We start from the raw sequence: 1,153,433 nt of genomic DNA on the forward strand, positions 1-1,153,433 counted from the left end.
AATTTTTATCAAAATTCTGCTGCCAAAACTCTAAAAAATCGAAGCTTCACGCATAGGGTCAACTGTGGTAATTACCTTCATAGTCGCTAAAACTCCACTCTTTCTGACGATTACCTCTTTTGCAACAACCTTGGGGTAGAAATCTTAAAAGAAGATTTAGACGAGCTTTCTTGTCTAATTCTGTACATTTTTCAGAAATTTAACTGTGTAAAAAGCTTGCCCGCCGCCACCAGGTGCGCTAGTGTTTGCGTTTATTTTGGCAGCTGTTTTTGTTGTCATCTTTCCCATCTGTTCTTTGATAGTATCATATAAGAGTACTTGCAGCGACACAACGGCAGAATTGAGGCGATTTTTCGTCGCTGTCGCTGAAAAAAATCGCGTTGATTTGGCGGAGCCTAAATGCGTCCGACAAAACGTTTCGCAAACGGACATTTGGCATAATGGACATTTGGCATAAATCAGTTTCTACAACAACAGGTAGTATTTTAAAAGAAGGCATAAAATTCTCATTATGCCAAACGTACATCATGCCAACGTTCGAATACGGAACGTCTTTATGCGAAATTTCATACCCCAATAGATATTTCTCCTTGTCCATACCAATCATTCCAAGTTTAACCTGAAATCTTTGAAGAAAATGAAAAGAAACTGCCAAACAACTATAATTCCAAAAAACCGTTATTCCTAAAGTCCATTATACTTGTTTATGCCAAACGGCCTTTTGTCAAGCAACTCTATATCAAATGACCTACAACTGCTGGCAATAAACATTTTGCTAGCAACCTCATGGTTAATATTTATTATTATTTAGGTAAACAAATTTTGTTTTTAAAAAAGAAAGAGATGGTTCATATTATTTTCCCTTTTGATACACCTCGGCCTATTTATCTAATAAGCTCATATTTGTATTTGTATAAGTTCAATTGTAATGCTTCTTGTTTCAAAATTTGTGACAATAAAGCCGTAAAAAAAACTTCTCACGCTAAAGTGAGTCATGGACGTACCAAAGTATGTTTTACCCTTTTCGAATACAAAGAAATTAATCTGGGAATGTTGTATACACTTCAGACAATCATACATGAATCGAATCAAGTAGAGCGACTTGTCCCTTTTCCGGTACTTTAATCTAGCCCTATTTTCTCATTCCCTTTCATAGTCCTGTCAATAGAATCCTACTTGTTGCATGTAGCTGTAGGAATATACCATATTAATAGTTTTTACCTACCATTCTACATCTACCACTCAACTTAAACATTTAAACAGGCACTATGGCAGTCATGGCAACAACTTGGACCACAACAAAACACCTCAAATCCTTGCACGCGAAAGACGACGAGAACATAGGTATTACGCAAAGAAAATCGCAACCACTGACCAAACGGGAGTGAGAAAAGGGTGACAAACCATAAATTTGCCAACCGAATGTCCGACTTGTACGTGTACTGCAATGGACGAACGGGTGGCAGTGGATCAGCCACCTCAAAACACCCCCAGTCAGGTGAGTCAACGAGAGAGGGTTAGTTTGACCAGTTGAAAATGTGACGCTGATTGTAACGCACATGGCGCTGCTGGATTGCTAATTGCGTTTGATCGTCTCGTCAAAATCGCCCTAATTGCGCGCTCTGATTGGCCTTTTCTTGTTTACTCCAAACTCCTATCTATTACGCCAACAGCGATGGCACCCAAGGTGACGACAAATCGAAACATGAACTGGCTCATCCACGAGTTGTACACCAGAAAGGATTTTGCTCTATGCAAGAAGCTTATCGACAGGCAGCTGACGATAAATTATGACAAAGAGTTCTTATATTACACGAAGGTAAGGTCAAAGAGTGAAGAATGGGTATGGAAGATACAGCTGCTGCCGAAATAAAGTGCCTACTTGCTTGGTATCACGGAAATTGGCGAGAATCGTATGCCGAAATAAGAAATTATTTAGTTAAATTTGTTTACGTCATTGTCAACTTATAATCTTTGTAATGCACAGTAACAGGTTCGAAAACTTAGTTTCAAATGTTGATAAAAGTTGATGTTTTGTATGCCTATGAATAATAATTGCAACTTTACCGCATGGGCCATCCAGTCGATTATTACGATAAACAAAACAGTTTGGATCTGTTTTGGATTTGGATCATTGTTTCAAATAAGTTTCAGTATTGACTGCTATATGTAAATTATTAGCTGTTAGAAAATTGAACTGCTCCTCCTCTTTACCAATCGGAAAACGAGTATTCCAATTAAAAATATTAAAAAAATATCCATTTGAAAAACGTAATCTAAAACCAAATATTATTTGTAAATTTTATACCAACTGTTTCAGCCATAGTGGTATGGTGATTTTGAACATTTCCTAAATTGATTTTTGCCAACTTGCGTGATAATAATCAAATGCGCACTTTATTATGACGGTGACTGTAAAAGCGTATCTTTGTGCTGATGGGAAGAAGGATTTGATGATGGTTTTCTCTACGCACGCCACTTCCACTGGATAGGGGCGGATTCTGCGAGACGAGGATAAATCGACGGATGCTATCAACTGCTTCCAGCAAGCAATACTGGCGAACAAAAAGAACTCGCAAAACTACAAAGAGCTGGCCAAGACACTGTAAGTGAGTTGGGTAGGCGGGGAAAGCCGGGGGATAGTGTTACGGTGCCAGCGGCGTGTGGAACAGGTGAACCAGGGTCGTGTTATGTCTGAAGCAACCTACATTTTTAAAGATGCAATCACAAGGGTTACGACGTGGTTGTGGACAATCCTGAGTTACTTGATTTTTAACTGTACTAGTGAGCCCTACATTAACATGGTGTGTGGTACCGAACCGCATAGCAAGTTTTTGAGCCTTTTCGCTACTAGGGTCAATGTTCCCTTAGTAGACAGTCCCCTATAGTCACACTAGTGGCTTTTTACGGCCGTTTCGCTATAAATCGTTTCAAAATATTTTTTGACATAAAGGTCAGGAGCTATTTGTCTACCATTAATACACAGCTTGATTTTGTTCGAATGACCGAAATAATTAGTTTTGCTTGAAATTTGAGCTCTCTTGCGCCTATAATAAACCTATTGTTCCTATAGTAGCACTACTGAGTGAAACTATTTTTTATTATATGAAATTATTGATGAAATAAGAACTATCAAACGAAAGCTTTAGATCCACACGTTAAAAGAAAAATATAAAAGTTTTGTAAAAATACGGTTTTGATTTGTATTTTGCCAACGCCGTGATGCTAGTGCTTCTATAGGAACAGAAATTAGAAATAGTGCTACTATAGGCACATGTGTTCCTTTAGTGGCACAAGCTATGATAAATACAAACATATGAGTTTTCGTAGTTTTCATATTTTTCCTACAAAACTAAGATAAAAAGCTTTCACATGATGTAAAAATAATGACGCTAGCGTTATTTTTCGATTTTTTACGAATATTTGTTCTTAGCTATGCGGCTATTGTTACATCGACCCTACTTAATAATATTTTGTTTCCCCTTTCAATGCCGGAATTTTCTTTTGAGAATTTTTCAAAAATTTTGATAATTTACAAAAAGGTTTAATGGATTATTGCTTGAAAGATTTTTCAAAGTATTTATTTCTCAATTCATGAAAATGTTTATTTTCTGTCGAGTCACAGTCAGTACAGCTAAATGGCTGGAGATGTGTTTTGATTGCTTTTTGCAGATTCTGCCATGTAATTTTCATGACAGAATCGTCTGTACGTTGAAATTGCTTTCTTGTGTTTTTAGGACAGATCAAGAGTTAAAGATCGTTGTCTATAATAACAGATTCGAATTTAACTTAACATTTTGGTATTGCAATGGAATTCGTTCATGTTTCGAGAGTGTTGTTGATATCAAATTTTTTTTGCAAAGCAAAATTATCGTCAAATATGTGGTGTACATGTATTCTAGTCAGCTATTAAATAATTGAAATCAGAGCTGATAGGATTGAGAATCAATCAAATCAAATTTGAAATGTAACAGGGGCAATTCTGTTCAATATACATGTTCGCCAATGACGTACTAATTAATTTTTGGGCTGATTCTAGAACAAGTAGGTACCATGGAAATGTCTAGGTAAATCAACTACGATCTACAACAGATTCTTCAAGAAAATTAACTGCCTATTAACACAACCAAAACTAAAGCAGTATTTATTAATCGGCAACGTCGATCCCACTTCTCCATGTATGAACGAATTGTGAATAATGAGCAAATTCAATTCACTGACCAATAAACCAATTTAGGAGAAATTTTTCAATTCTAAATTAGATTGGGAATTTCATATAAATACACAAATTGATAAAATAAACAGTATTTTGAAATAGCTTTTACTTACTGCTAAGCATCCCAGATATCAAATGAAGATCAAATTGTGCAAGTCGCTTATTTACCCACATTTACACTACACACAATTTGAAAGTGTCATCCATCTTCAGTGCCGTAGCGTGCTAGGCAGGTTTTCCCCCGCCAGTCTTCAGATCTAGAGGAATTCGCGATTAGGGCCTATCTGACAAATCAATAACAATGAGAAAATAATCAATGAAATTTTCATGTGCAATTTTAAATTCCAATTGGAGAAAATATACTCAAACTTTAACTTTTTCACATTAAAACATATTTCATAAACCTAGTTTTAAAATCCTCATCAATACCACACACATCTCCTACAATTCCCCTAGCTATTTCGTACTCAAAAAATCTTTAAAGGTTTCGCCTAAAACGTACTCGAGAATGCCAGTATCGCCCAATGTTATGAGCCTATAATCGATATTATTTTCAGTGTCGCCTGTCACTTTGCGCCGTGTTTACATTCTGGTTTCAATTAAGCCCGCCATGTACGCCTTGTTTATTTTTTGTTTGCAGTGTCGCCGCTTTCTCTCGCCGTGTTTTGATTTCGATTTCAGATGCGCCCATCACTTTGATAAACAAAAACACAGGCGTAATCAATAAAGTGTGTGGTTTTGCATGACGTGAAGTTTCGTCTTCTACAAACTTGCGTTTTTTGAATAGTTAAATTATCGATAGGGGAAAAGTTCAAGTGCAGTGAATAGACAATCGAGCTACAATTTCAACGCTTTATTTTCCTAAATTGTGTACATTTTGTCAGTTTCGCCTGATTCGCGAATCTTTCTAGAGATACTTATTTTGTATAAGCGTCTCTTAAGCCACAGTTTTGACATTATAAATTGAATCAATTTCTGAATCGATTTTGATTAAATGTGTTGGAAGCTAAAATTGTTAAATGATTTGTTTATAGATATTTTGAGTTCTTAGGCTTTTTTATAAAATTCATTGGAGATTTGTTTGGCAAAAGTTCTTTACAGCGATAATTTGCAAATCAGTTTGTGCATGGTGATAAAAACATAAAACATAAATCAGTTCCTAGAAAATGCCTATAAGAGCAGGGTGTTCCATAATTATTAGCTAGATTCACACACAACCCGTTATATAAATATCACAGAAAATCTTAGACAGATTTAAACATCCAGAATCAAAAAAATACTAGGCAAAGGTGGATTTTGAACAGAGCATTTAAGCAAGATTCTTATGTATTACTGGACAGTTTATTCACTGAATCTTGGCCTGAGTTTTCATAAAATCTTAACCAAAATTCCGATAAAATCCTGAACGCAGTTTTCCCGAATAAGGTTCTTATAGCATTTTACTACCTAGAAATAAAAGCATTAGTGTGATACAATGAAATTAGATATAATGTATAACAATAAAAAAATACTTTTTTTATTGTCTAAATGAATGCTCCAGACTAACTGATAACCACTCAAAATATCGAAAATGTTATATTTTTCCTAACTATGTAACGTAAGGAACTTTTCTCTATCTCTAATTCCTTTTTTAGCTGCCAAACTGTGGTTGATTTGAGATTTACAACAATTGGGTCCTAAAATTTTGAATGAATTCTTGTTTTTATTTAATAAAACGAAAGAGCATATTCTTGCAAGTACTTTAGCAATTTTTCCAGCTCAAATAACGGCTGTAACACATTAAAACATTGATTTCAAAAATGGTTCCAAATATGAACCTAGACACATTTGATCCTGTTTGACGTTCACTTTGTCAACAAAAATACCACAGGGGTTTTAGATTTAACACTGGGATTGTTCCTGTTTGACATCTTAGAAGGCACACGTTAAACAAAACATACCCAATATTTGATTTTAAACCAAGGGATGTGACAAAATCTAAAAAACCGTAATTTTTTTTTTTTGAGAATCATTTAAACAACATGTTTACTGAATGTTTTTCGGCCTAAACTAAATGGTTTGGTACTAAAATTGGGACAGGACTTTAGGACCCTATTAACATACTTTAATCCAAAGCTTCAAAATTTCTTCTATTACATTATTTAATCATTTATTGCATGCCGAGATGAACCAGTCTCAGGCTGAACGTCTCGTTAATAAAGATACTAATAGTTATAATTCATTGCAATCATTTGAGTTCTTTACATCAGACCATCTTATTAAAGCTTTTGGATAATTGAGAAAAAATGGTTTAAAAGTGAGAATCAGATTTGAATTACCGTAGTATATTATTAAATTGGAAGGAAGGATTGTTCCTTCGTCCTTAAAAATCCATGCAGATCTCTCGGTAACATTCCAGAAAGATTTAATTGATTAGTATATATAATATTAAATGCCATGCTTTTATTTTCAATGGAGCTTCAAGCGGATATCTTAGCTAAATTTCATTAGAAATTCACTCTCAATATTGTTTGGTATATTCCGGAAAATTATTACAATTATTTTGTGTACATACATTCTTAAGGCTACAAACATTTTTGAAAATCTTGAATTAAAGGTAAAAATGTACCAAAAACTCTAGATCGTAAAAGGAATTGATCTGTGTAGCAAATTTCTTTATTATGGTTTAAAGAATGAGTTTTTACTATGGGATAATAAGTTTGTACTTACATCACAGTAGTAGCGCGTTATCAAAATAAATGGCTTCTTTCAAAATCATTAACATAATGTTACGATAGTATTGATATTTGCAGCATCGATGAAAAATAACTGCTCATCTTCTGGTTTTATGGATATTTTATTGGAAGAAAAATGCTTCAGATGGTATTCCAATATTTATTCAACACTTTCGGATACAGAATTTTCAATTTGGTGACAATCCTACATGAGATTTATATTCCCAAAAAAATATATCGCATTTCTCTGCCTCTCACAACTACACTTGTAAATAGGGAGTACACCGTTTCTACAGAAAACATTTGTGTTTTGTATTTCATAATGCGTTCAGAACACTTCCACTAAACAAAACTTAAAATTACTTTACTTAAATGAGAACGTTTCTAACAGGAATCTAATATTTGGAATAGTTTTACTAGCCGCAACACTCAAATGTTATATTTTCGTTTTTTTGTTTTGTTTTGAAATTATACATGCAAAGACGACACTACTACTATAACATTAAGGTGAAACATCTTGGAATACAAAGATGGCCGTCACAATGGCCAACTTGGGCTCCTACTCACGATTTCTAAGGCACTAAACTGGAGAAATAGTTGCCAAACATATCTGATCTTCTTATTTTAAGCTTTCTGCTAGTGCACAACGCCAAAATAAAAAGTTCACTGTTGTTGGATGCTTTCTTCGCGAGATTAGTGTCTTTGAAGTTTCAGTGCAATCTTATAAATTGATTCGGAACTGTTTCACCTTAATGATTATTCTAATGATTCTTTGAGTTATACTTCGTTTCACCTTAATGGATTTATACCTGCCTCCGTATGGTTTATGATAAAATGGATTAAAACTAAATGGCGGCCAAAAAATGAATATAGGAAGTTGAGGTTCTCCAATGAACATCGAAATAACTCCAAAACCAAATGACCAACGATAAAATTTAAAACAGATTATTAAAATAAAAGATTTTTTGAGAATTTGTGAAAAAAATGGTGCAAAAATATATATAAAATAAATCTACCTAATAACACGTTGAGCACCTTAAAGTATTTTAATGTTTTGTTATACATTCAGTATTAAAATACTTCAGTTTGTTATTATGTATGCGTTATTTAAATAAAAATACGATATGTATTTGTTTGTATTATTTTGCCTTTTACTATATCCTCATGAAGCGTATACTATGATAGACTGGTATTCTTATGGGTGTTCTAAATTTATATCAGGTTCGTTCGCCACGTTTTCAGTTTTTTTTTTTTTCATGTAAAAACAAGCAGGTTAGCAGGCTTCCTTACAATCATAAAATGAATTATCATTTCCTTCCAAGGACACCATGTGATACATATCAGATGTTTGATTTTGCTAAATGATGCATTATGGTTGCTGGACCTTATAATCAATTATCAAATTCATTAGTTAGCATGAGTTAAGACAGCATGAGTTAAGACTTATAATCCAATTTAGTTGACGCCCGTCACCCTGGTTGCCCAACCCTGGTTCCACTCTTGTCCTGGTCCACCTCAGTATGTGCGAGCAAAGCAGCATATTCAAATTTCTCCCCTTTTGCAGCTTCGCCATGGGTCGCTTCAAGCAAGCACTGGAAGTTTTCCTCAAAGCGGAAACTTTATTGGAGCGTCCGGATCATGAAGTGTATCATCACATAGGAGAACTTTTCTACCGCAGCTTTGGACAACCGAAGGCGGGGCTGGCCGAAGCCAAGGAGTATCTGAAGCAATCTATCATGTGCGGTAAACATGTAGATAGCTACAAAATTTTGGCCGAAATTTATATCGAGGAGGGAGATAATCTGAAGGCAATCGAGATGATTGAAAGTTGTCTGCAGTAAGTTGAGCATGGACAGAGGAGGGATTTGTGGTCTATAATATAACCAACATGTTACAGAATTTCCCAGGACGATGTGGCTCTGATGACTCAAATTGGTATCCTGTACTTGAAAATAAACGAGTACCAACGGGCATTCGAGAAACTTTTGGATGCAATCGCCATAGATGATAAATGTACAACTGCGCTGCTGGCCTTGGGATCGATTCTTCAGGTAAATCGAAGAAAAATATGCAGTGATAATTTAATCAGACACATTCCTATACATCTCTTCTTGAAAACCCCAGTCAAAGAACGATATCGACGGGGCGCTGAACAAGTACAAAAGAATTTCAAACCTACCGGATGAGGGATCGGAAGTTTGGAGTAACATTGGGCTGTGTTTTTTCAAGAAACAAAAATACATAGCGGTAAGGCGCTTTTCTTTACTTAGTATTGTAAACGAACCACGCTCGTCGGCGAAGGTTGCATTTCCCGCGAATCTCATGTAGCAAACGTTTGCCAGTGGAACGTCAGGAAAATATAACGAAGGCAAAGAAATGTTTCATTTAAAGTTGCCGACGGTGATTTTTTTTTCCTAATTAAAACATTTTTTCTTTGAAGAAGACAATAGCCCTGGCAAAAGTTAGATGATAAGCATTTACTTTTTTGATTTTAAGACTCACTGGCCTGACGTTTGCTTTATGAAGGTACATACACTGAAACTTCGTTTCACGTAATGGGTGGGGTACGTAAATAGGATTACAGAATGAAAGAAACTTTGTATATTGATATCGAATATAAATAAGACTTGTGTGACAAAGCTTGTGAGGAACTATCTCAACAATGTGCTAATTCACTTTGGTGTTCTAGGTGAGCTGAACTGACACTGAAAAAGGCTACAAGTGGTAGTCGAAATACGCGTATCTCTCAAAGATAATCAATAAGGGCAGAATTAAAAGGTACAAGGTACTCTAATTTACTTTTTTGTTCCTCTATTGAGATTCTGCTCAGAGGATTCGAATACATTAAAAAAAAGGCAATGTTGGCCGACAATGCTCGCCGTTGATGATTTCATCAATTTGTTCCGTTTTTATTGAAGTAAATTATAAAATACCTGCTTGAAAGTACGAAGTAGTTAATGTTCTATAAATCTTAAGTTTAAGTTGAAGATTTCTTACTTTAGTAATCACGAGCAAACTCAAGTTGATTACAACTTTTCATAGATAGGAATGTTGATGAACCTGTTGATTACATTCATCTAAATAACATATATCGAATAAGTGTGACTCATTATTTTACCTAACCACATAGTTTCCCAAATTTATAGTGCAGTGATTTTTACGCTCTTCTTAGAAATCTGTAAAGCAAGACACGTAGCCTAAAGGTCATAGTAAATTAGTGCACTAAGGGCTGATTCCTTCACCACCGCTTAGCTCTTGAACCTAGTTTAACATATGGGTAAGCGTGAATTACGGCCTAAGCCATGGTAAAGAAATCGGCCCTAAATCGCATAATTCTTTTGTTGGACTCTCACCGTATCAAATGAAGATTCAACTTTTAATTAATTCTATCTAAATAAATTTCGTGGCATAAACTCTAATTCAATTCACGTGATACGTTTCAACAATATCTCTCATATAGTGTTTTTGAGGTGACTTGGTTGACTTATGACTGGTCGACGAGGCGCAACAAAAGCGTGTGAACCAGTGATCTCTTGGAGGTTTGTGAACAAAATTTACATCCTTTTGGCTTATAAAGCAATATTCCGTAGCGTTTTGAGTTCAACAACTTTTCGAGGTTATACAAGAACTCCTTTGAATATAGGCCCTTAGATCTAAAAGCGTAAGCAGGGATCTCTTGAAGGTTCATAGACAGCGATTTTTCGTAGGATTATGAGCATGGTCGATAACCCTGCGTACTAAGATAATTATAATAAACCAACATTTGAGTACAACGATTATTCAAGGTTATCCAAGAGCTACTCGGAATGCAGGTCATTTAACCTACAAGTGACCTCTCTGAATATTGCGAACAATACCCATACGGGCTCATGTATTTAAGATTTATGAAGTTTTATGATCAACAGCAAGGTCATCCAATAATTCTGCAAAGTCTTCAAACCGGCAAGCGAAAACACTGCTCTTGAAGTTTAAGCATTAACTCTTAAAAGGCGTAATAGACTTTGTTGCACTATTTCGCTTAAATCTATGGAAAAGATTTTTCAAAATTTTAACACTTTTGTGTAGGGGACCTCCAAATGCATCACAAAGATTTGAATACCGGCGGCCAATCCGAATACACAGCCGGAAATTTAGTACACACCTCCTATTCCACCAGTGGTTCTTGGTAAAATTTCAATATCTTTCGAATAAACTTATGTGTAAGTATATGCATTTAGTATGTATGAAGTCTTGCGAGCTCACGTACGACATTTTTGAACCATAATAATCACTTGGCAATTTAATATGTTCAAATACGGGAGTCTTAGTATGCAATCTCGGTGAATCAACCCAAATCAAATGTTGATTTCCATACTCATATTTTTTTTCATAATTTCACCAATAATGGATCCATCTTTACCACGCGTAATGAGTTAAATTATTTACAAACCATGCGGATTGGATTACCGAACAGCTCAATATAAGCTTCAATTTATAAAATACATTTTTTTGTAAAAGTGAATCTGATGGAAGTTAAGTAAAAATATACGGGATACGGTTGAACATTATGCCGGAACTCAGGTTTAGTAACCTAGTTATACTTTTTGAATTCGGAATACCAATTATTTATTTTTGGAATTTCTGTTATACTGGGAGGGGTCTTTTTGGAATCTTAGATGATATCAATAAGGGTCCTGATAGTATTGTAATGAGAATCCTGAAGAAAGCTAATAAGAATCCTGAATGGATTCTGATAAGAATCCTAGAATTTTAATTAAATCGTTGGTTTCTAATGAAATCCCTTTAAGGCTTCTGATAAGAAACGCGATGAAATCGCTCCTAGAAAATCCTAAACAGTTTCTGGTGACAATAATGGAAGGTTTTTGATGGAAATTCTGGTAGATTTGGATGAGAGTTCTGGAAATGTTCTAATTAAAATTCTGGAAAAAATCTTTTTAATAATCCTGGAATAATTTGAACGAAAATCCTGATTTCAGATGAGATCACTGGAATGTTTCTCATGAGAACTCTACAAAGTTTGGAAAAAGAAATCGTGAATAAATTTATTGTGAATCATGAAAGGATAATGATAACAATCCAGGAAGCAATCTGTTGAAAATTCAGGAAAAGCTCTGATGAAAAATCAATAAGAATTCTGATGAGAATCCAGAAAATATTAGAATCAGAATACTGGAAGGATTTCAGAAAGAATTTTCACCGACTGGTGACGAAATAAAATTAAAAACATCGTCATCCAGTATAATTACTGTGGCAGGTCGTCTTCTCGTCATCGACGAAAGTATGCACGACTAACTTCAATCCAAAATCGCCAATAAGCAAATTTTTCTTCATTCCGCTTGCTACTCTTACTCACAAGAAGAAGGCGTTTACTGTATATTCGCTTGCTACGCACCAAACAACGAATGCCATCATATAGGGTAAAAGCACCGGTTTTGGCCAGCCTAAGAGAAAATGTCAATAAAAATATATGGGGAGCAGGATTTATACTACAAATATGTCAAATAGAAGCTTTCAATCCATATTATGTATGTAAAATATGGAAACTGAGCTAAAACCGTTTTTTGCCTTAAAAATCTCGTTGGTCAATATAGGCTACCAGAACCAGTTTCGGCCAGAGATTTAACTTCAGTTCCTTAAGGCGGCATCCACAAATTACGTAACGCTCGAAGGGGGGTGGGAGGGGGTAGGCTCAAGCGTTACGACTCATACAAAATTTTAAAAATTTCCATACAAAAAGCGTTACGGAGGGGGGGGGAGGGGGTCAAAAATTTCCAATTTTAGCGTTACGTAATAAATGGATGCCGCCTAATTGGCCAATCACATTGGTAACAGCACATCATCTCCTGTTTGGGTCAGCAAAATTGTTGATCGCGTTCAATTGAACCCAGAATGTCAAAAACACTACTTGATACCATAGCGAACAATATTGTAGAAGGTTAAATGATGATTAAAATAGAGAAAGTTGGTGATTTAACTATCTGAAGTAGATTTGCAATATTGCTTAGTATTTCTTCAACTTAGCTGGGTGGTAGCCACTAAGCGCATCATAGCCACCTATGACGCTGGGCGAGCTGCGGTGCAAGGTACATGCATATATGTGATTGTACGGGAGTGCTGATCTAAGCCTAACTTTCAACAACTAAAAGGTTTATGAAAATTAGCTTAAATCCAGATACAACCTTCTGCATTTATGTTCATTAGGGTATCAACTAGTGAATTTGTCATTCTGGGCTCAATTGAACGCGATTAACTAGTATACGGAACGAAACAGTGACATAGGGTCAATTTTCAATATAATTGAAACGAATATTCCATACAAACTTTGAATGGAATGCGCCAGCTGGGGGAGCAACTAAATGAGTTGAAATTTTGAGAGGGCTTTTTTCTTACCCTAAGGCACATATCCCGTTGAGTTTTACAACTTTTTTGTTTAAGGGCCAGTCTAATGTAGCTCTGTCTTGTGAACGTGATCTATCGAATACGAAAGGTTTCATGCTGATTGGCTATGTAAAACGGTGCATAATAACTATATCTGGCGTATGGCCAAAACCGGTGCTTCTACTCTTATTGCTTGTATTAGCAAGTGAACTCGCCCTCATTACACTGCGGAATACGATTTTGTCTCAAGCACTAAAATACCGCTATTTACTTAATTAAGGATTGCTGAATTCATTGTCATTTACAGAAATATCATAGCAAGTCTAGTTTTTGAGATATTGTCTGTTGAAAATGCTAAATTTGACTGTTTCATCCAACTTGCATGCAAGTTTTCCAGCTTTTATTTATTTGCTTAATTTGCCTCAGAAGTCGAACTTCATGTGTATAACAATACTTATCAACAAAATTCATAATACTTCCGATGCTCAAAAGTTATTATTTGTTGGTTTAGAAAAGTATTGTATTTTGCCATATAAGAGATGCGAAGAATTTCGTATGGAGACTGCAAGGATGTTGAAAAAATCGATTTAACCTCAATTTGATTATGTAATTTCAATCAGAGGCGCGTCCACGCTCAGAACCATGGGTGGGACAAACGTTGGCAAATATTTTGTGTACAGTGAATCTAAAAAATATGTTGACTCTATGGAATCATAAGCTGGAAATTGTAAATTACTATTTTTAAGGGGCTCAAACTCAGAGAGTGTCAGTCATTACTAGTAGACTTGGAATGTTTTCCGTCTTTACATGACTGGTAACGACTGAGTACCTTAACAATAGGAAAGAAGACTCTATTGCCTGAAAAAAGAGACTAAAAAGAAACACAAAAGAAACAGAAACGAGGCCGAAAAGATACCAAACAAGAATAAAGAAAACAATACGAAACCCAATAGAAGCCTGTAGATAAGATTTTGATTCTTCATACCATCAGAGCAGATATATTTCTTAGAGCTAACACATTTTTCGAGAATTCTTCATGACAATACAACAAGTATTACTGTGCGTTTTCTCATGACCTTCTTTAGAAATTTTATCAGAAACGATTTTAGGTGTGTTTAGATAATACTCTGGAAATTTCTAAAATAGCATATATAGTGATATTTTCCAAGGAATTTCTTCACAAAATATATTTATGATACCTCAAGAATTTAACCTGGATTTTTCAAGGATAACCACAGAAATGGAACTCCTCGAATGATTTTTTTCAGAAATCATCGGAATTCTTCCAAAAAATCTTGGAAAGGTCCTAATCCAAGATTTTATCCAGTGATTCATCCATCGATTTCTCTGAGAAATTGTGCAAGATTCTTGGTTAAAATATCTCCTAAAATTCAATCCATAACTTCTCCAAAAATGCCTCCAGTAGTTTCTAGGGATTTCACATGAAACTGTTTTTCAGGATTTATATAAGATTTCTAACAAGAGATTTCTCTGAAGCAATTACGTTGAGCAATTGTTCCAGATATTCTTTTTAATATTTCTACAGAATTTTCTCCACTAATTCTGAGATTTTCTCAAGTAAATCTTTTTTCTTGATTTTTTTAGAATTTCTTCTTGTTTCAGAGAAATGTAAAGATTATTTTTTCTGAAAAATAGATCCATGAAGTATTTTTAGAAGAAAATCTTAATGTGGCCTCTGATAAATACTATGTAAACTTTGAAGTCATCCTTAATAAACATGGATCTCTGAAAGAACTCCTGGACTTCGGGTAAGTTTTAGAAGATTTCATAGATACTAGAAAAAAAATCGAACCTCGGTACTAATTCCGCAGGATTTTCTAAAGGAATTTCTCGAAAAAAAAAATGGAAAGAACCTCTGATGAAATTTGTGCAGGAATGATCAGAGGAATTATTGGAGAAATTGCTGTAGTATTAACTGGACTAAAAACATAAATAGACCGTTGATTTGAGAATTATTTGAGAAACGTTTTAGGAAATGCTAGAATTTTGTATATCTAGGAGGAAACGTGAATGATGTACTGCCGGAGGAATTCTTGAAAAAAAAACCCCTAAGCTGTTTAAAAAAAAACCTGGGAAAAGCCTTTACGGATTTTCTCGAGGGAAAATCTTCTAAGCATTCTATTCTATTCTGGCGCTTGCACAGCCAATAATGAAAAGCATCCTGGAAATATCAACGTTTCTTCTGCTATTTTCTTGTCAGTATCAATATTTGCAACGTATCATCGGTAATATGACACAAATATTAAAACGGCCAGGTCAACTGTGCAGACTAATGAAGTTGAAGATAATTCTAAAATTAATGGCAATCAGATTATTCACTCGTAAATAACATGATTGGCGAGATTTTTGAATTTGTTGGGAGAAGAAACGGGGACAACCATACTAACCGTTTAATTTTTGGGAAATGGGAATTTGCGTAGGGAGAGGTTGGCAGTGGTGAAGATAAGAAGGTTAAAGCACACTTCAATGGGTCCAAATGTTTATTCTCTTAGATTGGGATGCAGGTATTCCTTCCTTGTATCTGGACTCTAAAGTCTAGGTTTAAGCGCCTTTACTTGTTCTCTGCTTGTTGGTAAAGAGATTCTTCTAAGCATTCTTTGAAAACTGGAAGAAATTCTAAGTCAATCAGTAGAGAAATCTCTATAAGAAATTTTGGAGCGATCCTTTTAGGAGACTCTGAAAATATTTTGAATAAAATCATTCTGATAATTCATGAAAATAGAGACCAAGTGTCTAAAAAGACACTTGTAATTACTTTAGTAACACTTCAAAAAAATCCTTCAGATCGTACAGGATTGATCGTAAATATATTTTAGAAACCGTCCATTTATTCATTCAGAAATGCCATAAAGGATTATTGCTCCATTTATTTTCTAACGGTTGAAGAAATTTCCTATAACAATTCTTACAGTAAGCTTTTTAAGATTTTCACTATAAATATCCTCAATCATTCTTCACACAAGTCAGAACTTGTTGGGGGTCATGCACAAACCATGCCACGCTTCACTTGGCATAAGAAAACCATGAAAACCGTTATCGTGTCTTCCATTCACCATAAGAATAAGTGCGATGTTGATCGAGTTTTATATGTATATTGAGCATCTCTCTAAATCTGAATACCTATACTCCGAAGAGTTCTAGAGTTCAAGAAGACGTGTCATAGATCATCACGAAGTTTTAATAACCTTTAAGATGTTCTTTTGGTTTAGCTTATGCTTTAATATTCAAAATCAATGGAAGGTTCATAAGTATGTGATGAACAAATGCCGCGTAGCCTGCACACAAATTCCATTTAGGGGAAGTGGTGGTAAAATGAACAGGGGTAGTAAAATGAACACCGTGCCTTTTACCGAGAAAAAACTAATTTCGATGATTTCTATCACGCACGGACGATTTAGAGCATAAATCTGAGTGTTCGAGTTGATACGTAGGTCAATTGAAGTGAAACTATCAACGAAAACTTAGATTTTAGAAAACCATGTTTGAAAATTAGAAATGACGTAACTTTTAGCTCGGAAGGCTTGAGGTTTTTCAGTGAGGTGAATATCGTTATGATATGAAGTCATATCTTATACCTTTAGAATTATTTTTGAATGGGTTGCAATCATTAATGGATGTTTTTTTTCGGTGGGGCAATGGAAATTTTCAGAAATATTTGTTTTGCTCGCGTTTTTTGCATGGTGTTCGTTTTACCACCAACCGCTGTTCATTTTACCCACATAGTGCAGGTAAAATGAACATTTGCATCGCTTTTTGATAGCGATGAAAACATGTGAAAATTTAGCTAATTTAGTCTGAATCCATGTCGCTGCTATAGATAACATCCCTATTTTTGATGTTGTACGATAGAACTATACAAATTTCTCGTTTTTCTATCAGAAACAAGATGATTTCCTTAAGGTGTTCATTTTACTACCCCTTCCCCTACGTAATATTACGCAAAGGGAATAAGCATACTACCAGTATTGCCCAAATAATATACCATTTTACAATCCAAACAGGCATGAATGGTATAGTATTAATTAAATCACTTCAAAATTGTGTGACCATATACGCATAAACCTTGTTTTCGTTTAGTGTAATGCATAACGATACACCTAACAGGATTTTCGCAAATAAAGGTTTCAGTGTAATACATTCATGTTAACTATAGCAACGGGCTACTGTACATACTGAAATTTGTAATTTATGTCTCATTGTTAATATATTTTCCATGTACCAATTCCAATTCCAAATCCAACATGGCACCAAATGGTAGGCAATATCGTGTTTGAAGAAAGCAATATGGGTTGCCCCATTGAATTTCAACGCACTCTACAATTTGGGCCTGATCCTTGTCACAGGTAAGTCATTCGCAACAAATGCTCGACCCTCCCTTCCCGGTATTCTTCGCCACATTGAGTCAATCTTTTCAAGTCCATTGTATATGGAACAACTCACTTCGCCGAAGGATAATCGTCTGGAATAATACGTGCTTTTTTGCTTCTTTTTCTTCTTCTTCTGTTTTCCATTGCAGCCCAACAATATGTCAGCGCGTTTCAAACGTTGGCGGCAGCTATTAGCCTTAGACCGGATAATGCAGAATGCTACATGCTTCTTGGGAGTGAGTATAAACAAGACAATATTGTATAGCTTTAAGGGTTTAGGACACAATCGTGGAAAAATCGACTCAGCTCTTTTCAATGCGTCATGAGTTGTTTTACTATCATGCAACTGCGTGGCCAAAATTTTAATCATGTCAAAACCCTCTCGCACGCAATGATGCGCACAAGAACGATGGAAAACTTTGTATACCTTCTCAATTATATACGGTCGTTGATGGAATTTTTCAAAATTTCGTGAATTATAGAAGTTTTACGGCGTGTTGTTGGAATGATATCCTCCAATGAAGATGCACGAAGGTTTTTCATAATGTAAATAAGTGCCCGGTGGAGGAAGTCACACAGAAGGAAGAAATACGAATCGTAATATGGCGTAGTTCAGTCGATCGCTAATCAGTTTTCGCTCGGTGCCTCTTCGTCCATGCGATTTTGGCGAAAAAATGCAAAGTGGATAATTGAACTAAAGTGTTTTATCGAAATGCAGCAGTTTTGTTGCATTTTCGGTGTACAAGAAGACGAACCATATCAGCTTTCACGAAAATACACTTGGCAAATGAATATATATTGTAGATAAGTTAGAATATTTGTCGTAGAGAAACAATTTAAGGTGAAACAGTTTGGAATCAACTTCTAAGATTGCACTAAAACTTCAAAGGTACAAATCTCGCGAAGAAAGCATCCCATAACAGTGCACTTTTTATTTTGGCTTTGTGCACTAGCAGAAAGCTTAAAATAAGAAGCTCAGGAACATTTGTCAACTATTCCTCCAGTTTTGTGCCTTTGAAAACGTGAGTAGGTGGAGAAGTCGGCCATTGTGCCGGCCATCTTTGCATTCCGAGATGTTTCACCTTAAGTTTAGTTCGTTGAATACTTGCGCTTGCGACGAGATAGATTGACACCATATATAAAATGCTTATGCTTTGCATTGCTCTCTACGGACAAAAAGCATAATTGTTGTTCTACTCCAGATTTTGCTTGAAAAGCGTGAATTTTGATTTATCGCAAGTCATGTTTGCAACTCTGTATTAATGAATCTCCTATAACTCCTACCATTACCGGTCTTCTACTGAAAATCTTAATTATAAAATAGGAAATTGTGAACAAAATTAACTTCTGCCACGTAGATGTTATCCTTCCAACCGTAGCACGTTTTTTCTCTAAATATAATTTCACCCGTCAAATGTGGCACAGACAGATACCAAACCTGCTTCGCATGCGAATAGTTTCTGCACTTTGCTTCCACTTATTGTGCACCTACATGTTCAGAAACATTCCGTTTCCAACCGAAAAGAAACATTTTCTCTGGAGTGAAACCCGAGAGTTGAATGCAGGCAGGATGACAACAGAACAGCCGAATAGTTTAGTCAGTTTGTTGTTTCCCTTCGGCGTGTAGTTTGGAGCTGAATATTCAAAACTTGACATCAAACTGCATCAGTAGCGCAACAAGGATTTGGTTCCAGGGGAGGTTTTGCAAATTCTAAAATACTTTTTGAGAAGATATTTTTGATATAAAAAATCGAGTTGAAGCATTTAAGTAAGTTTTATGTTTTTGCATAGTAAAATGATTTAAGAATTATTCTAGTAAATTATCGTGATGCTATTCATCCGCTCTTTTTCTGTGCTGTTCCTTATATGTCTCTCCTGTGTTGTTTTTTATAAGTTTTCGAGTTTTGCAACAATGAGAATGACTTCGAGAACAATATTTAAGCGCAGTAATTTGCAATAGGAATCATTCACATTATTGTTGCAGTAGGTCGAAAGTAGATCAACATTGCAAAACTAAAACTGCGGTGGAAAACTAATTGTCACATCTTACAAACTTTGTTTTGGATGATTTTGTAATCCGATTGATTTGATATTGAGTAGGACGCTAATGCATCCATATTTCTTATGGACAAATCCGAGTCACATTGTTCCAAAAGTTTTTAACACCCTATTTTCACGATTTATTAAATAAATAAACAAAAATATTCATTATCCACACTAACAAAATCTAATAATTGTCGAAATTTTCAAAGGTGCCATATACTTCCACTGCCAGCTAAATACAGATGTTTCTTCAAATCAAAGAATTCGTATGCTCTGAAGGTCGCCAAATTTGGCAAAATGCTGAGGTAATGGTGGGGAACGTGCCTTTGAAACCGACCTTCTGATCAGTTTGTTTTCAAAACAAGCTAGAGAATTTTGTTATTTATCAGCTTATTGTAGTAATAATTCACAGATGATTTTGTTATTAACAAATTTCCTGAAGAGTTCAATAATTCAAATAAACACAACATAGAATAATATAACTGTGAAAACCACTAACATTCCCAGTGTTAATACGAATCAAACTAAGTTACTGCTCTGTAGTTGTATGATGTGTAGTGTTGCATTTAAAAATGTACTTGGCAAGCCATATAATTTTTCGGTTCTGGGGGGGGGGGGGGGGGGGGGGGGGTTTGACCCCCAAAACCCCCCCTTGGTTGCGCCACTGAACTGCATTATTGCGAGTTTTTTTTGTTCCTTTTCATCGTTGTGTACGGAAAAAATTTAGGCAGGATAGTTTTGGCAGCAAAAGTCACGATAAAATGTAAATATCATCGTTACAAATTTCGTTCTGTTGAATGATACAAAGTACCGGTATGTTCCGTTTTTATCACGTTCCGATTTCATCAACAAATTATTCCGTTTTTATCAACACGAAAAAAAAGTTTATATTTTTATTTTTAAAAATGTTTGTAATGTAAACTTTAACTTTATTTTGAATCTATTTAAATGTTTTTCAAGAGCCTAGAGGTTGCATTTTCGACTTTATATTAGTGTTGATCACCTGCGATACATGGTATATACGATCTAATAAGGTTTGACTCGTTCTTATCCGCTAATCCATTTGAGTTTTTAAATGTAGCATGGGCTGTTGGACAAGATTGACGCATCCGTCAACACTCGAGAGTTGCTCTGGCCACGTCCTAGCAACCTAGCTTGACAGAACTTCTCTGCGATGCAAAAATGAGGCGATTTTGATGTTTTACTGAGAAGTAAAAATTGCACTCAAAATTTTCAACACAGATCCTCAAACGATTCGAATGAGAGTGCAAAAAAATAGATTTTTTTTTCTGCTATTCTTTCTTTCTTGTTGCTAAGCTCACCTTTACTCACGTTTTAAAAGAGCTCTAGAGTATCCCGCCCGAACAAAACAGCCCTCGCGGATTTGTTATGGTACTCTATCAAATGAACTTTTGTGCTGTTCTGCATCTTACTCGCTCATTTTTCGTTGCCTCTCTGCTTAGTATTTTTTCACTCCCTCGCAAAAAGGCAAAGGCAGCACGCTGCTCTAGAGTATGTCACCGAACTCTGATGATGTTGAACAGTATTATCAAGCCTGCTAGCAACAATAGGAAGTGTTTATAAGAACAATAAGCTGAGAAAAAGGCTCATCTTCAGTTAGGATGTAATGCCATTAAGAAGAAGAAGCAGAAAAATGAGGATGAAGATAAGAAAAAGAAGTTGTTTCTTCAAACCTTTCTTTAAAAAAATACCATGATCAGCTTGACCCACTTCCTATTTTGACAAATATGACCCATCTCATGATGCAACGCACATTTATGTGATTGTCGTATTATTACATACATTACATACATTGAATTTCTAGCTAAGGAAACTTAAATTATTAATGGGTTATTGCATTAATTATTCACATTGATTGATTGGAGTCTGAAATCGACTGTATTTACGAACTTATACGAATAAACCATCTTTATGCTAATCACAGCTCCTAAACATCAATTCTGTGGAAATTGTGTATTATCATGGCATAACTGCAATATTATTTAATAATTTGTAAAATATTTTGTCTTCAAAAATTCCACATGAAATGTTTCAATGTATGCCGGCAAAAAGTTCCCAATTTGGTGACCCATTTAAATGAATATTTTCCATAGGTATAAAAATTTAGAATGCCCACCTTCATTGTTTCGCTAATAGCTTGGTCAGTTAAAATAATAATTTGATTCTTCTACTTATGATTTTCATGAGCAGTCCATAATTCAAATCTGAGTGTCCGGAATATGTGACCAAACTGGCCAGAAACTTCACTGTGACCTAAAAATGGGGTTTTTCTGAGGAGTAAAAATTTAACGTTGCCACCATTGTCTTCGGAAAGTTAAAAAAAATTTCCCTGACGTATTCATTGAGTGTGTGAAAAATTTGTACAGAAGAACGTCTTCTAGGGTTCAATTCAATGTTTTTTTTTGTCAAATGACATAAAAATAAATTCCTCTGTCAGGCAAGGATGCCCACTAGTGTGGGACAAAATTTAGATTCTTGTTCTTGTCCACTTTTTGGATTGCATTCGAGTCCCATAACAACTGTGCAAAATTTCAGCTCAATCAGCGAAACTATATTTTAGCGCCAGCCATTCAAAGTTTGTATGAGCATTGTTGTTCATAAATATACCTAACGAGATCTGTGTTCAGAATTTTTATAAAGTACACTGCCGTTATACGCATAATATTCCCATGTTACTTATATGCATTTTAACTTTTTACCACAGACAAACAGACGTCACACTCTCATCATTGTCCATCGACCACCTTTTTAACGGTCGATTCAAAAACATGGTAGGTGGCCAATCCGCCACCCGCAGCGCTCGCATCGTTTTTGTTCGCGTTTGACGTTTGCACACTACCGCCATCTGTTGGCCCATCGGCCAAATACAATCATTTTAGCATTGGGCGCACATGTCCTCGTGACTATGATTTTGATCGAGATTTGTTCTAAGTGTTACGTCTGTTTGTCTGTGTTTTTACCATCAAACAGTTTATTTTTACGTAAAGTTTTAGAAAACACTTACCAAAAATTAACTTTGATCGGAAACTCAATGGAAAGCAAGCCAAGTCAGTTTGTCCCATTGTTGAATTTCCACACATAACTGTTCCACTACTGCATTTCTACGCATAACTGTTCCACTATACAATTCGCTGCGCTGATCTCGAACAAACTATTCAGTAGGCAGTTTTTAATTAGCTGGTGTTTGAGAAAATCGCTTTGAACATCTTCTTACGTTGGCTTTACATCCCATGTGGAACACAATCTGTTTTATGTGTTTGTATTATCGGGATGCATTCATCATTCATGCGAGCCTGGCGTCAAATTTGATTAAAATTTTTAATATCAAAATATTATTTCCCATCCGTTATTCAATGAATTTCAAATGAGTTTTCATGGTCGATCACACAATTCTTCTAGTTTTTGGAACCGCGGTCATCGATTAGAAATGTATCGAATTTTGGATTCATTCACCTAACCACTTTAATTTCGAGTCCATGGCTTGCGATAAATCAACTTCATGATTTAGCAAACCAAGTCTCAATAAAAATATTTCGACCGTTTTTGGATGACTTGGCCACATGCTGGGTTGTTCCAAATACCGGTTCACTGGTGGAAGTGGCCATTATATTAGCGAATCTAAAACCTGGCTTGCGATATTTCATTTTTCATGAATTTGCAAATCACGACCAAACGTGATTCAAATGTATTTTAATGACTTGACCACATGTTGGATTGTTCCGAATTCTCGGTTCCCTGGGGGAAATGGCCACAAAACTGTCAGTTCTGAAACCAAGCTGGCAACATCAAACTACATAAATTCCCAAATCAAGGCTAAAGAAGGGTAATTCAAACGTTATTGGATGACTTGATAACATGCCAGGTTGTTTTGGATACCCTGTTCCCCAGAGGAAGTGGCCATTATATTGGCCATTCTGAGTCCTATCTTGCGACATATCAAACTTCAGCAATTTGGAAATTACGTCAAAAGAAGAATAGTTCAAGAGGTTTTGGATGACCTGGCCACATACTGGGTTATTCCGGATAACTGGTTCTTCGATGCAAGTGGCAAATGTATTGGCGGTTCTGAAACCTTATTTGCGGTGTAACAAATATCATGATTTTGCAAACCATGCCCAAAGAAATATCAAATCGTGTGAAGATTTGTAAGGTGAATTTTGAGTTAAATATATAGGGGGAGATCCCCCAGTGCCGGACAGCACCCAATACCGGACAAGGTCCAAACATTGAGAAATCATGGTCCAATCAAGATGGTGTATTAGTAGAAAAGAAAGCTATTATGTAGACTAATGTTTGCGTAGAATAACACATCCTTGAAATATGCATGCCTTTTTAAAAAAGTAGAAAAGTTTGAAAATCTTAAAAAAAAATGGCGTATCCTCTTAATTTTGAGCCTACTTAGTAATTATTTTGAATATGAAAAAAAAATTGGATCCCGCAAGCATGATCGAAAATTATCCTAATTTGATATTGTGAATGTATTTTGTACCATAATTGAACTAAATATGGACAAATTACAATTTTGGTTAAGCACCTCTTGTCCCTCAGTTTCGGACAGCTTGATTTGTTATATGATATCTTTGCAATTATTGCATCAGTGTCTCAAAATACTTTCATTTTTCATGGGTTCCGTCGATCATGGTATCTTACTTACTTACTTATTTGGCTTTACATCAATTATCTTGATAAAGCCTCGCCAACAATATTTCGCCAATTCCCTCGGATCATGGCCGCTTCTCTCCATCCTCGACTGTGACCCACGCTCTCCAGGTCCTGGTGTACCTGGTCAATCCACCTAGCTCGCTGCGCCCCACGCCTTCTTGTTCCGACCGGATTCGTGGCGTACACCATCTTTACAGGGTTGTTGTCCGGCATTCTTGCAACATGCCCTGCCCAGCGTATCCTTCCAGCTTTAGCTACCTTCACGATACTGGGTTCGCCGTAGAGTTGAGCGAGCTCGTGGTTCATCCTTCGCCGCCACACGCCGTTCTCCTGCACGCCGCCGAAGATCGTCCTTAGCACTCGGCGTTCGAAAACCCCAAGAGCTTGCAAGTCCTCCTCGAGCATAGTCCACGCCTCATGCCCATAGAGGACTACCGGTCTTATGAGCGTTTTGTACATCGTGCATTTGGTGCGGGGGTGAATCTTTCTTGACCGTAGTTTCTTCTGGAGCCCATAGTAGGCACGACTTCCGCTGATGATGCGCCTTCGTATTTCCCGACTAACATTGTTGTCAGCCGTCAACAAGGATCCAAGGTAGACGAACTCGTCCACCACCTCGAAGGTATCCCCGTCTATCGTAACACTGCTTCCTAGGCGGGCCCTGTCGCGCTCAGTTCCGCCAACCAGCATGTACTTTGTTTTCGACGCATTCACCATTAGCCCGACTCTTGTTGTTTCGCGTTTCAGGCGGGTGAACAAATCTGCCACCGTTTCAAATTTTCTCCCAATAATATCCATGTCGTCCGCGAAGCAAACAAATTGTCCGGATCTCATGAAAATCGTGCCTCGACTGTTAAGTCCGGCTCTCCGCATGACACCTTCAAGCGCAATATTGAACAACAGGCACGAAAGTCCGTCGCCCTGTCGTAGTCCCCGCCGAGACTCGAACGAACTGGAGTGTTCGCCCGAGATCTTCACGCAGTTTTGCACACCGTCCATCGTTGCTCTGATCAATCTTGCGAGCTTCCCGGGAAAGATCATGGTATCAAACATGCAATAAAATTAAGAAGAATGAACATTCAGAACAACATCGTAAAATGTGTTTCTTTTCATCATATATGAAAGAGGTTTTTGATAGGCATCTTGCAAACTAAGAAAAACTCAAATTATTCTTGTAAATGTTGCAAATGCATTGAATTGGTAATTATAAACTATTCATATAGTGTACACATTCAATGATGTTCAAATTCAAAGAATTCAAGGCATTTCCAGATCGTGTCCGGTATTGGGTGCCACCTTTCAAGATCGATCAATTTGGTACTAAAATACATCATCAACATGCAATGTCCAAATTCATATTTATATTTTGAAATTTGTTTTTGTACACTATAAAAATGATAATATTTATCATAAATGGGTAACACGAGCTCATAAAATCAATATTTTTCGAATTATGAATTTAGTGGATTAAGTGTCCGGTACTGGGGGATTTCCCCATACTCCGCAGAATACCCAGGTAATCAATAAGCATTAAAGTAAGCCGCGCAGTAGACTGCTTTTTGCATTTTTACTGCTCCTTGCCCTAATAAAGAAGTAGGATTGCTTAGCTGCCTTTAATGGACAGAAGCAGTGCTTTTTAAAACCTCTCGGCTATTAATAAGCACTCAAAATGCACGGGATGTTTTCGAAACAGAGCAATCGAAATGCTTCTCTACTGCTGTGTTAATGTCATGAAAGAGGAGTACAGATGAATGTTATTGAAAACTGGACAAACATTTGAAAAGGGCCCAAGAGGTCTTGAGCCTTTTTTCAGAAACGTTGCTGTTGAGCCCTTCTTAGCCCGCCCACACAAACTAACACCACTATCTGATAGATTGATGTTAGCTCTTCCTGATAGTGGTATTGGTGAGCACGATCGAGTTGAATTGGGCTCAACAGCGGCTTGCAAAGCCTATGTTTACCAATGTCGATGTGCCCTTTTGAAATGTTTGTCCAGAAAAGACAACTGACAACATCCTTTGTCTCTCCCCCTCTCTTCGTTTGTGTGGGCTGCTTTGACAATTTATTGAACCGATGCTATCGAGTGAAGGAGAAAGATGATCTTCATGACGAAATACACGAACACGTGCGCAAATTTGCTGGTTGAAAATACTGCCGTTTGATTTTGCTGGGAACAGCTGATCTTTGTTTATATTTTCAACCAGCACTCTTTAAGTAGTGTTGGTGACATGTAACGTGTATGTACACGAGCGCAGAAACCACTATTAACCATTCTTTAATTGCGGGTCATGGTTTCGAATCGCAATTAAAGACAGAGTAGCCAAAAAAATACAGCTCAGAAGTATCGGCGTCAGCAACGGTAAGAAGTGTGAGGAGATGAAAAATATTTTTGTTTTGGCTCTTCCTTCTCGGAGGCGTTACACTTTTTTGACAATCGTGTGCAACGTTCCTGAAGGTGTAGCATTAAAACAGCACGTTATTTCGTCAAAACCTGCATTGACAAAGCACTAATGGCAGCTATATGTTTAATAAGCATTTGAATTCACCTACAGGTGTCCTAATTTACTATAAGTCCACCAAAACGATTGCTAATGCTGACGACATTAATATTTTCATAAGAAACGACGAAGAGTTTGATTTGCTTGTTCAAATTTTGCACTCTTTTGAATCGTTTGGGAAGATTGAAATGAATACTAGTAAATCTGTTTATATGAGAATCAATAAATGCATTTTAGGCCCACAACAGATTCCAGAAGTAAATCATCTAAAAATGTTGGGAATAGAGTTTTCATCTAAGATTAGTTCAATTATAAATTCTAACTATGACAGAATAATACAAAGCGTAGAGTGAATGTTACAGGTACACAGTGTTAGGAACTTAAATTTATGAGAAAAAAGCTGGTTGATTACTTTCTTCGTACTTTTGAATTTTTGGTATTTGGTCCAGGTTTTTCCCACTGCGGAGTTCTGTTTGATCTTTCGACCTTGACGCTTGCTTTTGCCGGAGCGAGCGACGAGGGCAGGATCAAACATGTCGCGCGTCGATCTCGTAAGTGAAAAAGTGGCGTGATCGGGGAGTTCGGTTGGAGTAAGTTAAAAAGTGCCGCGATCGGTTCGTTCTTTTTGATCTTTCGACGACCTTGACGCTTGCTCCTGGGCAGTGCGTCAAGAAAGCCCGAGCTGTCGTCCGTGTTTTTTTTTCGGGTCGCGCGCCTATTTTTTTTTTTCTGAGTGCTAGCCGAGCAAACGAGTGAAGCTGAAAGTGGATTGTGGCTGCTCAGTCAAGGATAACGGATCAATTGGTGAGCTCGTTTCATGCTACTATTTCTAATCTATAAAATATGTATGACTGCACATTTAATCGTTACAATTGTGGGATGTAAATATGATGTTTCAACAAAATATGGATGGTTCGTCACTGTGAGTGTCGACACAAACTCTGATTCATGATTTATTTATGTTTAACATTTTTTTTTCAGAACACCCCTTATATACCTTTATTTTTGTAATTAAAAAAACTTTGAATGGTTCGACACTACAAGTGTAGACTTGCGAAAGGTTCACTTTATTCAACAAACTTTGGATGGTTCGCCACTGTAAGTGTCGGCATAAGAATAAGAGTGTTCTATGATGTCCCAACCAATTAAAAGACTCAATGACTTTTCAAATGAGTAAAATATAATAACACATGCTTTCGTACTGACAGCTGTAGTAATGTTACATTTAGGTATTTGTTCAACAAACTTTGAATGGTTCGTCACCTCAAGTGTTGGCATAATTTTCCTCTACATAGAAATTATATGAACAATTATATTTACGTATAAGCATGTATATATCTCACAAATCATTGTTTATTATGGTCTAATCGCTTATCAAAGTGAATCCTGTGACCCAACGATCCTCCCCATTAACAAACATCCCTCCCAGTAACCTTTGTGGAGATGCAGAGGCAAACACGGTCTCCAAATAGCAAAGGTTACACACTAACATTCCTTCCCTCAATCCCACCTGACTGCAAGGACGTGGCCGGCGCCGTTATTGACCTTGTATAAATAGAGGCACTGAATTATGCACACTGAAGAAGATTATGGCCAATCCCAGCTGAACTTCTAGTTGATTCTTTGTGCATTTTCACTGACTTCGGTCAATCAAGGAATAGCAACCATTGATATGTGTAGTCAGTCTAAGCTAAGCTAAGCTTTGGTCCAGGTTTTTCCCACTGCGAAAAAGCACATAGCTGAAATCAAATGCTGTGTGGGTCAATTTTTATGGAAAGGATTCATATTTGAATTCAATAGAGAACAGCTTTATTTGGATTATGATCAGGGTGGGCTGCGGTTAGTAGATCCAGAATCGAAAACAAAGTCTCTTTTTATTAAAAATGCAATAGACTGGGAAAATAACGCTACATCAGAAGAATACATAATACATACGGTAGCGAAAAAACTCAAAATTTACAATACGAATCCTTAAACGATTCGAGTAAGAGTGCATCGAAATGCGAGAATTTTTTTTTCTAGTACTCTTTCTCTCTTGCTTCTATGCTCACCCTCACACTTCAATTCAAAAGAGCTCTTGAGTGACCCGTTCGAACGAAACAGTTCTCGCGGCATTGTTAAAGAACTCTTTTTTGATGGAATTTTCGTTCGTTGTGTTTTGTGTAGGCTTACCAGATGGTATCTCTTGGGAGGACATGTCCTCCTTTTTGATCATATGTCCTCCCGTCCTCCCTTGGGCTGAAAATGTCCTCCTTTTTCATAGTGGGCAAATAAAATATTTGGAATCCGTCTATACGTGTTCAATTATTTCAACATTTTTTTGTAACAACAAAGTTTTTTGTAACAACGAGGACCAGCAACTGACATAATCGGATAGTTCGTAAGTCATCCGCATAGCTGGCGCCACAATCTAACTTTTTATCGTGACATCCTAGAGACTTGTCATGTTCGGCAAAGTTGTTCATTTTGATAAAATAAACAACTCTCTCGTAGACGCAAAATTTCACAGCCTACTGTTCTCGAGTTATTGGCAAAATAAGACCAAATTTATGAAAAAAACGATTATTTTTACCGAGTTTGACATTTTCTTAAGAACAATGTCAAATAATATTTTTTGCTGATAAAATATGACAAACACAAACTCTGGTGGAAAATTTTCAACAAGACGACACCTAAAAAATTAAAAAAACTTAAAAATAAAGCAATTTTTGAATTTTAATATTTCCAAAAGCGCAAAAAGTCGCTAACTCAAATTTTCAGGAAACATAGAACAATACTTGATGAAACGGATGTCAAAATTTCAGAGAGATAGAGTTCGGTGTTTTTGAGATTTTTAAATTTTTCTACGTTTTTTTTTCATTACCGGATTATCATCGTGGCAAATACTAGTGTAATTTCAAATAAGTGGAAACAATATATATTATTATTTCATGAAAATATCATATCTAGAATACAAGTTGGCTTTGGTTTTCATCTGGAATTCGTCTGTTACAGTTTTTGGAAGCTCTGCATTTAAGCAATTCACCGAAATTCAAACGCATATTTAGGCTTAAACAACCTTATAGTCCTCATAGTCGAAGAAGTCTCCAAATTGCTACTTTTGATCTGCATCCTCTGTTTCAAAACATCCAAAGATCGATCAACGCTTTTCTGCTCTTCCTCAAAAAACAAATTCACAAGCTGATGACAAGAGATCTTGAGATCGTGAGATATCGACATGTTTTATAATACGATATTTACAAAAAAAATTGTGAATAGCTCACCTTGAGTCATGATGGCAACAATTAACTGACACATGATCAAATTTTTCATGGCATACTATATCATTTGAATGAATGAAGAAAAACATACATGTACCAAGTTCTAATCTGCGCTTTCATCTATATTACTCAATATTAACTCAAGGAACTGCTCTAAAACTGAATGTCATGGCTACTATGATGGCTTATTCAAACAGTTTTCTAAGTTTATATCTCAAAAACACCAAAACATACCTCTCTGAAATTTTGACATCCGTTTCATCTATGTTTTTTGTTGCCTGGAAATTTGGGATTGCGATTTTTTGCGCTTTTAGAGATATTAAGGTTCAAAAATGTCTCTATTTTTCAAGTATTTTCATTATTTTATTTTATTCATAAGCATGGTCCCAGACAACTAGAAATCGCATGAAAGTTCACGTTACAACTCGTTTATTCATACTAATTACATCAAACTCGCAAAGCACTGTGGATAAACTCGTCAGATTGATAAGTTTCCTCGCACAAAACACTTATTTTCTGAGTTCATTTGTACGTTTTGTTTCGTCTCGTACACTCGTGCAAAGTAAGTCGAATCAATCCGTAGCAGCTGTCAAATCAACATTTGTTATCATAAGTTAAGTCGCATACGATCACAGGTTTCTTCGGTACTATATTTATACACTCGCATTGTATGTTATTATTCATCACATAATATATGCACGCATATCGCCTCCACTTTTGTACGTAGAAGGCCATTTCGCTACATCTTGTAAGTGAAATTTTGCACATACAAAGCCTCCAGGTGATTTCGTTATACGTACATTTTGGTTGCCTGGGGTATTATTAAAATTTTTCCACCAGACTTTGAGAAAAAATTTAAACTCGGTGACACAATCGTTTTTTCACTAATTTGGTCTGATTTCGCCAATAACTAGAAAACAGTAGGCTATGGAATTTCAATGTCTTTGATAGAGTTGTTTATTTTATTGAAATGAACAACGTTGTCGAACATGCCAAGTCTCTAGAACGTCACAGTAACAAGTTGTATTGTGCCACCACCTATATGGACGGGTAACGAACTATACGTTTATGCCAGTAAATGGGCCTTGTTGTTACAAAAAACTTTGCAGAAGACACCAAATGCGGGAAACGCTTCGTTACCGAGCTATTAATTTTGTCCCGCCAGATTGTGTCCCTGGTCCAATGGTGGGCCAACCTTTTTGGTCACTTTAATACATGCTTTCTTCAATTCCAGCTCGATTTTAAACACTTTGGACAATTTTCGAACTTTGGCCTTCGTTATAGCAATAGAAATATTAGTAGTAGAACGCTAGTGGCGCTGTTGTCACAAAACTGATTTTAATTATTATTACCTTAAATTATGGTTTTTCAGTGTTTGTTCAATACCATGCCGTTGTTTTGATTTTTATAATTAATTTGACACTTTGATGCCCGGTACTCACGCTGTCAGTTTGTGGCAAGCTAGATGTTGGTAACACAAACAGCAGCGACATTAGCATTCTTAGGTTACTGCTTATACTGTTATAGGCCAAAATCTTTCCACCGGACGAATTTCTGGTAAATTTGGCTGGTTGGTGTTAACGTTATTGTATCTGTAACAATCCAACGTCGATCGCGCGTAATGGTACGATGCCAGATCCGGCCAAAATAATGTCTCGCCTCCGTGAGACCGCAAAAAATGCAACAAACGCTTCTAGAGTAAGGTGACCAGACGTCCCGCGTTTCGCGGGACAACGCAATTTGCAACATGATATTACTGCGTCAAAACTAATTGTTTGACTAAACTAAGAAATTAGATCATGATTTGAACCTAAAATGTTTGTAGAATATACATCCAATACGAATAATGTTTAATTGGGAACGAGATCTGACAGGGTGTCCCGCGTTTCGCGGGACATATATGGTCGCTTTATTCTAGAGGCACTCGGTGCGGTTAATTTCGTTGTTCGTTGTAATGTACGGTTTATTCAGTTTACCGCATTGGCATATGGCCTGCCATTGCAAGTATTTCTTGTCGAATTTGTCCATTTTTTCTTCCTTATATCTTTCGACACATCAAACCGTGATTTGGCAACGTAGAACTCCAGCCCCGGTAGGTTTCGACATCCATAACCACACATTTCGGTTTCGTTAACCACTCCCGATACTGCTTCCTTGCGCGGGATTTGGCCGCCGTGTTTTGTTGATCACGCCGGTTCGGTGCCTTCCGGACCTTAAATACATGAATCCCAGCTCGTTTCATGGTTTGCTGAACGAACCAGGCGGAACACTTGGCCTTCAGAGCCGCGTCGCAAATCGAAAGGTTCGGATTACGCTTGAAATAGGGTCGGTTTTCTCTTAGTGGACAGTTTCCTATAGTCGCTACGGCCGTTCTGCTATAAATCTTTTCAAAACATTTTATGGAGCTATTTATGTAAGTACCATTGATACACAGCTTGATTTTGTTCAAAAAAATGATCGAAATAATTAGTTTTGCTTAAAATTTGAGCTCCTTTGCGCCTATAGTAAACCTATTGTTCCTATAGTAGCACTACTGAGAAAAACTTTTTCTTATTTTACAAAATAATTGATGAATTAAGAACTTTTTTTTACATCAAACGAAAGCTTTTGATGTACACTTTGTAGGAAAAATATAAAAGTTTTGTAAAAATGCGGTTTTGATAAGTATTTTGCTAACGCCGTGAGCTAGTGCTACTATAGGAACAGAAATTAAAAATAGTGCTACTATAGGCATATGTATTCCTATAGTGGCACATGCGATATTAAATACAAACATTTGAGTTTTCGTAGTTTTCATATTTTTCCCACAAAACCAAGATAAAAAGCTTTCAGATGATGCTAAAATAATATCGTTATTTTTTGATTTTATACGAATATTTGTTCTTAGCTATGCGGCTTTTGGTACATCGACCCTAATCCAACACCTTCCGGGCCTTCACAGGGTCAGCTGTTTTCAATTTTCTTCCACTTCCAGCCCACCTCTCGGTCGTCTGGGACCACCCGAGAGACAGTTGTATGGGTGATTCCCAGTTGATTTCCGATCCATCTCATGCTGGCAGTCAGATTTTCCATGACGGCGCGTTCTCCGGCGAGTTTCTTCTTGTTTCGATGCCATCTTAATAATCACTGAACAGATTGTTATGAAATTTTGCATATGTAAACATAGTTATACCCAGATGTTCATCAATTTTTACCCACGGACAAAAAAGTTACACACGGAAAACAATGGTGCATTTTTTTAGAGTACAGGCCTTATTCGGTCTTCAGTACCAGTGGTTGTCTTACTATCATTCCATCCCTTCCCCTATGTCCGTGTGGATGTGACCTGCGCCGTTATTGACATAAAATATGAACACACTTAGATACAATTACTGGGGTCGGTAAAACTTTACTGGGTTTTGGAACTACCGAAAAAGTCAGTAAAATGAAAACTGTCGCCACGCGTAATTGAAAAGCAAATTCCACCATGTTTTATTTTTTATCGATATGCGATATAAAAAGAAAGCTCTCTGCAAAATTTCAATAAAAAATCTCTGTTTTTCGATTTTTGACATTTTATTTTAGTTTACTGACTTTTTCGGTAGTTCCAAAACCCAGTTATTTTTACCGAACAGATTGAGTGTGAACATTCGATTCGTGCACATCTAGAATGGTTAGCTAATATCAAGCCCCATTCATTGAACAACTACGAAGTGCTCATTTTTGCTCATGATCATGCTCATACTAATGCTAACATTGATGGTATTTCTATTGAAATAACTGCTAACTACAAAAAAATAGAAACATTTAATGAAAAATCTAATGAACTGGTTACGCTGTTGGCATTTTGATTGCCGAACGCTTTGGATTCAAAAACCTATTTCGGGGGGGCTCATAAAACCTCTGGGAATGGAAGAATTTAGGCAGTAAAATGTGCTATTTGCTTCAAAAGATTCAAATATGTTTAAAAAAGTAAGCAAAATTATGGGGTTTTGTCATATTTTTAATCACGGAGAGTGATCCTTTGGGCCGAGATTAGGCCCGATCTAGGTTTATAAATTGGACTTTGTTCATGTTTCGAATCAATGTTGAATCAATTTGAAAAATGACCCTGCTGCTACGTGAATTTCCTTTTTCTACAGTCTGGTCTCCAATTGAACGCTACCACCATTTTACGCCCATTGGAATTCCTCGGCTACCGTTCAATCAATTCAGGTGAAATTTGGCATGTAAAAAGTTCATAGTACGTGTCAGCCACAAATAAAATCAGCCTAACCCTATTAAAACCTGTTGAGAAATTGCCGTTGGAGGAAAGTGGGTGGCAGCGTCTCATAGGAGACCTAACTGTACCTTACAATTGTAGATTTTCTTTAGAAAGCCTCTATCACTGAAAACCTTAATTTCTATTCTCAGCTTGCCTCAGGCACCTCAACGACGCGGGAAACGCGTACCTATCCCTGGAAAAGTCCACCATGCTGCCGGACGCCATCAAAAATCCATTGATCTATCTCAATTTTGCTCTGTACTGCTACGAAATCGGGAAACCAGATCAATCCGTATCCTACTTGGCCAACTTTCTGGAAATGACTCAACACATCAGCGTCCACAGGGAGGTGAGTAAGAACCGTAACTTTTTCATGCGTGGAAAGTGTCGCCCGGAACGATTTCGAGTGATGCGAATATAAAAGAATAAACAGCACACGGTGGCCCGCTAGACCGTTATTGTGAGGAAAAATGTCCAACAAATCTCAGTACAGGGCTCGATTTTTGAAATCATTTTTCACATCTGATTCAATTTAAAAATATCCTTATGAAGAATCACCAGAAATTTTGACTGAACTTCAAAATTCGCTAAGAAATTTTAAATTAAATATAAGAAATATTCAGTTATACCGTCAAACGGGGTAACTTGCAACAGGGGTGAAACTTGCAACACTTCGACATGTAACCGAATTGACGTTTCGTTTAGCATTTAGTCAAATTATTGTTATTCATTTCACCGTTTATTGACTTTAGGCTTAAAACAGTAGATTTTGTAGAGGGTTTGAGTATTGTTTCTTTTTTATTTGGTTTGCTGGAGGTAAAAATCGTATTACACGTTGTATTGTATGAAATTAATGCTGAAAATCGTTCCTCGTACAACACAAACGGTAAAAATGAGCCATTCAGGGCATTTGCTATCAGTTACAGTTCATAATAGTGTACTAATTGACAGTAAAAAAGTTTTGATAATTTGATGCTTGAACACTATAAAAATTCAAAAACGTTTTTGACTGCCCTTGTGGGGTAACTTGCAACAGCAATTTTAATCTCAATTGTTCGATATTTCTTGCCGGTTGCCATTAAAAACACATGAAAAAGCGAAATTGAACATATATTTGTTCAGTAACATTAAAATTGTTGTACATCAATTAGTTCTATAAGCATTTGGTACTGAATATTAGAAAATTTATATAAATCGCAATACAATTAGAATTAGGTTTATTTCCTTCATGAAAATAGTAAAAACTTTCTGCATTGGAAACTTTATGCATATAATATGATGATAGTTATGTCAAAACACTAAGAAAGGCTGTTTAAAGACATAAATATCAATATAAGATACGTTGCTTCGGTTGAAATATATATAAATAAAAGTTATGTGAAGTATAACCTACAATACTATAACATTTGTTGATAAATTGTATTGAAACATTTTAATGGCTTTTTAAGAATGGTCAAGACTTATGATATGCTAGAATTTCCCCGTGTGGACATCCTATGCAATACCAATGTAGTTTTCAATCGAATTGGTTTAATGCTCATAATTCAATCAAAAATAATTAGTTTTCTAAGAGTAAAGTATCCTGTTTCTGATTATTGTTATGCTTTTACTGCAGAAGTTTAGTAAATGATCATAATAAAACGATATAGGTTAAGTTTTTAATGATGAAATTTAGGTTGCACTATGTGTTGCATGTTACCCCACATCAGGGGTAGCATGAAAAATGTATACTTTTCGTCTCTCCTGAGCCTAGAAAACCAAATACTGTTAAAATTATTATCGCGTGGTATTATTTACGTGGCGATTAGGCTACCAGATGGTTTTTATCTCATCTGAATCCTTAAATTTTTCATCCATATAGCTTTGAAGTTGAATTGTGTTGCAAGTTACCCCGCCAAACGCCAAAAATAATGTTCATTTTTTTAACTTTTTCAGGATTTTTTGTGTTATTGGTTAATTCTAATATGAATTATTTTAAAATTTCAAAGCTTAAATTTAATATCAATTTTTCGATAATTTTCCTTGGATTTTTTTTAATCGGACCTGATGTGTCTCCAAGAATCGAGCCCTATTCATCGTTTCGATGGACTATTTTTTCGTAAATAACAGTCTAGCAGTGCACCGTGAGCGAGCACTTTCCTCGTAAAGTTTATGCAATATAAATCGTGCTTTCTCTGATTCTGTTTTTCCATGTTTCGCATTTGCACATGAACGCCGGTCGGAGACAGTACTTGAAGATGGCAGATCGGTTGAATGCAGCGTTGTCATCGTCGGTCACCACTGGGCAAGGGCTTCTTCTGCCATCGGTGGCGGTTGAAGCTCAGCATCGTGCGGCAACTGCTACTGTTGATATGACCGCGTCCACTTCAAACAACGAGGACGAAACCACCCCAGAGGACACCGCTACCAGCAGTGGCATACGTAATGAAGGCACCGACGTCGCCAGTACTGCGAGCATTGATGATGGCCAACAAGGCAACGAATAGTGATTTATCTTCGTGCAAAATATGGGAAAAAATAAAATAAATTTTGCGTGTTTCAATGTAACTTTGTTACTCTAATTGACTACATTTGAGTTTTAAATCACCTATACAGATTTTTTGTCAACCTATTTAGATAACATCTTAAAATATTTAATTATCGTACAAAAATAGAAAAATATGTATGGAATTAACATGAGTAATTCGACTACTTTCCAACTTGACATCACTGTGCAACGGCAGGGAGAAGACATTAGATGATGAATCGGTGCATAACAAAGACGGTTGAAGATGGAAAAGCGGTCACTCGGGTTGTTGATGCATCCAGCGATGATTGCCAAGCCAGTGAGTGACTGACAATTGCAACTCTGCTTTGAATTCTGTTTGCGTATCCATCCACAAAAGAGCACAAGGTTGCAGGCAGAAGGATGGATTGGATTATTATCGTTATCAAGTCACAATTTATGATGATTATATCCTGAAATAGTAGAGTTAAGCTTTCTTTGTCAATAGTTTTACAGATAGAGATGGACATTGCCATATAATTTTCTAGAATAGTTCTGAGTTCTAAAAAAAATAATAAAAAATGAATGATAAATGTTTAAACTTTCACTGATTACTGTACATCAAACCTTCTTCTTCTGCATTCACAACTTCCTTCCAAAATACTGGGTTTTAAACTACAACTAAACGTGGCAAAAATGAAAGAAAGGACATTTCTCCGTTTCAAACCCCACTTCAATTTTCAAACCCCACTCAGAGCCGAAAAGTGGGGTCATGGTACCAAACAATTCCGCATCCCAAGTAACCACGAAGCTATATATGCATACTTTATGTTTGCTCTATAGTGTGCTATCAGATTTTGTTTTAAAGTGACATAACCTTTAAGGGCTTTATAAAGCATAATTAAAGTGGGAAATGGCCCCACAACAACCAAATTAATGCAATACTTGGTAAAGCAGTTTTAATGCACAAGCCCTACTAAAGCATTTATGTTTGTATATTTAGGGTTCATGATGTATATTAGCTTAAAATAATGTATGTTTAGGGCTTGCGTTAAAAATAAACAAAACAATGAATCCATTGACTAACTATCGATGGTTTTCTTTACCAGCTCAATGATTGTTTTTGTTGGAATCAGGATTCGAACCCACAACTAGGATGATGGTGTGCTGGATGCCTGGCGCGTTGGTGTCCTGTGCTAAAGCTGCTGATGTAATAAGGTAGGATAACAGTTCCTTATAAACGAAGCCACTGTGTGTGTTAACATTACTATTCGCCCAGTTATTGCGAATAAAAGAATTCTCTTCGGCGATTGATTTCCTTTCCTCACCAAATGAAACATCAATAGACATAATTTGATCATCATTCTTTCTCGTAGAGGACAGAACTTAACCCACAAAACAAAGCCCTATCGCATTAAAATGATTTCAGGGGAGAGAAATTGATCGACATTTCTTCTCGCTCCTTATGAGTAAAAGAGTCTCATAGATAAAATACAACAATTCTGATTGAATAGATATATCCTTAGATCATGAAATGAGGGTTCGAGATGAAAGAAAGTCATTTCATTATTCCTCCATATCCCACAAAACGTAATGAGCGAGTGCGAACGTGATCGATCGTCTTACTTATTTATTACAGATTCAAGTGCGTTCAATGAGGTTATGCAATCTTGTATGACAGCATAACTGTATATTCACTCTAAACGCTTAGCATAATGCTATATTAAAATAATGCTACAAAGCATTTACAATGTTAATCAAATGCATCATTGCTTGACAGTTATTGAATAAATGCATGATAACATTATTAATGCAAAAAATGTTGACTTTCGACCAAATTAATGCAATATTATAATGCTTGTGGTTACTTGGGATGGATGCTTAATGTATGATTTGCGGGAATCTATGACAAAAGGTCGAAAGACAAAAGGTCGAAAGGACAGAAGGTCGAAAGACAAAAGGTCGAAAGGACAAAAGGTCGAAGAACAAAAAAGAAGGGACAAAAGGTCGAAAATATTTTTTTAAAGAAGGAAAAATTTCCCACCAAGCAAATCACTTTCGACCTTTTGTCCTTTCGACCTTTTGTCTTTCGACCTTTTGTCCTTTCGACCTTTTGTCCTTCGACCTTTTGTCCATAAACCGATTTGCGGAGGTTCTTCTCATGATAAGGGCATCTGACCTGTGAAGGAAGAAACCAAAAAGTTTGTATGCGCAAATTGCGTTGGAAGTTATTAGTCTAACTATTGGGATTGCCCTTAACGCAGACGACTCGGTGAGACTCACTCACGATTCTCATGTTTTTAGTAGACGATCGCTTACTTAAGAATCATATCCATCAAGTAAATTATAAACATGCTCATTTACCAACTATTATTGTCTTTATTTAAGAGATTTTCAGCCCTAGGCTGGTTCATCTCGAATATTCACCAACTAATTCTCTTCTGTCTGGTTCGAATCTTTTCAATTTGAAAAGAAATACCCTAGATAACTCCTATGCGAATGTTGTATCAGGTAACTGCAGTTCCTCCACTCTTCTTCCAACAATTAATCGTTCGAATTGTTTAAAAACAAACGGGAACATCCCTGCTTATGCCGCCGCAGGTAACTTTTATGCCGACCATGAGCGTAGCCAGAGGGGGCAGGGAGCGGCCGTTGCCCTCCCCAGTCAGACGGGAAGAAAAATCAAAATCACCTTTTATGCAACTAAGATTAATATATTGTATATCGATAGGGTCTCCACATGGGATTCTTCTAGATGTTTTTCTTTCGATTTATCAAATTTAATATTCCTCCAACAAGTCGCCAGCAATACCTCGAGGTTTTTCTATTTTTTCTATTTTTTTAATGTATCTCTGCCAGAAATTTCTCCAAAACACAAGGATACTTCATGAATCGTTTAAAAATTTCTACCAAATAACATCGGAAAGATCAAAAAGATTTCTTTTAGTTTAGTCTTGGTACCGTTTTGATTCATATTACGGACACTTAAGGACTTAGTGAAGTATAACCCAGCATAGAGTATACAAAATAAATCATTCTGTATGATTCCTTAGCGCTATCGAGCGTAGGAAGCCCTTATCTTTCGAATGGTGGGTGAAGAATACGTTTCCACAACTTGAATAATTTTAAATAAATCAAAATGTGTGGCCTTTTCATGATTCTTATTCCGGACGCTTACTCACTTTTGTCTCATATTCCGGACACTCAGAATCGAATTCCGGACAGCTCATGATAGTCATTAATGGAACAGTCAAATCATGAATTGAAATCGTCAAACCACTAAAGAGACATCTAAGGTAGTTGGGCATTATAAATTTTCGAAGATATTTTTGGAAAAAGCTTACTAAAACGAGCTTCGAAATTGAGAACTTTTCAACGGCAAAAACTGAAACATTTCGTGTGAAATGTTTCCCATACAAAGTAGAGTGTCCGGAATTTGAAGCTGTCAGTAATATGAATCAAAACGGTACCTTCTGGAATTCTTCTACATGTTTTCAGGCTTTCGAAACAATAATTTTTTGTAATCACAAGATTTTTTTTCCTTCTATTTCTAGTAAAATTCTCAAAACATTCCTTTAAAAATTGCTCCAGAAAATTCACTTGAGATTCATAAACTTCTTCAAGGATGTATCCAAAAATCCCTTTCAATGGCATTTCCTCTGGAAATCCTAAATAAAACCAACTTCAGACTTATCAAAAATTTGTTTATGGTACCGCTTAGAGCTTTTTTTTTTTTTTTTTTTTTTTTTAAATCTTTATTTGAGTGTATTTTAACGCACGAGGGCTAGTTCTACACTTACCGCTTAGAGCTCCTTGGGGATTTCCCTGTATATTTTTCAGCATAATCCTAGGAATTACTCCAGGTATTAAACGAAAGGATATTTTGACAAGTCATGCAAAACTGTTTCCAGGCAATTCTGAAGGATTTCATTAGATAATTTTTCCGAATTCAGAATTTTTGTGATTTCCAAAAGTAAAAGTTCAATAATATTTCTCAGGAATCGTGCACATTTTCAAACAGGAATTCTTGAAAAAATCTCTGAGATTATTCCTAAAGGACACTTAGAAGTAATTTCAGAAATTTTTTTCTGGACTTGCTCTAAAGTTTATTTCGGGTTTTATTACCATTCCTCTAAAAAAAAACAACACATCATCTGCATTATTAAAAAAAATCGTTCAACATATTGATGTTGCAAGGGGCTGTCCATTAACCACGCGGTCATTTTTTTTAATTTTCAGACTCTCCTCCCCCCTCGTGATCATTTTTACATTAAAAAAATAAAATTTGTATGGACCGTGGTCATTGGCCAAACCCCCCCTCCCTCATAAATGTCCACGTGGTTTATGGACGACCCCCAAGATATATTAGAAAAAATCCGTTGGACTTCCTAATAGAATCCCAGTTGGATATCATTTCCTGAAGGAAATTTCCTAAAATAAATACAGAAGGAATTCTTCAAGAAACAACTAGATGAATATTCGGAGCATTCTTGGTAAAATTTATCTAGGTATATCTGGATGAAATTCTGGAGGATTTTTTTTCAGATAGTACCTAGGAACACAATTTTGTCTCATGCACCAAAATACCGTTCTTTCTGGCGTTACGTCCCAACTGGGACAAAGCCTGCTTCTCAGATTAGTATTCTTATGAGCACTTCCACAGTTATTAACTGAGAGCTTTCTTTGCCGATTGACCATTCTTGCATGTGTATCGAGAAAATTTCCTTCACGAAAAGATCCTCGACCAGCGAGATTTGAACCCACAACCCTCAGCATGGTCATGCTGAATAGCTGCGCGTTTACCGCTACGGCTATCTGGGCCCCAAAATACCGTTATTTACTAATTTAATGGTTGCCGAATTAAAACGGTAACATTTTCAAACATATCATATCACGTATAGTTTTTGAGATATTTGCTGTTGAAAATACAAAATTTGATTATTTTGGACAACTTGCATGCAAGTTTACCAGCTTGTATGGCAGTTTATTCGCTTAATTTTCCACAGAATTCAATTATAATCATCAAAGTTCATAATACTTTCGCTGCTCCCGACGTTTTTGTCGATGCTTTCGAAAAATATTGTAATTTGTTATATAAAAAAACGAAGAATTTTTAATGGGAACTGCAAGCAAATCCTACAAAAATCTCCACAAGAATCCCTAAACGTTTTCCAGGGCGATTTTCTATCGTATTCATTAGAGGAATACTTGTGAGATGACTTGAGAAATTCGTATTCTAACGTTTCATGCAAAAATGAAGCGAGGATGAATTAAATAATCATTTTGCTTGAAAATCGCGAATGAACTCATGAGGTCGCTTACCTCCCTCTGATGGGAATCCTGGCTACGCCCATGATTTCGACTCTTCATCAACTGAAAATCACAAAGAAAAATCAACAAAAAATGTACCTTATTCTGGTTATATGTGTCTCTCTGATTTTTATTTTCCAACTGAACAATTGAATCAAATGATTGGTGCGATGTTTAAAACCACCACAAATTTACTAATAAAAATGTTATTGGATTACTTTGCTCTAATAGATTCAAACATTTTTAAATATTTTGATTTGGGATTCTGGTTCTTTGAATGGAAAAAAGGACGAGCTATTTACATTTCTAACAGCTAATAACATACATAGGGGGAGATCCCCCAGTGCCGGACAGCACCCAATACCGGGCAAAGTCGAAAAATTGAAAAATCAAGGTCAAATCAAGATGGTGTATTAGAAGAAAAGAAAGCTTTTATGGAGAGTAATGCCCAATCAGTTGTTGTGTCCCTTTCCCTTCCAAACTTTTCGCATCTAGCTAGTCCGTTCAAATCATTTATCAATTATGTAATTTCTTATTCTTACAACGACAAGTTCTCCAGTTGGGAGATAAATCTCAAACCAACGGATCCGAACGCATGTTTCGTGAGATGAGTAAACCGACCTTAAAATGAGTAAACTTTTATGCAGGATTTACTTACAAGCTATATGGATTCATTTTTGTATGCAAGATTATCAACTTATTGAATTGTTCTTTTTCAACAGTGACTGAATCATATTACTATTCGTTATTCTATTCTATATATTCTATTCTGCAATAATGCTAAATAATTTCATTAGTTTCGGAATACCGCTACTATTTATTGAGGTATTTCTTGAGAAATTTCTGAAGGAATGCTTGTTAAGATTTCTGAATCAATTACTCAAGTAATCCCTGAAAAATAAGGATTTTCTGAACGGGAACTGGAATTTTCTGAATGAACTCTCGGAGAAATTAATAAAAAAAAATCTCAGGAGGAAACTTCCCAAGTAACCACTAGCCCGCTAATTCGCCTTTTTGGGCTTATAGGGCTGTTATACAGCTAATATAGGGCATATCAGCTCTGCAATAGCCCTATACTAGCACGGAGGGCGAATTAAAGTGCTATTTTGTTACTTGGGTTACCTGGCGTAATTCCTACAGAAAATTCTAGATGAATTACTGAAGAAATTTCTGGAGGAATTCATGAAATTTTTCCTGAAAACCCCCTGGAAGTTTATATGTAAGTGGAACTTCTGAAGTTATTGCTAAGAAAGTTCTGGTAAACCCCTTGAAACAATTAACGAAGGAATCCCTGGAAGATTTGCTGGAGGAATCCCTGGAGAATTTTCAAGAAGAATTCCTGATGTAATCATTGGTAGAATTCCTGAAGAAAAAATACCTTGAGGAATTTATTGGGGATTTTTTGTCGGATTTGTTGTAGAAGTTTCTGGAGAATTTCCTTAGAAAATCATTGAAAAATTTGCTGAAGGAACGTCTAAGGGATTTTCTTGACGAATTTCTTAAGGAATCACTGATAGAAATGCTAGATAATCGTTCTGAGGATATCCTGGTAGAATTTGTGGATGAATTCCTAGAGTAATGACTGGGAGAAATCCTAAAGGAATCTCTGATAGTCTTTTTCGGTGGAACTTTTTAAGGAATTCCCAGCGTAATTTTTGCAAAAAAAAAAATTGGAAGAATCAAAAAGAAATTTCTAGTGTAAATCTGAAGAAGTACCTGAAGTAATTTTCGTAAGAATGTGTGGAAGAATTCCTGACTGATTTTTTTTTTGATAAATTTCTAAATCAGGATAACTTTTAGGAAATTGTTTGGAAATTCTTGAAAAAACATGTCGGGGAACCTCCTATGATTCTTTCTGGTGAATTATTTTAAGGAATTCCTAGAAAATTTTGCGCGATCCCTGAAGAAATTTCAGCTGGAGGAATCTCCGGGAGATTTCTAAAAAAAGTTTCTGGAATTGTTCCTGATGAAATACCTTGTGGATTTTCTGGAATAATGTTATGCCCCATTAGTAATCCGTGGTGGAATTTCTGGACGAATTGCTGAGGAAATTCTTGCATAAATTCCTAGTAGAATTTTAGGAAGATTTTCTAAAGGAGAAATACCTTGAGTAAATTTTTGGGAATTTTTGATGTAACTATCTGAATCTGGAGAAATTTCTGCAGAAACTCTTGTAGGAAGTTCAGGGAGAACCTCTGGAGGGTTTCTTTGAAGGAACTTTGGTAGAATTAGGAGAATTCCTAGCGGAATTCTTCGTGGAATAGCTATAAAAATATCCGATGTTCGCTTCTGGAGAAATAAGTGTAGGATTTTCTGGAGTAATCCCAGGTGAAATTATTCGAAGAATTCTTGAAAGAATCTCTGGAGAAATTCCTGGATGAGAGCCTGTATAGCGATTCGTAGAGGATTCCATTTAGGAATATCTGCATAAATCCCTAGAGGAATTACTGAGGAAATTCATAAAGGATGTTGTGGAGTAATTTCTTTGGACATCGATACAGCATCACAAAATTTTATAATGAAGTCTACTTTTCAGCACGGAAAAGAATGCTGAAAAGTAGCACTTTTGAGCATTGTTTTTGTTTGTAGAAAAAACAAGTTGTTATGTTGGGCATAAAAAATTGATTACTTTGCAACGGATTTGCAAAAAAAAAATGTTTCTGCTCAAACTTATTCACTGCAATTCTACAATCAAACCTGTGTCGAAATAGCCAAAATTGTCTCATTGAACAATATTGCAGAAGGATTTTTTCAAGAAAGACGTTTTTTCGAGGAATAAAACTGGTCTAGATCAGTTATAACTAATCTAGATCAAATTCAAAGGGCTCAAAATGTTATGCAACTTATTTCCAAATACTTTGTCGAAGATTTGAAACCTCTAGCATGCATCCTAGAGGTTTTGGCTATCAAAATTCATGATCTACAAAAATCTGCCTCGTTAGGGATGCTCGCAATATTTTTTTTTGCTTTTCATGCATTTATTTGTCTAGTTATCTAGGATCATTCTGGTTTGAAAATTCTTAAATTATAACGTTTGCGGTGAAATCTGACACTATTCTCATGCCGCTTTATTGTACGAAAAAAAAAATTCTCCCATACTATACCATGAAATACGTGAAAGAATTTCGAAAACCGGTTGATCCGTTGCTCAGATGAGTCTGATTGCAATTCAAGGTACAAGTGATATTTGATCTTAAGAGCCCGGATTGTTGATAATCATCTTAATCTCTGTCTGTTTCTATTAGATATTTATTTATAATAGAATTTTCAAACCTCTCGCACGGAGTGACTCAAAAATACCAAGCAAAGTGATTTAACTAAATGGTTTCTGTTAATATCACTAGAGTAAATTTATGTAAGAAGTGTTGGTCAACGTATCATTTCACGAATTGATGAAATGCAAAATCAAGCTATGATGATAAGCACTTTTCAATCTCACTTTACTCTGATCGTTCCATTCAGTCTAGAAGTAATCACTGATAGGGGCGTCTTGGATTCGCCGCGTTGGTGACAAAAATCTTCATCCGGACATTTCTGGTTCAATATCATAACACTAACCATATATGGAACACAACAAACACCTGTCTATTCTATGCAAAGTATGGGTATGCCTTGTTTTTAAACGATAAGAATTCGATGACAATTGCTTGTTAAGCTAACTTATCAGCCAAAGAACATATCTTTTGCGGGAGCTTCAAAATTTCAAAACTACAATCAGTTGTAGCCTTACCGGCTTGCCGTAGACTTCGCTCCTGCCATCCGAAAAAAAAATAGCGGCGGCATGTCGCGTTGTGTGTTTTTATTGCTCACAGTGATTTGCAGCTTCACACATGCTGCGAATATTTTGTACATAGACGGAGTGGCATCGCCAAGTCACTTTATTTGGTGGGTTATTGGAAGGTTAATTCAATTTACACAACTCTTAATTGATGTTGAATTTTCAGGCATAAAGCGTTAATAAACGGACTTGCTGCTAAAGGCCATAATGTAACTGCACTGAGTGTCGATGTTGAAGAAAATGCACCAATGAATGTATCATACATTAAAATGGAAGGAGTCTATGAAAGTTTATTTGAGGAAGATGGCATGGAAAGCGATTTCTTCGAAATTGGGCAAATGAATCCATTTTCTGTGTTGGCAATGTTCAATGAATACGCAACTATTGGTTGTAAGCTAACTCTGAAAACAGCAGGTCTACGGCAACTGCTGGAATATCCGAGAGAGTTCAAATTCGATTTGATTATAAGTGACTATCTCAATGGACCGTGTATATCTGCTGTTGCGCAACATAAGTTTGGAAGACCTCCGTACATTGCAGCTACTGCTTTCCATGGGCTGACAACGACGAACATGATGTCCGGCGCCTTTTCATATTCAGCATCGGTTCCAAACCATGAGTTCAATACCCCTCAGAGCATGGGCTACTGCCAACGTTTCATGAACTTTTTGTATAATCATTGGGAAGAACTGCTGAAAATTTATAACATGTACCCAAAAGTGGATAAAATAGTGCGCAAAGAATTTCCGGACATTCCATACGTTGGAGACCTTGATAGAGATACTCGAATCATACTGTTGAACTCCAACCCTGTCATCCAGTATTCAGAAGCATCAATGCCTAACGTAATCTCTGTAGGTGGAATGCAAATCGTCAAACCTAAAGAACTCCCCGAAGATCTGAAGAAACTGGTAGATAACGCCAAAAACGGTGCGATTCTGTTTTCGCTCGGTACCAATGTCCGAAGTGATATGCTTGGAGATAAGAGAATTATCGAGATCCTTAATGCTATGAGTCAGTTTCCGGAGTACCAATTTCTTTGGAAGTTTGAGTCGGATGCCATGCCAATCGAGGTGCCAAAGAACGTTTACATAAGAAAGTGGATGCCGCAAAACGATTTGCTGGCTCATCCTAATCTCAAACTTTTCATCACTCACAGTGGTCTTCTGAGTACCCAGGAAGCGATTTATAACGGCGTGCCTATCATTGGATTCCCAGTTTTCGCCGATCAACACCAAAATATCAATTACTGTATGGAACAAGGTGTAGGAAAACGGCTTTCCATAAAGAACGTGAAGAGCAGCGAGCTAGTCAACGCCATTAGGGAACTGATGACAGACGACAGGTCAGTGGCTTGGTATCATTAAATAATAGTCTATCTCAATATATTTTACATCTTACCATTCACAGTTACCGCGAGAACATGTCCCGCTTGTCGAAGATCTTCCGTGATCAGAAGGAACCACCATTGGAGCGCGCCATCTGGTGGGTGGAGTGGGTTCTTCGGCATCCAACGTCGAAAATTTTACAGTCCAACGCCGTCCGGTTAGACTGGTTTGTGAAATATTCATTCGATGTCATCGTGCCACTAGTGTTGGCAGGTCTGATAGTGTTATCGATCCCGATCAAGATAATGCGATACGTAATGTGTCGGAAGCAAGGACAAGTGAAAACGAAGCGTGAATAAAATTCATCGGGTGGTCTAGTTATCAGATCCAGAATTATTTTGTTTATTATCAAAATTGAAAGATAAATGTCCTAAATTATTCTTCTTTCTGGTATTACATACAAAGTAAAGACTTCTTCACAGCTTGCTGTTCTCATGAGAATTTAGATGCTATTGACAGAGAGGTGTTTTTGCCAGATGACCATATTTTGCCTTCGTATATCGTGTGGCAAGCACGAAGATAGTCAATGCTCTGGGAAGTTGAACAAAATTACAAACAAAATAGATGCTCGATCCTTGGATTCAACTTATGTATGGGACCTCTGTGTAACCGGCCCCAGATAGGCCAATTTCATTTTACTCCTAAACTGGCAAATTTTAATATTAAGCGTTATCATTTTGCAAAAACAGCTCAGACCTTTTTCGAACAGATCATTTTAGGAATATTGGCCATCTAGAAATAAAAGAATACTTGATATTATACCTTAAGCTCGAAATTTACATTTTGTAAAAAAAAAAACTGGTCCACAATCAGTGCTGTAAACATTCGACACTTTGCGCAGCAGTCACAGCACAAGCTTTAGAATGAACGTCGACAAACACAAACAAGTATCAATTGAATGTCGCCTGACACGTTGACATTTACATAAATAACAAGTTTTACATAGAATTCAGACATCGGATCATAAATGAAATGAATAGTTTGATCAGTAGCATTCAATTGACATTTTTTTCTTTTCGACATTCGTTCGATCGCTCGTGTTGTGAATGTTTAAGGGAAGCGCTGCCGAGTATCAGCGAAACCGTGTCAACTACCGTGATTGCTTACAACACTGTCCACAATTAAGTCACTGGATCTGAAATCTAGGTGGCGAATATTCTTCAAATGATTCTCCACGACCATGTTTGAGTTAGCTTTTGAAAATTATGATGTTTAACACTGAAATATCGACAATTTAGAAGAAAAATAAAATTGACCACTATTCGGCCGATTCTAAGGAGCACCCGAAATAATACCCAAGCTGAAAAACACGTGTTATAAAGAATTACAATTTTGTAGAAAATTTTAAAAATGTTCAAAATCTCATAAAAGAGTTATTTAACATTTTTCATATCTTGTACAACGTTGTTTGATATCTTAAAACACGTGTTTCTGTTGAACATCGCAATTTCTATCTCTTTAAGTAGAAAGTAAACTGTAGCTAAAACGCTTGATAAAGCTTCCCGGATAACCAAAAGTTGCATAAGAACTCACGAGAAAAGTCAGTTAAACAAATTGCATGACGCACTGCATGGTGAGTGAAATCGTTTGATTGACGAGTTTTCTCGCATAAAACGCTAAGTTTATTCGTATTTTCGGTTTCATCCCGTACACACTTACAAATGGTTTATCGACAAAAGGTCGAAAACGATTTGCTTGGTGGGAAATTTTTCCTTCTTTGAAAATAGATTTTCGACCTTTTGTCCCTCCTTTTTTATTCTTCGACCTCTTGTCCTTTCGACCTTTTGTCTTTCGACCTTCTGTCCTTTCGACCTTTTGTCTTTCGACCTTTTGTCATAGATTCTATAATACTTTCATGATATGTAAGAGTTGTCTGCGCCAGTTTGCAACGGAAGCAATGCGAAATTATCATGACGCAACATTGCAACCTTTTCAACTCGCGATTAATCAGTTATTTTAAACACAAAACCAAATTTGTTTCATGAATGTTGATCAATAATGCGGCAGTGTTTACCAACACGGAGAAAGTTCTCGAAAATTGCAATGCCCAGAAAATCGCTGCGCACGTGGTGAGCGATCATTGTCATATTCTGTTTAAGTTATGACAAACTGATGTTGCGCAGGGATTGAATCCTGAGAAAATTGAGAGAATCTCTCATGTATCGCTCTCTGTAACTATCATAACATGCAGTATTTTTCGAGATACTGTTTATCGTGTACTGCTACAACTTTGATCAGATCGGGGGGATAGCAGTGCATGGTAAAATCCCTCTAAACAAGCTCCAAACCTTGGGAGCACTATTGCTATCGGGACTTCGGGGATTGTTTATCGTTCCAGTAAAGTAAAACACCTACCCCCAACGGAAAACTAGCGGGCTCTTGTTCGCTGCTCCTATTTATCAGACTTGTTGCAACTTGCGATACATTGTCGAACATAGACCGCAACAGATGGGATGTTTTTCTTCGTTTGCTTTGATCGTGCTTCAAAATCAAAAAAGGGCGAATTCCGCAATGCCTGATGTTGCGGAATAAATTTGTTGCAACAAAAAGAGGAGATAACAATGTCTTTGTTACTGCATGTTGGGTGACAATTGATTCACTGCTTTGGTGAGCACTCGACAAGCGACAAGCGACTCTCCGAACTCCGACATTCACTTCTGGGAGCTCACTACTTCAACTCTCACTCTCGAGTGAGCTCTATGCAAAAATCGTCGAACATGTGCTATGACGGACTAGAAAAATGGACGGCACTAACAAACATGCATGCAAAAGGATACTCACTCTTTTCCTAGGGTTTTGATATGGGTGGGGAGACACTTATGATGACTGCGGCACACATTGGTCCAGATTTTCAAATTACTGGCAAAAACCCCATTTCTAAATTTAGTTTTTAGTTGAAAAACAAAGTCAAACATTCATCTACTATATCAGACAGTTTAGAATATGTACGAGAAGTTAAAAATAAACATGTTTGTCTGCATGTTCAGACCTTAAATAGCTGCACATGTCCAAAAACCTAAATTTTTGCTTTAAAACTCAACTAATCAATTTTTTTTTCACCCAAACCCGTGCAAATTTTGGTTTCAGCATATTTGTTTCTGGACGATAACTCATTCTCATATAGATTCAACATCTTCAGTTGCAAATTTATATTCAAGTGTCGTTAACCTTATTAATTTAATACTTATTGTTGTAGGTACTTCAAAAGTTTAAAGAAGAGCTTCTTTATCCTGTACAAATCGCTCCCCGCCACTCCACCACATATGAGAAACAGCATTTTTGTTAGAATTTCGCCCTATGACAACCAACAAATTGCGACTATGCCCAAAATAGAGTACTCAACCCTACAGTATGGCCCATAAAAAATGCAAAAAATGTTTGAATGTGGATCTAGCATCCACAAGCGTTATTTTCATTGTTTTTGCTAGTGAATGTATTTTCTGATTATTGTAGTATATTCTGACACAACTTCGCTGTATAGGACAATTTTTGTCATATTTTTCTTACTGTCCTAAATAATGTAATAAAGCAAAGAAGTTCAAAGGTTTTGTCCGCACAAAGCTAAAAACAGCGTCTGATTGTCGTATACTCTGGTGATAAACTTTCCACCCTCAAAAATCACACTTTATTGTTGTAAATTTTAGTTTTTTTGGTATCAGAGGATGGAGGAGTTCTTAGAGAACGTGTTTTTCATGGTTACAATAAAATATTTTGCCAGGGTCATTGTTTTGAGGACATTTGCGTCTTATATATTTGATATGCCTATATTTTTTGTTAAACTTGAATAAAAAATTAATACGGAGGCCTATAACAGATTTTTGAGGATGAAATTTGTTTCTTCGGTTAGAGACTACTTATATCAATACTATACTAGCTCATAGGTTTTAAGCAAAACGGAGCCGCTTATCACACTTATATGAAGGTTCAATGAAAGCTCTCCAAAATGAGCCGTTTTTTCGAAAATATGTTTAAGTCTTCAATTACCCAGGTATGAACCAATTCTATCATTTGATATGAGCATATGCTGGAGACAAGGCCTGTGAAGAATCTCACGCCATCGTTGATGTTTAAGAAATTTTCATCACACAGATATTGAACTCGATGTCCGCATGATAAAATTTGAAGGTATGCTTCCAATTCCTCTCTGGTAAGATGAAAGTAACAGATAAAAATCATGTTCAAAGCAAAAAACTGAGTCTAAATAGATTAAACAATATAAGTAATGAATAATATTTATGTTTCATCCACATTTTCTATGTAAAAACTACAATTAAACATGATATGACGATATGATATGATATGGGCCATACTGTAAATCATGTTCCAAAATACTTGTAATGGCTAAAAATAGTGAAACATCGAGAATGCACAATTTCTGCCATGATTTTTCAAAACTAGACCAATGTGACAGATTAGCGCACTACCTTCAGCCTGGAACTCTTACCGGGAAGGCAATCGAACGGGCGATGCTGTTGGTGGGGTCTCCACCAATGCACGAGCTTACGCGTGAGTGCGGTACATACACTCGATCCTGCAGAAGCGCGCAAAATGAGTTGAGGCGCTCCAGCATCGTGCTGCACAGAAAAAAAATTTGGTTTTTTTTTCGAAGCGCAATTTACACTCCAAAAATTGCAATAATTTTCTTCATGTGTATCGACACATCAATATTACCCGAATAGCACGCGAATCACCTTCCAAAGAGATGCTTTTCAAAAAATTTCAATCACGTATTAAAAACAACATCTGTAACTTACCTGGTTCTAGTTCGGTAGCATATCAATATCAAGCCTCATAAAGTTTCATTGCCGTTCCAATGAACATACATTTCACTCCTTGTTTGACGTTCAACATTTTTGAAACGACAAGATTTACTGCAAATGTCCTTTACAAATAGCAATGAAGTCAAGTTTATCAAGATGTGTTCAGTAACTTTTTAAACAAACTCTTGCAACTTCTCCCAAAATGCCGATTTTAATGTTATGTTTCAAATTATTTTCATTTAAAGCATCCGCAACTTGCATTCAATTTTCGTTTTCATACTCACAACTCAAGAAGATTCATCCCAGTTGCGAGAAAGTTGCACTAAACTACATGTATGACAGCTAGAAGTTTGTTTCTTTCCATCTAATTACAATATGGTTGAGTTGCACCTTACGTATCATCTATCTACCAACGAAAACTTGGTATAGCAACAGTTTGTTTGCTTAAATAGTGTGTCTCATGTGTTGCGTGAAAGTTTTTGCGAAAAGTTCAGATTATTTTAAACGAGGCCTAATTTCGCCAGTTATGAACTTGTTTTCCAAAGCCTGCGGTAAAGTTATAAGCAACAAACTTTGATCCATATAGTCGTTTTTATAGTGCATTGGCGAAGCAATTGTTCGAAGAGCTGGTAGAGTGGTGAGTAGAAGAGAAGAAGGGTGATTTTGAGGTCGGAAGTACGATTCTCGTTCATATTGTATCTTTATTTTTTTTTCTGTTAAGTATACAAATAAGCAATTTCGATATAATCTAAACATGTTGCAAACAGACGCCACCTCTCGCGCTCCTATTCAGTGCAATTGTAAGTCATATTTTCAACAATTCACAACTCTGATTAATTTCAAGAGATAATTTTATTCTTGAGTTGAAACAAACTGTGCTGCTTGGGTAGAACCTATCTAACACATTGAATTCATTTAAATGAGATTGAATGAAACTTGACATTGTGAATCAAAAATATGTGTGAGTCCACATAGCAAAAATCTAAATAGGGGAACTTTAGGATGGCAATTACCCAAGAAACATTTGCCTATTTCATAATCATTTATTAAGCAATTTTTCACAACTACATACTGAATAGTTGCTTTATTATATTACTTTGCAGCTGCTACGCACACATTGTTCAAGCAAATGTGGCGAAATTATTAGGCTACCTATCATTTAGTGACTGTAATAATATATTGAAATGATGTTTATTCAGGTTTCACTTAGCCTAATAAGGATTGATGATTTAACAACGCTAATTTAACAAACAACATTATTGCAGTTTAATTCAGCCATCATATGTTTAACAACATTTTAATTATTTCCACGTGAAGCCTTTGTTCAGGCGTTGTTCATACAAATTTGGAGAAGTTATAAAGCGTATCGTTGTATATTGACTTTATCCTACAACTTCAAAATCGCTTTATAAGCATTTATCTCAGCTTTTATACAACTGCCACAAAATTGATTGAAAACAAATAAATGACTAAACATTGCTAACACCGTATAAACATCAAATGCAGTGTACTCTTTTACCATGAATTAATAACCACTTTCAATAATTACCTGGATACTGGATTCAAACTCGAGACCTTCCCATCGTCAGTGGTATACCTTGCCATCTGCGCCATCCTTGAATTCATATACCAGCCTTCCAGTGCCCAATATAAACCTCTTGTAGCTGAACATTGATCATGCTTGAGCTTCTGTTCAACAATGTCTAATCAACACGTGATATGCTGATCAACAACTGAACCAGCGCATTACTTCTGCTGCTGTTCAGTACTGATGCGAGCGGAATTCAGTCGGCTATTTATAGCGCACAGTGAGAAAATTTATGTCAATGCTGATCAAAAATAAAGTTTATTCACAAAGTAAAAACAGTCTGAAATGATTAATCGAATTTCATAATAAGTTTAAACTTGTTAAAACTTTAATTAAATTGTTCATCTAACTATACCAAAATTCATTTATTTCATATATAATATATTTATTAGATTAATATTTTAAGTGTTTGTCGTACTTTCCCATATATTAAGCATTATAGAAATATAAAGTATATTTCAACCATGTGTATGTTAAATGAGCTCTTTTTGTTTTTCAAAATAATCCTTTATCAGAAGACTGATTCAAAATATTTTCTAAACATAATTTGTAAACATTGTATCCAATATGTTTTTATATATTAGTAAGTTAGTGACGAATTCATCAAGGGCGAAAAGCCACTCAAATAGAGATAAATATAATAATAATATTAATAAGTTAAACATTCTAATACATTAGGAATGCAACGCAATTTTTATATATGTTGTCCATTTTTCGAAAATTTGGCTATGGTGTGACCTTTTTTGTAAGGCTTATTTGTTGCTGAACAATGTGCTTATTAATCGTTATTTTGGCCTTCTTTGGATTAACTATGTGGTGATATATCTATGTTGTATTAAGATTTTATAAAATACCTATTCAGCTTTAAATCATGTTCATGTTGGTTTTTGAGCATTTGATGAATCCAATTGGTAATCATTGTAGGTAGCCCATGGTTTCGTGCTGCTTGCAATATGGCATCGAAAGACACGTTATCAAAGGCACCCTCAATATCCAAGAAAACACCCAAGCAGGATTGCTTCTGAGTGAATGCTTTCTCGATATCGTATACAACTTTGTGTAAAAGAGCACAGTGGACTTTCCAGATTGGTAAGCATGTTGATTCACATGAAGAGGCATGTTTACCAAATAAACATCACGGATGTGATGATCGATAATGCGTTCCAAACATTTCAAAAGAAAAGAGGTCAGACTGATTGGGCTAAAACTCTTCGCTTCTTCATACGACGCACGTCCTCCTTTCGGGATAAACTTTACAGTAATATCACGCCAGGATTTGGGAATATACCCGGTAGCAAAACTGCTTACAAGTAGCTTTTTCAAAACATGTTTGTCAAACTCAAATCCCTTTTGGAGCAGAACAGGATAAATCCCATCCGCTCCTGGAGATTTGAAAGGAGCAAAACTATTAAGTGCCCATTGTATCGATTCAGTAGCTACGATACTGCGAGCCGAGGCCAGAGACTCGTAACTACATGAAAAGACATTTGGTTCATCCGTACTTAGTCCTTTGTCCACACATCCGGGGAAGTGTGTATTAAATAAACATTCTAAAACTTCTTCATCGGAAGAAGTAAAGTCACCATTCGGTAAGCGAATTTCGTTCACTTGGAAATCCTTAGATTTTGCAAGGATTTTGTTCAGCCGACTGACTTCACTCAAACTGGAAACATTTGTACAAAGGTTTTTCCAGCCGGATCGCTCAGCAGAACGAAGAGCCTTCTTGTAAGCCTTGCGAGCCGACTTGAACGACTCTGATCCAGCTGAACGGCGTCTGTTCCAAATCCTTCTACATTGTTAACTGTGGAGTATTAAGTATTCAAAAAGGGGAACAAACGTGAAGTCTGCAATTATCGTGGAATAGCTGCTCTTTGTGCCGTTTCGAAGTTGTTCGAAAAAGTTGTTTACAACTTTTTGTTCCATCACTGTCATCATTACATTTCGGAGTACCAACATTGTTTCATGCCGAATCGCTCAACTAATACAAATTTGGTGGTATATACAACTTTCATCGTCAAAGCTCTACAGAAAGGGCAGCAAGTAGATCCTATCTACACCGATTTCTCGGCCGCGTTTGATAAAATCAATCATCAGATAGCTATTGCAAAATTCGAACGTCTTGGTTTCTCCGGATATTTTCTTAGTTGGCTTCACTCCTACTTGAACGGCCGAGAAATGGCCATTAAATTAGGTGATGCTGTTTCATCCTACTTCCACGCTTCATCCGGGGTACCACAAGGAAGTCATCTAGGACCGTTGATATTTCTCGTGTATCTCAATGACATTAATCTTCTACTTAAATCTTTGAAACTTTCATTTGCCGACGACTTCAAACTGTATTGGATTGTAAATAATGTAGATGATGCATTATTTTTGCAATCTCAGCTCGGGATATTTACCGATTGGTGTGAAACTAATCGCATGCACCTAAACGCTTCGAAATGCTCTGTAATGTCGTTCTCTCGAAAACGCGTTTTGATAGATTACGACTATAAAATTCAATCCACATCTCTCAAAAGAGAGTCTGTCATTAAGGACCTTGGTGTGTTACTAGACCCAAAACTGACCTTTAAGGAGCATATCGACTTCATTGCCTCTAAGGCCTCTAAAACTCTTGGTTTTATTTTCCGCGTCGCTAAAAACTTCAGAAATATTCAATGCTTAAAATCATTGTACTGTTCTTTGGTAAGGTCTATTCTTGAATATTCGTCAGTTGTTTGGGCACCGTACTATCAAATTGACATATTTCGTATTGAGGCAATTCAACGGAAATTTCTGCGCTTTGCTCTGCGATATCTCCCATGGAACGATCCAATTAACTTGCCCAGATATGAAGATCGTTGCAAGTTAATCGGCTTAGAGTTGTTGAGTGTTCGCCGTGAAGTTTCAAAAAGTCTTTTTGTTTCCGACCTCCTCCAATCGAGAATAGATTGCGCTCAACTTTTATCTCTCCTCAATATAAATGTTCCATACCGTCAACTTCGATCGAACTCCTTCCTATTTTTGCACGGTGCTCGCACAAACTACGGGCATCACGAACCATTTAAAAGTATGTGCCGATCGTTCAACCGTTGTTTCAATGAATTTGATTTTCATCTTTCCCGTCCAACTCTTCGTAAAAAATTCTATCTGGTTCTGGCAAGCTAGGTTTATATTAGTCATAGTTATTAAGTAGATTTAAGTAATATTTGTATCAGTTGGAAAAATATGTAATAGTCTGTTGATACGAAAAGAAGAGGAGGTTTTGCGCCCATTTGAGAAAGAGCACAATATTGCTCAGCTCAAATGGGCTTTTCCCTGCTCCAAATAAACAAATAAACAAATAAACAAATAAACAAATTCAAACTGAGTCGAATCAGATCAGAATTCCACCATAAGGTCCCTCTTGTAGTCTTTACAGACCGCAGAGGGCATGCTCCTTCAAAAGCTTCCATAATGTATGCCCATAAAAAAATGCGAAAATTGTTTGAACGTGAATATAGCATACACAGGCGTTAGTTTCATTGTTTTTGATAGAAAATTTAATTTCTGATTATTGTAGTATATTCTGACACAACTTCGCTATCTAGGCCAATTTTTGTAATATTTTTCTTACTGTCCTAATTAATGCAATAAAGCAAATAAGTTCAAAGGTTTTATCCGCCCAACGCTAGAAACAGCGTCTGATGGTCGTATACTATGGTGAAAAACTTTGCACCTTCAAAAATTACTCTTTATTGTTGAAAATTTTAGTGTGTTTGGTATCAGAAGATGGAGGAGTTCTTAGTGAACGTGTTTTTTATGATCACAAAAAATATTTTGCCAGGGTCATTGTTTTGAGGACATTTGCGTCTTATAAGTTTGATATGCCTTTATTTTTTGTTAAACTTGAATAAAAAATAAACACGGAGGCGAATACCGTCAAACGGGGTAACTTGCAACACTTTTCAACTTCAAAGCTATGTAGAAAAAAAATTTAAGGATTCAGATGAAACAAAAACCATGTGGTATCCTAATCGCCACGTAAAGAATACCACGCGGTATTAAATTTATCAGCATTTGGTTTTCTGGGATAAGGAGAGACGAAAAATATACATTTTTCAAGCTCCCCCTATGTGGGGTAACATGCAACACATAGTGCTACCAAAAGTTCACTATTAAAAAGTTAACCTATATCGTGTTATTATGAATATATAATAATTTTATGCAGTAAAAGCATGACAATAATCAAAAACAGAGTAATCTACTCTTAGTAAACTAATTATTATTGTTTGAATTAGGAGTATTAAACCAATTCGATTGAAAACTCTATTGGATGTTTACACGGGGAAATTCTAGCACATCATAAGTCTCTAAAGTTGGAAAACCAACTTTTCTACAAATATAATGGAATTTTAAGTTATACTTCGCATAACTTATATTTTTATACATATTTCAATCAACGCAACATATCACATATTGATATGTATGCCTTGAAATAGTCTCTGTTGGTGTTTTGACATAATTATCACCATATTTCATGCAAAAAGTTCCTAATGGCAGATCCACTAATTAAAATTAACTTATAATACAGATTAATACAGATTTTCAAAATTATTCACAATTTTCATGAAGAGAATAAAAATAATTATAATTATAATGAACCGTATTGTAAACTTTGAAATATTTTGTACCAAACGTGTATTGAATTGATTGAGGTACACAAATTTTAATGTTATTGAACAAATATATGTTAAACTTTGCTATTTCATGTGTTTTCGATGACGTGCGGCAAGAAATATCGAACAATTGAGATTAAAATTGCTGTTGCAAGTTACCCCACAAGGGTAGTCAAACACGTTTTTGAATTTTTATAGTGTTTAAGCATCAAATTATCAAAACTTTTATATTGTCAATTTGTACACTACTAAGTACTGTAACTGATAGCAAATGCCTCGAATGACATATTTCTACCGTTTGTGTGGCACGAGGAACGATTTTCAGCATTATTTTCATACAATCCAACGTGAAATATGATTTTCACCTCCAGCAAACCAACCATAAAAGAAACAATACCCAAACACTCGCCAAAATCTTCTGTTTTATATCTTAGGTCAATAAACGGCGAAATAAATTACAATAATTTAACTTAATGCTAAACCAAACGTTAATTCGGTTACATGTCAAAGTGTTGCAAGTTTCACCCCTGTTGCAAGTTACCCCGTTTGACGGTAACAAATTTTTGAGGATGAAATTTGTTCCTTCGGTTAGAGACAACATATATCAATACTAGCTCATAGGTTTTGAGCAAAACGGAGCCGCTTATCACACTTATATTCAATCAAAACTCTTCAAAATGAGCCGTTTTTTCGAAAATATGTTTAAGTCTCCAATTACCCAGGTATGAACCAATTCTATCATTTGATATGGGCGTATGCTGGAGACAAAGCCTGTGAAGAATCTCACACCATCGTTGATGTTTTAGAAGCTTTCATCACACAGATATTGATCTCGACGTCCGCATGATAAAATTTGAAGGTATGCTTCCAATTCCTCTCTGGTAAGGTGAAAGTAACAGATAAAAATCATGTCCAAAGCAAAAAAAACTGATTGAACAATACAGGTAATGAGTAATATTTATGTTTCATCCACATTTTCTATGTAAAAACTACCATAAAACATGATATCATGATTTTTGCATTTTTTTATGGGCCATATTGTAGTGTTAATTCTTAGCCAGTTGAAACAACCGCTACCAACACTACACAGAAAAAAATATTTAATTTTCAATGTGATGTAAATTGAAGTCTACTGTAAAAATAAATCAAATTCGTGTGTTGTTACAGCATCATGTAAATTTAAATGAATATACATTTAATTTTAAACTAAAACTAGTTGAATATTAAATGATCGTGTAAATTTAAAGTGAATTCGATTGAAAAATAATGGTTTGGTCGTTGAAATTTAGGTTTATTTTGATGCTCCAAATATGTGCATGAAAATAAACTTAAATTTACAACATATTTTTAGCTGTGTACGCGGCTATCTAGGCTGCTCGGGAAAAGGAGGTTTATATTGATGATTGACATTTGTTGAATATATATAATAGGAATGGTAAGCCACTTTCTGGAAGTTTCTTGATGAAGATGTAAAAATTGCATCATCGCTAGGGGTTTGCATAGTTTTGATTTTTTAAATAATGGTTCCTGACCTCTTCCAAATCAGTCTCCCAGGAATTTTCGAAAACGTTCTTTTGTTTGTGAATGTTTTCGAAATCCTGAGTAACATGGTTTTTTTTTGGACTAGTAAGTCCTCAATTGAAATTGTGCGCGCTTTCAAACTAGATAGCAAGTTTTTGAGCTTTTTTGCAATTAGTTAGTAATAATTTGTTTTCCTCTTTCGATGCCGAAATCGGCTTCTGAGGTTTTCAAAATTCTCCAAAAAGGCTCACAGCCAGGAACCAATTGAGCAATTCTATTTTCAAAATCTTTGCTTTCGCCAACAGGTCCAACGAAAAATCGATGGCACGGGTTCAAACAAGGATAGTACGAAAGGAAAAAATAGCACTGAAAAGTACTGTTTTAGTGGCTCTGAAAAGTCCCTTTTTTGTAGTACTGAGAAGAACAGTTTCATTGCTTTAAGTAGTTTTAAAACAACTTCCACGAGCAGAGAGAATTTGTGTACGCACAGCACGCAGGTGGAGCGTTTGTAACTCATTAATTAACCCGGGCAAACTCTCAGTAACAAGAGACCCCTCGAGCTGGGTCTCAGGGTCGGCTTGCTACTGGGTAAGCTGAGGGGCTACACGACCAAAATTGTGCAGCGTACCGTCACCTGACTAGGGCTATTGCAGTGTGTATTGAAAGAACTCTAACTTGGTGGGAATCTAGGGTTTTATTTCGGTAAAATTGTCTATTGCGGGTTTCTATGGTTATCTGAATTTATTGCAAGCTATTGTTCATGTGGGGGTGTGGGTGTTACCGGAATGACCGCGTTGAGAGGGGAAAGCTCCTTTACGGTTAGGGTGAATACCCAGAGCTGTGGACCTCCTTTATGGTTATAGCCGAAATGACCAGAGGTCAGCGATGATCCTTGACAGGTTAGGCTTAGCAGACTTCCGTCTACTAGGCCGAAACGTGTGCTGCTGGTAGGCCACACCACACCAGCCTAGATGGCGATATTTTAGCGGTAATGAAAAAGGTCCTGTGAGGGTAATGGGAGGAGTTAGCTAGCCGTACTAACTTTCTAGCATTAGATTGAAATAGATTTAAGGTTCAATCATACCTGACGAAATACACTTTCTCTCCCAATTTGTATGGCTACCACTCACTTTAATTATAGCTTTAAGTACACTTTCAAAAATGCACTTGAGCACTCGCACGCCTTTTTCAGAGTGAAGTGATGGCGATTCCTGGATTTGGCTTGACCCTCTTTTCTGATTTTCCTCCCCTCCCCAATTTCCACAATAGTTGGTTGGGGAGTTGTTACCACCTGTTGAGTGTAATACGCCTGCTGGCCCGCTTATCGTTTATGTTCTGTACTTGTACCCACAGCTTGCATGCAACTTTTTCATGTTTGTAATTCAAATTTAACAATTCTTCTAATTTACTAACAATCATATTTTATACATTTTGACAATCTACTAACATTAATAACATTTACTAACCCTTTATCTACTAACCCTATACTAATCCAACACCACTGAACACTAGAAACGTGACAGTATACAAATAAAAAATAGCACGAATTAAAAAAGGACTAACAATTTGTAACAATCGGTTACACGTTATAGACGGAAACGGCAACAGCAGACCCGCCTCTTTCTGGAGAAAAAACGCCGCCTGGAGGAGACGGATACGAGGAGATGGAACAGCTGTGCCGGTCTCAAGAAACACACAAGTTCTAACAGAAGCTCAAAGCATCCCGCAACGGCTTCATGCTGCGAACCGAGATTTGCAGGGATAAGGATAGGAGCATTTTGACGGAAGAGCGTGAGGTGATCGAAAGGGGGAAGCAGCACTTCGACGAACATCTAAATGACGCTGAGAGCACAGGCAATGAAGGTCTGGACAACGGAGGAAATACCTTCGTCGGTACTGCGGAGGATGGAAATCAACCAGTCCCCACTTTGAGGGAGGTTAAGGATGCCATTCACCAGCTCATGAACAATAAAGCTGCTGGTAATGATGGTATCGGAGCTGAACTCATAAATTTGTCTTCACCGGCTGATAGGCACAATCTGGGAAACAGAACAACTACCGGAGGAGTGGAAGGAAGGGGTAAATCATCTATAGTAAGCGAGTTCGTGGGAAGTTATCAAGCCAGCTTCGTTGACGGCCGATCGACAACGGACCAGTTTTTTACTGCACGGCAAATCATCCAAAAATGTCGTGAATATCAAGTCCCAACGCATCACCTATTCATCGATTTTAAGGCGGCATACGATAGTATCGACCGCGTAGAGCTATGGAAAATCATGGACGAGAACAGCTTTCCCGGGAAGCTCACGGGACTGATAAGAGCGACGATGGAAGGTGTGCAAAATTGTATGAAGGTTTCAGGCGAACATTCCAGTTCGTTTGGATCCCGCCGGGGACTACGACAAGGTGATGGACTTTTGTGCCTGTTGTTCAATATTGCGCTAGAAGGTGTTATGCGGAGAGCCGGGCTCAACAGCCGGGATACGATTTTTACGAGATCCAGTCAATTTGTTTGCTTCGTGGATGATATGGACATTATCGGCCGAACATTTGAAAAGGTTGCAGACCTGTACACCCGCCTGAAACACGAGGCAGTATCCAGAAGCGGGCTAGGTGGGCGGATCAAGTGCGTATCGATTTGGCGAGCGTGGGGCAGAACCGAGGATGGAGAGATGCGGCCACGATCCCATACTGGCGTGAAATATCTGTTTAGATGTTAACTAAATAAATGAATGAACAGCACAAAGGTACAATGTGCACTAGACTGATGCAAATTCTGTAGTTTTTGCTCCCCTATGCTTAAACGATGTCAATTATGATGAAAATGATCCTCCCAAAATTTAAAGTGATTCGGAAGAAATTTGGTTGTGCACACGCTATTTGAAGTTTATATGGAAATTACTATGGAAAAGGCAAATCTTTTGTGTTCAGTTTTTTAACTGCTCGTCAAAATAATATATGGAAAAGTAAACACACTCATCTTTTGTGAAAACTTCCCAGCTACAACTTTGCCCAAGACCATATTTCGATGGGACGTAAGGATAATTTGTTATTTTTGATAACAAAGTGTAAATCATGCTGAGATGATCATTCAATTACTTTCAGAGCAACACTGCTTTTTTGCTGTAGAACATAGTAGCCTGGATTACTTTGATCTATTCTTTCCGCCAGGAGCACCACTGTTGCCTGCCGAACAGTTGGTGAAGCATGCTACATGCAAACCAACTTTATGATGATGAATAACAATTTATCCTGAGGTCCAATCAAAAAGTGGTCTTCGGCAAAGTTGTAGCTGGGAGGATTCCACATTAAAAGAATTTGTTCACTTTTCCATAAAATATCATGACGAAGAGATAGAGGGCTGTACACAAAAGATTGGCATTTTCCATAGTAATCTCCATATAAACTTCAAATGGCGTGTGCACAACCAAATTTCTTCCGAATCACTTCAAACTTTGGGAAGATGCTATTTACTATAATTAAAATCGTTTAAGCATAGGGGAGTAAACATTTCAAAATTTGCATCACTCTAATGTGCACTGTCTTAGAAACATTAAATGTCACCTCTTACTATTATAGCATTAATGTAACTCCCATAAAACATTAAGGAATCCACACGAAAGTCAAATTGCTATTGAATTGTAACTTGGGCTCAGCATCTCCACAGTTGTCATGGAAAGGATATTGAGTTAGTGGAATAATGTAAGGATCTGAGAGTCACCTACGATTAATATATTAACGCCTAGCGGAATCCGCGATATTACTCGATAACCGGATTTTAATCCGAACAAGTGTTTATCGTTCACTCTTTCAAGAGCAAGCGACAAGATTTTTGAATGGTTTTGTCATGAATAAAAACTCAGTGCAGGAAAATTTTAGATTCAATCAAATTTGGTAATATTCCAGTTATGCGTACGATGTACAAGGTTTCTTTTGGACGACTTATCATTTGTCCACCTCCATCGAACCTCCACCTCCCACCCAAAAGTGTGACAGAGTTTATCAATGAACCCTGATAGTTATGAGCATCTTGTTGGATTTTGATTTTTTTTTTATTTCCCATTCGGCATTTCGGTGCAGATAAGAAGAATTAAGATTTACCGATACAGATGCATACAATCGGTCAACAAAAATCCGATTTGTTATCTCCAGCAAACCATATATGGAACACGGTAATCACTTATATATGCTGAACACTGTGCGCGTGGGATCTATTCATCAACGATAACATTTCAGTGACAGTCGCTTGATAAATATTCGCTAAAGTTCTAAATTTCAATCGGTCGCCGGTTCGCTGTAAACTTTGGGCCAATCATCAATTCGAGCGGCATCATGTCGCGTTGTGTGTTTTTACTGCTAACGGTGCTCTGCGGGTTAACACGTGCTGCGAACATTTTGTACATTGATGGAGTACCATCGCCAAGTCATTTCATCTGGTAAGAGAAATAATTTTTAACGAAAATGATAATAATGATAAATGACTATTTTATTTTCTTTAGGCATAGAGCTTTAATAAATGGACTTGCTGCCAAAGGCCACTCAGTGACTGCGTTGAGCGTCGATATTGAGGAAAATCCTCCACAGAATGTATCATACATTAAAATAGAAGGTGTCTATGAAAGTATAAATGAACTAATGGGTATGGAAAGTGATTTTTTTGAACTTGGAGATATGAACCCATTTACTTCAATAGCAATGTTCAATGATTATATTATGTTGAGTTGTGAAATGACGCTAAAATCGAAAGGACTACAGCAACTGATGGCATACCCGAGTGATTTTAAATTCGATTTGATTATAAGTGACTATTTGAACGGGCCATGTCTATCTGCCGTTACACAACACAGATTTGGAAGACCTCCGTATATTGCAGCGACTGCCTTCCATGTCCTGACAACGACGAACACATTGTCCGGTGCCTATTCCTATCCAGGATCGGTTCCAGATTATGCGCTAAATGCTCCTCAAAAAATGACTTACTGTCAACGATTCACAAACTTTTTGTACAATCATTGGGTAGAACTGCTGAAAATTTATGACATGTACCCAAAAGTGGACAAAGTAGTGCGCAAACTAGTTCCGGATATACCATACGTTGGAGATCTTGATAGAGATGCCCGAATAATTTTGTTGAACTCTGATCCAGTTATCCAGTACTCGGAAGCATCGATGCCAAACGTAATCTCTGTAGGTGGAATGCAAATCGTCAAACCTAAAGAACTCCCCGAAGATCTGAAGAAACTGGTAGATAACGCCAAAAACGGTGCGATTCTGTTTTCGCTCGGTACCAATGTCCGAAGTGATATGCTTGGAGATAAGAGAATTATCGAGATCCTAAGCGCCATGAGTCAGTTTCCAGAGTACCAATTTTTATGGAAGTTTGAATCGGATGCCATGCCAATCGAGGTGCCAAAGAACGTTTACATAAGAAAGTGGATGCCGCAAAACGATTTGCTGGCTCATCCTAATCTCAAGCTTTTCATCACTCATAGTGGTCTTCTGAGTACCCAGGAAGCGATATATAACGGCGTCCCAATCATTGGATTCCCAGTTTTCGCCGATCAACACCAAAATATCAATTACTGCATGGAGCAAGGTGTAGGAAAGAAGTTATTAATAAAAGATGTAAAGAGCAGTGATCTTGCCAACGCCATTAGGGAACTGATGACAGATGGAAGGTTAGTACAAAAGTTACTATTAAACTTGATGTCAACACTTCTAAATTTCGTTTTTTCATCAACAGCTATCGCGAGAACATGTCTCGCCTTTCGAAGATCTTCCGTGATCAGAAGGAGTCGCCATTGGAGCGTGCCATCTGGTGGGTGGAGTGGGTTCTTCGGCATCCTACATCGCAAATTTTACAGTCCAACGCCGTTCGGTTAGATTGGTTCGTGAAATATTCATTCGACGTCATTGTACCGCTGGTGGGATTATTATTAATAGTGTTAATAGTTCCAGTTAAAATTTTGTGCTGTGTTATGTTCCGAAAAAGAAGACAGCAATTGAAATCCAAACGTGAATAAAATCTAGAATGTAACCTTTTGTTGTTTTTTTAGTTAGTGTGAAATCAAAGATGGTTAAAAGGAAAAAGATGAACGACTCTTCATTTTTCCATATATTTTACCGGCGACACGCTATTCAAGCAACACTTTTGCCATATGTTGAGTGAAAAGTGCGTAAACATTATTTTCGGCTACATTTAAACCATCGTGCAATTAAAAAACGATGCTAAAAGAGGGAAAAATCAAAACAAACGCGCTGGAAAAAGTCACACACAATTGAGAACGACTTACACAAAATTAGGCTCTTATAAACCAACACAAATAAAAACACAGTGTTATTTTATACACATGCTATAAAAATGCTAACCGTAATTTCGGGTGAAATTGATTACTTTACACGGTTTTTCTGGTTTGATTTCTATAATGTTGACAATGCCAAAAAACTGAATGCAGGAAAACAAGTATGAAGGTGAGCCTCATTGACTCAAGTATCGAAATTTTCTAACAAATGTAATTTTAGTGCTAAAAAATATGTCAATCATTATTGTTAGTTTTCAAAATAACTTTACATAATAAATTTGGGCTCCCTGAATCCGAATATTCTCGCCAAATTCTTAACAATACAATATTTATGAAAATAATGAATGTTTAAATTTCAAGAATAACGCAGAAAACGCCTAAATGTATGTAATTTCCTTAGGAATTTCCTAATATATACCAGAAATTCAATTATTTCAACCAAATCAACGATTTGGTACGAGTTTTGGTTATGAAATCTAGTTTGGGGATATATCTTAAGTATCCTCACAAACTTTCAGGATTATAATGTGTCCAAATCCTTGTCTAGAACTAGAAGTTTATTGATGTTTGTCAACACTGCACCGTACAAGATTTTGAAATTTTACATTATTTTAATAGAAATGAACATTTTTGAACGCAAAAACTTCACATCACACAATTTGGACATACTTACGACAAACAATGTTCATTCACTGCAGGTTACATTGATATTTGTGCTCCATTAGGAATAAAATCGAGTGACACAGTGATCAATTTCACCCGAATTTCAAGACATGACCTGCACCACAATGTTACGCCAACTAAATCGGTCCATGGCTGCTATCCTCCAGTTTCTCGATCGCCCCACACTTCCAAGATCCTGCTCCACTTGGTCAAACCACCTAGCTCGTTGCGCTCCCCTTCGTCTTGTACCGGCCGGATTTGAGATGAACACCATTTTTGGGGGATTGTTGTCCGGCATTCTCACAACGTGTTCCACCCATCGTACCCTTCCAGCTTTGGCGACTTTCTGGATACTGGGTTCACCGTAGAGTTGCGCAAGCTCGTGATTCATTCTTCTCCTCCATACGCCGTTCTCACATACTCCGCCGAAGATCGTCCTAAGCACACGTCGTTTAAAATCTCCTAACGCTTGCAGGTCTTCTTCGAGCATTGTCCACGTCTCATGCCCGTAGAGGACTACCGGTCTTATCAGCGTCTTGTACATGATGCACTTAGTACGGAAGTGAAGTTTACCAGACCGCAAGCACGACTTCCGGCAATGATACGTCTTCAAATTTATCTGCTGCAGTTGTTATCCGACGTTATCAATGATCCGATGGTATCATAGGCCGCTTTGAAATCGATGAATGGGTGGTGCGTAGGGACTTGATATTCGCGACACTTTTGGGGGATCTACCACAACATAAAGATTTGGTCTGTCGTCGATCGCTCGTCCACAAAACCGTCTTGATAACTTCCCATAAATCTGCTTGCCAGTGGCGATAGACGGCGAAAGATAATCTGGGAAAGCACTTTATAGGCTGCGTTAAGAATGGTGATCCCTCGATAGTTCTCACATTCTAACTTGTCACCCTTTTTGTATATTGGGTATATTATTATGGTGGTAAAATTTACTGGTAAATGACTGCACAATGCCAGGTACTTCGCGTACCTGCAGGTATAAAATAGACCCAATTTGTGGTCCCTAGCCTCTTGTCCAGTAACTCCTATCCCTTTCTTTATTTATTTCTTTATTTATTTATTTATTATTATTTATTATTAATAATAACAATCTCCATCTGACTTATGTCTTAATGAAGTATATAAAAAAAATCTGCATTGGAGTAAACACGAATGAACTAAAACAATAAACAACTACAGTGTAAAACACAAAACTAACTTAGTACACATATAAAACAAATTACTGGTCAGCTTGATTAGTGCGGAAATGCGACGAAATTCGTTGCTGTACTGCAGAGACAGGCATGTTGAAGTCAAACAGGTGAGCAACGCTATTGAACGTGTTCGACATGAAGCGAATCGGATCGTGCTGTCCGTAACGGCTGTTGCGGCCTTCCAATCGAAGGAAACTGTGTCTTCGAAGGGATCTTTCAGGTGCATTGAAATTTATTCTGGCCAGGAGTGCTGAAGAATCTATGGTTCCATTTAGAAGCTTCACTACATACATGGCCTGAACAATTCGACGTCTATTCTCTAACGTGTCAATTCCCAGTAGCTGACAGCGATCGTGGTAAGAGGTAAGGTGTTGATCATTACGCCATGGAAGAGTCCTTAGTGCAAAGCGTACAAACTTTCGCTGTCCTGATTCAATGCGCGATATCCAGGTAGTCTGAAACGGACACCAGACGACGTCGACAAACTCAAGTATGGACCGCACAAGTGCGCAGTACAGCGCTTTCAAGCAAAGCGGATCTTGAAAATCAGTGGTAACTTTCATAATAAATCCGAGCTGTCGGTTTGCCCGTGATATGATATCATCATAATGAAAACGGAATGTGAGTTTTTCATCTAAAATGACGCCGAGATCTCGTACACGTTGTACCCGCTCCAGGAATTTGTCGGAGAGTGAGTATTGGAACGTTATTGGTTTGCGCTTCCTGCTAAACGTAATGACCTGGCATTTTTCGATGCTTAACGTGAGGCAGTTATGGACACACCACCGCTCAAACTTACATAAGAGTGTCTGCAATTGGATACAGTCTTCAATACAGTTGACAACAATGTATAGTTTGGCATCGTCCGCATAAAACAGCTTTACTCCAGGTGGTAGTATTAGCGACACATCGTTGACGAAGATTGAAAATAGAAGTGGACCGAGATTACTGCCTTGCGGTACTCCTGATACATTGCGAAAGTGTGTGGAGTGACAGGATCCTATTTTAACACACAGTGATCTGCCAGTAAGGTATGATCGGAACCATTCTATGCAATCTTGGGATATTCCAATCCTTTCCAATTTTTTTTGTAGTATTCGGTGATCAACCCGATCGAAAGCAGCCTTCAGATCAAGATACACAGCGTCTACCTGCTTTCCGTCGTCCATTGCTTGCAGACACGTTGAGACGAACTGAGCGAGATTAGATGTAACAGATCGTTTAGGAAAAAAACCATACTGATCAATTGAAATGTAATGACTGCAACAATTAAACAGCACGTCATTTCATTTACAATAATTTCAAAAACTTTCGAACAAGCAGAAAGTGAAGTTATCCCGCGGTAATTGCTCACATCTCGTTTATCCCCTTTTTTGTAAATTGGAAACAGGAATGAATGTTTCCAACGTGACGGAAACTGCTTACGTTGAAAGGACAGATTGTAAATTACTAGTAATAGTATACTAGTAATAGTATACTAGTAATAGTATACTAGTAATAGTATACTGCCAGCGGTTCATGTAAAGCAGGAAGACACCGCTTAAGCAACTCCGGGGGAATTCCATCTGGCCCAGCGGAGTACGAGGATTTCAGCTTTCTTATCGCCTTGGTTACATTTTCAGCACCGATCCGAAAGGTGGTGAAGTTCAGTACATCGATCGGAGTGTCATGTACAGCGTCCTCAACTTGAGAGGGTGTTGCTGCGGAGTCGTTGAAAGCCGCGCTGAATTGGGCAGCGAAAAGTTGGCACTTTTCTGCAGCTGAACTAGCAGTGTTAGACCCGTAGAACATCGATGTAGGTAGTGCATCTTCTTTCCTCTTTGATCTAACAAAAGCCCAAAACTTCTTCGGATTTGAGCGCAAATTTTGTTGAGTGCGTGTGGTGTAACGTAGGTACGAAAGCTTGTTATATTCCCTATATTCTCTACTAATAGTGTTGAACTGTTGCTTGAGATACGCAGAGCGGTGATTGCAGTACCTACGAAGCGCTGCAGAACGACGCCGCTTCAGTGAGCGCAATCTGTTGTTAGACCATATTGGTTTCGGAGCGGGTCTGATTACAGGGACATGCGATGCAACGATACGATTGACAGAGTTGGTGAAATATTCTACAGCATCGTCGACATTATCAGCTGAGTTGAGGAAACTCCAGTCAACAGAGAGCAACGCGGCGTTTAACACAGTATAGTCAGCCTTGCGGAAATCGAGGCAAGTAGCATCAAATTCAGGTTCGAAAGAGACTGGAGCCAAACAGCAAACATCAACTTCTATTGGCGGGTTGCTATCATCAATAGGTACAAGAGGTTCTAAAGCTCTTCTCACAGTACACGTGGGCAAAGCTGCGTCGTTTAAAAGTACAAAATCAAGCACCCGGCCTCGAGTATTCTTAATTCCGTTGAACTGTGTTAAACCATGGAGATTGAAACCATCAAACAGAGCACTACTGGCAACTGATAAGCACGACCGATCCAGATCTATCGATGGAGGCCCAGTTTCCGACGAAGTCCACGAGATCGTTGACTGATTGTAATCCCCGAACTGAAGGGCGAGATTGTTTGGACCAAGGCGAGAGATGACCGATCCGATGGAGTCAACATGATTGCGAATATCATTGAGATTGTTTTTGCGGTCAGGCGGCAGGTAAAGGACACCAATGCTCACTATAACTTGATGCATATCAACTCGCACCCATAATTGCTCAATGGAATCATGTACGCTGGCAGGTTCACGAAAACTGTTGAAGTTTGAAGAGATGGCAATAAGTACTCCTCCTCCTCTAGATTTGCAACTATTGACGGAGCTACGGTCGTTTCTATACACACGATAATGATCTCCGAACAGTTGTGCAGAGTATATTACATCGTTGAGCCAGGTTTCAGTCAAGATGATGATATCGTACTCGTTTTCGCTGACGGCCAAGAAGAAGTCGTCAATTTTTGTCCGGAGCTCACGAACATTTTGGTAATATATGCGCAGTGTGTTCGGAGTCGGATGCTTGCTAAAACACGAGCGTGCGTCAGTACTTGAAATGTTACCATCAGAAGGGGACTTGCCTGAAGTAAAAGGGCGGAAGCCCCCGTCACCACACTCGGCTGCAGGACCAGAACGACTGTGATGGCCGGAACCTGCGAGCGCGACTGATCCGAGGGGTTTGGGGACTTCCTTCGTGCTACAGGCAGTGCGTTCTGGTTGAAGGGATGCGTCAAACATTGGTCCCAAAAGAGGATGACTCGTACAGTTGATACGTTCTCGGATATTGTTGAGTGAATCGATTGATCCATGTGGCACGCTAAAACGTAATGGCATATCAGGCAACGAATTGTTCCATAGAGTTTGGTACTTGCCTGCTATAGGTGGGCGGAAGATCCCGTCACCATACTCAACAACAGGACCAGAACGACTGTGATGGCTGGATACAAAAGGCGCGACTGGGTCGAGAGGCTCAGGGACTTCCTCAATGCTGCAGGCAGTGCGTTCTGGTTGATGAGGATCTGACACGACGAGAAAACTTGCTAGAGATGATCCCTTGCTCCCCAACACAAGACCGGGACCTCTATTGAACGTTGGTAGGGAAGACTGGATTTTGATCGGCGGGTGAGAGGCTTCCATGGATCCGAGAATAGGCGTGAAACCTAGGCCAGATACACTCAGGCCACGAGTTCTGGAAGTTATAAACGTTTCAGAGCAGGTATTGTTCGTTGATGTGAAGTACTTGCCTGCCGATGTGTTTTGGAAGACCTCTCCCCCGATCCCAAACACAGGACCGGGACGGCTGTGGATCGCTGGCGGGAAGGGCTCGACTGTGTTGGGTGGGTTAGAGGCTTCCATAAAGCTAAGGTCAGGCGTGCGTCCCGGGATCCAAGCAAAGGAAGGTCGGAGTAAGACATTGGAAGGATATGGTCTAGAAGCTGATAACATTTCAGGGCATGGATGATTCGGTAAGACTGTAAACTTGCCTGCATTTGAGATTCGGAAGACCTCCTCTCCGACCCCATACACAGGACCGGGACGGCTGCAGGTCGCTGGCAGGAAAAACTCGACTGTGATGGGCGGATCAGAGGCTTCCAAAAGGCTGGAGGCAACTGTGCGTCCCGGTGGCTGATGAATTACTGGACATGGTGTGGACTTTTCCCTGATGTCACACTGATGACTCGACGTTGGTTTTTTGGATGACTTTCAAATTCCCAGGAAATAAACATTTTCGGGCCAGATTTCGCTGGAAAGCGCCAAGTCTTTGAGTGCTTTGTTAACCCCGACTTTGAATGTCACGAAACTCAAAGTTGTAGGGTCTTTATCTTTCGGAACAAGCCTTACAACTTATGGCTCCATGTCGGTGAGATCCATACAGTTCTTCACGAAGGTAACGATGTCCTTATCAGATGTACTCGATGTACAAATACAGCCAAAATAACTCCTCTGGCGGCGAGATTGTTTTGACCAGTTCGGACGCTGCTTTAGTGCCACGAATATTAGAAGGTTTTTCCTTTAGTTGGCTATTTTCGCGTTTTTTTTTATGTGTATTCGGAACAGGATTTAATCCGGACATTCGATTCGGAACCGGCCAGGATGTGGTCATCACAGGAGTAACCGGCTTCGAGTCTATTATGGACGACAGGTTCCTAACTATTTCTTTTAACCCTGCTATGTCTTCCTTAAGGGTTTTGAAGGAAACTTTCATCCGGAACGTGGCCATTAGTACAACGAGACGCAATGTTTCGAAAGTGGTCACTGGAGAACATCTCAGCACAACCATCGCACATCCAGAAAAGGTTTTTCTCATGGCCCTTCAGAATGTCACGGAGAGAATAATCCAGCATAACGCAAATCATATGATACGAATTTCCACAATATCCTCGGCAATTAACTCGATCCGCATCATCGATGACTTTCTGGCGCTTGTTGCATGACATGATCTCGGTTCGATGAAACCCGTACAACAGGAGAGAATACTGTACTGGCGACCAGAATCAAAGCGCCTTTGGGTATACTTCACAGCGTATGCGATAGAAAAGCTTTTACAGATCGCGTGTTGTATGCAACCCTAGGTTCAACTTTTTACCACAAGGAAAATGGACACAGTCACCACTTATCACCAAATATTTCCAGAGACAAAATAAACCACGAATCACTACTTCAATTCGATATTAGCACTGCACTTTACACGCAACGACAAAACGATCGGTTGTCCAACATATAAACGACAAATAACGATTTAAAATCACTATGTGCGTCCACAAAACGTAAATAAAATATTCACTCGGTACCGTACACGACTGTTGATAAACAAACGAGCCGTGGTGCCGCCTGGGGTACGAGTAACCGTAGGGAAGATCGGGTAACCAACCCTGGTGGGACCTTGGTCGTATGCTGACAGGGAAGGGGGGCTCCTCTCTTCTGAGGTTGTAGCTTATCAGAGCGTCTGTTCTCCATGTTAGAAGCGGCTCAAAGCAGCGTCTGTTCTCCATGTTAGGAGCGGCTGATCATCGTCTGGCACTAGGACGTGGGACTCTGAACAGTGCTGTGTGTTGAGAAGGATAGAGCTAGGAATAGCGTATCCAAATAATCCAGAAAATAAAGAACATAGGAGGCTTTGAGATAGAGAAATGTCACGACAATGAATAAAATTATTCAGTCTTTCAACGAACGTAATGAAGCAAAGACGTGAAAATTACTAGAAATATGAAGAACCATCCTCCGGTCACAACAATGGCGCAGACTAGTCTCCCCCCACAAGCGAATATCAATTGGTAGGAGATGTTTGAAGTTTGAGAAATGTATTCAAGTTATGAAGCAAGCAATTTTTGTGAGGTTTTTAATATTTTCAAGATGATGTTTGAACAATGTTACAGAAAATTGAATTAGGAAACTGAAATGAAACGAAATGAAATGGCAAGCAATTCAATTTCTCATGCTGTTCTGCAGTTATCCAAGGCTTTCTAACAAAGGTGGAGTATCTAATGTAAGGGAGAGAAGACGAAGTTTCAAAAATGTCATGTAAGGCTCTGATAGAGAAGGCAGAATTCCTTTTATATTGGACTTCGATAGAGAAGGCAATGTACCAAAATAATTATGTAAGGCTCTGATAGAGAAGGCAGAGTTTCTTATGAGTTGGACTTTGATAGAGAAGGCGAAGCTCCAAAAATAGATCATGTAAGGTCTCTGATAGAGAAGGCAGAGATCTTTATATAATGATTTGCTACTAGAAAGAGTATGAATGACCTCTAATAGTGAAGGCAGAGTAACCAACTCCTAATACACTCTTAATTTGTATAGACTCGAGTGACTATTATAGATACAAAAAGAAAGTTCTAATATTGGAAAAAAATCTATGTTATGGAGACATTTTGATGTCTGATGTTAGGTCATTGTGATATGATCTACAGAAATTTAGTCAAAAAGCCAACTATCTGATTGACAATGTGATTGGAATATGTTGGGAATATTTAATCAAGAAATCAAGTGAATACAAGAAATTCAAGTTTTTGTGAAATTTGACTACAAAGTGTGCATAAAACAAAGTAATGAATTATTTCAAGTTATTGAAATAAAATGTAATTATAATGCTTGTGGATTATTATGCAGATTGATGATACATGATAAATCAAGTTTTTAGCAGTGGATATTCAGTAATAGGTAACCAACATTCCATTTTTTGGGTGTGCTAACGTAAGAACTTCCACTACGATCACATAAAAACGCGACGCGAGACGGAACACAACACTTATTGTTCTTACAAATAAAAAGGATATTAAAAATTACGTTTTTATGTCGACCGGTTTCGGGCTCGATGTTGCCCATCTACGGGACGATGTCCGACTGATTATTCAGATTTACAAACACATATTCATACTGATTGCAGCATACGTCGAGTGGGGGGGAGGGGGAGTTTATTGCTAGGTCATCCATTTCGTCAAGTTGAAGAGGGGTGATGTTATTGAGGGGTCGTCCTCATTCATGAGAGGGCGATCAGCGGTAGCTATATACATAGACTCCCATGCGTTGAGGTGTGCTTTTCGGACATTTTTTAGCAACTTAGCCTGTTGCCAATCGATGCTATGGTTTTGAGCTATAGTGTGGGCTGCTACACTGGATTCGTTCGGTCGTTCATGGTCCACTGCATTTTTTATGTTCACGCAGGCGAACTTTGAACTTACGGCGTGTTTGGCCGATGTACACTGCAGGACAATTTTGACACGGGATTTCATATATTCCTGATTTTTCCTCAGCAGGAACCTTGTCCTTCAGATTACATAAATGATCCTTCAGTGTGTTGCCACTTTTATACAGCACATGAATACCATGGTGTTTCAAAGCCGCCTGAATAGGGTTTGTCATTTGGGGGTAAAACGGAAGACTTATCCTTTTTATTTCTTCTTTGTCAGGATGAAGAGTTGTGGCAGTCTGTCTGTGCTTTTTTCGTTCATGTTTACGGAGGATTTTGTCAACGAAGTCTTTACCGTATCCATTCATTTCGGCTGCAGAGTGAATTCTTTTTCGTTCTGCCACAAAATCCTCTTTTTCCATCGGTATATTGAATAGCCGATGGGCCATGGAATGGAATGCTGCTTGTTTTTGAGCCCCGTGATGTACCTATCCGTTGACGTGGGTTTTCGGTATATCGCAAACTTTAGTTGATTGTCTGTTGTTTTGGAGACTAACAAATCTAAAAACGGGAGCTGGCAATCGTTTTCTTTCTCTACCGTAAATTTTATTGTTCTATGTCGGGCATTGAGCATATCGAGTGTTTGCTGCAGGTAACGTTCTTTGACAACAGCAAAAATGTCATCCACGTAGCGCCACCAAACTCTGGGGAAAAGTTTATGCTTCGACAACTCTGCTTCCAGATCGCTCATGAAAGCTTCCGCTAATAATGGGGACAATTTGTTGCCCATGCTGAGGCCGAACGTTTCCTTGTAGAACTTACCCCTGAACGAGAAGAAATTCTGGTTCATACAAGCTCCAGCAACTAGAAGGTACGCATTAATTTGGTTGAGAGGTACGCGAATTCGTTCTAGATGATTTTGCAAGCTATTCAATGCATCTTTTACTGGTATACTTGTGAAAAGCGCAGTAACATCAAAGGATGCCAAAATTTCGCCTCGTCGTAGCTCAACGTGTTTCAGTTTTCCATCGATTTGCGCAATGAGTATGTTATGTTGAAATCGATGAGCTTTGCTATCGATTGCCATGTTCAAAACTTCTAAATTGTTTGTGATCAACCCATAGCGAACTATACTGCGCAGGGATTGAATCCTGAGAAAATTGAGAGAATATCTCACGTATCGCTCTCCGTAACTATCATAACATGCTGTACATTATGAGAGACTGTTTATCGTATATTGCTACAACTTTGATCAGATTGGGGAGATAGTAGTGCATGATAAAACCCCTCTAAACATGCTCCAAGCCTGGGGGACACTATTGCTATTGGAAGTTCGTGGATTTTTTATCGTGCAAGTGAAGAAAAACACCTATCCCCAACGGTAAACAAGCGAGAAAAATTAATTTTATCATCGCTCTCTCTTTGGGGCTCTCGCTCGCTGCTTTATCAGACTTGTTACACACCTTGCGATACAATGAAGATCGTGGACCGCAACAGATAGGATGTTTTTCTTTGCTTGCTTTGATCGTGCTTCATCGTGTTTTCATCATTTGATAGCGAATCCTGCAATGCCTGATACTGCGGTTGGACCTCGTGTCTAACAACAGTCATCATCATTCTTCCAAAGAGAAGAAGCAAATTTTAAAGCTGAATGTGTTATATGAAAATTTGTGAATCCGATTTTTCTTTTATTAGTAAAGTTGTCCGATGTTTTTATTTTTTAAAAATGTGAATATCTTTCACTTCTCCATGTGTCTGATAAAAGAGCCAATAGTTTAGGCTGGGAGTTGATCTAATAAAAACTTACGTGCAACAAAAGTGATCATAAAAATGACAAACAATTGGTATTGATATCAATCAGAAAAGATGCAAACCAGTTCTTTTCTTTTCCACTCGTTGCTCGTTCCACTCGAAGCGATACCCCGTTTTTATAGCGAAATTTGGAGAACCTATCAGGTGTAACTAAATAAATTGTTTACATTTTTTACATCTATTCTGTTTCTCTTTGTTCCTCACATATTTAGATTTTTTTATTTATCCAAAAAAAATTCAACATACTAATCTTTGAGGCCCTACAAAAAAAAACGTCCTTAATTTTAATAGCCATATAAGCAGGCATTACAATCTCATCTGAACTAAGAGATCATCTCTGGATTGTGTATAGATATTATCTTCAATCCAAGAGCTCATTGAAATGATTTTATCTTTTCATCTTGTGCATAATGAGATGATCTTAATAACCCTTGGGTAATATGATCAAATTTTTGTTACAAACGGAATTCTAAAGTTTGTTGAAGTAATATTAGATTAGAATCACTTCGAGATAGGGTAGGTGTACCAGTTATGGCCATAGTGGTTCCCTATTTCGCCATACCTGAAAACTTGAACTTATTCACATTTGGAAAAGTTTTGTGTGTTTTAGGAGTAAGATCGGTTGTCACAGGAGGACACATCGGTTGTATTTGTACAATGCAGGATCTTTTTCACACAGCAACAGCGCGATGGTTTGGGCAATCAAGGAAAATCAAACGAACAAGATTCAAATTACATAATTTTAATTTATTCCAATATATTTTAATGTTATGTTATAATACCTAATATTTAATAATGTTCCGTGTAAGGAGGTTCATATACACCTAACTTATTTAACTAAAATCTATTTCTAGCAAACCTATCAATCTATCATTACCCTTCAGAATCATTATGTCGTTTAAAATTTCTCTACCAATTCTTGTTCTCGAGTACGTTAAAATTAGTTTCAACGCACTGAACAATCTCTCGACACAAACTTGACAACATGGCAAAGCTAACACAGTGTGTGCAATTTCGTACAATAATGGGTCATCACACCTTTTCCTGTTCCAGTATTCCAGTGGAGTTGAAACATCTGGTAGAAATTGACAGTGATTTGGATTGCCATTAAACATTACTCGATCTTGGTATTGTATTAAGTTGATCCTTTTGGGAATATCGTTCAGCTCGGTGTTGGGAGGTGTTCAGTGAACAGCTGGTCCATTTTTGAAAGTTTTGGAATTGGTTTGGATTCTACTGACTGCGCAATATCCGAAGTGCTTAATTTTGAACGTTGCAACAGCAGGTGTACTTTCAGAATATGTTCCTATAAAAAAATCATTAAAATAAAATTTGGTAAAAAAAACTGAATGATATACCTGTGCCCTTTCCTTCTCTTCCTTGCTCAGATAAGAAGAACCATTGAAATTATATCTTGGGTCAAAGTGAATGGCGGCAACTATGGCATCATTTTCCTTGAGCTTCACCTCCCTTTTCTTTATGGCTGCGAGCAGATTGTTAGCCATTTCATTCTGGTTATGCTTTTCTTCCAATTCCAACTTGATTTCTGACCATGCCCAGAAAAAATCTCCAACGGTCAGCTGTTCACTTTGTATACGGTCTGTGCAAACACTCGCTGGCTCAAATGCTTCAACAAACTGCTCAATGAAGTACCAATCTTCTTCAATCAACTGGTATTTTCATTCCGTTGATGTCAGACTATCTGACAGCAAACTGTAAAATTCTTTATATTTCAAGAGCGGCTTCAACATTCTGTTCAGATTTTCGGAATAGGGTTTCATGGCATCCATGACACATAGATTTAGTGTATGTGCACCACAGGGCTGTACATCTAAAACATTCGACTCTATGATCTTGGTCACGATTTCTTCATTTGCATCTGAATCCAATTCAATATCTGATTCGTCGTCTGTTTCCTGCTCATTTCAGCGACTAATTTCATTTCTGTCAATAATAGAACTATTTAACCTTATCAACGAGTAGTTTGAATTTATTTCTATTTTTCAACTTACTTTAGAGGTTCCAGTAGTTGGTCGAGACCAAAATCGTCAAATTCAAGGGCTTGTTCATGACTTAAATTTTTGACCGTTCGCTTCATATTGGCCGCATTGTCAACGGTAATGGCATACGTGTTATCAACACTCTGTCCAAACTGCTCCATCAAAGACTTCGTTGCTTCCGCTAGCATGTCTGCTGTGTGGGATTCATTAGCTTCGATGCATCCTAGCACACGAATATGAATTTTACCGTTCTCTGCAAATTGTGCGGTCGTTCCTAAAATGCTGCGCCCTTGGCATGTTGCTGCATCGAACTGGTAGCAAACCAATCGTCCTTTTAGTTCTTTTGCAATCCTTTGGCGCATAGCAGCAGCTCCTAATGCAACCAATTTAGCGACATTCCGTGACGTCACATTGACGCCAAACATGCCGTTCGTCATGGCAAGGATGTCGGATAAGCCAGGGACATCGAGACTGCGGAATGATAGTTTCCCTACCGTAACCATCTTAATGATGTTTTTCAAATAAGCGTCCTTGCTCATTTTGCCTTGTATTTTACTAAAAAGCTCTGCTGGCTGCTTCGGGGGATTCAAACCACACTGGAGCGCTTCATCTGGGTGCTTGAGGAAGAGGTGCCGTTTCAAATTTCCGACATGTCCTGCGGCAAGGTTCACAGGAACGTTCTGCGCAGAACATAACACGCAGCGAACGAACCCTGCTTCCACTCCAGTAAAGTGCTGTAAAACCTATGAATTAACTGAAATTATAACTGATATTATTTTAAATATGTAGTTATTACTTACTTTTGATGATTGATCTCCGATTGGTTTTCTTTTCCGTTGGGAGTACGATTCTTCCACTGAAGCCATTTTGATCTTTTTCGACCAGTGTCACTGTACGATCTGTTTTTTTTCTTAACGAATGTCTACCGCGCAGATTGCTGAGTCGGAAAAGATTATATCTAGTATCAAATGAGCCAAAGATTGTTATTGAAAATCCATCAAAGAGCTCCAAGATCATATTAGATTATTCGATCCTTATCTTTCTCAGATGATCAATTGATGAGATAAAATGCAATGCCTGCATATAAGACTATAAGCCTGATAAATATTTTTTTTTTATAAGAATTTGTTTTTTTTTACAAAATCATGGAAATTCATTTGTATGTTCAAGTTCCTTTTCCACAAAAAAAATTCCGTAGTTTATGAACGGTCCCAAACCACTTTTATTGTCTCGTAACAAAATTTTACATTGAAAATTACTTGAAACTTAGAATCTTTTTTAAAAATACTAAGCACTAGTAGTTTGAACGCTGATTCATAAACTGTGACTGATGTGTATATTTCCCACAATTTATTGATCAAGTATTTTACTTAAAAATCTTAGCCAAATCCGTATAAAGACGCATTCATCTCTAATAGCTATGTTTATTGAATCTGTAAAAGTTGTCTGGGGCTTAATCTCTCAAAAAAAATCTTTGAAACAAACTGTAAAACGTCGTTTCTAGCTAAGCGTCAAACGCCACACGGCTTACAAAGTTGGCCAAAAATACAGCCGAAATAGCTACAAAAATAATTTAGTAATACTGTTGGTTCATACCGCGATCAAGAGCTTTTTTACTGAGATAAGAAGGCTTGAAATGGCTGAACACTATGTGTTGCTTATCAGTTAAAATGATTCTGTGATGTTTTGTGATAAGTTTGATAATAATTTTGTCTTCTTAAATCAGCTGATTCATAAATTGTGGGTGATTCAACTGCGTGGGGTTACTGTACCTTTTTTTTAGCCATTTCTTATAATAAGTTTTGAATAGAAAAATGCTGTAGTAGGCCTTGACAAGGCAAGAAGCTGTTTTTTCTGCGTCTTAGAGTAAAGTGGGGCAAAAGTTTGAGTGGGGCAAGAGTTTTTTTTTAAGATTTCTAGCTCAATTCAAAACAAAACTTATAAATGTCATGGTGGTTCGAATTCTATTCAAGTCAGAGACTTTCACTCCAAATATCATAACAATTTATTCATGTTTACAAAAGTTATGACTATTTGTTGTCTTTCGACGTGAATATTGTAATTTTTGGTCAAACTTTCGTTGCATAAAATCAAATGAAGATAAAATCTTTTTCAATATTTTATGCAAGGGCGTTTCTAGGCCTATCATAGGGATGCTTTGAGGTGTATTAGATTTTGCATAAATGCTTGGAAACAATTTTTGGCCCATAGTGGGGCAAAAGTTCGAATCAGCGGGGCAAAAGTTCGACCCATGCATAAACTCACGGAAAAATTTGCAAATTACCTTAAATCCACACATTATCTTCAAATTTAGCTTAATTTGCCTGATCGTACGAAAAATGTTCCTAAAATTTTACATTTCAGCTTTTTTTCAATTTTTTTAGTATATTACAATTAACCCTGTTTTGGGTAATTTTTGATGAAAATTTAGTGTGTATTTTTCGGCAAACTTAAGTTTACGGCTAGTATAAAGTATGCCTGTCATAAAAGTGTCGATATTGTGTGTTCTAGCCAGCGAACTTTTACCCCACACTAGATTCGAACTCTTGCCCCACCGGAAAAAGTTCGTTTAAGACAATCAATTTTGAAACTGTTATAACTGAAAATGGGTATATATTTTGACACAAGTTTGTTCAGCAAAATTATAGCCAATATGTTGAAGGTTCACTGTATGGTATTTATTTTGTTTCAGCTGCTATTCTTTTCCTGGAAACTTTGATTATACCACTACGGTCGAACTTTTGCCCCACCTTACTCTACAGTTTTTTCTCGTTTCAGAGAGAAAATTTTGGAGGATTTCAAGAATCAAGCAAATGCGCTAATAATAATTCAAGTTTCAAGATTCCTGATTTTTGCAAGTTGCTTAGATTTCACAAGATTCCTTGGTCATCGATTTTGTGTTTCCGTTCCCTGTTTTACGTGTTGATGCTGAATTTGTGACTTCCGTTGAGGTTGGATTACCAACTGGTGAGTTTGTTTCATGCTTGTGAAAACCCTAATTTGTATCGTGGCAATGTTTCATCTATTTGCTAAATGCAAATTATGGATGGTTCGTCACTGTAAGTGTCGGCATAAGCTTTCATTCCAGTTTCATAAAAAAAAAATTGAGTTACGCGTACATATTCTTTTATTTATTTATCGTAATTACTTAAAAATATCCTTTGAATAGTTCGACATTAAAATTGTCGACACACTGATAGATATTTTATTTTAATTTGAGGCTACATGAATCGCATCACTTACCAAGATGAATCCTAATCATGTAGCTTATGATCCCTCCTACTAACGAAACTCCTTCCTGTGAAAAAATGGGGATGCAGAGGAGAACTCGGTTTCTAGTAGCAATGGATGTCACACTAACATTCCTTTCCTTCTCCGATGAGCGTAAGGACGTGGCCGGAGCCGTTATTGACATTACAGAGTTTGGAGTCCTCGAAATTGTACATTGAAGATGGTATGCTACTCCCAAGCTACATCTGTTATTTCCCTGTACAATTTTGATTTTTCCGGTCAATCATGGAGTAACAACTACGAACTGTACGGAAGCAACATTGGCAGGAGATAAATATTAGAATCAATCTCAATGACTTCAACTTTAGGGTAACCCACTTTGGAGACAAGGGCAACTTTCTCTTAATTAAACATATGCCACAACGAATTTTCATCGATTGATCATTAAAATTACAATCTATTCATCCAACAGTTTATTAAACTCTTTCCTACGGGGGGCAATTATACACACTTATGTAGAAAAATATACATTTTCCTAATTTTAAAATCACGAGAATTGGATTCAATTTTCTAATCGTGCGGTTTCGTTAGGAAAGCCTACTCAAGAGCTTGCTACTATTTTTTTTCATTCATTCTTGTCATTCTCGCTGCAAAACCTTTTCCGATTGTTAGAGATATAGACTCACACTCAGTGTCGTTAGTAAAATAACATCTAAAAGACAATATACTTTTGCTACAGTTTCAATCAAAACACATGGTAGTCGTTCCAAGCGAAAATGGCGAATCAATTTTGGTCCATTGACATTTTGTTCTGTGCTTCCTAATCTATATACTCGTCCGTATGACGCCTGGGCTCTAACGCCTACGGTAATCGGCAAGGTGGGATTTTACTTCGCCAGTCTCTTGAAACGACCACCATTGTGCTACTAATAATTCCTTTACTATTCGTTTTCTTGTAATATATTAGACGAAAGTAGCTTCACAGACAAACGAGCGTACTTTTAAAGTGACAACTAAAATTTTTGAATAAAAATAAAACTTTTTGAAAAAATACAAAACATTGTGTCTTGTTCACCTTATCAAAACGCAGATAAAATTTCACATTTATGTAAAAATACACCTGTTTGTCTGCGGTCATTCTTTCACTTTCCAGAAGCTCAGTAGTGGTATTTACACAGTAAATTCTTTTTAATCACAACTCCAACCCAAGCGAAAATCTTGGGACGCTCGATTCTAGTCAAAATTTAGCTCTTGATATCCGTTGTCGATTTCCCGTGGTGCTACGAAATGATTCCTACTTCTGAGTCAGCCTAATGCCTATTTGCTATGTAACGCTGTGCTAAATTGAAAAGTGATACGATTCCAAGTAAATTGAAAAGGTGTCTAAATTCGTGCTAGAATCCCCCGGCCGAACGATCCGGCCCACCACCATCCCCAATCCGATTGCATCAGACACAGGTGGTGGTGAGTCCAGTCATTCTCGTCATCTCGACCCTATGGGTTGGAGTTTTGCAAAAAACCGACTTAAAGCTAGTGCGAAACTGTTTCGACATTAAGCCGTACAGTACGAAACCGATTGCGGCGTTGATTAAGGCAAGCAGGTCCATGGCTTCGCCGAATAGGGCGTAGCACCGTTTGAAGAAGCACTTCTCCAGGATTCCGCTGAGCAAACCGAGAATGCCCTGGGGAAACTCGGTGAGCAGAAACAGTAGCAGTACGGCCACTAGCAGGGTGGTGGTCCGGTCTGCTCGGCGATCCGTTTTGGGGTGCCTGTGGAGAAAAAAGATAAAAAAAAAGTGTGGTGAATTTAAGCATAGTACTACTTTGAATATGTACAGGTCATTCAATAATATTTCAAAATATAAATGTGAATCTCATGGGGTCGTAAAAGTTTCCATGAATGTCCAGGTGTTCTTCAGAGGTTTTTCGGAGGGTGTTTCTAAAATCATTCCCAAAGATTCCGATGGAAATTCCAAGAAGTTTTGAAGAATCCCTGAAGTTCTTAAGCAAAAAGTTACAAATTGTGACTTAGGGTCGATTTCGATCCGAAAATTCAAACAGCTCGCAAATATCAGTGTGTTGACCGAATTTAGTTCTGTTGGGTTTGAACGAAAGGCACACATGTCTAGTTCCAGAAACCCTCCCGTAGATCCGGATTTGGTCACTGTGGCCACCGGGAACCTGCGACATCTGAAAAAACTCCCTTTAGAGACCCTTACCTTGACAACTTGTAGTTTCATAACTTAACAAGTAATCTGAACCGTCCTGATATTCTTGAATGACTAACTAAGTGATTTGAGAATCTCTATTTACAGTCTACGAGAATACCTATTCTCGTGGACTGTAAATAGAGATTCTCAAATCACTTAGTTATTCATACCCGGTTCCGGAAACTCGGAACATCCGAAGAGTAAGTTTCCATCGCAGTTCTGTACACCCGATTCTGTTTTTGCACGGATTTTTTTTACACGGCCGTGTAGAAAAAGTTTCCATACATTTTTTTCCGCCCAAACCTTATTTTTTCATGAAACGTCGAGAAATGGTGTTACTCTTTTTGCACGGTTTTTGAAATTTTGAACTGAAAACTTTTTTTGCACGGTACGCATCCCCCGTGCAAAAACAGAATCGGGTGTATATGTAATTCACATCGGTACTATTCGGTTGATGGATATTTTGGCATAATTTTTTTCTGTAATAAGGAACCAATTACCGGCGCACATTCCCTCGAAAATTCGAGCATGGTCCATGCGGAACCGGTTCCTGGAGTCCCGGAAGGTGGCTAATCTGAACAATTCGATGAAATTACTCAGCTTTAGGCCCAAAAACCAAATGAATTGTGCCCAATTCTTTACGATTTTTTATATTTGGATGTATTTTGCCAAAAGAATGAATGAATGGCTATTCTGGTCCTTTTGGAGCACCGGAATGGCCACCGGAAAACCCGTAATATGGGACCACAAAGTTTTACCACCAAAAGTAGGCATGCGACGGCTCAATCTTCATGATTTTGAATCCCTGTGACTCTACTAGTTCAATTATTGATGAATGATCACTTTGGTTCTTCTGGCCTACCGAAATAACCCAGGAATGACCACAGAAGATACCTGTATTGTGCGTTATTTCAGTTTTGGTACCATAACTAGGCATGTGACGGCACATTCTTCATGATTTTGAATCCCTGTGACTCTGCTAGTTCAATTATTAATGAATGATCACTTTGGTTCTTCTAGCCCACCGAAATAACCCAGGAATGACCACCTGAGATGTCCGTATCGTGGGACATTTCAGTTCTTGTACCAAAACCAGGCATGCGACGGCTCATTCTTCATGATTTTGCAACAACTCAAAATTCCTGATTTTTCATCCAGATCTAAATAGACATGTCAAATACCATACATACATTTCTTCTTCTTGTTCCTGGCGTCACGTCTCAATCGGGACAGAGCCCGTTGCTCAGCTTAGTATTCTTATGGGAACTTTTAAAGTTCCTACTGAGAGCCATCTTTGCCGATCGAACATTTTTGCTTGTGTATATTGTGTGGCAGGTGCGAAGACACATTATGCTCAGGGAACTTGCTGGACTTGTTGAAAAACTGCGTGTTTACCGCTACGGTTATCTTGGTCGCAAAATATAACAACATAGCCATTTCCACTTGGGTCAAATTAGGAAAATTTGATAATATAGCTAATTGGCATCATTCGACCAGCCATTAATCATGTTTTGGACCTATAAGTAAAAAGAAGATTGAGGATCAAACATGTCGCGCGTCGGTAGCGAAGTGTGAAAAAGCGATCGGTTTGTTAGTAGTGTTTGATCCTTCGACCTTGACGCTTGCTCCTGCGGGGGCGAGTGATGAGGGCAGGATCAAACATGTCGCGCGTCGTTCGCTCAGAGAAATGTAAAAGCGCCGCGGATGGTTAACAGTGTTTGATCTTTTGATCGTGTCGCTTGCTTTTGCGTGGGCGAGTGACGAACACTTTTTCGGCGTACAATGCGATTATCGAATTATTTCGCGAATCCGGTTAGGCGTGATTATATCATGGATCGCATCACCAAACATTGGTGACTCCCAGATCTCACCTTATCCCACTAACCCAATGTCCTTTCCATGACAACCGTGGAGATGCAGAGGTGATCTCGGTCTCTAGTAACAACGGTAGTCACACTAACATTCCTTCCTTTCCCCGATGACCGTAAGGACGTGGCCGGCGCCGTTTTTGACTTTTAAATTTGAGCTCTCGATTTGTGCACATTGAAGAATGGTAAGCTAATCCCAAGCCCCATTCATTAATTCCCTGTGCAACTTCGATTGTTCTGGTCAATCACGGAGTAGCAACTACGAATTGTACGGTCATCTATGCTTATGCTTATGCTTATAAGTAAAAAGAAGATTTACCGCAGACGAATAAGAATTTTTGACCGCAAACGCAATTTTGGGACCAGTTAAAACATGGTCTCTGGAAATCCTCAGAAGTTTCTTCAGGAATATCTCCAATGATTACTTCAAATATGCCTCCCGTTATATCTTCAGATATTTCTCCAGAAACTTTTCCTGTGATTCCTTCAGGAATTATTTCGAAGATTTCTCAAGGGATATTACAAGAAATTCCTCCGAGATAATCTAAAGAAATCTCTATAGCGATTTCTCGAGGGGCTACACTAGATATATTACCATTGATTCCTCCAGGGATGCTTTTGATGAAGAACTTTTGATCACTATGATTTTTGAGACTAGCTCCAATAAGGCTCCAGAAATACTTCAACAATTCTGCCTGGAGTTCCTGCAGGGTATCCTCCAAGGATTATTGTAGGGATTTCTGCAAGAAAATCTCTACAGGGATATTTCTATAAAATTTGCAAGGAGTTTCCGCAGTTACAATATTGCAGCGTCCTCAAGTTTGCCGATGACGTTCAGATATATTTAAGTTCTGCAGAACTTTCTGTTGCCTCGATGTCTGAACTAATAAATTTGGATCTGAAACGTCTCATTACTTGGTCACAGGCAAATTTTCTTCCTATGAATACAGACAAAACCAAAATTATGCTTATTTCAAGATCTAGATCGGAGCATGTCTTACCTACACTGAGCCAGAAATTGCGTACGAATTTCATAAGCGAACGCTTGTGAATTGATTTCTTGACTGGTTTTCTCTCTTTCATAAGACTCTTATGAAACACAAAACGTCCGATATTCACAAGAAATTCTTGTCGTTATCATTAGAGATCTTATGAATATCTTTATTTTCCTAAATTCAAAGAGCGATTCTCTAAATACATAATGGTCCTAAAGAATTCCATAATTGATATCTATGATCCATCATAAGAGTATCTTATGATATTATACCTATTTGTATTATGAACGCAATTATCGATGGAAGTTCACAAGTTTTTCTTATGAGTCTCATTAGATGCTTCTTATGTCTTTATTCCAAAAGAATTTCGTATGAAATTCTTACGTGGTTTTTGATAGGAAGTCGACTGTTTTTCACAAGTGTTACTAATCATTGTCATACGCGCGCTTATGAATCTCAATCGTGAATATTTTGTTATTAGCATCTCTCCACGTAATTCATAAGATTTTCGTATGAAATTGTTAAGAAAATCGTACTCCATTAGATTGTCTTATGAATTCCAATGATCAATGCGTTTGATATCCAAAAAGAGTTTCTTATGGAATTACATCTGTCTATGTAATGAGTGTTATTTCATAAGTCTGTTGTGGAATGTTATAAGGTTCTCGAATGAAGAACAAAATACTTCTTATGTCGTTATTCCATAAGAAATTCTTTTGTACCTCATACGTTCCGTTTCCTCAGTGTAACATCTATTTGGGAGAAGATGTCATTGATTATGTGACGGAAGCTAATCTACTTGGTTTTGTCAATACTAAATCAAAGCAATGCAAGCGTTTACTATCACTGAATACAGCCATAAATTGATATCGAATGAGCTATAAGCTAATGTTAAAACCATCATTTTGTCATTGTTGTATATTTGTATACATCATTATTATTTATTTTTGTTGCTTCAGGAATTCTTACAGATATTCTTCAAATGGTTTCTCCAAGAATAATTTCTCCACAGATTTCAACAAGAATTATTCTGAGGATGCCTCCAGAGATTCCGTCAATAATTTCTACTTGGACTCATTTCAAGCTATCCTGGTATTCATGTATAAAACTAAAAACATAAAAAATTAAAAAATAAAATAATTCCGACAGGTATATTCCATAGATTCCACTAGTTAACCCTCCTGATATTCATGTTTAGAACTTCTAAGATTTTCTGCATAAATGATGTCAGGGATTCCATCAGATTTTTTAAGCGATTTTAGATATTCCTCTAAGAGTTTCTAGGAACATTTCATCAATATTGACTTAACGGATTCCCGTCTTAAGAATTCCTTAGGCAATTTCATCCGAAAGCTCGCATTAAATTCCACCAATCAATGATTCAAATATCCATTCAGAAATTTCTCCAGAATATGTCCAAGAACTGTTTCCAAGGAATTCCGGATTCTAGGAATTTTAAACTCAACTATTTTTCATTTCTCCAATGGTTTTTTTAACATTTTTATGAATTCTACTGTGCTGCCGTTATACGCGTAATTGTCCCATGCTTGACTTTTTGTCATCAAACAGTTTATTGTTGCATATAGTTTTAGAAAACACTTACCAAAAATTAACTTTGTTCGGAAACTCAAGGAAAGGAAACCCAATTCAATTTGTCCCATTGTTGAATTTCCACGCATAACTGTCCCACTACTGTGTTTCTACGCATAACTGTCACACTATACAATTTGATGCGCTAATCTTGAATAAAATATTCAATTGTCAGTTTTTGAATTAGCTGGTGTTTGGGAAAATCGTTTTTAACATCTTCTTACGTTGGTTTTACATTCCATGTGGAACACAACCTGTTTTATGTGTTTGTATTATCGGGATGCATTCGTCGTTCATGCGAGTCTGATGTCAAATTAGATTAAAAGTTTCAATAACAAAATACTATTTCCCATCCGTTTTTCAAAAAATTTAAGGTTAATTTTCAAATTCAATCACATTTTTTTACATTTTTTTATGAACCGGCGTCATTGATTAGAAATTTACCGTAATTTTGGATTCATCACGAGGAGTACTGAAATAATCCCACTTGAAAAATCAGTAACCACTTTAATTTCGAGTCCATGGCTTGCATGGGGCAGGACACTAGATCCAGTATTAAAATATTAATATTTATTAATGATATTGAGAAGATTATCAAGTATGCATGGAGTTTTGCTGTTTGCCTGTTGCCGGAGTTTCCAAGGCAAATTGATTATTTAAATGAAAAAACAAGTTGCGTTTATCGTCAGATCGTCTTAGCAAAATATATGATAAATACGTCCGATGCAACACAGACCACACTGTTTGATGCCAGCATCCATCTGGTAGTCTGGCTAGAAGGAGACTGGCACCTGTACGATGCATCACATTCAGTGAAGCTCAATTGCCATCAATGCCCCACATCTTTCTAGGATTTCCGGGCCATTCCGCAACTCGATTCCGATGTGATTTGTCTCCTATGGTATGTCAGATCGGCAAGACATACAATCCACAATCCCTAGCCTCTTGTTTATAAACCCCCACCATTGACTTAAATTCAAGATACTGCTGTCAGACGTCTTTAGGAAATTCGTAGGTAACTCGATTATATCATAAAAATAAAATATATTTATCCGTTTTAACGGATATTAATACCAATATTAATGAGTGTCTTACCCCATGATGGCTTGCGACAAATCAACTTCATGATTTAGCAAACCAAATCCAAATAAAAATAGTTCGATCGTTTATGGATGACTTGGCCATATGCTGGGTTGGTCCGAATACCGGTTCACTGATAGAAGTGGCCATTATATTGGAGAATCTGAAACCTGGCTTTCGACATATCAATTTTCATGAATTTGCAAATCAAGTCAAGGTTCAAATGTATTTGATTGACTTGACCACATGTCGGATTGTTCTGAATTCCCGGTTTCCTGGGGGGAAATGACCTCTAATTTGTCGGTTCTGAAACCTAGCTGGCAACATCAAACTTCTTAAATTCACAAATCAAGGCTAAAGAAGGATAATTCAAAGGTTTCTGGATAACTTGATAACATGCCAGGTTGTTTTGGATACCATGTTACCCAGAGGAAGTGGCCATTATATTGGCAGTCTTGAGCCTATCTTGCGACATATCAAACTTGATGAAGTCAAAGTCAAGTCAAAAGAAGAATAGGATGACCTGGCCACATACTGGGTTATTTGGCATAGTTGGCTCTTCGGTGCAAGTTGCAAATATGTTGGTGGTACTAAAACTTAATTTAAATATCATGATATGTATTGCAAACAAAGTCCAAAGCATAGCATAGCATAGCATAGACTGACTGTACATGTCAATGCACTATGGTCCAGGAATCAGTTTTACGCGGAAAGATGCATTTTGAGCTTTGGAATGAAACATTAGACAAAAACGGTCTTCTACAAAGTTGTTTGTATTAGTTAAGCCTTTTGTTTGATGTTATTGAAAATTAGGGTGGACCACATTTTCATAGAAATTGTGTAACTAACTTTCTTATTTGTAGAAATTATATTATACATGCTTCAGCAAAGTTGTAGACCATTCAATTTCAAGCAACTTTGCCAAAAAAAGTTTTTTTTGTATCTCTTAAATTGACCGATTTAGAGCTTTTTTCCTACGGTGACATAGGGTGGTCCGAACGAAACAGGTTTTCTGGCTCTAGAGTTTTCAATTCAAATTTCTCATCAAAGTAGTCCAAGAAACACTTTTAGAGCTTTAAAAAATGCGTAATTTGGTGAGTGAAGAAACTCGCTATCTCCTTCCGTTTAGGAGATATTGTTGTTTTTCTCTCAAAAACATGCCTACTTTGATTGTGAATATCTCTGATTGGGGCAAACATAAAAAATATCTTTTGACGGCATTCAAAAGACAAAATAAAATTGTATATTATATCAAAAAATTACAGATGTGTTATTTTTGTAACTCTAATAAAACGTCTTGAAAGTCAAATATTTTTTATCACAAAAACTTCAATAACTTTTGAACTAAAATAGATATAACCAATGTTTTTGCATGAAAATTTGCGTTTTGTTAAGTTCTAAAAGTCGTTCATAGACAACTTTGACGAGAAAATAATATTAAAAAAACTAGAGTTGAAAAACTTATTTTTGTTGGACCACCCTGCGATGATTAGGAAAAAATGCTCTAGATTGGTCAAATTTTGAGCTACAGAAAAACTTTTTTTGGCAAAGTTGATCAAAATTTCAAGTTCTACCGCTTTGTCAAAGAGCATATACCAGTATTTTTGCAAATAAAAAAGTTGAATATATGATATGTGTGATATTGTGGACCACCCTAGTTTCAAATGACACAGTATGTAAGCTTACATTTTTAGAAACAATTTTGTAGAAGATCATTTTTGTCTAAAATTTCATTTTCATGCCCAAAATGCAAAATAATAAAGAAATACATACTATGAAAATCTTCAAAATAGTTTTAGAGCCCTATCTTTCTTATTTCGGATTTCTCGTCAAAGCGGTCTATGAACGACTTTAAGAACTTAGCAAAACGCAAATTTTCATGCAAAAATATTGATGATATCTATTTTAGTTCAAAAGTTATTATAGTTTTTCTGCTTAAAATCCTTTGTTTTTCAAGACATTTTATTAGAGTTACAAAAATAACACATCTGTAATTTTTTGATATAATATACAATTTTATTTTGTCTTTTGAATGCCGTCAAAAGATATTTTTTATGTTTGCCCCAATCAGAGATATTCACAATCAAAGTAGGCATGTTTTTGAGAGAAAAACAACAATAACTCCTAAACGGAAGGAGATAGCGAGTTTCTTCACTCACCAAATTACGCATTTTTTAAAGCTCTAAAAGTGTTTCTTGGACTACTTTGATGAGAAATTTGAATTGAAAACTCTAGAGCCAAGAAACCAGTTTTGTTCGGACCACCCTATGTCACCGTAGGATAAAAGCTCTAAATCGGTCAATTTAAGAGATACAAAAAAACTTTTTTTGGCAAAGTTGCTTGAAATTGAATGGTCTACAACTTTGCTGAAGCATGTATAATATAATTTCTACAAATAAGAAAGTTAGTTACACAATTTCTATGAAAATGTGGTCCACCCTAATTTTCAATAACATCAAACAAAGGGCTTAACTAATACAAACAACTTTGTAGAAGACCGTTTTTGTCTAATGTTTCATTCCAAAGCTCAAAATGCATCTTTCCGCGTAAAACTGATTCCTGGACCACTGTGCAATGGTTGCTACTCCGTGATTGATCGGAACTGGTAAGAATTGCACTACGATCCAAATGAATAAGGAATGGGAGTTTCCGCTTACTCTCGAAGTGCAATTTTAGCAGATCTAATATTATTGATCAATAACGGCGCCGGCCAAGTCCTTACAGTCAGTTGGGATGGGGAAGGAATGTTAGGGTGTAATGATTGTTGCTTCTAGAGACCGAGAATACCTCTGCATCTCCACAATCACAAGGGGAAGGGTGTTTATTAGTGAGGGAGGAAAAGATCTGGGAGTCACCTCTGGTCGGTGATGCGATCCATGGACAAGGGGGAAATATACGACTTGTATTTAAAGCTAGTTTTGTATTTTTGTCTCGAGAAGTTTTTGGAAAAATACGTCAACATCTATAATGTCGAACAATTCAAAAGACGTTTTTATTAATGACGAAAACTGAAAATTACATGTATATATTTTAACTTATATGAAACAGGAATAATGCCGACACTTGTAGTGACGAACCATACATAGTTTGTTTGAAAATTACATATGAGTATTACTGTGCATTTTGTCTCGATATGGTAGAAGTTTTAGAAAATACGTCAACATTCACAATGTCGAACAATTCCAAAGATTTTTTTAATAAATAATTTTTAATAATGTCAAAAAGAGAAAAATATATGTATATTCAAATTGTATAAGAAAAAAGCATAATGCCGACACATATAGTGACGAACCATACAAAGTTTTTTTTATTTTACATAAAAGTTACGCTTTCAAGAAAATATGTGTTATCATAAGCATGAAACGAACTCACCAGTTGGTAATCCATTCTCGACTGAACACAAAACTGACACTGACAGCAAAACTTCTTGGCGTCCCGAAAATAAACCGTCTTGCTTGGGCCTTCCCAAATACGTACCCAGCAAGACGTTCCAAAACAGGTGAAAAAAAAAAAAAAAAAAAATCTCCGGCGACGAAAACACGCGCGAATCCGTCAGCAAAATCAATCGGACGACGCAAAACCGAACTGTCCTGCTTGGGCTACACGAAGCACTACCCAGCAAGACGCTCCAAAACAGAGGGAAAAAAATTCTCCGGCAACAAAAACGCGCGAATCCGTCACTAAAATCAATCGGACGACGCAAAACCGAACTGTCCTGCTTGGGCTTCACGAAGCACTACCCAGCAAGACGCTCCAAAACAGAGGGAAAAAAAATTCTCCAGCAACCAAATCGCGCGAATCCGTCACTAAAATCAATCGGACGACGCAAAACCGAACTGTCCTGCTTGGGCTTCACGAAGCACTGCAAACAAAGTCCAAAGAAATATAAAATCGTGTGATGATTTGTGTCGTGAATTTTGAGGTAAATATTTACTCCGCAGAATAACCTTGAATTCGCAGATGAGTTTCTGTCAAGCCTGTAGCTAGAAGAGTCGATTTAGGAATTTGTTACATCTTATAACTCTCTTACTTACTCATCCACTCTTTCTTTCACTAACTCATACATTTTCTCATTATCACACATACAGAAAACTTTGCTTTCCATCCCAAACTATAAAATCTTTTTTTTCTCACTTCCCCACACGTGGCTCCGTTTGGCACATGCCACTTGAGCCTTCATTAGGTGCCTTAACATAGTCTTGAGGATATACGTCCTCTACATTCGGTACAATCTATACTTAAGAACGATCATCTACAGCAGTATGTTTAGCACATAATTGGTCACTACTCTCAGTGGGACTGTTATGCGTAGAAATTCACCAAAAACCCCGTATTTCTAGGCACAACAGTCCCACTTTGAATTTCGTAGCTAAATTTACTTTATTCCCATAATACAAATTCTTGACTCTAATAAACACGCTATTCTTTATACTATTGTGAAGATTTGGATACGAGTCCTAAATGTGTTAAAATCTTTAAACGCGTTTTTCTCGATTGCATATTTTGGAACATGGGACAATTATGCGTATAACGGCAGTGTGCCTTTGTACAAAAAATTCACCAAGTAATTTCTCCAGGATATATTTTTATTTGTATGAGGTAGTTTATCCAAATATTTATTATTTTAAGGAAATTCTCAATGATTCTTTTTCATTGGTTTCTTCAAGTAATTCCTAAAGACGATAAGTCTAGATTTTTTTTATGTTTTTTCTATTGCAGAAATATATTCAGGGATTCGTCCAAAAACTGAGCAAGTTCTCCAGATACCCTAGAAAATTCTCCAAGAATACTGCCGATAATTCAACCACGTATTCGTTCAGAAATATTTACATGGATGAAAGTTCTTGTTTTTAATTGAGTTTTCTAGTAATTTCTTCATGAATTCTGAAAAAAAAATTCAAGTTCTTGGACAGTTATTTTACAATTCTGTCAATAAATTTTGCTTTAGGAGTTTAACCACGAGTTCCTTATATAAAAATGCTTGAAGTTCGATAATTCCTGCTAGGCATCTTCATGGACTGCCCAACATTAACTTTTTTTAAAGAATTTCTGAAAGATCTCATTTATGAATTTCTTTTTTTTTTTCCTCCAAAGATTTTTCCTGATTACATTTCTTTAAGGAATACTGCAATCGATAGGTAACAATAAAAAAAAATAAAATAAACATAAAAATACAAAAAATTAATACGACAAAAAAATCAAAGAAATATTTAGGATAAACTGAAAATACTTGCTAGTTCAAAAATATCAATGTGAGACCCATTTTCTCATCAAACAATACATTTTGAACGAAATTTAGAAGAAAAAATATTCTGCTTCGATATAACGTAACCTCGATATAACGTAATGAGAATAAAAATCGAGTTACGTTATATCGAGGTATTACTGTACGTGGTTTAATAGGAGGAATTAGAATTTTTGATAGTGTACTGTTTAAGTTATTTTTTCATAATTAAGTAGTTGATGAATTCTGATGGACTCAACTTATGTAGTAATTTAAAAGGGGCAGCCCTTACTCTACAGATTTATGAATCAATAATAAATAAATTAATAAATAAGGAAAATCTGTATCTAGATTCCTCTAGAAAAATACCTTCAAGGATTCCACCAGATACTTCTCCAGCGATTTCTCCATGGGTCCTTCCAAGGATTATCCAGGGATTTCTCCAGAAATATCTTTGCAGGGATTTCTTCAGGGATTCCTCGCTCATAATCTTCACGGGAATTACTACAGGAATTTCTCCAGGGATTCTTCCTGTGATACCCCCAGGGATTCCTTTAGCAATTTACCCATGTAATCTTTCAAAGATCCCTTCATCAAATCCAGGTAACCTTACATTGATTGATTCAGCAAATGCCTGAGTAAAGGCAACCTTTCAAATATTAATACAGGAATCTCTCCAGGGATTCCTCCAGAGGTTTGTCCATCAATTTCTTCAGGAATTCCTCCATAGATTTCTTCACGAATTCATCCAGAGATTCAAGATTTTTTTTCAAAGGATTTTCCAAGGAATCTTCTAGGGATTAGGCAACGATTTCTCTAGGGATTCTCCCTTCTATAGATTGATCTAAGGGTTCTTTCATGTAATACTACAGAGCTTAATCCATATTTTTTCTCTATAGGAGATCATCCAGGGATAACTCTGAAGATTTCTTCATAAATTGGTTTTTAATGGTTCCACCAAGGATGGCTCAAAGAATTTCTCCAGCGATTCCTCGAGGATTTTTTTAAGGGGATTTTGAAAAACTTCTTCAGTAAAGAAATTTCTGGAAAACATCTTGGAGGAATCCCTGGAGGCACCCTCGGAGTAATCTCTGATTTCATCGTTGGAGAAATTTATAAGGAAATCTCTAAAAGAATTTGTACACGAAGACCAAAAAACGAATCTCTGGAGAAAAATCTCGGGGAAAAAAGTTTTGACAATATTTGAATTCAGAAGGATAACATAACAAAAAGTTGTAAAATAGTGATCAATTTGCCCTCGGATTACGATACAGATTTTTGGAATATATTATTTTTTGTATCACTGTATCTTGTGAAGGCGTGAAATTTCGAACTTATTTTCACAAAACTATTATTGAAAGATATTTCGTCCAAACAATGTATGCTACCGAACCTAACGTTAGTTAAATTATTTCAATAAAACATATACAGGTGCAGAACAAAATTGCAACACTTACTAATACGACTATGGGGACTGTCTGCTAAGGGTGACTGACTAGAAATCACAATTTGCAAAGATGAAACATATTCCGAAAACCGTACTTCTGCACACATAATTTTTGGGTTTTTTCTTACGAGCGATGAAAATCTAATAAACTTTTCTACCTGGCGGTATTTTATTGTTTTACCGTACTTTTCATTTTTCATCACCCTCTTTGATTAAGAAGCCCGACTAGCCATTTCGACTTGGTACCCACGCTTTGCTATGCAAAAGCAAAACTTCTCTCTACGTTAACTGACATCGTAAACAAAGTGGATTTTTCTCTTTTGCTCCATCTTTCCAACTAATGTCGTTTTCGTTTTTAGGAACTGGGTCGGTGATCAACACATAAATAAACAAACGTCAAGCAAATTGTAGTCCGGTCGAACCTGAATCGAGTTGGGGTTGAAACTGTGATTCAGAACGGGTTGCGCCAGTTCCAACCCAGGTTCAAAAACGAATTCGACATAAGAAACGCGAATAGGAAAATGAAATTCAATAGCCACAAATTGTATTGATCTGCGCTTCCCAATCAATAAAACCCCATGAGAATATATAGTATCTATTCTCATTGAATAATATAATATAGTAGGGGAACTTACGTATTATCGGCCGATTTGTTCTCTTCGTCATGGGGGGTTCGATCGACCAAAACTTCTGAAATTCGGCTGTAAGATGCACTTATATGGTGAAAGTATTGGTGCATAATTTGAGCCCAATATGTTTTAGAAAACCACCCAAAACGAAGAGAACAAAGCTGCCGAAAATACAACAAGTCACCCTATCTATTCTCATTGAATAAAACCATAACCAGGAAGAGGATCCTCATCCTTTTCATTTTTTTGAATTAGCTGGATCTTCCAAGAACGAATCCTCGGAGACCCTTCACGATAAAATTTAAAGAGTTGCTAAGGAAAAAATATTCACTCAACGAATAACTGCACCCCTGACGGTTTTGTACTGTGGAAGACCAGAAATTCTATCGATGCACATCAACACCGACAAGCTGTAAGATACGTGTTCGCTTTGACGACGTTTGTAGACGAAGCAAACGCACACATATACATGTGAGAACGGAAGAATTTCGCGCCCATTTTTTGTCAATCTGCATACAAATTTTGAAACAAAATAACGAAAGATCTCCTTATCCAATATTGAGTACCCAAGTAGTGCGAAGTCTATGACAACATACAAGTAGATCTGAGTTGAAAACGTAGGCAAATCACATAAGTTATTGCTTTCAGCTTATTCCAATTGGAATGGCATTGCGGTGAGAAGCGACAAAACGAATATGACGATTACACCACACCAATGTGCAAGTCATCACTGTTCTCGTTCGAGCAACTATTCCAATGCGAAAAGCTCCATGGTTTTACTTTCGGTGTTCATTCAATGTGAACAAGCACACAGCCAGTGTTGCTACATTTATATCTGTACCGTAGGCTCAGAAATCTTTTTTATCTGTACCAAAGATTCTGAAAATCTGTACCCAAAATCTGTACCACACACACAATATTAATTGTTGAAAGTAACTTTAATTTTAAGGTGAAGGTAAATCGAAGCCAAAGTTCTAATTTTCAAGAGCACGGATCTGGAGAACCAAACATCTGTTTGAGCTGAAAACCTAATCGATTGATCACCACCAGCTAGTGACCAATCGATTAAGTTTTCAGCTCAAACGGATGTTTGGTTCTCCAGATCCGTGCTCTTGAAAATTTGAACATTGGCTTCGATTCATCTTCACCTTAATTTATTTGGAAATTTAACACAGTTTTATTGAAATAATTTCACTATTTATATATTAAATTCGATGGAAATAGTATATTTCAATAATAGATTCGTGGAAATTAGTTACTAATTTCAAGCATCTTTTAAATTTTGTGTTACAAAAATCGCCAATTCCAAAAATCTGTACCAATCTGTACTTTTCGGTGAAAATCTGTAATCTGTACCGTACAGAATCTGTACCAAAAACTATTCGAAAGTCTGTACCTTTCCAGATAAATCTGTACTTGTGGCAACACTGCACACAGCCGTTTTGTTAAAATATGTCGAATGAGCAAAACATAAATGGACTTCTCTATTTTGTATGGAATTTAGTTTGGCGTTTTCTTTGCTGATTGGTCTACCGCTCGCTGCAGCGCCAACAATTAAATATACGTTTAAATGATAGACGATTCACACGCAAGGAATGTGTAGCTATAGAGCAGTTTTCATGAACATAGTGCTGAATCAATGGCATGGCGCATTGTCTGAAACGGAATTACTCCAAAACATAAATAACGATTTAAATTTAACAAATAAATGTCTTCAATTTTAGCATAAATGATATTAATAGGGTAGATGCATTAATCTCCGTCCCTTCCTAGTTTTCGCCACTCCCTAATAGAACATTAGCTTGTTTTAGATTGTGATAAAATATTTTTTTTTTTAATATTTAACTAATAGGGTGGAAGCAACAATTTAGGCCTGGTATGCCTTATATGTATTGCAAATACGTGAAATGAAAGCTTTCAATCATTATTGAATACTTGATCTGTATGAAAAATATCAGAACTGAGCAGAAACCTATTTGGAAATTTGTATACCAATTTTTTGTGTGCGTTGAAATACCGTAAAACGGGGTAACATTGATCAGCAAGGTAACATTGATCGGAATGCCTTTCCTTGTAACAAGTTCGAATCAACATTCATCGGTGGAATATTTTCATTGCATGAATGGTGCTTCTCTTTCTGATATTAATGAGCTTTCGAAAACAAACGTTTTTGTCAAAATTCAGTTTTGTTAATATGTAATGTTTTCAACTTCACAAAAATGATTTCAAAGACCATGGACAACACCAGCAAACATTTATGTCGCACATGAGTTGTGCAAATGATAAAGGGCGAGGGAAATGCCGTGTTTACTGGCATCCTGTTTAATGCCATCCCAAAAATTTCGATTCCGTTGTCAAAATTGTCATAAGCATTTTGAATTCAGCATAATTGACGAATTACCATGAAGAATGCGGAATTTCTTAAGAATAGGGTCCTAAAGCCCTGTCCCAATTTTAGTGCCAAACGCTTAAGTTTAGGCCAATAACACATGTTTACTCAATTTTCTAATGTTTTCCGTTGGTTTGAGTCCAAAAACATATTTTTAGATTTTGTCACACTCCTTAGCTTAAACTCAAATTTTGGGTGTATTTTGTTTTCCGTGTCCCTTCCGAAATGTCAGATAGGAACAATCCCAGTGGTAAAACTAAAACCCATGTGGTGTTTTTGTCGACTAAGCGAACGTCAAACATGATCTTAAGTGTCAAGGTTCATTTATGGACCCAATTTTTAAATTAATATTTAAACATGATATAGCCGTTATTTGAGCGGGAAATATTGCTAAAGTAGTTACAGTAAGATGCTCTTTCGTGTAATTAAATAAAAACAAGATTTCATTAAAAATTTTAGGACCCTATTTGCCTACCTTTAGGAGTATTCCACGGTTGGAGGTGTTTTAATTTTAAAATGACTTGTAGGAGTTTGGCCTTCATATTCGACTTCAGGGGCAGTGAGTTAAGTAAGTAAGACATGTTCAGTATTACCGATAATTATTTACGTTGATGATCAATGTTACCCCATACCAGCTAAATAAAAAATCACATAAAACAGTTTTTAACGTGCACAAAATTTATTGAAAACAATACAAAGCATATATACACAAGCGGTGAGTGCCATTACTGGTTTTAAAAACATAAAATTTGCAGCGTTAAACGAAAATATCCATAAATTTCCAAAAAAATTTCAATGTTACCCGGATTACGGTAATCGAATATCTATGATATGAAAAAAACGAGACTGTGAAAAAAACTGTGAGATTAAAAATACTTGAGTTATCCAAATATTTGTGTCGTATTCAGAACCATTGTTAATTGAGTTCAAAAATAAGGTGAACCGTCCATATTTTACCGATTTTCAAACATCTCTACTTTTCTAAAATAGCTTGCATATTACAAGGACATGTTATTCTGCACTGCGCAAATATTGCAATTCAACAAATTCGAGGCAAATTGGTCGGTGTTCAGAGAGACTGGACAAGAGGATATTTTAGCGTTCCAAAGATATTCTTAAGACTCCCTGATTTGTCCGATGTTATTTTGATATAGCTGTTTCATCAAATAGATAAGTTCCTGTAATACAACAAAAAATGCAATTATTTTGACAATCCGAATGACTGGGATACGTTTTCCTAAAACAACTTAAAAAGACTTGGTCCAGTCTGTCTGAACATCGACCAATTAATCTTTACTGAATGTGAACGCAACTGCAAATATCAATGAAATGATTTGGTTTTCCAGGAATCTACATTTTCCATGTTACATGTAATGTCTATAAACTATAGTCTATCATTTCATTCCAAATAACAGTTTTACAACAATTTGGAAAATAGCGGAATAAAAATGTTGCCCTACTAGAAGCTGATAAGATGCTTTTTGGATTTTAATTAATGTCAATGATACTGAACTCATTAAGAGGCCAGGATCCGTCATCAGTGTGAGAATTTTCAAATGCAGTTTTTCGTTCAAAATCATGAAAATGTGTTCACGGTATTCTATTTTCCAATAGAAACACAGTAAACACATTTTCGTCGAATAAATTTCAGTTTTGAACAAAAAAAAAAACTGCTGTTGAAGTTTCTATGATAACGATGGTTACGATTTCGTTTTTTGAACGTTAATTGGAATGATTAACATTATTCGACTTGTCATAATGTTTTACTAAACAAGACATTATTCCTCTAATTAAAAAGCTAACATTCTATTCATCAAATGTATCTGTATAAATCAGTTTTCAGAAGCATAAGCAAATGTTATGCATGAGCATAATTAAGAGCTGAATAAGTGTTTTACACAATTCTTATTCAATAGCGGTTTATTACTTGGATAGTTGTTCAAAAAGAGACCTAAATTACAATTTAAGCCAAAGCTTCTATAAATAGTCTGAATATTTAAAAATGTGTTGAACTCAAAATGCACTTCAAATTTAAACTTACAAATATTCATGATCAGCTCTCCAAGTTAGGGAAATATCAAATTATAGAACATATAATCAGTGCATTTGCGATTCTAGGGACTATCGAGGTAGCCATGAAAATCAACACTGACTGTGGTTTCAGAATTTGACATCGAGATACGGAATACCGAGTTACGAAGAGTTTACTGTGAATGATTTAAATATGCTTGCCCTTTCATGGGTAAAATTTAGATACAAAAATATACAAATTTATTTATCTATATGTAAAACAAATTAGATATTTATAAAATTATATATTTATCTTTAAAATTATAAAGAATTCTAATTCAATTTAATAAAAAAAATCAAATAAAATGAGATAACAACCAAAATATAACATATATATGTTTGTAAGCCCATGAACAGAAGGAAGGGTATTACCATTCATGCATTAAAAATATTTCATCGATAAATGTTGAATTAAACATTTTACGTGGAGGGTAATGGCGATCAATGTTGCCCCGCTGATCAATGTTTCCCCGGATTACGATACTTTTTTGAACCCATCCAGCAATTTGTCGCGTTTACTCTGGTGGTCTTTCACTCAACTGGAGACTTTAAACTAAATCTTTAACTTTGAAAAATAATAATAAAAAAAACGAATCACATCCACAAGACTGAATAAGCCAATTTCAAGGAGTTAGGACCCAAAATTTATTCCAAAAGTTTCGGCTCTAGGGGGAGGTTCAACCCTAAAATCTATACAGCAACCCAGGGAACCCAGTCTTCCTTGACGATGAGCCCGATAGGCGTCATCCCGGATATGATGCTCATGGTCTCCTTAGAAACCGTTCGTTATGCGCATGCTATTCTTAACGTTCAACGTTCCGTCATCGTAATCATCGTCATCATCGAAACTTCAAAAGCAATTTTTCAGTTCAAAACTTAAAATTATTCGATGAAAATGTGTTCACTTTGTTTCATTTGGAGAATAGAATACAGTGAACATATTTTCCTGTAAATTTTCTTGATTTTGAACGAAAAAACTGCTTTTGAAAATTTAGAAATCAATGACGGATCCTGCCCCCTTAAGCATATGATCCTATAGTCTCCAATACGTGCTTACCAACCGCTTTAGGTTTCTGCTTGTCCGAAACGGTTTTGACCAGATTAGTCCTCCATACCTCAGTATGGATAGCGCTTGTCCTGTATCTTTTTTTTATCAATTTTAGTTCCACTCTTCAAATGTTTCACATGATTTTGTAGCTGATAAAATTCAATTTGAAACAACAATAACAGGAGATCTCCCAAACTATCATTAGCTTTACGATGATTTCTATTTCCGTTATCCTCGTCAATGTGCCATAAATTTGGAATAATAGTGAAATCCATGTTATGAGCACAAACTGTACTCATTTACATTGCAAAAATAAAAAAAATAAGTAGGCTGGCCATAAACTAACCGAATTAAAACGGGACAAATGAAGAACAAAACGGGACAATCTTAAAATACGTAGATTATGCAAATCCTATAATACCCTACATCTGTGTATGATTCAATAAACACTTAAGATGAAGATGAATCGAAGCCAAACCTAAAATTTTCAAGAGCACGAATCTGGAGAACCAGACACACGTTGGAGCTGAAAACTTAATCGGTTGGTCACTAGCTGGAGGTGACCAATCGATTAAGTTTAAGAACCTAGAATCTTATTTAGTGATTTTTGAGAAAGGGCATTTTTTAAAAATTTCTCTCTAAACATAATTCGTTACACATTTCAATGCAAGCAATTTAAAAGCTGGGTTAAAATGATTTAAATGAAAATGTTTACATGTTTACCAAATCATTACCGTGTTTTTTTTTGTAAAACTTCATGATTTTATTGAAAAATACACTTTTTAAAAAAACAATCCAATCGAATGCATATTAGAAGTAAAAACAGAATTGTTCTGCAATACCATGACCCCACAGTTATGGATCAAATAGTGAGGAGTCCAACCTATAAAATTCAGTAAAACGACATCGAAAACGTGAAATTGTAATTTAAAAGCACGAATTGAATCGTTTCAAATTGAAACGTTGATTAGTAGACTGTTTTGAGTGTAATATTTACATAGGATTGCATAAAAATTAAAAATTGTATCGGTTTCTGAAAACCATATTATGGATCAAATTTCATATTATGGATCAAATTGTGACATATTACGGATCAGTGCGCAAAATCAAGAGATTTTTAACTCAATGCATCTGTATTGCATGATTTGGCGAAAGTTAACAATGTGTCACATATTACTGCAAATAAATATCAGTATTAGAGCCGGAAACAAGGGTAAAATGCCCTTTTTTGTGATACTGCGTTGTAGTAACTGAGACATGAACTGTTTTCGCTCCACACCAAGTTTTCCACACATTTTTGTCTGCTAAAAACGAAATTTACAAACCTTGATGTTTTATTAGTTTTATCCTTATTGCTATTGTCTGAAAATGTCGAATCCAATGCTTAAAATGGCAGAAATCTACATTCTTTGGGAGTGATCCATAACCGTGGTAGATAATCATTTCCTGGTCCATATTATGGATCTCTAGTCAAAAGTGCTAATATTCGGTGTTTAGAATCAACAATCAAGAAAAATGTTTTTCAAAGATGAATTCATACTAAATCGAACGAGCATGTTTTATGCTATAACATTTGAATTTTACCACCAGTGGGAGGTTATGAATGCTGACGGCATTTCTTACAGAAAACGACCATATAATGATAGCTATGTGGTACCAAGTCAAAACACCGTTATTTAGCGGATGAATGTTGTGCCTAACATTACAAATGGTAGATGATAAATAGTATGACATGGGAAAAATATGTTTTACGTCAACGTTTATGTTTTGAGCGAGTTATCCGATGTTGAAAGCCAAAGTGATCCGTAACTGTGTGGGTATTAGAGTGATGCAAATTTTGAAATGTTTGCTCCCCTATGCTTAAACGATTTTAATTATGGTAAATAGCATCCTCCCAAAGTTTGAAGTGATTCGGAAGAAATTTGACTGTGCACACACCATTTGAAGTTTATATGGAGATTACTATGGAAAACGTCAATCTTGTGTGTTCAGCTCTCTATCTCTTCGTTATAATATTTCATGAAAAAGTGAACAAATTCTTCTAATGTGAAATCCTCCCAGCAACAACTTTGCCGAAGACCACTTTTTGATTGGACCTCAGGATAAATTGTTATTCAACATCATAAAGTTGGTTTGCATGTAGCATGCTTCATCAACTGTTCGGCAGGCAACAGTGGTGCTCCTGGCGGGAAGAATAGATCAAAGTAATCCAGGCTACTATGTTCTACAGCAAAAAAGCAGTGTTGCTCTGAAAGTAATTGAATGATCATCTCAGCATGATTTAGAATTTGTTACCAATAATAACAAATTATCCTCACGTCCCATCGAAATGTGGTCTTCGGCAAAGTTGTAGCTGGGAAATTTTCACATAAGATAAGTGTGTTCACTTTTTCATAGATTATTATGACGAGCAGCTAGAGGACTGAACACAAAAGGTTTGCCTTTCCCATAGTAATTTCCATATAAACTTCAAACAGCTTGTGCACAACCAAATTTCTTCTGAATCACTTCAAATTTTGGGAGGATCATTTTTATCATAATTGACATCGTTTAAGCATAGGGGAGCAAAAACATCAAAATTTGCATCAGTCTAGTGGGTATGGTACAATTTACAATGATGGATTTTGATTATAAGATTGATTCGATATATGTATTGAGACAAATTAAACAGCAAAAGTGATTTGTCATTGTTCCCTTTTTCTCAATATTAGTGCTTCTAGGTCTATTTGAAAGCTTAAAGTAAAACGTGATATCGATGATTGTGCTCAAATTTTATTATAATAGTCTCAATTTTAGGTTTTTGTTTGGAAAATATAGCCTCTTCATATAAAATTTTCATAACCAATTTTCTGAAAGTATTTAATTCCATCAGGAATATTTTAAGTCTAATAAAAAAATATCTTATGAAGATCCGTATTCTGTATTTTGATTAAAATTTGGCATACATATAAGCAAAAAAGCGCAAAAAGTTAATCAGAAGCATATGTTGTCAAAAGATAAAGTTGTCAAAAGATAAAGAAACTGATAACTACCATCAGTGAACAAGCTTTTCATTAAGGGAAGTTATGTGTTCAAATGTTTTTTTTTTATTATTAAATAACTGTTGTGTCAATCAATACCTTCCTACCTGCTTTTGAAAACTCCGAAATCAATGACGGATCCTGCCCCCTTGATAACTGTGAAAGTGCTCATAAGAACACTACGCTGAGTAGCTGGCTCTGTCCCAGTGGAGATGTTAATGCCAAGAAGAAGAACAAAAGAACTCTTTCCTTGCTGCAGTTTTTTTAGTGCAAAGATCTGTTTTCATGTTCAAAAATACCCCTTCACCTACCTGCTGCCATTGCTCTGCGATGGCATCGTGGTCGAAGATGGAACCGTTATGCTGGTTGCGACGTTATTGTGACTGGTGTCGCCACTCGGAGTCGACATCCCGGTCGGAGCAGTACCATTCTTGCCGCCATAATTCCCGCCCTGTTTCAGCTTCAGTCTCCGTTTGCTCGCTTTCCACAGGACACTGATCAGCACACAGCTTATTACCGTCAGAATCGTACAGGGCAGCAGTTTAATGATGACCGAGTGGATCCAAAAGTTGTACCTGTGGTGAGAAAAATGGCAACAGCAAGTTATTCACACGCAAACATTTTTGGTAAAGTGACCAGATGACCAGAGTGCCAACGCGGGACACTGATTTTAGTAGACTTCTTTTTTTTGTATTTTTTCAGAACCTATTTCTTGGCTTGGTGTTTTAGAAGCACGTCCACAATTATAAACTGCCAATATTTTTATCAATATATTGGGTATTTCTTACACCACTGCACTGCGAAGTGCGATCTCATAAGTGCGAAAGTGCGAATAAAATGCGGGATTGCATCGAATCATGTTGATGTCTTCAGAGCACTTATTCTTCGATTTGCGAAGAATAAGTCCAACGTAGACACCTACCCGATTTGATGCAAATGCGCACTTTTATTAGTGTTCCCGCACTTGTAAAACTTCTGCGATAGTCCAGTAGTGAAAGGAATGCGCAATATCAAAGATGGCTAATGCTATTTCAGTGATAATGTTACCTCATAAAGAAAGGGTCAATGATTGCATAAACTCGCACGAATATGTTCAACAATTTTATTCACTTTTATTCCATAAATAACAAATGTATTTCAATCACGGAGCATATATATTTTTAAATATATTTCTCAGCACCATGTACCTTGCGCAATAGGGAAACATTGTCAGAAACATTGTTGCTGAATTCTTCGCATGTATTGTTATAATTAAATCTAACCTGCAACATTGCCTTCAATGTATCCACACTAAGCTGTGACTTTTCGGTGGTCCAGAATTTGTTCACAACTGAAAAAACTCGTTCAGTAACTGCATTCGTTCCTGGCAAGCATAACGCGAATTCTACATTTTTTTTCATATTACGGAATGGAACGTTACAATCTTCGAAATGCTTGAAAAGTTCTACCCATCTTTCTTTTGTTTGTGTGTTATTTTCATTCCAGCTTACAATTTTATCTCCATTTGCATACTTTTTCGCATACGATACTTCATCGAACAGTTCGGTCTCTTTTTTATCGGTATCGACTAATTCATCAGGACTGCTAAATTTATGGACGCATTCGAAACATTTTTGAACTGCCTGCCAGTCAATGGGTGCTTTGAGATTCACCCATTTAAAACAATCAACATGGTCAAATTGGGTGACTCGAGCTTCAAGATAATCAATACATTTCTGATAAAAGCTCATCATACTGGTTTTTGAAGATTTTGTTTTGGACCAACCGTTTTCCTCAAGAGTTTTCAACTGATTGCGTACGTTAAGTGGAAGAAATTGATTATCTATCCTCTCAGGGAGCTTGAACTTCAGGTCATCAATTTCGTCTACTACTTCAGTGATTTTACTCCTGTCACATTCTATTTTCTTCACCGTGCCATGAAATACGGATGCCTGATTATGCATAAAATACAACCACATTTCTGAGCCTTCATCCTCAAAAAAATCTCGTAGGATTCTGGGACTGTTATCGATTGATAAAAAATATGACTTCAATGGAGAAAACATTTTTAGTACTCTTTCTATAGCAGCCATCAAAGCTAACCATCTAGTCTTACTGTAACCTAATATCTTCATGTATTCCGTTGCCGCTTCTTCGCAAAAATCTTTCAGTTTTTCAACTCTGACGGTAAAAATATGGAAATGTCCATAAATTTTAACGATAATGCCCTCAATGTCTACGGGAAGTTGATCAGCTGCCGCTTGTATGGTGTTGTGAACAATATGTGCAGCGCACCCTACACCGATAATTTCTGAAGTTGATCTTTAAGTTTCGCATAAACGTTGTTCGTACCTTTTCTATGGAGACCACCAAAATTTGTGTTGGCATTATCTGCACAAATTGCTGCTACTTTGCCCTGCATATTGTAGTTGCACAAAATTTCGTAGATTGACGTGGCAATGATATCAGAAGTCTCACCAGGAAGAGATACAAAATCGAGTAATTTGATTTGGATTCCAGATTTATAGTCGAAATATCTGATCACTGACGGAAAAAGCTTAGTTTCTTTATGATTTGATGCATCGGAAAAGATAGTGATGAAGTTTACGTGTTCCATTATTGTGAGGATCTGGTCAACAGAATACGGTGCGAGGACATTCTTTGCAATCGCTTCGGTTTTAGTGCGACCACAGGAAAATTTGGGTTCAAAGAGTGATCGAACAAGCTTAGATGTACAATCCATCCAACTGATTTTTGCGAAGAAGCGGCAACGGAATACATGAAGATATTAGGTTACAGTAAGACTAGATGGTTAGCTTTGATGCCTGCTATAGAAAGAGTACTAAAAATGTTTTCTCCATTGAAGTCATATTTTTTATCAATCGATAACAGTCCCAGAATCCTACGAGATTTTTTTGAGGATGAAGGCTCAGAAATGTGGTTGTATTTTATGCATAATCAGGCATCCGTATTTCATGGCACGGTGAAGAAAATAGAATGTGACAGGAGTACAATCACTGAAGTAGTAGACGAAATTGATGACCTGAAGTTCAAGCTCCCTGAGAGGATAGATAATCAATTTCTTCCACTTAACGTACGCAATCAGTTGAAAACTCTTGAGGAAAACGGTTGGTCCAAAACAAAATCTTCAAAAACCAGTATGATGAGCTTTTATCAGAAATGTATTGATTATCTTGAAGCTCGAGTCACCCAATTTGACCATGTTGATTGTTTTAAATGGGTGAATCTCAAAGCACCCATTGACTGGCAGGCAGTTCAAAAATGTTTCGAATGCGTCCATAAATTTAGCAGTCCTGATGAATTAGTCGATACCGATAAAAAAGAGACCGAACTGTTCGATGAAGTATCGTATGCGAAAAAGTATGCAAATGGAGATAAAATTGTAAGCTGGAATGAAAATAACACACAAACAAAAGAAAGATGGGTAGAACTTTTCAAGCATTTCGAAGATTGTAACGTTCCATTCCGTAATATGAAAAAAATTGTAGAATTCGCGTTATGCTTGCCAGGAACGAATGCAGTTACTGAACGAGTTTTTTCAGTTGTGAACAAATTCTGGACCACCGAAAAGTCACAGCTTAGTGTGGATACATTGAAGGCAATGTTGCAGGTTAGATTTAATTATAACAATACATGCGAAGAATTCAGCAACAATGTTTCTGACAATGTTTCCCTATTGCGCAAGGTACATGGTGCTGAGAAATATATTTAAAAATATATATGCTCCGTGATTGAAATACATTTGTTATTTATGGAATAAAAGTGAATAAAATTGTTGAACATATTCGTGCGAGTTTATGCAATCATTGACCCTTTCTTTATGAGGTAACATTATCACTGAAATAGCATTAGCCATCTTTGATATTGCGCATTCCTTTCACTACTGGACTATCGCAGAAGTTTTACAAGTGCGGGAACACTAATAAAAGTGCGCATTTGCATCAAATCGGGTAGGTGTCTACGGTGGACTTATTCTTCGCAAATCGAAGAATAAGTGCTCTGAAGACATCAACATGATTCGATGCAATCCCGCATTTTATTCGCACTTTCGCACTTATGAGATCGCACTTCGCAGTGCAGTGGTGTAAGAAATACCCAATATATTGATAAAAATATTGGCAGTTTATAATTGTGGACGTGCTTCTAAAACACCAAGCCAAGAAATAGGTTCTGAAAAAATACAAAAAAAAGAAGTCTACTAAAATCAGTGTCCCGCGTTGGCTCATCTGGTCATCTGGTCACTTTAGTTTAAACTCAAAATCACAGGCAATATTCTGATAGATGGATTTGCGAATGAATCAGGCGTTACTGTTTTGTTTATCCAAATACGACAAAGGTTGAAAAGAGATAGACTACCATAACACATCGAATGATTGATCAACACTGTAAGGTCAAAGTACCCTTTAAAGGGTAAAACAGTACCCTCTTTGAGAGAATCTAGTTTAACTCATAAAAAGAGTAAAGGGCCTTTACTCTTTAAAGAGTAAACGGCTTGTACGTCAGATCAACGAGTAAATTTTACCCATTATCCAAAACTTATTTTGTAAGAAACAGAGTAAAATTTACTCTTTTTTGAAGATGAACGTCTTATTTAATTTTTATATTCATTTTCATAGAATAATGAACAGTAAAATCTCATAAATATAAACAAATTTATTCAATGCATAATAAAATATACTATTCCAATCAATATCTCCATGCATCCTCTTTATCCATCAGGGATTGAGTTTGTTTTGGACCTCTAAAATGGCGCTGGAGATTCTTGTAGAGCAAAGAGCAGAACATTCACACGGGATGTACTCTGCAGCTGTAAAATCGGATTGTTTTATAGATAAAACGGCAATAAAAGCAATTCATGTACCTACCTTTTGGACGTTCCCGCATTTTTGCTAACTTATTGAGATATTACGGGAAAAAAACTTTGAAGCACATCCCAAACACTGCCGACCGATTCTTGTCAAGTAATTTTTCACCCATTAAAGAGTAAATGAACGGAATATGTAAAAGGGCACAAAATACCCATTATTGGAAATTTTGAAATACCCATTATTTTGACAGCTGCATATATCAGCAAAAAATGGGCATTTTTTATTCATTAAAGGGTAATGCCGAGTTTACAGTGAAAACCCGCACCTGCCAAAAATATACAAAGATGTGCACCGTCTTCGCTATATGTTTAACGAGATGTGAGTTGTGATTTGATTTGAAGAAATTTTAGGTGTTGCAGCCTTAAAATGACTTCATTTTAGAGAACTTTTTTCAATGCAATTTGAAATCGCAGTACATTTTTTCGATTTTAGACGAAAGCGGGACATTTCGCGGGACATAATTCTAGGCGGGACATTTTGCTGAAATGCGGGACTGTCCCGCGAAACGCGGGACGTCTGGTCACTTTAATTTTTGGCTTTATAGATCGATAGCTGTTAACTATTGATGTTACAATAATTGCCAATTATTCTTATACTCTAACTGCAACGTGTCATAAGGTATAATCTATCCAATCTACTGAGCGCCAAGTCAGCTTGAAGTGAGAGCCGCTACTTTTCCTCTTGCGCTCTATCAAAAACTTTAATCGAAAACGTCATTTCGATTGACTGCATCCATAATGAATAGCAGTCAGCAAGATTGACAAATTCGATTTATCACATCAAATGCAAAATTCCTTCAATATGTAGAAGGTAAACGAAGAAACAAAAATATGCACAGATTTAAATTTTACCTCAGAAACAGAACGTTGTTACTTCATCCCATCAATGATACAATTTAACTTTCGATACATATTTTCTCCATCTACCATCGTCCACAATCCAGTGATTCCCAACCTTTTCAGAGTCGCGCTCTCCTCTGAGGTTCTGAACTCACAACTTCCTTCCAAAAAAAGTGAGTTTTAAAACTGTCACTAAACGTAGCAAAAATAGAAGAAAGAAAGTTTCTCCAGAATGCGCGTTTTCTTCAAAGAGTGAAATAGCTAATCTTGATAATTGCATCGAAATGAGCAATCAGTTCGATGCTCTAGACAAATTTTCCGAACACCAGATCGAAGCAGTCTCTAGCCCAGGTTCTTTGATTCAAGTGAGGAAGCAAAGAGTGCCGCCTATCGTGGTTAGTTTTTTTAGAATTTGGGAAATTAAAGCAGTAGATCTTGAACTCCATTTGGGGAATCAAGGTTTCCTTCCAAATCGCAAAGAAAGGCGACTGTCGTGTTTTGTCGGAAACTCTTGAAGATCGCGAACTTCTTCTCAAACATCTTGAAGAGAAGAAGCACAATTTTTTTACCTATGACGACAAAACTGAACGTTTGTTCAAAGTCGTCTTGATACAGTATCGGACATATAAAATGCACCAAAGCCGTTTTCCCATACAAAATGGTCAACTTCAGAGAGCTATATCTCCACCGTTCCTCAACCGATTCTTTTCATTTTTTCTGTGACGAACTACAAATTTCTTCAATTTTCTAAAACTGTGGTGAAAGTTGTGTGAAAAACTATTAGTTTAAAAGTTACAGATATGTTGAATTTTGACATAAAAAATGCACCAAGACACAAAGTGATGTAGCAGAAAAACTACGCGCCGTAGCATTTTGGTGTCTTCAGCGAATTTGTCCATTGTGTGATAAGGATAAAATGTGCGGAAGTCACCGAAAGGATACAACGCATAGTTTGTTTGATACATTACTTTTCGTCTTGGTGCATTTTTTATGTCAAAATTCAACATATCTGTAACTTTTAAACCAATAGTTTTCACACAACTTTTTCCATAGTTATCAAAAATTGAGGTAATTTGTAGTTCGTCGCAGAAAAAAAATAGAAAAATCTGTTAATAAACAGCGGAGATATAGCTCTCTGAAGTTGACCATTTTGTATGGGAAAACGGCTTTGGTGCATTTTATATGTCCGATACTGTAGGTCTCTCAAGTGACTATAAGTCACCTGAAGAGATCAAAAATGGAATAAATGATTTATTTAGAATTTCCCCAGTCCAAGTAGTCATTATGAAAAAGAGAACCCAAACTGGCATTGTTCGGAAAAGGCTTTCTTAAGAATATTATTCAGTTCACTTTAACAAAAAAAAAAAGATCTAAATAATTTTAACGCTTTAGAGGTAGCAAGACTTATGTCCGTGTGACATGGGAAGATTTCCAGTAACCTGGAGGAAATATACCAGAACCCCACTCAGTGCCTTCGGTGCCAAAAGTGGGGTCATGGTACAAAAACTTGTCGCATGGATGGAATGGAAAAAAACCCTGCGGCCACAGGAAACTTCTACTCCGCCTCTTCGTCTACCGAAAATTCTAACGGAAAATTATCAAATGTATCCACTTCAAGTGATATGTCTGCCTCTGATTTGAATTTTCTAACTGAACAATTGAATCTAATGTTTGATGTGTCGGTGTAAAATTTACTAATCAAATTGTCATTGGATTACGTCTTTCTAATGGATCCAATAAATAATAATTTAAACATTTTAAATTGGAATGCTCGTGCCTTGAATGGTACAGAGGATTTTAATTTTCTTACAGCTAATAACGCGCATATAGCAGTTATTACTGAAACATATTTAAAACCTGGATCCAAACTTAAAAAAGATCCTAACTTTTTTATTAATTGTAATGATCGACTTGATGGGTCATGTGGGGGAGTTGCAATCATCATTCATAGGAGTATAAAACATCAACTGTTTTCGTAATTTGAAACTAAAGTCTTTGAAACTTTTGGTGTTTCTGTTGAAATACAGCTTGGTAAATATACTTTCATAGCTGCCAATTTACATTTTCAATGCACTGGGTAGCAAGTTAATTTGCTTTAAACAGACTTGCGGAAATTGACTCTCCAAAATGAGCCGTTTTTACGAAAATATGTTTAAGTCTCCATTTACCCAATTCAATCATTTGATATGGGTGTTTGTTGGAGACAAGGTCTGTGAAGAATCTCACGCCATCGTTGATGTTTTAGAAGCTTTCATCACACAGATAATGAACTCGATGACCACATGATAAAATTTGAAGGTATGCTTCCAATTCCTCTCTGGTAAGGTGAAAGTAACAGATAAAAATCATGTCCAAAGCGAAAAACTGAGTCTAAATAGATTAAACAATACAAGTAATGAATAATATTTATGTTTCATTCACATTTTCTATGTAAAAACTACCATAACACCTGGTATGACGATTTTCGCATTTTTTTAAGGGCCATACTGTATATGAAACGTATATTGACTCTAATCTTTACAAACAAAACTTGATATTGACAATGCTCTTGAAACTTTAACAAATTCAATTTTATAAACCAGTGTAGAACTAGCCCTCGTGTGTTAAAATACACTCAAATAAAGATTTAAAAAAAAAAAAAAAATTTATAAACCAGGGGCATTGGAAATCCTAAACGTGAAGTAAAATTTGAATCCGTGATTATAGACGATGATCTTAAACTCTCGATCCGTCTCAAGAACGTGAGGAGAAGGCAATTTCAACGCACTTACGATCCTGCTATGAAAATTATATGGCAGGATTTGCAGAAAGAAATCAAGAAACGTTTTTCTCAATTAGGAACAAAAATTTTGAAAATAAATTTTCTGAATTGGACTCTGGTTCTAAGCCCTTTTGGAAATTACCTAAAATTTTGAAAAAAAAAACCTCAAAAGCCAATACTTGCATTGAAAGAGGAAAACAAATTATTACTAACTAACTTTAAAAATGCTCAAAAACTTGCTATGCAGTTTGAAAGCGCACACTATTTTAATTCAGGACTTACTAGTCCAATAGATAATCAAGTTACTCAGGATTTTGAAAACATTCTCAAACAAGAGAAGGTTTTCGAAAATGCCTGGGAGACTGATTTGGAAGAAGGGAGAACTTATTAAAAAATTCACAAATATGAAAGCCCCAGGCGACGATGGAATTTTCTACATCCTTATCAAGAAACTTCCAGAAAGTAGCTTATCATTCTTAGTAAATATATTTAACAAATGTTTTCAGTTGGCATATTTTCCTGACAAATAAAAAATGCTAAGGTTGTACCAATGTTAAAACTAGACAAAAATCCTACAGAAGCTTCTAGCTATCGTCCAATCAGTTTGCTTTCTTCCACCAGTAAACTACATAAAAAGGTCATTTTGAACAGAATGATGGAATGACATTTTAAACAGAGTAATCAACGAAAATTCATTTTTTGCCAATGAACAGTTCGGATTCCACCTCTTACGTATAACAAATTTGATCCGTTCCAACAAATCTGAAGGCTATTCTACTGGTCTTGATCTTCTAGACATAGAAAAAGCATTCGTCAGTGTTTGGCATGAAGGCTTGATCGTAAAATTGAAAGAAAAACTTTAATTTTCCAACATACATTGTTAGAATAATTCAAAGTTATCTGTCAAATCGTACACTTCAAGTTAATAATAAGAACTCCATGTCCAACCAGTGCGCATCGTACCTTCGTGCTGTGCGTACACGAATTCTCTCTGCTCTTGGAAGTTTTCTTAAAAACTACCTAAAGCAATAAAACAGTACTTTTCAGTGCTACAAAAACAGTACTTTTCAGTGCTAAAATTAAAAACGGTACTTTTCAGTGCTACTAAAACAGTACTTTTCAGTACTATTTTTTCTACTATTGATCCCTTTACGATCCTTGTTTGGACCCGTGCCTTCGATTTTTCGTTGGACCCGTTGGCGAAAGCTAGCGGTGGTAATCCTACTTGGACACCGTCTTGGGAAAAAACCTTTCGAAGGTCACGTCTTCTTTCGTTTATTAATTAAACATGGTATCAACAACAAACAAAAGGAAGGGTGAATCTCTGAATTCACTACTTCCTTCCAAAAAAGTGGGTTTTAAAACTGTCACTACACGTGGCAAGAATGGAAGAAAGGACGCTTCCCCGGAATGCGAACTTTCTTCCAAGGGTGAAATGAATAATTGTATCGAAATGAGCAATCAGTTCGATGCTCTAGACAAATTTTCCGAACACCAAATCGAAGCAGCCTCTAGCCCAGGCTCTTTGATTCAAGTGAGGAAGCAAAGAGTGCCGCCTATCGTGGTCAGTTGTTCCGAATTTGGGGGATTTAGGCAGGAGATCTTGAACTCCATTAGGGGAATCAAGGTTTCCTTCCAAATCGCAAAGAAAGGAGACTGTCGCGTTTTGCCGGAAACTCTTAAAGATCGTGAGCTTCTTCTCAAACATCTTGAAGAGAAGAAGCACAAATTTTTTACTTATGACGACAAAACTGAACGTTTGTTCAAAGTTGTCTTGAAAGGTCTCTCAAGTGACTATAAATCACCTGAAGAGATCAAAAATGGAATAAATGATTTACTTGGATTTTCCCCAGTCCAAGTAATCATTACGAAAAAGAGAACCCAATCTGGCATTGTTCGGAAAGGGCTTTCTCAAGAATTTTATTTAGTTCACTTTAACAAAAAAGAACTAAATAATATTAAAGCTTTAGAAAAAGCAAAACTTTTGTTTGATGTCCGTGTGACATGGGAACATTTCCAGAAACCTGGAGGAAATTACCAGAACCCCACTCAGTGCCGTCGGTGCCAAAAGTGGGGTCATGGTACAAAAAATTGTCGCATGGATGCTAAATGCATGATTTGCGGAGGTTCTTCTCACGCCAAAGACGTCTGTCCAGTGAAGGAAGATACCATCAAATTCATATGCTGTAATTGCGGGGCTAACCATAAGTCAATTTTCGGAATTGTCCTTCACGCAAAAGGGTCATTGAGGCTCGAGCCAGGCTGATGAAAGATAATATCCGTTACGATAACGGTCGTTTCCGGAATTTGCCTGGTAGAGTATCGAACAATGCTCATTTTTCAGTAAACGATCGCTTGATCATGAATCATACCCATCAGGAACATCATAATCATGCTCATTCACAAACTAATTTTAATCCGTCGGGTAGCCGTTCGAATCTTTCAATTTCGAATGTATCTACCCACGGTAAATCTTTTGCCGATATCGTAGCAGGAAATTCGAACTCCTCCCCTGTTCGATCCATGGGTACACATTCTACTTGTTTCAAATCAAATGGAAAAAACCCTACCGCCACAGGTAACTCCGCTTCTTCGTCTACCGGAAATTCCAATGGGAAATCACATGACATGTCTGCCTCTGATTTTAATTTTCTAACTGAACAATTGAATCTAATGATTGATGCAATGTTCAAAGCCACCACTATGACTGAAGCAGTCCAAGTAGGTGTAAAATTTGCAAATCAAATTGTTATTGGATTACGTTTTTCTAATGGATCCAAATAATAATTTAAATATTTTAAATTGGAATGCTCGTTCTCTGAATGGTAAAGAGGACGAGCTGTTTAATTTTCTTACGGTTAATAACGTGCATATAGCAGTTATTACCGAAACGTATTTAAAACCTGGATCTAAACTCAAAAGAGATCCTAACTTTTTTGTTTATCGTAATGATCGACTTGATGGGGCATGTGGGGGAGTTGCAATCATCATTCATAGGCGTATAAAACATCAACTGTTTTCATCATTTGAAACTAAAGTTTTTGAAACTTTAGGTGTTTCTGTTGAAACACAGTTTGGTAAATATACTTTCATAGCTGCCTATTTGCCTTTTCAATGCTCTGGGCAGCAAGCATTGGCGTAGGAACAGGGGGGGCCAGGGGGGCCTAGCCCCCTCCAGAATCATCCAGGCCCCCCCAGAATTTTTGCTGATACTAAAAATAAAAATTAAAAAACATTTAATTTAACATGAAGCAACATCTTTCGAATCAATGTACATGACTCTTGTTATTGACAAAAATCTCTTCAGTAGTTACGTTATTTTATGTTGTTAAATTACAGTGAGAAAACCTCGCTTGTTTTACATAACATCAGCGTGACGGTTCTAACTTCGGTGAATTTCGAGACAACCAAAAGCTCAACCGTCCAGCTGTCCATCGATCGGTTACTGTTAGAACTAGCTACTGATTGTATACGATATGCACAATTTTCAACATCTCCGTTGCAAAAAACGCCATGGAATAAAAAAAAAGCGTCAATATCCTGGAAGTATAATTCCCAAAATTGTTTTTTTCTTTTCTAAAATTCAAATAGTCCTGCATAGAGCATAATGCGGCATATTCACTGCATTCTGATTCCTCATGTTTTTTGGAGGAATTAGAATCATCTAAAGAATTCCATATATCAACTTCAACTCGTATAATGTCAGAAAAAAATAATTGGAAAATTAGAATTTTGTCTAGAGAAATTTCTCAGAAAATATAAAGCGGGAATTTTTGTCCAAAAATAAGGCTAAACTTGCAAGCAATTTCGGATTTTTTTTTCAGATGAATGGCAGAAATTTAACCTGGAGTGAAAAAATGTAACAAAATCGATCTTAGTGTTTTATTCCAGTAATAAATTCTATCTTTGATTTTGATTCAATTTTTAAAGTATTTAATTTTGCATGACTCAATTTACTGCGTAAACTATATTTTTTCAAGAAAACCTATTATTTCGTAAATAATTTGATAAATTTCCAACAGATTTGGAGCAAATTTTTTCAAAAAACTTTTCGATATTCTTTAAAGAATTTTAATATGATGAAATTCGTCAAGGAATATTGAAAGGTGGTTTCAGAACATTTGCAAATCTCTTGGTCAAATAATATTGTGGAACTTGTTCATACTTTCGAAGCGAATTCCTCCTGGTGGACATCCATTCTTCTATGTTTACCATATGTTAGCAAATGGATTCCGGAAAATGGTCCAGGATCTACTTAAAAAAGTTACTTAGTTTTTCAAAGGTTCAGTTTTTCCGCAATTCCTCAAAGAAAAACATTGATTCTGTCATATCTAATGCTGTGATATTTCACTGAATTTCTTGTGTTATTTTTTTAAATAGTTTTCCCAATAGTTATATAACAAATTCTTCCGCTAAGTTCATCAAAAGTCGTAAACAATATTTCCAAAGCAATTCGCAAATTTCGTCAAGAAATCTTCTATATTTAGGATTATTCAACAATTGGAAAGAATATTGCCTTCGTAATTTCAGATGAAATTTGTCGAAAACACCAGGAAAATTTTTGCTTCAGCAAATCAGCATAGCGCTAAAGGAATCTGTAGAGAAACATACAGCAAATAAATGGGAAGGGGGGAAAATTTATTAAGCTATTCATAATGAAATTAGTATTGATCGTCCCTAAAACACTTTTTTTAGAAATGATTTTGCCAATCATTGGCAGAATTTTGAATATTTGTGCGATTAGAGGGCGAAATTTATAGAGGCTTCTGGCAGAATTCTAGGAAATCAGAAGTCAAAGAAGGGCAGATTTCAAGGATAACTTCTAAAGAAGATTCTGATGGACCTTTTTGAGAAATTTGTTTTATTTGTAAATTCATTAGATAGGTTTTAATTATCTTGTAATTACCTCTAGAGAAAAGATAATAAATTATCTTTTATTTTACCATTGCCCTACCTGCTTCAATATTTTATTATTTCTCCTACCTTCGCATGACGCTTTGAGGAACTTTGTTCAAAAATCTTTCAATGCTCCAAAAAGCATCTTTTTGAAGAATTTAAAAAAGGTAAATTATAGACATAGTAAAATAAATTGCAAAATTCTTATACGTATGGTTCCTGATTCCTGAAAGTCCATCAGGAATTCCTTAACAAACTTCAAATGCAATGCAAAAGTTTCCCCTAAGATTTAAATTCATCAAAATCTTACATTACGAATTTTTCCACAATACATCTTCGGCCATGTTCTTAAAAGATGCTGCCATATTTTTGCGTAAAACTTATACAGTACTACAAAGTAACCAACAGTATGTGTAGTTTATTTTCATAATTTGGAGTTATTTTCAGAACCTGAAAGAATAGTTGATGGAACTTCTGGAGAAATTTTTTGAGAAATTCAGGTATAATTTGCAAAATCTTTGTAAATACGGTGAAATTTTTTTTCAAAAGATTGCCAAATGATTTTCGCGGAAGAGTTTTTGAAAGAATGTATTCCGCTAGGAGCTTCATAGGAATGTTATTTTTTTTGGGTAAGCATTTTTGAAAATTTTTAAAAATATATATTTTTGAGAGAGTTTTGAGGGAAGGCGAAATGTTGCTCCTTGATTTATAAGGAATCTGAAAAATAATTATCACTAAAAAATACAGATAGATCTGCGAAGGACTTCTCTGAAAAATCATGAATAACATTTTTTCAATTGAGTTTTTTTTTAATTGCTCATGAACTTCTTGTTATTACGATCTTTACAGTAACACCTGGAAGAGTCAATCTTTTTTTTTCGGGAAGTCTGGATAATTTCTGCTGCGATTTTTTCAAACAATCATTTAGTAACTTCAGGAAGAACTTCAAAAGCAAAGTTGGTAAAACTGTTGGCGAACTCTCTGAAAAATTCGTGGAATGATTCCTTGCTTGGTGATCTTGAAGACATTTTTGATGAGACCCCTAGAATTTTTGTACTATTTTCTTGAAGAAATCCTCAGTAATTCCTGGAAATCCTAAATAAATTATCAATGAACACAGGAGGACACTTTGAACTTAACATTGGAATTTATATGTAAAAAATACATGTATGACTTATGATGCAAATTCAGAATTTCTAATGCATTCTCTGGCGGATTCCTTCATGATTTTTTTAAAGCAGTTCGATAGAGATTCTTCGAGAAATTGTCTGGTAAGATCAGAAAGTCTGAGAATGATTTTCCGTGGGAATCCCAGGACGAACTCAGTGATAATTGGTAAAGGAGTTATTGAAAAAAAAACACTGAAAATGGAGAAAAAATTCATGAGGAAATTCCTCAAGGAATCTATGTAAAGCACATTGTTGAATACCTGAAAAGTTCGTGGAAAAATCAAAATGGACATTCCTTGTGAGTTTTTGCTAGAATCCTTGTAGGATTTTGACTGGATTACAAAAAAAAAAATGAATGTTTTTCGTAGCGAAAATTGAAATTTACAAATATCCCTGATGTGCTGCGAAATGAGACAAAATAACAAATATATAACAAAATCAATAAAATCAATACAAGTCTGTTAAAACTGCGTTTTTTTTTTTTAAATCGTGAAATTTGGGATCGACATTACTTCTGTAAAGCAAGTATTTGCTAGGCCCCCCCTAGGCCCCCTCCAGAAAAAAATCCTAGCTACGCCAATGGCAGCAAGTTAATTTGCTCCAAACTGACTTGCGTAAATTGACTCGCAATAAGTCAAAATTTTTTGTCATTGGTGACTTTAATGCCAAACATCGGTCATGGAATAATTCTCAAAGTAATTCCAACGGCAGAATTTTATTTGATGAGTGCTCTTCAGGATATTTCTCAATTCAATACCCTGATAGCCCCACATGTTTTTCCTCTTCTAGAAATCCATCTACGATTGATTTGGTCTTAACCGACTCTAGTCATCTTTGTAGCCAACTGATTACTCATGCTGATTTTGATTCTGATCATGTCCCTGTTACATTTCAAATATCCCAAGAAGCGATTCTCAATCCTATCAGCTCCACTTTCAATTATTTACGAGCCGACTGGAATATATATAAAACGTATGTTGACTCCAATCTTGATGTTAACATTTCTTTAGAAACTAAACTTGATATTGACAATGCTCTTGAAACTTTAACAAATTCCATTGTTGAAGCCCGGAGCATAGCAATTCCAAAATGTGAAGTAAAATTTGAATCCGTGATTATAGACGATGATCTTAAACTCTTGATCCGTCTTAAAAACGTGAGGAGAAGGCAATTTCAACGCACTCGCGATCCTGCTATGAAAATTATATGGCAGGATTTGCAGAAAGAAATCAAGAAACGTTTTGCTCAATTAAGAAACAAAAATTTTGAAAATAAAATTTCTCAATTGAACCCTGGCTCTAAGCCCTTTTGGAAATTATCGAAAATCTTAAAAAAACCTCAGAAGCCAATACCGGCATTGAAAGAGGAAAACAAATTATTACTAACTAATTGCGAAAAAGCTCAAAAACTTGCTATGCAGTTTGAAAGTGCGCACAATTTTAATTTAGGACTTACTAGTCCAATTGAAAATGAAGTTACTCAGGAGTTCGAAAATATTCTCAATCAAGAGAACGTTTTCGAAAATGCCTGGGAGACTGATTTGGAAGAAGTGAGAACTATTATTAAAAAATTCAAAAACATGAAAGCTCCTGGCGATGATGGAATTTTCTATATCCTCATCAAGAAACTTCCAGAAAGTAGCTTATCATTTTTAGTTGATATATTTAACAAATGTTTTCAATTAGCATATTTTCCTGACAAATGGAAAAATGCTAAGGTTGTTCCAATTTTAAAACCAGACAAAAATCCTGCAGAAGCTTCTAGCTATCGTCCAATCAGTTTGCTTTCCTCCATCAGTAAACTTTTTGAAAAGGTTATTTTGAACAGAATGATGGCCCACATCAACGAAAATTCATTTTTTGCCAATGAACAGTTCGGATTCCGCCATGGACATTCGACCACTCATCAACTTTTACGTGTAACAAATTTGATCCGTTCCAACAAATCTGAAGGCTACTCTACTGGTCTTGCTCTTCTAGACATAGAAAAAGCATTCGACAGTGTTTGGCATGAAGGTTTGATTGTAAAATTGAAAAACTTTAATTTTCCAACATACATTGTTAGAATAATTCAAAGTTATCTGTCAAATCGTACACTTCAGGTTAATTATCAGAACTCCAGATCTGAAAGACTTCCTGTAAGAGCTGGTGTTCCTCAAGGCAGCATTTTGGGACCAATATTATACAATATTTTCACATCTGACTTACCTGAGTTACCTCAGGGATGTCAAAAATCTTTGTTTGCGGATGACACAGGCCTTTCCGCCAAAGGACGAAGCCTGCGTGTCATCTGTAGTCGATTGCAAAAAAGTTTGGATATTTTTTCTTCATACTTGCAAAAATGGAAGATTTCTCCTAATGCTTCCAAAACTCAACTAATAATATTCCCACATAAACCAAAAGCTCTTTATTTGAAACCTTCAAGTAGACATGTTGTCACGATGAGAGGGGTTCCAATAAATTGGTCAGATGAAGTTAAGTATCTAGGGCTCATGCTAGATAAGAATTTAACTTTCAAAAACCACATTGAGGGCATTCAAGCCAAATGTAATAAATATGTAAAATGTCTCTATCCCCTTATTAATAGAAAATCAAAACTTTGTCTTAAGAACAAGCTGTTGATATTCAAACAAATTTTCAGGCCAGCCATGTTGTATGCTGTACCAATATGGACTAGCTGTTGTAATACCAGGAAGAAAGCTCTGCAGAGAATTCAAAATAAAATTTTGAAAATGATTCTGAGGCTTCCTCCCTGGTATAGTACCAATGAGTTACATAGAATATCCAATGTTGAAACATTGGAACAAATGTCAAATAAAATAATTAATAATTTCAGGCAAAAATCGTTACAATCTTCTATTGCCACGATTAATGCGTTATATGTTTAGGTTAAGTTAGGTTAAGTATATTAAAAACATTTTTTTTTCTCTTATAAGCAGGTGAAATCAACTCACCTGTAAAAAAAAAACTGAACTGCTACGGCAAATGAAATGTAATATGTTGTTAACAAAATGTTAATTAAATCTTAAATTTGTTTTACCAAATTAGGATGATAGTGTTGTCAAATAACACAGAACACCTAGATATAAGAAATGAATGTAATGTTTAGAATGATACTAATAAAGAAATTAATAAAAAAAAATAATAAAAACTCCATGTCCAAAAGACTTCCTGTAAGAGCTGGTGTTCCTCAAGGCAGCATTTTGGGCCAATATTATATAATATATTCACATCTGACTTACCAGATTTACCTCAGGGATGTCAAAAATCTTTGTTTGCGGATGACAATGGCCTCTCCGCCGAAGGACGAAGCCTGCGTGCCTGCGTGTTCTCCTAATGCTTCCAAAACTCAACTAATAATATTCCCACATAAATCAAAAGCTCTTTATTTGAAACCTTCAAGTAGACATGTTATTACGATAAGAAGGGTTCCAATAAATTAGTCAGATGAAGTTAAGTATCTAGGGCTCAAGCTAGATGAAAATCAAACTCTCAAAAATCACATTGAAGGCATTCAAGCCAAATGTAACAAATATGTTTAATGTCTTTATCCCCTTAAAAAATCAAAACTTTGTCTTAAGAAAGTAGATGATTTTCAAACAAATTATCAGGCCGGCCATGTCTTATGCTGTGTGGACCAGCTTTTGTAATAGCAGGAAAAAGGCTATGCAGAGGATTAAAAATTTTTTTTTTTTAAAAAGATGCTGAAGTTTCCTCTCTGATATAGTACTAGTCAGTTACATAGAATAGCCAATGTTGAAATTTTGAAACAAATGTAAAATGAAATTATTAATAATTTTAGACAAAAATCGTTGTAATTTTCTATTGCCACGATTAATTTTATATATTTATGAAGGTTGAATTAGGTAAAGTAAATCGAAAACGCTATTTTACTCTTATACTCTAACGCTAAAATTGTAAGCTTTTGACCTCCTTCCTCTCCCTCGATAACACTTTTTGAACAAAAATAAATAATTTTTTTGTGAGCGTGTGTAAGGCTTAAGTGATTTTCATTTTGGAATGCACTATGGCCACAATTGACTAAATCCGGTGATCCACAGCTTCACGGCCTCTCTGAGAGTTTCCTTAGACCACCGGTTGGCAAACACTGCCCTATCCCAGCAACAGCAACGTTAAGGTATCAGATTTAACAAGTCAAGCATAGGTAGCTAGGTATGCGCCAGCTGTCAAGACACTCACCGATAGACCGAAGTGTTCTCGTCGGCGTCCAAGTGATACAGAAGCACGTGGGCATCGTGTTCGAAGACATGCGTCTGCCGTATCGTGAAGACGAAGTACGTTGGCATGCAAAGGATCGGCGCCAGGATGTAGCAGAACAGGATTGCATAGCTGTAATTAGATTGAGCGTAGACGGCCAATGAACCGTGCGGGTGTCTGTAACGAGAAGAAAAAAAAAAGAACGGAAATGCAGGAGTAATGGGGAAAATAGTTGAACACAATTAAGATGCGTTGAAGATGGACGATGTCCTGATAAGAAGAAAACACCCGCAGTCATCTAGCGAGGTGGATATCTTTTTATAGTATTTTATTCCGATGGAGGAGCACTCAGTTGGAAAGGGCGTTCTGGATTGATGTGGAATTAATTAAGCGAAATAAATAAGTTGATTTTTCTGAGAAAAAAAAAACTATGAAAAGTTGTATGGTCAATAAGGCTGATACAAATATTAAATTTCTTTTATGTCCGAGATCACTTGGAAGGTACGAGGGGGGGATAAAAATAAATAAGGAACAAAAAAATAAAAATGAAAAAAAAGTTATTTTTTCAAATTTTTATTTTTAACGATAGTTCTTAAACTTTTTTCAATCGTCTTCTGGATCATTATTTTACTTGTTTTTTACTTTAAAAAATGAAAAACTCTAACTGATGTCAAAAAATGATGAATCTGTTTTTTTTTCTCCCCTTCAAAATTTTCGGATTTTTGAAGGGGGGGGTGACATAAAAGAAAATTAATATTTGTATCAGCCTAATCTAATATGGTAAATAATATCTATTTTGTTAATATAATATCATATTATGTTTAATAAACAAAAAGGCTCAAATTCAAGTGGCGAAAACAGGATGACGAATTTGAACGAGCAACAATAACACCACGGTAGAAGCCTTTACTGTGTATTTCGCATGCTAATTAGTTTTCTTAGCCATGTCCCCCGGGAAGAGCCGCGTCCCGTGTGAACGAATTTGCGTTTCAAGTCATGGCAACTGTCAATTATCGTTGTGCCATAGGCGGATAATTAAACGCTGCTGGACTGGATTCGCCGTTATGGCCCATGTTTATGGTACGTTATTGTTCCGGGAAAGATATTTTGGATGATTATCCTGGTGGTGTTGTGACGCAGATGACACTTTCGGGGTATTATTTCGAGCAACGAATTAGGTGTAATGCATACAGTATTAGGATACATAGCACATCGGTACAAATGGAACCTGTTGCCTGAATATGGCTCAACAGTCATTTGAGATATGGGGCCGTCCATAAATGACGTAGCATTTTTTCACTGATTTTTTACACCCCCTCCCCCCTCGTAGCATTTCGTCACAAATGCTGATACTCCCCCTTGGAAAATACGTAGAATATCAAGCACCCCCCCCCCCTCCCCCTCTGTATTTTTTTTATTTGTTTTGCCTCAGCGATAGGTTTGAAACAAAATATTGGAATTCAGAAGTTCAATACAAAATTAAATATTAATTACTGACTAAAATGTACGGATAACCTAATCTAACAGTTTGATATACAGTAGCGCTCAAAAGTAATTTGGAAAACAGTTTCAAATAAACATATTTCCTGTTACATAATTGTACTGTCCAGTTTAATATAGGCTAAATTGTATTAAAGTTTATTATAGAAAATGTGAAAAAATATTGATTGGATTGATCAAGCTCGCTAAGGTACAATATATTTTTTAGTTTATTGAACAGACATTTCGTTATTAGAGGATTTTTTTAATTATTCTTGGTTAGGAAATAGATTTCAATGAAAATGAACAATAAAATATATTAATTCGAAATGAATGTTCGTCATTATTATCCAAATTCAAATCCATTTAGCAATTAGTGGCCAGATATAGAAAAGATTACACTTGAAATATTTGGAATGCTTAGAAAATTTTAGAGATTATTTTACAAATTATTTATCTCTATTAATATTTCAGCTGAACTTCATTATCGATCTTCATACTAAAAACCTACACAACCTATAATCAAACAGTTAAATAAAAAAAAATCAAATTACCGAGTTATCAATAAAATTGAATTATATAGCAATTTCGATAACACTCGAATCTGTTGTCCTTATTAATATTCAGGCTATTCCATCAAGAGCATTGATACATCAAAATAAATCGATAAGATGATTGAGTGAGATCTCCTGCTACATTTAATGCATAATACACGGTATAAATATCTTGTTTCATGTTCTATTTGCCAAAAAGAGCATATTATATTCTCTAATATTTACATAATTATTTAAGCCTTTGAAAAATATGTTTGATTGCATTTATCAAGAAAATCTAAAATTTCTTAGTTTTTTTTTTCAATCTTGTCATATGAATGTTTTAAAGCTGAATCATCATTTTATAACCCAAGTTTATAAGTCAAACAAAACTAAAGATTGATAAAAAAATAATTGTATGCCATTTTTTCTGCGCCTCTCTTTTTACCGACATGATTCAAAATGCTACGTCGACTAGCTAGGACCCCTCCCTCCCCCTCGTCACACATCGTCACAAATTCATGAAGACCCCCTCCCCCCTAAAAAGCTACGTCATTTATGGACGACCCCTTTCTGGATTTTTGTTTTAAACTTAACCCCTCAGCGTGACTTTTCGTGATCATTAGGCCAACCCTATGTCTGGCCAGACTGGCACAAGAGAAACGAACCACAGAACACTGAAACCGACGCAACCGATAGTCAAATCATTAAAATCATAAATATGATGAAATTAATCTCGTAACATACTTACTTGATAGCAATGTATCTCCACACGGCCAGCATCACAGTGAGCAGTATCGAAATGGTGTGCAGAATCTGGGTGAAGTGCATGTGAAACATAAGGTACACTGCCCATGAGTATGGATAGTCTTGTCGATCTGAAAAGGGGAGAGACAAAGCCTTGTTAAAATGTATACCACCGGTTGCTTCATTGTTCTACTAATTAGATTAAAACAACCCCGAGCCAGTCGTTCGACAAAATCTGATAGCCTGCTTAATTGACAGGACAATCCTATTGAACCGTTCCTAAATGCCATAATTGCTGTTGTCATTAGCAGCCTTTCTAAAACCTTCAACGAGCCAATCATTGTGACCCTAACCGATTTCGAAATTGAAAAACCGTTTTAGAATCCCATTGGCGATAAATTCTGCAACTGACAAAAAGAGCTTTTCGAATTTACCTATCGCAATCTGTTAGTGCGCGTACACCCTCTTAGTGATGGGAAATATCGACAAAAAGGTGGAACGGGAAAATTGGAATCTAATGCAAATCAGACTGGCGTCCGCCACCCCATCCACTTGTTGTTATGGCGGTTATTATGTTGGGCATTCCTATTCGGGAGCATTAGTTTCCTAGTAGAACTACCGACGGACATGATTCAATCAGTACATATATTGAAGAAATTTTCTGTCTGCAAAAGCATAATGTAGGGCGGGATGCATGCAAGAGTGAACTTTCTTCTTAAATGCTGCATTATGGATGAAATGCAATCTATTTTATAATTACGTCAATCGAGCGTCAATTGAATTATCAAATGCAAATTTATAGAAACAAACACTCAGGTTGTTGTTCATCTATTCTGCATTTGTCGACATAAAGAGAAGTAACAAATTGTTATACAGTAATCACCAATATAAGCTTTTATTTGGTTGTTACCACGCAATTTAGCAAAAACCATGTGTGAAAACACGAAGTCCTTTCTTAAAATATCTGTATTTCAAGGTTACACAATGTTTATTGAGATACATAAGATACATAGCATAAAAATTCTATTTTTGAATAAGTTTTGGTTTCAAATAAGAGGTAATGTATCCAAATAATGTTTTCTCCGAATGGCGGTTTTGAACCAGAAAACTGCTATTTCAGTTTTGACATTTGCTCCATTTTACTTGGCCATTAAGAAAAAAAAACAATAATGGATACCCGACCAGTTAATTACAACGACATTGTATCAAGAAGCTCTTTGAGTTGATGGATCAAATTATAACATAGTTAAAACAAAATCAGTCATAATAACATAGGCTGTTTCAAATTTGTTTCAATGGTTCAAACATAATTATAACCCAATATTTTATAAAAGATCTGAGATAAATTGCTCATACACTCCCATGTAAAAGTTTGGATTCACCCCCTTAAAAACATACAAAAGTGTTTTGTCCAAATCTCAGTGATTACACGTCCAATTGAAATATAGTGTTTCAATTGGACGTGTATTCTTAAGGTAATGAGTTATTCTTACGTAGGTAAGTACTTTTCACTGCTACAAAAACAGTATTTTTCAGTGTAAAAATTCAAATTGGTACTTATCAGTGCTACTAGAACAGTACTTTTCTGTTCTTTTTTTTTCTACTATTGATCCATTTACGATCCTTGTCACTTGAAACTAAAATTTTTGAAACTTTAGGTGTTTCTGTTGAAACACAGATTGGAAAATATACTCTCGTAGCTGCCTATTTGCCCTTTCAATGCTCTGGGCAGCAAGTTAATTTTCTTCAAACTAACTTGCGAAAATTGACTCGCAATAAGTCAATTTTTTTGTCATTGGTGACTTTAATGCCAAACATCGGTCATGGAATAATTCTCAAAGTAATTCCAACGGCAGAATTTTATTTGATTTGTGCTCTTCAGGATATTTCTCAATTAAATACCCTGATAGCCCTACATGTTTTTCCTCTTCTAGAAACCCATTTACGATTGATTTGGTCTTAACCGACTCTAGTCATCTTTATAGCCAACTGATTACTCATGCTGATTTTGATTCTGATCATGTCCCTGTTACATTTCAAATATCCCATGAAGCAATTCTCAATCCTATTAGCTCCTTTTTTAATCATTTTCGAGCCGACTGGAATATACATGAAACATATATTGACTCCAATCTTGATGTTAACAATTCTTTACAAACTAAACTTGATATTGACAATGCTCTTGAAACTTTAACAAATTCCATTGTTGAAGCCAGGAGCATTGATGATGGTCAAACTGCGCCCAAAACTCTCCGTCGTTAACAACGTACGGTTCCGACGACCGCCCCGGTATGACCTAGAGTGGCTTAAGCAACCGGATGTCGCAGCTACATACGCGCAGCAACTCGAGGCTGCATTACCGGAAGAGGGTGAGCTGGATGAAACCCCTCTTGAGGACTGCTGGAGAACAGTGAAAGCAGCCATCAACGATGCAGCTGAGAGCAACGCCGGGTACGTGGGACGGAGTCGACGGAACGATTGGTTCGACGAGGAATGTAGGCAGATTTTGGAGGAGAAGAACTCAGCGTGGGCGGTCATGCTGCAGCGTAGGACCCGGCAGAACATGGAGCGTTATAGACGGAAACGGCAACAGCAGACCCACCTCTTTCGGGAGAAAAAACGCCGCCTGGAGGAGACGGAGTGCGAGGAGATGGAACAGCTGTGCCGGTCTGAAGAAACACGCAAGTTCTATCAGAAGCTCAGCGGCTTCGTGCCGCGAGCCGAAATGTGCAGGGATAAGGATGGGAGCATTTTGACCGACGAGCGTGGGGTGATCGAAAGGTGGAAGCAGCACTTCGACGAACATCTGAATGGCGCTGAGAGCACAGGCAATGAAGGTCTGGACAACGGAGGAAATGCCTTCGTCGGTACTGCGGAGGATGGAAACCAACCAGCTCCCACTTTGAGTGAGGTTAAGGATGCCATTCACCAGCTCATGAACAAAAAAGCTGCTGGTAAGGATGGTATCGGAGCTGAACTCATCAAGATGGGCCCGGAGAGGCTGGCCACTTGTCTGCACCGGCTGATAGGCACAATCTGGGAAACAGAACAGCTACCGGAGGAGTGGAAAGAAGGGGTAATATGTCCCATCTACAAGAGAGGTGACAAGTTAGATTGTTAGAACTTTCGAGCGATCACCATTCTAAACGCGGCCTACAAAGTAATATCCCAGATCATCTTCCGTCGTCTATCACCTATCGTAAGCGAGTTCGTTGGAAGTTATCAAGCCGGCTTCGTTGACGGTCGATCGACAACGGACCAGATCTTTACTGTACGGCAAATCCTCCAAAAATGTCGTGAATACCAGGTTCCAACGCATCACCTTTTCATCAATTTCAAGGCGGCATACGACAGTATCGACCGCGTAGAGCTATAGAAAATCATGGAAGAGAACAGCTTTCCCGGGAAGCTCACGAGACCGATAAGAGCGACGATGGAAGGTGTGCAAAATTGTGTGAAGGTTTCAGGCGAACATTCCAGTTCGTTTGGATCACGCCGGGGACTACGACAAGGAGATGGACTTTCGTGCCTGTTGTTCAATATTGTGCTAGAAGGTGTTATGCGGAGAGCCGGGCTCAACAGCCGGGGTACGATTTTTACCAGATCCGGACAATTTGTTTGCTTCGCGGATGATATGGACATTGTCGGTCGAATATTTGAAAAGGTGGCAGACCTGTACACCCGCCAGAAACGCGAGGCAGCGAAAGTTGAACTGGTGGTGAATGCGTCCAAGACAAAGTACATGCTAGCTAGTGGGGTGAGCGCGACAGGGCTCGCATAGGTAGCAGTGTTACGATAGCCGGGGATACGTTCGAGGTTCGAGCTCGCCCAACTCTACGGCGAACCCAGAAGGTTGCCAAAGCTGGAAGGATACGATGGGCAGGGCATGTTGCAAGAATGCTGGACAGCAACCCTGCAAAGGTGGTGTTCGCTTCGGATCCGGTTGGTACAAGAAGGCGTGGAGCACAGCGAGCTAGTTGGGCGGATCAAGTGTGTATCGATTTGGCGAGCGTGGGGCATAGGGTTCCTAGAACCGAGCCCTATTGACGAGTACCGGTTCTACGGTACTGTCACTCATAGTACCGGTAGTACCGGTAAATGCCGGTATTGGGAGATTTTTTTGCAATAAATGTAAAGCATACAGCATGGACAAAAAAATTGCAACTTATTCAAATTCGTTAATAAACGCAAGTTTGCTGAAGGCTATTCTTCAATTTAATGAATTATCACACTAACCAAATATGGCCTTAAATTAGTAATTAGTAAACCGTTCTGACTTTAAAGCTAATGAAATACTTAAAATATGTGTAGAAATTCTAGTTTTGTCTGACGTGGTCCATTCATTCAAATCTGCCCTTTCACCATCCACAGTTGATCATTTCCTAGAAAAGTCGAAAAAGTTGCAGATGTATTGCGTAAATGTGGTGCAAAAAATCGTTCAAAATGAATAATTTATTGACCATTCCATTCATAAAGTAGGATTAAAAAATGCAAAGCGTGTTCAAGTTCAATGTTTTCGGTACCGTAAAACGGGGAAACTTTGATAGTTTTTTGGAAGAAAACTTCAATATATATGCATGCTGTTTCAAAGAATTACATTTTATATTTTTAAAACAAGTACTGACATTCTAGTTATCGATTGCACTTGATAGATTGCCAAAAGATTTATTCTGTATGGATATATTATTTTTCATATAATCGAAAGTCGGTTTTCTGTTTTGGGGTAACTTTGATAATCGAACAAAATTTATTGAATTACGGAACATTTATAGGGCGTTACATACCTCTAGGCGTTTAACGCTATATGGAAATTTCTGACTTAGATTACAAAAATGGTCCCAGTTTGAAAAAATGGATTTCGCTAAGAGATTTGAGACCGAATTTATGTTCTACTATAACAAGGCTGTTATGGATAAGTGACGAATTCATTATGACTTCATCAAATAGTGATCGTAGAACACATAGTTTGTAAACGGTGCAAAAACGCTGAAATCTTGTAAATTTTTAAAATTTGCATATAAATCCTCAAATGCACTTGATTCCAACGAAAATAGCTTTGATATGAAGTGTCATACTAATACTCTTTACTATTGCATTCGCTTTTCTTAACTGGTTGACAGAAATTTCGTTTTTTTTTCGTTTAATATGTTGTGGGTCTCGCACTATCAAAGTTACCCGCATTATCAAAGTTACCCCGTTTTACGGTACCAAAAAATGGTAGGTAGTACCGGTACTTTAGGTACCGGTACTCACGGTACCAAAACCCTAGTGGGGCAGAACCGAGGATGGAGAGATGCGGCCACGAATCGAGTATTGTGGCGTGAAATTGTTGATTCAGTGTTATCTGTTTAGATGATAACTAAATAAATGAAAGTGAAGCCAGGAGCATTGCAATTCCAAAATGTGAAGTAAAATTTGAATCCGTTATTATAGACGATGATCTTAAACTCTTGATCCGTCTTAAAAACGTGAGGAGAAGGCAATTTCAACGCACTCGCGATCCTGCTATGAAAATTATATGGCAGGATTTGCAGAAAGAAATCAAGAAACGTTTTGCACAATAAAGAAACAAAAATTTTGAAAATAAAATTTCTCAATTGGACCCTGGCTCTAAGCCCTTTTGGAAATAATTTAAAATTTTGAAAAAACCTCAGGAGCCTATACCGGCATTGAAAGAGGATAACAAATTATTACTAACTAATTGCGAAAAAGCTCAAAAACTTGCTATGCAGTTTGAAAGTGCACACAATTTTAATTTAGGACCTACTAGTCCAATTGAAAATCAAGTTACTCAGGACTTCGTAAATATTCTCAATCAAGAGAATGGTTTCGAAAATGCCTGTAAGACTGATTTGGAAGACGTGAGAACTATTATTAAAAAATTAAAAAATATGAAAGCTCCTGGCGATGATAGAATTTTCTACATCCTCATCAAGAAACTTTCAGAAAGTAGCTTATCATTTTTAGTTGATATATTGACCAATGTTTTCAATTAGCATATTTTCCTAACAAATGGAAAAATGCTAAGGTTGTACCAATTTTAAAACCAGACAAAAATCCTGCAGAAGCTTCTAGCTATCGTCCAATCAGTTTGCTTTGTTCCATCAGTAAACTTTTTGAAAAGGTTATTTTGAACAGAATGCTGGCCCACATCAACGAAAATTCATTTTTTTGCCAATGAACAGTTTGGATTCCGCCAGGACATTCGACACGCTCATCAACTTTTACGTGTAACAAATTTGATCCGTTCCAACAAATCTGAAGGCTATTCTACTGGTCTTGCTCTTCTAGACATAGAAAAGGCATTCGACATAAAAAAAGCATTCGAGCTGGTGTTTCTCAAGGCAGCATTTTGGGACCAATATTATACAATATTTTCACATCTGACTTACCTCAGGGATGTCAAAAATCCTTGTTTGCGGATGACACAGGCCCTTCTGCCAAAGGACGAAGTCTGCTTGTCATCTGTAGTCGATTGCAACAAAGTTTGGATATTTTTTCTTCATACTTGCAAAAATGGAAGATTTCTCCTAATGCTTCCAAAACTCAACTAATAATATTCCCACATAAACCAAAAGCTCTTTATTTGAAACCTTCAAGTAGACATGTTGTCACGATGAGAGAGGTTCCAATAAATTGGTCAGTTGAAGTTAAGTATCTAGGGCTCATGCTAGATAAGAATTTAACTTTCAGGGCATTCAAGTCAAAGGTAACAAATATGTATAATGTCTCTATCCCCTTATTAATAGAAAATCAAAACTTTGTCTTAAGAACAAGCTTTTGATATTCAAACAAATTTTCAGGCCAGTCAATAGCCTGTACCAATATGGACTAGCTGTTGTAATACCAGGAAGAAAGCTCTGCAGAGAATTCAAAAAAAAAAAATGAAAATTATTCTGATGCTTCCTCCCTGGTATCAATGAGTTACATAGAATATCCAATGTTGAAACATTGGAACAAATGTCAAATAAAATAATTAATAATTTCAGGCAAAAACCGTTACAATCTTCTATTGTCACGATTAATGCGTTATATGTTTAGGTTAAGTAAATTCAAAGCGTTTTTTTTTTCTTTATAAGCAGGTGAAATCAACTCACATGTAAAAAATCTGAACAGCTACGGCAAATGAAATGTAATATGTTGTTAACAAAATGTTAATAAAATATGAAATTTGTTTTACCAAATTAGGATGATAGTGTTGTCTAATAACATAGAACACCTAGATATAAGAAATGAATGTAATTTTTGGAATGATACTAATAAAGAAATTAAAAAAAAGAGTGGTTGTATAGACCATTTTAGTTAAAATAAAACTTCAGAGACTTGCATTAAAAATAGACCAATTTTCCAAAACGAGATCTGCTACCAGCGCACTGCTGTAAGTTCTGTTAAGATACCGTGGAAATATTTATTTCAAAATTCTGCGAAGAATCCATAAAAAAGAATAAAAATGGCCAGATTCATAGCATTTGTATGTTCTAATAAGGATAAAAGGAGCAAAATTACAAGACGCTGAGTTTTGCAGTTTGTTCTATTTTTTGTCAAATCTGTCTAAGTGAATTGGTTCGAGAAAAAAGATATAAATTTTGATTAAATAACAAATCACTAATAAAGTTGATCAAACCAATAATGTTGAACCTTTCTCAGTCTTATGCCAATGACCGATATGAAAACAGTCTATCTCATTTTGCTTTAAAGAATACGATTGAAAATTTTTCTGGACATCCTTGGACATGAAGATTTTGCCATCGATTCTCCCATGGTATTGAATGTGGACGCGCCTCTGTGTTGAATATCCTATACAGAACCAAAGTAAGTAGATCTGGAGAGGTACTGTTGACTGAGATTTTGCATGGACTGCAACTTCTAAAATTATCACGAACTAGGATACTCGACTGAAATGATTTTAACTGTGATTTTATGGCTTTCTCAGTCTAGATAATTTTTCAGCATAAATCATGTTATGCAAGGATTATACTATAATAAACACATTATACATTGCTATTCTTCATCCTATTGATACAGGTACATGTAGTAGAAAACATATAACTCATGAAACGAATGTACTTTTTATTTATTTATTGTCGTCAATCATGTTTGTAGACCGTTGCAGAGAATTTCTTATGCGCTAATTTCACTAATACATTCAATTACCTAAGTTTCCTTCTTAACATAATATCCCGAAGTATTGTTTTAACTTCGCTTTGGACTAAGTTTAGTCAATTAAATCGTTAGAAGGGGCAAAGCCTCTTGAACTGTAATTTTAGTATGCAGTCGGTCGTACTAGTGTATGTATCTTCGAGCTTTTGTTGCCTTTAAAGCAAAGAATAACCATTTTGAATATTTCAAGACGCAGCAATTATTATTATTATTTATTATAGAGGTTTTAACTGGTGTCATTCGCCTCTGGACGCAGCAATTGATTAAAAGCTTAAGTCATCGCTATGAGAAGAAGAAGGAAACGCTAAGGGGGAACTATATTTTGACACACATTGCATTGATATGTTTCGTCTTCGTGAAAATCAAATTTTTATTCAAAGATAAGAACTTTTAAGCTCTTCAATACAAAGGGTAAACTCGATATTCAACGACAAACACAAAATTTCGTAAAGTTGGCAGAAATATCCTTCAAGAATTCCTCATTTTAACATTCTGACTATCTGCATTTGATCTATTATTTTTATATTTTTTTTCTGACTAGTATACGATATGATAGTCAAATATTGAATCTTTCATAAAAAATAAAACCATAGCTTTGTTTCACATGTTTCTTTTGTCTAAACTAATATTATTCTCCGTTGGATCTCGAAAAATGAACTTGATAGCTAGATGGGTCGTGCAACCGGAAATTTAAGAAACCTATGACCTACAGACACATGTGCGACATTAACAACACTCTGCACATTTCAACTTCATTAACTCAATCGTGAAATGACCAAGGAGATTCGAATTTTGGTAGACACACGCGTTTTTTCCCCCTTTCGAGACCGGGATTAACGGTTTGGCGCTTAATCGGCCGGACAATACAGTTCAAGTGCAACAATTTGCTTCCAATCCACTTACCTGGCAGTATCGAGTACATGTAGAAGGCAAACGGGATGTACTCCATCATTACGAGCATATCGGTCACGGAGAGCCACTTCAGGATGCGGTTGATGGGGATTTTGCTCATCTCTTTGCGGGTCAGGACGATGACATTCAAAATGTTGGCTATTGTCCCGAAAACGCATATCTGAAACGGACGGAAGAGAAACGAAACTCGTGGTTGGTCGTGGGAAAAGCAATCAACCTGCAAAACCCTATCGATAGATAGGTCCGCGCGAATATGAGCATCGCGTTCTGTGGTGTGGGTAAGTAATTGGCGGGCAGATGGGAGTGAGTTTCACGAACGGGATTCGATACGTGCCTAGTGAGCATTTCCCGTAATCCACCACCGGTTTGTTTTCAAAAGGCAGATAGTTCAATGCATCTTTAAACACACGGTATGTAACATATTGTTATGCATCTAAAACGAACAAAGTAACTAAGTCCTGAAAAATCAGTGAGCCCTTTTCATGTTAGTTTTGCAATTTGTTGAATAGAATACGGTTTCCGGCTAAATTCCTTAAATTTTGATTGAGTTCACATGCAGGAATGGTAGCGACAAAGTGCCTTTCAAATAGTAACTTTAGAAAAGTCTTTTGCATATAATTTGGAATAACATAAAATGGAATCATTTGAAAACAGTTTTAGAAGGGAGGTTGGGATCATTCTTAATTAATTTCCTCAAAATCGGTACTTACGTCGATTTGGAAAAGTAATCGAGAGTTGGGATCAAATGATATAGTACTAACTTCTGTTTCCATATTCTGTGTTCAATTCAAAACAAAAGAATGCTTACATAAATAAAAATCACCTTTAATTTATTTTGCGTACATGCCAACAATATCCATAGTCACAAAAACCTTTTGCCATTTTTGAAAACTTGTGTATGACACATGGCGGATTTACCATTTGGCTAAATATTTATGCCATTGTGCCTCCAATTGCACCCGTCATATGCGGTATGGCAAATACTCGGGTAAATTGGTTCTGTGTGCTTTCGTGCATTGCCAATGATTAAGGTCATGTCACCGATGATTTGAGTTGTAGCTATTGGTTGCGTGCGCTGCGTTTTACTGATACTCATTTCGGCAAACACCAATTGATCAATGATTTGGTTATTTGTGATAAAAACACAATTTCTAATTATAGCAGAATTATTGCCACTCAGTGTTATATGATGCATGAATATTCGACGATATGGATACCTGGAAAGCTCCTTTTTCGAACTAATGCGGGAGTCATTAATTCAAACAGGTTGTGATACGAGGAATTTTATTTTGCAAAAAAGGTTTGCCTTTCATGTGAATTGAATTACATGAACAATCCTTTCCTATACTAAAAAACCTACGATATTCCGATGATTTTATGTGAGGTGACATACAGCTTGTTCCGGAAATTAGCATTCTTCTCTGGTTATCTAATGATACGCTAGGGCCAATTGACTGGAACATATAACTTGTTTTTTTTTATTTTTCATTGCACCTCGAATATGACCTGTACTAGTTTATCGTTCAAATCAAATCAAAATGAATTAGGGTAAGTGTACCAGTTATGGACATAGTGGTTCCCCATTTAGCCATACGTGATTACATCAATGTCTTCAAATTTTGAAAATTTGTGTGTGTTGTAGTTAGATTTAAGGTATAACTTGATGTTAAAGCATTCAAAAAGATTTAAAATGTGAAAATTATCAAAATTCCACATATGACCAAATAGGGAACCACTATGGCAATAACTGGTAGACTTTCCCTATTTATTTTATGTTTTTGGTAAGGTTTTTGATTCTACATTAATTAACTTTATAAAACCTCGACAATTTACTCGGTTCATGGCCGCTTCTCTCCATCCTCGACAGCGACCCATGCTCTCCAGGTCCTGGGGTACCTGGTCAATCCATCTAGCACACCATCTTTGCAGGGTTGTTGTTCGGCATTCTTGCAACATGCCCTGCCCATCGTATCTTCTCAGCTTTTTAGCCACCTTCTGGATACTGGGTTCGCCGTAAAGCTGAGCGAGCTTCATGCTTCGCCGCCACACACCGTTTTTCTGCACACCACCGAAGATCGTCCTAAGCACCCAACGTTCGAAAACTCCAAGTGCTTGCAGGTCCTTCTCGAGCATCGTACATGTTTCATGCCCGTACATGACTACTGGTCTTATGAGGGTTTTGCACATGGTGTGGGGTGAATCATTCTTAACCGCAGTTTCTTCTGGAGCCCATAGTAAGCACGACTTCCACAGATGATGCGCCTTCGTATTTCACGACTAAATGTACTTTCTTTTCAAACCGCATTCACCATCAGTCGGACTCTTGTTGCTTCGCGTTTCAGGCGGGTGAACAAATCTGCCGCCGTTTCAAAATTTCTTCCAATAATATCCATGTCGTCCGTGAAGCAAATAAATTGATCTCGTGAAAATCGTGCCTCGACCGTTAAGTCCGGCTCTCCGTATGACACCTTCAAGCGTAGCAGGCACGAAAGTCCATTACATTGTCGTAGTCCCCGACGGGACTCAAACTGGAGTCTTCACGCAGTTTTGCACACCCTTCAACGTTGCTTTAATGAATCCTGTGAGCTGGACAGCGGGAAAGCTGTTCTCGTCCATGATCTTCTATAGCTCTACAGGGTTAATACTATCGTATGAAATCGATGAACAGATGGTACTCACAACGGCATTTCTGGAAGATTTGCCCCACGTTGTCGAGCGACCGTCGATGAAACCTGCTTGATAACTTCCCATGAACTGATTGCACGATAGCTTTCACACTCCAGTTCGTCGTCCTTTTTGTAGATGGGACATATAACGCGTTGCTTCCGCTCCTCCGATAGCTGTTTCGTTTCCCACTTTCTGACTATCAGCCGATGCAAACAAACGGCTAACCTCTCCGAGCCATCTTGATGAGCTCGACTCCGATATCATCCTTGCCAGTGGCCTTGTTGTTTCTTGAGCTGTTAAATGGCATCCTTAACTTCCCTCATCGTGACAGCTGGTTGATTTCCACTATCCGATGTGCTGACGTAGCAATCACCTTCACTGACCTGACCTTATGTGGCTGTGTTCTCTGCGCCATTCAGGTGTTCGTCGTAGTGCTACTTTCTCCTTTCCATCACCTCACATCCGTCCATCAAGATGCTCTCATCCTTAATCCTGCACATTTCAGCTCGCGAAACGAAGCCTTTGCGGGATGCGTTGAGCTTCTTAAAGAACTTCCGCGTTTCTTGATAACGGCACCATTTCTTTGCACTCCACCTACTTGATTCTAAAATTTTGAAATTTTCTTCAGTAGAAACGTTTTTCTTAAATGGGAAAACCTCGCTTGTCGTCTGATGCTTTCTTCAAAGAAATGTGGGGAGTCGGATCCTCTCCTTGGCACTTTTGATTCACTTCGGCAAAAAGTATGTTGAAAGCCACTGAGTTTATATTTGACAAGAATGTGCGCGGTATTAAAGTATTTTTTATTACATAATTTATGAAAATTCGACTGACTCACATGGTTATAAAGTGAATCATGAGAATGTCCAAGTAATTTTGATTGAAATATAAGAAGCTTAGTGCTAATAACTACTTTAACAGCATAACTCAGAAGAACAGCCTATTGAGCCTATCATCTTTATGCTAAATGTCCATTCGGCCAAACATACCTACAATTTAGCCTTCTGATGGAAAATTTCAATTTCATTCAAGTCAACCATTTATTCTCCATTGGTCGACGTTCGACGGACGCGTTTTAGGCAGTATTTCAACCATATTCGATCTTCTTTTTTAATTTTCCATTTTAAATTTTGATTTATGACCAAATATTACATTTTCCGTCATTTTGATCTAGTTGCAAAAAATATTGACATTATTTGGTAGAAGCGTTAATCCTTATTTTCCCACAATTTTGTTCGAAAATTTAGCAGTCAAAATGTCATTTCGAAAAAAAAAACAACAACATAATCTGTTGCAAATAAGCCAAATTTTTCCAAATCACTATAATTTTTTTTGGATTGAAGATCAATAGCTAGTGAATTGGTTTTCAATAGTTGAATTTTACTAATTCGATTCAGCCAGGGTTCGTCAAAAATCGTTGGATCGCCTGAGCTATCATGGGCAAGAGAGAGTTAAAGTAGAATCTAATAAAGGTAAATAGAAAGTATTTTTCTGTAAATATTACATTTGACGAACTTCATCTATGCGCTTAATTTTTTTCTAGATTAAAACTTAAATTCCCATCGACTTGAAGCCATGCAAAAATTTTGGGACCTACACAAACTAAACAAAACAGTGTAATAAAACAAAAATAAAACTGATTACGTTTTAATTTTCAAGCCACTTTTGATCCTTTTTTTTCGAGAATCGGAAGTCACTGTTCAGTTACTTATTTCTCAAATCTGGTCAGTCTGTAACAAAACCGGCCATAGTTTTTTATTCCAGCACTTAATTCTTTTTTTATTTCGCTTATTTTTTAAAATAAATTCTTCTGTGGCCTAAACTGTAAATAACGTTTTTCTATATACAAAAGTTTTATGTTCACAAAAATTTAAGTAAGAATTATTGAAGAGTGGCTTCAAACCTTTTGCCAAAAAATTTCCTGGAAATTGGTCAAATAATATTACAAGATTTGTTCATAATTTTAACGTGGATTCCTTCTTAAGGACAACCTTTCGTCCCATATTTACTTTTATCCACAAATAGATTCCAATATATGTTCCCGAATTAAACTAAGAAAATTACTCAACCTTCAAACTATTCCTGCACAGTTCCTCCAAAAAATCATTCATTCTGCCAAATTCTTCCATATAGTTTCATAAAAAAAGAAAAACAAATTCTTTCTCGAAGTTGATCAAAAGATTTCAGAAATGTTTTGAAAACACAAAACTAATAGCATCACATATTACTCCATGCTTTTTTTCTGTAAATTCTATTGCAAGTCCCCGAATTAAATAGGAATTATTTATGATTTTTTCTTTGTGCTCTTGAACATTTGAGGTTTGGCTTGAATGCAGCTTCACCTTAATAAGAAATTCATAAAGAAATTTGTAACGATTTTCCTTAAAACATTACTTTGGAAATAGTTTTTATCAATTCTGCTAATAATCCAGTTCTTGTGCAATTCCAAGGCGTAACTCTTAGTGGATTTCTGGCAAAATTCTGGGGAATCCATAAGTACCCGAGCAGAAGAAAAGTGCTACTGAATACCAAACTGAGGTATTCCATACCAAATAATTTCCAATACCAACAACCTGAATGAGGTATGAACGAGCCCTGCATAAGAGATAAAACACCTCAAATAATATCACATGCATGTTCTACTAACACCAAACTGATAACTAGATCAGGTATTGTAATACCTAAATAATACGGGTTGTACCCCGTTGGGCTTAGCATGAATATCGGCATTTTCAAAGCTTTTACCGAGATCAACACCACTGAGCCCATAGCAAAAATTTTTCGTGGGTTCTCAATAAGCATGGTGCTTGTTCAGAGCATGACTAAATAAACTTCGTGACGGGTCTGGTGGAAGATCTTTTCGGAACAATAATTTTCTCCACAACCCAGAACATAGAGTATCTTTGAGCTTGTTGCGGTATACATATTTGAAAATTGTAAGTTGGCAAAGAAAAATCGCAGATAATAATATGATCTATCCCAGTTTGGACGTAACAAATTTACTTGGTAAAATAAGGGAGAATTTATTTGCAAAATATTAAAAGCTCTTATCCAAAGATCTATTTCTGCGTCATAATGCAAAAATAGCCTATATACGAGGGCAGATTATTTTTTGTTTCAAATGTTTAAGGCTCCGCAAAAAAAAACTTCTCACAGGATAACTCAAATGAACAACACATTATTTAAAGAAAATATTTGTGACAAAACTTTCGAAGGAATCAATATACATTTTAATTTTGGAAGTCTACATCGGAAACACCGTATTATCGAAAAAAGGGAAAATTTGTGATTGAAATAATATTTTTCCTGCATATCTCGAAAGGAGATTATGTTAACAGTTTATAAAGTAATTATCATTCTAACAGCACGTTTTGCAAGAATTGATAAAACAGCAAAATATAAAAATGGTTAAGATTTAGCTTTACTAAATAATAAAATTTAAAACAGTATAAATATAGAGCACAGCCTATTTTTAAAAGAAGGCAAAATTTATGATGCAACCAATAGAAGATTGGATGCCAAAAATTATTGCGGCAAAATAAAACGAAAAGACAACAAAACTTGCGTTCAGAATCATCGAAGTGATTGTGCTACTTTTCCCCGAATGTCATTTCTCCGAATGTCGGTCCTGATTGGATAAATTACAAAACTCTCTGAGCGGAAAGTGTGTGCGCTGAATCAGGTTTTCACGAAAGCATAAAAGTTTTCATGCAGTTCATCGTGCTGAAAAGATATGGCCAAAAAACTGTTGCTAGGTCCGAATTGGACCATGTTCCCCTAAACATTGTTTTTTTCTCTTTAATGAATGTTCGAATCCTCTGAGCAGAATCTCAAATAGAGAAACTTTAAAGTAGATGGAGTACCGTGTACCTTTTAATTCCGCTCCTAAATGCTTATCTTTGACAGATACGCGTATTTCGACTACCACTTGCAGTCTTCTTCAGTGTCAGTTTTTTTACTTCTATTTTCTATGTACCATAACCCAAGGTAACATTGATCAGTTTCTTGGATAATTATTCAAAATTTCAAAAATTCGGTCTTTAGATGATTGTATAGACGTGGCCAAGGTCATTATGGACTTTATGCACTCAATATTGCCAGTATGGAATTTTGTCAGCCTAAAATTTATATTTATTTTAATCAGAGTAAAGATTAAAATAAATATAAATTTTAGGCTGACAAAATTGTGCAAAAGAGTATGCTAAAATCGGGTCAAATAGGGTGCTAAAATTGGGGGTTGACAAAATCGGGTCATTACTGTATTATTCATAGAAGAATACTTGAAATATTATTCGGGAAAGATATGGAGTAAGTTTTAGAACCTGGAAGAATACTTGATGGAATTTCTGGAGAATCTCCAGAAAAATAACTAATTCTTTTTTAAGTAAAAATTCTCTGGAAAATACTTGAATGGATATTCACTGAAAACTTTCCACTAGAAATTTTATAGTAATGTTCCGCTAGAAACTTTATAGGGATGTTTGAATTTAAAAAATCTAAGGTAATTATTATTGAAAAAATTTTAAAACATTTTTTGTGAGAGAATTCTAAAGAAATATGAGAAGCAATATCAAATGATTTTTATATAAATCTAAAGAAACACTTGTAGTATACGCAACGCGGAAATACATTCGGCTGATTCCGCATTAGTCGAATTTGTCTTCCGCTGCTACACACAACCCATCCGATTTGTATAAATAGCATTATTTGAGCGTTAATATTTTATATAAAAACGTGTTTATATTACCCTTCTTAAAGCACGCTCAAATAAGGGGTCATGCACAAATTACGTCACGCTCCAAGGGGGGGGGGGAGGTGTCGAGCCAAGCGTGACAAGCCTTACAAAATTTTCGGAGAATTCATACAAAAAGTGTGACAAAGGGGGGGAGGGGGTCGAAAAAGTGGAAATTTTGCGTGACATAATTTGTGTACCATCCCTTAATGCAATTGATACAAATCGATTATATTTGTATGTGTTGTGTGTAGCAGCGGCATTTTTAATAAGTACCCAGGGGATCTTCATGGAGAAATATTGCAATTCGAAAAAATCATGTTGAAAAATAACTAATAACCCTGAAATGATTTTCCATGGAAATAGCAGGAAGAACTCAGTGAAAACTGGTAAAGGAGTTCTTCGGAAATGCACTGGAATAGAGCGGAATTAATACCTGAAAATTCGTGTAAGAATTACAAAGGGATATTCGTCTTGAGTTCTTCGGAAGAGTCAAGCCAAAAAATTTGTTTAGTAGCAGTACTTACAGTCCTTGTTGAGTTAATACTCATGATTGTTATCCTGGCTTCAAGTGTAGTCTAGGGACTGACCAACTCCGAGTCTTTAACCATCTGCTAGGTAAAATAGATTAGCTGTTGCCAGTAACAAGGACTTTGTACCGCGAATCCTTGAATTACCAGAACATATTACCCTAGCCTGACAAACAAGATGAATTACCAGAACATATTACCCTGACAAACTAGATGAGATGAGACAAATTGGTAGATCTTACCCCGTAACGCACCACGAAAAGGTGATCTACCCGCGTTACGGGTAAAAAATTTGGGGTAAAAAATTCCCAGAATTCCTTGGGGAACCCACTTTAATATCTTAAACTAAAAGTTTTTCTAGTGTTCGGTCATTCACGTTTCGAAGCAATAGCTTGATACGAGTCTGTTGTAAAAAAAAAAACAATGCGGTTCGATGCAACCCTTGTTGAGATATTAGCATTTATGTTCGTTGCAACACTTTGGCCGTAGGAAGATCTTGAAAGTTTCAAAAACATAATTTTGTCATTTTAAGATTTCTTAGAGACAACTCAACCATGATTGTATGATTTTTTTCAGAGAAGCTTCTTATAACCTAACATTGTTTAGTGCTTTTTAAAGAGTATGCATAAGATTCAAAAGATATCATTTTCATTTATGATAGGTATAAGCCTGTAGCTCAATTGTTACATTCTTTCAACTTACCACCAACGCGATGTACCCATGCAGGATTTTGTAATCCAGCAGCACATCCCGCATCGTCCCCCGACAGTAGAAGCTACAATTGTCCAGCTGTCCATCTTCAGTATTCCAGTTGATGTCGGTACTGGTGGTAGTTGTGCGGTTCACCCTGTTCAACGATTGGAACAGTTTTTCCAGGAAGTCGTTAACATACTCCTGGGTGATGTTATGCTCCGAGATGTTCTGGAACTCGAACGCCGTACGGTACAGTTTGCTGGAACCGTTCATGCTGTTGGTCATGTTGGAATCGAGGATCGAGAATAGGCGGCGGCGGAATTCGTCCGCGCTCAGGACTGGGGAGGTGGAGGAGTCGTTGTGGTAGATAAAGTGGAACCATTCCAGCACTCGCTCGTCTACGCTCAGCATTTTACGCCTGACGCCTACCCGATGCAACGACCATCATCAGCAACGATTTTGACGCCATCGTGGGTGGTTACGCCAGCCAAAAAGTGTGGACCTGAAACAAACAGAGAAATTAGGGTATCGTTAAATTGTGACTTTTCAATAATGTTATGGGGTTATGCAGAGCCGAATTTATAAATGTGGGTACCAGAGGCCAGTATCTAGAGAGGGCCTTTTTCAGGAGTCTTCTTGATGATGTCAATTGAGCTAACAGAATTTTCTAGAAACATTTCTAAAAAAGGTGTGAGATATTAGGGCTCTAGTTACTATGTTTCAAACTGCTTTGAAATTTGGAATCATATTTATACTGCAAACAAATCCAAAACGTGAGTGTCCAAAGTAGCCCCCAGAATAAAAATTGGTCTCGCCTGACGATATATTTCTTGGGGGTGATCCCAAACTTTTACACGGGAGCTACTATTATGAAGAAGATGCAACGAATCCACATCTCAAATATTCAAGAACACTAATCTAGATAACCAGGCAGCCGTTTACTCTGAAAATTTGATCGATTGATCAGCACCAGCTAGTGACCAACCAATCAAGTTTTCAGCTTGAATGGCTGTCTGGTTTTCTAGATTTGTGCTCTTGAAAATTTGAGATGTGGATTCGTTGCATCTTCTTCATAATAGTAGTTTACGCAACAAGTTGCAACGAGTGCTGTAAAAATCAAGTTCTGCAACGAGTTACGTACAACATTTTTTACAATTTCGTAGAATACTACTGGAGGGTATCAGAAATTATATCGGAATGCATTCACCATTATTTTACAACTTCTGAAAAATTGTTGTGTAATGATTCATTACGCAACTCAAAACAGTTCAGTGCAGCAAAGTAGTCCGTTTCATGACAAATTTCAATAAAAAAAAAAAACGTTTGCAGTTCGTTCAATAACGACCATGCAAATCCTAGAAAAGTAAACGATTCAATTTCATCCTACATTAACGTCGAACCAGATCTTTGGTATTTGAGGAAATATTTTTATTGCAAAATGCGTAAACGTATGAACGAAGCAGCTAGTTTTCCATCCGCTATCCAGGTAACGATGTTAAATATTACTACCTGGGATATTACGACCACGATAGCGTTCATAAATTACGAACCAGTATAATCTACTATTTGCTCATATTCTTCCTACGTAACGTTTGAACTCATGTATGCATGAACTCATTTATTTTATTAGGAGTCCAAGAAGCTGTTCCACATATTGCATTAAGTAATTTATGAATGCGTTCTGTTTATCCACGCACGATGCATTTTTATGCGCTCTTCGGTCCACAGGACTTTATGAGTTTCATCGCTATACTGCACTGTATCGAGCAATGGATCCGTGCCGGTAAATCAACACCATGACTATTTCCTCCATTTCTATTTCAAATAGCGATGGAAAGCAAACCCTGCCCTGGAATAGATATTGAAATTACAGTGCAACGAAGCAGAATGAAAAAAAAGATGATGTCTACTGGAAGCCGTGAATAAAATCGATACGCTCGTTTGGACGAAAGTCGGCTGAAAACGCGCCATACGCAAAAACTGCGCCAGCTGTAACAACCATGTAGATTTAGACAGGACAAGATGGCCACCCGGTTAACATGAGCAATGCTCATTGAGCATCCTTTGTTTGTGATATTCTTTTCTATTATGGTATCCACTAGTTTGATATTGAGAATCTGAAATTAGGAATTTACGTTAGGCACAATTAGAATCATATTTACGGGGGGCGAGAGGGGCATGACCCCCGGGCCCCCGCATTTTAGGGGCCCTACAAATCTCGATAAATGTATTTATAGATAAACTTTTACTAATACTTAGAAACAATGCCAAAATATTAGAACATTCAGATTGGGATTTTGTTGATTTCAAAGAAACAAGAACTTTAAGATAGAATCAAAATCGTTTTGGATAGACACGTAGAGAGTATCCGTTTGCTTAAATTTCTAACGATTTTCTAAAATGACTTTTCCAACTGTAACGAAACAACAAAGTTTAAGACTAGATTCGAATGCAATTTATGTAACTGCAGATCAAGTAATAGGACTTCATTACTCAAATATTTATTTTAAAAGTGACTCTATAGACCACATTTTTTTTACAAGGGGGAAATCTGCAAACAGATCTTCTGAGAAGGTAACTCAGGGAATGTGGGGATGACGCACCAACGACGTTTTACGGTATTTCTTCGGGGAGGGGCCTGTGCATAAAGCACAACACGTGTAGCAGAAGTAGCCTAGGCAAACTGCTTCTACTAGCCGACTTAAACAATGTTACAAGGGACCAGCCTCGGCAGGGCTAATCCTCTGCAGCCAACTCTTGGTCGGCGCGCCATAGGCGCTGCAATTCTAACGTAATGTGAGTGACAGCCGCAGTTACTGCCATTCCAGCACTCGGCATCCGCACACATTCTCTCCATTATATTCCCAGACAACCAGAATGTACATATAACGAAATCACCTTTTGCGTTATGCGATGCTTATGTGCGCAAAGTTTCACATATAAGATGTTGCGAAAAGGCCTTATGCGTACAAAAGTGGAGGCGATATACGTGTACATTTTATATGATGAAAACTAACATTAAATGCGAGTGTGTAAATTTTATTGCAAACTAGTCTGTACTCTTTTGCGACTTAATTTATGATAACAAAATTGATTTAACAGCTGCTACGGATTGATCCGATTTACTTTGTACGAGTATACGGGACGAAACGAAATGTACATATGAACTCATAAAATAGCGTTTTATGCGAGGAAACTCATCGATCAAACGATATCATCCACCATGTTGTGCGGGTGTGATGAAATTTGTGTAAATAAACGACTTTGTTCGTAAACTGTTATGCGACTTCTGGTTGTCTGGGTTGTCCGGGGACGTGTCCCATCCGCATGTAGTGAGCATGCGACCTCTCAAAACAATGAAACGGGGGCAATCGAACACGACATGCTCCGCTGTTTAGGGGCCCAGATAGCCGTAGCGGTAAACGCGCAGCTATTCAGCATGACCAAGCTGAGGGTCGTGGGTTCGAATCCCACCGGTCGAGGATCATTTCGGGTTGGAAATTTTCTCGACTTCCCAGGGCATAGAGTATCTTCGTACCTGCCACACGATATACACATGCAAAAATGGTCATTGGCATAGTAAGCTCTCAGTGAATAACTGTGGAAGTGCTCATAAGAACACTAAGCTGAGAAGCAGGCTCTGTCCCAGTGGGGACGTAACGCCAGCAAGAAGAAAAAGATGCTCCGCTGTTTCCTCCACACCAGCACAATTGGGACACGCAGGAGATTCTGAGTGCCCGAATCTATGCAGGTACTGTCTATAGCAACCATGTCCTGACAGAAACTGCGTCAGGTGGAAGTACACTTCTCCATGGTTTCTTCCATACCACACATACTGACACATTTGGTATTACCCAGTGCGTCCATCTACCCTTAGTGGAGTTATCCCATTCCAGCTGCCAGCTTCTGAGCGTTTCCTCTTTACACGTGTCGCGGACTCCTCTGGTACCCCTTTGGTTGAAGCATTGAACATCTTCCTTGATGATGAGCCCGATGGGCGTCATGCCGGCTATGATGCACACGGCCTCTTTAGATACCGTCCGGTATGCACTTGCTACTCTTAAGCACATTATCCTGTACGTGCTTTCCAACCACTTTAGGTTTCTGCTCGTTCTAAGCGCTTTTGACCAGATTGGTCCTCCATACCTTAGTATGGATAGCGCCATTATAGATCACACTGCAGGGCTGGTAGTTTAAGTGCCTTGACTATAGGAACTTTTGAGACATCTAGCTTGATAAAAAAGATCAAAAAAGAGACCAAACAGAAGTTTAAGAGACCAAAAATGGATCAAACAGGGGACATAAAAACAAAACGTAATCTAAAAAGGTATCAGAATATAATGTCGTTTTCGTTTTTGAACCTGGGTTAGTGCTGACCTGACTCCAGAATAAAAAAAAACGTTTTCAGGTTCATCTGTCAAACGGAATGTTGGTGTGCGTGCCATCACGCGGTGTTGTCTTGCGAGCAGTCAAACGTTGTTTCGTTCTACAGTTTTTGTTTTTCAACCTGTGTGTTTGCCACTTTTGCAGAATAATACTACGAATATTATATTTTTTCGCGTATGCTTGTCGAAAACAAATTGCAGATTGAGCAAATCTCCTAACAGCTGTTGGTTATTAAAGGCGGAAGTTTCGTCGAAACTAAATAGCAATGATTTTGTACTCAATTTATATAAATCAGGCTAACCCAACCCTTTTGAACCGCGGTCAAATCACAGAAACAGTTTTGTGCGGCGGTCCAAATTTTTTGATGCACAGATATTTGCGTAAAATCTAACCAAAGTCAGTAAATGGTGCATTTTTTCTAGACATCGCAAAAAAAGCTGATAAGCATCCTGCTGGATGTCGTAAGAATGCCTTCCAACATATTTTTTTTCTTTTTTTATTGAGAGATTTTCTACCGTAGGCAGGTTTATCCCCAAGTAACATTCCAACATAATTAAATAACCATAACATTTTTTGAAAATCCCTGCCTAATTCTTATGAAAAATATCTCCATAGTAAGTTCGTAAGGTAATAACATCGAACTTCCATGTATCTCATACATTGGATATGGATATGGAAAACGTTCAGCATCTAGTTAAAATTTCGTAATTATAATGCAAATATCATCAGAGTTCCATCACTAAAAAATGATTAGTATTTGCATTACGATAATGAAATGCTAGGTAGATGCTGAGCGTTTTCAAAAAAAATATATATGAGATACATGCAAGTGAATACTTGTTATAGAAAAGAATAATAATAGAAATTCTGAAGATATTCAAAATTCCGTGTATTCACCCTTATTCTTGTTTACGGCCAATCAAACTTTCGATCGAATCCTATTCGTTCGAATCTACGGCCCACTGGATTTTGCAGTTCACGGGAATGAAAAACGGTTTTCGATCGAAAGAACATTCGAATCGAACGCTTGTTAACGTTAGAGGTGATTATTCGAAAACCTTTCATAGGATACTGTGCGAATCATGTTATGGAATCCTGCTCAAAATTTTCCAAGAACTCCTGCAAATCCTATAAACAATGTTTCTAGAAATCCTTTAAACCTCTCCTACATAGTTTTGAAATCCTATCTTGAAATCTACGATTATGTTGTCCAGCATCATCAAAGAATTTTTCTCATAATTTTATTAGAGAGATTCCATCAGAATCTGTCTAAGTCTGCCTAAGATTATGTAAGAATCCTACCCAGGATTATATTTAAACTGTGCCCAGGAGGTTAGAAAATATCAAGGGACTGACAGCCCTATCCCAACCAATACAATTTGATCGTAGCCAACATAGCGAAGGCTCAAGCGAAAGGCTCAAGCTGACAATTGCTTCGAGCTGTCAGTTGTTTTGTTTGCTGCTTTATTTATCTCTACTTTGTTGACGACCGGGCACCAGATTTTCGTCGAGAATCATTAGAAACCTTTTAAATCTTTTGAAGATTTATAGTTTATTGAAGTAATCCTGAAGAATCAAGTGTAAAATAAGTGTACAATTAAGCAGATAGAGCTGAGGATGCTGCGTATGTTAAATAATGTACAGAGAAGAAACCGTTACGCCTATGAGGTAAGTTATGGTTTTCATCTCAAACATAGGACTAACATGAAAAAAGCGCGTAACTGATTAAAACACATTTTCGTATTTCTTCAAAAGTGATAAAAATCGAATGAAAATCAATTCATGCACATAACGCAAGTAATGTCACGTGAGTACCATTTAATCTGATTGAACATAAAGCATTGAAAAACGCATCGTTCTACTTTTTCTAATGAAAATGAATATTTTTATAGCATAGACAACTGTGGCCCTTTTTTCATGTTTGTCAGGAAAGATCGAAGGTGCACAACAAAAATAAACTACCGATTTTCTCGAAGCCTGCCTTGATTCTTTTTGGCAAGCTGGAGTTATCTTGCAGTTCAAAATAAAGTTGTCTTATATTTCGTGTTTTTATTTTTTTATTCGTGTGCAGTTGATATAGGGCATGTCCATTGCGTGGTAGTATCGGTGCCTCCCTCCCAGGTTTTCATTAATCACTCCAGTTTCTTAATGGGTGGCATATTTTGCAGGTTCAATTCCGATACTTTCGACTGTATACGCAAAAAAATTGTGCGGTAAAAACTACCATTTTAGGGGGTTAACTTAAGCGCTCGCACCGGCAATTTTCAGCAGACCAGAAATGCGCTTGATTTTACCATGTCTGTAGTTGGAATCAGATTGTTGTAAATTAGTTCTGTCAAATGTACCAGTAATGCGGTGGGGTGTACCGTAAACATACACTGAGCCAGAAACTGCGTACGAATTTCATAAGAGAACGCTTGTGCATTGATTTCTTGACTGGTTTTCTCTCTTTCATAAGATTCTTATGAAACACAAAACGTCCGATATTCATAAGAAATTCTTGTCGTTATCATTAGAGATCTTATGAGTATCTTTATTTTCCTAAATTCAAAGAGCGATTCTCTAAATACATAATGGTCCTAAAGAATTCCATAATTGATATCTATGATCCTTCATAAGAGTATCTTATGATATTATACCTATTTGTATTATGAACGCATTGATCGATGGAAGTTCACAAGTTTTTCTTATGAGTCTCATTAGATGCTTCTTATGTCTTTATTCCAAAAAAATTTCGTATGAAATTCTTACGTGGTTTTTGATAGGAAGTCGACTGTTTTTCACAAGTGTTACTAATCAATGTCATACACGCGCTTATGAATCTCAATCGTGAATATTTTGTTATTAGCATCTCTCCACGTAATCCATAAGATTTTCGTATGAAATTGTTAAGAAAATCGTACTCCATTAGATTGTCTTATGAATGTCAATGATCAATGCGTTTGATATCCAAAAAGAGTTTCTTATGGAATTATATCTGTCTATGTAATGAGTGTTATTTCATAAGTCTGTTGTGGAATGTTATAAGATTCTCGAATGAAGAACAAAATACTTCTTATGTCGTTATTCCATAAGAAATTCTTATGTACCTCATACGTTCCGTTTCCTCAGTGTAGTAATTTGGACTGAATTTCCATGGTAGTTTTAAGAATGGCCGTAGTCAGCTAAAATAGTTATTTTTACCACAGAATTTTTTCCCGTGTAGGTTCATCTCATTATGGGCCTTCTTCTGGAATCTCTGGAATACAACAAATAATATAACAAGAACAACTCGCACAACCGTTAAGTTGGCAGGAATTCTAATAGGAAAAGGAGCGCGCTACAGATTCCCGCAGCACACCGGTTTCGTTCGACTCGCAAACGACGGATGGCCAATATCGGGGTTCTTTACGAGAATTTTCCACGGCTTTTCTCTGAGGGAATAACGCGTCGCGCTTTGTGATCCCCGTTTGTTTTATTATTATGGGAGAATAACATTACGGTGTTTCTTGAAGTGCAATCGTCGTTCCCTCAGAGGAAGACCGCCGGATTTTTTTTCAAATGCCCTGTGAAGATCAAAGCAACCGCAACGTGGCGTTAGCTATCCGTAAAATCGATTAATACATTATCTGTTAGTGAAATGTATCAGCTTAAGATTTATAACAATGACATAAATGCCATTTGAAAGAAGCAGGTGCACCACTGGCAAATGGGGTATAGCAGGATTTCCCAACCGCGAGCCAAACCTGATCCTGCCGTGGGCTGTGAAAATTAATCCTGCGCAAGGTTCTGCGAGAATCCTGCCCGAGATTTTGCAAAATTACAAATGTTCCCAAACATTTGAGAATGTTACCCGAATTCAGTGGTAATCTCAGGAAGGATTTTATGTTAAACTGTTTCAGATTCTCTGAGAATCATGTACAATTTTTCGTAAACAATCATTGTAAGAAAAACAAACGTTCATGAGAATCCTTTTTGAGTAAAAGTATGTTGTTATAGGTATGAGAAAAAATAATTAGATATAATTAGATCGGGGCAATACACACCGTTTTTCAGCTAAAATCTTGGTGGCTCATTTTTCCCCGCCGCTAAGCTTTTTAAATAATTTTGTGTTTACGCACAAATTCAATTTCGAACAAAATTAGTTTCAGTGACTGGTAAAATATACCAGAATATTAAATATAATTGTCTTATAGTTTCAATTGAAAACCGTCAAAACTATAAGCTTTTCATGACATAGAACAAATTTGCACTTTTTTTGTGAATATTTCAAGTTAAGATGATTATAAAACGAAGCCAAACTTTGAATTTTCATGAGCACAAGACTGGAGAATCTGTCAACAGTTCGCGTTGAAAATCAATCAAATTGCTTGTATGCTGGTGGTGACCAATGGGATAGATCTTCAACGCGAAGCGCTGTTTGGTTCTCAAGTCTTGTGCTCTTAAAAATTTGAGGTGTGGCTTCGTATTATAATCACCTTAAGAAATGAATATTCGTACGATTTTTATTGAGGAGGCTATTTGAAGCATCCTCTAGCAGATCATGCTAACACTAGACATTAAACCATTGTTTTGGAGGGGTGGCGCTTGGGCCCCTCATTTATTTGCACAACAGAGTTAATTATGCATTTTTTGCGTGGTTGACCACTTCTAGAAGCATCGCGCGGTTTAATCACCAGTGTTGTACAAAATACAACAGCGCGACTACCTAAAGGTTAACGAGTATTGAGAAGAGTACTCTAACGTACTTGTAAAATATAAACTTAAATAATTCAAAATCATTCATGTTCCATAACTCGATCTTTCTTTGAGTCGATGGCCTCTGCAGTGTCCGTTAATGGAGGGTTTATTATCACATAGGAATATTTGAAAACATATTAAAAAAATAACAAACTGAAATATTGATTTAAGGTGAAGATGAAACGAAGCACATCTCAATCATCCTGGGAGGGAGGCACCGATACTACACACGAAATATAGAACAACGTTTGTTTGAACTGCAAGATAACTCCAGCTTGCCAACAACAATCAAGGCAGGCTTGGCTATGACGTACAGAAATTTTGTTTTGGTTTCTCCCTCCCAGGTATCATCCGTTACCAAAGAACTGATGCATTCTCTACATGATGTTTTGAAGAGCATCTTCTTTTGTACTTCGCTTGCATACCTTGCTTCCACAGCCATGGAGAAGTTGTCGTTCACATGCTGCTCCATCTGCTGCATGAGTGGTTCCGGTGTTAGCAAAGTCTTTGCAGAAGTCTTGTTCTTTGCAGAGGGCATCGAAACATAACATGCAAATAATGTCTTGGTTTCGGCAAATTGGCTGCAATTGGCTTTTGCTGAACACGTTATCTCGTTACTGTTTATAAGTCTCTTGTAGCTGGCTTTGAATTGAGTTGAGCTGGGGTTATTGTTACAACCCCCTTTTGCTCGAATCGACCCGAAAAAGGTTTCGATGTGGTCTTGACTCTGACGATACGTATGTAGCTCATTTATTATTTGGCTTTCATCAATGTAAAGCCTGTAGATTTCTTGGAAACTGTAAATGTTTACAAGAAATCCAAGAAATCCAGTTTTATTACGGGACTCGAGAATCGGTGTGCCATCTTGTAGCTTAATGTTTCGAGTATACTCTTCCAGATACTTGAATGCGTGGTGGTATAGATCGAAGTTTAATTTTGATAACGGTTGTTTAAAACCCTTTGCCTGCGAGTCCATATTGTTGAATATATCAAACATGTCGTTAAAAAGGCTCAAGAATTCTTCAGTAGGCTCGCTATCCGCAAAAGAGCTGTCTGATCCTCTCAAGACATTTAACGCAGACGCAACGCTTTGGCTAAGAACCTGTACAGCCAGTGAAAGCTTGGGAGCGAGGCGGTTTCCTGTACGATTTTGAAGATCGTTTAACTTTTCGATGTGGCTCCACTGTACCAGTCCATTCTGTGTAAGAAGGGTTCGCTGAGCATGTAAAGTATTGCGCACCAACTTTTGCATGTGTACCGGGTCTAGTATGACGAATACATCATAGTCGGCACATGGGTGCTTGAAGCTGGTTTTTAAGGGTTGCGATGAGTTTGGTTTAAGGTTGCACCCCAGAGCGTTGGCTGTTGATAGGTTTGTGATGGTTCCGTCAAAGGTAAGTGATATAATTGTTACACCCGCTTCGTGCAGACAAGAGAGAATAATTTCAACAGCATGTCTTTGTTCTTCTGCATTCATACCGGCAATCAAAAAATAGGCAACCGGTATTTTCCACGTTTCCTGAATTCCGTATACCATGAATACCATTGCTCCTTTTGCTGGAACTGAATTTTCAGGTGGCTCGTTTCCGTCTTGCTGGCTGTGTTGAACAACGCCTTCCAAGCGCTTCGCGTGGTGATTCCACTCCACCTGTTGTTGTATTGCCATCTCGTCCATCATCAAAGCTCCAAGGAGTGGCTCGCCTCTAGAAGCTTTCTCGTCGGCTTTCAGCTTCAAAGCTGCCAATGTCTCCTTGGTTATTCCTGGCTCACCCGCTACACTAACATACCACCGTATAATGGTACGTTCATGTGGTACCGTGAACGTACCATATTTGACGCGGGTCCAAACTTGACGCATTTTCTAATTAATGTTATAATAAATTAATTCAAAATCAGACTAGCACTCGAAAATGTATTGCTTAATCTTTATTTACATGTTATTGAAGGATTCCAATCGAAAAAAGTTTATATTTGATTGATAATAGTTAAAAAATAAAGTTTATTTGAAAATGCATCCGACAAGTGCGTAAATTTTTTCATTCCTTAGTGAATTTGCTAACTATTGTTGAAAAATTTTCGTGAAATTATTGTGCTGTAATACAGCAATATCATCAACAACAGACAGTAATATTCTTTTATTCATGAATTGACGTCGAAAGTTTTCTATTTTTAAGCTTTAAGACATATTTTTGTATGAAAATCTTGTGCGTCAAGTTAGGCACACAATGTTCCTAATTATTTGCTATTTTGTTCAGCATGTTTTGTTAAATCGAAAATAGAAAAATAAATATTTATGGGGCTTGCATTCAAAAAATCCGTCCGCAGAACAACCCAAGGCTTTTTGTACACTCAAAAAAATCCAAACGTCATTGCTACGTGAAAAATCACGTAGATCATTCCAAATTCATTTTGCCTCCACTTTACCTGACTAAGATAAAGATCACTAAGCCATTCATAACCATCAAATAGTGAATCGGTAATTGTTACTGAGGTTACCTATCGCACTTACGTGAAATTCACGTAGGTGCCTAAGTTCATTTTGACATCTGCATGTTGTACGTTCATTCGGTGTTGAGCGCAAATCCTAAGATGGCGCCCGCTTGATTTTTGAGGAACTTCAGAAGCTGCTGAACTTTAAACCACAGACAAACAGACGTAACACTTAGAGCAAATCTCGATCAAAATCATAGTCACGAAGACATATACGCCCAATGCTAAAATCGGTGTGTTTGGCAAACAGGCCAACAGATGGCGGTAGTGTGTAAACGTCAAACACGAACAAAAACGACGCAAGCGCTGCAGGTGGCGGATTAGCCACCTACAATATTTTTGAATCGACCGTTAAAAAGGTGGTCGATGGACAATGATGAGAGTGTGACGTCTGTTTGTCTGTGTTTAAACCCTGTGTTAGATTGATTTTAAGGTAAATATGCTTTGTATACCGAAGAATCCCTGCATTTTATACCTGATTTATAACCTCTATCAATTATAGCACGCGAAGGCGAAGACTACAACAAGACAGAACAAACTCACAACATTTGGGAAACAGGATTCACAATGCTCAGATTGAATATAAAAATATCACAATCTTGTAGGTCTGTTTACATTTTCCAATTGGGAATTAGTTTTCTTCCAAAGCCTATTAGAGATAAGGTTGGTCTTTATTCCAGTTAAATTTAATTCAAAACTATCTAGGTCCTATTGAAATGCTTCGTAAAGGCTACCGGAAAATCCACGTAGCTCTTACGCGTAGCGCCGGTGGAATGGACGAAGTTCAGAAGTTCATGCGTTCATTCTGGGCTACCTATGATTAACGTAAGAGCTACGTGGAAAGTGCGATGGAAAAAATCCACGTATGTTTTCACGTAACAATGACGTTTGGATTATTTTGAATGTAATCACATGTAAAGGGTCATCCATAGATTACGTTACGTTTTTAGGAAGAGGAGGAGGTTCAGGGAAACGAAAATTACATGACGTACTTAATGTATGACCCATCTCGATCTATTTCGAGGCCCATACTGCCGTTGGTTCTACGCATATTTGTCCCGCGGTCCATAAGGGTGACATAGAACATGGGACAAGTAGGCGTAGTTCACGTGTTAACGAAGATTATCAAACGGTAATTTTTGGAACCGGTTGTTTTCGTTCTAGTTTTTGACCAATTTGTCCTTGTTTTAGCAACTACCTTCCCCGTTACAGCGCAACGTAGTTTTCAAACCTTTCCCTTGTTTGATATCACGACGAAAATACATTAAACTAAACAATAATGCTTAACTATAGATTGAACTCAATCGCCGGTTTTATTTTCTACGCTAACTAAACGCATAGCAAAAGTGACTACCGGATGACGTCATTCAAAACTTTTTCCAAAGGTTCTAACTTTTATGTCCTCTCTAAAACGCTTTTTTCAATTAATTGAACTCTTGTATATTTTAAACTTTAGCAATTATTTGTAAGTGCGTCAAATAAGGAGTGCGTCAAATTAGGCACATTGAAGAATTGATGCGTCAATAAAGAAACCTAATGTGTTCCACAAAAAGTCAATCAAACATGAAGAAAAAATCGTTTAATATTTTTTTACTGATTTTTCCCTAATTCTATAATATTTGAGCTAGCATAGGTTCAAATTTCAACAAAATCGGATAGATTTAGACGATTTGACAAGAGTTTGAATTTAGAATTTTCTTAACCGCGTCAAATATGGTACGTCCACGGTAGGGTCTTTTTGAAAACTTCACGAACATACCTATAGGCTTTTGCTGAGTAGAAATGAAGCGTTGTGGCAAAGGACCGTAACACTTCGCTGCACGGCTCTCCTTTCTTACGAAGCATTAGTTCTCTGAACAAAATGTAATTCGATTGGAAACGCTAGAATAATTACCATATAGCTAGTAAAAATTACCTATGAAATTGATGTTTTTTTAAATTTACCTGCAAAAATAAATTTGCTGTATCTGAGAGTAACTTTTTTTTATTAAATTTCGCCAACAGATCTTCCATGCTTTGCAGCTTATCCTTCGGCCTTTTGACCTGGGACCTAAGTCGTTTTACATTTTTTTGGGAACGATTCAGTTGTGCCTGCACTTTGGGCAAAGCAATGGCCTTCTCTTCACTGGTTAAATCATGACCGGTGATATCTCCGGGATACCGGATTCGCCTATTTCATGAATATGTTTTAAAGTGATCTTTTTTCAAATATATTTGATGGGAGATTACCTGCTACAGTTTGAGAGATCTTGCTGACTGACATTTTGATTCACGATACTCTGTGAATTTGAAATGGTTGGAACGCCGGATGTTTGGAGGTTTAAACTTTCAGAAAGTAATCGGTATAATACCTTTCATTTCCCTCGGAATTATGAAAAATTGTTGGAACAGCTTCATCTGTGAGGAAAAGCTTACTTTTCCGATAGTAGAATGATTTGTTCGAAAAATGCTTGGAACAAACTCGCACAGCACTGAAATTGATTTTTTCCACATTTATATCGATTTGTTCTGCATTCGCAATAGCTTGCAGCCAACAATATCTTTGCGCGTTGTCTCTGGGAAAACGATGCTTGGATTTCCAGCCAGCATTGTTTCTTGGAATTTTGCAATTGAAATTACTGCTGCAAGATGGCACGAAACACTTCATTTTACTGATCTTACTTCTCAATTTTCAGTTTTAAGTTCAGACCGTTAAAATTCGTGGCAGCGTATCCTGCAGATCCTGATAACTTACAGGTGTTTGTAAACAGTGAGCAAACAAAACAATTTTGACATTCCATCATTTTCAATGAAGGCTACACAAAGATGGCGGCATGCCAGTCCCCTGGAAAATATCTTCTAGATTTCATTGTTAAATCTGACAAGGCCTCAAAAGGCATTTAGTTTTGTCTACCAAATAGAGAAGTAAAGAAAATAAATTGCTCTTATATTGTAAGATTAGTATTATTAAATAAAAACTTTTCACATCATGAACATGACGTTCTCACGTTAGACCTATGCGTAGTACAATTTTCGACATTATTCGCGATCTCAAAATAAGTGCTTAAAATTTAGCTGCAAAAAAAATCTTCAAATTTGATGTTGATTTGAGTAATTTACAAATGAAATGTTTAGCCTTCATATCTCGCGTTGAGTATCATACAGGCGTATCTGCAGTGATCGATTTCTCTTCGTCGATTTTCTCTTTGCATTATTGCATGAAATTCACTCGATTTTCGAAACATTTTACGATTCAGAACGATGAAGGATGTTGAATACTTTCTACTGAGTCTAAAATAGCAGTCGAAAACAGTCACTCGGCCCAGTAATTAGCTAAAGAGAAAATCGATGAAGAGAAATCGATCACTGCAGTTACGCTCCTATGATACTGAAAGCGAGATATGTGCTAACTCCAATTTGGTATAATTCACAACCCGCGGCCGTACGTTGGGCAGCCCTGATAAATGAAATGAATGCATATATTCTAGAAAGATTCGCGAATCAGGCGAAACTGACAAAATGTACACAATTTAAGAAAATATAGCGTTGAAATTGTAGCTCGATTGTCTATTCACTGCACTTGAACTTTTCCCCTATCGATAATTTAACTATTCATGTTATGATACTGAATTTTACCCAAATATTATTACTTTGAATTTGTATTGTATGACTGATTAAAAAATGAATAAAGCTGGCAGCATTGCCATTCGTTCGCGGTTCACCGACAATTGAAAACATGGTGTCAGAAGTGGTTAATCTTTTTTCGGTATTTTTGCGTGGAAAAGTCGGAATCTAATCGGAAAAAGTGGTTACCCGGAAGCGGAATTCGCGACGGAATCGGAAGATATCGGAAACTCGGAGGTGCGGCCTCTCGCTGGTTAGAAAGCACTGGGAGAAGGGATCGGCGTCGGCACGAGGTTTTCGGGAAGAAGCGCAGTGGTTCATGCATTAGTAGTGGTGTTGATTGATGGCTGAAAATCAAGTAGCGGCACTACCACAACTGCCAGCAGGACCCGTCCTACCAGCAGCACAAATACCAGCAGGAAACATGAGTGTATTGGGTGTGCGTCCACCAAATCCCTTGAATGTGGGTAGTGAGCATTTGGCGGAAGAGTTTCGTGATTTTCGACAGTCGTGGGACATTTTTGTGCTAGCTGCAGAAATCGAAACGAAACCTGATCAAGTGAAAGTGGCTTTGTTGAAAAACTTTTTGGGGTTAGATGCGGTGAAGGTGCTTAACACATTGCTACCCGAGGCGGACCAGGTGACGACGGCGGCAATACTCACGGCGCTGGAAGGTTATTGTTTACCGCAAACAAATGAAACATACGAGCGATTTGTTTTCAATTCGTCAAAACAAAGTGACAGTGAAGACATAAATCAATTTGTGAGCAGATTGCGAAAATTAGCCGATACGTGCAATTTTGGGAACTTGAAGGATTCGTTGATCAGGGATCGGATTGTGATTGGCATTCAATCCGATGAGGCGAGAAAAGTGCTACTGAAAACGCGGAATCTGACATTGGTTGATGCGATTGATGTGTGTCGCTCACAAAAGCTGGTGGAAAACCGTATGGCGGCTATTTGTGTGAAAGAGGAACCACTTGGGGCTGAAGCAAACTCCGAAATCATTGCGAAAGTACGAATGGAAAGTGCGCGTAGTGAAAAATGGTCTTGCAAATTTTGTGGACGAAAAGACCATAAGCTGGGTGATCGCGACAGCTGTCCGGCCAACAATGCAAAGTGTAGAATCTGCGGGAAGCTTAATCATTTCGCGAAAGTGTGCCGCTCCAAGAGGGATGAAGAACAGATTGAGCGGAAAGTGGTCTATGGGAAGCAAAAGCGTACGGCCAAAGTGAAGACAGTCGAAGAACAAAGTGACAGTAGTGATGAGTCAGAGTATATTTCTACGATTGAGACTGTGAATGTTGTTGAAAAGAAGATCGCTGTCGATGTGAAATTTTCGTACGGAAAAGCCGATCCGAAGGCAGTGCAGTGTCAAGTGGATACAGGTGCGTCCTGTAACGTAATTACTCGGTATCAGCTAGAGAAGCTAGTGGGTAAAGCGGTAAAGCTCGAGGCCAGTGTTACCAAACTGAAGGATTTCGGGGGTAATATGGTACCAGCGATTGGATTAGTTGTCCTCCGGCACCAGAGCAAAGATAAGCGGTTCAAAGTTGCGTTTCAAGTGGTGGATCTTCTACCGGAAGTGCTGCAAATGCCGCTCCTAGGCCTCAAAACGTGCAAGGCACTAGGAATAGTGAGCATACATGACATCAATACGTGCGAACGCGATGCTGAAGAAAGTAAGTGCGAGAAGAAAGAGGTGAAGAATAAGGAAGTGGAAGAAATCGTGAAGAGATATGCGAATTTGTTTAGCGGTGATGGAAAGCTGGAAGGAAAAGTGGACATAAAAATGAATGACGCTATGCCGAAACAACAAGAACCAAGAAGAGTGCCAGTGCTATTGAGAGAAAAACTTGAGTGTGAACTGAACGACCTTGAAAGAAGAGGAATCATAGCAAAAGTGGACCAACCTACCGAATGGACGAGTAACATTGTGGTTGTGGTGAGAAAAGAGAAAGTGAGAATTTGCCTTGATCCTGTGGAACTCAATCAAGTGATCAAACGTCCCAGATTTCAAATGACGACGTTGGAAGAAATTTTGCCAGATTTACACAATGCGAAGGTTTTCTCTACGTTCGACGTGCGCAACGGTTTCTGGCATGTCGAGCTGAATGAGAGGAGCAGCATGCTGACGGCGTTTTGGACACCGTTTGGCCGATATGTCTGGAAGCGGCTGCCCTTCGGACTATCGTGCTCGCCAGAAATCTTCCAACAGAAGCTGTTCCAAGCGCTGCAAGGACTAAAAGGAATCGAAGTACTTGCGGATGACATACTGTGTTTCGGTACAGGAGAGAACGAGCAACAGGCGATAGAGAACCACAACAACAATCTGGTTGCTCTATTGGAACGCTGCAGACAGACCGGAATCAAGCTGAATCGGACGAAGATGAGGTTGAACCAATCCGAAGTTCAGTTTTTCGGACATGTGCTCTCGAAGGATGGTTTGAAACCAGATCCAGGTAAGACAACTGCTATTAGTAAAATGCCCCAGCCTAGCAATGCGGCGGAATTGCAACGCTTTCTTGGTCTCGCGAACTACATGTCCAAATTCATTCCGAAGCTTTCGGAAATGAGTGTGGATCTCCGGGAGGCTCTAGCAGAAGATTCGTGGTCTTGGGGAAAGCGTCGTAGGGAAGCATTTGAGGTTTTGAAAAACCAGATTGCGCAGATTACGTCCCTCAAATTTTTCAACCCTGGTATCGAGACGACGATCCAATGTGATGCGAGTAGCTATGCTCTAGGAGCTGTCCTAATGCAAACCGGTCAGCCGATTTTGTTCGCTTCTCGTATGCTGACCAAAACCGAACAAAAATATGCCCAGATAGAGAAAGAAACTCTGGCAATTTTGTTCGCCTGCAAGAGGTTCGACCAGTATATTTTTGGAAGCCGACAAGTGATGGTAGAGACGGATCATCTACCGCTGCTCTCTATCTTCAAGAAGCCGATATCGTCAGCACCAAAACGTATCCAGAGGATGGTCCTAAGTCTCCAACGGTATAATCTGCAGGTAAATTACGTGAAAGGGAGCAAGCTGATACTGGCTGACACTCTCTCTCGGAACGTGAACGTTGATCAGACACCGGATGCAGAGGAAATGGACGCGTTGTGGAAGGCGATTGAGGAGGTCAGCACTCTGGAGCACATCGAGATACAGGACGAACTGTTGCAGCATATCAAGAAGGAAACGGAGCAGGACGAGGTTTGTGCACAGTTGAAGGACTACATAGTAAATGGATGGCCGAAAGAGAAAAATACGGTGCTGGATTGTGCGAAGCCTTACTTCCCGTTCCATAACGAACTAGTGATGCAGGATGGTGTGATTTTGCGAGGTGAAAGGTTGCTGGTTCCGGCCAAATGTCGAATGAAAGCGTTAAATCTACTGCACTACAGTCACCAAGGTGAGCAAGCTACACTACGGAAAGCGCGTTCGGTGGTGTACTGGCCGAACATGAATGATCACATCCGCAACTACGTCAAGAAGTGCGAGGCGTGCAACAAGTTCAAATCGAGTCAAGCCAGTGAACCAATCGCCAGGTGATCACAGATTCTGCGAAACAGTTCACAAGCGAAGAATGGAAGACACTGATGGCGGAGTACGGCATTCAACATTCGACTAGTGCTCCGTACCACCATGAAGCAAACGGCAAGGCAGAATCCGCGGTCAAAATCGGTAAAAATCTCATCAAGAAGGCGTTAGAGGAAGGAAAGGATGTATGGCTAGCTCTACTGGAATGGCGCAACACACCGCAGTCCGATGGTTACACTCCAACGCAGAAGCTGATGGGCAGGAAAACTCGAGGAATATTTCCAGTTCCGCAACACCAGCTACAAGTGAACCCTGTTGATGCTGATCGGATCAGAGACAACATAGAAGCAAGGAAGGTGAAGTCCAAATTCTACCATGATCGTGCAGCACAGGAGTTGCCAAAACTACAGCGTGGACAGGAAGTGTATGTACAGTTAAAGCCGGAAACTACTACGCAATGGACTCGTGGAAGAGTAGCGGAGGTTCTGAACGATCGAGATTATCAAATACAAGTAGGAGAGGCAGTCTATCGTCGAAATAGGAAGTATGTGCGGGATGCAAATACGTCGGCATTCTGTGGCTACCAGGATTCTCCAGAGTTAAGCAGCAACAACGACCGTCAGGATGAATCAACTGCTGACAGCTTCCTCAGTGCGGCCAGTCGACGAGATCAACAGGTTTCAAGCACACCAAACGCCAATAGGTTGCCTTCGATCAAGTTTGAGCCTGCTGAAGGGTGTCAAAGCACTCCGACAGTCCACCTCAGCCCCTCTCCAAGCCAGTCATCGTATGCTGAGCAACATCCTCCATCAACAGTGCGTGCAGAGCCAACCAACCGGCCGAAGCGGATGGTCAGACGACCATTGCGGCTGGATGACTACCAGTTGGACGATTGAGTTATGTGGTGAGAGCCATCTTAAAGCAGAGGAAGGTGTTATGATACTGAATTTTACCCAAATATTATTACTTTGAATTTGTATTGTATGACTGATTAAAAAATGAATAAAGCTGGCAGCATTGCCATTCGTTCGCGGTTCACCGACAATTGAAAACAATTCAAAAAACGCAAATTTGTAGAAGACGAAACTTCACCTCATGCCAAACCACACACTTTATTGGTCACGCCTGTGTTTTTGTTTATCAAAGTGATGGGCGCATCTGAAATCGAAATCAAAACACGGCGAGAGTAAAAGGCGACACTGCAAACAAAAAATAAACAAGGCGTACATGGCGGGCTTAATTGAAACCAGAATGTAAACACGGCGCAAAGTAATAGGCGACATTGAAAATAATATCGATTACAGGCTCATAACATTGGGCGATACTGGCATTCTCGAGTACGTTTTAGGCGAAACCTTTAAAGATTTTTTGAGTATGAAATAGCTAGGGGAATTGTAGGAGATGTGTGTGGTATTGATGAGGATTTTAAAACTTAGCTTATGAAATATGTTTTAATGTGAAAAGGTTAAAGTTTGAGTATATTTTCTCCAATTGGGATTTAAAATTGCACATGAAAATTTCATTGATTATTTTCTCATTGTTATTGATTTGTCAGATAGGCCCTAATCGCGAATTCCTCTAGATATGTACTACCTCTTCATCCGTGTAGTTCTCCCTCATGTCGATCAAAACTTTGCCCACAGGCTTTTGTTTTAATCTCGTTATTTTCGAAATAACTGATTGATACAAATCTTCGAAATCCGAGTCAGAATCTGTTTCAGATTTCTAATCGCAGAAGCAGCGAAACCTGTTTCGTAACGCAATCGAAAACTGTTTTGGTTGTTACAAATATGACGGTTCGATTGCAGTCATGAAACCGTGATTCATCACAGTGCGAACCTATCGGACTTGGGGTTGGAACTAGTGCGAAACTAGGTCCAACCTGTGCGAATAAAAAAACGTTTTGACAGCACTTAGGTTGCACGCAGCGAACTGGACTATCGAATTTCATACATTTTGCCTTATGAAAGGTGGAGCGATTATTGCAATACGAGCGCGTTATGTATCGTTTTAGCATCACTCCACATCAAGGCATCGATAGGCGCGTGGTGACCGCTCGGGCCAATCGATCGCAAGGTTCTTGGTTCGATTCCAGGTTGCTGCGTAAACGTTTTTTTGTTTTCAAATTCTGGTTTCATAAGGCAAATTTATGAATTTCAACCCGATTTCTTGTGGCGAATTTCCATAAGGGGTTCCTATGTTTATCGACAGTGCATTTGCCTGAGTGTATTAGGATTCGTTTTGTGTTCTTGGCAGAGCTGTTAAATGTCATGAAAATCACGTGACTTTGACATTTGAATATTGCTAATATCATCCTTCCCTGTGGAAAAAGTCATCGGAAAATGTTTTTCTTGGTGACATTTTCCGAATTACTATCGGTCGGCAATATTTATCGATGCTATATTTCACCTGGAAAGAAGCTATAAGCATTTTATTTTTTCCAAAATTTTGACATTTAACAGCACTGGTTCTTGGTTCCTGTTCGGTCTTTTTTCGGCCTCTCATTTAATCAATTTTAGGTCTCTTTTTTCGCTGGCAAGAGGCCTCTATCCAGCTTTTTACGAGCGCTAATGATGGTTTCTGCGCTCGTGTACATACACGTTACATGTCACCAACACTACTTAAAGATTGCTGGTTAAAAATATAAACAGAGATCAGCTGTTCCCAGCAAAATCAAATGGCAGTATTTTCAACCAGCAAATTTGCGCGAGTGTTCGTGACTCCGCTCGACGAGAGCTCAATGGCTGCCACAAATAGGCTCACTTTCTGGTAGGGATTTAATGATTTGACGTTTAGCTTGGGTCCGTTCAATAGAAAACGACCTTAGCCAAACGTCAAATCGACATGTCCCTACCAGGATGTGAGCCTGTTAGCGGCAGCCATTAGCGCTTTTAAAAACCTGGATAGAGGCAAATGTAAGCATTCTCTAAGTCATCTTTATACGGCTTGTTGCTGAGTAAAGGCGCTGTACATACGGACGAAAGCTTCTATGCGATCCTTTTATCAACAAATCTGGCGAATCTACTCAGCTATTTTAAGCTCCTGTAACAGAGTATTTCGTAGATTGCATACTGACAGCTGTCATGTTGGTTACTTTACCACTCTTAAGCTAAGTATACTTATATGCTGTTTCGCTCAAGAAAAGTAAAGAAATTCCTTGATTGAAAGGGTCAAGAAACTTCCTACAGAGAGCCCCCTTTGAAGTGACATTTCTTCTCAACTGCGTACTGCGATCAGAAAAATGTGATTTTCTTGACCATTTCTTGGGAGAAATTTTCCACGCATCGAGATAGGCGATTCCTTTTCTTGTCAGTAGCAAACCGGCCTTTATTCCAAATGCTTATGGAAAACTATTTCGGAAAGAATAGCAATCGAATCAGAAGTCAGAGATTAAAAGTCATGACAATTTTCATTGCCGGCCACGCCCATCTTCTCCGTTACGAGGAAAGGGAAGGATAATGATGGTATGACACCTACTTAAAGAGAGGCCAGCGACTCACCGACGCCCTCATAGATGTCAAGGAGTTGGATAATAGGGAAGAGAATGGTCTAGGATTCACTATAAGCGAGTGATGCGACCGGATTCAAATCAAGTGTATGTGTAGTTGAGTATATGTTTTGGTACAAGAGTAAATGAAATGTTTTTATCAACGTTGGGAGTGACGTAGCTAAGAAAGTTAATGTCACTCCATGCGCGTTTGTTTTGCAGGGATGGGGCTCAGGTATTTCCACCTTATGTCCTATCTAATGAGCTTTGGTTTGAGCGCCATTACTCGCGCTCTGAAACGAGAAGAATAATTAACCCAACCCTATGATACAGAAGCAGCCCATATTGCATTGAAAATAATCAGTTTAATCGGAACAAACTCACCAAAGCCATTCGTTTGTCCTAACGCCAAATAAAGTTGCAGTCTCTGCAAAAAGTCTCAGGCATTTTGTTGAAAAATGATCCGCTTCCTCTGAATGGTTCCGTATTAACGAAAATTGTGCGTCGTCGATAAAGCTCACACAATTAAAAAAGCAAAACTGGGCATTTTCTTTTGGTTTTCAATATTCTTTAACATTGCCTAGCACAATGATCGTAATCAAATGGGGTTTCGTCACTTTTTTCATTTTTTTTTAAGAAGGCACTGGCCGCCACCACCTGATTTCATAACCGTAGCTAATATGCTTGCTCATTACAATTTAGGGGTCATGCTCAAATTACGTCACGCTCCAAAGGGGGGCCAAAGCCAAGCGTGACAAGCCTTACAAAAATTTTGAAGGGCTCATACAAAAAGTGTGACAAAGGGGGGGGGGGGGGGGTGGTCGAAAAAGTTGAAATTTAGCGTGACATAATTTGTGTACCATCCCTTATCAGAATCACACTTTTCACTATCGGAAAATCTATCCGGGTGGCAGCCGAAGCACCAGCGGAACCACGTAAAATCTAACACATTGAGCGAATTCAATTTTCGCAAAAATGGAACACTTTTATCACTTTACGAAACTTTTACAAGAGCATTTGCAATTCGAATAACACCATCAGCCGATTATATTTGGCACCAGCCGAATCAAAAATTCGCGAAACCGAAATTAACGTGACAGAAAATTCAAAACGCAGCCGCCCACGCGCACGGCTTGCTGCGATCTTTACCCTATACAGTTTTCCTGTATTATGGATTAAATATTATTTTTGCAATTTCTCATCGTAATAGGCTGATTTTCATCACGCCAATCTGTCATGAAACGGCCTACTTTCCTGCACTGAAGTATGCAGTGCGGGAATAGTCATTACCGAACTGAAACCAGTGCTGTAATGATTCATTACGCAACGCTTTCTCATTACGCAACTGTTTTGAGTTGCGTAATGAATCATTACACAACCATTTTTCAGAAATTGTAAAATGATGGTGAATGCATTCCGATATAATTTCTGATACTCTCAAGTGGTCTTCTACGAAATTGCAAAAAATGTTGTACGTAACTCGTTGCAGAACTCGATTTTTACATCACTCGTCGTAATTATCCTACTCGGCAAGCCTCGTAGGATAAATTTACGACTCGTGCTGTAAAAATCATCATTCTGCAACTTGTTCCGTAAACTACTATTCCGGCAGCCTCCGGAATTCATATCATAATTATCTGAATTCAATGTTCCCAATGTTACTCAATTAGAGTACCTGCCACAGCTTGAGATCGAACTCATGATCTCTGCATCCACAAGTCTCGATGCTGTCCTTGCTGCCACCACAGTATATTTCGAAGGCAAATAAAACATACGTTTTGTTCTACATCGAAAACTGTTCATATAATATTGCATAATGATGTTATTAGATGTTATCGTCACGCTTAAACCACTTCATCAGGCTGAAAAAGTGCGCGAAACGTCAAACGCAATGTTTACATCCTACAAGCTGTGTAGATGCGCCACAATTTGTTGTTTTACAGCTTACTGCTGTATGGTCGCTGTATAATTGACGACAAATTGATTGATTTGATTTGACTTTATTAACGAGATTTTTAGCCCTGGGCTAGTTCATCTCGGGACCAACGGCTTTACTGCCCTTCCGAAGGAAGTCGTCACTATAACTTTTACGTCATAAGTGACTATGTCGGGGATGGGATTCGATCCCAGGTCCTCGGCGTGAGAGATTGACGACAAAGCGCTTCTTAATTGTATATTGAGCAGCATAACAAATCATATTGTATAGAAGCAGCCGGATTAATGATGGGGACTTTTATTCCACATCAATAGGTTGCTACCTTTTACGGTGTTGAATTACAGCTTAGTGAAAGCAGCAAAAGCTATAATTGACCAAATTTATTCAGCTACGATTTGTAGCTGCAAAATGTTTGTTTACAGCTGTATTAACGCTAATCGTACTATTTCTGACAGACTTCATTTTCTGCTGCATTCGCTGCTTCAATTCAACTGTTATACAGCACAAAGCAAACAATCTTGGCTTATAGCGCTAAAATTATTAGTTGGGTAATTTCCTATTTTTAAGGTCCTTAGTTGCTACCCGGTGAAGACTAAAAGCTTTCTTAGTCTTGTGGTAACTTTCGATTTTTAGCCTAGGACTCCATAGGGTTAAAAATATTCTTAGCTACACTGTGCACAAGATATTTATCAACGTTTGTCCTACACAGCAAAAAATCTTAAATTTACGTGACACGTAAACTTTTATGATAATCATGTGAAACGAGTTATAACTGAATATTCAACGATGAATTATGTAAACTGTCTCATTGCATTCGAAAATGCTTGCAATCTTGAATGAAACTGAAACATTTCATGATCTTTTATCCAACATTCGCCAATATTGCATGCTTTCTTGCATCTAGAAAGTGAAATTGCTCGGTTTACATGATTCTACGCTGAATATTTTATCATATATAATGCACATGGATGAATCGACGGCTTGTCATTTGATGTGCATTATTTATGATTGAATTTTCAGCGTTAAAATCATGTAAACCGAGCCGTTTTGCATGCAACATTCTTTAAGAGAAGACGTGTTGTGTTCAATATTAAGGATTTTGCTAGCAATATTGGATAAAATAGATGTGTTTATAGGTTTTATCATTGAATAATACATGAGAAATGGCTTTGCATGATTAAAGCTAAAATTACGTTACGTGTAAATCTAATATTTTTTTGGTGTGTACTAGGGTGCGGCTTATTTTTCAAAAGTTCTCAAAACCAAAAATTCGTGTGCTCTACTGAATCCAAATCACATTGAGAGAAACCTCAAAATCTGAGCCAAAAATATTAACATTTAGAGGTGGCGCAGGCGTCTTGAAGGTGAATTTTCAAGTTATAAAAATGACCTTCAGTGAAGTAAACGTAACTTTGTTATTTTCCAACCAATTTCAAAACTTTTAGCATCATTATTTATCTAACGTAACGAATGGAGTGAAATAAGAAAAAACATTGGTCTCGTATGTGGTGGATCCCTGTTTTATTTATACGGCAAGCCGTTTTATTTGAGTTTTATTTATTAAGAGTTTTTGCGTTTTGCGATTACTGGATGCACTTCGTCACATCCATGCCCTTGAATTTGAATTGAAGGACGCGAGGAAAAGAGCAATATGTCCATAGAAAAGAAGCAGCGATCAATACTCATTCTTAACAAAATACAGCCCTTACTTTAATCATTCGATTTGAACTCTTCAAAACAAATGGGCTTATTCTACGACTAGCGTGAGGTGAGAATTGTCGGTCTCATATACTGCCCATAACTGCATATTTGTAACATTCGACAAAAGTAGGCACTGAGTAAATGGAGTACCAAGTATGAATTTCTCGTCAGTATGGGAAGGCCCCAAAATTTCAAAAAATTACCAAGAATTCAACAATGCTTATGTGAAGCTAAAATTTTGTACAGCTCATCTCACATATTGGGTGAATAGCCAGAAAATAATTCTGATAGAAATTTCTTAGTCCCAACATTACGAGGCCCATGTATAATCTCAATGTGACTGTTCTGCGGTTATATCAAGCAATGTGACAAAACAACTTGGTATTTTTTCCGAATTTTCTAGAACAATCTCACAGATTTTATGAGGTTAGTCGAAAGTATTGATGATTTGATGATGTTCCACGATATTAACTCGAAATCGTCAAAAATGTCGAATGTGACTGTTTTGCAGTTATGGGCAGTATAGAGAGGTCACAATTCTCGACTCGAGTAAAGTGACACGCCGTGGAAACTGAATGGAGAGTCACGTCACTCGAGTCGAGTATTGTCACCTCGCTCTACGAGACCGAAAATTCTCACCTCACGCAAGTCGTAGAATAAACCGAAAAGTTACACAAAATCGAGCACTTCTGGACCAGCACATTGTGCGTGTATCTATAACATTATCTGAAAAATTGATTTTGCGCTGATTTCTGCTTAATTATCTGAAATATCACAACACACAGAGATACTTAGAACTACAGTCAACCTCATGGAGGTCGATATTGAAGGGACCATCGACTCATGGAAATATGGAGTCATGGAATGGCAATGCTATGAAAAGTCGTTTGAGGGGACCATCATAGTAACCATGAAATTCTCGCGTTGAGTATCATACAGGCGTATCTGCAGTGATCGATTACTCTTCGTCGATTTTCTCTTTCGATTAGTACAAGAAATTTCATAGATTTTCGAAATGTTTTACGACGCAGCACGATTAAGTACGATGAGTTCTTTCTACTTAATCGAAAATAGCAGCCGAAAACGGTCACCCGTCCAAGTAATTAGCTAAAGAGAAATCGATCATTGCAGTTACGCCCTTATGATACTGAACGCGAGAATTGGATTATCAATATTGTTCCATGAGTCGATATCGAACCTTCTCTGTGTGTCATATACTTTGCGAAAAAGAAGAAGAAATCAGCCTAGGAGTATTTTTTCAGAATGTGTCAAAATTACACACCAGTATCCAGAAGACTTGATTTTGTAACTTCGTAGTACGAAGAGACCTTTACACTTAATGATGGCAACACTGTTACAGTATGGATGGGGAATGTTCTCAACAAATTAATAAAATAATTAAAAAATGTATTTTTTTTTCTTTTTTTTTTTGTCATTTTATTTATTGTATTTGTTCTGAAGAGGAATCCAAATGCTTACCATTATTGCTCGAAAACCTATAATTTTTACTATACTCGTAAAACATGATGGTAATAGTCGATTCTGAATGTGTTCCATTTGTTCATCCAAATAAATGATTTTGTTTCTGCTCCTCTGGTGAACATTGCACTAAAATAACTAATCAGCTCTGATTTTGTTTTCTTTTACAGCTGTAGTACTTGCTGTATCGTAGATATAAATTTCGTAGCATGATGTGTTCGATAGATTTTTGATTGTTCTAAAGCGTGTGGGAAAATATGTCTGTGCAACCTGTTAACCTAACTAAAAATGTGACGACAGTTTTCTCTCAATATCAGTTATAGCAGCAAATAAATGATGACCTTACATTCAATCTACCTTATTCTAACTGTTTTGTAAGCTCAAAGTACCACTAACAGTACCTCTCGCTCTCGCTCTCTAAGACATATGTGTTTATTAGTAGTGTTTCTTTTTACTCTGGAGGTTTAAAATAATTCAGTATGATATTTACACACCATTAGAAGTGTCACGTTCAAAGCAGTTCACGCAAACGAATCGAAAGACGGTAGGTCTTTCCACACGCGAAATGTTTGCGTCGAACATGTATTCAAAAATAAATGGAACCGGAAATCGAAACTTTAATCACTCGCAGACGATCGCAATGGCACCGTGGTTCGAACTTTTTGATTCATTCTTCGGGATGTTCTGAGGATGGAAAGAAACAGAAAATAATTAGAAAATAAAGTACTATAGGTAATAATATAATGAATATACAAGAAACGCGATTCCTTCAGTGTATGTACTGTATACAACTTGAAATGGAGGAATAGACAGAACAAAATGGTCATCCGGGACAAGATAAGCAGCCTTTGTTTGCAAATTTTCGAAGGACTCATACAAAAAACGTGACAAAGGGGGGAGGGGGTCAAAAAAATCGAAATGTAGCGTGACATAATTTGTGTACCATCCCAAGTGGAAAACCTAAATAATTTTGCCTCAGTGTAAAGGATTACTTCCCTGAAGTAATTATTGGAGGAACTCCTGGAAAAACCCAAAATAATTGAAGGAATTTCTAGCAGAAATTCTGGAGAATATCTAGATGAATTCGAAGTAAGTTCTGAAGAAATTTCTGAGTACATACTTGGAATAACACCAGTAGGTTCGTCTTCTTCTTGGCATTTACGTCCTCACTGGGACAAAGCCTGCTTCTCTGCTTAGTGTTCTTATGAGCAATTCCACAGTTATTAACTGAGAGCTTTCTTTACCAACGTTGCCATTTCCAAGGAAATTTCCATTACGCAAAGATCCTGGATCGACCGGGAATCGAACCCAGACACCTTACGAATGGCTTTGCTTTGTAGCCGGGACTCTAACCACTCGGCTAAGGAAGGCCCCAACGCCAGTAGGTATCCTTGGATTAATTCGATGAGATATTCCTGTATGAATTACTAGCGAAATTGTTGAGAACTCCCAGAAGGAATTATTATAGCAATCCCTGAAGGAATTCCTGTAATAGTCTTCGGAAGTATTCCTGGAGAAATAGCTTTAGATATCCCTGGAGGAATTTCTCAATGATACTTCTAGGGATTCCTCCAGGCAGTGATGCATTTTGAACTGAACGCGAGCAAAAAGTAAACGCGTTCTTTTTTGAACGGGAACGCAGTAAACATTGAACTCTCATGCAAAATTTTGTCAATGCTCAAGAACGCCCCGTTCACTTATGAATGCACACTGCAGCTTGAAACACGAAAAAAATACATCAAACTATGTTGAATTCATATCATTCCAAATTGATGGTATCATCAAGGTTTCCTAGCATGTTTTGTATGACTTTCGCATGGAAATGTATTGTGTAAGAGCATTGGGAACAATTTTCCTTCCGCGTTCATTTTTCAGCTCCCATGGATTCAATTTTTTGGACTGATCAATGTTCAAGCCTACCGTGGTGAATCAAAATCTGGACGGTACCAATATCCGGACCCTCTGATAATTATCATTAATTAAATGTAGAATTTAAATAATTATTCGCATTATTTTATACATAACACCTTCCTTCAGCTTTATTGGTCAGCTGTCAGTAATCTAGTTAGCATTGAATAATAATTGATAAAAATAAAAACAAATATGTTGCTTCAGTTTGACGTGATTTCTTTGCAGTGGGGGTCAATACAGAAAGAGTTTCGACGAATGCCCACGACGTTTGATTAACAATTATACGATTAAATTTCACGATTCTAGAAGTGTTTTATATAAAACAGTGAATAAAACGTATGATTTGATGTTCTGAGGCACTATACTTGTAATACAACGTGAAAATGTACTATGAATGGTGAAAAAACGACACTGTCCGGGAGTGCAGACAAGTGACTTTATATCCGGACATTGCTCTAAAGCACTGTGTTTCACCCGTGTGAATTAAAACTTGGAAAGTAAATTAAATAGAAAAGCAGAAACTAATATCATTAAAGTGTTACGAGTTATTAAAAGTGCTAAAGAAACAGTGTGACATGTTTTATGATACTTTTTAAACACTAAGTACCCCATTAAAATGTGTCTGTGTGAGTCCTGAACCAGTAAAGGTAATTGAACCAGTAAAGGTAATCAGTGCACCAGTATCCGCTCATGTCCCTATTTCCGCTCATTAGTGTAAATATTGATTTTTCGTGTCAAAAACCAACCTTTTTCGTACGGAAATATTCAAGCAATAACAACAACTTTCAAATTAAGTCGTCTGACATTATTTTCATCTGATAAAATAATTATTTATATTGAAAACACAAGGCCTCGTGAGCGGTTATTGGATTACTAGGTATTTTTGTGTGTGCCAATAACCGCTCATGCACAAAATTGAACAAAATTTTAAAGAAATGCCGATTTTAGTATACAGCCTTCTTTATTGCAGTAGTAGCTATGGTTTGACCATAAAAAATATCAGGATAAACAACGAAATTCGAAAAATTGCATTTTTCAGTAAGTTCGTCACGAAATCTGTTTACAGTGAGCGGAAATAGGAACACTTAGCTGCAATAACAAATGCAATTAAATAATTTTCTATTAATGTTTTTCAAATTATTTGTATTTTGCTGCCGAATACCTATAGTTGGAGCTACATTGTGACACAAAAATAGTATTGATTGACACAATAGTTATTTTATAATAAGCATTTGAACCCATAACTTCCCTTAAATGAGCGGAATCTGATGCACTGATGGTACTTACTGAAATTTCATTTCGATTTGCATCATAAAACAAACGCCCGCATCATTTTTTTATTGAATGATCATTAATGTGGCATAAGAATTAATTGTTATACATTTTTTATGGATTTTATTAAGATAATTCAAGTTACGTTACAGGTGTCCGGATTTTGATGCATAAGTGTCCGGATTTAAAACCAACGCTCGTATAGCTGTCCGGATTTAAGGACAAGTCATGCTTGATTATTTCAATGTTTTTCGTGATGTTTTCATATTTTTTTTTTCAATTAAATTCGTAAAATACTTGTTAAAAATAGAGTTCGAGCATTCATTAACCTTAGGCGTCCGAGTATTGATTCACCACGGTACTTGATCCCTCGTTCAAATATTTGAACTGGAACGCAAACTGAACGCGTTCAAATACAACACTGCCTCCAGGGATTTCTAATTCAATTTCACAATCATGAAAAGGGTAAAAAAATACTCTTTTTTTAAACTTGCACACAGTGCAAAAACGGGTAAATTTTTACTAATTAATGGGTGAAAAAATAGTTAAAATCGAAAAATCAATGACCACTATCAGTTGGCGGAAGAGCCGCTTGTTGATCCGTTGAAATTATTATTAATATTATCATCTTCCAGGACGCCAGTAAGTACAATATTGTTGGAGAATACCATATTCATATAGAAACATTGAAATTGTATGTTATTTTTTTCAAATTTCTTTCATTTTTCCAGATCTACGACCGAAAATAAATGACGAACTTGAAAAAAAAGCAGGACGCAGCAATCACAATAATAAATGTGTACCAAAGGTAGATTATAAAAAAACGGAATATATTAATGTTTATTATTGATATTTTTAATTTACACGATGAAATTCCCTTGTTTGCATTATACTGAAACGCCCAACAAAATATTTTTGACAAAAAGGGTAAATTTTTACCCATTTTGTAAAACATTCGACATCTTTACAAGGGGTAAAAAAATACCCATCCATTGACAGAAACCGCTTTTACTCTTTAAAGAGTAAACCGTGTTTACTCATTAAATGTGGAGAGGCACTTCTAGCGGAAATGGGTGAATTTTACCCTTTAAAGGGTATTCGCAAACCACCGTGTAGAGAGTTCGAGTCTTCGACAATATTATTCAGAAAGTGAAGGAAATTCGAAAGGTAAACAGTTTAGTTCGTAGGTGATGGTAGTGAACATGTTAGGGTGCCGGTACCAATGGTTGTAATGTACCAGTAGATTGGACTATGGAAAAAACGTACATTTTCGATAAAAACAACATGAGCTATTTTTGGTGGATAGATCGCCTCTAGTTTAGTCGATTTGCCACCAAAAGTCGTGTGTGCCGTCGTGGTCTAGTAGTGGGTCAACGGATGGAAGCTGTTTTTAAAATGGATATATAAAAATGAAGAAAAGTGCTAGAGATGATCTGTATGCTTCATTCGAAAGATATTAGTTGCTGTTCCGAGGGAAAAATGTTAAACCTATGCAAAAATTCATCATTTTGTTCAAAATTCCTTATATCATTCCCGAACGTCTACTACTGGAGCACTAGCGCAACTACTGGAACACGTGTACTAATAGTGGCTCAAGCGATTTTATGTTAAAAACATAGTTTTATCACTGTTTTCATATTTTTCCCATATACGTAGTAGAGGATGAAATCTTTCTGTTGACGCCAAAAGATCTCTGTTAAGGCTTTTCGTTATTTTGTTATGATTTTGTATAGCTTAGGTAGTCCACTAATGGCACCGGCACCCTATATAGTGAATTTTCAGCTAGTTCTGTGTTAGCATGCTGATGGCAAATTCGAGAATTAAGCAGATTTATTCAGACAGTCAAAGAATTCCGGACGGCAAACAGTGTGATTCGTTATTCTCCCGCTGGGTGGCACTAGTGAACGTGAGAAAGTGTTCCATATCCTTTGATTCATATCCTAGTGATTCAGCTATGACTGACTTCATGTGCGGGTGATTCAGGCCTGAATAACATCATGTTCAAATTATTCAAAAGTCAGAACCTCTTCATATACAAGTGATTCAGGATTGGTTAACTTTATATCTACGTGATTTATGTTGATTCACTTCTTACCCTAGTGTATGATTCTCTTTATATTCATGTTTCAGGTTTGATTCACTTCATAGTCAAATAACTCAGATTTGATTCTCTCCAAATCCAAAAAAATCATGACAGATTCACTCCATGTTCAAATGACTCATGTCTGGTTCACTTCATTTTCAAATGATTCAGGATTGGTTACCTCCATAATTCAAGTAATTTAGGATTGATTCACATCATATTCCAGTGATTCATGTCGGATTCACTGGATATTCAAGTGATGCAGGTCTGAATTACTTTATATTCACCTGATTCGGTATAAATTACTTGCTATTCAAATGGTTCATGTTTGATTCAGGTCTGATTCACTTCATTATCAATTAATTAAGGGAAGGTGGGGCAAGATGAGCACTAGGGCGATTCAAATTTCAAAAATGTTTGAAAATCCAATCTCCCATATGCTTCTTACCATCCTTACCATAAAAATAGTGTTCTGAGAAATTTCCAGCTTTCTAAGTGGTGATTTAGAGGTGGCCCAAAGACAATGTAGGTTTATATGGAAATTACTATAGACAAATTTTGAGAAATGTTCCAAACACGCTAGTACAGTAATGTAAGTAGAAACTTATCATCTCATATTGAAAACTCATTCTTCTAACCATAATGAAGGATGTTGCCGAAGAAACAAATTCCCTTTGAGCTAATTTTGTTTGAGATTCTTGTACATGTTTGCAAGGAGTATAATCCCATATTGATCTAAATAATAATAAACAAACTCATGAATATCTCTTCTGCTATCCGTCGGATTGAATTTCTCAATTCAGCAAATTTCTTTTTTATGGTTTGAAGAATGAGTTTTTACTTTGGGATAATAAGTTTGTACTAATGTTACATTAGTAGCGTGTTTGGAACATATCTCAAAATTTGTCTATAGTAATTTCCATATAAACCTACATTGTCTTTGGGCCACCTCTAAATCACCACTTAGAAAGCTGGAAATTTCTCAGAACACTATTTTTATGGTAAGGATGGTAAGGAACATATGGGAGATTGGATTCTCAAACATTTTTGAATTTTGAATCGCCCTAATGAGCACCCCTTGTTTGTGTCGTTCTTACCGAAGTTATTCAATATTTTTTGGGGTTCTGATGAATATCATTAAATAGATATGACGGCCATAAATTCCATCTGAAACATGAACAACACAACGTGAATATTTTCAAAAATACATAGTAGTCCAAAAATTTACCCTTTCATATAAGATTTATGTTTTTGGCACTATACGGCCAAAACAACAATCTTCAGTAGATAATCTGGAGCGAAACTTTTATTAAATTTAAAAAAAAATATTTCATCTGTATTGATTGTATTAAAAAGTTTGCACCATTAGGGGAAGATGGCCACCATGTTCAAAATTAAATAAAAGTAGGATATTATAAAACCACATTTAGCTGTGAGCTTGACTTACGGTATTCGCTTTGTACAAAACTATTTTTCTAAAAAATATATTAACAAACAACGAATTTAACCGTTTTTTTTTTTAAATAAGCTCTTAGCAGTTTATTGAAAGTTATTTATTTTTAGATAAAAGCTTAAAAAATTAAGTTAGTTTGAGGTAAATAGGGGGACACGGGCAGTATGGACTGGACACCCTAAGGAATTTGTCAATTTTGACTGTAAAGACATAAATATTACACTGTTTTTATGTGCAGTATGCTTATAAGAGTTCTAAAGCATTTGTTGAACATTGTTGCATTATTTTGGAAAAAAATATTTTATTTCCAAAAAGAGGTTTAAAAAAAGCTTATATTTGGTAGTCACCATCAAGCTACCGGGGCAAAGTGGACACCCCCATGGGGCAGTATGGACACCTTGACGTTTATAGGATAATTGTCCAGCAATCATACCCAGAACCTCAAAAAATGAAGAACATATTTAGGAAACCATAGTGACAGGTCATTGTGACACTGAAAACATGATTAAAACCAGTTTACGACATTTTTCGTAGAGATGCTTCCAATATTGCCTCCAGGTTGGTTTTAATCCAAAAAAAAATTAAAATTGACGATTTTCAACCGATTTGTGGCTTCGCATCATAATCATTGCATTAAATGCTAAATATTTTTGGATAATTTTGTGTTTGAAGATATATTTCTTTATGTTTAAAAATGGCAGCTCTATTTTGTCACCCGGTGTCCATATTGCCCCAATAGTATAAGAAATTTTCATATAAGTTTTTCAATGTCTTAAAGTAGCAGAAAGATATCTACTATATTTTTTTTATAGCATAAATAATTGAAGATTCAATCAAGAGCTATATTCTCGGTCAACTTGCAGTCATTTGTCTCTGAAACCTTATTTGGTTAGGTGTGGATGTTATAATTTTCGAACCCAATAATATCTTGCTCAATTTTTCGGTTCAAAATCAATGTTTTAAACAATTTTTCTGCAATTTGAATGGATAATTTATTCTTTTGGCAGGCACCTGAAATATTCTTTGCCTCTAAAGTGTAAAATTATTCGCATATGCAAAGATACAGGGGATGTCCATTCTGCCCCGGGTGTTCATATTGCCCCCGGTACCCCTACCATAAGAAATTAAAGATAATATCTTTGGATATTACAAGCATTGGAAAATAATAGTTTTCTTTAGTAAATTTTGTCTTTTTATGGGCGTGCCCATCTTGCCCCGGAGTATTTTTGACAGATGATAAAAATAAAACTATTTTCCAACGTGTTAGGGAAACTTCACCGGTGGTCCATTTTTTGGTCCATATTTATGCCAAAAATGGACCTCTAAACTCTGGTGAAGGAGTTGAATGAACTGCAAAGGAATTCCCGGATGAACCTCGATAGAATTGCGGCAGAGCTTCGAAAGAATTACCGGCAGGGCTCCGGATGAACTTCGGAGGAATTGCTGAAGAGACTCCATAAAAAACTGTGGAGGATTTCCGGAGGAAGTCTGGGAGTATTTCCCGGAGGAAGTCTGAAGAAATATTCAGAGAAGCTCCAGATGAATTCCTGGAGAGACCCCGGAAGAATTTTCTGGAGAAACTACGAAGAAATTACTGGAGGAACTTCCGAGGGATTGCTGGAGGAACCATGAAGAAAATATGAGGGAATTACCGGTGGAGCTCCGAAGGATATCCCGGAGGAACTAAGAAGGAATTTCTGGAGGATATCTAAAAATAAGAGTAGCTTCATAAAGAAAATCCAAAATAACTTCGGAGGAAGTTATGGAAGAACTTTGCAGCAATTGCTGGATGAAATCCAGAGGAATTGCTGTAGGAACTCCGGAGGAATTTTTGGAAGCAAGGAATTTCTGGATTATTCCAGGGAATCCGTGAGAAATTCCCGGAGGAACTTTGGCGGATTTCTTGGAGAATATCTGGAGGATTTCCCGGAGGAAATCTAGGGGAATTATCCAAATAACTTCAGAAGGATTTCTAGTGGAACTCCGGAGGATTTCCGAGGAATTGCTTAAGGATTTCTGGAGAAACTTCGATTCAATTCTTAGAGGAACAATGACAAATTTCCGGAGGAACTTCCAGTGGAGCTGGAATGGAATTTCCGGTGGAGCCGTCCAGAAATTCCTCGGAGATTTTTTCCAAGAATTCCTCCGGAGATTCCCCCCAAGAACTCCGCTGGGATTTTTTCCAGGAATTTCTCATGGGATTTCCAACAGCAATTCTTCCGGGGAATTGGTCCAGGATTTTCTCTGGGGATTTTGTCCAGAAGTTCATTAAGAAATTCCTCTGAGGATTTTATCCAGAAATTCTTTCGGGGATTTTTCCATAGAATTTTTTCGGAGACATCTTCAGGAATTAATCTTGGGATTTAAACCAGGAACTTCTCCGGGATTTTTTTCAGCAATTTCTTCTAGACTTTATTCAGGGATTTCAAGGATTCCACCGGCGATATTCCCAAAAACTCCTCCGGAAATTTGTTCCAGAAATTTCTCAGGGGATTGTCAATAGCTATTACTCCGGACATTTCGTATAGAAATTCCTCAGTGAATTTGGTCCAGAAATTCTTCCGGGGATTTCCTTAAGAAGCACCTCCGAGAGTTTCTTCCAGAAAACTATTTATCACCTTTTAAAACTTTTAATGGTTGGAAGCCAAAGTAATGATGTAAAAGATAAGAATGGTTACTAATTTTACCAAAATAAAAATGTTTAAGGCCGTCATTGAAATTTGTACGCGTCGTTGATTATTGCTGCTAATTCATCTCACGATCAAATCAAATCAAAGAAAATCAGTTCGTTTTGCACTGACACAGCTGAAAAAGTATCAGCATACTTTATGCATATTGATGCGTACAGTGATACTTTTTCAAGCCAAAATAAACTATCAAGACTGAGTTTTATCACTTTGAAATTGCAAGCAGTAGAGTCATCATTGCTGCTAAAACGAATGACGGGCTATTAGCCTTAAGTAGGCTTAAATCACGCTTATCTTTAGGGTGCTCATCTTGCCTCGCCTGACGCTACTTCATATTTGAGGAAATCTTTACTAATTCACTTCATTTCATGTAATTAAGGCTAAGTAGCCTGTTTCGGTAGCCATGTTGATTTTGCAGTTTGTAATCTCAAAGTGATAAAACTCAGTCATCTTAAGTAATATTGAGTCAGAAAAGTATCACTACTTGCGCTTACATGCAGAACGTATGCCAGTGCAAAACCGAGTGATTTGCTTTAATTCGCAATTGTGAGACGAATTAGCCACAATCATCGATGCCCAGTACAAATTTTAATGACGGCCTACTTCGCCTAAACTTTACAGGGTCACTAGCGCTACTTAGCATCCAAATTGCGAACCAAACTGTCTGTCTACCGAATGTCCTTTGTTCCGCTGAACAACTTTGCTGAAGACCGCAACTTTGAATGATTGTTCTTCTTCGTCTTCGAAAAAGACGTCTATCTGTATTGCTGGTCTGCTCGATACACGGAGAAATCAGAATACCCAAAAATTAAGTTCTTTTTACTCAAATTTGGGTAAACTGCATTTAGTTTTTACCCACGGTTGGGTTGTTTTGCCTCTCTCGCAACAGCAATGTTGTCAAAAACAGAGAGAGACGCACCGACCCAGCGTCGAAGTTCAATGGAATAAGCCAAATTTGGGTTCTTTCGAGTTTACCTAACATTAAGTTGTTTTAACCCATCACGGAGACTTCGAAAGCTAACGCTAGTTAGATTTTTTTTGCACTGAGTTGTTTGTTTTGCCGCTGTCAAATGGAAACAACCTAATGATAGGTATATATCAGTTAACCCAAATTCCCACGGAAGAGCCGAATTGCGTCAAAAGAAGTCAAAGTTGGGTTGATTTGCGGCTCCGTGTAGGTAGACGGTTTGACAGTTCGATAGGTAGATTTGGTTTCACTATTCGCGCAACTCTTCGTGTATAGACTCTGATCATAAGGATCCCGAGATATAGGCTATATCATATAGCAATGTAAATTTACCTGTTTTGAGGGGGTGCTAAACTGTTTTGTGGGTGATTCAATATTCGACTGTGTATTGCAATACTTTTTGTAGTGAGTCCGTATTTATGACAGGTAGTGTATACCTGTTCCTGTATACGAAAAATTATGGGAGTTCATATCATTATGAAAAGCAGTCTAGAGTTTTTTATATGAGCTGTAACACCCACCCACTCCTCTAGTGTTATGAAATTTGTGAATGGGCCCTGAATAAATAAATCGAACCGTTTCAAAAAAATGTCCAGCACAATTGTACTTCTTCGTCCTGAAAGGGATCTGAAAAATATAACTCGAGAGTTTCACAATAGAATAGGACTTAAAAACATCAACATTTTACAAATTATCCAATCATCAAAAAACTAGAGCAGGAGTTTCCATGATTAAATATTCTGGTGGCAGTATAGGCCCAAACGCAATGATAGCGGAACGGCAACGGAAAGCGGAACCGGTTCGTTAGCATGAACTATAGCATGCTTGTCGACTAAGACTTGTTTCACTTTCGTTCGTTATCAGCTCAGCCAGGACGATGTGATTCATGCTGGCGAACCAGTTCCGCATCCCGTTGCCGTTCCGCTTGCATCGCGTTTGGGTCTTATTTTCTCAAACACAGACATCAATCCAAAATACCGAAATATGAAACATTTTATGATGTGACCAAATATACATTGACAGAAAAGGAATCCGTTTCTTGCTAATTGTATTAGGCAAAAGAAGTTGTGTACTTACCACACGCTTCCAATAGCCTAACGCTCACGATAGCCATACATCCGTAGTCCGACCATTGCCTTAATCCGAGAAGCTGTCGCTCCAGTAGGTGGATGTTAGTGGAGCCACGCACTTGAACAGATCCCTTCCGGTACCGACCGGTGATGCTTCGACCTTTTTTTTCTTCTCAGCACTGCCAGCCTGGGCCTTCTGTCGCTTCAGCCGCTCTTCGTGTTCCTTGCGCTTCTGGATCTCCTTGAGTCGTTGTTGTTGCTTTTTCATCTCCTTTGCCTTTAGCTTTTCTTCGCGCTTCTTCTCATCCTGTGTGTGCCGTTCCAGGTGGTTCGAGAGGTAGACCTTCGATTTAAATGTTTTTTCACACTTTGTGCAGGGGAACAGGTCACCCTTGTGTGTTTGAAGATGCTCTTTAAGCTCAACGCCGGTTTTGAAGGTTTCATCACATTTGTTGCAGTCATGCGTTTTTCGGGGCTTGATTGGTTTGTCATCCTCACTATCCGAGGAGCTAGGATCAGGTGCCTCAATGTAGACAACATTGGCCAGTCCAGGGGATCTGCTGTTCTTCGGTGGACGACCACGACGACGCGGGGTATCCTCAACGATAGAAACTTTGGATGCAGACTTTGCTGACGCTGCTTTTGCAGCTGCTGCAGCTTTAGGGCTAAATCCAGGTTGCCGTCCTCTTCGTCGTTTAACCGGTGGTTCGACGACAACAGGTTCGCTTCTCGGTCTGCGTCCTCGTCGCTTCGGGGTTCTTTTTTTCTTGGGCGAAGGCGCAAAGCTATCGTCCGATGTAACAGGTTCAGATTCAACTTCGGATTGGGAAACTTTATATTCATCATCGTCTTGCGGTTCTTCGTCATTATCTTCCTCATCCGACATGGGGCAGTTGACAATAACGAAATCAGTGGTCCTTCTGGACTTGTAGCTTCGCTTCAACGTTTGGCGTAATTCCTTGTCTGTTTTTTCACAGATTGTCTTGAAATCGTACGCTATTCTGACTTTTTCAACGCAGCTTTTACAGATCTTGTGCGGCAGATGATCACGTTCAGCTATACGAACGTTAGTGCATATTTTCATAATCAAATCACAAATTCTAACGGCGGATTCGAACTCGAATATATCACCCAGTTCCTCTTTTGACTGACAAACTCGGCATATATCCAAATCTGCTGGAGCGCCATCCTTACGACGAACAACTTTAGCTTTACCGGTTTCATCCTTCACTTCCTCAGTTGCCTCCTCTTTAGTCTCTTCTTTCGTACCTTCTTCGGAAGGTTTGTCCGTAGTATCATCTTCTTTAGTTTCTCCCTCTGCATTTTCAACCTCAGCTTTCACTGCTTCAGGTGCTTCCTTTTCTTCCTCTAAATGCTCTTCTTCTAGATGCTCTTCTTGTTGCCCGTTTGCTTCGGCTACTTGTTCCTGTTCAGCCGGTGCATCCGGTTGTTCAGGTTGATGGTTTTCTTCAAGTGTCTCCTCCACTTGACCACCATTATTTGCCACAGGTTCCGGTTGCTCCATTACAACAGGGTACCCTTGTTCTGGAGTTTGATAAGCAACTTCTGCCACGTTAAGACCAGGAGCTGGAGCCGTGATGTTATTGGCGATAATAGATTCCCGCCCCTGGTACTGATTTTCCTTTAATCCGTCGAAGTACTGATGCTGCTCTTGTTGCTGATATTGATACTGCACTGGTTGGTTTTGCAGTTGTGTAATTTCACTAATCTGACCACTGTACACAATGTTTCCGTACGAATTGTTCATTGTGCCATAATTGTCCATCACCTGAAAATATATTTGAGCACGAATTTACAAGCGAAAGCCACCAGAGACGCTCACAAATATGCGAACGATTGCAAAGAAAGTTGTACGCGAAGCTTCTTCTTTTTCAACAAAGCCAGAAAAAAGTGACGCCTATGCGGTGTACTGATTTTTCAACACTTTAATTGATATTTCATAGAAAACTAACAACTCTCCGTTGTAGCACACCACTTCACCTAACTTTTGATACCATTTATATGCACCGAGACACAGTTTTTCACCCCGAAAATAACTTTTATTCGGGACGGCGTGGAAACAAAACACAGAACATTCGGAAATTTTCGACCGCCATGTTGGAATCGGAGATGCGAAGCGGGCGACATAAAAGAAACTACGCAGCGCTGCCAGAAATAATGGAGGAAAAAATCATTGCCTGGAGGTAGGACGGCAGACATAAAAATAATTGATTTTTTTTCTACCCACAAATTAATAGATACAGTGGAAATTTGTTCATAAAGATGCGAAGTAAACTATCTGTAAATAGGAATGTGATAAATTCATGTGTCATTGCGGCCATTATTATCCTATTTGAATTCTAGATGGTGATCGGCCTTTTTGTTTCCCACTAGAGAGGGCCTACATTTGTGGTGGTGATACTGCTCATGCTCAGAGCAAACGATGACGTCACCTGCTTCGATACAAAAGTCAATGCCAGGAATGGACGGATGGAAATATTTCAAAATGAAACGTCTGAATCAAACGGTTACATACACATGTGCTTGGTTTTGCTCGTTGGTGCATCAGCGGGAAAGCAATTATTAAGTAGCTGCTGTAGAGTCTTAGGCTGAAGATATCAGTCTCGATTTGTTTCAAATTTAACGGAAATTTATGATTTAAATAGATAAAAGATAGTTTCTAATATGACCCATATAGGTGTCGCCAGGGAGCGACAAGATTATTATTATTATTAACTTTATTTACGAGACTTTCAGCCCGTGGCTGGTTCGTCTCAGATAGCGACAAGATTGAAATTAATTAGGTGATTCATTCATTCAAAGCTGTGGGCACAGAAAACAGACGTAACACTGAATAAATTTCATAGACCACTTATTTAATGATAATTTCAAATTCACTATATTTCAAACTGATAGAAATGAAACACGTCTGCTGCGTAACGATAGCTAATAATAACTGAACTTATATTCAAATTAAGAAACCGTGGCTTACTTATTCTAACATCCCCCATTAAACATTAATCTTTGCAACACCTTAGGCTTCAATGCAAATATCCTTCCGCTGATTGGTTTCGTCAGGACGTCTGCCTTCTATTGCTTCGATTCCACGTATTGTAGCGTAACTGTTTTAAGTTTGACCTGCTCTCTCACGAAATGATGACGCAAGTCGATGAGCTTACTGCGGGGTGAATATCCAGTTTCCTTTTTTGCATGCAAATAGCATTTCGATTGTCTCAACTTCAGTGCGCATCGTACCTTCGTGCTGTGCGTACACGAATTCTCTCTGCTCTTGGAAGTTTTCTTAAAAACTACCTAAAGCAATAAAACAGTACTTTTCAGTGCTACAAAAACAGTACTTTTCAGTGCTAAAATTAAAAACGGTACTTTTCAGTGCTACTAAAACAGTACTTTTCAGTACTATTTTTTCTACTATTGATCCCTTTACGATCCTTGTTTGGACCTAGAGTTTTCAATTTTCCCGGGAATTGACTTCCCGGGAAACGGGAAATAAAATTATCATTTCCCGGGAATTCCCGGGATCCCGGGAAATTCTAATAACGTAAAAGTTATGCTAATTTGATGAAGTTTTTTGAAATAATGTCATATTTTATGTTCCTCCAAAAATATTTGCTTCGTTTTTTGCTAGGCTTTTTAACAACAAAGTTTATAAAATTAAGCAAAATTATATGTGGAGGTATCGTATGAAGTTCAAATAATATTTACCAACATTTAATAAATCTTTACAAAACTAAAATAAAAAACAAACAAGTAAAAACCTTGAAAACTTTATAATTCTACTCAAATCATGAAATAGATTATTCGAAAATTTCTTTATATTGTATTGCCAACTAGTTGTCCCGGTAAACGTTATATTGCCAATCAGAAGGCAGTGGAGTAAGCCATGTAGAAATCACCTATAAAATGTCAGTGAAATACATCCCGTTTTCTTCCCTTTTTTCGGTTGGTTTTCACCAATGTTTTAACTCACAAACACATCGTATCTCTTCTAGTGGGGACATTGTTTGGTATGATATGAAAAGTAAATTGTGCGATAGTTTTTAACTGAATATACATGGTCCATTCTGTATTTAAATAGAGTTCCAGGGAACTACAGAAATCCCGGGAAATACGGGAATCCCGGGAAACAGAAAATCATTTCCCGGGAAACGGGAATCCCGGGAAATCTCAATTCCCGGGAAATATTCCCGGGATTGAAAACTCTATTTGGACCGGTGCCTTCGATTTTTCGTTGGGTCCGTTGGCGAAAGCTAGCGGTGGTAATCCTTCTTGGACACCGTCTAGGGAAAAAACCTCTCGAAGGTCACGTCTTTCTCGTTTATTAACTAAACATGGTATCAACAACTAACAAAAGGAAGGGTGAATCTCTGAATTCACTACTTCCTTTCAAAAAAGTGGGTTTTAAAACTGTCACTACACGTGGCAAGAATGGAAGAAAGGACGTTTCCCCGGAATGCGAAATTTCTTCCAAGGGTGAAATGAATAATTGTATCGAAATGAGCAATCAGTTCGATGCTCTAGACAAATTTTCCGAACACCAAATCGAAGCAGCTTCTAGCCCAGGCTCTTTGATTCAAGTGAGGAAACAAAGGGTGCCGCCTATCGTGGTCTGTTCTCCGAATTTGGGAGATTTAGGCAGGAGATCTTGAACTCCATCAGGGGAATCAAGGTTTCCTTCCAAATCGCAAAGAAAGGAGACTGTCGCGTTTTGCCGGAAACTCTTAAAGATCGTGAAATTCTTCTCAGACATCTTGAAGAGAAGAAGCACCAATTTTTTACTTATGACGACAAAACTGAACGTTTGTTCAAAGTTGTCTTGAAAGGTTTCTCAAGTGACTATAAGTCACCTGAAGAGATCAAAAATGGAATAAATGATATACTTGGATTTTCCCCAGTCCAAGTAATCATTATGAAAAAGAGAACCCAATCTGGCATTGTTCGGAAAGGGCTTTCTCAAGAATTTTATTTAGTTCACTTTAACAAAAAAGAACTAAATAATATTAAAGCTTTAGAAAAAGCTAAACTTTTGTTTGATGTCCGAGTGACATGGGAACATTTCCAGAAACCTGGAGGAAATTACCAGAACCCCACTCAGTGCCGTCGGTGCCAAAAGTGGTGTTATGGTACAAAAAATTGTCGCATGGATGCTAAATGCATGATTTGCGGAGGTTCTTCTCACGCTAAGGACGTCTGTCCTGTGAAAGAAGATACTAGAAAGTTTGAATGCGCCAATTGCAAGGGCCCTCATAAAGCTAACTTTTGGGAATGCCCTTCACGCAAAAGGGTCATTGAGGCTCGTGCCAGGCAGATGAAAGATAATATCCGTTACGATAACGGTCGTTTCCGGAATTTGCCTGGTAGAGTATCGAACAATGCTCATTTTTCAGTTAACGATCGCTTGATCATGAATCATACCCATCAGGAAGATCATAATCATGCTCATTCACAAACTAATTTTAATCCGTCGGGTAGCCGTTCGAATCTTTCAATTTCGAATGTATCTACCCACGGTAAATCCTTTGCCGATATCGTAGCAGGAAATTCGAACTCCTCCCCTGTTCGATCCATGGGTACCCATTCTACTTGTTTCAAATCAAATGGAAAAAACCCTACCGCCACAGGTAACTTCGCTTCTTCGTCTACCGGAAATCACATGACATGTCTGCCTCTGATTTTAATTTTCTAACTGAACAATTGAATCTAATGATTGATGCAATGTTCAAAGCCACCACTACGACTGAAGCAGTCCAAGTAGGTGTAAAATTTACAAATCAAATTGTTATTGGATTACGTTTTTCTAATGGATCCAAATAATAATTTAAATATTTTAAATTGGAATGCTCGTTCTCTGAATGGTAAAGAGGACGAGCTGTTTAATTTTCTTACGGTTAATAACGTGCATATAGCAGTTATTACCGAAATGTATTTAAAACCTGGATCTAAACTCAAAAGAGATCCTAACTTTTTTGTTTATCGTAATGATCGACTTGATGGGGCATGTGGGGGAGTTGCAATCATCATTCATAGGCGTATAAAACATCAACTGTTTTCATCATTTGAAACTAAAGTTTTTGAAACTTTAGGTGTTTCTGTTGAAACACAGTTTGGTAAATATACTTTCATAGCTGCCTATTTGCCTTTTCAATGCTCTGGGCAGCAAGTTAATTTGCTCCAAACTGACTTGCGTAATTCAAATTTTTTTGTCATTGGTGACTTTAATGCCAAACATCGGTCATGGAATAATTCTCAAAGTAATTCCAACGGCAAAATTTTATTTGATGAGTGCTCTTCAGGATATTTCTCAATTCAATACCCTGATAGCCCCACATGTTTTTCCTCTTCTAGAAATCCATCTACGATTGATTTGGTCTTAACCGACTCTAGTCATCTTTGTAGCCAACTGATTACTCATGCTGATTTTGATTCTGATCATGTCCCTGTTACATTTCAAATATCCCAAGAAGCGATTCTCAATCCTATCAGCTCCACTTTCAATTATTTACGAGCCGACTGGAATATATATAAAACGTATGTTGACTCTAATCTTGATGTTAACATTTCTTTAGAAACTAAACTTGATATTGACAATGCTCTTGAAACTTTAACAAATTCCATTGTTGAAGCCCGGAGCATTGCAATTCCAAAATGTGAAGTAAAATTTGAATCCGTGATTATAGACGATGATCTTAAACTCTTGATCCGTCTTAAAAACGTGAGGAGAAGGCAATTTCAACGCACTCGCGATCCTGCTATGAAAATTATATGGCAGGATTTGCAGAAAGAAATCAAGAAACGTTTTGCTCAATTAAGAAACAAAAATTTTGAAAATAAAATTTCTCAATTGGACCCTGGCTCTAAGCCCTTTTGGAAATTATCTAAAATCTTGAAAAAACCTCAGAAGCCAATACCGGCATTGAAAGAGGAAAACAAATTATTGCTAACTAATTGCGAAAAAGCTCAAAAACTTGCTATGCGGTTTGAAAGCGCGCACAATTTTAATTTAGGACTTACTAGTCCAATTGAAAATGAAGTTACTCAGGAGTTCGAAAATATTCTCAATCAAGAGAACGTTTTCGAAAATGCCTGTGAGACTGATTTGGAAGAAGTGAGAACTATTATTAAAAAAATCAAAAACATGAAAGCTCCTGGCGATGATGGAATTTTCTACATCCTCATCAAGAAACTTCCAGAAAGTAGCTTATCATTTTTAGTTGATATATTTAACAAATGTTTTCAATTAGCATATTTTCCTGACAAATGGAAAAATGCTAAGGTTGTTCCAATTTTAAAACCAGACAAAAATCCTACAGAAGCTTCTAGCTCTCGTCCAATCAGTTTGCTTTCCTCCATCAGTAAACTTTTTGAAAAGGTTATTTTGAACAGAATGATGGCCCACATCAACGAAAATTCAATTTTTGCCAATGAACAGTTCGGATTCCGCCATGGACATTCGACCACTCATCAACTTTTACGTGTAACAAATTTGATCCGTTCCAACAAATCTGAAGGCTATTCTACTGGTCTTGCTCTTCTAGACATAGAAAAAGCATTCGACAGTGTTTGGCATGAAGGTTTGATTGTAAAATTAAAAAACTTTAATTTTCCAACATACATTGTTAGAATAATTCAAAGTTATCTGTCAAATCGTACACTTCAAGTTAATAATCAGAACTCCATATCTAAAAGACTTCCTGTAAGAGCTGGTGTTCCTCAAGGCAGTATTTTGGGACCAATATTATACAATATTTTCACATCTGACTTACCTGAGCTACCTCAGGGATGTCAAAAATCTTTGTTTGCGGATGACACAGGCCTCTCCGCCAAAGGACGAAGCCTGCGTGTCATCTGTAGTCGATTGCAAAAAAGTTTGGATATTTTTTCTTCATACTTGCAAATATGGAAGATTTCTTCTAATGCTTCCAAAACTCAACTAATAATATTCCCACATAAACCAAAAGCTCTTTATTTGAAACCTTCAAGTAGACATGTTGTCACGATGAGAGGGGTTCCAATAAATTGGTCAGATGAAGTTAAGTATCTAGGGCTCATGCTAGATAAGAATTTAACTTTCAAAAATCACATTGAAGGCATTCAAGCCAAATGTAATCAATATGTAAAATGTCTTCATCCCCTTATTAATAGAAAATCAAAACTTTGTCTTAAGAACAAGCTTTTGATATTCAAACAAATTTTCAGGCCAGCCATGTTGTATGCTGTACCAATATGGACTAGCTGTTGTAATACCAGGAAGAAAGCTCTGCAGAGAATTCAAAATAAAATTTTGAAAATGATTCTGAGGCTTCCTCCCTGGTATAGTGCCAATGAGTTACATAGAATATCCAATGTTGAAACATTGGAACAAATATCAAATAAAATAATAAATAATTTCAGGCAAAAATCGTTACAATCTTCTATTGCCACGATTAATGCGTTATATGTTTAGTTTAAGTTAGGTTAAGTATATTAAAAACGTTTTTTTTCTCTTATAAGCAGGTGAAATCAACTCACCTGTAAAAAAACTGAACTGCTACGGCAAATGAAATGTAATATGTTGTTAACAAAATGTTAATGAAATCTTAAATTTGTTTTACCAAATTAGGATGATAGTGTTGTCTAATAACACAGAACACCTAGATATAAGAAATGAATGTAATGTTTGGAATGATACTAATACAGAAAAAAAAATGTCTCAACTTTTTCGAACTGGCATTTGAACTCCAAATAGTTTGCTTCGGAATCCTCGTCACCACAACGCTTCCTGTGTTGCGACAGATATTGCCATGTATTGTGCTTCGGTCGTAGAGAGTTCAACGGTTGGTTTCTTGCGACAACTCCATGACACTGATCCACCAGCGAATTGAAAAACGTATCCGGTGATTGATCGCCTTGATTCGGTGTCATTACCCCAATCCGCATCGTTGAACTTTTCAAACGCTCTGTCTTCTTGCTTCATGTAGACCAATTTCATCATCTTAGTTCCTTTCAGGTAACGCAAGATTCTTTTGGCCGCTATCCAGTGTGCCTCTCCAGGATTACTACTAAAGCTGCTGACAGAATTGACTGCGTACGCAATATCGGATCGCGTGCATTGAGCCAGAAATCGCAGACCGCCAACTAACTCACGGAATGGTATTGATGCCATACGCTGCTTTTCGTCGTCATCATTTGGGCTCATCTCCTCCAACAATCGTTGGTTCCCATCGAACGGCGTTGCAACTGGGTTGCACTCAGTCATTCTGAAGCGCTGAAGTAGCTCATCGATGTACCGCTGTTGGTCCAACATAACCGTATCTCCTGAACGGGTGATCCGCATTCCCAAAACATGTTCCGCTTCTCCGAGATCTTTCATGTGGAATTTTGACATCAACTGTTTCTTGACATATTCCATCCACCTCGACTGATTGGAAAACACCAGCATATCGTCGACATAAACGGCAATGAAGATGACGTCGTCAACGCTTGAATGGTAATACACACATTGATCAAAACTGGAACGCTTCAGGCCGATTCGCTTCAATTCCGCATCACGCTTAGTGTTTCATACCCGACTAGCCTGCTTCAGACCATACAAAGCTTTACGCAAACGATAAACCTTTTTCGGAGCTCTTGGGTCTGCAAATCCTTAGGGCTACTCCATGAAGATATCCTCCTCGAACATACTTTCTGCAAGAACGCTGCCACAACGTCTATTTGGTGCACACTGAGAGCCATTTGAGCAGCTGAAGCCAGCAAATAGCGAAGACTGGCATACCTGACTACCGGAGAGTACGTCTCGTTGTAGTCGACACCTCTCACCTGCGAACAGCCTTCGACGACAAGTCGAGCTTTGTAACGCTGTACTGATCTGTCGGAATTAGTCTTCAGCTTGTCGACCCACTTGCATTTCAACGCTCTGCGTCCTACCGGAAGATTGGTTAGCTCCCAGGTCCCGTTATTCATTTGAGACTCGAACTTTTCTTCCATCGCTTTTTGCTACGACGTCCGATCGGAGCATCCTATGGCCTTTGTGTACGATTGTGGCTCATCGTTAACCTGTGGGAATAGTTTCAGGAAGAATACTGCACGTCATATCGCAATCCAAATACTTGCCTGGGTGTACGCGCTCTCTCGCACTCCGCCTAACCACCGTTTGTGGATCCTGTTGTTGCGGAGGGAGCGCAGGAGAAGACACTGTAACAACAGTATCATTTGCGCTGTCGTAGTCCGTCTCACCGACGCTGCTGTCAAGGTCATCGTCGGTTTCGTTTTGGCTGTTGGTCGTAGCCTCTGGCGTAGCGAACGGAATGCCCATAACAACATCGCCATCACGACCGGAAACGACTGGATTACTGCATTCCAAATGCACCCATCTATTACCATCCGGATCGTTTGATTCGACTGGACTTGATGTATCTGGAACCTCGCTCGGGAAAACAACGTCTCGACTGATGATGACCTTCTTGGTTCGCGGAACGTAGACCCGGAAACCCTTCGAATGGACAGCATATCCAACAAAGATTCCTGGCTCAGATTTTGCATCCCACTTCTGCCTCTTGACCTTCGGAATATAACCCATCACCTTTGTGCCAAACACTCGTAGTCCTGAAAGGTCCGGTTTCTTGCCGCTGACAGCTTCTTCAGGAGTCACATCTAATCCTTTGGTCGGTGAACGGTTGACCAAATGAACTGCCGTCGCAACGGCTTCTACCCAGAAACGTGTTTCCAATTTAGCATCGAACAGCAAGCATCGCGCCTTTTCAACAACTGTTCGATTCATCCGCTCAGCAAATCCATTCTGCTACGGATTGTACGGAACCGTCATTTCGTGATGGATTCCCGCATCTCTTGATTTACGTACTCCAGACCGTTTTCGGTTCGGAGCCTCTTGATGCGATTACCGGTTTGATTATCAGCATACGCCTTGAAATTTTTGAAACAGTCCAGAACTTTTTTCTTCGATTTGATGAAGTAGACGAACACTCTCCTACTGGCGTCATCGATGAACGTCAGAAAATATCTGCTCTCGCCTATCGATGCATTCTCCATCGGCCCACATCTTAAAGAGTCTTGGCCTTGACTGCATCAGCTGTGATTAGAGTTCCGGGCGCCTCAAGGCCCATGATCATGGGCTCATACAATTCCGGCAAATCCATCTGAAGAAGACTTGCAAACCACGTGTCGTCGACATTGGAACCAACTTCGGACAGTTTGTGACTGGTCGACATCATTTGGCTTAGGGAAGATTCAAATATGTCGTCCATCGTTTCTCGGGATTTCTAGACCGCCCTCCCCCCTCTGCCACGCTTTTTCCAATACCTTATACATGCACTGTCACACTTTCATAGATCCCCCCTCCCCCAAATGATGGACGTCATTTTTGGATGACCCCTTACATAGTCTTCCACGGAACTACACTCCGACAGCTGGTCAGCTTCATTCAGCCCTATTCGCCGGGTCATTCCGTTGTCCTGGAAGGCGTTTTTCAAATCCGTCAACGCTGCCTTTGCCGTTTCTGTTGTACCAGACTGTATAGTTTACTGGCTCAATGCTCAAGCAGATAGTTGCGAGGGCTCGCAGGGAAATCGCATCTGCCGGATCCTCTGTTTGCCGTGTTACGACGTCCCAAGTTCCTTCACGAATCAAGAGCAATTTGATTGCAAACGCCCACGAGGTTCAATTTCCTCTCCCACGCAGCCGTTCCGTCGCAGGTAATTAAATTTCACTCACGGCAGGTACCCTCGGAATGGATTTACCACCGGTCCTTCCTAGATTGGCATTCCGTTCATCGCCAATAACTTTCAAAAAATCTTCAGAATTTTCAGCTCTTCTCAGCGCTTGAAAAAAAAAATCACTCAGTTGCGACGCGTTACTAAGGAATCAACGTGTCAGGCCCATAACCTGATAGAAATGAAACACGTCTGCTGCGTAGCGATAGCTAATAAGAACTGAACTTATATTCAAATTAAGAACTCGTGGCTTACTTATTCTAACATCAGAAATCATGGCAGCTTAGGTTTGTTTAGAATAACCTTACGCGCCATCATTGGTTAGTTTTCACATTTTTTGCACGAAAGATATGGAATTGTTATCGCTTTCAATAAATTGTCAAACAGCGCCATCTACGTCAGTGAATGTCAAAAATGCCTCAATGACCAATGAGCTACTTTGCAGAAGACGATCCCATCAAAAGAAAAAAGAATATCTACATTAGTTACAACTTATTCTTTTTTTCTCTTGAAATTACATCCCCATTGGGACAGAGCCTCCTTCTCAGCTTAATGCGGAAGTGCTTACCGCAGATATACACTGAGAGCTTTATTTTCCAAATTTATCGTTTTCGCATTCGTATATCGTGTTTTATTTTACAAGGGGGGAATGCAGATGCATTTTTATAATCCACTGAAATTTTCAACAATCCGCTACATATTGCAAGTCGAGCTCAGACAAATTCAAAACTCACTCGCTCTTTAGAACGGTAAGCGTCTGTTTTGTATGACCATTTCAACTGTTGCTTTGTCCATTTGGTGTTTAAAGACAATGACTCCATCCAAACCTCCAGCACCGCGGCCGCGTCTATCCACAAGAAAAGGCTCGTATGCCCGTGAAACAAGTTATATCCTGTTTCGTGGAATATTTTCTGCTTGGCCGGGTGCAATAATCACAAAACTTCTGCGAAAATTGGAATAAAACGCAGGCCATCCAGTATCTTTGAGCAATAAATTCCCGCCAGTTCCACAGCACCAGTTGCAGTGGTCTCGTCTTTTCAATCGCTCTGTCTGGCATGGTGGAAAGGCATGGGAGTGATTTCCCATCATCGTTTTCAACGCGGTTGCACGTTTACTGAATCAGCGAGTGCTAGAACGGTTTCTAAAGTGCAAATTCAAAGCAGTAGGGTAGAAGCATCGGTTTTGGCCAAGCCAATTGTAGCTATCGTAAACTGTACAACGTTTTACACAAAAAAACTTGAAACATTTAATTTTTATTAAAACACATTCACCTGATAGAGGTACATTCATTTATTCGTCTAACACTGATTCAAAAATAAAAGAGAACAAATATTTTTCTTATAGCATTAACTCTTTACACCTAATTTGGTCGCTCTCATAAGAAATCAATTAATATGATTGATTAATTCGGCTACCGAAATTAAGGTGAAACTGCTCGGAATCCAAATTAAATAATGTACCAAAACTTTGAAGAAACAAATCTCGAGAAAGAAGCATGAAATGATAATGCAATTTCTATTTTGGCTTTGTGCACTAGCAGAAAATTTGAAACACGAAGAACGATTTCATACGTTTGTTAATTCTGCAGATTCTTCTTCTTCTTCTTCTTCTTGGCATTAACGTCCCCACTGGGACAGAGCCTGCTTCTCAGCTTAGTGTTCAATAGTTATTAGCTGAGAACTTTAATTGCCAAAGTTGCCATTTTCGCATTCGTATATCGTGTGGCAGGTACGATGATCCTCTATGCCCAGGAAAATCAAGAAAAAATTCCAATACGAAAAGATCCTGCACCGACCGGGAATTGAACCCAGACACCTTCAGCATGTCTTTGCTTTGTAGCCGCGGACTCTAATCACTCAGCTAAGGAAGGCCCCAATTCAGCAGATTAGTGCCTCTGAATTCGTAACTAGGGGTACAAGCCGGCTATTGTAGCATCCATGTTTGAATTCCGACATGTTTCACCTTAAGGATGTGGCTGAAACTGGATCTGATGGCTTTTATTGACCAACTGATTTCGAATGTAAAAATAAGGTTTATGCTCAGTTCAGATATTGCTCGTGCATAATATGGATTGCAAGCCTTTATTTAGCGTACTTGCAGTACGACGTTTCATATATTTTTCAAACTTACTTTATCCAAGGGTGACCAAAACCGATGTTTTTACCCTGCCTGAATCCTGGGCACATCAGCTTTTCTTTATGCTAACTTTGTCAGTGTCACACATTCCAGCCAATGCATTTCCCGACATGTTATCTCACGCGTCAGCAAACGAGAGACGTTAATCTAAGAGATTTAGTATGGCTCTGAAACAGAGATATGCATTCCTTCTGAAAAGGTGCATCATTTCTGGCTTTAGGAAAAACAGTGTGTGTGTCAGAAAAATGCAGAAATTGAATATAAAGATGTGTATGTACAATAGGGTATCTCCAAAATATAAAAGTGTCAAAGCGTTGACTTGCTCACCCCTTAAATGAAAGATAAGGGCCCATTCACAATTTTCATAACGCTGAAGAGGGTGGGTGGGTGTCCTCGTGATGTTACGGCTCATACAAAATTTGTAAAATATTCATACAAAAAGCGTTACGAGGCACGCTATGTCTGAACCAGACGATTATAAAATCGGATTTTTTCTCGCTAGAGATCAGTATTTGGTCTATATTTTCATAATCGGAAGGTTTTAAAATATTTTATCGGTGAAAATTTTTCCATACATTTTGATTACATACGTGATTTTCATGGGATTTTGTATGAAAAATGGCTAAAATGTGAAAAAAAAAACAAAATTTCACCGATGGAATATTTTTAAACTTTCCGATTATGAAAATATAACCCAAATACTAAACTCTAGCGAGAAAAAATCCGATGTACATTCGATTTTTATAATCGTCTGGTTCAGACATCGCGTGCGAGGGGGTGGGTGGTTGTCGAAAAAGGCAATTTTTGGCGTTATGAAATTTGTGAATAAACCCTAAGGCCGGAACAAATTTGAAATTTTACTTTTGTCAACCCCCCCCCTTCAAATTTTTCAAAAAGTCAGAGGGGGAAAATAAATAAAATGTCTTATTTTCAGTAATGGTTTTCATTGTTTTTTTTTTTTTAGATTTCTCGCGTAACTTTTCAAAACGGCCTATCTAACAATTCACACATTTCGAGTAAATCGAGCTTGAAGGTTGTGAAAATATATTTTGAAACTGTATCAAAATGAAACAATTTTTCCCCACTGTGTTGCTTGTAGAGGGAAGCAGTGTAATAGAGTTCAACGTATGAAATGAAATTTTGTCAATTTATTTGGAAATTACACTGAAATCTATAAAAAACATCAGATAGGACGTTTTGACCAAAAATATGTACATAGGATAAATCACATAGGTCGTTCTGTTTCAACAATTGTTACATTGGACATTCATTTCTGTCATTTTGTTTCAGTTATAGTAACATCGGATATTTTGATTTGAGCACACAACAATCATGTTTTATTTCATTTTGTATCCACGTGCGTTGAACTGCTTCAACATTCAAGTTGAACTGCTCATTTTGTTGCGGTGTGATAATTGCAGCAGGGGGGGTATACGCAACGAGGTTCGCCTACCGTACATGTTTTGTGGGTGTATTCGTTTGGCTCACAACGCTGCTAGGCATCCCGCTGTTTGAGAGTTAAAATGCATCAGCATTTGCTGTCTGGCATGACCCGCGTTCGATCTGTGCTGTTTGGGTTGGCCCGTGTGAGAGATGATGCTGTTTGGGACGGCCCGCCCGAGAGATGATTGTTAGGCGAGCTTTGTTTGTAGTTGACAGCCGTACACCCACCCTGAATTGCAGGCACCAGCTGTGCTTTGTTTTTATTCATTTGAAAAAGAGACGAATGACCTTCGGGTTAAAGTCTCTCACGAACAACAACAATTTGATTCATTCAATGCCACGCCGTCACTTTTTCCCCCCACGTCTATGTGTCCTATGTAACAACAGAAGGAGGGGAAACGTTGAGCTGTATTTGGGACTTTTTGCTTCCTCACTGTTTCTCTCTCAATATTCCCCCCGTTTCAATGCTGGTTTCGCCCACACTTGTTCGTGTGTGAGTTACCCACTGCACGACGGGTGGTGACGACTGTGTTGCATTCGGCACCAGCCGTCGGCGCAAACAAGAAATAGCGGTGGGAAATGATGACGATGACGGCGCCGTCGATTGTGTTGTAGGAAACCAATGCCAAACAAATACATACAGCTTCTCCGCTCTTCGGTGAATGATTGCTCTGCAAATATATTTGCGCAAGTCGCGCATGCACGTTGCTCGTGTTGCTGCCGTAAAGCATATGTATATGCTTCATCGACCATGGATCTGAATCGGATTAACGATCAACGCTCCGTCATCGTAATCATTGTCATCATCGAAACTTAAAAAGCAGTTTTTCTGTTCAAAACAAAAAAATATTCGATGAAAATATGTTCTTTGTGTTTCTATGGAAGAACAGAATACAGTGAACACATTTTCCTGTAAATTTCCTTGATATTGAACGAAAAAACGGCTTTTGAAAATTCCGAAATCAATGACGGATCCTGCCCCCTTAATACAATAAGATCATGATGCTGAATATCATTTCCCTACATGCACTCAATACGCTGATAATCGACATTTTGTTGCGGTGTGCTAAACGGAGACACCAGCTGTGCTTTGTTTTGATTCATTCAATCCCACGACGTCACTTCTTCCCATCCGTCTATGTGTCCTATGTAACTATTATGGTTGGTTGTAGTACTGGCTTAATATTATGGGATGGTAATATCTCCCCCCTAAGAGAGAACGTAGTCTTGAAGATGCCGTGGAGGTTTGACGGTTCTTTTTGGTCTCGATGGTAGCGGCGTTGAACAACCGGATGGTCCTGGCTGATTGATTGGTTCAGGCTGATCTTGATCTTCAGGAATATCAGGTAGGTCTTGTGCTGACAAGAAGGACGAATCTTCAGCCGCAATCGGTACTGGTTGCTCTCTGGGTGCCTCTGCACTTGATGCCATTCCAAAATCGCCCAACAATACAGACAACGGTAATTCAATTTCCGCTCTTTCTTGTTTTGCAGAATCGTTCACTCGAAGTTGGTCGATGTGCGATCGTATTAATCGCTTTCGCCCAGATGCTGCATCCAGAAGTACATTGTAATGTACGTTCCCAATCGCCTCGATTACAACTCCGGACTGCCACCTCCAGCTCGAATTATTTTTATGAACCTTCGCAAAGACGGTTGCTCCTGCTGCGAATTTTCGTGATTGAGAAAGCTTGATTGGTGCTGGTGCTTGTGGAGGCGCTGATGAAGGCTTGAGCAGGTCCAGTGTTGTACGCATTCGTCTGCCATTCAGTACTTCGGAAGGGGATTTACCGTCGAGCAGATTGGATGGAGTTGATCGATAAACCTGCAGAAAAGTTTGAAGAGCTGCAGATGCTGGTAATCCTTCTCCCTCCTGGATTTTGCGAAGCGATCTCTTAAGCGTGTCGACGAACCTTTCCGCTTGTCCATTCGACTGGGGATGGAACGGTGCGGTGCGGAAATGTATGATGCCCAGATTCTCGCAGAATGTACGAAATTCGTATCCAGTGAACTGTGTTCCGTTATCGGACACAATCACCTTTGGTACGCCGAACCTGGCGAAGCTCTTTTGGAGGAAACCAATCGTAGTGGATGCTGTGGTCGATTTTGTCCGGAAAATTTCCGGCCACTTTGAGAACGAGTCGACAATTACCAGATAGCTGAATCCGTTGATCGGTCCGGCATAGTCGACATGGATGCGTTCCCATGGTCCTTCTGCGCTCTGCCACGGATGTGGCTCTGCTTGCGGTGGTGATTTTTGTGCATTTGCACAACTGGAGCAGCGTCGAACGTACTCACCGATGTCGTCGTCGATGTTTGGCCAATAGATAGTGCTCCGAGCGATGGCTTTTACTCGTTCGATACCAGGATGACCTTGATGTAGTTGCTTCAGAAGCTTTTTCCGGAAACACTCCGGTATCACCAGTCGTTCCATCATCATCACGCATCCTTGAAGTAGCGACAATGATTCGCGCCGGTGGAAGAATGATTGTAGCGCCGAATCTCGAATTGACTTGCCGTTGCTTGGCCAGCCATTTTTGATAAACCGGATGAGTTTCTGCATTATTGGGTCATCCGATGTAGCTTGCTTCACCATTTGGAACGTAACTGGTAATTGCTCGAAGGTATTATCCAAAACGTATTGCAGATCGGCGTCGACATTGACTTGTGCCACGACGAATTCTTCCTCTGGACGCTCGTGATTGCTGATGAGCCGCGATAGTACATCGGCGTAGCCGAAATTATTTGTGGACACGAACTCGATTTCGAAATCGTATCCGAGCAGAGTGAGTGCCCATCGCTTCAGCCGGTTGGCCGTGTGAATGGGAATTCCTTTCTTCGACCCGAAGACTTTCACGAGTGGCTGATGGTCAGTCTGCAACTTGAACCTTCGTCCCAACAGCATGCGGTGAAACTTGGTGACAGCAAAGACCAGAGCGAGCGCTTCTTTTTCGATTTGCCCGTAGTTTTGTTCGGCCGACGACAGTGTTTTGGAGGCATGCGCAATTGCCTTGATTCGACCGTCGGGAAAGCGATGCATGATGACCGCTCCTATGCCAGTTTTGGATGCATCACCAGCTACGATGATATCGAGCGAGGGGTCGTAGTGGGTGAGGAGTAGATCCGACTGAAGAACGTGCTTGATGTCGGTGAAAGCTTGTTGGCATTCGGCAGTCCAGACGAACTTTGCATCTTTCTTTAGCAATTGATCCAGCGGCCTTCGAAGCTGATGCATTTCACGGATGAATTTTCCGTAAAAATTTACTGCACCCAGGAATGACCGCAGTGTGGAGACATCAGTTGGACGTGGCATCGAAGAAATGGCAGCTGTTTTCTCCGGATCTGGACGCAGTCCATGTTCGTCTACTATGTGTCCCAGGTCCCAGGGGGAAGGTCTACAATGTGACCAGTTATTTGGACTTTCATCCTGGTGGTGTCGACGAATTGATGCGGGGAGCCGGCAAGGATGCCACCAAACTGTTCGACGAAGTGCACGCCTGGGTAAACTATGAATCCCTCCTAGCCAAATGCTACATCGGGCCACTTCGCAGCACCGGAGTGCTCAAACTAGTCCCGGAAGAACCAGAAGACACCTCTAAATCACCCAACAGTTCTATGCCTCCACCACCACCGCCATCACTTCTGAAGCCACCCACCTCGAGCAACCCTGCGGTAATTGTTACGCCCAGCACTCCCGCAGTTGAGCCGAAGGTCCTCTCAGCCATCTCGGTGGTGAGCACTTCCAGCGAAGATTCCACCACCAAATCGTCTCCCGTAGTGCCTCGCTTCGACTGGATCCAAAAGACGGCCGAAGTCACGTTCATCTTCTACACCAAAGCGCTCTGCAATCCGGCCGTCGTTGTAGAGTTCGTCAACAATCTCGAGTTTAACGTTCGGATCTTCCTCGAAGGAAACGTCCGCCATCGGTACCAGTTCCAAGTGGCAAACAACCTTCAGTGGCCTTGCACGGTTCGACAATCGCTGGAAGCCGGAAAGGTAGAACTCGTGTTCAACAAGCTCCTGCCGGGTCTCTGGACCAACTACGGTCAAATGGAGCACGAACAAACCGAAAACTACCCTATGGAGCTGCACGAGTACGACGTGGCAACACGAATCGAAATCACGCACGACTCCTGCGCTCTGCTCCTCCGACCAAAGAACAATCCCATCCTCGTCGCCAAAAATTTGTTACAATTGAAAGCGAACACGTTTTTACAAAAAGCGTCTAGTTTTATTTCGTGCTCATTACTAACTGTTCAAATGGAGTGAAAATTTTAGTTGCTATGGATACCGCAGCAAACCATGCTTACTGCGATCCAACTCATAATTTGAAAGTAACAACAGAAGGAGGGGAAACGTTGAGCTGTATGTAGGACATTTTGCTCTCTCACTGATTCTCCCTCAATTTTCCCCCCGTTTTTATGACGGTTTCGCCCACATGATCATGTGAGAGTTTCCCACTGCATGACGTGGTGGTGGTGACGGTTGTGTTGCAATCAGCACCAGTCGTCGGTTGAAACAAGAAATTGCGGTGGGGAATGATGACCATCTTGTTGTAGGAACTCGAGAAAGGAGCCCACGTCTAACAAATACATACAGCTTCTCCTCTCTTCGGTGATTGATCGCTCTACAAATATGTGTGAGCAAGTCGCGCATGTACGTTGCTCGTGTTGCTGCCGTGAAGCATATTTATATGCTTGATCGACCATGCATCTGAATCAGATTGATACAATGACATCATGATGCTCAATCTTGTGCTCCATATCATTCCCCTATATGCACGCAATGCGCTAATAATATGAAAAGAGATGTTGCAGCTGATCCAATCCAGCGAAACGGTAAAACATGGTTTGGCAAAAAGACCAAAATACAGTTTTGTGTAACTCATTCTCTTTTTGTCACTTGAGCGTTTTCAATTTTGCGAGGCAGTGCGACTCTGAATATATCGACTGAAATGATTGAGAAGCAGTTATTATGGTATTCTATGCATCTAAGTAGTGTCTCAGACACGCTTCTACAAATCATTCCACCTTTTAAACTCCATTCCAAAGCTTTATTCAGGAATGTCCAATGTAACATTAGAATCGTGTTTTTTCATAAATGTTACATAGGACATGTGGTTGGTTCTCTGATCAAAGGTCCAATGTAACAATTGATTAAAAGTGATGCAGTTTTGAACATTGGTCATTTTGTTAAGCTTTGAATAGATTAATTTGTTGTTAATATATCAGAACGAGTGTTCTAGTGTGCTGCTAAGTGGTGCAACGCAAATGATTTGCAATGATAATCTCGTTTTGTTTACATTTGTTACTTAGGACGTTTTGAAAAGTTACGCGAGATTTGTCCAAAATTACCAAAAGTAATCTAGTAAAATATTTTTAAAACAAAATGTTACATACCTATATGTTAAATCAAATTAAAATAATCTAAATTTATTTTAAAGTTGCATCCAAGTGCAACATTTATGCAGTGTTCCTAAAATTGTAAACAGCTAAAATACAATTTGAAAGTTTAATATTTTCTCTCATTAAAACTCAACAGAAAGTAAGGCAAAAATATGGAGATTGTTGTTACGAAAAATCGAATTATGAAAAATGTTTAATCTATAACATTTTTCATATTTCTATTTATGAAAAATAAAAAAAAAATGACATAGTTACCCAAGTAACCAACAAGCACTATAAACTGCAATTATTTAGCATTATATGCGCCTCTACGACATAATATTTAATGCTACCTAAACTTATAGCTGCTAGTAATGCTTTCCCAATGCAGGTTTTGGCGAAATAACGGGCTGCTTTAGTGCAACACCTTCAGGAACGTTGCACCCGGTTGGTGTGTTTCTGTCAAAAAGAATAACGCCTCTGCGAGCGGCAAATCAAAACAAAAATATTTTCTCAGTCTCCCGTGCCGTGCCTCCTCCGCCGACAATGCTGCTGCACTTATCAAGGCTATTTTCGTTGTTGGGATCTTTTTGTTACCCTTCCTATATTGTGGATTCGAACTGACGAGTTTGGTGATTAATAGGACCTTTGGATGTACTTCGCGCTGCAGGATAGGCTACAATTGGTTTAGTGCCGAGCGCTGGTTTTTTGTCCTTCATAAGGTACATTTTGTTCGCTGGTTCTTTTATTTACCTACGAGCAGATAACGAATACCCCCGGGAGGAATATAAAACGCAACGCAAATACGTACTGCAATTCATATTAGATACTCGGAGCAGGTATTTTAATTTTGTTTCCTAGCCGGTGAAATCAGCTTGTGACATTGTGGTATCCTAGCGCTCCTTGAAATAAAAAGAAAGGTAGGTTCACGCTGAATTTGAACCAATTCCTTAAGATGCAAAAACCGAGGTATGGGTATGACTGAGACCGCATAATTCGTAGTTGCTACTCCGTAGTGCAGGAGTATGAAAGAGATGTATATAAACTAAAATATGTAACATATAACCTGTCTTACTCTTTCGTTGCATTTGTATAGCAACAAAAAAGCACTTGAACTGCTCAGAATCGAAAAACGCATCTGCAGTGAAAATGCTAATAAACAACCAGTAGATTTTAAATAGCAGAGCATTTGCTACTTTATGTCAACTAAGCAAGCAAACTGCTTCAAATAGGCTGCAAGCAGTTCAAATGCTATTAGAAGTCTGCTGCACAGCTTATTGTAGTGCTTACTGGTTACCTGGGTATTGTTCAAAACATTTTGATTTGACGGTTTTATATGCCATAAACATGATTTTGCAGCATATGAGTATAAAAAAAACTATAAATTTAACTGAATTTTCATTTTATTATTTATTGTTCCCCCCCTCGACACATTTTGATAAAAAGTGACAAAGAAGATTTTAAGATTTGTTCTGGCCTAATAGTGTTAGAAGCAAAAACTGCTTTATGCATGAAAAATCATTCTAAACATGTCTAATAATAATAATACGTTTTAAAGACACCGACACAACAATGCTTCCAGTGGACGATTTGCCCTTTGGGGGACATGCACAAATTATGTCACGCTCTAAGGGGGGAGGGGGTAAACTACGCGTGACAAGCCTTACAAAATTTTCGAAGGACTCATACAAAAAACTGACAAAGGAGGGAAGGGGGTCAAAAAAGTTGAAATTTAGCGTGACATAAATTGTGTACCATCCCTTGAAGGAAGCACCACACTAGACAATGGACTAGCATGCAACCAGCGTTGCCAACCTTCCAGATTTGTCTGGAATATTCCAGATTTTTGACGCCCCATTTTACAAAAATCTGGAAGATCCAGATAAAATTTTAAATGAATTTGTAAGGTTTTGTAAATAATTTGTAAGGTTCTCCATGTACGACATAAACGATCCAGACTTTTCCAGACAAATTTCCAAAACCTTCCAGATTTTTGAAAAATTGACTTGGCATCCCTGCATGCAACACCCAGTAGCACATTCGAAATACGTTCCTGACGAAAAGGAATCGAACCTACACCCCTTGACTCGAAGCGGCTGAACGCTTGGTAACACTAACCCCATGGCCACGAAGCCCACCAATGATGTGCTCAGATGAGTGGAAAAATTACCGAAATAAAAGAAGCAAATATGTTATAATCATAGTTATCAATTCTACTAACAAAATTAGGTGTGAATTCATATAAAAAAATATATACTTGACACAATTTGTAAAACTGAAAAAATAGATTTTGTCAACTACACTTTACTTAGTTTATAATGGGGTGATGCCCAAATTACGTCACGCTCCAAGGGAGGAGAGGGGGTCGAACCAAGCGTGACAAGCCTTACCAAATTTTCGAAGGACTCATACAAAAAGTGTGACAAAGGGGAGGGATGGGTCGAAAAAGTTGAAATTTAATGTCCTATCTTGTAGCATATTTCATGCAGATTGTTTGTTCCTACATAGGTTTTCCGCTATCTACTCTCTGAGTCATGATATAACGTACCGTGGGGGAACTGTAGCAGTGGGGTAAGTGGATCATTTGTCCATAATAAGCATAAATTCTTGAATATTTCGAATGTTTTCACATATTTGCTTCTTTTTAGGTTATATTCTCACGCACACCCCTGTACTACTGCAAAACTGATACTACACGTGTACTAACACAAGCAAACTTGTTGACTGCAAAAATCAATTCATTTTAAAGTTGTTTTCTGTCGATAAAAAATCCATTGTATCTTTGCCTAAAATCGAATACTATTACTCAGTGGCGATTCCCTAACCTCAAATCTACCTGTTCCACGATTACTTTGTGTTTTATAAACTAAATTTGTCGAATTATCCGTTTTTAGATTCGTAGAACAGGTAAAAAGTGAGGTTACGAGTTGCCTCTGCTATTAGTTTGAACAACACAAGGTGAACATTTCACTTCAAATATTATGAATCACAATGAAAAAAATGTATTTTTTTGTAAATAAAGTGGATCAAGTATTGTTATCGAATATTGGCCAACTTCTTACGCGGACTTGAATAAGTTTTAAAGTCATCAAATATTTTTATGCTTTTACATTTTTCATTCCTAGCTTGAATTTGCCAAATTGACCTGAGAAAATTTTAATTAATTCACCTTAAAGTGTTGCACAGTGTAGTATAAAAAAATAAAATTGAAAAATTCAAACAATTTTTTTATCGGTTTGTCTAAGCTGAAATGCAAAAAAAAAAAAACAAAATATACATATTCTCCAACTTAAAGCACATTATCGTACGTTTTTTGACCATATTGATTGTTCTAGACTGATTATAAATATATTTCCATAAATAAAATAAAAAGATTTAAGAAAGTTAAACAAAAGTAAATGTAACTATTATTTTTAAATCCTCAATTATTCTGTATAACTCAGGTGTATAAAATGGATGAATTTTCTCCAAAATATTCTAGTACCGTCAAACGGGGCTTCTTTTGAGATTATTTCCACATTTTTTAACTTTGAGGATTTGTAACTCTTAGAATTATAGATAGATATTGATAATTCTTGCTTATATCTAAGTTGTATATGTACGTAACAAATGTGCAAAATATGAGGCAAATCCATCAAGAAATAACAAAAATGCTTGAATAGCTAAAAAAGTGTGTGTTTCAAGACAAAAAAGGGGCTACTTTGGAATTTTTACAATTTGACAATGAAATGATTTTTCCTTATAACTGTCAAACTGATTCTAAAGATTATCCTCCACTGTGATGTTATTGAACGTTTTTCATAAATAAACCTAATTTAGAAATCTGCAAAGCTAGAAACAGTTACACATATATAACAAATTTCAACGAAACAAGCTATTCACTATCTCAGTTTGCAGTATGAAACTTAAACTTTCAACTTCCTCTTAAATGGAACTATCAGTTACAAATGCTTGATTTTCAAGTTGACATAAACGAACGATGTAACTACTAGGTACTGCGACGATTAATGAGTTATGTAAAAAAAAACTGTTTTTTTTTTCTATTCTTACTGTTATATGAACGATATGTAGAAGGATGACATTAATACCAGTAAGTAATTTAATACCAGTAAGTAATTTTCATTAAAAACTCAATCTATGAAGTAAAGTTTTGCAAGACCGTAAAGAAGTAAGTTTGCTTTTGTAATATGCTTTTAGCTTATTAGCAATTTAGAGCTGGTTTGTAAAATATACAAACCAAAACATTATAATAAAATAAAAGTCGTAAAATTAAGACCTTGGATCAATTATTTTAATAAAACAACAATTTTAAGCAAAACAAAACACAAAATTTTCATGAAATATGACGATTTGATAGTTTTGTGATGCTCCCAATAAGTTTCCACAACACGGGTAAAATTCAAACAATGTTTGAATAGCCAATGTTTTATAAGTTGTGAATATTTATTCGGACTTTTTTGAAATGTTTTTTTATTTATCCTGTTATTGTTGATGTTGTTCAAAAAAAAAAAATCATGCCTAGTGGTAGAGCATACATTGATTGATAAAAGTGCTGAAAACACAAAATTGTTCAGATTAATATTTACGCTGCTAATTAGTACAAAAGGTGAGTGTCCAAAGTAGCCCCGTCCGACGGTAACAATACAAATATTTTTCACAATATTTTGATAATATAAAGATTTTTTTTTATTTTAAAGCTACCAAAATATATAACATAGCAGTTATAACAAGAATGACAGTAATATTATTCTTACTATACATGATTACATCACATTTGTTTTAAGAATAGAGTTTTTTTATAGGTGGATAAGTAAGTAAGTGGATCATTTGGCGCAAATTTTCAAGTCCCTCATACTCAATACAAAACTATCAGGAAAATCGAAACAATTAACGATTTGAAGTATATTACTTCCTCATTTGTTATCCACAGAAAAAAGGAAGAATAACACTTCTCACGTTAGCTGAAAATAACAACGAAGATGACTATTGATTTTTCTGTATCCACTTACCCCACGGTATAGGGATGGTACACAAATTATGTCACGCCTAATTTCAATTTTTAGACCCCCTCCCCCCCTCTGTCACGTTTTTTGTATGAGACCTCCAAAAAATTTGTAAGGGTTGTCACGCTTGGCTTGACCCCCTCCCCCCTCTTGGAGCGTGACGTTATTTGTGCATGACCCCTTATTGATAATATGTACTGAGTAAAAATTAAGCGAAAAAGTCAATTCATATTTCGAGTACAAAATAGCAAGGAAAATTGAAGGGGATGTGTATGGTATTCACGAGGGTTTTAAAACTAGAGGTTTAAGTTTGGTATATTTACTCCTCTCGCATAATTCTCGCATAATTTATGATCTCGCCCTAAAAGCCATTGGTAACCATGTGAGTAGCTCGTTGTTTCTGTGCATTTGAATGGATTTACACGTTATTTAACAACTCTATCGTTAAGAAAGGATCATTATCTACCTGCCAGTGATGTTGATTTGGGTGCTTATTCATTAATTTGCTCAGAAACAAGGAGCTACACACATGGTTACCAATGGCTTTTAGGGCGTTATCTCGAATTATGCGAGAATTGGGATTATTACACATAAGAAATTCATTGATTATTTTCTCATTGTTATTGATTTGTCAGATAGGACCTTATCGCGAATCCCTCTCAAAGTAATATTACATGCATTCTCTACCACGGTGTACTATAATAATTTTTATGCCGTGTTCTCTACCTAAATAATACGGCTAACCCTACCATAGATATTACTAAACGCTAACGGCACTTCCTTCGAACAAGGGAGAAATCCGTCGTAATGGAAAAAGGCTTACAGATTTTTAGCATCATTTAGTATTCCCCTTGCAATGAGTGATAGCATCTTCAAGTGAAAACGACGTGTAATTTTTCATGGCGGTTCCGATTCCAACAGGGCGAACAAAATATGGTGTGATACTCGCGTTACGAACTGTTTCAAATCAAGTTATACCTACGAGGAGTTTGAATAGACACAGCGACAAATCAAATAAACCACCACTTTTGGTTAGGTCTGCAAATTTTCAGCTTTTTGGCAAAACTTTTCACAGATTCACTCGACCGACAAGCACAACAAACACCACCGTGATGATAAAATTTAATTAGAATTTGACGTTTAGCTAGCGACGCGTGCGTCGCTGATTGGATTAGGGGTGTCAACAATATTTATGCGGTTTTGAAAAATCGATCATTTCAAGAGTAACAATTCAAAAAGGCCTAATCCGATCGACAAATCAGTGGTTCGATAGCGATTCCCGAATAAAAAATACAATACAAAAACTATATAACGTATTGTAACAGTACCATTCAATATATTGGAAATACAATACAGTATATGTTAAATGACAATACAATTACAGTATAATATATTGTTTTGAACAGTTCACTGTATGGTATATGAGATTTTTGCAATATAATGTATGGGTGGTTAAGTATCGTAACAATACAAATATAGATATTTTCTCATACAAACATTTTGAAAATACAATACGATATAATGTTCATGTATTGTCTTGATAAGCAATTCGTGTATTGTTGTACAATACAAAAACAATTCAACGAACTGTATCATGGTTGCATTCGTCGTTACAGCTAATGTCAAGTGACTTCTAAAAAACTACTTATTTTAACTTTTTGAATATTTTCCACCCACCATTTCTTGCTTTCTGAACTTGTTTTGTTTATTTCTTTCAGCAAAGCTACATAGAAAAAAGCAACAGTTGTTTTACGCGAAAATAGGAATTTGACCAAAATTGTAAGGTATAAAACCAATTAAAAACAATACAATGTTCTGTTACAATATATTATATTGTTTTTGAATTGTATATCCAAACAAGAATAATATTGCTTCGACATTCAATTACAATACGCTGTATTGTATCCAATACGTTATATTGTACATTAATGGTTTATTCCATTCACTGAATCATACGTTTTTATCCGGGTTGTCATCGTTGGTTGGGCAAAGATCTTTAATCGAAAGACTGGTTGATCGGAAAGTTCCGCTTGAGCATGACTTTCACGGAGCGAGTACATGGGCGGGTAAGGGATGGTACACAAATTATGTCACGCTAAATTTCAACTTTTTCGACCCCCTCCCCCCCTTTGTCATACTTTTTGCACAGACAAACAGACGTAACACTCTCATCATTGTCCATCGACCACCTTTTTAACGGTTGATTTGAAAATATGATAGGTGGCCAATCTGCCACTCGCAGCGCTCGCATCGTTTTTGTTCGTGTTTGACGTTTACACACTACCGCCATCTGTTGGCCCGTCGGCCAAACACACCGATTTCAGCATTGGGCGTACATGTCCTCGTGACTATGATTTTGATCGAGATTTGTTCTAAGTGTTACGTCTGTTTGTCTGTGCTTTTTGTATGAGTCCTATGAAAATTTTTGTAAGGCTTGTCACGCTAGGCTCGACCCCTCCCCCCTTGGAGCGTGACGTAATTTGTGCATGACCCCTAACATGATCGCTTACAAAGTGAATTCGATTCAGGCGAAGGATTCTGAGTGAAAATAGGATGCCCCTAGAACATAGTTTCCCAAACTGTGGGTCGCAACCCTCTGGATGGTCCTGAGCTGTTCTTCGGTGGGTCACGAAAAGAAAATCCAAATTTGAAATTATTTCTATGGTTTTTGAATGTCTGCTAAAATTAATTTAAAATTTATTTATTATATTTTGATTATTTATTACAACAATCTATCAGCGAACAGGTATTAGCTCAGTTTGCAGTAACAATCAATACTATCTCACTTATCAGGGTTAAGTTAAGTTTCAACATCTTAATAACAATTCTCAAACATATTTACCACAATGAATGATTCTCCTTTTCCCGAGCAGCCTAGATAGCCGCGTAGTGTCGGTAGCGGTTGTTTCAACTGGCTAAGAATTAACACTACGGACTGCCTGTTCCGGTGGTAAAAGTCCACCTAACAGGTGATCCCTAATTTATGGTGTGATGCGTACCGTGCCTAGGACTGAATGGTTAGGGGGGTCTAAATAAAACCTAACCGCTAACGGAGCCTGTGGGGTACCAGGGCGCCCTCCACAGTATTAAGCCCTTCCTGTGCTACCCGGAGCAATGGTGCAGGTGACCTTGTGTTTCTCCAAGATAATCGGCTGCCCTTCTTCAGTCTCTATCCTGAGGCTTAATAAGGGTGGGATTATGAATATGTTGACATTTAATTTAAATTATCACCTATATGGATTCACATTATGCGTTTTACACAGTGTATTCTGGGCTCTTTCGCCTTTGGCGACTTTTAATAGATACCGATCTGGTTTTTTCGTTGCTGGTCTTTTTCGTGCTGAGATTGCAAAAAGCTTAATTCTGCCTAGTTTGGGTAGTGGCTACGGTTAGGTTAGCTCAGATCAATCTTCAGCATAAAAGAACAGCAACGATCAATCTTTGCAGACTCATGCAAAATGGTGCAGCCCAAGTGGCGCTAGTTCAAGAACCCTACTTTCGTAGAGGGAATTTCTATCTAGGTAACCTTGTGGACCCAGTTTTTGCTACTTTCAGCAAACTTGAAATGGCAAACTCGCGCTCCATGCCCCGCGCATGCGTGCTCGTTAATAAGGCAACTGTTGCTACACTCATTTCTGAGTTAACTACCAGAGATGTATGTGCTGTCATAATCGATGTTTCTGTTGGTGACCTCAACAGGAAATACGTCTATTGTTCGGTATATTTACCACATGATGAACCATCCCCAACGGATGACTTCAAACGAGTTGTCGTACACTGCGTAACAAAAGGCCTTCCGCTGATTGTGGGCAGTGATGCCAATGCTCATCACATCATCTGGGGCAGCTCAGATATCAATTGGAGAGGCTCCAGTCTGATGGAATACTTAAGTCACAGACAAACAGACGTAATATTTAGAACAAATCTCGATCAAAATCATAGTCACAAGGACATATACGCCCAATGGTAAAAACGGTGTGTTTGGCCGACAGGCTAACAGATGGCGGTAGTGTGTAAACGTCAAACACGAACAAAAAAGACGCGAGCGCTGCAGGTGGCGGATTGGCCACCTACAATATTTTTGAATCGACCGTTAAAAATGAGAGTGTGACGTCTGTTTGTCTGTGCTTAAGTAGTACAGACCTTGGATTACTTAACATAGGAAATCGCCCAATCTTCATGGTTTTTAATAGAGAAGAAGTGCTAGACATAACGCTCTGCTCGAATAGAATCAGTCACGAGTTGACGAATTGGCATAAATCAGATGAGGAATCATCAATCATCGCTACATCTTCTTTGAACATTCAAATGTAGCTGCACAGACTTTGCGTTTTAGGAATTCCCGGTCAACAAACTGGGAACTCTATATTGAATTGGTTGCGACCAAATTTCATGGATATTCGGATATTCTCTGTCCATTGAAAATCCAAGTGATCTGGATGATGTCGTTGATATTACAACATCCTACATTATCAGGTATCAGAAGGCCGGCTCCAAAGGCACGTTGGAACAGACGCCGTTCAGCTGGATCAGAGTCGTTCAAGTCAGCTCGCAAGGCTTACAAGAAGGCTTTTCGTTCTGCTGAACGATCCGGCTGGAAAAACCTTTGTACAAATGTTTCCAGTTTGAGTGAAGTCAGTCGGCTGAACAAAATCCTTGCAAAATCTAAGGATTTCCAAGTGAACGAAATTCACTTTGCTAATGGTGACTTTACTTCTTCCGATGAAGAAGTTTTAGAATGTTTATTCAATACACACGGATGTGTGGACATAGCATCTACGGATGAACCAAATGTCTTCTCATGCCAGAGACTCGCCTCGGCTCGCAGTATCGTAACTACTGAATCGATTCAATGAGCACTTAATAGTTTTGCTCCTTTCAAATCTCCAGGAGCGGATGGGATTTATCCTGTTCTGCTCCAAAAGGGATTTGAGTTTATCAAACATGTTTTGAAAAAGCTACTTGTAAGCAGTTTTGCTACCGGGTACATTCCCAGATCCTGGCGTGATATTAGGGGTCGTCCATAAATGACGTAGCTTTTTAGGGGGGAGGGGGGTCTTCACGAATTTGTGACGATGTGTGACGAGGGGGAGGGAGGGGTCCTAGCTAGAAGACGTAGCAATTATACATACAATTATTTTTTATCAAACTTGTTTTTTTTTACCTTTTTTTATCATTTTATAACCAACTTTATGGGTTATAAAATGATGATTCAGCTTCATAAAATTCATATAACTAGATTGGAAAAAAATCTAAGAAATTTTATATTTTCTTGATAAATGCGATCAAACTGATTACCACAGACAAACAGACGTCACACTCTCATCACTGTCCATCAGTGAACCAAAATGTACCGTCAAAAACTGTAGTGAGCGTGACAATCACACATAGACTACCATGACTTTCATGCAACAAAAACTTTCATGTGATACTGAAAATAAAAGTCATGCGCGACTGTGACTATTTTTTGGTCAGCAATAAAGGTATCATGGTTGTAATGAATTACTGTAGTAGTCTTTAATCTGTATTATCATAATGTACCACTCACAATGTGCACCGATTGAAATATGTTTCTCTTTTCATTCTTGTATCAACCAGCCGCACCAGCTTGAGGGCTGTCCATAACTCACGGGTTATTTTTCTATTTTTAGACTCCTCTTCCTTCGTCGGTCGGTTTTTCGTCTATACAAAAAAAAAAGTGCCGATCGGGATCTTTGGTCAAACAAACTACCCCCGCCCTTCTCCCCCCATGGATGACCACGTTGTTTATGGACAGCACCTTGTGCGAGAACGGCTCGAAGCAGAAACCTACGAATAAAGAGGGTAGAAGCAAACCTAAAAAACCCTGGTGCTCCGTTTGTACCACTTTTTTGTTGCTTCCAATGAACGCCCTCTCCTCCAATGGACCAATGCACGAGTTCAGTCGTTGACGTTTGAGCGTTACCATGGTAGCTAGTGAATACGGCACCGCTCAAAAGTCAAATTAGTGAACTCGTGCAAAGGTCCATGGACCAATGCACGAGTTCACTAATTTGACGTTTGAGCGGTGCGAATTCACTCGTTGCCATGGTCACGTAAAAAACACGGGACCGCTCAAACGTCAAATAGTGTACTCGTGCATCGGTCCATTGTGCAGCAGTGAAAACGCAGCTGTGTTGAAGTGGCGATTTGGATCAGAAGCAAACGAATGAAGAGTTGTCGCTACGATCGCAGCTGCGTCGTGATTGTTTTTTACATTCATTTCGCATTCCCGTCATCCACAACAGCATAACGTTCATGGGAGGCTGAAAAGAATTGCACGCTACTCTTATCCATGTCAGGTAATACATTCATGGCTGCAGTAGGAATGTATCAGTAGCAACCTGAATGTCACAAATGAATGTTTTGAAACCTCTTGCATGTGAATGTAACAGCAATGCGACAATAGCATCAAAAATGTATTATACGCTTCACTGCTGTCCATCGACCACCTTTTAAACGGTCGATTCAAATATATTGTAGTTGGTCAATCCACCACCCGCAGCGCTCGCATAGTTTTTGTTCGCGTTTGACGTTTACACACTACCGCCATCTGTTGGTCCATCGGCCAAACACAACGATTTTAGCATTGGGCGTACATGTTTTCTCGACTATGATTTTGATCGAGATTTGTTCTAAGTGTTACGTCTGTTTCTCTGTGTGATTACTTTGAAGCTTTAAATAATCATGTTAAAATTTTATTGTATTTATGTCTTAATAAATTAATTTATGAATAAACAAATAAAAAGTAAATAAATTAAATAAAAATTAATGCTTAAACGACTTGGATAACTTTGTTATAGTTTTAGTCATATTTTCTGTTAAAGCTTTATTTCTTAAAAAAACATATGTTCGTTCTTGCTAATATAACATTAAAACAAGATATTTATTCCGTGATTTATGCTTCAAATGTTGCAGGAGATCTTCACCCTAGCAACTCATAAATTTGTTTTGATATATCAATGACCTTGATGGAATAGCCTGAATACAACTTAATAAAATAGCCTGGACAACAGATTCGAGTCTTATCGAAATTGTTCTATCATTCAGTTTTCTTAAAAACTCGGTAATTTAAAGAAAGATTAGTTTCATTATATTGTCGCACTGCCACCAAACCGGATCGTGCCAGTAAGACTCGCGACGCGCTCCAACTCGCCGCATTTTGAAAACAGTTTTTTAATGTGGCGCTGCATTCTTCCGATTTTTATGAACACAGCGCACTATTCACATATTAGCAGCGACGCACGGGGCCCAAGAAAACAATAATTATAAATAAATGTTAGTCTTGATTACTACCGGATACATAATATAATTGTTTCATATAGGTTGTGCAAGATTATTTCAGTAAGGGGAACGATAATGAAGTTTAGCTGACATATTAATAAAGATGAATAATTTGTATGATAATCGCTAAGATTTAGATTGCCAAATCGAATAGCATTTGGATAATAATGACGAATATCCATTTCAAATTAAGATGTTTCAATAATGTTGATCATTTTCATTGCAATCTATTTCCTAACAACGAAAAATTAAAAAAAAAAACAATCTATTGTATTGCTTCATCAATCCAATTGAAGATCTTTCCTTTTTTTTTTCTACATTTACAGTTGTAAACTAGTTTTTTGTGGTAGCAACAGCAAAAGTAGTACAATTTAGCCAACATCTTTAGTTTATTCAAAACTATTTTGCAAATTACTCTTGAGCGCTACTGTATATCAAACAATTATTCTTTAGATTATCCTTACGTTTTAGTCAGTAATTTATATCAAACTTTGTATTGAACTTCTGAATTCCAATTTTTTGTTCGGACCCAATTGCTAAGGAAAACAATTAAAAAATGATAGGGGGGAGGGTACATGATATGCTACGTATTTTCCAAGGGGGGTATCAGCATTTGTGACGAAAAGCTACGAGGGGGGAGGGGGTGTAAGAAATCAGTGAAAAAATGCTACGTCATTTATGAACGGCCCCTACTGTAAAGTTAATCCCGAAAGGAGGACGTGCGTCGTATGAAGAAGTGAAGAGTTTTAGACCAATCAGTCTGACCTATTTTCTTCTGAAATGTCTGGAACGCATTATCGATCATCACAGTAGAAGCATTAACCTAAGAATGCTAATGTCGCTGCTGTTCGTGTGACCAACATCTAGTTTGCTGCGATGTGACAGCGTGAGTACCGGGCCTCAAAGTGGATGATGAATCGCCCGGGACATCCTGGCTACGAAGAACACTGTGTATCGATATATGGTTGTCATGGGCCTGTAAATACTCGACAATCCCAAATTGGGAGACTGTCAGCCATCTTATAACACTGTGGAAGAATCACCCGGAATGCGACTTAGGGTTCATTCAAATATTACGTAACGCAAAATTTTCCAATTTTGCGTTACGTAATATTTGAACAATCCCTTACTTCACCGGAGATCTAACACTGAATGGGCTGAGGCGATTGGAAGACTGACGGTCACATCACGCACACACTAATATTACGATCATAGCTAGAGTTACTGTGCACGTGCTGTAGCCTTAGGTGCAGGAGCCTCATTGCTTGTAAGCGCACGGGAGCGCTGTACATCGTGAGACCTTGCTTGGTGCGCCTCATTTTTCTTGAGATGTGTCTCACTGCGGTCTCATGCGCTCCGTCACATGTGCTGTTTAAGGCTCAAGAATCCATCATTCAATCATCAGCAATCATCAAAAATTAAAAACCAGTTTTTTCGTTCAAATTTGAAGAAATCCTTACGAAAATCTATCATCGCTTTAAAGATAGCCAGTGCAATGCAATGATAGATTTTCTTAAACATTACTTAAACTTTGAGCGAAAAAACTGGTTTTGAAAATTTGAAGAACGATGATGGTTATTTTCCTCTTAAAATTCAGCGCAATAATTGAAGTGATTACAAAAGTTTTCAACGAGGATCAGAATTGTAACTTTTGAATTGCGAGTCTTCGATCATATCATGTAGGCCATCTAGACACCTGCATAATGAGCCGAAAATAGCTGTAGAGGCTCTTCGTTACTAAGCAGTTGTTTCACAACTTGGATACCGATGGCGAGCCATAGCGCCGAGCAGCGCATGTGACGAGTCTCCCCGAGAGCACATCACCTAGCGCGCGCTTTTAGAATTTTCGTGAGCCTCCATCTAGCGCAGCACACTAGGATTCCGATGTGCTGAGAGACGGTTTGGTTGGAGGCTCGTCAGTACATTTATGTGCTCCTGAGAAATATGTAACTCTAATCATAGCATACGCATGCATTACCGTCTCAGCGTCAGCCAGTAAGGGGAAAGGTATTAAACATACGGAAAGGGGAAAGGTATTAAACATACACACTCAAAATTCAATTTGATTATGAAACATGTTATATCTTTGTTAAAATATCTAGGTATGACATCAATCAAGCAGTTGTGAAATAAGGAACGAAAACTAATTACCGTCAAGCTACCATTCACTGTGCATTTAAAAAAAAATCTGCACTTCAAAATATTAACAATTCTCCCAAATAATTTAAAGCGAACAAGAATACTACTACGGAGCGTGCAATCATACCATAGTTCAGGTAAAAATCTAAAAATAGTGATGCATAACAAAAAAATATTCAAAAATTGTGTTTACAAATGTTATGTTAAGGTCGTCTCGTACCGTGCTATGGAACCATTTACCGTACACGCTAGTGCACCAATTACCGTGCGTCTAGTTTTCCTCATGATTTAATTTCGTATCTTGAAGAAACGTTGTTGGTGGAGAAACTATGTTGCTAGTAGTGTGCAAACCCATTTTGGGATCATACACAAATTACGTCACGCTCCAAGGGGGGGGAGGGGGTCAAGCCACGCGTGACAAGCCTTACAAAATTTTCGGAGGACTCATACAAAAAGTGTGACAAAGGGGGGGGGGGAGGGGGTCAAAAAAGTTGAGATTTAGCGTGACATAATTTGTGTACCATCCCTTTCAAGGATATTCGAACGCTAACTTACAATAAAAGCCATAAAAAGTTGATAAAATGGCTTAACCATTATTTCCATTAAAATCGTTATAGAAGGTTCAACTGTAATTTCCAAATCATTTCATATTCGTTCAAAAACTAAATATGAAGTAGTTAAATCATAATATAACAGAAAATCTAATATTACTCAATAATTTCATGCACTTTTAACTACTACACGGTAATAGGAACCACACCTATTAAGGAGGGTCCATTCATCGTGCATTTGTGTTTCGACAGCAAAACAATAAAAAATTCTAATTTGCATAAAATCTCAAGGCTCATACGATGAAATACATCCAAGAATACATCTTACTAGGGTAACGTGCTAGTATGGCTAGTATACATCGTATTAAGCATTGATCAGTGAGAACCTGCAATTTTCCCAGTATTGCAATGAATGATGCAGATCCAAACCGATGCCAAACAATTCTTTCTCAAAACGGCTTCAGCATTGTACAATAAGATTTTGATAAATCTTGATCATTTTTTGGAAATAATGCAAAGAAAATGCATTTTGCCGTATTCTCAATCCGTCGTTTTGTTTTCATTTCTGTCGCAATCAAAACACAACATATCAACGCTATAATAAAATGTTTTACTAGAATATATAAATATACGGGCATCTCCCTCCACTCCTTCAGCATGATGCTATATACTCACTTCCTTCAAAATTCATTGTTCGTCATCAAAATTCCGCCTAAACTTATTAACACAATTCCTTTTGACCGAACAATTATGGCATTTTCTCACAGTGAAGCGAAAATAACACAATCAAAGGAATCGTATTTTTACACATTGATGCGCACAAGCTTTTTTTTCTGAGTACGACGGATTGAACTTTGTTTACATACTCAATTTCATGCGGTCGTTGAGGACATTTCATATATACAATGTCGTGAACTTTTACGGCGTGTGATTGGAATGAAATCCTTCAGTGAAGAAGTACGAAGGTTTTCCATAGTGAAAATATGTGCCCAGCGAAGTAAGTCACATAGGGGGGCGGGAAGAAACTTGTATCACAAAGGGTTCATTCAAAAATTACGTAACGCAAAATTTGCCAATTTTAGACCCCTCCCTCCCCCACGTAACAGCTTTTGTATGGATAATTTTAAAATTTTGTATGGACCGTAAAACTATGCTAGACCGCTCCCCCCCATTGTTGCGTTACGTAATATTTGAACGATCCCAAAGTGGTGTGACCGGTGTCGATAGCTACACTGAAACAAGCGTTGCAGTAATGAGAACCATGAACGTGTTTTTAAATTTACTATTCCAACCACGATTGAGCTATCATGAACGCTTTTTATTTGCGTTTTGTTCCTTCTCAATCCAACCGCGTCGATAGCCGAGCGGCTAGCGTTCGCGCTTGGCAATCGCCAGATCCTCGGTTTGATTCTGGTCTGCTGCAAGTTTTTAACCATGATATAGTAATTTTTACTATACAAATGGTGCCATGGTAAAATTGAATGCACAAAATATTCTAAATAAATGCGAATTTAGTCTGCACAAATCAAGTGGCGTTGTGTATTTAATTTAACCCTCTGATATAGTATTTTCAACCGCAACGCTGTTCTCAGTGTAAGCATTTCTTTGAAATCGTGTTCGTCCATGCGATTTCGGTGAAAAAGTGCAAACTGGATAATTGAGCTGAAGCTATTTATTGAAATACAGTAGTTTTATTGCATTTTTGATGTACAAGTGTACGAATCATGACAGCTTTCACAAAATTACACTTGGAAAATGAATCTATGTTGTAGGTAAGTTGGAATATCCGCCGTAGTGGAACATTTTAAGTTTGATACGACGAATAATAGCGCTTACGACGAAGTAGAACGAAACCCTAGTAGTATCTACAGCGAAACCTTGTTGAAGTTTTGAAAAATTTGATACTCTAACGTTAAAATGGAAAATGTGAATTTTTGGCGTTTCTACTAAGAGTGTTACAAAATCTCATTATTGAACAAATTTCTCATGATTTTGATTACATAAATCAAGTTTTTCAAAATGCATTGTGACAAAAACTACTTCATTTCATCAGTTTTATCTTACTTTGGCATCAAAGCAATAATATGTGAAAATTGTATAAACATTCTGTAGAGATCTGTATACGTGCACGGTGAATGGAGGCCGCATGGTGACCGGTGACTTAACAGTACTAGAGATGGTCGAGTTACAGGTTTTCAAACTCGAAACCCGCACCGAACCCGAACCCGACGGGTTCGGGATCGAATATTTAAAATTTTTCGGGTTCGAGTCGTGTTTGAGGATTACAAAATTATCGAGTACGGGTCGGGTTCGGGTTTGGGTTCGGAAAAAGTCGGGCTTAGTCGGGTTTGGTCAGAATTGTGAACAAAGTGACAACATGAATGTTTCCTTATGCATCAGACACGATGAATAAATATATCATCTCTTTGAACTCGGGTTATATTCGGGGTTTTCTCACACAAAAAATCCGGGTTTACTTTTCAATTATTGTCTCGGGTACGGGTCGGTATGTGAAAAATGTGAAACCCAACCACAGATAACAGATGTTTATGCTAGAACAACATTTTTCTGAAAACCTGTGTAAATATTCAAACTGAAACTCCTTGCAGTCACTAGCGCCACCACACAGCGAATTGCGCCAAACAGTCGTGAATATCTGTATCTTGACATATTTCATATTCACGACTGACATCGTTATGGGAACTTAGCGATTACAGCGCCACCACGATGTTCCTACTTGTGTTGCTATTCAAAATGACCGTTAATTGTCTTATACAGTTTTACAATCGGACTTCAACGTCTGTTATCTGTGACCCGACCATCTCTACTAATTACTTCAATCTTTGTGATTTTGAACAGACCTGATACATGCCAATGTCGTCTTGTAAGCAAATATCGTTCCCAAAAGTGTAACGAGTGATCTCAAATGTTTTAGTATAAGACCTTTTTTCAATTTTTTTCGCTTATGGGACGCGAGAAATATTCCTGACTGCTAGATGGGTCGTACATCCGAAAAGTTTGGGAACCTATGTAATTAAGAACTTTAATGGGTTTATTCCAGGCTTTGAAAAATTTAACGATCATTGACACACGAGCAGTGTTGCCACATTTTTTCCGACATTCATCTGTGTTTTCGACTGAAAAAATCATTTTTTTCATCTTAAGTCACCCTCCAAAAATCTTGGTAAAAATCTGTGTCGCGCGAAATTAAAAAATGTTGTTTTTTAGATAAAACAAAACTTAGCAAACGTATTATGATTGTTCTTGACACGTTAAAATTTTTAAATTTGATTTGAGTTTTTTTTTTCTATAAAAAGGATATTCAAAATGCAAAATTGTTTCCATAAAATTAAAATACTTAAGTTTTGCGAAAAACTAAACAGAATAATGGTATTTCTGATTTATATCTTCAAACCCCGTGTCCTTAGCTCTTGATTTATTTTATCTTAAAAATCTTTTTCATTTCTAATCATATCTGTAGGCAAGAACAGAAAAAAAAATCTGTGCAATTACAGATAAATCTATGTATGTGACATTTATTCGTCTGCATTCACATAACACGCATGACATTTATCGTTCGTGGAAGGTTAACGAGCCACGAAAGGCAAAAAACAGACGCACACCACCCACTGCTTGGCGCCAATAACTGTGTGTCAAAACTTGCAACATTCTCATTCTGATCAAGAATCAGAGGCGAATATTTTCCATTTTCTGTGCTACACTTAGCTTAGCTTAGACTGACTCGATTGGCTGGAACATCATAGAACACTCTTATTGTTATGCCGACACTTACAGTGGCGAACCATCTAAAGTTTGTTGAATAAAGAGAACCTTTCGCAAGTCTACACTTGTAGTGTCGAACCATTCAAAGTTTTCTTAAATACAAAAATAAAGGTAAACATCAACGGGTGTTTTGAAAAAAAAAAATATATATGTGTAACATAAATAATTTATGAATCAGAGTTTATGTCGACACTCACAGTGACGAACCATTCATAGTTTGTTGAAAAATCATATTTACGTTCCACCGTTGTAACGATTAAATGAACAGTCATACATATTTTATAGACTAGAAATACTAGCATGAAACGAGCTCACCAATTGATCCGTCATCCTTGACTGAGCAGCAACAATCCACTTTCAGCTTCACTCGTTTGCTCGGCTATATAAAAGCACTCGGAGAAAATAGGTGTGCGACCCGAGAGGGAAAACAACTGACAACTGCTCGGGGTTTCTTGACGCACTGCCCAGGAGCAAGCGTCAAGGTCGAAGGATCAAAAAGAACTAATCGATCGCGGCACTTTTCAATTTACTCGTTCGACGCGCGACATGTTTGATTCTGCCCTCTTCGTTCGCCTCCGCAAGAGCAAGCGTCCAGGTCAAACGATCAAAAACTACACTATTTTCCATTTTCTGTGCTACACGGGAAAAAAGTCTGTGGTAAAAATTACTATTTTAGCTGACTACGCCCATTCTTAAAACTGTGTGTGGGTGTGGTGGATTGAGCACCTACTATATATTTAAATCCCCGAAAATTGTCTTACGTAATTAATGGACAGCTCCTTACAACGCTTTTAGAATTTTCTATGAGCTGGAACGTTTAATGCACACCGACCAGAGGACTGGCACGGCTATCATCCTGCATACATTTCGGCTCTTCCTCACACCGTTTTTGGTACTTCGCATTTTATAACCCACTTTCTGGTCGGTTTGCCCTAACTTGTTTCTGATTATTGAGTATACGGCTTATGTGCTGGTAGTGTTTGTTTCTGGTAATTAAATATATTGCGTTGAATCGTAGTATTTTCTTCATTTCGACGTTTTGTTGAATGTTTTACGCATCAGTGGGTATCATTGAAGTCTCATATCCAAAAAACCATACGTTTTGTCAGTCTCAAAAGAATCAAAACAAAGACATTGGACGCCATGTCGAATCAATGACCCCCTGACGCCCACCGATCCCCTTCTGCGTTATAAAATTTGTGGATGAGCCCTAAGCTGAGAAACAGATACGCAGCTTGTAGGTTGAGCGCCCATCTAGCGAAAAGAGAGTCGTGGATTCGACCCCCACCGGAGCACGTAGTTTCTTTTCGCAGTTTAAATTTCAATTTGTACATTTTGGTTGGTAAATGCTGGGCATGGCGTACCACAACTACTTCACGTACCTGAAGGAATGAAATAGACCCCTTTGTATGGGTTTAGCCTAGTACCGTAATCCGGGGGCAAATTGATCATTATTCCACAACTTTTTTTAATGTTATCCTTTGGAATTCAAATAATGTCAAATTTATATCGGTAAAATCAGTACTTCATTGATCTCTATCAGTTTATGTAATCCATTTTATATGAAATAAAATTTAACATATCATAAAATTAGTTGTAATATCAAAAATTGAATATGTCACATTGGGGCGAAATTGATCACTATATAATAAAGCATATTTTAGAATGTAAAATTTCCCTTTCTACTAAATTTGGGTCTTCTGAATCCAAAACTGATGTCAAAATTCTTACAACTTGTAAATATCATCATATTATTGCAAAATTAAACTTAGAAAATCTGCATAATACGCCTAAATGTATGCAATTTCCCTTGAAATAAGCACGTTACTCAACAATAAACGGGTTTATGAGCATAACACTATTCTTGCTATACTATATGATTTCAAAAATGAGTTCAGCAGTTTACACTGAAGCTTACCCTACATTTTTATATATCAAAGTTTTCATGCAGGCTTAGCACCAGCAGATTGTTTAGTATCAACATTTCCAATAGTATTGATTACACCTTCAAAAACCGTGAATATTTGTACGCAAAACTGATCATAATAAAAATAAAATAGTTTAAAATCATCATTAGACATCTATAAACTATAAAACATTGAATGTATGTGATGCCAACGAAGTATTAAGAATCCGTGAAAGGAAATGCTATTTGATACCGACTTGATCAAATTCACCCCAGTGATCAATTTGCCCCCGGTATCTGTGCCTCCCTCCCAGGTCCTACCCATAGTTTTGTATGTGGACGGGCCTCTGTTTCAGAGTAAGTTAGACCATTCAACTTTTCATATGAAAATGATAGCAAAATGTCTGTTCGTCTTAAACAGCTTTTAATAATACTTGGAACATTTGCTTTTGGTAGTTCTATTCACCCTCATTCTTGGTAAGGGATGATTCAAATATTACGTAACGCAAAATTTGCCAATTTTAGGCCTCCTCCCTCCCGCACGTAACAGCTTTTGTATGTAAAACATAAAATTTGTGTATGGACCGTAACACTACGGAAGACTCCTCTCTCCCCCTGTTGCGTTACGTAATAATGGCGTGAACGGGAATGCAAACCGGATTTCGATCGAAAGAGCATTCGAACGGGACGAGTAAAATGTCCATTTCCCGGCCATTTTACTCGTCCCGGGATTCGGGATGAAAATCCCGGAATTTATCAATAAAATTGGTATTTTGGTCGAAATGAAAGTAAAAGGTTAATGTTTTTTCAATGAAATATTAAGATAATGTAACTTTCCAAGATAATTTGGTAACAAATCACATTTCATATATGACTTTCTTATTCTGATGACTAATTACGGGTCATAATATGATGACCAATTATAATTCATAATATCAAAGCAGACACTTGAAAAGTCATCGATACTTTAAAACACAAGAAGCGATTAAAAATCGTTGAAGGTATTATAGAATATCATGCTGAGAGTTAATTATTGATAATTATTGACTGAAATTTAAATGCACTTTCAAATTTGCTTTCTCAACCTAGGCGGCTAATGTTAGAGTAAGGGGTCATGCACAAATTACGTCACGCTCCAAGGGGGGGAGGGGGTCGAGCCAAGCGTGACAAGCCTTACAAAATTTTCGGAGAATTCATACAAAAAGTGTGACAAAGGGGGGGGGGGAGTTGGTCGAAAAAGTGGAAATTTAGCGTGACATAATTTGTGTACCATCCCTAAAACGCATTAAATCGTAATAAAAACAACAATATTTTGTGTACTAAATCTATACCGTATCATTATAGATTCAATTTTCTAGAAGAATAGCTTCCTGAAAACTCAAAATGAAGTAAGACAGCAGGTGTGACTCACTCCGAGTTCTCACTTGCCCCTAGGTACATTAGATTTGGTTTGTTCTCGTAAGTGATTAGTATTTGAGCTTTGTTTTTATAATCGAAAGATTTTAAACTATCGTTAAACTATGGTTCGGATATAGCGTTTGTTTTGAACCAACACTTTCTGAACAACCCATAACACCACGTGGTCGACAATGCTAATTACCTACCTTTGGCATTTTCGTGGCAATTTGCTCTAACTCCTCCCCCCTTAAAATATTTCATTACCACGTGGTTTATGAAACGCCCCTATATGTGCCCCTAAGGCAAATATCGTTAATTTACTGTTTATATATCTATATCTCCTCAATTCCACCGAGAAAGTTTCGTTCAGCGGGTTTTTGGGAAGAGCATGTTTGCATGATACAGTTGAATACACACATACCAAATTTGTTTGCTTCTGCATGTCTGTTTTCAGAAAAAAAAAGTTTATGCTTCAGCTTTTCAGTATCTATTCTGCAGTTGGACTGATTGCACCTTTTTTGAACGATATATACATATCGTAGTTTACAGAAAAAATATGATACGAATCATCTATCTTATAACACCGTACTTATTCTACTGTGCCTCGGCGCAAAGTAATGTGATTTTGAATGATATTTACGTAGCTGGAAAGTGCAAATATTGAATATTCGAAAATGTCTCGTGTTAAATTCCAGACATTGTGTGCTATTATGATAGCCATGCTGCCAGCTATCCCACCCCACTTTCACCAGATGCACTGAGCCCAGCAAAGTGTACCCACTACACCTACATTGGAATCGGATTAACTACAAAAGGAGAAATTCGGCTTTTGAACGAAAACTTTGACACAGAGAGTATTATCCCATCTTCCATTCTGTGCTCTCAATTCCTAACGAAGCTCTAATATTTTCCATTTCAGCTGGTTTCTTGTTTTTCCAAAACCTTCGCACAGCCGACTCCAAATTGATGATTCTACTTGGGGGAATTTATGAAAGCAGTGCCACATTTTCGACGGTAAATATTTTTTTGTAATCCCCTCAACCTAGAAAAAAGACAAACAAAAAGATTCTACGCAACTCGTTTACCCTTGATTCGTTTTCCATAGGCTGTAGCCTCTTACCCAGATACCCTCATCAATAATATAGCGCTGTTTTTGACCCGCCACAACTTCGACGGTATCGACATAGACTGGCGCTACCCGGCCAATCGGGGTGGTCAATCATCCGACAAGGTAAGAATGTTGTTTTCCGACCCCACAGCACACAGTAGTTCAAAGGCGGCCAAAACCTCAAAAATCTAAAAACTCAAAGTTATTTTCTTGAAACATTTATCCTCAGAAAATCCATAGATTGTGCAGGCATACCTTAAATATATTTTCGAAGTATTTCTACGAACGGTTAACTTAACACCGTTGTACCGTTTTGATTCATATTACGGACACTTAAGCACTCAGTGAAGTTTAACTTATCAAAAAGCATATTGCGGCGCTTATATTAAATCCACATCCAGCGGCGGCGGTAACGCGCAGAAGATATGCGCGCAATTCAAACGCAACGTCAAAATTCAAGTAGGCTAGGATTTTTTCGTCCTTCAAGGACACAAATGTTTCAAATTAGCTAAATCTGAAACATTTGGTGATTTTCATTATCACTGCGACGGTATATCGACATTTTCAGATAATCGCATTACGTGGATTTATCTTGCAGAGCACAATATAAAATATATCATTCTGTATGATTCCTCAGCGTCACCGAACTCCTAAACCACTTAACTTTCGGATGGTGGGTGAAGATTTCGATTTCGCAACAAAAAAAATATTGAAATAAATGGAAATGTGCATACTTTTCATGATTCTTATTCCGGACGCTTCCTCACTTTTGCCTCATATTCCGGACACTTTGATTCGAATTCTGGACAGCTCATGAAAATCATAGTTGGAAATGCCAAATCATCAATTGAAATTACCCAACCACTAGAGAGACGTGTAAGGTAGTTGAGCATTTTAAATTTTAATAGATTTCCATGAAAAATGCTTATCAAAACGAGCCTCGAAAGTGGGAACTTTTGAACGACAAATATTGAAATATTTCGTGTGAAAAGTTTCCCATACAAAGTAGAGTGTCCGGAATTTGAAGCTGTCCGTAATATGAATCAAAACGGTAGTTGAAATTTAATGTTTCTAGCAGATTAATTGAATTTTGAATTTTATACAACTCTATTAGAGTTAACATCACGCATCGTACCCTCGTGCTGTGCGTACAACATTTTTTTTCTGCTCTCGAAAGCAATAAAATTGTACTTCTCAATGCTAAAAAAAAATACTTTTCAGTGCTTCAAACAGGCACTTTTCAGTACTATTTTCTCCTCTACTAATCCATTTTTGATCCTTGTTTGGACCCGTGCCTTCGATTTTTCGTTGGTAATCCTTCTTGGACAACGTCTTTGAAAAAAAAACTCTTATAAGATTACGTCTTCTTTCGTTTATTCACTAAACACGAGTACAACCACGAACGAAAGGAAGAGTAAATCTCTGAACTTACAACTGCCTTCCAAAAAAGGCAAACGAGATAAAAATAGAAGAAAAGACGTTTCGCGTGCGCTTTCTTCCGAGGTTGAAATGGTCAATGGTAATGAGCAATCAGCTCGATGCTTTAAACAAATTTTTCAAACATCAAATCGAAGCAGCCTCTAGGCCAAGATCTTTATTTCAAGTAAAGAATCCAATGCCAATCGCTGTCAGTTGTTCCGAATTTGGAGGATTTAAGCAGGAGATCTTGAACTCCATTAGGGGAATCAAGGTTTCCTTCCAAATCGCAAAGAAAGGAGAAAGTCGCGTTTTGCCGGAAATTCTTAAAGATCGCGAACTTCTTCTCAAACATCTCAAAGAGAAGAAGTACATTTTTTACTTATGACTACACAACTGAATGTTTTTTCAAGGTCGTCTTGAAAGGTTTTTCAAGGTTTTTCAAGTGACGTTACGTCATCTGAAGAAATCAAAAATGGAATATAGGGTAACGGTCGTATTTTGGACCCCCTAAGGAAGTGATTTTAGCTGTTTGCCCCAATCAATTAATTGCAAAGCGTAACCAAGTCAAAGAACATGCCAAAATGTAGAAAAAAAAACTTCATCTACTAGATAAAAATGCCCTTACGGTTATGTAGGATCCAAAAAACGTCGAAAATAATTAAATTGTGAAGCACGGTTTTTCATTATTTTGGACACACCTATACATTTTGGACCCTCAAAGTATATATTTTGGACCCTCGGCATTTTTTATCGTTTGGCGACAAAGTCCACAACACTTTTTGTATAATATGCTTGCCTATAGTCTAATCATTCGATTGACAATGGAAAACCGAAGAAATTCTACGCTTTTAGTTCAGAAATTTGAAAAAATTCTGACGGCTTCAATTTCTGTGTGTAACGTGTTGTAACGGTTGCATGAATGTACCAATTAAATTAAATTAATTTTAGATAAAATAAACACATTTTCTATGTACAAACGGTTGATGCAAGTGCGGAATAGTCCTATCTTTCCAAATGGCATGCAAATTGAGTTGGTCTCTCGATTTAAACTGGGAAATTTGCAGGAAAATGGTCCAGGGGGTCCAAAATATATTGGTTACCCTATGATTTACTTAGATTATTCCCAGTCCAAGTCATCATTATGAAAAAGAGAACCCAATCTGGCATTCGTCGGACAGAGTTTCTAAAGAATATTATTACGTTCACTTTAAATAATATTGAAGCTTTAGAAAAAGCAAAATTTATGTTATGTGTGAAATGGGAACATATCCAGAAACCTGGAGGAAACCCAGTGCCAACGGTGCCAAAAGTGGTACAAAACATCGTCGCATGGATGTTGATTTGCAGAGGTTTTTCTCATGCTAAGGACGTCTGTCATGTGAAGGAAGATACCAAAAAAATGTACACGGAGCCGCAAATCAACCCAACTTTGACTTCTTTTGACGCAATTCGGCTCTTCCGTGGGATAACCTAAATTTGGGTTAACTGAGATATACCTATCATTAGGTTGTTTCCCTTTGACAGCGGCAAAATAAACAACTCAGTGCAAAAAAATCTACCCAGCGTTAGCTTTCGAAGTCTCCGTGATGGGTTAAAACAACTTAACGTTAGGTAAACTCGAAAGAACCCAAATTTGGCTTATTCCATTGAACTTCGACGCTGTGTCGGTGCGTCTCTCTCTGTTTTTGACAACATTGCTGTCGCGAGAGAGGCAAAACAACCCAACCGTGGGTAAAAACTAAATGCAGTTTACCCAAATTTGAGTAAAAAGAACTTATTTTTAGGGTAGTCTGATTTCTCCTTGTATGCGTAAATTGCGGGGGAAACAAAATGTATAACTTTTGAGGCTCGTACCAGGCAGATGAACGGCAACGCTCTTCGTAGCAGGAATTCCCCTGGCAGGATCTCCAACAATTTTCATTTTTCAGTTAACGATCGCTTACTTAATCTTCCTCAGTCCCCTAACAAAAAGTTACAAATTGTGACTTAGGGTGAAATTTAAACAGCTCACAAGAATCAGTGTGTTGACCGATTTCAGTTGGATAAATGAAAGGCACACATGTCTAGTTTTAGAAACCCTCTTGCAGGTACAGATTGGGTTATTGTGGTCACCGGGAACCAGCTAGATCTGAACAAAGTCCCTTTAGAGACCCTTACTTTGACAACCTGTAGTTTTGTAACTAAACATGTAATCTGAACCATCCTCATATTGTTGAATAGGTACTTATTCATATACGGTACGGGAAACCTGGAACATCCGAAAAATATGTTTCCATCGCAGTTTTGAATATGTAATTCACATCGGATTTATACCCCAAAACCAAATGAATGGTGTCCAATTATTTACGATTTTTTATGTTTGGATGTATTTTACTAAGAGGATTAAAGGATGGTTATTCTGGTCCTTTTGGAGCACCGGAATGGCAACCGGTAAATCCGTAATATGCTACCACTAAATTTTAGCACCAATACTAGGCATGTGACAGCTCATTCACCTTACGGATTCCTGTGAAATCTCAACAGCTGAACGGTTCGGTGAAATAAATTAACGGAATACGGTAAATTTTCACAGTATTCGGTAAAAATTCACCGGAATCCGTAAAATTCCGACGAAATTACGTTTCACGACGAAATTTTATTTCACCGAACTGTTCAGCTGTTGAGATTACTGCTCCTCAAGGGATCAATATTATACAATATTTCTACATTCAACTTTCCAGAGTTATCGAATGTATGTCAAAAATCTTTGTTTGTTGATGACATAGGCCTCTCCGCCAAAGAACGAAGCCTCCGTATCATCTGGAGAAGATTGCAAAAACGTTTGGATATTTTTTCTTCATACTTGCAAAAATGGAAGCTTTCTCCTAATGTTTCCAAAACTCAACTTATATTAGCTACCTAAAAAGTTCATTCAAGATTTTTACACAAAAAAGATCATTTAATACAACTTCTACATATTTTTGTATGGAACTTTAAACTATAAAAGACATCCATACTCCTTTTTCATCCACGATGAGCATTCCAAAACGTCGGTAGGTCATTTGGCATAAAGTCGTTTGGCACAATGAGTCTAAAAACAAGTATTTCTTAAGATGACATTCATTTTTACGTTTCTTTTTAATCCCTCTGAGGACATCAGGCTTATTTTGGAGTTAATCGATACAAAATAGACACTTTATTCAACAATCATATGCTCTCAAATAAAGTAAAGCATATTAGGAAAGTTATTGTCAATAGTATTTTATAATTTATCCAGAAATTACCCTTATTTCTAATTTCAGTTTTTCTTTTGAGTTATGCTTTTGGAACAATTTTTTGCATTGAAGGGTTTGATATATTTACCACAAATTTACCCTTCTTTCAAACATTGGATGTTCTTTCTTTATATGAAGTAACCATAATTTTAGGTATAAAACTATTGTTTTGAAATTAAGAAAAACACCTTCTTTTATACATGGGCTATACTTTAAGGCTACATTTTAAGGGTGGTGACCCATTTCGCATAAAGACGATTCGTATAATGGACGTTTCGCATAAACCAGTTTCATAGAAGAAGAGGTAGTATTTTATAGAAGGCATAGAATTCTCATTCTGACAAATGTCCATTATGCCAAACGTCCGTATGCGAAACGTCCTTATGCGAAACGTCCTTATGCGAAGTGAATGAATGAATGAATTTTCTTTATTTGAGAGACTTTCAGCCCTTGGCTGGTTCGTCTCTTCTTTCAGGAATATGCGAAGTGTCCCACCTCCATTTTTAGTTATTTTTTGTTTCCAATGGATCTAAGGCCCGATTTCTTCACCACCGCTGAGGCCTTAAACCTAGTTTAACTATATGGGTAAGCGTGGTTAACGGCTTAAGCCATGGTGAAGAAATTGACCCTAAGTGCGATAATCCGATGATTGTGAACGCAATTTGTGATGCCCACAAAAAATAAAACAAAATGCCGCAATAATTTTTGGCGTCCAATCTTCTAATGTTTGAATCATAAACTTTGCATTCTTTTAAAAAATAGGCTGTAAATACTTCAGAAATTCTTACAGGATTTTTTCTGGAAATATCTCATGTAGGAAATTATCAATCCATTGTTGTTGTGAAGATTGTTTTAGTAGACACTTCCATTTGTTTCTCCAACTTATTTTTAAAAGATAAAAGCTTTGTATTGTTTTCGTTTCAATTTTGCGGATTGAGGTTCTATATTCCAGCTAACAAAATGTTATTGTGAAGAATTATTAACTGTATCCTAATCCTGCCGGTCGAGGATCTGTTCGGATTGGGAATTTTCTCGACTTCCCATGGCTCAGAGTATCTTCGTACCTGCCACACGATGTACACAGGCAAAAAAAACTCTCAGTTAATAACTGTGAAAGTGTTCATAAAACACTAAGCAGGCTCTGTCCTGTTTTGGACGTAACGCCAGAAAAAAAGAAGAAGAAGGCTTTAAATGCTTCAGGAAATATATGAAATATATAAGTTAAGCATAAATTTAATAATATTCATCATTTACAGGAGAGATTGAGGTTTTGGCCGACATTTTTTTCTAGATCGAACCACTGTACACTAGCCCGGGAGCCCATGTTCATTTAGTAGGATCATGGGTCGTTGAGCGCAAAATTCGTCTCCCTTCTCTTTGCAGGTCAATTTCCAGAAGTTCATCATCCGACTTCGTGCCAGGCTCAACATGATAAATAAGCTATTGGCGGTTTCCGTTTCGCCAAGCAAGGCCGTGTTTTCTAATGCTTACGATAGCACTACGCTGAGCTTGTAAGTAACTCCTGGTGTAGTACGGTAGAAGCTAGGTAAATGCAAATTTGATTGGAAGAGAGAAGATTAATCGTTTATGGGGTTTATTTTGTTTGCATTTTTCACGTAGATAACACAATGGTATTATTCATGTCATGATTATGGCTATCACACCTACTGAATATTTTTTCGATTAAAGTTTCCATTTTCTAGAAATTTGAAGTTAGATGCATTGCTTTATTCCGCACCGGTGCAGACAAATGACCAGATCCATCTTTATTAGTCCAGCATGGTTACCATCCTTGGTAAATGGCTGGGCATGGCGTACCATTGGTACCTCGCGTACCTGAAGGAATAAAATAGACCCCTTTGTGCGGTCCTTAGCCCTTGCCCAGCAACTCCTATCCCTACCTCCTCGCGGTACTGGCCGGGGTACGAGTAACCTTAGGGAAGATCGGGTAACCAACCCCCGGTGGGAACTTTGGTCGTATGCTGACAGGGAAGGGGGGGTTTGCTTTTGCTTTTGCTTCTGCAATCCTTGAGCGTCTGTACTCCATGTTAGGAGCGGCTCACAACAGCGTCTGTTCCCCATGTCAGGGGCGGCTGATCATCGTCCGAGTGCCAGAGAAGGACTCTAAGCTAAACTGCGCACTATGGTCCTCCGAACATTTAGGGGGAATGGTCCTCCGGAAATCTAGGGGGTTGGTGTCAGGCCCTGCAAGCCAGCCGTAAAAAAATCAAGCAACGAATAATCAACGAGCGAATACGAACCGGGACAATCGGCGAAGACCACAGCGACGTAAAGGGACTAGCGATTGGAAGCTCGGTACGTGGAACTGTAAATCTCTCAACTTCATCGGGAGCACACGCATACTCGCCGACGTGCTGAAGGACCGTGGATTCGGCATCGTAGCGTTGAAGGAAGTGTGTTGGAAGGGATCAATGGTGCGAACGTTTAGAGGTAACCATACCATCTACCAGAGCTGCGGCAATACACATGAGCTGGGAACAGCTTTTATAGTGATGGGTGATATGCAGAGGCGCGTGATCGGGTGGTGGCCGATCAATGAGAGAATGTGCAAGTTGAGGATCAAAGGCCGGTTCTTCAACTTCAGTATAATAAACGTGCACAGCCCTCACTCCGGAAGCACTGATAATGATAAAGACGCTTTTTACGCGCAGCTTGAACGCGAGTACGACAGTTGCCCAAGCCACGACGTCAAAATCATCATAGGAGATCTAAACGCTCAGGTTGGCCAGGAGGAGGAATTCAGACCGACGATTGGAAAGTTCAGCGCCCACCGGCTGACGAACGAAAACGGCCTACGACTAATTGATTTTGCCGCCTCCAAGAATATGGCCATTCGTAGCACCTACTTCCAGCACAGCCTTCCGTACCGATACACCTGGAGATCACCACAGCAGACAGAATCACAAATCGACCACGTTCTGATTGATGGTCGGCACTTCTCCGACATAATCGACGTCAGGACCTATCGTGGCGCTAACATCGACTCTGACCACTATCTGGTGATGGTCAAACTGCGCCCAAAACTCTCCGTCGTTAACAACGTACGGTACCGACGGCCGCCCCGGTATGACCTAGAGCGGCTCAAGCAACCGGATGTCGCAGCGGCATACGCGCAGCAACTCGAGGCTGCATTACCGGATGAGGGTGAGCTGGACGAAGCCCCTCTTGAGGACTGCTGGAGAACAGTAAAAGCAGCCATCAACGATGCAGCTGAGAGCAACGTCGGGTACGTGGGACGGAGTCGACGGAACGATTGGTTCGACGAGGAGTGCCAGGAGGTTTTGAAGGAGAAGAATGCAGCGCGGGCGGTCATGCTGCAGCAAGGGACCCGGCAGAACGTGGAACGCTATAAACAGAAACGGCAACAGCAGACCCGCCTCTTTCGGGAGAAAAAACGCCGCCTGGAGGAGACGGAGTGCGAGGAGATGGAACAGCTGTGCCGGTCTCAGGAAACGCGTAGGTTCTATCAGAAGCTCAACGCATCCCGCAACGGCTTCGTGCCGCGAGCCGAGATGTGCAGGGATAAGGATGGGAGCATTCTGATGGACGAGCGTGAGGTGATCGAAAGGTGGAAGCAACACTTCGACGAGCACCTGAATGGTGCTGAGAGCTCAGGCAATGAAGGACGGGACAACGGAGGAAATGCCTTCGTCAGTACTGCGGAAGATGGAAACCAACCAGCCCCTACTTTGAGGGAGGTTAAGGATGCCATTCACCAGCTCAAGAACAATAAAGCTGCTGGTAAGGATGGTATCGGAGCTGAACTCATAAAGATGGGTCCGGAAAGGCTGGCCATTTGTCTGCACCGGCTGATAGGCACAATCTGGGAAACAGAACAGCTACCGGAGGAGTGGAAGGAAGGGGTAATCTGCCCCATCTACAAGAAAGGCGACAAGTTAGACTGTGAGAACTTTCGAGCGATCACCATTCTAAATGCGGCCTACAAAGTATTATTCAAGATCATCTTCCGTCGTTTGTCACCCGTAGTAAACAAGTTCGTGGGAAGTTATCAAGCCGGCTTCGTTGACGGCCGATCGACAACGGACCAGATCTTTACTGTACGGCAAATCCTCCAAAAATGTCGTGAATACCAGGTCCCAACGCATCACCTTTTCATCGATTTCAAGGCGGCATACGACAGTATCGACCGCGTAGAGCTATGGAAAATCATGGACGAGAACAGCTTTCCCGGGAAGCTCACGAGACTGATAAGAGCGACGATGGAAGGTGTGCAAAATTGTGTGAAGGTTTCAGGCGAACACTCCAGTTCGTTTGGATCCCACCGGGGACTACGACAAGGTGATGGACTTTCGTGCCTGTTGTTCAATATTGCGCTAGAAGGTGTTATGCGGAGAGCCGGGCTTAACAGCCGGGGTACGATTTTTACGAAATCCAGTCAATTTGTTTGCTTCGCGGATGATATGGACATCGTCGGCCGAACATTTGAAAAGGTGGCAGACCTGTACACCCGCCTGAAACGCGAGGCAGCAAAAGTTGGACTGGTGGTGAATGCGGCCAAGACAAAGTACATGCTAGCTGGTGGGGCCGAGCGCGACAGGGCTCGCCTAGGTAGCAGTGTTACGATAGACGGGGATACGTTCGAGGTGGTCGACGAGTTCGTCTACCTTGGATCCTTGCTGACGGCTGACAATAACGTTAGCCGTGAAATACGGAGGCGCATCATCAGTGGAAGTCGGGCCTACTATGGCCTCCAGAAGAAGCTGCGGTCAAAAAAGATTCACGCCCGCACCAAATGTACCATGTACAAAACGCTCATAAGGCCGGTAGTCCTCTACGGGCATGAAACGTGGACGATGCTCGAGGAGGACCTGCAAGCACTTGGAGTCTTCGAACGTCGGGTGCCTAGGACGATCTTCGGCGGTGTGCAGGAGAACGGTGTGTGGCGGCGAAGGATGAACCACGAGCTCGCCCAACTCTACGGCGAACCCAGTATCCAGAAGGTGGCCAAAGCTGGAAGGATACGATGGGCAGGGCATGTTGCAAGAATGCCGGACAGCAACCCTGCAAAGATGGTGTTCGCTTCGGATCCGGTTGGTACAAGAAGGCGTGGAGCGCAGCGAGCTAGGTGGGCGGATCAAGTGCGTATCGATTTGGCGAGCGTGGGGCAGAACCGAGGATGGAGAGATGCGGCCACGAACCGAGTATTGTGGCGTGAAATTGTTGATTCAGTGTTATCTGTGTAGATGTTAACTAAATAAATGAAATGAAAATGGTTACCATCCTTAGCAGCAGCTTTATTGTTCTTGAGATGATGAATGGCATCCTTGATTCGGGTGTTCATCGAAGTGCTGCTTACACCTTTCGATCACAACACGTTGATTCGTCAAGATTCTCCCATCCTCATCCCTGCACATCCCAGATTGCGACTAGAGTTGTGAGATCGAATCTCACCAGAACGATTCCATTATTTTTCATAATTTTGCATCTAATTTTATCCAAATTTATACTTGCATTTATGAACTTCAGGTTTTCCAGCATTAACTTGTTCACCAAAAAACAAGTAAAATGTTATTTTAATGCAGCACCGTCATCTTATGCGATGCTACCGCCGACTTACTGAATATGTAGGTAATAATAACGACAAAACGATACACCGAGAGAGCTGAATTAAGTGTGACGTCTGTATGACTGTGACAGAAGCTATAAATAAGTGCATTCTATTTCATTTGATTTTCTGCTTCTGTGTCAGCACATAGATTATATTTTTGTACATTGTGTGGAATCTTCGGTTGAAATGCATCATTACAATATTTATTATTGTATTACCATTGATTGAACCTTAATCCTACATAGTCTATGAATCAGATAGAGCCATATAAATACCTATAAATACATTATTTTTTCTTCGTATCAGGTATGCTGACATGATCAACGTGTATGCATTCAATTTTACCGACGGGGTGGAAATATGGACCAACAATGTAGCTCCGATGTACTCCGATAACACCAGCCCAATAAGTGTGGTAAGTTTGACGTTGGCTGCATGCATTCACGATTCATTAGTTTTTTGTTCGCTTCTGAGTAGTCCCTATTTTCATTCGTATGCAGTATGAAGGCATTCAGCATTCCGACCCATGGCGCACAAATAGCACTTACCTATAGTCTATTGTTTAGTATTGTACCATAATTAGTTGTCAGTGCTTCAGTGTTGAAAATGTTTTGTGAAACAGTAAAAATAGTATTGAAAACTACTCCAGGCTAGTACTGCAATAGTAAAGGCACTCAATGATAGCGGAACGGCAGTGGAAAGCGATACCGGCTCGCCAGCGTGAACTATAACCAGTGCCGTAACGTATGGATGGCCATGATGACCAGTCTTCAAGATGCACCGAAATGCGTAAAGCACTTACAAAATTTTGTTTAAAGCACCAAAATTCCGCTATTTTCTTAATAAAGGGTTGCTGAATCCATTGCCGAATAGTTTTCGAAATAATTACTGTTGAAAATGAAAAAAATGAATATTTCATCAAACTTGCATGCAAGTTTCACAGCTTGTGTGGCAATTCATTCGCTTAATTTGCTGTAGAATTTAAACTTCATGTTTATAACAATACTTATTATAAAAGTTCATTAAACTACTGATGCTCAAAAGCTATTTTTTAATGGCCTAGAAAAGTACTGTAGATTTTCATAGAAGTTTTTCATTTTGTATGGAAACTGCAAGCATGATAAAAATATCGATTTAATTTAAATTTATTCGTTCAATTTCAACCAAATTATATCTAACATGAAAGTTGAAACCCTATTTTGCATGCTTGGTGGGTTAAATCACGACAAAGTTTGTTAAATTATGTTTTAAATTTTATGTAAACATGAATACAACAAGTGTTTTATGCAACTTTGGCGACCTATGGCTAAAAATTGTGACGTGCTGGAACATTTATGAGAACGGCACACACTGGGGCAGATCGCTGTTTTCGACGGCCAAAACCTCTAGTACTCTAGATATGCACCCTAGAGGTTTGGTGTCTTCGACAAAGCGTTTTTGGATAACTTGTACTATATTTAGACACATTCAGATTTGATCTAGATAAGTGAAAACTGATCTAGATCAGTTTTATCTTTTGATAGGAGCGTCCTAGCAAAAAACTTTTTTCTGCAAAGTTGTTCATTGAGGCATTTTTGATATTTCTTCGGAAGACATTTACACTCTATCACTGACGTGGATTACGATATATGACAATTTAGTAAAAACAGTCAAAAAATCGATTTTGACCATTTTTTCATAAAAAAATATTAAAACATTTTTTGTCATCAAGTATTAGAAGCTTAACTATAACCAAGTAAATTTACTTCATTCACTAGCAAAATTTTCAAATTTAATTATATTTTTGGTAAAAACATTCAAAAAATAGTGTTTTACAAAATCCAGGATAACTCATGAAGCGGCAGATGGCGGCAGCTAATTTTTTGTATACGACTAGCCAAGAACATAAGTTTCATTGTCACGAAGAAAGAAAAGTGGGGCCACGTGGGGCTTCACTTTTTCACTTCGTCAACATGAAATATGTTTTAGAAATACATTTGAAAAATATAAATTTATGAAAAGTTTCTCAAATATAAGCATTTTTTAACATATTTTTATCAAGTTTTCAAACCACCACAACAAAAAAGCCCCACGTGGCCCCACTTTTTTTTCTTCAGGACAATGAAACTTGTGTTCTTGACTAGTCGTATACAAAAATATAAGCTGCCGCCATCTGCCGCTTCATGAGTTATCCTGGATTTTATAAAACACTATTTTTAGACTGTTTTTATGTTAAGCTTCTGATACTTGATGACAGAAAATGTTTTAACATATTTTTGTATGAAAAAATGGTCAAAATCGATTTTTTGACTGTTTTTACTAAATTGTCATATATCGTAATCCACGTCAGTGATAGAGTGTAAGTGTCTTCCGAAGAAATGTCAAAAATGCCTCAATGAACAACTTTGCAGAAGAAAGTTTTTTGCTAGGACGCTCCTATCAAAAGATAAAACTGATCTAGATCAGTTTTCACTTATCTAGATCAAATCTGACTGTCAAAATATAGTACAAGTTATTCCAAAACACTTTGTCGAAGACACCAAACCTCTAGGGTGCATATCTAGAGTACTAGAGGTTTTGGCCGTCGAAAACAGCGATCTGTCCCATTGTGCGGCATCAGATTCAGCAACTCCAAATCTATTAGAGATACATAATTTTATTCTTGAGACACGCAAAAATGTCATTTTTGTTACGCTGTGTAATTTATAAGGACGCCAGTATCAAAATAAATTCTCAGACATAAAATTAACCCGTATTCGCCCAGCAAATGGAAAAAAGTTTAAATTGTCGCTATTTCGGCAATTCTTGACGGATTGACTTTATTTTAGTTCGAATGGAATCGTCTGGCTGTCTAGTAAGGTGGTTCAAAAAATCACTCCACACCGCTCATTCGATTCTAGAACAAGTTGTGAGTGTCCTCCCAAAATTTGAGCTCATTTGGATCTAGGACAGGACGTGACAGCTCAACTAAAACTGCCCCGTTGTTTTTCAGTGGATAACCTTGACGCCAGTGTTACTAGTATCCTTTTGAAGCAAATCTTATGAACAAATTCGAATCTCAAGTTTCACTATTTGTTCGTTTCTTGTACGCTTCATTAATTTAGTGCAATAGAGGATGCTATATTTTTAAAACATCATGTTGAAATTCAAAATCGGCGATATTTTTAGAGATAGTTGACACCATTTTTATATATTAGTCTCAATTAGGTATTATTCATCTATTTTAGCATTGTAGGATCACATGCTTTGAACATAACATCGAATATAAATAAACTTGCAACAAAAAGTTATCATGGAAAATTTCCAAACTTTTGATAAAACCTCTAATCTACGAACTAGCAACACGGCTGAGCTAGCAACAAAGTGCCCTGTTGTATTCCAACTCATCGATATGAAAGTAGACCTTTGCCAAAACGACCAATGAGAAGTGGTCTTTTTTGACAGGCAATTGGTTTCGTTTTTGTACCCTGACCTATCACGTCTTGTCTTAGATTTGGATGAAAACTGAGACTGCACAAGCTTCAAAGTTTGTATGGAAATTACCGTGATGAATCAAAATCCGGACGGTACCAATTTCCGGACACTCGAATATTATGCATTAATTAATGGTATAATCGAATATTAAACTGCTGGAATATATTCTTAATTTCAACTTATAATAATGCTGATCATTTTACTATCATTTATAATCTAGTTAACATTGAAAAATAAATAATAGAAAATAAATGCAGAAATGTTCCTCCAGTTGAACGTCATTCTTCAACAGTGCAAGTTTATGTGCTTATTAATCACACAAACGTATCATAACGTGTAATTGGTGATATGTTGTTAAAAGTGTATTTTTGGCAACTTTTCCATAGTAAACATGAACAAAGTGATAATTTAACAATCTGACAACACTAGTGTGAAATATTGTGTGAATATACATTAATTGGCGTTGAAAACTGCTGTCCGGAATTATGTGTAAGTGACTTCAAATCCGGATATCTTACTAAAACCCGGTGTTCTGCCAGCGTGTTTGAATATTTGTAACATATCTCTAAGTGGAAACTTGAAAAATAGTTATTCAAAGTGTCATGAATTATCAGAAATCTGTTTGATGCTAAAATAAACTATGTGAATGTAGTTTCGTGGTTGCAGCTTGAACAAGCTACCCTCAATCGGATACCGTCAGTTTCATGAGAGGTAATTACGACATAAATTCGTCTATATATAGCTCTAGAAAATATTCTAGAGGCCATGCATGGTTGAAATTCTTATAACTGTTATTATCAACTGAATTGAGACATGTTTTACGAATTAATTCACGAGTTTTAAGAGGTAAAATGTAGCTGTCCGGATTTCAAGCCGAAGCTTGCTTCAGGTGTCCGGATTTATGGACAAGACATACAACATTGTTTAAAAGAATGTTATTACATTATAGTAGTTTTCACCATGAAATTCATCATTACAGGGTGTCCGCAAATTATCCGAACAGCAAAATATTGGAAAGATGTTCTCGCATTGAAAACAATGAAAAATCAATGTCCATGTACCTTTTATAATATATCTATATGTTAACACAAAATACAACTTTAAAAAATTTCGAAATAATTACTTGTTACTGAGATAGGCAAATTTAATTTTTTCGGAGACATTTTTCCTGAGGGCCGCTAGTCATACTGGAGATGTGTTATCTCTAAAACCTAGAAGAGATGAATCCAAATGTCCTAATATTATTTGAAGTAATCTACAGAGTAGTGGCTTCAAGTAAGACTGGAAATAGAAAATTGTACGGTTTAAATCCAGTGAGTTGTATGGACATTTCTCTTACATCATAAAGCTCGGAAAACAGCTCCCTTTATGACACCTCAATACATTTGGGTTGGTTGTGCAATTATTTGAAAACGGAAATGTGTCAAACTTACTTCTTAAGAATATAATAAGCCAATGTTTAAAACTATGCAAGAATATTGGATTTATTATGCTTGATTGTATAGAGCCATGTCTTCAAAGTTTGTACGGATAATTTGCGGACACCCTGTACTCCCAAGATCTGATGTAAAACTGTGACTAGCATAATTAAACTTTTACTAAATCTGAAGAAAACCCAATGAAAATAGTGTTTGAACATTTGGTCTTGCTTAAGTATCCGGGTATTGATACATCACGGTACTATGGATTTTCCGATTGAATATAAATCAATAACTACTTACTGAGTCGTCCGTTTTGAAAACTGTCTTCGACGAAGTTGTAGCTGATAAATGTATCTAATAGTATCAGCATATCTCGAACCCTCGAGAGCACATGTGCAAACACCAACTGAACAAATTGCTTGCTTTTCCCACAGTAATTTCCATACAAACTTTGAAGGGCTTGTGCAGTCTCAGTTTTCATCCAAAATGAGCTCAAATTTTGGGAGGACACTCAAAACTTGGTCTGGAATCGAATGAGCGGAGTGGAGTTAACACTATTTTTTGAACCATTTAGACCTGTGCGCTGACATATTTTCAATCGGCGGCGGCGTCAGGGCATTTTTGCACCGGCGGCGGCGGCGTCATCGGCGTCACGCCGTTGACCATTTTCAAATTTTTGGACATTTTGCTAGAAATGAATCTTTGGTTTGGTATTCTATATTCAAATAAAAATTTATATAAAAAGATACATTACTGAACCTTAATACTCAATATTTTATAAGCAGAGCTGCTGAATGAATAATTTTATTTTGTGCAAATTATGTTATGGGTTTTGTAATAGAATGCGAATAATTGTTATATCAGTACAGGTTGGACTCGATTATCCGCGATTCGATTATCCGGAATTTTGGGCTCGATTATCCGGAGTTTGTTTTTTGACATTCTTGTTTTTCAGTTTTTATGCATACATTTGAGCATTCGATAATTTAATATACAATATGAATGGTTTTGCAGTTTTAGACGTAGGTAAGGGAAGCAAACCTCCTTTTTTGTATATGCCAGTCGAATTATTTTTTTCCATCTCAAGACCCCTAATATTCCTATAAATGATCTTTGGCTACGCCACTGTATCATATAAACAAAACAACAACAAAAAGATAATATTTATGTTCTTTTATCGCAAATTTTAGTGATTCGATTATTCGGAGGATTTAATTATCTGGAGTGAAAAAAAATGATACTCCGGATAATCGAGTCCACCTGTATAACTATAAAGAACTGCCGATGATTTAAAGGTAAAATTATTGTCAATAGTAATCAAACCAGTATAAGTTGAAAGAATAGCCTTTGTTTAAAAGAAGGAAAAATTTCTTATGAAATCATCAAAAACACAAACCCTAGCACACCGTTGGCAGTCCAGAGACGAACCAACCATGCATGTTTCATGCATTCTCTTGGAGCACCTATATAGCGAAAACCATGACGTCTCGCACATCATAAAGATCGACAAGTTAACTAGCAGATCAGTTATTGGGCCAACATTCATACACATCAGCGTTGAAAATTTTTGATTTTTTGTTCTTGATTCGGCCTAACGGAATTCGGCCAAATGATCCATTCGACCAAATAGCTGAACACCATGTCCTCCTACGTTGCATTGACTTTACTGGGCCGGTTAAGGGGAATGAGAAACGAATGTTTTTGGTTCAACTAGTAATTTATCACAAGTTAGGAACAGCGTGCTTACAGGTGGGGAACGAACTAGATGGTAAAAGCTTTACCTACATACAAAATTACAATTTCCAGATCTTATTTTCTTCGATGGAAAAAAATTATCAAAATCTATTATAACTGATAGCACAGCTGTATGGATTTCAGGCTAACATATGTTAAATGTTTTTAACGTTATTCAAGAAAAAAATATATAAGTAAGTATTTATGTATCTTGCCCAGTCTTCAAAATAAATGATGAATAATTATGCATTTCATCAAACATTGATCCATATTTGTGGGCTATTTATAACTGTAGGGCTCGTGTTTTTCAAATAATAGAGCAATTAAAATCGTTGTCCTGTAACAATCCCAAAATTCTTGTCAGATTTTTTTATTCTGGGAGGATGCCTGAAGATTAGCCTGGACAATTATCGGAGAAGGATTATTAGTAAGAGAAAATCTTGCATGAATCTTTGAAGAAAATCTGGGATAAAGTCTAGAAATATTTTCAGAAAAGATACATCGAAGAACCTGAAAAAAATAACGCTGGAATGTATGGAGGAATCTTCTAAGGAACCCATGAATTATTTACTAGATAGGATTCATAGGGAATAGTTGGTAACTTGTTTTTTTTTCAGGAATACTTAAAGGTACAAGAACACGAATGTTCAAAAATAAAATCCACTAAAATCCGAAAAACTCTAGCTGGTATATATAGAGAAATTACCCAAAGGCTTCCAAGAAAGAACTTGTGCAGGAGTCATCTGAAGAATCTCTGAAGAGATTTCTGAGAAATTAAAAAATGTGTTGAAATATCCTTAGAATACGGCATAGGGGAATTAAATGAGGAATGCCTGAAGTGACGCTTGAACTAATCTATTAAAATTCAGAAAGAATCTTTGGCAGGATTCCTCAAGAAATACCTTATAAACTATTTATAAATTATATCTAGAGGAAAATTTCCAGCATTTAAAAAAAATCAATAAGTAGGGGGAGACCTCTCAGTTCCGGACACCTAAGCCGCAAAATTCATAATTCGAAAACTATTTATTTTATGCGTTCTTGTTGCCTATTTATGATGAATATTGTCGTTTCTGTAGCGTACAGAAATAAATTTGAAAATATAAATATGAATTTTGACATTGCATTTTGATGATGTATTTTAGTACCAAATTGGCCAATATTAAAAGGCGGCACCTATACCGGAAACGATACTGGGGATCTCCTCCTAGTCATTTAGAAGTCATCCAGGTTCAATTCATCTTTGGGCAATTTTACAGGATCTTGTCACTTCGAATTACTTCGGCAAGGGGTATTTTCATATCTTCTATGTACACCTTTCGCTAAAACATGCGTTGCATTGAAGTTCTTATTATTGCACACATTGGATCTCTGGAGTAATTTCTGCAGGAATCTTAAATACAGTTCTTAAGGAATTCTAAAAAGAACTCTAACAATAACTTATAAAAATATTCTTTAAAAATTGAGTTAGTTTATTGAAAGAATCTCAAAAAAAAAATAGTAGCGGAATTCTTCGACTAGTTAGGGGAAGGGGTGGTAAAATGAACATCTTAAGAATATCATCCTGTTTTCGATAGAAAAACGAGGAAGTTGTATAGTTATTTCGCACAACATAAACAAATAGGGATGTTATCTACAGCAGTGATACTAATTCAAACTGAAATGGTTAAATTTTCACATATTTTTATCCCTAGAAAAAAACGATGCAAATGTTCATTTTACCTGCACTATGTGGGTAAAATGAACAGTTGTTGGTGGTAAAATGAACATCATGCAAAACAAATATTTTTGAAAATTTTTATTGCATTCCCGAAAATATATCCATTAATGATTTTAACCCATTCAAAAAGAAATCTAAAGGTAGCAGATTTGACATCATATCATAATGAAACTGTCCTCACTGAAAAACCTCAAGGCTTCCAAGCTACAAGTTACTTCAGTTCTAATTTTCATATGTGGTTTTCTAAAATCTTAGTTTTCGTTGAAATTTTCACTACAATTGACCTCCGTATCAACCCGAACACTCCGATTTATGCTCTAAAATGTCCGTGCATAATAAAAATTCAATTAAATTTGTTTCTTCTCTAGGCACGATGTCCATTTTACCACCCCTGTTCATTGTGCTACCACTTCCCTTACGAAGAAATCTGCAGAGCAATCAGATAATTCATTCTGGAAGAACCTTTAAATGGCTTAACAAAGACAAAGCTTAATACAAGGTGAGGGCCGAGAAGGAATCCTATATAGAATTTCAGGATATATCTTTAAACGAATGCTTGAACATTTTATTTGTAAAAATTGCTGAAAAATTATTTGCTAGAATCTTTGTGAAAACAAAATGAAGAAATCTTCATTTCTGAATTTCTTCAATATTCAGAAGATTCCAAGAGGTGTCTTATTTTTACATAAATTCTCTAAAGAAATTAAAAGCATCCTTTATTTAAGTCATACTTGGAAGAATCTCTTGAGAAAAAAAAAACAATGGAAAACTTTTGGCAGAATCACTGAAGAGATCTTTTTGAGTACCGTTTTGATTCGAATCCCGGACAGCTTCAAATTCCGGACATTCTACTTTGTATGGGAAAGATTTCACTCGAAATGTTTCAAAATGCGCCGTCAAAAAGTTCTCAATTTTAAAGACGATTTTTTTAAACATTTTACATAGCAACCCATGAAAATTTACAATGTTCAACAAGTTTTGACTTCTTTCTAACGGCTTAGTGCGTTTAATTAATGATTCGACTATTCTGATTATGTATTTCAAGAGCTGTCTGGAATTCGAATCAAAGTGTCCGGAATATGAAGCGAAAGTGTGGTTGTGTCCGGAATAAAAATCATGAAGAGGCCGAACATTTTTATTGATTTAAATGAATTAAAGATGTGGAATCAAAATCTTCTTCCACCATTCGAAAATCAAGTGTTTGCAAGGCCTGATTACGCTAAAGTTTTGAACAGAACGATTCAATTTATATGTGTAGTGATTAGTTGTACTTCACTGAAGCCTTAAGTGTCCGTAATATGAATCAAAACGGTATTCCTTTTACTGATTTCTAGATGTGTCACTAGAGACACATATGGAGTAATTGGTGGAAAAGACCTAGGAGTTAAATGCATGCATTTTTAATTAATTGCGTGCAGAAATTTATTAAGAAATTTCTAAACAAATCGTTGGAAAGTTTTTGGAAGAATTCTTAGATTTTTTTTGTGAAATGCAGGGACAAATTTTATGAATAGTTTTTGGTACGTTTTCAAAAGCATTTATGAAGAAATATAAAAAATAATCAAATGAAGAAGATCCGAATAAAAAATTCAAGTATTCCAGAAATATATGAAACAATTCTATAATGAGTTCCGTAAAGAATTCACAGTGGAATCCTTCAAAATTCACGAATTCCTGGTAGAACCTGGAAGACATACTTTTGAAGCATGTTATGAAGAGGTCACTGGAGGAATCAGTAAAAAACGTATCGGAAAAATCCTTGATGTGATTTCATGAAATAAGTTCCTGAATATAAATTCGGAGGTGTTCTTGGAGGAATTCCTAGTGTAACTTATACAGAAGTTTATGAACAAATACTTAAACTTTATACGGGGTAAAATCTGTAAAAAAAAAATCCCGGAAACAATTCTGAACACATTCACATTGATTGAGGAATTATCAGAAATATAAAATCGGCGGCGGGACGCTGAGCGGCGTATGGCGCCCCGCCAATACAACAATAGGCGTCGGCGTCTCGTAAAATGAATCGGCGGCAGCGGCGTGGCGCGGCAGTGCAAAGGTCTAGTTTGGAACATTTCTCAAAATTTCTCCATAATTTTCATATAAACCTACATTGTCTTTGGACCACCAAGAAAGCTGAAAATTTTACAGAACACTATTTTTATGGGAAGGATGGTAAGGAACATATGGAAGATTGGATTTCTAAACATTTTTAAATTTTGAACCGCCCTAGTGGTCATGGTACAAGGATAAAAACTTCGCTAGGAACTTGTGTCAAAATTCAGCTACAAGCATTCATTACCAAAGTTAGCTATCATACGCATGAATAATGATTTCTCTTAGCTCTTCTTTCCCAGATTCCTATCGACCATCATTCAAATCCAATTTTTCATCGTCCGTTTTACAGAACTCATCAATCGTTGATTGGATTGCGACCAAGGTGCGAAAAGACAAACTCAACATCGTAGTGGCCACTTACGCCCGCACATACACGCTGGCCAGGGCAACCCGCACAACCGTGGCATCGCCAATTAGTGGCCCTGGGCCTGCCGGATCAAACACCCAAAAAGCGGGCTATCTAGCGCAGTACGAGCTGTGTCCGCAGAAAACAAATTATGTAACCGTGGCCGACGACAGCACCAAAACCGTCTACTACACGAAGGACCTGAGCTGGATCAGTTCCGAGACTAGTGACACTCTGGCCGAGAAGTACTCCTACGCGGTGATAAACGGCCTCGGTGGAGTGGCCATTTATACGCTCGATTGGGATGATTGGAATAATGATTGCGGAATGGGAGAGTTCCCGTCCGTTGCTGTGGCCCAGGATTATTTGTACTCCGGAACAAACGACGCTTAAAATTATTAATTTTACATTCGGTGATGTTGATAAATTCGCTTATTTGCATCACGTTTGAAGTTCCCAATACAGTTTATATAAGAAACTCCATATGCATGGATGAAAGCATCTGCAAATTATGAGTCCTAATAAAAACCATTGAGACTGTTTGATTACAGCCGCCAACGTTCTTAGGAATTTGCTTAGATTACTGCTCTATTTGACGATTCGTAAGAAACTGAATAGGTAGTGACTTTAGGATAAAGACGTCTTAGGTTTTTTTTTTCCATTGTGGAAATTTGCAACCAGTCCCCGAGAAAATAATTCCAGGTTTTGGTAAGTTCCACAATTTACAAACGGAAATGAAATAATTCATGTTTCAAACATTTTTTCCAGTTGACAATTTTAGTTTAAAAAAAGTTCTATTCGAACATCCATAAAGATAATTTATTTTTTCGGTGGTCGTAATATAACTCAAACGGACCTAATAAAACGCACAAAAATAAAAAAAAAAAACGTAGGTACGAAAAAGGCAGCAAATTCAGCATAATTATTCTAGTCCATTCAGTATAATTATCCCAACATAAGGAATGTATATTTTCCATTTATCAGAACAAAATGCAACGACAACGAAAAGGATGCTCTTTTGCTATCATCGGTTGAAAAGGCATCCAGCAAAGAATTTAGGAAATAAGCCCTTACGGCCCTAGAGGCAGCAAACCGAAAAGGTTGAACACAGAGAAAGGTAAAAACCGCAATCCTCTGACTTTGGTATGCTGTGGTTCCACTCCGCAAACGTTTAGATAGGAACCCACATTCAACGAGAGCACTAATCGTTTCGAATGGTGTGTTTCGACCGTAGCAGCATGACCGTAGACGCGTAGACAAACGACTCCAGGATAATCGCTCGAGTGGCTTACTCAGTGCGGAATAATGTCCATAAGAGGGAGGGTTTAAAGAGATCAAGGACGCCCAACCACAGTCCCGTCATTCAGCCAGCATAGAAAGATTTTCACTCCATTTCATTTCCCGCTATGCAAAGCCTTATAGTTTTTTTTCTTTCTATTGAGGCTTCCCGTCATTCTGATTTTCTGATCCGACCACTGCTGATTGTTGGCATGTTTTTGTTTGTGAGAGTAGATGAAGTTATAAAAGTCTCCGGGCAAATAAACAGAGCATAATATTATAATTTACCTCGCAATCTAGTTACTGGACTGTTGAGTTTCCGCTTGTTGATACCTTTGGAGGAAACCACTGAAAAAAGAGAAAACAAGGAAAACTTTTAGCAATCATGGTTTTAGTGTGTTTTATTCATTTGGCTGCAATGAACGTTTTTTAGTCTCCTAGTTCTTTTGAAGAGTCTGAAGTGGATATGTTCGTTGCAATATGGTATGATGATAGTCTGATGTGTCGTTATAACAGCCAATCGTTGAATGATGTACTTATTAGAGAACAAGAAGCTACAATCATTTTTTAAAGCTATAAAGTATTTAATATTTGGGGAGACCATCTCAATGATTGTGCTACTCACAGTACTATCCACAGGGATGGGAAATGTACTGTAGCAAACATTTACCACCTCGACATTCACATTTTTCTACACGACAAAATCCAAAGCAAACCATGACCGTTCAAAACAAAAAAATGTCACGGCTCTTCAAAACTGTAATCTTCTTCTTCCTAACGTTTTTTTTTTCAATCCCGAATGCGAAATGACTCGAGCACAGTGGTGACACGATTTTTGCGGTTTTCGGGGTTTTGCATTTTTGCTCGATAAAGGCAGCATGAAATTGAACTTGTTTACATTTATCGCAACTTTTTGCTATTAGCGCTAATAGATTTCAATTAGTTGAAAACACAAGCGATATATTAGCGATGGAATTATTTAACATATTTTTCAATCATTCACCTCGAGATGGCTGCCCGAAAACGATCATAGTGGAGAAACAAAAACATTCAAGCAGTGTGTGAACCGTTGGCAGCGCAACGCCTGATGGTATTGATGCTGCTGCTGCTTTGTGTTTTGGTTGACTGGCAGAATCGATGAACTGTTGTAAATAGTGGTCAGAGTTCCCAAGCCTGACTTTCCAGTACTAAATAAACGGTACTTTTCAGCACTACTTGGACCCGTGCCTTCGATTCTCCGTTGGACCCCATTATTTATAATATGATTGCAACCGCGAACAAAAAGAATTTGAATTCACAACTTTATTGGGGGTTGCGACTGGAAGTTGAAAACGTAAATTCTTGGTTGTCGGCTATCTCAGTCTTAATCTGTGAACGTTTTAATTTATTTTGCCCGACGTTTCGGCCATTTGTTTTGGCCTTTTTCAAGGGCAAAACGGTCAATCGTTTTTGTCCTTATTGATTTAGCTGTTCTGCGTGTCGAGTACTTATGATTTTACTTATTTGTACTAATTTTGGAACAGTTAATATTGGTCACAACTTCTTTCCAGAAAAGTTGGATTAAAACTATATTTAAACGTGGCAAAAATAGAAAAAAAAATGTTTCTTCGGAATGCGCTCTTTTTCTAAAGGTGAAATGGTTAATGTTGATACCTAATGAGCGATCAGTTCGATGCTTTGTACATTTTTTGCGAACATCAAATCAAAGCAGCCTCTAGCCCAGGGATTCATGTGAGGAAACAAAGAGTGCTGGTAGTTGTTCCTAGTTTGGAGCATTTAGGCAGGAGATCTTGAATTACACTAGGGGGATCAAATCTTCCTTCTCATTTACTTATGACGACAAAACTGAACGTTTGTTCTAGATAGCCTTGAAAGGTCACTTAAGTGACTATAAGTCACCTGAAGAGATCAAATATGGAATGAATGATTTACTTGGATGTGCCCCGGTCCAAGTAATCATTATGAAAACGAGAACATAATCTGGCATTCGTCGGAAAGCGTTATCTCAAGAATGCTTTAGAGAAAGCAAGACTTATCTTCGACGTCTGTGTGAAATGGGAATATGTCCAGAAACCTGGAGAAAATTTTCAGAACTCCACTCAGTGCCGAAAGATACCAAAAAGATTACATGCGCGAATTGCGGGGGCAACACATTGTGCTACTCACAGTACTATCCACAGGGATGGGAAATGTACTGTAGCAAACATTTACCACCTCGACATTCACATTTTTCTACACGACAAAATCCAAAGCAAACCATGACCGTTCAAAACAAAAAAATGTCACGGCTCTTCAAAACTGTAATCTTCTTCTTCCTAACGTTTTTTTTTTCAATCCCGAATGCGAAATGACTCGAGCACAGTGGTGACACGATTTTTGCGGTTTTCGGGGTTTTGCATTTTTGCTCGATAAAGGCAGCATGAAATTGAACTTGTTTACATTTATCGCAACTTTTTGCTATTAGCGCTAATAGATTTCAATTAGTTGAAAACACAAGCGATATATTAGCGATGGAATTATTTAACATATTTTTCAATCATTCACCTCGAGATGGCTGCCCGAAAACGATCATAGTGGAGAAACAAAAACATTCAAGCAGTGTGTGAACCGTTGGCAGCGCAACGCCTGATGGTATTGATGCTGCTGCTGCTTTGTGTTTTGGTTGACTGGCAGAATCGATGAACTGTTGTAAATAGTGGTCAGAGTTCCCAAGCCTGACTTTCCAGTACTAAATAAACGGTACTTTTCAGCACTACTTGGACCCGTGCCTTCGATTCTCCGTTGGACCCCATTATTTATAATATGATTGCAACCGCGAACAAAAAGAATTTGAATTCACAACTTTATTGGGGGTTGCGACTGGAAGTTGAAAACGTAAATTCTTGGTTGTCGGCTATCTCAGTCTTAATCTGTGAACGTTTTAATTTATTTTGCCCGACGTTTCGGCCATTTGTTTTGGCCTTTTTCAAGGGCAAAACGGTCAATCGTTTTTGTCCTTATTGATTTAGCTGTTCTGCGTGTCGAGTACTTATGATTTTACTTATTTGTACTAATTTTGGAACAGTTAATATTGGTCACAACTTCTTTCCAGAAAAGTTGGATTAAAACTATATTTAAACGTGGCAAAAATAGAAAAAAAAATGTTTCTTCGGAATGCGCTCTTTTTCTAAAGGTGAAATGGTTAATGTTGATACCTAATGAGCGATCAGTTCGATGCTTTGTACATTTTTTGCGAACATCAAATCAAAGCAGCCTCTAGCCCAGGGATTCATGTGAGGAAACAAAGAGTGCTGGTAGTTGTTCCTAGTTTGGAGCATTTAGGCAGGAGATCTTGAATTACACTAGGGGGATCAAATCTTCCTTCTCATTTACTTATGACGACAAAACTGAACGTTTGTTCTAGATAGCCTTGAAAGGTCACTTAAGTGACTATAAGTCACCTGAAGAGATCAAATATGGAATGAATGATTTACTTGGATGTGCCCCGGTCCAAGTAATCATTATGAAAACGAGAACATAATCTGGCATTCGTCGGAAAGCGTTATCTCAAGAATGCTTTAGAGAAAGCAAGACTTATCTTCGACGTCTGTGTGAAATGGGAATATGTCCAGAAACCTGGAGAAAATTTTCAGAACTCCACTCAGTGCCGAAAGATACCAAAAAGATTACATGCGCGAATTGCGGGGGCAACCATAAGTCTAACTTTTGGAATTGCTATTCGCGTAAACGAATCGTCGAAGCTCATAGCAAGCAGATGAACGGCAACGTTTTACACTCCCGGAATTCCCCAGGAAAAATCTCCAACAATGCGCATTTTTCAGTTAACGATCGCTTGCTTAAGAGTTATACCCATCAGGTATATTATAATCATGCGCATTCGCAAGCTAAATTTCTTCGGTTGGGTAGCAGTTCGAATCTTTTAATTTCAAAGGCAGCATCCATTTAGTAACGCAAAATTTGGAAATTTTCGACCCCTTCCCCCCCGTCCGTAACGCTTTTTGTATGAAAAATTTCAATTTTTTGTATGAGACGTAACGCTTGAGCCTACTCCCCCTCCCCCTAGAGCGTTACGTAATTTGTGGACGCCCCCAAAAGGGTTTACTCAAGGAAACTTCTATGCCGATATTGTAGCAGACAGTTTCAGCTCAACCCCTTCAAATTGTCTACCCACGGATAATCGTTCAAATTGTTTAAAATTATATGGTAAACCCCAGCCGTTGCAGGCAACTCCTTTCCGTCTCTTCATTAATGAATAATCCCAACAAAAAATCATCAGAAAATCCACCAAATTCTATTAAATTTTTCACGTCCGGTTTTGATTTTTTAACAGAACAATTGAATCAAATGATGGGGCCCAAATAGCCGTAGCGGTAAACGCGCAGCTATTCACCGAGACCGAGCTGAGGGTCGTGGTCAGGGATGAGAAAAGTACTCTAGCAAACATTTACCGCCTCTACATTTACATCTTTCTACACGACCATCAAAATCCAAAGCAAACCATGACGGTTCAAAACAAAAAAATGTCACGGCTCTTCAAAACTGTAATCTTCTTCTTCCTAACGTTTTTCAACCACGAATGCGAAATGACTCGAGCACAGTGGTGACACGATTTTTGCGGTTTTCGGGGTTTTGCATTTTTGCTCGATAAAGGCAGTATGAAATTGAACTTGTTTATATGTATCGTAACGGAATGATTGTGGTCTTTCTGTTAGAGCTAATAGATTTCAATTAGTTGAAAACACAAGCAAAATATTAGCGATTGAATGATTTAACACTTTTTTCAATCATTCAGCTTGGAATGGCTGCCCGAAAATGGTCATAGTGGAGAGACAAAAACAGTCAAGCAGTGTGTGAACCGTTGGCAGCGCAACGCCTGATGGTATTGATGCTGCTGCTGCTTTGTGTTTTGGTGGAATGGCAGAATCGATGAACTGTGGTGAATTGTGGTCACAGTTCCCAAGACTGGTCGTGGTATCGAATCCCACCGGTCGAGGATCTTTTCGGATTGGAAATTTTCTCGACTTCGCAGGGCATAGAGTATCTTCGTACCTGCCACACGATATACACATGCAAAAATGGTCATTGGCGTAGAAAGCTCTCAGTTAATAACTGTGGAAGTGCTCATAAGAACACTAAGCTGAGAAGCAGGCTCTGTCCCAGTTGGGACGTAATGCCAGAAAGAAGAAGAAGATTGATGAAATGTTCAAAGCCACCACAATGACTGAAGCAGTCCAAGTTGGTGTGAAAAACAAAATTGTTTTTGGATTGCGTTTATCTAATGAATCCAAATATTTTTTTAAGTATTTTAAATTGGAATGCTCGTTCTTTGAATGGTAAAATAAACGACCAATTTTTTTTTCTAACAGCTTATAACATACATATAGCAGTTATTACTGTAACTTATTTGAATCGAATAAAACACCAACGATTGAAAACTTGTTTCTTTGTTGTATAAAAAGTAATGTTTGCATTGATTGCACTCGCCATATACGTCAAAATCGTAGAACATGATTTAGAAAATCGTTCATTTCATAAGGTAAATACCATTGCTCAACTAGTTTCTCTAGCATATCTTACGCAATTTTTCCTCAGCTTTCTGAAGGTAATCTCAGAATTCAAAACGAGCGGTGCGCTAATGGTGAAAAATCGATTTTTCTAACATAATTCAAGATGGCCGCCAACAATTTTTTTAACTTCAGATAGCTTTCATCTGAAGTTAAAAAAATTGTTTGCGGCCTTCTTGAATTATGTTAGAAAAATCGATTATTCACCATTAGCGCACCGCTCGTTTTGAATTCTGAGATTACCTTCAGAAAGCTGAGGAAAAATTGCGTAAGATATGCTAGAGAAACTAGTTGAGCAATGGTATTTACCTTATGAAATGAACGATTTTCTAAATCATGTTCTACGATTTTGACGTATATGGCGAGTGCAATCAATGCAAACATTACTTTTTATACAACAAAGCAACAAGTTTTCAATCGTTGGTGTTTTATCCTTTCTCTATACAATGCCACTAAGTTTGCTATGTGTTCCAAGGGAAAAATGAGACGTATCACGTGAAGAAATACCCAAGATTTATCGAAAAATGGGCTTTTTCGCAAACTGTATAGCTACCTGGCGTACGAGGGGTCCACCAATTTGAGAGAACCGAAAGGACCACTTTTAAATTTTATCGAAAACTAACGATCAGTGACATAAAATTGGAATTTTAACGATGGGTGCTGATGGCGGCCTGGTTTCAGCGAGAATTGCTCATTTTTAAACTTTTTGAATGTTTAAACATCAAGATATACCTTAAATCTTACTACTACAACACACAAAATCTTTCAAAATGTGAAAACATTCAAGTAATCCCGTATGGTGAAATAGGAAACCACTATGTCCATAGCTGGTACACCTACCCTATATATTTATTTCATATGGCCATATGGCGTAACGGAGCCGAACTCATTTGAAATTTTATTTCAATTTAGTCTAGTTACTTATCTCTAATGATGGTTCTATTCATATGCCGTTAGGCCGAAAGGGTCGTTAGGCAGAAAATGGCCGATAGCTCAAATGAATCGTGAGGTTGAATGAGTAACTAACAAGGATTGGTCAGGACAATTTCCATTACCTAACGTAAAGTACGTAAAGCTTAGATTGTAAATTTTTGATTCCAAACTCCCCTCCCCCTAAAACTATGTAATTTGTGGATGGCGCCTAGGATGTATTTTTTTCAATCGGGCTTCAAAATCAAATAAGAACGAATTCTACAATGTCTGGCTGTGATATATAACTATAGAAAGAACAGTCTTTGATTGTAAAAGAAAAAAAAACACCGATAAATATGTTAGCCATTTAAAAAAGTAGTACATGAAAAAATGTTAAATTTGACCCTTTCGGCCTTACGACCTGCACCCATGGTAGCTTAAAGAAACCGTAAAAATCGCTGTTTAACCCAAGTCAGATACCATAATATTCTGATGGATTTTTCACTGATGAACGTAGAGCGGATACATTGATGACATGTAACCACATAAATATAAGGGAAGAGCACCAATTTTCGACTCAGCACTGAAATTAGTTCTTTTCTCCTAATAGATTTCTTTGGAAAACGAAGAGACCGGCGAAACTACACGAAAGAGTGAATAAAACGGCGACTTCAATTTTCTTCAAGAACTAAAAAACGATTATCATGCAGTTCAGATCCAGCCTACCAACACATTTCTAATTCCTTTGTTTTCTGGTTTTTCTGGGACCCTGTGCGTTGCACTTATAACAGATTAGCCAATAGCGTGTTCGAGGTTCGATCACAACAGCGCAGCGTTGTGGCTTCGACACGCGACGACTAAAAGGTTTATATAGACCGAAATCCAAAGAATTAAACCACAATTTGGATAAAACCACTTTTCTAAGTTTTCATCATCCTACTTTTAGCAACATTTGGTCGAGGCATTTAAAGATAATTTGTTTGTCATTCATGAGGGGATAAAACGACTTTTTTTTGGGTTCCTATGATTATTTTCGAAAAATTGAGACAGTTTCCGTAGAATTATTCATGTCAAATCGTATATTGGGAATCCTTACTATCAGTCCCTGATGAATAATTGTTAATAAATCTTCGAGCTGTTTAATAAAATACCTATAAATAGACGAAAAAACCGAATTTAGTACTATACCATTTAATTCCACTAGAGTTTGTATCCTTTGACAGATACGCGTATTTCGACCTCAACTGTAAGACCGTCTTCAGTGTCGTGTACTAGACTCGTAATTGTTGATCTTCGTGGGTCGTTTTGCCTCAAGGGTACATATTACCCCAGATTCCCTTTCTGTCTTGCATAGCGTTCACCATGGCGAAAGAGTCCACTTCCTCATTACCCAGATTCGAGCAATGTGAAGGGACTCAAACCAACTCAGAGTAGATCGCATTTCGTGGCGGAATACGAGGAATGTTCGAATTGCCTCACTGAAAGAATCACCTCCTTCAAGACGAGATGTCACGTAATAAAGGGACGCTGCCTAAATGGCAACAAATAAGAAATTATCCTTCATTTATGTCACGGCACCTAAAATGGGTTTGCTAGTCGGGACAAACCCCAAATTAAAAGCCCGACCCCGAGAGATGCTCATGACGGCTTTGTACTAAACATAGTACACGTGTATACCATAAAAGATCGAAGAAAACTGGTAACAGTTGTACATCCCAAACAGAAAAAGTCCTCAAATCTTGCACGACCTTTGTTGTTTTTTTTTTAACATTTTTGCAACAAAACCGGATAAACAGATAAAAAAAAATGTAGTTTAAACTGAGGCATACTGTAAAAATAAACCAAATTCATCTATTTTTACCACATTTCGTTTAGTTTTCAACCAAAGATGCTTGAATGTTACATGATCGTGGAAAATTAAAGTGATTGAAAAATAAGCTACCCAAGTAACCACAAGCATTATATTATTGCATTAATTTGGTCGAAAGTCAACATTTTTTGCAATAATAATGTTATCATGCATTTATTCAACAACTGTCAAGCAATGATGCATTTGATTAACAATGTAAATGCTTTGTAGCATTATTTTAATATAGCATTATGCTAAGCGTTTAGAGTGAATATACAGTTATGCTGTCATGCAAGATTGCATAACCTCATTGAACGCACTTGAATCTGTAATAAATAAGTAAGATGATCGATCACGTTCGCACTCGCTCATTACGTTTTGTGGGATATGGAAGAATAATGAAATGACTTTCTTTCATCTCGAACCCCCATTTCATGATCTAAGGATATATGTATTCAATCAGAATTGTTGTATTTTATCTATGATACTCTTTTACTCATAAGGAGCGAGAAGAAATGTCGATCAATTTCTCTCCCCTGAAATCTTTTTGTTGGGCTTTGTTTTGTGGGTTATGTTCTGTTATTTCCTCTACGAAAAAGAATGGTGATCAAATTCTTTCTATTGATGTTTCATTTGGTGAGGAAAGGAAATCAATCGCCGAAGAGAATTCTTTCTATTCGCAATAACTGGGCCAATAGTAATGTTAACACACGCAGTGGCTTCGTTTATAAGGAACTTTTATCCTACCTTATTACACCAGCAGCTTTAGCACAGGACACCAACGCGCCAGGCATCCAGCACACCATCATCCTAGTTGTGGGTTCGAATCTTGATTCCAATAAAAAAAAATCATTAAGCTGGTAAAGAAAACCATTGAAAGGTAGTCAATGGATTCATTGTTTTGTTTATTTTTAACGCAAGCCCTAAACATACATTATTTTAAGCTAATACACATTATGAACCCTAAATATACAAACATAAATGCTTTAGTAGGGCTTGTGCATCAAAACTGCTTTACCAAGTATTGCATTAATTTGGTTGTTGTGGGGCCCTTTCCCACTTTAATTATACTTTATAAAGCTCTTAAAGGTTATGTCACTTTAAAACAAAATCTGATAGCGCACTATAGAGCAAACATAAAATATGCATTTATAGCTTCGTGGTTACATGGGTGTTTATAGTTGATATTTCAGTTTATTTTGATGTTCCAAATATGAGCATGAAAATAAACTTAAATTTACAACATATTTTTAGTTTTTAGCTCACACCACGGAAAACTTCTTATAAATATTTACTTTACATAAGGGACGATTCAAATATGACGTCCATCGTTTTTCGGGATTTATAGACCCCCCTCCCCCTCTGTCACGCTTTTTCCAATACATAATACATGCACTGTCACACTTTCGTAGACCCCCCCGCTCCACCAAATGATGGACGTCATATTTGAATGTCCATAAAATCAAGGTGGACATTAAGTACATAAAATCGAGGGTCCACTAAATCGAGGTATACCTGTATACTTTCATAGTGGTTTCTGCGCTCGTGTACACACACGGTACATGTCACCAACACTACTTAAAAATTGCTGGTGGAAAATATAAACAAAGGTCAGCTGTTCCCAGCAAAATCAAATGGCAGTATTTTCAACCAGCAAATTTGCGCATGTGTTCGTGACACCGCTCGGCGAGAGCTCAATAGCTGCCTTTCATTGCTTCAAAATGACTTGCGCAAATTGACACGCAATAAGTCAGCATTTTTTGTCTTTGGTGACTTTCACGCAAAACATCGCTCTGGAAATATTTCGCGAAGTAATTTCAACGGCAGAACTTTATTTGATGAGTGCTCTTCAGGATATTTCTCAATTCAATACCCTGATAGCCCTACATGTTTTTCCTCTTCTAGAAACCCATCTTCGATTGATTTGATCTTAACCGACTCTAGTCATCTTTGTAGCCAATTAGTTACTCATGCTGATTTTGATTCTGATCATGTCTCTGTTACATTTCAAATATCCCACGAAGCGATTCTCAATCCTATCAGCTCCACTTTCAAATATTTTCGAGCCGACTGAAATATATATGCATATATATACATATATCGATAGTAATCTTGATTATTATTATTATTATTATGTTTTATTTAAGACACTTTACCATTTGTCATGGCATTCGTGTCTGGTAATCTTGATGTTAACATTTATTTACAAACAGAACTCGATATTGACAATGCTCTTGAAACTCTAAGAAATTCCATTGTTGAAGTTAGGGGCATTGCAATACCAAAATTTGAATCCGTGATTATAGTCAACGATCTTAAACTCTTGATCCGTCTTAAAAACGTGAGGAAAAGGCAATTTCAACGCACTCGCGATTCTGCTATGAAAATTATATGGCAGGATCTGCAGAAAGAAATCAAGAAACGTTTTTCACAATTAAGAAACGAAAATTTTGAAAATAAAATTTCACAATTAGACCCTGGCTCTAAGCTTTTTTGGAAATTATCTAAAATCTTGAAAAACCCGCAGAACCCAATACCTGCATTGAAAAAGGAAAACAAATTATTAATGACTAATTGCGAAAAAGCCGAAAAATATGCTTTGCAGTTTGAAAGCGCGCACAATTTCAATTAAGTACTTACTAGTCCAATAGAAAATCAAGTTCTTCAGGATTTTGAAAACATTCTCAATCAAGAGAACGTTTTGGAAAATTCATGGCAGACTGATTGGGAAGAAGTGAGAACTATTAAAAAAAATCAATAATATGAAAGCTGGCGATGATGGAATTTTCCACATCCTCATAAAGAAACTTCCAGAAAGTAGCTTATCATTCTTAAATGATATATTCAACAAATGTTTTCAATTGGCATATTTTCCTGACAAATGGAAAAAATGCTAAAGTTGTACCAATTTTAAAACCAGACAAAACATACTGCAGAAGCTTCTAGCTATCGTCCAATCAGTTTGCTTTCCTCCATCAGTAAACTTTTTGAAAATGTCATTTTGAACAGAACGATGGTCCACATAATTGAAAATTCAATTTTTGCCAATGAACAGTTTGGATTCCGCCATGTACATTCGACTACTCACCAACTTTTACGTGCAACAATTTTGAAAAATGCTCCATAAAAGTTAGTACTGTAATGTCAGTGCAATCTTATCATCTCATATTGAAAACGCATTTTTTTTCAAACTGTGATAAAGAAAGTTGCTATAGACACCAATCGTATTTGAACGTATTTTGTTTGACATTTTTGCAAATGCTTTCCGGACTACAATCTCACATGTAGCCAAATAATTTCATACTCATATATGAATATCTCTTCTAACATCCGTCGGATTAAATTGTTCTCTTGAGTAAATACCATTATGGTCTGAAGAATAAGTTTTCAATATGGGATTTTGAATTTGAACTCACATTACAAAACGAACGTGTTTGGATCATTTTTCAAAATTTATCCGTAGTAATTTTCATACAAACCTACATCCCTTTGGGTCAACTTTAAATCACTACCGATAAATCTGAAAATTTCACAGAACGCTATTCTCATAGTAAGTATAGTATGAAAGATATGGGAGATTGGATTTGCAAAAGCGTTTGAATTTTCAACTACTCTTCTGTAATATACGTAGGCAAATGAACCAATGTGACAACCTTCAAAAAACTAACTTTTCTATCACTAAACAACAACTAGTATAAATGCATTCGTGCTCAAAAAAAAGTCATCATACAGAAAGCATCCTGCTAGCAATCCTCGTTGTGATTATTAAAGAGCCTTTTATGCTTTGCTTCCAAGCAGAATTTCTAGAAGCAATGGAGCCGCCATGGTAACAATTCATCCGTATGGGATTATATATCTTTTTGAGAACTGAATTCAATACTTTCAAGTTTGTAATGGGGATAAATTTTCTTTTTGTCAGCCAGTTATGTGATTCTTATCAGGCCAACGGAACATCGGGGCAAGGGGTAAATAAGGATAAGGCGATGTTTCCAGTTCTAACCTAAGAGCTATCATGATTTCTCAGAATCGAGTCGGGATCGATAAAGGCGAGTGATTCCGTCGACGAATGTCTTTGGCAGCTGTGGCCAATGCTCAACCTACTGTGAAGAAAGGCGATGCGAGTATCCAGTGGAACGGGATGGATGTAACGAGTTTCATTTTAGCAGCGAGTTGGTTAGAAACGGGTGTCAATCAATAACTTTAGCATGGATCCATTTTCTGATAATTTGGACGAGACTTTTACCGTTTTGTGTCACAGTTTGGAACGGTTTAGTTCCCTAAAAATATTGCTCATAGGTTACATAAAAAAAATTTGCACTTATTTTCACTCCTTCATACAGAAACGTTTAAATTGGGTAACTGGGGGTGAAATGGAAGCAAGGCGAAGACTACACCGATAAAGATATTTAAAACCCAATGTGGTGTAATCAGAGAATATAGTAAAAATAAACCAAATTTTTCTATTGTTACACTGCTTTTAACAAAAAAGAAACGAAATCTTGATATGATTGTGATACAATTTTGTAGTAATCCACTGCTCGAGTAACAGTTTCTGTTGACTCGATGGTTTTCTAGAATTATTGAAAATAATTGACCCCAGTTCGTTATTGTAAACGGATTTCGTTCCAACATAGCAAACTATAATGACTGCATACTGCGAATGAATTGTTCTCTTCAATATTCTGAAAGTTCCAATTTGTGCTGGCTGAGCTGCAGTTGCCACGAGCAGGGTCTAGTGTGTAATGATACGTACGAGCTATTAATTTCACTAATTAGTTATGCAATTATGTACATCTCGAGCCGATCGGTCTCCTGTCGAGAATGACGAGGATGCTGATGGATAACTCCAATAAATTGCAAACCACTCGGGGGCGAGATACGTAATTCCACTTCAGGTGGGACAATGAGAATCATTATGAAGAGATATACATTCTATTGTCTCGTTTGGAATAACATGTAGAGTACTGCATCTAGAAAGTAGGGGAGAACGTTCCAATATCCACTGGTTATTGCCGCAGATCATCCTTGTCCGAACCACAGATTATAAGAAAAGATTGTATATCGGATCTTTTTCACTATAAATCAGTATTTGGGTTATATTTTTGAATCAAATAATTTTAAAGTATTCTGTCAGTGATTTTTTTTCTATTGTCAAAACAAATGATATAAATGTCATGGTGGATTGAATGCTGATTAATTTCACTCCAAGTTTTATAAATATCAATTGAGATTTGGAAATGTTATGGCTATTTGTTGCTTTTAGACGAGAAATCGTAATTTTCGGTCAAGCTTTCGTTGCAAAGGGACAAAATAAAATAAAATATTATTAATTTTTTGTGCTAGAGCGTTTCTAGGCCTACCATAAAGATGCTTTGAAGAATATTAGTTTTGGCATAAGTGAATGGAAACCATAAAGTGGAAAAAGTTCGCTGAAAAATATTCCTATCGCCTAAAATCCATATATTTATTTTACATTTAATGAAATGTGTCTAATCGTGCAAAAACTGCTAATTTCTGTATTTCTCTAATATTTTTTTTTATTTCCGATCTAAATATAATTTTATGTTATCTAAAATTGTTCCAAACAAGTTTTGGGCAATGATTTATTTTTCTTCGCAAATCTATGAATTTTTGTTTTTTATATTCATATTTTTTATTTTTGAACATCCCCTTCCTTTTTTCATTTTTTCTTGGAGCCTCTTCTAATTACTGATTTTTGACATTATAAAAATTTAAGTTTTTTAAATATTATTCTTTTATTATAGGGGAACATGGCCCAATTCGGACCTAGAAACAGTTTTTTGGTCATATCTTTTCAGCATGATGTACGGCAGGAAAAGCCTGATTCAGCGCGCAGACTTTTCTCTTAGAGAGTTTTGTGATATCTCCCACCAGGACATGGCTAAACATGTTTGAACGAAGTTCTGCAAAAGGTCCCCATGTTGTAATTCGGACCACCCAATATTTTATCGTTTTTTTTTGTTATGGTAGTTATAAAATAAAACTCCGTTTTGTTTGGTATCAAAGCTTGAACTTCTTCTATAAGCGCAAGCATAAAAAATCACTTCAATGCGTGAAAACTTCCAACTTAGTTCGATTCAGAACCAACTCAAGTAAAATGTGAATTTCATTAAAAAAAAACATGGGTGAAATCTGAAACTAATTCAAAATTAAGTACAGTGAACTTTCCCTAACTCGATTTTAAACAGAACATTGTGTATTGGCCATATCGAGATAATGAAAATATATTTTTTTAATTAAGGAGCTTTTTGTTATTTTTACAAAAAACATTGTAAAAAGCCATTTTTGCTTCAAATATAGTAAAATTGGTTGATGTAGTGGTTAGAAAACACGCCTCTTACCCCATTCCCAAGGGTAGTCACGTATGATGTAAAAAGTTATTGTGACGACTTCCTTCGGAAGAGAAGTAGAGCCGTTGGTACAGAGATGAACTAGCTCAGGGCTTAAAATCTCGTTAATAAAGATAGAGAAAGAGTGAGAGCCATGGCATGAAAATATCGTATTGGATAGGTTAACTTGTTCGGGAAACTGAAGGAGACAGCATCGAATCTTGGGACATCGAGTCGGAGAAGTATCGACATACTTTCATTTTAGGGTCAATGTCATTTTTGTTACGCTGTGTAATAGTTCAATATGGCATGAAATGTGTCAAATATATGATTTCAGCTAAAGAAAGTTTGAGGTTTTGCCCAACATTTGGTCTAGATCGAACCACTGTGCCACCCTCCCATAAATGATGGACGTCATTTTTGGATGACCCCTAAACATACACAATTTCAACATTTTCAAGCCACAATATTCGTGGCCGCATCTCTCCATCCTCGGTTCTGCCCACGCTCGCCAAATCAATACGCACTTGATCCGCCCACCTAGCTCGCTGCGCTCCACGCCTTCTAGTACCAACCGGATGAAGCGAACACCATCTTTGCAGGGTTGCTGTTCTTGCATCATGCCATGCCCATCGTATCCTTCCAGCTTTGGCCACCTTCTGGATACTGGGTTCGCCGTAGAGTTGGGCGAGCTCGTGGTTCATTCTTCTTCGCCGCATACCGTTTTCCTGCGCGCCGCCAAAGATCGTCCTAAGCACTCGACGTTCGAAGACTCCAAGTGCTTGCAAGTCCACCTCGAGCAACGTTTACGTTTCATGCCCGTAGAGGACTACCGGCCTTATGAGCCTTTTGTAGTTGTTTCACGGCTAACGCCGTCAGCAAGGATCGACGAACTCGTCGACCACATCGAAAGTATCCCCATCTATCGTTACACTGCTACCTAGGCGAGCTATGTCGCGCTTGCCTCCACCTGCTAGCATGTACTTTGTCTTGGACGCATTCATCACCAGTCCAGCTTTTACTGTCTCTCGTTTCAGGCGGGTCTACCACCCTTAAAAAATGTTCGGCTGACGATGTCCATATTATCCGCGAAAAAAACAAATTGGCTAGATCTCGTGAAAAGCGTACCCAGGTTGTCAAACCCAGCTCTCCGCATAACACCTTCCAGCGCAACATTGAACAACAGGCACGAAAGTCCATCACCTTGTCATAGTCCCCGACGGGATCGAAACGCCTGCCCTGGTATTCACTACATTTTCGGAGGATTTGCCGTACAGTGAAGATCTGGTCCGTTGTCAATCGACCGTCAACAAAGCAGGCTTGATAACCTCCCACGAACTACCCATGAACTCGTTTACTACAGGTGACAGACGACGGAAGATAATCTGGGATAATACTTTGTAGGCCGCATAGAATGGTGATCGCTCGGAAGTTCTCAAAATTTAATTTGTAGATGGGGCATATCATCCTTTCGTTCCACTTTATTGTTCATGAGCTGGAAAATGGCATTCAAAACCTCCCTCAAAGTAGGGGTTGATTAGTTTTTACCTGGGAGGGAGAAACCAATACAAAATTTCTGTACGTCATAGTGAGCCGGGATTCCGCTGTCATGAATTGTCACTGTGAGCCCAGATCTCAAACATTGGACTAACATGGAAAAAGCGCGTAACTAATTAAAACACACTTTTTGCATTTCATCAAAAGTGACAAAAATCGAATGAAAATCAATTCATGCACATAATGCAAGTAATGTCACGTGAGCACCTTTCAACTGATTGAATATAAAGCATTGAAAAACGCATCGTTTTAATTTTTCCAATGAAAATTAATACACAGCGTAACAAAAATGACACTTTCGCGTGTCTCAAGGATTAAATTATGTGTTTCTAGTAGAATCTGATGCCGTTCTCAGTAATGTTCCAGCACGTCACAATTTTTAGCTACAGGTCGCCAAAGTTGTATAAAACACTGGTTTTATTGATGTTTACATGAAATTTAATGTATGATTTATCAAACTTTTTTGTGATATAATCTACCAAACATGCTAAATAGGACTTGAACTTTCAATTTAGATACAAATCAGTTGAAATTTTACGATAAAATTTAGGTTAAATCGATTTTTTTCAACATGTTTGCAGTCTTCATATAAAATTCTTCGTTTCTCTTATATGGCATAATACAATACTTTTCTGAACCACCAAAAAATAACATTTTACCATTGAAAATATTATGAACTTCGTTGATAATTATTGTTTTATACATAAAGTTTGAATTCTGTGATAAATTGAGCAAACAAATTGCCGTACAAGTTGGAAAACTTGCATGCAAGTTGGCTGAAACAGTCAAATTTAGCATTTTCAACAGTCAATATCTCAAAAACTAGACGTGATATTTCTGAAACCGGCAATGGACTCAGCAGCCCTTAATTTAGTAAATAGCGGTATTTTGGTTCTTGAGACAAAACCGTGTTCTGCAGTGATATTTGGTGCATAGAAAACTGTGGCCCTTTTTCCATGTTTGTCAGGAAAGATCGAAAGTACACAACAAAAGAAAACTAGCGGTTTTCCCCAAGCCTGCCTTGATTGTTGTTGGCAAGCTGGAGTTGTCTTGCAGTTCAAACAAACGTTGTTCTATATTTCGTGTGTAGTATCGGTGCCTCCCTCCCAGGTTTTCACCATTCGCAGTAGGGTAACCAATATAATTTGGACCCCTATATATTTTGGACCCCCTTGGCCATTTTCCTGCAAATTTCCCAGTTTAAATCGAAAGACTAACTCAATTTGCATGCTTTTTAGGAAGATAGGACTATTCCGCACTTGCACCAACCGTGTGTACATAGGAAATGTGTTTATTTTATCTGAAATTTAATTAATTTAATCGGTGCATCCATGCAACCGTTACACCACGTTACACACAAAAATTGAAGCCGTCAGAAATTTTTCAAATGTAAACAAAAACTTTTTTCATATGTCTGGACAAACAGCGTAGAATTTCTTCGGTTTTCCATTGTCGATCGATTGATTAGACTTTGGGCAAGCATATTATACATCCAGTGTCATGGACTTTGTCGCCAACCGATAAAAAAATGCCGGAGGTCCAAAATATATACTCTGAGGGTCCAAAATGTATCGGTGTGTCCAAAATAATGAAAAACAGTGCTTCACAATTCAATTATTTTCGACGGTTTTTGAATCCTATATGACCGTTTAGGCATTTTTATCTCGTAGAGGCAGTTTTTCTCTACATTTTGACATATTCTTTGACTTGGTTACGCTGTGCAATTAATTAATTGGGACACAAAACTAAAATCACTTTCTTAGGGGGTCCAAAATACGACCGTTACCCTACTGAAGGCAATTCGTTTGTTGTATTGACCTTCATTGCCTGTGTTCTCAGCATCACTCAGATGTTCGTCAAAGTGATGCTTCCACCTTTCGATTACTTCATGTTCGCCAACATACCAACTAGTGTCCATCCCGGGACATCCCGGGACATCCCGGGACAAAAAATCCCGGGATTTGACAAATTTCGGGATTTCCCTTTTCCCGGGATTTTAGTTCTGACATCCCGGGAATCCCGGGATTCCCGAAATGTATGTAGAATTAGATTAAAACCATCAAATTTCAATGGAAAACTGACATTTTTCCGTACTATCAAGCCTTATTTAATAAAATAGAAAAGCGTAATGAAAAAGAGAATGAAGCCGCGTTCCGAATTATTTTCACGAAAAGACCAATTTACCTAGTAAGAACCATATTTTTTTGTCTAGTTGCAAAGTTTCTCTTTTCTTCAACATTAGCCGGTTGTATAATCCTAGGCTAATAAAGCAAATTTGAAAGTACAGCTAATCGTCAGTCAATAATTTTGGGTAATTAATTTTTTGCGTGATCTTCCTGCAATGATATTCAACTGTTTCTTTAGAATAGTGTTGATGACTTTTCAAAAGTTTGAAGCAAATTGTTTCAATATTATGATTATTTTTTTACCATAATTCCATTAATAAGTGATATAGACAATTTGAAAATTCCTTAGCAGATCCGTAACTGGTCAGGATAAGTTTTGATTTTTGTTACGCTGCTTCAGCGGAATAAGAAAGTCATACATATAAAGTGATTTCTTATAATTAACATATTATCTTGGAAAGTTACATTATCTTTTTATTTCATTGAGAAAACATTGTATTGTTGATTTTTTACTTTTATGTCCACCAAAATACTAGTTTTATTGAAAATTTGAGAAATCCCGGGATCCCGGGATGAAATCTATAATCCAGGCGATAGAACCATGGAAGGCACCGTAAAATACTAACCCGTAAAATGTTGGTATTAAATGCATGTGCAAAAGTTTTACGAATATATTGTGTGAGATAATGCGTCCATGAATGCAGTGTTGAAATTCAATATGATTAGTAAAAGAAGTTAAATCCTTGTCTTTATTCCCAGGAAACATTATTCTCGCGATATACTTGAACGATTTTAATGTCTAGTTTGTTGCAATTTTTTTTTTGGTCTGATCTTGACCTTTTCCTCGCTATGGAGCATTGAAATGGTATGACGTCACCAATCTTCCCCTCAAAAGTTTATTTTGATTTTACGCTGTTCTAATACAAGCACACAGCGACTTTCTCCTCACCTCCTCTATCCACATTAACATACATACTCCATCGCACTCTAGCCATGAAACCATAGTACGGGGTTATTTATCAAAGTGAATAATATGCTAGAGGAAAAAACTTTGTCCACAAACTCTATATGGGTAAAAAAGTGCTGAACGAATGAGTTGGTTGGCTAGATTAATGATGTGCCGAAAGAGTGAGTAGGTGTGCCATAATTGGTAGTCTGTTTGGTTTTCTTGAACAGACAGAAATTTTACTGTATTATTTATCTCTTTTACGGAACTATCTTCATATTATATTCATCAGAAATACTGCCATGACGGCATTCCATTACTTCTAGCTGTTTTTCACATCTTTATGAATATGGCTTAAAAAATGTTGAACCAAATAAATTATTGCATTACCCTACCTTTTCTCTTGCAACCATTTGCTAACGTTTGTAAGTTAGGGTCCCACTTGACGTGGTTGGGCGCCAGACACACTTGGCAGCCCGTTTCCTGCTGGGCATATCGTAGAATAGTCTCTTTGTTAACGATGTCCCATGCAAAACACGCTGCAAGTGAGTTGTCTCCCAGAAAAACACAGAAGATGGCCTTTGGATGATGCCAGACAGCAATGTTTTATACATTAGGCACTCGGCAGAACCAGATACAAAATTATTAACTATTTTTATTTTGCAGTAGTCAAGTAGCGCACGCTAAAGCTAAGCAATGCTGACCTTCTTCTTCTTCTTTCTGGCGTTACGTCCCCACTGGGACAGAGCCTGCTTCTCAGCTTAGTGTTCTTATGAGCACTTCCACAGTTATTAACTGAGAGCTTACTATGCCAATGACCATTTTTGCATGCGTATATCGTGTGGCAGGTACGAAGATACTCTATGCCCTGGGAAGTCGAGAAAATTTCCAACCCGAAAAGATCCTCGACCGGTGGGATTCGAACCCACGACCCTCAGTTTGGTCTTGCTGAATAGCTGCGCGTTTACCACTACGGCTATCTGTGCCCCATAATGCTGACCTTAAGCTTCGCATAATTTACTCCGCTCGTTCAGACGTCATGATTCAATTATTCAATTATCATGTTCTTGCAAATTTTTACAGCAACAAATTAAATTATTTAATTTATTTTTCACTATACTATGAATGCACCACAGACAAACAAACAGATGTGCTGAATATTTTGAACGGGAATTTCCATTCCCATGATCGATCAATTTATTTATGGAAAATTTAAAGCATCAATGTACAATGTTGCTAAAGTTGAAATGAAAAAAGCACAGATCCATGCTGTAACGATGCTTGGGATTATGTAACAGTGCTGTAATTAAAATCAAGTACACATTTTGCCATATTTTAATATAATTTGTTGTCGTGGTCCCCACAAGAGTTGGCTGGGCTGATGGTTTTGTTTATGTTTCCGGCACGACGGAGCTAAAGCTCCACTAGGTTTGGATGTTCGTTCCTCTAAACGCATTCGTTGTGAATTTGAGTTGAGTTGCGCATTCATTATGGGAAAAGCCATGTAGCATCCTTTTGGGTGCAAATAACCGACCAGTCCCATCATTCCCGATCAGTGGTTTAAAACAAAATTGTATCACAATTACCACAAAATTTGTTTCAAATAACAAATTTGATTCTATCGTTGTTACAAGCACTCTTGGTTGGATGAGAGAAATATAACAATAGTTGAGTCAAAATTTGTTTTGACAATCAAGGTTGTTCCAAATTATGCCAAAATAAATTCAAATGAATCAAGAACTCGAAAAAGTATTCAAAAAGATTAATCTCTGAAAAGCAAACAAACTTAAATTACGATTCACCGTATTCGTAAATGTTCTCGAGATTTGATTATACATATGTAAAACGCGTACCGTAATCCGGGGGCAAATTGATCACTGGGGCGAATTTGATCAGGTCGTTACCATAAACATTTCCTCCCAAGGACGCTGAAGGTTTCATTGGCACCACAGACATTTCATGTTTTCTGGTTTATAGATGTCTAATGATGATTTTGAACCTTTTCATTTTATTAAGGTCAGTTTTGCATAGAAATATTCATAGTTTTTGTAGGTGTAAGCAATACAGTTGGAAATGTCGGTGCTAAACAATCCACTGGTGCTATGCCTACATGTCAACTTTGAGGTTTTAAAATGTTGTGTAAGCTTAAGTATGAGCTACTCAACTCATTTTTGATATAATACAGCATAGCAAGTATAGTTGTTTGCTTATAGAACCGTTTATTCTTAAATAATAAGCTTATTTCAAAGGAAATTGCCTACATTTAGGCGTATTAGGCTGATTTTCAAAGTTTAAATTGCGATAAAATCATCAAATGCTCGAGTTGTAAGAATTTTGACATCATTTTCATATTCAGGTTTATTATTATTTATTTTTTATTTATTTATCTATTTTAACATAAAATTTTGAAAGAGGGAAAAACCCCTTTGAGTGATTTCTTTTTTGAAATCTTTCTCAAAGAGGCACAAAACCTCTTTATCTTTTCAAGAAACGTTACAAATCAAACTTAAAACTAGAGGCTCACACGGCAACAGACCATAACAGAGCCATAATCGTGGAATATGAACATCAATCCGATATTAAGTGAAGAGTATCATCAAAAGTCGGCGAGGGAGAGGGTCCATCAGAATCGAATCATTCTTGACATCTGAAAATAAATGTATAAAAACAACAACAAGTATCAAACAAAATATGAGATCTCTTTTAGAAACTCAAATAAAATTTTCAATACGGGATAGCATTTAGTACCAAGTATGTCACGAACAGATATGGGAATAGGATGATTCAAATTTACTATGTTGTTGATTAATTTTTTCCTCGGTAAAATGAATTTGCGACATTGAAATACAATATGATCAATATCCTCATAAGATTCTCCACAATCGCATAGATTTGAATCTTTGATGTTGATTCGATACAAATGGCTGTTGCAAATATAATGATTTGATATCAACCTTGAAAAAGAGCAAATGAAATTTCTACTCTCTGATATATTTTTCAACCATGGATAATTACTAACTTTTGGGAAAATAGAATGACACCATCGCCCTTTATCGCTAGAGTTCCAACAAATTTGCCAATCCAAAAGAGATTTTACTTTCAGTTTTGGATAGTATTCAAATGGTAATATGTGACGATTGTAGGTTATTCCCCGATGAACGCCAAATTTAGCTAACGAATCTGCCTGTTCATTTCCATAAATCTTACAATGAGCAGGAACCCATACAAATTTAATAATAAATCCCTTAGAACTAAGATCAAATAATAATGTTTTCATCATAAATATAATGTTATGAGTTTTAAAATTGAAATTTATCGTATCCAATGCCTGTAGACAGCTTAAACTATCAGAACAAATGAAATAAATATTTGGTGTACAATCTTTGATCAAGTTGCACGCAAAATATAGAGCAACCAGTTCTGCCGAAAAAATGGAACAAGGAGATTGTAATTTAAAAAAATGACCCAACAATAAATTGTATACACCAAATCCCGCAACATCTTGAATCAAAAAACCATCCGTATAACAAATTTGCGCAGGTGTGACTCCAATAAATTTACGCCCAAATAAAAAATCGCAAAATGAGTATGTTGAATTTTAGGAACTTGTTTCAATTCATGAAACAAGGTGAAGTCAATGATAGGTTGGTATGAGTGAATTGTTATTTTTGAATTATAAAAAGCATTTAAAGGAATTGTTTCAATTTGTTCATTAGAGAAATGAATGAAGGAATCTTATATTCTGCTCGAAGGATTAATTTCAAATAACGATTTCAAAATATTGATAATAGGATGATTGTTTGAGAAACAATTCATCACAAATTTGCAATTTAATTCTTGAAAGCGAATCTTAAGTGGCACTACTCCTGCAAGAACTTCAATTGATTGAGTATGTGTTGTATTCATAAGCTTCAAACAAATTCTCAAGCAACGAAGTTGTATTTTTTCAAGTTTGACAAAATATGTTACCAAATGAAAAACAACCATATTCCATAACTGAACGAATAGTCGTTTTATAAAGTGTTATTAAATCAGAAGGAATTGCTCCCCACCAAGTACCTGTAATTGTACGAAAAAAAATAATTCTTTTGGCACAAACTTTTTGGACAAATCTAATGTGAGTGTTCCAATTTAATTTATAATCAAACCATATGCCAAGATATTTGTATATATCAACTTTTTCAATTTCAAGGCCATTAAGATATAAGTTTATAATTGTAGAAGAATGTTTTCTTGAAAAAACAATATATTTCGTTTTTTGAACTGAGAAAGAAAAACCATTTTCATGAGCCCACATATCAGTATTATCTAAAGCACATTGCATAAAATGTCTAATGATAACATCATCATCAGCAAATTGTAATAAATAACATCCATTAGGAATAATGGAAGCAATGCCACTTGTAAATAAATTGTACAAGAAAGGACTTAGACAAGATCCCTGTGGAAAAATTATTATTTATTAGATTGGGATTTTTTTTATTCTTTATCCTGCTCTGTTATATAAAGATCAATTTCGCCCCAGTGTGTCATTATAATTTTTTGATATTAAAACTATTTTATGATATGTTAAATATTATTTCGCGGAACGTCGATTACATAAACTGATAAAGATCAATGGAGTACTGATTCTGTCGAAAAATTTATGACAGTATTTGTATTCCGAAGGGTAACACAACAAAAAGTTGTAAAATTGTGATCATTTTGCCCCCGGATTACAGTACGTGACTTTAACCAATTTGTCAAAATGTAATAAAATTACACCTAAGTATATTTACTCAATTTTGCCCGAAATTATTGACCTGCATAATTTTGTCAACTCTTGAATAAGTATTTTTGAACTTTTTTTAATTTATTCTCAAAACACCATTAAATTTAGCTATAATTAAACTACAGGAAATCACAGAACCGGTTGTAATTTGGTAATACATCTTCCTATTTCTTGAAACATGACTTGGAGCTTTGTTCAAATTGTAATACATATTGGTACAGTATTGTTCACATAATGTGGAGGAAGTTTTGTTACTTTGTTATTCTGTCGTCGTTATTTTAACTCCTACCATACAAAATTATAAGACATTTTGTTAGGAACTAACTCAGTACCAATTTCTATTACAATGCTGTTGTTGTTCGCTGGTCGGGAACCGTTGTACGGTTTTCAACAGATCGCCTTACAACGGCAGCGAAGAACGACGCCAAATGGAGCGATAGAGTCCGTGGTTATGGCGACTCAGTAGATTTAACTAATGTAAATGAGGTTTACTCTGGCGGTTCCACAATGAGATTTAATTAAAACGATTCGAGCTAACCCTTTCGCGGTGCACGTTTTCCGATACGAGGATATTATGCGAGCAAGCGTAGGTGTAGAGACACAGTCGTACAACAGGAATTACACTTTGAGTGTTTCATATTGAAATATAGTATATGTCACTTTTGAGTGCATTGCATCGGAATTCTTTTGTTCTCGTCTGCAAGTAGGATGCTCCACTTTTATACTTATCTTTTATTTTATACTTTGCACGGTGTATATTTATGGAAAGAATAATTTGAAAAATACGTATCTCTAAACACCTACCATATAAGTACTTTGAACCTCTCCTTTCACAATCATTATAATGGGTTATTCTTTTTTCGATAAGTGAATAAGTAATTCTAATAGATTATAAGACAATTTTTATTAATTATTCTGCTGTTGTTCACTTTCCTTAGAATATGGGACAGTTATCGATATAACGGTATGAAAGTTCAACCTCAATAGAAAAATAAAGTTTTCCAGTAGAACATGGAAAGTTTCAAAGAAATAAATACCACAAGGGTGACCCTCAATCTATTGGTTACAATATTTCTGAATAAACTTATGTTGAAATGGTCGTGACTTCACGTCTATCCATTTTTAATTATAACACTTAGCAGTATAAAAGGATAACAATCTCCCAGATTTGGAGCTCGTTTACATCGGTTTTTATCTAGCACTGTTAAACTCTCGATTTAATCAGAGCTGTACTGCCGTGAATCGCAAGTCAGTCCCATCTGCATTTTTGTCAAAATTTAGTTGAGTACAGTTTTCAACATATCTTCCAATGCTCCTTCAGCTGCACTAATGAAATAATAAGATAAAATAGGAAAAAAACAGCAAGTTAAATTGTCCCATAACGAAAAGTAACCGCATATCAGTCCCACTATAGATTCCCGCACCGTATAACAGATAAATGAACCGTGTTTTGTTCACTTAAATATTTTTCTCAGAATGATATCGTAGCGAAAAGCAAATTGTGAAAGTTTCATTAAGATTTAAACCCCCCTCTGGAATTTTTTGAATATTCGTATGGAAAACGAGTTTGGAAACTTCACAGCCCATTTTCTCAATGCCTACTTTTTACAGATGGGTCTGACTTGCGATTCACGGCAGTGTAGCAGAAGATGATAAACCGACTCTCATGACATGCTGCGTTTTCTCAAAATTCAATCCCTGGTTTAAACTGACTGCGGCTAACTATTTTTATTTGTGTATAATCACCAGTAATGTAATTTAACTGGTGTAGAATGATCTGGTTTATATTATAGATCACACTTTATTTAAAGCCGAAGGATCGCAGCAAGCCGCGAGTGCAAACACATGTGTTTCAAATCAATTGTCACGATCAAGAACAAATTTTCAATGGATTTGACAAATATTTTTACAATTATTACTAACGTTGTGGTTGTTTTTTAACTAATCGATTATTGTTTCGTGAAAAAAATCTAACTGCATGTCAGAATATCGTTTGGGCTGTTGGAAGTGAAAATTCAAATTAGTACTTATATTCATGTGGAAAAACTGTGTAGTGCTGCCCGGAAAGAATTCAAATCATAATTGTGTTCAAAGTGAACATCAGTCAAACAATGATTCTAGAAGAAGTAATTCCTAATTGCTTTGTTTTTTATCGTTTTTTTTTTATCGAGAGCCCATTAGTTTTTCGTTGTTCATTTAAAACTATTGCGTTATGGGTGGGTCTTCATGTCTCTCCAGAGAGTGAGAAAAGGCGCTTAAGACTAGGTTTTTTAGCCAGGGCACAAGGAGAAATACCTGTGCCCCATCCCAAGGACAGGAGAACCAACACATGGCCTCGGTAATTGAAAGTGGTTATTTTGCCCTAAAAATGCTATATTTTTGGAATAAACAACAGTTGTCACAATTAGCGTTAAAACGGTGAACTAGGGGGGTCCAAGCCAACCCCCAGAAAATTATAACTCTTATGTTAAGCTTCCTGATCAGTGGATACAACAAAATTGTATCCCAATAATATCAAAATATGTTACAAATTTGTTAAACTAGACTAAGATATACATAAGTTATACATCATTAGTACCTGTTTTGTCTGTTGATGTCATCCAATAAATAAATAAATTTTGAGAGCAATATTTATTTATTTATTTATTTCGTCAAGCATAGGTAGACTACATACAATAATTAGAATAATTAAATAAATAAATAATACCCCCTTCTACAAGAAAACACTGAGAGTTTGGATGTGGGAAAGGATTCGTTTTGGTAAACGATAAATATATACCGTAAAACGGGGTAATTTTGATAATTTTTTTTTTGAAGAAAACTTGAATATTTATGCATGCTGTTTCAAAGAATTATAGTTTATATGTTTAAAACAAGTACTGGCATCCTAGCTATCGATTGCAATTGATAGATTTCCAAGAGTTTAATTTTGAATGGATTTATAATTTTTCATACAATCTAAATATTCGTACATAAAGCCTCAAATGTTGTCGATTCAAATGAAAACAGCTCTTACATAAAGTGTCACACTAATAGTCTTCAGTTTTGCATTCGTTCCGCTTGACCGATTAACAGAAATTATGATATTCGGTGTAGTATGTGATGGGTAACGCACTATCAAAGTTACCCGCATTATCAAAGATACCCCGTTTTACGGAAATTTGAAATGGATACGTGAGCATACACATGGACGAGCAATACCGATTATGCGGTTGCTGAGTGAACAAGACGCGATCCGGATTCCGTCGCTCGCTCACAAAGGAGCATGCAACAGATTCAACGGATCAAACACTGCTGTAGAATATTTCGTTTTCTTCACTCGCATGCTTTGTTTTTTTTTTGCAATTTCTCATCATAATAGGCTGTTTTTCATCACGCCAATCTGTCATGAAACGGCCTACTTTCCTGCACTGAAGAATGCAGTGCGGGAATAGTCATTACGCAACTGAAACCCGTGCTGTAATGATTCATTACGCAACGCTTTCTCATTACGCAACTGTTTTGAGTTCTGTAATGAATCATTACACAACAATTTTTAAGAAATTGTAAAATGAAGGTGAATGCATTCCGATACAATTTCTGATACCCTCAAGTTGTCTTCTACGAAATTGCAAAAAATGTTGTACGTAACTCGTTGCAGAACTCGATTTTTACAGCACTCGTCGTAATTATCCTACTCGGCAAGCCTCGTAGGATAAATTTACGACTCGTGCTGTAAAAATCATCATTCTGCAACTTGTTCCGTAAACTACTATTTTCGCACAACGCGAACCGAACACAATTCATCCGGATCCCGTCGCCCACAAAGGAGCTTGTATAAAACTCCTGTCCCGGAAGCTGCTTGAAATCCGCCGTCACATAAGTTTTGTGCGAGAGCGTTGGATTCTCTTACTGCGCGAGCAAAATTTTGACACGCTGTTCCTTTTACTTGGACTTCATTTTGGAAACTGGAGAGCAAAAGGTGAAAACTCGTCTTAGCAATCTTTCAAATGCAGCATTTCAGGTTTTTTTTTATGCATTTTCTGCATTCTGCATTTCATCAGCTTATCGAGAATCGCAGAATATGCTTGAACAAAAAACAGCATGAAACGTCAAAAACGCAAGAGATTAATAAATATGTTGGGAGAGTGTCCATCAAATTGAATCACAAAATTTTGCTAATCGCATATAGATTGTTGGTGTAATGGCTGATACTTTTTCAATTATTCAATCACTTTTGTATTAACGACAAAATGCTACTCTCGACGATAGTCAGACTAAACATAAAACGTTGTTTCTATACTATTTAGATTCGACTATCTTTTCCACGAAATGTCGGTTCGACCAAATGTCATATGTTTTCTGTTGCAACTTAACCTTTTCGACCAAAATGTCCATTCGACAAAATGTGAACACTAAGCTTATTTTACAGGAAATCGGTGAAATAAAACACCGTAATTTGACGGATTCCGGAAAATTTTTGTCGAATACTGTAAAAATTTTCCGTACTCCGTTAATTTATTTTACCGAACTGTTCTGCTGTTGGGATTTCACAGGAATCCGTAAAATAATTTAAGTGTGTCCGTTCAATCAAATGTTTTTTCGACTAAACGTCATTCGACCAAATGTCTTTCGACCAAATGTCATAGATTCGCACCCAAAATAGTGATTTTGCTGGAAAGGTTATTTAAAATACTGTTTTACAAAATTTAAATCGACTTTGAAATTCATGGACGTAAATTATATCTACTACTACTACTGCAGGGGCCCCTACAAATCGTCAATTTAAGCCTCTTCTAAATCGGATTTTGCATTCATGGTTTACATGATAGTTCGGTAGTAGCCGAATTTTTACTGGAATAACTTTAACCATGATTTTGGGCCCCCTGAAATCCGGGGCCCGGTGTGGACCGTACCCACAGCACACCTCTGGCTACGATACCGTTTGCCGCAATCTAAGACTTTAAAAAATAGAACAGGTTTTTTCAGTTACTGAAAGTGGCTATAATCAGAATTGGGAAAAGTTCTGAGAATCGCACTACAGTAGGCAAGCGTAACAAATCATAGTCAACGAAGTCAGTGAACTCCTATCGCTGCTGTAGGCAAAAGCATGATGAAAAATCGAAACGGATCGAATGAAAGAGAGACAGATAGAAAATAGTTATTAATGCATAAAGTTTATAAATTTGGGAATATTTTTATTTCTGGCTGTACACCAGGTCCGTCCCCTTCACGTGAACGTTGACCCCACTCTATTCTTTTTTATTCTCAAAACATTAATGAATGATTTAAAAATGTTTTATAAATTAATTTCAGAATTGAAATGAGAAATGCAATTACGAATATAGAAACTCTACTGTAGTGATATATTTAATACAGAAGTGGTGAGTCCTAACAAACCCTAACCTCACGGATGCACTTGTCCATCTGTCACGTGATCGTCAGCTTACTGCAGTCTGGTAGGCTGTTATTGTCCTTCTGACATGAACTAGAAAGAGAAGTTGCGGTTTGAGTATCTGCTCGGTATGATAAAGGGAAGTCCTAATCGAGGTCCATGCAATGCAATATGTCAAGCGGCAGAGCATCCCAACATGACCTCACGGCTGATAAATCGGTTACCATAATCGTTGATACCGTTGGTAAGGGTAATGCATATTGTAGATAATGAATCACTATGGAGAAGACATATTGGGAGGTTTCGAATTTAGAGACATTTTAGGGGGTGTAAGCAAACCTCGTTTCGAGAAAGCTGACTTTGAAATTTTGATTGCATTCCACAACAATTGTGTTAGAGTCAAGAAATCAAGCCAATCTTCTGTGTTTTTTTTCTGTTGGACGTTTTGTTGTGTTATTTTTTCTGTTCGACGGAAACATCACCTAAATTCAAAATTCTCCCAGAGCCGGGAAAAAATATAAGGTTTACCAAGCACTTATTTGAAATTCTTCACTACACATCCTACAACTACGGCGTAATACCAAAATTTGGCGCATATTAGCAGTTCTCTGAAGAATTTTAAAAAAACATACACGCTAAAATTCAATTTGGTAACTGGTAAAGCAATATTTAAAATTATTCGGACTACTGACTTTCCTCGGGTAACACGCTTTTCACAAGTTGACAGCATATCCCACTTTGAGCTTTTCAACCGAAACACAACATGCTCAATAAACATGCAGCAAAACGGTTCACACTTGCCTTCTTTGGTGGTGAACCACTTTGGGTATTGCCATAAACTTGGCAAATATTGGACTCGATTCAGACACGTTCACTCACCTCATCGCTTTCCTCGGTGAATTGACAACGAAACCTCCAGAGCGGAGAAATCGATTTTAATGCGCATCGACGACTTCTCAACAAGTAAGTATTGAAACTTGCTTTGGTTTTCAAAGTCAACGTTGCTCCATTGGCAGCAACTGCTGAAATTCGACCATCAGAGAGCGGCGGGTGAAAATGTATGTAGGTATGTTGTGTATCTGTATGTCCTCTTGGAATTATCAGGATTTGCTCATCTGTCGTCCATCCATAAACGACTGGCTGGGAAGCAGCAGTTTCAGACAGGATATTGCGATGCAATGCGATGAGAACAACACCGAAGTGAAGGCATTTCCAAGATGTTTGAGATGTTTGACTGCCTTGGGCTGAGAGTGCTTCAACTCGTTTGAATTGTAATATGATATTTCATGGACCAGCCAGAAGCTTACAAATCCATCATTACGAAGTTTTGGTATTATTATTTCATTGCTTTTAAGAACTGTGAAGTACTCAACTTTAGAAATTCAAAGTTTTGTTTCTCTTTCAATTGCATTATTCTCATCTTTCAAATTTCATTGTAGTTTGAGAATATTAATATGCGTCAGAGTTATTGAGGGGGTTAGAAGAAAAGGGATATAAATGACAAAAACGTAGTGTTAAGAAAATCGACTTGAAAGTTTTTTCAACAATTTTTCATTCCATTTAATAATAGTAGAATAGTGATTTAGAAGCATACCTAACTCAAAACTGATCAAAATTTAATTTACACCATTTTGCGCTTGGGCCCCTAAATTGTGATATAAAAAATTTATATTTGTACCAGTCTAAAATAATAGTCATCAAATTGACATCAAATAACAAAGCGAAACAAAAATTACATTTTTGCATGTTTCAAGGATCAAATTATGTGCCTCTAGTAAGTTTAGGGTTGCTGAATCTGATGCCGTTCTCTGAAATGTTCCAGCACGTCACAATTTTTAGCTACAGGTCGCCAAAGTTGTAAAAAACACTGGTTTCATTGATGTTTATATGAAACATAGAGTAAGATTTATCACACTTTTTGTTATCTAATCCTCCAAGCATGTAAAAAAGGACTTTCATTTTAGATATTCCAGATATAATTTGGAAAATTGCATGATTGAATTTAGAATCAATCGAATATTTCATCATGCTTGCAGTCGCCATTAAAAAAAAAATTGTTTCACTTATTTGGCAAAAAGCAATAGTTTCCTAAAACATTTAAAAATTATTTTTGAGAATCAAAAGTATTATAAACTTTGTTGATAAGTATTGTTATACAGATGAACTTTTAATTATGTAGAAAATTGAGCAAATAAATTGCCATATAAGCTGAAAAACGTACATACAAGTTGGCTGAAATAGTTAAAATTTGTATTTTCAGCAGCCAATATCTCAAAAACTAGACGTGCTATGACATTTCTTGCTATAAATAACTAGCAGTATTTTGGTGCTTGAGACAAGAACTTGTTCGGCAGTGTAATGTGAGTGATCCAATGAAATGAGTTTCAATGACTTCAGATTTTCACTCCAATTCTAGCCCAACAAAACGATTAAAAGTCGCGATTCTGAACGACCGTAATGATCATGTTTCATTGCACAAACTTTGAGTGAAGCACGTGTCGACCCGTGTTTCTAATAGCGATGAAATACAAATTTACCATTTGTTTAACCACCATTTCAAGCTACACCCGTTCGTGCCACACTGGGTTTGAATGTCACAGGTGGCGATGTATGATTTCATAAGTGCTGTTAAAATGAAAAACAACCCACGTTGGAAAACTCTACTTCCGCCACCGCTCGCCGTAAACAAACATTGGAACCCGTGCTGGCCGTTTCCTTTTAATCGAAAATTAATTCTAGCGATAGATCGAGCGCAGCTGTCACCTATGTAGCACTGAATTATGTAGAAACTGCCACAGACAAATAGAAATTAAAAACATGATTTAAAATACGAAAACCTCTTCGCATAATAGTATTCTGTAGAAAACATATAATCCCTTCCAAGTTTGACGTCTGTTTGTCTGTGCTTTAACCAATCCCAAATAGAGAAAACCGCTAGAGACACTTCTGCTGGTTGATTGCTATCTAGTGTTCCTTAATTAATGGGCTTGCTTTATCATCATAACGGATGCGAAATTTATGTTCCGCATGATGACTTTTATCACTCTCGCTCTTTTGAATGGGATACTAATTAGGCCTAATTCTGAGAAAATATTCATAGGTAGATTTGTTGACCGATCTCAGCTGTGCTGTTCTCGGTAGTGTTTATTGGTCGCTGAAATCTCGGCGAAAATGACGACCAAAGGCAGCGGTAGAGCAACAGATTTAATTCAGTCCATTGATTGTTTGATAATCAGTCACATAAAGCGCCCACATTTTTCATTCAGGAAAACGTGCATCAACTAGGTAATTCGTTGGTTTGACATCATGTGTGCTCACAACTGGCAAAACTATGAAAAACAAGAAGTGAACGAGTTTGTGGGAAGTTATCAAGCAGGTTTCATCGATGGCCGCTCGACAAAGGATCAGGCCTTTTCCGTGTGGCAAATCCTCCAGAAATGCCACGAGTTCCAGGTCCCTACGCACATGGATATTATAAGGAGAAAACTTGAAACGGTGGCAGATTTGTTCGCCCGCCTAAAACGTGATGCAACAAATGTCGGACTATTGGTGAATGCGTCAAAAACAAAGTACATTCGTTAGGCGTAACTGACGGGGATGCCTTGGAGGTGGTGGACGAGTCTACCTCGGATCATTACTGACGGCTGACAATAACGTTAGTCGAAAAATACGAAGCGCATCATCTTTGTCTACTATAAGCTCCAAAAGAAACTGCGGCAAAAAAACACCCCCGCACTTAATGCACGATGTACAAAACGCTCATAAGACCGGTAGTCCTCTACTGGCAGAAAACGTGGACGATGCTCTAGGAGGATTTACAAGCTCTTGGAGTTTTTGAATTGTTAACTACGGCTAACCCCGCGGCTACTCCCACTCAGGGTCGGCGTTCAGCTTGCTTCGGGTGAATCCACTTACCTTTCCAATTGCACCAAGGTAGACGAAACAAGATAGAGGCAAACCCACTGATAGGGAAACCAAGACTGTCTGCTATTCAATGAAGTGGCACAATACGCGGACAGAATAAGCTTAACATATTTATTTCATAAGGGTTTTACATTGAGAAAGAGGGGGGGGGGGGGGGGTTCGTTGCGGCCGATCCGGAACTAGAGGTACTTAGGGCCCAGTGGCCTTCATGCGAGAGACTAAGAGAGACTCATCCATCTTTTTACTTGCGACTCCTTTGGATGTCAGCTAAATCCGGTCCTTGGTGGCACCCGAGGTTGCTCCGTAATCCTGCATGCCTAGAGGTTCTCCTAGAGGCTTTCCAAGAGTGGTTGTGTTGTCCACGTGGTACCTTCGTTGGTAGATTCTTTCCGGTCGTACAGCGTTGAATTGGGTTCTTGGTGACTGGCTAGTAGATGGTGGGTTAATCGACGTCCTGAATGCTCGCTGACGGGTTCTGCAACACATCGGATATCGAGTGATAGCGAGCGGGGTAAACCAGCTGGACCTCACTACCACCCTCACCTCCAAAACTTTGGTTACCTCTTCCCGTGGCGTGTTGGTTACTAGGGCGGTTACAGGGATCCACGTGTCCTTGAGGTGTGCAAGGTTCCCACGGTCGCTTCGTGCTTTCCAGGCACCGAACTAGCTAATCCTCCACTACGTCCGACGACACTTCTCATTTAGAGTTCTTCTTGCCAATTCGACCGCGGGGATCCAGCTGGGAAACCCCAAAACGCTTTCCACAAGTGAGTTATCTTTTCTTTTCCAGTTCGATTTCGACGTCTATCTTTCTTGACATCTGGATACTCTCTGTCCTTCCTTCTATCACAGTCAATTTCTCTTCCCATCTCTCTTTTTCTCCTCTCTCTATTCTCTCTTTTACTCACATCTGGAACTATCAACTGGGCCTTCAGTGGTACCGTAAAACGGGGTAAGTTTGATAGTTTTTCCGAAGAAAACTTCAATACTTATGCATTATTTTTTCTAAGAATTACAATTTATATTTTAAAACAAGTACTGACATCCTAGCTATCGATTGCACTCAATAGATTGACAAAAGATTTATTCTGAATGGATTTATTATTTTTCACATAATCGAAAGTCGGTTTTCTGTTTTAGGGTAAACTTTGATAATGGAGTGTAAATCGAACAAAATTGAATGAACTGCGGAACATTTATATGGCGTTGCATACCTCTAGGCGTTTAACGCTGTATGGAAATTTCTGACTTAACTTGACTAACTCTTCGGCGAACCCAGTATTCCGAAAGGGGGGGGCGGTATTGTGCAAGAATGTCGGACAACAGCCCTGTAAAGATGGTGTACGCTTCGAATCCAGTCGGAACAAGAAGGCGTGGAGTGCAGTGAGCTATTGGATTGACCAGGTGCACCAGGACCTGGAGATATGGTCGCAGTCGAGGGTGGAGAGAAGCGGTCATAAACCGAGTCAATTGGCGAAAAATTGTTTGCAAGGTTTCATCATTGTTTATTTTATTATTATTGTACAATCAACTCTCCATTACTCGAAATTGAGGGGACTTTCGAGTTAGAAAGGCATCGAGTTACAAAACACAAACTTATTGCAACTGCGGTTCAAGAGACCATCGAGTTAGCCTTGAAAACCAACATTTGCTATGGTATCGAGATACGGAATATCGAGTTCTCTCTTACTCTGTAGAACCAAATAAATATTTGTGAAACAAAAACTGTATACTCACTGGCGAAGCCTGGTGGTTTAATTTAAAACATCATGTCAGTTTTTGGCCTACTGAAATACTTTGCCGAAAACGCCAACCTTTCAAACCATCAGCATCTAGATACATCTCAGTGGCGTAGCTAGAGTTTTCGGGGCCCGGTGCGGAGTCACCATACCCCTTTAAAAAAGGGATATGTGCCCTATAGTTGACTTGTGACTAGTCAAGTATTCGAAATCATAATTTCCTTTCAATCAATATTAAAATTTGCGATTGCAAATATTAGAACTTGTGCTCATCCAGTGGCGCGGGAAGTGGGTAGGACAGGTAGGACATGTACTACGCACAAAAAAAAAAAAATCAATCAACTATTTGATGGAGTTTTTGCGCGATGAAACAATTTTTAAGAATCTTCAGTTCTTCTGAAATCTTTTGCTATTAGATTCACTTCGACGCCAACAAACAAAAAAAATTAACGGAGGCGGGACGTGATTGAAATAGAATATAAATATAAAGGATATTCAAATATTTTAATATGAATGATAATACAAGTTGAACCAATGAATGATCCTTAAGACAAGGTTAGTAGGTTTATTATGAGAGCCTTGGTCCCTATTTTACTGCAAGTCTCTATTTGCATTGATTCTTGATGCAAAATTGCACAGAGAAACCTTCAGAGACTATAACGGGTGCCACGGGCTCTTCTAGAATTTCGTCTCGGAAGAGAAGCTTCAGGAATTATCATAGTGATTTTATTTTGATTTTTTCAGAGTCTCCTACAGGAATCTCTCCAGAAACTCTTCTAGACATTTCTCTACCAATTCTCTTTCAAATTCTACCAGAGATTTTTCAAAGGATGCTTGGAATTTCTTCATAATTTGCTCCAGGAAATCCTTGAAAACTTCAAAGCTGCTACCTTTACTTATATCCTCAGGAATCACCTTGATTTGTTTTTCCAAAACTATCCTAGAATTTCTCCAGAGGAAATCCTCGAAAATTTATTTCAGATTTTCGTTTTCATTCATTTTCAAGAAACCCTGCAAAAAATTCTCCACCTGTTCATGTGCATTTCCTGTTTACCTGTTCATAAGAATTCATCCACGATTTCCAAAATTTCTAAAGGAGTTCTTCGAAAAAAATCTATTTTTTTCTAGGAATTTCTCCAGTATTTCCAAACATTTTTCAAAAAGTTTCTCAAAACTTGCCATGCGATCTTCATAAGTTTATTTAACTTTTCAAACCAGCTAATACTACCACGATGTTTCCAATAATTCGTCCGATCAGTCCTACACAAACTTCTATAGAGTTTCTGTCCAATGTTTTTCAAAAAACTCCTTTCGAAAACCCTGGAAAATATAATCCCGAGATTCTATTGATGTTTTTTTTTAGATTATCTTAGGAAATTATCTAGGAAACACTAAAATTTTCTCAAGAGTCCAGGCGTTATTTTAGAGATCATTGTTCATTAACAGTGACTTTAAAACTTCTATTAGTATTATATAAGATTACTTCAGGAGACATTGCTAGAAAAAAAACATTGACTTACTTAAGAAAATCTTAAAGTATTACAGGAGGAATTTATGCAGAAACCTTAGAAGAAATCTCTGGAGCGGTTGCTGAAGATATTTTTGAGAAATCTCTAGTTGATTTCTTGTATAAATTCTCAAAGACAGTTTTATAGAGAATCTCTAGAAATTCTTGGCATTTCTGGAGAAGTCATGGATTGAAATTTAGAAAATATTTTGACCGGAAGCCTTGCAGGATGTTCCAGGGATATTGATGAATGAATAGGTGGATACATTCTTAGAGGAGTAAGGACTTTTTGGAGGAGTTCTGATGATTCTTGAAACAATCATTGCAGACATTCAATTTTTGTGGTTCTCTTTGGGTAAATCCAGATTGATTTTTTAAGGTATCCAAAACAAAATTTTTGTTGGAGAAATTCCCAAGGAAAATCCGTTAAACTCCTTGGGAAAATTTTTGAAGTAGTATCTGAATAAACTTCAGATGAAATTCGTAGAGAAAATCAAGATATTCTAAGTAGGTCTTAGATCTTAAAATGACTGCTCTGATGCTAAGAAGAATCAAACTCTTATCTTCTGGCTCCTCTTGGGTTTCATTTTGTTGTCTTGGTTTCTGTTTGGTCTCATTGCGGCCTTTTTCTGGCACTTTTTAGGTCTCTTTTTTATACAAGTTGTCTCTAACTTCCTATTTTCAAGGCACTCAGATACTACCAGCCCTGTAAAGATGGAACGTCTTAATCTTGTGGTAATGACTGGCATGATAATGAAGGGGTTAGAAGCAAAAAGGTAACAGTGAAATTAAGCTAGTTTCAAGAAAGTCAACTTCGAAGTTTTTCAGAAATTGTATGAGAGTCAAAAAACAAGCCAGTCTTTTGAGAATTATGTTATTTCTTCTGTTCAGTGGAAAAGTTACCTGGAAATATCATTAGAACGCTTGGAAACAGTTGAATTTATTCAACTAAAAACGGGCACATCCCTTTGCGTTTAAGCCCCTCAAATATACAAACTTTAAAATTCCAGTATAAAATTCAATAGGGGTAAAACTTTTTTAAGCTTCACTTTGCACAAAATATTTGTCAACGTTTGTCCTACCCATGGTTTTGAACGTGGACGCGCCTCTGTGCTCATCTAATTGATCATGTCAGAAAAACGTGACCAAAAAGTGTCTGAACACGGACCATTTTTAAATAAAGATTCCTCAGAGAATTCAACCAGACATCTTTCAAAGTAGCTCTATGAATATTTGTGTGGGAATTCATCGTGCCAAATTTAAGAAAATATTTTAAATGATTTTTTCAGAAATTTCATCAGAATGTAATTAAGGTATTTGCTTGAAGTTTCGTTCTAATAGATCGACGAAGCTTCAACCAAATACTTAAATTACATTACATACGAACATTTCTTCAGAAGAACATTGTGTGATTCCTTCATAAATTTCGAAAGGAATTCTTACCATATTTTGTTCGAAATACCTTTAGGAATTCTTCTAGAAATACTTACGAGGAAACCCTCAGAAATTAAACCAAGGATATCATCAACGATTCCTTCCTAAACTTCTCAACGAAATGATGTTTCACGGAACTCATCCAGCGATTCTTCCAAAGATTTCAGAAGTTACTCTAGAGTTTTTTTCTGGCAGTTTTGTTTTCTACTTTTTTGTTTATTCAGAACAACTAGGAATTTGTCTTAAACTACCTTGAGTGATAATTCTAAAGTTTCCTTTAGGAATTCTGCAACAGGTTCAAGAAATATCTCCAAGGAGATAAGGAAATTGTTTAGCAATAATTTGGAAAAATCTTGAAAAAAAATACTGGAGATATTTCTAAACTTAATTCTAAAGGTATCACTGATTATAGTGAAAAACGTTTTACATTCCTACAAGAGAGAAGTCTTTTGAAGATTTTCGGATTTCTTCTGGATTGTTGATAAAGTCTTGGATAAGTCAAATGAAAAATTGAAGAATCCATGGATAATTTGCTCAAAAAAATATTTAAGAAATCTTTGAGAAAACTTGAATCTTCTAGAAAAATTTATGAAAAATTCCCGTATGAATTTATTGTGAAAGTCGTGGAAGAATTCTTAATAGATATTTTGGATATTTTCCCCGAAAGAGCAATTCCTAGGATAATCTCTGGGTAATTGTTGGAAGAGTGGTTTTAAAAATAAATGACAGCATTACTGAAAAAACGACCTGAGTGCTTTTCAATGAATTCTTGTATGATTGGTTCGAAATGTTTCTACAAGAATTTCTTCAACCCTACGATAAATCTTTTTATATTTTCGGGAATATTTCTGCAGTTTTTGAAGGAATATTTCTCTAATTATTAAACTGAAAAAGGTAATAATGAAAAAAATCGACCGAAGAATGTTTAAAAAAAATCTTTCTAGAAAATCCTGTTAGAATTTTGAGAAAAATTTGCGAGGTAATCCCTGCTGAACGAATTTCTAGAGCATATTTTAAAGAAATTCTTCTTAGCATATCTTGAGAAATCATTTCAAAATTTTCAAAACGAATTTCAGTGAAAATCACCAGAGGAATCATCATAATAAATTCTGGAGAGATCTCTGAACGAGTCTTTGTGCGTATTCCTGATGGAAGCATATTGGTTCCAGTAGTAAATGATTCATTAGAAAAAATTCTGACGATTTTCCAAAAGCAAAAGATGAATCGAAGCCGAACGTCAGATTTTAAAAACACAAATCTGCAAAACCAGCAAAACGATCACGTTAAAATTTTGATAGATTTGTCACCATCAACGAGTGACCAATCAATCAAGTTTCCGTATTAAGCAAATATCTTCTTCTTCTTTCTGGCGTTACGTCCCTACTGGGACAGAGCCTGCTTCTCAGCTTAGTGTTCTTATGAGCACTTCCACAGTTATTAACTGAGAGCTTACTATGCCAATGACCATTTTTGCATGTGTATATCGTGTGGCAGGTACGAAGATACTCTATGCCCTGGGAAGTCGAGAAAATTTCCAACCCGAAAAGATCCTCGACCGGTGGGATTCGAACCCACGACCCTCAGCTTGGTCTTGCTGAATAGCTGCGCGTTTACCGCTACGGCTATCTGGGCCAAATATCTAGTTCTCCAAATTTGTGCTCTTGACAATTTGAGTTTTGGCTTCCATTCATGTTCACCTTAAACCTGTTGAATACTAGCAGCTCTTTTAATTTCAAAAATGCATTAGCATTCATCCCAATGCGAAAAATGAAAACAAGTGACTTTAGATTTTGTGCAGGACCTTCATATGTCTGTGAATTTCAATTCAATTGACATTAAATTTATGAATATCATTGTCCCCTTAAAGAAATATGATCGGTGAGCGTGACCATGTCATTATGATGTTCCATTACTGTAATTGATAATGCTTTCTAGAGCCATAAATCGTGTTAAAATCGTGATATAATTTTGTCATAATTCACTGGTCGGGGAGGCCTATTATTGCTTCATTATTCGATGATTAACAGATTATTTTGAATTTGAATTCGAAAACACTATGCTCTGTTAAAAAAAGGGGCCCCTACATATTATCAATCGAGGTCCCCTTTGAACCTGATCCTCCCTGCCTGTGTGCGGTTTTTTTGCTAAAACAGAATATGTACTGCTGAGAAAAAATTTCACCCTGATTTCGGGGCCCCTAAGAACCCGGGGCCCGGTGCGGGCCGCACCCACCGCACCCCCCTAGCTACGCTACTGATACATCTTATGTTATATTATGTAATTGAGGGGTATACCCATAGCGATCACCAGGGAATCAGCTATACCATTGACCGCTGGCAGCTCAAAGAAATACGACTATCGTGCAGCAGTGAAAGAAGAAGGCCTACGACAAGGACCTTTTCGTCAAAGCTCTTCGTGTAGACAGCGGTATCCCGGATCTCGATGCGATGGAGCTTACAAGGACTATGGTCAGGGCGAGTGGCATAATAATGCCGAGGAAACGGAAACCATCAAACAACCGGCGTCCTGTATACTGGTGGAACGAGATACTCTCCACTCTTTAGCTGCTTATATTGAAGCCTGAAGACGATATCAGAGAACGAGACAAGAGGAAGTCTGAGAATAGCGGAGACATGTATTCCAGCAAGACGGAACGGCTTTCAAACGAGAGTTTTAGCTGAGCATATATACGATATACGAAATACGACGGGGTTTTTTCGCTGGAGCTACCCAAGAGTCGTCGCTTTGCTGATGACGTTGTCCTAACGGTAATAGGTGGGACGCAGAAGGAAGTAAACATACTGGCAATGGAGGCAATTGGCCTGGTCGACGTTTGGATGGAGGGAGTCAAACTGAAGATAGCCCACCACAAAACGGAGGTGCTACTAGTTCTCAACAGCAAAGCAGTCATCACAGCGAGATCCCTATCGCCATAGCATCACAGCAAACGCTAAAACACCTGGGCGTAATGTTAGACGATCGGCTGAACTACAACAGTCACGTAGATTATGCATGCGAGATGGCGAGCTCACAAGAATTCTGCTTAACCTAGATGATCCTGGAAGCAGTGAGAGGCGTCTTTTGGCTGGCGTATCAATATCGCTACTACGGTGCACCAGCATGGGGCGTGGCGCTACAAATCAAGCGGAATCGGAAGAAGGTCAACAACGCGTTCCGACTCATTACCAAGCGAGTGGTGAGCGCGTACAGGACTGTATCGTCAGAGGCGGCATTCGTAATCGCTGGGATGGTCCAATCTGCATCATACTGTCCGAAGACATCGACTATCAGCGAAACCAGGCAGGCGAGAAAATTGGCAAGAATTTATACACTGGCTAAGTGGCAGCAAGAATGGGATGCCTTCGAAAAAGAAAGAGGGACCCACAGGTCCATCCCGAATCTATCGGCCTGGGTGAACAGAAAGCACGAAGAATTTACCTTCCGTCTGACACAGTTCCTGTCAGGTCACGGCTGCTACAAGCAGTATCTGCATCGATTCGGCCATACGTTTTGTCCTGAGTGTATGGAGATTGAAGAAAAATCAGAACGTGTGGTCTTCGACTGCCAGAGGTTCAACATAGTATAAGCTATCATGATATTTGGAATCTGATGACTAACATGGAGATGCAAATTATGTCTGGCTTACAGTGCAACTGGCGAGCAGAGCAGCGCTTGACGTCGGGTCGTCTGGTGCCAATGAACCAAAAGTCAATCGACGAACCGACCTCGGCACACGACAAATCAGTCTGTTGAAGAGAGAACACAAGGGAGACCATCAGGTGCGCTCGGAGTAGGCTAGATCCTCCGCCTGGGACTTGCTGAGTAGATCGCGAAACAGCACCGGCAAATTGTCGTCGGGGCTCCTGTGAACCGGAAATTTCCCACAACCGGAATCGCAGGACCGACCACGGCATCTGCCCAGGGAGCTGCGGAGTAGGCTAAGTCCACCGTCGCAAATAACCTGAGTATATCGCGTAGAATATCGCCTAGCTTCCTTCCACCGGAATCGCAGGAACGACCTCGGCCTGTACCCGGATAGCATCTGTTCGGGAGATCTTCGGCCGCCAGGGAAATCTCCATCGGAGTAGGATAGGTCTAACGTCGGGGCTATTCTGAAGAGTACGAGCGTATCACCGGCTTGAGTCGTCCGAGCGTCAGTGAACCGGAAGCCATCCTCCAACCGGAATCGCTGGGCTGACTTCGGCACTGTACCAGCCAACGCATAACTTCACTGGTTTCGGGAGATATTCCTCCCTGGGCCAACTTTCTATCGGAGAAGGCCAGCTTCACCATCGGGAACTACGCCGAAAAGTATCGATCGCGACGAACCGCCGGCTTTGGGTCGTCGGGACGCTTGCGAACCGGAAGTCACCCCTCATCCAGAATCGCAAGACCGACCTCGGCTTTCAACCGGTCCGCCCGAAGAGCATGACGAGCGGAGCAATGGAGTCAAGCGAATGACGAAAGTGTGTAGATGTATCAACAAGCAAACATCCCCATAAAGTAATATAAAGAGGTAGTTCCAGGTCATTGGACTTGTAGCCCAAGCCAAATAAATTTTATTTGCTCTAAAGCTTGTTTATTTAGGACATCCCATCCCCGAAACAGTCGTTAATAAAGATAAAAAAAAGTTTTTACTATCATCCAGGAAATCCCAGAGAGAAACAAAAAACTCCAAGCTAAGTGTTTATTGAATATAACTTTGTTTTGGGGGAAATTCTACGTGCTCAGGGGTCTAAGTAAAAATTTCTGTTTTTAAACATTTAAACAAATTTTTATTTAATCAAAGTTCCTACGTAATACAATGCCTTCCGGCAAACATATGAATATGTTATGCATTCTATTATTTTAAAGTTTTTGGGTTTGTAGAGCATCGACAAAACCAAACCATTCAATTTTTTTTCGTTTCGTTCAATTACATAAACATAAACATGACCCTAACTTAGCTTAAAGTGTGGCTCCTAAAGTGCTAAAAATGATTGTCTTTTAAAGTATCATGAAACATTTTTCGAGGCAATGCAATCAAGCAAGATTAAAGCAAACCTCCAATAATGCAGTAATTTGAACCTTTCGAAACGCCGTTGTTATGCGTCATGCCTCGATGACAATTTTCGCCGAACATTACTAAAAGACCTATGTACGAATGAGGGATTCTCTCCTCTCTCGCTCTCTTTCGATTATAACAATGTAATACTAAAGCTCTTGGGAAGTTTTTCACTATAGATAGAAAGGCAATTTCCTTGACTAGCGTTCCATACAAAATGGTAAAAGAAGAGGTTAATGTGACTCAGTTATTGATTAAAGAGAAACTAAACAAAGAGAGTCTCTCAATGTTTGATAGGTCTTTTTAAAACGTTGCGCGAGAATTGTTACTTAAGCGCTAATTGGTATTAGTAATGTCCATTCCCTATTGAATTAGTGTAATGATTTAATGCTTGTGGCAGAGTGGATTTAAATAAGAGTGGCATCAATGTCATATTTGGAACAGCGGCGGACTGTCATTGCCATACAAATCCGCGTTCCAATTGAGCAGGAGACCTGTCATAATTGGAACATGACGTCACTCTTGTTTACAGGCACTCTAGCTTGTGGTTACTTGAGTAGTACTTGCATCGCACATAGAAATATTCGCAAACACACCTGGCGACCCCCGAGTTTATGCTCTCAAACAGACCACGTACGACGTACGTGATGAGCTTCAAAAATAACAGAAAAATCCGCTTCAATATAAACGATTGTCAACGGATGGAGTAGCTGCACAACGTGCGTTAACCTAATTTTGAGTTGATGGGGTAGAAGTTGTTTTCATTTGCAGCCATGCAAAAAAAATCCCTACTAGCTGAGTTCTTTTCACTCAATCGGCAGATCAAATAACTCAACTTCCAGTACTGTGTCACTTACTCAAATTGGAGGTAACGCACTAAGGTTCAGATTTTTGGGTTGTCGCTCTCTGACAACAATAGAAAGAGCGAATGGAATAGGGAGAGAAAAATAACTCAAAAGTAAGTTAAAAAATACTCAAATATGGGTTTTTCGTTTTCTCCGTGCACAGTATTGCAAAAAGAATAAACGTTTCTGAAGATGTCATCAGCCCGTGGGACTCAATCCACGAGGCTGTAAGCATTACAACACGGAATATGATTGGCACTGGTCAGACGAAGACGATGCGGCTGGTATCGTTGAAAAGTGCCAGAGAGTGACATATTTGAAGAATGCCGTCATTAGCTGTATCTTAGTGTACCCGACTGTGCGAGGGCGGTCTGCGCAGAGAGAGGTAAAGAAAATTCAATGCACCGCAACACGAAGAAAATTGTATAGCTGAAGCATGATCCGAAAGAACCGAAAGGACCTACCAATCAAAGGAAATCTTCTCAAGCGCAAAAGTAAGCAGCTTTACCAATCGATCGACTTGTGAAGGTATAGGAGGAGAAGCAAAGCCTGCCGATTGGTTAGATGGCCGCATATGCACAATCTAAAAGACTGGAATGCGCTAATTACAGAAGAATTACTTGCTGAAGTTGTCGTAAAAAATATTGTCGCACATCCAGGCTGATGCCGCATGAGGAGTACTTCCATAATTTTTTATGCAATCAGCAATTCCCCTTCGTCTTGGGTTCTTCTCCGATTTCAAGTTTGATTTTCTTACGGCATAGAGTATCCTCGTTCTACCTAAACTAATAATGTGAAAATAATTTGTTCAAAAAAAGCTCTGCATTCAAAAATTGTATTAATGCTTCCAGCTTGTACTAGGAGTTAAAGTTGATGACCCAGTTGTGATGTTATTCTAGAAATACGATAGAAGCAGAAGATTAAGATAGGAAGAAATAGGAAATTAGTTTCCGTCTGTATTGCCAATACATATGGATCTCATGTGAATGACATTTTTCTTCTACGGAACAGCATGAGAAATTCAATCTTGATTATTTAATTGAATTTGAAGCACACATTGCGACGTACGCAACGCAACCCTTTCCACTCAACGAGATCTTCGAAGAGGAAAATAAGAAGCACCATCCGTTTTATGGACTCCGTTTCCGTTTCGGGACCAGGCTTCTTCCCGCGTTTGCTAAGGGAAAAGGTTTTGGGTTGCTGGAAAGATTCGCGAAGGAATTTTTCAATTTAAGTAGCTGCGTCGGGAGAAAAAGTTACTCCTGGAGGACGATGAAAAAGTTTTAATAATCCCATAAAATGTTAGACAGCGGCACGCTCAAAAGGCTTGACGCCCACGGGAATGGGAACGATGCGTGACATTGAGAGGCCTGGCCATTTACGATGTAAACGATGCCAATGGAGGAAGATGTCACCCTTGTGATAGATTGTATGTGGACTTTTTCTTTTGAATTGTTTTGAATCGGGGAGAAATAAAAAAACACTTGATGCGTGTACCGAATTCTCCGAAAAATGTTTGATTTATTTTAATCATACTGGAAAAGCGTAAAACAAAAATATTGTTGTGTGTTATGTTTTTAAGTCAAAACAAATTGCCATCATCATTAATTCAAGAAATGAACGGAAGAACCCAAAAAAAAAACGCATAATATAACACCCAAAAGCATATTCAGCTGATTATTCGTATGTAGAAGACGCAATGCACTCCGAAAATACTTTGAGTCATGTTATAAGGTAAAACATGCAGAGATGAAGTAAGCAAGGGATTCTTGATGTAGGACCAAATCTTAAGCAAAGCAAGACAGCTGCATTTTGACTTTTGGACGGTATGCAGAGAAGAAGACTATCCAAGCAACAGAAGTAATTGACTTAGTTAGGAAGTCGATGTGAACGAACCTGAAGCTGCTTTTAGGCGAAGACGCTGTTCTACGTCAGTGTTGATTCCAGCATTCTTGAAAATACGTTTACTTGAAATGCATCTCGATAGAGTTTATAATGCAAATAATGCTAGTGAGTATGCAGGGCTGGTCATAGGTTTTTTTGACGTTGGATAACGTCTTACGGCAACATACTGGGGTACAATTTCGAAAAACGAAAAATCGCTCGCGTCACGAAAAGTGGTTAGATTTTAACTGTTAATAACTTACTAACGCCCGGATAGATTTCCAAGATTCTTGCACCAATCGATTGGAAATGTTTCTACGAATCTACTCCAATATTGAAAACTATTGATTTTCATGACTAAACTATTGAAAAATTAAGAAATATCGAGGTATGTCTTATTTTGCATAGAAAAGCACAATTTTTCTTGCTGTTATAAGGTTTTGACGTTTTGAAGTTTACATGTACACGCCGACACACGTGTCAAATATGCAAATTGAAATTGAAACTACGAAAAGAAACCACGTGCTCCGATGGGGATCGAACATTTCTTCTTTTTCTTCTTCTTGGCATGACGTCCTCACTGGGACAGAGCCTGCTTTTTAGCTGAGATGGGCACAGATATCATTGAGCGATATTTTATACACTTTCGTCAGCCAGCCTAACTTCAATCAGCCACGTGCGCACCAGCAACCGGAGATGGACCCTATCGGAATAAATTTTACATGTTCGTCGCTGCTGCTGTTTATTCCCAAGCTAAAAGCTGCGGGTTCCGTGAAATCGCTCATCATGACCATGGGCATCCTGCTAGCCCATCGAATTCGTGAAGAACGCGTCCAGAAACCTTGATAATTGCCGTCGGAGTGAGCAAACTAACGAAAACAAGGATGGTCACGGAAACTAGGAAGCACAAAATTACCGATGGCATTTTAATTTAATCGTCTTCGGTAATCTTTTGGTGTGTTTCTGTCTAACAATGAAATGAAAACACAGTTCGATCGACGGTGACTACCCCCAACTGTCCTTTTCAGGACGATAATTTCATTTTGAAAGAGTTATGAGAATTATCCACTGCGAAGAGCGACACTACTGATGATTGGATGTGATTGATTCAAATTTTGGTCAGTCATTTGCATGCAATCACTAATCATGGCTAAATAATGCTTTTCGAGAATCACTGAGCCAAGAAATAAAATTTTCATTGTGCTTACCGCCGGCACCCGAGTGACAGGAACCTAGGTAGAATTTTGTTTGCAATTTCTCTCCGTTAGAAGACTAATTAACCGAAATAATGAAAGATAAGTAAATAAATTAATTAATCAATTAATAGTAATAGATTAAATGTCTCTAGTTGTAACACTTTTACGTCGAATGCATTGTTATGACCCTGAAAAGGGCCGTTTTATTTGAAATTGTGCTGCAATTCAATTTAAGCGCGTTCTCCACGGATACGACGAGCCAGCTGGATGCCCTTCGGTATGATGCTGACATATCCTCAAACAAACCGACCAGTTAGGCCTCTCGCTTCCTGCAGGACCATGACGTCGGAGCTCTGGAATCGCAGATTTGCCACGACGAAGCAGAAGAAGTTCTTCATGGTGCGAAACTTCTTCGAGTATCAAAAGGAGATCATGCCAATCATCGTGACTGGCAACTTTAACATCGATTGGAGCAAAGAGGAGAACATGGAGTTCGCGAACTTCATGGAGAAGTACCTCAACCTCAAACTGGCCTCGGAATCCACTAAAGCAACCAATCTTAGAAGATCATGCGTGGAGCAAGAGTTACCGCTCATGGTTCTTCTTCCATCGACCGATTCTATCGGTGTTGAAGTGTTAACCGAACCAACCAAATAACACACAATGTCCATAATAGGTCAGAATTGACATGCAACAAATAGTATGAAAATTGAGGTTTTTATCAGTAGAAATCTTTCATGAGTTCATGACTGTCTCAAGCCAGGAAATAGAAGAAGTTAACGTTATCCAACGTCAATTTGGCGGTTGTATCTGGGAAACAACCTCTTACTTTTTTAATGCAAATCTTCAAAAAGTCACAATTTTTAATGAAAAGTCTCTTAAGTCTGTATTGTAACAAAAATGATCCGAAAAGTCTGTTTTCCCTTATTCTGCCTGCAGTGAACTCTGATGCAATAGTCTACAGACTCCAGAGAAACTTCGAAAGGCTATAGCGTTATAACGTGAATATTTATTGTAGAATCTATCCTCAGATTCTTCGAGGAATAGGTTCAAGGATTATTCTAATAACTTATTAAGCAATTTCAGCTGCAATACTTTCAGGGACTCCAATAAGGATCGTTTTAAAAATTCTTCCAAAAAATCGATGATTCTATATTATTTTCTTCTAGATTTTTATCTGAGCAGCCAGCAGTTTATCCAAGTAATCTCCAGCAGTTCTTTCAAACATTTATCAATGATTTTTTGAAAAAAAAAAATCTAATGTTAATATCCAAAGTTTATTTAAGGTTTCACATCAGTAAACACTACAGAAATAGTTCCAGAAATTCCCTCGATCATTCCTACATATACTTTTAGCGATCCCGTTCAATGTTTTTTTTTTTTAAGAAATTCCTATGGAAAATCGGGCGGGATACTGGCTCGATAGATGTTTCTCCTATTATATCAGCAGTTTATCTAGGAAAACTTTTTAAACTTCTTCTAAAGGAAAGAATTATTACTCGAAGTTCTAAAGTAATCTTAGGAAGAATCACTGGAGTTTTCCAAGGTTATCCTTTGGAAAAATCCTTGTTGAAGTTTTAAAGAAATCCAGAGAAAAAAATGAAAAATTATAATGAAATTTTTTTTAACGAATTCCAGAGGTATCTCCGAAGAAATTTATGGTAGAATTAAAAAAATGTTTTGAAAAGGAGCCTTAAAAAAGAAATCGATGTAAAAATCACTGGATAAAATCGTGGAAAATTTAGGACTTGTTTGAAAAATACTGTCGTGCGGGATGTGATTGGGCCATAAGGGTAATATTGAGATATTTAGTCACAGCAAACTAATATTAAAATATTAATGAAAACAATGTGGTGAGCTTAAGAATACGTTATAAAAAGCCACTAAATGGCCATAGTTTAGTTTTATGTATCGAAAAAAAAAACGGTCAAAGGTACCTTTCAGGCCCAATCTCTGAGGTAATTTATGGGGGTTTCATTAAAAAACCATGCGACCATGATACCTCCATCTTAAACAAAATTCTTGTAGGAATTTCTTAGGAATATTCTTGAACGAATTCCTTTGAAATTAATCACTAAATGAACTCTTGAATACATTTTCGGAGTAATATTTGAATCTTCTTGTAAACTTTTAAACTAATTTCTGATGAAATTCCAACAATATTTGTCGTATTGTTACTAGGAATTCAAAAAAAATTGGAAATATTCTTAGAATCGGATTCTATGAGGAATGGAACTCTTTTGTCATAATTCCTGTTAGATCAAAGGATTGGCCTACCCAAGAAGTGACTCATTCCTACTGAATTCCTACAGTCAAATGCAGATGTCCTTGGATTAATTGTCATGAGCGTTCCTGTAAGCATTTGTTGACAAATAACTGGAATGTGTATGGAGAACTATCAAGAAATTACTAAAGAATCGTTTGAACAATTGAGGGGCCCAAACGCAAAGGGGTGTAAGTGACGTTTTTGAGTTAAGTATACAGTGGGGATTCGCTCGTTGGGGGTCCGCTACATGGAATGACTCGATGGTTGGATGTTCGCTGGTTGGAAAATATTCCAACTAAAAAGCACTCAAATGTCAACAGAAAATGTCAAACTGACTTTGACGTCTGAGTACCGTCGCATTGAAGTCTCCATATATAGAACAAATGCGTATGTATATGTGCGTTTCGTGACGATTTGCTCTCCAGATGCGTTAGTGTGGAGCATTTTCACCTGCTGTCAGTCGTTCCAACTAACGGATCGGATTCGCTAGATGGAAGGCAGTCGTGTTCCAACCAGCGAATCCCCGCTGTACTAAATAATCTATTTATTTCCAGCTTTTCAATTATATTTTTATGTGACAAGAAAAATAGTATATTTCATAGAATTTTGGCTTATTTTATTGTGGCTCCCATGCTATCTGTATGGAATGAAAAATAGTTGAAAAAAAAAAACTGCAAAGTCGATTTTCTCAAAACTATATTCTAATCACTCACACCTCCTTGCTTCCAACCCCCTCATACAGCACCGTATACAGAATATACGCATCTTTAACAAAACTCGTATGTTATATATAACACACACACATACACAGCTCGAGCGTAGTGCTGCTGGAGATGACCGATTATTTATCAAGGCATTCCTGGAAGAATCTGTTGAGCAATTCGTACCAGTGTCGTAAAAATTCAGCCGAATGATACCCGATCAGTGCGAAAACGAACAAAAACAAACTCCGCTACACGCTCGTTCAATTCTACTCAAAAGAGAGTAACTTTGACTCACTTTTGAACTTTCATAATAGCTGTCAAAAGTGAGTAGCTTTATTTTATCAAAGTGAGTAACTTGTTACTCACTCATGAAAGAAAACGACCTTACTCACTTTTGAGTAAACACTAAGATATTTGACTCACTTTGGAACTGTCAAATACTTGTGAAAATTTCGGCTTCCAAGTTTAGGAGTAAATATCGTTGTAAGAATATGTATTATACCAGTAAAACAGTGCTTAAAATCTGTAGAATTACCTATAACGAATCATGCAAGTTGTGCAATATATGATTAATAAATTGTTACTGTTATTATTAATCCCGATATCAAGTGAAGGGAGATCGGAGTTTTTGAAGGTAACCAAGTCCTGGTTTTGATCGAACAACCGCAAGAAAAAAGTTTATATACAGTAAGTTTTACCCTCATACTTTTTTATTTTATTAACTAATCCTCAGTTCTTTTCAGTCTTTCCGGAAAAGCTACTGGCTCGGGCAAACATCCGGATCAACATCCAGCGAATGAATATTCACCGGAAGAACATTGAGTGGTAAAATGCGCAGCAAAATCGTTAATTTTTGGTAAACACGGTCCGCAGTTTACTACGAACCTTTAGGTTTCTTCCCGCTGGAAGTTGCCGTGTGACGTCATCGTAAATTGATCCCCCTCCGGGGATCCATTCCAGAGAAGCGAGAAAAAAATGGACCCTAACATCACAATTGTATTACTTGTAATATAATGTACTATTCATATATTTATGTATGAGATAATAAAATATATGTTATGTCTTTCGAATTTATTTTTCTGATTCTATTTATAAATAAATATAACAAATTTATTTCTCAAAACATTATTTCTAAAGTGAGTGACCTCTACTCACTTTCGCAAATTGTAGATTATACGAAGTGAGTAAGTGTTACTCCAATTTTGACATTTGAAAGTGTTACTCTAAAGTGAGTAACCATGGCTTTACTCACTTTTGAGCAGTTCCACTTTGTTCCGAAGTGAGTCGAAATCTACTCACTTTTGAGTAGATCTGAACGAGCGTGTAGCAAGAAGCCAACCTGACTTCGAGTGCGAATGCGACGAGAAAGAGAGTGGGTGCAACACACGCACACATTCAGTTTCACCCACTGTTGGAGTCATTTCAAAATTCAATTTCACCTAGAGGCACTGAAATTGAAAATTGAATATTAAATACAAATGAATTTTATATTACTGGTTCAAGAAAACGGCAATGTGATGCCTCCAGTTGATGAATCATCATTGTGTTTTAATAAAAAATACAACTTTTGCAATTTGCGAATGTTTTTGTAGGGTATTCTGAAGGAAATAATTTTTTTCACTAGCGGAATTGAATTTGCTGTCAGTAGGTGGATGAGAATCAGTGGGGAAAAAGTAATTGAAAAACTGAATGCACGTTCTACCAGATTCGTGCATGTATTGTCAAAAAAACATTCACACAAAGAAGAATTCAACGATGACGGATCCTACTGAGGATCAGCGATGTTGACTGTATATTGAAATATGCAGACACTGGTTCTGTACGAAATTCGTACAGAACTCCAGAAACACACTCTCTAGAAGTTGTTGACTGAATTGTCGTAAATATTTGTTCATGATATTCCTTGATTAATGCCTAGAAAATGATTAAATTATATTTCCCATGATTCATTAAAATGATAAACTCCATTTTTTCCGAATTTCTATAAGAAACATGAAAAATGCTTGTTGTTCAATATTTAAAAGAGTTTTTGCACATTGGACCATTTCCAAAGGATCTGCAACTCCTTGAGTAATTCTACAATTACCATTAAGTTATTTCAAATAATAAATTTTAACCGGCACATTCAACACCTAACAGTTGGACTTTGTGCCCACCAGATACATTTGAAATCACTGTTGGCCTTATGTGTTCGGAATATGAGTGAAAACGGTACATAAATTTGTAATAAATTCTGGGCTTCCGTGGACATAATGATTTTCCCAACGTTTGTTCTACCCATGATTTTGAATGTGGACGCGCCTCTGGTAATAGTAGTTATATCTATTCATGTTGGAGTATAATCTGGAAGTTGCATGTCCAACGCGTCGAATTGAATTATGTTCTATGGCGACTTGGCGAGTATAGGAAGATTATAGTGGAAGTGATACAAATCAGCCCAGATAGCCGTAGCGGTATACGCAGAGCTATTAAGCAAGCATGAGCTGAGGATCGTGAGCTTGAATACCGCTAGTCCAGGATCTTTTTGGGTTTAACATTTTCTAGATTACTCATTGGGCATAGAGTAACTCTGTACTAGCCATACAATATACATTGGCCATAGGGCAACCGATTGTGCCTAATATGTGTCGATAGAGCAGACAACGGACACTTAACGGGTGAACCCAGATGTCAGGGTACAAGCGGAGTATCAAAGCAGCCAAAACGGAAGTAACACAGTTAATTTTAAACCACTGTGATACAGCCCAGCCGCTGCTTTGGCAGTCAGTCTAGGAAACGAAGACTGACGTTGTGTTTTTTTTTCAATTTCATTTATTTGGTAGGCCCAACCGCCCGAAGGCTGTACGGGGCCGACTGACGTGGTGTTACTATCAAACCAATACCGTATACCATCCAACAACGGGAACGGGGTGGCGAGGGTGACGAACGAAGAGCTGGCAGAAGTCGTGAAATCATTTGCGTCAAACAAGGCACCGGGTCCCGATGGTATCCCGAATGTTGCCTTAAAAGCAGCAGCGAATGTGGATCCGGACATGTTCAGAATCATGCATTGATCAAGGAATCTTCCTGGATGTATGGAAGCGACAGAAATTTGTGCTACTACCAAAGACGGGGAAACCACTAGGTGACCCGTCGACGTATAGACCTAGGGATCATTCAAATATTACGTAACGCAACAGGGGGAGGGAGGGGATCTTACATAATGTTACGGTTCATACAAAAATTTGAAATTGTTCATACAAAAGCTGTTACATGGGGGAGGGAGGGGGTACAAAATTGTCAAATTTTGCGTTACGTAATATTTGAATGAACCCCTATCTGTCTACTAGATACGACGGGCAAGTTATTGGAGAGGTTGATTCTCAACAGGCTAGTACCGTATACGTAGAGTGCAGGCCGTCCGCACTCTCTGTATACGGTCCATCAACCAGTTTGGACTCTATTTCCATAGGGTAAAAGCACCGGTTTTGGCCAGCCTAAGAGAAAATGTCAATAAAAAATAAATGGGAAGTCTATTTATACTACAGATATGTCAAATGCAAGCTTTCAATCCATATTATGTTTTTTTTTATCTGTATTAACGAGATTTTTAGCCCTGGGCTAGTTCATCTCGGGACCAACGACTTTACTTCCCTTCCGAAGGAAGTCGTCACTGAAATTTTTAGTGACTATCTCGGGGATGGGATTCGATCCCAGGTCCTCGGCGTGAGAGGCGTGTGTTCTAACCACTACACCAGGTCCGTCCCCTCCCATATTATGTGTATAAAATATCAAAACTGAGCTAAAACCATTTTTTCGCATTGAAAATCTCGTTGGTCAATATAGGCCAACGGAACCAGTTTCGGCCAGAGATTTAACTTCGGTTCCTAAATTAGCCAATTGCATTGATTTCTCATGAGAGTGGCCATATTAGGAGTGCCCTGGCTAAATTAGGTGTATGGAAGTTTAAATTATACGGAAAATAAATTATTTTTCTTATGTTTTGAATCAATTTGGACGAGTAAATAAATGTAGCTCTATCATGTGAATGTGATCTACTGAATACAAAAGGTTTCATGCTGATGGGCTGTGTAAAACGGTGGATAATCCACTATGGCTACAACTGGCGTATGGCCAAAACCGGTGATTCTACCCTAGTTGAGGAATGGATGAAGTCTTGCGATCCCTTAGGCATCTTGGGGTAATGATCGATGACAAGCTCAGCTTAGCTAGCCACGTTTAATATTCCTGTAAAAGGGCATCTACGGCTATAGCGGCGCTTTCGAGTATGATGTCTAACAGCTCTGCTGTAATTGCCAGCAAACGCAAGCTACTAGAAAGCGCTATCCATACTAAGGTATGGAGGACCAATCTGGTCAAAAGCGCTTAAAACGAGCAGAAACCTAAAGCGGTTGGAAAGCACGTACAGGATAATGTGCTTAAGAGTAGCAAGTGCATACCGGACGGTATCTAAAGAGGCCGTGTGCATCATAGCCGGGATGACGCCCATCATCAAGGAAGATGTTCAATGCTTCATCCAAAGGGGTACCAGAGGAGTCCGCAACACGTGTAAAGAGGAAACGCTTAGAAGCTGGCAGCAGGAATGGGATAACTCCACTAAGGGTAGATGGACCCATCGGCTAATTCCAAATGTGTCAGATTGGTATGGTAAAAACCATGGGGAAGTGAACTTCCACCTGACGCAGTTTCTGTCAGGACATGGTTGCTATAGACAGTACCTGCATAGGTTCGGGAACTCAGAATCACCTGCGTGCCCCAATTGTGCTGGTGTGGAGGGAACAGCGGAGCATGTCGTGTTCGATTGCCCCCGTTTCATTGTTGTGAGAGGTCGCATGCTCACTACATGCGGAGGGGACACGTCCCCCGACGATATTATAGAGAGAATGTGTGCGGATGCCGAGTGCTGGAATGCAGTAACTACGGCTGTCACTTACATTATGTTAGAATTGCAGTTCCTATGGCGCGCCGACCAAGAATTGGCTGAAGAGGATTAGCCCTGCCGAGGCTGGTCCCTTGTAACATTGTTTAAGTCGGCTAGGAGAAGCAGTTTGCCTAGGCTACTTCTGCTACACGTGTTGTGCTATATGCACAGGCCCCTCCCCGAAGAAATACCGTAAGGTGGTTCCGGGGAGATAAGGGTCTGAGGCCAAGGGTAATGTCGATGCACTGTTCACCACTTGAGCAATTCTAAAAGAATTTCTCAAGCACAGTGCATAGGCTGGTTTTAGCGGGTCGTCGTTGGTGCGTCATCCCCGCATTCCCTGAGTTACCTTCTCAGGGGATCTGTTTGCAGATTTCTCCCTTGTAAAAAAAGAGGTATCATGTAAAGGGTCATTTTTGCTGCTAACACTTTAATAAAGTTTATATAATTTCGATTAATAAATAAATAAATCGTTGGTATTACTCAGACTTGCTGCGTATGCAACTGAATTTAAATTATTATTATTATTATTATTATTATAGCTTTATTAAGGAGATTTTCAGCCCTAGGCTGGTTCATCTCCGTCGACGGAATTTAAAGATTTTAATATATTTATCATGGAGCCTGCCTTAGCCGAATGGTTAGAGTCCGCAGCTAAAAAGAAAAGCCATGCTGAAGGTGTCTGGGTTCGATTCCCGGTCGGTCCAGGATCTTTTCGTAATGGAAATCTCCTTGACTTCCCTGGGCATATGGTATCATCGTTCTTGCCACACGATATACGAATGCAAAAGAAAGCTCTCAGTTAATAATTGTGGAAATGCTCATCGAATAATAAGCTGAGAAGGCTTTGTCCAAGTTAGGACGAAATACCACGAAGAAGAAAAAGAAGAAGCAGAAGAAGAAGAAGAAATTTTTCATTTTGTATTGGATAATTTTCAAAATATGAGTTCTTTTAGTTACTGATACTTCATAATTATTTGTTTTTAGAAACAGACAAAAGCCGCAACTTTATTAGTGTAATATTTTTTTTTTAATTATGCTTCTTTTTAACTCGACTTATCCAGACTTTTTCGATTTTCCATACAAAATGGCCAACTATGGTAAGCTATATCTCAGCTATTTATGGACCGATTTGAATGAAATTTTGGCAGAACATCAGACAAAACTTGAATTTTAACATATACTTTTGAGTGATTTTTCCAATCAGAAGGTCAAAAGCAGTATCGGTTTGACTAAAGTGAATTTTTGTCGACTTTTTATAAATGACATAACTAAACATTTTGAAGGAATAGTTTCATGGTATCTTCTGCAAAGTTGTAGCTGTTAACGAGATGAACAAGTTTGCTGAAGACAATTTTTGTGTGAAGCTATCAGATTTTGAGATAAATTGTTTTGAATTTTTCGTCGAAAATTACAATTCAGTTAAACCGTTGTAACTTGTAAACTCATGGTTGGATAAATTATAAAAATATATGTTGAAATTCAAGTTATATCTGATGTTCTGTAGAAGTTTCATTCGAATCGGTCCATAAATAACTGAGATCTAGCTTACCAAAGTTGGTTATTTTGTATAGAAAATCGAAAAAGTTGCAAATGTTTTGTCCAATCATAATATATATTATGTATATATATTATATGTATATTGTTTGATTTCAAGTGCAAATATTTTGTTTGCGGTATTGGGACTTTTTAGGATTTTAAACTACTAAAATCGTTTATAACTAATAGACGACTAGCTTCAGAATCTCATGCGGTGAACATTGCTGCATGTACTGCGGTTGTTCCAATTCTTACTATAACACCTCGAAGCACAGTACTCCGCTTGAAGAGCACGTGACAGACACTAGACATTTTGGTTGCACCAGGCAACTTGGAGTAAACATTCACAAAGCTTAAACTTCCTAACCTACATCCTACATGCAGAATGTTCTCAAATATGGGACGACACCATTTGCAGCTGTGACTAACAAGCTGCACTGAAGTTTAGCCCTTGTAGCGTTCTGTATGACTGAAGTGTTGAGATTGAGACTGGGCCGGCAGCGGTGCGAGAAACCGCAACCATTTGCAGCTGAAATGTGGAATTTAAATTAAATTTTCACGTAACCAACGGCGAGAATGCGTCACTAAGTGGTTTTTATTGGCGGCGGGGGAGGAAAAGAAATTGTGGGGAAACATTTGGTTAGTCGGGAATTCATAGTTCAGAAGTTGTGGGTGCACAAAAAGCATGATGTTTCAACGGCACCAATTTGTGGTTTTCAACTCGAGCTATTTGCACTGATTCACAGCCACTGAATATATGTCTAACTTTGGAAATGAAGGAATTCTGATACTAATTTCAACTTTGGAAATTACGGAATCGGTTAGAAATATGTACTTTTTTGTGATGTCAACTTGTTGAGGGCATCATGCAAGGCAGAAAAAATAAATAATTAGTCCAATATATACGATAGTTGAACCACTTCCGATTAGAAACGAATATCCATATTATGATAACCAGATATAAGAATTTTTGGTTGGACCCATTAGCGAAAGCTAGCAGCGATAATTCTTCTTGGAACTTCTAACAAAAGGATGGGTGAATCTTTGAATTCACAACATCCTTCCAAAAAAGTGTGTTTAAAACTATCACTAAACGTGGCAAAAATGGAATAAAGGACATTTCCCTGGAATGGGCGCTTTCTTCCAAGGGCGAAATGGATAATGTTGATAATTACATCGAAATGAGCAATCAGTTCGATGCTTTAGACAAATTTTCCGAACACCAAATCGAAGCAGCCTCTAGCCCAGGCTCTTTGATTCAAGTGAGGAAGCAAAGAGTGCCGCCTATCGTGGTCAGTTGTTCCGAATTTGGGGGATTTAGGCAGGAGATCTTGAACTCCATTACGGGAATCAAGGTTTCCTTCCAAATAGCAAAGAAAGGAGACTGTCGCGTTTAACAGGAAACTCCTAAAGATCGCGAACTTCTTCTCAAACATTTTGAAGAGAAGAAGCACCATTTTTTTTACTTATGACGACAACACTGAACGTTTGTTCAAAGTCGTCTTGAAAGGTCTCTCAAGTGACTATAAGTCTACTGAAGAGATCAAAACAGGAATAAATGCACGCTCAAAAAAGAGTTCTGGAAAACGTGAACTGTCAAAAGTACACCATGAACTACCACCAAAGGTCACATAAACATGATTTAGTTCACGGTGTTTTTTTGCTTGTTGACGAGTTCACGTCTGCTGTTCACGGATACGAGAACGGATTTTTTTTGTGTGATTCACTTGAATTTTCCTTGAATAAAACTTTAAAAAGTGTAGTTGTTTTTATTTGCTCATCTATTTGTAGATTGCAAATATGTAAACAGCAAAAAAAAATGAATTTGTGAGTTATTTTCTTCGTTGCTCCAAAGTAACCCGGCTAATCTCTAAAGTTTTCACGAAGAACTGAAATGTTTCAACGCGCAGAAACGCCATCAAATGTTTCACTCGAATTTCTCCAACAATTCTCAAAAAAATCTGTTCTAACTATTTTTATGAAAACCTTATCGTATCGGCTATGTTCCATAAGAATAAGTACGACGTTGATCGAGTTTGTATGTATATTGAACAGATGATTTTTTTAAAATTTTGCTGGCTCTATGTCCTTCAAGACATGACCTGCGCCACAATGTTACGCCAACTAACTCGGTCCATAGCTGCTAACCTCCAATTTCTCGATCGCCCCACACTTCAAAGATCCTGCTCCACTTGGTCAAACCACCTAGCTCGTTGCGCTCCCATTCGTCTTGTACCGGCCGGAGTTGAGGTGAGTGTTCATTTTTGCGGGACTGTTGTACGGCATTATTACAACGTACAACGTGTACCGCCCATCGTACCCTTCCAGCTTTGGCGACTTTCTGGATACTGGGTTCACCGTAGAGTTGCGCAAGCTCGTGGTTCATTCTTCTCTTCCATACGCTGTTCTCACATACTCCGCCGAAGATCGTCCTAAGCATACGTCAAAAACTCCTAGCGCTTGCAGGTCCTCTTCGAGCATTGTGCACGTCTCATGCCCGTAGAGGACTAAGGGTCTTATCAGCGTCTTGTACATGGTACACTTAGTACGGCAGTGAAGTTTACCAGACCGCAAGGTCTTGTGGAGTCCGTAGTAAGCACGACTTCCGGCAATGATACGTCTTCGGATTTATCTGCTGCAGTTGTTATCCGACGTTAGCAATGATCCGACGTTGGCAAATTCGTCCACCACCTCGAACTCATCCCCGTCGATCATCACGCGTCTGCCAATGCGAGCTCTATCGCGCTCGGTTCCTCCAGCCAGCAGATATTTCGTCTTCGACGTATTTACCTTCAATCCAACCCGATCTGCTTCATGTTTCAGCCTGGTATACTGTTCAGAAACCACCTGGAACCTGGAGCAGATGAACTGGCTGGATTTATTGAAGATCGTGTCCGCATGTTGAAGCCCGCCCGTTTCATAATACCTTCTAGCGCAATATTGACTTGTCGAAGTCCTTTGAGTGTTTCAAACGGGTCCGATAATGCACCCGATATCTTCACACAGCACTGTACACTATCCATCGTTGCTTTGATCAGTCTAGTCAGTTTCCCGGGAAAACCATTCTCGTCCATAATCTTCCATAGCTCTTCGCGGTCGATGGTACACTCTTAAAAATAATGAGATTTACAGGTGACATAAAACATAATCTGACGTAATATTTCGTGACCTAATCACAAAAACGACTAAATTTTAAGTTTTTAGTGATGTACCAGAATATCTTAGTGTTTTGTTATCTATTTTTGCATCATCATTAATAATACACATCGATCTTTTAAATTCACATATATGAGGCTATTAAAGTTCATCATATCACTTAAATATGTGTTCATCAAAACGTGAATTTACATGGCTCCCAAATTGTTGGCGGCGTCATGCTAACCGTCAAGTTTGTTTTCAAGTATGGCCGCGGTAAGACGTTCTCGAGTGATTCATTTTCTAAATAGAACGCATTTTGTTAAAAATGCATCAGTTTTTGTGTGATTTTTAAATTTGAAGCATTTTAATTAATCTGTGATGATTGTTGAGTCGTTGTTTTGCTATCAGTGCGCGAATGGTCGAAGAAAACGGTGAAAATCTTGCTGATGAAGAAAAGCATTGGATTGAAAGTTGCATCTTTTCATCTGGATTACGTTTCCTGTGATATTGAAGGCCTCTCTCAAGGTGCCGTTGTGAAGCAGTTAAACTATTTGTGTGCAAGACCAAATCGAAAATGGCATTAGAATGAAAGTTCTGTTGGAATTATTGGAGCCAATTTGTGTAAACAAGGTAATGTGCAATGTGAAGTGCATAAACGGCCAGATATCGAAAAGATGTGATTCTGTATTATTAAAGCTACAAATAACAGTGGGTTTTAAAGTGTTTTTTGTGTTTATTGGCGTTGTTCTGCAAGTACAATTCGTAAATGTGTAGTGTATACATGCTGCATTTCCGCGAAGGATAAAATATCAGTACTTGAATGGTAAGTTATTTTGTTCTTACATTATACATACATGTGACATCAGCTCTAGAGAAATTACACGTCATGATGTAAAAGTAAGTCTTTATCTTACTTTTATGTCATGGCGTGTATTTTTTTTTTTTTGGTTTTTCTGTATCATGTAATTTTAAGAATAGACGTAAAATAACGTCAAAAATCTCGCTTCTTTTATGTGCATCTTGTTGAATTTAATTTTACATGTTATTTTCTAAGAGTGTATCATAGGCCGCTTTGAAATCGATGAATGGGTGGTGCGTAGGGACTTGATATTCGCCACACTTTTGGAGGATCTGCCGCATAATAAAGATTTGATCTGTTGTCGATCGCCTGTCCACAAAACCGGCTTGGTAACTTCCCACCAATCTGCTTGCCAGTGGCGATAGACGGCGGAAGATGATCTGGGAATGCACTTTATAGGCTGCGTTAAGAATGGTGATCGCTCGATAGTTCTCACATTATAACTTGTCACCCTTTTTGTATATTGGGTATATTATTCCCTCCTTCCACTCCTCCGGTAGCTGTTCTGTATCCCAGATCCTGGCTATCAATCGATGCAGACAAGTGGCCAACCTGTCCGGGCCCATTTTAATAAGTTCCGCTCCAATACCATCCTTTCCAGCTGCTTTGTTGTTCTTGAGCTGTTTGATAGCATCCTTAACTTCTTCTAATGTGGGAGTTGGCACGTCTCCCTCATCCGCCGTACTGATGAAGCCATTCCTCCTGCTGTCTTGATCTTCCTCCTCTGCGCCGTTTAGGTGTTCATCGTAGTGCTGCTTCAACCTTTAAATCACCTCACGTTCGTCCGTCAAGATACCGCCATCCTTATCCCGGCACATTTCGGCTCGCGGCACAAAGCCTTTGCGGGATGCATTGAGTTTCTTGTATAACTTAGGGGAACTGGGGGTTAAATGAACACCTTAAGCAATTTTAATGTTTTCTTGCTTATGAAGCTGTCGGATTCATTCTCAATTGCTCAAATTTGAAGAAGAATGTTTATGCAATGTAACAAGTTAAAATATTGTGATGGTATTAGAATTTTATCAACATTATTATAATTTTGAAAATTTCTTTCCATAGAGTCATTGTTTCAAACATGTGGGTAAAATGAACATGTAACGGGAGTAATATGGACATATACTTGGGGATAAAATGAAAATATAATGAGGGTAATATGAACATATACTGGGGGTTAAATGAACATGCAGTGGGGGTAAAATGAACACCATTCAAATTGAACGGGTTGCGGCATGTTTCTCAGCATCTGGTACATGTTCAATGCATATCTTACAAACATGCCGGAATCGATGGAACATTAAGCCGCTACCATTTGGATAGCTGTCCATGTCCGTCTATGTATTTTCTCCGGAAAACTCTCGGCATCTGGAATCAAATCCGGTAGTATTCTCCCTGCCATTGTGTTCATATTACCCCCATCTTGAGTGGTCCATTTTACCCCTAAAGAATCAATATCTTCAAATCATTTGTTCTAAGAATTTAGATAAAAGAAATACTTTCAATTTCCGTCTACTTACCATGAATACTTTAAAGATGTGATGTGCCTTGCAGTTCAATCGATTTTTGACGGTTTTAGGCGTAAAAACCTTAAATTCCAGGAGTGAGAATTTACATCATCTGAGAAAACGGAAAGGCGTACTTTGTTTTTGTTTACTTTTTCAGCTTTTGACAGTTCTAGATCGCGCTAGAGCTGTCGAAATAGTTCCTTAGTCTGAGGATTAATGATGGTGCAATGTTTTGCATAGATTTATAGCATAATCACCGTAAAACACAAACTTGTTCATTTTACGCCTCTCCCCCGTTCATTTAACCCACAGTTCCCCTACGTGTTTCTTGATAACGATACAGCTGCTCCATCTCTTCGCACTCCAACTCTTCCAGGCGGCGCTTTTTATCCCGGAATAAATGGGTTTGCTGTCTTCGCTTCTGTTTGTATCGTTCCACGTTTTGACGGGTGCCTTGCTGCAGCATCATCGCCCGCGCTGCATTCTTCTCATTCAAAACCGTCTGACACTCCTCGTCAAACCAACCGCTCCGTCGATATCCTTACACGAACCCATTGGCACCTTCCGCTGCGTTGTTAATGGCTGCTTTGAGTCTACTCCAGCAGTCCTCAAGAGGGGCTTCGGTGAGCTCTCCCTCTTCCGGCAACGCTGCTTCAAGGCTTTACACGTAATCAGTTGCGACTTCGGGTAGCTTGAGTTGTTCCAGATTGTACCGTGGTGGGCGTCGGTACCGAATGTTATTCACAACGGAAAGTCGTTGGCGCACTTTAACCGTCACTAGGTAGTGGTCCGAATCGATGTTTGCACCGCGATAGGTTCTGACGTCGATGATGTCCGAGAAGTATCTTCCATCAATCAAAACGTGGTCGATTTGCGATTCAGTCTGTTGGGGTGATCTCCAGGAGTACCGATAAGGGAGGCTGTGCTGGAAGTAGGTACTACGTATGGCCATGTTTTTAGAGGCGGCAAAATCAATCAGTCTAAGGCCGTTTTCGTTCGTAAGCTGGTGAGCGCTGATTTTCCCTATAATTTGTCTAAATTCCTCCTCCTGGCCAACCTGAGCGTTGAGATCCCCTATAACGATTTGACATCATGGTTTGGGCAGCCGTCGAATTCACGTGCCAGCTGCGCGTAGAAAGCGTCCTTATCGTCATCGTCACTTGCTAGGTGAGGGCTGCCCAGACAACCAAAATGTACGTATAACGAAATCACCTGGAGGCTTTGTATGTGCAAATTGCTCTTATAAGATATCGCGAAAAGGCCTTCTACGTACAAAAGTGGAGGCGATATATGTGCATATATTATGTGATGAATAATAGCATACAATGCGAGTGTGTAAATTTTCTACCGAACTAAACTGTGATCTTATGCGACGTAACGTATGATAACAAATGTTGATTTGACAGCTGCTACGGATTTTTTTTTTCTAAAAATTCTAAAAACTTGTTTTATTTCCGTTTAATATTGTAATACAATAAGTATGTTTGTTTTTTTTTGTGTTTTTTTTTTTTTATTTTGTTTGACATTGGTTGCTACTTGCTGTTAATTATGTGTTAGTTAGTTTATCCCTTCTCGTTTTATTTTTGTTAAAGTGCCAATTTCATGTCTTACAGTTCAAATTAAATACAAGTTCGGACAAATCCAGTTCTTCTCTGCTTCTGCTTTTTATGTAATTCAAATATTCAATAAATATTTTTGAAGCTTCCGTTCTTTCAAGCATATTAAGGCGACTCAATACAGGAAATTTAAAATCGCCGAAACTCAAATTTCGAGTTCGATTCCTATTTATCAATTTTATCTGGGTTAAGGAATACCACCAACATTTCCGCACTTTTTCGCAGTTTGCATATCTGTGCTTCCAGTCTTCAATCTCTTGAGGACAAAACAGGTTTTCCGAAATGATTTTTTTGTTGAAAACATTCTTCCATATCCGTTGCCACGTGCACTGTGGATATTTTTGTTCGATATGTGGTGTTGGTAGTCTAGCTATATAATGATTATACAAAGCGTTCGCTGTTGAGTTTTGTCTGATATTTTCAGGAATGTATGGAAGCTCCAGATATACAGTTTTGAGAAAAGGTGAATTTAGGGGAACATCTTTTATGTTCGGAGGATTATCTATTTGATTAGTTAAGTTGTGGAGAAATGGTGATTCAGACTCTAAGCGCAAAAATCTATTTAATAAAAGTGCATTGCTTTTGAGGTTGGGTGCTATCAAACCCAAACCTCCACGTTTTCTAGGCAAGCATAATTGATCAAAAGCGACTCTTAGTGTAGCACGGTACCAAAGAAAGTTACCATAAATGTTCCTGATCTTAGCATTCCGTTTTTTGTCCAACGGCACCACCGATGAAACATACCAAATACTTGATGAAGCAAATGTATTTAAAAAGATAACTTTCTGTATCAAATTTAAGTTCCGAAACTGGTTATTCCATGTTGAAAATTTTAACTTTTGTATTACGTTATCCCAATTCAAATTCATCATTGTTCTGCTGTTGTTGTGATAATAAATGCCTAAGATTTTAACACTCTCGGCACGCTGAATCCAATCCGGCACGTTTGACGTATTATTTGTTCCTATACACATAGCTTTAGTTTTCAAGAAGTTAATTTTTGCCCCCGAGACTTTTCCAAAATTTTCAAAAACACGTTTGACCTCCTCAAGTTTAGTGAAATCATTCAAAATCAAACTAATATCATCCGCATAACTATACAACATATCAAACTCAGCATTGCAACATCTCTGTAACTTTTGTATTAGAGGTTCCAGATATAAACAAAAAAGTAACATTGAAAGAGGGTCGCCCTGCCTGACTGATCTTCCAATTTTTATCTGGTTAGAAAAACGACCATTGACCATAATTCTGGAATATGAATTAGCATGAATCTGTTTTAAAAAATCGATGAATCTGTTATTAATTCCCATTCTGTCCAAAGTTTTTTTCTAAAAAGGTGTGACTGACCCTATCAAAAGCTTTCTCGAAATCAAATGATACGAGAATGCAAGTTCTTCTTCTGCAATTTACTTCGAGTATCTTATCCCTGATGCCACAAATTGTATCTAATATGGTGTTTGGCGCATTAGCACATTTTTGTGCTTTAGACAAGAGCAACGGACTAAATTTGCTTAGACGAGTTTTGAGAATTTTTGCAACAAGTTTGTAATCAAAATTTAACAATGTGATTGGTCGGTAATTTTCAATACTACTCCTGGATCCTTTTTTATGTATTAAGATTATGATACCTTCAACAAATTTTTTTGACATTTTCCCATTGAGTACATCATTAACAACTGCAACTAACTCTGTTTTAATAATATTCCAACATTTCAAGTAAAACTGCTTGGACAGACCATCAATTCCGGGGGATTTTCTGGATTGACTGGTTTTGATTGTCAACAACAACTCTTGTTCGGTCACGGGGCTCATCAAATCATTGTTGGCAGGTAGATTGACATCAACTGTTTTTTGAGGATTAAAACTATTATCAGATGTAACAGCTGACGCTGAGTAAAGTTTTTGAAAATAATTCACTACTTCTTCTTCTATTTTATCTGCATCTCTTTCCGTGTTCTCTGCAATATCCAGTGATTTGATAAACGCCTTCCCCCTGTTCTTGATTTGCTCACCGACATGGAATATTGAAGCATCTTCCCCCGCGATCATTGTTTTTGAGTGGGAGTAAAAATTGTTTGATATTTGCTTCTGAAGTGCTAGCATTTCACCTTTGACAAGATTTATCTCACTAATCAAAGCTGGTTTATCAACATATTCCCTGTGCAACAGGTTCAAAGCTGCATAATAAAATTCCATGGTGTCATGATTTCGTTTCCTAGCAATGCTATTTTTCCATTTGAAAAACGAAACAATTTTCTTTTTCGCTAACTCGTTCCACCATGAGAACCAAGAATCATAATATCTCCTCTGTCTAACCCACCACAACCATTTAGTTCTAAATTCTGACAGAACTTCCTCCGTTAAAATTGTGTCGTTGAAACGCCAGAATTGTTTTCTGTAAGGCTTTCCTAAATTTGGTAATTTCACCTTCAAAATCACTGATTTATGATCAGAGATGCAGCACACATTAGATTTAATGTCTACTACGTTCTGTTTAATTCCCTCTGTCACATAAAATCTGTCCAACCTTGCTCCGGATCCGTTTCTAACAAAAGTGTAATCTACTACCGTTTTATGTACGTGCTCCCATGCATCCGACAGTTTCAAAGATTCTACGAGAAATTTCAAAGAACTACTGTGATTAGAAGTGTGATTAGCATCTTTCTTGTTGATAACAGCATTAAAATCGCCCCCCAAAATCAGTTCGCCAGTACCATGATTGATATAGTGTGGAATCGTATCCGTGAAAAACTTCTCCCTCTCTGCCCTCAAAGCATACCCTGATGGTGCATATATGTTGCAAATGGTTACATGTTGATCTATCTGAAGACTGATGATACGAGAATCAATACTGCGTTGAATCCCTGATGTTTTTATGTGCGACTTAACCATTATCTCTGTACCCCGCTTCTTATGATCGATATTTGAAAAGGAATCAAAGCCATTAAAATCAATTTGCTCAGGAACCTCCTGAAGCATAACTATATCTAGTTCCATTAGGTGAACGAATGCTCTGAGAGCATCGATCTTGTTCTTGTTGGAGATCCCGTTCATGTTAATGGAACCAATGTTATACGAGAGAGCGTTCATTTTCGAAATTACTTCGAGGTTTTTCTGGGTCTACTACGTTTCTGAACTTTTTGGTGAGAGGGAGAGGTGCTTCTGCTCCGAGTACCGTCATTATGCAATGACTCGTCGTCTGAAATGAGTGCCATAAACGTGTTGTTGGTCGGAATTCCCAACTGAGAGCCTTCTGCTAAGAAAGATGGTGATTTGGTGGCTGAGCTAACGCTCTCCGTGTTCATCTCATTACTCACAGATGGATCCGTGATGCGATGAATAGTTACGGAATTGCATTTTTTCGTGTGAGGAATTTCTGAGTTTGGAGCGTGAATAACTGGATCAACCGACTTGCTCGTATTAGCATTCTGCTCTACAGTGGGAATTCGCTCGTTGGGGGTCCGCTACATGGAATGACTCGATGGTTGGATGTTCGCTGGTTGAAAAATATTCCAACTAAAAAGCACTCAAATGTCAACAGAAAATGTCAAACTAACTTTGACGTCTGAGTACCGTCGCATTGAAGTCTCCATATATAAAACAAATGCATATGTATATGTGCGTTTCGTGACGATTTGCTCTCCAGGTGCGTTAGTGTGGAGCATTTTCACCAGCTGTCAGTCGTTCCAACTAACGGGTCGGATTCGCTAGATGGAAGGCAGTAGTGTTCCAACCATCGAATCCCCGCTGTACTCGGAGCAGTTGATTGAGACTTGTGAAATTGGCACTTACCTGTTTGTTAGCGCTACCTGTTCCTACGCTTGTTACGGGTTCTTGAGCCACTTGCTTTAACGCCCCTGTGTAATCTACGTCAGAAGCTCTCAATCTATCGCTGATATTTCCAGTCAACCCGGTCTGCAGTTGTAACTCCATGTAGTTGGCCTCAATGCACTTTCGTCCCCAGTGCACCGGTTTGTTGCAATGCCTGCATGTCTGTTGTTGGTTCTTGTACGTGACTAACGTGACTTCACCCCGGATGTTGATATACGACGGTATGGCAGAATGCAACCGGATACGAACCGATCGGACTCCACTCTTGATTCCCTTCAAAATAGCTGGTTCAGTCCATGTTTCCTCCTTCAGCCAAATTACGTCTCCGTACTGCTCCAACGCTTGTTCAATAACCGAATTTTCCGATTGCGGTGCGATATCATGAATCCTTACGGTTGTTGCTCCATCCTCCATGTATACATTTACTGCATACTTGATGTTCTCGATCGTGATCTCGTGTTTTCCATCGTTTTTGTCCGCAACTGCCAACGCTTGCTCTTCAGATTGACATTCCAGAAATACCAAGGATTTCCCCGTATTGTATTGAAGTGATTGAACTGACGAAAATTGTATTTTCAAATTGTGATTGATGAAATGTACAATCAAGTCCATCGTGACCTTCCTCGTGGGCACTGTAGCCAAATCGATGACAATAGTATTGATTCGTGGTCCATTGGAGGTGAGGTGATATGGCGATACGGCCATTGTTCTCACGTGTTGTATTGTGTTGTGTTGATGAGCACAGTCTGTATTGACTGGCAAAATAATAGCTTCACTTTTAAACTCCGAACAATTGCAAAAGCGTGCGATCACGCCGGCTGCCATAGCGTAACTGAAACGGATTGATCCGAGTTACTTTGTACGAGTGTACGGGACAAAAACAAAATGTACAATTTAACTCAGAAAAAAAGCGTTTTATGCAAGGAAACTCATCAATCTGACGTTTTTATCTACCGTGTTTTGCCGTTTTGATGTAGTTTGCATGCATAAACGAGTTATTACGTAAACTTTCATGCGACTTCTGATTGTCTGGGTGTGCACGTTTATTATGCTGATATTGAAGAAACGACCTTTGATCCCCAACTTGCACATTCTGTTGTCGATCGGCCACCACCCAATCACGCTTTTCTGCATTTCGCCCATCACGATAAAAGCTGTGCCCAGCTCATGTCTGTTGCCGCAGCTCTGGTAGATGGTATAACCATCCCTATACGTATGTACCGTTGACCCTTTCCAGCAAACCTCCTGCAGCGCTACGATGTCGAACTTGCGGACCCTCAATAATTCGGAAAGACTGCGGGTACTTCTCGAGAAATTGAGAGACTTACAGTCCCATGATCCGAGTTTCCAATCGTTAGTCCGTTTTCGATGCCTGGGTCTATGCCGATTGTTCCGGTGCGAATTAACATCGTATGCATCCTGTACTGATGATTTTTAGTGCTGGCTTGTGCAGTGCGCATCGTACCTTCGTGCTGTGCGTACACGAATTCTCTCTGCTCTTGGAAGTTTGCTTAAAAACTACCTAAAGCTATAAAACAGTACTTTTCAGTGCTACGCAAACAGTACTTTTCAGTGCTAAAATTAAAAACGGTACTTTTCAGTGCTACTTAAACAGTACTTTTCAGTACTATTTTTTCTACTATTGATCCCTTTACGATCCTTGTTTGGACCCGTGCCTTCGATTTTTCGTTGGACCCGTTGGCGAAAGCTAGCGGTGGTAATCCTTCTTGGACACCGTCTAGGGAAAAAACCTCCCGAAGGTCACGTCTTTCTCGTTTATTAACTAAACATGGTATCAACAACTAACAAAAGGAAGGGTGAATCTCTGAATTCACTACTTCCTTCCAAAAAAGTGGGTTTTAAAACTGTCACTACACGTGGCAAGAATGGAAGAAAGGACGCTTCCCCGGAATGCGAAGTTTCTTCCAAGGGTGAGATGAATAATTGTATCGAGATGAGCAATCAGTTCGATGCTCTAGACACATTTTCCGAACACCAAATCGAAACAGCCTCTAGCCCAGGCTCTTTGATTCAAGTGAGGAAGCAAAGAGTGCCGCCTATCGTGGTCAGTTGTTCCGAATTTGGGGGATTTAGGCAGGAGATTTTGAACTCCATTAGGGGAATCAAGGTTTCCTTCCAAATCGCAAAGAAAGGAGACCGTCGCGTTTTGCCGGAAACTCTTAAAGATCGCGAACTTCTTCTCAGACATCTTGAAGAGAAGAAGCACATTTTTTTTACTTATGACGACAAAACTGAACGTTTGTTCAAAGTTGTATTGAAAGGTCTCTCAAGTGACTATAAGTCACCTGAAGAGATCAAAAATGGAATAAATGATTTACTTGGATTTCCCCCAGTCCAAGTAATCATTATGAAAAAGAGAACCCAATCTGGCATTGTTCGGAAAGGGCATTCTCAAGAATATTATTTAGTTCACTTCAACAAAAAAGAACTAAATAATATTAAAGCTTTAGAAAATGCTAAACTTATGTTCGATGTCCGTGTGACGTGGGAACATTTCCAGAAACCTGGAGGAAACTACCAGAACCGAACTCAGTGCCAAAAGTGGGGTCATGGTACAAAAAAATGTCGCATGGATGCTAAATGCATGATTTGCGGAGGTTCTTCTCACGCTAAGGACGACTGTCCTGTGAAAGAAGATACCAGAAAGTTTGAATGCGCCAATTGCAAGGGCCCTCATAAAGCTAACTTTTGGGAATGCATTTCACGCAAAAAAGTCGTTGAGGCTCGTGCCAGGCAGATGAAGGATAATATCCGTAACGATAACGGTCCTTTCCGGAATTTCCCTGTTAGAGTATCAAACAATACTCATTTTTCGATTAACGATCGCTTGATTAGGAATCATACCCATCAGGAAGATCATAATCATGCTCATTCACAAACTAATTTTAATCCGTCGGGTAGCCGTTCGAATCTTTTAATTTCGAATGTATCTACCCACGGTAAATCCTTTGCCGATATCAGGTAATTTGAACTCTTCCCCTATTCGTTCCATGAGTACCCATTCTACTTGTTTCAAATCAAATGGAAAAAACCCTACCGCCACAGGTAACTCCTACCCCGCTTCTTCGTCTACCGAAAATTCCAATGGGAAATCATCAGATGATATGTCTGCCTCTGATTTTAATTTTCTAACTGAACAATTGAATCTAATGATTGATGCAATGTTCAAAGCCACCACTATGACTGAAGCAGTCCAAGTAGGTGTAAAATTTACAAATCAAATTGTTATTGGATTACGTTTTTCTAATGGATCCAAATAATAATTTAAATATTTTAAATTGGAATGCTCGTTCTCTGAATGGTAAAGAGGACGAGCTGTTTAATTTTCTTATAGCTAATAATGTGCATATGGCAGTTATTACCGAAACTTATTTAAAACCTGGATCCAAACTTAAAAAAGATCCTAACTTTTTTGTTTATCGTAATGATCGAATTGATGGGGCATGTGGGGGAGTTGCAATCATCATTCATAGGCGTATAAAACATCAACTGTTTTCGTCATTTGAAACTAAAGTTTTTGAAACTTTAGGTGTTTCTGTTGAAACACAGTTTGGTAAATATACTTTTATAGCTGCCTATTTGCCTTTTCAATGCTCTGGACAGCAAGTTAATTTGCTCCAAACTGACTTGCGAAAATTGACTCGCAATAAGTCAAATTTTTTTGTCATTGGTGACTTTAATGCCAAACATCGATCATGGAATAATTCTCAAAGTAATTCCAACGGCAGAATTTTGTTTGATGAGTGCTCTTCAGGATATTTCTCAATTCAATACCCTGAAAGCCCTACATGTTTTTCCTCTTCTAGAAATCCATTTACGATTGACTTGGTCTTAACCGACTCTAGTCATCTTTGTAGCCAATTAATTACTCATGCTGATTTTGATTCTGATCATGTCCCTGTTACATTTCAAATATCGCATGAAGCGATTCTCAATCCTATCAGCTCTACTTTCAATTATTTTCGAGCCGACTAGAATATATATGAAACGTATGTTGACTCTAATCTTGATGTTCACATTTCTTTAGAAACTAAAATTGATATTGACCATGCTCTTGAAACTTTAACAAATTCCATTGTTGAAGCCAGGAACATTGCAATTCCAAAATGTGAAGTAAAATTTGAATCCGTGATTATAGACGATGATCTTAAACTCTTGATGCGTCTTAAAAACGTGAGGAGAAGGCAATTTCAACGCACTCGTGATCCTGCTATGAAAATTATATGGCAGGATTTGCAGAAAGAAATCAAGAAACGTTTTGCAGATTTATGAAACAAAAAAAATTTGAAAATAAAATTTCTCAATTGGACCCCGGCTCTAAGCCCTTTTCGAAATTATCTAAAATCTTGAAAAAACCTCAGAAGCCAATACCGGCATTGAAGGAGGAAAACAAATTATTACTAACTAATTGCGAAAAAGCTCAAAAACTTGCTATGCAGTTTGAAAGTGCGCACAATTTTAATTTAGGACTTACTAGTCTAATTGAAAATCAAGTTACTCAGGAGTTCGAAAATATTCTCAATCAAGAGAACGTTTTCGAAAATGCCTGGGAGACTGATTTGGAAGAAGTGAGAACTATTATTAAAAAATTCAAAAATATGAAAGCTCCTGGCGATGATGGAATTTTCTACATCCTCATCAAGAAACTTCCAGAAAGTAGCTTATCATTTTTAGTTGATATATTTAACAAATGTTTTCAATTAGCATATTTTCCTGACAAATGGAAAAATGCTAAGGTTGTTCCAATTTTAAAACCAGACAAAAATCCTACAGAAGCTTCTAGCTATCGTCCAATCAGTTTGCTTTCCTCCATCAGTAAACTTTTTGAAAAGGTTATTTTGAACAGAATGATGGCCCACATCAACGAAAATTCAATTTTTGCCAATGAACAGTTCGGATTCCGCCATGGACATTCGACCACTCATCAACTTTTACGTGTAACAAATTTGATCCGTTCCAACAAATCTGAAGGCTATTCTACTGGTCTTGCTCTTCTAGACATAGAAAAAGCATTCGACAGTGTTTGGCATAAAGGTTTGATTGTAAAATTGAAAAACTTTAATTTTCCAACATACATTGTTAGAATAATTCAAAGTTATCTGTCAAATCGTACACTTCAGGTTAATTATCAGAACTCCAGATCTGAAAGACTTCCTGTAAGAGCTGGTGTTCCCCAAGGCAGCATTTTGGGACCAATATTATACAATATTTTCACATCTGACTTACCTGAGTTACCTCAGGGATGTCAAAAATCTTTGTTTGCGGATGACACAGGCCTCTCCGCCAAAGGACGAAGCCTGCGTGTCATCTGTAGTCGATTGCAAAAAAGTTTGGATATTTTTTCTTCATACTTGCAAAAATGGAAGATTTCTCCTAATGCTTCCAAAACTCAACTAATAATATTCCCACATAAACCAAAAGCTCTTTATTTGAAACCTAACTGTTGTAATACCAGGAAGAAAGCTTTGCAGAGAATTCAAAATAAAATTTTGAAAATAATTCTGAGGCTTCCTCCCTGGTATAGTACCAATGAGTTACATAGAATATCCAATGTTGAAACATTGGAACAAATGTCAAATAAAATAATCAATAATTTCAGGCAAAAATCGTTACAATCTTCTATTGCCACGATAAATGCGTTATATGTTTAGGTTAAGTTAGGTTAAGTATATTCAAAGCATATTTTTTTTCTCTTATAAACAGGTGAAATCAACTCACCTGTAAAAAATCTGAACTGCTACGGCAAATGAAATGTAATATGTTGTTAACAAAATGTTAATAAAATCTTAGATTTGTTTTACCAAATTAGGATGATAGTGTTGTCTAATAACACAGAACACCTAGATATAAGAAATAATGAATGTAATGTTTGGAATGATACTAATAAAGAAATTAAAAAAAAAAAAGTGCTGGCTTGTAAGGCCTGCACCAACCCCCTGTCTCGCCGGAGGATCATCGTGCACAGCACTGTTTAGAGTCCCACGCTGGCACTAGGACAATGAACAGCCGCTTCTAACCTGGAGAACAGACGCTGTTTTGAGCCGCCCCTAACATGGAGAACAGACGCTCTGATAAGCTACACTCTCAGAAGAGATGAGCCCCCCTCCCCTATCAGCATACGACCAAGGTCCCACCAGAGTTGATTACCCGAGCTTCCCTTCGGGTTACTCGTACCCCAGGCGGCACCATGGGGAGGTAGGGATAGGAGTTACTGGACAAGAGGCTTAGGACCACAAATGGGGTCTATATATTACCTGCAGGTACGCGAAGTACCAATGGAACGCATTGTCCAGTCATTTACCTCCCTGAACAGATGATAAACAATTCAATTATTTTTTTAAGCTTTCTGCTGATCTCATTTTTTTTTGTTGGATCGTGGGTAGGACAATCCTTTGACTCTCCTATCTAGGTATATTTGTGCGTAGTACATGTCCTACTTGTCCTACCCACTTCCCGCGCCACTGCTTCCAAAACTCAACTAATAATATTCCCACATAAACCAAAGCACTTGTTTTGAAACCTTCAAGTAGACATCTTATCACGATGAGAGGTTTTCCAATAAATTAGTCGAATGAAGTTAAGTATCTAGGGCTAGACAACATTTTACAAAAGTCACATTGCCCTCATTCAAGCCAAATGTAACAAATATATAAGTCTGTATTCTCTTATTGACATAAAATAGAAATTTTGTCTTAAGAACAAGCTTTTGATCTTCAAACAAATTTTCAGGCCCGCTATATTGTGTGTTTTACCAATATGGACTAGCTGATGTAATACCAGGAAAAAACACAACTCTGCAGAACATTTATGAGTTACATAGAATATCCAATGTAGAAACATTGAAACAAATTTCGAATAAAATTATTATTAATTGTGGACAAAAATAGTTGCGATCTTCTATTGCCACGATTAAGTAAATTGAAAGCTTTTTTTTACTTATGAGCAGGTGAAATCAACTCATCTGTGAAAATTTTGGACTACTACGGCATATGCAATGTTTTGTTTATTGTTTTTTTTTGTTAACAAAATGTTTATATAACCTTAATTTAGTTTAACAAAATTACAGTGATAGTGTTCTCTAACACAGGACACCTAGATATAAGAAATGAATATAATGTGAGAAAGCTTTTAAGCTGCACATTAAAATTCCATAAGATAAAATTCCATTGAAGATAGAGCAAATTAGAGGCATCTCAATTTTAAATAATCAAGGTCGAAAGTCACGTGTACTGCCCAATCATCACTTACTTCCGTTCCGCGAATTTCAAGCAAATGAATAATTGATTTCAAATCAGCCTGCTTTCACCGGAGCAAATCTAATCCCTCCCCGTCACGTCCGTTTCCTTGAAAATAAACTTCGGTTGACAAACAGCTGTGAAAACTTTATCACCCGTCCGAAAGAAAGAAATAAGTCGATACAGCTCCCGTCGGTAAAAAATCAATTAATGATTTGAAACCAACTGTTACGGTTCTGCAAATTAACTTGCCGTCCTTCGCCATTCCTTCCGAGAACCACCCTATCTCCAACGAGAGTGGGTACCGAAATCCAACAATCCACCAAATGAATTCACCTTTAGGCTTTAGGGTCATTTAAGCTATTGAGGGCCACTTGAGGAATGAAATAAGCCTACGTATAGAATGCTGTTGGTGCTTGCGCCATATTTCACCTTTTCATGTCAGTTAATACTTTTATGAGCCGCACAGTGGTCCAGATTGAAAAAATCATGTCAAACATTCCATTTCTTAATATTTTATAAGTTTTGATCATGACAAGTGTTGTGAAATATGTTTTAGGATTGTAAACTCTATTTTGGGCATAGTTACCAATATTTGGAACAAACCTTCAACATAATTGCATTTTGAGGCTATCAGTTTTTTTTTTCAAAGGAATGTTCAAGCAAACTTAGACAAGAAAATTATTTTCTATTCGATTCCTAAGACTTGAAAAAATAATTGAGCAAGCTATCATCGCGTAGAGCGGTGGTGAACGATTTGTACGATATGAAGAACCTGGGTTTTATTGTATGACATACCTATAATAATAGCTGTTAATTTAATATAGTGTACCAGTTATGGCCATAGTGGTTCCCTATTTGGCCATATGTGAAATTTTGATGAGTTTCACATTTTAAATCTTTTTGAATGTTTTAACATCAATATATATCTTAAATCTAACTACTACAACACACAAAAATTTTCAAAATTGGAAGACATTAACGTATGGCAAAATAGGGAACCCTATGTCCATAACTGGTACACCTACCCTACTTAACGACAGATTCGCATTCGCAAATTCTGAATGAGTTACCGATCACGTTTAGCAATTAGGTTTTCGCCAGCTTTTTAGAAAACTGGACCTCTGTGATCCGGGACGATAAACGTGCTGTGCATTCAATGACGATAAACGTTCAACGCGATGTGAGTGCCCACCAGGGATAAGGATTAGAAAGGACCACGGGGATAACACGCAACGATAAAGGGAACAAGAAAAATGAAGTGAAACGTAATAAATGGCGTTGGGTAAGGCGATTCACGCAAAGATCCCATCATTTGGAAGAAGCTTTACGGATTTACACTTCATAAAAAACGATCTTGAAGAGAGGGGATGCAAGAAAACTTGAATAAAAAAATTGGCACCGTTGGTCTTCGAAGACGATCCAAATCCAGCTAGGACAAAAAAACTTTGGCACCCTTGATTCGTTCCGCTGACGAATAGTTAATCATATCACGTCTTGAAACTACCAAAATCAGAGTTGAACTGAAAAGCACATCTCTCATGAGGTTCATCATTCTTTCGATTCCAAATGGATCGGGTCATTAATCGATTACAATTAGTCATTTGATGTTTCTTTACTTGGTATGCTGTTGGAATGATACATCCTTTTCGTTCTCGGTATAATGGGAAAGAATTCAACCATTTGTTCCCTAGAATTCTCGGACCTTCGTTTGATGTCGAATCTATGTTGTTCGATGGAGTGAGTTTCTACTAATTGAAATTCTACCAAGATTTTACGATTTCGTGGAGAACACTTTATGAGTTCTTCTTCTTTCTGGCGTTACGTCCCCACTGGGACAAAGCCTGCTTCTCAGCTTAGAGTTCTTATGAACACTTCCACAGTTATTAACTGAGAGCTTACTATGCCAATGACCATATTTGCATGCGTATATCGTGTGGCAGGTACGAAGATACTCTATGCCCTGAGAAGTCGAGAAAATTTCCAACCCGAAAAGATCCTCGACCGGTGGGATTCGAACCCACGACCCTCAGCTTGGTCGTGCTGAATAGCTGCGCGTTTACCGCTACGGCTATCTGGGCCCCGATAACACTTTATGAGTGTTTCTCACATTTTGGGGCGAAGAACCTCATTTTGACGACATGGTTCATCGTATCGAAAAACCGGGGATAAATTGATTACTATTTTGTTACATTATCCTTAATAATTAATGTATTGTGGAACAAATTAAGACAAAATCAGTACTTCGTTTATCTTTATAAATCTGTGTTTCTGATTTTTCATTAAACAGCAGTTCACAACTCATAACATAAAATCAAGAATCAAAAATAGTAAATGTCGAACGAAAAGCTGCATTTTTCAACAAATTGGTTACCTTTCTTTCTGAAAAATTGTTTAACAAATTAAAAAAAACACTTCATAAACTGAAGGTAGGCAATTTCCTTTAGAATAAGGGGTCGTCCATAAACCATTTATGGGGAGGGGGTCTAGCCAATACCACGATCCAAACAAACTTTAAACATGTTTGTGTAGACAAATGATTACAAAGGGGAGTGAGTGTCTTAAATCTAAAAAAACATGACCACGTAGTTAATGGATAGCCTCGAGCACGTTTTTCGAGATTTAATGATTTTGTTATCTAAACACAATAGTTATTTAGGCAACAAGTTGCAAAATGATGATTTTTTCAGCACGAGTTGTACATTTGGTCGGGGTTCTGCCAAACCGCACCAAGAGCCATTTTTTCCAAAATGAGTTATTCACACAAGAGGATTCAGATTATCATAACCTTTCCACATTACAAATATCGTATAATTTAAATCGTCCCTCGTTGTGTAAATTCATAATTTTTCTCTTGCGGGATATGTAAAGCTGAAATTGTATCCAACCAGAGCGAACCATAAACCTTAGTATCTCATTGGAGGTAATTGAGTATTCCGAATCAAAGCGGCATTTTTTTCAGATTCTTTCTAAGACATTGCAAAGTGGTCATTCCGGACAACATACAGGATTAACACCAACGGATTTGAGCATGTAATGTAAGCGAACGGCCATGTAAAATAAATTATTGTTTTTGTGGTAATGATGTGTTTTCATTGAAATTTTGTTCAGCCATACCGCACCAAGTACCATTAATATAAAAATCGTGTTTTAGTATGAACAAAAGGTATCAACACGCGTTAAACGCTCGCCTTTGCTTTTTATATAATATGTTGATAGATCCATGCCGGAGCAGTAATGAAATAACAAGACATATAAATTTCATATCGTTCGAATAATTTAGTAGCACTTGGTGCGCTTTAGCTGTTCAGAAAATGACGTTTTCGCTATCAAACCTATTTGATCAGAGTGCGCATAACTTGTTTCGAGTTTTTCGCTCTCGATTCAACAGTTCGAAATGACCTAGAGGTAGCACGCCAAATCGCCAATCGAAGGACACGAGTTCGAATCCCGATCAATATTTTTTTACGTTGTCCCTAACAGGCAGTCATAAAAATTAATCAACTTTCAGCTTATGTGTCTATTTTTAAACAATAGAGCACAAGCAGTTACATGCACAGCGGGAATGATGAATTTCGTGTCATTCCTGTTATCCGCTTCACATAAAGAATCATGAACTTGTTTAGCCAAAGTGCTAAATGCGAATAACTTGGTGCGCTCTGGCAGAACAAATTCATGGTTTTCTTCAATTATTACATTTTTTAACTATATCATTATTGTCTTTTTCGAATCTTTAAGCGCGCGAGGACCTTAATTTAACATAATTTCTATTACAATAGATAATCCCCCTAGAGAAAGACAGATAGAATACGTTTTGGATGCCTTGTACCGATTTATTGTGCACATAGATTCCCCACATTATATTGTGAGCCAGTTCTATGGGAAATTACAAATTCTTCCCAATCATAGTAACATAAATATGTGTAACATGCATTTCAACATGCATGGCGATGATACGAACCATTCTTCTTCTTTTTTTTTTCTTGTATTGCTGGAAATCATGAAACACATTCAGCCAAACCGAACTGAAAACCATTTTCTTCAATTTTTGTTCAGCCAGAGTGAACTAAGTTCCTTTTAATATGAAATGAAATCTAATTACATAAAAAATATATGATGATTTTCTTGAATATTCTTCCTTGACTTATTTATTGTACCCTGGTAGTCATTCAGGAGCGATAAAATTTTGAAAAGAGTCATTCGCGATCTAATTGCATGTGAGTGGACTTTAATGTTAAATATCTCAAAATGATGGTTTTGGTACATGGTGCGGTTTAGCAGAACCCCGACCATTTATGCAACGAGGCTCGCCGAGTTGGATAAATACAACGAGTGTTGAAAAAATCGAGTTTTGCAACGAGTTGCTTACAACATTTTTTGCTATTTCGAAAAATGCCGTTTCAGCTGGATGTACTCTAAAAGCACAAACAAACATTTCAAGAGAACCCACATGGGTACACATCCATGCGTAGTATCAATTCAGTATTCTTCAATCACGTAGGCTGTGATACAGTAGTACCCATGAATGTCACAAGTTTTCACGCTCCCATCGGTATCAGGTAAGACAGCACAAACAGTAGCTGACTACAAATGTTGGACAATCCGATTCCAAATCAGAATCGCCAGCCTGTGTGGGGTCATCCATAAACCACGTGATCATTTATTGGGAGAGGGGGGGTCTGGCCAATGATTACGGTCCATACAAATTTTAATTTTTTTTTGTATGGACAAATCACCACGAGACGGGGGGGTGCCTTGGAATCCAAAAAAACTGATCACGTGGTTAATGGACAGCCCCTGACGGAATCAGATCACACTACGGAATCAGATGCAATTGTGCTTATTATGCACGGCATATGAGGCGAGAAGAGTCGAATGAGAGACAATTGTCGACTCGCTCCCATTGGATTAACATTAGTCGCCTCACATCACCCGAAGTGAGAACAATTCGCCTCGACTCACACGATGCGCAAATTAGCATAAATGGCATGAAGAGACTGGGTTGTTTGGCTGACGCCTACCAAAACAGTACTGAAAAGTAGCACTTTTCAGAACTGTTTCTTTCAGTAGGAAAAGTAGGCCGTTTAGCGTTGGGCAAATTTGGCCAGAACATCGATGTTACTGAATCGATTCAAATTCGATACGTCAAACGGATTCACCGATTTAATCGAATCATTTGAATCGATGTTTCTGAATCGATTCGATTTTCATATGAAAAATTTAAAAAATATGCTCTGCAAATAAGACTAAATGAATTTGCATACGATTTTTAATATTCCTTAAATGAATAACGTTTATAATTGAAAATTAAATATCAATCACTTCAAGGTTGATGCAAAGCTAGGCTTATGGCTCATCAACTCATTCAAAAATTTTATCAATTTAATCCTTTCGAATCGAAACAAAAAATCGAATGAAGAAAATCGATTCACTCGATTTTGAGGGCTCCTAACATCGATTCAAAAAATCGATTAATCGGAACGAGAAAATCGATTTTCAGAACATCGATTCAAAATCGCCCATTGCTAAGGCCGTTATGTTGATCAACTTCTCAATGAAAAGTTGATTGATTTGCAACGGAATCGCAAAAAAAAATAATGCTGTATGATTTTGAAAAGTAGTAGTTGACATCAGAGTTCGTATCGAAAGAGAATATCAAATGCGCCTTTATGTTTTTCTCTCTTATTTCACCGTTGTTCCGATGTTCACCGTTGTTTTTAAGGAACAGCTTGTATTATATGATTTTAATTTATCAAATAAACTGTTAGGTGAATAAAACTCAATTTGCTTACATTTGTCAGTTTGGTCGTAATTCTGGTACTGTATTGAATTACTGATCATTTTTTTTTGTATCCATACAATTTGGCAAAACTTTTAGAACAATGCAATTTCAGTGGTTTTTGCATGATTGTTTTTGATCGATGTTTGATGGTTTTTTTTCATTTTTCTTTCGTGAAATGAAGAGGAAAAATGATGGTTTTTAAACAACCCGATACACATTTGCTATGTTGAATGTTTTCAGCGTGCATTTTTAATGTGAAAATAAGAAGAAAATGAGAGGAGGCCAGAGTGAAAATAAATGATGAATAAACGATGAAGACTTTTGTTAGTTATTCGCATTAATTTATCGTTAATTCTGGATAAACATTTCAAAAGGGCACATTGGTAAATATTGGCTTTACAAGACGCTGTTGAGCCCAATTCTACTCGATCACGCTCGAGCGTGATCACCAATACCACTATCAGGAAGAGCTGCGTGGGCGGGCTGAAAAGGGCTCATTTCTGAAAAAAGGCTCAAGATGGATCCTTTTTAAATGTTTGTCCAGAATTATACTTGATTGCTGTCAAGGGTAGTACTGGCGCACGCTATGTCTAAACCAGCAGATTATGCAAATCGAATGTACATCGGATTTTTTTCCGCTAAAGTTCAGTAATTGGGTTATGTTTTCATAACCAGAAAGTTTTAAAATATTCCATCGAAGAAATTTTGATTTTTTCCATGTTTTAGCTATTTTTTCATATACAGCCTATGAAAATCAACGAAAATCACGTTTTCCTACACATTTCAGCCCATACAAAATGTATGGGAAAATTTCACCGATAGAATTTTTTGAAACCTTCCGATTATGAAAGTATAGCCCAAATACTGATATCTAGAGGGAAAAAATCTAAGGTACATTCGATCTTTATAATCTGCTGTTTTCGACATAGCGTGTGGCGGCTCTTTATTGCTACCCCAACGTGTAGCTGGTTCTAAAATGTAAACAACCATACAAAATTACGACCAAACAATGGTGAAGGCGTAATAAATTTTCGCAAAAAAGGTCTCTTATATGAAATGTGCACAATTTGCTGATCAAATCGCAGGTAGCGCACTGCAGTAACACGTCGTATATAACTGCTTGCAAACAATATCTTTCAAGCGCATTGATTAGCAGAAGTTTTGCGAAATATTTTTACTTTTCCCCGTTAAGCCTTATAACTGGTTCTGGACTTGGTGGTCGCCTTTCAATTTTACTCCCATTTGACAGCCGCCCTCCACCCTTGATTGCAGTGGCTGTTTTGCCAATTTTTGTTGCCCGTCATTGATCCAATAGTGTACAAATCTCCTCTTTAGGATCCGTTGGCAAGTGTATGTTTTTTCATTTATTTCCTGAATTTCCTTCTGTGAACTTATTAGTTTTCTCCCACATAACATGATTAGATAGAGCTTATGGAAAGTATACCACAGACAAGAACAACATCGGATTTGATGACTATTTGGAATGGCCATACTCATAACGGTAGGGTAAGTGTTCCCTTAGTTGTGGGTGTTCCTATAGTTGCGGTAGTGCCGGTTTCATTGATTTTATTACATTTTCCACAGAACCGTCACTACCAATCGACGTATTGGTTCGTTGACACACGGGATAGTTGAAAAAAAGCGTTCAAATTGCTTTAAGACTGATGAAATAGCACTAAAATTGCTAAAACTTTTCTTACTTGTACCAATAGTTGCGGTAAAGTGTTCCTATAGTGGAGGATCCCATAAGAAAACAACGGATACCACAACTATAGGAACACAAATTAAAAATATACCGCAACTAAAGGAACAGTGTACCAATAGTGGAGGTATTATTTTTCACTAACATGAAATCATTTTTCTCATTAAGTCAATGGTCGTTACTTCCCGTTAAAACATTAACATGTACATTAATTGCGCTTCTTGAATTTAGGCGGTTAAATGAAGTTCAATCGTGCTTAGTACCTCCACTATTCATACATCTACCCTAGATGTTTTACAGCATGAGGGTAACTACTACTGAATTAACTCCCAAATTCTTATAACACTGAATTTCATTTCTATTTCCTACAGTGCTGTGCGGGTTGCGATTTGAACACGACACCAACAGCGGTGCGGAAGCAGTGGAGCATTGTTCTTCCGGAGTTCTTCATCAGTGTATTTACTGACATGAGGTGCCATTGCCCTAGATCTAAGCCAAATCGAACAACTGCCCTGGAGAGGGGACATACTATCTTATGCCCGATCACAACACATCTTGTGGAACTTCGAGGTGCTAAGTGAGAAAATTTAAAAAATATAACAGCAATTCAAGCGTGTGCTAGAATAAGGGTGTAAATCGCATGATCGATTTCTCTTCATCGATCCTCTTTTCTGTGAAAAAAGCTGACAAGATGCTGGTTTGTTAGCATTGAAAACTCCAGGACGCTAAGCAGCGATGCAATCTTGCGCCCTGAGGTGAAAAAATGCTGATAAACTTTTGTTTTGTCGTCTTTATTCACAGAGGACAGGATCGATGAAGAGAAATCTACTATGCAACTTATGCCCTTATTCTAGCACACGTTTGAATTTTAAATATATTCTCATTTGAACATTCTAATTTGAAAAAAAAAAGATTAAAGTTTTATTTACATTTATTTACATTATTTACATTTATTACATATGCATTCATAATTTTTTTTTTTTCAGGCTGCTTGGGTACGTCAGGAGTTAATCATCAATATTAACCTCCTTTTCTCGAGCAGCCTAGATAGCCGAGTAGTGTCGGTAGCGGTTGTTTCAACTGGCTAAGAATCAACACTACGGTGGTAAAAGTCCACCTCACAGGTGACCCCTAATTTATGGGGTGATGCGTACCGTGCCCAGGAATGAATGGTTAGGGGGGTCTAAATAAAACCTCACCGCAAACGGAGCCTGTGGGGTACCAGGGCGCCCTCCACAGTATTGAGTCCTTCCTGTGCTACCCGGAGCAATGGTGCAAGTGACCTTGTGTTTCTCCGAGATAATCGGCTACCCTTCTTCAGTCTCTATCCTGAGGCTTAATAAGGGTGGGATTATGAATATGTTGACATTTAATTTAAATTATCACCTATATGGATTCGCATTCTGCGTTTTACACAGTGTATTCTGTGCTTTCTCGCCTTTGGCAACTTTGAATAGATACCGATCTGGTTTTTTCGTTGCTGGTCTTTTTCATGCTGAGATTTCAAAAAGCTTAATCCTGCCTAGTTTGGGTAGTGACTACGGTTAGGATAGCTCAGATCAATCTTCAGCATAAAAGAACAGCAACGATCAATCTTTGCAGACTCATGCAAAATGGTGCAGCCCAAGTGGCGCTAGTTCAAGAACCCTACTTTTGTAGAGGGAACTTCTATCTAGGTAACCTTGTGGACCCAGTTTTTGCTACTTTAAGCAAACTTGAAATGGCAAACTCGCGCGCCATGCCCCGCGCAAGCGTGCTCGTTAATAAAGCAATCGTTGCTACACTTATTTATGAGTTAACTACCAGAGATGTATGTGCTGTCACAATCGATGTTTCTGTTAGTGACCTCAACAGGAAATACGTCTATTGTTCGGTATATTTACCACATGAACCATCCCCAACGGATGACTTCAAACGAGTTGTCGTACACTGCGTAACAAAAGGCCTTCCGCTGATTGTGGGCAGTGATGCCAATGCTCATCACATCATCTGGGGCAGCTCAGATATCAATTTGAGAGGCTCCAGTCTGATGGAATACTTGAGTAGTACAGACCTTGGATTACTTAACATAGGCAATCGCCCAACCTTCATGGTTTCTAATATAGAAGAAGTGTTAGATATAACGCTCTGCTCGAATAGAATCAGTCACGAGTTGACGAACTGGCATGTATCAGATGAAGAATCATCATCTGATCATCGCTACATCTTCTTTGAACATTCAAATGTAACTGCGCAGACTTTGCGTTTTAGGAATCCCCGCTCAACAAACTGGGAACTCTATATTGAATTGGTTGCGACCAAATTTCATGGATATTCTCCGTCCATTGAAAATCCAAGTGATCTGGATGATGCCGTTAATACTACAACATCCTAAATTATGGAAGCTTTTGAAGAAGCATGTCCTCTGCGGTCTGTAAAGACTACAAGAGGGACCCCATGGTGGAATTCTGATCTGACTAGACTCAGGAAACAATGTAGAAGGAGTTGGAACAGACGCCGTTCAGCTGGATCAGAGTCGTTCAAGTTGGCTCGCAAGGCTTACAAGAAGGCTCTTCGTTCTGCTGAACGATCCGGCTGGAAAAAACCTTTGTAAAAATGTTTCCAGATTGAGTGAAGTCAGTCGGCTGAACAAAATCCTTGCAAAATCTAAGGATTTCCAAGTGAACGAAATTCGCTTACCTAATGGTGACTTTACTTCTTCCGATGAAGAAGTTTTAGAATGTTTATTCAATACACACTTCCCCGGATGTGTGGACATAGCATCTACGGATGAACCAAATGTCTTTTCATGTAGTTACGAGTCTCTGGCCTCGGCTCGCAGTATCGTAACTACTGAATCGATTCAATAGGCACTTAATAGTTTTGCTCCTTTCAAATCTCTAGGAGCGGATGGGATTTATCCTGTTCTGCTCCAAAAGGGATTTGCGTTTATCAAACATGTTTTGAAAAAGCTACTTGTAAGCAGTTTTGCTACCGGGTACATTCCCAGATCCTGGCGTGATATTACTGTAAAGTTTATCCCGAAAAGAGGACGTGCGTCGAATGAAGAAGCGAAGAGTTTTAGACCAATCAGTCTGACCTCTTTTCTTCTGAAATGTCTGGAACGCATTATCGATCATCACATCCGTGATGTTTATTTGGCAAACATGCCTCTTCATGTGAATCAACATGCTTACCAATCTGGAAAGTCCACTGTGACTCTTATACACAAAGTTGTATACGATATCGAGAAAGCATTCGCTCAGAAGCAATCGTGCTTGGGTGTTTTCTTGGATATTGAGGGTGCCTTCGATAATGTGTCTTTCGATGCCATATTGGAAGCCGCACGAAACCATGGGCTACCTACAATGATTACCAATTGGATTCATCAAATGCTCAAAAACCGACATCTCTTCTCGACATTGCGTCAAGCAGCGATTCGAAAATTGAGTGTTTGCGGATGCCCCCAAGGGGGAGTCTTGTCACCACTTTTATGGAATCTCGTAGCAGATACGCTATTGAGGCAACTCAATAATTGCGGTTTTCCAACTTATGGATTTGCCGACGACTATCTAGCTCTGATAGTTGGTATGTGCATAAGCACCCTATTCGACTTGATGCAAAGTGTTCTTCAGGTAGTCGAGAGTTGGTGTCGCCAATATGGCCTTTCGGTTAACCCGAAAAAAACATCTATTGTTCTTTTTACGGAAAGACGAAACCGCGATGGAATTCGACCTTTACGTCTTTTTGGCACTGAGATTAATGTGACTGATCAAGTAAAGTATGTCGGAGTCATTCTAGATTCCAAACTTTCATGGACACCTCATATTGATTTCAGAGTCAAAAAAGCTTGCATGGCCTTCGGTCAATGCCGGCGAACCTTTGGTAAAACTTGGGGCCTCAAACCCAAATATATCAAATGGATTTACACAACAGTTGTTCGACCAATATTGGCATATGGATGTCTTGTGTGGTGGCAAAAGGGCGAAGTGAGAACAATCCAATCAAAATTGGGCCATCTCCAAAGGATGTGCTTGATGGCGATGTCTGGTGCGTTCTCTACAACTCCCACTGCAGCGCTTGAGGCCATTTTCGACGTTGCGCCACTACACATATATCTTAAACAAGAAGCACTTTCTTGCTCTTACCGTTTATGGGTACTGGATCTACTGGAAAAAAATCCAGTGAATCGTAGATCTACACACACTTCGTTGTTTCCACTTTTGGTGAATTGGGACAAAATTGTCCTTGCTCAAAGTGATCTCACAATTGCTTGTCACTTTCCTTACAGGACATTTACCACACAATTCCCTTCACGGGAAGAGTGGACGTCTGGCTATTTGGAAAGAAGTATATCAACCAATATAGTATGTTACACTGATGGCTCCCTTCTTGAAGGTAGAGCTGGTGCAGGAGTATATTCTCGTGAGCTAAGCCTGAATCAGTTTTACTCACTTGGTAGAAACTGCACCGTTTTTCAGGCGGAAATATTTGCTCTAATGTGTGGAGTGCAATCAGCACTTCAACAGCGCGAAATGGGTAAAGTCATATACTTCTGTTCAGATAGTCAGGCTGCTATAAAAGCTCTCGATTCGGCCAACTCAAGGTCGAAGCTTGTTATCGCATGTCGAACTCAAATTGAGGAACTGAATTCAGTCAACTCTGTAAACCTTGTATGGGTACCTAGCCATTCTTCCATCGCTGGAAATGAATTGGCTGATGAGCTAGCTCGCGATGGAGCATCGCATGACTTCATTGGCCCTGAGCCGGCTATTCCAATTTCGAAGTGCTGGGTGAAGCTTCAGATAAACTCTTGGGCGGCAACTAAGCACAAGGGGATTTTTTTTTATTATCGTACAAATTGGGCCGAAGGGTCTCAGATTTTAATGAAACTTTTTCCACAGGCAGGGCTCATGGATATATGAATAAAAAAAAAAAATGAGAAAAAATCAGGGTCGCCTATTTTTCCGGAAAACTCAGGTGGAAATTTTTTGTTTTCCCTTGACACTACTTACTTTGAAAAATCATAACTCAAGAACGAAGCATCGTAGAAACAAAGTTTCTATATGAAAATTTAAGCAAATTTTCTCAAAAATCCAAAAAAATATGAACTGGAAAAAGTTTTCCACAAAATTTTCCACCGTTGGGAAAATTCGTAAAGAAAAGCCGGAAAATCTATGCCCGAACTCGTGGAAAATTCTCAAAAAAATATTTTCGAGAAGGTAATTTTATAAGCCTTAATCACTGAAATTTTTGGAATGCACTTTTTTTTCGTTTTTGAGTTATGGCCAATTTTGTGAAAAATGTCCAGATGTGCCATATAAGACTTTTCTTTGAAAAATCATAACTCAAGAACGAAACATTAAAAAATTTCCGCGAGTTCGGGCATAGATTTTCCAGCTTTTCTTTATGAATTTCCCTAACGGTGGAAAATTTTATGGAAAACTTTTTCCAGTTCATATTTTTTTTTGGATTTCTGAGAAAATTTGCTTAAATTTTCATATAAAAACTTTGTTTCTACAATGTTTCGTTCTTGAGTTATTATTTTTCAAAGAAAAGTCTTATATGACACATCTGGACATTTTTCACAAAATTGGCCATAACTCAAAAACGAAAAAAAAGTGCATTCCAAAAATTTCAGTGATTAAGGCTTATAAAATTATCTTCTCGAAAATATTTTTTTGAAAATTTTCCACGAGTTCGGGCATAGTTTTTCCGGCTTTTCTTTACGAATTTTCCCAACGGTGGAAAATTTTGTGGAAAACTTTTTCCAGTTCATATTTTTTTGGATTTTTGAGAAAATTTGCTTAAATTTTCATATAAAAACTTTGTTTCTACGATGCTTCGTTCTTGAGTTATGATTTTTTAAAGTAAGTAGTGTCAAGGGAAAACAAAAAATTTCCACCTGAGTTTTCCGGAAAATTAGGCGACCCTGAATTTTTCTCAATTTTTTTTTATTCATATATCCATGAGCCCTGCCTGTGGAAAAAGTTTCATGAAAATCTGAGACCCTTCGGCCCAAACCCGTACGGTAATAAAAAAAATCCCCACAAGCAACATTGGAATAGTTTGGAGTCATGTCGTCAAACAAAATTGTACATTACTGAGCCATCTCCAAGGGTGGCGAAGTATTTAACAAATCTGTTAAAGCAGAATTGCAGTCTCTTGGTCAGAGCGTTGACAGGCCACTGCCGACTCAACTATCTCATGGCAAATATTCAGCGTGCTGACTCATTTGTGTGTGAAAGTTGTAACTCCGATTATGGAACTTCGTATCACCTGATATGTAACTATCCAGTTTTTTCGCAAATGCGATTCCAATTACTTGGTAAACACTTATTAAGTGAAACTGAATACAGAAGCCTGAATCTTCAGGACATTCTGTTATTCTTAACCCGCTGTGGTAATGAGCTATAGGCTCTTTTTGCGCTCATGCGTTTTGCAGTGCCCTTTTTAGGGCGCTGTTCGAACCCATTGTGGTATGGAGCTACATGCTCTCATTTCGCTTATGCGATCTTCCTTCTTCAAGGGACCCCACTCCTATTTCCTCCCATCTTTCCCTTCCCCTTCCTCTCCCATCGGGTATATGATGAAATAGGCTCAAATATGGCGATGGCACAAATCTCCCAACTGGTGGGGAACGTGCCTTTGGAGCCGGCCTTCTGATACCTGATACCTGATACATTATTTACATTTATTACATATGCATTTATAAATTCTTTATTTACATATTTTATAAGAAGCAACAAAATAAATTACGCGAAGCTAAATCTTACTTCAATTGAAATATGTACAGTAAATTATCAGTTCAAAAATTTGGCATTAGTTTGTGATTTCTTGCATGAATAATAGCTGTGCATATTTCAGTTGAGATCGGATTTTTCAACACTTATTTATTTGTTACATTTTCTTCTGATTTTATCGAATTTTTACATATGATTCAAATATAACGGAACAGTACCACATATGGTTGAAGTACCATAACGCACCCTAATTGAGCCATTACACATACGTTATTCGTCTTTTTTTAAACTGTATTATTTAACTATATTGAAACTGTTTGCTGCACAGTAAATTGAACAAAAAATTGATAGTATATCAACCATTCGGCGAATTATGATCGAAAAAAATTGTTCGAGGAAATCGACGTTTTTAAATGGTTACATAACTTAACCGCCCATATTGTACTTTTGCCAATTACAATTTGCCAGATTGTCAATACCGTTTCTGGTACGGCAGACTTATTGTTATTTTGGGTGTTATACGAAGCTATCCAGATATTGTTGCAAATGGTTGAGGATAGTATCGGAAACAGTGAAGGAATGATTAATGTTTATGCAGGTACATACATCTTTAAGTTTCCATCTCACTATGGAAAAATTGGTGCGTGCATCCTAAGCCACCACTTAGAAACTGAATTTATTTAAAAATATTATTTGTTATGGCTATATCGGTCATGCGACTCAAAGGAAAAGGGAGTCTATAGAAGATTTTTTACAAATGATGAAATGCATAGGTGGATAGGCGTCGCAAGGGAGCGACAAGGTTGCACATATGTAAAATTTGGCTTATAAGAAAAAAAGCAGTTCTAACTGGATCATGTGGTGACTGGCGGGAAGAGCACACATGATAGAGACAAACAATCTCTGACTGCGATGCGATTTCCCAATATCAGTCATCGATCGATAGAACCGTTCGGTGATAGCCGACAGTATATGAGCACATTGAAGCCTCCTGTATTTTGCCTGTGTTGGTAGCAAAGCTCAAAGCTTTGAGCCAACCCTTTTCCAGTAGAGAAGCTAGGCAAAATACAGGACGCTTCGATGCTTTACTGGTTCCCCTATGGCTTGCTCAATTTTCACCACCTAATTAATTTCAATCTTGTCGCTCCCTTGCGACGCCTATCCACCTATGCATTTCATCATTTGTAAAAAATCTTCTATAGACTCCCTTTTCCTTTGAGTCGCATGACCGATATAGCCATAACAAATAATATTAAAAACAATCACGGTCGATACCTTCTCTACATTTATTTAAAAATATCATGTTTAATGTGAACATAAGCTCGAAATTCACCAAGAGCCCAAATTGAAATGAGATTTCAGATCAGCCCTTTTGTCATCGTTGTTTGGTGTGGGAGGAAATAGGCGAAATAGCACTCTAAGAAAAAAACTTTTCCAAACTCTTATTAATGTTCGAATCCTCTGAGCAGAATCTCAGCAGAGAAACTTAAAAGTAGATGGAGTACCGTGTGCCTTTTAATTCCGCTCCTAAATGCTCATCTTTGACGTCGAAATACGCGTATCTGTCAAAGGTAAACATTTAGGAGCGGAATTAAAAGGTACACGGTACTCCATCTACTCACTTTTCCAAAATTTATTTACGCCCATTTGCTTTTTGCGATTTATTTTATGTAAAATTGAACAATATTAGGGGTATTCACTTAAATTTGTGTAAAATAGCGTAAAACTGAAACCGCGTAATGACTACAATGACTTATTTCAAACGAAATATTCCCATTTTGACAATTGAGTACTAAGTCTAGCTGTCTATGAAATGAAAATTTATTATGTTTGCTGTTTAGTTTGGATCATATTGGATTAAATACGTTGGAATAAATGTGATTAGAGCCCCAACTGGTGGGGAACGTGCCTTTGGAGCCGGCCTTCTGATACCTGATCATCAATCAGCTGGTAATCTAATAATTCTAACTCGACCATTCGTTTATTCAGCCAAATGTACATATTTATGCGATTCTACACCATTACCCCGAATACCATCTCCCTGAATGCCACTTCCCCGAATGTATCATTATCCTGAATTCCATCACCCCGAATGTACAATTACCTTGAATGATATTGCCCCGTGATTTCGGAATTCGGGGTAATGTTATTCACTGTAATGGATATGGAATTCGGGGTTATGCGTCATTTGATAAAATTGGCTTTTTGCAAACTGTTTAGATAAAGAATTGCTCACATGGTAGTAGTACATAGTAGACCTGTTTGATTAAGTTTCCATTTTCATACCGTTCAATTCAATGAAAAATGTGTCAAATATAACGATTTAACTTAAAACCCAACAAACAGCCATAATTTATCGGAATTTTAATCATTTTTCATTGATTAAGGGGTGAATGTTAGCTCAGTTTTATCCTACTATGAAGATCCGAGAGATTTTTTTCGAATTGAGGTTGAAGTTTCAAAACAAATATCTATTATCCCTCCATATTGTTGGAATCTTTCAAGAGGTTGCCAAATAATATTAGAAACGATGTGTAAAATAACAGTGTTTAGCAAAGCTGACTCATAAAGGATTAGCTTTGTTCCCACATTGTACTCATTTGGTCGCTATCTACCATTCTACAGAATGTCTTAAATTAGCTTTTTCTACCATAAACCCGGATTGATTTCTGGTCTTTTTATTGTCTTCACTGTCCTGGCAGTAATTGAACGGCGATCCCATGGATACATTAATCTGGATGCCCACAAAAGATAAAAAAGGAGAAAACAGATAAGTCCTGATTGGAAATAAATTAGTTGCTTTACCTTCCAACCTAAGCTGATTCTGTTTCCGCTTTCCTATTAGGCGAACAATTGTAAAATGAAAAGCCGTGGGAGGATAGCACCATGCACCATTAGGGTTCTTCAAAAATTGGTTTTACAACCTGATACAACACTGAATGAACTGTGTATTCAATGTGGTATTAGATTCTAACTATCTTCAGGAAATTTTAAAGATCGTTTGAAAATTCTTAGTTTTTTACGACAAGCCTATGCTAAATTCGTTCATCTTAGTTGACAATTAAACTAAATTGTAAAATTTTGGCAAAGTAATTACTTCTTTGTGGATATCCTTACATTTCTACAAAGCAACCGTTTTGACTCATATTCTGAACACTTAAGGCCAACAGTGACTTCAAATGCATCTGATAGGCAGAAATTTGCTGATATTTGTAGTCTAACTGTTAGTTTTTGGGTGTGCCGATAAAATTGTTTGTTTCAGCTTATTTTTTGTTTTACGTAAAAATATAGAACAACATTTCGATTCATATTCCGAACACTGTGTTCATTCTGTCTCATATTCATAACACCTTGATTAAAATTCGGAACAGCACGAATTAAACGATGTCAAGTGAATAATTTTGCAAATAAATTTATCTGAGCCAGTTTTACTGGTCTCGAACAAGAGAATCATCGCTACTCTCAGTGCCGGATTTGGGCTTCAGGGGGCCCGGGTCAGATCTTATACAGGGAGCCCCTTTATACAAAATTCAGCACGTTTTAGGATTCCACAAACTAACATATTGAATTTGAGTTTTGAATCAAATTCAAAGCAGTTTACGTGACATTTTCGTTTGTGAGCTCGTTTGTGAAATACATTGAAAATTTTGACTGTTTTGAAGCTTTCCAATAATGTTTTGAGGTAATTTGTGCGTACAAAGGGATAGATATAATAATTCGTGAGAGCTTGGCTCGTTTTTTGGCTTATATATAATTTGTATGGAGTGAAAAATTGCTAAAAGTCTTCAAAGCCGTTTTCTCCAAAGCTCCTTTTGATTCTATTTAGTATAAGTTTCCAGTTTTTCTCTGGTTGCCTTACCCTCTGAAAATAAAATAAGAAAGTATTTACAGTACTAGCAAAAATAAAGTACACGACGCCAATTGACCTGAAATTTGAACTGCATGTTGGAAATAAATCATCAAATTCTAAGCAAAAGTGTCTAAGTTCTTAAACTCCGCCCATTTTGACAAAAATGTCAAAATTTTGATACTTAGATATTTTGAAAATAGAAAATATGCCTTATGATAAATGTTCACATTTCAAAAATATTCCAATTTGAAAATTTTGTCACTTTTCTCAAAATATTCAAATTTTACTTCAAGTATTTACTGATTTCAAAGAAAACTTCATCAACTACGGAATACAAAATAGAAAAGTATTTAAAAATAATGACTACCGCGTTACAAAAGTATTTTCCTTACGCTTCAAGTTTATGATAGAATGGCATATATGTTTAAATTCTAAAGTTCTGATAGGAGCCAGATTAACTCTATGGTTGAATATTCATGACTTTTTTTTGTAATATATTGAAGGATAATAATTGACCATTTTGCATTTGCCCCCTTGGCACCCCCCAAATCTGGGCCTGGCTACTCTAAAGGTATAAGATAGATAAGGCAGACATTAAAATTGAATTGCAATCAACTGGTATTTCCTTGTAATTTGATGACATATTTCAGCAACACATTTCAGCCAAATCGCCATGCAAAATCCGAGTGTTCGGAGTTTGAGACAAAACGGTACATCTAAGTACATAAATTGGTTAAGTCGTGATATCAAGACGACAAATCTAGCGTAACATTTGAAAAGGGCCTAACTGCAAAATGTAAACAAACTTGATTATTCATTATTCGTATAATTTTTTACGTGAATTACTCCTACATACTCTTACGGGCATGAAAAATGCATTATTAATGGTAATTTTATTCAAATTTAAAAGGGCCTATCTGAAAATGATAAAACTAAGAGGGCCTAACTGGTCATAAAAGGGCCTAACTGAAAATTTCCATCAAAATCAGATTGGCCCTTCCATGCGTTTTTAATTTTCCTCCATATTTTTCAATATTTAGCCATTGTATAGTGTTTCTCTCGAATAATGGAACCTAGTGAAATATTTGAAAAGGGTCTATCAGCATAACGTAAAAATTGAGAAATTCTCGATTGAAGATTCTGTAACATATTGATTGTTACTATTTTAAACTCATTGCTATCTAATAGTTTTAAACTTTTGTTCGACACTCATAGTCTATTACTGGGCCACGTAACGTTTTAAATCTAACATAACATAAAAACTAGTAAAAAATGTTGAATTCAAACATCATCGGCAGATAGGCCCTTTTACGAGTCTTCAAACCAGTTAGGCCCTTTCAGTTAGGCCCTTTGATTGAACATGGTTTCAGTTAGGCCCTTTTATAATTTGCTAATTTTATTGATTTTTGAATTGGTTTGCACAAATCTTGAAAAAAATTTAGCGATTATGTGAAAAAACACTATATAATAGCTAAATATTGGAAATTTTCGGTTGAAGATTCAGTACCATATTGATTATTCCTATTTCAAACCCATTCGCTTTTTACTAGTTTCATACTTGGGGAAGATCCAAAAATGACGTCCATCGTTTTTCGGGATTTCTAGAACCTTTCTACCCCCTCTGTCACGCTTTTTCCAATACCCAATCCATGCACTATCACATTTTCGTACATCCTCCCATTGGAGGAGGCCCCAATTGATGGACTTTTTTTTGGGATAATCCCTTGTGTTCGACACTTATAATGGTCTATTACGTGGCTCACAACGATTTGAATTTCAAATAGCACAACAACTTGTAAAAATAGTTCAATTCAAACATCATCCGCAGATAGGCCCTTTTACGAATTTTCAAACCAGTTAGGCCCTTTTTGAATTTGCTAATTTTATTGATTATTGAAGTGATTTGCATAATTCTTCAACAATATTTAATGATTATGTGAGAAAACAACACAATATCATACAAGCTAAATATTGGAAACTATTCTATACAAAATCAGCAACATATTGATTATTGATATTTCAAACCCATTCACTTTTTTTACTAGTTTTATACTTGTGTTAGACACTCATTATGGTTTATTACGTGGCCCAGAACGTTAGTAATCTCAAATAGCAAAACGACTCGTGAAAATGGTTGCATTCAAATATCATCAGCAGTTAGGCCCCTTAATGAATCTTCAAACCAGTTAGGCCCTTTCAGTTAGGCCCTTGGATTGGACATGGTTTCAGTTAGGCCCCTCTAGTTAGGCCCTTTTATTTAACATAGTTCCAGTTAGGCCCTCTTGGAATTTGTTAATGTTATTGAATATTGAATAGATTTTCAAAGTTTTAGAACAAAAACAATCGATTATGTGAGAAAATCAACATTGAATATTGAAAATTCTTTATTGAAGATTCAGTACTATATTGATTATTCATATTTCAAACCCTTTCTCCTATTTACTAGTTTTATACTTGTGTTCGACACCAATAATAGTCTACTAGGTGGCCCATAACGATTTAAATCTTAAATAACAAAACAACTCGTGAAAATGGTTGAATTCAAACATCATCGGCAGATAGGCCCTTTTACGAGACTGCAAACCAGTTAGGCCCTTTCAGTTAGGCCCTTTGCTTGAACATGGTTTCAGTTAGGCCCCTCCAGTTAGGCCATGATTTAATCATGGTTGCTGGAGTCATAGTCATGATTCTTCATAAGCGTAACATCCAGGGGGACAACACTAAGCGGTGCACATTGCTTTAATTCATTCCCATCGATCATCCACAACACAACACAACACGACAAATTGGTAGTGTGGTAAAGTAGGTGGCTCTCAATCAGAAGGTTCTTGGTTCGAGTCTCGCTCTGGCATATTTTGTTTTCATTTTATCGGGTTGACTAACAGAACTATCAATAGATCAGAAATGGATACGCGAGTCATTACTTTCGAGCATTCGATGTATGATTCCGAGTAATCAGCTACAAAAACATAAAACTTGTTTAACAACTACCGAAAAGCTAAACATTACATATAATTTGCAATTGGATTAGATGGACAAATTGATGTGAAGATTTGCGAAAAAGTTACACGTCTTCTCAGTGAGAATCGAACTCACGACTCCCCGATCTCTAGTTGGGGCGCGTTAACCACTACGCCATGAGAGGACTCATGAACGCAGAAGTTAACCTGAATTCGATTTCAGCTCAATAATCACGTGGTCCTCTTTCGCAAAGTGCACCTCTTTCGGAAGAATTAGATGCCCATCCAAACACAACGCTTTCTATATATATCCAATGCCTAGCCCGAGAGCGCATTGTTTTTTAGGTATAGGAATAGCACACTACACTAGCCAGCAACTGCGCTGGCTGAGGTTTCTATTGTGTGGGCTTCCAATGGGTCGCGACGTTCTCAAACGACCGGTTACGGAACATGAGTCCGTTGCTCGATAAATACTTGTTTTAATTATGAATCGTGGTTTACGGCCGAAAGAGGTGCACTTTGCGAAAGAGGACCACGTGATTATTGAGCTGAAATCGAATTCAGGTTAACTTCTGCGTTCATGAGTCCTCTCATGGCGTAGTGGTTAACGCGCCCCAACTAGAGATCGGGGAGTCGTGAGTTCGATTCTCACTGAGAAGACGTGTAACTTTTTCGCAAATCTTCACATCAATTTGTCCATCTAATCCAATTGCAAATTATATGTAATGTTTAGCTTTTCGGTAGTTGTTAAACTTCCACTCGGCTGGTTGGCCGTAAACCACGATTCATAATTAAAACAAGTATAAAACTTGTGTTGCTTTCCGACAATAGGCCTATTCACATGACGTCTCAAATCAGCTGATCGGGAAGCACTTTGACAGTTCTTCTATGAAAATGACAGGCCCATGTTAGCACCGGTCCTCCACCGATGTAAACAAATGCATAGACGGATCTGTCACATGAAAAGGCCTATTGGACTCATGATTAGAGTTACTGTGCACGTGCTGTAGCCTTAGGTGCAGGAGCCTCATTGCTTGTAAGCGCACGGGAGCGCTGTACATCGTGAGACCTTTTTTGGTGCGCCTCATTTTTCTTGCGATGTGTCTCACTGCGGTCTCATGCGCTCCGTCACATGTGCTGTTTAAAATTCAGCGCAATAATTGAAGTGATTACAAAAGTTTTCAACGAGGATCGAAATTGTAACTTTTGAATCGCGAGTCTTCGATCATATCATGTAGGCCATCTAGACACCTACATAATGAGGCGAACATAGCTGTAGAGCAGTGGTCCTCAGGCTAACTGATTATACGGGCCATAACTTCTCACTTAAAACACGTCGCGGGCCACAAGCACTAAACAAAAGTAAATCTGTTTTATAAGCCCAATCAAAACGACTTGGCTAGAGTTTCTGTTGACCAAACAATTCGCTCAGCACGACTCTGTCAGTCGACAGTAGTTATTTAACTTAACTGGATTACTATTGGAGTCGACAGGTTACTTCTGCAATGTACATGCCTATTGTGTTCGACAGTTACTGTTTTGATTTAAATTCCGGACACTCTACTTTGTATGGGAAACAATTAACCCGAAATGTTTCAAAATTTGCTACTCCAAGGGTCCCACATTGAGGTTCATTTCATTTTTCTATAGATATCTATGAAAATTTAGATTGCTCAACTGTATTAGACGTCTCTCTGAGATCTAGGTGAGTTCAATTAATGATTTCAATTTCTTTCTTCTCTTTATAATCAAAGAACTCGGAACAAGAGGCAAAAGTGTGGAATCGTTCGGAATAAGAATAATGAAAAAAAAAACACAAATTTTGAATTGATTCAAGTTAAGGAAGTGCCATCATTACCCACCATTCAAAAGTCAAGGGTTCCCGAAATATTATAACACTGACAGAATCCAACTTCTCAAGAGTTCGTCCTTTGTGCAAAAATAAATGTCAAGAATTAAGCTAAACATCAAAACAATCACAAACAACCTAGTACCGAGTCAGAAGATAAAGCGTGTGGATTATATTTTTCAAAGATTAAACAAGCATTGATAATCTTATAATATTTTCAAAAATTTTAATGGCATTATTGCAACAGTAGTACAATATTGAAATGACTTTCCATGTCATTAAAATCCTTAGCCACAGCTAAACTAAAACTTCAGCATAATTTTGGAATTTAAAGTGAAATACTAGGAAAAATTGCTACTGGAATGTTGAAAATTGCGATGTTTTTAGATAACGATGAGTTGAAGAAACTTTGGGTATCGGGTAAAATAAGAAATCGTTTAAACTTCCCTTAGTTTGTCGATATCCACATAGGAAAGAAAAAAATCTGAAGACTAATCAAATGGACCACTACAGAAAAACGTTTGCGATATTTTACAGAAGATAAATTTTTAACTTCTGAAATCACAACATGCGGGCCGCACTAATTCAATATTCAAAATCACACCGCGGGCCGCACAAAACCTTGGTGAGGGCCGCATGCGGCCCGCGGGCCGCAGTTTGGTGACCACTGCTGTAGAGGCTCTTCGTTACTTAGCAGTTGTTTCACAACTTGGATACCGACGGCGAGCCATAGCGCCGAGCAGCGCATGTGACGAGTCTCCCCGAGAGCACATCACCTAGCGCGCGCTTTTAGAATTTTCGTGAGCCTCCATCTAGCGCAGCACACTAGGATTCCGATTAGCTGAGAGACGGTTTGGTTGGAGGCTCGTCAGTACATTTATGTGCTCCTGAGAAATATGTAACTCTAATCGTGAGTCCTCCAAACCATGGTGTATTTTCGTAAGATGAAAACGGTTTGAAATCATGATATATCTGTGCGTATAATCATGTTTTTGGGATTATATTTATACCCTTGAATAAATCAACTTAAATTCTTTTGAAACCAAACTTATTGAAGAACAACCAATAAGTGGATTCTAATTACCCGTAACGCGGGTAGATCACCTGGATTTCGTGGTGCGTTACGGGGTAAGATCTACCAATTTGAACCCTCGTCTCATCTTGTTTGTCGGGCTAGGGCAATATGTTCTGCTAATTCAAATATTCGCGGTACAAAGTCCTTGTTACTGGGAACAGTTTCTGAAAATTTATCTATTTTACCTAGCAGATGGTTAAAGACTCGGAGTTGGTCAGTCCCGAGACTACACTTGAAGCCAGGATAACAATCATGAGTATTAACTCAACAGGAACTGTTAAGCTTTGGTAATTCAAGGACTCACGTGAATTCTGATTACTAAACAAATTTTCTAGCTTGATTTGGTTTTGCTGCTAGCATTAAGCCCATTTTTTCTAGTATTTTTCGAGTATTTAACGAAACAAGGATACGGGTAATGCCACAATAGATCTAAATACTGGTCGCAGTGGCGCATCTATTATATAAAAAAAAACCTGGGAAAACCTGGAAATATCAGGGAATTTCATTTCGGTAAACGAGTAGACACCCTGTTATAATATAACTATATAACTTATAACTCATATTATGAGTATGTTGCCTTTATGATGTTGTAAGGATCTAATCTTTAATTATTACAGCTTTAAATGCTGTTGTAGGGTTATTTTGCCAAAAACATTTCAAAAGTTCCAGAACATTCTACGAATTAGAGAAAAAATATATCGAAAATTTTCGAATATCCTGATGTAGTGCTCGTAGCGGTTCGGTGAGACTTTTCGGATCGTTACTAACAGACAGATACCGTTTTGATTCAAATTCCGGACAGCTTCTAATTCCGGACACTCTACTTTGTATGGGAAAGGTTTCAATTGAAATGTTTCAAAATTTCCTGTTTGAAAGCTCCCAACTTTCAGGCGCGTTTTAATATGAATTTCAAATAGCAATCCATGAAAATTTATAATGCGCAACTTGTTTTGACGTTGCTTTTACGAATGCGGGAGTTTATTTATAATTTAACTATTAAAGTTCTTCTTTTCGTGAGTTGTCCGGAATTTGAAACAAGGTGTCCGTAAAATGAAGCAAAAGTGAGGTTGCGTCCGGAATAAGAATCATGGAAAGATCATTAATTTCTATTTATTTTAGGTAATTCAAGCTTTGGAATCCGAATCTTCACCCACCATTCGGAAGTTGAATGTTTCAAAAGTCTGATAACGCACAGGTATCATACAATATCATTCAATTTATATGCTCTTCAATCGGTTATACTTCACAGGGGCCTTAAGTGTCCGTAATATGAATCAAAACGGTAACTGAGTTTCGCGCGTTTACGGGACGCCGGGAGTTTGTGTTTCGTTCTCGTGCGTTTTGCTGGGCAGGATAGTGCTTCGTAAAGCCCAAGCAGGACAGTTCGGTTTTGCGTCGTCCGATAGATTTAGCTCACGGTTTCGCGCGTGTTTTCGTCGCTGGAGATTTTTTTTGTTTTTTTTTCCCTGTTTTGGAGCGTCTTGCTGGGTAGTGCTTCGTAAAGCCCAAGCAGGACAGTTCGGTTTTGCGTCGTCCGATAGATTTAGCTCACGGTTTCGCGCGTGTTTTCGTCGCTGGAGATTTTTTTGTTTTTTTTTTCCCTGTTTTGGAGCGTCTTGCTGGGTAGCGCTTCGTGAAGCCCAAGCAAGACAGTTCGGTTTTGCGTCGTCAGATAGATTTTGCTCACGGCTTCGAGCGTGTTTTTGTCGCCGGAGATTTTTTTTTTACGCGTATCGTTATTTTATACAATCCGATGACCCTGGAGGGATCGGTTTTGCTTTTTACTGGTTATTGAGCAAAAATATTACTGCACAATCGACAAGCATTTCGCGAAATACTATTTATACTATAAATAAGCTATTGTTTTTTCTTTTGATTGCCGGCATTCAAAAGATTTATTAGAAAACGCTTAAACAACAAATATTTATGGTCTATCGCCAGCTTTCTAGGCGAATCCTGACAATATACCTTCCCCAACCTCCAACTCCGTAGCACTTATGAGGGTGTCGCTGAGTCGGTGGCCTCTCATTAAGTAAGTGCTACATCAACATTTCCTTCCCCTATCCCAAGTTACGGTAAAGATGGGCGTGGCCGGGAATAGCGATATTCATGCTTTTAGTTTTCTTGTTTATGATTTGAACAAGGTATACTCCCCTGCCTTGTTCTTGAAAGTAGTCAGGATGAGATTATTGAAAAGAAACATGAATGTTGCTAGTATCCAATCTACGAAGTATACCGTAACTACGCTAACGCTAACGCTAACAACCAATAAGTGGATTCTAATACTTTCCATACAAGGTCCTCTCTAACTTAACGCAAACCATTTGACCATTTTTGTGTATTTGACATTTGGTCGATAGACATGAAGAAAAAAAGGTCGAATGACGTTTAGTAGAAAATATATGTTTGGTCCAACGGTCATTTTCTCGAGTGAACATTTGATGGAATAGCTATCAATTTCAACAGAAATGATAGCATATTAGAGACTGACTTACATGCAAATGGTTGCTACTCCGTAATTGATCGTATCTGGTAAACATTGCACTTCGATCCAAATGAATAAGGGATGGGACTTTCCGCTTACTCTCGAAGTGCAAATTTTAGCAGCTCTCATACTACTGATCAACAACGGCACCAGCTAAGTTCTTACAGTCAGTTGGGACGGAAAAGCAATGTTATTGTGTAATGATTGTTGCTTCAAGAGACTTAGAATACCTCTGCATCTCCACAATCACCACGCAGGAAGGAGAATGATCTGGAAGTCAGCTTTGGTCAGTGATGTGATCCATGGATAAGGAGGAAATATACGACTCTTACTTAAGAACAGTTTTGCGTTTTTGTGAAAAGATATTAATAGAAAATAAAAAAATACCTCGATGTACGTTATGTCAAACTTATGGTTATTTTAGTGATGAAGAAAATAAAAAGGTAAATTAAAAAAATTAAAAAAATAGAAGGTAAATTTGTATACAAAAATTATATTAAACAGGAATAATAACAGGATAACAGGAATTTATACTTGAAGTCAGAGGCGCGTCCACGTTTGTAACCATGAGTAGGACAAACGTCGGCAAACATTTTGTACACAGTGAAGCTAAGAAAAATGTTAACCCTATGGAAGCCTAGACTGAAAATTTAAGGCTACCATATTTGATGGGCTCAAACGCAAAGGGGTGTAAGCGTCACTTTGATCGGTTTGGGTTGAAGACTTTCTACTGTCTACAAGCATTCTAACGAAATTTTTAGGTAACTTTTTCGCACAAGAGAAGAAATAACATAATTCGTAGAAGACTGGCTTGTTTTTTGACTATCATACTCTTTGGAAGAATTTCTGTGAGAATTAATACAGAAATCCCTAGAAAAAGTTTTGGAGAGATCTATGTAAGAGACCCTGAAAAAATCTAAATAAAATCGCTTTGATAATTCCTGAAGCTTTTCCTAGGGGTATCTTGAAGAGCCTGTTGGATCCGTTATATTTCTTAAGGTTTCTCTGGAGTCTATGGGATTTTGCATCAGAATTCATTGCAAGCAGAATTAGGAAAAAAAAAAAGAATTTAGAGATCATTTTGGGTAAAATAGAGACTTAGGAGACCTCCTATTAAAAATAGAGATTTTAGAGACTTGAATTAAAATAGGGACCAAGTCTCTAAAAGCCCTGTTATTATGATTCTTTATTAGATTAACTTGTGTAGTCATTCATTTTAAAATATATGAATATCCTTAATATTTTTATCCTTACTAAGTTTACTAAGCAAATTTGACAAAAATAGACCAAACTGCTTGTCTTCAAAGCAGTGAGATTGTTCTAATTTCCTAGATAACAAATTGATAATCAGCCAAAATTATGTTAATTTGTATTATTTTTTTCTTTGCACCGCAGTGACCCTAATAGCAAAAGTTTTCAACAGAAACTGAAGATTCTTGAAAAATGTTTTATCGCGCAGAAACTCTCTCAAATATTTCACTGGAATTCTTTCAACAATTCTTCAAGCGCGATTACTATGAAAGTTCCAAAAATTTTTCAAGAATTACTTTTAGGAACGCTCAGTGCAATTTGTCCATAGGCCATAGATATTTTTAAGAATCTTATTGATTCATTCATACAATAGAAGATTACTCCATTTGTTTTTGTTTTCGAATTATTACAGAGGTTTCTTGTACCAACTCTCACAGATAATCTCATTCGTTCTTCACACAAGCTTGAATGTATATTGAACAGATGATAAATAGTTTAATTTATTTTTCAAGCTTTCTGCTTATCTGTTTTGACGTTTACTACGTCTTACGGCAATATACTGGGTGTCAATTGAAAATCTAAAATGTCGACATTATGTAAGATTTTGGATGATATTAACTCAGCCATTTATCGGTAGATTTTTAATATTTTCCCACCAATCGGTTGGAAATTTATACAACATTTTACTTAAATGGAGAAAACTTTTAATTTTTGACAATAGACTGTCGAAAATTGGGAAAATGTCGACCCCTTTCTTACGCAACCAAACTCGTTCATATTGTCTTCCACGATTCCTTTGGGTTGGCTGGTGCACTATAAGAGCAGACCAATTTCTGATTCTTCGCGCATGTTTCTTTTGACGTTAACTACGTCTTACGGCAATATACTGGGTGTCAATTGAAAATCTAAAATGTTGGGACCGTCACGATATTATGTTAGAGTTTGAACTAAAAGAAGGCTGCAACTATGAAAATCGACTAAAATTCAAATGCAAAAAATCACTTGGCAAAATGCAAAAATCACTTGGCAGGCCTCTGATTTTTTTTTACGTGGGTAGGACAATCCTTTCACTGTCCTACCCATGTGTTTTTGTGCGTAGTACATGTCCTACTTGCCCTACCCACTTCCCGCGCCACTGCTTGAAGTGACGATCTATCAAAAGTTTGCTATAACATAACATAAACGTAACATATTTACGATAATAATGTGTTGTAATAAACATGAAACGAGCTCAATGTATTCATCCTCGACTGAAGAGGAATAACTTTTCGCATTCGTACTACGTGAACCAAACACGATTGATCTTGATACCGTCGCTCATCCCAATTGACCAAATGTAGTTAAATAAAATATCATTCGAGTAAACGATATTCGACCAAATGTCATGCGACAAACTGTCTCAAAGCCCTATAAAACGTCTGATTCAAATAAAGTTCACAACAAAGTTTTTTTTTTAAATTCTATATTAGTATCATTCCAAACATTACATTCATTCCTTATATCTAGGTGTTCTGTGTTAGACAACACTGTCATACTAATTTGGTTGCAAATCAAAAGCTTGTTCTTAAGACAAAGTTCCGATTTTCTGTTAATAAGTGAATACAGATATTTAATATATTGGTCACATTTGGCTTGAATGCCTTCAATATGATTTTTGAAAATTTAATTTTTATGTAGAATGTGCCCTAGATATTTAACTTAATCCAACCAATTTATAGGAATCCCTCTCATCGTAACAACATGTCTACTTGAAGGTTTCAAATAAAGAGCTTTTGGTTTATGTGGAAATATTATTAGTTGAGTTTTGGAAGCATTAAGAGAAATCTTCCATTTCTGCAAGTATGAAGAAAATATTCCCATACTTATTTTTTGCAATCAACTACAGATGACACGCAGGCTTCATCCTTAAGTGGAGAGGCTTGTGTCATTCGAAAACAAAGATTTTTGATATCCCTGAGATAACTCAGGTAAGTCAGATGTGAAAATATTGTATGATATTGGTCCCAAAATGCTACCTTGAGGAACACCAGCTCTTACAGGAAGTCTTTCAGACTTGGAGTTCTGTTAATTAACCTGAAGTGTACGATTTGACAGATAACTGTGGATTATTCTAACAATGTATGCTGGAAATTTAAAGTTTTTTGATTTTACGATCAAGCCTTCATGCCAACCACTGTTGAATACTTTTTATATGTCTAGAATAGCAAGACCAGTAGAATAGCCTTCAGTTTTGTTGGAACGTATCAAATTTGTTACACGTAAAAGTTGGTGAGTGGTCGAATGTCCATGTCGGAATCCGTTCATTAGTAAAAATTGAATTTCCATTGATGTGAACCATCATTCTGTTCAAGACGACCTTTTCAAAAAGTTCACTGATGTACGACAAAGATTAATTTTCAAAAAGTACGAAGCATCTGAACTGTTTTTAATCCAAATGAGCTCGAATAACTCATATTCTAATACATACTCATATGAGTGGTGTACAGAAAAAGCATTTTTGAACCGCCCTAATACACATACATAAATAAGAGAAGCTGAATTAAAAACCACCTGATGGACTCGACATTGATCTGTTCCTACTTTCATGATTTTTTAATTTGATTTATCCTATCCATCTCCCACTCCCGGTGTGGTGCATGCACCGAAAATACAGTCATTAGGGATTGGTTTGCTGGGGATGAAAAAGATTTGACTGATTGATTGGAAAATTGGATACGCGATGGAGGACATCCGAATAGGACAATACTGCCAAATGCAAATGTAGGTAAGTAACTAGAACATAGAGCAAATGTAGGTTGATAAAAAATCGATTTGCATGATTGGTTGGGTCCATTTCGGTTGAACTGTTCCATACATGTGGATTATATTTTCTGGGTGGCGTCATGAATAAAACATGTTTATCTTACATCGAGCACGGTAGGACACACAAAACAAATAAATCAAAATACATAGCATCAGAATACAGGGAGGAGAGCATTTTTACCAACTACCGTATGTCTTGATTATAATGTTCATACTAATAGATAAGTCCACTGAAGTATTTTGCATTGTGATTGTTAGCTATGCTTCATGAATCATATTCTGTACAAGCAGCAGATATCTGCTTATACAGAATATGATTCATGAATCAAGAAGCATACACTGATAGAAAAATAAAAGTATGTTTAAATATACAACCATTTTTATTTTCAACTACGAGCACCTTGATAAACATTATGTTTCAAATCATATCTATACCGTAAGGGAAGGGCGTCCTCCGAGGTAAGACGGGACCACCTCCAGTTTGGCATGAAAATGGTGGTTTTCTTGAAAGTTCACCAAGCACTTTACTTAAACATAAGATTTGTGTTATTCCTTGGCATTTCGGGTGATATTTACATCAAATTTTTTGAAACATAAATCAAAACCAATGTTTTTGCTCATCGATATAGAATTTGATATAAATTGAAAAGACGCTCAAATAAGGGTTTCGCAAAGAAAATTCATGTAGAAACGCAGCAAATGACAAAAATATGCTTTAGTGAAGTGAAATATTAATTGAAAATATTTTGCTTTGAAATAAGGCTACAATTGTGAAAATTAAGCAAGCGGGGTTAAATTCGAGCACTGTTGGTGAGGTAAGACTGCCACCCCTAACGTATTCCAGAAAAGATCTAAACATTTTTAAAAGTCAGATCTACGTTGTACATTCTTATTCAAGTGAAATGAAGCCAATGTTGTTGATAATACAAGCCAAATCCATATATTTTTCCAAAATATGGATGGCGCAAGGTGATAATAGGTATACATCTAAGATTTAGGAAAACAAAATGTTTCAACATCCAGGTGTCAATGTCGAATTCATAAATCATCATACTTCATAGAATCACAGTGAGTGTATGTATTTTTTCGCAAAATTATGCACAAAATTCATGGTGGTCGCTTTTTTCGTAGATAGGCGGTTTTACACCGTCAGCCTTAATTCCCTCAAAAATTATTATTTCGTCATCTTTTGTGAATGCAGTACGGAGAAGACGTTATAATTAAGGATCATAATCGGAATTTAGTTCAAAAATACCGTTATAAAGGTATCCGGCTTTCGAAACATCCGACAATTTAAAGTATCAATAATAAGAACGGGTTCCTTCATGTGATATCGCGAGCTAATTGCCTTGAGCGAATTTTATCACTTCTTCAACTAAGTCTACGAAAGCCCAGACCTCCGAATTTTTTTTTATCGCTTGTAACGCTTACCTCCACCATCCCTTGGAACGTGACATGATTTGCGCGTGACCCCTAAGAAGCATCTAGACTGAGTATAAAATGTCTACCCGATACCGAAATGAATGATTATTACAAGAGCAAAATACATTTTCATATGAGAGGGGACTTCTATATTGTGACCCTTCAACTCTTTTCGTACCCCTTTTTTCTAGCAACAATGCATATAATATCTCATGTTAAGGTAAAACAGTTTGGAATTAACTTCTAAGCATGCACTAAAACTTCAAACACACAAATCTCGCGAAGAAAGCATCCAACAACAGTGTACTTTTTATTTTGGCTTTGTGCATTAGCAAAAAGCTTAAAATAAGAAGATCAGAAACGTTTGCCCGCTAATTCTCCAGTTAAGTGCCTTTAAAAACGTGAGTAGAGACACAAATCGGCCATTTTGCCGACCATCTCTGGATTCCGAGATGTTTCACCTTAAGCATTATGGAGATAATTTTTCATATTTCAAATACATCACAGCAAGCGTAAATTGCTACCGCACCGTTATATGACCGCGAATCGCACCAGCGCGATAGAAAGTGTTTAAAGAAATTTCACATAACTTTTGATTCAAAAACAACATAGGGAAGGTGTACCGGTATTCGCCATGTACCAGTTATTCGCCACCCCAGATTTTATACCGTTTTACTATATATATGGTTGCCAATTGTTTAGTGTTCGTTAAATTGCTTTATGATGATACGGAAACATTCTTGGAAACCGCAAAATTTTCTCAGTAAATATAGAAAAAAAATCATTTTCCTTAAAAGTTTTGCTCCTTTGCACCTATTTTTCGCCACCTGTTCCTGATTCGCCACCCTCCATAAGAAATCAACGTAAGTGGCGAATTCAGGAACGGAAATTAAAATCGTGGCGAATACTGGTGCAAGTGGTCCAGTATTCGCCACCACCATTTGTAATACAAAAACAAAGTTTCTGATTAGTTTTCATATTTTCCCTGCATAGCATGGATTGAAAGCTTTCGTTTGATGTATTGACAGTAACCAAAGTTCTTTTGATTCATAAATAAACAATATTTTTCTTTAGGGTGGCCAAAACTGGTACACTTACCCTACTCCTCTGATTTGTTCGTACTTTGTGTACAACAAGCTCAGCTTTCCAATGATGCAAAACTTTTAAAATCGGCTGTTACAAACTTCACGTAAATTCAGATTTTCAGATAAAATCTGATATTACGGCCAAATTCAATATGGCCGCCAAATGTTTTTATTTTTGCAAACGAAACTCCTATGTTTTTATTTCCAAAATCATGCTATTTTGAGGGGGTCGTTTGAAGAAATGGGTTTTAAGGTTTAAGCGATTTTTTAAACAAAACGATGTTTTCAGTCTGATCTAGAATTCCTCTTTCTGTTCAAACATAGGCACTGTTCTATTTAAATAGCATTTATGTCGAAAAACTACATGTCGTCGCTTTGATACTTGTTTTAAAGGCACACAAATAAAACACATGAGATTTTTCTTAATTTTTAACAAAATAAATTTTGATTGTATCCAAAAATTACTATTTCTGCCCAAACATATGCACTAGAATTCATGCCACAAAAACTACATGTCATTGCTTTGAACATTGTTTTACAGGAAAACAAGATGAGTTCCACGTAGGTTTTTCAATAAAAGAAATTTTGAGTGACACGTACAATCCAGTTCATGCCGAAAGAACTACATGTTTTCACTTTGAAAATTGATTTATATGGAGATTGGTTAAAAACTAGGAATTATTTGAGTTTTTGAGTAAAATAAATTTTGAGTATAATTCCGAATAAAATAATAATAATGAAACATTTATAAAAAAAAAACAAAGTAATGAAACAAATATAGCTCTGCTCAAACATGTTCACTTTACTTATATGTCAAAAAAATGTTAAACATGTCTCAGTACAGAAGGAAGCTTTGAACTAGGGCGCTCCTAATAAAAGATAAAAATGATCTAGATTATTTACAAGTAATCTAAATAAAAAACAAAGGGATCAAAATGTAGTGCAACTTAAATTTTTTTTGTCGGGGATACCAAACCTATAGTATGCATATCCATAATAATTTTCCTCGTTTGGGATGCTCAAATATTTGATTTCATATACATTAGTTATCCTTCATATTATTCACGGTTTTCCGAATCTAATGAACTGTAAATGGTATTTTTTTCAGTAAGATTTGACACGATTCTCATGCAGCTTCAATTAACAAAATAAATTGTATTGGTTTAATTGCTCTAGGGGAAATTTGAACATCCCTAGGAATGGTTTCTACCTTCTTCTTCTTTCTGGCGTTACGTCCCCACTGGGACAGAGCCTGCTTCTCAGCTTAGTGTTCTTATGAGCACTTCCACAGTTATTAAACTGAGAGCTTACTATGCCAATGACCATTTTTGCATGTGTATATCGTGTGGCAGGTACGAAGATACTCTATGCCCTGGGAAGTCGAGAAAATTTCCAACCCGAAAAGAGCCTCGATTGGTGGGATTCGAACCCACGACCCTCAGTTTGGTCTTGCTGAATAGCTGCGCGTTTACCGCTACGGCTATCTGGGCCCCTGATTTCTTCCATTAGTACTAAATTTGAGAATATGGACAAGAGACACAAGTAAAAAAAATGAAAATTGGCTGTGCCATAGCTGAGATATACCCGATAATCCATATAGATGTTTTTGATCCGCGTTACATTTTTGATTGCGGGGCTCCTAGTGTTAATCACGAGTTGAAAAGCATTCAACAGTGTTGAGCATGAAGGCTTGATTGTAAAATTTAAAAAAAAAAAAATCAACATACATTGTTAGAATAAACTAACTAATCACACAAATTGATAGTGAAACTAAAGTTATCTATCAAATCGTACACTTCAGGTTAATTATCAGAACTTCAAGTCTGAAAACTTCCTGTAAGAGCTGGTGTATTTTGCAGTATTTTGAGGCCAGTATGTATTATACATTTTTTATTTTTATATCAAACTTTAAATGTTCCATTACGGTGGATGTTCCAACATACCTGCGACATAGATTCATTTTCCAAGTGTAATTTTGTGAAAACTGTTATGGTTCGTACACTTATACGGTTTTGCTTCGAATTGTCGGACGCTTCGAAAGCCGGACACTCTTGAGGAATTATTGGATTTTTATAGATTCAATGCGCGTTTTACTGAAACTCATTAATGTAGATCGATAGTTAGATTTGTAGGACTCATTTAGAAGTTAACTGCATCAAAGTAGCCTGGAAATTGATAAAACTAAAAAATTAAATAAAATTTCTTGTCAGTTGCAGTGCAAACTTCATTTGCAATAAGGGCCCATGCTAAGAACAACAGCTGAGGCAATATTTGTGTTTTTATTAAGTGAAGTGTGTCGGAGCTATTTTTGATGCTTTTAACATGTAGTTTTGTGTTGATTGGTGCTACCGAAGAGTTATAGTGGTGGAATTGTTTGTAGAAATCACTTTTTAATTTTATAAATCTCTGTGTCTGGATTTTGAGGCTGTATGCCTGTAATTGGTTGATTCAAAAGCCGGACACTTGCAAATGGTTAAGCTTAATTCGACGTAAACCTCTCCCGGTAGTTCCTCTATTTTATATTTTACGGTTTTATAGCATCCAGGCTGAACTGTTTCATCGTTTCCAGTGTTGCTAAGAACATTTCAAAGCAATATGATTTGGGAATTCAAAGCAATATGAATATGGGATTTGGTGAATTTCAGACACAAATTCAATACTTTTCCATTAATCCAAAGATGAATGTAAATGAAAACATTTTATGGCTGTCAAATAATAGATGACACCTATAGCCATCAATGTAGATAAAGCATTTCAAACTCAATATATCATTTCATAGTTTTTTACTCACTTGATGTGACGCCAGTGTCCCGTACGAATATGAAATTGGGCCACTGTAGGGGAAGGGGTGGTAAAATGAACACCTTAAGGAAATCATCTTGTTTCTGATAGCAAAAAGAGGAATTTGTAAAGTTCTTTCGCACAACATCAAAAATAGGGATATAATCTATAGCAGCGACATGGATTCAGACTAAAATAGCTAAATTTTCACATATTTTCATCGCTATCAAGAAGCGATGCAAATGTTCATTTTACCTGCACTATGTGGGTAAAATAAACAGCTGCAAAACAAATATTTCTGAAAATTTTCATTGCCCCACCGAAAATACATCTATTAATTATTGTAACCCATTCAAAAAGAATTCTAAAGGCTTCAGATTTGACATCATATCATAACGATATTCACCTCACTCAAAAACCTCAAGTCTTCCGAGCTTAAAGTTACGTCAGTTCTAATTTTCAAACGAGGTTTTCTAAAATCTTAATTTTCGTTGATATTTTCACTTCAATTGACCTCCGTATCAACTCGAACACTCAGATTTATGCTCTAAATCGTTCGTGCGTGATAAAAATTCATCGGAATTTGTTTTTTCTCGGTAAAAGGAACGGTGTTCATTTTACCACCACTTCCCCTATGTTTTAAGTTTAGTTAGTTCTGGACATTGTTACATAGAGAATAACGTAAAATTCAAGAATACTGAAGTGTCCGGAAATTCGAAGCAAGAGATATGTATAAATTTTACTTATTTTTCCAATTTTTATATTATAAATTCCTATTTCATGTGATAAATCATCAATTAGAAACGACAAACTTTAAGCCTCATTAAATTAGTTTACGTTCATCTATGAATGTGTAAGTGAAATCTTACTTTTATGTCACCTTTGTCCTTAGGTGTCCGGATTTCGAGTCAAAACGGTACACCAAAAATGTAATAAAACTACTGTATTTCGTTAAATAACTTCATTTAAAATATCCACTTTGCACTTTTTCATCGAAATCGCATGGACAAACACGATTTGAGGGAAACGCTTAGCGTTTGACTGAGCCACACCACTTTTCAACACAAATTTCTTCCCTCCCCCTGTGTGACTTGCTTCGCCGGGCATTTATTTTCACTATGAAAAACCTTCGTACTTCTTCACTGAAGGATTTCATTCCAATCACATGCCGTTAAAGTTCTATATTTCATGAAATTTCCTCAACGACCGCGTAAAATTGAGAATGTAAACATAGTTCAATCTGTCGTACTGAGAACATTCGATTGTGTTGTTTTCGCTGCACTGTGAGCCAAAGCCTTAATTGTTCGGTCAAAAGGAATTGTGTTCATACGTGTGAGCTGAACTTTGATGATGAACAATGAATTTTAATGGACATTAGTATATTCCTTCATGCTGAAGGAATGGAGGGAGATGCCCGTAGATCTATATATTCTAGTAAAACATTTTACTATAGCGTTGATATGTTGTGTTTTAACCACTCACTATATCACAGTGAGCCATAAGTAGTGAGACGAATCTGGAAACTGATTGAGACAGAAATGAAATCGATACGACGGTTTGAGAATACGGCAAGATGCATTTTCTTTGCATTATTTCCAAAATGAGATCGAGATTTATAAAAATCTAATTGTACAATGCTAAGGCCGTTTTGAGAAAGAATTGTTTGGCATCGGTTTGTATCAGCATCATTCACTGCAATACTGGGAAAATTACAGTTCTCACTGATCAATGCTTAATACGATGGATACTTGCACATCACCCTATATCACAAAACAACGATTCTACTGTCAGCAATGAAATGTCTGTATTCACTTATTAACAGAAAATCAAACTTTGTCTTAAGAATAAGCTTATGATCTCAAACAAATTATCAGGCCAGCAATGTTATATGCTGTACCAATATGGACTAGCTGTTGTAATACCAGGAAGAAAGCTCTGCAAAGAATTCAAGATAAAATGTTGAAGTGATTCTGAAGCTCTCTCTCTCTCTGACATAGTACTAATGAGTTACATAGAATGTATTGAAACATAAGAAAAAATTTCGAACACATTAACTTTAGACAAAAATCAAGGCAATCATATATTGCGAAAAATGCTTTGAAGGAATATATAGGCTATGTTAAGTACAGTTAATTAAACGATATTTTGTTTAGTCCTAGTGAATTCAATTCAAACTGTAAAAATTCTGAACTGCTACGACAAATGAAACGTAATATGTTGATAACAATAATGGCTAATATAGTTTTACCATATAAGGGTGATAGTGTTACCTAACATAGAACACCATTAGTAAATGAAATTGTGAAGGAAGATACCGATAAAATCACATGCGCGAATTGCAACGGCAAACATAAGTCAAATTTTTGGTCTTGCCCTTCGCAAAAGAGAGTCGTTGAGGCTCGTGCCAGGCAGATGAAAGATAATATCCGTTACGATAACGGTCGTCTCCGGAATTTGCCTGGTAGAGTATCGAACAATGCTCATTTTTCAGTTAACGATCGCTTGATCATGAATCATACCCATCAGGAAGATCATAATCATGCTCATTCACAAACTAATTTTAATCCGTCGGGTAGCCGTTCGAATCTTTCAATTTCGAATGTATTGATGTTTGCATTTGATGTGCAAATCTTGACTAAATGTCCTCCAAATGCGGTAACACAAACCAATCAAAGGACTCCTAGCAACGATTATCTAAATCACCGCTGACCAAAATAGAAAAACTTATCTTTGACATCGCATTTCTTGTGGAAAATCTTACCGCGTTTGGTGTTCCCGCATTTGATATTTGCGTTTCAAACGCACACAGCAATATCTACCCACGGAAAATCCTTTGCCGATATCGTAGCAAGTAATTAGAACTCCTCCCCTATTCGTACCATTCTACTTGTTTCAAATCAAATGGAAAAAACCCTACCGCCACGGGTAACTCCTACTCCGCTTCTTCGTCTACCGAAAATTCTAATGGAAAATCATCACATAATGTACCCACTTCAAGTGATATGTCTGCCTCTAATTTGAATTTTCTAACTGAGCAATCGAATCTACTGATTGATGCAATGTTCAAAGCCACCACTATGACTGAAGCAGTCCAAGTAGGTGTAAAATTTACAAATCAAATTGTTATTGGATTTCTAATGGATCCAAATAATAATTTAAATATTTTAAATTGGAATGCTCGTTCTTTGAACACTAAAGAGGACGAGCTGTTTAATTTTCTTACACGTGCATATAGCAGTTATTACCGAGACGTATTTAAAACCTGGATATAAACTGATAAGAGATCCTAACTTTTTTGATTATCGTAATGATCGATTTGATGGGGAATGTAAAGGTGTTGCAATCATCATTCATAGGCGTGTAAAACATCAACTGTTTTCGTCATTTGAAACTAAAGTTTTTGAAACTTTAGGTGTTTCAGTTGAAACACAGCTTGGTAAATATACTGTCATAGCTGCCTATTTGCCTTTTCAATGCTCTGGACAGCAAGTTAATTTGCTCCAAACTGACTTGCGAAAATGGACTCCCAATAAGTAATTTTTTTAGTCATTGGTGACTTTAATCCTCTAATACCCAAATTTTTATTTTCGATCTAAATACCATTTTTAGCTATCAAAAATTGTTCTAAACATTCGACATTTTGTCTTTCGACGTTTTGTCCCTTCGACGTTTTGTCCCTTCGACGTTTTGTCTTTTCGACGTTTTGTCCTAAAAGTCGTCCATACATTGCAAATTGGGCATATCTAAGGGAAAAAAGTTTTTCTAACAACGAATTTTTCAAGTCCAAAACTGATTTTTTTTCAAAGATTTTGTTCTAAACTGTCAAATATGATCGTGTTTTCAAGTGATAAATGAGTTTGAATCAGAAATAAATTGTATTTTTTATTGAGAATAGTTAAAAAACGGAATTATGCAGTGATTAAGTTTTTTAAATGAAGGCAATCTATGGATTTCGCCTCTGCCTATGAGCAAATCAACTCCGTCTAACAATCCGACATATTTTTATGGTTCGAAAGATTGCAAACATTGAAAAGGAACAACCTGATCCATACCCCATTAAATTTTCTTCTAGAAAATACTACTAAACGTACCTGCGTTACAAGCCAGATGAATAAGAAATAATGTTTGTATTGTTATCTACCTAAAATGTCCGTTAACGACCTGAGTTACTCAACAATCACCGCGTGAGTGTATAGAAAGATAGGTATTTAACTTATAATTGTCATATTGTCAAAAGTCGAGTCTAGTACACGACACTGAAGACGACCTTACAGTTGAGGTCGAAATACGCGTATCTGTCAAAGGATACAAACTCTAGTGGAATTAAATGGTATAGTTTTAAATTCGGTTTTTTCATCTACTTATAATTGTCGTTCTACCTATGCATATAACTATTTAAGCTTGATGTCAATAAAACTCTTTTCATTTTATCTAAGTCATTTGTGAAAAGAAGTTAAAGATGGATCAACAAGATTTATTATTCGAGATGTTGCGCCGGTATAAACAATCCTAAGTGCAGGCGTAGCCAGTTGCGAAACTTGTCACCAACAATGATCGAACACATACGTGCTATGGGATATAGTCATCAGCTTGATGAAACTATGTATATTTGTGAGTCATGTCACTTAGTGATCAGGCTCCACAGAAGTCCGCCTAAGAAAAAACGACGGCTAAGGCCCCTGTGACGCTATTGGTGGCACTCTCAAGCGAATGGCAAAAAAGCAAGTCTTGCAAAAACTAAAAAACTATGAAAACACAATCGCAACTCCGTGAGAACTATTCGACTGGGCAGTGAAACAAACTGATACATGTATCACCAAATTAAATTTCTGTTATATATCTAATGAACAGTATGTTAAAATGTCAGAGGAATTGATGGAATTGTTTGATAAGGTTAAAACTGTCCCTGGTACCCAAAAAATATAATTGTTTTATGCGTATTAGTGATACACAAATTGCAGCCAAACGGTATACCAATTCAGAGGATGAACCAAAAATATTCAATTTATTCAGTAAAGCCCAAAAATAATGTAAATATTCATGTGCAGATACTACGTTTTAGGATATATAGCAATAATAAAAATAATGATGCATGATAAAAAAACCACGACTTTTTTTATAAGCATAATATTGACCCTTTCCAGACACCTGTTAAGATTGGCTTTGACCAAATAAGAAATAAAATATTATTATGATATCTTTCCAACCATTAAAAACCCATCGGATTGTTAGACGGAGTTCATTTTCTCATAAGCGGTTTGGTGCGAGATCAATTGTATTTAATTAAAAAAAAAACTCTTTATAATTCCGTTTTATTTCTATTAACTACTCCCAATAAAACAAATATAATCTATTTTGTGATTAAAACTCATTTATCACTTCAAAATATGAGCATACTAGACTATTTGAAGCGAAATAAAAATTAATAAAAAAAAATTTTTTGGACTTAAAAAATTCGTTGTTCGAAAAACTTTTTTACCTAAAATATGCCCAATTTGCAATGTATGGACGACTTTTAGTAAATTTAATTACGAAACTTTTTGCTTAAGGATGATCAAAATCTGAAATGGCCGTTTTTTTAAATCGACTTTAAAGTTTTGAATCATTGTTTTTTCGGTGTAGAAAATGTTTTTTTTATTTTTTCAATATTTTTCTCTAAAACGTCAGGAAATTTCACGACAGTCCCCCATACAACACTTTTTTGTAGGTCTTACCGTTTTCAAGTTATACGGGTTTATAAAAAAAGTAAAAAAACTTTGACCCTTTCCAAATGTTAGTCTAGATCGATTTTGAAAAAACAAAGTATGTAAAGTATCTTAGTTTCACATAGTCTTCACACCCAGAAAGTTTCATTGAATTCTGAAGGGGTGCTGCCAATCGCGTGTCGAGTTGGCGTGAAATCCGTCATGGGGATCTCATTTTTCCGAAAGAGGTGCGATTTGCGAAAGAGGACTAGGTACGTGATTATTGAGCTGAAATCGAATTCAGGTTAACTTCTGCGTACATGAGTCCTCTCGTGGTGGTTCCACGCGCCCTACCCAGTGGAAACAGAGAGTCGTGAGTTCGATTCTCACCGAGAAGACGTGTAACTTTTTCGCAAACTTCACATCAATTTGTTTATTTAATCAAACTGAAAAGTATATGTTATGTTTAGTTTTTCGGTAGGTGTTAATAAAAAAAAAGATGCACCATGAGTTGTATATTGTATGGATAAGTTCAACTTTTGAATTGGTTGAAAATTTTTACTCGGGATTCCATGTAAAGTGTCAATTGAACTTATTTAGTGTTTAATAATATGTGTCCCTTCATCTAGGTAGAATTGGTTAAATTTAAAAAATGACTCTCATGATATTCGAGACCTAATTACAACTTATTCCAATATGCATGATTCCGATGATGGGAATTACCTTGGGCTAATAATCTCCGTTGGGATGCGATCAACTGTCGTATTTATCTGGCCATTAAAGAATAAATGTATGAATCATTAACGTTTTGCCACCATCAACATCATAATAAGCCAGCGAACGCGTGAAACACGTTGGATACCCCTCAGTCATTGATGCCCGATTAAAAATATATACACCAATCATACCAAGTTATGTCTTCGATTCATGAACTAGCGATAAAGGCATTCAAGACCCGTAACTATTTTCTATCATGGTATCTCATGTCATCTCAACATATGATGTACCTCTTAATTTTTCAAATCGTTAAACATATCGTATTGCATTCGATACCCAGTTACTTCTTTTTGATCGGGGCTGGTTGATGACATTAATTTTGCCACGCATTTCCCTTGTCATATGCAAACGAGCGTGCCCAAGAGCTTCATGATAAAATGGCACAGCATCCGAACTGGCAACGGCATGAACAGGATGCACAATCAATCTTATTCGAAGATAATTAAGCCGCTGGTGGTTTGATATCATGGATGCTCTTCACACTGGGAGTCACGAGTCACATTTATTGTGTCAATTACGTCAAAACCGGGTGAATTTCAGAATGTTTAACGTTCTTGACATACTCTTTTTTTCTTTTTCTGGCGTTACGTTCCCACTGGGAAGCCTGCTTATCAATTTAGTATTCGATTAGCACTTTCTACATTGATTAACTAGGTACTTCATTTGTCATACAATCATTCGTAAGCCAAAATAGAGAATGTGGCTTAAATCCGTGTGACAAAATGAGAAATATGAGAATGGGAACTTATGATATTCCATTTCAGAAGCAGACGTGGTAACAATCTTAGGAAACACACGATCGTAAATGATAGAGTACAAAAATGGAGGCAATAAATGTACGTTTTACTTGCAGCGTAATGGGTGCATGCATATACGTACAGTGTCCCTTAAAAATGCTAAAATCATCATACCGTGCACTGCCATTAATTTGAACGATACCTCATGCGAACCATCGCGGTTGATTTTTTGTTTGATCTTCTAGTCACCCTAAAATCGTGCTCTTTGGCTGTTTTGTCTTGATTCTGCGTTTCATTTCACGGCGATCGATTTGCTTTATTCCGCTTCATGAGCTAACTGTCGTTAGTCGATGTACAGATTAGTGAGGTATTAAGTAAAAAGTGCTTGGATTAACCCGTATAGGCCTGAGTGAAAGTAAAAATTCTAAAACCCTCACCGCTCAGCAAATTATTAATGGATTCAAATGATTTTTTGTCAGTATACTGGCACACATATCTAATCTCTGGAAGTGGACAGAGGAACGCGGAAATATTCCTGTGGTTGGAGTTATTCCGGCGGATCACTGGGTCAGGTCGGGTGAGAAGGGTACTGTGCGTTTGTGCCCCTGGAAATAGGCAAATTTCATGTCACAAATTATTTCCAGAATCGGTTATAATGTGGCCACTACATGACAGAATTTTAGGAAAATTGCATCAGTGTAAACCTTTTGTGAAACGATTGAATTGGATAACTATGAGTTTTGCATTTGATTAATCCTACAAATGTCCATGTTCAGGCCCCGGGACGACTTAAACTTACGATAAAGTGGCCAATTTGTATCTGAACATCTGTGCCAAGCTTATGGGAACGCATTTTTATGCACAATTACGTTTAATTTCTACTTTTCGAGAATTGAAACGGTTTAGTATCCAACAAATCTATAGCCGGTTCTTCCGAGCATTACGTCCGAATTGCCTCATCCGGTATATTTTAAACGGTGCAAAACTCATCATTTATAATGTTGAATATCAGATCTTTAATGATTTATGCAAATTAAAATGATTGTCATTGCAAATAAATAAAGGTAACTTGGCATGTCCCAAAAAATAGCCCTTTTTTACCCGACTTGACCCAGTGACCCACCGGAATAACTCCGGCCACAGGAATATTTCCGAGTTCCTCCGGCCACTTCTAGAAACTAGATATGTGGGCCAGTGAACTGACCAAAAATCATTTGAATCCGTTAAGAATTCTCTGAGCGGTGAGGGTTTCAATATTTTTGCTTTCACTCAGGCCTATACGGGTTAAAAGTGGATTCTCAGAGAACAGAACCTTCGAATATTTTTGCTTCAGGTCACTATGCAGGTTGATAAAAATTGTAACAAAAATTTTCCTAGATGTCGAAATGAAGTCAAAATGTTTGTACTACAGTGATCAGATTTTTTTAAACGTTCATGTACGATTCCTTTTAATTCATACGAAATTTCTCATAACTGTCAAAAGCTTCGGGGAAAACCTGCGTGAGTTCTCCGCTAGCAACTAACATGTTTCGGTCCACATTTCGAAGTAAGTCCCTTTTGGCGGAGCTTTTCCGTGCTATGCCGCATCACTATAGCTTCCGGTACCTATAGGTACGATTTTGTGTAGGCGAAACGAACAAAGAAAAAAAAAATAAACCACTAAAGGCTACTCTAGCAGGAAAAGCCAATTTTCTCACTATAACCGGCACCAGTTGGTAAGCAAAAAGCACAATGGAAATCTCATCACAGCAGCAGTGAGCCTCTGTAAAATGCACGCATGTGGCTGCTCGAAAATACATAAAATGCGAGCATGCACTCAATGCAGGGAGGATGGCGTGTAATGGTAACGATCCGAACGTTATGGGTTTTGGATTGGATTGAGAAAATCGTTTCATCAATTTTCCACAAATATTGTGATTGTTACAGTGGTTAGCGTGTGAAGTGTTCGAAAACGATTGGTGGAAGAGTTTAAAAATTACAACTTCGAGGGCAGGCACTGTTTCAATAGTGCGCAATATATAAGAAAAAGAAGAACGAATAACGTTAAAAAAATGAATACATATTACTATACCATACAGGCTATGACGTGATATGTTATGGTGTGAGAGTGCACGCACCATGAAAGACAAGTTGAGGTGCGATATCAAAAAGCTATAAGCTGCTTCAGCTTACGATCGAAAATAGTGTGCACAAACGGATAACAGAAAGCAGAAATAAGTTCTTGTGACATTTTACTATATTACTCAAGTAATAATTTCAATGCTTTCTGGTCTTATGTGTTTTTGTTCAATCATACAGATTAATTTAAGCATTGCATAGAGCCAAACAGTCCTTGCAGTAAAAACTACTGCCAAATGCTTTGTTGATACCTGCTTCTGTCAAAACTTCGGAAGGCCGGCTCCAAAGGCACGTTCTCCACCGTTTGGTAGATTTGTGCCATAAGATTTGAAACTTTCGAAACCTAACCACTCCGTCATATGGAGAAACCAAGTGAATCTAAACAAAACAGTACTTTCGTCAATCTTGCACTAGTACATAAACGGAGTAAGAAATTGAATAAAACGAAGTATCATGTTTTTTTTTGTGTAAGAATAATACAAAATCCCTAATGGTTAAACGTGAGCTGAAAATTTTAGGCGATGTACCTATATACCGAAATATTATCAAAAGGGGGAATTATTCTAAATCGGTTTCAGAAAAAAGTTTGATTCTTCTCAATAATTTTTCTCAAAACTGTGTGGAAGTTACATATGTGGATTCGAAAAAGTAATCGAGTAATAATCAGATTTAATGGTTAGATGGACAAATGATCGAAAGGACAAAAAAACGAATGGACAAAAGGATGAATGGTGAAATGGATAAAATATTACAATGTTTAAATCAATAGAAATATAAGTTGTAGAACGCTAGTGGCGCTGTAGTCGCTAAAATGAATTATGTTATTCGTACTTTCAATTGAAGTTTTTGATAATTATTCTTAGTGGTAGAGTCATGTGGTAGAGAATGTTTTATTTTGGTTAACAAATTAATTTGACACTTATAGACCCGGTACTCAAGCAGTCAGAGCGTGGCAAACTAGATGTTGGTCACATGAAAAGTCGCGACATCAGCATTCTAAGGTTAACGCTTCTACTTTTAAATTACATTGCAGAGGCGAATTAGCCAACGAAGAGTGCATGATCCAGAACTGCTGAAGAACAAGAACTTCATCATACGCATATCATAGACCAGTGTTGTGAAAAACTCAATTTCTCATAACTCATGCTTGAGATTTTTCATGCGTGAGTTGTCAATAACGCAACTCAGCAGTCAAAAAATCATGGATGAGTTGGCTCACCTTCTTGACGCATTGTCTCGTATTTCCACAGTTTACCCACACACGGCAATAATTTCCTGTTAGTCTGGTAATCCTTCCTAACGTAAATAACAACATTAGGGTTTCACGAGTTTTTTAAAGGTTTTGCGACTGATTTTTTGTTACGGTTTGAGTTGATTGAGTGATTTTGCATCAAAATCTCAAGCGTGAGATTTGCGAAGCAGACCTCTAATGAGTTTGCTCTTACGAGAGAGCGTATTGATTGGGATTTTAGTGTGAGTCTATCAACACTGTCATAGACTAAATAAAAATCGCACACAATGAAAATGCAAGAGAGCAGAAATATGATAACCATTGAACATGGGCTGTTTACTTATATTAAAAGTTTGAAAGAATTAGTGTTGTTTTACATCTTATCATCTCTAATTGTTTTTTCTTCTAATTTTAACTGAAAAAAAACAAAGTTTGCGGGTGAAAACTATTGAAGCGCGTCAATAGTGTTTGATCCGTTGAATCCAGCTCCTGTTGAGCGAGCAACGAAATCAGGATCGTGTCCGGTTCGCGTAGTGCGGGTAAGATATCGCACAATGGTCGAGATCTATATGAACAGCCAACCAAAACTACCAAAACTCTTCTTGAGATTTTTTTGTTTTTTTTCTATCATTTTAAGGTATACCCAATATATCATACATTATTATTGTTTTTTTTTATGATCCTAGATTACAATAGGTAGAACTGAAAGTTATTTTTTTATTTCTATGCCGTTATATTCGCTGAAGTCAAAAAATTGAAAATGTGATAATAATATAAAGTACAAAACTCATATTTTGTAATGCAATATTTCCCTATTGTACTATCGGATAGCTTATGGTTAAACACTTCTATTGAGCATGAGAAGAGGATGGAAAAATAATGTTGGAGTTTTAGTACTATTTTTAAGCTTAGCTTAGCTTAGACTGTGTAATCAACATATCAATGCACATTGGGGAATTCCGAACCCAAAGGTGGAAAAAATTGATAAATTCCACAATAGAGAGATAAAAAATAAGTTTTATAGCTCATTCGAAAGGAAATTTTCTCAGGAATCGATTGGTGATGGTTTCATGCATCTGGGGTCTCTCTGGGATAAACTATGGTGCCCGTTTTGCCCCAATTCCTTGAAAATTTTAGATTTTCATGTTGTTTTGAGTAAAACTGTTTTATTGTGGAGATTATTTCCCATGAAATCCATCATTTCTAGTCCATTCAACAATGTTTCACAGAGAACGTTATAAAAAAATGGAAATATAGGGGATTATGGGGCCAAATGTACAATGAAATATTTTTGAAGAGGAATTTTTGTTTTAAATTTTTTCAACGTGTTTTTTTATTGAAATAAATTCTAAAATAGTCTAATAATCATGAATATAGCTTGCAGAAATAAGTTGTAGTAAAATTTGTAGAATATGTATGATAATTATGTATGCTCTATGCAACATATTGTGAATAATTTACCTTCTTATATCACAAATTCCAAACATTTCCAAACGATGTGCGATAGTTTGGGTAAACGATATTGATCTAAATGATCGATTGCCGTTAGCCTCATTGATAGGAGATAGTGGGAGCATATAGTTTTTTGGCTATTTTTGCCCCAATTCCCCTAAAAACGATTTCTTTCGTAATTAATTCAACTTTATTTTCCCAAATCAAATTTATTGTGTACTGAATTGTTTATTCTGTATCTGATACAATATTTAAATCATAAAACATAGGAGATTTTGGGGATCTTTTACCTATAAACAAAAAAATAACCAAATAATAAAAATCAAAAATGAATCTATCAAGAAATCATCAGCCGTTTTTTTCTGATTGCAACAAATGACTCAGGATCAGGTTAGTTATTCAATCATCACTGTAGCAATTTCGTGAGAGACAAATTGCATTTTACAAGGATTTATTCGGGAAATAATTTTGTCTTTTTATGGATATTTGGTATTCAATATTCCAATTGCCATCATACACTACAGAAAAAGTTATCATAAAAGTGATAATGCAGTTGTTAACAATGCTCAATTCAAGATTTTTCCAAAATCGATCATTCATTTCATTAGTATAATTTATAGTTACTATGTTTGTTATGTTGTCTCTACAATTGCTGTTAACAGATTGCTTGTTGGTTGACATCAATGTTCCTCATGGTGAACCATACTTTGTTAATATTGTAAACAGTAATTATGGTTTCATCTGTTTGACTTAATTTCAAACATGTTCAAGAGCCTTCTAAAATGCATAACAAAATTATGGGTGAAAATATGAAAAAAAATCCACGAGCTCGGCTAGGATTTGAACCCAGGACTCTTGTATGCTAGACGAGCTCTTTACGGGCTCGGTAGCTTAGTTGGTGAAGCGCTCATCTAGCATACAAGAGTCCTGGGTTCAAATCCCAGCCAAGCACGTGGATTTTTTTCATAATTTCACCCATGGTTTGTCCATCTTTACCACGCGTAATGAGTTAATTAATTTAATAACCATGCGGATTGGATTACCGAACAGCTCAATATAAGCGTCAATTTATTTTGAATTAAGCATTATTAACTACAACATCTTCAATCAAAATGTGCCATATTGAAATATATGGAAGACTTTGTTTGTTTATGATCACTTTTTCAGTAGTAGGGTGCAGGCAGAGCTATTTGGGCACTTCCACGCAATTTTATTCTCATGAAATTTCTTCAAAATGCAATTTTATTCTCATGAAATTTCTTCAGGTATGATTGTGTAACTAATTTAATTCTGATTAATTTGTTTCAATCAGAAAAAAAACTGCAGATGGTTACTAAATGGATCCATTTTTGAGTGTTTTTATTTGTTTTTTTTTTTATTTATGTGTAAAAGATCCCCCTAATCTCCTATGTTTTAGGATTTAAATACTGTATCAACTACTGAATAAACAATTTAGTACATAATAAATTTAATTCGGAGATATCTGTTCAATTAATTATGAAATAAATCGTTTTTAGGGGAATTGGGGCAAAAATAGCCAAAAATCTATATGCTCCCACTATCTCCTATCAATGAGGCTAACGGCAATCGATCATTTAGATCAATATCGTTTACCCAAACTATCGCACATCGTTTGAAAATGTTTGGAATTTGTGATATAAGAAGGTAAATTATTCACAATATGTTGCATAGAGCATAAATAATGATCATACATATTCTAAAAATTTTACTACAACTTATTTCTGCAAGCTATATTCATGATTATTAGACTATTTTAAAATTTATTTCAATATAAAAACACGTTGAAAAAATTTAAAACAAAAATTCCTCTTCAAAAATATTTCATTGTACATTTGGCCCCATAATCCCCTAAATTTCCATTTTTTTATAACGTTATCTGTGAAACATTGTTGTATGGACTAGAAATGATGGATTTCATGGGAAATAATCTCCACAATAAAACAGTTTTACTCAAAACAACATGCAAATCTAAAATTTTCAAAGAATTGGGGCAAAACGGGCACCATAGCTTATCCCAGAGTGGCCCCACATGCATGAAACCATCACCAATCGATTCTTGAGAAAATTTCCTTTCGAATGAGCTATAAAACTTATTTTTTATCTCTCTATTGTGGAATTTATCAATTTTTTCCACCTTTGGGTTCGGAATTCCCCAATGTGCAATGGTTGCTACTCCGTGATTGACCGAAATCAGTGAATATGCACAAAGAATCAACTAGAAGTTCGGCTGGGATTGGCCATAATCTTCTTCAGTGTGCATAATTTATACATGGTCAAAAACGGTGCCGGTCACGTCCTTGCAGTCAGGTGCGATTGAGGGGAGAAATGTTAGTGTGTAACCTTTGCTATTTGGAGACCGTGTTTTCCTCTGCATCTTCACAAAGGTTACTGGGAGAGATGGTTGTTAATGGGGAGGATCGTTGGGTTCACTTTGATAAACGATTATTTGTGAAATATAAACATACTTAGGAATATAATATATTCAATTGACATGAAAAATTTTCAAATATGAGAAAACAATGTCGTTACTTGAAGTGACGAACCATTCAAAGTTTTTTGAACAAATATCTAAAAGCAACATTCCTACAGCTGTTAGTGATGATATTTTACTCAAATTGAAAAAAAAAAATCGATTGGCTGGACCACCCCATAATATTCTTATGCCGACATTTACAGTGGCGAACCATTCAAAGTCTTTTGAATAAAATGAACGTTTTGCAAGTCTACATTTACAGTGGCGAACCATTCAAAGTCTTTTGAATAAAATGAACGTTTTGCAACTCTACACTTCTAGCACAGACAAACATAGCTTTCTTATTTATAAAAATAAAGGTAAGGGATTTTATATAAAACAATTTAGAACAAAAAAGTTATGAATATGAGTTTATGCCGACACTTACAGTGACGAACCATTCATAATTTGTTGAAAAACCATATTTATGTAACGATTGAATGTGCGGTCATACATATTTTACAGATTTAAAATAAAAAAAAGCATGAAACGAGCTCACCAATTGATCATTCATCCTTGATTGAGCAGCCACAATCCATTTTCAGCTTCACTCGTGTGCTCGGCCATATAAAAGCACTCAGAAAAGAACGCATAACCCGAGAGGGAAAAATAATGACGATTTCTCGGGCTTTCTCAACGCACAGCCCGGCAGAAAAGAACGCGTCGCCCGAGAGGAAAAAAAAACTGACGATTTCTAGGGCGTCCTCAACGCACTGCCCGGCAGAAAAGAACGCGTCACCCGAGGAAAAAAAACTGACGACAAATTTTCTTATTTTCAACTTGAAGCTATTTATTTATTTATTTTATTATTTATTTTTTAATTCTTTGTTAGTATCATTCCAAACATTTCATTCATTTCTTATAATAGGTGTTCTGTGTTATTGTACAACACTATAATCTCAATTTGGTGAAACAAATTTAAGATTTCATTAACATTTTGTTAACAACATATTGCAATTCAATTGTCGTAGCATTTCAGATTTTTTACAGGTGAGTTGATTTCACCTGCTTATAATAGAAAAAAGAAACGCTTTCAATTTACTTAACCTAACATAACCTATATATAACGCATTTATCGTAGCAATAGAAGATTGTAACCGTTATTGCCTAAATTATTTATTATTTTATATGACATTTGTTCCAATGTTTCAACAATGGATGTTCTATGCAACTGATTGGTTCTATGGTACCAGGGAGGTAGCTTCAGAAGCATTTTCAAAATTTTATTTTGAATCCTTTGCAGAGCTTACTTCCTGGTTTTACAACAGCTAGTCCATATTGGTACAGTATAAAACATGGCTGGCCTGAAAATTTGTTTGAATATTAAAAGCTTGTTCTTAAGACAAAGTTTTGATTTGCTATTAATAAGGGGATAGAGACATTTTACATATTTATTACATTTGGCTTGAATGCCCTCAATGTGATTTTTGAAAGTTAAATTCTTATCTAGCATGAGCCCTAGATACTTAACTTCATCTGACCAATTTATTGGAACCCCTCTCATCGTGACAACATGTCTACTTGAAGGTTTCAAATAAAGAGCTTTTGGTTTATGTGGGAATATTATTAGTTGAGTTTTGGAAGCATTAGAAGAAATCTTCCATTTTTGCAAGTATGAAGAAAAAGGACCCAAAATTTTTTTCAATCGACTACAGATGACACGCAGGCTTCATACTTTGGCGGAGAGGCTTGTGTTATCTGCGAACAATGATTTTTGACATCCCTGAGGTAACTCAGGTAAGTCAGATGTGAAAATATTGTATAATATTGGTCCCAAAATGCTGCCTTGAGGAACACCAGCTCTTACAGGAAGTCTTTCAGACCTGGAGTTCTGATAATTATTCTGAAGTGTACGATTTGACAGATAACTTTGAATTATGGTAACAATGTATGTTGGAAAATTAAAGTTTTTTAATTTTACAATCAAGCCATCATTCCAAACACTGTCGAATGCTTTTTCTATGTCTAGAAGAGGAAGACCAGTAGAATAGCCTTCAGATTTGTTGGAACGGATCAAATTTGTTACACGTAAAAGTTGATGAGTGATCGAATATCCATGGTGGAATACGAACTTTTCATTGACAAAAATTTTCGTTTATGTGGTGCATTATTTTGTTCAAAATGACCTTTTCAAAAAGTTTACCGATGGAGGAAAGCAAACTGGTTGGACGATAGCTAGAAGCTTCTACAGGATTTTTGTCTGGTTTTAAAAATGGAACAACCTTAGCATTTTTCCATTTGTCAGGAAAATATGCTAATTGGAAACATTTGTTAAATATATCAACTAAGAATGATAAGCTACTTTCTGGAAGTATCTTGATGAGGATGTAGAAAATTCCTTCATCGCCAGGAGCTTTCATATTTTTGATTTTTTTAATAATAGTTCCCACTTCTTCCAAATCAATCTCCCAGGAATTTTCGAAAACGTTCTCTTGATTGAGAACATTTTTGAAGTCCTGAGTAACTTGATTTCCAATTGGACTAGTAAGTCCTAAATTGGAATGGTGCGCACTTTCAAATTGCATAGCAAGTTTTTGAGCTTTTTCGCAATTAATTAGTAATAATTTGTTTTCCTCTTTCAATGCCGGTATTGACTCCTGAGGTTTTTTCAAAATTTTAGATAATTTCCAAAAGGGCTTAGATCCAGGGTCCAATTGAGAAATCTTATTTTCAGAATTTTTGTTTCTTAATTGTGAAAAACGTTTCTTGATTTCTTTCTGCAAATCCTGCCATATAATTTTCATAGCAGGATCGCGAGTGCGTTGAAATTGCCTTCTCCTCACGTTTGGAAGACGGATCAAGAGTTTAAGATCATCGTCTTTAATCATACATTCAGATTTTACTTCACATTTTGGAATTGCGATGCTCTTGGCTTCAACAATGGAATTTGTTAATGTATCAAGAGCATTGTCAATATCAAGTTTAGTTTGTAAAGAAATGTTAACATCAAGATAAGAGTCAATATAAGTTTCATATATATTCCAGTCGGCTCGAAAATAATGTGGAGCTGATAGGATAGATAATCGCTTCATGGGATATTTGAATTGTAACAGGGACTTTATCAGAATCAAAATCAGCATGAGTAACTAATTGGCTTAAAAGATGACTAGAGTCGGTTAAGACCAAATCAATCGTAGATGGATTTCTAGAAGAGGAAAAACATGTAGGGCTATCAGGGTATTACCATCCTCAGCATTTTTGCCAACTTGTATATAGTCAAGAATGACAGAATACTCCCTTCTTTTAACTGTTTATCGTTCCTTTTCGTCGCAACTTTTCGGGGAAACCAGTCATTCGGGGAAATGGCATTCGGGGAAAAGTAGCACAATCAATTCGATGATTCTGAACGCACTTTTTTATGTCTTTTCGTTTTATTATGCCACAATATTTTTTGGCGTCCATTCTTCTATTGGTTTAATTATAAATTTTGCCTTCTTTTAAAAATAGGCTGTTCTTCATATTTATACTTTAAAGCTAAATGTTAACCATTTTTATATTTTGCTGTTCTACCAATTTTTACAAGATGTGTTGTTAGAATGATAATTACTTTTGAACCTGCCAATATTCAACATATACTTTTTTGGGGCAAACGCGTGATCTCCTTCCGAGATATGCTGTAAAAAATATTTTTTCAATCACAAATTTTCCCTTCTCTCGATAGTAGACGATGTTTTTGATGTACACTTTCAAAATTAGAATTAATATCGATCCGTTAGAAAGTTTTGCCAGAAATATTTTCTTTTAAAGATGTGTTGTTCATTTGAGCTATGCTGTGAAAAGATTTTTTTGTGTTAGAGCCTTAAACTTTTATCAAGTAATTTTCATCGAGTGTTACGCCCAAACTGAGACAGAGCTTGATCTGCAGCGAAATATTCTATGTGCGTACTGCGAACTTTATTTCCCAATTTACTGTTTTCAAATATGTATATCGCAACAAGCTCAAAGATATTCTATGTTCTGAGATGTAGAGACCCGTCACGAGTTTATTTAGTAATGCTCTCTAATGTCAAAGAATTTTTGAAATTCTTAGCTTGGAAAATCTCTGAACGAACACCACGCTTGTTTAGAACCTACCAAAACAGTTTGCTATGCACGGTGGTGTTGATCTCGGTAAAAACTTAAAAAATGCCGATATTTATTTTAAGTCAATCATTATGCCAAACGGCTATTATCCCAATTGACCATTATGCCAAACGGCCATTATGCCAAACGACCATTATGCCAAACGACCTTATGCCAAACGGGGTACAATCGGATAAGTCAACTATGTTGGGGCTTATTTACAAATTTCATAACGTTGAAGAGGCTGAATGGGGGTTTTTCGGATGTTACAACACATACAAAATTTGTAAAATCTTGATACAAAAAGTTTAACATGGAGTTGCGTGGTTTTCATTTTTTTCGCACAAAACAAAGACGAAAAGAGCTACTATCAAAGCATGCTGTCAAACTGTTGTGTGAGATGTGCAAATGTTCACTGTGCAAAAATTTTCTGCGCAGTAGTTTAATAAGGTGCAAAATGCTCAATATTATTTTCTTATGGTTCACGCTGAAAAAGGACATGAATAGTCAATAGCAGGTTGCCAGCATACACCTATAAATGTATTCAACTTTTTGGAATGTGAAACCATCGAAAAACACTTGACAATTTATTTTTCTCGAAGAAATTATTTCAAATTTATAGCGAAGATGCATGAATATCACATGTTTTGAATGTTTTAACTCATACTTATTTTGGAAAATTATCAACACATGATAATATGATTTAAATATAGCACTAGAAAAGAATATAGAACACTAGAAAATTTTGTTTTAGCCGGCAAGCTTTCCCTGACTGAAATGAATATTTGTCCCTTACTTTACCGTACAAAGTGTTTATACGCTTGACATTCAATACATGACCAAGAAACCCATGGTTTCACATCAAAACTTGCTTGTTTAATTTGTCCTCACATTCCTTCCATACAACTTTTTGTTCTTCAGGCCATCTGATGATGATGGTGATGATCTTTTTTTCCATTTACCATTGTAGTACCGTGAAAATTTGAATTTCGACTTTGAATTTTGTATTTAAGCACCAAATTGACAAATCGTAAAGGGTGGCCCCCAATACCGGAACATATCTAGAAACGTCTTGAGTTTTCTCAATATGTACACCATTGCATGTTTTCACTCCAGGAATAGTAATTCATTTCCAATGGAAATCAGTTCCAACATAGACATTGCATGTTTGATACCATGATCGATAAAATCCGTGAAAAATGAGCACATTGTGAATCATAAGTGTAAAAGTTACTACGATATCATGTTAAAAATTAAGTTGTCCTGAGGACAGTATATGCAAGACGAAAATTGTGATTTATTCATATTTCGTTCAATTAAGGTAAAACATACATTCTTGCTTTCAAATAACGATTGTATTTGATCATACTTGGGTGATTCAAATCTATATTCGTAGAAACATTACGAGAAATTCGAGAAGCCCGAGTAACAGACAATTATTCCCAATGAATCGGAAATCCTGGAAAATCCCATTTCCCTGGAAATTCTTCCAGACATTTTGAACTCTCTATTGGATTGAAGAACCTTGAAAATAAATACAAATATTCGAATGTATTTGATGTGATTTTTACGATAGTTTTTTTATGTTCAATTTCTGAACTAATCTTTTGTACTCATAAACGCTGAATCATGTTTTCAAATTTTGCACTTCTGTTGCTGTGCGATTCTATTATGCATTTATTAGCGTCTTTGCTTTCGCATTCATTTTTTACCACATTTAGCTGAATCCACGCAGACCCTGACCACGCAATATCCTACCTGGAAGCTCGTAGAAGCTCATTGCATTTATTAAAAAAAGGAAATGTCGCTCTAGATGTAATTTATAAGTGCCACCCTGAAAACCCTGTAGGTACCAGTCATACACACATTCATGCACCGATTTATTTTTCACGTGGAAAACTTGAATGGAAGACTTAATTAATGTAATTTGAGGTGTGTTTATTTTCAACTTTTTTTTCCCACTTGGCATGAAACTTGTCATGCCGTGGAATACGAGCAACTTTCTTACGTGTGTGGGTACTGCACCATTGAAGCTGAACTCGAGAGCAGAGTAATCGGTGGTAATTATGTTGACTGTTTGCTGACGGCTAATTAAGGATGAAATTAGTTTATGAGTAGAACAAATGGGATTGAGGTTCATTTGACTGAAAAACACCGAAATGTCAAGATGATGTTATATCGTGTTTGAAGAGTAATAATTCGTTAAAAAAATTTGGAGAACGTGACAAGTTGTGCTGATTTATACTTTTGCTGTAGCGACCAACATTGGCGAAGCTAGATTTTTTTGGTAACAGAAGCGGTTGATGTGACTCAGTTATTAATGAAAGAGAAAGTAAACAAAGATAGCCTCACAATGTTAGATAGGTCCTTTAGAAACGTTGCGCGAGACTTGTTCGGCGTACACTGCGATTACTGAATTATATTGCGAATCCGGTTAGGCGTAATTATATCATGGATCGCATCACCAAACATTGGTGACTCCCAGATCTTTACCTTATCCCACTAACCCAATATCCTTTCCATGACAACTGTGGAGATGCAGAGGTGATCTCGGTCTCTATTAACAATGGTTGTCGAACAAACATTCCTTCCCTTCCTCGATGACCGTAAGGCCGTTATTAACTTATAAAATTTGAGCTCTTGATTTGTGCACATTGAGAATGGTAAGCTAATCGGTAGGGGTTCTCTTTTTGATACAAACGTATGGGTTAGTAACGTATGGCCAATCCTCAGCCATATTAGCACACGCTGGTCGGCTGCGCTACCGCGATCAGCCCGTCGATGCGTGTCTTGGGGGCGGTCCATTGATTATGTAACGGTTTATGGGGGGAGGGGGGGTTTGAGATTTCTTACGCGCCATACAATTTATTTTTAATTTTCATACAAAAAATCTTACCATGGGGGGAGGGGGGGTCGAAAAACCTCGAAAATTGTCTTACGTAATTATTGGATCGCCCCTTGTTTAACTTCTCGCAGCTTGGATTCGCGAATATCGTACCATTGCACATTGGTCCACGGATCAAAATTAAGTGGAATAAATTAATAACTTGCAAAATATAAGAGATAGGGTTTTGATGTCCTCTAAACATTTGTTTGTCTGGTCAAGGCGCGTTGTACGCAAAAGTGTCCTAAGCGCCAAATTTCAAAGCTTTCGAAATTCGCTCTCAAACTTTTTTGTTTCAAAAGATAGCGCAACAAAATATTCTACAATATTGAAGATCATAGGAAATATGTAAACTTTGTAGAACATTATTTTTTTCTATATCTGATAGTTTTAGAGATATAGGTCACTTTAGAACATTATGGTGAAAAATCGGGTTTTCCTCAATACTTACGAAGATATAAAATTTCCAGGCCTACTATGTTCTAAAGAGTATTAGATATGAGCAAAATACACATTTTCTCTGAAGATGTCATACCTCTAAAATTTTCATATGAAAAGATATAAGCGTTTTTGTAGTTTTTTCATCCACTTTTCCAAGCGTAACATTTCAAAATGGCCCAAGGAAAATCAAAAACTTTTCCCACTACTTGAATAAGCATATCTTAAAGTATATTTTAAGAAACTTTGGTGACAGTGATTTTCGATTTTCTCAAATAAATGTGTTTTGAACTATACCTTAATTTTACTTAGAAAACAGATTTTTTCAACTTCTTGAGATACAGTCGAACATTTTATAATACATTCATAAATAATTAATCATTCTTAGCATGAACAAGAAGTTTGTAGATGTTTAGCATGCCTATTTTTTATTCATATCGGTAAGTAAGTGTGTAAGTGCAGCTGTTCTTGCAATAACGGAGTAGCATCTGCGGGCGGTCAATCATGTTCTAATCTGGATGGCCGTTCGCGCTGTGGGCTGTGCTAGTAGTGGTGGAAAGAATCATGCCGTTTACGCAAAATGAACCAATATTAAGCAGGATCCACGCTCACACGCTCACGAACCAACAGCTGAGGGATTCCACGGAGGCATGCAAGTCGATTCTGATCGACCATTTCAAAAATATCTGAAACTTTGCACAGTTTTTCAGTTCCATCTAAATCGTCATTTTCCGATATCAAATCTTCAAGTTGAGTCACGACTAACTTTTCAAAAGGGTGTATGTGAAAATGGTTCAAAAATATTCAAAAAGCTGCACAGCAAAAACGGTTCGTTCGATTGTTAGACAACTAAAGAAACAAAGTTAGACAACTAAATAAAGATTCCAAAAAAAATACACACAGTAAAAAAATTTTTTTTTGCATTAAAAAACATCATTTTTGTCACAAAAACTCAAATATCTCAAAACCCTATCGGAATACCAACGTAATTTTTTGAGGGAAAACGGTCCATTATATTAGCTATCTACCATAAAAATTGGTGATGGTAAGCCAATAAACAAAAAAGTTATGACATTTCAAATATTTCACAAATTTGACACTTAGTGATTTTTTTTTTTTTCATTGTTAATTTTTTTTTAGGACCGCAGTTTGTTGCTGAATTTTTTGTTAAGGGTACCACATGAGGTTAACAAGTTGTTTTCATGATATTTTATTTAATTATTTATAACTATTATAGCATCTATTAGAAAGTTAGACGCGATCCAGTGTTGTGATCTAAAGTCTTGATAGTGTCATATTTTTTATTGTACGTAACTGAAGAAAAATTCTCTCAATAGTGTCGAAACCTTTTGATAAAAGAAACCTATTAGAAATCTAATATTGAAGACAAAAGCTACAAAAAAAGTTTCTCGGCGCTGGTTTTCTCCACAAAGTTAAAATCTGATTACACCTGGGTATAGACCCGCCTTGGTAGAGAATAGACTTTGTTAATCATATTTGGGAGAAAGCGAGTAACTTCAACAACATCAAAAACATGATAGGTACATACCATGAACATACTCACGAAAAAGCTAAAAATATACTACCACTATGGTTATAAAAGATTTAATTGTAAAATTTTTCTTCAGTCAAGCAAACGACACCAAACTAGTCAGTAAAAACTTAAAAGTGATTTTGTTTATTAAAATCTAACGAGCAACATGAGTAGTCGCTTTCTCAACTGTTGCAGGCCGTTTGCAGAAAAAAAGTGTTCGAAAGAGCTACGAAATCTCACCGAAAGCACCATAGATAAACTGAAAGCGGCTGGTTATGCTCCAATGTCTACATTGAATACAAATTTACGCATTTGTACGTCCTGCCGTTTAAACGTTGACAAACGGGCAATCTGTACATCATCGGTGGATCAGGTTGCAGGAAGATCGAAAACAACAACAACTGAGGAATTACTAGATGCACCGACAACAACTGAGGAGTTACCAGAAGTACCAAGTGCAGATAGTCTTGCCACGGTACCATCAGCGACATCTGTTTCAACAAATCAATCAGAAGATGAGTGCATCCAGAAGGTCAACATCGAACGCTTCAACGAAGGGATAGCTGGAATAAAAGTGACTCCGATTAAATGGACGAAGATGGGTTACGTCAATTATCCCGAGAAAAAATACCGTGAAATCAACGAAGCTGTACGAAGAAACCTCTTCAAATTAGGACCTGAGGATGTGGAAAATACAGACTACGATGAGGTAATTATGAATATGAAGGAAAGGTTCTCGAATCTAGCCACGACAAGGAAAGAAAAATTATTGATTTTGTCGATGCTGCCAAGCTCGTGGTCTATTCAAGACGCCATTGATGAGTTCAAAACCAATAGAAATACAGCAAAAGAGGCAAAACAATTCAAAAATAACTGTCTTGCAACCAAAAATGCTAGGTCGAGTACTTCATTAACAGATGAGACAAAAGAAAAAATAATTCAATATTTTAAAGACGATGAAGTAAGTAGAGCTATGCCTGGCCAAAAAGATTATGTATCTGTAAAAAAAGATGGAAAGCGTCAAGCAATCCAAAAACGATTAATGATGACTACTTTGAAAGAAGCGTATACACGCTTCAAGGAAATTAACGAAAATATTAAGGTAGGTTTTTCCTCATTTGCAAGCCTTCGTCCAAGGCAATGCAAGCTTCTATCCAATTCAGGAACACATAATGTTTGTGTGTGCATGTGCACAACACACGAAAATATTAACCTAATCTTACATAGTTTGAAAAGAATCAATTTATCAAAGGATATTAAAATGTTAACTGGTAGTCTTTTGTGTGAAAATACAACATCAAATTGCAATCTACGATCTAGTTCGGATTGTCCAGATTCTTCATCATTGGAAAATACTTTATTCGCTGAGTTTGAAGAAAATTATATTGATCAGTTATCATTTGAGCAATGGGTGACCACGGATAGGTGTGACCTAGAAACTATTGTAAAACCTGTAGATGAGTTTGTGTCATTTTTTTGCTTGAAATTAGAAAGTTTAATTCCTCACGACTTTATTAAAACAGAGCAATCCCGCTTTTTAAAAAATACGAAAAATACATTACAAGATGGTGAATTTTTAGTCATTTGTTATTTTTCTGAAAACTATAGCTTTGTATTGCAAGATGAAGTGCAGTCCCATCACTGGAACGTACAACAAGCTACAATTCATCCATTCGTTATTTATTTCAATGGAAGTACGCAAATTGAACATTTTAGTTTTATTGTAATTTCCGAAGATTTAAGACACGACTCAGTATCTGTAAATTTGTTCATTGCCAAAATTATTAACTTTTTACGCGTTGATAAGGATAAAGAAATCAGAAAGATATATTTCATGTCTGATGGAGCAGCATCGCAGTACAAAAACCGTAAGAATTTTTCGAGCCTATGTCAATTTAAATCAAAGTACGGAATTGATGCAGAATGGCATTTCTTTGCTACGTCACATGGCAAAGGTCCTTGTGATGCTATTGGAGGAACCATAAAGCGCATGGCCACAAGAGCAAGTTTAGCCAAAGAACGTGAGCATCCAATTAAAACTGCAAAATAACTATTTGATTGGGCGAATCGCAGAAAAGAAGAAGATTTAACAAAATTATCATTTTGTTTTACTACTACTGAAGAGTACGAATTAACGGCATCAGAGCTCAGCGAGCAATATAATAACGCGAAAACGATCCAAGGAACCCAAAAATTTCACTGTTTCATTCCATTGTCAGAAAATAAAATTAAAGCAAAACTATACTCGAACTGTACTGATAATGATGCAAAAGTGTTCGATATTGTAAAAAAAAAATGAATTACAATAAATAAATAAATAAGTATTAATAAAATGTTTTCATGATCTCATAACGCATACCCAAATCCAAAACTTTTAAAGTTTATATATTACATTAAGAAACTCATCGATCATACTCTAAAAAATATATCCTGTTAAAAAAAAAAAATTTCGTGTAATCTGTTAATTCATTTTAATTTATACATATATACATATACATATAATACTTATACATATGCATAATATTTATACATATAATATACATAATACTAATGAATACATGAAAACGACTTGTTTAATTCATGCAAGGCCCTTAACAATAAAATCAGCAACAAACTGCGGTTCCCGTAATAATTTACACCGAAAAAAAAATTTTTTTTTCTACTAAATGTGAAAATTGTGACATGTTTGAAATGTCATAACTTTTTTGTTTATTGGTTTACCATCACCAAATTTTTATGGTAGATAGATAATATAATGGACCGATAATATAATGGACCGTTATCCCTCAAAAAATTACGTTGGTATTCCGATAGGGTTTTGAGATATTTGAGTTTTTGTGTCAAAAATTATGTTTTTTAATGCAAAAACAATTTTTTTTTACTGTGTGTTTTTTTTTTGGAATCTTTATTTAGTTGTCTAACAATCGAACGAACCGTTTTTGCTGTGCAGCTTTTTGAATATGTTTGAACCATTTTCACATACACCCTTTTGAAAAGTTAGTCGTGACTCAACTTGAAGATTTGATATCGTAAAATGACGATTTAGATGGAACTGGAAAACTGTGCAAAGTTTCAGCTCAATAGAAAAAAAATGAATTAAAAAATTTACCAAATTTTGGTGCTGTTGCTTGGAATCACTCAGCTACCGATTTGGTCACAGATTCTTGCATCGGAGAACCAGAACAAAACCAATGTAAAAAGAGCGTGATTGCTGGATGAGCAGAGTCTGCTCACAGCCGTTCTTTTTTCCGTTCATAACTATTTTTGTGAATAATTGGATGGATTATGATTATAATAGATACATTACAAACTAATGTACGACAGTATTGAGAAAATTGATCGATATGTGGTGTTATTGTAGAAATCTCACAGGGGATCGGATGCGTGATTGCATGTTAAAATAAAATGATGCAATGCCCTTTACAGTATATGTGTTCGGGCGATCGTGAACAAAGAAAGCAAGAACGCAATCGCACAGAATGAACCACCGCACTATGGTCCAGGAATCAGTTTTACGCGGAAAGATGCATTTTGAGCTTTAGAATGAAACATTAGACAAAAACGGTCTTCTACAAAGTTGTTTGTATTAGTAAGGTCCTTTGTTTGGTGTTATTGAAAATTAGGGTGGACCACATCTTCATAGAAATTGTGTAACTAACTTTCTTATTTGTAGAAATTATACTATACATGCTTCAGCAAAGTTGTAGACCATTCAATTTTAAGCAACTTTGCCAAAAAAAGTTTTTTTATATCTCTTAAATTGACCGATTTAGAGCTATTTTACTACGGTGACATAGGGTGGTCCGAACAAAATTGGTTTTCTGGCTCTAGAGTTTTCAATTTAAATTTCTCATCAAAGTAGTCTATGAAACACTTTTAGAGCTTTGAAAAATGCGTAGTTTGGTGAGTGAAGAAACTCGCTATCTCTTTCCGTTTGGGAGTTATTATTGTTTTTCTCTCAAAAACATGCCTACTTCGATTGTGAATATTTCTGATTGGGGCAACTATAAAAAATATCTATTGACGGCATTCAAAAGACAAAAAAAAATTGTAAATTATATCAAAAAATTACAGATGTGTTATTTTTGTAACTCTAATAAAACACCTTGAAAATCAAATATTTTTTATCACAAAAACTTTAATAACTTTTGAACTAAAATAGATATCAGCAATATTTTTGCATGAAAATTTGCGTTTTGTTAAGTTCTAAAAGTCGTTCATAGATGACTTTGACGAGAAACTAATATTAAAAACACTAAAATTGAAAAACTGATTTTTGTTGGACCACCCTTTGATGATTAGGAAAAAATGCTCTAGATTGGTCAAATTTTGAGCTACAGAAAAACTTTTTTTGGCAAAGTTGGTCAAAATTCCAAGTTCTACCGCTTTGCCTAAGAGTATATACCAGTATTTTTGCAAATAAAAAAGTTGATTATATGATTTGTGTGAAATTGTGGACCACCCTAGTTTTGAATGACTAAGTATGAAAGCCTAAATTTTTATAAACAATTTTGTAGAAGATCATTTTTGTCTAAAATTTTATTTTCATGCTCAAAATGCAAAATAATAAAGAAATACATACTATGAAAATCTTCAAAATAGTTTTAAAGCCCTATCATTCTTATTTCAAATTTCTCGTCAAAGCGGTCTATGAACGACTTTTAGAACTTAACAAAATGCAAATTTTCTTGCAAAAAGATTGATGATATCTTTTTTAGTTCAAAAGTTATTGAAGTTTTTCTGCTTAAAATCATTTGTTTTTAAGGGCATTTTATTAGAGTTACAAAAATAACACATTTGTAATTTTTTGATATAATTTACAATTTTATTTTGTCTTTTGAATGCCGTCAAAAGATATTTTTTATGTTTGCCCCAATCAAAAATATTCACAATCAAAATAGGCATGTTTTTGAGAGAAAAACAACAATAACTCCCATACGGAAAGAGATAACGAGTTTCTTCACTCACCAAACTACGCATTTTTCCAAGCTCTAAAAGTGTTTCATAGACTACTTTGATGAGAAATTTGAATTGAAAACTCTAGAGCCAGAAAACCAATTTTGTTCGGACCACCCTATGTCACCGTAGGAAAATAGCTCTAAATCGGTCAATTTAAGAGATATAAAAAAACTTTTTTTGGCAAAGTTGCTTAAAATTGAATGGTCTACAACTTTGCTGAAGCATGTATAGTATAATTTCTACAAATAAGAAAGTTAGTTACACAATTTCTATGAAAATGTGATCCACCCTAATTTTCAATAACACCAAACAAAGGACCTTACTAATACAAACAACTTTGTAGAAGACCGTTTTTGTCTAATGTTTCATTTTAAAGCTCAAAATTCATCTTTCCGCGTAAAACTGATTCCTGGACCACTGTGCACCGATGCGGTGGCATTTTTCTGGTGTGCATGAACAGACTCTGTTCACCGTTTTACAGCACTGGCCGCTAGGGGGTCAAATGGTAACGTGCCCGACTCAGCCATGACCGAGGTGATGACCTAAGTCATTTTTGTGTATTTTGTATGACAGGTAGGGTAATTCGCTAATTGTTGAACGCTACCCAAATGTTGAACGATCTGTACAAACCATGTTAAAACAGGAAATTGAACCATTTTCAAACAGTTTCAATAAATTATACAGATTATTTTGTAAGTTAGCTGTACTATTGGACACAATAAATTTAATTAGCGCATCAATTTCTGAAACGAAATATTTATTGAAAATTTTTATCGGTAGGTGGAACGAAAATTTCAATTCTCTTAAAAAATAACTTAAGCTGGGGCTGCTATGAAATAAGATGTGTGGTAAACCATACTACGTATATTGGGTTAAGCACCTATTCACGATATCAGTAAAAGTCTACTTTAGTTATTTTCTAAACATCCGTACAATTTACTCGTATCTATGAATTACATAAAATCATTTTCAATTGCACTTTCGTTTTACGTACATTTTCCATTTGTTGAACACTAGCATAACATGAAAGGCTTGGTTTCATCAACAGTATTGCCAGATTTTTAATTTTCATACCAAACACCTATATTGAAATGGAATATTGCATTACACAATATAGTATTGTATTTTGCTCTAAATATCTGTTGAATAATTATTATAAAAAATCCTATAATGGTGTATGTTGCAATGGTGAAAAACGCGATTCAGAAAAGTATAATTAATTACATCCCATTCCCATAGCCATTCTGATTATTATTTTTTCGAATTTCACTATCTTCACTATGGCATCAATGTCATCACCGTTTGTTTGTTTACACCATGATTAAAATTACACATCGGCAGCCAATTTATCCGGAGTATAACCTCAATCTCGCGATTGATGCTGTAATGTCGAAAATAATGTACATTCGGAGAAGCCGCTAAAGTCTATGGAGTGTCGTAGGGGACGATTCACTTCCGTTTCAGCCCAGAGTGGTCAGGGAAAGTGCTTCGCGGACCTAAACCTGGCCTCACAACCGACGAGGAGCGCGAACTTGCAAGTTATATGAATGCGGGAGCAAAACGGTCAACATTTAGCGACAATCGTTCAACATTAGGATAAGATGGGTTATGTATGTGTTCAACAATTGGGTATAGAACTATCTTTTAAAATATATGTTTTTACAATTAAAAATGGACATTACCGTGCTTAAAATGTTACAGAAATAATGTTAAACAATCGTCTACGGTGTTGAATGCTTTTTAGCAACCTTTCTATCAAAATTTCCATGAAAATCAAATAATAAAAACACGTCTATCTTAACCGTTCAACATTTGGCGATTTACCCTACGATGATAATCTATATCCAGGGAAGTCAAGGAAATTTGCATTAGGAAATAGAGTTTTTTTCCGTCAGGAATTCCTCCAGCTTCTTTTTAAGAACTACTCAAGAGGTTTGTTATAAACTTCTCATGGATTTCTTTATGAATCACTCCTTAAGTTTTTGTTGTAAGTATTTCCTAGCAATATTAAATATTGCGTTTAAGGTTTTATCAAGGGATTTTTAGGAAGTTCGTATATAAGTTTTATTGACAAGGATGGAAATCTAGTGATCATGACAAAATAAATGATGCATCGTAATTGTTCTTTATCCTGCGATCAAAGCAACAACGATTAACCTTTTGTCGTCAGGTGATCACAACAAACTAAGCTCCCCGATGTGTGCTAGCGATTAATTGTTAGTGAATCAAAGTTCTATTATTTTGAAGATTTTTCCACTTTTCCTTATTGATTTAACTCCGGACATGCTCTTTCGTTCGGTCATTGTTAAAGTGAAAAATAATAGCGCGAATGCGGCATAATAAAAGTTGATCGCGAGTTAAAACAACATCCGATAAACTCTTTGTCCCACGACAAACAGTGCATCGGATGCTTCATATATCCGTTCTACGCGCGCTTTGTGAGCTGTTGAAATCATGCTGCTGCAAGAACGACGGCCCTCTTAGACCGTTCAAATACTGTGTTTTTAGTCGCTAGAGACGATTTTTTTCCATCCTTGCTTATTGGGGCTAAGAACATAAATGACAGATTTCGCATATATGTACTTGTTTTTACTAATTCATTTATTAGAGGCTCAATCGTCAGCAAATATTATTTTAAGACCACCAAATGGCAATTTTTTCAGTTAGCCTCGATATGTTTTGATGTATGAAGCGCTAAATTGGTTCATGGGTATGAAATAGAAAATTGTGTCGAAAACAAGACTGATAAAAAGGTGCCGTGGTAAAATTATTACTTGGTGAAATTTAATGATAACAATATTATTAATGACTGTCAATCGTTCTGGTAAGCAAACGGGGTCTCCCTGAATCATAATAGTTAAAAAAAAACTTCTCTGTGTTCTTATATCCCGATTTCCCCGAAAGCCGTTTCTAGCTAATTTTAAAATAAAATTTGAATAGTTGAAAACAGTATGCAGGATTCAAAGGTTTGATCCAAAACTTTGAAGGTACATCATAACTTTGACTAAATATGAACTTCAAGAGAATATATGAATCGATTAATTTGTTTGGGACGCGTCTGAAATGTAAGCACATCGTATCAAAGATATTAGTCAATCATTACCTCCGGTTTATTGGTTTGTGTGTCATAAAATATAAGCAGATGATAATAAATCTTAGAGCTGTTTAGTGGAATTCCTATAAGTAGATGAAAAACCGAAATAATTACTATACCATTTAATACTCTAGTAAGTGTATCCTTTGACAGATGCGCGTATGATTCTTTGAATGTAAAACTCAACCAAAAGTCCAATCGATCAAATATCCATAAATCAAATATATACCTTCCAAACTTACCGTTTGAAACTGTCTATCATGTGCTCTCTTTTTCATGTCAAGCTATCACAAGAACGATTTTATATAAGTTTTGATTTTAATGCACGTGGAACATTCGAAAGTTTGGTTTCGAGTTAGTTTTTACCAGTAGAAACAACCAACTCCAAACTCTGCTAGGTTCAACAAAAGACCCAATTGACAGTTTATATAAATCAGGCGTTTACCAAATTACATGCGACCACTGCAATAAAATTTACATAGGACAAACAAAACGGACTCTCAATACACGTTTTAAAGAACACGTAGCAGAAGTTACTAAAGAACACAAAGACACAGCAAAAGGACATGTACACCATTTCAAATCAAAAGTTGCAGAACATATTTACAATGAACAACATTTCCTTAACACAAAAAATATCAAACTCTTACGATATATTTCAAATCCTTGGAAGCTTGACGTAGCGGAAAGCATAGAAATTTTCAAACTAAACCACAATAAATTACTAAACAAAGATCAAGGAAATGGGTACTCTTGGCTGTTTAGACTTATACCTAACCTTCACACACACAATACATAAACACATTGATTGACCACCTGCCAAACAAGCAGGAATTTGTAATTTTGACAATCCTTTCATTTGATTAGGTACACAATTAAAAAATGACCTCCTGTATACGGTTACAGGTAGAATCTAGTTCTAACATACCCACACACTTTTTCTAGTATAAATAATAGATCCATGCGATGTTCTCTTCAAGTCGAGCACTCGACACTGAAGAAGTCTGTAAGTCGCAGACGAAATAGGCCTATCTGTCAAGATAAGCAACACATATTAGAATTTAAAGGTATTTGCTCATCTTAGTGATTTTAGTATTTTATTTTTTTTTTTGCAAAAAGTGAAGTGTTAAAGTTCATTTGTAGTTTTTTTTATTTGTAGAATGTTTACCTTCCGTATGAGTGAAAATGGTACAAAATGCGCCAAACAAGACAAAAACTGCGCAAAGCTGCTATGTGAGACTGTGCATTGAAAGTCTTCGGTTTACTTATCAGTGGTTTAATCCGCGTTCGCAATGGCAAAACAAAGTACATGCTGGTAGGCAGACTGGACAGGGCCCGCCTATGAAGTAGTGTCACGATAGACGGGGATACCTTCGAGGTGATGGACGAGTTCGTCTACCTCGGATCCTTGTTGACGGCTGACAACAACAATAGTCGGGAAATACGAAGGCGCATTATCAGCGGAAGTCGTGTCTACTGTCGGCTTCAGAAGAAGCTGCAGTCAAGAAAGATTCACCCCCGCTTTAAATTCACGGTGTAAAAAACGCTCATAAGACCGGTAGTCCTCTATGGGCATGAGGCGTAGACTATGCTCGAGGAGGACTTGCAAGCTCTTGGGGTTTTCGAACGCCGAGTGCTAAGGACGATCTTCGGCGGTGTACAGGAGAACGGCGTGTGGCGGCGAAGGATGAACCACGAGCTCGCTCAACTCTACGGCGAACCCAGTATCGTGAAGGTAGCTAAAGCTGGAAGGATACGCTGGGCAGGGCATGTTGCAAGAATGCCGGACAACAACCCTGTAAAGATGGTGTTCGCTACGAAGCCGGTCGGAACAAGAAGGTGTGGGGCGCAGAGAGCTAGGTGGATTGACTAAGTGCACCAGGACCTGGAGAAATGTTGTTGGTGAGGTTTTATCAAGATAAATGGTGTAAAGCCAAATAAATAAATAAATAAATAAAAACATAATAGCATAATTTATATCCTTGGAAGCAGGACGTAGCTGAAGTTTATTTTGACAATCCTTTGATTTTATTTGGAACACAATTACTAATGACCACCTTAATAAATCTGCAAGTCGAAGACGAAATAAACCTGTCTGTCACAAGATAAGCAACATATTAGAGTTCAACGATACTTGTGATTTTAAGTATTTTTTCTTTATTTTGCGAAGTCAAGCGCCACAATACAATTAGTTTTTTTTTTTAATATTGCTGTTTGCGTTTGACGTGCAAATCCAGTCTAACTGAGCTTCAAATGCGGTAACACAAAGTAATCAAAGGATACTTAGCAACCTTGATGCATATCACCGCCAACCTAGCAAAGAAACTTAAATTTTGACTTCGCCTTCCTTGTTGAAAATCTTACCGCATTTGGTGTTCCCACATTTGATATTTGCATTTCAAATGCACACAGCAATAAATTCTTGTGGATTTTTAAGAAAGTTGCAAAAAAAAGTTATATAAAAAACGCAAATGTAAAAGTTTTGTTGTAACCTTTTAATGAAATATTTTGAAACAACTTCGGCAAAATTCTATGGTTTCTTGGAAAAATTGTGAATAGAGTTTGGGAACAAAATACGTTCGTGGAAATCAAATTTAAATTTAATTAAATTTGTGTTAAATAGAATACATTTGTGGAAAATTTAGGTAAAGAATGAATAGTTGACATTCTGAAAAAAAATCTGTTTCACAACATTTTTGGTGTTGGCATTTTTGAAGGGATATAGATATTATAAGATATTTTGGAGCAATACAGGTAAAAGTTAGGCGTGATTTGCTGTTAATTTTATGAAGAACTGTAGGTGAAGTTAGTGCAAAAACTATCTAGCAAAATTAATGAAATATGCTCTGCTTTTGCAGAACAAAATAGCGACTTCATGTAAAAGTCATACCATCTGGCGAATTATTCATCAAGTCAAGACTCTCTCGAATATTTGCAATTAATAAAACAATTAATGTCACGCTTTTTTCATTTTATACAACATATGTATTTATAAAATTTATAAAATCTCAACGTTGTGTATCTGGCGGCAATCAATAGTGCGGTAGTAAGAAAGTAAACAAATAAATTAAAGTTTAATTATATAGTTTAGATTCAATACATGACATTGTTTTGCATAAATAAGCTTGATAATAGTTTGCCAAACTGTAGGAAACTAAAAGGAAAAAAAATCTAAATTCAAACTTTTCAGTAAACTTTTGTACTATGCCGTTTAATTTTCAGTTAATGAAAACCAAATCTAGTACTACGCCATTTTATTCAAAATGGAATTTGTATCGTTTGACAGAAACTGTTTTGAAAAAAGTATATGTCAATAAATCATTGATTATCTGAGGAAGTACAACATATTGACAGAATTTTTCTCCTGGAAATACTTAATGAATACCGAGATTTTTAAAATAATGCTCGAAGTACTTCCAACAAGATTCTAATAACTAATGGAATTGGATTGGCAGAAATTTTCTCCACACACAGTTTTCGTAAATTAATCAGTTTTCTTCAAAGTACCATGCCCACACAGTTACGGATCACCCACAGTGATGGATCACTTAGGCGTTCAACATCGGATAACTCGCTTAAAACATAAACGTTGACGTAAAACGTATTTTTCCCATGTTCTACTATTTGCCTTCTACCATTTGTAATGTTAAGCACAACACTCAACCGCTAAATAACGGTGTTTTTGACAAATGTTTAGTTGGTACCACATAGCTATCACTATATGGTCGTTTTCTGTAAGAAGTGTCGTCAGCATTCATAAGCTCCTACAGGTGGTAAAATTCAAATAATATAGCATAAAACATGCTCGTTTGATTCAATTTAGTATGAATTCATCTTTGGAAAACATTTTTCTTGATTGTTGATTCTAAATACCGTATATTAGCACTTCTAACTAGTGATCCATAATATGGACCAGGAAATAATTGTTTACCACGGTTATGGATCACTTCCAAAGAATGCAGATTTCTGCCATTTTAAGCATTGGATTCGACATTTTCAGACAATAGCACTAAGGATAAAACTAATAAATCATCAAGGTCTGTCAATTAGCAGACAAAATGGGTGGAAAACTTGGTGTGGAGTGAAAACGGTTCATGTCTCAGTTACTACAATGCAGTATCAAAAAAAGGGCATTTTACCCTTGTTTCCAGCTCTAACACTGCTATTTTTTGCAGACATATTGTTAACTTTCTCCAAATCATGCAATACAGATGCATTGAGTTGAAAATCTCTTGATTTTGCGCACAGATCCGCAATATGTCACAATTTGATCCATAATATGAAAATTGATCCATAATATGGTTTTCAGAAACCGATACAATTTTAATTTTTATGGAATCCTATGTAAATATTACACTCGAAACAGTTTACTAACCGAAGTTCCAATTTGAAACGTTTTCCATGTCGTTATATTGAATTTTATAGGTTGGGATCCACACTATTTGATCCATGACTGTGGGGTCATGGTATTGAAAATGAGAATAATTTTCAGATCAACATTCTGTTCCATTTCCATTTGATTGATATTCATATATTGTTGGTTTTTTATTTATTCTGGGTTAGTCTTAGGTTATTGTGAAACATTGAAACTTATGAAAACCTGAGACCCAGTGTCTTTGTTACACAAAAAAACTTTTATCTTACAGTGAGAGGCAAAATAAAGTGCCCACCTTACCAGTTTTCGAATTTCTCTCATTAATTTGGTTCAAATTAAAGTTAACACACCTAAATCTTTTGTGATATTTTATTTTTGATGTTCTTTTAAAGTTGCACTTACGAAATTTTGATTAAAAAAAGAATTTTACTTAAAGAAAAAGAAAATCAATTTGTATTGAAAAAAAAAGTAGTGACAAAAATAAGTGCCCACTTCCTTCTTGGCCCCAGAAAAGATGATTTAAGAAAAATAAAAAGCAATTTAATAGTTAATGTGTCCTCCTTTGGCCTTAAGGACTTGCTGGAGGCTCTTCGGCATGCTTTTCACCAGGTTTTGTAGGTGTTGTGGATCTAGTTCTTCCCAGGCGCGCTCCAAGGCTTCAAAATAATTATTTTTGTTGGTAACACCAGTTTTTTCAACCCTAGCATCGAGAATCGCCCACAAATTCTCGATGGGGTTGAGGTCTGGGCTTTGTGGAGGCCATTCCAGCGGTTTAATCCGACAAGACCGGAAGAAAGACTTGGTCTTCTTTCCAGTATGCTTCGGGTCGTTGTTCTAGAGAAATATGAATTTCTCTTCAAGGCCCGTCTGGATCAGCGAAACCTCCAGATTTTCCAGCAAGATGTTAATGTAGGAATCTGCCGTCATTATTCCGTCGATTTTCACGACGCTTCCTACTCCACTCCATGAAAAACACCCCCAGACCATCACATTTCATCACATCACACTTCCATGCGTCACCGTTCCTTGGATGTGGCGCTCCTGAAGCTCGAGCTGTCTAACCGAGAGCGGCGGGCTCGTGTGTGATGCAGAGCACCACATCCAAGGAACGGTGAAGCATGGAGGAGGAAATGTGATGGTCTGGGGGTGTTTTTCATGGAGTGGAGTAGAAAACCTCGTGAAAATCGACGGAATAATGATGGCAGATTCCTACATTAACATCTTGCTGGAAAATCTGGAGGTTTCGCTGATCCAGACGGGCCTTGAAGAGAAATTCATATTTCTCTAGAACAACGACCCGAAGCATACTGGAAAGAAGACCAAGTCTTTTTTCCGGTCTTGTCGGATTAAACCGCTGGAATGGCCTCCACAAAGCCCAGACCTCAACCCCATCGAGAATTTGTGGGCGATTCTCGATGCCAGGGTTGAAAAAACTGGTGTTACCAACAAAAATAATTATTTTGAAGCCTTGGAGCGCACCTGGGAAGAACTAGATCCACAACACCTACAAAACCTGGTGAAAAGCATGCCGAAGAGCCTCCAGCAAGTCCTTAAGGCCAAAGGAGGACACATTAACTATTAAATTGCTTTTTATTTTTCTTAAATCATCTTTTCTGGGGCCAAGAAGGAAGTGGGCACTTATTTTTGTCACTACTTTTTTTTCAATACAAATTGATTTTCTTTTTCTTTAAGTAAAATTCTTTTTTTTATCAAAATTTCGTAAGTGCAACTTTAAAAGAACATCAAAAATAAAATATCACAAAAGATTTAGGTGTGTTAACTTTAATTTGAACCAAATCAATGAGAGAAATTCGAAAACTGGTAAGGTGGGCACTTTATTTTGCCTCTCACTGTATCTGGTGTTCGAAAAAATAGGTGCATCGCAAAAAGTTTAGGAATATATCAACTAGAGTATTGTAGATTGGAATTTTTGTTCTTCATTTTTATGTTTAAAATCATGAATAGTCCAAAGGGGGGGGGGAGGGTTTTGATCGCCCCTGTTTCTACGCCAATAACTACCAACGCAGAGAACTGCTGCGATGCACCGGTAGATTTCCCAAGTTAAATTGAATTGGCAATGTAAAGCTCTGCGACATTGCTTTCCTTTTCGATATTCGACTGCTTCAGCTCTGACAAGCTGTTAAAATCAGTCGGCTTTCCACTGCCTGTGTTCGAACGCTGCCATTGCGTAAGGCGAAATAACTGCCACAATATATGTGGAGAAAATTTGCATAAATAACGAAAATATAGGAAGTGGCAGCTGAAGCTTTGCACTTGTCACGAAATTAGATTTCTCTTGTAGTGCGGAAGCATTTGAACATTAAAAACATTGTGGTGGCATTCCTCAAGCGTTCGAGGACGGTCTTTCAAATAGCCGAAAATAGGAACCGTTTTCTTCATGTCTTTGTGTTTAATACTGAGTTTGCCAGTTTAAAATACTGTTCGAGAAAAAGCTGTTCTTTGTCGTTTTGTATGGAATAGCTCTGGACCAGTAGACATCACTATATTCTCAATTCCCAGAGTGGACAAAAGTCAGCTTTTGTGCCTGAAATGGAGCACATTCGAGCGTCTCAGAATCACAAAACGTTGAAAACTCCGCGTCGAGCTGGAGAAGCCAAAATGAGCGGATTCCGAATAATGAGATTTACTTTTTATTGAGTTTGATTTAAATGAGCATTTATGAATTCTGTGTACTTTTCTTCCGCCGGCAGTTTAAGCATTTTAAAAGAGAATTCGTTCTGTACTGAGAAAACTGTTTATTTGCGGTTTTAATTCGAATGCTGTCGTATGAAAAAAACGAGTCGATCCGGCAATGTCGCTATTAATATCAATCGTAGCAAATATTCCAATGGAAGTTAGAAAACCGTTAGGCGTAGTTATAGTTCAACATAACTAGGACAACGCGATAGCTTTTCACGTCATAAAATTTTGTTCCTGGAAAGAGTCAGCGTATTTATGCCTATTTATTTCCTTTTCCATTTAATTGATCATTTGAGTTACTAGCGTCAAATTATCGATTGGAGAATTAATTTAATTAGTGTGATGTTTTGCGTGGTTTGCAACATTTCCATCCATTTATGAAAAAGTGCTTGATGATTGGAAAGATCATATCAAAATGCGTATACAATTATTGTGTAATTTATGAAAATTGTTGTGTAAGGGTTTATACGCAACTCAAAACAGTTGTTTTGAGGCAAAGAGTTGCGTTATGAGTCATTACGCTATTTATATCAGTTAAAGGAAATAAAACAAAAAGTTCTACTTTATTCCCGTTCTTTCACATACAGAAAATCTGAGTAGTCATATCATCATAAAAAGCAACAGAGTGTCCTACAAAACTGCACACAGGAAATGTCTATCAAGAGCTAATGATAATACCCAACCCACGTAAGTACAAAGTGGACATGAATGAAGGAAGTGGAAGAAGAATGAATCTGTACTATTTATCTTCGCTTGGTGAAATCACCGAGCACTAATCAAGGTTCGCTAACATGTAATGGAGAAGCCGGAAATTAATCTAGCTCTAGCAGAAGCGTGGTAGAAAAAAAAATGTGCTCGGCTAGTGCCATTCGAAAGCAAAGCGTCCGAAAGAGGATCACAAATCGTAAGCTTTTGAGAGCACTTCATCAGCAGTGTTCCGAAATGAAGAGAGGCTATGAGCACGGAAAGTTACGGAACAGGGTAAAAGAAATGCAAAGAAGATTGAATTATATTGGGTCGCACTAGAGCCAGATTTTAATTGGGATTATCCCATCAACGGGTGAACTATTCACGATTTATACCTGGTTTGGTTATGCATCATGGGGGTTCATAGAATATTGAACTTAATTAAATAGAACTGATTATAATTTAACTTTTAATTTATCAGCTTTAGTGCACCATATGATTGATGATGTCGTCACTATAAGAAATTCAGTGTGTCGGCAAACTATGCGGAATGGAGAGTTTTAAATGCAGCACTTACCTTTGTTCTTCAATTTTATGGCTTTTCTTTTCAAACTAATAGTTCAGACATCCTTATTCATTTCCCAGAAGTAATTACCACAACTTTGAAATTTAGTTTCTTCCACTTCTTCGTAAGTGAAGCACCGCTCACTGCCCTAATAATTTTTCTTTTAATTAACACAGCGATGATTTCGTTGCAATTTCACTACGCGCACATTATAACGATAGAAGCACCTGCTGCACAAACCGTAAAACACTTAATTCTGCACAAGAGCTAGGCTTTTTTATGCCCATGTACTCGAAACCAGCTGTGAACACACATTCGTTGCACACGTAATGGCATATCCTGTGGAAAGAAAAAGAAATAGACAGCTTTTTCAATACGGTGAGTAGGACAATTTTCGCATTCTGCTATCGTTGTTGGATTTTCCCATGCAAAGAGTTGTAACTAACTTCTTTCGTAAAACATGTGATATGATTTAAATATTAGAGTGTCCCAAAAAACAGAAGTGTCAAAACGTTGACTTACTCACCCCTTAATGAAAACTTAATCAAAAAATATCTAGAGGTTGTACGTATCGATTTTATGAAAAATGGGCGAATTCTGTGTGCATTTATCAATGCTGTGCTCAAATGAAATAAAGTAAAAAAAAATCGTACAATCATAGTTCAAAATCCTATAAACGAACTTTAGTGCGAGTTTATGGAAATACAAATAATGCATGTGCTTGGTACCATTTTAACCCATCATCGCCCAAATTATTTCACATTCATAGTAATCAGCTGAGGGGCCCAGATAGCCGTAGCGGTAAACGCGCAGCTATTCAGCAAGACCAAGCTGAGGGTCGTGGGTTCGAATCCCACCGGTCGAGGATCTTTTCGGGTTCGACTTCCCAGGGCATAGAGTATCTTCGTACCTGCCACACGATATACGCATGCAAAAATGGTCATTGGCATAGTAAGCTCTCAGTTAATAACTGTGGAAGTGCTCATAAGAATACTAAGCTGAGAAGCAGGCTCTGTCCCAATGGGGACGTAACGCCAGAAAAGAAGAAGAAGTAATCAGCTGATTCTTTCTGGAGTATCACAATATGATAAAAGAATGCAAAAACCGTAATTTTAATTGACATCTACGGTCACATTTCTTTTACAGTACAGAATGGATCATATGCTCGCAAAATATTGAAAAATCAAAAGGATTTGATTATTTTCGCTAATTTTTGAATGTTGTATGACGCATTAAAAAGTGACAACATATTTTGAAAAATATAATTTAACGGTAATATCATGTTGTCACATAGTCGTAGTAGTCGCATTCTCCATTTTTTTACTCCAGGCTTATTAGTATCAAATTGTTCCGGGATACATACTTATAAAATTTTCACGAATATGGTAGTGTAATATTTTGCCATAGAAAATACACCTGTGGGTTCAGCAGGATCCCCATGGTATTTCCAAATGATTCCCACATATCTCTTTCCCACCTTACTCCATTAGAATACCAACAGGATTCCCACATTTTTTTTCATAAGGTTCTCAAAGAATAACCATCAGATTCCCATAGAAAGCCCAATGGCCTTTCCCCAGGATGCTCATAGAAACCACACGGAATTCTTATGGGCTTCTCAAAATTCCCGCAGTACTTCTACATAATTTCGAAAGGTTGCGCACAAAGTTTCCAGAGAATTCTCACATAATTCTTATGGGATTCTAAAATGATTCCCTTAGTAATTCCCCCGGATCCTCCTACGAATTCTAATTGTTTGTCACATAACTCTCACAGGATTCCCTCTAAACTCACACCGATGAAATCCTCTCTGAATTTTCAGCAGATGATTTCCAAAAGTTATTTACAAGAAATCCACTAAGATTTGCAATGTATTTTCGAAAAGGTTTGCTCACTATTTCCACAACATTTGCACAGTATTTCAACATAACTTTCAAAGGATTCCAACAGTATTGTCACTCAAATCTCAGAAATCTTACTTGAATCCTATGATTCCCATTTGACCATTCCCACTGGAATGCAAGAATCGTCACTGGAATACAAGCAGCTAGGTTGGAATCCCAAAATCCAAACTAGAAATCCAGCATCTGTACTGTAGTCCCAAGAATTACAGTAGATTCCGAGAATTCACACTGGAATCCCTGGATTCATCTTAGAAATCAAGGATGCATTTCCAATCCCTGGATCTACACTGAAATCGCAAGATCCACACTGTAGTCCCAAGATCCTCACTGGAATTCCAAGATACAAACTGACACATACCATCTACACTACAGTCCCAGGATCCACACTGCACTGATAAAAATCCACACGCTCGATCTGTGTGTTTAAAATTATGGATTGATTCATGAACGTCCATATCGATTTGTTATGATTTTCTTGCAAACTTCGTGTGTGTTACACATTAAATTCCTGTGTTTTGCTTCATGGATTGATTCATCAACCGACAACAGGGATTCCATGTTTTTTCCACATAAGTTCCCGAAGCTTTCTCTTCAGAGTCGTATGTGTCAACCTATGGACGCATAGATCATCACTCCAACACGGATTCAGTGTGTTTTGCTTATGGTTATCTTGTGTCATAATCATCATGTTCAAGTTGGTCAATTCATTGATATGCGCAATGAGATTGTTATGATGAAATCCATGAGCTATGCTATCGATTTCCATGTTCGAAGCTTCTAAATTGTTTGTGATCAACCCATGGGATGCATAGTGAACTGAATTGCGGTTGGACCTCGTGTCGAACGACAGTCATCATCATGCTTCCAAAGAGAAGAAGCAAATTTTGAAGCTGAAAGTGTTAGATGAAAATTTGTGAATTCGATTTTTCTTTTATTAGTGAAGTTGACCGATATACGAGAATTCTACCTTTCTATAAGAAAACATTGATTATAATGTATAGTTTAGTAGAAAAATCGGATTCCACTAACAGATTTTCCTGGCTTTCAGTTTCGAAAAAAAATGGAATATGCTTATCCCTGGCTTCCCAAATTATGGATTTGCGGCGCCCCGCTTGTTACTGGCTCACGGGTTTGAAAAAAAAAATCAAGAGAGCTTGCGACAAGCAGAGGAGCCTCGGATCCATATTTTGGGGAGCAAAAGTTTTTCTACCAAATTTCTTCTTTCAGTCCCATGACATTTATGTTCTATCACACATGACTATCTAAAGCTATTACATTCGAATTCAATAAGCAAATCAGTTGGTTTTCATGATTTAATATTTGGAAATTCATGTTTGTTTCACATGACAACCTAATGTTGATACACATGTTATTATACCGTGAAATCAATGATGAAATCCATATGGCTACCACACTCAAATCATGTGGTTTTCCTCATTGCGCAAATCTATAAGTAAAACACACGACCTTGACGTGTAGATTTTTCTCAGTGTGATATACAACACACCACACTGGAATCCCAATATCCACATTTAAAGTCAAGCATCCACAATGAAACCCTAGAATCAGTGTTGATAGACTCACACTCAAAATCTCAATCAATACGCTCTCCCGTGAGAGCAAACTCATTAGAGATCTGCTTCGCAAATCTCACGTTTGAGATTTTGATGCAAAATCAACTCAATCAACTCAAACCGTGAAAAATGATTCAGTCGCAAAACCTGGCAAAAACTCGTGGAACCCGAATGTTGTTGTTTACGTTAGAAAGGATTAACATAATTTTACCAGACTAACAAGAAATTATTGCCGTGTGTGAGTAAACTGTGGATATACGAGACAATGAGTTAAAACGGTGAGCCAACTCATCCATGATTTTTTGACTGCTGAGTTGCATGATTGACAACTCACGCATGAAAAATCTCAAACGTGAGTTGTGAGAAATTGAGTTTTTCACCACACTGCCTAGAATCCAGACTAAAAGAAACAGAAACACTTTGTAATCCCAGGATCTACAATGGATTCCCAGCATTCACACTGGAATCCCAGAATCCGCAATGGAATCCCTGGATCCACATTGGAATACCAATACCCACACGGGAAACCGAAAATCCTCAAGAAAATATCGAAAGCATTCACACTGGAGTTCCACGATCCACATTAGTGTAAGACAAAATTCAGTTTCTCGCTACAGTCCTTTTTTTGGATTGCATTTTTTCCCATAAACAGTGCAAAATTTCATCTCGATCGGTGAAACTATATATATAAAACTTACGTTTGGGAAGAAAACTCATCAGAAGTCACCCTTTGACCCTTATAAAATTATGAAAACGGTCTTCGACAGGTATTTTTGTGACAAAGAACATAGCGGAAAACGCGAAGCAATCCAACTCTTATAAAAAAAAGTAAATTAATGAAAACCGATTGGCACCTCTCCATTGATTAACAGTTGATGGAAGACAAATAATCTGAGAGAGACTCACGAAGAGGAAAAATATCAACGTCATATGCAGCCAAGATTCCGCTGTCACGAAACGTCAAATGCAGCCCGCCGTTTTTATGTCTGCAAAAGTGCAAAGTATTGTATTCACAATAAACTGTTATTAAAAACCTAAGTCGGGGGTGCAGTTTTTTTTTCGAAGTTGCTGGTAAATCTAAACACAAGATTAGTTATTTCTAATGTCTGCAACGTTTGCAGGCATGCAATTTCACTCAAAAGGCTATTTATGATTCAGTGTGATGCAAACGGAATATTTTTTTGCTGAGATGTTCATGTGAAAGCTTGGACGGCTTGCGCATAATTGGTATAAACACAAAGTGGAGTAAGAAAAATCTCAGCAATCACTGAAAAAGAAGACCGTCTTCGCGAGTCTCGTCACATCAAATATTAACAAAATTGGGTTTAAGTTCCGAATAATCAACGTTTAATAACTATTTTACAAGCATCGGATTGCTTTGCGGGCTTCTTCAATGTTCTTCATAGTAAAAATACCTATCGAGAACTGTGTTCAAAATTTTTATAGAGGTCAAAGGACAACATCTGGCGATTTTCTTTGCAAAGTTAGTTTTCCCATAGTAAATCCCATACAAAATTTGAATGGCTGGGCCTAAAATATAGTTTCACCAATCTAGCTGAAATTTTGCACAGTTGTTATGGGATTCAAATGCAATCCAAAAAGTGAACTGGAGCGAGAATTATTATTTTTCATATGACCGTGTCCCAGGCTAATCCGCTCTGGAGTCCCTAGATACACAATGGATTCCCACGATCCATATTGGAATCCAAGTATCTATACTGTAATCCAGGAATTACACAGGAAACTCAGGATATATACTGGAATGTAAGGATTTACACCGGAATCTTCGGATTTACACTGGAATCCCTGAATTCACCTTTGAAGCCAAGGATGATCCACTTTCAGGATTCATTTGCAAGATTCACACTGGAATTTCAAGAATCACACTGGTTTCCCATGGTCTGCACTGGAATCTCAAGATTGTCCTTGAAATATCAGGTTTTACACTGGAATCCAAAGATCCTCACCGAAATTCCAGGTTCCAAACTGGAATCCTAAGATCCATACTGACACACAACGATTCACACTACAGAATCCTCACTGAAATACAACAATCCACATTGCATTCCCAATATCTATATAAGAAGCCTAGGACCCACAATGAAGTAATACAATCCCCACTAGAATCCATGGACCCATACTGAATTCCCAGCATCAACACTGGGATTCCAGACTCCATAGTGGTCCATCCATACTGAAATCCCACTATCTACACTAGAATCCAGAAATCCACACTGGAATTCCACCATCCTGGAATACCAGGATCCATACAGGAATCTAAGGAACTACACTTGAAGCCTAGGATCTAGCCTAGGAAATTCTGCATTTCAAATTACAATCCTAGCATCCACAACGAAATCCTACGGTCCACGCTACAGTCCTTAGATCCACCCAGGAATCCCAGGATCTTCGCTGGAAATTACAGAGTCCTATACAGAGATCTCAGGATTCAAAATGGAGTCCCAGAATCCATAACGAAATCCCAAGATCCACACTTGAATCCCAAGATTAATACTTTAACCCTAATACTTAACTGTTATCAAAGGATTTACATTAGGGTGCGGCTTATTTTTCAAAAGTTTTCAATACCAAAAATTCGTATGCTCTACTGAATTCTAATCACATTAAAAGAGAAAAATACTGACATTTAGAGGTGGCGCAAGCGTCTTGAAGGTGAATTTTCAAGTTATGAAAAATGACCTTCAGTGAAATAAACATAACTTTGTAATTTTTCAACCGATTTCTAAACTTTTAGCATAAATACCTTCAAAATTGAATTTGTAAAAACTTTGTAAAACATCAAATTTGTCTAAAATCAAAACTAGTCTTAGTTAAAAATACTTTTATCCACATTTTTCCTCATTTTACTATAAAAATCATTTTTGTTTGACCATAACTTCATTATTACTCAATCGAATCCGAATCTTTTATCATTTTTTTGAAGCAAATTTATTTGTTTTTAAATTGCTCATACAACACATTTTTCTAAAAAATGGTTTTGACTTAGTTATTCAACATAAACTACTCAAAAACATGATTTTTCAATGGAAAAATCAAATTTTTATTTAAGTTTTTTTCGCCGGAAATTGCATTTTTTCTATTAAACTTAAATATATAAAGCATCTTGCCTTAATTACGAGTTGAAAAGTGCATATATATTTTACATACGCAAAAATATTTTTGTTGCAGAATTATTTGAAAATTGTTGCAAAGTCATTAACCAAGGTTAAACAAATGAGAAAAACCAGAAATTAAAAAAACTGGCATTTTTCGTTAAAAAATCATGTTTTTGTTCGGTTTTTGCTGAAAAACTTGGTCAAGACATTTTTTTAGTGAAATGTGATGTATGAAAGGTTTGAAACCAATTAAATAAGCTTCAAAATCATGTAAAAAGATTTGGAATCGGTTGAGTAATCATGAAGTTATGGTCAAACAAAGTTGATATTTTTAGAAAAATGAGGAAAAATTTTAAATAAATTACTTGTAATTAAAACTATTTTTGATTTTTGACAAATTTGATGTTCTATAAAGTTTTCATAAATTTAATTTTGAAGGTATTGATGCTAAAAGTTTCAAAATCGGTTGAAAAATAACAAAGTTATGTTTACTTCACTGAAGGTCATTTTTCATAACCTGAAAATTTACCTTCAAGACGCTTGCGCCACCTCTAAATTTTAATATTTTTGGCTCAGATTTTGAGGTTTCTCTTTTAATGTGATTAGAATTCAGTAGAGCATACGAATTTTTGGTTTTGAGAACTTTTGAAAAATAATCCGCAATGTAATCCCGAGATCCATACTGGAATTCCAGGATCTACATGGGGATCTCAATATTCACACTGAAAGCCTTTAATCCACACTGGACCACGATCCATACTGTCTCCCCTACGATCCACATCATTGTCCCATGAGCCACTTTTTGAAATCCTTCGATCTACACGACAGTCCCTAGATTCACACTGGAATAAATGGATCCACACTGAAATACCAGAACTACTGGAGCTCTGAGATCCACATTGAAAACCTTGAATCCACACTATCATCGCAGGATCCACACTGAAATGCCATGATACACACTGGAGGTTCAGCAACTACACTTGAATTCCATGATCCACACTACAATCCTAGAATCCACATTTAAATTTTAGGTTTCACACTTAAATTTTGTGCTCCACATTACAATCACAGAACCCAAACTGAAATCCTACGATTTACACTATAATCCCAAGATGGAATAAAAAGATACACACTGGAAAACCAAGATTCACACTAGAATCCTAGCATCCAGGATCCATTCTACAATCTTTGATGAATCTCTGATTTGGAAACCACGCTTATTGTAACATAAGAGGAGCGTAGTGATGCCGATATTGTATGCTTACAGCGCAACCTAGTGGAAGACATCTGAATTGCAAATCCTGTCATTAGACTACTCTTGGGCACTTTAGCAACTTTGTCGAAGATACCATCCATCCATTTTGTCTAGAGACTTAACTGTTATCATAGTAATTGATAAAAAAACAGATCACTGGGTGTTACTGGGTTAAAAACCGGAAAAATTTTGTTAGGATGCTCAGTTTACAGGGTTTTATTTTTTTTTCTGGTGAATGTGAACACCCCTAAGGGGCCATCCATTAATTTAGTAAGGGATTATGAGGGAAGTTGGGACTTCAGGGTTCTTACACGTCATAGAATTAATTTTTAAGTTTCATACAAAAAATCTTCCCACGGGGGGAGAAAGAGGGAGGAATGGAAAAAGGCTTAAAATTATCAAAATAACATTTTTGACATACCAGTGCATCAAAACAGACTTTCGAATTGTTTTCATCAAAATTGAGTTGATTCGATATATCGTGAATATCGGTACAAACCAGGAGGTATAAGCGATAAGTATCAAGGTAGGGATTTTCACATTTATCAGAAAAAAAATATACTATGAATATTTGCATTTGCACAAAATTTGCTACAAGTTTTTCAGGCTTTGAAAATGGCGCTAAGCATATGAGATTAATTTTATTGACATATACTTTGTTTATAGGATCTAGTCTAGAATTATGATGAAGTGTGAATAGTGGTTGATCCATTGAATCTGTTGCATGCTCTTTTGTAGGCGAGCGATGGAAGCAATATTTTCAATAGGGTAACGACCGTTTACATCGTTATTTACAGCACGCTAAGCCTGCTCAAAGCAGCGCATGTGTTAAAACTACACAGAATGAGGCAACCAATGCAGGACTCTCTGGCTGAGTGAAAATTCTGTGTAAGTCGCACTCATGCTATGTGTAACCGATGTGTTGGCCATTGGCTGTGCGCTGATCGATGGAAATGGAACTGTCAGTCATCTCCCGCGCGGCAGCAAACAGTTGGCCGTTGGTAAGATGGGGAGTTTTCTGGGATTTTTTCCAGCGAAAAGGCTGAAGATGGTCGCAAATGCGGAAGTGTTTTCCCCATTTGCTTCCGCTTCGGCTATTCGAATGAAAAAATCTCTGAAAACTTTAAAATTAGAATGTATTTTCAATGTTTTCAGAAGCAAAAACAAAAATGGAAGTGTATTCCGCATTCCAAGCGTTCCTCCTCTGTGCACATTTCACTCATTCGGTTTGTTTACCACCGTTTGCACAAAACTGTGTACAGCCCCCTTTGCACAGAATCTGTGCTGCATGAAGAGAGGCCGATTTTGTGTACTCGGCACTCATTTTTGAGCGGATGAAGTTTAGCGTGTGGAGAACTTTTCCTGTATCCATCGCCTCGAGCAGCAGTAGCTTTTATAAGGCAATCCATGAGACAGCTGCGATCAGCTGATTTTTTTTTGTTTACCATGTGTTTTTGACGTTTCACGATCGGAGTGACACTCGATTACAAAGGAAAATGTAAAGCTCCGATAACACTCGCATGATTTGTTTACTCTTTCATTTCGGTTGCATTCACACTTTTAGTTGTCAGTCCTATCACGAAAAGTCCTCATGGATAGCCTTATGCACCAAATTAACCACACCTTCCTTTAACACGCTAAACGTGCTCAACGCAGCCCATGTGTTAAAACTACACAGAATGAGGCAACCAATGCAGGACTCTCTGGCTGAGTGAAAATTCTGTGTAAGTGCTATGTGTAACCGATGTGTTGGCCATTGGCTGTGCGCGGATCGATGGAAATGGAACTGTCAGTCATCTCCCGCGCGGCAGCAAACAGTTGGCCGTTGGTAAGATGGGGAGTTTTCTGCAGAGTTGCTCGATGTCACTATCAATGCTTAAAATTTGCTGATTTGTACATGCCGACTGCGATACAAATCGGATCATTCCATATCACATCAACATCATGCTGTCTACTCCATCACCAGTGCATTGATGGCGATAGACAATGGATGTCACTGATGGGTTAAGTTTAGCTTTACGTTAAGCAGATAAAATGGCAATTTATCTGTACGATATTTTCGACAGTGTTGCAGATAGATTGAAACTATGTGTTGGTCACTGAAAAACATTAATTGCATGGATAATGACCACGTGATCACTCAATCTGCAGTGATTTTGATCTAGAGTGCGATGTCGCATCACTCCTGTTGGTTGTCAAATCAAAGTGATATTGATAGCTCGCAAGTGATATTGATAGTTTTAGACCATCAGCCATCAGTTGATATGATTGATATTGAGCAACTCTGGTTTTCTGGGATTTTTTTCCAGCGAAAAGCCTGAAGTTGGTCGCAAATGCGGAAGTTTTTTCCCCATTTGCTTCCGCTTCGGCTATTCGAACGAAAAATCTCTGAAAAACTTTAAAATCGGAATGTTTTTTTAATGTTTTCAGAAGCAAAACAAACATGGAAGCGAATTCCGCATTCCAAGCGTTCCTCCTCTGTGCGCATTTCACTCATTCGGTTTGTTTACCACCGTTTGCACAAAACTGTGTACAGCCCCCTTTGCACAGAATCTTTGGCATAAGGTCGTTTGACATAATGGTCGTTTGGCATAATGGCCGTTTGGCATAATGGTCATTTGACATAATGGCCGTTTGGCATAATGATTGACTTAAAATAAATATCGGCAATTTTTAAAGCTTTCACCAAGATCAACACCACCGTATGGGCAAAACATTTGGTAGGTTCTAAACAAGCGTGGTGTTCGTTCAGAGATTTTCCAAGCTAAGAATTCCAAAAATTGTTGTGAGATTAGAGAGCATTACTATATTAAATTCGTGACGGGTCTCTACATCTTACAACAAAGAGTATCTTTGAGCTTGTTGCGATATACATATTTGACAAATATACAAGTTCAGTTTTCACGTAACACTGGATGAAAATTACTTGATTAAAGAATGTTTTTTTTTTTGCAAAATATCTAAAGCTCTAATCCAAAGATCTATCAATGCAACTTAATGCAAAAATAGCCTATATTCAAGAGCAGATTATTTTTCGATTAAAATGTTTAAGGCTCTAACACAACAAAAAATTTTTCACAGCATAGCTCAAATGAACAACACATCTTTAAAAGAAAATATTTGTGGCAAAACTTTTCAACGGTTCAATATAAATTCTAATTTTGGAAGTGTACATCAAAAACATCGTCTACTATCGAGAGAAGGGAAAATTTGTGATTGAAATTATATTTTTTTCAGCATAACCTTTAGCTTTACTAAATAATAAAATTTCAAACAGTATATATGGAAAAAACACCCTATTTTTAAAAGAAGGCTAAATTAATAATTAAACCAATAGAAGAATGGATGCCAAAATTATTGCGACATAATAAAACGAAAAGACGTAAATAAGTGCGTTCAGAATCATCGAAGTGATTGTGCTACTTTTCCCCGAATGCCTTTTTCTCGAATGACTGGTTTCCCCGAAAAGTGGTGACGAGAAAAAACGATAAACAGTCAAAAGAAGGAAGTATTCTGTCATTCTCGGCTATACACAAGTTGGCAAAAATGCTGAGGACGGTAAAACTCAAAAGAAGCGCTAATTAAATAAAGAAGGGTGCATATTAGACGGTCAGTTCGTTCACCACCCTTAAATGTATAAAGTTACGACAATTATGAGTGCTAAAAACTTTTCGGGAAAGTGGGCTAGACGGGGAAACGAGATATTCGGGGAACTCGCATTCGGGGAACTGGCATTCGGGGAAATGGCATTCGGGGAAAAGTATCTCAACCCATCGAAGTAACTGCAGTAATCGATTTTTCTTTTCGCTGATAATTTGAGCAGATGTTAACGATTGCCGCCCCTTTGTCAGTTGGGAACAAAAAAATACTTTAAAAATATAGCTCCAAAGAACAGTCTATGCATGAAAGAAGGAGAAATTTAATGAAATTTTAAATCAACAGTTTTCATACCTATAATTATGGTTATATCATATTTGGAAAACAAAATATAACAATTAAAAGAAGGGTAAATTTGTGCTTAATATATAAAAATCTTCAGTGCAAAAAAATTTTCCAATAGCGAAACTGAAAAGAAAAAATAGTATTTGAAAGAAAGGTAATTTCTAAATAAATAATAAAATACTATTGTCAATACTTTCCTAGTATGCTTAAATTTATTCAAGAGCGAATGATTGTTGAATAAAGTGTCATTTTGTATCAATTGACTTCAAAACAAGCCTGATGTCATCAGAAAGATTCAATAGAAACGTAAAAACGAAAAATTGAGAAATTCTTGGTTTCAGACTCATTATGCCAAACGACTATTATGCCAAACGGCCATTATGCCAAACGACCATTATGCCAAACGACTTTATGTCAAATGATCATTATGCCAAACGACTTTATGTCAAACGTCTTTATGCCAAACGATGCCAAATGACCTACCACCGGTCCATTAGGGCTGTTCAAAATTTAAAAATGTTTGAGAATCCAATCTCCCATATGTTCCTTACCATCTTTACCATAAAAATAGTGTTATGTAAAATTTTCAGCTTTCTAGGTGGTGATTTAAAGGTGGCCCAAAGACAATATTGGTTTATATGGAGATTACTATGGCGAAATTTTGAGATACCTTCTAAATACGCTGGTACTGTAATGTAAGTACAAACTTATTATCCCATAGTGAAAACTCATTCTTCAAACCATAATAAATAAATTTGCTGAAGAGAGAAATTGATTGACTGATTGATTTGACTTTATTAACGAGATTTTTAGCCCTGGGCTAGTTCATCTCGGGACCAACGGCTTTACTTCCCTTCCGAAGGAAGTCGTCACTATAACTTTTTACGTCATAAGTGACTATGTCGGGGGATGGGATTCGATCCCAGGTCCTCGGCGTGAAAGGAAGAGAGAAATTCAATCCGACGGATATCAGAAGAGATATTCATTAGTTTGTTTGCTTTTATTTAGCTTAATATGGGATTATAGCCCTGCAAACATGTACAAAAACCCTGAACAAAATTAGATCAAAAATGATTTGTTTCTTCAGCAACATCCTTCACTAGGTTCTGAAGAATGAGTTTTCAATATGGCATGATCAATTTTCGCTTACACTACAGTACTAGCGTGTTTCTCCATAGTAATTTCCATACAAACCTACATTGTCTTTGGGCCACCTTTAAATCAGCACCTAGTAAGCTGAAAATTTCACATAACACTATTTTTATGGTAAAGATGGTAAGGGGCATATGGGAGATTGGATTTTCAAACATTTTTAAAAATTTGAATCGCCCTACCGGCCCATACAGGTACTGTCTATATATAGCAACCATGTCATGACAAAAACTGCGTCAGGTGGAAGTTCACTTCCCCATGTTTTCTTCCATACCAATCTGACACATTCGGTATTAGCCAGGCAATGGACATGCCCTATATCAACTGCAGCGATTTGTAGTAGACAGGATGTCCCGGGCCCGATCTATCTGGCTAGCCAATCGAGCCCTCTGTCACCATAGAAGATGGTGTCTCCATCATGTCGATAGCCTGGTATTAGCCGACGGGTCCATCTACCCGTAGTGGAGTAATCCCATTCCTGCTGTCAACTTCTGAGCGTTTCCTCTTTACATGTCGTGGACTCCTCTGGTACCTCTTTGGTTGAAGCATTGAACATCTTCCTTGATGATGAGCCCGATGGGCGTCATCCCAGCTATGATGCACACGGCCTCTTCAGATACCGTCCGGTCTGCACTTGCTACTCTTAAGCACATTATCCTGTACGTGCTTTCCAACCGTTTCTGCTCGTTCTAAACGCTTTCAACCAGATTGGTCCTCCATACCTTAGTATGGATAGTGCCACACATGCCAGGAGCTTGTGTTTGCTGGCAATTACTGCAGAGCTGTTAGACATCATTCTCGAAAGCGCCGCTATAGCCGTAGATGCCCTTTTACAGGCATATTCTCTTATAAGTAGGTGAAATCAACTCACCTGTACAAAATCTGAACTGCTACGGCAAATGAAATGTAATATGTTGATAATAATATCTTAAATTCATTTTACCAAATTAGGATGATAGTGTTGTCTAATAACACAGAACACCTATATAAAAAATGAATGTAATGTTTGGAATGATACTAATGTAGAAATAAAAAAAAACGTGGCTGGCGAAGTCGAGTCTAGTGCACGACACTGAAGACGGCCTTTCAGATGAGGTCGAAATACGCGAATCTGTCGAAGGATACAAACTCTAGTGCACACTTATATTTTTTACCGATTTTAACCGAGACTCAGCTAACAAATTGTCCGGTTGCTTAGCAACGAAGCACGATTTACTGATACTCTGCTTTTATTTGCTGAGATCCCAGGTAATTTGTTTGTCGACTACTCAGCTGTGCGGATCTCGGTTAAAATTAACCGAGATTCGGCATTCTGAAATAAGTGTGCGGTATTTAATGGTATAGGGTGATATGCTAGTATCCATCGTATTAAGCATTGATCAGTGAGAACTGCAATTTTCCCAGTATTGCAGTGAATGATGCTGATACAAACCAATGTCAAACAATTCTTTCTCAAAACGGCTTAAGCATTGTACAATAACATTTTGATAAATCTTGATCTCTTTTTGGAAATAATGCAAATAAAATGCATCTTACCGTATTCTTAATCCGTCGTATCGGTTTCAACTCCGTCGCAATCAGTTTCCAGATTCGTCTCACAACTTACGGTTCACTTTGATGTATTGAGTGGTTAAAACACAATACATCAACGCTATAATAAAATGTTTTACTAGAAAATATAGATCTACGGGCATCTCCCTCCATTCCTTCAGCATGATGGAATATACTAATTTCCTTTAAAATTAATTGTTCCTTATCAAAATTCAGCCCAAACATATAAACACAATTCCTTTTGACCATACAATTCTGGCATTTGCTCACAATACAGCGAAAACAACACAATCAAAGGAACCGTATTTTTACGTCGAGCGTCGCGCACACATTGATGCGCACAAACTTTTTTTCTCAGTACGACGGATTGAACTTTGTTTACATTCTCAATTATACGCGGCGATTGAGGAAATTTCGTAAAATTTGGGGATTTATTTAAGTTTTACGGCGTGTGATTGGAATGAAATCCTTCAGTGAAGAAGTACGAAGGTTTTCCATAGTGAAAATAAGTGCCCGGCGATGTAAGTCACACAGGGGGGCGCGAAGAAACTTGTGTTGGAAAGTGATGTGACTGATGTCGATCGCTAAGCATTTCTCTCAAATCGTGTTCGTCCATGCGATTTCGGTGAAAAAGTGTAAAGTGGATAATTGAACTGAAGTTATTTATCGAAATACAGTAGTTTCATTGCATTTTTGGTGTACAGGTGGACGAATCATAAAAGCTTTCACAAAATTACATTTGGAAAATGAATCTATGTTGCAGGTAAGTTGGAATATCCGCCGTAGTGGAACATTTTAAGTTTGATACGACGGATAGTAGCTCTTACGACGAAGTAGAACGAAGCCCTAGTACTAAATTCTTTTTTTTTTCGTCTACTTAGCGAAGCTGAGCTTGTCATCGATCATTACTCCAAGATGCTCAAGGGATCGTTTGGATTCTATAGTGCAATCACCTACAGAGATATGCGTCCGTCGCTCGAACTTGCGGTTGTTGACCACCACCACCTCAGTCTTGTGACGGGCCAGTCCTAGTTTTCTAGACTTCATCGATGGATATAGAGTCCAGTCTGATACGACTTCTGGTTGTCAGGGACTTTCTTGGCGAAAAGTGTCAATGGCTGAAGAGGAAATCGAGCCCACATCCCATGCTTCATTAGTCAAACGAGAAACAATATTATATAATGAAAACATCTTTATAATAAAGGCACGGTAAATGGCTGGGCATGGCGTACCATTGGTATCTCGCGTACTTGCAGGAATAAAATAGACCCATTTGTGCGGTCCTTGGCCACTTACCCAGCAACTCCTCTCCCTACCTCCTCGTGGTACTGGCCGGGGTACGAGTAACCTTGGGGAAGATCGGGTAACCAACCCCCGGTGGGAACTTTGATCGTTTGCTGACAGGGAAGGGGGGGTTTGCTTTTGCTTCTGCTTCTGCTAACCTTGAGCGTATGTATTCCATGTTAGGAGTGGCTCATAACAGCGTCTGTTCTCCATGTCAGGGGTAGCTGATCATCGTCCGAGTGCCAGAGAAGGACTCTAAGCTAAACTGCGCACTATGGTCCTCCGAACATTTAGGGGGAATGGCCTTCCGGAAATCAAGGGGGTTGGTGTCAGGCCCTGCAAGCCAACCGTAAAAACACATCAGCACAGGAACGTCAACGAGAGAAAACGGACCGGAACAATCGGCAAAGACCACAGCGACGGAAATGAACTAGCGATTGGAAATTTGGTACGTGGAACTGCAAATCTCTCAACTTCATCGGAAGCACACGCATACTCTCCGATGTACTGAAGATCAGCGGTTTCGACATCGTATCGCTGCATGAGGTGTGCTGGACTTAAGCAATGGTGCGAACGTTTAGTAATCATACCATCTACCAGAGCTGCAGCAACACACGCGAGTTGGGAACAGCTTTTATAGTGATGGGTGATATGCGAAGGCGCGTGCTCCGGTTGACCGGTTAACGAAAGAATGTGCAAGTTAAGAATCAAAGGCCGATTCTTTAACTTCAGCATAATCAACAGGCACAGGCACAGAAGATCAGGACAGCGAAGGCGATGGCTACGTCAGCACAGCGGACAGTGGAAACCAACCAGCTCCCACGATGGGGGAAGTTAAGGATGCCATTCAACAGCTCAAGAACAAAAAGGCCGCTGGCAAGGATGGTGTCGGAGGCGAACTCATCAAAATGGGCCCGGACAGGTTGGCCGCTTGTCTGCATCGAATGATAGTCAGAATCTGGGAAACGGAACAGCTACCTTTGGAGTGGGAGCAAGGCGTTATATGCCCTATTTACAAAAAGGGCGACTAACTGGAGTATGAAAATTATCGTACAATCACTATCCTGAACGCCGCCTACAAAGTGCTATCCCAGATTCTCTTCCGTCGTCTATCACCTATAGCAAACGAGTTCGTGGAAAGTTATCAAGCAGGTTTCATCGACGGCCGCTTGACAACGGACCAGATCTTTTCCGTGCGGCAAATCCTCCAGAAATGCCTTGAGGACCAGGTCCCTACGCAGCATCTGTTCATCGATTTCAAGGCGGCATACGACAGTATTGACCATGTAGAGCTATGGAAGATCATGGACGAGAACAGCTTTCCCAGGAAGCTCACAAGATTGATTAGAGCAACGATGGACGGTGTACAAAACTGCGTGAAGATCTCGGGTGAACACTCCAGTTCGTTCGTGTCTCGGCGGGGACTACGACAGGGCGATGGACTTTCGTGCCTGTTGTTCAATATTGCGCTTGAAGGTGTCATGCGGAGAGCCGGACTTAACAGTCGAGGCACGATTTTCACGAGATCCGGCCAATTTGTTTGCTTCGCGGACAACATGGATATTATTGGGAGAAAATTTGAAACGGTGGCAGATTTGTTCACCCGCCTTAAAGAGTCGGGCTAATGGTGAATGCGTCGAAAACAAAGTACATGCTGGTAGGCAGAACTGAGCGCGACAGGGCCCGCCTAGGAAGTAGTGTCACGATAGACGGGGATACCTTCGAGGTGGTGGACGAGTTCGTCTACCCCGGATCCTTGTTGACGGCTGACAATAACGTTAGTCGAGAAATACGAAGGCGCATCATCAGTGGAAGTCGTGCCTACTATGGGCTCCAGAAGAAACTGCGGTCAAGAAAGATTCACCTCCACACCAAACGCGCGATGTACAAAACGCTCATAAGACGGTAGTCCTCTACGGGCATGAAACGTGGACTATGCTCGAGGAGGACTTGCAAGCTCTTGGGGTTTTCGAACGCCGAGTGCTAAAGACGATCTTCGGCGGCGTGCAGGAGAACGGCGTGTGGCGGCGAAGGATGAACCACGAGCTCGCTCAACTCTACGGCGAACCCAGTATCGTGAAGGTAGCTAAAGCTGGAAGGATACGCTGGGCAGGGCATGTTGCAAGAATGCCGGACAACAACCCTGTAAAGATGGTGTTCGCTACGAATCCGGTCGGAACAATAAGGCGTGGAGCGTAGCGAGCTAGGTGGATTGACCAGGTGCACCAGGACCTGGAGAGCGTGGGTCGCAGTCGAGGATAGAGAGAAGCGGCCATGAACCGAGTGAATTGGCGAAATGTTGTTGGCGAGGTTTTATCAAGCTAATTGATGTAAAACCAAATAAATAACATAATCTTCATAATGAAACTTTATCCCAACTACTTTTTCTCTAAAATCAGTTTAGGAACTATACTTCCGTTCTACCCAAGTAACCAGTAAGCACGATAATGCGGCACGGTAACAGCATTATATGCGCATATAGGGTAACATTTGACGCATGTCAGTTTTATATACGCATATATTATAATGCCAGAAAAGGCTAAATAACGTGCCATTATAGTGCTAAGATATAACCGTGCTTCTCTGCACCACAAATGCTGATATAAGACCACGTGAGAAACGTCAGTTGTTTTCGCTAGGTTTTTAGGGCGAGTATTTTGTGCTTTCGCGTACGCAGCCAGAGAGCTTTCGCGTATGCGGCCAAGCAATTGGTACATGAGGTAAATAAATGAATGAATGAAAACGGAAACCTCTAATAGTATGCAAAAAAATGTAATAAAATGATACAGATAGTACTTCTCCGTATCAGACATATTCGTTTTGGTAGTTTTCACCCTTTTGAGGACTTGCAATTGCCACATTTTGATCTTCGTTTTATGATGATGAAATTCCTCATTTTGCGTCTCGAACCTGCGACACCCGTATTGTTGAGTTGTTGTCCTGCTCCTTTGCTCCTACAAGCAGACACGAATGCCACTCAGATATGTGGTAAAGTGTCTCTAATAAAGCATAATAATAATAATAATTTGCTCCTACGGCCACATAAGATGAATAGTATCGGAAAGAAAAGTGACCAATTTAAACCATCACTTTTCCACGTTATAAAACCTGCAATTGTAGTAGTGAGAAGATTTATGTTTGACTCCCTCTTACCACTATATGCAAACACAAAGCACGTGGTATATCTGTCAAAACACTGGGTGGCATTTAAACATGCCCTGTATTCGAATATAAAGCCAATATAGTGCTTATTTAATGCCAATATAGTGCTTATTTAATGGCCTGTGTGCTTATTTAATGCCTGTAGTGCTTATTTAATGTCAGGCTTAGAAGCATTAATGATGCTGTAATAGGGTTTCTATGCAGCGGAAGTGCTGTTATAAGGTCTGTAAGCATTTGTGGTGCTATTATAATGCATGTACGCATCTATGATGCTGATTAAGGGCTTATTATTAGTGCTTATGGTTACTTGGGTACGCAAGTATGTCCTGCGGTCAATAAGGTTTACATTGAACATGGGATAAGTAGGCGTAGAACGGCAACATTATTAAACACTTATTCCATCATACCAAAAACATGTGCAAAATTTACTGCAAACCGAAGATGGTCGATCTTTTTGATTGCCCTATGCTGTTCTTATTATTACAATAAACAATAACGGCGCCAGATGCGTCCGAATGCAGGTCAATTTAGGAATAAGAGGGAAATTTTGACGTGTTACTTGCTTTGTGGAAGCCGAGGAGTCCTCTTCCACAAGTGAACACTGGGAGTTTGGATATGGGGAAGGGTTGGGTTAATGATTCATTTTGGTCAGGCATTGCAGAATTCGCTCTCATTTGAGTATGAAGCACGATCAAAGCAAGCAAAGAAAAACATCCCATCTGTTGCGGTCCACGATCGTCGTTGTATCGCAAGGTGTAACAAGTCTGATAAATGGAAGCAGCGAGGGAGAGCCCCAAAGAGAGAGCGATGATAAAATCCATTTTTCTCGCTTGTTTACCGTTGGGATAGGTGTTTTTCTTTACTGGCACGATAAACAATCCACGAACTTCCAGTAGCAATAGTGTCCCCCAGGCTTGGAGCATGTTTAGAGGGGTTTTATCATACACTACTATCCCCCCAATCTGATCAAAGTTGTAGCAGTATAAGATAAACAGTCTCTCATAATGTGCAGCATGTTATGATAGTTACAGAGAGCGATACGTGAGAGATTCTCTTAATTTTCTCCGGATTCAATCCCTGATTTTGGTAAACGAACGCCTAATCGGATTCGCGATATCACTCGATAAACGCATTTAACGCCGAACAAGTGTTCGTCGCTCGGAGCAAGCGTCAAGATCGAAGGATCAAACACTACTCGGTTTCTTATATGAGCAGCAAGAGGTGAAAAAGCACAGAATACACTGTGTAAAATGCATAATGCGCAACCATATAGGTGATAATTGGATCCTAAAGCCTTGTCCCAATTTTAGTACCAAAGGTTTTAATTTATTCCAGCAAGACATGTATACTCAATTTTCAAATGTTTTTCGTTGGTTCAATTTAAAAAATCAAATTTTCCGGTTTTATAGATTTTGCCGCACTATTTGAATTAAACTCAAATTTTGAGTGAATTTTGTTTTCCAAGTCGCTTCTGAAATGTCAGAAAGGAACAACCTCAAACGGGAAAAATGGGGTTCGTGCGTTTACCTAATTTAAGTTAATGTGGTTGTTTCCATTTGAAGTCATGCAACAAGTACATACTGATTGAGTTCACTCAACTTTCAGTACTATGCCACTAAGTCTATTTTGAGCTAACGCACTAAAGTTCGGTTTTTGACTTCTTATGCCCTTCACTCTCTGACAACAGAAGATGCGAATGAAATAGGGAGAGAAAAATAACTCAAAAAATTGTTAAAAATACTCAAATATGGGTTTTGTGTTCTCTCCGTGCAGTGTTAAAACTCCTATGGCGTTTTTGTCGACTAAATAAACGTCAAACATGATCAAAATGCTCAAGATTCAAATTTAGACCCATTTTTTAAATTAAAGGTTAAATATGACATCGCCGTTATTTGAATGGGAAAATTTGTAAAAATAGGAGCAATAACACGCTCTACCATGTTATTCAACAAAAACAAGATTTTATCAAAAAAATAAGGACCCTATTGTATCTAATATTCTACCCAAATTTAGTTTCAGGCTTATGGCTATTATAAGGGTGACCCTCGTACCCCACAGGCTTCATTTACAGTTAGGTTCTATTTAAAGTCTCAATCTTAAATGAAAATCCTAATACAAAACAATTAGATTAGCACGACGCAAGCTTCAATCAATCAAAAAATTGATTATTTAACGATGCTTTATCAAAGCTGTTCTCTATGTTCTCTACTGCATTGAAAAAAACGTTGTCTCAATCCACATTGACTGTCCACAAATTGGAGTTTACTCATCCCGATACTGCAAAAATATTTGCAGAGAAGATATAATTTCCCCATGTCAAGTGGTTATGTATTCGCTTTGAGATCAAGCTACGAATGGATAACCTAGAAAACTACACAGCAAAAAATAAATTGTGATGTCACTTCCATATCAATACGTTATTTGAAAAGCAAAAAATTGTATCGATGAATGTGATAACTAGATTTTATAGGACAAGCATTCACGTCGTTACAACTAATACATTTAATCTGATTACTCATGAATTGTCGTGATATTATTGCCGTGTCTGTGCACAGTGATCGAACTTCTGATAAAAACTTGCATCGTCAGTGCTTTCAAGCAAAGCCATAAATCCAACAAAATTGAAAGAGTTCCACGCTGTCATATTTTCTGAGAGCAAAACAATGTCACAGCACCAAACTGGGCCAGCCAGTCAAACGTTGCATCGGGGGGATAAAGTTTTTAAAATAAACAGTGCAATATGTGCAACGCTTAATGGATATGGGTGGCAATGACATGGCAGGTCCGTAGCGTGGCGTGGGTGATTTTCTTTGCTCGTGCAGTTCTTTCTCGCCTGCAATCATTGGAAAATGTACGTCGGATTCAACATATGTAGCGGGACACCACCACTATCCGGAGAAGGCCGGAAGCAGGACATATGGAGCATCTTTCTGGTAGAAAAGGGGGAGAAATGGTACGGTGGTGGTCGGTTGGTTATTGAAGTGAGCATGTAAGTTTTGTCGTAACACTGCTTCTTCCGTAAACGAACAGGAATTGTACAATTTCAGAGGAAAGCAGATACATGCCCATTACATGATGGCTGTAATTTGATGATATTGTTGTCGTTTTGTTATTAGTTTGGCGAACTAATTGATGGAGTTGAGAAACGGATAAAAACAAATTTTAAAGTTTGTTGAACGAGAAAATGGTTCTCAACACAGTCCAAATTAAAGAATATGATTATATCAATCGATGTCATAAACTTGAAGTATGTTCAGGAAGGCTTGTGTGGCGTTCTAAACGAATAGATTGCGTTTTGATACCGTCGAATTTTTAAACTTTATTTGTAAATACCCTCGTTTATTGACCACCTTTACAGAAATTCCCAGAGATTCTCAGTAAGAATTGGAGTTCATAAGGGAATTTGGAAATTGAATAAAATAATAGAGGAGTATACTTCTCAGAAACTATTTTGTTTGGAAACTCTGAAAGCTAATTGGGTTCTTTAATAGCCCCTTAAAATTCTTTTGAGAATAATTGGGAACTTCTAATACGGTATTTGAGAAACACTGTACGCAGCAAAACGTTGAACAATACAGAATGAAGTGATAATAGCAAACTCACCGAAAAAGCGAGGCCTGGTAGAGATAAATAACCAGGAGATGGAGTTAGTATACGCTCTCAAGAAATACGGAAGTTCAAAAAAAGTTATAATCACGATTTCTATTACCTTTAACATTTGTTAAGGCGTCCCAATGAACAATAACATAAGTAACATGTAAACGAAGAAAATTTTATTCTTGTTACTGGAATTTTCTTTTGTTTAGTTATGTTTGTTGGACTGATTCGACAACATTGTAACTGCAACATTTCGCATGTTTGTTCTTAACGGATAAAAATCTGATTCCCACACCATGATTTACAAGTCATAAAATTCATAAATTGGTAAGGTCGTTAGCAGGACGACAAATCATGGTTTCAGGAGTCATAATCATGATTCTTCATAAACGTAACATCCCGAGCGACAACACAAAGCGGTGCACTTTGCTTCAAATCATTCGCGTCGATCACCTATCTTTCATCACGATAGATTGATACTGTGGTAAAGTACGTGGCTCTCGATCTGAAGGTTCCTGGTTAGAATCTTGCTCTAGCAAAATTTATAATTTTTTTGTTTTCATTTTATCTGGTTGACTGGCAGAATTATAAATAGATCCGAAACGGATGCGCAAATCATGATTTTCGAGCATACGATGCATGATTTGGAGCACTCAGCTGCAGCTTGTGTCGCGGTATATGGCAGCGTCCATTTATTACGTAACGCTAAAATTGAAAATTTTCGACCCCCTCCCCCCCGTCCGTAACGCTTCTTGTATGATTTTTTTTTAATTTTTGTATGAGCCGTAACGCTTGAGCCTACTCCCCCCTCCCCCTAGAGCTTTACGTAATTTGTGGATGCCGCCTATGGCATGCATAAGTTATTGCGAGTTATTCTTTCCTCCTTGGGTTAACATATACATTCCACGAGATTTCCGTGCGTTCTCTTATATTGGAACTTTTCAATCAACGTCTTCCTTTTAGTCGGCTGTCCGAAGTAAACATATTAATATCTTAATATTTGGCAACCTTTTTTTAGAGAAGTTCCATGATTTGGCCATGATAATAGCTTTTAACGCTTTGAGTATAGTGTTTCTTGAATTATCAGCACGTTCTGTTGTTCTATGATAATTGCGAACCTTGTATACTTATAGCTACTTAAAAAGAAAACACAATTTCAATCTGTAATGAGAAACTTTTCACTTGCCCCACGTGATTATAAAATTTACGGTGTTTCAATTTAGTTATTTTTAGGTCTATGTCGAATTAATTTTTAAACTTTTTTATTACAGCTTAAAACTGTCAGAGGGGAAGAAAGTTATTTTCCACAACTTTTTTCCGCTGAAAATATTAAAATGAGATTGCACGATGCCAACTTGTTACAGAGTGGAAGTTGACAGGTTAACAATCTTCCGCTCTATTATGTAATAATGCCTGAAAAATCTCAGAAATCTCTTACCTATCGTAAAACGTTAATTCACATATTCAGTTAAATATACCAATTATTTTCACTTACCCCATTTACCCACCTGCCCCGCGGTCCTTTATACAGTATTAGTACCCAGCTTTAAGGTGAAACATCTCGGAATCCAAAGATGGCCGGCACAATGGCCGACTTCTCCCCCTACTCACGTTTTCAAAGGCACAAAACTGGAGAAATAGTTGGCAAACGTTCCTGATCTTCTTATTTTAAGCTTTCTGCTAGTGCACAAAGCAAAAATAAAAAGTGCACTGTTGTGGGATGCTTTCTTCGCGAGATTTGTGCCTTTGAAGTTTTAGTGTAAACTTAGTAGTAAATTCCAAACTGTTTCACCTTAAAAAAGTGCTTCGTGAAAGCCCAAGAAAGCGATTAAGTTCTCTTTTGTCTCGGTGTGTGGGTGTGTTTCATTGAGAGATAAACGATGGATTGCAGAGGTGTTTTGAAGGAGAAATTCGATGAGTTTGTTTCGGTCTTCAGCTTATACTATAAGGGAATCTGGGGTAGTATGCACCCTTGAGGCAAAACGACCCACGGTGCTCATTTAGGCTATTTGCGGAGTTTTCTGGTACAATTTTTCATCAGGAACTGATAGTAAGGATTCCCAAAATACGATTTGACAAGAAAAATTCCACGGGAAAAGTCTTAGTTTTTCCAAAATGTTCATTGAAACCCCAAAAAGTCGTTTTGCCCCGGAGGTGCATATTACCCTAGTTTTCCTTACACATGCTTGCCAGAACGCCTACCAAACCTATCCTATGACCGTACCCTTCCATTTAACACTCTCCAAGTCCTTGTATATCCGTTAAAACATGTAAAAATCCAAAATTTTCGTTGCATATCCAAAAGCATAGATATTTAACATATGTAAATTGGAAATGAGTTATTATTATTTATATTGGAAATACCTGAATAACTAAGATTTCGTGAAATTATCTTATGTGGATTACTTGAATTACTATGGTACTACATGCATTCTAAAAGCAGGTTTTCCGAAAAAAAATCTTCAAGACTTCATCTAAGAAATTGTTAAAGTGATTCTCCCGGAACTATTAGCATCATTCAGGTGATCTCCGAAGTTCTGCTTCCACCTTTCGATCACCTCAAGTTCATTCGTCAAGTTGCTCTCATCCTTATCCCTGCACAACTCGACTAGCAGCACAAAGCCATTGCTGGATGCAAGCGAGAAGGTGGTCATGAATCGAGTGTATTGGCGAAATATTGTTGACGAGGTTTTATCGAGATAACTGACATAGAACCAAAATACGTTTTCAGAGCTTACTTCATTCAATGATTTCATTGTAAAACATCTACACCTACCTACCATAAACTCCTCCAGCATCAGTGGGTTGCTCCAGGGATTCTTCCAAAAATATCTCTAAGAATCCCATCCAGGATTTCTCCGGAAAGCCCACTAGTAAACTCTTCAACATTGTCTCTATGAATTAATATTCCCACAGAATTAACTGCAAGGATCATATTAGATTTTTTTGAATATAAGTACATAAATTTGAAAATTTCTTCAACGATTGCTCAAACAATTAAAAAAACTCGATAAAGGAGATTGGGCGAAGTTGTATGGAGTTTGGTCCCGGAATGTACACAAATGACTCAAACATCATTTAAAAGATCTTTTTTTTTTGTTTTTAAATTTCTTTATTAGTATCATTCCAAACATTACATTCATTTCTGTGTTATTAGACAACACTATCATCCTAATTTGGTAAAACAAATTAAAGATTTTATTAACATTTTGTTAACAACATATTACATTTCATTTGCCGTAGCAGTTCAGATTTTTTACAGGTGAGTTGATTTCACCTGCTTATAAGAGAAAAAAACGTTTTGAATACACTTAATCTAACTTAACCTAAACATATAACGCATTAATCGTGGCAATAGAAGATTGTAACGATTTTTGCCTGAAATTATTGGTTATTTTATTTGACATTTGTTCCAATGTTTCAACATTGGATATTCTATGTAACTCATTGGTACTATACCAGGGAGGAAATCTCAGAATCATTTTCAAAATTTTATTTTGAATTCTTTGCAGAGCTTTCTTCCTGGTATTACAACAGCTAGTCCATATTGGTACAGCATACAACATGGCTGGCCTGAAAATTTGTTTGAATATCAAAAGCTTGTTCTTAAGACAAAGTTTTGATTTTCTATTAATAAGGGGATAGAGACATTTTACATTTTTGTTACATTTGGCGTGAATGCCCTCAATGTGATTTTTGAAAGTTAAATTCTTATCTGGCATGAGCCGTAGATACTTAACTTCATCTGACCAATTTATTGGAACCCCTCTCAACGTGACAACATGTCTACTTGTAGGTTTCAAATAAAGAGCTTTTGGTTTATGTGGGACAATTATTAGTTGAGTTTTGGAAGCATTAGGAGAAATCTTCCATTTTTGCAAGTATGAAGAAAAAATATCCAAACTTTTTTGCAATCGACTACAGATGACACGCAGGCTTCGTCCTTTGGTGGAGAGGCCTGTGTCATCCGCAAACAAGGATTTTTGACATTCCTGAGGTAACTCAGGTAAGTCAGATGTGAAAATATTGTATAATATTGCTCCCAAAATGCTGCCTTGAGGAACACCAGCTCTTACAGGAAGTCTTTCAGACCTGGAGTTCTGATAATTAACCTGAAGTGTACGATTTGACAGATAACTTTGAATTATTCTAACAATGTATGTTGGAAAATTAAAGTTTTTTTAATTTTACAATCAAACCTTCATGCCAAACACTGTCGAATGCTTTTTCTATGTCTAGAAGAGCAAGACCAGTAGAATAGCCTTCAGATTTGTTGGAACGGATCAAATTTGTTACACGTAAAAGTTGATGAGTGGTCGAATGTCCATGGCGGAATTCAAACTGTTCATTGGCAAAAATTGAATGTTCTTTGATGTGGGCCATCATTCTGTTCAAAATAACCTTTTCAAAAAGTTTACTGATGGAGGAAAGTAAACTGATTGGACAATAGCTAGAAGCTTCTGCAGGATTTTTGTCCGGTTTTAAAATTGGAACAACCTTAGCATTTTTCCATTTGTCAGGAAAATATGCTAATTGAGAACATTTGTTAAATATATCAACTAAAATGATAACTTTCTACTTTCTGGAAGTTTCTTGATGAGGATGTAGAAAATTCCATCATCGCCAGGAGCTTTCATATTTTTGAATTTTTTAATAATAGTTCTCACTTCTTCCAAATCAGTCTCCCAGGCATTTTCGAAAACGTTCTCTTGATTGAGAATATTTTTGAACTCCTGAGTAACTTGGTTTTCAATTGGACTAGTAAGTCCTAAATTAAAACTGTGCGCACTTTCAAACTGCATAGCAAGCTTTTGAGCTTTTTCGCAATTAGTTAGTAATAATTTGTTTTCCTCTTTTAATGCCGGTATTGGCTTCTGAGGTTTTTTCAAGATTTTAGATAATTTCCAAAAGGGCTTAGAGCCAGGGTCCTATTGAGAAATTTTATTTGCAAAATTTTTGTTTCGTAATTGTGCAAAACGTTTCTTGATATCTTTCTGCAAATCCTGCCATATAATTTTCATAGCAGGATCGCGAGTGCGTTGAAATTGCCTACTCCTCACATTTCTAAGACGGATCAAGAGTTTAAGATCATCGTCTATAATCACGGATTCAAATTTTCATTTGGAATTGCAATGCTCCTGGCTTCAACAGTGGAATTTGTTAAAGTTTCAAGAGCATTGTCAATATCAAGTTTTGTTTGTAAGGGAATATTAATATCAAGATTAGAATCAATAAATGTTTCATATATATTCCAGTAGGCTCGAAAATAATTGAAAGTTGAGCTGATAGGATTGAGAATCGCTTCTTGGGATATTTGAAATATAACAGGGACATGATCAGAATCAAAATCAGCATGAGTAACTAATTGGCTACAAAGATGACTAGAGTCGATTAAGACCAAATCAATCGTAGATGGATTTCTAGAAGCATAGCATAGCATAGCATAGCATAGACTGATCAATCGTAGATGGATTTCTAGAAGAGGAAAAACATGTAGGGCTATCAGGGTATTGAATTGAGAAATATACTGAAGTGCACTCATCAAATAAACTTCTGCCGTTGGAATTACTTTGAAAATTATTCCATGACCGATATTTGGCATTAAAGTCACCAATGACAAAAAAAATTACTTATTGGGAGTCAATTTTCGCAAGTAAGTTTGGAGCAAATCAACTTGCTGTCCAGAGCATTGAAAAGGCAAATAGGCAGCTATGAAAGTATATTTACCAAACTGTGTTTCAACAGAAACACCTAAAGTTTCAAAAACTTTAGTTTCAAATGATGAAAACAGTTGATGTTTTATACGCCTATGAATGACGATTACAACTCCCCCACATGCCCCATCAAGTCGATCATTACGATAAACAAAAAAGTTAGGATCTCTTTAGAGTTTAGATCCAGGTTTAAAATACGTTTCGGTAATAACTGCTATATGCACGTTATTTACCGTAAGAAAATTAAACAGCTCGTCCTCTTTACCATTCAGAGAACAAGCATTCCAATTTAAAATATTTAAATTATTATTTGGATCCATTAGAAAAACGTAATCCAATAACAATTGTAAATTTTACACCTACTTGGACTGCTTCAGTCATAGTGGTGGCTTTGAACATTGCATCAATCATTAGATTCAATTGTTCAGTTAGAAAATTAAAATCAGAGGCAGATATGTCACTTGAAGTGGGTGCATTATCTGATGAATTCCCATTAGAATTTTCGGTAGACGAAGAAGCGGAGTTACCTGTGGCGGTCGGTCTTTTTACATTGTTTCATTTGATTTGAAACATTTAGAATGGGTAATCATAGTACGAACAGGGGAGGAGTTCAAATTTCCTGCTACGATATCGGCAAAGGATTTTCCGTGGGTAGATACATTAGAAATTGAAAGATTCGAACGGCTACCCGACGGATAAAAATTAGTTTGTGAATGAGCATGATAATGATCTTCCTGATTGGTATAATTCATGATCAAGCGATCGTTAACTGAAGAATGAGTATTGTTCGATACTCTACCAGGCAAATTCCGGAAACGACCGTTATCGTAACGGATATTATCTTTCATCTGCCTGGCACGAGCCTCAATGGCCCTTTTGCGTGAAGGGCAATTCCAAAAATTTGACTTATGATTAGCCCCGCAATTACAGCATATGAACTTGGTGGTATCATCTTTCACACGACAGTCGTGCTTAGCGTGAGAAGAACCTCCGCAAACCATGCATTTAGCATCCATGCGACAATTTTTTGTAACATGACTCCACTTTTGGCACCGACGGCACTGAGTGGGGTTCTGGTAATTTCCTCCAGGTTTCTGAAAATGTTCCCATGTCAAACGGATATCAAACAATAGTTTCACTTATTCTAAAGCTTTAATATTATTTAGTTCTTTTTTGTTAAAGTGAACTAAATAATATTCTTAAGAAAGCCCTTTCCGAACAATGCCAGATTGGGTTCTCTGTTTTCATAATGATTACTTGGACTGGGGAAAATCCAAGTAAATCATTTATTCCATTTTAGATCTCTTCAGGTGACTCATAATCCCTTGAGAGACCTTTCAAGACGACTATGCACAAACGTTCAGTTTTGTCGTCTTAAGTAAAAAAATTGTGCTTCTTCTCTTCAAGATGTTTGAGAAGAAGTTCGCGATCTTTAAGAGTTTCTGGCAAAACGCGACAGTCTCCTTTCTTTGCGATTTGGAAGGAAACCTGAATTCCCCTAATGGAGTTCAAGATCTCCTGCCTAAATCCCCCAAATTCGGAACAACTGACCACGATAAGCGGCACTCTTTGCTTCCTCACTTGAATCAAAGAGCCTGGGCTAGAGACTGCTTCGATTTGGTGTTCGGAAAATTTGTCTAGAGCATCGAACTGATTGCTCATTTCGATACAATTATTCATTTCACCCTTGGAAGAAACTTCGCATTCCGGGGAAACGTCCTTTCTTCCATTCTTGCCACGTGTAGTGACAGTTTTAAACCCCACTTTTTTGGAAGGAAGTAGTGAACTCAGAGATTCACCCTTCCTTTTGTTAGTTGTTGATACCATGTTTAATTAATAAACGAAGAAGACGTGACCTTCGAGAGGTTTTTTTCCCAAGACGGTGTCCAAGAAGGATTACCACCGCTAGCTTTCGCCAACGGGTCCAACGAAAAATCGAAGGCACGGGTCCAAACAAGGATCGTAAAGGGATCAATAGTAGAAAAATAGTACTGAAAAGTACTGTTTTAGTAGCACTAAAAAGTACCGTTTTAAATTTTAGCACTGAAAAGTACTGTTTTATTGCTTAAGGTAGTTTTTTAAGAAAACTTCCAAGAGCAGAGAGAATTCGTGTACGCACAGCACGAAGGTACGATGCGCACTGATTTGAAAGATCTAAATGACACCAAAATGGAGCCATCAACATTCGTCGTAGGAGAAAAAAGTTATGTGTGCTTGAACGATGTAAAAAGGGAGTGTTTTGTACAGATTTCTACTACATCCAGGACGTTTCGAGTTGCTGGTATGTATCTTAAGTATAAAGCATATGGAGGTAGAAATTGAAAGTATATCAATGTGGTTTGACAAATAACTTACTTTTAGTAAAATACCACTTGGACCCCAAGATCATATCGTATTTTCCTGTTCCTGCTCTTCTGCTAGAGTTCTGATTGTACAAACTTTCGGTTTACTCAGGAATACCCATATTGTAGTATTCTGCACAACGTGCTAGTTTTCACGGTGCAGGTTGATGTCAACAGTCGATCATGGGTTTTGATTCATGGGTTGCACTTCTCAGACATAAGGACTGTTCATTTTATAAAGTGGACACCTTGTGCATGCTGTATCTTTCTTATTAATCAATGAAATTTCAATCGGTTTTTTGCACATCGTTCGACTAGTATTGTACAATGTTGTGATAATAAAAATTCTCCAAAATAATTAAATTTCAGACGAATATGGAACAACGATTAAAACGGTCGATTTTTTGAGGTTATCAAAATCAATGATTGTAAGAAATTGGCTGGAAAATTCGATAATTTATATTTTCTATTTTCAAAAAAGGCTTGTTCTTCGAAAGCATCATCAATCAGAAGCCTGATGGAAAAAATCAAGTTATTTTTGGAGCAACAATTTTACAGATATAATAAAATCAATTTTCCCGTATATTTTTAAAGAAATTTTTTTAAATTTGATGTGAATTGATATGAGTAGAATTTTTTGTGTAAAAGTACGTCCTGACGGAAGTCCTAATATAGTATTAATATGAAAAATAACTTACGCCTTCATAGAGTTACTTAGTAAGTCCCCACGTCACATTCAAAGCACAACAGAAACACAATTGTTTTATTCTTAGAAGACCTATCAAAGTACATTGACAATCATCAAAATTGGCAACACTGCTGTAATAAAATCGATTTTATTTTCCACATATTATTTTCATAATATGTTATTCTGAGATTACCAATTGAAAAATTCGGAGAAAACTGTTTACAATTTGCTGTAGATCGATAACTATGCGTACATGATTTTAAAAGTATGAAACTTTTTAGTAAAACTACCATAAACAGTAGAATTTATACTTAAGACTATAGTTTAATCTCACGATTTAGCTTTCGTTTATACTAATATAGTTTCTTTAGTAATCCAAACTAGTTTTGAACACGCTTTTTACTTTTCTCTTTTGCTGGGAGTGAAAGGATGGTGTATCAGCAAATTTGGCCATAAATGGGTAAATCACTAAAGTTACCTAATGTCATAGAATGGTGGAATATAATTGATATTTTTAAAGCTTTACCTTTAGTAGAATAGTAAAGGATACAAACATACAATTTGTTCATAAAAATAAGGATTTTTGTTGAGGACAGTTCGGTTTTGCGTCGTCCGATAGATTTAGCTCACAGTTTCGCGCATGTTTTAGTCGCCGGAGATTTTGTTTTTTCCTGTTTTGGAGCGTCTTGCTGGGTAGTGCTTCGTGAAGCCCAAGCAGGACAGTTCGGTTTTGCGTCGTCCAATAGATTTAGCTCACAGTTTCGCGCATGTTTTCGTCGCCGGAGATTTTTTTTTTTCTTCTGTTTTGGAGCGTCTTGCTGGGTAGTGCTTCGTGAAGCCCAAGCAGGACCGTTTTTACATTCAGAAATGGAATAGTGAAAAGTGAAAAATGAAAAAGTGATTTGTTTGATTTGTGTCCTCAATACTGTTGGTTTTTGGCCGCCCGAAGTTCACCGAACCATCCGGAAGTGACATGCAGCACATAAATTTAGAGAATCAATCCGGTGAGTTTGTTCCAGTATGATACTTTTTCTTTTGTGAGCCTTCCGGATCGTTTTTGTTCGCGTCGTGGAACTTCTGATCGTTTCTTGAACGGAAAATGTTATTTTCGGAGTTTGATAATTATGTTCAGATTGCGCATTCTGTCCGGGCGGGTGTAACGCAACTAACAATCGGTTGTGGATGCTTTTTAACTGTTCGATGACCCTGGAGGGATCGATCCTGCTTTTCGTATAATTTTGAGCAGAAAAACCGACTGTGTCCTAGGGTGTTTAGTTCGAACGCGCTTCCTTTCGTTTTTCGATTATCTAAAAATACAGTACCACCCAGTACAGTTTTTCAATGAGCACAGTACAGTTTTTCAATAGGCGTGATTTTTTTTTTTTTTTTTTTTACGCGTATCGTTACACAATCCGATGACCCTGGAGGGATCGGTTTTGCTTTTTACTGGTTGTTGAGCAAAAATATTACTGCACAATCGACAAGCATTTCGCGAAATACTATTTATACTATAAATAAGCTATTGTTTTCTCTTTTGATTGCCGGCATTCAAAAGATTAATTTGAAAACGCTTAAACAACAAATATTTATGGTCTATCGCCAGCTTTCTAGGCGAATCCTGACAATATACCTTCCCCAACCTCCAACTCCGTAGCACTTATGAGGGTGTCGCTGAGTCGGTGGCCTCTCATTAAGTAAGTGCTACATCAACATTTCCTTCCCCTATCCCAAGTTACGGTAAAGATGGGCGTGGCCGGGAATAGCGATATTCATGCTTTTAGTATTCTTGTTTATGATTTGAACAAGGTATACTCCCCTGCCTTGTTCTTGAAAGTAGTCAGGATGAGATTATTAAAAAGAAACATGAATGTTGCTAGTATCCAATCTACGAAGTATACCGTAACTACGCTAACGCTAACGCTAACGCTAACGCTAACGCTAACGCTAACGAATATGTGATTTTGGATGCACATTCTTATACGATATGTGGTTCACTGGGTTGATTAATCGCTTTCGCGAAGGGAAATCCCAAAATTTAGACTTTTGGTTGCCCCCGCAATTTGCGCATATATACTTTTGGTAGCACACAACAGAACAGACATCCTTAACGTGAAAAGAACCTCCGCAAATCATGCATTTAGCATCCATGCAGTAATGTTTTGTACCATGACCACACGTTTGGCACACTCTGAGTGGGGTTCTGAATATTGAGTGGGGTTCTGAATATTTCCCCCAGGTTTCTGAAATTTTTCCCATATCACACGGACATCGAACATAAGTCTTGCTTTTTCTAAAGCTTTAATATTATTTAGATCACTTTTGTTAAAGTGGACTAAATAACATTCTTGAGAAAACCCTTTCCGAAGAATGCCAGATTGGGTTCTCTTGTTCATAATGATTACTTGGACAGAGGAAAATCCAAGTGAATCATTTATTCCATTTTTGGTCTCTTTGGGTTACTTATAGTCACTTGAGACGACTTTGAACAAACATTCAGTTATGTCGTCATAAGTAAAAAAATTGTGCATCTTCTCGTCAAGATGTTTGAGAATAAGTTCGTGATCTTCAAGAGTTTCCGGCAGTAAGCGACAGTCTTCTTTCTTTGCGATTTGGAAGGAACCCTTGATTCCCCTAATGGAGTTCGAGTCTGGCAGCATTATTTGTATCCTCCTTTGAATCAGAGCCTAAGCTAGAGACTGTCTCGATTTCGAAGTGCGGAAAATTTGTCTAAAGCATCGAACTAATTGCGCATTTTGATGCAATTATGGACATTAACCATTTCACCCTCGAAAGGAAGCACGTATTTTGGAGAACCGTCATTTCTTCCCTTTCTAAATCCCACTTTTTTGGAAGGAAGTTGTGAATTCAGAGATTCATTCTTCCTACGAAAAACTGAAACCACGGTCCAAACAAGGATCGAAAAGGGATCAATAGTAGAAAACTAGTACTGAAAAGTACTATTTTTGTAGCACTGAGACGTACTGTTTTATTGCTTCAGGTAGTTTTAAAAACTTCCGAGAGCAAAAGAAATTGTGTATGCACAGCACGAAGGTACGTTTTCCTTCTAATTTTGTGTTCTGGCCCAGTGTGCCCCTTTCGGTAGACACGCTTGAAGGATTTTGGTATTTTGTGCTGGTAGCGCCTGTCGGATGTCGGTTTGGATGGTAGCGGTACTTAAGCTTTTGGACTGGCTGAAGGCTCAAATTTCGTAAGGCAAAGGAGGTAAAAAGATGAACACGACGGCGAATGCAAAGCCCTCAGCCCCAGGCAGGCGTTAGTAAATGACGGGTGACGGCGTGGTACATAAAAATAGCACTCAACGATATGTACGGGTGGTGTAACCAACTGGAGAAATGTGATGTTAACACGTGAAATCTTGCGTGAAGGTGGCAATTGGGGAACGGCTAAAAGTACAAAAAATCTTTAACTTGGTGCGGGTCACATAAAATATTCAAAATGTGATTACACTGTGTGTCATTCATATGACAGGTCAAAGGATTGTTAACGACGTGTACTGACCCATGATTGGATTGGCAGAAAATTAAAGACTTGGCAGCTGCTCCGCGGAAGTTTTGAAAATTTGTAGCAATGTCTTGAAATATCTCATCCTTTTGCTTTAAAATATCTTAAAGAAATTTAAAGGACAAAACAACCGATCGCGCTGAAAATTTGAAAAATAAATAACTCATTGGTTGCGACTAATCAAACGAATTTTCATTAAGGACCACTGTTTTGTTCTCTAGTTTTATACGCATGATGAAAATCATTATAATTTCATGTACCTCGCATATTTTTACGAAGTCGTTCATAGCTAAGATTTTGTACAACATATTCTGTCGTCGAAAATTTTCCCATACATTTTATATGGGACAATTTCACCTGCAAAGTTTGGTTTTCTTGAATTTAATATCCATAATAAACTCCATGGAGAATAATCCTTCTAGTTGAAGAAAATCAAGTTTCTCGGATACAATATTTTTTAAACTTTCACAAGTTTCATCAAAATTATGAATAACTCCGTGCGATCTCAGCTTGTACGGCTACGGACCCCCTAACTCTGGTGGAATGAAATGGTGTAGTACCAAATTCGATTTTTCGAAGATTGATTGACATTATTAAAGGCATAAGAAAGAGGTATTCAACTACAAAAAAAAAATCATGAACAAATCAATTTTACGAATTTTGAAATATTTGGCGAAAAACCAAATATAGTTTTATTGAGATATTGTCAAAGGTTTATCCTTCAATTAAAAAAGCTTTTTATTGCAGGGCCAATTCAAGCATGTAAAAATTTAGAGTATCTCTCACTTACCGCTCTCCGACTACTGCTATAGCTGTATACAGATCTCAAAATTTTCAACACTGATCCTCAAGCGATTCGTTAAAAAAATGCGAGTACTTTTTATGGTACTCTCTATCTCTTGTTGCGATGCTTACTTTTACTCACGCTTCTAGAGAACTCTTGAGGGTCCCGCCCGAACAAGACAGTCCTCGGGGAGTTGTGATGGCACTCTGTTTTGATAAAATTTTACTCTGTTGTGTTTTGTGCTGCAACTTCCTCGCTCATTCTGCGTTGCCTCTCTGCTTAGCATTTTTTCGCTCCTTCGCAAAGATTCAAAGGCAACACGGTGCCACCAGTATGTCACCGAACTCTAATGATGTTGAGGAGTATTATCAAGCCTACTCCACACATTCTCCAAACCCGGGAAGCACTATAGCTATAGGTTGAACGGGGATTGTTTATCATGCCAGTAAAGTAAAACACAGACCTCAATGGTAAGTAAGCGAGAGAAATGGATTATATCCTCGCTCTCTCTTTTGGACTCTCCTTCGCTGCTGCTTTTCATAAAGCTTGTTACAACTTGCGAAATATTGCATGGACCGATACAGATACATGTTTTTCTTCGCTTGCTTTGATCCTGCTTCTCGAAATCAATTGATAACGAATTCTACAATGCCTGAGTAGGGTGTGATCCTTTGACCGTGCCGCTTGCTCCTGCGGGGGCGGGTGAAGCGGTCAAGCAGGATTAATCGTGTTTCGCGCGCAGTACAGTGGGGGGGAGAAAAGTGGCGTGATTCGCGGACTTATTTAGTAGTGTGTGATCCTTTGACCGTGACGCTCGCTCCTGCGGGGGCGGGTGAAGCGGTCAAGCAGGATTAATCGTGTTTTGCGCGCAGTGCAGTGGGGGGGGCGAAAGTGGCGTGATTCGCGGACTTATTTAGTAGTGTGTTATCCTTTGACCGTGCCGCTTGCTCCTGCGGGGGCGGGTGAAGCGGTCAAGCAGGATTAATCGTGTTTCGCGCGCAGTGCAGTGGGGGGGGGGTGAGTGGCGTGATTCGCGGACTTATTTAGTAGTGTGTGATCTTTTGACCGTGACGCTTGCTCCTGCGGGGGCGGGTGAAGCGGTCAAGCAGGATTAATCGTGTTTCGCGCGCAGTGCAGTGTAAAAGTGCGTTGTATTTTGCGGTAAGCACAGTGCTGCGACGGAAGAAACAGCATTACATCCTGGTAAAATCATTCTTTATTATTATTTACCTACCTATTTCCATATGAAACTAAATACGTGCCAGGGTCGAACATTTAATGTTCGATTCGGGAAGTGTAAAAATATTTCAGATATCCATTTGATATCTGGGTGTTTTTATGCGGGGCTTACTGTATATGAAAATGACCTCAGAATGTGTGTGTATTTACTGCCATTCTTGAAATGGGTCGTTGGAATTTCAGTAGAGCTATCACCTTTCATCTCCCGGGCTAAAATTGTCTGCATATATAAAGATATCGAAGGGTATCAACAAATACATGCATACAATTTTCTTCCATAAAAGCACTGCCGGTCAGTGGGAGGTGGATTGTACACACACACACACACACACACACACACAAAAATAAGGATTTTTGTTTTGCGAAAAATAATGTTAAACTTTGACGGACAGCTTTTTTTAAGAGTTTTTGGAAAAACTATTTAGCTCTTCAACCAAAAGCATTTTCAAAGATTTTATATTTTCATAGCATTTTAGAATAATAGGTCAACGATACACAGAAAACCGATTACGATTTTATCAATAAATAAAAAAGATATAGCATAAGCAAAGTGTCCACTTTATAAAATGAACAGTCCTTAATATACGTCAGTGCTATAGACGATTTTGACCAATACCTGATAATGATAACACTGCATTTAAAAATCCATGATGTTTAAAACGAACAGTACAGACGCCCGCCTCTATATGAACTTCAGCGATTGAAGCAGACGACTGTCGTAACACCCCGCATCTCGAGCAAACGTTGCCGGACGAGACTTTGCTTGCTGAAGCCCCACTTGTGAGCTGTGGAGTACAGTCATAGCTGTCATCAACTTCACAGTTGAGAACAATGTACGTTGGACGTAGACTACAGAATGATTGATTCGACGAAGGGTGTTGAATTATTCTGGAGGAGAACAACGAGCTTATACAGAAGTGGAAGCAGCAGATCCGTCTGTATGAAACCTTCAATACCGCTAGCAGAAATTTAAAAGTGTATGCTCCCATTGTTCGGACGGAGTAAAGGTGATTGAAATGTGGAAGCAGCATTACAACGAACATTTGAATGGCGCTGAGGGCACAGGTATGGAGTTTCGTGGCAGTGGAGGAAATGACTACGTCGGAATGGTGGACAATAGCAACCAACCAGCTACCACTTTGAGGGAAGGTTACGATGCCGTTCTAGAGTAACTACCCAAGAACCATTGGTAGCTGAATAACAGCTTATTCGGTTAAAATTCTGTTTATAAAGCCTCTTTTGAGCTGAATAAGCTAACGCTCATCTACCAATGTTACCTGGGTAGGTAGTTGTAAAGGATGTTAAATGAGTGGAACTTATCGAGATGGCAGCAAAGTGGTTACAAAAAGTTCGAGTGTCTATCTATCTATCTATCTATCTATTTCTCTATCTATAATTCTTGTATAAAGGATTCCAAGGGCTTGCGGATAAGCTACTGAAGTGTGATGAAAGGAAAAAAAAAAACAAAAAAAAAGATAATATAAGGTAGCACACACTTGGGCGCATACTAACTCGTAAAGCGAAAACGATTGACATTTTGCTTAACTTGAGACCGATTGGATAATGTTAGAGTACATTCGACACTACACAGACGTATACAACGCGTGCGGGATTATTTCTGCGAAATGGAGCTACATAAATTGTCTTTTTAGGTGAAGATGTATCGAAGCCATACCTCAACACACCAACAGCACAAATCTAGAGAACTTAAAAACGGTTCGTGCTGAAAACTTAATCGATTGGTCACTGGGTTTTCAACTTGAACCATTTATGCTTTGGAAGTTTTGAAGCGTGGCTTTGATACATCTTCACTTTGAACACATGAAATCTTCAAACTACGGATATGTTGCAGATAAGCTCAAATGACCATTTATATTCACATTTGTGCTGTTGAAGTTTTTTTTTATAGAGGTTGAGCTGATGGCTTAATTGAACTATTTGCAAAATCTCGTCTGAAGTAATATGTATTTTAGAAAAATCTCAGTTCTCTTATTAAACACAACTCACTTTTATCCCACCACTGTTTCTTAAGGTGATTATAGAACGAAGCCGCATCTTCAATTTTCAAGAGCACAAGATTTGAGAACCATTAATTTATCACATTGGTCACCACCATTAAGCAAGCAATTTGATTGATTTTCAACGCGAACTGTTGTCAGATTCTCCAGTCTTGTGCACTTGAAAATTCAAACTTTGGCTTCGTTTTATAATCATCTTAACTATTTTGCATCAAATGAAGCTGATTTTTCGTTAGAAGTTTAGTTATAATATAAGCTTATTGTCGACAAAAAGTATCATATAAAACTGCTACAAAAGAATTGAGCAATTGTGATTGGTCTAATGTGGGTGACAGGGTATGGTAGGAAACTTAACTGAATAACCATATGTATTTTTTAAGACTTTTAAATGTATTGCCGTCTAGCATCACCATTAAATGTTTTTGTTGGGGAGTGGTCCTTCGCAAGGAATCCTTCGATAGCCGAGCAGTGGGATTGGTTCCAGACCCCAACACGATTCCATCCAGAAGAGGAGGGGGGTGGGTACGTACACCATACAAGTTCCAATAAAGTCCATTTAAGCTTACATTTGTAACACTTTATACACTCGCAAAAACCGTACAAATACTACATTTATTTCACAAATAACTACACATAATTTACATTTATTTACAGGACAATGAATTATACAACTAACATGTTAAAACAGTGGTTTTTACTCCATCTAACCGTTCCCGACCGTTGGCTAGTGGGTACTGACCCGAATGCCTAATTATCTAAGCCTCGTACACTTCTTCGTGATTCTACATATAAATTAATAACTTGCTGAATATTTTCCCAGATATGTGTAAGTGTGTGGTAATTTGATTCCAGAGAATTATTAGGTCCAGGGTTGAAGCAATAGGGTGACGTTACACCAGAACAGTTTTCATCTCTGAATCAAAGTCTTAGTTAACTTCTATATAACAAAGAGCAAATTTGCCCAATCTCCTTTCATAAGTTATTCCTACTGGAGTTCTTCCATTGCAACCTTCACGGGATCCTTTGAGTACATGTTCAAGTAAATGTCTAGGTCTTACGCCAAGAATTATTTCTGAAGTTAACCCCTCTATCAAAGAACCATCAACCAAGTCAAGTCTAGTACACAACACTATGGACGGCCTAACAGTTGAGGTTGAAATACGCGTATCTGTCAAAGGATACAGACTCTAGTGGCATTAAATGGTGTAGTATTTACTAAATTCGGAATTTCATCTACTTATCATTTTTAAATTTTCAGATTTCTTGGAGACAACTCAACCGATTTGTATGATTTTTTCAGAGAAGCTTTTTATAGCCTGACATTGTATAGCCCAAATTTAAGTTTTCTGATAAATAAACATAAAACCAAATGGCGGTCTAAGAAGTTTGATATGGGGTATGTCGATATTGATACAGATTCTAAAAATATAAGAGTTTTTTAAGGGCTTGTAAAAAAAATGGTGGAAATGTATCGAGAAACAAAAAAGTTATCGCTGTTTGAATATTTTTTGTGGAAAGAAAATTAATTTTATGCTTCGTTGTTTTTGAAAAGATTTCACTAAAAGGTCTTTTACGAATTCTTCGTCAACTACATCAATAATTTTATCTGGAACTGCACGGAAATTTCTCAAAAACCCTACAATTTTCTTTTACAAAAACCTGATAAAAATCTTCTTAAGTTTTCCTACAAATATCCGTACAAATTTATCAAAACATTTAAACAAGAAACACTTCAATAATTCATTGAGTGTTACTCCAAAAGTTCTTCTCGAGTTTTATCCACAAATTTATTTAGTGAATAATTCTAGAAATACTTCAGGAATCTCTGTTTTGATGCTATTAAAAAAAAATATTTTAAAAATTTCAAAAAATTCCAATGTGTATTCTAACAGCAGTTCACCAAAAAAAATCTTCAAGAATTCTTCTAAGAAATTGTTAAAGTTTTTCTTCAGGCATTCTGCTAAAGATTCCTCTACGACCATCCCAAGCAGCACATATTGTTACAAGTAGCTTACAGCAACGGCTACTTAACATATTCAATAGTTACAACATGATACATTTGTAACATGGAAAAATACTGCTATGTAACCGAAAAAGCGCAAAAATTCGAGCCTTATGTAACTTGTTTGTTCGTTACATAAGAAGTTTACAAGCGACTGCTATGTAATTTGTTGATTACGCATGGGTTTTCCTGCGACAAAATAAATGAAACGGCGTTGAAGTTGTTGTTACTTTCTGACAGTTTTGGAACCGAACAACCATTTTAGAATTGAATGTCAATAAAAGTAATACGTATGATTTTCGAACGCGTAATTATTCACAAGTACATAATAGATTTAACATGCCGATTTGAATTTGTGGTGAAATCAATCATTTTACTTGCTCAAAATTAACGCGCTCATAAAATAGATAATAATTTTATATTGAATAACACATGATACCTGGATTGTTGAGATATTATTACACTAGAATTGACACAAAAAATGGAAATTGACACTGTTACTCAGATCAACAGTGTTTTTGATTTTAATTCAAATGTTTGTGAAGATTGTGATTCCAAAATCACGTTGTTTCGTGTCCCGCAGTTGGATTTTCTGGGTTGACTATCATAAATCGCCATTTAATTTCATCTTGCTGCAGAAACACTTCCCAATAACTGTTTGAGGACAGCCAATCTAAAATGATGGAAACTATTAAAAAGCTGTTAGAGAGGCTGCAAATTGTAATTTCAACAATTTTGATTAATCACTGGAAAAATATCTATGAAAACAATAACTAGTCATAAAATAGTAAAGTTCTTATATCAAAATTCATAAAACGTATGAAAATTTTTGACATGTAGTGTTGACCACTGTCAGCAAGTTACACGTTTGTTACACATTAGTTACCCAGAAATCTTATGTTATTTTGAAACTGATGTGTAACTATACTGAAACTACCTATAAATTACACTGCTGTCAATAGGGGAAGGGGTATTAAAATGAACACCTAAACGATATCGTCTTGCTTTTAATGGGAAAAACGATGAATTTGCGATAAATCATCAAATAATGTGCAAAAATCCCTTAAGCCAATTGACTGGAACCTTACAAAAGTATGAAAATAAAATGCTCCGTCCAAGAAAGCACATGGTTTGCGACGTGCTCAAATGGCTTAAATAGCTCGAAAGAAGGCAAATTCAAGCGTGTGCTATAATAAGGGCGCAAGTCGCATGATCGATTTCTCTTCATCGATCCTCTCATCTGTGAATAAAGGTGACAAGATGCCGGTTTGTTAACAATTGTACACTACAAGACGCTAGGAAGTAATGCAATCTTGCGTCCTGAGGTGAAACAACGAATTGATTTTAGAAATTGATCAATTCTCGCATAACTTCTGATCTCGCCCTAAAAGCCATTGGTAACCTTGTGTGTAGCTCGTTATTTCTGAGCATTTAAATTGAGTCACATGTTGTCTTACAACGGTATGGTGAAGAAAGGATCATTCTCTACACGCCAGTGATGTTGGTTTGGATGCTGATTCATTCATTTTCTCAGAAACAACGAGCTCCACACGTGGTTACCAATGGCTTTTAGGGCGTTATCTCAGATCATGCGAGAATTAATGCCAATATTAGGGACTGAGGGTAATATGCCCATGATAAGGAAAATAGCGATTTAGATGTGAAAAACATGCTTTTTTTATTGTAATCGGATATACAAATATGTTCTCTATCAAATAGTAGAAACAACTTCCATCCATTTGAGTATTTCCAGGGTTAATAAATCACTTAAAAAATGCGTGCTTATGGGTCATCCATAAATCACATAGTCATTTATTTGGGGAGGGGAGAGATTCTGTCCAATGACCACGGTCCATACAAATTGTAAATTTTGTGTATGGACAAATGACTACTAGGAGGAAGGTGGGTCTAAAATTGGAAAAAATAACCGCGTTGTTAATGGTAGCCCCTTGTGCATTTTTGTGCTGTCACTTCAATAGGGCCTAACTAACATGAGTGATTTCATTTTCATCGATTCTGCATATATAATGCATACCTACAGGCGTTTGTTCTGATGTTATTGTTCAATAATAGATACATGCTGATGCGAAAAATTTACATTTGTAAGGTTCTAATTTGCGCCTTATTTCAACGTGGCATTACGTTTGGTACATAGAATTTGAATTCAACAGCTGTTTTGGTGTTATGAAATAGGGGGGTGGGGGTTTTGCCCCCACGAGTTGATTGAAGTTTAGTTAAGTTTTTCAAGGACAAATTTAACATATTTATTGCACATAATACAAACTATGACAGTGCTTAAGCGGACCCTGTGGGAGTTGGAATCCCAGAACAAATTTCAACAAAGAAGAGAGCCACTGACTGCTGTCGTCTAAAAGTAATTAAGCTTAACAAAACACAATCACTTACGGGATTGACTGTTTAACGAGAAACTTGCGACGATCGACGCGCCACAATAATTCACAACATCAAAAATAGAGATGTTAATTAACTCAGCGACACGAATTAAGACTAAGACAGCTAAATTTTCACATACTTTCATCGTCATTAAAATATTATGGAAATGTTCATTTTATGTTGATGGTAAAACATACGAGCAAAACGAACTTTTTTGAATTTTTTTTTTATCTGAATCCTAAAAAGCATCTATGAATAATTATAATCCCTTCGAAAACAGTTCTAAAGGTTTCTGCTTCGACATCAAATCATTACGATATTCACCTCATTGAAAAACCTTAACATCCCCGTGCCTAAAATTACTTTAATTTCTGAACGTGGTTCTGACTTCAATTTATCTCCGTATTAACAAAAACACTCTTATTTATGCTCTAAATCATCCGTGCGTAATAAAAATTATTGAAATTTGTTGTTCATGCGTAACAAGTTTGGTGTTTATTTTACCATCCTGTTCATTTTTTCACCCCTTCCCCTATGAAAAATGGTAAACAAACCTCATGCTGTTACACACATGTGACTTAGCAATCTGTATGTTACCTAGCGTGTTATTTGTTTCTTTGCAACCACAGATTCAATTTCAATGTAACTTATTCATTTTAACAGCTCTAGGTTAAGTTACATGCAAGTAAAAATGCAACACCTATGTAATGTAAACAAAGCGTAAGTTACAATGTAATAGTTTAGTAACCAAAATTGAAAATCATCAATAAGATATGCTACAAATTATCTGAAATGCAACGGCAATGTGATTTGTTTTATATTTCTAAAATATTGCATTTGTTACCAGTGCTACTTGGGATGGATTCATACATAGTTGTTCCAAGCTTATAGGGTTTTTATTGGATTTTTCTAGTTATTTCTCCCTGTATTTCCTTACATATACCCATAAAAGTTTATCCGATATTTTTTCCGGAACTCTTTCAAGTAACTTCTTATGATTTTTTTTGTCAAGAATTTCCTCCAAAGATTTCTCTAGGATTCCTGATGCATTTTTTAATAATCCCGATAAGATTTTCAAATTTCGGGGAAAGATTATTGATAGATTAATATAAAGATTTTAATAGAAAAATATCGCCAATGATACTGCATGTGAATGTAATTTAAAATATTCACAATAAAATAGGTGGTTAAATGAGTTACTCACTCCACAATAACTGTTTTGAAGGTTACCGAAAGAAACCTCTTCAATTTTCCAAGTATTCAATTATGAGATTACTTAAAGAAACCAGCTAGCGATTTTTCTACAAAAATGTTTAAAATCACTACAAAAATTTCCGCAATACGTCATCTTATTTTTTTCAGGAGTAAGGAAAATATATTTCTTGAGGGATTACTTAATGAATTCTTCCAGAGATTGCTCTGTACGTTCCTCCATGAATTCTTCCAAAAAATATCCCAATGTTCCCGTCACGAATTCCTCTTATGAAAGTTGTTGAGGTTTATCCCAAAAATACCTCAGTAATATTTTAGATCATTACCACTACAGTTTTCCTTGGAATTTTCCCTGAATTTGTTCAAGGGAAGTGTTTAGGAGATTTCTCTATACAAACCAGCTAAAATTTTTCAAGTTCCTTCTTGAATTTTCTTCAGGGATTCTATCGAAAATTTACTTCAATGAGTTCTGCAAAAAATTCTCCAGATTGTACAGTAATTTAAATCTTCCACAGATTCTTGGGATTGTATGACACGTTATAAAAATATTATTCATTCAAATGCCCCTGCAAGGTTTTCCTCAGATTGGTTCAAGAATCCCAATTACCTTTTCAGGATATATTTTAAGAATTTATCCAGAGATTATTAAAGGATTTTTTCCAAGAATAGTTCCAAAAATATCCGACAGTATGACAAGAATTCCTGAAGAAAATTTGCAGATAGACAGAGAACACTTTAGAAATTTATAAAGATTTTCTAGTTTACTCTTAGATTTAAGAAAATTCCTCCAAGTGCTAATGAAATTCCTCCAGAGATTTTTCCAAATATTTCAGACACGTTGCTTCAAGGCCTTGAAAGAGGCCTTCCAAATGGTTCAGACACATTGCTACAAAGCTTGTTGTACAATTGTTTTTAGGGATTATTCAAGATAAGTAGATAGAGGACAACAAATTAAATCGAATTTTGTGATTGAACATAAACGGTTTCATGCTGATGTCTGCTACTGCAACCGGTGCAAAAATGCATTTGATATTACAGTCGAGACTCCACATCTCGATGTTCTACATCTCGATATCTCTCCCTATGTCGATGATTTCAGAAGTCCCTTCAGTCTGCATACATTTCCACTCTCCATATCTCGATATCCTCCTTATCTCGATATCTCCATATCTCGATGTGTTTCTGTTCTTTTTTCGTTCTCAATTTTCTCTCCGTATGTCAATATGACCAATATCGAAAGTTACTAGACCAAAGTTTTGGGATTCAAAACAAATTAGGGGCGCAAAATGACGTTTGTTTGTGTATTACTTTCTTGGCAACGGAGTGTTTTTCAATCTAGTATTCATCAAAAATTTGTTCTTTGTCTCGATCTCTCCCTATGTCGATGGTCCCTTCGATATCGAGATGTGAAGAGGCGACTGTATTCCCAATTTCACTTCAATGCTATTTCCGATTTTTTCCCATACACAGATGTCCTTTATATTGATAAAGTTATGCTCGCAATAATAACAACTTAGAAAGCACCATTGAGCATTATATTGGAAATGCGGTTGCACTAGCTTGATAGTAATTTTCGACTGCAATGGGTTTTTCTCAAGGACCCAAGCTAGCAGGGCTGGTTGCACTTTTGATATTGTAGAGATATCATATTTTCCTTTCGTTTTGCTATCTATGCTAACTTTACATTCATAATAATTTCATATCGTTATGAAGTGCTAAGTATATGGAAACCTTAATCAAAAGACGAAAATAAAACATATCAGGGAGATTTAAATTTCCCAATAAAAATAATTTACAATGGTTTCATGGAATTATTTTTCTGCTCTCAGTTCTTCTTCTTCTTGGCATTTCTTCCTAATCGTGACAGAGGCTGCTTTTCAGCTTCCTCAATAATTAACTGTAAGCTTTCTTTGCCAAAGTTGCCATTAACCCAGACACCTTCAGCATGGATATGCTTTGCAGTCGCGGACTCTAACCACTCGGCTAAGGAAGGTTCCGTTCCGTTCTTAATATTTTAACGGTAAAATGACAAAAAACGAAGTAATCAAAATCTGTTTCAATGTGATCTCAAAGTTTGCTAGAGTATTTTTTTTTCTGTGTCACTAGGCATTGCATGTTGATCCGTTTCTAGTAGTATGTCATTCATCCAAGGTATGTTTTTTTTCTTAAATTTTCTCTCCTACAAATAAAATTGTATAAAGACTTAACACCCCTGTACTTCGGCACACCAAGTGGAACGATAGAAAACAAAATCAGGAAAATAGAGCGGTAAACTATCGCCAGTGGTATCGTGAATGCGCACACCACACCGGTACCACCCCAGTCGCGTGTTGAAAGCCACGTTTTAGTGCCTCATTTTAAAATAGCCATGAATAAGAAAATTTATCGCAACGAGGAAAGATTTTCGTAAGCCTTCCTTTCTTGCAAACACGAAATCAACAATGCAATTTAGTAGCTCTTCACTTCCCTAGTCTGCCGAACGTAATGAAAGGGTTTAGGATCGCAACAAATAGTCACTTATTGACTTTCATCATTTTGAATAACGTTACCTAATGGTAATCTGTTTAGTTTATACTTTGAAATAAAAAATCAAATTGTTTGACTTGAAAATTGAGTTCTTTTAAAGTTACATTTAAAAAACTGATCTCATTTATCTTATGTGGGACAAAACTACTGAAAACGAATAACCATTTAGTGTCAAAATCGGTATGAGCCACTAATTTTTCAAACAAAACTGTATAATAGAAATTGTGGCTTTTCAGTCTCGACAAAAATTTAAATTTTGTATATAATCTTCTCCAATGACAGTTAGATGTTTCACAAGACCATTCAAAAAGGGGAATCTTTTAATTCGAATCCCTGAAGAATGTCTCAAACGGACCGAAACATTGGACAATATGAAATGGAAGTATTTCATTTTTTTCTCGAAACTGGAAAGCCAAAATTTCTATAATTGAATCAACAATCGACACAAATTAACACAACAGTATATTCAACAGTTAAAAATCTGATTCAACACAGGAAAAGGCAATTCCAGCACTAGGTGGATCCATAGTTTTTACAAGTCTGTAATGCTGCTGGCTGCGCACTAAGCATCGAGGGAAATGAAGTCTTCTTTTGAATATGTTTGCTCTAGTGTAGCAAACTGATATGGGCGGAATGCAGTAGCAACAATGAGAGCAAGCTCTTGGAGAAAATGCTCGACTCTATTATCCTGTTATGAAAGTATGATGTTCAGGGCCGGAGAAATTCAATGGTTTCCTCCCACTAGTATTGCTCGATGCACAAAAGAGCAACCGATTTTGTTATGCGAACTAAACCGCATACAAATTAGCCTTCACCAGTATTTTGAACGTTTTTATTACTGGAATTATCGGTAACGTAGTCTTTTCTAGCAGGAAACGAGTTTCATTATTCCGCCCATAGTCTCGATATAAGTATGGGGCGTCTAAATAATAAAATTCGTTTCATAATAATAAATCAGCTTTGAAGATAAATCCAATAACTAATTGAATACTGTCGAACTTAAAGTAAGCTACACAGGAATGTTTCTGTAGGTATTCATATGGTAATGCACAAATTATCTCCTTCTTCTTCTTCTTCTTCTTTTTCTTGACATTAACGTACCCACTGGGACAGAGCCTCAGCTTAGTGTTCTTATAAGCACTTCCACAGTTATTAACTGAGAGCTTTCTTTGCCAAAGTTGTCATTTTTGCATTCGTGTGGCAGGTACGATGATACTCTATGCCCAGGGAAGTCAAGGAAATTTCCATTACGAAAAGATCCTTGACCGATAGGGAATCGAACCCAGACTCCTTCAGCATAGCCTTGGTTTGTAGCCGCGTACGCTAACCACTCGGATAAGGAAGGTCCCTGTCCAAATTATTGTTCTTTTAATATTTCCATTTCTCCAAGTTGTTTCAATTTGCTCAATTATGCCTAAAAGAACACCGCTAGCGTATGACGGCTCAACATACTAGCATGTCCGCAAGAAATTGAAACTATTGAGAAGCGCTACAGGTCCAAAGCCCTGATGAAGGTGGATGGTTGTGATGGTTATCATGTAAAGAACAAACGGACAATGCTGTATCGTGACAGAAAGAGGCAACCCCTCTAGGACGATGTAGGTAGCCCAACCCTGGTTAGGTGGCTTATCGAAGACTCTTCACCAATCAAGAGAGGCAAAAGTACAGCAAAATAATTGTTTTGACGGCAACAGAACCAGAAACGTACAAAGGACAACGATTGTAAAATCGGATCTTGCAATGTGAGAACTTTGAATGAACACCCTCGTGTGGGGCTCATGACTCGTGAGCTGCGATATGTTCACAGTTCAAAATCCGGAGAACGTGAATTCCGAGCAGTAGATCCCATCGCCAACACTTCTTTCAAAAACCACATCTACTACATCGGCGGCGACAAAGCAGACCGTGGAGTTGGCTTCATAGTGATTGGGAAGCAGTTGAAGCTAGTTCTTCGGTGGAAATCAGTGTGTTGAGAATAGAGTGCTTTGTGAAGCCCAAGCAGGACAGTTCGGTTTTGCGTCGTCCGATTGATTTAGCTGACGGATTCGCGCGTTTTCGTTGCCGGAGAATTTTTTTCCCCCTGTTTTGGAGCGTCTTGCTGGGTAGTGCTTTGTGAAGCCCAAGCAGGACAGTTCGGTTTTGCGTCGTCCGATTGATTTAGCTGACGGATTCGCGCGTTTTCGTTGCCGGAGAATTTTTTCCCCCTGTTTTGGAGCGTCTTGCTGGGTAGTGCTTTGTGAAGCCCAAGCAGGACAGTTCGGTTTTGCGTCGTCCGATTGATTTAGCTGACGGATTCGCGCGTTTTCGTTGCCGGAGAATTTTTTCCCCCTGTTTTGGAGCGTCTTGCTGGGTAGTGCTTCGAGAAGCCCAAGCAGGACGGTTCGGTTTTGCGTCGTCCGATAGAGTTTGTTGACGGTTTCGCGCGTGTTTTCGTCGCCGGAGATTTTTTTTTTTTTTTCCCTTTGTTTTGGAGCGTCTTGCTGGGTACGTATTTGGGAAGGCCCAAGCAAGACGGTTTATTTTCGGGACGCCAAGAAGTTTTGCTGTCAGTGTCAGTTTTGTGTTCAGTCGAGAATGGATGGCCAACTGGTGAGTTCGTTTCATGCTTATGATAACACATATTTTCTTGAAAGCGTAACTTTTATGTAATATTAAAACAAACTTTGTATGGTTTGTCACTATAGGTGTCGGCATTATGCTTTTTTCTTATACAATTTGAATATACATATATTTTTCTCTTTTTGACATTATTAAAAATTATCCTTTGAATTGTTCGACATTGTGAATGTTGACGTATTTTCTAAAACTTCTACCATATCGAGACAAAATGCACAGTAATACTCATATGTAATTTTCAAACAAACTATGTATGGTTCGTCACTACAAGTGTCGGCATTATTCCTGTTTCATATAAGTTAAAATATATACATGTAATTTTCAGTTTTCGTCATTAATAAAAACGTCTTTTGAATTGTTCGACATTATAGATGTTGACGTAATTTTTCCAAAAACTTCTCGAGACAAAAATACAAAACTAGCTTTAAATACAAGTCGTATATTTCCCCCTTGTCCATGGATCGCATCACCGACCAGAGGTGACTCCCAGATCTTTTCCTTCCTCACTAATAAACACCCTTCCCGTGGTGATTGTGGAGATGCAGAGGTATTCTCGGTCTCTAGAAGCAACAATCATTACACCCTAACATTCCTTCCCCATCCCAACTGACTGTAAGGACTTGGCCGGCGCCGTTATTGATCAATAATATTAGATCTGCTAAAATTGCACTTCGAGAGTAAGCGGAAACTCCCATCCCTTATTCATTTGGATCGTAGTGCAATTCTTACCAGTTCCGATCAATCACGGAGTAGCAACCATTGACATGTACAGTCAGTTTATGCTATGCTATGCTATGCTATGCAAAACACCCCTTTCTTTTTACCTTTATTTTTGTAATAAAAAACTTTGAATGGTTGGACACTACAAGTGTAGACTTCCGAAAGGTTCACTTTATTCAACAAACTTTGGATGGTTCGTCACTGTAAGTGTCGGCATAAGAATAGGAGTGTTAGGAATGTTTCATTTAGGTATTTGTTCAACAAACTTTGAATGGTTCGTCACCCCAAGTGTCGGCATAATCATGTTTATATCTCACAAATAATTATTTATCATGGTCTAATTGCTTATCAAAGTGAATCCTGTGACCCAACGATCCTCCCCATTAACAAACATCCCTCCCAGTAACCTTTGTGGAGATGCAGAGGCAAACACGGTCTCCAAATAGCAAAGGTTACACACTAACATTCCTTCCCTCAATCCCACCTGACTGCAAGGACGTGGCCGGCGCCGTTATTGACCCTGTATAAATAGAGGCACTGAATTATGCACACTGAAGAAGATTATGGCCAATCCCAGTCAAACTTCTAGTTGATTCTTTGTGCATTTTCACTGACTTCGGTCAATCACGGAATAGCAACCATTGATATGTGTAGTCAGTCTAAGCTAAGCTAAGGAAATCAGTGTGTTGAGAATAAAGAGCAATTTCTTCAACTACAGCCTGATCGGCATACATGCGCCAACGAACGATAAGCCCGATGATATGAAGGATTAGTTCTATGAGAGCCTAGATAAGGTCTAAGGAGAGTGCCCAACACAAGATGTTAAGATAGCCATCGGCGAGGAAAATGCGCAGATCAGGAAAGAAGACGTCTTCCTACTCGTTATCGGAATAGAAAGCCTCCATTCTGTTACCAACGATATCGGTCTGAGGCTAGTAACCTTAGCTGCTGCTCGAGGGATGGCAATACGCAGTACCTACTTCGCACGAAAGAATATCTGCCAACATACCTTGTGACACCTGAGTGGTGATGCCTGCTCCCAAAGAGACCACATGCTGGTTGATATGCGACATGGATGTCAGGACCTTCCTAGGCCCTAATATCGACTCGGATCATCATCTCGTTGTAGTTAAAATTCGGGCGCGGTTTTCCACAACAAACAGAACTCTGCGCTTCACTATTCAATGCTTGTTGACTGATGAAGGTGCTGCACAGTACCTCCAGCAACTAAACGAGGACTTGTGTAGAATCAACGTCACTGAAGATGTCGACAATGCTGGGCATGGCGTACCATTGGTACCTCGCGTACCTGAAGGAATAAAACAGATCCCCCTTTGTGGTCCTCTTAGCCTCCTGCTCAGCAACTCCTAGGTAACTTTAGGGAAGATCGGATAACCAACCCCGGTGGAAATAGTGGTCGTATGCTGACAGGGAAGGGAGGGTTTGCTTCTGCAAACCTGGAGCGTCTGTATTCCATGTTAGGAGATGCTCACAACAGCGTCTGATCCCCATGTCAGGGGCAGCTGATCATCGTCCGAGTGCCATAGAAGGACCAAACTGCGCACTCTGGTTTTCGGAACATTTAAGAGGAATGGTCCTCCGGAAATCTAGGGAGTTGGTGTAAGGCCCTACAAACCAGCCGTAAAAAAATCAAGCAACGAATAATCAACAAGATAATACGAACCGTGACAATCGGCGAAGACCACAGCGACGTAAAGGGTCTAGCGATTGGAAGCTCGGTACGTGAAACTGTAAATCTCTTAATTTTATCGGGAGCACACGCATACTCGCCGACGTGCTGGAGGACCGCGGATTCGGCATCGTAGCGTTGCAGGAAGTGTGTTGGAACAATGGTGCGAACGTTTAGAGGAAACCATACCATCAAACAGAACTGCGGCAACACACACACGAGCTGGGAACAGCTCTTATAGTTATGGGTGACATGCAGTGGCGCGTGATCAGGTGGTGGCCGATCAACGAAAGAATGTGCAAGTTGAGGATCGAAGGCCGGTTCTGCAACTTCAACACAATAAACGTGCACAGCCCTAACTCCGGAAGTCCTGGGATGATAAAGACGGTTTTTACGCGCAGCTCGAACGCGAGTACGACAGTCACGACGTCAAAGTCAGCATAGGAGATCTAAACGCACAGATTGGCCAAGAGGAGTTCAGACCGACTATTGGAAAGTTCAGCGCTGACCAACTGACGAAAGAAAACGGCTTAGGGGCGATCCATTTATTACGTAAGACAATTTTTGGGATTTTTCAACACCCCCTCCCCCCATGGTAAGACTTTTTGTATGAAAAAAAAAATTGTATACTGTAAATTGTAAAAATTGTAAGAAATCTCAAACCCCCCTCCCCACATAAACCCTTACGTAATTAATGGACAGCCCCTTACGACTTATTGATTTCATCGCCTCCAAAAATATGACCATTTGTTGCACCTACTTCCAGCACATCCTTCCATACCGATACACCTGGAGATCACCACAGCAGACAGAATCACAAATCGATCACGTTCTGATTGATGGAAGGCACTTCTCCGGTATTATCGACGTCAGGATCTATCGTGGCGCTAACATCGACTCTGACCACTATCAGTGATGGTTAAACTGCGCTCAAAACTTTCCGTCGTTACCCAACTAGTGGATTACGTCTGAGCTGAGAGCAACGTCGGGTACGTGGGACGGAGTCGACGGAACGATTGTTTCCAAGAGGAATGTAGGAAGATTCTGAAAGAGAAGAATGCGGCGCGAGCGGTAATGCTGCAGCAAGGGACCCGGCAGAAAGTGGAACGTTATAGATGGAAACGGCAACAACAGACCCGCCTCTTTTGGGAGAAAAAACGCCGCCTGGAAGAGACCGAGTGCGAGGAAATGGAACAACTGTGCCGGTCTCAAGAAACACGAGCACACATCCCGCAACGGCTTCCACGAGCCGAGATGTTTAGGGATAAGGATGAAAGCATCTTGACGGACGAGCGTGAGGTGTTCAAAGGGTGGAAGCAGCACTTCAACGAGCACAGGCAATGAAGGTCAAGGCAACGGGGAAAGTACCATCGTCAATACTGCGAACGATGGAAACCAACCAGCCCCCATTTTGATGGATGTTAAAGATGCCATTTAACAGCAAGTTAGATTGTGAGGACTTCCAAACGATCGCCATCCTAAATGCGGCCTATAAAGTAATATCCCAAATCATATTTCGTCGTCCGTCTCCTGTAGTAAACTAGTTTGTGGGAAGTTATCAAGCCAGCTTCGTTGACGGCCGATCGACAACAGAGCAGACTATTACTGTACGGCAAATCTTCCAAAAATGTCGTCAATACCAGATCCCAACTTTCCCGGGAAGCTCACGAGACTGATAAAATCAGCGTTGTGCAAAATTGTGTGAAGATTTCAGGTGAACATTCCAGTTCGTTTAAATCCCGCCGGGGACAACGACGAAGTGATGGACCTTCGTGCCTGTTGTTCAAAATTGCGCTAGAAGTTGTTATGCGAAGATGCTTAATAGCCAGGGTACCGTCAAACGGGGCTTCTTTTGACATTATTTCCACATACTTTAACTTTCAGGTTTTGTAACTCTTAGAACTGTGGATAGATATTGATAATTCTTGCCTATATATAAGTTGTATATGTACGTAACAAATGTGCAAAATATGAGGCAAATCCATCAAGAAACAACAAAAATGCTTGAATAGCGAAAAAGTGTGTCCTTCAAGATGAAAAAGGGGCTACTTTGGACATTTTCACAATTTCATAATGAAATGATTTTTCCTTATAACTTTCAAACTGATTCTATAGATTATCGTCCGCTGTGATGTTACTGAACGTTTATCATTGATAAACATAATTAAGAAAATGACAAAGCTAGAAACAATATATAACTATATATACACATATATAACAAATTTAAACGAAACATGCCATACAGTATCCTCAGTTTACAGTATGAAACTTAAACTTTCAACTTTTTCTTAAATGGAACTATCAGTTACGAATGCTTCATTTTTTTATGTTGACATAAACGAACGATGTAGCTACTAGGTACTGCGATGATAAATGAGTTATGTACAAAAACGGTTTTTTATTTCTCTTCTGACTGTTTATGAATGATATGTCGAAGGATCACATTAATACCATTAACTAATTTAATACCAGTAAGTAATTTTCATTAAAAACGCTATCTATGAAGTAAAGCTTTGCCAGATCGTAAAGAAGTAAGTTTGTTTTTGCAATATGCTTTTAGCTTCTTAGCAGTATAGAGCTGGCTTAAAAGAAGTTTATTTTAAGCATTTGAAGGATGCAATTGTTTTGTACTGCAAATTCATGTAAAATATGAAGGAATTTATTTTTAGAGATTATGTTGTGAACTTGTCATTGTTACGTGTTTTATGTCTATCTATTTTTACAAACATTTATTTAATTTTTTTTATGTTGTAAAATATCCAAACCAAAACATCATAATAAAATGAAAGTCGTAAAAATAAGACCTTTGATCAATTATTTTATTAAACCACAAATTTAAGCAAAACAAGTCACAAGATTTTCATGAAACATGACGATTTGATAGTTTTGTGATACTCCCAATAAGTTTCCACGACATGGGTAAAATTCAAACAATGTTTGCATAGCCAATGTTTTATACCTTGTGAATATTTATTCAGACATTTTTGAAATGTTTTCTTGTTTATCCTGTTATTGTTGATGTTGTTCCAAAAAAAAAAAAATCATGCCAAGTGGTAGAGCATATATTGGTTAATAAAAGTGCTGAAGACACAAAATTGCTCAGATTAGTTTTTACGCTGCTAATAAATACAAAAGGTGAGTGTCCAAAGTAGCCCCTGGAATCAAAAGTAGCCCCGTCCGACGGTACTAGTTTCACGCGATCCAATCAATTTGTTTGCCTCGCAGATGGTATGGGCTTTGTCGGCCGAACATTCAAAAAGGTAGACCTGTACACCCGCTTGAAACGCGAGGCAGCAACAGTGACTGGTGATGATTGCATCCAAGACAAAGTACATGCTAGTGATGGAGCCGAGCGCAATGTTACGATAGACGGGGATACGTTCGAGGTGGCCGTCGAAAACGGTGTGTAGCGGTGAAGAATGAACCACGAACTCGCCCAACTCTACGGCGAACCCAGTATCCAGAAGGTGGCCAAAGCTGGAAGGATACGATGGACAGGGCATGTTGCAAGAATGCCGGACAGCAACCCTGCAAAGATGGTGTTCGCTTCGGATCCGGTTGGTACAAGAAGGCGTGGAGCACAGCGAGCTATGTGGGCGGATCAAGTGTGTATCGATTTGGCGAGTGTGGGGCAGAACCGAGGATGGAGAGATGCGGCCACGAACCGAGTATTGTGGCATGAAATTGTTGATTACGTGTTATCTGTTTAGATGTTAACTAAATAAATAAAATACATCATCAACATCATCGTCCGGAACTTTCATATTTTAGATTTTTTAATAATTGTTCTCTTCTCATTTCTTCCAAATCAGTCTCTTGATTGAGAATATTTTCGTTAGAGCCAAAGTCCAATTGAGAAATTTTATTTTCAAAATTTGGTTTCTTAATTTTGAAAATCGTTTCCTAATTTCTTTCTGCAAATCCTGCCATATAATTTCCATAGCAAGATCGCGAGTACATTGAAGTTGCCTTATTCTCACGTTTTTAAGACGGATCAAGAGTTTAAAATCATCGCCTATAATCATGGATTCAAATTTTACTCACATTTGGAATGCTCCTGGCTTCAACATTGGAATTTGTTAAAGTTTCAAGAGCATTGTCAATATCAAGTTTTGTTTGTAAAGAAATGTTGACATCAAGATTAGAGTCAATATATGTTTCATATGTGTTTGAGGTTATGGCTTTCAGTCTTAAATAAAACTCAAAAACGGATTTTTGCTTGGATTTTTTTGGATGTAAGCAAAAATCCGTTTTTGAGTTTTATTTAAGACTGAAAGCCATAACCTCAAACATCAACATAACAGTCGTAACTCCAAGTATGTTTCATATATATATTCCAGTCGGCTTCAAAATATTTGAAAGTGGAGCTGATAGGATTGAGAATCGCTTTATGGGATATTTGAAATGTAACAGGGACATGATCAGAATCGAAATCAGCATGAGTAACTAATTGGCTACAAAGATGACTAGAGTCAAATTTGGCAAGATCTCCGATTTGGCAACATAAAAATCACGCCTTGTTACGCCTGTCTTATAAACGAGATAAGTAGAAATCTGTGATACGATTATCCACATTTTTGTTACCCAAATATCATTGAAACGAATATTTATGATGGCACACTTTAGCGCTTGAATAAACCTGAATACGCTCGCATGGCTAGCATGCTTATTAATTTCAAATTGCATATAATAACGACACCGATGTTGTTTTCACCATTTTGAAAAATTAAACATATCATTCTGCTGTCTGTGCCAGCTGACATGTACAAAAGTTATCGTTCCATATCCATTAATCATTTGAAAACTAAACCAACTGTGAGCATACATCATCCAACTCCTCTTGGGCATTCTTCGAAAAGTTTGCCATTATTTCTATTTGGAAAACTCTCAGCGCAGTGGTGGTCTATTTCCGCATACAATGCCATACATTTCACCGTTACACGTCAAACGATTCATTGAACTGTCACGTTTGTTGCCTTCAACAGGTGGAAGCAATTAGATTCCGATTCAATTAGCACATGTCACACGAAACGGCACATGTGCACAGATCAGAGGGCCAATCAAAGAAAATCAATAAAACAGCCATTAGGTAAGTGATGCCGATGCAGGAGGAAAATAGGTGCAACAGATGGGCAATCCTAATGCGGCTACTTATCTAAAGCCCACCAATAACACTCAACTCAATATGTGGCAGCATCCATAACTTGCAGTCTCTGTGGGTTTTTTTCTGCTGCGCTGGTATAGTGCAGAAGAATGGAAAAAGCTTTTTGAAAGCTATCACATAAATCTACTTTTATCGAAAGCAAAAGATATATCCCTACGGCAGCAATGCATACGGCTTGTGCTACAAGATGGAAAGGTCCATGCCGAGCAAGATGTTCTCCGGTTGGTAACTTTTTGTACTACGTATCAGTTAGTTGCACAATGCACCCATAGATGATTTAGATGGTATGATAGCAATGATATATGTAAGCGTTTGGAATTTGTGAAACCTAGGCATAAACTTCATTCGTCGTTGTGGTTTTAATTCGATACAATCCTGTCAGAATACTTAACGTGCAGCAAAGGGTGGTACAAATAACAAGCAAGTTCAAGAATGTCTTATATTCAACTTACAATCGTTTTGAAACAATAAAGTCATGCCAAATTTTTAGTTTATTTGGTAATATTTAAAGGTATCCCAAAAGCGTTCAACTATCATACCTCTATTTCTGGCAAAATATATTACAAAAACTTTAATACCCCGTTTTTTTATAAACAAACGTTGTTAATTAAAAAAAACATAATAAAAATTGTTTAGATGCGAATTTTGTTTGAAAATTCACTCGACCATATGGAGCTAAAGAATATCACACAAATCTATAAATATCTCTTCTCCTAACGTAAGATCATTATACGCTCTTCAGCAACTTTCAACAAGTTTTTACTAAAAGATGAAACGGTTGTCCTAACATAAAAATAAAAGCGTGTTTATATATTAGTTTAAGGAACAAGATGCAGAATGATGATTTTTACAGCACGAGTCGTAAATTTATCCTACGAGGCTTGCCGAGTAGGATAATTACGATGACTGCTGTAAAAATCAAATTCTGTAACAAGCTACGTACAATATTTTTTGCAATTTCGTAGAAGACCACTTGAGAGTATCAGAAATTATGTCGAAATGCATTCATCATTATTTTAACATTTCTGAAAAATTGTTGTGTAATGGTTCATTACGCAACTCAAAACAGTTGCGTAATGAGAAACCGTTGCGTAAAGAATCATTACAGCACTGGTTTCAGTTGCGTAATGACTATTGCCGCACTGTATTTCTCAGTGCAGGAAAGTAGGCCGTTTCATGACAGATTGACCTGATGAAAAACAGCCTATTACGATGAGAAATTGCAAAAACATTTTTTCCTAATTCCTCCATACATTTCTCCATTTTTCCAAATTTCTCCTAGTAATTTCAATACAGCGGAATATAGTGCAAATGTGCCATAGAGGCAAGTAATGTGTGGCCCATTTAGAATTGAAACATACACAAATTGGAATAATTTGGATATACAGGTCGGACTCGATTATCCGGAGACTCGATTATCCGGGATTCGATAATCCGGAATTTCAGACTCGATTATCCGGAAAATGTTTTTTTAGTATTCTTGTTTTTTAGTATTTACGCATAAACTTGAGATAATTTATTATTGCAATATACAATATGGATGGTTTAGCAGTTTTGGACGTAGGTAGAATAGAAAGGGCTTGAAAAAGGTTTTTTTTGTGTACGCTGATCAAAAATGTGTTTTCTTCTCAAGACCCCTCATGCTCCTAGAAATAATTTCTGGGTACCCTACTGCATCATATAAATAAAACAATGGAAAAAGATAATATGTTAGTTCTTTTGTCGCAGATTTTAATTTTGCTTTTAGTGATTTGATTATCCGGAGGATTCGATAATCCGAAGTAAAAAAAAATCGATACTCCGGATAATCGAGTCCGACCTGTAATTCAACAAAAATGAATTTTGGTTTAACTCAAATGTTGCATTGCTTGTAAGCTTCATAGGAAAAATAAGAAAAAAAAATCATCAGCTTTTACAAAAAATGTAGGACTTTTCCTGGAATACGGTTAATTAATTTGCGCACATTATTCCATCCATATTTTTGACAAGTTCATCCCATATAGTTTACAGTTCGTCGATGTTTTGGCGATACCGTAATTTCGGGTGAAATTGATCATTTTTCACGGTTTTTCTTGTCCGATTTCTATAATGTTGACAATGCCAAACAACTGAATGCAGGAAAACAAGTATGAAGATGAGCCTCATTGCCTCAAGCACCGACATTTTCTAACAAATGTAATTTTAGTGCTAAAAAATATGTCTAAAATAAAAAATCGGGTGATCTCATTTCGGGATGAAATTGATCACTTATCAATGCCATTATTGTTAGTTTTCAAAACAACTTTACATAATATACTTGAGCTCACTGAATGCGAATATGCTTGCCAAATTCTTAACAATGCAATATTTTTAGAAATAATGAATGTTTAAACTTCAAGAATAACGCAGAAAACGCCTAAATGTATGCAATTTCCTAAGGAATTTCCTGATATATAACAGAAATTCAATTATTTCAACCAAATCAACGAATTGGTACGAGGTTTGGATATGAAATCTGGTTTGCGGACATGTCTTAAGTATCCTCACAAACTTTCAGGATTATACCATGTCCAAATCATTGTCTAGAACTAGAAGTTTATTGATGTTTGTCAACACTGCACCGTACAAGATTTTGAAATTTTTCATTATATTCATAGAAATGAACAACGAAATGAAATGAACGCAAAAAACTTCACAACACACAATTTGGACATACTTACGACAAACAACGTTCATTCACTGCAGGTTACATTGATGTTTGTGCTCTAATAGGAAGAAATAAAATCGAGTGACACAGTGATCAATTTTACCCTACTGATCAATTTCACCCGAATTTGCGGTACCTACTTTCATTCGCTGTTAACTCCGCTTCATAATAGACGGATTTCACGCCAACTCGACAAAGGGATTGGCAGCACCCCTTCAGAATTCAATGAAACTTTCTGGGTGTGAAAACTATGTGAAACTAATATACTTTACATACTTTGTTTTTTCAAAATCGATCTAGACTAACATTTGGAAATGGTCAAAGTTTTTTTTTTACTTTTTTTATAAACCCGTATAACTTGAAAACAGTAAGACCTACAAAAAAGTGTTGTATGGAGGACTGTCGTGAAATTTCCTGACGTTTTAGAAAAAAAATATTAAAAAAATAAAAACACATTTTCTACACTGAAAAAAAATATTCAAAACTTCAAAGTCGATTTAAAAAAAACGGCAATTTCAGATTTTGATCATCCTTAAGCAAAAAGTTTCGTAATTAAATTTACTAAAAGTCGTCCATACATTGTAAATTGGGCATATTTTATTTATTATTATTATTTATTTATTTATTTATTATTTCACAATTCTTGCGACGTAAGACCTAGTCTTTTTTGTTGCCACAAAATGATTTCAAAGAAGAAAATTTTCAATTCAGTAACCTAACTTAACATTACAATATCTAGTTCCTGATAATATAATATCTTATTCAAATTGGCGAATCTGGAAAGAAGTTCCCGCTTAAATCCAACTAATGATGTACACGATTTGAGACTAATTGGTAACTAATTCCAGTGTACAATGCTTCGCACAAAGAAAGATTGCCCATAATATATAGTAGTGTGTTGAGGTATATTGAAGTTCATGGTCCTTGGTAAGCGTGTACGAGTAATTTTAGAAAATTAATAGTTTGATGTTTCAGAATTAATTGTTTTGTAAAAAGTCAGACATATTCCAAAAATCGCCAGAAAGAACATCCGAGCAATATTTTGTGGAAGTGCGATCCTCTTGAAAATCGTGACAAACAATAAACGTAGCGAACACATGCATTAAGAGCCAAACGCAACTTGTTCATTGCAGCCATAGATGCATTACTGTAAACAAAGTCACAATAGATGAAATGTGGCAGTATAAGCGCTTTGAAGAGCTTAATCTTCGTTTGGATGTCCAGGTGCCTGGTTGTTAAGTTTAACTGTTTTAATGCGTAATATACTTTTCTACACTGCTGATTAACTTGAGCATCCCACGACAGGTTTGAAGTGAAAATCAATCCTAAATTTGAAGCTTGATCTACAAATGCAACCTTCTCACTGTTTAGAAATAAGTCTGGGGTTTTTATTGTAGAACGCGATCTATTAATTAGCAATGCTTTTGTTTTAGTTGGATTTATCATCAAGAGATTTCGTTTAGCCCATTCCAGTAGTTTTTGAAGGTCGGAATTAATTTTTCTTGACATATCATCAACATCAATGGTTTTATCACTGCAAAGATAAATTTGTACATCGTCTGCGAAAAGATGAACTGAACAATACTCTAAAACTGAAGGTAAATTATTAATAAATAGAGAAAATAGTAATGGCCCAAGAATCGAACCTTGAGGAACTCCAGATTTAATTTCAACATATGAAGAAAATTCCATATTGTGGAAGACAGTCTGCGTGCGTCCGGTAAGATAAGATTTGATCAGTGTGACAGCAGTATTGGAAAATATGAAGTTAGATGATAATTTGTTGAGCAGTTTTCGATGTGACACTCTGTCAAAGGCTTTCGCAAAATCAATTAATAATAATATTGCAACTCCTTTTTTGTCGACTGCTTGGGCAACATCGTCGTGCACTTTTAGTAAAGCTGTATTTGTGCTGTGCTTTTTCCGAAAACCCGATTGATTTTGATTGAGAAAATCCATCTTATTTATGAAATCACACATTTGATATTTTAACAGTTATTCGAAAACTTTGGAAAGGGAGCACAGTAAACTGATCGGTCTGAGATTAGAAACATCGGAGCAATTGCTTCTTTTCTTAATTGGTATAACCTTTATCTGTTTCCATTTGACAGGAAATATTGAAGTAGCAATAATTTTGTTAAAAAGATGTCTAAAAACTGAAACTGCTAGTGGTAAAATTATCTAAATAAATTTGATCGAAATATTGTCTAGCCCCACGGCATTCGATTTAATGTCAAATACTGCATTAACAATCTCGAAATCCTCTACTTCATGAAAAACGAAACCATGTGAATTTACTTGGAAGTTATGCATAGGTCGACTAGCTGAGGTGAAATTAGAAGAGAAATAACAATTAATCTCATTCGAAGATGCATCACAAAAACTTTCGTGTGCTCTGTCATTTGCCACTCCCAGTTTTCTTACGTTATTCCATAATTGTTTACTTGGTAGATTAGTGTTTATGACACGTTTATCGTTATCTTCTTTGGCGTTTCTGATCATCATAGTTACTCTATTTCGGATACGTTTATAAAGCGAACAGTTTACTGTAGTCTTGTCCCTTAACCAGTTATTATAGGCAATGTTTCTTGAAATAATAGCGCGTTCAATATCAGCTGTAAACCACGGGCTTTTCTTAACTTTGCATGTTTTCAATGGTATGTATGTATCGTGTAAATACAGTAATTTATCATTTAGAAACTCTAGAAGCATGTCAGGATCACTGTATGAGAAATATTCATTCCAGTTTATTCTATTAAAGGCATTTTGTAGAGCAGAAGCATCAAAATGAACATAGTCACGATAGTAAATTGGTGTACAGTCGAAGCTCGTTATAACGACAACTTTTATAACGACAAAAGCTCTCTATAACGACATTTTGCGGTCCCTTGAAAAATATTTCAATGTTATATCTATTCTCTATAACGACTTTTCTCTATTGTGACGGTCCCTTGCGATGTCGCTATAACGCGCTTCGACTGTACTTGAAATAGGAGACACTATTTTTACGGATAAGAATATCATATCGTGATGTGATACACCAGGCATTGATAATTGATCATGTTTGAGAACTTTATTCGGTGAATCCGTTAAACAAAGATCAAGCAAAGAGCATCCTGTTTGATGAAAGAATGTAGGTTCACTGTTTATACACACATAAGACATGCTGGATAAAATATCATTAAATTGTGTTTGTCTACTATTTCTCTTTAGCAAATCAACGTTGAAGTCACCAATGAAAAAAGTGGATTCATATTTAACAGTGAATTCATCAAAATGCTGTGATAATATGTTTGTGCAATCAACGCCAGGAGGATTGTAATACACTGCGAGCATAAAGCGTTCTTCGCCACATAATATTTCTAAACACATGAATTCAGTTGTTCTGACACTGCTATCAATGATCGATGATTGCCAAATCCGACATATTAAGTTCTTGCGAACATAAACGCAAATACCGCCACCATGTCTATTACGATCATTTCTGAATACATTATAATCATCAATGGCAATAATTCGATTATCAATAGAATCATCTAGCCATGTTTCTATCATACAGATTATGTCTAACTTACAGTCAGCAAATTTTAATTTAAGTTCATTAAACTTTGAAAGTTGTCGTGATAACAGACTCTGCACATTAATATGGCTGATATTCAAATACTTTGAATTTAAAGCAGACCTTAGAACAGCCCTAGGTATAAGAGCATTTGTGGAAGCATTGACACTACTTACGTCATTTAGCATTATCAACGGAAGAAAGCCGGATAAAGCGAAAAACATCTTCCAAACCCGCACAACATGAAAAAGTATGATATATCAGGAACCCTAACCTAACTATTACAAACAACATCAAAAGAAATTAAATAACTTTGATGCAGACAAATGGAAGAGATCAATTCCAACAACAATTGTGTAGCAGCAAACACCGAGCACCATCAGAACCAGCAGAAGACAGTCAACAGCAACAGCAGCAGTAATCAAACAGCAACAACAGCAGCCCCCTCCCCCCTTTGCTTTTAGGAAGGAGTGATGGGCGATGTAATGGGATAGGAATCAAAGGATAATAGTGTGAAAACTGGGAAAGGTACTTAAGATGTTCAAGACAAATAACTTCCAGGAACGGAAGGAGGCAGAGGACAATATGGGGAATAGAGTCAAGGATCAAAAATGAAGGAAAGAGAGAACTATTTGGAAAGGTTTGACTTATGCAGCAGCAATTGATCAATGCATTCCACTAGGACGGAGTTGTTTGACTTCCTGAAAATTACAAAAACCGACCCTTTCTTCGTAGAAACCTTATGTACGTGTCCTTCGTTCCTAAGCTTGATGGCAGCCTTCAATATTCGCCTAGTATGTGGGGACAGTCTTTCATTCACGAAGATTCGATCACTCGCTTGGAAGCCAATTTGATGTAGCACCAAAGATCTGCGATGTAAGTACTTATTGAAGAACTCGTCTCTCAACCCACGGAAGGCAAAATGGCAGAGAATTGGTGGCGAAGCACTATTGCGTACAGGATGTTTGGAGAGCCGCCGTAGTGTAACCATCGATTCTTTCGGTTTCGCGATACCAATGCTGCGAGCAATATTGCAATATATATGCTGAAGATCCTCATCTTGGTGGTATGGAATGCCTGTGATGACGAGATCTTGCTGCGTCTCCAACCGGTCAAGTCGATGCATTTCGGAAAAATGTGCAGCACGAACATCATTCACCGCCTCGATTAGTTTGTCCACACTAGCGTAATAATCAACCTTCAGAGCATCGATACGTTTTTGAATACCGTAAAACGGGGTAACTTTGATAGTGCGAGACCCACAATATATTAAACGAAATAACGAAGTTTCTGTAAATCAGTTAAGCAAAACGAATGCAGAAGTAAAGAGTATTAGTATGACACTTTATGTCAAAGATATTTTCGTTGGAATCAAGTGCATTTGAGGATTTTTATGCAAATATTAAAAATTTACCAGATTTTACCATTTTTGCAACGCTTACAAACAATCTGTTCTACGATCACTAATTGATGGAGTCATAATGAGTTCGTCGCTTATCCTTGACAGCCTAGTTATAGTGGAACATGAATACGGTCTCAAATCTCTTATCGAAAGCCATTTTTACAAACTAGGACCATTTTTGTAATCTAAGTCAGAAATTTCCATATAGCGTTAAACGCCTAGAGGTATGCAACGCCCTATAAATGTTCCGGAATCCATTCAATTTTGTTCGATTTATACTCCACTATCAAAGTTACCCCAAAACAGAAATCCGACTTTCGATTATATGAAAAATAATATATCTATTCAGAATTAATATTTTAGCAATCTATCAAGTGTAATCGATAGCTAGGAGCCAGTACTTGTTTTAAAAATATAAATTGTAATTCTTTGCATCAGCATGCATAAATATTGAAGTTTTCTTCGAAAAAACTATCAAAGTTACCCCGTTTTACGGTACATACAATACGGTTATCGAGATTTGTCACGTATGATTCAATCATTGCTTCCACACTCTCCGTTAAAGTGGACATCATAAGATGGATCACTTTCATCAAGGTATCCGGATTCGTTTCGTTGTATTCCTTGTTATTGTTTGGGTGAGCTTGAACCAATGGATGTTTGTCTGGGCCCATGGTGCAAACAAAAGATGACAGCATGGGTTTAGTGAGAAGAACAAATGGTTGAACACTTCTGAAGGGATGATTATTTGGATGTGCAAAGGGATAGAAAATCAATTTAAAACCATTCGACTAACTCGATATATAGCAGAGGGTTTCACTACACCACGAAGAAGGCGATCATCAGCAGCTTGAATCGCTATATTGTTGGAATTTTCAGGCACATAGTAATGAGTAGCCGCCACTTGAAACTGCACCAACAAAAACTATCACTCGATTGCACTCATCCCTTCAGGAACTTTAGAGAAAATAGTTTTTCTAACATCGAATTTTTTAAGTCCTCATTTAAGTTTCATTGAATTCTGAAGGGGTGCTGCCAATCGCGTGTCGAGTTGGCGTGAAATCCGTCAATAGCCCAAAATCTCTTAATTGGGCTAAGTTGCGGTCAATTAGGTGGGTATCACCTGTCATGAAAAAATCCCTAAATTTCGTCAACAATTGATCAAACAACTTCATGGTACGAAATTTAGCCACATTTCTCTAATTGTGTTTCCTATTTGGTTGTCTGCAGACATATGTCTGCATGTCTGACATATGGTGTGATCGGAGGCTTCAATATCCGAATTCGTATCCATTATTGCACGGTACTGCAAGGCATCACCAAACTTTTTGGCCAAATCCCGGTCTAAAATGTTTGGATTTGAATCAATGGTTCTGATTTTAGCTAACTGTGCACAGTAACTGCCCGACGCTTCCTTTGTAGCTTACGATCTGTCAAAATAGTTACTTCGTACTTATTCAGTACGAGCCACACAGTATATATTGAAAAACCTAACGCTTTTGCAATTCCTATTCCTGATCAAAACGTTTTTTTTTTGTGCGCGATTATTTTCCTTCTGTCCTCTTCCATGTTGAATTTCTCAGAAGTGCGTTCGAAAAAAAATCATATGATGTTATTATTGTTAATAGAGAACGGATGGTGGACGGTTCAGCTTCTAAATTGAACCACTAGGGTCGTTGTAAGAACCAAAGATGTTTGTTCCAATTCTAAGTGGGCCACGCCTTATGCCACCCATACCCATAGTAATTATGGACCGATGCACGAGTTAACTCTTTGACGTTTGAGCGGTGCCATGTTATTTACGTGACCATGGTAACGAGTGAATTCGGCACCGCTCAAACGTCAAATTAGTGAACTCGTGCATCGGTCCATGGATCAATGTACGAGTTCACCAATTTGACGTTTGAGCGGTGCCGAATTCACTCATTGCCATGGTCACGTAAATAACACAGCACCGCTAAAACGTCAGATAATGAACTCGTGCGTAGGTCCATAGTAAAACAGGATGAGGCATACCATGGTGATCGCTATGGTGATTGTGGTGATTAATGGTGATTGTGAAGATGATATGCTTCTCCCGAGCACCGGCTGTTGATTCCTTGGGCCATTTAGATTATTACAGTAAATCACGGAGTAGCAACTACGAATAGTACGGTCATCAATGATCATGCTGAAGTCTACTGCACCATGTCTCCATAGGGGTCGTCCATAAACACGCGGTCAAAAAAACAAAATCTTTCCTACTATATTCGACTGATGTTTTATGCTCTTCAGCAACTTTCTGTTTTAAAGTTGGAATAATTAGTTTTAATGTACAGATGATAAGTTTGTACTTGCATAACAATACTCTAGTGTTTAGAATATTTTCTTAATTTCTTCATACCTAGTAATTTCTATATAAATCTACATAATCTTAATTACATTTTAATCAGTAGCAAAATTGCTGAAAATTTTAAAGAACTCAATTTTTATGAAGATTGTTAAACCGATTTGGGAGATGAGATTTTTAAAGCTTTTTTTTGGAATGTGAACCGCTCTAGTATAACATATGCATACCTATTGAAGCTTTTGTTGTTTAAATGAACATTCAATTTAGACATTTCTTCGTTCATGAGAATTGGAATACTAATGCAAATGTAGTGTAAATGTAAGCCCACTGTTCAGTTTTACAACTTTTCTGGACGATGTATTGGAAAACGATCCCTCTGAAGGCGACCTAAACTATAAACTCACTTTCAAAAAACTCTCACGTACAGCACGTTTCATTAATAGATTTCCAACTAGATGCAAAACTTCTACGTGCAAATAAAAGTCGCATAAAGTTTATCCGATACCTGTCAGGATGCAGCGAGCTGGCACCCATGGCATAAACACGTCGATATATGTATGGTGGTGGAACAGTGAAACGGCAGTCCATTGCAAGCACATTCAACTGAGTTTGATTAACTTCTTTTTCGGACGTTCATATACAATCCCAATCAGCATTCACGGCAGATGGATGAAATGAAAGCTCCCTTTTTGGTCAATAAAAAAAGGCGAAAGTATGAATTCGTCGCACAATGACCACCGGAACACGTGACCATTTTCATCACCCGACAACTGTTGCAGAAAACCGTGTACCTACTATGCGAAGTGAAAAGCTGTGTGCTACGACACGTAAATTAAAAATAAACGGAATGCGCAAAAAATGAGGTCGCAATCTTGAATTGGGAAATCTAGCTTATGATTTTTAAGATTAAAGGAGGACAGCCATTGTTTGTCTTTAGTTAATGTGATGAAAAGTAGATATACTATTGGATTGTAGAATGTGCACTTCCCAAGTAACAACTCAACAGAATTTTGGGTTTTGATTTATTACGGTTAAGAGAATTCTATATAGTAAGAAAAGACCTTTTTGGCATTTTCGTTGCAAATCAATCAACTTTTCATTGAGAAGTTGATCAACATAACGGCCTACTTTTCCTACCGAAACAAACAATGCTGAAAAGTGCTACTGCTGAAAACACAGCACTTTTTAGTACTATTTTTGTATGCGTCAACAAGCGTCTTCATGTCATTTGTGCTTATTCTGCGCCATTTTATTGAACATATATATGGTATTAAGTCAATTTGTATAATTGTTTTGAATTCAATTTGTATTTTTATTCTTCTTATTGGATAGCCACTTCGAACTCTCAACTTGTCAACCTAGAAAAATAGGCAAATACAAATCTACAAATCTACAAAATCTACAACATTATTTTCTTCACCGTGGGACCACGGTGAGAACAAAGGAAGGCCAGCAAGCGCTTCTGCGAGCATTCCTCTCGATAAATCTGCTAGTTTATGGTGCCGGTTGTAATGAACGAGTATTTTTTTTGATGTTCACCTTGATGTATGCCTCGTCGTCCATGACGAGACAGCCTGGCTTGACCTGCCACTCACGGTTCAGCTTCCGCGCACCCAATTTGACCACCGTGTTTTGCTTGTCAGTCCGGTTTGGCGCCTTACTGACTTTAAAAACACGTATCTCAGCCCGCTTCATGGTCTGCTGGATGAACCACTTCGACGAATTGACCTTTTTGGCCACGTCTTGGGTGATTCGTATTATTCTTAAAGTACTACACATTTTAGAATTTTATGGATGGGATTATTAGAGTACTGCCCTATCTGCCGCGCCTTCTCTGGGTATTCCGTTTTCGGTTGTCGGTCGCTTCCAGCGCGCCGCTCGATGACCTTTATCTCCAGGCACATCTTCACAACACGGGACACGGTGGAATGGTAGATTCCAAGCCTTTTTCCGATCCATTTGTGCGACTGATGACTATCGATCACCGCGCCAAAGATTTGCTGGCGCAGCTCTTCTTGTTTCGAATGCATCTTGAAAACTACTTGACAGATCGCATTTTTCACACATAAACGATACAATCTAATCTAGTACAGTCGCCTCTCCACATCTCGATATCGAAGGGACCATCGAGATAGGGAGCGATCGAGACATAGAACACATTTTTAATGAATACTAGATTGAAACCCCCTCCGTTGTTAGAAAAATAGGAATAATAATAAACACATGAACTACGAACTGAATCTGCCAATGGGAAACGAAACTGATTCCTGGCACTCGGACGATTATCAGCTATCCCTGACATGGAGTACAGACGCTCAAGGTATACAGATGCAAACTCCCTCCCTCCCCTGTCAGCATTCCCCCAAAGTCCTCACTGGGATGGTAAGCCGATATTCCCTAAGGTTGCTCGTAACACCGGTCAGTACCGCGAGGAGGTATGGATAGAAGTTGATGCACAGGAGGCTAAGGACCACACAAAAGGTTCTAGTTTATTCCTGCAGGTACGCGAGGTAAAACATGCTCAGATCGAAAAATGTTGAAACATCATAACTTGTCAAAGCATACGCCTACTGGTATAGGTGAGTCTGTAAATTGTATCTGGCAAATGAACAATTGCATTAGAATCTAAAAATTCGTGCAATGGTCAATACATTTTCACTATCAAGGCTGAGTTTTATCACTTTGGAATGTAAGCTGGAAAGTCATCATTGTTGCCAAAACGAATGACGGGCTACTTAGCCTTAAAATCGTCAAACCACTAAAGATACGTCTAAAGCTATTTGGCATTATTTTTTTACAGATATCTATGAAATATTCTTATTTGACGAGCCTCGAAAGTGAGAACTTTTTAATGGCAAAAATTGAAACATTTCATTTTAATAATAAATCTTCGAGCTGTTTAGTAGAATACCTATAAGTAGATGAAAAAACCGAATTTAGTACTACCATTTAATTCCACTAGAGTTTGTATCTTTTGACAGATACGCGTATTTTGACCTCAACTATAAGGCCTCAATTGAAATCCGGTGAGATCGTTTTCAGTACTCAATATTATAATTTTGAATCTTAATTTATATACTTTTTTTAATCTTAAAGCGGGAGAGGGGTAAAATAAGATTTCATCTCGTTTCAGAGAGTGAGTAATGGCGCTTAAACCAAGGCTTTAGAGCCAGACATTGTGTTTATCAGTTTATTCATACGTGAATAACCTAATCGTCACGAATTCTTTAATTATCTTCAACCACAAAGTCTGCACAGTGGGCTTGGCCATTTTAAAATTTGTATCATATCACTGATATTCTGCAAGTATTAATGCTGACAAGAAAATATCTGGCTAAATTTAGGTACTTCCAGGATGCTTTTCAATATTGGCTGTGCAAGCGCTTAGATTAGATTAGATTACATAATATTATTTTGTCCAACCAGTTTTACAACTTTCTTCTAAGGTTTTAACAATTTCGAAATTATTTGATTAAATTCATGCACATATTAGCAAATTTGTTGCCAAAATGTAACACGGTCACATGGATTTCAAAAATAATGACATTTGAGAATTATGTTGAACAATTTATTCGAACTATCGTTTTTTAGGTCCAACTTGCTCCCGGGTACCTTATGGCTACATCTTCATTCACAACAATGGACCTTACTAATACAAACAACTTTGTTAATGGCAAATCTTTTGTTTAGAATAATTTTGAAGCTTCAAATGCATGACATCTGTATTCCGAACCATGGTACATTTTTCCGTTACCCAATGCAAGTGATCGTTTAGTTAATATAACTCGAAAAAGAACGAAGACGGATAGTGTAACCAACCATAACGTTGTGAACCAACAAGTGAATCTGGCCACATCCATAGATTTTACATCCGCTCACGACCGCGGCGAATCCATTTTTTATTTGATCTCATAACCATAATCAAGAGTCATTGATCTTTTTTTGTGCCACATCATCTCCACCATGGTTGGTACCATGGCACACATTACTTCTAGGGAATTCCACAATGTCATTCTCATGAGAGAAAAAAAAGTCTCATTGTAAGAACGGGAACTTTATTCATTTTTCATGTGCCACACAAACGTGGCATATTTCATTATAGCAAACATACACACGCAGCCGATCCTGCGTCAATTCAGTAGCAGGTTTACTAAACATTTATTTTGCCATACCAGAGATTCTTATTCAATTGGCCCTTCCTTCGAGTGTTCAGGGTTGTATGGAACAAAACGTTCCTTCCTAGCAAGTATCGTTATGAACTGAAATTCGTTAATCTCAGAAAACCACACAGCTTCAGTCAATCATTGATATTTGACAAGAAATTTTTAAACTTCCAATATTCTTCATTTAAGTTTTTATAGATGATGGTCTTATCTTGGCGTTCTTCTTATTTTTTCTAGCGTTACGTCTCAACTTAAATAGAGCCTCCTTTCCGCTTACTGTTCTTAACTGCGAACATTCATTGCCAATTGTCCATTTTTTAATTTGTATATCGTGTGACAGGTACGAAGGTCGAGAAAATTTACAACCTTAAAAGATTAATATTTGGATTCCCTTATCTTGACGTTATCCCATTTTAATATTACTGTTTGTATACTTTAAACGTGTTATTATGTGGATTGCAACAATCAAAAGATATCTGTGATTGCTTTTTCATTCAATCTGGTAGACGCGTAACATTTTTTATACCAGATAGCTTTTAACAATGCACTTATTCAAAAAAAAAAAAATATCAAAAATGCTGTTCTACATAAACACTTTTACCTTTGAAATTTAGTTTACAAATTGACAGGTTTACTGACCTATTTTCTAAAATCACATGAAATTTGAGTGCTAACTATTCAACAAAATGTGTATATAATAAATCTTCCAGCTGTATAGTAAAATACCTATAAGTAGATGAAAAAACCGAATTTAGTACTATACCATTTAATTCCACTGGAGTTTGTATCCTTTGACAGATACGCATATTTCGACCTCAACTGTAAGGCCGTCTTCAGTGTCGTGTAGGGTAAAGATCTAATTTTCGCCACCCAAGAAATTTGCACTAGTAGTCTAGTACACGACACTGAAGACGGCCTTAGTTGAGGTCGAAATACGCGTATCTGTCAAAGGATACAGACTCTAGTGGAAGTAAATGGTATAGTACTAAATTCGGTTTTTTCTTCTACTTAAAATGTGTGTATTGGTTTTTTTCCTTCTCATTTTCAACAGTTGCTACTATAAAAGTCAAGTCTCCTATAAAACTTTAGACAGCGTGCATGAAAATCATCTTCCTTTCACATAGAGGAGCATTTCCGATCATCTTCCCCTGATTCGTAAAACTGAAGCCGAGATTTACGCTTCTGTGAACCTCGAAATCCGTTTTGTGCTTTCCAGGAAAGAACGACAAAATTGTATGTGAAAATAAAAGTTACTCTTGCTTGCTTGCCACGATGACAATCAGTAGCTCTGGGGGATAAAGTTCATTTTCTAAGTGGTTATTTGTGGAGTGCATTGTGTCGTGCCCTGCCATATGGAAGTTTTTTTGTGTGCGTTTTGTATGAAGATTAAGAGGATATGATATTTTGTGGGATTATCGAAGTTCACACAGTTAGCCAATTATATTAAGTTCTATACGATGATAATTTATAAGGAATCGCATGCATTCAACTACATTTATGGACTACGGCTAACTAAACTTGGAAAATTGAAAAAAATGCAAAAGCTGAATATGATATGCTAATGATATTCCAGGAATAAATTAAAGATATCATTCTCAGATCCTTTATTTCTTACATCTTCTTCTTTCTAGCATTACGTCCCTACTGGGACAGAGCCTGCTTTTCAATCGTTTTCTTATGAGCACCTCCACAATTATCAACTGAGAGCTTCCTTTAACAATTGACCATTTTTGCGAAGATACTTTATACCCAGGGAAGTAGAGAAAATATCATTTACGGAAAGATCCTGACCGATAGGATTCGAACCCACGATCTTCAGCTTGGTCTTGCTGAACAACTGCACGTTTACCGTCACGGCTATCTTGGTGCTAAAATAAGATAAATTGAATTGTATACATTTCGTTGTGTAAGATTAACCGAGAGTTTGTTTTATTGAAAATTCCAGGTTTTCAAAAGACGCAGACATGTGTGTAAATTTTCACATTTCTTCAAACCAGACGAAAAAATAAACGATGTAAGATTCATTTCCCACACAGTATCAGTGTCATATTTCTCCCACATGTGCACTTCCTTTGTAAACAGTCGTCAGAATGAAATCTCAGCTCGCTCGAGGATACAGACACGTTATCTCTCCGTACTTCCAGGATGGAATCGATTGTAGTGTAGAGGTTCTCTTTGAAATGCTTCAACCCACAGCTGCCAGGGGTATACCTATTGGATCAGAATGAAGTCTAGTTTTTACTTTTTGCTTTGTGTTCGAATTCGTGACAGACAACTATTTTACAATGAAAGAGTATCGTCAGTTTACACATCAAAAGACTCCCGTTGTGAAATTTGCTGTCATTGAGAATCAGAGTAAAGCTTGCAGTCACGGCAACACCTGACATATATAAAACCCAAGGGCGTGCTTGTATTTCGGTGCTCAGATGAATGCCACAGCAGGATAACGATTTCCTCGAAAATGGAATATAACTCTGTCAAATGTTCCCGGGATTTCTCAAAGCTCCTACAGCTTACCCCATGCCGTCGACATATCAGATTGATTAATTCAGTTTTATTCGATTTGCAGTAACCAATTGAAAAAATGCCGATGAAATCCAGTTTGTTTACATAAATCATTTATGATATTTCCATAAAAAATCATAATATATCTTACATTATATGCTTTTGATGAATTTTCCTTATTAAGAGCAATGATTTTATACATGTGTAAGTCTAAATTCCAGAAATTCATATTTATTTTTGTATTTTTTTTAAAGCCGCAAATACTCATGAAGCAAACAAAAAACTGCAGCCGCAAGACGTAGATATATCATAACGTAGATAATATATCATAGATCATAACGTATCATATCATAACGTAGATATATCTATTGCAATATACCCCTCTTTGATTTGTCCAGGGTAACAAATTACCATTTGGACTAAATTCCGTTGACTGATTTTTAGAACGAAACCAACAACCAGATTGGGGTTTTGTAACCAAATTTCAAAAGAACTTAGAATTATTTTGAAACATTGTTTTCTACGTACATATAACGCTAGAGTCAAATCGACGTGGCGGAAAACGAGCCGCTTTTCAGCAAGACCAAGCTGACGGTCGTGGTTTCGAATGCCACCGGTCAAGGATCTTTTTTTCTGTTGGAAATTTCATCGACTTCTCAGAGCCTATAGTATCTTCGTGCTTGTCTCACGATAAACACATACATAAGTGGTCAATTGGTAAAGGAAATTCTCAGTTAATATTTGTGGAAATGCTTATATGATCACTAAGCTGAGAAGCAGGGTCTGTCACAGTTGGGACGTAACGCCAGAAAGAGGAAAAAGATAACGCTGGATAGTCACAGAGCAAATGTTGTGAGGTATCTATTCCATAGACGCAAAACCGACAGACATCAGCTTGACATCGACTGATCTTGTTCAAATGATATCCAGTAGTGGAAATGTTTGCATCAAAGCTTCGTGATCAGGAGTGTAAACCAACAAAAATTACAGACTAGCGAACAGGCTTGGTGTGAGAAAGTTCGCACTCGTCTGCTCGGGAGAACATACCAAAATAAATAGCAAACAGTTCGCGAACATTTACTCGCGAGTAATCGAACAAGGTGTGTTCATTATGGTTTTGACAGACAAATCAATTGTATATCCATCAAATCGACAGTAAACAACCAGTTTTATGTCAAAAGCCCTAGAAAACCAGAAATTTCGGAAATAGTTTTTATTTTCCAAAAATTAAATTGACTCCAAATTCCAACAACTCCGAACACGTTCACGAATCACTTTAGCTTCGTTACTCGCGAGCACGGTAGATACGAGTAAATCAGCACTATGATGCTCGCGAGCATTTTGTTTTTTTTTTTTTTTGTTTCGAATCAACAGACATTCTCGCCATTTTTCATTACTGATGACATCTTTTCGGGCAGTGTCCTGTAAGAATTCCAACAAGTATGTTCAACGATTCTTTATTTAAACTAGGATGTTTTTCAGTAACTCTTTATTTTAAATTATGAACAGTTTGGATTCTGATAAAGTTTCTGTTACAATGCAGTTTGAGTGTGTTATTTGATCCTCTCATTGTTTCAATTCCATTTATTTATAATACACATTGAGATACACCACAGAAGAGTTCTGGTCCTATGAACTGTACGCTTGACCTGTTCCTTGCAAGTAAATCAGCTTTTACATTACCGTAATCCGAGGTAACATTGATCAGTTTTTTTTATATTTCTTAAAAGTATCTGTTGTGGTGGCGATTCAATCGATGCACAGCTTTTTATAGCAGACCAAACGCAGTATTTTTGAAGATCAGCTTAAACTAAAGTTTTGTTTATTAGAAACCATTTCACAGTGCTTCCTTCCACTCACTACGCTTCATTAATTCTTCTAGATTTAAGATAACAGTCCTTCAATTTCTATCCGACAATTAAATTCTCGTAACTATATTTTTCTTCTTAGTCGTCTACTATTATCATTTAGGGTGACCATATATGGCTAGCGCGCCAGCATTCCCTCCCCTGTAATTCTTCATATTCTTTGAAGTTTTACTAAATTATAACGGCGTGCCTATTTACTGGTAACCCTATTGATCTCTGTTTTGGTGTAACAATGGATGGTGAAGCAGTTGACATCTATTTACTCCACACTCATATGCAGCTGGACAAACCCTAGTAGCATGACGATCTTGGCAGCACCTACACAACTTCAATTCGCCAACCAAATACCATCGACGACTTACACCATACGATTGGGATTCTGCACAATCTCTTACGTGATGGGTTTGTCTTTTGCAAACTAAACAACTTCTATTACGAATATCATCTCGTGAGTACATTCGCCCTTCATTATAATAATTTGAAACTTCGTTTTGAATGTGATTCGTTTTCGGATGTGATCCTACAGCTCACAAGCTGCCTCTACTCTTTCATTCATGAATTCATTCAGAATTTTGAGAGATGGTGGAGCATGATCCATTTTGTACCGCGCCCACTCCAGTTTCATCTGTCCGGGTATCTTTGCTTCTAACTCTTGTAGCAACGTGGGATTCCTAAGGTGCTCCTTTTGATTCATTGCTATCAAATGGTCAACTAAATTCCGTATCGCCATTCCATAATCGATCACCGTTTGTAATCGATCAATGTCCGGTGGCGTAATAGTACGAATCTTTTCTATTAGTGAGTTAATCAAAACTGTCGGCCGTCCATACAACATTTAAAACGTTTGAATTACTTTTGGAACTAATTCAGGTAACAACAGACTACTTCGCACGTATTCTAAGGCTTTCCCTTTTAAGCATCTTTGCAGCCTCATCAAATTTTCTGTATTGCTGTAGCCACAAGCAAGTGTGCTGTTGTTGTATTGGCTATAGAACACGGGCCAATCTTCTGGATCTCCTGTGAAATTAGGCAAGTCGTTCGACATTACTTGTCGGGCACATATTTGTTGTTGTGTTGGTACACTATTTGCATTTTGTGAACTGTTCACTGAAACAGAACTTTCAAAGGGATCTAATGATGGTACAATATCGTTTGCATCATTCGAAGCTTCAACCAAACCGATGGCGCTGTGGTCAAGATCATCAACCGAACCAAAGGCCAATTGGGATTTCATCAGATCAAACCGTTTTCTTGCATACAATAACTCCACCTTTTCTCGGTCTGTTATTGCTTTCAATTTGATTGAACGTTCGTTTTCCCAGAACTCTAACTGCAGCTTAATCCTTTTAGAAGATGACTCCGACTGTCTTGTATCCATTTTACAGCACTTATAAGCGGGAAAAAGTGTTGTAAATTTTTAAGTTTGTTGTGGTGGCGATTCAATCGATGCACAGCTTTTTATAGCAGACCAAACGCAGTATTTTTGAAGATCAGCTTAAACTAAAGTTTTGTTTATTAGAAACCATTTCACATTAAATGTATCATTATTACTCACAATTTACAGTACTTCCTTCCACTCACTACGCTTCATTAATTCTTCTAGATTTAAGATAACAGTCCTTCAATTAAATTCTCGTAACTATATTCTTCTTCTAAATCGTCTACTATTATCATTTAGGGTGACCATATATGGCTAGCGCGCCAACAGTATCATTCAAAAATACAAATGTTGCAAGTTTTATATTTTTTAAAACAAGTACTGGCACTCATCATTTGTGACTATATTTTGTTTTCTGATATATTTGAGCATGTTTAAATAAAATGTTTTAGGTGAGTTTTAATTTACATTTATAAGGTTTAATCACCGCATGACTTTATTATTATAAACAATTTTTTACCTATACTCAGAGTGAAAGGGAGTAACGAAAGTAATGAAATGACAAGATGGATAGAATCGCAAGCGAGCGACGAGAGAAATGAATAGAAGTTGAAAATTTGTTTTAACAGAGGGCCATATGTGTGAACAACACAATCGAAACAACGAATTGTAGCCTAACGTTCTGGTCTTGGACGGCTAGATGTTGTAGTGTTGTAGACAGGCAACAATTTGTCGCCTCGACCTGTTAACTATATTGTTCGGCGTACATATTTAACGTGACTAAACCTTATAAATGTAGAATTCAATTGGCAAAGAAATCTAACTTCAGTTCGAATAGGATCACTCAGGCAAATAGGTGACGTCGCTTTCGTATCAATCTCCGAAAATAAGCCAACGATCGATGGAACTGTTATATACGCCGAACAATATATTTAACAGGTCGAGCGACAATTTTTTTCCATGTCTAGTGTTAGTAGTGACCTAGGACAGGACGTGACAGGACGCGACAGCGTGACAGACTGCCCCGTTGTTTTTCAGTCGATAATCTTGACGATACAAAAGTCAGTGCTGCCAGTATTCTTTTTAAGCAAATCTTGTGAACATAATCAGATATCAAGACTCATAATTTGGTTGTTTTTTACACGCTTTATTCGTTTAGTGCAATTGAGGGTGTTATCCCTTTCAATATTCAAGATTATATTCAAAACAGGCTATATTAGAGAAAATTGACGAAATTTCCATTGGTTTGCTCTCAATTCAGTATTTTTTTAATTTATTTTTGTCTTGTCTTAGGTAGTGACCAACACTACAACATTTATCCATCATCCATAATCATGGAAATCATTGTGGCGAAAAGTTAATAAATTTGCGCATAAACTGAACTCAATTTTTGCAAAAACCTCAATTCTCGTAAGCTCATGAATATAAGAAAGAGAAGCACCATTCATATATTGAAAATAATTCATCGAATAATGTTGATTCCCACTATTTACGAGGAGGATCATTCCGATCAATGTTACCCCGTTTTACGGTACTTTCAATTACACAATCGCCTGGTACCCAGTACAAATTAACATGGTTCTAAGCGACCAATTGCTTAAGCAGCGATATGCATTGCCATATACAATCCCGTGCATAAGTTTGGGTTCACCCCCTCAAAAACATGCAAAAGTGTTCTGTCCATATCTCTGTGATAACACGTCCAATTGAAACTCTCTAAGTCGCATTCGAAAGGAAAAGAGTTATTCTTACTTCGTATGTACTTTTCCAAAAACATTCTTTGAACTTTGTATACTAAATTTTTACTTAAAGTTGTGACATTTTTCAAAAAAACACACTGAAAAATTATATCTAATTTCCTCAGCATTGGGTCAACCAAAATGTTAAATCAAAGTGTCATTAGAATCGTAATCTTATATTATTTGAAAAGACGCCACGAAATTTTGGTGGAAAAATCTGGAAAGTATTCAAAATCAATGAAACAGTCAGTCAAGTCATCGTGCAAAAGTTTGGGTTCACTCCTCAGTATGGTGTATCGTGCAAAAGTTTGGGTTCACCTGAACTTACTTAAATCTGTGAAATCTCAAACCAATCATGTACGCGCCATTATTTGCGCTCAAAAAAGCTTTAAACTATTAAAATCGGTTGAAAATTGGCAGAGATATTGACAAAAATGATGTGCGTGTGGCATTGGCATAGTAAGCTCTCAGCTAATAACTGTGGAAGTGCTCATAAGAACACTAAGCTGAGAAGCAGGCTTTGTCCCAGTGGGGACATAACGCCAGAAAGAAGAAGAAGAAAAAAAATATCCCAAGAACCACGCAGATTAAACAACGGTTTCAATTATTTCTGTATGCAAAATGAGATTAGATTTGGTTTCTTTGTTCTAAATCAATTAAGCAGTCCACAATCCCATTGTGAAACACAGGCTCTATGTTATTAAGAAAAAATTCAAAGGTAATTAATTGTTGGGGTAAATTAAATCTATTATCCACACCAGTATCAGTGCTGTCACAATGAGAACCAAAGCATCATCAGCAGCCAAACCGAATTTGCAGCATTATTAGAAATTGCCACTGTTCAAGCAGGCAGAATAACTAAAATTTAGACACCAATTATTCACCTACCAGCAATCACTCCCACGCGCTTCCAAATGTAGGCGTATTAAAATCAAATTATGCATAATCACGAACCCAATCCAGTGTAAATTCCAATTTATCAGAGATAAATTCTAGAGTCGTGATTTCGGTTTTGCATACCGGTTACCAAACAAATGAAATTCCGGAAAATGGTCACCCCTCAACGTATCGCCACACGGCTCGTAATTGACCAACACTCTGTAAATGTGATATATGATGTTAATTTAAATATTGTTCATATAGGATTGTTTGAACATTAGAACGATAATAAGGTGTGATCAAACCTTTCCATGCACCACTTGATTTCCATAGATGCACTGCACAGTCCATAAAAGCATAGCTGTCACGTATGGATTTTCGAACCAACACCCTTTTTTCACCGCAATACTCATTCTTCAATGCATACTTTACTACGCATGTAAATTGAACGAAAACGTTTAACCACTCAACCAGATAATTATTACACAAAAATGCTAATTTCCCCTTTTTTTATTTTATCATCATATTGAGATTCAGGCCAGTTATTCGCTAATTGAAATGAACACGAAAACTAGCAACGCAGTGAATATTTTTTAATGATTCACTGGAGATTAATATTTACAGTTCAGTGTTGAATGGATAAATAAGGTACCCATGGGGAGGATAGCCCGAGCAGAAGAAAATAACTATCAAATACCAAACTAAAGTATTCCATACCAAAAAATTTCCAATACTTACAACCTGAATGAGGTATGAATGAGCCTTGCATAAGATGTAAAATACCTCAAATAATACCTTCTGCCTTTTCCACAAATACCAAGCTGATAATTAGATCAGGTATTGTAATACCTAAATAATACATGCTGGATGTTCAAATAAAAGTGAAATTTTTCAATAGTAGTTCAAAACCTCAAGCAGTCCTCAATAGCTATCGAATACCAAAATGAAGTATTTTTAATTGTTTCGAACATTTTTTCCCAATACCATTATAATACCAAAATAAGGTATTGACAACTGAACAATACATAATTATGGTATGATACCAAAATATGGTATGCATATGTTATTGCGAGTTGTTTTTTCTTCCTCGGGAGGCTAATCATTTGGTTATGTATACAATGACCATTGTTTATGCATTTACGCTTGATTTTTGAGCTGTTTAGTGGAACACATATACAAAGTTTAATGAAAACCGAAATGAGTATCATACTACTAGCAAACCCGACGTGGCTAGCCACGTTCCAGCGAAATTTTAAAGCGAAAAGCTACATATAATCTTTCAAATCGCATGATACTGATGACATCAAAATCGCCTTAATTTAAGCTCAGGCAATACTCCATCGAGCACGTGGCAATCTGAAATTGACCGTTGTAGTGCTCTTAAATTGCTGTTGTAGTGTGCAACGAAACTTGATGAAACATTTCAAAGCGTTACTGACAGACAGACAACTCTGGGATTTTATGTATATGATTTAATACGCGTGTCTTTCAAAGGATCAAACTCTAATGGAATTAAATGGAATTTAATTACCTTAACTTTAATTATGTAAACCATTTTTAAAATGACAACTGTACTGATATTGGTGTTGGTTCCATACGTTCAGCTAATATTTCTACCTTTTTGGATTAAATTATCCATCAGATGTTCCGTAGGATGGCTTCCCGAAGTCTACTAACATTTTTTTATTTTGAGATGTAGTTGGAACTGTTGATGCTTTGAGGAAAATTTGATGCACTTGGACCATCAAATCGAAAACTCACGGAAACATTAGGTTTTCAGATAGCCTTCAGAACTGTGGGAGCTTGACGGTAGAGGCACTAACTAAACAACAAATTTTTAATAATTACAAGAAAAATCAAAAAGTTAATGGGTATTTTTTTTTTTTGCTTGGCAGTTTATTCGAGATTCACCGCAATATAGAACCTGGAAATGAAAGGTATGAGCTGGTACTGCAATTGAAATGTAATATGTTATAAACAAAACGTTAATAATAGCTTAATTTAGTTTGACCATATTAGGATGCTAGTGTTGGCTAACACAAAACATCTGTATTATTTTGGTAGAAGAGATTCCAATGGATCTTATTCTAAACACTCTAAATATCATAATCATGAAATGACTTTGATCAAAACCTACTGCACACTCAATTCCATAGAGTGCACGTCTTTTGCTATGCTAAAACTTATGTTTTATTAACACCTCAGTTGAAATTAAACGCACTAATCTGTAAACAACGGAACTGAAGTAAACAAAGCCACACTGCGTAGCTCAATGGCGATCATCTCAAGGTAGTGCATCAGTTGCACTTCACCTTCGGTTTATGGTATTCTGTAAACAACTCGAAACATCAACAAATGTAGGTATGTGCATTATTTGCGTTGAAAATATGAAGTCGCGTTTCCATTTACAGTATGGCCCATTAAAAAAAGCAAAAATGGTAGTTTTTATAAGGAAAATTTGAACGAAACATAAAAGTTATTCATTATTAGTATTGTTTAATGTTTTTAGACCAAATTTTGCGCTTTGGACATGATTTTTATTTGTTACTTTCACCTCACTAGAGAGGAACTTGAAGCATACCTTCAAATTTTATCATGCGGTCATCGAGTTCAATATCTTTGTGATGAAAGCTTCTAAGACATCAACGATGGGATGAGATTCATCATAGACCTTGTCTCCAGCATTCGCCCAATCAAATGATAGAATGGATGTATACTGGATCATTCGAGACTTAAACATATTTTCGAAAAAAAACGGCTCATTTTGGAGAGCCGTGGTTGAACCTTCATATAAGTGTGATAAGTGGCTCTGTTTTCCTCAAAACCTATGAGATAGTATTGATATAAGTTGTCTCTTACTGAAGTAACAAATTTCTTCCTCAAAAAGCTGTTATAGACTTCCGTATTTACTTTTTTATTGAGCTCAAACAAACAATAAAGGCATATAAAACCCACAAGACGTAAATGCTCTCAAAACTATGACCCTGGCGACATGTTTTATTGTAACCATGAACAACACGTTCTTTAAGAACTCCTCCATCCTCCGATACCAAATGAATTAATATTTTCAACAATAATGTGTGATTTATGAAGGTGGAAAGTTTATCACCACAGTATACGATAATCAGAAGCTGTTTCTAATTTTGATTGGACAAAACCTTTAAACTTTGTTGCTTTAAATAACTATTTAAGACTGTATTTTTTTTTTACAAAAATTGTCCTAGATAGCGAAGTTATGTTAGAATATACAGCAGTAATTAGAAATTACATTCACTCCCAAAAACAAAGAAATTAACGCTTGTGGATGCTAAATTCACATTCGAGCAATTTTTAAATTTTTTTGGGCCATACTGTAGTATACAAAGATGAGATTCAAATTATCTGGCAGTGTGATTTCTTCAATAAACAGGTGATATTGTTTACTGACCAATCAATTTTGGGTTAAGATGAGATGGCAAATAGTTTAAAAGCAGAGTGAAGTTATCGGTTCGGTTGCGTACCCAATTATAATATTTAAGGTGAAGATGAATCGAAGCCAAAGTTCAAATTTTCAAGAGCACGGATCTGGAGAACCAAACGTCCGTTTGAGCTGAAAACCTAATCGATTGGTCACCACCAGTTAGTGATCAATCGATCAAGTTTTCAGCTTGAACGGATGTTCGGTTCTACAGATCCGTGCTTTTGAAAATTTGAACTTTGGCTTCGATTCATCTTCATCTTAAATATTATAATTGGGTACGCAACCGATAACTTCACTCTGCTTTTAAACTATTTGCCATCTCATCTTAACCCAAAATTGATTGGTCGGTAAACAATATCACCTGTTTATTAAAGAAATCACACTGCCAGATAATTTGAATCTCATCTTTGTATACTACAGTATGGCCCATAAAAAATGTGAAAATTGCTCGAATGTGAATTTAGCATCCACAAGCGGTAATTTCTAATTTAACACAGGAGGAACAAGAATTTCCCAGTAATGATTTTTTCGGGATATGGTTTTCCGGTAAATGGTACAATCCGATAAATGATAAAATCCAATTAATTGCATTTCGGGTAATGGTTTTCCGAGTAATGATATAGAATCCATTAACATATCACAATGGCCTACTTAATTACATATACTATTCTCCACTACGCCAAAAAAATCAAACCAAAATAAAACGTTTGTTATAAATTATACACAAATGTTTACACCCATGAAACACGACAAAAAAATCAAACCAAAATAAAACGTTTGTTATAAATTATACACAAATGTTTACACCCATGAAACACGACAATGCAAACATCCTGTGTCTACATTTTCACTTGCCGACTATCATATCTCTCTCGCTGAAAGAACCTATTTGTGAGACCAAAACCAACAAAACTGGTTCAATGGTAAACAAACCACATTTCACTGCAATGGATTTCATGCAATCCGCCAATTTAAACGACCTCAGTACAATGGGGTGTTTTTATTTTGGCTTCTGATGGAACGGATCACATGTTTGTGACGCATTTGCTAGATGAAGCTTGAGGAGGGGGGTCAACCAAGGAATTTTTGCCACCCCAGCAGTCAACTTGGTTTAAAGACAAATGTATGGAATTCAAAACCTTTTAAGCGTCTATTTTTCTACAGTTCAATCTTATTGGATCTTGCTACAATTACCGTATTAACCCTATGGTATTTTATCGTAGCTCAGAAATCAAACAGCCAGCCCACCAGAACGATTCCATTATTTTTCACAATTATTACATCTTCATTTGTTCAAATTGACTCTTGTTCAGGGCTAACGAACGAAAACGGCTTACGACTAATTGATTTCGCCGCCTCCAAGAATATGGCCATTCATAGCACCTACTTCCAGCACAGCCTTCCATACCGATACACCTGGAGATCACCACAGCAGACAGAATCACAAATCGACCACGTTCTGTTTGATGGACGTCACTTCTCCAGGACCTATCGTGGCGCTAACATCGACTCTGACCACTAACTGGTGATGGTTAAACTGCGCTCAAAACTCTCCGTCGTTAACAACGTACGGTACCGACGGCCGCCCCGGTATGATCTACAGCAGCTTAGGCATCCGGATGTCGTCAATGCGGACGGATGCATTACCGAAAGAGGGTGAGCCCCTTTTGAGGACTGCTGGAGAATAGTGAAAGCAGCCATCAACAATGCAGCTGAGAGCAACGTCGGGTACGTGGGATGGAGGCAACGGAACGATTGGTTCGATGAGGAATGTAGGGAGATTATGGAGGAGAAGAATACAGCGTGGGCGGTCATGCGCAGCAAGGGATCCGACCGTGTGCAAAATTGTGTAAAGGTTTCAAGCGAACACTACAGCTTGTTGTTCAATATTGCGCTAAGGTGTTGTGCGGAGAGCCGAGGGATATGATTTTCACGAGATCCAGTCAATTTGTTTGCTTCGCGGATGATATGGACATTATCGGTCGAACATTTGAAAAGATGGCAGACCTGTACACCCGCCTGGCACGCGAGGCAGCGCAAGTTGGCCTAGTGGTGAAAGACAAAGTATATGCATGCGCGAGAAGGCTCGCCTAGGTAGCAGTGATACGATGGACGGGGATACGTTCAAAGTGGTCGAGGTTCGTTTACTTTGGATCCTTGCTGACGGCTGACAATAACGTTAGCCATGAAATATGGAGGCGCATCATGGCATCAAGCTGCGGTCAAAAAAGATTCACACCCGCACCAAATACACCATGTACGCTTATAAGGCCGGTAGTCCTCTACGGGCATGAAACGTGGACGATGCTCGAGAAGGACTTGCAAGCACTTGGAGTCTTCGAACGTCGGATGCATAGGACGATTTTTGGCGGTGAAAACGGGGAAAACGGTGTGTGGCGACGAAGGATGAACCGAAGATATTTCAAAATTCCTTGTAGCCATAACTCACGAAAATTTCTCAGGCTACAGAATTTTTATCGTATTCGGATATTAGCTCTTCGGAACACTAGGTACATTAATGAGAATGTGTTGTGAAAAAATGAAGCAATTTGGTGCAACCGTCTTTGAGTAATGACCATTTAGGTTTCTGGTACCACCCTGACCAAATAAAGATCTTAAAATCTTCAAAAATTATCAAACCATAATTTTGGAGAAATCTCCAAGAATACTGAACCGATTTGAACGATTTTTTCAGAGTAGCTCCTTATTATCTGGCATTGTATTGTCCACATTTTAGTTATTTTATGAATTAACGTAAAACTAAATGGCCGCCAAAGACATTTTATATGGAGAATGTCGGCCCCCAAGGAACATCGAAATGTCTTCAATACCAAATCACCAATAATTAATATCGACACGGATTCTCAAATTAGAACCAGACCTGACAAAAAAACTGTACTAAGATTTGTTATAACTCCTTGTAACGTGTTGTGTTATAAAATAATTGTAACACGTTCTGATATAATCTTAATATGAATAATTGAAAATATAGTACGTCATATCTAAATTTCATCAACGTGAGATAATTATATCTCAATATGATATAATTGTGATACAAGTTTGATATAATCTGCTAGTCGATAATCCATCAGTATTTTGCGAGCTTAGGGACGATCTGCGATAACATTTTGCTTACAAACCTAGACACCGGATTTTTGCGTTCCTGGTAGATATTTGGCACTAAGGTAAACAATTAAATTTTATATTTGTAAAATTAATCTTAATCCTTAAAGTATTTTTTTACGTAAATTCAATTTAAGTCACTTATTTTACAAAGTTTGTAAATTGAGTTTAGACAATAAAATGGGAAATTATGTGTTTGAAATTGTAAATTTGGTCCATGCTCAGAAATGTTTGAAGAATTTACCTACGATTCTTGGTGAACACAACAAAAGTATTTGAACATCCAAGAATTTCCGGACATACAGTCTACAAGATCCGCTGAAATATATCATGAGATCCACATCCATAAAAAGTGAAATATTGATAGATAGCCTACATTCCATGGAGTTCTTGTTGGATCAAGATTATTCACCTTCACCATTCAACTTCTATGAATAGTTGGTGGCACAGGTAAAATTCAAACTCAGTATACTTAAACGAAGAGTTAAGAGTTATATGCCAAAATTCAAAAAGGTCAATAAACAACTTCTGTTATACCTAGATTACAAGGCTGTACTCGATGGAGTTCTTGTCGGATCAAAGGGCTGTATCATAATAAAAATCTATCAATAGACTTCTGGATTCACTTATAAACTCCCGTGCAAAAGTTTGGGTTTACCCCCTTAAAAACATACAAAAGTATTATGTCCATATATCTGTGATTACACGAAAAATTGAAACTATCTATGGCGCATTGGAAAGGCAATCGCATTTTTTCGTAATGACAAGAAAAGAAAGTGTGTAATAAAATTATTCATCAAAAAAAGGGTTTATGTCGACACTTAAAAAAACGAACCATACAAAGTTTGTTTGAAAACTAAAAGACCGGTAATGATAGAAGTTTGAAAACAAAAAGTAGCACGCCGACATTCAAAATGTCGATCTATTCAAAGGATATTTTTAATAATGACAGAAAAAAGAAAGGTATATGTATATTAACATTATTTTAAACAAAATAAGGCTTTATGCCGACACTTGTAGTAACCATCCATAGTTTGTATGAAAAATACAAAAACGTAACATTGCCTCAAAATAAATGTGCATGAAACGAGCTCACCAGTTGGTAATCCATCCTCGACTAAACACAAACATCTTTTCACATTCGTACAACGTTAACCTGTCACGATTGACCTTGATTCCACATGAACATGGAACAGAATCAAGGACCACATACTACCCCACTGCCCAAAACGCACGCACACGAGGAACGAAAAACGAACTCGGGCTTCCTCGAAGCACTGCCCAGCAATTCGCGCGCAATCGGAGAGAGAGATTTGCACCAATGACATGAGGCAGAAAATAAAATAGGTTTGCTTGGTCTTCCCCGACGCACTCTTTAAAGCAGTGTTGCCAATTGAGATGATTTTCATAAAGCTTTGAGAAATCTTTTTAAAATAACGCATTTTTTATTCTTTGTGCCTTATATATGACGTGAGGACTAAAATAGCGAGTTAATAAAGGTGCAGATTAGTGTTCATATAGAAGCTCCATTTATGCTTCTGCCATGTCGTATTTTAAACCTGAAAATTCTATTCATTTCAATTTGCTTAAAACATTTCTCTCTGGAAAAATCGATGAAATTTTGTTTTAATAGGGCAACTTACGTATTGTCGGCAGCCTAAGCTGCTGAACTTTTAAGAGGGCAATTTTACGCAACAATAGAGCACAACAATTAGCAGCAGACACCTTAACTACACTTGAGCACTCTTCATTTGTTAATTATTATACACAAAACACTATTTTATTCTCTTAATCTTCTATTTTTCCTCACCAAAGTCACGAGGCACTTGTTCTTTTATCGGCAATGCAATTACTATTGTCGGCAACAAAAACGTTCACTTCGGCAATCCAAAACTGCGCAAAAACTAGTTTATGTATTGGTAACATTTCGTATTTGTTGACAAATCCTGAAATTTAACGTCTCTCATTATGTTCTACTTGTTGAAAGGGCCAATGCAGAAAAATACAGACTACACTGAGCACATAGTTGCAGTTATAAATAGAATATCAGAGAGTCAAATTGAATACACAACGCCACTAAATGTATGCAGACTAAGGCACCGTTTACAAATTACGTAACGCTTTAGCGGTAGGGGGAGTAGGCTCAAACAATTTTGTTATCATTTATTTAATCGAATATTTTTTGTATTCAATCTCACTATGGCAGCATTTCGGTTGTAAAAATTGTCATGTCATGGTCTTGCAGTAAGTGCGAATCCAGCCTAGAAGTTGCAGCGTGACGTCATGGTTAATTGAGTCATAATATCGTGCTCTGCAAGAAAAATCCACGGAACACGATTATCGGATTACTTGAATTTCAGAGTTGCGTTTGAATGGGTTACATACATGCCCCTATTCGCTACTCACACTACTGTTTATTAGGGTGCGGCTTATTTTTCAAAACCTCTCAAAACCAAAAATTCTTGTACTCTAATGAATTCGAATCATATTAGAAGAGAAACCTCAAAGTTTGAGCCAAAAATATTAAGATTTAGAGGGGGACAAGCGTCTTGAAGGTAAATTTTCAAATTATAAAAAATGGCTTTCAGTGAAGTCACCATTACTTCGATAATTTCTAACCAATTTTGAAACTATCAGCACCATTATCTTTAAAACTAAATTTATGAAAACTTTGTAGAATATCAAATTTGTGTAAAATCAAACTAGTTACAATAAAAAGTAGATTACTACAAATGTTTCCTCATTTCACTAAAATTATATCTTTGTTTGACCATAACTTCATGAATACTCAACCGATTCCAAATCTTTTTGCATGGTTCAGAAGCTCACTTAATTAATTTTATACTTTTCATTCGACACATTTCACTAAAAAAATGGTTTGACCAAGTTATTCAACAAAAACTACACAAGACCGGATTTCTTAACGATAAACGTCAGTTTTTTTAATTTATGTCAGTTAAACAATATTTTTAAAGCTGAAACTGGTGCTGAAAATTGGTGAGAAATAACCGATGTTATGGTGACTTCACTGAAGGCCATTTTTTATAACTTGAACATTCATCTTCAAGACGCATGCGCAACCCCTTAATTGTTAATAGGATAAGAGATAGAATTTAAGTAAAGTACATAATATTAAGTTTTCATTCTGAGTGACCTGTTGTCAAAGACGGTGAATAAATAAATATATAAATCTTAATATTTTAGGCTCAAACTTTGCGATTTTTCTTATAACATGATTTGAATTCATAAGAGCACACGAATTTTTGGTTTTGAGAACTTTTGGAAAATAAGCCGCACTCTAGTGTCTATGCGCAAAAAATCGATAGAAATGAACGCAAAATTGAAAATTCTACAGGCTATTTTAGCATTTTTTTTTAAATTCATATGACTTGACACAAAAACATCATCCTCTGATTGCCTGTAGAACAACAGGAGTGTTGCCAAAATAGTTTACCTTTTGAAAGACGTATATTTTATATGTTTCTCTGTACATTAAAGTTTATACGCTACAATCTTCAGATAAGGAAAGAATTGAAATGCTCAATTATTACCAATGCATGCTTTGTTGCCTAATTCCAATGCATTAATTAGTTGTGTTCGATTTTTGCAATGAATTTAAATTTTGAATAAAAAATACACCGCGATTGAATATGGTTTTCTGGCAACCTATTCCCGTAAAAAAAGTGATTGCCGAGGAGAGCAAAGAGCATTAATTTTAATTTGTGATTTAAAGCCTAAAAATTCAGTATTTTCGAGTGCTTTATAGACAAATCAAAAGTTTAATTGTGCATGAGTGATCGGTGCGTAGCTTTTGTGGCAAACTGGTATTGGAGCGGAGAATTGGACCTTTCAAAGTGGTGAGTTTTTCTTAAGCTGTTCTTGTGTTGTTTAATTCGGCAGCTCACGAATGACGATAATTTCGTAAGCATTTATTTAATTCAATGATAAAAACCATGTTATATCATATTTTTGTGAAAGATGAGGTTTACATGGAAGATTATAGTTCAAGGAATATATTGAGTACATTGAAGGTAACTCTTGTTCCGTAGATAAATTTTAACGAGGACGATAAGTTAGTGCTGCCGAAAATACCCTAAGGGTGCCGAAGCCATCATTTACCCTATCTGACAAATTGTTCCAAAACTAACTCGCTTTTTAAGGCGGCTTCTTATTCATGCTGTTTTGGAAGAATAAGCCCTTTTTGAAAACAAAAAATACAGACAGTTAATTTTTCAACGAATTTCTAATGATCATTGATAACCTTCAAAAATTGACCGTTCCAAATTTGTTTCTTATTCGTGGAAATTTAATTATTTTGGTTGCCTTTTTATCACATCAACATAAAATATAAGTCAAAAACAATATAAGTCGAAAGCACAGAAAACCGATTGCGATTTAATTGATAAATTAGAAACATATAACATGCACATGGTATCCACTTCATAAAATTAACTGTCCTCATTTTTCAGCTGGAAGCGTAATAAATGGACATCCCTTTATATGTGATGGTATTGACTGTTTACTGGTTTCTAAAACCATAAACTGAGCTAACTTTGTTGCATTGGTAACATTTCCGTGTTATAAACAAGTTTCCCGCTAACAACGGTACGGTATACAATTTAAACATAAAAGAACTTTTTCTTTTATAAAGGATCAAAATGCTTCTTAATTATCTGAATTACCCTCATCTTACGATCCGTTACATTTTTTTTTATTATCCTGTCCACCATTCGTGCCATCTGGCCTTTGCATTTTGCGCTTCTATTTCCCCATTAAAGTGCTTTTACAACACGAGATTAAAAGTTGGACCATATTCGAAGCAGAACCGGACGAGCAACTTTGTGTTCGCGGCATGTATCGCCTTTCCGTTTCCTTAGAACTTCCAATCTTGTTTTCTAGGGCAGGAGTCTATTTGCTCGACCCACTCTACACACAAATCACTTCCGGTCGGTCGCCAGGATTTCCGCTTGCCAATCGCGATAGATTGACTGCCATTTTACTTGTCAACACCTCACTCGACAGCTTGGGGGTAGAAAAGTTGTTTCTTTGCCATGCTGTTTTTCTACCGATGGAAGGAGTATTTGTTTTACTCGAATTCAATGAAATGATTAAGAACGGGGTTCACTTTACTAATGGATTGCTTGCTTCAATATTGTGTTGCAGCGCAAATATAAGATGCCACGTTCAAAATGGTTCCAATAAAACACCTTTAAGCTAATGCGAAAATTATTTTCATTTTCTCACTTGGGACAGACCTTCAATAAACTCTGACCAAATTCAAGTTTTTGAGAGAGTTAGAGTAAAGTGCAAAATTCTTCCTTAGTGGAAAATTTCATTAAAAAAAAAAAAAAAACAATTATTTTAGTTAATCTCCAAATTATGAACTGTCATGCTATTTTTTGTCGTTGTACCCAATTTATTTGATGTCCATGTTTTCATAAACAAACTAAGTGCCAGTGACGAAATAATTAAATTTAAATTTATCGTTGTCTACAGCTTCTTCATTTTCTTGCTTGCAAGTCGTATTTGATGTTGTGCCACCATTAACACCCCTGCTTGTATTATTTAGCAGCTTCCCATGCACCGGAAAAGGAAGGAGCGGCAACGCTTGAAGCGATCTAAAAGCACTCAAGATTCCATATTGTAATAAACACGGTTGGCCCTTAGCGTACACGCTTCTTCCAACGAAGCCGGAAATTCTCTGCTATCTCGAGATATAAAATCGTTTCCGTGTTCCCTTTCTTGTGCAATTGAAAGCAGGATAATATTTTTTGTGATTTACAAAGATCAAAAAACACCTGCGGCCCTTTAAGAAGTCATACATGCTTCCTGATAGAATTCATGAGACCTAGTGCTATTCTCGTATTGAGCGATATTTCCTTTTAACAGTACAAACATACAAACACGCAACTTATAAAAACTGATCATAACACAGCGTAACAAAAATGACATTTTTGCGTGTCTCAAGAACCAAATTATGTGTCTCGAGTATATTTGGGGTTGCTGAATCTGTTGCCATTTTCAGAAATGTTCCAGCACGTCACAATTTTTAGCAACAGGTCGCCAAAGTTGTGTAAAACATTGGTTTTATCGATGTTTACATAAAATTTAAAGTATAATTTATCAAACTTTATTGTGATTTAATCCAACAAGAATGCGATTTTGCCCTTAAACTTTCTTTTAAGGCACAATTTGGTAGAAATCGCACGACTAAATTTAGATTGAACCGATTTTTTCAACATGCTTGCTGCAATTTTGATTGTACATCCAAAGCTAGGCAAGATAGAATATGGATGTCTTCGACAAATTTCTTCAGTCCAATGGTACCAATTGGTCAGTGGACTGAGAACACTTTGCAAACATCCTCATCTTCCTGTGGCCATCGGATTATGCCCCGGGGGAACCGATGTAGTGGACATTTCGCAATGCAACATCTTGTACACAAATATCTCAGGATCTAGATTTTTTAGCAAAATGGTTTCTTCGGCAAGGTTGTTCAGTAGATCAAGGGCTAACATGTGATAGGCTGCTTGTTTCAAAATTCTGCCACCAGATGGTGCTAGTGAGCATTTAATTTTTCAAACACCGATATCTCAATATCCTGATTACATAGAAAGATGATGTCTTCGACAAAGTTGTTTAGTAGGTCAAGGACTAACATATGATAAGCTACCTAACAAGAAAAACTGCCACAAGATGGCGCTAGTGAGCATGCAATATTTTAATCACGGATATCTCAGGATCCCGATTTTTTAGAAAGATGGTGTTTTTAGCAAAGTTGTTCAGTAGTTCAAGGGCTACCATGTGATGATCTTCTTGATTTGGAATTCTTTCAATAGATGGCACTAGTGAGCATGGTATTTTGCGAACATAGATATCTCAGGATCCAGGTTACCTATAAAGTTGACGTCTTCGACAAAAGTGTTGAATAGGTCAAGGTCTAGTATGTAATATGCCACCCAACTTGAAATTCTACCACCATATGGCACTAGTGATCATGCTGTATTTTGATCGCCAACATTTTAAGATAATGATATTTTAGCAAGATGGTGTTTTTAGCAAAGATTTTTAGTAGATCAAGGACTAAACATGTGATATGCAGTTTGATTCGGAATTCTTCCACAAAACGAAATTTTCGAATTGAATTCTTTCAGGATCTTGGTTAGGAAAATAAAATAAGATTAGCGGGATTTGGGGCAAGTGTCCACCTTAAGCAAATTGTTCTCTAACTTTGTCTAAAGCTTAAAAAAACCCACCAATTTAGCCTCATGATGTTAGTTTCACATCTTTTCATAGGTACTGGGACATTTAAAAAGAAAATAATCTCAAAAAGTATTAGTTTTGGAGCTCCTCAAATATCATCCAAAATAACCTGATTTTCTACACTATGGGGCAAGTGTGCCACCCTTATGGGGCAAGACGGCCACCGAATGAACATTCATGTGATTCTACTTGTAATTAAATTTTCTCTATTTCCTGTTAACATTGTTAACAAAGCAGAGCCTTTTTGATAATTTTAAAAATATTTTTAAGTTTACCGTCAAGAGGGGATGCTTTATAACAAGGTTCATCACATGCGGAACTCTCTACTAGTCAGTACGAATAACTAAAATCGTTATTTTTGTCTTTATTCAATACGATATATGAATTAATATTTCATTACGGGGGATTTGTATAATATTACACTAGATCAGCACTAAATAATAGTAAAATATTGATGAAAATAAGTAAAAAATTCCTTAAAACGCCTAAAACCATGTTATTATCGAATATTTAGGGAAAAAATCACTGTGGGAGCAAAAATGTTCGCTATTCCCCTCCAACATTTAAAAAACCACTACTGGTGCCTCATTTTTTTCACTATTATGATTTTGTTGATGATGTTTATATTTTAATAAATTTCACTCCAACCATTTTTGTTTACCAAATAGGTGGCATACTTGTCCCAAAAAGTATAGATTTCAACCAAAATGAATTTCGTATGTAAAACTAAATATTTTTTCGTTCAAATGCCACAATAACTTACACATTTGTATAGCTTCACGATGTACAGTACGTTTGAAAAATTCGTTATTAATTCACCTCTCACCATGCTATTTAGAAACAACGAAATCTTATAAAAAATCACTGAAATTTTAAGTTTTTAACAAAATTTGATGTAAATACATGAAAAATACAGCAATTTTCGTCATATTTTGACCATTGTATTATGAACTATAAGGGAACATATTGTTAAGCTCAAATAAAAAAATATAGTTTGAAGTTTTTATAGAAATGAGGGGTGGCACACTTGCCCCTATGGCACACTTGCCCCAAATTCCGCTACAAAGATGGTGTCTTTGATGAAGTTGTTCTGTATGTCATGGTTGGTCCAAGTGTAAAATGTACCTACTCAAAATTCTTCCACATTCAATTCAAAATGCAATGTGCTGCTAGATTTCAAATACTTCCATCAGGGTAGAGAAAGAGCTACTGGTTTAATTTTTTTCAAATACCGAATCTCAAGTTCCCGATTATTTTAAAACTTGACGTCTTCATCAAATTTATTAGGTAAGGAAAGTGCTCACATGTTATTGGCAATTATATTTTGAATTATGTAGCCCTGCGCCAGTGAGCATTTGATTTTCTGAACATCTTATGATACTGACCATTTGGGCTCATCAATACACGTTTTGTCAAATGTTAAAACATTTCGCTACAAGTAAATTAATAGATAAGCACAAAATAAAATTAAACATATAGGGTTTATTCTACTTCAAACTCTAGATTCAAGTTGAACAATATTATTTTTATATTTAGTAGAAAAGTAGGACGCAAACTTTTCGTTGCTGGTGATAATCTAAATTCGATGCTGCACATCTCGTGAGAGCACACTCTCGCAGTACTGGTCGGGTTTGATATTATGGGACGTCTATTTCCTCCGGAAAATCAGCTTGAGAGATAGGCTTATGATTATCGCCGTGACCGATAATTTCACTTACTGGTTTTTTACAAATAAATTCAAAGTGCTCTTTGTGCTAGTATAATCATAATATGGTAATACTAGCACAAAGAGCACTTTGAATGGATTTGTAAACAACACAGGCAATGACTATCACATTCGAGGTGATTCGAACAATGTTGTACTGTGCGTGCCATCCCGTGAGTCGCCATGAGAAACCGAGTTTCTCATATCACTTTGCACTAACACACATCCATCTTTGTTTTTGTGTAACAGCTTTCTGCCACTCATGAGCCTCTGTACGTGCCATAAGTTCTTTTGTTCTTTTAACTTTTACTGTGCGCCGTATATTGGAGCTGTCTCGCTCTCTCTCTCACGGGCAACTCGAAAACAGCGCGCACAGAAAAAGTCAAACGTTTTATAGCATGCATAGGCTCATTAGATATTTGATAGGCCTTTTCATTTATTTTTTTTTTCAAATGGAAGTAGAAATGAAAAGCCACGTGCACTAAGTCTAGCACCAGTTTTATGGCTATTATTCGCATTATTTAAACCAAACAAACTGTTTGAAAGCAGAAAAATACTACGTTTACTGCAGTATGCTATTGACAATTTTATCAGAAAATTCAGTTGAATTCACAGAATAGATGTTTTCTAGAAAACCTATTACGCCTTTATAATATTTGATCATTATTTTGTATAATTGTCTACCTTTTAGAACCACCGACACGTTCGGCATTTGCATAGAAGAACTGTCACAGACCTTCCGAATCAGCTGATTTGAGACGTCTCGTGAAAAAGCCTTTTGCTCAATTGTAAACACCATTGACAGTTCTTTGATTTCAGCACAGACAAAAAAGCGTCACATTCTCATAGGTGTCAATCGATCATTTTTTTAACGACCGATTCGTATATATGCGACCAACTGCAGGCTGCAATGATTTTGATCGTCATATTTTTAAATATAGTCAAACCTGTATTAGTCGATGTTCCATAGTTCGATGTCGACTCATGAAAGCATACTTAAAACAAAAAAAATAATAATTACTATAATGCTCCCTTTTATCAGCTTTCCAAAGAATATCTGTTCCATGAGTCGATGATCTTTTGAGTATCGACTGGAAATTTGACTGTCCTTGGAATTCTGAAGTATATTCTGATGGGATTTTCATGCTGAAGAGCACCGTTTTCGAATCAAATGGTTTATTACATGCTAAACATGATTCAGTCTTGGACAGAATAAACAACTTAGTTGAAGACGTCATTTTCATGATTAAGCAATCACGATCCTAGATATTTGGGTTGAAAATTTAGCATACTCAGTGGCACCATCTAGTGGAAGAATTCCCAAACAGTGTGGCCGATCACAAGTTTGTACTTGACTTACTTGAGATATTCGCGATCAAAATACGCCATCTGTTGGTAGAATTTCAAGTTGGGTGGCTTATTACATACTAGACCTTGACCTATTCAACACTTTTGTCGAAGACGTCAACTTTATAGGTAACCTGGATCCTGAGATATCTATGTTCGCAAAATATCATGCTCACTAGCGCCATCTATTGAAAGAATTCCAAATCAAGAAGATCATCACATGGCAGCCCTTGAACTACTGAACAACTTTGCTAAAAACACCATCTTTCTAAAAAATCGGGATCCTGAGATATCCGTGATTAAAATATTGCATGCTCACTAGCGCCATCTTGTGGCAGTTTTTCTTGTTAGGTAACTTATCATATGTTAGTCCTTGACCTACTAAACAACTTTGTCGAAGACATCATCTTTCTATGTAATCAGGATATTGAGATATCGGTGTTTGAAAAATTAAATGCTCACTAGCACCATCTGGTGGCAGAATTTCGAAACAAGCAGCCTATCACATGTTAGCCCTTGATCTACTGAACAACCTTGCCGAAGACACCATCTTGCTAAAAAATCTAGATCCTGAGATATTTGTGTACGAGATGTTGCATTGCGAAATGTCCACTACATCGGTTCCCCCGGGGCACAATCCGATGGCCACAGGAAGATGAGGATGTTTCCAAAGTGTTCTCAGTCCACTGACCAATTGGTACCGTTGGACTGAAGAAATTTGTCGAAGACATCCATATTCTATCTTGCCTAGCTTTGGATGTACAATCAAAATTGCTTCGCGTGTACTCAGTACACGATGCGACCGCTCGTGTGACGGGCCCGGTAAAAAAAAGTTACACGAGCGGTCGCACTGGTGTACTGAGTACACGTCTAAAAACTTAGGTTAAAAACACGATGTTTACGAATACTTTTCGTTGATTTTTTCGAAAAATTTCTTCTCTACAAGCAAGAAGAAAAGTAGATCTTGGAATAGGACCAACACCCGGATCAATTTGAAGGGATTTTCAATGTGTTTTTCGACTTTTCGCAAAGTGCGTGTACTCAGTACACTAGGGCGACCGACGGTGGGTTAAGCAAATAAATTGCCTTACAAGCTGGCAAACTTGCATGCAAGTTGGCTAAAATAGTCATTTTTTTGCATTTTCAACAGCCAATATCTCAAAAACTAGACGTGCTATGATATTTTTGAAAACGGCAATGGATTCAGCAACCCTTAATTGAGTGAATAGAGGTATTTTGTTGCTTGAGACAAAAACGTGTTCCGCAGTGTAATGGAATGTTGTAGCTAGAATGAATTCTTGTTCAAATGCAAAAACCCATTTTCATCAATTTTGTATAACATTCTTGATTAAGCTTTTCAACAGATCATTTTGTTTAAAAATTAAGAAGGTTTCAAATATATTGAAAAAAAAAAAAAGCAAATACAGTTATCATTAACAACGAATATCTTTTGAAGAAAAATATAAAATAAAAATAACAAATCAGGTGCTGTTAGAATGGTCTGATTCTTATTCGAATCAATAAGAAGACAAAAAGACTCCATTATCAAATATGCTTCGCTCCGAATGCCTAATTTTGATCGCCATTATCTAGTTTATGACTCAATTGTGCAGAACGGGGCATTGAGTAAAAGGAATTCCATTGACACGTTTCCAGGACCTTTTACATGTTTCAAATAACACGGGATGGAAAAAGAACAATTTTTTTTCTATAAAACTATCTGCCTTCCATTTTCATCGTTTCTGACCGAAAACGAAAGGACACGGAAGGATGATTTCGAGGAATTTTAATTAACATCAACCGCGAGGAAAATTGATGGGTTGCCATCGTTAATTGCTCTTTCACCTCAAGGCTTTTTCCATGGCATTTAAATAAACATGTGCCGAAATTGGGTTTCCGAATGGACGTAGTTGACATCGGACTATCGATTTGTTAAATGACAGATTTGATTTCCATGGGTTTCAATCCAAATCTGCATAAAAACGGTGATATGGCAAGTATGCAGTCTAAGTAATGCGTGGATATCAGTTTTTCAGTTTTTGATATCTGTGAAAATTGAATTGGTAAATGTCTGGGCATGGCGTACGATTGGTACCTGAAGGAATAAAATAGTCCCCTCTGGGTGGCGATTCGTGGAGTAGTATATAAGAAAATGAGTTTGTTCGTAGTGCATCAGTTTTCATTAAGCCATCGAAGAATAATCATCGGTAAAAGTAAAAGTTGTCTTAAGTGCTTTTTTTGTCTTGGACAACCGAAAGAAAAACAGTGTTTTTCAAGGCTATTGAGTTGTGTAGAAAATTATTCACCGAGTCGAGCTATCGTCAGCTGCTGTTCCCGCTGGCACTCTCTTCAGAGAAAGCAGTTGCCCATCCGTCAAGTGTCCGTGATCGGACCCCTATATCCTCGCGGTAATTAACCGGGGTACGAGTAATCTTAGGGAAGATCGGGTAGCCAACCCCGGTGGAAACTATGATCGAATGCTGACTGGGAAGAGAAGGGGGGTTTGCTTTTGCTTCTGCAAACCTGGAGCGTCGGTACTCCATGTTAGGAGCGGCTCACAACAGCGTCTGCTCCCCATGTTAGGGGTGGCTGATCATCGTCCGAGAGCCAGAGTAGTACTCTAAGCTAAACTGCGCACTATGGCGCTCCGAACATTTAGGGGGAATGGTCCTCCAAAAATCAGGCCCTGTAAGTCAGCCGTTAAAAATTCAAGCAACGAATAATCAACGAGAGAATACGAAGTGGAACAATCGGCGAAGACTACAGCGACGCAAAGGGACTAGCGATAAGAACCTCGGTACGTGGAACTGTTATTCTCTTAACTTCATCGGGAGCACAAACATATTCGTTGATGTGCTGAAGGACCACGGATTCGGCATCGTAGCGTTGCAGGAAGTGTGTTAGAAGGGATCAATGGTGCGAACGTTTAGAGGTTACCATAACATCTACCAGAGCGGCGGCAACAAACACGAGCTAGGAATCTAAAGGTAGGTTGAGAAATGTACCTTTCAATTCAGTCCTAATTGCATTATCTTTTGACAAATAAGCGACTAAACCTTGTAGCCTATTACAGTGTCAGTTACTCGTATGCACTCCACTGAAGGAAGCTGCAAGTGGTTGGCGAAATACTCTTCTTCTTCTTCTTTCTAGCGCTACGTCCCAACTGGGACAAAGCCTGCTTCTCAGATGAGTGTTCTTATGAGCACTTCCACAGTTATTAACTGAGAGCTTTCTCTGCCGATTGACCATTTTTGCATGTGTATATCGTGTGGCAGGTACAAAGATACTCTTATGCCCTGGGACTCGAGAACCCTCAGCATGGTCATGCTGAATAGCTGCGCGTTTACCGCTACGGCTATCTGGGCGAAATACTCGTATTTGTCAAAATATAATGTTGGTGTTGCCTAAACTTCCTCATAATAAGCGTTCCTAAATGTTGCGTCATCTCGTTCCGTCGAAGCAAATCTCCAATTCTGTACGATTACAGTATAAATGGTCAGAAACTGGAACGCGTTGATAAAGTCAAGGGTCTTGGGGTGTTGTTAGACTGTCAATTGACGTTTAAATTGCATTATTGCGCCATCGTGGATAAAGCAAACCGACAGTTGGGTTTGTCTTCAAAATGGCCAAACATTTTGACGATCCGCTTTGCTTGCGCGCTTTATATTGCTCTCTTGTTAGATCTATCTTGGAATTTGCATCTACTGTGTGGTCGCCATATGAAGCCGTGTGGATTGCAAGAATAGAAGCTGGTCAAAGAAAATTCGTGAGGCGTGCTTTGTTAAATCTACCATGGCGACATCCTGAAATGCTACCACCTTATGAGGATCGTTATGCCTTGCTGGGAATTGAACCGTTACGTGTACGTCGCAGAATCGATAGAGCTGTATATAGTGGTTATCACGCCCAATGGTATGGGTGCCCTAGTGTAGATGTAGTTGTGAACCTTAGAGGAAAACAATATGCACTCAGTCTAGAAAAACACCCAGAAACCGGGTGTAAATTTTTCAAATTGGGTAATATTTCCATATGCATTTTGATGAGTCTGGAAAGCGTGTGCAAGTTTCTTTGAGGAAAACAAAAACAAACTGTGTATGACGAGCGTATGCTAGTCTACGTGTGTTCAAATGTCACTAAGCTCTATGGAGCGAAAATAATTCGTAGCGAAGTAGATTGTGCAGCTTTGTTGGAGCGTATTCGACTCTATGCCCCTGAGCGTGTTTTACGGTCCAGACAAGTTATTCAGGTTGAATCCAGGAATACTAATTACGGAGCAAATGATCCGGTGAATTCTATTAGTAGATGTTTTGTAGAAGGTTACGAGCTGTTCGATTTTAACTCTTCTGTAGAGTCATTCAGACAGCGATTGTACAGATCTCGTTGTCGGATTGTTCAACAATAGGTGAGGTTTTTAGTCGTTCAACATTAAGCGGAAAACAAAAAAAAACAATACTCAATCTACTTTTAGTATCTTTCTATTAAGATTCTGCTCAAAGGGTTTGAATAGGGGAAGTGGTGGTAAAATGAACAGGGGTGGTAAAATGAACACCGTACCTTTTACCGAGAAACAAATGAACAAATTTTACAAATCAAACAAAACAAATTTTAATCAATTTTTATCACGCACGGACGATTTAGAGCATAAATCAGAGTGTTCGGGTTGACACGGAGGTCAATTGAAGTGAAAATATCAACTAAAACTAAGATTTTAGAAAACCACGTTTAAAAAATTAGAACTGACGTATTTTTTAGCTCGGAGTTCTTGAGGTTTTTCAGTGATGTAAATATCGTTTGACATCATATTCAAATCTTAAACTTTTTTATTTCTTTTTGAATGGGTTACAAGCATTTATAGATATATTTTTAATAATGCAATGAAATTTTTTTTAAATATTAGTTTTGCTCCCGTTTTTTGCATGATGTTCATTTTACCGCTGTTCATTTTACCCACATAGTGCAGGTAAAATGAATATTTCCATCGTTTTTTGCTAGCGATAAAAATACGTGAAAATTTAGCTGTTTTAGTCGTGTTGCTGCTTTAGATAACATCCTTGTTTTCAATCTTGTGCGATAGAACTATACATATTCCTCGTTTTTCTATCAGAAACTAGATGATATCCTTAAGGTGTTCATTTTACCACCCCTTCCCATACGTAAAAGGAACAATTCCTTGTTAAATGTGAGGATTGCTGAGCTTAAGCCATTCATCTGAGCATACGATACTGAAGAAAAATTGAACAGATAGCTCAAAGATGACATCATACCAATGTCGTATATAACAGGTCCGGCTCTTAGTATGTATTTGCTAGTATTAATCACGAAAAAGATGTAAACATAACGATCAGCTGATGGTGACGACAAGACTGCGAAAAATTTTGTTCGCAGCTTCCCAAACGTGAAGTCATCTTCGGCTACTTCGTGAACTTTCGGCTCGCCGAAGTTGGCAATGCACATCTACCACATCAAAACTGAGGTTTGCACAAATACTAATTTGTTCGCCCGCACCTCTAAATACCCCACATCGATATCATACTATGGACCTATGCACGGGTTCACTATTTGACGTGTTAGCGGTGCCGTGTTATTTATGTGACCATGGAAACGAGCGAATTCGGCACCGCTCAAACGTCAAATAAGTGAACTCGTGCATCGATCCATGGGGCACTTCACTATTTTGATTTTGTTTGGAATTTTGACAAGGCCAGTTGGTGTTTACAAATTTCATGGTAGAGTGAATGAGAGAGATAGATTTTTGTGCCGAGACCTTATCGATCCATATCATGCTCAGAGGATCGAAAAATTGGATCACATGTAATGCCTGGTTATAGTATAACGACGATCAAAAACTTTTGCGGTAGAAGCATTTTGTTGGAATTTTCTGGCATATGTTAGAAAATTATTGGGGCTCAGCTGACCGAATGCCAATCTACCTAGGTAGGTACTATAATAAAATGTGTAGGCATCATATTTCTAGTCCATAATTTCGCGATTCTGATGTGATTAGAACCAGTAACTTTCCAACATTTATTGTAAGCACTAAAGTAAGACGGTTATCCTCAATAAACCTTGATAGGATCGGTCAGAAGTATACCTTTCGAACACAGCCTACAATGTGATAATAATTGGCGAATGACGTTAATGGCTTGTCCGGCTCCAGCGAAGGGGGAGTTTTTGCGGCTGACGCTAAAATTGAATTATCATCAGACAGCCTTGAGAACCGTTTGGTTTGATGCTAATTTTGGCTGCCATTGAATGACGTACACTTAGCAAGAAATGTCCGATTACCGAGCCGGACAAGAACGGTATGAAAAAGGTAAATCTAGAAATTGTACATCATTTGAGGGGGTTAGAAGCAAAAGGATAAAAATTACAAAAACATACTTTAACAAAAACGTTTCTGAAATTATTGAGCAATTACAAAATTCTTACAAATTGTATGAAAGCTAAAAATAAGCAAATCTTCAGCAAATTGTGTTATTTATTCCTGGAAATAAAAATCTACTATCTTTCTTTGCAAAAGATAACTCTCACAAAGATAAGTTTTTGATTAAATCGCCATAAGAAATTCTTCGGTTTTGAGATAATTTTGGTCAAACCGACACTGGCAGTTTTTAATAAATTGCAGGAAATACTTAAGTCATAGTGTTTCAGTTTTCTTCTGTATACACTAACTAGTATTGTGAAATGTCTATTCCTTAAAATGAGAATGCAAGCCACTTTCAAAACATTTTTTTTTGTAATTTAAATACAATAAATTAGAGATCATTTCATTAAAAGTTGAACACATAAACTGTATTATAAATACTAACCATTCAGTTACATTGGTGTTAATCTATACGTATATTTTAAAACACTTCAAAATTGAATATTGGACACTAAATGATAATAGTCGGAGCAGAATGAAAATATGAAAAAATCAGTTAAAAATCATGTTTCCATGGCATAACAAAAAAAATGATTCAGAATGATAGAACAATAACGTGTTCAAACAGTTGTTCATTTTCTTCATCTTTTATCAAGAGAACGAAATCAACATCAATATTGTCTTTAATCAAAAGATCCTTAATATTGCAAACTCCTTTCATCTCACTGTTGATTCATTGTGAAGTTTCGTTGCTTCAAGGCAAACACGAGATAGCCGCTCAGGAATGTTCAGTAAATCAGACCAGACTACGCTAAATCGAGATTCAAGGTAAACATTTGACAATTTGTTCGGAGCGCAAAATTAATTTGTTTGTTCGGTTTTAGATTTCATCCCGGCATTGATTATGCAGTCGACTTTATGTAAGCTAAAACTTTGCATACGTGTGTCTACGTCAGTAAGCTATTGTTGTACGCTTAGCCGTGGACCCGTTTGGTGTGCTTTCCAAACATTCCTAACATTGTCCTGATATATGGGTGTAGTCAGGGGGACAGACAGTATCTCTGAAAAAATCCCTAATGAAATTCTGTGTGTCTAATTCCTAAAGGAATTCAAGAGAAAATATTCGGTAGAAACAGTTAACTGAAACTCCAATAAAAATTATTTCTGAAATCTTTGGAATATATCACAGAGAAATCTTTGCATCATTAGTATCAAATTCATGAACTCATATGCCTAGTACTTTTGAAGTTTTACATTTGTAGTAAAACAAAACTTAAGTTAAAACCGAAAACAAATCCTGTGAAAACGTCTAATGGAATCAAAAGAAAACTTTTTTTAAAATGCTGCAGAAATTCGGGAGTCATTTTTGGAGGTGCTGGTGGAACTGTAAAGGTCGTTGCCGGAAATCCTGACTACGACCTTGCCCATGATATTCCTTCCCGGGCACATTTGTTCAGCTTCCCACAGTCGCAGTGTCAGACGCATTCACTGGTGAGACAGAAAATTGGATCGAATGAAATTTTATGGATTCCATTCCTCGATGCCGGCTTTCTGATTGCCAATGAGTTGATTGCGTTCAGACTGTGTATGCTTATTTACATCCTAGTGGTGGAATATCTTCGGTAGATTTCCATCTTTCGTAGACTTACGGAATGTACGGACACCACCTGAACCTAAATGAAGCGTAAGGGAATGTAAATTTTACGGTTGTGCAGTTATTAAACGTTTTCTCTTGAATATCATTTTGAAGAGACAAAATCTTATAGCGGACAAAATCATACGCTTTTTGGGTCCATTTTAGCCAACTGTAAAGAATGCAGGACATGCAGTGAGTCACTGCGCGTGACTTGTCTCAATTTTTGAAATGGTCATTAAAAAGTGACAGTTTGCTACATAATGTCACTAGTGAGAAGCAAAATGGAATGATTTGGCAACAAACCAGCAGTGCTGAGTGTGCTCGGCGTCAAGAATAATATTGTAACACGTTCATGACTTTCTCATTGCTAAAAAGTGTGTTTTGTTTCGTTATAGATCTTTGAGCTACATTTCCAAACAAATAAACAACAAAATATCAAATTAACTTCAAAAATGGGAAATATTTCATATTTTTGCTCTATGCAAAACAACTTTCACCGCATTGCAAAACTTTTTCAAACAATAATTACAAGCAGATAACATTACTCCTCAAGAAAAGTTCAAAACAAATATAACGCATGTTCGTTTGGCTCACGCTTTGACAGTTCTCGCTGTTCGGTTGGCTCCTGGGGACTGACACGACTGTCATCCTGCATACATTTCGGCTCTTCCTCACATCGTTTTGGTACTTCGCGTTTTGGTACCCACTTTCTGGTCGGTTTGCCCTAACCTTGCTCCTGATTTTCGAGTATACGGCTCATACGCTGCTAGTGCTAGATTCTGGCAATAAAACATATCGCATTAAATCGTCGTATATTAATGCGCTTTTCTTTTGTTCATAATTTTGTTTATTGCTTTACGCACCAGCGAAGTATCCTTGATGTCTCCTACCCATAAAAACTTTGTTTTGTCCATCCCAAAATAATCGAAACAAGAACACTGGATGCCATGTTGAATTGATGTTGGGTTGGTAATTATTGGCTCTTGCCACCCCCCTGGTTGGCTCACAATTTGACAAAAACAAGTCAGCTTGCGCGAATTTATCCTATAAAGGATTACTGAAAGTCACTGAAGACACTCAGTTTTTTTTTTTTTTCATTCTTATAACAAATACTATGCCTGTTATGGACATCAAAGTGTCAAATAAGGATTTTAAGATTATCTTGAGAATGATCACAGGACAATATATCGTACTTTTATAGTTTCTAATGGGGTTCAGGGAGATTTTGTTTTTACAAAAATTGATACAAACTTGTGAAAACCATTTAGGACTGAATATATTATATGAGATATTTAAACAATTTTTGACGAAAAACCGGACCAATATCTGAGAGACCTGCTGAATAAATTGGTTGTGCAACTTTTACATAAATCCTCGACTGTAAATCAGAATAAATTTCCAAACCACTTTCTGAATAAATCTCAATGAAAACCTTCTGGAAGAAGGCCACAGACTAAAGAATAAAATCACATTTATTTCGAAAAGTACATCAAAAGTTTTGATAAAAATAGCTTTAGGAATTTAAGTACCAATTTTAAAAATGATCCACAGATGTTGATAAAGATTGATTGTTATTAAAAATTTTATTATTTATTTTTCTTCTTCTTGGCATTAGCGTCCTCATTAGGACAGAGCCTCACGCTATGTCTGAACCAGACGATTATTAAAATTGAATGTACATCCGATTTTTTCTAGCTAGATTTTAGTATTTGGGTTATATTTTAATACTCGGGAAGTTTTAAAATATTCCATCTGTGAAATTTTTATTTTTTCCACTTTTTAGCCATTTTTCATACTAAATTCCATGAAAATCACGTTTTCGACGCATTTCAGCCATGCAAAAATGTACACTCCCGTGCATAAGTTTGGGTTCACCCCCTCAAAAACATACAAAAGTGTTTAGTCCATATCTCTGCGATTACACGTCCAATTGAAATTCTCTAAGCCGCATTCGAAATACAAAGAGTTATTCTTACTTCGTATGTATTTTTCCAAAAACATTTTTTGAATTTTTTATACTAAATTTTAACTAAAAGTTGTGATATTTTTCAAGAAACACACTGAAAAAATATTTGTAATTTCCTCAGCATTGGATCGGCCAAAATTTTAAAATAAGGTGTCATTAGAATCGTAATCTTATATTCCTTGACGAGCACTCACGAAATGTTTGTGGAAAAATCTGGCCACTATTCAAAATCATTGAAATAGTCATTCAAGTCATCGTGCAAAAGTTTGGGTTCACCCCTCAGTATGGTGTATCGTGCAAAAGTTTGGGTACACCTAAACTTACTTAAAACACGAAAAATCTGTGAAAACTCAAACCAATCATGTACGCGCCAATATTTGCGTTTTATAAAGCTATGAATTATTAAAATCGGCTGAAAAATGGCTGAGATATTGAAAAAATGATATTCGTGTCAACACTTTTGCACGATTTGCATCATAATGAGGAGTGAACCGAAACTTTTGCACGATGACTTGAATGACTATTTCAATGATTTTGAATAGTGTTCAGATTTTTCCGCAAAAATTTCGTGAGTGCTCTTCAAAGAATATAAGATTACGATTCTAATGACACCTTATTTTAAAATTTTGGTCCATTCAATGCTGAGGAAATTACAAATGTTTTTTCAGTGTGTTTTTTGAAAAATTTTAACTAAAAAAATTTAGTATACAAAATTCAAAAAAAAAACTCTTTGCCTTTCGAATGCGGCTTAGAAAGTTTCAATTAGATACGCAATCACATAGATATGGACAGAACACTTTTGTATGTTTTTGAGGGGGTGAACCCAAACTTTTGTACGGGAGTGTATGGAAAAAATATCACCGATAGAATATTTTAAAACCTTCCGATTATGAAAATATAGACCAAATACTCTAGCGCGAAAAAATCCGATGTACATTCGATTTTTATAATCGTCAGGTTCAGACATAGCGTTAGCCTGCTTCTCAGCTGAACACTAAGCTATTATGAGCACTTCCACAGTTATTAACTGAGAGCTTTATTTGCCAAAGTTGCCATTTTTGCATTCGTATATCGTGTGGCAGGTACGATGATACTTTATGCCCAGGGATGTTAAGGAAATTTCCATTACGGAAAGACAGTGGACCGACTGGGAATCGAACCCAGACACCTGCAGCATGGCTTTGCTTTGTAGACGCGAACTCTAACCGCTCGGCTAAGGAAGGCCCCTATCCCTATCGGCTAAGAAAGTTTCATGATCCTATGGTGAACATAACATTGCTTTGAAAATTTGTTGAGGAATACCTGATGAACTTTCATGAATCAGGAACCATTCGTATAAGCATCCTGCAATTTTTCAAAACTCCTTTAATTTACCTTTATTTTTAGATTCTTTAATATGTTGGTTTTTAGAGTATGGAAAGTTCCTCAAAGCGTCATGCGAAGGAAAAAGAAAAAAAAAAGAAAATGTTGAAGCAAGTAGAACAATAGATGGGCAATGGTACAATGAAAGATAATGTATAATATTTTCTCTAGAAGTAAATTACAGGATACAGTGAAACCTCCATGAGTCGTTGTTCCATGACTCGATATCGACTCATGGAACCATACTAAAAACACATTTTCGTGTTTACTATGATGGTCCCCTTGAACAGCTTTTCAAGGTATTTGTTTCCAAGTCTCGATATTTTCATGAGTCGATGGTCCCTTCAGATATCGACTCTTGGAGGTTTGACTGTAGTTAAATCCTCTCTAATGCTTTAACAAATAAAACAAATTTCTAACGGTCCATCAGAATCTTCCTTAGAAATTATTCTTGAAATCTATCCTTCCTTGACTTCTGGTTTTCTAGAATTCTGCAGAAAGCATCTAGAAATTCCGCCCTTGTATCGTACAAAAATTATAGATTCTTCGAACAAAAATTTTGGATTCTTACAATAATTGGTAAACTTCTTTCTGAACAAGTGTTTTAAGGAAGATTTGTACAAATTTCTTTATGAATATCTTAATAAAGCAAAATTTAAAAAAATTGTTGACGCCATTTGTGATGTATGATGTATGTAATATTTTCTAAGGACTTTTGATGAACCTCGCGGAAGAATTTGTAATACAGGTATGCTCCGTTTTTATCACGTTCCGATTTCGTCAACAAATTATTCCGTTTTTATCGACACATAAAAAATGTTTTTTTTTTAATTTTCAAGAAGATCGGTATATAAACTAAATACTTATTATGAAGCAATTGAAATGGTTTTTGATATCCTCAGAGATGAATTTTCATCATTATGTTAATATTGAGTATCTACGATACATGGTAGGTGTCAAGTCATATACGATTCAATAAGGTTTGACTCCTTCTTATGCACTAATCAATTGGAGTTTTCAAACTGAGCATGGTCTGTTGGACAAGATTGGCCCATCCTTCAACAAGCGAGAGTTGCTCTGGCCACGTCTTAGCAACAACTGGAATTTGTGATTAGTTGAATAGGTATTTAAGAGAATTGCAGAAACCTTTCCTTTTTCTTTTATAACATGACATTAACGAATTTTCTATGTAAATTTGATAGACATATATACCCCCTCCCTCTATGGTATGATTTTTCGTATGAAAATTAAAAATAATTTGTATGGCACTTAAGATATCTCAAATCCACATGCCTCCCCCCATAACCGCTTAAATGATTAATGGACGATCCCACATATGTTAATTTTGATATATGTTCTTCTTGATAAGGGATGCACTTGGGAATGAACTTTAGGCAACGGCAAGAGACATGATCAAGTTTATTTTATTTTTGATACGACTGTCGACCTCGTCATATTTTGGACATTATCTTCTATCTCTCAAGCTCGATAGCATTGCACAAATTATTCCAAGGGGTAGAAGAAGAGGTCTAGCAAAACTAAGAAATCTGTTGTTGCCATCCCAAATTTGCTGGACTGTTGATCTTTGAGCGGACATGAACCCCTTCCCCACATGGAGGCTTAAAGAGTAATTAGGAGTCTTATACCAACAGCCATACACTTATTCAGAAAACTTAACAAAAGAGTTTCTTACCAAATAGTTCTTATTTGGTGACGCTTGTTCTAGAGTGTGTACCCTTTTGTGTTTTTGATGAGCTTCTGTATAAATAAAAATGGAATTGTGTTTGTACGCCACGAAATGCCTTAAGAATGGCCTGATAGACTTACATGATTATTTCACTCTTGCATTGGTCAAGTGTTCCAACGTGTTTGAATGAAGGAAACGATTTGGGAAATTATCTTTCCAACTACACCTGGAAAGTAATATGTCGTTTTTTATAGAAGATTGCATGCCATTTGATGGCAAAACAAAGCTTGACGGGACCACTAATATTTAATATTTTTTTACCCAACAAAAAATAGAACTTAAGATTAGTTTACTGCCAATCTATTTGTGATCTAACGTAAAGCTAAAAGGCGATGGTGGTGCTATTATTGATTGGCGATTAGTGTATCCTTGTCGAAGTTGTTAGTAATAACTTTAGAAGAAGGATCACCACAACTATTTTACTGTTAAATTTGGCAATTCGAAGCATAGGAAACCGTAAGTACCCGAGGAGGAAAAAATACTTCCATTTACTTATGCATACCATATTTTGGTATCATACCAAAAATTAGGTATTGTTCAGTTGTCAATATCTCAATTTGGTATTATAATGGTATTGAAAAAAATATTACAAACAATTTGAAATACTTCATTTTGGTATTATACAGCTATTGAGGTCTGCTGGTGGTATTTATCTACTATTGAAACATTTCACTTTTATATGAAAATCCATCAAGTATTATTGAGGTATTACAATACCTGATCTAATCTAAGTTTGGTGTTCGTAGAATCTGGGTGAGATATTATTTGAGGTATTTTACCTCTTATGCAGGGCTAATTCATACCTCATTTAGGTTGTAAGTATTGGAAATTTTCTAGTATGGAATACCTTATTTTGGTATTCAGAAGTTATTTTCTTCTGTTCAAGTATTCATTTCAATTTGCGAAACTTTCGCAACATAACTCCACATTTATTATTCAGTCAAATGTGGCCAAAAATTTAAAAAAATACCTTGGCAAAAAAGCTCTCAGTTGATAACTGCGGAAGTGTTTATAAGAACACTAAGCTGAGAAGAAGGCTGTTTCTCATTTGGGATATAATGCCATAAAGAAGATGAAGAAGGATGAGGATGAACAGTAGAAAAATAAGTTGTTCCTGGTTTAATCTTTCCTAAAAAAAATATGATCAGCTTGCCCCACTTCCTTGGAGTTATTTTTACAAATATGACTTATTATATGATTATATTACAAGAAATTCTAATCATGATTTATAACAAGAAGTTCTTATCAAGAAAACTAAAGCTATTAATGATTTATTACAAAATCATATTGATTGATAGAACTCTGCAATAAACTTTCATAACGATCCTATAAGAATGAACAATCTAAATGCTCCTCATAGCTGAGCAATTCTCGCTGAAACCAGGCCGCCCATCGTTAGAACTCCAATTTTATGTCACTGATCGCTAGTTTTTGATACAACTTAAGGGTGGTCCTTTTTGTTTTCTCGAATTGGTGGACCCCTCGTACGCCAGCTAGCTAAATAATTTGCGAAAAAACCTATTTGTTGATAATTCTTGGCTATTTCTTGACGTGATATGTCTCATATTTCGCTTGGAACACATAGCAAACTTAGTGGCATCGTATAGAGAAAGGATATAGCTTTCATTTAAAATCAAAAAAAAATTGGCTGCCATTTTGAATTTTGTTAGAAAAATCGATTTTTCACCATTAGCGCACCGCTCGTTTTGAATTCTGAGATCACCTACAGAAAGCTGAGGAAAAATTGCGTAAGATAGGCTACAGAAACTAGGTTTGGGGATATATCTCATGCATCCTCACAAACTTTCAGGTTAACACCATGTTCAAATCCTTGCTTATAAATAGAAGTTCATAGGTGTTCGTCAATTTCGCTATTTTTCAAATGCATGTTCGGCGGTAGTAAAAACGATACTTTAAGGCTCAGATACTCAAGGATTTTTTTGCTTAAATATTTAAGATTTCTATTCTTAATTTATGCATTTCAGGCAATTGTTTTACATTAAAACTATAGATATTACCACAAGACTTACTAATGTCCCAACGCGCAACCTAAAAACTTCATTCAATGAACAACAATGCATATGGTAAAAAAATGTTTGTTTATTTCAATCAATGTTTTTGGATGGTTTTCATTTATTGAATTTATTTATTCATTATTACTAAATATGTCGAAGAATTATTCTGTTATCAAAAATTGCATTATAAAAGAAAATTCCTATTTAATAACCTATATTTATAAATAATAAAGCTGAGTATCAGGCCCGGTTCCGGTAGGGACGTAACGTCAGTAAAATGAAGAATAATAAGAAGAAGAGTATAAGTTACCTTGTTTTTATTGACAGCCTCTAAATTCGACAGGCTGAGTGCAATCAAGGTGAAAAATTCATTCTACCACTTAAAATCAAGATGGCATCAAAATCCAAGATGGCCGTCAGAGTTTATCACTCAAAATAAGACTCTTATTATTCACTCGACTCGAATAAAACACAAAGAATTGAAAACTTGTTTCTTTGTTTTACAAAAAATAATGTTTTCATTGATTGCACTCGCCATATACGTCAAAATCGTAGAACATGATTTAGAAAATCGTTCATTTCATACGGTAAATATCATTGCTCACCTAGTTTCTGTAGCCTATCTTACGCAATTTTTCCTCAGCTTTGTGTAGGTGATCTCAAAATTCAAAACGAGCGGTGCACTAATGGTGAAAAATCGATTTTTCTAACAAAATTCAAGATGGCGATCAAATTCAAAATGGCCGCCAAAATTTTTGTTGACTTTAAATGAAAGCTATATCCTTTCTGTATACGATGCCACTAAGTTTGCTATGTGTTCCAAGCGAAATATGAGACATATCACGTCAAGAAATAGCCAAGATTTAACAAAAAATGGGCTTTTTCGCAAACTATTTAGCTAGCTGGCGTACGAGGGGTCCACCAATTTGAGAAAACAAAAAGGGCCACCCTTAAGTTTTATCGAAAACTAGCGATCAGTTACATAAAATTGGAATTCTAACGATGGGTGCCGATGGCGGCCTGGTTTCAGCGAGAATTGCTCAGCTCTTAAACTCAATACTGTGCATTTATATGATGAAAATGTGTATTACCCTGACAAAACAGCAATTTTTATTTCAAATTTGTAAAAAAAATTGTCTAAGAAAATTATTCCGTTTTTGTCACGGTTCCGTTTTTGTTAACTGAAAATTGCCGATCTTGTTGATAAAAACGGAACATACCTGTATTTGTTTTCGGAAAACTATTCAAAAGAAGACAATTTACACCGTCTTCAACCCCCCTCCTGGGCTATGCCAATGTCTGTAATAAATAAAATCAAAAAAGTAGATTTGAGTATACAGTTGAAGCTCGTTATAACGACAATTTTTATAGCGACAAAATCTCTCTATAGCGACTTTTTTCAGTCCCTTGTAAATTATTTCAGAGTTATAACTATTCTCTATAACGACGGTCCCTTGCGATGTCGTTATAACAAGCGTCGACTTTATTTAACTTTTTGATTCCGCCCTAATTGCTTGCCTTTTTTTCTTCTTGGCATTACGTCCTCACTGGAACAAAGCCTGCTTCTCAGCTTAGTGTTCTTTTGAGTACTTCCACAGTTATTAACTGAGAGCTTCTTTTGCCAAAGTTGCCATTTACGCATTCGTATATCGTGTGACAGGAACTATGATACTTTATGCCCGGGGAAGTGAAGGAAATCCTGGACCGACCGGGAATCGAACCGACACCTTCAACATGGCTTTGCTTTGTAACCGCGGACTCTAACCACTCGGCTAAGGAAGGCTCAATTGCTTGTCTTAAGAAAAAAAAAACAAATGATCAAATAAAAAAACAGCTTATTCAAAAAAAGAGAGAAAATCTGGTTTTAATATGATTAGCTAAGTATTAATAATTATGTAAACAGTATAACTCTATTCTTTTGAGTATATGTTATTTTTCTTAGAGCTTATTATTTCAACAGTTTAAGTTACAATATATCGATTTGCTCTGTGCCTAATAAAATGGGTAGCCAAAAGTTGTTTTGTTAGAAAGATCTCATAATCCTTTTTCGCATTGTGAAAAATATTTAATTCGCATTAAGTATCACTGTCAGGCCTGAAAATGATTTTTCTTTAACTTTAAAAGGTGATGTGTGGAATTACTGTTCGTAGAATATTCAGCCAAATCAACAGGTGTCTAGAGGGTTTCGCTGCGAATCCTATGCGTTTTCATATTCTTTTTCTATAATAACTGCTTATACTTTATTATCAATCCTGTGAACCCGCAGGATAAAAAGTGGGATATGCTTCTCCCTTGGCAGTGCTTTTGATTCACCTACCCTACATTTACGCCCAGGTAAAAGTTCCATTTCGTTTGATTGACATGCCATGAAAAACATTATGTTAGAACCGCAAGGTAATCTAAGTTATACGAAACATTTGCATGTTCAACTGTTGCTATGGTTCTTCTTCCTCGTTCTTTTGGATGTCATAAACAGCATCACCCACCCCATGCAAAGTAGTATATACCTAATAGGCTTTGAATTCTCCCCCTCTACTGTTGTGGAAAACAACTTTTACTAAAAGGTAAGTAAATCCTTCTCGGAATTCTTCATGGCTATCATTCAAAAGATAAGGGTGTCGTTGTTTGGGTTTCAGAATGGGCATACGCTTTAAGTATGAAATCGCTTCACAGAATATTGCAACACCTGTTTTAAGTATTGCAACAGCCCCCAAAAAACTAACAACAATTTCATCGATTATTTATGATCCGAGTTTGCCGGAATAGCTAGTCTGAAATAAAAATCGACGAGTTTATATCGAGATAGAGATATCTTCTTCTTCTTTCTGAAACGCCTGACTGGGATAGAGCCTGCTTCTTAGATTGGTTTTCTTATAAGCACTTCCACAGTTACTAGCTATCGTCCAATTGATTTGCTTTCCTTCTTCAGTAAACTTTTTGAAAAGGTCATTTTGAACAGAATGATGGTCCACATCAAAGAAAATTCAATTTTTGACAATGAACAGTTGGATTCCGCCATGGAAATTCCTTCCAACAAATCGGAAGGCTATTCTACTGGTCTTGTTCTTCTAGACATAGAAAAGGCATTCGACAGTATTTTGCATGAAGGCTTGATTGTAAAATTAAAAAACTTTATTTTTTCGATATACTTTGTTAGAATAATTAAAAGTTATCTGTCAAATCGTACACTTCAGGTTAATTCTCAGAACTCTATGTCTGAAAGACTTCCTGTAAGAGTTGGTGTTCCTCAAAGCAGCATTCTGGGAACAATATTATACAATATTTCAACATCAGTGTAACCTCAGGGATGTCAAAAATCTTTGTTTTCGGATGACACAGGCCTCTCCGCCAAACGACGAAGTGTCATCTGTAGTAGATTGCAAAATAGTTTGGTTATTTTCTCTTCATACTTGCAAGAATGGAAGATTTCTCCGAATGCTTCCAAAACTCAACTAATAATATTCCCACATAAACCAAAAGTTTTTTATTTTAAACCTTTGAAACCACGTTGTTACGATGAGAGGGCTTCCAATAAATTGGTCAGATGAAGTCAAGTAACTAGGGCTTATGCTAGATACAAAATTAACTTTAAAAAATCACATTGAAAGCATTCCAGCCAAATGTAACAAATATGTAAAATGACTTTATCTTAAGAACAACCTTTTATCTTCAAACAAACTTTCAGGCCATAATACTTCTTTGGTTCAAAAACGATAGATTCAAGTATTCCCAAAACAAATCGATCATATTTCAAACTACCTTCCCAAACATGTTCGTCAGTGCACGAAATTTTCTTGATCCAAGTTATAACACCTGCAATACCCAAGAGAAATTCATAAAAATTCATTTATGCAAGGTCTTGATTAGTTATTCATTAAAATGGGAAACAAAATAATAATGCTTCAATGCAGAGGACTGAAGTGCAAACGAAAAAAAAAACACACATTTTCAAGTGACACACGAAGCTCTAGCATAGGATGCTATGGGAAGTATTCAACAAACGGTAGAAAGCAATTTACCCGTAAGCTCGTACACGGTAAAGATACCATGAGAGAAACCTAAATTGGAAGTCAATTTGAAGCAATAGAGCGCGAATTAACTGACGCTAGGATATATCCTTCCCGTGAAGTCTATTCAATTGAAAACGGAAATCTATTCAACGGGGGTTTATGATAATGAAACAACCTTACAAATCATTCAAATATGTGTTCTGTATTGGGTACAAATCAGCACTGGTTTACATAGAGAGTTGAACGGATTTAGCATTCGAATTACGTTTAAATATTAAAAGCACTTGTTTCGTATGGCTTCTGAAGCACTGTGGTCAATTTTATGCAGTTTACGACAACACCTTCAACTTCAAGTTTATCTTTCTTTGTTTGACACTTGAAATGAAAACTGAAGATGAAGCAGGCCACAGGTGTGCAAGAGCCCGAGCGAAGCTTGTGTTCACATCCACCATTTTAAACTCACATATTACGATGAAAACAATACAAAGAACAACTATCAAGATGATTACAATAATTGTGTTGAAATAAATTACTGCAACGAATAAAATGTTAATTTTAAACGCTAACGTCTTGTAATTGACAGTTTTGGCCAAAATGTGTAACAAAATAATATTAATAAGTTATTTGATAACCCTCGTGGATCAACAGAAACCATAAATCGTTATGTATGTTGAGCGCTATGAATTTTAATCATCAAAAAAAAAAAATATTGTGCAGAAGTCATCAATCAGATTTTAACCAACTGTGGACAATATTCACTGGACAATTGTTTTCAAGTAATCTTTCACTAGAATATAGTAAAATAAAAATTTTTGGGAGCCCAATAGAAAAACAATAAATTTTATTGTTCTGTTAAAAGAGCCATACAATAAAGCTAATGTTTTGATCTGGATGCAGTATAAAAAGATTTCTTATATTGTGTTGTAAAGATGTATTGCTAAAAATTGAATAATTACTGATAAAATACTGTTTTATAATGCAAGTAACAATTGTAATATCAGCACAGGGCTGGAAGCAAGTCACTTGTTAGTGACTTGGTCACTTTTTTCGACCTGGTCACTAAAAAGTCACTAAAGTCACTTTTTTCCGCAAATTGGTCACTAAAGTCACTATTTTCGTAATCGGTATTGAAATTTAAGGCTGGGTTATCTTTTCAAACACAAACAGCAAGAAATAGATATTTATTATTATAAAAACAAATAAGTGTGATTTTGAAATTTAAGAGTCAAAAGAGATATGGATTCCTGAACATTTCGTAGACATTTGCAACGGAAAATATAAAGAAAAATCTAGGAAAGGTTTTGGAGAATATGTTGGCAAAAAAATTGGGCTAAATTTTGTAGTCGTATTATTTTAATAAATATTGGCGAATACAAGGGCCAATATCTGACGGATCTGCTGAATAAATTACTAGTGTACTTTCTGCAGTAATATGTGAATATAGACGGAATCTTTAACCTATTTTTCGAAAGATCCTCATCAAAATTCCTCCCGGAGATAAGCCAGAGACGGGTTTTAATGACAAACAAAATATCAAAGAGTTTGTTTGAAACTCGTCCACGACTTCAAAATCGAGCACTTATATTGATAGAAATCATATGATCATAGGTCAACTATTTCTATACAAAACGGGTCGTAAAACAGATAAAACGTGAGATTACGAGTCGTCACTGAGTGATATAATTGTTTTCAATAATTCTAGGGTGGCCGCTGGACCGGGGAAAAAGACAGGAAAACCAGAAATTTGAGATGATCACCGAGAAAATAATTTTGACCGAACATCTCCAAGCACTAAACCTACAAACCACCAAAATAAGTTGTAGACAGTAGTTATGGTTGATGATATTGCCATTTACGAAAACCTGAGCCAAATGAATATTTGACAAATTTCTTGGGAGATCCACTGAAATCTTGGACAGATTAATTCAGAAGCACGATTGGCGGATTTCTGAGATGATACTGATTTTTGATAAAGCCTTGTCTGGATTACCTATTAGTTATTCATTGATCTATGAAAAAGTTCTTATGAGGCCCCTGACGAGATTTTGTATAGATTTCTGCAGATTTACAGTGTATTTTTCCAATCGTTCCCAACAAATTTCATGTAAAATTGTTCATGTATTCATGGAAAAACTTTTTAAGGTAAACAAGAAGCGAGGTCCTTTAGGTAATCTTAATCAGATTTTTGTTAAGTTTTTGACGCAATTCTTAGCCAAATTTATATAGATTGCTTGTAAGACGCAATTTTAGATTTATGTCAACAATTTAGTCAGCTTCAAAAGAGAAAATAAAATGTTTTCGAAGATACCGTTTCTGTTAAAAAGATCCAACATAAGAGTTTCACCAGATCAAGAATTTGTCCAGGAATCAGTCATGGTCTATGACTAACGCATAATTTCGAAGGCAGTCTTAGAAGGTTTGTTATTGAACTTTGTAGTTTTTGGGAAAATCAGTATAAATGACACAGAGCAAAAATTTGTTCATATAATTACAAAAGCTCTCTGAAATTCCAATGATTTCACCCCGTCTACCCTGGGCTTTTAGATATTTCAACAAATAAGATCATATAATTTTGTCCAAAACTCTTTTGAAATTCAAATCATATTCAGCTCACAGCATTAATCAAAAATAATTTAATCTCAAGTCTTCCGATTTTGACTTTTCTATATATATATATATATATTCTATATATATATATATATAGTGAAGAAGGGTGTCACCCAGACTAAGTTTTAAAAAAAGAACTTATTCGATCTACTGCCTAAAACGAACTGAACCTTTATTCAATTATTAATTACGATCAAACCTCACTACCTATTGCAATGCTTATGCTGTTGCTGTGGAAGAACTGCTGATGCCGCGGGTCCAAAGGGCTGTGGCTTCGTTTAGTGGTCTCGTTCGGTGGTTGTTCACGTAAATGCTACCTATGTTGTCGGGTGATGAAATGCTGATGCTAGACTACTGTTTCCGTTCTACTAGCTGGGCTATCGTCGTCGGTGTGGTGGACGTCGTCATTGTTGTTGTTGTTGCCGGGAATGATGAAAATGATGATACACCAATAAAGCGATTGGTGTATGGATGATTGTTGAGGATCGGTAAGGGTTCGATCTTAACTACTCCCCCTTTTGGAGACGATTCGTCCCGAATTGTACTGGTCTCAGGTTTAATTTCTGGTTTGCTTTTAGACTCCATGGATGCTCCAATATGAAGAGATATCTGTCTGCGTTTTCTCGAAATCCATGAAAGACCTGCAACGATACTTAGAAGAAAACATACGGTCGACATACTTAGAGATGTGTATGTCTGAATTTTGTGTTCCTTAGTTAATGCTTCAATCCGATGTCTATTATGGATGTGAATTTCTTCTATATTATTCTGGATTTCCAGGGTCTGTTCATTGATATGTAAACCATCTAATGGCATAACAAATGTCGGTTCTGATTTGTTTGCTTCGACATTTGAGAACTTGGTGCCATTTATTATGACAGAGCAATTGTGGAACTCTATCAAATACGTTCCAGATAAGTTTCGTTTTGAAAGACCACAATTCGATTCGATTTCTGTGTTATTGATGTTTTTAGCGACAAGGTAATTGTCCATGATCGCTTTGATCTCCGTTGATTGATAGCATTTTACGAAAGTACAGTTTCCTGATAGTCCTCTTAGTAGGTTTGAGTAGCATAGGTCGCCGGTTATGTCCTCTAGGCTGCTTAGATTGCACAGCCTTGTCCTTTCGATTCGCAGGCAATCCTTCTTGATGAAATATGTTCTGTTGTCGCTTTGCAAAGCAGCATTAGCAGGAAGTTTTAAAATTTTATCTACTACTGGAAGAGGTTCTAGGAAAAAATGTGTGTACATAGCTTTTTCTATTTTTGGAATTGACACAACAAATATTAGTTTTGAATGGTTATAAAATGCTGACAATTCTAAATATTCATAAATTTGATCTAAACTGTTCGTCCTAATGTTTTGTTCTTCTAATATATCTGAAACAAATCCTAACTCTTCAATTGAAAGTATTTGTTTGGGAATAATGTTAGTTCTTGCTAACTGAATTGATTCAAAAATGTCTTCTAAATGTGATTTAAGGTTGTCTAAGTTGTAATTGATTTTCAAAATTTCTCTAAATAATTTAAAGTTTTTGTTGGTTTCGTTTTCAAATCTAGCTGATATAATGTTTTTAGTTATTTCACTCTGTTGTTGATTTAAACGGTTGATAATGGAATTGATTCTATTTTGGAGTTGTAGATTAATTTTAAGCTGTTCGTTGTTTTCGTTAATAAGTCTTTTGTTCTTGATCTGCAGTTCAAAAATATTTTTCGAAATTTGTTCATAGTCGTTATGGTCCATATTTCCTGTAATTCTTTTTATTCCAGTTCCGAGAAAATTAAATAATCCTCTTTTATTTCTTTGCTTTGGCCGAAGATTATTGAATAAACTGTGAACGGTTCCATATTTCGATTCTAAGATTTCAAACATATCAGTAAAATTTGAGAATGTCCGTATTCCTTGGATATTAGCAAGCAATTTTCTAAAAATAGGTTCGTAATTATCCAGTTCTAGGATATGAAACAATCTGTGATTGCCTATTTTTATAAAACTGTTGCCAGTTTCCATGGTTAAAAGACCGGGGTTTTGTTTGAGATTAATGACGTGGATGGATTGTGGTTGGGATAGCTGAGTAAGGAATGTGGTTGTTATCAGGATATTCCAAATAAACGTCATCTAAAAAGAGAAAACAAATGAAAAAACACATTAGAGATTCTGTGGTGTTACTTTCGGATTCGTCGCAGTTTTTCTTTATGCAATTTTCGACTTAGGATATCTTTGTACGTGTGTTTCCGGTTAGATCGTACTCGCACTTGTTGGTAGCGGTCCTTAATTTTCGACTTCACTCCTTGGATGCGGTTGTATGCCAATTCGTTTTGTTTTAGTTTTGGCGGATCCTCTCGCTTCCTGTTGTGGTACAGATTCTGTGAGTTTTGTGTCTTGGTTAGTTGTACTTGAACTTCGTCGTACAACTTGTCACGAAGTTCAACAAGGCGTTCCATTTCTATCGGTCTCTCCTGTCCATTTTTGGCTGCATATAAAATTTCACGTGGTTTCATGTTGGTAGCTGTATGGATGCTGTTATTGTATAAAGAACATGCGATTAAAAATTTTTCTTTGTTTGACACTTCACCGTATTTGTGTTTATTAGCGTTAAAAATTTCGGTTATTGTCGAATGAAATCTTTCGACTATTCCGTTTGTTTGACTGTGGTTCGAAGGAGTAAAATATTGTTGTATATTGAGATCTGAGAGTAGTCCTCGAATTTCGATGGACTTAATTGCTGGTTCGTTATCCGAGACAATCAAGCTTGGAGTGCCGTACAGTGTTATGTATTTTATTATCGCCTTTCGTATATCCGCAATTGATCTTGATTTTATTGGGATTAATGTTCCATACCTTGTGAACTTGTCTACTACAGATAAAAACAAATTTGGTTGAGCGATGTAGATATCTATGTGAATAATTTCAATGGGTTGTTTCGGTATAGGGGTTTCACCAAATTTAATTTTGTAAGGTTTTCTCTCGTATTTTGCTTTATTACAAGTATCACATAGGATGATGTACTTCCTAACTTTCCTTTTCATATTAGGAAAAAAGAATCTCCTTTTTATCTCCTCCAGATTTTCACGAATACCTCTGTGAGCTGTTTCGTGGGTATCCTCGATAATTGAGTTTTGATCTTCTAAGTTTGGTAGATCAATGAGAATTTTTTGTGATATGCAGAGTTTGAAAGTTTTGCATCTACTAAAATAGTTTTGTATACAATTTGTAAGGATTGTATCACGTTTTCAGGACACATAATGCAGTTTGATCGTCTGGGATCCATGTATTCTTTCAAAATTCGAATTAAAAGTGGTACACCAAATGTTATTTTCGTAATAGTTCTTCGGTACACACGAGGGAAAATTTCTTCGTATGTCTCAGATTCGTTAGGGTCAATTTTTAAAATAATTTGGTTGTGAAAAAAATGTATTGGTTTTTCTGTACATTTGATGAATTCAGAGTCATCTGTATCAGCGGAATGCACTGAACAGTCGTCTGAGTCGGAATCATCTTCGTTCACGTTGATATCATATGTTATCCTCGATAGAGCATCAGCGACAACGTTTTGCTTACCGGGTCGGTGTTTTATTTCAAAATCATATTCTAATAACTGTAGACGCCATTTAACTAGTTTTGTATTGGGTGTTTTGAGGTTTAGTGCGTATGTTAAAGGTTGGTGATCCGTGTATAATGTAAATTTTCTACCAAAAAGGTAGGGTCTAAAATATTGAGTTGCCCATACGATCGCTAATAATTCTTTTTCTATTGCTGAATATCTTTCTTCAGTTTTCGTCAATGTTCTAGACGCATATGCTACGGGTCTGTCTTGTCCAATAGCACCTTGGGATAGAACGGCACCTAGAGCAAAATTACTAGCATCTGTGGTTAACACAAATGGTTTTTCGAAATCTGGATATTGAAGGATATCGCTTTGAGTTAAAAGTTTTTTGCATGCAACGAATGTTTTTAAAAAAATATCTGTGTGCTCTACGTGTTCGCCTTTCCTCAGTTGAGCAGTGAGAGGTTTTGTTATTCTGGCGAAATCGCGAACGAATCTACGATAATATCCTAAAATTCCTAGAAAGCCTCTTAGTTCTTTCTGGTTTTTGGGGATAGGCCAATTTTGAATTGCTTCGATTTTGCTTGGATTTGGTTTAACGCCATTATCTGTCACAATATGGCCTAGAAATGCCACTTCTTTCTTAAGGAATTCACTTTTATCTAGCTGTATTTTGAGGTTTACTTTTTCCAATGCCATAAATATTTTTGTCAAATTTTCAATATGTTCTTGAAGAGAAACAGAAAAAATAATAATGTCATCCATATAAACAAGACAACATTTTCCAATAAGGTCACGGAGTACGTGATCCATGACACGCTGAAAAGTTGCTGGAGCATTTTTCAGTCCAAATGGCATTCTTAAGTATTCGTATAATCCATGTTCTACGGAAAAGGCTGTTTTCTGGATATCATCTGGGTGAACTTCGATCTGGTGAAAGCCAGATGCTAGGTCCAATGTTGTGAAATATTGGCATTTTCCTAGTTTGTCTAATATTTCGGTTATGTTGGGTAGTGGGTATTTGTCATCTATAGTCTTTTCATTAAGTTTTCTATAGTCGACTACTAATCTCCACTTCTGTTGTCCAGATGCATCTAATTTCTTTGGTACGATCCAAATTGGAGAGCACCAAGGAGACGTGCTGGGACGTATGATGCCTTGAGACAGCATCTTAGAAACTTGTTTTTGTACCTCCTCTTTATGACAATAGGGGTACCTGTAGCTTTTTGCATGAACGGGTAGATCGTCTTTGGTTTCTATTCTATGTTTAATGACGTTCGTAAAGCTTAGATTGTCACCTTCCAAATAGAAAACACTTGGAAATTTCGAAATCAAATTGATCAATTTTCGCTTCTCTTCTATGTTTAAATGGTCGATTCGAAGCTGATTTTTCAATCTAGGATCTATTGATGTGTTATCAAATACGTATCCAGGTTCATAATTTTCAACTTTTTGCACTACTTCAAAATTATTCAATTCGGAGAAAATGAGTCGATTAGGGCTGATTTTCACTGGAACTTCACAGCAATTTTTCAAAAGAACTGTAGCTTTGTTGTCTTTTGCTGTGTAGAGTCCTGGTAGAATCATTACTTCGTCTGTTAGAGGAAGTGGATGTTCGACGAAAAAGTCGCCATTCGGTACATTCGTTTTTAGAGGTAATGGAATTTCTTCATATGCATTTAGATTGCAACTAAATGAATCGGGGTATTTTCGAAGCATGTTAACTGATGTAGTAGGGAGTTTGAGAGTATTAGATGAGGTTAAAATTTCTGCTTTTAGATTTCTGAGTGATTCGTATCCAATCAGTCCGTCGAAGTATGGATGGAATTTCAAAGCGTAAAAGGTTAGTGGTTGGTTAAACATTTCGATTTCAACACATTTGTTAATGTTGTGTTTCCCATTGATACTTTTGACTCCTGTAGGTGTACAGTTTTTCAGAAAACATGTGCTAATTTTGTCAGGATCCACGTAGTTCTTGTTGGCACCAGTGTCAACTAAAAACTTTAGTTCGCCAAATTTAGTTTTCATTTTTATATAGGGTAGAAAATTATTACTGTTCATGTTTCTGGTGTTTCGGGAAATTCCATCTGAAAATTTAAGGTATCATCCTCTGGTTCAGTAACGGGTTGTTCTTCGGAACTATAATTGATATTAACTTGCTCATAATTAGTTGCATCATATTGGTAACAGTTAGATGGCTCACTATATTGACCGTAGTAATCGATTGATTCTGTCCAATTTACTTCATGAAAATTTGGTCTATTCATATAATTTACTTTTAAACTTCTCAATGACTGGTCGATTTCCATTGGAGTGGGTTTTGGAGGACGATAGGTTCCGGAAGGAGGTTTACTAAATTGGTTAGGATTTCGGTTGAATGGATTGGATGGGCCAGGTTGTTGTGGTCTTTGAGAATGATTTGGTTGACTGGGAGAAAATGTACGTTGAAATGGTACTTGAGGTTGGAATGGAGAGAACTGTTGAGGGGTGTGCTGTAGTTGTTGTGGACGTTGGATTGGTGCAACGCGTTGGAATGGATTAGTTTGGATTGGGTAACTTGGAAACGAATTTTGTGTTACCGGAGTTTGCTGAAATCTTGAAAATGGGTTTGAAAATTTGTTTTGAAATTTGTTCCTAGTAGGGACAGGTGGGGTATAAGATTTTTGTTTGTGATAATAAAAGTTTCTTTCTTCAATACATCGTCTTAAAGCGTCTTTCAACGATGTGGGACATTGAGCACGGATGACAGTGCCTACCGGTTCATTGAGCCCTGCAAGAAACACTTTCAGGCCTATTTCCTGGTAAAATAGATTTTTCGCGGCTCTTACGTCACTGTTGTGTTCGTTTAAATTTAATTGATTTACCATAAGGGACAACATAAAAGTTATTTCCTTATAGAAATCTTCAATCTCCTTATCCGCTTGTGTAATTTTAAACAGGTCCTTTGTGAGAGATACTTCATCTCTTTTGTCGCTGTAGTGTGTAATCAGACTGTTTTTAATTTCGTCCCAGTCTGTGCTAGTGCCATAAAATTCTAGAACATTGTCAGCGTCTCCTATAATTTTGGATCTGATGGCAAGAAGCCATACAGTGTAAGCTGGAGTGTTCTTGACCTTTGAAATTTCAGGCATAAGATCATCAATAGATCTTATGAATGAGTGTAACTTAATGGGGTTACCATCAAATGGTGGCAACATCCTGATAATTTGGGGGGTCTGAAGGGCTCGCAAGGCGCCTTCAACCGAATTTTGTTGCTGAACAACAGCGGCTTCTTTTGCAATTGATTGTTGGTGCGTAGCGAACGCTTCCAACTCTGCTATTCTAGAGTCGCGTTGTTGCATTATGCCTATTAATTCTCTGATCTGGGTTTCTAACTCCCCGACTTGGATAGTGATCAAGTCGCGGTTCTCGTCAAACTTTGCCATTTTTCACACTTGAAGTTAAAATTGATTAAAAAAAAATCCTTTCAAAAAATGGTAAAAAAGAAAAAATACAGGTGAAGAGAATTTATGTTTTCTAGGATTTCAAAAAAAAAATCCTTTCAAAAAATGGTAAAAAAAAAAAATACAGGTGAAGAGAATTTATGTTTTCTAAGATTTTTGTTTTAAATAAAAAAAGCTAAATTAATTATTTTTCTATCACTGTAATAGATATTTTTTTCTTATATTTTGTTATTTTGATCATTCACTTAAATCACTCTGATAATCACTTATATAAAAAAGCTTAATTCTACTTACGGTTTTATCCGATGTTCCCTCGGATGGTTAAATTGTCCGATATTCCCTCGGATGATTCGATTGTCCGATATTCCCTCGGATGGTTCGATGTCCGATATTCCCTCGGATGGTTCGATGTCTTCTAGCAGGTGTGAAGCTTCGTTAAAGATGATTTTGGTGTCTCGGTAAACCGCCGGTGCACTAGAATCTGTAGTTTAGGTGTTTCCTCCTTTGCTCTTCGGTAAGCCGCCGATGATTTCGGATAAGAACACTTTTCACTACACTTTAACTACTCCACGCTAGAACTGCCGACTGCGCCAGTGAAGAAGGGTGTCACCCAGACTAAGTTTTAAAAAAAGAACTTATTCGATCTACTGCCTAAAACGAACTGAACCTTTATTCAATTATTAATTACGATCAAACCTCACTACCTATTGCAATGCTTATGCTGTTGCTGTGGAAGAACTGCTGATGCCGCGGGTCCAAAGGGCTGTGGCTTCGTTTAGTGGTCTCGTTCGGTGGTTGTTCACGTAAATGCTACCTATGTTGTCGGGTGATGAAATGCTGATGCTAGACTACTGTTTCCGTTCTACTAGCTGGGCTATCGTCGTCGGTGTGGTGGACGTCGTCATTGTTGTTGTTGTTGCCGGGAATGATGAAAATGATGATACACCAATAAAGCGATTGGTGTATGGATGATTGTTGAGGATCGGTAAGGGTTCGATCTTAACTTATATATATACTAGCTTACCCAGCGTGGCTAGCCACGCTTTAACAAAATTTTACTGCGGAAAGCTATGTATATAATCTTCCAAAGATTGAAAATGTTTAACTGCAAAATGACAACATGGATTAATAAATTTCTCTGTTGATAACTGTGAAAGTGCTCTATAAATAATAAGCTGAGAAACATACTTCGTCAAAGTGGAGTTCTAACGTGTAAAGGATAATGGTTATTATTTTCTTTAAGGCCCAAGTAAAAATGGTGCAAAAGTCAAAACTGAAAAAGCAGTTTTCTCATTCTAAATAGACAAATTGAAGAAAATAAAAACATACAGCTCTTTTACTTGCCAAATAAAAAGACTGTGTGTTTTTATTTTCATCAATTTGTTGTTTTCAAAGGAGAAAACTGCTTTTTCAGTTCTGACTTTTGTGCCATTTTTTCTTGCACCTTAACATGACCCGACTGTGCCACGCATGATAATAATGACTGCGAAATCGCCTAAATTTATGCTCTGACCTTACTCTATTATACACGTGGCCTTAATGCTGTTGTAATGTTCTAATCTAGAATAATTACATCTCTAATGCTGTTGTAGCGTTCCTTCAATTGTGAAACATTTCGAAAATTCCAGAACATTCTATGAATGAGAGAGAATAACATTCTCGAATATTCTACTGAATAGTTTTTGCAGTGTTCCATAATTTATTGTTTTCTTTCAAAATCATAGTTGTTATGACGCATGGAAATATCGACTCACAGAACAGGAATGCTTTGGAAAGCTGTTATGGGGGACCATCCTAGCAACTATGAAATTTTGTTTTTAGTATGTTTTTATTTGAACTGTAATTAAAATAAAAACTCGATTTGGCAAACAATAATCTGATTGATGTGTATATTGCTTTTCTACCTGTCACAACTCGTGTTTATAGGTTGGAACTGCTGAAATCCCTTCTGAATCACATATTTAATCCCAACCCAATCCAAGTCGACCGAACTACAATTTGCTTGAAGTTGGTTTATTTACGATTTGATCATCGAACAACACGTTTAATCGCAGTCACGCAAAATTGAGAACGATTCAAGCAAAATCGAGCGTTTCAACCAACACAGTATGTGTGTAATATCAATACATTCTGGAAAACTGCTCTTTTGTTGATTTCTTTCGCTTTACAATGTGTAGCTTTTCAGCGCAACATGAAATTTTTGAAATATATAAGCTTAAATCTGCACTTGAATTGTGCAACTTTTTTAACAGAAGTTCCCAAAAATAAAAACAACAATTATGAAAAATTCTAGAACAATCTACGAATAAGGAAGACATGTGTTCCATAAAATTCTAGAACATTCTGTCATATACATGTTGTAATGCTCTACAATTTGAAATTGTAATGTTCTAACAATCAAATTTACTGTTGTAATGCTCTAGAATTGCTGTTATAGTGCTCAATGAAACTTTTCGGCGAAACATTTCAAAGCGTTACTAACAGACAGACAACTCTGGGATTTTATATATATGATATATATATATATATATATATATATATATATATATATATATATATATAAACCCCGCGCGTAAGCGACATATGTCGTACGAGCAAAATATCATACGTAAAACTAACGCAAATTTTGTGCCAAAATAGTTGGGAGATTGTAGTAACTTATAATCTGAGACGAGACTCGCGAAGACGGTCTTCTTTTTCTGTGATTGCTGAGTTTTTTTCTTATTCCACTTTGTGCATACCAATTATGCGCATGCGCATACCAATTATGCGCATGCTGTTCAAATCCTCACATGAACCTCTCAGCAAAAAATGATTAAGTTTGCATCACATCGAATCATAAATAGCCATTTGAGTGAAATTTCATGCCAGCAAACGTAGCAGACATTAGAAATAATTAATCTTCTGCTTAGATTTATCAGCAACTTTGGAAAAAACTGCTCCGCTGACTGAGGTTTTTAATAACAGTTTACTTTGAACACAATACTTTTCACTTTTTCAGCCATAAAAACGGTTGGCTGCATTTGACGTTTCGTGAGAGGGGAATCTGGGCTGCATATGACGTTGATATTTTTCCTCTTCGCGAGTCTCTCTCAGCTTATAATCACGGCAAACTGAGCAGTCGAGTACGAATTAAACACCAGAAAAACAAGTGAAATGCAAATAATGCATTCACGCCGCTTACGAAACGCGTGTGTTTAGAGCTTAACGCATCGTTTTACGGCAAGCTGTTAAATCAGCACCATCTCCAGCACCAAATTTTTGGCTTCACTCAAGTTGTTCGTAGATGACAGCCGTTTCAGTCCTGTGGATCATAGCAGACTGGTTTATACGCTAAACCAGGGTTGGGAAAAAATCTGAAATTCACTCTACAGTAGCTAAACAAAGCCAATCACAGTCAGCGAAGCCAGTGAAACTCACGCCCATCGCTGCTGTAGGCAAAATGTCTTGAAAATAGCAAAACACCCGTTGCTAAGGGCAACCCAAATTACTGTAGAAAAATGTTCTATTTCCCGCTGCATTTCCCGCATTTAGAGACTTCAATGACACTAATGATTTAGAAAATTCGTGCACCCAACAGAGGTTACTTGATGAGATTCTCGTTTTTTAACTACTGTACTGGGAGGGCCACGTGATTTTCGCGAAAATTCAAGCCTACTACTATTATAATTCCCAGCACTGCGCTGAACTAGCCGAACAAACACAAGAAAAACCGTGTGAATGTTCGCATAAGGTGGTGTATGTGCTAACAAGCAAGTGCTGTTCGCATGTCCAACGAGTGTGTTATTAGGCAAAGAATGCATAGCAACGAAAATATGAATTTTGACAATATTGGCGCTTTCGTCGACTATGCGAACATGGACAGTGCAGTTCTCTACACTATAAATTCACCCAAAATGTAGATTGGTTAATATCCACATAGAACGTATTTTAATTTATAGTCATTTTCATGACTAATACATGTAGTTTTGAAGTCACTTTTAGGTCACTAGTTGGTCACTTTTTGGTCACTATTTTTATCATTTTGGTCACTAAAGTCACTATTATTTTACTGTCTGACTGCTACCAGCGCTGTCAGCAGAAGTTTCAATTCGCTTGTTATTGAATGTTGAACTCTACTCGGGATGCAAACCATGGCACAATGCAGTTAAAGTTTTCATTCCCTACATTCTTGTTTCTATCGCTTTTGTTGATCCTCGAGCAAAGCCGTCACCTAAGAAGGTAGCCATTAACTTTGTGCAATTGCACCTGTATGGCCGGGCTTGTCTTGTCTTTTGTTCGGCTTTGCTGAGACTGTAACAAATCCTTTCGGATGAAATGAAAATTTATACTTGAGTCATTCTTCCTCTTTTAATACGTCTACCTATGGCATTGTCTGTTGGATTAGATTATTCTTTGTTATAACGTGTTGGTAATCTTTGGGGTGCCCATTTGCTTCTTGTTTGTAACTATATGTTCTCATTGAAATTTGATCTGTCACTTAAAATTAAAACTCTTTTTAAGAAAATTGACAACAGCTACTGCGCATTTCATTTACCACTGTGGTCAGCAAATTACCTTAGTTATGAACCCTCTAATAAATAACAATAATTTACTACTGGGCTAAATATCACTAGAGAATCAAATTGTCATTGAAACAGACGCAAAACAAGCAGCATAGCAAGCGCGCTCCTACTCGTTCGTTCCAGCTTTTGCGGATTTAGATACAATCTCAAGAAAAAATGTCATGCCAAACATAGGAGGCAACATTTTTGCAACCTTTACAACTAGTGATAAATCAGTTATTTTGAACATAAAATCAAATTCATTTTATGGTTGCTATTTGATAATATGGCATTGTTTACCAACAACGAAAAAACTACCGAAAATTGCTATGCATAGCCTAAACAATCGCTGCACACAAGTTAAGCGATCATTGTCGTATTCTGTTCAAGTTGTGATAAACTGTTGTTACCGAATAAAATTGTTGCTACAAGAATAGGAGATGACAATGTCTTTGTTGCTGCGTGTTGGATAACAATTTATTCAATGGCTATCACAGTAATTTTTAATAGTGCGATATACTTATAAAAGGCCTTCCTTAGCCGAGTGGTTAGAGTCCGCGGCTACAAAGCAAAACCATGCTGAATTTGTCTGGGTTTGATTCCCCGTCGGCCCAGGATCTTTTCGTAATGGAAATTTCCTTGACTTCCCTGGGCATAGAGTATCATCGTACCTGCCACACGATATACAAATGCGAAAATGGCTACATTGGCAAAGAAAGCTCTCAGTTAATAACTGTGGAAGTGCTCATAAGAACACTAAGCTCGTCAGTGTTGTGATTTCATAAAGAGCACGCGTACATCTTTTGCTCCATAATGTTCTGTGGTTCAGTGTTTGAATGACATCTTATTATAGGAACGGATAGTGAGAACGGACGTACAAGGGATTGACGAATGAATTTCATAATATATTTAGCAGTTTCAAGTAAGAATGTGGAGGAAAATGTAAATTAAATTTATGTGAGAAGTGAAAGAAAAATGGAAGGCAGTGGAAGAAAAATGAAGTGACAATGGGCGGTAGCAGCATGCTATCTCCCTCTAGTGATTTAATGCTGTAGTGTGTGTGAAAAGCAAAAACAGAAAGAGCCGCGTATAGACCAATCCAGTTGCCTGCGTAGTAGTGCAATGTTGACAAAATTTTCTTTGTTTGCTGTGAGAACTGTCATAACATTGCTTTTGTTTGCTGTGAGAATCCAAATATAAACAGAATTGCTGCAAAACAACCACTTCCTTGTTGGCCTGCTGTTGACCGAAAGCTCAATAACGTCAAACAAACATCGATACGTTTTCATTCTGAGGAAATCGACTTGTGTAAGATTGATTGTGCGTTGGTGTTCGTGGCAGTTTGCTTGGGGACCTCTATAGCTGATGGAAAAACCAAGTTACTGATGGCTACTTATTGAGGAAATGCAGCTTCGAAACCGGTGAGATTGTTCCTAATGATCTGTTTTAAAGAATGCGTGGGTTGAAACTTAGATGTACGTATTCTGATTCAAACATAAATAGTTGAGAGTGATAACTTTTTCGGTAATTGAAGTGATGGAAGGGCACCGATGAAGTGATGACCGTTTCCATGTTGCGTGGCTGTATTCGTCAATGAAAGTCCATATGTGTGATCAACGTGCAAGCATTGAGCGATTCAAAAAAGGGATTCGATTTCCAATTAATTTAATCACGAAAGATTGCACGATGTTTGCTTTTATTATTATTTTTATAGTATATTAATCATATCCTTTATGTTTTCGGTGGGTTTTTTTTTTCTTTTCTAGCCATTGCAATTGCTGCGAAGAGTAAGCAGAGATAATTTCAAACTGTTTTTTTTTCTGTCGGTGAGTATTAACGGTTAGCGATAATTGCCTGATGTCGCCCAATGCTGGTGAAGTAAGATTGTGTGCGACATCGAATCTTGACGACTATGTATTATAGGCAATACACGAATACATGTATATATTTTTTCCATGTCGTTTTGTGTGTGTAGGTCTTTTTTCCTTGTAGTGTGCCTGTCGGGCGGCTAAACAGAGCGAGTATGACGTCACGATTCTAATCACGACAGTAACGCTCGAGGTCCTGTTAGGTCGGTACACTCTAGAATAAAATTATTAATGATAATATGCAGTGCAGCTGTACAGCGTTTCACATGCAATTAATTTGTTTGTATCGTAATGTTTTTTTTTTATATATTTTTTCTACATGACCAATAATTATTATCTAAGCATTCTGATACGCCGTTAACAACCAAATTTTTGTTCCTTCCATTTTGTATCTTGTAGCTTTGGTTGAGCTGAGTGACAGTCACATAGTGCAAATCGATACAACGTATAGGCGATTTTTCATGGCAGTCGCTTCTTTGTAGAGCAGAACTCGATATGTTCTCACTTTCTTCTATATAATAGGCACACATACTAGATATTCTTATGAGGTTTGCTGGGAAAAGCAGTATTATTATTTTTTTCTTTCGAACGGCCTTAGTTTTATATGTGAACGTTTGATTAATTTTTATTACAGAGCACGAGGTTTTATTTGGCTATGGTAAGGATGTAAGGATGCTGAACAAATGCTGATAGCAGATTAGCTAATACACGAGTAGTTTCGTTCTTTCAGCATTTTCAATAAAACTGAAATTATTAAATATTATATTACATCATATTATATTATATTATATTATATTATATTATATTATATTATATTATGTTACATTATATTATCATATTATATTACATTACATTATATTATATTATATTATATTATATTATATATTATATTACATTACAGATTTTCTGCACCATTTCCTATGATTATCGAAAAGGACCTGCAAACAATATTATTAATTCAAGTTTTTTTTTTCAGGATATATCAACAATATATAATTGCAGGAAGCCGTCGTAAACATTTAGTATTAACATTGTCATTGTATTTTTTTCAGGCTTGTTGGAACAGTATGTTATTATGTATTGAATATTAATCATCTTTTATTCAACGATTCTAGGACAAATCATCCCGTGGATAACTTGACAGGTTTGTAAATTTCATTATGCTATCCGTTGGATCATATTATTGGAAGGAGATTCTCTATTTCCCACGGGTTTCGCGTAAGTGTCTATGCTTACGGGTCCGCCACACCCCATTTTAGCCCTTCATACAATGGTATGTTGAATTCAGATTGATATTGAAAATTGACTGTACTGTTAAGAGGAACCGCATAACTTCCTACTACAGCTAATTCAAGGTTGTTCATCAAATCTTCATCGTAGGCGGATCAATGGGATTATATTGTATTATAGTTTTTATATTATATTACATCATATTATATTTTATAATAGTTTATTATGTTAAATTATATTAGGTGTTCTAGCTGACCTTATACTGCCTCCAAAGGAGATTGCAACGCATTTTTTATCACCATCACAAATTATCTAAAATGTTTCCTCGCAGGTACATGTAGGCATGCATCAGTGGAGAATAATATGTTGTTTTGGCTATCCATTTGGATGATGCATCTTTACAAACAAACTAATTACGTTTTTACTTTTACAGATTATATAATGTTTTATTGCGGTATTAAATTGTATTATATTATGTTATATTATATTATTGTTGTTTGCATTTGAGTTGCAAACCTTTGGAGGACATTTACCTCCAAAAGCGGTAACACAAAACAATCAAAAGACACATGGCAATTATTATAGAAATCACCGCCGCCCTACCATGAAGAATCTGTATTTGACACCGCATTTCTTGTGGAAAATCTTACCGCATTTGGTGTTCCCGCATTTGATATATGCATTTCAAACGCACACAGCAATATGTCAAATCATATTATATTATATTATATTATATTATATTATATTATATTATATTATATTATATTATATTATATTATATTATATTATATTATATTATATTATATTATATTATATTATATTATATTATATTATATTATATTGTATTATATTATATTGTATTATATTATATTGTATTATATTATATTATATTATATTATATTATGTTATATTATGTTATATTATATTATATTATATTATATTATTGTCGCACCGCCACCAAACCGGATCGCGCCAGTGAGACTCGCGACGCGCCTCAACATGCCGCATTTTGAAATCAGTTAGTGTGGCGCTGCATTCTTACGATTTTTGTAAACACAGCGCACTATTCACATATTAGCTATGACGCTCGCGGTCCGAGAAAACAATAATTTTAAACAAGTGTTGGTCTTTATTTCTAGCGGATGTATAATATGTAGTATTATAATATATTATATTATATTCTTTTATGTTGTATTACATCATGTTATATTATATAAAATTTATTATGCCTTATGACTTTTGTTAAGTTTACAAGCATCGTCTAGGGGATGTACAGAAAATGAAACAATTATAAAATACAAATATTTCTTCAAATTCATCATCAAACCTTTCAGGAAAATGAACAGCACATCAGGGACGACTCAATTCGAACAAAAAATGCGCGATTGCATGAACACCAGTCATTTTATATGCAGATATATATTTTTTTTGTATAATATTGCACTTTATATTATTTTGTTATGTTGATTTATGTTGTAGGTTCTCTGTGATTTTATTTTTAATTTTAGGCTGATACAAATTTGATTTTGACTCTTTGTCCTCCCTAAACATATGGAAGCTGGAGTTTTTATTTTTATTCAAATTATTTGTTTTACCATACCATACCATTACCATTTTCCATCCTTCCCTCGACCACTCTAATATCATCAGGAGGACAAATATTCATAAGAAAAATATGTGTTGGCCGATTCAATAATGCATGCATTCAAATTCTGTTTCACTGCGTCATATATTATTGTTACTACCATTTTATTTTCATATTTTATTACAATACTATTATTATATATATTATAATCTGTTCTAATATAACATTTCACTATAATTTACCATGTTTTGGGGAGGGAGGGAGCATCAGGGCATCATTGAATTTACAACTGAACAATGAAGTGGAGTGCCAATCGGAGTCAGGAGGAAAAGTGTTAGTCGTTCGCGTCTAGTACTTTTCTCTCCAACAGTTGTAAAAGATTTGACGCGCCCTTCTTCTAACAAACCATTCCGTGGAAAGCTCGACAAGTATTGCAAATTCTAATGCTCAATCTGTTGGATCATATGGCTGGAAGGAGATTCTTTATTTCCCGCGGGTTTCGCGTAAGTGTATCTGCTTACGGGTCCGCCACCCCCCTTTTGGCCCTTCATACAGCGGTATGTTGAATGCAGATTGGTAATAAAATTTTACCTTACTGTTGAGTGGAGCCGCATGCAGAGCAAGACTCAAGCAAGGATTGGTGGCTACCTACATACATACATACACACAAGTGCTCATAAGAACACTAAGCTGAGAAGCAGGCTCTGTCCCAGTGGGGACGTTAATGCCAAGAAGAAGAAGACTTATAAAAATGCGCTCATCCAACTAACCCAATATCCTTTCCATGACAACTGTGGAGATGCAGAGATATAATAGGTCTGTAGTAACAACGGTTGTCTAACTAATATTCCTTCCCGATGATCGTAAGGACGTGGCCGGCGCCGTTATTAACCTTTAATTTTTAAGCTCTCGAATTGTGCACATTGAGAATGGTAAGCTAGTCGCAAGCCCCATTCGCTATTTCTCTGTGCTATGCTCATGCTCATGCTCATGCAATCTAAGAGAAAATAACCTAAAAACATCCTGCACGATTCTATGGAAACCCATATTTTCATTCGTACTTATGATTTCATAGACCTCATTCCGTACTCCACTGGTAAACGAAAAACAACAGTAGCCCACTTGGTCGACAGCATTTTATCTCGCCATACCTATGATTTTCAGCGTGTTCTATGAGCACTTTCACAGTTATTAACTAAGAGCTTTGTTTGCCAAAATTGAAAAGAAAAGAAACTCTGACAGTGGAAGCCGAGTAGCAAGCTCTATTCCAGTAGGGGCGTAGTACCAATACATAAGATGAAAAGTGGTATGATTAGAAATATCAAGCGTGTGCTAGAATACGGTCGTAAGTCGCAAGATCGATTTCTCTTCATCGATCGTCTCTTCAGTGAATAAAGGTGACAATACCTTAGGACGCAATATTGCATCGCTGCCTTGACTCCTGATGTGAAAAAATGCTAAGAAACCCACATCTTGTCACCTTTATTAACCGAAGAGAGGATACTATTATAGTTTTTGACAGATAGCTTGTTTTGAAAAATAAAATTAGAATTTGATGTGGCACGGAGAATCGGCGATTTTTTTTTTTTTCAAAAAGTGAACAAGTCTTATGTAATTCTATCATTAAATCAAATCATGCTATGTGTTTTACGTCTATCAAACATTCTTACCATGTCACAGACCCTTAGAGTTTGAACTGTTAAATTGAAGGAACCTGAAGGGTACTTGATATTTTGTTACAAATATTTTATTCCAATGTAGGATTTCAATTCTTAGAAAATATCCACGTCACCCCTATTACTTAACACTACTTAATTGTATATTTAATTGGATGGAATCCCTTTATTTAAAGAAATTCTCTAAAATATGTCATGTTGGATCGTTCCAGGATTTCGTTCTGTAATCATCATCATCATGTATATAAAATCCCAGAGTTGTCTGTCTGCCAGTAACGCTTTGAAATGTTTCAAGAAGCACTACAACTGTCACTTTGAATACTAGAGCATTACAACTGCTTATTTAGAGCACTACAATAGCTATATGATAGAATATTCTCGACCTTTCATCATTGTCGTTTTCGTTTTAAGGAACTTGGAAGATGATCAAAACCTAAACAACCCAAATTCAAGTAAATTGTAGTTTGGTCGGATTTAATTCGGATTGTGGTTGAATATTTGATCCATAACGATGTTTGCCAATTCCAACCTAGGTTCAAAGACGAATTCGACATAAGCAAAGGCCAGATAATGAGATGAATGTGCAACAACTATTCGAGTTGTTTTATTTACAGTCAAACCTACACTGCCCATAACTGATTTTTTGTAACATTCTACAAAAGTAGGCATTGAGTAGACAGTATAGTGTGCTTTTTATAGCAGTATGCGAAAAAACTAAAATTTCTAAAAATTACCAAGAACTCAAAAGTTGGATTCCTTGTTGAGCTACGGTGCGAGACAGTCGATAGTTCTCGTTTGTCCGGGTTCACACCCGTCTTTCCCGAATATTTGGTTGTTCGAGGCTAAGTGCCAAGTGTGTGTATTGAAGTGAAGAGCCTTAGTTCGGCTTGGAAGCGGAACACTTTCGGCGAAGCCATTGTGTTGCCGTTAAATCGAGTTTTGCGCAAAACTGTTGAACGTTTTTCGCCGTGTGCTACCTGTGTGCAGTGCAGTGCGATCATCGGCTATAGTGTGTGTATAGCGTAAGAGCAGAGAGAGTGAGAGACCAACCACACATCCACAAGTACCAGCGAGCGGCCTGTTCTTTTCGGATCACGTGTACCGTCGATGACAGCCCGTACCTCGTCCCGTGTGTTACCTGAGTGCAACGCAGTGACCCTCCTCTGTAGTGTGCGACAGCGGAGACGCGCCAGCGAACGGTCGTCCGCCATTTGCTACCTCTCCCCAAGCGTAGACGCCCATCGGTTACAGCATCATCGACGTCGCCAGCGTGGATAGAGTAAAAGATAAGTACCTTTCGTTGTTCTTCTCCTCTTCACGTCTCTTTTGATTAGTTTTTACTGCGTGTGAAAGTTTTCCCTCTTCCATTTCCCCTTTGTATGTGTGTGTTTTTGACGTTGGATAACGTCTTACGGCAACATACTGCGGTACAGTCTCGAAAAACGAAAAATCGCTCGCGTCACGAAAAGTGGTTAGATTTTGACTGTTAATAACTTACTAACGCCCGGATAGATTTTCGAGATTCTTGCACCAATCGATTGGAAATCTTTCTACGAATCGACTCCAATAATTAAAACTATTGATTTTCATGACTAAACTATTGATAAATGGGTAAATATCGAGGCACGTCTTGTTTTCCATTGAAGAGCACATTTTTCTTGCTGTTATAAGGTTTTGGCGTTTTGGAATTTACATGAACCGTAATTTCGGGTGAAATTGATCATTTTTCACAGTTTTCCTTGTCTGTTTTCAATAATGTTGAAAATGCAGGATAACAAGTAAGACGGTCAGCCTCTTTGGCTCATGTGCCAAAATTTTCTAACATATGTGTTTTTAGTGCTAAAAATCATCCTTTAAATAAAAAATTGGGGAATCCCATTTCGGGGTGAAATTGATCACTTGTCAATGCGATTATTGTTATTTTTTGAAACGACTCTACATAATAAATCCGAATATGCTTGCTAAATTCTTAATAATGCAATATTTTAAGAAATAAAGAATAGTTAATTTCAAGAATTGCAATGAAAATGCCTAAATGCAGGCAATTTCCTAAGGAAATCCCTAATATCTAACAGAAATTTAATTATTTCAACCGTATGAGCTAATTAGTACGAGTTTATAAGATGAAATCAGGCTCGGGGATATCTTTTAAGCATCCTTACAAACTTTTCTTACTTTGAATAATGCCGTTGTGGTCGTCGTCAACTTGCCAAACAAAGAGCTAATCAGCAACAGCTTTGTTGATGTTTTAATTTGGTAAGAAATTGTCGATCGAATCGAAATACGCACACAGAGAAGACTGCAAAAATGCTACCGCTGCCAGATTCGACCGATGGGAAACTAAGTAAAGCTATGTTTGCCATTTATCTTCGTTGAAAACTAATCAACCAACATGATAATTGATAAAAAAAAATAAATTAATCAATTAATAGTAATAGATGAAATGTCTCTGGTTGTAACTCTTTTAAGTCGAATTCATTTCTGTGACCCTGAAAAGGGTAGTTTTGTTTGAAATTGTGCTGCAATTCAATTTAAGCGCGTTCTCCACGGATACGGCGATTCAGCTGGATGTCCTTCGGCATGATGCTGACACGCTTGGCGTGGATCGCGCACAGGTTGGTATCCTCAAACAAACCGATCAGTTAGGCCACTCGCTTCCTGCAGGACCATGATGGCCGAGCTCTGGAATCGCAGATTTACCTCTACTTTTCCCTGGATACCACGACGAAGCAGAAGAAGTTCTTCATGGTGCGGAACTTCTTCGAGTATCAAAAGGAGATCATGCCAATCATCGTGACTGGCAAAAAAAACTTGCTATGCAGTTTGAAAGTGCGCACAATTTTAATATAGGACTTACTAGTCCAATTGAAAATCAAGTTACTCAAGAGTTCGAAAATATTCTCAATCAAGAGAACGTTTTCGAAAATGCCTGGGAGACTGATTTGGAAGAAGTGAGAACTATTATTAAAAAATTCAAAAATATGAAAGCTCCTGGCGATGATGGAATTTTCTACATCCTCATCAAGAAACTTCCAGAAAGTAGCTTATCATTTTTAGTTGATATATTTAACAAATGTTTTCAATTAGCATATTTTCCTGACAAATGGAAAAATGCTAAGGTTGTTCCAATTTTAAAACCAGACAAAAATCCTGCAGAAGCTTCTAGCTATCGTCCAATCAGTTTGCTTTCCTCCATCAGTAAACTTTTTGAAAAGGTTATTTTGAACAGAATGATGGCCCACATCAACGAAAATTCATTTTTTGCCAATGAATAGTTCGGATTCCGCCATGGACATTCGACCACTCATCAACTTTTACGTGTAACAAATTTGATCCGTTCCAACAAATCTGAAGGCTATTCTACTGGTCTTGCTCTTCTAGACATAGAAAAAGCATTCGACAGTGTTTGGCATGAAGGTTTGATTGTAAAATTAAAAAACTTTAGTTTTCCAACATACATTGTTAAAATAATTCAAAGTTATCTGTCAAATCGTACACTTCAGGTTAATTATCAGAACTCCAGATCTGAAAGACTTCCTGTAAGAGCTGGTGTTCCTCAAGGCAGCATTTTGGGACCAATATTATACAATATTTTCACATCTGACTTACCTGAGTTACCTCAGGGATGTCAAAAATCTTTGTTTGCGGATGACACAGGCCTCTCCACCAAAGGACGAAGCTTGCGTGCCATCTGTAGTCGATTGCAAAAAAGTTTGGATATTTTTTCTTTATACTTGCAAAAATGGAAGATTTCTCCTAATGCTTCCAAAACTCAACTAATAATATTCCCACATAAACCAAAAGCTCTTTATTTGAAACCTTCAAGTAGACATGTTGTCACGCTGAGAGGGGTTCCAATAAATTGGTCAGATGAAGTTAAGTGTCCAGGGCTCATGCTAGATAAGAATTTAACTTCAAAAATCACATTGAGGGCATTCAAGCCAAATGTAATAAATATGTAAAATGTCTCTATCCCCTTATTAATGAAAAATCAAAGCTCTGTCTTAAGAACAAGCTTGTGATATTCAAACAAATTTTCAGGCCAGCCATGTTGTATGCTGTACCAATATGGAGTAGCTGTTGTAATACCAGGAAGAAAGCTCTGCAGAGAATTCAAAATAAAATTTTGAAAATGATTCTGAGACTTCCTCCCTGGTATAGTACCAATGAGTTACATAGAATATCCAATGTTGAAACATTGGAACAAATGTCAAAATAATTAATAATTTCAGGCAAAAATCGTTACAATCTTCTATTGCCATGATTAATGCGTTATATGTTTAGGTTAAGTTAGGTTAAGTATATTAAAAACTTTTTTTTTCTCTTATAAGCAGGTGAAATCAACTCACCTGTAAAAAATCTGAACTGCTACGGCGAATGAAATGTAATATGTTGTTAACCTTCCAGTCGTCGCGCGGTTTGCCACCGTCAAAACCAACACGCTGCTGTTGTGAACGAAAAGCGAGGTTTTTTCAGCGGTGTTGTACAAAATACAACAGCGCGACGACTGAAGTGTTAACAAAATGTTAATTAAATCTTAAATTTGTTTTACCAAATTAGGATGATAGTGTTGTCTAATAACACAGAACACCTAGATATAAGAAATGAATGTAATGTTTGGAATGATACTAATAAAAAATTAAAAAATAAAAAAATCGTGACTGGCAACTTTACAACAGAGGAGACCATGGAGTTACGGACTTCATGGACAAGTCCCGCAGCCTCAAACTGGCTTCGGTACCCACTAAAGCAACCAATCTTAGTGGATTATGCGTGGACCTAACGTTCAACCGGAATATTTGTTTGGGAAGCAAGAGTTACCGCTAATGCTTCTTCTTCCATCGACCGATTCTATCGGTGCTGACGTGTTAACCGAACCAACTAAATAATAACACACAATGTTCATAATAGGTTAGAATTGACATGCAACAAATAGTATGAAGATTGATTGGATTCTTATCAGTAGAAATCTTTCATAAGTTCGTGACGGTCTCAAGCCAGGAAATAGAAGCAGCTAACGTTATCCAACGTCAACTTGGCGGATGTATCTCGGAAACAACCTCTTACTTTTTTTTTCAATTTGATTCAATTTCCATTTCTGTGACTAGTGTTAGTTTAAGTTATTCGCGCGCCCTTTGCGGTGTTAAGCTACCGCAATGGGTGTAGATGATGATGGCGGGGGAACGTCGTATTCCCTCACTGAGTCTTCGTATGTGTTGAACCAACAAAACACAAACACCTCTATGCCCAATCCATGTGTGTCCCCTCAATCTGATGTGTCTCAAATAGACACCAATAATCTATCATCTCCGACGTCCCCCCGCCTCAAGGCCTACCCGCCCGACTCTGGTGGGCCTTTTGTTGTTTTCCTTCGATCCAAAGGCAAACGGTTGAACACTATTCAGATCAGTAAGGATTTGACTAAGCGATTTTCTTCCGTTGTCGCCATTGACACAGTGGGTTCTGAGTAAGCTGCGCGTCACCGTCAATGACCGTAAACATGCCAATGAGATTGTGGCCTGTGAGCTCTTTACTCGGGAGTATCAAACTTATCTGCCAAGCCATCGAGTTGAGATTGCGGGAGTGGTCACCGAAGGCAGTATGACCTGCGAAGAATTGATGCAGGGTTGTGGTCGCTTCAAAAACCCTTCTCTCCCATCTGTCCCCATACTGGAATGCAAGCAATTGCATTCCGTATCCCTGGTGGGAGGAAAGAAGATCTATTCACATTCAGACTCCTTCTGTGTGACCTTTTCCGGATCTGCTTTGCCGAATTTTCTTGTAATCGGCAAACTTCGTTTACAGGGTGTCGACTCAATTTTGAAAATAAAATTCCCTGACTTTCCTTGACCTTCCAGACGATTTCCAGAAAAATTCCAGGCCATTGAATTTGTTGCTAGCAACCGACACAAGTACGATTTTTCACATATTACTGCTTTGTTCAGACGTCACGTCCAAACTAAGACATGACGTGCTTCTCGGCTTAGTGTTCCTATGAGCATTTTGACAATTACCATCAGTGCACCAGTATCCGCTCATGCCCCTATTTCCGCTCACTAGTGTAAAAATTGATTTTTCGTGTCAAAAACCAACATTTTTCGCACGGATATATTCTAGCAATATTAACAACTTTCGAATGAAGTCGTCTGACATTATTTTCATTTGATAAAATAATTCTTTATATTGAAACCACAAGACCTCGTGAGCGGTTATTGGATCACTAGGTATTTTGGTGTGTTCCAATAACCACTCATGCAAAAAATTGAACAAGATTTTAAAGAAATGTCGATTTTAGTATACAGCCTTCATTATTGTAGTAGTAGCTATGGTTTGACCATAAAAAATATCAGGATAAAGAATGAAATTCGAAATAATGCATTTTGTAGTAAGTTCGTCACGAAATCTGTTTACCGTGAGCGGAAATAGGAACACTTAGATGCAGTAACAAATGCAATTAAATATTTTTTTGTGAAAGTTTTTCAAATTCTTTTCATTTTGATGCTGATGACCTATACTTGGAGCTACATTGTGGCATAAAAATAGTATTGATCGACACAATAGTTATTTTATAATAAACATTTGAGCACATAACTTCCCTTAAATGAGCGGAATCTGGTGCACTGATGGTACTAACTTTTTAAAGATACAATACTGACTATTTGCAATAGTTTGCAGTAGTTATCATTAGAAAACCAAACATCTATTTTTGAAATGACGTATCCTTATAAATAAATAGTTTTCAGTCAGAAAATCAAAAACTCTGATCTAAAATTATTAGAATCTCATTCATTTTGAACGATAGCACTTCTCTCAATTTTGTACCGTTTGAATTGTTTTCCAAATACTCATAAAACTAACACTTGTTTTTAATTATGTATTCAAAAATATTTCCGTAAAATTCAAAACATACTGTCGATTGTAATAAAATGTAAGTGCTTTAAGCCTTCTTGGATACTGGGAGTTGCATTTCAGGTACTAAAACAGAAAGCAACTGAAGGCAGTGATTAGGAGGCTGAGACAATAAATACTGTTGTTTTCAATTTATTTAAACGTTAAACGCCCCGTTGAGATTTTTGAAATATGTCCCGATTTTCGTGAGTTACGTCAAACAAATATTTTAGGTTGTTTTTTTTTTATTTTTATATTTTGTCTACAAAAGTGGCTATTAAGTGGGTATTACTTAACGCTAAAATTATTATTTACTTATTAAAATATGGGAAATTTTGTAAACAAATTTTGTTCCGAAGACATCATATCCCTAATTTAATGCGTTTTCGAGTTATTCAAGCTTTACTGTGGGCAGAAATGCGAAAATGTAATCCAATTTCCAACATATGTTCCCATAAACCAAAGGAAACCGAGTAGCGGTTTTCTAAAAAAATATTTTCAAAGTATTCGGAACAATTAAAACAGTGCGACGGTGACTCTTTTCGAATTAACATATTTACATGAGAACGGTTTGTACATATAATACATTCGACATGATGGACAACATGAAATGAAATACCTAGATGACTTATATCATTTTAACAGTCAGTTCTTGTACGAAATTAAACAGCTAAATCCTGCCCAACAAGTTTAAAACCCAACCCTACTTAACAACAGTTGTATGCAAAGTACGATGTGTCATTAGCTTTTTCCGGTTTATAAGGACATATATCGAAAACTTATTCAAACAGTCTCATGTCAGAAAAGTCAAAAAACTTACTTTATCGATCCTACGTGTTTCGCAGACGAAATTCTACACTTTTCGCTTTAAACCAACTCAATTTTTTAAACGTTTAATTTATCCGATTTGCAAAACGGCTTAAGTAAGATTTTCAACTTTCACAACCTACCCCGCTAGTTTCGCCGCTCCGTTGTATGGAGATACAAAGTGAGTTCACCACGAATCAAAACAAAACACTACTTGAGTTGATTTTACACTGGTACAAAAATGTCGAAAGTAACTGAATAAAACGGCCTATCATTTCGTCATATTTTTTTTGGGGGAAATAATACACACTAGGGTGCAGAGCTACTTGGGCACTTCTATGATTCACTTTGGCATGGGGGGTTTTTCTCGGTCGAATTGTATGAAACTTTGCAATAAAAAGCACTTCAAAACAACGCATAATTTGACCAAATATGAGCTCAGTGCTTTCAGAAAACCCCACTGCCGAAGTGAATCAAAAGTGTCAAGAATAGGATCCGTTTCCCTACCTAGTTTTTTAAAAGCGAGCTGGTTGTATTGCTGTTGCGTTCAAGGTGCATATTCAGCCCAATTGAGCATTAAACGTGGTAACACAAAGTAACCAAAGGATACTTAGCAGCCATTATTCATATCACTGCCAACCTAGTGTAACGTTGAACGTTACACTAGCATAGAAAACTAATTGTTAACTTCGCTTTCCTTGGTCAAGAAGTCTTACCGCGTTTGGTCTTCTTGCATTTGATATTTATATTTCAAATGCACACAGCAATATGTAAAATTTAAGCGATGTACACGGCGAAAAAATGTTATAGAGTTGATTCATTTTAATACAGTTTTAAAAGACAGGTTGTGATTCTTCCTTATTATTTTTTTCCAAATCGTATGAAAGTTACTTACGACGATTTGAAAAAGTAATCGAGATACAGTGGCGATTCCCTAACCTCAAATCTACCTGTTCCACGAATAGAAATTCTTGAATTTCAGCAACAAATTTGCATGTAATGAGTAGAGATTTTGCCGAAACATTCATTTTTCGAGTCGTAGAACAGGTAAAATGTGAGGTTACGAGTCGCCACTGTCGAGATATGTTGGAAATTGGATCACATTTGTATGATATTCTGCGAAAAACACCTAAAAAGTTACATTTATATCCTGAAAAAGTATAAAGTCTTTAGTAAAGTATTTCCTTACAAAGAATAGCGTTCAGCTTGATACCCACTTTTGATGATATAATATAAAAAAGTTCTGAAAAAATCAGATTTTTGAAATATCCAAAACAATCAATGTGCCAAATTTTCGGACATTACATAAAGTTCAATAATTTTTCTAAGACATCCCAATGGGAAAGAAACCCTAATGAATCTGCAAAAAATATAAAAACTATGGATCTTACGAAATTTTACTGAACTATAAATAGTTGTTTGACGTTACTCAGGACTTCGGACTTTTTTTCAGTAATCTCGACGGGGCATCCTCTCAACATCATTGTTCCTTTTTTGTTCCCCCATACAAAAGTTTAATAAGTTAAAGTTTGGAGGTTGCTCCCCTAAGTTTTGTAACAAAGTTAAATTTTTGGGCACCTAAGTAAATATGATGTTTATACTCCAATATCAGTTCTAAAAACATTCTCGTTGGAATTTCCAAATGTTCATTCATTTTTCTATGGTTTTTATGTTTACAAAAACAAATACATCACAACTCAAATTGTCCTAACATATGAAGTATTTGCTTATCTATATTCCTACAGATTTTCATGCACCATAATACAAGTATTTCCTACTGATCGTTTTAGCATATTTATTGAATATTTTAAGCAAAGTTGTCATAAATTAAATGCCATAATTTTGTCAAAGTAAATGTTTATATATTCTCCATTATAAAATAAGCATAAGCATAAGCATAAGCATAGATGACCGTACAATTCGTAGTTGCTACTCCGTGATTGACCAGAACAATCGAAGTTGCACAGGGAATTAATGAATGGGGCTTGGGATTAGCTTACCATTCTTCAATGTGCACAAATCGAGAGCTCAAATTTTAAAAGTCAATAACGGCGCCGGCCACGTCCTTACGGTCATCGGGGAAGGGAAGGAATGTTAGTGTGACTACCGTTGTTACTAGAGACCGAGATCACCTCTGCATCTCCACGGTTGTCATGGAAAGGATATTGGGTTAGTGGGTAAGGTATAGATCTGGGAGTCACCAATGGTAGGTGATGCGATCCATGATATAATTACGCCTAACCGAATTCACGAAATAATTCGATAATCGCATTGGACGCCGGACAAGTGTTCATCACTCGCCCTCGCAAGAGCAAGCGATGCGATCAATAGATCAAACACAACTAACGGATCACGCCACTTTTCACTTCACCCGACCGACGCGCGACATGTTTGATCCTGTCCTCATCGCCCGCCCCCGCAGGAGCAAGCGTCAAGGTCGAAGGATCAAACACAACTAACGGATCACGCCACTTTTCACTTCACCCGACCGACGCGTGACATGTTTGATCCTGCCCCCATCGCCCGCCCCCGCAGGAGCAAGCGTCAAGGTCGAAGGATCAAACACAACTAACGGATTACGCCACTTTTCACTTCACCCGACCGACGCGCGACATGTTTGATCCTGCCCTCATCGCCCGCCCCCGCAGGAGCAAGCGTCAAGGTCGAAGGATCAAACACAACTAACGGATCACGCCACTTTTCACTTCACCCGACCGACGCGCGACATGTTTGATCCTGTCCTCATCGCCCGCCCCCGCAGGAGCAAGCGTCAAGGTCGAAGGATCAAACACAACTAACGGATCACGCCACTTTTCACTTCACCCGACCGACGCGCGACATGTTTGATCCTGCCCTCATCGCCCGCCCCCGCAGGAGCAAGCGTCAAGGTCGAAGGATCAAACACAACTAACGGATCACGCCACTTTTCACTTCACCCGACCGACGCGCGACATGTTTGATCCTGTCCTCATCGCCCGCCCCCGCAGGAGCAAGCGTCAAGGTCGAAGGATCAAACACAACTAACGGATCACGCCACTTTTCACTTCACCCGACCGACGCGCGACATGTTTGATCCTGCCCTCATCGCCCGCCCCCGCAGGAGCAAGCGTCAAGGTCGAAGGATCAAACACAACTAACGGATCACGCCACTTTTCACTTCACCCGACCGACGCGCGACATGTTTGATCCTGTCCTCATCGCCCGCCCCCGCAGGAGCAAGCGTCAAGGTCGAAGGATCAAACACAACTAACGGATCACGCCACTTTTCACTTCACCCGACCGACGCGCGACATGTTTGATCCTGCCCTCATCGCCCGCCCCCGCAGGAGCAAGCGTCAAGGTCGAAGGATCAAACACAACTAACGGATCACGCCACTTTTCACTTCACCCGACCGACGCGTGACATGTTTGATCCTGTCCTCATCGCCCGCCCCCGCAGGAGTAAGCGTCAAGGTCGAAGGATCAAACACAACTAATGGATCACGCCACTTTTCACTTCACCCGACCGACGCGCGACATGTTTGATCCTGCCCTCATCGCCCGCCCCCGCAGGAGCAAGCGTCAAGGTCGAAGGATCAAACACAACTCTATATATTCTCCATTATAAAATGTTCATAAAATCGCAACATGTGCGGATTAGACAATGCGCAGATTTAGGACATTTAACTCACAAAAATTGTATTAAGAAAAAAAAGTAAGAGGTTGTTTCCGAGATACATCCGCCAAGTTGACGTTGGATAACGTTAGCTGCTTCTATTTCCTGGCTTGAGACCGTCACGAACTTATGAAAGATTTCTACTGATAAGAATCCAATCAATCTTCATACTATTTGTTGCATGTCAATTCTAACCTATTATGAACATTGTGTGTTATTATTTAGTTGGTTCGGTTAACACGTCAGCACCGATAGAATCGGTCGATGGAAGAAGAAGCATTAGCGGTAACTCTTGCTTCCCAAACAAATATTCCGGTTGAACGTTAGGTCCACGCATAATCCACTAAGATTGGTTGCTTTAGTGGGTACCGAAGCCAGTTTGAGGCTGCGGGACTTGTCCATGAAGTCCGTAACTCCATGGTCTCCTCTGTTGTAAAGTTGCCAGTCACGATTTTTTTATTTTTTAATTTTTTATTAGTATCATTCCAAACATTACATTCATTTCTTATATCTAGGTGTTCTGTGTTATTAGACAACACTATCATCCTAATTTGGTAAAACAAATTTAAGATTTAATTAACATTTTGTTAACACTTCAGTCGTCGCGCTGTTGTATTTTGTACAACACCGCTGAAAAAACCTCGCTTTTCGTTCACAACAGCAGCGTGTTGGTTTTGACGGTGGCAAACCGCGCGACGACTGGAAGGTTAACAACATATTACATTTCATTCGCCGTAGCAGTTCAGATTTTTTACAGGTGAGTTGATTTCACCTGCTTATAAGAGAAAAAAAAAGTTTTTAATATACTTAACCTAACTTAACCTAAACATATAACGCATTAATCATGGCAATAGAAGATTGTAACGATTTTTGCCTGAAATTATTAATTATTTTGACATTTGTTCCAATGTTTCAACATTGGATATTCTATGTAACTCATTGGTACTATACCAGGGAGGAAGTCTCAGAATCATTTTCAAAATTTTATTTTGAATTCTCTGCAGAGCTTTCTTCCTGGTATTACAACAGCTACTCCATATTGGTACAGCATACAACATGGCTGGCCTGAAAATTTGTTTGAATATCACAAGCTTGTTCTTAAGACAGAGCTTTGATTTTTCATTAATAAGGGGATAGAGACATTTTACATATTTATTACATTTGGCTTGAATGCCCTCAATGTGATTTTTGAAGTTAAATTCTTATCTAGCATGAGCCCTGGACACTTAACTTCATCTGACCAATTTATTGGAACCCCTCTCAGCGTGACAACATGTCTACTTGAAGGTTTCAAATAAAGAGCTTTTGGTTTATGTGGGAATATTATTAGTTGAGTTTTGGAAGCATTAGGAGAAATCTTCCATTTTTGCAAGTATAAAGAAAAAATATCCAAACTTTTTTGCAATCGACTACAGATGGCACGCAAGCTTCGTCCTTTGGTGGAGAGGCCTGTGTCATCCGCAAACAAAGATTTTTGACATCCCTGAGGTAACTCAGGTAAGTCAGATGTGAAAATATTGTATAATATTGGTCCCAAAATGCTGCCTTGAGGAACACCAGCTCTTACAGGAAGTCTTTCAGATCTGGAGTTCTGATAATTAACCTGAAGTGTACGATTTGACAGATAACTTTGAATTATTTTAACAATGTATGTTGGAAAACTAAAGTTTTTTTAATTTTACAATCAAACCTTCATGCCAAACACTGTCGAATGCTTTTTCTATGTCTAGAAGAGCAAGACCAGTAGAATAGCCTTCAGATTTGTTGGAACGGATCAAATTTGTTACACGTAAAAGTTGATGAGTGGTCGAATGTCCATGGCGGAATCCGAACTATTCATTGGCAAAAAATGAATTTTCGTTGATGTGGGCCATCATTCTGTTCAAAATAACCTTTTCAAAAAGTTTACTGATGGAGGAAAGCAAACTGATTGGACGATAGCTAGAAGCTTCTGCAGGATTTTTGTCTGGTTTTAAAATTGGAACAACCTTAGCATTTTTCCATTTGTCAGGAAAATATGCTAATTGAAAACATTTGTTAAATATATCAACTAAAAATGATAAGCTACTTTCTGGAAGTTTCTTGATGAGGATGTAGAAAATTCCATCATCGCCAGGAGCTTTCATATTTTTGAATTTTTTAATAATAGTTCTCACTTCTTCCAAATCAGTCTCCCAGGCATTTTCGAAAACGTTCTCTTGATTGAGAATATTTTCGAACTCTTGAGTAACTTGATTTTCAATTGGACTAGTAAGTCCTATATTAAAATTGTGCGCACTTTCAAACTGCATAGCAAGTTTTTTTTGCCAGTCACGATGATTGGCATGATCTCCTTTTGATACTCGAAGAAGTTCCGCACCATGAAGAACTTCTTCTGCTTCGTCGTGGTATCCAGGGAAAAGTAGAGGTAAATCTGCGATTCCAGAGCTCGGCCATCATGGTCCTGCAGGAAGCGAGTGGCCTAACTGATCGGTTTGTTTGAGGATACCAACCTGTGCGCGATCCACGCCAAGCGTGTCAGCATCATGCCGAAGGACATCCAGCTGAATCGCCGTATCCGTGGAGAACGCGCTTAAATTGAATTGCAGCACAATTTCAAACAAAACTACCCTTTTCAGGGTCACAGAAATGAATTCGACTTAAAAGAGTTACAACCAGAGACATTTCATCTATTACTATTAATTGATTAATTTATTTTTTTTTATCAATTATCATGTTGGTTGATTAGTTTTCAACGAAGATAAATGGCAAACATAGCTTTACTTAGTTTCCCATCGGTCGAATCTGGCAGCGGTAGCATTTTTGCAGTCTTCTCTGTGTGCGTATTTCGATTCGATCGACAATTTCTTACCAAATTAAAACATCAACAAAGCTGTTGCTGATTAGCTCTTTGTTTGGCAAGTTGACGACGACCACAACGGCATTATTCAAAGTAAGAAAAGTTTGTAAGGATGCTTAAAAGATATCCCCGAGCCTGATTTCATCTTATAAACTCGTACTAATTAGCTCATACGGTTGAAATAATTAAATTTCTGTTAGATATTAGGGATTTCCTTAGGAAATTGCCTGCATTTAGGCATTTTCATTGCAATTCTTGAAATTAACTATTCTTTATTTCTTAAAATATTGCATTATTAAGAATTTAGCAAGCATATTCGGATTTATTATGTAGAGTCGTTTCAAAAAATAACAATAATCGCATTGACAAGTGATCAATTTCACCCCGAAATGGGATTCCCCAATTTTTTATTTAAAGGATGATTGCTAAACTAAAAACACATATGTTAGAAAATTTTGGCACATGAGCCAAAGAGGCTGACCGTCTTACTTGTTATCCTGCATTTTCAACATTATTGAAAACAGACAAGGAAAACTGTGAAAAATGATCAATTTCACCCGAAATTACGGTTCATGTAAATTCCAAAACGCCAAAACCTTATAACAGCAAGAAAAATGTGCTCTTCAATGGAAAACAAGACGTGCCTCGATATTTACCCATTTATCAATAGTTTAGTCATGAAAATCAATAGTTTTAATTATTGGAGTCGATTCGTAGAAAGATTTCCAATCGATTGGTGCAAGAATCTCGAAAATCTATCCGGGCGTTAGTAAGTTATTAACAGTCAAAATCTAACCACTTTTCGTGACGCGAGCGATTTTTCGTTTTTCGAGATTGTACCCCAGTATGTTGCCGTAAGACGTTATCCAACGTCAAAAAGAATGCGTTGAAAAAATATACGTTTTTAATTCCTCAAATATTTGAATTCTGAAGGTAAGACAATTTCACGAAGATTCCATAAAAAAATTGCGAGAAAAATGAACGTTGTAAGTGAAAATAAGTTGAAAACATTTTCAAAATTTTCAAAAAAATTTCGAGATGGTAAGTTAGCTATTTCAAATCAATTTATTAAGATTGCAATCCATTGTTTTTGTAACTTTGCAGACAACCAAATAAGTAAGTGTTCAGTTAGAACAAATCAAACATTTTATCTGTTTTATATCAGAACATATAAATTTGGATATTGGAATATAGCATGGATATTTTTTCCCAGACTCCATATGAAATTCCCTGACTTTCCCTGACATTCCAGGTCTAAAATGAAATTCCCTGACATTCCCTGACTTTCCAGGTTTTTCCAGGTAGTCGACACCCTGGTTTACCTGTGCGGCTGTACGTACCGAAGGTAATGAATTGCACCAATTGCAAGCAGCTGGGCCATACTGCCCAGTATTGCTGCAATAAACCTCGCTGTGCTTCTTGCGGGGAGAGACATGTGGATGGTGCATGTAGTATACCGCCAAAATGCGTTTATTGCAACGAAAGTCCACCACATGCCCTCGAAAACTGCCCGTGGTACGTACGCCGGCAGCATCAGCGACGATCTTCAGAGATGTTGAAAAAGGTTGCTCCGTCTGCTGAATCACAAAATATCTACTCTTCTCTGTCTCTTGATGATCAGGGCTCCGACTCTGAGGTTGGTGAAGGAATTTCCTTCGTTTTCAAGGGTTCATCGAGGAAGCGTGTGAGACTCCAGAGGCCCACAAAAAAGCCTCGGAATCTGCCTAGCAGTGATGACCCAACAGCCATGAAAAATACTAAGCCTGTCGCGAAAGTCTCAAAGCTTTCACCTCCTGGATTCAAACTCCAAGAGGAAAGAGACTTTCCGCCGCTACCGGGAAAATCTAAAATCCCAAATATCCCAAAATTTCAGACATCTCAGCCAAAAGAAAGTTCGCATTCGGAGCCCCTAGGACAACCTCAGGGCGTTCCTATGTTTACGCTTTCTGGCATCGTGGATATCATCCTTAACTTCTTCAATGCTTCCGACCCAGTGAAGAACATTGTCAAAGGATTGCTTCCATGCGTGACTCCTCTTTTGAAGCAGCTGGCTTCTAGAATGCCCCTCCTTGCAACGATAAATTATCCACAGAGGTCGAAGATATGATTTCTGTTCTACAACTGTCGTAGTATTATGCCTAAATTAGATAGTTTTAATTTTTTAGTTAGTAATTTACAGTGTGATGTTTTTGCATTATCCGAAACATGGCTAACACCTGTTGTGACCCTTCCCTGGATCGATCCGACTCATATGGAGGAGTGCTTTTGGGGATCAAAAAGCATCACTCGTTCTACAGAGTCGATCTGCCGCCGATGTCAGGCATTGAAGTCGTTGCATGTCAGGTGACTATTAGCCAGGGACACGGTTATATGAAAAATTTAGATTCTCGCTCCAGTCCACTTTTTGGATTGCATTTAGGTCCCATAACAACTGTGCAAAATTTCAGCTCGATCGGAGAAACTATATTTTAGCGCCAGCCGTTCAAAGTTTGTATGAGATTTACTATGGGAAAACTTACTTTTGCAAAGAAAAATCGCCAGAGGTCGCCCATTGACCTCTATACAAATCTGAACACAGATCTCGATGGGTATTTCTACGATGAACAACATTGCTGAAGACCGCAAAGCAATCCGATGCTCATGAAAAAAGTTATTAAGCATTAACTATTCTGAAATTTTGCCCGATTTTGTTATTATTGTTATTCCTTTACATGTTAATCAACGTCGCCTTGCAAATAGGTTTTCATTGAATAACTTTTTTCACAAGTGTCAGATTGTTTCGCGGTCTTCATTTATTTATTCCACATCTTCAACTTATTAGTTGTACAGACTGTTAAAAGGGTCTTAATAATATTAAAATGAACTAACACATATCGAAAGAAAGAACTCACATACATCAAATTTACAACAGAAAACAAAAAATCGCGCAGTAGTAGCTCAACAACAATAATACCGCAAAAATATCACGAAGGTACATATTTAAGGTTTCCAAACTATTTTTCTACGGTGTTCGAATTCACGGAACTCAATTCCTTCAGGCCATGTTGAATTGCGCAAAGCCAAATCCTTCCACTTTTCCTTCAGTTTGACTTTGAATGAAATGTAATCCAGCAGGCGACAATCCGTTCGTTTCGAAACCAATTTCACCACATTCAGGCAGTCTTCCACCGGGGCACCTAGACATCGACAAACCATTGCCTTCGAGAACGTTATTGCTGATGTTAGTCAGCAGCAGCGAGAAGCAGGCGTCAATCACTTTTGTTTGTACGTCATCATTTGGTTGGGATCGTCGGGATTGATTATCGTTCTTCGTATCACACTCGTAGACATCATTTGAAACGCATATCTTAGCAGTTGTGATAGGAGTAGAATGGCGTAACTGTAGGCTCTCGACAGAAGTATCATTTGAAGTTCGTTGCAGTGTATCCACGATCAAAGATACTTGACTTTTTAATTCAGCAATTTCACAGTGTAGTTTGTCCAAGTCGGTAGGAGGTATCGTCTTCTGTTGGGAGTTTTTCCAGTTGTTGAAAGCTGGTAAACATTCATTGCACATCCACATTAGACCGTGCCTTAAAGCTCGCAGATGGTCTCTACTCATACCGGCGCACGCAATGTGGAAAGAATTTCCACACGTTCCGCTGCATACTACGTACAGAGCAAGCTCGGTGTATATAATAACCGCACACTTAGAGCATTTCACAAGATCGGCGTAAACTTTAGATTTGTTTTCGGTCATTTTATCGGCGTTATCTCGATATTTTCAATTTATCCACGATAATTTGAAAGAATATGCACAATGCCAGGAATATCACAGAGCCACAATATTAAATTCAACAGAAACAGGCTTAAAGGGCGTAAAAATACGGAGCGGCAAAAGTAACACAACGATACAACAACAACAACTACCCGTCGCACCCGTCTTGGGCAATATTCTCCATCGTAAAAATACCTATTGATTTCTGTGTTTAGAATTTTTATAGAGGTCAATGGGCGACCTCTGGCGATTTTTCTTTGCAAAAGTAAGTTTTCCCATAGTAAATCCCATACAAACTTTGAACGGCTGGCGCTAAAATATAGTTTCTCCGATCGAGCTGAAATTTTGCACTGTTGGTATGGGGCCTAAATGCAATCCAAAAAGTGGACTGGAGCGAGAATCTAAATTTTGTCCCACACTCTGACTATCCGAGGCAAAAGCCTCAGTGTCGCCTCCATATATCTTCCTCCGAGATCTGCGATATCTCGCAGAGATCTCTCTCATATCTGCTCAGTTATGCCTGAACCACGATTGTTCATTGGGGATTTCAACTCCCACGGAACAGGCTGGGGGGACTGTATGACGACCACAGATCAACGTTGATATATGACCTCTGCGACGACTTCAATATGACAATTCTCAGCACTGGGGAAGTTACACGAGTGGCACCTCCAGCTCAAGATGGAAGTCCTAGGGATAGCCGTTTAGACCTATCAATATGTTCAAGCTCGTTATCGCTGGATTGTTCATGGAGGGTAATCCAGGATCCCCATGGTAGCGATCACTTGCCGATCATAGTTACAATTTCCAATGGAACACAACAGTCTTCATCCATCGATCTCGCCTACGACCTCACGAAACACATTGACTGGGGAAAGTACGCGGAAACGATCATTGATGGAGAACAAGCGGTAGAAGTACTTCCTCCGTTGGAAGAGTATCGATTTTTATCCGAGTTGATTCTCAACTGCGCGCTTCAAGCAGAACGCCGTCCTGTGCCAGGTCCGTCGGTTCGTAAGAAGCCTCCCAATCCATGGTGGGATGACAAGTGTAAGGAACTCTATCGCGAGAAATCCGCCGCGTTTAAATACTTTCGGAAACATGGTTCAATTGACAACTATGAGCGCAATTCTTCATTTGAACGCAAGTTTAAAAGCTTGGTCAAAGCGAAGAAAAGCGGTTATTGGCGTCATTTTGTGGAAGGATTATCACGTGAGACCTCGTTGAGAACGCTTTGGACCGTCGGAAGAAGAATGCGTAATACATCGTCGGTTAATGAAGATCGAGAGAGCTCTCCTCGGTGAATTATCGATTTCGCTAAGAAAGTTTGCCCGGATTCCGTTCCTGTTGATCGCGTGCGACGAGATATTCCGGTGGATAGGGACGTCATGGATAGACCATTTTCGATGGTTGAATTCTCATTAGCTCTCCTTTCATGTAACAATTCCGCTCCAGGAATGGATCGAATCAAGTTCAATTTGCTTAAGGGTCTACCTGACGTCGCAAAGAGGCGCCTATTGAACTTGTTTAATCACTTTCTGGAGTGATTGTTCCGGATGACTGGAGGCAGGTGAGAGTAATAGCCATCCAAAAACCCGGGAAACCCGCGTCGAACTATGATTCGTACCGTCCAATTGCGATGTTGTCGTGTAATCGCAAGTTGTTAGAGAATATGATTCTCTTTCGACTGGATAAATGGGTTGAATCGAATGGCATGCTGTCAGATACGCAGTTTGGTTTTCGCAGAGCCAAAGGAACGAACGACTGTCTTGCGCTGCTTTCTTCAGAAATTCAACTTGCCTTTGCCCAAAAGGAACAGATGGGTTCAGTGTTTTTGGATGTTTGTGTTTGGGTGCTTTTGACTCAGTTTGTGTTGATGTTCTTTCAGACAAACTCCACGCAAGTGGCCTTTCATCAATTTTGAACAATTTTTTGTACAATTTGTTGTCCGAGAAGCATATGAGTTTTACTCATGGCAACTTGTCAGTTTCACGAATTAGCTACATGGGTCTACCACAGGGCTCATGTCTGAGTCCCCTTCTTTATAATTTTTATGTGAGAGACATTGATGACTGTCTCATGGAAAATTGCTCGTTGAGACAGCTTGCAGACGACTGTGTTGTTTCTATCACAGGACCAACAGCAGCCGAACTACAAGGACCCTTACAAGATACTCTGGACAATTTGTCTACTTGGGCCTTAAAGTTGGGTATCGAATTCTCTGCGGAGAAAACTGAGATGGTTGTCTTTTCGAAGAAACACAAACCTGCCAAGTTTCCGCTTACACTCATGGGTAAAACAATCACTCATAGCATGTCTTCTAAATATCTCGGGGTCTGGTTCGACGCCAAATGCACCTGGGGGAAACACATTGCGTATCTGACACAGAAATGCCGAAAACGAATCAACTTCATGCGAACTATAACCGGAACATGGTGGGGAGTCCATCCCGAAGATCTGATCAAGCTGTACCAAACGACCATCTTGTCGGTCTTGGAGTACGGAACCGTCGTTCTTCACTGATGGGTCAAAAATGGATGATATCACTGATTTCGGTATTTACAACGTTTTTCATAGCGCCTTCTTCATGCTTCAAAAGCCATGTTCTGTATATGTTGCTGAGCTAGCAGCTATACATTACGCCTTAGAGTACATCAGTTCTCTCCCACCCGAGCACTTCTTCATTTTTTTCGACAGTCTAAGTTCTCTGGAGGCTGTTCGGCCAATGAAGCCGGTGAAGCACTCAGCGTACTTTCTGAATAAAATACGCCAAGCATTGAGTGCTTTGTCAAATCGCTCTTACACTATTACCCTAGCTTGGGTCCCTTCCCATGGCTCCATTCCGGGCAATGAGAAAGCGGATTCTCTGGCTAAGGTAGGCGCTAAAGAAGGCGATGTTTACGAGCGTCAAATCGCCTTCGATGAATTTTTTGCATTGGCCCGTCGGGAGACCTTGATCAGCTGGCAACAGAAATGGAGAGACGGAGAAATGGGTAGATGGCTGCATTCCATATTTCCACAGGTGTCGAAAAAACCATGGTTTAAGGGGTTGGGCATGAGCCGTGATTTCATTCGTGTCATGTGTCGGCTTATGTCCAATCACTATTCGTTAAGCGCGCATACCCACCGTATTGGGCTCTCAGAAAGCAATCTCTGTGTTTGCGGCGTGGCTTACCAGGATATCGAACATGTTGTGTTGTGCAGTGAACATCGTGGCATCAGATCTGAACTGACTGAAACTCTCCGGATCCGAGGAAAACAGCAGAAACCTGTCAGGGAAGTGTTGGCGGGCCTTGATTTAGAATATATGAATTTTATCTAGGGTCAGTGTTCCCTTAGTGGACAGTCCCCTATAGTCACACCAGTGGCTTTTTACGGCCGTTTTGCTATGAATCTTTTCAAAATATTTTTTGACATGAAGGTCAGGAGCTATTTATCTAAGTACCATTGATACACAGCTTGATTTTGTTCAAAAATTGATCGAAATAATTAGTTTTGCTTAAAATTTGAGCTCCCTGGCGCCTATAGTTAACCTATTGTTCCTATAGTAGCACTACTGAGAGAAACTATTTTTTATTATACGAAATAATTAATGAATTAAGTACTTTTTTACATCAAACGAAAGCTTTTGATCCACACTTTGAAGGAAAAATATAAAAGCTTTGTAAAAATACGGTTTCGATTAGTATTTTGCCAATGCCGTGATGCTATTGCTACTATAGGAACAGAAATTAGAAATAGTGCTACCTGTATTCCTATAGTAGCACAAGCGATAATAAATGCAAACCTATGAATTTTCTTAGTTTTCATATTTTTCCCACAAAACCAAGATAAAAAGCTTTCAGATGATGTAAAAATAATGACGCTAGCGTTATTTTTCGATTTTATACGAATATTTGTTCTTAGCTATGCGGCTATTGGTACATCGACCCTATCTGTTTTTGAAGCGTATCAATGTCCGAGTTTGATTGTCGTTCGTTCCCTGTCTTTCTTTTTCCCCTTCAAATTGTCATCTTCTCGTCGTGTCTCCCATAAATCGTTTTTGTTTAGATTCGTTACAGATCTGGACATCCTGTCCCTTCAAGCTTCATCAGAAAAGTAGTCTAAGTAGCTTAAGATATCCCGAAAAATCCTTTCCTTTCCTGATGTACAAATGTATTACCTAACCTTAAAACTTCCCCAAACTAACATAGTTTTTAAAATAAATACAAATTTCAAAATGTATATAATGTAAACAAAAAGAAAAGATTTCGGCTCTGTTATGCCATACGGCGCCCAAGCCTACCAAATAAACGAGATAAGTAAAAAAAAAAGAACTCAAAAGTGCTTATCTTAAAGCTGAAGTTTTGTACAACTCTCATCACATACGTACTAGGTGAATGGTCAGAAAATAATACTGATACAAATTTCATTGCTACTTCATTACGAGGCTCATGTATAAGCTCAATGTGACTGATATGCGATTATAATTGCCAATGTGGCAAAACAACTTGGTATTTTCTTTCTAACTTTCTAGAGCAATCTCACAGATTTATCATTTGGTTGTCAAAAATGTCGAATGTGAAAAATATGCAGTTAAGGGCAGTATATGTGTCGATGTGCTATGGCTCTATATCGACTCATGGAAGCATACTAAAACCAAAATGTTATGGCTACAATGATGGTCCCTTAAAACAGATTTCCAAATTCCTGTACCAACTCTTGATATTTCCTCCCTAATGGTTTCCTCCCTTCTGTGATTTTGAACGATGACAATATATTACTGGCAATATTCGAGAATTTTCGATAAGAGTATTTTGTAATTCCTATAATTTTCTGGAACTTTTGAAATATTTCACAACAGAAGAAAAACTTCAACAACATTTAAAGCTATAATTATTTCAAATTCGAACATTACAACAGCATTAAGGCCACGTGGTCGATTGAGTATGGTCAGAGCATAAATTTAGGCGATTTTGCGGTCATTAGTATCATGCACTTTAAAAGATTATACATAGCTTTTCGCTATACAATTTCGTTGGAACGTGGCTAGCCACGTTAGGTAAGCTAGTCATATATATAAAATCCCAGAGTTGTCTGTCTGTCAGTCAACAACGCTTTGAAATGTTTCATCGAAAAGTTCCGTTGAGCACTACAACAGCAATTTAAGAGCACTACAACGGTACATTTGAGGATTAGAACATAACAATTGCAAATTGTGTAATAACTCAATAGCTCTTTGGCAGAATATTCTGGAGTTTTCTGGAACTTTGTTCATTCCAATTCGTAGAATATTCATAATTGTCGTCTGATTAGAAATTTGGTTGATGATCAAAACGCCAATAAATCAGCTTAAAGCAAATTGCAGTTCAGTCGAACTTGAATCGAGTGTGAGTTGAAAATGTCAAACGGTTTCTTCAGTTCCATCTCAGGTTCAAAAACGAGTTCGACATATGTAAAAGCAGGATAAACATAAATGAGATGAAAGTGCGCCAAATATTCGAGTTTTATTAATTTAAATTGAAACCTCAAGTGTCGATGCTCAATGACTCTTTATCGACAGTAGAAGCATTAGCCGTAGAAGGCCAATGTCGCGAATGTTCGTGTGACCAACATCTAGTTTGCCACGCTCTGACAGTCTGAGTACCGGGTCTATAAGTGTCAAATCATTTTTTTTTAACCACAATAAATTATTCTCTACAACATGGCACTAAACAAGCAATCAAAATTTTCAATAGTAAGTATTTATTAAATAATTCTATTTTGTGATAACAGCGCCACTAGCGTTCTACTACTTATATTTCTATTATATCGACTCATAGATGCAAACTTAATACAAAATTTTATGCTTACTATGCTGATTACTTAAAACATTCCTGTTTCATGACATGGCATTTCTCAGAGTCGGTGGTCTTTTCACAACTATAATTTTGAAAAATGACAACGAATCATTCTACACTACAGCAGCTGTTCGGGAGGATATGCCAAATTTTTTGGTACGATTCTACTCTTCAATTCATAGAATCTTCTGGAACTTGAAATATTTCACAACATAAGAAACGCTACTACAGCATATAAGGCTATAATTATTTCAGATTAGAACACTACAGCAAAGCGGTTCCACAGAAAATGACGACTTTTTTCCCAAATTTCATTTGTATATTTTTTGATTTGGATGAAATTTTGCACATGCTTTCTCTTTGCCCAAAAATGCCTTTTTCCATTATCGGTTCGCCATTTTGACTCTAGCCTTACTTTTAAGAAGGGCCTAAGAAAAAAAATCCTTAATAATTTTCAAAAAAGTATAACTTAGAAACGGTTTGTCCGATCAGTTTGGTGTCTTGCGCAAAGTTTTAGGTTATTGTTGGTACTATCTGGAAAAAAATATACACGGTAAAAAAAATGTTGTAATTTTTTATATTTCGAAAATAAAGCTTAAAAATTAATTTGCTCAAATATCTTACTTTTGATTTTTTTTATATGTTTTTATATAGATGGAGAAATCATGGACGAAAAGCTATGATATATTTAAAAAAAGGTGAATTTTTGAAAATGGTCATAATAAACTTTTTAAATGTTTTTCAACTTTTTACCTTTTTTGTTCTTAAAGTCCGCAAAATTTACAACAAAAAAGGTATACGGGAAAATCAGGCTAACTTTTACCGTTTTAAAGATACAGCGATTTTAATACAAAATCATCATCATGTATATCATCATGTATATAAGAGTTGTCTGTCAGTAACGCTTTGAAATGTTTCGTTGAGCACTACAATAGCAATTTGAGAGCACTACAACGGTCAATTATAGTACTAGAACATTACAATTGCTATGTAACATTGTTCATTCCAATTCGTAGAATATTCTGGAACCCTTCACCATTGTTGTCTGTTTAGGAATCAACTTCAAGCAAATTGTAATTCGGTCGAACTTGAATCGTATTGTGAAACGAGTTTGACATTTGTAAAAGCAAGATAAACATGAATGAGATGAATGTGCACCTATTATTTTAGATTTATTTATTTACAGTGAAATCTCCATGAGTCGATGATCAACGACTCAATATCGTCTCATGGATGCATACTATGCTTACTTATTGATCCCTAAAACAGCTTTCCAAAACATTCCTGTTCCGTGACTCGATATTTCCCTGAGTCGATGGTTTTTTCACCACACTGAGATTTCGGAAAATGACAATAACTTCAGCTATTCGGGAGAATATGCTAGAATTGTTGGTAAGATTCTACTATCTAATTCATAGAATCTTCTGGAACATTTTACAACAGAAGGAACATTACAGCAGCATATAATGCTATAATTATTTCAGATCAGAACACTACAACAGTATTGAGGCCATGTGCTCGATGAGGTATGGTCAGAGCATAAATTTAGGCGATTTTGCGGTCAGTACAAGCGATTTGAAAGATTATACGTAGTTTTTCGCTTTAAAATTTCGTTGGAACGTGGCTAGCCACGTCGGGTAAGCTAGTTATATATATATAAAATCCCAGAGTTGTCTGTCTGTCAGTAACGCTTTGAAATGTTTTATCGAAAAGTTTCTTTAAGCACTACAATAGCAGTTTAAGAGCACTACAACGGTCAATTTTAATATTAGAACATTACAATTGCAAATTGTGGAGCATACAATAGCTCTTTGATAGAATATTCTGATATTTTCTGGAACATGATCCATTCCAATTCGTAGAATATTCTCGAACCCTTCACCATTGTCGTCTGTTTAGGAATCAACTTCAAGCAAATTGTAATTCGGTCGAACTTGAATCGGTCAGGAGTTGAAAATGTGAAACGGGTTTCTCCAGTTCCAACTCAGGTTTAAAAACGAGTAAAAGCAAGATAAACATGAATGAGATAAATGTGCGCAAGATATTCCAGTTTTATTCAGAGTGCGTTTTCAGTTCAGTTGTGCGTGTGAACGGCAGGAAAAAAGTAAGAGGTTGTTTCCGAGATACAACCGCCAAGTTAACGTTGGATAACGTTAGATTCTTCTATTTCCTGGCTTGAGATCGTCACGAGCTTATGAAAGATTTCTATTGATAAAAATCAATTTTTGTTCTTTTTGTGGCATATCAATTCTGACCTATTATGGACATTGCGTGTTATTATTTGGTTGGTTTCGATAGACCGATAGAATCGGTCGATGGAAGAATAAGCATGAGCGGTAACCTTGCTCCCCAAACAAATATTCCGGCTGAACCTTAGCTCCACGCATGGTTTACTAAGATTGGTTGCTCTAGTGGTTTCCGAAGCCAGTTTGAGGTACTTCTCTATGAAGTCCGCGAACTCCATGTTCTCCTCTTTACTCAAATCGATGTTAAAGTTGCCAGTCACGATGATTGGCATGATCTCATTTTGATACTGGAAGCAGTTCCGCATCATGAAGAACTTCTTCTGCTTCGTCGTGGTATCCGGGGAAATGTAGAGGCAAATCTGCGATTCCTGAGCTCGGCTGTCATGGTCCTGCAGGAAGCGAGTGGCCTAACTGATCGGTTTGTTTGAGGATACCAACCTCTGCGCGATCCACGCCAAGCGTGCCAGCATCATGCCGAAGGACATCCAGCAGCCAAATCAAAACATCAACAAAGCTGTTGCTGATTAGTTTTAGCTCTTTGTTTGACAAGTTGATACTATGATCGCTCTAACATGCATTTACATGTAGGTAGCGACGACGACAACGGGATTATTCAAAGTAAGTTAAGTTTGAAAGGATGCTTAAAATATATCCCCGAGCCCGATTTTACCTTTGAAATTCTTACCAATTAGTATGAACTTTAAGGTTGAAATAATTAAATTTCTGTTAAATATCAGGGATTTTCTTAATAAATGATTATTTCTTTAAATATTGTACTATTAAGAATTTAGCAACCATATTCGGATGCGGGGAGCTCATATTCATTATGTAGAGTCGTTTCAAAATATAGCAATAATCGCATTGACAAGTGATCAATTTCACCCCGAAATGGGATTCCCCGATTTTTATGTAAGGGATGATTTCTAGCACTAAAAACATATTTGTTAGAAAATTTTGGCACATGAGCCAAAGAGGCGGACCGTCGTACTTGTTTTCCTGCATTCAGTTGTTTGGCATTTTAAATATTACTGAAAACAGACAATAAAAACCATGAAAAACGATCAATTTCACCCGATATTACGGTACATGTAAACTTTAAAACGTCAAAGCCTTATAACAGCAAGAAAAATTTGCTTTTCTATGAAAAATAAGACATGCCTCGATATTTACCAATTTTTTAATAGTTTACTCATGGAAATCAATAGTTTTCAGTATTGGAGTAGATTCGTAGAAAGATTTCCAATCCATTGGTGCAAGAATCTTGAAAATCTATGCGGGTGTTAGTATGTTATTAACAGTCAAAATCTAACCACTTTTCGTGACGCGAGCGATTTTTCGTTTTTCAAAATTGTACCCCAGTATGTTGCCGTAAGACGTTATCCAACGTCAAAACGGAGGCGGCTTTGAAATTAAATGGATGTCATGGTTAATGCAATCAAACAACAAATTGACAAAATGAGTTTGAACTATAACATTAACAATGGAACATCAACAACAGCAGGAGCAACAACAACCCCAAATCCAGCAACAACACCAACCTCGATGGCCACAGCACCCGCAGTGGCCACAGTACCAGCAGGTCCGTCACACTCGGGCTCAAATTGGGTACCACTTCTAGTACTGCATTTCGTCCCTCGGTAGTACAAAAGGTACCCAAGTTTGACAGATCGCAGTACACTTTTCACGGCATTCTAGATTACCTTATGAGCCATAAAATTTTGGGCAACTGCAAGGGACATGGAGGTCTTTAATTTGTCTTTGGTACCAGCCTTTATATCAGCAGCAGCTGTGGCCACCAGTTGGGGTGGTGCAGATGTGGCTGCCGCAACAGCTGTGGCCACAGCCCCAACGGCGGTACAAGGCTAATAAGCGGCAGCAGCAGCATCAAAAAGCGCCATATGCCAATAATATGGACATTGGCAAAAAGCTCCACAAATTGAAAATTCTAACGGACAGGACATCACAAATGGCGACGCAATTCCGTCGCATTATAGACAACACAAAGCTGACAGGGCGAAGTAAGTATAGGGCTCTGCACAAAAATCGTTCTATCTTTATCACTCCTGAGTGAAATTACTAAACAACAAGATCAGTAAACGTTCACCCCCTTAAGCATACATACAGCATTGGAAAAAAACATTTGCAACTTTTTCGGTTTTCCATACAAAATGGTTAACTTTAGAGGGTTAGATCTGAAGTACAGTGGTTACACATCTTTGGTCACCCACTAATATGAGTCATTCCCATTTGAATTGCATGTAGAATAGAGTGACTAATAATAGTGACAAGGTGATCTATAATAGTGTGGATCGATTTGAATGGAATTTTCACAGTTCTTCAGACATAACTTGAATTTCAACATACATTTTAAGCGATTTTTTCAATCGGGAGTTCAAAGCAATTTGACTAAATTGAATTTTTTTACGAATCTTTATAATTTACAATAGGTTACAAATTTAAGGAATAGCTTCATGGTATCTTCAGCAAAGTTGTAGATTTTGACGAGATGAACAAGTTTGATAAGGACAGTATCAGAAGAGGGTTATTAGATTTGCAGATAGTTTTGAATTTTTCATCAAAATTTTCAAGTTAGTAAAATGGTTATTAATTTTATTACTGTTATTACTCGTAATTGGAAAAATCACTCCCAAATATATTGTAAAATTCAAGTTATGTCTGATGTGCTGCGAAAGTTTTATTAAATTTGGTCCATGTTCTAGCTTACCAAAGTTGATCATTTTGTGTAGAAAGTCGAAGCTGTTTCTAATGTTTTGTCCAATACTGTAAGTGTTTTGTCCTTTTGAATACACATATAGTTGAAACTATGTATGGCGCATTTGATGGGGTCGTCCGTTAACCACGTGGTCATAATGATCACGTTGTTTAATGACGCCCCCCAAGTCGTTATTACTGCTTAAGTATTTTGACAAAATCATTGTTTGAGTTTTATGTACTAAATTGTTATAGAAGTTGTGACATTTTTCAAAACACTCGTTAAAATGCCTAATTTTCTCATAATTGGATTGACTTAAATTTCAAATTAATCTCACACGCATTGAAGAGCATTGCGAAATTATGGCGGGAAAAAAATATTAATAAAATAGTCTTTGAAGTCATCGCGCAAATTTTGGGTTCACCCTTTAGTATGATAATGCAAAATATTATACCAATCAAGGTAGTGCTTCGTGAAGCCCAAGCAGAACAGTTCGGTTTTGCATCGTCCGATAGATTTTGCTAATGGTTTCGCGCGTGTTTTCGTCGTTGGAGATTTTTGACGTTAACTACGTCTTACGGCAATATACTGGGTGTCAATTGAAAATCTAAAATGTTACGACCATCCCGAAATTACGAAAGATTTTGAATGGTAATAACTCAGTCATTTATCGGTAGATTTTCAATATTTTCCCACCAATCGGTCGGAAATTTATACATTTTACAAAAATGGAGAAAACTTTTGATTTTTGACGATAGACTGTCGAAAATTGGGAAAATGTCGACCCCTTTCTCACGCAACCAAACTCGTTCATATTGTCTTCCACGATTCCTTTGGGTTCAGCGGTGCCAACCTTCCAGATTTGTATGGAATATTCCAGATTTTTGAGGCCGTATTTTACAAAACTCTGGAAGATCCAGATAAAATTTCAAACGAATTTGTAAGGTTTTGTAAATAATTTGTAAGGTTTTCCATTAGCGACAAGCGGTCCAGACTTTTCCAGACAAATTTTCAAAATATTCCATATTTTTGAAAAATTGTCTAGGCATCCCTGTTTGGGTTGGCTAGTGCACTATAAAAGGAGACCATTTACTGCTTCTTCGCTCATTCTTCTTTTGATGTTAAGTACATCTTACGGCAATATACTGAGTGTCAATTAAAAAACTAAAATGTTGCGACCGTCACGATATTATGTTAGTTTGAACTAAAGGAAGGCTGCAACCATTGTTGCCAACCTTCCAGATTTGTCTGGAATATTCCAGATATTTGAGGCTCCATTTTTCAAAAATCTGGAAGATCCAGATAAAATGTTTTACGAATTTGTAGGGTTTTGTAAATAATTTGTAAGGTTCTCCATATACGACATAGTAAATCCAGACTTATCCAGACAAATTTTCAAAATCTTCCAGAATTTTGAGAAAATGACTTGGCATCCCTGGCTGCAACTTTGAAAATCGACTAAAATTCAGATGCAAAAAACCACTTGGCGTCGGCGTAGTTAACGTCATGCGGTCGTGTCTTGTACACAACCCCCTCTGATTTTGACGTTGGATAACGTCTTACGGCAACATACTGGGGTACAATTTCGAAAAACTAAAATCGCTCGCGTCACGAAAAGTGGTTAGATTTACACTGTTAATAACATACTAACGCCCGGATAGATTTTCGAGATTCTTGCACGAATAGACTCCAATAATGAAAACTATTGATTTTCATGACTAAACTATTGATAAATCGGTAAATATCGAGGCATGTCTTATTTTCCATAGAAAAGCACATTTTTCTTGCTTTTATAAGGTTTTGACGTTATGAAGTTTACATGTTCCGTAAAACGGGGTGACTTTGATAGTTTTTTCGATAAAAAAACTTGAATGTTTATGCACGTTGTTTCAAAGAATTATCATTTATATTTTTAAAACAAGTACTGGCATCCTAGCTATCGATTGCAGTCGATAGATTGCCAAAAGATTTATTCTGAATGAATATATAATTTTTTATATGATCGAAAGTAGGTTTTCTGTTCTGGGGTAACTTTGATAATGGAGTATGAATCGAACAAAATTGAATGAATAATGTTCACTTGTAGGGTATTGCATACCTCCTGGCGTTTAACGTTATATGGAAATTTCTGACTTAGATTACAAAAATGGTCCCAGTTTGTGAAAATGCTTTTCGCTAAAAGATTTGAGACCGTATTCAAGCTCTATGATTACTAGGCTATCAAAAATAAGTGGCCAACTATTCAAAACTACTTCAAATAGTGATCGTAGATTGTTTGTAAGCGTTTCGAAAATGCGAAAATTGCATCAATTTTTAATATTCGTATAAAAACCGCTCTTACATGAAGTGTCATACCAATATTCTTTCGTTTTCATTAACTGATTAACAGAAATTATGATATTTCGTTTAGTATGTGGTGGGTTACGCACTATCAAAGTTACCCGCATTATTAAAGATACCCCGTTTTACGGTACCGAAAAACGGGATAACTTTGATAGTTTTTTCGAAGAAAACTTGAATATTTATGCATGATGTTTCAATGAATTATAGTTTTTAATTTTAAAACAAGTACTGGCATTCTAGCTATCGATTGCAATTGATAAATTACCAAAAGATTTATTTTGAATGGATATATAATTTTTCATACAATCGAAAGTCGGGTTTCTGTTTTGGGGTAACTTTGATAGTGAATTACGTAACATTTGTAGGGCTTTGCATACCTCTATGTTAGGTTAGTTAGGTACAGTCACCCCACAGTTATGGATAGCACACAGATATGGATCAAAGTTGGCTTAAACGGAGAATATCTCATCCAATAGAGCTGCAATTACGCTGAACATATTTTATCTACGTGAACCATAAATCTGTACAGCATTGCAATCAATCATAACATCTTCTAGCATATTTTATTCGTTCGTATGAAATAAAATGTTAACCGTATTCATAGAATCGTTGATTGATAACTGTGGGGCATTGAAACCCGTACCACAGTTATGAATCAACAATAAGACGATTCCGAAAGAAACGCCGGAACGTATACTATCACTAACACACCATTCGTTTACTTCACAGATACATTGCTTTTATAGTGTTCTGATCCATAATATGAGTCGATTTGATCCATAATAAGGACCCTCCTGTTCCACTGATCCACATCTGTGGGATGGACAACGTTTGAAATTTCTATCGAAATCGACACTTTCTCGTACATAATCGATATTTTTTATGTGTTTTCTCGAAAACAACTATATTCGGCATAGCCAGGCGGGTAATTTTGTTTTGTACAAGGTCACCATGATTTGTAATCATATTTTATTCTAAAATATGATCCTTGGCTGATCCATAACTGTGGGGTGACTGTATTCCTTATAAAATTCTTGAATAAATTCAAACTGTGGTTCTGCGAGGAATATCTCCAGAGATTCAAATAACAAAACCTCCGGGCTTCTGCTTAACCACACCTAGCATAAAAAAAAATAATGTTGAGATGTTCAACTTTAAAACCTAGCCGTGTACTAGTTGTTCTCGATATACCCCTTTTGAAATTTTACCGTTCACAATTGATTGACGTTTCTGTAGTACCGTAATCCGAGGGCAAATTGATCACTATTTCACAACTTTTTGTCATATTTTTCTTTGGAATTCAAATATTGTCAAATTTATTTCGGTAAAACCAGTACTTAATTGATCTCTATCAGATTATGTAGTCGTTTTTTGATGAAATAAATTTTAACATTTCATAAAATTAGTTTTAATATCAATAATTGAAAATGACACATTGGGGCGAAATTGATCACTATATAATTAAGCATATTTTAGAAAGTAAAATTTCCCTTTCTAATAAATTTGAGTCTTCTGAATTTGAAAATGATGTCAAAATTCTTACAACTTGATACACACATTTTATTGCAAAATTAAACTTTGTAAATCTACTTAATACGCCTAAATATATGCAATTTCCCTTGAAATAAGCACGTCCTAGAACAATAAACGCTTTTATTAGCAAACAACTGTTCTTGTAATGTTGTACGATTTCAAAAATGAGTTCAGCAGTTCATACTGAAGCTCAAAGTTCGTATGCAGGCAATAGTACTAGCGGATTGTTTAGTAGGTACCGATATTTTCAACAGTATTGCTGACACCTTAAAAAAAAAAGTGAATATTTCAATGCCAAACTGACCTTAATAAAAATGAAATAGTTTAAAATTATCAATGGAGTCCTCTTTGAGTTAGAGATTTTCGATGAAGTAGAGCTAAACAGCTTGCTCGAACTAATCCACTAAGGATACCTGAGAGGAAATGATTTGGTAACAACTAATTGTGAAGCGTATAGGGAAACAATGTGTCCTTTTGCTTATCTGAATCATTCCTTGAGTAAAGCTCTCCAAACATAAATCCCTGAATGCTTACAATGTAAAACGATTGTCCTTCGGTTGACACTGTATCCCAGTGGCCTCTTTCAACTTGTAGAGTTGGTATGTTCCTTATCCATTCGGTTCCTGTTGGTTTCAGTTCACTTGAGACATCAACAAAGGTGAACACTACCACTATGAAGCGAGACATCTTCTGCTTCTTGGAGGCTGTCTAAGCACTTTATATGGCAATGAACGGTGTGGGGTTTCGGATCCACAGAATGCCGGGTTCCTGCGACTCCTTGCGCATATAGTAGACATGGCTGGAACATGAAGGTGTAATTCTTCTCCGGGTCAAGTGAATGATTGAGAGGATCAGTTGATATGGACATCCACGTTGCATAGATGGGGCTATGGGCTAAAAATCCACCACTAGAGACGCGAGAGCAAGAAAATCTGTGAACCGGACAGCCTGTTCGATAATAGTCAGATGTTTCTGGACCTGGATCTTGGTTGGTTGTTGCCCTTATATTCTCCAATAAAGTCTGGGCTAATGGATCATCCGGACTGACACACCATCCAATACTGTTTCTCATATCCATTGCTCTTTTTATGAATGGAACATTGCTAACCTTTTCCCATGGCTGAACTAGTCCAGTAGACTCCGATGTGTAAGATCCAAGATAGGGTTCATGATGTCCACGGTCGAATCCCTTGGGATCAAAATTCAACGGGATAATCGCAGCCACATATCCAAGATGCTCACCACCCTTACGACAGTAATCACAACTTAATGCTCCTGATCCATAGGCTCCAATCAACTCAATAGGGTGGGGAATTGTGGCACCGACAATCTTTCGTCTCCATGACATTTTCTTAAGTGGTCTGCATGTGTCGTTGAGCAGTTTCACATACTGGAGGTATATCTCTTTAGAATCTTTAGAAGGTTCACAGTAGAGCAGACCTCACTGATCTGGATCACCATATCTACCCGATCTCCCAACTTCTCCTGAAATACCTTTCTAATTGTTCGCGAGTTCTCAAACAATCCAATCACTTTAGCAGCGAGGTCGTCATAAGTGGCTTCTTTAAATTCACTTAAGCATCTCGGAAAACATGGAGTGATATCTCTAGGATATGTGATAAACTTCACTCCCTCAGCTACCTGATGACATATTGCATTTCGAACAATGTGGTTTTGGATCTTAGAGCCTACCTTTATGAGATTCTTTCTGATCTCTTCTTGGATCAAGGTTTTAGCACTAATACTGCTAGGAATATTGAGAGAGACAGGATCTTCAACTAATCTTTCGAAGTTTTTGAGGTTATCTCGACCTAATCTAGGATTACCAACGGACCGTGCAATTGATTTTAGTTCCAGATCGCCTGTATTGTCATGGACAACTTTCCAAAAACTCAATGATTCAGTTACGGGATCCGGAAACTGCCGAATTAAGAAACGAATCCGCCAAGAGATGGGTCTAAGTACATAATATAGATATGAAAAGCAGTTGAATCTAGATCAGGTTCATTCTCTACCGAATCTCTCAATGATTTTCTTAGTGCAGGGTTGTGAAGTTCCATCAATGCCCTGGAATCATTAGACATCTATAAACTAGAAAATATGGAATGTTTGTTATGCCAACGAAGTTTTAAGCATCCTTGAAAGGAAATGCTATTTGGTACCGTAATTTCGGGTGAAATTGATCATTTTTCACTGTTTTCTTGGTATTCTTTCTAAAATTTTATCAATACCATACAACTAAATGCAGGAAAACAAGTACGACGGTGAACCTCATTGGCTCATGCACCGAAATTTTCTAGCAAATGTGATATTAGTGCCAAAAATCAGCTCTAAAGCTAAAAATCGTGGAATCCCTTTTCGGGGTGAAATTGATCACTTGTCAATGTGATTATTGTTAGTTTTGAAATTAACAATACATACTTAATTCGGGCCACCTGAATTCAAATATGCTTGCCAAATTCTTAACCAGACAATATTTATGGAAATAATCAATAATTAACTTTCAAGAATACTGCAAAAAACGCCTAAATGTAGGCAATTTCCAAAGGATTTCTCTACTTAGTAGCATAAAATCAAATTTTTCAACAAAACGAGCAAGTTGGTAAGAGTTTTGATAGTAAAATCTGTTTTGGAGATATATTTTTAGCATCCTCACAAACTTTCAGGTTCACACCAAACTTGATTCTGGAATTTTACATTATTTTCATAAAAATGAACATTCTGTTGCACAAAAAACTTCACTAAACACAAATATACATAACTAGCTTACCCAACGTGGCTAGCCACGTTCCAACGAAATTCTATGGTGAAGAGCTATGTATAATCTTTTAAAGTGCATGACACTAATGATCGCAAAATCGCCTATACATATGCTCTGACCATACTCAATCGAACACGTGGCCTTAATGTAATGTTCTAATCATATATATAAAATCCCAGAGTTGTCTGTCTGTCAGTAACGCTTTGAAATGTTTCGCCGAAAAGTTTCGTTGAGCACTTCAACAGCAATTCTAGAGCATTACAACAGTAAATTTGATTGTTAGAACATTACAATTCAAATTGTGGAGCATACAATAGCTCTTTGACAGAATATTCTGGAGTTTTTGGAACATGGTCCATTCCAATTCGTTGAATATTCTCGAACCCTTCCCCATTGTCGTCTGTTTAGGAATCAACTTCAAGCAAATTTTAATTCGATCGAACTTGAATCGATTTGGAGTTTAAAATGTGAAACAGGTTTCTCCAGTTCCAACTAAGGTTCAAAAACGAGTTCGACATATATGTAAAAGCAAAAGAAACATGAATGATATAAATGTGCGCCAAACATTCCAGGTTTATTAATTTACAGTGAAATCTCCATGACTCGATGTTCAATGACCCGATATCGACTCATGGATGCATAATAAGAACAAAATTTTATGCTTACTATTATGATCCCTTAAAACAGCTTACCAAACATTCCTGTTCCATGACTCAGTATTTCCCTGAGTCGATGGTCTTTTCACCACAATTGGGATTTTGAAAAAAATAACAATGGCATCAGCTATTCGGGAGAATATGCTAGAATTTTTGGTAAGATTCTACTCTATTGTTCATAGAATCTTCTAGAACTTTTGAAATATTTCACACCAGCAAGAACACTACAACAGCATATAAGGATATAATTATTTCAGATCAGAACACTACAACAGCATTGAACCCATGTGTCCAATGGAGTATGGCCAGAGCATAAATTTAGACGATTTTGCGGTCATCAGACCAAGCGATTTGAAAGATTATAAGTAGCTTTTCGCTTTAAAATTTGGTTGGAACGTGGCTAGCCACGTCGGGTTAGCTAGTCATATATATAAAATCCCAGAGTTGTCTGTCTGTCAGTAACGCTTTGAAATATTTCATCGAAATGTTGCATTCAGCACTACAACAGTCAATTCCAATGTTAGAACATTACAATTGCAAATTGTAGAAAAATTGTTCTCCCCAATTCGTAGAATTTTCTCGAACTTTCCAACATTGTCGTTTTCGGTTTTACAAAAATGGTCGGTGAAACATAGAAAAGCAAATTGTAGTTTGATCGAACTTGAATCGATTCACGGAAGCATACTAAATTTTATAGTAATCTGGGGCAAATTGATCACTACTTTTTTTTGTAACGTTATCTTTTGGAATTGAAACCATCTTGAGTCTATGTTCCATACCTCGATATCGACTCAAGGATGCACACGAAAACTTAATGGTTACCATATTGGTCCCCTAAAACGACTTTCCAAAGCATTTCTGTTCGATGACTCGATATTTGCAGAATATTCGAAAGTTTTCGGTAAGATTATTCTCTCTAAATTCATAGAATCTTCTGGAACTTTAGAAATGATTCATAACAGGAGAAACACTACGACAGCATTTAAGGATGTTATTTCAGCTCAGAACACTACAACAGCATTAAGGCCACGTGCTCGATGGAGTACGGTCAGAGCATAAATTAAGGCGATTTTACGCTTATTAGTATTATGCGAGTCGATGTCGGGTCATGTTAACCTTCCAGTCGTCGCGCGGTTTGCCACCGTCAGAACCACCACGCTACTGTTGTGCACGAAGAGCGAGGTTTTTTCAACAGTGTTGTATAGACGCGGGACGACTTTAGGGTTAATACAATTGTAACTATTATTCTCCACATCTGACATTACATCTCCACTGGAACAGAGTCTGCTTCTCAGCTTATTATTCATATACCGTAATCCGGGGTAACATTGATCATTTTTTTGAGTTTTTCCTAAATTTGTCATTTTACAATATGAATGTTACTCATTCCTTGTTGAGCTACCGTGCGAGACAGTCGATAGTTCTCGTGTGTCCGGGTTCACACCCGTTTTTCCCGAATATTTGGTTGTTCGAGGCTTAGTGCCAAGTGTGTTTATTGGAGTGAAGAGCCTTAGTTCGGCTTGGAAGCGGAACACTTTCGGCGAAGCCATTGTGTTGCCGTTAAATTGAGTTTTGCGCAAAACTGTTGAACGTTTTCGCCAACGCGTGGATTTTTCCGATCACGTGCATCATCGAAAGCAGCCCGCACCCCGTCCCGTGTGCTACCTGTGTGCAGTGCAGTGTGATCATCGGCTATAGTGTGTGTATAGCGTAAGAGCAGAGAGAGCGAGAGACCACACATCCACAAGTACCAGCGAGCGGCCTGTTCTTTTCGGATCACGTGTACCGTCGATGGCAGCCCGTACCTCGTCCCGTGTGCTACCTGAGTGCAACGCAGTGATCATCCTCTGTAGTGTGCGACAGCGGAGACGCGCCAGCGAACGGTCGTCCGCCATTTGCTACCTCTCCCCAAGCGTAGACGCCCATCGGTTACAGCATCGACGACGCCAGCGTGGATAGAGTAAAAGATAAGTACCTCTCGTTGTTCTTCTCCTCTTCACGTCTTTTTTGATTAGTTTTTACTGCGTGTGAAAGTTTTCCCTCTTCCCTTTCCCCTTTGTATGTGTGTGTGTGTTTTTTTTCAGTTTGATTCAATTTCCATTTCTGTGAATAGTGTTAGTTTGAGTTATTCGTGCGCCCTTTGCGGTGTTAAGCTACCGCAATGGGTGTAGATGATGATGGCGGGGGAACGTCGTATCCCCTCACTGAGTCTTCGAATGTGTTGAACCAACAAAACACAAACACCTCTATGCCCAATCCATGTGTGTCCCCTCAATCTGATGTGTCTCAAATGGACACCAATATTCTATCATCTCCTACGTCCCCCCGCCTTAAGGCCTACCCGCCCGACTCTGGTGGGCCTTTTGTTGTTTTCTTTCGATCCAAAGGCAAACGGTTGAATACTATTCAGATCAGTAAGGATCTGACTAAGCGATTCTCTTCCGTTGTCGCAATTGACACAGTGGGTTCTGGTAAGCTGCGCGTCACCGTCAGTGACCGTAAACAGGCCAATGAGATTGTGGCCTGTGAGCTCTTTACTCGTGAGTACCAAACTTATCTACCAAGCCATCGGGTTGAGATTGCGGGAGTGGTCACCGAAGGCAGTATGACCTGCGAAGAATTGATGCAGGGTTGTGGTCGCTTCAAAAACCCTTCTCTCCCATCTGTCCCCATACTGGATTGCAAGCAATTGCATTCCGTATCCCTGGTGGGAGAAAAGAAGATCTATTCACATTCTGAATCCTTCTGTGTGACCTTTTCCGGATCTGCTTTGCCGAATTTTCTTGTAATCGGCAAACTTCGTTTACCTGTGCGGCTGTACGTACCGAAGGTAATGAATTGCACAAATTGCAAGCAGCTGGGCCATACTGCCCAGTATTGCTGCAATAAACCTCGCTGTGCTTCTTGCGGGGAGAGACATGTGGATGGTGCATGTAGTATACCGCCAAAATGCGTTTATTGCAACGAAAGTCCACCACATGCCCTCGAAAACTGCCCGACGTACGTACGCCGGCAGCAACATCAGCGACGATCATTAGAGCAGCGCTCTCGGCGTAGTTTTGCCGAGATGTTGAAAAAGGCTGCTCCGTCTGCTGAATCACAAAATATCTACTCTTCTCTGTCTCTTGATGATCAGGGCTCCGACTCTGAGGTTGGTGAAGGAATTTCCTTCGTTTTCAAGGGTTCATCGAGGAAGCGTGTGAGACTCCAGAGACCCACCAAAAAGCCTCGGAATCTGCCTAGCAGTGATGACCCACCAGCCATGAAAAATACTAAGCCTGTCGCGAAAGTCTCAAAGCTTTCACCTCCTGGATTCAAACTCCAAGAGGAAAGAGACTTTCCGCCACTACCGGGAAGATCTAAAATCCCAAATAACCCAAAATTTCAGACTGCTCAGCCAAAAGAAAGTTCGCATTCGGAGCCCCTAGGGCAACCTCAGGGCGTTCCAATGTTTACGCTTTCTGGCATTGTGGATATCATCCTTAATTTCTTCAATGCTTCTGACCCAGTGAAGAACATTGTCAAAGGATTGCTTCCATGTGTGACTCCTCTTTTGAAGCAACTGGCTTCTAGAATGCCCCTCCTTGCAACGATCATATCTTTTGATGGATAAATTATCCACAGAGGTCGAAGATATGATTTCTGTTCTGCACTGGAACTGTCGTAGTATTATGCCTAAATTAGATAGTTTTAAATTTTTAGTTAGTAATTTACAGTGCGATGTTTTTGCGTTATCAGAAACATGGCTAACACCTGATGTGACCCTTCCTTTCCATGATTTTAATATTATTCGCCTGGATCGATCCGACTCATATGGAGGAGTACTTTTGGGGATCAAAAAGCATCACTCGTTCTACAGAGTCGATCTGCCGCCGATGTCAGGCATTGAAGTCGTTGCATGTCAGGTGACTATCCGAGGCAAAAGCCTTAGTGTCGCCTCCATATATCTTCCTCCGAGATCGGCGATATCTCGCAGAGATCTCTCTCACATCTGCTCAGTTATGCCTGAACCACGGTTGTTCATTGGGGATTTCAACTCCCACGGAACAGGCTGGGGAGAACTGTATGACGACCACCGATCAACGTTGATTTATGACCTCTGCGACGACTTCAATATGACAATTCTCAACACTGGGGAAGTTACACGAGTGGCACCTCCAGCTCAAGATGGAAGTCCTAGGGATAGCCGTTTAGACCTCTCAATATGTTCAAGCTCGTTATCGCTGGATTGTTCATGGAGGGTAATCCAGGATCCCCATGGTAGCGATCACTTGCCGATCGTAGTTTCAATTTCCAATGGAACACAACAGTCTCCATCCATCGATCTCGCCTACGACCTCACGAAACACATTGACTGGGGAAAGTACGCGGAAACGATCATTGATGGAGAGCAAGCGGTAGAAGTACTTCCTCCGTTGGAAGAGTATCGCTTTTTATCCGAGTTGATTCTCAACAGCGCTCTTCAAGCCCAACGCCGTCCTGTGCCTGGTCCGTCGGTTCGCAAGAAGCCTCCCAATCCGTGGTGGGATGAAGAGTGTAAGGCACTCTATCGCGAGAAATCCGCCGCGTTTAAAGACTTTCGGAAACGTGGTTCAATTGACAACTATGAGCGCTATTCTTCCCTTGAACGCAAGTTTAAAAGCTTGGTTAAAGCGAAGAAAAGCGGTTATTGGCGTCATTTTGTGGAAGGATTATCGCGTGAGACCTCGTTAAGAACGCTTTGGACCGTCGGAAGAAGAATGCGTAATATATCGTCGGTTAATGAAGATCGAGAGAGCTCTCCTCGGTGGATTATCGATTTCGCTAAGAAAGTTTGTCCGGATTCCGTTCCTGTTGATCGCGTGCGACGAGATATTCCGGTGGATAGGGACGCCATGGATAGACCTTTTTCGATGGTTGAATTTTCACTTGCTCTCCTTTCATGTAACAATTCCGCTCCAGGAATGGATCGAATCAAGTTCAATTTGCTTAAGAGCCTACCTGACGTCGCAAAGAGGCGCCTATTGAACTTGTTTAATCACTTTCTGGAGTGTAACATTGTTCCGGATGACTGGAGGCAGGTGAGAGTAATAGCCATCCAAAAACCCGGGAAACCCGCGTCGAACTATAATTCGTACCGGCCAATTGCGATGTTGTCGTGTATTCGCAAGTTGTTAGAGAAGATGATTCTCTTTCGACTGGATCAATGGGTTGAATCGAATGGCATGCTGTCAGATACGCAGTTTGGTTTTCGCAGAGCCAAAGGAACGAACGACTGTCTTGCGCTGCTTTCTTCAGAAATTCAACTTGCCTTTGCCCAAAAGGAACAGATGGGTTCAGTGTTTTTGGATATTAAGGGTGCTTTTGACTCAGTTTGTGTTGATGTTCTTTCAGACAAACTCCACGCAAGTGGCCTTTCATCAATTTTGAACAATTTTTTGTACAATTTGTTGTCCGAGAAGCATATGAGTTTTACTCATGGCAACTTGTCAGTTTCACGAATTAGCTACATGGGTCTACCACAGGGCTCATGTCTGAGTCCCCTTCTTTATAATTTTTATGTGAGAGACATTGATGACTGTCTCATGGAAAATTGCTCGTTAAGACAGCTTGCAGACGACTGTGTTGTTTCTGTCACAGGACCAACAGCAGCCGAACTACAAGGACCCTTACAAGATACTCTGGACAATTTGTCTACTTGGGCCTTAAAGCTGGGTATCGAATTCTCTGCGGAGAAAACTGAGATGGTTGTCTTTTCAAAGAAACACAAACCTGCCAAGTTTCCGCTTACACTCATGGGTAAAACAATCACTCATAGCTTATCTTCTAAATATCTTGGGGTCTGGTTCGACGCCAAATGCACCTGGGGAAAACACATTGCGTATCTGACACAGAAATGCCAAAAACGAATCAACTTCATGCGAACTATAACCGGAACATGGTGGGGAGCCCATCCGGAAGATCTGATCAAGCTGTACCAAACAACCATCTTGTCGGTCTTGGAGTACGGTAGCTTTTGTTTTCAATCCGCGGCGAAAACACATATGCTGAAGATACAGCGGATTCAGTACCGTTGTCTTCGCATCGCGCTAGGTTGCATGAACTCGACTCACACAATGAGTTTAGAGGTACTTGCAGGAGTACAGCCTCTGACAGATCGTTTCGCGGAGTTAACACTCAGGTTCCTCATCCGTTGTGAGGTTCTCAATCCATTGGTTATTGACAACTACGAAAAGCTGCTTGAACATAACCCGCAAACTCGTTTCATGAGTGTGTACTACTGGTACATGACGCTGGAGGTTAGCCCATCTTCGGTTAACACCAATCGTGATAACTTCCTAGACTTCGACTGTTCCTCTGTAGTATTTGATTTGTCCATGAAGCAAGATATCCATGGTATACCAGATCACTTTCGTTCAAAGTTTATCCCTCCCATGTTTGCAAGTAAATTCGGGCATGTCAGCGAGAACCGGCAGTTCTTCACTGATGGGTCAAAAATGGATGATATCACTGGTTTCGGTGTTTACAACGTTTTTCATAGCGCCTCCTTCATGCTTCAAAAGCCATGTTCTGTATATGTTGCTGAGCTAGCAGCTATACATTACGCCTTAGAGTATATCAGTTCTCTCCCACCCGAGCACTTCTTCATTTTTTCCGACAGTCTAAGCTCTCTGGAGGCTCTGCGGTCAATGAAGCCGGTGAAGCACTCAGCGTACTTCCCGAATAAAATACGCCAAGCATTGAGTGCTTTGTCAAATCGCTCTTACACTATTACCCTAGCTTGGGTCCCTTCCCATTGCTCCATTCCGGGCAATGAGAAAGCGGACTCTCTGGCTAAGGTAGGCGCTAAAGAAGGCGATGTTTACGAGCGTCAAATCGCCTTCGATGAATTTTTTGCATTGGCCCGTCGGGAGACCTTGATCAGCTGGCAACAGAAATGGAGAGACGGAGAAATGGGTAGATGGCTGCATTCCATATTTCCACAGGTGTCGAAAAAACCATGGTTTAAGGGGTTGGGCATGAGCCGTGATTTCATTCGTGTCATGTGTCGGCTTATGTCCAATCACTATTCGTTAAGCGCGCATACCCACCGTATTGGGCTCTCAGAAAGCAATCTCTGTGTTTGCGGCGTGGCTTACCAGGATATCGAGCATGTTGTGTGGGGATGCAGTGAACATCGTGGCATCAGATCTGAACTGACTGAAACTCTCCGGATCCGAGGAAAACAGCAGAAGCCTGTCAGGGAAGTGTTGGCGGGCCTTGATTTAGAATATATGAATTTTATCTATCTGTTTTTGAAGCGTATCAATGTCCGAGTTTGATTGTCGTTCGTTCCCTGTCTTTCTTTTTCCCCTTCAAATTGTCCTCTTCTCGTCTTGTCTCCCATAATCCGTTTTTGTTTAGACTCGTTACAGATCTGGACATCCTGTCCCTTCAAGCTTCATCAGCATAGTAGTCTAAGTAGCTTAAGATATCCCGAAAAATCCTTTCCTTTCCTGATGTACAAATGTATTCCCTAACCTTAAAACTTTCCCAAACTAACATAGTTTTTAAAATAAATACAAATTTCAAAATGTATATAATGTAAACAAAAAGAAAAGATTTCGGCTCTGTTATGCCATACGGCGCCCGAGCCTGCCAAATAAACGAGATAAGTAAAAAAAAAAAAAATATGAATGTTACAAGTTTTATATTTTTAAAACAAGTACTGGCACCGACCGCTCCTGACTATATACTTCATTTTGTTTTTCGAAAGATTTAAGCATGTTTTAAGTGAAAATTGAACAAAATAAAATAAAACAATCACGGTCGATACCTTCTCCTATGTATGAAAAATTTGGCTAATAAGAAATGCAGTTCTAATAGGATCATGTGGTGACTGGCGGGAAGAGCACACATGATAAAGACAAACCATCTTTGACTGCGTGTTAATTCCCAATATCAGTCATCGATCGATAGAACCGTTCGGTTGATTGCCGTCAGTATAAGAGCACATTGAAGCCTCCTGTATTTTGCCTGTGTTGGTAGCAAAGCTCAAAGCTTTGAGCCAACCCTTTTCCAGTAGAGAAGCTAGGCAAAATACAGGACGCTTCGATGCTTACTGACTTTAAAATGGCTTGCTCAATTTTCACCACCTAATTAAAAATTTTCAATCTTGTCGCTCCCTTGCGACGCCTATGCACCTATTCGTTTCCATCATTTGCTTCTATAGACTCCCTTTAGCTTTGAGTCGCATGACCGCTATAGTGGTTATCACGCCCAATGGTATGGGTGCCCTAGTGTAGATGTAGTTGTGAACCTTAGAGTAAAACAATATGCACTCAGTCTCGAAAAACACCCAGAATCCGGGTGTAAATTTTTAAACTGGGTAATATTTCCATATGTTTTTTGATGAGTCTGGAAAGCGTGTGCAAGTTTCTTTGAGGAAAACAAAAACAAACTGTGTATGACGAGCGTATGCTAGTCTGAAATAATTATAGCTTTAAATGCTGTTGTAGTGTTTCTCCTGTTTTGAATTATTTCAAAACTTCCGGAAAATTCTATGAATTATAAAATATTCGTACCGAAAATTCTCAAATTGCAGAAATACATTGGCATCTTTCGAAATCAGTAGTGAGGGAAACATTAGGGGGTAGTTAACATTGCCACATGGAAATATCAAGTCATGGCACAAGAATGCTTTGGAAATCTGTTTTAAGGGACCATCATTGTAGCCATAACATTTTGGTTGCAGTATGCTTCCATGCAGGTCGTGCCAAGTCGATTTTTCAAAAATCAGGAAGATTTTGAAAATTTGTCTGGAAAAGTCTGGAAATCTTTCCTCATCCCAGGAAACCAAATTAGAATAGAAGGAATACCGCATTGTATTCCTTACGTGGCGATAAGGATACCAGATTGTGTTTGTTTCATCTGAGTTCTTCAATTTTTCATCCATATAACTTTGAAGTTGAAAAATGCTGCAAGTTACCCCGTTTGACGGTACCGTCGATAGGGGCGACAATGGGTCTAGGGGGTGATATTCGGTCAAAACGGAAAAATGTGATTTATGAAATATTTCAGCTAACTCTAATATTACTAAAATTAATAATTCATATGTAAGGGAACATATTATTACACATAATTAATCACAGTATACATTTTTTGTAATTGTAGGTTTTGTTCAATATATCAATAGACTTGCATGTTGAAACTAGAGAAAATTTACAACATTGAATTTCTTCTGTGCAAAGTATCACGCATGTACTTTAACCTCTATTGTTATATTACTAGAAGGTCCAAAGTCTTTTCAATACATTTCAATCGAAATTTTCGGAATCTGTTTCATTTTTCCACAAAAATTTAATATTTAACGGTACAGTGTCTAAAACATTAAAAATGGGGGTGAGATTGGGTCATACAAGAACGACCCAACTAACAATTCAGAGCCACAAATGGTCGGGGTTCTGCTAAACCGCACCAAGTGCCAAAATCTTTATTCCGAGATATTTTACTTTAAAGTCTTTTCCTGTACTAGTTTATCGCGGATGATAATTTTATTTTTTTTATCGAGTAGTGTTTGATCCTTCGACCTTGACACTTGCTCCTGCTGGGGCGGGTGATGAGGGCAGGATCAAACTTGTCGCGCGTCGTTCGCTCAGAGAAATGAAAAAGCGCCGCTGATCGCTAGTAGTGTTTGATCTATTGATCGCGTCGCTTGCTCTTGCGTGGGCGAGTGACGAACACTTGTTCGGCGTTTAATGCGATTATCGAATTATTTCGCGAATCCGGTTAGGCGTGATTATATCATGGATCACATCACCAAACATTGGTGACTCCCAGATCTTTACCTTATCCCACTAACCCAATATCCTCTCCATGACAACCGTGGAAATGCAGAGGTGATCTCGGTCTCTAGTAACAACGGTAGTCACACTAACATTCCTTCCCTTCCCCGATGACCGTAAGGACGTGGCCGGCGCCGTTATTGACTTTTAAATTTGAGCTCTCGATTTGTGCACATTGAAGAATGGTAAGCTAATCCCAAGCCCCATTCATTAATTCCCTGTGCAACTTCGATTGTTCTGGTCAATCACGGAGTAGCAACTACGAATTGTACGGTCATCTATGCTTATGCTTATGCTTATGCTTTATGATAATTTTATTTTTTTTATCGCTCACATGCGATTAACAGTGTTCAATAAGTACACCGAGGTTAAATATACTAGTAAATCTTAAAAAATTAACTATGTAATTGGATTTCATTAAACAATATGAAGCACTCAGTTCATTCTGGCTGAACAAAAATTGAAAAATATGGTTCTTTGTTCGGTATGGTTGGATGTGTTTCACAGTTTTCAACAACACAAATAAAATTGGAGACAAATGATGTTTATCATCACCGTGCATGTTGGAATCCATGTCACAAGTGTTTATGGGAAGGATTCGAATGTATTGAATCAAGGTTCTCACATGTTCATACATAGATCGAAGAAAACCATGAATTCGCTCTGCCAAAGCGCACCAAGTTGCTCCCATTTGGTGCTCCTTTGCTGATCAAGTTCACAGTTCAATTCGTGAAGTGTTCACCAGGAATCACCATCTTTTTAGATGTACATTGACCTGCTGATGTTTTTCTGCAATATAAAAATAAGCACAGAATCTAAAAGTTGTTTGATAGAACATCAGAAAAAAAAGTTTCAGCGTGATTCGAACTCTTGCCTTCTGAGTGATAATCTAGTGTGCTACCACTAGGTCATCTTCACTTCTTGAAGGAATGGTGATAAACTTGAATGAAGTAATGTGCAGTTTGTCTGACGGGGTTTGATGGCGATAATGCCATTTTCTGAACAACTAAAGCGCACCAAGTCCACCTGAGTTGTTCACACAGCATCAGATTAAATTTATTCGTTTTTTCATTACGGCTTCTGTGTGGTTTGATAAACACATTATATAACACGCTAGTGCAAGTGTGTATTGCATGTAAATGCCTTTACTCCATGTCTAAATGTGATTTTCAGATAAACAGTACTTAGTGCGGTGTGGCTGGATAAAATTAGAAAAAAAAAGGTCAACGCCACCGGAGCTATATTTTATTTTATTTAATCAATTGCTGCCCAATTTCACTGGCCTCTGTTTCTATGAGTTGCTTGGAATGGATAAATTGTAAGAATATAGAAGGAAGTTGAAAAAATATAGCTTCATATCTGAAAAATGAATTCCCTCTGATGACGTGCGTTGGTTTATGGTTCACTCTGGCTGAACAAAATTACAGTTTTACATGTCCATCTAAAGAAAATTTTTGATGTAAGATTACAAGGGACTGTGCAAATTACATGATATTTTTATGGTAGAAAGGTAATGATTATTTGAGTCCTCTGGTGTAAAAAAGTCGATTAGGGAAAAAATGGCACTTGGTGCGGTTTAGCAGAACCCCGACCAAATAAGCATGCATGTTTAATTATTGTTCAATAATGGTAATGACAGCTGAATAAAAATATTGCTCTATACAGAGCTGAGAAGGTGCTTTTTTAACACAAACTTTGGTCAATGTTCAACTTCATGCATAAGAATGAACAAAAGTTGAATCGCCACTTATTAAACGTTTCCAACGATTCTCATTCGACTAGTCAACATTGTTTTAATAATGAGCTGAATAAGGCATGTTTTCCCCAATTAAAAAACCAATATTCCACTAAACAAATGTATATGTATAAAAGGATATTCAGAAGACGAACTGACGTTTTACTTGCGTCGCAATTCAGCTATTTCCACATGTTTTACATAAGCATGAATAAGAGCTGAATAAGTATCTTATAAAATCCTAGTTCAGCTTCAGTATATTATAAGAACAGTTGATCCAATAGAGGCCAAAATGACGATTAACAAACACATTGTTCAGCAATAAATAAGCCTTGTAAAAGCGATCACATTATAACTAAATTTCATAAAATGGACAAAATATCCGAAATTCGTGTTGAGTTCAGAATGCATTTCAAAGCTTATAACTTATGCTTTCTCAAAACTTTTTAAATAGTCGTTCAGAAAATAAACATGGTCAGCCTCCAGAAATGTAGAATTATTTTGAAAAACAAAAACAAACATTTGAGCTAAGTATTCCTAGTAGGAGCGAAGTACTAACAAACAGAGCGTAATATTGACTTGATTGACATAAAGGATCTAAATACAACATCCAAATTTTGTTTGTTTTTTGTATGAAGTTAATTTCAGATGTCGTTTCCAGATCTTTTATATATTATATCTATCTGGTTAATATCACTTTTAGCTATCCATATTATAATTTGCAATTGCTTAGCTCTTTTCGCCTGCTCGGGATGTTGTTCCGTACAAGAAAAGTGGAAATTTGGTTGACAGAATTGATTAAATAAATTTCTATAGCGAGCTACATTTGAAATGACATTTCTTCACAACTGAATAGTGCAATCTAAGAAAAATGATTTACTTGGCCATTTCTGGAAAAAAAAAATCCCACGCGTCAAGATATTCGAACATATTTTTATTCAGGCGCATAGTCCTCAGAATACTTCAAATAATTTAAATATATTCATACAGAGGACTTTAATGCATAATAACACGTTCTAATCGACGGAAAAATACAAATCAATAATATAATAAATTAATACAAATATAATTTATAAAATAAATGAAATTAAATTTAAGTTAATGAATCCTTCAAATTGAAGTTTTGAACAAATTAAAACTTATTATGAAATTAGATTAATGGGCTCTTGAAAATTTGAGGTTTGGCTTCGATGCATATTCACCTTAATCATTTCAGACTGATTTCACTTTGTGTATTATTGATTATTTTTGACCATCATTGACATAAAATTTCTCACTGTGCGCTAAAAATAGCCGACTGAACTCAGCTTGGATCAGCACTAAACAGCAGCTGAATAATATGCTTGTTCAGTTGTTGATTAGCGTACCATGTGTTGATTAGACGATGTCGAATAGAAGCTCAAACATGATCAATATTCAGCTATGAGAGGTTTATATTTTGCGCTGGACAATTTATTCATCAGTTCTAGGACGGCGCAGATGGCAAGGCATACCGCTGACGATTGAAAGGTCTCGAGTTCGTATCCAGTATCCAGGCGATTTTTAAATATGGTTGTTATATCATGCTATTTGTGTACACTACATTTGAAGCGTCTAAAAAAATATGTTTTTGTTTTTTATTTGTTTTTAATTATTTTTGAACCAGTCGTATAAAAGCTGAACTAAATGCTTGTAAAACGTTTCAAAAGCTGAAAAATAAAGCTGGAATTCGACGACATGCTTTAAAGTTTCTCCAAATTGGTGTGAACAACGCCTGAACAAAGGTTGGCCATGAAAATAATTAAAATGTTATTAAACATGATGCTGAATAAAACTGCCATAATGGTATTTGATAAATGAGTGAATGTTAGTTGGGGATTGTGACTGAAATCACTAGTCTACATTTTTGTCGTTTTACGGTGCCTTATGTACTCTTTCATCATAAGAATGTGTTTATTCTTTCTAAACACAACATCCTGAAACACAGAACAAGTCTACTCGAGGATTCCGTGCATTAAATAACAATGCTACGCATTTTGACAACTTCTCAAACCAGCAACTGTGTTTCGTGCGCAGCAACAACGTAAAATTTAATCAAATGGATTTTTGTTTTCAAATTTAATTATTTATTAGTGTTTTCATATTGTAGAAGCATCTCACGAAAGTACAAATGAATCGCTGAAATACCAGGATTATGACGTCATCAACTGTATGAAATGCATTGATCGTGGAATGTCGCACCGATATTTAACTTTTTACGAAGGTTTAAAATATTAACTGTTTCGGTGCACCTTTGGGGAAACTGAATAGGCTTTATGGCAATAGGGATGAGAATTGAAGAGAAAAAACTAGAAAATTTATGTAAACTTGACGATAAACGCTGGGTTTACATATTTTTTCTCATAGCTCTTCAATTTTTCGGTAGACTTGTACTTTTAAGTAGGTTTATCATACTTGTGAAACATTTTAGTTGCCTTTTCGCCTTGTTTACATCGTATTTCATCAGATTGTACCCCGTTTGGCATAGTGGCCATTTGGCATAATGGTCATTTGGCATAATGTCCGTTTGACATAATGATTTACTTAGAATGAATATCGGCATTTTCGAATCTTTTACCAAGATCAACACCACCGAGCTCATAGCAAAAAATTTTGGTAGGTTCTCAACAAGCGTGGTGTTCGTTCAGAGATTTTCCAAGCAATGAATGTCAAAATTGTTGTGACATTAGAGAGCATAACTAAATAAAACTCGTGACACATCCCGGAACATAGAGTACTTTGAGCTTGTTTTGATATACATATTTGAAAATAGTAAATTGGCAAAGAAAGTTCGCAATTATTAATCAAGGGAACGCTCAAAAAATATATCGCCTGCAGATCAAGCTCTGTCCCAGTTTGGTCGTAACACTTATTCAAAATTACTTGGTAAAAGAAGTGAAAATATATTTGCAAAATATTTAAGGCTTTTATCCAAAGTTCTATTACTGCAGCAAAAATTGCCTACATACGAGAGTAGATTATTTTTCGTTCAAAATGTTTAAGGCTCTAACGCAAAAAAAAAAATCTTCTCACAGCGTAACTCAAAGGAACAACACATTTTTAAATGAAAATATTTGTGGCAAAAGTTTTGAACGGTTTAATATTAATTTTAATTTTGGAAGTAAACATCAAAACCACCGTCTTCTATCAAAAGAAGGGAAAATTTGTGATTGAAATATTTTTTTTCCAGCATATCTCGAAAGAAGATCATGTTGAAAGAAAAAGAAATAGTTGAATATTGGCAGGTTCTAAAGTAATTATCATTCTAATAGCACGTCTTCCAAAAATTGATAAAACAGCAAAATAGAGGAATGATTAACATTTAGCTTTACTAAATAATTAAATTTCAAACAGAATAAATATAAATAACAGCCTGTTTTTAAAAGAAGGCAAAATTTATGATTGAGTAATTAGAAGATTAGACGCCAAAAAATAGACATCAAAAATTGCGTTCAGAATCAAGGAAGTGATTGTGCTACTTTTCCCCAAATGTCCTTTCTTTGAATGTCGTTTCCCCGAATGATCCTTTTCCCTGAAAGCCATTTCCCCGAATGAACTGTTTCCCCGAAAAGTGGTGCAGTTTAAAAAGGTGCTATGGTTGGATGGTAAACAAGAAAGAATCACCAATTAAATAAAGAAGGGTGCATATTAGATGGCCAGTTCGTTCACCACCCTGAAATTTATAAAGTTACCGCAATTATGAGTGCCAAAAACTTTTCGGGGAAGTGGGCGATTCGGGGAAACGGGATATTCTGAGAACTTGCATTCGGTGGATTGGCGTTCGGTGAAACGACATTCGGGGAATATCACTGATATCTTGAGTAGATCAATGTTATCAATTGTCACCCTGTTGTCAGTTGGAAACAAAAAAAGTATCTCAAAAATATAGCTCCAAAGAACAGCCTTTGTATAAAAGAAGGTGGAATTTATTTAAATTTTGAATCAACTGTTTTATACCTATAATTACATCATATTTTGTTTTTATACCTTCAATTACATCATATTTAGAAAAAAAAATATAGAACGTTCAAAAGAAAGGAAAATTTGTGCTAAATATATCACCAATTTCAGTGCAAAAAAATATTCCATTAGCAAAGCTAAAGAGAAGAATTAATATATAGAAGAACGGTAATTTCGGGATAAATAATAAAATACCATTGACAATAACTATCCTTATATGCGTCAGTTTATCCAAGAATATATGATTGTTGAATATGGTGTCATTTTGTCTCAATTGACTCCAAAACAAGCCTGATGTCATCAGAAAGATTTAATAGAAACCTAAAGGCGAATGTCATCTTTAAAAATACTTCATTTCGGACTCATTATGCCAAACGACTATTATGCCAAACGACCATTATGCCAAACGACTTTATGCCAAATGACCTACCACCATTTCATCAATATTTTTCAGCTGTGAATGGTTTTGCAATCATATTCGCAAAAAAAAAACAAGTTATTTCAATTACAGTGACCTAATGTCACCCCCTTTATGGGGTGAGATTGGGTCATTTTTTATTCACTTGTAGTGCCGTAGTAAATAAACATTTTACTTTATTTTTTTGTACAGTTGTTAATATAACATCAAAGTACATACACACCAAATTTAAAGTTTATTGGGGTGATATTGCGATAGTTATTCAATAAATATTTCGTACCTACATATCCTTTTTTAACCCATTCTCACCCCCAACGACGGTAACCCAAGACAAAAAAAACAACATCATAAATCTTTGATGTAAGAAGATTTGATTTCATATAAAAAGGCACTCAGTTTACTCAGGCTGAACAAAAATTAAAGAAAATGGTTTTTGGTTCGGCATGGTTGGATGTTTTTTGCAATTTTCAACTTAAAAGTATTTCTACACTAGTGATCCCGGCAAACTTCGTCTTGCCATCAAGTAGGCTGTTGAAAAACGCTTTTGATCGTCCCATATAAAATGACAGTTTCGTTCGCGCTCGCCTTTTCAACTTTCCCGGTGAATAACCTGGGATTTCAATACACACAAACACGTCGGAACCCTTGACGAACAAAACTTAGAAAGAATCATTCAAATCCGTTGACCCGTTCGTAAGCCAATTCGTGACATACAAACACCATTCCATTTTTATTTATATAGAAGATAGAAGATAGATAGATACAGCCGCTTTATTAGGTCAACAATAGTCTCAGAAATAAAAATTTGATGAATTCTTATTATCTGTTGAAAAACAAATAAGTAGTAATTCAATTAGTTTCGAACTCAAGTCTATCAAGTGGTAATCGAGTGTGCTGAATCTGAATTCTTGATTCTTGAATCTTATATGCACTGTGTTCAAAGAGGATTGAAGTTGAAAACGTTATTTCCCAAACAACCAAAGCGCACCAAGCCTCGATAATTATTTACACACTATCATATCAAAATTTTTCGCTCCTGTATGAGTTCATCAATATATTAATTAACATGCAAATGTAATCGTTTAATGAATGCCAATATCTTTTCTGCATACAAACATATGCTTTTGCGGCGGGCCAAAATCAAATCAAATCTTTTTATGAGTGCTCCTCAGAATGTTTCTCAATTCAATACCTTGGGGCCTTCCTTGGCCGAGTGGTTAGAGTCCCCGACTACGATGCAAAGCCATGCTGAAGGTGTCTGGGTTCGATTCCCGGTCGGTCCAGGATCTTTTCGTAAAGGAAATTTCCTTGACTTCCCTGGGCATAGAGTATCATCGTGCCTGCCACACGATATACGAATGCGAAAATGGCAACATTGGCTAAGAAAGCTCTCACTTAATAACTGTGGAAGTGGTCATGAGAACACTAAGCTGAGAAGCAGGTTCTGTCCCAGTGAGGACGTAATGTCAAGAACAAGAGGATGGGACGCGTCAACTGAATATCTTCTACTATTCATACCGTTGCAACAGATGCAACATCCGTTTTGTGATCCGGATCTGACACAGACTTCCGATTCTGATTTGGTAACGGATCGTTAAGCGGTCGTAGAAAAGGCAGCAACATCTTACCTGTTCTGTCCATCAATATGGAACATCCATATGAGTCCAATGGGAGCGAGAAAATTTGTGACACTCATACTATACCAGTGTTTAAAAAATAAGTAGTATGTTTAAATACACAACCGTTTTTATTTTACTATGCCGAGAAATAGTTACCATAACCACGAAATCGTTTATCACATCTGATCGTATTGGATCAATTTCTAAAAGTTATTATTGACATGTTGCATAGATTTCTGCTATTCATATATTTTTTAAGTAGATGAAAAAACCGAATTTAGTACAATACCATTTAATTCCACTAGAGTTTGCATCCTTTGACAGATACGCGTATTTCGACCTCAACTATAAGGCCGTCTTCAGTGTCGTGTACTAAATACGCGTATCTGTCAAAGGATACAAACTCTAGTGGAATTAAATGGTATAGTACTAAATTCGGTTCTTCATCTACTTATAGGTATTCTACTAACAGCTCGAAGATTTTTTATCATATGTATTTTTTATTTTTTGATAAATTTTATTCATATTTTGCACATTTGTTATGTGAATATACAACATATATATACAACAATTATCGAAATCCACCCATAATAGTCAGAGTAACTAAACATCAAAGTTGAACAATGTTTAAATAATGTCAAAATAATGATGGTACCCAAAATATTTGATAACCCCTAGAGGAGGGGGGAGGGGGAAATAAAGTTTTTCATTGTTAAGTGCTAGTTTTCACTATTATTTGCGTTTTTACTAGTTTTGTAATTCGTTTCTCACGAAACGGTGACACCGAATTAAAAGAAATGGGCTGACTTGCCATCGACAAAACGAGAACGATAATTGTGGCTTCTTAATTTGTTTTCAATGCAGCAATGATTGTGGGGTTTTCTTGAAAGCTCTTTATATTCCCTTCAGGAAACGTTATAAATTGAAAAATAGAATTATACCTTAAAAATATATAATTCAAAATATCAACGTGCTACAACATACTATACACTTTCAGACTACCACCACCAATTCTACTACATTTCACAGTTACAATTATCTTTCCTCTAATTGAATGTTCTTGTCAAATATGTTCACTAATGAAACGCTGAAGTTTAACAACTTCAACTAAATGGAAACAATATTCATATAATTTCAAGTGATATGATAAAGTAACAATTTTTGACGTTAACTACGTCTTACTTAGACTTAGACAGAATGAATGAGTCACTAATGTCGTTTTCGTTTTTAGGAACTGGGTCAGTGATCAACACATAAACAAACCAACGTCAAGCAAAATTGTAGCTCGGTCGAACCTGATTCGGGTTGGAGTTGTAACTCTGAGTCAGAGCGACCAGTTCCAACCTAGGCTCAAAAACGAATTCGACATTAGTTGATTTGGAACGCATTTGGCAGTCCAGCGCACCGTGTCCAGGCTATCATTTGATCATTATTTCCGCGTTAGTAGATTGTGTTTTTTAAAACATTAGCAGACGTTTTTTTCAACAACAACTGAGAACGTAAAAGGCTTGTTTTCAATTTTATAAAAATCCCTTCTTTAAAACATAGGTTGTTCTTCTTTATATTACTGGTCTAATAATCATTGGCATCAAAATAGTTGATAATTTTAAAACTCTCACCTTCTTATCATCGTAGGCAGTTCTTTGAAGCTTTGCTGGTTTGATATTGTTATGCTTGCAGATGCTACTGATTTCATCATAAATTTGCCCTTCTTTTATTTGAAGGCTGTTTTTCATAGATAAATATTTCAATATAAATTAATAGAGCTACTGAAACTTTAATCAGATTTTTTCTGGTAATTACATGCTACTAGTTCAAATGTCATTATGAGAACGAATACTATAGATTCTAATATTATGATTAAACATTTCCAATGCTTTCGATCTACTTAATTAATTACTCTTAATTACTCTATCTAATTAGGAGTTTTTTTTTTCAAATAGGTGATTTTTTTCTTAACAAACATTAAAAAGAGTTCGAACATTAGTAAGGTTTTTTTTCTGTTTAATTAGTGATTATTAGCATTTTTAGTATTCAATACTAACATGTTCTATGTATTTGACGTTTTCGACTAGATGACCCATTTAGGAACGATTTGTAAAAATTGACGTTCGGGAAAATTGTTTCTATTCAAGACATAAAAAAGATTTTTATCTGGAAAACTAATATTGATTGTCAGGGGGAAAAGAAAGACTAGAAGAAAGACTCAAGGTTTCATTATGTAGTACAAGATATAATAGATTCTAAGGATCAATGGTTTCACTGTAGCCAGTCACTAAGTGTAATGAACTTACGTTTAACCTAGTGAACATATGGCACGAAGACGTTTGGTCAAATAAGGCATCTTTGTGTAATAATGCGAAACAATGTGAAAGAACAGCCTATTATTAAAAGAAGGGAAATTTAAGATTATCAGCTAAGTGTTACTGAATGTTGGAACAGTATAAATATAAAGAACAGCCTATTATTCCAAGAAGGCAAAACTAAGCCGAATGTTCATTCGTCCACATGTTCATAAGCCAAATATCTATACTCCAAAGATACCGCTTCAAATGAAACTGCCTATCATTGCTCGCTTTTTTCATCATGGTATCACAAAAATTGATCTAAGTTGTTTTGAGCCAAATGCTCGTGGCACATTATTTTGAACATCTGTAACTTTAAATACATGGATTTTTATAACACATCAATCAATTTTCGTCTAATCTTACATAAGCTAACACGTCAAATACTTTTTGGCAGCAGGAACATGGATAGCTTTCAGTATGTCATTTACATTACGATTTTTTCGGGGAAATGATACATTCGGGAAAATAATTTTCGGGGAAATAGTTCATTCGGGAAAACATCATTCGAGGAAATTGCATTCGGGGAAATGTCGGACAATCGTGTGAGTGACAATCTGGCCGGCTTCGAGTTAAGCATGCCAAAAATTTTTACAGTTTCTTGGCTCTCCAACATTATTTTTGGGTGATTTTTTCGTCCATCAGAAAAAAAACAACATAATTCGTAGAAGATTGGCTTGTTCTTTTAACTCTTATTCAATTTATATGGAATGAAAAATACTGAAAAACTTCAAATTCAATTTTCTCAAAAAGATAGTTTTGTCACTCACACCCTCTTGTTTCAAACCCTCTCATTTAGATACAGCATCAATCACATAAATTTATTTATACTCTATAAAAATAAATAAATCACTGTTAGGAAGATTATTAAAGGTTCTGCTTACTCGAACAACAGAACCGAGCTTATTCTGTGTAACCACTTGTAGCTCCTCAACATTTAATTTTCCACGGAATTAGTAAACTCCTGCCAGCATCAAAACTTTCTTCATTCTGTTTTGTTTGATGACTACTCCCCCGGTATGCGCGAAGGGTTTTACTTCAAAGCTTATTAAAGCGGGAAAACTAATGAAAAATACACAACATACAACAAAGATGGCTGAACCAATGGAAAACTTTTACTTCCAGAAGCGAATGACTGAAGCCTCTTTCAAGCGGTGCACCATAGCGTGACTAAACAATGGCATCCTGCCAACTCTTGTCTAGACGAAGAAGGAAACAGTCAATATCTGCTAATTAGCTCACTTACCGATTTTCACTCGGTCGGAAGAAAATCTGATGCTCTGCCTGAAAATGTTTCACGTATTTTCGCTAAAAAAAAGTCGCACTTTATCTATCTTGTGTCGAGTTTAAAAGTTAATTGAATCTCACTCCCGAGAACATTCATTAACACTGACTACAACGGGATGAATTATAACTTTTACCACGATGGCTTCATCAACCGCCAGGGTAGCGGTACAGCAGAGAAAAACTTGTATGCTTGGTTCACTTTTATTTACAACCGAGTAGAAGGGCACTAACATGGAACTCCCAAATTGAATATTGAAAAAATGAACGTTGTAATAGCACGGATTTCTTCTGGTTGTTGGCAAGCACTTAAAAAAAATCTTCCACGAATGGAAACGATATCCCAACCGTGATTTTTTTTTACTCCGGATATGAACTCATCCCCTAAGCCACACACTTTTATCTACACATCTTTTCATCCATAAAGGTGATCCGTTGATATCCAACACTTTAAATTTTCCTCGTCTCTCGTCGAAGAATTTTTTAAATCTTAAAGCCACCTTGAGCACTCACAAAACTCGAACGAAATCCGTCATCACCGTTTTTCCGATACTCTGAACTTCTATGCAACCGGTCTGCTCTCGACGGAGTCTGATCGAAAACTGAATGAAATTTCCAACCGTACCGTGTATTTTGATCAACAACGTTGTACGGGGAGGAAAACCAACGCCAACCAACACCCACCCGCTGGCTGCTGCTGAGACCGTATCCTGTTGGTGATCCGGCGCGACGGGCGGTGATGCAATCTAACGAGCGGAGATTTCACACGTTTCAACAGCTGAGAACGAGCGAGTAGCTATAGCTCTACATAGCATTTTCGATATGACAGAGAACGTTATGACAGGGACTAAGGAGACGGATGTCCTGCCACGACGGGATGTATACCGGTACTGACGACCGGCTACAGCACACTCCCCGAAGAAGATTATGCTTTCGTCAAGTTCTGCTTCGGAACACAATGTTGCCAGGATATAAGGGATATAAATTGTAAAGTTTGCAATCGTTAGTACATTGCGAAAATATTCCAAGATGCTGTCTTGGTCACTGGTTGAGACGAGAGTGTCCATCCCGGGACAAAAAATCCCAGGATTTGAAAAAAAATCGGGATTTCCCGTTTTCCGGGATTTTAATTCTGACATCCCGGGAACACTTACATTTTTCCGCACTATCAAGCCTAATTTGATAAAATAGAAAAGCATCATAAAAAAGAGAAGCTACCTAGTAAGAATCACATATTTTTATTTATCTAGTTGCAAAGTTCCAATGCTTTTCTCTCAACAGCTGGTTTGATAATCATAGGCAGAGAAAACAAATTTGAGAGTACACCTAAACTTCAGTCAATAATTTGATTAGTGTAAATCGAAGATGAAGTCTAACAATTTTCCATCTAAAATGACATTGGATGATAGAGCAGCAGATAATCCAGATGGCATGTGCAATCTTTTTGCTACTTTTTTCCAAGAGACTTTTACTAACTTTTCGGATAAAGATCGTGATTTTGAATATTTTTCTAGTTTTCCTGATTTTACAAACGATATCGGTGTTAGTCAAATACTGGTACATGACATTTTAACAGGACTGAAGAATTTAGATTCCACCAAAGGATCAGGGCCAGATGGAATCCCACCTATTTTACTGAAAAACTTAGCTAATGAATTTACAGCACCATTATTTTGGCTATTCAACAAGTCACTTGAAATGGGCGGATTTCCAAAAGAATGGAAAAGATCGCATCTCATACCCATTTACAAGTCTGGTAGAAAATCTGATGTTCGAAATTATCGTGGAATTGCTATTATTTCATCCATTCCAAAACTATTTGAATCAATTATAAATAAAAATGTGTTTAGCCAAATAAAACATAGAATAACGAATACACAACATGGTTTCTATAAAGGTCGTTCTACTACAACAAACCTTTTGGAATTTGTAAATTACACTTTGAATGCAATGGATAGAGGTAACCACGTCGAAGCACTTTACACCGATTTTAGTAAGGCATTTGACAGACTAGACATTCCTATGTTGATTTTCAAGCTCAATAAAATGAGAATTGCGATGAGACTCGTTAACTGGATTGAATCGTATTTAACAGATCGCCAACAAATAGTTAGATTTGAGGGAAAATTGTCTAAACCTGTTCACGTTACATCAGGAGTTCCCCAAGGTTCGCATTTAGGTCCATTGTTATTTATATTATTTGTTAACGATATTTCATATGTGTTTAAACATCTTAAAATTCTTATTTATGCCGACGATATGAAACTTTATATGGAAATCAATAGCAACAAAGACAGCGACATTTATCTGAATGAAATAAGTATATTTGATGAATGGTGTAGCAAAAGCTTACTTCAATTAAACGTCAAAAAATGTAATTTAATCACATATAGCAGAAAACGGAATACAGCACAGATTACTGTCTCTTTAGGAAATCAAGTTGTTCAAAAGTGCGATAAGATTAGAGATTTAGGTGTCATATTAGATTCAAAACTTACCTTTACTGATCATTATAATACGATTATCCATAAAGCTACCAATATGTTGAGCTTTATTAAGCGTTTTAGCTACACTTTTCGGGATCCATATACGATCAAAACTTTGTACATTGCTTATGTAAGATCAGTTCTAGAATATTGTAGTATTGTGTGGTCCCCACATATAAAAACACATAGAGTAAGGTGGGGCAAAAGTTCGACCTTAGTGGTATAATCAAAGTTTCCAGGAAAACAATAGCAGTGAAAACAAAACAAATACCATACAGTGAACCTTCAACATATTGGCTAAAATTTTGCTAAACAAACTTGTGTTAAAATATTTACCCATTTTTAGTTATAACAGTTTCAAAATTGATTGTCTTATTCGACCTTTTGCTCCACCGGTGGGGCAAGAGTTCGAATCTAGTGTGGGGCAAAAGTTCGCTGGCGAAAAAACAAAATATCGATTCTTTTATGACAGACATACTTTACACCAGCCGTAAACTTAAGTTTAACGAAAAATACACACTAAATTTTCATCAAAAAAATGCCCAAAACCGAGTTAATTGTAATATACTCAAAAATAGCAGTTTTTCGCAAAACTAAGTGAAAATGTTAAATTTTGGTAGCAGTTTTTACACGATCACACAAATTTAACTGAATTTGAAGATAATATGTGGTTTTTAGGCAATTTGCAAATTTTTCCGTGATTTTATACATGGGTCGAACTTTTGCCCCGCTGATTCGAACTTTTGCCCCACTATGGGCCAAAAATTGATATTTGGATTGAAAGTCTCTCACTTGAATAGTATTCGAACCACCATGACATTTATAAGATTTGTTTTGAATTGAACTAGAAATCTTAAAAAGAAACTCTTACCCCACTCGAACTTTTGCCCCACTTTACTCTAGTGATAGAATCGAGTCAGTACAGAAGCAATTTCTTTTATATGCCTTAAGCAAATTAGGCTGGATAACGTTTCCACTGCCATCATACGAGGCTCGATGCATGCTTATCGATATTCAAACCTTAAATGAGCGTCGCAAAATAGCCATGATTTCATTTTGTATTGTATCGCAGCGTATTGATTCCACCAATTTTTTATTTTGGGTATTTAACTTTTTGCATGATCTTCTACAAGGTATAATGATCTTTAATCATTTCTTTAGAACAGTTTCGATGTCTTTTCAAATGTTTGAAGCAAATTACTTTAAAATTATGACTTAATTTTTTACCATGCTTCCATTCATAAGTGATATAGAGAATTTTAAAAATACCTAGCAAACCTGTAATTAGTCAAGCTAAGTTTTGATTTTTATTAAGTAACTTCATCAGAATTAGAAAATCATACATGGAAGTTACGTACATACATGTTTCTTTCATTGAAAAAAATTGTATTATAGATTTTGTAATTTTATTTCAACCAAAATACTAGTTTAATTGCAAGTTTGAAAAATCCTGGGATCCCGGGATTTCTCGGGATAAGCTTAGATTTTTGTCCCGAATCCCGGGACGAGTAAAATGAGCGGGAAATGGACACTTTAGTTGAGACCATTCGATCATATTTTTAAATTGAATCGTTTTCTGGCACTACAGCTGCAATCGGTGTTTTAGCTCTGTTTGATACAATGTAAACGTTCAATGACAAAATTTCTAGATTTATTTCAATTTTGTGCATTTTTTAGGGTTAACTGTAGTGTTTTTTTATTTGTGTATGGTAAAATTCGTAATCGTTTGTGATAGGTATTAATTGTAATTTAAATGAACTGTGGATAAAATGGGCGTAGGGTAGAAATCAACTGTGACAGGGAATGTATGGATTAAATAATTGCTACCAAGTATGGAAAAATGAAACAATACGGGGTTAGTGGTCAAATGGCTACCACTTCTGCCTCACAAGCAAAAGGTCATGGGTTCAATCCCAGGCGCGTCAATTTCCTCGTACTTTGTAGTTGTGTATTTCATTTGCTTCTGTCTTACACTCTTAATATATCACAGTTGATCTGTCACAGTTCATAGCATTTGCTCGGGGCCTTCCTTAGCCGAGCGGTTAAAGTCCGCGGCTACGATGCAAAGCCATGCTGAAGGTGTCTGGGTTCGATTCTCCGTCGGTCCAGGATCTTTTCGTAATGGAAATTTCCTTGACTTCCCTGCGCATAGAGTATCATCGTACCTGCCACACGATATGCGAATGCGAAAATGGCAACTTTGGCAAAGGAAGCTCTCAGTTAATAACTGTGGAAGTGTCATGAGAACATTAAGCTGAGATGCAGGCTTTGTCCCAGTGCGGACGTAAATACCAAGAAGAAGAAGAAGAATAAGCATTTACTCGAACCAGAGACAGTAAAAAAAACCGTTTCCCTACGCTTCCATTCTTCCATCATTATAACACGCCTTTTCTTACGCCTGATACATAGGCAGTCTACTAACCAAACAACAAACCTGTCTGCCACAAATATTATACCAGCCCTACACCTTTCCTGGCATAGACGCAGTGGTCTACTGTGGAAGCCAGTTTAATGCATCATCAATTCCCTCCCCTTCCCCTCATTGGTCTGCATTCTGACGTCACGGTGCCCCTTCTTCTTTCTGGCATTACGTCCCCACTGGAACAGAGCCTGCTTCTCAGCTTAGTGTTCTTATGAGCACTTCCACAGTTATTAACTGAGAGCTTACTGTGCCAATAACCATTTTTGCATGCGTATATCGTGTGGCAGGTACGAAGATACTTTATGCCCAGGGAAGTCGAGAAAATTTCCAACCCGAAAAGATCCTCGACCGGTGGGATTCGAACCCACGACCCTCAGCTTGGTCTTGCTGATTAGCTGCGCGTTTACCGCTACGGCTAACTGGGCCCCTACAGACCGTTATTTCGAAAAAAAAGTCCATCACATCTGAGTACAAGGCTTGATAGCTGAGGTCATGCTGCACCTCCGGGCCAAATTTTGAAAAAAAAAACCTTAGGAAGAATCTCAAAAATTCTTGATTTGAGATTTTGACTAAAAAATTCAATACAATCCATATTAAAATTAAGCTGATAAATACAATCAAGTGTAAGAATTGTACACAACAAGCTTATTTTTTTTTTGTAAAATTATATGGAATGAAAGGAGATGAACTTCCGAATTTACTGTTCAATATTGCATTTTGAAATATAGTACTTGATTTTGCAGACGATGACTTTATTGGAATCGATCACAGTGCACTATTTTGAACGGGACAACTACGATATGGTTGTAGTGCAATTTACTCTACCCAAACGAATATGGCTGCATGTAGAGAAAGAGGCAGGTTCAGTTGTGTTGGTTTTGAGGCAGTGCTTGATGAGGATTTAGTTGAAGCTGTTGAAGAGCCATAGAACAATTTTGACGCATGATAATGATGTTCCCCGTGTAGTGAAAACACGTGTGCTGGCTGCGATGAAATCCTTTTACGGATTACGTAACCAGCTTAGAGACCGGCAGCTTGCAAAGGGAAACGATACTTCTATACTGTTGCTTTATAAAGGCTTATGCACCATTTGCACTATTTCGTTAACAACTTCGACGAAACTCTTCCGTAATTCTTCTATCTTATGAGGATGAGGATGAATGCAAGCATGCCCAAATGAAACATCATTGTTAATTTGCCCTGTATAAAAACGCTGATTGTTGGCTCTTTAGCCACATTTATTCAGAAACAGAAACGATGACTGTTGAACGAATAAAATACGGCAAACTTCAGTGAACTGGTCATTTAATGCGAATGCCGGAATAAAAAATTTTATCGATCTGCTAAAGGTCAGCGGCAGAATCGATAGATGTCAAAAAATAAAATTGATTTTCATATTTTCTATTGGAGATTTGACTTTGGAAAAGGATTCCCAACCAGTGCTGTTAAATGTCAAAATTTTGGAAAAATTCAAATGCTTATAGCACCCTCGCATGCGAAAATTTGCATTAGCAAGTATTGCCAACCGATAGTGATTCGGAAAAGGTCACCGGGAAAAAAACATTTTCCGATGACTTTTTCCACGGGGAACGATGATATTAGCAATATTCAATTGTCATATTCACGTGATATTCATGACATTTAACAGCCCTGTTCCCAACAGACATTTTTGCTGTTGAGCTGAACAAATCACTCTTAAGCTTATTTCAATACAATAAACTATTGATCAGCTAATTATGTTACTTGCAGTGTTGCAAATATCTCAATCTCTCATTTCTCATGCTTGAATTTTTTCACGCTTGAGTTGTGACTCACGCAACTCAACAAACAACAAATCATGCATGAGTTGGGTTTAACTCTTTGGCCTGTATTTCCTGTGTAAATCGTTTTTGACGCTGTGAGCGTGAGCAAATGATTTTGCATCAAAAAGTCATGCGTGAGTTTTACGAAACAGATCTCAAATGAGTTGACTCTCTCGGGAGAATTCAATGATTGATATTTGAAGGTGAGTATGCCAACACTGGTTACTTGGGTTGCCAACTACAGTAATTAAACATTAGAATGATAAAGTTAAGCTAACCATTTTTTTTTTTCAGGGGGCGATGGAATTTACATATTTGAAATGTAGGGAGTCGATGCCGGTTATGGTCCCTTTGCGTATTATGGACCCCCTACAGAAAAACATAAAATTAACATTCAAAGTAACTTTATTCCTATGAAAATTCACCGGGGGAACTTCGATTACATTGTTAGTCAGCAGTTTCAGGCAAAATAGTTGGTTTGAGACGCATAAATACAGATATTTGAACAGTTTTGTAAATGAAACCACGCAAGAGGGTCCATAATACGCATTTCCAGGTGGGTCCATAATAGGCTCGTCGGCAGCGAGCCGGATTACATGGGAATCAAATGGAGGGTCCATAATACGCAACGTCAAATTTGTAAACAATCCTATTATGGACCCCGGGAGGGTCCATAATAGGCATTCGCACAACAGTTTTTCAAATGCATATTTCGCTGGAAAAATCGAATGATTTTGTGTGTTTCATAGACGTACTATGAAGTAAAGATATTGAATTTGTTGTTAGACTCCACAAAACTTATATGCGTCTGAGATATCATTGCGGAAAAGCGTCTAGAATGAATTTCAGCTACTAAGGGGTCCATTACTAGCATTGAAACCCTAATTTGAATTGAAATTTACTGACATTTGAAGGCCCTGGCCAGCCACTCCGTGGAAGACCTCTGCGTATGTTCATACTGATATTGACGTGAGCGTACCAGTGAAACCGAATCATTCCAGATTTGAAACGAACTTTAGATACTTGCTCTAATCGATTATCTAAACTATTATCGTGCTACATTTATCCTAAGATCCTTTTTTTCGAAATGACAACAATATTAATTGTTATTTTTTTTGTTTTACCTTTCAATCGGTTCAACATAGAAAACAATAATAAATTATACCTAAACCAGTAAACTATGAAAAAACATACTTAAGCCACTCCGGTAAGTTGAGTCAGTTGTAAATATGTCTAATTATAACAACGGTAATAATTTTATACTAGCTAAGAACAGTTTGTACCTACTTTTTGATCATTTGTGTAGGTTTTCAGTGCATTAACGTAATTTGAACAATGGTACTTTAACCTAACGTATTCCATAGTTGATCCAAGGGGCATTGCAAATCCTAAATGTAAAGTAAAATTTGAATCCGTGATTATTGACAATGATTTTAAACTCTTGATCCGTCTTAAAGAAATTAGAACCGATTTTCACAATAAGACACAAAAATTTTGAAAATAGTATTTCTCAATTGGACCCAGCCCTTGAGCCCTTCTGGAAAATTTTGAAAAGAAAACCTCAGAAGCCGATTTCGGCATTGAAAGAGGAAAACAAATTATTACTAACTAATTGTGAAAATTGGGGCCCAGATAGCCGTAGCGGTAAACGCGCAGCTATTCAGCATGACCATGCTGAGGGTCGTGGGTTCGAATCCCGCTGGTCGAGGATCTTTTCGTTAAGGAAATTTTCTCGATTCCCAGGGCATAGAGTATCATCGTACCTGCCATACGATATACATATGCAAAAATGGTCAATCGGTAGAGAAAGCTCTCAGTTAATAACTGTGGAAGTGCTCATAAGAACACTAATCTGAGAAGCAGGCTTTGTCCCAGGGGGGACGTAACGCAAGAAAGAAGAAGAATTGTGAAAAAGCTCAAAAATTTGCTATCCAGTTTGAAAGCGCGCACAATTTTAATTAAGGACTTACTAGTCCAAATGAAAACCATGTTACTCGGGCACGGTGCCCCGATAGACCATTATTACGCAAAAAAATGTCCATCAAATCTGTGCACAGGGCTCGATTTCTGAGGTCATTCTGCACCTCTGAACCAATTAAAAAAAAAAATCCCTAGGAGGAATCTCGAGAAATCTTGATTTGAAGTTTTTTTTACTGAAAAATTCAATTAAGGATTATATCCTTATTAAAATTTTGCAATAGCACTGAAAAAAAAACTACAAAAACGCTCAAACAGTTGGCCAAACTGTTCTCAACTAGTATAAAATTGTTACCGTTGTTATAATAAGACATTACAACTGACTTAAAGACTTATTTAAAGCTTAGTTTTACGTCTTTGATATAACCTGCAACAGCTAGACTTTCGCTACTGAGTCGAATGTGATCTAGAAATCAATAAGGGGCTTGCTTGAGCTTGAGCTTGATTGGCCGCCCGTGGATGCACTCCAGTATCGCCAGATCAGCTGCACTTACACAAGGAACCAACCGAATGACTGCTTGGGACTAACAGGCATCCTCAGTGTATAAGTGCTGGTGATCTTCTATTTTTAGGCAACAATGGCACCTGCTACGTCAGAATGCAGACCAATGAGGGGAAGGGGGAGGAATTGATGATACATTGAACTGGCTCCCACGTAGACCGTATATTCCATTGCATCCACGCCAGTTCATGCGGGAGTGTATGGATGGGGGAAAGGCATGGCAGAGAGGTTTGCTTTTGTGGTTAGCAGACTCTGCCTATGTATCAGGCGTAAGAAAGGCGTGCGCGTGGAAGTAGGAAGCGTTAGGGAAACGGTTTCTTGTCCGTCTCTGGTTCTAGCGTTTGCTATGAACGAATAGTTTTTGAGTGTGATATATTTAGAATGGAAGATAGAAGCAAGTGAGAGATATACAACTACAAAGTACGAGGAAAGGGACGGGCCTGGGATTGAACCCATGACTTTCTGCATATGAAGCAGAAGCGGTAGCCATCAGACCACCAACCCCGTCTTCAGACCACCAACCCCGTCTAGTGATCTAGAAATCAATAAGGGGCTGTCCATTAATTACGTAAGGGGCTTTGCTTTTTTATTTTCATACAAAAAATCTTATCATGGGTGGAGAGGGAGTTGAAAAATCCCGAAAATTGCCTTACGTAATAATGGGCCGCCCCTAAACAGATTGACGGTGAATCCTGAAAAAAATAAAACGAAGATGGTTGCAGGTATGTAGGTTTGAATTCCTAGTGATGTTGATACTTAAGGGGCTGTCCATTAATTACGTAAGACAATTTTAGCAGTTTTTCAACCCCCCGTCCCCCCATGGTAAGATTTTTTGTATGAAAACCAAAAATAATTTGTTTGGCGCGTAAGAAATCTTCAACCCCCCCTCCCCCTATAAACCCTTACGTAATTAATGGACCACCCCTAAGTAGTACTTACTGGGGATTTGTTTGAAGTTGTTAAAAACTTTGGTAATCTTCAAACACTTGTGACATATGACAATCTTGTTTCCCTTGTTGTTGTTGTTGTTGTTAATCCTGTTGTGGCTGGAATGTTGAAAAGGATATATTTTACTCAAAATGCTGAGGGCAATACTCAGTGGAAAACTAGACGTATTTAAACATCAAGAGTAGTACCAGATGTACAAAGAAACAAATTTTATTAAGCAAAATACATACGGCAGAGTTTGGTGGGCTGGTCACTTAGTGTGAAAGTCGAAAAATAAGCTGAAAATTAATAATATTCTGTATTGAATGATTCACGTTTATTGAACGTAACATCAATTGTATATTAAAATTTATTTATTAGATTTCATTCTATTGAACTATACTTACTGGTTTAAACCATCTTAAAACATACTCAAGCCACTCTGGTGTGTCAAGGCAGTTGTAAATATTTCTAATTATTACAACGGTAACAGTTTTATACTAGTTGGGAACAGTTGGGCCAACTTTTGAGGGTGTTTGTTGTTTTTTCAGTGCTATTGCGAAATTTTAATGAGGATTATATTGATTTTTTAAGTCAAAACTTCAAATCAAGATTTCTCGAGATTCCTCCTAGGGATTTTTTTATTTTAAATTGGCCCAGAGGTGCAGAATAACCTCAGAAATCGAGCCCTGTGCTCAGATTTGATGGACAATTTTTTTGCATAATAACGGTCTGTCGGGGCACCGTGTCAGGATTTCGAAAACATTCACAAACAAAATAACGTTTTCGAAAATTCGTGGGGGACAAATTTGGAAGAGGTCAGAACCTAAAAAAAGTAAAATAAAAAAACTTTTCCAGCATACTTTGTTAGAATAATTCAAAGTTATCTGTCAAATCGTATACATTAGATTAATTATCAGAACTCCAGGTCTGAAAGACTTCCTGTTAGAGCTGGTGTTCCTTAAGGTAGCATTTTGGGACCGAAATTATACAATATTTTGACATCTGACTTACCTCAGTTACCTCAGGCATGTCAAAAATCCTTCTTTGGTGATGACACAGGCCTCTCCACCGAAGAGCGAAGTCTGCGTGTCATCAGTAGTAGATTGCAAAAAAGTTTGGATATTTTTTCTTCATACTTGCAAAAATGGAAAATTTCTCCTAATGCCTCCAACCTCTAATATTCCCACATACACCTAAAGATCTTTATTTGAAACCTTCAAGTAGACGATGAGAGGGGTTCCAATAAATTGGTCAGATGAAATTAAGTATCTAGGGCTCATGCTAGATGAAAATTTAACTTTCAAAAATCACATTGCGGGCATTCAAGCCAAATGCTGTATGCTGTACCAATATGGACTAGCTGTTGTAAAACTAGAAAGAAAGTTCTGCAGAGGATTAAAAATAAAACTTTGAAAATGAGTCTGAAGCTCTTTTTCTAATGAGTTATATTGAATATCACAAAATTGGAACAAAAGTCAAACAAAATAATTAATAATTTTAGACAAATATCGTTGCAATCTTCTATTGCCACGATAAATGCGTTATATATTTAGGTTAAGTTAGATTAAGTTGATTTAAAGAGTTTTTTTTTTCTCTTATAAACAGGTGAAATCAACTCACCTATAAAAATTCTGAACTGCTACGGCAAATGATATGTAATATGTTATTAATAAAATTTCAATAAATGCTTAATTCAGTTTAACCAAATTAGAATGATAGTGTTGCCTAGCACAGAACACTTAGATATAAGAAATTAATGTATTGTTTGGAATGATACAATTGTAATAAAAATGTGTTAGTATAAGTTAGTTAGTTGTATAAGTATTTTTCAGGTAGGGGAGGAAAGGGCATCAGCATATGACAAAATCAAGTATGAAGGGTATCAGGTATGACAAAATGCCACAAGTTAGAAGGGGGAAATCAGTGAAAAAACTAAAGGAATTTATAGGCAGACCCTAGAAAGTTTAAAGATATGAAAATATTAGTCAAATCTTTACAAATAAATAGAAAAATCCAATGTTTTGACAACATGTACTGTACGAGCACGAAAAACTTAACGAAACCTACTCTCGCGTGCTCCCGATTCTATTCTCGCTTTCCGAACAGCAGATTTTTGCGTCTGTGCAGAAACGATTCAACCATGTGCTCGCTCGTGTCGACTGGCTGCTTTCTTCCCCCACCTGCCAGGAGTCTCCAAAACAAAAGTTGCCATTGCCTTGCTATTTTCCAACCACTTGTATGCATTTCGGTATGACCTTTACGATCATCATCATCATCATCATCATCATCATCATCATCATTATCATTTTCCGAATCATTGACGTAAACATACCATGCAACAGTGAATACCTACTGGTCTACCTCAGTTACATGCCTCCCTCTGGTTCAGATGGGCAGAACAATGCTACGTGATGGACCAGTTGGGAGTTTATCTTGTCTTTATGAACATATTCACGCTGCTACGTTGAACACAATGGACAGAGAAAACATGCTGTGAGGTGAGTATACATACGAAATTTATAACATAATTTGGAACGACGGATATGTTTGTTCTGAAGCGAACTTTAAAACATTGCTGAAGAATTGAAATAAATCAGATAATTCTGAAACTAAATTCGCATCATCTTCAACATACGAATGAATTAACAAGATAGCAGAAAACATTACGTAGTATTTTTGAAACAATACTAAATTTGAGTTATGCTAAAAAATTTAATGTTTTTATTGTTGGAAACATTTGTCACATTCCTTAATTGCTTAATTGGTTAAGCTGCATTAAAACCTATAGAAAAAGAGATCTTTTGGTATATGACTTGAAAATAAAAATAACTTTGAAACTCACTCGAGGCAGAAAAAGTTGTCTCTGCCAGGAACAACATTTCTCGCTCATCCCAACTAGAACTGCTTGGAAAGTAGATTCAATCTCTCAGTTAGGATCACAAGGCAATCGGTTTCCAATCTGTGGAACATTTGTAAGGCCAAGCATGACCTGGCACGGATCAGGTTCAATTTTCTTTTTCTCATTTGTTTCAGCGAGCTCTGAGATATTACGTGTATCGATTTGTCTCCCACAATGTACAGTGGGAAAATTTTGATACATAATCGTACACAGCCCAGTCGAAACATTGTTTGGCGTTATTAATTTATGCTGTCTTTCTAATACTAGCATCTCTAGCCATTCGCTTAATGTTGCCACCGATACCATCACAAGAACCTTTTCCATGTGAGTTTGGGAAAACTGCCATTCTGCTTTAATTTTAAAATCATTTTCAAGGTTGCATACATTTTTGAAATTTGACATTAAGCGAATGGCTAGAGATGCTAGTATTAGAAAGTCAGCAGAAATTAATAACGCCAAACAATTTTTCGACTGGGCTGTGTCGCAAAAGGTGAAAGATCAATTTAAAAAAGATTGGGAATTTATCTATGCAACTGAAAATGACTATTCAGAGGCTGACAAATTTCTTCAATAAAGATTTTCTGACCTTGTTCCAATTCCTGGAACAAAAAAATATCATTCATTTATACCAAAAGACGAACGAAGCATTTTTGCTAATGAATTCTCATATGCACATGAAAACCAAGAAAATGCAGCATGCTTTGTTCTTAATAATACAAAGAAACGAAAGTCTTCTGGTGCTAGCAACCAAAGACAATCTTCCCGATTGAAAAAATAGATAGTATTAAAATGAAAATGTAAGTTATATACTGAATAATTGAATAAATAAAATTTAAAAAAAATAACAGTAATCTTATTTGTTCCATAGAAAAGAAAGATTCCCTTTTCAGTGTAATGAAAAATTGAGGCAGAAACAGTTTTTTTTCAGTTTTTCTTTGCGGTGTAATTTTTCATGAAAAATATCATCCATTCCGACTTATACTTCATTAAAACCAATCCCATATCTTTTTTTCAGATGTTTTAGAAAATTTGCAATTGCTTTGATAAAAAAAATCTTTGTTTTTCCGATGCTTCGATTGAAATATGGGTTTTCAAAAAAAAGGCTTATATGGTCATTTTCCAAAAAATTGGCCATAACTCAAAAACGAAAAAAAAGTACATTCCAAAAATTTCAGCGATTAAAGCTTATGAAATTACCTTCTCAAAAATATATTTTTGAAAGTTTTCCACTAATTGGAATACAGTTTTTTTCCGGCTTTTCCAGTTAATATTTTTTTTATTCCTGAGAAAATTTGCTTAAATTTTCATAAAAAAAAACCTTGTTTCTACGATGCTTCTTTCTTGAGTTATGATTTTTCAAAGAAAAGGCTGAAAATGGCACATTTGCACATTTTTTACAAAATTGGCCATAACTCAAAAACGAAAAAAAAAGTACGTATCAAAAATTTCAGCGATTAAAGCTTATGAAATTGTACGGAAATAAAAAAATCCCCTGTTGCAAAGTATGGGTCGAAAAAACCCGTTCTGCCAAAGTGAATCAAATTACCAAAATTAAAATCCGTTCCCCTATGAGTCATTTATTATCGCTACGTCGCGCATTATTGGTTCAATTTGATAAATGATAACCTGACTTTTTTAAATATGGCGCATTCACAGTAGGCCGTCCCTTATTTTTCGAAAATGCAATTTGTTACTGGGGCAGCGTCCATTAATTATGTAACGCTAAAATTGGAAATTATGCATATCATATATCATCACGGTGGTTTGTGAATACCCTTTAAAGGGTAAAAAGTACCCGTTTTAATAAAGCATGAAGCTCTGCAAAAAAACGGGTAAATTAAAAAATTTGAAATGGGTAAATAAATACCCATAAAGCAATTAAAGTTTAAAAATGGGTATTTCCAAACCAATTTATGGGTGAAAATATAGTTGGCAATTATTTCGTAATCATCCAGTGCGCAGTTTTCAAGTCTTAACATTAATTAAAAATATTTCTAAAGGTTTAACGCCTTTTTTGTTCAATTTGTAACCCGATGGAAAAGTACAAAGAAGCGGTAAGTTGGCAACTCCAATACCATCATTCACATGAACTGATAATAATCCCGAAATATTTGGAATTACCAGGTTGTCTTGTTCCTGCCACAGACATCTTTAGTGTCAACGACAGTCAAAATAGAGAAGCGATTTGTTGTAGGAAAAATATAAAAATGAATATCATGTATCTTTATAGTAAATATAAGTCAGTAAAAAAATGAATGCCTGTCTATAAACATTTTTTATTCGTAACTTTCGTTCCAAAGTTTTGATTTGTTTTGAGCTTATAATTATCGATAAAAACCATTCGAAAAATTGGTAATTTTTTACCCTTTTTTGCCGCGAACGAGATCTACAAAACGGGTAAAAAAATACCCATTCATTGTCAGAAACCGCTTTAACCCTTTAAGGAGTTAGCAGTGTTTACTCATTAAATGTAGACAGGCACTTCTAGCGGAAATGGGTGAATTTTTACCCATTAAAGGGTATTCGCAAACTACCGTGTTGGTTACTGTCAATACATTAAACGAAAGTTTTCAATCCATGCTCAGCATGGAAAATATAAAAACTAATCAGAAACTTTGTTTTTGTATTAAAAATGGAAGTGGCGAATACTGGACCACTTACACCAACCATATATTTCGTAAAACGGTAAATAATCCGGGGTGGCGAATAACAAGGCGAATACTGGTACACCTTCCCTAGATATCAACCATAAATGTGGAGGGTTCCTCATCATGTCTAATCAAGGTTGCTTCTTCAATTTCAAACAAATGATCACGGAACACCGGTACGGATCACGCAGGTTTTCTTTGATGGTGATGGGTCACTCATGTCATATTTGCATACTTCTTGTTCCTAAAAATCAGTTTATCCAACAGAAATAACAGCAACCACAAACTTGTAAAGCCGAAAAAAATATATTGTAAAGTGTAAACACAATATCTACAAAAGCATGTTGAAATAACTTTCCTGAGCCGTCAATTTTGTGAATTGGACCAGAAAAAAATAAATTTGACAGTTCAATGATCAATTGGTGGGGAAATAATTTTCGGACTGTCAAATTTAAGTTTGATTCAATTTTAATAGCCCAATTGAGACATACCCTAAGAAAACGAAACACGCATTGAACACGTCTAACACTATTCATTAGACCTGTTCATATTTAAAAGTCTGGTCAAATTTTCAGCTCATTTGGTAAAGATTTCAGTATGCTTCAAGTTGAAAATGTGTTTTTGGGCTTATTTCAAGGTTTGAAAAATCATAACTAGCATGTGGAAAATCAAAACCACTTGCTATTACCACTATTTGAAAGCTAATTCTATTCTGTTAAAGTTTGTCGAACACGCTAACAAGATTAAATTGAGTTTTAACATTGTTTGATCCAAATGTGTACTGCGCAGTACCCAGAAATTACAGTTTTCTCAATATACATGGTATATAAAACATGCATTGGTATTATTTTTTCAGGCCCTAGACAACGGGAATCAAACATAATACATTTATGAGTTCATTGACCATCAACAGATTACATGTTGCTTAAAGCAATAAATTACAATAAATGCCCAAAGATCGAGCACCGTATCGCAACCTGATGATAGTTAAATCATGCATGACACATGCACCGGAAACGAATGAATTGAACAAGTTAGCACTGCTTTTTCTTTCCGAGTGATGATTGTTTTGATCGCATTTCACTGATCATTTAGAACGATTTGAAAACAATCATCATCATCGACTGAGAAAAGGCAGTGCTAACGTGTTTATTTTTTGTATTCATTAAAGCTCACGGTGGTGCTCTTGGCTCACCCACAGTGGATTTACAAATGTGCTTCATAATTACCTATTTTTACAATTTATTTTCGTGAGATAAATGGTAACTTTGAACGGGATTGACTTTTAGATATGCATTGTCATCATGTCTGGAAATTAATAAATCCGAAATTTTCATGCAGGCATGCTGTTCAGTGAAAACAATTCCCGAAAAACGAGATTTTCAAGAACCTCGAGATACAAACCTCAACCAAACTATGTTAAAACTTGCTCCAATCATAAAATCGTGTTCGGCAAAAGTTCGTAGAATTGTATAAACTACTATGAAGAAGTATTTCCGATAAATTTTGATGTTTCGTTCGGTAGTTATGATTTTTTAAAACTTGAAAATAGCCCAAAAACACATAATTGATTTGAAGCACAACTAAATTTACTCTAAATTGAGTGAAATTTTGGCCAGAAGTTCATTTTGCAATGAAAAATCAAAGTATTGGTTGACTGGGAAGTTTCCAGACATTTTTAAAAATATGAATAGGTCTACTATTCATGCACGAATTTATCGAAAAAAAAATGGAAAAGCGTTCTCCGCAATTTATGCCACCACAAACCCGTTAAGGTACTGGTATCAATAGGCCTACGTCTCTCGTTCTTCCACCATCCCGGCCATCGTTTGGCGACATCTGAAGCTCTCAATGTCTCCGTCGGCATCCCGCTCCAGCAGAACATACACTCCCGTGCATAAGTTTGGGTTCACCCCCTAAAAAACATGCAAAAGTGTTCTGTCCATATCTCTGTGATTACACGTCCAATTCAAACTCTTTAAGCCGCATTCCAAAGGCAAAGAGTTATTCTTACTTCGTATGTATTTTTTCAAAAACATTCTTTGAACTTTGTATACTAAATATGTACTTAAAATTGTGACATTTTTCAAAAAATACACTGAAAAACATTACTAATTTCCTCAGCATTGGATCGACCAAAATTTTAAAACAAGGTGTCTTTAGAATCACAATCTTATATTCTTTGAAGAGCATTCATGACATTTTTGCGGAAAAATCTGAAAAGTATTCAAAATTAATGAAACAGTCAGTCAAGTCATCGTGCAAAAGTTTGGGTTCACCCCTCAGTATGGTATATCGTGCAAAAGTTTGGGTTCACCTGAACTTACTTAAATCTGTGAAATCTCAAACCAATCATGTACGCGCCATTATTTGCGCTCAAAAAAGCTTTAAACTATTAAAATCGGTTGAAAAATGGCAGAGATATTGACAAAAATGATGTGCGTGTGGCTCAGATGAACCCAAACTTTTGCACGATTTGCATCATACTGAGGGGTGAACCCAAACTTTTGCACGATGACTTGACTGACTGTTTCATTGATTTTGAATACTTTCCAGATTTTTCCGCCAAAATTTCGTGGTGTCTCATCAAAGAATATAAGATTACGATTCTAATGACACTTTGATTTAAAATTTTGGTCGACCCAATGCTGAGGAAATTAGATATGATTTTTCAGTGTGTTTTTTGAAAAATGTTACAACTTTAAGTGAAAATTTAGTATATAAAATAAAAAAAAAATGTTTTTAGAAAAATACATACGAAGTAAGAATAACTCTTTGCCTTTCGAATGCGGCTTAAAGAGTTTGAATTGGTCTTCTAATCACGGAGATATGGACAGAACACTTTTGTATGTTTTTGAGGGGGTGAACCCAAACTTTTGCACGGGAGTGTACCTACCTTATCGGCCGGTCGCATCAAAACACCTCACACCCTCACCACAATCAGTGAGTCGAATAAGAAATAAAAAAAATTGAATGCGTTTTACTTGAACCCTTGACAAGCTTACGCCGACCCTAAGAGTCTCAATACTTGAGCCAGGTCCCTCCGACCGGCCGAGTAACAACATAAGCAAATTATTCTCCAGGATCGGTAAAACCAGTTCTATTTATTGAATGCTACTTGTTGCTTTTGCAAGTCATTTTCAATCTATTTCAGTTTAAATTAAAAATTCACTTAATTTTTATTGAATTTTCCAGATGGCAATTTTTTATAACGAAGCTAAAGATACATTCTTCTTCTTGACATTACATCCTCACTAGGTCGGATCCTGCTTCTCAGTTTAGTGTTCTTATAAACACTTCCATAGTTATGACCTGAGAGCTCTTTTTGTCAAAGTTTACCAATTCCGCATTCGTATATCGTGTGACATTTACGATAACAGACACCTTCAGCATGATATTGCTTTGTAGCCGCAGACTCTAACCACTCGGCTAAGGAAGGCCTTAGGGAAGATTCAAATATGACGTCTATCGTTTTTCGGGATTTCTAGAGCCCCCCTCACCCCTCTGTCACGCTTTTTCCATGTACTACCATGTACATGTATATGTACTGTCACACTTTCATAGACCCCCCTCCCCAGAACGATGGACGCCATTTTTGGACGATCCCTTACCTAAAATGAATCAGATGTAAAAAAAAAATCACCTTTGATTTCTAGTAACATTCAAGTAAACCATGTTCTCAGCCCAAGTAACCACATGGCCTTTTTGAGCTTATAAAGCTATCATATGATTAATGTAAAGCATGTTACCCAAGTAACCACTAGACTGCTGATTCGCCTTTTTAGGCTTACAGGGTTATTATACGGCTAATAAAGGACAAGTCAGCTGCATAATAGCACTAAATTAGCACGGAATGTCAGTTAAGTGCTATTTAGTTAATTGAGTAGCTGTATAATAGCACTATACTTGCGCGTAGGACGCGTAGGACGTCAACAAAGCAAAGTAATGCTGAAGGTGTCTGGGTTCGATTCTCGGTCGGTCCAGGATCTTTTCGTAATGGAAATTTCCTTGACATCTCTGGCAATAGAGTATCATCGTACCTGCCACACGATATACGAATGCGAAAATGGCAACTTAGGCAAAGAAAGCTCTCAGTTAAGGCCGCACGGGACGTCATCATAATCATCCTATCCATTTCAAGAAGCAAATCCCAAGAACCACTCCATATATCGATGCAAAAATGTATCACTATGATTCTTTATATATAGTGCACAACCCGATAAATTTTCAGCTTCATCGGTTCATTAAAACTCGAGATTTGCTTCCACAAAGTTTTCATGATTATTGTTAGAGTGAGACGAAAGATAGGGAAAATAACACGGTCTCCCGTGTCCCCTTAATAACTGTGGAAGTGCTCACGAAGAACGCTAAGCTGAGTAGCCGGCTCTGTCCCAGTGCACAGTAGTCCAGGAATCAGTTTTTCGCGGAAAGATGCATTTGAGCTTTAGAATGAAACATTAGACAAAAACGGTCTTCTACAAAGTTGTTTGTATTAGTTAAGCCCTTTGTTTGGTTTTATTGAAAATTAGGGTGGACCACATTTTCATAAAAATTGTGTAACAAACTTCCTTATTTGTAGAAATTATATTATATATGCTTCAGCAAAGTTGTAGACCATTCAATTTCAAGTAACTTTGCCAAAAAAAGTTTTTTTCTATCTCTTAAATTGACCGCTTTAGAGCTTTTTTCCTACGGTGACATAGGGTGGTCCGAACAAAACTGGTTTCCTGGCTCTAGAGTTTTCAATTCAAATTTCTCATCAAAGTAGTCTATGAAACACTTTTAGAGCTTTGAAAAATACGTAATTTGGTGAGTGAAGAAACTCGCTATCTCCTTCCGTTTAGGAGTTATTGTTGTTTTTGTCTCAAAAACATGCCTACTTTGATTGTGAATATCTCTGATTGGGGCAAACATAAAAAATATCTTTTAACGGCATTCAAAAGACAAATAAAATTGTATATTATATCAAAAAATTACAGATGTGTTATTTTTGTAACTCTAATAAAAAGCCTTGAAAAACAAAGGATTTTAAGCAGAAAAACTTTAATAACTTTTGAACTAAAATAGATATCATCAATATTTTTGTATGAAAATTTGCGTTTTGTTAAGTTCTTGAAGTCGTTCATAGACCGCTTTGACGAGAAAGCTGAAATAAGAAAGATAGGGCTCTAAAACTATTTTGAAGATTTTCATTTGAGCATGAAAATGAAATTTTAGACAAAAATGATCTTCTACAAAATTGTTTCTAGAAATGTAAGCTTACATACTGTGTCATTTGAAACTAGGGTGGTCCACAATATCACACATATCATATAATCAACTTTTTTATTTGCAAAACTACTGGTATATGCTCTTAGGCAAAGCGGTAGAACTTGAAATTTTGATCAACTTTGCCAAAAAAAGTTTTTCTGTAGCTCAAAATTTGAGCAATCTAGGGCATTTTTTCCTAATCATCGCAGGGTGGTCCAACAAAAATAAGTTTTTCAACTCTTGTTTTTTTAATATTATTTTCTTGTCAACTTTAACGACTTTTAAAACTTAACAAAACGCAAAATTGCAAGCAAAAAGATTGTTGATATCTATTTTAGTTCAAAAGTTATTAAAGTTTTTGTGTCAAAACATATTTGACTTTCAAGACGTTTTATTTGAGTTACAAAAATAACTCCTAAACGGAAGGAGATAGCGGGTTTCTTCATTCACCAAATTACGCATTTTTCAAAGCTCTAAAAGTGTTTCATAGACTACTTTGATGAGAAATTTGAATTGAAAACTCTAGAGCCAGGAAACCAGTTTTGTTCGGACCACCCTATGTCACCGTAGGAAAAAAGCTCTAAATCGGTCAATTTAAGAGATACAAAAAAACTTTTTTTGGCAAAGTTGCTTGAAATTGAATGGTCTACAACTTTGCTGAAGCATGTATAATATAATTTCTACAAATATGAAAGTTAGTTACACAATTTCTATGAAAATGTGGTCCACCCTAATTATCAATAAAACCAAACGAAGGGCTCAACTAATACATACAACTTTGTAGAAGACCGTTTTTGTCTAATGTTTCATTCTAAAGCTCAAAATGCATCTTTCTGCGTAAAACTGATTCCTGGACCATAGTGCAGTGGGGACGTTAATGCCAAGAAGAAGAAGAAGGAAGTCTCCACTGGGAGTGTTCTGAACATGTCGAATAGTTTAAATTATATTGTTTAGGGGTCGTCCATACATCACGTGGTCATATACAGGGAGAGGGGGGATGGTCTGACAAATGGCCACGGTCCATATAAATTTGAAAATTTTTGTGTGTACAAAAACCCACGACAGGGGAAAGTGATCAGAAAATCCAAAAAAAATGGCCGCGTGGATTATTTACAATCCCTTGAAATTGTTGTACTAATTTTCATCTGTTCTCTATTTTGAAAGGCTACATGTGCTAAAAATCGTGCACAGTTCGAACGAAACGTGTAAATTTCTGAGACATATAATGCACATAATAGGAGCGTGGTTTACCATGGATATTTACATGATATGTCATATAAACTTCAATTACATATCAAGTAATCCAGCAGGATCCTGAGTGATTACATGATATATAACACATATTTACATGATTCCAGACTTAAATTTACATGACGTCATGTTTACATCGCATAAATGAAGTTTACATGACGTGTAATCTTCATTATTTTTAACTGTGTGGCATAAAGTTTGAAGATTTCGCATTATAAAATCAATATACAATATGTGCAAAATGTCAATCAGCCAAGCTTAAGAATACGATTACTAGATAACATTTAAAACTGTATCATTTATAAATTGATGTGTAATTTCCCTTTTATTTGCCTTAAGTTCTTCACGAAATAAGTTCGACTATCCGTCGCATTTTTCCAACGGCTCAATGTGTTGTTTTAAGTTTGTTTTAAGCCAATTGTTGAACGATCCAAATGGTCGCTAATTGTTGAACACGCCATAAGGAATACACGGACTGTTCAACAATAGGCGAGGTTTTTGGCCATTCAACATTAGGCGAATCGCTCTACTTCTTACCCTATTTTTCAACAATTGGTCAAATGCATAAATATATCATAAATAAGTTATTAGCAGCACTATTTAAAAAAAAAAACTTGTTAAGAAGGAAAAATAATGCTTTGAACGTGATATTTTTCTATCCTTGGGCTTAATTTTCTCCTTGATTTATTCATCGAAAGCTAATGAACAATGAATATTCATAAATAGATGCTTCACGGAATTCATACGCGATGACGTAAGCGTGAATTCACAGCAAATGAAAACAGGGAAAATATCTATCATAGTGCAACGGCTCTACGCATCCGATGAATACAATAGGTATCGAATATCATAGGTATTGAGTCTAAATAGTGGTATCACAGATAAACATACATTACACACTACTCACTTTTTAAAAGAGGGTTCAATTTTGCCGCAACATCTGTTTTAATCTTTATTGATATTTGTACCACCGCCTTTACTAAACTAATATTGAATTATTATAATTATAATTATTGAACCGATATTTCTTCAACTCTGCATTATTTCACGTCTATTCACCAGGTTATGGATGACGGATGGAAAGGCCAATCTTATTCTGGAAAACACGTGAACCGATTCGCATATAACAGGATGTGGCTCATCAAAATTGACAATGCAGAAAATTTGATGGCGACCTTGTGAACGGCTGATTAGCAACGATAGGATATGCTGCGGTGACACGTGGTAGGATGGGTTTTCAATTGTTTGGTATACCGAATCCTCATACGGAAATACGGAAGAACGTTGATTAGTTTCAACATGAACTGGCTGTGCCGTGATCATAGTGCATTAATCAGTTGTAATTGTGTTGATTCAACGATTTCGTTCAACATTCGTTTCCGATGGAATTTCGTACTGGTTCGCTTTATGTAGTTTGAGGGGATATGTATGGTTCATTTTTGTTTGTATTTGGTTGATTCAAATTGTAAAAATAACAATGCTATATTATTATTGGTTGACTTTCAAATCAAATATAATTATGATTGAGTGGATTTTTCGAAATTTATCTGCGATCTACGTTCAGTAGACTTAGTGACATATGAGGCTGGGAGTCATATCAGTTATCAGGTATCAGAAAGTCAACTTTCTCGCCAATAGTGTGCTTTGTGTTAAGTAGGTTGTTATTGAAATTTGCACGCGTAATTGATGAATGTTGCTCATTCGATTACCGAAGGGTTTCCCAACCGGTGGTCGTGGCGACTTTCCAAGAATTCCTCGAAGATATTTGTAAATAAATGTAGTTTTTCTCAATTGATCAATATATGTGAGAAAACTCTTTATGTGCATATCGTTTGGATTAAAAATGGTTCATAGCTCTTGGGACAAAGTAAAGTCAAATGGAACGCTGTGGAATTGAACGTAGAATCGAAACAAAACAGTGAAGGAAGTAACCAGAAACACGGTTGTAGGGTGACTAGAATTTCATACTAAAAATGAATAAACTATTCAATTTTTGAAGCCCTGAGTAATCGAGCCAATGATTATGCTGGATATTAAATTAAGTAACAAATAATTGTAATCGAAGCCTCCTAGTCCAACCTACATCACCTGCATAACCTATATTATAACATTGTTATAGCCAATTTAATGCATGCTAGATGGGAAGCTTGTGTTAATTGTTGTTTACTCACTGTATATTAATTCCACTCGCAAATCTATGCATCTTTAAAACATCTGAGTGACTGGCATAACAAAAAGGACCCGGATTCCATTTCGCTTCTTTTGCTCGCTCTTGTAACATCAGATGCTACTTAGTAGGATCGTGTGTCGTATGTGATAATGGGGGATTAAATTCAGCAACAAGCACGGTTCTCTTGTGTGCCGAGAGGAATCTGGCAGATGGCTCCGAATGGCACGTTTTCCCTATTACAGCGATTTGGTTTGGTTGGTTGTAGCTGTCGGCGAGTACCTTAGTCCTAAATTTGCATTTACCGTGTTACTGTTGGCATGTCACTCAAATTTGCCTATGTCTTGATGGATGCGGATGATAAGCCGGAGCAAATGTTTGGAGAGCACGTTGTATGGTAATTTCATTGTCATGCCCTTGATATGCGATAGCCGTTATCATGGGTATATCCTGGTAAGCAGACACACCTGGCATTCAAAAATACGTATTACACAGAGCAACAGGGAAGAGGATTTTACTTTTTTACAACATTGAAATTCACGCCTCGATCTAGACTAAATTGGACTGAAAGCAGTTTAAACCCGTATAGGCCAGAGAAAGAGAAAAAAAAACTAGAACTCAAGTCACAGATAATTTTCGGAATCGGTTATAATGTTATAATGGTTCAAAGAATTTTGAGAAAGAACCTTGAATTGCATAACCATGTTTCCTGCATTTGATTGATCATACAAATGACCTTTTTTGGGTCCCGGGCGACTAAAATTTACTATTAAATAAAAAAATGTATCTGAACATCTGCACCACGCTTATGCAAAAGTTTTTCTACTTGATCTTTTTATTATTTTCTTTTTTTACTTTTCGAGAATTGAAACGGTTTAGTATCCAACAAATCTGTAGTTGGTTTTTCCGAGTGACACATCGAGTAATCAATTTATATGTTATTTGAAGTTTTTATTGTTACAGAAGGGACTATTCGTACTTAGATACTAGATACTACGTACTTAGATTAGCCCAGACCATTGACATTATGTAAGAAAAAAATTATTATAAAAAAATGGTTTTCTTCCCGTTCCTCATTTTCTGCATGGATACTTGTCACCTAAGACAAGACGTGTCAGGTCAAAGTACAAAGACGAAACCAATTACCTGTCAAAAAAGACCACTTTCCATTGGTCGTTTTGTCAAAAGCCTACTTGTAAATAGTTGAGTTGGATTGCTACAGGGCACTTTGTTGATAGCCCTGCAGTGTTGCTAGTTCATAAATTAGAGGGTTCATCAAAAAATTGGAAATTTTTCATGATGTTGTTTTTGTTTAAATCTATTTATATTCGATGTTAAGTTTACCTCATGTGCTCCTTCAGTGCTGAGATGAATAAAAAAATGCTGAATTGTGAGAAATATAATGGAAATTATGTCAATTTTCTCTAATTGTATTTGTTCACAAGATTTGCTTTAAAAAGATACTGGTAGCACTGGCTTTTGTATCGTCAAGGTGTTCGACTGAAAAACAACGGGACAGTCTTAATTGAGCTGTTACGTCCTGTCCTAGCTTGTCACGTCTTAGCGACGGTTTTGAAATATGTTTCCAAACATTATCCCATTGACGCCCAGTGATCTATTTTGAGATCAGTTACTTTTATTAATACAGTTAATTAGTCTTTAGGAAAAATGGATGGATGGTATCATCGGTAAAGTTGTAAAAGAGTCTAACTTTTTTTCCATTAGATTGCGTTATAAGTATAACATATTTTATTTTTGACGTAGGACTACGTCTTTCTTCTCTATACAGGAGTGAAATTGGAATTGCAAAACCAAGAACGTTACGTTGGCATGAAATATGTTAAACGTTTGTATTTTTTTGCTGAGGGATTCCACGGAGGCATGCAAGTCGATTCTGATCGACCATTTCAAAAATATCTGAAACTTTGCACAGTTTTTCAGTTCCATCTAAATCGTCATTTTCCGATATCAAATCTTCAAGTTGAGTCACGACTAACTTTTCAAAAGGGTGTATGTGAAAATGGTTCAAAAATATTTAAAAAGCTGCACAGCAAAAACGGTTCGTTCGATTGTTAGACAACTAAAGAAACAAAGTTAGACAACTAAACAAAGATTCCAAAGAAAAATACACACAGTAAAAAAAAAATTTTTTTTTGCATTGAAAAACATCATTTTTGTCACAAAAACTCAAATATCTCAAAACCCTATCGGAATACCAACGTAATTTTTTGATGGAAAACGGTCCATTATATTAGCTATCTACCATAAAAATTTGGTGATGGTAAGCCAATAAACAAAAAAGTTGACATTTCAAATATTTCACAAATTTGACACTTAGTGAAATTTTTTTTTTTTTTCATTGCTAATTTTTTTAAGGACCGCAGTTTGTTGCTGAATTTTTTGTTAAGGGTACCACATGAGGTTAACAAGTTGTTTTCATGATATTTTATTTAATTATTCATAACTATTATAGCATCTATTAGAAAGTTAGACGCGATCCAGTGTTGTGATCTAAAGTCTTGATAGTGTCATATTTTTTATTGTACGTAACTGAAGAAAAATTCTCTCAATAGTGTTGAAACCTTTTGATAAAAGAAACCTATAAGAAATCTAATATTGAAGACAAAAGCTACAAAAAAAAAGTTTTCTATACAGGTATACGACTAGTTTACCTGCAAAAAGTTTACCTCGTAGTGAACAAGCCATAGACCCAGGTGATCTACTATACGTAAAGCAGGTCGGTTTTCTCGGCGCTGGTTTTCTCCACAAAGTTAAAATCTGATTACACCTGGGTATAGACCCGCCTTGGTAGAGAATAGACTTTGTTAATCATATTTGGGAGAAAGCGAGTAACTTCAACAACATCAAAAACATGATAGGTACATACCATGAACATACTCACGAAAAAGCTAAAAATATACCACCACTATGGTTATAAAAGATTTAATTGTAAAATTTTTCTTCAGTCAAGCAAACGACACCAAACTAGTCAGTAAAAACTTAAAAGTGATTTTGTTTATTAAAATCTAACGAGCAACATGAGTAGTCGCTTTCTCAACTGTTGCAGGCCGTTTGCAGAAAAAAAGTGTTCGAAAGAGCTACGAAATCTCACCGAAAGCACCATAGATAAACTGAAAGCGGCTGGTTATGCTCCAATGACTACATTGAATACAAATTTACGCATTTGTACGTCCTGCCGTTTAAACGTTGACAAACGGGCAATCTGTACATCATCGGTGGATCAGGTTGCAGGAAGTTCGAAAACAACAACAACTGAGGAATTACTAGATGCACCGACAACAACTGAGGAGTTACCAGAAGTACCAAGTGCAGATAGTCTTGCCACGGTACCATCAGCGACATCTGTTTCAACAAATCAATCAGAAGATGAGTGCATCCAGAAGGTCAACATCGAATGCTTCAACGAAGAAATAGCTGGAATAAAAGTGACTCCGATTAAATGGACGAAGATGGGTTACGTCAATTATCCCGAGAAAAAATACCGTGAAATCAACGAAGCTGTACGAAGAAACCTCTTCAAATTAGGACCTGAGGATGTGGAAAATACATACTACGATGAGGTAATTATGAATATGAAGGAAAGGTTCTCGAATCTAGTCACGACAAGGAAAGAAAAATTATTGATTTTGTCGATGCTGCCAAGCTCGTGGTCTATTCAAGACGCCATTGATGAGTCCAAAACCAATAGAAATACAGCAAAAGAGGCAAAACAATTCAAAAATAACTGTCTTGCAACCAAAAATGCTAGGTCGAGTACTTCATTAAGACAAAGAGAGAGACAAAAGAAAAAATAATTCAATATTTTGAAGACGTTGAAGTAAGTAGAGCTATGCCTGGCCAAAAAGATTATGTATCTGTAAAAAAAGATGGAAAGCGTCAAGCAATCCAAAAACGATTAATGATGACTACTTTGAAAGAAGCATATACACGCTTCAAGGAAATTAACGAAAATATTAAGGTAGGTTTTTCCTCATTTGCAAGCCTTCGTCCAAGGCAATGCAAGCTTCTATCCAATTCAGGAACACATAATGTTTGTGTGTGCACAACACACGAAAATATTAACCTAATCTTACATAGTTTGAAAAGAATCAATTTATCAAAGGATATTAAAATGTTAACTGGTAGTCTTTTGTGTGAAAATACAACATCAAATTGCTATCTACGATCTTGTTCGGATTGTCCAGATTCTTCATCATTGGAAAATACTTTATTCGCTGAGTTTGAAGAAAATTATATTGATCAGTTATTATTTGAGCAATGGGTGACCACGGATAGGTGTGACCTAGAAACTATTGTAAAACCTGTAGATGAGTTTGTGTCATTTTTTTGCTTGAAATTAGAAAGTTTAATTCCTCACGACTTTATTAAAACAGAGCAATCCCGCTTTTTAAAAAATACGAAAAATACATTACAAGATGGTGAATTTTTAGTCATTTGTGATTTTTCTGAAAACTATAGCTTTGTATTGCAAGATGAAGTGCAGTCTCATCACTGGAACGTACAACAAGCTACAATTCATCCATTCGTTATTTATTTCAATGGAAGTACGCATTGAACATTTTAGTTTTATTGTAATTTCCGAAGATTTAAGACACGACTCAGTATCTGTAAATTTGTTCATTGCCAAAATGATTAACTTTTTACGCGTTGATAAGGATAAAGAAATCAGAAAGATATATTTCATGTCTGATGGAGCAGCATCGCAGTACAAAAACCGTAAGAATTTTTCGAGCCTATGTCAATTTAAATCAAAGTACGGAATTGATGCAGAATGGCATTTCTTTGCTACGTCACATGGCAAAGGTCCTTGTGATGCTATTGGAGGAACCATAAAGCGCATGGCCACAAGAGCAAGTTTAGCCAAAGAACGTGAGCATCCAATTAAAACTGCAAAAGAACTATTTGATTGGGCGAATCGCAGAAAAGAAGAAGATTTAACAAAATTATCATTTTGTTTTACTACTACTGAAGAGTACGAATTAACGGCATCAGAGCTCAGCGAGCAATATAATAACGCGAAAACGATCCAAGGAACCCAAAAATTTCACTGTTTCATTCCATTGTCAGAAAATAAAATTAAAGCAAAACTATACTCGAACTGTACTGATAATGATGCAAAAGTGTTCGATATTGTAAAAAAATTGAATAACAATAAATAAATAAATAAGTATTAATAAAATGTTTTCATGATCTCATAACGCATGCCCAAATCCAAAACTTTTAAAGTTTATATATAACATTTAGAAACTCATCAATCATACTCTAAAAAAAATATCCTGGTAAAAAGAAATATTTTAGTGTAATCTGTTAATTCATTTTAATTTATACATATATACATATACATATAATATTTATACATATACATAATATTTATACATATAATATACATAATACTAATGAATACATGAAAACGACTTGTTTAATTCACGCAAGGCCCTTAACAATAAAATCAGCAACAAACTGCGGTTCCCGTAATAATTTACACCGAAAAAAATTTTTTTTTTTCTACTAAATGTGAAAATTGTGACATGTTTGAAATGTCATAACTTTTTTGTTTATGTTATCACCAAATTTTTATGGTAGATAGCTAATATAATGGACCGTTTTCCCTCAAAAAATTACGTTGGTATTCCGATAGGGTTTTGAGATATTTGAGTTTTTGTGTCAAAAATGATGATGATCAGCTCAATAGAAAAAAATGAATTAAAAAATTTACCAAATTTTGGTGCTGTTGCTTGGAATCACTCTGCTGGCTTAAGGTTAATATAATACTGAAACCAAACTTTGAATTTTCAAGTGCACAAGACTGGATAATCTGACAACAGTTCGCGTCGAAAATCAATCAAATTACACCCGATTCTGTTTTTTTTTCACAGGGAATGCACACCGTGCAAAAAAAAGTTTTCAGTTCCAAATTTCAAAAACCGTGCAAAAAATGTAACACCATTTCTCGACGTTACATGCAAAATTAAGGTTATGGCAAAAAAAATGTATGGAAACTATTTTCGCACGGCCGTGTAAATAAATCTGTGCAAAAACAGAATCGGGTGTACTTGATTGCTGGTGATAACCAAGGGGATAAATTTTCAACGCGGAGCGCTGTTAGATTCTTAAGTCTTGTGTTCTTGAAAATTTGAGGTGTGGCTTCTTTCTATAATCACCTTAACGAAATTCCTTAATTAGCAATCACGCAGAAAATTCTTGCACGATTGACATAACTTTTCCGATAGTTGTTTTAACATGCCTGGATACGATTGTTACAAGCATATTATCGGTGCTTCTAAACTGACAGTATGGTTTGCCCAATCGCTTTTGCGTTTGTTTTTGTCTTCCATCACATTATTATTTCAATTATATTATTGTTGAATTAGCTTTCCGCACATTTTTACCTTGAAATGTTATGAGCTGTACCGCGAAAAACCGCTGTTTACCAACAAGCGATGTTGGAGTAGATGTAAGTTAATGCGCTCTCACTCTCAAGATAGTGGTTTGAATTCCTGCTCCCATTTTTATTTACATTTTGTCGCATTTTTGCAATGTCGATAAAGAAGATTCGTGCCGGTTTTGACAACACAACATCAACAATAATACCATTGTCATGATTGTATATTAATATTGAGTCAATCATATCTATGGTTGATTCAATTATTTTGTGTAGTTGAACCAATCATACCAAATAGTTAAACCAGCCATAGATATTGTTGAATCAATTTTAATGTATAGTTGACTGAAATTCAATGTAAAATATGATTGATCTAACAGCAAATATGATTGACCGGACAATTCTTTTTTCTCCGTGAAGGCATCAAAGGTTCATGTCGTTTACTTACTGAATATCACATACCTGTCCAAATAGTTTAACAAATGTTTTAAAAGAGAACATTGTTTTCAAGCAAAATTCTTGCACGATTGACATAACTTTTCCGATAGTTGCTTTAACATGTCAGGATACAATTGTTACAAGCATATTTTCGGTGCTTTTTAACTGACAGTATGGTTTGCCCAATCGTTTTTGCTTTTGTTTCTGTCTTCCATCACATGAATATTTCAATTGTATTATTGTTGAATTAGCTTTCCGCACATTATTACCTTGAAACGTTATGAGCTGTACCGCGAAAAACCGCTGTTTACCAACAAGCGATGTTGGAGCAGAAGTAAGTTAATGCACTCTCACTCTCAAGATAGTGGTATGAATTCCTGCTCCCGTATTTATTTACATTTTGTCGCATTTCTGCAATGTCGATAAAGAAGATTCGTGCCGGTTTTGACAACACCACATCAACAATAATACCATTGTGATGATTGTATATTAGTATTGAGTCAATCATATCTATGGTTGATTCACGTTGACGGGGTTGGTGGTCTGATGGCTACCGCTTCTGCTTCATATGCAGAAGGTCATGGGTTCAATCCCAGGCCCGTCCCTTTCCTCGTACTTTGTAGTTGAATATCTCTCACTTGCTTCTATCTTCCATTCTAAATATATCACACTCAAACTATTCGTTCATAGCAAACGCTAGAACCAGAGACGGACAAGAAACCGTTTCCCTAACGCTTCCTACTTCCACGCGCACGCATTTCTTACGCCTGATACATAGGCAGTCTGCTAACCACAAAAGCAAACCTCTCTGCCATGCCTTTCCCCCCAATCCATACACTCCCGCATGAACTGACGTGGATGCAGTGGAATATACGGTCTACGTGGGAGTCAGTTCAATGCATCATCAATTCCTCCCCCTTCCCCTCATTGGTCTGCATTCTGACGTGGCAGGTGCCATTGTTGCCTAAAAATAGAAGATCACCAGCACTTACACACTGAGGATGCCTGTTAGTCCCAAGCAGTCATTCGGTTGGTTCCTTGTGTAAGTGCAGCTGATCTGGCGATACTGGAGTGCATCCACGGGCGGCCAATCAAGCTCAAGCTCAAGCTCAATCATATCTATGGTTGATTCAATTATTTTGTGTAGTTGATCCAATCATACCAAATAGATAAACCAAGCATAGATATTGTTGAATCAATTTTAATGTATGGTTGACTGAAATCCAATGTAAAATATGATTGATCTACCAGCAAATATGATTGACTGGACAATTCTTTTTTCTCCGTGTTGACGTCATTTTTGTTTTTCACTCTCCGCTTGGATCGCATCTCAGCAGGCAACAGATCGGCTTGCTCTGACCGGGCGTGCTTCTCAGGCACCTACATTGATAGTGAAGGACCCGCCCCCCGTTCTCCTGTGATGATAGTCCTCACGGCATAAAAATTAACAAGGCAGTCTCTTTCCTGATGTAAATATCAAGTTTGATTGTAAACATGTGACGTCACTCCTATCGTACCATATATCTTCCGGACCACTAGATCATAGTTTCCCAAACTGTGGGTCGCGACCCCCAGGGGGGTCGTGAGCTAGTCTTTGGTGGGTCGCGAAAAAAATCCAAAGTACGAATTTATTTCCAAAGTTTTTTTCTATGTTTCCTTAAACTTAAATTCTTACTTTATGACAAAACAAGTTTTTTCCAATGATCAGGAATTCAGTCAGTTGGCACTATCTATATTATTCTAAGGTTAAGGTCTAAGGCTGAGAAGAACGTCGCCAATAAAGCCTTCTTTAATCGTTCTTTCTTAATAAGCTATACTCGAACTTCCATGAGTCGAAGAGAATATTGGCCCATGGAAATATCGAATGTGATGAACATTATAGTACTCAGGTTTTTTTTTTTTAATTTTCAATATGGTTCACGGTTTCAAAATCTCTATTATCATCAAACCTGCATGCTTCTCCGATATTTCTACGAAAACGTTCAGCATTCGGTCTAAGATTTTGTGGTTAGAAGGATAAAAAATATTCTGTCGAAAAAAAATTCACATACCTACAATTTTAGCTGCGAAATTGTCTTTTCTTGGATTGAGTTTGTAAAACAATCCTTAAACTTGAAAGTATTCCATTTTCTCCAACAAAATATTTTCAAACTTTCAGTATGTGAAGCAAACTTTCAAGGTCGAATAGTTATTGGTGGTGCATGCAACTTCGATTATAATCGAAATATTGATTCCGTGTGGTTCCGTGAGTCAATATTGAGCAATGGAACATCGACTCATGGAGGTGTGACTTAATTGAAAAACAAAAAATGCTAGAATATAATCAGTTCTATATGGAAATTTGATTGATGTCGAGACATTCAATCAATCCTTAGTGTTGTTAAAAGAATTTTCTATATTGAGACAGAAATCTTGTAACGAGCAGTTGCAAGTACAAAAGTAAAATAAATGATTTTATTCACTGTTTTTTTAATCAAACATAGTTCATGTCAATGTCAATTACGTGTGGTATTGTGATATTGTGATCAAATCTCATTCCCATCATAGTAATAAGTGACCTCAGAAGCTTCAGTACAAAACTTGTTTCTGTACAATTTTTCACTGGTGGGTCGCAAAGAATACCCTTGTTGGATAGGTGGGTCGCGCAATCAAAAAGTTTGGGAAGCTATGCACTAGATCATATTTTTCGCAAGTTTGTTCAAGGTGGATAGGAATGATGTCGTCAAGTAGCTGTCAGTTTTTGGAATATATCACCTTCTTAATATAGTACACTGTGATAGTCTCGTCAAGCTTCAAGTCACAGAACAGATAGCTATCCTAGAACAATAAGTAATTTTCAGCTAGAATACGAGAAAATGTGTCGAAGAGTAGGCGAATAAAACGTTGTTTGCCTCATTGGAATTTACAGTACAGGATATTGACGTTAGTCTCGTCTAAAAAGATCTCCTTCACTCGTATAAGTTGTTTGACGTTTTGTAAACGCCGTTGATTCGCCAGCACAGTAAGCCTTGCAGTCAAGTATGTAGGGTAGGTGTACCAGTATTCACCACCCTAAGGAAAAATATGTTTTTAAATCAATCAAAAGACCTTTGATTTTCGTTCTACTGCGTTGAGAACTTTGTTTTTGTTTTGAAAATTGAGGTGGCGAATACTGAACCAATTACACCAGTATTATGCCATGTTTATAATTTCGGTTTCTGAATCCACCACCTATACGTTGATTTCTTATTGAAGGTGGTGAATTCGGGAACACCATGGCGAAATAAGGTACAAAAGAGCAAACATTTAGAGGATTTTTTCTATCATTTTCTGATAAAATTTTGAGATTTCTAAGAATATTTCTGTATAATTTTAAAGCGATTTGATTAAAATTTAACGATTTTTGCTCATGTTTCGTAAAACGGTATATAATTCGGGGTTGCGAATACTGGTAATATGGCGAATACCGGTTCATCTTCCCTAATTAAATCAAAACATATGCCAATAAAAGCACGTTAAGCTCTGAATTGCAAACATGAACGATTTTCCGCTGTTTTTTTGGCTTTTGACATCCTTTTGGGTTTAATTTTTTTTGGGGATATGAATTGAAATGGTGTGGTAATTGGTAACATCCTTTATGTATGACTTGAACCAACAACTACCAAGCTCCCTTGCCCTCTCGCTGCACGGTGTTTTCAAAATTGCATGTAAAATGTAGAGGAATAGATGTCGAAAAAAAGTTTTCCTACATGTACGTTGTGTCGCAAACACTGTTTTTGCTTAAAGAGTTTGATTTTTTCAAACACAAACTCGTGTACGCAAACGCTGTTCCAACACGATCGTACTAACATTCTCGTGAAGAATGCGATTGAAATTATTCAATGTCCGATTCCAATGTTATGTTTTGTTTATTATCTTCCACCAAAGGTTTGCTATGATGTGAGTAAAGCAGAAAAAAAACAGTTGTCAGTCTGATGTGCAAACAGGTCCGTCACACTCGGGCTCAGATTGGGTACCACTTCTAGTACTGCATTTGGTCCCTCGGCAGTGCAAAAGGTACCCAAGTTTGACAGATCGCAGTACACTTTGAACGGCATTCTAGATTACCTTATGAGCCATAAAATTTTGAGCAACTGCAAGGGACATGGGGGTCTTTAATTTGTCTTTGGTGCAAACTTTTAGACGAGTGCAAGGTTAACCAATTTGTCGTGGTGTTATGTAAGTTTATTTCGATAAAATGAATTACAGTCAAACCTCCATGAGTCGATATTGAAGGGACCATCGACTCATGGAAATATCGAGTCATGGAACAGCTATTCTTTGGTAAGCTGTTTGAAGGGACCATCATAGTAACCATGATTTTATGTTTTTAGTATGGTTCCATGAGTCGATATCGAGTAATGGAACATCGACTCATGGAGGGATGACTGTAATACAATTCTACTTTGCTCCGGCACCACTAGTTTGGAATGCATGAAAATTATTTTTCTTCCAATCCTCAAAATTAGCGCCTGATATGGCGCATCAGATTTGCTATTCAGAGTAAATGGCTGACGTTTGGTTCATAGCCAGGGAGGAGAAACGATTACCGAATTCCGATATTCAACCAGAATCACGATCTACAAAACCAGAAAAAAAACTGAGTGAATTTGTAAGTTGTTTTTGTTTGATTATCCAATGAGATTTATACTAATATTTGGTCATTTATCTCCACGCATTTCTTAAATAGTGTGGATCGAAGTACGGGATGATGAATAAAAGTGCTGGATGAAATCAGATCGATTAAGTGTTCTAACCGCACTGATTGAGCGTGAGACGACAAATAAGAGCGGTGTGGACACCAAACTGATTCGACGTAATCCCAGACTTCTAAAATAAATAAGCTTAAAAAATTCTGAATGATTGTTCAATCAAATTTAAATTGCTTAATGAATTGAAAAATGCCAAATCGAAATTTTCAGCTTTGAAGATGACATAAATTAGACAAATGAATATATTTAGGTTTTTACTGAAATATGATCTGTGATTGTTTATAGTCGCAAACTTCAGAAAGCACCCTTGATTTTTTTTTTTTTTTTTCATTATTTATAGATTAATTATTGTTGGTATGGTATCATAATTTTTCAACCTTATACCACAGACAAACAGACGTTACACTCTAATTATTTTGTTTGTTAGTTGGCCGACAGGCCACTCGTTGCGCTCGCATCGCTTTTGTTCGAGTTTGACATTTGGTCACTACAGCTATCTAGTTCGCGATTGGCCAAATAAAGTATTTTTAGCATTGGGCGTCAATGTTCACGTGACAATGTTTTAAATTGATTATTCTTCTAGCTGTTACGTCTGTTTGTCTGTACTTATACTATAATTGTTCACCTAAAGTAATTGAAATCATCATGGGTGAAGCCTGATTTGCTGCTGAACAGGAATCGCTAAAGAAATTTCTCGCCGATTCCTTGCAGAAATTTTCTACAGCAACTCCCGTTTGAACTGACATCTCTTTTCAGCTGCGTACTGCGATCAGAAAAAAGAGCTTTTTTGATCGATTCCTTGCAGGAATTTCCCATTCATCAAGATAGGCCGAGAAATTACTTGTCAGCAGCGAATCAGGCTTTAGCGTGAACCGAGTTCAAAAAATCAGTAGGCCGATGTAACGTCAAAATATGTCCGAAGCAAAATAACTTTCGAAGAGAGTAAGCACAAGTAATCAAACAGCACTTTTATACGCCCTGCATGTGAATATATTGCTTATATAAATCTACCATGCACTATATTATTCGTATAATAGCTGTTTATGTTAAAAAAAAACGAATAATAAATTAAAAGATTAGTACAGAAGCTTTTTGTTGAAAATTTCTCTCTAAATCTCAGAAAAAGCATCTATAAAACTTTTGAATTACAAACACCCCGAGAGTTTAGGCCACCAACCATTTATTTTTACAGCCTTCTCTCCACATTCGACATTGAAAGGACCATCGAGATAGGGAGAGATCGAGATGTGGAACATTTTTTTTAATGAATACTAGATTAAAAATCACTCCGTTACCAAGAAAATTAAAAAAAAAAAACAGACGTCATTTTGTCTTTGCAAATTGTTTTGAATCTCTAAAGTTTAGTCTATTAACCTATGATTATGGGTATACCCACATACGGAAAGAAAATCGGGAATTAAAATCTTATAAACATAGGGAAATATCGAGATATGGAGAGTGAAAATGTATGCAGAATGCAGACCGAAAAAATCATCGATATAGGGAGATATATCGAGATGTGGATAGTCTACTGTAATACTAAAAATGTAAGTTTAAAGAAATCTTTCTTTACTCTGGTTTACCCTGTTCTTCGTCTCTTGATCACAAAAAAGAAAATCCGTAATAATTGAGGGAATGAATCACTCTTTACACTTATTTGTGTTTAGGAAAAATAAATTCCATGTCTGGAAAATTGTACAAAATTTGCATGTTATTATTATTTTACATACAGTACTGCACAGAATAAAGTACGGGGTTTCACTGCAGCCAGCAAAAAACGGCAAATGCGTACTTATTTCTGCCTAGTACTGTACAGTCCGGTCATTAGTTATCATTAGTTACACTCCGGTCGTTGAAGTCACTAGAAATGAAGGATAGATGATTTCGAAAAACTTTGAACACAAAACGCGTGGGTTCATCATAGAGGAAATTAACAATAATATGATTACCAAAACAGGGAGAAGGTGCAAAACCATTTTTCGTTACCTTAATTAAGTTAAATGAAAATATTCAACTCCCTCAGAAGATTACCTTTGTTTCGCAACAACCTTGAAGTGGAAATCTCAAAAAAGATTTAGACGAGTTTTCTTGTCTAATTCTGTACAATTTAAGGAAAATTGACAGTGTAAAAAGCTTGCCCGCCGCCACCAGGTGCGCTAGTGTTCGCGTTAATTTTGGCAGCTGTTTTTGCTGTCATCTTTTCTATCTGTTCTGTGTTCAAGTTCTATTCCCCCCGTTTGTCTTGCTTCACTTAAATTAAACTGATCGTCGACCGCCCGAGAGAAGATGCCGTCCGAAGCCAAAGCCATCACCGCTACAGCCGTTAAGAGGAAGAAGAAGAAGCAGTCCACAGGAGAATGAGATGGTTGTGGCCGCCATCACAGCCCTAAATGAACGGAACGGGTGTCACAGAGCTCTTGATCATCAAGCTGCTGCAACATCAGCGTCCGGATTGTGAAATCGCTCAAGATTTCTAAATTGACTCGCGCTTCCAGAATTTGCCCTGCAGGAATCGGTGTGCCAACGCAAGATTTGTACGAGATGACTGAAGAAAATCAGCCAAAGCCACTCGTAGAAGCGCCCATCGTCATCGCCACTGTAAACTTCATCAGACGAGGAGCATTCCAACATGTTCGACGTCAAAATGTGTGTCCATGTTACTCGAATCTCACCGTTCAATCGGTCCTTTTCAGGGCCATCAAATGTGTACTAAAGAGTTATTTGTGTATTATTTCCAAATGTGTATACCACATACTTGCTATAATCTCTTAATTCTTCTCGTAACATCGTACAATATCTGATTTGTTATGAATAATTGACAATTGCCAATAGAGGCCTTCCTTAGCCAAGTGGTTAAAGTCCGCGGCTACAAAGCAAAGCCATGCTGAAGGTGTCTGAGTTTGGTTCCAGGCGGTCCAGGATCTTTTCGTAATTGGAATTTCCTTAACTTCTCTGAGCATAAAATTTCATCATACCTGCCACACGATGTACGAATGCAAAAATGGCAACATTGGCAAAGAAAGCTCCTCAGTTAATAACTGTGAAAGTGATCATTGAACACTCAACTGAGAAGCAAGCTCGGTCCCAGTGAGGACGTTATGCCAAGAAGAAGAAGAATTGACAATACTGCAAATGTAAATTTACATTGGCGATGACGATATCGATGATTTGGGCACTTCTCGGAACGGAGAGCTTCTCACTGTTCTTAAATTCACAAACCATTACATTTTGAATTATAACTAAAGGAAGTTTGCAATTATGACAAATGCCTTAAATTCAAATGCTGCAAATCACATGGCGTAATTAACGTCATGCGGTCGTGTCTTACATACAACCCCACTGATTTTTAAAAGTATTTTACTTTGAAATCCGAAACTCTGCAAAAGCTTCCAAATCAAATGATAGATCTCCCTTAAAACCATAACGCAATTGAATACTCACAATAACAGCACCTATCATCTATCATCAAACATCCTATCATCTGCAAGTTGTGTCCATAGTAGTCCTACGTCAACCCAGCGGTAATGTATGTCGGTTTTCTGTGTGGATTAAGGGATTTCAGCGTGGATCGATGGAGAATTTCCTAGGCTAGATTCTAGGCTTCCAGTGTAGATTTTAGAGTCCCGCATGGAACCTGCTCTTCCAGTATAGATTGTGGGATTCCAGTCTGGATCTTTGGATTATAGTGTGGATCCTGGAATTGCAGTATAGATCCTGGAAAACCATTTGGAATCCCAGTGTTGATCCTGGGAATTGAGTGTGTATCCTGGGATTGCAATGTGGATCCTGATATTTTAGTCTGGATCGTAGGATTCTAGTGTGGGTTATTTTACTTCATTGTGCATCCTAGGCTTCTAATGTGGACATTGGGATTTTTTTTATTTCAGTGACGATCGCGAGAATGGAGAACAGGCAGCACTGCTATGCAGCAGTCGTGGTTGTATTTCGTGTCAAACAATTTATTGAAAAATTGGTGTTTTTTTGCACGAATATATTCCGGTTTTTAGTGTGATTTTGCTGCTAAAGATGGACATTTTCATGGTGAATTGAAGAATTAGTGCGTTGAGTGGTTTATTCAGCCAAGGGTGTGATTTTGGAAGTTCGGGATTTGCGGCCGAAAAAAATGATTTCATTTCATGTTGTTGCGTGAGCGGTGTTATGTTTGTCGTAGTGTGCTACTGGATGCAACTGAGGAGATTGCTCATATGATGATAGTATCACCAATGCACCGGAAGCGAATAAGTGTGTGTGATAATGTGATGAATGATGGCAGCGACATTGATGAGATCGGCATGAGCCCCAAAGCTAAGTACCTTGCAAATATTTTGTTATGGATAAGTGACCGCCGTGAAGTTGGAATTTTCTGATAGGAGATCACAATATTTTGGGAATTGTAATGCAGTGTTATAACATGCATAACGGTAGTGATGCCATGTAATGCATGCATAACGGTTGAACAAAAAGCGCTAGGATTATAACATGAAATATTTCAAGTATGTGTTACAGATGATGCTGCCACAGTGATAAATTACTACTCATTACTATTTTTTGCTGAGGAAAATAAATGAGTAGATTCATCTGTTTGTTTCGAAAAAAAAAATAACGTTGCTAGAAATCATTTCTTTGATTTTTTTGTAATATATTTTTGAATTTTGTTTGTGTTACGAGAGCCCAAGCTCGTGTTCGTTTCCGGTGCAGTACCGCTGTGTTTTATTTTTGATTTGCGTTCACTGCAAGGGGTGGATCACTTCTGATGCATCTGATGCAACAACAAAATTAAATGCATTTAAATGCACATATCTGAAAATGCGCAATAATTCATGGCTTGCTCGAACTATGCTCTATTGTCGTTTTCAAAATGTCAGATTGAAATTTTTCTCGACCAATTTCACAGAAGTATCTTCCTTTTCCAAAACGTAACGAGCAAAAGGTTGTAAATTTCTTCGTGAATAATAAAGCTGGCAAATTATTGGAGATGAAGAATGGCAGTATTATGCACTGCTTCACCATATCATTGTGATCTCATAAGTTTCAGTTCCTGAGAATATCACAAATATAATTAGCGTTCTTCCGGATAATAATATTTTATATGTTATAGCTTCGGAAACCGACAGACTGGACGTGCCACGGGTTGGAGCATGGATTCTGTCTCATCAAAAATCTCAACGTAGAAGCATTCCCGGTATCTAAAGGCGATGGCTGCGTCGTTTCTAAGTTAAAAAAAAATCAAAATATCCGTTTCCTTATCTGGCATAATCCGCATAAGTTGGTCCGAAGGGTTTTTTTTTTAAATAAAGTATGTGCAGATTATGGGGCCCAGATAGCCGTAGCGGTAAACGCGCAGCTATTCAGCAAGACCAAGCTGAGGGTCGTGGGTTCGAATCCCACCGGTCGAGGATCTTTTCGGGTTGGAAATTTTCTCGACTTCCCAGGGCATAGAGTATCTTCGTACCTGCCACACGATATACACATGCAAAAATGGTCATTGGCATAGTAAGCTCTCAGTTAATAACTGTGGAAGTGCTCATAAAAACACTAAGCTGAGAAGCAGGCTTTGTCCCAGTTGGGACGTAACGCCAGAAAGAAGAAGAAGATGTGCAGATTATACCTACCTAGGAAGATGAATATCCAGGAACAGTTGATTCGTTTTTCGAAGCTGCTTTAAATGCTATCCAACAATGGATGGAGTGGAATTAATTTATGCCCTAAAAGCAGTTCATAGGCAACATGGACATTTGAGATAATTTTTACACGATTGGAGTCTGGGATACTTTATTCAAAAAGGAGTTTTGGAACAGCTCCGTTCCGTGGATTACAAACAGGATATCATTGTTGGGGGTACAAGGCAAGGCTTCGATGAAAATATCCCATTGAAGGTAAAATAGTTAATCAACATCAATTTTCATCCTTCCATACAAGCCCGCAGCCAACATTAAAGCAAATAAAACAAGTTTGATACATAACTTTTTAGCTGTTTTTAATCTAAGTTATATCCACCCGATCAAGTTAAGGTGTCGTCAGTAGAGTGGGGATTATTCAGTCCGCCACCAGTAAATACTGTTGTCTACAACCAGCTCCATTAGTGACTCCCGTACGGGAATACAAACTATTTGCTTCTATCAGGCCATCAACGCCCCGTCCGCAGTGCATGTACCACAAATGAAGGTCGTTCTTATATTTGCTAGCTTTGCTGGTTAATTTACAAGCTTGGTAAGCTGAAATAAATAACGTTTCTGATTAGTTAGGAAATATAGAGATGGACCTGTAGAACAAACTCGTAATTCAATCAACAAACAATGACGCGTTGCTATAACACGATACGATTGTAGTCAGGGCTAAGTTGATGTAGAAGTCTAAAAAATGCATTTGATGCAATTCAATGCACATCTGATGTGCATTGAACAAGTGATCCACCCCTTGGTTCACTGTCGTATTTGATTTTGTGCGTTCTCAAAGTATTTTTTTTTCTACGAAAGCGGAATCGCATCAGTAGTTTGTGGTATTTTGATTCCGTTGCATGCTCCTGTGGGGTGAGCGACGGAATCAATCGTGTCCGGTCCGCGTTGTTCTAAAGCGAAAAGATATTTGTTTTCGATCGAGGATGGACTTCCAACTGGTGAGATTGTTTCATGTTCATGATAGGACAAATGTACCATTAGGGGTGCACTTTAGGGAAAACTGCTAAAACATTTATTCCAATGTTCCCTGCAAAAAGCCTTGCACCAATAATAGGAACACTGTTCCTTTAGTGGAGGTATGTTTTAAGGCCGCACGGGACGTCATCATAATCACCCTATTCATTTCAAGAAGCAAATGCCAAGAACCACTCCATATATCGATGCGAAAATGTATCACTATGATTCTATATATGTAGTGCACAAAGCGAAAAATTTTCAGCTTTATCGGTTCATTAAAACTCGAGATTTGCTTCCACAAAGTTTTGATGATAATTGTTAGAGTGAGACGAAAGATAGGGAAAATAACACGGTCTCCCGTGTCCCCTTAAAAATTATTCCTTCAGTTGGGCAAACCATTGATTTCTTATGGACCCTCCACTATGAGTACTTATGTACCACTATAGGCAATATAGGTGCAAGGAAATATGAAACGTATTTTAATCATGACAACGATGGGAATGTTACTTAAATGAATTGATTAACAAAATATGAACGGTTCGTCGCTGTAAGCGTCGACATATACTCTTGTACACTGACATAAAAAACCCCATACCTTTCGTTTTACCTAATTTTTATCATTATAGAAAATATCCTTTGGAAGGTTCGACGCTGGGAGTGTTGACGTACTGTTTATTCACATTGTCTTTAGAGTACTGATAGGTGATTTTTTAAACTGAGGTTGCATGAATCACATTACTTACCAAGGTGAATCCTGATCATGTAGCTATGATCCCTTCCCACTAACAAAACTCCTTCCCATGACAACCATGGAGATGCAGAGGTGATCTCGGTCTCTAGTAACAATGGATGTCACACTAACATTCCTTCCCTTCCCCGATGACCGTAAGGACGTGGCCGGCGCCGTTATTGACTTTTGTTTGTGTTTGGAGTTCTCGAAAGTGTACATTGAAGATGGAAAGCTACTCCCAAGCTACATCTCTTGGTTCCTTGAGCAATTTCGATTATTCTGGTCAATCACGGAGTAGCAACTACGAATTGTACGGTCATCTATGCTTTATGCTTTATGTTTATTTCAGTGACGATCGCGAGAATGTAGTGTGTATCGTTGTGTTTCAGTATGGATCATGGAATTCCAATTTGGAACCTGAGATTTCAGTGAGGATCTTGTGATTTCAGTGTGTACCTTGAACTTCCAGTGTGTATCTTGCAATTTCAGTGTGCATCCTGGCAGTGGATCATGAATGTGAAACCAGGGATTCCAGTGTGCATTTCGGTATTTGCTTATGGCTTCTCGGTTTCCAATGTGGATATTGCAATTCCAGTGTGGTTTGTTGTATATTAGTGTAGATCATGGGACAGTAGTGTGTCAGTGTGTATCTTGAAATTCCAGTGTGGACCATTGTATCACAGTGTGAATCCTGTGTGGTCTTTGGGATTACAGTGTGGATTGTGTGATTTCAGTGTAAATCTTGAGATTGGAATTGTATCCTTGGTTTCCGATGTAAATCCTAGGATTCCAGTGAAAATTGGTTAAACTCCTAAATAATTTTTTTCAAGATAACTTATTATGTTTTAAATTCTTAAGAAATTCCAAAAGAATATTTGACTTATTTTCGACAGATTTATAGCAATCTTTTCGAAGCCAAGTTTATATATTCCTTGATGAATTTTAGTATAACCACATTTCTCAAGGAATATCGAGGGGCGGCTTCACAATTTTTGCATTTAAATCTCTTGGGAATTAGTCATATAATCTTTTAAGATTTATTTATACTTTTGAAACGAATTCCTCTTAAAGGACAACTTTTTTTATATGCCTATTTTTTACCCACAAATTGATTCCAACATTGAAACAAAAAAAAACTTTCAAGTTTTTCCTCGTGAATCCTCCAAATATTCATTGATTCTGTCAAATCTTATACTGAGATATATCGCCGATGGTTCCGCTAGAAATTTCTCAATAAATTCCTGCAAATAGATTTTCCAAAAAAAATAATACAATTTTTTCGTGAAGTGCATCGAAAGTCCTTCAAAACTGTTTCCAAAATATCAATTCAAAAATGTTTCCAAAGTATCAATTCTGCTTCAAGCTTCCAGATAATATAATAATTATCTACGAAAAGTGAATAACCAGTAAATATTTTTGCTTCCGAAATCAACATAGCGGTTATGAAATTTGTGGAAAAACATATAGCATAACTGCTGGTAAAGGAGGAATGATTTATAGAGATATTCAAAATGATATAGAGAATAGAGATCTTCTTCAAAACATATCTTTGGAAAAAGTTGTATCAACATTGGCAGAAACTATGTTCTGGGATTGAATTCTTGTACAATTCGGAATTTCAAGAGGATTCCTGGCGGAATTCAGTGGGATCCAGAAATCAAGTACCGAAAAACTAAACAATATATATATTTTGCAATTGGAGTAAATGGACAAATTGATGTGAAATTTGCGGAAAAGTTTCATGTTGGTGAGAAGACAAGAAGACGAGAAGACGTGAAGCTTTTTCGCAAATTTCACATCAATTTGTCCATTTAATCCAATTGCAAAATATATGTAATGTTTAGTTTATCGGTAGTTGCTAAACTTCCACTCTGCCGGTTATCCGTAAACCATGAATCATAATTAATTAAACAAGCAGAAAGCAAATTGATTTCAAAGAACATTTTTGAAGAATATTCAGATGAAGAACTTCTCGTAAATTATGTTTTTTTTATTTATTTTTTAGAGAGTGTTTAATTTTCTTGTTATCATTTAGACAGATAGATAGATCTAGAGAAAATACTATGAATAATCATCTATCTTTCGTTATCCAATTATTGTTTAGACGTGCTTCAACATTTTGTTGTTTCCCCGTCATACTGAACGTTCTCTGGAGAAACTTGGCACTAACATGTTTCCATACTCCAAAAAGTAACAACAGGAACTAAAGAAAAAAAATAAAAATAAAATATATTGTAGTAGTATTGCATAATTTTGATAATGCGGCTGTTGATTTTTGAAAATCCATCTAGAATTCCTCAACAAATATACAAATTTTTTAAAAATTTCCCCATGATTCAAATTTAGTAAGAATTTACGTAACAACTTTCACCATAAGACAACTTTGGTAATATTCTGAAAAAATATCGCCAATATTTTCGCGTTCAACTTGAAGACAGCTGTCTTGGTAGTGTCATTCTCAAAACACACCAAGCCGTTCCCATAGGGGACGTTAGCCACAAGGAAGGACGTATCAAGTAATACTGTTTCATATGGTATGCCCTCTTCAACGTCTAATCCAATTTCTCTCGCCGTTCCCTTACGGTACCTATCCATCTAGTATTCATTGCTTTCTTCTCCATGCTCCCTCTTACTTCTAGCAAAATAGATCGATATGCCGATAAACAAATTCAAAATAAAAATATCTAAAATAATCAAGGTATTCCTGTAGCAGTTTTTGAACAAAAATGGAGAGTGGAAGGCTTTCTAGAACCTGAAAGTTCAAGTTCAAGTTGCTAGGGAAATTTCGAATATTTATGCGGCAGAGTTTTTGCAAGAACAGTTGAAAGTATTCCACAATAAACTTTATAACAGGTCTGCTTAACGTACAGTCCTTAACGTCATTTTGTGCGGCCCACGAAGAGTTTGAAGATTCTCCTCATATCTGGCTCGGTTATTATTGTGTTTTTCCAAAGATAGAACCTTCCAAGGATCATTCTTTAAACTTTCCTTTGAATTTCAAATCAATATTTCAGTATGGTGATTTCAATTCAAGCTTTCAATTCTTTTTTTTTATGAATGACCCGAAATATTTCAAGTTCGAATTAAAACAAAAAATCTGGAAAACTTGGTAGCACTTCTTAGTGTTGGTTAAAGGTTATACTTGCTGAAAAGAAATTCGCTGCAAAAGTTTGATTCTTATAAAATTCTGTACATTAATTTTGCGGAAAACTTGTGTAAAATTCTCACAAGAGAAATCTAAAGAAACACTTGGAGAATTTTCTGTAAAACAAAGTGCAGATGAATCGGCGGAGAACTTCTCTGAGGAATCGCTAAGAGTTTTTTTTTTTTAAGCAATCCTTCAAGAATTTCCGAAAGATTTGTTGAAGGAAGCTGATAAGAAACTTTAGGAAGAACCTCAAAGGCAAAGTTGGAAAAACTGTTGATGAACTCACTGAAGGATTTGTAGAAAGAATACTTGTTTGATGAACTTGAGTTTCGGTAAAACTCCAAGAATTTATTTTTATATGTCTTTGAGGAACGCTAAATGCTTCCAGAAAATGTCAAACCAAATAATAATGAACAACTGGAGGGTATTTTAAACTAACAATTGGAAATTACATGCAATAAGCACGTAGCGAACCTTCCTGGGGAAATTTTTAAAATGATTTCAGATCGAAATAGCCTAAAGAAACATCAGGAATAATCAGTTGAATAATAACTACTGATCGCGGGAATGATTTTCTGTTGCAATTCCAGGACGAGCTCTGAAAAAAAAATTATGAAGGATGTCTTGAAGAAAACACTGAAAAAGTACTGAAATAATTCATGAAGAAATCCCCGTGGTAATTCTCAGAGGAATCTCTTGAAAGCACATGGTTGAATACCTGACAAGCTTGTGGAAGAATTACAAAAAAAAATCCTCGTGGATTACTTGAAAGCATTCTTGAAGGAGTTTTTCACCGGATTAGACATTTTCATTAGACTTTCCGCAGTGTAAATTGAAATTTATAAATATCGCAGATGTGCAGCGATGTGAGACAAAATTACAAACAAATAAATTCAAAACAAATTTATGCAAACAACGTGATTTGTAAATATCGTGAATAATACGATCGACATTACTTCTGTAATACAAAAATTCGTCGATGCTGAGCCTGTCAAAACCAATAATCATCTGGATGTGTTCAATGGAGTGTTGTCAAATATACTTATTTTCAATTTAGAAACCTCGAATCGCGTTTTTGATTTCCTCCGATTCTATCGTGCTTTTTTTGGAATTAGACATTTTTCAGCCGAAAACACATAACACACAAAGATTTTTTTTTGGAGTTATTTTTCAATTTAAAAAATAAAACGTTTAGTTAAACTAGGTTTAACGTCTAAGCGGTGGTGAAGAAACCGCTTTTAAATCACTAATAATATTAAATTCCCAACAAGCCATGCAAAATTAAATTATTATTAGCTTCTTTGAAAACATCTAGAAAAAACTGTTAACAATGTTGCCAGATTACCATTTGCTAATTGGATAGTCGAGAAAAATGCAAACAAGGGAAACATCAAATTGAATTTCAAGATGTTTCAATTATTGATCGAGACGATAAGAAACTTATTTTGAAATTTTAATAGATTGTTAAAAACTTGAAAATAAGTAGGTTTGTCAACACGGCATCCAAAAATGTATATATCAAGTGGATGAACGTTTGGACCAAAACTTGGACTAATTAGTAATGGTAGATTACACGTTTCTACTTTTATTGTAGCCACAAGCCACTTCGAATGGAATGTTCCACATGCAGTTATTGTGCAAGTACTATCAATTAGGTTTAATCTGGTTGCCCACTTTAAGAAGATGCTCACTGATTTTTTAAAGAACAATAACATTGTAGCTTTGATACTATTGACTGTTTAACGATAAACTTGCGACGATCGACGCGCCACCATATTTAATATAACGGAGGTTATTAGAACTAACTTGGAGGTGATGCATTGGAGGTTATTTGCCAATTTGGAGGTTAAAATCTCCTCTAAACACTAGCGATTTTTCGGTGGGATGTTGACGTTTGATAACGAATAGTGATAACAATTCTCAACGAACTCGATACTTTATGGGAATCCAAAATTCAACTTGGCATCGGAACACAACTTTTCCAGCGCCAGTGGTGGGCTGGTTTTGAAATATTCAATATAATTTATGTACGGTTATGCACAGCACTGCGGGCACGCTGATAGTTTTATTTATACTCTCCAAACAATCCAACCCAAAAGGTGTTGGCGAGCAAAATGGTGAAGCTTCACATGATATGTACCTATTTTATGTTCGGCGAATCAAGTTGCGACTAATACTCAGTCAGACTGAATCAGTAAATTTGAGCGCAGCAAATGAGGTTTACTCCAATTGTGCTACAGAGTGAGATAATTAAAACGTACAACGTACTGATGGGCCAAGTTTAATGCAGTGTTTGGGGTCGTTGGAAGGGTTAGAATTTATGAAACAAGTGAATCATTAGTGTTACAATAGGTAGGATGATTTGATGCGTCATAAATTATGGATTGAAAGGATCATTCAGGGGTTAACGGTATTTTAGATGAAGTTTTTGTGATGCAATTATATATCGTTTCGTAAGAGCCATTCTATTCTTCGATGATTTCCTTTTCTGCAAATAAGTATTTAACATACATATCTACAATATAGGACGACACAAATAATAAGCATTTCTAGACAGATATGTGTGCAGGGTGGAAAGTTCTTTGCAATCCGAACCATCTTCAGATCATTTGAGGTGTATCTCAACTTATTTGTGCAACTTTTCAACTAACAGGTAAATCTGACTCACTTACACTTGATAGTGTTAATAACATACAATAATTTCCTAGAAAGGGGCCACCTATTACGTACTGTAGAGGGATTATTAGTTCACAAAATATGTGACCTATTAAATAAATAATTGCTACATCTTCAACGTGTTTCTCGAGCATGCAATTCCTAGCATTCCTTTGCGTTGTAGCATCATAACGACGATGATGAAAGCCCAAGCTCTTCAACAATTTGCGACATGTTTCCAAAGCAACCAATGTCAATGACTTAGACGATAATTTCCTTCGATGTAGGACAGTGATGATGATGATATTAGTATGTACTTCCCACACTTAAGCGATAATTACATAAGGAGCAACGTCTATTTGAATTATTCGTAGCTGATTCCGAACAGATGAATATAACAAATCGACAGGTTTGTTGTTTTTATATGTCAATTTTTATGCTTACGTTTTATCCTAAAATAATTGATGAAAAAGAAAACAAATCGTGGCAATAATATTTGAGCTCATTACGTGTCAGAATTTTTGAGAACACTATTAGGCTTTATTTTATTATTAGAATTTTTAATATAAAAATATACTTTTGTGGTCTCAACTTCATAACCTTGTTAAGGATATTCAGTCGACAGTGCGCTTTCCGAGCTGCCTGCGATCTAATGAACCTAGGGATACTATTAGATAGTGAGTGTACATCATTTGGCATTTGACTATGAAGGAGAGACTCATTCCAACAGGTTTCACAAAGATCCAACATTCGTACATTAATGGGATGATACTGATTAGCACTTTCATTAAGGATAGTCTCTGAAGTATAGTGAACGGTGAATTCGTCTCAGATTAGATAATGGGTCAGTTTACGCTACATTTATGTTTTAAGAGGAAATATGAAATGCCCCATGGGCCAATAATTAAAGTGGCATTCAATGATGGGCCGGGCGCCTATGATACAGAGTTCATCACAAGCTTCATTAATTTATTTCCCATTTCCACGTACCTATAGCAGCCATACTAAAAACAATTCGATAATCTAGAATATTTTAGCGTATTTCATGGAAATGCACAGTAAATTACGTAAAAATACGTATTACAAGCATTACCGTGAATTTTAAGAGCAAAACTATAGAGAATAAAACAATCATTCAAGTTGAAAAGTTGATCGCCGTCTGTCAATGATCAATCAATTTTTAAGCTCAGAGCACTTTTTTAGCTTTCTAGATGCCTGGCAAATTTTGGGGGTGGCTTCAATCCATCTTCACCTTGGAAAGTTATGGTTGAAGGTGTAACTACTTTTTCATGGGTTTGAGGAAATATAATGATAACAATTTATACTCGGATGCTGTAGAGTGAACACGTAGGGGGACTGGGGGTAATATGCCTATAGGGGGCAAAACGCCCCACCCTCGATTTGGACGAACCACGTGTTTTAGAATGCTCTCTTTCACCCTAGATTATAGAAAATGGATAGGAATGCTTCTCTCAATATATTTTTATATGTTTTTCTCAAGAAAATCGTAAAAAACGTTTTTCGCTGTTTTCGTTGCAATTTTGTGCGACTTTCAAGGCTATTTTTCACGTCGATAAATAACCAAATTTCTGAAACTGTCGACGTGAGCCCGCTTGTGCACTGTTATAGTTTGTATTACATGCAAAGCATATGTTAAATTTGTCCTTAAAAAGCTTATTGAAGGACCGAAAAGCTAAACATTACACATAATTTGCAATTGGATTAGATGGACAAATTGATGTGAAGATTTGCGAAAAAGTTACACGTCTTCTCAGTGAGAACCGAACTCACGACTCCCTGATCTCTAGTTAGGGCGCATCAGATCAAGGAGTCGTGAGTTCGATTCTTACTGAGAAGACGTGTAACTTTTTCGCAAATCTTCACATCAATTTTTCCATCTAATCCAATTGCAAATTATATGTAATGTTTAGTTTTTCGGTAGTTGTTAAACTTCCACTCGGCTGGTTGGCCGTAAACCACGATTCATAATCAAAAACAAGACTTAGTATTTATTGAAGGATTTAAACTTTAATCAACTCATGGGACAAAACGCCCACCCCTATTTCATAACACCAAAACAGCCGTTTGTGTTCAAATTCTACCAAACGTAATGCCACATAGGCCTATTCACATGACGTCTCAAATCAGCTGATCGGGAAGTACTTTGACAGTTCTTCTATGAAAATGACAGTCCCGTGTTAGCACCGGTCCTCCACAGATGTAAACAATTGCATAGACGGATCTGTCACATGAAAAGGCCTATTAAAGTTACGCATAGTTTGGAACTTTACAAATGTACATTTTTTGCATTAGCATGTATAGAGTAAAGTGGGGCAAAAGTTCGAGTGGGGCAAGAGTTTCTTTTTAAGATTTCTAGCTCAAATAAAATCAAAACTTAGAAATGTCATGGTGGTAAGAATGCTATTCAAGTAAGAGACTTTCACTCCAAATATCATAAAAATTGATTGAAATTTGGAAAAGTTATGGCTATTTGTTGTTTTTCGACGTAAATATTGTAATATTTGGTCAAACTTTCGATGAATGGAACCAAATGAAAATAAAATATTTTTCAATATTTTATTCAAGGGCGTTTCTAGGCCTATCATAAGGATGCTTTGACGTGTATTAGTTTTTCCATAAATAGTTGGAATCAATTTTTGGCCCATAGCGGGGCAAAAGTTCGAATCTGCGGGGCAAAAGTTCGACCCATGTATAAACCCACATAATTTTTTTCAAATTTCCTGAAATCTACATGTTATCTTCAAATTTAGCGAAATTTGTCTGATCGTGCGAAAAATGTCATCAAAATTTTACATTTTTACTTAGTTTTGCGAAAAACTGCTATTTTTTGGGTGTATTACAATTAACCCTGTTTTGGGCATTTTTTGATGAAAATTTAGTGTGTATTTTTCGGCAAACATAAGTATGCCTGGCTGGTATAAAGTATGCCTGGCATAAAAGTATTGATATTTTGTGTTTTAGCCAACGAACCGGTGGGGCAAAAGTTCGTTTAAGACAATCAATTTTGAAACTGTTATAACTAATAATGGGTAAATATTTTGACACAAGTTTGTCCAGCAAAGTTATAGCCAATATGTTGAAGGTTTGCTGTATGGTATTTGTTTTGTTTCATCTGCTATTATTTTCCTGGAAACTTTGATTATACCACTAAGGTCGAACTTTTGCCCCACCTTACTCTACTATTATTGAACAATAACATCTGAACAAACACCTGGATGTATGCAGCATATAAACAAGTAAGATTGTGTTAAGTTTTTCCAGGGGACCGACACAGCTGTCATCCTGCATACGTTTCGGCTCTTCCTCACATCGTTTTGGCAGGCTTTATTTTGCTCATCTTGATCTGATAGATGGAGCGACCTCGTACGCTCACAACAATTATGAGGCAGCATTCGATGTTGGTTGAATAATCCGTGGCTGAGAGAGTGGAGAGAAACGTTGGCTCTATCCAAACGCACATCTTCCATTTGACAGCTCTAGCTTACTGCGAGGCTCTGCAAACACATCATCATTGCTTTTGGGATGAACTGAGGTTGGTTTCTCCGTCAACGCAAGAGCATGATTTCGCTTTCCTCTTTGCCCTTTTGGGCAAAGAGCAACAAAGAGACAACAAAGAGCTGTCTGGAAATGCTCTTCCCTGAACTGAGAAATGGGAAAACATGCTCTCCCTCTAACTGAGAAAGGGAGAAAATAATCTCTTTCTCTTTTAAGCACTGAGGTTGTCAAAACAAACTCTTAACCACTGTGGGAATGAAAATAACCAACCACAAACGTGTCAACTCTTCATCCCGCAGAGCTCTTATGCTCAGTTTGTGTGTGGGTAAAATCGCTTCTCTTTTGTAGTTGATCATTAAAAGGGGGAGAAAGAGGATAAGTCAAGAGCAAGGAAGAAGCTTGCGTTTTGGTACTTCGTGTTTTGGTACCCACTTTCTGGTCGGTTTGCCCTATGATTGCTGCTGATTTTCGAGTATACGGCTCTTACGCTGCTAGTGCTAGATTCTGGCAATTAAACATATCGCATTGAATCGTCGTATTTGACGACGCTTTTCATTAGTTCATCATTTTGTTTAATGTTTTACGCATCAGCGAGATATCGTTGATGTCTCCTACCCATATAAACATATGTTTTGCCCCTCCCAAAATGATCAACCCAAGAATACTGGACGCCATGTTGAATTGATGTTGGGTTGGTAAATATTGGCTCATGCTACCTTGCTGAGTTTTTCACTGCTCATCATAAATTCGATGTCCCTAAGGACGTTAGAAAGCAGAAGATGTCAATATAAATGGGCAGGTGTACCTAAAGGAATGCCTCTGAAAACGTCTACTTCCTCTTCTGAGGTCACACGATGTTCCTACGATTTTCTGGCCGGATTTTGGAGGTTTTGGAATGGTACAAGGCTAAGGAGGTCAATTTTGTGCTGAAGCATCTCAACCCCCCGAACGCACTGGAACTGCGGCCAATTGAAAAGTACTGGGTCATCATGAAGCAGACACTTCGGAAGCATCCTAAGGCAGTGAAATCGTAGGAAGATATGAAGAAAAAATGGACTGCCACGCAAAAAAGTTGGTCCAATTGAAATTGAATAAAACAAACATGGGAAAATATTCATAACATGTTTTGTTGAAAATGTTAAGATGATGAACGTGTAAAGTTTGCCAAATATTTATGTGTGTTGCAATTTAATTCCGTACACCCTTTAGTTGATGATTTTCGTTACATTCATAGGATGGATTAACGCGTGTCAAAAAATCCGGATGTTAAATAGAGGGCGCAACGAATCAGTTCAAAAAGTGCCTCGTGAGCCAAAAAGTCTGAAACCCCTGGCCTATAGCATTCTATTAGGGTATAGATTAATTTAAGGATAAATGCGTGATACCAATACCATTTTTTTTCGCCATTTGCCTAAATTTAAGGTTATAATTAACCATGGTGTGACAAGTGCATCATTTGGCGTAAATTTTCAAGTCCCTCTTCCACATACTCAATACATAACATTTCGAACAAATTACGATTTGAAGTATATTAGTTCCTTATTTTTTATCCACTGAAAAAAAAATAGAATTACATTACTCACGTGAGCTGAACATAAAAATGAGGTCAACTGTTATTTTTTCTGTATCCGCTGACCCCGCCGTACGTTACTTCTTTTTCTTGTTTTAATCGCCTGAGTGTATTCTATCAAACTATAAAACTACTACTGCAATATCAAAATGAAATCAGAGGCATTTCGATTAATGCATTGCTCACTGCTCAGCTTTAAATGGAGACTAATTTTTCCCAACAGTGGTGCATTCCATCAAGTTGTAGATACTTTATTTCCTGATGTATTCTTTATCAACGTGCATTTCGGTTACAGCAACTTGATAGTATAACAACCACTGCCAAAGTTAAAATCGAACTTTTTTGTATACACATTTCTAAAGTCAGTGCTGGCGAAGATGAATTTTCTTCTACTTCATAGGAAAAGTACGAACTTTATCTCTCTCGAGCAAGAGCAAGGTTAAAAATCTTCAACAGCATGCAGTCGTACTGTATATGTACGTGCTCAGGAGAAAGGAAAGTTTATCGTTTACAATGAGTTAATGCAGAGCCGGTTCCTGATGGAAGTCAAACCACTAAATGATAAATACTAGAACGATTCCCTAGCAAGAAACATTTTTTTTACTTTGAAGCCATCATTAAACTATGAGAAGATGGTAGAAATACATCTTCTTTGGTGGGGATTCATGTAAATTTGAATAAATATTTTTGCATGATAGAAACCCACTATGGTTTCTAAACTAAAAAAGTTCTCAGAAAAGAGATGAACGACTATTGACCGAATGAACAATTTTTTGACATGTTGGATTCATTAGACTTGTTGCATTCATCAGATGAGGTGTATGATTTACTACTGATTTCATGAACTGAACATTTTCCTGTTTTTGACGTTGGATAACGTCTTACGGCAACATACTGGGGTACAATTTCGAAAAACGAAAAATCGCTCGCGTCACGAAAAGTGGTTAGATTTTGACTATTAATAACTTACTAACGCCCGGATAGATTTTCAAGATTCTTGCACCAATCGATTGGAAATCTTTCTACGAATCTACTCCAACAATGAAAACTATTGATTCTCATGACTAAACTATTAGAAAATTGGGAAATATTGAAGCATGTCTTATTTTTCATAGAAAAGCACATTTTTCTTGTGTATTACTGACACAGACATCAATGCGCGATATCTTAGCCATTTTCGTCATTCAAAGGGAAACGCCCCTTTCGGTCTTCTTCTTACTTCTCTTTATTATCTCGTGTTCAGTCGAAGCCAACCAAACTCGACGCGCATCAGTCAATCGTTGACCAGCAACCGGAGAAGGACTCATATAGGAATAAATTTTACACATTCGTCGCTGCTGCTGCTGTTTATTCCCAAGCTAAAAGCTGCGGGTTCCGTGTAATCGCTCATCATGGCCGTTGGCATCCAGCTAGGTCATCGAATTCGTGGAGAATGCGTCCAGAAACCTTGATAATTACCGTCGGAGGAGTGAGCAAACCATCGAATACAAGGATGGACAAGAAAGCACAAAATTACCGATCGCATTTTAATTTAATCATATTCGGTGATCTTTTGGTGTGTTTCTGTCTAACAATGGAATGAAAACCCAATTTGATCGACGGTGACTACCACCAACCGTCCTTTTCAGGACGACAATTTCATTTTAAAAGAGTTGTGAGAATTTTCCACCGTGAAGAGCGACATTACTGATGATTGGATGTGATTGATTCATATTTTGGTCAGTCATTTGCACGCAACCATAAATGGGAAATAAATTTCCCATTGTGCGCGCGCGGGGCAATCGTCGACAGTGTGTGCATGAGTTGAATAAATTGCGAACGGCACTTGAATGAAGAATCCCTCCCGGTTTGTTTCGTATTTAGAGATGATCGCATAATGCCGTTGTCGCCGATCAGTATCAACTCGTCGAACACAGAGCTAAAACTAATCAGCAACAGCTTTGTTGACGTTTCGATTTGGTAAGACATTATCGATCGAATGGAAATACGCACACAGAAAAGACTGCGAAAATGCTACCGCCGCCCGACCCGAACGACGGGAACTTATGTTAAACTTTGTTTGCCATTTATCTCCGTTGAAAACTTATCATCCGATATAATTGCATAACTAAATAAATTATTTAATCAATTGTGGCCCTGAAAAGGGCACTTGTTTGAAGTTGTGCTTCAATGCAATTTAAGCGCGTTTGCCACGGAAACGACGAGTATCGAAAGGCTTCGGAACCCACTTAAGCAATCAATCTTATTGGATCATGCGTGGACCTTCAAGCGGAATATTTGAGCAAAAGTTACCGCTCATGCTTCTTCTTCCATCGACCGGTTGAAGTGTTAATCGAACCAACCGAATAATAACACAAAATGTTCATGCAACAAATAGTGTGAAAATTGATTAGAAGAGCACTTATTTTCGACCTACAAGAATTATGTACCAATTTTCGGATTTTCATACAAAGTAGGCCAAAACCGTATCGAAAATCGGTCGGTCGAAAATCATCGAAAATCGGTCGAAATATAGTGTTGGATCGAAAATTGGTGCTGTTTTCTTAGAAATCTTTCATAAGTTCGTGACGGTCTCAAGCCAGGAAATAGAAGAAGCTAAAGTTATCCAACGTCACTTTGGCGGTCGTATCTCGGAAACAACCTCTTACTTTTTAACATTATTGGCTGTTCATTCAATTCGCTCTCTTATAGTGATAAAGATGGATGTTAAAGTGCACATTAGGATGGTCCATTATGATCAAACTACAAAAACCTTAAGTTACGTGCTTAGCGTGGGAAAACCACCGGAAATCATGCATTAAGAATCCATGCGGCAATGTTTTGTTCCAAGACCTCACTTTTGGCACCGACGGCACTGAGTGGGGTTCTGGAAATTTCCTCCATGTTCCTATGTCACACGGACATCTAACATAGGTTTTGCTTTTTCTAAAGATTCTATGTTATTTAGATCACTTTCACTTTCACCAATGAAGGCACTCACCGCGCAACGATCAACCATCTATGGATGCTAGAGGGATCATCATGAGCTACGAACAAACACCCAGACCGGAGTAGTGTTTATCGACCATTCGTCGCGATCGGGCGTGTACCAATATTCCTCACGGCGGCAATCTACGTCGCCGTCGTTTAACGATCAGTGTCCACAGCGTTGTTGTGAACGTCCTGTGTGAAGAACTTTAAGTGTTTGTGTACTAGAAATTAAGGCAATAAATTAAGTAAACTAGTAATAAGAATAAAGTGCATGTTTTAAGGTTCGGTAGTAAAATATAGTGACTTCAAATCAACCGGTTAGTTGTACAGTTCTGACTGCCGAAACTACTGCAGGTGCAAGTGTTGTGTGCTGCAAAAATCTGGACGGTGCCAAGCGAATAGAACCACCAAAATAACGTTTCGAAGCTTAGAAGTCCACTGCAATATTAAGCATATCAAAACATGATCTAAATAATATTCTTTTTCGACGAATGATTACTTTGACTGGGGGAAAATCCAAGTAATTCATTTGTTCCATTTTTGATCTCTTCAGGTGTCTTATAGTCACTTGAGAGACCTTTCAAGACGACCTTGAAAAAACGTTAAGTTTTATCGTCATAAGTAAAAATATGTGCTTCATCTCTTCGATATGTTTAGGAAGAAGTTCGCGATCTTTAAGAGTTTTTCGGCCAGTCACGGTAGTCTCCTTTATTTGCGATTTGGAAGGAAACCTTGATTCCCCAAATGGAGTACATGATCCACTGTCTAAATCCTCCAAATTCGGAACAATCGATCACGATTGATGGCACTCTTTGTACCAAATTTTAACTTTAGTATTAATCTTTTAGGTGAAGTCACTGGGAATTTCCAAAAACTTAAGCAATCGTATGCATGAAACATTCAATCGTTGTTTTTGTTTTTATCTCCCCTATAGACCAATGCAAACGTTCACTCGTTGACGTTTTAGCGGGGACGTGTTATTTATGAGACCATGGAAGCGAGTGAATTCGGCACCGCTCAAACGTCAAATTAGTGAACTCGTGCATTGGTCCATTCTTTATCCACTGTCACCTTTTTTCACTCATCTGTAGAGCCTTTTAACCACTGCTTCCATTATTTAGGAATATTGTGGTATGACCCATATTTTATTTGGTGCTCATCAAATATCCTTTCACAATTGAGATGTGATAGACTTTGGTTGATGTGTCACACTGTCCCAACTGGGCACAACTCGTTTTATAAAGTCTATTACCCTATTAGGACTACCTTGCCAAATTTCCAAGGGCTCTAATAACCCTTTTCCAAATGTTAATGTTCTTTGATTAAGCAATGCTCCGCAGATGCAGAGTAAATGCTCAGCAGTTTCGTCTTCAGCTTGACAAAAACGACACTCAGAGGATTGTATTTTTCCTATATTTTTAAGATGATACCTACTTGGGCAGTGACCGGTCATCAGGCCAGTTATTACCCTAAGATTTCCTTTATTAAGATTCAGTATATCCCGGGCTTTAGCTAGACTGGGTTTTATGAATCTTTTCGCTTGCTTGGATGTATCCGTGGCGTTCCAATTGGATTCTACCATGGACATTTCCAATTTTTCAGTTTCATCCTGAGAGTGCACTCAGGAATACCACAGAACGGTTCAGGGCCGACAAAGCTCGAAGCTGCACCCTGTCTTGCTAGATTGTCGGAGATTTCATTCCCCTCAATTCCACAATGACCGGGCACCCTACTCGTTCCTACTGGCCAATTGCTTCAAAGAAAGAATGCATTCCCACACTAGCTTTGATCTACATGTGAATGCCTTTAGAGCATTCAAAGCTGCTTGACTGTCCGAGAAAATACAGATCTTTGCAAACCTATAGTTTCTTTTGAGACAAACATTTGTACAGTCATTTGATGGCTTGTATTTCAGCTTGGAACACAGTGGGACTGCGCCCCATAGCGATTATCTTGCTGATACCAGGGTCGAAAACTCCAGCTCCGGTATTGTCGCCCATCTTTGACCCGTCGGTATAAAACACAATAGAACCTGCACGTAAACTTGGCCCACCAGAATCCCAAGTATAGCGGCTTGGTTTAACCACTTTAAAGGGAACATCATAGTTGGTCTTCGTTGTCATCCAATCTTCTATTGTTTTGTTATCTGAATTCAAATTGAATTCCTTGATGATTTTCATGTGACCAATCAAATCACCATCTAGTATTTTATAATAACGAATAAACTGCAAGGCATTTTTTGCAGCTTGCAGTTTAATGAATTGATGCAAAGGCAGTATATTAAGAAGGGCATCCAAGGCAACCGATGGTGTACTTTTCATTGCCCCTGTCATTGATATACAAGCAAGTCTCTGCAACTTAGCCAGCTTCTTCTGAGCGGTTACCTCATTTGTCTTGGGCCACCATACCAGTGAAGCATAACTAATTTTTGGTCGGACTATTGCTGAATAAATCCAGTTTACCATATTAGGTCGCAGTCCCCAAGTGTTTCCTAGGGCTTCATTGCAGACCCATAGGGCATTAGTACCCTTATTTATGACCTTGCTCAGATGAGAGTTCCAGTTCAATTTCTTATCCAAAGTAACACCAAGGTGTTTAACTTCTTCCGAAAATTGAATTTGAACTCCATTCAAAGAAGGCTGTATAAGCTTTACCTTTTTCCTTCTGGTAAAAGGCACGATAGTAGTTTTTGAAGGGTTTACGTTTAACCCCTCTTTTCTACACCATTTGAGAGTAATGTTTAACGCAGTCGTAACGCACTGTCACCTTAATCAACGATCTGTAATACAGACTATACCGTCAAATGATCGCCCTGTGGTTTTCTGTACACCACCGTTAGCTTTCGCTAACGGGTCCAACGAAACGAAGGCACGAGTCCAAAAAAGGATCGAAAATGGATCAATAGGTATAAAAGTAGCACTGAAAAGCACTGTTTATTTTTGACGTTGGATAACGTCTTACGGCAACATACTGGGGTACAATTTCGAAAAACGAAAAATCGCTCGCGTCACGAAAAGTGGTTAGATTTTGACTGTTAATAACTTACTAACGCCCGCATAAATTTTCAAGATTCTTGCACCAATCGATTTCAAATCTTTCTACGAATCTACTCAAATAATGAAAACTATTGATTTTCATGACTAAACTATTGAACAATTGGTAAATATCGAGGCATGTCTTATTTTTAATAGAAAAGCACATTTTTCTTGCTGTTATAAGGTTTTGACGTTTTGGAGTTTACATGTGCCGTAATTAAGTGATAATTGATCATTTTTCATGGTTTTTCTTGTCTGTTTTCAATCATGTTGAAAATGCCAAACAACTGAATACAAGTACGACGGTCAGCCTCTTTGGCTCATGTGCCAAAATTTTATAACAAATGTGGTTTTAGTGCTAAAAATCATCCCTTAAATAGAAAATCGGGGAACCCATTTCGGGGTGAAATTGATCAATTGTCAATGCGATTATTGTTATTTTTTGAAACGACTCTACATAATGAATATGAGCTCCCTGAATTCGAATATGCTTGCAAAATGCTTAATAATGCAATATGTAAAGAAATAATGAATAGTTAATTTCAAGATTTGTGATAAAAACGCCTAGATGTAGGCAATTTCTTAAGGATAAACCTGATATATAACAGAAATTTAATTATTCCAACCGTATGAGCTAATTGGTACCAGTTTAGAAGATGGAATCGGGCTCGGGGATATATTTTAAGCATCCTTACAAACTTTACTTACTTTGAATAATTCCGTTGTCGTCGCTACCTACATGCAAATGCATGCTAGAGCGATCAGAGTATTAATTTGTCAAACAAAGGGTTCATTCAAATATTACGTAACGCAAAATTTGCCAAAATTTTTAAATTTTGGTATGGACCGTAACACTCTGCTAGACCCCCTCCCTCCCCCTGTTGCGTTACGTAATATTTGAACGATCCCAAAGAGCTAAAACTAATCAGCAACAGCTAACTAGAAAACTAATCAACCAAAATTATAATTGATAAATAAATAAATTAATTTATCAATTAATAGTTATAGATGAAGTGTCTCTGGTTGTAACTCTTTTACATCGAATGACCCGTTTTGTTTGAAATTGTGCTGCAATTCACGTTCTCCACGGATACGACTAGTCAGTTGGATGTCCTTCGGTATGATGCTGACACGCTTGGCGTGGATCGCGCACAGGTTGGTAATCTTAAACAAACCGATCAGATAGGCCATTCGCTTCCTGCAGGACCATGACGGCCGAGCTCTGGAATCGCAGATTTGCCCGGATACCACTACGAAGCAAAAAAAGTTCTTCATGGTGCTGAACTTCTTCCAGTATCAAAAGGAACTTTAACATCGATTTGAGCAAAGAGGAGAACATGGAGCTCGCGAACTTCATGGAGAAGTACCTCAACCTCAAACTGGATTCGTAAACTACTAAAGCAACCAATCTTAGTGGATCATGCGTGGACCTAACGTTCGACCGAAATATTTGTTTGGGAAGCACGAGTTACCGCTCATGCTTATTCTTCCATCGACCGAGTCTATCGGTGTTGAAGTGTTAACCGAACCAAACTTACACCACAGATTTTCTGTGCTAACACACAATGTCCACAATAGGTCAGAATTGACATGCAACAAATAATATGAAAATTGATTGGATTTTTATCAGTAGAAATCTTTCATAAGTTTGTGCCGGTCTTAAGCCAGGAAATAGATGAAACTAACGTTATCCAACGTCAACTTGGCGGTTGTATCTCGGAAACAACCTCTTACTTTTTTTTTTTTTAGTTTTGTGAACTTCCGAGAGCAGGTAGAATTTTTTGACGATCTTCATATTCTCTCAAACGATCAATAATTGTAAAAACCAAGAACTAAAAGACTATAATCAAAACATTTTAAACCAAAAAACTGCGACATGCCTAAATTAATTTTAAATTAAAATATTGATATTAATTTTATTGTTATATTGGGAAATAAAATTATGGTTGTAGAAGTTTGAAATAAAAAATAAATAGACTAAAAACTCATGGGGCAACGGCCCTGTATGGATGTAAAAATACAGGAAGTTGACACCTGTCCGATGTTGTGAAATGTAAAATAATGCGATGGCGAAGATGAAACGTGTTGGATCACGATCGCTTGAGAGAGATCTGAAATGCAATTGAAAATTAGTGGTTGTAAAGCGAAATTAATGGAAATTAGTTCAATGGACATGGTGGCTAACACTTGACTGGTATTTTTTTTCTCTAAAGGGTTCCGTTAAACAAAATCATATCATAGACGCATGGCACAGTAGAAATGAAAATGTATCGCTCGTGAATGAATTGAATTTGTAATCAGTGCAGCGTTTCCGGAAGAACATTTAACTTATTCATTCATGTATACAAATTTACCCAGTATTTTTTTGCTCTTTTTTTAAATCTACCTTTCATTGAAGCTTATGAGATTTTAAATGATACATACATTCCCAAGTATTATAACAACAACTTTTCAACATAACAAACATAATTAAGATTTAATAATTTAGTTGATAAACGAACAACTTTCCATCGGTTTATATAAGTTGGCTAATGACCAACTTGCATACTTGTTGGAGATTTACGTTAAAATTATGAAGCAGTTAGTCAGGCTGTATGTTAATCGCTTTAAAACTTTCCACCTTCCGCCACGGGATCCAACAATTTAAAATTTACTCTTACTGCGTGGAAAGCAGACTTTGCACAGTAAGTCGACTGCAAGCCCTAAAGTATTTCAGGAATGTTGCTTTGGTGCTTTAAACTCCCTAATTGTTGCGTTGCTATATCCCACTGAAGCGTTTAATGTGGTATCCAACTTCCCAGGGCATGTAGATACTGACTGGGTAAGAAGATTTCAACACTCACGTGAAGCAAAGTGTCCCATTTCATGAATCCACAGCATAGGTAAATGCACATTTTACTGAGACAGAACGCAGGGCTGCCATTTTGGAAATCATTTCACTGCAAAGATATGTTTTGTTTGCTAAAGCAGCATGAAAGAGCTGCTTCAAACACTAAGTAAAATAACTACATCCATGTCCAGCAAACTCACTCCAGCAAGCTGAGAAGCAGGCTCTGTCCCAGTGGGGAGGTAACGCCAGAAAGAAGAAGAAGAAGAAACTTTTAACAAGAGAATACTATGCTATTTGCACGAAGAGATTTTTAAACTGTAACCATCAACATGACATAGACTAGTTTGTTTGATATTTTTATTGAATCTGTCAAGCCAATACCATTTCAAATGATTAATCATAGTTAGAAACTTGGAAGTAAGAAATCCGATGTACGAAACCTGGTTGGAAAACTATCTCGTGACTACCTTCTCCTATTTTATTTCAGGATATTGAACGATGCCAACGAAGTGAAAAATTTCAATTGTCTTGATGCAATTGCATTTTCTGTATCTAGATAAATGTGGGTTACTATCAGACAACATCCGATATATGAAGACACGAGGAAACAGACAACTGTAGACATTATCCATCTCACGATGATTTTCAATGTCGTATAGAGGAGGGTAGCATAGATTACTATTTTTCTTTTCACCCAAAACAACGCGATTTTTTTCAGCGGCAAAAAAAAATCGCCGCAATTCCGTTATTGTGTCACTGCAAGCACTCTTATATGGATTCATCTAGACTGACGCGAATAAAATCGCTGCAAAATTGCGCCGCTGTACATGCAGCGAAACATCAGCGAAATCGCAACGATTATTTGTCACTGTCGCCGTAAAAAAACGCTCATATTTAGAAGAGCCTTAATGCTCAAGTTGAATTCAAATGCATATAATCCAGACGTCCCACACGTATCCACAAAAAAACAGTGTTAGAAATTACGTGTATCGTATCGTTACGTATCGACAAGAAAAAAAAATGCATATTGCGTGCTCTTAAAGTAATGCAACACACGAATATTTTCCGAAAAGTTCAAAATCACTACACGCAGCAAACTGGACTATCGTAATTCATATGTTTTGCCTTATGAAAGATGGAACGGTTATTGCAACATGAACGCTTTATGTATTGTTTTAGCATCACTCTTCTTCAAGGCTTCGATAAGCTATTTCCAAGGATTTTGTAAGACTTAAGTTAACAATTTAACTGTACATATTTACACTTTTTGATTTAGGAGTTTTAGACTTTTTTCTCTCGATATTTTAAAAATTTTCCATCAATAACAACTAAGATTACTTCAGGAAATAATTGAATATCGCAATATGATTCGAATCATCCGAACTATGTACGTTTTTATATTTATCATAATTTTCGCAACGTTCATCTCAAGAATCGTATCATCATAAAACTCATTATTCCATTATGTAGGCCGTATTCAGTGGTCTATCTGAAAAGCTTGTTTTTTGAAAACAATACATCAAACTTGTGTCATAGAACTCATAGGAAACGAGATGGCCAAATAATTTGGTCGTCATCTATACTGCCTAAACATTAAGGTGCGGATTATTTATAAAAAGTTCTCAAAACTAAAGATTCGTAAACTCTTCTGAATTCAAATCACATAAGCGAAACTTCAACATTTGAGCCAAAAATATTAACATTTATAGATGGCGCAAGTGAAGTATACATAACTTTGTTATATTTTTTAATCAATTTTGAAACTTTAATCATAATTCTCTTCAAAATTAAATACCGTTAAGTCATCAGTCACCGTGCGGCCTCCATTCACCGTGCACATATACAAATTCTTACAGAATATTCATACAATTTTCACAAACTATTCTTTTGTCAGCAAAATAAGATAAAACTGATGAAATGAAGTAGTTTTTGTCACAAAGCATTTTGAAAAACCTAGTTTATGCAGTCAAAATCATGTGAATTCTGTTTGATAATGAGATTTTTCAAAACTCTTAGTAGAAACGCCAAAAATTCACATTTTTCGTTTTAACGTTAGATTATGAAAGTTTTCAAAATTTCAACAAGTTTTTACTGTGGATACTATTAGTAAGATGTATTTCATCGTATGAGCAATGAGATTTTATGCAAATTAGAATTTTTTATTGTGTCTCAGTGGAAACCCAAATGCACGGTGAATGGACCCATTTCAGTATATATGGTTCCTATTACCGTGCATTAGTGTAAAAGGCTTGAAATGATTCGATAATATTAGATTTATTGTTATGTCGTGATTTAACTCCTTCATATTTAGTTTTTGAGTGAATATGGAATGGTTTGGACAATAAAGTCAAACCTCTTATTATAAGAGTCTTATAACGATTTTAGTAAAAAAATAAATATTTTGCCGAGTTTTAAACTTTTTACGTTTTTATTGTAAATGAAGATTTGAATACACTTAAAAATGACTGCGCACACTACTAGCAACATAATTGCTCCATCAACAACGTTTTTTCAAGATACGAAATAAAATCATAACGAAAATTATACGCACGGTGAATGGTGCACTAGTGTGCACGGTAAATGGTGACATATAACGGTACGAGGCGACCTTAACATGAAAGTTGCAAACATAATTTCTGAGTAATTTTTTGTTATGTATCACTAGTTTTAGATTTTTCCCTGAATTACGATATAATTGCACGCAACGTTGTGGTATTCTAGTACGCTACAAATTATTTGGAAAAGTTATACATTTTTTTGAAGTGCAAATTTTTTCTTAAATGCTGGTGGCTTGACGGTACATGAAAACTTTGTAGAAGTTCGAACCAGTCTAAAATCAAAACTAGTCTTAGTAAGAAATTAACTCCAAACTTTTCCTCATTTTATTAAAAAATAATCTTTATTTGACCATAACTTCATGAGCACTTAATCGATTTCAAACCTTTTTACGTGCTTTTGAATCTAATTTAGTTGGTTTAAAACTGTACATTTCACTAAGAAATTGTTTTGACCAAGTTATATGAAATTACAGTTTGTTTTTAAGCTTTTAACATTATCTCAAAAACTAAAACTGGTTTTTCTCATTTGTGTAATCTTTGGAAAGACGTTTGTAAAAAAAATAAATAGTTTTGTAATAAATATATATATATATATATATATATATATATATATATATATATATATATATATATATATATATATATATATATATATATATATATATATATATATATATATGCATGTGTAAAAAAATATATGCATTATTCATCTTGTAATTAAAACTAGAGGCCTAATAAACTTTAGTTTTGTAGCAAAATGTGGTTTCCGGCGAAAAATCTTAAATAACCAAAAAAAAAATTAATTATAAAATCATGTTTTTGAGTAGTTTTTGTAAAATAACTAAGCCAAAATCATTCAAAGTAAAATGTGTTGTATACACAGTTTGAAAATTATCTAAATTATGTTTGAAAACATGTAAAAAGATTTGCAGTCGGTTGAATTTTTATGAAGTTATGATAAAACAAAGATGATTTTCGCAGTAAAATGAGCAAAAATTTCGAAAAAAAAATCTGATTTTAGATAAATTTGATCTTATATAAAGTTTTTATAAATTTTATTTTGAATAGAATGTTAAGCTAAATGCTAAAAGTTTTAAAATTGGTTAGAAAATGACAATGTTATGGTGACTTCATTGAAGGTCATTTTTTATAACTTGGAAATGCACTATCAAGACGCTTGCGCCACCTCTAAATCTCAATATGTTCGGCTCAAACTTTAGGGTTCCTTTTTCTATGTGATTTAAATTTATAAGAGCACACACAATTTTTGGTTCTAGGAACGTTTGAAAAATAAGCCGCACTCTACTAAACATTCCATAGTACGAATACATGTATAACAAGCCGAAACTTACGGTGCATGATGTTTCGTAGACACGGTGTACTTTCGCGCACGATCCAAACTCTGAGTTCCTGGCGGTTTTCTAGAGCCATCATTGGTCTAGAATCGCCCTAAGGATTTTTCTTCGGTCAGTGGTGTTCTCGACTGGAAACAGTCGAAAATCACTTCGAATAAAAGTGGGTCTCTGGTTGGACAAGACTGTCTGTATTTCTGAAGTGCAAAGGTTTTTATAGCTTACCAAGTTTCGATAATTTACAAACATCTTCTATAATTGTATATGTAGGAAAGAGAGCGAAGGCGTCTGGGACATCATGTTGATGATAATTCACATTTGGGTACGAACCCATCGATACCATTATTTTGGTTATTTGACGCTTTGCTTGTACCCTGCACTGCGGGGCAACTACGCCCGTAATACTACCCAAGTAACATTAGTAGCTGAACAATAGTTTATTTAACTGAAATTAGCTTAAAAGTGATTTGTTCAACTCTTATTCAGCAAAAATGTTTGTTGGGTAATGATCCTTTATAGAGAGATAAGCGGAAGTAAAATGGAATGATTTGGCAACAGACCAGCAGTGCTGATTTTGCTCGGCGTCGAGAATAATATTGTAACACGGACATGACTTCCTCATTGCTATAAAGTGTATTTTGTTTCGTTATAGATCTTTGAGCTACATATCAAAACTAATAAACAGCCGAAAAAAAAACTAAAAATCTCATTGACAAAAATTCAAAAAAGTAAAACATTTCATTTTTTTGCTTCATGCAAAATTACTTTTACCGACATAATTTCAAGCGGATTACATCACTCCTCAAGAAAAGTTCAAAACAAACATAACGCATGTTCGTTTGGCTCACACTTTGACAGCTCTCGCTGCTCGATTGGCTCACACTTTGACAGAAATGTCAGCTTCCGCGAATCTCTCTTATTAAGGATTTCTACGTAATACGAGTCAGCAAAACATGTGGGTCAGAATACTCGTACCGCACACGCAGCACTAACCGTTCTTAACATGGGCAGTGTTTCGTTTTGCAAACAGGCATCGATGAGTGCTTACTAACTGAGTGTATGTTTTAAATGAAATGTAATTAACTGTGCGGGAAGATGCATAGCACACATGGTTTTTGGATCATTTTTTGACGTTGGATAACGTCTTACGGCAACATACTGGGGTACAATTTCGAAAAACGAAAAATCGCTCGCGTCACGAAAAGTGGTTAGATTTTGACTGTTAATAACTTACTAACGCCCGCATAAATTTTCAAGATTCTTGCACCAATCGATTTCAAATCTTTCTACGAATCTACTCAAATAATGAAAACTATTGATTTTCATGACTAAACTATTGAACAATTGGTAAATATCGAGGCATGTCTTATTTTTAATAGAAAAGCACATTTTTCTTGCTGTTATAAGGTTTTGACGTTTTGGAGTTTACATGTGCCGTAATTAAGTGATAATTGATCATTTTTCATGGTTTTTCTTGTCTGTTTTCAATCATGTTGAAAATGCCAAACAACTGAATACAAGTACGACGGTCAGCCTCTTTGGCTCATGTGCCAAAATTTTATAACAAATGTGGTTTTAGTGCTAAAAATCATCCCTTAAATAGAAAATCGGGGAACCCATTTCGGGGTGAAATTGATCAATTGTCAATGCGATTATTGTTATTTTTTGAAACGACTCTACATAATGAATATGAGCTCCCTGAATTCGAATATGCTTGCAAAATGCTTAATAATGCAATATGTAAAGAAATAATGAATAGTTAATTTCAAGATTTGTGATAAAAACGCCTAGATGTAGGCAATTTCTTAAGGATAAACCTGATATATAACAGAAATTTAATTATTCCAACCGTATGAGCTAATTGGTACCAGTTTAGAAGATGGAATCGGGCTCGGGGATATATTTTAAGCATCCTTACAAACTTTACTTACTTTGAATAATTCCGTTGTCGTCGCTACCTACATGCAAATGCATGCTAGAGCGATCAGAGTATTAATTTGTCAAACAAAGGGTTCATTCAAATATTACGTAACGCAAAATTTGCCAAAATTTTTAAATTTTGGTATGGACCGTAACACTCTGCTAGACCCCCTCCCTCCCCCTGTTGCGTTACGTAATATTTGAACGATCCCAAAGAGCTAAAACTAATCAGCAACAGCTAACTAGAAAACTAATCAACCAAAATTATAATTGATAAATAAATAAATTAATTTATCAATTAATAGTTATAGATGAAGTGTCTCTGGTTGTAACTCTTTTACATCGAATGACCCGTTTTGTTTGAAATTGTGCTGCAATTCACGTTCTCCACGGATACGACTAGTCAGTTGGATGTCCTTCGGTATGATGCTGACACGCTTGGCGTGGATCGCGCACAGGTTGGTAATCTTAAACAAACCGATCAGATAGGCCATTCGCTTCCTGCAGGACCATGACGGCCGAGCTCTGGAATCGCAGATTTGCCCGGATACCACTACGAAGCAAAAAAAGTTCTTCATGGTGCTGAACTTCTTCCAGTATCAAAAGGAACTTTAACATCGATTTGAGCAAAGAGGAGAACATGGAGCTCGCGAACTTCATGGAGAAGTACCTCAACCTCAAACTGGATTCGTAAACTACTAAAGCAACCAATCTTAGTGGATCATGCGTGGACCTAACGTTCGACCGAAATATTTGTTTGGGAAGCACGAGTTACCGCTCATGCTTATTCTTCCATCGACCGAGTCTATCGGTGTTGAAGTGTTAACCGAACCAAACTTACACCACAGATTTTCTGTGCTAACACACAATGTCCACAATAGGTCAGAATTGACATGCAACAAATAATATGAAAATTGATTGGATTTTTATCAGTAGAAATCTTTCATAAGTTTGTGCCGGTCTTAAGCCAGGAAATAGATGAAACTAACGTTATCCAACGTCAACTTGGCGGTTGTATCTCGGAAACAACCTCTTACTTTTTTTTTTTTTCAAAAGTTTTTTGTCTTCAATTTTTGTTTAGGGCAAACTTATAAAATTTACCCCGATTTCTTATGGAGAATTTATATATATTTCGATAGTCCATCTGCCTGAGTGTACAACAATCAATATCAACTTGTGATTACCTGTGTCTTTGTAAACATTTAGGGTCGTTGTAATATTCTAGTGTCATAGATCATATCATCATAGATGCATACAGCCATTATAACAGCAATACAAATGCATACACGCCTTATTACTTTCATACCCTCTTACTGCATTATTCATGTTTCCAATCCTGGCGCAAACAAATACTATATTGATTCTATATTCGCATATGGGGCATGTTCCAATGCTATCCAGTGTTTTGACAGATATACCCCTTGCTAAGTGTTAAAAAACCGTGATTACTGTTTGCATGTATCGGTTAAAGGGAGCAAAACATAAATCTTCTCAGTATGAGGTGTTAGGGCGGTTCACAATTTAAAAAAAAGATTGAAAAACTAATCTTTCATATCTTCCTTACCATCCTTACTACAAAAATAGTGTTCGGTGAAATTTTAGCTTTCTAGATTGGGATTTAAAGGTGGCCCAAAGACGATGTAGGATTATATGGAAATTACTATGGAGGAATTTTGAAAAGAATTCCAAGCACGTTAGTACTGCACTGCCCTTAAGTGCATATTTGTAACATTCGACAAAAGTAGGCATTGAGTAAATGGGATACCAAGTTTGCATTTAACTGCAGTATGGGAGGAAACTGAAATTTCAAAAAATCATTAAGAATTCAAAAGAGCTTATTTGAGGCTGAAATATTGGGTGAATAGTCAGAAAATAATTCTGATAGAAATTTCGTTGGTACTACATTATGAGGCTCATGTATAATTTCAGTGTGACGGTTATGCGGTTACAATTGCCAATGTGACAAAACAACTTGTTTTTTTTTCGAATTTTCTAGAACAATCTCACAGATTTCAGTAAGTTGATCGAAAGTATTTATCATTTGATGACTCTCCATGGTGTTAACTCCAATTTGCCAAAAATGTCGAATGTGACTGTTATGTAGTTATGGGCAGTGCAGTGTAAGTACAAACTTATCATCCCATAGTGAAAACTCATTCTTCAAACCTTTATGAAAGATGTTTCTGAAGGCACAAATCTCGTTTGAGCTATTTTTTTTTTGGGATTTTTGAAAATGTTTGCGGGACTATAATCCCATAAGAAGATAAACAATAACAAACGAACTCATGAATATCTCTTCTCCTATCCGTCGGATTTTATTGCTCTCTTCAGCAAATTTCTTTATTATGACTTGAAGAACGAGTTTTCAGTTTGGGGTGATAAATGTGTACCTTTATTACAGTACTAACGTGTTTAGAACATTTTCCTATTTTTTTCCAATTTAAATTTCATACAAACCTACATCGTGTTTGGGCCACCATTAAATCACCACCTTCTTCTTCTTCTTTTTGGCATTAACGTCCTCACTGGGACAGAGCCTGCATCCCAGCTTAGTGTTCAATGAGCACTTCCACAGTTATTAACTGACAGCTTTTTTTGCCATAGTTTGCCATTTTTGCATTGGTATATCGTGTGGCAGGTACGATGATACTCTATGCCCAGGGAAGTCAAGGAAATTTCCATTACAAAAAGACCCTGGACCGACCGGAAATCTAACCCAGACACCTTCAGAATGGCTTTGCTGAACCACCTAGAAAGCTAAAAATTTCACAAAATACTTTTTTATGATAAAGATTGTAACGAATTATGTGCTGAGAATGCTGATCTAGATGACCGTGGATACAAATAGATCATACCGATGTATATCCTCAAGACTGTGTAGAGACACTTAATGTAGGCTCAAATGACATGTAACGAACGGAGCCGCATGTGGGGAAGTGAAGAAATACGATTTTGTTGTTTGAGATGGAAAGTGAAGTTGTTCCCTGGACCACTTCCCCTGGAGAACAGCGTATCCAAAACAACCTGGTATGCGATCAAGTCATCCATAAACGTTTGATATCAGAAAACCGGGTATTTGGGACACTCCGGTATGTGACCAAGTCATCCAAATACGTTTAAACCATCTTTAGATTTGCTTTGCAAATTTATGAAGATTGATATATCGCACCTGGTTTCGGAATCGCCAATATAATTCCCATTTCCTCCAGGGAACCGGGTATTTGATGTGCCGCACTATGGGCTCGACATTAATTTGGTTACAGATTCTTCAAGTCAGGTTTACCTCTCCCAAGTAGCCAAATACAGTCGACTCTCCACATCTCGATATCCCTCCCTATGTCGATGATTTCATAAGTCCCTTCAGTCTGCATACATTTTCACTCTCCATATCTCGATATTCTCCTTATCTCGAAATCTCCATATCTCGATGTGATGCTATTGATATTTTGTTCTCAATTTTCTCTCCGTATGTCGATATGACCAATATCGAAGGTTACTAGACCAAAGTTTTGGGATTCAAAACAAATTAGGAGCGCAAAATGGCGTCTGTTTGTGTATTACTTTCTTGGCAACGGAGTGTTCTTCAATCTAGTATGTATCAAAAATTTGTTTTTTGTCTCGATCTCTCCCTATCTCGATGATCCCTTCGATATCAAGATGTGGAGAGGCGACTGTAGCACTTTAATTCGCCAGCCGTGCTAATATAGTGCGCTAACATGCCCTATATTAGCCGTATAATAGCCCTACAAAACCAAAACGACGAATTAGCGGGCTTAGGGCGAATAAGTACTTTCCGCAATTTTCGAATCGATGATCGCAATTCTAAAAACTAGAATGTTTTGGGAGCGACTCTGAAATTTCGAAGGAAATTCGTTGAAAAACGGATGGGAAATGTTATTTTGAAACTGAAAATTAATTTCCTCAGAAAACCATCCCCCATAATGGGACAAAAAAAAAAGATTCTAAGACTGCTGAAATTTAGGCAAATTGACACCGATAGTATAGAAGAAGAGCACCAACTTTCGACCTAGCACTAGTTTTCGACCGATCCAAAGGATTTTGGCCTACTTTGTATAAAAATTCCGAATATTGGTACAATTGGGTTGTTTAGTAATGAAAAATTCACAGTTTTTTGAAGCTTGATCGAACGAGTACATTTTTCAAAGTATAACACGATTTTATTGCGCTCAAATATTTTAATTTTGATATATTTTTTTTTTTTTTTTTTATTTAATCATTTATTTAATAGGCTCATGCGCCGTTAGGCATTACGGAGCCGAATTTTTTGAAATATATTTACAATTTCAAGCTTGCTTCTTAAGTATAGTGTTAGCTTTGGGGAACCGTAAAACTCGCGGTTTGGTCGAGGTTAGGGGTAACAATCATATATAGGAAGGGATAGGGTAATAGGGCTTGGCGTTGGCAGTCAGCAGCATGAAGTTGAGGCGTATTTGCTGCTGGCCTAACGATGGGTGGACTGTACAACCTGTAACGATGCAGAAGAAAAACAATTTTCAAAGGGGACACAAGGTGGACAAGTGGAACGACAAGACAAGAAATTAAACACTAATTTCAGCTTGCTTGATAAAAACATACACAAGCTTCATATACTCTAGGTCAAGTCTACCCAACACATCTCTAATGTCTTCCTTTTCTGGTTTCCCTTGGGCCCTGAGGGATACACGTAATTTGGATCTGGCAACACCGTGTTCAGGGCAATCCCAAACCACATGATTGGCATCTTGATAGCCTGCACCACAGCTGCAGTGATTGCTGTCTATGAGCCCTATTCTATAGAGATGCGAGCCTAGTGAATAGTGATTGGACATAAGACGACACATTACCTTGATAAAATCTCGGCTTATGTCCAAGTCATTAAACCACGGTTTCTTCGATACCTGCGGGAGAATGGAATGTAACCATCTGCCCATGTCTCCTGCATCCCATTTTTGTTGCCAACTGATCAAAGAGTGCTGACGAGCAATTGTAAAAAATTCATTGAAGGCGATTTGTCTGTCATAAATGTCACCTTCCATAGCGCCCACTTTGGCGAGCGAGTCCGCTTTCTCATTGCCCGGAATCGAGCAATGAGAGGGGACCCAAGCCAAAGTGATAGTATATGATTGATTCGATAAAGCACTCAGAATAGTTCGTATTTCACTAAGGAAATACGGAGAGTGCTTTACCGGCCTCATTGAACGAATAGCCTCTATGGAACTGAGGCTATCAGTAAAAATGAAGTATTGATCAGAGGGAAGAGAGGCAATTCGCTCTAATGCGTAATGTATAGCCGCTAATTCTGCGACATATACGGAACAAGGGTGTTGAAGTTTATGGGCGGCGCTATGAACCTCATTAAATACACCAAAACCAGTGGAATCATTTGTTTTTGACCCGTCGGTGTAAAACCTTTTATCGCAACTAACATGACCAAATTTGCTCGCAAAAATTTTTGGTATGTGCTCCGAGCGAAGCAGATCTGGCATTCCACGGATGTCTTGCCTCATGGACAGATCAAAAACTACAGTGTTATTCATGGAGGCTGGGAAACAACAACGATTGGAAACATTCGAAGAAGGGTTAACCTCCAGAGTCATGTACGAATAGTACAGAGTCATAAATCTTGTTTGAGGATTACGTTCGATTAGCTTTTCAAAATTCTCAATTACCAATGGGTTTGACACTTCACAGCGAATGAGGAACCTCAACGACAATTCCACGAAACGATCTGATAAAGGCATTACTCCTGCTAATACCTCTAAACTCATGGTATGAGTCGAGTTCATGCACCCTAGTGCTACCCGGAGACAGCGGTATTGGATACGCTGTAGCTTCAGGATGTGTGTATTCGCGGCGGATTGAAAACAAAAACTACCGTATTCAAGAACCGACAGAATCGTTGTTCGATAAAGCTTTATCAGATCTTCCGGATGGGCTCCCCACCATGTTCCTGTGAGTGTACGCATGAAGTTGATTCGTTGCTGGCACTTCTGGTACAGATACTTGATGTGCTTTCCCCAGGTGCATTTAGAGTCGAACCAGACCCCTAGATACATATGTGAAAGGCTTTGAGTGAGTTCCTTACCCATGAATTGAAGCTCGATCTCTGCAGGATCACGCTTCCTAGAAAAGACAACCAACTCAGTTTTCTCCGGAGAGAATTCGATACCCAGCTTTACAGCCCAAGTGGACAAATTGTCCAGAGTCTCTTGCAATGGTCCTTGCAGATCGTCCGCCTCTGGTCCTGTAACAGAAACAACGGCGTCATCCGCAAGCTGTCTTAGCGAGCAATTTCCCATGAGACAATCATCGATATCTCTAACGTAAAAGTTGTAAAGGAGGGGGCTTAAGCACGAGCCCTGGGGGAGACCCATGTAACTAATTCGTGAAGTTGTTGAGGTTCCATGAGAGAAATTCATGTGTTTCTCAGACAACAAGTTATACAAATAGTTATTAAGAATCGGGGAAAGACCACATTGGTGGAGTTTGTCTGAAAGGACATCTACGCAAACTGCATCAAAAGCCCCCTTAATATCCAAGAAAACTGAACCCATTTGTTCCTTTCGAGCGTAGGCCAGTTGAATTTCTGTAGAAAGCAGCGCAAGACAGTCGTTCGTTCCCTTGCCTCTGCGGAAACCAAATTGCGTATCTGAAAGAAGGCCATTCGATTCAACCCATTTGTCCAGTCGAAAGAGAATCATCTTCTCTAACAACTTTCGGAGACACGACAACATCGCAATTGGACGGTACGAGTTGTGGTCCGATGCAGGCTTTCCTGGCTTTTGGATAGCAATAACTCTCACTTGTCTCCAATCATCCGGAACAATATTGCTCTCCAAGAAAACATTGAATAAGTTCAACAGGTGCCTCTTCGCGACGTCTGGGAGGTTTTTGAGCAAGTTGAACTTAATCCTATCCAATCCTGGGGCAGAATTGTTACATGAAAGGAGAGCAAGTGAGAATTCTGCCATCGAAAAGGGTAGGTCCATTTCGTTTCGTTCAAGTGGATAGTCACGAATTATCGGTTGCACTTGGACGGAATCCGGGCAAACTTTCTTCGCGAAATCGAATATCCATCGAGAAGAGTTTTCGCGATCTTCATTTACCGGTACCGCGTTCCGCATTCTTCGGCCAACCGTCCAAAGGGTTCGCATCGAGGTTTCTCGTGATAGCCCGTTGACAAAATTTCTCCAATATCCGCGTTTTTTCGCCTTCACGAGATTCTTGAACTTGCGATCAAGAAAAGAATACCGCTCGAAATTATCCCGCGTGCCGCGTTTTCTGTAATCTTTAAACGCGATGGATCGTTCGTGATAGACTCTAGTGCATTCATCATCCCACCACGGAGTAGGAGATCGTCTTCGTACCGAAGACCCCGGGACCGGTTTACGCTGCGCTTGTAGAGCACTGTTTATGATCAACGCGGACCAAAACTGGTATTCTTCCTGCGGAGGAAGTGTACAAGCCGATTGTACACCTACTGAAATCGTTTCGGCATAAAGTTTCCAGTCGATATGCTTCGTAAGGTCATAGGCAACATCGATCTGGTGTGTCTGACGCGAGTTATTGGTAATTGAGATTCTGATAGGCAGGTGATCACTACCGTGGGGATCTTGAATAACTTTCCACATGCAATCCAATGATAGTGAATTCGAACAGATTGAGAGGTCTAACATGCTCGGAGGATCTGGAGGTTTAATTCGTGTTGCTTCCCCAGTGTTTAAAATAGTCAAATTGAAATAGTCACAGAGGTCATATATTAAGGTTGCGCGGTTGTCATCCCTCGGTGACCCCCAGGCTGTACCGTGAGAATTAAAATCTCCTAGGAGCAACCATGGCGCAGGCATAGCTTCGCATATAGCAGCAAGATCTTTGCGAGACATTCTAGCGTTTGGCGGAATGTATACGCTAGCTACGCTGAAGCCTTTACCTCGGACTGTAATATGACATGCAACTACTTCAATGCTTGTCATCGAGGGAAAGTCGATTCTATAAAAGGAGTGGAGCTTGTTGATCCCCAAGAGCACCCCTCCATAACCATCCCCTCGATCCAAACGAATAATATTAAAATCGTGGAAAGTGATATCTTTATCCGAAATAAGCCATGTTTCACAAAGTGCAAATATATCACAGCTTGTGCTATGAACTAAAAATTTAAACGCCTCAATATTTTTTAGAATGCTTCTGCAATTCCACTGTAGCACTTCGATCATATCCCTGACCTCATTGGATTGATTATCCATCGAAAGATATGAAAGATTCAAGGATCGGCCATTTTGAAGTCAGTTGCTTCAAGAAAGGTTTTACCAAAGAAAGTGCCATATTTATAACATTTCTTGTAGCGGGGGAGACTTCTAACATTTCGAAGATGAAATCCACTAACCCAGAAAGAGTCAGTTTTCCAGTAGCATTAACATGCTCCTGCTGACGAGTTTGTTGATTTTCTGGGCGAGAAATTGGAACAACTGGGGTTTTAGATGTTCCTGGAAGCGACGGAAAGTCTTCTGATGAGAACTTAAAACCAGGAGGTGAAGCCTTTTTGGTGTTTCCGCCACTTCTTGATTTAGCCAGAGGGGTTGGATGATTTTGTTGACCAACAGGAACGTTATGTGAAGCATGCTGTTGCGAGTGCCGTTTTGCAACAGCTCGCTTCCTTTTCGTTCCTGTCTCAATGACGGTATACTCTTCTTCCCCCTCAGTGTCAGAGCCTTGATCCGGCAGGGATGTGAAGATGTTTTTGCTGATAATAGAATGGGTCGATGGAACAACCGTCGGAGCGATTTTTTTTAGCATTTCAGCATAAGATCGCTTCGACCGTTGCTTCAAAGAATTGATTGTATGTTTCTCCCGCTCTAAGTACTTCGGGCATGCGGTAAGCTCGTGAGGAGCCTGGCCACAAGAGATACACTTTGGTTCCGTATTGCAGGAACCACCAGCATGTTGATCACCGCATTTGCTACAACGTGGTTTGTTGCTACAGTAAAGTGCAGTGTGGCCCAACTGCTGACACTTTTCGCAGTGCATTACCGTCGGTACATAGAGACGAACAGGTAAACGAAGACGACCTATCACTAGTACACTTGGTAGAGCTGATCCGGCGAAAGTTACCCGAAAGGAATTTGACGGCTTTTTTGAGCCGTCAGGGAAAGTTTTGTTCATTTGACTAACTTCCAACACCGGAACAAGTGGAACGGCACGATTTTTAAATCCACCAGCTCCGGACATGATGTCAGCACGAGTTAAATTGTGTTCTGTGATCACACCATAGCATTCTACCACGTGACTTGGTATATAGACCTTGTACTCAAGCGAAAAGAGCTCAAAAGAGGCAATCTTGTTCGCCTGGTCGCGATCACTGACTGTGACTCGCAACTTATCACGGCTGGGTGAGTCTATCTCCAGGATGCCGTGAAACCATTTTGCCAGATCTTTCTCGATTTGAAGTTTATTCAATGGTTTTCCATTAGCTTTGGGCCGAAAGAAAACCAGAAAGGGACCCTTAGATCCGGGTGGATAAGCTTTTGGGCGGGGGTTCGCTGAGTTAGGAGATAGGCTGGTAGAAGGGAATGAGAGGGGTTCGTTTGAAAAAACAGGTCGACTACATTTGTCATCCGTTGGGGTTTGAGACGGGTGCCGAGTTTCATCAGTTTCATCAGCAAAAAGGACATCAAGGGGAAAGCCAGTGTCTACGGGCGCTTGGTTGGTCTCCATGATCTCAACAGATTGGGTTTGTAATGATTGCTTACGGGCCTGACCTGCAGTAACTTCATCATCTGATGAAATTAGGTACTCCGGCGAACCCCCGCCTGAATCATGCGGCTCCATTGCACAGCCACAATAAGGAGGCTGTTAGCTCGTGATTAACTAAACGAATTATTCACTTTTCCAATTTGGAGCAAAGAAGTTACTGTATTACAACTTATAAATTGACTACAAACTAAAAAAAAAAAAAAATAAAAAAATAACAGTGTTGTCTCAAAAAAAAAAAAAAAAAAAGATATTTGCGAAAAAAACACTTAAGGAGAAAAAAAAATTATAATAAAAAAAAAAAAAAAAACTTAAGCGTAGTCCTACGTCGAATTAAATTCAGTAGTGCTACTTAAACAACGGGAAAAAAAAATAGCACAAAAAAAAAAAGCAAAAAAAAAAAAAAAAAATTGGGGACCACTGTAGTTTGTGGACCACTGAACAACGGGAGAGCGGCGAAGAGAGAGAGAGAGCGGATCAAAATAATTACCAACACTCAGCAGTACTATTCGATGACCTTGCCGCCTCTTACTTTCCGTCCTACACAATGCCTGGCTGCACGGCCGATAGGTACACCGATTGTTTGCTGTCCGTATCTGCTCGCCCTTCGAAAGTACGGTGCTTTGTTGGGTTGACTGCGGGTGATCACTTTAGGTGTGACTGCACTGCGCCGATGATGCCGATGACGGGGTGATTTGATGTGGCGTTGTTGGCAAAATGTTTGCACCGCGGATCCAATGGTGGTATAGTCTGATTATAGCTTTGCTATAACCAGCTACTTCCTCCACTAACGATCGATGCTTTGTGATACGCTACCGGTGGGATTTATTACCCGTACAAAAAAAAACTCACTAGGGAGAAAAAAAGAATACACTGTTTTAACTCTCGCGCAAAAAGCAACACGTCCGACTCTGACGAGTGATCGGTGAGGAATCATAATTTTGATATAGTAAATGATTGAAATGGATTTCATACCGTCGACTCAATGACATTTCAATTTACATAATGACAGCTCGTCCCGGAGTAAAATTTTCCGAGGGGTGATTCATACGCGATTTCCATACTAAATTCAAACGTGTTTGAAAAATGGTTCCAGGGCACGGGAAATTATGAAACTTTGGATTCTGGCTCAGTTTCTAACGTAGAATCAGAATATGCAAAAAGTAAGAGGTTGTTTCCGAGATACAACCGCCAAGTTGACGTTGGATAACGTTAGTTTCATCTATTTCCTGGCTTAAGACCGGCACAAACTTATGAAAGATTTCTACTGATAAAAATCCAATCAATTTTCATATTATTTGTTGCATGTCAATTCTGACCTATTGTGGACATTGTGTGTTAGCACAGAAAATCTGTGGTGTAAGTTTGGTTCGGTTAACACTTCAACACCGATAGACTCGGTCGATGGAAGAATAAGCATGAGCGGTAACTCGTGCTTCCCAAACAAATATTTCGGTCGAACGTTAGGTCCACGCATGATCCACTAAGATTGGTTGCTTTAGTAGTTTACGAATCCAGTTTGAGGTTGAGGTACTTCTCCATGAAGTTCGCGAGCTCCATGTTCTCCTCTTTGCTCAAATCGATGTTAAAGTTCCTTTTGATACTGGAAGAAGTTCAGCACCATGAAGAACTTTTTTTGCTTCGTAGTGGTATCCGGGCAAATCTGCGATTCCAGAGCTCGGCCGTCATGGTCCTGCAGGAAGCGAATGGCCTATCTGATCGGTTTGTTTAAGATTACCAACCTGTGCGCGATCCACGCCAAGCGTGTCAGCATCATACCGAAGGACATCCAACTGACTAGTCGTATCCGTGGAGAACGTGAATTGCAGCACAATTTCAAACAAAACGGGTCATTCGATGTAAAAGAGTTACAACCAGAGACACTTCATCTATAACTATTAATTGATAAATTAATTTATTTATTTATCAATTATAATTTTGGTTGATTAGTTTTCTAGTTAGCTGTTGCTGATTAGTTTTAGCTCTTTGGGATCGTTCAAATATTACGTAACGCAACAGGGGGAGGGAGGGGGTCTAGCAGAGTGTTACGGTCCATACCAAAATTTAAAAATTTTGGCAAATTTTGCGTTACGTAATATTTGAATGAACCCTTTGTTTGACAAATTAATACTCTGATCGCTCTAGCATGCATTTGCATGTAGGTAGCGACGACAACGGAATTATTCAAAGTAAGTAAAGTTTGTAAGGATGCTTAAAATATATCCCCGAGCCCGATTCCATCTTCTAAACTGGTACCAATTAGCTCATACGGTTGGAATAATTAAATTTCTGTTATATATCAGGTTTATCCTTAAGAAATTGCCTACATCTAGGCGTTTTTATCACAAATCTTGAAATTAACTATTCATTATTTCTTTACATATTGCATTATTAAGCATTTTGCAAGCATATTCGAATTCAGGGAGCTCATATTCATTATGTAGAGTCGTTTCAAAAAATAACAATAATCGCATTGACAATTGATCAATTTCACCCCGAAATGGGTTCCCCGATTTTCTATTTAAGGGATGATTTTTAGCACTAAAACCACATTTGTTATAAAATTTTGGCACATGAGCCAAAGAGGCTGACCGTCGTACTTGTATTCAGTTGTTTGGCATTTTCAACATGATTGAAAACAGACAAGAAAAACCATGAAAAATGATCAATTATCACTTAATTACGGCACATGTAAACTCCAAAACGTCAAAACCTTATAACAGCAAGAAAAATGTGCTTTTCTATTAAAAATAAGACATGCCTCGATATTTACCAATTGTTCAATAGTTTAGTCATGAAAATCAATAGTTTTCATTATTTGAGTAGATTCGTAGAAAGATTTGAAATCGATTGGTGCAAGAATCTTGAAAATTTATGCGGGCGTTAGTAAGTTATTAACAGTCAAAATCTAACCACTTTTCGTGACGCGAGCGATTTTTCGTTTTTCGAAATTGTACCCCAGTATGTTGCCGTAAGACGTTATCCAACGTCAAAAAATGATCCAAAAACCATGTGTGCTATGCATCTTCCCGCACAGTTAATTACATTTCATTTAAAACATACACTCAGTTAGTAAGCACTCATCGATGCCTGTTTGCAAAACGAAACACTGCCCATGTTAAGAACGGTTAGTGCTGCGTGTGCGGTACGAGTATTCTGACCCACATGTTTTGCTGACTCGTATTACGTAGAAATCCTTAATAAGAGAGATTCGCGGAAGCTGACATTTCTGTCAAAGTGTGAGCCAATCGAGCAGCGAGAGCTGTCAAAGTGTGAGCCAAACGAACATGCGTTATGTTTGTTTTGAACTTTTCTTGAGGAGTGATGTAATCCGCTTGAAATTATGTCGGTAAAAGTAATTTTGCATGAAGCAAAAAAATGAAATGTTTTACTTTTTTGAATTTTTGTCAATGAGATTTTTAGTTTTTTTTTCGGCTGTTTATTAGTTTTGATATGTAGCTCAAAGATCTATAACGAAACAAAATACACTTTATAGCAATGAGGAAGTCATGTCCGTGTTACAATATTATTCTCGACGCCGAGCAAAATCAGCACTGCTGGTCTGTTGCCAAATCATTCCATTTTACTTCCGCTTATCTCTCTATAAAGGATCATTACCCAACAAACATTTTTGCTGAATAAGAGTTGAACAAATCACTTTTAAGCTAATTTCAGTTAAATAAACTATTGTTCAGCTACTAATGTTACTTGGGTAGTATTACGGGCGTAGTTGCCCCGCAGTGCAGGGTACAAGCAAAGCGTCAAATAACCAAAAATAATGGTATCGATGGGTTCGTACCCAAATGTGAATTATCATCAACATGATGTCCCAGACGCCTTCGCTCTCTTTCCTACATATACAATTATAGAAGATGTTTGTAAATTATCGAAACTTGGTAAGCTATAAAAACCTTTGCACTTCAGAAATACAGACAGTCTTGTCCAACCAGAGACCCACTTTTATTCGAAGTGATTTTCGACTGTTTCCAGTCGAGAACACCACTGACCGAAGAAAAATCCTTAGGGCGATTCTAGACCAATGATGGCTCTAGAAAACCGCCAGGAACTCAGAGTTTGGATCGTGCGCGAAAGTACACCGTGTCTACGAAACATCATGCACCGTAAGTTTCGGCTTGTTATACATGTATTCGTACTATGGAATGTTTAGTAGAGTGCGGCTTATTTTTCAAACGTTCCTAGAACCAAAAATTGTGTGTGCTCTTATAAATTTAAATCACATAGAAAAAGGAACCCTAAAGTTTGAGCCGAACATATTGAGATTTAGAGGTGGCGCAAGCGTCTTGATAGTGCATTTCCAAGTTATAAAAAATGACCTTCAATGAAGTCACCATAACATTGTCATTTTCTAACCAATTTTAAAACTTTTAGCATTTAGCTTAACATTCTATTCAAAATAAAATTTATAAAAACTTTATATAAGATCAAATTTATCTAAAATCAGATTTTTTTTTCGAAATTTTTGCTCATTTTACTGCGAAAATCATCTTTGTTTTATCATAACTTCATAAAAATTCAACCGACTGCAAATCTTTTTACATGTTTTCAAACATAATTTAGATAATTTTCAAACTGTGTATACAACACATTTTACTTTGAATGATTTTGGCTTAGTTATTTTACAAAAACTACTCAAAAACATGATTTTATAATTAAATTTTTTTTTGGTTATTTAAGATTTTTCGCCGGAAACCACATTTTGCTACAAAACTAAAGTTTATTAGGCCTCTAGTTTTAATTACAAGATGAATAATGCATATATTTTTTTACACATGCATATATATATATATATATATATATATATATATATATATACTTAAAAACAAACTGTAATTTCATATAACTTGGTCAAAACAATTTCTTAGTGAAATGTACAGTTTTAAACCAACTAAATTAGATTCAAAGCACGTAAAAAGGTTTGAAATCGATTAAGTGCTCATGAAGTTATGGTCAAATAAAGATTATTTTTTAATAAAATGAGGAAAAGTTTGGAGTTAATTTCTAACTAAGACTAGTTTTGATTTTAGACTGGTTCGAACTTCTACAAAGTTTTCATGTACCGTCAAGCCACCAGCATTTAAGAAAAAATTTGCACTTCAAAAAAATGTATAACTTTTCCAAATAATTTGTAGCGTACTAGAATACCACAACGTTGCGTGCAATTATATCGTAATTCAGGGAAAAATCTAAAACTAGTGATACATAACAAAAAATTACTCAGAAATTATGTTTGCAACTTTCATGTTAAGGTCGCCTCGTACCGTTATATGTCACCATTTACCGTGCACACTAGTGCACCATTCACCGTGCGTATAATTTTCGTTATGATTTTATTTCGTATCTTGAAAAAAACGTTGTTGATGGAGCAATTATGTTGCTAGTAGTGTGCGCAGTCATTTTTAAGTGTATTCAAATCTTCATTTACAATAAAAACGTAAAAAGTTTAAAACTCGGCAAAATATTTATTTTTTTACTAAAATCGTTATAAGACTCTTATAATAAGAGGTTTGACTTTATTGTCCAAACCATTCCATATTCACTCAAAAACTAAATATGAAGGAGTTAAATCACGACATAACAATAAATCTAATATTATCGAATCATTTCAAGCCTTTTACACTAATGCACGGTAATAGGAACCATATATACTGAAATGGGTCCATTCACCGTGCATTTGGGTTTCCACTGAGACACAATAAAAAATTCTAATTTGCATAAAAATCTCATTGCTCATACGATGAAATACATCTTACTAATAGTATCCACAGTAAAAACTTGTTGAAATTTTGAAAACTTTCATAATCTAACGTTAAAACGAAAAATGTGAATTTTTGGCGTTTCTACTAAGAGTTTTGAAAAATCTCATTATCAAACAGAATTCACATGATTTTGACTGCATAAACTAGGTTTTTCAAAATGCTTTGTGACAAAAACTACTTCATTTCATCAGTTTTATCTTATTTTGCTGACAAAAGAATAGTTTGTGAAAATTGTATGAATATTCTGTAAGAATTTGTATATGTGCACGGTGAATGGAGGCCGCACGGTGACTGATGACTTAACGGTATTTAATTTTGAAGAGAATTATGATTAAAGTTTCAAAATTGATTAAAAAATATAACAAAGTTATGTATACTTCACTTGCGCCATCTATAAATGTTAATATTTTTGGCTCAAATGTTGAAGTTTCGCTTATGTGATTTGAATTCAGAAGAGTTTACGAATCTTTAGTTTTGAGAACTTTTTATAAATAATCCGCACCTTAATGTTTAGGCAGTATAGATGACGACCAATTATTTGGCCATCTCGTTTCCTATGAGTTTATGACACAAGTTTGATGTATTGTTTTCAAAAAAACAAGCTTTTCAGATAGACCACTGAATACGGCCTACATAATGGAATAATGAGTTTTATGATGATACGATTCTTGAGATGAACGTTGCGAAAATTATGATAAATATAAAAACGTACATAGTTCGGATGATTCGAATCATATGCGATATTCAATTATTTCCTGAAGTAATCTAGTTGTTATTGATGGAAAATTTTTAAAATATCGAGAGAAAAAAGTCTAAAACTCCTAAATCAAAAGTGTAAATATGTACAGTTAAATTGTTAACTTAAGTCTTACAAAATCCTTGGAAATAGCTTATCGAAGCCTTGAAGAAGAGTGATGCTAAAACAATACATAAAGCGTTCATGTTGCAATAACCGTTCCATCTTTCATAAGGCAAAACATATGAATTACGATAGTCCAGTTTGCTGCGTGTAGTGATTTTGAACTTTTCGGAAAATATTCGTGTGTTGCATTACTTTAAGAGCACGCAATATGCATTTTTTTTCTTGTCGATACGTAACGATACGATACACGTAATTTCTAACACTGTTTTTTTGTGGATACGTGTGGGACGTCTGGATTATATGCATTTGAATTCAACTTGAGCATTAAGGCTCTTCTAAATATGAGCGTTTTTTTACGGCGACAGTGACAAATAATCGTTGCGATTTCGCTGATGTTTCGCTGCATGTACAGCGGCGCAATTTTGCAGCGATTTTATTCGCGTCAGTCTAGATGAATCCATATAAGAGTGCTTGCAGTGACACAATAACGGAATTGCGGCGATTTTTTTTTGCCGCTGAAAAAAATCGCGTTGTTTTGGGTGAAAAGAAAAATAGTAATCTATGCTACCCTCCTCTATACGACATTTGAAAATCATCGTGAGATGGATAATGTCTACAGTTGTCTGTTTCCTCGTGTCTTCATATATCGGATGTTGTCTGATAGTAACCCACATTTATCTAGATACAGAAAATGCAATTGCATCAAGACAATTGAAATTTTCACTTCGTTGGCATCGTTCAATATCCTGAAATAAAATAGGAGAAGGTAGTCACGAGATAGTTTTCCAACCAGGTTTCGTACATCGGATTTCTTACTTCCAAGTTTCTAACTATGATTAATCATTTGAAATGGTATTGGCTTGACAGATTTCAATAAAAATATCAAACAAACTAGTCTATGTCATGTTGATGGTTACAGTTTTAAAAATCTCTTCGTGCAAATAGCATAGTATTTCTCTTGTTAAAAAGTTTCTTCTTCTTCTTCTTTCTGGCGTTTACCTCCCCACTGGGACAGAGCCTGCTTCTCAGCTTGCTGGAGTGAGTTTGCTGGAACATGGATGTAGTTATTTTTACTTAGTGTTTGAAGCAGCTCTTTCATGCTGCTTTAGCAAACAAAACATATTCTTTTGCAGTGAAATGATTTTCCAAAATGGCAGCCCTGCGTTCTGTCTCAGTAAATGTGCATTTACCTATGCTGTGGATTCATTGAAATGGGACACTTTGCTTCACGTGAGTGTTGAAATCTTCTTACCCAGTCAGTATCTACATGCCCTGGGAAGTTGGATACCAACATTAAACGCTTCAGTGGGATATTAGCAACGCAACAATTAGGGAGTTTTAAGCACCAAAGCAACATTCCTGAAATACTTTAGGGCTTGCAGTCGACTTACTGTGCAAAGTCTGCTTTCCACGCAGTAAGAGTAAATTTTAAATTGTTGGATTCCCGTGGCGGAAGGTGGAAAGTTTTAAAGCGATTAACATACAGCCTGACTAACTGCTTCATAATTTTAACGTAAATCTCCAACAAGTATGCAAGTTGGTCATTAGCCAACTTATTATAAACCGATGGAAAGTTGTTCGTTTATCAACTAAATTATTAAATCTTAATTATGTTTGTTATGTTGAAAAGTTGTTGTTATAATACTTGGGAATGTATGTATCATTTAAAATCTCATAAGCTTCAATGAAAGGTAGATTTAAAAAAAGAGCAAAAAATACTGGGTAAATTTGTATACATGAATGAATAAGTTAAATGTTCTTCCGGAAAACGCTGCACTGATTACAAATTCAATTCATTCACGAGCGATACATTTTCATTTCTACTGTGGCCATGCGTCTATGATATGATTTTGTTTAACGGAACCCTTTAGAGAAAAAAAATACCAGTCAAGTGTTAGCCACCATGTCCATTGAACTAATTTCCATTAATTTCGCTTACAACCACTAATTTTCAATTGCATTTCAGATCTCTCTCAAGCGATCGTGATCCAACACGTTTCAACTTCGCCATCGCATTATTTTACATTTCACAACATCGGACAGGTGTCAACTTCCTGTATTTTTACATCCATACAGGGCCGTTGCCCCATGAGTTTTTAGTCTATTTATTTTTTATTTCAAACTTCTACAACCATAATTTTATTTCCCAATATAACAATAAAATTAATATCAATATTTTAATTTAAAATTAATTTAGGCATGTCGCAGTTTTTTTGGTTTAAAATGTTTTGATTATAGTCTTTTAGTTCTTGGTTTTTACAATTATTGATCGTTTGAGAGAATATGAAGATCGTCAAAAAATTCTACCCTGCTCTCGGAAGTTCACAAAACTAAAAAAAAAAAAGTAAGAGGTTGTTTCCGAGATACAACCGCCAAGTTGACGTTGGATAACGTTAGTTTCATCTATTTCCTGGCTTAAGACCGGCACAAACTTATGAAAGATTTCTACTGATAAAAATCCAATCAATTTTCAATATTATTTGTTGCATGTCAATTCTGACCTATTGTGGACATTGTGTGTTAGCACAGAAAATCTGTGGTGTAAGTTTGGTTCGGTTAACACTTCAACACCGATAGACTCGGTCGATGGAAGAATAAGCATGAGCGGTAACTCGTGCTTCCCAAACAAATATTTTCGGTCGAACGTTAGGTCCACGCATGATCCACTAAGATTGGTTGCTTTAGTAGTTTACGAATCCAGTTGGAGGTTGAGGTACTTCTCCATGAAGTTCGCGAGCTCCATGTTCTCCTCTTTGCTCAAATCGATGTTAAAAGTTCCTTTTGATACTGGAAGAAGTTCAGCACCATGAAGAACTTTTTTTGCTTCGTAGTGGTATCCGGGCAAATCTGCGATTACCAGAGCTCGGGCCGTCATGGTCCCTGCAGGAAGCGAATGGCCTATCTGATCGGTTTGTTTAAGATTACCAACCTGTGCGCGATCCACGCCAAGCGTGTCAAGCATCATACCGAAGGACATCCAACTGACTAGTCGTATCCGTGGAGAACGTGAATTGCAGCACAATTTCAAACAAAACGGGTCATTCGATGTAAAAAGAGTTACAACCAGAGACACTTCATCTATAACTATTAATTGATAATTAATTTATTTATTTATACATTATAATTTTGGTTGATTAGTTTTCTAGTTAGCTGTTGCTGATTAGTTTTAGCTCTTTGGGATCGTTCAAATATTACGTAACGCAACAGGGGAGGGAGGGGGTCTAGCAGAGTGTTACGGTCCATACCAAAATTTTAAAAAATTTTGGCAAATTTTTGCGTTACGTAATATTTGAATGAACCCTTTGTTTGACAAATTAATACTCTGATCGCTCTAGCATGCATTTGCATGTAGGTAGCGACGACAAACGGAATTATTCAAAGTAAGTAAAGTTTGTAAGGATGCTTAAAATATATCCCCGAGCCCGATTCCATCTTCTAAACTGGTACCAATTAGCTCATACGGTTGGAATAATTAAATTTCTGTTATATATCAAGGTTTATCCTTAAGAAATTGCCTACATCTAGGCGTTTTTATCAACAAATCTTTGAAATTAACTATTCATTATTTCTTACATATTGCATTATTAAGCATTTTGCAAGCATATTCGAATTCAGGGAGCTCATATTCATTATGTAGAGTCGTTTCAAAAAATAACAATAATCGCATTGACAATTGATCAATTTCAACCCCGAAATGGGTTCCCGATTTTCTATTAAGGGATGATTTTTAGCACTAAAACCACATTTGTTATAAAATTTTGGCACATGAGCCAAAGAGGCTGACCGTCGTACTTGTATTCAGTTGTTTGGCATTTTCAACATGATTGAAAACAGACAAGAAAAAACCATGAAAAATGAATCAATTATCACTTAATTACGGCACATGTAAACTCCAAACGTCAAAACCTTATAACAGCAAGAAAAATGTGCTTTTCTATTAAAAATAAGACATGCCTCGATATTTACCAATTGTTCAATAGTTTAGTCATGAAAATCAATAGTTTTTCATTATTTGAGTAGATTCGTAGAAAGATTTGAAATCGATTGGTGCAAAGAATCTTGAAAATTTATGCCGGGCGTTAGTAAGTTATTAACAGTCAAAATCTAACCCACTTTTCGTGACGCGAGCGATTTTTCGTTTTTCGAAATTGTACCCCCAGTATGTTGCCCGTAAGACGTTATCCAACGTCAAAAACAGGATACCCCTAAACACAGGTCCGCATTTTGGAGGGTGCCAAGGGGGCAAATGCCCAGGGCGCTCCGATCAAGGGAGCCTCCGAGAAGCGAAAAAAGTGAAACATAGTTCAATACATTATTTTTTACATTAATTATTTTAAAATTTAAAATACCCTTCCGAAGCGATATCTAACAGAGATATTATGACATGAGACTGTTATTATAAAGTAAGTAGTAAATTTCATGTTTTTTATCTGAATTTTTCAGTTTCAATGAAAATCCTTCTATTCGCTAATGAAAATGATCAAGTGTATTTTCAAAACATTGAAACCCTTCTCGGGTTAATATACAACAAACTGTCACAGCTTTCTGGAAGATACTGTCAAAATTACAGTGCTCTAATGTCCTGGAACGATCCTAACATGACGAAGATGCTCGGTAATAAATACATTTTCTTGATTTTATTATCAGGATACTGCAACTACTATTCTAATCCGAACGCATCTAAAATTCTACCGGAAATTGTATACTTCCATATTCTACTAATTTCTATTAGCAAGGGTCCTAAGAACATAAGCCATGGGAAAGGCTTGATACGGCTAATTCTTGAACTTGTTAGTTGACCGGAGAGAGAAGCTCATGTGCTTTTCTGAATGCAATTGCTCCTTGCCTGCAAAGATTAGTTGAATATTCTGATTCAAGTAACGCTGGACAGTTGTTTATTCCTTTACCATTACGTAAATCTAGTTGAGTAATTAAAAGCATTATTGTTTTTCCAGTCGCGATCGGATGATTTTTTCTAACAAAAAAGGTAAGTAAATAAGAGAATCTTTCCACAATAAAATAAAATAGGTAATCGATTTCGCAAATTGCTTCTATAACGTTTGTCATTCAATTCAAGTTCATTAAATGGAAATATCTGCTGTAAAATTGAAAAAAAATATAATTGTTTTCCAACTGTTATACATGTCTCGATGAATCATATGGTCTTGATTTCAACTGGAAAATTTGTAATCTGGAACTTGATTGAAAGCGATTCAGTCAAAATTAAATCTCATCATCTATTACACACGGCTCTGAAAGTTTTTATACAGATAATTTATGTTCGGATTAGAACCAAATTCCTTGTAGCAAACACCTTTATTTAAGTGGCAGCTCAAAACTAAAAGTATAAATTTTTATTAGTTATTTCACCAAACTCTTTTCCAATCTTACTTACAATATTTGGTTTCTCCTTTACGCCCTAGACCACTTCCGTACAGCTTATCTTCCCTTCCAACTTTCCAACTTCTTCGCCTACTTTCGCTCCTAATACATCAAATTCATGATTAATATTTTCCTTAGTTCTATCTATAAGTTTACTTACGACTACCACAGAGTAATTTACTTAAATTTTCTTCCCTTCTAGGATACCGTCGATGCGAACTGGGTACTGGATACAACGATTTGGAAACCTTCAACGAATTGAAACAATATGGAAACGATTTGGAAACCTTCAACGAATTGAAACAATGTTAATAAACTATACCTGTTTCATCTAGCGAATTCAATTACTGTGTCCGAAACTACTTCAATTTACGAAATTCACTACCAAATATGCTTTAAATTTAATTAGCCGGAGCAACCAACTTCTACGGGTATTTCCCAATGGCCGTTTGTCCTACTCTTATTTACAATAGTCTTCAATCCATCTTTTTCTTATCACTACTATCTCTCCTTCCCCATTCAGCCTTAGAAGGCGAACGATGCAATTCGCTAATAACAGAAAGGTATGCCCAAATCGCCTTTCTGCTTTTTGTGGTATTGGTCAGCTACACTGGGCAACGCGGTGTTAACACGCCCCAGCCCGTAACATCCTGTAGTTCCTCGAAACTTCTGGTTTACCTTCAAATTTCCAACACCGCTACGTTTGCCACCGCACGCCTGTATACACCATGAGCTGTTCGTATAATCGCCTGTCTAACTCGTCCATCGGGTCCAGGCAACACTTCTTCCACGATTCCTCTGCTCCAGTTCTTTCGATTTTTCCCGTCCACCAAAAACACTAGATCGTTCACTTGTAACTGCTTCTTTTCTTCAAACCACTTGGTACGTCTGTTAATCGTCGGCAAATACTCCTTCAACCATCGCTCCCACATTTGGTTTGCTAGTTGTTGAGAACGCTTGTAGGCATCCCGCAAAGATGCTGCCGTATCCACCGTCCCGTCTACTATCAAATCGGCATTGACCACTGTTCCACGAAGGAAGTGATTGCTTCTTCGTAGGCCGCTTCTTGTGACATGTATGTTAACGGACGAGCGTTAATCATATCTTCCGCTTCAGCAATGGTTGTGAACAGTACTTCATCTGACAAAGTTCTCCCGTCATCTAACGCCTTCATTGACTCCTTTACGGACCTCACCATCCGCTCCCAAATGCCGCCCATATGCGGCGTAGCTGGTGGATTGAAGTGCCACGCTGTCGTAGCACTTACCAATTCATCTGCGCATTCACAGTGAATTCACTGCATTTCATTGTTAGCCCCTTTGAAACATGTTGCGTTGTCTGAAAATATTTCACTCGGCACACCTCGTCGGCAGCTGAATCGTCGAATGGCCATTAGGCAGGATTGAGTCGACAAGCTCGCAACGAGTTCAAGATGACGGCTCGAACAGCAAGGCACGTGAACACCGCAACCCACCTTTTCTCCTTCCTGCGTCCGACAGTAACTTCTATTGGTCCCAGATAGTCGATACCTACTGAATGGAAAGGTCGGATGTACGCCGCCATTCGTGAAACTGGAAGAGGAGCCATCATGGGCGATTGCGCACGACATCGATGCACTTTGCACCAAACGCACTCATTAACTGCTTGGCGAACTGCGGTGCGGATATTCGGAATCCAGAATCTCTGGCGAAGCTCGTTCGTTACAGTCTCTCGGTTTGCATGACCGAACTTCTCATGGTAGAACTGGATTACTTTAGCTGTCGTTGGATGTTTGCGTGGAAGAATGATAGGAAACTTCTTATCAAACGGTATTTCCTCTGACAATTCCATTCTACCACCCAGCCGTAGAACACCATCGCTATCCAACATTGGGGAAAGCTTGTATATACAGCTCGTCTTCTTCACTGTTTCTAACTTGTCTCCTGGTCTCTTTCCAAGATTTTTCACTAGAATATTCATTTCGTCGGGAAACTTTCGTATTGCGCTTGTTTCCATAGTATAACTTCGGCCTTACGAAACTCTTCTTTTTCTAGAGGACGTTGAGTTGTCGGTAGCTGTGCGAGTATCAGGCGTTGTTGATTCCTCGTAGCTGGTATTGTCACTAATTGCTGGACTGTTGCTTTACGTTTACAATTATCGATGAATCTGATCACGTAGCTGTTACTCTCAGAACTTTTGTCCAACGAGAACATCGATCGACATCGATGACAACATGAAAGGATACGAAACCCCTGGCTTCTTCGTTTGTTTGCTCTATTGGCGTATTTAGGGTAGGCCATTCGTCTTCTGATTCATAAAGGAACGATGGACCTCTGAACCACTCCCCGTCACTGTTAAGTGCTCCTCGTTGAAACTTTGTTAGAACGTCTGCCAGGTTTTGCTTAGTTGGTACCCATCTCCAATCCGTCGCTCGTGTTAGCTCTAGTATTTCTCCAATCCTGAACGCTACAAACTGTTTGTATTGGTGTTGATCAGATCGGATCCAGCTCCACACTGTTCGAGAATCTGTCCATAGCACAGAACGATCGATTTTTAGCGAGTGCGTATCGGTCATTGTTCGACTCATCCGAGCACCAAGTACGGCTGCCATTAACTCTAAACGAGGAACCGACTGTTTCTTCAACGGAGCTACTTTCGACCGGGACATGGCCACTGAACACAGAACAGTTCCACCGACAACCACTCTCAGGAAGGCGACACATCCGTACGCGTGTTCGCTGGCATCAGTTAAGATGTGTGCTTCAACCGATTCAACCTCCAAAGATGAATAACCTCCAAGGTAGCACCTCGGTATACGAATATTTTCCACTTCCGGCAGAAGATCAGTCCAACGCTTCCACATCTCCCAACAAGCATCGTCGATGGTTTCATCCCATTCGCATCCGCTACGCCATAAATGCTGTACGATGATCCTTCCGTGAACCGTGAATGGAGCTAATAAACCCAGGGGATCAAAAAACCCCATGACACAGCTTAGCACAGCACGCTTCGTTGGACGCTTTTCACCGCTGAAGTACGGTAGATGTTGTTCTCGGTGTTTGGTAGAAAACGAAAATTCGTCGCTTAGTGGGTTCCAAAACATCCCGAGTACGCGCTCTTGCAACGTACTTTTATCTTCGGTGAAATGAACTGGTGAGATTGATTCCTGTGCTCCCAGACTATGGAGCACTTCCACCGAATTGGAGACCCAATTCCTTATTTCGAAACCGCCCTTTTGATGAACGAACTTCACTTCTTTCGCACGACTGATAGCTTCCTCGATGGTATCGACGCTGTCGAAATAGTCATCTACGTAGTGGTGCTTAATGATTGCTGTTGCTGCTTTTGGAAACTGCTCAGCGTATTCTTCGGCATTGCAGTTCTTCACGTACTGCGCTGAACAAGGAGAACTCGTTGATCCAAATGTGGCGACGTCCATGACATAAACGCGAGGATTTTCTTTGGGATCGTCTCGGAACAGAAAGCGCTGGAACTGTTTATCCTTCTCAACAATTTTTATTTGATGATACATCTCTCGCAGATCTCCACCTATAGCAACTCGATGCTCCCGAAATCCGACTATAACGGCTACCAGTGGAACTAACATATCAGGTCCTTTCAACAGCTGACTGTTGAGAGATACTCCTTGGACCGTAGCTGCAGCGTCCCACACGAGACGTATCTTTCCGGGTTTGTTTGGATTCACCACTACATTCAGTGGAAGATACCACGCTTTCCTAGCATCCGGAGTCGCAAGATGGGCATATCCTTTCTCCTGGTACTCGACGATTTGTTTGCAGACATTCTGTTGCAAACTCGAATTCTTCTCCAGCTTTCTTTCCAATTGCCTTAGTCGACGCAAAGCCATCGGATAACTATCCGGGAACGATGGATTGTCGGTCTTCCACAGTAGACCGGTCTCGAAACATTCTCCGATACGCTTGGTGGTACGCTTTAAAATTTCATTAGCTCGCTGATCTTCGATGGATTCGAGGTGTATGGCCACCACTGACTCTTCTACAGCCATAGTGGGTTTTTCAGGAGATCATGGAGGTCCTCATTAGTAACGCTGTGGTGAACATTAACAAATCCGGTTAATTTAGCCGCAGTTGATGATTTTCGCGGTCCGTATACAGTCCATCCGAGTTGACATCTCACGGCAATAGGCTCTGAACAGTTCCGATCTTTGCTTCAAGCGGAGCAAAGGAGTGCAAATTATTCAACCCGATGAGCATCTGAGGTCGTCCACTGTAAGACGAAATCGGCAGTCCATGAAGATGACTGAATTCCCGAATTAGTTCTCTGGCATCCAATGTTTGCGCTGGCAACATCAGCTTGCCAACTGTATGAACCGTAGTCAACAGCATCTTCTCCTCCGCTCCTATGGCTTGACCCCACACATTTGTCCTCGTTGCATCTCGTTCAACTCGCTCGATGTCAGCTGTCCACTGGATGGTGAGGTTTTTCATGGCACACCGACTACTCCTAACCGATCCGCAAGCTTCCGTTCAATAAGTGTCACCGACGCCCCTTCATCTAGAAACGCTAGTACGGTGATCGATTTTCCTCCGCAGTGCAGGCGGGACTGGAATCATTCCGGACATCATCACGCTTTTGTGCGAATATGTGCACTTGTTCCGACTACGCTGTCCGTGGGATGCAGAAGAGAATTATGCGCCTGCCGGCATTCTCCGACGTTGCAGCGTAACTTAAACTTACATTGTTGCCATGCCATGTTCGTTCAAGCACACAATGACACAACTTCCATTGTTCCACGACTTTTGTACGATCAGGGTATGTCAAATTCCTAAAAGCTTGACAATAACGTACACGATGATCAGTTCGATTACAGACTCTGCATGGCTTTCAGGCTTTTTCGTTCATCTCCACCAGTAGGTCCACTCGAATGACTCTCTATTTCACTGTGGTTGAACATTGCGCCTTTTCGATCTGCTGGTTTCCTGCAGAGGGACGCCCTTCACCGATGATCTTATTTGCCGGTTGTATTCAAAACTCACATTCGCTTCACATGCCTCCGACACAATCTCCGATATGAAGTTCCGTGAAAGTCCGAAGTGTCACCTTCTTCTTACCTCGCTTGAAGCGTACCCACTCACGCTTATCGTTGTCCGGCAATTTTTCTACTTAAGTCTTGGATCAGCAACGGATTCACTAAGTGCTGCTTTAACTCGGCAAGCCTCCAAATGTTCGCATAGTTGCTCGACTGCTGTGCCGAACGGTATAAAACTTGCTAATTTTCCTGCCTTTGGTGGTTCCAGTCGACGTACTTTCTCCAGATGGCTTTGCAATAGCTGTTCCGGCCGACCGTACAATTGGCGCAACTTTATCATTCACCTTTGGAACTGATTTCGGGAGGAGCAGCTGGCCACGGACCATCTCAAGCGCCGGACCCTTCAGGCATTCTTGCAGCCGCACCAAGTTCTCCACATCGGTTTAGCCGCAAGCTTCATTTGATGCTTGATATGTCCCGAAAAACAGTGGCCATTCCTCTGGTTTTCCGGAGAATGTGGGTAGCTTCTTACTAATACCGCTTCTGGCAGCCAATGAAGCTTTGTCGGCCCGCATCGTGGCTGGCTCAGCCCTTGTTGACTTGAATTGTCGAAATTACGCTTGCTCTTGCCTTGTGCAGCCTTTTTTCCTATTTCGATCGTCGAACTATTGAATTCTTCGCCGGATCCACTGTTTTTCGTCTTCGGAGTCAGTATCGATATCGTTTTCTTCATCGTCGTCATCGTTTTCGGAGTCATCATCGGATCCACTGATTTGTGCAGTCTTCAATACCTTCACGTTTTGCTCTGTCAGTTTTCCGATCTCCGGATTACGCAGTGGTGTTTCGATCACTCCGAAGTACAGTTTGCTTCAGCGTCGCTACCTTTTTCCATTTTATGCTTCTCCGAAGAACTTTTTAGTTTGGCCATCTCATTATCAAGACTCTTCATGCTTAATTCGAACATCTGTTTGCCGGGCTCTCATCCGTTCCAATTTGCAATTTTCGTTCTCGCAGAATCTCTTCTTGCAGCAGCCTTTCTTCTTCTTCTTCTTCTTCCTCTTCACGCATCTGCTTCTCTAACATCATTCGTTTTCTTTCTACTGACCGCTTAATTTCATTTTCTTTCTTCTTCAAGATCATTTCCCCGCTTCCAGCTCCTGCTCCATTCGTTTTTGGCTCCCCTCCATCGCTTTGAGCTTTTGCTCTAGATTGAGCGCAGCGTCGGATTTGACGCTGGAACGGTCCGACTCGTCACCATTCTTTTTGGCACGACTCGTCTTTTTCTTCTTCTTGGCTTGCTGACATTTGTCATCGGCGCAAAACCACTTTTATCCAATTCAGCGTCGGAAGATATTCCAAACGCATCGGATGTGGAACCACTGTTGACATCTATCACATCCGATCATCCGCTCGTTTTCAGTGGACACATCGTCGCAAGCCTGCGCACGGGGGTTTCGGTGAAGTCGAGATTTGCATTTGGATCGGTCATGGCGCTTCAAAGATTAATCCGAGCTTGGTTCAAATATTTTTGAGGTTGTTTCGGATTAGAACCAATTCCTTGTAGCAAACACCTTTATTTAGTGGCAGCTCAAACTAAAAGTATAATTTTATTAGTTATTTCACCAAACTCTTTTCCAATCTTACTTACAATATTTGGTTTCTCCTTTACGCCCCTAGACCACTTCCGTACAGCTTATCTTCACTTCCAACTTTCCAACTTCTTCGCCTACTTTCGCTCCTAATACATCAAGAGTTTTCGTCGCCGACTTTTCCCATTTGACGGTGATGATTGTCTAGTCTGGTCACACCAACATTCTCTCCCTTCCCCGATGGCCGTAAGGACGTTGCCGGCACCGTTGTTGACTTCATAATATTTGGAATATTAGAAAGTTATACAAAAAATAGGCTTATAAATTTACTGAGTGTTTTGTGAAGCCCAAGCAGGACAGTTCGGTTTTGCGTCGTCCGATGATTTTGCTGACGGATTCGCGCGTAATTTCGTTGCCGGAGAATTTTTCCCCTGTTTTGGAGCGCCTTGCTGGGTAGTGCTTTGTGAAGCCCAAGCAGGACAGTTCGGTTTTGCGAGTTCTGTTTGATATTTGACCTTGACGCTTGCTCCTGTGGGAGCGGGGTGACGAGGGTAGGATCAAAACATGTCGCGCGTCGGTCGAGTGAAGTGAAAAAGTTTCGGCGATCGGTTAGTTCTGTTTGATCTTCGACCTTGGCCGTGCGTCAAGAAAGCTAACCGAGCAGTCGTCAAGCTGGTTTTCCATCGTCGTTGTCGTGCGGCCTTATTTTCCCTGAGTGCTTTTTGATAAGCCGAGCCAAACAAGTTAAGCTGAAAGTGGATTGGTTTGCTGCTCAGTCCAATGGATGACGGATTCAATGTGGGTGAGCTCGGTTCCATGCTACTATTTCTAATCTAATTAAAATTATGTATTGAATGCAACATTGAACCGATACAACAAGGTAGGACGTAAATATGATTTTTCAACAAACTATGAATGGTTCGTCACTGTGAGTGTCGACATAAACTCTAATTCATGTAGTATTTATGTTTAAACATTTTTTGTTTTCAAAACACTCATTTCTTTTTATCTTTATTTTTGTAATTAAAAAAAAAAACTTGAATGGTTCGACACTACAAGTGTAGACTTGCGAAAGGTTCACTTTATTCAACAAACTTTGGATGGTTTCGCCACTGTAAGTGTCGGCATAAGAATAAGAGTGTTCTATGATGGTTCCAGACAATCGAATTTTTGTTTCTTTTCAAATAAGTAAAATATAATAACACATGCTTTCGTCCTGACAGCTGTAGGAATGTTACATTTAGGTATTTGTTCAACAAACTTTGAATGGTTCGTCACCTCAAGTGTGTCGGCATAATTTTCCTCTACATAGAAATTGTTAATATCAAATGAAAATATTATATTTTCATAAAAGCTATTTATATTTGACAAAATACTATTTATCATGGTCTAATCACTTATCAAAGTGAATCCTTTGACCCAACGATCCTCCCCATTAACGAACATCCCTCCAGTAACCTTTGTGGAGATGCAGAGGCAAACACGGTCTCCAAATAGCAAAGGTTACACACTAGCATTCCTTCCCTCAATCCCACCTGAATGCAAGGACGTGGCCGGCGCCGTTATTGACCTTGTATAAATAGAGGCACTGAATTATGCACACTAAAGAAGATTATGGCCAATCCCAGCCGAACTTCTAGTTGATTCTTTGTGCATTTTCACTGACTTCGGTCAATCACGGAATAGCAACCATTGATATGTGTAGTCAGTCTAAGCTAAGCTAAGCTAAGCTACTTTCGCTCCTAATACATCAAATTCATGATTAATATTTTCCTTAGTTCTATCTATAAGTTTACTTACGACTACCACAGAGTAATTTACTTAAATTTTCTTCCCTTCTAGGATACCGTCGATGCGAACTGGGTACTGGATACAACGATTTGGAAACCTTCAACGAATTGAAACAATGTTAATAAACCATACCTGTTTCATCTAGCGAATTCAATTACTGTGTCCGAAACTACTTCAATTACGAAATTCACTACCAAATCTGCTTTAAATTAATTAGCCGGAGCAACCAACTTCTACGGGTATTTCCCAATGGCCGTTTGTCCTACTCTTATTTACAATAGTCTTCAATCCATCTTTTTCTTATCACTACTATCTCTCCTTCCCCATTCAGCCTTAGAAGGCGAACGATGCAATTCGCTAATAACAGAAAGTATGCCCAAATCGCCTTCTGCTTTTTGTGGTATTGGTCAGCTACACTGGGCAACACGCCGGTGTTAACAATTTATTTTACTATTAATTTCATATTACAAAACTATCCTATGCTTACTGTTTCCGGCCCCATTTAGTACCAAGGGGACCCCTCAAGAAACAGAACCCGGGCCTCCCGAAACCCAAATCCGGCACTGCCTAAACAAGCCAATTCTTGGAGGATGAAAATAAAGAGCTTACAACAGCATTTAACTGTAATCAATACAATACAAAAATAATATTCCTATTAGGATGGTGCATTCTTATATGGGAAAATCAAATTGTAAAATATTAAGTTAGTTACACCCCTTATTGGTTCATTTGAATGCCCAGAAGCTACTCTGAAAATCAGAGTGGAATCCGTCAACTCAAACTCATTTAGCCCCTCCTTAAAGTTGATGGATTCCGCTCAAATTTTCACAGTAGCTTGTTGAACCTCCAAAAGCTAAATAAAATTGGAGGATGTGACTTAAGATTTTTGTAGTCTGATCAATATAGGCCCCCCTAGTGCACACAGGCTTTGATATTTTGTAGCCTTTACGTTTTCTTTCAAATCTTCTAAAGAACTTTGTAAAAGAGAAGCGGACTTCTCTTGTGTAAGGCGGCATCAACAAATTTACGTAACGCTCTAGGGGGAGGGGGGAGTATACTCAAGCGTAACGACTCATTCAAAAAATTGAAATTTTTCATACAACAAGCGTTACGGGGGGGTCGACATTTCCAATTTTTAGCGTTACGTAATTAATAGACGCCTAATTCTTAAAAGACGAAGACAATAAACATAGGAGGGACAGTCAATGTTCAAAGGAAGGGAGAATATGCTATAAAAGCATCAAAGACAAATTACATAAATTTGTTTTCAGAATATAAAACAAATAACACTAGTACAAATCACTTTTTTGAAAATACAATCAGATTTTTTTTTCAACAGCTTTGGCCAAAGTTAATAATAAAACATGGGTATAAACGTCATGTAAGGAATACCGTCTTCCACCTAAGATTTAGGTTAATATGTCAGAGTACATTAGGAACTATCGATGTGGTATTTGTTTAAGTATTTTCAAGGCACCCCACCCTTTTCCCCTAGTGGTTTTTTGTCCCTCCATGCCTCCCTCCATAGAAGACCAAGTGATTTATGGAATGCTCCATAGATGATTTGTCTAGTTTCACAATTGCCATATAAGGCTTCCGCAATAAATTCGAATGTGATTCTCAAAGCATTTCAAGAAGAAGAACTTTCTATGTAAGATATTTGCAAACTGAATATTGTGTGATACCTTGAACAGATAAATGAGACAAGGGACGCATACACTCAACCTTTCAACAGTATTTTTGGACTCAACTCCGATTTTGTTGCTTTCGATTCATAAGAATGAATTGACGAACTAATATTTGTTGGTATATTTGGAAGATTGTTGATATTTTTCGGTGATTACTACACACTGAAACACGATTATAACATTTTTGTTTACTGGTTTTCAATTTATTTTTTTAGTTTTATTATTAGAACAAGTTGATTACGTTTCCTTTAAAATTTGCCTTGGACGAAAAATAACAGAGTGCTAGCTATGAGTGGTGCTACTTGGCCAAAACGAGTAAAATTCCGTGAATTTGTCCATCGAAATAATAACAATGAAATGTGGATACCCTAACTTGTTATTTATTATGATCTGAATTCTGTGTCACATAGTAGCTGTTATTGATTGTTTCATAGTTTGCTGTTGTTTTATAGTCTGCTGTTGTTTTTTCCTGAGATTCAGATGATGACTGGTATAAAAATAAGCTATTTGTTTTAGTTTTAAGCTTTCATTGAGACCTCTCACAGGTCAGATGGATAAATCAATAAATACAAATACAAATACAAATCAGCTTTGGGTGATTTGATTGTTTAATTTATCACAGAATTGAAACTTCCTGTGTCATAGAATACTTATCAAACAAAGTTCATAATATTTGCGATAATCAAAACTCATTTATGTGGTGTTATTGAAAAGTATTGTACCTTGATATATAATAGAAATGAAGATTTTTTTTTGTTTATCAATATTTTTGCACCATTGTTTTTCTCAAGTTCTCAAAAAACTCTTTTTCTTTTAGAATCTGTGTAGATTTTGATCATTGGTCATCTGGATCCGAAAATATTACGAAATTCATTGGGACTGACGCGTAGCCATTAATCACGTAAATATCTCAGGGTTACAGAATTTTTCTCATATTCGGTTATTCGCTGTTCGAAGCAATAGGTAATTTAATGAGAGTATGTTGTGAAAAAATGAAAATTTATATGGAGAGTGTCATTCCCTCCTGAAATATTGCAATATCTTCAAAACCAGATGGCTGATAGTCAATATCGACACGTATTCTGCAAAACATAAGAGTTTGTGAAAAAATAGTGCAATTTTTTTTAAGACAGATCAGAGGTGTTAATCAAAATTCAATAGCGCAATTTAATCCATGTTATATCTTGCATACAAGTTAAAGTCATATTCTACATACTAAGTAGATATCTATCTATCTTCTATATAAATAAAAATGGAATGGTGTTTGTTATGTCACGAAATGGCTTACGAACGGATCAATGGATTTGAATGATTCCTTCTCAGTTTTGTTCGTCACGAGTTCGGACGAGTTTGTGTGTATAAAATCCCAGGATATTTACCGGGAAAGATAAAAAGCGAGCGCGAACGAAACTGTCATTTTGTATGGGACGATCAAAAGCGTTTTTCAACAGCCTACTTGATGGCAAGACGAAGTTTGCCGGGACCACTAGTAATCAAGGATGGAAATCTAGTGATCATGACAAAATAAATAATGCATCGCGGTTGTTCTTTATCGTGAGATCATACCAACAACGATTAACCATTAGTCGTCAAGTCCTAACAACAAACTCCGCTCTGCACAAAATGAATCGCTCGGCATGTGTGCTAACGATCAATTGTTCGCAAACCAAAGTCATAACTTTTGGGGGATTTTTACGTTTTTATTCCGCGATCTGCCTTGTGGTATGTCATTTAAGATTCGAATGTCAATCGGTATGGTCTGAGTGAAAAATTATGCCGTGAACGCGTTCTTCTTCTTCTTCTTTCTGGCGTTACGTCCTCACTGGGACAGAGCCTGCTTCTCTCAGCTTAGTGTTCTTATGAGCACTTCCACAGTTATTAACTGAGAGCTTACTATGCCAATGACCATTTTTGCATGCGTATATCGTGTGGCAGGTACGAAGATACTCTATGCCCTGGGAAGTCGAGAAAATTTCCAACCCGAAAAGATCCTCGACCGGTGGGATTCGAACCCACGACCCTCAGCTTGGTCATGCTGAATAGCTGCGCGTTTACCGCTACGGCTATCTGGGCCCCCAGCCGTGAACGCGTTCTGATTCATGTCAATCGCGACTTGTAACAACATCCGACAAACGGTAGTAGTAATCAATAAAAAGTTTGATAAATCGTCTAATTTCATGTAAATGTTATTAAAGTCCATATTTTATACAACTTCTATAACTTGTATCTCAAATTGTGATGTACTGGAACATGTTTGGGATCGGCATCATATTGCGCAATTCCAAATTTACTAAACATCCTTGAGACTATTAAAATGTTGTTTTTTTATGCTGTGTAGTGGTTTTCTTTCTTTCTTCAATATTCTGAATCTTGAAATCCCGTAAAGAAAGAAAGTGTGTATCTGTAGTAAAATTGTTCAGTCGGCTAACATCTTTCTTACCAAAATAACAGCATTTTGATTTTTAGTTCACTTGCTTGGCAGACACGGGTGATTTCAATTTTTGTATGCTAGATGATCTTCTTTTTCTTCTTCTTCTTCTTGGCATTAACGTCCCCACTGGGACAAAGCCGGCTACTCAGCGTGTTCTAAAAGCACTTCCACTGTTATTGGCTGAGAGCTTTCTTTGCCTAAGTTGCCATTTTTGCATTTGTATATCGTATATCTATGCCCAGGGAAGTCAAAGAAATTTCCATAACGAAAAGATCCTGGACCGACCGGGATTCGAACCCAGACACCTTCAGCATGGCTTTGCTTTGTAGCAGTGGACTCTAACCACTCGGCTAAGAAGGCCCCTAGATGATCTTATTATGTTTAATTTTTAACAAAACACAGCTCTATATTCGTAATCAACACTGTTGTCCATTATTATGCAATTATGCATTATATTATATGTAATAATTTGTCCAAATATGTAACCCTGTGTAATCAGTAGTTGTTTCAATGCAGAACAGATAGATGTTTTCATCAGAATCGACAAAAATACCATCACAACTATTTCGATTTCAATATGTTGCCATGCGAGGCAAAAATAAATTGATGACGAGAAGCAGTAAATACCATCCTACATTGCTTGACGAATAGAAATAATCTTTTACATGAATGAAATAAACATGCCGTCGGTAAATTCACTTATTTTTACACATTTCATTCACGTCATCACAACTCATGTTTCGTATGATAACCGAAGCAAATTCACCAGGGGGAAAAACATGTTTTGATACAATTGTCTTTTGTACTTTTCTTAAATAATTTCTGTATTCGAATATTCGTGACTAATTGATTTCTTTGCAAAAAAAAATCTAATCCCTTACGTTTCCTAGAGAATAAAATTTTCTGATTCAAGCAAACATCATCCTACTTTATGTTCGGAAGATTCATATTCGGAGAATTAGCATGTAGGTATGTGAGGCAGACAGACTCATAAAGAGTTCAAAGATATTTCGTGCAGAATAAGCTCATTGAAAATGGAAAACATTCGCAATTCGGCAACGACTGGCGCGCACGGAGACAAAACAACGCGAAAATACAAAATTAACCATTTGAGACCGGCTATTGATTTCTATCATTCCCCGTTGCAGAGCTCGACTACCATGCTCACGCAATTCAGATTCGATTTCGAACATCAAACAAATCTAACAAAAATTTTCTTCAGCCACCTTCCCAATAAGGAGCCCAATTCAAGAGAATCAATCAATTGAATTTACCGGATCATCGCTTGAGTCTGTTATTTCTTTCAACCATATCTCTGCAATAGCAATGAATATTGCTTCCATCGAATTGCGCAACCACAGCGTTCTGGATTAAATTAACCCAATATTCGACAAAGAAATCAATAATCATTTTTGATGAGGCACATGTGTCACTTGTAACAATTTCCCATATCCAATCAACAAGTCTTAATCGCGGTCTGGTCTATCCTGAACACCATCTGGGTGTTGTTAGAAACGTGCAAATGAAAATCATTAGATAATAACTTATGGAGGGGGACAATTTTTGTTGACTTTCCACAACGACAGTTAAGATTAAATAATTCAATGAGAAATTTTATGGGTAAGTTAAGGCTAAGTAGCTCGTCATTCGCTTTGGCAACGATGATGACTTTTTAGCTTGCATTTCAATCACTTTGATCAAAGTGATAAAACTCAGTCTTGATAGTTTATATTGACTTGGAAAAGTATAACTGTACGCGCTAACATGCATAAAGTATGCTGATACTTTTTCAGCTGAATCGGTGCATAACCAACTGAATTAGTAGAATTAGTGCTCATAAGAACACTAAGCTGAGAAGCAGAATCTGCCCCAGTGAGGACGTTAATGCCAAGAAGAAAAAGAAAAAGAAGATCCATATTCATTTCATCTTGAGCAACTTACATACTTATTTCAATTCTATAGCTGTTGAGTTTAATACCGTAGAACTGCTAGTACACCATAAGTGCCGAATCAAAATATTATAAGCTTCTTCAGCATATGTATGGAACGGCAAAGAATAAACGTTCTGTCTTCTTATTTGTGAAAGATAGATGTTGTTCTATGTTTTACTTCTCCATCGGAATTTATTATGCTGTACACCCACGGCTAATTGCTAGCTCCATGTTGTTTTTTTTTTTTTTTTTTTTTTAAATCTTTATTAGAGTGTATTTTAACACACGAGGGCTAGTTCTACACTTAGCTCCATGTTGTGAATAAATCTTAAAACATGAGAAAACCAAAACGCTACGCTACACGTGTACCAAAAATCGGTTGAAAGAAAAAGTAAAGTTAGGTATGTATATCGCTAATGATACGAAAGACAAAAAAAATGGCAGCTGATTACAGTAACATAGGCCCCCCGACAAATTTATGGAATATTGTATATAAGGCTAGAACAGTTGGCACACTGTAAAAAATGTTTTGCTTCCCCCAGCAATTGCACAAGGGATTCTTTCAGGAATTCTACCAGGGATTGCACCACCCAAATAACACAACCTATTTTATTAATGTATATAATACATATCGGTATGTTTTGTGATGAAAACGGATAACCTAATTTCGTACACTTATATCACCGAAACAGCGCAAAAATGGCGGCCTATAAAACATCTATGGGGTGGTACACAAATTATGTCACACAAAATTCGACTTTTTCGAGAACCCCTCCCCCCCCCTTTGTCACGTTTTTTTTTGTATGAGTCGTTCTTAAATTTTGTAAGGCTTGTCACGCTTGGCTTGACCCCCCCCCCCCCCCCCCCCCTAGTAGCGTGACGTAATTAGTGCACGACTCCTATTATGTCTTAAAAGATATCCCCAAATACATCATTAGAACATATAATTATGTGTTACAAATGTTTTATATAACATCACCAACACTAACTTGTTATATTAAATGTAAGAACAAAGACATATTAAAGACCCCCATGTCCCTTGCAGTTGCTCAAAATTTTATGGCTCATAAGGTAATCTAGAATGCCGTTCAAAGTGTACTGCGATCTGTCAAACTTGGGTACCTTTTGCACTACCGAGGGACCAAATGCAGTACTAGAAGTGGTACCCAATCTGAGCCCGAGTGTGACGGACCTGGTAAGAAGATGTATTGATTTACAAATTACATCTATTTCCGGGGCCTTCCATAGCCGAGTGGTTAGAGTCCGCGGCTACAAAGCAAAGCCATGCTGGAGGTGTCTGGGTTCGATTCCCGGTCGGTCCAGGATCTTTTCGTAATGGAAATTTCCATGGGCATAGAGTATCATCGTACCTGCCACACGATATACGAATGCGGAAATGGCAACTTTGGCAATAAAAGCTCCTCAATAGCTGTGGAACTTCCAGTGTGGAAGTGCTCATAAGAACACTAAGCTGGAAAGCAGGCTCTGTCCTAGTGGGGACGTTATGCCAAGAAGAATAAAATCTATTTTTATTTTGACAGCTCAGTCCAAAACGAAATAGTGGAAGTGTTTTTTTTTCAACACGAATTGCTCAGGAACAAAATATTTTAATAATTATCGATTATTAATTGCTCTTCTGTTGTTTTTTAATAGTATACTCAAAATATGTATAACTTAGTAAATAATACCCACATTTATGTCAACCGAACTACCCTAAATAACACACTACTTGTAGATAATTTCAATGTGTCCGTTCTTTGAATTAATATTTAAATAGCATGGATTAAAACAGCTGTATACACTTTGGCGTGGATCTTTTCTTTGACCTCCAATGTTGCAACTGATAAATCATTACTTTGTATTCAAGACTCTGAAGTGCTTGTATTATTTGTTTGATCAACGTATTTAAGACTTAAGAATAACATGCATAATTCTCAAACTATCAAGTTAGCACAAACTTGTGTTCATAATGCGCTACAGACGTTTTACAAAACATCTAAAAAGTTATTAAAGTCAGATCATTGTGAAATCAACGTATTCAATAAGCAAAGATAACATGTGCTTTTTTATTTAGAGGTTGTAATGCAACTTGTAATAACCAACACAAGATGTTTTTAAACGGGATACTGTTATAACACATAGGGTGATGTGCTAGTATCTATCGTATTAAGCATTGATCAGTGAGAACTGCAATTTTCCCAGTATTGCTGTGAATGATGCTGATACAAACCGATGCCAAACAATTCTTTCTCAAAACGGCTTTGGCATTGTACAATAAGATTTTGATAAATCTTGATCTAATTTTGGAAATAATGCAAAGAAAATGCATCTTGCCGTACCTATTCTCAATCCATCTTATCGTTTCCATTTCTGTCGCAATCAGTTTCCAGATTCGTCTCACAACTTACGGCTCACTGTGATAAAGTGAGTGGTCAAAACACAATATATCAACGCTATAATAAAATATTTTACTAGAATATATAGGTCTACGGGCATCCCTCCATTTCTGCAGCATGATGGAATATACTGATTTCCTTTAAAACTCATTGTTCGTCATCAAAATTCAGCCCAAACTTATGAACACAATGCCTTTTGACCGAACAATTATGGCATTTGCTCACAGTGCAGCGAAAACAACACAATCAAAGGAATTGTATTTTTACGTCGAGTATCGCGCACACATTGATGCGCACAAGCTATTTTTTCTCAGTACGACGGATTGAACTTTGTTTACATTCTCAGTTTTACGCGGTCGTTGAGGAAATTTCATAAGATTTCGTGAATTATAGAACTGTTACGGCGTGTGATTGGAATGAAATGCTTCAGTGAAGAAGTACGAAGGTTTTCCATAGTGAAAATAAGTGCCCGGCGAAGTAAATCACACAGGAGGGCGGGAAGAAACTTGTATCATTAAGTGGTGTGACTGGTGTCGATCGAATATCCGCCGTAGTGGCACATTTTAAGTTTGATACGACGAATAATAGCGCTTACGACGAAGTAGAACGAAACCCTAATATATCAATCGCACATAACATCAAACGAAATCGCAGTAGCGTGGCAATAATTGCCACCCAAGCATGGTATCTGATGATGACGAACTTCGAAGAAGCAAAGCCAGTGTCACTGTATAGGATGGTTGCATTCTGGGAAGGAGGCACAGATACTACACACGAAAAATGAAACAAAACTTTTCGAACTAGAAGATAACTCCAGCTCCTCGAAGACAATCAAGGCAGGCTTGGGGAAAATCGCTAGTTTTCATTTGTTGTGCACTTTCGATCTTCCTGGACAAACATGGGAAAAGGGCCATAGTTTTCTGTGCATTTTATTTGATAAGTGTAAAAAGGCGCGTGTTTGAATTCTTATGTTCTATCAAAATAAACGGTGCTATCGTGACATTATTTTTGGACGTGCAGGATTTGATTTTCAACCGATTGTTGTCAACTTGGATGAATTGGTAAAATATGTTTTGATAAAATACGCACTTTTTAATGCTTGTCCACTCTTTAAGATCCGGGCACACAGTGACAGTTCGTGACAGCAAAAATCTCGGCTCACCTTGACGTACAAAAATGTTGTATCGGTTTCTCCCTCCCAGGTTGCATTTATATTGGCAAACAATCTCACCCGATTATGTATTACTTGATGGTGTAGTAGTAAGGTGTCAGAATCCGAAGGTCGCATGTTTGAGACGGGGACGGGATTTTTCTTTATTTTTATCATTTTTGTGGCATTGAATTTCTGAGTGCGAAAGTCGGGGAGAGTCGTACGAAGTGCGTTAATAGCCTCTACCTTGCTTTAAAGTTTAAATTCAAATATTTCATCGGCATACGGGAGTGGGGTCAAATAATCTGAGTCAATATGAACAACTTGCATAATTTTGATCCATCTTTATGTGGTTTGAATATTGTAAAAAATCGTTTTAAAATACATTTTAAGACTACATTATAAAAATGTGAACATGTGTGGTTTTAATCTTAGCCCATATATTGCACGAGATGTTATATATTATCCCAATAATGCTCTAATGTAACAAAATCTACTCTCTGCTAAGCATAAGCATTAATGACTATCAAAGTACATTGACAATCATCAAAATTGGCAACACTGCTGTAATAAAATCGATTTTATTTTCCACATATTATTTTCATAATATGTTATTCTGAGATTACCAATTGAAAAATTCGAAGAAAACTGTTTACAATTTGCTGTAGATCGATAAATATGCGTACATGATTTTAAAAGTATGAGACTTTTTAGTAAAACTACCATAAACAGTAAAATTTATACTTAAGACTGTAGTTTAATCTCACGATTTAGCTTTCGTTTATACTAATATAGTTTTATTCAAACTAGTTTTGAACACGCTTTTTACTTTTCTCTTTTTCTGGGAGTGAAAGGATGGTGTATCAGCAAATTTGGCCATAAATGGGTAAATCACTAAAGTTACCTAATGTCATAGAATGGTGGAATATAATTGATATTTTTAAAGCTTTACCTTTAGTAGAATAGTAAAGGATACAAACATACAATTTGTTCATAAAAATAAGGATTTTTGTTTTGCGAAAAATAATGTTAAACTTTGACGGACAGCTTTTTTAAGATTTTTTGGAAAAACTATTTAGCTCTTCAACCAAAAGCATTTTCAAAGTTTTTATATTTTCATAGCATTTTAGAATAATAGGTCAACGATACACAGAAAACCGATTACGATTTTATCAATAAATAAAAAAGATATAGCATAAACAAAGTGTCCACTTTATAAAATGAACAGTCCTTAAGTCTACACTTTTAGTGTCGAACCATTCAAAGGTGTTTCTGTACTTACAAGAAGTTGGTAAAAGAAAAAATATGTAATATTAAACATGAACTAGAGTTTTCGTCGTTACTTACAGTGACGAACCATCAATATTATGTTGTATGAATACTTAAGAGTGACATTCCTATAGTTGTCATGAAATATTTTTTGAAGACACTGACACACTAATGCTTCCGGTGGATGATTTGCCTTTTGTGGGAAGCACCACACTAGACAACGGACTAGCATGCAACACCCAGCGTAACAGTCAAAAATCTTCCCTGACGAAAAGTTTTCCAGACTGAAACTGGAATCTAACCCACACTCTTTGACTCGATGCTTTCAAATGCTTGGTAACACTAACCGCACGACCACGGAGCCCACAATATATTTCATAATAATAAACATTTAACATAAAAGCATGTAACGGGCTCACCAAATTAATTAGCCATCCGTAACTAAGCAGCCACACGCGATACACACACAACAATTCATTCCGGCGACGCGAAAACCGAACTCGAAGTCGAAGCTTGGGCCACTCTTTTTTGGACTAAATTTTCAAAAATCGTGTCACAACGCTGATTAAATTCTTCAAAACAATGGTCAGAATCAACAGAAAAAAACGCAGGCGTCCGTCTGTAACAAAATCTACTCTCTGCTGCACAAAAAGAAGTATTTGTTGTTACTTGGGCAATCTTTTCACAGAGATGACTCCAAGAATTCCCCTAGGAATTTCTTAATGAATTTTACTAGGAGGAATTTCCTCCAAGGTTTTCTTCGCAAATTCTAAGGCTTCCTCTAAGAATTCTGCCAGGTAATCATCTAGAAGTGTCTCCAATGATTCTTCCAGGAATTTCGGCAATATTTTTCCAGTTATTCCACCAGTGGTTCATCTAGAAACTCTGCTATAATTTTTCAAAAAATCCAGCATAGCTTCGACAGAAATTCATCAATGGATTTCTCCAAGAATTTCACCAGGGATTCCTCCAGTGATGCTTCATGAATTCCATCAAGTTTTTTCTAGTAAAAGAAGTGAACTCTCCTAAAACCTAATTTGCTGTTGAAAAGGAATCGCTAAAGAAATTTCTCGCCGATTCCCTGCAGAAATTTTCTACAGCGACTCCCATTTGAACTGACATTTTTTTTTTTTTATTTTTTTTTTTTAATTTCTTTATTAGTATCATTCCAAACATTACATTCATTTCTTATATCTAGGTGTTCTGTGTTATTAGACAACACTATCATCCTAATTTGGTAAAACAAATTTAAGATTTAATTAACATTTTGTTAACAACATATTACATTTCATTTGCCGTAGCAGTTCAGTTTTTTTTTACAGGTGAGTTGATTTCACCTGCTTATAAGAGAAAAAAAAACGTTTTTAATATACTTAACCTAACTTAACCTAAACATATAACGCATTAATCGTGGCAATAGAAGATTGTAACGATTTTTGCCTGAAATTATTAATGATTGTATTTGACATTTGTTCCAATGTTTCAACATTGGATATTCTATGTAACTCATTGGTACTATACCAGGGAGGAAGCCTCAGAATCATTTTCAAAATTTTATTTTGAATTCTCTGCAGAGCTTTCTTCCTGGTATTACAACAGCTAGTCCATATTGGTACAGCATACAACATGGCTGGCCTGAAAATTTGTTTGAATATCAACAGCTTGTTCTTAAGACAAAGTTTTGATTTTCTATTAATAAGGGGATAGAGACATTTTACATATTTATTACATTTGGCTTGAATGCCCTCAATGTGATTTTTGAAAGTTAAATTCTTATCTAGCATGAGCCCTAGATACTTAACTTCATCTGACTAATTTATTGGAACCCCTCTCATCGTGACAACATGTCTACTTGAAGGTTTCAAATAAAGAGCTTTTGGTTTATGTGGGAATATTATTAGTTGAGTTTTGGAAGCATTAGGAGAAATCTTCCATTTTTGCAAGTATGAAGAAAAAATATCCAAACTTTTTTGCAATCGACTACAGATGACACGCAGGCTTCGTCCTTTGGCGGAGAGGCCTGTGTCATCCGCAAATAAAGATTTTTGACATCCCTGAGGTAACTCAGGTAAGTCAGATGTGAAAATATTGTATAATATTGGTCCCAAAATGCTGCCTTGAGGAACACCAGCTCTTACAGGAAGTCTTTCAGATCTGGAGTTCTGATAATTAACCTGAAGTGTACGATTTGACAGATAACTTTGAATTATTCTAACAATGTATGTTGGAAAATTAAAGTTTTTTAATTTTACAATCAAACCTTCATGCCAAACACTGTCGAATGCTTTTTCTATGTCTAGAAGAGCAAGACCAGTAGAGTAGCCTTCAGATTTGTTGGAACGGATCAAATTTGTTACACGTAAAAGTTGATGAGTGGTCGAATGTCCATGGCGGAATCCGAACTGTTCATTGGCAAAAATTGAATTTTCGTTGATGTGGGCCATCATTCTGTTCAAAATAACCTTTTCAAAAAGTTCACTGATGGAGGAAAGCAAACTGATTGGACGATAGCTAGAAGCTTCTGCAGGATTTTTGTCTGGTTTTAAAATTGGAACAACCTTAGCATTTTTCCATTTGTCAGGAAAATATGCTAATTGAAAACATTTGTTAAATATATCAACTAAAAATGATAAGCTACTTTCTGGAAGTTTCTTGATGAGGATGTAGAAAATTCCATCATCGCCAGGAGCTTTTATGTTTTTGATTTTTTTAATAATAGTTCTCACTTCTTCCAAATCAGTCTCCCAGGCATTTTCGAAAACGTTCTCTTGATTGAGAATATTTTCGAACGCCTGAGTAACTTCATTTTCAATTGGACTAGTAAGTCCTAAATTAAAATTGTGCGCACTTTCAAACTGCATAGCAAGTTTTTGAGCTTTTTCACAATTAGTTAGTAATAATTTGTTTTCCTCTTTCAATGTCGGTATTGGCTTCTGAGGTTTTTTCAAGATTTTCGATAATTTCCAAAAGGGCTTAGAGCCAGGGTCCAATTGAGAAACTTTATTTTCAAAATTTTTGTTTCTTAATTGAGCAAAACGTTTCTTGATTTCTTTCTGCAAATCCTGCCATATAATTTTCATAACAGGATCGCGAGTGCGTTGAAATTGCCTTCTCCTCACGTTTTTAAGACGGATCAAGAGTTTAAGATCATCGTCTATAATCACGGATTCAAATTTTACTTCACATTTTGGAATTGCAATGCTCCGGGCTTCAACAATGGAATTTGTTAAAGTTTCAAGAGCATTGTCAATATCAAGTTTAGTTTCTAAAGAAATGTTAACATCAAGATTGGAGTCAACATACGTTTTATATATATTCCAGTCGGCTCGTAAATAATTGAAAGTGGAGCTGATAGGATTGAGAATCGCTTCTTGGGATATTTGAAATGTAACAGGGACATGATCAGAATCAAAATCAGCATGAGTAATCATTTGGCTACAAAGATGACTAGAGTCGGTTAAGACCAAATCAATCGTAGATGGATTTCTAGAAGAGGAAAAACATGTGGGGCTATCAGGGTATTGAATTGAGAAATATCCTGAAGAGCACTCATCAAATAAAATTCTGCCGTTGGAATTACTTTGAGAATTATTCCATGACCGATGTTTGGCATTAAAGTCACCAATGACAAAAAATTTTGACTTATTGCGAGTCAATTTACGCAAGTCAGTTTGGAGCAAATTAACTTGCTGCCCAGAGCATTGAAAAGGCAAATAGGCAGCTATGAAAGTATATTTACCAAACTGTGTTTCAACAGAAACACCTAAAGTTTCAAAAACTTTAGTTTCAAATGATGAAAACAGTTGATGTTTTATATGCCTATGAATGATGATTGCAACTCCCCCACATGCCCCATCAAGTCGATCATTACGATAAACAAAAAAGTTAGGATCTCTTTTGAGTTTAGATCCAGGTTTTAAATACGTTTCGGTAATAACTGCTATATGCACGTTATTAACCGTAAGAAAATTAAACAGCTCGTCCTCTTTACCATTCAGAGAACGAGCATTCCAATATAAAATATTTAAATTATTATTTTGATCCATTAGAGAAACGTAATCCAATAACAATTTGATTTGTAAATTTTACACCTACTTGGACTGCTTCAGTCATAGTGGTGGCTTTGAACATTGCATCAATCATTAGATTCAATTGTTCAGTTAGAAAATTAAAATCAGAGGCAGACATGTCATGTGATTTCCCATTGGAATTTCCGGTAGACGAAGAAGCGGAGTTACCTGTGGCAGTAGGGTTTTTTCCATTTGATTTGAAACAAGTAGAATGGGTACCCATGGATCGAACAGGGGAGGAGTTTGAATTTCCTGCTACGATATCGGCAAAGGATTTACCGTGGGTAGATACATTCGAAATAGAAAGATTCGAACGGCTACCCGACGGAATAAAATTAGTTTGTGAATGATCATGATTATGATCTTCCTGATGGGTATGATTCATGATCAAGCGATCGTTAACTGAAAAATGAGCATTGTTCGATACTCTACCAGGCAAATTCCGGAAACGACCGTTATCGTAACGGATATTATCTTTCATCTGCCTGGCACGAGCCTCAATGACCTTTTTGCGTGAAGGACAATTCCAAAAATTGGACTTATGGTTAGCCCCGCAATTACAACATATGAATTTGGTGGTATCTTCCTTCACTGGACAGACGTCTTTGGCGTGAGAAGAACCTCCGCAAATTATGCATTTAGCATCCATGCGACAATTTTTTGTACTATGACCCCACTTTTGGCACCGACGGCACTGAGTGGGGTTCTGGTAATTTCAGAATATGATAATGATCGTTCACCGCGTGCCCAGTGATTTTCTAGGCTTTGCATTGCAATGTTCCGGAACTTTCTCCGTGTTGGTAAACACCCGCTTCGAACAGCATCCATAAAACAAATTCGATTTTCTGTTTATAATAACTGATTGATCACGAGTTGACAAGGTTGTAACAATGTTGCCTGCTGTGATTGTCATGACAATTTTTCTTTTGATTGTATCATAATCCACAAAAGTTGGGACAAACGATTGAAAGCGCGCCTAATTTATTGTTTGTTTTTCATCTGTTTTGATGATAATTTGATGCACTGCTCTAAAGCTTATTTTAGTTATCCCCTCTTTCGTTTTTTGATGAATTCCTCCAATTATTGTTCCTGATATTCCTTCAAGAATCCATTCAGAGATTCCTTCAGGAATATCTCTAAAAAATGTTCCTAGGATTCAATCAGAAATAAAGAATTTCAGTAAGGATTCATCCTGTAATTCCTACGGGTATTAAATATTTTCCCATAGTTTTTTCAATAGTTTTTCTTAGAATTCCTGCAAGAACCATCACCGGAATTTCGGTCCAACAATTAGACCATATTCAGGACTTATATTTTTCTAATATACAAAATATCATGTTGAAAAGGATCAATCCATCTGAAACACCTTTGGGCATCCATTTTGGTACAAATGAAAACATGTTTGCATTTCCAGCCCCTGGTGAAATAGGTTTCTTGTTTTCAGAATGGTCAAAAATCAAAAATATCAAGGATTTCATATTCTTCGTTCAGGGCCTTCCTTAGCCGAGTGGTTAGAGTCCGCGGCTACGAAGCATTGCCATGCTGAAGGTGTCTGGGTTCCATTCCCGGTCGGTCCTGGATCTATTCGTTATGGAAATTTCTTTGACTTACCTGGGCAAGAGTATCATCGTACCTGCCACACGGTGTACGAATGCGAAAATGGCAACTTTGGCAAAGAAAGCTCTCAGTTAATAACTGTGGAAGTGCTCATAAGAAGAGTCTCTGCAAAGACAAATTAAAGACCTCCATGTCCCTTGCAGTTGCCAAAAATTTTATGGCTCATAAGGTAATCTAGAATGCCGTTCAAAGTGTACTGCGATCTGTCAATCTTGGGTACCTTTTGCACTACCGAGGGACCAAATGCAGTACTAGAAGTGGTACCCAATCTGAGCCCGAGTGTGACGGACCTGGTCTCTGTCCCAGTGGGGACGTAAATGCCAAGAAGAAGATATTCTTCGTTCAAAGCAAAAAGAATGAAAATCGGTTCAAAATGGATTTCCAAAGTAATTGGTCATTTTTGACCATGATTGCGCGATCTTAGAGATCGCTGAAAATTTTTATTAGCACGAATATATTCGGTTCTTAAAGTTAGAAAAAATTCGGAAATTTCAGATTGCTGTCTCTTTTATTTACAAAGTTATAGCTTATTTACTGTGTTGATTGACCAAAAATGGCATCAATGCAAAAAGATGGTTAAGCATGCCAAAATAAATCTTATGTAGTTTCCCAAATGGTTTTCTATTGCTTCACGAGACGTTGACTCGATGAAACATGTGCTATGCTATTGTTTCCACACGCACAAAAATGCCTTCAATCGAAATTATCGTCATAATTCACTCCCAATGGATTGATGATTTGCTTGTAACCAAATGTCAATTACCTACTTCGGAGGGCTTTCCCTCAAATGATCTCAGAAGAATAATGCCAAGACGTACCTACAGCAATCTTGAGCTTGTACAGTCCCCACTCGATACAAACAGATTTCGTACGAAATTCCTAACGAGACGCAAGAAATCGTTTATTCTTTTGTTCTTCGGTATGGAACAGAACAAGACACAGAGCAGATTATCCGGATAACGATAGCATGGTTTCTAAACATGCTGACATGGGCGACAGAGCTACGGAAAGCATTGTTAAACTGTCGTTATACAAAAGAGAATTGATTTTTAAAAAGTGTTTTAAACTTGAAAAATCCTTGCGGAATGTATAACTGATTTTCTTCTACACAGCTAAAATATGTTGTAAATTTCTGTTTATTTTCATGCAAATATTTGGAGCATCAAAATAAACTGAATGAAATGTCAACGACAAATCGATTATTTTTCAATCGATTGCACTTTAAATTTACACGTGATGCTGTAATAATAGGTGATTTTGATTTACGTTTACTATCTTCTTCTGTTTACGCTACATTGAAACTTAAATATTTTTATATGTGTAGTACATGTTCTTAGTGTTGCTATCAGTTAATGTAAAAGTTAAATGACCTGAAACAACTCTTTCTGTTAAAAAAAGTCGAGTACCGAAAAGTACAGGGTAGTACAAAATAAATTGAAAAAATATTATTAAACGAATCCTTCAGGCCAGCAGCAAGCCACCGGGTTTCTTCATTTAAGGACCGCACCATTGGATGCAGTATACCTGAGCAATTCTTGCTGAAACTAGGCCGCCATCGACACACATGGTTAGAATTCCAATTTTATGTCACTGATCACTAGTATATGCTGAAACTAAGGAGTAGTGGTGCTTTCGGTTTTCTCAAATTGGTGGACCACTCGTACCATTCATTGCACTCAAAATCGTCAAAATCATAGAACATGATTTAGAAAACCATTCATTTCATGGAGTAAATACCATTGCTCACCTAGTTTTGCAGCCAGTTTTTTCTCAGCTTTCTTATGGTGATCTTCAAAACGTGCGGTGCGCCACCATTAGCGCGGGTTTTCTGAAGAAATTCAAAATGGCGGCCAAATTCAAAACGGCCGCCAATTTTTTTTAGTTTGAGATGAAGGCTACATTTTTCCTCTTTACGATGCCACTAAGCTCTCAGTGTGTTCCAAGGGAAATATGTGACGTATCCCGTGAAAAAATGCTTAAGATTTATCAAAAAATGGTCATTTTTGCAAACTGTTCAGTTAGCTGACATACGAGGAGTCCACCAATTTGAGAAAACCGGAAGGACCACCCTTTAGTTTCAGTATACACTAACGATTAGTGACATACCTTTGGAATTTTTATGAGTATTAATAGGACAACTGATATTATGTACAAGTTAGTCTGAAATAATGTGTGAGTTCGAAAGCATCATATCTTTTAATTATTCCCTACCAGATCGTATCCACGTGAACACGAATATTCTTTCGATCTTGTTAAAAGTTGGTCGATTCCTAGATACCCCCAATAAAATGTCTAAATGACCACATAATCTCATAGCCTTAGTGACTATTCAGCATGACCATTTGACTGGTGCAAAGATCTTTATGTCTACAAGAAGTTCAATTATTTCAAGCGAATGAGTAAATTTGTACAATTTTGGATGACAAAATATGGTTTGAGGATATATTTTGAGTCTCACAAACTTTCAGGTTGATACCATGTTCAAATCCTTGTCTATAACTAGAAGTGGATTTATGGATGTTTGTCAAAACTACACCGTATATGATTCTGAAATTTTACATTATTTACATAGAAATTACCATTTTTTTAACGCAAAAATCTTCAAAACATACAATTGGACAATAAGTACGACAAACAAAGTTCATTCAATGCAGATTACAATGATATTAGTGCTCCATTAGGAAGAAATTAAATCGTATACGGTTATCAATTTCACCGTACTGATCAATTTCACCCGAATTTACGGTATGCTAAAATATTAAAAGCTTATTATTTTTCTGCCGATTTCTTACATTCCAATATCAAGGAATTTCATCAACAAATGTATCAAAATGCAATTCTCAGAAAGTTTATCTTGAAACGAATTTTAGAGTTTCGTTTAAGATTAATCAACAGTTTAGTATTTTAAATATAAGTGAACACTTAAGCTTTAACATGACATTTCTTCTGTGTTTTTGAAGATTAGTTCATACAGAAGTTGCTAAAAATTTCAAAAATTAAACTTTCAAAATTTGTATGGTAAGTTTAACGTAAACTTGTTTCATAAGAAAAAAAAAGTTGAATTTTTACTTTGACTAGGGGCGCACAAATAGAGGTTCGCCAAGGGCGCCATGAGGTAACGCTACGGCGCTGCATGTTACCATTTACTATTTTTATTATTTTTTCTTGCGCCAATTTTTTTGGCATCTTACGTAGTTTATATGGACATTACATCAATTCTTTTTGTTTGTCTTTGTTAACCAGATTTTTAACCCTGGGCTAGTTCATTTCGAGGCCAACAGTTTCACTTCCCATCCAAATGAAGTCGCCACTATATCATAAGTGACTACTTCCAGAATGGGATTCGATCCCAGGTCCTCAAGGTGTGTTCCACACCAGGTCCGTCACCACATCAATTCGGTTCAGAGATGTTTTTTATCGTTATAAATATATATACTAGAGTGGTTCAAAAAATTGTTTTTGCTCCACACCGCTCATTCGATTTTAGATCAAATTCTGAGTGTCCTCCTGAAATTTGAGCTCATTTGGATGAAAACTGAGACTGCACAAGCCCTTTAAAGTTTATATGGGAAATACTATTGGAAAAGTAAGCAATTCATTCAATCGGTCATAGTGTTTGCACATGTGCTCTTGAGGATTAGAACTATGTTGATACTGTGAGATACAATAATCAGCTACAACTTTGCCGAAGACCGTTTTTAAATCGGACGCTCCAGTAATTAGTTATTGAATTTTGAATGAGTTGTAAAACTTTGGCTATAATTAATGGGCTGTTCTGCAGGCATCACTGGATATATGCAGTTAAACATAGTAACCATGATTTGTGCGTGCTATCTTTCGCGCCAGGTGCTGCAATGCTGCCTGTTCAGAAGTTAAATGAGCACTGCTGAAGAATTTGTGACTGGAAATAAATTAGTAACTAATTACTGAGGCGTCCGATTTGAAAACGGTCTTCGGCAAAGTTGTAGCTGATAAATGTATCTCACAGTATCAACGTAATCCCCAAGAGTACATGGGCAAACACTATGACCGATTGAATGAATTGGTTGCTTTTCTCATAGTAATTCCTATATAAACTTTAAAGAGCTTGTGCAGTCTCAGTTTCCATCCAAATGAGCTCAAACTTTGGGAGGACACTCTGAATTTGATCTACAATCGAATGAGCGGTGTGGAGCAAAAACGATTTTTTGAATCACTCTAATATATACATTAATGTAAAATTTCTGTAATTAGAAGACGTTGCGTTTTTTTTTTAAGAAAAATAGATAAAACTTGTTTCTAGATTAATGATAAAATATCGAATGTTTAGGATTTCTAGTTCAAATCAAATCAAAGCTTATAAATGCCGTACCCAGACAACCAAAAGGTACGTATAACGAAATCACCTGGAGGCTTTGTATGTGCAAAATTTCACTTATAAGATGTCACGAAAAGGCCTTCTACGTACAAAAGTGGAGGCGATGAAAAATCAAAGCTTATAAATGCCGTACCCAGACAACCAAAAGGTACGTATAACGAAATCACCTGGAGGCTTTGTATGTGCAAAATTTCACTTATAAGATGTCGCGAAAAGGCCTTCTACGTACAAAAGTGGAGGCGATATGCGTGCATATATTATGTGATGAATAATAACATACAATGCGAGTGTTTAAATATCCAACCGAACTAACCTGTGATCTTATGCGACATAATTTTATGCGAGGAAACTCATCAATCGGACGAGTTTATGCACGGTGTTATGCGGGTTAGATGTAATTAGTACGAATAAACGAGTTATAACGTGAACTTTCATGCGATTTCTGGTTGTCTGGGTAGTGTTCAAGTAAGAGACTTTTACTACAAATATCATAAGATTCGATTGAGATTTGGAGAAATAATGGCAATTTGTTGTTTTTTGACGTAAACATTATAATCTTTGATCAAGCTTTCATTGCATGGAAATAAATAAGGATAAAATCTTCTTTGATTTTTATGTAAGGGCGTTTTTATGCATCATAAGGATGCTTCGAGGTGTATTAGTTACTACATAATTGCTTGGAATCAATATTTGGCCCATGTGTGACAAAAGTTCATATCCGCAGGCCAAAAGTACGACCCATATAATCTAGCAGAGAAATTTACAAATTACCCCAAATTCACATATTATCTTCAAGTTTAGCGAAATTTGCCTAATCGTGCGAAAAAAGTCACCAACATTTCACATTTTCACCTAGTTTCGCAAAAAACGGTTTTTTGGGCTTTGGGCAATTTTTTGATGAAAAATTAGAGTGTATTTATCTGTAAACATAAGTGACAATAGACAATTAGTGAAATTATAGCAAATATGTTGAAAATTTACTGTATGGTATTAATTTTCAATTGCTATTGTGTTTATAAAAATTTTGATTATACCACTAATACGGCCTAAGCCATAGTGAAGAAATCGGCCCTGAGGTAGAACTTTTGCTCTGCCTTACTATGATTGGATATAAATAAATCCATGAGCAAAATACCTTCCATCCTGTTTTCTTCAAACAACTGTTATCGTACGAATTTGCTGACGACAGCTTTATTTGAATACAAAAAACTTCAATCCTTCAATATGATGGTAGCCAAGCAGCTTTAGGATTTAAAGTTTTTAACTCTAACAAAAAAGGTATTATTCAATCCTATGTACAAATTTTAGATTCGAGAGGTTTAGAGAAATGAATCGTTTACTACAGAAATGCTGAGCAACAATAGTTCATATTTTCAAGCTAGCAAGCATTTGTTTTTTTTTTTTTTCAAAGGCTTGGGTGATACATTTAAATCTTTATCTTGTTTTAAAACTTTGCACACATCTAATCGAATTGGAAAGGTAAATCCTGATTATAATCTGCTTTTAATTCCTTGTATTCTATTCGAGATCAACAAGATTGGGTTGAATACGTTATCTTGGCAATATAAAACAAAAATACAGATCTAAAAAAAAATTACTATTTTTCCATAAAAGTGACATTTGGTATCAAAGAAAGTTAATCAGTCGGTTTTGGACGATTTTTATGTTTTGATCTACCTCTGTATGAAAGTGCGCCACTATAATCGGTTCACAAATATTATCGAAACAAGCATTGTTAAATTATCTAAATCCTTTACGACTTTTATCTCTCATAAGAAAGGGCCGTGGCCCCCCTCAAGTCTGATGGCTATTTACGCCTATGGTAATTACACAGAAGTTTTACAAGCTTTTGCTCTCAGAAGGTCTCCCTTCATGCATTTGGTATTAAAATATGTATTTGTTATCGATTTTTTATTAATAGGTGAGGTCAGACAAAAATGGTTAAATTTTGTATGGGAAAATAACATTTGATTACTAGCTTTTGTGACTGACTGTATATTTAAGTTTATTGTTTGAGTTGTTATGATTGAATTTACATCATACTTTTTTTTTCTTTGATTACGTTGACTGCGAGTTTTATTTGCCGAAGCTGCCATTTACGCAATCGTTTGTAATGTGATTTTAATGCTAGTAATGGACCCCCAATAGCTGAGTTTTATTCTCTACAGTGGCGTAGCTAGGGTTTTCGGGGCCCGGGGCGGAGTCAAACTCGGGGGTCCTTCCAAATAGAGGGTTCCAACGTGGGTGTGACTAGCCAATAAATCGAAAGAATAACATTTTATCAATCGATATTCATATTTGGTCGGCGTAAAGTCAGAGTGGATCAAGTGACATTTTTCAGATTTTGGGAAAAATGGGGTTAAAGTTGAACACTTCGCATTTTGTTTGATTCGTGAACGATTTTTTGATGGACTAAGGGCCGATTTCTTCACCTTCGCTTAAACCGTAAACCAGGTTTACCCATATAGTTAAACTGGGTTTAAGGCCTAAGCGATGGTAAAGAAACCGCATATAAGTGCACTTGGTCCTCTCTGACTTAACCGAAAAAGAGCATTCAGTGATTCGTTTCTCTCTGACTGAACATTTTTGGGTTTTGTAAAATAACAATCATTTCAATTTTTGATGGTCAATCAGTGTTCGTATGCTTAACCAACATAATATCGTAAATTCTTCAAGAATCATCAATTCCGCAACTAAAGTTTTGTTGGGTCATGTCATTTAAACCCAGAAATATTCAAATATGCGTTCAATAAGCGTGTGAAAATCTTGAGTTTCGACCAAACTATACTTGTCCAAAAGTGGGTTATAGGATATTCCATACAGACGCCATATAACTACCAAAAACTTTTATCGGACTGTAGTTTTCTTGTTTTTTTTTAATCATTCCAAACATTACATTCATTTCTTATTTCTAGGTGTTCTGTATTAGACAACACTATCATCCTAATTTGGTATAACAAAATTATGCTTTTATTGACATTTTGTTAACAACATATTACATTTCATTTGCCGTAGCAGTTAGGAAATTTTTCAGATGAGTTGATTTCACCTGCTTATGAGAAAAATCCTTATAAGAATCCTCTGCAGAGCTTTCTTCCTGGTATAACAACAGCTAGACCATATTGGCACAGCATACAACATGGCAGGCCTGAAAATTTGTTTGAAGACCAAAAGCTTGTTCTTAAGACAAAGTTTTTCTGTTAATCTGTTAATTTTCTGTTAATAAGTGGATACAGATATTTTAAATATTTGTTAAATTTGGCTTGAATGCACTCAATGTAATTTTTGAAAGTTAATTTTTCATCTAGCATGAGCCCTGGATACTTAACTTCTTCTGACCAATTTGTTAGAACCCATCTCATCGTGACAACATGTCTACTTGAAGGTTTGAAATAAAAGGCTTTTGATTTATGTGGGAATATTATTAGTTGAGTTTTGAAAGCATTAGGAGAAATCTTCCATTTTTGCAAGTATGATTAAAAACTGCAATAATCAATTTATTTCTTTTTGACAATTGGTCCACTCTGTCTGCATACTTTTAACGATTGTAACTTGCAGGCCGTGTTACTCCCAGCCTAGATGAGACCCCCGTCTCCAAGCCTCAGGGTCGGCGCTACGCTCGTGACACTCCACGAAAGAAAACACTTATAGATGGCTCCAGTAAAACTCCCTCTATTTCGTGGTCTCGTGTACACTTTTATTTCCACTTCCTTGACGTCCTACTTCTTCTACTCCCCTCTCTCTCCTAATCTTTCCTTCTCTTTACTTGCGTCCGTCCTCAACACCGGACGACGCCTCCCACTTTCTTATCCTACTCCTACCTTACAATTCCTTCACTTCTTCGGGGCCCCGTTCACTGCAGCACCTTCTCCACTCCTCCTTCACCGTTGCTCCTTCACCGACCGCTCAGACGTCTCCTTCTCTTCTGGCCAGGGGTGACGAAGCTTCCTTCTCTATTCTTCTTCGGCTGCAGCCTCTCGTGGACCTCCTGCCTGTCCCGTGCGCCCCTCGAGTGTGGTGACGGACTCGAGGCTTCAGTGATCCGTGGATTCACTGGAAAGCCTGGGTTTCCAAGCGCACTTGGTTGTCGTTCTGGGGTACAGGTCTTCACGGATTCACTCCTGAATTAGCCGCCTAGGGTCAACGCAGGTAGGCTACGGTGGAACGGCTCAAACGACAATGGCGATTTTAAATAAAAACCGCGAGGTCCTATGGATGAAGTACATGGTACAAAAGGGCGAGTATTAGGAACTGCTCGGTTGACCTTGGTTCGGGGTAATTTGGGTTCTGGTTTACCTGGAAGTCCAGTTATCCTTCACACTTTCCTCCTCTCTACTAGTAAACTCAATTTAATATTGCACAGCACTTGCTCTTAGCTTTTAATAATGACGTTCTTCTCCAATGATCACCAGGCTAATGAAGTGTCGTTCTGGTGATCATTGACCCCGAACCTTTGGTCGTTGACCCATCTTCGTCCATCTACGTCATCGATGATCCGCCTCATCATGGCTACCCATTTCGCCACCCCCATGGCCGCCCATTCGTGTGGTTTAGCGCAGCCCTGGTGGTGACTAGCGGTACTACCCTCGTCCTTCTATAGGGTGGAGCTGTGTTGGCTGCGTTCGTGGGAGTTTTCAGGACATTTTACTCTAACCTATCTACAAACGTTTTCTTTTTCTTTACAACACATTTACGAAACTAAACGCGACAAATCTCATCAACACTAGACATCACACTGACACTGGTTACACGATTTTTATTGATCATCCAAAGTAAATTTGTTACATATCTCTCGTAGTTTACAACATTCATCAAATCTGAAAAAGGTGAAATGGAGGTAAGATAATTTTGCATCTAATGACAGAATAATCCAATTTTCCCAAGTTTTGTACTTGGTCCCCTCTGACTTAACACCGATTATTTGGGATTGGAAATAATGGACCTGTTGTTCATCTATTGTTGAAGTCGTTTATAGTTTTTATTTAGTAACCAAAATGTCAATTAATGAAGATTAATATACCGATACGACCACTTCAGGGGAGATAGCGGCTGAATGTCTAAAACAGGAACTTTATTTATCTCATTCCTGAAAAATGAAACAAAATGAACACGAACCACATTTCGATAAGGTTTCTTCGAGTAATCCGACCAGACAACTCTCAATACGTCTTTCGGAAAGTTTCTAAAGAATTTAAGGATTTTCTTCAGATACTCCATGAGAATTTAATTCAGGTATCTGCTAAAAGATTGCTTCAACAATTAATTCAAAGATTTCATCGGTGATGATTTCACTAAGAATTTCCCCAAGAAGATGTTTATCAGATTTTATTAAAAGGGCTTCCTTCAAAAACATCGCAAACAAAATAGTAAACATATCACTTATGTAATACATGATAATATCCTACAAGAGAGAAGTCTTTCAAAGATTTTTGAATCTCTTCTTGAGAAAGTCTAGGATGAGTTTTCTGAAGAGCTAATAATGAAATAATTGAAAAATAAACCAACAAAAATTTGCTAGAAGAAATCCCTGGAAAATCTCGAGTGGAACTCTTTGAGGGGCTCAGGATTAATTGCTCTAAGATTTTGTGTTTAGACTAAATAAATTTTTGAATTGAAGAATCTTAGAATAAATTACTGCATAAACAATCACAGAAATCTTTGAATGCAATCTTTATTTACGGTGATATTTATGAGGAATCCTTGATTGTATTTATTTGGAAATTTCTCGGGAAAATTCCTTAAAGATTTTGGGAAATTATTCCTGGAAGAATTGATGGAGCGATTTCCGGAATAATCAGTGGGTTGATTATTAAAGGATTGGTTTTGAAAACGGCTGGAAGTATTTCTGAAAAATTTCCATGATAGATTTTTGAAGAATTCTTGTATGACTACTAATTTTTAACCGAAGATCGGTCGCATGCATGTACTGAGTACACGCACCTTGGAAAAGGCTCGCTTTTCATACACAGCTCGAGCGAGGTGGTGCTGACGATGGCTGAATGCGCGACAGCTCTTGAGTTAAGAATAATCCTTTGTGATTTTTCTGTTCATTTCTGTAGGAATATTTTTAGATATCTCAGTGCAATACCTGAAGAAATCGTTATAAGAATTTCTTAGATAATTCTCGTAGTAATTCTGTTGTTGAACTGCTGACGGATTTTCTGGAGCAAAGTTTTAAGGAAATCCTCTTTGCATGAAAATGAAATAAAAAAGAATTTGGTATCATACCATGGTACTAAATATGAAAAACAGAATTTGGTACACTATTTAATTCCACTAGAGTACTATTTTTTTATTTACTGATAGGTATTCCACTATCTTCTTAGCATATCTTAAGAAATCATTTAAAAATTTCAAGACAAATTCGAGGGAGAATTGCCAGAGGAATCTCCATAAGAATTCTTGTGAGGTACCTGGGAGAAGTCTTTGTACGTATAACTGAAGGAAGCTCTGAATGAATCTCGAGAAGAATTCCTGAAGATGTAAATCTATGGATCATTGAAATGCGAAAAAAAGAGAAGGAGACTTTAGATAGATAACATGTTGAAAAGAGATAACATGATTAAAAGGAACTTTAGATACCTTTGTTCACCTTTCAAATAATGCATTAAATATTGTGTACAAAATTAATTCCGGATTGGTTCAGGATATGGCTCATAATAAAATGTTCCCAATCATGTCCCTGTCTTCCTCAGTCTCAAGTTATAGAGGGCCCCCTGGCATTCGATGACTAGCAGAACAATGTATTTTTGAATACTAAACCACGATAATCTGTTTGAAAGTACTGTTTTATAGCGTTAAAATAATCGCTACCTTAATCAATATACTAGATGATGTAGGAGCCCCTACTCATTACCAAGTCAAGGCCCCTCCAAATCTGATTTTCCTTACCCCGATACATTTCAGTTTGTCATTGTACTTCATAGTGTGCCTTAAGAAACACAATACATTCGATTTATCCCGTGAAATACTGATTTGGAAAACTGTAGTCCATAATTATATTGATGAGGGTCCATAATACGCAAAAGATCCATAACAGGCATCGACCCTTTACTCTATGTTCTGGGATATCACGAAAATATCTTGGACCGATCGAGAACCTATAAAATATGCTGAGTTTCCTTAGGAAATTGCTTACCTTTAGAAGTATTTCGCGGTTCATGGTTTTTTCGATTTGAAAATTATTTTAAAAGTAAAAGACTTGTAAGAGTTCGGATTTCACATTAGGCATCAAAGGCCACAAATTAAATTAGTAACGATATCTTCAATATTACCGAGCATTTTTTCAAAGACGATCAATATTGTCCTAATTACGAAAACAAAAACAACATAGTGACACAAACAATGAATGCCAAATTTGGAAAATTTCCAAGCGAATTAAAAAAAAATCAATAAACTGATTAACGTTACCCCGATCACGGTACCTCTACCGCGGCGGTAATACAAATCAATCGTCGCTTTATTTTATTTATTTATTTATTTTTTTTGGTTACCTACTTGGGGGAATGACTCCTATGATCAGTGGTAAACAGTACAAAGTGCGAATAAATTAAAACTTACACTTCAGATTAATTTTCAGAACTCCAAGTCTGAAAAACTTTCTGTAATAACCGGTGTTCCTCAAGGCAGCATTTTGGGACCAATATTATACAATATTTTCACATCTTACTTACCTGAGTTACCTCAGAGATGGCAAAAATCTTAGTTTGCGGATGACACAGGTTCTTCCACCAAAGGACTGTCCATCATTAATATTTTTGGTCAGTAATCTCTGAAATCTTCCATTAAGTTAGTTTAGGTTAATTGCGATTTTTTACTTTTATAAGTAGATGATGTTCTGAACTGCTACGGCAAATGAAATGTAATATGTTGTGAATAAAATGTTTATGTAACTAAATTTAGTCTTACCACCAGTCACCGCACACAGAAGATATAAATATACGAAATGAATGTAATGTTTAAATGATAATTATAAAGGAACTAAAAGAAAAAAAGAAATGAAACCGTGATTGAAACTGAGGGTTGGACCTTCAAAAACCCTATTTTCTAAACAAACGACCTCATAAGGAACACTTGTTTTTAATTATGAATCGTGGTTTACGGCTAACCAGCCGAGTTGAAGTTTAACAACTGTCAAAAAGCTAAACATTACATATACTTTGCAATTGAATTAAATGGACAAATTGAGGTGAAATTATAAATCATAAGGAAAATATAAATAAGAGAGATGGCTGAACAATGTGTCATTTTTAATTGCAGTCTATTAACTGTCACGGTGTCTTTGTGGAGCAACTTTATTACAAAAAAATAGGTAAGTCTGAAATTTCAAGCTAAAAACAATTAGACTTTGCTCTTTCATTTGCGACCAAAATCAAAATAATCGGTCGGGGGGTTCAGAACATTTTTTTTTATTTTGTGTGAAGTATTCATGGATATGTGTTTTTGTACCGACACACATTGCGTTGAACATAGATACGGGACAAACTGCAAGATCAAACCATTTGAACACCTTGGTTTGGAAGGTAAAGTTGTTCTTGCTCAAAAGAGCTGTAATAAGCATATATGACATATGATATACGCATAATTGCAAAACTGTCTCAAACGTCATTTTAGTTATTGTTCACGAAAAACCTTGAAAATCGTACTTAAATTGGTCATAATGATGTAAGAAGTTATTAGGAAATATTTTTAATAGGTGAAGATGCATCGATATCAAACCTCGAATTTTCAAGAGCTTGTTTGTAGATTTGTATCTTGAGAACCTGACAACCTTTTGCGTTGAACATTTTATTGATTAGTCGCCACCAGCGAGTGACCAGTGAGTTACCGGTTGTCTGCTTCTTTAGACTTGTGCTTTTGAAAATTCGAGGTTTGGCTTCTATGTATATTCACCCTTAAAACCATTGATAACTGAGTGTGTAGCTCGTTGTTATTAAGCAGATAAACGGACCAAAATAAAAACTGTCACCGCTGGGAGACAGAGGAGGATCATCTCTTCGTCATAAAGTGTAAATCCATTCGTTTGCTCAGTAATAACAAGCTATGGCTTTAAGGACGAGATCATAAATTATGCGAGATTTATCTTTTTACTCGTAGGGGATGGTACACAAATTATGTCACGCTAAATTGCAATTTTTTCGACCCCCTCCCCCCCTTTGTCACACTTTCTGTATGAGTCCTCCGATAATTTTGTAAGGATTGTCAAGCATGGCCCCTCCCCCTCCTTGGAGCGTGACGTAATTTGTGCATGACCCCTAGATACAAAAGTGACTTATCCGCCTTTCAAACAACACAATTTCAGATATTCGAATTAACTAGTATCACAGGCTTCGCATGTGATAAACCTTGTTATAAGGCATGTAATATACTTGCCCTATGGTGCTGAAAAATACGCTAATATGGATGGTATTTGAGAAGTTTCAAATCTTATATTTTTTTATGTTATTTTCTTAATGGCACAGTGCTTATGAAAAGATCAGAAACTAACATCATGAGGCTAAAATGGGTTTGGGATTGTTGTACTTGTTTGCAGTACTATAACCCTATATTAACCCCTCTACCGGCAGCTTCATTTTTTTCAAAATATTCAAATCGCGATAACTTTTTTGTTTCTCAATATTTTTTGAAAAAAATTTCCACGAATTCTCAAAAAAAACTCTCTTATTTTCAGAATCTGTATCGGTTTTGAGAATTGGTCATCTATATTTGGAGATATTCCAAAATTCCTTGGGGGACCGACGCATAGCCATAACTCTCGTAATTATCGCTGGCTACAGATTTTTTCTCATATTCGGTTATTCGCTTTTCAAAACTAAACTTTGATGAAAGTCTATTGTGAAGAAATTAAACAAATGGGTGTAACAGTTTTTGAGCAATAAGTTTTTATGTTGTTGGTACCACTCTAGCCGTAACGAGATCTTGAAAACTTCTTAAAACATCATATTGAAATTTTATATGGGAAGTGCCGGTCCCCCAAGGAACACCGAAATATTTTTAAAACCAGTTGACCAATGGTCAATACCGACATAGATTCCAAAAGTAGAAGAGTTTTTTGAGAAGTTGTGAAAAAATATTGGAAAAATATAGAGAAACAAAAAAGTTATCGCGATTCAAATATATTTTTGTGCTGAAAAAATGAGGCTGCCGGTAGAGGGGTTAAGCTAAATAATAGCAAACAAACTCATGAATATCTCTTCTGCTATCTGTCGAATTGAATTTCTCTCATAAGCAAATGTCTTTATTATGGTTTGAAGAATGAGCTTTTACAATGGGATAATAAGTTTGTACTTACATTACAGTACAAGCGTGTATGGATTGTTTTTTTCTATCTTTATTAACGAGATTTTTAGCCCTGGGCTAGTTCATCTCGGGACCAACGGCTTCACTTCCCTTCCGAAGGAAGTCGTCACTGAAATATTTTTAGTGACTATCTCGGGGATGGGATTCGATCCCAGGTCCTCGGCGTGAGAGGCGTGTGTTCTAACCACTACACCAGGTCCGTCCCAAGCGTGTTTGGAACATACCTCAAAATTTCTTCATAGTAATTTCCATATGAACCTACATTGTCTTTGGGCCACCTTAAATCACCACCTAGAAAGCTGCGAATTTCACAGAACACTATTTTTATAGTAAGGATAGTAAGGAACATATGTGAGATTGAATTCTCAAACATTTTTTATTTTGAACCGCCCTAATGTACACAAACACATAGATAGGCAAATTCAAACATATGTGCAAGTCTCTCGAAATCAAACAAAAAAAAAAATTACTCTGGACCCCCCGACCGATTATTTTGGTTTTAGCAGCAAATGAACGCGAGAAACCTAGACTTTATTGTGGAGAAGTTTCAGACTTACCTATTTTTTTGTAATAAACTTGTTCTACGAAACACACCGTGCTGTGTGAAACTCCTTGATTGGTAACACTTTAAATCAACGTCCTAGAAAATCAAACCAGGATTTACCTGATATCTCTAGTGTCTGCCTGAAGAATCCGTTTAATCATCTTAAAAGTGTTCTGTTCCTTACAGCTTGAAGAAAAATGATCACCAAAACTCAACAGCTTTCAAGCGTCTTGAAAGAACTGATGCGTCTGATAAATAAGTTAAATAAAGTTAAATACAGTGCCAACTTCCTATAGCCATCTTACCGTACCCATCCTTCCACCTTCAACGCACACTTTCACCCAACAAATGATAGCCAGATAAAACAAGTTACCTATTGAGTTTATTCAGGCTGGAGTTGAAGATGCCTTTTAGTGTCCCCCGAGAAAAGCTAACTGATTGCTTGCCATCTTCCAGTTTTCTGCTCTTTTTCATGTTTTGATAATGTCCTCTCAGCAGGAAAAGATATTTCCGTACGGTACCTGGTAATAGGAAAACTGTTTTCAACATCTTGCGAATGAAGATAAGCTATAAAGATTTCAAGCATTCGCTTGAAGAACGCACTACTGGAGGACTATTTAGGACACGGATTCAATGGACAGTCTCAGAAGTAATGAATACAAAATCAAAAGCGAATAAATAATGAATTAATGCAGGTTATGGACCCTTTATGTATTATGAATTCCCAACAGAAAAACAGTAACTCAACACTCGACACACTTTCGATGACTTTATCTGCGTTTCTATGCGTAAGTCAATAGAAAAATATTTGGTATGTTGTGCGAAAAAATGGCTATTTCAATGAACAAACTCAAAAGGTCCAAGTTTCCAAATTCGGGTGTGTCCATAATTACCATCACCAGCAACAAGGTAAATAACATAAATTAAATAGAGGATCGCAAGGTTCCACCCTGGGTCCGGTGTTATGGAGTGTCATGTACGACGAGGTGTTGAGATTAAAATTCCCGGCGGGTGTGGTCATCGTTGGCTTTGCCGACGATATTACGCTGGAGGTCTACGGTGAATCGATCGAAGAAGTGGAATTGACTGCAGCCCACTCGATCGCAATTGTGGAGGAGTGGATGAGCTCCAGGAAACTGGAATTGGCTCACCACAAAACGGAGGCTGTTGTTGTCAACAACCGAAAGTCGGTGCAGCAAGCGGTGATCAGTGTAGGCGACTGCACAATCACTTCGAAGCGCTCCGTCAAACACTTGGGGGTGATGATCGACGACAAGCTTACCTTCGGTAGCCATGTCGATTATGCCTGCAAGAGAGCCTCCACAGCTATTGTGGCACTGTCCCGGATGATGTCCAATAGCTCTGCGGTGTACGCCAGCAAGCGTAAGCTTCTGGCCAGTGTCGCCTCGTCCATACTGAGGTATGGTGGCCCGGCTTGGGGCACGGCTTTGAGTACCGATAGCTACCGTAGCAAGCTAGAGAGTACTTATAGGCTAATGTGCCTGAGGGTTGCGAGCGCGTACCGTACCGTGTCACACGATGCACTTTGTGTCATCACCGGTATGATGCCTATTGGTATCCTTATCATGGAAGACATAGAGTGCTTCGAAAGGCGCGGCACAAGAGGCATACGCAGGACTGCCAGAACGACCTCCATGGTCAAATGGCAGCGTGCGTGGGACAGTTCCACCAAGGGAGTGTGGACTCACAGGTTGATTCCGAGGTTATATATCTGGGTCAATAGGCGCCATGGGGAACTAACATTCCACCTAACACAGGTCCTTTCGGGTCATGTATGCTTTAGACAATATCTACACCGTTTCGGTCATGCGGGTTCTCCCGAATGTCCAGTTTGTGCAGGTTTAGAGGAAACGGCGGAACACGTTTTGTTCGTGTACCCGCGTTTCCGCACAATGCGTGACCGCATGTTTGCCACATGCGGTCGGGACACGACTCCGGACAATTTGGTCCAGAGGATGTGTGCAGACGAGTTTGGCTGGAATGCCGTTTCATCGGCTATCACCCACATCGTCTCGGAACTCCAAAGGAGGTGGCGTGTGGACTCGAGGAGTGACTAGTGCAGACGCTAATCAACAGGTGGTCCAAGGGTTCGCAGTCGGCTACGTAGGTCATACCGGTGCCCTACGGTCGAAATCGACCCTTATAGCGATTAAGTGGCCGCGGGGAGAACATCCTGGTAGCACTGCTGTCGTGGCGCCGGCCTACTGGGTGGATACGAGCCTCTGGTTGTTCGGGGCAGGTGGAGGCCCCTTCGTCAGCAATCCCAGCTGGTGCTAGCTGATAGGGCCTGAGCCTTCAGTAGGTCAAATTGCGAAGCCCGCAGTATCAGTTCTTGATACCTGCGGTGCAGCTGGGCGCGGGCTTAGTGGTCGACCCTGCCCGCCTTCAGCGGACAACGGGAGGTGAGGACCACCCGGGAAGCTGGCAATGTGCCAGCATGCTACCTTGGTGGACCCCCATAAGCGTGTCATCGATGTTCGTTGCTGCATGGCTACGCAGCTAACCTGGAGGATGCGATGTGCAATAGCCCCTCTCCGAAGCAATGCCTTCTTGGTGGTCCCGGAGAGACGAAGGGTTTGGCGGCAATGGAAATGGTTTAGTGGGTCGGGGGTGTAGTCCTGTTTACTGCTTGTACGTAGTAAATGGTCCCCAACCCCACACTCCCGGACCTTGGTCCGGAGTCTGTTGAGCAGATTATCCCCCCATTGCTTAGAAGGAAAAAAAAAAATAGAGGATCTATAAAACGAAAAGTCAAATTTGAACCATTCATAGACAATTCCTTAGCCGAGTGGTTAGAGTCCGCGGCTACAAAGCAAAGCCATGCTGAAGGTGTCTGGATTCTATTCCCGGTCGGTCAGAATCTTTTCGTAATGGAAATTTCCTTGACTTCCCAGGGCATAGAGTATCATCGTACTTGCCATATGACATACGAATGCGAAAATGGGAACTTTTGCAAAGAAAGCTCTCAGTTAATAACTGTAGAAGTGCTTATAAGAACACAGTTGAGAAGCATGCTCTGTCCCAGTGAAGACGTAAGGCTAAGAAGAAGAATAAAAAGATGGACACAGGTGGAGCTCATAATGTATGGACCACAATTTTAAGAAATCTGAAAACTTTCAATGAATATTAGTATTTTTTTTGTAGGCAAATTATTGAGCAATTCTCGCTGAAACCAGGCCGCCATCGGCACCCATCGTTAGAATTCCAATTTTATGTCACTGATCGCTGGTTTTCGATAAAACTTAAGGGTGGTCCTTTCTGTTTTCTCAAATTGGTGGACCCCTCGTACGCCAGCCAGCTGAACAGTTTGCGAAAAAGACCATTTTTTGATAAATCTTGGGTATTTCTTCACGGGATATGTCTCATATTTCGCTTGGAACACATAGCAAACTTAGTGGCATCGTATAGAGAAAAGATATAGCTTTCATTTAAACTTAAAAAAATTTTGGCGGCCTTTTTAATTTGGTCGCCATCTTGAATTCTGTTAGAAAAATCGATTTTTCACCATTGGCGCACCGCTAGTTTTGAATTCTGAGATCACCACCAGAAAGCTGAGGAAAAATTGCGTTAGATAGGCTACAGAAACTAGTTGAGCAATGGTATTTACCCTATCAAATGAACGATTTTCTAAATCATGTTATACGATTTTGACGTATATGGCGACTCGCCATTGGCGAGTGCAATCAATACAAACATCATTTTTTGTACAACAAAGAAACAAGTTTTCAACCTTTGGTGTTTTATTCGAGTCGAGTAAAGAATAAGAATATTATTTTTAGTGAAAAAATCTGGCGGCCATCTTGGATTTTGACGCCATCTTGATTTTAGGTCGTAGAATTAATTTTTCACCTTGATAGCACTCAACATGTTGAATTTCAATGCTACCGTTACACTTATTCTTCTTCTTGTTCTTCTTTTTCCTCACGTTATGGCGACTTGGTTTCAGCGAGAATTGCTCATTGTTATATCTCGTTTTTACGCACATTCTTGGTCAAAAGTTTCATTTTAATAATGTCTAATTTCAAGTTATTATTGACATATAGTCAACACCGCTAGCGCATGATGGCTCACCATAGTAGCATGTTCGAAAGAACTTGAAACTATTGAGAACCAAAGCTACAGGTCCAAAGCCTTGATAAAGGTGGATAGTTGTGATGGCTATGACCGTGGTCATCATGTGAAGAACAAACGGACAATGCTGTATCGTGTCAGCACCGAGGCGGCAGCCCCTCTAGCACGATGTAGGTAGCGCAACCCTGGTTAGGTGGCCTATCGAAGACTCTTCACCAACCAAGAAAGGCAAAAGTAGAGCGAACGGATTGAGTTTACGGCAACAGACCCGGCAACGAATAAAGGACAACGATTGGAAAGTTGGATCTTGGAACGTGAGAACTTTGAATGAACCCGCGCGGGTTGGGCTCCTGGCTCGTGAACTGCGGAATGTCGACGTGAACGTGGCAGCTATCCAGGAAATACGCTGGCCGAGAACCGGAGAACGTGAATTCCGAGTGGTGGACCCCATCGCCAACACTTCATTTGAGTGACAGAGGTGGCGACAGAGCAGAACGTGGAGTTGGTTTCATAGTGATTTGGAAGCAGATGAAGCGAATTATTCGGTGGAAACCGGTAAGCGACCGAATATGTGTGTTGAGAATGAAGGGCAAGTTCTTCAACTACAGCCTGATGAGTTCTATGAGAGCCTGGATAAGGCCTACGGAGAATGCCCAAAACAAGACGTCAAGAGAGTTATCGGCGACGCAAATGCGCAGATCGGGGAAGAAGATTTCTTCCGATCCGTCATTGGAACGGAAATCCTTCATTCCGCTACCAATGATAATGGCCTGCGGCTAGTAATCTTCGCTGCTGCTAGAGGTATGGCAATCAGCAGTACCTACTTCGCACGAAAGAATATCCGCAAACACACCTGGCGACACCCGAGTGGCGATGCCTGCTCCCAAATAGACCACGTACTGGTTGATGGGCGACATTTCTCAGAAGTCATGGATGTCAGGACCGTCCGAGGCTCTAATATCGACTCGGATCATTATCTCGTTGTAGCTAAAATTCGGGCGCGGTTATCCAGCGTCACGAGTTCTAAAACAAACAGAACGCTTCGCTTCGCTTCGCTTGTCGACTGATGGAGTAGCTGCACAGTACCGCCAGCAACTAGACGAGCAGTTGGGAAAAATCAACGTTGCTGGAGATGTCGACAGCCTGTGGGACCCTATCCTCGAAGCTGTGACAACAACGGCGCGGGAAGTGATTGGCACTGGTCAACGACGAAGACGAAACGACTAGTTCGATGAAGAGTGCCAGAGAGTGACAGACATGAAGAATGTCGCCAGAAGCCGTATGCTTGTGGCCGGCACCCGACAGAACAGAAAGTGGTACATGGCAGCGAGAGCCGAGGAAAAGCAGGAAGAAAAGGCAACACGAAGAAAGTGTGGTAGCTGAAGCTCAAGAAAGCATTAACCGGAATGATATGGGGATATTCTATGCAACGATCAATGGTGCGCAGCACAATACCGTATCAGTACCCGCCATGTGCAATGATCGAGAAGGAAATTTGCTGACCGATAAAACGTCGGTGGCTGCCAGGTGGAAGGAGCACTTTCAGCAATTGTTGAACGGTGAAAATGAAAATATAGCGAGGAACAGGATGAACATTGATGATAGGTTAAAGGAGGAGAGGTTAAAAAGGCTATCAGCGAGCTGGAGAACTGTAAGGCTGCTGGGAAGGACGAGATCCCGGTCGAGCTTCTCAAGCACGGAAGTGAGCAGCTTTATCAGTCGATCCACCGAGTACTTCTGAAGGTATGGGAGGACGAAGAATTGCCTACCGGCTGGTTGGGCTTTGTGGACGATATAGACCTAATTGAAATCGATTGCAGGTCAGTGGAAAAGGCCTTTGTGCCTTTGAAGAAGAAGACAGCGAGAATAGGCCTGACCAACGAAGTACATGGTTGCAAGTAGAGATAGAATCAGGATTGGTGGTGTAGGTGCTGAGGTAGTGTTTGATGGGGATGTGTTTGAAGTTGTTGAATAATTTGTTTACCTTGTAACACTTGTGACATGTGACAACGACGTTTCCCGCGAAGTGAAAAGACGTACTGCGGCTGCGAATAGGGCTTTTTGCGGACAACGTAACCAGCTTAGGTCCCGCAGCTTACAAACGGAAACAAAATTCGCCCTGTATAAAACATTGATTCTTCCGCCGGATCTCTACGGGCACGAAGCGTGAACGTTGAAAGAGTCAGACCGGAAAGCTCTCGGTGTTTTCGAACGTAAAGTGCTGCGAACAATACTCGGTGGGAAACTCGAAAATGGTGTGTGGCGCAGACGCATGAATCACGAGTTGTATCAAGTGTACGAAGATCCGAATATTATCAAGCGTGTTAAATACGGCAGACTTCAATGGGCTGGTCACTTAGTACGAACGTCGGAAGAAAGAATTGCGAAAATAATATTCAGCAAGGAACCAGGTAGGCTGTGGCTGTACGCAGTGGAAGAGGACCTGGCGACCCTAAACGTTCGAGGCACCTGGAGAAGTTTCGCCCAAGACCGACGAAGATGGGGCTCTACAATACGCCCGGCAATGGCGTGAAGATATGCTGTAGCCATGAAGGTATCAAGGTATCAAGGCACGTATAGATATGTAGTCAGTTTGAGTCCAATGAAAGAACTTGAAGTTGAGATTCAGAACATCACTTCTAATTGAACATCGACCAATAGGCACCTTTTTTCTTTCTATTGAGCGGCCAGAATAATAAAAAAAAATAATATTAATGATAATAATTTCTGATGTCGTTCTGTTCTTGCCGCAAGAGGAAAATTAAAAAAAAATCATGATATCCCCTTCCGAAATGAAAATTAAATGAAAACAAAACTGAAGAGTTGTAGACGATTCTCGTCCTTCCATATAATATGTTTGTGACGTAGCTGATGGCAATAATTTCAACTATTCATCACGTATGTCGTGTACACACGCATGAGTACTAGAGCCTTCATGAATAATACCATAACTCTATCATAATGAAACGAGGTTAATCTGCCAACGGCAGAAAAACTCGTTATGAAAAGTTAAAACTATAATAATATTCAGAGCTCACCATTTCAGCAAATGTGTAGGCCTTAAATAATATCTCGTTGTTTGTTTTGTATTAACGTCATAGCATTTTTATGTGAAAGTTCAGCAGTCTGTAGACAATCAAAACTGAATACCTGATAGATTGTTTTGAAGAATATGTAGAGTAATTTGTATAGAACTCTTGGAAAACTTAATAAGTAAATCTTGTACTACTTAATGGAGGATTTTTTTTGTAAAAATCTCTGGAATAATTCAAGAATAAATTCCTCGTATTTTATTAAATGAAAAGCTATTCACTAACTGGCAAAATAGTTCATGATATTATGTGAATAAATCGTAACACTTCTTGTATTTTAATATAAAAGAAGTGTAATTATAAAGATTTTCATGACTTTAAGAACGATTTCTCTTCACTCATTGTGTATTCTCAATATAATAGTGTGTGAATAATTCCACCCACGCAATCAATAATTAATCTTCCACTGTTTTGAAAATTAAATTCCCAGGAACACTTAGTACCATGAGTATTGGCGCATCGTAGCACGATCTTGGAAAAGCCTACCAATTAACGTTTCCATTAATCAATCACCTAGACGAACGAAAAATTTCCGACGCGTAATCGCTGCAACAAGAAAAATAGCCAACCCCGGTGGCTTGAAATTTCTGGTTCAAGATTGGTTCGAGCGCTCGTTAACGTGAGTCTGGAATAAATTGGAAAAAAAATGCGATAAATCTCCGCTTCTGACCGAGCCGCCATTTAAAACTAACGGTGTTGATGAACAGTGAAATATCCTTTTTAACGGCACATTTAACGTTATTGATTGGAATAAGTAGACTGGGTGTGGTACTTTTATGGTCAATGATTTGCATCGCGGTTTTCCACACGCAATAAAATGATCTATTTAAACAATTTAGTGGGGCAAGAACGCATGCCACAACCACGTTTCTTCTCAGCATTTTTTCATATAAGCTCTAAGCTGGAAGAAAAGCAAAAGCTTTTCCACTAAACCAGAATAAAATCCACTGTATTCTTCTGATGCTAGTAGCATCATGATACAAGCTATATTGCTGTAGGGAAGAAGCACCGGTTTTAGTCAGCCCAAGAGAAAATATATATACATATATTGAAAATATATGTGAAGATGTACATGAATCGCAAAAAGGCCAAATAAAAGCTTTCGAACGAACAAAAAGATGTAACTAAAAAAAAATTATATAATATAACCCTTTTTCCATCAAACGATAGTTGATATTTGAGATCATTCAAAAGAATACATTCTCCTACTAACGTTGTAAAACGTAGAAAACAATTCTTATGGCTTAGAACAATTCATCAACAATGGAATGATGGAATTAAATTTTACCTAAAAATTAGCTTTTGATCATATGTTTTCCCGTTCGATCAAACGTCATTCGACCAAATATCATTCAACCATTCTTAAGATTTTCGACCAAATTGACATTCAACTGATTGTCTCATCAACTAAATATAGCAAATGCCATTCGACCAACTGTCGTAAAGCCGTGCATCTTAACAAAATCGAGTAAATTTCGAACAAATATCCATTCGACAAATTGTCTATTCAACCAAACTTACTTTCGACTAAACGTCATTCGAACAAAAATTGTTTGACCAAATGTCATAGATTCATATACAGTTAACTCTCCCTTACTCGATATTCCGTATCTCGATATCTAGTTAGAGAACCATAGTAAAAGTTGGTTTTCATGGCTACCTCGATGGTCCCTTGGATCGCAGTTTCACTGGTTTTGTGTTCTGTAACTCGATACCTCCCTAACTCGATGGTCCCTTCAATATCGAGAAAGGAAGAGTTAACTGTAATACAGGTTTCCGTAAACATTGATTTCAAGAACATCCATTTGTAGCTTCAAAATGAGGAAGTTGCAGCTTCAAAAATATTGGAAACATTATATCAGTATGTATGGAAACTATATAAACTGAGCACAAACCTTATTTTGGTATTGAAAATCGAGCATCAGAATTAATTTCGGTCACATTTTTAACTTCTGTTCCTAGTTTGGTCAATCACAGCTTTTTAATAAACTTATTTGTAAAACTCCAAACATTTCATTCATTTCGGATATCTAGATGTTCTGTGTTAGACAGCACTATCATCAAAGATAATTAATATTCGAACGATCAAAACTAACTGCGTAACATTTGAAACGGGCCAAAACACTTTTGGTGGGCAAGTCGATTCTCGTTATAGTGGCAACAACCTCAATTCACCCTAGCAAAGCAATATCGTTAAACTGTCAATATAGTTTGTTACTATTAATCTGATAAGGGGTTATCCATAAGTTACGTCACGCTTAAGGGAGTTTAAAGGAACGTGACGATCGATACAGTTTTTTATGTTTCCTTACCAAAAGTGTTACATAGGGGGAGGGGATTGAACATTGAAATTAAGCGACCGAAGGGACTCGCGGATCGAAAATAAAACTTGTAAAATACTCTTTACGAAAGAAACGAATTCAACGCGTGTTTATTTGATCAACTTTGTTGTTATAATAATGGATAGCAGAAACATAAAAAGAAAACTGGTTTGACAGCAGTGGTGTCGGCATCAGAAGGGGTTGAGCATAGGCGTAGGGATTGTAGGGTTTGCACTCTTAACACGCCCGCTCAAACTCTGCAATCGGTCAATCCAAGATACTCACGAAACTTCCTGAATGCAGGGCCCGGAAGGCTCTTCGTAAGTATGTCCGCCTGTTGCTTCGACGTTGGTACATATTCAACTCGAATCAAATTGCTCTCCAACAGCTCTCGAACGAAGAAGTGTTTCACGTCCAAGTGCTTCAGACGACCAGAATCTTTCGGGTTAGTGGCAATACTCATCGTCGATTGGTTGTCTTCATAGTAGGTAATAGGAGTGATCGGCTTCGCCCCCAGATCTCGCAAAATCCTCACCATCCACTGACCATGGCAAGTAGCTGCGCAGAGAGCGATCAGCTCAGCTTCCGTAGAAGAGAGAGACACGGTAGCTTGCTTCTTCGCGCTCCAGCTCACAGTAGATCCATACACCTTAAATACTGCACCAGACACAGACCGACGATCGGTACAGTCGTTTGCCCAGTCAGCATCCGAAAAAGCTTCGAGCACCGGACCACGATCGCATCCTCGGTAGACAAGCCCATAATCTAGCGTTCCTCGTATGTAACGTAGTACACGGCGCAAATGGACCCAGTGAATTTCGTTGGGGCAAGCCTGAAACTGGCTGAAATAGTTTGCAGCAACAGCCAAGTCCGGCCGAGACGTCAGCGATACGTACATGACGCATCCAACTAGCTCACGATATGGCTTGCTCGTTCTCTTCGCCTCGTCACCTTTCGGTAGTTTCAGCCTGTTCTCCATGGGCGTAGCAATCGGCCTACATTCCTGCATCTGGAAACGGTCCAAAAGGTGTTCCAAGTAGCGTCGTTGGCTAATCCGAAGGGTCTTCTCCTCGATATTCCGCTCAATCCTCATGCCTAAGAAATTCTTCACCTCGCCGACGTCCGTCATTTCGAATTCGGTGGCGAGACACTTCTTAATCGTTCCGACTAATTTCCCGGAACTGCTGGAGATAAGCACATCATCCACGTAGATGACCAAGATAACTTGCGTTTCTCCTGAACCACGACAGTATAGGCAAAGATCGTTACGGCTTCTCACGAATCCCAGACGAACTACGAATTTGTGGAATCGTTCGTTCCACGACCTTGCTGCCTGCTTAAGGCCATACAGAGACCTGTTCAAACGGCAAACGAGTCCGTTCTGCTCTTCGAAGCCCTCCGGCTGACGCATATATATTTCCTCCGATAACTCTCCGTTGAGGAAAGCAGTTTTAACGTCCATTTGGTGGACGGTCCAACCTTCATGGTTCGCCAGTGCCAGCACCGTACGTAACGTGTCCATCCGTGCGACAGGCGAATACGTGTCGGAGTAGTCAAACCCCGGCTTCTGGGTGAATCCTCTGGCGACCAATCTCGCCTTGTACCTTGGAGCCTCTTCGTCATCGGATTGCTTCAACTTGAACACCCACTTACACGTAACGGCATTCCGACCCTTCGGCAGCTCTGCTAAGGTCCATGTCTCGTTTCTCGCTAACGAATCCATTTCCTCCTGCATCGCTTGCTTCCACAAAGGCCAATCTTCCCTCTTTCGACACTCCGCAACTGTATTGGGCAAACGCTCCACGTACGACGTCGCATTCAATGCGAACCCGGCGTAATCAACTTCATAGTCTCTGTGCCACGACGGCACACTACGATTCCGCACTGGTCGCGCACATGGATCGGCTTCACCTCCCGGCACAAGATCTTCATCAACGAAACTCGTAAACTGTTCATCATCGTGTTCAACATCGTCTACAGAGTCATCAGCATTATAGCCACGATCAGAACAACCGGCGTCACTGTCCACATCACTTCGCTCTTCTTCAGTGTCATTAGCAAGTTCACCAACACGAATCACCGAAACACTATTTTGTTTCTTCGCTTTCTCTTCTCTGAACGCTTGCTGTTCCAAAAAATCCACATCGCGAGCGACCACGATCGATTTATGCTTTGGGTTCCACACCAGGTATCCTTTCGCCGCGTACCCAACAAAAACGCCCTTCCATGCCTTTGGGTCTAGCTTCCTGCGGCGCTCTTGTGGCACATGCACATAGACAGCACATCCGAAGCTCCGAAGTCTGGAAACATCCGGTCGTTTTCCTTCCCAAAGCTCTGCTGGAGTTTTGTTCGGGTCAATAGCAGTTGTCGGCGATCTGTTGACAACGAACGCTGCGGTCTGAACTGCTTGAACCCAAAACGTTTTCTCCAGTTTTGCTCCTTCAAGCATCGCACGAGCCCTCTCGATGATCGTGCGATTCATCCGCTCGCTCGTTCCGTTAAGCTCCGGGGTATACGGAACAGTCCACTGGATTTCGATCCCTTTCGTACTGCAAAATGACTGGAACGCCTTATTCTTGTATTCGCCTCCGTTGTCACAGACGAACCGGGAAATGCGCGTACCGAATTTAGCAGTGACTAACGCCTCGTAGTGCACAAACCAATCAAAAACTTCGTCCTTCCTCTTCATGGGAAAAATCATGACGAAGTGACTCCAATCGTCAATGAATGTGACGAAGAATCGTTCGCCGTTCCGTCCGATTGGCGACACCGGTCCACATACGTCCGAGTGGACAACTTCTAGCACTCGCGAAGATCTCTTACCGACGCGCGCGGGAAAAGGCTTTCGCGTTTGTTTACCGATAATGCACGGCTCGCAAATCACTTCACTTTTGTCCGAACATTTCTTCACAGGTTGCAAACCGTCGACCATTTCTCTACTAATCAACTGTTCGAGCTGCTTCAAGTTCAAGTGGCCGAACCGGCGGTGCCACAACTCCAGCTCCTTTGTGATACGACCACACGCAAACGCTGACGCACCACTGTCACAGTCTTCGATCTTAAAAAGATCCAGTTCGTAAAGTTTTCCACGTCGCGCACCGGTTGCCACTATTTCGGACCCGTTGTAAATACTGACTCGTCCATTCCCGAACACAACGCGCATGCCTTTCTTCTCCACATTCACCACCGAGAAAAGATTGAAACGCAGCGATGGGACGTATAGCACGTTCGTCACTGTACATGGAATGCACTTTCCATTAACGACGGATTGCAATCTCACCGTCCCCGAGTAGTGCGCTACGATTGACTGTCCGTTTTTGGCCACCGCGATTTCGACCGGCTTTGGCAGCGGTACAAGCTCGTCGAATAACTCCTTGTCCTTTGCCATATGATCCGAGCAGCCGGAGTCCACAAACCATTGCACCGAACACCGATCGTCGCGATCATCACTCACCGTCGTGGTAACAAACACAACCTCATTACGATCAGCCAAATTCGCTTTGGACTGATGTTTACTCACGTTCGCACTTTTCTTCTGCTTATTCTTCGGACAGTCTGACACTTTGTGCCCTTCTTCTTGGCAGCCAAAGCACCGAAGAGGCATTTTCTTCTTCTCGGTTTTCTTCTTGGATCCTGCAAACGCCGCCACCTCCAGCTTAGCAGAGGAGAATTCCAAACTTTCACCACCTCGCTGCTTTATTTCCTCATCCAAAAGACGACATTTGACGAACTCTAGATTCAAATTTTCCTCGGGCATTGTCTCTAGAGCCGTCACGACGGTCGAGTAGGCCGGACCGAGGGTGAGCAGTAGGTGGCAAATCACGTCCAGCTCCTCGATGACAGCGCCCGTTCCTCGGTACTCCCTTACCAGGCGATCAAACCGAAGGAAGTGTTCCTGCAGGCTTCCGGATTCCAGTCGCAGCGACAGCATTTGTCTTTTTAAGTGCATACGACTGGCGATGCTCTTCCGCTCGAAGACGCGGACCAGAGCATCCCAAATCTCTTTGGGCGTCGTCTTCTCCTGCACGTATTCCAATTGGGAATCGTGTATCCGGGAGACCAGTATCGATTTGCACCTTTTATCTTTCTTCGCGCGTTTCGTCCGTCTCGTCAGCTTTGCCGCCTTGACGTCGTTGCCATCGTCCGCTTCATCCTGCAGCTCCGGCAATGTAGCAGCCTCCGCCTCCACGCACTCGATGAGTTCGTGCTCCTCCAACAATACGCGCATGCGATACTTCCATGCCGTAAAGTTTGTTCCGTCGAACAATGGCAGCAGGAACCGTTCGTGCTTCTCTTCCTCCGTCATAATTTCACTTGCCACTCGCGGTAAACGTTACTGGGCACCGTAACCTGAAATTAAGCGACCGAAGGGACTCGCGGATCGAAAATAAAACTTGTAAAATACTCTTTACGAAAGAAACGAATTCAACGCGTGTTTATTTGATCAACTTTGTTGTTATAATAATGGATAGCAGAAACATAAAAAGAAAACTGGTTTGACAGCAGTGGTGTCGGCATCAGAAGGGGTTGAGCATAGGCGTAGGGATTGTAGGGTTTGCACTCTTAACAAACATTGCCAAATTTAACGTAGCGTAATTTATGGACGACCATTTGCGTAACTTAGGGATGATAGTAAGGTCTAAGCCCAGCTAGAAAAAATAGCCCTCCTAGAGTATTAAAACTTGTGAACTAAATATGATTTTTGCTCAGAAAAATAAACTATCTTCGATTGGGTCAGGTCCCCTCTAGAAGGTTGTCCATTGATTACATAAGGATTTATCCAAGACGTTGCAAATAAATAAATAAAAATTAATGGAGGGAGACTGGTTTGATTTTTAAATAAACCAAACTTACAATATGGAAAGAGTGGGTCTAAAAATCACCAAAAATGTGATTAACGAACAGCCCCAGCTTTGTGCTTAAGTTACGCTAATGTGGACAACCCCTAAAATGTTAGCAGTGAATCAATAAAAATGCCCAGAAATAATTGCTTCTATCTATCTTTGGTTACATACTAACTTGTTGTGTTAAACGTTATATAACACAGCGTAACAAAAATGACATTTTTGCGTGTCTCAAGGATCAAACTATATGTCTCGAGTAGATTTGGGGTTGCTGAATCTGTTGCCGTCCTCAGAAATGTTCCAGCTCGTCACAATTTTTAGCTACAGGTCACCAAAGTTGTATGAAACACTGATTTCATTGATGTTCACATGCAATTTTAAGTATGATTTATCATTTTTTTTTTTGTGATGTTATCCACCAAATATGTAAAATAAGACTTTAACTTTCGTTTCAGATATAATTTTGGTGAAATTTCAGGATTGAATTTGTATTAAATCGATTTTTTCAACATGCTTTCAGTCTCCATATAAGATTCTTCGTTTCTCTTATATGGCAAAATACAATACTTTTCAAAGCCATCAAAAAATAGCTTTAAGGCATCGAAATTATTATAAACTTTGTTGATATGTACACGGTAAAAAATCAGCACGTTCGATTGAATAGATTGATCACTTGACTCAATTCAAAACACAAATCACCATGATTTGAAGAGTTTCAACTTTGGATTTGCTCTACTGTCTCTAGAACTAGACTCTGAAGTGAAAAGTCGTTGATTTTGAACATCATGTCTTTTGTATGAGAGCAAACATTGACAGCTCGATGTAGATAGTGATTGAGATCAATTCTATCCATTTCAACAGATGCGAGTTAGTGTCGAGGTAAGACACTGGACTTGTACTCCGAAGGTTGATGGTTCAAATCTGGGTCAGGCGGAAATGTTTATTTTAACTTTTTTTTATTTCAAATCAAAACATGCAACGTTGAATTCAAGTGCTGTTACCTTGATTTTGTCAAGATTCAACAGTAGTGCAAATCCAAGTGCAGAACTATTGATAGCATGGTGCCTATTTTTTACCGTGTATTGTTTTACACAGGATGTATGAATTCTGTGTCAAATTAAGCAAATAAATTGCCATACACGATGGCAAACTTGCATACAAGTTGGCTAAAATTGTCAAATTTTGCATTTTCAACAGCCAATATCTCCAAAACTAGACGTGCTATGATGTGTCTGAAAACAGAATCCGTTACCTTTAATTCAGTGAATAGTGGCATTTTGGTGATTGAGACAAAATCGTGTTCCGTAGTGTAATCCACTATACCTGCAATTGCCACTATGACCAAAACCGGTGCTGCTACCCTATGCAAATTCATCGTTGCATCATACCAGAAACTCATAAAAAACAACATCTTACTGCAACCGGCTAGATACATTGGGATTCATGAACGCTTATTTACGGTTAGCTCACAATAAAGTCAAGGAATCGTCTTCCATCAGCAACGATGCAACGTGAAACTGAGTAACACTTCCAGTTTCAATTTCACCTTTGAAAGTTTTGTGAATAAGTTTTAAGCTTTATATCTTTTTCTAGTTCATTTTAAGTTTTCTAGCAACCAAGCCTTAAAACTCAGATATTCTTAAGAGAAATTCCACAAAACTTCCATAATCACACGTATTTTTTTTCGTAACACTCGCATCTTCAGAATAAAATTGACGATTTTATCGAAACATATCGGAAATTTTACTTTTAAAGCCTGAAAATTGGGAATTTTGAATGAAATTAAACACTTTCTTTAAAACTCATAAGTTTTTGTGAAGAAAATGCATTCTTAATCGGAAAACCTGAAAATTTTATAGAACTAAGACATTATAAATTGTATTCACTTTAACCTTCACCGTTCTACACTGACAAGTGTGTTCCACAAAAAAAACACCATCACAAAATAGATAAGGATTAACTGCTCTAGGTGCCAACCTTTCTTGGAATCATCAGGAGTAGGACACATTTTCTGAGCATACTATATACATCTTTTGTTCTGTACTGTCTTGTTCCTATAAACTTGTGTAGCAAACGAACGAGAAAGCATATTTCTGCGTCCAACCGGAAGAATAAAAATTAAGGATTAAAGGATTACACGGAAGTTAACCCCCCTACTGGCAGCTTCATGTTGTACCGCAAAAGCAAAATTCAAATCGCTATAACTTTTTTGTTTCCCGATATTTTTGCACCATTTTTTCACAAGTTCTCAAAAAATTCTTCTATTTTTAGAATCTGAGTTGATATTGATCATTGGTCATCTGGATCCGGAGATATTCCAAAACTCCTTGGGGAACCATCGCGTAGCCATAACCCACTTAAATTTATCAGGCTACAGATTTCTTATCGTATCCGGATATTCACTCTTCAATACATTACATTAATTAGAGTATGTTGGTAAAAAATGAAGCAATTTGGTGTAGCCGTCTTTGAGTAATGAGCATTTTGGTATCTGGTACCACGCTACCCAAATAAAGATCTTGGAAACTTTAAATACATCATATCGTAATTTGTAGATATCTCCAAGAATGCTCAACCGATTTGTATGATTTTTTTTTCAGAGTAGCTCTTTATTACCTGTCGTTGTATAGTCCACATTTTATTTTTTTGATAAATTGATCAAACACAAAATGGCCGCCAAGGCTGTTCTGTATGAAGAATGTCGGTCCCCCAAGGAACATCGGAATATCTTCAAAACCAGATCACCAATGATTAATATCAACACGGTTTCATGAACTAGAAGAGTTTTTTGAGAACTTGTGAAAAAACGGTGCAAAAATATCGAAAAACAAAAAAATTATCGTGATTTAATTTTTTTTCTTGCGGTAAAAAAGGAAGCTGCCGGTAGAGGAGATAACCAATCTATTGTGTCTTGCGACGATTTTCCTACCATAACTTGTGGATTGCAAAAGTCTGACAATCTATAGAAACACAAGGTGCTGACATTCGTCTGATGTGAAGAGCAGCATCGATCAAGCATAAATGCATATTGATTGCCATTAATGATCTAATCCTTCGTCGGCGAATACCAAGCTGGTTTTCGTGAGGGCCGTTCCACAACGGACCAGATGTTTAGCCTGCAACTGATCCTAGACAAATTCCGGGAGTATAACTTGCAGACTCACCATCTGTTTATTGATTTCAAGGCGGCGTACGACTCAGTGAAAAGAAATGAGCTTTGGCAGATAATGTCTGAAAATGGTTTTCCGGCGAAACTAATTAGGCTGATACGTGCTACGCTGGATGGTTCGAAATCAAGTGATCCGAACACGAGGTGTCAACCTCGTTCGTGACATTAGACGGATTGAAGCAGGGAGACGCACTTTCGAATTTTCTGTTCAATATTGCACTGGAGGGTGCTATTAGGAGATCTGGCGTGCAGAGAAATGGCACTTTATCACAAGGTCGCACATGCTCCTTGGCTTTGCAGACGATATAGACCTAATTGGAATTGATCGCAGGTCAATGGAAGAGGCCTTTGTGCCTCTGAAGAGGGAGACAGCGAGGATAGGCCTGACTATTAATTCTACCAAAACGAAGTACATGGTTGCAGGTAGAGATAGAGTCAGGCATGATGGTGTAGGTGCTGAGGTAGTGTTTGATGGGGATGTGTTTGAAGTTGTTGAAGAATTTGTTTATCTTGAAACACTTGTGACATGTGACAACGACGTTTCCCGCGAAGTAGAAAGACGTGTTGCGGCTGCGAATGGGGCCTTTTACGGACTACGAAACCAGCTTAGGTCCCGCAGCATACAAACGGAAACAAAATTCGCCCTGTATAAAACATTGATTCTTCCGGTGGCTCTCTACGGGCACGAAGCGTGGACGTTAAAAGAGTCAGACCGGAAAGCTCTCGGTGTTTTTGAGCGTAAAGTGCTGCGGACAATACTCGGTGGGAAACTCGAAAATGGTGTGTGGCGCAGACGCATGAATCACGAGTTGTATCAAGTGTACAAAGATCCGAATATTATCAATCGTGTAAAATACGACAGACTTCAGTGGGCTGGTCACTTAGTGCGAATGTCGGAAGAAAGAATTGCGATAATAATATTCAGCAGGGAACCAAGTAGAGGTCGGCGGCTTCGGGGAAGACTACGAATACGCTGGCTGTACGCAGTGGAAGAGGACCTGGCGACCCTAAACGTTCGGGGCAACTGGAGAAGTTTCACCCAAGACCGACGAAGATAATTGATCCAATATGCACCTAGCAGTAAAAGGCGGCCAAGAAATGAGAAATTAATTAGAGTAGAAGCACTAGATTTAGCCATAACGTTGATTTTAGCCATAGTGGATTCTACACTGTTTTATAAAAGAGGGTAGCTCACGAAACATCTTCCAAAGAGATGCTTTTCAAAAATGGTTTCAATCGCGTATCAATAAAAGCATCTGTATCTTACATGGTTCTAGTTCGGTTGCATATTAATATCAAGGCTCATAAAGTTTCATTTCCGTTCCAATGAATATGCATTTCACTTCTTGTTTGACGTTCAACATTTTTGAAACGACAAGATTTGCTGCAAATGTCCTTTGCAAATAGCAATGAAGTCAAGTTTGTCAAGATGTTTCCAGCAACTTTTCAAACAAACTCTTGAAACTTCTCCCAAAATGCCGGTTTTAATGTTATGTTTCAAATTACTTTCATTAAAGCATCCGCAACTTGCATTCAATTTTCGTTTCCATACCCACAACTCAAGAAGATTCATCCCAGTTGCGACCAAGTTGCACTAAACTACGTGTATGACAGCTAGAAGTTTGTTTGTTTGAATCGAGTTGCAATATGGTTGAGTTGCACCTTACGTATCATCTAACAACGGAAACATGGTCTAACAACAGTTTGTTTGTTTGAATGGTGTTTCTCATATGTTGCGCGGAAGTTTTTGCAAAAAGTTTAGATTATTTCAGGCGTGGTCTAATTTCGACAGTAATGAACTTGTATTCCGAAGGGTGCAGTAAAGTTAAAAGCAACAACCCAACTAACATTTAGTGCAAATGTAAACATTCTCTAGGCCTTCTTTATACGGCTTTATGCTGAGTAAAGGCGCTGTACATACGAACGAAAGCTTCTATGCGATCCTTTTACCAACAAATCTGGCGAATCTACTCAGCTACTTTTAAGCTGTGTTGGCATCTCTTCTTCATATCGATCATTGCTCTATCTCGACAGTTATACGACAAGTAGCTGTGTAACATCTTCGGAAGGCGCTTTCTCAACTATTTCGCAACTGTTGAATAATTATTATACAGCTTCGATGTATTATCGATTAAATATTATTTTCAAGCTGTTTCACAGCTTCCGGAATTCATATCATAAGTATCTGAATTTAATATTCCCAACGTTACCTGCCACCACTTGGAATCGAACTCACGATCTCTGCATCCACAAGTCTCGACGCTGTCCTTGTTGCCACCACAGTCTACATCGAAAGGCAAAGAAAACACACCGTTTTGTTCTACATCGAAAACGGTTCACACAATATTTTATAGTGATCGTAAAAGATGCCATAGCCACGCTTACACCACTTCATCAGGCTGTAAAAGGGTGCGAAACGTCAAACGCAATGTTTACATCCAACAAGCTGAGTAGATGCCCCACAAGTTGTTGTTTTACAGCATACTGCTGTATGTTCGCTGTATAACTAACGACAAAGCACTTCTTAAATATATATTGAGCAGCATAACAAATCATATTGTATAGAAGCAGCCGGATTGATGATGGCGAGTTTTATTCCACATCATTAGGTTGCTATCCTTTAAGGTGTTGAGTTACAGCTTAGTGAAAGCTGCAAAAGCGATAACTGACGAAATTTATTCAGCTAAGATTTGTAGCTGCAAAACGTTTGCGTTACAGCTGTTTTAACGCTAATCGTTCTATTTTTGACAGCTTTCATTTTTTGCTGCGTTCGCTGCTTCAATTCAACTGTTATACAGCACAAAGCAAATAATCTTGGCTCATAGCGCTAAAATTGTTAGTTGGGAAGCTTTGATTAATAGGCCATATGGTCGCTTTTATAGTGCATTGGCGAAGCAATTGTTCGAAGAGCTGGTGAAGCAGTGAGTAGAGGAGAAGTTTGGCGATCTTGAGGTCGGAAGTTTGGTTCTCGTTCATACTTTTGTTTCATTTTTTTTCTCTCAAGTATTTTGCCACAAATAAGCAATTTCGATATAACTTAAATATGTTGCAAACAGACTCCACCTCTTGCGCTTTTTGCGTTGCTGTTCAGTGCCATTGAAAGTCATATTTTCAACCATTGACAACTTGGATTAGTTTCAAGAGATTATTTTATTCTTGAGTTGAAACAAACTGTGCTGCTTGGGTGGTTTAGTGGTTAGAACACATGCCTCTCATGCCGAGGACCTGAGATCGAATCCCATCCCCGAGATAGTCACTAAAAATTTCAGTGACGACTTCCTTCGGAAGGGAAGTAAAGCCGTTGGTCCTAAGATGAACTAGCCCAGGGCTAAAAATCTCGTTAACAAAGATAGAAAAAAAAGGTTTTACGAAGCAAATACTTATGAACCATTTTATGTAGAGCCTAAATGTATGAAATTTCATAAGAAAATTCAGCAGAAAGTTCGCAGCAAGCCGTGCTGTATTTTGAATTTTCTGTCACGTTCACTTCGTTTCCGCGGTAGGGTTTCGTTCTACTTCGTCGTAAGCGCTATATTTGGTCATATCAAACTTAAAATGTTCCACTACGGCGGATTTTCCAACTTACCTGAAACAAAGACTCATTTTCCAAGTGTAATTTTGTGAAAGCTGTCATGGTTCGTACACTTGTACACCAAAAATGCAATAAAACTACTGTATTTCGATAAATAACTTCAATTCAATTATGCGCTTTGCACTTTTCTACCGAAATCGCATGGACGAACACGATTTGAGAGAAATGCTTAGCGACCGACACCAGTCAAACCACTTTACGATACAAGTTATACACTGGGAAAATTGCAGTTCTCACTGATCAATGCTTAATACGATGGATACTAGCACATCACATGACCTATAAGAAACAAAAGCACCACTCATGCAGTGAAAATATTCCATCGATCAATATTGATTCAAGCTATTTACTAAGAGGAACATATCGATCATCAGGATTCTTAAGGACTACTCAACTGATTTTGATGACTTTGTTTTAGTGAATCGCCCTAGTAGGGTAACGTATATAACTTGGACATGCATATAATTTGGACAGTCTGCTTGTTCTATGCTCATTTACAATGAGATGATGAGGAATTTATGTACGGAAAATCATGTATTGCATTATTAATACACTATGCTACTTAATAATGGTGGCCAATTTCATAACAATTAAAAATTGGCTTCAAAAATATCAAAACTGTAAATTGTATCTAAAGAACACCTGTGAAACCTACGAATGCAAGAGGATGTATGTTTCAAGAACATACTTTAAACGCAATAATAGCGCTCAGAATAAGCATTCATAAAAACTTTAGAGGCGGCAATATGATAAAATATGTCTAAAATTGAAGCTAAGTTCAACTAAAATCTTAACACTAGTATATAAGGCATAAATCAGGTGGTGTCCAAAATAGATTACGGTTTTTGTTCAGTTGATATAATTTGGCCATCTGATGAAACGCACTGGAATGTCGCATGTATGCATACTTGCAGGCGTATTTCGCGTATTTGCGTCCATTAAATGAAATTATTGATTATCACTAATATACACATCCAATTAGCGAAAAAATGCATAAGTCACATGTAAACTCTTCAAACATTATGATATGATCGTCCTTTTAAGAAACCATTGAATAGATAGTGAGATAACGCCCCTGTCCAAATTATATTCACATGAGGGTGTCCAAAATGTATATTTGATGTCCGAAATGTATAACAGACAGGCAATTAAAAAACGCTATCTTGGCACCTATTGCTACAGTTTGTAAGCTTTTTCTCTCCAGAAACTCAGAAAACAATGATACATTAAGCATATAAGTATCATAACATAATAAAATATTAGTATCTAAGGCAGTTAATCGATCGCCGTTTCCAGACATATCCTTAGCCTGTCCAAAATACATAATTTACCCTATCTGCCATTGTATAGTAGGTAATGTCGGTCTCTCAAGCTACATCAGAATTTCTTCTTGTAATCCTATATAAAACAGTGCGAAAATATCGAAAAACAACAAAGCCATAGCAATTTTTTTTTAATGAAAAGTGATATCTCAAGTTGAGGAAACTCTTGCAAGTGTGATGTGAAAATTTTAACAATGTTGGTCTTGAAACCAAATCAGGAATGATTTGGAGCTCTGATAATAAACCTAATGTGTAGGCTTTAACAGACCTTAAAATTATTCTAACAATGTATAATGGAAATTTTCAAATGTTTAAATTTAAAATCAAATCCTTCTACCAGACACATAGAATGCTTCTTCTATGGCAAGAAGAGCAAACATTTAAATGTATTTCAAGAACGATAATGGAAAATCAATAAGCCAACCCATTATTGCTGACACCGAAAGCAACAAGAGTCAACAGTTTTTCCCGTTTGTGTGCACCCACTTGTTGACAGCCTCCACTACTTCAATAACAGTAGATGTTATGCACTTGAGTATAGCAGAGCAAAAAAAAATGTTTAAGAAAGTCAGAACATAAATCCTCAATCTTTCTTATGTAGCATGTGCAATTGTGCATTGAGAGAGTAACGGCTTATAGAACGCAAGTTTGCTATTCTTTATCTTGACGTTTTTTGCATAGCGAGTAAGCATCACGTTTTACCTGCCATCACATGGGTGATTTATTATTGAAAAAAAAAATCACCTGGCGGCTGGTGTGAAGTGGAGAATTAAGTTTAAATATTGTATACCTATTAAGTTTTAAACAGGAGGAGGCAAGAAAGGCGCCATGTCGAAGTTCTTTGTGTTCTACAAACGAGTCAGTATCCAATATCGTGCATTTAGATCAACTTTAAACTGAAATTCAAAAGAAACGCCGGCATGCTAACTAGGGTAATTCGCTAATTGTTGAACGGTACCCAAATGTTGAACGATCTGTAAAAACCATGTTAAAACAGGAAATTTAACCATTTTCAAACAGTTTCAATAAATTATACATATTATTTTGTAAGTTAGCTGTACTATTGGACACAATAAATTTAATTAGCACATTAATTTATTAAACGAAATATTGATTGAAATTTTTTATCGGTAGGTGAAACGAAAATTGCGATTCTCTTAGAAAAAAACTTAAGCTGGGGCTGCTAGGAAATAAGCTGTGTAGTAAAACATACTACGTTTATTGGGTTAAGCACCTATTCACGTTATCAGTAAAAGTCTACTTTAGTTATTTTCTAAACATTCTTACAATTTACTCGTACCTATTAATTACATAAAAACATTTTCAATTGCACTTTCGTTTCACGTACATTTTCCATTTGTTGAACACTAGCATAACATGACCGTCTTGGTTTCATCAACAGTATTGCCAGATTTTTAATTTTCGTAGCAAACACCTATATTCAAATGGAATGTTGCATTACACAATATTGTATTGTTTATTGCTTTAACCCGTTAACGCCCAAGGTATCTCACAATTGGAATTCAGCTCCGATTTTGTTATTCATAGTCGTATTCCCATAAATTAAACCTTATTTCACCAAAAAAATTTAAGTCTATGGTGGGGATCCAAAACAATTCTTGAAAGTGTGTCGTCCATATCTAGCTGTTCTATAAGTTTATTTTGGAGATTAATGAAATATATTTTCATGCAGTTCGACCCATTGCAATGTAAACAAGTTGGAAAAAACAGCCGGTGAGGGGTAATTCATAAATTACGTCACGTACAGAAGAGGAAGGAGGGGTTTACAATGAAACATGACTACCCATATAAAAATTGGAATCCATACAAAAAATGTGATACAGAGGAAAATTGAGGAGGATGAATATGGCAAAACTTTGCGTGACGTAATTTATGGACGTATCCTGATAAAAAAATTGCAACATAAAGAACAAAAATTTCAGAGGCGAAAGGTGCATGCCAGAACTGAATCATTTTGTGACTTCAATAGGCCTTTTCATGTGACAGGTTCGTCTATGCATTTGTTTACATCGGTGGAGGACCGGTGCTAACACGGGCCTGTCATTTTCATAGAAGAACTGTCAAAGAGCTTCTGGATCAGCTGATTTGAAACGTCATGTGAAAAGGCCTATTCAATTTTCTGCTCTACCACGTAAGGGGCCGTCCATTAATTACATAAGGATTTTTGGGGGGAGGGGGGGTTTGAGCTTTCTTACGCGCCATACAATTTATTTTTTATTTTCATACAAAAAGTCTTACCATGGAGGGAGGGGGAGTTGAATAATCCCAAAAATTGTCTTACGTAATAAATGGACCGCCCCTAAGTAAGATACAGACATACATACATTTCCATACATGTACATGTACAATTATGCACACTTTAACCAATTATATCAAAAACAAAATAAAATCTCACATCAAATATTTTGATTTACAAAAAAAAACCTACCGATGTTTCAGAATAGTCTTCAAAAAGATTATATAAAACTTGCGAGCTGATAATGGAATCATAACTATCAAAATATTTTTTCTGGGTCAAGTTATTAGTATACAATGTGACTCGGATTTGACAGTGATCGAAATATATATTTGGCAATATCAGAATTTCGTTAGTGCTGATTAAAAGTTAGTCCTTCAGTCCAATGACAGTCAAATATTGGACTCCAACTATTACATGCTTTACAGATGTGAATATTTGAAGCCAACATTATTCGGCTATAACGTTGAAGTGATGCATATTGTGCATTCAGATTAACTTTAGACCGAAGTTCATAATATAAATGAAATATCACCGAAAGTTCACCGAAGTTCGGCGTCGGCATTCTACCGAAGTGCTACGCCGACTAAGGCAATCCTTATGCGTCGGCGAAGCACCAAATTAGAATGCCGACGCCGCACTTCGCCGAAGTTTTGACTGCCGAACTTTTAATTGTCACTCGAATTGTCAATATAGTCTTATTCACCGATAGAACCGAATCCACGCGGTCCAAGATTTTTGACACTAGAGCTGGCCAGAATACCTGGGGAGTATACTGAAGCGTGCCCGCTCAAATGTCACAATTCTTGGACCGAGTGAGTTCAGCAAGGAAGGCTCTTTACTGCTACCTCAACGCGTCGCTGGTTCTAAAAAGTAAACAACCATACAAAACTACGACCAAACAATGGTGAAGGCGTAATCAATTTTCTCGAAAACATTCATTTTGAGAATTAAGTAGAATTTTCTGATTAAATTGGCAACAACGCACTGCAGTAGGGCGTAATAAATAACTGCTTGTAAACAATATCTTTCAAGCGCATTTATTACCTGTAATTTTGCGAATAATAATTTTTACTTTTCCACGTTTAAGTCATAAAACTGGTTCTGGACTTAGGTTGGCGGCTATTTAATTTTACTCTCATTTGATAGCCGCCCTTCACCCTTGGAGTTCAGTTCATGGATGGATAAGTCAATTTGTCAGTTTTTTCGTTCTTCACTCCCTTCAAAAGATCAAAAGATCTAAATGGTGTCAAGATTCATCTGAAAATGTAAGGAGCATTGCATCCGAAATAAGCGATTGTTGCTCGAATCGATAGTAAGTGGATTTTTGATCTAGGCAGACCAATTTCTTTTTGATTTTTTCCTTGATGTTTCGCACATAAAAACAATTCCCAGCTAATATGTTTTTTTTTTGCGAAAATATCTCCTTTAGGTGATCATCGTTTTCGAAGATACCAAATTTTTCATCACTGAATTTCAATCATGAGAAAGACTTCCGAACTAAGAAGGTTTTAGGCGAATAGCTTTCTTTGGATTTAATCAGTGGACTGCTATATAAGCGAATAAAATGTGTGCCCAGTAGTGCCATTTAGGTGATTTCCGAAGCAATAAGTTTCCAGGCGAATAGGACTCATTCAGTTCTCCAACTTTGTCAAAAACACTTACTCTGTATCCAATCTCTAGATTGAGGTAAAAGCAAATAATATGTTTGTCTACTAGCGCCACCTTGGGAGAATTTTACAAACTACTATGTTTCTGGGCGAATAGATCCCATTTAGTTGAACACTTTTGTCGAAAATACCAATTTCGAGAGTTCAATTTTTTCAGTCTCATCGCTGGACTGATATTAAAAAAATAAAATCTTTGCCCACTAGCGCCATCTAGTGAGTATTATAAGGTTTTATGTGACTAAGTATCATTAAGTTGTTCAACAATTTTGTACCTCATAACAGAAGTGAGATGCAAGCAAATACAATATTTGCTCACTAGCGCAATCTAGTGAATGTTTTCCGAACTAATAAGTTTTCGGGCGAATAGATCTTATTTAGTTGAACACATTTGTCGAAGACACCAATGTTGTATCTCATCACTTAACTGAGATATGAACAATCAAAATGTTCGATCGCTAGCGCCATCTTTTGAGTGTATTCCGAACTAAAAAGGTTTTAGGCGAATATGTCTCATTTAGTTGATCAACTTTGTCGAAGACATCAATTTTGTATCTAACAACTGGACTGAGATACAAGCAAATAAAATCTCTGCTCACTAGCGCCATCTAGTGAATGTTTTCCCAACTTATAAGTTTTCGGGTGACTAGATCTCATCTCATGAAAGTCATAACGCTCAATAATTCTAAGATTTGGTAGTTGGCTAACGGCTCAAGCCTAGTATCCACATCCTAAGGGCCCATTCACAAATTTCATAACGCTGAAGGGGGTGGGTGGGTGTCCTTGACTTGTTACAGCTCATATACAATTTGTCAAACACTCATATAAAAAGCGTTACGAGGGGGTGGGTGGGTGTCTTAAATGGTCATTTTTGGCGTTATGAAATTTGTGAATAAACCCTAAGTAGAGCGGTCAAGTACAATTTGTTGCTAATTACCAAAGTAATTTTTACAGCTGAAGCCTGGTATCCACATCCTAAGTAGAGCGGTCAAGTACAATTGGGTCCTAAAATGTTTAATGAATTCTTGTTTTTATTTAATAATACGAAAGAGCATGTTATTACAACTACTTTAGCAAGTTTTCCAGCTCAAATAACGGCTATAACATTTATAAACTTCAATTTTAAAAATGGTTTCGAATATGAACCTTGACACTTGTGATCTTGTTTGACATTCACTTTTTCGACAAAAATGCCACAGGGCATATAGTTTGAACACTGGGGTTGTTCCTATCTGACATTTCGGAAGGGACACGGAAAACAAAATATACCCAACATTTGAGTTTAAACCAAAAGGTGTGACAAAATCATAAAAAAATGTTTTTTGTACTTAAACCAATGAAAATCAATTAAAAATTGAGTAAACATGTGTTTCTGCCCTAAACTTAAGCGTTTGGTACTAAAATTGAGACAGGGCTTTAGGACCCTATTCTCGCATAATCTGAGATAACGCCCTAAAAGCCATTGGTAGCCACCTGTGTAGCTCGTTGTTTCTGAGCAGAAGAAGGAATAAGCATCCAAATCAACATCACGGGCAGGTAGATAATGATCCTTTCTGTCCCATAGCGTTGTTAAACAGCATGAAAATCCATTCAAATCCTCAGAAACAACGAGCTACACTCATGGTTACCAATGGCTTTTAGGGCAAGATCAGAAGTTAGGGATGGTACACAAATTATGTCACGCTAAATTTCAACTTTTTCGACCCCCTCCCCCCCCTTTTGTCACACTTTTTGAATGAGTCCTCGGAAAATTTTGTAAGGCTTGTCACGCTTGGCTTGACCCCCTCCTCCCCCTTGGAGCGTGACGTAATTTGTGCATGAGCCCTTATGCGAGAATTTGTTGCTAATTCAAGACTAACAATTCAAAAGGCCTCATCTCCAAAAAGTAAACAATGAGAAAAATGCAATCTTGTTTTGTCAAACAATAAATCAAATTTAAATTATGAATTTAAGCATTTTATGTTATTTTATCGTCCAGAAAGTCGATGGATAAACTGATTTATAGCTATGAATATTCATTACTATCATTTTAGCAAAAAAACCTGCTAAAAAAACGAGTCAAAGGAAATGAGGCTTTTATTTCACCAAAAGCTATGCAGCCCTTTTCATTTGTGCCCATAGACGCCGGCCGACGCTGATGAGGCCTGTTAGTTGACGCCTTTGTTTACTTTAAAATGTGTTGAGGCCTCCTAGTTGTGGCTTGTTTTTTCATCATCTTCAGATGTGGCCTTTTGAAAATCATTCAATATTCATGATAAAATACGATAATTGAAGTGTAGAAGAGTGTTACGTGGTAAATCAAGGTACATGGGATCTCCGCAGCAAGAGGAGATTCTTGCGGTCGGTTAAGTATGTGATTTATTCAATCATCGTCATCGATAAACATAATGGATGTGCTAAGCGAGAGTGTCGTCGAGCAGTTATATGGAAATATTTGTTCAATTGAAGTAATATTTCAATTGAACGTTATGTTTCATGTAATTGTAACGAAATCGTGTTGTTATCAATAAGTCGTGAAGTACAGACATGCTGACACAGGTATTATTAGGTAGTATGATACAAAATACATCACTCCACAGGAACCCGACGAAAAATTTGATTATGTTCGCAGTTGAGACTATCGCTGTGTAAAATAATACATGGAGCGGAGCGGCTGAAGTATAACTTGTATCTGCTTAGTAAATTTGAAACATTTTTTCGTAATTTTAGTTGAAATTTTGATGTTTGTTTAATAGGCCTCAACTCGGTTTCAAGTAAATATAGAAATGGGGCCTTTTTGGGAAAAGGCCGCATTTGCGATTAATATCCCAATTATCGGGAAATGAGATGGGGCCTTTTAGAAAAATGATATTTTTTCAACTTTCATGCATATTTTTGCATGACTATTGAATGATACAGTAAGAATAGGCTCTTATACACTTAAATCAGCAGAAACCCGATTTGTTTACATTTTGGACTTGAGGCCTTTTGAATTGTTGGTCTTGAATTACCAAAGAAATTTTGACAGCTGATTCAAAATGATAGGAAGTGTCACTTTTACTTGCGGAATAGGCCTTTTCATGTGACAGGTCCGTCTATGCATTTGTTTACATCGGTGGAAGACCGGTGCATACACGAGGCTGTCATTTTCATAGAAGAACTGTCAAAGAGCTTCCCGATCAGCTGTTTTGGAACGTCATGTGAATAGGCCTATAATAGGCCTATTCACATGACGTCTCAAATCAGCTGATCGGGAAGCACTTTGACATTTCTTCTATGAAAATGACAGGCCCGTGTTAGCACCGGTCCTCCACCGATGTAAACAAATGCATAGACGGATCTGTCACATGAAAAAGCCTATTGATCGGCACATTTTTCCGTACGGAATAGTGACAGCTCCATTTGATTTGTACGGCAGGCGTTACCAATGTTACGAAATCAGCTCTACTTGTCAACTGGATACAGCTCAAGTAATTTGGACAACTTTGTAATATTTTTTACAGGGGGGGGTATACGCAACGAGGTTCGCCTACCGTTCATGTTTTGTGGGTGTATTCGTTTGGCTCACAACGCTGCTAGGCATCCCGCTGTTTGAGTGTTGAAATGCATCAGCATTTGCTGTCTGGCATGGCCCACGTTTCGACCTGTGCTGTTTGGGACGGCCCGCGTGAGAGATGATGCTGTTTGGGACGGCCCGCCCGAGAGATGATTGTTAAGCCCCAAGCACAATGTGAGCGGCAGCGCGGTACAACGGCAAAACGTCAAGCCCATCTTGAGCTACACTCTACTTGTCAAGTCAATGTTGAAAAGAGCTGTGATGTTAAAGTCACCAAAATAGCTTTGGTGAGCGAATTTGACGGATAGCGCCGACAATTTTTGTCGCATAGGATTCATCGAATGTAGCGCGGTTGTTGCACCATGGCCAGATTCATTTCCCGAGCGCGTGCACGGAAAGAAATAACAATTGTGATTTAAAAAAAACAGTAGCGGAAAATCAGCTGATGATCATTGTCGTTCTACTATTATCAAACATTTAATAAAAATAAAATGCTTTTTGAAGTGCGCAGCAATGCTAAATCGGTCTGATGTATTCTGCACAGTTGATATGTATTTTCCACACGTTCTCCTATAATTGTTTTAATCCACTTCGATACCGTCAATCCGCCCCCAAACTGGATGGCGTACACTCAGCTTAAGGTGATTATAAAAGGAAGCCAAACAAGGACACAAGATTGGAGAATCTGACAACAGTTTGCGTTGAAAACCAATCAATCTGCTTGCTTGCTGGTGGTGACTAATGGGATAAATTTTCAACGGTGAGAGCTGTTTGGTTCTCAAGTCTTTTGCTTTTGAAAATTTGAGGTGTGGCTTTGTTCTATAATCACCTTAACGCAATTTATAATTAAGTATTGAGTTGTAAATATTAGTATATATTAGTTGTGTTGCTAGAGGACATCTTGAAAATTCACTGAGATTCTTTCAGAAACCCTTCTGAAATTATTATATGTAGTTATTTCTTTGATCGCTCTGATTTTTCCAATAACCTCCTTGGGACTTCCTATTGGACTATCCTAGAAACCCATCTTGGGTTATTATGGAAATCCTTTCAGGATTCTGCTGTAAAATTCTGGAATTCTGCCGTAAAATTCTGGAATTCTGCCGAAAATGATTTAATGATTGCTTTCCAGTGTAATGGAATCTATTTTAAAAATCTGGGTTCGGGGATTCTCACAAAATTTCTCGGGATTTCTTCTGGAAATCCAATCGAAATTATTATTTAAATTCTGATATTTTCCTCGTAATTCTTCAGTATTTCTTCCGTGAAACTCTTTGAAAGTTCTTCAAAATCCCTTTGAGATACTTTCCGAAAATGTCTTAGATTATACCTATTATTCTAGAATACTCTCGGAAAGACGCCTGAGACTATAATCAAAAAAATCTATTATTTCACTTCACTTTCTTCCGTGCAAATTCTTGGGATTCTTTCGGAAATTCCTCTGGAATTCTTTTGTAAATCCCAATGGAATTCTCCCAGAAATCCCTGTGGAATACTTCCGAAAATCCTGCTAAGAATCTTCCAGATGACGGGGATTTTTTTAAATCTTTATTTATGGAAATCATCCGAAAATTCCTCTGTAATTGTTTGTAAATCCTCCTTATATTCTTACAGAAATCCTTCTTATATTCTTACAGATTTATTGCTATTGATTTTATTGTTTCTGCCTGAGATAATTTTGTATATCCAGAATTATTCCGAAAATTCCTTCGTGATTCTTTAGAATTTTTTTCTAAGATTTTTTGAGAAAAAAAAAACTCTGTGATTCTTATGGAAATTCATAAGGAAGTGTTTTTGATTTTTTTCGTGATTTATCATTGATTTTCCTTGAAAATTTTCTTAAATCCTTGGCAGAATTTTCTGAAAATCCCTTTTGACTTCAAATGGAAATCCTCCAAGAAAACTACCGGACAGTCACTAGGACTTTAAAAAAATACCTATGAGATTCTTTGATTACTGATTTCTTTTTCTGAGCATCTTTTGAAAGTGATTTTTAAATGGTTCTGGAAAATCCATTTGAAATTATTCCGTAAATCTTTCTGGAGCTCTTCTGGACATCGTAATTATTCTGGAAAATATTCATGAAATCGTCTGGATGTCTGTGACTTTTCATTGAATCTTCAGGGGTTCTTGCGAAATAACTTCTGGGATTCTTTTGGATATCACTGTAAAAAAACATTCAAAATCCATTCGAAATTCTCCTGAGATTGTTTCAGGAATTTACGAGAATCCTTAAAATAATTCCTTTAGAAATCTCCCTAATAATATTTTAGTGATTTCTCTGTGGTTCTTCTGTAAATCGACCTGGGATTCTTCCGGAAATCCTCCTTTAATTCCAAAGCAATTCCCAGAAGAATTTTCAGAAGGATATTTTTAAGAATCCTGTATATTTTTCCCTAAGAATCTCAATGTATTTAAACAAAATACCAGGACAATTTACGGTTGAATCCCACAAAAACTTCCGGTGGAATTCTTGAATGCTTATCATTCAAGCAGAATTCCAGTCGTATTTCCGGATGAATTTCGGCAGGTTTTACGGAAGAATCCCAACAGAAATTCCAGTAAAATTTCTGGAAGAATCTTTGAAAGATGTTTTGAAGTTCTCCAGCAGGATAACAGAAAGAAATCTGGGGGTATTGTAGAAGAATTTCCGAAATAATCCTAGAGGGATAGTCGAAATAATAACAGTTTTCTTGAAAAATTCAGGAAACTCCCAGAGTCTAGAGGTAATTCGGGAAGAATTTCTGCAAGAATCCTAGAAAGATATCTGGAAGATTTCCTACAGGATTTTTGGAAGAGTCCCAGACAAATTTCAAGAATATGGACGTAAAAATCTCAGTGGCATTTCTAGAATAATTTCAGAAAGATTTTCGGAAGCATCCTCGAAAGTATTCTAAAGGGATTCCGAAAGCATCTCAGGTGATTTCCGGAAGAATACCAGAGGTATTCTCATAATAATCCCAGAAGTATTTCCGGAAAAAGGCCATAGTTATTTTCGGAGGAATTCTCGACGAATTTGTAGTAGAGTCGTAGTACATTTTTTGGAAAAATCCTCTAAAAATATCCAGAAGAATTGCATCAGGATTTTTGTTAGAATCTTCCATTGAATTTCCGAAAGAATCTTCGAGAATTTCGATTCGAATTTGATTTCCAGGATTTCAAAAGTAATCCTTAAGGAGATAAACGCAAACTTACATACAGATTTATGCAAATATTCCAATAAGATGTCCAGAAGAATCACAAAGGATATCCGAAAGAATCTCAGATATAGTACCGGAATGCTAACGATGTTTTTTAGATGAGTTCAAAAGCGATATCTGTAAGTATTCTGTGATTTCCAGAAGAACTTAGAGAAAAATCAGAAATAATCTTTAGATTTCCAGAACAATCCCAGAGAGGTTTTGAAGGATTCATAAGTGATTTAAGAAAGAATCCCAGGAGGGAAATTCCATAGAATTCTGGAGTAATTTCTGGACCAATGTCTTTTTATATGCTGTATCAATATTTACAAGTAATTATAATAAACAAGTATTTATGGAACAATAACAATTTTAATTTATCGCCATAATTGAACGACAATTTTAATTAGAATGTGCATCCACCACATCATCCCTCTCAGAAGGATTGTGATTCTAAATATTTTTTTTTGCGGTGGTTCAGAATTGAAAATATCAAAAGTCTATTGTAATCACATGCTTTTTGTTCAATTGCATGTGGTGTTATTCGATATTTAAAATAAGATTCGTTAAGCCGAATTTATCGTAATGCACAACCAGCCTAAACGTTCTTCCCCTTTTGTATATGTACTAATTATAATTTCAAATTATTTTAATTAAATTAGTTGTGTTGTCTACTATTGTACACGGCAATATGTTTCAAAATAAGTGGAGCTGCTTTTAAAACAAACATCGATCAACCAAACCATAGAATATCCAATAGCGAAAAAATAATAATAATAACCGATCATTGCAAATCGAGCCGAACTGGCGCTCTTTCCGTGCGCACGCGCTCTGTCCGTGCGCACGTGCTCTGTCCGTGCACCCGCGCTCTGTCCGTGCGCACGCGCTTTCTGCAGAGCTGTCAAACAGACTTTTGTGCCTTCCTTCTTTCGCTCTCCTTCAACTCAACAACTCAGCACGATCCACCTCGCGGTGGATTGGTGAGCTGTCTGGTTGTTGCAGATGAACACTTATCGTGTAGCGTGACATCATCATTGACAGTAAGCTTGCAACTCACCAGACAAACGATAGGTGTAATTAACAACTGGACTAAGGATTTAGTCAACATGGGATTGATAAATAAAGTGTAGATCAAGATAGGCAAAACGGCATGCCGTTGTACCGCGTTGCCGTTCACATTGTGCTTGCACGGAGAAATATTTTTACCTAATTTTTGAGTTTACTTTACCCAAAATTAAGTATATCGATTATAGTTTCAACCCAAAATCTCTCGGTTTTCTCTTTCTCCCACACGAATGTTGTCAAAAATAGAGAGAGCTGCATCTACCCAATGGGGGTACTTTGGCCCAATAAGCCAAATTTGGGTAAATGCAACTTTTCTTATGTTTGGGTCGAAAGAACTCAATTTTGCGTTAAATCAACCCAAAATTGAGTATATTTTTCTAATGGAATTAAAGCCAAACTACCTAGTGGGGACCTTGGAAATTTAGCCAAAATTGAGTTATTGGGCTCAACCACGGAATTGCGTTGAAACAACCCAAAATTGAGTTGAATTCCGTCTCCGTGTGGGGCCTTAGGCGAGCTTTGTTTGTAGTTGACAGCCGTACACCCACCCTGATTTTTTACCGTTTGCGCTACCAATGAAATGTAACATACCTGTCCTGATGTAGGTACTTTGCGCCTGTCAAAATAACGGCAAAGAAGAAGAAGACAAATTTTCGCGAGATGACGACGATCTGTTTCTGTCCTCAGTGGTGCGCGTTTGTTGCTGATAAAAATTAAAATTTCGCCTTTGGAACTCCTGCAAAACAACTCAAAACCGTGCTCAATTCGTTCCTCCAGAGCTGGTGCAGTGAAATCGATACGGCGATGGCCACCAGGGAAATTATGTAAGTTGTAAATGTGGATTTTCTTGTTCGGAAACGTTTCCAAGCGTCGTCACCAATAATGGACGCTCGTCTCGTAAGGTGGTGCTCCTCAGTGGGGTTCTCCACTGTGATGAAAGTGAAAGTTTTGAAAACTTGACTAGACATCTCCAAGCAATATTGGCTAATATATTTTTAAATAATGGAATTATTCTCTAAATGTAGCTATACAGTATTGAACATTACATTTGCATTTTGTTTTATTCTCTATACAACTTAATATGCCAGATTACGATTTGACCAAAGTAAATTTTTGGATGAAGAATTGGTTGTCCGACATTTCGCGGTTAACCATTCCTCGGTTTGTATCCCTTTGCGGTGCGGGTTTTCCTGCAAGTTGCACTGAAAAATGGTGGCATTATCACTACATAATAACATTTTCATCGGTTATTAGATTTACCTTTCTGTTGAACACAGAGAATCCTTGAAATGGCACTGATGTAACATGAATGTAGATAAAACATCTCGGTACAATAAGTGTAGAACTAGCCCTCGTGCGTTAAAATACACTCTAATAAAGATTTAAAAAAAAAAAAAAAAAAAATCTCGGTACAAACCGCGAAGTGGATTACCCTAAAATGTTATACAATAAAAGAGTTATAAACTATTCATTTTATCTGAATATTTCAAAGCCTTACACAAAAACTGTCTTCAGCATACTTGTTCATCTGGTATAAATCTACACTGATAGGCAAAATAAAGTGCCCACCTTACTAGTTTTCGAATTTCTCGCATTGATTTGGTTCAAATTAAAGTTAACACACTTAAACCTTTTTTGATATTCTTTTAAAGTTACGAAAATTTGATAAAAAAAAGAGTTTTACTCAAAGAAAAAGAAATTCAATTTGCATTGAAAAAAAAATAGTGACAATAAAAGTGCCCACTTCCTTCTTGGTCCCAGAAAAGATGATAAGAAAAATAAAAAGCAATTTAATAGTTAATGTGTCCTCCTTTGGCCTTAAGGACCTGGACAGTTTCGCGCATGTTTTCGTCGCCGGAGATTTTTTTTCTTCTGTTTTGGAGCGTCTTGCTGGGTAGTGCTTCGTGAAGCCCAAGCAGGACCGTTTTTACATTCAGAAATGGAATAGTGAAAAGTGAAAAATGAAAAAGTGATTTGTTTGATTTGTGTCCTCAGTACTGTTGGTTTTTGGCCGCCCGAAGTTCACCGAACCATCCGGAAGTGACATGCAGCACATAAATTTAGAGAATCAATCCGGTGAGTTTGTTCCAGTATGATACTTTTTCTTTTGTGAGCCTTCCGGATCGTTTTTGTTCGCGTCGTGGAACTTCTGATCGTTTCTTGAACGGAAAATGTTATTTTCGGAGTTTGATAATTATGTTCAGATTGCGCATTCTGTCCGGGCGGGTGTAACGCAACTAACAATCGGTTGTGGATGCTTTTTAACTGTTCGATGACCCTGGAGGGATCGATCCTGCTTTTCGTATAATTTTGAGCAGAAAAACCGACTGTGTCCTAGGGTGTTTAGTTCGAACGCGCTTCCTTTCGTTTTTCGATTATCTAAAAATACAGTACCACCCAGTACAGTTTTTCAATGAGCACAGTACAGTTTTTCAATAGGCGTGATTTTTTTTTTTTTTTTTTTTTTACGCGTATCGTTACACAATCCGATGACCCTGGAGGGATCGGTTTTGCTTTTTACTGGTTGTTGAGCAAAAATATTACTGCACAATCGACAAGCATTTCGCGAAATACTATTTATACTATAAATAAGCTATTGTTTTCTCTTTTGATTGCCGGCATTCAAAAGATCAATTTGAAAACGCTTAAACAACAAATATTTATGGTCTATCGCCAGCTTTCTAGGCGAATCCTGACAATATACCTTCCCCAACCTCCAACTCCGTAGCACTTATGAGGGTGTCGCTGAGTCGGTGGCCTCTCATTAAGTAAGTGCTACATCAACATTTCCTTCCCCTATCCCAAGTTACGGTAAAGATGGGCGTGGCCGGGAATAGCGATATTCATGCTTTTAGTATTCTTGTTTATGATTTGAACAAGGTATACTCCCCTGCCTTGTTCTTGAAAGTAGTCAGGATGAGATTATTAAAAAGAAACATGAATGTTGCTAGTATCCAATCTACGAAGTATACCGTAACTACGCTAACGCTAACGCTAACGCTCCTTTGGCCTTAAGGACCTGCTGGAGGTGCTTCGGCATGCTTTTCGCCAGGTTTTGTAGGTGCTGTGGATCTAGTTCTTTCCAGGCGCACTCCAAGGCTTTTGTTGGTAACACCAGTTTTGTCAACCCTGGTATCAAGAATCGCCCACAAATTTTCGATGGGGTTGAGGTCTGGGCTTTGTGGAGGCTATTCCAGTGGTTTAATCCGACAAGACCGGAAGAAAGACTTGGTCTTCTTGGCAGTATGCTTCGGGTATATATGAATTGCTCTTCAAGGTCCGTCTGAATCAGCGAAACCTCCAGATTTTCCCGCAAGATGTTAATGTAGGAATCTGCCGTCATTATTCCGTCGATTTTCACGAGGCTTCCTACTCCACTCCATGAAAAACATCCCCAGACCATCAATGCCTACTTTTGTCGAATATCACAAATATGCATTTATGGGTAGCATAGACCCCCCTCCTCCAACTTATGATGGACGTCGTTTTTGGATGACCCCTTAAGCAATATGCACAAATTCGTAGTTGGTACGGTCCTAGACCATTACTTCCTTCCCGTCAATTACCAAAGCCAAAGATATGAGACTAATCCCTGACTCTTGGACAAGATTGACGCATTCTCCAACAGTTGAGAGCTGCCTGGCCGCGTCGTTGCGAATGCTGAGGAATGGGAAGGAATGATTTATTGAACACATACTCAGTCTTGGGAACTGTGACCACAATTCACCACAGTTCATCGATTCTGCCATTCAACCAAAACACAAAGCAGCAGCAACATCAATACCATCAGGCGTTGCGCTGCCAACGGTTCACACACTGCTTGACTGTTTTTATCTCTCCACTATGAACGTTTTCGGGCAGCCATTCCAAGGTGAATGATTGTAAAAAGTGTTAAATCATTCAATCGCTAATATTTCGCTAGTGTTTTCAACTAATTGAAATCTATTAGCTCTAACAGAAAGAGCACAATCATTCCGTCGCGATACATATAAACAAGTTCAATTTCATGCTACCTTTATCGAGCAAAAATGCAAAACCCCGAAAACCGCAAAAATCGTGTCACCACTGTGCTCGAGTCATTTCGCATTCGGGGTTGAAAAACGTTAGGAAGAAGAAGATTACAGTTTTGAAGAGCCGTGATATTTTTTGGTTTTGAACGGTCATGGTTTGCTTTGGATTTTGATGGTCGTGTAGAAAGATGTAAATGTAGAGGCGGTAAATGTTTGCTCCAGTACTTTTCTCATCACTGCACATACGTAAGAAAGATGCAGAGAACTCTACAACTCTAGTCTCATAGATGTTACGGGGTATTATGGAATATTAATGGGATGGAATACGTTTGGTAGACATTTCGACACATATGAATAATATTTGGGCATAGGTTCAACGGAATCGTTTTTCTGCTTATTGCGAACTATGTTTGCTTTATACCGGGCAAACGTTTGATGTCCTAACTCGTTGTCGTTCGTAGGACCTAAAAACGGAAAAAAACACCCCTGTTTGTGTAATGCCGGGCAAACGCTGAGGCTTTCTGTTTGCATGGCACCAAATCGATGCTATACACGGTAGCCTTCTTCCGCCTCAAATACTAAATGCGATTTTTTGGGTTTTTTTTTTAATTGGAAATAAAATCTATATCTCTTAGTATTTATCTCTTATCAATGCTACTGACAACTGTCCTTTATGCGTTATTAAACTATATTAAGAAAATGCCGAAATGCTTTGCAAACACTTTTCCGTTATTGCATCTTATTTCTCTCAACTCTTTTTTAAACACTTTTTGTTTCTGAAACTCCTAGATTGTGAAATACAGGTATCAGGTATCAGAAGGCCGGCTCCAAAGGCACGTTCCCCGCCATTTGAGAGATTTGTGCCATCGCCATATTTGAGCCTATTTCATCATCTACCCGATGGGAGAGGAAAGGGAAGGGAAAGATGGGAGGAAATAGGAGTGGGAAGATCGCATAAGCGAATTGAGAGCATGTAGCTCCATACCACTATGGGTTCGAACAGCGCCCTAAAAAGGGCACTGCAAAACGCATGAGCGTAAAGAGAGCCTATAGCTCATTACCACAGCGGGTTAAGAATAACAGAATGTCCTGAAGATTCAGGCTTCTGGATTCAGTTTCACTTAATAAGTGTTTACCAAGTAATTGGAATCGCATTTGCGCAAAAACGGGGCAGTTACATATCAGGTGATACGAAGTTCCATAATCGGAGTCACAACTATCACACACAAATGAGTCAACACGCTGAATATTTGCCATGTGATAGTTGAGTCAGCAGTGGCCTGACAACGCTCTGACCAAGAGACTGCAATTCTGCTTTGACAGATTTGTTAAATACTTCGCCACCCTTGGAGATGGCTCAGTTATGTACAATTTTGTTTGACGACACGACTCCAAACTATTCCAACATTGCTTGTGCTGAGTTGCCGCCCTAGAATTAATCTGAAGCTTCACCCAGCACTTCGAAATTGGAATAGCCAGCTCAGGGCCAATGAAGTCATGCGATGCTCCATCGCGAGCTAGCTCATCAGCCAATTCATTTCCAGCGATGGAAGAATGACCAGGTACCCATACAAGGTTTACAGAGTTGACTGAATTCAGTTCCTCAATTTGAGTTCGACATGCGATAACAAGCTTCGACCTTGAGTTGGCTGAAGCAAGAGCTTTTATAGCAGCCTGACTATCAGACATACTTTACAAACAGCCAGACGTCCACTTCTCCTGTGAAGGGAGTTGTGTAGAAAATTTACCTATAAGCAAAGTGACAAGCAATTATGAGATCACTCGAAGCAAGGACAATTGTGTCCCAACTCACCGGAAGTGGAAACATCCGAAATACTAGGATTTCCAATGGACGGAGAGAATCCATGGAATTTGGTCACAACCAATTCCCAGTTTATGTAGCGATGATCAGATAATTATTCATCATCTGATACATGCCATTTCGTCAACTTGTGACTGATTCTGTTCGAGCAGAGCATCATGTCTAACACTTCTTCTCTAGCAGATACCATGAAGGTTGGGCGATTCCCTAAAATAAGTAATCCAAGATTTGAACTACTTAAGCACTTTATCAGACTGGAGCCTCTCAAATTGATAGCTGAACTGCTCCAGATTATGTGATGAGTATCAGCAACTCGTATTTTAATCCAAAGCGCATATTTTTCTTTTTTAGAGTTCAAATTTATATGGCATGATAATAGTTGTTCAATATCTCTACTCTACAATATCTCTACTTTTACTTACCCTCTTTATTTGAGGGTGGGCAATCTTTTAGCCTATGTTTATTGCTGTCACGGTGACCACACATTTTAAAAATATCACCGCAACGAAAGCCGTAGGCGCACAATTTGCTGTTGTTCGGTATCAAGTTATAAAAAAAAAACTTTTGCACGATCCTGTGTAGGAATGAAATTGTTGGGCAATTAACGTCTACCAAATTCTCGATTCTAGGCGTACAATTATTTCTATCTACCAAAACAGTGTACAAAACTTTAGTGCTTAGTAGATTAAACCTCGTTTTTAGTTCATTTGCTTTTTCCACAACCAAACCCTAGCAGTTTTTGTGAGCCTCTGGGGCATCAAAACATTTAATCGGTTGGATGCTTCATGATTGTCACCTGTTTTATCAACATTATTCAATATATTTCTAATAAAAAGTGCTTTAATTTTTGACTTTGGGTCCACCTTTTTCATATTATTTTTTTTTGACCGCATTTGAAAAGCAATGAATGTATTCCAGTCTTGTTCTCTTGGTTTGTAAATTGCAACTCCAATTCGGCCGTTTGTGGTAGGCTAGAATGTCTTCGGCTTTTTTAGTGTTAGTCCCCTTCCAAGAAAACCCTCGAAGGCTTACCTAAAGTTTTTGAAGAAATTAAGCGATTTGTCTAAGAAACTATAGAAATGTATGAAAATCAATTTCTCAAGGAGTCGCCTATTTTTTCAGTTATCTTTCTAGCCTTTTTCGCGGACTCCGAAATTCTCCCTAAGATTATTTTAGATAATCTTTTCAGAACTGTTATAGTAAGTTAATAAATTTAACAGAGTTTGCCTCATGGAGGGTTGACAGTAGAAGAATAGTTGGAGGAATACCTGAAAAAAACCTCTGGAGTGATTTCTGTTTTTTTTTATTTATCTCGTTTATTTGGCAGGCTCAGAAGCCGTAGGGCATAACAGAGCTAAAATCTTTTCTTTTTTTTTACATTATTTACATTTTGAAATTTGAACTTATTTTAAAAACTATGTTAGTATGCGGAAGTTTTAAGGTTAGTGAATACATTTGTAACAGGGAAGGAAAGGATTTTTTTTGGGATTTCTTAAGCTACTTAGACTACTAAGCTGATGAAGGATGTCAGCTGACAGGATGTCCAGATCTGTAAAGAAACTAAACATAAACGGTTTGTGGGAGACACGACGAGAAGAGGACAATTTGAAGGGGAAAAAGAAATACAGGGAACGAACACAATCAAACTCGGATATTGATACGCTTCAAAAACAGATAGAAAAAGCAGAAACCTGTCAGGGAAGTGTTGGCGGGTCTTGATTTAGAATATATGAATTTATATATTCTAAATCAAGGCCCGCCAACACTTCCCTGACAGGTTTCTGCTGTTTTCCTTGGATCCGGAGAGTTTCAGTCAGTTCAGATCTGATGCCACGATGCTCACTGCATCCCCACACAACATGTTCGATATCCTGGTAAGCCACGCCGCTAACACAGAGATTGCTTTCTGAGAGCCCCATACGGTGGGTATGCGCGCTTAACGAATAGTTTGGATAGAATATATAGAATAGAATTGGACATAAGCCGACACATACGAATGAAATCACGGCTCATGCCCAACCCCTTAAACCATGGTGATCAAGGTCTCCCGACGGGCCAATGCAAAAAATTCATCGAAGGCGATTTGACGCTGGTAAACATCGCCTTCTTTAGCGTCTACCTCAGCAATGGGAAGGTAAATGTTAATTCTGATAATTTTAACGATTGGCCAGACCCCAAGGTTGGGCTCGAAGGTAGGCCTCTCAGGCCAAGCCTTTTCATTTCCTTGTGAGGTGCCCATCTGGCCCTCTCGAACGAGTGAAGAACTAGCCAATCTGTGTTAAAATTCACATTAATAAAGACAAAAATTAAGAAGGATTAGGGAGAGATCTTCCAGTACCGGACAGCACCGAATACCGGACGAAGTCGGAAATTTGTGAAATCGTGGTCTAATCAAGAAAAGAAAGCTATTATGAAGAGCAATGTTCGCGTAGAGTAACACATCCTTGAAATATGCATGCCTTTTTATAAAAGTAGAGATGTTTGAAAATCGCTCTGAAGTCGTATCGCCTTAAATATGAATAGTAATTATTTTGAATTTATCAAAATAGTTCGGATCACGCAAGCATGCTCAATTATTATCATAATTTGAATGTATAGATGTATTTTGTACCATATTTACACTAAATGTGGAAAAACTGCAATTTTGGTCAATCACATTCTGTCCCCCAGTTTCGGACAGGTTTATTTGTTATATATCTTTGTAATTTTTGCACCAGTTTCTCAAAATATATTCATTTTTCATGGATTCCGTCGATCATGATATCAAACATGCAATAAAAATAAGAATGAATAATCAGAACAACATTGTAAAATGCGTTATTTTTCATCATATACGAAAGAGGTTTTTGACGGACATCTTGCAAAATAATCAAAACTCAAATTAAATGATGCCAATGCATCATCATCAATGCGGCATCTACAAATTACGTAACACTCTTGGGGGAGGGGGGATGGAGTAGTAGGTTCTATACAAAAAAAAAAAAATTTCATACAAAAAGTGTAACGGAGGGGGGGGGGGTTTAAAAACTTCCAATTTTAGCCTCACGTAATAAATGGACGTTGTCTAATTGACTATAAAATACTATTCCTGGAGTAAAAACATTCGATGATGTAGGGTCAGGCGGGGCAAGATGAGCACCCTAAGGATAAGCGCGATTTAAGCCTACTTAAACGTTCTTATTTTGGTAAAATTGGTAACCATCCTTATCTTTTACATTATTACTTTGACCTCCAACCATTAAAAGTTTTAAAAAAGGATAAATAGTTTTCCAAATAACACTTTAAAAAATAGCTTTTTTATAATCGGTCAAAAAAACTGCGGGGCAAGATGGGCACCCCCATAAAAAGATGCAATTTACTAAAGAAAACTATTATTTTTCAATGCTTGCAATGTCCCAAGATATTATCTTTAATATCTGATAATATTTATCTTCAACTAGCTTAGTTTTTAAAACTTTTATCAGAAAATAAATAACTTTTCATAAATTGCTAAGATTTTACTTAAAAAACGATTAAATTTGTTGTTCGTTTGTATATTTTTTAGAAAAATTGTTTTGTGCAAAGAAGATACCGTAAGTCAAGCTCACAGCTAAATGTGGTTCTATAATTTCACACTTTTACTTAATTTTGAACATGGTGCTCATCTTGGCCCAAGGGTGTAAATTTATTAATATAATCAAAACAATTGAAATATTTTTTAAATTTGATAAAAAGTTTTGCTCCTGATTATCTACAGAAGATTATTCTATAACTATACGGCCAAAAACGTATGAATTAATTTGTTTACGCAACGAAAATATCACTTTTAAATGAACAAATCTCATATGAAAAGGTAAATTTTTGGACTTCTTTGTATTTTGGACAATATTTACGTTGTGCTGTTGATTTTTTAGCTGAAATTTATGCCCATCATATCAATTTAAAGATATTCATCAGAACCCCAAATAATGTATTGAAAAAAAATCGGTAGGAACGACACAAACTAGGGGTGCCCATCTTGCCCCGGGTGCTCATCTTGCCCCACATTCCCCTACAAATTTCCAGAAATCGAGCCATTTCCAGATTGTGTCCGGTATTGGGTGACACCTTTTATGATTGACCAATTTTGTACTAGAATCCATCATCAAAATGCAATGTCCAAATTATTGTTTCTCGCATAACTTATGATCTCGCCCTAAAAGCCATTGGTAACCACTTATGTAGCACATTGTTTCTGAGCATTTGAATGGATTTACACGTTATTCAACAACTCTATCGTAAAGAAAGGATCATTTTCTACCTCCCAGTGGTGTTGGTTTTGATGCTTATTCAATCGTTTGTTCAGAAACAACGAGCTACACACGTAGTTACCAATGGCTTTTAGGGCGTTATCTCAGATCATGCGAGATTTGTATTCTTAAATTTTTGTTTGTACGCTACAATAATGATAATACCGTTAAGTCACCAGTCACCGTGCGGCCTCCATTCACCGTGCACATATACAAATTTCTACAGAATATTCATACAATTTTCACAAATTATTTTTTTGTCAGCAATATAAGATAAAACTGATGAAATAAAGTAGTTCTTGTCACAAAGCATTTTGAAAAACCTAGTTTATGTAGTAAAAATCATGTGAATTCTGTTTGATAATAAGATTTTTCAACACTCTTAGTAGAAACACCAAAAAATCACATTTTTCATTTTAACGATAGAGTATGATTTTTTTCAAAATTTCAGCAAGTTTTCATTGTGGATACTATTAGTAAGATGTATTTCATCGTATGAGCAATGTGATTTTATGCAAATTAGAATTTTATATTGTGTTTCAGTCGAAATTCAAATGCACGGTGAATGGATCCCTCTCAGTATGTATGGTTCCTATTACTGTGCATTAGTGTAAAACGCATGAAATTATTCGGTAATATTAGATTTATTGTTATATCGTCATTAAACTACTTCATATTTAGATTTTGAGTGAATATGGAATGATTTGGACAATACAGTCAAACCTTCTATAATGATTTTAATGAAAAAATAATTATTTAGCCAATTTTTGAACTTTTTATGGATTTTATTGTAAATAAAGATTTGAACAGTCTTAAAAATGAGTGCGCTCACTATTAGCAACATAGTTACTCCATCAACAACGTTTCTTCAAGAAACAAAATTAAATCATGACGAAATCTATACGCACGGTGAATGGTGCACTAGTGTGCACGGTAAATGGTGACATAGAACGGTATGAGGCGACCTTAACACGAGATTTTCAAACATAATTTTTGAGTAATTTTTAGTTATGCATCACTAGTTTTAGATTTTTCCCTGAATTATTATATAATTGTACGCTACGTAGTGGTATTCTAATACGCTTCAAATTATTTGGAAAAGTTATATAATTTTTTGAAGCGCAAATTTTTTTTAAATGCACGGTGAATGGTAGCTTGACGGTATTTATCATAAATGAGTAACAGGATCACATAAAACTAATATTCTATTATTGACGTGAGCGCACCAGAGTAAACAAATCGTTCAAAATTTGAAACAACCGGTGATACTAGCTCTAATTGACTATAAAAGTATTCACATGACTTATCTGCTAACTATTATTGTGCTAAATTTATTCTCAGATCCTTTTTTTCTTTCGAAATAACAACATTGTTAATTGTTGATTTATTTGTTTTACTTTTCAATCGAATTATCATAGAAAACAACAACCAATGAAATTTAAACCAAAAAACTATGAAAAAAGGTTAAATAGAAGGCAAAAATCTAATTTTCAAGATCAAGAATCTGGAAAACCAAACATCCGTTTGAGCTGAAAACCTAATCGCTTGGTCACTAGCTGGTGGTGACCAATCGATTACATTTTCAGCTCAAACGGGTGTACGGTTCTCCAGATTTATGCTCTTGAAAATTTGAAGTTTGCCTTCGATTCATTTTCACCTTAAGGAGTGGCTTAAGTTAAGTCAATTGTAAATATTTCTAATTATAACAACGGTAACAATTTTATACTAGTTTAGAACAATTTGGCTAACTTGGCTAGGTTTTTTTAGTACTATTGTAGATTCTACAATGTAGAATTTTAATAAGGATTATATTGAAATTTTTAGTCAAAAATATCAAATCAGGATTTCTCAAGATTCCTCCTAGGGATTTTTTTAAAAATTGGTTTAGTGGTGCAGAATGACCTCAGGAATCGAGCCCTGCGCTCAGATTTGATGGACAATTTTTTTTAATAATAACGGTCTGTCGGGGCACCGTGTTATGAATTCAGTGGCTTAACGATCAACGCTCCGTCATCGTAATCATCGTCATCATCGAAACTTCAAAAGCAGTTTTCCTGTTCAAAACTGAAAATTATTCGATGAAAATGTGTTCACTGTGTTTCGGTTGGAGAATAACATACAGTGAACACATTTTCCTGTAGTGAATGAAAAAACTGCTTTTGAAAATTCCGAAATCAATGACGGATCCTGCCCCCTTAAGTATCCGGTACTGGGGGATCTCCCCCTACTTCTTCTCCTTCTCCTCCTCCTCCTCCTTCTCCTCCTCCTCCTCTGATGGTGAGACTATTGTCAGTCTATACAGCCAAGTGTTGTCAAATCATGAAGCATATAATTAGGGCATCTCCATCGTCCCCAGGGATTGAATCCTGAAAAAATTGAGAGAATCGCTCACGTATCGCTCTCTGTAACTATCATAACATGCTGCACATTATGAGAGACTGTTTATCGTATACTGCTACAAGTTTGATCAGATTGGGGGGATAGTAGTGCATGATAAACCCCCTCTAAACATGCTCCAAGCCTGGGGGACACTGTTGTTATTGGAAGTTCGAGGATTGTTTATCGTGCCAGTAAAGAAAAACACCTATCCCCAACGGTAAACAAGCGAGAAAAATGGATTTTATCATCGCTCTCTCGTTGGGGCTCTCGCTCGCTGCTTCCATTTATCAGACTTGTTACACCTTGCGATACAATGACGATCGTGGACCGCAACAGATGGGATGTTTTTCTTTGCTTGCTTTGATCGTGCTTCATTCTCAAATGAGAGCGAATTCTGCAACGCCTGATCGTCCCATAAATTTACTTATACGATCAAAATTCCTATCGATCTTTTCTTTTTTCGGTTAAATTAATAGATTGCACCAGATTTCTTAAAAAAAAATCTTATGTTTAGTGTTTTTTTTAAATTTTGTTCCTGTTCAGTCTCTTTTGGTCCCTGTTCGATCTCTCTTTTTTCAAGCACGCTGTCTATAAAGTTCCTATTTTTACGACACGCTACCAGCCTTGTATTACAGAGAAATAGTGGATTGTGTTAGAAGATGGAAGTATTTAGGCTTTAATACATTAAGTTCTTTAAATGCCAGAACATTGTTGCTATACATTACATCTACATATTTTTGAAAAAAGAAATATAAATGAAGAAATACGCAAAATAATGCCACTGAAACCAAACACTTAGAATAAATAATGAAAGTTTCCAAAAAACATGGCTTTAATTTTATTGATAAAGTTTTACCTCATTTCAGCATTGCCTCGGAAGATACAGAATCATCCGGAGCGGAGGAAAAAACACCGGACAAACTGGACCAAAAGAAATCCAAAAAGCATAAGAAACACAAGAAGCACAAGAAGTCCAGCCGCGTCGAGAAAGGCGACAAATCCAAATCGAAAAAACACAAGAAGCACAAACGGAAGCACCGGGAGGAGGAAGGCGAGCTATCCGATTCGGAAGATGACAACGAAGAAAGTGCTAAAAGTACGTCCAAAATTGACATACGGAAGCTGGAGCACGCCATTCGTGTCAAGCCCAAAGATGACGACAGCAAGCCAAAGGACAATGGAAATTTGAAGGCTTCTCTTGAGAAGCGTAAGGCATCGCTGGTGCCGGAAATTTCTACGGATCCGGAAAAGCTGGTTGCCATTCTGACGCAATCTTTGGACAAGACCAAAACGGACATCGATAAACCGACTGAACCAGCTGAGGTTGTCTCGGTTGAAAGCGACAGCGATGGAACGGCCGTAGAAGATGCGCCCAGTCCGGATGTGGCCGTCATAGAAGATGAGCTAAATCTGGAAGATTTAATGCGGCAAAAGGCTCTGCTTCAAGCTTGTCTTGGTGAATTTGGTTCCGAGGATGAAGAAGAGGAAGCCGAAGCGAATGACGCATCGGTTAAGGTGGATAAGCGGAAAAAGAAGAAAACCGACGACATCATCATGATCGAAGGAGATTCCAGCGCTGAAGATGTGAACCGGCTATTGAAGAAAGCCCGCCAACGGAGTCCCCGGGAAGAACGCAAGAGAAAGACGTCTGAGTCGGAGAAGCGAATGAGCCGTGGAGAAGCGGAAGCAAAGGCCCGTGCCAAACAGCAGGAAATGGATCGGGAACGTGCTCGCGAAGAACATCGGCGGCAACGTGAACAGGATGACCACAATCGTCGAATGGCCGAGGAACGTTACGAGCGGGAAAGGGCTCGGGACAGAGAACGCGAACGGGAACGAGAGCGGGATCGTGAGAGAGATCGTGCCCGAGCACGGCAACGCGAAAGGGATCGATCTCTGGAACGGTACCGGGATCGGAGGGGTTCCTCCAGGGATCGACGTTCGATGGAGCGCATGGGCGGCAATGGCAGGATGTACAATTCACGTGATCGGTATCGTGGGCGAAGTCGAAGCCGGGACAGGGACCGCGATCGTGACGACCGGGGTCGATATGATCGCGATAGAAACGATCGCGACCGAAACGGAAGGGATCGACGTGGTGGTCCAGGGAAGCGTCGACCCGAGGACGATAAGTTTAAGGACTCGTTGAGTGAAGGTCTCAAACAGCAGAAGGAATCTAGCAGTGATAGTGAGCTGGGTGATATTGATATTGACGATGAGGAAGACGAAGAGAAGATCATCGAAAAGAGGAGGAAGCAGCGCGAGGAACTTTTGAAGGTATGTTTACAGATTAAATTCGTCTTATATCTTTAATTCAAGTCTCTCAAAAGTCACTATTTTCAAGAGAAGGGGCAAGTTATTGGTCTGAATCACTCTGGGCAGTTGAAAGCTCAAGATTAACCTAAGATCGGTATCATATGCGATTGTTGAATTATATAGGAGTAATGGAGGCAATATGAGCCACCCCGGATTTGACCTTAAAAACAATGCTTTATTGTCTAGTGTCATTATGATCTGCTCGTAGATGCTTCAAATAGCCACCACAACAAAATCCGTAAGAATATTCGTTTCAACATTCGAAATATTGACAAAAATGTACAAACTTGTCTCACGCTATGTCTAAACCAGCAGATTATGCAAATCGAATGTACCTCGGATTTTTTCCCGATATCAGTATTTGGTCTATAATTTCATAATCGGAAGGTTACAAAATATTCTATCGGTGAAATTTTTCCCATACATTTTGTATGGGCTGAAATGTGTAGGAAAAAGTGATTTTTATTGATTTTCGTAATCTTTATATGAAAAAAAATAAATAAAAATTGGAAAAAATCAAAATTTTACCGATGAAATATTTCAAAACCTTTCGATTATTAAAATATAATCCAAATACTGAACTCTAGCGAAAAAAAATCCGAGGTACATTCGATTTGCATAATCTGCTGGTTTAGATATAGCGTGTGTCTCTTGTCAATCATGTATTCTGGTAAATTTTACATAATATGGAAAACAACATTCTATAGTTGAAGTAATTGGAACTTTTTTTGCATTATTTCAGAAACTAGGAGCAACAAACGAAGACAGTAATCCACCGTCAGAATCACCCAAAGCAGAAGCGATTCAGACTAAAACTGAATCAAAACCAGTCGCAAAACACGATCGGAGTAGTAATCATGTCAGTAAATCTCGTAAAAAGTCCGAAGAGTTTTTCATCATCGACGAACCTTCGCCCATGGATTCCAAGAAAGCTAAAAATTTGCTCAACGATTCATTAACTCCTCCCATCCCCATAACCCGAGTGGATGCAGATGATCGCAATGAGTTGAACGATGTGGAAAAGTCCAAACTGGACAAGGATAAATCGAGCAAACGTGCCGAATGGGACATGTTTGCCGAGCAGGATATTGACTCGAACTTCGATTCGCCCAATACGGTGATTGCCAATAAGCAAGGCAACGAAAACCCTGCCCTTACCGACAACTGGGACGATGCGGAAGGGTACTACCGGGTGCGTATTGGAGAGGTGCTGGATAATCGCTATGTGGTCGCCAACTATACGGGCCAGGGTGTTTTCAGCACGGTAGTTCGCGCAAAAGATCAGGCTCGAGGAAACGCCTTGGTTGCTGTGAAGATCATCAGGAATAACGAAATTATGTAAGTTTTTCTTTAGGGATTACTGTGTGATCAATATTTAAGCTTTTTTTTATTTTCAGGCATAAAACCGGTCTTCGTGAGTTGGATACACTGAAGAAACTCAACGACACAGATCCTGAGGATCGATATCACTGTCTCAGACTGTTTCGTCACTTTTTCCACAAACAGGTTCGTTTAATACCATATAAGGACTGTACTCGAAAAAAATATGCAACATATTTGTATGTTACTTTTTATTATATGTAATTTGGAGTGAAGTGTAAAGCTTGGAGTGTAATGTTCAAACGTGCAATTTTTTTCTAATATGTCAAGTGATTATCGAAATCGCTTCCAAGCAAGAAGTGTTTCGACAAAACATTTTAGCCGTTGTCGTGGAGAATCCAGGCCAGCCCCACAGGTGGATCGCGAAACAACTAAGAATCGATCATTAGATCGTGTCCCATGTTTTATAATCTTTCAAGGAGACACACTGGTCAAGAAGGTCAATTCTTCGTTCTGGTTTATCCAACAGATGGTGAAGTGTAGGGACTTCTTGTCTTCAAAGTAAGGAAGGCGCCTAACCGAATTGATAAACAGAATATGGTGGCCAAATCCAGAGAATTTGATTATACTAGAGAAACGCGGAGAGGATTTTGACTTTGTTTATAAACAATATTTGCAATGACTATCAATAATTGAGGTCATTCAAACATTATTTTAGTGTCCGTGTCATGCTGTCAGTCGCCGTAAGAAACCAAGCTTATCAATGACGTCACTTTCGTATACGTTTTCACTAACACACATCCATCGTCTCTTTTGTGTAACATCTCTTTGAGTCTCATTGAATTTGCTCGATTGGAACCACGTTTGACGGTTCAATTGGAACCTTTGGTTTCAGAATCCGCGCTTCTCTATATAAACAAATTCTCTGGCCATATCATGCGCTAGCAAGCTGTACCGCTAGTGGTTGGTGCAGCCGAAATACATCGTAATGGACGACTATACGTACACTGATGAGTCACCAAGCTACGATTATTAGTCACTTTGTATTGCATGCAATTTAAATGTAAATATGTCAACGAGAGAATACGGACCAGAACAATCGGCAAAAACCACAGCGACGGAAATGGACTAGCGATTGGAAACTCGATACGTGGAACTGCAAATCTCTCAACTTTTTCGGAAGTACTCGCCGGCTCAGGTTGGCCAGGAGGATGAGTTCATACCGATGATTGGAAAGTTCAGCCTCCACTGGCTGACGAACGAGAACGGCCTACGACTGATCGATTTTGCCGCCTCCAAGAATATGGCCATTCGTAGCACCTACTTTCAGAACAACCTCCGTATCGGTACACCTGGAGATCACTTCAGTAGTCAGAATCGCAAATCGACCACATTTTGATTCTCCAATATAACCGACGTCAGAACCTATCATGGCGCTAACATTGACTCCGACCACTACCTGGTGATGGTGAAACTGCGCCCAAAACTATCCGTCATCAACGATGTACGGTACCGACGCCCGTCTACCGGATGTCCTCAATGCGTACGCGCAGCATCGAGGCAGCGTTTCCGGATAAGGGCGAGCTCGATAGGCCCCTCTTGAGGACTGCTGGAGGACAGTCATAGCAGACATTAACGACGCTTCCGAAAGTATTGTCGGATATGTGAAACGGAGATCAAGAAACGATTGGTTCGATGAGGAGTGCCAGAAGGTTTTGAAGGAGAAGAATGCAGCATGGTACGCGGCAAAACGTGGAACAATTCTCGCGGAACATTACTAAAGGACCTATGTACAAATGAGAGATTCTCTCCTCTCTCGTTCTTTTTCGATTATAACAGTGGAATACTGAAGATTTTGGGAAGCTTTTTACTATAGATCGAAAGTCAATTTCCTTGACTAGCGTTTCATACAAAAAACGCAACAGATGAGGTTAATGTGACTCAGTTATTAATGAAAGAGAAAGTAAACAAAGAGAGCCTCTCAATGTTAGATAGGTCCTTTAGTAATGTTCCGCGAGAATTTCAGACTGATGCAAAAACAGTAAACCGGCCTATACACGGAGAAAAAAGGATTGTCCAGTCAATTATTTTTGCTGCTAGATCAATCATATTTTATTATATTATTTATTTTACATTGAATTTCAGTCAAATATACAGTAAAATAGATTCAACAATATCTATGCTTGGTTTAACTATTTGGTATGATTGGTTCAACTACACAAAACAATTGAATGAACCATAGATATGATTGACTCAATATTTACATACAATCATTATTGTTGATGTTGTGTTGTTAAAATTGGCACGAATCTTCTTTATCGACATTGTAAAAATGCGACATAAGGTAAATAAAAATGGGAGCAGGAATACAAACCGCGATCTTGTGAGTGAGAGCCCATTACCTTACATCTACACCAACTTAGCTTGTTGATAAACAGCGGATTTTTGCTGTACAGTTCATAACATTTCATGGTAAAATTGTGCAGAAAGCTGATTCAACAATAATATAAATGAAATATTCATGTGATGGAAGACAAAAAGAAAAGCAAGAGCTATTGAGCAAATCATACTGTCAGTTTAGAAGTACCGATAATATGCTTGTAACAATTGTATCCAGGCATGTTAAAGCAACTATCGGAAAACTTATGTCAATCATGCAAGAATTTTCTGCGTGTACCGGGACAAAAAGCGTCGCCTGGAAGAGGTGAAATGACATGAGATGGAGTTACTCTATCGTTCTCAAGAAACACGGGAGTCCTATCAGAAGCTCAACACATCCTGCAAAGGCTTCGTGGCCGTGAGCCGAAATGTGCCATGATAAGGATGGGAGCATCTTGACGGACGGACGCGAGGTGATTGAAAGGTTGAAGCAGCACTACGATGAACACCTGAATGCCGCCGAGAACAAAAGCACAGAAGGACAGCGAAGCCGATAGCTACGTCAGCACAGCGGACAGTGGAAACCAAAGATAATCTAAACCAAGGATGCCGGACAACAGCCCTGTAAAGATGGTGTTCGATACGAATCCGATCGGAACAAAAAGGCGTGGGGCGCAGCGTGCTAGGTGGATTGACCAGTGCACCAGGACCTGGAAAGCGTGGGTCGCAGTCGAGGATGGAGAGAAGTGGCCATGAACCGAGTGAATTGGCGAAATATTGTTCGCGAGGTTTCAACAAGTTAATTGTTGTAAAACCAAATAAATAAATGAATTAAATGGAAATGCCCCATAACTGTACATTAAAGTGGACGCCAAGCAGATCCTTGTAGTTTTTTGTCGGCAAGTATCGCTTGGATATTCCGGAGGAGGGCCGGAAGTAAAAGGTCGTCAAATGTGCAAAGAAGTACTTGTTGTGGCAGGCGATCTGTAGGTGCGGTAAACTCAGAAAGCAGTACATAACATCCAGCACCATTTACGGCCTGTTACCCTTCCTCAGGTCCCACAAAGGCGACTTTTTGTTTCAGTCGAATCTGGCATTGTTTCATTACGTGAAACAGGTGATGGAGTGGTACGAAATCTACGAAGTTGTTTTTGTGTCGAAGGAGGCCAATCCGCCAAACTTACCAGAACTTTGACCTAATTTTGGTCGATTATGAAGCGCAAGCTCCGGAAAACAGGGAAGGTTTTCATAAATAATTTGGATTTGGAGAAATATTTGATAATAGGGAAGGTGTACCGGTATTCGCCATGTACCAGTTATTCGCCACCCCAGATTATATACCGTTTTACGACATATATGGTTGCAGTTGTTTAGTGTTCGCTAAATTGCTTTAAGATGATAGGGAAACATTCTTGGAAATTGCAAAATTTCCTCAAAAAATAATAGAAAAAAATCATTTTCCTTAAAATTTTTGCTCCTTTGCACCTATTTTTCGCCACCTGTTCCTGTTTCGCCACCCTCCATAAGAAATCAACGTAAGTGGCGAATTGAGGAACCGAAATTAAAATCGTGGCGAATACTGGTGCAAGTGGTCCAGTATTCGCCACCATCATTTTTAATACAAAAACAAAGTTTCTGATTAGTTTTTATACTTTTCCTGCTGATCATGGATTGAAAGCTTTCGTTTGATGTATTGACAGTAACCAAAGGTCGTTTGAGTTATATATAAACAATATTTTTCCTTAAGGTGGCCAAAACTGGTACACCTACCCTAGTGTGTAAAAAAGATGAAGCAAGTGTTACACAAAATTTAATAGGTAATGTAAAGTCCAAAATGCGTGCACTTATCCTAGGAGAGAAGGTTCAATTAAACCAACTTTGCGAATATATTTTAATATATGTGTTAATTTCTTCCCTGAGAGTTTCAAAATGTTTGCAGTGTTTCGAGTACAGTCCTTATTACCGTTTCAGAATCATCAATTTATCATTTCTTCTCTATTCAACAGCATCTCTGCATGGTCCTAGAACCGCTCTCTATGAATCTTCGCGAGGTACTTAAGAAATACGGCAAAAACGTCGGTTTGCACATTAAAGCTGTCCGCAGCTACACGCAGCAGCTCCTGTTGGCCCTGAAGCTTCTCAAAAAGTCCAATATCCTGCACGCCGACATCAAACCGGACAACATTCTGGTCAACGACAACAATCTGGTGCTGAAGTTGTGCGATTTCGGCTCGGCTTCCTCGGTGGCAGACAACGATATCACGCCGTACTTGGTATCACGGTTCTATCGTGCACCGGAGATCATTCTCGGCCTTCCGTACGACTACGGAATCGACATGTGGTCCGCCGGTTGCACCATCTATGAATTGTATACTGGCAAAATTTTATTTAGTGGTAAATCAAATAATCAAATGCTTAAATTTTTTATGGATTTAAAGGGCAAGATACCGAACAAGATCATTCGGAAAGGACAGTTCAAAGACCAGCACTTCGATCCGAACTGCAACTTCCTATCGCATGAGATCGATAAGATTACAGAACGGGTAAGTTTATTTATAAGTATTAACTTTTGCAAGACGTAGTAAATTGAAGCCTTTTGGAGAACTGTCCTGTGTTGTATATGATTTTCCACATATATGGGATTATGAAATATATTGTTCTTTCGTTTTGCAGGAAAAAATCGTCGTCGTGTCGGTGATCAAGCCGAACAGAGATCTGCAGCAGGAGTTGATCGCCGGTCAGAACCTACCGGATGACCAGATTCGCAAGGTATCGCAACTGAAGGATCTACTGGACAAGGTCTTCGCGCTGGATCCGGCGAAGCGAATTTCCTTGAACCACGCACTGGCGCATCCATTCATTCAGGATAAGATCTAATCAAGATAGTCCTGTGGGAAGCTCCCACCCCGTACGAAGCATGGATTCCAGTTGCATACGGGCATACCAGAATATCAGTGTGTGAAAATGAACGCGTTAGATGATCTCTTGTTTTTAAGATGCAAAAATAAGAGAGGTAAACAAACTGAACATCGTAGATGCAATCAAAACATAAAAATGAAACTAGTGTAGGAAAAATGCGTTGAATTATAATTTAATAAATGTAATTCAGTAGAAGTATTAGTTATTACGTAACGCAGGAAACAATTAGGATTCATTTTAAAAGCTCTATTCCCATCAATCTGAAACCAATAGCTAATTTATCTTCTAAAAACTACTTTGTTTTATTTAAACAAAATGTTTCCATTAAGTTCAAACCCGTAACGATAAAAACAGAATACAGAACAGTATATATTTAGGACAAAGAGGTGAAAACAACTGAGAAATAAATAAAACAGCTAATGCATCTAACCAAAAGAAACAAACTAAAAAACCAAGTGTTAGTATTTTGCTATAGTTTTTAATCTTCGTTTCAGCACATCGTTCGCGCACGAGGCTGGCTGGCCGCGGACGGGGCCGGGCCCAAGACACGGCCGCTGTGCAGCGCAGTCCCACCACATCTGCCTCTCTTTGTCAATCTCAAGCCACCAAACGCAAACTGCTCTCGAGTGCTCTAAATCCTGCATCTTGTGCCATAGCGAAGAGCATCGCACCACTCTTCTAGTCCAAAGATTCTGACCCACAATTATCCACGAGTTGTAGAGCTTGTTTGAGTGCGCCTAAGGTTGAGCAGTGCCTATTTTTTCTGGCGCCGAAAGAGGTAGTGACATAATTGACATTTACAAACACAACTCTCTGTTTAGTTTATTAAGTATAATTTTTGACCCTATTCCTGATACATTAGCAAATTTGTTTCGATCCTACTTGCATCACTTTTATCAAAAAAAAAGTTCAAACTGAGAGTCAACCTAGCCATTCCATACCGGACCTTTACCGTGAACGATTGATCTTCTGCTGTTCTTTTTTATTATTCTTTTCAGGGACGAAGAACATGACGTGTTGGATCTAGAACTATTTGGTCCTACTCATCGTGAGTCTAAGGTAAGTAAACCAAATGAAATACTTTTGATTTAAACATGATTCGATTTATTTTGTCAGTGGAAACTGATGATTTCAGTAAAACGTTCCATCAAATTATCATTTGATCTACATATTAGCTATCAAAAATTAGAAATTATTAAGAAATTTAGGTAAATGTCAGTCGATTGCAAAAATCTCAATATATAGCCCTAAATTTGTGAAAATTTGAGCGGATTTCATCAAGTCTAAAGGCCCAAACGCAATAATAGCGGAACGGTAACGGAAAGCGGAACTGGTATGCCAGCATGAACTTTAACATGCTTGTCGACTCAGTGTTGGTTCACTTTCATTCGTTGACAGCTCAGTCGAGATGGTGTGATTCATGCTGGCGAACCGGTTCCGCTTTCCGTCGCCGTTCCGCTGGTTCCGCTATCATTGCGTCTGGGCATTGAGGGTCTCAACGTCTGCAGAAAAACGGGGAAAACAGGTGGAACTGTAGTCGATGAGATTCTTTTGTTAGTGACTTTAAGATTTCCTGATCAATAGGAAGCTGGATCCTATTCTTGGCACTTTTGATTCACTTCGACTGTGAGGTATTTTGAAAGGGGGCTACCCCGTTTGGCATAAAGTCATTTGGCATAAAGGCATTTGGCATAAAGCCATTTGGCATAAAGTCGTTTGGCATAATGGTCATTTCGCATAATGGTCATTTGGCATAATGGACGTTTGGCATAAAAGAAAAGAAATTAGAAATTTAAATATTGCTACTTAAAAGAAGACCTGGTGATCAAAAGAAGGGAAAATCGTCGATGAAAATGTTAGTAGTTGTAATGCCAACATAGGAAAGAAGGCAAAATTGTCAATGAAAATCTTAGAAGTCACAATGCAAACCACTAGTTTAACAACGTAATGAGAAAGAACAGCCTATGACCAAAAGAAGGGAATATCACATATGAGAATGTTAGCAATGGTAATGCCACAAGCATAGCAACTCAATTTTCAATGATTATGCCAAACGTCCATTATGCCAAATGACTATTATGCCAAATGACCGTTATGCCAAATTATTTTATGCCAAACGGCTTTATGCCAAATGACTTTATGCCAAATGGCGTCCCCCCATTTTGAAAGCTAATGAGCTCATATTTGGCCACAATATGCATCGTATTCTGGCCTTCTTTAACCGAGTGGTTAGAGTCCGGCTACAAAGTAAAGCCATGCTGAAGGTGACTGGGTTTGATTTCCGGTCGACCCAGGATCTTTTCGTAATGGAAATTTCCTTGACTTCCCTGGGCATAGAATGCCACACGATATACGAATGCAAAAATGGCAACTTTGGCAAAGAAAGCTCTCAGTTAATAACTGTGAAAGTGCTCATTGGACACTGAGCTGAGAAGCAGGCTCTGTCCCAGTGAGAACGTTAATGCCAAGAAGAAGAAGAAGAAAAAGAAGAATGCCTCGTATTGAAATGCTGGACAGTTTCAAACGATTCGAGAAAAAAAAAACAATTCCAAAGTGAATCATGGAAGTGCCCAAGTAGCTCTGCACCCTATAGAAAGTACTGCAATAAACAGTTGGCAGTTTGAAGAATTCGATCAGCAGTGTGTAGTTACAGTTGATCTTCGCTCGACAACCATACAATTATGTATGCTTTCTTAAAAAGGGCAAAACTAACTGTTGGGTTTGCGAACCAACGTTGGTACTTCAAGGGTTAATCCTTCCGTGACTATAACCACCGCTTAGTGAAACTCGAATTCTCAGTGTTCAGTAGCGATAGATTATAATATTCCTGTATTGAAGTGTACATAATTAGTTAATTCATATTGCTTAATCTTAGTAACTATAGGTTTATATATGTTCCATTTAGTGTAATCGGTATAATATTGGATGAGTTCACAGGTTACAAATCTAACTTACGTTTAGTCCCTTTGGAAATCGTTTGTTGGTCTTCGATCGTCGATTTGTCGCTCAAACAGTCTTAATTTGCGTTCAATCTAGCTAATATAAGTAAATTTTAGGAAGAAATTCTAGTTCATCTAATTTTTGTCCTCTTACCACGATTACTCAGCAATTTATTAGGTAATTATCGTTTCAGATTAACCACAATTCAAGAGCTCTGTTTGCTATCGTGTAGCGAATAGTTCATCTATTTTCTAGTATTTAGGTTTGGATGTAGGATAATATAATTCAGTAATTAGGCAGACTATTATAACTTGATTCATTTCACTCGTAAGAACTTCTTCGACTCTTTCTGGTGTTTACTCACTCTTGACGGCTAGGATAGTTACCTGTCATCAACTTAGCGTCGCCTGTGTTAGTGACCCAAGGTTGCCGAACGAAAGGTGCGCGCTGGCGGCGATAGGGTCGCCAACACTCCCCCGGGTACGTCGACCACCAGGACGACTACTTATCCTCGCGCATGACATCCAGGACGGCAAGCTTGACTACTGGTCGTTCATATACACCAGCGGCCGTTCGCACCGTAGCTGACCTTACCTCTCCATCCCGGCTTAGTCGAGTTGCGATCACCCTTCCTTTGGGCCAACAGTTACGAGGCAACGTAGAGTCAACGATGATAACAATGTCTCCTAATTTTACCGGCGGGGCACTTGAAACGAACCATTTTGTCCTTTTCGTGATATCCGGCAGATATTCTACAGTCCATCGTTTCCAAAATTGGTTCGCAATGATCTGGGAAGCTCGCCAACACTGCCGTACGGCGATACTGCTATCGTCGACTGTAGTTAGTGGCTTGGACCCACTTGAACTTCCCAAAAGAATGTGATTGGGAGTTAGTGCTGGTGATGCGTCATCTTCAATTGGAACGTGTGTAAGTGGTCTAGTGTTCAACGTATTTTCGATTTCGGTCAACGCATTACGCAAAACTTCATCTGATGGTCGTCGCGGTAGATTTAGAGCTTTTAAGCTGTTCTTCACACTGCGGATTAGCCGCTCCCAACATCCACCCATATGTGGAGACGATGGCGGGTTGAAGCACCAGGTAGTTTCAGAGCTCGTAAACTCTTTCATCATCTCCTCGTGATCGAGCTCCTTTTTAATGCGGCTGATTTCTCGATTTGTACCAACGAAGTTAGTTCCGCGGTCGCAGTATATATACCGAGGAATTCCACGTCGAGCTATCATGTTTCGAATAGCCATCAAACATGAGTCTGTGTTTAGGGAGTGAGCTACTTCGATATGAACTGCTCGTGTAGTCATACAGGTGGCTAACATTCCCCATCGTTTCTCAATTCTACGCCCAATGACAACCTCCATTGGCCCAAAGAAGTCGATCCCGACATGGGTAAAAGGTCGAGAATAGGCTGCTAATCTTGCATCAGGTAGATCGGCCATAATTGGAGTGTTCGGCGAGGCCCGATTATTCTTGCAGCGTTGACAATTTATTCTCACCTTGGCGCAGGAAGCTCGAACTCTGGGAATGGAGAATTTCTGTCGAAGCTCATTGATCACGGTTGCTTGATTGAGGTGGTGGTATTTTTCGTGGTAGTGTCGGATAACAAGTGTGGTTACGTGATGGTCACGGGGCAATATAATAGGGTTCTTCGCTTCTTCAGTAATGAAAGGACAACCTGCAGTGCGGCCTCGCATGCGTAAGACTCCATTCTCGTCGATGAACGGAGTTGATTGAAATAGTTTACTGTTTCGCGAAACCTGCTTGCCTTGGTTTAGGGTATGAATCTCATCAGCAAAGAATTCTCGTTGTGCTATACGAAACAGACTTTCTTCGGCTGCACGTATCTCCTCCATACTTAAAGGACCGATACGCATAGGTTGAAGTTGCCTCTTACGTCGACAGTTAGTTGGAAAACGGATTACCAACCCAAGTACACTGACTAGATGTTTCCAGGTGGAGAAGTTAATCACACAAAGCGAAGGCGTTGTAGTTGAATTGTGCGCAACTAGGCAGGACCGAAGCTCTTCTTGTGTGGATTTGGTTAACAGGGATTGCAGTGGCCAATCAGATTCATTCCTCCAGAGGAATTCGGGACCGTTAAACCATCTGCTGCCAACGGTGAGATCTGGTCGCCCTTGCCACTTTGTTGCGTCATCTGCAACGTTTTCCTTCGTTGGAACCCAGCGCCACTCGTTTGCTTCTGTGGTATCGAGCATTTCGCTAATTCGGTGTGCTACAAAATGTGTGAACCTACGATGGTCTGAATTGATCCAACACAGTACATCTCGAGAGTCCGTCCAAAAACAGCGTCGTGTAATGCGAATGCTCAACGATTCAGCAATGGTTTGTGCCAGTCTCGCACCAAGTACTGCGGCCTGCAGTTCAAGCCTAGGGATAGACTGGAATTTGAGAGGAGCTACCCGAGTTTTTGCTGTGATGAGAATGCATTCCACATGAGTACCATCGGAGAACCTCAGATACGATACTGCAGCGAATCCGTTTTCACTGGAGTCCACGAACGTGTGTAGCTCAATTATTCGATCGAAATCTTGAAGGTTATAACACCGTGGTATTTGGACACTTTCAACTTCTGGTAGTACCCGCAGCCACGTTTGCCATTTAGCAAATAAGGCATCATTGATTTCTTCATCCCACTGAGCTCCAGATCGCCAGATTTCCTGAAGTAAGACCTTTAGGTAGATCAGAAAATGGGCGATCAATCCGAGAGGGTCAAAGATAGACATGAGCACCTTAAGAACTTCTCGCTTTGAAGGGCGTCGGCGACCTTGTAGGAGTGCTTCATCGTAGCGCGTCCAGCCTACTTTATACGTGAATGTATCCTGCTCAGTGCACCACCACAGCCCCAGCACTTTCTCTGTAGCCACCTCAGCAGATAGATCAAGATTTTTTATCTTTGCTTCGTCTTCTCCTAGCGATCGCAAAACCGTCGTTGAATTACTTATCCAGTTTCGGATTTCGAACCCGCCTTGGGAATGTATTTCCTTGACTTGATTTGCAATGCGGATCGCTTCCTTTTCGGTTTTTACGCTTACGAGCATGTCGTCTACATAATGTCGCTTGATGATGACGTCAACCGCTTGTGGATATTTTCCAATAAATCGCTCCGCATTCAAATTTTTGACGAATTGTGCGCTGCTAGGCGAGCAGCATGCACCGAAAGTCATAACGCACATCTCAAACACGGCGACTTCTCCGTATTCATCCTTCCAGAAAAACCGCTGGCATGAGCGATCCTCTTCTCTAATCTCTACTTGGTGAAACATCTCACGTATGTCACCCGTTAACCCAATACGATGTTCACGGAATTGCAGTAGAATAGAAAACAGTGAACCCATTTGATCGGGACCTTTCAACAGAGCAGAATTCAATGATATTCCGTAAGTTTTGGCTGCTGCATCCCACACAATCCTTACCTTCCCAGGTTTGTTCGGGTTGATCACTGGGAATACTGGCAAATACCAAACACGTTGTACGGGTTGATTCTCCTCCTCCTTTGTTAGCTGTCGAATGTAACCCTTCGCTATGTATTCCATTATTTTTTGGTTCAGCGTTATGGCTAGGTCGGGATCCTTGTTCATACGCTTCTCTAGCAAGTGATATCGACGGAGCGCCATCGGTCGGCTATCTGGCAGACGAATGTCATCGTAGCGCCAAAGTAACCCTGTTTCGTAACGATCGCCATTAAACTTGGTTAGCGACTCCAGCATTCTACAACTTCTCTGATCGTCTGAAGAAAGAAGAACTTCACTTGGCTTTATCACACCTAGACTGTCCAGAGAAAAGTATTCCTTCATTGCCTGATGTAAATCTTCATCCGAATGATCGTCACGCGAGCCAACATGAAAAGAGTAATGCACCATGTTTGGAGAGTTTTCACCATCGCTTCCACCACATATGGTCCATCCCAGTCTTGTTTTTATAGCTATGGGCTGTTCCAACTTGCCTTCTCGACTCTGCAGGACAAGGCTGACATGAGCGTGCTTCAATCCGATCAAAATCCGAGGACGGGCGCGATTGTATGACTCAATTGGTAAACCTCGCAAGTACGGATATTGTTCCTTCATCTGTCCTGCATCTAATGACTGCCGTGGCAACTGTAGCCAGTGTTGGGAAACTCGTGAGTACTCACTGAAAACTGCAAACTCACTCGCGAGTGTGAGTTGTACAGCTTGAACTCTCGCGTGAGTATACTCAGACGTGAGTTTCAGTTGTACAGCTCATACTCGTGAGTGAGTTTTCGACTAACACTTACTCACTCGTGAGTAAATTTACTCACTTGAAATATGTAAATATTCAAAAAGCTTGCGAATGGCCCAAAAAATATTAAGTAATATGTAAGGCTATTCTTGGGGTGACCTTATTCAAATTATAAGATGAAAATTTTATTTTTAAAACTATTGGATGCGCACAAAACGTTATTATAATATGAATTCTTAACACAAGCTGTAATTTATGTAAGGTATTCCGCTGCGCATGCTGCATCGTAAATACCCTTTTCTTCTTTTTTCTGACGTTACACCTCTAATGGATCAGATTCTGCTTTTTAGTTTAATGTACTTATGAGCATTTCCACATTTATCAACTATGAGCTTTATTTGCCAATTGACTATTTTTGCATATCGTCAGGTTGAGTACCAATAGTACTCTTTGCTCTGGGAAGTAGAGACAATTTCCAAATTTATTATTTTTCTAAAAAACTTATGATTTTGAATTTTGCCCAAAAATTTGGAACGGCAGACAAAAGTCGAAATCAAAATTATTGGCATATAAATAGATATAACTGACACAGTATGATAATCTACACTTGAACCTACTTTTGTCAGAAAAAATATGCAGTTGTTTATGTTCGAAACAATTTTTCGAAATATATTCAGCTTACAAGTACACAGCAAAAAATAATGTAATTTGCATCGACGTAATCAGGCCGATGTAACGAAATTCTGATGTAACCCCTTAATTCAGATGTATTAGAGCACCTTTTTGATGTTACCGTAATTTCGGGTGAAATTGATCACTTTTCACTGTTTTCCATGCCTGTTTTCTATGATGTTGCCAATTCCAAACAACTTAATGCAGGGAAACAAGTACAACGGTGAGCTTCATTGGTTTATGTACTCAAATTTTCATATAGTTGTGATTTTAGTGCTGAAAATCGTCTCTAAAATAAAAAATCAAGGAATTCCATTTCGGGGTGAAATTGATCACCTGTTAAAACAATTATTGTATGTTTTGAAAACAACTTTACGTATTTAATTTGAGCCTCCTGAATCCAAATATGCTTGCCAAATTCTTAACAATGCAAAATTTATGGAAATAATTAACAATCAATTTTCAGCAATACCGCAGAAAACGCCTAAATGTAGGCAATTCCCGAAGGAATTTGATGATATCTATACAAAAATTTAATTATTGCAACAAAATGAACAAATTGGTACGAATTTTGATGATAAAATTCGTTTTGGGGATATATTTCAAGAATCCTTACAAATTTTCAGGTTGACACCATGTCCAAATCCTTGTTTAAAACTATAAGTTTATTGATGTCTGCCAATACCACACAGAACACGATGATGTAATTTCCTATTATTTTAATAGAAATAAACATTTCATAACACAAAAAGCTTCACAACATGCAATTTGACAATAGTTAAGACAAACAACGTTCATTTACATATGTTGCATTGGTTTCTGTGCTCTATTAGAGGGAAATAAAATCGTGTGACACAGTGATCAATTTCACCCTACTGATCAATTTCACCCGAATTTACGGTATATTACATCGAAAAAAATCCGATTACCATTTCTCATCACATTGCATTTGTGTAATTTTCATATCCAACATGTATTAATATTACACGGAAACAGCTGCAACCAAGTCGTTACAACCAACATAAGCGATATTACACTTAGGGGGTGCGAACTTTATATAAACAAGTAGCCAGGCTGCTGTCAAGGTGATATTTTCTTCAAAATGATCCGAGTATGCCTAGGAATGTTCGGCCATTACTTCGTCACGTTAAAAACTACTATACATTTTATGTGACACAAAACTATCAACTGTTTAAAAAACGTTTACTTGGTCTTATTGATGCATAAGTTTTTCAGAAGTTTTGTGAAATATATTTATAACTAACATACGGACAGAAACTATCTGATTCAGCTAATTTATTAAACTTGTTGCCTGCATCAAACTGCAGAAGCTTTGTGTAAAGTATTTTAAGTGTGTATCTTGAAGACGGTTTCTTGCGAGACAAGCAAACAAACAACAGTTAGCACTGTAAGAAAAAAATGTGTTCAAATTGAATGACCAAAATGTTGGAGACCGCACCCCTCAGTTACATGAATTCAATGCTATTTTGCATCCTTAACAGATGCTATAATATGTCTCGCAACACTGCCCATGTTTGTTTTGTTCAGAGTGGATTTAAATAAGATTGGCGTCAATAGGCCTTTTCATGTGACAGATCAGTCTATGCATTTGTTTGCATCGGTGGAGGACCGGTGCTAACACGGGCCTGTCATTTTGATAGAAGAACTGTCATAGTGCTTCCCGATCAGCTGATTGGAGACGTCATGTGAATAGGCCTATGGACTTATCCACGGTCTTATTTTATCCTCGACTTTCTTTTTCTTTTCTGCTCTAAATGCGGGCAATGTTTACATTAAATGACATCCGGACCAACATCCGGACAACGAATGGTCACCGGATGAACATGAAGTAGATGAATGCACAACGAAATCGTTCATTTTTTGTAAACACTGCCCGCAGTAAGAGGTTTCTTTCCGGTGGAAGAAGGAGCGTGACGTCATTATAAATTAGTTCATGTCAAAATTGGAACAACGGCGCACTGTCATTTGCATACACGGAGAAAACATAAAACCCATATTTGAGTATTTTTTAACTTATTTTTGAGTTATTTTTCTCTCCCTATTTCATTCGCTCCTTCTATTGTTGTCAAAGAGCAAGAGCACAAAATCCCAAAAACCGAACCTTTGTGCACAGAGAAACAGACGTAACACTTAGAACAAATCGCGATCAAAATCATAGTCGCGAAAACATGTACGCCCAATGCTAAAAACACTGTAGTTGGCCGATGGACCAACAGGTGGCGGTAATGTGTAAACGTCAAACACGAACAAAAACGACGCGAGCGCTGCGGATGGTCGATTGACCACCTACAAGATATTCGAATCGATCGTTAAAAAGTTGGTCGATGAACAGCGATGAGAGTGTGACGTCTGTTTGTCTGTGCTTTGTGCGTTACCTCAAATTTGAGTAAGTGGCATAGGTGGCATAGTACTAGAAGTTAAGTTAGTTGATCTGCCGGTTGAGTGAAAAGAACTAAGCCAGTAGGTATTTTTTTCGCATGGCTACAAATGACAACCAGGCCCATGACAACCATATATCGATACACAGTGTTCTTCGTAGTCAGGATGTCCCGGGCGATAAGTGAATATCGCCCACTGTCAGTTGTGACAACTGTGAAAATAAAGACCATTGCTTTGTTTAATTGTTTGTTATGGTTTGATTATCAATTTTTGATATTGTTAAATCAGCTAATAAAGTGCCAAAAAGTTGAAGCACATTCAACATTTCGATGGTTTTGGAAGGAGAGCAAACATTAAAAGGCATCCTGCAAGCCTCCAAGCAAGCAATCAGTGATTTGATTGCGACACTTGCTCGAGTATGGATCATAAACATTAAACAAAACTTCGCATTCTGATTGCACTCTCGATTCAAATTACCCGAAAATGAGTAAATACATGGAGATGTTGACTACGCTAAAAGTCGTCCCGTGCCATGGGCCTGATGACAACAACTTCTACCCCATCAACTCAAAATGAGGTTAACGTACACACTCAATCACGATTTGCTTGTTCGGTAATTTTTAATACCGGGTACGAATTGTAAATCATAAAAAATACCGAACTTCCAGCTTTTTGATTGAAAACTTCTGACGTTCAGTAATAATTTTTACTTTTTACTGAACTACGGTAGCTATCAGACCCAATTTTGCAACATTACCGAACAGGCCGAAAAGTCAGTAAAAACAATTACCGACTATTCAGTAGTTGATGTTTTTTACTGACTTGTCGTTAAAATAAAATCAAAACAAACTGATGCGCATGCGGGAAAGTGTCAAATGAGAATCTCCTGCTGTAAAATCGTCCGGCGCCGGGAGACACGGCTTTGGCAACTAAACTTTTCCTGCACCTATTTTGCACTTTCTCGTGGTAAGTAGTCGAAATTTAGTGAGAAACTCAACCATTTTAAGCAACCAAAAAGGCTCAGCACGTTGGTTAATTCGTTGATTTCCATACAAGAGGTAAATTCATCTGTATCTTTGAGTTTGCCTCTTGTATGTAAACCAACCAAATAATGATTTTGTCACACATTTTTCGATTACTTCCACTGAGATATGAGCATACCGTAGATGTTTATTCTCACGAATAATGCATGTAGATGTCCATGTCCATGTCGATTAGGGTTTAATTTGTATTGATTTCTGAAAAAACAGTATCCGGAGAAGCAAAACATGAAGAATGGGAAACTGGAAAGCCAGTAAAAACGCTCTACAATTTTACTGACTATGTCAGTAATTTCCATCAATCAAACATATTTTAGTTACTGGGTTTTTCCGGTAATCGTAAAAATTACCGAAAAAACCGTAGTTCCAAAACCCAGTAAAATTTTACTGGGGTCGGTAATCGTAATTGGCTGTGTACACACTTAAAAACGATATCGCTGTTCGTTAAATTATTTTACGGTTTTTGATCAGTAAATCACAAAAAATACTGAGATTCCAGTATTTCTTGATAAAAATACTGATTTTTCGGTAATATATTTCTTTATTTACTGAACACGGTAAACGTTTGTGCTGATAGCACCGTAAAATCACAAATTACCGAGAAAATGTAAAAAGTCAGTAAATGTTACTACTGACTTACCAGTACCGCATATTTTTTACCGAGTTTTCGTTAAAACGCAACGAAAACAAGTACCTAACCAAATTTACAATCTGTCAAGAGAAAATTTTTTCTTAGTAAGAAGCTCCTGCAACAGAATGCCTCTTGATGATAATTTTAACGGAATGGACGGACGGAAATTCCAATTTATCAATATTTCTGCCCCATCGCTGCTCACGGTAAGTATTCAAAAAATCTTTCGACGGACCAGACGGTATGCTACCTATGTTTGCGCAGCTAAACTCGCACAACATTGAACTGGCCGGAAAGATAGCACATTTGTTATTGTACAGATTTTTCATCTTCTGTGAGATATGCAACACCAACAGATTAGTCCAGCATTATAAGTCTTCAATCCCATTCTTCCGAGAGGCTATTCCAGTTCCGGTGCAATGAATTTTCGATCGACTGCGCATCCCAAGCTTTTCGCGGTGATCCAACTCGTCGGAGGCTAGTTTGGTCTGCATAATTAAGCGCACTTTCGACAAGCCAGACATCGTGAAAATTGAGTTTTTGGGTGCGTTACAATAGGACACCAAATTCCAACCACGAGCAGTCGACAGAAGCGAAATATGGGAATTATAAAAATATAGTGTAAATTATTAAAATTATGGTGAAATATGGGACAATGGGAATGGGATTGGGGCTGTTGAAAAAACTGGAAAATCAGCTATCAAAAGTAAACAAAAATAACATTACCGAAAAAGACAGTAACGTTTTCGAAAGATTTTTACTGACTTTATCGGTAGTTTTTTTGACAGCTCAATATTTTAGAGTTTGCGGAGTTTTCGGTACTCACAAAGTATTACCGACACGGTAAAAATAGAAAATACTAAACAGCTTAGTGTTTAATATTCCATTGACATTTTTCATATTAATTATTTGCAATGCATAACAAATATGCGCCGAATGATTTTGTGTTATACATTGAAATGAATATTGAGTATTTATTTCCTCATGAGCATAAGCGTTACTGATTGCTATTCTTGGGACTTATTAAAATTAATTGATATTTTCAACAAGCAAGCCACGACACGTTTGTTGAGTTGTAATAGAAACAAGGATCGTACTGATGGAATTATATTTAGAGGTAATTTGAAAAACAAATTGTATCAAACTTAATGATTTATGATATTTCATATTTTCCAGTAGTATGACAACGGGAGATTTGCCAGGCTCTATCGGATCAGCAGAAAAAAAAACGAAATGGACATTCCAAAGCGCGCGATGGGCTGTGCGAGATATTTCAAGCTTTTCCGTTAAAGTAAGAGAAATTATTGTTCAATGTTTTCTTTCACATAACTGATCTATCCATATATTGCAGAGAGTGGTGAAGTACACCAAGAGGAGAAAAAAGTTCCGTAAAATTCCCGCAGAGCTAAACTACAAGCATCCAACCAACGACAAACAGCTGGGAGAACAGAATATCGGTTTCTGAATACTGCCGGAGCAGAGATGGGCCGGAAGCTCGTTAGGCAGCAAAAGGAGATAATGCTGGAACCCATTTGATCACCAAGGACAAGGAAACCGTTAAAGCCGAAATAGGAACTGGGATTTTCAAGAAACGGTGAAGATTCTCTGTTGGGTGTTTATGGCGGCGTCCACAGTTTTCATACAAGCTGCGAGTTTTTGTTGAAGCTTCGTCCTTAAACGATTAGCATTCGCAAGCAGCTAATCGTAGGCAGGAAATTTACTTTTACTATGCAAATATAATTTCCTCTCTGAATAAATTTACGATGATGATTTCTCATTTTTACAAAAACAACAACAGCTAGTAATTTTAAGCAATTTATAGAATAACCATTTAAAATGCATTGGAACAATAATAGTGGAATATGCCTGCACTGATATAAAACCCGTTTATACTAGCAAGGCATATTTCATGAAAAATCATTGCAAGGGGTGAACAGACCAAATATGGTTTTAGTATGACTTTTACGCTATTTAGCATTTATTTTTTTAACCGTGGACTTAACTCTGCTGTTCAAAAACCCAGTAAAATTTTACCGACTTCGGTAATAAAATCTTAGTGTGTACGAACCCCCTGAGTTGAGTGGAGTGAACTTACTTTTGAGTACTTCATTTTCTCCGTGTGAAAATCCGCGACCTGTCAAAACTTGAACATGATGTCACTCTTGTTTACAGGCACTCTAGTTTTGTCTATTTAACGATGTTTCTGCAGTCCGCATTCGCGTTTTCTGCGGTGCCTTTTTTTAGTTCTGCGGTGAAAATATCAAGAAAAGTGTCATCTAAAATACATATTACAGTTAAATGTACATGTGCAGTGAAAAATTATGTTTCGGTTGATCCTGAAAACCCGTTGAATCAATGAACCGCAGAATCGCAGAAGGTAGAATCGAACGGCTCTAACTACGGAAGTCAGGATTCGTCGTTTTCCACGAACGTCCAGATAGAGCACCACGAGAGATCGGTGGAAACAAAATTATATGGGGAAGCAGCAGGTTTTATACTACGGCTTCGGATGTTACCGGATTCAACCACATACCCAACAATACTGCAACTGCGGATTGTACTAGCGACTGTAGCAATCCGGAACAGCTTGTTACTGGTGGACTCTACAGTAAGTGGATTAATAACAAGAGCTTGCATAGAAAGTGCATCCATCGATCCGAAGCACAGCGTCAAATGGAGGAAACGGGCCTATCCAGCACAATCGGAACGGTACCAATAATGGCGGGTAATTATTTGAGAGATTTATTTGCTAATAAAAATGAGAATAGGGAGAAACTTTGCGCCAAATGGGAATGTTTCAAGCTTACGGAAATTTTTCAGAATATCATTCAATTGCTGATTCCCAAGCAGAGTTTAGTTGTTATGCCACTGGTCTATAAAAAATTCCGAGATTATTTCCAAGTTATTTCTTGCATACATTAAGGTAAAGATGCATCGAAGCCATAATATGGCTTAGATATTATCTCAAATTTTCAAGAGCACAAATATAGAAAACCAGACAACTGTTTGTGCTGAAAATTTAACTCACTGGTCAAGTTACCAATTGACAAACTTTCAGCGCGAACGATTGCATTTTTAACTTAATGCATTTATGCCAAATATGATTGTTTTACAATAGCACCCCCGCTAATTTGAACGGTTTCTCATGCAAACCATCGGGGTTCATTTTTAATTTGAACATCTAGTCACCCTTGAATCGTATTTTGGTTACCTTTTTCACTGTTTTGTTTTGATTCTGCGTTTCATTTCACTTAACTTCGTTCCATGAGCTAAATGACGTTTGAACCAGGGGGGTGAAATGAGCCAATAATTTGCTACCCAACACTGATTCAACATGGCGTAGTGTCTTTGTTTTGATTCTTTTGAGACTGACAAAGTATATGATTTTTTGGATAGGAGACATCAATGATACCTCACTGATGCGTAAAACATTCAACGAAATGTCGAAAAGAGGGAAGATGTCATCGAATACGACGATTCAACGCAATATATTTAATTGCCAGAAACTAGCACTAGCAGCACATGAGCCGTATACTCGAAAATCAGAAGCGAGTTAGAGCAAACCGACCAGAAAGTGGGTACCAAAACGCGAAGTACCAAAAACGATGTGACGAAGAGCCGAAATGTATGCAGGATGACAGCCGTGCCAGTCCTCTGGTTTGAACCATTTTTAATTTGAACGATGCACAATGGTCGGGCTCCATATAAAGGGGCGGCCAAAACTACCAAAAACTTTTTTGAGATTTTTATGATTTTTTCAATTTTAAAATATACCTCATTTGTTATATTATTATGATCCTTAGTTGAAATTGAACTAAAATTTAAATTTCTATGATTTTTATGACGGCAAACAGGCTGAAGTCAAAAAATTGAAAAATGTAACAATAAAATATAGCACAAAATTTATAATTTAGGAATGCAATATTTTCCCAAAGTTACCCACTATCTGAAAGCTTATGGTTCAACACTTAAATCGAGCATGAGGATGGAAAAAAATATTTGGTTTAAGTTTTAATACTATTCAATATTACATTTTAGTAATTTTAGTGATTTTGAATATGAAAAACAACTCTTGTCGCGTCATGTCGCCACCATTTCGAATATTGCACATCAAAAAGTATCCTTAGATCTTACAAAAAACCTTTAAATTTTTTGCAGAAATTTGCTGATTTGCAAGTTAGAGATATTTGAATAATTCAATATTTTACATATATTTTGACGATATTTTTCATACAAAGTTTATTTAAAATTTATTTAACCACTATTCACATTTTGATCAAACTCAATCAAATATAAACAAAATTTGTGCTTTCAGCCCGGTTTGATAACAATTTTAAATTAAAAAAATATTTTTTTCAAAGTTACGTAATTTGTGAATAATCCCTTTTGAAACAACAAAAACGCCAAATAACATATTCAGATTACATATTTCATCGATTAAGGCGATAAAAATAGTTTTGGCCAAACTTCACTTTTTTCCGACCATTGTGCGATGTACAAATTAACGGGGGACCAAATTAAAAAGTGTTCAGATTTAATGTGGTCAAACCATCGGAGGTACCTGGTAAATTCAAAAGTTCTTTCCTTATAATCTGTGAATGCATAGAAAGTTTGAGAGTGGCTTGGCGAGTTCACACAAAATTTCTTTCATGGGACCCAAGCATAAATTAACAATTTAATAACATTTTCAGATTTTCTCTTAACCTTGTAACATTCCCATTTGACATAAATGTTCTTCAAAACCTCTTAGGTAATCGAAAATAATGCAAAAATAATCTGAGCATTTACTTTTTCCAGGGGGCCACAAATTCTCTAATTAGTTCAAAGGAAACACTATTAATTGAAAAAATGTCTGGGAATTTCCCTTTATTTTTAAACATTACTTAAACGCTTAAACTTAACTTTCCTATTATTTTTAAATTTTTCGTAATCTTCAAACATTCCCATTAGGAACATGCATTATCCCATTTTTTGGCTTTATACTTAAATTATTTAAAAATAATCTCAGATTTTTCCGAATCTTCAAACATTTGCATTCAAATTATATATTTGTTCATAAATTCTGTGTGTTCAGAAAAAAAACATCAGAATTTTCCGTAGTTTTTAAACATTCAGATTTGAAACAAATATTCTATATTTTTGTACTCACAAATTATTCAAAAATAATCTCAGAATTTCAAATTATCTTTGAACATTTAGATTCGGCACAAATTTTCTCCAATAATTCTTTTGCATTCACAAATTATTCAAAAATAATCTCAAATCACAGACAAACAGACGTAATACTTGGAACACAGACAAACAGACGTAACACTTAGAACAAATCTCGATCAAAATCATAGTCACGAGCACATGTACGCCCAATGCTAAAATCAGCGTGTTTGGCCGACGGGCCAACAGATGGCGGTAGTGTGTAAACGTCAAACACGAACAAAAACGAAGCAAGCGCTGCGGGTGGCGGATTGGCCACCTAACATATTTTTGAATTGACCGTTAAAAAGGTGGTCGATGGACAATGATGAGAGTGTAGAAAAATCTCCTTTTTGGTTGTCATCATCCTCGATAATTAAAATGGCAAACGAACCTCTCGGTTTGAGGGTCAAGACAAAATTGATTTATTCAGTTATCCAAAATTATTCTGACACTTATTTAGTTCGGAGACACTTGAAAGCACTTATGTATTGTTATGTATTTGATCACCAATCAGTGATCGACACCGAAAAAGAGAATGCTCAGAGAGAGAGAGATACGGAGAAGGCTAATTGCGCCAAACCGAATTGCGCTTGACGACCACACGCTGTTTGCGTGTTCAGAATGTAATATGATCCCAGCCTATTCTTTTTGCCGGGTTAGGCTTTAAGTCATCGAACTGCTTTATGGGCTCATATTCGTTCGCCGCATAAATCAGTTCGATGGCATTGTAAAACCACAGAGAAACAGACCTCACACTCTCATCATTGTCCATCGACCACCTTTTTAACGGTCAATTCAAAAATATGTTAGGTGGCCAATCCGCCACCCGCAGCGCTTGCTTCGTTTTTGTTCGTGTTTGACGTTTACACACTACCGCCATCTGTTGGCCCGTCGGCCAAACACGCTGATTTTAGCATTGGGCGTACATGTGCTCGTGACTATGATTTTGATCGAGATTTGTTCTAAGTGTTACGTCTGTTTGTCTGTGGTAAAACGTTTGCTATTTTCTTTGTGGGGTGCCACTAGAGTGGTCCCTTAAAATTTGGAAATGGGATTTGCTAACATGTGGGATGCACATGCCACAAGAGTGTGACGTCTGTTTCTCTGTGCTTGGAACAAATTCCAATCAAAAGTATAGTCGCGATGGCATGTACGCCCAATACTGAAAACACTGTGATTGAAAGATGGGCCGACAGATGGCGGTAGTGTGTAAACGTCAAACATGAACAAAAACGACGCAAGCACTGCGGGTGGCCGATTGACCTCCTTCTAAATATTCGAATCAACCGGTAAAAATGTGATCTCCGATTATTTAGATTCTACACAAATATTCTCCAATTACTCCTGTGTATTCACAAATAATTCAATTCGAAATCCTCAAACAATCCCATTCAACATAAATATTCTCCTATTAACCAGAATTTTCCGTTATCTTTCGACACATTATATTTTTGATTCGACACAAATATACTTCAAACCCCTTTGTATTCACTAATAATCCAAAAATTATTTATTTAAACAAATATTTTTCTAAATCTTCAAACAATCCCATTTGACATAAACATTCTCGCATAATGTCTAAGTATGAACAATTTATTCAGACATGATCTCTGAACTTTCCGTAAGGTTCAGCGAGGCAAGTGGGTGAATGGGGAAATTGAAAATAATTTTAATATTTTACCCAAAATATGAATTAACATTTCAAACTCATGCGTAAACCTTTGAGGCCATTCAGAACATTACGATAGGTAAGAGATTCTTACGATTTTTCAACCATTATTGCATAATAGAGCGAAAGATTGTTAACCTGTCGACTATTACTCTGTAACAAGTTTACATGTTACTTATGTTATTGTTCATCAGGACGCCTTAACTAATGTTGAAGTTTATAGAAATCGTGAATATAACCGTTAGTTTTTCAATTTATTGTTCAAAACGACAAACTTGTGGGGCAAGTGAAAGACATTTTGCAAAAACTTTTACTGTATAGTTTTACCTAAAAATAAATTTCAACATACTGCTTATATTTGGTGGGAGTCAACTTAAAAAATGTATACGACCTCATTTATTTCAAGTCTTTAGAATTTGAAGAATCTCAACTATGCGATTTCCATTACCCACTTGCCCCGTGGTACCTTATTCCATTTTTACTTATATTTCAATTCAACTGAAAACCATTTACATAAACGCATTCAGAGAAAGTTTCAGTATTATTTTATGTCACTAAACGAATGAAATTGATCTGGAAAATATTTGAACACAACCGGTTTTTCGCCTCTATAACTTGTTAATTCATGTTAAAAAACTGACTCTAAATTCAGTAAACTTTGAACAATCATACTAAAAACCGCATCACAATGCACAGTGAAGTCGACAGCAGCTGTAAGCACTATGAATTATTTACATTTAAAGTCTTCCACCTAGTATAGAACATACTAATGTAATTTTGCTAATGTTATTTTGCTTTGGGAATTGGTTACTCACCATACTCACAAAGAGTAACTTGCTCACTCACCCGAGAGTAATGACGTCATACTCACTGCGAGTATTACTCTTTACGTGAGTAATACTCGCAGTGAGTTATGACGTCATACTCTCGCGTGAGTTAGAGTAAGGAATGAGTGACTCGCAGCGTGAGTATTACTCGCAAACGAGTACGAGAGTGAGTATTTTTTTACTCGTGAGCACGAGTTTCCCAACACTGACTGTAGCTCTTTTACTGTTCGTACTCCATCGAGTTTAAACCTCTTTGCTCCATCATGCGTACCTGCAATCGACACAGTCACAATACGAGAATCCTTCTCACACCGCTCGGTGCCACCGGTCCACCGGAGGTACAGTGGGCTTTCAACACCGGCCACATCAAGTTCATCAGCAAGATCTTGGTCCATTAGTGTGAGCTTTGAACCCTCATCCAGGAAAGCGAATGTGTGAACGTGTCCACTCTTTCCATGCAAAACAACGGGCAAGTAACGGAAGAGAGAACTGCTGGATTTAGAGCGGTGAGTATTGCACTCGTGCTGCGCCAAACCATTTGACGATTGATCATGTTGTTGTCCACCTGTCGGTGGAGACGCATCGTTCGGGCATTGATTCTCGTTATGAAGCAGCTCATGATGCTTTCGAAGGCAGCCGTTCTTTCCGCAAGCTTGGGCCTTACATCCTCCATAGTGCTTCTCCAGGCAACGACGACAGAGATTGAAATCTCGCACTACAGCCCATCGAGAATCTCTAGATAGTTCTAAGAACTGCTTGCACTTCTTAACCGTCTCGCAGCTAGACTTGCAAACCAAACATTCGTTTGACTTCGGTTCGATTGCGTTCCTCTCCAGATGCGCGTTAATGTACCCACTGCTCTTCTTAACCCTTAAAGTGGCAGGACGGACCTTAGTGCACAAAAATGCTTCAATCTCAGTCAATAGTCAACCGAATCCAATTCTTTAAAAAGTTATGGAAAGGGGATTAGTGTACCTACATTTTGGGGGGTGACCCATCCCTCCATACCCCTCCCCGCTTTTGTTTGACTCGAAAAACCTTGGCTCTTTAGTGTTTTTCTATAGCAATTTTACTAAGCATCATGAAAACAAAAATGCCATGCAGATTTTCGCTCTCAAAACTGGTCAAAATGATGAATTCAGACCAACGTAGGCATTTTGGACCGTTATGGTCCTCTCGGAAGAGGACACCGGTGAATCCGGATTTATATAGGAGTGTTGATGGGAAAATGGCTGTATCTCAGTCATATACGAATCAAATCGCATTCTGTAGCCAGCATTCGGCAGCAAACCCTTCGGCTTATTTTTTTGGTGGCGCTGGAAGTTGACGCATCCCCCCTAGCCCATCCCCCTCGATGTTTAGTTTGAAATTTTTATGATTTTTTATGCAAAACTATAGAAATTTTGCTTACTACCGCAAAGAGGCTGTTTTCAAAGCAGTTTATATCTTCCACATATATCACAATGATGGCAGAATTCCTTCCTGGCTTATAATGACCTTTCTGGCCCTTCTGAAACTGATCTGGACAGCAGTGAGTACGAATTTTTTGGAAGGACTTTTATAGATGGCAAAATATTGGCCATACGTCAATCCAAAAAGCATTCGATAGGTGCATCGTAAGTCTACTTTTTGAAGATCGCAATTCAATAGGAAGTATCACATCCGTTGGCGAATCAATGATTTCAAATTAGTTGAGTCCTGATATGTTGAAGAGATTACCAAGAATCCGGTAGAAGCTTTTAGAGTTACTATACGAATTTCTGGAAATTCTTGGAATACGAAATCCTGGGATTTCAGTAGGAATATTTCTTGCATGCATGTAGGTATTCTAGGGTATTCTTCGATTCTGGTAAGAAATATTACAATCAAAAGGAATTTTGGACTTTCGATAGGAGTTAGTTTTAGTGGGAGTTAGGGATTCTAGTGGTTTATGGTGCATGTTCTATATTTTTGATTTTGGATCCCAATTGGTGTTTAGAAATCTTGGAGGATGCTTCAAGACACCGGTATGAATTTTGAGATTGCAATGGAAGTTCTAAGTTATCAAAACTTTTTTGTTCTGAGATTTCAGTTGAAATTGTTGGTATTCTAAGATTTAGGCTAGAATTCCGAAGATTTATAGAGTTTTCTAGGATTCCAATAAGAATTCTAAAATACCTATGGGAACTCTGAAATTCCAATGAATCCTAAGGTATATTGAAGATTATCTACGATTCCGGAAGAAATTATGAGGGGCAGCGTTGAGTTCCGGTTGAAATCCATGATTTCAATGACAATTCCCTTGAGATTTCATGTAAGGTTTTCTGGGACTCCAATTGGAAGTCTGTGCTTCTGGTGGGAGTTCTTAGGCCCTGAAAGCAATTCTGAGATTTCTATAGGTGGGAATTTCTAAATTTTGCAAGGATTACTGCAAATCCTGTAGGAACTCTCAGGATTCTTATATGAAATCTGGGTTTTCGATGAAAGTTATGGGTTTTTAGTAAAAAATCCGGGATTTATAGGAACCTACAGAAACTGTGCAGGTTTTATGGGAGGTTTTACAAATTTTTGGTGCGAATGCTGGATTTCAATGGGCGATCAGAAATTTCGGCGTGAGTTCTGGGCATCTAGTTGAAATCTTTGGATTCCTGTAAGAATTCTGCGATTTTGATGGGAGTTCTGGGATTTCAGTAGAAATTGAATAGAATAGAATAGATTTTGGTAAGAATTCGGGTGTTTTTGTGGTAATTCTAGAATTCCGAAGATCATCCTGGAACATTGGATAGAATCTTGTGATTCCGGAGAGAATGCTGTCTGGAAATTTTGGAAGGAATGATGGAATTTGAAAACAAATCTTTCGATTTCTGAAGTATTGGTATTACGATGGAAATTTTTGGATTTCGGTAGGAAATTCCACGATTTCAGTATCATTTCTTGCATTTCGGTATAATTTCTTGCAATTTATGGTGGAGCTCTTGGGAGTCTTTATTCACTACCAATGAAAGTTCTTGGACTCTGAAAGTAATTTTGAGATGTCAATAGAGATTCTGGGATTCCCGTATGACGTCAAGGGATTCAGTTGAACTACACTGAAATTTAGGGTTTAGAATGTTTAAGAATTTGAGAAGAATCCTAAGTTTTCAATACAAATTCTCAGATTCCGAAAGCGAAAATGTTAGTTTTATGGTATAGTTTCTGTAAAAATGGCAATCAGGATTTTTTTAGGGTATTTTATTATCCTGATCAGCATCTAGGGATTATGGGGGAATTACTAACATTACAAGGAGAATTCAGCCATTTCAATAGGAATCCTGGTATTATGGGAGAAATCCTGGGTTTTCAATGTGTGATTTCAATCTTCAATTTCGGTGGAAATAAATGGAAGTTTTATAATGGGTATTGTGACATAAGCTGGAATACTGGAACTCCGATTATTACTGGAATTTGGAAATAATGTATATGATGGAATTCCGATAAATAGTGAATATAATATAATATCTGGTGTTGTGGTAGGAATCCTAGGATTTTGATAGTGATAGATAGGGAAAACTATAGTTGTGAGATTTCGATGAGAAGGCGATTGAAACTGCATTGGAAGTTCAGGTTTATATTGTGTGTACAAAAATTTCGGCTATTTTTTCTGAAGAAATTTAAAAAATGATAATTGTTGTAGGATTTCTATACAGAAATTAGGAGATACAGGGATTCAAGAAAAATCTCGTGGATTGGATTATTGTATTCCAAATAATAACGATTAGGGAAAGTGTACCAGTTATGGCCATAGTGGTTCCCTATTTGGCCATATGCAAAATTTGGATAACTTTTACATTTTTAATCTTTTTGAATGTTTAAACATCAAGATTTATCCTTTATTTTACTGCTAAAACACAAAAGATTTTTCAAAATGTGAAGGCATTCAAGATATCACGTATGGCGAAATAGGGAACCACTATGGCCATAATTGGTACACCTACCCTATTGGAGATTTTTTTTTGTGTGGAAATTCTTGGATTCCTGAAGATCTTTTCTAAATTCCAAAATTCCAATCAAAATTCCAGAATTTCAACCGTTTCTCCTACTATAGTTATAAGCCAAATTTCATATGCCATTCGAAATCTATAATATACCTGCCAATGCATTCAAAATTCCCAACAAAGTTTCAAGTGTTTCTTTCGGAATGCTAGCACTTTTGAGGTATTTCATATTTTTTTCTTGACATTTTTAAATATCCAAGACTTTTCCATATTCCTATTTTATAAATTCGAGGTTTCCATCGGATACCTGCACCATATATTAAAATTCCTGAAATTGCACCGAAAAAATCCCTGACAGAATCCAAGAATTTTATCGATATTCAAATATTACAACCGGAAATTTTGAGTTTAGAATCCTTCCTTGAAAATCTCATTAAATCTATAGAGAACTCAGAGAATGTCTATTCAAATGAAAGGATTTCATCCTCAATCACATAATGCTTATAGGATTTCCTCAATCTCAGAATTCCCACTATCTCATCAAAATCTCAGCATTTGTTTCGAATTCCATGAATTCTTCAGAACACTCATCATGTATCAAGAACTTCTATCAGGATTTCCATAAAAATATCACAACTGCCTTCGGAATAAAAGATTCTCTGCCAAAATCCCAGTAGTTCAAACCAAAGTATTGGATAGATACATTTTCAAATATAGGAACCAAGCATGCAATCGATTTCTCCGAAATTCCAAAATTCCCATTGAAATGCATGTACGTAATGAACAAAATCCAGAATGTCTATACCATTACCAGCACTTTCTCGGAATTCCAGAACAATGTTCATAAAACCTAACTCCCACTGCAGTTCAACCAAACCAAATTTCTATCGAAAATCCAGATCCTCAAGATATAAGATTCCTTTTTTTTTATTTCCCAAATATTTGGCAAAAAAAGCATTTGCCAATGGTGCCTGATTTTGATGTCTATTTTCTGATAAGTGAAATTCTGATGACATTCCGATTCTTAGATTTTGTTAGAGGTTATAAGATTTCGGTTGGTGGCAATCTCAAGGTTCAGGAAAGTTTTCTGAGAATCGGGTAGAAGCTCTTAGCAGTCTCGTATGATTTCTGAGATACCGTGGATTCCGAAACGAGTTCTAAAATTGCGATGTATGTTCTGTGATTGCAATAGGAATTCATATAGTTCTTCTGGTTTTATTGTGGATATTCTGAGATTTAGGTGAGAATGTTGGGATTTTGAAGTAAATTCTTGGAGATTCACTCTGGGATATTGGAGCAATTCTTGAGTTTCTGGAGAAAATTCTGAAATTTCACAATTCTGGGTCTGTGGAAATAATTCTGGAATCATGATGGGAATTCTTGGACAGGTTCCTCAATTTTCTTACTGTTGAAATTTTTGTAGGTTTTCTTAGGAATTTAGTTGTAACTGTTTGGACAGCAGTTGTTGTTCTGGGATTTTGGTAGAAATTTTGCTATTTCGGTGGAAGTTACAGAACCTGGAAGGAATTGTCGGTATTTCTTCTGAGATTCAATGAACAATTCAATTCAAATATACATCCTGAGATTATGGAAAGGGTTCTGGAATTTCAATACGAACCTTCCCGAATTTTCAGTTGGAAATTCTGAAATTTCAGTTGAAATTCTTAGGTTCAGGTAGGAAATCTGTGCTTCAAGTGGGTTTTCTCCGAAATTGAAATTCTAAGATTCCGATAGGATGTTCTGGGAGTTTTGTGTGAATTCTGCAGGGAGTTTTGGTAAGGATGCTGTAATTCTAACAAGCATTTAATTATTTTCATGTTACCCAACATTTCAAGCAAAATTTCATAACGTTTGTCGAAATTACAGCATTCGAAAGAATTCATGTAGTATAGGATGCCTGATTATACTTTTTAGAATCTGATTGTATTTTGATATTTCGATTGTATTTTGATATTTCGTTGCATAACATTGGATTCTGGTTGGGCTTCCAGAAATTCGATGGAATATCTTAGATTGTGGTAGAAGTTCAGTTAGTTTGATATAATATTTATTCAGTTCATTGTTATTCATTTCTTATCAATTGCATGCTTACAGTTAGTACACAAAATTATAGGTTTTTCTATAGAACAATTACGGCAAACAAATAGACTGCAGAAACAACATTTTATGTTCGTTTTGAATACTCTCCGCTTCGAACACTTTTGGCATCTCCTGCTCACTTCTTGAGTATTTTCGAAATTCTGGACTTTATCCTTTTCCCCGCAACTACGACAACACACCATGTTGTGGATATCTATATCTCTTTCGCAGCTGAAATGCGTGCATTGCACGCATCTGATGCCGGACATGTTGCCACAGGTATAACAGATACCCTCCGTGTCGAATTTTCCAATAAATTCTTGTATTTCATTTTTCAAATCTTGGCTTAGGTGGCCTTTAGCGATCCTATCGTACATATTGTCGACGGCAAGCTGTTCGGAAAGAATTCTTAAAAATTCCGATCTACGAGTACTTTTTTTCGCCAACCAGTTTGGAAAAATTTTCAAAAATATATAATAAGAATTCAAGCAGGCTATATCGAGCTCTTCAAAAAAAATCTTTTTCGACCATACTCGGCTCCTGCGAGACACCGTGGTACTTCTAGTCCGCTGGTCGCCAACATCTACGCCACCTTTTGTTTTATTGTAGTACTCTATCACGGCTGGCCTACCGGAGTCGTTACCAATATGGAATTTCTTTGACGTTATGACGTTGGCACATTTTTTTCCTTTTCTTTCATAATAAGAAGTCAGCATCAAATTTCCGTTATAACCAACAATGGCTGATTTCGACTCTCGTCCTTTACCCTGCAGGAACTCAGGTGGTATTTGAGGTTTGTTGGCTCGCATTGTACCTGTATACACCGTGCGATCCTGCCAAAGATCTTCCACCAGTTGGACGGAAGAGAAAAGGTTATCAGCAGTTATTTCCCTACTCGATCCAATAAATGGAGCCACCAGGTCTTTGACAACCCGCATCGCCTGACCTTTCTCTGCTGTATTGCTTTTTTTGCCGGAATATATCTGCAAATTACATATATACCCGTCAACCGCCGAACACACCCAAATTTTTATCCCGTATTTGCCAGGCTTGCTTGGAATGTACACTTTGAAGGAACACCTCCCTGTTCATGGGAATACAAAACTGTCAATATTGTATAACTCATAACAAATATAATTACCTCTGAATAAGCAAAGCCTTTCGTCGACGGTCAAACTTTTGGGTGCGATGTAATTTCTCAGACAATTTGTAATAAATTGGTCGGATATTGTTTTTATTGGTTCGAGCTTTTTGTCAGCGGAATGCTGAACTCTTTCTGACCGAGTTCGTACATCGTCAAACCGCAGACAAACGTAAATAAGTTTGAATCGCCTTTGGCCCATGGAGTATGCATAAAAACCCACTCTCCAGGTTTTTTGGTGTGTCCACAGCACGTCAAGGCTCATGTGATTTTGTTTGTTACGTCCGGTGGCGATTAGAATAGCAATGAAGCTTCGCATTTCATTGATAGTTACCGGTTTCCATTCGTCTTTCCTTTTCCTCATTTCAAAATATCTTTCACCGTAGATATTTGTGCATCGAACAATATGATCGATCATATCATTAGTGAAGAACTGCTCGAACACTTCTCTTGGTGTTTTGAGTCCTAACATATGTTCTGCGGGTCCCACATTTGTGTCATCGAACTCTCCAATTTCCTCACGATCTTGAATAGGCTCACAAGACCACTTCATGCCATCTTTTCCGTAGTATGCTTGAGATGTTCTTCCAGTACTTTAGAACAACGTGTATTTTTGACATAACTGTATTATTCAATCAATATTTACTCTTACCTCTGGGAATCATCGTCTATGTCATCAGAGCTATTCTCGAGATCAGATATAGTGCAGTCGGATACATTATCATCATCTTCATCGCTGAGCTCAAATTCGTACTCTTGATCACTCATTTTGATATTTTCACAAAAAAAAGGCTGTACCAATTACACTCAATGACAAATGAATTCTGCAGACATTGTTCTGCAAATGTAAGCAACAAATTACAGCGTAGGCTACTTATCATAATTTATAACATAGCCTACTCTATAAAATAAAACAAACTAGATAGGATGTCGGATACTATTTTTGAATATAAATGCAGTTTCTCGATCAACCAGTTAGTGAATTTTGATAGCGATCGATATCGATTCATTTTGCATCGTTGGCAATCGCAATCGTTGGAGCTCTAAGAAGAATTATGAAGACTGGTTGATCGGGCATTAGTTTACCTACATATGTACATATAAAATAAAATAACAAATAAAATTAGCTACAGCTTTATGAATCTATATCAGACACGTTATAACTTTGATAAGGATTCAGATGTTAGGTTGAATTCAAATGCTAGGTTGACCAAATCCTGTTTCATGGTTATAATCAAATTGTATGTAAAATATAAAAGTATATCGAGGATACATAGAAATTATAGACTTTTTAGTGAAATATAGAAAGTGATGGATCGATAGGATCTCAAATACTGGTTCTAGAAATAATCACGGTTCACACATATTTTTTGGCAGTAATATACTTTATCAGGCTTCATCAGTATATATTGTGTGATTCATTAGCTTGAGAAACACTCTGTCTGTAAACACAGTAGAGTAGGAATAAGTCACTAGCAACATTTTTATATAATTGAATTCTTTTCAAGCTGATAGAAATATGTACTAACGGCAAGCGCAAAAAAGTCATATGTAGGAAATTATCAATGGGAAGTTTTATATTTCTCCTGTCGAAAGCTTGGAGCAAAATGTTATTCATGCACTTTATAGTAATACTCTTAGATAACCTAACTAATGCAAGATTTACAGACCATCACTTTTATATGAGTAACTTCACAAAATATCAGATTTCCAGCATTTTCGAAGTGATCAAAAAACAGCCTTCATAAAAACGAAATTTCTATTGAAATTTTCAGCAAAATGTCGAAAGTTTGATCTTATTACCAAAACTCTAAACGATATTTTAAAATTTCTACTGTATCCAAGATTATTCCTATTGAATTTTTCTAGTTTCTAGCACATCAGAATCTTAAATTTTCTACCGGTTACTATAACTAAAATCCCACTATTTCTAACTGAAATTCCAGAATTTTCTATTGACATCTTTTAACTCTCATCTAAATCTTTCTGGACTCGAAGAACTTTCAAAAAAAAAATATTTTAAATTCCAACAATTCCCACCGGATTCTCATAAGTTCCTCCAAAATCTAAGGCCTCCTATCATGATTCCCATTTACCGTAATCCCAGTAGTTTCAATATAATTTCTAGGATTATCTGTAAAATTCTAAGTATTGTTTTGAAAACGAAGGATTTCCACATACAAGTTAGGTGTTCCTCTAATATCCTAAGATATTTTTTCAGATTCAAGTATGCACATCAACATCGCATGATACTCAGTGCAAAACCAGTATTCTTCTTAGAATATGCAAAAAAAACCTGAAATTTCCCATCAAAACCCAAAATTTCTAAAAAAAAAGAAAGAACTAAATAAAACCCAGGAATTTAAAATCCTAGAAACTTCAGACTTGTATAGAATTTTTAGGATTCTCACCGGAATCTTATGATTCCCTCCTAAATCTTCATCCTTACATAATGTGGGATTTGGGATTTAGGCTAAGAATGAATAAGTCACTTGAGCTTATTTGTATAGCACGCGATATGAACATGTGAACCATCTCGTTGTACTCACATGAATTTAGTGAAAGTTGGACGAGTTGACTTCAAATGAAATCAACTCAGTTGATTCGACTGCAATCTATTCCGAATTGATCAATCTAATTCATAACTCAAAACTTTTATGAAAATCTCAGAATTTGAACCGATATCCAAAACTCTTCTCAAGCTAAAAACTACACTCAAATTCAAGATTTTCCATCGAATTCATTGGGTTTTTAACAGCTTTACAAAATTCTAGGATTCAGATTGAAATCGCAGAATTCACTGGAACCTACATCTAAAATTCCAGAATGCTATGGGAATCCTATTGAAATATCACAACTGTTACTGAAATAAAAGAACCTTTTCCATAACATCAGAATGCATATTTGAATCTGAAATTTTATCGCTATCTCAGAACACCATTGGAATTTGCACTGACATCCCGGGACTTTCATTGAATCTTAGAAGAAATACCGACAATCCCTTCCAGGTTCAGTTACTTCCACCGAATCCTAGAAAACTTTATAAATCTTCGGAATTCTAGCCTGAATCTTAGAATACCAACAATTTCAACTGAAATCTCAGAACAAAAAAATTTTGATAACTTAGAACTTCCATTGCAATCTCAAAATTCATACCGGTGTCTTGAAGCATCCTCCAAGATTTCTAAACACCAATTGGGATCCAAAATCAAAAATATAGAACATGCACCATAAACCACTAGAATCCCTAACTCCCACTAAAACTAACTCCTATCGAAAGTCCAAAATTCCTTTTGATTGTAATATTTCTTACCAGAATCGAAGAATACCCTAGAATACCTACATGCATGCAAGAAATATTCCTACTGAAATCCCAGGATTTCGTATTCCAAGAATTTCCAGAAATTCGTATAGTAACTCTAAAAGCTTCTACCGGATTCTTGGTAATCTCTTCAACATATCAGGACTCAACTAATTTGAAATCATTGATTCGCCAACGGATGTGATACTTCCTATTGAATTGCGATCTTCAAAAAGTAGACTTACGATGCACCTATCGAATGCTTTTTGGATTGACGTATGGCCAATATTTTGCCATCTATAAAAGTCCTTCCAAAAAATTCGTACTCACTGCTGTCCAGATCAGTTTCAGAAGGGCCAGAAAGGTCATTATAAGCCAGGAAGGAATTCTGCCATCATTGTGATATATGTGGAAGATATAAACTGCTTTGAAAACAGCCTCTTTGCGGTAGTAAGCAAAATTTCTATAGTTTTGCATAAAAAATCATAAAAATTTCAAACTAAACATCGAGGGGGATGGGCTAGGGGGGATGCGTCAACTTCCAGCGCCACCAAAAAAATAAGCCTAAGGGTTTGCTGCCGAATGCTGGCTACAGAATGCGATTTGATTCGTATATGACTGAGATACAGCCATTTTCCCATCAACACTCCTATATAAATCCGGATTCACCGGTGTCCTCTTCCGAGAGGACCATAACGGTCCAAAATGCCTACGTTGGTCTGAATTCATCATTTTGACCAGTTTTGAGAGCGAAAATCTGCATGGCATTTTTGTTTTCATGATGCTTAGTAAAATTGCTATAGAAAAACACTAAAGAGCCAAGGTTTTTCGAGTCAAACAAAAGCGGGGAGGGGTATGGAGGGATGGGTCACCCCCCAAAATGTAGGTACACTAATCCCCTTTCCATAACTTTTTAAAGAATTGGATTCGGTTGACTATTGACTGAGATTGAAGCATTTTTGTGCACTAAGGTCCGTCCTGCCACTTTAAGGGTTAATCGGACGCGATTCACTCCGCTCGAACTTAGCTTCTTGAATATTTGGGATAGTCACAGAACTGGCAGCTTCTGCCAAGGAATAAATCCAGTTCCCGAATGTCGCTAGGTTGACTCTAGGTAGTGCTTGACGATATCTGGCCCAGTCTAACTTGATAGACGGAGGTAGCCTGCTAACAAGTTGGTGTAATAACGATACATTGTACATGTGCTCCTCTAAATCGCATGCGTCCACGATAGCACAAAAGTTTTGTACTTCCACCGCAAAGTCCATTATCGTCTCAAGCTTGTCCTCTCTCAACGGTGGTAATGCTGTAATTTTTGCTATAAGCGAGTGAACGATGGCTTCTGGCTGTCCGAATCTCATTCGTAGTGTAGCAAGAACTCCCTTCACGTTCGACGGATGCATCAAACTACTCTTCACCGCGTCATATGCCTTCCCTGTCAGGCTTTTCTGAAGCCGAACCGCGTTCTCTGCGTCCGTAAACCCACACATTGCAGTCGTGTTGGTAAAGGATGAGAGAAATATAGGCCACTCCTCTGGCTTTCCTGAGAATGGTGGCAGCTCCTTCGATATGGCTTGACGTGCCGCCAGTTGTTTCTGGGTGAGGGGGCAGGGATCGGTGTCATCTGTTTCGAGGATTGGTTCTCTTCTGGAGCGCCACCTTGATGGAACTTGTTCGGCAGTACATTGACCTTCTACATGGGTTGGTTCGCATCGATGAGAAACATTGTGATACGCTGGCACTGTAGGATACACGGTATTGTTGTTCGGGTCTGCAGCACTCCTGAACATTGTTTTAACTGAATACGTTTGTCCAAGGGATAGTTGATCCTGCATCATTGGACTCAGTTGATCTCTCTGTACTTGTAAATGATTCAGATCCGCTAACGCTCCCGGATTCTGCGTAGAATACCGTTGTGGCTCAAATCTCGAACAGCCCAGCCTACGTTCGTCATGTCGATTCGCGCTGTCGTCATACACCCATTCACGTACCCGGCTCATACTGGAACTTGCCTTAGAGCTTGCCTTGGAACTTGCTTTTGAACCCATTTCGCTAGCTGCCTCCTGTAAGAGGGCATACTTTCTTTCTAGGAACTCCTTTGCTATTCTTTCTTCATCCTCTAGCTTCTGCATTTGCAGCTTCAAAAGTGTTCTTGACGATCTCCGTGAGGACGAGGATGACAAGACACTCGATACTGCACTGCTCTCTGCCTTCTTTTCTCCAGTGTGATGTTGCTTGTTGTCTGTCGGCTGCTTCTGGTCCTGAGTTTTCATGCCCATTTTTGGATCGCCATCGACGTTTATTGGAGAACTTTGCTGGTCGTTTTTATGCAGGCCTTTTGACGCTTGCGTGTTTTGTGTTTTTGTGTCGCTTTTGGCTTCGACGTTTGGTTGATGTTGTCTGCTTGAAGTAGATCCCGATCGCTGAGCCCATTTTGCCGATACGCACTTTGGACAACTCCAGCTATGGTCCGCTACCTCTTCCGTGACTCCCACACAGCCAAAATGATGCCATTTATCACACACATCACACTGCACCATTTCGTCAGTATCTGGACCTCTGCACGATTTACAGGTCCGTCCAGCCAATGTTCGCTCCGCAACTGATGTCTCCTCTGGAACTCCCGTGACCACTATCGACACGTTACCACTATCGACCACATCATCCACTTTTTCTTTAGAGCTCTTGCCTTTTTTCGTCACCTTGACACTCTTACCGGAACCGTGTGCTTCGCGACTCGACATTTCTTTGAAGATATAATAAACGAATATTATAAGATGTTGGGTTTGCGAACCAACGTTGGTACTTCAAGGGTTAATCCTTCCGTGACTATAACCACCGCTTAGTGAAACTCGAATTCTCAGTGTTCAGTAGCGATAGATTATAATATTCCTGTATTGAAGTGTACATAATTAGTTAATTCATATTGCTTAATCTTAGTAACTATAGGTTTATATATGTTCCATTTAGTGTAATCGGTATAATATTGGATGAGTTCACAGGTTACAAATCTAACTTACGTTTAGTCCCTTTGGAAATCGTTTGTTGGTCTTCGATCGTCGATTTGTCGCTCAAACAGTCTTAATTTGCGTTCAATCTAGCTAATATAAGTAAATTTTAGGAAGAAATTCTAGTTCATCTAATTTTTGTCCTCTTACCACGATTACTCAGCAATTTATTAGGTAATTATCGTTTCAGATTAACCACAATTCAAGAGCTCTGTTTGCTATCGTGTAGCGAATAGTTCATCTATTTTCTAGTATTTAGGTTTGGATGTAGGATAATATAATTCAGTAATTAGGCAGACTATTATAACTTGATTCATTTCACTCGTAAGAACTTCTTCGACTCTTTCTGGTGTTTACTCACTCTTGACGGCTAGGATAGTTACCTGTCATCAACTTAGCGTCGCCTGTGTTAGTGACCCAAGGTTGCCGAACGAAAGGTGCGCGCTGGCGGCGATAGGGTCGCCAACACTAACCATATTAAACTAATTGACTTAATTGATAGGCTGGCATCCATTTCCATCGTAATGATCTGAAATATTTATTCAATTTAGGCTCTTTTTGAATGTTGAGTTTATTTTCATATAAAAAAATACATTAATTATTTCTAAGTTGTAGTTTACGATGCAGCCATTAATATGTTCATAGTGAGATGTAGTAAACAAGGTATTATGTTGGATTGCTTTGGTATCTCAATTGCACTTATCTGTTGTTGTATTATAGTGTGGCAGGCATATATCAATCCAACGTAATTACTGATCTAATTACTGCACACAGCACCAGATTAACAAAAGATGATCAAATTCTTAACGTACCTCTGCTTGCTATAGAGCTTCAAAAGTTGCCCCGCCCAAGTATCGCCGCAGGTGATCCTATCCGCTACCTTCCGATACAGATGTAGCAGCAAAGGCGGTATAGGGAAGATTCAAATATGACGTCCATCGTTCTTAGGAGCCTTCTTCAGTCGAGTGGTTAGAGTCCACGGTTACAAAGCGAAACCATGGTGAAGCTGTCTGGATTCGATTCCCGGTCGGTCCAGGATCTTTTCGTAATAGAAATGTCCTTGACTTCCCTGGGCATAGAGTATCATCGTAGGTACCTGCCACACGACATAGGAATGCGAAAATGGCAACTTTAGCAAAGAGAGCTCTCAGTTAATAACTGTGGAAGTGTCCATAAGAACACTAAGCTAAGAAGTAGGCTTGTCCCAATGCGAACGTAATGCCAAGAAGACGAAGAGATCTTCGGAATTCACCTGTTGTCGCCGTTTGGTCATATGCGGGTAAACGGGCGAAAATGCACTAAAGGGAAAATCCAATCCAAATTCAAATACGACTTTTTGTTTTTTAGTTTTATTTGATGTAAAATCAAATATAATTGAAATTAAGTGGTGTTTTTAAAAACTATACTACAAACTCCAACCCTTAACTGAATTTGCAAATTTTTGTCAAATTCGCCTGACATGCAGAATTGATCCTGTTGGGAAATTTCATTCGTTGATTTCTCACCTTGGGTTTGATTTTAATTTTGCCTGTTTAAAAAAAAGTGTACAGAATGTATTGATTTGATTGTTGGGAATACGAAATGAAAATGTGGTGATATTATATATTCACCAATAAATATTCATATCAAATTTACTCAAATCTAACGATCTGGAGTTTGGCAGCCCCAATGTGACTTGAATGCTTAAAGCGAGCTCATGCCTAAAATTTTTATATTGTACCATCTGTCCTCATACAAAAACTGTAGCGACTTAGGTATAAAGATTCTTCCAGAAATTTTACTGGGATTCTTTTGGGTTGGTTGGTTGGCTTGACTTTATTAACGAGATTTTTAGCCCTAGGCTAGTTCATCTCGGGACCAACGGCTTTACTTCCCTTCCGAAGGAAGTCGTCACTATAACTTTTTACGTCATAAGTGACTATGTCGGGGATGGGATTCGATCCCAGGTCCTCGGCGTGAGAGGCGAGTGTTATAACCACTACACCAGGTCCGTCCCCATCTTTTGGGAATGTTTCTGTATTTTTCTCTTTATTAACGAGATTTTAAGTCCTGGGCTAAAAATCTCGGGACCAACGGCTTTACTTTCTTTCCGAAAAAAATGTCACTTTAAATTTTACGTCATAATGGGGATGGGATCCCATCCCAAGTCCTCGGCGTGAGAGGCGTGTGTTCTAACCACTAACCACTGTTGAAGACTTAAGACAATTCTCGCTCAACTTTTCTAAAGGACCTATCTAACATTGAGAGGCTCTCTTTGTTTACTTTCTCTTTAATCAATAACTGAGTCACATTAACCTCCTCTGTTGCGTTTTTTGTATGAAACGCTAGCCAAGGAAATTGCCTTTCGATCTATAGTGAAAAACTTCCCAAAAACTTTAGTATTCCACTGTTATAATTGAAAAAGAGCGAGAGAGGAGAGAATCTCTCATTTGTACATAGGTCCTTTAGTAATGTTTAGCGAGAATTATGTTTTCCGATAGCAATCGATTCACTACCAATCATTATGATTGACAATTAGAAAAATTCGGATTGTTCCACGTTGACAAATACTCACATTTTAAACTTTTCATGTAACAATGTTTATTGTCGACTATTCATCATACAAAATATTCATTAGTTCGACATTTAAGAAAACGCATCACCACATATAATAATCCTTTAGTAGCAATGCACACATCCCTCCCAATGGCACTCAAACACTATCCAACGTAAGTGGTATCAACAGGCACTCGGTAAGCATTTTGCTGTTCGATAAGGCAGGTAAATTGTCCACAGGTTTATACCGTATGTAGAGCTTGTACATAGTAATCTTCCAGTTATTGTTCTCGAGGGGATCTCTGCGCAGTCCGATCATGCTCTCAAACTCTCCCAAGGTCGTCAACCGATTGTCCAGTCCTCTTCGGTCGTTGTAAACTACTCCCACCGTCAGCACCAGTACGCCATTATCCGATATTCGACCCTGGCAACCATCGAACATGATGTTGGGCACCAATTGGAAACTGTACTGAAACTTGAGGCTCAAAATTAGATTCATGATATCCCTATGTCCCCGAACTTCCTCGACTCCTTGCTGACTTTCGCTTATTTCGAGCATTACTGAACACATAGCATCGGACCAGAATGCGCTCTCATCCAGCGAGTTACGATTCCATTTGAGATAAAACCATGTGGTGTAGTCCAGTGCCAGTAAATTGACAGGATATTGCTCTTGTCCCGGATCTGTCGTGTCGTACCCAGGGCCATTCGTTTGGTTTCCCATAGGCCCACCGGTGGCTACGAGATTTTGCATAGTACTATTGGAAGAGCTCGATTCTGCTGAGGTGGACGGAAGAACAATCGTCTGTGGATCGGAGCTTGGCGTGCTTCCAGCTGGTGCTCCATATTTGACTCGCCAAAAGTTAAGGCACTGCTTTATCAAACTGGCTTTTGTACTCTCCGGTGGGAGCTGTATGTTGTAGTTCTGCAGATATCGGTAGATGAATTCGGGTTTTACGATGTTCTTCGAGAGCAGGGTAGCGGCATCGCGGCAGTTATCCAGCATAACATTTAAAGATTCTGAAAAAAAGAAATAAAAAATGAAATTAGACTTCTTTAAGACTGTGCTTGTGTAAATTATTAGAAAGAAAACACCATGTGGATTAGTGACAGAAATTTAGTATATATAAATATCTAGAAAAATAGCGAGGATACCCTATTACGACGTAAGATTGTTTGGCAGTGGGTAAAACCACTCAAAAAGAAATAGTTTTAATAATTTTAACTGCTAATGTAATTTGAGTGTTGAATTTTTCGTTTGATGATCATTTTAACAATTTCCAACCAGTCTATTTACAAATGTATATGCTACAAATGTATGCTACAACAATTTTTTTTAACAAAAACTACATAGGGTGCAGAACCACTTGGGCACTCCCATAATTAACTTTGGCATGGGGGGTTTTTCTCGACCGAATCGTCTGAAATTTTGCTATAAGTAGTACGACGCATATTATGGCCAAAAATTAACTCTGTATCTTTCAAAAAACCCCACTGCCGAAGTGAATCAAAAGTGCCAAGAAATGGATAAGGCTCCCTACTATTTTTGAGCGATTCCATCTGGTGTTCAACATTTTATCAGGTGACTTAAAAAATTTAATGTTTTGTGATGATAGAATTGAGTATATTTGTAGTTTAAGCTAAGTATGCTGTTCCGCTCAAGAAAAGTAAAAATTTCTGCGGAAGAAATGGTCAAGTCATTTTCTACAGTGTGCTCCATTTGAATTGACATTTCTTTTCAACTGTCTACCGTTCGTATTCAGAACAGTAGCGATTGCAAGATAAGAATTGATTTTTTCACAGTTTTGAAATGTAGAGGACTTAAAACATAGAAGAATTAAATCCTGTGAAAAATTAACGGTTTTCTTCGCGGTCAAATAAAAATGCTCTTCTTGACCCTGAAGTGCAAGAAATTTCGCATGCATCGAGATAAGTGATTAATTTTAGTTTCGGGTGCATAGTCCCCATTATTGTTGAAATTTGATCTCTTTTGCCATATAAGCTACATCACTTCAAATTTGAACCTTTTGCATGAAAATCGGGCCTCACTACTTCTATTTTAAACACAACTATCTTTTTATTTTAATTATCATTTACCGGTTTTACGGCTAACCAGTCGAGTGGAAGTTTAAACCGTAAATTCTTGATGAAATTCTTCATCAAGGCGTCGATAGGCGCATGGTGTACGCACAGGTCTATCGATCGCAAGGCCCTTGGTTTGATTCCAGGTTGCCGCGAAAACTATTTTTGTTTATAAATTTTGGTTTTATAAGGTGAAGATGAATCGAAGTCAAATTTCAAATTTTCTAGAGCAAAAATCTGGAGAACCAAACACCCGTTTGAGCTGAAAACTTAATCGATTGGTCACTTCCAGCTAGTGACAGGGACCCAGATAGCCGTAGCGGTATACGCGCAGCTATTCAGCATGACCATGCTGAGGGTCGTGGGTTCGAATCCCGCTGGTCGAGGATCTTCTCGTAAAAGGATATTTTCTCGATTCCCAGGGCATAGAGTATCTTCGTACCTGCCACACGATATACATATGCAAAAATGGTCATGGTCGATATACATATGCAAAAATGGCAAAGAAAGCTCTCAGTTAATAACTGTGGAAGTGTTCATAAGAACACTAATCTGAGAAGCAGGCTTTGTCCTAGTTGGGACGTAACGCCAGAAAGAAGAAGAAGAAGCTAGTGATCAAACGATTAAGTTTTCAGCTTAAACGGATGTGTGGTTCTCTAGATTTATGCTCTTGAAAATTTGAGGTTTGGCTTCGATTCATCTTCCCCATAAGGCAAATTTACGAATTTCAAGCCGATTTCTTGTGGCGGATTTCCATATGGATTCCTATGAATTTCGATAGTCCATTTGCCCCAGTGCTGTTCGCCCTAGGGCGCGTTACCCCTACACCACGAGAGGACTCATGGACGCAGAAGTTAACCTGAATTCGATTTCAATTCAATCACCCCTATTCTAACGTAAACAGTTCAAACGCTCTTTCGATCGAAAACCGTTCTGCATTCCCGTTTACGCCAGCAAAATCAAATAGGCTGTGGATTCGAACGAATAGGATTCGATCGAAAGTTGGATCCGCCGTAGACAAGAATGAGGGTGAATAATCGCTGGTCCTCTTTCGCAAAGCGCACCTCTTTCGGGCATCTAATTCTTCCAAAAGAAGTGCGCGTTGCGAAAGAGGACTACGTGATTATTGAGCTGAAAAATTAATTCGGGTTAAATTTTTAATATTTGTGGGGTTGCTGGTCCAATGGCTACCACTTCTGCTTGATAAGCAGAAGATCATGGGTTCAATCTTAGGCCCGTCCCTTTCCTCGTACTTTGTAGATGTATCTTTCACTTGCCTCCATCTCCCACTCTTAATATATCACAGATGATCTATCGTAGCTCATAGGATTTGCTAGAACCAGAGACGGACAAGAAATCCCTTCCCCTACGCTTCAATTCTTCCATCATTATAGCACGCCTTCCCTTACGCCTGATACATAGGCAGCCTGCTAACCAAACAGCAAGCCTCTCTGCCATACAATTACCACCCCTAATCTTTCCCGCATAAACTGGCGTAGATGCAGGGGTATATCCGGTCTACTGAAGGAGCCAGTTTAATGCATCATCAATTCCTCCTCCTTCCCCTCATTGGTCTGCATTCTGACGTGGCAGGCGCCATTATTTCTAGAAATAGAAGATCACCAGCACTTATACACTGAGGGTGTCTGTTAGTCCAAAGCAGTCATCTGGTTGGTTCCTAGTGTAAGTGCAGCTGATCTGGCGATATTGGAGTAGCAACCACGGGCGGCCAACCAAGCTCAAGCTCATTCGATTTACGCCGTAATATATTTCAATATACTTTTAGCTTGTTCCGTGAAATAAAACTGCAATGTATTGTAGGTCTATTCTGTAAGTCACTGAATATCACTAAAAATGATTAATCTCGGAATTTGGTGATACTAGTAGGGAAATCCAGATAAAAACGTATTAATGTGAATCTACTAGGGGCCTTTCTTAGCTGAGTGGTTAGAGTCCGCGGCTATCAAGCAAAGCCATGCTGAAGATGTCTGGGTTCAATTCCCGGTCAGTCCAGGATCTTTTCGTAATGTAAATTTCCTTGATTTCCCTGGGCATAGAATATCGTCGTACTTGCCACACGATATACGGATGCGAAAATGGTAATTTTGGCAAATAAAGCTCTCAGTTAATAACTGTGGAGGTGCTCATAAGAACACTAAGCTGATAAGCAGGCTCTGTCCCAGTTAGGACGTAATGCTATGAAGAAGAAGAAGAAGTGAATCTACTCATAAGCTACATGTGTTGATTCCCTGTGCAATTTTGATTATTCCGGTCAATCACGGATCATTTTGACAAACTTTTTAGGCTTCCTGACGATGTGTTTAGTGTTGTCAGGCATTTAGGTGAAACACTTTGGAATCAATTTTTTAGATTGCACTATAACTTCAAAGGCACAAATCTCGCGAAGGAAGAATCCAACAACAGTGAACTTTTTATTTTAGCTTTGTGCACTAGCAGAAAGCTTTAAATAAGATCATAAACGTTTGCAAATCATTTCTCCAGATAAGTGCCTTTGAAAACGTGGGTAGGGTCACAAGCCGGCCATTGTAGCGTCCATCTTTGGATTCCGAGATGTTTCACCTTAAACGCATTGTGCTATAGAGCTGGGTCCTGCGAACTGAAGCCCCTTTTATGTTCAAGCAAATCTTGAAACATATTTCTTGTGACGAATTGTGTTTGTCGCATTAGTCCCTCAAACGTCATTCAAAGTTCTCTGCTCTCAAAATGTTGCTCTCCGATCTCTCTCTAAAGAGCTTGAATTTGTTCAAACACCCATGACTTTCTCAAAGTTTGTTTACATTGGACTTGATCGACTTCATGTGAAATATGAATATGGTCATATGAAAATCTTTAGGAAGTTGATCTTTGTCTATCTATTCTATTTTTACCCATAATTAACTTGTTGATTACAATATGATGCTCGGTTGCCGAAGGAACAACGGCAAGGATCGTGTGAGTTCCTATCGTTTCCCGACAGATTTTATTTTCCGCTCGAAGTGGCTAGAATTTTATGATAATAACTAGACAAAAGCGAAGACATTGAATCAGAGTTTATGCTCATCTTCTTTTGTTCGGAGTAATGATATCACTGAACATGAATCTTTGAAGCATTACGCTTCGATAAAAACACGCAAATCAGAATTCGACAACCGGTTGACAGTATGGTTGTATGATGTTGAACGTGATAACCATAAATTATAAAGACAAATCAATGAATCATAAATGTAAGAAAAATCGATTTTCAAATTATACTAGTAAAATATGAAAAAATAAATAAAAACTTTTTTGGGTTTTAATTTTGATAGAATGCAATACTCTGACTCTCCTTAGTCATTCATCCGAAACAAACATAACCTCAATTTCAAATGTTTGGCTCCAGCAATCAGGCTCCCGTTTGACAAGCGTATCGAGTCTGTCCGAAGCACCCAGCTATAGAGTAGGGACGTTCCGATATATCGAATCAGTTTCATCAACTAGTTCCTAGTGACCTCTCAAACGATATTTTTGGCAAAACTAATATTTCAATCCATTAAAGTAATAAATAATGATCATCATAAACGTTAAAAAGCATTAAAATAATTAACACCTTCGCAACAATATAGAACTTTGTGTTTTGGAATCCTTTCGATATTTTTTTTCTTTCGATATATCGAAACAGAAAAAAATATCGGAAGAAAGTCATACGGAAAACCAAAAGTAAAATAATGTTTTCCAACATTTTTTTATCACTATGATAATCTTCATACATTGAACTATTGGCAGAAAATGTTTCATGACGCAGAAACATTAACGTGAACGTTGACGAACAGCAAAAAGGAATCGGTTGGTCAAAATGATTCGATATATCGGAACGTCCCTACTATAGAAGAAGCCTTAGATTTCCGCTCCATAAAGGAATAATTTTCTTTATTTTTTTGTCTGCCACTGGGTATTGCATGTGTAGTGCTTTATTTACAGAGAAAGTTCACCACATTCCCAATCTAAATATTATAACTTGTTAAAATTATCCTTACATGTGATAGGTTATTCATACAGTTGTTCTACGCAGCTTCTAGAATTTTTTTAATATGAGTTGGATTTTTAATTGCATCCCTTAACGCCCCATTTCACGGTATGTATTTTCGCTACTTAGACTAAATTGAATTTTATTTGGCGCTGATACGACGCGAAAAATATTTTGGACTAGTCTGACAATGCGACCGACAAAAAATCCGATGCCAATATCAATCATTGAGATAGCCAAACAGTTCTTTACCCTATTGTGTAGTTGTCTGGACATAAATTTAATATTTTAGCATAATGTCTCATTAGGTGCTGGACAGTACTACGCAAATGACTGACAGTTTGCGAAACCTGATAACTTTACGGTACACTGTAGCGCTTCTTGTTGAACCGGTTTCTTGTGGTTCAAGCCGTCGTCAGTGACGTCATTAAACATCTTCACATGCCATAAATAAAAAAAATAAACCAAAACCTGTTCGTCCAAATGCAGTGGTTCCAAACTGTATAGAGGAGGGTCACAAGCATCTATTCTGGAGGAAGATATTTTTTGGCATTTTAGGGGTATCCAGTGTTTTTTATTTTCTGATTCAACGTTAAAAATGGAGCCAGAACTCAAAGTTTCATAATTTAACGTGCCCTGGAACTATTTTTAAAACACGTTTGAAGTTAATATGGAAATCGCTTTTGAATCACCCCTCGCTAAATTTTACTACAGGACGAGCTGTCATTATGAACATTGAAATGTAATTGAACCTACAAATTCTTCTTCTTCTTCTTGACATTAACGTCCTCACTGGGACAGAGCCGGCTTCTCAGCTTAGTGTTCTTATGAGCACTTCCACAGTTATTAACTGAGAGCTTTCTATTGCCAAAGTTGTCATTTTTGCATTCGTATATCGTGTGGCAGTTACGATTAATTATACTCTATGCCCAGGGAAGTCAAGGAAATTTCCATTACGAAAAAATCCTTAACCGACCGGGAATCGAACCCAGACACCTTAAGTATGGCTTTGCATTGTAGCCGCGGACTCTAACAACTCAGCTAACGAAGGCCCCTAAGCCTGCAGATTGAAATCCTAATTGATCGTTTATAATAACACAATTGAGATATTGAGATAGCGCAATAAAATTATGGTATAATCAGAAAAATGTGCTCTTTCGACCAAGCTACAAAAACCTGTAACTTTTTCATCGCCAAACAACCCAATTCAATCATCCTTCTCAGTATGTGTGTTTCAGTTTCGTTGTGGAAGATATTGAACATTTCATGCAAATTTTGTAACAATGAACTTGGGGAGTATATATGTAGTTCATTTCCAAAATTTCCTGGTGATTGCTCATAGGGAAACAAAGTTACAGCATGCCTAAGTTGAGCATTTTAGTCTAATAAAATAGTAGTTACGGAGATCATAGAATACTTTTTGGAAGACACGGGTAATGAATTTTGTTTCTATCATTTGCAAGAAATGTTTCTACTAAATATATAAAATTGCAAGCCAGTACTACTACGCAGAAGTCTTAAAGTAGGGCTTACGACGACATTATAAATAAAAAAATTGCTTTAACGTTGTGTTTAATGTTCAAAAATAAAGTAATAAACAATCTTTAGACAGAACAAAACTTTTGAAACTTAGAATAGTTTTATAATAGAGAAAACGCATAATTCAGGGTGTCTACTCCCAACAAACATTTTGGTGGAATAAGGACTGAACAAATTACTCTCAAGCAGATTTTAGCTGAATAAACGGTTGTTCAGCTATTAATGTTACTTGAGCTATCAGGAAAAACCTGTAAATATCAGGGAATTTTATTGAACCTTGCAAAAAAAAAAATTGTAATTCTCAGGAAAATTCGATAACAATCACGGAAATTTCTTTGAGGCAGTAAAATGTGTTCATAACGCGTCAAAACTCCCAAAAACATTTCGGCTGCGCCACTATCAAAACGCTGCTTGAGCTGTTCAGTGAGGATCTTTACGGGTATAAAATTTTATCGACTTCACAAGACATGATTGTATTTAACGAATATTTCTAAATTTGATCAGTAAAGGATTCATATATCTTCGTGCACGATTTTTTTAAATTATTCTAAATTAAAAAAAACTGGGAAACTGATTTTGCGAAAGTAATCTGGAATCCCAGCAACTTTTAATTTGAAATGTCGAAACAACCAGGATTGGGAAAAATCCTCAAATTTACTCTACAGTACTGCCGTTAACTGTATAACAGTTGTTCGTGTTCACTTACCAACTCACTGATGGTCGACGTGCGAGTACCATAGGACACCCGTGCTGTTGGTGATGGATCCACTCATCGTTGACGCAACCAAGAGAAAAAAAAAATCATTCTTGAACTACACTTTTTTATATTAAACTTTGGGAGGGATTATTAGAGTATGTTTAAAACTACAAATAAACTTTAACACTTCACTTTTTGCAAAAAAAAAAAAAAAAAAAAATAACACTAAGGTGAGCAAATACCTTTAAACTCTAATATGTGTTGCTTATCCTGACAGATAGGCCTATTTCGTCTGCGACTTACAGACTTCTTCAGTGTCGACATTCTTGAACTACTTCTGACTTGAAGAGCACATGTTTAATTTTCACTCTTAAAATAACAATAATACAGTCCATTTCCAGTTGTAGTACGACGCGTTTTATTCCGCAAATATCCGTCCGCTCCGCGTCATTCGTGTACTCTCATTAGTCGTCGCTCGTCGTAACAACAGTAACATTCGCAAATACGCCGAACCGAGAAATCGCCTTTATGTTTAGCTGCATTTATATCAATATTACAAATATTTTGAAACTTAGATTATAAACATCCCAACAAGACCATAAAACATCCATTGTTATATGATTTACACTAAAAAAACTGATTTTTTTTATATGTTTCCGATAATTTCTGCAACGATACAATTGTGCAGTTATTTTTACGATTTCATTGGACAATAATCGCATACGAGTCTCACTGCCTGCTGTGATGCTGCAGCATGGTGTTCGCTCAAAGTCCAAACATCATGATGTCAGTTTTCCCGTGTTGTCATCCCTGGACAGTCAAGATGACCTTTGGTCTTCAATTGATCCAATCCTACGAAATCGACGAGAATTGGGTCCTAAAATGTTTAATGAAAGCTTGTTTTTATTTAATGACACAAAAGCGCATGTTATTGCAACTATTTTAGCATTTTTTTCCGCTCAAATAACGGCTACATCATATTTAAACTTTAATTTAAAAATTGGGTCCATAAATGAACCTTGACACTTTTCACCATGTTTGACGTTCGCTTAATCAACAAAAACACCACAGGGCTTTTAGTTTTAACACTGGGGTTGTTCCTATCTGACATTTCGGAAGGGACACGGAAAGCAAAATACACCCAAAATTTGAGTTTAAGCCAAGGAGTGTGACAAAATCCAAAAAAATGTTTCTTGAACTTAAACAAAAGAAAAACATTGAAAAATTGAGTAAACATGTGTTTTTGATCTAAACTTAAGCGTTTGGCATTAAAATTGGGACAGGCCTTTAGGACCCTATTCCGACGAAGAAAATGACCGTCTATACAGCTTTTCGCAGGATCCCAAATAGAAAAACAAGGATAGATTGCGTGTTCCAATAGGAGATGATTCCAATAGTAGCTGCTTCGCTGATCCCGCCGATCCAGTTACAGGAAGTCGGAAGAAGGAGATACAACGTCCACTCACGGCGAAAACACGTCTTTCTTCCCACAGGGTTAAGCTTCAGAGATGCGGTTGCCTGAAGCAGTGTTCGAAAAAGGTCTCGAAGAATGAACGGATAAATTAAAATTCAAAATACTGGAATCATTGTGCTGGTCATGTTCTGTAGATATGATGTAATATACATAAAAAATAACGAAGAGCTTAGTACCGGTCAACCCATTTACAACATGCTTCAAATCAATGACTACTTCCTTGTAAAATGTTTTTAGATTTGTAATCTTTGTAGAGATCCGAGAATATCATCTTAAAGTTTCGTCATTTTTATATATATTATTTCTATATTATTTATATGACGAATCAGGATAGACGTTATGCTATTTGTGATGTTGATAAGGTACAATCAATTACTCCATAACTATACAAAAACCCACGGTTGGGTTGTTTTGCTTCTCTCGCAACAGCAATGTTGTTAAAAACAGAGAGAGACGCACCGACCCAGCGTCGAAGTTCAATGGAATAAGCCAAATTTGGATTCATTCGAGTTTACCTAACGTTAAGTTGTTTAAACCCATCACGGAGACTTCGAAAGCTAACGCTGGGTAGATTTTTTTTGCACTGAGTAGTTTGTTTTGCCGCTGTCAACTGGAAACAACCTAATGATAGGTATATATCAGTTAACCCAAATTTGGGTTATCCCACGGAAGAGCCGAATTGCATCAAAAGAAGTCAAAGTTGGGTTGATTTGCGGATCCGTGTATATCATATCGCGGTTACCGCTTTTCTTAAATTATAGAATATTAAAGTCAATTCTCCATAACTCGATACTGAAAAGACCATCGAGTTAGGGAGCTATCGAGTCAAAGAACACAAAACCAGTATAACTGCAATCAATCGCAGCTAGTAATGGAAACCAGCACTTACTATGGTTTTCTATCTCGATTATTATTATTATCTTTATTAACGAGATTTGCAGCCCAAGGCAGGTTCATCTCGGATCTAACTCGATATCGTGTAAGAGGGAGTTGACTGTATTTTGAATGGTGACCAGCAATTATACCATTTGACCAAATTACGAACTTAAAATTAATCACATAGCAACAACGCTGATATGTAGGATGTATTTTTGATCAATGATGAACCCTACTGTTTTTTTTTATAATTTATCTTTTTTTATTTAAAAATAAGCTATTTTGAGACAAAATTTCGCTTATGTTTTAACTGACAATTTTACTTTATTTAAGTCCTCCGTTCATCAAGAGTCTCCTTAAAAACACATTTTTTCTGTCTTTAAAGTGAGTACTAATGTGATATACGATAACATTTTTATTAGAGATTTCGCCTTCTGTCATAAAAAGTATATTCTTTCAATTTAGCACTGCCACACTGGTTATTTTTCAAAGACAGCTATCTTTATATCAAGGATTAATTGTCCTTCTTTAAGCATGATTTGTCTTATGCAATGTATCTTCGGAGCACGTTACTTTAGTTTACTCCTTTTTTTAATCAAACGGTGTTCATCCAATTGACCCTTTCGGTCAAACGTCATTTGGCCAAATGACCCGGAACTACATAGAGCCATGTTAGTTTATCTCGAAATTCAAGCCTACTACTATTACCATTCCCAACACTGGTTGCAACTACAGTTCTTCCAAACGTTTCTCATAAATTTTCTCAAAAAAATCCCATGGAATCTACAAAAAAAAAACAAGGTTCCATACTAATTAATACTGTAGCATATTTCCCAAAAAAAAATCCAACATATTTTCCTAATAAAACCGTCCGATGTTTTTTAAGGAATTCCTTCAGAAATATTATCCAGATTAGTTTTTTTTTTAATCATCCTAACAATTTAACTGGAAATTCTTTTAAAATTTCCTCATGGGTATATGAGTACTTCTAGTAATTCTTATTCATCAAGGATTACTCAAGAACTTACACAAGTTTCATCAGAGGATATTTTAAAAATTTGCTTTAAAAACACCTCACACTTTTGTTGTACATTTTCTCAAATTTCTTGAAAATGTCATTCATATTTTAATGGAGAGTGCTTGGAATAAAAAATTCTGGAAGAATACTTAGACAAATATATAAAAACTTCCTTGAAAAATCTCAAAGCATTAATAAAATTAAATTTTTTGGTTGAATTTTTAAAGAAATTTCAAACGGGAGTTTTGGAAGATGGGGATTTTTTTTTATTCCCGTACAAAGTGGGCCGAAGGGTCTCAGATTTTCATGAAGATTTTCCACAGGAAGGGCTCATTAATATATGAATAAAAAAAATTGAGAAAAATTCAGGGACACTTATTTGGTCGTGGAAAATTTTCAAAAAAATATTTTTGAGAAGATAATTTCATAAGCTTTAATCGCTATTTTTTGAAACTTTTCCACGAGTTGGAGCATAGTTTTTCCGGCTTTTCTTTACGAATTTTCTCAACGGTGGAAAATTTTGTGGAAAATTTTTTCCAGTTAATCTTTTTTTTATTCCTGAGAAAATTTGCTTTCATTTTCATAAAAAAAACTTTGTTTCTATGATGCTTCGTTCTTAAGTTATGATTGTTCAAAGTAAGTAGTGTCAGGGGAAAACAAAAAACATCCAACTGAGTTTTCCGGAAAAATAGGCGACCCTGAATTTTTATCAATTTTTTTTTTATTCATATATTGATGAGCTCTGCCTGTGGAAAAAGTTTCATGAAAATCTGAGACCTTTCGGCCCAAACCCGTACGGAAATAAAAAAAAATCCCCAGATGTCTCTAGGACTCAACGGATAAAATATTCCTAAAGGAATTCCTGATGATCTCTGAGTTAATTTCTGTGATTATATTTGGAAAAACCAGGCTAACCTATTCTTGAGATTTCCATTATAAAATTCTTCGATGAATTCCATAGGGAAAATCTCAAAGAGATTTCATGAGAAATAATCAATACCTAATTAAACTCATGAAGAATTTTAGGAGAAAAGTTAGGCTTGTTCTGCAAATCTCTCAAATAAAAAAAATCATCTAGGTATCCTAATCTGAGAAAATCTTCGGAGTAATATCCGAATGTTTGAACGAATACCAGTAGTTTCTCTATTATATCACTGCTCAGTTTAAACATGCTTTTCTTTTCGATTATATCACGCCACAAATATTATATGATTTTCATTTTACATTAACTGATAATCCTAAGACACCATCGAGATGTCTTCGGTATCCAAACGGCCCATGGATACCATTTGAGACTTCTTCACTGAACCTGGGCAGAAAATTAATAGTAAATGATCATTTTCCGCAAAAGTAGGTACGCAGTAATTCCATTGAAATAGTTTCAACATGCATTAAAAAAAACTAAACTTGAAACACTATTCAATTAAAATGATTTGTTATCAATTTTGTATCCATCTGAAGTTTGATTAGGTATTTCTTGAACCTGAACCCTGGAAATATCGGAGAATTTTATTTCTGTAGACGGGTAGACACCAAACTTTTTTTTTTTTTTTTGAAAACCGCAGTCATGATACTGCTAGAAGATAAAGGATATTCTACAAGGATATATGATTGGCATTGAATTCCGTATTGTAATTTTTGGTAGAACACTTTTTTGTAGTGGTAGTGGTCTTTTGTTTTTGTCTCGCATTTTTAAGTACATACTTCATTGTTATATGTTTCTCCTAATTCTTTTTACTTAAGAGGCGCAGATAGCTGTAGCGGTAAACGGTCAAGACCAAGCTGAGGGTTCGAATCTCGTCGGTCAAGGATCTTTTTTGTAAAGGAGTGAAGAAAACTTTCTAAACTTCCCAGGGCATAGAGTGTATTCGTATCTACCTGCAACACGATATACACATGCCAAAATTTTCAATTGGCAAAGAAAGCTCTCAGTTAAATAATAACTGTGGAAGTGCTAATATGAACACTGAGCTGAGGAGCAGGCTCTGTCCCAGTTGAGACGTAACGTCAGAAATAAAGTTTTATTCGTCACTGTATTTATTTATTGACAACATAGAATAGTTAAATGCAATGAAGTGGTCGCTTGGTTTGGGAACCACCGCGGTTCTGGATTGATGCGAACAAAAAACAGGGGTGTGTGGATAGATATCTTTCGCATGCGTAATAAATCATCTTTGGCGCTAATACCATGCTGCGATAAGAAATTGACGACGAATGACGAACTGGTAGTACCTAAACAATAAATTTTCCGAGTGGATAGTATAATTAGCACTTCGTGTCAAAACTGTCCCAATCAATATACTAATTGGCTATCGGCTATGATGCTTTTCTGATCAGTTTTCCGCTCGATCAGCTGATTTCCATGATAAGAGTGCCAATATGAGCCGGTCTAAATTGCAGCGTAGCAATAGATAAGCGATAAGCAAGAGAAGATAGGATGCAACATCCGGTCGTAGAAGCGGATTAATGGTCCAATTTAGATTCAATCAACCCTAAACCGGGTATAGTGCATTCGAAAGCCCACTATTACCTAGTACTCACTTTCAAGCGTAATCTCCTTGATAGTATTTTTAGAGATGATATTTCCAATGGTCAGTGTGACTTTCCGCACCTCGGGATCGGTTTGGGTGAAAAAGTCCGCAATTCCATTGCGTTCGTAATCGAAGGAGATCACCATCTCGTAGCCAGTAGGTAATTATCACGTCGATTGCACCTCGCCGACAACAAATACAGTATCTGTGCGAAACGGCATGAAGAAACCACTTAATACTTTAAGCACTACACTAGTTTAAAATCGCGAATCCGGGATAAAATCTGCGCGAATCAAATCTGTTCACGCAAGAAGTTTCCAACTTTTGTTATGATGATCTCGTCCCATCCCGGTTGACGTTTGTCGTGACGATTTTCACTTTCTGTTTTCCTTCTGTTCGTAGTTTGTTTTCGGCGAAGATGGCACCACTGCCTCATTGGTAACCTTTATTAAGGTCAAAGTATTATGGATCCGGTAGAAATAAGGACAAGCATTTTTTTTTCTCAATCTCCATATGCGATTAATATATGAATAGTGCGCTGTGTTCACAAACATCGTAAGAATGCAGCGCCACACTTAAAAACTGATTTCAAAAAGCGGCGAGTTGAGCGTTCGTATTGCAATAACCGTTCCACCTTTCATAGGGCAAAATATATCCAGCTTTTTACTCTAGCCATGCTATAAAATCTTTGACAGAAGCTGACTATCACCACTGAACTGAAACTCGAAAATAAATCATCAGTAACCCATCTTTCACTGAAATAATTTTCGTTCCTTTTCTGTCACTTAAACTAAAATCTAATTTCGATTTGCATAGATAATGGTTTAATCGGTCATTATTCATTCCCTTTAGTTTTTTAGGTTGCATGCATTAATGACTATTTTATATCTGCCTCTCTTTCATTCTGCTGTGAATTTCTACACTAAATGTCATTTCGCCAGGCGAATTGACAAATAGGAATAAAATTTCCTGCAGAATGAAAGAGAGGCAGACAGAAAGTAGTTTTTTTTTTGTAAGGCACTCCGTGCTCGTGGCCACTACTGTGCCGGAATCAGTTGGTCTGTAGCTTCTTAACCGATACAGATCTATTTTTAACTAATTTATATTTACATCTACACTGAGATGAAATCTCCATTACATTTTATGTGCGAAGATCAGATAGAACGACTTCTAGTGGCTCTAACTTTGATCTATGTGCAACATTTGAATACTATTAACTTCCAATAAAATTTACTGCCTCTTCTTATATTATCCACATGCTCTGCAGTGTAATGCCAATGTCACACATTTAAGATTTGAATGCGTACAGTTATATTTTAACACGTGGGACGAACTTGGATCACCGCGTTGCAACTAACAGAAAATAAAAATGTTTGGTAATCCACTGATCGGTTTTCAGTTTCCAAAGAACTTGTACTTAAAATGTTATTTGATGAACTTTAATCATATAAACAGGAAGTGGATGCAGTACATCGTCTAAAATGGCAACGATTATAGACGCATGGATATTCATAAAGCTGTAAGTTCACATTTACCATTGAAAAAAAATCTCTAAAAAAATCTTTCTTCTGGTTAGCGGCCAGCGGGAGGTTTCGGGAAACGAATGCTAAGTACAACCACAACTGGCCCACACCCGGATGCAAGCAATATTTCGAACAGCAGGTCGACAACGAAAACTAAGGCTAAACAAAACAAAACAGTTCAAAAGTGCGTCATTTGTTTACCATTTGTGAACGCACATAAAATATAAATGCAAGATCATATAAATTAAACTGCATCTACCCTTCTCTTGTAGTTGCATTGCACATAAAAATTAAGGGTAATAGATTTCCTGGTTCTATCTGCGATATCAATATAATTTATGTGCAAAGCTTGATTGCAAAAATCTATGTGTGCAGCATATAAAAACTAGAGTGGGATTATTCTCAGTGTACACTCTCTCCTACTCTTTTACTCTCACACCGAGCAGGTAGGAGAGAGCTCTGCTGTTAGTGAGGCTAGTTGCCTGCGAAGAGGATCAGCTTGTCTCAGTCACCATCTGATACTGATGGAGGATGGATGTGCACCCGAAAGCACGGTCCTCCGTGAGGCGTCTTCTGGTGGCTGGACGGGTTTTTTGTGGAGGGGCTGGGAATCGAACCCATGACCTTTCGCTTATGAAGCGAAAGCGTAACCTCAAGGCTACAGACCTCCCTACAGAAAGTAGTTATAAATTACTAAAATTTAGTAATTCTGTGACTACCCGTGTTTCTGAGTGTATGAACAATTTTAAATACCTCCTCCCTCTCCCTGTTGCGTTACGTAATATTTGAACGATCCCATATCTGATTGCATAGTAACGAAGCACGATTAACTAATACTCGGCTTTTATTTTCTGAGATCCCATAGGGCCCATTCACAAATTTCATAACGCTGAAGGGGTTGGGTGGGTGTGCGCGTATTGTTACGGCTCATACAAAATTTGTAAAATATTTATACAAAAAGTGTTACGAGGGGGTGGGTGTGAATAAGCCCAGGAAACTTGTTTGCCGACTACTCGGCTGTGGTGCGGATCTCGGTGAAAATTAGCCGAGGTTCGGCAAAGTCTACAGACTTCCCATGGCATAGAGTGTCGTCGTACCTGCCACACGATATACGAATGCAAAAATCTCGCATAACTTCTGATCTCGCCCTAAAACCATTGGTAACCATGTGTGTAGCTCATTGTTTCTGAGCATTTGAATTTATTTTCATGTAATTGGGTCCTAAATTTTTTTATGAAATCTTGTTTTTATTTAATAACACGAAAGAGCATCTCACTGCAACTACTTTACCAATAGGGTAATGACTGTTTATTTCGTTCTTAAACGCTAACAGTTGGCGCCAGCAGCAAAAAGTACAGGCAACAACCTTTCGAACATTCAGTTTCTTTCACTGGCCGCCGAGCGACGACACTGTTGTTTGTATCCCTCCCACTGATCGCGCTACGCTGGATTCTCAAATTTCTCAAGCTTCCAACACTAGCGCATGGAAGAATGGTAGTCGGAAGCTGTCAAAACGTATGGAAAATAATGAAAAACTTTAATTACTTGCAGTTAGAAAACTGGATCAAAAAAGTATTGATTAGAAATCAAGTGTAAAGTGAATACATAACTTTTTGTGTTTAGTTCATCTTCCGTGGTGCTTTCTTTGCTTCAGGATTTCGTTTTTACTACCACTGAAAAAGAGCCATCTATTGCCTTTTCAGTTTTGAATATCGCCCCATTTTTCTCGCTCAAATAACGGCTATATCATGTTTAAACTTTAATTTAAAAATTGGGTCCATAAATGAACCTTGACACTTAAGATCATGTTTGACGTTGGCTTAGTCGACAAGAACACCACAGGGGTTTTAGTTTTAACACTGGGGTTGTTCCTATCTGACATTTCGGAAGGGACACGGAAAACAAAATGCACCCAAAATTTGAGTTTAAGCCAAGGGGTGTGACAAAATCTAAATAAATGTTTTTAGACTCAAACCAACGGAAAACATTAGAAAATTGAGTAAACATATGTTATTGGCTTAAACTTAAGCGTTTGGCACTAAAATTGGGACAGGGCTTGAGGACCCTATTGACCAACGCTGTAGGGAAGAAAAGATCATTTTTTACCTGCCCGTGATGTTGGTTTGGGTGCTTATTCTTTCATTTGCTCAGAAACAACAAGCTACACACGTGGTTACCAATGGCTTTTAGGGCGTTATCTTAGATTATGCGAGAAATGTTCAATTAAAAAAAAAAGCTCTCAGTTAATAATCGTGGACGTGCTCTTAAAACACTGATCTGAGCATCGCAGGCTACCGACATCGATGGAGACACCATCTTCTATGGTGACAGAGGGCTCGATTGGCTTGTCAGATGGATCGGGCCCGGGACCTCCTGTCTACTGCATGCAAATCACTGCAGTTGATATAGGGCATGTCCATAGGCTGGAGCAACGGGCTCTGTTCCAATACTCCACTGCACTGTGATGTCACGCATCAATTTTGACAGGCACTGGTCCTGCTGTTTACAGTTTGGACTTAGTACTTTTTTCGAATCATTCTTAATTTCGTGAAAGTTTGCTGCGAGAAGAGGTCAAATCTCGCATAACTTCTAATCTCGCCCTAAAAGCCATTGGTAACCATGTTTGTAGCTCGTTGTTTCTGAGCATTTGAATGTATTTTCATGTTACTTAACAACGGTATGGGGATGAAAGGATCATTATCTACCTGCCCGTGATGTTGGTTTGTGTGCTTATTTTTCATTTGCTCAGAAACAACGAGCTACACACGTGGTTACCAATGGCTTTTAGGGCGTTATCTCAGAGTATGCGAGGATTGTATTATTCTAATCTTCCTGCCGTGGAAAATCGTCACCATCAGCATGCTGGTGATAGAAATGCGAAGATGAAAAAATGATGGAAAAAACGACTAAGTCCGAAACGTAAACAACAGGACCAGCAGCTGTCAAATAAGTGAGGTTAGGCTCGTCATATGCAGCGCTAATGCCAAGGTACACTGAAACAAGCGTTGTAGTAATGAGAACCATGAACGTGTTTTTAAATTTACTATTCCAACCACGATTGAGCTATCATGAACGCTTTTTATTTGCGTTTTGTTCCATCTCAATCCAACCGCGTCGATAGCCGAGCGGCTAGCGTTCGCGCTTGACAATCGCCAGATCCTCGGTTCGATTCTGGTCTGCTGCAAGTTTTTAACCATGATATAGTAATTTTTACTATACAAATGGTGCCATGGTAAAATTGAATGCACAAAATATTCTAAATAAATGCGAATTTAGTCTGCACAAATCAAGTGGCGTTGTGTATTTAATTCAACCCTCTGATATAGTATTTTCAACCGCAACGCTGTTCTCAGTGTATGCAGAAGAATGGCTACCAAATCACAATCATTCTTCTGGCAGCACTGCCGTATCAAATCGGGCAACACCCGCGATCGACTGTTTTTGACAGTTCCCGTTGACGTTTCACACAGTGGAAAAATTTTTCATCATCCCGCATCGGCAGAGTGAATTTTTGGAATCAATCTAAACGATTGTTGTGTAACAAACCCGCAAAATATGGTTTTTGGCCGCTTTGAGATACAAAAACTATAAACGAATGATTCAGAAGTACCTGGCTTGCGGCACCACGGATTAGAAACGCTGAAATGGCCTACCGTCTGCTAACCACAGCCCGAAAGCTAGAATCGACTCTGGCTGGCCTTGGACGACAACATCGCACAGTCAACACGACCGATTGTGATCAGGTTAGAAAATAATATTGTATCTCTATTTTGTTATTTGTATTTCTTTGTAATAATCAAAAAGTTATGAACTGAATAATCTGTTTAGTGTTTAAATTGATTAGTTACTTGTCATACATGTTACAAAAGCTAATTTTGAAGTTTCATTATTTCATAACATTTAGTAATTTCCTATTAACTTCAGGTTTATACAGTGACCCAATTTCTTATTCGTACAAGGCACTGTTTTCACATCAAGTTAGTAAAAAACTATCAAACGAAAATTCTGAAATAATGGAAAACAAACTGTCCTTCAATACTTAAGCCCGGTTTGCTGCTGAAAAGTAATTTCTTGACCTGCCTGGAAAATTCAGGCAAACAGGGTAGTAGGTCACATTTTAGAGACTTGGTCTTCGTTTTAAAGCAATCCTCTAAAAGTCTATATTTTTGATGAAAGGTATCTTAAGTCTCTATTTTGACCAAAATGGTTTCTAATGTCCAACTTCTTCAAGAATCCATGAGTTCGTTGAGAACTTCTTCGAGAATCCATGTATTCGTTGAGACTTCCATATTCATCAAAGGTGACTGTAGAAGTTCAAGTTTCATCAGAGGTTACTTTAGGCAGAACTTTTTTTTTTTCCTGTGTTGGGTGTATTATCATTTCGATCATTTGTTTGGCCTATTGTGATACACTACCCATTCTAATTTAAACCCGTATTTAAGGCAGAGGCGTCGCGTGGCCTAATTATCAACCTGTGCACTTCTAATTTATGTCGAATTCGTTTTTGAACCTAGGTTGGAACTGGCGCAACCTGTTATGAACCACACACGCAAACAAATTGTGCGGTAAAAACTACCATTTTAGGGGGTTAACTTAAGCGCTCGCACCGGCAATTTTCAGCAGACCGTATTTGATTTTACCATGTCTGTAGTTGGAATCAGATTGGTGTAAATAATGTCTATCAAATGTACCAATAATGCGGTAGAGTGTACCGTAAACATAGTAAATTGGTCTGAATTTCCATGGCACTTTTAAGAATGGGCGTAGTCAGCTAAAATAGTTATTTTTACCACAGATTTTTTTCCCGTGCAGTTTCAACCCCAACCCGATTCAAGTTCGACCGAACTACAATTTGCTTGACGTTGGTTTATTTATGTGCTGATAACCGACCCAGTTCCTAAAAACAGAAACAACATTAGTGTCATTTTATATATGTCATTATTAGGTACACCTTGGATTCAAACCATTTTTTTCTAAGGTAATAAAATGTATAATCAATCTTTACTTACCTTCGTTTTCATTTTTTTTTCTGGTCTTTCAGTTGATTAAAAACATTTATGATTGCAGATGCTAATCGGGTTGTTTAGTTTTTTTCACTTTTTCAATTTTAAAGATTAGTCATCATTATGGGGAAATTGTAAAATTGCATATGAAAATAATTCAAATTATGCGGGTCATCAGTTTCGATTTATAAAGCACTGGATTCTAACTAATATTGCAATATAGAGTTAGTGATCATAACCCACATAATTTTACATAGAATTAATACAAGATCGTTCGCTTCGTGTACTTGGTGCACGTATCAAGAAAATTGCTCGCTTTTAAACCACACCACAAGCGTTATACCAAAGACCTCCATGTCCCTTGCAGTTGTCCAAAATTTTATGGCTCATAAGGTAATCTAGAATGCCGTGAAAAGTGTACTGCGATCTGTCAAACTTGGGTACCTTTTGCACTACCGAGGGACCAAATGCAGTACTAGAAGTGGTACCCAATCTGAGCCCGAGTGGGACGGACCTGGTTATACTGACGATGACGATACGGAGGGCACGACCGCTTTTGAATTCATTTTCTGATTGACCATCACAAGTACCACTGCGCTAATACTGTATGCTGGAAGCGAGGTTCTTAACCAGTATTTTTTTTTTGTCGGTAGCGATAGTCAGGGGTAGTACTGGGGTAGTACTGGCACTTTTAATCTGCCCTAAGCTCCTTCCCAGCATTTGCTTTTATAAGCCTCTATTGCGTTCATCACACAGACGTTCCTAAGCAATGTTGCTCAAATGGTCACTGTGTACCCTAGCAGCAATCAGCCCTTACCGTAGTTTTGCAGTCTAGTAGTTCAGACTACTATCAAACTATGAAATGTTACTAGAGTGGTTAAAGTGAAAAACGAAATAGTTTTATTAAAAGGTCCCCATTCCCCATTTTATTTTATTATTCACTGTCACATAATTGCCTCACTTTTGCTGTCGTCACTTTTGTTTTTGACACTAGCACTTCTATATCAGATTATCATGTATGAACTTTCGTTATCACTTTCCACTATCACAGCTAAAAGTTTCACCAATATTACATCACGCCACTTTCATACCAATTTATTTTATTACCAATAATTGAAAGATGTTTGTTTTTTTACTATTTAATTGAACTACGAATTATCACAACGACCGTAACAAAAAAAATACTTCGATCACTTCTATTGCACTCGCTGTTATTATGAACACTGTCATTGTAAAAGTGTAAAGAACTAGGCAATAGTGTTGTTGTTTAAAGAAATAAGTGCATACTGTTATTATTATGTCTGTGGTATTAACGTAATCCTCACAATCACTTCAAATGCAATTTCAACAGTTCATCATCACTATGCAATTCATCAAGTATCATTATCACCCTCACAATCATTAATTTTATAACGACGAATGTTACACAGAAACTCACCGAATACTCACTTTTAAGTCACATAACAAAAAAATGGATCAAGCGTTAGCTTCGAAACCTATCCACCATTACCGATTAGTACAAAATATGCTACAATTCATCTAACAAACTGCAACTACAAGTAGTGGTGCATAAGTAACTACTGAGCCCTGGCGGTCCCTCCATTTGAAGAGTTCCTGATAATATGCAGAAACATATTAACAGATCCTCAGCCTGCAAGCAGCCGTTTCATGATAAATCATGATCCGTTAGAGGTGTGCCAAAGTATTGGGAAGGTGATATTTTATACAAACGGATATTATTTTACAATGCACCTTCACTTTGGCACCGTCAATCCCCATGATCCAGGCCAGGGAGGTTCTTAACCAGTATTGTACAAAAATAAACGCGCGGGCCCTGAGTCTCAAACTTACAGAAACTTCTTTCCGTCAGCCGTCTAAAAAATCACGCCAGTATTCCACACCACAAGCGTGTTGATGTTGAAAGCGCAAAGGAAAAAAGAGAGCAAGCAAAATGGATCTCTCTCGTGGATTGATTTGTCTCTTGTCTCCCCAAGATGTGGCAAGACTGTGCACCGGCCAGAGTTGACGCTTTGGCTACTTACACACTGGCATTTGTAGTGCAAAAAACATTCTACCGCATATACAGAATTGTTTGTACGACGAAAGGCAACGCGTCTCCCGATGAGAGTACACACGTTGGGTTTCATCGTCACAGCAGCAACGTGTAGCGTGGAACAAAGTGTTGCGTAGCATGCATCGCACTGAGCGCGTAGGGAAAATTAGGGCACAGATCTCGCGCCGCACCAAACAGCTTTTGCATTTAATTTGAATAGCAAAAATATAACAACAAATATTTTGAAAGGTGAAAATTGCGATGCTCAATGATAAAGATAATTGAAATAGGCTAAATTTAATTGAGAGAATTAAAGAATCGTACTTCAATAATAGTAGAAATTGTAGGTTGTTATGATGAACGATTTGCCACCTGTACAGTGCACATGTTGCACATGTGGACGCGATCTGTATCTCTAGTGTATCTCTAGTATCCCTCACCGAGCAGGAGCACTGCCTCTCGGTGATGGGCAATAAAACAGTAAAGTCGAACAGTATTCGAACGTGTTGTTTCTTCGCCGCCCGGAGTCCCGTCGGTTAAGTAAAATCACAACGTAGGGCCGTCGCATCCTGGACGAAACATTGGTCCAAACAATCAGACGCGCCTCTGATTTAAGGTGATAAGATTATTATGAATAGTTATCCTTAACTCACGAATTCAGTATTTTCAAAATGGGGAATAATATGTTGTATAAATCGAACTACTTTGGATGGAGCTAAGGACGTTACAGTGAGTCACAGTGAAAATCGTCCACCTTGAACATCACCAGAAAAGTAATCATGTATAAAACACGAATTCAAATGCAATGGCTCGTTACGTTAGTTCGGCAAGGGTCTTGATAATTGTATGCAATTCGAGTCATTGAATATTAAAAGAATAAATGAAGCTCTAAATTTGTAAAAAATAATCAATAACAAGGTCACAGTGAAAATCGTCCACCCTGCCGTTATGCACACTGAACCAAGTAATCATGTCCGATTTATCTGAAAAGTGTAAACACATATAGTTTTTTTCCCATATAGCTTTTCACATAACGCTCATCAATTTATCACATAAACTTCTGCGATTTCATTTTAATTAGATTCATCTGATAAAACACATACATTTCATACATTTTGAAGATATGAACCATTGGATGTTGCCAATGAATGTTATGTTAAAATCAGATGACAAATATTAGTATTTTCAGTGATTTCTATATGATAGTATAATAATTTTGCGATGCTTTCATTTCAGGTTTTAGTAGAATTTACAATATAATTATAATTTTAACACGGTTTATTTATTAAACAATCAATTACATTGGATAGCCAATCACATTAATTGGTTTAATTATAACTTAAAACAACACATCCCATACAATTTTGAACATATCTGAGTGTTCTGAGCATTCTGCTTCTTTCGTCCTTGTTCCGTCATCTCTAGCAAATGAAGTTTCCTATAAATTCAATCCCAAAACTTATTTACATTCAATTTATGTAATGAATATTTTACATACCGCTCTTTCACCTTCCCTTGTCGTTATAATTCTATTTCATGTCGCTTATAGTTTAAAGCGACCTAAAAGCCCCACAATGAAATTATGAAACTAGCTCGCCATCACGAAAGTACGAACAGAATAAGGGAAAATAAGAACGAATTTTCACATCGGCAAATCACATAACATCAGGCTTCCGAATTCTCACTCACTCTCACGATAATGGATTTATCCCTCACAGCATTTTTCAGCGATCAGCTGCCTTGCGATTTTATCCGTCCACAAAACAAAGCGAAAATAGATAATTGCACATTTCCGCAGCTGTGAGAAGTTTGTTTTCTCTTTCTCCGATCCATGGAGAATTTTTCCTGTATCCATCGCCACGAGCAGCAGTTGCTTTTATGCACCAAATTAACCACTCCTTTCGTCAAGTTTGTGTGGTAGCATGGTTAGCGTGCACGCATCGCGGTGGTTTTTAGCAATGTTCTAGGTTCGAATCCCGTCGCCGGCACTAGTTTTTGTTTATCCACATAGTGATAATTCTCGGGAGCAGTTGGTGAGCGAAAATATGATAGAGTGAAAAACAAATTATCCACAGAGTGGAGTGATTTTCGGTTACCCTCCATCGTAGCCCCAGGGAAAATTAGTGTGAGCGATAAAAGATGTTCACGCGAGGAAGCGAAAAAAGCATTCTCCTTACGTGTGAAAAATCGTAGATTTCGCATCATTGATACGAAAATTCAGAACCCTGCATAACATTTATCGGATTGCATACATGACTTTTGTTCATATACAATTCACAATTTTGGTAAATGAATGGTATTACATATCATAATGAGTTTTATGTGTTCTTTAAATAAATATCATTAGATGCACATAAAATGAATCGGATTTCGATTATCGCAAGGGTATATGAGGATTTTTATATTTTCTATGATATTTCTTGGTTCAGTGCATGATTTTTGGTGTAATATTATACAGTTTTCATTCATATCATATCTTTAAGTCGCGCATACACATACGTTCAAGCACGATCTACTATGCAAGTATAAGAAAAATTTAGTTTGAGTATTTCCATTAAAATGGCACGAAATAAACATACATCGTCAGATATAAGAAAACTTGTGATAAAACTACACAAAAATGGCAATTATCAACTGAAAATCACCTTATTTGTTGGAAAAGGACGTACTACAGTGTAGAGTATAATAAATCGCTACATAATTGACCATTGAAGTAAAAACAAACCCAAAACATCGTTGAAGAAAATTTTCATTGAAGCGGTTTAGTGTTAGCTTCTTCGCCAGGTGTGGGAACAATGTGCGCAAACCCACAAAAGCAGGCTCCAGGTCGCACAGAATCGTGCGCTAAAGGATGATCCTTGGTATCCATTGTGGAACAAGGATCATCGACTTACATGAGGAAGCAAATTGTCCCTCAATCAATCTCAAAATTGGAGATATTAAAAACAAATTTGTACAGAAATGTATCATATCTGAACATGCTTTAATAAGCAATTTGTATATAGCAGATTAGGTTAGGTTTAAGGTGTATATAGTAGTTTTAAGTACCATGACCCCACAGTTATGGATCAAATAGTGTGGAGTTCAACCTATAAAATTCAATAAAACGACATGGAAAACGTAAAATAAAACGTAAAATTGTAATTTAAAAGCACGAATCGAATCGTTTCAAATTGGAATTTCGGTTAGTAAACTGTTTTGGGTGTAATATTTACATAGGAATGCATAAAAATTAAAAATTGCGTCGGTTTCTGAAAACCATATTATGGATCAATTTTCATATTATGGATCAAATTGTGACATATTACGGATCAGTGCGCAAAATCAAGAGATTTTCAACTCAATGCGTCTGTATTGCATGGTATGGCGAAATTTGACAATGTGTCATATATTACTGCAAACAATAGCAGTTTTAGAGCTAGAAACAAGGGTAAAGAGGACAAAGTACTTTGTTTTTCTGAAAAAATCTTTGAATGAATTCCTGATTTAATCTCTGACGTAACTTTTGGTTAATTAAAAAAAAACTCATGAAATTTTTGGAGGGATACGTTGTTCGTTAACATCAGTGAATGAATTCCTGAAGAAATGTTTGGGGTAATATTTGAACAAAACTTGACATACCAGAAACTTTGAAAAAAAAAGGAAAAATAGATGCTCGTCGTAATGTAATCAGGAACTCCCAAATAAAATATCTTAAATGTTTGATTAGATTTTCTGAAGACTAAATATCTTATTTCGTAGTTCCTGTTAGTTTTTTTTTTGTTTTTCATTTCTTGATACCTATTCGGTCCCTTTTTATTTGTTTTTGTTTCCCGTTTCGTCTCTTCCTAGTCTCTTACTTCTGACAATATATCTCTAAAGTTCCTATTTTCAATCTTGGTTCTATTTTAGATAATCCGCAGTTTAAGTTATCTGCAATCGAGTAAAAACAAAGTATGGAATGAATTTCTACACAGGATTCAACTGTTCTGCGAGAAACCTCCCAAGGGATTCGAGAAGTACTACAAACCGGGAGGCGTAAAGAAAGGAGCTGCTGCTGCAGAAGAAGCACAAGAAGCTTCCAAGGAAGCTAAGCCAACGTCCTCGTCGGCGAAAAACGCTCCCGCAGGTCAGCAGCAGCAGCCACCGAAAAATGACTGGAACTTGGGTATGTTCGGTCCACAGCCGGCCCGAGGCAAAGGAGGAAGTAGCGGATCCGGTGGAAGCGGTGGCAGTGGTCGTCCCATCGGAGGCGAAGGCGGAGAGAAAGAAAAAATGATGGTCTTCGGAGCGTTGGCCGGAGTGGCTCTGATTTCCGCGATCGCGTATTTCGAGATGGGGTACAAAGAAATCGCGTGGAAGGAGTTTGTGAATAAGTACTGACGATTTTTTTTGTTAATATAGCTGTAACGCTTATGTTACTCGTTTTCTATTTCAAGCTACCTCGCTCGAGGAATCGTGGACAAATTAGAGGTGGTCAACAAGAAGTGGGTTCGCGTCCGATTAACGGCAGGAAACACCTCTGACTCGGTAGTTGATAGACATTAATCTTTTTTACTGTACATTTCTAATTTACGATCTTCTTTTTAGGGCACTCTCTGGTTCAACATTGGCAGCGTGGATTCCTTCGAGCGCAACCTAGAGAATGCACAAACCGATATGAACATCGAGCCGGTGAATTTCGTTCCGGTGATTTACCGCAGTGAAATTGAAGCGGCCAGCTTGACCGGCCTTTTGCCAACTCTGTTGATCATCGGTTTCCTGATCTACATGATGCGACGGTCATCGGAAATGATGGGCGGTCGTGGAGGGCGTAAAGGTGGTGGTCTTTTCGGTGGAGTCATGCAGTCCACGGCAAAGCTGATCAATGCCAACGAGATCACCGTTGGATTCAAGTAAGTATTAGCAGGTCTCTTTCTAGAGGGTTATTATTTATTTAGTTGGTGTTACATCAATTAATTTGATAAAACCTCGTTAACGATGTTACGCGAATTTACTCGGTCCATGTCCCTCCAACTTCGATTTTGGCCCACGCTCTCCAGATCTTGTTGCATCGGATCAAGCCATCTCGCTCGCTGTGCTCCTCGCCTTATTGTACCAACCGAATTCGACGCGAACACCATCTTTGCAGGGTTGTTGTCCGGTAGTCTTGCAACATGCCCTGCCCAACGCATCCTTCCGACTTTCACCACCTTCTGGATACAGGATTCGCCGTAGAGCCTAGCGAGCTCGTGGTTCAATCTCCGCCGCAACACACCATTCTCCTGCACACCGCCAAAGATGATCCTATGCACCCTTCGTTCGAACACTCTAATGGTGGTAAAATCGAGGATAATACGCGATTGGCGTATTAACTTCGATGGAGCTTACCACCATAAGTGCTTGCAGGTCCTCTTCGTTCGCCCGAATTCTCACGCTATTCTGCACACCGTCCAACGTTGCTCTTATTAGTCTTGTGAGCATCCTGGAAAATCTGTACACGTCCATGATTTTCCATAACTCTTTGCGATCGATTCTATTATAAGCCGCTTTAAAATCGATGAACAGGTGATGCGTTGAAACTTGGTATCCACGGCATTTCCGGAGGATTTGCCGTACAGTGATGATTTGGTCCGTCGTCGAGCGGCCGTTGCTGAAACCAGCTTGATAACTTCCCACAAACTCATTTGCTATTGGTGATAGACGACGGAAGATAATCTGGGATAGCACTTTGTAGGCGGTATTCAGGATAGTGATCGCAGGATATTGTTCACATTCCCGTATGTCGCCCGTTGTTCTTGAGCTGGTTGATGGCATCCTTAACTTTCCTTGATGTGGGGATAGGTTGGTTTCCCGACTAAGGGTACATAACAAAATTATATCAGCATATGTTATTATGTTATAAGGTTTTTTCGAACATAGGTTGTTACAAACTTGATGCAGGATGTTGTTAAAATAACTAAAATTATAACAAAAATTGTATGACTAGTAACATAAACATAACAAAATGTGTTTCAATTCCATCAAAAACATATCAAAACAAGTTATAATGTTTGATACAAAGTATCAAAATTATAATACTGTTCGATATACGATAATATTCTATATAATTGAAATGCATAACTATCTATTTATTTTGTTATAAAGTTGTTAAAAATGAACAAAAAAATATCTTAAAGGGAAATAAAACACATTATGTTATATTTCTGTTTTATTATGTTCTATGGATAACGGAGCCTAACAAAATTGTATCATAATATGATATACATATCATATTCTGATAAAATTTTATTATATTTTTGTTACAAGCCTCTAGTCGGGTTCCTTCACCCGCCGTGCTGACACAATCGCTGCGCCTGTGTTCTCTGTGCCATTCAGGTGTTCATCGTAGTGCAGCTTTCACCTTTCAATCACTTCACGTCTGTCTGTCAAGATGGTTCTATCCTTATCACTACACATTTCGGTCCGCGGCACGAAGCCATTTCGGGATGCGTTAAGCTTCTCGTAGAACTTTCACGTTTATTATGAACGATGCAGCTGCTTCATTTCTTCAAATTCCGCTTTATACAAGGCGGCGCTTTCTGTCCCGGAATAGGAGGGTTTGCTGCTTTCGATTCCTTTTATATCGCTCCACGTTTTGTCGCGTTTCTTCTCCTCCAAAATCTACCTGCATTCTTCGTCGAACTACCTAATCGTTGCAATATATGGCTTGAATGGCTGATTTTATGGTGCTCCAGCAGTCCTCAAGAGGGGCTTCGTCAAGCTCGCTCTTTTCCGACAACGCTACCTCAAGATGCTGCGCGTATGCGGCGGCGACGTTCAGTTGGGCCAGTTGCGCTAGGTTATACCGAGGCGGGCGTCGATACCGTGCATTGTTGATGACGGATAGTTTTGGGCGCAGTTTCACCATCACCAGGTAGTGGTCGGTCAATGTTAGCGCCACGTTCTGACGTCGGTTATATCGGAGAAGTGTCGTCCATCGATCAACACGTGGTCGATTTGTAATTCTGTCTGCTGCTGTGATCTTCAGGTGTACCGATAAGAGAGGCTGTGCTGAAAGTAGGTGCTACGAATGGCCATGCTCTTGCAGGCGGCAAAATCTATCAGTCGTAGGCCGTTCTCGTTCGTCAGTCGATGGGCGCTGAACTTTCCAATCGTCGCCACAGTGCGTTGAACGTATGGGGATGCGGGACCAAAATCAAAACTGGAATATCAAGCCATTTGAGCACTTTGGTATGGAAGCGAAAGTTGTTTCTGGTCAAAAGAGCTCCTATTAGCATAAATGACATATACTACATGCATAATCACAAAACTGTCCCATGCGCCAATTTCATTATTTGCCAAGAAGAGCCTGGCAATTAATACTTTTATTGCTTATAATGATGTAAGAAGTTATTTGCAAATATGTTTCTTCTCAATCGTAGCTGCAAAAATGACTTATACGTCTTTATGCAACCAAATCGCATTTTGTTTTAATTTTTCAGTTTTTAATATAAATTTTGAATAAAAGCTTGGAAACCACATTTCAAATATATTACTTTAAGCATAAACTTGTTCTGGTGTAATGTCGGGTTGAGCCAAGACCACATAACGTTGCAAGATTTTCGTATTTTTTATCACAACAACTACTCATTTTCATACTTGTGCGGGTTGAGGAGTATACCTAAAAATAGTGAAAAATCTCGAGGAGTTGCAGGGAGTTGCAGCTGTAACTTTCAGACCTCTTAGAGGACACTCTAAGAAACATGTCTATGCGTGATTTAGGGCGGAACTCGGTGGAACTTTTTTTTAATCGGTAATCAAAGTTACATGATAGTAATGTGCCGATTTCTCATGTTCAAAGTTAAAGCTTATTGATACCTGTTTCAATAACGGATATTATCTATAAACACTTGTGGGTACTTATTATCGGCAGAAAAAATAACTTGAAGTTTGATTTTTGTCTATGGAGCAACGCACTGTGCATCGGTCTGAACTCCTCATCCTGGCCAACCTCAGCGTTCAAATCTCCTATGATAATCTTGACGTCGTGGCTTGGGCACTCGCGTTCGAGCTGCGCGTAAAATGCGTCCTTGTCATCATCAGTGCTTCCGGAGTGTGGGCTATGCACGTCTATGATGCTGAAGTTGAAGAACCTCAACTTGCACATTCTTTCGTTGTTCGGCCACCACCCGATCACGCACCTTTGCATAATATTCGGAGGGTCGTAGTGCGCAGTTTAGCTTAGAGTCCTTCTCTGGCACTCGGACGATGACCCCTTGACATGGGGAACAGACGCTATTGTGAGTCGCTCCTAACATGAAGTTCAGATGCTCCAGGTTTGCAGAAGCAATCCCCCCCTCCCCCCTTCAAATCAGCATACGACCAAAGCTCTCACCGGGGTTGGTTACCCGATCTTCTCTAAGGTTACTCATACCCCGGCCAGTACCACGAGGGGGTAGGGATAGGAGTTGCTGGGCAAGAAGCTGAGGACCACACAACGGGGTCTATTTTATTCCTGTAGGTACGCGAGGTACCAATGGTAGGGGTCTACCCCGTTTGGCATAATGCCATTTGGCATAATGCCGTTTGGCATACAGTCGTTTGGCATAATAGTCGTTTGGCATAACAGTTGTTTGGCATAATAGTCGTTTGGCATAATGGTTGTTTAGCATAATTTAAAAAACAAGATACTGCAAAGGTAAAGTAATAGGGGCAATGGGGGCAATATGAACATACGGGCAATATGAGCCCCCCCGGATTTGACCTCAAAAAGTCTTTTAATGTCTAGTGTCAATATGATCTGCTAAAGGATGCCTCAAATAGCCACCATAATAAAAACCGTAAGAATATTCGTTTGAACACTCAAGATATTTACAAAAATGTACAAATTTGTCCTTCGTCATGAAAAGCTTATAATTTTGGCAGTTTTTAATTAAGCCTATAAGACAATTACATCTATAATTTTGTTATTTTTTACCAATCCATTGAAACTTCTGATCATAATGAACAACTCGTAAACAAAATTATTGAAAAATAATATTTTTTTTCTAGATGAAGGGGCGGGGCAAAATGAACCACCTAGATTTAAGCAAAACAAACGATGTTTTGAACATAAAAATGCATTACCCAAGTATACCAGATTATTTTTTTACTGCATAGTCATCTTTATGCACCATTACAAGTGGAACACTTTGCTAGAAAATACGTTGAACCAAGTATCGCAATTTAGTACTAGTATAGCTTGGTCTGTTTACTATGTATTATTTATTTAAAAAAAAGCCGCTAGAATCAATAATTTCAAGTAAAGCTAATACAATTTCCTTTCCAATAATGTACTCTTCCCCACTAACTCTTCTCTATACTGTTTTAAATAAAAATCATTCGACTGAATGAGGTGGCTCATACTGCCCCGTAGGGTGGCTCATAATGCCCCATATGGTTAGTGACCACGTAGAAAAACATAATTTTCCAAAAAGTTCCTGAAATAATTTACAAGTTGATGTTAACATTAATTATCGACGTAATATGGAAGATAACATTTTATAGTATAGTCACTAGCATTTAAACCATATTTTTTGCTGTTTTTCTATGCATTCCATGACGTTTTCCTTAGGCGGCCCATATTGCCCTGATCACCCCTATCCGGGACCATAAAATGCGTCATAGAATATCATGTTCCTTCTTTTTTTAAATAGCATGGCATATCTTTGGCGTTGGACACATTTTTGTAAAAATATGCTATAATATTCCGGACACAATATTACTTATGATGCAATTCCAAAAAAAAAAGCTTTATTATATTGATAATAAATCTTCGAGCTGTTTAGTAGATGAAAAAACCGAATTTAGTACTATACCATTTAATTCCACTAGAGTTTGTATCCTTTGACAGATACGCGTATTTCGACCTCAACTGTAAGGCCGTCTTCAGTGTCGTGTACTAGACTCGACTCGAGTACACGACACTGAAGACGGCCTTACAGTTGAGGTCAAAATACGCGTATCTGTCAAAGGATACAAACTCTAGTGGAATTAAATGGTATAGTACTAAATTCGGTTTTTTCATCTACTTTTATTATATTGTTTTCCTTGAAAAATGAATATGAGAAGTATGCCTTATCAATAACTGACAACGGAATGTACGATCACGAGCAGTTTATCAACACCTCTTTGCTTAATGAAAGAAATTTGATCAAATTTCATGTTTTTCACAATTATGCGAAACGGCTATTATGCGAAATGGCAATTATGCCAAACGACCGTTATGCCAAATGGCATTATGCCAAACAGCTATTATGCCAAACGATTGTATGCCAAACGGGGTAGACCCCAATGGTAGGCCATTCCAAACCATTTACCGTGAATTTGTGCGAATTGCTTAATGCTAATGCTAATTTCTTCAGGAATTCATCCACAGTTTCTCCCAGAAATTGCTTCATAAATCACTTCAGCGATTATTCTTGAAAGTTTATTGAGGACTCTTCCAGTAATTGCTAATTGAATTCGATCAGTAATGCCTCATGTAGTGCCCTCATAAATGTATACTCATGTAGTTCTACCAAACATTTCTCGAGTTAAGTTTCTAAAGATTCTTCAAAAGTTCAAGGTTTTACACCAGCAAATACTGCAACAATTATTCGAGTTATTCCTGCGATCATTCCTTCACAAATGTCATCAGGAATTTCCTCTGTTTTTCAAGAATATTGAGCCGTATTCTACTCTTGGCATTTATGATTATTCTCGGCGGATGACTTTTTCAAAAGCTAAAAAGGTCTTTCGTTGTCTTCTATGGTGCTTCCTTTAACGTGTAGGTTTCGTTTTGAACTTTGGTTGGATGGATCTCAGTTATTTATGGACCGATTTAAACTATTTTCTTTTCAGCTGTAATTTTTTTTAATCTTTATCAACCAAATTTTCAGCCCTGGGCTAGGAACCAACGGCTACTTCCCTTCCGAAGGAAGTCGTCACTATAACCTAGGTCTACCCCGTTTGGCATAATACCATTTGGTATAATACCGTTTGGTATACAGTCGTTTTGCATAACAGTTGTTTGAAATAATAGTCGTTTTGCTTAAATTGAAAAGAAATATACTGCAGTGCTACAGTAATATCCGAAACCAAAAGATGTATCATAAAATAAATATTTTAGGATTTGCACACATTTTTGTATAAATGTAGCTGGTAACTTTCTTCCTCCGTGACGTGATATTGATTGATCAGTAAGTAGCACTTCGATTGTCAAAACCAGAATAATCGTTTATTGAAGTTCTTGCCTTAAGCTAAAGTCTATGTACTGGAGGTGCCTGAAGTCATTATGTACAGGTCGGACTCGATTATCCGGGGACTCGATTATCCGGGATTCGATTATTCGGAATTTTAGACTCGATTATCCGGAATTTGTTTTTTGATGTTCTTGTTTTTCAATTTTTATGCATAAATCTGAGATAATTTGGTATTGTAATATACAATATGAATGGTTTTACGGTTTTGAACGTATTTAAGAAAAGGAGGGTTTGATAAAGTGTTTTTTTTTTTTGTATGCTGATAAAAATTTGTTTTTTTCTTGCAATGACCCCTACAGTTCCTAGAAATAATTTCTGGCTACGCCACCACATCATATAAATAAAACAACGAAAAAAGTTAATATTTATGTTCTTTGATCGAAGATTTCAATTTTTTTCTTAGTGATTCGATTATCCGGAGAATTTGATTATCCGGAGTGAAGAAAAATCGATACTCCGGATAATCGAGTCCGACCTGTATTAGTGAACCAATCAGTGATCGAAGCACTGATCGTGAGAGAGACCAAAGAGAGAACACACAATCGGCTCTGACGCGCGATGTGTGGCTTGGAAACAGCCTGGCTTGGGAACAGCCATAAATTATTAACCCTGTAAAAGGACACTTCCATGGGAAAGTGCTTATGCAATTGAAACGGCCATCGACTCGATGGGTTACTGACTTATTAAGTCTAGAATTGTGTTTAGCACATAATGGCCCCGAGTATCATGTACGATGCAATTTTATAAAAGCTTCATTGATGATTGGTTTTGAGTATGGAACAATAAAGGTTAGAAATGTGTTCTATCAATAACTAACAAATAATGTATGATCGCGAATAGTTTATCTACACCCATTTGCTTAATAGAAGGAATTTGATCAAATTCAATGTTTTTCATAATTATGCCAAACGACCGTCATACCAAATGACATTATGCCAAACTACTGTATGTCAAACGGCATTAGGGGCTGTTCATTAACCACCTCCTCCCTCTCCCTCGTGGTCATTTGTCCATACAAAAAAAAATAAAATCTGTATGGACCGTGGTCGTTGGCCAGATACCCCCTCCCCCCTAAAATTCCACGTGGTTTATGGTCGACCCCTTATGGTTTATAGCATTATGCTAAACGGGGTATAGACCCTTAAACTTACGATATTCAGCAAAGTTGTAGGTTTAGACGAGATGGACAAATTTTCCAAAAATAGTTTTTGTGTAGGGCACTCATTTTTGATAAATCGTTTATAATTCTCTTAAAGCCGTTCTTGTAAAAAGTAATCAAAAAATTGTTGAAATAACTTTTTTAACGTGCTTGGGAAATTTAATTTAAATCGGATCATAAATAACTGAGATCCAGCCAACCAAAGTTGATAATTTTATATGGAAAATTTAAAATTGTCCAAATTGCAAATTGTCCAATACGGTATAATAATACAAGCAGTAATATGAGTAGTAATAATTGACTATTGCTGGGCAAATTTGACCACAACAATTTAAATTCGATATGTCGAATCGATTCATTCATTGGATCGAATCGCTTAGAATAATGTTTTTAAATCGATGCTCTTTTCAAGCTCGTAAGAAAATTTACAAAACCAAGTGCTTAAAATTAGACCAAATGCATCTGCATCTGATCTACAAGTTTCTTCAGCTAAATAACCTTTGAAATCACAAATTACAAACTATATACTCCAAGGCTAGTTTAAAATTAATTACCCACTCATTGAAAATTTCAAATCAATTTCATCATTTTAAACCGAAACGACCAATCCCTCGATATAACCGATTCACTCGATTTTTAAGGCTCCTAGCATCGATTCAAAAATCGATTGATCGGAACAAAAAAATCGACTCAACGCCACAAAAACAAACTTACAAATATCCTTAGTCACCCTGGTTAGTTTCTCTGATAAATTCTAAACTGGTAGTTCCATTTGCTTTTTTGATTCTTGTTTAGTCTCCTTTTGGTACCTTTTTCGATTCCTATTGGGTCTCTTGTTGGTCTCTTTTTAAAGTTCCTATTTTTATAACACTTAGTTGCTATCAGCCCTGTATTCGTATTTATTTTTCGTTATGCATTTTTAAAATTTATCTCTCTTTACTTTCCATTACAGAGACGTGGCTGGCTGCGAAGAGGCCAAAATCGAAATCATGGAGTTCGTTAACTTCTTGAAGAATCCTCAACAGTACATTGATTTGGGAGCCAAGATTCCAAAGGGTGCAATGTTGACTGGGCCGCCCGGTACCGGTAAAACTCTTCTTGCCAAGGCAACGGCCGGTGAAGCCAACGTACCCTTCATCACCGTGTCGGGTTCGGAGTTCTTGGAGATGTTTGTCGGCGTTGGTCCCTCCCGTGTGCGTGACATGTTTGCAATGGCTCGAAAGCATGCTCCTTGTATATTATTCATCGACGAAATCGACGCAGTTGGTCGGAAGCGTGGCGGCAAAAGTTTCGGTGGACACTCGGAGCAGGAAAATACCTTGAATCAACTGCTGGTCGAAATGGACGGGTTCAATACTACGACCAACGTGGTAGTTCTGGCCGCCACTAACCGGGTTGACATCCTGGATAAGGCACTTTTGCGCCCAGGGCGATTCGATAGACAAATTTTCGTGCCTGCTCCGGATATCAAAGGTCGTGCCAGTATTTTCAAAGTGCATTTGGGTCCACTGAAGACTGACTTGAACAAAACGGATTTGGCGCGTAAAATGGCTGCTTTGACACCGGGATTTACGGGTGCGGACATTGCTAACGTCTGTAATGAAGCGGCTTTGATTGCTGCTCGTGACTTGAACGAATCAATCAATTTGAAACACTTTGAACAAGCAATAGAACGTGTCATCGCTGGTATGGAAAAGAAGACCAACGTCCTGTCGCCTGATGAGAAGCGTACCGTTGCCTATCATGAAGCTGGTCACGCCGTATCCGGATGGTTCTTAGAGCATTCAGACCCTCTGCTGAAGGTTTCGATTATTCCACGAGGCAAGGGTCTTGGTTATGCGCAGTACTTACCAAAGGATCAGTATCTTCTAACCACCGAACAACTTTTCGATCGCATGTGTATGACTCTGGGAGGACGCGTGTCGGAAGAACTATTCTTCGGACGGATCACTACTGGAGCTCAGGATGACCTCAAGAAAATCACCGACAGTGCTTATGCTCAGGTAATTCATCCAATATTTCGCGACTTCATCGCATATAAAATAGCGTCAAACGACGTCTTCATTTGAAAGTCGGTAATGTTGCCAGAAAATATCCATGTGAAACAGCTTGCATTTTCACTCAAAAAGTGCGATTGAAGTGTTTGAGTGGAAATAGGGCATGAGCGGCTACTGGTGCTTTGATGGTCATTAACACCAACAAGTCATGCTTACGTTTAAGAAACGCGACTAAAACTGTTTTTGTTTCATACTGTTGACATTGTATCAATAATTGCTACACCTACTCTATACATCATGTCCTTTCACATTTCAGATAACTCGCTTCGGAATGAACAAAAATGTTGGACAGGTCAGCTTCGATTCGCAGTCCGGTGATCCAATGTTCACCAAACCATACTCGGAGCAAACGGCTCAGCTGATCGATGAAGAAGTGCGAAAGCTAATTGACAGCGCATACAAACGGACAACGGATTTGCTGGAGAAGCATAAATCCGATGTGGAAAAAGTTGCCGAACGATTGCTGAAGAACGAAATCCTCAGTCGGGACGATATGATCGAACTGCTCGGAAAGCGACCGTTCCCGGAGAAGTCGACCTACGAGGAGTTTGTCGAAGGCACTGGTTCGTTCGAGGAAGATACCACACTCCCGGAAGGCTTGTCAAGCTGGAACAAAGAGAAAACGCCCGTAGAGGAAGAAGATTCGAGCAGTAAAAAGCCAACGGAAACGACGAAAGCGTAGTAAGAAAAATATTGTTGTAGGGCTAATTGAAGCAAACACAAAAGTATATTGGTTCCTCTCGAGATGACTTTAATAAACTGCAAATTGTTTGCTGATTCAATGATTTATGTTTATTCCTTTTTCTCCACCCAAGGAATTTGATGAAATTTTGTCCTCTAAACTCCTTCTGTCATCGAGCCCCTCTTAGCTGCCAAACTCCTAAGAGCACATCCTAGCCATCTGCACCAAGTTCCACCTGGCTACCGAGTTCACTTGACAATGATGCTCGCCCGTCGATTAATCACCAATCGCTTCTCTCTAGCCTCGTTCATCGCATCTTGGTCTCCAACAATTGGTCCCTCATCTTAGATCCCTCCTCGTTCAGGCAATTCCTCATTGTTGAGGTTATGCCTTCTGGATTAATTCTATGAGTAGCGTGAGGTGAGAATTGTCAGTCTCTTATAACGAGGTGACAGTTTTCAAATCGAGTGAAGTGACTCTCCATTTGATTTACACGGCGAGTCACTTCACTCGAGTCGAGAATTGTCACCTCGCCATTATACTAGACCAAAAACTCTCACCTCACGCCACTCGTAGAATAAACCCGGGTTCTGCTTCCTCGTAGTCCCTCATCGAACCAGTCGGTCGCAGCATGCCCTCTAGGTGACCCATAACCTGTTGATTCAAAACCCACAGGGAAGCTCCCGTTCTTCATGCCGCAGGCTACTGACTGATAAAGTAAAGTGAGGTAGAAACTCTTAAGATTCCTAAATCAATCCAAAACTAATGTTGAAAATGTTATGGTGGTTCGATTGCTACACATGTAAGGAACTTTCGCTCCAAAAATTGTAGAAATTGATTAAGACTTGGAAAAGTTATGGTCATTTTTCGTTTTTAGACGTGAAAATTGTAATTTTTGATTACGATGGAGTAAAAGTCCATCTAAGGCTAACAATTTTAAAACTGTTATAACAAAAAGACATTTAGACACTAGTTTATTCAGCAAAGTTGTAGACATTATGTCGAAAGTTCCCTGTGTAATGTTTACTTCTTTTCAACTGCTATAGTTTTTCTGGAAATGATGATTATTCCACGAAGGTCGAACTTTTGCCCCATCTTGCTCTATTGCTATCAACTTAGCACATCACATGTACCTAAATTTTACATACTACATATTATATATTATAATACACCTACAATTTTATTCGCTCATGACGTTGTTCATTCACAATTTTACCACCTGGAAACTCCACTGCAGGGTTAGTGATGTATTTAAAGGGCCCCACAAATGTCGAGATAATGTAATAAATTATAACTTCAAAATGGAACTCCTTCCGAATTCAAATAAACTTTAATTGTAGTTTCTCGGAGACGAACCAGCCAACGGCTGAAAGTCTCGATAATAAATATAATAATGATAATTTAATTGTAGTTATACAGTAATTCTAGCTTTATATAGAACATTTATATTCATAAATTGCAGCTTGAGTATCATGGTTACTAGGGCATTTTTCACTCTGCGAACGTTTAGAGGTAACCATACCATCTACCAGTGCTGCGGCCACACACACGAACTGGGAACAGCTTTTATAGTGATGGTTGATATGCAGAGGCGCGTGATCTGGTGGTGGCCGATCAATGAGAGAATGTGCAAGTTGAGGTTCAAAGGCCGGTTCTTCAACTTTAGCATAATAAACGTGCACAGCCCTCACTCCGGAAGCACTGATGATGATAAAGACGCTTTTAACGCGCAGCTCGAACACGAGTACGACAGCTAGCCAAGCCACGACGTCAAAATCATCATAGGAGATCTAAACGCTCAGGTTGGCCAGGAGGAGGAATTCAGACCGACTATTGGAAAGTGCAGCGCCCATCGGCTGACAAACGAAAACGTCTTACGACTAATTGATTTCGCCGCTTCCAAGAATATGGCCATTCGTAGCACCTACTTCCAACACAACCTTCCATACCGATACACCTGGAGATCACCACAGCAGACAGAATCACAAATCGACCACGTTCTGATTGATGGACGGCACTTCTCCGACATAATCGACGTCAGGACCTATCGTGGCGCTAACATCGACTCTGACCACTATCTGGTGATGGTCAAACTGCGCACAAAACTCTCCGTTGTTAACAACGTACGGTACCGACGACCGCCCCAGTATGACCAATAGCGGCTTAAGCAACCGGATTGCGCAGCTGCATACGCGCAGCACCTCGAGGCTGCATTACCGGAGGAGGGTGAGCTGGATGAAGCCCCTCTTGAGAGCTACTGGAGAACAGTGAAAGCAGCCATCAACGATGCAGCTGAGAGCAACGTCGGGTACGTGGGACGGAGTCGATGGAACGATTGGTTCGACGAGGAATGTAGCCAGATTCTGGAGGAGAAGAATGCAGCTCGGGTGGTCATGCTGCAGCAAGGGACCCGGCAGAACGTGGAGCGTTATAGACGGAAACGGCAATATCAGAACTAACTCTTTCGGGAGAAAAACGCCGCCTGGAGGAGATGGAACAGCTGTGCCGGTCTCAAGAAACGCGCAAGTTCTATCAGAAGCTCAACGCATCCCGCAACGGCTTCGTGCCGCAAGCCGAGATGTGCAGGGATGGAGCATTTTGACGGACGAGCGTGAGGTAATCGAAAGGTGGAAGCAGCGCTTCGACGAACACCTAAATGGCGCTGAGAGCACAGGCAATGAAGGACGGGACAACGGAGCAAATGCCTTCGTCAGTACTCCGGGCGATGGAAACAAGGCCTGAGTGAAAGAAAAAATACTAAAACTCTCACCGCTCAGCGAATACTCAACGGATTTCAATGATTTTTTGTCAGTATACTCGTACACATATCTGAAAAACCTAGGAATACTTTATGCTTGAAATTAGTATATCGGTGGAGCGTTATTTAGCAAATTTTTGACAATTCTTTTGCAATTCTAGGGCCGAATTCTTTTTTGGCAGAATTTGGGAAAATCTATATGTCATAAGTAAGATTTCTAGAAGTATTTCTAAAAAAGATTCTGATGAAAGACATCTTTGGTAATGTTCTTAATATTGTGAATATATAGATTCGCTTTAAACTTCTACCTACTGGACTTCAACTTCAAAAATCCTAAACAGGTCAACCACAGTAATTGAAAAAAGTTCCACTAAAAAGTCGTTTGGAATTTCCGAATGAAGGAAAAAATCTGTTTCTGATTCAATCTATCCGCCGTAGTATCAGGTAACTTCTGAGTTCCTGCAGAAAATTGTCTACTATGTTCAATAAATATAAAGACCATCGGTAATTCTGTCCGTATGAACGCCACCGTTCATATTATTATCCATTATGAAAGACGAAGGAAAATATATGTCAGCAGGGATTTCGTGTAGAAATTCTGCGGTAAAATATTTAGTTATTCGAAAAAAAAAATAGTTTTTTATTCGATGTTAGCTGAAATTCTCAGCCAACCATCCAACAAATTTCTCTAGAAGTTCTTCTGAAACTTCCTTTTTCATTTGTTGCTCTAGAAATCTATCATTGATTTGAAATACTTGGGCAAATATAGGCAGTGTTAAGTAGAATAATCTGTAAAAAATCCTTAAGGAATCTTTTGAGTTATTGCTGGAGAACTTTTTGAAATAAAAAATGAAGACTGTGTGGATTTCCAGAAGTTATTCATGGAAAAATCCCGGGATTAGCAATCGGAAAAATAGGGAGTAATTTCTAGATTCTGAAAAATATCTGATTTCAAGAGAAGGTTTTGGATTAGTTTAAAAATTAATTATAAAACACTGTAGTTAATCTGTTGAAATATTTCTTTGAATAAAATCTTAGAAGAATCGCTAGTACTATTGAGTTTGAGGTTGATTGGCCACCCGGGGTTGCTACTCCATTATCGCCAGATCAGCTGCACTTACACAAGGAACCAATCAGATGACTGCTCGGGACCAACAGCCACCCTCAGTGTATAAGTGCTGATGATCTTCTATTTTAGGCGGTAATGGCGTCTGCCACGTCAGAATGCCGACCAATGAGGGGAAGGCGGAGGAATTGATGATGCATTAAACTGGCTTCCACAGTAGACCGTATATACCCCTTCGTCTACGCCAGTTCATGCGGGAAGGTGTAAGGGCTGGTATAATTTCTATGGTAGAGAGGCTTGCTGTTTGGTTAGCAAACTACCTATGTATCAGGCGTAAGGAAAGGCGTGCTATAATGATGGAAGAATGGAAGCTTAGGGAAACAGTTGTTTTGTCCTTCTCTGGTTCTAGCAAATGCTATGAACTGCGATAAATTCGGAGTGGAAGATAGAAGGGATAGAAGCAAGTGAAAGATACAACTACAAAGTACGAGGAAAAGGGACGGGCCTGGAATTGAACCCATGATCTTCTGCTTACGATGCAGAAGCGGTAGCCCACCAACCCCATCTGTTGGAGGTAACAGACCCTTAGTGACTATTGAGTGATTATTTCACAGAAGATTTACAAAAAACCCTACGCCAATAATAAGGAATATTATATGAAATCTTGCAAGACTTCATCCACACATACTCCCAGGAATGATCCAAAAATAATTTTGGAAATGTATTAAATACGCTTCCAGGAATTCTTCGATATTTTCGACCTGCTCCTCATGCCCCTCCAGAAATTGCTCAATCAAAGACTCCTGCAGTTCTTCCAAGACATTTATGTAGTAGTTTCTAAAAAAAATGTTCGTGAATTCTTCAAAAGTTCAAAAATTCATCTGATCATTCCTACACAAATTTCTTCAAGGAATTTCTGCTGTCTTGTAGCGCAGGATATTATCTAGATATTTGATTGAGTATTTTTTTTTTTTTCAAATTATCTTAGCAATTTGTGTAGGAAGTCTTCCAAGATTTCTTCAAGACTTCAGGATTTCTTCCAGAGAATCTTGTGGGAGTAAACCAAGAGTTACATTTGAACTCAATCAAATCTCATCGGATTTTACTATAAGATTTCCTTTCGAATTACCTCCCGTATATCTTTTGAATTATCTCCGTTAATCTTCAATAATTTCTGACAAAAAATGCTTGTCATTTCCCAGGAGACAGATCTGAAAAAAGTTTTTTGCTTTATTATCGTGAATTTTAACACATTTGATTGGTTCTTCACTCATATGGAAAAAGTATTTGAAGACTTCCTTGGGAAATTTTTCAAAGAATTTATGGAAGAATCCCTGAAGGAATCCATGGATCGCATCTCTAATCTAATCTAATCTAAGCGCTTGCACAGCCAATATTGAAAAGCATCCTGGAAATATCTTAATTATTTAAGTTATTTTCTCGTCAGTATTAATATGTGCAGAATATCGGCGATATCATACAAATATTAAAATGGCCAGGCCTACTATGCAGACTTAGGGTTGAAGGCAATTGAAAAAAAAATCTGACGATTAGGTTATTCACGCATGAATAAACTGATAGGGTCGGTGTTCCCTTAGTGGACAGTCCCCTATAGTCGCACTAGTGGCTTTTTACGGCCATTTAGCTATAAATCTTTTCAAAATATTTTTTGACATGAAGGGCAGGAGCTATTAATCTAAGTACCATTGATACACAGCTTGATTTTGTTCAAAAAATGATCGAAATATTTAGTTTTGCTTAAAATTTGAGCTCCCTTGCGCCTATAGTTAACCTATTGTTCCTATAGTAGCACTACTGAGAGAAACTATTTTTTATTATACAAAATACTTGATGAAATAACAACTTTTTTTACATCAAACGAAAGCTTTTGATCCACACTGTGTAGGAAAAATATAAAAGTTTTGTAAAAATACGATTTTGATAAGTATTTTGCCAACGCCGTGATGCTAGTGCTACTATAGGAACGGGAATTAGAAATAGTGCTACTATAGGCACATGTATTCCTATAGTGGCACACGCGATAATAAATACATACATTTGAGTTTTCGTAGTTTTCATATTTTTCCTGCAAAACCAAGATAAAAAGCTTTCAGATGATGTAAAAATAATGACGCTAGCGTTATTTTTCGATTTTATACGATTTTTTGTTCTTAGCTATGCGGCTATTGGTACATCGACCCTAGGCAAAAAATTGCAATTCAAGAAAAGATGAAACGGGGACAACCGTAGCAACCGTTTCATTCAGGGTTTTTAGGTAAAATCGTTGGAAGTGGCGTTGCTAAGAAAGTTAATGCACACACATGTTGTTCTCCTCGGATGTGACATAGGCATTTCTTCCTCATGTCCTGGCTCTTCTAGAGCCTTGGTTTAAGCGCTTTTGCTCGCTCTCTGAAACGAGTAAACAATTATGTTGCCCCTTACCCGCTATACAGGAGTTGTTTCCCATGAATTCGTGTGTGCAATTTGACCAAAAATTATGATATTAAGTATCCAAAACGATCTCACCAGATTTCAGTAGAGTACCAACGTTAGTTGATTTTTTTACTCCTGGGTCGTGCACTCCGCTGTTATCACCAATGCTTGCATATTGTGCTTTAACAGTCAGCGGTACTTTTTCGGTGATCAGCAAAGACAGAATTTTTCGTTTCTGGTAGCCTTGGGCTATTGGTACATTGTCCCGTCATCTAGGTGTATATCCGTCCGGCCGGACGCCAATGCCGACACTAAATTGTATTTCTTGATGGTCCACCACAAGCCAAAGTCACTTCCTCCGACTGAACTCAGGCTAACCCATTATTGGAAGTTCAACGTTTTTTTTTTAATAGCACCGACATTGCATGGATAATCTTCTCAGTAAGAATACTACTGCTTGATGCCTACACTTATCAACGTAATTATTGCAGCAATCAGGAATCCATGGATCGCATCTCCGACCAAAAATTACTCCCATATCTTTTTACTCTCTTACTAATAAACACCCTTCCCGTGGTGATTGTGGAGATGCAGAGGTATTATTGGTCTCTAGCAGCTACAAGCTACACATTAACAGTCCTTCCTCATCCCAACTGACTGTAAGGAACTGGTCGGCGCAGTCTTTGATCAATTATAAAAGATCTTCTGAAATGCGCTCCTCGAGAATAAGCGGAAAGTCCCATCCCTTATTTATTTGGATCGAAGTGTACCATTTCTGATCAATCACGGAGTAGCAACCATTGACATGTACAGTCAGTCTTTGCTATGCTATATAATAGAAGTAAAAGGGTTTTCAAATCTAATAGGGTTGCCTCATGCCCAAATTAATTGTAAATAACTATCCTCACACAAAAATATGCGAAAGGTGGAAAATGTGTCTTTTTTGTGAAACTGGCGAATAACGTCTTTGTGGTTTATCGCCACGCTCCACCCCCGCCCCTGACGAAAATCATGCCTACGCCCAGGGCATGGACTGTTTGCGATTTGAATTAGAAAAACTTGTAACCTTCTAAGTTATTGAGTCATCAAATGATTCATTACCTCAAATAGTTGATAAATTTCTCCTCTAGCATGCAAAAGTCGTGGGTTCGAATCTCATCTGAGCACGTTTTTCATAGTTTCACTCATAATTTGTCCATCTTCACATATGCGTATTGGATTAATGATTGAAAAAATATTGCATTATTCCAACTTCATACTTCAAAGGCTGAAATAAAATTGATGAAGCAACGTAATTCCATCAGAATTCCGAAACAAATGTAAAAATCTCAAATCTTATCTAAAACATTCATTACACCTTATCCTTTCCTACAGACATTTCAATGCATCTAGATTTATAACGAGATACATCAATTGAAAACATTTTAAATCTTACGAACTGACTAGGTCTATGTACTAAAATTTGGAAAAAAGAAAAATGTTTTCTCTCCGGCCGTTTGATTTTTGTAACGACTATACCTGTAGTCTGACTAATATCTAGCTATATCAGCAGCTCTCTCCCCTATAGTAAGCATGGGTACGACAAGCATTTACTCTTACATCCCCGTTCAGTTCGGTTTTAGGCGAGTTCCAGTGCGCGCGCGATATTTTCCCAGCACTCATCCACCGCGTAGTTCAAATATAGCTTGCCGCCCCGTGGGGAAAATAGTGTATTGCTGCTGATCTCATCCCGACAGTTTGCTATCTAAATTGACGAGTATCGAATTGTGTGGCATTGTCGAACGGCGGTTCATTTTTTCACCAGTAACGGTGCCGAAAGGTTAACTATAAAGTATAAACGAGGACGGAAAATAAGTATATCTGTGGTTTATATTTCTGATAGTGACAAGAAAAGTGCAACTGAGGTAATGTTCTATTTTGGGGATGAGAGGAAAACTGGGTCTTATCAGGGATTTACAGAAGAAGATTTACTTGGAATTGTGTTTTAAGACCATTTAACACCAACCGCTGAACATCTGAAGAAACTATGGAAAAACTACGCATTTGAAGAAGTGGCTCATCTTGCGAGATAAAACCATGGAAAATAGCATCACCTGCGAAAATGAAGATGACAAAGATGATGATGGTTCTCCAATGTGAAGATCAATAATTGTTCATGCGCATTCAAAGCTTTCAACAGGGGGAACGCTTGGTGGAATTGCTGTTGTTACTGTCGCTCCCCATTCCAGAACATAGCTCGTATTATGTTGAATCAACTGACCACGGATTAGCGAACGCCATAAAATCAACCTAGATTCTGTGCTATATGACGAGGATATGCTAAGCGAAAGTGATTTTTATTTTCTAACGCGCGTCGTCACGCAATATGCAATGGCGTGTCACACTATTTGCTTCCTTTGGTTTGAGGATCGTAGACCACCCTCTATTGTGCATTTGGGTTTGGACACCGCCAAAGAGGGTGTGTTCTTATGTCAAGTCTCGACCTCATTTTTGCGCCTCTTTGCACGAGCTGAAGCTTTATGCTTCCTAGCTCTTGATTTCCTCGCAGATAAAGCATGTGCGACACTATAGGTTAAAGCACGCGAAACGGAAAGTGATTCAAAGTTATGTGGTCTGCGATGTGTATATGTACAACTAGGTATGTTGATAATGAGTCATTCGTCTAGATTTCTAGGATGTTTATAAGAAAAAATCCTGCACCACTGAAGTATGGGTAAGCGAATACACCATGGAATACACACATTTAATTTCTTTATATGTATTTACATCCCCAAGGAATAAATATGCGTCATATGAAAATAATGAATCTTTCAATATTGGGAAAACGTTCAGTAATTCATTTATTTAATTTACAAATGTGAATTCCGTTAGGGAATCTTCAACAGAATTACAAATTGTATTATTAATTATAATATACAACTAGCCATATGATTTGTAGTGCTGCTAGAGATATCCTAACAGTAAAAATACAAGGATAAAAGAATACGCAAAATAGCAAAATAAAATGCTCAACCTCACTTCCCTTAAGTCAGTTTTTTGTATGAGTTCTCAGATATTTTTGTGTTGATTAGTTTTAGCGTGACGTAGTTTATGATAATTGTAGAAAACAACTCGTAGTGACAATCTTTCAGAGATTCCTCTATTGACCACTCCTAATTTCTTCGTGAGATTTTTCAAGAAATTGTGCCTTCTCGGACTCTTAAGGTGAAACAGTTTGGAATCAACTTCTAAGATTGCACTAAAACTTTAAAGGCACAAATCTCGCGAAGAAAGCATCCCACAACAGTGCACTTTTTATTTTGGCTTTGTGCACTAGCAGAAAGCTTTAAATAAGAAGATCAGGAACGTTTGCCAACTATTTCTCCAGTTTTGTGCATTTGAAAACGTGAGTAGGGTGAGAAGCCGGCCATTGTGCCGGCCATCTTTGGATTCCGAGATGTTTCACCTTAAGGTATTAGTCCAAACATTACACCCAAAAAAACCCGACCAATACAGACAGATGTTTCGGAAATTTCTTAGAAATTTAACTCGATGTTGTCTTAGAATTCTACTAACAATTCTTTTAGATGTCAGCAAGTGGGACCTAAAAAAACGATAATTCAAACAAATTGTTCAATATAACTTTCAAATGTAAATATTTTGCAAATCCAACAACACGGTAACATTTTGGCAGTATATTTGCTGATGTGTGTTTGAATCTGATCAAACACTTTTGAAATTTTGAAAACCTTAGAAGAAAGTTTTAAAATAAGCCATCAGATGAAGTTACATCGCTAAACGGGGCAAGTGGGATAAATCCAGTATCATGCGTCAATCTACATCAGTAAGTCATCCATTGCAATAGGGTTCATTCAAATATTACGTAACGCAAAATTTGCCAATTTCTGACCCCCTCCCTCCCCCCACGTAATAGCTTTTGTATGGACAATTTTAAATTTTCGTATGGACCGTAACACTATGTAAGGCCCAAGCCTCCCCCTATTGCGTTACGTAATATTTGAACGATCCCATAATAGGATTGATAAATCATAGATTTATCGCATAACTTGTGATCTTGCCTTAAAAGCTATTGGTTACCGACTGTGTAGCACCTTGTTTCTAAACAAATGAATGGACCATGATGAAAACTATCACCACTGGGAGATAGAGGAGGATCATCTCTTCATCGTAGTATTTAAGAATAACGTGTAAATCCATTCGTTTGCTTGGTAACAACAAGCTACATACTCGGTTACCAATGGCTTTTAGGGCGAGATCACATGTTATGCGAGATTTTTAATATTGAGTACATATTCGATGTACATATGGAATCAACCATAAAATACGTAACGCTTTAGGCAGAAACTATACATTGATTTGTGTCACATCGCACTTAGTATTAACTGAAAATTCTTCACTAAAAGCGTAATGATGAATAAACATTTAGGGTGCCGGTGCCATTAGTGGACTACCTAAGCTATAAAAAATCATAACAAAATAACGAAAAGCCTTAGCAAAGATCTTTTGGCCTCAACAGAAAGATTTCAACCTCTACTATATAGGAAAAATATAAAAAGAGTGATAAAACTTATTTTTTAACATAAAATCGCTTGAGCCACTATTGGTACACGTGTTCCAATAGTTGCGCTAGTGCTCCAGTAGTAGACGTTTGGGAATTATACAAGGAATTTTAAACAAAAAGGCAAACTTTTACACAGGTTTAACATTTTTCCCTTCGAACAGCAACTAATATCTTTCGAATGAAGCATTAAGAACATCTCTGGGACTTTTCTTCATTTTTATACATCCATTTTAAAAACTGCTTCCATCCGTTGATCCACTACTGGAACACGACGGCAACTATTGGTGCAAGGGAGCAATTTTTTTGCGTAAACTTAATTATTTATATGACTTTTTGATGAAATAAAAAGCTGAAATTTGGCAAATCGCTTAAACTAGAGACGATCTATCCACCAAAAATACCACATGTCGTTTTTATCAAAAAATGTACGTTTTATTCCATAGTCCAATCTACTGGTACATTACAACCATTGGTACCGGCACCCTATATATCGTAATTGAATTATTTATGAAAAAAGTAGCTGGTATAATTTCAATAACACTGCGAAACACGTTTTTGTCTCAAGAACCAAAATATCGCTATTTACTTAATTAAGGATTGCTGAATTCATTGCCTTTTTTAAAAATATCATGGCACGTCTGAGATATTGGCTGTTGAAAATGAAAAATTTGAGTATTTCTGTCAACTTGCATGCAAGTTTGCACACTTGTAAGGCATTTTATTCGCTTAATTTGCCACAGAATTCAAACTTTATGTGTATAACAATACTGATCAGCATAGTTCTTAATACCATCGATGCTCAAAGGTTATTCTTTTTTGTGTTTTAGACAGTGAATCAATTGTCACCCAACACGCACCAACAAAGACATTGTCATTCCTATTCTTGTTGCAACAATTTTATTCCGCAACATCATCGCATTGCATTTTTCGAGAACTTTCTCCGTGTTGGTAAACATTGACACATTATCGAACAGCATCCATAAAACAAATTTGGTTTTGTGTTTAACCTCAAGCTCATCTCTTCTTCTCAATGATGTAATCGTTGGGATTTCAAAAAATAAGAAATACATGTTGGTTTAAGATTTTGAAATTTGAATTTGATGCCTCTTCTTATGAGCTTTTACACGAGGCATGCACGGTCGGATAAAACCTCAAATACGTCCAAAATCGCTTAATAATGGTAAAGCATAAGCATAAGCATAGATGACCGTACAATTCGTAGTTGCTACTCCGTGATTAACCAGAACAATCGAAGTTGCACAGGGAATTAATGAATGGGGCTTGGGATTAGCTTACCATTCTTCAATGTGCACAAATCGAGAGCTCAAATTTAAAAGTCAATGACGGCGCCGGCCACGTCCTTACGGTCATCGGGGAAGGGAAGGAATGTTAGTGTGACTACCGTTGTTACTAGAGACCGAGATCACCTCTGCATCTCCACGGTTGTCATGGAAAGGATATTGGGTTAGCGGGATAGGGTAGAGATCTGGGAGTCACCAATGTTTGGTGATGCGATCCATGATATAATCACGCCTAACCGGATTCGCGAAATAATCCGATAATCGTATTGTACGCCGAACAAGTGCTCGTCACTCGCCTACGCAGGAGCAAGCGACGCGATCAATAGATCAAACACTACTAACGATCTGCGACGCTTTTTCATTTCTCTGAACGAACGACGCGCGACATGTTTGATCCTACCCTCATCGCCCGCCCCCGCAGGAGCAAGCGTCAAGGTCGAAGGATCAAACACTACTAACGAACCGATCATTTTTCAACTGCTTCACCACCGACGCGCGACATGTTTGATCCTGCCCTCATCGCTCGCCCCCGCAGGAGCAAGCGTCAAGGTCGAAGGATCAAACACTTCTAACGAACCGATCACTTTTTCACTACTTCACTACCGACGCGCGACATGTTTGATCCTGCCCTCATCGCGCGCCCCCGCAGGAGCAAGCATCAAGGTCGAAGGATCAAACACTACTCACGTCCAAAATCGCTTAATAATGGTAATATATTAACTATCTTGGCTACCTGCTATCATCCCGTTGGAAAAACTGTCAAATTGAAAATTCGATTTTCTAGTGTAATTTGTCCAAATATTTTTTTTTTTTCATCTTATAGAATAAAAAGGCTAAAAAATGAATTATAATGCAGAAATTTGTGCATAAACCTAAACTAAAGAAACATATTTAAGTTCTTTTCAATAAATTCAGTAAATTTTTAAACGGGCTATGGCACATTATACTGATTGGAATGATGAAATAGATAAATTATAATGAAAAATGAAAATGGAATTTTCACCTCTAGGAGCGAATAGGGGCAAGTAAAACTGTTGCACCTCAGAAAGTATGGATGATTTGCTGCTTCATAGTGAGTGACTCATTTTCCCGAAACACTTCACATAAAACGGACGAAGCTTTGAAAATTTATCAAAATTTTGGAGAAAGAATGTCGTCAACATTTTTTGCTATAAATAACAACTCAATGTGGTGAAATTTATGTAATAATAGTCAAACCAAAGGCTTAAGACTACGCTTTCAAGTGAAACCTATTGAGCTCAAATCGGTTATAATTTCGATGAGGTACAGCTGTTTGAAGTTTAATAGGTAAACCATAGTTGATGAATTTGAGGCAGTCCAATTTAGCTGACTTTCTTGCACTTACAATGCTGCTAAAAATCGAAAATAAGACAGATCACTCTAATGTTTTGAGAAATCGTAACTGAATGGTATAGAAGTCCATAAAAATATTAATAACTAATTTTGAGAACATGATTTTTTAAGGCGCAAGAGAAAATGGCACAAAAATCAGAACAGAAAAAGCAGTTTTCTCCTTTATAAACAACAAATTGATGAAAATAAAAACACACAGCCTTTTTGTTTGGCAAATAAAAGAGCTGTGTGTTTTTATTTTCTTCGATTTATCTATTTAAAAAGAGAAAACTGCTTTTTCAGTTTTGACTTTTGCACCATTTTTACTTGGGCCTTAAGGGGCAAGAAGACCACCTAAGTAGATTCCAACACATCTTTTAAATTATTATTTCCTGACCTGCATTTTAGAGTAAGTACCGATAATAAATGCGGAATAAAAGTAAACTTTATAGTAAAACGGTAATTTTACGAAAATAATTCATATTCCATCGTATTTGGCTATCGGAATAGTACTAAAACTATCCAGAAACCATTTTGTATATCACAGATGATATATTTGGATTTAATTAGTAGGAACCATTTATTAAATGCAATATTAGACAAGAAAAACAAAACCTCATTTGGTTTTATATAAGGAAATTGCGGTGTCCCTCTTGCCCCTTAAGATATACTTTTGTATATGAGCAAAACTGATTGTCAGAAGATCTATTTTCAAAAAAAAAAATCTTACGACTGTAACAAACTATCATGAATCGTTAATACTATGCGGAAAAATCATTATGTTTTGAATTAATGGAAGTTGAACCTTATTTTTCAATCTTAAATTTTTATAATATTTTGTAAATTACGCGTTGGCGAGTTAAAGACATTTTTGTTATTTTTCGTAATAAATCTTTTTAACCGTAGTACTTACATAAACCTCAATTAGAGCTTAGTTTATACTTATCCTGGGTTAAACATAGAAAAATTGATTCGAACTATGTAAAAATAATGGTGGCACTTTTGCCCTAGATGGAACACTTGACCCATGTCCCCTACTTTAGTAGTTTTTAGTAAAAGGACACTTCTACTCTATGAAGGATTGTTTTTCTTTCGTGGCACCAACAAAGTTCACGATCTTTAAGAGTTTCCGGCAAAATGCGACAGTCTCATTTCTCTGCGATTTGGAAAGAGACCTTGATACCCCTAATGGAATTCAAAATCTCCTGTCAAATCCCCCAAATTCGGAACAACTGGCTACGATAGGTGACACTCTTTGCTTCCTCACTTGAATCAAAGAGCCTGGGCTAGAGACTACTTCGATTTAGTGTTCGAAAAATTTGCCTAGAGCATCGAACTGATTGTTCATTTCGATACAATTATTCATTTCACCCTTGGAAGAAAGTTCGCATTCCGGGGAAGCGTCCTTTCTTCCATTCTTGCCACGTTTAGTGACAGTTTTAAATCCCACTTTTTTTTAGAAGGAAGTAGTGAATTCAGAGATTCACCCTTCCTTTTGTTTGTAGTTGAATAAACGATAGAAAACGTGACCTTCGAGAGGTATTTTCCCAAGACGGTGTCCAAGAAGGATTACCACCGCTAGCTTTCGCTAACGGGTCCAACGAAAAATCGAAGGCACGGGTTCAAACATGGATCGTAAAGGGAAGCAATAGTAGAAAAAAATAGTACTAATAAGTACTGTTTTAGTAGCACTGAAAAGTACTTATTTTTTTTTTTAATTTTAGCACTGAAAAGTATTGTTTTATTGGTTTGGGTAGTTTTCAAAAAAACCTCCAAGAGCAGAGAGAATTCATGTACACACAGCACGAATGTACGATGCTCAAAACTTTTGCAATAAAATGTCGAATCCACGCTTTAGTCTAGCTCGTTCTAACAACAACTATCAATGTTATGGCTATTCCATATAACGACAGTCTTTTGCGATGTCGCTATAACAAACATCGACTGTAGTTCGTAGTTCTGAAAATTGTGAACCATAGAAGTGTGAGGGGAAGGGATTATATATGCCAATAACGACCACAATATGACAACATAGCACCATGCATCACCATTCAAACACATCATCCAACTCCATCTACTCAGATTGCTGGTAGCCATGCATCATGTGGCAAGCGCGTAATGTCTAAATCTGTTTACTTTGTTTTGAACTTCAGCATTTTGGATGCCTTCTTATAATTCAGTCTATGACGCAATACCACTGAAAATGAATAGGTGTGTCAGAAATCTATTCGTAATATGTATTGATATGCCATAACCCAACCAACAGTTGTAGATGATTTCCCCATGATGGCCAACATTTTATAGTCGCTTATCTATCAGTTTTTTAAGATCTTTAATTAGTGCTGTTAATTGTCACTGTAACCATTCTCACCCATGAAGACAGTCGTACACTTAACGAACTCGTTTAAAGTATATCGTTAGTACCATATCGATTCCCCATCTGCCGGCAGAATCATGGGATCTATGTGCACTATACGTCTCGAACATCGCTCAAATGCCCTTTGAAAATTTAGAATTATTTTCATTAAAATGCAGTATGGAGTAGTTAGCCGAGTGATTAGAGTCTACGGCTACAAAGCAAAGCCATGCTGAAGGTGTCTGGGTTCGATTCCCGGTCGGTTCAGGATCTTTTCGTAACGGAAATTTCATTGACTTCCCTGGGCATAAAGTATCATCGTTTTTGCCACACGATATACAAATGCGAAAATGGCAACTTTGGCAAAGAAAGCTCTCAGTAAATAACTGTGGAAAGGCTCATTGAACACTGAGCTGAGAAGCAAGCTTTGTCCCAGTGAAGACGTAATGTAAAAAAGAAAAAGAATCATGGTGTTCGTTTTACCATCCCTGTTAATTTTGCCACCTCATTTCCTGTATGTAAAATACATCAAATTTGGATTCAATGGAAAAGAGACTGCAATAAACAGAATTCTGTTAATGTCGCATTAATATCGCTTCGTTTAGAGAGTAAAAGTTATACCTAGGGAAATTAATATGTTTAAGACGGGGTTGGTGGTCTGATGGCTACCGCTTCTGCTTCATATGCAGAAGGTCATGGGTTCAATCCCAGGCCCGTCCCTTTCCTCGTACTTTGTAATTGTATATCTCTCACTTGCTTCTATCTTCCACTCTAAATATATCACACTCAAACTATTCGTTCATAGCAAACGCTAGAACCAGAGACGGACAAGAAACCGTTTCCCTAACGCTTCCTACTTCCACGCGCACGCCTTTCTTACGCCTGATACATAGGCAGTCTGCTAACCACAAAAGCAAACCTATCTGCCATGCCTTTCCCCCAATCCATACATTCCCGCATGAACTGACGTGGATGCAGTGGAATATACGGTCTACGTGGGAGTCAGTTCAATGCATCATCAATTCCTCCCCCTTCCCCTCATTGGTCTGCATTCTGACGTGGCAGGTGCCATTGTTGCCTAAAAATAGAAGATCACCAGCACTTATACACTAAGGATGCTGTTAGTCCCAAGCAGTCATTCGGTTGGTTCCTTGTGTAAGTGCAGCTGATCTGGCGATACTGGAGTGCATCCACGGGCGGCCAATCAAGCTCAAGCTCAAGCTCAAGCTCAAGCTAAAAGTTATACCTAGGGAAATTAATATGTTGGTTCCCTCGGGTTAAACGGACTGCTTCTTATAAACAAGTTGTTTTTATACTTTCTGGTTATTCTCGTATTTTCTATATTTTTTGGAGAATTCTCAAGTCACTAACGAAATAAATTTATCGATTATGGTGAAGCTGTGACCAATAATGTAATTGTAACATACCTACATTTTCTCGTTTTTCTCATACAAAAATTAACCTCGTTTAGGTGAAAATAAATCGAAACCAACCTCAAATTTTCAAGACCAAATCTGGAGAACCAATCATTCTTTTAAGCTGAAAACTTGATCGATTATTCACTTGCTGGTGGTGACCAATCGATCAACTTTTTAGCACAAACGTATGTTCGATTTTTTAGATAGGTGCTCTTGCAAATTTAAGATATGGCTTTGATTCATGTTCACCTTAAACTCTCCCTTGAGATTTGATGGATTCTGTTTAATAACTTCACTCTGAACAAATTTAGATGGTTTAACTTAAGATTTTTGAACTTCAATGATTGTGGGCTTTCCTAAAATGACCTATGTAGCCTTTTACTATAGTGTATACATATCAAATGGCAGACACGATCATGTTTTATACGCCCAAGTGGAGAAATTTTTCAGAAAGAAAATCGAATACTGGGCACCCAAACACCATCAGCATGGCTTTGTTAAAAGCTATGAACGCAACAACGAAGCCAAGGAAGTCCCCTCCTTGGTAGCATTTTTTAGGGCGATAAAAATGATATCAAGAGTCAGATAATTGAGATTGATACTTGGGTCACATTGTAGTCTGATAGAGAAGATACGGTGAATAATGGGCGCCCTATGCAATTTGATAAGGGAGTTATTCGTTTTTTCTTTGTGTATCTGAGATCTCACTAAAATTTGACTTACCTTTTCGATTTAATATTTGTTTTTGAAACGATGATTTCGCTTATCATTTGTCTTCTTTGCACCAATAGTGGTGCATCAGCAGTGCTAATTCAGCACCCATAGCGGAGGGTCCCATAAGCAGTGTTGACAAGACTCATTTCCCCGAAATTCGAATTTTGAAGCCATGAACTGTTATAACTGTGCGTTGTATTCCTGAGATGGAGGGGGAGGTGGTTGGGCTTGAGTGTTGCACATGGGATCCGACAGTTTCGATCTCGGTGGGCCGCAATTCAAGTTTCGGTGAAATGATTCGCACTCACTCACTCACTCATTTCATTTCACCGAAACTTGAATTGTGGCTCTCTGGGATCAACATTGATCGATTTTGTGTGCAGAACTCAAGCTTAACCATCTGCTTTTCTATCTTAGGAGGATAGAGCATGGTTGTAGTAGTTCGTGGCTTCGTAGTTCGGAAAATGTTATTTTCGGGGAAATGAGTCTGAACAACACTGCTCATAAGAATTCAGTGGATTGCGCCATCAAAAGAACCATTCTAAAATATACTTCTACTAAAAGAATCATGTTCTTATTATTGATGCAAGGATGTATACAGGGAAGTGTATTTTTGTTTTTTTTTATTTTCAAAATAATAACTGAAACAGAATATTTTTCGGAACACACATTTTAATTTTTTTATTTTACAACTTCCTTCAATCACGTCATTTTTTGAACTACTGTCAACTCTCCATAATCGATATTGAAGGGACCATCGAGGTAACGGAGGTATCGAGTTAAATAGCACGAAATCAGTGTAACTGCGATCCAAGGGACCATCGAGGTAGCCATGAAAACCAACTCTTACTATGGTTCGCTATCTCGATAACGAGATATGAAATATCGAGTAAGGGAGAGTTGACTGTATGTTGTGGAAATAAAATATTAAAATGTGAGTTCGGAAAAATATTATGTTTTAATTATCATTTTGAAAAAAATCCTACAAATCACACATTTCATGGTTTTATAAGCATGTTTTAGCTGTTTTTTTTTCTTAGGTACCTTAGGTACATGATTAATGGTACGTTTGACCTTATAACAGTTCAAGTACTCTGTCCTAGTTGGAACGTAAGAAGATCTTGGAAGAAAATAAAATTTGGTTCTTGAACGATCAATTTCACTCTAGCATGGGCAAAAAATACAGTCAACTATCCCTCACTCGATATTCGGTATCTCGATATCGAGTTAGAGAAGCATAGTAAAAGATGGTTTTCATAGCTATCTAAATGGTCCCTTGGATCGTATATACCCTGGATTTGTGTTCTATAACATGATACCTCCCATACTCGATGGTCCCTTCAATATTAAATTAGGCAGCGTCCATTTATTACGTAACGCTAAAAATTTCAACTCCCTCCCCTGCTTCGTATCGCTTTTTGCATGGAAAAAATAATAAAAGCCTCCCCCAGATTGTTACTTAATTTATGGACGGCACCTTATAGAGAGATAACTATACCTGTATTTTATCAGTTTTTAACTGTTTTTTGACTAGGGCTGTGCACTTTTAGGGTTTATCGGTATCGGCGATATGATAATGATGCAATATCAGTATCGGCGATATATCGGATTTGACATTATTAATAATTGTGCGCTGCAAGATAAATCCACGTAATGCGTTTATCTGAAAATGTCAATATACCGTTGCAGTGATAATAAAAATCACCAAATGTTTCAGATTTAGCAAATTTGAAACATTTGCGTCCTTGAAGAACGAAAAAATCCAAGCCTACTTGAGTTTTGACGTTGCGTTTGAATTGCGCGCATATCTTCTGCGCGTTACTGCCGCCGCAGGATGTGGATTTAAAATGAGCGCCGCAATGTTGTTATCGAATCGATTTCCGATATTTTTAGCAGAGAGGTGTAAGAACAAAATCGACAATTTCTGCTTTTATTTTAAATCACTTGATACTTGAATTTTGTAACCACGCTATTCTGTAACTTGCGATTATCTAAAGTTCCATTATTTTCCAGTTTGTAACGGTTCCAAATATTTTCTATTTTGTAATAATATTAAAGAATGTGTTTCTAATTATCGGACCGACAGTAGTTTTGTCGATATTATAAAATCTTAATTATCTGTTCGAGAGATATCGGATATCGTGTCGATAATATCGGCCCAATAATATCGATTTTTGCACAGCCCTATTTATTTATTTTACTTTCAAATCGGTGATTGGAAAAATTGTTCAAAAGTACATGTTAGAATTCAAATTATGTCTGATATTCTGTGAATTTCATACGAATCGGTCCTTAAATAACTGAGTAAGCTAGAATCAAAATTGGTCATTTTGTATGAAAGATCGAGAAAATTGCAAATGTTTTGTACAATATTGTAGTTAAGGGCCTAGACCTTACATGCTTTGCATATATGCTTGGAAACCATTTTTGACCCATGGTGGACAATACTTTAATCAGCGGTAAAAATTTCGAGCCGTAAATTATTAAATTGGCTTGAATCTACATTTTAACTTGAATTTTAGAGAAATTTGTTTCATAGCGCGAAAATATCTATGTATACCTGTAATAAAAATACCGTACACCCCCGGGGTTCATTTTTAGTTTGAACATCTAGTCACCCTAGAAACGTGTTTCTGGTTACCTCTTTCATTGTTTTGTTTTGATTCTGCATTCCATTCCACAGCGTTCCATTTCACTTTACTCCGTTCCATGAGCGTTCAATGACGTTTGAACCATTTTTAATCTGAACGATGTGCAAATTAGCGGGGTACAAATTAAAAAGTGTTCAGATTAAATGTGGTCAAACCAACGGGGGTACCCGGTATCAATTTTTTTTTTATATTTTTTTTTAGTATCATTTCAAACATTCATTTCTTATATCTAGGTGTTCTGTATTAGAAAACACTACCATCCTAATTGAGTAAAACTTATTTTTTTTTAACATTTGCCCTTTGAATGAAGCACCACACTAGATAACGTACTACATACAACGCCCAGAATCACAGCCGGAAAACATTCCTCTCGAAAAGTTTATTGGCCTTAGGCAGGAATCGAACCCACCCTCCCTAGCACGATGCGGTTAAATGCCTTGGTAACACTAACCACACGGCTACGAAGCCGTTTCTTTATGCAGATCCTGTCATAAAATTTTCAAATCAGGATTGCAAGTACGTTGAAATTGCCTTCTCCTTACGTTTTTAAGATGGATCAAGAGTTTAAGATAATTGTCTATAATCACGGATTCGAATTGTGGTATTGTAATGCTCCTTTCTTCAACAATGGAATTTATTAAAATTTCGAGAGCGTTGTCAATTCAAGTTTCGTTTGCAGATAAAAATATCGATATCTTTTGTTTCAGCAAGCGAAATTTTGCACTACAATAGATTCTAAGTATGGCCGCTTAAGACAAGCAATTTTTAAACTATTATAACTATAAATGGGTAGATATTTAGACACAAGTTTTCTCGGCAAAATTGTAGCCAATATGCTCAAGGTTCACTGAGTGGTATTTATTTCTTATCATTTGTTAGTGTTTTTTTTCTGAAAATATTTTATTTCACTAAGGTTGAACTTTTGCTCCACTTTACCCTACACGTGGTGCTTTCAAAGCAAAAATCGATTGCGAACCACTGATCATAGATGCACATTCAGGAAACATGTCTACTATCCCTTACTCGGAAAATGCAGTTGATGCCATCGACGATAGCGGTATGGATTGTGTAAATTATGAACAAATTTGCACTGCTGACACTCTACTCTCATAATACAGCAGTCCCTTAGGTATAGATTGCATCAAAACCGTAAGCATTAGACTCCGATTTTGGGATCGTTTCACGTGCAAGATTGGCTATCATTTGCTTTACAAAATGGATTGGACGTTAATAGCATGAGACGCATTTCTTTACATACATATCAAATGTGCATGGTGACATTGGTGATTGTCAAGTATCTCTCGTACAATACTTAATAACAACCGCTCGTAAAAAATATTACGTTGCAATGTTGTTGATAAGGCTTTCGCTGTTTGCTCAGCAAAATTTGGCCCCCAGTGAATATTTCGGTTTTTATCAGTTAGCTTCCCATGTCGCTTAGAGATCGCAAATTCCATCGTCAAGTTCTACAGCTTACGCGAGCAAAAGTCTAGCAAACGAATTCAAATTAACACTCGTTGGAGGAACAAGTCAAATAGAATATATTTATGTATATGATCTCATATTTGAGTAGCCGAGTGATGACGATCATGTTGACAGTAGAATAAGCGCTAAAATTATTTGTTCGCATCACGTACTCTTCGTAAAAGTGTTAGGTATTGAAGCCCCGATACAATATCAGGGAAACATTTCAATTCTAGCATTCAATCTCTCGTTCCCCACGACACGAATATGTATTCTCATGTGGCTGTTCATCGGTTGGTGATCGTAAATAAAACACATGCTGCAATATGAAGCATCCAAATAATATATTCGTTTATTTTAAGGTCCATCATAATGTCCGATGATAAACAGAACGGTTCAGACATTGTGGATAGAGCTGCCGTGGAAGTAGCTCAGATGGCGTTGGAGTCGAATGAAGATGCCACTGCAGCACCTGCTGCTTCAAAAGTAACTGCCGAAGATGCTGGAGGAAAAGGTGCTGCTCCCAAGAAAGAAGAGAATGGTACCCCGAAAGCCGCACCGGTATCGATTGCTGCCTTTAAAGAGCAGTTCAAAGCATTTTCAAAGTTTGGAGACACCAAGTCCGATGGAAAGCACTTGACCCTTTCGCAGAGTGATAAGTGGATGAAGCAGGCCAAGGTAAGTACGATGTGGGGCTGTGTGCACTGCATTATTTTGAAATAATTGTTATGATATCTTATCACGTACATCAACGTTGTTTAACGATATATTTTGATGCTTCTCACACAATGATGTGGCTTAAGTACCGTTTAAAATCAACAACGTGTACACTGATCACACTATTATGGATCACAATTATTAGTCACTCTATTCTGCATGAAATTGGGTGAAGTGTGTGACCCGTACCCGACCAGTGGATCACAACATAGTTATAACAAAACTTGTAACTTAGATAGGACGTTTTTTTAACAAAGTATTATAATTTTGGCTGATTAGTAGCTAAAATAACAAATTTTCCTCTACACTATAAAAATGGCCCACCACCTTACTGGAACATTTGACAGAAATCTTTTTTGTCAATCTAGTTTCTACCACAGTCATGGAAAAATTGTGGGAGTTTTCCAACCCCCTTCCCCCATAGTAAGATTTTGTGAATGGAAGTAATAAATAATTTGTATGACACGTAAGAAATCTCAAATCTTCCCTCTCCCCATCAGCCCTTACATGATTAATGGACGGGTCCTGGTCGGGTAAGCTCAGTATTCTTTATAGCAAGTTGTGTTATGTAATTAAAACAAATTTAAAGCAGCTCTGTAACAAATTTTGATATAATTGTGATATAGTTTTGTTGTAATCCACAGGTATGACCACTGTACGCCATAAAGCCTCGTTGACGCTAGTGCTATAAAAAGCTAGTTCTACAAATATTGTTTTTACCTGATTTTCATTGTGAAATGTTCAACTTGCGCTGAGATTTAAGCATTGAAAGATTTCAAGAACGTTATGCCCGAGCTCTGCAAGGCATTCTATTGCCCATGGTCAACGTAACCACCAGCTGGGAAAATGCGTTTTTGTGTTCCCGGACGTATTCTTGCGTTCAGTCCAATAATCTGTCTTTTTCTTCTTGGCATTAAGTCCTCACTGGGACTGAGCCTGCTTCTCAGCTTAGTGTTCTTATTATCCCTTCGACAGTTATTAACTGAGACCTTTTTTGCCAATGTTGCTATTTTTGCATTCGTATATCGTGTGGCAGGTAGGATGATACTCTATGCCCACGAAAGTCAAGGAAGTTTCCATTTCGAAAAGACCCTGGACCAACCGGGAATCGAACCCAGACACCTTGAGCATGGCTTTGCTTTGTAGCCGCGGACTCTAACCACTCGGAAGGCCCCACATTCTTGCATGTATCAACAATTTCAGTCAAACTGTGCATTTGCTAAAGGTTGAAATTCAAAAGTTGACTGGGGATGATTTTTTTTATTGCCATACTTTTATCAACTAAAAACGCATAGGGGTCGAGTCGTTTTCGCCAATAGGGTGGAATGAGCACTCCTCGAAAACTGCGAAAAATCATGTAATTTCATCGTATATAACAGGCCTGCCCAACGTACGGCCCGGCTCATTTTGTGCGGCCCGCAGAGGGTTCGAAGATTCTTCTCATATTTGGCACGTTGGCTATTGTACCAACCCGAAGTTAAATAGAGCATACCAAGACTAACCGTTTGAATTTACATTTTAGTTTTAAGCTAACATTTTAGCTCGGTAATTGTTTATTTTGTGAATGATTTGAGTTCTAAATTTTAGAATCTGGGCATTTTGCAGCTATATTGTCGCTGTCATTGTCACTGTCGATTTCAGTTTTTATGAAGGTTAAAATTGTTCTACATATAAATCTGACTTGAGGTAATGATTTGAGGTACATTATGAGAATAACAAAAATATCAGATTAATATTATTGGGATTACAACAAAAAAATTTCTACCGTGCCTTCATTCAACATCCAATGAATGAAGCCTGAACATAACTCATTGTTAAAAGGATAAATTTTCAAACCAACTTTCGCTAAATCAACGTTCAAATTTTCACAGAACTTTGGAAATAAATTTTACCAACAGCTGGGCGTGATTTAAAACGTAATTTTCTAAAACCCTGGGAAAGGTTACCATATAACACCATGTAGGATTTTGACATAATCTTAGGCGAAAGAATGGTAGAGTATTGAGCAGGTTTGTTTTTGTATACTGGTAAGCATTCACAACGTTTTCAAGAAAGGATTCCGGAATGATTAATGGGTGAGATTTTGAAGGAATCCTAGACACGATTCTTGTAAAATCCTCAAAATTCCTACCAAGATATTCGTAAAAGCTAGTTCAGGGCTTTAAAACATTCTGGGCCATTCTGATAATAATAGGTCGGATTCTGGAAGAATTTAGTATGATTTTATATTAAATATAAATATAAAATGCTGGGCATTATTCTCACAGGGTTTTAAATTTCTGGTGTACTCAGATCTTTCAAAATAGGATGGAATTTATTTCATAATTTTGAAAGAGGCTTTCACTGCTTTCACGATATCTAGCAGAGTGTTTCATTTATTTTCGGTTTTTCCAAATGAAATTTGCTTCGTTCACCAATTTTTGTCATATTTCTTGAACTTCGTTTACTAATTTTTGTCACACTTACTGTGTTTATTTTATGAGAACATTACGAGTAATGAACAATTTTGGAACTTAAAAGCAAAAATACATCGAAGCTCAACCTCGAATTTTCAATAGCACAAATATAGGGAACTAAACAACCATTCGAGCTGAAAATCATTTCATCTGCTGGTGGTGACCAGTCGATCAAATTTACCTACAGCGAACAATTGTCTAGTTTTCTAGATTTGTGCTTTTGAAAATTCGAGGTTTGGTTTTGTCAGATTTCATGCATATATTTGAGTGTACAAAAATGTGGCCCGCCACATAAATTTTTTTCCTGCGATTTGGCCCGCGGTTCAAAACATGCAACCCCAAAGCTAACAAGGAAATAGGCATGATATAATTCAGTGTTCTAAAATCAAAGAAAAAAAAATAATATTTGAAAAAATGTCCACATTACTCCCAATGGCTTTTTCGAATTTCATTTTTTTCAGAATGATGATTTTTGACTGTTAGAATGTTTTCGAAAAAATCATCCTTTTGCACGGAGTGTTTATAAATACTAGAGTAAGGTGGGGCAAAAGTTCGACCTTAGTGGTATAATCAAAGTTTCCAGAATAACAATAGCAGTAGAAACAAAATAAATACCATACAGTGAATTTTCAACATATTGGCTATAATTTTGTTAAACAAACGTGTGTCAAAATATTAAACCCATTTTTGGTTATAACAGTTTCAACATTGATTGTCTTAAATGAACTTTTGCCCCACCTGTGGTTAAAGAGTTCGAATCTAGTGTGGAGCATAAGTTCGCTGGCTAAAACACAAAATATTGATTACTTTTCGCTTAATTTGAAGATAATATGTGGATTTCTGGCAATTTGCATTTTTTTCCATCAGTTTTTTCATGGGTCGCACTGTTGCCCCGCTGATTCGAACTTTTGTCCCACTATGGGCCAAAAATTATTTCCATGCATTTATGCTAAAACTAATACACCTCAAAGCATCCTTATGATAGGCCTAGAAACGATTTTACATAAAATATTGGGACATATTAAATCTCTTTTTGATTCCATGCAACAAAAGTTTGACCAAAAATTACAATATTCAAGTCGAAAAACAACGAATAGCTATAACTTTTCCAAATCTCAATCGATTTTTATGATACTTGAAGTTTCTTACCTTAATAACATTTAAACACCCCGTCATTTATAAGTTTTGTTTTGAATTATGCTAGAAATCTTGAAAAGAAACTCTTGCCCTACTGTACTCTAATAACTTTCAATCGACTTTTCCTTAAGGTGGCCAAACTGTCCCACTTTCTTCTACACTTGGTGCACCATCGTACTATATATGAACAAACACTAGACAAAACGTCCCAAGCAACAAAAGGTTCAGATTTTACTTAAGCAGTGAGGTCCAAAGTGCACTCCTAGTAGATTTTGAGTTCACTGAATACTATCAGAAGATGATTCTCGATAAAGTAACTTATACACTTTTCAACAACTACCAACTTCAGAACAATTTCGAGTTAAACTTTCTCCATACTTTACATCATTCTATTTAAGCAACTTTAATGAACTTTATGTGAACTCAAGTTTGGTTAAGTACTTAAATAGTGAGCTGCCTAAGACAGCCCTTTTAGTTGATTTCACATTAGCGCATTACATTTAGACGGTGATTACCTTCATTTTCTTAATTACCTTAATCCGCAATGTACACACTTAATTCAGAATGCCGAATCTCGGCTAATTTTAACCGAGATCCACACAGCCGAGTAGTCAGCAAACAAATTTCCTGGGATCTCAGCAAATAAAAGCCGAGTATCAGTAAATCGTGCTTCGTTGCTAAGCAACCGAACAATTTGTTAGCTGAGTCTCGGTTAAAATCGGGAAACCGAGATTCGCACAGACGACATGGGCGTAAATAGCCATCAGACTTGAGGGGGGCCACGGCCCCTTCTCATGAGAGATAAAAGTCGTAAGGAATTTAGATAACTTGCGTAAGGAATTTAGATAACAATGCTTGTTTCGATAATATTTGTGAACCGATTATAGTCGCGCACTTTCATACAGAGGTAGATCAAAAGCTAAAAATCGTCCAAAACCGATTGATCAACTTTCTTAGATATCAAATGTCACTTTCATCTATAAATCTATTTTTTCGTTTTTTATTGCCAAGATGACATATTCAACCCAATCTAATGATCTCGAATAGAATACAAGGATTAAAAAACGGGCTATAATCAGGATTTACCTTTCCAATAAGATTTGAACTAGAATTTTTACAAAATTATAAAGATTTAAATGTATCAGTTCAATTAAGGTTCAAGATCAATGTGAAATTCAAACCTCTTGAAGCCGACAAGTCAAAAAAAAACAAGCCTTTGAAAAAAACGCTTGGTAGTTTGAGAATATAAATTATTGTTGCTCAGAATTTCTGTAGCGAACGAATAATTTCTCTAAACCTTTCGAATCCAAAATTTGAACATAGGATTGAATAAATAATACCTTTATTTAGAGTTAAAAACTTTAAAACCTAAAGCTGCTTAGCTACCATCATATTGAAGGATTGAAGGTTTATTGTATTCAAATAAAGCTGTCGTCAGCAAATTTGTACGATAACAGTTGTTTGAAGAAAGCATGATGGAAGGTATTTTGCTCATGGATTTATTAATATCCAATCAGAGTAATGTAGGGCAAAAGTTTGACCTTAGTGATATAATCACAATTTTCATGAAAACAATAGCAGCTGAAATGAAATAAATGCCATACAGTGAACCTACTATAGTTTCGCTGATTGTCTTAAACGAACTTTTTGGCTGTCCGACACTTTTACGACAGACATACTTTATATCAGCCATAAACTTACGTTTACAGATAAATACACACAACTTTTCCATAAAAACATTGCCCAAAGCTCAAAAAAATATGAAGTTTTTTGCAAAACCAAATGGAAATGTGAAATGTTGGTGGTTTTTCGCACGATCAGACAAATTTCGCTAAACTTGAAGACAATATGTGAATTTGGGGTAATTTGTAAATTTCTCTGCGAGCTTATATGGGTTGAACTTTTGCCACACTATGGGCGAAAAATTGATTCCAGGCAATTATGTAGTAACTAATACACCTCAAAGCATCTTATCTTACATTAAAAATACTCTCTCTAGTAATGTTCAGTTTTGGGCTACTAAAAATCGAAAAATAAATCCGGCCGGTCTTAAAATATAAATGTACGACTGAGAAATACATATTTACTGAAAAATTCATAAGCTCATGCTTGAAAAACAATCGGTTTTCATACAGTAGATTGACATAGATGTTAGTAAAGGTCACCTAACAAACGGCTGTTTCATTGGACTTGGTAAAATAAGCAATCTGAGCCAAGAGAAATTTAAGAATGCTTTGTGATTTTACATGCACAAAATTTTAATGTTAGTGTGACTTACAAAAAACTGCTTCACTGTCGATTCACTGATACTAAAAACTAGTTTTAACTATATTGTCATTTCTTCTCCATTTTTTTCGGGGGGGCCAAGCCCATCATTCGGGGGGGGGCCAGGCCCCCCCTGGCCCCTCCCTATTTACGCCAATGACAGACGAGCTCGTGAAATAAATCTAAGTGTGTATGTTTCCCTGAAAACGTTTAGAAGAAGTGATAGCAAAGGATAATCGAATCGATTTTAGCTGGATCTTAAAAATCGTACGGTTTAGATTTGGAGAGTTATTTTATCTCTTGTCATAAAAAGGCGGATTTTTCAAGCGCAACAAATTGGGTTTGGTTTTGCAGGAACTCAATATTAAAAGTTTTTCAAAAAATCCAGTCGGGAGGGGGAAGTGAGGAGGATTATCGTTCCATCCCTCTCTTTTTTTCTATTATTTCCAGCACACATATTTATAAAATAATTGCGTCATGATATATATATTGGGGATTAGAGCATTTTTAGACTTCACCATATAATCAGACTTCTGCCAAAAATTGCAACTAAAAATTAACAGTCTGCAATAAATTTCAGGAGGAATCTGGCGAAAATCTGTCACGTAAATCAAAAAGGTTTTCGCCTAGACCCTAGGTTATTGGCAGCAGAGTCTCTGGTCGATCTAAAAACTTTTAGAAATAATTGTATTTATTATATATTGCATTATAATATTTCAAGCCTAGACGCTAAAATCCATAATAACGTTACTGTGTACAATATACATGCACTATAATAATTATGTTTATGTTTTCCTTCTTTACAGGTCATTGATAAGAAAATAACAACTACAGATACTGGAATCCATTTCAAGAAACTGAAATCGATGAAACTGTCCTTTGCGGACTACAATACTTTCCTGGAAGATTTGGCCAAAACTAAGAAAGTTGAGCTGGACGAAATCAAAAGCAAAATGGCAAACTGTGGAGCTCCGGGAATCCACAACGCTACGGTAAGTTAATTAAAGGAACAACTTTTTTAAAGCTACTAAAATGAAGACATAAAAATACTGAGAATTGGGTGAATGACCATCATTAAGCGAAGTATTTTAATTTATTTTTGTTTAAATATTTTTAGATTTTCGTACATCGAAACGACATGTTACAGTTTACAGGTCTAAGACATTTTCAAATGATCGATAGACAATGCTTATATCATCCGTAAAGCAAACAAATTAACTGAATGTTTTGAAAATCGTTCTTTTAATCTAATCTAATCTAAGCGCTTGTACAGCCAATATTGAAAAGCATCATGGAATTAACTTAATTAATTAAGATATGTTGTTGTCAGTATCAATATTTGCAGAATATCGGCGATATGATACAAATATTAAAATGGCTAAGCCCACTGTGCAGACTTCGAGTTTGAAGGCAATTGAAAAAATCATGACGATTAGTGTTCGGACTTCAGGAACTGAATTTGAAGCAGACTCCAGTTTTTTGGTCAGCTCAAACTATAATATTTTATTTTTGTTATTATTTGTATAAATGTTTGTTGATTTTAATACTCACAAAGTAGTTTCCTTTTTTTAACCCTCGTGCTCTCTACCTTCAATCCTAATGTGCAGATTGTTTCCTATTTGTAACAAATTTTCTTCGTTAGTGTTATTTTATTGTTTGTTTTGTAATTACTTACGATTTCCCGATTACAACTTTTACTCTTAATTTCTCAAATCTGTCCGAAACTTCATTTGCTTCACAAATCGCTTCTGTTTAACCATCAATCTATCATCACAAACATTATTTATATTATTTTCATTTTAATTTCATTTCAGGATAATTTTATTTACTTACAGGCCAATCAACTTTATCAAACTTTACTGTACATCCGCAGATTTCAACTATTTTTCAAGAATAAACTGGACAACTTTTATAATTCACGTTTTCCTGCACTCTGAAAAGTTTGTTTATGTTTTTTTATTCTTCCCCTTATCTAAACTTCTGTCTAGCTCTGTCACTTTGCGTTTTTGGCTTTCCGGCACCCCGTTATAACTGCCCAGCGGTGTTGACAGTTCCCCAGCCCGTAAACATCGGTTCCGGCATAACTGACGACCCGAATTTACCGTCCTGTATTTCCAGCACCGCCAAGTTCGCTGTCGCTCGACGATACACTCCTTTGGACGTTCTTACATTCGCCTGCCTGATTCGTCCGTCTTTCCCAGCAAACACTTCTTCAACAACTCCTCTAGTCCAATTCTTCCGGTGTTTCCCGTCCATTACGAATACGAGGTCACCAATTTGAAGAGCCTTCGGATCGTCGAACCACTTGGTGCGTTGATTTATAGTAGGCAGGTACTCTTTATACCATCGCTCCCACATTTGATCTGCTAAATATTGTGACCGCTTATACATGTTCCTCAACGCTTCAGCTAGCTCCGTCGGACCATCCTGATTAACGTCTACGCCACGTACAGCCCCCCGTAGAAAATGATTAGGAGTTATGGCTTCCGTCTCCGCAGGCTCTAGTGATCTGTAGGTTAATGGGCGCGTGTTTATCATGTCTTCAGCTTCACTCATCGTTGTCGTTAGGATTTCGTCGGTAAGCTTTCTTCCGTCATTCAGCACAGTCATCGCTTCCTTGACCGACTTTACCATCCTCTCCCAGATTCCACCCATATGTGGCGCACCGGGCGGATTGAAATTCCACTTCGTTGCGGAACTGGTCACTGCTTCAGCGCAATCACCATCGATTTGCTTCAGCAACTCCTTGCTCGCTCCCGTAAAATTCGTCCCGTTGTCAGAAAAAAATTCCTCGGGCCGTCCTCGTCTACAGATGAATCTTCTAATTGCCATCAGACAGGATTGCGACGAAAGAGAATAAGCAATTTCTAAATGAACTGCTCTGACAGTCAAACACGTAAAAAGTGCTATCCACCTCTTTTCAGATCTTCGGCCTACGGTTACCTCAATAGGGCCTAGATAATCCCCTCCTACGGCGCAGAATGGACGTAATTGCGGTGAAATTCGTTGAACAGGCAGAGGGCCCATCATAGGAACACGAGGACGACTGCGCATAACTTTACATTTGATGCACCCTCGTACGACATGACCGATCGTAGCGCGTAAATTAGGGATGTGAAACCTTTGCCGCAATTCATTTACGACAGTTTCCTGATAAGCGTGCCCAAACCTTTCATGATAATGTAGTATCAACTTACTTGTGACGTCGTGGGTTCTAGAGAGAATGATTGGGTACTTCATGTCAAATGGCAGGACCCTTGAAGCTTCCATCCTACCACCCATCATAATGACTCCATTTGCATCTAATACAGGTGTCAGTTTGTACAACATACTTGATTTTTCGAGTGAAATCGGTGGCTGGTTGGCGCTCCTTGCATTATTTTTCAGTAGTATCGCCACCTCGTCTGCAAAGCTCTGGCTCTGTACAAGCCTCCACAGAACATTTTCAGCCTGCACCAATTCTTCTTGTTTCAGTGGTTGGCAAATCGTCAATCTCTTCGCTCTAATCATGGACAGTTGATTCACCGTAGCCTTCGACGTCAACAACGGTTGGCCGGTCTTCTTCCGTTTGCAGTTGTCTATGAACCGCAGCACAGTTGCCGTACTCCGCAGAAGTCGTGTCCATTGAGAAAATCTTTCACTGTCGATAACTTCCTCCACCAACGACGCTCGATGGTATAGTATGAAAGCGCGCGTTTCTTCTTTTGTCTCTTCCTCAGTCTTCTCGGCTGGTTCTGCTTGAGAGGGCCACTTTTCTTCAGGATCGAGCAGAAATCTAGGACCGGTGAACCAGGAACCGTCGCTTTCCAAAGGCGGACCACTTCCCCACTTCGTCAAGGCATCCGCTGCGTTCAATTTCGACGGGATCCAACGCCAGTCAGTAGTTCTTGTCAATTCTAAAACTTCCCCGATACGAAAAGCAACGAATTGCTTAAATTTGTGTTGATCAGAGGATATCCAACTTAGCACGGTTTGCGAGTCAGACCATAGGACGTACCGTTGAAATTTTATGGAGTGAGTGCTAATAATCGAGTGCAGCATTCTCGCGCCCATCACGGCACCCATTAGCTCCAGCCGGGGAATTGATTGTCGTTTAAGCGGCGCTACTTTAGAGCGAGACATTATCAAGCAACATCGAACAAATCCTTCGACGACCGTTCGCAGGTATCCCACACAGCCATACGCATGTTCACTGGCGTCCGTGAATATATGCAGCTCTACTGATTCGACAGACGACCAGGGTACCTCTCCGAAGTAGCAGCGTTGGATGCGTATTGCTTCCACTTCCGGAAGAAGCCCGATCCAGCGTTTCCATTTTTTCCAACAGTCTTCATTCACCGTATCGTCCCAAGCACAACCCGTTCGCCATAGGTCCTGTACGAGGATTTTGCCATGGACTGTGAAAACTGCCAGCAGACCAAGAGGATCAAAAAATCCCATGACGCAACTGAGGACTATTCTTTTCGTTGGCATTTTTATACCGCTCAAGTACACTTGAAGATGTTCACGATGCTCCGACGAAAATGAAAACGTATCGTGGTCTGGATTCCATATGATCCCAAGAACTCTTTCGCTACCGGTTTCCTTCACTCGACCAAGGTGTATTGGTTTAGTTTCCGTCACTTCCCCAAGGCTGCGAAGTACATCTGGCGAATTTGAAACCCAGTTTCTGAGTTCAAACCCACCTTGTGCATGGACGAAGCTGACTTCTTTCGCTCGTTCAATCGCCTCGTCGATGGTGTCAACGCTATCGAAATAGTCGTCCACATAATGTCCATCAATAATTGCCGCTGCTGCTGCTGGATATTCTTCGGCATACTCCAGTGCATTCAGGTTTTTGACGTATTGGGCCGAACATGGCGAGCATGTCGACCCAAAAGTGGCCACGTCCATAACATAGATGTTAATGGGGTCTTCTTTACTCATCCGGAACACAAAACGCTGTGCTTGTTTGTCAGCTTCAATGATTCGCAACTGGTGATACATTTCGCGGATGTCTGCGCCGAAAGCGATCCGGTGTTCTCGGAACCTAGTAACCACGGAAATCAACGGAGTCAACAGATCCGGTCCTGTTAACAACTGCGAGTTTAGGGATACTCCATTGACAGTCGCGGCAGCATCCCAGACCAAACGAATTTTGTCCGGCTTACGTGGATTTAGGACAACGTTGAGCGGTAGATACCAAACTTTGTTGGGATCAGTAGCATTAAGCTCCTCCTCTGATGCTAAGTGAGCGTAGCCTTTTTGTTGGTATTCCAGTATTTGCTTACGTACGTTCTCATAAAGCAATGGCTTCTGACCCAACTTCCGTTCCAGCTGTATCAGCCTTTTGACTGCCATTGGATAGCTGTTAGGAAAACTCACTTGATCGCTTTTCCAAAGTAGACCAGTTTCGAACCGATTCCCGCTTCGTTTGGTGGTTCGTCGCAGAATATCAAGGGCTCTTTCGTCTTCTGGTGACTCCATTTTCACACCCATCACAGACTCTTCTAACGCGTAGTGTGTCTTAATTAAATCATGCAATTCTTCATTGCTGACCCCTACATGGAAACCTAGAACTGCGTTCTGACTGGATGCGCCTTCCTTGCTTGGTCCATAGACCGTCCATCCAAGTTTGCAACGTACCGCAATCGGTTCTCCAGGAGCACCATGTTTCACTTCAATCGGCGCGAATGAATGAAGGTTGTTGAGACCGATCATCATTCCGGGTCTAGCGTCGCTGTACGAAGTGATAGGAAGATTCTTCAAATGCTTGTACTGCTCCGATAATACCGCTGCATCCAGCGATTGCATTGGGAGACGTAGGTTTTCTACGGTGTACACATTGTTCAGCAAAAGTTGCTCGTTGTTACCAATCCCCGATGTCCATACACAAACGCGTTTTGCACCTTTTTCCTCGCGAGATATATCGGCCGTCCAAGTAATTGTCAACCGCTCAGGAACTCCCACAATGCCTAATTGATCCACGAACTGCCGCTCGATTAAAGTAACTGAGGCACCCTCGTCCAGAAAGGCTAGGACAGTGATCGTTATTCTCCGCAAAACAGTCGCACTGGAAGGATTCGGAAGAGAATTGAGCTTGTTGTTCGAATGTGCGCACTCGTCCCGATAACGCCGCCGACAGGGTGGAGCAGCGAGTTGTGGCGTTTTTGGCAGCCGCTGACGTCACAGCGGATCTTGAATTTGCAGGTTGCGTTTCCATGGTCATTTAAACAGACGTTGCACAATTTCCACCTCGTCACGATTTTCATTCGATCTGCATAGGTCATTCTGCGAAAATCCTCACAAAATCTAAGGCGGTGATCGTTGCGCTGGCATGCCTTACATGCTTTTAACGTCGTCCTCTCGGCTGGAGCCCCGGTGGTACTATTTGAAGCGTCGTGATTCAGCAACATGCCCTTTTCCATGTTTCTGCCTTTTGTAGTTCCGCTGCCAAGGCGGTTTCCTCGCATTATCTTCGGCTCTTGCTTCTGATCCATGCAAACATTTGCTTCACATGCTTCTTCTACGATGCGCGAAACGAAATCGGTAAACGTTCTCAACGTCACCTGTCTCTTTGTTCTTTTGAACCGAACCCACTCCCGTTTATCGGTTGCTGGGAGCTTATCAACCAAATCTTGTATCAGGATCGGATTGATCATATGCTGCCGCAAACCCGCAGCTTCTAGGTGCTCGCATAGTTGTTCTATGGCGTTTCCGAAGGGAACAAACGATGCCAGCTTCTCCGGCTTCGGAGGTTCTAACTTTCGAATCCGCTCGAGATGACTTTGGAGGATCAGTTCCGGACGTCCATAGAGTTGTCGAAGCTTTTCTATAATCTTTGGCACAGATTTCGGAAGTATCAATTGACCGCGCACGCTTTCGAGAGCTGGTCCCTTCAAACTGTCTTGAAGTCTCACAAGATTCTCCACGTCGCTGAATCCACATGCTTGACTTGATGCTACATACGTTCCATAGAAAAGTGGCCACTCTTCCGATTTTCCGGTGAACACCGGCAGTCTCTTCGAAACAGCACTTCGTGCTGCCAGCTGACCTTTAGTAGGGCCAATACGCTGCTGCCCCAGCCCGTATGGATCTACATTATGGCCTCCTACGGCACCTATCACATCTGCTACTTCTTCACCTTGGTAGTCTTCTTCGTCGGCCCTTTCCACTGCTTCACCATCGGCCGCTTCTTCTTCGATTTCTTCATCTTCGTCGTCCTCATCGTAACACTCTTCTCCGCCGTTCGACGGATTAGCCTGGTTCTGCATTTTCGACGGTTGTATGCCCTTCGAATCAGCATTCTGTCCACCACCTTGCATATTCAGCTTACGTACCGGGTGTTGCTTTTCGTTAGAAGTTCCGGGTTGAATCGTCTTTCCAGCTTCATTGCCAAACAGTTCTGGCTTGGGCTTTCGCATATGCAACATTTCTTCGTCCAATCCATCCATGCACTTCTGGTAGGACATCCGCATCGTTTTCATTTTCTCGAAGTGTTCCGTTTTATCCTCCAGAGCTCGGTCGAGTAAGACCTTTTCCTGGGCCAATTCCTTTTCGCGCAGTTCATTTTCCATCTGCATCTTTTTCTCCTTAAGCGCGCGCTGGAACTCCATTTCCTTCTCACGGAATACTCTCTCGTACTCCAGCTCTTCCATTTTCTTCGCGAATTCCTCCTCCATGGATTTCAGCTTTTGCTCCGGGGTGATCCCTTGGGCCTGGTCTGATTTTGTAGAAGAACGCCCGGTATTCCTTTTGCCGGTGGATCTTTTTGATTTCTTTGCTGCGTCTTGGCAGGCAGATTCCGAACAGAACCATCGTTTCTCCTTTTTTACGGCCTCAGTCACTCCAACACACCGATAGTGGAACCACCGGCTACACGCATCGCATCCGACCATGGGTTCATTTGTTGTTGACAACTGGTGGCAGGCCGCACAAGGAGTCGTCGTGAGATCCAAATCTTCAGGATCGGAGAGATTTGAGGTTAGATCCGATTGACTCATACTTTTTTGAGTTTGTTCGGACTTCAGGAACTGAATTTGAAGCAGACTCCAGTTTTTTGGTCAGCTCAAACTATAATATTTTATTTTTGTTATTATTTGTATAAATGTTTGTTGATTTTAATACTCACAAAGTAGTTTCCTTTTTTTAACCCTCGTGCTCTCTACCTTCAATCCTAATGTGCAGATTGTTTCCTATTTGTAACAAATTTTCTTCGTTAGTGTTATTTTATTGTTTGTTTTGTAATTACTTACGATTTCCCGATTACAACTTTTACTCTTAATTTCTCAAATCTGTCCGAAACTTCATTTGCTTCACAAATCGCTTCTGTTTAACCATCAATCTATCATCACAAACATTATTTATATTATTTTCATTTTAATTTCATTTCAGGATAATTTTATTTACTTACAGGCCAATCAACTTTATCAAACTTTACTGTACATCCGCAGATTTCAACTATTTTTCAAGAATAAACTGGACAACTTTTATAATTCACGTTTTCCTGCACTCTGAAAAGTTTGTTTATGTTTTTTTATTCTTCCCCTTATCTAAACTTCTATCTAGCTCTGTCACTTTGCGTTTTTGGCTTTCCGGCACCCCGTTATAACTGCCCAGCGGTGTTGACAATTAGGGTATTCACGCGTGAATAAACTGATAGACAAAAAAAAAATCAATTCAAGGAAGAAGAAACTGGGGACAACCGTACCAACCGTTTCAATTCAGGGTTAGAGGTAAAATTGTTGGGAGTGGCGTTGCTAAGAAAGTTAATGCACACTCCATTGTTGTTCTCCTGGGATGGGACATAGGTATTTCTCCCTCATGTCCTGGCTCTAGAGCCTTGGTTTAAGCGCCTTTGCTCACTCTCTAAAACGACATGAAAATGTTTTTTCCTCTTACCCCCTATATAGGAACCCGCTACACAAGAACTGTTTCCCATGAATTCATGATAAATCTTTTGAAAGTCGTTCTTTTAAAAAATAAACTTTTGAAAGTCGTTTTTTGTTCCACAGTTTCCCACATAACACCTTCTAGTGTAATATTGAACGGGCAGTGTCCATTCATTATGTAACGCTAGAGTTTAAAATTTCTAACCAACAACGCACCACCATATTTGGATAGTACCTCAATATACTCGAAATTCAATGTCCAAAGTTCCAGGCTTTATTGGTTAAAAGGAAGCAACTTGATTTAATGCCTGCCCATTCAGCACTATTCAGGTGTCCATTGGAGTGCTGCTTCTACCGGACATCATGGTGTATCTATCGTATATTTTGTTCTACAGATCCTTATTCAGCATTATCCAATTCTCATGATCGCATGTGATCGTACGAACTAATCTTGGCTTTTTTCGAATATTACTCATTCCAATACAGTAAAACGATTTCCAATGTATGTGTAGTAGCTAATTCCCTTACTGTCCTTATTTATCTAATTCCAGCCCGGAAAAGCGGCCGAAACGGTGGCGCGGCTGACAGACACATCGAAGTACACCGGTTCCCACAAGCAGCGGTTTGACGAAACTGGAAAGGGAAAAGGAATTGCCGGCAGAAAAGATCTTCCCGACGGTTCGGGTTATGTAACGGGATACCAGCATAAGAACACATATGACAAGACGCACTAGAAACGATGCGATGTTTGCGCAACGCCCTTCCATTTTCTCGACATGTATAATCATAACCCATGATGATAATATTTGAAAAATCAAAAACGATCGATTACCAGTTTTCCGCAGTCTTCGAAATATTATGAACTGTCATTTTTGTTCAAATTAATCATTCGTTAATGATGGTAGTTTTATTATTTCCCTGTAAATGTTAAATTATGTTGGTCTTTTTTTTGTTATATGATAAATTACTCTAGTCTTGTTAGTTTGCTTAAGTGATAAATATACACATAATGACATGAAGCGTTACATTAGCTGTAAATTTCACCTACATAGTCATTGTTTCCGGTACCTAAGGAAGTTCAATGAGAATGGATACAATCCAAGAGATATATAAGATCCCAGATTAAATATAACATATTTGTATTTTTCCGCTGAAAATATTCAGGATTGAATAAATTTCTTAAACACATACTAACTATTATTTTAAAATGGATGACATGCACCGATCTGACAACCTGAATAAATCGAGTCAACAGATTATATTTTTGATTGTTTCCGTCAAATATTCCTCCACTTAAATTTAAAACTAAATTTTCAAAAATTCAAAATAAGTTAATTTTTAAATCCCTCCTGAAATGCTGAGGCAAAGTACGCCTAACATCTTTTAGAAATCATGCAGCATTTATTCAACAACACAATCAATAAATGTAAATGGAAATATCTCCAAAAACTGGATTTAGCATTTTTTTTTCAACAAGCTTGCTCAACCAGTTTATTCGGAATTTTGCCAAAAAGTTTTTTGAATCCCAACTAGAATTGTTTCAATAATTTCACTAAGAATTTATCTAAGAATTAAAAAAAAAAATCAATTACTACAAATTTCACATGAACTTTCATTAATAAAATTGCGCCAATTCTTTTTTTATAAATTTAGCACGTAAAATATGAGAAACAATTAAAAAAAATCCGCTATAAATTGAACCAAGAATTGGTCTACAAATTAATTAGGAAATTGTGCCAGAAATTATCCTAAATTTTCTACCAGATATGTCATCAAAAGGTAACAAGAAATTCTGCATGGATTTTGCAGAAAAAATACCAATGGATTAACACAACTTTTAATTCTATCAATTTCTTCAGCAGTTGCGCTAGATTTTCTAAATAAATCACTAAAACTTAAAGAAAATAATTATACCATTCTGATTCAGTACATGGATTGCTTTAAAAATTGCAGCTCAAAAGTTTCAACTTTGAAGGTTCATTTTAATAAGCATTTTCTACCCATTTTGTGTCCTAAAAGGGAAATAGTCTGCTTCTCAAGTTAGTGCTTATGAGCACACCACAATTATAATCTTGACAACTTTAAGTTATTAAGTTGATCATTTTTGCATATGTGTTCAGTGTTGCAGATACGAAGACATTTTTATGCTCTGGGAAGCTGACAATAGTTCCTTCACGAAAAGATCCTCAACCGGTGTGATTTGAACCTACGTCCCTCGACTTGGTCTTGCTGAAAAACTGCACGTTCAACGCTATTGCAATCTGGGCCCCTTCCACAGATATCTATGAAAATGTTAAACTCCCAACTAGCTTACATGTCCCACTAGCCGTTTGTTGAGGTTAATGAGTTATCTGACTTTTTTATTATATTTTTCATTCTTCTTTTTGGCATTATGTCCCAACTGGGACAAAGCCTGCTTCTCAGATTAATTGTTATTAACTGAGAGCTTTCTTTGCCGATTGACCGCTTTTGCATGTGTATATCGTGTGGCAGGCATGAAGATACTCTATGCCCTGGGCATCGAGAAAATTTCCTTTACGATAAAATCCCCGACCAGCGGGATTCGAACCCACGACCCTCAGAATGGTCATGCTGAATAGCTGCGCGTTTACCGCTACGGCTATCTGGGCCCCGATGGTTTTCATTATATGTTCAAAAAAGTGTTCGGAATATGAAGGTCAAATGAGGCAGCGTCTGGAATAAAAATAAAACATAAAATGTTATGCATTTCTATTTTATTAAGGTTATTGAAGCTACTGAATCAAAATCTATATCTTCTAAATACCTTTGCAAGTATAGCAGGACTGATAGGAACTGGATGTCTGAAAAGCCACAAAAAGAGTGATCCAGGAGTACAAAAGTGACCAAACAAAAACATTGAAAATATAAAAAGAGGCGAAACAGATATCAGAAAATACATAGAACATCAAGGTTTGTAAATTTCATTTTTTAGCAGATAAAAATGAGTGGAAAACTTGGTGTGGAGCGAAAACAGTTCATGTCTCAGTTACTACAATGCAGTATCACAAAAAATTGTTGCAGTAATATTTGACACATTGTTAACTTTCGCCAAATCATGCAATACAGATGCATTGAGTTGAAAATCTCTTGATTTTGCGCACTGATCCGTAATATGTCACAATTTGATCCCTAATATAAAAATTGATTCATAATATGGTTTTCAGAAACCGATACAACTTTTAATTTTTATGCAATCCTATGTAAATATTACACTCAAAACAGTTTACTATCCGAAGTTCCAATTTGAAACGATTCAATTCGTGCTTTTAAATTACAATTTTCTGTTTTCCATGTCGTTTTATTGAATTTTATAGGTTGGACTCCACACTATTTGATCCATAACTGTGGGGTCATGGTTCACTACTCTTGAATTTTTATGTTCACCATCGCCATCTAGATTAAATATAGAAAAAATATCTTCGATAAAGTTGTTTGGGTGATCTAGCGCTCACATGCAGTGATCATTTAGATACGGAATTCACCACTAGGCAGCGCTAGTGCACATGTACGTGGAAGTTTTGATTTGCAAATATCTCAGGAGTCTGACCAATTAGAAAGATGGCGTCTCCGGTAAAGCTGTTCAGTAGCTCAATGGCTATCACTATGTTTTCCACGACATTCAAGATTTTGCCACCAGGCAGTACTAGTGAGCGTGAAACAATTTAAACAAACCACAGTAGCTACAAGAAATTGAATTTCCCAGCCATTGTAAATAAGTGTCATTTTTCATGATTGATAGGTAGTTTAAAAAAAAGGTTGGGCATTTTATATGTCTATGCGATCAAAAAGACTCGACTAGAGTCACTGTCTACTAAAAATTTCGCTCGACATGACTCTGCCAATCGTCAAATAAGCCCCCAAATGTGACGAATTTCTTACTTCACTTGCTTTGCAAGAGCTCATTATTTGCGGGTTTCAAATTCTTGACGATCCAAGTATTTTGAAAAAATGACCTTTGATTTTTTAGTCATGAGATCATTGATAAGTTGTTTCGTCCGTTTGACCCATTGTCTTGATTTTTAAGTTGTTTTCTTGCACAAAACACCCAAGCAATCAAAAGTTTCTATTTTTTTTAGCAACGAACTCAAAAGGTTACTTGTAGCAGATTTTGAGTTCCAGTGAAACAATATCACTGAATGAAAGAACTAACGAATACAAACAACTTGATTCTCGAAAAAGTAACTTATGCACTTATCAACAACTAGAAAGTTCAGAACAAATGGAGCCGATCTTTTTCGCTACTTAATGGAGTACATCACTTTAGTTAGGCAACTTAAATGATCTTTATGTGAGTTGAAGTTCGGTCAATTAATTGAAAAAGTGAGCTTCTTCTTCTTTCTGGCGTTACGTCCCCACTGGGACAGAGCCTGCTTCTCAGCTTATGAGCACTTCCACAGTTATTAACTGAGAGCTTACTATGCCAATGAACATTTTTGCATGCGTATATCGTGTGGCAGGTACGAAGATACTCTATGCCCAGGGAAGTCGAGAAAATTTCCAACCCTGAAAAGATCCTCGACCGGTGGGATTCGAACCCACGACCCTCAGCTTGGTCTTGCTGAATTGCTGCGCGTTTACCGCTACGGCTATCTGGGCCCAAAAAAGTGAGTTACTTAAGCCAAAATATGCCTTTTTATCTAAACTTTTGGTTGCTTAGGCAGTGATTCCTTGTTTAGAAAAATATAACAATAAAAACTTGTGGAAAAATACAACAAACTTATCTTACTTTAACTTTAATAGGTCATGAAAAGTTTCAGGACAAAATATTACATAATCATTTTTGCCTGTATGAGCTTGATTGAAGGATTTTTAATAAAAATCTAAAACTTGAGATTTGTGAGGCAAAATTCGAATGATTTTTTTTGGGGCGAGCAAACTTTTGACGGGATTACAAAAATTCGACATTCGGGATGTTTCTCGAAAAATCTTCATTGTACTTCTCCAAATACCTATGACAAATCGCTGGCTTCCTGACTACCTGATTTTTTTTGTTAGCCATTACAAGTTTTGTTTTTGTTAATTTTACAAGTTCCCTTTGAAAAGATGTTTAGTAGACTGATAAAATTCGTAGAACAGTATTTAGATCCACATAACTTGGCAGTATTCTTGCATGTATTTTAAATTTTTCGGTGGCATATCAAAAACATATGTTGAGTTACACTGTTCGACAAAATTTTTTTTTTGGCTGGATCAGGGAACCGGTTATATGGGTCTTGAAGTGCAAGAAAAGTGTAGAAAGAGTCCGTTTTCAAATGATTTGCAGCACCCCTGGATTAGTTTTTGACAAAGTTTGAAAATTTTGCATTTTCCATCAAAAAAAGCGTAATAAGCAAAATATCAATATATTTTCAAATTCAATTATTCAACCATTGAATTAGTCAAATCAATATTTTTTAGCCCTAGATCGCTTCAGGGAAACGTGCACCATTTCAGAAGAATATTGGCATCATTTTTATATATGAATTTGGAATGTTAACGATCATTAAACAAGCATATGAGGATGTGCACCATATAAATACTACTTATTTTTCTATTCCACACATCTGGTTCATTATATAATAATTATTATAGGTTCAAGAAGACGCTTGATTAGGATTTAATTTTTTGCTCCATTTTATAAAGCAATGAGCAATGCAATCCAGTAACATTTGATATCAACAAGGATACGAATACGGAAAATTGATGTGTCTGTTATGTTTATATGGGCTAGTTGGTCTAATAAACGCTTGGCAGTAATACAAAATTAGGTTGGACACTGACATGTAAGTGGTCTTACATGAGCTAGTCGGTTTATCAGGAGCCGATGGCGAAGTCCGTGAAAAATTTCATAATAATGTTATTTGCGATTTCCAAAGATTTTTAAAGGTGCTCATTAAGAATAGATTACTTATCGTGAAGTCCATTTGTTATCAGAATATCCCTAGAATTTACAGACTAACGTAAAATAGCAACCAATAATTCAGTAATCAACAATTCCACATTTTTTGTGACATCATTTGACAGCCACTCAGGCAGGCATGAGATCTTTTTGATTCAGTTTGCGCACAATACTAATCATTTGTGAAAACTGATTTAGTGGTAACATGCCTACTTCTTACTTGTAAGATGATACAATTTCTGGTTAAACCATTTCCGATTTTTTTTTTGTTGGTTCTACATTTTACATATTTTTCAGCAATTTTAATCAAACTTTCAAATGGAGCGTTAGTTTCTTGTTCAATGAGATGTTTTCTTCAAATGGGTTTAGTTGTAAGCATATTGGAAACATAAAGAAGTCGACCATTAAGGTTAATTTTAAACTCGTCTCCCATGTGTCCATTTATGAGCCCCCATTCCCATATCCTCGAAACGAGTAAAAATGCTTTTCAATTAAGTGAAGAAACAATTTATCCATACATTTGTGATAAATAATTTTGCGAAACTTCACGTAACTTCTATTTTTCTTTCTTTAAACAAGAAGACATAGAAAAATAAGTGTTTTACTCATTTTGAATATATCGCAATTATTTGTGAAATTCATTCCAAATCTCAAAACTGAAAGTTTGATTAAAATTGTCAAAAAACATGTGAAATTTAGAACCGAAAAATATCGGAAATGGTTTAACCAGAAATTGTTTCATCTTACAAGTAAGAAGCAGGCATGTTACCACTAAATCAATTTTCACAAATGATTAGTATTGTGCACAGACCTGAGCGACTTTCGCAAAAAATGTGATAATGATGATTACTAAATTATTTGTTGCTATTTTATGTTATTCTGTAATTTTCCTAGGGATATTCCGAGGAAAATGAATGTCACGATAAGTAAACAATTATTAATGAGTACCTATCGAAATATTTAGAAATTGCAAATAACAATGTTATCACATTTTTTTACAGACATCGTCTCCTTATAAACCGACTAGCGCATGTAAGACCACTTACATGTCAGTGTCCAACCTATATATATTTTGTATTTCTGCTGAGAGTCTATTATACCAACCAGCCCATATATTCACATCACATCACATCACAGACACATCAATTTTCCGTAGTCGTATCCTTGTTGAACTCAAATGTTACTGGATTGCATTGCTCATTGCTTTATAAAATGGAGCAAAGAAATAAATCATAATCAAGCGTCTTCTTGAACCTACACTCCCGTGCAAAAGTTTGGGTTCACCCCCTCAAAAATATACAAAAGTGTTTTGTCCATATCTCCGTGATTACAAGTCCAATTCAAACTCTTTAAGCTGCATTCGAAAGGCAAAGAGTTATTCTTACTTCGTATGTATTTTTCCAAAAACATTTTTTTAGTTTTGTGTACTAAATTTTCACTTAAAGTTGTAACATTTTTCAAAAAACACACTGAAAAATCATATCTAATTTTCTCAGAATTGAGTCGACCAAAATTTTAAATCAAAGTGTCATTAGAATCGTAATCTTATATTCTTTGATGAGACACCACGAAATTTTGGCGGAAAAATCTGGAAAGTATTCAAAATCAATGAAACAGGCAGTCAAGTCATCGTGCAAAAGTTTGGGTTCACCCCTCAGTATGATGCAAATCGTGCAAAAGTTTGGGTTCATCTGAGCCACACGCACATCATTTTTGTCAATATCTCTGCCATTTTTCAACCGATTTTAATAGTTTGAGGCTTTTTTGAGTGCAAATAATGGAGCGTACATGATTGGTTTGAGATTTCACAGATTTAAGTGAGTTCAGGTGAACCCAAACTTTTGCACGATACACTATACTGAGGGGTGAACCCAAACTTTTGCACGATGACTTGACTGACTGTTTCATTGATTTTGAATACTTTTCAGATTTTTCCGCAAAAATTTCATGAGTGCTCTTCAAAGAATATAAGATTGTGATTCTAAAGACAACTTGTTTTAAAATTTTGGTCGATCCAATGCTGAGGAAATTAGTAATGTTTTTTCAGTGTGTTTTTTGAAAAATGTCACAATTTTAAGTACATATTTAGTATACAAAGTTCAAAGAATGTCTTTGGAATAATACATACGAAGTAAGAATAACTCTTTGCCTTTGGAATGCGGCTTAATGAGTTTGAATTGGACGTGTAATTACAGAGATATGGATAAAACACTTTTGCATGTTTTTTAGGGGGTGAACCCAAACTTATGCACGGGAGTGTATAATAATTATTATATAATGAACCAGATGTGTGGAATAGGAAAATAAGTAGTATTTATATGGTGCACATCCTCGTATGCTTGTTTAATGATCGTTAACATTCCAAATTCATAAATAAAAATGATGCCAATATTCTTCTGAAATGGTGCACGTTTCCCTGAAGCGATCTAGGGCTAAAAAATATTGATTTGACTAATTCAATGGTTGAATAATTGAATTTAAAAATTTATTGATATTTTGCTTATTACGCCTTTTTTATGAAAAATGCAAAATTTTCAAACTTTGTCAAAAACTAATCCAGGGGTGCTGCAAATCATTTGAAAACGGCCTCTTTCTACACTTTTCTTGCACTTCAAGACCCTTATAACCGCGTCCCTGATCCAGCCAAAAAATTTTTTTTTGTCGAACAGTGTTATTATGAAAACTTCACTTAGGACAGCGTAGCGGTTGAAAATACTATATCAGAGGGTTAAATTAAATACACAACGCCACTTGATTTGTGCAGACTAAATTCGTATTGATTTCGAATATTTTGTGCATTCAGTTTTACCATGGCACCAATTGGACAGCAAAAATTACTATATCATGATTAAAAACTTGTAGCAGACCAGAATCGAACCGAGTATCTGGCGATTGTCAAGCGCGAACGCTTACCGCACGGCTATCGATACGGTTGAATGGAGAGGAAACAAAACGCAAATAAAAAGCGGTCTTGATAGCTCAATCGTAGTTGGAATAGTAAATTTCAGGGATTGAATCCTGCAAAAATTGAGAGAATCTCTCACGTATCGCTCTCTGTAACTATCATAACGTGCTGCACATTATGAGAGACTGTTTATCGTATACTGCTACAACTTTGATCAGATTGGGGGGATAGTAGTGCATGATAAAACCCCTCTAAACATGCTCCAAGCCTGGGGGACACTATTGCTATTAGAAGTTCGTGGATTGTTTATCCTGCCAGTAAAAAAAAAACACCTATCCCCAACGGAAAACAAGCGAGAATAGTTATTTATGCAACAAGTTGCAAAATTATGATTTTTTCAGCACGAGTTGTACATTTATCCAACGAGGCTCGCCGAGTTGGATAAATACAACGAGTGCTGAAAAAATCGAGTTTTGCAACGAGTTGCATACAACATTTTTTGCTATTTCGAAAAATACCTTTTCAACTGGATGTACTCTAAAAGCACAAACCAACATTTCAAGAGAACCCACATGGGCGTACAGCCATGCGTAGTTTCAATTCAGTATTTTTCAATCACGTAGGCTGTGACACAGTAGTACCCATGAATGTCACAAATTTTATCGCTCCCATCGGTATCATGCAGATCTATGTCCCCTTTTAGAGGAATGGACAGGTAAGAAAGCACAGACGTAAGCTGACTACAAATGCCTGACGATCCGATCCCACATTAGAATCGCCAACCTGTGTCGGAGTCTGATGGCACAACGGAAGTAGACTCTAGTGAAGTGACTCGCCGTGAAAACCAAATGGAAAGTCACTTCGCTCGAGTCGAGAATTGTCACCTTGCTATAGGACACCGATAAATCTCACCTCACGCCAGACGTAGAATAAACTCAAGAATCAGATGCAATTGTGCTTATTCTGTGCGGCATGTAAGGAAAGACGAGTCGGTAACATGTCGACTCGCTACCATTTGATTAAGATTATTCGCCTCACGTCACCTGAGGTGAGAACGACTCGCCTCGATTCACACGCCGCGCAGAAAAAGCATGATATGAAGAGACTGGGACACTGGGTTATTTGGTTAACGCCTACCAAAACAGTATCGAAAAGGATTGTACCCCGTTTGGCATAAAGTCGTTTGGCATAAGGTCGTTTGGCATAAAGCCGTTTGGCATAAAGTCGTTTGGCATAATGGTCGTTTGGCATAATGGCCGTTTGGCATAATGGTCATTTGGCATAATGGCCGTTTGGCATAATGATTGACTTAAAATAAATATCGGTGTTTTTATGCTATTACCGAGATGAACGCCATTGAGCCCATAGCAAAAAAAATTGGTAGGTTCTAAACACGCGCGGTGTTCGTTCAGAGATTTTCCAAGCTAAGAATTTCAAAAATTGTTGTGACATTAGAGAGCATTACTAAATAAAACTCGTGACGTGTCTTTACATCTCAAAACATAGAGCATCTTTGAGCTTGTTGCGATATAAATATGTAAAAAAAGTAAATTGGTAAAGAAAGTTCGCAGTTATTCATCGAAGGAACGCTCATAGAATATTTCGCTGCAGATTAAGCACTGTCCCAGTTTGGACGTAACACTCGATAAAAATAACTTGATAAAAGAATGGATTTTTTTTGCAAAATATCAAAAGCTCTAATCCAAAGATCTATTAAATGCGACTTAATGCAAAAATAGCCTATATACGAGAGCAGATTATTTTTCGAATAAAATGTTTAAGGCTCTAACGAAAAAAAAAATTTTCACAGCATAGCTCAAATAAACAACACATCTTTAAAAGAAAATATTAGTGGCAAAACTTTTCAACGGTTCAACATAAATTCTAATTTTGGAAGTGTACATCAAAAACATCGTTTATTATCGAGATAAGGGAAAATTTGTGATTAAAATGATATTTATTCCAGCATATCTCGGAAGGAGATCACGCGTTTGTCCCAAAAAAAAAATATATGTTGAATATTGGCAGGTTCTAAAGTAATTATCTTTCTAACAACACATCTGGCATAAATTGATAAAACAGCAAAATATAAAAATGGTTAATATTTAGCTTTACTAAATAATAAATTTAAACAGTATAAATATAAAGAACAGCTTATTTTTAAAAGAAAGCAAAATTTATAATTGAACCAATAGAAGAATGGACGCCAAAATTTATTGCGGCAAAATAAAACGAAAAGACAGAATCATCGAAGTGATTGTGCTACTTTTCCCAGAATGCCATTTTCCCGAATGACTGGTTTCCCCGAAAAGTGGTGACGAGAAAGAACGATAAACAGTCAAAATAAGGAAGTATTCTGTCATTCTCGGCTATACACATGTTTGCAAAAATGTTGAGGACGGTAAAACTCGAAAGAACTGCCATTTAAATAAAGAAGGGTGCATATTAGATGGTCAGTTCGTTAACCACCATGAAATGTATAAAGTTACGACAATTATGAGTGCTAAAAACTTTTCGGGGAAGTGGGCTAGTCGGAGAAACGAGATATTCGGGGAACTGGCGCTCGGGGAAACGACATTCGGGGAACCGACATTCGGTGAAAAATAGCACAACCCATCGAAGTAACTAAAGTAATCGATTTCTCTTTTCGCTGATAATTTGAGCAGATCAATGTTATCGATTGCCACCCTTTTGTCAGTTGGGAACAAAATAAATACTTAAAAATATAGCTCCAAAGAACAGCCTATGCATAAAAAAAGGAGAAATTTATTGACATTTTAAATCAACAGTTTTCATACATATAATTATGGTTACATCATATTTAGAAAAAAAATAGAACAATTAAAAAAAGGGTAAATTTGTGCTAAATATATAAAAATCTTCAGTGCAAAAATTTGTTCCAATAGCGAAACTCATATAAGGAATTAGTATTTGAAAGAAGGGTAATTTCTGGATAAATAATAAAATACTATTGGCAATAATTTCCTAATATGCTTAAATTTATTCAAGAGCGAATGATTGTTGAATTAAGTGTCATTTTGAATCAATTGACTCCAAAACAAGCCTGATGTCATCAGAAAGATTCAATAGAAACTTAAAAACGAAAAATTGAGACATTCTTGGTTTCAGACTCAAACGGCTTTATGCCAAACGACTTTATGCCAAATGACCTACCACCATCGAAAAGTGCTACTTTTCAGCACCGAAAACAGTGCTGAAAAGTAGCACTTTTCAGCACTGTTCCTTTTAGTAGGAAAAGTAGGCCGTTATGTTGACCAACTTCTCAATGAAAAGTTGATTGATTTGCAACGCAATTGCAAAAAAATGGATTTTATCATCGCTCTCTCTTTGGGGCTCTCGCTCACTGCTTCCATTTATCAGATTTGTTACACATTACGATACGATGACGATCGTGGACCGCAACAGATGGGATGTTTTTCTTTGCTTGCTTTGATCGTGCTTCATACTCAAATGAGAGCAAATTCTGCAAAGCCTGGTAAATTTAAAAACTCGTTCATGGTGCTCATTACTTCAACACTTGTTTCAGTGTTTCATGAGCTTCCATATCGAGAACATTTGTTTTAGGGGTCCGCGAGATGTTTGAAAAATTCGCAGCTTCAAAAAGGTTGAGAACCACTGGTTTAGATAGTTCCATGAGTTCCATATGGTCGGGGTTCTGCTAAACCGCACCAAGTGCCAAAATCTTTATTCCGAGATATTTAACTTAGTGTTATCGTTTACTAATTTATCGCGGACGGTTAATTTTAAATTTTTATCGCTCACATGCGATTAACAATGTCCAATAGGGGAACCAAAATTAAATATACAAGTAAATCATCATAAATTATCGATGTAATTGGATTTTATTAAAAAATATAAAGCACTCAGTTCACTCTGGCTGAACATAATTTGAAAAAAAAATGGTTCTTGGTTCGGTATGGTTGGATGTGTTTCCTAGTTTTCAACAACACAAGTAAAATTGGAGACAAATGATATTTCATCGAGATTCGAACTCGTGCCTTCTGAGTGGTAATCTTGTGTGCTACCGCTAGGTCATCTGCACTTTTTTAATGATTGGTGATAAACTTGAAACAAGTCATGTGCACTCTGTCTGACGGGGTTTGATGGCGAAAATGCTATTTCCTGAACAACTAAAGCGCACCAAGTCCACCTGAGTTGTTCACACAGTATCAGATTAAATTAATTCGTGATTTCATTACGGCTTCTGTGTGGATTGATCAACATATTATATATCAATCAAATGTAACTATATATTGCATGTCAATGTCTTCACTTCATGTCAAAATGTGATTTTCAGATAAACAATACTTAGTGCGGTGTGGCTGGTCAAAATTTCTAAGAAAATAGATCAACGCCACTGAAACAATATTTTATTTTAATTAGTCAATTGCTGTCCAATTTAATTGGCCTCTGTTTCTATTAGTTGCTTGGAATGCATAAATTGTAAGGATATAGAAGAAAATTGGAGAAATCTTTGATGACTTTGATGACGTGTACCGACATGCATCCGATGCAATGTTTGTCGTGGGACAAAGAGTTTATCGGATGTTGTTATAAGTAGCGATCAACTTGAATCATGGCGCATTCACGCTTTTATTTTTCGTTAAAACCATGCCCGAATGATTTTATTTATTTTTTATTTTTGTTATTTTATTGATGTACAAGGGGGTCAGGGGCCAAGTCTCCAGCATAAGTTTAAAAACTCACACCTTCCATAATACACCGGGGGTTTTGAAGTTTGGGAAGTAGGCAACGCAACATCTTTGACCAGAAGGTTCTTTAAGTTTTGCTTTTACTCTAGACTTCCCCTACACGTATGAATGATGCAAGGTCGAAAGAACATGAATCAGTCATACATATAACGGTAGTGAAGTGTTTTGCCTAAGGATATGTGAAAGGAGGGATTTTGTGTGGTGTTTTGTAAATCGCTCTGTGGAACAAATTTGTTATTAGGTCAATAATAACTTCATTTGATTTACCTTTCAATTAGTATTCAATGGTTACAGAAACTTTATACTTAACAAAGGCGTGGAGTGCAGCAAGCTAGGTGGGCGGATCAAGTGCGTATCGATTTAACGAGCGTGGGGCAGAACCGAGGATGGAGAGATGCGACCGCAAACCGACGTTTTCTCGGCCATTACGCTGCCATGATAAGAGATGCCTTTCCTCTTCGATGAATTCTCGCGGAACATTACTAAAGGACCTATGTACAAATGAGAGATTCTCTCCTCTCTCGTTCTCTTTCGATTATAACAGTGGAATACTAAAGATTTTTGGAAGTTTTTCACTATAGATCGAAAGTCAATTTCCTTGAGTAGCGTTTCATACAAAAAACGCAACAGAAAAGGTTAATGTGACTCAGTTATTAATGAAAGAGAAAGTAAACAAAGAGAGCCTCTCCATGTTAGATAGGTCCTTTAGTAATGTTCCGCGAGAATTATTCCTCGAAGCGGGTTAGATATGAAAACAAGGATAAAGAGAGAAGGAATGTTAGTGATTGTTACATGCTCTATGGCAGTATTGGCGTACATTGAAGTCATACAAAATTAGCTCTTTGGATTCCCACGATAACAATCCCCTGAAACTAATGATAAACAACAAAAAATGAATCCGAAAGAGCGAGAACCTTGATGTTTCAATGTATGACAATCCAGCTTTATTGCATGTGAGAAGTTCTTGGTGATATTCTCACAACGGCCATTCAGAATGTTTCGACGGATGTAGATAAAAGATCATTATGATTATCATTAACGCGACGACATGTTATTAAACTCAAAACGATTATTATATTTGCAACTGTTAATTTAAATAGTTAAGCTAAGGGTCGGTTATCGCATATAACTTTATAGATAAGCAGCAGTAAAGCACAAACGCGAATCCATCCCATCTTCAAATGCACAACACTTCATTCTGGGACTTTAGAACGTCCATGTTGTAACTTGTTCACACAAGAAATCTGCCTCGACCGAGTTGGCAGAACGCGCCCATACCCCTTTCTGAACCAAAGGACAGGGAACTAATACCATGATACCTTAATTACGAATACAAAAGCTACTTCTATGTTATTTTCACTACTACGCTCACGATAATTATGTTATGATCGTTAGAATAAAAACAATAGAGGTTACTACTACATAACAGAAATACTACCCAAAGAACGCTATTGTCGCCAGTGTTGGTGTGATAAATGCAAAGTAGTGCAAAAAAGCGTAGAGGATTAAATAAGTTATTAATTACAGCATTTTGTTCAACAATATTATATTATATTATAAAAGATATTTAAAAATGAAACATTTCAGTAACAACAGTGCCATCAGTTTTCTAATTATTATACATACATCAGTAACATTACTAAACTATCTCTAATACCGCTACAACCTACCTTACTAAATAACGCAATACCATAAAATGCCGTAATTCAGAACATTTTGGAATATTTCTCAAAAATCGTAAATTATTGTTAATGACAATTTTAATTGGAATTATGATGCATTACAAGCATATACAAATAGCGGTATGGACAAATTTCAAAATTTTTCTTAAATTTCGATTAATTTTGGACCAAATATGCGGATTTAGGCGATGCGCTGAATTACGGCACCTTACGGTATTACTAAGGTAATAATTACTACATTGTTAGTAAACCTAATATAAATGTCTATTTTCAATAACCTGTGAGACGCAGAGACCACCCGCACCCACTCTTGCGCCTCGTGGTCTACTGAAAAAGATTTATGTATATTGAACTAATACTACTATTAGAAATAGTGCTACTGATGGAGGTGATCGTTGGTTTCCCAGTCTTGTTAGTGATTTGAGTGTTAGTATTGTTAGTGCAGGCAAAACCTAGAACGAATACAAACTTCGCTCAACTATTTCACGCGACTAAAACGTCGCTGGACTCTGGCGACCTTTTCATGTTAGTGCTTGAGCGACACAGGCTATTTCAATGCGTCGCTGGAGCACTAAACTGCAAAGCGCTCGCCAGTCCAGCGACGCGAAAGTTGAGCGACATTGTAGCGATTACTCGGATGCACAATAGAGACTGGTAGTGAGCCCTGCCGGTCCCTCCAGCATTACGCGTAGTTATCTGGTGTTAGATCAGTGGTCACCAAACTGCGGCCCGCGGGCCGCATGCGGCCCTCAGCAAGGTGTTGTGCGGCCCGCGGAGTGATTTTGAATGTTGAAGTAGTGTGGCCCGCATGTTGTAATTCCAGAAGTTAAAATTTATCTTCTTTAAAATCTCGCAAATGTTTTTCTACGGTGAGCCATTGGATTGATTTCCAGATTTTGTTCTTTCCCATGTGTTGAACAGTGGCATAGCAATCGAGAATTTAATATCATATAATTTCTTGTTTACAGTTTGGCCAATAACCCAATGTTTCTTCAACTCATGATAAAATCGTTTCTTCAAAACTTCAAAGTTGCAACGTTCCAGAAGCGCTTTCTTTTTTCAAAGTTAAAGAAAGAAAGTGTTTTTCCAAATATTTCTACTTTAGTTCCGAAATTACGCTTGAGTTTTAGCTTCACTGTCGCTAAGGATTTTTTTATAACATTAAGGTTAATTGTTAATAATATTATACTAGTGTTGCAATCATCAAATTAAAAATAGGGAAAATATTTAAAATTTGTCAAAGGTTGTTTATTTCAGTAGTCACCTGTCGACCCCGATAGAAACTCAGTCAAATTGAGTAACAACTATCGAAAAACTCGACTGGCGGATTCGTGCAGAGCGAATGTTTTAGAGAGCAGAAACTCTAGTTGAGTCGTTTTGATTGGACTTAAAAAATAGATATTTGAGGGCTTCCTTTGCTGAGTGGTTAGAGTCCGCGGCTACAAATCAAAGTCATGCTGAAGGTGTCTGGGTTCGATTCCCGGTTGGTCCAAGATCTTTTCGTAATGGAAATTTTCTTGACTTCCCTGGGCATAGTGTATCATCGTACCTGCCACACGATATACGAAAGCGAAAATTACAACTTTTTCAAAGAAAGCTCTCAGTTAATAACGGTGGAAGTGCTCATAAGAACACTAAGCTGAGAAGCAGGCTCTGTTCTAGTGGGGACGTAATGCCAATAAGAAGAAGAAGAAGATATTTGAGGCCCGCGACGTGTTTTAGGAGCAAAGTGGTGGCCCGCTTAACCAGTTAGGCTGAGGACCACTGTGTTAGATCATGCGACAGTAACTAAACTCATGCTGAAGGTGTGATAAATCAAGTGTAAAATATATTTAAGCATTGAAACACATGTCATTATTTAATTTAAAACTATTAGACTAGCTTACATTTTATAAGTTATAATAACGATTATTTTCGCGATCAATATATTAGCATTAGAGTAATTTTTCACAATATCAACAGTATGCAATCACTTGATAAATCACCGTCAATCCCATCACCTAAGGGCAGGGTAAACCATGCCCGAATGATTTTAGAATCAAAAACAATATATCCGAAGTGAAATCAATAGATAAAAATAGAACAATCCTCAGAATGATAAAACTATGGCTCGCGAACATTTAATCGCTAGCCCACACGCAGAACGATGCATTAAGGCGAAGTAGCCCGTCATTCGTTTTGGCAGCAATGATGACTTTGCTGCGTGCAACTTCAAAGTGATAAAACTCTTTCTTGATAGTTTATATTGACTTGAAAATGTTTCACTGTACGCGCCAACATACATCAAATATGCTGATACTTTTTCAGCTGCGTCAGTGCAAAACCAACTGATTTTCTTTGATTCGCAATCGTGAGATGAATTAGCTACAATCATCAACGGTGCGTACAAATTTCAATGATGGCCTACTTCGCCTTAATCGCGGAGCGTAGTTTGTTGTGATATCTTTACGACAAAAGTTTAATCGTTGTTGCTATGATCGCATGATAAAGAATAACCGCGATGCATCATTTATTTTGTCATGATCACTAGATTTCCATCCTTGCAAGGGACTGCTCAAACTACTTGAAATTTTTATGGTAGAAAGGTTATGGTTATTTAAGTTCTCTGGTGTAAAAAACTCAGAAAGGGGAAAATGGGGCAAAATGAGGAACTTCCGATGGCGTGCGGTGAATGAAAATGGCGCCATTCGATTCCTCGCATGTTTTTCAATGAAAATAGCTACTTTCCACCTCCTGAAATCAGCGGCACGAAATAAGTGCGATTTTGGGTCGGTTTTTGCCCACTGTGCGCGGCTACAAATCAAAGTCATGCTGAAGGTGTCTGGGTTCGATTCCCGGTTGGTCCAAGATCTTTTCGTAATGGAAATTTTCTTGACTTCCCTGGGCATAGTGTATCATCGTACCTGCCACACGATATACGAAAGCGAAAATTACAACTTTTTCAAAGAAAGCTCTCAGTTAATAACGGTGGAAGTGCTCATAAGAACACTAAGCTGAGAAGCAGGCTCTGTTCTAGTGGGGACGTAATGCCAATAAGAAGAAGAAGAAGATATTTGAGGCCCGCGACGTGTTTTAGGAGCAAAGTGGTGGCCCGCTTAACCAGTTAGGCTGAGGACCACTGTGTTAGATCATGCGACAGTAACTAAACTCATGCTGAAGGTGTGATAAATCAAGTGTAAAATATATTTAAGCATTGAAACACATGTCATTATTTAATTTAAAACTATTAGACTAGCTTACATTTTATAAGTTATAATAACGATTATTTTCGCGATCAATATATTAGCATTAGAGTAATTTTTCACAATATCAACAGTATGCAATCACTTGATAAATCACCGTCAATCCCATCACCTAAGGGCAGGGTAAACCATGCCCGAATGATTTTAGAATCAAAAACAATATATCCGAAGTGAAATCAATAGATAAAAATAGAACAATCCTCAGAATGATAAAACTATGGCTCGCGAACATTTAATCGCTAGCCCACACGCAGAACGATGCATTAAGGCGAAGTAGCCCGTCATTCGTTTTGGCAGCAATGATGACTTTGCTGCGTGCAACTTCAAAGTGATAAAACTCTTTCTTGATAGTTTATATTGACTTGAAAATGTTTCACTGTACGCGCCAACATACATCAAATATGCTGATACTTTTTCAGCTGCGTCAGTGCAAAACCAACTGATTTTCTTTGATTCGCAATCGTGAGATGAATTAGCTACAATCATCAACGGTGCGTACAAATTTCAATGATGGCCTACTTCGCCTTAATCGCGGAGCGTAGTTTGTTGTGATATCTTTACGACAAAAGTTTAATCGTTGTTGCTATGATCGCATGATAAAGAATAACCGCGATGCATCATTTATTTTGTCATGATCACTAGATTTCCATCCTTGCAAGGGACTGCTCAAACTACTTGAAATTTTTATGGTAGAAAGGTTATGGTTATTTAAGTTCTCTGGTGTAAAAAACTCAGAAAGGGGAAAATGGGGCAAAATGAGGAACTTCCGATGGCGTGCGGTGAATGAAAATGGCGCCATTCGATTCCTCGCATGTTTTTCAATGAAAATAGCTACTTTCCACCTCCTGAAATCAGCGGCACGAAATAAGTGCGATTTTGGGTCGGTTTTTGCCCACTGATAATGGTATAAACAATCTGCTTCATTTTCGCAAAATTTACAAGTAGAAAGTAGGTGTTGTGAAGCATTGCATTTGCCACCGAAAAGTGAATCTTGTAGGAGACTGTAATAGACGCCTAAGGTAACTTTACTCTTAAATATTCACTATAATAATGACTATTGAAAGTAAGACGCTGAGATCGATCATTAGGGTACACTTGCTAGTTTCGAGAAATTGTTGAACAGGCAAGGAAAGTGACTTTTTCTTTAAGGATATATGAACGTAATGACCAATAAATACTTTTAACAACAAAAAACGAAATTAACTATAACTACTACTAAACAGCCAATTTTGTTAAGACTTGACGACAATTGACATTTAAGATTCTAATCTTACGTAAAAGACAGGAGTAATCAAAATAGCACTTAAATGACAAATTATTCAAAACCATTCTGACTAGACAGAATTAGTAACGACAGTACTACACTACTATTTCAAACAAATTCTGGTGGAGCTGCTGATTTTCACAATGCTTCCTTTTCTCAGAAGCAAGGTAATATGGGTATTTTTCAAAAACTACCACGTCAAAATACGTATAAAAAACAGTGTTCATGTGGGCACTATAGCTTAGTCCGTCTGAGTATTGGTCCTGGTAGAGGGGAAACTTGGCAAAAGCCAGACCGAGGGTTCAGCCTTGACAAATTAAGCTGTCAGGCAGCTCCAACTAAATACCATACAAAAAAAAAAAATAAAAATAAAGAACATAACATCAAATGTACAATCATATTCATAACAATAGTTATGTTGCTGTTTATTCCAAAGTCATCTTTTATTAGATATAGATACGAAAAGCTTATGGATTTCGGATAAAATGAAACATGAAACATATGCTTCAAGTCGACACATTAACATCATACGCATCATTCATAAATATATTTCTTTCATCCACCTATTCACATTCCACTATCAATTAATTTCATTCGATGAATGGCTCATAGTAAAATTTATATTAATATCACATTTCTAATGTGGATATTGAATATAAAGTCTCAACGGTTTCCTTAAATTTATCATTAAAAAATAACTACAAGTACATCCTCGGCTTCAGCCTTATCAAGTTTTGTTGCCTTTTTTAAGTTTTATTCTTATATTCGCTGAGTTTAAGTGTTTCCATTTTCCTCGTTTGTTTGAATGTTTTCAAAATATATAAAAGTTTGACGAAAACGCAAGATGAACGTAAAATATAGTACGTAATGAACAGCAAGGTAAAATAGATGGAGCCGCATTAACAGGATTTTTTCACGTATCACAAAACTAAACCAACAAATAAATGTGTGATATCTGTTTGTTCATACGCGTGAATGACCGGTTTTTAATCATATGACTTCACTGATAGGGACACTAAAATTTTTAAGGATTTTCATATTATAATTGAACCTGGGGATTATTTGATAAAATAATTTGGGTTGTGCACCATCCAAATAAGTATCGATTTTCGAATATCAATTTGATATTTATTGGATAATTAATGCGACATCTAATATGCCCCTTTGCTATAAAATTAATTAACAAATCACTAACAAACTAAAGGAACTGGTAAATAAGCCGAAACTAACGTTTATATCATTGTGCGGCTCCAAACAAGTACATACCGCGAAGCGAAGAGAAGCTCTTTTAACCAAACGGTTGTATCGTGATATTTATAATTTGTTGAGCTATTATTGTTAACATACTCTGAAAAGGTACATTTTTTGGTTTTTGTAGTACAAACATGGGTAACCTTTGCGCATTGATGAAGTTCTGTTCTATGGCTTTTTTTTACAAAATGACTTGCTTTATCTATTGTCTAAGACATGTGTAGCTGCTTGCATATAGCTCTCGATTTGATACCTTTTCTAAGGAACATGTTTCGGTTATTCAAGTACGCTTTTGTTCAAGTTTTTGGGCCTTTTTTCAAAATGAACGTGTTGAAACACATTAAAATTCTACATAAAGATCAAAATAAACTACTAATGGACAAATACTAATTAAAACAATAAATTCAAAACTGATTTTGATAAGCACACAAGAGAACAATAACCAGGCCGACTAACATTTCAGCTATGCGCAGTTCTCGAGCAGGTTTCTGCCTAATGTAACATAAAACTAATCACATAATTTAGTTCTCAACTAACTAAGACATATTGCTATTGGAGAGATTTCAGTTGTGGCAATGGTTCGTCCCAATTGCACCGTTGATTTATGTACATTTAGTTTTAATCGCACTTTTGCAGCTGCCGCTCTGTAGAGAGGAGTATTAACCACGTGGTGGTGGCAGTTTCAGTCTCACGTGATCAAAAAGGCTAGTTCTTTTCGGCAACGCAGCTTGGAAGTTTACGATACGATCCGGCAATGCTTTCTATATCGTCCAGGAGGAACTGTTTATCTTCCGCCTTTGTAGCCGATTTCTGCAGTATCTTGGTGTCGAAGCATGGCTGGAATGAACAAGCGGGTAGAGTTAATCACAGTGTGCTTTGTACTATTTCTACGGACACTACCTAAGGCAATAAAACAGTATTTTGAAGTTAATTACCCTTGTTAAAACCCGTGCCTTCAAAACAGTCGCTAAGGGGCCGTTCAAATATTACGTAACGCAACAGGGGGAGGGAGGGGGTCTTACATTGTGTTACGGTCCATACATAAAATTAAAATTTTCCATACAAAAGCTGTTACGTGTGGGTGGGAGGGGGTCTAAAATTGGCAAATTTTGCGTTACGTAATATTTGAATGAACCCTAAGAATGCGGCTCTAAATTTGTCAATTCTAATGGTGCTATCTATACCAATGTTGCTACGGGTACACATAATTGCTATCATTATACATCATATAGAATATTTACTATCGTCAATTGAATATAAAGTTTTTGATTTTTTTTGTGTTTCTGTTGACAAAAAAACAAATTTATTTGCATCAAACATACTTGCAAGAATTGAATCGCCATACGTCTTGTTTGTTTTCGTCATTGGAGACATCAATGATCAAAAAGGTCGTTGAACAACTTCAAAGGTAAGATTTAGTAACTAACTTTTTTTTTACGGGGAGCGAAAAAAGGTTGAAATCGATCATATTTCTCCTTTGAATGAAAATATCATGCTTAGTTGATTGTTAGCACCTTTAACTGCAACATGTGCAAAAATTAGCGCATGTATCACTGAGTGGACCACATAGCGCAGTAATTATTCGAGTCCGATACCTATAGCTGTGATTTCATACCTCGCTCGATTTGTGGGGCCAAAAATCTAATGGTAATACAGTTTGTAGCACATTATGTCTCATCATATCAATGGTTTCATATTATTTTACGCTACTACGATGAACATCCATTAAACTGCGGAACACGTTTTGTCTCCAGCATCAAAATACCTCTATTTACTTAATTAAGGGTTGCTGAATTCATTGCCGTTTACAGAAATATCATAGCACGTCTAGTTTTTGAGATATTGGTAATTGATAATGCAAAAAATGACTATTTCAGCCAACTTGCATGCAAGTTTGCCAGCTTGTAAGGAAATTCATTTGCTGAACTTGTCACAGAATTCAAACTTTATGTGTATAACAATACTTATCATCAAATTTTATAATACTTTTAATGCGTAATAGTTATTTTTTGATTGTTTAGAAAAGTATTGTATTTTGCCATATAAGAAAAGGAAGAATTTTGTATGGAGACTGCAAGCATGTTGAAAAAATCGGTTTAATCTAAATTTATTCGTGCAAGTTCAACCAAAATATATCAAAAATGAAAGTTTGAGACTTCTTTTGTATGCTTGGTGGATAAAAACACAAAAATGTTTGTTTAAATATACTTCGAATGTTAGGTAAACATCAATGAAACCAATGTTTTATACAACTTTGGCGACCTGTAGCTAAACATTGTTACGTGCTGAGAAATTTCTGAGAACGGTCTCAGATTCAGCAACCCCAAATCTACTAGAGACACATTATTTGATTCTTGAGACACGCAAAAATGTAATTTTTGTTGCGCTGTGTTATCTGTTAATTATATTTGTTATTTATAATAGACGTTTTATTCGCAGATAAGGGATCGTTCAAATATTACGTAACGCAACAGGGGGAGGGAGGGGGTCACAAATAGTGTTACGGTCCACACAAAAAAAAAATAAAATTTTCCATACAAAAGCTGTTACGTAGGGGAGGGAATGAACCCTAAAATGGATCATTGAAGGTAGTTTTTGTCAGTGCTCACCGCATCAAAACAAAGGCGCCACTTTATATGGGATTTAACATTGTGACCAGGCCCGGATTTGGGGAAGGGTGGGGGGGTGCCAAGGGGGCAAATGCCCCGGGCCCCCCGATGAAGGGGGCCCCGAGGAATTAAAATTAAGAACAAAAACATTCAAAAATACCTTACAACAGTTTCTCTTCAGACATTTGAACATATAATTCTAACGTCAAAGTCAACTTTCCAATATTTTAGTTTTTTGTTCATTATCTAATCTCACAGTATGGTCAATTGTTATCCTTCAATATATTATACAAAAATCATGAATATTAAGCCAAAATCTTTGAAATTCTTCTCCGGTTAGTTTAAAAAAAAATGTTTGAATTGAAAATGCGCTTAACGTTTTTTTGCAGGGTCTTGAAAATACGGCTGCTGCCTCTGCTTGCCTCTGAAGAAATACTTAATTCAAAGAGTCTATCTGGTTCCTACCAGAACTTCAAAATTTCAACAGATTTTCAATTCTATCAGAAACATGGAGCGTGAGAGAAATTCTCTATGATTATTTTTAAACTCTTTATATTTTGTTTTCCGTAGTTGATGAAGTTTTCTTTGAATTCAGTAAAGGCTTAGAGTAAACTTTGAATGTAATCAATATAATACACAGTACTTCCAAGAATAAAGAACATGAAGGCCGATTTTCATACAAAAATGGTCAAGTTTAGGGAACTGTATAACATTTCGAACAAACCGATTGACCTGAAATTTGAACTACATCTCACAAATAACTTGAAATTCGAAAAAAAAATGAAATTCTATTCAAGAGTTCGGAAGCTATAATAATGTTTTTTTTTAGAAAAATGCCGAAATTTTTCAAATTGGAATATTTTTGAAATGTGAATATTTAGAAAAAGGCATGCTTCTGCAAATTTGTTCACTTAGATGAAATGCAAAACTTTGTGAAAGATCATACCTATCCTAAATTGTTTGTTTTCAAAATATCTAAGTATTAAAATTTGGTCATTTTGTTAATATGGGTGGATTTTAAAAACTTAGTTACTTTTGCATATAATTTGATGATTTATTTACAAATTTAATTTTAAGTTTTTTTTTCTAGCATGCAGTTCAATTTTTAGATCAATTGGCCTTGTGTACTGTATTCTTGCCAATACTGTAAATAGGGAGACTTACGGCTTCGGCACCATTCGACTATTATCGGCAACCAAATTTCAAACGCCAAATACACACTATTTTTCTATCAAAACACATCAGTGGAAACATTCAGATGATTCTTTGTTCTGCCCGCTTCCCGCTGGCGAGATTTCCGAGACTAAACAAACAATATCGTCGGAGATGTCATCAATTCAAATGAGCACGCCTCAAAATGCGACTGATTTGGAGCTGCCGAAGCGATTCACCAGCAGTTGTTATGGGAAAGTTGCCGAAGAGAGTGGAGGCTGCCGACAATAGTCACACTGACAAGGGATGTTCGCAGCGTTATAAAAACGTTTCCAAAAGCATTTTGACAAGTCTGTCGGTGTTAATCGATAGAGGATTGAGCAACGCATAAATGTAAAAAGACAAACACGGAATTTGTCTTCTGTTGTCCGAGAAAATTACAAAAGAAGCACGGCATCGGCTTAAGCTGCCGAGAATACGTAAGTTCCCCTACTTTGTATTTTTTTTTCAGAGAATGCGGCGACAAGAGACAAACAGGAAACTTGTACTAAATAGAATCAAAAAGAGCTTTGGAGAAAAATTTAAAGCCGTTTTCATCAATTTTTTCTCTCTATACAAATTATTAAGCCGAAAAACTAGCCAATTTCCTAAAAATTATTATATTTTTCCCTTTAAATGGAAAAATCACCTCAAAGCACTCTTGGAAAACTTATAATGGACGTTTTTTTTTTCAAAGTGTATAGCTCACAACCGAAAATGTCACTTACAGTACTTTGAATTTGGGCCCCTCATACGTTTGGACCGACCATCTCGTTCAAAACTCAAATTCAATACGTTTGTTTGTGGAATCCCAAAACGTGCTAAATTTTGTATAAAGGGGCCCTCTTTATGTGATCTGACCCGGGCCTCCCAAAGCCCAAATGTGGCACTGATTGTGACAGCATTGCTGTTCTGTCAAACACACAAGGCTACGGAGGCGCTATCTATGCTTTCCATAGCGGCCGTTTTGGTTATTTTAATGATCCATTGGTGCGCAACTGAAACTATTCCTATATAAGTTTACTCTTTCCATTAGTTTTCGCATTCAGTTCGCAACACATTACTTACAAGAATTAATGATCTATTCAAACCTCGCCACTCGTTCCAAATTTCCTACCATACTAAATAGACTTTAGCAAAAAAATTGGACCCCAAACCACTTACCGTTTCGCACACGTTCATATTGCAGCAGTTTTCTATCGTAATTTCACACTGCGTCGCCGGACGGGAGGTCATCTGTGTGTTGTTCGTCACTTTGAAACGCTTGGTAATGCGTGGCCGATTTCGTTCGTACATGCGGCGCACGGTACACAGAATCGTCACCAGGGTAACCAGCGACGCCGTAAATGCCAGTGAGACGTACACAACAGTGCGGTTGAAGGAGTTCTTGCAGTATGTGACCTGTGGCTCGACCAAGTTCTTCGCAATGGCGACCCTGCGGAAGAGATTGGGAGAAAAATTGTTATATGTATGTGCATTCCGTGATTGATATGTGTAGTCAGTCTAAGCTAAGCCTAATTTAATTATCACAAAGGGAAAAGATTCACACAGTTCAAAATAAGAGCGATGAAAAATGAGCTTTCGACATACTTTACGAAAACCTGTTCGGAGGCCAATGGGCATAAGTCATTTTATAAGACCAAATATCAGGCCGGATAACTTTATCTTTCGCTTCGGATTTCATCAATTTTTAAAGTCAGTGGAGTCTCGTCGTAAGGTGCACTTGGTGCACTACATAGTCGAAGATTTCAAACTAATAAAATAAAAATATTATAATTTCCAATACTTGCAACATTCGTAACATGCAGTTGCTTGAAAATGTTCTTTGCCTAATAAGGTCCTAAAAAGTTTAATGAAATCTTGTTTTTATTTAATAACATGGAAGATCATGTTAATGCAACTACTTTATCATTTTTTCCCGCTCAAATAACGGCTATATAATATTTAAACGTTAATTTTAAAATTGAGTCCATAGGCCTTTTCATGTGACAGATCCGTCTATGCATTTGTTTACATCGGTGAAGGACCGGTGCATACACGAGGCTGTCATTTTCATAGAAGAACTGTCAAAGAGCTTTCCGATCAGCTGTTTTGGAACGTCATGTGAATAGGCCTATTAATGAATCTTAACACTTTTGCTCATGTTTGACGTTCGCTTAGTCGACAAAAACACCACAGGGGTTGTAGTTTTAACACTATCTGACAGTCCAAAAAAAAAGTAAGAGGTTGTTTCCGAGATACGACCGCCAAGTTAACGTTGAATAACGTTAGCCTTCTATTTCATGGCTTGAGACCGTCACGAACTTATATGAAAGATTTCTACTTATAAAAATCCAATCAATTTTCATACTATTTGTTGCATGTGTGCATTGAGCTTGAGCTTGATTGACCGCCCGTGGATGCTACTCCAGTATAGCCAGATCAGCTGCACTTACACAAGGAACCAACCGAATGACTGCTTGGGACTAACAGGCATCCAGTGTATAAGTGCTGGTGATCTTCTATTTTTAGCGACAATTGAGCTCTCGCCGAGCGGTGTCACGAACACGTGCGCAAATTTGCTGGTTGAAATTACTGCCTTTTGATTTTGCTGGGAACAGCTGATCTTTGTTTATATTTTCCACCAGCACTCTTTAAGTAGTGTTGGTGACATGTAACGTGTATGTACGCGAGCGCAAATACCACTATGGTGCCTGCCACGTCAGAATGCAGACCAATGTGGGGAAGGGGAAGGAATTGATGATGCATTGGCTCCCACGTAGACCGCATATACCACTGCGTCTAAGCCAGTTCATGCGGGAGTGTATGGATTGGGGGAAAGGCATGGCAGAGAGGTTTGCTTTTGTGGTTAGCAGACTGCCTATGTATCAGGCGTAAGGAAAGGCATGCGCGTGGAAGAATGGAATCAAAAAGGGAAACGGTTTCTTGTCCGTCTCTGGTCTGGTTTTAGCGTTGGCTATGAACGAATAGTTTGAGTGTGATAGATTTAGAATGGAACATAGAAGCAAGTGAGAGATATACAACTACAAAGTACGAAGAAAAGGACGGGCCTGGGATTGAACCAATGACCTTCTGCTTATGAAGCAGAAGCGGTAGCCATCAGATCACCAACCCCGTCATCATTGTTGCATGTGTGCATTGTAGACATTGTGTGTTATTATTTGGTTGGTTCGGTTACCACTTCAACACCGATTTAGAATCGGTCGATGGAAGAAGAAGCATGAGCGGTAACTCTTGCTCCCTAAACAAAGATTCCGGTTGAACGTTAGGTCCACGCATGATCCACTAAGATTAGTTGCTTTAGTGAGTTTGGAAGCCAGTTTGAGGTTGAGATACTTAAGGGGCCCAGATAACCGTAGCGGTAAATGCGCAGCTATTCAGCATGACCATGCTGAGGCTCGTGGGTTCGAATCCCGCTGGTCGAGGATCTTTTCGTAAAGGAAATTTTCTCGATTCCCAGGGCATAGAGTATCCTCGTACCTGCCACACGATATACACATGCAAAAATGGTCAATCGGCAAAGAAAGCTCTCAGTTAACAACTGTGGAAGTGCCCATAAGAACACTAATCTGAGAAGCAGGCTTTGTCCAAGTTGGGACGTAACGCCAGAAAGAAGAAGAAGAAGAAGATACTTCTCCATGAACTGCGAACCCTATGTTCTCCTCTTTGCTCAAATCGATGTTCAAGTTGCGTCCACATGTAAACTTCATAACGTAAAAACCTTATAACAGCAAGAAAAATGTGCTTTCCTATGAAAAATAAGACATACCTCGATATTTCCCAATTGTTCAATAGTTTAGTCATGAAAATCAATAGTTTTCATTGTTGGAGTAGATTCGTAGAAAGATTTCCAATCGATTGGTGCAAGAATCTTGAAAATCTATCCGGGTGTTAGTAAGTTATTAAGAGTCAAAATCTAACCACTTTTCGTGACGCGAGCGATTTTTTATTTTTCGAAATTGTACCCCAGTTTGTTTACGTTAGACGTTATCCAACGTCAAAACATAAAACAAGGTTTTTTTGGCTTAAACAAACGAAAAACATTTAAAATTGAGTAAACCTTTGTTTTTAGCCTAAACTTAAGCGTTTGGTACTAAAATTGAGACAGGGCCCTATTGATGCATCGCCCTCAGTGAACAAACCGCAAAGCAAACAAGACAAACTGCCATGCGTCTCTCCATCATATTTGCAGAGAACATCCAGTCCAGCCGTGTACTCTCTCTTGTGCACGAGAATAGCATGTATGAACACAGCAGGAGTGTGCATTTGTGTTGGCATTTCTAGACCAACAGTGCCATTGTTTAGGTAAAATCTGGTGCACTCTACTTTGTACACCCGAGAGAGAAATTGCCCATGGCGCGGTTTGCGAGAATCGAGAAAGCGCGCGCAACTGGCGTCACGACGTCTGCTGTTGGAAGAGAACTCGACAACGCCATACCTACATGTGTATGAATATGTAGCATGGACCTCTCAGGTGTCGCGCGATACATACTAGGCGCGATATTGATTGGAACAAAATCTAGATGTAATTACCATATTAGCAAAATGTATTATGTTTTGTCTCATTATGTAAATCAAATTTATGTGGTTATGAAATGATTCATAAAATATATGTGAATAAAGCTTTTCTTGCTCGACGGATCGACAGCTGATAAATAAATTGCTGTGGGCGTAAAGTGGGTTTCAGCGTTCAAAAGTCAATGATCATTTCACTTAAACGCCTTGGTGTAAACCTCATAAATGAGTACAAGGATATGTCCCAGGGCTGAATAACGTCCAAAAAACATAACGTAATACAATTAACAAGCTGTAAAAACAAGAATTATCATTAAGAATAACATCCTTAGAGATAATGGAAATTCGCATTTTCGCGGAAGCTTCAAAATCCACGAAAGTTGGCCTTCATCGCAAAACGAGTCGAGGTTTTATCAAAAATCTCCTAGGTAATCATTTAGTTTTAAGTTGGACATCTTTCTGGCTTGCATCGTATCAACCAAAATGCCAAAACGAAGAAATTAAAAATGAAAACGTTCCATAAGCAACATAATAACTTCGAGGTAGGCGTCCAGTTTTGGAAATTATATATTTTTTATACAAACATAGTCTTCGTAGTTAAATTTAACGGTTTGTGCAAATCAGTACACAGGTAATCAAATTCCCCACGGGATGCCTCTGTTTAAAGAAGTTATGCGTGTTTGAATTTTGACAAAATTTGAGCTACATCTCAAGCTTTTTGTCTAACACCACGTTTCCCAAAAGGGGGTCAGGGAACCCCGATTATGAGAAAAGCTCACTGAAACTAACACCTTACAGCGATCCGTTTTTTTAAACCAACCCAAAAGCTAATAGGCCTCAAGAAAAGGGATCTTAATATCTCATATGATTGTTATATAAAACGTAATATGGGAAAAATATCATCAGTACAACAGCAGCTTCCGCTCATTTAAGATAAATAATAAGTTCAAACATTAATTTAAAAAAACTTTAGAGTCTTTAGTTTTTTATTAGTAAATGAGAGAAAAATCCACACTGTCAAACATCAGTATCAGTCGCAAGTAAAGCTGCAAATCAATGTTGTTGCCAAGACCGATGAACATCAAGCATAATATGGGAATTTACGTATTTTAGACCGTGTTGTTTTGTCTGGCTGCTTGGGCACGTCAGGAGTTAATCATCAATATTAACCTCCTTTTCCCGAGCAGCCTAGATAGCCGCGTAGTGTCGGTAGCGGTTGTTTCAACTGGCTAAGAATTAACACTACGGACTGCCTGTTCCGGTGGTAAAAGTCCACCTCACAGGTGACCCCTAATTTATGGTGTGATGCGTACCGTGCCTAAGAATGAATGGTTAGGGGGGTCTAAATAAAACCTAACCGCAAACGGAGCCTGTGGGGTACCAGGGCGCCCTCCACAGTATTGAGTCCTTCCTGTGCTACCCGGAGCAATGGTGCAGGTGACCTTGTGTTTCTCCGAGATAATCGGCTGCCCTTCTTCAGCCTCTATCTTGAGGCTTAATAAGGGTGGGATTATGAATATGTTGACATTTAATTTAAATTATCACCTATATGGATTCGCATTATGCGTTTTACACAGTGAATTCTGTGCTCTTTCGCCTTTGGCGACTTTAAATTGATACCGATCTGGTTTTTTCGTTGCTGGTCTTTTTCGTGCTGAGATTGCAAAAAGCTTAATCCTGCCTAGTTTGGGTAGTGGCTACGGTTAGGTTAGCTCAGATCAATCTTCAGCATAAAAGAACAGCAACGATCAATCTTTGCAGACTCATGCAAAATGGTGCAGCCCAAGTGGCGCTAGAACCCTACTTTCGTAGAGGGAACTTCTATCTAGGTAACCTTGTGGACCCAGTTTTTGCTACTTTTAGCAAGCTTGAAATGGCAAACTCGCGCTCCATGCCCCGCGCATGCATGCTCGTAAATAAAGCAATCGTTGCTACACTCATTTCTGAGTTGACGACCAGAGATGTATGTGCTGTCACAATTGATGTTTCTGTTGGTGACCTCAACAGGAAATACGTCTATTGTTCGGTATATTTACCACATGATGAACCATCCCCAACGGATGACTTCAAACGAGTTGTCGTACACTGCGTAACAAAAGGCCTTCCGCTGATTGTGGGCAGTGATGCCAATGCTCATCACATCATCTGGGGCAGCTCGGATATCAATTTGAGAGGCTCCAGTCTTTTTTTTTTTTTTTTTTCCTTCTAAGCAATGGGGGGATAATCTGCTCAACAGACTCCGGACCGAGGTCCGGGAGTGTGGGGTTGGGGACCATTTACTACGTACAAGCAGTAAACAGGACTACACCCCCGACCCACTAAACCATTTCCATTGCCGCCAAACCCTTCGTCTCTCCGGGACCACCAAGAAGGCATTGCTTCGGAGAGGGGCTATTGCACATCGCATCCTCCAGGTTAGCTGCGTAGCCATGCAGCAACGAACATCGATGACACGCTTATGGGGGTCCACCAAGGTAGCATGCTGGCGCATTGCCAGCTTCCCGGGTGGTCCTCACCTCCCGTTGTCCGCTGAAGGCGGGCAGGGTCGACCACTAAGCCCGCGCCCAGCTGCACCGCAGGTATCAAGAACTGATACTGCGGGCTTCGCAATTTGACCTACTGAAGGCTCAGGCCCTATCAGCTAGCACGAGCTGGGATTGCTGACGAAGGGGCCTCCACCTGCCCCGAACAACCAGAGGCTCGTATCCACCCAGTAGGCCGGCGCCACGACAGCAGCGCTACCAGGATGTTCTCCCCGCGGCCACTTAATCGCTGTAAGGGTCGATTTCGACCGTAGGGCACCGGTATGACCTACGTAGCCGACTGCGAACCCTTGGACCACCTGTTGATTAGCGTCTGCATTAGTCACTCCTCGAGTCCACACGCCACCTCCTTTGGAGTTCCGAGACGATGTGGGTGATAGCCGATGAAACGGCATTCCAGCCAAACTCGTCTGCACACATCCTCTGGACCAAATTGTCCGGAGTCGTGTCCCGACCGCATGTGGCAAACATGCGGTCACGCATTGTGCGGAAACGCGGGCACACGAACAAAACGTGTTCCGCCGTTTCCTCTAAACCTGCACAAACTGGACATTCGGGAGAACCCGCATGACCGAAACGGTGTAGATATTGTCTAAAGCATCCATGACCCGAAAGGACCTGTGTTAGGTGGAATGTTAGTTCCCCATGGCGCCTATTGACCCAGATATCTAACCTCGGAATCAACCTGTGAGTCCACACTCCCTTGGTGGAACTGTCCCACGCACGCTGCCATTTGACCATGGAGGCCAGTCTGGCAGTCCTGCGTATGCCTCTTGTGCCGCGCATTTCGAAGCACTCTATGTCTTCCATGATAAGGATACCAATAGGCATCATACCGGTGATGACACAAAGTGCATCGTGTGACACGGTACGGTACGCGCTCGCAACCCTCAGGCACATTAGCCTATAAGTACTCTCTAGCTTGCTACGGTAGCTATCGGTACTCAAAGCCGTGCCCCAAGCCGGGCCACCATACCTCAGTATGGACGAGGCGACACTGGCCAGAAGCTTACGCTTGCTGGCGTACACCGCAGAGCTATTGGACATCATCCGGGACAGTGCCACAATAGCTGTGGAGGCTCTCTTGCAGGCATAATCGACATGGCTACCGAAGGTAAGCTTGTCGTCGATCATCACCCCCAAGTGTTTGACGGAGCGCTTCGAAGTGATTGTGCAGTCGCCTACACTGATCACCGCTTGCTGCGCCGACTTTCGGTTGTTGACAACAACAGCCTCCGTTTTGTGGTGAGCCAATTCCAGTTTCCTGGAGCTCATCCACTCCTCCACAATTGCGATCGAGTGGGCTGCAGTCAATTCCACTTCTTCGATCGATTCACCGTAGACCTCCAGCGTAATATCGTCGGCAAAGCCAACGATGACCACACCCGCCGGGAATTTCAATCTCAACACCTCGTCGTACATGACATTCCATAACACCGGACCCAGGATGGAACCTTGCGGGACTCCTGAGGTTATGTGAAAGCACTTCCGACCCACCTCTGTGTCATAGACTAATACCCGATTCTGGAAGTAACTTCCGAGAATCTTGTACAGGTACTCGGGTATCCCCAGACGCAGGAGCGCATCAGCAATAGCCGCCCAACTGGCACTATTAAATGCATTCCTTACATCCAGAGTCACTACTGCGCAGTAGCGAATACCCCTCCTCTTACGCTGGAGTGCTATCTCAGCGGTTTTCTTAACCGCCAGAATAGCGTCTACAGTGGACCTCCCTTTCCGGAAGCCGAACTGGTTGCCTGAGAGACCATTTACACCCTCGGTGTACCTCGACAGTCTGTTGAGGATGATCTTCTCGAGCACTTTCCCCACCGTGTCAATCAAGCAAATTGGTCTATACGCCGACGGGTCACCGGGTGGTTTCCCCGCCTTTGGCAATAGTACCAGGCTCTGCCTCTTCCACGCATCTGGAAATACTCCCTCGTCCAGGCATATCTGCATAGCAGATCTGAACATACCGGGAGCCTCCAAGATTGCGACTTTGAGGGCCAGGTTTGGAACTCCGTCCGGGCCTGGTGCCTTCCCCATGCTTAGGGATTTTGCAATCCCTACAAGTTCCTCATCAGTTACTCTATCCTCATCACCAGCCCCAATCCCCGGCTGTCCTACAAAAGGAGGCCATGGGCTAGGGTTGTGGCGCGGGAAGAGCCCCTCGATGATCCCCTCCAGCATCTGTGGAGACTGCTCCGTAGGAGCAATTGCACCTCTTGTCTTCGCCATTACGATCCTGTAGGCATCACCCCACGGGTTCGCGTTGGCACTCTGACAGAGTCCCTCGAAGCAGGCCTTTTTGCTTGCCCTTATCTCAGACTTCAGCGCGACTTTGGCAGCGGTGAACACCGCCCGTCGTTCTTCACGCTCCTGCTCGGTACGTGCTCGCTGCATCCGTCTCCTGGCCCGTAGGCAGGCACGGCGCAGGTTCGCAATAGCTTGAGTCCACCAGTATGTCGGTGGTCTCCCATTCCTAGGGTGGACTTTTCTAGGCATGGTCGCATCGCATGCACGCGTAAGCACCGCTACCAGTTCGTCCCCGCTTAGGCCGAGTAGGTTACGCTCACGGCGGAGCGCCTCCCTAAGTACTTCATCATTGAAGTACGATGTCTTCCACCTACGAGGGCTTGGCCTTGACCTAGCCGCTTCCTCAACCCGCTGCCTGCTGTTGTTGTAGTCGATACTGTAGCGAACCGCCAGGTGGTCGCTGTGAGTGTAGCCATCGTCTACCCTCCAGTTCGAACTACTCGTTAGGCCAGGACTACAAAAAGTAACGTCGATAATCGACTCCGCTCCGTTACGGCTGAAGGTACTTTTGGCACCAACATTAGCCAGATCGACATCTAGCACGGCCAGTGCCTCTAGCAGGATTTGACCTCGCTGATTCGTGTTACGGCTTCCCCATTCCACGGCCCAGGCATTGAAGTCGCCCGCTATTACAACTGGCCTTCGCCCTGTCAGCGCGGTCGTCATGCAGTCCAGCATCTGCGTGAACCGCTCGGTCGACCAACTCGGAGGCGCATAGCAGCTACAGAAGAGGACCCCGTTTACTTTGGCGATCACGAAGCCCTCGTAGGTAGTAGACACCAACTGCTGGACAGGGTATTTACCCGTTGTCCATATCGCCGCCATTTTTCCGGATCCATCCACGACCCAGTTGCCGTTGCCGGCGGGTACTCGGTATGGGTCCGATATGATGGCGATGTCCGTCCCCCACTCAGCAACTGACTGGTACAGCAGTTGCTGAGCTGCGTCACAGTGGTTCAGGTTCAGCTGCGTTACCTGCACTGTGATTTTTCGTTGATGGCTCGTTTGAAGGTCGGGCACCTTGAGCCTCCCGTTGGGTGATTGTTGTTCACGGACTTGCCGGAACAAATCAAGCACTTGGGAGGGTTCTTGCAGCCTAGTGCCTTATGACCTTCCTCACCACAACGCCTGCACAACTTAGTCCTATCAGGGCCTTTACAGCCCCAGGACTTGTGTCCAGGTTCCCTGCACCTAAAGCAGATCACTGGTTGCTCATGTATGTTCAGTGAACATACTGACCAACCAACCTTGATCTTACCTACCTTAGCGGACTTATTTGCGTCTGCCACAGGTAGGTGTACTAAGGCCACCTGAGTACCTGCCGGACCTTTCCGTAGCTGAACGGCGGTGGTGGGCACCTGCACTTCGCACTGTTGCCGCAGTGCCGTGACGAGCTCTTCTGCGTTAGTGATCTCGTCAAGGTTCATCACCTTCAGAGTCACTGACTGCGTCAGAGCCCTCACTTCAACACCAGCGCCAAGGACCTCTTCCGCCAAACTTTTGTAGGCGGCGCCCTTGCGCTCCTTGTCGCGCTTGAGCTCGAGGATCATTTCACCTGTACGAGTGCGTCTTACACTGCGTACGTCAGCTCCTAGATCCGCAAGCTTCGCGTCACTGCGCATCGCCTTCAGGACTTCCGAGTACTTGGACTCTTCCGTCTTGATGATGATCGCATCACCCTTTTCGCGCTTGGCACCTACCCTCCTACCTTTCTTAGGTCTGGTATCCCTGCGCTCCTGATTCTCCTGTTTCTTCTTCTTCTTCTTCCTCACTACGGTTGTCCAGGGGGCGTCCCCCCCCTGCTCCGCCCTGACCTGTGGTGATGGAGGACCTCTCAAAGGTCGCAACCCCCTGTTCCCATCACTCCGTGAGGGGCCAGCCTTTTCGGGCCCACCCTTCTCGGCTTTCCGGGACGCCTGGCTGGGGTCCGATTTTCCGGCACTTCTGCCGGTTTTCGGGGTCAGTATCCGCCTGGCCTTACGAGCGCCGCCGGGTAGCTCCTCCCCTGACGGCTGCCTCGCGCGCTTCTGCGATTGCTTGCTGTAAGCATTCGCTTCCACGCTTTTGGGGCTGCCCGCGAAAACGAAGGGTTCCGTCTGGGTAGACTTCGGCACCTTCAGTTCCACGGGTTCTGCCGCAGCCACAGTCACCATGGGTTCAACATGGTTCTGCTTGGCCGCCAACATTGACTTACGAAGTCTAAGCAAGGCCTGCTTGAGGTCCTTGCTGATGTTAGACTTCGAGGACGCAAAGTCAATTATGGAGTCGAGCTGCTGTGCAGCCACTTCCATCGCAGAGAGCCCATCTCTACTTTTATTGATGGCCCTCATCAACCACGCTCCATCCATAACTTCACCCGATGCGTTAGCCGGGGATGAAATATGGGTTCCAGCACTGGCACTACGTGCACTGCTGCCTCCTCCTGCTTCTACTCTCCTCAACGGAGATCTAGCTAGCCCACTTCTTGCGAAGGGGTTCGCTTCCCTACTACTGCAACTACCTGCACTACCACTACTAATCTGATTATTATTTGAATTTGTACTCATTTTGGATCCCACGAGTAGCACGGGAAAAGAGGTCAACCACGCCAGAGCCCTGCATTAACGCGGTAAGGGACAAATACTGTGAGGGGTGCCCAGGTGCCCCACAGGCTCCGTTAATGGCCGAACATCTTTTTCACCCCTTCGACCATTCATTCCTCAGCACGGTTTTTCGCATCACACCTTGAATTGGGGTTACCCCGTTTGGTGGACTCTTACCACCGGAACGGGTTGTCCGTAGTTCTATTCTGGACGCCGGAACTACACGGCTCCAGTCTGATGGAATACTTAAGTAGTATAGACCTTGGATTACTTAACATAGGCAATCGCCCAACCTTCATGGTTTCTAATAGAGAAGAAGTGTTAGACATAACGCTCTGCTCGAATAGAATCAGTCACGAGTTGACGAATTGGCATGTATCAGATGAGGAATCATTATCTGATCATCGCTACATCTTCTTTGAACATTCAAATGTAACTGCGCAGACTTTGCGTTTTAGGAATCCCCGGTCAACAAACTGGGAACTCTACATTGAATTGGTTGCGACCAAATTTCATGGATATTCTCCGTCCATTGAAAATCCAAGTGATCTGGATGATGCCGTTGATACTACAACATCCTACATTATGGAAGCTTTTGAAGAAGCATGTCCTCTGCGGTCTGTAAAGACTACAAGAGGGACCCCATGGTGGAATTCCGATCTGACTAGACTCAGGAAACAATGTAGAAGGAGTTGGAACAGACGCCGTTCAGCTGGATCAGAGTCGTTCAAGTCAGCTCGCAAGGCTTACAAGAAGGCTCTTCGTTCTGCTGAACGATCCGGCTGGAAAAACCTTTGTACAAATGTTTCCAGTTTGAGTGAAGTCAGTCGGTTGAACAAAATTCTTGCTAAATCTAAGGATTTCCAAGTGAACGAAATTCGCTTACCTAATGGTGACTTTACTTCTTCCGATGAAGAAGTTTTAGAATGTTTATTCAATACACACTTCCCCGGATGTGTGGACATAGCATCTACGGATGAACCAAATGTCTTTTCATGTAGTTACGAGTCTCTGGCCTCGGCTCGCAGTATCGTAACTACTGAATCGATTCAATGGGCACTTAATAGTTTTGCTCCTTTCAAATCTCCAGGAGCGGATGGGATTTATCCTGTTCTGCTCCAAAAGGGATTTGAGTCTATCAAACATGTTTTGAAAAAGCTACTTGAAAGCAGTTTTGCTACCGGGTACATTCCCAAATCCTGGCGTGATATTACTGTAAAGTTTATCCCAAAAGGAGGACGTGCGTCGTATGAGGAGGCGAAGAGTTTTAGACCAATCAGTCTGACCTCTTTTCTTCTGAAACGTCTGGAACGCATTATCGATCATCACATCCGTGATGTTTATTTGGCAAACATGCCTCTTCATGTGAATCAACATGCTTACCAATCTGGAAAGTCAACTGTGACTCTTTTACACAAAGTTGTATACGATATCGAGAAAGCATTCGCTCAGAAGCAATCGTGCTTGGGTGTTTTCTTGGATATTGAGGGTGCCTTTGATAACGTGTCTTTCGATGCGATATTGGAAGCCGCACGAAACCATGGGCTACCTACAATGATTACCAATTGGATTCATCAAATGCTCAAAAACCGACATCTCTTCTCGACATTGCGTCAAACAGCGATTCGAAAATTGAGTATTTGCGGATGCCCCCAAGGGGGAGTCTTGTCACCACGTTTGTGGAATCTCGTAGCAGATACGCTATTGAGGCAACTCAATAATTGCGGTTTTCCAACTTATGGATTTGCCGACGACTATCTAGCTCTGATAGTTGGTATGTGCATAAGCACCCTATTCGACCTGATGCAAAGTGCTCTTCAGGTAGTCGAGAGTTGGTGTCGCCAATATGGCCTTTCGGTTAACCCGAATAAAACATCTATTGTTCTTTTTACGGAAAGACGAAACCGCGATGGAATTCGACCTTTACGTCTTTTTGGCACTGAGATTAATGTGACTGATCAAGTAAAGTATGTCGGAGTCATTCTAGATTCCAAACTTTTATGGACAGCTCACATTGATTTCAGTGTCAAAAAAGCTTGTATGGCCTTCGGTCAATGCCGGCGAACCTTTGGTAAAACTTGGGGCCTCAAACCCAAATATATCAAATGGATTTACACAACAGTTGTTCGACCAATATTGGCATATGGATGTCTTGTGTGGTGGCAAAAGGGCGAAGTGAGAACAATCCAATCAAAATTGGGCCATCTCCAAAGGATGTGCTTGATGGCGATGTCTGGTGCGTTCTCTACAACTCCCACAGCAGCGCTCGAGGCCCTTTTCGACGTTGCGCCACTACACATATATCTTAAACAAGAAGCACTTTCTTGCTCTTACCGTTTATGGGTACTGGATCTACTGGAGAAAAATCCAGTGAATCGTAGATCTACACACACTTCGTTGTTTCCACTTTTGGTGAATTGGGACAAAATTGTCCTTGCTCCAAGTGATCTCACAATTGCTTGTAACTTTCCTTACAGGACATTTACCACACAATTCCCTTCACGGGAAGAGTGGACGTCTGGCTATATGGAAAGAAGTATATCAAACAATATAGTATGTTACACTGATGGCTCCCTTCTTGAAGGTAGAGCTGGTGCAGGAGTATATTCTCGTGAGCTAAGGCTGAATCAGTTTTACTCACTTGGTAGAAACTGCACCGTTTTTCAGGCGGAAATATTTGCTCTTATGTGTGGAGTGCAATCAGCACTTCAACAGCGCGTAATGGGTAAAGTCATATACTTCTGTTCAGATAGTCAGGCTGCTATAAAAGCTCTCGCTTCGGCCAACTCAAGGTCGAAGCTTGTTATCGCATGTCGAACTCAAATTGAGGAACTGAATTCAGTCAACTCTGTAAACCTTGTATGGGTACCTGGCCATTCTTCCATCGCTGGAAATGAATTGGCTGATGAGCTAGCTCGCGATGGAGCATCGCATGACTTCATTGGCCCTGAGCCGGCTATTCCAATTTCGAAGTGCTGGGTGAAGCTTCAGATAAACTCTTGGGCGGCAACTCAGCACAAGCAATATTGGAATAGTTTGGAGTCGTGTCGTCAAACAAAATTGTATATTACTGAGCCATCTCCAAAGGTGGCGAAGTATTTAACAAATCTGTCAAAGCAGAATTGCAGTCTCTTGGTCAGAGCGTTGACAGGCCACTGCCGACTCAACTATCACATGGCAAATATTCAGCGTGCTGACTCATTTGTGTGTGATAGTTGTGACTCCGATTATGGAACTTCGTATCACCTGATATGTAACTGTCCAGTTTTTGCGCAAATGCGATTCCAATTACTTGGTAAACACTTATTAAGTGAAACTGAATACAGAAGCCTGAATCTTCAGGACATCCTGTTATTCTTAACCCGCTGTGGTAATGAGCTATAGGCTCTCTTTACGCTCATGCGTTTTGCAGTGCCCTTTTTAGGGCGCTGTTCGAACCCATTGTGGTATGGAGCTACATGCTCTCATTTCGCTTATGCGATCTTCCCTCTTCAAGGGACCCCACTCCTATTTCCTCCCATCTTTCCCTTCCCTTTCCTCTCCCATCGGGTAGATGATGAAATAGGCTCAAATATGGCGATGGCACAAATCTCCCAACTGGTGGGGAACGTGCCTTTGGAGCCGGCCTTCTGATACCTGATACCAATGTTGTTGCCAAGACCGATGAACATCAAGCATAATATGGGAATTTACGTATTTTAGACCGTGTTGTACTCCTCAATGACGAAAAGTAGAAACGACCGATAATGCAACAAGTCTTTATTTGTAATATATTTTTGTTTTCGGTTTTCCCAGATAATTTGTTTAATTATGTTCTCTGGGTTTTCCCATATTAATCTCAAACAAATACCTATCGCGACGAGCACACCATGACTTGTGAACGATTAATCATTGAAGGTTCATCATAGGTTTTCTTCCATTTTTTTTTTCTTACTGGCGTTGCATCCCAACTGGGACAAAGCCTGCTTCTCAGCGTAGAGTTTTTATAAGCACTTCCACTGTTATTAACTGAGAGCTTTCTTTACCAATTGACCATTTTTGCGTGTGTGTATATCGTGTGCAAGGTACGAAGACTCCTTGTCCTGGGAAGTCGAGAAAATTTCCTTTACGAAAAGATCCACGACCGGTGGGATCAGTGATGCCACATACACAGATTTTTTCCTGCTCTTGCCTACAGATATCTGTGATCACAGATCACAGATATTTAAGATCAAAAACATTTTTAAGATGAGACTTCATGAGTTTCGGACACAGTTTTGGAATATATAAAGCAGTAATGCCATTACTCTGTTTAGTTTTGCTAAAAAACTTAATCATTTTAAACTGTTAGAAATATGTATGTATCAATCACTTACTTCTAGTAGAACAAGTTCAAATTGATAATCATTGACATGCCAAAAACAGCCATAATACATTTGCAAAGGTTCTTTTTGATCTAAAAAATTTAATTCTGAATTTTTGCCAAAAACAGATATTAACCAAGATTTTTGGAGGTGGGCTGAAGATAAAACAGATTTTTTTCAGCCGAAAACACAGATGAGATTCGGAAAAAATGGTGCAACACTGGGTGGGATTCGAACCCACAACCTTCAGTTTGGTTTTGCTGAATAGCAAATATTATTATGAAATAAACAATGACAATCGAATTGAAACACATTCTTTATTTTTATTTTGCTTAAATGGGAGTATATGAAACTTGAGGCCAATATCTCTGATCTTTTGAACCGTAAATGAACCGTCGGTGATGGTGTTGGGATTCCCAAAGTAGCCTGTGAAAATATCAGAATTGTTTTCTTTATGGGCTTATCTGCATTCATCGATTTCTCTTCATCTTCGCAACATATTTTTGTGCTTATATTTGTGAAGAAATACTATATCTTGCTTCATTAACGAGACATTAACAGATTCATCTAATTTAGCGAAGTTATTTGCAAAAGAGAGGAACAGTGTAGATATTAAAATTTTAACAATTATAATGCAGATTAAAAGAATACCGTAAGTACCTGCGTTGTCTGCTTCGCGACAAAGCGCCAGGATGAAAGGATCAGCTCGTGTAGGAGTCGATTGCGATAGTTGAAAACGCTTTAGTGGAATTGAAATTTTAGTAAGGAATGGGTAGCACTTACCAAACATTCATGAAAAAATGATGACATGATCTACTTGAATAGAAATTTTCTTCACGTCATGTACTCACCGAAAATGTTCACTTTTCACCATTTCTAGTGAACATCAAATTGGTGCGTCAGTTTTGATGCAATAAGCATAAATAATATAATCCACAATAAAGGTATTTGAAACAAATTAAGCTTTCATTTAGTTTATTTTTTCAATATATATCTCGTTAGGATTGCTCCCAGTAAACGCAACAATATTTTTGTATTGGTTGGATAAAATTCATTGTTGTTTCATTTTTTTTTTTTTCAATTACAACAAATTGAAACATATAATTGAAAACGACAAAAATGTTTATTATTTAGAATAGCTGTCAACTCTCAGCGTGTACCATCAGTGCACCAGTAGCCACTCATGCCCCTATTACCGCTCACTATAATTCGTATAAAAATGCATTCTCTTTCGCACGGATATCGTCTAGCTACATTAGACTGGCCCTTAAACAAAAAAGTTGTAAAACTCAACGGGGTACCCCCTAGAGTAAGAAAAAGGCTCTCTCAAAATTTCAACTCAATTGGTTGCTCCACCAGCTGGCGCATTCAATTTAAAGTTTGTATGAGATATTCGTTTCAAATATATTGTAAATTGACCCTATTTCACTGTTTCGTTCCGTATACTAGTTAAGCGTTCAATTGAACCCAGAATGACAAATTCACTAGTTGATACCCATATGAACAAAGTTACAGAAGGTCGCATCTGGATTTAAGCTCATTTTCATTAAACTTTCAGCTGTTTAAGATAGGCTTAGATCAGCACTCCCGTACAATCACATGTATGCATGCGCCTCATGAAGCAGCTCGCCCAGCGTCATAGGTGGCTATGATGCGCATAGTGACTACCACCAAGCTATGTTGAAGAAATACTAAGCTTTATTGCAAATCTCCTTCAGATAATTAAAACACCAACTTTATCTATTTTAATCATGATACAACCTTCTACAATATTATTCGCTATAGTATCAAGAAGTGTTTTTGACATTCTGTGTTCAATTGAACGCGATCAACAATTTTTCTGGAGCAAACAGTAGATGATGTGCTGTTTTCCATATGTTTGAGCTAGAAATTCCACATTAACTTCAATTCAAATGCGCCAGCTCATGGAACGACCAAATAAGCTGAAATTTTCAGGAAGTCTTCCTATAACCCTAAAGAATAATCCTGGAGGGTGCCCCGTTGAATTATATAACTTTATTTTTCTCCCATACTAAGCTGGGCCAGTCTAACCTACATCAACGACTTTCCATTAAAGCCTTCGGACATTATTTTCATTGGTTAAAATAATTATTTATATTAGAAACACAAGACCCTGTGAGCTACTATTGAATCACTAGATATTTTTGTGTGTTTCAATAGCCGCTCATGATGGTAGATATCTTTCTTCGAAGATCGATCATTACAAAATTATCTGGGATGCGTTTATGTTTGATCCTTGCTGAATCAAGACACTGGCGCCAGGTGTGGGAAGTGAGTTTATGTGTCCATAGCCACTGTAGCAATTAAAATTCAAAGAGTAGCAGATGTTTAGATACAAATTGGTCACTTTATCGTAAATTTTAGGTGTCCCGGATACCCGAACATGGTTATTTATAGTTTATAGAGTCAATCAAATGCAGGACGCATGGTAATCGTCAATCGTTTCTCAAAAGGTTTACATGCCGATGCGTGTTTCTTAATTCCATGATATAGTGATCAATTTTCCTACATACAGGGGCACAGAAGGGGTGCACGACGTTAGGCATAAGTACGATAGGCATAAATACGATAGGCATAATGAACGATAGGCTAAATTTTCAAAATGAAAATTGATATCGTTTATTTAAAAAGTGAGCTGACTTTCTTGATAATGTCATGTCTACCTATCTCAAGTGATATTTCTTATGACTCTGGTACCTTTTACTTGTTCGTACCTACGGGATTTCTGCGCTATAAATACTGGCTACCGTAGACGCAGAAGAGAGACACTTCCCGGACTGTGCACTGATTAACATATTATTTTATTCTTTATTTGCAGGATATAAAAGTGGCGACGAGGATACATGGAAATGTATGTTGGCGATTATCGTTTTTCTTTGAGGTGGCGAGTTTGCCAATTTTATGTATGTGGTGAAATTACCAATTTGAGTTGAACTAAATTGTTCTTCAGAGCTGACGAAATTGTCGTATATTGTGAACATAGTTGTTCTTTTGTGAAGCGATTACTATATTGAGATGAACGAAATTGTTCTTTAGTGTTGACGAAGTTGTCAAATGTAATGTAGAGCAAAGCAGTATGAATCCAATGATTTGAATGTATTGTTGTAGTCATGAAATAAATACTTTGAAGTTACATCTGTGAAATTTGTTGGGTATATTTTCGATTGTTCGTTGTTGTAACGTGAAGGCGGCTTTTAAAGAGTTGATAGAAAGTTTCTAAAGGGGAAAGGACTGTCATGTCTACCTATCTCAAGTGATATTTCTTATGACTCTGGTACCTTTTACTTGTTCGTACCTACGGGATTTCTGCGCTGTTACACACATATAACTGGCTTATCATTTACACTCTAAGTACTAATATTTATATAGAAGATTTCTCTTCTTTAGAATTAACGCAATAATGTAAGAGCAATATAATAAACAATGTATGTAATATACTCAATAAAATAAACATTTCTGGAATCAAATAAAACTTTGATTGCACTTCACAAACATAAATGAATATTTACAAAAAAATCATTGAGCTGGATTTTCTGGAGCTGGAACAATCTTCTTCGATATCTTGCAATAACAGGTTCATAGTCAAATTTCATAACACCGACAATTTATGATTTAATTATGACCGTAACGCTTTTTGAATGAATTTTGCACTGTTTTTCATGAGACACCCACATCCATCAGCGTAATGAAATTTGTAAATGGGTCGGTAATGGTAATGTCTGTCAAATGTACCAGTAATGTGGTGGGATGTACCGTAAACATAGTAAATTGGTCTGAAATTCCATGATAGTTTTAGGAATGGGCGTAGTCAGCTAAAATAGTCATTTTTACCACAGAATTGTTTCCCGTGTACTTACGTGAAGCTATTAAGAACAGCAATTGTTCAAAAGGAGGAGACATCTCCTATGACTGTGATTGTAGTTATAATTTCAATAAGCCACTCTTGCAGCCGAACACTATATAAAAAAGAAGGATAAATCCCAAATATATATAAAGGGCGTTTTAGAGTTTATCTCTCTCCGTTAGCCAAGGGCACCTAAGGTTATTTTTTGTGTATTTACGACATTTTACACTAGAGAGTGCATTCGTGTCGTTTGTTAATTTACACCATATCCTCCCTATTTTATATTTCTTGGGCAAAATTCCAGGTGTGGAGTGCTACAGTGATAAAGGTTCACCTATATTCAAAGAAATCCTTCTATGCCAATAAGGAAATTATATGTAGATGTCATGTAGATGAAAAACCGAAATACAAAAAAAAAAAATACATGAACGAATCATTGAGCGGTTCCTATATGATTTGAACGTTTCAGCCTAATGACCCATTCGGCGTAACAAACTTGGGTCTAACGTATTTCGACCTAATGACCGGACACCCTGCGATGGAATCCTGTTTTAAAAAGTTTTCAGCTTGTAGGATAATCGCACTTGAACATATAAGAAGAGCAGTTAAAAGTAAGCATTGAATGTTTCTAGGGATGGGCTTAAAATTAGTCAATTCGTTTAGTTACTACTCAACATTCACAGAAAAAAAAAGCTGGGATAAAATTTTAACACTAAGAAATAATACGCTACTCACCCCTCACAATACTGCTGCATCTCTGGGTTACCGTTATCGAGTGAACAGAACCGTTTTGGAATTTCACACCGCTTACCGGTGTACTCCGAGCCGCAACGGCACTCAACCAACATGGTGTCGTTGTTCAGAATGCAGGTGCCGTCATGAAGACAATAGTTGTTGCACGTGTATTCCTCACACCGGTCCCCTCGATAGCCGACGTTGCATTTGCACTCTGGAACTTCATTCTCCACAAAACACTCTCCATTATAGCAGTAGTCTGATGTACAAATTGCGGTCTCGCATCGAGCACCGCTGAAATTTTTCGAACAAGTACAAGACCTCTGACCTGTAGCGCTGAGCGCACACCGGCCATTGTTCAAACAGTATCCATCACATATGTTGCGATCACATCGCTCGCCTTCAAATTCGGCATGGCACTTGCACATTGGTCGACTATCGGCACCCACCACACATTCACCATGGACGCAGAAATTGTTGCAGATAGGAATCTCACAAAATGTACCCTGATATTCGGGTAGACAGATACAGCTATTGGTGTTGTGGTTGAGGATGCCCTTATTAAGACAAGTGATCATTTCAGGTTTAGATGTCACAGCCTGTGCCACATCTTTTACTTCGCTGGATTCTTTTCTTACATTATCTATAATTTCAGACACAACAGCTTTACAACTTGGGTTGTTTTTCTGGTATTCTACTAACAAGCCTGAACGGATTATAAGTGCTGATGGACGACTGCCTTTATAAACGACTCGTGTCACTTTAGAGTCGGATTTCATCGTTTCATGAACTTCTCCATCCTCTTGGTCTATCCAGTACAAATACTGGCTGTTAGGTGACACGTGCGTCGGTATTTTATCCTCGCCCCTGAGGAATGTTTGTCTGTCTTGTACTTCTAGATTGGCGCTTTCGACAGTGAATGCTCTACCGTACTTTTTCTCCACCCAGTAGATGCGATTGTTGTAATGGTCGACCGAAATGCCCCTCGGCTCGTAGACGTCCTCCTTATGGTCGTCCAGTACTGTGCCATTCATCGCTGCCCGAACGATACTGGATGTTTGAAGGTAGCTGTTCGTCCAGTAGAGGTGCCTACGGCATTCGTCGATTGTCAAAGCTGCCAGGTCGTGATTTTCTTCAACCTGGGCGACTAAGTTGATGAGGCCATCGGTTGCGTTCGCCGGGGCCCCCAGCTTATCGACTTCGACTGAGTACACTGAGTGTGTCCCTTTCTCGGTCCAGTATAACTTACGCTCGAGATGATCGAACGCCAAACCAGTGATGTAGCCGGTTTGGTCGCTTTTTGGCAGTAGTTTGGCTACCTTGTGATACTCCTCTTCCGGTTTCGTATCCAACGAAAATATCCGAAAACTGGGATCTTTGAGATCACTGAAGTATAATTTTCGCTTCACCTCGTCGTAAGCAAACGCCGAAATGTGATGAAATTGATGTCCTCCTGAAGATATTTGTGTCCAGTTTTTGTCGAAGAACAAGATACCACTGTCGGTTGTGACGACGGCATCTGAAAAAGAAAGAAACGAAATTGAAGCGATTAGTTAAAATGGTTAAAATATATCTATTTCAAAAGTATCATTTGTGTTTAAGTAATTAAACAATATGTTTTCTTTTTCACATCCAAGGATTACTTTTGAGTTGGTTGAACGGTTTGTAATCTAAGCAAATTTCATAAATAACCTCAATAAAACAGGAAATCAAGAAACCACTGATTCGTTTTGAATTCAACTTTAAATTTCCAGTTTGAATGATTCAGGTTGTAGCAAATACTTCAAGTTGAAAGGACTATGGGAGAACCTTCAGAATCCCATGAGTAGCAGACAGGATATCAGAATCTAGATAGCTGAGGATTTAACAAAGTTTTTAAACAATCATTACTTGGATAATAAGATCCAAATTCCAGAAAAGGTTTCAAGATCATAGGAACTGCTGTCACATTTTATTGATATGGGTGAGTTTACAAAGAATGAACATTTTTTTTATTGAAATAATTTAGAAATATTCCAGAGATTTCCCCAATATGTTTTCAGATACTTCTCCGGAAATGGTTGAAACATTCTTACAATTTACGAATGTGAAAAAAAAAAATCGTTGAGAAGGTTAACATGAGTTAATAACAATTTCCACAGAAAATTATTATTATTCTTCTGTGAACTTTGGGAATTCCTTTCAAAATTGAAAGGGACAATGCAAATTTGAGTTTATAATGAGAATTTATAAATATTGGTGAGATTACTCTAAGGACATTCAAATAAATAGTACAAAAATGTAAGGTATGCTTCTATCGGGATTCCTTCAACATTATCTAAATAAAACCTGTATTTTTTTAGTAGAATGCAGCGATTTCTCCAGAGTTTCCTTCTGGGCTTAGTCAGTTCATTTTAAAGGAATATTTGGGCTTATATCAGGATATGCTACAGCCTAAACTAATTCCTTCGATTATTCTTGTGAAAATTTATCCGTGGATTCGACTAGAGTTTTGTTCAGTTTTTTTTTTCTATATTTTTCTAGCAATTTAGAATTCTTGGGAGAAATCAATGCAGTAGGAATTTCTACCCCGCTACACGGTACCGCACTCCAGATCAGTGGTGGCATTTTTTACATTTCTATTCTCAATGGTACAAATTTACTGTATTCTTCTAAATGATGGCCTTGAAAAATCACTGGAGTAGTTCTGGTAGAGAAATTCCTAATTGTAATCTTTAGAAAATACTCTGGAGGAATTTCTGACAATATCCTGAGAAAGATATACTTATCTATTAAATTTTCGATGAAGTCCTGATAGACAACGTTAGAGTATTTCTAAAATAAATGTTTGAAAGAATCACTGAATGAAATCCTAAAAAAATCTTTGGAACGATATCTGGAGGGAACTGACGAGAAGCTTAATCAGCTTAATCAAGCTTAATGTAAATCCTAACAGAAACAATTGTTTCATCGTTGTAAACATAATCAGATTTTTTAAAACTAATGTACAAATTATTTCACCGACCTCAGTAAAATTTTTCGCCGAGAACCCAACAGCTGAGAATGCGGTAATTTTCAACGCCGAATTTCGGTACTTATTTTACCGAGATTTCGGCAATCCGAATTTTTTGCCGAGATCTCGGCGAACGTTACCGAGATCTCGGTAAAAGTTTTACCGAGAATCGTCAAATTATTACCGAGATATCAGCTGTTGGGTTCTCGGCGAAACCGTTTAAGTGTGTAATCAATGTATCGTTCTAAAACTGACTCCAATGTCATGTAAGTTGAGAGTCACTGCATAACAGTTTTCATATCACATTATATTACGGCCATGTGAGGAAATCGAATCCCCAAGAAATTTGCAACCGTTGCAAAACAAACATAGCAGTATTTACACGGAACCGATGCTGCCAGACGTCACGTAGGCATTTTTCTCATTATTGCATGAGTGAAATGATAATGGATGGATATTATGTTATGCACGACATCAAACGATTAAAGTTTTTGACTGTATCATATTTTCTGAAATCAGCAGCTTGACAGAAAATCCGGAAGCGGCACTCAAACAGTTTTTCCCCGAAGGTACCTATATTGTCTAAATCACATCAGTATAAACTTCAACTATCATAACCAAGGGATTGAAGTGTGATTTGTTTGGTAAATAGAATTTCCTTTCGATTAGAATCACCATCAACGTTCATTATCATTCTAACGCCTTGAAGAGGGGAATATTTTTAGATTTGGCTTACTCTCCGCATCCCGTCCAATAGGTACCTACTCCACATGTGTTGGCAAAACGACGCAAAAAATTGCCACTTTTGTCCACGTCTGTACCACCAGGCGTCGAAAATGATAGACACACAAAACATAGTCGGGGATTTCTGATATAGAGATTGGTTTCGCTCCAGTCGCCACCTTATTGCATCATAAGCTTGACCTTACCTGATCGAGAGTAACTAGCAAAAAGAAACAACATGTTTGAAACTGGAAATGGTACTTTTGATTTGGACCCGCAGTGATGGTCACATTTGGAATGAAATTTCCAATTATTATTTGCGTTAACATTCAAAATGTTTCTTCATCAGATAGAACAGAGCGTGACCTTCAGTGTTTTATGACAACTAACTTATTCTACGACGGATGAATACTATTGAGAGCATACTTTTGCCAATTTATCAATACAAACTAGCTGCTTTAATCATAATTATTGCTTACTTACTGAGTTACATGCTTAAATTATGTTACTCAACAACTCAAGAGCTGAGAACTCAATAATGTGCATTACCGAATGTCGATACTTATTTTATCGAGATGTCGGCAAAATTCATATTTTTTTACTGAAATCTCTGCAAACGGTGCTCGGCGAATGATTACAGAAATCTCAACAGTCAGATTTTCAGCCATCCGTTTGCCGAAATTGATTTCCAAGTTTAACCCAAGATCGGTCGCATGCGTGTACTGAGTACACGCACCCTGAAAAAAGTTCGCTTTTCATGCACAGCTCGAGCGAGGTGGTGTCGGCAATGGCTGAATGCGCGACCGCTCTTGAGTTAAGTGTTCAAGGATGGCCAAATCAATATGATAAACTACCAATGTATAATATTATAAGCATTACATTAAGGAAACTATAGCGAGATGGTGCACATACTCAATTTTATCTGCCAAATCTCGGCATTTTTCACTTTTTACCGAGATTGGTAAGGTCGAGCGCTCAGCAAACATCTTTTTTAAGATGATTATAGAACGAAGCCATAACTCGAATTTTCAAGAGCAGTTCGATTTTTTTCCGGTACAGAACTGTAGTTATTTGAAAAAAATATCAACAGTTATCCATCCAGCTTCAGAAATAACGTCACCTAATGATAATACACACTTAAATTATTTCACCGACCTCAGTAAAATTTTTCGCCGAGAACCCAACAGCTGAGAATTCGGTAATTTTCAATGCCGAATCTCGGTACTTATTTTACAGAGATTTCGGCAATCCAATTTTTTTGCCGAGATCTCGGCGAACTTTACCGAGATTCGGTAAACGTTTACCGAGATATCGGTAAAAGTTTTACCGAGAATCGTCGAATTATTACCGAGATATCAGCTGTTGGGTTCTTTGCGAAACCGTTTAAGTGTGTAGATGAGAAGCTTTTTAAACGGGAAGATTGGGCAAATAATATTGCACATTGAGTATCTTTCTCTTTATCTTCAAGGGCTTGCTACATGTTCTGAAGAAATTCCTGCCTATGAAAAACTTTACTGTCTGAAATTTATTGAAGACTTTTCAAATATCGTGGAGGTGAAAAAAGAATTGGTTTAACTATTTCGTGGAGGATTCCTGGGGAAAGTTTTCGATGACATCGTAGTAGATTTTCGGAAGATTACTTCAAAAAATCTTGAATAATTTTTAGTAGATTCTGGTTTATTCTGGTTTCCTGACAGAGTCCATAATTTAAAAACAGGAAATACATATCAAGGCAAATTGTGGCAGCATCTCCTTAGTTCCAGAGCGCCATTGATTTTCGAGGAATTTTGAAAATGTATCGTCTTTAAAATCGATTTAATAAAATCAACACATCATTATTGACATTGCCGTAAATAACGGGTGCACATGGGGGGTTGTTCCCTCTGAAACTTAGGTTTGACCACCCCCCTTCTCTAAAATATATTGACACATTAGTGATGAGATAAATTAATTGCATGTTTAATTTTCATATATTTTCATATTTAAATTTCAATTGTGTAAACTGAAGCATACAGTATAATTAAATCAAATCCACTATGGTTATATCGTGTAAATTTAAAGTACATTTCAGTTAAGTTTAATGCTTTAAATATGTGCATGAAAATAAACTAACAGTTACAACATTTTTTAGCTAGTTTTGAAATGACGTATTATCGTTTGATCGATTTGTAGTCGTATTGTAATTAGAAAACTTAACTTTTAAGCTATTATGTACGATTATTGTCTGTTTCATGAACAATAAAACGCCGGCAACTTTCAAACAGACTGACAAAATCGTGAAAGCAAACTCAATCAAGTAAGCTTTTCAGAAACTGTCAATTTTTCCCACCTCCATTGCTAACTCTATTTTTAACTTCACTATCCGCCATATTCGCCGCATACAATTTTGTACCATATTGTTAGAGATTCTTCATTTGCTAAATTGGCTAAACAAACCGTCGCATTATGCTTTATAAAGCTCCCGACTTATTGTAAGTAAACTTACTAACCCTACAGCCTTCTCTACGCTTGCATATGATCCTATTTCAACTCAGAGTCTCTCACAGTTACTTGATAGTTTCTGTTTCTAAATCCGTTGGACGTTCCGAATTTGACAAAATCAGCGAGTTGGCTAAGTTATTGACAAATTTAGAACAATTCGATAAACGACGTATGGAGGTGATCAGGGATAATTTTAACAACTCTCAAAATAGTGCTGAAAACTTCTACTTTTCGATAGCAATATTAGTGGTTTCTTTTGGTAGGAAAAGTAGGCCATTATGTGGTTCATGCTTTTGATAAAAAGTAGGCAAACAGTAGTTTTTGCAATTTCTCATCGTAATAGGCTGTTTATCATCATGCCAATCTGTCATGAAACGGCCTACTTTCCTGCACTGCAGTATGCAGTGCGGGAATAGTAATTATGCAACTGAAACCAGTGCTGTAATCATTCATTACGCAACGCTTTCTCATTACGCAACTGTTTTGAGTTGGGTAATGTATCATCACTCAACAATTTGTCAGAAATTGGAAAATGATGGTGAATGCATTCTGATATAATTTCTGATATCCACGAGTGGTCTTCTACGAAAATGCAAAAAAATGTTGTAAAGCCTGACCACGTTAAATTTCGGACACCCAAATAATGGCAGCAAAAAAAAGTTACTCATAATTCAACAAAAACAATTGTTTATTTCAGAATAAAAGAGTTATATCTACAAAATAAACAGTTGACAAGGATGTTAATCCTTCTTTCTGTAAAATTCTCGAACTTTCTGTGGTACACCCGCCATCCGTGTCCGAAATTTATCGTGGACAGGCTTTACGTAACTCACTGCAGAACTCGATTTTTACAGCACTCGTCGTAATTATTCTACTCGGCAAGTATTGTAAGATAATTTTATGACTCGTGCTGTAAAAATCATCATTCTGCAACTTGTTCCGTAAACTACTATTACGCAACAAGTCGCAGAATGATGATTTTTACAGCACGAGTCGTACAGTTTCGTACAACGTTTATTGCAACTTCATAGAAGACTACTTGGGGGTACGTTCATCATTATTTTGCAAGTTTTGAAATTGTTGTGTAATGATTCATTACGTTACTCAAAACAGTTGCGAAATGAGAAAGCTTTACGTAATGAATCATTACGCAACTGAAATTGCGTAATGACTATATCGGTACTGCAGGAAAGTAGTCCGTTTCATGATAGATTGGCGTGTGGAAAAACGGCCTATTACTTGATTCCCTCCTTTTAATTTAAAAGACGTCAACTTGGCGAAATAGAGCAAAATTATTAGATTTTTAAAGTTGGTTTTTCGATTTGGGATACTTTTCAGGTTTTGACCTAGCTTTGTATGAAGGTACGATAACAGGGTCCTCGAGAAAAGTTGAATAACAAAAAGATAACACGTTGAGTTATCCATTAACGAGCATTTGATAACTTAGTTTTTTTCATTTTGAATAACCAAAATGAAAAAAAAAAACTAAGTTATCAAATGCTTGTTAATGGATAACAACATAACAAACGTAATAATAAAAATTTAGACGAATGATATCTTAAGAATATATCATTGTGTTATCATAAGAAACAGGCTAATAACAAGTTATTTTACACATTAATTTTTTCCTTGTTGAAAACTCATTATGCTATCAATTATTTATAAAGGTAGAATAATAACCACAAATATTTGACGTCATTCACCTGTCGATGATATCCTCAATCTAACAGCTCGAAATTCTTTGATAACAAAAGTCTTTCTATTGAAAATAAGAATAACAAAATGAATTCATGATAATAAAACTTGTTATCGTAATGTCTTGCGATTGTTATTCGATTTTGCTCGGGTTCACAAATATTATCGGAACACCTTCAATGCCAAGGAGCCGCGGCCCCCCATAAGTGTGATAGCTATTTACGCCTATGACTATTGATTAACAATTAATATTACGTATCAATACTTGTTCAAGTAAATACTCATTATAGAAACGCCTTTTTGATGTAGAAGTAGTCACTCAAAGCCATGGCTATGGGAGAGAATGGGTTAAGGCTTCTTTAGAGGATAAATGTGTGGCTCATCTGTTGGAATTTCTATCTGAGTTTCTCTAAATATTTTTTAGCAAAATATTGCATCTCTAAATAAAATTTAAGCGTTTGCCCTGTACGAGTTCCTGACAAACATTTGGAGCAATGTTCGGTTATGGTTCCTGTGAGCGTCAGGATTCCCTTCCAAAGGAGTTTTTGTGAGATTCTTTCAGAATGTAAGTTGGAGTGGAGATTCCTTTTAATTACAGTCAAAGATTTATGTCCAAACGTTACCAATAAATGATTTAACTGCTCTATCATATATTGGTCCTAGTTTTCGTTATAACTTATTTAAGCAAAAGCAGATGAAGCTAGAAACCAAATAAACAAATAATAAATACCTCGACCACAAAATTCAGAAATGTTTATGAATTCTTAACCTGTAGTTTTTCAAAAAGTTTAGCCAATAACCCCTACAACTCTTGATAGTTTGATTTTCTAATAAAACATCAACAAAGTGTTTATATTAACAATAACGAAAAATTGCGAAAAATTTGCCTTGCTGTTTGAGTTCAAGTAGCTAACAAAGCTAACCAGATCATGAAAAAAGTGACTTTAGTGTCCATTGGACTGGAGAAGTGACATTTTGTTTTGAATAGTGACTTTGTAGTGACTAGCTCGAAAATAGTCACCAATACACTAAAATGGTCATGCTTTTATCAGTATTGAGATTGTCTATAAGAAAATCCGCTATCGATTACTTAAAAATTGTTAAAGATTGTGCTCTTAAATGCCAAATAATAATTTATTGTTGAAATTTGATAAAATACATACACGTATGCCAAGGGTTGCACCCGGTGTTTTTTGGTAGCCGATTGAATCAGACTTGGTTCAAAAGGTAAATCTCATTTCTGCATTTCATCATACCATATAAACCAACTGCAAAACGTATCTTATCAGTGACCACATAACAATGGTCTTATCTGCGCGGAGCAGAGATACGCAAAAAGTGGCCACGCGCTCACCTGATAAGTCTACATTCCACTCCATTTTCGGAGCCAGAGGCGCTTATTCATCACATGCTAGTATTACAAGTGTTTAAGCATTTCACGATCAAGGTTGTATCGAGCGGCAAAAACCTAACCATGCCCATTTACTTCCGGGCCGGCATCTTGTTTCTGACCAAGCGTCCGCTTTAGATTTAAATGGCATTTTCTGACAAAATCTTGTCTGCGTTACAAGAACGGAAATTCGGTAGATCAAAAGAGTCTAGACAGTCCTTACGTTCACCTGGCAGTTCCAATTTCGTGACCAATCATCAGCTTGTACTCTGGAAACGTCTATATCAGATAGCGAAGAACAGTCGTTCCTAGAATAGTGCGTACGGAAGATTTGCGGGTTTTGCTTGGTATGTGTTTTCGATCAAGTTTTTACAATTTTGAAACTCAACATTATTATTAGACCTCAAGGTTTGACGGATTCCTAACAATATTTCATAATCAAAAATTTTCATATTTCAAAATTTGTTTTTGAAATAAGTTTAAAGACACCGCTGGGGGAAAATTCCAATTAGCAGAGGAACTAGCAGTAGTCTGCTATTGCAAATCCTCTTAATAAACTTATTTGATTCGTCTGAAAAATGTAAGGTTCACATTCTTACTTTAACGAATATCTTTCACCAATTTGTAAATAAATTTTCAAATACAAATCTAAGACTCAAATAGTAGATTCTGTTGAACACAGGATCAAATAGATCCGTTATCATTCATCATTCTTGGAGCGTTTTCTGCTTCACGAATAATCGGAGCGCTTACAGTATTCTAAACCTACACCGTGTCGGCATAAATCAAAACACAGCACGATTCTAGTTTTAATTGTAAAAACTTCCGTGCATAACCGACGCAATCAACTCGGTTTCACTTTAAGTCCGGTTCCTGCATTCATTTTCTGCAAACTAGTTTTTGTTGTCTAGTTGCTATCTAGACGGATGCGCCTGTTCTACATATTTCTTCCAACTAACTGTTCTGAAACGAGCCCCCCTAAGTTTATAGACTCTTTTGTGTCTCTTCACGTGAATTGCTAGAAACCAACAAGCCAACGGATTTGCTTAACCGTACAGCAATCGGTTCAGGAATAAGCGGCATGTAGGTATACGCAAATTGGAGCGGAGAATGGACGATGAAAAGTGCCCGATTCATTAAATTGATTGAAAGGCGCGATTTGACCACACGACATGATCACGACATTTACGGTATAGGGTACAAGCACCAGTTTTGGGTAATCTAAGAGAAAAAAATCTATAAAATATTTGGAGAATTCTATACGTACAACATCGATGTTAAATGAAAGCTTTCAATCCATATTTTGTGTGGAAAGTATTAGTTTTGGCCACTTTTTTACCTTCGATTCCTAAATTGACTAATTGATTTCTTATGAGAGTGGTCATTTTGAGCAATGACCTCCAGCAAAATTATATATATCTCGCATACTCTAAGATAACGCCCTAAAAGCCATTGGTAGCCACGTGTGTAGCTCGTTGTTTCTGAGCAAATGAAAGAATAAGCATCCAAACCAACATCACGGGCAGATAGATAATGATCCTTTCTTCCCCATAGCGTTGTGAAATAACATGAAAATCCATTCAAATGCTCAGAAACAATGAGCTACACACATGGTTACCAATGGCTTTTAGGGCGAGATCAGAAGTTATGCGAGATATGAGAGCTTCAACTTTATAGGAAATGAATATCTATATTTTTTTTTTGAGGAATTAATTTATGTAGTTCTATTGTGCAAATGCGGTTTATTCATCAAGAAATAATTCATGTTGCTTCGCTTCGTGAAATAATGTGAAATAATCCATTATAGCTACAGCTGATGCAATGGTCAAAACCGGCGCTTCTACCCTACTTGGCCCACGGTCAATCACCATCAGCTTCATTCGAAACAACAGGACTAATGGAGAGGTGCACTTATTCTGGTGGATGCTGAACCGCTATTCACATTACACATCTCAAGGTTTCCAAACCCAACATCGAACCAGTATTTAAATGATGCTTATTTTCCGTTCCGTTTAGGTGGAATTCTTTATTGGGGAATGAGCACCTGTGAGAACGAGGATTTCCGTGAAATGTAACGCGACCATAGAAATGCGGAAATTATTGCGAATCGTACTCTGTGATGTCCGTAAACAAATTCTTTCTGCTGACGGAAGTTTTGAGACTAATAAGAAGGCCTTCTTTAGGCGAGTGGTTAGAGCCTGTGGCTACAAAGCAAAGCCATGCTGAAGGTGTCTGGGTTCGATTCCCGGATTATTTTCGTAATGGAAATTTCCTTGACTTTTCTGGGCATAGAGTATAATTGTACCTGCCACACGATATACGAATGCGAAAATGGCAAGTTTGTCAAAGAAAGCTCTCAGTTAATAACTGTAGAAGTGCTCATAAGAACACTAAGCTGAGTAGCCGGCTCTGTCCCAGTGAGGGACGTTAATGCCAAGAAGAAGAAGAAGAAGAAGAAGAAGAAATAAAGCAATACTGCTCTCAGTGCTATGAAAACAGTCCTTTTCAGCGCTATTAGTGCTCTCGATTCTACGTTGGACCCGTTGGCCAAAGTAAAATTTGTCTAGTGGAGGAGTGGAAGTGGAATTCTTCTTGGACAACGTCTTAGTTAATATATTCAACGAAAGTTCGGAATCACGACCCCCAGCATGGATTTGCTGAATAACTGTGCGTTTAAAGCTACGGCTATTTGGGCTCCTGAGAACAGAAAGATATGATTTAAATCGTCCATGAGTCCTGCCGAAACCTTAAATTATCGTCCATGCTGAGCTTGTAAACTTTTAATAAATGACCAAGAATGATTTTTTCCCAACTAACAGTTTATATTTCGACTATTATCAACTTTTACGTATAATAAATTTGATTCGATCCAACAAATCTAAAGGCTACTCAACTGGTCTTGCTTTTTTCGACATGAGTAAAGTATTTGACAGTTTTGAGCATGAACGTTTGACTGTAAAATAAAAGAAATGACTTTCAACATGCAATCAGTCAAATGATATACTTCAGCTTGATTATCAGAACTCCAATTCTGTTCGACATCCTGTAAGAGCTGGGATCCATCAAGGCAACATTACGTAATAAACGGACGCTGCCTAAGCCAAATGAAACAAACGTATAGAAATCAAAATTCCGATCTTCGAAAAAAAATTAAACTGGTCATGTTGCATGATGATGTACTAATATAGACTAGAATATTTATTCATTTGTTTTTTTTTTCCTAATTATTGAAAAAATCTTCAAATGTCATCATTTTTATGATCTCAACAAAAGAAACCTTGCTGCGGATCTCACGTTGAAAAAGATGTTTTCTGAGCGCTCGACGGTGCCAATCCCGAGATTAAGTAAAAAAACATAAAGTATTTTTATTTTAGTTTAGAGCTGCAAATCAAATTATCATTGAAACAGGCGTATACTGCCGTTCTACGCATATTTGTCACGCGGTCCATAAGGTTTACATAGAACATGAGACAAGTAGGCGTAGAACGCCAGTATAGCAAACTACGAAGCAAGCTCGCTCGCAATCCTTCGTCCGAACTTTAACGGATTGGGATACAATACAATTGTCACGACAAACACAGGGTGCAACATTGTTGCAATCTTTTCAACTTGTGAATAATTAGTTATTTTAGACACAAAATCAAATTTGTTTTATGGGCGTAATTCAACAATGTGCAAATGTTTACCAAAACGAAGTAAAATTTTGGAAAATCGTGATTCATAGTTTGAAAATTTGGTATGCAAGAGGTGAGCGATCATTGTCAGATTCTCTTCAAATTGTGATAAACTGTTGTTGCGGACAGTAGCGTAGCTAAGGTGGTGCGGTGGGTGCGGACCGCGGGCACCGGTTTCCCCGGATTTCTCGTACCAGTCAAACCAGTGAAACAATAGAGCAAAACATCAGATTTGTAAGGGTTCTAAATTGGAAATGTGTAGGGGCCCCTTGGATCAACTAATAAACGTGTTATGGATCTGCATATTCAGATCAAGTTGTCTGCTTAAACCTATTTCGTTGCAATACAGTTCTTTTGTACACCTCACCTGCAAGATATTACGGTTTTCGATAAGCACGTAATTCTATTATCCAAAAAAACTGCATCTAAATATTCAGGAACCCCGAAAATCTTGAGCATTGGGTAGTCGGAAATGAGGAATCTAGAATAAAAGATCCGATTGGCCAATGTAACATGAGTCAATATCTAAATGAGCTTATTAGGGTAATATAGTTTTGTACGTATACAATCTACGTTAAAAACAGAATTGAAAGTTTTCAAAAATGTTGATACCCAGAAACTTTTTTTAAAATGCATTTGGGGTTAATATGGAAATCAGTTTTGAATAACCCTCTGCAAAATTGACTTCGAGATGAGCTGTCTTTAAGTAAATCGAAAAGTCGCTGTGCCTATTGAAATCATTTTTAATATTGCGGTGTGCATTTAAAACCCAAAAATGGAATGCAGGAACATCAAACGTCGTGACATTTTCCACAAAAAATGCGGCGTCAAAGTTAGATATTTATTGCTAGGTTGGCGGTGATGTAGATGATTGTTGCTAAGTATCCTTTGATTGTTTTATGTTACCGATTTGGAGCACATTAAGTCAAGATTTTCACTTCAAAGGGAAATAACAAAATAAAAAATATTGACATTGAAGCATAATAAATATATAATAAAGTATGAAACACGGGCTCCTCCAAGTGAGCTACAAACAACTGCAACTTTTTCATAACTAAATTTTATACACCTATTCTTTCCAATTTACTGGATAGTTTTTTAGTTTCTTTCGAAGATTTCTTTGGTTAGGTTAACTGACTAGATTCACCGTAGTCAGTGAATAAACACAAAGAATCAACTAGAAGTTCGGTTGGGATTGGCCATGATCTTCTTTAGTGTTCATAACTCAGTACCTCTATTTATGCAGGGTAAATAGCGTCGCTAGCCACGTCCTTGCAGTCAGGAAGGATTGGGGAAAGGAATATTAGTACGTAACCTTTGCTATTTGAAGACCATGTTTACCTGAATCTCCACGAAGGTTACTAGAAAAGATGTTTGTTAGTGGAGAGGACCATTGCGTCACAGAGTTTACTTTGATAAGTGATTATACTATGATAAACAATCATTAGTGAAATACAAACATGCTAGTAAATATAATATTTTAAGTAAATACGAAAAAAAAAAACAAATGGAAAATTATTGCCGACACGTGGAGTAACGAACCATTCAACGTTTGTTGAACAACGCCATAAATGCAACATTTTTACCGTTATCAGGACGGAAACATGTGTTATCTTATTTTACTCATCTGAAAGAAGTATGAAAAATTCAAATATAGGAAAATAAATTCCGACACTTGAAGTGACGAACCACTCAAAGTTTGTTGAACAATTACATAAATGCAACATTCTTACCGTTATCATGAAGAAATCAAGTGTTATCATTTTTTACTCATTTGAAATAAAAGCAAGAAAGAATAAGCATAAAACGAGCTCACCAACTTCTAATCAACCCTTGACTGGGCAGCTAAAAAACAATTTTAACTCCATCAACACCAAACATACAAGCTGGTGTTCGAAATGATTCGAAGACGCGTACAAAACGAACTCGATTGCTTGGACCCTCGCAAATCACCTAGATTTATCCCGTGTAGGCCTGAGTGAATGCAAAAATACTAAAACCCTCAACGCTCAGCGAAATCTAAACGGATTCAAATGATTTTTGGACAGTATACTGGCCCACATTTCTAGTTTCTAGAAGTGGCCAGAGAAACTCGGAAATATTCCTGTGGCCGGAGATATTCTGGTGGGTTACTGGATCAAGTCCGTTAAAAACGGCTATTTTTTTGGGCTTGCCAAGTCATCTTTATTTATTTACAATGGCGTCCATAAAAATTTGCATAAATCATTATGATCAACATTACAAATAAAGAGTTTTGGAGCGTTTAGAATGTACCGAATGTGGCCACTCGAACCCAATGTCCAATCAAATGCAGGAAACATGGTTATCCAAATTCATCGTTTCTCAAAAGGTTTACACTGATGCGATTTTCTTAAAATTCCTTGACATAGTGGCCACATTATAGCCGATTTCGGAAATTATCTGTGACTTGAAATTTGCCTACCTCCAGGGGCACAAACGCACAGCACCCTTTTCACCTGACCTGACCCAGTGACCCACCGGAAAAACTCCGGCCACAGAAACATTACCGAGATCCTCTGGCCACTTTTCGTAACTAGATATGTGTACGAGTATGCTGACAAAAAATGATTGAAATCCGTTATGTATTCGCTGAGCGGTGAGAGAGAACAAAATTTTCAAAAACTTATCTAATTATTTGATAAAATTTGTTTATTTATTATTGACTAATTTTGAAGTTGTTTTTACAAATCTCCTATAGGTTTAGTATATTTTCACATGTTACGCATTTCGCCAGATCTTGAAATTTGAAACAACACGTGGTTTAAAAGCAGCGATTAACGTAGCCCCCACAATCGTTGTTACTTGCTTAGAGCAAAAAGTGCAAAATTTATACTCATAGTCATATGGAAACCGCGCGATTAGGATTTAGCAGAATGGTCACCTATTTCTCAATAGAGCAACAATTAGCGCGAGTAACTTATCCAAGCACGTGCCAGATAGTGTATACCTGATAAAACAACTTGATCCGGCACGAACAACTCCTATATAGATAAGGATTGAAAATACAAACTAAATTGCAGTACTGCCAAATAATTCTGTCATTGACTCATTTGTGTTTTCCCACAAATTTTCAAGGCATTTTTGTTGCAATCGTGAAATTTACTCCGATGGTATCATCGTTTGTGCATACGTTTTAATCTTATCGTTACGAGAAACAAGTATTTCCAGTGCGTTACAACTACTGGTCCGCTTTGCCGGGCTTCAGTCTGTCTAGACTAAAACCGCGCAGCAACAATGCAAAAGCCAACGTGCACAGGTATTTCTCGTTGATAGGAATTCCCGCTGCGTTTCGTTTGAAAATCCCTAGGCCGGCGGAGGTGTCGGTCGGGTTGCATGTGTCGAGTTAATGAACCATCAAATATAGGTGTTCCTCTCTCTACATGCTAGCAGCATCACTGGAAACTTCATAAATCAGGTTTGCTACTCCAATTTTGAGAAGTCGATGCATCGGAGGGGATTAGGGTCATAAAGGACATATTCAGAGGCGGCCTATTTGAAATCTAGTAATACTTTTCAGCCACTCTCAATTAGATTCCGAATGTTAAGGTTTTGCCAGAAGATGAATCGAAGCCAAAGTTCAAATTTTCAAGAGCACGGATCTAGAGAACCAAACATCCGTTCAAGCTGAAAACTTAATTAGGTTTTCAGCTCAAACGGGTGTTTGGTTCTCCAGATCCGTGCTCTTGAAATTTTGAACTTTGGCTTCGATTCATCTTCACCTTAATTAAGCTCTTTATGCGTTTACAGCGAGAATGACTATATGGAGTATCTGAAAAACGAGACAGCAAATTTGGTTAAAAATAAGGCTGATGAGCAGGTAACGAATATAGAAAAATATATTCAGCCTGGAAATCAGGCTGTACAATATTCATCCAAAAATTCAGCAGGATTTTTGAGAAGCTACTTCAATTTTTCCTCCTTATTAACACCAAAATAGTGACATTAGTGACCATTCTTCTGCGAAAAGTGATTTTAGTGACTTTTTGTTGCAAATAGTGACTTTTAGTGACCAGGACGAAAATAGTGACCAAGTCACTAGAAAGTGACTCGCTACCAGCCCTGAAGCAAACTTTAACAAAAGTTATTTAAGGCTAAGTAGCCCGTCATTCGTTTTGGCAACAATGATCACTTTTCAGCTTGCATTTCAAAGTGATAAAACTTAGTCTTGATGGTTTATATTGACTTGAAAATGTATCACTGAACGCGCTAACATGCATAAAGTATGCTGATACATTTTCAGCTGTGACAGTGCAAAACCAACTGATTTTCTTTGATTCGAAATCGTGAGATGAATTAGCAACAATCATCGACGACGCGTACAAATTTCAATGACGGCCTACTTCGCCTTAAAAAAGTTCTTACTAAATCGAAGGTTTGGTATACACAGCATTCTTATTCCACCTTTACGACCTGATTCGGGACGAAATTTAGGGACCGTGTAATTCTGGGTGAGATTCTGATAAAATCCTGGACAACCTTCTTGGATTCCAAAGTAAGGTTTTAAAATGAATCTCGGGCGAGTTTATGAAAAAAAAACGCTTGGCACATTTTTAATACAAAATCTAGCGCAAATTTCTCGTTCAACCTTGGAATTGATTATTAATCCTATACAGGATTCTCACAAAATCTAGGACATCTTTTTTATAGAACTCATGACATGATTTTCAGAAAAAGTTAACCAGGGTTTAACACAAGAGATGGTACACAAATTATGTCACGCTAAATTTCGACTTTTTTTAACCAACCCCCACCCCCCGCTTGTCACGCTTTTTGTATGAGTTCTCTTAATATTTTGTAAGGCTTGTCACACTATGCCCAACCCCCTCCCCCCTTGGAGCGTGACATAATTTGTGTACGACCCCTAAGCTCTGATTCTTACAAAACCGATTGCAGGTTTATCACGGTATTCTGAGTAGAATTGAAGAATATTTTTCAAAAAATTTAAGCTAGGTTTTGACATGCATTATTCTCACTGAACCCTTGATACTATTGTTACATAATCCCAAAAGTAGCATTTTTTTCTCAATTGGTCATATTGATGCGTACGTTGACTACACGAATATGCAAAGTAACGCAGATATATAGACGCTAACGTCGGCTGTGTGATATCTATCACTGTACTACGCTGTGAATGTATTATTTTTTGCAAGTATTCAAACATATTAGCACCTCGATGGATGCACCTCCAATAGCATTCGCAATCACAGCAAAAAGAATAATCTGACTCAAAGCAGTCAACCGTTGCAACATTGAACCCTGGCTGACTGACTGACTGACTGAGGCTAACGGATAGCATTTGGAAACTTTCGCGAAACGCTTGCAGACTCAGTCAATGCATCGATTTTTATTCAATGAACGCACATCTACTATTCACGTATGTGTCGTAGCTGCAAAAATCAAATCCATTTAACAAAAGTTGCTCTCCACATTCACTATGAGTAGAGTCATAGTAGGAAACATGAAATTTCTTAGAAAAAAAGTTAAAAAAAATTTCAATGCATGGTTAAAATACAAATGTAATGTTCATTCGTATATATATCCTTGTGAGTTTTGTACCCATATTAAATTATTAGTTTACGAGATGAATCAATTTTGAATTCAACTTCGATAATTTGTCAATATTTCATGATACAAATTTCGAGACTGACAAACAGGTGTAAATGTTATGTTTATAGTTTCGTAAGCTTCTTGGACATTGTGTAGTAATCTAAGACCCCATTCTGATTAGATTATTCTAAATTGTCAAATAGTGTTTGAATGGTATCAATAAGAACATTGAGTCACCCTGGTAGATCAGCAACACGCATGACTTTCAAGTCTTGCCAGTCTCTATTGACTGTTTAACGATAAACTTGCGACAATCGACGCGCCACCGTATTTCATATAACGGAGGATATTAGAACTAACTTGGAGGTGATGATTTGGAGGTTATTTGGAAATTTGGAGGTTAAAATCCCCTCCAAACACTAGCGATTTTGCGGTGGGATGTTGACGTTTGATGACGAATAGAGACTATAGTCTTTAGTCGTCTCAAAAATGCTGAAATTTCAAAGAAGTGGGTTTAAATTTGCTGCTGGACTGTCAATTGCTGATAATCTTATTAAAATTCAGATTTATGTTTGTTTTTAAATCATGAGATTAAGAAGAAGACACTACGTTGAAGACTTACAAAAATAAATACATTTCAAATAAGACAACTAAGTGAATAACGTCGTCTATATATATTTTTCATCGAACTTCTAGCCAGACGAACGCACCACCACCACCAATTGCCGCCGTTCAATCAATTCGGCTTCCGTTAATTTAACTGCCGGCTACCATTCAGCCGTGGTATTGATTCACGTTGATTCGCACTTCTTCTTCTGCTTCTTCGTAGGCCACACTATTCTTCGATGGGTTAAGCAGCAAAGCAAAAGTGACTTGCCGGAATGATAGTGCGCTTAATTGGAGCCTTTTAACTGACATTATGATATCGAGACATGTCGTGTGCATCGCTTAATTGAACTAAATTTGAGTGGTCACTTTACCAATTCTTGTTGGATTCTTATTTTTCTTTTTTCCGGCGTTACAGCCTAACTGGAGCAGAAACTGCTGCTCAGCATAGTGTTCTATTCTATGAGCATTTGAACAGCAAATAACAATGAGTTTTCGCAAGCGTAATTTTGGCAAATTTAATATGCTTTTTTTCACTGATTGAGTGTCCGTAATAGGAATCAAAACGGTTGTCAATCGGTAGTTTCGAATCGTACTCAATTTTGTGTAACTTCGTTTGAGCGTGTATGTAATGAACTTATTACGTAAATATAACGTCGAAATTTCCAAATAAACACTTAGAATGTTCTCGAACAATTCTCAATAAATTTGTAAAAATCAATTAAACCATTCGATAAATTATTACCAGGGCCGCATTTACGGGGGGCCGAGGGGGCCATAGCCCCCGGTCCCCCACAAATTTCGGCAAAAATATTTATAGTTAAACTTTCACGAATAATTAGAACCATTGCAATAGTACATACTTTTTGGAAACGCATCATATGATTTGAAAGATTCATTTTTTTTTTCAATAAATCTTGGAGAATGGGCGAATTGGGTCCTAAAATTTTTAATGAAATCTTGTTTTTATTTAATAACACGAAAAAGCATGTTACTGTAACTACTTTAGCAATTTTTCCCGCTCAAATAATGGCTATATCATGTTTAAACTTTAATTTAAAAATTTGGTCCATAAATGAACCTTGACACTTTTGATCTTGTTTGACGTTCGCTTAGTCGGGGTTTTAGTTCGACCACTGGGGTTGTTCCTATCTGACATTTGGTACGGGACACGGAAAACAAAATACACCCAAAATTTGAGTTTAAGCCAAAGGATGTGACAAAATCTAAAAAAATGTTTTTTGGGCTTAAACCAACGGAAAACATTAGAAAATTGAGTAAACATGTGTTTTTGGCCTAAACTTAAGCGTTTGGCACTAAAATTGGGACAGGGCTTTAGGACCCTATTTATTGGAAATAAACTCTAATAAGTACTACAACTTCAACAAAAGCTTTCTCAACGAAGTTTATGACTAGGTTCGAATGCAATTTATGTATCTGCAGATCAAGTAATAGGACTTAATTATTTAATTATTTATTTTGAAAATTTCTTTGTCGATAAAATTGCAGACATGATAGCGTTTAAGTGCCTTGAATATAGGAACTTTAGAGAACTCTAGCTTAAAAAATAGACCAAAAAAGAGAACAGACAGGAATCAAAAGTATTTTTCCAAAGATTCAGAGATAATTCCGAAGATAAAGTAATTATTTTCTGTGGAATTCCTCGCATAGTTTTTCTAAGGAATTTTTCCAAGAATTTTGTTTCGGATATATCATATATTCTATCTGGATTTTAATTATAGTTAAGCTATAGAAATTACCCAGGAATTGTTTCAGATATTTTTCAAGGAAAGCCTAAGTCCTCCATGATTGAATCAGGTGATTCTTCCATCGATTTCCTTAGTAACAACTGTACATTCTGTTGAAGGATTGCTGAAAAAAATCTGGAGGAACTCTTTAGTCTTTAGAAAAAAAAACTCATGGTAATGCTGGAGATGAAATAACTGGAGGTGGATTTCTTGGAGAAAGTCCTCTAAGCATCCTTTGCAAAATTGCTGGAAGAATTTCTAGATTGTTAGAGGAATATGTAGAGAAAAAAATCTAGAGGGATCCCAGTATGAATCCCTAAAAGTATTTCAGATGAATCTCTGGAACAATCACTAGAAGAATTCTTGAAGTATTTTCATGAGACATGTGAGAGAAAATTCTTGAAGAACCTGATAAAAAGATCCATTAAAGTATTTGATTTTTTTTCTCTGGAGCCCGTAGAATTTTGCATCAGGACTCACTGCAATCTTAATGAGGGAAACAAAATACTTGAAAGAGAGCATTTTGATTAAAATAGATTACTTAGAGATCTTACATTAAAAATAGAGACTATTCAGAGACTTTCATTGAAATAGATACCTACCCAACAAACATTACTAGTTGAATAACAGTTCAACTCAAAACTGTTGAATAAATCTGTTTGTCCAACATTTTGAGTATTAAACATGAAGAAAATAAGCATAACTTGAATTTAGGCACCTATAAGAAAAGAATTATCAAATGAATTTTGTTCTTGACGAATAAGCCCCAAAAAACATTGAATTTAACCTGTTAACATAAAATATCTACTAAGATGTATTAAGTATATAAAATGCATTACCTACATTAATTTAAATTTCAAATTGATTTACGCTCATAGGGGATTACAAGTATTTTTAACGTCATAAAATAGTTTGAATCTGGTCATGAACACTTTATAAAACATCTAGTCTATGCTAAAGTATCGAAATGTTTTGTTTTTTTTTTCTGGGAGAAGGCCCCCACAAGATAATGACCCCGGGCCCCAACATTTGTAAATCCGGCCCTGGTTATTACCTTATGGAGTTTAAATGTGAGAATTGCCAGGAAAAGTTTTGAGAAAGAAATTAAAAAACATGAACAATTGCTGGTGTAATTTCTGGAAATAATTCAAGAAAAAACTTTTGAAGGAATATCTAAGGGAAAGCCTAGAAAGATTTTTTTTCGAATTTTATAATAATAATGCTTGGCAGATGTCTATCAAAATCCATTGCTGATTCTTGAGGAAATATATGATCAAAATCTGTTTAGATCTTAGACTTAAACCAAATATCAGATTGGACTCCAAGTAGTTTGAATGCCGGAGATAATCTTTGGAATATCCAAAGAAAATATTAAGTTTCTCTTTCTTATGATAGCACAGGTAATCCACCGGACGTACACTAGCAAAATCGAACCGATACGATGAGCTCAATTATTGTACTTTAAAACCTCTGCTAGAAATCCATCTACGATTGATTTGGTCTTAACCGACTCTAGTCATCTTTATAGCCAATTAATTACTCATGCTGATTTTGATTGTGATCATGTCCCTGTTACATTTCAAATATCCCATGAAGCGATTCTCAATTCTATCAGCTCAACTTTCAATTATTTTCGAGCCGACTGGAATATATATAAAACATATATTGATTAGTCTTGATGTTAACATTTCTTTACAAACAAAACTTGATATTGACAATGCTCTTGAAACTTTAACAAAGTCCATAGTTGAAGCCAGGACCATTGCAGTTCCAAAATGTGAAGTAAAATTTGAATCCGTGATTATAGACGATGATCTTAAACTCTTGATCTGCCTTAAAAACGTGAGGAGATGGCAATTTCAACGCACTCGCGATCCTGCTATGAAAATTATATGACAGGATTTATAGAAAGAAATCAAGAAACGTTTTGCACAATTAAGAAACAAAAAATTTGAAAATTAGATTTTTCAATTGGACCCTGGCTCTAAGCCCTTTGGAAATTATTTAAAATTTAAAAAAAAAAACCTTAGAAGCCAATACCGGCATTGAAAGAGGAAAACAAATTATTACTAACTAATTGCGAAAAAGCTCAAAAACTTGCTATGCAGTTATACAATTTTGATTTAGGACTTACTAGTCCAATTGAAAATCAAGTTACTCAGGACTTCTAAAATATTCTCAATCAAGAGAACGTTTTCGAAAATGCCTGTGAGACTGATTTGGAAGAAGTGAGAACCATTAATAAAAATTTCAAAAATATGAAAGCTCCTGGCGATGATGGAATTTTCTACATCCTCATCAAGACACTTCCAGAAAGTGGCTTATCATTTTTAGTTGATATATTTAACAAATGTTTTCAATTAGCATATTTTCCTGACAAATGGAAAAATGCTAAGGTTATTCCAATTTTAAAACCAGATAAAAATCCTGCAGAAGCTTCTAGCTATCGTCCAATCAGTTTGCTTTCCTCCATCAGAAAACTTTTTGAAAAGGTTATTTTGAACAGAATGATGGCCCACATCAACGAAAATTCATTTTTTGCCAATGAACTGTTCGGATTCCGCCATGGACATTCGATGAGCACAGGCCTGTCCGCCAATGGACGAAGTCTGCGTGTCATCTGAAGTCGATACAAGTTTGGATATTTTTTCTTACTTACTTACTTGCAAAAATGGAAGATTTCTTCAAATGCTTCCAAAACTCAACTTATAATATTCCCACATAAACCAAAAGCTCTTTATTTGAAGCCTTCAAGTAGACATGTTGACAGATGAGAGGGGTTCCAATAAATTGGTCAGATGAAGTTAAGTATCTAGGACTCATGGTAGATAAGAATTTAACTTTCAAAAATCACATTGAGGGCATTCAAGCCAAATGTAATAAATATGTAAAATGTCTCTATCCCCTTATTAATAGAAAAACAAAACTTTGTCTTAAGAACGAACTTTTGATATTCAAACAATTTTTCAGGCCTGCCATGTTGTATGTTGTACCAATATGGGCTAGCTGTTGTAATACCAGGAAGAAAGCTCTGCAGAGAATTCAAAATAAAATTTTGAAAATGAAGCTTCCTCCCTGGTACAGTACCAATGAGTTACATAGAATATCCAATGTTAAAACATTGGAACAAATGTAAAAAAAAAATAATAATTTCAGGCAAAAATTGTTACAATCTTCTATTGCCACGAATAATGCCTTATATGTTATATGTTTAACTTACCTGTAAAAAATATGAACTGCTACGGCAAATGAAATGTAATATGTTGTTAACAAAATGTTAATAAAATCTTAAATTTGTTTTACCAAATTAGGATGATAGTGTTGTCTAATAGCACAGAACACCTAGATATAAGAAATAATTGTAATGTTTGGAATGAAACTAATAAACAAATTTAAAACAAATATTCAGAAAGTATGCTGAAACAAAGATAAAGGCAAACTTCAGAAGAAAGTATAATATGAAGTAAAAACGTAACGTCATTATATAGAAAATAAATATTGAAAATTGTACAGAATTTTGATGAAAAAATACATATTCTCAGAGATTTTTTCGGTATTTATTTCGCCTTTAATGGTAATCATGTCCTTAGTTGCCCTCAGTGATGTAATTACTTTTAAAACAAACTGTTTTAATGTGTAAAAATTAGTCCATCCACAGCTAATCACTTATTTATAATTGACATACGGCAGTTGTGAAACAAGTGAAAGTTACATCAAAATCGAAACTGTTGTCGCTGCTTTGAATAGACTTTGAGGCAAAGCATGATGGTCATCCTAATCGTCAAGTTAACGATCAGCTGTTTCCCAACATCCCGCCCAATAGAAAATTGATCTTGAAACTACGACCAACATCGCACACGCATAGCAGAGAATAATTCATGATTGCACATGTGCTCTAGCCCCTAGCATGGTTTACCTTGCCAGCCAGCCAGCCGGTGTCATATTTTGCTTGCTTTGCATGTTGCTTATTTGTGCATCCTACCGCCGCCAATTGCCACCCAACCACGTTTGAAAAGTGACACCACCCGCCAGCCAACATAGAATTTGAGTGTAGACGATGAATGCGTCTACGTGACTTCTCGCTATGCTACCATGGCGCATGGATGTTATCATGGCGCATGGATGTAGTCTTTTTCGGTTTTGTTATTGCCGATTTCGGCGAAAGGCGCTGGAAATGCCGGTCGTAAAATATTTGCTGGCGAGTTTTGATGCCAACACATTGATTGTGAGCACAACAGTTTTACAACAAACATTCGTTACTATTATAAATTTAGGGGATGATATAAGTCTATGTAATGTTACAGTGTTTCATTCCAGTTCGATGAATGACCATAACTATAGACTTATTGATAGACGGACATAATGTTGTTCAACAAAATAAATTCACTAATGTTAATCGTTAAACCATGATTGGCCCCATAATACAAAAATGCTATTTTTTACTGATTTTAATAAGTATTTCTGATAATTGTTCTAGACCTTCTAGACATAACGTCAACATTGTTATTACGATATTACGTCTTCTCTTTTCAAGTCCTTTGACGTAAATGTGAAAACAGTTTTTCCTAATTCCATCACATTCTCTTCAATCTTCAATACTTTGACTGAATAGCACAATACAATGTTTTCCTTCGAAAAATGCTATACTCGTATATGTAGTAAGTCGACCGTCGTCGTGCTGTCGTCACATTGCTGTCGCAATCATGTGGCGGTAACAATTTTACACTCTTTAGCTTTTGGGGAAATAAAAAACTTGATAAGAAGTGGTCAGATCAGTTGGTTTCTCTAGTTTTAGAGACACCTAATGAAAGTAAAGCTTCAAGGGAAGATATTCACGGTCATGTTAAATGATTTGTGATTCATTGCGAATAAACACCGTAATCACTGCTTCTTGATTGGTTTTCATTCTTTTCTCGTGCATTGGTCACGTTCAATGTGCTCACGTAAAAGGTCTTATTTTTAGATAAGATTTTCAGCAAACACCTCATGATTTGGCTACTTTTCTGGTTGGTTGCTTACCCCATTCGAGAGCTGTGACATAACCAATTACAAGTAGAACGGCAAAAGTGACTGCAATCCCTAGATTTCTCATCTTTCACTTCACTGGGGCACTATGTAGAGGATATCAGCATCTACGCACTATACTCCACAACTGGAGACGATTTCCGTCTTCGATACGGCTCAGCACTTTTACCCCACAAATTAAGGACACTACTGCCCTTCTTCTATGGCTATTGGGCAGACAGGAAGGAAATTGGTAGTCGGTTAAGTACAACCGGACGAGTCGAAACTTCGGTATATTCACGCGAGACACATCAGTCTTGTTCGGCACTCGGGTATCGACTAACTTTTGTTCGTTCTCATCGCTACGTTATAATAAGAGCACCTATTCTCTCAGGAAAAACTTAAAGAGTAGTCTACTCCAATACGTTGAAAGTTTCATTTTGGGAAATACTCACGAGACAGGCCCCTTTTTATTGGACATTGCAGTAGGTTATCACTAATATAAAATACTATAAGAGGAACAAAATTGACGTCATCAAACAAGTGTTAAAAATATAAAAAACTATGTGTATAACAATGTTAAACTTGTTTATGATAGATAAGTTCGAAAACATGTAATTTATACAATTATAGAATCACATTGATCGTATCCATACAACTATTTGTCAGAACAAACTCCTATACAACTAAAATGGTTCCAAAAAAGTGTGATCCACCACATCAAAAGACGCATCAACCTGCCTACAATCATTGTGCATTTTAGATAGCTCTGGTCAAGCGACGAGAGAAACGTGCACGAGGTTTAACCTGTCTTCCTCTCTCACTCTCGGTTTCCGAAAAACCGCGTGTAGTTTCTAATGAATTAGTTTGGAACCGAATGGTTTCCTCGGGGGGGTGATAAAATACACCTATAGAATGAACGGTTTAGGAATGAACTCTTATGGTTATCGGTGGGATCGGAGGAGGATTTTTTTAAACAAATTTCTAAAAATTATAAGGACAAACATCTAGGAGAGAGCACCAAAATTCACGTTATTATTATTATTGCTCCTGCAATAACAATAACAACGTCGTATATCTAATATTAGCATCAAATAAGCATCATTGAAGTACAGTGGTCCAATTTCATATTCGTACAGGACACTGGCGTCACATCAAGTAAGTAAAAAACTACTAAATGATATATTTAGTTTGAAATGCTTTATCTATGTTGATGGCCAAAGGTGTCATCTATTATTTAGCAGTCATAAAATGTTTCCTTTTACATTAATCTTTGGATCAATGGAAAAGTATTGAATTTGTGTCTAAAATTCACCCAATTCCATATTCGTACACCTATCAAAATTTAAACATACAACATTCAAAACTGAATTTTAATGCTCTATTTGATCAGACGTAGTAGAGTACATTTGGACAATTTATTAGCGGACATATATGAAACTTAGGTAAAATTATTAAAAAATACCAGTTTTTCAATGATTTTTGCTATAACATCCAATAATTCCAACAATAGCGTTCATTTTTGCTGTAGGATTCAATCTAAAAATATATATTCGTGAGCACTGAAAGAGTTTTGGATAAAATATATTCAGTTTACAGAAATCATAGAAAGTTTTTATTCCACTTGAGTTGAGAAAATTGTAATGTCCTAACTTTGAAACTTTTCTGAAATGTTATTTTCAAACAATATAAACCAAATTTTCGTTCTAAGCAACAGTAAAAAGTTAATTTCAAACTTATCTGTAGAAAGAATTTCAACTAAGAACTTCGTTTTACAACAAAGTACCATATGCTATGTTGTGCATACCTTCACATAATTGATGTTATCTCAATATTCAATTATTTTTGAATTCATATTCAAATTATACTCAAAAAAGCACCCTATTCTGTGGTTCATTTATTTTATAATAAAAACACAAAATATTCCGAGTGAGCGGAGAGCATTGATATACGTTTTACTAGAACATAACCTGTTGTACCGTTTTGATTCATATTACGGACAGCTACAAATTCCGGACACTCTGCTTTGTATGGGAAACATTTCACACGATATGTTTCAATTTTTGCCGTTGAAAAGTTCTCAATTTCAAGGCTGTTTTTAATAAGCATTTTCCATAGATATCTATGAAAATTTATAATGCCCAACTTCCTTAGGCGTCTCTCTAGTGGTTTAACGAATTCATTTGATGATTTGACTTTTCTATTTATTATTTGTTTGACCTGTCCGGAATTTGAATCCAAGTGTTCGGAATATGAGGCAAAAGTAAGGAAGCGTCCGGAATAAGAATCACGTAAAGTCCACACAATTCTATTTATTTAAAATTATTCATGTTTCGGAATCCAAATCTTCACTCACCATTCGAAAGTTAAGGGGTTTGAAGGTTCGATATCGGGGAGGAATCATACAGAGTGATTTATTTTACATGATTATTTGTGAATTATACTTCACTGAGGCCTTAAGTGTCCGTAATATGAATCAAAACGGTATTCATCATTTCAAATAACGCATGTGCTGCTGTTATGGCAATAATATTAATTCTACCAATCTCTATGATAATGTTTGGTGTAAAATATGAAATAAAAATAATAATTGCGCAATTTTTAGATAGTAACATCACCTATAGATTATGTACAAACAGCCAAACTGAAAGAAATTGACTAAAATATTTGGTTTAGGTTTTTTTATAAATGTTATATTAACCAAGATTGTGAAGTATGAGATACCGATTTCCACTCGTAAGTACTCCAAAACTGATTATACATTTTTGAAACTCGTTCAGTATTCGTAGTAATCATTGTTAATGAAGTGAAACTGAAAAAAAATACGTTATTGTTCGACTTACTAGATTATTTTTAGCAAAAAACATTGAAAAAGTGGTATTTTTCTTAAATTTACTTCAGTGTCAAATATGTCCGCTTATATTTTTCCAAATGTACTCTACTACATCTGAACAACGTAATGAAGATATTGAGCAATCATCTAGCACAGGGCTGCCCAACGTACGGCCCGAGGGCCACATCCGGCCCGCGACCTCATTTTGTGCAGCCCGCGAAGGGTTCGAAGATTCTTCTCATATTTTGCCCGTTGAATATTCTTACCAACCCGAAGTTAGAACATACTAAGCCTATTTTCAATTTAGTTTCAACCTAATATTTTGGCTCAGTAACTATTCGAATCGTTTTTTAACCTTCTTAGATATTTAATTTTATGAATGAAGCATATTCTAAAATTCAAATCCTAGGAGTTTCAACAATATTTCTACTATGACTTCCTTCGACATTCATTCATTCTACATTCATCCTTGACAGAATTATAAGAAAGAGAGGATTTTTACAAAATCTTGAACAGTATTTTTTAGGAATTCTGGATACGACTTTTACGGATGACATTGGCAAGATTCTGACAAATTTTTTACCAGGATTTTCAACGAATTCAATACATAGTTTTCTAAGGACATTGGCAAGATTACAACATTACGCTATGTAACATTTCGTCAGAACACTAAACGAATTTATAAGAAAATTATAAGCAGATGTTTTTTGAATACTTTTTAGTATTTTTAAATATTTCTAGGTGACATTTCAAAATGATTATTGAGTGAGATTCTGAAGGAATCCTAGGCATGATTCTTGTAATATATTGGACATTCTGACCAAGATTTTCGTAAAAGCATGATCAAAATTTTAGCACATTCCGACTTATGCTAATAATATTAGGTCTGATTCTGACAGAATTCGAGGTACGATTAAAAAAAATATTGGGTATTATACTCACAGGCTCCAAAATTTCTGGGGAGAATTCTTCAAAATATTCTAGACTAGATTATTATATAATTTTGAAAGGGACTCTCACATTGTCCAGTAGAATGCATAGCAGCAATTATCTTTTTTTCGATTTCTTCAAATGAAATTTACTCCATTCATTGATTTTTGTCATATTTTTTTAAATTCATTTACTGACTTTTGTCACATTTTATGGGAATATTTGGGCGTTTAAAAATGTGGCCCGCGACATAAAAATATTTCTGAAATTCGACCCGCGGTTCAAAAAGGTTGTGCAGGCCTACTTTACATGATATCTATGAGTAAGAAATACAATAAAAAGTCAGATCTCGGTAACTTTGATTTAGGATACCAATGCTCACATATTGATGTAATTTTCTGCATATTATTTTTCTTGTCAGTAGATTAGAAAATCTTCATAGCGGAGTCCTTCTCAAGTTATTTTAGATATATTAGTTTGAAAATTCCATCTATTTTTTGAAAGCATCATGAAATTATATTTCAATATTTTTTTTAGTGTATTTGGCAAGGATTCAAAGGGTCATTTTGATGTTGAAGGTTTATATGAACATTTATATTACGTACATTTCGAACCGATAGATCAAGCGATTTATCCAGATGCATGGAAGCGACAGAATTGGTGCTATCACAAAAAGCGGGAAGATCATTAAGTGATCCGTCGGCCTATAAACCTATCGATCGGTATGCTAGGTATGATAGTGATTAACACCTCTGCTGGCAGCTTCATTTTTTACCGCAAAATAAATATTCAAATCGTTATAACTTTTTTGTTTTTCAATATTTTTGCACCTTTTTTTCACAATTTCTCAAAAAACTCTTCTTGTTTTAGGATCTGTGTGGATATTGATCATTGGTGATCTGTTTTGAAAGATATTCCAGTGTTCCTTGGGGGACCGACATTTTCCATATAAAATATCTTTGGTGGCCATTTTGTTTTTGGTCAATCTATCAAAAAAAAAAAAATATGGGCTATATAATGCCAGGTTATAAGGAGCTACTCTGAAAAAATCATACTAATCTATTAAGAATTCTTGAAGATATCTGAAAATTACGAGATGATGTTTTTTGGTTCCAGAAACCTAAATCCTAGTTGGTTAAAATCAAACACAGAAGCGGCCATATTGAACGTCCGTTGCATGCCTAATATTGCGCTGAACTGTCTGTAATTAGTGAGTTGAAAGGGTAGTCTTAATAACGAATTATTTCGAAGCGTTCTAGGACAAACGTTCAAGTTCATCGCCCCTAGAATATCAGGGCAGTCAATCCGGCCTTGTAAAGTATCGGCTACAAATAATGCTCTCGAAACGTTCCTTCGCACTTGAAGTGTGTCGATATGTATTAATCGACATTGACTTTCATAGCTCGATTGATGCAATGGATCACGCCAAGGAAGTCGATGAAGAGTCGACGATCCTCTCTATTCCATTCTGATAGTAAGGATGCCATACGACCGAGCAGTATTCGAGATTGGATCAAACTAGCGAACAGTACAACGATTTAACACAATACACATTCGTGAAGTCCTTTGCGATGCGAAAGATAAACCCTAACGTACGGAATGCCTTCTCTACGACATATGAAACGTGCCGTTTGAACGTTAGCTGGTTGTCTAAAACTACACCTAGATCCTTCACATGATCTACTCGCTGAATTACGGCAGCATGTAGCTTGTTGTCAAAAACTACAGGATCGCGAATTCTGGCAAAAGAAATAATGCTCCATTTGTCAGGGTTAACAACCATGCAGTTCAGAGTACACCAATTCTTGAAGTTGTCCAACTCTTGTTGAAGCCGAATTGCATCGCCATTAGAACAAAACTTGTTTGTCGAGGATTTAATCCTTGAATAACGCTTCAAGTCATCAGCATAGGATAAGCGAGGGCCATGGAGAAGGTAGTTGATATCATTGAGGTATAATAGGGATATTAGCGGTTCAAGATGACTTCCTTGTGGGATTCCCGATGAGGCGAGAAAATCTTTTGAACGAAAACCTTCTACTGTAACGGAAAATTTCCGTCCAATTAGATATGATTTGAGCCAACGCAATATATTACCGATGATACCATGTTTTTCCAATTTGGCAATCGTAATGGCGTCGCCGGAGTGAAATGTGTTCGTTTTGTTTTTTTTTTTTTTTTTGCTTGGCAGTGGAATTGAAATTCGTGAAGCCCAAGCAAGCGGATTCGATTTACGCGTCGCCGGAGTGAAATGTGTTTTTTCTAGTTCCCAGCTTTTGCGTGTTGATGCCGAAATTGTGACTTCCAAGTAAGGGTGGATTATCAACTTGTGAGTTCGTTTCATGCTTGTGCAAATACAAAATTGTATTATGGAAATGTTTCATTTATTTATTTGTTAAACAAACTATGGATGTGTTAACCCTCTAATACCCAACCCCGCCTTCAGACGGGGTACACTTTAGAATTTGGTGTATTTTTTCGTAGCTCGGAAATCAAAATAATTTTATTTTGGCATAAACCTTGACTCATAACACGCATGTAAGAAAAGTTTTTTAATGACTTTTGTAACTTATTTGTATTTTTGAAAATTGTTTGAAATATTGTATTCTTATATAACCTACAAATGCCCGGGGTTCATTCAACGTGTAATATCAAAAATCGTACCTTTTATATTTTTCTACGATCAACCTATCACAGAAGAAGAGCTTGGTGTTGTTAAAATAATTTCAAACCTGGTTTTCCGTTAATCACACGGAAAATTAAAAAAAAAAAATTCAGAAAAAAATTAAAAATTCAACATTTTTAATAGTTTTGTAAAAATAAAAAAAATTATCATTTCTTAAAATCAGTAACTAGAAGAGGCTTTAAGAAAAAATAAAAAAGGATAGGGATGTTCAAAAATAAAAATTATAAAAATCAAAAACCAAAATTCATAGATTTGCGAATAAAAATAAATCATTGCCTAGAACGTGTTTTGAACGATTTTAGAAAATGATATTTAGATCGAAAATAAAAATTTGGGTATTAAAGGGTTAAAAAAATGAGCAACTCGTACATATTATTTTATTTATTTATCGCAATTACTAAAAATAGCCTATGAACAGTTCGACATTAAAATTGTCGAAGCACCGACAGATAACTTATTTAAATCAAAGCAACATGAATCGCATCACTTACCAAGGTGAATCCTGAGCATGTATCCCTCCCACTAACAAAACTCCTTCCTGTGAAAACCATAAAGATGCAGAGTTGATCTCGGTCTCTAGTAGCAATGGACCTCACACTAACATTCCTTCCCTTCCCCCGGTGGCCGTAAGGACGTGGCCGGCGCCGTTATTGACATTACTAAGTTTGTAGTCTTCGAAATTGTATGTTGAAGATGGTATGCCACTTCCAAGCTACTTCTGTTGGTTACCTGTACAATTTTGATTATTCCGGTCAATCACGGAGTAGCCACTACGAATTGTACGGTCATCGATGCTTATGCTGCTTATGCTTATGCTTTGGCAATCGTAATGGCGTGGTTGATCTTATCGAATGCCGTAGATGAGTCGGCATTATTCGCAAAACTCTCTGTGACATGCAACGTAAGACACAGGAGATTTGTAGTGGTAGATCTTCACGAGATAAAGCCATGTTGTTCATCGCTCAGATACTGTTTACTGTGAGACATCAATGCATCTAGGACTATGAGTTCAAACAACTTGGAAATGAAGGACAAAGACGAAATGCCACGGTAGTTGTTTACGTCGTTTACGTAAAACATTTCAGAAAAAAACATCAACAATCATTTTCGAAAGCCTATGGCTGACTTGAAAGACTATGGAGAACCTCAAGGAGTATCATGATAATGCCAAAGTACTAACTAAAAACTAAAAACTGCAAGAGGGCCTATAAAGCTATTTGAAAAAAGTCTTATAGCCCGGAGCTTGCATTGAATATGTTTCAAATAAATTACTTATACAAGCTCCATTCATATGGCCAGAGATGCACTCAACAATGGTGACTTTTCAATTTGCATTTTACAGCCTTGATAGGTTATATTGACTTGAAAAAGTATCACTGTACTGCATGAAGTATGCTGATACTTTTTCAGGTGTGTCAGTGAAAAACCAACTGACTTTCTTTGATTTGAAATCGTGAGATGAATTAGCAACAATCATCAACGACGCGTATAAATTTCAATGACGGCCTACTTTGCCTTAGATACATTATTATAGACATTTCACCAACGGAACACCAAACGCTGTAAGATTTTTCACAAGGAAGGCGAAGTTAAAGTTTGATTTTCTTTACTAGGTTGGCGGTGATTTGCATCATGGTTGATAAGTATCCTTTGATTACATTGTATTACGCATTTGAAGCACAGTTAGCCAAGATTTGCACGTCAAACGCTAACAGCAATACCAACTATTTGTTGACTTAAAAATGCGGGCAGATCGCAGCAAGATTATAATGAATATCCTAAACCACTCCTTAATCAAGAATTTCAACTTTGATTACACAATAATCAAACTAAAACTAACTATTCCAAAATAAATTGTTTTCATTAAGAATATCCAATTTCATAATCTCATTTCAATTATGTATAATTCTCTGAGAACTTGGTTCGGTTTTCGGTATTCTTTTATAATAAGGAAGGACTGTTGCAGTTGTATTTCATCTGCTTGAAATTTTCGATTCTATCACCCTATTGGAAAAGAATCATCTGTTGCCGTTTCAGTTTCCACTACCCTTCTAATGCGCTCAGTATTTTATGAAAAAAAAAATTTGGGATACTATGATGAATTGGCCCCATATTCCATTAGCATACCGTTCAGTGATACCAAAAAAAATCGATCCATAACTCGCCTTAGTATTCTTTTAGGCTATGGGTTATTTGAAACATGCTGTAGGAATCATGTTCTGGATTTTGTGAGATTCAAGCCATTAATTCGGTGCCATCCCGCTATTTTAACATTAGGTTTTCAGAATCTGAACATTTGTTTGGTGGATGTTTTCTAGATGCTGATTTAATGATTTCCAATTTTTTTACCACAAGCACAGTGCGCGAAAAGTGATTCACAAATTATTGCTTTTCTATGATCTTTTATAGGTAGAATAATTTTTGAATAACGAACCCCCCAACATTTTGTAGAATGCTTTTGTTGGCATTGATTCAGAAATTATTTCAATTTGCCATGTTATTTCTCCCTTTACTGTAGAGCCTATTTAACCACTGCCATGTTTATGTCTACGATTTTTTTTTTCGAAACTGCGGCTTAAAAGACTTCTACTTTTCCAAAAATTTGATCAAGTGCATAGGTAAAACATTTTGGCGCTCCCTGAAGGCTGACGCCCTTGGCAGAGGCCAACCTGGCCAACACCACGGTACGGCACTACCGATGACATCACTTTAGTGGTATTTTTCGAAACGATGGAACTATCTGGAATGGATGAGGGCTAGGAGGCTGAGATAGATCCACCCTAAAACTGAGGTAATGTAAGTTCGATCAATCGTTAGAAAATGCAGTTCACTCAAAATTGATGTTTCATGTTATCCATCCATATTCGGAAGTAGGGCGCATTATAGCGCATCCGGATGCGAATCGAATGCACCACTTCCGAAGTTAGGTATCTCGCATAAATCCTGAGAAAATCCAAATTCGGCGAGAAACCGATTCTAACTGTTTACCGTGCCGACAATAGTAGTGGTCAACAACCGCACGGTATGGACAAATGGCGCTTATTTCGGTAGATAATTACACCATAGAGTTTAAAAGATCTTTTAGGCATCTCGTCGTTATTTAATTCCTTATCTTGAAGAAACGTTGTTGGTGATGGCTACTCATTTACACAAATGAAATTCCCAGAGATTTCCTTCATTAAAAAAAAACTGTTTGTTTGAAACAGTTAACAACTTAAGAAAAAAAACTGGCAATTTTGTTTTAATTTCCACGAATACTTGTCAAATGATCTGAAAGTGCCTTATATCATCATCATATATGAAACAAATACTCTGATCCATATTTGTGAAAATATGGTGCACAAATTTAGAAAAAAAAACAAAAAAGTTATTGCGAATGGAATATTTTTTATGGTTCAAAAATATGCTGCTGGTAGCGGGGTTAAGAAAAAATAGTCTTTCCCTTGAAGTGGGATTTAGATTTATAGACCTCAGAGACGTACCCAGAAAATTCCTCTGGAAATAGTTCTGTATATTTTTATAGATGATATCTTTGGAAAATCGCGGCTGCCAATGTCTGACCATATTGGAAATAGCAACTTTAGAACTTACCTGAAAACGAAACAAAAAGAAAGCTAACAGGAACCAGGACGTGAGAGTTTGATTCCTCATTTGAACAGGACGTGAGAGTTTGATTCCTCATTTAAGAATTTTTCTAAGACTTGCTTTGGAATTTCTCGTAACTGCTTGTTTTGCTGTAGATTTTTTCACATATTACTCAGAAGAACTCTTCAGGAGCTTGATTTGTGCTTTTTCACGTGCTTTCTAAGATATTCTATCAAGAATTTCGTTTTTGATACCTTCAAGAATTCAATCTGGATTTTTTCTAAGCATCAGGAATCCCTCCAGAGATAGTTTCATTTTACAAGGAATACTTTCTGTGCGAGCGGATTATTTGGCATAAACCTATTAGGCATAAGATTATATGGCATAATGCCGTTTAACAAAATGGCCATTTGGTATAACTAGAGTTCTATCCCTTCTTTCAAAACATACCTGTTCTTGATGAAATTTATTTATGCCAAATGACCGTTATGCCAAATGTCATTTATGTCAAATGGCGTTATGCCATATGACCTTATGCCAAATGACTCAGACCCACTTTCTGCAACATCTTTGTTTATAGCATATTCAAGAATTCAGAAAATACTCCATTTTTTAATTTTCCATAAAATCCTTCATTGATTTTTTTCCAATTATTCATCATGGGATATCTTGTGGGAAATGTCGGAGAAATGTTTCAGATTGTTTGGAGATTTTTTTTAATAAATTCGCAAGAAATTTCTAAAGAAAATCCAAGAGTAATCTCTGATTAAACTTGTGTGAATTCTAGGTATGCCTTGATGAATTTCTACAATGATCTCTGAAAAAACTCTTTGATTCTTGATAAAATCATTCTAAGAGTTTCTTAATAAATTGCTATGATAACTAAAAATTTTTTTAAATTCTAAATATTGTCCCACAAGACATTTTGCATGAATTACTTGAAGTAATTCGGACAGAATCCCTGAAGCAATTTATGTATGAACAATCGGAATGATGACTGTAACAATTACTGTAGTATTAACTGGCGTGGAACTTTGAATGAACTTGGAAATAAACCATGGAGATTTGGCAATCTTATTCGAAAAATATTCGAGAAATGTTTGTATCACAGCAATAAAATTTTGATGAAATTCCGAGAGAAATTTTTGGAGAAACTTGATGAGGAATACCAAGTTGTATTTATTGAAGAATTCTTGAGAAAGTTTATAATAGATTTCATAGAATAATACATGAAGGATTTTACGGAGTAATACCTAACAGTAAGCGTAGTTGAGTTGGATAAATCACTAGACTTCCTGAATCATTCCTCGAGTTCTAAGTAAAATATCATTCAGAACCTGTGGAGTCTATTAAGGCTTCTCGTAAGAATCTAGAATTTGGCGCCAGAATTCACTGCAAGCAGATTAAGGCAAAAAAAAGTGGCTTAGAGGCCATTTTGATTAAAATAGAGACTTTAGAGACCTTACATCAAAATTAGACTTTTTAGGGACTTGCATTTAAATAGTGACTTTGGATCCATAAAAAACACTTGCTTACCTGAGAAAATGTTCTATTCTTCGTATATGTTGTAATTTCTTTCCCTACAAAGTTGATTATTTTTGTAAAATAGATAAAAAACATTGTTATCAAAAAAATTGAAATGTTCTCAAATATGTTTCAAATGCTCATGAACGACACGCAACTGGAACTGGCCTTTATCAACATGGCAATCTTAAGTTCTACTTCATTCTCTGAACATGTTTTAAGCTGCATAAATGAAAATGACTAACCAATCAAATGACAGACATCGCAAGTAACGTTTCGATAGCTGCGCAGCCGAAAAACTTTTGAATTGAAGGACATATTCTACCATGTATAACTAATTTCAAATAATTTATCTGATTGTGGCATGAATTCCCTGAGAATTCCAGGTTTTTTTTGCAGGCTAAATAAAATTCCCTGATTACTTTTCCAGTTTTTCCAGTTGGTAGACATCTTGGCTGATTATAATGCTAGAAGTATGCGCATTCATTTTTAAAGGATTTAACATGTTGATTTGTGATTGAAGCCATATAAACTTGAAAAATGTTAAATAACCTCATTTTTACTAAAAAAAAAAGCTTCAGAGTATTGTCCAAACCTTCCGATATTATCTAAACTATTTGATTTTAAGAATATAAATCAGGACTTAAAATTATTTATTATTATTATTTATCTGAGATCGAATCTTATCACCGAGATAGTCACTTATGACGTGAAGGTACGAGATGAACTAGTCCAGAGCTAAAACTTTCGTTAATAAAGACAGAAAAAAATATTATAGAGGTTTCAACTACAGAGTGATTCGCCTCGATATGAATTAATAATAAATCTCACAATGCTTAATAAATTCATGATTTTTACATTAATACACGGTAACATGACCCATACACAATATATGCGATCCATTCACCGTGAATATAGGGTTTCAATGCTAGTAATGGACCCCTTAGTAGCTGAAATTCATTCTTAATGCTTTTCCGCAATGATATCTCAGACGCATATACGTTTTGTGGAGTCTAACAACAAATTCAATGTCTTTACTTCATAGTACGTCTATGAAACATACAAAATCATTCGATTTTTCCAGCGAAATATGCATTTGAAAAACTGTTGTCCGAATGCCTATTATGGACCCTCCCGGGGTCCATAATAGGATTGTTTACAAATTTGACGTTGCGTATTATGGACCCTCCATTTGATTCCCATGTAATCTGGCTCGCTGCCGACGAGCCTATTATGGACCCACCTGGAAATGCGTATTATGGACCCTCTTGTGTAGTTTCATTTACAAAACTGTTCAAATATCTGTATTTATGCATCTCAAACCAAATATTTTGCCTGAAACTGCTGACTAACAATGTAATCGAAGATCCCCCGGTGGATTTTCATAGGAATAAAGATGCTTTGAGTGTTAATTTTATGTTTTTCTGTAGGGGGTCCATACATCAATCATTCCTCATCACTAGAATTCATTATCACTAGAATTTCAGCAAAACAGCAGAGTGGCCACTAAACATCCATTTTGAAGTTTTAGATCTAATATGTTTCAGAGCCCTTCAGGGGCCTTCCTTAGCCGAGTGGTTAGAGTCCGCGGCTACAAAGCAAAGCCATGCTGAAGGTGTCTGGGTTCGATTCGCGGTCGGTCCAGGATCTTTTCGTAATGGAAACTTTCTTGACTTCCCTGGGCCTACAGTATCATCGTACCTGCCACACGATATACGAATTGAGATTGAAGAACTAGAAACAGATAAAATCTGCATGGAATGAATGTGATATAGTAATACGGACGAAAAAGACTTATCTTCATTGATATACATCTCATATCATTATATATTTGGCATAACTACTATATACTCTTTCGCAGAGCACAACCAATGCTCTCATCTTTCAATAAATAGTCCCTTGAAACATTTTACACTTTCTGTCTGCATTTTGGTTTCTAATATCCAGGGAAAGTCTTTTACGATGGTAATGATGATAGTTAACTGTATGTACATCATAATTCGGCAACTGTCAAAAACGCCAGTTCCGAATCTGGATCAACAACTCACATTTGGATTTCCTTAGGATTTAAATTGTTCAACAGATACCACATTGAATTCAAAATATCGCTTGTGAAGATTGATACCTTCAGAGATATAACTCTTAAGCACTACATATGAAAATAGTAATCGCTTATATGTACAACCAATATAAATAAAGAATTTGGCAATTGATATGCAAATTAATGCTTAGTTTTAGTCTACAGTGGATTGAAATAAATTAAAAAGTATTTGGTTCACTGATGATGATAAAAAACGTTGATTACAGCAATCAAGCTCAATTTATACTTTAATGCTCTCTAATTAAAAAGTTTCCCTAAAGTCAAATCATCTATATAAAAATAAAAACTGTAATCATATTTTCAGAACAATTTTCAAATTTTGTTTCGCTAATGTTCGACTATGGAACGAAAATTGAGTATCTACAAGTAGCCTTATCACTGCCAAAATGGTTTTCTGTGGTATATTACAAAAAAAATCAGACTGTCAATGAAATTGTGGAAAGAATCATTTGAAAAACGGTTTAAAAGATTACAAATCCGAAAAGTCATCCTTTCGATAAAGCAAGATTGAGAGCTTCGACCGTGTTGATCGAATCATTTGGTTCAAAAAATAATATTATTTTCTCCATCAAATCATCAAATATAAGAATTGTGTTTTCTCGTGGGAGCAATCTTTAAATAAATAATCCTTGGTTAACAATTGCAATAACTAGCTTATTATTAATAAACCTGTGATAATTTAAAATCGTTGCGCCATTTCTAACGCCATTTTTAAATCGTGTCATTTGATCGCCTACCTTAATTTAAAATTTGTGCTTACCGAACTTAATTATTTGACTATAACGAATCACCGGAAAATAAACACTGGAGGATACTGCATTGCTCTAGTTGTCCTGCGTAAACGTGAACCTCGATATGGAACGATAACAAACCCAACGAAATGCGCTCCGAATGCGTCCACTGAGCCAGGAGCAGAGCCCTCCTGCGGTGACGACCAATGAGCACCAATACTTCAGATGATCAGTATAACCGATGGTTAAGGTCTTTTTGCTACGTTCAGAGTTTTTCAATTAATCATTAGTAAACAAACAAACACAAGCGGAAAGCAAGCAAAGCATTTGCAAACAGAAACATGCATCATAAAATAATATATCTAGAGAACCGACACGAATCCTACTCGCAGAAGTTTTCAATTCACTGACCTCGTCATTAGGGTTTTCTGAAAGTTATGGAGACCAAAATAGGTCTGATTATCGCATAAAAATCGTGTAACAAAGTATAAATGGCTGAGTTTCAAACAATTCGATGTGCAAAACTTCCACATGCCTCAATTACATTATAACCCTATATTTTTGGTTGTTGGAAGCTATTCTCTATAAAAAAGCTGCTCTGCCCACCTGCGACCGGCTTCAAAAATTTATGTATCCAGTGAATACAGACACTGAAGAAGACTGCAAGTGGTACTCGAAATACGCGTATGTGTCAAAGATAAGCATTTAGGGCGGAATTGAAAGGTACAAGGTACTTTAATCTACTTTTAAGTTTCTCTATTGAGATTCTGCTCAGAGGATTCGAATACATTAAAAAGAGTTATGTCAGTACGACGAGAAGCTGCCCAAAAAATGAATTGAAGTATCACCCGGCATTTCGAAATTGGAATAGCCTTGGTCTACGCAATTTACGCTTTAAACTGGAAATGCTCTATATTAGAATAGAGATCTGTTTTAAGGTACCGTGGGGTAAGTGGATACAGAAAAATCAATAGTCAACTTCATTGTTATGTACAGCTAACGTTAATAATGTAATTCAAACTTTTTTCTGTGGATGACAAATAAGGGACTAATGTACTGCAAATCGTCAATTATTTTGATTTTTCTGATTGTTATGTATTGAGTATGAAGTACTTGAAAATTTACGCCAAATGATCCACTTGACCCACCATGGTGGGGTAAGTGGATCACCAATAAAAAAGTCGTCTATTCTCAAAACAAATAAGGTGTAATTATTTATAGTAAGAATGATATTACTCTCGTTCTTGTTATTAGTGCTAGTTATATTACATTTTGGTACTTTTGAAATTAAAAAGTATCTTTATTTTATCAACATATTATGAAAAATATTTATACATTAATTCACACTGAAAGAAATATTGTAATTAGAATAATTTGGAGAAAATCCATCTGTTTTATTCTCATAAGGTATACAGAAGTATTGTACGATTATTCCTAATGATGTTTTCGAAAATCACTCGTAGTTTTAAAATATTAGTTACATTTACTTTTGTTTAACAAACTGAAATCTTTTTATTCCTTTCATGAATATAATTGTACCATCTGTCTAGTACAATTTATATCGTCAAATAAGGTACGATAATATGCTTTAAATTGTAAAATTTGTTTATTTTGCTTTTTCACAATTCGGCTCAGATAATCCACGAAAAGTTTTGTTTGAATTTTACAATATTTATTCTTTTATATTTCTCATACCAGAAAGAGAGATTCAAAATACTTTTAGGTGGATTAATTCAAATATTCTATGGAACTTTGACAAATTTAAGCTGGGAATGAAAAAAGATGAAGGAAAGCAACATTTGAGGATAATCAAACTAATTCAAATTCGCATTAGCATCCTGGTAATATGCGATAACAATGCTTGATCCACTTACCCCATCCCATTAAAAAGTAGGGGGAAGTGGAGCATGTTCAATATATCAGTATTTATTTTTAAAAATCACATATTTTTCATTGTGATTCACTCAATTGGATCTGAAATGCTCACCATGTGTTGAAAAAACTAATAGTATTCGATTTTAGACAATGATGCAAAGGATTTTTGAACAATAGAAAACAATTTTGAAATTATTTGATTTTTGCAGCTAATAAGTTTGTTTGTGTTAGTGTACGTGTATTACCAGTTTTGCAATAGTATTAGTGTGGACGTAAGAATATAACCTAAAACAAAGCAATGGTGCGAAAACATTCAACATATTCAAGTATTTATGCTTAATATGGACAAATGATCCACTTACCCCACTGCTACACTTCCCCCACTGTACCTTATATAGTTTTCTTATTTTATCTAAAGGCTATTCTAGTACTGGGTACTAAACCGTAGTAAAAAAATTGTTTTCAATATCTAATAATGTTATTATTCAGCATTTAATTTTTATTATCAAAATTGTTAAAATACATAAAATAAAAACAACTTATGATGATGTGTATTATATTGATTTATATTGAATTCCATGAAACCGTAACAACAAACGTGTAAGCATACAACAAATAAAACTTAACGTATGAAAAGCACAATTACCGATGAATTGAATCACAAAACACAAGTACGTATAATAAAATAAAAATTCATGCGATTAAAAATGAAATTAAAAATCAAACAAACACAAAGCCGCGGAAAGCTTGATAAAAGGATTCATTAAAGTGGAGTGTGGAGCAATCATTCATTGTTACGTGCATGACTTAATTTTAACATTTGCTAAGCATGCATTTATCTACTAATAACAGCCAATACAATCGCAAGCTTATGTAAACTAATTGATGAAAGCGAAATGATCATTTTGAAAAGGATATTATAAACTCCACGGTGAGTGGCCTCCATTGAGGTATGACACGTATGTGAAGCCATCTTTGCACTTCCCCCGAATTGAGTAGTAGTAAGGCAGGAACGAGTGAAGGACGAATCTGTTACGAAATTATGCACCTATAAATCGAAATTGCGTGGAAAGATAAATAGATCTACTCACCCTCTTCGTTCGTAGAAAAGTATGGCGGTTTGGTTTGTAGTTAACACATGCAAGAATATGGCCTTCACTTTATGGCGTTCGGCCGTCGTTAGGTGGTTAATAAGTGAATCCAGCAGGAGAGATCCTATACCGTTCTGACGATACTTACGATGTACGCCCAGCGATAAAATATACCCGACGTCGGCGTCACGGCCCATCGACTCCGACAAAATTCCTCGATCCTAGAACCAAAAAAAAAAACGACAAATGTAAATTGTATTTACCAATATAGTCTTTTTTTCAATATTGAAACATATTATATATTGATACATTCGTATAAAAGCTTCTTTAACAAATTCATAAATGTATGTTTTAATTAATAATTAGCTAAACTCATAAAGTTGGACCCGGAAAGGCTGAGTGTTTATCTGCACCGGCTGATAGGTGCAATCTGGGAAACAGAACAGCTACCGGAGGAGTGGAAGGATGGTGTAATATGTCCCATCTACAAGAAAGGCGATAAGTTATATTGTAAGAACTTTCGAGCGATCACCAATCTAAATGCGGCCTACAAAGTATTATCCCAGATCATCTTCCGTCGTCTGTCACCTGTAGTAAACAAGTTCGTGGGAAGTTGACGGCCGATCGAGAACAGACCAGATCTTTAATGTACGGCAAATCCTTCAAAAATGTCTTGAATAAGTATCATCTTTTCATCGATTTCAAGGCGGCATACTATAGTAGAGACCGCGTAGAGCTATGGAAAATCATGGACGAGAACAGCTTTCCCGGGAAGCTCACGAGACTGATGAAAGCAACGATGGAAGGTGTGCAAAATTGTGTGAAGGTTTCAGGCAAACATTCCAGTTCGTTTGAATCCGGCCGGGGACTACTGATGCACTTTCATGCTTGTTGAATATTGCGCTAGAAGGTGTTATGCGGAGAGCCGGGCCTAACAGCCGGGTACGAGTTTCAGGAGATCCAGTCAATTTGTCTACTTCGCGGATGATATGGACATTGTCGGTCGAACATGTGAAACTCGCCTGAAACGCGAGGCAGCAAAAGTTGAACTGGCGATGAATACGTCTAAGACAAAGTACATGCTAGTAGGTGGAGCCGAGTGCGACAGGGCTCGCCTTGGTAACAGTGTTACGATAGACGGGGATACGTTCGAGGTGGTCGATGAGTTCGTCTGTCTAGGATCCTTGCTGATCATGGCTGATAATAACAATTTGGCGAGCGTGGGGCAGAACCGAGGATGGAGACATGCGGAAACGAACAGAGTATTGTGGCGTGAAATTGTTGATTCAGTGTTACCTGTTTAGATGTTAACTAAATAAATGAAATGAATGATTTCTCGCATAACATATGATCTCGCCTTAATAGCCATTGGTAACCGAGTGTGTAGCTCGTTGTTTTTAGGCAAATGCATTGATAAAGATAAATATTATCCAAGACCAAGCTTAGGGTCGTGGGTTCGATTCGATTCGTAAAGGAAATTTTCTCGACATTCTAAAGCATAGAGTATCTTCGTACTCGTCACACGATATACATTACCCCAGCTGAAATGTGTCCCGACAAACTGAAGGCGATAGTGAACGGTCTCTTTCCTATGCATACTCTAACCGCGTGGCCGTCCACACCGTACCCTGACGTAGATGAAGAAAATGCCGGTATACAAGTGTCTAACGCCGAGCTGATAACGGTTGCGAAAGGATTGAAGCTGAACAAAGCTCCCGGACCAGATGGTATCCCTAATGTATATTTGTTAATTCATCTGACTATGTGTCTCAGGGCCGATTTCTTCACCTTCGCTTAAGCCGTAAACCACGTTTACCCATACGATCAAACCAGGTTTAAGGCTTAAGCGGTGGTGAAGAAACCGCTTATTAATGAACAACTAGAGTTAAAAAAAACAATCAACTATTTGAAACGCATAGTGAAGACAAAGACAACGAATAACTTAATTCTAACACTTTAAAAATACGTCAAACAAATATCAAACATCTTCCTGTTCTTCCTCGCGTAACACTCGTTCAATCCGTTGTCAAAATGTAGAAATTGTCAAGTCGAAATCGAAGAGGTGATAGTGCTCGTTGAAGCGTGCTACCATGTATCGGATAGGGTCATGTAATCCGTAATTAACTGTCCGAGCAGGGAGATGTAGGAAACATCTTGTACGGAGTGGCCGTGCTGGTGCATATACTGACAGATTGGCAAGAATTTCAGGTGAATGAATTACGCCTACCAAAACTTTAGCTACAAACACTGATTGAGCTGTAGACCTTCTGCTCTCAAAAGTGTCAATACTCAACAGTTGACACCGATGTTCATATGGTGACAGACTTGTCGGGTCTCTCCACGGCAGATGCCGAAGGGCTTAGCGCACAAATTTTCTTTGTACGGTCTCCAGTCGCATTATACAAACCCTTTGGTATGGGCACCAGATGACGGATGCATCTTCGTCGGAGTAGGATAGATCCACCGCCGGGAACTACTCTGAGTAGTACGTAGCGTATCATCGGCTTGAGTCGTCGGAGCGCCAGTGAACCGGAAGCCATCCTCTAACCGGAATCGCTGGACCGACTTCGGCACTCCACCGGTCAGTATCTAAGCATGAAGAAGCGCGTAGCCGGAGTAAGCTAGGCCGAGTAGCATCGATCGTCACAAACCAGTTTTAGGTCGTCGGGGCGCCAGTGAATCGGAAGTCATCCTCCAACCGGAATCGCTGGACCGACCTTGGCATCCAACTGGTCAACCAGGAGAGCTCGAACAGCAGCAGCGGAGAACGAGTCGTCGTAGAGCAACGAAGTGCACATCAGCGTCCAGTAGAAGTTCAACAGGGCTCTGACGCGAGGCCAGCCCAAGGGAAATATGCGTCGTCGCACAGAAAACTGTTTAAAGCCCCGACGAGATCTTCATCCGCCAATTGGGCAAAACGAGTAGTCGCAGAGACACCCCTCCATACCAATCTGACACATTTGGTATTAGCCGATGAGTCCATCTACTCTTAGTGGAGTTATCCCAGTCCTGCTGCCAGCTTCTGAATGTTTCCTCTTTACACATGTCGCGGACTCCTCTGGTACCCCTTTGGTTGAAGCATTGAACATCCTCCCTAATGATGAGCTCGATGGGCGTCATCTCGGCTATGATGCACACGGCCTCTTTAGATACCTACTTGCTACTCTTAAGCGCATTATCCTGTACGTGCGTTCCAACCGCTTTAGGGTTCTGCTCGTTCTAAGCGCTTTTGACCAGATTGGTCCTCCATACCTTAGTATGTATAGCGCCACGCTTGCCAGTAGCTTGCGTTTGCTGGCAATTACAGCAGAGCTGTTAGACATTATCCTCGAAAGCGCCGCTATAGCCGCAGATGCCCTTTTACAGGCATATTCAACGTGGCTAGCGATGCTGAGCTTGTCATCGATAATTACCCCAAGATGCCTAAGGGATCACTTGGAGTCTATGGTGCAATCACCTACCGAGATAAGCGCCCGTTGCTCGGACTTGCGGTTGTTGACCACCACCACCTCAGTCTTGTGACGGGCCAGTCCTAGTTTCCTAGACTTCATCCATTCCTCAACTATGGAAATAGAGTGCGCTGCTGTCAACTCTTCTTCCTCCATCGATTCACCATAGACCACTAGGGTGATATCGTCGGTGAAGCCAACAATCTTAACACCCGTCGGAAGCGCTTACAATCGCTTGCCCTATGGCCTTCGGTGCTGCATTTCTGCAATTCTTACTTCTGTTGGGACCATTGCAATTTCACGACTTATAGCCCTTCCCGAAACACTTGAAGCAAACTTCAGGAGGCTGTTGTATGCTCAACCGGCAAACCGACCAGCCTACACTGAAAATATTCCACACGTTCGATCCATTTTCTTTTCAACGTGGATCTGTCGTGTCAAATGGCAAGGTAAAATAAGGTGTAAAACTTATAATTCTGTTAAGGTTTGACTGTGGTTCGATAGCAAAGGCTTTTACATACAATTATATCGTGTGTTACTATTGCGATATCAATCAGAACTACAGAAAACTGTTCGAAAATTTGTAAATTAATGTGTTTTACATTTGGATGCGGATTGCCGATCGCCGCCACCTGGGTGCCCTGCGGGCCCTTTTCAAGGTTTATTTCAGATACTCCATCTGACCTTCTGGGGTCTCATTAAATTACTTAAAGTAATACAAAATTCTAGCATTGTTACACAAATAAGCATTGACCATATACAGATTAACAATCGAGCACAACAACATATTAACAATTAGTTCTAACATCATCTTATTCATAATAACGATACTTATCAAACATTATAAATACACCACTTGCAAAATTTTACAGTCTCTCATCATCAATTACACAAACGTACACAAAGTTACATATTTTCATCAATAGCTTCACGTATCATAAAATAACTCAAACAATCGTTACTAAGTGAGGTCAACATTTTCCGGTTTCCAGGAACAATTTTATCTGTTGACATACTCTCGAATTTTCACATTACTAGGCCAAGTCTTAGCGTTCATTGCTGATACTTTCCAACGCTTATTCAAAACAATTTTGAATGATATGTAATCAAAATGTTTACAACTTTTCCAACTCGGTACTAATTTTGTGACATTCAAGCACTCGGGCTCAGATGCGAAAAGTGAACGAGAAACCAAACGAACGATGTCATATTCGGTTACGCTGCTATCGATGTTAGACAGAGCAATTGAAAACGATTCCTCACAGTCTGGAACCACACAGCTACGATGGCTATCACTGCTATTCGTTCGAGCGTTGCTGTTGTTCGACGGCATTGGCGTAGTATCTGGAGTTGAATGATGTAGTATGCGATCTGGCGCAATCATTTTATCGTTGATTTCAGCTATCGTATCGTTGATTCTTCCAACTTCGGACTTCAATTTATCCAGCTCAACTACAATTGATGACGTTGAACTAGATCTGGGCGATTCAGACATTGCATCCTTTGCTTTGCAAAATTCGGCCATACATTGTAATTGTAATTGTAATTGCTCAATCCACACCCTGGCAGACAATTATCCGCCCATCTAGACACGGGCTGGGTGAGGACCTACCAAGCCTCCCCCGTTAACATGTCCTATACCGTTTAGCACACCGGGATCTTCCACAAGCAGGCGCCGGAATTAAAGCGGTCCCACAAGCTTCAGATACATTAAATAGATATAGTCCCTCTGGCACTAAACCGAATAGCGGCCTTCATATCATCACTGGCACTGCCTATCCCGCACGCCAAACAAAATGCCGGAAGTAGCGTGCCGTGTAGAACATCCGATGTTCTACACAGCACATCACCTCCGACACCATGCTCAACGTACAGCAAAGACATCGCTAATAAAAAGCGGAATGCGTCATTCGATTCAGTGCCAGAGGGACTATAAATGTAACGAAGAGGAAATGAAAAGATAGTAGAGATGGTTTGGTTGTTGGATTGCTGAAACGAGAAGAAATAAAGTCATTACGTTAAAACGTGGTTTTTATAGTTGAATAAATGTATCGATAGTTTCTCATCTGTTTCTTTTCCGTGTCGTAGTTGCGTCGATTCTATCCACCTCGAGTTTTGTCGTCTCCGCTCGAGCAATGAGGACCGCGATGAAATGAAAATATAAAAATATGACCATTATTGTTTATCTATTATTTAATGTGGTTCTCATTTGCTTTTAAATACCTAAGTAACATGTGAACTCTGCCTCTATCAGAAAATTCTAATGAATTATATTTTATTCTCCTGCACTTTCCCTAACACAAGGTATTCCTATTTAGTAAGACATTTACAAGTGCAAAAGCGCAAATAAAAGTGTGGGACCTCATCGAATCATGTTGATGCCCTCAGAGCACTCATTCTTCGATTTGCGAAAAATGAGTCCGCTGAAAACACCGACCCGACTCGACGCAATCGCGCACCTCTACCAACGCCTCCGCACATGTAAAAACTTCTGCGATAAACCTGTGGTGTGAAAGAAATGCGCAATATTATTTTAATTTCAATCCTAACTGCATGACCCGTAGGCTCTATGCGTATGATTGTTCATTATTTTAGCTAAATATACCAGTTATTCCTGTACATCAGAAGAAAAGAAAAACGATTAAGAATATCTTGCAGCGTAAAGTTTAAGTGATCAAATATTAATCCTTTCTTAGAACCTAATTTCATTATACATTGGGTTATGCTATGCTTCGCGTGTGATACGAACAATTAGATTTATCAATATAATGCATTAGCATCCAAACAAATACCCTAGAAAATTTTCTTATTGTCCGACAAACATTTCAAAACAATTACGAACTGCAAAAATTCAACGGTAACTTTACTCAACAAAGCTTTCATTCGATCACCCTTAAAATACACAGTCATCAGTAGACCATGCACTATAATATCGTCCTAATATAACGCAGAGCTAAAAATCCTCTCTTGCGTTACCCAATCTGAACAAGAAAACATTTTCAAATACTTCCCATAATTTGTGCACGGCAAAACAGATTCCACTTTCTACGTAATGTAACCTAGTATGAACAGCCGCCCAACTCTCCAGACCTGCGCCCTCCAAGATCCAAGGTGCTGCTGCCTTACGTTCAAAACTTCTTTCCTCAAAGTCTGTCTATCAATTCCGAACTCTATTGCATACTACCATACCAATCAGACCCTATTCCTGACAAGACACAGAGTCATAACCCCAATGTGATGGATTTACCCAGTAAATCCACAACCTTGTCCTAACCCCTCTTACGTTTCGCTATCCTCGAAAGTCACCCATATTGATGCTTGGCAAAAAATATCAGTATTCAATCCACAAATCCCAAATTACACCACATTACGTTGGTCCGTTTGGCGTCGCCGGTGGATACCTGTTCTGACATTCGTTTCTTTTAAACTCCATTTCAACCATGTCCCTCCACTTTATCAATACGAATGTTGACGAATCACGATAATCTGAAGATCGTGACCAGAACGGAGGTAGGATAAATCACTAGGGACCAACTACCACCTTGCAAAATTCGGCCATACATTCATCACAAATCCAAATAATGTTTTTGGATAGCGCACACAAATCGGCCTCGCTAACACCAACACACGATGCATGGAATCTTCTCGCACATCTTCCTTCGCAAACGGTGTATAGTTCTTTCATCATGTCGATTTTTGCGGCACAGTTTCTGCATTCCGTATTCATTGTAGGAACGGTGAAAGCGTTGAAGGTTTTTCATTTTTTTCAGCAAATGCAAGGCAATTACGACGTAATTATCACTTCAAAAGTTGAAAGACGTAGTCACATATATTGACAAGCGACAATATAAACTTATAATGCGGATATTCTCGATTAAATTGATTAAAACGACGGACCGACGAAAACAGCGTTAGACTCTAGCGATAACCACAACAAAAAGGTTGGATGGCTTTACTGGCTACGTCGATGTCCCACTGTTCTTTGAGGAGGGCTGCCGAGACCTCCGCTACATCGGTGACCTCATCCAGATTTTTACACTGGAGAGTCGCTTCAGCAGTAAGGGATCTTACATCAACCTCGTTGCCAAGTACTTCTTGTGCCAGTTGCTTATAGACTGCACCCTTTTCCTTGGCATCCTTCCTTAAGACTAGGATTATTTCACCAATCCTAGTTCGCCTTATACTCCGCACGTCTGCGCCCAATGGCGATAAATTCTCCGTGCTTCGCATCGCCTTCAGAATCTCGGCGTATTTCGCTTCCTCTGTTTTGATAACGAGGGTTCGCCTAAATTCCTGCTTTGCAGCTAGGACTGATTGTCGCAATTTCAGTAGGCTCACATGTTGCACTGGAGCGGCCAGTGCCTGCCGTCGTCACTGTATCTAGGCTGTTGACCACGCTATTTTCACTTTAGTTGATTTTGGTCGCCTCCTTCCTTGGCGGAAACCTTATCCGGTTACTGATAGGTCCAGAGCCTCTCCTTCACATTCCGCTAGTTGTTTTTTGGTTGATCATCATCTTATGGGTCCCCCTAAGAGCCGCTATCCAACTCCACTGGAATAGTCGGCTTTATGAATCAATATCATAAGCTTATACTGGTCGATTATCCGGAGACTCGATTATGAGGCGACTCGATTATCCGGGATTCGATTATCCGGAATTTCAGTTTTTATGCATAAATTTGAGATGATTTAGTATTGCAACATACAATATGAATGTTTAAGCAGTTTTGGACATATAGGTAAGAAGGTAAGGTGTATGCTGAACAACTTTTTTTTTCAAGGCCCCTAAAGTTTCTAGAATTTACTTCTGGCTACGCCACTGCATCATATAAGTAAAACAACGAAAAAGATAATATTTAGGTGCTTTTATCGCAGATTTTTTTTAAATAGTGATTCGATTATCCGGAGTGAAAAAATCGATACTCCGGATAATCGAGTCCAATTTGGAATATTATTGTTCAATATAATATATTATCTACATATTTACCGTAAAGCATCCATAATTCACGCGCGCTCCTAATTTTGCTCACTGACATTTTGAACGTGTTTCGCGAAAGAAATTTTTGTAACCTAGTATTCTAGAATAATTCTTTTTCAGTCATGGATATATAACATGCAATAATGTAGTCCAGTTTGTATCAAGAAATATGAATAAAATAGCAGTGAGCGAAATTAGGAGCGTGCGCGAAATATGGTAGCATCACTGTATATTTGATTTCGTTGAAGTGCTGTTTGATGAACTACTAAAAGAGGTTTGGAATAAATATTCCAAAAAAGCTGAACATTTCTGCAGAAACTTGAAATAGCAATTAATACTGCTTTAGTGAAATTTACAAACAATTACACCTTTTCACTTACGAAAACAAAGTTAAGACTGCTGTCGCAGGGGGGATGGTAAATGATAATGAACTATGTGAAATTTGAAGCAGAATTTTCTATAACAAAGATCATGATGTTGGAGATAATGATTGATGACAATGATGAAGAACAAAAACTAAAAAATGTCTAGCATAGGTGTGAAATGTGTATGAAAAATACTTTTTTTTTTCTCGTGACTACCTTTACATTGGCTTACGAATCCCTCAGGTTGGGGAAACTATGGATGATGTATGTAAACAAAGAACAAAGTTTGTCTCGGTTATGTAAGATAAATAATTACTTGGCCACTGATTAACTTATGCATGTGAGATGTTTATCGGTTCAATTATCTGGAACTCAGCCAAAAGATGCACTTCCATGCAATTTTAGACTCGTAGCTGTTGGTAAGTAGTTGGTCCATCACGATGTGAATAATGAGTGCTGGTAATAGGACATGCAGGATACGTCTTCTTACAGTTTGTTTCTGGTGTGTTCAACACGTGACAAGACAGGACAACTAATTCACTAAATAAATTTTTCAGCGATGTTGTACAAAATACAACAGCGCAACGACTGAAGTGTTAATACGCTTATTTCTATCGCTAAATTTATAAAACTGCCTATTGCATATATGATTCGCGTAAGAATTTGACAAACAGATTACTATGTTGGTGTTCCTTACCTCTTTATTCAGCTTGCTAAACGGTTTTATTTCGGCTACAATCAAACCAATGATCGTTAAGTTGTAAACCGCTGCCAACGCAAAGAACCGCGAACTGGAAGTGATGGCCTCGTACCACGATAGAGGGTAATCGATTGGGAACCAGTCCTGACATAGCGTTCGCACTTCCTCCAAATCATCTGGACAGAGGAACCGTAACTGCACATCATTCACTGAACAAAGCGGAACCGCTTTAGCCTTCAGCTGGTCCTCGGTTTTCGTGGGTCCAAGGTGATTGTGATGGTACCTACCGAATCGGAAGCATAAGAGAGAAGAACATTATAGTGAAAGCTTGCGTGACGACTTTTGACATTGCAACGCTCATAGAATTCACACCACTCACAGTCGCATATTACATCCGCAATGGCATATCAATTTCAAAAGAAATAATGTTGTTACATGGCAGCATTTGCGGTGCACCGTTTGTCCAAGTATTTCAAACAGGAGCAAGAATGCTAAACACTACACCGCCGGACCTTTCATCATACACTGCACCCGTACGTTCCACAATGGAAATTTATTTTAATCAATTATCCAGTTCAAATTTAGCACAACGGTAGAGTTTCCAATTTTATCATTATTTCCCGAGTACGTTGTTGCCGCACTGGAAGAAATTTATTTTAGACTTAATACAACGCCTAATCAACACTGTGCTGCAAATCAGTGTTTCTCAAACCTTTGGCACGATGTGCCAGAAACCGTTATTAACAGAAAAAAATGTCCAACAATTTGGCACCTACCATTTGAAAGATATAGTATTCACGCATTTTCTCTGTGAATTTGAAAATATTCTAACGAGGGAATCGAAAGTTATCGTGATTTGAAAGTTTTGAGCTATTTTGGAAAGGAAATTCACATACTTATAAATATTCCCCAACGGTGCATCATTATTAACTTGTAAACCAGCCAAGTTATCACCACTTTGCATTAGACATTCGAAACATGTGATATCCAAGCACCTTCTATGCAAATTTGAAATCTTTTCGTCGAGAAAATCTGAAGTTACAGTGATTTGTATTTTTATGATTATTTCAGTTAAAACTTCACTAGAGCTGATTTATATGCCTTTGTTATGAAAGTATACAAAATTTACAAATAAAAATGTCTATAGGACTGACCCTCGGCATTCAAAAGATATAGTAGTCAATTATCTTCGCAGTTTGTTTGAGAATATTTCATCAAAAGAGAACATAACTAGAGTACTTTGAATTTTTGGAGTCATTAAGATTTTTTTTTCAATCGTCTAAAATAGTGTTCGCAACACGCATTTAATAATTGCGACACAAATTAACTTAACAGATTTGCATTCAACTTGTATCTTTCATTGAAGAAATGCAGTGTTTCGTTAAATCACAAGCAAATGGGTTCGTTTTTTTTGTAAATTTTGTTTCATTTCCGCGCGTTTTGCGAGGCAGTGTTTCGTAATGGCCCAAGTAAGCATATTGATGAACCTGAACAATTTGAAAGTGGTACCATGCTGCTCAAACGAGGTTGAATTGTCAACTGGTGAGATCGTTTTAGGCTAGTGTTTTAAATAAGTTAAATGTGATGGTTCACGTTTTATTCATGACAGCGAAGGGTATACGTTTATATATGTGTTTGTTCAATTAATAGTTAGTAGGAGTTTATTGTATAAATTAGGCTTGTTTCATGTTTTTCAAAATATGTAAATGCAACAAGCCTTATATTTTGTTTAGTCTATAGAATTATTGGATACTGTAAGTGTTGACTTTTCCTTTAGATACTGATAGATTACTTTTTGGATTGATGCTGCATGATTTGCATCGTGCGAAATCTTTGAATGGTTTGTCATCAAAGGTATCGTCATATCGATTCTTCAATCATTTTTTGTGCATATAAAAGGATTACTTTTTATTTTATTTTATTAACTATGTTGATGACTTTTTTATGTTTTGAGAGAGCTATAACAGGGTATAACCAGTGAAAATGATGTGATGATCCCTAGGACTATTGTAATTAAGAGTTTTTTTTATTAAGACGAATCTGTAACATAACCACTTCCAATTTTCCAAACTCCCATTGACTTCTCGTGGAAGTGCAGAGGATTCCAAAGCTTTGCAAAGGCTTCCTCAAAGACAGTATCACGTAAATATTTATTCCATAACCCAAATTAACCTGTATCTGGACGCAGCAGGACGTGGTATAGCTTAGTACAATGAATAAGAATTCCATTACTTACACACTGAGAGTGCTGCGACTAATCTTAAGTAGCATCCGTTGGTTCCTTGAGTCTATATAGTTGCTCTTGTGCTAACGGAGAAGCAACAGTAAGCGGTCAATCACGCTATTAAATCACATTGATCAACATATTGATAAGAATTTGTTGCAATTAGTGGTGGTAAAAACATTGAACGTGATAATTTAATAATCAAAATTTACTTTATTATAGGTCCAAAACTTCAAGTTATGTTGTCTCTAGATAAAGTATTCTCAAACTAGCTGCGAAGATGGGGAACCGCTGCCCCTGTCAGAACTAGGCCGAACACACACGCTCGAACTGGTTCCCGAGTGATTGAATCAATTGATATTTATTAAATGCTCCTAAGACCCACTTTATCGCGCAAACACTTCGGTATAGGTATATAGACATATCTAGTTGACGACAAAATATGATTAGATTAGTCGGTTCCTGGCTGTGCGTGAGCCTGGATGTGTTTTCCGATATGATCGGTAGAATAATTCTTGAAATTATTTCATAACTAGACGGCATTCTTACTGATTGTTGAGACGTACAGCTTATACTTACCAGCTGAAAGATTGCGCCATTGGAGATATATGCGGTCACCCCAGCTAACACATTAACGACTATTTCGTCCCAACCAGCAGGATTTTCTGTACACTTCCTAGTGCAATTGCCTGCACCAGCTGAACTTATTCATGAGATGCAATTTCGATTAGACACTTTTCCCTTTGTTGACTTGTTTACAGCGATATGGCCAAACTATTATCATCCTCTTCATGGATTAAATGCTCACTGTGACCTACGCTGTCCACACTCTACCTTTTGCACTAACTCGTCTGTTGATGGGCAGTTTCCCATAGTTGCACATCACATTTTTACCTTTAGAATACCAAAATACAATCGAATAATATCAAATTTACAGAGGAACAAAATTTTTTCCATAAAAAAATACTTTCATCACATCGATGATGTTCTTGACAGATCGATGGATGACGCTTTTTGTTTATTTTGGATGCCTATTTTTACGCCGCAGCGGTATGTGCCGCACTTATCGTTTATCAGTCATTATATTAGTGTTAGTGATATCGATTATACTGTCAGTTTCAGATTCGACAGACGTCGCGATTCCAAAACAAAAAACAATTTTCTCGTTCAGAAGTCCCGTATAAATTTCAGTCAAAAGAGCAGACGACGCTAATTCAGAAAGATAAGCAGACGCGCGGGGACTTTTGTGAATGATTCCTACGGTGATGATTTCCTTGAGCTGTAAGTATTTCACGAAAATATCTAAAATTTAACATGATCCTCCACTGTTTAACTGTCGGCAGGCCTCACGAAAATTTCGCCGCATACTGCCGGTTGTGCTTTTCCATCTCCCAGCTGGAACATTCGGCGCAAGAGGAACGAAATGGACGCGACGAAGGAAAGTGCGGGATGTGTGGACTATCTTCAAAGTGTGACGATTATTGCAACAGAACCGCAGGAACTTGCCATGGAAGTAGCGGTTCCGGAATAACTGGTAGAGACGGAAGTGGCGGAAGATCCAATTTCAATGGAGATAACGGACGAAATGTGTGCAACGACCGTGGCTCCATAACCATCCGCCCTGGAAGCTTCTGTAGTAGCCGACGAGGACGACGACGATGTTCGGATTACGTCCGTGGAAACGATTCCGATTGCGTTCGATCTGAGCGAAGATAACAACGATCCGTTCATCAAGATGGCCAACGATTGGTACTGTTGTAAGGTGTGTTCCCGCCTCTACCAGGCGTTTCCCCAACTGGTGGAGCACCGATGTAAACCCGGACAAGGCGGAGATATTGCGCCAACGATCGAAAGAGTCCTACTTCCGGGCCAAGGAAAGTGACTTGTAATTGGCGCTGTATGCAATTTTAAAATAACAAATTTAATTAAGGTACCGTGGGGCAAGTGGGTAATGGATTTCGCATAGTTGGGATTCTTCAAATTCTAGAGACTTTCAATTAAAACAAATGAGGTCGTGCATATATTTTAGCTTGACTCCCACCAAATATAATCAGTATGCTGAAATAGATTTCCATGTAAAATTGAAGAAAAAGGTACAGAAAAAGTTTTTAAAAACGTCACCTTACTTTTCACTTGCCCCATTACCTTTAACATTTGTTAAGGCGTCCCAGTGAACAATAAGATAAGTAACATGTAAACGAAGAACATTTCATTCTTGTTACTTTAATTTTCTTCTGTTCAGTTATGTTTATTGAAATGATTCGACAACATTATAACTGCACTGCAACATTTCCAAAGTTAGTTCTTACAGCGTGGGATAGCAATAGCATTTGTGCTCTGTAGAATTTCCACCGCTCGTTATTTGTTTTTAAGAATATCGGATATGACGTCAGTTCAATAAAGTATTTAGAAACTTGTTTATATAAATAGACCTTTAAGCTATTTTCAATGTTTTGAACTAGCTTTACATAGACATTCCACGAGATTTCCGTGCGTTCTCTTATATTGGAACTTTCCAATCAACGTCTTCCTTTTAATCGACTGTTTGAACTGAACATATTAAATAAAATTAAACTAATATATTAATCACCCCTATTCTTGTTTACGTACGAATGTGCTTTCGATCGAAAACCATTTCGCATTCTCGTTTACGCCAGCAAAATCAAATGCACAAAGGATTCGAACGAATTGGATTTGATCGAAAGTTGGATTCGCCGTAAACAATAATGAGGCTGAATAATTGGCAACCTTTTTTAGAGAAGTTCCATGATTTGGCCATGATAATAGCTTTTATCGCTTTGAGTATAGTGTTTCTAGAATTATCAGCACGTTCGGTTGTTCTATGATAATTGCGAACCTTGTATACTTATAGCTACCTATAAAGAGAAAACACAAATTCAATCTCTAATGAGAAACTTTTCACTTGCCCCACGTGATTAGAAAATTGACGGTGTTTCAATTTAGCGGACTTTGGGGCAAGTGTGCCACCCCTGCTTTTTATAAAAATTACAATATATATTTTCTCTTTGAGCTTAACATAATGTTCCCTAATAGTTCACAATACAATGATCCAAATATGATAAAAATTGGTCTATTTTTCACGTATTTACATCGACTTGTGCGAAAACAACCAAATTTGAGTGGATTTTTATAACATTTCGTTGTTTCTAAATAGCATGGTGAAAGGTAAATTATTAACAGATTTTTCTGACGTATTGCACATCGTGAAACTACTCAAATGTGTAAGTTATTGTGACATTTGAACGAAAAAAGTATTTGGTTTTACATACGAAATCCAGTTTCGTTGAAATGTATACTTATAGGGGCAAGTTTGCCACCTATTTGGTAAACAAAAATTGTTGGAGTAAAATTTATAAAAATGTAAACATCATCAACAAAATCATAATAATAAACCACAATGAGGCACCAGTAGTAGTTTCTGAAGTATAGCTGGGGAATAACTGACATGTTTGCCCCCAAAGTGATTTTTTCTCAAAATATTCAATGATAACATGTTTTTTGGCTTATTAAGTATCGTTTTACATATCTACATCAATATTTTACCGTTATTTAGTGTTGATTTAGTTTACTATTATACATATTCGCCGTTATATAAGGGTAATACATATATTGTATTGAATGGAGACAAAAATAACCATTTTAGTTATTCAAATTCAGTAATAGGAAAATACGCATGTTTTGAACCTTGTTATAAAGCATCCCCTTATTACGGTAAACTTAAAATTATTTTTTTTTAATTATCGATTAGCGTCTGCTTTGTAAGTAATATTAATAGGAAATAAAGAAAATTTCATTACAAGTAGAATTACATGCGATGTTCATTCGGTGGCCGTCTTGCCCCATGGGTGGCACACTTGCCCCATAGTGACCAAAAATAGGTTATTTTTGATGATATTTGAGAAGCACCAAAACTAATACTTTTTGAAATTATTTTCTTTTTAAATGGCACAGTGGTTATGATAAGATGTGACACTAACATCGTGAGGCTAAATTGGTGGATTTTATAAGCTTTAGGCAAAGTTAGAGAACAATTTGCTTAAGGTGGCACACTTGTTCCAAATTCCGCTAGTTATTTTTAGGAATTTGCCCCACGGTACCTTACAATAAGTGTTAAGTTGTTGTTAATGGTTAACTAAATATAAGTAGACCATGATTTAAAAATTGTAAAAATCAAAATGTGATCGCTCGTCAATATGAGGTTTGATTTGTGCGCCTTCTTAGTGATTTGCTAACAAGAGTGAATATAGTTTTTAGTTATAAATAAAGAAATTTGTACCGATACCTTCAAATAGAATTTGTAATTCCGATGGACCAAATGAAGTTGCTGAACAGTATAATAACTGTTTTGAATAATTATTGTGCTGTACGGATTTTGATTCATATTTCCAATTTGAATTGAAATCCGTACAGGGCAAAACTTCAACATATTTAATCACGTTTCAGCAAAAACACTTGATAATATAAAGCTCAAGCATAACCCATTCGTAAGAAATGCGATAATAAATCGATAAGCATTGGTTATCTCTAGTGATTTCTTCTTGAATGCTTTTATAAACTTCTTAAGAGATGCTACCAGTGATTTGGATGCTTAATTCCTCTAAGCAGAATTTGGTCCAAAAATCCTAGACTACTCCAACGCTTTCACAAAAGTTTATTCCAGAGTTTTTGGGATTTTTCACAAAAGCCTACAATAATTCCTAAGCCGATTTTCTTATTTCATAAGGATTTCTTCAAATATTCATCCACTATCACTCTCAGGAATTGCTCCAAAAATCCTTCAGGCATTATTCAATGATATCCATTACATATAAAGTTTTCCAAGAATTCCTCTATAAATTTTATATATGATTCCTCATTAAGCTCCTCCAGCAATTTCATCAAAATATTGTTGCTGTGGTTAAAACATTTCTCTAATAATTTTTCAAATAGCATTGCCCAATCTCCGTGGATTCTTAAAAACTTTATTCAAAGTTCAGGGAATTTCTTCAAGTAATTTATTCAAAACGTCTTGTAGGACATTATTTGGAGATTCTATTTTTTATTAATATTTTAGGAAGACTTTCATCAAAATCCAAGGGGAAGGTCACGTGTACTACGTGTACGTGAGTACTCTACGCACTTCATTCGGCACAGTTGTGCCTTCAAAGAACCTCTGTAGGGGAACGTAGCACTCCTTGTTTGTGTCGTTCTTATCGACGTTTATCAAAAAATATTTTGGGTCCTGATGAATATCATTAAAATGATTTGACGACCATAAATTTCAACAAAAAATTCAACAACACAACGTAAATATCGTCAAAAATACATAGTAGTCCATAAATTTACCCATTTCATATAATATTTGGTCATTTAAAAGTGACATTTTTGTTGCGTAAACAAATTCATTCATTTGTTTTTGGCCGTAAAGTTTTAGAACAATCTTCTGTAGATAATCTGGAGCAAAAGTTTTATCAAATTACAGAAATGTTTCAATTGTTTTGATTATATTAAAAAGTTGCACCCTTGGGGCAAGATGAGCACCATGCTCAGGGCCGCATTTACGGGGGGTCCAAGGGGGCCATGGCCCCCGGGCCCCCTCATTTTAGGGGCCCCCACAAAATGCGACATAATTGATCATTATTAATCATTTATAAATCACGATAAATTGTAACAACTTTTGAAATCACATCAAAAGATTTGAAAATTTATGGTTTCTAATTTTAAATTAGAGTGTAATCTTTTGGCTTGCAAACAAAATAATTTTTAGGCTTGTCTGTAGTGTGCAGTATTTTGCCCTATTGTTTTGGATCTAAGAGATTCAGTTTTTACTTGTTTCTAAGACTTTTGCTAGGAACTCCTTCACATAAATATGTAAATTTGTTTTGACAATTTTGAAGAGGGTTTTCTTAGTAAGCCATAATTACAGGAATATTTGTTTTACTAGCACGTGTATTTTATAACAACTGTAATTCCAGCGCCATTTTTAACTTGCGTAGAAAAGTGCGTCACGTTTGATGTCTTGTTTGGTTTTGAAATTAAATGCTTGTGCTAAAAACTGAATTATCATCAGGAAGCACAAACTTTGAGTATTAATGAAAGCTGCTTACTTTCAATAAACAGTTTGATTTCTTCACAAATGAAATTTTAATTGGCCTAAGTTACCCCTTTATTTCTGTATATCCGGGGTAAGTTGGACCTGCCAAAACAAACAATGGATTTATAAAAAATATCCACAAGTTTCAATCATTATAATTCTGACTAGTATTCAAATATTCAAACAAAAAATATTTTAAAAGGGATCCTTCAATTACAGGGTGTCCGCAAATTATCCGTACAAACTTTGAAGACATGGTTCTATACAATCAAGCGTAATAAATTCAATTTTCTTGCATGGTTTTAAATATTGGCTTATTATATTCTTATGAAGTAAGTTTGACACCATTCCGATTTCAAATAATTGCAAAACAAACCCAAATGTATTGAGGTGTCTTAAAGGAAGCTGTTTTCCGAGCTTTATGACGGAAGAGAAGTGTCCATAGAACTCACTGGATTTGAACCGTACAATTTTGTATTTCCAGTCTAACTTGAAGCCACTAACCTGTAGATTACTTCAAATAATAATAGGACGTTTGGATTCATCTCTTTTAGGTTTTAGGGATAACACATCTCCAGTATGACTAGCGACCCTCAGGAAAAACGTCTCCGAAAAATTTAAATTTGCCTATCTCAGTGACAAGCAATCATTTCGATTTTTTTTAAAGTGGTATTTTGTGTTAACATATAGATGGACATTGATTCATCATTGTTTTCAATGCGAGATCATCTTTCCAATATTTTGCTGTTCGGATAATTTGCGGACACCCTGTATTATGTAGTAATTTGAATGGGGTGCGTGTAAATTAGACGTCTCTTCATACTATTAACAGCATTGTGAAGTTTTCAAAATATAATTTTTAAATATAACAAAAACGAAGTTAAAGCTTATAATAAATTAAAATATCGATATTAATTCTTCTGTTCAATAACAATTTTCTCCTTTTTTAGTTACTCTTAACAGCTATCCCACTCTATATATATTGTTTTGCGACAAACATAACAGTAATAACAGGGCATTTTTAAAAATTGCGATCGTAATTTATAGTTTTTCAATTCTATTATTAATAAACAATTCATAAAAGATAATTTTTACCATTTCATGATCCTCTTAACGCTTTTCATTAAACAAATTTTAGCTAATCTTAAGTATGATGTGCATTTCATCTATTGAACATTTTCTTCCAGTTTATTGGTAACCATAAATATTTTGAGGTGAATTAATAACTTGAATCGAGGTTACTGAGTCTTATAGCCCATTTTCAAAGTTTCTTTCACAGTTTCAATATTTCATAGCCATAACTTCCCATTTATGCAAGTATCAGCATGCTGCTGTAAGGTAATTGAACTATAGTATTTAAAAAAACATTCGCATTTAGAAATAATATTGAATAATTTGTCTGAACTGTTATTTTTAGGTCTCACTTGCCCTGGGGTACATTATTGATTTCACGCTTTCCAGCACTATTTTTAAGCGGTATTTCCATTTCATAATATATTAAAATTCGTGGAGGATTAGCTTGTTCTTTTTTGATTCTTATACAATTGGTACGAAGTGAAATATTGCTAAAAACTTTAAAATTGCTTTTCTGAAATGCAAATTTTTGTCACTTATACCCATTCCTCCCAACTTGCGCATCTGAGAATTGTCAGCGGTCCAAACACAACTTAAATTAATTAAAACCTTATCAGGAACATTAAGTATGAAAATTACCAAAGAAAACATACTATACCGTAAAATTTGTTTTCTGAGAAAAAGGCCACCACAAGGCTCTGGCCCCAGGGCTCCCACATTTGTAAATCCGGCCCTGACCATGCTCAAAATTAAGTAAAAGTGTGAATTTATAGAACCACATTTAGCTGTGGCCTTGACTTACGGTATCCCCTTTTCAGAAATTAAAGATAATATCTTCGGATATTACAAGTATTGAAAAATAATAGTTTTCTTTAGTAAATTTAATCTTTTTATGGGGGTGCCCATCTTGCCCCGGAGTATTTTTGACGGATGGTAAAATTAAGTAAAAGTGTGAATTTATAGAACCACATTTAGCTGTGGCCTTGACTTACGGTATCCGCTTTTCAGATAATATCTTCGGATATTACAGGTATTGAAAAATAATAGTTTTCTTTAGTAAATTTAATCTTTTTATGGGGGTGCCCATCTTGCCCCGGAGTATTTTTGACGGATGGTAAAAAAGCTATTTTTCAACGTGTTATTTGGAAAACTATTTATAACTTTTTGAAACTTGTAATAGAAGTAATAATGTAAAGGATAAGGATGGTTACCAATTTTACCAAAATAAGAACGTTTAAGTAGGATAAATCGCGCTTATCCTTAGGGTGCTCATCTTGCCCCGCCTGACCCTACGTGCCATAAATTATTTTGTTCTTTTGACTTTTACTGTGCGTCGTGTGTTGGTGCTGTCTCGCTTTCTATCACGAGTAACTTGAAAACAGGGCACACAGTAAAAGTCAAACGTTTTATAGCATACATAGAGGTCCCCAAGCAAACTGCCACGAACTCCAACGCACAAACAATCTTACAGAAGTCGATTTCCTCAGAATGAAAACGTATCGATGTTTGTTTGACGTCATTGAGCTTTCGGCCAACGGCAGGCCAACAAGGAAGTGGTTGTTTTGCAGCAATTCTGTTTATATTTGGATTCTCACAGCAAACAAAAGCAATGTTGTGACAGTTCTCACAGCAAACAAAGAAAATTTTGTCAACATTGCACTACTACGCAGGCAACTGGATTGGTCTATAGGCTCATGGGTATTTGACAAGCTGCAGCAGTACAATTTTAGAACTACACAGCAAAAAATAATGTAATATTGCTCGATGTAATACCTTTGATGTAAAAAAAAATCCGATGTAATCGGGTTTTTCAGATACACAATCACACCAATTCGATGATATATTACATCCTTCTGAAATTACATAGAAATATAATTCAGTTTTTTCATTACGTTGGATATGTGTAATATTTACCTTAACAAAATGTGAATATTACACGCAAACAGCTGCAACCAAGTAATTGCCACTACATTGCGTAGAATCACACGAAATCGATGTGAAATCACATGCTTTTGAAATGCGATATTAAATCTTGCAACACTGCTCTGATTGTGTTGTGTTCGGCCTTGCGAGCGGCCATTTTCAGTTTTGCCGCAAACGATGGATGCTGTTTTTTGGTAAGTATTTTTGCATTCTAATTAAACTATCTCGATTAATTTAATCATTCTTTGCAGGAAAATCATTGACGGCGTTGTTTTATATTTCAATGAGGTAAGATATGGGAGAATCCTGGAGTTTCTTGTCGAAAGTGCATTTCGCGGAAAAAATTCTCTCCCGCAACTTTCGCGTGTTTCGTGGGACCATTTCTTGAAAGTTGACGTTGAAATTAAGAAAGTGTACCGCAAATTGGCCCTACGATGGCACCCGGACAAGAACCTGGACAATCTGGAGGAAGCGGATCTGCAGTTTTGCTGGTCCAGGCGACGCGACGTACGATGTGCTGTCCGATATTTAGGAACGGGCCTGGTGCAATAATCATCGGGAGCAGTTTCTGCGCGGAGGACATACAAATTATGAGAACAATTCGTTGGATATGTTTCAGTATTCAACGACTTCCTGCTACAAGGGTTTCGGTATGATTAGGGAGGATTCTACGCCGTGTATGGAGAAGTGTTCCATACGATAGCCTCGGAGGAGATTGAGTTCGTGGAGAACGAGGAGAATTTCGAGGATATTTTGAAGTTCGGCAATTCGAAGAACGACTACGAGACGGAAAGCTCGACTTTTCTACGAGAAGAGCAAAAAGGTTCAGCAGAAGGCCAGACAAGTATGAAACGAAGACATTCGTTCGCTGGTGTTCGTAAAAAAACGAGACAAGCGGGTGCAGGCCTATAAGAAGCTGCTGGAGAAACGGGCCAAACAGGACAGGATTAGGTCGCAGCAGAATCGGCTGGAAAAGATCAGTCGGAAGCAGAAGGAGATTGAGGAGCTGCAGAGGAATTCGTCCAATGTGTTCAACCATGCTTATGACGAGCAGTTGTGGTAAGGATTAGGATTGTAAGATGTTCCTTTGCCATAGTGGTTTTATTTATTTTTTTTAGTTTTTAATAACGACCAACTTTGGTAAGCTACAGTATTGGACAAAACATTTGCAACTTTTTCTATTTTTCATAAAAAATTACCAAATTTGGTAATATCTCGGTTATTTATGGACCGGTTTGAATGAAATTCTGGCAGAACATCAGACATAACTTGAATTTTAATATATATGTTTGAGTAATTTTTCCAATCACAAGCTCAAAAGCAGTAACGGTTTGACTAAAGTGAATTTTTTGACGACTTTTTATAAATGACATAACTAAACATATTGAAGAAATAGCTTCATGATATCTTCTGCAAAGTTGTAGATTTTAACAAGATTAACATGTTTGCTGAAAACAGTTTTTGTATAGGGCTTTCAGATTTTGAGATAAATAGTTTTGAATTTTTCGTCGAAAATCACACTTTAGTTAAACCGTTATTACTTATAAATTCGTGATTGAAAAAAATATTCAAAAATATATATTAAAATTCAAGTTATATCTGATGTTCTGTGAAAATTTCATTCGAATCTGTCTATATATAGCTGAGATCTAGCTTGCCAAAGTTGGTCATTTTGTATGGAAAATCGAAAAAGTTGCAAATGTTTCGTCCAATACTGTAGATCTCAGTTATTTAAGGACCGATTCGAATGAAACTTTCACAGAACATCAGATATAACTTGAATTTTAACATATATTTTTGAGTGATTTTTCTGCTTTCGTTCAAATCGGTCCATACATAACTGAGATACAATTTATCAAAATTGGTCATTTTGTATGGAAAATCGAAAAAGTTGCAAATGTTTTGTCCAATAGTGTACGTACCGACTAAGACAGAACCTGCTTCTCAGATTAGTGTTCCTATGAGCACTTCCACAGTTATTAACTCAAAGCTTCCTTTGTCATATTACCATTTGGTGAGTCGAGAAAATTTCGTTTACGAAAACATCCTCGATCGGTGTGGTTCAAACCCACAACCCACAGCTTGGCCTTCTCGACCAACTGTCCCAGGAGTTCGTTCCCATATTCTATTACTTTTTGTTTCCATTTTCTTAAGAATTGCTTAGAAAAAAATGCTCCTGGGAATTATTTAATATTCCAACGTTTCATTTAGAAACTTTCACAGGGATTACTGCCCATAAACGCATGTCAGTCCCATGTTTGCTTGATTTCCTATTCACATGGGACAATTATGCGTTTATGGGCAGATTACTTCTTAACACTTTTCTAGGGATCATCCTCTAGTTATTTTTCCAGATATTCTTACTGCGATTCTTTTAGTTGATGCTCTACACTCAGATCGATTATATAAAAAATGAGTTGATGACTGTCAAAAACGACCTCTTGTGGACCTACACATTAGGTGTGTAATTTTAACACATGCTAAAAAATATGTTTCTGCGATTGTTTCTTCCTCTATGTTTGAAAAGTATATGACACATAAAGAAGCAGTTCATTGATCTCTGTGTGTCGTGAAGTTCGAAAAAAAGCAGTACAATTTCAGAATGTGTGAAAATAACACGAAAGAGCACAATTTCAGAATGTGTGAAAATAACACGAAAGAGCTCGATTTTGTGTAACGTTTTTTTAAGAGAATAGGTAATTTTTCAAAGATTTCTGCAGGCATTCTAGCAAAAATCCGCGAGGCAGATTTTTTTTAGAAATTCTTTTGGGTATTTTTCCTTGACACCCAAAAAGAAATTCATTGGTGTTGAATCAGCCTGGGCTTAGAATCTTCCTAATAATAAGATTTATAATAATAGACATAACAACCCTAATTGCGTATAATAATACCGCCATTTCGTAACCATTTCTTTGAAAAATCATTTACAGTTTCTTCCACGAGTTGCTTCAAAAATTCTCGAGGGATTATTCTACGAAACCTTTTAGGAATTCTTCAAAAAGTTCTTCAACATTATACAACATTATACCAAGAACTCCGCATGAAGTTCCTTCAGATATTTATCTAGGAATTTCTTCAGCATTTCATGAAGAAATTACTTCCGGGTATTTTCAAACATGTATTGATTAATTTCTCTAGTAAAGCCCCCAAAGGATTCTTCAAAAGACTTTATGCCAGCAAATAATACAGCAATTGTTAATAATTCTTCAGGTATTTCGTCCGATATTTTTCAAGGAGTTCTTTCAGACACTTCAGTTGGATATATTAAATCCAGATATTTGATTGATTATTTTCAATAATTATCTTAGAAAGTTCTAGAGAATCCTCCAAAACTTTCTTTATGAGGTTCTTGTAGGAGTTCATTAGAAATTTTTTCAGAAGTTTCAACAGAAATTAAATTAGAATTTTCTTCAGAAATAATTGAGACATTTTTGAAACAATTCCTGGATAAATTGTGTGAAACAAAATCTGAACGTATTTTAAGATAAATTCTTGGTTAAAATCTTAAAGCGAAGTATGCACTTCAACAGAAAAGTAATCGCCTATCTCGATGCGTGGGAAATTTCTTGCAAGAAATGCTCAAGAATAGCATTTTTCTTTGATCGCAGAACGCAGTTGAAACGAAATGTCAATTCAAATGGAGCTCACTGTATAAAATTTGTTGACCATTTCTTGGGCAGAAATTTTTACTTTTTTTGAGCGGAACAGCATAGTTAGCTTAAAGAAAACCATAACGAAAATTGTAAAGGAAATTTTATATTTGTAAAAGAATTATTACAAAAAATCTTGGAAGAAATCTTAGGAAAATCAACGGATGAGTTCCTGAAGGACTTGTGATTTTGCTTGAGAATTTTTTGAAATAGTTTATTGTAGGTTGTAGTTGTTGTAGGATTTCTAGAATTATTCCCAAGCACCAAGTTTGATTCTTAAAGGATTTCTTCTTGACATAACATCCCTACGGTACAGAGCTTGGTTCTCAGCTTATTTCTCTAAGAGTACTTCCAAAGTTTATTATTAAGAGCTTTATTTTCCAAAGTTTCATAACAAATACGAAGATACCCTAAAAAGTCAAAATATTACCATTAAGAATAGATCCTGGACCAACCGGGAATCCAACCCAGTTACCTTCAGCATGGCTATTTGGCAGCTGGGGACATCATCACTGCTCTAAAGAAGGATCTTAATTCCCAAAGGTATCTTGAACGAAAATCTTGAAGGAGTTGCTTGGGAGCTGTGTAAATAAAAACATTGAATGATCTCCTGAAGAAATTTTCGAAGCAATATCTGAAAGAATCTTAGGGCAAATACCCAATGGTGAAATAAGAGAAGATCGTTATGTCAAGAGGAATTAAAAAAAAGCTCTAGAAAATATCTTTACAGAAATGTCTGGTTGGATTATTTGAGAAATATTTATACAAAATGTTATATCTTTGTTTGGTTTCTGCTTCTTATATGTGGGTCCAGTGTGTTCGTTTTTTGGAAGCATGCAAAATAAATATATTTTCTAGTTTTAACTTTTAAGACGCTTAGTCACTACCAGTTGTGTGGGATTTCTGAAAATATTTGATAATGAGTAGTTTTAGTTCGTATTCTCCAAAAAAGTTGAGCAATTTCATAAGGTATTAAAAATTAGACTTCAAGAAAATTTTCATACAAAAAAAGTAAAAGTAAAACTCCTGGAAGAAATAAAAAAAACTTGAAAACCCTTTTCAAACAATTCCTTGTATCTTGAATTAAAAAAAAACTGAGAATGGATTCCTGAAGGTATTCAAAAAATTGAATTGAATTGTGAAAAAAAATCCAAAAGAATTATTCCAAGAGGAACTCCTGAAAGAATTCCTGGGAATTTGAGAAGAATTAAATAAAAAAGAAATGAAAACCTTTTGGCGAACTCGCCAAGGGCGAAAAGCCACTCAAATAAAGATAAAGAAAGAAATTAAAAATTGAATTTAGTATTATACAATTTAATTTCACTAGAATGTGTATCCTTTAACAGATACAAGTTTAGTACTAAGTACTAAATTTGGTTTTCATTTATTATCCGGTATTCCACTACACTACACAGCTTGAAAGATTTTTAATTAAATTAAGAACTTATAAAAAAATAATCAAGGATCCGTGGAAGAATGAAACTTTTAGTTTTTGTAGTAAGCATCAAATACAGATGAAACATCACAAGCAATTTAATATGTTACTCAAGGAAGAATTCAAATATGAATGTTAGAAGAATTGAAGTATCTAATAGCTTTAGAAGCAATTCCCTGAGAAATACCAAAAGTAGCCTATGGAACAAATTCATGAGACACCTCCAGATGGAATTTACGATAAATCTTTGGACAAATTCACCAGAATATCTTGTAGGCATTCCAGAAGGAACCCTGACAAATTCGAAAATATAATATCTTGATCAAGTTCGAAAGCAATTTCACATCGAACTCCAGGAAAAATCTGAAGCCTGTAGAGAAATTAAAAAATGAGAAATTAAAAAAAAATCTTTGTAAAAAATCCTGGGGAATCCCTGAAGAAATCCTCAAATTCTGAGCAAAATCAAAATAATCTTTTTAAACAATTCATAAGGAACTCTTAGAAGAAATCCTAAAGATTATTCTTGAAAATTCCAAAAACAAATCTTGAAGATGCTTCCGGAATAATTGAAAAAAGCATGTCTCATTAGTTCTTTGAAGGAAAATCATCAAGATCTCTAGAACAAATTTAGCAAGGAACTTTTAAAGTAATTACAGGAGAAATTGGAGGAAAGTTCTAATTTCGCTGATTCATAGGGGTGTATATTCCTGGGTCAGTAAGTCATCAGTATCTGTGTTTTGTAATATTCGTGGCAGATTATGGGTTGTCCATAATCCACGCGGTCTTATTTTCTATATTTTTCAGACTACACTCTCCTCTCCTCAAAGTAAATTGTATTATTGGAGAAATCGTAAAACATTATTTCTGGATGTTCAAGGATATAGATTTATAAATAAAATATTCAAAAGGATTCGTTTTTCTAATATCTATAAATTCCCATATAGTTTTTGTATCCTTAAAGAACTTTGTAGGATTCTGGACTGATCTCGTTTATAGTCATGAGTTAGTTTATAATCTATAATCATTTATAATGTGATAATTAGGATATTGAAAAACAATAAAATTGTGCTATACTTAGTAAAATTTGCTCTTCCGATCAAGCTACGGAAACCTGTGAGTTTTTAATCGCTAAACAACCTGGAAAGGAAAAAAACGTATGGATGGATTTCAAAAGGAACGCCTGACAGGATTTAAAAAATAACTCCTCTATTGTTGTTATGGAGAAAATTCAAAAGAAATTAACAAATAAATACTAAATACTTAATTTATTCTAGGTGGAACAATTTCATGAAGAAATTTTAGATTAATTTTAGAAGAAGCTCTTGCTGGATTTACCAAAATAAAACTGGTAATCTTATGGAACAACTCTAAAAGTAACTGTAGGTTCGAATTAAATAATTAAATACAGAAAAAAAACATTGGATGAATAACAGAAATGTTGTTCTTTTATATAAATTCAATTTGATAACAGTACACTAAAAATATATGAGAAACTTATGGAACATCTAGAAAAGTTTCTGAAGGAATTGCGGGAAAAAGTCAAAAGCAAGTCTTGTGGAAAACATTGATGGAATTCTATAATGTCAGGAAAAACTCTCATGTAATTTTATAAGAAGCTCATGGAAAAAACACAATCTCCCGAAAAAAGATATAAGGTATTCCTTTGGGAAATTCATGAGGACCAACACCAGTAACATCAGTATCTTTATACTTTCAAATGATTTTAGAACATTTAAAATAGTTAGTGAAGACTGCAGATTTACAAAACAGTCGTAGAAAACTAAAAATAAATTTCACAGCTTTTACGAACCATGTGAGAAGACTGAGTATTTCTGGATAAACATTTGCGTGTTTTTAAAATTGTTTAAATTGTTTAAAATTGTTGTTAGAAATTTGTGGTGAAAACTAAAGTTTTGTAGGAATTTTTGAGAGTCTTTGAAAATATTAAAATTATTTTTAGATTTAGAATATCATGAGAAGAAGGAAGAGGAATGTAGTAGAATTCCCAAAGTGTTTTTCAAAAGAAAATTAATCTGAAACAGATTTCAACCGAATTCCCAGAAGATTAATCCCTTGCGAAATACTTGAAGAGTTCCCCAAAGCAAAGAAAAACCCTTGAAAACTCATATTTCCGTAAAACATTCGAATAGAACTTCCGTTTAAACAACTACCTCGAATGTTTATCATATATTGATCTATTGTAGTGTACTTAAATTATATATATATGTATGTATAATTCAATAATATATTATTTTGTTATTTTTTTAGATCGATACGAAAAACTTGAACGAGCTCTGCGATTCATTTCACTGTTGGCTGAAGGAAAATAATCACTACCTGAATTTAATCTCTGTCCACTGCGGGTTCTCGGACTATCACCTGATGCGCTCCAGTCGTTATACTACATTATTTAAACGTTTTTAAAGCAATAAAAATAGAATTAATAATAATGTAAACTTATTTATTTATTTTTTTTGAAACATATCTTATCTTACTACCATCAAATTCCTTTCAATGGTTGATTAAATTGCTTTAATCGATTCAAAAAATTTTAAGACTCAATAACTTAGTCTGTGGGTTAAACCCAATTTAACATCATAAACTTTATTTAAAAGCGAAAAAATATTAAAAAGCAATTTTATTCAACCATTGAGCAGAATTTGGGATCGCTTTATTTCGTACGGGGGATTTGGGATTGCTAAGATTACATAGTTTTTATATTACACCGCATCGATTACATCGTATTTTGTACGTCGAATATATTACATCGGAAAAATTACATCGGTCGCTTTCATTACACCAATAGACCGCGAGTACGTCGGGCTGTGTAATATTCCACAACCGAGGGAATGACTTGGTTGCAGCAGTTTCGATGTAATATTCAAAAACTTTTTTTGCTGTGTAGGATAATTAAAGTATTTGTGACAGACCGTTACTTTTATATGTTAACCATTCACGCAAAAATCAAATGGAAATAGCCGAATAAGGCAATCCATGAGACAGCTGCGATCAGCTGTTTTTTTTTTGTTTACCATGTGCTTTTGACGTTTCGCAATAGGCCTTTTCATGTGACAGATCCGTCTATGCATTTGTTTACATCGGTGGAGGACCGGTGCTAACACAGGCCTGTCATTTGCATAGAAGAAATGTTAAAGTGCTTCCCGATCAGCTGATTTGAGACGTCATTTGAATAGGCCTATCGGAGTGACTTTCGATTACAAAGGAAAACGTAAAGCTCCGATAACACTCGCATGATTTGTTTACTCTTTCATTTCGGTTGCATTCACACTTTTAGTTGTCAGTCCTATCACGAAAAGTTCTCATGGATAGACTTATTAGGTATATAGGTACGTCTGTCCAAAATACATAAAATACCCTAATGAATGTAAAAACTTCTGAACCGACAAATTTCTAATGGAGGAGGATATGGACATTTCCCAGTAATTGAGTTCGGGCCGTTAATGTCCCCATTACATGACTTTCAGAAACAAACGTTTGGCTTCGTGGCCGTGCGGTTAGTGTAACCAAGCATTTAGCCGCATCGTGTCAAGGAGTGTGGGTTCGATTCCCACCTCAGCCAGAAAACTTTTCGACAGAAAACGTATTTCGACTGTGCCACTGGGCGTTGCATGCTAGTCCGTTGTCTAGTGTGGTGCTTCCTTCAAAGGGCAAATCGTCCACTGGAAGCATTAACGTGTCGGTGTCTTTAAAAAAAAAACTTTAGAATAGACATGAAAACTTTTTGCCCAAACGATTCGTCATTTAACTGCTCAAGTATACTTATAAGTAATGGCATTGACTCATATATTTTTTTAATTTCCTCAGATCTATCACCTCCAGTTTGGTGCTACTTTCGATCTGAAATAAAAATATAGTTTAAAAATGTAAAATCACATGCAAAAAAAATTGAAGGCATTAATGAAGGAATTTTGAATTCTTGAAGATGTTCTTAACGGGAATACTGAAGGAATTCCCAGGGAAATCAATGGAATGATTTTTTGATGATTCCTGATGTGATCCCGCATAATTATGAATCGTATTTTGACTGTTTCCGTTATTATCCATAACCACATGTATTATCCTTAGACAAATTTCTGATTGATATATTGAAGGCATATAAAACGAAATTCATGGAAGAATTACTTAGAAATCTATAGCAAATCGAGCTGTTGTACTTGTCGTAATGTCATGAGAAATTCCAAAAAGGACCTTAGAATTATACTTAGAAAAATGTCTGTTTAACTTAGGAATCAAACTCTCATCTCGTGCTTCCTCCTCGATCATACTACCAGCCCTGATTTACCCAAAGAAAAAATACAAAACGCTCTCCAGAAATCCTGAATCCCATTTTACACAGCATAAAATTATGTAATCTATATAGGGAAAGTGTACCAGTTATGGCCATAGTGGTTCCCTATTTGGCCATACGTGAAATTTTGATAACTTTCACGTTTTAAATATTTTTGAATGTTTTAACATCAAGATCAGGGATTGAATCCTGAGAAAATTGAGAGAATCTCTCACGTATCGCTCTCTGTAACTATCATAACATGCTGCACATTATGAGAGACTGTTTATCGTATCCTGCTACAACTTTGATCAGATTGGGGGGATAGTAGTGCATGATAAAACCCCTCTAAACATGCTCCAAGCCTGGGGGGCACTATTGCTATTGGAAGTTCGTGGTTTGTTCATCGTGCCAGTAAAGAAAAACACCTATCCCCAACGGTAAACAAGCGAGAAGAATGGATTTTATCATAGCTCTCTCTTTGGGGCTCTCGCTCGCTGCTTCCATTTATCAGACTTGTTAAACCTTGCGATATAATGACGATCGTGGACCGCAACAGATGGGATGTTTTTCTTTGCTTGCTTTGATCGTGCTTCATTCTCAAATGAGAGCGAATTCTGCAATGCCTGATCAAGATATATCTCAAATCTAACTACTAAAACACACAAAAGTTTTCAAAAATTGAAGACATTAAAGTTATCACATATGGCGAAATAGAGAACCACTAAGTCCATAACTGGTACACTTACCCTAAATAAAAATGGAATGGTGTTTGTATGTCACGAAATAACTTGAGAACAGGACATCCGATTGACACAATTCTTTCACTGCTGTCTTCTTAAAGGGCAACGACGTGTTCGTGTGACGAAAAAGTTTAGGGAAGTTATCGGAAAATTTGGTAAAACGGGGGAGTACTAATATGTCATTTTGTATAAGAGATACCTTGACATTTTTCAACAGCCTACTTGATGACTTGATGGCAAGACGAAGTTTGCTGGGACCACTAGTCTATATTTTTTAAAATGGAGTGGAGTTTGTATGTCACGAAATAACTTCAGAACGGGACACCCGATTTGCACAATTCTTTCACTGTTGTCTTCTTAAAGGGTTCCGACGTGTTCGTGTGACGAAAAAGTTTAGGGAAGTTGCCGAAAATTTGGTAAAACGGGGGAGTACTAATATGTCATTTTGTGTGAGAGATTCCATGACATGACTTGATGGCAAGACGAAGTTTGCCGGGACCACTAGTATTACATATACATATACAAATTTATGTATTTCTAATACATATATGATTACTACTGTAAGAAAGCAATAATATTTTGTATATATTATTTTACAATCAAATATTTGAAAACTTGTTTCGAAATGTTCGAAAAATCCCATTTTTTTACCTACAACATTTTTTTTTTATTTTAATGTTTTTAAACATTTATAACAACTTGCAAGTATTTACCCAAGTAACCACGAAGCTGTATATTAATAATTTATGTTTGCTCTATAGTGTACTATCAGATTTTGTTTTAAAGTGACATAATCTTTAAGAGCTTTATAAAGCATAATTAAAGTGGAAAAGGGCCCCACAACAACCAAATTAATGCAATACTTGGTCAGTGCGCATCGTACCTTCGTGCTGTGCGTACACGAATTCTTTCTGCTCTTGGAAGTTTTCTTAAAAACTACCTAAAGTAATAAATCAGTACTTTTCAGTGCTACATAAACAGTACTTTTCAGTGCTAAAATTAAAAACGGTACTTTTCAGTGCTACTAAAACAGTACTTTTCAGTACTATTTTTTCTACTATTGATCCCTTTACGATCCTTGTTTGGACCCGTGCCTTCGATTTTTCGTTGGACCCGTTGGCGAAAGCTAGCGGTGGTAATCCTTCTTAGACACCGTCTTGGGAAAAAACCTCTCGAAGGTCACGTCTTCTTTCGTTTATTAACTAAACATGGTATCAACAACTAACAAAAGGAAGGGTGAATCTCTGAATTCACTACTTCCTTCCAAAAAAGTGGGTTTTAAAACTGTCACTACACGTGGCAAGAATGGAAGAAAGGACGCTTCCCCGGAATGCGAACTTTCTTCCAAGGGTGAAATGAATAATTGTATCGAAATGAGCAATCAAACAAATTTTCCGAACACCAAATCGAAGCAGCCTCTAGCCCAGGCTCTTTGATTCAAGTGAGGAAGCAAAGAGTGCCGCCTATCGTTGTCAGTTGTTCCGAATTTGGGGGATTTAGGCAGGAGATCTTGAACTCCATTAGAGGAATCAAGGTTTCCTTCCAAATCGCAAAGAAAGGAGACTGTCGCGTTTTGCCGGAAACTCTTAAAGATCGTGAACTTCTTCTCAGACATCTCGAAGAGAAGTAGCACAAATTTTTTACTTATGACGACAAAACTGAACGTTTGTTCAAAGTTGTCTTGAATGGTCTCTCAAGTGACTATAAGTCACCTGAAGAGATCAAAAATGGAATAAATGATTTACTTGGATTTTCCCCAGTCCAAGTAATCATTATGAAAAAGAGAACCCAATCTGGCATTGTTCGGAAAGGGCTTTCTCTAGAATATTATTTAGTTCACTTTAACAAAAAAGAACTAAATAATATTAAAGCTTTAGAAAAAGCAAAACTTATGTTCGATGTCCGTGTGACATGGGAACATTTCCAGAAACCTAGAGGAAATTACCAGAACCCCATTCAGTGCCGTCGGTGCCAAAAGTGGGGTCATGGTACAAAAAATTGTCGCATGGATGCTAAATGCATGATTTGCGGAGGTTCTTCTCACGCTAAGGACGACTGTCCTGTGAAAGAAGATACCAGAAAGTTTGAATGCGCCAATTGCAAGGGCCCTCATAAAGCTAACTTTTGGGAATGCCCTTCACGCAAAAGGGTCATTGAGGCTCGTGCCAGGCAGATGAAAGATAATATCCGTTACGATAACGGTCGTTTCCGCAATTTTCCTGGTAGAGTATCGAACAATGCTCATTTTTCAGTTAACGATCGCTTGATCATGAATCATACCCATCAGGAAGATCATAATCATTCGCAAACTAATTTTAATCCGTCGGGTAGCCGTTTGAATCTTTCAATTTCGAATGTATCTACCCACGGTAAATCCTTTGCCGATATCGTAGCAGGAAATTTGAACTCCTCCCCTGTTCGATCCATGGGTACCCATTCTACTTGTTTCAAATCGAATGGAAAAAACCCTACCGCCACAGCTAATTCCGCTTCTTCGTCTACCGGAAATTCTAATGGGAAATCACATGACATGTCTGCCTCTGATTTTAATTTTCTAACTGAACAATTGAATCTAATGAAGCAGTCCAAGTAGGTGTAAAATTTACAAATCAAATTGTTATTGGATTACGTTTTTCTAATGGACCCAAATAATAATTTAAATATTTTAAATTGGAATGCTCGTTCTCTGAATGGTAAAGAGGACGAGCTTTTTATTTTTCTTATGGTATATAGCATATAGCAGTTATTACCGAAACGTATTCAAAGCCTGGATCCAAACTCAAAAGAGATCCTAACTTTTTTGTTTATCGTAATGATCGACTTGATGGGGCATGTGGGGGAGTTGCAATCATCATTCATAGGCGTATTAAACATTAACTGTTTTCATCATTTGAAACTAAAGTTTTTGAAACTTTAGGTGTTTCTGTTGAAACACAGTTTGGTAAATATACTTTCATAGCTGCCTATTTGCCTTTTCAATGCTCTGGACAGCAAGTTAATTTGCTCCAAACTGACTTGCGTAAATTGACTCGCAATAAGTCAAATTTTTTTGTAATTGGTGACTTTAATGCCAAACATCGGTCATGGAATAATTCTCAAAGTAATTCCAACGGCAGAATTTTATTTGATGAGTGCTCTTCAGGATACTTCTCAATTCAATACCCTGATAGCCCTTCATGTTTTTCCTCTTCTAGAAATCCATCTACGATTGATTTGGTCTTAACCGACTCTAGTCATCTTTGTAGCCAACTGATTACTCATGCTGATTTTGATTCTGATCATGTCCCTGTTACATTTCAAATATCCCAAGAAGCGATTCTAAATCCTATATATAAAACGTATGTTGACTCTAATCTTGATGTTAACATTTATTTAGAAACTAAACTTGATATTGACAATGCTCTTGAAACTTTAACAAATTCCATTGTTGAAGCCAGGAGCATTGCAATTCCAAAATGTGAAGTAAAATTTGAATCCGTGATTATAGACGATGATCTTAAACTCTTGATCCGTCTTAAAAACGTGAGGAGAAGGCAATTTCAACGCACTCGCGATCCTGCTATGAAAATTATATGGCAGGATTTGCAGAAAGAAATCAAGAAACGTTTTGCTCAATTAAGAAACAAAAATTTTGAAAATAAAATTTCTCAATTGGACCCTGGCTCTAAGCCCTTTTGGAAATTATCTAAAATCTTGAAAAAACCTCAGAAGCCTATACCGGCATTGAAAGAGGAAAACAAATTATTACTAACTAATTGCGAAAAAGCTCAAAAACTTGCTATGCAGTTTGAAAGTGCGCACAATTTTAATTTAGGACTTACTAGTCCAATTGAAAATGAAGTTACTCAGGAGTTCGAAAATATTCTCAATCAAGAGAACGTTTTCGAAAATGCCTGGGAGACTGATTTGGAAGAAGTGAGAACTATTATTAAAAAATTCATAAATATGAAAGCTCCTGGCGATGATGGAATTTTCTACATCCTCATCAGGAAACTTCCAGAAAGTAGCTTATCATTTCTAATTGATATATTTAACAAATGTTTTCAATTAGCATATTTGTAATGGAAAAATGCTATGGTTGTTCCAATTTTAAAACCAGACAAAAATCCTGCAGAAGCTTCTAGCTATCGTCCAATCAGTTTGCTTTCCTCCATCAGTAAACTTTTTGAAAAGGTTATTTTGAAGAGAATGATGGCCCACATCAACGAAAAATCAATTTTTGCCAATGAACAGTTCGGATTCCGCCATGGACATTCGACCACTCATCAACTGTTACGTGTAACAAATTTGATCCGTTCCAACAAATCTGAAGGCTATTCTACTGGTCTTGCTCTTCTAGACATAGAAAAAGCATTCGACAGTGTTTGGCATGAAGGTTTGATTGTAAAATTAAAAAACTTTAATTTTCCAACATACATTGTTAGAGTAATTCAAATTTATCTGTAAAATCGTACACTTCAGGTTAATAGGGTCCTAAAGCCCTGTCACAATTTTAGTGCCAAACGCTTAAGTTTAGGCCAAAAACACATGTTTACTAAATTTTCTAATGTTTTCCGTTGGTTTAAGCCCAAAAAACATTTTTTTTAGATTTTGTCACATCCTTTGGCTTAAACTCAAATTTTGGGTGTATTTTGTTTTCCGTGTCCCTTACGAAATGTCAGATAGGAACAACCCCAGTGGTCGAACTAAAACCCCTGTGGTGTTTTTGTCGACTAAGCGAACGTCAAACATGATCAAAAGTGTCAAGGTTCATTTATGGACCAAATTTTTAAATTAAAGTTTCAACATGATATAGCCATTATTTGAGCGGGAAAAATTGCTAAAGTAGTTACAGTAACATGCTTTTTCGTGTTATTAAATAAAAACAAGATTTCATTAAAATTTTAGGACCCAATTATCAGAACTCCAGATCTGAAAGACTTCCTGTAAGAGCTGGTGTTCCTCAAGGCAGCATTTTGGGACCAATACCAGTGTTGCCACATTTTTTCCGACTCTCATCTGTGTTTTCGGCTAAAAAAATCTTTTTTATCTTAAGTCAACCTCCAAAAATCTTGGTAAAAATCTGTGACGCAAAAATATCTAAAATTTTCATTTTTTAGGTCGAAAAGAATTTTTGCAAACGAATTATAACTGTTTTTGGCATGTTAACAATTTCCATTTTGTACCTATTCTTCTAAAAGTACGTAATTATTTCTAAAATATTAAAATATTTAAGTTTTTGAGAAAAACTAAACAGAGAAATTGCATTTCTGAGTTAAATTTTCCAAAACCGTGTCTAAAACTCATGAAATATCCTAAAATCTTAAAAATCTTTTTTATCTCGAAAATCTGTGATCTGTGATCAAAGATATCTGTAGGCGAAAACAGGAAAAAATCTGTGTGATTACATATAAATCTGTGTATGTGGCATCACTGACCAATACTATACAATATTTTCACATCTGACTTACCTGAGTTACCTCAGGGATGTCAAAAATCTTTGTTTGCGGATGACACAGGCCTCTCCGCCAAAGGTCGAAGCTTGAGTGTCATCTGTAGTCGATTGCAAAAAAGTTTGGATATTTTTTCTTCATACTTGCAAAAATGGAAGATTTCTCCTAATGCTTCCAAAACTCAACTAATAATATTCCCACATAAACCAAAAGCTCTTTATTTGAAACCTTCAAGTAGACATGTTGTCACGATGAGAGGGGTTCCAATAAATTGGTCAGATGAAGTTAAGTATCTAGGGCTCATGCTAGATAAGAATTTAACTTTCAAAAATCACATTGAGCGCATTCAAGCCAAATGTAATAAATATGTAAAATGTCTTTATCCCCTTATTAATAGAAAATCAAAACTTTGTCTTAAGAACAAGCTTTTGATATTCAAACAAATTTTCAGGCCAGCCATGTTGTATGCTGTACCAATATGGACTAGCTGTTGTAATACCAGGAAGAAAGCTCTGCAGAGAATTCAAAATAAAATTTTGAAAATGATTCTAAGCCCAAGTAACCATGGAGCATTATATCATTGCATATATTGACTTCGCAGCACTAAACCGTATTCGCACCTGCTCACGCGATGCGAAGTTTTCTGGATGCGAAGCTAATGTCAAAGTCGAAACAATGGGACGGTGGCTGTGACGACTCCGGGCGGCTTTGACAGATGTAAATAAGCGGCTAAACTGACCTCTTACACACTAAGTCATCATTGACGAACTTCAATGAAATGTTATACAGCTGGTGAAATCAATATTTCTGACGTCGAAATTTCACCGAAAACTGTTTTATTTTTATCAATTATGATGTGTGTTACTCTAATTTGGCAAGTAATATTGATAATCTTTGTGAAGTCTCATTTATTTTGATGCATGTGGTGTAAGAAATCAAGAGAGTTTTTATACTTTGTTCTGAGCAATTTTCTCTAACTGTGTAAATAAGTTCGCAGCTCTAAACAGAACTGCGATCGCATTCTGGATTTTACCAGAAAATACAATATAATGTAGCTGCATTGTCGTAAGCCTACCAATAAAGAAGTTTAAAAGTGGAAAAGGGCCCTTTTACAGTTGCACTAATGCAAAAACGACGATAAAGCAATGAAGCAATTTATAAAATAACATTAGTGCAGCAGTGCAATTTATAAAGTGATATTAGTGCATTGATACATTTGTAATGTAAAGTTAATGCTATATTGCTTGACAGCTCTTGAAATATGTCGAATAAAGGCAATGTTACATCAATGTTGTTGATATGCAGTAGAATACGTGCAATGTTATAATGCTTGTGGTTACTTGGGATATTATTAACTGCATATGCCGTGTCAATCCAAATTATTTGTCGTGCTTTTGAAACTAATTATTATTTCACATATTATTTACAAACAAGCCTCACTGGTTTGTATTGGTTAGTCAAATGCAATCTTGTCGCACTCCCTGTCTGTAAAAATCAAGTGTTCTTCATATAATTTCTGTCATTGGTCCTTAAGAAGCGCTCTATATGAACTGCATATGACATGTAATGAGCTTTTCCGTCCCGATGTGAATGTTATATGAAAATCCAATAGTGCCAAATTATATGCGTACCATATACCGTTGAACAACCAAATCGGCTCAGTGTAGGCCAGCAAATCAGCCTTTAATAAATAATGCTCCCGCATCGGACTAAATTATACTGCTTCGCGTTAGAAAATGGGTTAACCAACGTGCGAAGTTCGGTTTTTGACCAATTTCGCCGCGTCGCAAGTCGATTCTCAATAGTGCGCATAATGCACACGGTGAAGGGCATAGATGCGCACTATAGCGAAGTGACTCGCGACGCGGCGAAGTTGGTCAAAAATCGAACTTCGCACGTTGGTTCATCCATTTTTAGTCGCGAAGCAGTATATGTGTTATTATATTATTCAATAATATGTTTTTATGGTCATAGTTTTCTATTGATTATTTATCTTAGAAATGAAACATTAGGTCGTATGAATAAACTGAGCAAAAGCTTTTACTTTACTCAGATCCACCTGTCAGATCATTTTCTTGAGCATTTACTCAAGTTGGTATGATTTATTATAATCGATTATAATCGATTTACATTTTATATATTTCAAAAAGAGTAAATTTTACACTGTTTCTTAGAAAAATGTTTTTGGATAATGGGTAAAATTCACTCGTTAATCTGACGTACAAGCCGTTTACTCTTTAAGCTAGGTATGCTATTCCGCTCAAGAAAAGTAAAAATTTCTGCTCAAGAAATGGTCAAGAAATTTCCTACAGTGAGCTCCATTTGAAATGACGTTTCTTTTCAACTGCGTACTGCGATCAAAGAAAAATGCTTTTCTTGAGCATTTCTTGCAATAAATTTCCCACGCATCGAGATAGGCGATTACCAGAGTGGATTTAGATAGATTTACAGGCACTCTAGCGATTACTTTTCTGTTGAAGTGCATACTTCGCTTTAATGAGTAAAGGCCCTTTACTCTTTTTATGAGTACTAGTACCAGTTTCTTTCGAAGAGGGTACTTTTTTACCCTTTAAAGGGTACTTTGATCTTACAGTGTTGTTTGATAGTCGACAAACGACGACGCCATTAAAATTCGTTTTTCGAAACAATAATTGTTAATTATTATTGTTCGCGTTTGAATCTTTATTTGAGTGGTTTTATCACGAAAATATGGACACAAAATTTTAAAACTAATGCCTCAGTATCGGTTTCGGTAAAAAAAAACAATACGACGGGATCAGAATTCCGATCCGGTGGGTAAAATTAAATATCCAAACGGTCGTTGGAACGAAATCCGCTTACTTGTATTTATACGATTTTTGCTTCCATTTAACAGGACCAGAAGGAAGAATCATATATCCGGTGCTTGGCCAACCATCATCGTTAGCATCAGCGGCAACAACTCGATTGAATGGGGGCCGTGCTAGCAATCCGGATAGGTTAACCATCAATGTGTCCCCGAAGGACGTAGTCATTTCAATGTCTTCGCTATAACAGCTAATTCCGGATCTTCCGCCAGATCAATAAGCCTAGGCAGGGAATTAAGGCAACTATAAGCAGGTGATATGACCTACGAATTGATTGCGGATTGTGTCGGAGAATCGGATCGACAAGATTAGCACCGTCGGTGTGGTTATTGATTCCAATCCGCAAGGGAGGGCTTTCTGGAGAAGCTGGCCTTGCAGTCGACGCATTTTTTTTCTGGCGAGAAGCAAAACGATGTCGCAATTTCAAGGAGCTGGAAAACCACAGTCCGGAACAGATGATTCTGCCTGGGGTAGGCGATTTAGTGCGTTGCCTATGTGCAGAATTTACGACCACCAACGGAGTTGAACTACAAGGATATTTCCATTATATGACTTTGAAGAATCTTCGTCAGATTGCTTGGATCGTACGGACCTAAAAGGGTAATTATTCCTATGAATCTCTCCCTTAGCTTAAAGGCCGGTTTGCTACTGACAAGAAAAGGAATCGCCTATCTCGATGCGTGGAAAATTTCTCCCAAGAAATGGTCCAGAAAATCACTTTTTTCTGATCGCAGTACGCAGTTGAGAAGAAATGTCACTTCAAAGGGGGCTCTCTGTAGGAAATTTCTTGACCCTTTCAGTCAAGGAATTTCTTTACTTTTCTTGAGCGAAACAGCATACTTAGCTTAAGGCTGGTTTGCTACTGACAAGAAAAGGAATCGCCTATCTCGATGCGTGTAAAATTTCTTCCAAGAAATTGTCAAGAAAATCACATTTTTCTGATCGCAGTACGCAGTTGAGAAGAAATGTCACTTCAAATGGGGCTCTCTGTAGGAAATTTCTTGACCCATTTTCGCTCTCGTTCTCGTTCTCGTCCATTCTTGACCGGAGGACGAAAAACACATTTCTGCAAAAAAACGACCTAAATTTTTTTTTCTCGTCTAGAGAGCTTCCAAATTCACCCCGGTGCCCTAGGAGAATCGCTAGTGACCACCTAGGCACCGGAGGACGAGAAACACATTTCTGCAAAAAAACGACCCAATTTTTTTTTCTCGTCTAGAGTGCTTCCAAATTCACCCCGGTGCCTTAGGAGAATCGCTAGTGACCACCTAGGCACCGGAGGACGAGAAACACATTTCTGCAAAAAAAAACGACCCAATTTTTTTTTTCTCGTCTAGAGTGCTTCCAAATTCACCCCGGTGCCCTGGGAGAATCGCTAGTGACCACCTAGGCACCGGAGGACGAGAAACACATTTCTGCAAAAAAAACGACCCAATTTTTTTTTTCTCGTCTAGAGTGCTTCCAAATTCACCCCGGTGCCCTAGGAGAATCGCTAGTGACCACCTAGGCACCGGAGGACGAGAAACACATTTCTGCAAAAAAAACGACCCAAATTTTTTTTTCTCGTCTAGAGTGCTTCCAAATTCACCCCGGTGCCCTAGGAGAATCGCTAGTGACCACCTAGGCACCGGAAGACGAGAAACACATTTCTGCATAAAAAACGACCCAAATTTTTTTTCTCGTCTAGAGTGCTTCCAAATTCACCCCGGTGCCCTAGGAGAATCGCTAGTGACCACCTAGGCACCGGAGGACGAGAAACACATTTCTGCAAAAAAAACGACCCAATTTTTTTTTCGCGCCCTAGAGTACTTCCAAATTTACCCCGGTGCCCTAGGAGAATCGCTAGTGACCACCTAGGCACCGGAGGACGAGAAACACATTTCTGCAAAAAAAACGACCCAATTTTTTTTTCTCGTCTAGAGTGCTTCCAAATTCACCCCGGTGCCCTAGGAGAATCGCTAGTGACCACCTAGGCACCGGAGGACGAGAAACACATTTCTGCAAAAAAAACGACCCAATTTTTTTTTCTCGTCTAGAGTGCTTCCAAATTCACCCCGGTGCCCTAGGAGAATCGCTAGTGACCACCTAGGCACCGGAGGACGAGAAACACATTTCTGCAAAAAAAACGACCCAAATTTTTTTTTCTCGTCTAGAGTGCTTCCAAATTCACCCCGGTGCCCTAGGAGAATCGCTAGTGACCACCTAGGCACCGGAGGACGAGAAACACATTTCTGCAAAAAAAACGACCCAATTTTTTTTTCTCGTCTAGAGTGCTTCCAAATTCACCCCGGTGCCCTAGGAGAATCGCTAGTGACCACCTAGGCACCGGAGGACGAGAAACACATTTCTGCAAAAAAAACGACCCAATTTTTTTTTCTCGTCTAGAGTGCTTCCAAATTCACCCCGGTGCCCTAGGAGAATCGCTAGTGACCACCTAGGCACCGGAGGACGAGAAACACATTTCTGCAAAAAAAACGACCCAAATTTTTTTTTCTCGTCTAGAGTGCTTCCAAATTCACCCCGGTGCCCTAGGAGAATCGCTAGTGACCACCTAGGCACCGGAGGACGAGAAACACATTTCTGCAAAAAAAACGACCCAATTTTTTTTTCTCGTCTAGAGTGCTTCCAAATTCACCCCGGTGCCCTAGGAGAATCGCTAGTGACCACCTAGGCACCGGAGGACGAGAAACACATTTCTGCAAAAAAAAACGACCCAATTTTTTTTTCTCGTCTAGAGTGCTTCCAAATTCACCCCGGTGCCCTAGGAGAATCGCTAGTGACCACCTAGGCACCGGAGGACGAGAAACACATTTCTGCAAAAAAAACGACCCAATTTTTTTTTCTCGTCTAGAGTGCTTCCAAATTCACCCCGGTGCCCTAGGAGAATCGCTAGTGACCACCTAGGCACCGGAGGACGAGAAACACATTTCTGCAAAAAAAAACGACCCAATTTTTTTTTCTCGTCTAGAGTGCTTCCAAATTCACCCCGGTGCCCTAGGAGAATCGCTAGTGACCACCTAGGCACCGGAGGACGAGAAACACATTTCTGCAAAAAAAACGACCCAATTTTTTTTTCTCGTCTAGAGTGCTTCCAAATTCACCCCGGTGCCCTAGGAGAATCGCTAGTGACCACCTAGGCACCGGAGGACGAGAAACACATTTCTGCAAAAAAAACGACCCAATTTTTTTTTCGCGCCCTAGAGTGCTTCCAAATTCACCCCGGTGCCCTAGGAGAATCGCTAGTGACCACCTAGGCACCGGAGGACGAGAAACACATTTCTGCAAAAAAAACGACCCAATTTTTTTTTCTCGTCTAGAGTGCTTCCAAATTCACCCCGGTGCCCTAGGAGAATCGCTAGTGACCACCTAGGCACCGGAGGACGAGAAACACATTTCTGCAAAAAAAACGACCCAAATTTTTTTTTCTCGTCTAGAGTGCTTCCAAATTCACCCCGGTGCCCTAGGAGAATCGCTAGTGACCACCTAGGCACCGGAGGACGAGAAACACATTTCTGCAAAAAAAAACGACCCAATTTTTTTTTCTCGTCTAGAGTGCTTCCAAATTCACCCCGGTGCCCTAGGAGAATCGCTAGTGACCACCTAGGCACCGGAGGACGAGAAACACATTTCTGCAAAAAAACGACCCAATTTTTTTTTCTCGTCTAGAGTGCTTCCAAATTCACCCCGGTGCCCTAGGAGAATCGCTAGTGACCACCTAGGCACCGGAGGACGAGAAACACATTTCTGCAAAAAAAACGACCCAAATTTTTTTTTCTCGTCTAGAGTGCTTCCAAATTCACCCCGGTGCCCTAGGAGAATCGCTAGTGACCACCTAGGCACCGGAGGACGAGAAACACATTTCTGCAAAAAAAACGACCCAATTTTTTTTTCTCGTCTAGAGTGCTTCCAAATTCACCCCGGTGCCCTAGGAGAATCGCTAGTGACCACCTAGGCACCGGAGGACGAGAAACACATTTCTGCAAAAAAAACGACCCAAATTTTTTTTTCTCGTCTAGAGTGCTTCCAAATTCACCCCGGTGCCCTAGGAGAATCGCTAGTGACCACCTAGGCACCGGAGGACGAGAAACACATTTCTGCAAAAAAAAACGACCCAAATTTTTTTTTCTCGTCTAGAGTGCTTCCAAATTCACCCCGGTGCCCTAGGAGAATCGCTAGTGACCACCTAGGCACCGGAGGACGAGAAACACATTTCTGCAAAAAAAAACGACCCAAATTTTTTTTTCTCGTCTAGAGTGCTTCCAAATTCACCCCGGTGCCCTAGGAGAATCGCTAGTGACCACCTAGGCACCGGAGGACGAGAAACACATTTCTGCAAAAAAAACGACCCAATTTTTTTTTCTCGTCTAGAGTGCTTCCAAATTCACCCCGGTGCCCTAGGAGAATCGCTAGTGACCACCTAGGCACCGGAGGACGAGAAACACATTTCTGCAAAAAAAACGACCCAATTTTTTTTTCTCGTCTAGAGTGCTTCCAAATTCACCCCGGTGCCCTAGGAGAATCGCTAGTGACCACCTAGGCACCGGAGGACGAGAAACACATTTCTGCAAAAAAAACGACCCAATTTTTTTTTCTCGTCTAGAGTGCTTCCAAATTCACCCCGGTGCCCTAGGAGAATCGCTAGTGACCACCTAGGCACCGGAGGACGAGAAACACATTTCTGCAAAAAAAACGACCCAATTTTTTTTTCTCGTCTAGAGTGCTTCCAAATTCACCCCGGTGCCCTAGGAGAATCGCTAGTGACCACCTAGGCACCGGAGGACGAGAAACACATTTCTGCAAAAAAAACGACCCAATTTTTTTTTCTCGTCTAGAGTGCTTCCAAATTCACCCCGGTGCCCTAGGAGAATCGCTAGTGACCACCTAGGCACCGGAGGACGAGAAACACATTTCTGCAAAAAAAACGACCCAAATTTTTTTTTCTCGTCTAGAGTGCTTCCAAATTCACCCCGGTGCCCTAGGAGAATCGCTAGTGACCACCTAGGCACCGGAGGACGAGAAACACATTTCTGCAAAAAAAACGACCCAATTTTTTTTTCTCGTCTAGAGTGCTTCCAAATTCACCCCGGTGCCCTAGGAGAATCGCTAGTGACCACCTAGGCACCGGAGGACGAGAAACACATTTCTGCAAAAAAAACGACCCAATTTTTTTTTCGCGCCCTAGAGTGCTTCCAAATTCACCCCGGTGCCCTAGGAGAATCGCTAGTGACCACCTAGGCACCGGAGGACGAGAAACACATTTCTGCAAAAAAAACGACCCAATTTTTTTTTCTCGTCCTAGAGTGCTTCCAAATTCACCCCGGTGCCCTAGGAGAATCGCTAGTGACCACCTAGGCACCGGAGGACGAGAAACACATTTCTGCAAAAAAAACGACCCAATTTTTTTTTCGCGCCTAGAGTGCTTCCAAATTCACCCCGGTGCCCTAGGAGAATCGCTAGTGACCACCTAGGCACCGGAGGACGAGAAACACATTTCTGCAAAAAAAACGACCCAAATTTTTTTTTCTCGTCTAGAGTGCTTCCAAATTCACCCCGGTGCCCTAGGAGAATCGCTAGTGACCACCTAGGCACCGGAGGACGAGAAACACATTTCTGCAAAAAAAACGACCCAAATTTTTTTTTCGCGCCTAGAGTGCTTCCAAATTCACCCCGGTGCCCTAGGAGAATCGCTAGTGACCACCTAGGCACCGGAGGACGAGAAACACATTTCTGCAAAAAAAACGACCCAAATTTTTTTTTCGCGTCCTAGAGTGCTTCCAAATTCACCCCGGTGCCCTAGGAGAATCGCTAGTGACCACCTAGGCACCGGAGGACGAGAAACACATTTCTGCAAAAAAAACGACCCAATTTTTTTTTCGCGCCCTAGAGTGCTTCCAAATTCACCCCGGTGCCCTAGGAGAATCGCTAGTGACCACCTAGGCACCGGAGGACGAGAAACACATTTCTGCAAAAAAAACGACCCAAATTTTTTTTTCTCGTCTAGAGTGCTTCCAAATTCACCCCGGTGCCCTAGGAGAATCGCTAGTGACCACCTAGGCACCGGAGGACGAGAAACACATTTCTGCAAAAAAAACGACCCAATTTTTTTTTCGCGCCCTAGAGTGCTTCCAAATTCACCCCGGTGCCCTAGGAGAATCGCTAGTGACCACCTAGGCACCGGAGGACGAGAAACACATTTCTGCAAAAAAAACGACCCAAATTTTTTTTTCTCGTCTAGAGTGCTTCCAAATTCACCCCGGTGCCCTAGGAGAATCGCTAGTGACCACCTAGGCACCGGAGGACGAGAAACACATTTCTGCAAAAAAAACGACCCAAATTTTTTTTTCTCGTCCTAGAGTGCTTCCAAATTCACCCCGGTGCCCTAGGAGAATCGCTAGTGACCACCTAGGCACCGGAGGACGAGAAACACATTTCTGCAAAAAAAACGACCCAAATTTTTTTTCTCGTCTAGAGTGCTTCCAAATTCACCCCGGTGCCCTAGGAGAATCGCTAGTGACCACCTAGGCACCGGAGGACGAGAAACACATTTCTGCAAAAAAAACGACCCAAATTTTTTTTTCTCGTCTAGAGTGCTTCCAAATTCACCCCGGTGCCCTAGGAGAATCGCTAGTGACCACCTAGGCACCGGAGGACGAGAAACACATTTCTGCAAAAAAAACGACCCAATTTTTTTTTCTCGCCTAGAGTGCTTCCAAATTCACCCCGGTGCCCTAGGAGAATCGCTAGTGACCACCTAGGCACCGGAGGACGAGAAACACATTTCTGCAAAAAAAACGACCCAATTTTTTTTTCGCGCCCTAGAGTGCTTCCAAATTCACCCCGGTGCCCTAGGAGAATCGCTAGTGACCACCTAGGCACCGGAGGACGAGAAACACATTTCTGCAAAAAAAACGACCCAAATTTTTTTTTCTCGTCTAGAGTGCTTCCAAATTCACCCCGGTGCCCTAGGAGAATCGCTAGTGACCACCTAGGCACCGGAGGACGAGAAACACATTTCTGCAAAAAAAACGACCCAAATTTTTTTTTCTCGTCTAGAGTGCTTCCAAATTCACCCCGGTGCCCTAGGAGAATCGCTAGTGACCACCTAGGCACCGGAGGACGAGAAACACATTTCTGCAAAAAAAACGACCCAATTTTTTTTTCGCGCCTAGAGTGCTTCCAAATTCACCCCGGTGCCCTAGGAGAATCGCTAGTGACCACCTAGGCACCGGAGGACGAGAAACACATTTCTGCAAAAAAAACGACCCAAATTTTTTTTTCTCGTCTAGAGTGCTTCCAAATTCACCCCGGTGCCCTAGGAGAATCGCTAGTGACCACCTAGGCACCGGAGGACGAGAAACACATTTCTGCAAAAAAAACGACCCAAATTTTTTTTTCTCGTCTAGAGTGCTTCCAAATTCACCCCGGTGCCCTAGGAGAATCGCTAGTGACCACCTAGGCACCGGAGGACGAGAAACACATTTCTGCAAAAAAAAACGACCCAAATTTTTTTTTCTCGTCTAGAGTGCTTCCAAATTCACCCCGGTGCCCTAGGAGAATCGCTAGTGACCACCTAGGCACCGGAGGACGAGAAACACATTTCTGCAAAAAAAACGACCCAAATTTTTTTTCTCGTCTAGAGTGCTTCCAAATTCACCCCGGTGCCCTAGGAGAATCGCTAGTGACCACCTAGGCACCGGAGGACGAGAAACACATTTCTGCAAAAAAAAACGACCCAATTTTTTTTTCGCGCCCTAGAGTGCTTCCAAATTCACCCCGGTGCCCTAGGAGAATCGCTAGTGACCACCTAGGCACCGGAGGACGAGAAACACATTTCTGCAAAAAAAACGACCCAATTTTTTTTTTCTCGTCTAGAGTGCTTCCAAATTCACCCCGGTGCCCTAGGAGAATCGCTAGTGACCACCTAGGCACCGGAGGACGAGAAACACATTTCTGCAAAAAAACGACCCAAATTTTTTTTTCTCGTCTAGAGTGCTTCCAAATTTACCTCGGTGCCCTAGGAGAATCGCTAGTGACCACCTAGGCACCGAAGGACGAGAAACACATTTCTGCAAAAAAAAACGACCCAAATATTTTTTCGCGTTCGGTGAAATTTAACCCATATTTGGGTCGACTGATATTAGCGTGTTGTTTATAAACAATATTTCTGATGTGGCCGCCTTCGGCGACCCGATTTGACAGTAGCGTCGCGACGCCGCATCCAAAACAGTTCACGGCCTCACTAACACCAATAAAGCATCATATCCGTATACAAAAACGATAAGTGCGGCAGAAACCGACGCGGCCCGGCTGCGCCGGCCCTTTATTTTAGAACATGGTTTTTTTTGTACTAAAGTCATTCAACGGGGCAAGGTATCTAGAGAGGCTGCGAGGGAGGTAATCATTTCAATGGGCCTTTTCATGCGAAAAATAAGTTGCACACTCAATCACGATTTGCTTCCCGCATAGATCAAAACCGTACCGCAAGGGTATATTCACAAATTTCATAACGCCAAAAAATGGCCATTTTCAACACCCACCCACTCCCTCATAACCCATTTTGTAAGAACATTTTCCGAATTTTGTATGACCTGTAACATCTTGAAGACACCCACCCAGTGGTGGAAAAGTTCACATCACGAAGCAGCTCATGAGTGCATACCAACGCATAATGAGTCTATTCACAAATTTTATAACGCTGAAGGGGATGGATGGGTGTAAGGGCCCATTCACAAATTACATAACGCTGAAGGGGGTGGGTGGGTGTCTGACATGTGTTACAGCTCATACAAAATTTCTAATATGTTCATACAAAAAGCGTTACGAGGGGGTGGGTGGGTATCAAAAATGACCATTTTCGGCGTTATGAAATTTGTGAATAAACCCTAATCGTGATGTTACACTTCATACAAATTTTGTAAAGTCAAGCATAATTAAAAATAAACAAATCAAGATTTGCTTTGCGTAGGCTTGACAAACGTATAATCTACGTACTGAGTCTATAAAAGTATTCCTACAACAATTTTTTTGATTTTTAAAAATAAATTTAAATTATGCCCTATGTGTACTTTACTCAGTATTTTTAATTTGGCTACATACACCCTTCGTTTGCAAAGCGACTCAACTGTCAACATTTTTCTTGCTAGCACATACACCGTAGATATGCTCATAGTTAAGCGACCTATATGCAGAATCAAAACATAAAATTATAAACACCAGATACGTCATACTGTTTCCGAATAAGTAAACATGTTGGAAATCGAGAGTTTTCATAGTTGCAGCTAGCTGACGGGTCGGCAAACTGATGTGGATCATCATCAGTATTCGGTTTTAGCCATTATTTCTCACCAAATTTCTCACAAGAACTGTTCTCCTTTTACTTTTATTACTCATGGCTCCGTCCGGTGCTCCTGTTGGTCGAGTTGAAATTGGAAACATTCGAAAACCAATATTCGTTGTCGTTGAAAGTTGAAACTGACGAATTGACTAACTTTATTAAGTTTCATGGGAATTTTCAAACCGGTGTATGTGCAACTTCAAAACAATAGAGCTTAGTGACATTTGAACACACGTAGACTAGCATACGCTCGTCATACACAGTTTGTTTTTGTTTTCCTCAAAGAAACTTGCACACGCTTTCCAGACTCATCAAAATGCATATGGAAATATTAGCCAATTTGAAAAATTTACACCCGGTTTCTGGGTGTTTTTCGTGACTGAGTGCATATTGTTTTCCTCTAAGGTTCACAACTACATCTACACTAGGGCACCTATACCATTGGGCGTGATAACCACTATACTGGTGTATATCAATGTGATGGATTTCACTAAGGTGGCGCAGATCATTGGTGCGTGCCACTAGTTCTCTCTTTCATTCTCCCGCTGTTCTTATGCAGCGCAAATAGTGACGTCACTATTTGCGCTGCATAAGAACAGCGGGAGAATGAAAGAGAGAACTAGTGGCACGCATCAATGATCTGCGCCACCTTAGTAAAATCCATCACATTGGGTGTATATGCCGTGACGCATGTGAAAAACGAACTGTCAAACCGACGCATCAAGCAAGGTGTATGTATCAATCAAGGTATGATATCGACGAACCATCCATGGTGTATGTGAGCAGCACAAAGCAAAAGGGTTTATTCAATAATTTTACTAGTTTTTCAATCTAATTCAAAACAAATCAGTATTATTTAAAAGTGGTTAGAAACAGTGTGCTTTATTTCAACTTCTAGTAGACACAGCAATAGAAAAAATGCAAAACGTTTAAAACAGGATTTAAAAAGCTTTACAATATTTTGCATCGCATTTTTCTCGAAACCATCCGAATGTTAGATATGCCGATTTGAAAAATTATGCTTGAAGTATTCATACAAAAACCGTTACGCGGTGGTGAGTTAGTTTCGAAAATGGCCATTTTCGGCGTTTTGAAATTTGCGAATGAACCCTAACAAAAATCACAGACTCGGGAACTGGCTAGGTGCGAGTAAGTCCGCACGCGTCTGTTCGGGAGAACATGTCAAAAGAAGTAGCAACAAGCTTGGGAACATTTACTCCCGAGTAACCGAGCAAGGTGTGATTTATTATGGTTTTGACAGACAAATTAATTATATAACCATCAAATCGACAGCAAACTACTAGTTTGTGGTCAAAAACCCTCGGAAACTATAAATCTCGGAGGGGAAGCAGCTTTTTTACCAAAAGCAAAATATGACTCTGAACAGCTCCGAACACGTTCACGAATCGCGATTAGCTTCGGTTACTCGGGAGCACGACAGATTTGAGTAAACCAGCGCTCTGACGCTCGGGAGCGTTTAGTTTTGTTTTTGTTCCAGTTCAGCAGAAATGTTCGCCACACCTATCCCCTTTAGCGTTATGAAATATGTGAATGGGCCCAGATATCACCAGTACCACAACTCGTATGTTCAAGTACTAATCAGTGAACAATTAATATGGAAGTCAGCATACCGTTGTGGTGTTTAGCGCCAAACTTGGTACTAATAGTACGGATGGCATTTTAACTTATCCTCCGCTTAAAACTATTTCAGTAGCTGAAACTTGAGCTGAGCGACGCCTCATAACTTGATCTAAGCAGATTTCATCAAACATCCTGAACAATTAACGTTTTGATGGCCTTGGTATCCTCCATGATCAAAATGCCAGCTCCAGAAGCAAGTTCCCCGCAAATCAAATGACCGAGAATTCATCCATAATGGGAACATTTTTAATGGATCATTGAAATAACCAAAACGGCCGCTATGGAAAGCATAGATAGCGCCACCGTAGCCTTGTGTGTTTGACAGAACAGCAATGCTGTCACAATGTTAAATCCCATATACAGTGGCGCCTTTGTTTTGATGCGGCGAGTACTTACAAAAACTACCTTCAATGATTCATTGCTGCAACACAAAACAAATCTTTATTATTCCAAATCAATAACTTGTGTAATAAATCACTTAGGGCTCATTCATTTATTTCATAACGCCGAAAATGACCATTTTTTACACCCACCCACCCCCTCGTGACGCTTTTTGTATGAATATTCTACAAATTTTGTATGAGCCGTAACATCATGAGGACACCCACCCACCCCCTTTAGCGTTATGAAATTTGTGAATAAGCCCTTACCTATAATAATAGTTACATGTTACGACGATTCATTATAATTTTTGCCAGAAAACCTTATTTTAAAGCCACCAAAACACAAAGCTGTTGGATGCACGAAAATCATCGACTAATTTGTGGAAAAGTCCAAATCATAAAATCTCAACATTCCAGCTTTTTAAAAGCGCCAATGGCTGCCGCAAACGGGCTCGCTTTCTGGTAGGGATCGGTTGATTTGACGATTAGCTTTGGTCGTTTTATATTGAGCGGACCCAAGTCAAACGTCAAATCGACCAATTTCTACCAGATAGCAAGCTTGTTGGCGGCAGTCATTAGTGCTTGTAAAAAGCTGGATAAAGGAGACGCTCAATATTTTGAAACTATTGTTATTAATCCGTATAGGCCTGAGTGAAACCAAAGTACTGAAACCCCCACCGCTCAGAGAATTCTTAACGGATTCAAAAGATTTGTTGTCAGTTCACTGGTCCACATTTCTAGTTTCTAGAAATGGCCAGAGGAACTCAGAAATATTCCTGTGGCCGGAGTTTTTCCGGTGGGTCACTGGGTCAAGTCGGGTAAAAAGGGCAATTTTTTGGGACATGCCAAGTTACATAAATTGCATAAATCATTAAGATCTGATATTCTGCATTATAAATGAGAAGTTTTGCACCGTTTAAAATATACCGGATGTGGCCATTCCGACGTAATGCCTGGAAGAACCAGCTATAGATTTGTTGGATACTAAACCGTTTCAATGCTCGAAAAGTAGAAATCAAACGTAATCTGAATAATTGAAATACAGTTCGTTGAATTGTTTTTGGATTGTACAACAATACACGAATTGCTAATCAAGACAATACATGAACAATATATCGTATTGTATTTTCAAAATTTATGTTTGAGAAAATATCTTTATTTGTATTGTTACGATACTTCACAAACAATACATTATATTGCAAAAATCTTATATACCATACAGTGAACTGTTCAAAACAATATATTGTAATGTCATTTTACAATATACTGTATTGTATTTCCAATATATTGAATGGTACTGTTACAATACGTTACATTGTTTTTGTATTGTATTTTTTATGGGCTTATTCAAAAATTTCATAATGCTAAAGGGGGTGGGTGGGTGTCCTCATGATTTTACGGCTCATACAAAATTTGTAGAATATTCATACAAAAAGCGTTACGAGGGGGTGGGTGGGTGTCAAAAATGGTCATTTTCGGCGTAATGAAATAAATGAATGAGCCCTATCCGGGAACGCTTATGAACCAAATTGCTCAAAAATCCACGTGAGACAAATTTCCTCAGCGTGGACATTTCACTATCAGAAATACAATATGGGATCTCTGTAGAAAATTTCTTGACCCATTCAGCCAAGAAATTTCTTACTTTTCTGGAGCGAAACAGTATTGGGTATATTTACAAATTTCATAACGCCAAAAATGGTTATTTTCAACATCCTCCCTTTCCCTCATAACGCATTTTGTAAGAAAAATTTCCGAATTTTGTATGACGTGTAACCACTGACTAAACTGACGTGACTCTCGATTGCAGACGGTAACCGAAAATATGCAACGGTCAATTCAAATGATGAGTGGTCGCAAATGTCAAACTGATGCAACGTCAATAGTACGAAGGTGACATTTATACAACGAGCATCTTCATCAGTCAAACCAAACAATACACACTGGTTTCAAACTAGTAAGGTATGAGTAAAATACTAAATCTAAAATAAACTAAATCAATTTCGTATGATGCATTTTAGTTTTGTCAAAACTATCATGTGAGTCTGATTCTAAAGCAATATATTTGAGTCAAGAAAATTTTATTTCGTAAAGGAAAGCTTAGATTTTTGAATTCTCTATTTCTCAAATATGATTAAATATATTCCTCGTATTTTTACCCGAACATGTGTAGTTTTTCCTCGGAGTGCTAAAGATTTGTCCGTCAAAGTGTTTCTTTACAAAAACCACCAGGTGGAGTTAGTGTTCCAACGTATTTTCATTCAAATATTTGGCTATTATTCATGAAGCAAAATGCTCTAGCCACCACGTCAGTTTAGTCAGTGGTGTAACATCTTGAAGACACCCACCCACCCCCTTCAGCGTTATGAAATATGTGAATGGGCCCATACATTCGATTTAAAAACTTGTTTGAAGTTTTTATAACTTAAACGTTTATTAAAACTTGCGCTTGTATTTATTTCACCGCTTAGGGACCGTTCAAATATTACGTAACGTAGCAGGGGGAGGGAGGGGTCATACGTAGTGTTATGGTTCATACAAAAATTTAAAATTGTTCATACAAACTCTGTTACGTGGGGGTGGGAGGGGGTCTAAAATTGACAAATTTTGCGTTACGTAATATTTGAATGAACCCTTAACACACGGGAATGTAATTTCCATAAGAAAACTGTCAAAGAGCTTAAAAATCGCACTTATTTTAAAATGTCTCGTGAAAAGGCCTATTGGTTTTCACAATTTGTTTTTTTTTGGTTAATTTTTATTTCCGTTTGCATCATTTGTACTAAAAGTAGATGTAAACATTACATTTTCCTTTGAACTAGCAACACTGTTCGTCTGCAACGTCTGTCAAGCTGTAAAAGTCGCAAAAGTAGAGGCAAATTGTCCAAGCATTGAACGTTAAAATTTGTGTTTAGTTTGAACAAATTGCCTTAAGCATTTCAATATTTATAAATCGAGAATTGAACCAATGTGAATTGATGATCAATAGATTGCTGCATAATTTCCAATAATGGGTGAGACAAACGGAGATGTTATGTGAGTATTAAGAGGATCTTAGTTCCCGGCACAGTGACACTGTTTACAAAAACATAACCTCTGCTTTGCTTGTTGCAGACAATGGAAAAAGTTGTGGCAACTGATATCCGGAATTCACTACGAAACGCCGAATGCCGTCGTCCGGGACCGGCTCATGGACGTTTCCAAACAGCTCACAGATGGAATTCTGATGTATCGAAAGGCTGCCAACGACAAACAGTCCGAAGAACAGTTGAAGAAAGCCATGAAGGAACGTAACCAGCAGAAGCTGTTGGCTTTTGCCACCAAATTGTATCAGTATTTGGTAAGTAATATATATTTTTAGCTAAGCTGGAAACACAATGTGGACGGCAAGAGCGCGAAACCCTTTCAGGGTGCTTAAGAAATTCTTCGTGAACCCTTCGGATCCTTCCGGAATTTTGCGGAAACTCTTCCCGAAAATCTTTCTTAATTCCTGTGGAACCCTTCAAGTGTAGAACTAGCCCTCGTGCGTTAAAATACACTCTAATAAAGATTTAAAAAAAAAAAAATGTGGAACCCTTCCGGAATACTTCATAACTCATTCAATAATCCTTTTAAGATTTTTCCAGGATATCTTGGGAATTAATCGTGAACACTTTGAAATCCATCTAAGATCTTTTGGGAATCCTTCGTAGACCTTTCGGGTTTCGGGAACCCTTACGGAATACACCCTTTCAGGATCCTTCGGGATTTTTTCCAGAATCCTTTCGGAAATCTTTCAAGCATCCTTTCGGAAATTCTCCAACGATCCTTGGAGAATCGTTCCTGGATCCTGCGGGAATTGTTTCAGGGTCCTTGGGAATCCTTCGAAAACCCTTCCAGGATCTTTTGGAAATCCTTCCAGCATCATTTGGGAATCCTTTCAGTATCCTGCGGGAATCCTTCCAGCACCCTTTGGGAATCATTCAAGCATCCTTCGGGAATCCTTCTTGCATACTTCGGGAATCCTTCCAGCATCCTTTGAGAATTCTTCCAGGTTACTGCGGAAATGCTTTCTTTGGGAATCCATTCCATACCCTTCGGGAATTCTTTAGGATCAATTAGGAATGCTTCGTAAACCCTTCAGAAATCCTTTGAGAATCCTTCCGAAATCTTTCGGGTACCCTTCCGGAATTCTTCATGCCGCCGTGAACAGTACACATTTTACTTTGATCTTTATTTAATATACTAAAGCTCTTTTCTTGTAGGACATAGATGCATTGCAGTCGTGGAACATTCTTTGCTTCTATCTTGTTAACGAATATCGTGGTCCCGCTAATGCATTGGCAGATTATCTTTCCACCGAGAGCTCGATGTTGACTTTGCTGAGTGACATCTGGTCCTATTACAGTTTGGAACGAATGGTTTTACTAAAGGTTGTCAAAAATCTGCTGGAGTTCTACAATTCGGGAAACCATCCATACTCGAAGGAATATAAAGTCATAATCGATAAGATTGGCATGGCCAATCTGCGAAAATCGTACATCAATCAGCTGGAAACTTTGATCAACGAATCGATGCCCGGGAAGCTGATTCCGGGAGATATGTTTAACAACCAAGCAAAAATGGTATCATGGTCCGAGCGGAAGTTACGTGAAATGAATGAGATTTTGCACATAATTTTGATGATCATCCATAACGATGGAATTAGCGTGGAAGACTTCTGCCGTTTGTTCAAGCTATTCAAAGGGCATGCATTCGGCAGGCAGCAGCAGTATCTAGACTCCACTAACGAAAATCATGGGGATTTGGTGAAGCGAATCACATTCAGCGAGTTGGCGATCATCTGCGAAGCGTTGGATCTGACCGAGAAGCCAGACAAAACAGATTGGGCTGAAGGTGTCATCGAGGCGCTGGACAACGAGCTGGTCACGCTACATCAGTTCCCAGAGCATGGTCCTCTGCTGTTGATGTGGATGCTATTCAACTTCAGGATCCCTAGCCACTTGGAAGACGACGATGTATCCAGTCGATACCGTCAGTTCGGATCGAGAGCTATCCAGTTGGGAGTTTTCGAATATCTTCATGCGTTGGTCACTCATCGAACCTTCAAAGATCACAGCTTTGTTTGCCGCATTACACGGAAGGCGATTTACAACCAGCTTGCCTTTCTTTGTCAGTTGTTCGATTCCGACGGATCAGTAGCTGATCATGCGAAAGTTATAGATCTCCTCAGTGAACTGATCAGCAGTCCCTCAATCGCAGCGGACTTTTGCAAAAACGAACTCAATCCCATTCGATCTTTGTTCGATACATCCCTAGAAAAATTCCCAGTGGATTTTAGGCCCTTGGCTACAATCGCCCACGCTTTGGCTTCAGCCGGCTCCAACTCCTACAAATTCATCCACGGGCTTCTGGAAAGTTTACCAGTCTATAGCGAGGTGTACAATCCGGACAACTACGAGCTGCGTTCTTCGCCCACGAACGAGGATGAATTTGTTCTGGCCCATGATTATGTACCGTTCCGGAGGATTGGGTTTAAGGTTCCACGCGGGACCAGCGTAGTTGTGCTCGATAAGCGATCCCACACGATGGTGCACTTTAGAACGAAATTCAACTTTTACGACGCATTGCACCACGAGATAAATGAATTGCTTTCGGATGCTTTGGCTTATACGCAGCTTAATGACGAGAGGATTCAACGAATCATGGCGGGTAAGTTAACGTTGTTTCAAGAGATGTACCGAATAGCCGTAATATGTCTTAATATGTTTAAATATTCAGCAATTAGGCCTTAATGTTTTGGCCCAATGACACCCACATATTAGACTCACCACTCAAAAACTAAATTTCATTAAACCTTCGTTAGCACAATGAGGCGAAACGCCAAGTTCAAACTAAGATCAAGAAAATAAAATTAACCTGCCTCTGAGTGAATTTAACAATCTCGATCTCAGTGGCGACTCGTAACCTCACTTTCTACCTGTCCTACGACTCTAAAAATGACTATTTCGGCAAATTTAGATTATAAATCAAAAAGATAAATTGAAATCGTCCTTTCTAACAAATCTCTATTCATTACATGCCAATTTGTTGCTGAAATTCATGAATTTCTTCTATTCGTGGAACAGGTAGATTTGAGGTTAGGGAATCGCCACTGCTCGCTCTGTACTATAATCAAGGCTGGTAGCGAGTCACTTTTTAGTGACTTGGTCACTTTTTTTAAGCCAGTCACTTTAAAGTCTCTTTTTTGAAGCCGTTTTAACTAAAGTCCTAAAGAACACAGGGTTTGACGGTGCCAAAGTAGAAGGTGCACCATAATAATACCCGTCTGTGAAACATATCACCTTCGCAATACTTTGGCACAACTCTAACGGTTCATGATTTATCATGAAACGGCTGCATTCAGGTGGAGGATCTGTTAATATGTTTCGGCATATTATCAGGTCCTCTTCGAACGGAGGGACCACCAGGGCTCAGTAGTTACTTATAAACCAGTGCTGGTTGTTGATGGTTCAGTTCGTTTACACGAGCTGTACAATCCTTTGTACTAATCAGTAATGGTGGTTAAGTTTCGAAGCCAACGTGTGTTTAATCGTTTTATAATGCAACATAAGAATGTGTGTTTGGTGAAACTCTGTGTTACACTTGTTGTTATAAAATTAGTGATTGTGAGGGTGCTAATAATGATGTTTGAAAAAATGCATTGTAATGAAAATTTGAAAATGCATTGGAAGTGATTGTGACAGTTTTTACAAATATACAAATAATAATTATATGAACCCTACTAGTTTAACAATGGCCATAATATATTTTGGAATCACTTCTCTGAAGATAAACACTATGGCCTAGTTCTTCACAAATGTATGATAAAAGTGTTTATAATGACAGCGTGTGCAGAAGAATGGATCGAAGTGATTTTTTTTACTGTAACTTTCTTGATCGTAGTGCTAAATCGTAGTTTGAATAGTAATGACTACAGCAACATAAATAATAAAAAAAAATTGAATATCTTTTAATTACTTAGTAATGATAACAGATGGTGAAAAAATGAATTTATATGAAAATTGTGTGATGTACCGTGAAGGCCCCATACTCTGCGCACTTAAGGCTTTTCAAATTTCAAACAGCTGTAATTAATTGAAAACAAAACACAATACTCTGAAATTTTAGAAGCAAATACTTATTGATCTTGTGTATAAGGAAAAAATATAAAAGCATCACTAAGTAATGATTTTTATTGCAAATTTTTAATTTTTCCCAAAGGTGTCCGTGTTCCTAACTCTGCGTACTCATTTCTGCAATGCTCCTTATTCTGCGCATTTAGGTTCCTAACTCTGCGCACTCGATAAATTCTTTAAAACAATTGAAGTATTTTACTAAAAGCATCACTAGCATTTAAACTCTGAATTAATCTTCATTTTCTTGCTTTATACGGCTTTACGTCCACAGTGGAGCGTGGAATGTCTCTAACATAGAAGTTTACTAAGTGAAGTGAAATTCATCTATAATTCAGTCCATGATAATTACTGTTACTGAATGCCATTAAGTGCAACTCTCAAAATAATCGAAATCATCATATGATTTCCAAAACATGTAATTAACTTAGTTTTCTAAAATCTAAACCAACATACAAAAAGGGTACAAACTACGTCTTTTTTGCGTTCGCCCTTGGCTTGTAGAGGAAAATTAGCTTTGACTGTTGATGTATTTTCACTAGAAAATTAAAAAAACAAATTTCAAAAAAAGAAATAAGAACCTGGTTCTGGTTTGTTATATGTGAAACCCGAACATTTCTACTAAATACGAAGAATAGTTTGAGCGAAAGGGTATATCCATTCTTAATGTGTTGGTTATCACTCAATCAAGAAGTATCGCCACTCTGTAGAAGCGTGACGTAATTTATGAACGATTCCTATTACAGATCAATAACAGTACTTTATTGGCGTTTCTATACAGCAAATATGATTAAACCTCTATGTTTCATTACTCGATATTGACTTATGAAACTGCACAAAAAATCAAAATTATTTTATTGCATGGTTAGGGAGCATTCAAAATTACGCCAATCGTTCAGGGGAGGAGGAGTCTACGAAAATGTGACAATGCATGCAATAGGTACTGTAAAAATCGCGACAGAGGATTGTGGAGACGGAGTGTAGAAATCCTTAAAATATGATGGACGTCATTTTTTAATCTTCCCTTACTATGATGATCCCCTCAAACAATTTTCCAAAGTACCGTCGATGGGGGTAACAATGGGTCTAGGGGGTGAGATTGGGTCAAAACGGAAAATTATGATTTATGTAATATATCAGCTAATAACGCTGATATCGCTAGAAATAATTATTCATATGTTGGGGAACATATTATTACACATAATTCATCACAATATACATTTTTAGAATTAGTAATTTTTGTTTACTATATCAATAAACTTGTATGTTAAAACTAGATAAAATTTACAGCATTAAATTTCTCCTGTGCAAAGTATAACGCATGTACTTTAACCTCTATCGTTGTATTAGTAGAAGGTTGAAAGACTTTTCATTACACTTCACAAGTATTTTCCGGAATCTAATTGATTTTACCACAAAAATTTTATTTTTTTCGGTACGGTGTCTAAAACATTGAAAATGGGGGTGAGATTGGGTCATGCAAGAACGATAGTAATTTAAATCGCAAGACCACTTTTTTGACATTTTACGGTGCCGGGTGTTCTCATTCCTCATTAAGATGTGTTTATTCTTTCTAAATACAGCATCTCTGAAACATCAAACAAGTCTACTTGAGGATTCCGTGCATCGAATAACAATGCAACGAATTTTGACAACTTCTCAAACCAGCAACTGTGTTTTGTGCGCAATTTCGGCCCGAAGATTTGATACATCTCTAGTAATTTCCAATCAGTGTACAAAGTATTTCTAACATTTGACTTCATTTTCCAGGTATACGCTATCTAGCTGTTGCTGTAAAACGTGTCAATCAGCCACATGAAATCAGCTCGGAAATGGTCCATCCTACGGAGATGGTCTTCGATATCCTTCTCAAGTTCAAGGTTGTCCAAAATCCCCCAGTCGAACTGCTAGCAGAGTGTATCAACGTTTGCGCTGCCCTCGTGCCGTTATTTGAACCGGAAATCTACGCGCGGGTCATAAATCTAAACATACTTCCAACTGTGAACAATGCCAACCTGGACTTTAAGGATTACGCCGCTGGAACCAGTTTCGAATCTAGTTTGATTGGATTCTACTTGGTGAATTGCGAGAAAAATGCCGGAAAGTATCGCATACTGTTGGCTTATCTGAACTTTTTGAAAACGTACACCAAGCTGGGTAAGAGTAACATTTTTGGGGTAGAGCTGCCCGGATTGATATTCCTTCTGCGAGAAGTGTTTCCGCATGCTCACACGTGGAGGTTTGAGAACGAAGCAGAGCGACAAAAAGTGTATGTGTTGATCATGCAATATCTTTTTGAGATCCTTCAGCTAAGTCCGGAAATGTTAAAGAATGACTATCCCAGAACGGTACTTCAGAATGTTTGTGTGTACAGCCTGCTGGATCTGGACAACGGATTGACCCTGTTAAAGTTTGTCGGTGTTGGCAATGGATACTTGCAGTCGATAATGGAAAACGAAACAAGTTGGATGATGGCCCAAGAGCAAAGTATGAATCAACTAGTGCAACTGTCGATGACTATTTTGATGCAGATTCTACGACTCAAACGGACAGTGATTGAAGATGAGAAAATGTTATCACCGTTAGAATCCGCTATCTATACGCAACCGAAGCAACGAGATACGCTACGCATCATTCCGGTAGTCACGGGATACATGAACAATATATTCAATAGGAGACTTCCCATATTATCCTGTAGATTGCTCAGACGGTTTTCTATCGAATTCAAAATGTCTTTGCTCGCATGTTTGGATATCGAACCGGATCAAATTCGGTTGATCTTTCTGCAACGTTTAAGAGATGATCTGGAAAGTGATAACCTCAAGATAGCAGTATTGGAGTTCGTGGAAGCGTGCATTCACAAGCAACCAGGATTGACGGAAGCTTTCTTCAAAGTCCATTATGATAACGTTGAGCAAAGGCTATTTCTTGGTGTGAAACCGGGAAAGAAAAAGAACATCAGTGATGGCATACCGACTTATATGGAAGAATATCTGGAAGCAATTTCCAGTGACCCGAAGAAGCTGGCAAGTCCGCTTTTGTCCCGAATCATGTCATTGTTTCATGCTCTTTGGAAGAACAACATGCAGGTGTTATGCAAAGAACTGCTGGAAAAGAAAACTTTCTGGCCAAGTTTGTGTAATCCTTTGTTTGGGAACATCAGCGAAAATGTTAAAGCCTACAGTCAGCTATTCAACATACTAGGAATAGAGCTGTTCAAAATCGATAGCCCACGTAAGGTTGATGAGAATCTGAAGAAAGTATACGAAAAATTTCTCGATTATGACGTGTTTTCCCGTTGGGTTCGAGCTGTTTTCGATCTACCGAAATCCAGTGGAGAAATATGCGATGATAGTTCCTCTTTCGCATCGCCAGTAACCGATGAGACTCCCGAATGGCTCAGTCGTTTACAGTCCTTCAAAGATTTGATAGTTCTGCTGCTAAGGAAAAAAGATACCGGTATCGTCCTTCCGGACCGCAGCAAACGATTCCTAGCCGATCAGTGTCTAAACGTTTTGCTAGATCGTGCAGAGTATGCAGAAGATCTCCGCCCGTTCGTTATTCTTGCAGAACTATATCTTATAGTTCTCTCAGACTACGAACACAAGTATACCGATAACACTGAGCAGGACAACGAAGTTTTGCAGAAGATTCAAAATCTGCTCAACGCTCTTGCCATTAACTATAATGAACTTCATGGACGAGCAAAGGAGTCTGTTCTGGCGATTGCCATAAAGGCAGTAGAATTACAAGCCGATCAGCTAATTGAACACTCGTCAGTCATCTCGAGCGTTACCCGATCCGCTGTCGAAGTCGTCTGCCAAGAAGTTCATAACCTAGAAGTGTCGACAAAGGCCGAGATAAAAGCTCCAAATGCTAAGATCGCAACTCGTGGACACATACCGCTACTGTTGGCTCTAAACTTGCTAAAGAAACTCATTCTCATTTATGAAGAAAACGGAAGCTCCGCAGCCAAGTGGCAATGTTGGTTCATTAGAAATAAAGTGTTCCTGCGATTGCTCAGCGTAACGAACGTAATGTCACAGATGCACTCCAAACGCAAGATCACCGAAGAAGTCTTGGAACTTTTAGTTGTGCTGGCTAAAAGTGGATGCTCGGGCGAGATGCTACACTGTGAAATTGGAGATTATCTGTGGTTGAAACTCTTACCACCGAAGGAGCTGCTACAAAGGCCGTACACGATGTCTAATGTAAGTATTCAGTTGAGTTAGATAGGCATGTATTGATTCTATAGTTTTTATAACGTTCCCCTGTTACTTGTTTCCCAAAATTCCATTTCTCGAAATTAAAATTTCCTGGAAAACTATACACACATTCAAGTTTTAGAAAAAGCTTTTTGATAGCTGTTTCTTACACATAAAAAGGTCAGCTCTTACCCTTGTAAACCAAATTCGCTTGAACAAAACTGGACAAACATTTCAAAAGGGCACATCGACATTGGTAAACAATGACTTTGCAAGACGCTGTTAAGCCCAATTCAATTCGATTGCGCTCACCAATACCACTATCAGGAAGAGCTAACATTAATCTTCTTGATAGTGGTGTTAGTTTGCGTGGGCGGGCTAAAATGGGCTCAACAGCAACGTTTCCGAAAAAAGGCTCAAGACCTCTTGAGCCCTTTTCAAATGTTTGTCCAAATTGGTGCAAATTGTCTACATTTATCGAAACCATGAAAAATGTTTTGATTGTAAATCAATAGATATATGATCGTTTATCAATAGTTTGACTATCGAATCAACAAGAAGGATGTGTGAGTATTCTGACCAACTTAAAATCTTATATCAATACCTAAATGAGAGTATCGTACTAAATTAGTTTGTTGGATTCGTTGAAAAGTGATCATGCTCTACAACCATCATGCCTCATGAGCGTTAAAATGTCAATAATCAATTCGTAACTGAACTGTCGTCACTCGCGGTGAGAGCGACTCGTCTCGACTCACGCGCCGCGCAGAATCCACTTATCCGCGAGCGGGAATGGCGTCTTGTGGGTGCTGCTTGATGCTGGGTGGGATTTAAAATTTGACGTTGGAGGTCGTCAAAGCAAGTGCACCTACCGGAGACAGCAGTCTTGCCACCCAGAGAAGAAAAAGAAGCGTCTACCATCGAAAATTTGGATGGCTGTAAATTTGACAATTGTCTTAATCTGATAATTTTGGGGGAAAAAATGTAAATTTAAATGTGTATATAAAATGTAAAAGGCATCCCGGACACAGTGTCGTTCCACAGATTCCCATCCTGCCCCGATTCTAAGTAAACTGAGTGACGCCGGTGGTACAAACAAGATCCTAGGGGAAAATTAACGAACTTCTTGAGCTATCCCGATGCTACGTTCCTGCGGAACAAATATTTCACAGGAACAGGATGTTAAGCTAGAGTAGGTTCTGGATATGCTATAAGAAGAGTGTTTTGTTTCACGAGAGGAGCTTGGTGTGGTAGTTGTTGTTATAGCTTGAATTCTTTCAAGTTTATTTCTTTATGTTGGCTTGGCTGGGCGAATTCCTGGTTTAAAAATAAACTTTCTTCGGACAGCGTGCTCACTCTAGCAGATGGTATTTCAACAACTTTTCTGCGATAGAATCCGAATTGATCAAGTTAAACTTTTATCAAAACGTACTGCTTTTTCACATTGATATTTTGTAAACATCAAACTCAGCAAAGATAAAATTTTCGCTGGTAGGTGCACTTGCTTTGACGACCTCCAACAAACGTCAAATTTTGAATCCCACCCACCATCAAGCAGCACCCACAAGACGCCATTCCCGCTCGTGGATAAGTGGATAAGCACATTTGTCTTGCAACAGCGACACAATGTCCAAAATGATCGGCTGTGGGCGCCGACGTTCCCCAACATCCCCCCGTCTTTTATAAATATCCCGCGGTACCGAAACGCTGCCTCACTGATGGTTTGGGGGGGTCCTACCCAGGCGTGAGAAGCTCCCACTGGTGTTTATCGAGAAAAACGTGAAAATCAACGCAGCGTATTATAAGACCGAGGTTCTGGAAAATGTTGTGGCCCCGACACTTCGGGACCTATACGAGAAGGATCATTACGTGTTTCAACAGGACGGTGCACCGGCTCACACGCCGAATATCGTCCAAAGGTGGTGTTAAGAGAATTTTATAGATTTTCTCGATAACATTTTGTGGCATCCTAGCTTCCTGGACCTATATTCCCTGAATTTTTATGTATGATCGTACATGCTAGCCAAGCAGAGCGAACCTGAAGTGAGCACTATGGACCAATTTAGGAAGCTCATTTCCAAGATCTGGGACGCGATGCCGATGGCTCGTCATGAAGCACAAAAGGGGTGCTCCCAGTCCCAGCTCTGAAGGTTCTCAATAAACATTGCTTCAATAGACATTGACTCATAAAAGAATATCTTGTACTTTCATCACAGCTTACCTCATGGGGCTATCCCGAAAGGAATAAAGACGTACGTAGTATGATGTTATACGTCTCCGAACTAATTTAGTATATAATATGTAAATTCGGCAAAATAAATAGGTATACATCACTATTCTGCATATTAAAATGATTCATCCCTCTTTACGTCAAATCTAAAAAAAATGTACAAATGACTTGTTTTTCACGATATAGTGATGCACCCAGTCTTATCCTATTGATCATGTGGCAAGAAGTATTTTGACATTGTAAATAAAATGATCTAGGGCTATGGTCAATGACCGTTTGGCATAACAAGAAGAACACCCTGTTTGAAATGAAGAAGCAATGGGGATGCCTAATGGTCTTTATGCCAAATGGCTCTATAGCAAATCTTTTTATGTCAAATGATTGTATGCCATATGGACTCTTCCTCGATATATCTTGTCCATATCATTAATTAGTTAAGCCTAACTGTTCAGAATCAAGAGTATTGTATATTTTATGAGAATTTACTAAGGGATGGGTATATTTATTACAATATGCAAAATAATCATGAATACCAACGTAGTTGTTTTGTCACTTCAGGCTTTAGCCTGTCACATCAGTGACAAACAACGTAAAGTAAAAAAATGATATTATAGCTTTCTGGGGAATGGTTTTTGGGGGAATATTATAGAATCGAATGAAATCGTTTGATTGACGAGCTTCCTCGCATAAAACGATCCGTATACCGTCAAACGGGGTGACTTGCAACACTCTTCAACTTCAACCAGGCGAAACCATGATTTAAACGTAATCTAAAAATCTAAATTCCTTTTTGAACTTTTAACTTTTTAATTTTTAAATTGTATTGAAATATTTTATCATACTAAACATTATAAAAAATAGGGGCCCAGGTAGCCGTAGTGGTAAACGCGCAGCTATTCAGCATGACCATGCTGAGGGTCGTGGGTTCGAATCCCGCTGGTCGAGGATCTTTTCGTAAAGGAAATTTTCTCGATTCCCAGGGCATAGAGTATCTTCGTACCTGCCACACGATATACACATGCAAAAATGGTCAATCGGCAAAGAAAGCTCTCAGTTAATAACTGTGGAAGTGCTCATATGAACACTAATCTGAGAAGCAGGCTTTGTTCCAGTTGGGACGTAACGCCAGAAAGAAGAAGTAGATTATAAAAAATGTGAAATTTTTTAAAAGTCCTTGTGCGGGGTGACTTGCAACACTCAATGCTAATTAAGTTTTTGTCAACGAAATGTTTACATTTTTTATTAGTCGCACTCGTTAAGTATTGTTACTCGTGTATTTAAAGCATTCGAACCAGTACAATAGCATTTCGATTACCTATTTGTAAGAAAATAAATGAGATATTTTTGTATGAGAAAATGAGGCGTTAAATCATCAAGATCCAATATTTCAACTGAACCACATTTTAAACGAGTGTTTCTAGTTGATTGATCAATTATTACTCTTTTGATAGTGAAGTAGACCTAACACAAAAGTTTTCCACTTTTATTTAACTCTAAATTGCTTGAGAATCAAGTGTTGCAAGTCACCCCGCATAGGTACATGTTTATAAAAAGTACTTTTGTTGAAAAGTTGTTGCTACAATTTTGTTAAATAAAATGCGTCGTATTATAACTAATTAGTTATAGAAACACCATGTAAATTATTAATTATGTAAATTAATTCTACCTCATGTTTTCAGACCACGATTTTCAACCTCCATCTAGTATCAGTTTTTAAGACATTTAAAATAATTATGTTTAATGTGCAAAAATATTTCTAATAATTGCTTTAATTGTGGGCACTACTTGAATTGTGAGTCATATTTATTGTACCACCGATTTATAATAAATTTATATTTTATAGTGCAAATTGATTGTAAATTACAATGTGTTGCAAGTCACCCCGCCGTTGCAAGTCACCCCGTTTGACGGTACGCTATTTACTAAATTAAGGTGCTGAATCCATTGTCGTTTTTGAAAATATCATAGCACGTCTAGTTTTTGAGATATTGACTGTTGAAAATGCAAAATTTGACTTGTTTGCCAACTTGCATGCAAGTTTGCCAGGTTGTATGGCATTTTATTTGCTCAATTTGTCACAAAATTCAAACTTCATTAATATCAACAACGTTCCTAATATTTTCGATGCTCAAAAGTTTTTTGATGGTTTCGAAAAGTATTGTCTTTTGCCATATAAGAGAATCGAAGAATTTTGTATGGAGACTGCATGTGGGTTGGATAAATCGATTCAATCTAAATTTAGTCGTGCAATTTCAACTAAATTATATCAGAAATGAAAGTTAAAACAGTGTTTTATACAACTTTGGCGACCTGTAGCTAAAAATTGTGACGTGGTGGAACATTCCTGAGAACGGCATCAAATACAGCAACCCCAAACTTACTGGAGACACATAATTTGATCCTTGAGACACGCAAAATGTCATTTCTGTTACGCTGTGTTATCGAATGGATGGCTGCTTCTGTAATATATGTATTTTTTTTAATGTTCGCATTTGCAGGAAGCCGAAAACAAGTGGAAATCACAAGATTGGTGGCCGATTTACACCCTAGGTATTGAGTTGGTGCGGGTACTGTTGGCGCAACACAAATACCGCTTCCTAAAGGATGCTTTGTTCTTCGCCGGCATACACGAGGAATTCCTCATCGATTCTTTGCTGTTGGCCAAGCAATCAATGGAGACCAAAGCGGTGGCGTTAATTAAAGGTACCCTAGAGTTGCTGGTAGAGCTGGTCAACTACGAAAAGGAGTGGAGATTGGAACACGGTCAGAGCTTAATCAATTTGATGGTAAGTTTACAATGATATTAGATATCTATTTTCTATTTCAATGAGTATATATCTAATCATATTTTCTTTATACAGAGATGCGTTCAAGTTCTAATGGATCATAGTGTTGCGTTGCTGTATCGTCCCAAAATTCTCAAAAGATTAGCTGAAGGCCCATCGGCAGAGCTGTGTAACGAACAGGACGACCCCAATGCCGTTGATACCTCCGATAAGCTGGTCACTGCCATGAACAACGTAATCGAGATTGTCACACTGTGTGCCAAGTGCCTCTTGCGATTCAGTCCAAATTTGTTGAATCTACTTTGTGACGTTGATTTCTTCCCTGGGCAGTGGTACCCGTTGATCGAGATTCAGTTTGGAGTTCCGAAAATGAATTCGGATAACTATTCACAGCTCAGCTTTGGAACTGTATTAAGAGCCGTGTGCATATTCACCAAAGTTTTAAATGTGGTAATATATTTTGCAGTCAAATCAGACTATAAGCTTTTCTAAAAGAATCGTATCTTTTCAGCAACATTATACGTTCCAAGAGCACCCACTCAATCAACTGCCAGCCGGAGAAACTGATTTTGTGGATGGCACGTCAACGTTGTCTAACGCATCGTTAGCTCGTCTCAACAAATCTGCCATAGGTGGCAGTAATGGTACAACTCGGCAGTCGAGCCCTCGTACACCATTCTCCAAGTCGCTTTCTATGACATCCGTCTCCAGTTTCACCTCGACAAATGCTATTGCCCTCTCCAACGAGCTTCTTACACATTTGGATTCAAAACTCTGCATCAGTGGCTTAGAATTTGTGCTTACCTTACTCGCTTCACAAAGTTTGCTTGCTTTAAAAGATACTAACCTATCGCAACGAGAGAAACAACTTATCAAACGGGAGCTTAGCACTGAATTGCTGATTTTCCATGATTTCGTAAAGAAGCGCATCCTAAAGGATTCAAAGGAAATCCTTACTCGTAAAAAGTATGGATCCGTACCCATCTACAATGATGATGAAAATGAAACCGACGATAAAAGCAACACCGAGATCACCGTAAAATCGGCGCCGCCAACTGTCGTGCCAAAGAAACCGGACCGCAGTCATTCGATGCGAGTGAACGTGGTTTTGAAGCAGCATTTACAACAGGCAGCTTCAACGCCGCTCAGTCCGATTGCTCACTCTTCGACGCGGATGGACCCGGCTTTGCATAAACCGTCCTCGTCTACTCCTGCAACCGCACCGCGAGGCATCTTAAAACCACCCAATGCAGGATCGGTCAAACGAGTGATGTTTGACGAGGGCTTAGAGCATACTAAAACTTTTGCCTATGCAGGCCCAGAAGACGAGCCCATCTTCTATGAACCGGAAGATTGCAAGTACACGGGATTGTCGTACGTGAGGATAGTCGAGGAGGATTACCTACACCTGTTATCGAACCTGTTCTCGATGATAGCTCAAAGTGAAAATTAGTTATTTTTTGACAATGCAACAATGTTTAAATAATCATCAAAAGGGTTAATAAATTTCTTAATTTGCCAAATCGGTATAGTTTATTTTATGTGAAAGACAAAACGGTATTAGCCAATGGTCACAGATTATATTGCATAGGCCAACATTTGCGAAATTGTTTATCATAAATCGATATCATTCAAAGTTGTCACGTTCCAAGATCCGACTCTCAAATCGTTGTCCTTTATACATTGCCCCGGATCTGTTGCCATAAAATAAATTCGTTTGGTGGACCTCGACCTTTTCCTCAATAGGCCCTAACCAGGGTTGCGCTACCTACATCGTGCTAGAGGGGTTGTCTTCTTGACGCTGTTACGTTAAAGCATTATCCGATTGGTTTTAAGGAGTGTATCTAAAAGTATCTGTTTATTTTATTTTTTTCTGCTGTATCTATTTTATTTTTTGATGAAATCGTAATCGGTTTATATGTGTAGCGATTCCATACATGGTGGGTAGTGTATATTCTAAATTTGATTACGGACAAGACGCCGCATGAAATATTCTTCTGTGTTGTACAGTTATTTCTCATGTGCCAGTCTTCCTTAACAATCCGTGTAGGAACAAAAAGATCCGACCATGTTGGGACTAATTCAACTACTGCTCGTGCGGGAATAGTCATTACACAACTGAAACCAGTGCTGTAATGATTCATTACTCAACGCTTTTCTCATTACGCAACTGTTTTTTTTTTTTTCAGAAATTGTAAAATAATGGTGAATGCATTCCGATATAATTTCTGATACCCTCAAGAGGTCTTCTATAAAATTGCAAAAAAAGGTTATACGTAACTCGTTGCAGAACTCGACTTTAACTTTAAACTTTTCAGGGTGATTCAATATTCAGCTGAGTGTTGCAATACTTATTTTAGTGAGTCCGTATTGTATTGCTGTTTGCACTTTAGATGCAAATCTTGACTAAACGTTCTCCAAATGCGGGAACACAAAACAATCAAAGGACACCTAGCAATGATTCATATAAATCACCGCCGCCCTAGCAAGAAAAATCTTTGACATCGCATTTCTTGTGAAAAATCTTACCGCGTTTGGTGTTTCCGCATTTGATATATGCATTTCAAATGTACACAGCAATATAGGTATTTTACAAAGGAGCAAAACATATAACTACGTCGATCATGTTCATCTAAATGCTCTAAAAAATCCAATTTCTACTCAATCTTCATGAAATTTTGAAAAAAGAATATTCATTTATCGTATAAAAATACAAACATGTTTTGGAAATAAATAGTGAGAACAAATTTTTCGACTTTTTTCCGCCCTCGCATCACTGTGCGACACAATGGGGGATTTTTTTTTATTTCCGTATAAAGTGGGCCGAAGGGTCTCAGATTTTCATGAAACTTTTTCCACAGACAGGGCTCATCAATATATGAATAAAAAAAATGAGAAAAATTCAGGGTCGCTTATTTTCCCGGAAAACTCAGTTGGATTTTTTTTGAAAGCAAATTTTCTCAGGAATAAAAAAAAAATATTAACTAGAAAAAGTTTTCCACGAAATTTTCCACCGTTGAGAAAATTCGTAAAGAAAAGCCGGAAAAACTATGCTCCAACTCGTGGAAAATTTTCAAAAAATATTTTTGAGAAGATAATTTAATAAGCTTTAATTGCTGAAATTTTTGAAATGGTATTTACAGGGTGATTACTAATTCCTGTCAGTAATTATTTGTTCGTAGATAAAAGATGTATGTATGAATTTTAATTTCCGGTGTACATCCTGTTTTGCACATCTATAAAGTTTGTTTTGACAAAGTAAATATTCAATCTTTTTTTCATTTACTTTAGTTTTTAGTCATATGTGTTGTTTTAAAGGCATTGCACCTGGCACGCACGTTTTCCACAGATATGTATTTTTGACTAATCTTCGCTGAAAAAATTGCCTGATTGAAACAGCATGTTACCACAATCTTTTAGACTTACTAGGGAATAGAATAAGACCGATTATGGAAAATTTTAGCGAAAAAAATATGTATTTTTTTGTTAAAATATATGCTTTTGAATAACGTGCGTGGTAACTGTAATGCTTCTGAAACAATGCTTGTGGCTGGAAATTGAGGTAAAAAAAATAATTTGTTATCTTTGTATAGCAAAGACAAATGTTTTAGATGTTCTAAACTGGATATGCACTGGTAATTAAAATTCATTTAACCATTTTTTTTCTATGATTACTTATTTTACTGACAGGATATAGTAATCACCCTGTATTTTCGTTTTTGAGTTATGGCCAATTTTGTAAAAAAAATGTGCACTACTCTGACACTATTGATAGTTTTGAACTGCAATAAAAAAAAGTTTTAGAATCAATTCGACATAGACCTAAAAATAACTAAATTGAAACACCGTCAATTTTCTAATCACGTGGGGCAAGTGAAAAGTTTCTCATTAGAGATTGAATTTGTGTTTTCTCTTTAGGTAGCTATAAGTATACAAGGTTCGCAATTATCCTATACAACAGGATGAGCTGATAGTTAAAGAAACACTATACTCAAAGCGTTAAAAGCTATTATCATGGCCAAATCATGAAACTTCTCTAAAAAAAAGGTTGTAAATATCACGATATTGATATATTTACTTCGGACAGCCGATTACAAGGAAAACGTTGATTGAAAAGTTCCAATATATGAGAACGCACGGAAATTTCATGGAATATCTATGCAAAGCTAGTTCAAAACATAAAAAAATGGTAAAGGTATATCCACACAAAAAAGTTTCTAAATACTTAATTGAAGTATTACGTTTGATTTCTCCCGAAGAGTTATCCAACGTCATATCTGATTTTTTTTTAACAAATAACGAGCGGTATAAATTCTACAGAGCAGAAATGCAATTGCTATCCCATGATGTCAGAACTAACATTGGAAATATTGCAGTTATAATGTTGTCGAATAATTTCAACAAAAACATAACTGAACAGAAGAAAATTCAAGTAATAATAAAACAATTTTCTTTGCTCAAATGTTACTTGTGTTATTGTTCATTGGGACGCCTTAACAGATGTTAACTGTCAGTTTTTCAATTTATTGTTCAAAACAATGAACTTTTCACTTGCCCCATTTGTGGGTAGTGAAAAGTAAGGAGACGTTTTTCAATAACTTTTCCTGTATTTTGTTCTTCAATTTCGCAAAATACACACGACCACTATGCGAAATCCATTACCCACTTGCCCCACGGTACCTTATTTAAAAAATGTTTAGGATTGGATCTTATTGATCGCTCTTTTCTAACATACCGTCGTGCGGGGTGACATTGGTCCATAAGGGTGACTTTGGGCCAATATTTTTACAGCAATCTAAAGCCAGAATAATGAAAACAATGTATTAAGCTTCAAGAATGCGTTATAAATAGCCAGTACTTGGTCATAGATTAATTTTTTGGCGTTCCTACTAGCAATGAGATGCATCGAAAGAGGCGGTCAAAGTCACCCCCTAGGCCCAATGTCACCCCGCACGGCGGTACTTTGTTTGTAATCTGGATTAGCTAATCGGGTTATCATTATTTATTTTCCTCAACGGTGAAAAATGTCCTGGGAATCTTATTCCATTTCAAAATATCTCAAAGTTTTGAGAAAATTTGATTCCGATTTGACAAAAAAAAAGTTTTTGTGACGCTTTTATCTTCATTTATGATTTTCGAACGAAAATGCTTGTACGAGAAATCTGGGCATTTTTCACAAAACTATTACCAAACGCAGGAATTAAAAAAAGTACATCTTAAAAATTTCAGTGATTGAAATTTATAAAATTCTGTTCTCAAAAATATTTCTTTGAAAATCTTACACGAGTTGGAACATAGTTTTCCCGGCTTTTCTTTACGAATTTTCTCTACGGCGGAAAATTTTGTGGAAAACTTTTTCCAGTTAACATTTTTTTCTATTCCTTAGAAAATTTGCTTTCATTTTCATAAAAAAAAACTTTGTTTCTTCGATGCTTCGATGCTGAAAAGGCTCAAAATGGCACATTTGCACATTTTTTACAAAATTGGCCATAACTCAGAAACGAAAAAAATACCATTTCAAAAATTTCAGCGATTAAAGCTTATGAAATTACCTTCTCAAAAATATATTTTTGAAAGTTTTCCACTAATTGGAACATAGTTTTTCCGGCATTTCTTTACGAATTTTCTCAACGGTGGAAAATGTTGTGGAAAACTGTTTCCAGTTAATTTTTTTTCTGAGAAAATTTGCATTCATTTTCATAAAAAAAAACTTTGTTTCTATGACGCTTCGTTCTTGAGTTATGATTTTTCAAAGTAAGTAGTGTCAGGGGAAAACAAAAAAATTCCAACTGAGTTTTCGGGGAAAAAAGGGGACCCTGAATTTTTCTCAATTTTTTTATTCATATATTAATGAGCCCAGCCTGTGGAAAAAGTTTCATGAAAATCTGAGACCTTTCGGCCCGAACCCGTACGGAAATAAAAAAATCCCCAATGGTGCGGATCAGGGCTAAACTGATTCGAATGTCGAAAAAATGCATTTGATGCAAATTGATGTGCATTTGATGTACACTGAAAAAGTGATCCATGTTATTCACGAAGTTATGTGTTCAAATGTTAATTATAAAATAACTATTGTGTCGATCAATACTATTTTAATGTTTAAAGTATAGGTAATCAGCGACAAAATAAAAAAGAATTTGAAAAACTTTCATAAAAAAATATTTAATTGTATTTGTTACTGCATCTAAGTGCTGCTATTTCCACTCACAGTAAAAAGATTCCGTAACGAACTTACTAAAAAGTGCATTATTTCGAATATCGTTATTTATCCTGATATTTTTTATGGTCAAACCATAGCTACTACTGCAATAAAGAAGGCTTTATACTAAAATCGACATTTCTTTAAAAAAATATTTCATTTTTTGCATGAGCGGTTATTGGAACACACAAAAATACCTACTGCTCCAATAACCGCTCACGAGGTCTTGTGTTTTCAACATACAGAATTATTTTATGAAATGAAATTAATGTCAGACGATTTCATTTAAAAGTTGTTAATATTGCTAGAATATATCCGTGCGAAAAAGTGTTGGTTTTTGAAACGAAAAATCAAATTTTACACTATTTAGAGGAAATAGGAGCATGAGCGGATACTGGTGCACTGATGGTACTCATTTTTGCTCTAAAAAAATGTGATAAACAGCATCCAGTGTACTCTTTTCCTGATATTTCAAAAGATTGAAAAAACAAATAATTAATTCAATTCATTTGTTAAGGAAATTAGATAAGGCTTTCGAAACTGTGTCTCGAAAATGCAAAAATAGGCTAACATAATTCACATTTTTGAAAATAAGTCTCAAGTTGAGTCATATTTATTAAAACTGTACCGTGTCTTGTTATACAAGAGCATACACTCCCATGCAAACGTTTGGGTTCACCCCCTCAAAAACATACAAAAGTGCTCGGTCCATATCTCTGTCATTACACGTCCAATTGAAACTCTTTAAGCCGCATTCGAAAGGCAAAAAATTATTCTTACTTCGTATGTGTTTTTCCAAAAAAAATACGGGCCACATCGCACTTAAATCCAAAATGAACATGTGTAAGGTACCGTGGGGCAAGTGGGTAATGGATTTTGCATAGTTGGGATTCTTCAAATTCTAGAGACCTTAAATTAAAACATATCAGGTCGTGTATATTTTTTAGCTTGGCTCCCACCAAATATAAGCAATATACTGAAATTGATTTTTATGTAAAATTGAAGAAAAAAGTACAGAAAAAGTTTTTGAAAATAGTCTCCTTACTTTTCACTTGCCCCACAGGTGGGGCAAGTGAAAAGTTTATCGTTTTGAACAATAAATCCAAAACTAACAGTTACATTCACGATTTCTATTACCTTTAACATTTGTTAAAGCGTCTCAATGAACAATAATAAAGTAACATGTATACAAAGAAAATTTTATTCTTGTTACTTGAATTTTCTTCTGTTCAGTTATGTTTGTTGAAATTATTCGACAACATTATAACTGCAACATTCCCAATGTTAGTTTTTACATCATGGGACAGCAATTGCATTTCTGCTCTGTAGATTTTCCACCGCTCGTTATTTGTTTTTAAAAAAGTCGGATATGACGTCGGATAACTCTTCAAAAGAAATCAAACGGAATCCTTCAATAAAGTATTTAGAAACTTTTTTATGTGGATACACCTATACCCCATTTTTATGTTTTGAACTAGCTTTACATAGACATTCCACGAGATTTCCGTGCGTTGTCTTATATTGGAACTTTCCAATCAACGTCTTCTTTTTAATCAGCTGACCGAAGTAAACATATTAATATCGTAATATTTGGCAACCTTATTTTTAGAGAAGTTCCATGATTTGGCCATGATAATAGCTTTTAACGCTTTTAGTATAGTGTTTCTTGAATTATAAGCACGTTCTGTTATTCTATGATAATTGCGAACCTTGTGTACTTATAGCTACCTAGAGAGAAAAAACAAATTCAATCTCTAATGAGAAACTTTTCACTTGCCCCATGTGATTGGAAAATTGACGGTGTTTCAATTTAGTTATTTTTAGGTCTATGTCGAATTAATTCTAAAACTTTTTTTATTGCAGTTTAAAACTGTCAGAGGGGACAACTTAGAAGTGGTACAGAATATTTTTTTTCCGCAACTTTTTTGTACTGAAAATATTAAAATAAGATTGCACGCCGCCAACTTGTTACGGAGTACCAGTTAACAGGTTAACAATCTTTTGCTCTATTATGCAATAATGGTTGAAAAATCTCAGGAATCTCTTACCTACCGTAATGTTCTGAATGGCTTCAACGGTTTACGCATGATTTTGAAACGTTAGTTCACATATTCAGTAAAATATACACATTATTTTCACTTACCCCATTTACCCACTTGCCCCGCGGTACCTTACCTTAGATTAGCTTAGCTTAGACTGACTACACATATCAATGGTTGCTATTCCGTGATTGACCGAAGTCAGTGAAAATGCACAAAGAATCAACTAGAAGTTTGACTGGGATTGGCCATAATCTTCTTCAATGTGCATAATTCAGTGCCTTTATTTATACAGGGTCAATAACGGCGCCGGTCACGTCCTTGCAGTCAGGTGGGATTGGGGGAAGGAATGTTAGTTTGTAACCTTTGCTATTTGGAGACCGTGTTTGCCTCTGCATCTCCACAAAGGTTACTGGGAGGGATGTTTGTTAATGGGAAGGATCGTTAGGTCAAAGGATTCACTTTGATAAGCGATTAGACCATGATAAATAATGATTTGTGAGATATATACATGCTTATACGTAAATATAATATTTTCATTTGATATGAACAATTTCTATGTAGTGGAAAATTATGCCGACACTTGAGGTGACGAACCATTCAAAGTTTGTTGAACAAATACCTAAATGTAACATTCCTTGTTATTATATTTTACTTATTTGAAAAGAAACAAAAAACTTGATTGGTTGGAACATCATAGAACACTCTTATTCTTATGCCGACACTTACAGTGGCGAACCATCCAAACAAGTCCAACAAGTCTACACTTGTAGTGTCGAACCATTCAAAGTTTTTTTTTTTTAAGTACAAAAATAAAGGTAAAAAGGGGTGTTCTGAAAATAAAAAAAAATGTGAAACATAAATAATTCATGAATCAGAGTTTGTGTCGACACTCACAGTGACGAACAATTCATAGTTTGTTGAAAATTCATATTTACGTCCCACAATTGTAACGATTTAATGTGCAGTCATACATATTTTATAGATTAGAAATAGTAGCATGAAACGAGCTCACCAATTGATCCTTTATCCTTCACTGTGCAGCCACAATCCACTCTCAGCTCTCAGCCTCACTTGTTTGCTCGGCTATATAAAAGCACTCAGAAAAAAAAGGCGCGCGACCCGAAAAGGAAAAAAAAACTTGGCTTTCTTGACGCACTGCCCAGCAGCAAGCGTCAAGGTCAAAGGATCAAAAAGAACTCCCACTTGCCCCGCGGTAGGGTTTCGTTCTTCTTCGTCGTAAGAGCTACTATTCGTCGTATCAAACTTAAAATGTTCCATTACGGCGGATATTCCAACTTACCTGCAACATACATTCATTTTCCAAATGTAATTTTGTGAAAGCTTTTATGATTCGTCCACCTGTACACCAAAAATGCAATGAAACTACTGTATTTCGATAAATAACTTCAGTTCAATTATCCACTTTACACTTTTTCACCGAAATCGCATGGACGAACACGATTTGAGAGAAATGCTTAGCGATCGACGTCAGTCACATCACTTTCCAACACAAGTTTCTTCCCGCCCCCCTGTGTAGGCTGACCATACGTACCGTATTTAACGGGACAGTACCGTTTTCATCCCCTCGACGGGCTGTCCCGTCGTTTTATGGAAATGCTCGAATTGTCCCGTATTTTAGGAAATGGAGAATTGGCACATAATTTTCAACACCAGTAAAACAATAACATTGAAAACATAACAAACAGATTTTAGTGATATTTCAGAGTATATTGTCTTACTCATCTACTTTCCAAGCAGTTATTAGTTTCTCAAACAGAGTTAAACTTGATCCGTACATGCTTCTGCTTAACTTTTTGCGTTTCTTTACTCATATTTATGCCAAATTTTGGAGGATTTCCGAAATACGGATCTTCATAAGATAATTATTCTATAATACCTAAAATTATAAAGAACAACTATGTGTTTACTTCTGATACGCAATTGATTGAATTAACTGTTTAAAAAGTGGATATTTCAAAAAAGAAATGAAATATTAGAAAAATTTACATTTGAATTGGAAAAATTGAAAAGTGTAAAAATCGTTAAATACTCAAAAAACGCTGCTTCTCGGAAATCAAAGATTGCGCTTCAAGGTTCTTAAGTGATTTTTATTGAATCATACATACATGTAGCTTAGGATTGCATAATCTGGTTCTGCTACTTTCCCTCGAATGGCGGTTTCCCGAATGTCGTTCTCCCGCCAGTTCTCAGAATGCTAGCTCCCCGAAAACCCCGTTTCCCCGAACAGCTCAGTTCTCCGAAAAGTCATTACACTCATAATTGTCAGAACCTTTCGCATTTCAAGGTGGTGAACAATATGTATTTTTGGAAATATGTATTTAGTCGAGAATGATCAAATATCTTCTTCTTTGGTAGCTTATCGATCTTTTAACTCAACACTATCTCACTACCCGAGCAGAAGCAAAGTTCTGACCATTAAATCGAGATATTGATATGATAGACATAAGAGATAAAAGATCTGAAGAATATATCAAAATTTCATTCCTAGAACTTCTGAGCCATAGCTAAAATTGATGTTGGAACTTGGAAGACAGTTGACTCTCCATAACTCGACATTCAAGGGACCATCGACTTATAGAATTATCGAGTTATAGAACATACCGATAACAAAAATTTTAAAATCAAGGTCTCAAATTTCTATATTTCCTATACTTTTTTGGTCACTTCTGCAAGCAGATAATATCATTTTGTTGATAGCATTTTGAAAAAATATCTTTGGACATAGAACTCTAGTGGAATTAAATGGTATAGTACTAAATTCGGTTTTTTATCTACTTATCTTTGGACACTTTTTTCAAAATGTTCGAAAAATCCCTAATTTTTATTAAAAATTATTTTTTTTATTTTTATGTTTTTGAGATTTTATTACAACTTGCAAGTCCTTTATTAACTGCCAAACCAGAAATGGTCCATGTACCACTGTAAAAAATGGGTTTTTAGATGGATATCGAGTTATGGAGGGGAATTTTCCTTCCACGTGGCATCGACTAGTGGAGACATCGAGTTATAGAAACATCGACTTATGGAGAGCATGATGTATGGGAATTTGAAGGGACCGCAAAATCCATCGAGTTATAGAATATATCGAGTTATAGTACATCGAGTTGGGAGAGTCGACTGTAGTATTCCAGGAGTAAATTTTAGATATTATTTTCGGATCTTTTATCTCTTATATCTTTTAAGTTAATATCACTTTTGTATGTCCATATCAAAATTTGCTATTACTTAGCTTTTTCGCCTGCTCGGGTAAAGACTATTATTGCATTTTTTTGAGCTGCATTGCTTTACAAGGGAACGGGCCATTCGGGGAAATGGCTTCAGAGAAACGGGTCATTCGGGGAAAAGTAGCACAATCGCATAATCTATGTCCCGTTTTTGTTTTTTATTTGTCCCGTTTTTATCTGGTTGGCTTATGGTCAGCCTACCCCTGTGTGACTTACATCGCCGGGCACTTATTTTCACTATGGAAAACCTTCGTACTTCTTCACTGAAGGATTTCATTCCAATCACACGCCGTAAAACTTCAATAAACCCCCAAATTTTACGAAATTTCCTCAACCACCGCGTATAATTGAGAATGTAAACAAAGTTCAACCCGTCGTACTAAGAAAAAAAAGTTTGTTCGCATCAATGTGTGCGTAAAAATACGGTTCCTTTGATTGTGTTGTTTTCGCTGTACTGTGAGCAAATGCCAGAATTGTACGGTCAAAAGAAACTGTGTTCATATGTTTGGGCTGAATTTTGATGAGGAACAATAAATTTTAAAGGAAATTAGTATATTCCATCATGCTGAAGGAATGGAGGGAGATGCCCGTAGATCTATATTTTCTCGTAAAACATTTTATTATAGCGTTGATGTATTGTGTTTTAACCACTCAATACATCAAAGTGAGCCGTAAGTTGTGAGACGAATCTGGAAACTGATTGCGACGGAGTTGAAAACGATACGACGGATTGAGAATACGGTAAGATGCATTTTCTTTGCATTATTTCCAAAAAGAGATCAAGATTTATCAAAATGTTATTGTACAGTGATAAAGCCGTTTTGAGGAAGAATTGTTTGGCATCGGTTTGTATCAGCATCATTCACTGCAATACTAGGAAAATTGCTGTTCTCACTGATCAATGCTTGATACGATGGATACTAGCACATCACCCTACCTTACCACACAAAAACTTGCCGAGAGCCGCAGTTTGGTGATCACTGATGTACAATTAGAATAGATATGGTTTGAGCTTCGCAAGCTGATGTTTCTGATTTGATTGTAATTCCATAAGAGTGTTATATGTTAGTAACAGGTAAGTATCGTAGCGTTTAGGTAAAATGTTTCTATAAAATCTAACGAAGAATGGCGGTCGTCTTAATGAATTGTAGACATAACTTTTCCCGCCTACAACAATTTCTCTTTCTCCCATTCTGTTTAGCCAGCAAATTCCGACACTCCGCATGGCGAGGGGATGAAAGTTGAATGAAAACAGGATTGAATTTCTCCGAGAGCGAGAGAGATGTATGAGAATGAGCTCCGATCAGAGCATACCCCGACTAGAGGTAACTGAAGCATGGTGTTTTATCGAACGTTGATACATATACGAATCGTAATCAGATACGCTTATGAATCACGAGATTCGCTGAGGTAAGGTTTTTCCTTGCGTTATCTAAAAATTCCGCGACGTAATGTTATAAATGTTTCGGCTGTACTAAATGAACCGCTTTGCTTCCGTTCAGTTCGGAACAGTCCAGTGAGTAGACGAAACGCGCGTTCACGCAGGTGCCGCTGAGAAGTGTAAATATTACGATTCTCAATCTCTCCCTCTCGTGCTGATTTCACGACATTGACATAGGAAAACGGTGAAGCATAAAACAACCCTCAGTCATACAGTAGGTTACTGGGAAGTGGGCGTTCGGAGTGTCCTGGCAAGTGAAAAGTGCCATTCGTGATTGTATGTGAAGTGTTCTTATCGAGCAAAAAGGCAAGAGATATTTATCGTCTTCGTCATTAACTCGTCAAGCAATTACACAACGCATAAGGATCCTGAAGCGAGATATCCCATTCAATTCAGATTGGCATTAGATTTGCAGACTTATTTTAAGTAATAAAATAGACGAAAAACGGGAAATCGATTTTTCTCGATCTCGTAGAGCGCAGCAGTAATAATCAGTTCAGCTGATTTGAAGGGCAAACCGTAACACAAACAAGTGAGGGTGTTCGATTAGCTTGGTGATAAAAAATGCTGAAAATGCACAATCTCAGAAGTCGGTGTAACACCACAGTGCAACTTTTCACATCCAACTTTCAATTCGGGATACGAGCTACGGTGGCGGTCAGTAACAATTTGTCCACCCTAGCTGAAGCTAAGCACACCCCATTGCATCCAATTCAGTGGAGAACACATCCTCATGAAAAGTACAATCGGAGGATTTTCGGAAAGAATCACCCGATATCGTTGAAACTCTACAGCGACGATCATCGTCGAAACATTCACGATTCTGCTGTGGTAAGTAACATATACAACTTAGGGCAATTTAAGTTACAAACATGCTTTAGATACCCAGCAAACATTATTGACGAATTCCATCCAGAATGAGTCGAAAAAAATAAAAATCGTGCTCGATAGTCTGTCTTTGATTTGGATTAAATTTTGCACATGTTTTTGGTTTGATACAATAAGTGTTTTCCAAAGAAAAATTGATAATTTTGACTTAAGAATAACTTTTGAAAATGGCCTATACATTTATGTATGCAGTTTGTTTGAAAAATTCTAACTCCGAATCTGTTGATTTTAGATAAAAATGTTCTATGAAGAAGTTGTAGTGGGCCGTTTAGACTATTAGAAAAGAGATGTTTGAGACAAAGTTTCGTGATGGAGAATTTTTTAATAAAAAAGTTGTTCTAAGAACAACTTTTGGCCGATTTTCAAAATTTTGATTTTTTTGGTATAATAAGTACGTTCTGATGATACAATACGAATCTGGAAATTATTCCGATCCGTGATGATTATATGGATAACTTCTATAGAAGTAGACTTTTTTTTGTATGGTATTCAGTTGGAGCTGCCTGACAGCTTAACTTGTCAAGGCTGAACCCTCGGTCTGGCTTTTGCCTGTTTCCCCTCTGCCAGAACCAATACTCAGACGGACTAGGCTATGGTGCCCACATGAACACTGTTTTTTATTGTATTGTGACGTGATAGTTTTTTTAAAAATACCCATATTCCCTTGCTTTTGAGAAAAGGAAGCATTGTGAAAATCAGCAGCTCTATCAGAATTTGTTTGAAATAGTAGTGTAGTAGTGTCATTAATAATACTGTCTAGTCAAAATGGTTTTAAATAATTTGTCATTTAAGTGCTATTCTGATTACTCCTGTCTTTTACGTCATTTACGGCTTAAATGCCAATTGTCGTGAAGTCTTAACAAAATTAGACTGTTTAGTAGTAGTTCTAGTAATTTCATTTTTTATTGTTAAAAGCAGGGTTGGGAAAAAATCTGAAACTCACTCTACAGTAGCCAAACAAAGCCAATCACAGTCAGCGAAGCCAGTGAAACTCACGCCCATCGCTGCTGTAGGCAAATGCCTTGAAAATTGCAAAACACCCGTTGCTAAGGGCAACCTGAAATTACTGTAGAAAAATGTTCTATTTCCCGCTGCATTTCCCGCATTTAGCTTCAATGACACTCATGATTTAGAAAATTCGTGCACCCAATAGAGGCTACTTGATGAGATTCACGTTTTTGAACTACTGTACTGGGTGAGCCACGTGATTTTCGCGAAAAGTCAAGCCTACTACTATTACCATTCCCAGCACTGGTTAAAAGTATTTATTGGTCATTACGTTCATATATCCTTCAAGAAAAAAGTCACTTTCCTTGTCTGTTCAACTATTTCTCGAGCCTAGCAAGCAACCCTAATGATCGATCTCAGCGTCTTACTTTCCATAGTCATTTTTATAGTGAATATTTAAGAGTAAAGTTACCTTAGGCTTCTATAACAGTCTCCTACAAGATTCACTCTTCGGTGGCAAATGCAATGCTTCACCACGCCTACTTTCTACTTGTAAATTTTGCGAAATGAAGCTGGAATTAGATTATTTATACCATTGTTACAAAATTGTTATGGTAATGTAAAAAACATATTAAAATAAGATTGTCGCCACTTATTTGTACTCAGTGAATCTTCTAGTCATTTTTCTCAGAGTAATATTCCCTACGTCGTACATGATAACGATGTGCCTAGCTAGCTAATAGTAAGAGTGGCTATGAATCATTCTGGTTAGCAAAAGGCAAACTGATCGTCACCAATAGAATTAATGTCCAAATCGAATAGATTAATTATTTGAAATGGGCATCAATTCTATCCATGACGCAGAATGTCCGTTGGATCACATCCGAGATATTAGTGCGTCTATGCCATATGAATTATGACGCGGCTTTGAGCAAAAAAAAAAATGCCAAAATGTGATACCACCACTACAGGTTACGCCTCTGGTTTCCATCATATGGGCTAATGGATTATGCCCTCCCATCGCGGCAAGGTCGCGTAACCAAGGGGAGGGAATTTCTATAGAAGTAGCCATTTTCGAATTATATCGAGGTAAGTGGAAAGAAATATGGTCTTTACTCACGAAAACGTATTAATATTGATGAACAATCGCGAATAACTAATGAAAATGGCCTATTTTAATATTAAAATAATATATTATGCGTTATACTCGATATAATTCGAAAATGACTACTTCTAGAGAAATTATTCATATAATCATTATGGTTTAGAATCATTTCAATTTTGAAAATCGAACAAAAGTTGCTGTTAGAAAAACTTTTTTTTATTAAAAAATTCTCCATCATGAAACTTTGTCCCAAACATCTGTTTACTATCAAGATTCTATGGTGAAAATTGAAAAAAAATAATTAAAATGGGGTTTTCGTGTAAATCAAAATTTTTGTTTGATTTTTGAATTCTCATTAAAAACATAAAATATATTTTTCTTGTAGGCCATACAGTTCACTACAACTTCTTCGTACAATTTTTTTCTCTAAAATCAACAGTTTCGGAGTTAGAGTTTTCAAATAAGTCGCATGCATAAATTTATAGACCATTTTCAAAAACTATTCTCGGGTCAAAATGATCAATTTTTTTATGGAAAACAATTATGGTATCATACCGAAAAAATGTGCAAAATTTACTGCAAATCGAAGATGGTCGAGTACTGTGACTGACAGATTCGACATGGAATTCGTCTATTGCAAACTTTTCAGCACCGTAATCCGAGAGGAAATTATCCAATAACTTTTTTTCTATTACCCTTAAAAACATTATTAACGGGATTTCCAGCCCGAGGCTGGCTCATCTCGGTACCCTTAGGAATTGAAATATTTCGAGTTTACAGGTCTTCGTAGTTGAATTTGAAGAGCACTATGTTATAAATCATAAAATGAACATACAGTGCGCATCGTACCTTCGTGCTGTGCATACACAAATTCTCTCTACTCTTGGAAGTTTTCTTAAAAACTACCTAGAGCAATAAAAAACAGTAGGGTCTGTGTTCCCTTAGCGGACAGTCCCCTATAGTCGCACTAGTGGCTTTATACGGCCGTTTTGCTACAAATCTCTTCAAAACATTTTTTGACATGCAGGTCAGGAGCTATTTACCTAAGTACCATTGAAACACAGTTTGATTTTGTTCAAATGATGGTCGAAATAATTAGTTTGCTTAAAATTTGAGCTCCCTTGCGCCTATAGTAAACCTATTGTTCCTATAGTAGCAGAGAAACTATTTTTTATTATACGAAATAATTGATGAATTAAGAACTTTTTTACATCAAACGAATGCTTTTGAACTCCTCTTTGTAGGAAAAATAAAAAAGTTTTGTGCAAATATGGTTTTGATAAGTATTTTGCCAACGCCGTGATGCTAGTGCTACTATAGGAACAGAAATTAGAAATAGTGCTACTACAGGCACATGTATTCCTATAGTGGCACACGCGATAATAAATACAAACATTTGAGTTTTCGTGGTTTTCATATTTTTCCCACAAAGCCAAGACAAAAAGCTTTCAGATGATGTAGAAATAATGACGCTAGCGTTATTTTTCGATTTTATACAAATTTTTGTTCTTAGCTATGCGGCTATTGGTACATCGACCCTATGTACTTTTCAGCGCTTTTTAAAAATTAATTAAAAACGGTACTTTTCAGTGCTACTAAAACAGTACTTTTCAGTACTATTTTTTCTACTGTTGATCCCTTTACGATCCTTGTTTAAACCCGTGCCTTTGATTTTTCGTTGAACCCGTTGGCGAAAGTTAGCGGTGGTAATCCTTCTTGGACACTGTCTTGGGAAAAACCTCTCGAAGGTCACGTCTTCTTTCGTTAATTCACTAAACATGGTATCAATAGCAAACAAAAGGAAGGGTGAATCTCTAAATTCACAACTTCCTTCCAAAAAAGTGGGATTTAAAACTGTCACTAAACGTGGCAAGAATGGAAGAAAGGACGTTTCCCCGGAATGCGAACTGTCTTCCAAGGGTGAAATGAATAATGTTGATAATTGCATCGAAATGAGTATAATCAGTTCGATGCTCTAGACAAATTTTCCGAACACCAAATCAAAGCAGCCTCTAGCCCAGGCTCTTTGATTCAAGTGAGGAAGCAAAGAGTGCCGCCTATCGTGGTTAGTTCCCGTCCAACAAGTCTTCATAATTCTTTATAGATCTTTAAGGCGAAGTAGGCCATCATTGAAATTTGCACGCGTTGTTGATGATTGTTGCTAATTCATCTCACGATTTCGAATCGAAGAAAATCAGTTGGTTTTGCACTGACACAGCTGAAAAAGTATCAGCATACTCTATGCATGTAAGTGCGTACAGTGATACATTTTCAATAGTCAATATAAACTATCAAGACTGAGTTTTATCACTTTGAAATGCAAGCTGAAAAGTCATCATTGTTGCCAAAACGAATGACGGGCTACTTAGCCTTAACCAACGATGGCGATCGCTAACGGTTCAAAACGAATCTATATCGATCGCTATCGAAAATCACTGACTGGTTGACCGGGATGTTCCGAATTTGGGGGATTTAGGCAGGAGATCTTGAACTTTATTAGGGGAATCAAGGTTTCCTTCCAAATCGCAAAGAAAGGAGACTGTCGCGTTTTGCCGGAAACTTTTAAAGATCACGAACTTCTCCTCAAACATCTTGAAGAGAAGAAGCACATTTTTTCTACTTATGACGACAAAACTGAACATTTGTTCAAAGTTGTCTTGAAAGGTCTCTCAAGTGACTATGAAGAGATCAAAAATGGAATAAATGTTTTACTTGGATTTTCCCCAGTCCAAGTAATCATTATGAAAAAGAGAATTCAATCTGGCATTGTTCGGAAAGGGCTTTCTCAAGAATATTATTTAGTTCACTTTGACAAAAAAGGACTAAATAAAACTAAACTTTTAAACTAAAACTTTTGTTCAAAGTCCGTGTGAGGAAATTACCAGAACCCCACTCAGTGCCGTCGGTGCCAAAAGAGGAGTCATGGTACAAAAAATTACCGCATGGATGCCAAATGCATGATTTGCGGAGGTTCTTCTCACACTAAGGACGTCTGTCCAGTGAAGGAAGATACCATGAAGTTTATAGGTGCGAATTGCGGGGCCAATCATAAGTCATTTTTTTGGGATTGCCCTTCACGCAAGAGAGTCGTTGATGCTCGTGCCAGGCAGATGAAAGATAATATCCGTTACGATAACGGTCCTTTCCGGAATTTCCCTGTTAGAGTATCAAACAATACTCATTTTTCGATTAACGATCGCTTGATTAGGAATCATACCCATCAGGAAGATCATAATCATGCTCATTCACAAACTAATTTTAATCCGTCGGGTAGCCGTTCGAATCTTTTAATTTCGAATGTATCTACCCACGGAAAATCCTTTGCCGATATCGTAGCAGGTAATTTGAACTCCTCCCCTATTCGTACTATGAGTACCAGGGTTGGGAAAAAATCTGAAATTCACTCTACAGTAGCCAAACAAAGCCAGTCACAGTCAGCGAAGCCAGTGAAACTCACGCCCTCTTTGCTGTAGGCAAAATGCCTTGAAAATTGCAAAATACCCGTTGCTAAGGGCAACCCTAAATTACTGTAGAAAAATGTTCTATTTCCCGCTGCATTTCCCGCATTTAGAGCCTTCAATGACACTCATGATTTAGAAAATTCGTGCACCCAACAGAGGCTACTTGATGAGATTCACGTTTTTGAACTACTGTACTGGGTGAGCCACGTGATTTTCGCGAATATTCAAGCCTACTACTATTACCATTCCCAGCACTGATGAGTACCCATTCTACTTGTTTCAAATCAAATGGAAAAAAAACCCTACCGCCACAGGTAACATCTACTCCGCCTCTTCGTCTACCCAAAATTCTAACGGAAAATCATCAAATGTACCCACTTCAAGTGATATGTCTGCTTCTGATTTTAATTTTTGAACTGTACAAATGAATCTAATGATTGATGCAATGTTCAAAGCCACCAATATGGCTGAAGCAGTCCAAGTTGGTGTAAAATTTACTAATCAAATTGTTATTGGATTACGTTTTTTCTAATGGATCCAAATAATAATTTAAAAATATTTTAAATTGGAATGCTCGTTCTCTGAATAAACACACGGGGTGAAATGGACACCCCCTTGATTTTCCTAGATCCTAGATGTATTATTTTTAAAGTTTGTTGTCGATATCGAGCTAGAGTACCATAGTAAAAGTTGGTTTTCATGGCTACTTCGATGGTTCTTTGGATCGCAATTGCATTGGATTTGTGTTGTATAACTCGATACCTCCTTTACTCGATGGTACCTTCAATATTGTGTTATGGTGAGTTGACTGTATCATGTACCTTGCGATTTAATCTTTTTATCAGCTTTAAATTTTCTCCGAATTACGATTTAATTTTTTCATCAGCTTATCAGGTAGATAATCAAGGTCATATGAGAACCTGATTCTTGAGCGAAGATTCGATTCGTTTGCATTGAAAAGGAGCCTTTTTACATGTCAAAATGCAAGACACTCAACATTCATGATATGTTCACTAAATTCCATGTCCCGATTCCTTTGCACCAGCCATGCTTTCAACCCACGTTTTTTTCTGAAATATGATATTATTAACGATTCCAACCGAATAATTAGAGCTGGACTAGAGAACGGGATGTCGCGCTGTTGTTGTTAAGAACAATACTCGACAGTTTTTGTTTACAGTAAATGTAATAGAAGTCGCATAATAATGAAACCCTCGCTGTTTGTGAAGGGTCATGATAGCTGGTCAGTCTTTACTTAACAAATACAGTTTGCGATCTAAAAAAAAAACAAATAATAAAAGTTCACATAGAGATCTTCAGTTTGTGTAGGATTCCAATCATAATTAATTATTATAATATAATTGGACCAGCAGGTAATCAACAGGGCCACATAACAGTTTACGATTTTCTGATAACCAGAATTGAACTTTATGTTGAATCCATGAACAACTCTGTTTTTATCATATTATATATATCTTTTTAAATTATACCCCTTAACTTTGAATTCCATTACCCCGAATACCTGAAGACCGTCACCGCGAGTTTCTATTCCTAGAATAGCATTACTTCGAATTCCATTATCACGGGATAATGTCATTCAAGGTAAAGAATCTTCTCAAGCTTTGATTTTTAAGGGAGGCATGCAACATTAAGCTCTGCAAGTGCTATGATTTAAAATTTAATGTAACTAAATGTATTATGTATGCTACAAATGATCACAAAAGTATTAACAGCGGTCTAGAGTTTTATAATTTGGGCAACAGTGCATTACCCAGAAATTGAAATTAAAGTTCTGGGGCAGTACAAAATTATCCGGAACAGCCGAGGGGATTTTATTTTACGAATAATAATAATGACACAAACATGGCTCCGTAATGCCTTACAGCACTTGAGCCTTTGAAACATTATGATTGTATATTTCTTTCGATTTCGTGGACCACTTAGAATTGGAACAAACATCTTTGGTTCTTACAACGACTCTAGTGGTCCAATTAAGAAGCTGAACCACACATGGAGGTCAAAAACAATAATAGCATCACATGATTTTTTTTCGCAGCTTGATTCGAACGCACTTCTCGAATTAAACATGAAAGAAGGGAGAAGGGAAATAATTGCGCACAAAAATTTGAAAAAAAAAAAACCGTCTTGATCAGGAATAAAAATTGCAAAAGTGTTAGGTTTCTCAATAAATACTGTGTGGCTCGTACTGAATAAGTACGAAGTAACTATTTTGCCAGATTGCAAGCCACAAACACGGAGAAAAAAATGGTAAATATAACCAAATTTTAGTTCTTTAATGAATGTTCGAATCCTCTGAGCAGAACACACGGTACTCCATCTACTTTAAAATTTTAGTTATTTTTGAACTAAACTTCTTCTTTTTGGCATTGACGCCCCCACTAGGACAGAGCCTGCTACTCAGCTTAGTGTTCTTTATGAGCACTTCCACAGTTATTAACTGAGAGCTTTCTTTGCCTAAGTTGCCATTTTTCGCATTCGTATATCGTGTGGCAGGTACGATTATACTCTATGCCCAGGGAAGTCAAGGAAATTTCCATTACGAAAAGATCCTGGACCAACCGGGAATCGAACCCAGACACCTTCAGCATGGCTTTGCTTTGTAGCCGCGGACTCTAACCACTCGGCCAAGGAAGGTCCCCCATTTTTGAACTAAAGCTTAGGTTGAATTTTGCACAACCAAAATTTTAGTTTGATTCAGCCTCGTGAGTTGGTTGAAACAAACCATTTTTTCAAGTTGTTTTTTGGATGGTTCTTCATTTAAAATCAACAAAAGTTTGTTTTGAACAAACTAGAAATTGGTTGTTTATTTTGACAGTAGTAAAAACAATCAAAGATTTAGGTTGTTTCAAACAAAGAAAATTCGTTTGAAGTTGCCAATCTTTAGTTTGTTGCAAACAAAGTTATTAAACAAATGTTTGTTAGTTGTTAGGTTTACTGTTTTTTTTTCTTCATATATATTGATGATGAAAAACAAAAAAGCTGTATAATGACACATTTTATTTTGTTTTTTTTTTATTTGATAAAAAAAGGTTTACATGCTTATTGGAATAGATCCTGAAATATTAATAATGTAACTCTTTCCCTAGCCGCAAGATTCTTTGCACAACAGGATCGTGCTTATTTGTGTTTGAACATATGTTTCAATGTTGAATCGTTATATTGATGCCTTTTCTGTATACATATAATATGAGTATAAATGTTTTTGCTATCAAAAGGAAGCGTCGGGCAGTTACTGTGCACCGTCAGCTGTGGATTGAAATCCATAGCACAGTGGTCCAGGAATCAGTTTTATGCGGAAAGATGCATTTTGACCTTAGAATGAAACATTAGACAAAAACGTGTGTGTGTGTGTGTGAAATTGTGTAACTAACTTTCTTATTTGTAGAAATTATATTATACATGCTTCAGCAAAGTTATAGACCATTCAAAATCAAGCAACTTTTCAAAAAAAAAGTTGTTTTGTATCTCTTAAATTGACCGATTTAGAGCTTTTTTCCTGCAGTGACATAGGGTGGTCCGAACAAAACTGGTTTTCTGGCTCTAGAGTTTTTAATTCAAATTTCTCACCAACGTAGTCTATGAAATACTTTTAGAGCTTTAAAAAATGCGTAATTTGGTGAGTGAAGAAACTCGCTGTCTCCTTCCGTTTAGGAGTTATTGTTGTTTTTCTCTCAAAAACATACTTGTTTTTAATTATGAATCGTGGTTTACGGCTAACCAGCCGAGTGGAAGTTTAACAACTATCGAAAAGCTAAACATTACATATAATTTGCAATTGGATTAGATGGACAAATTGATGTGAAGATTTGGGAAAAAGTTACACATATACAATTTTATTTTGTCTTTTGAACGCCGTTAAAAGATATTTTTTTATGTTTGCCCCAATCAGAGATATTCACAATCAAAGAAGGCATGTTTTTGAGAGAAAAACAACAATAACTCCAAAACGGAAGGAGATAGCGAGTTTCATAGACTACGCTGCCGTGAATCGCAAGTCAGTCCCATCTGTAAAAAGTAGGCATGGAGAAAATGGGCTGTGAAGTTTTCAAACTCGTTTTCCATACGAATATTCAAAAATTTCCAGAGGATAGGAACATGTTCCAATCCTTATGAAACTTTAACAACTTGCTTTTCACTACGATATCTTTCCGAGAAAAATATAAATATCATCAAAACATGCTACATTTTTGTGTTCCATGGTGCGAAAGTCTGTAGTGAGACTGATATGCGGTTACTTTTCATTATGGGACAATTTGACTTGCTGTTTTTTCCTAATTTTTCTAAACAAATCATATTATTTCATTAGTGCAGCTGAAAGAGCATTGGAAGAGATGTTGAAAACTGAACTCAACTCAATTTTGACGAAAATGCAGATGGGACTGACTTGCGATTCACGGCAGTACGTTGATGAGAAATTTGAATTGAAAACTCTAGAGCCAGAAAACCAGTTTTGTTCGGACCACCCTATGTCACTGCAGGAAAAAAGCTCTAAATCGGTCAATTTAAGAGATACAAAAAAACTTTTTTTGGCAAAGTTGCTTGAAATTGAATGGTCTACAACTTTGCTGAAGCATGTATAATATAATTTCTACAAATAAGAAAGTTAGTTACACAATTTCTATGGAAATGTGGTCCACCCTAATTTTCAATAAAACCAAACAAAGGGCTTTGTAGAAGACCGTTTTTGTCTAATGTTTCATTCTAAAGCTCAAAATGCATCTTTCCGCGTAAAACTGATTCCTGGACCATAGTACATTGGACCATTGATTCAAATCCAAACATTTTAGACCGCGATTTTGCCAAAACCGAAGTTTTTGCCATGCAGTACCGAACAATGGATTCGACTTCGGATATTGAAGCCTCCGATCATACCCTGTCGGCAGACAACCAAATAGGGGACAAAATTAGAGAACTGTGGCCAAATTCCATACCATGAAGTTGTTTGATCAAGTGTGGACAAAATTTAAGGGTTTTTCCATGTTCGGTGATACTCACTTAATTGACCCCAACTCAGCCCAATCAAGAGATTTTGGGCTATTATGAAGCGGAAGCTAAGAGCGAATCAATGTATCACCAAAACATCGACGAACTGTAAACTAAATGAGATGAACTTGTCAAAAATATGCATGAAAATAGTGTGCGCAAATTAATTAACCGAATTCCGGGAAAAGTCCAACAATTTCTTATAAAAGGCGATGAATATTTGTTTCATTATTTTTCCTTTGAATCTTCCAAGCAATGCAACATTTGAGTTGAAACAGAATTCATTTTTTTTGAATTATATCCACACTATATCAATTTGTGTATATTCCAATTCTTAATTCGACACACCTTATTTCTTTTTTTTTAATTTTGCCCAGACATGCAACTTAGTTATAGAAAATTACTGGTGAGGGTTTGATTCTCTGTAGGTCCAGGATCTTTTCGTAATGGAAATTTCCTTGACTTTCCTGGGCATAGAGTATCATCGTACCTGCCACACGATATACGAATGCGAAAAATGGCAATTTAGGCAAAGAAAGCTCTCAGTTAATAACTGTGGAAGTGCTCTTAGAACACTACGCTGAGTAGCAGGCTCTGTCCCGGTGGGGACGTTAATGCCAAGAATAAGAAGAAGACTGGTGAGCACAGATTTGATGGAGATTTATTTTCTGATAATAACGGTCAGGGGAGCACCGTGAAACAACTATATACCGTTCGAGTAGACCACAATTTGAATTCGGTGTACCTCAAAATCCAGATAATTTCGAAACTTGTAGTCTTCAGTAAAGTTGTTCTTGAGGTAGAGCACTATATGATGGTATCTCATTGATTTCGGAATTTGACCGCTACGTGCACTAATGGACATGAAACTTTTACTTTTGTTATGCAGATATCTCAGGCAGTGTTGTGAAAAACACAACTTCTCATAACTCACACTTGAGATTTTTCGTGCGGGAGTTGTCAGTCACGCAACTCAGCAGTCAAAAAATCATGGATGAGTTGGCTCACCTTTTTAACTCATTGCATTGTCTCATATTTCCACAGTTTACTCACACACGGCAATAATGTTTTGTTAGTCTGGTAAAACTATAGTAATCCTTTCTAACGTAAACAACAACATACGGGTTTCCGAGTTTTCGACGGGTTTTGGGACTAAATATTTTTTTTACGGTTTGAGTTGATTGAGTGATTTTGCATTAAAATCTCAAGCGTGAGATTTGCGAAGCAGATCTCTAATGAGTTTGCTCTCAAGAGTATTATTTGAGCCAAGAAATTCGAAATATTGCCACCAGGTGGCGCTACTGATCATGAAACTTTTGTTTTGTCGAAAACGTCATTTTTCTAAGTGGCCAGAATCCTGAAATTTACGCAAAACATGAAGATATAGAATCGTAGTAAGAAGAAGAATTTTGGTGAGATTGATCTGATCATTATTATTTTGATTAGTATTTCTATCCCTTTATATTCAGTTTAATTATTTTTGTGCAAAATAATGAATGTACAAATAAATGCGCAACTGATTAATTTTCCTTGAAACGGCTTGTACGATTGTCTCCGTTCAATTTCCTTCTTCAATTAATTTCGTTCCAGAGTGCGCTTGGCAATACCCAAGCAAGCGGGTTAGTGTTTTTTTTTGTGTAGCCGTAGTGACTCCAGTCGAGGATGGATTACCAACTGGTGAGCTCGTTTTATGCTTGTGATAACACAAATTTGTATCGTGGCAATGTTGCATTTATTTAATCGTTTAACAAACTATGGATGGTTCGTCACTAGCCTTTTTTGCATTATTTTTTAAAAATGGTTCCAGTTTGTGAAAATTGCTTTTCGCTGAAAGATTTGAGACCATATTCAAGTTCTTTGATAACTAAGCTATCAAAGATAAGCTACCAACAATTCTAAACTACATCATATAGTGATCTTAGAACAGATTGTTTGTAAGCGTTTCGAAAATGCTAAAATCGTATCAACTTTTAATATTCGTATATAAAGCCTGCAATGCTCTCGATTCAAATGAAAATAGCCCTTCCATGGAGTGTCATACTAATATTCTTTAGTTTTGCATTCGTTTTGCTTAACCGATTACCAGAAATTATGCTAATTCGTTTGGTATGTGGTGAGTAACGCACTATCAAAGTTACCCGCATAATCAAAGATACCCCGTTTTACGGTACTAACATTTCTATCGATTAACATCACATTGTGATTTTTTATGTCTTTACATCATTACATTACAAGTCATCAAAGATCTAAAATTCTTTCAGAGATACTTCAAGAAAATATGTCGAAAATGTTATCGTTATTTATATTTTATCTTAAATTAAATCCATTATTTTCAACGGATATTCTCTCAGAGACCATACAAAGAGTCTTTTAAGAGATTTCCCAGTGGTTTCTTAATAAACTTTCCTAGGGCTTATTTTGAAATTACTCCAGAGATTGATTGAATAGAAGTATATCTTTAGAGATTCTCACGAAAATTTTATTAAGATTTAAATAATTATTTTGCAACTTATCCACATTGGCGTAAATAGGGAGGAGCTTTACTTCCCTTCCAAATGAAGTCACCACTATAACTTTTTTAGTCATAAGTGACTATCACCGGGATGGGTTTCGATCCCAGGTCCTCGGTATGTACGGTTAGCGGTTAGACTACACTAGGTCCGTCACCACATCAATTCGGTTCAGAGATTTTTTTTTTCATTTTAACCGTTGCATTCATGTACAATTTCTGTTATTTGTATTCATGTACAATTTCTGTTATTTGTAAGAAAAATAGAAAAAACTTGTTTCTAGAATAATGAGGAGATATCGATGATGTACTGCATTGTTTTTTATATGTTTTTATTGTAAGTATGAACAAATCTAGAAAGCCTAACTGCAATCAATTTTCTTTAAGTGAAACTAACATTAGAATTTTATACGTGTAAAATCAAAATACATTCTTAAATTTGTCTTGGCTCACACTACCAAATATTAGAATTGAGCGCTATTTGGCTGCACGATGCAATAAATCCGAGTGATATGTCTGTTTGTCTGTTATATTAACGTTTGTAAGCAAAAATTGTTTTGTGATTACAAGACGGAAAAAAAACTTTACTAATGCCTTTATTATTTTCATTCCTTTCAGATTCATGTACCTGTTTTACCTAATAAAATCTATAGTAAACGCGCAGCTTTCTACAAAGACTATGCAAACGATGGCTACAATAATGCAAAGGAGTAAGTATCCGACGATTCCTGTAGATGTGTAGCGTGGTCAAAAATGTCTGATCGTAGCACCCCAAGATTAACATCAACTAATTTTTAAGCAAAGTATCAATTTGTATTTCATCCCATTGGAATGCATTGGTTCATACCCTATTATGATTCACTAGAATCGTTCAAAATTATTTTTCGACAGGTGTGATTTTTAATTCAGAATTATTCTGCTCAATGGTTGCCATGAGTGTAGGTTGTGCTAATCATACGTCATTAGTGATGTCAAGGGGGCGTATCTTATCCTGTGCTTAGCTGAAACGGAAAGCTTATCCAGACAGGTACCATAGAAGTGACGACATGTGATATACGCGCAAACATGGCACGTTTTTCGATACGTATTATCTTATCGCAACTGCGAAATAGCGCCAGAGATCTGATATCTTTTTCCTACCACTTGCGATTATCGTCGAATCATCTGGAAGTTATTCACGATGTGTTGGGTATATGTGTGAGGCGTGTGACACATCATAAATAATCTTAATTATCCAAAACTCAACGGTTACTATGTAAAATGTGTATGTGAGATGTATACTATAGACCGGTCCAGAATTAACAGTTCAAACATTTGTCTCAAGTATTGGGTTGATCATTAGAGTGTCCCAAAATTTTACTTTGATAGAACACTTGGGGGCTAAATCTCTTAGAATGTTTGCAACAAGTTTTAATATGGAGAAGTTTAATTTGGAACGCCCCTACAGCGTAGAATCACGCGTTACCGGGCGTACTGTAGAGCTTTACCTTCGTCGGTCTTTACCGACTTTCTTCAGTTATCCGAAAGTCCCCTCTTACTGCGTACAGCAAAAGTGACAACATATTAGGTTTTCTTGCAGTTGTAAATCCTAGCTCTATACAATCGCAGGAGAGGATTCTGATTGAAAAGTTCAGCTATTTATACCCTACGAATGGTGTGGTGAGTACACTCGCCACTGGCGCGCCTCTTTTTCAGTCAAAATCGAATACGGTGATAATGTCAAGAAATCTCGCTTAAGTACCGATCTCGCCCCAAAAGCCTTTGGTAACCAAGTGAGTAGCTAGTTGGTAACGAGCAAATACATTGATTTACACGTTATTTAACAATGCTACGGTGAAGATAAGATCATCCTCTATCTCCCAGTAGTGATTGTTTTTATCTTGGTCCATTCATTTGCTTAAAAACAGTGAGCTATACACTCGGTTACCAATGGCTTTTAGATCATATGTTATACTAGAAATGATACCGATATTGTCCGTCCATGCATCAGAATCATAGTCCTTACTTCTTCTAACTAGAGAACTAAAAAAATAAAAGATTAGAAAACGTTGAATTCGACTCCATTTTTTCCTTGTCTCAAGATCATTCTTAGCAACTGGAAAAAGGACTATAAGTGTTTCTTTGATTACTATAACAAAAACAAAAACTGCAAAAACTGGGGAAAAGTTGTACCGAAAATTGGATGAAGATTCTACATGCCCGAACCTGTGCAGGCATTGCATATAGTAGCCATGCCGGGACAGGAACTGGATCAGGTGGAAATTCACTTCTTTATGGTTTCTTTTGTATCAATCTGACATATTTGATATTTTTTTGGTTAACTATTTCATTTATTTAAAGCTCAATCGCGTTTCACGCTTTACGGAGCCGAAATTTATTTTTTTTGTACGTGTTTACAATTTTATGATTTCTTAGATGTCCAAGTTAGTACGGGATTGAGCCAGGGTACTCGTGGCAACTTGAGGTTAATGGTGACATATGTTTTTTTAGGATGTGTAGGGTGGGGAATGGGTATCGGGGTTAACTGTAGCTCACCCGGGAGGTATCTCGAGGCAACTCAATTAACTTCAGTTCAATAAAAAAAGGGGACAACACACACAAAATACTAGGGAAGAGAACACAAGAGAATTAAACTTTTATACAACACAAGCGAAGAAAATCGTAAATCGACATCATGTAGACGAAATCGCGGGAGCCCAACACATCTCTAACTGGAACATAGGGTTGTCTACCTCGGTTCGCAAGGGTATCTAAGAGTTGCGTACTGGAGGCGTCAATACCTGGACGTTTCTAAACTACGTTATGGATGTCATCATAACCGAAACCACACATATTACATTTATTGCTCACCTCGAGGTTAATCCTGTGCAAATGTGTATCTAGCGAGTAATGGTTGGACATAAGTTTTGAAATCATGCGAATGAGGTTTCGATTTACGTCCAAACCTTTTCACCAGGCTCGCAAAGAAACTCTAGCTTTGCCAACCGTAATGAAAACTGTGACTTACTAAATTTAAAAAAAATCATCATGTGAAATTCTTCTATCATAAATCTCACCTTCCCCAGCGCTCACCTTTGCGAGAGAGTTCGCCTTCTCATTGCCATAAATTGAGTAATGTGAAGGGACCTATATAAATGAAATCTTGTATGAAGATGAAGAAATGATCTGCGACCATGTTGTCAATCATCTCCAAAGCGAAGTTGACATAAGCTAAGCAACATAAACCATGCAAGGCTCCTGATGTTTCCGGAAGGCGGAACAGTTTTCGTTGAAGACACCGAAGCCAGTGGATCCATTGATGCCCGCCAGTGAAATATCTCCTGTAGGAATCGATATTTAGGTTCTTTGCGTTGAAAATACGTGGAATAGTTATACATCGAAGTTGATTTGGAATTCCATGAATAGCCTGTTTCATGGTCAACTGAGGAACTGTCATTGGTGAAGCGTACACGTAGAAGAGTATAACATGGAAGACTTATGTTAGATGGTTGACATGTAATAGAGATAAACTTTCAAGAATTTTGACTGAGTATTCAGTTTGAGTATTTCTTCTAAGTTTTCGATATCAAGTGTGTTGCTCGTTTCACACTTAATCAGTATTCTTAGCGAAAGCTCCCAGAATCGGTTCTGCAGTGATAAAACCTCTGCCAGAACCTCTAGGGTCACATTATGTGTCGAGTGCATACCAGTGATGGAAAGTGGCGAACATTGCTGTTGAACTAGAGCAAAAACAAATCCAAATGCTCCCGAGCGTCAGACTGATTCAATCCCATCTGTCGTGCTCCCGAATAATCGAAGCTAAAGTGATTCGTGAACGTGCTGCTGAAGGAGCTGCTTCTCCTCCGAAATTTCTGGTTTTCGAGGGTTTTCGACTACAAATTGATAGTTTACTGTCGATTTGATGGTTATACAATTAATGTGTCTGTCAAAACCCTAATCAATCACACCTTACTCGGTTACTTTCGAGTAAACGTTCCCGAACTTGTTGCTACTTCTTTTGGCATGTTATCTCGAGCAGACGGGAGCGGACTTACTCACACCTAGCCTGTTCGTGAGTCTGTTATGTTTGTTATGCGTTGGTTTACGCTCGTGAGCTAATTCGTGATGCGAACGGAAATACGCGGAAACAACATGTAGTTCTTTGGAATGAAGAAATAGTCGTTTGGTGTCTTCAGCGAAAATGATCCTTTCATGAGACCGATGTTTTGAGATAGTCATATTTTTAGTGTTATTCGCATAAATGGCTCATGTCATTTCGGTCAAATGGCACTTTAGGTGTATGGTATCTTCGGCAAAGTTGATCATTATTTTATGCTCAAAATAATTGGTAAAGACGTCGAATCTCCGTGGCCTACTATTTTCTAAATAAAAACGTTTTTTCAAGAAATTGTACCAAAAACCGTTATATTTGAGTTTTGTTTCTATTTTTTAAATTAAAATACCATATATACCCTATGACTGTTTCATTTATTGGCATAAAGCAAGGCTGTTGGAAATTTCATGTTAAAAATAATGTTTCTTTAATTTTCTAAAGAAAAATTTCGAAATAAAGGGATATTGCGTATAGGCCATTTTTGCGATCGGGCAAGTTCTTGCAGGTGTTTTCATCGCCATCCACTTACGAAAGGTCAGAGCATCATTGTCCATTTTTTCAAGGATATGACATTTAATATATTTTTTCTATTCGATCTAGAATTAATAATAAACTGTCAAACATAAGGGAAGCATGTAGCATAATTTAATATGAGAAATTTTGCATTTATAGCTGTCATGTCTACCTATCTCAATTGATATTCCTTATTCTACCTTATGACTCTGGTACCTTTTACTTGTTCGTACCTAAGGGATTTCTGAGCTATAAATACTGGCTGTAGTAGGCGCAGAGAGGAGAATTCCCGAACTGTGGACAGATTAACATATTATTTTATTTTTTATTTGCAGGATATAAAAATAGCGTTTATGATAATAGAATATTTACCAGCAATGTGTATAGCAAATATTTCAATGAATCTAGCAACCAGTTAACTGCAAGAAAATTAATCAATTCATCTGTTTTTATTGGAAAACTCCTACATTACTGATTTTATTTGCATGTACGCAATGATCCTTTTTTTGACATCTTTTTTTTCAGCATAAAATAACGATCAACTTCTCCGAAGAAATCATATACATACCTAAATTTCAATTCGACGGAAATAGTTTGATGTAATGAGTCTGGCGCTTAGGGCATTTTTGCAAATAGCAAATACATATGCAATGTTTATAATAAATAATTTACCTATAAATTTACTAAATTTAGTAAATGTAGCTACCGGAAGCGACAAAAATGTTGATTATTATTTTGAACTTTTATTTTCATTGGAAAACTACTATATTGTGATGTAGAAGAATTTTGATCCTTTTAAAAGCTTAGCATATTTCCAGATCGAATAGAAAAATTATATTCAATATCATATCAGTGTGCGCCAGCGCTACACACTGCACACTTAAACAAACCGCCTGTGCTCGGTAAAATAAATTACCGGAATAAATCTGCAATCGAAAAATTTACAGATTAACCGGTATTTTCTAGCCTAATAACCGACATCTATAAATCGAAAAACCGAAACGTCAGTGATTTCTGACACATTTAACGAACACGGTGAAATATTTTACCGATATGTCTGTAAAACAGCTAAATTACCAAAGTCGGTGAAATTATTAACTGATTTTCGGTAAACGAACTCGTTCATTACCGAGATCGGTAATCTGGCAGAAAGAAACGTCATTTGTTGACACCCCCCCTCTCCTCCAAATGATGGACGTCATTTTTGGATGACCCCTTATGCCGTGAGATATGTGAATTTGAAACTTTTGTAGATTACTATACTAGAGCCTCCTAGTTGTAGAATGTTGAACTATGCAAAAATGTAGTGTAAAGCCTTCAGACTAATGAGAAACTTTGCCGAAGACATCAATATTCCAAATCATCAGAATTTAGGACCATCCTAAGATCTAGTTACATAACGCCATAGTCGCTTATGGGAATCAGAAAACCATGTTTTTTAGCTAGCGCCATTATTCGGTAAAATTCCCAACCAACCTATGTGTAATATAGTAGCCTTTTCCCTGTTGCAAATCTTCACCGAAGAAAGTATAATTTTATATAGAACTGTTTCTAGGATATTAGCGTCCAAAGTTTAAAAAACACTCTTTTTAGACCTTGTCACACTGGGATTGCATCCCAATGGCATGAGACAAAAATTTGAAAAAATACTAGTTAGAGAACATATGCAGAAATGCTGGTCTACAGAAAGACAGCTTGAACAGGTTCGTGGTTCAGCACAAAAGTCACTTTTCGAATCTAGTCCACGGAATCACCAGAGATAAAAAGAATACTGAAGTTTTACATGCTGATAAGTCCGAGAAAAGAGAAAGATTTCACGTTTTAACTACAACTGACTTGAACCGAGGCTAAAGATAAAGCGCGAGAACTGTGATGGAATGAAATAAAAAGGCGATCTGTACTCAGCTAGGTTTCAGAATCTACTGACTCGTAGGTTTATTATTATGATCGATCAGACCTTCGTCTGCATTCGTATAAGTTAATCAGTTAGTCATTACACTTGATAGTGTTGGTTTCCGTTAAGCGGAATTACACTATTAATTAAAACAACTATTGAATGCGTAATATGTTCACGCTAATATTAAACACTTCAGTCCTTCCCCCTTTGAAGAAGTTTCGAATTCATATTACAATATCAATCAACATTTAGAGCTATGTTAATTCATGTTCAGATAGAATTACAATTTCAAATACAAATAAAAAAAATATTCAGATCGAACTTAAGAATCATTATGACTACATCACGACTATCACTACTTCGCATACACAAAATCATCATTGCGCTTGTCCGTTCGTTGTCGTTTAGAACGTCGGGGAGCAAGTTCTGGCGTATGCTCTACCTTCTCGGTGCACTTCCTTTTTCTGACGTATCGCTTCTCCTTCTGAACCTCATCCTCGGGAAATCCGAAAAATTCTTGGCTCGAATCCTTGTCCTTGTCTGCCCCCGGCTGTCGCCGGACCACCCTTATGTTAGGTTTTTCGTGGGAATCGCCACCTCTATACACGCGAAGCTGTTCTCGATGAGCCATTGTTACCACGCTTCCAATTTGAATCTGAAAGGTATTGCGAGAGTGCTTTTTAATGAAATTTGCCTTTAGCCATTTAGCTGTATGATGTGGGTTATGATTCTTATACCATAATTCCTCACCAGGCATCAGATTTTCGAAAGGATCTATCGAGTTTTTCGGGACATTCCCGCAGTCCTTCGTATTAATGTCATCATGCCCAGGAAATAGTTTTATACTAGTAGTTAAATCTTCATGAACAGTTCCTCCTTGTAAAAACTTTTTATAATGAGTTTTAGGATTTATTAAATCCAAAATAGTTTTAGGCTTGTATGAGAAAATCAATCGAGATGGATAATTTCCCTCACTAGTCAGGCAGCTATTTCTGTAATTGATCAAAAACAGGTTGATTTGATCCTCGACATCCAAATGAGAGAACTCCGGGTCATTTAAAAACTTTTTGAGCACATCTTTTACGGTTCTCACCAACCTTTCAGCCTGTCCATTGCTGGATGGATTATAAGGCGGACTTTTTAGAACATTGATTCCCTGTCGCTTTAGAAAATTTACAAAGGAGTGTGCATTGAATGGAGGACCACCGTCTGATACCAAAACATCTGGTAATCCGTATCTAGCAAATAACACCACTAATTTCTTTAAAACCTTATCACAATTTGTGCCATTCCTCATTAGCTCTACTTCAACCCATTTCGAGTAACTATCAACTACTAGCAAATATGTACGGTGTCCAAAGTAAAAGAAATCAATGTGAATTCTGCTAAATGGTCTCGTCGTAGGTATCCATTTGGAAACTGTTTTTGTTTTTGGAACTATCATCATGCTATTACAAGTATCACAAGCAGTAACATAATCCTCAATGTCGGAATTAATTCCAAACCAGTACACGCATTGCCTAGCAAGTCGTTTCATTTTAACGATTCCCGCATGATTGGCATGCAAAAGTTTTAAAATTTTAATTTTCATTGATACAGGTATTACCACTCTATTTTGATATAACAGACATTCATCTACCAATTCCAAATCTTGCTGATTAGCATACACGTCTTTGTACTGCTTGTTTACTTTTGTTGGCCAACCCTTTGTCATGAATGATATAACATTTTGTAAAAACATATCTTCCTTCGTTTTACTGGCTATCACCGAAAAGTCGAGAGGGAGTTCCCTACCAAAATTGATACCGTTGACCAATTCTACATCGCATTCGACAGGAACTGCCTGATCTAGAGGGAAACGCGAGCAAAAGTCAGCATTTCCCATGCGACTTGATTGTCTATATTGAATCTCAAAATCATAAATTGATAGTTCTAGCACAAATCTTTGTAGTCTGGTGGCATAAATCGAGTTTCTTCCTTCTTTACCGAAAATTCCGACTAATGGCTTATGGTCTGTGTAAATAAAAAACTTTTTACCAAACAAAAACTTATGAAACTTTTTCACTGTACAAACCAAAGCTAGTGCTTCCAAATGAAGGATTGGATATTTTTGTTGAGCTGCATTCAATGAAAACGATGTAAAATAGATTGGTTTTTCAATTCCTTCAACTAAATGTGCCATTACACCACCTAAACCATATCCTGAGGCATCTGACACTATAACTATTGGTTTATTTGGGTCATAAAATTCCAAAAATTTTGCTTCCACCAATTCGTGTTTACTCTCTTCAAAGGCTTTATTGCAATTGGCATCCCAACAAAATTTTACATCATTTTTCAATAATCTATACAAATAATAGAGCTTGGATGACAAATTTGGGATGAACTTATGGTAATAATTGATCAACCCTAGAAAAGACTTAAGTTCTGTTACATTTTGAGGCACTTTTGCTTTTTCAATTGTTTCAATTTTGTCTAAGCATGGCATTAAACCCTTCTCACTAATCACATGCCCCAAATGAGTCAGTTCTGTTACAAAAAACTTGCATTTGTTCCAATTTACTTTAATATTGGCATTTTGAAGTCTACCAAGTACTAAGAATAGCTTTTCCTTGCAATCATCGAAGTCCTTTCCAGCGATCAAAACGTCATCTAAATATACCGAAATATGTTCAATTCCATTTAAAACCTGGTCCATCACCTGCTGAAAAATCGAAGCACTGGATGATGCACCTTGTGGCAAGCGGTTGTAAGTGTAAAGTCCTTTTACAGTGTTTATTACCATAAACTTCTTGGACATTTCCGACAAAGACAATTGAGTATAGGCACCCTCAAGGTCTAATGAGCAAAAAACCTTGCAACCAGCCAAACCAGCAAAAACATCCTGAGCAGTGGGTAATGGATATGTGTTTGGAATGATGAACTTATTAATCGAAACTTTACAATCTATCACCAATCTTATTTCATTATTCTTCTTCATTACCACAATTACTGGAGAAGCCCATTGACTGGTTTTAATTGGTGTTATTACTTTTTCATTTTCCAATTTCGTCAAATGTTCCAAAACTTTATCACGTAATCTATACGGCACATCGTAAGCTTTCTTGTAAATCGGTACTTCAGATTTCAAAACCAAATCCGCCTCAAAACCCTGAATTGGGGACGAAAAATTTTTAACGAAAACATCTTTGTACTTAACTTTAATTTCATCAACTATTGGTTGATTTGTCTGTGGACTAGAACCCACTGAATTTACAAAAAATGTCCTCCAATCTGGGAAAAACACATCCAGCCATGGCCTACCTAATAAAGGCGTAAAATTGTTCTCACAGTTTAGCATCAAAAGCTTCAATTTTGTCGAAATTCCCTTAAAATGTACTAAAACTTCTACTTCTCCCTCTATCACAAGACTCGTGCCATTTACAACAACTAGCTTTCTTTGACTATGCGTCAATTTTTTTGAAAATTTTTCAAAATATTGTTGTTTGCTCATAACAGTTACAGACGAACCACAATCCACTTCCATTTCCACAAAAACATTTTCAATTTTCAAACTCAAAAGACAAGGATCACTTATTTTGCCAATAGACAACACATGCATACATTTAAAAACATTTTTCTCACCCTCCGCATCATTCTCACTGTCTGAATCCGCTCGCATTCTGCTGACAATATTACTCAAAAAATCGTCCGGGTTGGAACCAGAAGTATCAGGGTCAATCATATTCACGGCATCCCTTTGCATATTTTTCAGCTTGAAGCACCTTCGTTTAATGTGCCCCTTGACACCGCAAAAATCGCACACCATCTGTGAGTAATCAGGACGGTTTCTTTCCTCCTTGCCATTTCCACGACTTCTGGTCTGCCACTGCTTGTGTTGCCACCTATCTTTTTTGTAAGGGGAATATCCTAATCGGCTTTTGACCGGTCCACGAGATTGATCAACTTTCGCACTGGAATTGGCCCTCGCCGCTGCTTCCATTGTCGTCGCTAATTTGTGCAATCTTGCCCCAGGAAACCCAGAAGCCTTCAAAGATGCAATCTGTTCCGTACTGTTGCTGTAGTCCATATTCTTAGCATTATTTCTGGCGATTTCCCAAGTGGCAATCAGTTTTTCTGCCGTTTCTAATGTTAGCTTCTCCTCATTTAACAATCTTTGTTGCAGAGATTTGTCCCGGACGCCAGCAACAATACGGTCGCGTATGGCCATCTGTTTGAAGTTCTCAAAATTGCAGAATTCTGCTTGGAGTTTGACAGACAGTACGAAATCCTCTAAAGATTCATCCGGCTGCTGCACTCTTACATTAAATTTTAATCTTTGTACAAGATCGGACTCGGTCTTATCAAGACGTGCTTTCAATTTGTCAACCATTTCCTTATAAGGAACTTCAGCTAAATTGCTATTAGGGTATAGCAATTTGAGTTCCCTAAAAATTGTAGGGCCACTTAAGGTAATGAAATGATCCCGCTTTTCTTCGTCGGGAACTTTATTCATGTTAAAAAAGAACCCTAAACGTTCAATCCAATCCCCAAACGAATTGCCCTTACGAAAAGGTTCTATTGTACTGTTGATGTTGGTTTGGGCCATTTTAATTTACCAAAAAAAATCTAAGGAAAATGGTTGCAACTACCGAAAAGAACAATTGTTTCTAAAAGAAAACAGTGTCTACTGTAATGAAATGCACTTTTGATTCCCCAATAGATAAAAGGATTAAAAACTCACCCGGAATGTCCTTCAGCCTTTGCCGACAAGGGTAGAGATAAGGGTTTGCTGTTAGCGGTCTTCGCCCTTCGGCAACCACGCAAGCCGTCAGTTGACGTGAAGGTTTACAAACCAGAAATGGCCAAGGCGGATAAACGAAGAATCGGTCGATCCAGAGGTCGATCGAACTGGTTCAATACGACAGCCTTGATGGTTTTATTGGAATGCCAGAAGCACGGAAGGGTGCACAGCGATGGCGGATCCCGGTGAACAATTATCACTGTCTAGTAAAATAAAAAGAAAAAACTCTCTTAATAAAAGAATATAATGACACCTTTGTTTCATACAATTTCTTTTCAATTCGTCAATTTATTATTTCTTTTATGAATAGAAAATAAGAAACCATAAGCAGCAGATGCTCGTTGTTCAAAATGGTGTCGAACTCACGCCACCGATGACTAAATCACGCCTAATTCACCAAATTCTTAACTTTTCGGCGAAAACAAAACTTACCACACCGGAATGAAGTGTCACCACTGCACGGTGCGAGGAAGCGGACAATCAATTACCAATCGCAGCGATGGTGGCCGTCGGAAAATCACGCTCACAAGGGGACTCCACGAAATTTTCTGCTGCTGCTGCTACTGCTGCGTAATGACGTCCGTCACTCCGTCGGTGTTGAAGAAATTCACTATTTCCCCAGCACTTTCACTATACACTTTTACCCTCGTCGCCAACTGATAAGTCCGAGAAAAGAGAAAGATTTCACGTTTTAACTACAACTGACTTGAACCGAGGCTAAAGATAAAGCGCGAGAACTGTGATGGAATGAAATAAAAAGGCGATCTGTACTCAGCTAGGTTTCAGAATCTACTGACTCGTAGGTTTATTATTATGATCGATCAGACCTTCGTCTGCATTCGTATAAGTGAATCAGTTAGTCATTACACTTGATAGTGTTGGTTTCCGTTAAGCGGAATTACACTATTAATTAAAACAACTATTGAATGCGTAATATGTTCACGCTAATATTAAACACTTCACATGCAAAATCCCATTTATTTCCCTCCCAAATCAACTTAAATCTAAATTTTGTACTTATCTGCTAGTGTTGTAAATATGTTTGTATATAAGTGTATCCACTCGGCGACGTCATCGGCCATCCGGATGGCAACGTTAACCGCAGCCTGGCTCTACAGCGGGGCGAACATGCAGCGAATTGGCTGTTGACGACACTGCACTTCCCGCGAAGACATAATCGTTGGTATTAACTATAAGGCCTAAAGTGGGATCAAGGGTGGTTTTAGGTACAGATAAATGCACCAATAATTCATCTTCTCACCGATCTCAATTTAAGCACTTCACGCCTACTCTATGCACCACATGCTAAGTTCTGATGTTAAAACTAAACAACCCGAATGAATAACTATTTCTGTAACGCACTTGCTTTTTGCTTTTTTCACCATGCACTAGATCTGGTGTGCAGAACGGGTTAGTCAGAACTGATTGGAGTTCTTGTGGGCATTTGGGTCAAAGCTTAGCTCTCACTCCGATCTATATTCACCACTTCCCGATCGTTGCAAAATTCGGCAAGTGAGTGATGTTCAGGTACCCAATGAGTACTTTAGTACACCCGATCATCGCAACTGGTACTGGTGAGTTAAATTTGAATTGGTCAGATTTGTGAGACCAGCCTAATGGTCATTTGTATGTGATCCCACCACTTGGGCAATGCATTGGTGTGCTTGGACACTCGTGCAGCGCACGATCGGTTGCTAATGCTCGACAACCGATCCTGAAGATGGGTTCTGTTGTTGAGTGTAATGATATACATTCAAATTTGAGAGCCCCAATATACTTTTTGATCTGGTGGGATAATACCCATTCCAAGGCAAACGTCTACATGTCTGTCGCATGCTATCTTGTAGCAGGTGACAACCTTTTTCACAATAATCCCTATAGTGCGCTACGGTAGTATAGTATAGTACATCGCATCGGTGCTCCCCGGTAATTCGAACGCTTTTGTGTGCCTCCTCAGTGTCCTTTGCAGACAGTTGGGATTCATAATATAGCTTGTTCAAAGCATCGGAACTTTGAAGCGGTGAAGTGCGTAGGTTATCGCCTCCCAGCTTGCACTGTTGAACGCATTATTCTCATACAGAGTAATAACCGCGCAGTAATAGATGCTCCTCCTTTTGTGCTCGATTGCCACCTCAGCTGCTTGGACCAAGGGTGGAGGGCGGCTGTCAACTGAGAGTAAAATTGAAAAGCCGCCAACCTAAGTCCAGAACCAGTTTTAAGGCGTAACGCGGAAAAGTACAAATCATTCTTCGCATAATTATAGGTAATCAATGCGTTTGAAATAAAACTGTTTGCAAGCAGTTATTTGCTACATGCTACTGCAGTGCGTTGTTGGCAATTTAATCAGAAATTCTGCTAAGTTTCCAAAATAGATGTTTGCGAGAAAATTGATTTTGCCTTCATCATTGTTTGGTCGTTATTTTGTATGGTTGTTTACATTTTAGAACCAGCGACAAGTTGGGGTAGCAATAAAGAGCCGCCAGTACCACCCTTGGCTTGGACGACATACCGGATAGCGTCCAGAGTAGATTCACCTTTCCTGAATCTGAACTGGGTGTTGGACCTTCGTCCGCACCTTTCATATACGGTACTAGCCTGTTGATGAGAATACCCTCCAACAACTTGCCCGTCGTACCTAGCAGACAGACAGATGTATACGCTGACGGTGTCACCTGGTGGTTTTACCGTCTGTAGTATTAGGGCGGCCCTGAGGATGTCCGTATCGGCGTTGATTGCCACTTTTAAGACAACTTTCGAGATATCATCGACTCCCAGTACCGTGTTTGACGCGAATGATTTCGCGACTTCTGCCAGCTCTTCGTTAGTCACCCACGCTTCTATTTCCCCTTTATCTGCCGCATACGACGCCGGGGGCCACGGACTCGTGGCGTGATGCGGCGATCGCACTGATTCGGGCGACTTCTCTTGGGTGAGCATAAACTTAAGCTCCGAAATTACGGATCTACGGGTCTAATAATTTCCCGAAGTTTTACAGCCAAGGTTCATACAGCTATGTCGTATACATATTCGAACCCAACGACTGATAAAACTTGTAAATAATGGAATAACATAAATTGTTTAGTGATTTTTTAGTCCTGTTTATTATTTCCAAGCTGGTTGAGGCTGAGATCCATGCCAACCTCGATCATTTTGTATAAAAATCGACCAATGCGTACTTTATTTTGTCCAGTACGAAACTTCACTTATCTAACTAGGCATGATATTGCTGATAGATGATAATCCCATTATTTTTCAACATCGTCTCAACAGGAATTAGTTGAAAACTGTGATTAAAAGTTAATAATGGTAGCTTCACAGACAAACAGACGTCACACTCTCATCATTTTGCATCGACCACCTTTTTAACGATCGCTTCAAAAATATGTTAGGTGGCCAATCCGCCACCTGCAGCGCTCGCATCGTTTTTGTTCGCGTTTGACGTTTATACACTACCGCCATCTGTTGGCCTGTCGGCCAAACACACTAATTTTAGCATTGGCCGTACATGTCCTCGTGACTATGATTTTAATCGAGATTTGTTCTAAGTGTTACGTCTGTTTGTCTGTGGTAGCTTGTAAATAGAATGCTAAAGCTTCTTTAAAAATTGATAACGGTTTAGAAACAAATTTCAAATAATAAGCGTTATACTGCCCTGTCAAATTACTTCGACTCCATTGATATCGTTTCATGAATCGAATGTGAACTTTTAAATTGGGTCCTAAAATGTTTAATGAAATCTTGTTTTTATTTAATGACACGAAAGAGCATGTTACTGCAACTATTTTAGCAATTTTTCCCGCTCAAATAACGGCTACATCATATTTGAACTTTAATTTAAAAATTAGGTCCATAAATGAACCTTGACATTTTTGATCATGTTTGACGTTCGCTTAATCGACAAAAACACCACAGGGCATTTAGTTTTAACACTGGGGTTGTTCCTATCTGACATTTCGGAAGGGACACGGAAAGCAAAATACACCCAAAATTTGAGTTTAAGCTAAGGAGTGTGACAAAATCTAAAAAAATGTTTTTTGAACTTAAACAAAAGAAAAACATTAAAAAATTGAGTAAACATGTGTTTTTTAGCCTAAACTTAAGCGTTTGGCATTAAAATTGGGACAGGCCTTTAGGACCCTATTGTTGATATATACCATTGTGTTATGTTATACAGGTCAGTTAGGGGTATAAAAACAAAAAAAGAAGCATTTGTTGGAACGACTTGGGTTGATTATTTTAATAATAATTTAAAAATATAATAAACGAATCATTGGAATGTGTCTAAAAACATCGCAAAACATTACAAGTCCAACTAATCGTAAACAACTTTATCCACCGCTGAAGGAAGAAGTTAAAAAATAAAACTACGGCTTGTACAGTCTATTAGCATCTGCCTGGCGTGGTTTGAGAAGAGTAGGTGGGTTGCCAATTTTCAATAAACATTTTTAACACACACCTTTTTTGTCGACTCGATTATTGGACTGATTGATATTCAGCTCTTTGAGAGAAGTATACACGTCACAGCAAAATGTATAATGTTAATTAGTTTGTCAAACTTTCTTGTTACTGGATAGCGTTGGGAACGATCGTCCCTATAAAATCATATCACCAGGCAGCCGCATGGTCCAGTTCGCTCGAATTCAGTAACTAACGAAGACTTGTCGGTGCTAACAGCTATTGAGTGAAAATTGATCGGATCGGTATGGAGACGGAACCAAATCATGAACAGCTTATCCATGAAGAAGCTGAGCAAGCGAACGTAATCCATCCGAAACAACGCGAGGCATTTGTGAAGCTGTTGGCTAATTTCATAAGGTAGTTAACATGGTAATTGTCATACGAAACCGTGATTAATGTGGTTCTTAATTAACGTAAAGTGACGAACTTTTCAAATTCAATTATGTGTGAAGATAGCCGTTTTAAGAAAAAATACGGACTGACACTGTTATATATTTGGAACCGTGTGCTTGTGGATTAAAGTGATTGTGAAAATTTGGTTCAAGTTCATAGAGAAGCATCAAAAAGCTGTAATACTGATAATCCTCGGTTTCTGGTATACGTCGTGCCACCAGCTACTTCTAAGCTTCTGTAGTGTGTCTCAGTGTCATGTAAAAAAGCGTGATTATGAAATTAACTTTCTTGCGCAGCGCAGCGTTCAAATTTTTAAGGTTAGGTTTTTGAATCCTGTTGGGATACGTATTCTATACTCGACACTTTTAGTTCGCCCCATGAAGGGAGTTTTTTTAATGCTGTTGGGATCATAATTGTCAGTTCTTCGTATGACATAGTTTTAGAGAGTTTAACTGACAAATATAGTAGGTACATGTCAAAGCTAAATTGTAATTAGGGCCCAGATAGTCGTAGCGGTAAACACGCAGCTATTCAGCATGACCATGCTGAGGGTCGTGGGTTCGAATCCCGCTGGTCGAAGATCTTTTCGTAATGGAAATTTTCTCGAGTCCCAGGGCATAGAGTATCTTCGTACCTGTCACACGATAAACACATGCAAAAATGGTCACTCGGCAAAGAAAGCTCTCAGTTAATAACTGTGGAAGTGCTCATAAGAACACTAATCTGAGAAGCAGGCTTTGTCCCAGTTTTGACGTAAAGCCAGAAAGAAGAAGAAGACCTGTAATTAGTGCAGCTGAAAGACCATTGGAAGGTTTGTTGAAAACTGATATAATCTCATTTTGACTTGCAATTCATAGCATTGAAGTCATTTGAATTTTAACGAAGTACTTCCATTATAATAGTTAAATTACTTTAAAGAAGTTGAAGATTTTTGGTTCAGCGCGCAGAAACTGATTACAATATTTACGCTGGAATTTCTTCATCAACCCTGCAAGTATTTTATTTTTTTATTAGAGTTCTTTCGGAAATTCTCTATAATATACTCTTATTTTTCTTATGAAATATGCCACAAAATATTAGGGAAAAAATATTTCAATTGTTTTCCAGGAATAAATCAATGATTACTTCCAGAAATTTGTTTGACAATGCAGCCAAGAACTTCTACAGAGTTTGCTTGTAGGAATCGCTCTAAAAAAAGCAATGTCTTGAGGAATCAACAGGATACTCGGCCACCAGCACTCATGCTACATACACTGATAAAAATCCACACGCTCGATCTGTGTGTTTAAAATTATGGATCGATTCATGAACGTCCATATCGATTTGCTATGATTTTCTGCCAAACTTCGTGTGTGTTACACATTAAATTCCTGTATTTTGCTTCATGGATTGATTCATCAACCGACAACAGGGATTCCATATTTTTTCCACATAAGTTCCCGAAGCTTTCTCTTCAGATTCGTATGTGTCAACCTATGGACGCATAGATCATCACTCCAACACGGATTCAGTGTGTTTTGCTTATGGTTATCTTGTGTCATAATCATCATGTTCAAGTTGGTCGATTCATTGATTTGCGCAATGAGATTGTTATGATGAAATCCATGAGCTATACTATCGATTTCCATTTTCAAAGCTTCTAAATTTTTTGTGATCAACCCACGGGATGCATAGTCAACTGAATTGCGGTTGGACCTCGTGTCGAACGACAGTCATCATCATGCTTCCAAAGAGAAGAAGCAAATGTTGAAGCTGAAAATGTTAGATGAAAATTTGTGAATTCGATTTTTCTTTTATTAGTGAAGTTGACCGGTATACGAGAATTCTACCTTTCTATAAGAAAACATTGATTTTAATGTATAGTTAAGTAGAAAAATCGGATTCCACTAACAGATTTTTCTGGCTTTCAGTTTCGAAAAAAATGGAATATGCTTATCCCTGGCTTCCCAAATTATAGATTTGCGGCGCCCCGCTTGTTGCTGGCTCACGGGTTTGAAAAAAATCAAGAGAGCTTGCGACAAGCAGAGGAGCCTCGGATCCATATTTTGGGAAGCAAAAGTTTTTCTACCAAATTTCTTCTTTCAGTCCCTTGACATTTATGTTCTATCACACATGACTATCTAAAGCTTCTACATTTCGAATTCAATAAGCAAATCAGTTGGTTTTCATGATTTTATATTTGGAAATTCATGTTTGTTTCACATGACAACCTAATGTTGATACACATGTTATTATACCGTGAAATCAATGATGAAATCCATATGGCTGCCACACTCAAATCATGTGGTTTTCCTCATTGCGCAAATCTATAAGTAAAACACACTATCTGCAGAGCTGTCTACAGCCTGTATAAATCTTGTTGAATAATTATTGTGAGTAGTGGAATCCTTCGACTACCCCACCATGGACTATGTGTGTGAAGAGTGAAGACAATGGGCCGTATGAATAAAATGTAGTAAAGTTGAGTTTACTACAATCTCGGTAGTAAACGCTATATGTGGAACACAAGTGGAACATGTTTGTGTCATTTTCCTTTCTACACCTTTCGAACATACTACAAACAACGCATTGCTATGAATAAAGGTAGCATTTACTACAAAGCTACTGGTAGTTAGCATCAGAGGTTGCTACACACTTAAACGTTTTCGCCGAGAACCCAACAGCTGATATCTCGGTAATAATTTGACGATTCTCGGTAAATTTTTTGACGAGATCTTGGTAAACGTTTACCGAATCTCGGTAACGTTCGCCGAGATCTCGGCAAAAAATTTGGATTGCCGAAATCTCGGTAAAATAAATTCCGAAATTCGGCGTTGAACATTACCGAATTCTCAGCTGTTGGGTTCTCGGCGAAAAATTTTACTGAGGTCGGTGAAATAATTTAAGTGTGTACACATGCTTTAAGATTGCGGAATTGAATGGAATAATTTACTTTTAAGTAAAAATCATGGGAAAACGATATGAGTTTTGATATTTCGGAAGGTATTTTGAGTTTTGCTTAGGAATTCTGAGGTTACGAAAACATTCGCCCCGCCAATGCTGAGATTCCGGTAAGATTAGCGGCAGTAGCAATTTCTAATATCCGTGTGAATTCAGGCATTACAATAATCATGTTATTTTCTAGGAATTTTAAAATGTCGGTTAGGAATTCAGATATTTATAATGTAATTCTGAATTTTACGTGTAAATTCTAACATCTCAGATTTCCTTTTGAATACCGGAATTCCTGTAGGAACTTTGAGATACCGGTAGGGATGTCGGATTTTTTATGATAATTCTGGAAGTATAAATACAATTCTAGGAATATTGCGGAAATATTAGGAATCTGGTAAAAACTCTAGAATTGGAGTGGGAATGGGATTCATAATATTAATCTCTTGGAATTCTTTGGGTATCTTTGAGACGGTATTTCTGTAAGAATCTATTATATTGCGGTGGGATTCTTGCGAATTATTGTGTGAATATTTGTAATTCTGAAAATCAATCTTTGTAATTATTGTAAAAAGATTCCATTGATCTCCAGTTCCGTTGGAATTTCAAAGCATAGCTTCAATATAAACGTTTTGAATGTCGGTAAATATTTTATAGATTTCAATGGGATTTTTTGTGAAATCGATAAGAATTTTAATAATTTCAAAGGGAACCACGGTGTTTTAGGGGAGATCCTCATTGAATTCTAACGACTACCAATGGAATCACTACAATTCCCATAAAAATTTCGACATTCTAAGTTCTAGAAATTCCAAGGATACTATCAGAAACCCCACCAAAATAACGAGAATATCACAGAAACACTTAGAACTTCCGGAATTCAACATGCTGTTAAGAAAACACACGGGGAGCATCAAAATTCTACCGCAATTTCACCAGAATCTCAGTACTGGTGCTAGAAAATATGTGGTTCTAAATTTGATAGCTGTAATCTCAAGATCTCTTCATAGATGTTAAGCTAGTATTTAAAAAATCATCAATCACTGGCGTTGGCGAAGGCCGAAAACTACCCAGAAAATTATTTGATGTACCATCATCATAAAATCATAGACATAAAGAGAATACCAGACTAATCGCAAAATTACACTACAAATCTTGTCAAATAACAGCACCTTCATGATTTGTGCAAGTTGTCGTGTAATCGATTAGATTCCATGCATTTTCTTCATATGCATGATTGTAATAATTTTAAGCGTCACTCTGAACAGATTGTTCTTTACGTGCAGAATCACTCTACATTCTGAATGTAAATTTCTCAACGTGCAGCTTCAGTCACTGCTCATGTTCGAAAGTAGTAAGTACTACATGTTCGAAAAGTTTTTTATTCATACCAAAAGTGTAGTAAACTTTGTGGATTTTGTTTTTGAGTAGATGCTACATGTAGTAAAGTTCAAAGTTTTTTATTCATATCACCCAATGTCCTACTTGTGCCACTCACCTCTCGCGCCACTGGGCCCAGTGTGTCCAAATTATGTTGGTTATCCTACCATGCGCCTCCTTTATTTCGTTCAGCTTTAGAGTAGAACGGTGGAGTTCGGATTATAATATTAAGCTCAAAGGCTTTCTTGCCATCAACTTCATAAAAACATTTTTTATTTTATTAATTCGTTATGCATTGATATTACTAAACCTTTCCTAACATGATGTTGAAAGGACCATCGCGTTAGAAACGGGTGCACGACGTTAGGCATAAATACGTTAGGCATAAAGACGTTAGGCATAAATACGATAGGCATAATGGACGTTTGGCATAATAGATGTTTGGCATAATGGACGTTAGGCATAATGGACGATAGGCATAATTTTCAAAATGAAAATAGAAATCGTTTACTGGAAAAGTGTATTGACTATTTTGACAATTTTTTATCCTATCTTCATTAACGAGATTTTTAGCCCTGGGCTAGTTCATCTCGGGACCAACAGCTTTACTTCCCTTCCGAAGGAAGTTGTAACTATGACTTTGACGTCATAAGTGACTATCTCGGGGTTGGGATTTGATCTCAGGTCCTCAGCGTGAGCGGCGTGAGTTCTAACCATAGAGCAAAGCCAAGTTCGGTTCCTAGTCGATCCAGGATCTTTTCGTTTTCTTCACTTTCTTGGCCATGAAGCATAATCGTGTATCGTGCCCAAATGAGAAAGCCAAGAATAAGAACGACGCTGAACATGATCTGTTGCTCATCTTTTGGGTTTGGTTCTACACATATAACTGGCAAATTTTTCATCAGAGATTATCCCTTCTTTAAATTGAAGGCTGTTCTTTATAGTTTTGATGTCAACAAAGTTATTGGAGTTAGTGCTGCTAATGTCTTAATCAGAAAATTTCCCTTCTTCTATAAATAAGCTGTTCTATCGAGACATTGATGTCATTATTGCTTTTAATATTTCCATCATACATTTTCCCTTCTTTGAATCATAGGCTTTTCTTTATACTTATACGATTAATTAAAGGATTAAGCGTATAAGTATAAAGAAAGGATTGGAGGAAAAGACTGTTTGAGAAATCACCTTCTTCCAATATATGTTGTTATTTGTATTTTTATAATAGTTTTTGGAATTGTACGTGTAAATATTTCCATCCGAAATTTTCGTTTTGACTTGCTGTTGATTGATTATGAGTAACACTGGGTAATCAAATAAGTTGTTGGAGCTCTATGCAATAACATTAGGAATATCATTTTTCTCCCAAATGCACACCATGTTCAATGCTGAATACTGTGCTATGTTGAATTTGAACTTGACTTTTGCAATTAAAATAAATATCTGATCAATGAAAAAACCGAATTTAGTACTTTACCATTTAATTCCACTAGAGTTTGTATCCTTTGACAGATACGCGTATTTCGACCTCAACTGTAAGGCCGTCTTCAGTGTCGTGTACTAGACTCGACTTGAAGAAAACCATCGTATGCACACATTATATATTAACACTAGGTATACACGTAATTCCCTACCCATTTTTTTTTTTGTAAACTTAAAATTTATGAGCTTTTAGGTACATTCCATCCCTCTTTTGTTGAAACTTTAAATGCTGAAAGGTACATCACGGGAACGATTAGTAGGTACCAAGTTGAATAGCCATGTATTGCCGTTGCCGTTGTCTCTGTTGAGTAGCGTCGTAGGTACCTCTTTGCAAATTTCCAGACTCTCCGCCACATCCAGTTTCCAAGGAGAAGAAACATTTCTCAAAATTTTGATATCGGCCGTCGTAATTGTATGTCCTTCTGAAAAGATATGTTCTGCCACCTTAGATTTAAAATCGTATGTCATCCCCTTGTCTATCGTCTTCTGAGCTTTACGACGTACGACGTACACATGTGTACGACGTACACATCAGCAAACAGCTCCGCCCAAAGCTAAGGAATTTCGGAATCGATTTGGTATTTTCCAGCAGAGACAACCAACTTAGGACTTCGTTAGGCTCTACCAAGGATCCGGTAAACACACTAAACAAGGCTGGTGTTTACAAAATCAGCTGTTCCCACTGCAGCAAGGTCTACGTTGGTCAAACAAAGCGGTCTCTCGAGGTTAGATTCAAGGAACACTTAGCGGAAATAGGAAAAGCTCAGAAGACGATAGACAAGGGGATGACATACGATTTTAAATCTAAGGTGGCAGAACATATCTTTTCAGAAGGACATCAATTACGACGGCCGATATCAAAATTTTGAGAAATGTTTCTTCTCCTTGGAAACTGGATGTGGCGGAGAGTCTGGAAATTTGCAAACAGGTACCTACGACGCTACTCAACAGAGACAACGGCAACGGCAATACATGGCTATTCAACTTGGTACCTACTAATCGTTCCCGTGATGTACCTTTCAGCATTTAAAGTTTCAACAAAAGAGGGATGGAATGTACCTAAAAGCTCATAAATTTTAAGTTTACAAAAAAAAATGGGTAGGGAATTACGTGTATACCTAGTGTTAATATATAATGTGTGCATACGATGGTTTTCTTCAAGTCGAGTCTAGTACACGACACTGAAGACGGCCTTACAGTTGAGGTCGAAATACGCGTATCTGTCAAAGGATACAAACTCTAGTGGAATTAAATGGTAAAGTACTAAATTCGGTTTTTTCATCTACTTATAGGTATTCCACTAAACAGCTCGAAGATTTATTATCTGATCAAATTTTAATTTTCAAACTCGACGAATATCGAGGAAATTGATTGAAAATCATCGAAAATTGTTTGCACAAGTAGCAAAGGAACCGTTCTCACTACATTTAATTGACGAGCAGACTCGAAGTAGCAATGTAACGCCAAGAAAATAGTTGTCATACTACCAGAAAATTATTGCTGAAGATAATGTCACCTATCATAACATAAATTCTTGACTTGCCTCTCGATTATTGTCTTCAAGCAGTGGTGGAAAGAATCATGCCGTTTACGCAAAATGAACCAATATTAAGCAGGATCCACGCTCACGCGCTCACGAACCAATATCGACCGATTTGGTCACAGATTCTTGCATCGGAGAACCAGAACAAAACAAATGTACAAAAGAGCGTGATTGCTGGATGAGCAGAGTCTGCTCACAGCCGTTCTTTTTTCCGTTAATAGCTATTTTTGTGAATAATTGGATGGATTACGGTTATAATAGATAGATTACAAACTAATGTACGACAGTATTGAGAAAATTGACCGATATGTGGTGTTATTGTAGAAATATCACAGGGAATCGGACGCGTGATTGCATGTCAAAATAAAATGATGTGATGCCCTTTACAGTATATGTGTTCGGGCGATCGTGAGCAAAGACAGCAAGAACGCAATCGCACAAAATGAACCACCGATGCGGTAGCATTTTTCTGGTGTGCATGAACAGACTCTGTTCACCGTTTTACAGCACTGTCTTCAAGGTACTCATTTGCACTAGAGGTATTAATATTTATATGGAAGATTTCCCTTCTTTAGAATTAACTCAAATATGTAAGAGAAATATAACAAAAAAATGTCATATACTCATTAAAATAAACATCTTTAGAAACAAATAACACTTTGATTGCACATCGCAAATTTAAATTGATACTTACAAAAATGGATTGAGCTGGAATGATAACAATAAAAATGACAACCAATTTTCCTCCATATCTGTCATTCGGTTCATGGTCACATTTCATAGCACCGAAAAAAAGTCATTTAATACCAGCCAATCAATCCACCCTTTCGTAACGCTTTTTGTATGAACATCGCACTTTTTTATGAACTGTTACACCTTAAGGACAGATACCCACCCCCATCAGCATAATTGAATTTGTAAATGGGCCCGAAAATTGTTCGATATAAGACGAGTTTCAAATGACACACTGTAGTTATTTTATGCCAAACGTCCATTATGCCTAACATCCATTATGCCTAATGTCTTTATGCCTAACGTCCATTATGCCTAACATCCTTATGCCTAACGTCCTTATGCCTAACGTTCTTCTTCTTTCTGGAGTTACGTCCCCACTGGGACAGAGCCTGCTTCTCAGATTAGTGTTCTTATGAGCACTTCCACAGTTATTAACTGAGAGCTTTCTTTGCCGATTGACCATTTTTGCATGTGTATATCGTGTGGCAGGTACGAAGATGCTCTATGCCCTGGGAATCGAGAAAATTTCCATTACGAAAAGATCCTCGACCAGCGGGATTCGAACCCACGACCCTCAGCATGGTCTTGCTGAATAGCTGCGCGTTTACCGCTACGGCTATCTGGGCCTACGTCTTTATGCCTAATGGGGTATACTCGTTAGAAACGTATTGAGATACAGAACATGTATCTTTGATTTTTTTTTGACAAAATACATTCAAAATAGTAATACTATCTCTAAAAATAGTAAAATTCTGCGCCCATTTATCTACGTGATACTTTTAGAACCTAGTAGTATGTGTACTTGATTTCCCACATCCCGATATCGAAGGGACCATTGAGATAAGGAGAGATCAAGACATAGAACAATTTTTTAATGAATACTGGATTGAAAATCATCCCGTTACCAGGAAAATCAAAAACAAACTGACGTCATTTTGTCTTCGCAAATTGTTGGGAATCATTAAAATCAACTCTAGTGACCATTGATAATGGGCATATCGACATATCTTAAGGCTAAGTAGCCCGTCATTTGTTTTGGTAGCCATGTTGATTTTGCAGCTCGTAATTTCAAAGTGATAAAAATAGGTCATCATAAGTAATATTGATTCAGGAAAGTATCAATACTTGCGCTTACATGCAGATAGTATAATGATACTTTTTTCAGCTAAGGAAGGTGTACCAGTTAGGCCCTAGTGGTTCCTTATTTCGCCATAAGTGAAATTTCAATAACTTTCACACACTATCTTAAATCTTACTACTACACCACACAAAACGTTTCAAAATTTGAAGATATTCAAGTAATGACGTATGGCGAAATAGGGAACCACTATGTCCATAACTGATACACTTATCCTATATAAGTGCAAAACCAAATGATTTTCTTTAATTCGCAATTGTGAGACAAATCAACCACAATCATCGATGACCAGTACAAATTTCAGTAACAGCCTATTTCGCCTTAATGAATCCCTGTTCTTTCCACAGTCATTTTGCTAAATGGTACTCCACCGACACCTTTAACGCTATGCTGATTCCAAGAGCAAGGGTATTCCTGGTGGTGTCTGTTTATCCCAAGCAGTCATCTGGTTGGTTCCTTGTGTAAGTGCAGCTGATCTGGCGATACTGGAGTAGCAACCAATCAAGCTCAAGCTCAAGCTCAAGACTTGATTATACAGTCGACTCTCCACATCTCGATGTTCTACATCTCGATATCTCTCTCTATGTCGATGATTTCGTAAGTCCCTTCAGTCTGCATACATTTTCACTCTCCATATCTCGATATCCTCCTTATCTCGATATCTCCATATCTCGATGTGTTTCTGTTGATTGTTTGTTCTCGATTTTCTCTCCGTATGTCGATATGACCCATATCGAAGGTTACTAGACCAAAGTTTTGGGATTCAAAACAAATCGGGAGCGCAAAATGACGTCTGTTTGTGTATTACTTTCTTGGCAACGGAGTGATTTTCAATCTAGTATTCATCAAAGATTTGTTCTTTGTCTCGATCTCTCCCTATCTCGATGGTCCCTTCGATATCGAGATGTGGAGAGGCGACTGTACTAACATTATTTGGATCTCTTGGAAATCCGTCTTGGAATTTTTAAAAAAATTAAAACTTGACTTTTCTTGAAAAAATGTACCTAGTTGAGATTTTCAATAGTAATTTTATTCATGTGAAATTACTTAAAAAAAAAATGAAACAAAATCAGGCTCAGCCACTTAACCGGACTGAAATTCTTTGAAAAGATCTGTTATAAACCAAGCCTTATTTTTAGCCTATGGTTCCCATTAACTATTGTTTAAGAAATTCCTTCAGTAATTTTGCCTATTTTTTCAAATAATTTTGTCGGACATTAAACGAGCTGTGGTTATGGATGTCTTAAGTGAATTAAGGGAAATAATCATCGCCTAACACAAAATGAAATAACGTTATTGCGTTTCTATTTTTTGTCAATAATTAGAGTAATTTAATTTGATTCTGATTTTTCTCCACGTTAGAATCATGAAAATTGTTCTGCCACTCCCTGTCCCTACGTCAATGGTCTCAAGGTTTCAAATTATGTGTCTCTAGTAAATTTGGGATTGCAGAATCCAATTAAATTCACAGAATTGTTCCAGCACGTCACAATTTTAAGCTACAGGTATATAGTTGTTTTATTGATGATTACATGGTATTTAAAGTATGATTTATCGAACTTTTCATTGATCTGGTCCATCAAGCATGCAAAATAAGACTTCAAATTTCATTTACTATTGAACTTTAACCTTCATTTACTATTTGGTCGAAATTGCATGATGCAATTTAGATTGTCAACATGTTTGCAGTCTCCATACATTTTTTTCGTTTCTCTTATATGCAATAATGCAATAACTTTTCGAATCATAGAAAAAATAAATTTTGAACATTGAAAACTTTGTCAGCTTTGTTGATAAATATTGTTTAATACATAATTCATAATCAAAGCTGATGAACTTGCATGCAAGTTGTCAAAAATCTATAAATTCTACCAAATAATCAAAAATATCTCAAAAATTTAAGGAGCTTTGATATTTTAGAAAGCGGTAATGGATTTAGCACAGACAAACAGACGCAACACTGACGAAATTTCCATCGACCATTCATTCAACAATCATTTCAAATTCGCTATGTTACAAATCTCACACCCAGAGACGCGCGCATCGTTTTTCTTCGCGTTTAACGTTGCACACTACCGCCATCTGCCGGTCTTGTTGCACGAAACACCTTTTCGTGTAACATGCTCACCAGATGATGATGGTGTAAACTGGGCGATGGAATTTGAAGAAATTTGTTCTAACTGTTACGTCTGTTTGTCTGTGGATTTAGTATCCCAAAATTAGGTAAATAGTGGTATTTTGGTGCTTAGCGTTAGCGTAGTTACGACGCAGATTGGATACTAGCAATATTTATGTTTTAAAATAGCGGTATTTTGGTGCTTGAGACAAAAAGTGCTGTTATAATTTAATAGCTATAACAGCTTTCACCAAAATTGGCAAGTTCCTCTGATATCAGTCTCTTGAACGATTATTCGCCATCTGTACAATAGATGACGTTAAGGTGATTATAAAACGAAGCCAAACTTTGAATTTTCAAGGGCACAAGACGAGAGTATCTGACAACAGTTCGCGTTGAAAACCAATCAAATTGCTTGCTTGCTGGTGGTGACCAATGGGATAGATTTTCTACGCGGCGCGATGTTTGATACTCAAGTCTTGTGCTCTTGAAAATTTGAGGTGTGGCTTCGTTCTATAATCACCTTAAAACTTGTTGACGCTAACGAAGCGTCAGCTTCCTTATCGACAATCACAATTAGGTTACAGAATGATTAATTTCACCCCACTAATCTATTTGCCCCCAGACGACGGTAATCAGGCCTATTCTGGGCTTATCGCGAAGTCTTGGCATGCGTCGCATATGGGATGTTTTGCTCAATTAACATGTTAGCGCAAATATTTGTACGTTATATAAAATTTAAGTATTTAACACTGCCTTATTAATTGTATGATAATAGTAGAGACACATAATTTCAGGCCTAGTGTACAGATGTTTGTGAACCTACTTTCATGCATATGCCACATGATTCATTGCGTCTCTTACAAATAATGTGCATGTAGGACACATTATGCCACACATACCTACATACCGGAGTTTTTTTATCTTGCCAAACAGTTTTTCATGCAATCAAACATTCAGATATTCTCCTTTATCCGAGATTAATATATTACTTCTAGTATTCTGAAATCGGTTTTCATTTCTCAAAACACAAAAAAAAAGGATTTTCCATAATTATTTATAATACTTAGACAAATTTATTTACAGTTGAAGCTCGATATAACGACAACTTTTTTAGTTACAAAATCTTTTTATAATGATATTTTCCGGTTTCTTGAAAATCAATTCAATACCAACGCCTCTCTAACGTCGGTCCCTTGCGATGTAGCTACACAGTGTTCTGTGTAAATGTTTTGTAGTGTAAACTGGAGAGTTTCATGGATTGTTACAGCATCATGTAAACCCATAAAAATATACATTTAAATTTCAAGGATGATTGACGCGGGCGTGTAAATTTAAAGTGAATCCAATTGGAAAATAATAGATTTTTCGTTAAAATTTACGTTTATTTTGATGCTCCAAATATGTGCATGAAAAAATACCTAAATTTCCAACACTGTTTTAGCTGTGTATAACAAGCTTCCACGAGTAAAAAAAAATCACAACGAATATTACCAATTGTTTATGAATCATTCGGTTAGTTTATCGTTTTCCAAACTTGGCCCACTAATTGTTTATGGATCCTTCAGTTTAGTTGAACATTATTGAAATAGATAGGATTGAATATTCAGATACACTTTTTATGGTTAATTCTTTTTCTGAGTGCTTAAAGTTACTTCTTAAAGTTCTTTACAATCATGAAAGCTTTACTAAATTATTTCCAAACATGTGTATTTTTGTCTTTTTAATTCAAAGCTTTCAAAGTAGGAGACATTTTTCAATGGTCTTGATGTAAGTATTTTACGCAGGTCCATTTTAGTCTCCGTCACAGTTTATGTTAAGCTTTATATAATACAGTTTTTTGACATTTTACGATTTTATACCAAAAATAGCAATCTAATTATTCTGTTTTTTTTTTATTTTGCTACCATTTTAGACAACGAGATGCCGACAAAAAGCATGCTGAGGACCTGCTGTTCGATATGTTCAAAAATGAAGATACGGGGTTGCTCAATATTGGCAAATTCCTGGCGGTATGTTTTCATGTAATATCATGTTTTGAACCATCTTAACTTATTGTCAATCACAGGCTCTTCGAACAACTGGAATTCGCAGAAATGATCCCCGTATCGGTGAGATGATGGAAAATCTTAAGAAGGTGCACAAATTGAACAACTACGATGGTGGATCCCCACTGACACAGAATCTTAACGCAGAAACGTTCAAAGCAGTTATCGCACCCAACATCGTCCTTATTGCTCGAGCCTTCCGACACCAGTTTGTGATTCCAGACTTTCAGGGCTTTACGAAAGATATCGAGGAAATTTATTGGAAGTGTAAAAGTAACACTGACGGGAAAGTTGCAAGCTATATACCTCAATTGGCTCGTGTGAATCCAGATTACTGGGGTGTGAGCATCTGTACAGTAGATGGTCAACGGTTCTCAATGGGAGATTCCAATGTGCCGTTTACTCTACAAAGTTGCAGTAAACCATTGACATACGCTATTGCTTTGGAGAAGCTAGGATCGGATGTCGTCCATCAGTATGTAGGCCAAGAACCAAGTGGGCGAAACTTTAATGAATTGGTGTTAGATTACAACAAAAAGCCCCACAATCCTATGATCAATGCTGGGTCCATTCTAACATGCTCGCTGCTGAAGACCCTAGTTCATCCGGAGATGACCCTAGCTGAAAAGTTTGACTATACCCAGAATTGGTTTAGCCGTATGGCTGGTAACGAATCCTTAGGATTTAACAACGCAGTATTTCTGTCCGAAAGAGAAGCCGCTGATCGAAATTACGCCCTTGGTTTCTACATGCGAGAGCACAAATGTTATCCGGACAAAGCAAATCTCCGCGAATGTATGGATTTCTATTTCCAATGTTGCTCGATGGAAGCCAATTGTGAAACGCTTTCCATAATGGCTGCCACCCTAGCAAATGGAGGAATATGTCCCTTAACAGAAGAAAAAGTACTACAATCGGAGAATGTAAGAGATGTTTTGTCTTTGATGCACTCATGCGGAATGTACGACTTTTCTGGTCAATTCGCATTTAAAGTTGGACTTCCAGCAAAATCTGGCGTATGTGGAGGAGTCATGTTAGTCATTCCAAATGTCATGGGAATTTTCATGTGGTCTCCGCCACTAGATCCACTCGGTAACAGCTGTCGGGGTGTTCAGTTCTGTGAAGAATTGGTGAACATTTTTAACTTTCATTTGTACGACAATTTGAAGCATGGGTCGAACAAAAAGGATCCACGTCGTCACCGTTATGAAACTAAAGGGTTATCCGTCGTGAATCTTCTATTTTCCGCAGCTAGTGGTGATGTAACCGCACTAAGAAGACACAAGCTTTCAGGAATGGATATCACATTATCGGATTACGATGGCAGAACTGCACTGCATTTGGCGTGTTCTGAAGGACATCTGGAATGCGTGAAATTTTTACTAGAGCACTGTGGTGTTCCTCACAATGCTAAGGATCGCTGGGGCAACAGTCCTATGGATGAGGCTGAGACCTTCGGGCACACTGACGTAGTGAATTATTTGAAAGAATGGAACGAAAAAGTTGAACTGGTAAAAAAGACGGATAGCGAGACGGGCTACAATTCAGATCAAGATAGCATGAAAAGTGATAAATCTACATCGAGCGATGAAAGTGGCAAACATCCGACAGATATCTTGAAGTGAAGCTGTGTGGTCCACCCCAACGTTCAACTAAAAAGAGTTACTGGTTATATCAGTCAATTACAAAGATTCTCGCACAAGTAATATAACTATTGCAGCTATTTTGCAAGACTTAATTAGATTTTTTTTAAGATTATCTTTTGTGAAATTTTAGCAAAAAGGTAAATTTTATTAGCAAAAATATTATTTAGCTTCGTTACTTAAATTGTAGCAAATTTTTCTTTCCACCATAAATTATCGATCTGTGGAAAGTGATAAACTTTCAATTATGAAATCAAGTTTGATTTGGCTGCTAATAATCGGAAGGAATATGAAGACAATAATTTAGCAACTAATTAGCATGTAAAATAATCATATTGGAATAGAAATATGCTCCTCAAACATTACAAAGTTGGCCGAAGTCTATTATACTAAACTTAAAATCGTAAAGCTCGAATGTATTGTGACTGTGACTGTTGTTATAATGGCTGTAATAAAGGTATATAAACAAAAATTGGCAAAATTTCTATTTCGATTTTTCTGGTTCATATCACATTATTAGCACAAACTTTCTGTCGATGCTTTTGTATTGTTTTTACTTTCATACGTTTGATCTTATTCAATCTTCTTCTTCTTCTCTTCTTCTTTCTGGCGTTACGTCCCCACTGGGACAGAGCCTGCTTCTCAGCTTAGTGTTCTTATGAGCACTTCCACAGTTATTAACAGAGAGCTTACTATGCCTATGACCATTTTTGCATGTGTATATCGTGTGGCAGGTACGAAGATACTCTATGCCCTGGGAAGTCGAGAAAATTTTCAATCTGAAAAGATCCTCGACCGGTGGGATTCGAACCCACGACCCTCAGCTTGGTCATGCTGAAGAGCTGCGCGTTTACCGCTACGACTATCTGGGTCCCTAATGTTATTCAATCTACAAATTTGAATTTATATTACTTTCAAAAGTTGATCCACAGTTTCTATAAGCTGTTCTTGTATAAAGATAAAATTTCAAACAGGGACGACTAGTTAGATCTCACATTATTTTTCTAAAACAGTTTTATTCCAAGTAATTTTGTTCAAAACTTCGTCTACGAAATACAATGCCAGAGTTCGAAAATCATCAGATGTAACTATTGGGAGTAGCACAGAAATAAACGACTTGCTCGTGTAAAGGTTGGAACAAGAATAAGGAAATTTATTTTTCTAAGTCTAACGTCACATAAATCATGGCTTACTACAAATGGTTTCACAACACTCCTCCTTAAGCCAATTATTGTGTGATTCCCATGGCTCGTCGATTCCGCTCCAGCTTAATACGTTGTAGAGGTTTCGTGAGCCCGTCAGCTATTTGGTCGTCTGTGCTAACTTACGTGATAATCACTATCTTCCGATCCAAAGCGTCTCGAATATAGTGATGTCGTATATCTATATGCTTCGTTCTTGGTGTATATCCGCCATTCTTAGCAATACAGATAGTGCTTTGATTATCGCAGTACATTTCGATCGGTTGTTTCCTTCCAAACTGTGATAGCAGTCCTTGCCACCACGAAGCCTCTTGTACTGCTGCGAACAACGCCATGTACTTCGCAGGTAGACAACGCCACGGTTGATTGCCTCTTGCAGCTCCAGGATACCGCTCCTCCTTGTAATAGGAACATGTACCCACTCGTTGATTTCCGGTCATCTGCGTCAGCGGCCCAATCAGCATCAGAATATCCCGTGATCTCCTCGTTTCCGGTTCTGAAGTACTGAAGCTTCATTGCCGACGGCCCTCTGAGGTACCGCATCAGATGTTTGACGGCCTGCCAGTGACTCGGTCCGGGGTTGGTGTTAAATCTGCTCAATAGGGTAACGACTGTTTATTTTGTTCCCAAACGCTAACAGTTGGCGCCAGCGGCAAAAATTACAGACAACAACCTTTCGAACATTCAGTTTCTCTTACCGGCCGCCGAGCGGCGATACTGATGTTTGTATTCCCCTCACTGATCGCGCTACGCTGGATTCTCAAATTTCTCAAACTTTCAACACAAGCGCATGGAAGAATGGTAGTCGGAGAACTGTCAAAACGTATGGAAAATAATGAAAATCGTAAATTGCTTGCAATTAGGAAACTGAATCAAAAAAGTAGTGATTAGAAACCAAGTGTAAAGTGAATACATAACTTTTTGTGTTTAGTTCATCTTCCGTGGTGCTTTCTTTGCTTCAGGATTTCGTTTTTACTACCATTGAAAAAGAGCCATCTATTGCCTTTTCAGTTTTGAATATCGCCCTATTGGTTGACGGCAAACAAGATGTCTGGTCTAGTGCATTGGGCAAGGTACATCAGGCACCCAACAGCTTCTTGATATGGTACCGTTGCCATTTGCTCGACTTCTTCCTTGGTTTGCGGTGACATATCCTTGGTCAGCTTGAGGGCTGCATTCATCGGTGTCGGAGTGGCCTTCGAATCTTGCATCTTGAACCGGGCCAAGAATGATTCGACATATCCTTCTTGATCGAGAGCTATGCCATCCTCCGTGCGTGTGATTCGGATCCCCAAGCAACTTTTTGCTGGTCCGAGGTCCTTCATGTGAAACATGCAGCTCAGCTTTGCCTTGATTTCCTTCTTCCAGTCTTTATCGTTCGAAAACAGCATCAGATCGTCCACGTAGATTGCGATGAACAGAATCTTTCCGTTGTTGATCTTGTGGTACAAGCACGGATCGTACTTCGATTGCTTCATACCCAACTTCTTGAGTGCTGCATCCAGTTTTGCGTTCCATACGCGACTTGACTGTTTCAGCCCATACAGAGCTTTGTTCAAATGGCACACCTATGGTCCCTCGCCAGGTTGTTCGAAGCACGGGGGTTGCTTCATATGTATCTCCTCTTCCAGGTCACCTTGGAGAAAAGCGGTGACGGCGTCCATCTGGTCGACGTAGAGATTGTGTTTGGCAGCAAGCGCGAACAAGTACCGAAGCGAACTGTGACAAACCACTGGCGAGTAGGTCTCGTCGTAGTCGACCCCCTTTCGCTGAGAGTAGCCCTTGATGACTAGCCGCGCCTTGTAGCGGTCGATGTTTCCAGCGGCGTCGTGCTTTGTCTTGAACACCCACTTGCATTTGATCGCCTTTCTTCCTTCGGGGAGGTTCGTCAGCGTCCATGTGTTGTTGTCCATCAGTGCCTGGTACTCTTCTCGCATCGCTTCCAGCGTTCGGAGTCGTTACGCGACAGTGCATCCTGGTGGGTGTACGGACCTTCCAGCTGCAGCTGAACTCCTGGCCTCGGATTTGGATGTTGCGATCCCGCCGAACTGACCCTGGCTCTCGGGTCCCGTACGTGAACTGCAGGCCTCGCTTCGAGTAATCGCGGCATCGTTAGACTGACCCTGGCTCTTGGGCCCCGTGGTGGTTTCAATTTCGCTCTGGCTGACGGTGTGTTGCTGAGAAGGAAGGGAACTGGAAAGACCTTTTGTCTTTACTACAAAATCGTCATACTTGCCTGGCAACTTGTGCTCCCGACCACTGCGCCTCGACACCTGTGACCTAGGTGGATATGAGATTTGTCGCGGTGGGAGCACAGGAGTCACGGTGATCACAGTATCATTGACATCATAGATTTTTTGCAGGCTATTTTCATTACCATCTGCTGTTTCATCGTCGCCATCGGTAGTGTCATCTGGGTCATCGGAAGTTTCATCGTTGACATCAGTGAAGAATTCGTCGTCTTCATCGTTACTTGAGTGAGCTTCATTCTGGTCATCTTCGCATGGTGATAGGGATACGACCTCTTCTTGCTCTAGGAGAATGATCTTCTTCGGAGGAGACGCTTCTCGGACAGGAACAGCTTCACCTTCGTTGATGAATTTAATTTCACGACTGATGATAATCTTCTTGGACTGAAGGTTGTACAATCTATACCCTTTTGTTTCTTCGTCGAAGCCGGTCAGGACGCACTCCTCAGATTTGGCGTCCCACTTCTTGCGCTTCTGTTTCGGAACGAAGACCATCGCACATGTTCCGAAGATCCGAACGTGACTCAAGTCAGGCCGGTCCAAGCTTCTTCCGGGGTGACATCATGGCCTTTGATCGGGGAACGATTCAGCAAATATACGGCGGTTGCCACAGCTTCCGCCCAAAATTGCTTCGAAAGTTTCGCCATATGCAGCATGGACCTAGCACGCTCCACGATTGATCTGTTGGCACGCTCTGCCATGCCGTTTTGTTCCGGGGTATAAGCATTCGTCGTCTGGTGAACAATTCCATGTTGCTTCAAGTACTTCTTGAATCCAGCGTTGACGTATTCTTTACCGTTGTCTGATCTGAGCATTTTCAGCTTTTGTCCAGATTGTCGTTCCACCATAGCGTGGAAATCCTTGAAAGTTTGAACGACCTCAGTTTCCGACTTCTATTTCAAGAAATACGTCCACATCCTGCGTGACTTGTCGTCGACGAACACGATGAAATAGCGGCTTCCTCCAAGCGACTTCACCTCCATCGGTCCACAGATGTCCGAATGCACCAGATCGAGTATACCATCAGCACGGGATCCATGCTTGCTAAACGAATGTCGACTGTGTTTACCCATCGGACACATCTTGCAGTCCGTCATGCTTCCTCCAACGATATTGACACCAGTCACCAGTCCGTTGGCTAGGCTGTGCACGCCGTTGACGTTGAGATGACCCATCCGTCGATGCTAAACTTCCAGACTTCCTGCCGAAGAACAAACCAGAGCATTTTGCTTACCTTGCTTCCGTTCATCAAGCTTGAACAGATCGTTTCGATGGCTTCCAGTAGTGATCACATCGCCGTCCCGGTCGAGCACCTTACATCCTTTATTGTTGAAGATAACGGTGTGGCCCTTCTTCACGATCTGGTTGACCGACAGAAGATTCGCAGATAGGTCTGGCAAATACTGCACGTCGTGAACAGGAACCTCGTCTTCGTTGCAGCGTAAACGATCCAGTCGCAGTAATCTTCATATTACCACCGTTAGCTGCCACCACAGTGCCACTTGACGGTTTCACGTTCTTCAGAAGATGGCTGTTACGAGTCATATGGACACTCGCCCCCGAATCGAAGTACCAATCTTCATCTTCCATCGGACTGAATGTAGACAGCACCGCACAGAACGCATTCTCCTTCTTGGAGCTTCGACAGTCCTTTGCTATATGGCCGTACTTGGAACACTTCCGGCACTTCGGACCTTTGGGAGGATCCGATTTCTTCACTTTCTTACCCGGATTTCCATATCGCTTCTTAGCAGCAAACGCCGCCTCGCTTGAGAACGTATTCATCTCTTGAAGCAGCTTGGTTTTTATGTTGTCTCCGGTGATGGCTATGCCCGAGTTCTCCAAGGCCATTATCATCGGACGATACTCATCGGGCAAGCCAGCCAACAGCAACGTTCCGATCCACTCTTCGGAAATGGCAAATCCAATCCCGTTGAGTTGATGAGCAGTCGATATAATTTGGTTAACGAATTTCCCCATGGATCCGCACGACAGGAGATCAGTCTTGATTAATTTATGGAGTAGCCCGACTCGCCTGGTCAGACCCGAGTCCTCGAAGGCTTCCTCCAGCTTCGACCAAACTGTACGCGCCGTCTTCTCCTTTTGAACGTGGATATAATTCGTAGGTTCAAGAGACAGGATGATCTTCGATCTTGCTTTGCAATCCTTGGCTGCATCCACGGCTTCGTAGGTTCCGTCTTCCTTCTTCTTCGGCTTCACAGCGCACCAGAGATCTTCGAGTTCCAGGAATGTTTGCATAGCAAATTTCCAGGTCGCCCAATTCTCTCTTCCAATCAAACGATCGATTGCAGGAAGGCTTGAAGAGACTATGCTACTACCAGCAGCGCTTGAGGATCGGGCGGTATTCGAGGTCATCTTGGATTCTTGATCGGGAAAACGTTTCACTACTTCAGCGTCGAATTAATAATGCGAACGGCCCATAACCTATTGGTGATCTAACGCAAAGCTGAAATGCGTAGATGGCGCTGTTCTAGAATGATGATTAGTGCATCCTAGTCAAAGTGACTTGTGATAACTTTGGAAGAAAAATCACCACAATTATTTTACTGATAAAAAGTTGACAATTTAAAGCACAGGGAAGCGTAAATATTCATTTGAAGTTGCAAAACTTTCGCAACATAACCTCACATTTGATCGCCAATTGGGAGTAGCGCAGAAATAAACGACTTGCTCGTGTAAAGGTTGGAACAAGAATAAGGAAATTTATTTTTCTAAGTTTAACGTCACATAAATCATGGCTTACTACAAATGGTTTCACAACAGTAACAATCCATAATATTTAGTTTGTTTCTTTTGGCTCAAAAACAAAAAATACAAAAGTCTTTTGAACGTGTTTGAAGAATCTCGGTCCCTTACAATTTTTTTTCACCCCGAGAATATGCAGACCCCTTTTCCCCTACGATTTTGTCACCATGTTGTGGTTAGCTTTACCAGAAGGGAAGAATGACATTTTGCATTACTGATTTTAAAAATATAGGACATTTCCGTGTTTTTTCCATATCAGATACAAATTGATAAAGAAATACAAAAAGAAGTTCAACCTCACTAAACAAACCTTAAGGGTCAACTCGCCTTGTGCAAAATCCACTTTAATGAAAATAATGATAAAAACCAAAAAAAAAAAAAAAATTTCTCTTCCTTTGATACAAAACTTCAAATTAGTGCAACCTTACACGCTTGAGATCATTTTTGTACTCAACACCATGAAAAAAGGTTTGCTCTAAGAAGTGTGAAACTGTGAAGAATATATTTAGACTCTTCTTAAAAGTAATATTTTTTATCCTAATCACTTATCTTGCTAAATAAACAATATTGTATTTTCTTCGGAAAAAAAGCTGAATGTTTAATAAATTTTAAAAATCAATGGTTTTTAGATAAAATAATATAGGATTTGTGTCAACTATGTCGACAAATTTGTTTTTTTTTTTTTTTTTTGGGGTAAAAATAAGGTTGTAAGAAAAACTCAAGAGCATTTTAATATAATTTTTCATACAGCATGCAAAAAGTCGCTGTTGACTGAACATTAGACTGATGCAAATTTTGAAGTTTTTGCTCCCCTATGCTTAAACGATGTCAATTATGATGAAAATCATTCTCCCAAAATTTGAAGTGATTCGGAAGAAATTTGACTGTGCACACGCCATTTGAAGTTTATATGGAGATTACTATAGAAAACGCCAATCTTTTGTGTTCAGCCCTCTATCTCTTCGTCATCACATTTTATGGAAAAGTGAACACACTCATCTCATGTGAAAACTTCCCAGCTACAACTTTGCCGAAGACCACATTTTGATGGGACGTAAGGATAATTTGTTATTATTGATAACAAAGTCTATATCATGCTGACATGATCATTCAATTACTTTCAGAGCAACACTGCTTTTTTGCTGTAGAACATACACTGAGCTAACTCTTATAGTAAACACTATATGTTACGCATATATTTTTGCACTATTGGATTTTCATATAGTATTAACTTGAGGGCGGAAGAGGTAACTTCAAGTTATATGCAACGCATATGATGAGGTGCTGGAAGGAGCATGATAGTATTATATGCCAACCATTTAATATCTGCAGAAGAAAGGTGTGTACAGGTTTTATATGAAAACGCAATATATTCAAATGAAGCCCGGCGGATTGATTATATGCATTTATTAATGTAACAAATAATTCGAATGTATGTTTCAAATATTAATAACAAGGTGTTTTTACTGCATATTCAAGTTTTATTATTTTTATTTCAACATTCACACCAATTTTATTTACATATATAATTATATAATAAAAAGCATGTTTTGCCATGGGGCCTTCCTTAGCCGAGTGGTTAGAGTCCGCGGCTACAAAGCAAAGCAATGCGATTCCCGGTCAGTCCAGGATCTCTTCATAATGGAAATTTCCTTGACTTCCCTGGGGCATAGAGTATCATCGTTCCTGCCACACGATATACTCTCAGTTAATAACTGTGGATGTACTCATTAGAACACTAAGCTGAGAAGCAGGTTCTGTCCTAGTGAGGACGCAATGCCAATAAGAAGAAGATGTTTTGCCATAGCTTGGCATGGGAGACACTTTCGCTGATATGGTAAATCTCTTCCAAGGAAACTAGTGTGATGTTCAATTGGCTTTGCCGACCGGAAGAAAAATCTCGAATCTATCGTGGAGGAATAAAATGTGTTTTATTAGAATTCCGTCTATTATCCGAACTACTGATAAAATATTTACCTTTGAAAATACTTCTACTGGATTTGATGTTTTATGTCGTTTGTACTTGTCTTCCAATTTAGAAAAAGTTACGAATCTAGGAAATAGATTTCTAAATATTAGCTGTCTTAAATTTCCTTGTATTTTAATGATTTAATCACCTTTTAAAAGAAGTCAAGAAAGTATAACACAACTTTACGTACAAACGCTCCATTTTTCCTACTGACATCTCGATCATATTTTTTACAGCGCATACCAGCATATAACATTTAACGAGGCAGTCTGTTTGGAAAATTTAAATGCGAAGCATATACCAGGTAAATGCTTGCGGCATATGATACATGTATGAACCCAGCATCTTTAATGTTTATTTGACCCTTGTTGTATTCTAATAGCTTAACGAATGATGAGTATAGGAGTGTTTTTGGAATGTACGTGTAGCGCAGAAGCTATAGCTTATATGAAATTTCTGATAGAATAATCTGTTCAATTTATTTCAGTGTAGTAGCCTGGATTACTTTGATCTATTCTTCCCGCCAAGAGTACCACTGTTGCCTGCCGAACAGTTGGTGGAGCATGCTACATGTAAACCAAGTTTATGATGATGGATAACAATTTATCCTGACGTCCAATCAAAAAGTGGTCTTCGGCAAAGTTGTAGCTGGGAAGTTTTCAAATAAAATGAGTGTGTCCACTTTTCCATAAAATGTTATGACGAAGAGATAGAAGGCTGAACACAAAAGGTTGACGTTTTTCATAGTAATCTCCATATAAACTTCAAAAGGCGTGTGCACAGTCAAATTTTTTCCGAAGCACTTCAAACTTTGGAAGGATGCTATTTACCATAATAAAAATCGTTTAAGCATAGGGAACTAAAATTTCAAAATTTGCATCACTCTACTGAACATGTAAGCCTAGTTGAGCGGTTTTGATCAGCTGGTAAGGGGTCGTCCATAAATGACGTAGCATTTTAGGGGGGAGGGGGGTCTTCACAAATTTGTGACGATGTGTGACGAGGGGGAGGGAGGGGTCCCAACTCGTGGACGTAGCATTTTAAATAATTTCGGTAAAAAAACAGCGCTGAAAAAAAAAAAAACTGTTTTTTTATCTAACTTTTTAAACTGAGCTATTGAAATTAAATTATAAAATGAAGATTCAGCGGATTTGAAGCTTAATCTCTCGATCATTTAATTCCTGACAGCTAAATATATTTTATGAAGCTTTAAATAGTTAAGTAAATTTTATATTATATTCGTGTCCAAACTATTCAATTTATGAATAAATAAATTAAAAGCTCATTAAGTTAAGTAAAAATCAATGCTTTATCGACTTCTAAAGTATTATTTTTCCATTTGTTAACAAGACATACAATCAACCGTTTTAGTTTAATTAATATTTTCTGTTAGAGATCTATTTCTTCAAATATATTGTTTTATAATATGCTCATTTAGACAAATATTAACGTTATTTTAGTAAAACAAGATATTTATTCAGTGCGTTCAATGTTGCATGAGATCTCCACATAGTCTTGATGGAACAGTCCTGAAAGTGCTGATTTTTGAAACATTCCAAATATTACAATTTTTATTATTTCTCTATCTGGCCATTATTTGCTGAATGGATTTCAACTAATAGAATAATGACGGAGAACCATTCTAAATTAAGGTTTTTTTTTCTATCTTTATTAACGAGATTTTTAGCCCTGGGCTAGTTCATCTCGGGACCAACGGCTTTACTTCCCTTCCGAAGGAAGTCGTCACTGAAATTTTTAGTGACTATCTCGAGGATGGGATTCGATCCCAGGTCCTCGGCGTGTCTAAATTAAGATATTTTGTTGACCATATTCACTGAAACCTGTTTCTTAATCCCAAATAATGAAAAAAAAAAAACTCACTTATTGCTGTTCGTTTTATCACTCTGAACGAAAATTTTATCTTTTTTCTACATATTTTGCTGTAAACTTCTTTTAGGTTTTAACAATAGCAAAAGTACTACAATTTAAATTTAACCTATATATAACAAAATAAATATAAACTGGGAATCAACATTATGTAACTTCAACAGAAAATAAGTTAGTTTTAATTGTTTCCCAAATGTTTTTTGAGCGCTACAGTATATCAAACAGATTATCGTGACGTTTTGAGTCAGTAATTGACTATCAATTAATTTAAAACTTTGTTTTTAATTTCAGGATTTTGATGTTTCGTTCTAGCTCAATTGTTAAGGAAAACAAATGAAAAATTTAAGGGGGGGGGCGCTTGATATGCTACGTATTTTCCAAGGGGAGGTATCAGCATTTGTGACTAAATGCTACGAGGGGGGAGGGGGTATAAACAATCAGTGAAAAAAATGCTACGTCATTTATGGACAGGGTGCACAGTAAAAGTCAAAAGTTTTATAGCATGCATCGGCTCATGAACGAAAACAAGACAGACACATACCACCCCCTGTTTGGCGCCGGTCACTATGTGTCAACACGCTGACCCACTCTCTTCGGACCAAGAAACAGAGGCGAATATTTTCTATTTTCCATGCTATGTTTGCAACCAAAGGGGTGTTAAATAGTCCAATATATTATAATCAGGTTTTTAAACGCTGCATTACCAGAAAATATGAAAGTTATTACCAATTTTATGCAAAACATAAATCACCCGATTGGCTCGATACTGTTGCAGTGTGAGAGTGAATGTTTACATTCATAGGGCTCTTCGAATGCGATGTGCCATGAACTGCTATGTTTCGCGAACTGTTACACTCTCCGAATTTGTTTCGATCGGCTTATTCTGATCGAAATCCAAACACTGTAATAAGATATCAGATCGCAAAGGCTCTACCCCATTTGGCATAATGCCATTTGGCATGATGCCGTTTGGCATAATGCCATTTGGCATAATGGCCATTTGGCATAATGGTCATTTGGCATAACGACCATTTGGCATAATTTGAAGAAAACATTTCTTCAAATTATTGTTCTCTTTTGGCCTGATAATGATCTGCCTATATGAAATGTAGGGTAGGTATACCAGTTATGGACATAATGATTCCCTATTTCGCCATACGTGATAATTTGATTTTTTTCAAATGTTTAATCATTCTGTGTGTTCTAGTAATTTGATATCGAATGAATCTCGATGTTAAAACATTCAAAATTATTCAACATGTAAAAGTTTTCCAGAAAACATATATGGCCAAATAGGGAACCACTATAGCCATAACTGGTACACTTTCCCTATGTCAACTTCGATTCTAGACAATATAATAGAATGGTTTTCAACTTCCGACCAACGCCCTCCAAGTCACGCTTGTAGCTGTGAGAAGTTATTCGCGTAAATTCATAAAGCAGCAATATGAGGAGTATTAGATTTGGCGCCATGGAGTGAGCTCACTTTTATCAGTCTTATAATGCTTTTTGAACGCCTGTCTTTACTTTTTTGTAAAGCATTAGCTCAATTTTTGACCGTGGGTTGGGTGCCACGATTTTGTCATAACTGCAACTGCAGCCATCTAGCCTAGCCTCAAAAATAAATTGTATTTTTTTTGAGTATGAGGGCACAGAAGTTAAGTAGAACATAAGAGAAGAACATCCAATGTTCCAAAGAAGGAAGATCCCAAGAGAGACGTTTTGCATTAAGTGCTACAACAAGTAGTTAATACACGATTAATAATCCGGCTATTGTTGAATAATATGTGTGTTCCTAATGAAGTGTTCAACAATTAGCGAGCATTTAAATGCATTCAATAATTGGCGAATTACCACCCAATTAGAAATTGTACCTTCTTTCAAACAATAGCTGTTCTTTTAGTTTGCAGCGTGGCGAATGATAGGCTCGCCATGATCGATGTTGAATTCCGAATGTAGGTGAATTTGGAGATGGGAGGAAAATAATGACGTGTTTCTAGCTTTAGGGAAACCGGAAAACTTCCACAAGAAAACATTGGGACACTACTCAATCCCGGACAATGCCCTTTATTCACCCAAAAGTCTTCTTTCTTCTACTAAGTCCAAACATATCGTGAAAAATACCATCGTCTGGCTTTCAAGGCATTAAACAATTCAAAACAGCACGATATGAAAGTAATGATTCGCTAAACTGCAAACTCAAAAGAACAGCTCATGTTTGAAAGAAGGTGAATATTACTAAGGCGCTGTCCATTAACCATGTGGTCATTTTTCGGAATTTCTGACCCAGCCCCTCCCCCTCGGGGTTATTTGTACATACAAATGTTTTAAAATTTGTATGGACCGTACCGTGGTCTTTGAGCAGACCCTTTCCTTCCCCCCATAAATGACCACGTGATTCATGGACGAGCACCTAATCTAAATTAGTTATCCCACATGCTATGGATCTTCATCTACTCGATACCTTTTCAGAAATATGCTCAACCTCAGATGTGACAAGTAATGGCTTTACGTTGGTGATGTTATTATCATAAGCCTCAAACGCACACTTTGTGACTTTTTTCAGTGCGAGAATAGCTCTACACAGGGCCGTCCATTTTCAATTCATTGAAAGTATTTTCAGTCCCCAACTGACTGACTCAAGCTTCCCTTTCAAATGAAACTCTACTGTTTCGTTTCAATCTGACAAACCTTTCCTTTCATCGCAGCAAGCGTAGTCTTCCATTTCTTTCTTGCTACTTGTGCATCGCGCGTCATAAATCAAAGCCTCACCGCAGCGAGCTGGTCTTTCAGTCGGCAGTCTCTAATTCTTGGAGCTGATTAATTCGAATGAACGACATAGTGGCCCACATAGTTCATCAATCCTAATTTATTACCTAACAAGTTACATACATTACTATTGCAAAAAATAGGTAAAATCCAATTTGAAACATTTTGATAGATTTCAATGAAATCAAATGAAACGAAGTTCTTACTCTTTCATTTCACCTCTCTTGTTCGCTGCTTTCAATCAGGTAATGAAATGAATGAGTGTGGAAAGAAGAACGAAGCAACGCAGTTGTTCGTCACCATCGAGGCGACACAACCAAGCCTTCGTGTTTCACAAAATGCTTTCTAAAATGCACAGCCCTGGCTCTACATATTTTGAATTTTATAAATTAATAACACTCAGTCCTTATAATTGACATTGATTTGAAAAAGTGTCACTATATGCGCTTACAAGCAGGAAGTATGCTGATACTTCTTCAGTTTTGCCATCTCGAAACCAACAGATTTGTATTAGTTAGAAATCGTAAGTAGAATCTGCATTAATCACCAACGCCGCAAACAAATTTCAATTACGGCCTACTTCGCCTTAAAGTGTTTCCTTGTACTTACTTCACATTAATTTCTTTGGGCTCAAAATCATTATCAATATTTTCCCATTCTTCCAGTAAATTTCACTTGTCCACTTAAATGAACGAGCACTTAAATAAACGTTTTGAAATGTGATTTTTTTTTTCAAATTATGCCGGATGGCCGTTATGCCAAATGGCTATTATGCCAAATGGCCATTATGCCTAATGGCTTTATGCCAAACGGCATTATGCCAAACGGCATTATGCCAAATGGCATTATGCCAAATGGGGTAGAGCCATCGCAAAGGGTGATCAAAGTCTTTCCTATGCCCAATGTCACCCCGCACGGCTGTATTTATAATTATGTATAATATACTTATATACTAGGCTAGATAAATAAATTTGTATATCTTATATATTGAAGATGGTTTTTGTTATGAATTGTAAAAAATATATTGACAAATTGTCAAAATAATTTATGATGGGGTCTTCGTTAAAAGTATTATCATGCATGACCATAGGTTACATAAATTATTATCATAATTGTGGTTTTGCTTTCGCAGACAGATAGATGGAATTTTTAAAGCCAATGACGGATCGAACTTCAACTTTTGAAACATTGAGAGGAAAATGACCATCATTAAAAACCTTTCCCCACAAAGTAAAAGTAATATTCCTGAAAACTATCACTATATATTCTACTCATCAGCTGCACTGCACATAAAACATAACTGTCCCTTACGAATTTTTGAACCAACACCTTTTTTCATCGCAACTTTCATGTTATAATATGTAAATACGAGGCATATAAAAATTTACACATTTCGTATGGAAACGTTATGGACAAATATGAAGTTAGTTATGCTTTTATAGGAAGTGCATTGCATATAAAAATATTTTTATTGTTAATTAGTTAGTTAAAACTAAAAAACTGGTCTCTAATATTCGGTAGTAGCTCAATGATGGATGCTTTACGGAATACCAAAAACATCTGCTGCTTTCCAGAATGATTGGCCATTGTGCACTGGTTCATCGGCTTTTTCTATACATCAGCGTTATTTGAAGCATTTTTGAGCTTCATATACCATGTATATTAGCGAAAACCTTTTAGAATATGTAACAATTTCGCCTTGTACGGATTTTGATTCAAAATGGAATTATGTATCGAAATCCGTACAGCACAAAAATCTTCCCAAACATTTATTTTTCTGTTCGAAAGCTGTATCACTCCCTCGAATTTACAATGACTTACTATCCGAAGACATCGTGATTAAAAACTGGTTTTAAAAATATCTTCAAATTCCACTATAATTATGTTGAAAACTATAACGTTTCTTGTTAGTAAATTACTAAGAAGACACACAAACCAAAACTCACAATGGCAAACGATCACATTTTGATTTTTTCAATTTTCAAATCATATTCAAGGCCACTCATATTTTGTTAGCATTCACAACAACGTATAATTCATTGGAATTAGATGTGTAATTTAAAAACCGCATATTTATTCATTTGTGTATTAAAATAATGAAAATTTAACCAAGTCTACGGATTTCGGTCCCACACGGTACCCTCACTTTGGAATCTAAAAATGTGGCACAACCTAGTACAACTAGTTATTGTTTTTTTAGAACGTTAAACTAACTTGATTCTAGTAAGTACTTTTGTTCAATACTAACAATTATAGGTCAGACTGCAATCCTGTCAATAAAACTTGAGAGTTTGCATAGCCGTACGCGAAATAGTAGGAACGTAATAAGCCATGAAGATAAACAGTGTTCTCCGTCGTAACGCTCGTATAACTAACGTTAAATAGGTAGTTCAAGAGCAGCTTAAGTTTTATCTATTCGATTGAATGGGTTTATTGTACTATTTCCCCATTTGTCGAATGACATTTAAGTTGTGGCACATTAATTGGGGCCTCAAGTGGCGCACCGCAGGAGCGCTCCCGTTGATTATAAGTTGCACGCGATTTTCTTAGACAGTATCACTCGACAGTTTGACTAGTAGAAGTACGCACAGTGAGTTTGGCTGTGAAATAGAAAATTTATAAATTAAAGTGTTGCATCATGAGTTCAAGATTTGTTGTGTTCATATCCACAATCTTTTTGGTGGTGATAACTGGAGGTTACAGTGCCTCAGTTGACTTAAAATCGACCCGGATTGTTGGAGGGGAGGAAGCGAAAGATGGCGCTGCTCCTTATCAAATTTCGCTACAATCAACTTTTGGACATAACTGTGGAGGTGCAATTATTGCTGAACGCTGGGTTCTGACAGCCGCACATTGTATTGTTGGGTATGTTGGTGAAAAGATAAGCTTTTAATTCAAAAATATAAAAATCCATTTAAATTTTTCTGGTATGTTATGCGCTGAAAAGTAGGAGGCACCCGTGTCCTATTTTGATTTTGATGATTAGGCCTAGAATAAACCTCTTTGTCAATGTGAATCATGGAGGTGCCCAAATAGTTCTTTGCCCTATAAATGCCTTTTCGGTCGATTTAACAAAGTTGACAGTAATATTTTGTTAACTGTTTTTACTACTATGATAATTATTTATATTTTTTTTCTAAACTACTCTTTTTAGTCTTCACACAGACAAATAGATGTAACACTAACGAAATTTCTATTGACTACTCATTTAACGATCATTTCAAATCCGCTATTTTCAAACCTTACAATTAATACGTGCACGGGCAATATGCTCACCAGATGATAATGTTGTAAACTGTGCGATAGGTTTAAAAAAAATGCGTCTTATTCAGTTTAATTACAGGATTCTTATACGTAAGACTCGGGATTCTGATACGAAAGCACATCAGGAAGCATCTTTGGCATATATGGGAATGTTCTCAAAAAATACCGCCAATATTTCCACGTGGAACTTCTACAGTTCTACCACAATAGTTACAAATAGTGCCTTCCAAAAAGTTTGTTTAAAATTTATGCAAGTAGGAAAAAGTTGTTTTTTACATTAAATCTGTTCGCCATGGTATCAAAAATATTGAGATATTTCTTTTTTTTTTTTCAACCAGATATGGATAGTGGATAAATTTCAAGATATTATCCATGGAAGAGTATTTAGGAACCTAAACCTGATGGAATTCCTAGAGTTTTTTTAGTAGTTCAAGAATTAATTGCAAAATCATTTAGTTGTTTCTCTGAGAAGTCGCAATGAACATTTTTCCAATTGCAGTTTGTTTAATAGTATATGAAAATTTCGTGGAATATAAGAAGCAATCCTATAAGTAACCTGAAAGAATCATTTTTTTTTTGTAGGAAATCCTGGAGAATTTTTGCTATGAATACTTCAAGCAATCCTTAAGAATTCCGAGAGATTTTTTGAAATATTTGTTGAAGGAATCTGTTGTTGAACTCTCTAGAGAATTAGTGGAAAGACTCCTTGCTTTATGATCTTGAAGACAATTTTGGTGAGAATCCTATAATTTCTTGTACTATTTCTTGGAGAAATCCTCAGTAATTCCAGAAATTCTTGAACAAATTATTAATGAACAACTGGATGATATTTTACTAAATGGAGTGTATATGAAATAAATGCGTAGCGGACATTCATGGAGAAATGTTTGAAACTGTTTAAAAGAATTTCGAGAGCCTTCTCTGGTGGAATTCTTCAAGATATTGTTAAATCAGTTTGATACAAATTCTACGAGAAATTTTCTGGTATAATCAGCAAGCCTAAAGAATTTCCTGAAAAAAATGGGTTAATTCACTGGAAAAGTACTGAAATAGTTCATGAAAAAACCCCGATACCTGAAAACATCGTGGAAGAACTTCAAACGGATATTCCTCGTGAGTTTTTTGGAAGAATCCTTTAATAGTTTTTTACTGAATTAGACAAAGAATGAATATTTTTCGTAGTAAAAATGGAAATTTACAAGTATCACTGATGTGCAGCGATATGGGACAAAATCACACACCCGATCCTAGACCTGATCAAAAGTTCCGTAACTAACAGGCTTACGTTAAATCAGGCCTGCCCAACCTTTTTGTTTGATTATCGACATAAATGCCTGGTTCGTCCGCAGTAATAGTCCGATATGGGATTTTTTTTACCTCAAATGAAAGCTCTGTTGTATGTCTATGTGATCCATAAGGTAAACTTAAAAATTATCTTATGTTTTACGCTACTCGTGAAATAAATTCGAAAAATTCATGCAGCCCGCGGGCCGGACTGTTTTTTGGCTTTGTTAGAATCGCTAACAAAAGATTCGGTACAAATTTAAATTTTTATACATGGATCAGTTAGATATAATATCAAGCTTTCGTTTGAGGTAAAAACTTCTCCTATGCGAACGCACCAACCATTTATGTCAAAAAAGAGCTAGAAAGGTTTGGCGGGTCTGCGGATAAATTGATGCATAAATTACAAATAAAATCAATACAAATCAATACAAACTACGAAATTGGTTAAAATCGTGATTATTGCGACCAACATTACTTCGGTAAACCAAGTATACGCTAGGCCCCTCCAGAAAACAAATCCTAGCTACGTCAATGTGCATGTACCTCATTCTCTGTCATTTCGTCATTTTCTCCATGAATATCATTTAGAAAGCATTCCTGAAATTCTCTTCAAAAGAAGAAACCGTTAAAAAGTTCCGTATTTTGATTTATACAGTTCCAAAAATTGTTCCTTCCTTCTAAGTTTTTTATTTTCTCCAGGAATTGTGACACAGTTTATCTAAAATACGTCGCATTGTTTTCTCCACGAATTCTGAGATCTCCCAATTTCGTAAGAAATTACTTCAGAGATTTACCCAAGACATCAAAGAATCCTTTTTTCGTGTTTCATTGCCATCTCCGAAAATTGCTAGAATATCCCTTCTTAGAAAAAAAAAATCCTGTGTGGAGCTCCTGAAGGAATTTCAGGAGTTTCTATAAGCATTTTGTCAAGAGACTCCTTGATTTTTTGAGTAATTCTTAGTATAATTTACATATACCGTTTTGACTCATATTCCGAACACTTAAGGCCAACAGTGACTTCAAATGCATCTGGGGGCATAAATTAGCTCATGTTTGTGAAAATTTAACTTTCTTCGTAAAGTCTAACTGTTAGCTGTTTGGTGTGCCGATAAAAATGTTTATTAAAGCTTGTTCAGTACAGTTTTTACGAAAAAGTGTGATACAACATTTGGATTCAAATGCTGAACACTGCGCTCATTCTGAACACCTTGATTCAAATTCCGAACAGCACGAATAAATCGATACCAAATAAATAATTCCACAATTAAATTCATCTGAGCTAGTTCCACTGACCTCCAACTAGAGAATCATCACTACTCCCGAGGTGTTAAATGGGTTGAAAGATGATTAAATTGGTTTGTAATTGGCTGAAATATCCTGGTAATTTGATGACATATTTCAGCGAAACATTCCAACCTCATCGTCATACAAAAACCGAGTGTTCGGAATATGAGTCTGTTCGGAATTTGAGACAAAACGGTATATAATTCCTTAAGTGAATTTTCAAAGAATTTCATCAGGATATCTTAAGTTCAAGACGAATCAAAGTCATGAATTTATATTGGCTTCTCCAGTTTTATTTCTGTCCATTTTTAAGCTTCAGCAGCTTCCGGAAAGCACCCAGGATCCCAAATTTGCTTCCACACAAACTCGCAATAAGTTTACTTATATTTTTATTTGAAAAAGTAGGTCATTCAATCATAAAAGTTTGAAATGACTACCAATGGCATAATATTACAAGTGTGTCCGCTTGAATTCGGAAATCGACCTCGAATACGTTTATCACCGAGAACCCAACAGCTTATAACTCGGTAATTATTTGCCAAACCTCGGTAAAAATTACCGAGATCTCGGTAAAAATCATTTTATATAAGGCAAAATGATTATGATTTTTTGACATTTTCGGGCATGCTTGCATTTATCGTTGCTCTTTTTGCATTAATATTGAAAACTGATTTACTTTTCGAAACACTTTTCCGTGATGTACGCGATAAATGTGCTTATTACGCGGCGAGTGAGTCGAGACGAGTCGCTCTCACCTCGAGTGACGTGAAACGACTAATGTTTAATCAAATTTGAGCAAGTCGACTATTGTCACCTTATTCGACTCGCCTTACCTCACACACCGCGTAGAATAAACACAAAAGGATCGCGAAGTGTTTTGGCGAAATTATAGCTAACGAAAGAATTGATTTATGAAATCAGATAAGCCTTTATCAAGCAACAGCGTAGAAATGTCGTTTCCCTTTGCAAGTTGCGAGTGAATTCTGTTAAAATGAAGTAAATAGTTGCAGGTATTGAGAACGGAAGTCCTAGTGATGTTGATAGTTAAGTAGTACTTATTGCAGATTTGATTGAAGTTGTTAAAGAATTTTTTAATCTTAAAACACTTGTGACCAGTGTTGTGAAAAACTCAATTTCTCACAACTCACGCTTGAGATTTTTCATGTGTGAGTTGTCAATCATGCAACTCAGCAGTCAAAAAATCATGGATGAGTTGGCTCACCTTTTCAACTTATTGTCTCGTATTTCCACAGTTTACTCACACACGGCAATAATTTCTTGTTAGTCTGGTAAAATTATGTTAATCCTTTCTAACGTAAACAACAACATTCGGGTTTCACGAATTTTTGCCGGGTTTTGCGACTGAATCATTTTTTACGGTTTGAGTTGATTGAGTTGATTTTGCATCAAAATCTCAAGCGTGAGATTTGCAAAGCAGATCTCTAGTGAGTTTGCTCTCACGGGAGAGCGTATTGATTGAGATTTTGAGTGTGAGTCTATCAACACTGCTTGTGACATATGACAATCATGTTTTCCATGTAGTTAAAATCCTGTTGTGGCTGAGAATGTAGGACAGCAAATTTTATTACCGTAAATTCGGGTGAAATTGATCAGTAGGGTGAAATTGATCACTGTGTCACACGATTTTATTTCCCTCTAATAGAGCACAGAAACCAATGCAACCTATGTAAATGAACGTTGTTTGTCTTAACTATGGACCAATGCACGCGTTCATTCTTTGACGTTTTAGCTGTGCCGTGTTATTTATGTTACCATGGCAACGAATGAAATCGGCACCGCTAAAACGTCAAAATAGTGAACTCGTGCATCGGTCCATTGTCAAATTGCATGTGGTGAAGCTTTTAGTGTTATGGAATGTTTATTTCTATTAAAATAATAGGAAATTCCATAATCGTGTTCTGTGTGGTATCGGCAGACATCAATAAACTTATAGTTTTAAACAAGGATTTGGACATGGTGTCAACCTGAAAATTTGTAAGAATGCTTAAAATATATCCCCAAAACGAATTTTATCATCAAAGTTCGTACCAATTTGTTCATTTTGGTGTAATAATTGTATTTTTGTATAGATTTGTATAGATATTTTTGTATAGATTGTATAGAATTCCTTCGGCAATTGCCTACATTTAGGCGTTTTCTGCGGTATTGCTAAAAATTAATTGTTAATTATTTCCATAAATTTGGCATTGTTAAGAATTTGGCAAGCATATTTGGATTCAAGAGGCTCAAATTAAATAAGTAAAGTTGTTTTCAAAACTAACAATAATTGTTTTAACAGGTGATCGATTTCACCCCGAAATGGAATTCCTTGATTTTTTATTTTAGAGACAATTTTCAGCACTAAAATCACAACTGTATGAAAATTTGAGTATATAAACCAATGAAGCTCACCGTCGTACTTGTTTTCCTGCATTGAGTTGTTTGGAATTGGCAACATCCTACAAAACAGACATGAAAAACAGTGAAAAGTGATCAATTTCACCCGAAATTACGGTACGCAAAATACATACGGCAGACTTTAGCGGGCTGGTTATATAGTGTGTAAGTCGAAAAATAAGCTGGTAATAAATAATATTCAGCATTGAATGATTCACGTTTCAAGAACATAATACCAATATTGATTTTTATTTCTTAGATTTTATTCTATTAAACTAAGTTTACTGGTCTAAGGGCCGATTTCTTCACCTTCGCTTAAGCCGTAAACCACGTTTACCCATACGATTAAACCAGGTTTAAGGCCTAAGCGGTGGTGAAGAAACCGCTTATAAGCCATGTAAAAACATACTTAAGCCACTCTGGTAAGTTGAACCAGTTGTAAATATTCCTACCTATAACAACGGTAACAGTTATAAACTAGTTGAGAATAGTTTGGTAAACTTTTTGAGCGTTTTTTGTGAGTTTTTCAGTGCTTATGAAGTAATCCTTGGATGCATTTCATTGCTTCATTTCATTAGGAACTCATCAAGAAAAGATCCGTTGACGAATTCTTGTTAAATTTAACAGATTGATGGTAGAGCCCCAAAAAAAAAACGGAGTAATGGAGTAATGTATACAAACACATCTTGAGAAACAAATGCTATAGATTTATATTGAAGAATTTTTGGTGGAACAGCATGAAATTCTAATAAAATTCAACAGTCGTGTACAATAAAGAGCCTGAAGTAATCCCGGGTCTCTAATTGGCAAAATTGCCGGTCAGTAGAATCGCAACCTTTCGAATCTCAAGATTTTTTTCAAATCTTAAACTTCACAATTCGTTTTTCAGTCTAGAAAATGAACCAAGGCGCGCTTTGTTTTTTACTTTGCTCACTATGTTCAAAAACAAAAATAGGGTGAAATTCGAGAATGAACTTTTGAGGTCAATAGTAGGGGGTACTATGCCTATGCCCTTGAATGGATTCATTAATGTTTCCTATTGAACAGTCAGATAGGATATTAACCCTCTAATACCCAACCCCGCCTTTAGACGGGGTACACTTTGGAATTTTGTGTATTTTTTCGTAGCTCGGAAATCAAAATGATTTTATTTTTGGCTTATACCTTGACTCATAACACGCATATAAGAAAAGTTTTTTATGACTTTTGAAACTTTTTTGTATTTTTAGAAATTGTTTGAAAAATTGCATTCTTGTATAACCTACAAATGCCTGGGCTTCATTTGACGTGTAATATAAAATATCGTACCTTTTATATTTTTCTACGATTGACCTATCACAAACGAAGAGCCTGGTGGTATTAAAATCATTTCAAACCTGTTTTTCCGTTAGTTACACGGAAAAAAAATACGCTCCGAAAAAAAATTAAAAATTTAATATTTTTCAAAATACCGTAACAATTAAAATTTTTATAATTGCCAAAAATCAACAACTAGAAAAGGCTTCAAGAAAAAATGAAAAAAGCTAGGGATGTTCAAAAATAAAAATTATAAAAATCAAAAACCAAAATTTAAAAATTTGCGAATAAAAATAAATAAATGCCCAAAACGTGTTTAGAACGATTTTAGATAACGAAAAATAATACTTAAACCGAAAATAAAAATTTGGGTATTAGAGGGTTAAAATGTATTATTCCTTCATTCTTAGGCGGAAACCATCTGAATTGAAAGTTCTGGTTGGTACAAACAACCTTAAAGATGGCGGCGAGCTATTCGATGTTGATTTTCTGGTACACCACAGCCGGTAGGTTTCTAGTGCACATCGACATTCAACAATGACCTTTTAAATAAAATATGATTCTATACTTTCAGTTACAATAAACCATCCTACCACAATGATATCGCTCTAGTGCGGTTAGCGTCAAAATTGAATTTCAGTGATCGCATAAAACCGATAGAGTACTCGGAAAAATACGTGCCAGATAATGCCACAATCACGTTGACCGGATGGGGACGGCTTTCGGCAGGCGGAACTGCCCCAAACAAGCTTCAAACTATCAATCTACTCAACGTCGATCATGATCGCTGCAAAGAGTTACACGGCGGAGACGAAAGTGTGGACATCGGACATTTGTGCACTTTCACGAAAAAGGGAGAAGGTGCATGCAACGTAATGTCTATCTATGAATATTCAAATTTCATCTTCCTAAATTCATAATATATTTTCATGCAGGGTGATTCAGGAGGCCCTCTAACATGGGAAGGAAAGCTGGTGGCGCTGGTAAATTGGGGTATACCTTGCGGTCGAGGATACCCGGATGCACATGCAAGAATTTCCTACTACCATGATTGGATTCGAACGAATGTGGCGAGCAACAGCGACTGAACTGAATATACCTATGAAACTTGAACAATAAACCAGAGCCGTCTCGTGTGATATTTAATTATATGTGCACTGATTCACGTAGGATTCTCCAGTATCGTATACTCAAGCAGTTAAATTATAAACTCCGACTTATGGACTTATGGACGTGGAATTACCAATCAAAATATATTATTTCAAGCATAAACTTGCTCTGGTATAATGTCTGGTTGAGCCGTGACCACATAGCGCTGAAAGATTTTCAGATGTTTTATCACAAACAACTAATTTTCATAATTATGCTGGTTAAGGAGTATACTTAAAAATATTCAAAAATCTCGAAGAGTTGCAGGGAGTTGCAGCTGTATCTTTCACATCTCTTAGAGGACACTTTAAGAAACATGTCTGTGCGTGATTTAGGGTGGAACTCGGTGGAACTTTTTTTGAATCGATAATCAAAGCTACGTGTTAGTATTTCATAAGTTTGATTTCATAGCCAACTCAACGTGCCGATTTATCACATTCAAAGTAAAAATTTGGTGTTCTTAAATATCACATCAAATATACGTTACTAACCTTCAGCCATGTTCTATTTTAGATTTAGAAAAACTAGTTTTTCTGCTACTCCGACAACTGTCACTTTCGACGCTTGTTGCAGTAGTTTAAGTGCGTTGTATAGCTTCTAAATACTTGTTTCAATAACAGATACTATCTATAAACACTATTTTTGTCTATGGAGCAACGCACGTCCTTCTTTCGGGATAAGCTTTACAGTAATATCAAGCCAGGATCTGGGAATATACCCGGTAGCAAAACTGCTTCAAGTACCTTTTTTAAAACATGTGTGATAAACTTAAATCCCTTTTGGAGCTGAACAGGATAAATCCAATCCGCTCCTGGAGATTTGAAAGGAGAAAAACTATTAAGTGCCCATTGAATCTATTCAGTAGTTACGATACTGCGAGCCGAAGCCAGAAAACTCGTAACTACTCGAGGTTTTATGATAACTGATGGCTTTAGCGCCACTCGAATTCGAGAGACCACCGGTTGATTTTTAATTTTCCCGACTATCATTGAACTTTAACCTCAGGGGTTCTCGAACAGTCGCTGGCTCAAACTAAATTCAAAGCGCAAAGTTGGAAAAATTTCACGGAAAACTGGAAACGGAAATGAAAATCGAAGCGTGTACGGAACGGAAACTAAGAAAAATTGGAATGAGTTCCACTATTGCACCCAAACGAAAACGGAATAAAGAAAAGCGTAAACTACTCGATTTTCTAAACATCACAATTAATTCCTCAATTTATTGAGCTTCGGGTTGGACTTATAACTTGGATTCGAACGGGAAAGCAATTTACTAGATCATGGCCATGTCTAACTCTAACACAGTGGTCACCAAACTGCGGCCCGCGGGCTACATGCGGCCCTCAGTGAGGTTTTGTGCGGCCCGCGAACTGATTTTGAACGTTAGTGTAATGTGGCCCGTATAATGTGATTTAATGATGACATGGTTCTTGGCAATATAAATAGCGATCTTGCAAATTAAACAATTGAATAATAATTATTAGGAATCGAAATAATTTGGAATTTTGTCAACCCTTAGTCTCAGAACTCAGAAGCACAGATAACTTCAAAGCTTTTTCAAAATCCTAATGTTTGAAATATCTGGACCGGTAATTAAAGCCCACTTCACAGAATTTTTTATGATTCGCGGTTGAATTTGGTGATTGACAGTAGTTTATTCGAATTTATCTGAATTGATTGACATCAAGGAAGTTCTATTTAAATGGCGTTCTTAATATTGAGTTGATTTTAAATTTGTGGGTTTTTGTTTTGCAGTTTCTTGCTCATACAAACGTTTTGATCACAGCCGATATCAAGTTTAAACAAACAATAAACGGGGGTTCTGAATCTTAGAAATTCCTTCAAATGAAGTCAATGTATTAACTCCCAGATCTTTCTGATTTTATGTCGTGGATTTTCCTAACACTTCAATATTACTTCTTCTTTTGTTGGCGTTACGTCCCAACTGGGACAAAGCCTGCTTTCTCAGCTTAGTGTTCTTATGAGCACTTCCACAGTTATAAACTGAGAGCTTTCTTTGCCAATTAACCATTTTTGCATTTGTATATCGTGTGGCAGGTACGAAGTACTCTGTGCCCTGGGAGTCGAGAAAATTTCCAACCCGAAGTGATCCTCGACCGGTGGGATTCGAACCCACAACCCTCAGCTTGGTCTTGCTGAATAGCTGCGCGTTTACCGCTACGGCTATCTGGGCCTCTTACTTGAATATTAATGCTGAATAATTGGACTAGATTTTATCAAACAAAACTTATTCCTGAAATGAACTGTCGAGTATCATAAATTGGGATTCATTATCAATATTATCATGGAATTTTGTCATTTCTTAACTGAATCTCAGTTAAACTTCATAAATTGTCAAGTTTCTTCTCAAAACCTTAATGTTTAAAATTTCTGGAACGACAATGAAACCACATTTTACAGATTTTTGTTTGATTCAGGAATGGATCTTGTTGTTTCAAAGTAGCATATTTGAATTAATCTTAATTATTGATTGACAGCAAGAAAGTAAAAACGTGTAGGAGTGTTTTTCGTTGTGTTTTGATAAATCGAAAAATTCTCTCACTCTCGATATTTATTAATTGCTTTGAGAAATAACATGCTAATTATATATGCGGCCCGCGTTAAGTTCTGTAAGCACCACAGTGGCCCGCACAATCATTTGGGCTGAGGATCACTGCTCTAACACATACCTGCGCAGGATTCTCTTCGACGACGTACTGCGAAATGGCGGGAATCTTGGCGATGGCGACGACGACAAGATTCTTCGTTGAAATGGCGTCGAAAAAACTTTGACCTAAAGGAAATTCCTGGACCGACCGGGAATCGAACCCAGACACCTTCAGCATGGCTTTGCTTTGTAGCCGCGAACTCTAACCACGGCTAAGTAAGGCCCCATCCCCCTTGAACATCCCTTTTTAATATTGTACGATGAAACCATATAAATTCCTCGTTTTCCCAATAGAAACGAGATGAATTCTATAAGGTGGCTCACCACCTTCACTATACTAGAAATGAAACATATTTAAGCTGTTAGCCTACGTCCCAACATCTGTATGTTCCCGTTCAAAATATCTAGGGTCCCCTTGAAAACTGCCTATTTTTTTGAAATTTCATCTGAAATAGCATGCAACTCCAAAGCTGAAAATAAATGAAGCAATAGGCATAGTGTAGGTCAGTGTTTTAAACTCAAAGGAAAAGAAATGAATAATGGTAAAACAACTGCCTATATCATGTAAAATGATGTTTTGACTGTTAAATGTTCTTTATAATTCAATCTTTTTGCACTGAGTTTTTATAAATATGGACTAATAGCTAGGGTAAAATGCGGGGCCCAGATAGCCGTAGCGGTAAACGCGCAGCTATTCAGCAAGACCAAGCTGAGGGTCGTGGGTTCGAATCCCACCGGTCGAGGATCTTTTCGGGTTGGAAATTTTCTCGACTCCCCAGGGCATAGAGTATCTTCGTACCTGCCACACGATATACGCATGCAAAAATTGGTCATTGGCATAGTAAGCTCTCAGTTAATAACTGTGGAAGTGCTCATAAGAACACTAAGCTGAGAAGCAGGCTCTGTCCCAGTGGGGACGTAACGCCAGAAAAGAAGAAGAAGAAGCTAGGGTAATTCGCCAATTGTTGAACAGCTAAAATGCTCGCTAATTGTTGAATGTGTAATAAGGAATACATGGATTGTTCAACAATAGGCGAGATTGTTAGCCGTTCATCAATAGGCAAATTACTCATGTGTAGTAAAAAAATATTTTAATTTTTAGGTTACATGAGACAATTTCACAATTAAAAATAGGGTGTTCATTTCACCCCATCGTTAAAAAATCGACTCGTAAAATAATAAATAAAAAAAATCATTTGTGCTTATTCTGCGCAGCGTGTGAGTCGAGAAGAGTCGCTCTCACCTCGGGTGACGTGTAACGACTAATGTGAATCAAATGGTAGCGAGTCGACAATTCTCACCTCATTCGACTCGTCTCACCTCACACGCCGCGTAGAATAGCACGATAGGACAAAGAAAATCATGCGGTTGGAAATCCATAAATGCCATAGAATTTTCAGCACTTTTATCGACTTTTCCTTAATGTGACCAAACTGCCCCACTTTCCTCTACTTTTTTCGTTCATGTGGTATGCTTTAGAATTTCAAAGAGTGATTATTTTTCTAAAGTGTTTTTTATTCATTTTTCTATTGTACAATCCTTACGTCTGCTTGCATAATATTAATTTAATAATAATTCTTGCAGTTTTACACTCTCTTTACTCCTTACTCAAATGAATTCACTAAAAAGTGCAGATTATTTATAGTAATAGTTTTTATACTTCTTCGAATTCATCGAACCGTTTTACACTTTAGTCGTGCTTAATAGCTTTAGTGTAGTTTTGTTTCCTTCTACTTCTGTGACGTTTCGCGATTCCTTTTTTCATTTTTCTCTCAACGCGTGTTTCTAACATTGCGGTTAACTATAAGGAGAAACATAAATAGAAATAGTCGCCTAGAAAGAAAATGTCTTGTAGACACACACAAATGTAGTACCCAGAGAATGTATAAAGATCTACCGTACTTTGTTTATTCTAAATTGTTCTTTATCTATTTTAGTTCGAAAGGACATTCAGATTCAGTTTCGACAATAATAATCAAACGAGCGGGTGAAATTTTGTGTAGTTTACTGCAGGATTTTTTTTATTTTACTATTTTTTTCGGCTTTTTATGCTTTTTTAATGAAATAATTTAATATTACGATTATAGATTAATGCAGCGGGCGTTGGAACATGAAATTCAACTCGAACTATTATATGAGCGCAGATTGAATCGGCCCCTATATTAACACGAAGCCGGTGGGGAGGATATGCGGAATTTATCTGAAAATAAAAAAAAAAAACATCGATTAAACTAGGCATTTTTAAATGCATCAGGAATATGTATTTTATTTCAGGCTAACATTTTTTTTTTGCTTATTAACGAGGGAACAATTTAATAGGACGATTTTGAAAAACGCCTCATATCTTACTTTATACTTCAATCGGGAGTAGGACAGTTGTAAGTTTTAAAATATAAATAACATTTGTATTTACGATATTTTGGCGTTCTAAAAATACGTTAAGGAATCCATCAAATCTGATTTTTTCGATGCTATTTTGATACAGATGTGTCATCAAATAGATAAGTTTTTTTTATTAACGAGATTTTTAACGAGATTTTTAGCCCTGGGCTAGTTCATCTCGGGACCAACGGCTTTACTTCCCTTCCGAAGGAAGACGTCACTGAAATTTTTAGTGACTATCTCGGGGATGGGATTCGATCCCAGGTCCTCGGCGTGTGTTCTAACCACTACACCAGGTCCGTCCCCCTAAATAGATAAGTTCATTATTACAGTAAATAACACAAATATTTTGATATTTCGCATGCCTGGGAGACGTTTTCCAGGAACCATGAAAAAACACTTGGTCCAGTCTGACTGATTATCGAGCATTTGAAGTACATTATTGGACAAAACTTTTGCAACTTTTTCGATTGTCCATGCTTTAGTAGGCTACATTTCAGCTATTCATAGATCGATTTCAATGAAATTTTCACAGCATGATAAACATAACAGTTATTTGAACATATATATTTGAAGCTCAGAAGTAATAACGGTTTGACTAAAGTGACATCTGTGGTGACATTTTAGACGGACAACTAGCCTACTCAAAAACTGTATTAAGCAAACTTGTTCATCTTACTCAACTAGGTTTGTCATCTCTTTAATTAATGTTTGAATCCTCTGAGCAGAATCTCAATAGAGAAACTTAAATAAAGATGGAGTACCGTATACCTTTTAATTCCGCTCCTAAATGCTTATCTTTGAGAGATACGCGTATTTCGACTACCACTGGATACCAGTGCATACGAGTAACTGACACTGAAGAAGACTGCAAGTGGTAGTCGAAATACGCGTATCTGTCAAAGATAAGCATTTAGGAGCGGAGCGGAATTAAAAGGTATACGGTACTCCATCTACTTTTAAGTTTCTCTAGGTTTGTCATGTCTATTACGGCTTAAACCAGCCGACGGTGTTTTGAAAATACCTGAAGGACGTAGCTTGAGCTTGAGCTTGATTGGCCGCCCGTGGATGCTACTCCAGTAACGCTAGATCAGCTGCACTTACACAAGGAACCAACCGAATGACTGTTTGGACTAACAGACACCCTCAGTGTATAAGTGCTGGTGATCTTCTATTTATAGGCAACAATGGCACCTGCCACGTCAGAATGCAGACCAATGAGAGGAAGGGGGAGTAATTGATGATGCATGAAACTGGCTCCCACAGTAAACCGGATATATCCCTGCATCTACGCCAGTTCATGCGGAAGTGTATGGGGATTGGGGGAAAGGCATGGCAGAGAGGTTTGCTTTTGTGGTTAGCAAACTGCCTATGTATCAGGCGTAAGGAAAGGCATGCGCGTGGAAGAATGGAAGCGTTAGGGAAACGGTATCTCGTCCGTCTCTGGTTCTAGCGTTTGCTATAAACGAATAGTTTGAGTGTGATAGAGATTAAGAATGAATAGAATCAAGTGAGAGATATACAACTACAAAGCACGAGGAAAGAGACGGGCCTGGGATTGAACCCATGACCTTCTGCTTATGGAGCAGAAGCGGTAGCCATTAGACCACCAACCCCGTCCCATTTTGAAAATACCTGAAGGTCGTAGACACAAAAGTCAATTTGGACAAATTTAGATGTAAAATTGTAAAAAATAATAGAATCGATCTGGTGGGCTTTGATTCCACGACTCCCAATACGCTAGACTGGGCGCGTTAACCAACTACGCCACAGAAGGGGTAACGATTCTGCAGCGCAATCGGCCAAAGTGACCAATGTGGCCAAAGTGAAACCAAAGTCCGTCACGACCCCATATTCTCCTTCACAACCCTACACCTCCTTCGGCTCTCTGAGATGCCCAATTCGACTCTGCTAAGCGTTCCTACGAACAGCATGTACCATTTTCTGAAAAATTACTATTCATGAGAAGTATATGACGAATTCTATGTCAAATCTGTGAGTCACGGAAGTCAACCTTCTTCGTTTTTGTAGTAAATTTAACACATGTTTTCGATGTGGTAGAATAAGTGTTTTCTATTAATAAATCGATCATTCCGACTCAACGATAACTGAATGATAATAAAATGGCCTATTAGCTTTGCATGCCATTTATTTGAAAGGTTCTTGCTCAGAAAATGTTGATTTTAGAGAAAAAAATATCAATAAAAAAGTTGTAATTTGAAAAAATATTTTTATTTTATCATTTTCATTTTCATTTTTCATTTTCATTTTGCAGCGTTTGGTGGGGCAATGAGAGCGCAAGTCAGTCCAAAGCCGGGGTAAGGGATAGGTAATGGCCGTAATAGTCTATGCGGACCACTTGAACACCATCGGAAAGGATAAGAAGGGTTGGGGTAGGGTATAGGGAATGGAGAAGACTTGACACAGTAATGCGATTAATGCTGCAAAATGTAAATGTGCTGAAAGCAATTTAATTTGAGTTTTGAAGTTTGATTTGACTTATTAAAATTCCAAATAGATCGGCCATTGTACAAGTAAGAAAGAATATGCTGATCGCTTTCTAGAAATTTTATAAACAACAAAATAATAACAATATGAGAGTGATGCTAAGGGCTGCTGATGGCACAATGCGACGCTTTAGGAGATTTTGATACTGAATGAACATTACTATACAGAGCGCAATTTAATCGATGGTGATAACTTTACAAACTTTATCTGTTTTTACACTGATTGATGATGCTGATTTATATAAAAATATTTAAAACATATTTGATATTAGTTCATTTGTTTGTGTGATCTAGGTGTTAATAATGGAAAAATTTACATACCCTTGATGAAATACTTTCCTGACCAGAAATATTATATTTTGAGCGCCCTTTTCGAAACTATTCTATCCAGGTATCCATGTACTGCTTTCAATCCTGAAATTATTCTTATTGTGCATGCTCATGCATTATATTAGTGATGCTCATAATCATGCAACAGATAAAAAGGAGAGAAAAAGAGAATATAGGAACAGTGATTAGTAATGAGTTAATTATGTAGTTTTGTTAGAATTATAAACAATTAAACAGCAGTAATGAATAACTTATAAAATTACTTTGCAGCATAGCTGAGCCTTTCGGAACGTAAGACCGATGTATAAAAATAATTTGTTTCGAAATTGTCCGCGTGGTCTTCTAGTGCCCCTATTAGATCAGAATCAGTCATAGACATACATATCGAATGCTCGCCATGACCCTATGACCAACATTTGTATATGTATAGACTTAGCTGATGTGGCTTTTCTAATAGGTAGTTCTTTCACTCATTGATTGTCTTCAAAACCTTGTCAAGTATAGAAAATTGATTTTATTTCATTTATTACTACATTAAAGCTACATTGTACTTATTAAGTATTAGGTATTATTTTATGTTTTTATCACTATTGATATTATCAAGGCCAGAATTCCCAGTGAGTGAAGAATTTTATAGTACTAGAACACCATAGAAGATCGCTTAACATTACCTAATCATGGAACGGCTTTTTGCTCTATTATTTTAGGTAGATGCTATTGATCTCCCTTTGCTCCTATCCGCAACCCGGTGCACGCGCCCTGTTGGTTTTCGAAAACCTCGTAGAAGATTACAAACCGTCAATGGCATTCCCAATTACTACCCCACATTGCACATTCAAGGGTCTGATTGTGCTCCTAACCCACCCTCAGTCTGTAATCTTCTCGCCAGTTTGAAATTATATTTTCCCGAAGTGAAAGTAATTTTGATGAGTGATAGCGTAGTGCAGCCCATAGTACAGTAGTTTAACCAGAATCTTTAGGTCAGAAGATAAAATCTAAATTTTGTAATAAAAAGGTTGCCATTGCTTTGAAATTTACCCAACATCTAATCAAAACTACTAACAACAGCGATCAATTATCAAAATTCATCGCTCCCTGGAAAATATAATCCCAAGCCCAGGGGAAAAAATATTTTTATTTTATCATATAAAATTTAAAATTATTACATACCTAACAAAAACAATATTTCAAATCTGACTTAATTTTTTTTATCATAGAATCTTAATAGATAACAGATGTTTGGGACAAAGTTTCATATTTATTCAATAAAAAGGTAAGGTAGCGCGGGGCAAGTGGGTAAATGGTGTAAGAGAAAACAATTGATATATTTTACAGAATATGTGAATTAAATTTTTAAACTCGTGCGTAAACCTTTGACCATTCAGAACATTACGATAAGTAAAAGATTCCTGAGATTTTTCAGCCATTTTTGCATAATACAGCGAAAGATTGTTAACCTGTCAACTATCACTCCGTAACAAGTTGGTGACGTGCAATCATATTTTAATATTTTCAGTGGAAAAAAGTAGCGGAAAATAATTTTCTGTACCACTTCCAAGTTCTACCCTCTGACAGTTTCAAACTGCAATAAAAAAAGTTTTAGAATTAATTCGACGTAGACCTAAGAATAACTAAATTGAAACACCGTCAATTTTCTAATAACGTGTTGCAAGTGAAAAGTTTTTCATTAGAGAATGATTTTTTGTTTTCTCTTCTAGTAGCTGTAAGTAAACAAGGTTCGCAATTATCATAGAACAACAGAACGTGCTGATAATTCAATATGATTTCTCTCAAAGAGTTATCCGACGTCATATCCAACTTTCTTAAAAACAAATAACGAGCGGTAGAAATTCTACACAGCAGAAATGCAATTGCTGTCCCATGATGTAAGAACTAACGTTGGAAATGTTGCAGTTATAATGTTGTCGAATCATTTGAACAAACATAACTGAACAGAAGAAAATACAAGTGAAAATAATATTTTTTTGTTTACATTTTACTTATGTTATTGTTTAGAATTCTCGCATAACTTATGATCTCACCCTAAAAGCCATTGGTAACCAAGTGTGTAGCTCGTTGTTTCTGAGCATTTGAATAGATTTACACGTTATTTAACAACTCTATGGTGAAGAAAAGATCATTCTCTACCTGCCGGTGGTGTTGGTTTGGATGCTTATTCATTCATTTGCTCAGAAACAACGATCTACACACGTGGTTACCAATGGCTTTTAGGGCGTTATCTCAGATTATGCGAGAATTTATTATTCAAAACGATAAACTTTTCACTTGCTCCACTTTTGGGGCAAAAGAAAAGTAAAAGGACGTTTTTCAAAAACTTTTTCTGTATTTTTTTTTTTAATTTTACATAAAAATCAATTTCAGCATACTGCTTATATTTGGTGGGAGTCAAGCAAAAACATATACACGACATTATTTGTTTCAATTTAAGGTCTCTAGAATGTGAAGAATCTCAACTATGCGAATTCCATTACCCACTTGCCTCACAGTACCTTATACCTGCACTGCCGGAACTACTCAAATCTGAGTTGTTTCAACTCAAAACCGTAGTTAAGCCCAATAACCCAAATTTGGTTAAATTTCCAAGGCCTCCATTAGGTACTTTGACTTTAAAGCCATAAGAAAAAAAAATACTTAAATTTGGTTTGATTCAACACAAAATTGAGTTAATTCAATCCAGGCTTGAGAATATTTTAATTTACCCAAATTTGGCTTATTGGGCCGATCTACCCCCATTGGGTAGGTCCAACTCTCTCTGTTTTTGACAACATTGGTGGGGAAGAGAGAGAATACGGAGAAATTTTGGGTTGAGCGAATAATCGATATACTTAATTTTGGGAAAAGTCAATTCAAAAATTAGGTATACTGTTTTTTTTTCGTGTGAGTACAATTTTTGGTCGATTTCGATCTGCAAAATTTTCATTTTTTGTTATAATGATTACTATATGATTACAAAACAAGAAATTATCCTGAATCATAATGGTAATCATGATAACTTTATATATAGCGAAAAAAAATCAATTATAAAACAGATACTTTTTATTAGTTAATGGCGATTCTTCATCAAGAGATAGAAGATAGAAGAAGAAGGCCTTCCTTAGCCGAGTGGTTATAATCCACGGCTACCAAGCAAAGCTATGTTGAAGGTGTGTTGGTTCGATTCCCGGTAAGTCCAGGATCTTTTGGTAATGGAAATTTCCTTGACATCCCTGGGTCGCCTCTCCACATCTCGATATCGAAGGGACCATCGACATAGGCAGAGATCGAGACAAAGAACAAATTTTTGATGAATACTAGATTGAAAAACACTCCGTTGCCAAGAAAGTAATACACAAACAAACGTCATTTCGCGCTCCTAATTTGTTTTGAATCCCAAAACTTTGGTCTAGTAACCTTCGATATTGGTCATATCGACAAACGGAGAGAAAATTGAGAACGAAAAATGAACAGAAACACATCGAGATATGGAGATATTGAGATAAGGAGGATATCGAGATATGGAGAGTGGAAATGTATGCAGACTGAAGGGACTTCTGAAATCATCGACATCGGAAGAGATATCGAGATGTAGAACATCGAGATGTGGAGAGTCGACTGTAGTATCATCGTACTTGCCCCACAAGACACGAAAGCGAAAATCGCAAAGAAAGTTCTCAGCTAATAACTGTGGAAGTGCTCATTGGACACATCTGAGAAGCAGTGCCCCAGTGAGGACGTAATGCCAAGAAGAGAAAAAAAGTAATGTTCTTAATGGCGTCAAAGAAATGACCGCAAACAAATTGGAGGATGGGCTCACATATTTCACTAGAATATATACATATTTTATCATTTACCACATCTACTCGCTTGCCCCATGGTATCTTATCTGAAGAGGCTATAACCTTGTACCTGCACGTTACTCCATAAGTTAAGCTTCAGGATAAGTCCACCGACCAACACGCTTCCAAAGTATTGAAGCCTAGTTTGGGGTTCACGGAGATATAGCCCTGCAGAATTATCGCTTTCTGTTACACAAAACTTTAAGGGCTTCCTTTTGGCATGCTAGTATGTTTATAGTTTTGTCGTCTGATGGAACGCAAACATTGGAAATAAAAGAGTGAAAGAGTTACCGTGAAAAGTAAAAATAGATAATAATCGCTTTATGTAATCCAGTCTCCGTACCATCCTTTGCAGTACCAACCACTGCAGTACTTTGCTTGGATAATTTTACTTCTCCACCAGCGACCCGAAAATGATCGTTCAGGAAGATGTTTCAGGAATGTTTCTTCGGAATACAAAGTGTCCCAGAAAGTATGGGCACTACTTCACCATACTGCCATTTCAAGACTATTGTAGTTGAAAATCTGTTTCTCACACACTGTTATGCTATCATATTGTGAAATTCGAATGTAACCGAGGTCGAATAGCGAAGCATAACGAGATACCGTCAACGTACCAGTAGCCGCTCATGTTCCAGTAGCCCGCTCACGAGCTTAAGAAGTAAAGTAATTTGAGTAAATACTCAAAAAAATGTCCACAGTATGATTCAATTTGTCGATTTGAACCGTATAGCGATTAAAGCTTTCAAATTTACTTTGTGCAAATTTCTCTTGTTTCAGTGTGAGCGGGCTACTGGAGCATGAGCGGATACTGGGGCACTGATGGTACAAGTATAGATCAATGAATCACTTAGCGTTTTACTAACAAGTGAACCAGTTGTTTCTTATAATTCTTCTCATCGCAGAACCCTTTAATCGCGAACTCGGTTAGACGTTTATATATCAATTTCATCGTTTACTAAAACGAACCCCTTCACCAACCCTTCCCATTATCCAAACTTCCAGAGTTTATTTGTGGAAGTGCAGAGGACTTAACGGCTTCCTTAAAGCAAGTAACAACACGTCAACATTCCTTTCCATTCACAAATTGACCTGCCGGCAACCGACGCCGTTATTGTTTGTTATAATGGTAATGGCACCAGTACTTACACATTGATGATGTTACTTATAAACCAACAAGTTCGATTGAATGGATTGAACGCTTGATTCAATTCAAAACACCAATCACCATGATTTGAAGAGTTCTAACATTGGATTTGCTCTACTGTCTCTAGCACTAGACTCTGAAGTGAAAAGTCATTGATTTTGAACATCATGTCTTGTGTATGAAAGCAATCTTTGACATCTCGTTGTAGAAAGGTATTGAGATCAATTCAACCCCTTCCAAGAGATGCAAGTTGGTGTCTAGGTAAGATACAAGACTTGCACTCCGAAGAACAATCTGAACAATCTGGGTCAGGCGAAAACGTTTATTTTAAATCAAAACATGTAACATTGAATTCAAGTGCTGTTACCTTAATATTGTCAAGATATAACTAATTTAACAGTAGTGCAACTCCAAGTGCAGAACTATTGATAGCATCGTGCTTATTTTTACCATGCAAGTACAGCTGTTCTAGCAATAACGGAGTAGCAACTACGGGCAGTCTATCACGCTAATGCTTATGCTCTACTATGTCTTAAAAAATCACCAAACCAAACCAATCACTTTCATCTGAATTTTGCATGGAATTCATTTAAAAAATCCTCTAACTCATAAAAACCTTTTATATCAAATGTATGTGTTTTGTCTGATAATTGCAATTGAAATTAAATCGCAAATGTTCATCTTGTGATCTGATGAAAGTTATGTGAAAAACTAAAAAGACAATTTACACCGTCTTCACCACATGCTGCACAGACTGAACGATCACTAACATTAGGCAACGGACAACACGAAACACCCAGCAGCCCAGTGATGAATTTTTCGTTCGACGAAAAGTTGTCACCGACTGGAGCGGGAATCGAACCCACACTTCGTGGCACCATACGCCCAGACGACTGACGCCGCTAACCGCAAGGCCACGAAGCCCACTACATGAAAAAAAAAAAAACATGTGTTTGGGAAAAAGAGGGTTAAGAAACTTTTAAAGATCGCGACCAACATAGTGATGGGCGATTTTGAATCGATGTTGCAAACATCGATTTTTTCGTTTCGATTAATCGATTTTTTGAATCGATGTTAGGACAACTCAAAATCGAGTGAATCGATTTTCATCATTCGATTTTTTGTTTCGATTCAGAAGGATGAAATTGATTAGTATTTTTGATGAGATGATGAACCATGAACCTAGTTTTGAACTGGCGTTGAAGCGTTCAATGTATAATTTTCAATTTCAAACGTTTTTATATTGATGGAATTTAATAATTGAATTTCGTTTTATTTTAAGAGCTTGTTTTTGTACATTTTCATATGACCTTAAAAATCGAATCGATTCAAAAACATCGATTCAATTGAATCGATTAAATCGGTGAATCGATTCGACATATCGAATTTGGATTGATTCAGTAATATCGATGTTCTGGTCAAATTTCCCCAACGCTAGACCAACAACATGGACAAAAATTGGTTTGGTTTTAAATACATGAATGTAACTAAGGATACGTTAATGATGTGAGATTTTACGCACCCAACCAGCGGCTGCAAGATTTCAATACAACTCTGCATGAAAACTTTACAAATATTATATAATATTGTTACACATGCAAGAAATGTAAGACTATCATAGATTTTTTTATTTTCGTATCTCAAAACCCAGTATATGTGTCGATATTTTACAATATTTGTATGCGTCCTAGTTTTGGATGCCGACACACCGTATAGAATTTTGCGTAGAATCGTCTTCCATCATTCACTCAAAATAAAAAGTGAATAACAAGACCAGTTAGAGTGAAAATACCATACAAAATCGAAACAGGGTAGTGCTCTATATAATTGTATGTCCGTTTATTTTAATGTTTCTATGTAATTATATAAATGTCAACGATCTTAAAAAAGCTTCATGTTCAATAACGTATTCCAATGATTTCAATTATTCAGTATAATTGGAAACATTGATAATTATTGTCGAGTCTATTATACGACACTGTAGACGGCCTTACAGCTGAGGTCGAAATACGCGTATCTGTCAAAGGATACAAACTCAGGTGGAATTTAATGATAGGGGGATTGGGGGCATAATGAACATACGGGGCGAAATGGACACCCCCTCAATATCTGAGAACATGCATACTAAAGGTAATACACTGCATTAAATTTGTATTGCGTTTGAAATATTAGACGGTATTGAAGTTGATATTTTGCTTCAAGTGTCCTTCAAAATTTGACTCAAAGTTTTTCTGAGTTTCAAATTGACATATAAGCAAAGCCGTGGAAGAATCACATTTTTGAGCAAAGTAACGAACCCAGAAAGGTTCTTTTTAGCTATTATGAATGAGGGAGAGCCCTTTTACATATCGGAACGATCGACAGTCATTAAATATATTGGAATCACTAAATTTCATGCAAGTGTTCATTTCACCCCGATACCTTTTTACCAGCCTTGTTTTCGACCCAATTTTCTATCTCGCCTTTCTGACATATGATATGATTTTTATCACTTTGAATGAATGTAGCACGTCGTACTTGAGCTTGAGCTCGCCAGTATCGCCAGATCAGCTGCACTTACACAAGGAATCAACCGAATGACTGCTTGGGACTAACAGGCATCCTCAGTGTATAAGTGCTGGTGATCTTCTATTTTTTGATGACAATGGTGCCTGCCACGTCAGAATGCAGACAAATGAGGGGAAGGGGAAGGAATTGATGATGCATTATACTGGCTCCCACGTAGATCGTGAATACCACGGCATCTACGCCAGTTCATGCGGGAGTGTATCGATTAGGGGAACGACATGGCAGAGAGGTTTGCTTTTTGTGGTTAGCAGACTGCAGTTGTAGTATGTTAACCTTAAATTTATGTAAAAATTTGAAGTCATTAATAAACGCAGAGGCGACTCGTAACCTCACTTTTTACCTGTTCTACGAATCTAAAAATGATTAATTCGGCAGAATTAGATTAAAAAGCAAACAGTAAATTATTGGAATCGTTGTTTCTAACAGATCTCTTCTTAATAGATGCAAATTTGTTGCTGAAACTCAAGAATTTCTATTCGTGGAACAGGTAGATTTGAGGTTAGGGAATCGCCACTGAATAAACGGCATACCACCATGGGCTGGTTACATTGTGTTAATGTAGGTAGAAATTATGCTCAATTTGAAATGTTTTCGAATTCGTGTTCAAGGCATGTCAATTTGATCTATAAGCCTTCGCAATTGCATTATGCATCAAAATTTGTGTAACTCTAATATTCTCCTATGAACTCATATATGGGAGAAAGGTAAAATACAAAAATCGACTGTTATCAAATTTTTGCCGATGAAAGATTTTTTAATATTCCGCAAGCTTTTTTTGACTATCAAGGCTAACTTTTAGTGAAAAAATATCGGAGGTTCATGCAAGTTCGGTAATATGTGTGTTTCAGCACACCGTGGGTTGTCAACAAGGGGTGGATCACTTCTGATGCATTTGATATTCCGAGAAAATTTGATGCATTTAAATGTACACTTGTAGCAAATTTGCAAATCATGGCTTGCTCAAACCTTTGTCTTTGTCAAAGTGTCAAACTTGTCATTTCACAAACTCGAGAAGACAGCTACCTCATCCAAAACATATTGAACCAAAAGCTTTATAGCGCTTCCTGATGGTCGGCAATTGGACTTTGAATACTTAGATAACGATGTTCCAAACCTTTTCGTGGACAGTTAAGCCCGAGAGCATATTGAACTGGAGGAGCGAGTGTCTAAGGTGATATGTAAAGTACTTTTATTATTTTTTTGTTACACTGATTTCCCGTATTCCTTTCGTTAGCGCAGATGCTTAGTTTGAGTCATCAGCCATGTTGTTCTGGTTTGCCATCCTTTCGGGATCTAGGACCTCTGGGTTATTGTAGGTACGAAATTGGACAAGGAGAATTTCTGTAACAAGATGAAGCTTAAGATAGTCACCGTGATTGTGGACTGTCTGTGTGCTCTACGAGGAAGAAAGTTTGTCCAGAATGGTGGAATGTTGGATTGAGTTCACTTGGTTCAAGAGTTTTCGTTATCACGTTAAAAAGTAACACCCTTCAGTGACAGTTTTAGTGTTTCTCATTCTAATCCCTAATGGCCCATTTTAGTATCCCTGAAGGCTGGCCAGTATCATTATATGGATACCCATACACTAATTCCAGTCAAGAATCTTTTCTACTGACAGTAGTACAATAACTGCGTGGACTTCACAAAGGAATACAAGGAGAACAAAATATAGTGTTCGTAATCATTTTTCCGGTCAATTTAACTATATTTTAAGGTTGATTTGGAGATAACTAAAAATATAGTTGAATTGACAGTATATTGTTAACTATAACTATACCATATAGTTGTTGACAACTATATTTTTGATTGAATTTACAAACGTCAAACGTCAAAATTTAACTATATTTTAGTTGACTCAAAGTGAATTTTATTGAGTTTACTATATTTTGCAATGTTTACTCAGCATTTTGTTCTGCTTTATCAACATATCTGAAAAGATTCGGTGCTGCTTTATCGATCTAAAAAAAACATTGCAAAAATGAAAACAAAGGGCGAGTCGACAAACTTGATATGTGGTCTCCTGCGTGAGAGGTGGTCATCTTAGCACCTACACTATTCCTGGCATGTTAGAAGTAAGAAGATTTGTGAGTATGACTTGAAGTCTAGGGAGGTGAATGTTTCCGAATAGTGATAATTATCAAAATTATAATTGTAATAAGTACAAGTGGATAGCTCAATCAAAGAAGTGTGTGTATTTGATTTGACGTTAATTTAGTGTTGGCGTAAGTTAATTTTATTTCGAAACAACTATTTGTGCGTAAGTTAAAGAAATTGACAGGATTGTAATCTTAACATACAGAAATTCTTCTGCGTGTATATGTGGCAAGTTCAAGACATGGCTCGATCCGAAAAGATTACTACCATTATAGAAAATAAAATGAATTATTTATTTGGTCAAAAAAATTTCATGTTTTTGTCTTGTTCTTTCCAATTGACATGAATGTGAGATTTACAACTCGATCCGCACAATTTGGTCCTAAAATGCTTAATGAATTCTTGTTTTTAATTCGTAATACGAAAGAGCATGTTCTTGCAACTATAACATTTTTAAACTTTAATTTTAAAAATGGATCCAAATATGAACCTTGACACTTTTGATCATGTTTGACGTTCATGAAAAAATGAATTCAATCGTACCTCGCGCTGCATCTAATAATGATACAAATCGACAGATATTCATCCCGAAGGATATTGGAAACTGCACACACGTGTTTTTGAGAACAGATAAGGTTCGAGCCGCTCTGGAACCACCATTCACCGAATCATACGAGGTCCTTTCAAGGAGCAACGAAATGTTGACAATTAAAGTTAAAAACAAACCAGTAACAGTCTTAACCAACAGAGTTAAGCCAACCTACTTTGTCCAGGATCCTGAGTTAGCGTTAGATTATCACAGGGCTAGTTCGGACCGTATAACTAAAAGCGGACATCATGTTCGATTCCGGATTCAGCAATTTTCTAGGAATGGGGAGTACTGCGGTGCGCAGCCAAACTGGCTACACTGCGGCGTCCATACCAATAAAACCTCCATCAAGCTCAACACAGTTCAGATCACATTGTTCACACGATCACATCAGCAAATAAACTGCTCCGTCTAGAATTAGTTGTAATCGCGGCGTTTTATTCTCTACACCTTAGGTAGTTGGATATTTTTTCTTCATACTTGCAAAAATGGAAGATTCCTCCTAATGCTTCCAAAACTCAACTAATAATATTCCCACATAAACCAAAAGCTTTTACAAGCATCGGATTGCTTTGCGGTCTTCGGCAATGTTTTTCATCGTAGAAATACCTATCGAGATCTGTGCTCAGTATTTTTATAGAGGTCAATGGGCGACCTCTGGCAATTTTTCTTTGCAAAAGTATGTTTCCCATAGTAAGTGTTGTGGGCTTCGTGGCCGTACGGTTAGCGGCGTCAGTCGTCTAGGCGTATTGTGCCTCGAGGTGTGGGTTCGATTCCCGCTCCAATCGTTGAATCGTGATTGTTCAGTCTTTGCAGCCTTTTGCTGAAGACGGTGTAAATTGTCTTTTTTCCCATACACACTGAACGGCTGGCGCGTAAATATAGTTTCACCGATCGAGCTGAAATTGTGCACAGTTGTTATGGGACCTAAATGCAATCCAAAAAGTGGACTGGAACGATAATTTAAATTTTTCATACAATCGTGTCCCAGGCTAATGGTAAGAGCATGAATTTAGGCGATTTTGTAATCGACGTCGGTTTATGTCAATAAAAATATAACTATAATTGTTTACTTCTGACATTACATCTCAACTGGGACGGAGCCTGCTTCTCAGCTTATTATTCGTACACTACTTTCACAGTTATTAAGAGGACAGGATCCGTTATTAATTTCGGAATTTTCAAAAGCAGTTTTTTCTTTAAAAATCAAGAAAATTTACAGGAAAATGTGTTCATTGTATATTCGCTTCTCCAACCGAAACACAGTGAACACATTTTCATCGAATAATTTTTAGTTTTGAAAGAAAAAACTGCTTTTGATGTTTTGGTGATGATGATTACGCTGACGGAGCGTTGATTGTTAACAGAGAAATTTATTTGTCCATGTTGTCAGTTTGTTATACATAGCTTTTCGCTTTAAAATTCCATTGGAGCGTGGCTAGCCACGCTGGGTAGGCTAGTTTTTGTATAGTTATTGAACGCAAATGATTGCAATCGCAAATCCCGCATCTAACAATCATTACTAAGCTCCTGTAGAGTACCTTTCGAAGCTAATCTCCAACCAAATTAGATCGCCCTTCAATACCTTTAATTATCAACATACCTTCAATTTCTGTTGCGGCCGGGTGGAATTACTGAACGTTCTCGAATGTAAAAGAAGCGGATGAGTAGAAAATCAATCATAAGCGAACCGCTGCTTCTGTTTGCTACTATTGCTGCAAAACTGCGTTTCCTCTACCTTTCTTTGCTCTCTCTATATGGGTTCTCGCTGCCTGCCACGGTCGTAATTTTTCTTTGTTGTCTCGATTTTTAGCTGTTTTTTTCCTTCTTGCAATTATTGACTCATTAGCGAAGCAGTATAGTTTTCGATGCGATCGGCCACTGCTGCTGCTATTGCGTTGTGTTTCTAATTTCTTTTGATAGGGGTGAACTTCCGGGTTGGGTTTTTATTTTTCGGGTTCTGGATTTTGCTGAATCGCCGCTCGTTTTTATCATCTGGTGTGTATTATTTTGTGTGTGGATGTGGTTCTGCTTTTGATAAAATTAGTTTAATAAAACGTCGCGCTCGTTCCGTCCGTGTCTAACGATAGGTTTATGTTTTTCCTTAATTGTCCACAATCGCATATCTCTGGGTCCATTCCTTGGCGTTCCGGATTGCCTCCGCCTCGTTTACCTTCCAAAGTTCGGCCACATCGTTGGCCAGAGGATCGTCCGGATTTGGGGCACTTAGCAAGGCTTGGATCGAGAGCAGTACCGTGCGGATTTGTAGCGCCGGACTCCACTTGTCCTTTAGAATGTCTAAACAGATTCGACCCAACCGATCGATGTTTGGATGGTAAATTTTTGTAATGAAGCGAACTTTCGGCGCTGACATCGGATAATCTTCTGGCAGGAACAGTTCCAGCTTGAATAGTCCCCCTTCGAACGGCGAATCCTCCGGGCCAAACACGATCACGTGGAAATAGCGGGCATTCTGCTCGTCTGGAACGGCGCTAATTCCCGGAACGGGTTCCTGCATTAAACGTTGGGTTTCCTTGATTATTCTTCGCGGCAGAGCAGCCATCTTTGTCTCCTGCGGTCTTTCTTACGCACTCCTCGAGATTTCACTTCCCAAGGGCGAAAAACTCGAAATTCACCACGAACACGCACTAGAATCTTCCGTTCTTAAGAATAAACCTACGAACCACGCAATCCGAAGTACGTTCCGAACTCGTATCTAACGCGAAAATTAGTTTTTTCCTCTATTTTCGCAAGCTACAGCTGCGATTTCAAAATCGAATGAATCGAATGATGGCGACGACGACGTCTTTCACTGGCTGTGTGCTCTGCGGTGCGGTCAAAGTTTAGCAGCGCCATCCATCAGCGGTGTTCGTTGATAGAACCAACCACCGCCGAGGCAAATTTTTTTTTATCGATTATCTGTCGAGCGAAACATTTTAAAATGACTTAAGCGGGGTCTACATAAACGAAGAAATCAGACTACCCAAAAAATAAGATCTTCAAACTCAAACTTGGGTAAACTGCTTGCAGTTTTTACCCACGGTTTCATGCTGGCGAACCGGTTCAGCTTTCTGTTGCCGTACCACTATATATAATTGATTTTGGGCCTTTCGGTTGTGAACCGTTTCACCGATTCGTTTAACTTTTAGTTAAAATTTGACAATTCGATAGTTCTTCCCCCTCCGGTTGAAAATAACTCTAAGTGAAAAGAATCGTTGAAACGGTTCACAGCCTTAGTATGTGTTTGCTTGCATTAGTCACGAAAAAGATGAAAACAAAACGATCAGCTGATGGTGACGAGAAGCCTGCTTGAATTTTTATTCGCAGCTTGCCAGACATGAGGTTATCTTCGGCAACTTCGTGAGCTTTCGGCTCGCAGAAATTGGCAATTACCACTTCGAAACTGAAGTTATCATCTTCAACCACACATCGGTTTACACATAGCAACAGTGAGATGAACAAATCAGTTGAGCACATATGTTGTATCAATGAAATAATAAAATAGCCGTTATGAAAAGCACAAATTGTGTGTTTTGTGGGAATATTTAATACACAAAGTCCCACCAGGTAGTACAGCATAGCCGAACAAAACCAACTGGGGAATTTTCGGTCGCATTAACGGGAAAACAAGAAAGGCACTCATTTTTTTTTTTAATACAACATAACATAAACAACATACATACGAATCACAGGGTCAGCGCAAGGCATTGATGATAAACATCGTACACATAAAACAAACTGGTCCGAAATTGGGTCCTAACATTTTTAATGATTGTTTTTATTTAATAATACGAAAGAGCATGTTCTTTCAACTAGTTTAGCAATTTTTCCAGCTCAAATAACGGCTAAACATATTTAAACTTTAATAAAAAAAAACGGTTCCAAATATTAACTTTGACACTTTTGATCATGTTCGACGTTCACTTTGTCGACAAAAATGCCACAGGGCTTTTAGTTTTAACACTGGGGTTGTTCATATCTACCCAGAATTCGAGTTTAAACGAAGAGGTGTGATAAAATCTCAAAAACCGTAAAAAAAGGTTTTTGGACTACAATCAACAAAAACCAATTAAAAATTGAGTAAACATCTCGCATAATTTCTGTCCTCGCCCTAAAAGCCATTGGTAACCGAGTATGTAGCTCGTCGTTTCTTAGTAAATGAATGTATTTACACGTTTTTTAACAGTTCTCCGATGAAGAGAAGATCCTCCTCTATCACCCAGTGGTGATAGTTTTTACTTCAGTCCATTCATTTGCCTAAAAACAACGAGCTACACGTTCGGTTACTCATGGCTTTTAGGGCGAGATCAGAAATTATGCGAGATATTGTTGAATATATTTGAGTTTCTGGCATAAACTTAAGCGTACGGTACTTGAGACAGGACTTCAGGACCCTATTAACAAAATGACAGCTCGTTCCGTATGGGGCTCTGCACAAAAATCATCCTTTCTCTTTCACTCTGTCAGGAAATTAGTAAAAAACAAGGCCAGTAAATGTCAAAATCCTATACAAAATCAAAACAGTGCAGAGTCCCATAGAGCTTAGTGACATTTGAACACACGTAGACTAGCATACTCTCGTCATACACAGTTTGTTTTTGTTTTCCTCAAAGAAACTTGCACACATTTTCCAGACTCATCAAAATGCATATGGAAATATTACACAATTTTAAAAATTTACACCCGGATTCTGGGTATTTTTCGAGACAGAGTGCATATTGATTTCCTCTAAGGTTCACAACCACATCTACACAAGAGCACGCATACACTGAAATGAAATCTCCATTATTTTTTATGTGCGGAAAACAGATGAGATGGGTTTGAGGGCCTAAAATTTTAGTTTATGTGCAACATTTAATTTTCATTAGATTACAATAACAATTAATATAATGACATATATTTCCCACATGCTACGCAATACAATACAAATGAAATGCATTCATGATTCAATCACGTGAAATATGTTTTTGATTGCGAGTCGAACGCAATAGAAAACAGAAAAAAAAATGTTTGGAAGTGTCTAGAAGAATTTGCTGATGGACTCTTTATCTAAACGTATGGTAAATAACGTAATACAGTAAAACGTACTTCATGTAGTTTAATTAAAAATGTCTGTTTCTCAGCAGGATGTGAATATAGCGAGGGATTTAGCACACCGGTGAACATAGCAGCGAAGTCAGAAAGCAACAGCAAACCTGGAGACGAGGCTGAAAATGCCACTAATTCCTCAGCTCGTTACTCCCATCAGCAGCAGACAAATTAATCGCACTTTATCAACTAGTCATGTATATGATACATAAATATTATTCAACATTATACTAACAGTTTAGACGTTAAACTTACGTTTTGGCTTTCTTTTTATTTTTTCGATGATGAGAAGAGTAAACAAAACAAAAAATAATCTAAAAGCGCGCCATTTGTTTTCCATTTGTTGCCAAACATAAAATTTAAATGTAGACTAGTATAAATTGAATTGGATCCAACCTTGTTTTGGATGTGCGTCGCACATAAAAAATAAAGGTTACATAATTTCGGGTTCTATCTGCATCATTGTCAAAATTTATGTGCAAAGCTTGATTGCAAAAAATAATATGGTTGCTGCACATAAAATATAAAGGAGATTTCATCTCAGTGTACCATTGGGCGTGATAACCACTCTACACGAAAAGAGGCCGGTTTTACGCGCTCGGCACTCATTTTTGAGCAGAGCGAATTTAGCGTGACGACATGTACTAAACGCACGCCGGTCCGGTTCCCGGTCCTGACAGTGCAGTGAAGTTAGCCCAATCCAGCGAAGCGACTGAATTTGTCGCGGTAGAATTTGTTCAAAAATAAGGAGTTTTCACCACTTTTCTTCAATACAAAGTAAGTAAACCATGGTGCTGCCTTATAATACTGAGGCAATATGGTTACAAACAATTCGCAAATCATTTAATTTCAACATAAAAACACTTTTATTAACCAACGAATATTGTAAACATTACGTACCACAACATGTTCTTGTCACACACACACGCGCACTTTACTACTTCGGCGTTGGACGGCATACAAATACTGCCGTTATTCATTCATGTCTAGTTCGGACTTCCCTTCATTTCAAATGGGGAAGAAAAGGATAGCAGATGTGGTTCGGTGGTGTTGGTGAAAATCAATGCACAAAGAATCTCCAAATCCCAACCAACAACAGATCGATGTGTGAAGCGGACGAGAAACGTCAACGTTGTTCTCGCTCTGATTGTGTCGATCTGTCATTCAATTCAATCGCGGATCGCTCGCGGGTGGCCTCTGTTCTTGCCAGCGTAGCCGGTTCTCATTCTCGGTGTAATCGCGATTTGCTTATATTGTCCGATAAGAATAAGTATTCGAAAGATATACACAACGGCAAGAATTACGCAAACGATAGTGATTTGTGCGAAAGAATGAGTGTAGGAAGCTAAGCTGCCACTGCGAGTGAAGTTCCCTGTAGGAGAAGAACCTCTTATCCAGCTCATCGTACTTCGTCGACGATTCTTCGTTCATTAGTGCGCGTGAAATATACGGGATGTGGAGGAAGAGGATTTTTTCTTGTCCGACCTTCTCGTGAAAGAAGATTCATCCGTTTCAGCCTCTAAGCTGTGCTCCCCCAAAACGTCATACGAAAAAAGATAGAGGAAGAAGCTGCAAGGTCAATTGTTTGATGAAGAGTGTTTCTATATTGTTTAAAAGAACTGTGCGAGTGAAGTAGATTAGCAATTCAAGTGGAAATAATTCATTTACGTTTGATCGTACCTAAATTTTGCCCTGGAATGAAGCCAGTCGAAGAGGAATAATGGTGAACTTGGAAGCATTGGATAATTTCCTGCCTTCGATAGTAACTGGGCGCTGCTCCCCTTTGGAAGCTGTAATTACGCTTAATAACCGGACAGAGCCGAGTCCAGATTAGTTTCAAGTTTGGAGATAAGCCGCAGTATCAGCAGCAGTATTCATTTCAGACGTGAGAGGAACAAATAATTCCGCTGCAAAATGGGAGCTGCGGATATTTCCGGCAATGGGAATGATGGCATTACT

At 37.5% G+C, this 1,153,433-nt stretch overlaps 18 protein-coding genes and 2 long non-coding RNA genes across 39 annotated transcripts in view; 15 read left to right on the forward strand and 5 right to left on the reverse strand.

Moving 5' to 3' along the window:
- The first annotated feature begins 1,289 nt into the window (after positions 1–1,289).
- LOC5570783 (Bardet-Biedl syndrome 4 protein homolog) lies at positions 1,290–37,353 on the forward strand. Its single transcript, XM_001653236.2, has 10 exons — positions 1,290–1,498; positions 1,674–1,819; positions 2,493–2,605; positions 8,495–8,767; positions 8,828–8,981; positions 9,055–9,177; positions 17,588–17,672; positions 17,846–17,932; positions 34,573–34,772; positions 36,652–37,353. Exons 1-10 carry the CDS (start codon positions 1,423–1,425, stop codon positions 36,907–36,909), a joined length of 1,515 nt encoding a protein of 504 aa, XP_001653286.2. The 5' UTR covers positions 1,290–1,422; the 3' UTR covers positions 36,910–37,353.
- An 8,572-nt stretch (positions 37,354–45,925) lies between these two features.
- LOC5564273 (UDP-glucuronosyltransferase 2B20) lies at positions 45,926–47,720 on the forward strand. The gene is made up of 3 exons (XM_021839526.1): positions 45,926–46,103; positions 46,163–47,353; positions 47,407–47,720. Exons 1-3 carry the CDS (start codon positions 46,000–46,002, stop codon positions 47,681–47,683), a joined length of 1,572 nt encoding a protein of 523 aa, XP_021695218.1. The 5' UTR covers positions 45,926–45,999; the 3' UTR covers positions 47,684–47,720.
- A 16,374-nt stretch (positions 47,721–64,094) lies between these two features.
- On the forward strand, positions 64,095–65,927 carry LOC5570789 (UDP-glucuronosyltransferase 2B20). Its single transcript, XM_001653238.2, has 3 exons — positions 64,095–64,326; positions 64,390–65,568; positions 65,634–65,927. Exons 1-3 carry the CDS (start codon positions 64,223–64,225, stop codon positions 65,911–65,913), a joined length of 1,563 nt encoding a protein of 520 aa, XP_001653288.2. The 5' UTR covers positions 64,095–64,222; the 3' UTR covers positions 65,914–65,927.
- Positions 65,928–82,641: 16,714 nt separating this feature from the next.
- Positions 82,642–594,467, reverse strand: LOC23687733 (G-protein coupled receptor daf-37). Its single transcript, XM_021842903.1, has 9 exons — positions 593,554–594,467; positions 400,231–400,557; positions 250,254–250,313; positions 144,994–145,486; positions 136,357–136,525; positions 127,298–127,424; positions 124,517–124,711; positions 106,096–106,359; positions 82,642–83,984 (listed from the first exon to the last, which is right to left on the reverse strand). Exons 4-9 carry the CDS (start codon positions 145,393–145,395, stop codon positions 83,663–83,665), a joined length of 1,479 nt encoding a protein of 492 aa, XP_021698595.1. The 5' UTR covers positions 145,396–145,486; positions 250,254–250,313; positions 400,231–400,557; positions 593,554–594,467; the 3' UTR covers positions 82,642–83,662.
- Positions 172,404–210,576, reverse strand: LOC5570792 (titin homolog). 4 transcript variants are annotated; one of them, XM_001653240.2, is made up of 3 exons: positions 210,428–210,576; positions 183,765–185,546; positions 172,404–172,998 (listed from the first exon to the last, which is right to left on the reverse strand). In XM_001653240.2, the coding sequence occupies exon 2, from the start codon at positions 185,541–185,543 to the stop codon at positions 183,825–183,827; it is 1,719 nt and encodes a 572-aa protein (XP_001653290.1). In that variant the 5' UTR covers positions 185,544–185,546; positions 210,428–210,576; the 3' UTR covers positions 172,404–172,998; positions 183,765–183,824. The 4 variants fall into 4 exon arrangements, with proteins under 4 accessions (XP_001653290.1, XP_021698594.1, XP_021698592.1 ...); XM_021842902.1 differs by having other exon boundaries at positions 210,424–210,576; XM_021842900.1 differs by lacking the exon at positions 210,428–210,576 and adding an exon at positions 185,773–185,898.
- On the forward strand, positions 202,506–203,327 carry LOC110675145 (cytochrome b5 reductase 4-like). Its single transcript, XM_021839527.1, has one exon. The coding sequence runs from the start codon at positions 202,506–202,508 to the stop codon at positions 203,325–203,327; it is 822 nt and encodes a 273-aa protein (XP_021695219.1).
- Positions 227,028–249,257, forward strand: LOC5570782 (chitotriosidase-1). Its single transcript, XM_021842904.1, has 7 exons — positions 227,028–227,138; positions 227,220–227,378; positions 227,444–227,538; positions 227,630–227,755; positions 233,689–233,816; positions 238,202–238,310; positions 248,631–249,257. Exons 1-7 carry the CDS (start codon positions 227,081–227,083, stop codon positions 249,078–249,080), a joined length of 1,125 nt encoding a protein of 374 aa, XP_021698596.1. The 5' UTR covers positions 227,028–227,080; the 3' UTR covers positions 249,081–249,257.
- A 164,601-nt stretch (positions 594,468–759,068) lies between the features above and the next one.
- On the forward strand, positions 759,069–793,528 carry LOC5570788 (serine/threonine-protein kinase PRP4 homolog). 9 transcript variants are annotated; one of them, XR_002500111.1, is made up of 10 exons: positions 759,069–759,264; positions 771,786–773,196; positions 773,978–774,573; positions 774,633–774,741; positions 778,941–779,477; positions 779,608–779,947; positions 780,348–780,912; positions 792,822–792,884; positions 792,944–793,058; positions 793,119–793,528. XR_002500111.1 is itself a non-coding variant. In XM_021842906.1 (7 exons), exons 1-7 carry the CDS (start codon positions 759,245–759,247, stop codon positions 779,630–779,632), a joined length of 2,628 nt encoding a protein of 875 aa, XP_021698598.1. In that variant the 5' UTR covers positions 759,069–759,244; the 3' UTR covers positions 779,633–780,304. The 9 variants fall into 9 exon arrangements, 2 of the variants coding, with proteins under 2 accessions (XP_021698598.1, XP_001653292.1); XR_002500112.1 differs by having other exon boundaries at positions 792,947–793,058; XR_002500113.1 differs by lacking the exon at positions 792,822–792,884 and having other exon boundaries at positions 780,348–780,631; positions 780,852–780,912.
- A 21,954-nt stretch (positions 793,529–815,482) lies between these two features.
- LOC5570785 lies at positions 815,483–830,053 on the reverse strand. Of its 3 annotated transcripts, none has more exons than XM_001653244.2 (2): positions 829,704–830,053; positions 815,483–816,493 (listed from the first exon to the last, which is right to left on the reverse strand). In XM_001653244.2, exons 1-2 carry the CDS (start codon positions 829,837–829,839, stop codon positions 815,631–815,633), a joined length of 999 nt encoding a protein of 332 aa, XP_001653294.1. In that variant the 5' UTR covers positions 829,840–830,053; the 3' UTR covers positions 815,483–815,630. The 3 variants fall into 3 exon arrangements, with proteins under 3 accessions (XP_001653294.1, XP_021698599.1, XP_021698600.1); XM_021842907.1 differs by having other exon boundaries at positions 829,693–830,053; XM_021842908.1 differs by lacking the exon at positions 829,704–830,053 and adding an exon at positions 823,804–823,907.
- Positions 830,054–834,656: 4,603 nt separating this feature from the next.
- Positions 834,657–853,487, forward strand: LOC5570786 (AFG3-like protein 2). Its single transcript, XM_021842909.1, has 6 exons — positions 834,657–834,959; positions 842,164–842,627; positions 842,691–842,781; positions 842,842–843,146; positions 851,606–852,656; positions 852,967–853,487. Exons 1-6 carry the CDS (start codon positions 834,861–834,863, stop codon positions 853,390–853,392), a joined length of 2,436 nt encoding a protein of 811 aa, XP_021698601.1. The 5' UTR covers positions 834,657–834,860; the 3' UTR covers positions 853,393–853,487.
- Positions 853,488–861,242: 7,755 nt separating this feature from the next.
- On the forward strand, positions 861,243–892,102 carry LOC5570794 (TPPP family protein CG45057). Of its 3 annotated transcripts, none has more exons than XM_021842910.1 (4): positions 861,243–861,553; positions 875,830–876,145; positions 882,849–883,034; positions 891,464–892,102. In XM_021842910.1, the coding sequence occupies exons 2-4, from the start codon at positions 875,840–875,842 to the stop codon at positions 891,644–891,646; spliced, it is 675 nt and encodes a 224-aa protein (XP_021698602.1). In that variant the 5' UTR covers positions 861,243–861,553; positions 875,830–875,839; the 3' UTR covers positions 891,647–892,102. The 3 variants fall into 3 exon arrangements, with proteins under 3 accessions (XP_021698602.1, XP_001653296.1, XP_021698603.1); XM_001653246.2 differs by lacking the exon at positions 861,243–861,553 and adding an exon at positions 875,430–875,760; XM_021842911.1 differs by lacking the exon at positions 861,243–861,553 and adding an exon at positions 875,432–875,770.
- A 19,040-nt stretch (positions 892,103–911,142) lies between these two features.
- LOC5570793 (protein cueball) lies at positions 911,143–992,522 on the reverse strand. 3 transcript variants are annotated; one of them, XM_021842912.1, is made up of 6 exons: positions 992,117–992,522; positions 989,311–989,596; positions 979,970–980,042; positions 936,588–938,106; positions 916,853–917,123; positions 911,143–912,725 (listed from the first exon to the last, which is right to left on the reverse strand). In XM_021842912.1, the coding sequence occupies exons 1-6, from the start codon at positions 992,134–992,136 to the stop codon at positions 912,594–912,596; spliced, it is 2,301 nt and encodes a 766-aa protein (XP_021698604.1). In that variant the 5' UTR covers positions 992,137–992,522; the 3' UTR covers positions 911,143–912,593. The 3 variants fall into 3 exon arrangements, with proteins under 3 accessions (XP_021698604.1, XP_021698605.1, XP_001653297.1); XM_021842913.1 differs by lacking the exon at positions 992,117–992,522 and adding an exon at positions 989,693–989,955; XM_001653247.2 differs by lacking the exons at positions 979,970–980,042; positions 989,311–989,596; positions 992,117–992,522 and adding an exon at positions 962,484–962,832.
- A 39-nt stretch (positions 992,523–992,561) lies between these two features.
- On the forward strand, positions 992,562–994,024 carry LOC110676155. The gene is made up of 3 exons (XR_002500116.1): positions 992,562–992,587; positions 992,654–992,818; positions 992,881–994,024. It is a non-coding gene; the product is annotated as an uncharacterized LOC110676155 (long non-coding RNA).
- A 6,310-nt stretch (positions 994,025–1,000,334) lies between these two features.
- Positions 1,000,335–1,008,152, forward strand: LOC110676156. The gene is made up of 3 exons (XR_002500117.1): positions 1,000,335–1,000,822; positions 1,000,880–1,001,687; positions 1,007,982–1,008,152. It is a non-coding gene; the product is annotated as an uncharacterized LOC110676156 (long non-coding RNA).
- A 25,049-nt stretch (positions 1,008,153–1,033,201) lies between these two features.
- Positions 1,033,202–1,048,278, forward strand: LOC5570791 (nucleoporin NUP188 homolog). Its single transcript, XM_021842914.1, has 7 exons — positions 1,033,202–1,033,416; positions 1,033,495–1,033,720; positions 1,034,625–1,036,071; positions 1,039,305–1,041,745; positions 1,046,468–1,046,755; positions 1,046,831–1,047,205; positions 1,047,267–1,048,278. The coding sequence occupies exons 1-7, from the start codon at positions 1,033,391–1,033,393 to the stop codon at positions 1,048,206–1,048,208; spliced, it is 5,745 nt and encodes a 1,914-aa protein (XP_021698606.1). The 5' UTR covers positions 1,033,202–1,033,390; the 3' UTR covers positions 1,048,209–1,048,278.
- An 11,444-nt stretch (positions 1,048,279–1,059,722) lies between these two features.
- LOC5570787 (glutaminase kidney isoform, mitochondrial) lies at positions 1,059,723–1,105,228 on the forward strand. Of its 3 annotated transcripts, XM_021842915.1 has the most exons (5): positions 1,059,723–1,060,513; positions 1,074,216–1,074,307; positions 1,102,791–1,102,826; positions 1,102,972–1,103,068; positions 1,103,125–1,105,228. In XM_021842915.1, exons 1-5 carry the CDS (start codon positions 1,060,247–1,060,249, stop codon positions 1,104,727–1,104,729), a joined length of 2,097 nt encoding a protein of 698 aa, XP_021698607.1. In that variant the 5' UTR covers positions 1,059,723–1,060,246; the 3' UTR covers positions 1,104,730–1,105,228. The 3 variants fall into 3 exon arrangements, with proteins under 3 accessions (XP_021698607.1, XP_001653299.2, XP_021698608.1); XM_001653249.2 differs by lacking the exon at positions 1,102,791–1,102,826 and having other exon boundaries at positions 1,059,724–1,060,513; XM_021842916.1 differs by lacking the exons at positions 1,059,723–1,060,513; positions 1,074,216–1,074,307; positions 1,102,791–1,102,826 and adding an exon at positions 1,089,488–1,089,698.
- Positions 1,105,229–1,120,069: 14,841 nt separating this feature from the next.
- Positions 1,120,070–1,128,389, forward strand: LOC5570784 (chymotrypsin-2). The gene is made up of 4 exons (XM_021842917.1): positions 1,120,070–1,120,454; positions 1,127,528–1,127,623; positions 1,127,692–1,127,989; positions 1,128,053–1,128,389. The coding sequence occupies exons 1-4, from the start codon at positions 1,120,228–1,120,230 to the stop codon at positions 1,128,203–1,128,205; spliced, it is 774 nt and encodes a 257-aa protein (XP_021698609.1). The 5' UTR covers positions 1,120,070–1,120,227; the 3' UTR covers positions 1,128,206–1,128,389.
- Positions 1,128,390–1,132,637: 4,248 nt separating this feature from the next.
- On the reverse strand, positions 1,132,638–1,149,246 carry LOC5564895 (ubiquitin-conjugating enzyme E2 N). Its single transcript, XM_021842918.1, has 2 exons — positions 1,147,990–1,149,246; positions 1,132,638–1,133,133 (listed from the first exon to the last, which is right to left on the reverse strand). The coding sequence occupies exon 1, from the start codon at positions 1,148,947–1,148,949 to the stop codon at positions 1,148,491–1,148,493; it is 459 nt and encodes a 152-aa protein (XP_021698610.1). The 5' UTR covers positions 1,148,950–1,149,246; the 3' UTR covers positions 1,132,638–1,133,133; positions 1,147,990–1,148,490.
- Positions 1,149,247–1,152,153: 2,907 nt separating this feature from the next.
- Positions 1,152,154–1,153,433, forward strand: part of LOC5564899 (ubiquinone biosynthesis protein COQ4 homolog, mitochondrial) — a 27,294-nt gene continuing 26,014 nt past the window's right edge. Inside the window, exon 1 of the mRNA XM_001649197.2 lies at positions 1,152,154–1,152,251. The gene's annotated coding sequence lies outside the window, so the exon portion shown is untranslated. The remainder of the gene's footprint in view (positions 1,152,252–1,153,433) is intronic.
- Positions 1,152,564–1,153,433, forward strand: part of LOC5564902 (UDP-sugar transporter UST74c) — a 2,153-nt gene continuing 1,283 nt past the window's right edge. Inside the window, exon 1 of the mRNA XM_001649195.2 lies at positions 1,152,564–1,153,433. This exon is cut by the window's right edge and continues 1,283 nt beyond it. Coding sequence (XP_001649245.2) covers positions 1,153,389–1,153,433 — 45 coding nt within the window. The 5' untranslated portion in view covers positions 1,152,564–1,153,388.

This window comes from Aedes aegypti, chromosome 2, assembly GCF_002204515.2.
Source record: "Aedes aegypti strain LVP_AGWG chromosome 2, AaegL5.0 Primary Assembly, whole genome shotgun sequence".
NCBI lineage: Eukaryota > Metazoa > Arthropoda > Insecta > Diptera > Culicidae > Aedes > Aedes aegypti.

What these genes read in the sequence shown, in the direction of transcription:
- LOC5570787 (XM_021842915.1), top strand. Translation starts at nt 1,060,247, where the DNA reads ATGCTGAAAATGCACAATCTCAGAAGTCGGTGTAACACCACAGTGCAA. An exon ending in CATTTTTCAATGGTCTTGAT is followed by an intron (nt 1,102,827 to 1,102,971) that starts GTAAGTATTTTA and finishes CTACCATTTTAG; the next exon opens with ACAACGAGATGCCGACAAAA. An exon ending in ATATTGGCAAATTCCTGGCG is followed by an intron (nt 1,103,069 to 1,103,124) that starts GTATGTTTTCAT and finishes TGTCAATCACAG; the next exon opens with GCTCTTCGAACAACTGGAAT.
- LOC5570789 (XM_001653238.2), top strand. Translation starts at nt 64,223, where the DNA reads ATGTCGCGTTGTGTGTTTTTACTGCTAACGGTGCTCTGCGGGTTAACA. An exon ending in TCGCCAAGTCATTTCATCTG is followed by an intron (nt 64,327 to 64,389) that starts GTAAGAGAAATA and finishes TATTTTCTTTAG; the next exon opens with GCATAGAGCTTTAATAAATG. An exon ending in GAACTGATGACAGATGGAAG is followed by an intron (nt 65,569 to 65,633) that starts GTTAGTACAAAA and finishes TTTCATCAACAG; the next exon opens with CTATCGCGAGAACATGTCTC.
- LOC5570791 (XM_021842914.1), top strand. Translation starts at nt 1,033,391, where the DNA reads ATGGGTGAGACAAACGGAGATGTTAT. An exon ending in CCAAATTGTATCAGTATTTG is followed by an intron (nt 1,033,721 to 1,034,624) that starts GTAAGTAATATA and finishes CTTTTCTTGTAG; the next exon opens with GACATAGATGCATTGCAGTC. An exon ending in GGCCGTACACGATGTCTAAT is followed by an intron (nt 1,041,746 to 1,046,467) that starts GTAAGTATTCAG and finishes TCGCATTTGCAG; the next exon opens with GAAGCCGAAAACAAGTGGAA.
- LOC23687733 (XM_021842903.1), bottom strand. Translation starts at nt 145,395, where the DNA reads ATGCTGAGCGTAGACGAGCGAGTGCTGGAATGGTTCCACTTTATCTAC. An exon ending in CATGTACTCGATACTGCCAG is followed by an intron (nt 127,425 to 136,356) that starts GTAAGTGGATTG and finishes TCCCCTTTTCAG; the next exon opens with ATCGACAAGACTATCCATAC. An exon ending in TGGAGATACATTGCTATCAA is followed by an intron (nt 124,712 to 127,297) that starts GTAAGTATGTTA and finishes TTCTCGTTACAG; the next exon opens with ACACCCGCACGGTTCATTGG.
- LOC5570782 (XM_021842904.1), top strand. Translation starts at nt 227,081, where the DNA reads ATGATACGAATCATCTATCTTATAACACCGTACTTATTCTACTGTGCC. An exon ending in CGAAAACTTTGACACAGAGA is followed by an intron (nt 227,379 to 227,443) that starts GTATTATCCCAT and finishes TTTCCATTTCAG; the next exon opens with CTGGTTTCTTGTTTTTCCAA. An exon ending in GTGGTCAATCATCCGACAAG is followed by an intron (nt 227,756 to 233,688) that starts GTAAGAATGTTG and finishes TTCTCTTTGCAG; the next exon opens with GTCAATTTCCAGAAGTTCAT.
- LOC5570785 (XM_001653244.2), bottom strand. Translation starts at nt 829,839, where the DNA reads ATGGTGATCTCCTTCGATTACGAACGCAATGGAATTGCGGACTTTTTC. An exon ending in CAAGGAGATTACGCTTGAAA is followed by an intron (nt 816,494 to 829,703) that starts GTGAGTACTAGG and finishes TCTTTTTTTCAG; the next exon opens with AATCTTTAAATGTTATGCTG.
- LOC5570793 (XM_021842912.1), bottom strand. Translation starts at nt 992,136, where the DNA reads ATGGCGCAATCTTTCAGCTG. An exon ending in TTAGCAAGCTGAATAAAGAG is followed by an intron (nt 980,043 to 989,310) that starts GTAAGGAACACC and finishes TTTTGGTTCTAG; the next exon opens with GATCGAGGAATTTTGTCGGA. An exon ending in TTTATCGCTGGGCGTACATC is followed by an intron (nt 938,107 to 979,969) that starts GTAAGTATCGTC and finishes TTTCTTTTTCAG; the next exon opens with ATGCCGTCGTCACAACCGAC.
- LOC5570794 (XM_001653246.2), top strand. Translation starts at nt 875,735, where the DNA reads ATGTATTCTCATGTGGCTGTTCATCG. An exon ending in TCTCATGTGGCTGTTCATCG is followed by an intron (nt 875,761 to 875,829) that starts GTTGGTGATCGT and finishes GTTTATTTTAAG; the next exon opens with GTCCATCATAATGTCCGATG. An exon ending in AGTGGATGAAGCAGGCCAAG is followed by an intron (nt 876,146 to 882,848) that starts GTAAGTACGATG and finishes CCTTCTTTACAG; the next exon opens with GTCATTGATAAGAAAATAAC.
- LOC5564895 (XM_021842918.1), bottom strand. Translation starts at nt 1,148,949, where the DNA reads ATGGCTGCTCTGCCGCGAAGAATAATCAAGGAAACCCAACGTTTAATG.
- LOC5570786 (XM_021842909.1), top strand. Translation starts at nt 834,861, where the DNA reads ATGGCCTACCGTCTGCTAACCACAGCCCGAAAGCTAGAATCGACTCTG. An exon ending in ACACGACCGATTGTGATCAG is followed by an intron (nt 834,960 to 842,163) that starts GTTAGAAAATAA and finishes GTTCTATTTTAG; the next exon opens with ATAATCCGCAGTTTAAGTTA. An exon ending in CAGGAAACACCTCTGACTCG is followed by an intron (nt 842,782 to 842,841) that starts GTAGTTGATAGA and finishes TCTTCTTTTTAG; the next exon opens with GGCACTCTCTGGTTCAACAT.
- LOC5564273 (XM_021839526.1), top strand. Translation starts at nt 46,000, where the DNA reads ATGTCGCGTTGTGTGTTTTTATTGCTCACAGTGATTTGCAGCTTCACA. An exon ending in TCGCCAAGTCACTTTATTTG is followed by an intron (nt 46,104 to 46,162) that starts GTGGGTTATTGG and finishes TTGAATTTTCAG; the next exon opens with GCATAAAGCGTTAATAAACG. An exon ending in GACGACAGGTCAGTGGCTTG is followed by an intron (nt 47,354 to 47,406) that starts GTATCATTAAAT and finishes TACCATTCACAG; the next exon opens with TTACCGCGAGAACATGTCCC.
- LOC5570784 (XM_021842917.1), top strand. Translation starts at nt 1,120,228, where the DNA reads ATGAGTTCAAGATTTGTTGTGTTCATATCCACAATCTTTTTGGTGGTG. An exon ending in GCCGCACATTGTATTGTTGG is followed by an intron (nt 1,120,455 to 1,127,527) that starts GTATGTTGGTGA and finishes CTTCATTCTTAG; the next exon opens with GCGGAAACCATCTGAATTGA. An exon ending in TTTCTGGTACACCACAGCCG is followed by an intron (nt 1,127,624 to 1,127,691) that starts GTAGGTTTCTAG and finishes CTATACTTTCAG; the next exon opens with TTACAATAAACCATCCTACC.
- LOC5570783 (XM_001653236.2), top strand. Translation starts at nt 1,423, where the DNA reads ATGTCCGACTTGTACGTGTACTGCAATGGACGAACGGGTGGCAGTGGA. An exon ending in AGTTCTTATATTACACGAAG is followed by an intron (nt 1,820 to 2,492) that starts GTAAGGTCAAAG and finishes TCCACTGGATAG; the next exon opens with GGGCGGATTCTGCGAGACGA. An exon ending in CCTTGGGATCGATTCTTCAG is followed by an intron (nt 8,982 to 9,054) that starts GTAAATCGAAGA and finishes TGAAAACCCCAG; the next exon opens with TCAAAGAACGATATCGACGG.
- LOC110675145 (XM_021839527.1), top strand. Translation starts at nt 202,506, where the DNA reads ATGCGGGGAGCCGGCAAGGATGCCACCAAACTGTTCGACGAAGTGCAC.
- LOC5570788 (XM_001653242.2), top strand. Translation starts at nt 759,245, where the DNA reads ATGGCCACCAGGGAAATTAT. An exon ending in ATGGCCACCAGGGAAATTAT is followed by an intron (nt 759,265 to 771,785) that starts GTAAGTTGTAAA and finishes ACCTCATTTCAG; the next exon opens with CATTGCCTCGGAAGATACAG. An exon ending in TCGATAAGATTACAGAACGG is followed by an intron (nt 779,478 to 779,607) that starts GTAAGTTTATTT and finishes TTCGTTTTGCAG; the next exon opens with GAAAAAATCGTCGTCGTGTC.